General features: G+C 42.5%; 7 protein-coding genes, 2 long non-coding RNA genes, 2 other non-coding genes and 3 pseudogenes across 17 annotated transcripts; 7 read left to right on the top strand and 7 right to left on the bottom strand.

The window, feature by feature from the left end:
• Positions 1-1,902: 1,902 nt before the first annotated feature.
• Positions 1,903-54,820, bottom strand: Acp3 (acid phosphatase 3). Of its 2 annotated transcripts, none has more exons than XM_048416818.3 (11): positions 54,643-54,820; positions 41,445-41,540; positions 39,385-39,471; positions 38,805-38,957; positions 34,765-34,863; positions 31,746-31,838; positions 29,635-29,767; positions 26,149-26,231; positions 23,620-23,723; positions 17,171-17,340; positions 1,903-6,641 (listed from the first exon to the last, which is right to left on the bottom strand). In XM_048416818.3, exons 1-11 carry the CDS (start codon positions 54,751-54,753, stop codon positions 6,523-6,525), a joined length of 1,248 nt encoding a protein of 415 aa, XP_048272775.3. In that variant the 5' UTR covers positions 54,754-54,820; the 3' UTR covers positions 1,903-6,522. The 2 variants fall into 2 exon arrangements, with proteins under 2 accessions (XP_048272775.3, XP_048272776.3); XM_048416819.3 differs by lacking the exon at positions 1,903-6,641 and adding an exon at positions 15,785-16,948.
• Positions 6,479-22,961, top strand: LOC148122289 (uncharacterized). Its single transcript, XR_015737706.1, has 3 exons — positions 6,479-6,616; positions 18,537-18,747; positions 22,608-22,961. It is a non-coding gene; the product is annotated as an uncharacterized LOC148122289 (long non-coding RNA).
• Positions 54,821-61,774: 6,954 nt separating the features above from the next.
• Positions 61,775-62,698, bottom strand: LOC146894664 (small ribosomal subunit protein eS6-like; annotated as a pseudogene).
• A 63,594-nt stretch (positions 62,699-126,292) lies between these two features.
• Trnac-gca (transfer RNA cysteine (anticodon GCA)) lies at positions 126,293-126,364 on the top strand. The gene has a single exon. It is a non-coding gene; the product is annotated as a tRNA-Cys (tRNA).
• Positions 126,365-130,107: 3,743 nt separating this feature from the next.
• Trnae-uuc (transfer RNA glutamic acid (anticodon UUC)) lies at positions 130,108-130,179 on the bottom strand. The gene has a single exon. It is a non-coding gene; the product is annotated as a tRNA-Glu (tRNA).
• A 164,320-nt stretch (positions 130,180-294,499) lies between these two features.
• On the top strand, positions 294,500-776,632 carry Cpne4 (copine 4). 3 transcript variants are annotated; one of them, XM_048417340.3, is made up of 16 exons: positions 294,500-294,713; positions 420,971-421,151; positions 610,241-610,420; positions 631,291-631,362; positions 632,440-632,514; positions 644,426-644,509; positions 649,430-649,519; positions 723,410-723,508; positions 727,775-727,861; positions 728,835-728,894; positions 745,578-745,711; positions 757,147-757,201; positions 758,407-758,458; positions 761,063-761,196; positions 767,784-768,020; positions 774,922-776,632. In XM_048417340.3, exons 1-16 carry the CDS (start codon positions 294,661-294,663, stop codon positions 775,054-775,056), a joined length of 1,728 nt encoding a protein of 575 aa, XP_048273297.1. In that variant the 5' UTR covers positions 294,500-294,660; the 3' UTR covers positions 775,057-776,632. The 3 variants fall into 3 exon arrangements, with proteins under 3 accessions (XP_048273297.1, XP_048273298.1, XP_085545780.1); XM_048417341.3 differs by lacking the exon at positions 294,500-294,713 and adding an exon at positions 297,309-297,808; XM_085689654.2 differs by lacking the exon at positions 294,500-294,713 and adding an exon at positions 315,269-315,482.
• On the top strand, positions 708,749-708,969 carry LOC148122290 (Nuclear RNase P; annotated as a pseudogene).
• Positions 776,633-791,974: 15,342 nt separating the features above from the next.
• Positions 791,975-815,484, top strand: Mrpl3 (mitochondrial ribosomal protein L3). The gene is made up of 10 exons (XM_048416928.3): positions 791,975-792,222; positions 793,181-793,365; positions 794,492-794,583; positions 795,032-795,130; positions 799,978-800,077; positions 801,952-802,012; positions 809,364-809,472; positions 811,351-811,428; positions 813,124-813,201; positions 815,005-815,484. Exons 1-10 carry the CDS (start codon positions 792,131-792,133, stop codon positions 815,155-815,157), a joined length of 1,047 nt encoding a protein of 348 aa, XP_048272885.2. The 5' UTR covers positions 791,975-792,130; the 3' UTR covers positions 815,158-815,484.
• Positions 815,485-828,106: 12,622 nt separating this feature from the next.
• Positions 828,107-831,056, top strand: LOC148122291 (large ribosomal subunit protein eL33 pseudogene; annotated as a pseudogene).
• Positions 831,057-846,724: 15,668 nt separating this feature from the next.
• On the bottom strand, positions 846,725-855,772 carry LOC125388959 (uncharacterized). Its single transcript, XR_007228366.3, has 3 exons — positions 855,657-855,772; positions 852,869-853,026; positions 846,725-847,459 (listed from the first exon to the last, which is right to left on the bottom strand). It is a non-coding gene; the product is annotated as an uncharacterized LOC125388959 (long non-coding RNA).
• Positions 855,773-867,518: 11,746 nt separating this feature from the next.
• Positions 867,519-870,023, bottom strand: LOC125388938 (U8 snoRNA-decapping enzyme). The gene is made up of 3 exons (XM_048417316.3): positions 869,852-870,023; positions 869,502-869,771; positions 867,519-868,681 (listed from the first exon to the last, which is right to left on the bottom strand). Exons 1-3 carry the CDS (start codon positions 869,987-869,989, stop codon positions 868,502-868,504), a joined length of 588 nt encoding a protein of 195 aa, XP_048273273.1. The 5' UTR covers positions 869,990-870,023; the 3' UTR covers positions 867,519-868,501.
• A 17,599-nt stretch (positions 870,024-887,622) lies between these two features.
• On the bottom strand, positions 887,623-889,344 carry LOC125389100 (U8 snoRNA-decapping enzyme-like). Its single transcript, XM_048417516.3, has 3 exons — positions 889,065-889,344; positions 888,701-888,970; positions 887,623-887,906 (listed from the first exon to the last, which is right to left on the bottom strand). The coding sequence occupies exons 1-3, from the start codon at positions 889,203-889,205 to the stop codon at positions 887,715-887,717; spliced, it is 603 nt and encodes a 200-aa protein (XP_048273473.1). The 5' UTR covers positions 889,206-889,344; the 3' UTR covers positions 887,623-887,714.
• Positions 889,345-895,759: 6,415 nt separating this feature from the next.
• Nek11 (NIMA related kinase 11) lies at positions 895,760-1,134,067 on the bottom strand. 2 transcript variants are annotated; one of them, XM_048416923.3, is made up of 16 exons: positions 1,133,979-1,134,067; positions 1,132,183-1,132,499; positions 1,081,609-1,081,774; positions 1,055,361-1,055,479; positions 1,041,614-1,041,678; positions 1,040,299-1,040,425; positions 1,017,315-1,017,464; positions 1,017,128-1,017,206; positions 1,014,005-1,014,090; positions 1,011,345-1,011,464; positions 1,009,692-1,009,785; positions 1,002,863-1,002,977; positions 966,003-966,163; positions 950,618-950,678; positions 933,800-933,896; positions 895,760-896,554 (listed from the first exon to the last, which is right to left on the bottom strand). In XM_048416923.3, exons 2-16 carry the CDS (start codon positions 1,132,350-1,132,352, stop codon positions 896,299-896,301), a joined length of 1,866 nt encoding a protein of 621 aa, XP_048272880.3. In that variant the 5' UTR covers positions 1,132,353-1,132,499; positions 1,133,979-1,134,067; the 3' UTR covers positions 895,760-896,298. The 2 variants fall into 2 exon arrangements, with proteins under 2 accessions (XP_048272880.3, XP_048272881.3); XM_048416924.3 differs by lacking the exon at positions 933,800-933,896 and having other exon boundaries at positions 896,398-896,554.
• A 27-nt stretch (positions 1,134,068-1,134,094) lies between these two features.
• Aste1 (asteroid structure-specific endonuclease 1) lies at positions 1,134,095-1,147,409 on the top strand. Of its 3 annotated transcripts, XM_085689660.2 has the most exons (6): positions 1,134,095-1,134,411; positions 1,135,843-1,136,000; positions 1,136,093-1,137,153; positions 1,141,643-1,141,853; positions 1,143,327-1,143,522; positions 1,145,018-1,147,409. In XM_085689660.2, exons 2-6 carry the CDS (start codon positions 1,135,949-1,135,951, stop codon positions 1,145,349-1,145,351), a joined length of 1,854 nt encoding a protein of 617 aa, XP_085545786.1. In that variant the 5' UTR covers positions 1,134,095-1,134,411; positions 1,135,843-1,135,948; the 3' UTR covers positions 1,145,352-1,147,409. The 3 variants fall into 3 exon arrangements, with proteins under 3 accessions (XP_085545786.1, XP_048272876.1, XP_048272877.1); XM_048416919.3 differs by having other exon boundaries at positions 1,135,843-1,137,153; XM_048416920.3 differs by having other exon boundaries at positions 1,134,095-1,134,309; positions 1,135,843-1,137,153.
• Positions 1,147,410-1,153,433: the final 6,024 nt, after the last annotated feature.

Raw genomic sequence — 1,153,433 nt, forward strand, 5'->3', positions numbered from 1 at the left:
TTGCACACTTTTAATCAAAGCCAGAGACAGGCCAATTTCTGTGAGTTCAAGTCCAGCCTGGTATATATAGTGAATTCTAGGCTAGCCAAGACTACAAACTGAGAACCTGTCTTTAAAAAATTAAAGTTCCTGAGCAAACCCTCCTCCACTCCTCGACTCTTTTAGCTCTTTCCTGCCCAAACACCACTTAACCTCATAAAAACTTCTGATCTCTTTGTCTGTCTTTCTTTGTGTTGTCTTCTACCCTTCCCACTTTCCATTTTTCCATATCTGGCTCGAAACTCTCAGTCACTTGATTTTCTTAATACTTTTGTTTTGTTTTCTATATATAATTTTATTTGAAAATATAAATATATAGTTTTTAAATGATAGGAATATATGATTCCTCTAAAAACTAATTTTGGTAAAGGTCCAGACTTACTCTTTTTAAATATGTTTCTATCAATTGGGACTTAACTCATTTTTTTCATTTTTCACAGAAAAATAACCTTTATCATATGATAATTTTGTATGTATTTATCCATAATTCTGAAATTTACTCTTTTTTCTCCACAAGTGTCTGTCTTTCCATGAGCCCTGAGCCAGCTGTCCAACCTGCATCTTATTCTTGATCTACTACAAATGGAGGTAAAAAAAATCATACAAAAGAGAAAGGATCCAGGGTCTCACTAGAACCCCTATATGCCACAATTTTAATGTTCTGACCCAAACCACCATAAACCTGACAACAGTCTAGATACTCAATACACGTGTCATCCAAGTGGCTTTTGCCTCCCTGACCTGAATCTCAAGAGGCCAGGAAAGATGAGCCCCCATGACGGGGAAGAAGGGACATTGGTCGTTTTCCTGCAGGCTGGTGGGAGAGACAATGCCTGGCTTCCATCCTGGAAAACCAACTCTCCTCCCGCCCTCATCGCATGACCAGGCCCTGCTTGCATTTCTGAAGACCACCTGCTTGTAGCACCCTGTTTGATTTCATCAGCCTTAAGATCAATGAAATTTATGCCTGAGGGTGACAGTTTACTTCTGTAATTATGAGAAGTTGATATGTATCAAAACACTAAAGGAAGTAAAAAAAAAATTGCCACCACCAGCCTTCACTGTTAGTCTGTTTGAAATAATTCCTTTTTATCCTTAGCAAGATAACAAATATTTATACAGCCAACCAATGTTTTGTTTTTTTATTTTCCCTACATCTGCCCTCTCATGACAGTGGAGCCGACTTGATGCATCTCCTCCGTAGGTTCTGTCTTCACACATTAATGAACTTTATTTGAAGGTTCCGTTGGCAGTTGACTTCCTGCTGAAATCCACTTACTCTTTCTTTAATGCAATGTTCTCCTCGCTCAGAGACAGATCCTCAATCAAAAAAACAGTTTTAATGAGATCTCTGGTGTCCCTGCTGCTCCTCCAAGGGAAACGCCATCATTTTAATAATGGTTGTCACTTTAAGATGTGGGGTAAGATTGAAATCCACTCTTGAGAGTGTATAGAGAGCTAATGAAAAATCACATCTCATGTTTGTTTAACAATAAAATTCAGAATGATAAGGTTTTTTGGCAGACAGTGACAAATTCCTGACATCCTACACTGAATATTTAATGAAATGCTATTATTTTAATAATAATATATTGCTCACTAGGACCCAGGGCCATTTCTGGCACTTGTAAGTAGTAGCTCATTTATTCATCATAATACTTTGACTAGGAGCCACTGCTGTTTGCAGTTTACAGACAAGGAGACTGGTAGAAAATTTAGGTGACTCTCACCATATGGCTAGTAAGAGTCCAAGCTGGGACGTCAGCCCATGCATCTGGCTTAACTACCTTATTCTCTTCTGCTTTCCACGTAAGTTACTTTGGTTTGTTTTGGTGTTGCAATGACAAAATACCGGAGGCAGAACAATTTGCAAAGAGTTTATTTAGTTCACAGTTCTGAAAATTCAAGAGCATGGTGCCAGGATCTGCTTTAGGGAGGGCTTCTGGTGGGGTAGCAGATAGCTGTAGAAGAGCATGCGGGAGAGAGGCAGACAGAGATAGCTGTAGAAGAGCATGCGGGAGAGAGGCAGACAGAAAGACAGAGAGAGACAGACTTTCTTTATAATAGCTCATCATGGTATCGAATCCAGCCCTGCACAAATACAAGAATTAGAAGGAAGCAGCACTGATTCCTTCTCTCTTAACTTTTCTTCCTGTTGCTGTGATGTAGTCCTCTGAGAAAAGTAATGGAAGTGACAAGAGGGTTAGTTACGGCTCACAGCACAAGGGTAAAGCCCACCATGACAGGGTAGTCAAGGTGGCAAGAGCTTGAAATAACCAGTCATGTGACAAAAAGCAGAGAGGGGCGAATGAATGCATGCTAGTTAGTGCTCAGCTCATTTTCTCCATTTTACACAGTGAGCTCCAGGACAGCCAGGGCTATCCAGAGAAACCCTGTTTCAAACAACACCTGTGCATGTGCATGTGCGTTTGTGTGTGTGATGTGTTTGGGCTCAGAATTCATCATGGTAAACATATTTACATATTTCTGTTCATTTAGCTATAAAGCAAACTGTGTGGGAAGTCATGACTTGTGAATGGTTTTCTTGAGACGCCATTGCTCTTTGTTCCATTTTACCTTAAAAAGGCATCCCTCTGCCTCTGTTACCAGCTTCCTTCTCTAGACATTTAACATTTAGTATAAGGTAAGTTAGAAGAGGGCTCTGCTATTACCTTTAAGACAGGTTTAAAATTAAAGCATTTCAGACAATCTTTCATCAGTTTGGCCAAAGGTAAAAAACAATGAAGACATAGGAGAAAAATGATCATCTGTAATTCTTTTATTTTTACTTTATTGTGGTACTGGGGGTGAACTCAGGGCTTGCCTTCGGTAGGCAAGCATTTCATCAGTGAGCCGTGTTCCAGCCCTAAAGATGACAGCTATTTTGTCACAATAATCAAAAGTGTGTCTGTCTGTTTGTTTGTTTGTTCTGAGTTAGGGTTTCTCTGTGTAACAGCCCTGGCTGTCCTGGAACTCTGTAACAGACTGGCCTTGAGCTCGCAGCGATCCACCTGCATCTGCTTCCCTAGTGCTGGGAATAAACGCGTGTGGCACCACCATCTGGCCCAAAAGTGTATTTTACAAATAAAGAATATGTTTTCTCTGCTTTAAAAAGGCTATTGTCTATGGCCCTAGTCAGTGTAGGGGCCACTAGTCACTACTGAGTCTTCAAAGTTGGCTACTCCAACTTGGGAGGTGGTGGAAGATTAAAATGTATCAGATTTAAATACTTGTTATGAGAAACATCTTTAAAATATTCCATGAACACCTTTTGAATATCAATTACCTGTTGAAATGATATTTTATATGCATTTTAAAAAGTAAATTTTATATTAAAATTCATTTAAGTAAAAAAAAAAGTTTATCTTTACAAATGTGCAAATGTGGCTGTGGGACATTTAAGACCATGTGTGTGACTGTATGTGTCTCTTAGCCCTGATTGTGGGACATTTAAGGGCGTGTGTGTGATTATGCATGTCTCTGGACCCTGACTGTGGGACGTTTAAGGCTGTGTGTGTGACTGTATGTGTCTCTGGGCCCTGTTCTGAGGCACCGACATTTCACATGTGAATTATTGCTTGAGAGGTTTTCGTCAAGAGTTTTAAAAGAGAAAACAGTTATAACAGTTAAAACAGTCATTTACCCAGAAGCCTCTCTGACCAAAAGGAGTCAGTCAAGTAACAATTATTAGAATAAGATAGAAAAAGGGCAGGGAGTTGAGAAAATAGGTAATACAAGTAAATTCAGGGACAGGATGCCAGTTTTAGTACAAAAAGCTGTCAAGTGACTGCCAGTTAAATGTTGGAGCCTCATGTATGACATTTCTTAAGCACTAGTATTTTTTCAGAATTATATTCATTTAATTCCCTGTCAGTGCTATGCCATTAAAGCTAAGGATAGCCCACCCGTGTCTCTCTCAGTGCTATGCCATTAAAGCTAAGGATAGCCCACCCGTGTCTCTCTCAGTGCTATGCCATTAAAGCTAAGGATAGCCCACCCGTGTCTCTCTCAGTGCTATGCCATTAAAGCTAAGGATAGCCCACCCGTGTCTCTCTCAGTGCTTTCCCGTGTACTCATCACTGGTATGGTTATGTAATTATTATCAACATGATAATGCTTGCTTTGTGTGAATTCTACACAAAGGCCTCTCAAATGACAAGGAACACACACCAGAATGGAGGTGATCTCAGCTCTAGTGATGATCTTTCAGCAGTATTACCATGGCAACTAGAATGGTCACATCTGTCCCACCTGCCAGGCAATTATCAGTATTGGGAGTTCACATTCCCCGTTGTTGAAGTTGCATTACTACCGGTTATTTTCTGAGAGACCCTACAGTTCATCTGTGCGTTTTGCTTTATTCCTATAGATCTTTGTCACTTGTGATTCTTCCCTCTGCCATGTTGTATCAAAAATGGCTTTAGCATTTGCCAATGGAAGAAGGTAAAGGAGATGGTGACATTGAGCCTGAGAGCTTTCTGTATGTATTCAGAGGGATGGTAGGTACTGGGGGTTGGGCAGGTGGGTCAGTGGGTAAGAGCCCTTGCTGTACAGGTGTGGGGACCTGAGTTCAAATCCTAAGCACCAATGTAAAAAGCTGAGTGTGGACCGTGTGTTCCTTTAACCCTAGTGCTGTGGGGGAGAAACCAGAAGGATTACTGGAGCTTACTGGATTCCAGAATAGCTCTAAGTTCAGTGGGAAATCCTGTCATAAAATAATAAGAAGAAGAATAGGAAGGGACATGTGGCATCCTCCTTCATCCTCTGAGCATGCGTGGGAAAGTAAAACGTGTATACAAACCACATGCATACTCACATAAATATACACGCACACATATCAGGGAGGGAGGGAGAGAGAGAGAACGCTCTTTAAGTTTTGTTTTTGATGGCTTTGGCTCGTTGAGAATGATATTAAAGTACAGACTATAGAGATGAATGCTTGGTGTTTAACAGGGGCACCATGGGACTCAAGGAATGGGTGGGGATCTGAGTGGAGAACAGAGTTCCCTGCTGGGTGTCAAGGACCCCAGCATCCCATAGAGACATCTAGACAGTGAATTCCGAGTATCATCTTGGGAGCCACAGTCTATGTTTCTGCCTGTCTTCAGAAAGATACATGAGTGTGGACAGTGGGGCCAGAGGCCCTTCTCTGACCTACACACCTCAAATCCAGTATACTCCGAGATCTGTAGGCAACCCCAAGGAAGTAGAGCAACCGACTGAGGAGTGAGATCAAATTTATCACCAGCTGAATGCTTGTGTGTCTGGAGTAGAATATAATGATATAAAGTAAGTTTTAATCTTTTCCTTAATGACTTCATGGGTGGTGCCAGCCTTGGCGGTGCTTGATTGGGCCATGACTTATATGTAGTAAAAGTGGACTAAAATTGTTCACAGAAGCTAATCTAGATGTGACTTCTACATTCATCGTGTCTAGATTCTTCCATTTTAGATGAGGAAATTAAAATTTAAGGCCAAACGCCAGTATATTGTCAATCTCCCCAGTCCCCTGCCCCATGTACTTTCCTTTCTGTGTTGATACGTGGTTGGAAAGGGTCTAAGGCATAGTTAATTGGCAAAGCATTCTCCTAGTGTGCACAAAGCCCAGGGGTTTGCATTCCACCACTACACCAAAAATTAAAGAAGTAAAAAAATTATCATGTCATGCTGGCCATGAGCAGCCCTGTGAGTGTAAGAGATCATAGTTTTAAAGTGAAGGTGACACAAACTGTACACAAATCAGGCCGTGAGAGTCGGGGAAAACGGCTTTTATCTCATCGGTTTTTCGGTTATTTCTCTGTGTGGGAATTGGGAGAAAATAGCCCAAGCTATTCTTAAAGTGAAAGACATTGCAGTTTCTGAGAGTCAAATGCCTTACCTAAGACATTTTGAATATAAATATATGTACGCGTGTGTTAGATGTACAGGTACAAGTCTGCCAGTTATCAAACGCTGGGTTTAAACTGCTTTAAACTCTCAGACAGGGAGAGAGAAAGAGAAAGAAGGGAGAGGGAGAGGAGAGAGAGAGGAGGGGAGAGAGGAGAGAGAGAGAGAGAGAGAGAGAGAGAGAGAGAGAGAGAGAGAGAGAGAGTGTGTTAGTTTTAGTAAATAACTAAGTCACTTTCCTGTGGACTCTATACTTCTAGTCTAACATTCCGGATTACCTACTCTGCTCTAACCTGTGTCTCGGTCCTACTTTCTCTCCCTTCCACTTTGTAGGCACAAGATGAACTAGAATTTGGCTTCTTGTTACTCTCAAGACCTCTGTGTGAGAGAACAGAGAAGAACATAAGAGCTCTTGCAGAGGAGTCCTGTGGCAGCCCTTGAGCAGCTTGGTGGCCAGAAGACCTGCCTAGCCTGCCAGCTCTGCACTCGCCCCCGTGGCAGTGAGCTCACACCAACTCTCAATGTCCACATGGCAGAAGCCCATCCTGAAGGTGCCTCCTCACTGAGAGATGTTGTCCCTGGAAGTCAGCCGTCTGTTCAGATGTTCCGATACACTTCTCTCTGCCAGCAGGGCCCGTGGCGGATGAGGGCGAGCAGCAGTATCACTAGGATACCAGACACCAGGCAGAAGGTAATGGCAAGGATGACCCTCAGGACTGCAAAGACAAGTACACCGATGGGAAATTAGTATGTTAGGAACAGGCGAGGATCACACCAACACCCCCGCTCAATGAAAGCCCTAAAAAGCAGATGAAAATCGCATGTCATTGTTGACTTTTTGCCTTAATTTAAAACTTAGAAAGGTATTTTATTTTGTGTCAGCAATATAGTTTTCACAAAACTTTTGCTTTTGTCCTTCTGCTTTTTTGCTGTGTGAGACAGAGGGACCTTGTCCTTGCTATGTAGCCGAGGATGAGCTAGCTAGCTTGCACTCTTGATCCTCCTGCCTCAACCTCCCAAGTACTGGAATTACAAGTGAGTGCCACCATGTCTAGCTTTCCTGCCTCGATGGTAAATTCTCGAGGCATGTCTGAAGCAGCCTTGGAATCAGTAGGGAGTGTTGGATAGAACACAGAACTCAGAGTCAGGAGGGGACTTAAGTTCTAATTTCAGCATGACCTTTGACATTTGGCCTCAGCTCTCCACTGCAGAGGGAAGGTAACTGAGTAGAAGTGTCGAAGGTTTTCTCATAATGTAACTTCTCTCCTTCCTCTTTTCCTTCCTTCTCTCCTCCTTCTTCCCTCCCTCCCCCCTCGCCCCCATGGACTGGGACAGGGGGCGGTGGGGGGTGACAGCATACTGGCTTTTGGCTTTAAATTTTAATTTCTTCTAAAATGGAAGAATCTAGACAAGATAAATGTAGAAGTACATCTAGATTATTTTCTGTGAACATTTTTCATCCACTTTTACTATGAGTAAGTCATGGCTCAATCAAGCACCTCCAAGGCTGGCACCATCCATGAAGGCACCATACATTTGCCTGATATCTGGTATCCTAGTGATATGGAAGACCATAGTGATACAGTCTTCTTTCTCATAATGCTAATTTTCTCCTTCATCCCTCTTTTCCTTTCTTCTCTCCTCCTTCTTTCCTTCCTCCCCCCACCCCATGGACTGGGCTCAAACTTCTAATTCTATTGCCTCAGATTCCTCAGTGAATTTCATGTATTTTTCTATGGTTAAATTATCAACTGAATTGGCTCAGAAGCTCAGAGGAAAATTTGAATAACTCACTTCGAGCAATTGACTAAAATAAGTGGAACCATTCCCTCTTTTAAAACTGATTTTTCAAAAAAGCATGTTTTAAGAGAAACTGAGCATAAGTTGAGTTTGGGAGACATTTATTGCATAATCACAGAGTAGTGTGAATCTGTAATTGTTGAGAAAGATCTCTTGATAGATGATGGTGAGCAGCCATGAGGAGATACACAAGGTCACATTTCAGATGAGAAACTAATACATTAGAAAGTTGCTCTCCTTGGCACACATTGTTCACCGAAGCTGACACATCACAACAACTTCCTCCATCTCTCAGTGCACACCTCTGTTGTTGGTGCTGAAGACAGGCTTTCTCTTTGTAGCCCTGGAACTTCCTCTGTGGATCAGGCTGGCCTTGACCTCAGAGTTCTGCCTGCTTCTGTCTCCAGAGTTCTGGGAATAAAGGTAGCTGCTACCATGCCCAGTTGCACATCTTTTAATTGTGCAAACATGGGATGACTTATTGGCTTGGGCAATGGGAAGCAAACATTTCTGGTCCTGATGTCTTGTCTATAGAATAGTAGTGCTCTAAGAACACAGAAGAAAATCACTGATTTAGCCTAACCTTGTTGCAGAGGGAGGAAATGAAGAAGTAGATCATTTGATAAAGGCTCAGCAGGTAATTTTATTGTACTAGAAATAGAATTTCAAATTCATCTATTCACTAATGACTTCCACCTCAAGCTTGATGCGTAAGCAACTTGGTATGTAGTAGTCTCCCTTATCTATGGCTTCACTTTCTGTAATGTCAGTTACCCATGGCAGTCAATCACTGTATGAATGTATTAAGTGGAAAATTCCAGAAATAAACAACTCCTGGGTTTTAAATGTTGCACCTCTCTGGGAAGCATGATGGTATCTCACACCGTCCCACTCTGTCCCACCTGGGATATGATGGAAGTCATCCTTTGTCTGTCAAGTTTATGCTGTGTATTCTGCCTACCACCAATCACACCGTAGCACCTTGGTTACCAGGCAGTTGTCATGGATCTCAGTGCCTGTGTTCATGTAACCCTAATTTTCTCAATAATGGTTAAAGATACAAGAGTAGCAATGCTGGAAATTGGATTCATGAAGAGAAGCTGTAATATATTGTCCTTGAGTGAAGGGTGAAGATATACAATGGAGAGAAAGAGTACACTTATATACCCTCCATTGTAGTGCATTTATATACCCTCCATTGTAGTACATTTAAATAATTCTTCTATCTTTGTTTTGGTTTTGAGATCAGATCTTATGCAGTCCAGGTAGCTAGAAGGTGGCTGTGTAACCAAGGAACACCTTGAACTTCTGCTCCTCCTGCCTCTACCTGAGATTATAGGAGTGCATTATCCCACTGGGTTTTATGCGGTCCTGGGGACTGAACCTAGGGCCTCGAGTGTGCTAGGCAGGCAAGTGTTCTACTAGCTGAGCGACATCTTCAACCCCATTGTTGAAAAGTTAGAGAGAACCAAACAGAATTAAAGAAGGAAAGAAGAGACTGGATGGAAATAAAGAAGAGAGACAAATGCTAATGATTTACATCTCTCTCTCTCTCTCTCTCTCTCTCTCTCTCTCTCTCTCTCTCTCTTTATCTTGTCTTGGGAAAAAAATCCATTTTCACAGGGCTGGGAATGATGACATGTGCCTATAATCCTATCATTTGGGATGCTGAAATAGAAGGATTTTAAGCTCCTGAGTAGCCTGGGCTATAATAGTGAGTTCCTGAAAAGGTAAATCTATTTTCATGGTTAGTTTTCTGAATTTAGAAATTTAATTTTTAATTAACCCATTAACTTTGGCTATGCTATTACAGCAGTCCATGGAATAAGCATCCCCACACTTCCTGCAGTGAGCACATATCCTGTATCACATAGACTATGGGAGACCCCATATGCTCTGCTCCTGAGAAACCCAGCATGTGATGGGAGAACCAGATAGACAGTTATGTGATAGTGTGACCCATGCTGAAATGGAGGTGTTACTGTTGCCATTCAAACAGAGAAAACTGCAACCAACAGAGTATATTGAATTTGCAAAAGGGGAAAATTGGAAAGCTTATGAGATGTGAGATGACTTGTAGGAGGAATGGGGTTTCCGATGAGACAGGAGTGGTGCACGGGGTACGTTTGGGAGGCAGTGAGTAGAGCATGGGAGTTGGGTGAGGTAATCCAGACCCAGAAAGACAATTATCACATGTGCTCACTCATAGGTAGTTTTTAAACATGAAATAAAGAAAGCCAGCCTACAAACCACAATCCCAGAGATCTTAGACATCAATGAGGACACTAAGAGAGACATACATGGATCTAATCTACATGGGAAATAGAAAAAGACAAGATCAGGGTCCAACTTTTGGGTTTCTGGTTTAGTTTTGTTCTGAAGCACCTGGAAATGACCAGAAATGCTTGGGAGGGATGAGCTGTTGTATTTAAGGAAAATATCCTCTGAAGTCATGATGGTGGTGACAAGGTAGGTTGGGCAAGGAGTCGTTGGAATATCTCAGGCCGGGTACCCAAGGCTCAGAACTAGAGCTGTGGATGTGGGGACACAGACAAGGGAACTAGAATGCTGGTCAATCCTGGGTTGCACTGAAAAGTGTTGGTGACAGACTAAAGACCCTTGGTCAAGGGGAAGATGCGGCTAAGCCATGGATTTGTGCTGTGACCAAGAATGAGCACCACAGATAGGGCAGGTACAGACTAGAGAACGAAATGACTTTTGTTTATAAGTGGGATGGAGACGAGCTCTTCTGTGGATAGATGTGGCCAAGAGGTAGCTGGAAAAAACAGGTCTTTAATTTTTCTCTTAGATGCAGCAGTAGGGGTTGGAGATGTTGGGGACAGGCTCGTGGTGAGCATGGAATAAGGATACAGCTATGGGGTTTTGAAATGTGATTATTTCAGGGGTTGGTGGAAGGAATCTATCCAAAAGAATCTGGACAAGGGACTTGAGAGAACAAACAACAAACAAAAAACCCCAGGAAAGACAACTCTCTTCTCTCTTTACCCTCCCATCTTTCGGTACTGAGGGTTGAACCTTATACATGCTAGCCCAGCACTCTTCAATGAGGTAAATCTCCTGCCTGGAACTCAAGATCGTTCTGTCTCCAAGGGCTGTGATTTCAGGCACACACCACACCAGCCTCTCTGGGAAGCTTTACACTTTTAAAATTTACTTTAAAATTATGTGCTTGGTTGAACTATAGAAGACTTTAGAAATTTGGCAGAGTTATGTTCTAGAAGCTGAGAAATGACAGTGATCGTTGGTTCCTTCCTGCAAAGAGCAGGGGTCTGAAAACCATGCCAGGGCTGAAAAAGAGGCCCTGTCCCATGGAAACGCACAAAAGCTGCTAAAAGAAATGTCCCGACACAATCTTTCCTTAACTGGATAGGTAGCCAAGAATGACCTTGAATTCTGGTCTCCCTGTTTCCATCTCCCAGCTGCTAGAATTACAGACATGCACCATCACACCTGGTATTTTGCTGGGACTCCATCCAGCCCAGGTATTCCTGTGTGCTGCCTTAACACTCTGCCTCCTGAACTACGCCCCAGTTCTCTCTTCCTCTCATTCTAGGCCTTGTCCACTGCAGTAGCCTCTTACCCTCCATGCCCTCAGCCTCCTTCTTACCAGATCTAGTCTCTCACTGAAGCCAGGGCCTGTCTTTTTTCTTTTTTTAAAAAAAAAGCTTCTTTATTTCTTTTTTATTGATTTTTATTGAACTCTACATTTTTCTCTGCTCCCCTCCCTGCCTCTCCCCTCCTTCCTTCAACCCTCTCCCAAGGTCCCCATGCTCCCAATTTACTCAGGAGATCTTGTCTTTTTCTATTTCCCATGTAGATTAGATCCATGTATGTCTCTCTTAGTGTCCTCATTGATGTCTAAGATCTCTGGGATTGTGGTTTGTAGGCTGGCTTTCTTTATTTTATGTTTAAAAACTACCTATGAGTGAGCACATGCGATAATTGTCTTTCTGGGTCTGGGTTACCTCACTCAAAATAATGTTTTCTAGCTCCATTCATTTGCCTGCAAAATTCAAGATGTCATTATTTTTTTCTGCTGCGTAGTACTCCATTGTGTAAATGTACCACATTTTCCTTATCCATTCTTTGGTTGAGGGGCATTTAGGTTGTTTCTAGATTCTTATGACAAATAAAGCTGCTATGAACATAGTTAAACACATATCCTTGTGGCACAATTGAGCATCCTTTGGATATATACCCAAAAGTGGTATTACTGGGTCTTGAGGAAAGTTGTTTTCTAATTTTCTGAGAAATCGCCACACTGACATCCAAAGGGGGGCTGTACCAGCTTGCATTCCCACCATCAATGCAGAAGTGTTCCCTTTTCCCCATAACCTCTCCAGCGTAAGTTATCATCAGTGTTTTTGATCTTGGCCATTCTTACAGGTGTAAAATGGAATCTCCTTAAGTGTCTTTTAGCCATTTTAGATTCCTCTGTTGAGAGTTCTCTGTTTAGGTCTGTACTCCATTTTTTTTTGTTGGATTATTTGTTCTTTTGATGACCAATTTCTTGAGTTCTTTGTGTATTTTGGAGATCAGACCTCTGATGTGGGGTTAGTGAAGATCTTTTCCTATTCTATAGGCTGTCGTTTTGTCTTGTTGATGGTGTCCTTTGCTTTACGAAGCCTTTCAGTTTCAGGAGGTCCCACTTATTAATTGTTTCTCTCAGTGTCTGTGCTGCTGGGGTTATATTTAGGAAGTGGTCTTCTGTGCCAATGCGTTCAAGTGTACTTCCCACTTTCTCTTCTATAAGGTTCAGTGTGGTGGCTTTATGTTGAGGTCTTTGGTCCATTTGGACTTTTGTGCATAGTGATAGATATGGGTCTATTTTTATTCTTCTACATGTTGATATCCAGTTATGCCAGCACCATTTGTTAAATATGCTTTCTTTTTTCCATTCGGTATTCTTTGCTTCTTTGTCAAAAATCAGGTGTTTGAAGGAGTGTGGATTAATATCTGGGTCTTTGATTCGGTTCCATTGGTCCTCCTTTCTGTTCTTATGCCAATACCTGTTTTCAGTACTGTAGCTCTGTAGTAGAGTTTGAAGTCAGGAATTGTGATGCCTCCAGAAGTTCTTTTATTGTACAGGATTGTTTTGGCTATCCTGGGTTTTTTGTTTTTCCATATGAAGTTGAGTACTGTTCTTTTGAGGTATATGAAGGATTTTGCTGGGCATTGCATTGAATCCGTAAATTGCTTTTGGTAATATTACCATTTTTACTATGTTAATTCTGCCTACCCAAGAGCATGGGAGATAGTTCCACTTTTTGGTGTCTTCAATTTCTTTCTTTAAAGATTTAACGTTCTTGTCATACAAGTCTTTCACTTGTTTGGTTAGTTACTCTGAGATATTTTATGCTATTTGTGGCTATTGTGAAGGGTGTTGTTTTCCTGATTTCTTTCCCAGCCCTTTTATCATCTGTGTACAGGAGGGCTACTGATTTTTTTTGAGTTTTTTGTATCCTGCTACATTACTGAAAATGTTTATCAGTTGTAGAAATTCCTTGGTAGAATTTTGGGGGTTGCTTATGTAAACTATCATATTATCAGTGAGAGTTTGACTTCTTCATTTGCGATTTGTATCTCCTTGATCTCCTTTTGTTGTCTTATTGCTCTAGCTAGGACCTCAAGAACTATATTGAATAGATATGGGGAAAGTGGACAACCTTGTCTTTTTCCTGATTTCAGTGGAATCTCTGGGAGTTTCTCTCCATTTAGTTTGATGTTGGCTGTTGAAGCCAGGGCCTTTCTAAAGCAAGAAGCCAATGGCAGCTTCAGTCCTCTTCCCCAAACTTTTCAATGACCAGGACAGCTCAGCACGATTGAGAAAGCACTCAATGCCTACCTCTTCCTAAAATGCCCCATGCTGTCTTCAGCTTTCTGGCCTCCATACTTTCTCTCTCTCCTTTGTCTAGGACATTTTTCTTCCTGCTCAGCTTCATTCCATTCACCTGGCTGCCTCCTTTTCTCCCTCAGGCTCCTGTCTGAACATTACCCCATTGGAGAAAACTCTTATGAGCAGTTGATTTAGTTAATTGCTTCTGTGGTGTGTTCTCAGAGTTGCCTGTACGTCCATTATGGTGCTCCTATATGGCGGGGGCATGCTTCTAAACTCTTTCCCTGATTGTCTTGCCTGTCCCTAGGGTTGGGTGTTGGTTTGATTGACAGGGCACAGGCTAGATCATCATTACGAGTGCCACAGCTGCCTCCATTGAGGGCAGGAGTAGACATAGTGTCTAACGACTGCCTGCCAAGTACTATTGCAAGTGCCAAGCCCTTTAATGATGAGTGAGATATGGCCTGGGAAACTAAAGAATGGTGGCAGGGTGAGAACAAGGTGTTTTCACCAGTTGGCTTCATTCTTGAGGGAGGAATGGTGCTGGGAGGGACATCATGGAGCAAGGGCTCTTAACTATGACAATGCTAAAAACAGAAGCTAAGTGACACAGATCAGCTGGCATGTGGGTTTCCAAATATAGCCAGTGATTGGGTCTTTACTAAAGAGTTCCATTTGAGCTTTTCTTCCCTATTACTGACCAGCTAACTTAGAGTTCCTCAGGAAGTCAGGTTAAATCTGGAGGGTTGAACACTTATTCAGTCTGCAAACATCAATTACAGGGTTGCCAGCACCTCAAACATGTAGGATATCATATATAATTTTTATCTTGCTTTAGGTATTGACTTTCTTAGAACATATATTCTGTATTCTACACCTTGACCCCGACCCTCAACCCCCCAAGATCATAATTCAGCTGTTAGAACTATTTGTTAAATTGATCTTGGACCCCTATAGTTTTTATTTGCTAAATTATGTACTAAATTTGGTGGTTCCATTGAAATGATATTCACAACCCTTACCACCTGCCTTGCTTATAGTACCTATGCTAAGGCAAGCGCTCACCCAGCCCAGTGGTCATTTCCTGTATCAGGAATGTCTCCACTTTGGCCTGCCACTTCTAGATCACTTATTGAGACTTTATTGAATGGTGTAGTCTAGTCCTTTTTCATCGGGGGAGTTCAATTATAAAGTTTATTTTATTGGTGGCCACCTTGTCTCATAGACTCTTGAAAAACTTCCTGCTAGTTAAAATCAACAGGGTGTTGGCGACTTGAATCTTAAGCAACCTCTGGCTTGTGTCACCTGCTGATTTCTGTGATGGGCAGCTGCGGCCAACTTCAGACTACCAAAGAGAAGCTGTGGAAGTCAGTGCCCGGAAGACACACACACACGTTTCACCCTTGAATCTGCATGGGATGCTGCCACTCGGTAGCCACTGGATTTTCCTATGGTTGAACTGCTCTGTGGCTCACTCCTATTTCTCTTCCCTGGGTATGGAATGGCCGAGGGTGCTGTTGTGAGGGGGAGGTTCCAAAAACATGCTGCAGATAGGTGTAAGAAGAGGAGACAAACTGGATGGGCAATAAGGCACAGAGTGGGCTAAACGTGACTTCCAGGCTCCTGGGTATTGTGTCTAATCAAGATAAGAAGAGGGCTGAGGAGGAAAGTTGACTAATTATACACCAGCGAGAAAACATTTATTGAGCACCAAACAATGCACCCTACCAGCTCTCTGGGGTACTGAGGACACAACAGATAAAATTCTTACTTTGTGGAGCTGATATGTTACTTTATATTTCTTATACCCTTATAATTATTATCTTATATGCATATATAATATATACAATAAATATATAAGTTGCAAAACATGCCCTTGTTCCGAGTAGAACATACCACTTCTGTGCCACACTGTAAACTTTCTAAGGTCTAAGAATGTTTTCTTGCCAAGTTCTATTTTGGGCAGATGAGGTAGAGCTAACTAGCCACTGCTTACCCTTTATCTCAAGTAATTCAAACTATGTTTTTAATGTAAAAAAGGAATTTAAATCAGCTGAATAATCTTATATATAATATAGTCACTTCTGTTATATTAGAACAACCCTCCCTCAGGGAAAAATCCCTTACATATGCCAGCAGGAATTGTATTCTAATGAAATATACACACACAAGTTTTTCAAAGCTCACTATAAAAGTGCTTCCTTTGGATGTCCTAACAATAAAGACTTTATTCGCCAGTTTTCACCTCCTCACTGCTAGAAGACATTCACAAAGTATAGATGCTGCATGGCCCCAACAGCATGTATTTACACAGGGGAAAAGTAACTCAAAACAACTTGTCAACCCATGTCTTGAGTTATTCATTCCATAACCAGGTCGAGAGAGGGTGGCCGTCATGTAGGCTCTGGCTTCTGGTGGGGTCCACCTTCAGCAATCATCTTAGCTTCAGCCACCTTAGAAATAAATTCTGTTCTGCTGCGTGGCCCATCAAGACTCTAAAGAGCGTCATCCAGACAACACCTTCTTGCATCAGGAACAGTGGCAGTAGACCAGCCACTTCACTTAGGGGTTCGGAAGGTACCAGAATCAAAACCTACTACATTCCATTTGTCCTCTGAGCAGATTTTGCAGCTATATGCAATGTTCCAATAAGTTTTGGACATGGAGGCATCTAGAATATTCTCATTTTGTTTCAGTGGTGTGTGTGTGTGCATGCGTGTGTGTCTGTGTATGTGTCCTCATATCTCCTCTTATGAATCAGCTTTAGATTTGGTGAAGCATCCTTACCTCTGAGGTGCTGTTTCTGAGTTTCTTGTTTTTGTCAGATTTTTTTTTTTAAATTGGCTACAAAGTGCCTTCCAGAAGCTGCTGTATGGATACCATATATGGAACTTTCTGGAAAGCTTGGCTTTTAGTTTCTTTGAAAGGAGCATGAATGGACACAAAGAGGTTTTTATTTTCTTAGTTCTGCTACTCAATGTGTTTTAACATGCATATAAAATCCGATCATGCTAGGCCAGGTATGAAAAGCTTCTCCAGGTGTCTCTCTTGTCTCATCATTTTGCCGTTCTTTGAGAGAAGGCAGTGACCGGTGAACGTCGTTGTCGGGTAAATTAGTCCTTTGTCCATTAGCCTAGGGTTAGCGTCTTCTTTTTCTTGCTTGTGCACTAACATGTGGGCTTTGTTTGAAACCTGTTTCACTTCAAAAATTTTCAGTGCAGCCTTATTCAATCCTGCTCAAGCAGAACCTGGGAGCCCTTCAACAGGAAGAGTTCTTGGGCTAATCACAGCGTCATGGCAGCCCCACAACCTTGACCTAGCTCTTATTCCTGATTATACTGGGATCTGGTTTTCTTTACAGCAACACTGAAAGAAAGACCAACCAAGTTAAGCTTTAAAACAGATAGAGAGGTAGGAGTTGCTCAAAGTGAGAGGTTCCTGAAATATACAGTTATCAACCCAAACTCATTTCCTTCCAAGCTGGGGATAATGGTCAAAGAACTTTCTGGAAACCCCGGTTGCTTGAGAAAGCACCCTGCACTTCTTGCTGAGCTCTGCAAGCTCACTAAGCCGAAGCGCCCTTAGTACCTTGGTGATTGCTTGTGCCCATACACTCCGTGGACCAGTCCTCGGGGATCACGGGATCCAGTAGTTCCGCAAACTTCTCCAGAGGGCAGCTGTGGGTGCAGCCAGGCAGTGTGAGCGGGTAGGGCTCGTGCTGGGTCTCATTCCGATAGTACATCTCCACGAAGTGCCCCCTGGTGGACAGGCAGAGGACAGCACTGTTAGCTCCGCGATGCTAAGCCGTCCCGTGAATTTCTTTCCACCCTACTGTCACCCTAACCTAAGGACCAGCGGAATGGGGAAGGCTGGTTTGTTAGGTAAGCCAGGCATGGAGAGTGGGGGACAGCATCCTTCATCAGAGATCATTAGCAGAGCTGGGTGTGACTTTGAGTAAGAACGAAGATCTACTATTTTTGAAGACCTTTAATTTTTATATGTGTGTATGCCCATGAGTGTATGCCATGTGTTTTGTGGGTGGGTACCCACGGGGGAAAGAGGGCTCGGATCTCCTGGAGCTGGAATTACAGACAGCTGTGGGCTGCCTGATATGGGTGCTGAGACCCAAACTCAGCTCTTCTGTAAGAGACTACTCTTAACTGCAGAAACCTCTCGTAAGCTGGTTGTTGTTATTTTTTAATTGTATTTATTTTTTACGAATACCCCTGGTTCCTATTGAAAATGGACACTTAATCCTCGGTGTAGCTTCCTTCATGTTTGTACTGAGGGACTGGACTGTCCTAATTTCTTAGCTCTCATGTTAAACTGGCCACAGATAGGGTCCTAAGCAAAAAGTCAGAGGCTTTGTCTTAAGACAGCATTTCTCAACCTGTGAGTTGAGACCCCTTTGGGCATCCAACGATCCCTTTCACAGAGGCCCCCAAGACCATCACAAAACACAAATATTTCATTACAGCTCATGACAGTAGCAAAATCACAGCTATGAAGTAGTAATGAAAATAATTTTATGGTTGGGGGCCAACACGATGTGAGGAACTATATTACAGGGTCGCAACATTAGGAAGGTTGAGAACCCCTGCTCTAAGGGGACAAGGTCAGTTCAGGGGATAAGGAAGGAGAGGTACGTTCATCTCTCTTGTTTCCATTTGATCTCTAGGTAAGGAGGCTTTTAATCTTTGTAAACAGGAAAAATTTTGCTTTCCAGTTTCCTGTTAATGGCAAATATAGAAATAAATAAAGTCTTACTGATTTCTAGAGGGGCCAGGAAATGTGGGGTCTTCTAGAGGGGCCAGGAAATGTGGGGTCTACTAGGTGCGGGGTCTCCCTTCTCCTGGTCTGTCTCTTCAATGCTTCTCGTTCGCTCCTTTCTTTTTTCTCTGCTCTCAGGTATTCTTTCAGGCTTTGTCTTAAATGTGTCTCTCCTCTCCTTCAGCAGCAAACACAGAAGGGAATAATGCAAGACAGCTGGGGATATGCCAACACTTCAGAGAAAGTTCTCTCCGAGGAGAAAGAGATGGGTTCAATTCCTGAGTCATTCTAAGGGCTCTGCCTGAAACCTGCTTCTATCCAGGAAGGCTGACTGGCCCGTGCCAACCTGTTTGTGGAAGTAACTCACCAATGAAAGAGTCAGGAGGGAAATTCAAGTAAGAGTTAATGATCTGTCTCATTATAATGACCTCAAATTGCAAATGTCATATAAACAAACCTTTAAGATACCACTTTAAAGAAGGAAGATAGTGACTGCGTGAAATATTCATTTATGAGATACGTTTTTGTTTGTGTATATGTGTGTGGTATGGTGTGTGTATACACATATATGTTCAAGAGTGGAGATCAGAGGTTGTTGTGTTTAGTGTATATGTGTGTGGTATGGTGTGTATACGCATACATGTTCATGGATGGAGATCAGAGGCCAATGTCTTGTATCTTCCCCCACTGTTTTTCTATTTAATTTAGAGACAGGGTCTCCATCGATGAATATGGAGCTTGCTGTTTTGGCTGCACTGAATGACTGTTGATTGCCAGGATCTACCTGTCTTTGACTCCCAGCACTGGGGTTGTATACACACACACACACACACACAGTTCTTACATGAGTGCTGGGGATTTGAACTCATGGTGTGGGAGGTCCTTCTGTCTGTGTGTTGCTTTTCTTGGTTAATGAATAAAGAAACTGCTTTGGCCTGTTGATAGATAGAACTGAATGCTGAGATAAAGAAAGGCAGAGTCAGGGATGCTATGGAACCACCACCAGAGTCAGACATGCTGAATCTTTGCCGGTAAGCCACTGCCACAAGGCGATATACAGATTATTAGAAATGGGTTAAATTAATATAAGAGTTAGCCAATAAGAAGTTAGAGCTAATGGGCCAAGCAGTGTTTTAATTAATACAGTTTCTGTGTGATTACTTTGGTTCTGGGCAGCCGAGAACAGACAAGCTGGCCTTCTCCAAAAAACTCATGTCCTCAATCTGCACAGCAAACACTGTATCCATTAGGCCATCTCCCATCCCTCAAGATACATTTCTTAAAATGCCCAGTATGGAACAAACTGGTGACTATATCTCTGAGTGTCGTTTTCAGTAACAGCAACTCTGTTTTCCCAAGTGTACTTGATGACCAACAGTCTATCAAAATCATGATTATATCCAAAGACTAGAGTTATTTCTCAGAGTCTGTTGTGCCCACCCCAGCAGGATCAAGTATCCCCTTTTAGCTGATAATGCATGAACAAACAGGCCACGCTTCCTTGGGGCTGAGGTACTTGATAAGCCACTTGCCCTTTGCACTTAGGAATTCCTTTGGAGGACCTGCCAGCAGGTGGGCAGCCCTAGAAGCTGTAGGTCGGAAGCCCAGTGCCTGACTGATGTCATATGACATCACAGCACTCGCCTTGACCTAGTGACCTAGTGGCCAGCTATCCCCTGCCCTGGAGGGTTAGATACACAAGAGATAACTTTCCATTGTTCAAAGCCTCTGAGAACCCTAGGTTTATTGATGCTGAAGGGAAAGTTAATTTTATGAATTAATCTATCTGCCAAGTAGTTTCTGAAGAGGATCTGGTGCTGAAGATACAAACTAAAGACACACAAAAATGGATAAAATTGTGGCATAAAATGTGAAAATGGAAAAATACAGTTATTTAACATAGTTAATTACTTTACATAATCTATGGCTTTAAACTGATATGCCCGATTAGAGAGAGAATCCTTGAGGAGCAGCAGGCATGGTGCTGCATGCCTGTAATCTCACCACACAGACCTGAGAGAGGAGGGTTGCAAACTGAAGTCCTGCTTGGGCTACACTGTGAGGCCCTCCTTCAAAAAACAGCAAGGCCTTTAAGTGCACAAGTAGCCATGGCATCTACAGTTTCAATCGACTACATATGTAAAATGGCTAGGAATTGAACACATTCTCCCTCCGTGTCCCTATCTTTTCTTCTTTCAGGAGAAATTACAGACTCCGAGTCAGGATTAGGTAATACACAACCAAAGCACATGATAACTTGGGCCCTCCTTATTCTAACTGAAAAACAAGCAATCAAGTTTAACCCTTGAATTTTCCCTGAAGTCCAGAAAAAGACATCCCAGTGTAAGCACCAGGTCGATATGTGTGTGTGGCCCTTTGATAAAGGGCATGAATGCTCAAGTCTCCTGGTGGAAAAGAACCCCAGATTTGGTTAGTAACAGGGACAGGGGTGAGGGTGTGAGAGAAAGTGATCCAGTGAGAATATACTATAGTACCTCAATAAAGTTTAGGGCTACACACCCCGATAATGCAAGTTTAGGACTTCACACCTAGATAATACAAGTTTAGGACGGTATACCCCAGTAAAACAAGTTCGGGGCTGCACACCTCAGTAAAACAATTTTAGGACTATACACCCTAAGAACGCAAGCTCGGCTGTGGTGAAGACACTGGAGAGAATAGAGGGCTGGAGGAAATTGATAAATCCTCTTATCTCCGAAGAGACGGACTACTCTAGAACGGATGCCAGGATTTTAGCTGGATCTCTCAGCGTGTGCCCAGAGCTGGCCTTCGGACTCCTGTGTTATTGGGAGAGCATTTCTTGTTCCAGGCCTCTTACTGCCATGCTCTGATTTGCTTGCTAGTTTCCACTATGAACTCTTCTCTCCATTGATGGTAGGTGTTTGAAAACAAGAGTAGCCAAGTTGACATTTTAGGTTCACTTTTTCATGCCTGGTGCCAAGTTAGAGGTTCAGGAAAGAGAGTGTCTACCTTCTCCTGGCTGTGCAGGAGTGAAGGTATTGACTGAGGATGAAGTATTGGTGCTGTTATACTTTCTTATAGTGGCTCCCTGCTAAGAGACTCTGAACAGCCTGCAAATATATCGCGCGAGAGGTACATGGACCAATCACAGCATATGATATACAAATGAAGGCTTGGATTTGCACCAGTCACAGCACAAATCTCATGTAAAAATGAGAGTTTAGCTGGGCAGTGGTAGCACATGCCTTTAATCTCAGCACGTGGGAGGCAGAGATGATAGGTGGATTTCTGTGAGTTCAAGGTCAGCCTGGTCTACAGAGCCAGTTCCAGGACAGGCTCCAAAGCTACAGAGATACCCTGTCTTAAAACAACAACAACAACAACAAATGAGAGTGTATGTTTCATCAGTTAGTTTTGCCCTGTTAGCACCAGTTACAATAGTCACTCTGCTGTGCCACCAGCGGAAGTGCTCTGCCTTGGACCTAGTTTGAGATGGTTACAAAGCCATTTAGAGTTCACCAAACCTCGTGGTAGCAAAATGTCTGATAAAAACTATGTGAAACAATCTTTGCTGGCACTGCACCTCAGCAGCACTGAAGGTGTTCATAGGATGTTATTCATAGGGTGTTCAAATCGGCCGATACTAGCATAACGGTAGTCCAACACGGTAGCTCTTTGGTAGTTTTCTTGCTCAAGACTGCCAGGGTAGCAAGGGAGAGTCTAACAGCTGCTAATTAAGGAGTTAAATTGCCCCATCCCTCAACATTTTCCCTAGTGGAAAATGAACATCAGAAGGAATGCTCACAGTGAGAAGCTAAAGAGCATACCATCAACACTGATAATAATTTCAACAGATTTTAAACAAATGTTTATTAACATCTGCCCATTGCTCCACGGGGACCCTTGTGCCATTTTAAGAACTAGTTCTCTGCTTCCTGTTTGCGGAGTGAGATGCAAGCTCTCAGCTGCTGCTCCAGGTCCATGCCAGCCTGCCTGCCTGCTACGATGCTCCCTGTCATGACGGTGATGGACTCTTATCTCTCTGGTGTTATGAGCCTTCAATAAGTCCTTCCTTCTATAAGTTGCCTTGGTCATGGTATTTTACCAAAGCGAATCAAAGTAACTAATATATTTGTCAATTTTTTTTTTCTGATTTTCCCAGAGATCTCCCACTTGAAAAGCAAAACTCTTCATCCCTGAAGTCCTTCGGTTCCAGATAAAGCAAACCATTTAAACCTCTAGCCTGACTTTTCTTTGTCCTATTTTCTTTCAGGGGTCAAACTAATCATCAGTGAGAGTCCCACCAGGTCACAAGGGGGTAAATACTGCTCGGCAGTTGACTCTAAGACACAGGATGCTGGATACGAGTCACCAGGAGCTGTGAGAGAGCTTGGGCTGTTTAATTGAAAGATATTTTACATAAGCATCAGGCATCTTTATTTCCCTCTTGGCGTCTTGTACCAGACAGTTTTTTCCCCAAGAAAAGAAAAAGTAATGTCTGCCTTCTTTTTTTTATTGCCTTCATTAAAAAAAATGTAATTTCCTCTACTTTGGATGGTTCCCTCAATCCATCTAATATGTATACATTATTTCCCAATAAAAGACTCATGCAATAGAAAGAGCCAAAGTCCTGTTGTCCCCACTCCTTCCCTCCGACTATGAAACCAAACAGAGATTGACACAGTGGGCACAAAGCCAACAACAACAAAATAACAGCAGGCTGGCATAGTAGCCCATTGCAGCAGCTCCAGCGCCTGGGAGCAGGACCAAGACCAGCTTCTGCTATAAATTGAGCGCAAGGCTGACCCCAGGTACATAATAAAACTTTGTCTAAACAAACAAATCAGACTCCTAGCTGAGAGATATAGAGGAAGATATATTCTCCTGAGAGATATATTCCTCAGAAGAGGAATAGCTGGCTTACTTTAGAGGGTCCTGGAAGATTGACCATTCTCCATGAATATATGAGCATCACAAATTGGACTTAGTGGAGCAGCCTATAAAGGACATGAAGTTGGGAAAGTGTGTGTGTGTGGTGGGGGTGAGTGAGGAGGATCCAGGAGTGGTTCAGGGGAGGATGATGGAGGTGAATATGTTCAAAATACATTGAATGCATGCATGGAATTCTCAAAGGATTAATAAATTAAAAAAAAAATCTCTATGAGTTTCAGGCAGCCTGGTTTGCGTAATGAGTTCCACGGCGTCCAAGGCTACTTAGTAGGATCCTGTCTCAAACACAAACAAACAAACAAACCCAAACTAGTAACATCAAAGCGGCCGCTTACCCCTTTTCTTGGTACAATTCCATTATGTGGCAAGACGCATAGGGAGGTAGAATTCCATTATAAACATCTAGCGCCATCTGCAGGCCACTCACAGTAGTGTCGTGCTACGGAGATAGGAAACAAATTTTGTTGTTTGCTTCACAGGCAACAAACTTCAGCAAGCGTTAAGATACAGCGGTGGTTCCTGATCCCTCCATATTCTCATTGACTTAATATGTAAGAAGAGGAATGCGTTTCTCTGACGTGTCTGGGCAGTAAGATCTATTCATAGATTGTTTTCATCTAAAAGATGAAGAAACTGATATCCAAGAAATTAGGCACTATGCTTAATTTCATACAGTCATAAAATAGGAATAAATGTGAAGCAAATCTCCTGATTTTAAATCCCGTGCCTATAGTAGGACTCCTTCCCTTCTGCATGCTATACTGGTTTTCAATACATTTAAAAAGTCTGGAACACATGAAGGCTAAATTGCATTTCCCACAGATTTGCAACATCTTTGATTTTTAAAGTTGTAGGAGAGTATCTGATACCAAGGATGTTTAGGGAGGTTAAAGATGTAAGGGATTGGGGAGTGTAAGATTAAACTATTAAACGATTAATGTAGTAGTTCTTTACCTCAGAGTGGTTTTTAATTCCGCTCTTGGCATGGATAAACTGTTTAATCTCAGGTAACTACATCTTCCATTTGTATAAAATGGGAGGACATTTGACTGCCTGGGGTTGGGACTATACCTCAGTTGGTAGAAAGCACAAATCTCTGGGTTCAATCCCACATATTGGGGAACACACACACACACACACACACACACACACACACACACACACTTGTTGCATATATCTGGAAACCTAAGCTGAATGATGGGGCACACATATTCAAAAGGAGTTAGAAGCGATCTAGTTAAATCTTAGACTTTCCAGAATTCACACAAGTCAGGACCACAACCTCATTTAGAAACTTTAAGAGACTGACAGCATTGTCTCACCCCAGGCTCACTTCCCTCTCAGAAGCACTTCCCTTATCTTCCTTCATGGACTGTTTCTCTAGTCCTTCCCATTTCGAGTGTATGCAGGTAACAATCCCCCTGTCTTTGGGCATTTCTTCCCCGTCCTCCAGCTGAAGCATAGCCTTCCTCACAACTAAACTAACCATTTCCTCTCCTGTTGCCACCCCAGTTTTACGCTGCACCCAATTTCCCCCCAATATAGACCAGTCTTCTATCCTGTATCCTGTTCCCAGCTTCTACTCATGTACAGAAGGATGCGTTCCTGGAGCAATGCCCCTGTTTCACCTCCCTGGTCCTGTCTTCCCTGTGCGAGCATCTTTGGGGGGCTTTCCACACATTACCACAAACAGGCACACGGGACAAGATGGCCTTGCAGAGCCTTCTGGCTCAGACAGTCTGCACTGTTTGCAGATTGCCTAACAAAATGGTGATGATGAGAAGGCCCAGCATCTATGCTGGCTGTTCAGGAGATGCTGGCTGCATGGCTGCATGGCTGCATGACTGCATGGCTGCATGGCTGCATGACTGCATGAACAGTGTAAATGTGGACAGTGCAATAGAGACACTTAAGCTTTCTTTGCTTCTTCCTTTTCTTTTTTCCTGATCCTCTTCTCTTCTCCCCCGCCCCCCCACTTTCTGAGATAGGGTTTCACTGTATGGCCAGACTATCTTGGAGCTCTCTACGTTAGTAGTTCTCAACCTTCCTAATGCTAAAACCCTTTAATACAATTCCTCATGTTGTGGTGACCCCCAACCATAAATTATTTCATTATTACTTCATAACTGTAATTTTACTACTTTTATGGATCATAATGTAGATATCTGATATGCAGGATATCTGATATGTGACCCTCAAAGGAGTTGCGACCCACAGGTTGAGAACTCCTGCTCTATCCAGTCCAGACTTGCCTTGGCCTCATAGCAATCTTCCTGTCCCAGTCTTCTAGGTAAATGCTGAGATTACATGTATGAACTACCACATTCAACCTGAGGTTTTGTTCTATTTAATTAGAACTGATTTAAATGTAAACAGTTGCATGTAGCTGCAAGGTTCTATAGCAAGTAGACCAGTTGTCTGTTAATTCTATACCAGAGTCTCCACAAAAATGTTCCTAGCTGTTCACTGTTTAAGCAGTTTTTTCATGAGCCTTACACGCCAATGAGGAGCCACACTATCCCCTCCCCCCTTCTCTTAATGACCCAGCGGACTTCCTACTTCAGGACACCCATGCATCTTTTTCCCGAGTCCTGCAGCAGAAGGATGGCTGGCTGCCTCTTTGAAGGTGCAAAGGCACTTTCTTCTACTGGATTTCGTGTTGTGTCGTCTGGTATCATGTTTGTTGTATGCCTGTCTCGCTGCTGGCATTAGCATTACATTGTAAATTCCTCAAGGGCAGAATGATGTATTTCATTCCAGAAGCTTTGTGCAGGCTTCTACCATTCTCTGGGTGACGGAGATATGAAGATGATGACGTCATACACATGAACATGTCTATGCTAAGTGAACACAGAGGCACTTACTGCAGAATACATGACAAATTTTCTGTATTTCTGTGACTGAGTTGCAGTCTTCATGTTCTTGAGGATTTCGCTGACCAGGACACCTTACAGGAGACAAAATCAACACACAGATAAATCAAACATAGACTTATATAATGATCTACGGGCTTCTTGTCTAATCACAACCAAGAGTTCTGTCTGTTGTGAGTTAACCGACCAGGCAAAAATCTATTTTGCCGCATAATCTGCTTCATGCCAGACAGTATGATTAGGTCTTGTGCAAGCTGAAACTCAGAGGCACATATGACTTACACAGCTTGGAAAAGAAAGTCGAATGGGCCCCATGCAGCAAAGACTAGTGAACTTATTTTTTCTGTACAAGGCCAGATAGGTAATATTTTAGATTTTGTGATAGGCATAGGTCTGCGGCCACCACCCTGTTTTATAGTAGTACCAGGGAAGTCACTATAGGCAGAACAGAATATATGAGTGCGGCCGTTTCGAAAAGGCCTTATTAGAGCCCCGTTTGTAGCCATTTCTGGGACATCAGCCACCAAACCCTTTGTGACTTCTAACTTCCAAGGGTCTTTTCCTTTCAGGGGAACACTGACTGCCCTTCTTCCAAAGGGCTAGGCAGAAGTGCCATGCTCCATCTCTGTCCATCCAAAGGATGCTGATGTTCGTCTTGTACAATAATACTATGAAGGTCAGGAGGTTGGCGCAGCAGGACAGGTTTTCAGGAAGGAAGACTTGTGCTGCAGTGGGGAAAGCTAGATGCATAGGTGTCCACATGGCCTTCCCCTTAGCATGGTGCTGAGCATCAGGCTAACACCATACAAAGGCCTCAAAACAATCCTGGAACAGGAAGCCAGACTTTGCCAAGTAGAAGAAAAGGGCAAACACAAAGAAGAAACAATGGAGAAAACGCAGGCCTAGAGTAATGCTGTATCCAGCTTTCCTTAAAAGCTGATTAAATGGAACATAACGGCAACTTCATTTACAAAATCCGGTGTCAGGCTGTATTCAGCCTATAGACAGTTATTTGTCAGTCCCTGGTCTATGGCAAGAATAGACAAATGTTCCTGAACCAGATTTGGGGGTTTAGGGAGTATGTGTGGGTACATATTGCTAAGCACTGCCATCCACAAAACCAAGTGCAAGACAGAAGTTCCAGCAATGGTTAAAGAACATCGGCCACCATCTGGGTGTTCTTGTGTTGCTGTGCCATGGAGGCAATGGATGCTTTCTATGTAGGATTGTGTCTGTTTTATCATTCAGCCACCACGTGATTGACGAGTCTCTCTCACCTAGCAAGGTCAGAACAACAAGCTAAGACAGTGTTTTGTCAAAACCATGCAGGAAGCTGGGCAGGGTGGCACATACCTTTAATCCCAGCACTTGGGAGGCAGAGGCAGGCAGATCTCTGTGAGTTCAAGGCCAGTCCAGTCTACATATGAACTTCAAGGATATCCAGAGCTACACACAATGAGATCCTATCCCCCAACAATAACAACACTCAATAGCAGAGAAATCCATGTGGGAAACAGTTTTCTGGCTAGTCAAGGGCAATGGACTTTCCCCATAAAACAGGTCAGGCCAGCCTTTATAATCTAAGGCCAGACATCTCATAAGAAGGACTATTCTGTAGAGAATCTAGTTTAATCCTCTCTTCAAATCGGGAACTCATACCCTCAGAGAGGAAGTGCCTTCCTCCTGGTGTAATCCTCCAGTAGCCCACTAGAATGCACCCTATTTCTGTTCCTATAAACAAGTCCCTACAGTTAGCATTAGAGTTCTGATATAAAGCACATAGAGATTTCATTAAAATGCATATTTTCACTCTGTAGGTACTGGGCGGGTTCTGAGAGTCGCCTAGCCACTGTTGGGTCTGCTGATGCTTCCTGCTGTACTCTGAACAGAGTATTCCTGGACCCTTCGTTGATGTGGATGGAGGAACTTATCTAGGATTCCACCTTCACCTTCTGATGGGGCTTGGGGCTGAAACGTACTGTTGGTGTCTGCTGGACCAGAGATGAGGCCTGCTGCTTGTACAGCCCGTGAGGTCCTCTGCATCCTTTGCTGTGAAACATGCGGGATGGAGTGTCTTCCATGCCTCTGTATTCTACTTGGGAAATTTCCCAGTTTTCCAGGTTCCATCTAAGACTCCTCTCTGTGATGTACTGCTTTTCCTAGAAGGCTGAGGCCTGCTGCGTTTGCATTAGTGTAGAGGGAAGGCCTGAACATTTTCATTCAGTATAGCTCTGTGCCATGTGACTGGGACTTCTGCCACAGCAGCTAAATAACGCCCTGAGATTCTTAATGACCATTGTCCTAAATCGTCAGTCCCAACCTACTTTATACATCTCATGCAAGTTTGCTCCTGACCAGCCCGGTTTCATCCCTTGTCCACTGTTCTCCTGGGAACAGCTGGCATGTAGCCCGACTTTTCTAGCTGCCTTCGCCTCTTCTGGCCAATGATTCAAATGCTTTAAATAGTTATCCATTTCCTGAACTGGTCCAGGTCCTCCCAGTCTAGTCTGGTTCCCAGAGCACTTCCTCTCTGTGCATTCTTTAAGTGACTTGTCTTGATCAAGTGTGACCATCTCCTAGTGGCTGATATCCTGATATAATTGTACTACAACCCTCAAAACGTTCCGAGCATGTCAGACGGACAAACTCTCTTCACCGTGTCAACTGTTAACACAGCTGGACCTTCTCTTGTTTCCCCTCAGTGCTGGTGACTGCATTAGGCACATCTGCGCCTGACTCTCCCTATTTCACATTTTGGTCCGCTTACGGAGATCTCCTTGCCAGCCCCAGTATCTCTCCCATCCTGGCTTCTTTCTTCTACTTCCCTATCCTAATTGTAAGGACCTAGCATTCCTCTTTCTGCCTTGCTTCCGGGATGGGAGGTGTCAAAGTCTACAAAGTGCCAATCCTAACCATGAAGTAGACTCACTGATAAATATCTTGATATCCTCCAGTACCAGTGAAAGAAGTCATATAAACTTGCCAATAGCAGTATCTGTCAAATATTTGCAAAACGTATCAAACTTTTGCCAAACTTCACACTTATAGTGAGTGCATCCTAGCAGCTGCCAGACACAACCCGTTCTCATGGAACGTAGACAATAAATCCTTAATTATTACATCTGGAAGAAATGGAAAGGACCATTTGACTGTAGCCCCGAATTCTCATTTCCAGAATTAAAAATTTACACGCAGAGTGGGCAATGTCAGTCTCTTATGGCAATGCAGTGTTTATGAACGGTGTGTCGGGTACCAGTTCCTGTTTCTTCTCAGCCTCCTAACCGCACGTTCGTCTTAGTATTCCCGGCCTCGTGAGCAGTGCTCTTCTTAGATCTGCTTTGCAGACTGGAAACTTCAGGATGCTAGAGTGATCCATGTAAAGTCACTCAGGGGGTGGGTAGCAGGACTGGAACTCAGACCCAGACTGTCCAAGTGCAAAGCTAACATTTTTTCTCATTATATAGAAAATCCGCTCACCTCCCTGGAGTCTAGATTTTTCTTTCTGTTTGTGAATTCCATACAGCGAGAGCAGAGATAATTCTGATAACTCTCTCAACTTCGTCATGGTGTCCTCGGTGGCCCAGGAGGGCAAGGTGAAGTTGTGAACACTCTGCAGGAACAGGAAAGAAGGGAGACAGGAGCACAGTTGAGAGTTATGACTTCCTTTGCCGATTTCTGTTTCCTCTTCGTCCTGTATGAACAACTCCGGCCAGGCAACTTTGCTGATCCTGCCATGTCTCTCTAAAAATTTGTGAGCGCTAGCCATGGTTTTCGGATGGAAGAACAAAATAAAATAATTTGTCCTTCCCTACAAACTTTATGGCTTAACTTTGGCTCAGTGTATAATTCATACTTTACAAAAAAGGATGCCGCCTCAGGGGCAAGGATGCACCTCATTCCTTTTAGAAAGGTTTAGGAATATTGTTGTGAACCTTTGAGGGAGGCTGGACTAGTTAGCTGTGGTCAGTAGACACAAGCTAGAGTCACCTGGGGAGAGGGACTCTCAATTGAGGAATGACTCCCATCAAATTAGTCTCGGACAAGTCTGTGGAGTGTTTTCTTAGCCAGTAATTGATGGCAGCAGGGCCACTGTGGGCAGCACCATGCCGGCAAGTGGTCTTGGCTTGTATAGGAAAGCTGACTGAGTGTGAGTGGAAGGGGCCAGGCAGTAAGTGACATTCTCCTGTGGTCTGTTTCTAGGACAAAGGCAAAGGGGGTGTGTAGGCTAGGTGATGTTCCCTAAAAGTCAGGACTTTCACATGAGGTCAGTTATAAAAGTCCATGTATTTCTGGAATCTTCACAGGTTTACTATGAACGTCTAGTTCCTGGCTGGAGGAACATCTGTACCTAATACACAGTGAGTACTGGCAAGTGTTTGTCAAATGTGTGACCGAGCTGCAATTAGTAAAGATACCGACCTTGTGGAGACGTTTTTACCTATTAAGGAAAGTTGATTAGAATCTCCCTAGTTTCAAAAGTGGGAGAAGGTGGGGTGGGGGAGAAGGAGAGAGAGGAATGGAGGAGAAAAAGAGAAAAGGTTTTAAGAAGAGCAGAGTAAAGGGATGCAGAAGGAAGATGCAAGCGATGTGACAATTACATCAGTTGACATGACCTTATTAAAGAATAGCTCAGGGAAAACCTTATGAAGTTGCTGGGGTATGACTCAGTGACAAAGCTTGGGGGTAGCTTTATGACTGTGTCCTGGCCTTAATCTTCAGAACAGGCATATGAACAAGCAGAAAATGTAGAGAAGAAAAGGAGAAGGAGGAAAAGGAGGAGGAAGAAGAGGAGGAAGAAGAGGAAGGAGGAGGAAAAAGAAGAAGAGGAAGAAGAAAGAGGAGGAGGAGGAGGAGATCCGCTGCCAGGACTGAAATGGGAGCCTTAAACTTAAACAAACCCTGAAGATCAAGAGAAAACATGGGTGAGTGCATGGTGAGGGGGCTGACAGTCACAGAGATGGGTGAACTGGGTGATCTCTCTTTGAGACAGAACTCGGAAGGTGGCTTTTGCCCCACACCCTCATGATGCCCTCCACGTCAGAAGTGGACGTGAGGCTTGCAGGGGTCAGAATTCTGCTCCAAGACACAGGAATAAAAATTACTTCCTTTGGCCAGAAGATGGAGCCCGGTGAACAAAAAGCTTTATCCTAGCCACAGAGATGATTCCCATTGCACCACACAGGGGAGTTCTTTCTCAGAAGCCATGGCTGACAGCCTAGCGTATAGTTGTCTGACTTATTTTAATATCCAGAACCTGGCAGTTTTTCTCCCCTTTATATATAACAACATTACTTTTTTCATTAAAACCAATGACAGGAACCTGGCATTCTAGTGTGACTGCAAAGTAAATGAGTGGCAGTGTTTTGAAGGAAAGCAATTTTGTTTGCAATTTTCTAAAGGGCAGAAACACAAGTAAGGAGAAGAGAGGAGTACAGATTTTCGAGCTTGTATAAGAACATCTCGAGTTATATTTCAATATCAGAGGCCATAGAAGCAGTACGTGTTTAAAAAGAGAAAGAAGATGAATGAATTTATCTGATTCAATATACACACCAAGTCACAAATAAATTTTTGATGAGCTCTTTTACCTCACAATATAAAGGGTCGTAAACCTTACTCCAAATTCCAAAGAGATCCTGGCCAGGGAATCCTGACAGTGATGGCAAGGTTTCTATGAAGCTCTGGAACACAAAGAGAAGGAAAATATTTCAAAGCTTGGACTTCTCATCATCCATAGACTTTGATATCTATTGCAGCAAGATGCAGCGAATGATACTGGCAAGAATGATGGTGACTGACATATTTGATGTGAGCTTCTTTCCAGAGTACACTAAAACTGCAGATAGACGCTAGCCTACTGCCACATGCTCCTGGTTTGTGCTGGGTGCTGAGGGAAGCACTCTGCCTGGACTCTTTAGAAATGGGTGAAGTATAACACATGCAAGTGAATGTCCTGAGGCAAGCAGAGGAAATTTGGGCAAAGCGCACAGAAATCTTAATCATAAAAATGAGATCTGGGGGTATATAGGGGTAGGTGTGTGTGTGTGTGTGTGTGTGTGTGTGTGTGTGTGAGTTCCTGTGAATAAATGCTATATCTATTTGTGCAGGCAATTCACTAGAAGGTTCTATGTTGTCATAACAAGATACATGTTCAGCTATCGGACTGTGAGGTTGGTAGCCATTCCAAGGTCTTTGGAAGACCAATTTGATGGATAAATTTTCTAGAAGACTACTCCTTGCCAATATTAACCTCAACAGACTTCGATCAAACAAACAGAAATAAATGTTAAACAGTATCCTATTCGTGGGTCTGGGAAGACAGCTTCACTCCTGGTACCCATGTAAAAAGTCACACTTGGTGACACGAGCTTGTAATCATAGAATCAAGGAGATGGAGACTGAGGGTCCTTGGGGACTTGTAGTCAGTCAGCTAGTAAAGGCAAAGGGTGAACCCCAGCTCCCAGAGAGAGAGAGAGACCCTGTCTCAAATAAACAAAGTGGATGATCCTGAGGATTGACCCTTGAAGGTGATTCTGGGCTCTACATACAAGTGTGTGCACATCAGCGTTCAGGAACACTCAAAACACACCCCCCCCCAAATATACACCGGGTGTGTGAAGAAGGTTTCCATTTTTCTCTCTTCAAATATAAAAACCTCGGAATGCATGATTTCTCTGAGGCACTCCATGGGGTCCCCTTTTTCTTCATGGTCAGTCGGCTACCAGTCCACAAGGACAAGGGGGCAGAAGTAGTGACAGAAAGCTTTGTACGGGGCCTGTGAACACGGCACAGATAGCTCTCCGGGAGGCAGCTTCAGTGAGCCAGCTCAACTTTATTCCAGAGTGAGGGGAGATATAAGGGATGGGGACAGTGGCTGGGTCATCACCTAGTTTGCTTTAGACAGCACGCTCCTATCATGAGGCTCCTGGTACAAGTCTTAACTATCATGTGTGGAAGCACAGGCTGTCATAAAGCTCCTGGCTCAATGTGTAATTACCACTAAAACGTTAACAAGTTTTGAAACGAGGCTGGCTGCAGAAAGAAAGCTAAAAATATACACATGAAAATCTAGAAAACAGGAGCCAGGTGTGGTCTACTCCTTTAATCCCAGCACTTGGGAGGCAGAAAAGGCATATCTCTGTGAGTTCAAGGCCAGCCTGGTCTATATATTGAGTTCCAAGACAGCCTGTGTTATGGAGAGAGAATCCTGTCTCAAAACAACAATGACAACAAAGAAAGAAACAAACAGTTGGATGGTGGTGGTATATACCTTTAATCTCAGCACTCAGGAGGTAGGTGAATCTCCATGAGTTCTAGGCTAGCCTGGTCTACAGAATGAGTTCCAGACAGGTTCCAAAGCTACACAGAGAAACCCTGTCTTGAAAAACCAAAGGGGGAAAAAAAAGAAAGGAAAGGAAAGGATGACAGAAGAATTGACAGGTGACCAGCGCCTTAGGTATTAAAATACACCACGAAGTTATAATAAGTCATGGTTTGGCTAATCAGAAGAAGAAATAGAACTTAAATTCTAGAAATGGGCTCCATCTATAAGGAGATTTTAATACGTAAGAACTCAAATTAAGATTGAGAAAAAAGATGAACTACTTAACAAAGTGTGAAGGAGCAACTGGAAGATCTTCAGGACACAAAGTGTTAATAAAAGTAATTGAGGGTGTGGTGGCACACGACTTTAATCCCAGCACTCAAGAGACAGAGACCAGGAGATCTCTGTGAGTTTGAGGTCAGCCTGGTCTACAGAGTGAGTTCCAGGACAGCCAGGGCTACACAGAGAAACCCTGTCTCAAACAAACAAAACACACACACACACACACACACACACACACACACACACACACACACACACAAAAGCAAAATAAATAAATAAATAAATAAATCAAAATAATAAAATGTTATGTCTATCGTTTAAAATACTGTACATTTACAAAAAATTGAAGAAATATTTCACATATAAATATAAAATATTTTCCAGATATTTTGTTAAATAATAAAACTTTTTCAAAAAGCAGTGGTCAGCCTTGTGATTGGTAAAACGCTTCTGTGTAACGGAAGGAAAGCTGTCTATTTGAATATGCACCAGAAAACCAAAAGACTACATAGGAGACGACATCACTGTCACTTGTAGGGGTCATCGAGAGACCATCAAGTCCTGTTGTGTTTACTTTGTATGTTTTCTAATTCTTGGATCGTATAGATGTGTAATTAATTTACATGGTCACTTTTTGAAAATCCAGGTGATCATATCTACCTTTTGTGCCACCCTGAAAAGCAAATATTGCCCAAAAGGGGACAGCATATGCTGTGTATCGAAAGACAGGAGCCTCAGTTTCTCCTCCTCAAAGCAGGCGACTTGACACCTGTGTTCACCGTCACTACCTTGTCAAGGACAGAGGTAAAGCACTTGGAAGGGACTGGTGGCCACCGGCAGGGAAAGAAACCAGGTAGGATGACTTCCCTAGTTAAATACCCTAACCCATTGCTAAAACAAGCCCCTGACAGACACATTCACCCCACACCCCTTCAAGTAGGCTGAGTTTCACCTTTTCTCTTGACCTCACACCCCAGTGTATGGAAGGCGACACTACTAACTTTATATGGATGAAGCCTCTTCTGGAATTCCTCAGATTGTAAAGTCTCGCTCTTGAGTTCTTGAAAACGAGGACAGTCCCTGAAAGGCAGGTAGAGCAACTGCAGACGAAAGAAAACAACATAAGACTTTGATTAGTCAGACAAGCATTGGCAGATACTCGTTGGCAATCTTTTAAGCCTCATTAGTTAGGTCTAAAGCAGCCTTAAAATTCCCTACTGTCCTTTGAGCTGAATAGAAGTTCTAAAATTAGAAGCAGTGAGGCAAATGGTCCTTGGGTCTTAACACACTAGGGCATACCGTAGAAACTGTGATTTACCTAGCTTTCTCTCATGAGCTTGCTGCTGGGGAATATTCTCGGTTGCTCATTTTCTGTGTGGATGACTGTTACCTTGCTTTCTCCCCGGCCCCTTTCATTCTGGCACGAAGTGCACATCTGTGTGCATCCTCTCTTCCCCAGGAGTGAGGTGAAATAAATTAGAGGTTTGGGATAGAATCTTAAAGGGATCAGCTCTTCACTGACTTCATTCTAGCAAATCTGCAGACCGTCAAAATAAGGGTATGAATTAAATGCATGGATAATAGTATTTAAAATCTAGTAGGAGGACAAAACGATCATTGTGAAATCAGTGTAAGCTTCACAATCTCTCTTAGCTTTAACTGAAATGAGCAGGCTGCCAACTCACAAATTTGTTTTGAGGCTCCTTTTCACCTGGTCTGTTTTTGCAGCCCCCAATAGCACTGCTCAAAGAGCCGCTCTTTGATCCCTGACGTTCTGAAGTTTAGTGTGTATAAAGCTGAGGTCAGCTTCATCTTCAATCATTTCCTAATCATTTCCTTTTCCTAACGTCTTTCCTCCTGCCCACAATAAAGCTAAAAAGCTGCTCTGTAGGCAGTCACACTAGAGTTGGTCTACTTTCAGGCTGAATCTAACACAGACCCTTTCCTTCCTCTTCGTCGTCTCTCCTGGTCTGGACTGGTGTAATCTGTCTCAGTCACTGTCCATGCCTCCTAGCAGGTCAGTGGCTGTCCACTCCTCTGACGGTGCAGTTCATTCTCCTCACAGCAGCCTCACCATCTCTGAGGGCACCCCAAAGATCAACCGTTTTTGTAGGTCTTGACTTCCACAGACTCTTTATTTTACCTGGAGTCAAATCCAAACTTGTCTTCTAAGAGTCTATGTGAGATGAAGAGTAAATAGCAGTAAGTGCTTTACCCTCCTCGCCCCACCCCCTTCTTCCATCTCACTTTCTCCTGTACAGAAATACTGGGAACCCTCTTCCGTGAGTGCTCCACCTTAGATTCCTAAGTCACTCTGTGACTTCCTTCTTCCAAGGAACTTTTCACAATCTGAGAGCATTTTATTGGTGTTCTTTATTGTCTATAAGATAGCAATCTCAAGTAAACTAGGCTCTTCTCTGTCATACTCATGGATGTATTTTCAACAACCAGAACAAGGGTGGTGTATTAGCTGCTACTCAGAAAGCTTTTATATGGCTTCCTGTCTGTCCTTTCTGACTCTGTATACCACCTGGTTTTACCTTTGCTTCCTCACATTTTTATGAGCATGTAATCTCCAATCTTCATTTCTGCATCCCTGAATTACATCAGCAACATTCTCTGAGGCTCCCACATCTTCCCTTTCTGAGCGCTGTCAGGACAGTGACTCAGTCCACCCCTCATCACACGCAAGTAATGCCTAGGAATGCTGCTTTCATCTCCTCGCTTCATTCAGTGCTCTAGTTCACGACTCTGTGAGGACCTGAATCCCTGCCCTGGGCGGCCTCCTCTCTGAACTCCTTCAGTAAATGCAGCTTGTATTGAAATCACTGCCCATCATCTTGTATTGCATCACATGGCTGATACATGTTCGATTTCTTTCATCAAACAAATCTTAAGTTAGGGATGAAGTTTGGTCTTATCGCTCAACACAGTTCTGGGAGTAACCTAGTGTTCTCAACAATTTTGTTAGACTTCTCAATTGATAAGAAAATTTTGCTTGCCTTAATGAAAAGGTAGCTGGAACCTATGGATAGATCATTTGTCTGTTTCTCTCTCCATCTCCCTCACTCTCTGTCCCTTTTTTCATCTTCCAGTGAGCTCCAGTGTCTATTGTGCAATGTGATTACCATCTGTCTGGATCACAGATTTACTAGTTTCTTTGCTTCTCTTTGGCTGTGTTTAATATTGTATTTCAGGCTTCATCTCTGTAGAAAAGGGTGTGGCAAACATAATTTTCTTTTCCTTTTGGGAAGTATTGTTCACAGACTTTTTAGAACATCGGTAATACAATGCTTCCATTTCAATATGTGATGGTAATGCTATAAATACATCATTCTAGCTTTTCAGAAAACATCAGAAGTAGATTATACTTGAGTGGGGTTGGCGGGGGGGAGGGTGTTTCTACAAAGCATTTTGAAAAACTCTACAAAGCATGTATGAAAAATTCATACTGCCATTAAGTCAAGTTTCTATCTGTGTTGCCAGGGCAGAGAGGAGAATGGTGTATCCCAGAAGTCCCTGGGAAAAGCTTCTGGTCAATGCTAATGCAGAGTGTGAGATGTTGCTGTGATTTGGATATGTCCCCTGGAGAAATCCCATGTTGGGAACTTGGTCTCCTGTGAGGCTATGTTGAGAGGTTGAACCTGCGAGAGAGGTGATTGATTGAGTCCCAAGTACTCTGCCCTCGGGATGGATTAGTGGAGCTCTATGGGTGGGAGGGAGTTTGTTATGAAAGCTACCTTTCTTGGATACACTTGCTCCGCCTCACCCTCTGACATTCCCTGGCAGGTCGTGACCAGCAAGAGGACCCACTCCAGATTCTAAACAGATGTTGGTGTCATGCCTTGGACCTCAAGTCTTCCAAGTGTGAGCTGAATGAACCTCTGTATTTAAATAAATGACTCAATCTGGAATGCTCAGTTATAAAAACACAAAATGGTCAAGCTAACAATACAGGTCAGGGAAACTGAGCAATAATTCTGTTACAAACTATTTTCTTCATATTACGTTACATTCTACATTAGAAGGTTAGATTTATTTATTCATATTTTCTAGACACCAGTTCCTTTGAAAAGGTTCGATTTCTTGGTAACCCCCCTTGTCTGAGTTAAGTTGAATTTCTCTCAAATAGTTCTATTTATGCAACTTGGTATATGGTGCTGCATCTCAAACTTGGCTGCTCATAAAATAATGTAGGAAAGGCATTTTAAAATCCTGATGTTGGGGCTGAAAAGATGGTGCAGCAATTCAGAGCACTTGTTCTTCTATAGGACCAGGGTTTGATTCCCAGCACCCACATGGCAGCTCACAACCATCTGGGTCCAGTTCCATATCCAGCTCCCCCTTCTGGCTTCCAAGGGCACCTGGCACACACATGGGGCACAGACACACATGTAGGCAAAACACTCCTACATGTATAATGAAATAAAAATAATTAAAAAATATACTGTTGTCCGGGCCCTACCCTCAGAGACTGACTTGAGGAATGTCCCTAGTCACCAGGCATCTTGAAACCTCTCAAGGTGGTTCTCACTGGCAGCTGAGTCTGAGAACCACCGTTTCATAGGGAAGAAGACGCGTTGAATGGGAGAGGCCCAGGACTGACTGTTTACGAGCAGTGAGGCATTGGGTGAAGTTTGTTATTTTTCCTCTCTGAGTGCCTTATTTCGTTTGCCCCAGAATGTAAATTTTTAATGAGAGAGGAGTGTTTGGTGGACAGGGAGATCTTTGGATATTTAGGGGAGATGAGAAACCTATGCTGGGCACTAAAATCATGGGGATTGAAGGCAGAACACTAGGAAATGTGTGTGTGTGTGTGTGTGTGTGTGTGTGTGTGTGTGTGTGTGTAGCCACACGTGTGTCGATGGAAGAAGGGAAATTAACAAAAGCTGAAACGATAGTCAAGCAAAATGAATCCAAATTAAAACTCAGCTCCTAGCCTTGGTTGTCTGGGTCTTTTCATGTCCTGTGTATCCAGCATACTGAATCTGTAAGTCCCTAGCAGCTGACTTCCTCCTTCTGGATTACGCAGGATACTGACCCGATCTTCAGAGAGAGACACTGTGTGCACTGGGATGGGCTGCCAGGGCAGGCTGGGATTCCAGATGCTGATCCCCTCTGGGGGAAACAGGGCCGCAAGGTTTGTCATAGCACTCATCAAAGTCCGGTCAATATCTGTGCTCCGAATATAAACCTACGGGGGAATAAACCAAAGCAGATGGAAAAATCAGAGGAAACTCAAAGTTTTCTTTCTGTGGAGCTGCCAGGGTGTTAGGGAAAGAGCCAAAGCACAAGATCTCAGCAGGCACTGTGGGAACATCATAATCACATCTGTCAAGGGATTGGATAGTACCGTGAAAGTACAATGGGACAAAGCAATCCATAGGCCAATAGTTGAATTGATCAATGACACTAAGACAAAGTATTTGCACAGGTACCTATAAAAACATGAACTAAGACTATTTAGGGCAAAATAGTCCCATAAAGAGGAAAACATCAGTAAACAAGATCTCTGATGTACGTAAGTTCTTCAGAAAATAGGCAAAGGTATAAGTTCTTCATATGCATGAAGAATTTTTTTTTCAGGGGTCAAGTTTCAAAGTCCTGGTTCCCCAACTTGCCTGGTCATGTTTATAGGAATCGTTCAAGAATCTTCCGTATCTTCTCCTTATATAACTTCCAAGTTCATAATGCTGTTCCATGCCCCTCTATGGGGAAGAAAAGTAAAGGTTAGGGAAGGTATGTGTTACCATAGAACGTGTCTTTTCTCATTGTGCATGGCGTGAACAAAACCTCCTATCTGAACTGAGGCAGAAGAGAGCAGTCACCTTAGTCAGGATGCCCTGAGAATACTCCTTCATCTTTGTTAGCACACAATGTAGAGGCTGTGTATAGTATGTGTTTCATTGATAATTGACAACTTATCTAGGTAAATGGCTCATCTGAGGTGGTGGGATCCCTGTGGGCAGAACATTCAAAGTGATTGGTTCATCACACCCTAGGGGTTTTTTTGCGAATAAAATCCAACTGTCTGATGAAGTTGAGCTTGCTGAATCTGAAGGTCCCTTAAAGCCTTGCAGTAAACAGACTGATTTATTATATCTACAATCTACCTATGGCTGGCTCATAAAAAAAAATAGAGCTTGTTACTCAAAGTGTGGTCAGAGATCAGCAGGGTTGGCATCATTTGGGAGCATGTTAGAAATCAAATTCTTGGGCTCTACTCTTGATGAATTGAGCAAGAGAAACTTTGGGAGTACTGGGCAGTAATGGTGCAGTGCCTTTAATCCCAGCACTCGGGAGACAGAGGCAGGTGAATTTCTGTGAGTTAGAGACCAGCCTGGTGTACAAAGTGAGTAACTTTAGAAGAGGGGCTCAAAAATCTTCTTTTAAAAGGTTTATTTTATTATTTTATATATGTGAGTATTTTTCCTGAATGTATGTCTATGCAACACATATGCCTGGTGCCCACAGAGGACATAAGAGGGCATCAGAACCCCTGGAGTTACAGACGGTTGTTAAGACATCATGTAGGTCCTGGGAATTGAATCTGAATCATCTTCGAGAACAAGTACTCTTAACCACTGAGTGATCCCTCTAGCCCCAGGAATCTGTTTTTAACCATCTCTCTTAGAAAGCCCAGGGCTCACTGAGATCAGCCTTAACTCGTGCTCCTTGAGCACTGATGCGCATTAAAAACACAAGGATCCAGATGCACCTGTCGAAACTCAGCTTCATCAGCTCCTTCCCCCTAAGATTCTAGCTCTCTGCATCCGAAATGTGGCACTGGAACCTGTTTTATCAAGGACCCCCAAATGATTCAGTTGTGCCAGGCTTAGAGGAGCATTGCATTGTGGTTTGTTATTAACCCAGAGCCTCACCAGAGATTTACAAGTCAGGAAGGTTGTAGTCTCTCCTCAAATATGAGGATGGTTGTTGCAAAGGAACAGCGTACCATGGCCCGAGTAGCTGAAGGTGCGGGTACTTTGGGTCCAATTATCTTCTAACTTACAGCTGAGTTTTGGAATCTGATTGCTACTTAAGAGACTTCTGCGTGTGAATCCAGACCTCACGGTCCTCAAAAGTCTTTTAGTCTCACTAGAAAATCAGAGCAAGGAAGCAGGAGTCCTGTACTAAGAAAACAATATCTGAGTCTTTGTGATAGTCTCTCATTAGATAGAAAGATGGTTAGGCCATGGTTGGAAGGGCTCTGACCTTCTGAAAGCAGTAGATACTGGCTTTCCCATAGCTTCTCTGAGCTATAATGTCTACAAAACCTGATGGTTGGTTAGGGCCGTGATTCTCAGCTTTGGTTGAACATTAAAATAAAGCAATCAGTTGAGGAGCATCCAAACATCCTAATGCCCAGGCCATGCCCTATGCCAATTAAATAAGACATCATTGCTATTTTTAACACATCTCTAATAGACAATCTCCATGGAAACCTCTCACACTTAAATGCAGTCAGCAGGATAAATGTATCACAGTGGAAAATTCTGTACATATTTCTCCTTTACTCAAAAAAATTAACCAAAGCTGTGGGTCGTATTTGAAATCTCTGCACTTGGGAGGAAGGAGTTTGAGGTCATTCCTGGCTATGTAGGGAGTTCAAGGCCAGCCTGTACTATATGAAACCCTGCCTCCAAAAGTATAAAGCAACAATAAAAGAGATCAAACTAACCTGGGTGAGTTGACCAAATCCTTGTGGCCATGAGGATTCCTTAATGGGGTCATTAGGAAAGGTATCGATGGGACTTCGGTCTCCATGCCGAAACACCTAAGGAAAGGTGTGGGACAACAACGTTACAAGGTTCACTTGAGTGTCTTGCCTCTACTTGTCATAATACAATTTCTTAAACCATGGCTGCTACCATGTTTGTCCATTGGAATCACCTGGAGCATTTTAGAAAATTTTAATGATAAAGTGCCCCCTCTCCTGGGATCTTAGTTTCATTAGTTGGGCTTATGACTAAAGGGTATAAGTCTTCTAAAATTCTGTGCAAATAAAACTCAGGTGAAGAACCATCAACATTTTCTTATGTTTGAGAAAATTATACAATCAAGATGATTGGCCATTGAAAAGCTAATGATATATACATGGAGATAGAATTATGTATCTAAGATGAAAAACAGATGCATGAACATACAAGATCACTTGGTGCAGACAGACTGATTAGAAATATTCGTCTCTTAATTACTAAGAGCAACAATGCTCTTAAAATTTCATACATAATCTAAACAGTAGTTTTGTAATTACATCCTCACTTGGGAATACTTTGGCTCAGAGATTAGTTAGTTTTTGGAGGTTAGGGGCACATGAATTACAGATTGGGAGATTAGGAAAACCGAATCTCAGCACTTTAATAACATGCTTCTTAGATCTGGATACACGCCGTGCTATACTGACTGCGCATTTATTTTTGAAGAGAGACATTTGGACTTCTGAAACCTCAGTACTTTGATTCTAAAATAATAGCATGCCAGACCAAACTCAGCACTATTTTATAATCAAAACATAAAAAAAGAAACCTACTCAGGAAGGACAAGATGAGGTCTTACATAGATGCAGAAAATATTTAATAACATACAGGATAGTTGTTCAACACTTCATTTGATCTGAGCTCACTTTTGCTTGTCACTTGAATTACCTACTGAGAGACCCCACTGTAAGTAGGCAAGGATGCTGTATTTCTAAACACCTACAGCACAGTTCAGTAGACAACAAGGAAGGAACAGCCACAAACTTGAGTTATCTTCAGGAAGGAATTCTAGAATATCAAGGAAGGCTTCTAAGATCAATGCTATTCTGGTATCCGAATAAAGTGATTCTTTGTTGCCCTAAACCAGTGGGAAATTAAAAACCCAGCAAGACAGCCTACAGAAGACAGAGGGGAACAGGGCAGAGGGTGGTAAGAGGCCCTCTTGGGGGAAGGTAAGGAAATAGAGCTTGAAGTTTTCCTTTCCCAGGAAGAACAGCCCCTGGTGCCAGTCTGTGGGAGTGACTTGGCCATAAATGGGAACCACCAATATTAGCCATTTAGTGACTCTGTTTCCACAACCAGGTGCATCTGAGACTGCTTGGACCTGCAATCACCATGCAGCAAACCTTCCCAGATCTGAGGAACAAAAATTGTGACACACTTTCCCAGGTTACTAGCCTCACATTGATTTCTCAGGGTTTTCCAATCTTAGCACTATACATTTTCAGAGGTAGATAACTCTCCACTGTAGGAAGCTGCCTTGTGTACTGTTTAGTAGGCCCTTGGCCTTTTGTATTTCCTTGCTATGACAATTGCAAAGACCAAACGCCTCACCACTGAGTTAGTCAAAGAGAAATCCAATAATAAGCATTCTACCAAAACAATGAACAACCAACCCTTCCTACCAGGGCACAACCCTTCCTCCCAGCACCCAACTACAACAATCCTTTATGCTTTTTCCACTCTTGCTCTGCCTTGAGGAGTTGCTAAGTGCTTTTTGTGTCTAATTCTCTTGACCAGTTCTGCAACATAGTCATTATTATGATATACACTTCACAGCTCATCTTAGTCAAGTAATGAGCCCAAATCCTCAAGCAGGTAAGTAGAACTAACCAGACATTGGCTATGTATCTTTCACTAAAGTGTCTTCCTTTGGATCTCTCTCTCTCTCTCTCTCTCTCTCTCTCTCTCTCTCTCTCTCTCTCTCTCTGTGTGTGTGTGTGTGTGTGTGTAGTGTGTATGTGTAAATTGAACCCAGGGCTTTGAGCATGTTCTCTCCCATTGAGTTACACCTCCAGTCTTCAACACTAGTATTCTTAACCGCTCACTAGTGACAGTTTCACTAGTGATAGCTTCATTTCTTTAAGTCCACTCCTTATTTCCCCTCCCCCTGCTGTGGGACAATGGTTTGTACCCTGTCAATTGTATTTTAATAAAACGCTGATTGGCCAGTAGCCAGGCAGGAAGTATAGGTGAGACAACCAGGCAGGAAGTAGAGGCAGGGCAACAAGAACAGGAGAATTCTGGAAAGAGGAAAGCTTGGTCCACAGTCGTGACCTAGCCACAGAAGAAGTGAGATGTAACTGCCTCGCTGAATAAGGCACCGAGCCACGTGGCTAGCATAGACAAGAATAATGGGCTAATATACATTATAAGAGTTAATAAGAAACCTGAGCTAATGGGCCAATCAGTTTATTACTAATGTAGATCTCTGCGTGATTTCTTTGGGACTTGACGATTGCGAGAACCGGGAAGGACAGAAACCCCGACAACATCCTCCAAGAAGTCAGTATGGTCTGATAACCTGGAGATTTTCTTTTCAATATACTGTTCTATAAGACTGGAATGTGTGTGTGTATGTGTGTGTGTGTGTTGCACAAGAAGAACCCAAAAGCCTTCTTATAAAAAACTGTCTCCAAGGCACCATAATCTATATGTAGTATTAAATAATAAAACTGAGACATACAAGTGTGACTTCCTTAGCAGAACACTGCCCTGCAGGTTGGGAATTACCTGTAATCCCAGCACCCAGGAATTGAGACCCTGTCCCAACACACACACACACACACCCCTAAACACAGTGGTGCACATCTTTAATCTCAGCATGCAGGAGGCAGAGGCAGGTGGATTTCTGGAGTTCAAGGCCAGTATGGTCTACATAGTGAGTTCCAGGCAGCCAGGGCTATGTAGTGAGACCTTGTCTCAAATAGCAAACAAATAAGTCCCAAACAGACAACAAAGAAAACAAACAACTCCCCCAGAAGACCCAAAGCAACATCAAAATAGCCAAATGTAGTGCTGAATACTACAGAGTGAGTTGGAGGCCAGCCTAGGATATACTATGAGACCTTGTTCAAATAAACAAAACAACACACATGCGCTCATGCACGCACACACACAAAATCAAGCAATAAATAAATTTAATAAAGAACAGAGCACTGGGGTTAACCCTGACTACACCCAGGGATAATTGGATTCTCATATGATGCAGTAGGTTTTAAATGTTCCTAAGTTAATGATTGAAACATACTGTGAGCTCTGTAGAAAGTGTTCCATAGAAGCACTAAGTATTCCTGTTCCAGTAAGGACCTGCAGGTTGAGATTTCCCTCTACCCCTATGTGTGTATGTATTTCTGTGTGTGTGTATGTGTGTCTGTGTCTGTGTCTACATGCATGCATGTGGCTGTCCTGTCCCCATGTGTGCGTGGACCCATGTGTCCATGCCTATGCGTAACAGTGGCATTCTTTAAACTCAGAGCTTACTATCTCAGCCCTTGGACTGTGTCTAGGGATTCTTAAGTCTACAGTGGTCCAGTCTCCCAATTCCACTACATTATTGCTTTTGACCTCAGTCAAGTAATTCTATTCTATCAAAACCTTTAAAAAACTAAAAAATACATTATTAACAATCAGGAGTTTCCACAGAACTAGTGATGATTGCAACAGGAAAAGACCTGAGACCACAAGAGCGCTCAATCTCACACTCCTCTATGCTTTACAGAACCTTCTGCTATCTCTTGTGATTCCTTTAGAAGGGGTCTCCCTCTGCATACCCTGATCTAATCCAGGCTGGTTTGAATTTGCCGTGGTTCTCCTGCTTCAGCCTCCCAAGCAGTGGGACTGCAGGCATGACCCACCCACCTGGATTTCCTGGCCACTCTTACTGCTAGTCCTTCCTAGCCATGAGCATGGGGGATGTTTATCTTCTGATAGCTTCAATTTCTTTCCTCAAGGACTTGAAGTTTTCACCATACTAGTCTCCCACTTGCTCGGCTAGAGTTACACCGAAGATATTTTATATTATTTGTGACTCTTGTGAAAGGTGTCATTTCTCTGACTTCTTTCTCAGCTCATTTATCATTTGTATATGGGAGGGCTACTGATTTTTTTTTTGAGTTAATCTTGTACACAGCCACTTCACTGAAGATGTTTATCAGCTTTAGGAGTTCCCTGGTAGAAATTTTTGGGTCAATTAATTAATTAATACTATCATATGATCTGCAAATAATGATACTTTTTTTTAAGTAAGGAATTCCTACGAGCCCACTGCCAGCTCCTATGATCAGTCTGTATATAGTTAGTATTTAACTTGCAACCTTATCACTCTTAGAAATATCATATTTTATTGCTCTTTGCAAAAAAATTCCAAGTCCTTATAAGAGCTCTTCCCCACCCGCTAAACCCTACCTGATCAGGTCCCTCCTTCTCAACGTCCTCAGTTTATTGTCCTGCTAAATGGACTTAGCCACAGGAGCCCTCCTGCTGGCCCAACCCCAGTGCCTTTCCCCAGTGTGACTTTATCTGCTTTGAATGCCCAGTGCTTGCTGCTTCTCCTGACTCTCTCTCAATGGGGAAACATGAAAGTAGCCCTTGCATAACTTCAACCTTTTCTTACTGTTTTGTTTCTATCTCTAATATTTGCTGGTTTGTTCTTTAGAGATTAAAAAAAATATTACCTAGTTCCTTCTCTTTCATACTAGTTGGTTTTCGCATTGCTGTGACAAAATACTTGACAATAACACTTAAGAAAAAGAAGGAAGGCTTTTACTCTGGCTCTGGGTTTGGATATGATCTGTTATGGTGAGGAGGGCATAACAGATGGAGTGCGAAACAGATGGTCACATTGCATATGTAGTCAAGAAGCATAGCCAGGGAGGGGAATTCTGGGGGTCAGTCAGATTTCTCTGGTTTAAAACGCTCCATTTTATCCAGTCTAGGACCTGGGCCCTAGGTTAGACTTGCAGGCATTCAGAGTGTGTCTTCCCTCCTCAGTGAAGCCTCTCAGGACATACTCTCAACGTGCCCAAGGAGTGTCCCTAGGTGATGCCAGAGCTAATCAAGTTGATACTGCAACTTCCTAGGAAGTTCTTGGAAGCAGAACCCCTGTGAAAATGGCCACTGCCTAGAACACAGTAACACACCAAAGGCCTGTCTGGATGAGCAAATGGACCCTGGGTTGGGTCTCCTTCCTTTAGACTGGTGAAAGCATCTTTCTAGCCCTCTGGTGTCACAAGAGCTTCTGATTTTCAATGTCATGTAGCAAGAAGCTGTGCTGTGCCATCCTATTTTCTTCCTTCCTCCCTTGCCCTCAACTTCCCCTTCTATCATGCCAATTTCTGCCTTTGATTCAGAACAGTGAGTCTTGCCTTGGGCTATGCTGGAGTTTTAACAAACCACCGTGTTGTCCTTTCCGGTTTAGAACTCTAGATAGCAGAAAAACCTTGGGATGTCTTTGGATCCAAACTCCAGTACTCACACTCACAGCCATCTCCCCAGTCCTATTTTCTCCTTTTAAGGAATTAAGAAACAAACCTATCGGCAGATAATCAGAACATAAGAGTTTGGGCAGAAACGATGATTGTCGTAGATGAACACCGTAAGAGGTAAGTGGAGAGCCAGCCGTAAAGAGTCGGTATGCAGTTACAGCCTGCGCTGGCCATGAGGAAGACGTGAGAGGCCTAAGCAAGATCTTTCTCCAGGGCCCAGGAAGAGCAAGAAGCCCACAGGAAAGGGAAGTGGTGCAAACCGTGTGTTACATTGTGCACGGGCTGTAAACAGAAAGCTCTGCTATCCTGGTTACCTAGGCCATGTTTCAGGCCCCAGTGTTGTCAACCACTGCCCCAGAGACCCTGAGAAAATGACTGAACCCAAAGTTCTGTGCGTCTCGGTTTCTCTTTCCAGGTAACAACAAAATCATTTTTGATCAGTCGAGAGCAACATGCGAACTGCATGTGTGATAGTATATGTGTAAGTAGTATGTGTGAGTACTGAGTACACAGGGTACATTCGGTCCACGGTATTGCTTATTATGTTTGTTGCTAATGTTATTCCTACCCACAACTGTCCTGTGTGCTTCCTTTCCTGTTGAAGGTGGTTTGTAGCATCCAGGGCATATTCTGTTGAGCAAAGGAAAACAGCCCTCTCTTTCAAGGAACACCTTTATTAATATTTAATCATCTCTCCGAATAGGCATTTACCTAAGAGTCATGTTGCTTTTGCCTTTGGATTTGGGCCACTCTGCAAACTTGACATTTCTAGATTGGCAACCTAAAATGTTTTGAGCCAAATACATTTTCTCTAATGAGTGCAGTGCTCTGAAAATTTGCAAAATGTGTGGACAGGCAAGTGGGAAGAAGTTCCTGAGCTTGCAAGCTTAGACTGACTCCTACCTGGCCGACACCAGTTCTCAGGACACCAGCTTTCAGCACCCACGTCTGCAGAACCTGCTGGTTGCCAGAGGCATCTGCTGTTCCTGGGCACTCATGACTAGGGAGCCACACAGTAAGGGAGAAAGAGCAGGTGGCTGTTTGTGAGCAAAAGAACCACTTTTTCTTTTCCAGCAGGGCATTTTATGTAGTGACTCTCTTTACAATCCAGAATAGGAGTCATTGAATGCCAGGCCATTAAAAACAAGGTCGAGGTCAAAACAAAATGAAACAACAACAGCAATAACTCGACCCTCATGTGACACTGATATGCCTTTTGAGTAATTTGGAAGATTGAGTGTGAAAAGTCAGGTGCCTGGCATCTGGTAGATGTTTGTAACCTATTACTTACACTTGAAATTCTACTTCAACTGAAGTCAAGAAGAAAAAGGGGAACTGGTCTTGCAAAGTCCATGCCTGTGGCCAAAGACATTGTCTAGACACAGACAGTGATGATGAAGGCAAATCGAACATCTTTGCCACCAAAAGGCATGAAGGAACTGAATGGACCAGTATACTGAGTAAAATAGCAGCAATAGGTTTTGTGATTCTGCATCTCCCACCAACACGTGCCTCTCTTGTATTTATTGGGCCAAACCCTGAAGCTAGGATGAAAGCAGACTGAACTTAAAAGATAAGTAAATATTTATCTGATCCATTTGAGAATAAAAAGAAAGAACTGGTCACATGAATGGTTAGTATACAGAGATCAGTGCTTGTCACAATGATCCGTGCGCTCACCAGAGAGGCATAAGAACTTCTCATGCATTTCCTTAAGCCTCATAACTCCATGAGGCATTATTAGTCCCATTTCCAGTGGTGACTCACAGACTGGTTAAGTGGCTCATCTAGAGCCACACAGCTAGCACTGGGCTGAGTTGGCATGGCCACCCAAGCGGTCTGATTCTTGGGTCTGCACTTTCTGCTCCAGTGCTCTATTGTATGGTAACCATACAATAACTGTGTAAGCTACTTTCTAACATCCTCTACATGTTCTACCTCCACGGCATCCTCATCTCTCCAGTGACCCAAATTCAAACCATGGAGTCATTAGCTATTCACCATTTCCTGTAATATTTACAACCCACTAGATTTTGTTTGCACAATTTAGAACATTACCTCTACTTTCCAAGTCTGTATTCTGATCCAGCTGGGTCTTCACAATGCTTTCTTTGTCTGAACTGTGGTGTGATAGTCCCTCTATTTTCAGACCTAGCCTTTCTCCACAAGGCACACCAGATGCATAGAACTGAATGTCCTCAAGGGGAAAAAATGAGCTGGAGTTAATAGGTGGGGAAGATATATATGCAAAAGAGTGGTGTTGTTGGTCTACGAAGCGAAAAGAGTTGCGAACAGTCGAACATCTGCCTCCTCTCTTTGCCTCTACTCAATTACCAAGTTATCTAATAATGAAGGGTCTTTTCAGACCTTGGGACATTATGGTAAACAGCCTGAGCTGGTCCCAACAACTATGGTGCAGTTCTAGAGATAGGAGGCAGCTAGAAGAGTCTAACTCATAGAATTAGAGTAGAACACTGGCTTCCAGAGGTCTAACAGACATGGCCAACCTTCTGACATTGTAATGAGACAGTCATCTGCAAAATGAAGTGGACGATAAATTCATTATAAAGTGAATTTACAATGCTACGTTGGGTCAAATTCGTAGCTATCCTTGGTCAGATGCTGCCCATGAGCTGAAGGTTGGACAGGCCTGGATGGAAAGGGCCAAACAAGAAGCCACCAGGTAATGGGTATGAAGTTTCAGTTTTGAAAGAAAGTTCCAGCTTCATGGTGAGGGTGGAAGCCTGTGAATATACTTACATCATCGAAGCCTATTCTTATGATGGTTAAGACCATAAACTCTAAAATTAACTAGAGATCGTCTACAATTTAACCAAAAAAGTTAGAAACCTCCTATTTTAGATGGCGACTCTGTTGTGGAAGAATGTATTCCTTTGCACTGTGTGAAGATGTGACATTGTGATTGGTTTAATAAAGGGCTGCATGGCATTAGCTGGCCAGGAAGAGGTTAAGGTGGGACTTCTGGGGACCAAGAGCTCTGGAGAGAAGAACAGGAGTCCCCAGAGGAGACAGAAGGAGTAGACATGCAGGAGGAGAGGTAAAACCCATGAGTCACGTGGCAACACGTAGATGAATAGAAATGGGTTAATTCAAGTTATAAGAGCTAATAGGACAAGCCTAAGCTTTCATAATTAATAACAAGTCTCTGTGTCATGTTTTATGAGCTGGCGGCCTAAAGAAAAGTCTGTCTGCATGACTCCAAGCAGTCCCCAGTGCATGGCCCCATTCACACTTCCATATCTAAATCATGTCGCTGGATCCTGAAGATGGCCTGTGCAGGGAGAAGCTTAGCCATGGTTGCGACCGTCAACTTTAAGCTTAGGGAACTTGAAACTCAGTTGTTTTCATTAATGGCCTGTTTCTGCTCCCAGACCTGGTTAACAGTAGTGGAACTGAGTTAGCAAAAAAATTCTGTGCTTTTTTTTTTTTTTTTTGGTATCATTTTCAACTTCAGTTCTAACAAAAAAGCATTAGAAGACTAATCATGGGATCGACTGCTAATCCTTGAGGCGTGGGCATGAAGAAGATGGGTGGTCCTGGAAATCAGAAATGGCTAGCACCATGTGCGGGGCCAACCTTGATTGGGTTACCACCCCACTGAAGAGGCAACGTGCACAGGGCTTGGAGGCTCTTTGAGCCAAGAATATACTATGACTCAGGTTAGACTGCAGAAATCAGGTCAACCCTGAAGAATACAAGGAGGTGCCGAATCGTGAGTCATCATCTCTTTCTTTATAAACAGCCAGAAGAGCAACACAGAATTTTTGTCTGTCTGAGATCACCTGACTTGTGGTTTTCCCCTTGCTAGAGGGAGAGATGCTTTACAATGGCATCCTCTCTTTCTGGTGAGATAATATGATGCGTGAGATTATTGTAAAAAGAAAGCAAGTGAGCGTGTGTGGAAAATGAGCAGGTCTATGGGCGAAGCGAGACTGGCCCTGAGTGATAATTACCAAAGCTGGCTGCCGCATACGCAGAGACTCAGCAGACTTACTCTCCCCTCTCTACAAAGTTAAAAATACCAATTCTCTACAGACAGTCTAGGGAGCCACGCCAAGGCTGTGCCAAGAAGCAGTTCACTTCAGAGATTCCTTCCTTGAAATCCATAGTGCCTGTTAAAGATGTATTTCATTCAACGGTTTAAAGAGACCCTTTTAAAACATGTAAACCTGTATTAGACTTAACTTCTTCCTTTTTTTTTTCACCCAACTGTTAATAAGTGGTCAAACCACAATTTCATGGGAAATACTTTTGTAAGTTTGTTTTAAAAGATCATGTAAATTAGCTGGGCGGTGTTGGTTTCTGTCTTTAATCTCAGCACTTGGGAGACAGGTGGATCTCTGAGTTCAAGGCCAGCCTGGTCTACGGAGCAAATTCCAGGACAGCCAGGGCTACAGAGAAACAGATCACGTAGGGCTGGCAAATGGTTAAGTAGGCAAAAGAGCTTGCTGTTCAAGCCTTGACTTTAATCTGGAACGCAGTGTTGAAAGGAGAGATCAACTCCCCAAAACTGTCCTCTGACTTTACATGTGTTCCATGGTGTGTGTGTGTGTGTGTGTGTGTGTGTGTGTGTATGATATGTGTGTGTCCAATGTAGTAGTGGGCTGAGGAAGTACTCCTTCTTGGCTGCTTGTCTGGCATGTATGAGGCTTTGGATTCATGCCTGAGACCTTGGACTCAGTCCCTAGCACTACATAAACAAACAAACAAACAAAAAAACATGGGTTTGTTCACCAGCAAGTACAAGAACCAAAGGCAGTCTCCTCGTTTTTTCCCACAAATAGCTTTTCAGAATTGAGGATTTATTTTTCTTGGATTATGGAGGAAAAACAAGGAAACCACCTCCAGCCTCCAAGTCAGGGTAATGTTACAAACCGTGCAGTTGACTCAGATCAGTTCCAGGTTCTGGGCTATGTGCAATCAGCAGAAATAGCTGGAATCTAGTGATGGGGCAAGGGCAAAGGCATCACACAGTGAGTTTGAGGCTGCCTTTCTACCCACGTGACCACCGTCCAGCTTCCTAACCTCTATTGCTTGTATCTTCATCTTGAAAGCAGGAACAAGAAGTTTGTGGATGGGTTTTTGTTGTTTCATTTTTGTTTTTTGAGACAGGATCTCATGTAGAACAGGCTGGTCTTGCACTAGCTTTTAAGATAACCTTGAAATTCTGATCCTGCTGCCTCTACCTCCTGAGTAATGGGGTTACTAGATTTGGGGTATGTACTATTTGGAACTCACTATATAGACCAGGCTGGTCTCAAACTCATAGAGATCCACCTGTCTCTGCCTTTCAAGTGCTGGGATTAAAGGTGTGCGCTACCATACCATGTCATCTTCTATTTGTTCTCTCTATGTCTCTCTCTCTTTCTCTCTCTCTCTGTCTCTGTCTCTCTCTCTCTCTCTCTCTCTCTCTCTCTCTCTCTCTCTCTCTCTCTCTTAGACAGCATTTCTTTGTAGTTTTGGAGCCTGTCCAGGCTGGCCTTGAACTCGCAGAGATCTGCCTGCCTCTGCCTCCCTAGTGCTGGGACTAAAGGCCTGCGCCACCACTGTCCAACTTTTGTCTCTGTTTTATTCATTCATTGGGTGGCTTTCTGAGACAGAATCTTGTAGCTCAAATTCTAATTGGACTTAATGATAAAGACCCAGAGTCAGATATTGGGGTGAAAGCTGAAAGATCAGAGAAGCAGAGAAGCCAGTCACTAGAGTTCTTACCTCTCTGAATGGTCAGACCAAAGGAACAAGATCCTGTCTCTATGAATCCTCAGGCTGAATGCTGTCTCTGTGAAACTTCAGACTAAATCTCTGAGTTCCTGTTTCCTCCTGTTTTATATTCCTCTCTCTGCCCAGCCATACTCCCGTCTCTACCTCCCTAGTGCTGGGATTAAAGGTGTAAGCTCTGTTTCTCTTTTAGACTGATCCACTCTCATGTAGTTCAGGCTGGCCTCGAACTCAGAGCGAATCCATCTGCCTCTGTCTCCCGAATGCTGGGATTAAAGGTGTGTGCCACCACCACCTGGCTACTTGTTCTCTTAATAAACTCCCAAGGATTTTTTCTGAATGTTCAGTCTATCCATTTATGTACACTCAAATAGTTTCTATCATCAATAAAAGGAAGAAAATGGTAGTTTTGACTTTTATCATCAGAGAGAAGTTGTTTTGTTAGGGCCAAGGAAGATAAATCAAATTGCCCATTATTTAACATTCATAGGAAGAGGCCACTGTAGGGAGCGGGGTTAATGTTTGCTTTATGCAGTGCTGATTAAGTTTTGAGTTGTTAGAGAGTTGCCTTTGTAGCTTGGTTTCTCTTCAAGGAAGAATTAACTGGTAGTCACTGAACATATTTTAACTGAGAGTGGAGAGGCAGAAGGGTTGGGAAGGAAACCACAACTATTTGGCAGCAGCAGCAAGCTACCTGGGCTGTGGGTGGAACTCAGCAAGCTGCCACTGCATGAAGCTAACTGGAGCTCTCTTGCTGTCTCAGAGAGGACTGCCATAGAGCCAGCTGGTTCCAAGCCCAGTGTGACAAGACCAGCAGAACCCAAGACAACTCCACGCTCCCTACACTCTTCTAATGACCACACTGGCAGGGAGCTCATGCATGTCAGGGAAAGCGCACCGCAGGAGGTACAGGCTGTAACGTCGCTTGATCAACACAGCAGCCTGGCCACTGGCAAATGGTTTTCAGGAAGAGGATGGCGTTTTCTTGGGTTTTCGCCTCCTTCTTTCCTGACTCAAAACCAGTAAAGATTTACCAGGCTAAGCATCATGATTTCTGTAGCAAGAAAGAGTTTCCTGCAAAGGTTTTCCTCACGGACAGGAGAGGAACAGCATGTTGAAGGCTTAAGTGAGAGGGACCCTTTCTCTAAATCTTGAAAATAGTTTCTGAGTATTCTTGCAGAAGGAAAACAAGCTTATAAATCAGCCAACTTTCACTATATTAAATAAAAAAAGGAAACAGTGATGGAGGATGTGAAATAAAAGAAGAAAAAAAAGAGGAGAGAGAAGGAGGAAGGCAAATGCCTTTAACTTTGACAATGCTCTTCCCATATGTTTCTAACTCTCAATTGTATATATTTTCCCCCTGACACCAGGCAGCACACACTTCTCTCCCTTTTTTTTCATGGCTTATTGCAGTGACTACAGTGACTATGTGTAGGTGACATCATGGTTTTAATGATCGACTAAATCAGTTGATAGTTCTGAAATTCTGTGCTCAGTTTCTCTTTTGCGCTCCCAAATATACACAACAAATATATGCGCCAATGTCGCGAAAAACTTAAGGAGTGACTTCAGAAAGTGACTGTTCTTTGATTTGAAAACAAATGATCATTAAATGGAAAGAAGCCAGGTTAGCTCCTGGCATATGAACAGCGCTAGCTGTGACTTCCCCTGTCAGGGGAGTCACAGAGGGCAGGAATGGGACCAGAGGGCCGCTGTGAAGTCAGTAACGAAACAGTGCCGTCGACGGCAAATGGGAATGCTATCTTCATTAAAGCCGGCTTGCACGAAACGGCTGGTCTCAGGCAGATAACAGAAAGGAAACATGAAAGGTGACATTTGGCAATTTCTCTGACCCTGGTAACAGGAAGAACAATGAGAAAAGCGTACTTACCAACGTTACAAACTTCAGCTCCTTGGCTTGGCCTGGGTCCGGGCGGAGAGAAAGCAGGAGCAGGCACCCAAGGCTTACTGTCCTGGGCAGGTGCAGAGGGACAGCCCTCATGGTGGGAGAGAGCTGCTTCTGGCGGCAGTTGGAGGTGCTGCACTCCAGAGGCCTCCTGGAGGGAAGTGCCTATTTAATCAAGAGATTGACAGGAAGGCGGGGCCACGTTCTGCCTTAGTAGGATTTCAAGAAGGGTGGGGCAGGGCTTGGCATGCAAATAATGCCTGGTGTTCTAGATCCCAGCCTTCTCTACTTCGTTTAGGAGTCTGAAGCCCAAAGAGGCTCAGCTGGAGCAGTTCAAGGCCTCCACTCCCGCCCAGCCTCCTCCTTTGCTTTCAGCTCAGCGCCTCCTCTTCCACAGCTGGATGGTGATGCGGGGCTGGCTTGGAGGCACCCGCCTGGGAAGAAACCCTCCCTGCCTCTGGAAGGCTTAGGCTTCCGAGCTTAGTGTTTGAGGAAGCTTCAGTTGTGGGCATGTGTGGACAAGACGGGGCTTATTCTCCTGCCAAAGGTGGTGTCTGCGTTTCAACTCTCGTGCAGTCAATGAAGGTGGTTTTAAGAGGTAGGAAAGTGGGGATGGGGATATGTTGAAGATTTCTCTTCATGCCTTAAGGCATTTGGGGTCATCTGTGGCAATGCAAAGTTGGGGTTGGAGGCCCCTTTTTAGAAAGAATACACACGAACAACTTGCAGCCGCTACCTGAGCTCCTACAAAGAAGCCTAACAAACTCTCTCGGTCACAGACCCAAAACAAATAGCAACAGAGGAGCTAACATGGCAGCAGGCCAATGGGGAAGAGGGGATTAGCCGGAGTCGGAGGAGAGTAAGACGGGTATGGAGGTGAATATGATCGAAATGCATTGTGTACATGTATGGAAATGTTCCAGTGAAATCTATTATGATGTAGAACTAACCTATGCCAGTAACAAACCCCAAAACAATGAAACAAATGAATAAATGAACAAAACCCAAGCAAAACCAAAGAAACCCACACTGCTTTGCTTTATTGACAGTCAACAATTTTGGTTGTGAACCTTCTGGAAGAAACACATCCTTGACTCTCTAGCCATGACGTCACTGGGACTCTAAGGAAGAGGGTGGCATGCAGAGAGGACACTTGGCTTTCTGTTTGCTCCCACCTGTCTGTCTCACCACTGACTGAAACACCTGCTGGAGAGGCTCGGTAAGAACCTGCAGGTGAAGTGGGTGGAGCGGAGGGAGGGCCTGCTGTGACGTTTCCGCCCCCAGGATGGAGGAAAAACAATGGCTTGCCCACAACATCGTCAGCATTGTGTTAAATTTACCAGGACAACAGGTTGCATTGCCGTGTGGTCATCGGAAGCCCTGGGAGGTGGCCTGTGGGAGAGTTGTGGTTCTTCTGGTATGGGGAAGTCGGAATTTGAGTGCATGTGGTAGGATTATGCTTTTAAAGGGATACGTACTCTTCTCTTTGTGTTCTCCACCAAATAGTTTTACTGAGTGTGAGGATGAGAAGATGGGGTGCAACGCCAAGGATGGCTGCCCAGGTGGTTTGCGATGTCCCCCGCAAACTCGTGTGTTTTGACACACGGTTTCCAGCTGGTGTCGCTGTTTTACAATGTTGTGAGTCTCTGGGGAGGTGGAGCCAAGCAGCAAGAAATGGGCCACTAGGGACAAGCCTTGGGTTTTATAGCTGGGCATAGCTGCTCACTCTCTGCTTCCTGTTCTACCAAGATGAAAGAGTGTTAGCTGTATATTCCTGCCGCAATGGAACCGCCTGCCATGACGATGAACTGTATCTCCTTATAAGACCAAGCGTGCCTTTCCTCTCTTGAGTTACTTCCTGTCAGGTAACTGGTCATAACAAGAAGAAAAGTAATCCAGACCAGGGCAGACAGTTGCCATGGCAATCCCTGCAGTCTTCACCTGGTAACAGAAAGGACTGTCCACCAGCTACAGGCTTAGTCAGCTCCCAGTTCTTATCTAGTGCTGGCTCCCTGATTCTGCTGAGCATCTCAAGTTCTCAGGTTCCAGTCTCCTTTCTCCTTCTATCTCCTTTCTTGTTCCCTGAGTCATGCTGGGAACTGCTGTCGTTATGGCCTTTGCCCTTCCTGAAAAGGCTGTGGTTGTGAGCTACCTGTTTCTTGGACTGTGCAAACACTTCTCTGTGGTATTGTCTCTGTGGTATCTCGGTTGAGTTTTCTATCCCTCCCAAATGGTAAGATTTTAAGAAACATTAGCCTTTTTGTCAAAAACTGCAACACTTCCATTTTGTATCCACAAGAGACAGAAATGTGTTTCTTTTTCCCACCTTAGAAAACCTTGATGCAAATGTTTAACCTCCAACTCCCACCAGGTAAGACTTTTGTTTACATAAAGGCCCTGCTGCATCCCCAAACTTAAGTGCCCCTGTCCTGCTTTCCTCATTTCCTTCACACAGATTCTTTTAAAATGAGGCAATCGAGGGAGACTGTGAGGTGAGACCCAGCCACTGGGGAAAGACAGTCATCATCTGAGCTACAATAAAAACCAAAGAATGTCCTGTCCTCTCGAGCTTGCTCTTTCGTTTTAGTGAGCAGCGCACTCTTTTCACAAGCACACTGTTGCCTGGTTCAGACACTTTCATTGGGGCAGCATTTTCTTTCTTTGTGACCCTGAACTTACTTTTAACAACATCAAGAACAAAGCTTTCTTAAAGACAGAACTAGGGAAAGGCTGCTTGAACAGAAACATCTCAAATACAATTTCTGTTGACTTAGGAAGATGGTTTCTATTTCACTTCCATCTAAGACGTCTTAGACTTTGATCATCAAGTCTAAGGAGAGAAAGATTAACATTATATACATGGAGGGCTGGAGTGGTGGCTTAGTGTTGAGTGTTTGCTGCCTTTTTTTTTTTTTTAAGAGGACCTCAGTTTCATTCCCAGCATCCATGTTAGGTGTCCCAGAATCACATGTAACTCCAGCTCCAGAGGATCTGATGTCCTCTTCTGACTTCTGTAAGTATCCCCACACACATGGCAAACACACACACACACACATACACACACACACACACACACAATATTAACTATAATACTACTATACTATAATAGTAGTAGTAGTCATAATGGGCTAGAGAGTTGGCTCAGTGGTAAAGTACATACACTTCTCTTGTGAAGGACCCAAGTTCAATTCCCAGCACTCAGTTTCTTCTCCAGAGGGATCCCACACTACTGGCCTTCAAGTGTGCCTTCTACATGCATAATTCTATACATGTACACATATTCACATTTAAAAACTAAAAAAAAACATTTTAAAAGATTGGATGATAGGGGAGTTCAGCCAATCATATTCTGTTTTCGGGGCGTGCCGCCCTCAGGCAAAAGCCTGCCTATAAACCTAGCAAGCGCGCTCCGCTAGCTAGCTCTCTTTTCACCTGGCTCCTGCGTCCAGACGGAACGATTGGATTCTGATGTAAGCTGTTGTAAGTCTTACTTCTGTTTATTAAAGCTATATATTTTGTATCAAGATAGTCTGGGGACTTTTCTTTACCAATCGCCCTGCAGCTTCAATTGCACATGTCTTATAAATCCTGAAAACTATGAACTTGAGTCCGAAAAAAACCTCAAGTAAGAAAAAGTCCCAAAACAAACACAGTTTAGCCTCTTGTGTGGAGATGTTGGAAAGAATCAGGGCTAGTTAGGGTATAGGAATATGAATGAAATTTTTCAGAAAGAAACTGTGCCTTCACAGGCTGTTTTATTAGGACTTCACTGATGTGTAGAAGTTGTACTGTTGCAGGGTCAGAGTGGAATTATCTTGGTTCATCTTTAGCCCCTTAAACAATTACCTCGTTCCCACCTCTGTATGTAATGTAGCATTCCTGTGAGTGTCAGGTAAATCCTTAGGAATATGTAAATAGAGCCTCACATCCACCAACGTAAATGCTAGGACTGTCTTCAGAGAACATTGGACGCCTAAGGTAGAAACTTCCCTTCTCCGCTCTGACCGCCTACTCGCTCGCCCCACCAGGGTATCTAAAACATGCCCTGGATGATGGTTTCCTTCATTCTGTCCCTAAAAAGTTTCATGAAACTGTTACCATGTTGGACTGGAATTTGGGGTACCCTAAAACTGTTCCTAGGCCACAGTTGACTCTGGAATAAACTATTTTTTAGCCTTTTTGAGGCGAGAGCTGTGTGTTTGCCTTATAACTGAGGTTTGTAATAAAAAAAATTAGATGCTTTTATATGAGTTAAGGGTAGCAATAATTTCTCATGGTTAGAATGCAGTACAGTCTGAATTACGTGTTCCATCTGACTGCTTATCTCTTCATATGTCGAGTGTCAAGTGCCAACCTCTGACTAACACAGTGCTGAGAAGTCTCATCATTGGGACAGGCTGGGACTTTTGGGAAGTCTATGTTCAGATAGAGATTCGCATACAGGAAGCTTATTAAGGAGGGGTGAAGGAAACTAGTCAGGGTTGGGCAGAGGAAGAAGTCGGGCAGCAATGCAATGTTAAAGACAGTCAAGCTGTCCCTGCTAGGTGTTTTGATGTTCTTTTGGAGCTGTCCTGAGTTTGGGTAAGAGAGCCAAGGTTGTTTTTACCTCTGAACTAGCCAGGTTCCCCTTGGGTCCTGATAGGGAGGGTGGCCTAGGTAAGGTGAAGGCACCTCCTCTGACAAGGCTGTCCTCGGATAGGATGGGAGTTGAGTGAGATGAAAATTTCTTAAGATATAAAGAGGGGGGGATAGAGAGATAGTTCAGTGGTTAAGATCACTGGCTGCTCTTCCAGAGGTCATGAGTTCAATTCCTAGCAACCACAATGTAGCTTAAAAAAAAAAAATCTATAGTTCCCATTATAGATCCCTGTGATGCCCTCTTCTGGCATGAAGTCATACATGATGCAGATAGAGCACTCATATACATAAAATAGGTAAATAAATCTTTAAAAAATATGAAGAGGAGGGGCTGAGAAGAGGACTCATTGAGTAAGAGCCCTTACTGCCAAGCTCGATGACTTGAGTTCTATTCCCAGAGCCCACATGATGGAAGAAGAGACCAGAGCTGTCCTCTGGCCGCCACACATAAGCGGTGGCAGGGGTGGGGGCACACACAAACATCAAATGAGTAAATAAATAAATATGTAAAAGATCTGGGAGTAATTGACTCAGTATTTGATAGCATTTGGGTGATGCAATACAAATCTATGGCAACGAATAAAAAATCATAGGAAAACTTTGATGCTCTCAGGTAGATCAAGGGTCATAACAGCTTTTAATGTGCTGCTGAAGAGGAGATGGATTGGGGCTGGAATTTATAGCTGTGCACCAGGTGGGAATGCTGCCTAACCTGTCTGGATGCTGATCATTCTCAAAATTATGTTATTGGACTCTTAGCACCTGATAGACTTCCAGCCAACTCTAGTATTGATTAGCCAACTGTGATTCTAAAGGCAAATTGTTACATCTGCACCTTGGTCTAAAATGAGCTCCTCCTAGTCAACATTTACTATCAGGTGGGTTTAAAATACATGTTCTGCCTTTAATCTAGCTACGTGTATGAGTGCATGCGAATGTGTGTGAGAAGATGTGTGTTAGTGTGAGTATGAACGTGAGTGTGTGAGAGTGACGGTACGTATGTCTTTTCTCTTGTCCATAACATAGCATACATTTTTATTGTTTAATGTTCTCAAGTGTCTCCACATATGGCATCATTAAAGTAAGGTGCATATACCTCAGGGAGTTCATTACATAGGCAAGATCTTTCAAAGAAAAGAAACTAGTAAAACTTTTATGATGTATATTTTTAAGTTTAAAGAGGGGGGTTGCCAGCGGAAATTTTTTTATTGCAGATTGTTTTTAAATTGATGTTTTGGCCCTAAGAGGAAGCAATACATGTTCCAACCTGAACGAACCTAGGAACATCTAAGAGAGCAGCCGCAAAGCCACATATCACACCGTTCTACTCACATAGCATGTGTTAAGTAAAAAAATCTTAGGAGACAGCAGGTAGATTAGGTTCTGCCTGGGGAAGGGAGGGAAGTGTCAGATCCTGGGGTGATAGTCAAAGGGTGTATGATATTGTGGGTCTTGAGACGATTCTCTGATGCTTCCCCACTCTCAAGGTACTAAAACCACTGAACTGTTCATTTTAAGTGGATAGATTGTATAGTATGTGTGATATACGACAATAGAGTGGCTATGAAAATAATTTAGTACACAACCAATGAGGAAGTACTTATGAAAATAATTTTATGTACAGCCAATATCCTACTTACTATAAATATGCTAATAGGAACATCAATAAGTAAACATATTTTGTAGAGATTTAACACTGATGGAAATCATGATTAAGTTGGAAAAACAATGACCCACGTAGGTACATGAAAACCTAGGATGTTAAAGTTATCTACTGTTTTGAAGCAAATAAACACAAAGTTAGTGACTTCAAATGAACTGTAATTATCATCTGACCTTGTGTCTGGGTCAAGAGTCCAGGGATGACTAAAAGGGCCTAAAAGGCCTCTCACAGGGCTGCAATTCAGTGCAGCCAGGCCTGGGGTCATCTCCCAGTTCATGTAGTTGGAGGTGAGATTCTGTTCCTTCCTTGCTCTCTGGGTCCCTCCAATGTGGTAGTGTGGTTCTCTGGGTGCACCGGCCCAGAAGGCAGGAGAGAAACATCAGTGATTATCTTTTTAGTAATTCTTAAACTTGATCGTATGCGAAAATTACCTGGAAGCCTTGCTAAAACAGGTTCGTGGTTGTCCCAGGAAATCTGAAGCAGTGAATTCAGATGACTATCTGGCTGCCAGGACTAGGTGGTGCCCAAGACAAAATGAGACATGTCGGCACTATCTATTCTGTCTTCACTTAAAATGGATGCCTGCTTATCGTGGCTTCTTTAAAACTAACATGAAGAAGTTCAGTCAGAGGACAACTTGCAGGAGCAGGTGCCTTTCTTCCACCAGGGGGTACCAGGGATCGAACTCAGGTTTTCAGGCTTGGTGGCAGGAGTCTTTGCCCACTGAGCCACCTCGCCTACTGTAAACTTCCCATCCCCATTAATTATTTTTTTTTAGATTTAAGGGAAGAACATTTATTTGTTCTTCTTAAAGACTTAGTTTTGACTGGACTCAGAAGCTGAAGCTCTCAGTGAGGATGGCCTACGTCTCTTGGCAGTCTATTCTGGGAGTTTTCCCTTTGGCTTCCTTCATTCTTTAGGCCAAAAGTTTATCATATTCTGCAACCTCCTTGTTTTTCTTAGTGCATTGTTTCTTCAGAGCAAAATGTAGGCGTTTGTGTTGCAGGACACGTAGAATAACAAGACACTGACTCACAGGTACTCTGGTCCTGGGCTTCTTGCCTTCTTGGTTTAAGGGCTTTCTGACAGCATCTTGGTGGACATCATCTCCTTTAGAGAGACTGAAAAGCTTTCAGATTCTGCTAGCTCCTTTGGGCTCCCAACTGTAGAGGCACAGTGGCATCTGTTAGTCCGGGAAGATCCCCCTGTTTTTTACAATAACCAGGTTGAAAACACTCGGATTGGCATCCACGATGCACTCACAAAGAGTCTTGCAATTTTTCCCATTCCCTTGGTCTATAACAGTGGTTCTCAACCCATGGGTCGCGACCCCTTAGGGTTGCACATCAGATGCTTAAAATACAATTCATAACAGTAGCAAAATTACGGTTAGAGTAGCAATGAAAATAATTTTATGTTTGGGGGTCGCCACAGCATGAGGAACTGCATTAAACGGTCGCAGCCTTAGGAAAGTTGAGAACCACTGGTCTAGAACAAGAATGCTTGTACTCTGTAGCAGGTGCGCTCTGCCATGTGTCAAGACCCGAGCTTCATGGGGAAACCTTGTTTATTATCCCCACCCCTGATTCTGACCACGGAAACCTTTCACTCTTCACCCAGAGCAGCGGCAGCTACTTTCATGGCCTTGTGCTTCTCATAGAAAGAGCGACATTCACATTCATCATTCACTTCAGTGAGCTGCTCGTAACCCGTGGCTAGAGCGGAGATACTCAGCTTCATCTTGACATGGCCGAACGCCACAAGAAAGAGGACCGTTAATCTTTTTGTTTAATGTTTCGTTAAAACAATCATGTTGATATTAGAGGTTTTTGACAGCCCCTGAATTTGGTGTACAAAGTGAATGGCTCATTTATGTCCCTCTGATTCCCAGCCGGGACTCTCTTTGGGAGATAGGCCATAACCGCTTCTGTTTCCTCCTGAGATGAAACGTTCTAACCTTTTCTGATTTCAATCAACAAGAAAATGCGGGCTTGGGTGAGATGAAGCAGACACTGGCTAATTGTTCTGAGGCTTCTGGATGGAAAGGAACCGTTTGCTTTGATCTCTGAGGCTGAACCAAGCTGCCTACAAGTCACCTGTTGGACTTGGCCTACAGACAGGTGTCCTCAAAATTTTCCTGCTTGTAACAAAAGGGTCCAAGTGCATTCTGAATCTCACCCTTATACCCATGGAGAAACGTAGCTACCACCCCTCATCAAAAAAGCCTTTCTTTATAGGAAATGGAGACCATCATAGAAAACCTCCATGAGATACAATGCAAAGATCAATGGATCATGGGAAGTCCAGACCTAATGGATACATGTACATCAAAGCTCCTGCATTTATGGACAGTGGCAAAGTATAGAGAAAGAGCCAGAATACTGGGATCTTATGGGAAAGGTCTATCTTAGAAATGGCTGTATAAACTGTACTGGTACAATGACAATATCAATAGATAAGCTAACAGGGAAGGAGAAAATTCTCATTAGGTTCCATCCCTAGACAAAGAACTACAGGTAACGAACCACTGCTGAGAGGAGAATAAGCCTCTTCCAGGGATGAGGCCCCCGTTGGATATCTAATACAAAGTAGTCAACCCTGAAACCACAAACACACAAACTACAAACATTGACTCAGCAGGTTGTATTTATAATTTGTGAATATTTATATGTATATAAAAATAATAAAAGAAAAAATAGCTATCAATTTGAGAGTAGGGGGCATAAAGGGAGTTGGAAGGAAGACATAGGAGGAGGTGAAGGGAGGAGAGGGAAGGGGACAGGGATGTAATTACATTAAAAGCATGTAAAAAGAGTCTAAATACCCTGAGGGAACAGAGCTCATGGTGACACCATCTAGAAGTTCTGGAGACACAGATGGGATTCTGCAGCTCTGAAATTACCGTGCAGAACAAACCAACATTTACTACTGGGCAGAGAAACAAAGTCCTTACATTTTGCGGCCGTCCATCTGGAGTGTCATGCAAGGATTTGATGCTTGGAACACATGGCAAATACCCTACTTTACTCCACCTATAGTACAGCCTTAAAACGTCAACAAAATCCAAAACTTTAAAATGCCTAGCAATTTTTAAATTTGTGGCAGAGTCTCACATAGCCCAGGCTGGCTTTGAACTCACTTTGTAGCCATGAACGCCTCTGACCTTCTGGTTCTCCTGCCTCCAACCTTCTGAACATTGGGACTATAGGATTGAGCCCCACACCTAGTTTACACAGGGCTGGGGATTGAGCTCAGGGCTTCATACATGCTGGACAAGCATCCTACCCATTAAGTTATATCCCTACCCCTGTAGCCCCAGTGTCTACTACAGGCTAATTCTCATTTGGTTACTGGCTGCCCATGGATGTCAGAATGTAGACAGACTTCCCAGAACACTTGTTAAGTCAGAAGTCATCTTTGTTATACAGCCTATTTGTTGTTGCTGTTGTTTGTTTGTTTCCCCCATACACTTGTTTGGTGTAGATGAGAGACCAGCAGGGACCCAGCACGGGTAACTAGCACCAGGCCAGAGCCTCCCTTCCCACAGAGCTGATGATAGACTGTGATGGCATGAGAAAGATGAAAAAGAACTCTAACTTGGTAATCTTAAATAAATGTTGTGGTTTGAATGCAAAATGTCTCTGATAGGCTCACGTGTTTGAAGAGTTGGTTCCCAACTACTGGTGCTTGTGTGGAAGGTTATGAAAGCTTTTGGGCAGGAGAGTTGCTTAGGAAGCAGGTTAAGAAGTGGGGCACTGGAGGCAAGCCATAGGGTATAATGGTTTTAGAGCCTGCACCCCACCTCCTGTGTTCTGTTTTGTGAATGAGGAGGCTTTGGGGCCAGCTGCAGCATGTGCCTACAGCCCTGCCTTCCCTGTCATGGTGACTGTCCCCTAGACGTGTGGGTAGCCCTGCCTTCCCTGTCATAATGGCTATACTCTAAAAGTGTGAACCAATATAAAACTGGCCTTAAGTTCCTTCTGGTCGGGTACTTGATCAAAGCAATGAGCAAATCAACTGGCAGGCTGCTCAACAAGATAAGATGTAGTAGGGAGGAGGGCATGGGTGATACGGAAGGAGGCGGAGGAAGAAAGTGGGAATGGGAATAATCAAAATCCATTGTAGATGTGTATAAAACTTGCAATGAATAAGAAGTTAAAAAGAAAGAAAAGCAGCACTGGGAGATGCTTCCGCCATCGAGAGCACTTGCTGCTCTTTCAGAGGAGCCGGTTCAGTTCCCAGCTTCCATGTGGTGAGTGACACCATCCATAACTCTAGTTCCAGAAACTCCAGTGCCCTCTTCTGGCCTTGACAGACACTAAGTGTGAATGTGATGCACATATATACAGGTTAAGAAAAATGCTCATACACATGAAATAAAACAAAGTTTTAAAAATTAGGAAAAAAGGGCTGGAGAGATGGCTCAGCAGTTAAGAGCACTGCCTGCTCTTCCAAAGGTCCTGAGTTCAATTCCCAGCAACCACATGGTGGCTCACAACCATCTGTAATAAGGTCCGGTGCCCTCTTCTGGCCTTCAGGAATACACAGAGATAGAATATTGTATACATAATAAATAAATAAATATTTTTTAAAAATTAGATAAAAAGAAAGACAACTTAATACAGTAAGTAAGACAAGTCTTGACTTTGTGTAACTGAACAAAGGGAAGGAAAAGGTCACTGAAGACCTGGAAGAAACTTCACCGGAGTCCACACCATCCATCCATCATTCTTCTGCAGTCTCACTGCTCCAGCTCTACCTGCTTCCAAGGCAAACAACTAGGACTTGTCCGATCGTGACCAAAGAAGAAAGGGCTCTTCTCCAACTGCAGTTAAAATCCCCAGGGAAGAGTCTTCGCTCCTCTCCCTCTGCTCCCTGCTCCTACCACGCGTTTCTGCGATCATTCTGACTCATCCAAGTGTTCACGGAGGCTTATATGGGTCAAGACTGATCTAGGTGTTTGGAATGCTGAAGCAAACAAAACAGTCCCTTCCACGAAGCTCACATCTCAGTAGGGAGAGGCAGAGAATACATGTGTCAGATAGAACTACAGTGAGAACAATGACACAGGGTGACAGGACAAGTCACAAGGTGAGTGTCGTCATGAAGTTGGACCGCTTTAGCAGAGAGGGTTTCTCCGAGGGTTTCTCTGAGGTCTGAGCAAATAAAGATCATGCACCATCTAGAACAGAGCATTCCGGGGAGAGGAGACAAGTGTGAAAACTGAGTGAGGTTGTGGCGTCTGAGAGAAGAAAAGCCAGTGTGACTGGAACTTATGACCTTGGGGAAGAGTAGGAGGTACTGAGACTCAAAACAGAAGGTGTCAAACCACACAAGAGCTTGCTTGCCACAGTGAGAAGTTTGTGCTTAACTCTGGACACAGTGGGAAGCCAAGTGGCGAATTTTAATCAAGGGAGTGATATGTGTTAAAAAGTCACGGTTACTATTTACAGAGAAAATATCAGAAAGGAGCAAAAAAGAGATCACAAATGGCCGAGAGGTTCTCACAGTGGCCTGAGAGGCAGATGGTAACTGGAATTGAAGTGGACCTGAAGGAGAGAAAAAAAAATAGAAAGAACTGAAAAATATGCTCGGAAGGAGGAGCTGACTGGTATTGAGTGTGAGATTTGAGAGAGTGGGTGAGGTTCAAGGACTACTTCAAGGCCTTGGGCTTGAGAAACTTAATGGCTACATTATTACTAAGGTCACATATTTGTACCATGAATTTTGAAGAACCCTCTCCATTTTCACATAACAAGGTGTCCAAGACTAAAATATTCTAGGGTCAATTGAGAGATTCTAGCATGTCATAAAAAAACTAAGTTTTTTCATCTTTAGAACAGTTCTGTTCATCATCTCAAGATGTCCACCACCATTCTAGATTCAGCTCCACCCTCAGAGCACAGAAGCATCACCATAGCACCCCAGCAGGAACAAAAGCATCTGCAGAAAAAAAATAATTTCTTTCTATGTGGCTGACAAACCGAGGAGAAAAATGTTGCTACTTTAAGAGTGGTGTCTGAGTCACTGTTCTCTTTCTGTGAAGAAACAACATGACCAAGGCCATTCTTATAAAAGGAAGCATTTAATTGGGGGCTCACTTACAGTTTCAGAGAGTGGGTCAATGATTATCATTTTGGGAAGCATGGTGACAGACATTTGAAGTGAGAAGGAGTCTTGGAGACTGAAAGCCCAACCTAGAGGGTCGATGCTGCCTATAGAGAGGGAGTATCAGAATTGAACTGGGGAATCGCCAACTGGTGCTGGCTAAGGATGGATTGCATCTCTGCCAGCTACGGCGGTCACAGTTAACTCCGCGTTCACTGGGAACTGGGAACAGCAGTTGACTTTTTCCACTCCAGGTCTGCCAGCCCCCACAGCTTACGAGTCCAGTTCCACAAGACTGCCCTGTACTTCAGATGCTGATCAGTAGCTCCAGATTGTGATCTGTGCTTCTTACCAACCTGCTATTACAGGGCTTCCAACAGCCCGTTCCTTGGATCCAGTTAAAAGAGAATGTGGGGAATAGTTCTGCTTATCAATTTATTTTAAAAAGACATAAGACAGTGAAAATAGGCAGCTGAGGGAGAAGGCTAGATGTGGTTGCAGGGGTGCAGGGCTTCTATGTCCCCTCTGGTTGCGCTAACCACACACTGCAGCTCACCTGTTCTCCACATCATGACTTTGTTTTTTTGTTATTTTGTCTTACAAAGTCTTCGTTATGTGTGTGTGGCCGATTCCAGCACTAGCCATCTGTGATCAGCCCAATCTCTAGCCCCTCTTTCTTCTCCTCGGGAACCAGGGTCTGACCACTACAACCTTCCAACCTCATTGCTTTTCTGGCAGGTCAGCACTCCACCCTGAAGCGGTCTAGAAGCTTGCCAAGAGTTGCCTTCCTAGATATTTTGACTATTCCAGGAAACTCCCCAGATTTTCAGAGCTTCCCATCAGGCATTCCTTCCTTCAGGAAATCACAAAGACTCTGTGTTAGCCATTGGGATCAGAGACCGAATGTTGGGATGGGAGGTTTACCTAACGCTAGGGAGCGCCAGCTCAAGATCTGAGCTCAGAGTCAGAAATGGTTCTCGTTCTATTGCATAGCAGAGCTGCTGTACCCATGCCATAGTGGGTGCTGAGAACCAAACCCGCCTAGGTTCTCTACAGGAACAGCAAGTCTCTTAACCACTGAGCCATCCACCCACCAACACCCCAGCTTCATTCTCAATGTGAAACACTACCTACCAGTTTTCTTTTCAAAATCAGAACTGGACTTACCATGTCCCTGTATCGTGACTATGAAATCAAATCAACTTTAGAATATTTTCAAGAAGGAGAACCAAGACATGACAGTAGGAGGTGCCCTTAACTAGCTGGGCTGGATGGTGGGGTAATCTGTGTAAGCGAATGCTGCCATATGAAAAGTCAGACCTCCAGTGTGTCCTCTGTAGACTCAATTCCCCGCTTTCCAGGCTGTGCTTTCAGTCCCTACATAACCAAATCTTTAAAACATTCTCCACTCTCCATGATTCTATTTCCTTAGAAGACATTGTTTCTTCTTTATTTTTCAACTGAGACCGTAAAGGTCCTGAGAATAGCACGTCTGTGTCTCCACCTCCCCTCCTCCTGAAATGAAGGATGGCTTATTTGAGCACAGCAGCACACATCTGTGACTGCAGCACCTGAGAGGCTAAGGCCACAGGAGCAGGGCTGGTGTACAAACTAGACTGGCTGAATTGATGACTTCCTGTGTTATAGGACTATTCATCGCACCCTGTTCTGTAGCCCACTCAAAGGCTCTTCTCCATTCTCTGTATTGCATCGGCAGGAAAACTCGGTGCTTCCATGGCAGTTTGACATCCCCATCAACCTCCCTATTTCCTGTTCTGTTTGCAGCTAAATTTCTCCAGAGTCCTTAGTGGTTGCTGTCTTCCACTCTCCTCTCAAGTGACTCTGACTTTACTCTTGTTTCCATCACTCCAGATGTGCAGCCCCACCACAGTGAACATGACCGCATCAGCTCAAATCCAGAGGCTACCACAGTGGACATGACCGCATCTGACCAAATCCAGAGGCTATTTCTCTGTCGTCACCTTTCTGCTAACACTCGCAACTGTTAAAACTGGCCATTTCTCCTTGAACTTTCTCTTCCCTCTTATTCTGTGCCATGGCCTTGCCCCCTTACCTCATTCCAGTCCCTTCCTCCTCTGTTGAATCTAATACTGGAGTTCCCCCTGGGCCCAGCTCTTGGCCTTTTTAAAATTCTAAATCATCAGTGAGATATATTTGGCATAAGACAAATTTACCCACTTCAAGTACACAATTCTATGATTTTTTTAAAAAATAAATGTATGATGTTGAGCAGCCATGGCCACAATCCAGTTCTTGAACATCCCCGACCCTAATATCTTCCTTGCTCATCCACAGCTAAAAATTTCACTCTTTACCCAGGTACCTGCCAATCACTGTCCTTACCATTTTCTCCCTTGCCACCCTCTGTAGAGATGACCTCATACCGTCCTATGACTTTATAAACTATCCATATGGCCAGGAAAAGAGATGGATGTCCTCAGTGCCAGCTTCTCTCCTGACTCCAGGCTCATGGACCAATGGCCATTCTGGTTCCCAATAGCACCTCGGACACGTGACTGCTGCCTGTTTCTTCCCAGAGCCTCTTTAGCAGCAGAATCTGCAGCAAACTTTGGGACTTAATTGGGACTGACTTATTGGTTCAGAGGATTAGTTCTTTATCATCCTGACAGGAAGCATGTGGTGTGCAGGCAGACATGATGCTGGCGAAGGAGCTGGAACTTTTCCATCTGGATCAGCAGGCAGCAGGAAGCAAGAATGAACCGCTGGACCCGGCTTGAGCTTCTGAAACCTCAAAGCTCACTCCCAGTGACACACTTCCTCCAGTAAGGCCACATCTACTCCAACAAGGCCCTGCATTCTACTCCTTTGAAATAATGTCACTCCTTATGAGTTTAGGGAGGGCATTTTCATTCAAACTACCACAATAAACATAACACACACTCACATTACAATATATGTTTTAACTTCCCTCCCATATTGAGCTCCCCCATCATCAAAGGAACTCACATAACATAATCAAGAACAGACGAACTCATCACTTTGACATTTTGACCCACAGCTTCATTGTGTTGTTGGATGGTTAATCTTGGTTGTTAACGTTGTCAACTTGCTAGAATTTCGAGGCACCATAATGACATAACTGTGGGTATGTTTGTGAAGAGCTTTCTAGATTAGGCTCATTGACATGGGAAACCCATCCTAAACGTGGACAGTACCATTTCAAGGATAGGGTCCTGGATTGAATAAAGAGGGTCCAAATCTTTCTGCTTCCTGACTTGGATTTAACGTGACCTCAAGCACCTGTTACCATGCCTTCCCCTCTAGAATGGGTGTACCCTCAAACTGTAAGCTGAAATAACTCCCCGTTGGGCATTTTATCTCCAAATGAGAAAAGTAGCTATCCATATTGCTGGAGTTCCAGATATTCAAGCTCTTTCCTTAGCCCAGAGAAAAATGCAGACTATGGAGGGTATGTGTTCCCCCATTAAACCAACCCCCTAAGACATCAAGCTACAGTTTACACACCTGAGGAAGTGCAGGGTAGCTAGGCCTTGGTTGCTTGTCATCACCTGAACCTTGGTAAAACATGTAGGCTTCTACCTCTGCTCCCAGAGATTCTGATTCTTAAGACTTGGAGGGGTGGAAATGGGGATTGTCAATAAGTACCCCAAGGGATGTTGTTGAGGATGATCTGTGAACCTTCTGTTAAAAATACTGCCATCAGGGCTGGAAAGATTGCTCAGCGGTAAAGAGCATGTGTTGCTCTTCCAGAGGACCAGAACTCAGTCGGCTTACAACTGCTTGCAATTCCAGGGGTCCAGCACCCTCTTCTGGACTGTGCAAGCACTGGGTTCACATGTGTACGTACTCTATCCTCGTATAGAAATGTAATTAAAAACCTTAAAATAACAACAACAACAAGACCAACTGCAATAGAGAAGGATTCTGGTTAAGAAACCCATGAAGAAATGGCAGTGTGACAGTTTTTTGTTACCAACTCCTCCTGCCCGTCAGCTTGAGGGACTGAGAAGTACCCGCTGATTAATGCAGCACATCTCTGAGTGTATGGAGGGCATTTCCAGAGAGGATTAACTAAGTGGGAAGCTGCATTATGAAGGAGGGAAGTGTCTTATTGTAGGCCGGGGAATCCAAAGGAAGTGAAGAAATGAAAGGAGAGAAAGGAGGAGCCGGAGAAAAGGGCCGTCCTCCAGTTCGCTTCCTAGTCCCACAGTGAGCTGAGCAACATAGACCTTACTTCCTTCCCTTAAGCTGTTTTGCCCAGCACCTGGGTCACAGAGACGAAAGAAATCAACGCCCTGGGACAGTTAGTTGTGCAGCTGCGCTTGTCTGTTGGCCCATGCTGAGTCTTTCAAGGGAACACGCGCCGTAATCCGGATCCTTTTCCTTCGGGTTCCACAACCGAACTTGCTTCCTGTGTGGAGCTGCTGGCGGATGCGGGGAGCACGGCTCTGGCTGCTGGTCATTTGGGGTCAGTCTCTCGCCCTCTGCAAAAGCCTAGGGTCCCTGTTTCTTCTCAGCTCTTTGAAGCATAAGTTGTCTTTCCCTCATCTCAATACCGAAGTGTGTCTCCAAGGCGGAGGAAGGAGACATAGCCTCTTTCTAGGGGATGAAGTGCAGCAGTAAGCACACATCAGCTACTAAAAACCTCCCTGCTTACATCAGCTATTTTAACACAACCGATTACCCTTAATTGTGTGTTTTCCTCTCCGCCCCCTGTCCTGCACTCAGTTTATTGGGCAATATTTTTCCTTTTCTCTCTTCCTCTTTCCATTTGGTTTCATCCCTAGTATGCATTTCCTGGGGCTGATAGAACAAAATGCTCCAAACTGGGCAGCTTAGAAAACATAATATAACAATATTGGGGCTGGAGAGATGGCTCAGTGGTTAAGAGCACTAGCAGCTCTTGCAGAGGACCTGAGTTCAGTTCCCAGCACCCATATGGTGACTCACTATTATCTATAATTCTTCTGACTACCCAAGGCACTGGGCACACATGTGATTCACAAACATACATGCAGGCAAACACTCATACACACAAATTTTTAAAAATACATATAAGAATTAAATTACTGATAGATTGAACAGTATCATGATATGACATATTAACAAATAAAAATGTATCATAAATACACAACATTTCACTCAATCAAGACTCTATTTATGACTGGGGCTGTAGTCCTGTTGGTAGAATTCTTTCCTAGTGTGCACAAGACCACAAGTTCAGTCATGTGCACCACAAAAAGATGGTATTTACTTTAGAAGGAATACAGTTTAAAAGTGTGAAAGATACAAACTTTGGAATCAATTAGCTACAGTGTTTATATGTGCATTGTGTTTAAAAGTATATGTGGTGTGGGACAATGGTCTGTATTCTGTCAATTATATTTTAAATAAACGCTGATTGGCCAGTAGCCAGGCAGGAAGTATAGGCAGGACAACCAGGCAGGAAGTAGAGGTGGGTCAATGAGAACAGGAGAATTCTGGGAAGAAGGAAGTCCTAGTTTGCAGTGTGACCCAGCCACAGAAGAAGCAAGATGTGACTGCCTCACTGAATAAGGTAAAGGGAATGTGGCTAACATAGACAAGAATAAAGGGCTAATATAAGTTATAAGAGTTAATAAGAAGCCTGACCTAATGGACCAACTAATGTAGATCTCTGTGTGATTTCTTTGGAACTTAACGACTGTGGGAACCAGGAAGAACAGAGACCCCTCAGTCAACATATATGCACACATATTATATATCAAATATATCCATAGTTAGAAACACAAAATTTCATAAAAGTATCTCAACTTCAAATTATTTTTTATAATCTCATTATTTTGTCTATATTGTAGTTCAATACTTTCCAAAGGTATGAAAAATGTTTAGTAATTATTTTTTGCACCATAACTGTTTAACATTTGTGTATTTTCCTCCTATGCTAAATTACACTGAGATGAATATCATTCTCTGTAAGTGTTCTATAGTTCTAGATTGTTGCCCAAGCAGAGATTATAGAACTGTAGCTACTGAATCAAATGATATACATCTTAGATATGTTCTTCATAATATTAACAAATTACATTTTAGGAAATTTATATTATTGTTGACAATTCTGCAAGTAAAACCTCACTTGAAAATGTGCAGTCTCTGCACCGTAGTGTCTTTTCCTCCCCTCCTTCCTCCCTTCTTTCCTTTTTTCTTCTTCCTCCCTCTTCTCATTCATACTAATTTGATGTGCAAAAAAATATCTATTGTTTCATTTTATAGTCTTTAATTTTTGGCAAACATAAAAGCTTTATTTCAAATTTATTTTTTCTTGGTCATTTAAATTGTTTGATGAATTATCTGTTAAGGCCATTTACCCATTTTACAATGTTTGAACAACTTTTACATTTAGTCTCCCTACCTGAATATTAAATCTTTTATTCATAGAAAGTACTTTTTAATTATATTTGTCTCAATTTGCTGTTATTATTTATGGCATGATAAAGTATTAATACACTCTTACATAATCATTGTGTAAGTGTTTTAGTTAAACTTGTTACCCTTGGAAAATGGCTAGTCAGTCATTCACTAGAGCTCTGACATGGGTCAGTGGGACGAGGTTAAACTGAGAGTCGAGCCAACACACTGTCCAAAGGGAACACCCAGGGTTTGCTGAAACCCTTCTACATAGTGTCACTATTCCTCCCAACAGCCTTGAAAGGTCCTTTCTAAACTGATTGACACCTGGTGTTTCCTAAGCACTGTGGTAGGTTCTGGTGAGAGAGAAAGGTGAAATAAATTCACTCTTGGGAAACATGGCAGAGCAGGCAAGTGAGATCAGATAAACTAGCAATTGCCAAACAGGTGCTTACAGCCAACCAGCTCAGAAAAGCAGCCCCTGGGCTGTGTGTGTGTGAGTGAGTCTCACTCTGAAGTTAAAGGCAATCTGTCCTTACTTTCTACACACCTAGGTCAGTCTTTAGCAAGCCCATCCCAGCCCTGGAGGTGACCTCCACCTTGGGCAGGTACAATCACTTCCCTCTTGTCTTTACTGAACTGGGGCTTGCTTTCACATGCTCTCAGCATGAGCCCATTTCCTATCCCCTTCTGCCCTGCAGTAATCCACTGTGTGCCTCACAGACAGGAACACATCATGGGCTTGGAGCAGAGGTGTTTCTGGTTTCCAAATGGACCCTCAACAGGTCTGTCTGGGTTGGCTGATAGTCTCATTAAAATGATATTGTCCTTTTTAGAACGTGTCTGCTTTTTGACTTCGTGCTTTGATTACGTGTCTGTTGCTTTGTAAGGCCTTAGCAAGAGGCTGAGAACTTAACTATGAGTTAAAACGCTTTATATTTTAACTCATACTCGATAAACACTTGGTTATCAAGTGTTTTCATGTCAATTAAAGTCATATTTAGAGGGGGGCTTTTAAGGCTTAAGATCTTTAGATCCTTTTGAGTGCGCCCAACTCATGGCTTGTGGGCTACATTGTGGCCAAAGATAGCTATACATGAGGCCCAACACAAAAACTGTGAACTTACTTAAAATAGTATTCAGTTGTGTGTATGTATGTGCTGTGGGTGTGTGTGGTTTTATTGTAACCTCAAGTGCGTGGTTCTTGAGTGTAAGGTTTATAGATGACAATGCCATGTTGTGCTTTTGGATACACCTCTCTAAGCATGTCACCACTGCATGCTCCAGCGGGGGATGGGGCAGAAGTATAGGTTGAGTCTAGATCCCACCACATGCTGTCTGTATGTCCTGGGTAAGCACCCCAAGTCTATCTCCTTGCCAACAACACGAGGCTGATAAAAGACTGCTGATGCAAAGCAGTTTGCAGAGCCTGACCAGTCAGGAATATACTCACTGATTGAACCTCCACCTTCAAACATTCAGCTAACAAAAACACATGCCGCATCCAGTGCGTTGCAGACCAGTTTTAAGTGGCAAGAATACGGCAGTGAACTACAAGCATAGCCAGTTCCAACAGGCGGAGAAAGACTCCATATTCCTCGCACACAGCTGGGCATGGAAGGGACAGACACCACTCACACACATCTATGACACAGTTTCACACACATGTAAATTGTATGAAGAAAATTAACCTGGAGGAAAGAGGAGATGAAGAGATGAAGTCAAGGTGAAGACATTGGATACGCATGTGGCTTATGAGACTTTCATTTCTCTCTCTCTCTTCTCTCTCTCTCTCTCTCTCTCTCTCTCTCTCTCTCTCTCTCTCTCATGCGTGTGTGTGTGTCTATAAGTCAGAGGACAATTTGCAGGTGTAAGGGAGTCCATCTCTCCTTCTCCATGTGGGTCTCAGAAGTCACACTGAGGCTGTATGGTTTGGGGGTTGGAGCCTTCATCAATTGAGCCACCTCATCACCCCCAGGCCTTTTATTTTTGTCAGTTATTTTTGAGACATCTTTGTGTAGCCCAGGCTCATCTTTAATACTCCCTTGCTCCTGTTTCTGTTTTCAGAGTGTTGGGATCCCAGGCACTCACTACTATGGCCAGCAAAATTAAGTGGCTTTTTGAGAAAAGTTAATAGTGTGTCTTGGGATGCATGGAAGGAAAATAACCTAGAAATGGAGGGAAAGAGTTGACATCTCCATTTTGGGTTCTAGACGAACTTTTTTTTAGTACAATTGTGACTTGAAGCTGGGCCTGGTGAGCGCCTGCCCTTTTTTTTGTGGGTTGTCGAAGTTGGGAACCCACACTTTGAAACTTGGTAACAAATGGATAGCAGAATTCTCCACTTCACATGGAAGCTGAGAAAAACAGACTGTGCAAAACTAATCCCCCATGGCAGGTGATGGTTTGCTATAGGTAGGGTTCTCTGCTCTGCTTCTTCAATTCTAGTTTTCAACTGTGTGTGTCTTGTGCACATAGCACTTAGATCCTCCACTTTAGAAATGAGGAAGGGAGATGCGGAGAGGTTAGATAACTTGCCCGAGACCACACAGATAATAGCCTGCAGATCCAGGCCCTTGCCACACCAAAGCCTGTGAGATTTCAACACTGTTTCCCTCTGGTAGGAGCTTGTGGCTGCATTTAGCAGCAGGCTATTTCCTCTGAACTTAAGGCACTTTCTCCTAAGGGAGGTTGCTTGTCTGTCCCGCGCTACCGTCTCGCCAGCAAGAACGACGCGGGACACTTAGGTTCCTTCTGCAGTAAAGCTTTAATGCGTCTTGAGAGGGAGAGCATAAGCTTACATGGTGGAGACCCAGAATGAGGGGAACCCAGCCCTTATAAAGGAAACAGTCCTCGCTTCTGACGTGTCACTCTTGGATTGGTCCGCTGCCCATTATCCCAGATGATGCCTCGGAAGTAGGCAGGGACGCAGCGGTAGAGAGTTACCAAGCACACGCGCTGGGATTAAAGGCGTGTGCTACATCACCTTGAACTCACAGAGATCTGCCTGTCTCTGCCTCCCAGGTATTGGAACCAAAGGCGTGTACTACCACACCTTGAGGTCACAGAGGTCAATCTGCCTCTGCCTCCCAGGCATCAGGACTAAAGGCGTGTACCGCCACACCTTGAGGTTACAGAGGTCAATCTCTACCTTTGTTCCTTGAAGCAATGGAGAATGTGGTTGCGGCCCTCCACACTTGTCCCCACAGTGTAAGAAGCGAGGTCTAGAGATGTTTCACAGGCAGGAGTTTCACAAGCTGACTTGGAGCAAAGTGCACGTATAGAGGAGAAATGCTTAGCCGCACTGATTCACAGACCACTAGGAAGCCTTTGAAGGATAAGCCAGGTCTGGTGGCCCAGAAAGGACAATAATCCCAGCTACTCAGGGGTGTGAGGTAGGAGGATGACAAAGTCAAGGTCATTCAGGCATACAGAGTAATGTCAAGGTCAGCCTGCATAGCTCGGTGAGACTTATGTGTTATGCATCTCCACATAACTTTTTTTTTTTTTTAAAGTCTGGGTATACAGCTCAGTGGTAGAGAGCTAGCTTAACATGTACAAGGCCCTGGGTTCAGCCCCAAACACCAAAAGAAAAATTAAAGGTCTACCCTGCTTGACTGTCTTCCCAGGGGCCATGTGCCCATCTCCCATCCCCATTTTGCCCCCCTTGAACTTGCATGGGGAGCCATAGTGAAGGCCATCTTGAGCACCGTCTCCTAAAGAGAGGCTGTCATAGCTTGGTCTGACAATGGGCTGAGTCTGGATTTAAGGACGGACATTAGATACAAATGCACTTTCACTCCCCCAGAAGATCCAATTGCACGTCTGCTGCTTCTAGTCGTATCAGTAACCATGGAAAGATGCCATTTCTCCAGCACTAGGGAAAACAGAAAACCTGATGTTACCCTGGATTTCCCTTCCCTTGTCGCCTCTCGTCTTCTTTCCCCCTCTTCTTCTTCTTTTCCTCCTCTCATTTCATTCCCCCTCCTCTCCTCTCCCCTTCCTCCTTCCTCTTCCTCCCACTCTTCCTTCCCCTGTCTTTCTCCTCCTCCTTCCCGTCAACTGATTCCATTTTCTCCTTCTGTTATTTTAGTTTTGAGAATGCTTCATTCTCCTGACTTAACTAACCAAGTGGCTGCGATTAAAGTGTATACTCACACACGTAGTCTAGATTTCATTTCCTGAACCTATGCATGTGGAATCGTCACAAAATTCTACCAAGTCTGATTTCTCGAATCCAGATGCTTACTATACGATGTCAAATGCCTTGTTAACCAATGTCAAGTCCATCTCCAGAGTTTAGCCTTCAAATTAGCCAGTTGCTACCAAGTAAAGGGACTTTGTACATTTATTTTGTTATATTCAAAGGGTGCTGTATTAGTTTCCTATGGCTGCTATATAACAAATTCCTAACATCCTGGCAACTTAAAACAATTGTGATTTGTTATCTTACGGTTCGGGATCCTAAGTAGCTAAAATGAAGATGGTGGCAGGGCTGTCTCTCTTTCTTCTGTGGTTTTAGGGAGGGAATGCATGCTCTATGCTTTCCATTCCTAGAGGCTGCTTGCTTTGTGACTTGCTTCTGTTTGCAAAACCTGAAGTGGCATCACTTTGACACTGTCTTCTTTTTCCTTCATTTATTTCCAGTATCTATGCTTACATTACAACTGTTTAGAAAATCCAAGGCAATCTCCCTAGCTTAGGGTGAGATGATAACATTTAGTCTGCAATCTTCACACGGACCAGCGCATAGGCATTTTTAGTGGTGTTCTGCCTACCACAGTCACCTGTGTCACAGGGCTACTGAAGGGACTTGGCTAGATGGTTCTCTAAAGTGCATTGCAGTTGCTCAGCATGATGTAAGCACTCCATAAATATTAGCATTATTGAAGTGATTACTTGCTTGTGTCTTTAAGCCTCTCCCTCACTCCCAGACTTCCCTTCACACCGGACAGCCGTTATGTTCCAAAACTCTAATTTCAACACGCTCTCCCCATTTTTATTTCTTACTCTGGGCCCTTCTTGCTGCTCTGTTTTATTTAAAATATTTTCAAATTACATTCCTCCACTTATACTGTGTGCGCATATGAGTATGTGAGGTAGTGCAAGGGTCAAAGCGTGCACGTGGGAAGGATAGGATAATGTGTTGGCGTTGGCTGTCTTCCTCTTTCATTGAGGTCCTGGGGATGCAGCTTAGGTCTCCAGGCTTGGTAGCAAGTGTCTTTATTCACTAAGCCATCTCACTGTCCTACCTTGTGTTTTCCATGTATTGTCAATTACCTATCTTCTGTCAGAATGTGATTGCATCAGTGAGTGGCCTGCAGACCGCAAACCTTGGCACCACTTATGGGCCCATTAGAAAAGTGGAACCCAGGGCTTGGTGGATAGCTTATGCAGTAAGTGTTTGCTTTGAGAGCTTGAAGACCAGATTTGATTTCCAATGCTCATACAAATATAAGCCAGGTATATCTAAATGCAGCATCCCAGACACTCAGGGGCAGGGCCAGGTGAATTTTTGTGAGTTCAAGGCCAATCAGGTCTGCATAACGAGTTCCAGGTCAGCCAAGGCTGCACTGTGAGACCCTGTCTTGAAAAGAGAAAAAGAAAAAGAAAAAGAAAAGCAAGCAAGCAGGCAGGCAGGCATGCATGCATTTCATTTCTAATTTCTAACCCCAGGGCTGGGGCAGAGACAGCAGGGTGTTTGGGCTCACTAACCATATATAGTCTATCCCTGTAGGTGAAGGTCATGTCCTAGTGAGAAACCTTGTCTCAAAAATTAGAGTGAACAGCTACTGAGTAACAATGCCTGAGATTGACTTCTGGCCTCCACACTCATGTTTGTGTGCATGCCCCCTCCCCCCACAGGCACACCCACACAAGTTTGTTTGTTCTTAAATTATGAAAAAAGATAAACAAAACCTAAGCTTTCCCCACTCTTAAAAGACATGGGACACCCCCCCCCCCTTTGTACCACTCAGATTCCCAATTCCTAAGGAAACGCAGGCAGAAGCTCCGGAAATACACATTCACATCCGGATGGAGGAGAGAAAGCTGCAGGGCTTGGTTGCTGAAGAGGGATCTGCGGACTAACAATTTGGAGTCAGCCTGAGAAGTTTTCCTGATTGGCAAAGTCTCAGTTACAAAAGTAGCCTGTAGTGGTGCACGCCTTTAATCCCAGCACTCAGGAGGCAGAGACAGGCGGATCTCTGGGAGTTTGAGGCCAGCCTGGTGGACGAGAGCTAGTTCCAGGACAGGCTCCAAAGCTATGAAGAACCCCTGTCTCGAAAAACAACAAAACAAAATAAAACAAAAAACCCTAAACAACCAAACAAAACAAAAACAAAGGAGCACGCTGAGACAGGCGCTGGTAATGAGGATCCTGAACGACCAAAACAGAACTGGAGACACTGTGGTGACAAAGGTAGGACACTCGGAGCAGTGCATCACCAAATTCTCAGGGGAGGGAGGGCGGGTTGAGCTGAGCAAGCTGTGGTGGGAAGTGGGAAATCCATACTAGCCACTTCTGGAACCGGAACCTGTGGCCACGCCCCTAGTTCCTACCAAACGCTACTCAGCTCAGTTTGGGCTCAGTCATTCTAATGACTTGTGGCCACTGTCAAATCCTGTAAGCAAAGTGTAAATAGCTGTTTGTATCGGTGGACAGAGAGATGCTCAGAGCTGGAGCATCTCAGAGAGGAGCTACGTCTCCTCTCCTCTTCATCTTTCTTTATTAAGACAGGGTCTCATTATGTATCCCTGGCTGCCTGGAATTTGCTCTGTAGGCCAGGCTGTCCTGAAATTCACAATAGAACTTGCCTCTGCCTCCCAAGTGCTGCGATTAAAGGCCCATGTCACCACGTCTGTTGTCCCCCCACCCCTTTTAAGTCAGGGTTTTGCCGTAACCCAAGCTGGCCTCACACTCAAGGCAGTCCTCCTGCATCTCTGCATCTTCCTTGTCTTGTGGGTACCAGCACTGTGTGGCTATGCTTGGCTTTTGAGGTAACTTCTCTACATCCTTTTAGAGCCAGTTTAAATGTTACTCTTTCTCAAAGTCCTCCTAGGATGTCTCAAGAATAATGGCACTCCCTCACTATCTCATGGCTTCTGGGTTCTGTTGTAACACAAAGCCACCGATGCTTCGCCCTCCAGAAAAACTGTGACTTCCTGCGGGTATAGGCTACATTTGATTGTCCCATCACCCCCAAATTGATCCCCAGAAACCACCAACGCATAGTAAGTTCCTATAAAGATTTGCAGCCTTTGATCTCATCAAAGAAAAGGGAAGGGAAGCCTAACAAGCTAATTACTGAGCTGCCAGACAATTGGCTTGCTCAGGCAGGTGTCTTAGCTGTGCAAACAGAATGTAATTGGTGGGCAGCTGCTGTCCATGAAGGGCAGATCAATCTCCTGAGAAATCAAGCCAGTAGCAGAGAACACTCTGTGTCTTGAGAACAGACCTAGACACATTCTTCCCAGAAACCTGATTGCCAGATACTTTGTGTCAGCCAACAGTATGGTAACACATTGACTTTTTTTGTTTAATCCTTCTTATTAAGAAATCTGACTTATCACTAGAGGGGCTTCACTGGTAGTAAAGGCCTAACTACAACAAAGTTCTAGAACAGCGTTCTTCTTTAGGCAAAGTATTCAGTTTACTTATTTTGAAGACACACTGGTAACAAAATCCACAGTAGGGGATACATTTCCTCCCTTCCTCCCTCCTTCCTGTCTTCCTCCAGTATTCATGGATCACTTGCGTTTGGACAGGTCTTGTTTTAGGTGTAAGAAGTGCAGACAGAAGGGACCATGGCCCTCTACCCCCCCCCCAACTTCTTTCCAAGCTTGTCACTTGCAAAAAGGGAGAGACTAGAGAAGAGAGAACATATAAGAAGAAGCTGACAGCAAGATTTGGCAAGTGGCGGTTAGCTCTGTGCCAGCTGAGACAGAACGGCCTTAAGACAGTTCCCACCAGATGATAAAGTTTATTATTAATTGCCATAGATCCAGGTGGTGGTAACCGTTCTTGCCATAGTCACACAAGATCAAATGAATACAAGATCAGCCCTGCCCTTGAGAATTTCATGGGGGTGGGGGTGGGGTTCTCTAGGTTGGAGGCTAAGAAAGTGAATCCCAAAAAGTTCTCCAGACAAAGAGCATTATTGTCACTTAGGAACCAGTTGGAAAGGAAACTGCAGCTAAGTCTCTGGGAGTTTGGACCAGTCAGCAGCAGTCTCTACTCTCAGAGCATCCCTCTGACGCCGGAGCAAGCCAAAAGCATCCATGACTCCAGACCCCGATTTCTCCAGCATGGTCTCTGGACCATGACCACTATCATCAACAGACCTCAGGAGCTTGTTACAAAGAGAGTCCCCAGTCCCATTCCCACCCTGCTGTGTCAGAATTCTCACTTTCCCAAACATTGCCAGGCTACCACAATTTGAAAAGCTCCGATTGGAACACACTGTGCCCCCAAAGAGCCTAGAGCCAGGGCTAGCAATAATGCCTCCCATGGCAGTCGCCAGAGCCCTGAAACATGCCTATAGGCTGAATAACTTTACTTCTCTGTGCCCTTATGTGATGCCGTCAGAAACAGATATTTTGCAAAATTGAACAGCACCAGGCTGTTCTTGTAGAACTGGCTCTACTCTTGTCTCTGAAGACTGGAGTAGTACCACTTGAAACCCAAGCCGTTTGCTGGTAACCACCAGATAGCTTAGTAAACTGCCCAGTTGTCAGGAGAGTCCCTGTTTAAAGGTATAATTAACTTCTCTGTCTGAGGGAGGGGTGGTAAAATTTGCAACATAAGTGAACCAAACACGTGCAAAATATTAAGTAATGTATGAGATTGAGATTTCCCAGTTCGGTAAATAACCTTGGCATGAAGAAGCCTAGTAAAGCTGAAGGAATTGGAGACATAATTGTTGTTCCTGTGCCACCCTGGCTGTCCAGATGTGGCAGAGCTTGGGCTCTCCTTAGAGTGTCTGTGACTCAGCCCCAAGCAGTCAGAGTGCTGTTGTCCAGCCCAGCAGGAACTTCCAGGGTTGTAATAACGTGGTTGGCATCTCCTCTGATTTGCTAGCATTCCTACCACTTACAACACAAACCCCATCCTTGCTACTCACAGATTCCAGTTTTGTGAGTGTTGTGTTCTGAATGAGACGGTCCCTCATGGGCTCATAAGTTTCAACACTTGGTCCCCAGCTGGTGGTGCTGTCTGGGTAGGTTTAGGAAGAGTGGCTTTGTGGGAGGAAGTATGTCACTGGGGTAAGGGTGACACTTTGAAGTCTAAAAGCCGGGTACCAGCCCTAGTTCACTCTCTGCTTCCTGCTTGTGGTTTAAGATGTGAGCTCTTGGGCTGGGGATGGTGGGTGCACACCTTTAATCCCAGCACTCGGGAGGCAGAGGCGGGTGAATCTCTGTGAGTTTAAGTCCAGCCTGGTCTACAAGTGTTATTCCAGGATAGGCTCCAATGCCTTGACTCTGCCATCATGGACTCTTATCCCACTGTGTTTCTTCCTAGCAATAGAAGCATAACTAATACAATTAGTACATCCAGGCCAAGCATGATGATTCACTTCTTTAACCCCAGTGCTTGGGAGGCAGAGCCAGGCAGACTTTGTGAGTTCAAGGCCAGCCTGGTCTACATAGTGTCTCAGGCCAGCCCAAGTAACATGGTGAGACCCTGTCTCAAACAACAACAAAAGCAATAAATATGTTCACTTAACAACATCTACTTGTAATCCTCCAATAAATACTACGGAGACTCCATGGTTATTTGCGGACATGTGCGGAGAAAAATTTGAGTTGTTCAACACACATAGTCACAGGCTCCAAGGGGTTAAAGCAGAAATTGATTAAACAGCAATAAAAACAATTCCTGTATTATACAATGTCTTTTGGGTAAGCAGAAAATTGTTTAATAATGTAATGGAACTTTCCTTCCAGTCTGATAAAATATGAATATGAAAAATCATAGAACAATCTTACTCATTCCTGCAGAAGACAAAAAATAGCAAAGTAAATCCAGTAATGGGTACAAGTAATAAAGTTGATTTCCCCAAGAAATACAGGATGACAACATTAGAAAATCTTTCAGTGTGGTTCTCCAACTTAATAAACCATTATGATCATATCAGAAGATTAAAAAAAAAAAAACTTTGATGAACCCCCAAACATTCTTAATGTTCTTAAGAAGAGAAAAAGCAAAACTCTTAAGATGTCAAGTATAGAAAAAAGGGGCATGTTTCCAGGCCTGGTGGGGCACACCTGCAACCCCAACACTTGTGCTTACTGAAGCAGGGGAAGTTTGAACTCCAGGGCACCTTGGGCTATGTGGTGAGGCCCTGCTTAAAAAATACAGAAAACTTGTTTGTTTTCTAACAAGGGACAGAAAAGGTGTGAATTTGGACTGAAGGGGAGGTAGGGAGGATCTCGGAGAATTTGGGGTGGGGGACCATAATCAGAACACATTATATGAAAAGCATCTATTTTCAGTAATATAAAAATAGAAAAAATACACAAAAAAAGAGAAAGGCTGGGGTTGTTTCTCAGTTGGTAGAGGGCTTACCTAGCATGCACATCCCCAGCACTGCATAAGCCATATGTGGTGGTGCACATCTGTAAAACCAAGGCTGACCACAAATTTGCTATGTCGTGGAGGATTGCTGTGCAATTCTGCACAAAGCGATCGGACACCGCGACTTCAGGAAAACAATCTGATGTGCAAGCGCAAGCTGAGGTGAACTCTTCTTTGTAAGGATCAAGCTAAATACAGTAAAAAAGGCTTTTTACGTTAGGTTTTATGCTTTGTCTCCCATATATGGTAGCACCATTTTCTTGCCTATTTTAAAACCTTAAAGTGGGATTCTTAAAAAGGTCCAGGTGTGGTCTCTCAGAAGATGTTGCAAGCTCTCTTTTAAGCATGTTGGCAGAGACTAGACCACATGTCGACCTCTCTGCCCTTCTTTCAAGGTCTCTGGGAAGGCTCTGTCACCTAGGAGTGGGTTGCAAGGGAAATGTGGTCAAGCTTATGTATACTCAAGACAGTGCTTCACCCACGGGGCTGTTTTCTGATTTTCTTTTCCTTGCCTCTCAGGGGCCCCAACCACAGAATGACTTTGACTTCTTTCCTACCTACCTCTACCTTGGTTGCAAGGGAGAGACAGACACAGACACAGACACAGACACAGACAGTCAGAGAGACAGACAGACAGGCAGACAGACAGACAGACAGACAGACAGAGAGAGAGACAGAGACAGAGAGACAGAGAGATTAACCTAATGCGGTCTGTCTCCTTGTCCCCAGTGATGAAAGTCTTTCAACCAGAGGCTTGTAGGTACCTAACTTACATATTTATCCATTCATAGGTTGAGGCAAACTTAGGAAACCAACTACTGTGGATGACAACAACTGACAGTACTTGGAATATTATCTAAGAGACATGTTTTAGCATCCTCCTTCTCTCTCAAAAAGGCCTTGCTGAACAAGTAAAGGACTTCACCTACTTTTTCCTTGGATGCAACTGGGTGGGAATGGAGGGCTGAATCGCACTCCCAAGCAGCCTTCACTGAGTGCTGCTGTGTGTGGTTTATTAATGTGTATCATTGAGAAGGGCCAGTCCACACACATCATCTTGATCCACGGATGAAGCTGCAGGCAGAGGATCTAGTCAGAGCCCTGGTCAAGGTTCCTTGGAAAATTCACCTTCCCTTGGCTGAGGAGTGGATGGGAGATGCCAGAGATCAACAGCAGCAACGGGAACATGGTTCCTGCCTGTAAGAGTACCAAGACACGAGCCCGAGAGACATAAATAGTACTTCCCACTCTGTAACCACAGTTATGTTTGAGCTGCCACAGACGGGGCTGTGGGAAATGACAGAAAGAAATGCCTGGCCTTCCCAGAAGGGTCAATAGGGCAGATGCTTAAGTTCAATCTTGAAACAGGGAAAAGAACCCTAACTCTAGAGCTGAGAGGCAGCAGAATGACAGGTAGGGAGGGGACTTAGTGGAAATATAACAACATACCCAGTTTCTGTGTGTATATATGTGGTGTGGCTTGTGTGTGGTTTGGTATGTATGGCACATGGTACATGTGGGGAGGTATATGGTGTATGGTTTGTGGCATGGGGTGTATGGTGTATGGTGTGGACGTGTTGTGTGAGCATGTTGGAGACGTTCAAGGGATTTGGGAGGATACAAAGTACAGAGAATGCTGAAGATGGGCAGATGAGTTAAGGGGTTTGACCTTTTCCTCGTGGTTAGTAGTTTGAAGTTTACCTTATAGGCTCTTAAAAGGGCTGGGCTCTGGACAATCTTTCTGACAGCAGAGGGAAGGACAGATGGGGTAGAGAGACGTTCTGGAAATATCTTTGCTGGTGACAACCCAGATCAACCTGCCACTCCACAAAAGTATCTCCATGCCATGGCGCCTCAAGAAGCAGTACTTATGGCTAGTCCCTAAATTCAGTCTTCTTAGTCTTCTACTGGCCATGCACGTCTCCTTGCTGAACGGTGAACTATAGTTCAGTAGGTCTAGGTAGGTAGAGTCTTTTGTAGTTCTACCCAGAATGCCAACGTTATGATCTGTAGATCCCCTTTGAGAAACCAGCCAGCACCTCATTTGTGTGCAGCAGTAGACTGAGTTTGTTTTGTTGTGCACTGATATCTGTATCACTCCAGAGATTCTGATGTGATAGGTACTAGGTCCAGGTGCAAGGTGTGGCTCATGTACTAGGAAGTTTTCCAGTTAATTAATTAATATTGTGTGTGTGTGTGCGTGCGCACGCACACATACACGCACACACACACACACACACACACACACACACACACACACACACTTGCTTGTGGAGGTCAGAGGCATCTTCAGGTCTCATTCATTCCTCAGGATCCAGCCACATAGTTTTTGTTTTTTAAATTTCTACTTATTTTTGTTTTATGTGTATAGCTTTTTTGCCTGCATGTTTGTTTGTGCATCATGTGCGAGGGCATCAGGTCCCCTGTAACTGGAGTTACAGACAGTTGTGAGCCAAAATGTGGATGCTGGAAATTGAACCCAGGTTTGCTGGAAGAGCAGCAAGTACTCTTAACTGCCAAACCTTCTTTCTATCCCGTCTACCTTGATTTTGAGATAGAGTCTCTCACTGGGACCTGAGACTGGCTTCCAGTGAGCCCCAGGGATCTTCTGTCTTCCTCTTTCCACCAGCCTAATCCTGGGCTTGTAAGTGTATACCACCATCCATACTTGCCTGCCTGCCTGCCTGCCTGCCTTCCTTCCTTCCTTCCTTCCTTCCTTCCTTCCTTCCTTCCTTCCTTCCTTTCTTCCTATGGGATATTTTAAAAGTGTTGCAGGTAAAGTAGCTGATGTTTTTTTAATTTTGTTTTTAAATTTTCAATCTTAGCTACTTTAAATGCTACAAAAAATTAAGAGAAAAATAAAATTGATGGGAGAAAAAGACAAACAAATAAAGCCCCTAATTTAAAAGGGGGTTATTAGATCCTCTGACATGGGCTGCACCAAGTTACTGTACAGGTTCTGTGTGTTTGCAGTTAATTTCTGCACCTTTCCACTGGGAACAAACAGTCTATCTCCAGCACTGAGTGGATGGCACTTCAGTGTTTATCTAGAAGGTATGCAGAGTCTTCTGTCATGCAAGATGGGTTGAGAATGGGGGCTCCAGGGTCAGGGATGGGGAAGAAGCATTGTTTTATGCTGGGAAGGCTCTGGAGGTCAAAGTGGAACTGGTAACGTGAAAATCCTGTCCACCTTGCCTTCCAGCCCTGCGAGCCCAGGGCCCCTTGATCGCTTAATGTTGGTAGCTCCTTCTGTCAATCAAATGATTTGGGAAGAGCAAGGAACAAAACTGTTTGCCTAGGTTCTCCGGCCTTCCTCAGTAAACCTTCTCTCTTTGCCTTCAAGGCTTCTTGTAGCATAGACACTGGCTTTAAATTACCCCCTTGAGAATGGCGCCAGCCACCTTCTCCCACGCTGTATTTTGCAATGAGCCTTGTTATTTCATACACATCATTTTCTTCTGCATGCCTTAAAATGCTAGCTAGCACCCAGTGCCATGCTGTGCAGAAGCAGTGAGGAAGTACCCTTGAGTTGTCTGTAACTGTATAAGAAATGTCTTCAGTGAGTCATCACACTGGCTCTTATTTTACTCTGTAAGAGTAAAAGTTTAGTGGGCTGGGGAGCTGGCGCAGCCATGAAAAGCTAGGCTCAGAGCCAAAAACATGAGAGTAAAGGTTGGGGAGCAGAATTTTTATCAGGTTCAAGAAATTTTCTTCTATTCTTCTGTTGATTTTTTTTTTAAATTCCCATCTGTCTCTATCTCTGTCCATCTCTGTCTCTGTCCTCGCTCCCCCTCTGGTGTGTGTGTGTGTGTGTGTGTGTCTATAAAACATGAGAGCAGGCATGTGCACACCACAATGCATGTGGGTAGGCCAGAGAACCACCATTGGTATTGGTCCCCACCTTCCATCTCATGAGAGGCAGAAACTTTCTATAAACACAGGTATGTGTGTTCAAGGCTAGCCAGCCTTGAGCTTCTGAAGATTCTATTGTCTTCACTTCCGAGCTCAGCAGAGGAACATTGAGATCACAGACAGGTGGCTTCATATGGGTTCTGGGGATTTGAACTCAGGTTCAAATGTCTGGCAAGACAAGCCCTTTATCCACTGAACCACCTCTCCAGCCTTTTCTTCTCTTTTAAAGTCATGCATATTACAAAGATTCATCCAAATTCCCTTTGAATTTATTGAAATAAAACATGGACAGATTAAAGTAAAGAAATATACTAAATAACTAATTTCTAAGGTTACATTATCCTCACATTGCTTGGGAAAAATCTGTTGTTCCTGTAGTATTTTGTGCTCATAACTAGACTGGCTTTGCTAATATTTGGCTTAGTGTTTTGCTACTATGGTAATAGATGAGAGTGTCTCATGACTTTTATTACTCATCCTTTATCAGATTGGACACTGGACTTATGAGTGCCTGTTTACCTAAGTTTGAATGAGACTGGAACTATGTGGCTCATGACTGCTTAGCACAGCCTGCTGTTTAGTTAAACCTCTCATGTTTTTCTTGTCTGTAGATTAAATATATTTTTTTAAAGATTTATTTCATATTTTATGTATATGAGTGTTTTGCCTGCCTGATGTATGTCTGTGCACGACGTGCGTGTCTGGTACCCAGGCCAGAAGAAGTGATTGGATCCCCTGGAACAGATGGTTAGGAACCACCATGTGGGTGCTGAGAGTTAAACTTGGATCTTCTGCAAGAGCAACCAGGACTCTTAACCTCTGATTTATCTCTCAGCATATCTGTAGATTTGTAGCAAATGACACAGCAAGTTCCAGAAACTGTGGTGTTTTCAGATTGCTGCACTGTGAACCTTCTAACTGCGGTCAGTGCCAATCTATAACATTCTGAATAACCAGGTTTATCCATTTCTTTTTTAAAATATTTTCTATTTTATGGGTTTATCTATGTGCCTGAGTGTATGCATGTACACCATGTGTATGCAGGAGCACACAGAGATCAGATTAGGTGGCAAATCACCTGGAACTGAATGACAGGCATGATGTGGGACTCCCCTCTGTATGCTGTTAATGTACTTTGTTACCATTGGTTAATAAAGAATCTTATTTGGGACCATGACAGGCAGAATAGAACAAGGTGGTAATTCCAAGCAGAGATAGAGGGAAAAAGTAAGTGGAGTTGAGGAGACACCACGTAGCTGCCGCAGGAGAAAGATGCCCACCCTGGAATCTTACCAGTAAACCACAAGCCTCGTAGTAAAATACAAAATAATAGGAATGGGTTAATTTAAGATGTAAGAGTTAGTTAATGAGAATCCTGAGCTAATAGGCCAAGCAGTGTTGTAATTAATAAAGTTTCTGCGTGATTATTTTGGGTCTAGGTAGCCAGAAAACAAACAAGCAACCTCTGCCTACAAAGTGTCACCAACATGGGGCTGATGCCTGCCACCCACTTCAGGCCAGGTGCTTATGTGACCGCTCGGGGTCAGGAGGAAAGTAGCTGAGACCATACCCATGGCTTAGTGCTTCCCACCTGGGCAGGTAGTGGGATCAGGCCTGCTAGGAGTACACAGGCAGGAGAGCATGGTGGGTTCCCACCATCATACACAGAGATATTTCCAGCCCACACAATGTGACGCATGGCAGATTTAGCTTTTACTCAGATAAAAAGGGTTTATATGCTGCATGGTGCTTCCCAGAGTTGAGATGGTGAGGACGGCTCCCACCAGGCAGTCCCAGAACCAGCAGTGAACTACCTCTGCCATATTAGAAGGATTATTGAGGCAGAGTCAGCATCCAGGGCTGCTGTGACCAAGCTACTTACTATTTTAAAAGCACCCCTGGTCATAAAATGATTACAGAGATGCAATAATGACAGATTCAGACATAAAAAAATCCTCTGAATGGGTCACAGTATGTTTAAAAAATATACTTAGGCTTGAGAGAGAGAAGAAAAGGAGTAGAGACAGTTATAAAAAGAAATAAATAGTTTTAAAAAATGAAACCAAGTCTTTGAAGAGACAGAGTACAGACAGTCATAGATTAAAGCAGTTAAAAAAATAAGTCACATAAAGATGGAAAATATACAGAGAGTCTGGATTATGCATATTATTGTGTTTATTTTGAATTTTTTGAAATCTGTTTATCTGCAGATAGATATTTGTTTCTGGGGGCTGCTAAGTTGAACCAATATAAAGGTATCTTGACTTCAAAATTTGGGTCTAAAGATATGTTGCTTTGGAAAAGAGGATGCTTCTCTTTCCATAGAGGATAGAAAGAAGTGTATTCTTTACTGGCTAATATGATTTGATCAAGCAAGAACCCCTGAAGCAGTGATCCAGATGGTCCAACATCTACGAAAGCTTCAGGACTGCTGACTGAGATGGACCTACCACACAGGATACCTCATGAAGGACCTGATTAACAGCACTCCCAACCAGCATGAACTAGTCTAGAGAACAACGCCCAAATTCCCTGAATGATTATTTATAAATGTTTGTTTACATTTAAAGGAGGATATGCTATATAGATGAATGCTTTGCATTCGTATGGATCTTGGTTTGTTGATGCAAATTTGAGTTCAATTTTTTATGTATATTTCTGCTTTTGATTGGGGTGTTGTGTTTGTGCATCTTATTTGGAAATGTAGTATATAATTAAGAAATATTATAGGTTAAGTAGATGGTCATCAATAATGGTCAAGCTTGTAGTCATGTTGGTTGGGTTTTCTAGATGTATAGAGATATGTTTCAGATTTATCAGATGTTTTTCAAACCTTTCAAGAACTAACAGAATATGGCATTTAAAATGTTTTAAGAACTTGGAACTTTCATGACAATGAGACACACCTGCTCCTGACAGCACCAATCTACTGCAAGAGGATGATGGGCACTGAAGAGGCTCCTTATGGTATTGGTTAGCCATTTGTTGCTCTTGCCTTGATGTTGTGTGGTGTGAACTGGGCATGTAGGACCCACAGAGAAGTGACTGATAAACTTGCCTAAAGGTGAGGCTGTCCTTCAGGGTTCCTGCTTCATGAAAGTGTCTACCAGACATTCTGCAGGGTTCAGAAGAAGGTGACTGACAAACTGCCAATAGAGGCAAAATAGTCTTTCAAATTTCCTGTTTCATGGAAAAGTCTACCAGATACTTGGGCCTGTAGGCTGAAGATGGATTCCCCAATATTACAGAAGAACTTTGGGTGACTGTCCAGGTAGTGAGATGTCTCTGTCAATTTTAGAGTTTTGGAATTTGCTTATAATGCACTTTTTGTTTACTTAGGTAATATATCCTTCTGGGGTCTTTGATGGAGTTGAAGAATAGATATAGTTTTCCTTAGTTATGATAAAAGATAAAGTAGATATAAATATTATAACTGTAATTCTCACTTGATATCTGCTTTGTTACATGTAATTTTACTGTGTTAAAGTTAAAACCTTCCTTTTCATTTAGACAGAAAAAGAGAACTTCTTTACTAACCAATGGTAGTAAAACATACTCACAGCATACCAAGGGAAATTCCACATCACAGGTGGTTGTGAGCCACCATGTGGGTGCTGGGAACCAAACCCAGATTGCTCTGTCTAAAATTCTTCCTGTTAAGGGTTGATGCTAAGTCTGAGATGGCTCCAGGGCCCAGCTTGGAAAGGCATAGCTTCTGTTATTTTTTATTGCAATTGCATTATTTTTCTTCGAGAAGTTTCTCTGTTTCATCTGCTTTCAAATTTATTGCCATAAAATCGCTCATTCTGTTGACTTGGTGTCCTTTCAAACTGGACACCAAATTCCAAAGTGCTTTACATCCTCACTGTCATTGGAAGGACTTGTTTGTTTTGTTTTTTCTTGATATTAATAGTTTGGCAGCTCGACACCACCCTCTCATCTTCATGTATTGTAAGCATTTGTATATAGCTGTGTATATATTATATTATGCTAATGCTAGCTCATCTTTATTTTTCCATCTATTTTCTCTGGATTTACACTGTTAGTCTTTTCTTAACTTCTTCAGTGGCAGCTGTGGCAGCTATGGTCTGGGCAGGAAGTAGATGGCATATTCAAAGACAGGGCTATGAAAGTTTAACTCAGAGAGTATTTACCTAGGTGTTTCAGGCTAAGGATGCCCAGAAGAAATAGGTGACACATGTGTGGCAGCAATAGAAGCTACTGATGTGTCTACATTGTGAAGGGAAGATGGACTTGTTCTAGACTCCTGTAAGAGCCTTTGTCTTAGAAGGATCTGTTCTTGAAAAGCTAGTACCTTCCCAAAGCCAGTGACAATGCAGGGGGGTAGAGAATATAAGTCCTGCCACTCTTCCTACCTTCTGATGTCTTGCCAGTGCTGCAGGTCAGAGGACAACTTTGGGGCGCCAGTTCTTTCCTTCAACTTCTGTGTCCTGGGGATGGAATACAGGTTAGCAGTCTCAGTGGCTGATGGTTTACCTGCTGAACCATCCCGGTGACCTCAGTAATTGCTTTCCTTCTGAAAGATGAACACCATTAGACATTTCTGCAGTGACAATCTGTCACCACATCTGTTAGATGTTTGAAAACATCATTTATTCTTGTTCTTCAAAAACCATTTTTTTTCCTTAATGTAATTCTAGGTGAACACTCATGCTTAGAAGGAATTGTTTTCCCCTTTATTCATTACCAAGATTTAAAGTATTATTCTCCTAACAGTATCAAAGAGGTTGGATAGACGTATCACTGAAGCTTAATTTTTGCAGGTTAAACTATATGTGATACTTTAATAATTTTTAAAGTTTAGACACTTTTATGTGTCTCTATGTATATGGGCAGCATGCAGAGGTATCTAAGGAGGCCAGAAAATGGTGTTGGATACCCTGGAGCTAGAGTTAACAGGTGACTGTGAGCCACTATGGAGATGCTGGGAACCCAACCCAGGTCCTCTGCAAGAGCAGCCAGTGCTTGTAACCACTGAGCCATCTCTCCAGCCCAATTATCAATGTAATTAAAAGATGTTTTGAATACAGAGCATGTCGCTAATAGAGAGTGTTAGATAATGTGTTCCATGTAACTATTGTCAGACATAGAGGTGGATCCTGCCATTTTCGTTTCATGCATTGTTTATTGAGTATAATTAACAGGCCAGGAAGTACATTCTCTTGAAGAGCATGAGTCAGTAGATTTTAGTACATGCATGGGATTGTGTAACCATTGCCATTATCTAGAGGAAACAATTTCTGTCATCTCTAAAAAAACAATGTTTCTTCAGGAGTGACTCTGAAATACTCCCATCTCTGCCCTGCCAATGCTATAGATTTGCCATTTCTGGACGCTTTATCTAAGTAGAAGAAGATGTTATGAGATCATGTATGACTAGCTTTCCACGTAGCACAATGTCATAGATCACCTCTGTTGTAGCATGCATCTTTTGGGCTAAGCGCTTTTCCATTGTGTGTGCATATGATACTTGTATGTACATATAATACTTTTGTTTATTCATTTATCAGTTGGTCAGCATTGGAATTTTTCTATTTTTGGTTTCTATAATGTTGCTATAAATATTTGAATACAGGTGTATGCGTGTGTGGACAACCTTCTTCAGGTTTCCTGGGTATGTCCTGGGAGTGGAATTGCTCACTGGGGTGTATGAAGAGCGAGTGTCCCATGCTGTCATCACAAACATCTAAGATTGCAGAACTGGACTGTCTCAGAATCCAACTGAGAGCTGATTCAGTCTTGATCACATCAGCGTTTTTGACATTTTCCTCCCCTTGAACTTGCTTCTGATGTTTGAACACACCTCTCCCTCTGGTGTGAACATTGCCATCACCCCTCCCCTTCCTCTTCATCATCCTGCTAATCCCACAGTTCTCGGCTTGTTGCTTCTTGCTACGAGCTTCCCCCACCCCTGCTTTTGTGGATGGTTCGGTGTCTTCCTTGTCTCCTCTGAGCTATTTTCTTGTTCTTTCTTTTTGTAACTCTACATGCCTGAATGATTCATGTCTGTGTCCCTCCTTAGAGAACAACAATGGTAGGGGAGTTGTCCTTGGTTGCGCAGTGTTGTTCCTTAGTACCTAGAGTGGTCTTGGAAATAAGGGGCCCTGAGAAAGAATTTGAGAATAAGTAGGAGGTGTGGCGACAGCCCATTAGCTCAGTGGGGATGTGGCTGCTAACAACTGTGATGGTCACTGGCATTGTCAATCCTTGACTACATCTGGAATTACTCCTATGTCTTCCTGTTTCCAGGAAGTTTTAGCTGAGCATGGAAGAACCACCATGAACATAGGCCTCACTATTTCTATGGGTTGGGAGGGGTCCTGGACTGTGAAGAGGAAGTGAACATACCACTGATACTCACCTGTTTCCTGAGAGGACAGGCTGTAGCCAACTGTAACCTGCTGCCCATGCTCCTGTCAGGATGCCCCCCCCCATTTCAATGTAACTTCAATCACAAGCCCTTCTCTAGTTGATTTTGTAAGGTAAATGATGACAGTAATGGAGAAGAAAATTAACACAGCACCCTGTCCGAAACCGGGCACTTAACCATGAAGACCTACTGTTTTGCAATTCTAATTGCTGTAACCACAAACTCAAGGAATTGGCAGGATTGGAACCTTCCAGGGTCGCATGAAATGGTCTGTGTCCTGTCTCTCTTCTTGGTTTCTAGATGGCTGTTTTCTCTCCATTTCTTCACAACATTCCCGCTCTGTGCATGTTTCTGTAGCCATATTTCTATTTTGTGTAAAGGCCATGATCATGTATGTTAGACCTCACCATGATGACATTTTAACTGGGATTACATCTTTAAGGACTCTCTCCTAATAGATTATTGCTCTGAAGGACTGCTTGTCAGTGTGTTAACACAAATAGGGTTTGTGTGTGTGTTGGTGCAAAATTCAACTCCCAGATAGTCAAAACCTCTTTCTGTAGCAGGCTTTCTTTTTTTGGCTACCAACCAGCTTCCAAATCATGACATGGAGACTTCTCATTCTAGCTTAGGCTCTTTTCTGTCCAGCTCTTCTAACTTAAATTAACCTGTTTGTCTTTATCATTTGCCTTGGGGCTTTTTACTTTTCTTTCTTTCTTTCTTTCTTTCTTTCTTTCTTTCTTTCTTTCTTTCTTTCTTTCTTCCTTCCTTCCTTCCTTCCTTCTTTCCTTCCTCCCTCCTTCCCTCCTTCCCTCCCTCCCTTTCTTCTTCTTCCTCCTCCTCTTCTTGTTGTTCTTTTTGTTCTTGTTCGTGTTGTTGGTGGTGGTGGTGGTCTTCGTCGTCGTCTTCTTCTTCTCCTTCTCCTCCTCCTCTTCCTCTTCCTTCTCCTCCTCTTCCTCGTCCTCTTCCTTCTCCTCCTCCTTCTTCTTTTTCTCCCCCTCCTTTTCTGTCCTACTTTTCTGCTTCTTCCGTGTCTATCTGGCGGTTAGCTGGCTGACCCCAGGCATCTCCCTCATTCTCTTGATTCCTCTTCTTTCTTCTTCTTCTTTGCCTAGATTTCTCCTCCTACTTATTCTCTCTGCCCACCAGCCCGACCTAACCATTTCCTGCCTAGCTATTGGCCATTCAGCTTTTTATTAGATCAATCAGATGCCTTAGGTAGATAAAGTGAAACAAATGCGGCACATCTTTACATAATTAAACAAATGCAGCACTAAAAAAATGTAACACATCTTTACATCGTTAACAAAGGCAACAGAAACAAATGCAACACTCCTTTACACAATTAAAGTAATATTCCATGGCATAAATAAATACAGCACATCTTTGTTTAGTTAAAATAATATTCCACATCTTTTTTTAATGGCAACTGGAGTTCAAGGCCGAGAGTGGTAGAAAGTCTTTGGTGCCCTGTGTGTTAAGGGAAGAGGAATAAGACCTGACTGACAAGCAGTGGATTTACACAAAAACTCCCTTACATAGAAGATGGCTGTTTCTCCCTAGATTTTAATGTTATCATTGACCTTTGAGGAATAATATAACACTTTGAAAGACAGGCTTTAAATGGAGGAGTGATGGTGTGTGCCTTAAGAGTTCAAAGCCAGCCTGCTCTACAGAGCAAGTTCCAGGCCAGTCAAGGCTACACAGAGAAACCCTGTCTTGAAAAATCAACCAACCAATCAACCAGTCAAACAAACAAAGAAATAAAAGGACTTAGTTAAATCATCATCATCATCAACAACGACAACAACAAACCCAGGCTTTAAAAAATGGAATAGCTGGAGTGGTGCCATGTTCGTGTAATCCCAACACGCGGGAGGCAGCGACAGGACGATTGCACTGCAGGTTTAAGGCATATAAAGGATACATAGCCTGAGTTACCGTGTGTGTGTGTGTGTGTGTGTGTGTGTGAGAGAGAGAGAGAGAGAGAGAGAGAGAGAGAGAGAGAGAGACTGTGCCCCACTCTCCAAAACAAAGCAAGACAAAATGAACACAGAACACCCACTCCAAACTAAAACAAACAAATGAGCTAAGGAAAATGTCCTCATTTCTTATCTGTGATGATCTTTGGAAAGCACATGAGACCTTTCTCAGATCCCCGAGGTATCTAAGGTATAGGGAGGGATATGTTAAACACCGAGAAATCTTGGAATAAATGACTTCTTTAACTTTATCTAGACACAGTGCTTCCAGAATGGGTTTTAAACCAAAGACTCTCATCAATTTGGGGGTAATAATTATTGACATATCATTTTTTAAAGTTTTAAATAAAAATTTAGGTCTCACTATGTAGCACAGGCTGGCCTCCAACATGCAATTTCTCTGCATTCCTTGCACCGAGATCTCAGGTGTGGGCTGCCACTGCTACCTATTATATAATTTATTAATTTACTGTATCGTTTAGTCAGATGTGTTTGGGAAATAGTGGGTGTCTCCAGTGGCAGGAAAATGGGTGACAACCGCAGTGACTCCCCTTCTTTCCTGTCATATCTGGGTTTTGTCTGAATGGCCAAGGCCCTGCCAGTGGCCTCTATCCTGTAAGAGGCAAAGGCGGCTGGAGTATTCACAGGGAAAGGTCAGAGGAAATTTCTGAAGAAACCCTCCTCCTTCATCCTGCCTCTCTTAGAACACTTAGAGTCGAACACGGGGTCTATTCTGAGTCTCCACGTGCCCCAGTGATGCCTTGTGTAGCAGTCACATCCGTGTGTCACAGGCTTTTCATTGTTCATCTCCAATTTTAAGAGATTGTTTAAAAACGACACAGACAAGAGTGGGTGGGATCGATGCTAATTCTTTTGCAGCTAACCCCATAGGTGTTTGTGAGAACTGCCTTCAGACCTTTTCTAAGGCATCTGTTCCTTCCATGTCCCTCCCTCTTGAGAATGAGGAGGCTAAAGCTTGGGGAAAGCCCCAGATAGGCAGCTGTAGCTTCCTGGGGATGGATGGAGTAACATTGTTAGTAGCCTGTGAGTCACCACACTCCAGCGTCTTAGCTCATCTCCATCTGCCACGGGGCCACAGTCACCGTTTCCTTGAAGCAACATCTGGACTGACTACTTAAAAGTATCAGTGGATGACAAGGAGGCTGAGGAATGGGCCAGAATTCCCCAAGCTTCAGTCAGGAGGTCAACTTGCCTTGCTTTAGGTCCAAACCTGGTGAGGGTTGGATTAAGGGACCCTGGGACGACCAGCTTGGGTGAAGGGACAGTGAGATGGGTGGAGAGTTCTGGGGTGAGTTTGACACCAGGACTCTACCGTCCATTCTGCTTCTTGATTTGGAAGTCTTCCAGTGTCTGGATGGACTGAGCCCCCGGTAATCACTTTCCCTGCATGCCCACTTTGATCTAAAGTCAACCCCTGGCATAGGTACTATGGTTGTGTTATACTGTGTTATAGCTATTGAAACTGAGGAGAGATAGTCACCTGCCGAAGGTCACACATGGAGGGATTCTCACTCAGATCTGATTGTCCTTGGACCCCCATTCTGAACCACCCACCAGTCTGCCAAGTTCATGGTTCGTGAGCATAAAAAGACTTGTATCAGACACCCTTCATCTCTGCTAGAGTTGTGATTGATATGATGGGTGTGATGTTTCATTCTCCTAGTACAGAAAAGGAAACTGAGGTACAGAGCTGCTGAGGCACTGGGAAATCCTGTGATGGGGATGGTAGAAGTCTCTGGTCCATAGCTTCTCCAAGTCCAGGCTCTTTGAAGACTCATGCTACTCATTAAATGCTACCATTCTCCAGCCCCAGCTTCTTCTCTAGCCCCAGCTTCTTCTCCAGCCCCAGCTTCTTCTCCAGTCCCAACTTCTTCTCCAGCTCCAGCTTCCTCCTCCAGCCCTAACGTGTGTGTCATCAGGACTTAGGTGAGTATGAAATAGTGTCAGAACGCTATTCATTAGGGAGAGCATGTCACAAAACCCATGTTGCTATGGCTTCTAAAGACAAGGCTCCCGCTGTGACCTTCCCAAGACCCAAATCCACCATCTTAGTTTGAAATGTGGTTGTTCACTGGCCTGTTTCTTAATGCCTCTCCCTGTGAATAACAAATTGGATGTAATAAAACTTTGTCAAAACTGTGTGTTGTCTAAATAGCTCAGCCAGTTTTTATGGTGTGATCACTTGTGGGCTGAATATATATGCAAATGGAAGAGGAAGAGAGACAAGAGTGGGTGTGTGTGCGGGTGCTGGGTGAGGGAGAGAGAGCAGAGCACGGCAGATCTTTGCATCAAGAGCCATGGGTAGAAAACAATAGTACAAATGTGTGTGTGTGTGTGTGTGTGTGTGTGTGTGTATCCTGTGTGTGTGGGTATGGGCATCCTTACAAGCAAGTATGGAAGGTAGAGGATTGATGTTGGGCAACCTCTATCTCTGGCTACCTTACTTTTGAAGACAGCATCTCTGCTGAACCTGGAGTTTAACAACTGGCTAGGCTAGCTTGTCAGTGAGCTCCTAGGATACTCCTGGCTCAGGCTTCCAGCAACAAGATTTTAAGTACACTGTGGCACAAATGGGTGCCAGGCATCTAAACTGAGCTCCACATGTTTTCTCGGCAAGCACTTTACCCCCTGAGCCATCTCCACAGCTTCTGAAGAGTTCATTTTAAGAAGTTCTTTGTGGGCTAGAGAGATGGCTTGGGTCTTTAGAGCACACATACTGCTCTTCTAGAGAAGCCAAGCTCGATTCTCAGCACCCCGCATCCATCTCTGCTGCTCACAATGGCCTGTAGTTCTAGCTATATTTATCCTGACACACTGTGGCCCAGCAGGCACTCAACTTGCCACCGAATTTTATCTGTACACACCAGAATGTTTTTTAATGCCATGATATAATATTTGACTTAAAATCACCCATTAGACCTGTGCTCATGGATTGTAAAAATAAATCTTAAAAACATCCACTACTGTGTAAAGTAGTCTACAGATTCCAGTGCAGTTCCTGTCACAATCCCAGTGACATTCTTTGTAAAAACAGAAAAAAATTATATAGTTTGTTGAAGTCATAAAAGACTCCTGAACAGCTGTTCAATCTTAAGAAAAAGGAAAAATCTAGAAGCGTTATACTACCTAACTTTAATATATGCTTCAGTGTATATTAAATATGTTCCATGTTGGTGGAACTGACACAGAACAAACACATAGACTAATAGATTATAATATAGGGCCCAGAAATAAATCCTTGCATTCATAGACAACTAGTTTTCCAGAATGATATCCAGAACACAGAATGGGAAAAGGATCGTTTCTTTAATAGATGGTTCTAAAAAAAACCTGGATATTCATGGAAGGTGGGGAGTGGTGATGGTGGTGGGCTTCACTCATTGGTTAAAACAGTCAACTCCTATTAGATCAAACAGCTAATGGTAAGAATTAGACTCTGAAATCACTAGAGGAAACCGTCTGGGAACTGCTGATGTGATAGCTGTCTGGCATCAGAAGGTCTCTGGACGACAGCTATTGCTAATCATGAAGACACAAACCAAAACCTCAAACAGATCATCACGTCATACTAGTTACTTCGGCTCTTTTCAAAAAGACAAAAGATGCCTGTAAAGATGTAAAGGGGAATTAAATGTGATGTGCACACCTTTAATCCCAGCATTCTGGGAGGCAGAAGCAGGTGGACCTCTGTGTTCTAGTGTGGGATTCATCCCGAGGTCTGCATCACCACGCGGTTTGGACCGCGACTCCATACCTTTTATGAGCTGGACAAGGGCCTAGGGGTTAAACACAGACACACACACATAGAGAGTCCGGGTCATTCGCCAAGAGGTGAATGCCCAATTTATTTAGTTTCCGCCAGGTTAAATACTCTTTCCCCAGAAGAGAAGGACCCCCTCCCAGCTAGGAGTGAGATCACAGTGTTGAGAGCCTGGTGCCGAGTGGATGGTACTTCCAGGCAGGGGGTACTGGGTTGGGAGCTGTGACAGACAGTTAAGAGAAGAGTTAGGCGCCATGAGAACCCTCCTTTGCAGGTGAAATTACCATGCCAAAGAAGAAACAAGGCTCTATGCTAATCCCCCAGGCTGGTAGAAGAGAGCAGAAAATTTAACAGGAAGCTAAGCTGGTTTAGCGTAAACAGTTCTTGCATCCTGTGCTTTGGCCTCTAGGAGCAAGGGGAAGACCCTGGGATCCAACATTCAGTCTGGGCTCTGGGATTCAACAATCTCACTACTGGGTGTAAAAGAAGTGAAATCCTCATGTTTAAAGGGGCCTCTGCATTGCCAAGTTATTGGAAATTATAGTAGCCAAGATATGAAAGAACCCAAATATCTATAGCAGAAGCATGGTTAAAGGAAATATGATATATCTCTGTGTACATATCACGATATACAGTTCCACCTTAAGCAGGAAGCCCTGTCATTTTGGTAACTTGGATGATCTTGAAAAGCATTATGCTGGATGAAGTAAACTTCCATGGAAAAGTAATTCATGATCCTGTTCGTGTGAGGGATCTAAAATATGTTCTTCATGTAGACTTTGAGACTGCCACAATGATGTCAGAGGTCAGGAAGGGAAGAGGGTGAGGTGGGGTGGTCCATAGGTACAGCAGTGCAGTCAGGAAGGGTAGAGATGAGGTGGGGTTGTCCATAGGTACAGCGGCACAGTCAGAAAGGAGTTTTGTCAGCACTGCGTTGCAGACTGTAGCTAATGACAACGCGTGGTATATCTCACACAGCTTGAGGAAAGGACTCGAGTGCCCTGTAATGGAGACCGGTTACTGCTGTTGCAGGCTCTCCCCACTCGGATTTATTGGTCTGTAATGTGTACATGTATCAGAACACAAAGGCTTCAGTCCACAGCCCAGAAATATGTACAAATCCAGCGGTGAAATAAATTATGGGGGTTCCTAATTGACTGACATTAAGTAATGGATACTTGGGAGTTTGTCACAATACTCTTTAACTTTGTATTGTTTTAAATTCTCCATATTAGTTTTTTAAGATTTTTTTCTTATAGCCTAAGAGCGCCATCTATGGGCCATTGGTGAAGATTATCCTTTAGGAAAAGACTTCCGGTTCCTCCCTCAGAGTGACTTAAAGTGAGCCTGGAAATTCATTGGCTTTGGAAATCAAAGCCTTTGGCAACTGTCGAACCTCCTCTGCGTTTGGAACCAGAGGCTGGGAATAATATGAAAATGAGCTTTTGATATCTTACTCGTTGACTCAGAGCTGACCGTCGTCAGTGTTCACTGTGTGCTCGCGAATAAAAGAGCAAGTGGTTTTCTAAAAGAGATTTTTTTCCTGAAAGAGTCAGATTGCAAGCTTCATGGACTCTGATTAGTATGATTTAAGAGTTTTAGTATGATTTAAGAGTTCAGACATATTTGTCCGTAGAAACAAATAGTACATGTTAGATGTTTTTGAAAGAACTTATCAAATAAACCATTTAGAGGGCTCTAAACACGTTAGGAACTGGAGAAATGGCTCAGTGGTTGAGTGCTTGCTGTGTAATCATGGGAACAGAGTTCCTATCTCAGCACCCATGTGACCAACAAAGACTTGTGAGTCTACCTCCAAGGGAACAGGTAGTTTCTGCCAGCCTTCACACCTGCCCAGGTGCTTACACCTGCCCAGGTATTCACACCTGCACAGGTATTCACACCTGCACAGGCTTGTGCACTTGTACCTATGTGTTTATACACCCACACAGACACTCATACAGACACATATATACACAGGCATATACATATAAATAAATAGATATTTCTAAAAGCATTTTAATACAGACGCATATATACACAGGAATACACATATAAAGAAATGCTTCTAAAAGCATTCTAATCATAACTTCTATCGCTGGAAAAACAATTCCATGAACTTCCTGCCACACTAACACATCTATGTTTCTTAGGTTCCCTAGAATCTGCAGCCGTGACAGTTTTCTGTAGCTCAGAGGTTCGGGTTTAGACTTTCATTGCACAACCATTTCTCACATATTTGATCTTCTTCTACCCGAGCAACCATCTACAGATCCAACACCATTTTAAGCAGGAGACAGAAATGACTGGCATTAAATGTCTGCCTTCTCTTGCTTTCTACCTTTTCCCATTTAATCCTCATAGACACTGCTATAACATTTGCACTTAGATTAACTTCTAGCCCAGCTCTAAGCAAAGGCTGGTGGTTTAAACAAGAGAACTGTGTGTCCTCATAGTTCTAGAGGCAGCTGCCTTTCCTTCTGATGCTAGAATGACTGTTTTCTCCATGTATCTTCATCTACTGTGCCTCCATCCTTGGGGGTTGGGCCCTAATACCATGACATCATCTAATCTAATCTTAATTACCTTCTTAAATGCCACATTTCAAGGTACCGAGGGTAGGGATTTCAGCATAAGCATTTGGGATAGAGGGTACAATTTATCCCTTACTATTTTCCATCTCCCTTTTGCCCATGATAAAGTAAAAATCTGGAGTCTTTTAGTAACTTCCCCAAATCTCTCAACTTCTGGATTTGAGTCTGTTCCTGTTGCCTGCCTACATGGAGGTCTAGTATCCTGTTACCCTTTGGTTATGCTAAGACACACTTGCCCTCTGTGGTGATTTGAATGGGAATAGACTCTATAAGTGCATTTATTTGAATGCCTGATCCCTAGTTAGTAAAACTGTTCGGGAAAGACTAGGTGGTGTGGCCTTGTTGGAGAAGGTGCATCAGGAAAGGTGGGTTTTGATGTTTGAAAAGTCCATGCTACTCCCAATTAGTTATTTCTCTCTGTCTTTTGTTTGTAGATTGGGATGTAAGCTCTTAGCCATTGCTCCTACACCTTGCCTGTCTGCCTGCCACCATGTTCCCTGCCATGATGGTCATGGGCTCTACAATACTCTAGAAACATGAGTCTTAAATGAAACATTTTCTAAGTTACCATGGTCATGATGTCTCTTCACAGCAATAGAAAAATCAATAAGACAGCTGACTCCAACTTCTTGACAGACCCACCAACCCTCCCTCAGCTCACCTGTCCTTTGCTGGTTTTGAGGACACCAAACACTTTCTATTTCTTTTTCTTCCCATGTCAATGTTAATCTTAACCGATTGCATTAACTCAGTAGTAGGTGGTGGTTCTGACCTCTCATTGCTCTGGAGAAAATGACACAGGCTGTCATAAACTCAAGGGGTGAGTCCTTTCTGCCCCTGTTTCCCATCCTTGGATAACCATTAGTAGCTAGTGCTTCAGGACCTTCAAGCCTTCTTATTTCCTACTTTCGACCTATATACGATCCATTCACAAGCCTTCCCCTTGTTCCTTAGCTCTCCCCATCATCTTTGATCTATTCTGCAGCAAGATATCTGGAGTTGATTGCTTCCTTAGGGTGAAAGACTAGAGTTATGACTTGCTACACCCTAAAGCATCTCCCACGTGGCAATTTACATTAGTGGGGAACCCCAAGTTGGTATATCCCATCTCATTATTGGTGTGCTTGGTATAGGAAATGCTTTGCTACTATAAGTAATACCATGAATCATGAAGCTTCCTGTTCAAGAGGGCAGATAGAGCTAACACATTTACCCATGCTCCTTTCCAATTCCTTTGAGTGAATAAATACATAATTGAGTATATTAATAGCATATTTCTATTTTCATATAAATACTTGAATAGTTGTAATGAGTCTGGAGGATAAGTAGTGATGTCTATATTTTAGTGTCTACAGGAGTCTAGGTCTCAGGGAGCACAGCCAGTTTCCCCAGACTCTCTTGGTAGAAGAGATAGTGCATCAACCTGGTATCCGAGTTGCCTCATCCAACACTGGGGTTTATTGAAATTATTTTGTTGTGCAAGTCGAATCATCTAATTAGACAGGCCTGGTTTCTAATTACCTTGAATTGTTTCTATGGTGAAGCGATTGCACATCACATTTAAAATCCAGGTCTGTTTCATTTGCATTCATCCCATCTGTCATGTAGGATGCATCTGAGTGTACTATCCCATTCTGGAACACAGGCCAGATGTCTGAATTTGCCAGTGTGTCTGGATGGGACCACGGCTTCATCGAACTGACTGTTCCTTGTTACATTCAGCACTGTGAAAGTATCAGGATTTTGGTTTGGAATCCAAACAATAATTCATCTTTCTTTAATAAAAGCTCAGCCTATAGCTTAGGCTTGTCCTACTAGCTCATTTTTTATTGATTTTATTGAGCTATACATCTTTCTATGCTCCCCTCTCATCCTCTCTCCTCCCCTTTAACCCTCTCCCATGGTCCCCATGTTCCCAATTTACTCAGGAGATCTTGTCTTTTTTCTACTTCCCATGTAGATTAGATCCCCATATGTCTCTCTTAGGGTCCTCATTGTTGTCTAGGTTCTCTGGGATTGTGATTTGTAGGCTAGTTTTCTTTTATTTATGTCTAAAAACCACTTATGAGTGAGTAGATATGATATTTGTCTTTCTGGATCTGGGTTACCTCACTCAATATGATGTTTTCTAGCTCCATTCACTTGCCTTGCAAATTTCAAAATGTCATTATTGTTTTCTTCTGCGTAGTACTTCATTGTGTAAATGTACCACATTTTCCTTATCCATTCTTTGGTTGAAAGGCATTTTTGTTGTTTCCAGGTTCTGGCTATGACAAACAATGCCACTATGAACATAGTTGAGCACATGTCCTTGTGACATGATTGAGCATCCTTTGGGGTACATAACCAAAAGTAATATTACTGGGTCTTGAGGAAGGTTGTTTCCTAATTTTCTGAGAAATTGCCATACTAATATACAAAGGGGCTGTACCAGTTTTCACTCCCACCAGCAATGGAGAAGTGTTCCCTTTACCCCACAACCTTTCCAGCATAAGTTGTCATCAGTGTTTTGATCTTGGCCATTCTTACAGTATAAGATGGAATTTCAGTGTTGTTTTGATTTGCATTTCTTTTGATGGCCTAAGGATGTTGAGCATTTCCTTAAGTGTCTTTTAGCCATTTTAGATTCCTCTGTTGAGTGTTCTCTGTTTAAGTCTGTACTCCATTTTTTTATTGGATTATTTATTCTTTTGATGACCAATTTCTTGAGTTCTTTGTATATTTTGAAGATCAGTCCTCTGTCTGATGTGGGGTTGCTGAAGATCTTTTTCCATTCTATAGGCTGTCGTTTTGTCTTGTTGACCATGTCCTTTGCTTTACAGAAGCTTTTTAGTTTCAGGAGGCCCCATTTATTAATTGTTTCTCTCAGTGTCTGTGCTTTTGGGGTTATATTTAGGAGGTGATCTCCTGTGCCAATGCATTCAAGTGTACTTCCCACTTTCTCTTCTATAAGGTTCAGTGTGGATGGCTTTATGTTGAGGTCTTTGATCCATTTGGACTTGAGTTTTGTGTATGGTGATAGATATGGATCTATTTTCATCCTTCTGCATGTTGATATCGTTATGCCAGCACCATTTGTTGGCTATGCGTCTTTCTTTCATTTTATATTTTTTTTCTTCTTTGTCAAAAATCAGGTATTTGTAGGTATGTGGATTAATATCTGGGTCTTTGATTGGTCCTCCTCTCTGTTTTTATGCCAATACCAGGCTATTTTCAGTACTGTAGCTCTGTAATAGAGTTTGAAGTCAGGGATTGTGATGCTTCCAGAAGTTCTTTTATTGTACAGGATTGTTTTGGCTATCCTGGGTTTTTTGCTTTTTCATATGAAGTTGAGTACTGTTATTTCGATGTCTGTAAAGAATTTTGCTGGGATTTTGATGGGCATTGCATTGAATCTGTAGATTGCTTTTGATAAGACTGCCATTTTTTTTTTTTTTTACTATGTTAACTCTACCTACCCAAGAGCAAGGGAGATCTTTCCACTTTCTGGTGTCTTCTTCAATTTCTTTCTTCAAAAATTTGAAGTTCTTGTCATACAAGTCTTCCACTTGTTTGGTTAGAGTTACTCTGAGATATTTTATGCTATTTGTGGCTATTGTGAAGGATAATGTTTCTCTGATTTCTTTCTCAGCCCGTTTAACATCTGTGTAAAGGAGGGCTATTGATTTTTTTTGAGTTAATTTTATATCCTACTACATTACTAAAAATGTTTATGAGTTGTAGAAGTTCCTTTGTAGAATTTTTGGGGTCGCTTATGTAAACTATCATATCATCAGCAAACAGTAAGAGTTTGACTTTTTGCGATTTGCATCCCCTTGATCTCCTTTTGTTATCTTGTTGCTCAAGCTAGACCCTCAAGAACTATAGTAAATAGATATGGAGAGAGTGGATAACTTTGTCTTGTTCCTCATTTCAGTAGGATCACTGTGAGTTTCTCTCCATTTAGTTTGATGTTGGCTGTTGGCTTTCTGTATATTGCCTTTATCATGTTCCTTGTATCCCTGCTCTCTCCAAGACCTTTATCATGAAAGGATGTTGTATTTTGTTGCAAGTTTTTTTTTTTATCATCTAATGAGATGATCATGTGGTTTTTATTTTTCAGTTTGTTTATATGGTGGATTACGTTGACAGATTTTCATATGCTGAACCATCCTTGCATCTCTGGGATGAAGCCAACTTGATCATAGGTCAAAACAAATGAAAGCCCAGTGCTAACTCTGAGAATCTGAAAGTCGTCAAGTAGGGTACCCTGCAGCTGATGTCTAAAAGGTGGGACTATACTGATAACTAAAGTAACCTTTTTTTCTTTATTTGCCCTTTTTTGTGGAGTATTTCTTACATGCTTTTATCTTTATTATAATTTGTTATCTTACTACATGAATATATATTTTCCTTGCTATTCTTTGGTTGAATTCTCTCAATGTTTTGTTCTCTGAATATGTATAGAGAAACATTTTAAACACATGCACACATTATATAATAACACTACACAAGCACACACACACACAAACACCTGTGTATGTTCAGAATTATATTAAGCATCCTTTGTTATAAGGTATCTCCCTCCCTGTAACACATAAAGGGTGCCATATTTTCCAAGACAGGTCTTAAGTATATAAGTTACAGTAAAAGATGAGGCCATGTGAATGCTGAATTCCTGTTACAAATGTCCTTGAATTCTACCCATTTTCTTAATATGCAGTTTGCCAGTTCCATATGGCGTATTGAATCTATGTTGCTGGTTGACTGAGTGGTATCAGCATGGCCTATTGAAGCATGAAGTGAGTGTCTGAATCTGGGAGGCCAGCTGGATAAACAAAGATGAGCAGGATTTGGTGTAGGACAAGCCCTCTGGGTTTCCTCAAACTGCTTACCTTTGGGTTCTTTATAAAACTTCTCAAGTTAGGGAACAAATGATGTGAAAATGTCTTTAAGCTACTATCCCTCTCTACTATTCTGTCCAGGCTGCAGTGGGCAGGAGTTGGTATTTTTCCATATGAGCCCTGTTTACCCACCGCCTCCCTGGAGGCATCTTCCAGGGACTGGAAAGGTGTATTTTAATACTCAGTTGCATTCTTACACCCCTTGATCCTATTTCTCATTATCCATTATGGGTCAGAGATGCTTATTGAAAGGGGACATGAGGGCTGAAGAGAGCAGCTATGTAGGGATCCAGGTGAAAGCAGTCCCCGTGGTTGCAAAACGTTTAAAAGAAAGGATGAAAAGGCTCCAGGATTTTTTGCTATCATCATGCGCCAGTAATTCTAAACAGCTATTCCTAACTCCGCTCCATTCCTTCACTGACCACACCCATTCTTTCTCCTTCTGGTGTAGGAGTTCACCACCGGGGACCACAGGGCTCTGTGCACAGTGAAGACAGCAGCAGCTTGCTGTGTCGGTTCCTCCCGGACGAGAGCATTACATCAGCACACACCAGCCTGCTGTCCATAGGGGGTCCTGTGTCCCCGCATGGCTTTTTACTTTTTGTTGTTGTTGTTCTGAGATAGGGTTTCTCTGTGTAATGTTCCTGACTGTCCTGGAACTTTCTTTATAGACCAGGCTGGCCTTGAACTCACAGAGATCTGCCTGTTTCTGCCTCTTGAGTAAGGCATGTGCCACCACTGCCAACCAGTTTTTTGTTTTTAAACAATCAAAATTAAACAATGTTAAAATTAGCATTGTAAGAGATTTTTACTTTTCCCTCTGTATAAGTAGAGATCACCAGACTGAACGGTGCAGACACAATATTTCTGTAATTCAAGAAAATTCTATTAGTGCGCTTTAGATTCTATTAACATTCATTTCATAAAAGGAATACATTGGCATCATTGCTTAGCTATGACATATACATGAAAAACACTGTGTGTGTGTGTGTGTGTGTGTGTGTGTACACATTTCTAAGAATTAATAGTGGCAGAATAAATCTTAAGTAATGAATATCTACTCATAGAAATCCGAGATGTCCATTCGACATACATGTTGCTGAATGCCCTCTGCCAACATGTTGGAGATTGCAAAGTAATCCATTGGATACCTGCCTTGGATTCTAGGTGTTTATTATGAGAGAACAGACAGGGAGGCAAATGCCACATTGTGGTGTAATTACTGAAGTGTGGAGCCAACACAGAGAGGTACATCAAGCTGCTTCCACCTGGAAGGTGACGGGTGGCATTGGAAGCACGTGCAGGGGAAGGCAGTGTGGTCGTGTGACTGGAGAATAAGTCACCAGAATACTTCTTGGTAATTTCTTTCTCAAGGGATAAAATGAATATGTATAGAACATTTTAGTTTTGACTTCCAGGAAAATCTGCTTTCAGAGCAAATGGCAAATGGAGTCCAGAAATTGGTCATTATATGTGGAAAGTGGCCGGCTGACTCTGTTAAGAATGCCGAACAAAAGAATTGCTTGAGTTCTGAGGTTTATTTGATTTGCAATGTGATTTTAGTAGTGATAATCTGCTTAGTTCTGCAAACTGGGGCCAAGGCTAGTGCTTGTCTAGCCTTAGCGTCAAATGAAATGCTGAGCAGTGACCGGGTAGAAATCAAAGTCTTCATTGTAACCAATTAGCATTCTCTCAAAGACCTCTTTCAAGTTCCCCAGGAATGCTTCCCATTGGAGGGGAAGAATGAAGGGAGCATGGGGCTTAACCCAACGATGGCCTAGGCTACTGCTGAGACTGTGGCAGTTCATGCACACGCGCTGGAGTCGACTGAGTGAGTCTGGCCCACACTCCTCTGTGGAGCCAGGAAAGGCAGGAGACAGGAACATTTAAGGGGCTCTACCTCCCACAGCCAGTGCTCAGAGCCAGTTGGCAAAAATGGCCCACGAGCCAAGGAGCCTATATGGTTTAAATCTTTTTTATGTTAAAACTTTTAACAGAGTTTAGGATTCATGAATTCTTCTAATTTTGTAACTGCAAGATTTAAAATGAAAAAAGCAGAGGCAATAAAAATCAGCAAGGCTATATCCACCTAAGCTTATGAACATGGTGGTCTCAGAGCCGTTGAAATGGTGGGCTCCTAGGAACCTGAGCTAAATTTGTCAGTTGATCATGGTCTATGGCAGGACCACTGAATGTGGCCTGTGCCCTGCCCAGGCACAGCAGGCAATGAGGGACCAACCTCCTGGTCCCAAGTACCTGAGTGGGACCCCAAACAGCAGAGGGAGCATGGCTTGTGCCCCACTGCATGGCCCAACTTCAGCTGCGAGCCCAGATCCTGGTTCCCAGTCTGACAGCTAAGCTATAAAAATGTAACCTCAGAGGACTGCATCCCCAGGCCCAGACAGGTGTCTGTGAAAATGTAAATGTGAAAGTTTAAGCCTGCCAGCTAGACAGACTTGCAGTTTAGATCAGAAAAAAAGACATAGCATGTAACATGAGGACTGGGCTTGTTGGGGTTTCTGTCCTGCCCAGTTCCCTCAGCTGGTAAGCCCCAAAGAAAATCACACAGAGGTCTATATTAATGATAAACTGATTGGCCCATTAGCTTAGGCTTCTTATTAGCTCTTATAACTTATATTAACCCATTATTCTTATTTATGTTAGCCACATGACTCAGTACCTTTTTCAGTGGGGCAGGTCACATCTTACTTCTTCCGTGGTCTGGAGAGGACTGGGAGGAACAGGCTTCCTCCTTCCCAGAATTCTCCTGTTCTCATTGCCCCACCTTTACTTCCTGTCTGGTTGACCCACCTGTACTTCCTGCCTGGTCACTCAGCATTTATTTAAAACATGATTGACAGAATACAGACAATTCTCCTGCACCAATAGCATGCATGATTAGAATGCATATACCGAAGACAGGTAAGTCTGGAAAACAGGAACGTGTTCACTTAAGGTAGCCACGATCACCTGTTCTGTTGCAGAAGCACAGACTTATAACATGAGGGGCCAGCTTGTTGGGGTATCTGTCCCGCCCAGTACCCCACAACCGGCAAGCCACAAAGAAAATCACACACAGGGCTCCATAAAGTTATAAACTGATTGGCCCATTAGGTCAGGCTACTTATTAGTCTTATAACTTATGTTACCCCATTATCCTTATCTACGTTAGCTACACGGCTCAGTACCTTTTCCAGCGGGGCAGCTTACATCTTTCCTCTCCGGTGGTCTACGCAGGAGTGACAGAGGGAGCTTCCTGTGTCTCAGAATACTCCCAGTCTCTTTGCTCCACCCCTACTTCCTGTCTGGCTTTCCCGCCTATACTGCCTGCCTGGCCAATCAACGTTTTATTAAAATATGATTGACAGAATACAGACAATTCTCCCACACCACAGACTTTAATAAATTAGTAAAAAGGGAAGAATTGTGGAGGCCCAAAAATGTGAGCCTATTTCCACTGTGTCTGAAGGTCAGAGAGTTTGAGTTTGCTCAAAATTGCTGACAACATCCAGGGCTACATGCCTGATCCAAAGGAACTTGGTACTTTTGACATTAAGATGGCTCATACAGGTAGATCCACTCCACCCTGACAGAGGTCAAGAAGCAAGCATACTTCTGCTCCTTCCTTTGTAACAGGAGGCTTGACCTAGGGAATGGCTGCCTTCAGTATATTTGGTCTAGGGTGGGTTTACTGCCTAAACAACAGGATGTAATGAATGGATTAATGGCTTGATGACTCAAAAGTATTGAAGCAATTAACTGTTTGAGTTGTCATTTGTTTCATGTTAAGAAGTCTTTTGTTGCCTTCATCTTCCTTTTGTGTTAGGGTATAAAAGTGTATAGAAAATTAAATGTGGGATTTCAGTATTCATGAAAACTCCCTCCCGGTATTATCCTATGTTTTTGTTTTATTATTTTACTCATGTCTTCATATTCTTTACTAACATTTCTGAGCCTTGTGCCCCATCCTGGTAAGTGTTATTTTTGTTGTGGCTGGTCCCCGACACATGTCAGTGTCTTTAATTCATTTTTATGGATCTGCCCCCAAATGTCCGAAATGAAGACCACTCTGGGGGTCTTCATGAGAGGGGCTCCTAATGACTAGAGAAGGGCATGAGAGAATAGACTGGGCTTGGTATTCTGAATCCCGAGGAAAACATCAAGTGTTTCTGTGCTTCTTGGAAAAGAGACAGTGTGCAGTGGGTAGTGAGTGAGGTATTTTGGCCCTCTGGGTTTCCTTATGTTTGATCTTGATTGGCTCTATAGCTCCATTTAATTTACTGGTTGAGTCATTACATAAGTAATGTTTAGACCTATGGGAAGCTAGAAAAGGCTTGTGGGAAGACACGAAATCATCCAGAGAGTTCTAAAGAGGAGTGGACCACACAGAGCTCTGCAGAAGTCTTCTGGGAAGGAGGACTGGATAATGAGCCCCAGGAGAGAATTAAAAAGTCAGAATGCCCGGCAAATGCTGAAAATCTCACTAAATATAATCACTATTGCCCTGTGAGGGAATTCTGTCTTCTTCATTTACCAGGGAATGATAGGTCTGAGTGCTTGCCTTCTGACAGGATGGTAGCTCTCCGCTTAGCCCCAGGAAGTGAAGACATTGCTGTCCATCCAGGCAGTATTCTTTGAGTTTCTAGCTTGAAGAAATACTAATCATAGAGCAGAGCAAAATGTCTCAATAGGCACTGTGTAGGACTCTAAAGATACTCTCATCAGGAAATGGTCCAAGTGTGGCCTCTGGACCACAAACAACAGCAGCATCTTAGAAACTGTGAGAGATGCAAATTCTGGACTTTCCTGGAATCTTAGCCGTGCTGCCAGAGCAACCACCACCACCATCACCAATCACCATCACTGCCACCATCGCCACCACCGCCACCACCACCACTACCACCAATCACCATCACTGCCACCATCGCCACCACCGCCACCACCACCACCATCACCAATCACCATCACTGCCACCATCGCCACCACCACTGCCACCACCACCACCACCAACCACCATCACTGCCACCATCGCCACCACCACCGCCACCACCACCACCACAAGCTTCCCTCATAGTTCTGTAGTTCTGCTGCCCCTGAGAGCCCACAAATATACAGTTTGGGAAATTTGTGGAAGCACATCTCCCTTCCCACTTGAAGGAATATTCAGAAAACGGAACAAATTCAATTTCTTTTCTGCCTTTACCCACCGTAACAGCATATAATGTAGAATGAAAATCAGAACTTTTGACCCGCTCCACTCCTCTGAGACAGGGTATGCAGCCCTGGCTGGCCTGGAATTCACTATGCACATAGAGAGGCCTAGAATTCACAGACGTCCATCTGCCTGTCTCTGTCTCCCAAGTGCTTAAAGCATGTGCCACCATGTCAAGCTGCTTTTAGTTTTTTTTTTCTTCCTGAGATAGTCTCACTGTGTAGCCCAGGCTGCCCTTGATCCCGACTCTGCCTCCCAATTACACTAGAATTACAGGTGTGTGTCATCAGGCCTGGTAAAAATATTTCCATTAGGCTAGAGGATGTTGAGTGCATTGTTAAGCTACAGAAGACACACAAATACCAAGGTACGACTGTAAGAGGTGGTGGCATACTCCTACAATCCTAGTACTAGGGAGGATGAGGCAGGAGGATCGCATGCTTCAAGCCAGCCTGGGCTACATAATGAGACCTCGTTTCAAAAAGTGTCTTCCAGGATGCACAGGCATCTTGGTGAACTCAGGATGGAATATGAAAACAGATTGGATGGGTAAAAGTTTGCTCTTTTGTCTACAATGGTGGTTCTCCGCCAGCAGCACAAGCTCTCCCGGCAGGCCAGTCTTTGACTTCCTCCAGGCTCTGACAACCTCTGCCTGGAGCTGCTGCCAGGCTCCCTCCCTCCCTCACCATATCAGGTTTCTTTCTTTGAAGAGGTGCCCAGGACATTACTCTTCTTGCCAATTTTGCTGACTGTGTGAAATCTCACCTGTACCTCTGCACGCCTCTGAACTCCCCTTTAGCTGAAGACTGCCCAGTAGAATTGGTGTAGTTACTGGATTGATCAAACTAAAGTACAGAAAACCCAGTTAAATTTGAGTTTCTTATAAATAATGCGTAATTTTACAGCCCTTGTAAGTTCCATTGAAGGGGCCTTGGAGTTCGTACAGAATACACCCAGACACCAATTTATCAACACAATGAAGGGACAAGTGGAGTGGGGTTGGGTGGTCAAAGGCAGGATCAGGTGTCTCTGTAGGAGTGGTTTTTAAGAAGAAAAAGGGGAAGTCTGTGTTAAGATGAGTTGGTAAGCCCTGATTGGACTTGTTAGCCCAGTGTAGTCAAACAGTGAATTTTGATTGCCGAACCTTGGTGTTTTGATAGCTGGACCTTGGAAGTGGCCAAATAAAGAGATAAACCTTGGTGGTTATCTTTAAGAACATAATCTAATGGTTTAGCGGGAGAGGGCAGGGCAGAGGGCAGGATCTGCCAGCACTGTTTTTTACTATGCTTGGGCCTGTTAAAGCCTTTCACCCATTTTCAAAAATTATCGTTTATTTGAAATTCAAATTTAACTGATCCCTTATCATTTCCTACTTGCTGTTTGTTTGAAGGCTTGCTTGCTTGTTTTGCTTTTCTGAGACAGGGTCTTACTGCATAGTCAGACTTCCCTTGAACTCCTGATCCTCCTGCCTCAGTCTCCCGAGTGCGGATATTACAGGTGTGTGCCACCAGGCCTGACAGGCGTCTGACAGTTTCCCTGACATGATTACTCTCAGGAACAGGGGTTCCCATCCAGTTCTCTCAGAGAGGAGATAGTCATTTGTTTATTGTTTTTTCCTTATGTGTCTGTATATGTGTGTGTGTGTCCACGGGTACATGGGCGCATGTGTGGGGGCTACACATGTGCTTCAGTATATGGAGGCGAGAGGCAGACATTGACTTCTGCGCATGGAGACAAGTGACTTCTCCAGTTGTTCTCCATCTTACTGAGCGAGACAGAGTCTCTCTGTTTAACCCGGAGCGCACAAATATAGCTAGTCTACCTAGCGGGCTCACTCCAGGGGAGTGAGCACTGGGATTATAGGAGTGCCCCTATACCCATCAGGCATTGGGTTTTACAGATCTGAACTCTGGTCCCCACGCTTGCTCAACAGATGCTTTAATTATTGAGCCATCTCCACAGCTCTGAGCTTCACTCTCCTTCAGAAAGGATCACACTAGCCAGAGACTTAGGACTTAACTGTAGCTCTTGAGCAGAAGGTACCCATAGGCACTAGCCACAGAATGATGCCAGGCTCCAGAATGAGACTTGTTTAAACTGTGTAAACACACAGTTTACTTCAAAGACTTTGTACAGAGAAAGGAATGTAAGATATATCCCTAATACTCCTTATACATTATTTACATGCTGGGGTGATTTGGGTTATAATGGATGAAAGTATTGCTAAAATTAATTTATCCTGTTTGTTCGGCTGCAACAGAACACAACTACTAGACAGTTTAGGCTGGCATATGTAGCTTGTCTCTTTTCCAACACTTCTGTTTGATTGGATGACACTGGCCAAAGCAGTAGCCAAGGTAAGGGAGACTCAGTGACCATGAGGCCAGCAGCCAGGGGTCTGCCTGCCCAGCATACACAAGACTCTCCTCTTTATAACCTTGTGGCTGGAATGAATGGAACATTCAGAATCCTCGAACGCACCTTTACTGTTTAATTTTCTGGGTTGAATGGTTACATAGGAACCATGGCTTCTGCATGTTTGACTATTAGGGGATGGCATTGCCTTTGGAGTGATAGGAGAGGGCAGTATAGAGAAGGAAAACATGTTGGGAAAGACTGAACTGGGTTGTTCACTTTTTATTTCTTATTTTTTTTCTCCCTTTGTTTATGAAGCAAATTAGGAGTAGGAGGCAGTTCTGTCTGTATTTGCAGGAAGCAGATGTCTATAGGAATATGAAATACAGGACTTGACATGGCACAGACAGTGGCATCAGGAAGTATGGAAGAGACCAACGAAAATTTTGTCAATAAATTAAATCTCTGTGAGCCCCCGACCCTAAAAACTAGAGCAAGGTTCTGAAAGTTGAGCATCTTTTTATAGCTGAAAACATTGCAGGGTTTCAAAATTTAGGTCTAGGGTTTAAAGTTTTGTGATCTGCAGGACCCCACCCTTCTTGCCTCTGTTCTCATCTGAGTTTCCTGGAAAGTAAAGAAATATTGATGAAAGCTAGGCAAATAGAAATATAGGTTTTCTGGAGGCACAGGGCCTGGTCAGTGGTAATTTTTTTCTTTCTTTTCTTTTCTTTCCTTCCTTCCTTCCTTCCTTCCTTCCTTCCTTTCTTTCTTTCTTTCTTCCTTTCTTTCTTTCTGGCTAGAGAGACAGCTGTTGGTGCTGGGAGCTGAACTCATATTTTTGGTTGTGAGTCTAGTCTTTAATGGCCAAGCCATTTTTCCAGCCCAACTTACTTTTTTTAAACCAAGTTTCACTGGATACTTGTGCCCCAGCCATATCGAATTGAAATATTAGGTCTCAGATGCACAACCCACCTCCTGCCAATCCCTGGTTTTCTTTCTGATCAGGATGTCACATTGTCCTCCACAGATGTCATATCACTGGATTTTGTGATATTTCATTTGCTGGGTAGTGATGGCATGTACCTTTAATTCCAGTTCTTGGGAAGTAGAGTCAGGCGAATCCCTGAGTTCGAGGTTGGCCTGGTCTACAGAGTGAGGTTCAGGACAGCCAGGGCTACACAGAGAAACCCTATCTTGCAATCAAGCGAGCAAGCATCTTAGTTTTTTTTTTTATTGTTGTGAAGAGACACCACAACACTGGCAAGTCTCATGAAGAAAACATTTAATAGAGGGGGGCTCGCTTACAGTTTCAGAGTTTTAGTCCATTTGATCATGAAGGGGAACATGGCAGCGTGCAGGCAGGCATGGTACTGGAGCTGAGAGTGCTACATCTTATGTGCAAAAGACAGTCGACTGACTGTCACAGCGAGGGGAACTTGAGAAAAAGAGACCTCAAAGCCTGTCCCTCCAGTGACACACTTCCTCCAACAAGACCACACCTTCTAAAGTGCCACTCCCTTTGGGGGTAATTTTCTTTCAAACCACCGCAGCAGCAACCCATCAAACAAACAGAAACATATGACATGAAGATTGAGGAGCAGCCAGAAGAGGTTCCGGTCACGCCCCTTAACAGCTGGAAGTCAGGGGGACATTTCATCTGTCCCTGCGGCTCTCTTCCAGCCCCTTCCTCTTAGGGTTGTTGGTGTTGCAGTAGTGTGTAATGCACTACTTCTCAGGAAGGATGGCATTGATGACACTGACATTGATTCACGTGGGCCAGTGACATCTTGGGAGAGGAAGACTGTCTTGATATGGGGATGCCTTGCCATTCCAGGACTACGGGGTTCAGTGCATAGGAGAAGTGGTAGGCACTGACCAGGAAGTCGGAGCTGGTGGGAAGGTACAGTTCCCGGCTTGTATAGAGAGGAGTCTGATACAATGGTATTTGCCTTGGAGGTCTCTCAAGCGAAGCTTGGCTACCTGCCTGGAGCTTGCTGTCCATTGATCTTTGAGTCTAGGAAGTTTGTGATATAATGTCACTGGCTAGATGGAGGTACCAGGACAAATGTCAACGTGATGAATCTCAGGCTCAGCACACCAGAGCGTATTGCCAAGGGCCCAGTATTAAACAATGATTTCCTTTTCCTTATTTATCGCCTAATCTTAGCCATGCCACTATGATTGTGTGGTTATGTGTTACCCCTGTGGGGGGTTTAAAAACTAAATTTATTTTTATTTATTTGTGTGTGCAGGGGGCAGGCACACATACCATAGCATGAATTCAGAGGCCAGAGGGCAACCTGAAGGAACTGGTTCTCTTTTTCCACCATGTGAGTCCCAGGGACTCACAGACTTGGCAGCAAGTGCTTTAACCCAATGAAACATCTCACCAGCCCAGAAGTGTGCACACATTTGGGATTCATTTATAAAGCAGAGCAGTTCTCTTGGCAAATCAGAGCACAGCAGGGCCTGTACAGAGCAGGTACAGTGTGCTTAATGATGGTAGAAGGTCGTAAGGCAGGAAAAGACCAGGGTCCAAACTCCTTAACAATCTGCCATCCTTCTAGAGGAATGGGTGGCAGGATGCCCCCACAGAGACAACAGTGACAGGAAGCACAGACATGCAGTGCCAGCTGGGTATGGCTGCATAAAGTATGCCTAAATAAGTAGTGTGCACCAATTTCTCTGCTCCATATTGTCTAGGACCCTCGCAGGAAAGACTGAAGGTTGGGGTGACTTGAGAGCTGGTGTTCCACATGCAAGTGAGGTGGTACAGTACTTTGTTTCTCTTTTCGGCTTCTTGCATTTCGTGTAATGCCCTTGAGTTTTATCCATGTTGATGCGACCAACAGAACTGCCTTATTTTTATAGCTGAACAATCTTCCACTGTGTGTGCGTGCAAGCATGTATTACTCTTTCTTTACTGTTGTTGATGGATGGTAAAAGTTGTTCCTGTGTCCTGGGCATTTATGAACGAAATTACAATGACCAGGGCAGAGGGTACAGAGAGCTTCAAGGTATTCATTTCTTTTTCTTTTCTAACAGAAGTGAGATTACTAGATCAATCTATCTGCAGGTTTGGGGGAACACACTCTCTTCCCCAATGGCTCCACTCTTCTACATTTCTCCCAACAGTGCATGGGCTCCTTTTTCATCTGCATCCTTATTCATGTGTGTGTGGCTTTTTTTTTTTAAGCTTATATGCCCCCTACTCCTGATATCGAACATTTTTTATGTATTTGATGGGGGCATTTATGACTATGAGTATGATGTGGGATTCCCTTCTGTATGCTGTGAATACCACTGGTTAATAAAGAAACTGTCTTAAGCCTGTGATAGGGCAAAATAGAGGTAGGCGGAGAAAACTAAACTGAATGTTTGAAGAAAGGAGGCAGAGTCAGGGAGAAGCTATGTAGCCCTCCTGGAGACAGATGCCGGAACTTTATCTGGTAAGCCATGGCCTTGTGGCAATACACGGATTAATGGAGATGGGTTAAATTAATATGTAAGAGCTAGCCAATAAGAAACTAGAGCTAGTAGGCCAAACAGTGATTTAAATAATGTAGTTTCTGTGTGATTATTTTGGGCCTGAGCTGCCAGGCGGTCAGGAAACAAACAAGCAGCCTCTTACTACATGTGTATTTAATAATTTTAATACATAATAGCTATGAATTAAAAGAGACCATCAGTGGATTTCAGGATTATATCACTTCCTATTAAATATAGGATATTTGAGAATATTTTCTTCCATTCTGTAGAATTTTTTTTTCATTGCATCCATTGCAGAAGTCAAGAAAACTTAAATTCTAGTCTTCACTATGAAATAGTTCTTTGGGAACTAATAACATCAAGATTCTGTTCCCAAAATGCCATGGTTTAGCATATTTTGAATAAGGACCACAATTTCCCCAACATTCATGAAAAAATGTTTTTGTACTGTGCCTCCCTTGTATTCTAATTCTCGAGTGCTAGGATTTGGAACTAAGGACAGATTGGCCTGTATTCCTTCTAATTAAGACATATTATCATTGACTTTGGCCTACATTTTGACACTGAGATCGTATTTGCATGTTTGAGGTCACCATGGCAGAGTTAGGTCTGCAGAGAATGCAGAACATATCAATTGAGTGCCTGTCTGTAGCAAGTATTCTTCTGGGGTTCATGGAGTATGTATTACAAAACAAAGCAAAGTAGTGGTGCAGGCCTTTAATCCCAGCACTTGGGAGGCAGAAGCAGGTGGATTTCTCTGAGTTCGAGCCCAGCCTAGTCCACAGTGCAAGTGTTAGGGTTAGGGTTAAGGTCAAGACAGGCTCTAAAGTTACACAGAGAAACCCTGTCTCAAAAAAAACAAAACCAAACCAAACCAGAAACCAAAAAATAACAACCAAACGAAAACACCACCTAACCAACCAAACAACAACAACAACAAAACAAAAAAACAAAACCCAAACCAAAACAAACAACTAAAACAGCTTGGCAATATGGAAGCAGTAGCATTAACAGGAGTTCTCTGGGGGGGCGGAGGGAGAGAGAGAGAGAGAGGAGAGAGGAAAGGAGAAGACGGAGTTGGTTCTAAGAGTTGTAGATACTGAAAGTCTCAGTATCCACAGTCCCTAAATCGGACACCCACAAGAGCTGATGGCACACTGAATGCTTAAGGTCTGCAGACTGACACCCAAGCAGAGCTGAGAGTTCAGTAGAGTCTGTAGGTCAGAAAAGATGGAGACGGAGCCCAAAGCAGTGAGATCTGCTCTAACTTTCTTCTTCCTCAGCAGTTTTGTTCTAATTGATTCTTAAATTGATTCCATCAAGCTCACCACATGAAGGAGAATAGTTTGCTTTACTCAGGTTACTGATGGCAATGCTGGTCTCATGGAAGAACCGCCCTGCCCCGCCCCATCATCTCCTTCACCACCACAACCGCCACCACCACCTTGTACAAATACCCAGAATAAAGTTGACAAAATTCCTTGACTTCCCATGGCCCACTCAAGTTGAAACAAAGTGATGGTCTAAGTTGAGTGATCTCACCGTGGCTACTAGCTATACGGCCTTGGGGAAGTTATTTAACTTCACTATGCTTTGATTCCATAACTTGTAAAAATAAAGGTGAAAATAGTTCCTCCTACATTGCTTATTTTGAAGATCAAGTGAACTAGCATTTTAAAGTGTTAAGAAACGTTCGTCACAAGCTGTAAATACAGCATGTGTTTAACATAATTTTTAATGTATTCCAATAGTTATGTATTTATTTTAATGTGCAATAGAACAAAATACAATTGGCATGATTTCAAGGATGTTTTTGCTTAGTATGAGGCTCAGTAAAAACTGTGGGTTGATTTCAAACAAATATTAAGCATATACTATTGAGGAAGGGTACATAGGCTCAAGAAAAGCCAACTGCATGGCAACTAGCGGCTGATGCAACTTCAGAGCTGTCTGACAATAGGGCATCTTAAGACCACACAAATGATAAAAAAAAGAACAAAAAACAAAACAAAACAAAAATCAAAGCCAGGCAGTGGTAATGCACACCTTTAATCCCAGCACTCAAGAGACAGAGGCAGGAGGCAGGTGGATCTCCATGGATTCAAGGTTAGCCTGGTCTCCAGAGTGAGTTCCAGGATGTCCAAAGCTACACAGAGAAATTCTGTTTCAAAAACAAACAAACAAACAAACAAACAATAACAGAATAAAACTAGTAAACCAGAAAAAGATTATCTAAAACCAGTTGGGGTCAACATGACCAACCAAGATGTCTGCTAATTCCGCTACCATTTGCTTCAACGTGTGGAAGTCTCTGTATCATTAGTCTTGCAAATGGCCTTCTCCCTTTATCAACTGACACCATAACATGTCCAGAAAATCCTGTGCAATGGCAGAAACATTTCTGGGGAAAATCCTGGCTGATTCCTGGAATTTTCCACCTTCCCTCCACCCTGTTCTACCTCAGGAACGTACATCTCTCACCCACTGGAGCTTGTACTGAAGAGTCTGTCCGAGGGTGGTGAGGGGTGAGGCTCTTTCTTGAGAAGCAGAAATTCCCGGCCATGGGTGTGTACTTTTAGCCTGTAAATAAACTTGCCTTATCTTATCACAGGATTCTTGGGTGCTGACTAGAACCTGGAAAGTGGGTTAGGCGAGGACTCTGCTTGACGCCTCCAGCTCTGAAACCTCAACCAGCAGCCTTAGCACAGGAGACGTGCTGTGGAAATAGTAAAAGTTAATCCAGGAAAAAGTGAGTGATTAGGTTTGGGAAATACTGAAGATGATGGGGGCCAGGAGGTGGTATTTAGAATGATAATGGATCCAGGTCCCTGAAGGATTTCCGGAGACACAAGCGTTTAGTCTTATAGTGTGGGAAGTCCCCTCGAAAATGAGCATGATTGGTGACTACAATTCATTAGTTATCCAACAAACTGTTTTTGTTTTTTGTTTTTTTTTGAGTTCCAACATGGTCCCAGGCCATGGAGAGTTTCCAAAGGGTACTGCCTTTGAGGCACCTTGAGTAGAGTAGCCCCTACTTCGAGTCCTACCCCATACACTAGTGACCTGAAACAAGGCTATTCATTGTTTCTCACTCTGTACTTAGTCTGCAAACAAAGTGATTGGAATGATCTCTAAATCCCTCCAGGCACTGGGGTCCTTCAGTATGAAGCGAAGCACACAGATCCTCTGCTACTGTTAAAATCTCAGCTCCAACTGATGCCCAAAGAGAGGAAAGAACAAGGAGTAAATAAAGCATGCGCTCTGAGTCTTAGCTCTTCACAGTGTCAGGCTTGGAACACTTACCCCTCGCTGGTGGGGCCTGGCCCGGTGTCCAAAGGCATTCCTTGTTTTCTAGTTGCCACGGTTAGAAACAAACCAATACTAAATCATCTTGGTGTTGCCCGAGGGAACACATAAGAGTGAAAGTGGCAATTTCTTTCAGCAGAAAGGGCACACCAGAGCCAAGGAAGGCCCAGCTATCAAGCATTCACTTGGTTGTTATGTTAATAGCTGGAGTGAATGTATCTTTTCCCTGATTGCATGGGGTCTGACTGTTCACCTTCTCTCCCAGTTGACTGGTTTAGAAAGAGTGGGTAAAAAGGAAATGAAGGCAAAGAAGAAGGGGCTGCTGTTGCAGGCTGTCAGGTTCTAAGAATGCAGTGGGACCTTTGTGTACACAGAAGTCTATTGGAGTTGGGGGGATTAAAAGGTTTGCATGAAAGTCTTACAAGGTGAGGGGATATGGAATATTGTGGTTGGCTGGCGAGTCACCTTTCATAGAACAAAAATTTCTCCCACCATCATGTGAACATTTTCCAGCACATAGCCCACTGCCACAGACTTTCACCTTGCAGTGCCTTGCCTTCCGTTACAGACCAAACATCTCTACGATCATCAGCTAAAATGAATCTTTCTTCTCGTAAGTTGTGTGTGTCAAGTATTTTGTCAACGATCCAAAGTAACTAATGTTCTCATTTCTAGTGTGAGGCAGGGTGTCCAAAAATGGAATGGAGTCTCTTCCCACCACAGCCTTCATACGGATTGTTTACTCCCAAAATTAAGATTCTTAGGAAAGACCTAAATAATGCATAGGGCCTGAGCAATTGTCAGGAGGAACTCGCTCATAGATGCACACACATGGATTTCCATAGGATGCCTCTGTGCATGTTACTTGGGAAGAGAAGATGTCGATAAAGAAACACCGACTGCTGGAATTGGGGGCACACTTGGTAGTTAAAAAGAAGCTTTGTCAGTGGGACTGGGGTCGATAATTTAGTTAGTCGATTGTGAGCCTCGAGTGTCCATTCCTGTTTCTTGAATCAAGTGACCTTCCAGGGTGGGCAGTACTGCAGGTTTCGGGCACGTTGTGTTATATGTAACCTAGTATTCATGTTACATGTATTACGTGTGTTATATGTAACCTAGTAGTCATGTTACATAAGAGTGCCACTGGCCATCATTTTCAGCCGATGGAAATCATCTTACAGCCATGGCTCAGGACAGCTGTCTCTCACCCATTGTTGTTGAGATTTATTGTACCCGCCCCCCACCATGAGTTGATTTAGAGCTAAAGTTATCTTCCAAGCGCCAGTGTGGAGCTGTGTTCTGTGACAGCGTGGAGAACAATGAGGACCCGTGTAAGTAGGAGCTGAGCAGCCATGACGGGAATCCAATCACTCATATTTTATCCATGTTCTCAGCTGTGGCGACACTGGTGTTTTTTCCTAGCAAGTCAGACTTGCTTTATATGAAATACAATCAGCAGGAATGGAGCTTTGAATACTGGCCAGCCTAAAGGAAATTTTTCTGGGCCCTGTGAACTAAGCTCTTCAGATCCCTGTCTTGTTTCATTATAAATCTCCTCTACCACTTCTAATGCCCAGACTCCTTCTAGGCAACACACCTAATTATAGCTCTCCTAAGTCATTGGAGGCTTTTAAGAATCAGAATGCTAAGAGACAGATACACTATAAAAACAAACTTACCTTGCTGGGGGTATAGCTCAGGGGTAGAGCATTTGACTGCAGATCACGAGGTCCCTGGTTCAAATCCAGGTGCCCCCTGTCTGTTTCTGATTTTGATTTAGAATACAGATTGATTTTGACTTTTATTATTCTCTGTGGTTCACAGATGACTGAAGAGTTAACAGTTTCCCTTGAGTCATTTGGATATTGTGAGTATCAGTCTAGGCTCTCCTAACATCACTGTCTCCTGCTTTTCTTGTAGTAATTTTACAAGATATGTGCTGTCTGAACTTCATTCATGGAGACGGATATTCAGGGATGGTTAGTAACTTGTGAAAGTCCAAAGCTGCAAGGGGAAGTTGGGATTTGAACTCAAGACACACCTTCCATGACCTCACTATTCCGCTCACGTCACCATTCTGAAGTAAAACTCTGTCAGACTCGGTGACACATACCTGCCATCTCAGCACTTGGGAAGCAGTGAGGGGAAGAGCTAGGCCATCTTTGGTATTGTAATGAGTTTGAAGCCAGTCTTGGCTAAGTGATGCCTACCTTAAAACTAAGCCACCAAACAACTTTGTGATAAAATCCTTCTGTGTTACGTTTCCAAGGTTCCCTAGTTCCTACAACATTCCTACTACAAGGACGTCCAAGAAATTTAGTGACTGTGCCTGGGGAGAAGCCAAGAAAGACAATCCTGGGGATGCAGCTTAGTGACAAAGCATGCATGCAGCATGCAGGAGGTTTCAACCCAGTATCAAATGAGAAAGGTCTCTCTCTCTCCTTATAATATATGTATATGTGTATGTATGTGTGTGTGTGTGTGTGTGTGTATATCCCTCTCCCAATGTGGTCCACATTGACTAAATCTCCCCTTTCTGCTTTTCATTATGAATTTGGCTCTTTTATTGGCTTATTGTGGGAGGGTGACTAAGCTCGGCTTGTTGGATCAGAGGCTGTGACCGACCTTAAGTTTGGTAGCATTCTGATGACATTCTAAGCATCTACTCTGCGTGGAAGCTGTACAAAGCATGAACCCAGAGACGGCAGAGACTCAGCTCCCTCTACTCCCAATCAGAAGGCAGACATGAGCTGTGCCAGGTGTGCCAGGTTTAGCAGAGTGAAGGGGCAGCGATTACTTTCATCTAAAGGAGGGGAGGTTAGGGGAAGCTTCAGAGAGAGAGGAGCTTATGGCCAGTCGATCTCAGAGAATAGTGTCCCACAGGTGGAGGGTGGATGGAGGTGGGGATGGCTGGAGAAGGGTGGTATAGGCACTTCTCAGCAAAAGCAGCAGCAATGCACTTGAAGAGGCTGGAGCCAGGTTGCTGCTTAGAGTGTAATGTGGGGAGTGAGAAGAAGAGACAAGAAGCGGTCAAGGGTGAATAGCTTTGTGTGCGGTCTAGGAGACTTAGAGTTTATTGAAAATGCATTCGCAAAGGGTGTGTAAATAGACTTTGTTTTCTGACAGGCCCTGGGCACAGTGTCGGGGGAGGTGGCGATTGGAGGCTCGGACAGGGAAAGGGTGGCGATCGACTTGGGCAACCTCAAATGTAAAATCATCAGCACTTGGTGATTAGTTGGAGATAGGCACGACCCAGAATTGCCTGAAATATTTGGCCTAGATGACAGTGGTGTCACCAAGCAAGACAGAAATGGGGAAGGTTGTCACATGGTTAGATTCGCAGGCCCAGCACTCAGTCCTGAGCCTACACCAGAATCCTGGCCTGACAACCTGCTAATTCTGGGAGCTTTGACTAGATACTTCATCTATGCTGGGCCTTTATTTTCCACATGCCAAACGAGCACACTGTCACTAATGTTTATTTTATGGAATTTTTGTCGGTAAGCACTCAGTCCATGGTGAGGCACACTGCAAATGGCCAGCACATTTGAACTATTGTTCCAACAGAGCAAAATACATGGAGATGTAGGGCAGGGAGACAAGAAGCTTAATTTGGGGCACAAACGGTTTTGAAATTTAAGGTTCTCTTTGGGCATCAGAATGGAAAGGGTGGAAGTGGGTAATTTGGGGCCTTCAGAAAGCTATTGAGCCCCAGCCCCAGCTTCTTGCCGGTCACTCACTGGCCCTACCGTGCCTGACGGGCCTTGTCAAGGCCTGTTACAGTGATGAGCGCTTCTCTGACTTTTCGGCTCAGTCTTAGCCATGCACAGGATTGAGAGTTCTGAGATTAGAACCAAGGGAATAGGAACCTGGGGGTGAACTGTGAACTTCAAACTATTCATCTTTCTTTGCTTTGCTTTAACTATGACACAAAACTGATGTCCCTACATGGAAATCTGGTGAAAACATGCACAGTGTGTGCACACAGCAACATCTGCCTGTAGCTTCAGAGTCAGACGTGAACTTCTGAAGACATATGTAGACAGATTCGAGTCCAGATCCTTTCCCAGCCCCGCCCAATTATGTGGCGGCAACATCTGCTTAGAACACTCTTTGACTTACCTGGAGCTGTGTGCACACCTGATGATAATTAACTCAGGAGCTGGGCCTGAGCTCTAGGGGGCAGGAAGAAAATAAAGGCTTCAGCTCTGAGAACAGCAGGAGGCGGCGTGGTGAGAAGTTAATCAGGGATGAGTCAAGTCCTGGAGGAATCTCAGGCATGAGAAACATTTTAGGGGGTGTGATGTAGGTCATAAGAGCAGCACAAATATTTGCAGGAGGCCAGTGTTTGCTGTGGGGGTATAGCTCAGTGGTAGAGCATTTGACTGCAGATCAAGAGGTCCCTGGTTCAAATCCAGGTGCCCCCTGTTTCCAGGCTTTTTGTTTCAATCGGCAGCTTCTGTGACAAGTCCTCACTAGGATACAGCAAACACTTCAGCATTTTCTTCTGAGGTTCATGTTAACCTGTGGCTCACTGATTGCCTGGCAAGGGAGCCACAGGTTCATTGGCTTGTAAACCAAGCCTTCCCACACCAGAACTCCAGCATAGTTGTGCATAGTTGCATATATTGCTAACACATACACACATGCATGCACGCAAGCTTACACACACACACACACACACACACATCTTACATGCACCTTTAGTTTTTCTTTTCTGTTGGGTCAATCTTATGAACCATACCCTTGGCAACTCCTTTTATTAAGCTTAAATAAGGATAGTACAGAGAAGACCCTTACTTCCCTGTTAACATTGGTTAATCTCATATAGAACCCCGGCATGGTTTTTATAACTATGAAATATAGTGATATTTCATCTGTATTTTAGTAAATAAAGTTTGCCTGAAGATCAGAAAAGCAAACCAGTCGGCCACTGGCTCTTACCTCTACCTCAGTCTGAAATGGTGGTCCTGCCTCTAGCAATCTCAGGATGAGACTGTCTGGGAGCTGTCTTCTCCGGCCTTACATTCCTCTCTAGGACTGGGATTAAAGGCATATACCACTACTGCCTGGTTTTTATGGCAAACTAGTGTGGCTACTGGAATTAAAGGTGTGTGCCACCACTGCCTGGTCTGTAAGGCTGACCAGTGTGGCCATTTTACACTCTGATCTTCAGGCAAGCTTTATTTAATAAAATACAAGTGAAATATCACTACAATTAAATAAACATTGGTACATGGTACAACCCTATTAATCACACCACAAAATTTATTCAGATTTAAACTTCTTCTTTGTCCCCCTCTTCCTCTTCTTCTACCACCTCTTCCTCCTTCCTTCTCCTTCACTTTTTGGTGCTGTTCTAGGACCCAATCTGGGCTGCCATGTTACATTTACTTTCTTTGTGCAGTGGCTGGTGGTCAACACAGACAGACACTCACAACTGGCCCAAGTGCAAAGAATAAGTTAACAGCGGGGTGCATAGTCACAGATTAGACATGTATTTCATGCATCTTCCCCAAGGCTCAGGAACCATAGATGAAGCAAGATTGCAAAAACCAGCTATCAGAAAGGACTGGACATAATAAGACTTCTGCACTCATGAACTCAAAGCAGCTATGGTTGCCTACATAAGGCCAAGGCAGTCAACATTTTAGGATGAAGGGTCATGATGGTTTAAATGGGAATGGCCCCATAGACATAGACATGTTTGGCCACCAACTTCCTCGCCTTCCCGCATCCCATTCCAGCCAGGATGCAGTCTTCGCCATCCCCAGCTACTGTCAGCTGCTCACACAGTGCACACAGAGAAGGGATGTGACAGGGACATCACATGCATGTTGCCATGCTTCCTGCCATGCTAGTCCCTTTCTGAAACTGTGAGCCCCAAATTAAAGGCTTTCTTCTATAATTTGCCCTGGTTGTGATACTATATTTTATTTTTAATATTTTATTTTGTTGTTGCTTTCTTTTTTTTCAAAGATTTTTTTTTTCTTATTATGTATACAGTGTTCTGTCTGCACGCATGCCTGCAGGCTAGAAGAGGGCACCAGATCTCATTACAGATCAGTTGTGAGCAGGTGGTTGCTGGTAATTGAACTCAGGACCTCTGGAAGACAAAGGAAAAACAGTGCTCTTAACCGCTGGCCCATCTCTCTAGCATGGTTGTGATATTTTAATCACAATAAGAAAGTAGCTAAGACAAAGAGGAGACCACCCCTGCTCCCCATACACACACTGCAACTGAGGACTGTGGGCAGTTGATGGTTTCCCAGGGAGGAAGAGCCAGCTTTCTTTAAGAGTAGGTTAACCCAGGTAGGTTAAAGAGATGCCATATTTGAGGGGTACATTTTTCTCCTCCAGACAAACGGTCCTGAGATGCAGTAGCTCCTACATTTTGACAACTTTGAGATCAAGCCATCCTTGCACGAGCTCCCATATGATGACCAGCCTGGAAATACACCCTTGAGCTTGCTTAACTTTCCCTTACAGCCACACTTCCGTCTCATACGTGCTTCCTGGGTTGCACTCTGAAAAATTAATACTTGTGCGTGTGGAGGGAAGGATGGGAAGCCTATGGAGATTTCTCCTGGTTTCTGTTTGATGTTTCCTTGAAGGTTGCTCAATCATAGGGGTTCTTAGAGAAAAATCAAAAGGCTCTTGGTTATATTCCACTTTAAAAGAGAATGAATTGCACCCAGGCTTTCATTAAATAGGGTGCAGGCTGGTCTCATCTTTCTCGGAAAAGAAATGACAAGTAAAGCTCATTATACAGTACTTGATGGATTTTGTTTTACTCTGGGGCAAACTGGGCTTTCCTGCTTTGAAAGGACTATCCCTCTCTCATTGAAATGCAATTAGGAAGATTTGGGGGTGGGGGGGGTGGTTTTGTCCCATTTCTCTGCAGTGGTTTCAGGCCAGCTAGCTCACCAATCTGAGCGAGCTCTAATTTCTTTTTAGATGTGCTTTAGGGGTAGCAATAGTTCACTCTTCCCTAAGTTCCACGTAAGAACCGAATATGTCAATTGCATGCACAGCATATAGTAATTACCCTGTAAGTGATGGCAGCTCTGTTTTTCAGCATCCCCACTCTATGTGTGCATGTATGAGTGACTGATATATTTACTTGTTCCTTAGTATCCATATGGAAGCTCCAGACAATCCATGCTGGTGCAGTTGAGCATGGGGGCCAATAAAGTACACGTCAGTGGTGATCTGTATTCTTCCCTCAGAGCTCTGGGACAGAAGTTTCAGCTCCACTCAAGTGAGCTAAAGGCAAAATGTTAGTAGGGCTTTATTCTCGCAGCCGCCTCTAGGGAGAATCTGTCCATAGTATCTGTTTCCGGCTTCTTTGGCTCATTGCCTTCTCTTCCGTCTTTAAAGACAGCAGCACAGTGTCATCAGATGTCCCTGTCACATCCCTTCTCTGTGTGCACTGTGTGAGCAGCTGACAGTAGCTGGGGATGGCGAAGACGGCATCCTGGCTGGAATGGGATGCGGGAAGGCGAGGAAGTGGGGCGGGAAAGCAGTGCTCGCAGTTCGCTCCAAGAATTCTGGGAAATGTTGACAAAGGGGAAGATTTCCACCAATCAGGAACCTGACAGCCATGCCTCCTTTAATTCTTTCTACAACAGCTTGCAAGAATAAGACCAAGTACACGGAAAACGTGCCCTTTCTCAGGCGGGTTAATTAGGGCTGCCAACAGGATTATAACGCAGGTAGCCGGGTTCTGGGGCAGAAGCTGCAAGCAAGCCTTGCTAGTGAAGCACGACTGGCTACAACAGGCCCAGCCTGCCTTCCCTGCAGTATGCCAGTCGCCCAAAAGCTTTACCGAGCCAGATGGCACAGGCCTGTAAGCCCAGCGACTCTGGAATCTAAGGCAGGAAAGTGGTGAAGTTAAGGCTTGCTTGTGTTACTGAATTCAAGGTCAGCCTTGACAACTGAGTGAGAACCAGTGTCAAAGTAGAGGGTAAAAAGGCCTCGTAGAGTCGTGTAGTGCTTGTCTAATAACCCTGTTTCAACATTTTAAAAACGTATTCAGTGTTTGCCCAACGTGTATATATAAATGAATGGGTTTTGCAAAGAGGGTGCCGAAAAGCGACGTAGGACTGCTCTCGGCTTGCTGAAGTAGTCTCTTCAGGGTTCTTTAAGCAAACTAAAGAGTTCACCTACATTCCCACACCGGGAGTCGAACCCGGGCCGCCTGGGTGAAAACCAGGAATCCTAACCGCTAGACCATGTGGGAGGTGATGACAAAAGCTCCCTCTTGAGGCAGTCGCTTGTGAAGCTGGGGCAGGTCGCCTCAGCTCTGCCTCCCTGAGGAAAGAGCGACCGGGGTACCTAGAGGTTGAAGTCTCAGGGTGGCCTGGAATGTGGGAAAAGGTGATTAAAGCGCCGGAAAGTGAAGTGATTGTGGTCTGTGTGCGCTCCGTAAAATCTCTCTGCTCTTCCTAGGACGCTCAGAGAACAGCAGCGTTAGCTGGCTCCGAGGATGAAGTTTTGGCTTCTGACGTCAGAAGGTCTGCGCAACCTGCACGTCTCAGAAAGCCAGTTTAGGTACCCTTTACCATGGTGGCCAATTTGCCAGAGGCGCGGTCTGTGACAAAGCTCATGGGAATTCACTGCTTAGAGAGATGGGCCGTGAAACTGATGTTAAAAGCAACCAAGCAAGGGCAGGTTAGTGGGTTAGCGCAGGCGTGACTGGCGCTTTCACCAGGAGCTTAACCGAAACCACTGAATCTGATCTGCGTGCTAAACCTGAAAATGAAATTTCACCAAGAACCCCGTGATCATAAGCGTGTTCAGGCTGAATGAGCGCTGTTACCGAGCATCACCGTTGGCAGGAAGCAAAGTTAGTTTTAGCAGCCAGGATGCTTGCAGAAGTCTCTCTCTCTCTCTCGCCCTCCCCCCATTAGAGAATTATTAAGAAATCAGGTCAGTCTGGTGCATCTTCACTCGGCTAAGCAAATAACTGAAACAAATTTGTGCGTGATCACATCTCGAGGCCTAATAAAGTACACCGCAATGTATTTGGAATAATTGTTGGGTGCTTAACCATTTGCTGACTCAGCGACTGATCGTCTCCATGTGCGATAAATCATGGAAGAGAGAGTTATTAAATTACCACGCTCCCTTGCACCCCATGCTACTGTTAGGCGTATATTGAACACTGCAATCACCACACTGCAAAGAAGAGGGAATTTCTGATAGTTAGATGCTTACTCGAGAAAGCTTGCCCCTCACCCCCGACTGCGCTGGTTTCTAAACCCCAGGGTGTTTCCTTTGGCTGAGTCAAGATGTAGAAGAAAAGGGTAGAAGATGGGCAGGAGCCCAATGTCTCCCATGGACCTCTTGCGGTCCAATTACAAGGTGCCAGTTAAAAATTAGTCTCTGGGCCCTATCTAGAAAATCAGAGTCTCGAGATGCTTAGGAGTTTTAATTTTCAATAAGTTTCTCGTGCAACCCATATAAACGGTTCTTTGTGAATTGCCTGTCTGTCCTCAGTCTTACCCTTTGTTATGGTGTGAATGAGAGAGCGTATAGAGTCACATATACATGGCTCTTGCATCTGTAGCGGCGCGCGATAGAGATATCTGGCGCCTGGCTTTTTTTAGCAGAACTCTTTGCATCTTAGTATCTAATGATGCAGGGCTAGCTGAATGGAGTAGCCAAAGATGAAATATAGGTTAAGTGTTAACAAAACATAGGGAAATTTGAAAACATTTCTCATGTGATATCTATCATCTGTCTGCCTGTCTGTCTACCTATCTCATTCATTCATGCATTCATTCATTCACCTATCCTCTCTCCTCTCCTCTCCCTCCTCTTGTTCCCCCGCCCTCCCCCCCCCCCCCCCACTCCTCAGGCACCACCAATCTACCCGGTGAAACTGGAATTTCAAGCTGCAAGGCTGAATTCCTTGAAAGACTTAATGCAGTGTCACAATATTGCCAGAAGGGAGCAGCAGAGAGCTACCAAGTGGTTCCAAGAGGCCATGTGAACTAAGGTTATCAATTAGGAAGATGTTAGTTTTGCAGCACCGAGCAGGCTACCTGGGGAGTGTTTGCGAAGAACACTTCTACCTAAGCAGCTCTTAGCCAGGAGAGCTGAGTCTGAAGGGCAGGCAGCCGCCTCTTAGGAGGAAAGACAATGCCCTGCTAGTGGGTGGGGAAGAGGAGCTGCAGCGGGGAAGCCGACTGGCAAGTCAGAACCTGGCTCAGGGGCGAGCAGTTAAGAGTGGGGTTATCAGGCAGCTCAGGAGCCCCGGGCTCTTCCCAGGCAGCTAGCAGGACTCAGCATTCCAGTGGTCCATTGCTGTGATCAGATCAGGAAACAGTGAGCCACCAGCAATGAAACGTAGTTATAACACATTAACCTACGATTATGGGAAGGCCTGGAAGCCAACCCCTTACTGAGAAACCTTATGGTAGGTAGTGAGATCTTCCAGTTCTTTTTGGAAAATGCTTTTGCATAAAAAGAGGAACTTAAGGAATGCATGACAATATGTGATTAAATACTGCAATTATGGTACAATTGATCCTTGCTCTAGACGTTTCTGTGAAAGGAGAGATCAATGGAGGCTTGAGTGGCCAGAGGAGGCTTCTTTAAGGAAGTGAAATTTGATCTGAGCAGTAATGGAAGAGGATGATTCAGAAAGCCCAGCAGTGAGCCCAGTGGTAGCTTGGTTTTCTGCAGGCCTGCCAGGGGGCTTCTGTACATGTAACATATTGGGGGAAAAACCCACCTTTTGGACATTGGTAAGCTATGTTTTTCCTGGATGTTTACCACATGTTCTGAGGAACATAATTCACTTTCTTCAAGGATGGAGTGTATCATTAACTTTGGAAAGGTCAATACGGGTGCCACATGCAACTGACACCGTAGCTCCCAGTGAGAGCGTTTTCAGGGCACATATGTCCACTTCTTTCCTAGAGCCAGCAGAGCCCTATAACCTTGACTCTGAATAGACTTGGTCTGCTCAGTTTCTGTTCAGATAAATAAGAATATACCTGGGTCTTTACGATGATGCTAAAGGGGTTAGCTGGGATCTCTGCAGGAAGAACCAGGTATGGTTAAGTTAGCCAGGATGTTACACAATGAAGAACACAGAAATACATCTTCCGATTGCTGGTGGAGTTGTGATCAGCATTCTTGATCACAGTGCAGGGGGTAGTTATGACTCAGGGTGTGGACTGTCTTTGTATATCCTGTCTCTCTGGGCATGATTGCTTTTTACCTTTTATACATAATCACCCATAGATCTTTTTTCCCTTTTCTTGTGCTTACTTACATAATTGTCTAAAATATCATGCCTTTTCCAAGAAATTTTTGTAAAAGACTTCCTAGTTTCCCAGGACATTTGCAAAACGTTAGCTTTTATTTGAGTTTGGAGACACAATAGATCTTGTCTACCTTGTGCAAAACGTTTCTATTTTTAACATTTTGTTTTGTGTATATGCTTAGATGCATGTATGTTCATGTGTGTGCAGGTGCGCTCACTTGTGTATACAGGTGCACATGCGCATGTCTGCATGCATGTGGAGGCCAGAGGATGGCCTTGGGTGTCATTCCTCACGAGTGGTCCACCTCATTTTTTTGAGAAAGGATCTTTCGCTGGCCTGAAGCCCTTTGATTGGGCTGGGCTGGCTGGCCAATGAGCCCGGGAATCTACCACTCTCTGCCTCAGCACCTGTGTTACAAATGTGTGCACCATTGTTTTATCTATTTATTTATTTTTTTAATGTGAGTTCTGCGGATTGAACTTGTGCTCGCAAAGCAAGTACTTTGCTGACTGAAGCATCTTATATTTATTCCTTTTCCTCCCCTCCTCCTTCCCCTCTTTCCTCTTCTCCCCCCCATCCCCGCTTTGTCCCCCTTCTCCCCTCTTCCTCTTTTCTTCCTCCCTCTCTCCTCTTCTTTCTCCTCTTACCCTCCCCTCCCCCTCCGATTATCTGAGCAACTTGAAAGCAAAATGCTTTCCCACTGGTCACAGGAAATCCCCATGGCCATGACTTCCGTGGGAGAGGGAACGAGGTGGAAGGCGGAGCAGGAAAGCACACGTCTATCACTGTGGGATAGGATCTGGGAGTATAGGAGACACCACAGAAATCCTGTGAAATCCTCTCCACTCTCCGAGGTGCTTTTCCTGAGAGGCAGGGCTGTAATGCCAGGATTCTTATCTCTCCCTCCCTCCTCTGTAGATGTTTTATGGCAACACTGTTTCTCTCTCTGCTCTTGGATCAGGAGCCCTATAAATCCTACCGTGAATCCTTTTGGCAGGTCAAATTGCTTCCCATTTGGGACCCATGAGAAAGCAGGCTACTCACTGGGCAGTACCAGCATTGTACCAGGGTGGTTCTCTGAAAGCACCTCTACATTTCTTCTTGACAGCAGGAGTTAGCGAAGAGCTCAGAGGTAGTTTTAGTTAGTTACCTAGAGTCTGCTAGTGAGATACACAATCTTTTAAGAAGATGTTTATTCCTCTAGACATTTGTCAGGGTGTCAGGACATTCATAAACATATTGGAGGAAGGGAAAAGAGAAATTACAGCTAATTATCTGAAGCTCCACGAAAGAAGGGGAAGCTTAGATGTGAAGAAATAATTCCTTTTGAGTGCTTACTGCCCCACAATGAGGGTAGCTACAAGCAGTTACAAATCTGTAGTCACTGCTGAGCCCAGCTTGACTGAAGCCAGGCCAGTGAAGAATCATCTTTATAGGACTATGTGTCTTTTTTTTCCAAAAAAAATTATTCATTTTACATACCATCCACAGTTCCTCCTTCCATCTCTCCTCCTGATTCCCCCACCCCCACCTTAACCTAACCCACTATCCACTCCTTTAAAAGGGTAAGGCCTCCCATGGGAAGTCAACAAAGCCTGGCTTGTTAAGTTGAGGCAGGACCAAGCCCCTCCCCACTGCATCAAGGTTGAGCAAGGCATCCCACTAAAAGCCAGCTCAGGCACCATGGATAGATCCTGGTCCCACGCAGGAGTCCTTCAAACAGACCAAGCTACACAACTGCATCCATTTCTTGCCTCCGGCCATTGTGTGTCTTCGAAGTGGTGGTTGTGTTAGAGAACGTGGCTTTGTGGTCTTGCCTGCTGTGTTGGGAGTGGTATCCTTGGGCCATTACATGCATGGTTTTCTGGAACCATCCTGGTTTTGTCTGTGGCAGAGGGCCTAGGCTGGGATGCTGTATGGTTTGGAGAAACCCAAGGTCAACTAGTTCCATCTGGGGAGTGTTCAGCTGGCTAATGGCTACTGTTGACATTTTCTGCATTTGTGGCCTGTAGTCTGGTCTCTTTGGCTGCACTAGGTTTCTCTGTTAACTTAGTTACCAGCTTCCTGGGGTACAGTTGGTGCCCTTGTGGTCTAGTGGGATCACCACTCTGTAGTTGCCTAGGTGGGACTCCCAGGTTAACTTTCAGGAGACAGGCTAAGCTGTTGAGGCCATCCACCGGAGCAGAAGGCAGCTTTGGGGAGTCATCAGAAGCCTTTGGGGGAGTTAGTAGAGGTCTTTGGGGAGTCAGCAGAGGTCTTTGGGGGAGTTAGCAGAGGTCTTTTCCCTTTGTCCAATTTTATTTGGGTCCAAGGGGCTCACTCACTCCAGAACAGGGGCAAACCAAAACACATGTATCCCAGCATTGGCAGTCCCACCTGGACAACATTTTCTCCTTAGGACGTTTCTTTGACCCTTTCTTAACACACTGATGCTGTGTAGCCTGAGATCCATAGAAGTGAACTTAAGGTACATTTTACTGCCTTCTGTCTCTTTGTTCATTCTCCCAGTCCGCAGTTTAGGGGGGAGAGACTTGAATTTTTCACTTCCTTAGCAATGAAATTTCTCCTACCTGAGGGCAGCCTCACAGCGAGCCACCAAATACCCAAAAGTAATCCTGTAGTATTTCACTGAACGTGAATGCACAGTGACATCATCTGGGGATTTGTGGGCAATAAGGTCTCAGGCTCTACCTGGTTCTCATGGATCAGAACCTGCACTGTAACAATGTCCCAGGTGACTTGTGTGCACATCGAGATTTGGGAAGCACAGAGGTAGAGGAACATGTATGATTAGCTGACTTAGGCTTAGCTCTTACTAAGTTGGGGAGTTAAAGAGATTTAGAAAATTCCCTTTCCCCTGAAAAAGCTTGCTTCTATAAGCTGTTAAGTTGTTACAAAATCCCACTTTGGACCCATGAAGCTGAATATTAACGGTTTTCCTTTTATATTCTTGGTACAGCCACCAGTCACTTTCTCTAGGGAAATAAACATTTCAGATCGATCAGGGCAAGTTCAGTGTGAGAAAATAAGGGAAAGATGCTCAGTCATGCTAAAATTATTTGTTTAACATTTAAAAAATGAGAAGAAACAACAAGAGATGAGGAAAACGCCAAAGTTCGTCACTATGCAACTTGTTATATTTGAATTTTTCTTGTTTATCTTCTTTTTGTGTGTGTGTGTCCAACCATCTTATTTTATTTTTTACTGTTTTTTTAAATTAATTAATTAATTAATTTAAAATTTCCACCTCCTCCCATCCTCTCATTTCTCTCTCCCCTCCCCCTCCCCCTTGCTCTCCAGTTCTAAGAGAAGTCAGGGTGCCCTGCCTTGTGGGAAGTCCAAGGACCCCTCCTCCATCCTAGGAAGGTGAGCATCCAAACAGACTAGGCTCCCAAAAAGCCAGTACATGCAGTAGAATCAAAATTATCATTGGCTTCTCAGTCTGCCCTCGTTGTCAGCCACATTCAGAGAGTCCGGTTTGGTCACATGCTCGTTCAGACCCAGTCCAGCTGGCCTTGGTGAGCTCCCACTAGATCAGTTCCACAGTCTCCGTGGGTGGACGCACCCCTCGCTGTCCTGCCTTCCTTTCTTATATTCTCCCTCCTTCTGCTCTTTATCTGGGCCTTGGGAGCTCAGTCCAGTGTTCCAATGTGAGTCTCTGTCTCTATCTCCATCCCTCGCCAGATGAAGGTTCTATGGTGGTATGCAAGATATTCATTAGTGTGTCTATGGGAAAAGGCCAGTTCAGGCACCCTCTCCTCTGCTGTCCATGGACCTAGTTGGGGAAATCCCCTTGGACACCTGGGAACCCCTCTAGAGCCAAGACTCTAGCCAACCCTAAAATGACTCCATTAGTTAAGTTATCTTCTTCCCTGCTCCCATATCCACCCTTCCTCCATCTTAATTATCCCACTCTCCCAAGCTCTCCCCAATCCCCCTCTTCTCCCTTCTCTCTCCCCATCTCCCCTTCCACCCAACCTCCCCCAACACCCCTGCTCCCAACTTTTGCCCGGTGATCTTGTCTACTTCCAATATCCAGGAGGATAACTATATGTATTTCTTTGGGTTCACCTTCTTATTTAGCTTCTTCAGGATCATGAACTATAGGCTCAATGTCCTTTGTTTATGGCTAGAATTCACTTATTAATGAGTACATACCATATTCCTCTTTTTGGGTCTGGGTTATCTCACTCAGTAAAGTGTTTTCTATTTCCTTTCTTGTTTATCTTTACCGTGGCACTGAGCAGCTTTTTAGTAGGAAGCTGAGTTAATTGATTTGTGTTGCTATATCTTATATATCTTAAAACATGTTTAAGATAACTTAAAGTAGGAGCACTTCACAGTAAAACTAGTTTTGAAAATGCTGTGAACCACATAAGCCTCTTTCAGACACACAGTAGACATTGTCGTGAAGGGGTTGCCAAGTCCTACAAGAAATCCCTCCAGCTTACCTGGTGCTGTCTCACGTGTTTTTCTCTAGCACGCCATAGACTGTGTGTTCACTACACAAATTTTAGAATATTTTAATCTAAAATCAATCCCTTGTACATGATCATCAAGTCTGTTTGTGCTGTCTCCAAGTTCCTCCTGGCAAATCTTCCCTCATGCAAACTGACCAGTGTACCTTTCATGTCCCAACCGATGTGCCTTAGATGTTCCCAGCCAGTTCAGAAGCCACCTTAGATGATCTCGTATCGCCTGATTAACTTTTCTCTCATATGTTTCTGCTTAGATATTCCCGATAGTGAGTTCCATTGGATAAGAAAGAACCTGGCACCTCTTACCCACATCCTAGCACGGGCTCTCAGGTTAGAATCCTGAGATTCTGACTGACCAGTGTGTGATTTGGATAGTTCCCTTTGTAAATCTACCCATGGACGTCTAGTGAGAGCTGTAAGAGGAAAAGGCATGGTCTTGCAAATCAAGAAGGACACATAGTCTGCAGTGACTTGCTTTGTCCTTTCTTGGTGTAGTCTTGGAAATGCATACAAATTATGTGTGATATCATATAGATAAGGCACATGGATGGATGCTTAGAAGAGATTATTAGTCCTGCCTGTGTTCAAAAGAGTTGTGAATTTCTGAGGATGGGGGGTGGAAATACTGGTGTGGCTGTGTTGCACGAGTTCTAATTGGTCTTAATAATAAAAACACAGAGCCAGATATAGTGGCAAATGCTGAAAGATCTGTGAGAGAAAGGAGCAAGCCACAGCTAACTTGCTAACTCTTCAGCTAAAAATGGCTGAACTCCTGTCTCCTCCTGCCTAGTATTCCCCTCTCTGTCCAGCCATATCACTTTCTGACTGTCTGTACAGACCTCCATACCTCTATGGTTAACTAGTGTCCAGCTCCACCTTTAGGCTCCATCTTTAGGCACACTTTGTTAGAGCACAAGCAAAATATCATCACATTTACCCCTTTTTTTGTCTAAAATAAAAAAAGGTTATAACTTATATAAGAAAAACTATATACAATAAGTAAAATAACTATATACGATACATACAGGCAATGCACACATCAACAATGTCTACTCCATTAGCAAATGACAAATTTAGAGAAAGTACTCCATATCTATGCTATGCTGATGAGCCCTAAAAGTTGTACCTAATTCTAGTTTGCATTACCAAAATTATCTTTTAATCTCTCTCAACCTTATACACTTTACACCTCTTTAGTGAATTTCTTTTCTAAATCTGGTAACAAGAAAAACCATAACTATAAAGTCTTCAACTCCACCAGAGACCCAAGAAGGATATAATGTTACCCAAGTAAGCAGGAAGTAAAAACAAGTGACTTTCAAAATGTGAGATAGGGCAGAAACAGTTGACTACCTGGACAGTCACCCAAAGTTCCTCTGCAGTGTTGGGTTGTTCTTCTTCAGCCTACAGCCCTAGCATATCTGACAGACTTTTCTGTGAAGCAGGATATGTTGAAGGACTGCTCTACCTTGTCTTGGTAAAGTTTGACACTCCTTTCTTTTGTGTTCTGCATGTCCAATTTGCATTGCATACTGCCAGCAGTTGAAGTAAGAGCACTTTCTTGCCCAATGGCTAACTTTTGCCACAAAGAAAGAAAACTCCATGTGGAGTTTCTTTGATGCCCATCATCTTCTCTGAAGTAGATTGGTGATGCCAGGAACAGACATGTCTTATTGTCATATTAAAGAAAGGAACCTATACTATTAAAACATCTTAAATGCTATATTCTGTAGATTTCTGAAGTGTTTGAAGACAACCTGTCTATCTAAAATAAATCTCTGTTTGACCTTGAAAACATACCTAATATGGCCTCAAGTTTGATTGTAATGACTAACTACTAACTTGTATCTCTTTATATACTAATTATCTGGTAATAATAACTTTCATGAATTAGAAATTTGCATTACATTGTTAAATGAACTATATAGGTACAATACCTTGAATAAGATGAGAAATGTATGCACAAAATATATTCTAACAAAATTAATCTCAAGTTTGTATCAATATATAAAGATCCAGACCAATGTAAAATATTTAAAATAAGTAGTTGCTTTTGTTGTTTAAAAGTAGATCCAATAATCTACCTTTTTATCAACTGTTTCTATATCCCCCCCTTTTTCTTTTCAAAATAGATGCAATAATCTAACTTCACATCCTATCATATCTATAGTCTCCTTTTTTTCTTTTCAAAATAAGAACTCTGAATCTAATCTCCTTTGTTCATTTTTTCCCTGAACATTACCAATAACAACTTGTAAAGAATGCCCCCCCCAAACAATAACAAATATTCATAACCCAATGAAAGACCAAAACCCACCCACCCCACTGTGGGATTCCCCTTTGTATGCTGTGAATATCATTGGTTAATAAAGAAATTGCTTTGTGCTTATAGCAGAGCTATAGGGGAATAGAGCTAGGCAGGAAAAACTAAAATGAATCCTGGGAGAAAGAAGGCGGACAAAGCAGTGTTTTAAACAATATAGTTTCTGTGTTGTTATTTTGGTTCTGGGCAGCTGAGATGAACAAGCAGCCTCCTCCTACATCCCACCTTTTGGGAATGTGGACTTTTTCATATTTCTTTTTAGTAACAAATACAGGAGAATTCCAAGTACTGGTTGATTCTTCAATATACTCAGCATTTAGCTGCTCCTGTACCAGCTACTCTAACGCCTGCAGTTTCTCTATTGTTAAAGGCCATTGCTTAACCCATACAGGTTTGTCCATCAACCATTTTAAAGGTAGTGCTATTGGTGCCATTGAAAGATCAGCAGCTGTTGTGCCCTATTCTTGTACAACCTAAATGGTTAGTGTCTGTTCTTTATAATACTAATACTTTCCCAAAAACATGTGTTAATTTATGGTTCATTTCTAAGATTGGGAGGGGGAATGTTAATCTGAGTATTCCATTGCTGTAACAAATCATGTCCCCATGAATTCATTGCTGTGTTAGCCACATATGACTTTAATTTTCCTCAGTCCCTCTGGCCCTATATATTCTACCCATCTTGTGCTCTGTTTTACCTGAGATAACATTCCAATCCCTAAAAGTTGAACACTTATGTTCTGAAGAGGCCAATTTGGATGCCAAGATTCTGGTGCAATTATTGTTACATCAGCATCTGTGTCTACAGATGTCTTCAATGACAATGTCATTGAAAATTTATTCATATTTTTAATTTTAGTCTTTGCTCACTTATAGATGCTTGCCAAAATATTTGCTTTATGGTTTTCCCTGAATTTTCTGTTCTTTCTTCTTCAGCTTTTCTGTCATCCAAAGCAGTATGATTTCTTATAATAGGCATTAGGTCCTTTAATTGCTCTGGGAAGGAGTTTCCTCCATGGTTACAGGAAATGACTGAACTGAATTTGACTTGGGTCCCAAGGAGTTTTCTGATGGCAAAGAGTCACCTTGTTGATCTACATTCATTAGTCCAATGCTTTCCTTTGCCATATCTTCTGCATAATCCAGAAGGGATGGTATTGTGTTTGAATTATGCTAAGAAAAAACATTGTTTCTAGGGATACTCTGTTTACAATACCTTTTTAGGTGACCATGTTTACCACAATTGAAACACTTGACATTTTGATTTTTCTTCAAACCTCTGGAAATCACCTCTCCAATCCAAGCGTCATCGTGGTCAGAGATTCAATATTGATTGTATCTCGAATACATTTTTCCAAAGGTGCTGATCTTGTCTTTAATGGCCTAATTATCCTTTTGTATTGAGAATTAGCATTTTCAACAGCTAGGGATTCAATTATTGTCTAGTTTCTGAATTTGGTATCATTCTATTTATTGCTGAAGTCAATGTTTGTAAGAAATCTATGAAGGTTTCCTTTGGACCCTATATAGCTTTAGTAAATGATTCAGTTTTCTTTCCAACTTCTTCAATTCTGTCCCAAGCATTTGAGCTTCTATATGGCATAAATCCAGGGTTTGGTCATCATATAGAGATTGCCTTTGTACATCAGCATAATCTCCCTCTCCAAGAAGTTGGTCTGTAGTCATGGTGCCTGATAGTCAATAGTCAGAGCTTTCTTTCTGGGTCTGTCTAGTGTGTCCCTTATGAGTGGAAAACTCTTTCTGTGAGAGCCTAGGGCAGTGAGGCTGCACCTGCTCTCCACCTGAGTGCACCTGTTCTTTTTGCCACTGGGGTGATGGAAGTAAGACAAGGGCACTATAGAGACTGTTGGCTTCTGGCCTTTGGGATGATAGCTGGGAAAACATTTGCTATTTGTCTATTACAGATGAAGTCTATAAGACAACCACTTATTACTGTCACTGTGGAGGGAAGGCAGTCAGAATCAAGCTTAAAAAAGGAGTGAGGCTATGCACTTGACTCCTTGGGCCGCAGTTTGCTGCTCTGGCTAATTGTTTCTTTATTTTATTTAAAAATATTTTATTTATTACTATGTCTGTGTCTGTATGTCTCTCTCTGTGTGTGTCTCTGTCTGTGTGTATGTGTGTATGTATATATGTATGATGTATGTAAGTATGTGGCACAACATTTCTGTGGAGGCCATAGGACAATTGTTGGGACTAGATTCTCTCCTTGCATTGTGGGATTCAGGGATCCAACTCTAGTCATCAAACTTGAAGAGCAAGTGCCTTTACCTATTGAGCCATCTTACCGGTCCATGGCTTTTTATAATTGATATACAGGGATGCATGAAGCCCTTGAAGATGAACTGGGCAACTATTATATATTTTTCAGATATCTCCTCTACAAAGCCACTCGCAAACCTAGGACACAAAATGCTAAATTTTCATGTTCTTCATCTATGTCATATTTCTTCAATTTTTTTTACAGGCAGGACAAAAATTTTGATGTTGATAAATTGGACTCATAATAAAATTGCCTCTATCTTGCAAAGTCCTATGTTTATTTTTGAATTTTCTATAAAAAATAGAATGGTGAGGAAAATGAGTAAGTAAAATGGATTGCAGCAGATTAAATGTTATAACTTGTTTGCTTGCAAAAAAAAAAGTACATTAAATTTGCAAGGCCAGGGCAGGAAAGATAGCTCAGGTGGTAAAGTGCTTGCTAAGCAAGCAGGAGGACCTGCGTCTTGTCCCTAGATCCCATGTAAAATAAAACAAATCCGGGACCAGCAAAGCACACCTATAATCTCAGTGCTGGGGTAAAGACAGAGATTGGAAGGTGCCTGGGCTTCTCTGGAGAGCAAGTCTAGCCTACTTTATAAGCTCCAGGCCAATGAGACCTTGTCCTGAAAACCAAGGTGGACAGCAACTGGACTGCAACAGCTGGGGTTGACTTGTGGCTGCACCTCCTTCCCTGCAGGCAACAGTACACACATGGCCATGCGCACATCCATGCATACAAACCCACACAAATTTGTAAGGTCACTGAAAACGATACCTAAGTCACTGACGTGTTGTTTGTGTGTTGTAGAGGTCATCCACCTACCTACCATTCCGTAGAACAGCCGGGCTAAGCATGGATATTGCTCTGCCCAGTGAACCCACACTTCCTGCACAAGAGCCTTCCTGGTTTCTGTGCATTAGAACATTTTTAACTTTTTTATTTATTCTTTTTGTCTTTTATATCATGTTTCTCAATCCCATTCATTTATCCATTCCTTTGCATCTGCTCTTGCCCTTGCAACCCCCTTCCAAAAAGATAAAATAAAATTTAAGAGAGAAAAAGGAAAAAAAAAAAAAGGAAAAATCTCACCATGGAAGCTGCAGTGTGACACAATGAGTCACACAATAGATCCTTTTATCCATATCTTTACTTGCAAGTGTTCATTGCAGAGTCGTTGGTCTGGCTCGAGGCCTCTGGTTTCTGCTACACTATCAATGCTGGACCCTCACTGGAACTCCTCTCGGATATCCTGTTGTTTGTCTGTTGTCACAGAGATCATGCAGCTTTGCTCCTGCAGGACTGGTCCCTTCATGTGCTCCAGAAGTTCATAGATGGGGTGGATGTTGGGGTGGGCCAACTCATAACCCTGGTTCTGGGCCTGGGAAGTTTCTGAGTTGGTCAGTCTTTCCCAGTCTTCATCACCAGGGTGAGCTCGCTAGCTCGCTAGCATTATCCTAGCTAGTCCACCCCTTGCAGCGATGAACAAGGGGCAGGACCAGCTCCCCTGCTTTCATGCACTCAGGATGGGCTCTCCCACACCAACACCACCAGGGCCAGCTCCACTCTGTTGCCCAGGTGAGATGCAGGGGTCCCTCACCTGACTGCTGCAGCTGGTGAGGGGCAGGGCCAGCTCTCCCACACTTGTGAACTCATGGTCAGCTCTTCCATCTGCCATCGGCAGTGAGGAGCAGTGGGTGGGGGAGGGGGTAGAGCATCTCTCCCTGCCCATACCACTATATGGCAGATGAGGGGAGGGCTCAGATTTGCCATGTTAATGTTTTTGGGTTAGTTTGCCACACCCCTGTCAATAAATAGGGTCAGCTCTACTGTGTTGCTCAGGTGAGGAACTGGCCACTTTTCTGAGTGCTGCATCTGGTAAGGCGGAGGGTCAACTCCCTCATCTGTTGCAGGTGGTGAGAGGCAAGGAGAAGGGGGGAACACCATGTGACAGCCGAGTAGTAGGGGCAGCTCTCCTACGCTCGGAACCGGCTCTCGTATGCTTCTACCAACAGGGTAGACTCTGTTTTGCTGCCCACTGAGGTGCAGGGCCTGTTTTCTGAGTACTGCTGCTGGCCGGGGGAGGAGCAGCTCTCCTACGGTTATGACCTCAGTGTCAGCTCTCCTACCTGCTTCAGGTGTAGGGGGGTGGCGAGTAGAGGGACACTGGGGGAAGAGGACATTCCCCCCTCCCACCTATGCCACCTATGGCAGATGAGGGGCGAGGTCAGATCTCCTAAGCTCACGTTCTCTGACAGGCTCACCTGTGTCCCTGTCAACAGTATTCACTCCACTGTGCTGCCCAGACGAGGTGCAGGGCTAACTCTCCCGAGAGCTGCAGCTGGTCCAGGGGAGGGTTGGCTCCCTCGCCAGCTAGGGGTGGTAGGGGCAAGGAGGGAGGGCATCTTTCCCTCACCCCCACCACTACACCAAAGATGAGGGAGGCAGTCCAACTATGCCCCTCTCACACCCTCAGAGCCAGTTTGCCCATGTTCTTGTCGACAGGATCAGCTCTAGTGTGCCGCACAGGTGAGGTGGAGGACCATCTTTCCTGAGTGCTTCAGCCGATGAGGGGCAGGACCAGTTGTCCCTAGTGTTACAGCCAGGGATGGATGGGGCCAACTCTGCACAGTCCTACCCTCTCAACCTTTGGTGGTATCAGGAGCTTTGGACACCAACACAGACCACAGCTGTCTCAGAGCCATGAACCCAGACACAGGTCCCAGCAGCAGCCCAGGCCCAAACATCACCATGACCCTGTGTGGCAACGAAGCCACCCTCCTCAGCCCTCTCCTCATCACTTTTACCTTTTATACCTCTGTTCACAGGAAATGAAGCCCCTCCCCCTGCCCCGCCTCCCATACCGCACCACACATTCGCTCACTGTAATAGTACCCATCTGCTTGGTGCCATGTGGACCAGCAGGCTCATGTTTTCTCCTCGAAGCCCAAGGGTGGCCCGCCCTGGGCCTGCATGTGGATCTCTTTGCCCCACTCAGTCTGTCATGGTGTGGGTTTGGCAGGAGCAAGCCTCTTCCTTGGAGCCTGGGGCCGCATCAGAACATTTAATGGCCTTACCTCCAAACATGGCCCAGATTCTTTTCATTTTGTGACTCACCTAAGTTTTGTGCCTGCAACGCTTCTTACAGATGAACTGGAGGTGAGGCGCTGGAGCGAGTTGAAAGGGTTGAACATGAAAGCTTGCCCGACAGTCGCGATCCATTTTGCTGTCGGCTTGGCCAGACCGCCCATCATCTAACGCTAAAACTCTCTCATAAACAAAAGGCCAGAGTGACAGCGGAGACTTGGCCAGCACCAAGTCTGTCACTAGCACGAGACTGAATTCTCAGACTTGCAAAGACAAAAACGTCCCCAGAACCTCTGTCCCTTAGCTTTGCAGGACGTGAAGGTTCTCTTTCTCCGGGGACCAGGGGAGGTGGGGAATGCAGGCAGAGAACCCTGGCTGCTGATGTAAGAATTCCTTTCTTCAGTTCTCTCTTATTGCCTCTCCTCAACTATAAAACATAGTAATTAATTTTCTGTCTGATTTTTTTTTCTCCCCAGACTGTGTGTGCCTTTGAATCTTTTCATTTCAATGCTGGTATAAAAGCATATCAGCTTGTATTCTTGAGGTCTGCAAGGGAAAAAATATCACAAGCCACAGTTTTGATGTGAAGAAAACATCTTTCTAAGGCGGAAGCTGAGGTTCATTTTCTTCCGATTGGTTCTTGGGAGGAGGCTCAAGAATGAGATGAAGTCTATTGAATATGTTAAAGGCTTTGAGAGACCCAAACAAAGATACACGACGGATTATCATAATACTTTCTTGATTTCAGTTTTGTGAGAGTAAGTCGCATGAGCCCATTAGTGCGGAGGAGTTTTTAAAAGCAGTTTTCGTATATCTAGAATACATTATGTGCAGTACACTGACAGGGCAGATTTTATTCGCCTTTATTTGGATGTTTCTCTGTCTCACTATTGTTACCAAGGTTGGAATTTAATTGATCACTCTCGTTCTTGAGCTCCAGTGAGGAAGGTCACACAAGGCTTTCAACTCATTGTATGCATTCTGGCCACCTAGGTGTGTTTTCTGTGCCCAGACCAGTGAAGCCTCATTAGACCGTCACTGAGGAACAGAGGCAAGGGTTCTCCTCTGACTTGGGACTGGAGACAGTGCATGCCGCTCTCACGTGGATGCTAAGACTGAGGTTTATGCCTAAACAGCAGGGCTCAGAAACAGAGAGGAAGAAAGGCCCCTTCAAAGGAATATCCCCAAACCCCTGACTAACAGATCTCATTGACAAACTCACTGTTATTAGGACGTGAGACACATTCAAGGATGGTTCGATCTCATTTTAACATATTATTCATTAGCTGCTCCAGTTCTGTTGTTGGTTCTTAGCTTTCTTGTCTACAATAAAATCTCAACAGGTTTGCCAACTATGAGAAGGGCAAGATTAAGCCGGGTATGTGGGGTTTTTCACAGTGAGTTCCAGGACAGTACTGTCTATGCAGCCCAGTTTGTCTGGAATGTGTGGCCTGCCTCGTCCTCTCAAGTGCTGGGATTACAGATGGATGTCACTATGCCTGCTTTGCTTTTTAGTTATAGTGACAGCCTGAGATGTTTCTTCTGTTGCATCCTTTTATTTTGGTCAGAGACACTGGGTATAGAATCAATACAATCCAGAACGTCTTTCTCCAGAAGCGTTTTCATGGTCTTTGTGAAATGCAGCGTGGTGGAAGAGGGAGGATGAGGAGGAAAGTAAGCAGTAAGGAGAATATCCCTGTTCAGGCCACAAGTTTCACTGGGCAATTTGCCTCATTTGCCTCAGGCTTAGGCGGTAACTACTTGGATCACCCACTGAGTGGACTTGCAGGGCTTCCTTTCCCCCTCATATGAAGGGGTCCAAGGAGATCCAAGATTATTTCTCGGATGTGATGCTGTCATGAGAAGAGCCAACAGTTCTCATTATATTAGACTCATGCAATAGAGGAAAAGAGGGTAGCCAATGCACTTTTCTCTGATGCCCATGTTGGGTATGTGAAATAAAGGCTTTGGATATCCTGGAATCCCAAGGCTTATGCTGGAGGGGATAGAAGGAGACAGCTCTGAGGACCCAGTGCTCCTCTATGGTGCACTAAGTCTCTATGGTGAGAAACAGACACATCAGCATGACTCATGAGCCAACCAACATGTACAGTTAGAGCAGTCACGCCCTCCTGAGCTCCTTCGTCTCAGGGGAGTGTGCACCGCTTTACAGCTCACTTTAAATAGGTAGTTTCTATAACAACGGCGCTAACTTAAACAGATGCATGCTTGTCTCTTTGTTATGGGGGAAAACAATGCTTCAAAGGCTTTGTTCTGCTTTATTAATTGCTTTCAAGCCTGAAAACGATGTTCTGACTCATAGCTTCATAGGGGGACTGAGCCTGTCTCACTAACCAGCTCCATGGGTTCTGAATTACTATTTTGGGGCCAGAATTCAGCCACCTCTGGAGACCAGAAACTCATTCTCCTTTGTGTAGCTGTGTAATTAAATGCATTTGAAATCCACAGTCTGGGCCGAGATAGTTAAAACTGTTAAGATTCTCTGAGGAGGGATGGCCATCCATGGGCCCTTTAGTGGAGTGGAGGGAGGATGAGTCGGGTTGAGATGTAAACATCTGTAATCATAACCAAAAGATCACAGGCATCAGGATTTTTTTGACTTTTCAAAAAGACTCCTGGGTTTTGACCCAATCCATTCCAAATTAGAGTTCACAAGGATGGGACCCAGGAATCCAGGCTTTGTAGACACAGCTACTTACCTGTGTGATTCTGATGCCCCTTCACCAATGACTAAGCTCATGAACCTGGTTTCTTTTCTGGTAGCTGTTATAAAGTCCTCTGACAAAAGCAGCTTAATGGATGAAGGACTTATTTTATCCTCAAGGTACGGTCCACGAGGATGATGAACTTAAGGCAGGGGGCAGTTGAAGCCACTAGTCGCCTCACAGCTATAGTCAGGAGACAGAGGGATGAGTGCATTCATGCCTCTTCAGTATTCACGCTGTCTTCACCTTATACAATCCAGGACCTGCAGCCCAGAGAATGGTTCTACCCACAGTGGTCATTCTTCTTGCCCCGGTTAATGTAATCAAAATAATCCTCTCTGGCATGCCCCAGGGCACATCTCCCAGGTAACCGGATTCTGCCAGGCTGACAGCACTCAGCATCGCATGTATCCTTTGTCCATGACTGTCAACTTCAGTCAGGGCAAGACTGCTCCTATACCCATCAAGAACAATCAATTCCAGGGGCAGAAAAGAAAGCCACACTGAGAGATTTTAATTCTGGTGGATTTGACAATCTAAGGACGTGGTAATGGTGCTGACGGTTTATGATCTTGTTTTTGTGATCTTGCCGGCCTTTCAAAATTTATTCAACAAACATTTGAACATCTATCAAGTTCCTCCTATATTGTAGGCAATGCACTGGGGTCTGTAGGTCCAGTGAATAGACAAGTTCTATTTGTGAGTAGTCACAGTCTGACAGATGTTTTTTTTGTTTTGTTTTGTTTTACACTGTATCATCTACATAGTGTAGTTCAAAGATATTGAATAGTTTACACAGTTGGACAGTGGGAAATTCATAAATGGGTCACAATTCTGAACCCCTGACGTACTGTACAGTGTTCTTTTTAGTCCACATTCTATCTGTTTAGATGAAATGAGGCCATTTAAAAAAATAGTCTGGATGTTGGCACAGGCTTTAATCTCAGCACTTGGGAGGCACAGGCAGCTGAACCTCTGTTGGAGGTTAGCCTAGTCTACAGAGTGAGTTCCAGGATAGTCTGAGCTACATAAGAAAACTGTGTTTCAAAAGATGCCTCTCCCCCTCAAAAAAAAAAAAAAAAAAAAAAAAAAAAAAAAAAAAAAAAAAGAAAAAGAAATAAGAATCAAAACAAAACAATCCAGCTTGACCTGGAACACACTGAGAACTCCACAACTCAGCCAGTTTGGTGTCTTACACCTGTAATCCCAGCACTCAGGAGGTTGAAGTAAGATTATGAGTTTGAAGTCAGCCTGACTGTCTTAAAAGATGGTTTCAACAAAACCCTTAAATACCCAAACAGCAAAAGAACCAAAATGTTGGCTCACAAGGGTGTGCAAACAATGAAGTCTAGGAACCAGAAGCAAATTTTATTCCAGTCACTGTGGGGTTGTGGGTCGGGGGAGGGGGGAAGGGAGAAGGGAAGGGAGACCTTCTAACTCCCTGGGACCCCAGGTTCCGGCTTCTGATACTGTGACAATGGGAGCCTGTTTTGAGCTTCTTAATTAGTCAAAGAGCCTTTACAACCTTGAGATCAGGCTTAAGGTCATGTTATATTTTAAGACTTACGCCTTTTGACTTTAGGATGTTGACTTAAGATGTTTGTGAAAGCCTATGGCTGACATCTGCTTTTCGTTGCCCCTGAAAGAATGCAAGGCAGACGGTAGAGTCCCATAGGGGGACAGTTAGCAGTTAAGGGAATACAACGCAGGGGATCCCATAAAGGCAATAGTTAGGAGCTAATCTTTGCCCACTGTAACTGTCTAACTTGAAATTGCCTAGTTGACAGGGCAGGAAGCGATCGTTAAAAGTTTACCTTTTGGAGGAGGGAGTGGGAACTGTGATTGGTACGTAAAATGAAAAGACAGTTTAACAATAAATAAATAAAGCTTACATCGTGGCTGCCAGGATGTCAGCTCTTTTTTAATTATTTATGTATTATGGATACAGTGTTCTACCTGCCTGTATGACTGCACAAATACCAGATCTCATTATAGATGGTTGTGAGCCACCGTATGGGTGTTGGAATTGAACTCTGGACCTTTGAAAGATCAGGCAGTGCTTTTAACCTCTAAGCCATCTCTCCAACTCCCAGGATGTCAGCTCTTAAGGCAGAAAGCAAAGATAACAGTGACTGTCATCTCCAGTTTCCCCAGAATGTGTTTAGGCTTACAATTTTATTTTTTGGGCTCTTCACAAAATAACTCAGATTTTGCATATTTCCTCAGGCCCCTCTTTGGAAAAGAGCACACTGTTTTCTTTAGAAAGATGGTGCTAGTCCTTCATGACGACCACATTCAAGCCTCAAGACTTTTTTGAATAAAAGGAGGATTCTTCAGAAGTTTCCCTAAGTAAGTCCACTTAAGTTGTAAAGAAGTCTCGAGTACTAAAATAATGTTGACTAAGAAGAAAATGGATATGAGGCCATTTAGCATAGGACTTAGGAGGCCATTAGAGGCCCCACGGGAACAGTTCCCAGAGGTCAGAAGACAGGGAAGTGGGTAGGACCAGGAAGAGGAGGCAGACTGCTGGACCCAGTCAGACATTCAGGATAATTCGGGCAGGTAAGTGGCAGAAACACTAGTGAAACTAGGCTAAAGAAACAGAGAATGGAGCACAAGCAGGAATGGCTTGGAGATGGAGTTCCTTCCATACTTCCACACATGGAGGAAGGGCTTCTGCAGATGGATATTCCAACCATGCAAGTGGGAAGACCAAGACTGTCTGAAGACAGTTGACTGGTACTGAATCTGTGTCTAGAACTGGCCTTCGCGTTTTGCTGTCCCTTAGACACCAAAGGCTTTGTTCCTCTGGCTTCCTCTTTCTTCACTTCCCCCACCAGGACAGAGTATGAAATAACTCTCCACAGAGATTTGCTGCCTGGGGAACCATGTGGAAATTTAGTAGTTTAGATTGACATTTACTACATTAATTTAATTCCTAAACCTGTGGATTGGAGACGAAGGCTCAGGCTCAGGCATGCATCTGTACCGGGTTAGGAGTCGGTTTGGAGGTTCTAAGTTTGAGTTGTTGACTGAGATGTGATGGGAACTGGACCACTCTGTGACAGGTGGCAGCGGGACATCAAGAGAGAGAGACATCAAGATTATCTTGTTAAAGTAGCCAGTTGTTGGAAGTCTGGAAACCCCTGTGGCCATGGGCTGCAGATAATGAAAGAGAACCTGTGTGAACCCATGAGATCTCCCAGAGAAGATGTGGGCTAGTGGCTTGTGGGTCTCAGGACTGACCTAACTCTCTCCTGTGTTTTCATTCTTGAGGGTGTTTTTCTGTTCTCTGACCGACTGTCTTTATTTCTATCACCCATACATAAGTTCCTGGTTCAGTGAGTTGGTCCAGACATAAAAAGTCTCAGCTGACACCCTCTCTGGACTCAGATCCACATCTATAACAGTATGTGTTTTTGTTAACAAGCAGGCTAGTCTGGGCTTCTCATTTGCATGGTAGATTCAGGTCTTTTCAAGTACAGGCTGGGCACTGGCCTGATGTTACTGCAGTTTTTGTTCTTTAAAAAATAATGCTGGCATGACTGCAGCCGCTAGTCCAGGCAGAGATGGCCACCAGAGCGGTGCAGATTCCCTGCGGCGAGCGGCAGAAGGGTGGCTCATCCCAGACAGGGTGGTACTGCCACGCGGCCGGGAGAGTCATCCAAGCTGGCGGGTGACCAGGTGGCGGATAAAAGGCTTACAGGACATAGTAAATAGACGTAAGGCTAAACATAAAAGTAAACATTTATTACTTAAAGGAGAGACAGAGAGACATGGAGACAGAGGGACATAGAGAAGACACGTGTGCACACGCCAAGAGAGGGGACAGAAGAAGGAGTTAAGATGGTGACAAGGGGTCAGAAGTAGCTGGGAGTGGGCGTGGCTTGCCCCTTAAAGGGACCAGACCAAAAGAATAACAGCAGTAACATTTCACAGGCCAAGTAAAGCATGAAACCAGGTCAGACACAGGAGGCTGTGATGTTAACAGGAAGAACTGCCGAATTCTACTGCAGACAAGGATGGATACATGGGGGAATAATCGAGACCACTTTCTGCAAAGAGTGTACTCAATTGTTCCTTTCCTTCAAGGAGTAGGCGGATGCAACAAATCAGAATCTAAGTCACTTTCTAGTTTGTGCAGAAAATCAGTTCTTCCCCGAGAGGCTGTGTCTGTTCAGGCACCCACTGAGCGAACTGAAGGCAGTGCAGTGATTACTGCCCCACTGTTTGGTCTTGAGCTTGGAGAGCAGGCTTCTTGGTCCTGATTACCTTGAATATACTCTGTGGGCCTTCATATTTGAACAGCTTTCAGTAATTGCTCGCTACCCAAGGGAACCATTTCTGTGAGGAATGTAGAACATGGACAGGAGGAAGAATTCAAAAGATGCAAGCAAGCCTCATGGCTTCTGGGACAAAAATGTCATCCCAGTGCTACTCCTCCATCCCCTTCTTGGGGAATGACCAACAGCTCCTCAAAGCCAAGGTAATTAATCAGTCAACTCCCTGGGTGAATGCCTTGACAAACCTTCTCTGTAAAGACTTATGCCTTCCTCCTTCACTGTGCTGGTGGAAGCTACCTTTAGGATTTCCTGGAGACGCAAAAAAAAAAAAAAAAACTGAAGGCGAACCATTGTGTTCCACGGACCTCTCCCTGGGATGGCCCTTGAATATGAAATACACCACAGCTTCTTTGCATGGCGTGCGGCCACCATTAACATTCCCTGCCTGCCTTTTGTGAGAATTACAAACTAATTACAGAATGCATAATTAAGTGCTTCATCCTTCAAATTCTGAAAAAAAAAAGCAACTGTTTCTTCCTTTGAACTAGATTTTGCTATGGTGATTGAGGACATGACACACACTGAAATGGGAAGGGTGTGTTTTGAAATGTATGTAAGGCCCATGGGTCTACTCCTGCTCCCAGGGATCATTTTGAGGACATTCTCTGACCAGCCAGCGTTTCCTGTTTGTTCCTGTGCTCCCTCTGCCCTGCCTGGTGATTAGCTATAGGGCATTGTTGACTCCACCTTGGGTGTGGTAATTTCCCACCTGCCTGGGGGTATTCCATTGTGCAGCAGCTAGGAATTTAAGGTTTTTCCTAAGTTTGAATAAAGGACATTCAGCTGATCTCCTTTTGAATGACCCAGGTCTCTTGTGTGTTCTTTCAATATCCAGGCCCTTGCCCGGCTCGCATAGGGTACAGTGGCGTGCCAACTGTACCGAGAGTAACACAGGAGTAGGTGTTACAAACACACAGTTACCTTTTACAAACATAATACAAGGTTGGAACTTCAGGGCAGGTTTAACATTTTCTCTCATGGAGACAGAGTTGATTGGAAACTTCTTTTTGTTCTCCTTGAGTTGATGGAGCAGATCTTACATTCACTGGCCAAGGTTCAGGTAGTGTGTCCATGAGACACACAGCAATGACTAATGTCCATGGGACATTTTACAGTTGGTTACCATGTGTTTTTACCTGGTATTATTTTTTGATACTGTGCAAAATGCCTGAAATAAATTATAAGGTAGAAACATTTATTTGGGTGCATGGTGTTTGAGCTTTCAGTCCCTAGTTAGCTGACTCCATCATTTCTAGTCATGTGGTGAGGAAGAACATTGTGCTGGAAGAGGGTGATGGAACAAGGTTGCTCACTATGAGGTGTCCAAGAGGCAAGGCAGAGAGGCAAATAGGAAAGAATTGGGACAAGGTACATCTTTCTAGGATATACCAACTAACATTCTTTAAAAAATGCTGGTGTGCCCCCCCCCCCGCAGCACCCTGCCCTGCCCGAGATCCCCAGGCAGTTCTGCGTCCCAGGAGAGATGGCATGCAGCAGCCAGTCCCAGGAGAGATGGCGGCCAGCCCCAGGAGAGATGGCAGGCAGAGAGGGCTCTGGGAGCAGCCAGTGAGGTGGCAAGCAGACACATAGCAGGTGGGCAGGAGACAGAGACATGGACATGTAGAGTGAGATTGAAATATTTATTCAGGGGGTTATGGAGGAGAAAGGGAGAGGGGCAGAGAGAGAAAGGGAGAGGGAGAAGGAAGGAGAGAAATAAAGAGAGAGAGAGAGACAGAGAGACAGAGAGGAGACATGTGTGCACATGCCAAGAGAGAGAACAGAAAGGGGCCAAGATGGTGAAGAGAGGTCAGAGGTCGCTGAGAGTGGGCGTGGCTTATCCCTTAAAGGGACCAGAGACCAAAGGAATAACATTCCCGGATCCTTTTTATACTAAAAAGCAGGAGATTAGACACCACAGTTTGAAGGAATTGGGGTGGTGAATTCTCAAGACTGTTTCCGGCTGATTTGTGGGCGTCGTCTTTGGAGGGGGAACCCGAGAGAAGGCTGGGTGCTGGTCACATCCTGGCATAGTTGGTCTCTGCTTCTGACTGGTGTCTGTGGCATGGAAATGTCTAGTGTCTCGTATCCTGTTCAAGGCATTGGCAGAACAAAGAACAAAGTTAAATTAAGGAAAAAAATTTTTAGGACCAGGGAATTGAGGGAGATGTATCTGACCTGTTTAAGGTGGGTTCTTTAATTTGGCTCCCTTGAACTCACAAGAACTCCTTAAGTTTGTAAAAACAGAAGTTTTAGACATATACATTGTATAATGACTGTGACATATTTTGTACAATGAAAAGTATTTTTTATTTGGTGAGGTAACCTGGCAAAACCTCTCAGCTATCAAACTGTCAGAGATCTTTGAGAAGGATAAGATTTTACTTGAGTTACTGATTAAAAAATGACAGAGAAGTTACTTGGTTGGCACCCAGAGCTACTCTTTTGGGTCCTCCATGGTCGCTGAAGGTTGCACTTGACCTTTGCTGTTTAGTGCAGGGCCTGTCAGGCTCCAGAAGACCCTGTGGGCTAAGAAATCTGTAGGAAGACAGGCCTCCCTTGACCTGGGCAGCTAGGCTGTCGATTCCAGTGATTCTGTCCACGTCTGGAGGGCTTCAGTTTAGGTGAAAGGCAGTTTTGCCCAATGGTCAGAGCTTGGCAGTTGCTGGTGGCGAACTGCAGAAGGACGCTGCTCTGCAACTGCAGATGGATGTTGTTCTGCACTCATTTGTCTTCTGTCTTCTTGGAGGAAACAGAGTGCTGCTGCTAGGAGCCAACCTATCTCTTTTTGTTATGAAAAGTTTTTTTGTAATTAATCTGCTTTCTCCAGCTAGTTTCTGTCTCCCAATAATGTCAGCATTATTTGAGTCCATCAAAGAAATGATCCACTGATTAGGACAGAGGCTTCAGAATACAGACACTTCTCAGTTGTTGGGGACCAAGCCTTCGATACATATAGAAACCATCATTTATCTGCATCCCATTTAGTAGCCCCTAAGGAAGGTATTTTCATCCCTGTTTTACAGTTGGGAATCCTGAAGCTCAAGCCTTTTGCCTGACTTACTGTAATACGGGTCAGAAAAAGGATCAGTGTGGTCTCCAGCAAGAATCAGCATGACTCTGGAATTCTATGGATGTCTTCTCACACTTCACTTCTGGGGAGGAGGGTGTCAGCTGGATAAATTCTATTTGGAACATCCTTTCAGGTACCCCACTTCATCCTTGCAATTCTTCTGAGTTTGATACAGTCCAGAACTTCTCTTTGTGTTATGTGATGGTTCTCATTGCTCTGCAGACAACAGTAGAATAGTGGCAGCACCAGGCAAATAGGCAAACTCACCCAGTAAAGCACGTAGATGGAGTGTTGCATCAGGGAACTGGAATTGATCTTCAGTCTGATCTTGTAAGATGATTTTCTCTTTAAAATAACAAAGGCGAGCACACTGTACTTAGGTGCTTGGAATGTGTTTCTTCCATATATGCACCATAGATATGTATGCAACAACAATTAATGAGAAAAGAGGCATGGATTTGAAAAAGAGCAAGGAGGGCTATATGGGAGGGTTTGGAGGAAGGAAAGGGAAGGAGGAAATTATGTAATTATAATATAAAAGAAATGATATAAAAACTAGCAAAAATCTGTAGACCTGGAGTTGTTTCAAAGCATTGCACTTACTGAGCCTATCAATGGCTCCCTCTTACTTCCCATCATTCTATCATCTCATTATCATGTTTGCTTTTTTCTTCATAAGATAAACAAGTGGAGAAGGGTCTGAATAGAATAATCTTTTGTATGAAGAGTGCATCAGGTGGAAAAAGAAATACCTGGCAAGCTCCTCAATGTCATTAGCCTTTGCTAATGTGATCAATCTAAATAGAAATCAGATGTAAATCCAAACCACAATGAGATGCATCCTCGCACCTACTAGGATAGATACAATAAAAAAGATGGGTATTCAAGGGGTGGAAGATGTGGGCTTTAGCATATTTCCTATGGGAAAGTGAAATTCTGCCATTCCTTTAGGAAACAGTTTGACATGCCATATGATCTAGAAATTCTACTTTTTCATGTAAAACCAAGGGAAATCACCTCATGTGAAGAGTCAACCTTTGCTTTCATTCTACAGCCCCTCTCATTTTGGCATTTTATTTTGTGTGTATTTTAAAATGAACTTGGGATTTTGATGAGGGATGACCTTCTGTATATGTGCTGCCTTTATTGACTAAGGAATAAAGTTGTTTCAGTCAATGGCTTAGCAGAGTAAATGCAGATGGGAAATTAGAACAGAGATATAGAGAGAAAGTAGGTGGAGTCAGAGAGACACCATGTAGTTATCAAAGGAGACAGATGCCCAGAACTTTACTTGGGAAGCCACAGCCTTGTAGTGATATGCAGATTAATAGACATGGATTAATTTAAGATATAAGTACTAGCTAGAAATATGCTTAAGTCATTGGCAAAAAAGTGTTGTAATTAATAGTTTCCACATGATTATTCAGGTCTGGGTGGCTGGGAATGAAAGAGTAGTCTCTGCTTACAAAATGGTGCCCATCATGGGGCAACTATATCTTTATAAAACCTGAGAGAAGTTGGGAAGAAATTCTAGACACAAAAGAACAGAGTTAAGCATAGTTTCTTGGTAGCAGCATTGTTTCTGGTGGGCTCTGCTTGCTAGAAGTGAGCAGAAGTGCAGTTCTTTTAAGAGAGGCTTCCTGATTCAGCATTAGTAGAAAAAATTGCATGACTTCTTTAAGAAAGGATTTTCTGATTTGTGATGGCAGCACCCATGGCTCTGGCTCTTTTGGGAGGTCCTGCTTGAATGAGGCTTGTAACAGCATGCTGCAAGTTACTTGGTCATAGCATGGGCCAACTGCTTCCCAGAATTGAGGTGGTGAGCACGGCTCCCACTTAGCAGTCTAAAAACTGGTAGCAAATGTACCTCTGCAATATTGAAAGGCCAAGAGAGGCAGCACCAGCATCTAGGGCTGCCATGACCACACTGCTTACCCTTTTAAATTGCTCCTTGTAAGAAAAAATTTCAGATACACAATAGGACTGATTCAGACATAAAAGACCTCTAAACAAGACACAGTGTGTTTAAAAAAAAGTATGTAGGCTTGGGAGAGAGAGGAAAAGAGTGTAGATAGAAGACGTACAGACAATCATTGTTCAAAAGAATAAAGATAAAATAAAAAGAATAAAGATGAAAAGTCATAGAGTAAAAAACAAATAAGCTACCCAAAAATAGAAAACACACAGAAAGACTGGATTATGTATATTAATGTGTTTTCTTTGAATTTTTTGACTGCAGAGAGACATTTGATTCTGGGGGCTGCTAAGTTAAACCAACATAAATGTATCTTGACTTTAAAATTTGAGTCTAAGAATTTGTTGCTTTGGAAAAGAGGTTCTGCTTTTTGTTTTACAAAAGATGAGAACCCGTGGATTCCTTCCAGGCTAATGTGGTTTTATGGAACAAGACCTCCCTGAAAGGTTTTCATGAACTCTAAAAATAATTCATCCAACAAGTAGCAGGAAGCAGTTTAGAGAAAACTATGCCCTAATTCCCAAAATAGTTGTTTATGAATGTTTATTTTCATTTTAAAAGGGTTAGTTATATTTTTGGTTGTGAGTCTCGCCTTTAAAGGCTGAGCCAAAGGGTTGGTTATAAATGTTTAATGGTCACAGTCAATTTCTAAAATAAATAAATAAATAAATAAATAAATAAATAAATAAATAAGGGGAGATATGATATAGAGATTAATACTATGCATTGGTATAGATCTTGGTCTACTGATATATATATATATATATTTAAGGTTGATTTTATTATACTGTGTACAGATTAATAGATAGCCATCTATAATAATCAAACTGTAGTCATGTTAGTAAGGTTTTCTAGATGTACAAAGATGTATTTTGTATGGATGGGTGTTCTTCAAACCTTTCAAAGGCATACAGAACTTGGCATTTAAAATGTTTTGAGAATTTAGAATTTTCTTGACAGTGAGACATGTCTACTTCTGGCAGTACCAATTACTTCAATAGGCCTTGAAGAAACTCTTTATGAAATTTGCCTTCAGTGTGACAAGGCTAGCCATTTGGGTAAGAAACTGTGCTAGCCTGGACTGCTTAGTGGTATCTTATATGAACTGGACATGCAGGACCTACAAAAAAGTGACCGTCGAACTTTCCAAAAGATGGGATGGTCCTTCAGGGTTCCTGCTTTACAGAAGAAACTTTCAAACATTCTGAAAGACACAGAAGAAAACAACTGATGAACTTTGTCATTACAATGCAGAACAGATCTTCAAATTTCTTGCTTCATGGAAAAATATACTGAATACTATGAGCCTGTAGGCTGAAGATAGATATCTCAATGTTACAGAAGAACTTTGGGTTGCTGTTTGGGCAACAAGATATTTCTGTCAATTCTAGAAACTTGAAAGTTGCTTACAATGCACTTCCTGTTTACTTAGGTAATATTATATCCTTCTGGTGTCTTTGAAGAATTAAAGACAGATAGTTAGAGTTTTTCTCAGTTATGATAAAAGATAAATTAGAAATAAAACTTTAGACTTACAAAGATAGGGTAGATGATAGAATATTTCCTTAATTTGCTAAATATAAATGGACTAAATATTGTAACTATAATTCTTGCTTAATAACTGTTTTTGATAAAATATGTAATTTTACTATGTTAAAGTTAAAACCTTCCTTTTTCATTAGACAGAAAAGGGGAGATGATATGGGAAGTCCTTCTGTATAAGTTTTGCTTTTGTTGGATAATAATTAAAGCTGTTTTGGCCAATGACTTAGCAGAGTAAAGTCAGTTGGGAGATCAGAAAAGAGATAAAGAGAGAAAGTAGGCAGAGTCAGAGAGACACCATGTAGCTGTCAAAGGAGACAGACATCCAGAATCTAACTGGTAAGCCACAGCTTTGTGGTGATACACATATTAAAAGAAATGGATTAATTTAAGATATAGGAACTAGATAGAAATATGCTTGAGCCATTGGCCAAACACCTTTGTAATTAATATAGTTTCTGTGTGATTATTTGGGTCTGGGCAGCTGAAAATGGAAGAGCAGTCTCTGTTTACAGAATTTATTTTAATCAGACATCGTAGGGCACACAAAACATGAATATTGACAGGAAAAAAGTCATAGGCTAGACTTTTTATTGTGGTCTTCACAAGAAAGAATGGATAAACCAGGTTATGTAGGGTGAGAGTTTCAGAATTGCCTGGTTTGAACAGTGGGCACCGGGGCATAGGGCTTCCTGGATTCCAGCCCTAGAATGATTAGGACCGGAACAGTGTCCTGAACTAAGAGATGAGAAAAGGAGGCCTGACGGTTTGTACCTGAGGTGTATGTTCTCAAGCAAGCTATATGCAGTCCCTAGAGATTGATTAGCTCCCCAGGGAGGAACAATCTCTCCTAGATCCACAAGATGTTAAACATAGAAAACAAAAAGCATCTCCTTAGCAGATGCCTTGCTTAGCATGTCTGAGGCTTTGGGGTCAGTCTTCAGCATTGAGAAATAAAGCATTGTGAATATTATCCAGATTCCCAACTCCAGTCCCTTATGTATACTGCATGCCTCGCATCCTAGTTTGCTCTCAGAATGCCTTATCTAGTGGCTCCCTTGAAGAGCACTGAAGAGCTGAGCTCGGTATCTTGGATCTAATCCCTGACTCACATCTTGGGAGATTTGAAGGTACTACCCCCCTCCCTGGATTAAGAAATTTTGACCATTCAAGAAACACAGGGTCAAGATTCCAGTCCGTCACAACCCTAGTGCTTTGAACCCAATGAACAGCCATGTAGAAGCATTAGAGCATGGGCTAGTTGGCTCTGGGTCAACTTCCATCCAGCTGGTAACACCAGATCTAGGAATGAGGTGACACAGACTATGCATTGAGCTAGGCTACCTTTTTTTTTTCCAGGAAAAGAATTCATCTTTAAGGGGTTCTTTACCTCAATAGACTGGATATTGATGGATAGTGCCTTTGTTTATGGCCTTTTTCCGAAGCCTTCCGGGATTAAATAGTTCAAAGGAAGGAGTCTAACCCAGTGTTTGAGATGTAACAATTCTTCCACAAATGTTAACTATTCCAACAAATCATCACTTATGTGCCCAACTCAACAGAGCACCAATAAGCAAGTTATCAGTATTACTGACTCAGGTTGCCCTTCATACCCCCACAGAATATATATGAGTTCAATAGAAAAAGTGATTATGTAGGCTTTTGGTAACTGATAAGGCATGGGACAAATGCTATGGAGAAAATTCCTGTTAATAGCAATTTTCATAATGCTCAGAGTAATACGAGAAAGAATAGTAGATAAGTGCAAAAATATTTTAAATAACAGACCCCTACAAGGGAGCACAAAATGCTTACAGAGTTAAAGAATGCATTACCTTTGGCAAAATCTAGAACTAGATTCACGATGGAATTATTACTTTTTAATGACAGAATAAAAACTTATCTATTTAAGCACAGACTTATATATTGAAAGATATTCTTAGATGTATATTTTAAGATATGTCATACCAATTATTCCTTATATTTTCTTTTTCATTATATTATTAGGATTGAAAAAGAAGACTATTTTTGAACTTGGAAACTATGTAAAAATAATGGATTTGCCATGGTCTTCAATGAACCCTAGTTACTTTAGGGAAAGTCAGCTGGGAGCTAAGGATATTTTATAGAAATAATGAGTTTGTTTTGGCCTTTGCTCTCAGTTGTCTTGTGGGCTATTGGTTTCCCCGAAGTCTTGGCAGCACATCTCATATTGCTTTGGTTCCTTCACAGAATCTGCCTTCAGTCTTAAGTCCTCTCATGCTATGATTTGTGGTGGTGGCCCCTTGAGGCCCTGTGCTGAGGCTGCCTGATTAATTTTTTGCTGCCTCTCTGGGGCCATCTCTGTCTAGAGACTGCTAGCTAAGCAAGGATCACCCATCACCTGAGAGCCCTGGACTCCTACCACCTTCTTGACAGCCGAGGTGGTTGGGAAGAACCAAAGCATCATTTACTCATTGACTGTGACTCTCTTTCCCTGATCAAGCCTATAGAGCTCAGAGGACCCACTTCTCTTGCCAGCATTTCCAGACTACTGATCTTGGGCTGCTCTTCTGTTCTGGAACATTTTCCTGCTTCTCTTTCTTTAGGCTTGCCTCCACAGTCCAAGTCCAGTGGTGCACATGAGCTTGGGACTATTCTCAGGCTCCTGGTGCTCCGTTACCGAAGGTCAAGTGACCATTAAATTGTTTAGCAGATCTTGTTTTCTTGGAAGAGCGATCATCCTGCTTAGATGGCGACAGGCCTATTTCTAGAAGATTCCTCAATGTCCAAAAGGAAAACGTCAAGGCAATCTCTGTGGATAGGATTTCAGCAGACACATCCCACTGTGGGTTCTGGGGTCTCAGCTGGGTTGGAATCCTGTCTCTGCCCTTTATTCACTTATGTAACCAGGCAAGTGCTCATGTCCTAGGAAACCTAACTTATTTGTATACTGGATATTATGAGGACTTTCTTGGTTTGATTCTGAATAGCAATCTTTTTGTGCAAATTGTTGGGTGGAGAATAGCTTGTGGTGACTAGTGCAGAACCAAGACAAACCCTTAGTCACCCTGGCCACAATGGAAACTGCACTAATTCGCAACAAGACCAAGCCTCTTCTAGACAATAAAACATGGGAGGCTTTTCTTAATTACTTCTGTAAAGCCAAAGGGAAAACAGAAGATGGACTGCCTCGAGTCTACTTCAAAGCATGAAAATTTGGACTAAAAGTAATTTGAAATGAAAAAAAATGTATATATGCACACATGTATATATATACATACAAACTTACACACACATATATGTATGTGTATATATGTATATGTATATATAGATACATATATAGATATGTACGTGTATATATATATATATATATATATATATATATATATATATATATCCTTTGTATTAAACTGGGAAGCATAGGAATTATAGCTATAGAGGGGAATAGACAGATGCTCTACTCCCTATCTGGGGGAGCTCCTTCTTAAGGTTCTCAGATGAAACAGATAAAAATGCAGGGCATGGAGTCTGGAGACATGGCTCAGCAGGTGAAGTGCTGGCTATGCAAACATGAGAACCCAAGTCTGGCCTCACATCACTCACATATGGAGTTATGTATAGCCATGGAGTGGTGTGCCTATAATTTAGTATTGTGGAAGTAGAGACAGGAGAATCCTGTCTATATGGTTTGCTGACCATATAGGCTAGCTAGCCAGTAAGCTCCAGTTTCAGTGAGTGACCCTGCCACAAAAAGTAAGGTGAACTGATTAAGGAAGATATCTTACATTGAGCTATGGCCTCCATATCAATGGGCACACACACACACACACACACACACATACACGCTAACATGTGTACCTACACATGTGTCTATACACACACAAAAATGTGTAATACAGGACACCAAGTTAAATTCATATTCATAATAACTTATTAATGTAACTATTCCTTGAATGTTACATGGATGTCCTTATAACCCTAATCCTTTTATCAATATCTTCTCTTGTGAGATTCTTATATCATGAGACTTTCTGAACATTTTACCAGAGATTTTGATGTCTCTTATGCTCTCATTAATAGATCAGTAGTGATGATTCTGCAGTGGGACTTCTAAACTGCACTCGAGGGTGTCTGTTATAATGAAGCTGTTCTGTGTACTGATGGCAGGATGCTGACTGAAGGGCTCCTACCTGATTCAAATATTGAACATCATTATAACCCTTATGAACAACTCAGAATATGCCAGCTTGTGTGGCTGAGGCCAGCTCAAGAAAATGCTCGATAAATAATGGCACTTATTAATATTTGGCCCTATATCGTGGATCTACTAATCACCTGACACCATCTGGGTAAGGCTCACTCGGAGCAGCTTTGATGGAAATGCCCATTAATCACAACTGGGGCTTTGGGGCACTGTGATTGATGGGAATTGGTTGACAATATTTCTTTGGGAGACTGAATTACTTTGTGATAATTACTGGTCCATGAGTAAATCACACTCCCTCCCCCTTTATTAGTGCTTAGAACCGCAGAGACTCATAGACAATGGTGACTCAACTGTATCTCTCCAGGAAGCCATTTTTCCTGGACAGCTGGCATGTGTTGTGGAGGAGGCTGGGAAGTCTCAGTGTAACACTTCTTATCCTTGTAACAGAGATCTTCCTTAGAGCTTTCCAATGTCAAATGTCCAATGCTGTCCTGACCACGTGCTACGGAAGAGATGGAATTATTAATGAAAACTCATCGAGCAGAAGGGATTAGGGATGTACACAGGGCACAAACTTTACATAGTGAGGAGACATAAGTCTAGAAGATCTATTGTACAACACAGTATTTACAGCCACCATGCATTGAATCCTTACAAATAGCTAAGATGGCTGTTTCTAAATGTTACCTTCACAAAATGAATGTGAAACAATGTGTATGTTATTTGATTGATTTAGTCATTTTACAATGTAGCATGTATCAATACAAAAACAAATGGAACCAATACCTTGAATGTATACAAATTTTGCCAAATTAAAAATGTTTTAAAAAATCTTTTTGAAGTTTGCAGAACCCACTCACAAACTTTTGACTTTTGGGAGGCCATCAAAAGACTCTTTTATATAGTTTGTGGTTTTGTGGATTTTCAATTGCCATAGTTCCCATTTCACAGATGGGTATAAGTGGAGGGGCTTCCTAAAGTAATTACTCTTCTAGAATTAGGTTTTGATCATCTGCACACTAGACATCTGCCCACTATCACAGTCTGTCTGATGGCCTGACTAACTTATTAATTTTTAATAATAAGATTTATTTTATTTATTCTTTGGGATCGATGTTGTTCTAATTGTTTTAAAATTTTATTTGATTAAAACTCTTTCTCATGCAGGTACGTATTGTATACTCAGCATATTATTTCCACTCCTTTCCTTCCCTCCCTCCAATTTGTTCCTCTTATTCTCCTAGACAGCATCATTCCTATTTTCATTTCATGTACGTATACATATTTTATACGACTCTATAAATACTAGAAACCAAAAATAAGAGAAAATAGATTTGTTTTTCTGAAACAGACTGGATTCACTTGGTATGCATGCCTGTGATTTTATCTTTTTCTTGGAAATGACATACCTCATTCTTCATTATGAATAAAAAAAATACATTGTGCATACACCACATTTTTTTAACAATTCCTCTGTTGTTAGGCAGGTAAGGTGGTTCTAGAACTTAGTTATTCTTGATAGTGCTGAAGTAAACATTTATGTACACTTGTCTATCTCCTATGTTGACTAAGATTTTTTTTTGGTGAATTTAGTCCACTTTTATGTTTTTGAGAAACTTCTTTACTGATTTTTGTAGAGAGTGGCCTAGTTTGCATTGACAGTAGTAGTGTGTGCTGTAGGAATTCCTACCACCAGTAGCCATAAAGTTACCCGCCCACTTGGGCATGACCTCTCATGCTATTTATGCCTATATAAAGCATGTGTCTGGCCTCTTTTCCAGCTGCAGGATTTGGTTGCTGTTCTCTGTTCCAGCAGAGGATTTGTGACTTGTGAGTCTACCCCTAAATAAATAACCCTCTATTATTCTCAATTCTGAGCTAGTGTAGGATGTCTTTTAAGCATCTTTCTTCAAGTGTGTAGGGTTTTCCTTTTGTCCACATCTTCACTGATGAACATTTACTTACTTGTTTTCTTAATGACTGCTACTCCAAGAGTGATAAGATGGATCTCAGTGTAGTTTGGTTTGCATTTCTCTGATGGCTCATGAAGGTGAGCATTTTTTGTATGCTTATTAGCCATTTGCATTTTATATTAAGAACTGTCTGCTTATTCCATTAGCTCTCTTATTGACTGGTCTATGGACTTCTAGTTGTTGAGTATTTTGAGTTCTTTGTATAATCTAGATATTAATCCCATGTTGGATGTACAGTTAGCAAAGACTTTCTCCCCTTCTATACACAGTCTGTCTCTTTACTGTGGTAACCGTATACCAAACTTATTAATTTCATGAGGCCTCATTTGTTTCCCAGGTGACTGAAGTTCTATTTAGAAAGGCTCTGACTGACTTTTGTGCTCCCCTTCCAGAATAGAGAAGTTTATTTCATCAGCACCCAAAGAACAAGTTAATGGTTCCAAGAAAAGTGTCATGGTAACTCAATATTTGATTATATCACTATGGAAATAAAAAACCATGGCCAATTATATTCTCCCCTTGTCACCAGTTGCTAAACAACCACTGCTATGTCATTGCTAGCCCCACAACAAGGGCTTCTTTGCACTGTCAGTCTGTGTAGTTATTAACTTATAAAATAATGATCTTCTCTATTAATTCTGTGCTGTCCAATGTGGAAGCATTAAAGACATACATTTACTGACTATTGTAAATTATTCTAAGTGGAAATTTTTTGTAAATGTAAAATATTCACTGGAGTTTTCAAAGACCTAATATGGAAAATATAAATTTCTCATAAATATGGAGGGCATGTTGAGATGACATTTGGTTAGTAAGTTTCCTTGTGTATTTTCCTTATTTTTTTCCTATGGCTACTAGAAACTCTAAAACCATGCATGATGCAGTTGTTGGTCAGCACTAGTAGACTATGAATTTTCCTAAGGGAAGGAACCATGTTTCCCTAGTACCTAGCACCAAAGGTAGCAGAGTAGGCACCCAGCAGGCACTTGTTGACAGAAACCAGTGGAAGGAGTAGAAGAAGTCGGTAGGTAACTAGGGAAGGCTTAGAACCCACAGAAAAGTCTGTCCATTAGAGTTAGTTATGCATGACTGTGTTTTCTGGTAGCAATGGATGTCTCCTTTAGGTTTCTTCTCTAGAGGAAAATAGTTTGTGATTTGGTACCCAGAGCCTCAAGAGGGCATCTGTCTCTGACTGGGTCTTCAACTCAACTGCTTAGCTTTGACTACAAATTAAAATGTCCAATAGCTGATCCCTGTTGCAAAGGGTCACTGCAGATTTACCCATCTTCTTCTTCCTGAGTCCTCCTGATCCGATTCCCATATTTGCATGACCTCAGATTTCCTAAAGGATCACTGCCTCTGTGGTCTTTCCCTCATCTTCACACACCCCAGCTCTCAAGTAAGTCAGTGTTATTGCTACAATTTCAGATCAAATAAAGAACTAGACCTTAGAAAGCTCAAGTGATATATCTGAGGTCATCAAGAAAGAATGCCTGAACACGGCCTTGACTCTGGTCCCAAAGCCTACTGTGTTAGCCACATTGCTAAACTGTTTTGTGTCAGTTAATTCTATCTTTGGATCATTGCAGGATACTCCTGTTCCCTTCCACACATTCCTTTTCTTCTTTTGGGATAGCCCTGTGAGAATTTGAGGATGGTGGGCTCCTTTTGTCCGGCTTAAAGGCTGGTCACTAGTCATCTTTCTTTTCTGATAGTGCCTTTCCTCACAGATGAACTTGCTGTCAGTCACATCATCTCAGGATTAGTAAAGAGAGGATTAGCTAGCATAGGAGAAGGTTATAATATGTAGCTGCTGAGGAATTTCCTTAATGTACTGTATCTTATTTGAGTCTGACATCAACGTTGTTAAGAGATGGTTTCAATATCTTCAGGTGTGATACATAGCAGCAGAGGAGAAACTGGTGTGCCCAAAGCTCCACAGATGGTGAATGAAAGATTTCAATTTTAAACCTATATCTTCACCTGTAAAATACATCTTCCCCTCCATATTCAGTACTTCAATGGCATGAGGTTGGGGTCTGTGGTGGTTTGAATGAAAATGTCCCTATAGGCTCATTTATTTGAAAGATTGGTCCCCAGTTGGTGGCACAGTATGGGAAAGGTATGGAACTTTCAGGATGCAGAGTCTTGCTAGAGGTAGTATGTCACTGGGGGTGGACTTTGAGAGTTCATATTTTTCTCTCACTTCTAATTCACTCTCTAGACTTCCTGTTGGGAAGAAACTTGGTCATCCAGCTCTCTACTGACATAGCCTGCCTCTATACCTTGCCTGCCATTATGGATATCTTAGACCTCTGGAATTGGAAACCCAAATGTAGCATGAGGGGGCCGGCTTGTTGGGGTTTCCGTCCTGCCCGGTACCCCACAGCCGGCAAATCCCAAAGAGAAATCACACACAGGACTCCATAAGGTTATAAACTGATTGGCCCATTAGGTCAGGCTTCTTGTTAACTCTTATAACTTATGTTACCCCATTATACTTATCTACATTAGCCACATGGTTCCGTACCTTTCTCAGCTGCGCAAGTTACATGCTGCCTCTTCGGTGGTCTGCACAGGAATGGCAGAGGGAGCTTCTGCTTCCAGAATACTCCCAGTCTCTTTGCTCCACCCCTACTTCCTGTCTGGCTTTCTCGCCTATACTGCCTGCCTGGCCAATCAGCGTTTTATTAAAATATGATTGACAGAATACAGACAATTCTCCCACACCACCCAAAGAGACCCTCTCTTCTCTAAGTTGCCTCTAGTCACAGTGTTCTATCATGGCATCAGAAAAGTAACTGATGCAGGGTTTTGGGGCAAACCTACCACTGAGTCACATCACTGTAACCTAGCAAGGCTGCACCAGAGTTCCTTGGGAAGTCTTTAATTCACTCTTTACATCACTAATATAGACTGTCACTTATTTGTGAAATGCAAGTTTTTTGTTGTTGTTGTTGTGGGAGTGCATCTTTCCAAAAAGGGTTTGTTGGAGAAACTCACTTAGATGACTCAGAGTAGAGAATGAAGCAGACCATTACACCTGGGTGGACAAAGCCACAAGTCATGGAAGTTTCTGATAGAACATCTTCATAAAGTACCGGCTATTTTAATCTTAAGCATGCTTTGTTCAGCCTTACAAAAGTACAACAGAGCTCACTAGCACTTTTTTTTCCATATAAGGAACAATCAGAACCTGCAAGGCTGAGGTCACATTTCAGTCCTTAGTTATTTCTGGTGACCAGCCGAGGTGAGCATGCCAATGGACTCAGCCTAGTTTCAGCCACTGCCTTAAATTCCAGCAGAACTCCTTACAAAAGATACTCAGTGGATTTGTAAACAGCCACTGTATTAGTCAGGGCTCTATAGAGTAATAGAATTTATAGACTGAATCTCTATGTATCGAAAGGGGATTTATTAGAATGACTCAGGGGGTATAGCCCAGTTAATCCAACGATGGTAGCCTATGAATGGGAAGCCCAGGCATCCAGTAGTTGTCCAGTCCATGAGGCCAGGTGTCTCAGCTGGTCTTCAGTATATTCCAGAATCCCAAAGAAGGAGGGGCTAGTGCCATTGAGGAAATAAACCTACAAAGAGGCTAAATCAAGCTGGCAAAGGGTGAAAGCTCTTCTGTGTCCTTATATAGGTTTCCAAAGAAGTTGTGGCCAAGATTAGAGGCAGGTGTTTCTACCTCAAAGGTCCATATTAGAAGTAAATCTTCCCACTTAAAACAAAACAAAAATTCCTCATAGGTGTGACCATTTGGGGGTTTTAGTTCATTCCAAATGTAGTCAAGTTGGCAAGTAAATATAGTCATCACAGCCACCAAAGCAGGTAGGCACAGCTTGGATGCTGGTGATGGTTGTGAAGCTATAACCAGGATAATTGGTTATTGCCCCTACCCCCAAACATGGTTGTCCTTTTGCTCCATGGGAAAGGACCAGGGCATACCTAGCAGCGAATCAATCTGGGTGGAAATGAAAGGCTGAATTATAAGTTTCTCTAAATCACCAAGTCACACCAATACCCTGTTAGCTATGCTCTTAATGCTCTTCGAAACAGAGCTCACCAGCTCTGCTGGAACAGTCCTTATGCCGTTAAATAGCCTGATTTCAGCTATCCCTGGGCTTTTCTACAACTGAAGCTGGTCTGCTGGGCCTTTTGTCTGCCGGGAAAGAGTAGCATCATTTTGTTTTCAAAATGGCAAGGTCAGTGCATGCAGTGCTGCTTTTATACCCAGCTTAACAGCAATGTGTGTATAACAAACACAGCTCCACATAGCCACACAGGCCTAGAGATCTCACCAGATACGTTAACTGTCACATTTTATCCTCCAAGAACCCTGAGAAATACTTATTTCCTGCTTTTTACTGACAAGGAAGAAATTTTGGCCTCATAAACATGGAAATGTCTTATCTAAAACAAATCCTAGTGGTAGTGAAGTGGGCAGGACAGCTCTGAATTACACAAAGCCTCCTTGCCCTTCTTCTCGGCGTTTTGGAAGAGTCATTTGAATGCACTCTTTTATTCCCGTTCTGCAACTGTCTTCCCAGTTGCCCAACTATTGTTCTCCTCAGACTGCCTTTCTGTGTTCTTGTCCAGGAATCTACTTTAGTTCTTTGCCTTCTTGGAAAATATTAGCTCAATTTAATTTTGTAAAGATTGGTTTTTGTTATTTGAGTATGAATATATGACTGCAGGTGTGTCTGTGTACTGTAAGTATACCTGGTGTGCAAGGAAGCCACACCAGGGCACCAGGTCTGTTGAAACGGGGGCTACAGACAGTTGGGAACGGCCATGGGGTGCTGGGAATCTAACCCGAGTCCTCTAGAAAAGCAGTAGGTGTTTAACCAGTGAGCCATCTCTCCAGCCCCAATCTGGACACTTTAAAAATTCAAGAACATCATTACATTCCCCGAGTTGTGACTTGGAGGTTAAACATCCTTCCTAAAGCTCTTGTATTTGAATACCTGGTCTCCAGCTTGTGGAACTGTTTGGAGAGGGCATGGACTCTTCTGGATGTGGGAGCCCAGGTGATGGACGTGGGGCTTGAAGAATTTTAGGTTGGCAAACTTCATCTCTGTATCTTTGCTTCCTGTCCCCGAGCTAAGCAGAACAGGTCTCATAGCAAGCTCCCACTGGCAAGGACCTGGTATCTCCAGCTACCATGCCTTCTCTGCCGTTTTGGACTGGATTCCATGAATGGAGCTAAGTAAGCCCCTCTCCTCTGTAGTTTCTGTGGGGTATTTTGGTCAAAACCATGTGAAACATAGCTAACCATCTGTGTTACCATCCTATAGCCACCGCTTCATTCATAAAAGGCCTAGCTGATTATGCATAGCCGGGATCTGTTTTCCTGTCTTTCTTATTAGGCTGTGAATAGAGGATGGGTAGGTAGCACATAGCACTCTTTGCCTTTGTATGGCCAACACCTATCCTCATACATCCAACTAAATAAACATCATTAGAAAAGAAAGGGCCACACAGATGCTCCTAATTCCCAGGTGTAATTTGATTTGTGAATGGATCTTTCCTCTCAGTGATGGGCACAGTATGTCCTCGCAGAGGGTGAACCTATGGCTTCTCCCACAGGCAAGATCATCTCACATGAAGATTCACAGTGATCCCATGAAGAACCACAAAGCACATTTCAATCTCCACATGACAGTCATGTGAAGATCCTCTTTCTTCAGTGGCCAGCTCTGTTGCTTCTACAAAGTCTCGATGTTGTAGCTTAAATTAGCTTATTTGTCTGTAGAGAGTTGTCTTGAATATCAAGTGTATCTGGTAGGATTAGTGGTTTTTATTTCTTGGAGAAATTTGAATAATAGCTTGTTCTTAACTCAAGAATGCTGGCCAATTTGAAATTTTCTCTTCTTTGTAGAAATATGAAAAAATTATTTTCTCAGTAAAATAAGTTTCATAGTCATTGTGAATCCCACACTACCTCTCTCTCTGAGATGACATCACTTTTCCTAGGTGAGAAAGAGGAATTACATACAAATTGCCTTTGGGTTACTATGGATTACTATGAATGATTATGGGTTACTATGAGCTGTTCTGGCAGGAGCTTTCACATCTTTCTGCCCTCACATACAATTATGAGAATCACCTGTGTTCCCATTTCAGCGAGCCCCTTCTAGCAAATTACTAGCTAAAAGGCAGCAGGATGTTTAAGGATTGTGAAATAAATATCACAGGGTTGGTGTGTGTGGTTGGCACTGAGCTGCCTTCCCTTGGTCCTTGCAGACAGTTCTGACAGCACCAGGACGCCCGTGACCAATGTAAATGTCATGGCTTTCTAGTTTCCTTTTGCCTCCTTGAGAGCTAAGGGTAAAAATCACTGCTCAGGGCATAAAGGAATATTCTAACTGACCCTCCCAGCTCCTGCTGCCTCCTTGGAATCTTCATGGTAACAAGGTTCAGGAAACAATCAACATTCTTAGGTTGGTGGGAGGAAAAGCAGCCATGGCCTGCTCCTTGAAGATATGTCTGAGCTGCTGACCCAGCCACGGCCTCCTCCCCATGGGCTGGCTAAGCAAATGGCAAACGGCTCTTGGGTTTAAATCCGCGTCTTTTCGTTACTTACTGCCTAATGCACGCTGACGGAGGTGACACAGGTGGGCAGCGGTACTCCACACCGAGCCAGATTACGAGGTGTTCCTCTAAAAGGTCTCGCGTCTCCTCTGCCTAAGCACGTGTTACCCATTCTTCATAAAGCCATCCTGCTTTCATTTGTATTAGACCTGAGTTGTTTTCTTTGCCCCTTAGGAACTCCCACGAGCACTTTGCCTTAATGTTTCCAGGCCAGAGCAAGTAGCAGGTGAGCAGACGTCCCTCCCAGCAGTCTAATGGGCACTCCACTTCACTTTCCCAGCCTCGTGACTAGCTCTCTGGTCTAGAATATAAAATAGAATGAAAGGCCACATGTGTAGTCTATAAAGTTTTATAAAAGGCAAAGGTGCATGCAATGTGATTGTGGGCAATAACCCGACTAAAGTTTGATCCCGGGACTACATGAGACCTTGTTTCAAAAAAAAAAAAAAAAAAAACAAAAAAAAAAACCGCCAAAGCACATATACCCCTGGCTATAACTAATTATTTGTTTGTGACTAGCCTTTTGCAGGCATGGACTATTTCTAGTTCACCGAAGGCTCTCCACTGCTTAGTACAGGAGTAGATACATAGAAGGTACTCATTAAAATTTATTGATATTTTTAATGAATTTACACAGCACCTAAAAGGTGTGTTGGAGTGTTTTTTTTAAATTCAGTCCATGAATCCCTGACATAAATCATAAGCATGGCCCTACAACCATCATTAGCCCTCTTCACTTATTGTAACTTCCACTAACTAGTAGTAGAAACCCAGTTACTGTCTGTAGCTTTGCACTACTGACAGCTGAGACTGGGTAATCACTACCTGGAGCCCTACCTTCTCCACTCGCGGAGACGTAAAGTCACCTTCTGAAGATCTGCACCTGACTCTGCGCGTGAGCCTGCCCTGCTTCCTCAGTCTGCTCAGTGCTTGGCTTTGAGTGAGCTCCTTCTGGCTTCCTTCACAGCTGGGTATACGATCAACCTTGTCCCAGGGACCAAGTCCCACTGGCTTCTGCAACTGGGACCCCATTGGATTGCTTTGCCTGCTTACTCCTCCTCTGGTTTACATGTTGTCCATGGTGTAGAGGAAGCTCTGCCTGCACCTTGGCTTGCTCAGTCCTGGAATTTCCCTCTTTACCTGCCAGAATTGATTTGCTTCCAGGGCTTTCTCCTGTGTGTGGGTGGGGGGGGGTATGCAGCCACAGGGGACACCTGCAGGAGGCAGCATTCACTGGCAGCCACCCTGAGTGCTATGAGTTATTTTGACAATATCCCAGTAGATGGCGGCAAAATATTTTGAGCAGACACTTTTTTTTTTCTAGTTTCCACAAAGTCCCCAAATAAGCTAGCACCTGCGCTGCTGATGGATCCTGCCCACTAATCTAGCAGAAGGTTCTGGCCAGTTTGCTGCCTCTCTCATGTCACCCTGTGTCCTTATAGTTAACTGGACATGGCCTGCCTTAACTGTGATCAACAAGAAAAGCCTCACACTTGGAAAAGGGGCTGGCTCTTTTTATCAACCCCCATCTTCTGTCGCCAAGCATCCAAGACACAGATGCAGCCCCAGACTGTCTGTGTCCTTAGCCTCAGGCCTCAGTTCTTGCTCTCAGAGATTCACCTATAATGCCTGCGTTCTAGGGTGAGTCTGATTAAGATATCTTCTTCTTAATGTTTTAATTTAAAAAGATTTATTTTATGCGTGACCGTTTTCCTGCATGTATATATGTACAGTATGTACATGCGTGGTGTCCTCTGAGGTCAGAAGAGGTGACAGGTCCCTTGGAACTACAGTTATGGAAGTTGTAAACTATCATGTAGATGCTAGAAATGGAACATAGGTCCTCTGTGAGAGCAACGAAAGCTCGTAACCCCTAAGCCATCTCTCTAACTCCGGATTAGGCTTCTTATATAGGGCACAGGTGTCTGTATGGGAACCAATGGCACATAACCCTAGAAACAGGGAAACAGGAAAGATGTTCTGTTCTATATGAGGTTGTCTTCTTCTTCTTCTTCTTCTTTTTCTTCTTCTTCTTCTTCTTCTTCTTCTTCTTCTTCTTCTTCTTCTTCTTCTTCTTCTTCTTCTTCTCCTTCTCCTTCTCCTTCTCCTTCTCCTTCTCCTTCTCCTTCTCCTCCTCCTCCTTCTCCTCCTCCTCTTCCTCCCTCTCTTCCTCCTTTTTCCTTCTCCCTCGCTCTTCATCTTTCTCCCCCCTTCCCTTTTTTTTTTTTAAAGAAGCTACTGACTTTGTGTGTTGTTTCAATATAACAAAGATGTCTAATTGATAATTTTCTTTCCAAGCCGATTTGTCTACCCTGCTGGCATTGCATCTAAGCGGTACATCTATGAAGCTGGGGACACCTTAGTGTGAAAGTTCATTAGGAGGAAGCCACTCATCTCACTGTTGACTCCGTGAGAGGAGAATCCATAGCCCCACAGGGTTAGTGGTGGTCTCCATCCCGCAGTGGAGGGGCTTCCAGGCAAGAAAACACGGCACGAGTACAGCATTCATTGTGTTGTGTCTGTTTATTTCACAGAGCAGATGTTGTCTCAGAGCGCCGTCCTTGCCTCCGCATTTCCTGGAAAGGTGTCTGTCTCGAGGAGTGGAGCTGGTCATTAACTGTCTTGGTTATTTTAGAACTGGTCTCTTCTGGATTATTTCCTGGATGGCTTGTATTCAATTCTGTTGTGGGGAGGGTGGGAGTCTCAGCCTGCTGCACAGAACATCTGGCCCCTGACTTGGTATTGAGGGAATTTTTCCTGATGTTTCTTCCATAAGCTGTGTAACAGATATGGCTCGAGTTAAAGGGAATTGTCTAATTGCGAGATGTTTCTACGCTGTGCAAAGGAGCTGGATGGGGAGGAAATCAATGTTTCTGCTGTTGATCTGCATCAGCAAGTATGCATGCATCTTTGGGGGATTTATCCTTTCTGCACCAGCTTCTCGTATATTAAATGTGGGATGTGAAAGAAGAGAGGTTCCCACAATTCTTTGTTGATGGATGCTGTGTGACCTGAAAAGAATTTCCAATGCAAATACAGAATTTCTCTGAGCAAGGAGAGCAAACACTAGCTACTGTGTCTCCATGCTTTCAGGATAAATCCCATCTCTTTCCCTTCAGGTGGACATGGGCCGGGAAATCTCTCAGCACAGTGAGCATGCCTGTTCATTGATGTTGACCTAGACAGACCCTCCTACTGCACTAGAGCTTAAGAACCCCGAGTTCTATGTCTCTCATCACACTAGGGTTCTGCCTGCTTCACAGCTCTCAGAGCCAAACAAGTCGCTATCGTAGCTGTGCAGAGGCGAAGTGCCTCCCTTGACTGCAGCGTCTGTCAAAGAAGTGATGTCTGCATGTGAAAAAAAAAATAAAGCAGCAATGATAGAGGTTACGTTATGACGTTTGTGCCAAATAGAGAGGGGAAATACGGAAAACAAAACCAGTTCTCCGTGCTTCTCAAGTTACATACCCTTACATCTCAGTGTGGGGGCAAACCCTCCCTTGGGAATAATGTGTTAGCAATTCATGGTCTCTGAGGACAAGAGTCACCGGCTCAAGGTTTTGTATCCTGCACACTCTGAACTAACTTCTTGAATCTTATTTAGATACAGTACTGTGCAATTAGCATTCATTTCACAATATCTGTTTCAGCAGTTGCTCGCAGTCTTTAGGAGTCACAGAATCACCCACAGAACTTAACTAAAAATGCCATTTCTTGAGTCTCCTCTGCAGAGAGTCTGACTTAATAGAATGGAGTTAGTCACTAGGAATGTGATTTTTTTTTAAAAAAAATAGTTTCTTCAGGATGAGTGTTGTGACTCATTTCTGTAATTCCAGTACCCAGGAAGCAGAGGCAGAGGGATTGCTATGAGTTCAAGGCCAGGTTGGTCTACATAGTCATTTTCAGGGCTATATAGTGAGATCCTGTCTCGAAAACTATAAACTCCTTCTTCTAAACTACATCTCTCATGTTTCTGATTCATTGCTTTGAGAACTGGTTGTGTTTTGTATGGAGCTTAAACTTAGGTATCCGTGACTTCCATTTTTCTCACAACAATGCCACCATGCTATGTAACTGGCTCTGTGCTCTCCATTTGTATCATATATTAAAGAGTTAAACTATGAGTATGGCCTCAATCAGTTGTTGCTCCAGCATGAGTGAATTTGATCCCTGGAACCCATGTATCAAAGCTAGGCATGGTGACATATACCTGGAATCTCAGTGCCGGGGAGGCAGAGACAGGAGCCTCTCTGAGGCTTGCTGGCCTGCTAGCCCCGCTGAAGACAAGCACTCAGTCCTTTTCCCTCTGCTTGATTGTGGGTGCGGCTACCTAGTCAAAGTTCCTGTTGAGTCCTGTCTGCAATGATGGACTGTAACTGGGAACTGGGATCTAAAAATAACCCTTTAAAGTGGCCTTTTCCCAGGGTATTTTATCATGGTGACAAAATGAGACTAGAATAATGCCTTTTCCTTTAATGAGGCTCTGTGTCCCCGAGGCGTACTGAGATGGTTTGGGGGCCTGTCCGCCGATGCTGACAGACACTCTGGTCCTGAGAACCTTTCATAGCTACCATTTGGTCCAGGGTCTTTCCATTACCCTTGCGCACCTGCACAGTGACTCTGGGAAATTATCATGTGATATTGGAGTGGGATCCAGAGGTCATCGGTAGCTGACATAGTTGTTTTCCACTAAAAAGATTCTGAGCATTTGAGGAATGATACAGAAAAAAAACAAGCAATGCATCCCCTTTCACTAGAGGAGGAACACAAGGAGTGTCACCCGTAATTAGTGTTTCTGTTCTTAATGTCCCCAAGCCAAGCCTAAAGATGGAGTCAGGCTGTTTTATCCACATTGTGGCATCCTTTATTGTCCTCCTTGGGAGCTAGCAAGAGAAGGTTGTGTTTCTTCTGCAACAATTCTACAAGTTGACACCAAAAATACTTAGGCTGGAGGCTTAATTTGAATATCTATGGTATAAAATTACCAGTGTTCACATCCCCTAGCATTTTCCTGACAAATTAATTGCCAATACAATTTGCAGCAGCGGGTGTGTGTATGTGTGGCACAGTGGGGTTGAAGGTTCAGCTTAGGAGCCGTAATTATGGGTGCCCTTGGCTGGGAAGAGCAGAGATGATACTAAAAGAGCCTGTGTTTTCTGTAAGCAGCACCTGCTCCTTTGCCTGCTCTGTAGACCTGCAGATCAGAAAAACACACATATAATTTGTTCCATTAAATGTCTACCTCTGGCACACATGATTTAACCTCTTAATAATCAGAAGATCTGCTGTTTCCGTAAGCTCCCTGAACCACACTGTGGATTCCTGTCAGTTCTGAAGTCTTTGCTCTATTTAACCTTTCAAATCTTAAGAAAATATCAGGATAAGGAAGCAAATGGCACAAACCCTCCCAGGTCGAGGGTCAACCAGGCTAAAAAGAGATTCTCTTTGGGCGTGGGTCTGAGGGAAGAGAAACTTTTGCTTTTGTCCTCGTTTCTGAAAGTTCCTGGTCTCCTGGGGAGTGGAGAGGAGAACCAGTCTTTTAGATGAAGCAGCCCTACTTCTTGGTCTTCATCTCTGTCTTTGTCGTCATTGTCTCTTTCTCCTCCATTTTTCACAGCTGTGTCTCAGGTTACCCAGGCTGGTCCTGAACTTGCTGTGTAGTCAAGGATAATCTTGAACTTCTGATTCTTCTGCATCTAATTGTGCTGGGATGATAGTCATGTGATACTGTGCCTGTCTCAGAATCTGTCCTTTAGTGAAATACCTTCTGCTTATTTATAAGCTTCCACAGAAGAACCATTTCTTCAAGATATATATCTTTGATTGAGATGCACAGTTCCCAAGACGCAGAGAATAACAATGGCTGTGGGCCCAACCCCAAACAGGACTTGTATACCACTTCTTTTAAGACCCAGGGGACGATTTAGAAGAGGGATTGGGAAATGTCGGAGAGCCAGGAGATAGAATGAAGGGCTGCAAAGCACCATTCCAAAGGCTCCAACTTGATGTAGGTGGGTCTTCTGTTTATGTGCTACTTTCATTGGTCAAATAAAGAGACTGCCTTGGCCTTTGATAGGGCAGCAGCTTAGATAGGTGGAGTAGACAGAACAGAATGCTGGGAGAAAGAAACAGAGTCAGGCAGATGCCATGAAGCTCTGACCTGAGATGGACGTAGGTTAGAATCTTCCTGGTAAGCCACAACCTTGTGGTGATACACAGATTACTAGATATAGGTTAAAGCAAGATGTGAGAGTTAGCCAAGAAGAGGCTAGATATAATGGGCCAAGCAGTGTTTAAAAGAATAGAGTTTCTGTGTAATTATTTTGGGGAAAGCTAGCCGGGGCAGGAAGCGGCCCACCGCTCCTTTTAGAACACCAACTAACTATTATGATTAGTAACTCACCACAACTGTTTCACCTGCCCTTGGCTCACATTGGACTATCAACGGTAAGTCACGAAAGGTGGAGGGACTCAAGGCTCCTATTCGTCACCTCTGAACTACTGGCTATTGAAAGACTTTGGAAGAGAGGGACCACAAACTGCTGGGCTCAGCAGGCTCTATCACGGTGTTCCAAATCCATAGTCACACAGGCAGCCCTGATTAATCTCAGTAGTTCATAAAGTAAGAGAAATAATCATGAATATAAGAGAGATTTGTGAGTATGAGGGAGAGTTGAAGGGGTAGTGGAGAAGCAGGGGTGAAAATGATTGGTGTGTATGGTGCACATGTGCAAAATTATCTAAAAATAAATTTAATTAATAAAATTATGTTTTAGAATATTGACATTGTATTACTCAGGGTTCTCTAGAGGAACAGAACTTATAGAATGAACACACGAACACACACACACACACACACACACACACACACACGATTTATTAGAATGGCTGTGGTCCAGCTAGCTCAGCAATGACTGTCTTCCAACAGAAGGTCCAAGAATCCAGTAGTTGTTCAGTCCATGAGGCTGGATGTCTCAGCTGGTCTTCAGTACATGACAGACTCCTGAGGAAATAGGCTCTAATGCCAGTGAAGAAATGGATTTGCTAGTGAGAGCGAGAGCAAGCAGGTAAAGAAAGCAAGCTTCCTTCTTTCACGTCCTTTATATAGCCTGCTAGCAGCAGATGTGACCCAGATTAAAGGTGGTCTTCTCACCTCAAAGATCTGGATTAAAAGTGGGTCTTCCCACTTCAAATGATTTAATTAAGAAGAACTTCTTCACAGGTGTGCTCAGTCATTTGGGTTTTAATTAATTTCAGAGGTAGTCAAATTGACACCCAAGAATGGCCATTGCAAGCACTTTTTACAGATTTCTTTTGATCTGAAGGATTTTTTTTTTAAAAAAATAGAAATAAAGCATTATAACATCCCTACGTGATGAAGAAGGAAGGCACACGTTTGATTCCATTAAGGCTTGTTCTCGGGTTTTCCCTGTGATGTCAGCTGCTTTTAAAAATATTAAAGATTGAATAAGGATGAGATAATATTTCTGGCACTCTGGTTCCTGGAATAATGGGATTGGAAGGAAGTGGATGAGGATATGTGATGGCCAAGGTTAATGGGTAAGGATTTCATGCCACTTCCCGATGAATTTGGATCTCGTGCCTCAAATGTCTTAGCTGCTGGGTTCCTGCCATCTTTCTTCACAGAGAAATCAATCCTCTGAGACTGAAGTTAACCAACCAGGTTTGAAAGATGCCATGGTCAAGTAGGACTATCTACTTAGCACTTTTACTTAACAGAAAAATTTGTAGCCTCTGGTTGGCTTGAGGGTGTGTTAATATCTTAGTCACTGTTCTATTGCTGTTAGAGACACACACTCAAGTAAAGGTATAAAGGAAGCATTTCATTGGGGGCTTGTTTATAGTTTCAGAGGGTTCACCCAAGATCACCTTGATGGGAAGCAGACAGGCATGGTGCTGGACCAGTGCCTGAGAGTTTACATCATAATTCACAGTCAGCAGGCAAAGAGAGAGACACTGGACCCATCTTGGGCTTTTGAAACCTCAAGGCCCACTCCCATGACACACCTCCTCCAACAGACCTCTTCCAACAAAGGTTGCACCTCCTAATCCTTCCCAAATTGTTCCGTTGTACCCTAAATCCCACTTACTGAGGAGGGGTTGCCCCAAGAGACCACCCTCACACTCCAGTTGATGCAAAAGCAAGAAGAAGTTTATTGATTGACTGGAGCATCAGGGTCCCTCAGCCTTGGGAGGAGAAGGACCCTGAATGTCTGTTACAGGCTACTTTTAAAGGAAAAAAACCCACAGAATCAAAGGGAAAGCACGGGAGTTGTTTGTTTAATGATTGATGCCATGGTGGTTGCTGGGTTGGTTGAGCAAGGAGGAACATCTGCAGGAACTGGGTCTATTTGGAGAAAAAACACAGAGGGATGGAAAGTATCTGGGAAAGTACCCAGAGCTCCAGTGCACACGTGGGTGACTATCAGGTTCCTGGTTCCCAGGGGAGGAGGGGCAGTAATGCTGAGATGCCCCAGAGTCTTTCAGTTCCACTCCCTGGTGACGAAGCATTCAAATTTATGACCCTGTGGGGACCATTCTCAATCAAACCACCACAGTCCATCATGGTGGAAAGCCAAGAGGACAGAAGCTTGAGGCCACGTTGTATCTGCAGCCAAGAAGCAGAGGGAAATAGATGCTCATACTCAGCTTGCTTCTCCCTTTTCACTCAGCTCAGGACCTTCATCTAGGAAATGGTGCTGCCCACAGTTAGGGTGGGTCTTCCCTCTTCAGGTGAACCTTACTGAAAACTTCCTCACAGACATGCCCAGAGATCTATATTCCAGGTGACTTCAAATCCCATTAAGTTGACAATCAAGATTCACCAGCACATGCACAACTATTTCGAAATGATTTCTTCATCTAGTGGATTATTTTATTATGGCTACAGAAAATCTGAAAATTACATTTATGTGTAAAGAAGGAATTGCGCTATTTAGGGGTGAAGCATTCTGGTGTGCGATATGGCAATCTTCTCCCTCCCTCCCATCATTCTTCTCATAAGCCCTTCACATTATTCCAAGACAGGGCAATCCTGTTCCCAAGTCTTATCCAGTGGATCTCTGTCCAGAACAGTATTCAGTTGTATCAGTTTCCAATGACCATGTTGACTTTGTTTTTTCTTTCCATGCTTGTCCAGACTCTCTCAGAATGTGTGCAGCTCACAGATGGGCAAAGGATAACAAAAGACTGTCTAGTTATACATGAACCAAGAGTTTGAGCCTAGTTGTGAGAGTCGTCACAGTATAGACAGGTATGACCAAGGTTAGGAGAACAATCACCTACTTTATGTGGATGCCGGCTTTGCATTTCTGATTTGGAAATTGACATGCTATACAATGCTCACTGAATTTTTTGGTGGTATGATAGCAGATATTTATTGCATACTTTCCATGAACCAGGTATTGTCCAAATGATTTAAGCAAATGCTCTCATTTAGCCCACACAATCACCAGCTCTAAGAGGAGACTTTCCTAGATGAATACGCACAGGCATGAAATCCTGTACTTTGCCTGGAGAGTGAATTTGGTTTGGAATTAATATGTTCTTCCTGCCAGTGGCACACAAGAACTCTTAAAATAAAAAGCAGGCAGCTGTTACTCTAACCATGTTATGTATGAGGAGACACATTCTTAGGGAGGAGGAGTGCCTTGCCCAAAGCCACACCCAGTGCAGGATCCTGGGCCTTCTGGGTCACTTGAATTCAAATTGACTACACACTTTTTATTCCTAACAGCTTTTTATAGAGATAAAATTATCATGTGCTACAATTTCCATATCCAGCCTGAACAATCTGATATGTGTTGGCCCTGGGTTCAATCTTTAGAGACATAAAGAGGAAAAACATTATCCAACATATCCACGTATAATCTTTTAGAATGGCAACGTTCACGCTGTGATTTTTGTATTCTAGAAGTATATAATTTCTACTTTGATGTTATAAGGACTCATAATTAAGAGATTTCATGAATCTCAGCATTCTGCACTTACACTTTACATAGACATCATTTCTTTTATCATTTGTGGACGACGTGTGTGTGTTCATATATGCGAGTGTAGTGTAGGCACATGTAGGTCGCACTGTGCGACTGTAAGTAAGAGAACAACCTTGGGGGCTGGTCCTTGATTTCCACTTTGTTGGGGACAGTGTCTTTCTTATTCACTGCTGTGGAGTCAAGCTAACTGACTCACTGGCCTGTGGACCTCTGGAGAGTCTCCTGTCCCCACTTCTGTTTTACCATAGGAATGGTCGGATTACAGACACCACGTTACTGCATCTGGCTTTTACATACATTCTGGAGAGCTGAACTCAGGTTGTTTGGTTTGTGTATTGAGCACTTACCCACGGAGCCATCTCCCCAGCTCTCCTTATACTTTTAAACACTGCTGGAATTGTTAAAGATGGTGCAGACTTGTGAAGCTGATCTAGGTGCATTTTGGATTGGGAAAAGGCCATGAGTATATGGAGATGGAGGTGAAAGGTTATGGGGAAAACTGATGTCTTTATGTGATCAACCTGAGAAGGGATGGAGTTGTAATGGCCAGTGTTTAATGTCAACCTAACAGGATCTAGAACCACTTAAGAGAGAAACCTCTGGGAATGTCTGTGAGGGTATTTCTAGATCAAGTTATCTGAGTTATAAAGACCTAGCCTAAACGTGGCCAGCAATCCTCCATGGTACAGGAGTAGATGCACTGTGAATATATCCCACTGAATAAAAATGAAAACAACAGACGGAGTGCCAACATTCATCTCCTTCTGGCTCCTAACGGAAGATGGAGTATGTCCAGTTGCCTCCAGCTCTCACTGCCATGGCTTCTCTGCCATGATGGACTACACACTGGGAATGTGTCGCCTTTGTCAATGGTCTTGTCCTGGCACTGAGAATAATAACCGATACTGATTTTCCCCTGCTGTAGTGTTTGCCAACAGTTTGCTCCTTTCCACTGCCGAGCAGTATTCCATTTTGTGGTTCTACAGTTTGTTTCCTTATTATATACTAGTTGATATTTGGAAAACTTTCAGATTTAAATACCTTGCTGTTGATATTGAAGTGAATTTGAAGTAGAGAAAAAGAAATGGACATTTATTGAGTGCTTATGAAAACATGTAACGTATGTGATTTTCATATCTCCCCTAATGAAATAGTTATTAATACTATTTTTTAAATGAAATAGAGTGCTCAGAGAACTTGGCCATCTGCTGAAAGTCCTTTTAGAAGCTAGTGTGAGATGGGAAGCCACAGATACCAGACTCAAAGCCTGTGTGTCTCTTTCCCATTTACTTCCCATTTATTTCTTCATTTCATTATTTTTTGTTTAAACTTCAGGAATCCACAAAGCAGGGCCTAGCTAATCATTCTTATCTTTAAATCCAGGCATTCACAGTGCATCTACTAAACACTAACTTTGTGAGATATATGGAAATATCAAAGAGCTGTGACCTTTAAATTGCCCTGAAGGGCTTCCCAGGTCAGAAGAGCATCAGATAGGCATGGTTCTCTACTGTAGCTAGTGGGAAATTCTCTTCTGCATGGCATACAAGGTTCCTTATCCTTGCCAATCAAAGTGGGTCCCATGGATCGTCAGCATCAATGTCTCATTTGGAGTTTGTTAGAGATGAAGACTCTCAGGTCCCTCCCAGACCCACTTAGTTAAGGGATTCTTACACACAGCTTTCCTGACCTTACTACCTCCACCACCATACCATTACTTTGACTTTCTAGGCAAGTCTATCTAGTTCCTACCTTAGGAGCTTTTGATCTCTCTTTTGTCTGATGGTTTCTCCTCAAATGTTTTCATGGCTCTGTTTTATAATTCATATTTTAAAAACATTATCACAGAGGACCTAAGAATACGGACTTTAGGGACCTGTGTTCTGTTATAATTTCCCGTGGCACATTTATTATCTTCTCACTGGAATGATCAGCACAGTGAGCACAGGGAAGTTTAATTGTCTCATTCATGGTTGTATCCCCCATACTTAGAATGCTGCCTGGCTCCAGTTGGGCATTCAGTAAGTATTTTATAAATCAGCAAATGAACAAACAATAGAGTTTCTTGCTGACACTGAAATTTCAATATGTTGATAGTAAAAACTAAGACTAGCCAGGCAGTGGTGGTGGCCTTTAACCCCACTTTAACACTCGAGAGGCAGAGGCAGGCAGATCTCTGTGAATTTGACGGAATAAGTTTCAGGACTGGCTCCATAGCTACCGAGAAACCCTGTCTCGAAAAACCAACCAACCAACCAACCAACCAACCAACCAACAAGCAAAAAATCCCGAACAAACAGAAAAGCTAAGGCTATTTGCAAATGTTTCCTATATGCTAGGTAGACTTTGGGAGTTTATTGATTTAAACCTTTAAATCAATGTTCTCTGAAGTTATGATTTATGAGTAAGCAGAAGGGAAATAATTGGTGGAAACAAATCTTTCTCCTTGAACTTTGAGAATGTATGATGATATTTTGTTTGGGATCTCACAAATAAAGATTGCCCTGAAGAGCAGAGTGTGGAGCTAGCCACTAGTTAGTCATAGAGGCCAGGCATGGGTGACACTCACCTTTAATCCCAGTGTTTGGGAGTCACATGCCTTTAATCCCAACACAAGAGAGGTGGAGACAGAAAGGGATATGACTGGGCAGAGAGAGAGGAATATAAGTTGGGAGGAGACAGGAGCTCAGACATTTGGTCTGAGGACTTGTAGAGACCAGGATACCCCATTCTGTCTGAGGACTTTTTGTAGAGGTCAGAACTAGTGACTGGCCGCTCTGCTTCTCTGATATTTCAGCTTTCACCCACTAATATTTGGCTCTGTGTTTTTATTATTAAGACCAATTACAATACATGTTGCAGGAAGATCAGGTGCGTTGTTTTGTTAGGATAGCATCTAGTTGTTTTAGGCAATTCCCTTGATGGATGTGGTTTTAAACCTTAACAACATTCAAAAAAATGTGATTATAAGCCTTCCTGTTTATTTCTAGACTCCTACATTGAAGTGGTTGTTTTCCTGGGCGAAGATACCAGTTTGCAGAGAGTTTGTACATGCGTTAAGAGCTGACTCAGTAGTTCTGCTGCAGATCGTCCTGGGGTGAGATAGCAAAGGTAACCTCAGAGTTCCGATGAGACATCCTGGGCGGACCTCTAACATCGTTCACTAAAATCTTGTAAAGAAGAGAACAAGACGCAGAGTGATTTATGCTCAGTATACACCAGACAACTCAAACAAGACCTTAGATATCATATGGTGAGGCAATACTATCCCATTTTACAGAATAAGAAAGGAAGATTCTAAGATGTGGATCTGCGCAAGTTGTCCCTCTAGCAAGTGAGCATGGTGGAACTCAAACAGGCTCTTTGCCCTGTATTGCTGTCCTACTCCTAGAAAAAATGCCATCCTCCCTCAGAAGGACACTTCTGCTGCTATCCTTTCATACGAACAGTCTTCTGTGTGAGTCAGATTTTCTTTTGACTTTAGACACCACCCCAGAGACTAACAGTGTCATAAAGGATTGATGAGCAAACCAGAAGTGACTGCAAAACCCTCTGCACCTCACAGGCAGGAAGATGTGCTTAGCCCTGAGGTAAGGAAACCCTCCGCACCTCACAGGCAGGAAGATGTGCTTAGCCCTGAGGTAAGGAAACCCTCCGCACCTCACAGGCAGGAAGATGTGCTTAGCTCTGAGGTAAGGAAACCCAGAAACAGACATTTTGTTTACATCATAGAACTGTGGCATTTTCAGCCAGAGAGTACAACCAGAGTGAAATGTGGTCAGTTTTGAAAGATCACCTACACTGGTTTCACACACACACACACACACACACACACACACACACACACACACACACGCATATTCATTGCTTTAGCCAGGTGATGATGACCATAGTTAGGAATTAATTCAGACTTAATATCTCTCATACTGTTTTGTCACTAGAGGATAAATTAATGTAGAGGACATTATTTTAGGAGGAAATACAAGTCTGTTTTGCAAGACAATAAATGAGAATTCTGGGATTACCATTTATTGAGAATTGTCCCTTAGGGACTGGACCTTGCGTCCAGCCATTTGAAAACAGTGGGATGAGGAGGAGAGGTTGCATAGAAACACCTCAGCCTGTAAGATTGCTACCCTTGAATCACAGCCATTTAATAAAGCTGCTCTCTGGGCCTTCATTCTCCACTTGCTTCCCCAGAAACCTTCAACTCTATAAGAAAAACTAAGACAGTAATTTTAGATGAACCCAAGATGCTGCCAGATTTCCGAAATATTCCTTAAATATACCAAAGGACCATTGTGTAACAAGGACCCCAAGTTTCTTTGCAAACTTCATGGAAATATTCCTAAAACAGAGTTTGGGTAACGCCCAGTAGATGGTGCTTGTCATCAATTTGGACAAAAAGATAGCCTGAGTTTTTACAGAGTTACTAAAATGTGATTTGATTTGAACTCAGAGACTTCCAGAAGACTAGATCTTTGTAACAGGAATGTTTGTGCTCCTTACACATTATTTTTCTTCAGAAATCATAATTCAAAAAGCATGAGGAAAAGTTGCTTCTCTCTCTTTCTCTTTCTCTCTTCCTCTCTTTGTGTGTTTGTGTGTGTGTGTGTGTGTGTGTGTGTGTGTGTGTGTAAAACTCCCAAATCACCCATAGTCCTGAGAGAAGAAGATTACCATTAGAGACTGTATCTTCTTCCCCAGCTAGTGGTTAGGAGTATAACCCCGCCTTCTGTACACACTGGGCTCCCCAGAGATTTTATTGAGATCATTTGCCTTTAACTCAAAAGTCCCCTACTCCTTGAATTTTCCCCCTAAGTGGTGGCAAGGTGACCACAAATGTCTTCTTAACTCTTGAGGTGCCTGGAGTTCGGAGCCTCATGCAGTCTAAATAGGTAGCAAGTATATAACTATGTTCCTGGAGAACTCATCCTAAATTCTTCTCTCTGTGAGCTTATGGGGCCACAACAGTGAGCCTGGCAACAATAACTCAGTCAATTATTGTGAATTATAGAGGGGAATCTTGTAAATGTTGTTACTCTCAGGTGGGTCAGGGAGGACAATTACCCTTGGGGCCGGTCCCTATCTTGCTCCCTTATCCAGAACTGAGATTTACCACATTTAAAACTGGGCTTTTATTTCCCACAAACCCAAATCTCCTATTGTGTCTACAAGTTTGTTTTTTTGACATATGTATATAATTGAGTAATTTCATCTTTTGCAGGTAAAGGGCCATAATATATTATCATATTCTAAACACGGGTTTTATTAAAAGTCATTTATAAAGGATAACTTGGTGGGGGCTACTAAGAATGTAATTGAAAAGGTGGCAGAATCAGAAGAAAGACAGCGGGCAAGCCCCCAAAGGCTTTTAGAAATAGTGTGTTGCCCAAATTTTTGGGAGTCTCATCAGAATTGCACTGGCTAAAGGGGAGATTGGTGTCCTCTTTAGGGATTCTTAGTCTCATTAATTAAGAATTTAAGAACAGATTCAAAAGGAAGCTCAAGAACCATTTAATTAAAGACCCTAGCTGTAAATCTCAGCAGCTCTGGGAGGAGGGAGACGGAGAGGAGGAGGAGGAAAACCATGTCCTTTGAATTAAGCTGGCATAGAGGGAAGTTGCACCTCAAACAGACAGTTAAATGGTGGGGAGGAGGGGATGCTCTAGAGAAGAAGTTATGGAAGCCCAAATTACCAGAGAAAGCACACTTCGGCTCTGGCCAGTGTCCAAAGGATAGAGACAAAGAAAAAAAAAAAAAAAGGAAATGCTACCATCAGAAAGGCAGACCAACTCAGAACCTCATGGGGGTTCTTAGGGACCGTGGTAGGGGACGAATTCTGGGAAAGAAAAGTATGCTATCTCATCAAAGGGATAATAATTATTACCTCTTACAGCACGGTATAAAGTGGCCTCCAACTTTCTGAGCAGCAGTCGCTTGGCCAGGAGATTGGTTGGTCCAGCTAGACTGACTCTTAAAGGGGAGACAATGGTACTCCTCCACTCAGAGATTAGGGAGCCGGGAGGAAATATCTCTCCCTCAGTGAGCCTTTTATGCTGCTGTAACAAGTGCATCATTTGCTTATCCTGAGCTGAAACATGCCACCCTTTGTATACTCAGACCCTTTCTCATCCAAGCACAGAAAGGGTCTTTCGCTTAGCCCTCAAGAATATTCTGATGCCGCAGGTTCTAGCTGACCCATCTGATTTTAGTACACAGTATGCTTTCAGTTCTTTGATAATTTTCAGAGGGATTGAAACACTGTTTTAGCTGTTTTAAAGAGGCAACAAGGCTGTGCTATTAACCATCGACTGCTAGATGTGTATAAGAGACACCCTTCTGATATTTGTTTTTTTTTTCTTACATTTTATTTAGTGTTTCCTCCCATTATTGTTCTGTGTTGGTTCTGTGCTGCCATTCTTTTATGCATATAATACTCAATAAATATTTACTGAATGCTCCCTATAGCCAAGTGCTCATCTAGATGACAGGCTGGCAAACCACGGGCCATGGGTCCAGTTCAGCTGAGGATCTGTTTTTGTGAATGCATCTTTATTGGAACCCAGATGTGTTCATGTACTTAGATGGCATTTGCAAGGCAGGAACAAAGCCCTACTATGGAATCAAGGTGGCATATTCTAGGTACCCAGGAAAGGATCCCTTTGTTTGAATCAGAGAAAGGAAGCATGACAGAAGATAAAGTTAAACAGATGGGCAGAGACTGGCTCAGCAAAGAGCATTATGGGCCACAACTCCACATTTGAATTTGTTCCAAGCACTTTGACAAATTTTTAAATAGTTCAGAATAGAGTCGTGGCATGGCCTGATGCATGATTCTAAAGATCAACCTGGGTGTTAGGAAATGGGCAAGAGAGGAAACAAAGAGGCTGACTCAGGAGGCACAGCAGCGAGACTGGCATGTAGATTGAAATGGCACATTTTAACATATGGGCTATGGAACATGCTAGTAGATAGGATGTGAGGTTTTAAAGAAAAAGAATATTACATGTTACTGGTTGCTTTGAATCGAGCAAACTAGTAAAGCATTGCATATTTATCAAACTACAGAAGAATGAAGGTGCAACATGTTTAGGTAGACGATTAGATGGAGTTCATATTACACAAATTAAGGTGGAAATGTCTGTTAAAATCCAAGCAAAAATGTCAAGAAAGGCTGGAGAGATGGCTCCATGTTTAAGAGCACTTGCTGTTCTTCTAGAGTACCAAGTTCAGTTCCAAGTACCCCCTATTGGGCAGCTCCCAGATACCTGTAACTCTAGCTTCTGAGGGTCCAAGACCATCTGTCCTCCATCAGCACCTGCACATGTGTGGCACACACACACATACAGTAGAAAAGTTGAGTGAGCTGCTCAACTTCTTAACTCAGAAGTGAGATCAGAATTGGAAATAGGGATTTTCAGGCCTGTGTCATGTGAGTAAGCATTGTCATAGCCTTGTGACTGGAAGAGAACATGGAGGAAAATAATCCCAATGTTTAAAAAGAGGAAGCAACTAACTGGGTTTAAACACATCAAAGGTAACCTCACAACAGGAATGCATTAGATCCAGGTGCTAATTCCTGGCACCTTACTAGCCAAGGCTTGACCCTTTTACATCATTGGCTCCTTGACTTTGACAAATCTTACAAAGCTGTGCCTCTTCTAGCCTTTGATTTGAGCAGTAATTGTCCACTTGGGGGAACAAAGCAGCTTGGTTTCCACGTCTTTTTATTCAGGAACATCTCTTGCCTCCACCTATCCAGGTACTGAGATGTAAGGGATCCATCCAGTATTGGGAAAGCCTGGCAGCTAGACTCACGGGACGTGAGTAGAGACTCCTAGTTTTGTGCCCTGTTCTGGCAATGCCACACATGTGGTGATGCTTTGGTGTCTGCAGTTACGTGGTTGCTGCTATGCAGCATCCATCTCCCTGTGGCTGGAGAAGAGCTATCTTTGGAGAGGTCAGAAGAAACTTCCAGGGCCCCGGGGCTCCATGTGTGACTGGAGAGTGGGCAGGAGGTTTAGAACTGGGTTCATCTCTGATAGCTTCTGTCAGTATTTTCAAATGGGTCCAGACACTAGAGCCAGCTAACCTCTGCCCCCATGACATCATCCTCCCTCCACTGGCAAAAGTGGATATTGCAGCCCATGATGTGTATTGGCCACCTGAGCCAGTTTAAGAGGGTTCATGTCAGGCCACCTTGGACTTCTAGATGCTAAGATTCTGAATCTCCAAAGTGACTTAGACAAGTTAATAACATTTTTTGGACTTAGATTTCTTTACCTGTGGTATGTGAATAATTCCAGCCTGCATTTATATAGGACTTAAAGGAAATTACCTCTGTGAAAATGTTGGAGAAGTATCAATATTAGTTTGTAGTATCAGTACTAGTTTCGGGACGTGGTATACATTGCAGGGATGTTTGTGCCCTGTTGTGCCCTGCATGGCATTATGAAATGATGGGAAACTAGAGCAGCCTTGGAAGATGGGAGGTGGCAGTAGGACACGAGAAGGAAGATTGACATGTGGCACTGGGTGCTGCTTCTGATCCTGTAGCTCCTAAAATTTCCACAGGTTACTAATGTATTCCTTTTGTCATTAAAGATCCCATCCTGCCATCCTACCCACACACAGACACTAAATGCATCCAATTTAAACAGACTCAATTTGTTGTGTTCCCTTGGTGCTGAGAAGAGGCTCTGACACAGACAAGCATCAGACCCCTTGGGAGTAGGACTATGATTCCAGGCTGGTTTCCAACCAAGTCTTGGGGCATCTTGGAGACTGTCAATGATCTACAGGGCTGCTCTGTCTGTACAATTAGAAGAGGTGATTCCGGACAGTACATCTGTATTTAACCAGACTTTAAAATCCTATTGGGCTATCTTGAGATCTTACAAAAACAACTATCTTTAATTTATTATGTCTTAAGTGAGGTCTGAGGTTCTTTGTGTGTTTTCAGTTCTTGGAAATTCTGATATTGGCTGCTTCAGAAAGTAAGTCTGAGTAGAAAGGATCTAGATGTAGTCAAAGTTTTTTAAAAAAAAGCAATGATTTTTACCAGTCCAGATCTAGAAAGCATATCTTTGTCTCCATCCATTTGTCCATGCATGTAGCCATCCAATAACTACTTGTGTAGTGCTCATGTCTAGGTCCTATGGCAGAGAGTGAGATTGCAGAGGGGGCAGGGAATATGGCCCATTGTGTGTAGAACACCATATTCTAGCCAAGGAGACAGACACAGAAGCAAACATTTTTTTTTTTTCAAAACCACTCTGACCCAGATTCTTGAAACAGTTATTTCTTTCATGTCCTAAAAGCCCTTATCCATTCTCTGGCTAAATTCCTTTCATCCTCTCATACCGAGGCTAGCTCAAAAGACACGCTGTGGGGAAGGAAGGTAACTGGCAGTTTTGTCCCAAGGGAACCAGACCTAAGCACAGAGTTCATTTGAATCTCAGCTGTTTGATAGCCACAAAATTCTGGTCAAGAGTCTATGCTGTGATTTCTTCTGTTTGTTCAACAGTGAGGCTCGCAGCTAGCTTGCCTTTTACACAAGATTGTTGTGAGCTTAAAGCGAGATAATGGATTAGGAGATTTTCGACTTATCACATGCAGACACAGTATAGCATTATCTGTGATGATGGGAAATAATTAAAATTATGTAAATGTCTCAAAACAAGACTGCAATAGGTTGGGACTCACCTTGTGAATCATTCCAGCCAATTCACGGTGAGCAATAATGATGTGTTGCCATGCCTAAGCTACGATAGTTAAAAGCTAATGGGCCCACTCCACGGTTCTTCTCCCAGGTGTGAGCAAGCTAAAGGCCACAAGGGCAATATTGTGTAACTCTGCGTTGGAGGCAAACCGGATCGCCAAGCTGCTCTGGAGGGGAACCACATAAGAAAGCCACTTGAGCCCTATCACATTTTCTAAGAGGACGAAATAGACTCTTATGCTAAAAGGTCAAAATTTCAGAGTTACTTCTTGCAATATATCCAATCCTATCATGAGTATAAATGCAGTTAACGCCTTCAGATTGTCAACACATTCAGATATATATGCAACTATATAGTACAGGATCTATTCACATGTGTATTGTTACATGCATGTTTGCTATTAGTGCTCTTATTCTACATGCTGTAGTATTACTTTTTATTATTCTCACTCAGTACTATTTGGGAGATGTGTTCTATGTAGGGTCCTACAGCTACACTGTCCTAGTTAGCGCTGGCTGTCAACTTGAAGTAGCCTAGAGCCATGGGAGAAGCAGTTCAGTTGGAGGAGTGTCCTGATCATATGGCCTGTCCGTAGGTTATTGTCTTGATTAGTAATTGATATAGGAAGACCATTCCACTGTGGTAAGCTCCATTCCTCCGGTAGACGATCTCAAGCTAGAAGTGATAGCGGTGAGCTAGGCAGCAAGCAGACTTCTTTCATAGTTCCTGTCCCCAAGACTTTTCTTGCCCTTACTTTTCTCAATGACTATAACTTGCAAATGTAAGCCAAACAAGCCATCACCTCCCCAAAGTGGCCTAAGGGTTTGATCACAGCAACAGAATGAAACTAGAATATACCTCATTTCTTTTAGATTATTAGTTTATTTTTATTTTTCAAATTAATTGTTTTAATACTAGAGATTATTCTGGCCACAGTTTCCCCTTCCTCCTCTCCTCCCAGTCCCTTCCTCCACCCGCTCTGTTCCCACTGCCCAATCCACTCCTCCTCCATTTCTGTTTTGGAAAGGGCATCTCCCCCACTCCCACGGATATCAACAAAACATGGCATATCAAGAAGCAGTAAGATTAAGCACCTCCCCCTGCATTAAGGTTTGGCAAGGCAACCCAGTATGAGGAGTAGGTTCCCAAAGGCCTATAAAAGATCCGGAGACAGCCCCTGTTCCCATTGTTAGGAGTCTCACAAGAAACCTGCAGGCTCTCTGGTTGTTGGTTCAGGCTCTGTGAGCTCTGGTTAGTTGATTCTGTGGGTTTTCTTGTGGTGTCCTTGACCCCTTTGACTCCTACAATTCTTTCTCTCCTTCTGCGGGATTCCCTGAACTCTGCCTAATGTTTGGCTGTGGGTCTGTCTGCATCTGTTTCCATCAGTTTCCATCAGTGGCCTCTCTGATGACAACTGGGCTAGGCACCACTCTGGTCACAGGAAATGGCCAGATCAGGCTGTGTATCTGCTATTCTTAGAAGTCTAAGCTGGGGTCATCCTTGTAGATTCTATTAATGGTGCCCTTTGCCTTATAGAAATTTTCGGTTTCATGAGGTCCCATTTATTAATTGTCAAACTTAGTGCCTGTGCTACTGGTGTTCTGTTCAGGAAGTTGCCTCCTGTGCCAATGTACTCAAGATTATTTCCCACTTTTTCTTTTATGAGGTACAGGAAATATATCTTCTTCTTTTAGCAGGTAAGAAATATTCTATATTAGGTACATGAACACTCCTTTATTGATGGATAACCTTTTTTTTTCTTAAAACATTTGCGATAAGTCTATTTGTATTTGTTTCTTGGAACGTGTATGGTTGATATCTTAGATTAGGCACTTGGAAGTAAAATTGCTGAATTACAGGGCATACACATTTGAAATAAGAATAAGTCCTTCCAAATCTTCTCCCACCCCGTAGACTGTGAGTCTCTGTCCCTCACATCTCCATTTTAGTTTTTAAGTGGGAATTTCTAAGATTTGCTGTTTGTTTACTATTGTATAAGAAAATGTCTCAAAGCAGTGCTTTGAAGCCACTGTCATTTTACTCTCTTACGAGTCTACAGCTTATTGGATGCTGTTGCATGTGTCGCTGCTCCTTGTAACACAATCAAGGGCTACGTTTTTGGAACTCACTGGGTTAGAGAGACGGAGATAGCTCATCTCTTTAGTGTCAATGTTGGCTGTCTCATCCACGTGGCTTAGACCTTTCACAGAAGAGCTGTTGGGTACCTGGAGAAGAAGCAGAGCTACCTATAAGCATTGGATCTGACCCCTGGACCCCAAGAATACTGCTTTTCCTGTACTGCATAGATCAAAATATTCCTAACACCATCCAGGCCCAGGAAGAGTGTAGAAAGTCATGGACATTGTTAGTGGATATATTAGCTACTTTTTGAATCACTGCAATCAAAGGTCCAACAGAAAGTATTTTGGCTTCTGCTTTCTATCTGAGTACTTGTGCGGAACATTGTGGAAGGAGAAGCATGTGGTAGGAAAACATTTCATCTCATGTTGGACAGAAGAGGGTGAGGAGGAGGGAGAAGGGGAGAGGTGAGGGAAATAGGCAGAAACAGGTTCCAAGAACCCCCATCCCATGCCTTCTTTGTTCAACGGGATCCACCTTCTTTCTCTCCCTTCTACCAATGTTAGCACAATACAAATCCTACCATTGATTATGTCAGGGGCCCCATGATTCCATCATTACACACCCAGATATGAGCCTAAGCATTCCTTAACCCAATCAATTTACAAAGTGAATCATCATAGCAGCCATATTTTAGGACTACATAGTTACCAAACATTGTAAAAATTGTATCTTTGACTTTGAGCAAAGTTGAAGAAATAGTATGTGCATTAAAAAGAGGGGTTTAAAGTATTTGATTCTCGAAAATCAAGTGAATGTGCCCATGGTAGTCAGGTTAGAGGAAAAGGAAGTCATATTGGGGACTGTACCAACTTGAAGGCCAAAACACCTACCAGTGACTACCTAGATGAACAGTAGCTAGGTTACAATTCTTTCCCATTATAAATCTTTCTAAATGTATCAGTAGACGATACAATGAAAAAAAATCAGGTCAAAATTCATGTCCAACTATCTATCATGCACCTGTGAGCTCAAGGTTAGATAGAAGAAGAAGTGTTCAGAATAAATGGCTCAGATGTGTTCAAGGTCTGCATTTTTCAGAACGACAGTTTGTTCATTAATCTGCTTCTGAGACAGGGTAGGAAGTGAAGTAGGTAGCAAGGGGGGATTGTTAGAGGAGGGGGAAGGGGGCTGGAAACAAGTCTTGTATACCACAGGCAGGTAGATCAGAAGCCTTTCCTGAGTTGGGCTCAAGATTTAGTCACACTGTTGGGCTGTTACATTTGGAACGCTGGGAAGAAAAGAACTAGAGAAGTTTGGGCAAAATGTGGCATGCATGGGGACACGTTTGTCTTCTCCACCTCTTCAGCTGGTGGGAAGAACCCTTTCTTTTGAAGTATTCGTGATCTCTGTTGTATTCGATTTTTTTGGTGATAGATGATTAAACACGACATTTAGGGCTTTCCAAAAATGTTGGAATGCTGAACTAGAAAGATTTACCCAGGAGCAATGAATTTGGTGGGGTAGAGGAGGAAGGGGGCGAAGAAGGGGGAGGGTTGTTCAGGGAGTGTTCACTCGGATGCTAAGCAAACAAGTTCTTTGCAGCCATGTACAGACTTTTTCTTTTCTCTCTCCTCTCTCTTCTCTCTCTCTCTCTCTCTCTCTCTCTCTCTCTCTCTCTCTCTCCCTCTCTCTCCCTCTCTCTCGTTGGTATTGCCTACTCGAATTCTTAATTTTATGGAAATTGGTATGTGATGTTTGGTGTTAATTTTCAACTTGATAGAATCCAGAATCACTCTGGGCATGCCTAATGAGGGATTATCTTGATTTACTTAGCTGAGGTCAGAAGAGCCACCCCACTATGGGTGACACTCTTCCCTGGCTGGGATCTTGGGTTGAGTAGGAAGAAAGGCCGCTAAGCAACAGCTTGTATTTACTGCTCTCCTCTTCCGGACAATAGATGTAGCAAGACCAGCTGCTTCCGGTTCCTGCTGCCTTGACCTCTTCCCAGCACCCAGAGAAAAAAATCAGGCACAGCGGCACACACCTATAATTCCAACTCTGAGGGTAGAGATGGGGGCAGAAGTGGAGAGAAGTGGATCCCTAGGGCTTGTTGACCAGTTGTTCTAGCCGTATTAGTGAGCGTTGGGTTCAAAGAGAGACCCTGTCTCAGAAAGTTAGGTGGAAAGCAACTGAAGAAGTTACCCGAAGTCAACCTTTGACACACACACACACACACACACACCCCAATAAAGTTTAATTTTCCCAGTCCTCAAAACCTCTACTGCCACTGCTTTGATAACCACCACTAAGATTTTTTTTTTTAAATAAAAGAATGTTCCTATCCCTAAGTGATTATAGCAAAACAACACTCTAAAGTCAGGCTTCTTATAAAAGCCTGGGTAAGTGTTCCTCTGCTCCGGTCACTGTTTCCTGCAGCTGTGCTCAGTGGTGGCCCGAGTGGCACCCAGTCATGGCAGAGATAGCTCACACGTTTGGTGTTAGCTGCCTGTGGCCCGCTCCAGGGGCTCACTTGGGATGCTGAGCTGGGCTCTATTGCATAGCCTTAGCAGACTAGCCTAGGCTTGCTCACACACCAGTGAGAGGTTGCACACCCAGACTCAGAAAGGGACAAATTTCAGAGCAGATCCAAATTTAAGTCGTGAAAAATTTCAATTCCATGTTTCAATGGGAGAAATTGCAAAGCTATGTTTCATAAGATATGGAAGCAGTAAATAGGCAGATCTGGGTCCAGTTTTGAAAATTATTTATTATATGCTCTAAAATACCAGAAACTCAGGGGTGGAAAGATGGCTCAGTGGTTAAGAATATATGTTCTTACAGAGGATTCAGATTCAACTCTCCGCATCCACATGATAGTTCACAACCATCTGTAACTTCAGTTATAGGGGAATCGAACACCCTCTCCTGACCCCTTAGACAACAGGAACATATGTGGTGCACATACATACATATATACATACAGGAAAACCACTCACACACATCAAATACAATAAATCTACAAAAATTAAAAAAACAACCAGAAACATTTTAAAGATATTCTAAATATGGCCTTGTTACCTTCATACCATACTGTCTTCTTCTTTGTATTTGTGCCTGAAGCATCTGCCACCATTCTCACTCTATCTATGAGACACTCACCTGTCCATCAGCTACTGCTTGGAGGGGCTGAGACTAAACAAGAGACTAGGTGGTAGGATCTGCTGTGTGCATGAGGAGGGTAGTTCAGAGGAGCAGGTGCAGGCAAGAGAGGAGCCACGTGGAAGGAGGGGATGGGTTGGCTTTCTAGAAATACTATGCACATGGCATATATTCATTTTAATTTTATAGTTCTCTACTCTGTCATTTCCCCTTCTAAAGGGATTGCATCCTCCAACCACAGAAGGGGTCAGCCAGAGGAGTAGAGACTCAAAGGGACGCAAAGCACACAGCAGAACAATCAGGGATAGGAAAAGGAAGTTAAAGAAAGCAGGAAAGGAAAGCAGTACTTCGTGAGTGCCTCTCCTACGCCGAGCTTTGAACCCTGAGGTTACCTTGTAATTCAGTTTCCCTGTAGCTCTCGTACCTATCACACAGTGAAAACTTTCCTCGTTAAAATAGTAAGTAGGGCAAAAACACTGTGTTAGCATCCTGTCACAGAGCAGAAGTGGGGCGGTCCCACTCTTCCTCAGGATCTGTAGGCAGTGGCTGAGGTTGATAGACATGTTCTTCAGTGATGTAGCCACTATCAACTTGCCCTTGCTTCTGTAAAGAAACCTAGATAAATTCAGTGGGTTACCTAGGGGAAAGCAATAGGGCTGAGGAGAAATCCCAGCCAGCAGAGAACTCACTTCCCATGCATGATCTCCAGAGCCCACGTAAACATGTCAGGCATGGTGGTGGTACATGACAGGCATAGTGATGGTACATGTCAGGGATGGTGGTTGCACATGCCAAGCGTGGTGATGGGTATATGTTAGGTATGGTGGTGGTCCATATCAGGCATGGTGGTGGTCCATGTAAGGTATGGTAGGGGTACGTGTCAGGTATGGAGGTGGTACATGTCACCATGGTGGGGTACAAGGCATGGCGAGGGTATGTGACAGGCATGGTGGTAGTGGGGTATGGTAGTGGGGTATGGTAGTGGGGTGGTAGTGACAGGTATGGGCATAGTGGGGGTGCATGGGATGGTGGGGGTACTTGTCAGGCATGGTGATACATGTTAGGCATAGTGGGGGTGCATGTTGCTATGACAGGGTATATGTTTGACCTGGTGGGGGTACATGTCAAGTATGGTAAGGGTACATGTCAGACATGGAGGTGGTACTTGTTGCCCTGGTGGGGGTACATGTCAGGTACATGACGGGTACATGTTTTGTATCTGTCACTTGATTCTAGCCATTGGCTGGAACCACGGCTGGGCTCTTACCTTGTACATTTTCATGTGGCCTCTCCATGTGATCTGGTCATGCTTTCTTGAGGCACAGTGGCTAGGACCTAAAAGTAAACAGCCTACGCAAACATGGTGGATGTGAAGGTGTTTGTGTGATCTAGCTTCATCTCTGCTCTGTTGGTTGTGGAAGCCAACCAACAGGGTTCTGCCAACGTCCAAGCAAAAGCAACATAGTTTCTACCCATTCACTGGAGGGATGGCAAGGTCATGGCGTAAGGGAAGAATGAGATGAGGGCATCGTTATAATAATCTTTGAACAACAACCCATCAGAGTCAGTTGTTCCTTTTCATTATTCATGGTTGGGGTCATGACAACCTGTATCTCTCCTGGCACGAGAGTCTGGTTGCTTTGGCACCATCCTGGGTATAAAGAGAAGGCTCTGAACAAACATATTCTGTAAATGGAATAGACAGAAGTCCAGGCTTACTTCTGTCTGAGACTTTATGGCCCCTGTCCTCATGTTACTAAAGAAACTTTCACCATCCCTGTGAATTTTAGTTGCCTTCCTGAACAACATGAATGTGATTTCTTTCAGTGTGACTGCTTCAGGATGTCTCTCTAAAACAATAACAACAAAAGCTGGTGGCCCTGTTTGGGAAGGGTTACATGACCTTTAGGACAAGGGGACTCTGAGGTTTTCTCTCTACTTCCAGACTGCTGATGCAGTGTGACAAACAGGCCTCATGTGTTTGCTGCCATGCCTTCCCTGACGTGATGGAATGTATCCCTCTCAACTGTAAGCCAAAGCAAAGCTTTCCTGTCTTACATTGCTTTTGTTGAAGTGACAGAAAAGAAATGATGATGGATCCTTTGCCCTACACCAAAGAGCAGGGCTTTGGACCAGTTGCCTCCCTCTCTGGTAGAACTTACGCTGACCTCACGGAAGTCCTCTCCTAGGGATCTAGGACAGGTAGGTGATGGTTCTGATAGTGAGATAGTGAACTGGGACAACATGTTAAACTATTGCTTATGCTATGCCACTGAAGCATAGGAGTTTGACGGAAGGTGTGTGTGTGTGTCTTTGTGTGTGTGTATGTAAGATGTATGTAAGACACACACACACACACACACACACACACAGAGAGAGAGAGAGAGAGAGAGAGAGAGAGAGAGAGAGAGAGAGAGAGGTTAAAGGAAATGTAGAAACATGAGTAAGAAGTCAGGGTAAAAAACAGTATTGATGGTGTGATGGTCCTGAGTTTCAGCTCCTTGTATTACCTAGTTGTGCTTCAAATTAGGTTTCAGAAAACCACTGCCACTTCTGGAACTATTCGTATTTGCTTGAGAAGTACCAAATGTACAAACCAGAGTTGATCAAGATGTATTTCAACTTTATATAACATGAACTTGATACGATAGCTTAGATGAGACCCATCCATCTGAGCTTTCCTCCTAATCCCTACTAGACATAGCCTGGTGCCCCCCTCCCCGTTCACCCAGACACAGCTTGGTGTCCCCCAGACACAGCCTGATGTTCCCCAGACACAGCCTGGTGCCCCTCAGACACAGCTTGGTGTGCCCCCAGACACAGCTTGGTGCTCCCCAGACACAGCCTGGTGTTCCCAGACACAGCCTGGTGCCCATAGTGCAGGATTCTTGATGAATCTCATCCTGCAATTTCTTATTCTTTGAGGATGTTGAAAAGACAAGCACAAAGGTTGTAAATATCAGTCTGCAAGAGACATTTGGTAGACAACGCGCCCCCCCTCCCACGATGCAGAGAAGGAAATTGAGGACTAAGAGGGAGGTGACTTGCCCAAGGTTGGATATTAGCTAACTTGGGCGTGGGATGCTGGGATAAAAAAATCAGTTCTGATTGCCGTTCAGGGAGCTGAATCAGCCACAGCCACCTGAGAGGGAGCCTGGAGCTGACTGAGGGACCAAATACATATTTTACTTCACTTTTCTCTGCACCTGTTGGTTCTCAGGGTCAGAATCTGCATGGCAATCTTGCTGCCAACAGCGACAGTTTGGTGACTGTCCTGATTCAGGGAGCATGGAGAGTGGAGAGGTCAGATTCAATTTGAGCAAAGCCAGCATGCTGCTGCAAATCTAGCCACACAGGCCAGGTTACAGCAAGCAGACACTTGGAAATCACCACGGCTTTTCCCAGCAGGGGAGGTGAGCCCGCACCACGTTTCATACCAGCCACTTCTAGTTCCAGGAGGCTCATAGAGCTGTTTCCTTTCAACTTTTTATTCTGGAATTATTAAACACACAGAGAATAGATAAAATAGTTAAGGGATCCTTAGACAGCATTTAAGGAAGCTTTATAGGTATATAAAACAAGCAGTTGCATGTACTGAAAGCATGTAATTTGAAAGGTCCTGATGCACACACAGCTAAGATAATGAGTGTACATTCTAAGCATCCCTTACCACTCGTATTTTTATGTCCCCCTTGCCGTCTGTGACCCCTGTGACCTCTTCCATCGCCTTTCTCCACTCTTCTTGCCCCTATCTGCAGGAGATGACCGTCTGCTTTCTGCCCCTCGCTGACTTGAAATCACCACTCTTGTAAGCAGGGTGGGAAGGTCAGCGAACTCATGTGTCACACACGCATCTCTGGCCCTGCATGTGCTCCATCACGAAATACAAGAAAAAAAAATCAAGGCCATTTTCAAGATAATGGCTTGTAGAACATAGACACAGAGCCAGTGTGAGTCTAGGATTCTGTGACTGCCCCTGTTTTCACACCCGGGACACAGAATAAAAAGTTCAAGCTCACTTCTGGGCTTGAAAACCCATGAAAACCACCAATGCCTGAGCTTGAAATCCCACCAATTCATGGTCTTGCCCCAAGCTCAGAACTTGAAATCCCACCAATCCCCAGCCATGGAAGTCTCTACCTGGAAAACTCCTCCCCCAAGAAACCCTATATAAGCTTGTACCCTGTCAGTTCCCCTCTGTTTCTTGCCCATGCAGAGAAGTCATCCTCATGTGTCTTTCTCAAAAAATCTTTTGTATGAGGTCTGTTGTTCAGTGAGTGTGACTCTGTGGTATTCCTTGGATCAAGACGGCCATATTACGTTTCCCCTCAGAGCTGCAACACGTATGTAGGAGGCTACACTCGTGCCAACTCAGCACTTTCCCAGTGTGCCACAATTGTCAAATGCCACTAAAATTGGCCCAGAACTTGTATTAGTCACGTTCTCCAGGGAAATAAAAACCAAATGTGTGCCCGTGTGCATGCACGCTCGCGCACACACACTTGGAATCATTTGATCATTTGAAGGAACTGGCATCCTATAGAATGCTGTGGTGGTTTGAATGAGAACAGTCCCCATAGACTCACATATTTAAATGTTTGGTTTCCAGTTAGTGGAACTATTTAGGAAGCATGGCCCTGTTGGAGGAGGGGTGTCATTGTGGATAGACTTTGAGGTTTCAAAAGCCCATTCCAGACCCAGGCTCTATTTGCAGGCTGCTTATGCATCTGGATGTTACTTAAGCTCCAGCACCATGCCTGCTTGCCTGCTGCTATGCTCCCTACCATGATGGTCACGGGCTCACACTCTGAAGCTGTAAGCAAACCCACAACTAAATGTTTTCTTTTATAAACTGCCTTGGTCATGGTGTCTCTGCACAGCAGCAGAACAATAACAAGACAGATGGTCGTGGTCAAGATCGTACAGCTTTGGTAATTGTATCCTGTTAACTTTAATTATGTTGTTTTTCTTACCTTCTGAGGCCTGGCTTTGAGGTCGTCCCATAAGGATAAAGTAAACAATTGCAGCCGCTACCTTTCCTCCACTGTTCCTAGGATGCTACTGGCTTGCATCTCTGGCAGGAACATGAATTAGGGATGGTCCTCCTACATCTTCTGGCCCCAGGCTGTGGCCGTGGGTGTCAACAGAGAGTTGAGTGCATGCAAAATATTTCAAAGAATCTTCTGTGACTTCGCTAGAAACAGAATGGGTCTCTCGCCCTCAATCTGGAACTAAGCTTTAACCATCCAAGCTAACCTGCTACCTAAGGGGCAGGGGCAGGGGCAGGGGCAGGGGCAGGGGCAGGGGCAGGGGCAGGGGCAGGGGCAGGGGCAGGGGCAGGGGCAGGGGCAGGGGCAGGGGCAGGGGCAGGGGCAGGGGCAGGGGCAGGGGCAGGGGCAGGGGCAGGGGCAGGGGCAGGGGCAGGGGCAGGGGCAGGGGCAGGGGCAGGGGCAGGGGCAGGGGCAGGGGCAGGGGCAGGGGCAGGGGCAGGGGCAGGGGCAGGGGCAGGGGCAGGGGCAGGGGCAGGGGCAGGGGCAGGGGCAGGGGCAGGGGCAGGGGCAGGGGCAGGGGCAGGGGCAGGGGCAGGGGCAGGGGCAGGGGCAGGGGCAGGGGCAGGGGCAGGGGCAGGGGCAGGGGCAGGGGCAGGGGCAGGGGCAGGGGCAGGGGCAGGGGCAGGGGCAGGGGCAGGGGCAGGGGCAGGGGCAGGGGCAGGGGCAGGGGCAGGGGCAGGGGCAGGGGCAGGGGCAGGGGCAGGGGCAGGGGCAGGGGCAGGGGCAGGGGCAGGGGCAGGGGCAGGGGCAGGGGCAGGGGCAGGGGCAGGGGCAGGGGCAGGGGCAGGGGCAGGGGCAGGGGCAGGGGCAGGGGCAGGCTGAGGCCCTTAGGAGAGAGGATTGAAGTCCTGCCTGCTAAATGGCTGTCCCTTTTGCTTTCTTCTGTTAACCTTTAAAACAAACCTCACAGCCCATCAGATGGAAGTAAAAATAGCCTTCCTTGGCAATGAATAATCTGGCTTCCCTTGACAAAGAGGTCACAGATTCCCTTCCTGGGTGGTTTCTTCTTTTTGATGAACTAGGCAAATCTGTTGAGGAAAGCACACTCCACTCTTGTGAGGGAGGAAAATGGAAATGCTCAGGCAGAGGACATCTGTTTTTAAAGCTGCCTTCTTTGGGTGACTTCCATTTGCTCTTCTAGAACCCGTGAAGTATAGATCTGTGGGTTGGAATGACAGCAACAGAACTAAATGTTTTTTTTTTTTAAAGCAACTACCACGTACCAAATATGCCCTAATCACATTAGAAATTGAAATCCAAAGTCAAGAGGGGAGGATTTGGTGTTCTAGGTGTGACACCAGGGGATGCACATGTGGATGCAAGCAGGACTTAGCCTTCCTTCTGGCCTTGTACTCTCAGATTCTAAACTCCATTTCCTCTGCTGCAAAAGAGACAGCACCAGAATGGGAGCCTTTCTTTGGGTTCAAGGTCTCTCCATCCGTAAACAGATTTCTAGTCAAGCACTTTACCAATCTTCAAATAATGAAGGATGTAGAGGGACTTCAAAAGTCTGAGAAAATTAAAATGATTATCAGGTCTCATGTCTAATTGTCACACTGAGTTTAACTTGGTAATGGTAACATGACAGCTTACTGGGTTATTTCATTAATACTTTGGGTTCTAGATAAGACTTTAATTTTGAGTCAAAATAATTTTAATGATAATATTTAATTTTTCCAGTGCTAAGGCATTTCCTGTTGGTAGAGTCAACAATAATTTACTTATTTTCAGTTTGTGGTTGGAGAAGCTTTGACAAATCTAGATGCCCATGTAATCATCACTGTAACCCATAGAATATATTTCCATTACCTCAAGAAATTTCCTTGGGCCAATTTTTATGGTTGTAAATTCCCAGACACTATAGATTTTTTTGTTATTAAGGATAGATTTCTCTTATAAACAATTTTGCATAAATGAAGTCACATAGTATATACTAATTGCATTTGACTTTCTTTACTTAGCAGAACATTTCTGAGGTTTGTTTATGTGAATAGGAATAATTTCTTTTTGTCACTATATAGTACTCCCTTCTTTGGATATATCATAATTTGCTTATCTATTCACCTATAGATAATGGGCAGAGCGTAACATGATTAATAAAAACCCAGAGACAGAAATTAGGGTTTAACCTGAAGGCCAGAAAAACTCTTACCTCGACCTCAGTCCGAAATGGCGATCCTGCCTCCAGGAATCTCAGAATGAGACTGAGAGCTGTCTCCTCCCGTCTTATATTTCTCTCTAGGGCTGAGATTAAAGATGTGCACCACTACCTCCCAGTTTCTCTAGCAAACTAGTGTGGCTACTGCAATTAAAGATGTATATCACCAGTGCCTGTTCTGTAAGGCTGATCAGTGCAGCTGTTTTACTCTCTGAACTTGAGACAAACTTCATTTATTCAAATACAAATGAAATATCACTCCAGCAGAGGATGGTTGCTTCCACCGTGATGAGACGAGCAGGAGTGAAACTACCATGAATATTTATGGGCAAATCTCTGTGTCATATTTTCTTGAACAAATCTTATGACTTTTAGACCTTATTGTATGTAAGCATATATTTCACCTTAATAAAAATTTGCTCAACTGTTTTTCTTAGTAATGACATCATTTTAGATTTCATCTGCAATGAATTCCAGTTTCTTTGCACTTTCTGCAACACTTAGCATTGTAAATGTTTTAACTTCATAGGTGTTCTCACATGTGTTAATAATGTTCTATCATGTTATTTATTTCCATTTCTCTACGGATCTCTCTACATGTGCACATGGTTGATTTGTACACCTTCTATTCTGAAATTTTTGTTTATATTTGTTTCCCATTTTAATTGGTTCTTTGCTACTTGTAAAAATGAAGTGAATTAATACAGAATAGAAAGTATCAGAGTACGTTACAGCTAGCATACTTTGTTTCTAAACAGGTGTCTATGTGTGAACAGATAATATGCATGAGTTTGTGCTGGGGAGATGACTGTGCAGGTCAAGTGATTGCTATGCAAGTATGAAGGACTGAGTTTCAATCCCTAGCAGCAATGTAAAAAGCTGGGTGCCATGGATCCTGCCTGAAACACTGTTAGGAAAGATAGGCTCTGGGGACTCACTGACCAGCAAGTCTAGACTACTATGTGAGCTGCAGGTTCAGTGAAAGACCATCTCTCAAAAAAGATAATAATGTGGACAACAATAGAATAAAACATTTAATATCAATGTCTGGTTTCCACACACACTGATACACACATGTACACACATATATGCACACAGGCACACACACGTGCACGCACATGTGTGCATATGCACACACGCTCACTCAAAGATGTATAAAAATATAACAAAATAATATATATATATTAATAGTATGTTGCAATATTAAAAATATTTACCTCAATATTGTCAGATGTGTACAAAACAGTTACCTTTATAACTGAAGTCAACTGAAAGTCATATTTCCCCATTCTTCCCGGCCATCTCTTTATTCCCTCTCTTCTACCAGCACTAAGGATGGAATCCAGAACTAACACATCACAGTCAAGCATCTGCCAATGAGCTGCATCCCTGGTCTTCTCTTGACTTTTTCTTTCTGAGATCAGGTCTCTGTAAATTGCTTGGCCTGGTCTTGAACTCACTCTGCCATTCAAGGAGATGCTTTAATTTGCAACCTTCCTGCCTTATCCTGCCTCCCGAATAGCCAGGTTTTCAAGCCTCCGTCAGGGCCAATTCAGATTTTCCGTTGTTTATCCCAAGAGCATTTAGTGCCATCTTAGCTCCTCTGAGATGACCTATCTATTTCTGCCTGAGACAGGGCGGCGGGGGCAGGGCGGGGCAGCCTCCAGCAGCACAGGGCTCAAAGGGAAATCCACAGAGTAGCATACACTAGACTTTTCTATCTGAGAGGGGAAAGGGGAAAAGATACACACTCTCTTGATGGTTTCCTTCTTTATTTGCTATTCTTGTGTTCTTCCCTGTGTTCTTTATGCTGTATACTTTTTTCCTATAGTTTATATACTCCAACAAAGTTTTTCAGGCAATATAGAAATTACAATGTGGTTACATTGTTTTTCAAGGAAATGATTACAATGATACAAAATAAACAATAAAAACAACACATTTTCCATATCCTTTACATAATTAAACATTTTACGTATTACAGGTGGAAACAAAATTATCCTGAGAACCCACATACATTCACACCCATGCAACTTAGGTTGTAATAGATTAAATGTGTGGGCAAGCAAAGCATTCTTCTCAGTTAGGTCTTTTACTGGCCGACTGCATTTTGTAGTTACAAAGAAAGGGTCAATTATTACTTATCTTGAAAGGCAATCTTATAAGTAATCGTAAAGAAATCACAAACCTGAACTTTTATACATATAAAAAGAATCAGTCAGCTCTACTTTAACTCTTTAGGGTACATATTCAGTCATCAATTATTTTTTATCAGGTGATTGAGGGCAAACAATCACCTGATAAACCTCAAACAATTGAGGTACAAGGAATTAATCATCACCTTTGGTCATCAGTCAATCCTAGCAAGAAAAGCACCTTAACCAATGATAACTGGGCTGCTTTGTTCTTGTTCTCTGACCTTAACAAGTTCCTCACTCAACTACGTGTCTTTCTAAAACACTGTCTTCTTGGGTTTTTCACCTCAAAGCTATTTGACAAAGACATCTTAGTCTGGCTTTAAGTCATTTTTAAAGCTTTGTTTCAGCTATGGTGCCCTCTGAAACCTATGAACACATCTCCCAACATTAAGGTTAAAAGTATTTAAGCTGGTAGTGCTAACTGGGACTCCGTTGTTTTTCTTAATCATTAACCTAAGCCACAGTCTATATGGCTCCCCCATAGAAACTCACTCGCGCCAGCTGTGTGACACTTCCTTGGCTATATTTTTATTCATCAAAACTCTGTATAAACTAACATTGTTATCAATTAGGCAGTACAGCTTAGGAATGGATCATCGTCATAATAATCCGCAGGTAGAAGTGCCCAGTAGGGTGGAATGTTTCCGTGAGATAAACACACTATATTACAGGCAGTGGGGAACCTCTCCATTCACACCATGCCAGATACTAGAGAAAGATGGCAGCAGCAAACATGTAAACGTACAGCAGAAGCAAAAGACATTCCGGGGTCTGTGGTCTTGGGGCTTTGCCTATCTGAGATTGACCCATCAGAGAGTTTCCTCCTGGAGGGCTAACACCTTGCACTTCAAGGGTCACCCGCTGCTCCTCTGACAAGGGCACCTATCTGCATTCTGTTTCTTCCTTTAGACTGGCTTGGAGCTGTGCATCTGAATGGGTCTACAGTAAAGCTTTCCTCTCACCTGCTTGATTGCTGAGAGCTTGATTGCTGATGGTGGAAATCTTCTCTAGCTATTGACATTTGGATGCGTGAGAGTCGATGGAGAAGCATGGTAGGGAAAAGGTGTGACGTGTGACAAAAGAGACTAGGGCAGGAATATAGGTTACTTCATGCATCTTTAATATTCTATTTATTCACTTTAGATAATTTTAATCAATTACTTTTCAATTTGATCATAGAAGTTTCAGTTTTCCAGAAGATTTTAGAGTTTATTAGCCATGTTGGTTTTGGAACTTTGTATTGTGGGGGGAATTTCCCCCTCTACTATAGCTTTACAAAGAAAAAGCAATTGTCTCTGTGTGATTTCAAAAGGAGAGGAACTTCTCTGTTCATTCCTAAGATTTCTTCACATCAAAACTGAAGGCTAAAAGTATCCCTTTTATGGGTCTGAGTTGTTCAAGGGTTAGCTTTTTCCTGAACATTCCCTGCCTGCAGGATGTAGTTCTTTTTTAGATTAAGCACCTAGCGATGGGGCATGCACATAAGCTGCTTATTGAGGTGCTGCTTAGCTTAAGAGAATCTCAGGTGAATCCCTGAACAGATCGCCAGGTTTCAGGGTTTAACACAGAACTTTGTCTCTCTCTTATGGAAGAATCTGGGATGGCTATTCCTAACCGGGAGGGAGCTGGGTCAGTGGGAGTCCGCTTTGCGATGCTCATGTCCCACTGAAGAACCAAGCCAATGCCATCAACTGTGTTCTTCCCCTTGTTACCATGACACTGGCATCTAGCTAAAGGAAGCAGGAGAGTCATGTGACATCTGTACTTCTCCTAGGCTGGATGTGAGGTTGGAAATAACGCTTTTGCTTACATATGATAGTCCAGAACTCAGCCTGGTGGCCTCAGCTATGCCTCACATCCGGGTCTCAGGAATGAGATGAGCTCTGGCTTTATGCACAGCCTAGGATTATTGCCACGCTGTTTTTTTTTTTTTAAATTTCTCGTTCTGTCATTTCTTGTTGAGAAGACAAAACAGAGACTAAATGAACAAATGGAAACAGAATATCGAGCATGGCAACTGCACCCAGCATGAGCGGCCTTCTTTCTGTCACTTGACCTCAAAGGGTCCTCAAGCCACACTGCATATGCGGCTTTCGGTTCCTCTAGAACTCCAAGATCAGGGCAGTCACATGGGCTCTGGACCTGCCTGGACACTCTTACTGGTCATCTTTTGGGTCTCAACTTTAGGGTTTGCCCCTGAGTGTTCTCTGAACTCAAAGTCTAAATTTGGTCCCTGAGCTGTCCGTTCTCAGGTGCCTTCTACTTTACCTCTGAGACAAGTTTCTTATTGCCGTGGAACTGTGTTACACAGGCGGCCTGTCCGTCTCCACTTTCCATCTTGCAGATGCCCTACCATTTTATATAGGCTCTGGAAATCTAAACTTGAGGTTCTTATGTTTGAGAGGCAAGCACTTCACTAACTGAGTTATGTCTCCAGCCCATAGCAATGGTTCTTCTTGACAAGGAGTAAGGAGGGGGATCTTTGCTTCCACCCTCACCTGAACATCTGGCAGTATTTGGAGAGGTTTCTTGTCACAACAGAAGAGGAAGGATGGTACTGGCATCTAGTGGTCAAGAGGCCAGGGATGCTGCTAAAAAATCTCAGGGTACCTAGAGTGGCCACTAAGACAAGATCATCTGGCCCCAAATGGTCATAGTACAGAGGTTGAGAAGCCCTACTCTTATCTGTGTTGATACATATAAATACAGTATATTTGTGTGTCTATTCGATGCTAATCCCTCTGGCTAGACTGAAAGGATGCTAATTCATTGATTGCAGCCCCCACCGTGCCATGTGGCAAGTGTTGAAAACTTTGCTCAGCAAATTAAAAATTTCCAGAGATAATCCATACATGCACATATACACAGGCGCACACGCGTGTGCACACACGCACACACGCGCACATACACACACACACATACACACAAATACTGCAGTCCAGGATGGCCCCAAACTTGCAGCTCTCCTACCTCAGTCTGGGATTCCTGTCATGTGTCACCACATCCGTCTTCACACTATTTCTGAAAGGTTCTGTGCTTGTCTTTCTCTATCATGTTGGCAGGATGATCTTGTCTGCTATTGCTGTTCTGTAAGATTTTAAACCAGAGAAACTAAAATCTACCTGTGTTTGCAATTCAGAGTGAGGGGGAGCCTCCAGGGCCTGCTTTCTGATCCTCTGAGGCTCTTTTCTGCATGCTGCCCTGAGCCGCAGTGCCTGTAGTGCCTGGCAGGGCCCATGTGCAGTTTCCTCATAGCTGTGCAAGAGTTTCCGGTTTCAGAGAAGGCAGAGCGCAAGTTAGGGGTGGGGCCATGTGAGTCAGTCTCTTGTCTCACTCCCAGACCATCAATACCACTCCTTCCATTCCATCAAAGCTCATTGTTCAACATGCGGAGTCTTCCTTCTGCGAGGCCTCCCTAGCAGACCTAAGGCTGACATGCCTGCGATGTGGGGGCTGACGGGCGCGCAGCACCAGAAGAGACAGACAGCGCTCTGCTTTCCAGACAAGGGTGGACGTTCCATCAGTTTGTTTGGAAAAGTCCTTTGTTGTCACTAGAAAAGGAGCAGGCGTTCACTAAAGGAAAACAAAAAAGAGGAGTAGGCATTTTTATAAAAGCCATTCACAGTCCTGCCACCTAGAGAAGAAAACACTGCCAACATTCTCGAGCCTCGTCCCCCCAATTTTCTCTACATGTAATAGCATGTGGGATGTGTATTTGTTGTTTGGATCAAGCTCATTGTGTGATTTTTGTCTTGTTCTTTTTATTCACTGTTAGTGGAAGAATTGGGAACACTTTCTTTTTTTAATTTAGTATGCTGTCAAATGGCTATATATATGTTTCTCGCTCACCAAACTGAATTCTCATAGTAGGGCTGATAAGCCAAACACCATAAGCATTATTCGACAGGGAGTTGTATTTCAAGCGAATAAAAGTTGATCCCCATTTCTTCTTGGGAATCTAGAGTGTTGACCAATTGATTACAAGTAGGAAAGAAAAACCGGTGGGAAGCGTTAGCTTTTATGGAAAGTAGATTGGGTTTTAGATGATCTCAAGCAGACATCAACACACCAAAGAGGCAGAGGGGCTGTAGACCTAAGAGAAGAGGCACCTAAGACACACCCAGAGAGCAGTGGCCTTGACTACATAATCTCTTTTGAGAGGTAGCGTTGAGCTGCTTGTGTAGATGAAGACTAGAGGCAAGATCCCAGCTTCTGTCCTGATCCGAAACTACTGAGAAGGGACAACCACTAGAACTCGTTAGCATATGTCAAAGAGGGGTAAAGAGAAACACACAGGATCATGTCATATAGGCAGAGTTTCTGTCAGGACCTCAGACTCCAAAATAAACACACAGAGGTTTATATTAATTGTAAATGCTCAGCTAATAGCTTAGGTTTGTTACTACTTAATGTTCACATTTAAATTATCCCATATGTCTTATCTAAGCTTTGTCATGGGGCTCATGGTTTGTTACCTCATTTTCTACACATCCTGCTTCCTAGTGGATGGCTGTCATCTCCCTGACTTTGCCTTTTTCTTCCCAGGGTCCTCTGTGTCTGGCTGTACTGCCTGTACTTCCTGCCTGGCTACCTAACCAACAAGATCAATACACATCCACAGTGTACAGAAAAACTATTCCACAGCAATGTCAAGTCTAAGCCACAACTTTTGTCAGGGCCCAAACTTCCCATTCTCATTCCAGACACTTTAGTTCCCCTTTGTTCCCCTGGCAAGGCATTAACTCCACGGTCAGGGAAACTGTAGCATGCCGGGTACTGCCAAGGCAGAAGTCATGAGGGAGATCTTATGTCCCTGGGTGGCAACTCTCCAGTGACCTAGTAATGGATCTCAGAAGCAGTTTTACAAGTCAGCTGCTGCCTTGAGCCAGAGTTTTGTATCTTAAATGAAGACAAAAACAAAACACTAACACTTTCAGAAGGCCATGGCCAAAATGGGTCTTCCCAGGAAGCTGGGAGTCACAGATCAGGCAGAGGACTGACCAGCAAGATGGAAGGATGCATCCTGACAGGCCTGCACCAGGTGAATCTCTGCTATACAATACTAATGCTTCTTAAGAATGAGATACAAATCCTGGGTAGAAGAGGAGTCACTGCCAACATGACCAAACTTTTATCAAATTACACAAAAGGTAAGAAGGAAGGAAAAACAACTAATATTTATAGAAGTTTTACTAAATGCTTGGACCCTGTTTGGAAGCATCTGTGCATATTCTTGTTCATCCTACCTTATGAGGTGGGTGTGAAAGTGATAGGAAAGCACATTTTATAGTGTGAGGAAAGGAAATTTCAGAGAAGTTATGTTGTGTGCTGAGGTCACAGAGCTGATTGGGGTGGGAACCATGATACAGAGGCTAGGTTGATGCTTCTGGTTATTATACACATAGAAATGCTTGGAACATACAGGGCCTAGTGCACTTTGGGTGTAATTTATTCAGGAGTACTTATTGAGGTATAATATATTCATGTAAAATTTATATTTTTAATATTTTACTAACACACCTCTGGTTTTTATATTAAAATCCATCTTTGTAATGATTTCATTAAGTGTATAAAACTGCACAGTTATCACTCTAGCTCAGATTTTGAACATTTCTATCCAAGTCTACTTTTATCCAACTAGGACTTATCAGAAAGTGAAGAGTGGAAATATTATAATCTTGGGGCTAGGCAGACAGCTCAGAAGTTAAGAGCACTTACTGCCTTTGCAGAGGACATGAGTTCAGTTCCCAGCACTCAGATCATAGAGTCTGCGACATCTGCAACTTTGGTTCCAGGGTGCTGTGGGATGATGCTCTTATATCCTGCAAAGATTTGCCACTTGTATTGGTTTAATAAAACGACAATTGGCCGGTTGCCAGGCAGGAAGTGTAGGTGGGACGACCAGACTAGGAGAATTCTAGGAAGAGGAAAGACTCAGTCTGCAGTTGCCACCCAGATGCAGAGGAAGCAAGATGAAAATGTCACACTGAGTAAAGGTACCAAGCCATGTGGTTAAACATAGATAAGAATTATGGGTTAATTTAAGTTGTAAGAGCTAGTGAATAATGAGCCTGAGCTAATAGGCTAACTAGTTTGTAATATAAGTCACGGTGTGTTTTGTTGCGACTGAATAGCTGTGGGACTGGGCAGGACAGAAACTTCCATTTATACCAGGGAACCCAATACTCTTATTTGGTCTCTGTAAGCACGTATACACAACACACACACACAAACTATCACTTAAAAACACTATAATTTTATTGCTTGCATATATACCTTTAATAGACTTTGGAGGAGGTACCATAGTTATCTTAAGCTGTCAACTTGACATGAACCTAGTATCACATGGGAAGAGGAAGCCTTACCTGAAGAATTTTCCAGATTATTCTGGCCTATGAACATGGCTTTTTCTTAATTGCTTATTGTTTTAGGAGACCCTAACCCACTGTGGGCAGTACTATCCCTAGGCAAACGGCCTGGGTTGTATAAGAAATATAGCTGAGCAAGTCAGAGGGATCTAGTCAATAAGCAACATCCTTCCATGATTTCTGTTTCAATTTCAAGTTCTTACCTTGAGTTCCTGCCTCGGTTTCCCTTGATGATGGAACTGGAACCTGTGAGATGAAATAGACCCTTTCCTCTCCAAGATACTTTTAGTCATAGTGTTGATCAAGCAACAGAAAAATAAACTGGAATGGGAGAGAAGTGAGTGTTGATTTTGGGGAACAACACCACCATTCAGCTTCCTTCAGTCAATCAAGGATGGGTGAGCTTTCCAGAAGGGCAATTCTAGAAATCAATGGTGGCTGGAATAGCCACGTGATAGGCCAGTGAAGCAAGCTGTGCAGAGTCTCTAGTGCTTACCAAATATTTACCTGTATTAGCTTTTTTCCAAATGCTCTGACAAAAGAAGAAATCACTTAGTAGGGAGGGTTTAATTTGGTTTTAGTTTGAGAGTGTAGTCCATCATGGTGACCTTGCATCTGTCTGCAGTCAGAGTATGGAGAATAGACAGGTAGTGGAGAGCTGGGTTATGTAACTCAAAGCAGGTCCCTGGTGACCCACTTCCCATAACCACTTCCTCAAAGTTCCAGAACTTTCCAAGACAGAGCCACCATCTGGGAACCAGTTGGAGGAGCCTATGGGTGACACTTCAAATTCAGATCACTACTCTATGCAAGTTAAAAATCTTCAAACCACTGACCAGCTCTTACAAAGTTCCACTTACATTCATTCTGGGACTGGTGAAGCATTAGGGTATAGGAAATTGAGATCATAGCTCTGCGTATATTACTCTTTTTTTTGCCTATATCTGGCATGCTTTTCTAGTTATGACTTAAGGATCACATCCCCTAGGCAATGGCCTATGATCTTCCTCCTCCCCTTTTCCAACTATAGCTTATATTCTCCCATAAAATCTTATAATCATCGATGCTATGTAATTCTCCCCTCAGTATTGTATACCCCTAACTTATCTCAGCTTCTTCCCCACTAGAGTGTAAGTTAGTGGCACAGGACTTTTTCCCCTTTCAGTAGTAAAAGTGCATGCGGAGATTTCACCTCCATTCTGTTTCACCTGGAGAACTGAAAAGGTGTAATAACTACTGATTAGTAGACATTAAGAGTTTACTAAGAAGACTGGCTGCAATATGTGAGAGCCCACTGCTATTTCAAGGATAAAAGCCACCAGAAAAGGATCTAAAATTGTGTTCATATGTGTGTGTGTGTGTGTGTGTGCATCCACGTGCACGGTGAAATAAAACAAAGAACAGCCAGTAGTTGTAGGATTGAGGGATGGAGAATTATTTAAGGTTTCCAGTTATACAAAATACTTCACAGGACTCCTGGGGTTCAGCTGGTAAAGAGGCTTCCATTTTGCTCACCTTCCTAGACCTGGAGGGAGAGGGGAGGAACTTGAACTTCCCACAGGGTATGAAACCCTGACTGCTCTTAGGACTGGAGAGGGAGGAGGAGAGGGAGTGAGGGGAGGAGGAGAGGGAGTGGGGGGAATGGGGGGGAATGGGAGGGAATGGGGAGGAGGGGAGGAAGTGGAAATCTTTATAAATAAATAAATAAAAAAGAGGCTTCCATTTATGAAAAATCTTAGGATTTCAACACCAACATAAAAATATGATGTGGTGGCACATGCCTGTAATCACAGAGCTGGAAAAGTAGAGACTGGAGACTACCTGGGACTTGCTGGCTAGCAAGTCTAGCTAAATTGATTATCACAGGTTACAAGAGACTCTGTCTCAATAAAGCAAAATGGAGAGTGATTGATAAGACACTTGACTTTTCAATCTTACCAAAAACAATCTACAGATTCAATGCAATGCCCATCAAAATCCCAACAAAGTTTTTTATGGACCACAAAAGAATGGTACTCAACTTCATATGGAAAAACAAAAAAACCCCAGGATAGTCAAAACAATCCTGTACAACAAAAGAACTTCTGTAGGCATCACAATCCTGGACTTCAAACTCTACTACAGAACTACAGTAATGAAAGTAGCCTGGTATTGGCATAAAAACAAACACGAGGACCAATGGAATTTAACCAAAGACCCAGATATCAATTCACACACTTACAAACACCTGATTTTTGTTGAAGAAACAAAAAATATAAAATGGAAAAAAGAAAAGCATATTCAACAAATGGTGCTGGAATAACTGGATATCAATATCCAGTAGAAAAATGTAAATAGATCCATATCTATCACCATGCACAAAATTCAAGTCCAAATGGACCAAAGACCTCAACATAAAACCAACCACACTGAACCTCAGAGAAGAGAAAGTGGGAAGTACACTTGAACAAGTTGGCACAGGAGACCACTTCCTAAATATAACCCCAATAGTACAGACACTGAGAGTTAATTAACAAATGGGACTTCCTGAAACTGAGAAGCTTAACAAAGGACATGGTCAACAAGACAAAATGGCAGCCTACAGATTGGGAAAAGATCTTTGCCAACAACACATCAGACAGAGGACTGATCTCCAAAATACACAAAGAATTCAAGAAACTTGACATCAAAAGAACAAATTATCCAATTTAAAAAAATGAGGTATCTAAACAGATAACTCTCAACAGACAAATCTCAAATGTCTGACTGTTAGGGAAATGGGACGTGCTAAACATCTTTAGTCATCAGAGACATGCAAATCAGAACAACTCTGAGATTTCATCCTACGTCTGTCAGAATGGTCAAGATAAAAAACACTGATGACAGCTTATGTTGGAGAAGATATGGGATAAGGGAAATATTCTTTCATTGCTGGTGGGAGTGCAAACTTGTACAGCTTTTTTAGAAATCAGTATGGCAATTTCTCAGAAAATTAGGAAACAATCTACCTCAAGACCCAACAATATCGTTGTTGGGTGCTGGGTTCTCCAGCAGATAGGGCTGAGGCAAAGGTGGTCCAGCTGATCTCTCCCTGGGGCTGAGTGGAATGGTGAGTGTCCACCACCCAGACCTCTCCGCTGGCCACAGAGGAGAAACACACACTGAGCTGGGAGACTGTTGAAGTAGGAACTCACTTTATTGCATCAGGGAAAGAACTTATATAGGGCGGAGATAGTGGTCAGGAGTCTTGGGATGGAGTGAGGTGGAATAAGGAATAAGGGCCAATAGTATCCTGCCACATTAATGGTGACTGGGCAGAGGTGGGCCTAGGTCAGGCTGTGCTGAGTCACTCCTCTCCAAACTCAAGTTAGGCTCAGCAAGTTACACTGGGCCTCAGCAAACTCAAGTTAGGCTTAGAAAGTTATACTGGGCTTCATGAGGCCCAACAGTTGGGTATATATCCTAAAGATGCTCAATCATACCACAAGGACATGTGCTCAACTAAGTTCATAGCAGCATTATTTGTAATAGCAGACCCTAGAAACAACCTAGCTGCCCTTCAGGCAAAGAATGAATAAAGAAAATGTGGCACATTAACACAACGGAGTATTACAAAACTGCGAAAAATATTGATATCTTGAAATTTGCAGGCAAATGGATGGATCTAGAAAATATCATATTGAGTGAGGTAATCCAGACCCAGAAAGACAAATATAATGTATATTCACTCATAAGTGGCTTTTAGACATAAAACAACAATAACAACAAAACAGCCTACAGGACACAACACCAGAGAAACTAGACAACAGAGAGAACCCTAAGATGAATCTACACAGGATCCATAGTCTCTCTCTCTCTCTCTTTCTACACACACACACACACACACACACACACACGTACATGGGTCTACATAGGAAAGTGAAAAAGATACAATCTCCTGAGTAAATTGGGAGCATGGGGGTCATGGGAGAGGGCATAATGGAGAGAGAAGGAACATAGGGGAGTGAATAAACATGTATAGCTCAATATAAACAATAAAAAAGAAAACAACAGCAACAACAAAACCACGATAATAGCTAACTGCAAATTGTAAGGCAGAGGAAGGACAATCCATTCTATTTATGACTTACTCTTACCTGTTCACCACTTCAGAGACACCCTTATATGAAAATAAAGATTCTTGACCTTTGGACTACACACACACACATATATATAACTTGCCCCCAAATGACATCATCAAGGTTCCCTGAGGCTCTGGATCAGTGATCCCAACTTTCCCAATGCTGTGGACCTGCTAATACAGCTCCTCATGTTGCGCTGACCCCAACCATAAAATTATTTTCACTGCTCCTTCACAACTGTAATTTTGCTAGTTCTAAATTGTAATGTAAACATCTGAGTTCTCCAATAGTCTTAGGCAAACCCTGTGAAAAGGTTGTTTGACCCTGAAAGGGGTTGTGACCCACAGGTTGAGAACCACTGCTCTATATTTCAGGCCTTTTTTTTTGTAGCCCAAGATAAATTCAAACTTATAATCCTCTCTCTCCTTTGCCTTCCAAGTGTTTATTATAGACATCATCCACAGCACACTCAGTTTAGAAATTACTTACCTTCTTCCCCCTTCTTAATCTCAGATACCTTAATAGTTCTTAAAATATTTATTTCACAGTACTTTAAGCAATGACACTGGGTTTCCATTTAATAAAATTTAACATAACTCCAGGTCTAATTTTTAACATATGTGTGTGTTGCCTGAGAAACTCTTGTGTGATATTTGAAAATGTTCCATCCATAGTGATGAGATTTTCTTTTGACTGTCATACAACTGTGTGTCATAAATTTTAATGAATACCTGCAGCTTTATTTTAAAATAAGAATGTGGATGCTAATAAGGATTTAAGTTTCTGTCCTTCCTTCCTTCCTTCCTTCCTTCCTTCCTTCTTCCTTCCTTCCTTCCTTCCTTCCTCTCTCCCTCCCTCCTTCCCTCTCTCTCTCTTTCCCTCCCTCCTTCCCTCTCTCTCCCTCCCTCCCTCTCTATTATTTTTCTTTTGAGATACAGTTTCTTTGTGTAGCCTTGGTTGTCCTAGAGCTAGCTCTGTAGACCAAGCTCGCCTTGAACTTTCAGATTCACCCGCCTCTGCCTCCGGATTGCTGGGATTAAAGGTGTGTCCCACCACAAGTTTTATACTGAATAGGCTGGCCTCCAACTAATTCGTTTTTTACATTTTGAGACATTTATTTGGCCCTGCCTCTGTCTGCATATGTGTGTGACCGTGCATTTGTAGAGGTCGGAGGACAATTTTTGGGGATTAGACCTCTCCTTGGGTCACCAGATTTGGCAGCTGTCACCTTCACCCACCGAACCATCCCAACAGTCCCAGCTGACTTATCTTCAAACACACAATTTGTTTATCGTCGCACACACCCGCTAAATCCTTCCCATTGTTATTTTACTTCATGTGCTAAAAAATATTGCTTACCTGTTGAGGATTTTATTAATTGCTTGTTGGAAGTGAATGTGACCACTGCTGATTTATATATCTGCTTGCTTATTTGATTGTTAGCAAGAGCAAAAAACAGGAGCCTTGTAGTCTGGTGATTTGGGAAGATAATATCTTCAATTATATTCCTGAGGATTTGTGTCTTTTCTGATTGTTTTTTTTTTTTCCTGGAATTTCTCAGCCTATTTGAGGGATAACACGGGAACCTCAGCAGAGTGCCTCAGTGATCAACAGTCCTCAACTCTGGTTGCAGAGGTGGGGTGACAGGCTGCCACTGAGGCCAGTGGGCTGCTCTTCCTCCATAACACTAACAGCCAGGTTTCATTTCTCCTGTCTGTCCTTAGCAAAGGATTTTATTCTATATTAAGATACGGTGCAAGTTCAGGGCATCTGTGATATAATAGTTATTTGTGTTGGTCACCTCTTCTTCTGAGAGCTGGTGAAAGTACAAGGTCCCAGGGAGCACTTGGTGTAGCTTGGAGCTCTTGAGTAAGAGTCACAGTAGGAAAATAGGGTGAAATGAGCAGCTAGCAAAACTTGCGGTTCATCCACTTGGCAAGAAAAGAGATTATCATTTTAAATCTCAATGTTTCTGAGGCAGTGCCCTTCCTGGCTTGTATTCCAATGGGATCTCAGGCCTCTCAGGCCCGGAAGGTGACCCTGAGATGGCGCCCTGCTGCAGCACCAAGGGCAGTGAGAAGCAACACAGAGCCTGCACCTGGCTGTGGTGAAACGGGGTCCCTCGGGCAAGTGTGACAGAGGGGCTGGCCAGCAGCTCCAACCCTGGCCGGCCGCTCCTGTTTGCCCCAGCCCTTTGGCACAGGTCGCCAGTCCCTACTCCTAATTTGCCACAGTAGTACCAAGTCTAGGCTTTTCCTAGCCGTAGGCCTCACTAGGCCTGAGTTCCAGTTTAGTTTCAGTTTTGGTTTCTGTATGAGTCAGTACCACAGTTCCAGCCAATCAGGTTCCGGATGACCTAATTCCTCCTGGCTGCCTATAAAAGGAGCCTATGAGTTCCACTCAGGGTTGCAGACATGTTGTGTCTGACTGGCAGATCCCAGCATGTTGGAATAAACAATACTCTTGCTGATTGCATATGTGGTGGTCTTTGTGCTGCGGGGTGATCCACGGACCCTAGCAGTTCTCGGTTACCCCTTTATCTTTAACCCATCCAACTCCACACAACCTATACCTTATTGACTTGGCCTCCGGATGCTTGGGTTGTCACTGACCTTCTTGGGTGATGGGCACACTAACACCACAGTTCCTCTCTTGTTTTACCTTTATCTATTGTTTTATGCACTGGTCTCATTTTCAACGACTTTTTATCTGTGAACCTACTACTTGCAGGTAGCTTCTCTAACATATTAGATATGTGTTACCGACCAAGTCTGGGGTCCTCATGCTCAGCCTAGATAGAAACTGTGGGTAGGATTTCTCCGCACTGAAAGACACCTGAGCCCTTCCCTGCCCTGGGTTTAGAGTCTGAACTGAAAGACTCAGAGTCTACAGAGCCGAGAGCTAGAGACTAATTGCTTGAGCTTTAGACCAATTGCTTCAGGCTTAAGAAGCCAGACCCTTACTGCTCTTGGCATTCAGGAGTAAAGCTTATTGTTCCACGCTTGAACTTCCAATAGCCTTAGCACTTGGCAGCTATTATAATCCTCAGCTTTCATCAGCGGTGAACTGGGGGAGCAGACACCCACCAGTAGCTGCAAACATCTGGTAGCATTGCCGTTCACAGACAGGCCCTGGGTATGAGGGTCTTCAACCCATGACAGCCATGGTCATCTTGCAGCTTTCTCAAGGTACCTAAGGAATGTTCAAAGCAGCCGGTGCTTGCAGGAAAGCAGCCCTAGTGGGCTTGGCTGATGAGAGTCCTTCACTCCAGGCAAGCAGAGCACAGAGAAGGGCCTGGCAGCTAACTGTCAATTAAGGAGTGAAGTTATCAACCTCCAACATCTCAGCTTCTTTAAAGGGAAAATAAGCATTAAAGGGGGTGGCTGGAATAAAGAAATCACTAACACTGACGTGATTTTATGGAATTCAACAACAGTCTGATAATATCTGACTCTTAACCCAGTGTTCCACAGAAATGCAGCACCCTACCCTCTCATCTATCTCATTGCTTTGAGTACACACACATTCTTGGAAAACACAGTGACTGTGCATACGCGTGTGCATGCCTCTGCGTGTGTGGATGTAGGTGTTATACTATAGCCTTTATTCTGATTTTTGTTTTAATCACCTAATATTAACTTTTGGAGATTTAGCCATGATCTATGCACATTTAGTTCATTGCTTCTGCTTCCAGGTAAATATTCCACAGTTTGAGGCAGCAATTTATCTTTCCATTTTTCCTAATGATAGAGAAATCAGTTTACATATGATTCTTTGCTTCCAAAAGCACAATTCTGTTAACTAGTTCCTTTGATCTTCGACATGGACTTCTTGAAGGAATGAAATGGAAGGACATACACTCTTATTTTCACAGTAGACATAAAATTCCCATTCAGGTCCACAGTCCCAGTCCTACTGCATGTGATTTTCATGCCAGAACAGCCTTGCCAACCCCCTGCATCACAGGACTCTGATGCTTACCCATATGATGCCTATCAAGTAGCTGATTAGCATATTTAACTTGTGTTCTCTCCTTATTAGTTTTGCTAGCCTTGGTGTTTCCTTGTTTTGCGAATTGCCTAGTTATATTTTTGTCATAATTTTTATTCTTAATAAAATAACTCTTGGCATTTTTTTTTATCAGATTGCATTTTGTTACAAAATCTACATTCACACAAAGCAATTAGTTGGTTTTCACAATATAGTGAGCACTTATATCCACTTAAGTTCCTACCTGCTGACCCTGGCTTTCTACCAGCTGTTAAAGTCAGTAAGTTAATATGATTTCAGTCCAAATGATCCTGGTGCATCTATTGGTTTGTATGGCCATGTTCTGGTAGACATGCCTTTCCCCCTAATCATTAAACATGCATAATTAAGGGCAGACCATCTATGGTAGAACTTTTGGTGATCTTCTGGTAGTTGTTGATCTAATCCTGTAAAAAGGAATTTAAACAAAACCCTTCCTAAAATTGCAGCAGTGTCTCTGTATTTAAGGATCCATAGACCTGCTCATTCATCTAAGTAATAAAGTGCTATTGTTCCATACTGGGCAGAAGTAGGCTTTCTAAACCAATGATGACATCTGTATCTATCTATATTATTCATATACATTTCATATCTATCTATTTATCCATCTATCTATCCATCTATCTATCCATCTATCCATCATCTATCTATCCATCTATCCATCTATCCATCTATCCATCTATCCATCTATCCATCTATCCATCTATCCATCTATCCATCTATCCATCTATCCATCTATCCATCTATCCATCTATCCATCTATCTATCTATCTATCTATCTATCTATCTATCTATCTATCTATCTATCTATCCATCCATCTATCTACTTACCTACCTAATGCTTTAAGTTAGATGTGCAAATGCTGCTGTGTGTTGCTCTTAAGAAATGTCTTATTAAGGAGACTCATCTGCACCTACACTCTTCAGTACAGACATTCATCTTACCCTTTAATGTGACATTTTCCCCCAGCTTGCTCAAAATATTATAGCACTCTTATGTTTGATGGTTGTAAACACAATCCAAGTGATTATATCCAAGGACGGCATTTTAGAACTAAGCTCTGAGATACTCTTTATGCTAAGTAGAAGTAGACATTGAAGCCCATCTTGACACTTTTGTGCGTAGGGTATTGAGTGAGATACTGAAATATGATGCCTCTGGTAAATATGATCAATTAGACTGCAGAAGTGACAGCCTCCCCCACTGGCAGGCACTGCTGAGTGGCAATATCCTTGTAGTTTAAAAAGTCCCATCCTGGAAGGTGGCTCTCGATGACTCAAGACGTAAACAACTCCCAAATATCAGATAGTCCCTGAAACTTACAAGATTCACAAGGCCCCTCACTCCTGTAGGTTTTATAAGCAGTAAGCATCACTGGACGAAGGAAACTCTCAGTTCTAAAGGAGAAACTACAATTTGTTGCATTGCCTGTGAGTTCTGTGGAAATGTCAAGATTATAGCTTTTATAGCGATCAAATACTCCAACGCTGGGTTGGGCTTTTTAATGATGTACTTGTCTTTAGCTCATGCCTACTCCTTTAAGTGACCCTTAACCCACACTCTTGTAAGTAACCCTGATAAGCTCATTGGTTGAGCAAGTTGGAATTTGATATAATTGTTCCTTCGTTTGATCATTGGCAGGCTAGTGATTAATAATTGAAAGTTTACCTTCATTGGGACCTAAACTCATTTCAGAATCATAGCAAGTTTCACAGAGCAGCCTGTGTTCTGTTATCCAGAAATGTAGGATCCCAGGAACTTTAGAAGATTATGCTCCTGGCATTTAGATGTGTCTAGAAGGGTGAGACTCTGTCCATTCCATTTCCAGTCAAATTATCTTAGTGATGCTGCTATCTGTGTGGTGGATACAGTCTGTGTGGTAGAAACGATGTTGACATCGGGTGATTTCAGTTGGAGCTGAGACCTGTCAGCCCCTCAGTGAGAGGACTATGTTTTCACCTGAGGTAGGTCTATTCACCATCCCCTTCCTTGACCTTGGCACCTATGCCTGAGAGAAAGTGCACCGCTGACGGTAGATTCTAGAGACAGGTTTGTTTCCTGTTTTTGACATTCAGATAAACCAACTGTGGACCGCCATTGGTGACATTTTAATGTTTTCTTTAAGCTCTTATACAGGTTCTAAGAATATAGTGGGTCAGATCCACCATGGCGCTCTCGTGCATATCAGCCACAGCCTTTCAGTACGTCAGTCTCCCTGAGTCTCCCACCCTTCCTTGTTTGTGAATACCGATAACACACACTGACCTTGCCAGCTGTCCCAAGGATTAAATGAAATACTAGCTCTACCTCCCTAGCACTTAAGTCAACCACATTCTAGGTCCTTCGTTTTATTTCCTAGCTGATCACAAGAGTAAGTGGGTTGCTCTGGAGGTGGGAAGTCAGTGTGATTTCAAGTCGGGCCTCCTTCTCAGATTCCTGTCAGGTACTCTCAAGTGCGTTCCTATTTTGACAGATGCTAGACTCTCTTTGCAGGCCCAGGGCTGAGGCAGTGCTGCTATGCAAATGAAGCCTTTGCAAGAAGAGCTGCTGAATGTCAGCAGACAGCACTTCCGCCAGAAACTATTGATGTGCTAGCTGTTGCCACTGGTGCGCGAGCCTTCTGAGTGCTTTTAAGACTTTTAAAGTCAAAGAGCTTCCAGGGTTTGCTAAGGCAGGGCTTATTTGGCAGGCTTATAGGGAGAGACGGCTGGAGGTCTGAAGACTGACTCAAGGGCACTGTGATGCAGATGTGGGCTGGGTTTCTTACATCCCAAGACAATAGTAGTTTTGAGATGGAAGAGTAAAGGGAAGAGGGAAGTGTTAATTCCCTCTTTAGGTGTATGTGCGCATGTGACAAGAAATTGTCCTGTGTTGTCCATATTGAGAGGCTCTTCTTAATTATTTTGCCTGGATCCATTTTCTAGGCCAGGACATCAACAGCTAGGTCATTGCTCAAGGGTGCAAGGAGCTGAGGCCTGTCTAGGCAACTTACTTCACTAGAACATTCAGTCTGAGTCTGAGTCCTGAGAGCAGGTTGGACGGTGTCAGGTTCTGGTCAGAGCCTGAAGGATCGACAGACAGGAGTTTCAAAATGCTGAGGCCAGGGAAAGAGAGAGGTCTTAGCCCAAGGAGGGAAAGAGCTATGATGACGTCATCTTAATGTATCCCATTGGTTCCATTGTTAATCTCTTCGATTAAAACACAGAAATGATGTTTAACAGCTATTTCAGCATTCCCCCAGCCCAGCTGAGTTATAACATGCAAGGTTATTACCATTATTATTATTTCTATAGTATTTGTCATTACTACCATTTAAAATCTGGAAAAGCTACATTGTATATGAATTTGTCTATCAGATTAAAGAAATCAGACAGAATTATACAACTTGCTTATATTGTATAATACATATTACATAATACATGCTTCTGGATTTTGCAAAATACATGCTTTGGTAAGTGTATTGTTAGCAATTACCATGTAATAAACAACTCCAAAAAAAAAAAGATTCCCCACTATATAAAAATAAGTACTTGTCTGTGCATTGTGGGATATTTCTGCTTCAATTCCCAGACCCTACATGGTGGCTAGCAACAATCTCTAACTCCAGTTCTAGGGACTCTGACCTCATCTTCTGGTCTTTGTTGGTACTGCACACATATGATGCACATACATACATACATGTAGACAAAACACTTTCACACATAAAATAAAAACAAATGAATCTTTTAAAAAATATGGTACAGAAACTCCTAGAATACCTTCAAAGCCTTAAAAGGGAAGCAAGTTGTATGAGGCCTCTGAAGGGTTAGGATAACTGGTATACTGTCTCTTTTTTATATATAATTGACCAAAGAATGTCATATGGTTAAGCTCAAAGGCAAGGGGAGGGGATATGTATTCTATTGATACATGCACAAGTGACTTGCTTTTTTCAAAATCTCATAACATAGGGCATGAATACATGGGAAAGTGGCTAAAACCTGAGGGCAAAGATACTAGCCAGGAATCAAAAGGGAGAGCCTAAATTCACTGAGGACCTGTTTTATTAAATGTCTTCATGATTTGCTGTACTGAACTGTGGGCTCAGGTTTTTCTCACATTCCCACAAGGCCAAGCATAATGGATAGGAAACATTTGAAAGATAAGGCAAGAACTGAAATCAAAGTGTGAAATTTGTGCTTTTAAAATATTTGTTCATGAAGAATAATATGCATTTCCAAAACACCCAAACCATTAGGGTATAGCTTGCAGAATTCTCATGAACTGAAAAAGTGAAATGCACAGTGTCTAAGTGAATCCTCAGAGTCAGCATCTCAAAACTCCACGTGGTGACAGTGTCTAGCTATAGTCTCCCAAGGGTAGCCACTGTGCCAACTGCTAGCACTGCAGCTGATGTTTAGGACTCTGTGGAGCACACCTTGCCCTTTCTGAGGCTTCTCCCATCTCAGAAGGCCCCTGCTATTCAGCGTCTTCTGCGTCCACATTTCCTACTGCCACAGATTTCCGCTGGGTGCTTTGACTTGGCATAGCAGAGGAGATGTGTTCTCTATAGAGCTGTTTTGTGTACAATTATGTCCAGGACGGGGGGAGGGGTGGCGGTCAGCTCTTCAGATTTTCTGTATCTCCACTGAGTGTCTTAAGCTACCCATTCTGTCCCTTTTGGAAAAGATAGGTTAAAATCTCATGCTATAATCTTAGAGGCAATTTGTGTATCTCCCTTTAGTTGTCAGTTTTGTAGTCACATGCTTAAAATTGTTATTAAATGCAGACACATTTATAATCAATATGTCTGTCTGACACATTGGTCCTATTATTATTTTGAAAGGTCTGCAGCCTATCACCCCCCCCCGTGCGTGTGTGTACATGTGTGTGTTGGGGGGGCACACAGACCCCTGCACGCATGTGTGCAGACTAGAGGTTTATACTGGGCATCTTCCTCTGTCACTTTCCACCTTAATTTTTGAGACAGGGTTTGTCCTTAAACCTGTCGCTCAGCGATGGGCTAGACTGGTTGGCCAGTGAGTTTCAGGGACCCACCTAACTCCGCTTTCTCTACCCGACCCTTCCCAGTGCTGAGGTTTTAGGTATATACTTCTCACATGGGCCCTGGGGATCTGGACTCAGGTCCAGGTTCTCACAATTTTCCAGCTGGTACTTTGCCCTAGTTGCCACCATTCTGTTTTGAAGAAGAACTAAAGGAGAATGACATGTTCTTTTCAGAGATGGAGCTTGGTGTCAGGATGGTGTGTCCTTTCCTCTGGACCAAAGATGGAATCTTTGTTATATGACAGTTGTATAGGCCAGGATCCTGAAAGAAAACAGCTAACATGCTTCAACATTTTATGTCGTGGCATTTCACTTGCATTTTAGTAAATAAAACTTGCCTAAGATCAGAAAAAGTAAAACAGCCACACCGGCCAGCCTTATAGACCAGGGAGCAATAACAAACACTTTTAATCCCAGGAGACACACTGGTTTTCCATAGAAACCAGGTGGTAGTGGAACACTTTTAATCCCAGTAGACACACTGGTTTTCCATAGAAACCAGGTGGTAGTGGTACACGCCTTTAATCCCAGAACTAGAGAGGATTCTAAAACGGGAGGAGACAGCTCTCAGAGACAGTCTCATTCTGAGAGTCCCGGAGACAGGATCGCCATTTCGCACTGAGGTCAAGGTAAGAGCCAGTGGCTGGCTGCTTTGCTTTTCGGATCTTCAGATTGAACCCCAATTTCAGTCTCTGGGCTTTTATTAATCATGCTTCAGTTTTAGATGTTTAGGGTTTCAAGCAAAATGAACAAAGTGTGTACAGAGTTCAGGGAATGAGCGAAGGTCGGAAAACGCCTACAGGTTGACAAGAGAAGGCAGAAGTTGTCCCCAGTCTTAAAGACAGAGGGGAATGAAAGAGTCCCCGGAGAGCAGAAGCAATGGGAGACTTGCTTCCCAACAGGAGCCGAGGCTGTTGAGGAAGGGGATGTGGTTAGAGTGGTAAGGAGAGGAGAGAGTGGGGGGAAGACTGGAACAGAAAACAAACGCCCCTCCTCGCTTTCTTATCCCCTTCTAGTCATTTCCATTGGCCAACTCCAGCTGGAAGCCAAAAAGAGAAAGGAATTTACTAACTCAACTACAGTGTTTAACCATCTTTCAGGACACAGACCAGAGCAGGTCCGGGCTCCAGCATTGAGGAGGAGAAAGATTACTCTGGATGCTTGGGAGCGGAGGTCCAGCAGGGTCCACTGCACTCACAGGAGAGAGAGGATAGCATTGACATGCTCCAGTCCTGAAGGCAGATCACCCGGGTCAGCACTGTGCCTCTGACATTTCCCTGTGGTTGCTGCTAGGTAACGACTCACACCCCGTACCTTGTTCTGCACCTCCAGAGTGAGTGTGATGGCAGCCTCTGACTCACGGCGCTGTTCTGTGAAGACAGGACGAGAGAAGGGTGTGGAATTCACGAGAGTGCTGAGTACAGCGCACGCTGCAGAGTGGCATCTTTATAGTCCAATGATCAGAAGTCGCACTTTCAAAACTCGGCAGCATATGTGACAGATGGCTCTGACGTCTCGGTAACCTTGAACAACACAGAGGAGACTGGTTGACCGGATTCTGCTGTATGGATGGAAAGAGAAGAGCTCGTCCCTCGAGGAGCTTGGTGAATGGAGTAAGGCCCTGGGAGGGCAAAGCAAAGGCAATGACCGCTGCACTTTGCCAGGAATCTGATTGCTTTATCTTTTCCCGAGAGCGCGGAGGTATGTATACGGGATGATGCTAAAATAGCACTTCCACAAACTTGACTGCTTGCTGACTGTAGATGTGAGGAAACCAGCCACACGAGGAGGAAGACAGAAAAGAGTCCTTTATTCGTACACAACACTTACCATCATTCATGTGTGCTAGTTACCAGTCAAATAAAAGCATCATCCCGAGTAACACGACTCCAGTTAGCACTGGCTTGCCTTAGACGTGCAAGCTTTTATCTCCTAACATTTTAGTAGTGCTACTCGTGTATCCAATGCACTGTGATGGCTTCCGCCACACCTCCCATCCCCTCTCACGCCTCTCCCCTCCCTCTGATTCTCATTTCCTTCCCAACCGGCCTCTATTTTATTTTCTCGTTTTTCTTTTCCTGTTTCCTCCCAGGCTCCACGCAGGCGGTCACAGCTGCCGCGCTCATCACTGCAGTGGCCACATCACATCGGTTGACGGTGTCCCCAGTTCTCCCTCCCGTGGGCTCTCACGGTCCATCCAAGCACTCAGCTGTCTCTTATTCTCACCAGTTTGGCCAATGAGTTCCTGCTTTGACCATTGCTCACCACCTAAGGAGGCTTCATTTTATTAGCGCTAGAGACTCAGCTCATTTTTCTGCTGGTGTTCAGCTCGTGGTCTCTTGGCCTTATAGGATGACAATCAATACAAGTTTTTAAAAAAAAGCCAGTTGAACAGACATGTATTCTATTACTTCCTAGGATGCTGAGTGAGTCGGAGTTAGAGGCAGTTCTCAGTAGATCAGGGCAGAACATTTGTCCCTGTAGTCCTTGCCAAAGCATTTTAGGATCCCGGGAAGAGGGCTCCTTTGTACCATGGCAGGATGGTATTAAGGAAAGGAGGCGGGGGCAATGCTGGGAACAGATGAGACTTCGGCAAATATTCACAGGTTAGTAAGTTGAGGTACCCTGCAAGACTCACGCCCCCAGTTTGTACCTTTAAAATGCCATTAGCCCTTCCTATTAGCATCAGAATGCTGATGGACATGGCAAACACCACTCCCTCTGGGCTGCCTCTCCAGAATTTTGTTCTCCTTCTTGGCCCACAACCCAGCTTCACTGTTGTCTTCTCAGTAAATGACTCACAGGAACTGCGATGGATCTGGCCAATTAGGAATATGCTTAGCTGAAAACAAAAGGAAGGCTGACTGGGAGACAACATTCAAATATGGAGTTTTTCTTCCTAAGCTAATAAGCACGCTGGCAGGCAGCGCGGGGCTGGCACAGTTGGCCTGCGGTGCCCCAAGAACCCAGGCCTTTCCTCCACATTCTCTACCCTAATTGGGTACTTCTCCATTTGTGCTCTTGTCAATACACTGCCAGAAAGATGGCTATGTGACCTCTGGGCACAGTGAGAGTGTCTTAGGCAGGAAGCACAGTGTGTGGCGGCCGGTGGAGTGGCATTTCAGAAAGACAGCCCTTTTCATCCAGGCAGAGGTATGACTTTGACTCTCTTGCCCAGATGACATCAGTCATATCTTCTCCACTGGCATGCCATGGAATACAAGGGAGGTTGGGAAGTCGTGTATTTTTAGTCGGCTGTGTTGCCAACCTGAACAAATCAGGCTAGTAAGGAAGAAGTGTGGAGGGTGGCAACGGGCAGTGGGAGGGGAGAAACGGCCTTGGGAGATAATATTTACAGTCAGTGTGTGGACCTATAATTTATCATTCTGTTTTCACAATTGCTTCTGTATCTTTGCACAGATTTCAGGGTTATTTCCATATTGGGGAGGGGAACCCAGTAGACTTTTCTAATAGACAAGTGTAGACCTGTATTCTATCAATCAGTGCTTCTGTTGCTAAGTGTTGGGCACACTGTGCTTAGACATGTCTTAGTGTGTGCATGGGCAGACATGCATTGTCCACTCCGAATTCCTGCCCTTGCTATGCAACCCCGTGGGTAGGTTCGGGCAAAGGTGCTGGATGGAAGCCAGTAGGCATTTTTGTTTTCTGTCGCTGTTTTTTTTTTTTTTTAAATTTACAAAGAGAGTACGCAGGTGTGAGACATTTTTCTGAGCTGCAGGGAGTGGTAGAAAGTGTAACGGGGGCAGAGGCTTCATTTCAGAAATGGAAACCAACCCTCTCATCATGGCAGTGGGAGAAAATGGAGACATGGCTAGTCTAACTTTGGTGTCTTGGATGACTTGTGCATACGTTCTGGCCAGATTGCCTGGACAGTTTTTAAAGCCTCTGTCCCTAAAATATCATTTCTGTCTGTTTTCCCCCTTTCAGATTAAGAGTCACAGACATGCCACTCCTCTCATCACACCAGCACAGTGAGGTCGAGGTAGAAGAACCATGACACCATAGTAGTGTTGCTGCCTTGCCTTTGAAGAGGTCCTTGACCTTCATGGTCTGTTCTACACACATCACTGCCTTTTTATATATTTTTGAGATAGAGCCCAGGTTGGCCTTGAACTTGCCAACCTCTTACCTCAAGTTCCTAAATTTTGAAATCTGATCTCGACAATCACTTGGTGGGGACAGACATGGCAGGAACACCAGGAGGCACAGGATTCAATCTTACACACAAGCAGCCTGTTTTTGACAGGGCAGCAATCCATTAAAGGTGCTTACTGGATACCTATGCGAATACTGAGATTAGCACCCGGAAACTCACTTACGGAGCCTGCTGCTGCTTGATTTGTAAGTCACACTGCTGAGGACATCGCTGGTCATTTGTTGACCACCTTCTGCTCCACTCACCTTTTCTCTGCTTCTTTCTTCACACCTTCCTGCTTGGCCATAGTTGAGGTCATTCTCAACTCTCTTTTTGACCTCCTGCCCAGGTTCCAAATATAGTTACTGATTCAGTGCGCCTTTCTCCTTGTTCAGGGGAACCACACCCACCCGTGAGTATCCCCGGGTCTCTCATCTCTTATGTGAGACCAGAACCCTGCTTCCTTTGTGTCTGCTTGCCTCCTCCTCATTAATTCACAATACAGTTCTGCTCAGAATAGAGCATTGACCAGATCCTTGCTTGCATCCCAGCATTTAGGATATAAAGCCAAGATTAACTGGGTTGACAGCAGGTCTTATACCCAGCTTGTTACAGTGCCCCCACAGCACCTGGCCCAGTCACACATCAGAAGCCAAACGTGTTCCCTTGATTTTGCTTTGCAGATGTGTAATTAACTTTCTTCCATCTTCCTTGTAGGTATTTCTTCTCTCTTCTATTAATTCTGCCTGCTGGTCTCTGAAAGGTTTCTGTAAAACCTTTGTAGCCCCGTGACTTCTCTTCCCCACCTGTCTCTGCCTGAAAATTAGCCGCTCAGAGCTGCTGACTTTTTTTTCTGCTTTCTTGGACATCTTTTCTAACCCTGGCCCCTCTGCCTCTGTCACTGGAACATCGTTCCTAATCCCTTCGCCTGGTTTTAATTTCTCTATTTTGTCTCTTGCAACAAAGCTGAGCTCTAATGAGGTGGAAACCTGGAAGGCAAAAAGCCCCTGATGCCAGCAGGCCCTTGCTGTGTCTCTATTCTTGAGTCCACCTCTGCCTGCCAGCTGTCTCCACTGTTCCCTGCCTACTGTGGCTTCTGTAACAGGAAGGGCCATGTCCTATTTCTAAACGTGGTTTCTATTGACATCACTTACTAAGTTCTTCTTCAGTTGATAAGAATGGAGTAAGAAACAGGTGGCCAGCTTCCTTGGCCCCGAGACAGGAGGTGGGAAGGCTGAATTTAAAAATCTGAACTCCTTTTGAGACTTTTCAAAATGAAAAAAAAATCCTCTCCAGTTCCAGAGGGTATTCTGGAAGAGTGGGAAGCAAGGCTGTAGCGACTAGTTACTTTGAAGGATGGAACTGGAAGAAATGGAAGCCGGGAAGTCTTAGAGGCTTTAGCAGAAGCACAGGCTAGATTTCCAGCTGTCTCTAATCAGATGCTTGTGTGGCTTTAAGCGTGTACACTCACTTTTCTCAACCTTGTAGCTGCCTTGGTACCAGTCCCTTTCCAGATTTAAGATGCTCAGAAATAAAGCAACTGGATCATTCCGTCTCATTTAGAGCATTGGCTAAGCTGCTTTATTATCTTTCACCTCTCACCCCCAGGGTGTTTTTGCAACTAGGACTCTGTTCCTCAGTGTTCCTCAGTGCCCGTGCTTGAAGCCACCTAGTGCCTATCTCTCTCTCTCTCTCTCTCTCTCTCTCTCTCTCTCTCTCTCTCTCTCTCTCTCTCTCTCCCTTTCTCTCTCTCTGTTTTATTGAAGTAAAACTAGGACTAGTGAGACATCCAACTTGAAAAGTGATGTTCTGATACCTGTACACACTGTGAATCTACTGTAAATCCATTATCTTACACAGTTGCCTTCTGTGTGTGAGAGAGGTGAGAAGACTTAAAATCTCTTCTGAGCAGGGCTGGAGAGATATCCCAGTGGTTAAGAGCATGGGCTGCTCTTTTAGAGGACCCCTGTTTCATTACCACTACCCACATGGTGGTTTATATTGACAGCTAACTGTAAATCTTGTTCCAGGGGATCTGATGCCTTCTTCTGGCCTTCCTGGCTCCAGGCACAGACAAAGGCAAGATACCCAGACATAAAACAAAATAAAAATAAAACATATTTTAAAAGTCTGCTCTTAGCAAAGTTCAGTTAGCAGTACAATGTTGTGGGGTCTGGTGACCGTGCTGATCTTAGATCTCTTTCTTGGGGAGCTCAATTGGCTACCACATCTCTTCGAAACACCAAACCGGAATTCGTAAATTGTTTCCACACTGTTTAAAGCCCGAGTCTCCCTGTTTGGAAACTGTCCTGGCAGGTTGTGGCGGTTCTCAAATGCAGTGTTTTCTAATTACCCAGAAGCTTCTTAGGACACATTTCTGTTTTTCAGAGGTCTGGTGGGACTTCTCTAACACACCTGAAGGTCAAAGGGCATGCTGCTGTTGCTGTTACTGCTGTTACTGCTGTTGCTGCTGCTGCTGCTGCTGTTGATCTAAGCCCAAGCTCCTAAGATTTTGACAGTGAGCGAGCTGAGCTTTTGCATGTAGACATGAGTTTAAATGGTATCTCAGTCATCGACTAATTGATCAACTTATTACAGCTTAAGCATTGGTTTTCTCTTCAAATGGAACAAAACTTACTTCTCATGGTTGATGCCTCCTAGTACCAAAATCTTGAAACCTGTCATAATTCATTTCCTATTCTTTTCTTTACTGTTTCCATTTGAAATCTCGTAGGAAAGTAACCAAACAGTGGATTTGCTGTGTAGAGCGCAGCCATACTCTTACAAGCAGAATATTTGGGGGGGGCAGAGAGAGAACACACTACTAACAGCTTTGTGAAAGAACATCATCTTAGTGGGTTGAATGAAAACATTTCTGAACACCCAAGCAAGTATTTCCCAGGAGCCTTCCTCCCTACATCTCTTGAGCATAGCATGTGTTTCCCAGAAACAATATTGTTGAAGGGGGGCCGCTTGTTTGTCTGGCCACCCAGAACCAAAATAATCACACAAAACTGTATTATTTAAATCACTGCTTGGCCCATTATCTCTGGCTTCTTATTGGATAACTCTTACATATTAATTCAACCCATCTCCATTAATCTGTGAATAACCACGAGGTCATGGTCTACCAGCAAAGTCTCAGCACATCTGTCCCCGGTGGCATATCTTACAGAAGAAGACCATCACATGCCTCCATGACTCTAGCCCTTCATTGTGCACTGTGTATGATACACAGTAATACAAGAGCCTCAGGTGTGCCTGCAGTGTCTTGTGACCGAAGTTGTGGGATAGCCATAAGTCCCCTTTGGCAAAACAATCATTGTTTTCCACAAGGATTTTTCAAAGTCAAGGTTCTAAAAATTAGCTGCTCATTCTAATATCTATCCATACAGTTATTCTGCTAAATTCCTACAGAGCACAGGTTAAAAACATGTTTTCATCTCCCTTACATGATTAAAAGCAAAGTCACCACAATAACCCATATACATTTACATCTAAGTAACTTAATACAAATTAACAGAACATGAGCAAGCAGAAAGTATTTTTTCACAGTCAGCTCTTGTAGGCAGGGGCCATCCTGTGGTTACAAAGAAAAAGTCCTTTTACTGTTTATCTTGAAAGTTAATCTTGTAAGGAATCTTAAAGAAATCACAAACCTAAACTTTTATGCATAAAAATAACCAGTTTGCTGTTCTTTAGATCTTTACGGTATATACCCATTTATCGACAGTTTTTTGTATCAGCAGATTGAAGGTAGGAATGGGTACAAGGAGTTAACCATCACCTTTGATCATCAACCAACCTCAACAGTTGGGCTGCTTTGTATTTTTGCCCTCAGCTATGTGTCCTTGTGAGCTTTAGATTATTTTCTGTTTTTTTTAATCTTAAAGCTGTTATCAAAATCTGATCTAACCTGGTTATTATAAGGCTTTGTTTCAGCTAATGGTGCACACCAAAACCTGTTACTGTATCTTTTAGCATTAAGATTAAAGGAATTTCAGCCAGCCTGGCTCCTGGGACTCAACTGTTTCTCTTAATCATTAACTTGAGCTATGAGCTATATAGCTGCTTAAGTGAAACTCATAGGCCCTGGCCGTGTAAGGCTTCCTTGTATTTATTTTTATTCATCAAAGTTCTGCATAAGCTAGCATTATTATTATCAATTAGACAGCTCAGCTTAGGGAGGAATTATTATCATAGGTAAAAATACCCAGTAGAATGGGATGTTAAACACATTGCCTTACAGGGAGTGGGGCATCTCCCCACACCCAATTCAACCATGCCAGATACTAGAGCAAGATAGCAACAGTAAGCATGTAAAGGCACAGCAGAAGCAGAAGACATTCTGGGGTCTGGGCTCTCAGGGTCTCACCTAATCAAGACTGATTCATCAGAGAGTTTCCTCCTGGTGGACTAACACCTTGAACTGCCACCTCTTGAACTGCTGTTCCTCTGACATGGCCACCGGTAAGGTAAGATGGCCATTTTCATAATATTAAGTGAACTGATCCATGAACATGGACTATCTTTCAATTTTCTGATATCTTCAATATCTTTAATGTCTTGAAGTTTTTTTATTAATTCAAGTTTTTCATCCATTTTACATTGTGACCACAGTTTTCACTCCCACTCTCCTTCTATGTTCCTCCCTTTTACCTGCCTCCCCCCTTTACCCCCCATCCCCTGCTCCTCTGTTCCTCTTCAGGAAGGGGCAGGCCTCCCATGCGTGTCAACAAAGCATGGCATATCAAGTTGAGGAAGGACTAAGCTCCTCCCCTTGTAGTAAGGCTGGATGAGGCAACTCAGTATAGGGAATAGGTTCCCAAAAGCCAGCTCAAGCATTAGGGAAAGTCCCTGATCCCACTGCTAGGAGTCCCACAAATAGACCAAGCTACACAACTGCCACATATATGTAGAGAGCCTAGGTCAGTCCCATGCCAACTTTCTAGCTGCCTGTTCAGAGTCTCTGAGCTCCTATGAGCCCAGATTAATTGTTTCTGTGGGTTCCCTTGTGATGACCTTGACCCCCGTGGCTCATATAATCCTCCCTCTCTTCAACAGGATTCTTAGAGTATGGCCCAGAGCTTGGCTGTGAATTTCTGTGTTTGTTTTCATCAGTTACTGGTTGAAGGCTCTCTGATGGTAATTAGGGGAGTCAGTCACCAGTATGACTACAGAAGATGGCCAACTCAGGCGTCCTCTCCACTATTGCTAGGAGTCTTAGCTAGGATCCTCCTTGTGGATTCCTGGGAATTTCCCTGACACCAGGTTTCTCCCTAGCCCTGAAATGGCTCCCCTATCAAGACATCTTTCATTACTCTCCTCCTCTGTCCCACTCCCAACCCACCCAACCTGATGACTTTCACTTCAACAGTTGGACTTAGTCCAAGATTTTCTTGGCAATTGTTTATTGTAGTTTTCTTTCTTGGCTTGCTTGTCATCTGTGTATTGGAATGCCATTGGCTTTGTGTGTCAATTTTGTATGCTGCTACTGTGTTGAATATGTTCATCAACTGTAAGAGTTTTATGATGGAGTCAGTACAGTCTTTTGTGTATAGAATCACATCATATGCAAATAAGGATACTTTGACTTCTTTTCCTATGTTTTTCTTTTCTCCTTCACTTGTTTTAATGCTGTAGCTAAGACATCAAGTACTGTATTGAACAGGAATGGGGAGAGGTGGGCATCCTTGTCTTGTTCCTGATTTTAGTGAAAATGCTTTGAGTCTTTCTCTTTTAGCATGATGTTGGCTGTGGGCTTCTTGACTTTATTATGTTAAGATATTTCTCTGTGTTCCTAGATTCTCCAGGATTTTTATCATGAAGGGATGTTGGACTCTGTCAAAGCCCCCTTATTCATCTCATTAGGTAGTCATATGGTTTTTGCCTTTGAGTCTATTTGTGTAGTAGATTATATTTATTGAGTTATGGATATTGAACCATCTTTGTATCTTAGGGACGTTTCTTTGTTTCTTAGTTGACTTGATCATGTTGGAAAATCATTTTGATGTGCTCCTGAATCTAGTTTGCAATTACTTTATTGAGAAGGTTTATGTCTATGGTCATTAGAAAGATAATTTTCTCTTGTTATTATTGTTTTTGAATCTTTGTCTGATTTTTGTATCAAGGTAATATTGCACTTATAGAAATAAGTTTGAAGTTCTGTTAGTTGGCTCAGGAGGCTATCTCCTTTGCGAATACATTCAAGGTTATTCCCCACTTTCTCTTTAAATTGATACAAACTGTAACTATTTTGAAAGAGGGCGCTTCAGTTGAGAAAATGCCCTAGCTAGATTGTCCTGTGGGCAAGCTTATGGTGCATTTTTCCTGATTAATGTGAGAGGGCCATCCCACAGTGGGTGGTGTCACCCCTAGTCTCATGGTTCTTGGTGTTATAAGAAAGCAGACTGAACAAGCCAGTAAGCAGCTCCCTTTCATGGCCTCTGCTTCAATGTCTGCCATTTTTACTATGTTAATTCTACCTACCAAGAACATGAGAGATCTTTCCATTTTCTGGTGTCTTCTCTAATTTCTTTCTTCAAAGACTTAAGGTTCTTGTCATACCAGTCTTTCACTTGCTTGGTTAGAGTTACCCCAAGATATTTTGTATGTAAAGGGTGATATTTCTCTGATTTCTTTGTCAGCCCATTTATGGCTTGTGTTCTTAATTCGGTTTGCCAGTATTTTATTGAGTATTTTTGCATCAATGTTTATGAGGGAAATTGGTCTGTAATTCTTCTTAATTGTTCCTTTGTGTGGTTTGGGTTATCAGGGTGACTGTGGCCTCACAAAATAAATTTGACAATGTTCCTTCTGCTTTTATTTTATGGAATAATTTAAGAAGCGTTGGTATTATCTTTTCTTTGAAGGTCTGGTAGAACTATATCGAAACCATTTGGCCCTAGGCTTTTTCTGGTTGGCAGACTTTTAATGGATGTTTTTATTTACTTGAACATTATGGGTGTATTGAAATTGTTTATATGACCTTGATTTATCTTTGGTAAGTGGTTTGAAAAATTGTTTATTTCTTTTAGATTTCCAATTTTATGGAGTACAGGGTTTTTTGAAGTATGACCTAATCATTCTCTGAATTTCCTCAGTGTCTGTTGTCATTTCCCCCTTTTTATTTCTGATTTTGTTTATTTGGATATTCTCTCTCTGCCTTTTAGTTAGCTTGGACAAGGGTTTTTCTAATTTGTTGATTTTTTTCAAAGAACCAACTCTGTTTTATTGATCCTTTATATTGTTTTCTTCATTTCTATTTTATTAATTTCAGCTGAGTTTGATTATTTCCTGCCCTCTACTCCTCTTGGATGTGTAGAACTCCTCTGCTTCTTTTTGTTCTAGAGCTTTCAGGTGTGCCATTAAGTTAATGGTATGAAAAGTCTCTTATTTCTTAACGCAGGCACTTAGTGCTATGAACTTTCTTCTTAGCACTGCTTTCATTGTGTTCCATAGGTTTGGCTATGTTGTGCATTCATCTTCATTGAATTCTAGGAAATCTTTAATTTCTTTATTTCTTCCTTGACCCATTGGTAATTCAGTAAAGAGTCGCTCAGTTTCCATGAGTTTGTAGACTTTCTGTTGTTGTTGAAATCCAACTTTAATCTCTGGTGGTTTGATGGGATACAAGGATTATTTCAGTTTTCTTGAATCTGCTGATACGTGCTTTGTAGTCTGGCATATTGTCAATTTTGGATAAGGTTCCATGGATGCTGAGAAAAAGGTATATTCTTTTGTGTTTGGGTGAAATGTTTTGTAGGTATTTGTTAGGTTCATTTGCATCATAACATCTGTTAGTTCCATCATTTCCCTGTTTAGTGTCTGTCCAGATGACCTGTTCATTGGTGAGAGTGGAGTGTTGAAGTCTCTCACTCTTAATGTGTGGGGCTCAATGTGTGATTTAAACTTTAGTGATGTTTTTTTCACAAATGTGGATGATTTTGTCTTTGGGGCAAAGATGTTCAGAATTGAGATGTCGTCCTGGTGGATTTTTCCTTTAATGAGTATGAAATGTCTTCCTTCATTTCTTTTTATTTTTATTTGAAATCTATTTTTGTTATATATTAGAATAGCTACACCAGCTTGGTTGTTAGATCCATTTGTTTGCAGAATCTTTTCCCAACCATTTACTCTGAAGTAATGTCTATCTTTGATGTTGATAGATGTTTTTCTTGTATGCAGCAGAAGAATAGATCCTGTTTTCATATCCATTCTGTTTTTTTTATTGGTGAATCAAATCCATTGATATTTAGAGGTATTAATGACCACTGATTGTTAATTACTCTTATTATGTTGGTGGTGGTTGCGATGGTAGTGTGTGTGTGTGTGTGTGTGTGTGTATGTGTGTGTGTATGTGTGTGTGTATGTGTGTGTGTATTTCCCTTCTTTGGCTTTTATTGGTGTGGGATTATCTATTGCCTTGATTTTCATGAGTGTAGTTAAGTTCCTTGGGTTGGAGTTTTCCTTCTAGTACCTTCTGTAGGGTTGGGTTTGTCTGCCTCTATATGTTTCTTGGCCTTTTCCCTTTGCGACTTTTAATATTCTTTCTTTGTTCTGTATTTTTAGTGTATTATTATGTGACTTGTGGACCTTCTTTTCTGATCCAATCTATTTGATGTTCTGTAAGCTTCTTTTACCTTTATTGGCATGTCCTCTTTAGGTTAGGGAAATTTTCCTCTATGATTTTGTTAAATATGTTTTCTGAGGTTTTGTGCTGAGGTTTTCTCCTATTTTTACTATTTTTAGGTTTGGTCTTTTCATGCTGTCCCAGATTTCCTGGATGTTTTGTATCAAGAGTTCTGTAAATTTACATTTTCCTTGACTGATGAATCTATTTCTTCTCTTATATCTTCAATGGATGAGATTCTTTCTTCCATCTCTTGCATTCTGTTGGTGATACTTGCATCTGTAGTTCCTGTTCACTTACCCAGGCATTCCATATCCTGAATTCCCTTGGTTTGTGTTTTCTTTATTGATTCTATCTCAATTTTTATGTCATGAATAGTTTCCTTCACCATCTGTTTTTTCTTTCTTTCTTGACTTTCTTGGAATTCTTTAAGGGATTAATAATTCTTTATTGATTTCCTCTAATTTTTTATTGTATTTTCCTTAATTTCTTTAAGGGAGTTTTTCATTTCCTCCTTAAGGACCTCTCTCATCTTTATACTGTTCTTTTTGACGTCATTTTCTTGTTCCTCAGTTGTATGGGAATGTTTAGGTCTTGGTGTTGTAGGGTTGATGGGGGGCAATTCTGTATTCTGTCAATTATGTTTTAAATAAATGCTGATTGGCCAGTAGCCAGATAGGAAGTAGAGGTGGGGCAATGAGAACAGGAGTATTCTGGAAAGAAGGAAGCTCTTCCCCCAGTCCTGCCCAGATCTCCAAAGAAGCAGGATGTGACCTGCCTCACTGAAAAAGGTGCTGAGCCATGTGGCTAACATAGATAAAAATAATGGGTTAATATAAGTTATAAGCACTAATAAGAAACCTGAGCTAATGGGCCAATCAGCTTTATAACTTATGTAGACCTCTGTGTGATTTTTCTTTGGGGCTTGCCGGCTGTGGGAACCTGGCAGAACAGAAACCCCAACAAGCCCGGCCCTCATGTTACATAGGGTAGCTGGGCTCTGATGATGTCATATTGCCTTGGCTGTTACTGATTGTATTTTTACACCAAAGTTTAGGCATGACATTTGGGATGATTAGATCTAGCCCCTTTCTGAGTTTGCCTTTTTGGATGAGTGATTTGTTTGTTGATTTCTGTTTTCTTTTTGGTGTTCTATTCTTGTGGCCTGGTTTTCTGGCAGCTAGCTTGACTTCTAGTCTAGTTCAGAGTCTCTGTTCAAGGTGGGAGTTGGCTTTCTAGAAGTTAGCTTGGCCTTTGGTACAGCATGGGGTCTCTCTTCTGATTGCTGTGGTCTGCACCTGAGCAGCTGGTATACTTTGCGTCTTCTGTGACTGGTGTGACTTTGCCTACTCTGACTGCTGTGAGTTGTTCCTGTTGTGACTGATGTGGCTTGTACTGATTCTGAAACAAATTTCAGAGTTTCACAATGACAATATTGGTAGACAAGCTAACACAGAAGAGGGGTATCCCACAGACTCCCATCCCTGGACAAAGAACTAATGATTGATGAGAGAAGGGGGATTAACTTCTTCCAGGGGTCCCCAAATTGTTGGTTCAATGCAAAATGCTGAATCCTAAAGCCATGGCACAAACAACAAAATGGCTGAGCAATTTGTATTTTTTATATTTGTAGTTTATATATTTTTTGTATTTTTAGATTTTATACACAAACACACACACAAACAATCTAGGAAGTAAAGTCTATCAGTCTGACAGTGGGGGCATGGGAGGAGCTTGAAGGAGGACTTTGGAAGGATGGGAGGAAAGGATGGGAAGGGGGAAATTGATATAACTGTATTTTAATTTAAAATGTATATTATCGTTAAAAAATACCTTCCAGAAATTCACAGGAAAGCAGAAAAGGAGAAACAAAACCAAAGAGGAAGCATTTTAAGATAATAGTCTTAGATCTTAAAAATAACAAGAATTATATATCAGAATATACATGAAAATATATTCTCATTGTGGTTTTAATTTTCATTTTATTATTAACTAATAATACTGTACCTACATTCTTCTGCTTGACATTACAGTTTGATCTTTAGCATAATTTCTATTAATCTCTTCTGCCCATTTTCTAGCTTTTAAAGAGTTTTTTAAATTAGCATATGCTAATTATACATAATGGGTTTCATTATGGTATTTTCAGACATGTACATGATGTATTTTTTTCATATTCCCTCCAACATTAACCTCTTCTCCTCCCTTCTGTTCTTTGTCCTCTTCCCAACTAGACCCTTTCTGGTTTTTAAATTACTATTATTATTGTTGAGATTGTTATTATTGATATTGTTATTATTTTGTGTGTGACCTGATGCATTTCACCAGTTACTTACAGTACATGAGTGAAGATGATGACAGATGTGTGGGTAACTCACTGGAGGCTACAGCAATGAAGAAAATGAGATGTCACTGTCTTTCTTGGCAATGATCAAATGCATAGAAGTCCTTAGGCGGGTGTGGTGGTGTCTCACGACTAAGCCCAGCTGTGTACAGATCTGCTGCCCTTAGTTGTAGCTGCCATGAATCGAGTAAACCGACTAGTCCATGCCTGGGTGGTAGGGTTCCACAACATTTCACCCCCCTCATTCAGCTCTCAAATGATCTCTGTCCTTACTTCCATGATTTTCCCTCAGCCTTGGAGGGTATTCTGCAGATGGACTATTAGGGATGACCAGTCAGTAGTCACGTATCCTCAGCACTCGGAGCAGTCGTGAGTCTGAGTCTCTGTACTCTGTCCTCAGTACTTGTGCTAGTTGCAAAACACAGCATCTCTGACCAAAGCCATCAGGAGCAGTAGTCTGTGGACATAGGCACAATTATCTAGAAGACAATTTGATAGGCATATTATTTCCATCTAGTAAAATAACCATGGTGGGTTTCCTACTAGAGCCGATGATCTCCCTAGCTATGCACTTTTGACCAGGTTTGTAGCACTAGATATAGTAAAATTATAAGCTCCTTCTTGTGGAGTGGGACTCAAACTGTAGTTTGTTTTATTTTATTATTTTACTTTAAAAGTTTTTTTTGTATATTCTGGAAAACAAATCCTTGCCAAAATATAGTTCAATATTTATCTCCTATTGTATAATTCATGTTCAAACATCCCCTAGTTTATACCTCATGATTTTAGTGTCTTCACAGCCTCTTTCATAGAATGAATGGGTTCTTAATTATGATGTAATGTGTTTAGCATTTTTACAGTGTAGGAATTTGACCCCTTTCTTCTAATAATTTGTGAACTTACTATATAGAAAGTTAGAAAGTGTAAAGATAGCAATACAGACTCATAAGGACCTCGGGAACATATACACACAATTGTGACCAACAGTGTTTTAAGAAAGGTATACAAAGAATTTCCACGGAGAATGAATGAACTTTCAACAAACAGACCACAATGATGAAAAATTTCTTTTTTACTTCCATTGAATGGATGTACCATATTTTATTAATCCCTGTATCCTCTGAAGGATTTGAATCATATTGTAATTATGAATAAATCTGTAAAAAATATTTGTGGGTCTTAGAATGAGCGTATGGTGTCATTTCTCCTAAGAAATACTTGGAGTGGAATTGTTAGATCACATGGTTATATATACACATAGCTTCTAAGTGACTGCCGAGTCGTTTTCTACAATGGTTGGCCCATGTTGGATTCCTGTAAATACCGTACAAAGATCATCAACATCTGCACTTGGTATTGGGATGATTTTAAATTTTCCTCTTTTATTATGCATAGAGTAGAATCTCGAGTTTGTTTCAGGGTGTTTGTCTGTATTGGGTTTAGAGCCCAGGGACTGTATAGAGAAATCTTCTACTATGGAGACACATCTCTTTCCTCAGTGTGGTTTTAATTTTTGATTTTCTAGAGTATAAAGATATTGCACAGTGGTTTACATGAATAATTGTTTAAGATCCATCTGTTTTCTTTGGTGAAGTGTTTCAAATCCTTTGTTCATTTTTTGGGGGAATTTCTTAACTTATTTTTAATGCATTGTGAGTGTTCTTTATGTACATGAGTTAAGAATTCCATGTCAGAAATATAAGTTATGAGTCCTTCAGCAAGCATGTGGCCTGTCTTTTCACTGTATGTGCTGTGACTTTTACTGGATAGCAGGACTTACATGCTCTGACAAAGGTCAGTTGATCAATTGTTTTATTAATTGTGTTTTTGGTATTAGAGTTGAGACATTGGTCTGACCCAATGCCAGATATATTTTCTGTTATATTTTCTTTTCAATGTTTTCTAAGCTTAGCTTTTATTATTAGGTATATTATCCATTCTGAGTTAATTTTTTCATAGTGTGTGAGGTATAAGTCAAGTTGTTTTAAATATGGATGCTCAGCTGTTGCTAGCCCACTGATCTCTCCAGCTGTAACAACACTCTTTTCTTTAGTATTTTCAGTGAGCTTCTATGTTAAATCTTTTCTGTCACTTTATTTCTACAACTTTAATTTGGTTAGCTCTCAATTTTAAGTCTTTTTTAGTATGCTTGTTTTTATTTGCCCAATTCTGCATTTATTCGTTTAAACATTTAGTTCACATTACTCTGTATCTGGTAATTCATATTTTACATGCTAACTCATGACGGTTTCTATCTTTGTGCATTGGTGATGTTATACTGTGGTGTCGTGTTTAATTGATCTTATTTTATGAGGTGCCACGAGATGGAGTTGCTATCACCCGAGGGCTACTTCTTTGTCTCTTAAGAATCTGACCCTGATATGTGTGTGTGTGTGTGTGTGTGTGTGTGTATGTGTGTGTGCATGTATGTGTGTGTGCATGTAAGCGAGTGTGTGTAGGTCTTCTGTCCCACCTTGCTTCAGAATTCATTTCCCTGTTTTGATGATGGCCTTGGTATTTATCTTTCAAACAAATGCTGACTTTTGTTCTCCTTGGTCATTATTCTGGTCAGGACTTACAAACTATCTAGTGCGCCTCGCTTTGTCACGAGCTCAGCAGTGTTTTGAAAAGATTGATCGTGTGATTCACTCAGGATCTACTTATATTTTAATGAGCGTGCACTCTAGAATATTTATTAGCCTCATTGCAGACAGCAGGGATCTGTTTTTATCCCTTTTACATTTTTTTTTTCAGTACCGTGCCTGGAAGCAGTCACAAACATCACATCTGGGTATTTTATTTCTGTTCAGTAATGATGAGAAACGTTATTTAGGGTCAAGTCCAAGGAATTCTCAGTTGCCTTTTGCTTGCCTTCCCAAAATGCACTGCCAGTCAGTCATCTTCAGAGGAGCCATGGGAAGAAGCGGTGTGAAAACAAGCCACGTGATTCTCAGGACTGGAACCCTTGAGATGGAGAATTTTAAGTTCCTTTTACTCAGGCATCACGACAAAAAAAAAAAAAAAAATTCTGCTGTCCCTTGGTAAGAAGCACCCATGACTTCTGGGCATTTGGCGTCTATGAAAGGCAAATATGGCGAACAGCTGGGAGTCTGGAAACTGCTCCCTATTACAGAAATGTTAAGTGTCCTCCACCTGATAGAAGTCACCAAGGACAGCCAAGAACCGACTCCGGGGTGGATTCTGCCATCTTGGAACGGTAGTCAGAGCACATAGCTGTAGACCAGGTCAGAGGTCACGTCTCTAACAAGCAGGACGATTTTCTTCCCCTTGTGTTCTGTGTTTGGTCTTTCCCAGGATCCATCTTGTTCAGTACAGAGCTGGAGTTTCTCTCTAAATCTAAGGTCAAGTCTCCTTTTTTTGAGAAGTGCTAATCGATTGAGTGCTCATCTGTTTAGGATTTTCATCACATCTCTCTTCCCTCTTCCTGTGAAGGGGCAGAAAGGGCTCGAGTTTCTAATAAAGATAACACTTTCTGACATTTGCTCAAAGTGTACAGTGTTGGTGTAGGGTTACCAGATAAAATAGAGAATGCCAAAACAACCACCACCACCACAACCATAACCCAAACAAACAAACAAACAAACCCGGAACAAGGTGGATCCTGGGAAAGACCAAATACAAAACACAATGAGGAAAAAAAAATTCTGCTTATTAGAAACCCAATGCCAGAAATATTTTGTTATATTTTCTTTTCAATATTTTCCAAGCGTAGTTTTTATTATTGGGTGTATTACCCATTCTAGGTTAATTTTTTCTGAACTGATGCTGCAGCTCTCTGCTCTGACTATAATATCAAGACGTTACACAGAGTCCACAAGAATCAATTCTTGGTTGCCCGAGCAACAACAAGAAAACTACAACCCTAGTCAAAAAATGTGTGTGGTGGTTTGAATGAGAACGTTTCCTATAAGGTCTGGTGTTTGATATTTGGTCCCCTAGTTGGTGGAATTGTTTTGAAAGGATTGGAAGGTTTGGCTTCACTGGAGGAGGTGTGTCATTGGATGTAGGCTTTGATGCTCCTAATATGCCCATCCTTTTTCTCTCTGTTTTGTGCCTTTGGTTTGAAGATGTGAGCCCGCAGCATCTACTCCCAGCACCCAGTTCCTGCCATATACTGCCTCTGCTCCACCATCATGGACTTTTATCCCTCGGGAATCTTAAGTTCAATAAATTATTTCTTTAATAGGTTACTTTGTTCATGGTGTTTTATTACAGTAATAGAAAAGTAACTAATACAATGTCAAAGACATTTTTAAAAATGTATTCTATTTTATCTTATATGTGTGAGTATTTTGCCTCCGGGTACATGCCCAGTGCTGAAGGAGGTCATAGGAGGGCACCAGATCCCCTGGAACTAGAGTTAAAGGTGGTTGTGAGTTACCACGACTCTGGTAGGTGCTTGAAACTAAACCTACTGTTTTTAACTGCTGATCTCTCTCTCTCTCTCTCTCTCTCTCTCTCTCTCTCTCTCTCTCTCTCTCTCCCCTGTGTCAAAGATGGTTACAAGTTTATCTTGAATATTTATCATACTTCTACAAAATTGAAGCGTGATAACCACATTGGAGTTTGAAGCCCTGTCTTGTTTCTGAGTGTAGACACTTCTGCTCTGCACATTTCTGGGTCCCACTGCGGATGTGCAGAAGCTCACCTGAGTTCTCTCTCTAGGGAAGAACTCCTTTAGCACCAAATCTTTATGCACAGCCAAGCAGGAGCCCGAGAAGAAATTGTCAAAAGGCTCAAATATCCAGAAGTATCAGTGAGAAAATCTTACATCTTTGGTCAGATTTTCTCCCTCAGTTTGACACATAGCATGTTCAGAACCATGGCATCTATAGATGGCATATCTAGGGCCAAATCAAGAATAAGAAGTGCTGTCCCCCTCAAACTCTTTCATAGCAATTTTCACAATCTGGTCTCCTTTGAGCAAATGTTCTATAACTTACTAATCTTTAATGCGACAGAGAAGTATGATGCCTATTTTTCTCTAGCTTTAACAGCATGGAAATCTTAGTTCAAATAAAGCCATAGATGTGGTCATATGACAGTTGGAAGAGTTAAACATAGCTTCCTCGTGTGAACCGATCTGTGCGGACCTTTCCGTTGTGTCTGGAGATCTGACGTGGCCTTTCCCTTGGCTCAGTGTAGTGAGAGCAGGGACAGACGACGCGAGGGGAAACAGTGGCTGTGGGTGGGATGTCGCTGCAGCTCATATGTTATCAAATAGCCTGGGCAATTCAAATGCTGCCTATATATATATATTTTTTGCAATATCTTTATCTTGTTTGTATTTTATCTTTCCTTAAGTGAAGTCTTTTTCCCCCACTTAAAATAAACTTAGCCTTATGCTAAGCAATTTAAACATATGACTTATCAAGTTTGGAATCAAGCTTGGTAAGTCATATGTTTGTTTTAAGGAAACATTAAATTATAAACATTTTACATTTGAAAACAGTTTTGTGTGAGCAACCCCAAATCAGCAGTCCAGCTAGGCTTGTATGTACACAATAGTTTGAGAATTATCGGCTTATAGCAGGGGTCTGCAAACATCAGATGACTGTCCATAGAAACTAAGTTTATTCACACGGCCTGTCGCTTCACGGCAGTATTGTCTCGTCTGCTTTTGCGCTATAGTGGTAGCATCGAGCAGGTCCTAGAGAGACTGCATGTCCCATCAAATAGGACATGTTTAATAAGTGACACGTTAGAGACAGGATGGCAGGTGCTATCTTTGTCTCATTTTGTTCATTTCCATGATCATTTCTTGTTGGATGTATACATGGCAGGTGGTGTGTGTATGTGCATGTGTGTGTGTGTGCAGATACTTATGACACATGTGTGCACATGAGCAGGCCAGAGGCTGACCAGGTGTATCTTCTGTCATCTCTACTTTATGTATTATTGAGGCAGGGTCATGAAAATTTTATTTCAAATAAAGCTATAGACGATAGAGCTCACTGTCAGTGAGTCTAGCTAGCCAGCTAGCCCCAGGGATCTCCTGCCACTGGCATTAGGGATTGCAGGTGGGCCACCTTGCCTGCCTGGCTTTTTCATGGGATTCTGAGTATCTGACCTCTAGTCCTCACTCTTGCAGGGTACATCCTCCGAACCCTGCTCTTTAGGAGTATCTTTTGTGAAACGAGAATGTTTGCTGTTTGTGAAGACGGGACTAAAGAGATTTCGCTTGTACGGGCTGAGCCCACAAGGTTGACTAAGCTTCATTGTATCTCTGCTGGCCCGAGGAAGGTGCACTTTCATCTGCTTTGGGCCTAGCTGTTTCATTATTTCACTGTCAGCTGGATTAAATGTCCGTGCACTTTCCCTTTCTCCCGTCATCAGGACAGGAGCAACACCAAGTGAGGTTTGAAACTTGAAAGCTAACTAAAAAGAACCCCCAACACTGGTGTGGCTGCCATTTTATCCCCCATATCTGCGTACCCAGCAGCTGTAGGCAGCTTCTGCTGGAGAGTGCTGGGCAGGGCAGCAGTGCTCATTGTGAAAAGGGAGGAAGAAAAACGTTTTCACCTCATGGTATGGTGTCTGGAAATTTTGTTGTTCAACCATACTGTGGTTGAAAAAAAATTATACATACTTTATATATATATATATATATGTATATATATATATATATATCTTAAATATAAGCAAGTAAACATTGCCAAAGGAAAATGACTATGTGTGTGTGTGTATAATTTTCTCTGAAAATATATTTTAATTCTATTACAGTGGTTGCCATCATCAGATGCATTAAGTTATTTGATATGTGTTTTTTTATGTTATTATTATTAAACACTTTAAGCCTTTTTCTTCAAGTTGTTTGTGGATTAACTAACTGAACTACATAGAAAGTACTGAGGTGTTACAGAGAAGAAAATGTGTGTGTGTGCGCGCGTACATGTGCGTGTGTGTACCTGTGTGTGTGTGTGTGTGTGTGTGTGTGTGTGTGTGTGTGTGTGTATTCCTGCACTAGCTGGGGAAGGTAGGAAGGTTTTATAGAGGAAATTTTGCTTGGGTATTGCCGGATGAGGAGGAGCTTTCTCGGCAGAGAAGTGGAGGAGAGGCACGCCAGGCTGCAGGAGCTGTCCTCACAGGGACTTGGTGACAGTGAGGACTTTGCCAGAGGCATCGGCTGCCTCCTCACTGCCCACAGCAATCTCAGCCTGCGGAAACCTCTTGGCAATAGGCTGTTGGGTGAAGCTGCTCTGTCAGTCTCTGTACACGAGTCTCACATTCTCTGGAAAAAGATGTTTCATTGTTTTGGGGTAGAGAATATGTAAGTATATGTTCTTATTTTCATTTCGGGACAGGTCTCATGGAGACCAGGTTGGCCTCAATCTAGTTGGGAATGACTTTGAATGTCTGATCCACCTGCACCTACATCCAGGATACTAGGGTTACAAGCGTGTGCCACCAAATCTTGTCATGGAGTGCTGGGGACTGAAACCAGGGCTTTGTGCTCCCTGAGCGGTACCCTACCAACTGAGCTATATTCCTAGCCCCTCCTCTCGTCACTGGCACACTGACTTGACTTACCAAACCACATGTGTGGTGACGAGATGGAGGCTCAGATTTAAGGAAGGAAACAAGACTAGACCAGCTGCACGATTGCTGGAAGAGTTTCCTCTCTGGGTGATTCTGGGGGCAGTGCAGTCTACCACACGCCTGCTCCTCACATGTTGATATAGCATTTTGATAACCTCTATCTCATAGCTAGTTCTCCATCTGTCCCTGCAGCATGCGCAAGGCTCCCTCCCACAGGGCTAGGACCCAGGGTTTCCGTCAGCTCAGCACGTACCCCTTTCTCAGGGCAGCATTTGTTTTATGTGAGAAAAGCAGACACATTAGTGTTTGTTCTAAGGACTCTATATCCAAGAACAGAGACCTTCTTAGGACCCTTTGCTGATGTAGGTCGTAGGCACAGTTTATGGGTTACCAAGTTTGGCAATTATATCGTGGTGCTATAACCAAAGGGTAGCAGGGGAGTAGGGTCAAGGCAGAAGTATGACCCTCATAGTCTAAATTAGTTACATTGAGTGATACATTCTGAATTTGGCAGAGACTTATGTCTCTGGCAAATATTTTAGGTTCTCATGAAGATTCTCTGGTTATATAGCCTGTGCCTTGGAGGTGGTGTGGGATGATGCCCCAGCAGCTTTAAGATCAGTGTTATATGGAGGAAGGCTGAGGTGGCTCAGCCACAAAAGCCCCACAATGGCCTCACTCACAGTCTAGCAGTCTTCCTACGTGTCCTGAGATTTTTGCACCATACTAAGGTCCAAGTGTTCTATCTTTTCTGAACTCCTTCAGCTTGACATAGTTCATAGAACCTTTAAATGCAGAAGTGGCCAGGATCTTACAGCCACCTGCTTCAACTCCTGCCTTCTATTTCAAGATGGAAACTGAGGTCCAGAGAGAGCAGTTGCCTTGTTTGAGAATGGACCGAAAATACTGCACTGTCTCCTTTCCTGTCATTTTCCTGTTCTCCCCTTTCCCATCTTTCTCCCCTCCCCTCTTCTTTTTTGCAAATGCATATTAAACAGCTCCTGTGTATTCTACTAGGTAGGTGGGAAATGTCAGAGAACAAAATGGCTTAGGATTCCTGTTTTCATGAGTCCTACATGGTTTTGGGGGTGGTAAACAAGAAAGAATGCACACATAGCTAATGATATCACGTGATGCAATTCAATGAGTGTGATGAGGAAACACCAGACCAAAATTACTACAGGTAGGAGAGAGGAAGGATATGATTTTCAACAGAGTGTTCAGAGCCCTCATTGGTTCTAGAGTTGACATTTGAACGAAGGCTGGAATTGAGTCTGTGTGTATGTGGAGATGTGTATTCTAGGTAGAGGGAGCAGCTGGTGCAAAGCCCTCAAGGTAGGAGTGTGTCTGATGGGAATAGCAAAGAGCCCACAAGAGACCAGAGAGAGTGAAGGAAGAGTGGGAAGTGGGAGATGAAATCCGGGGAGTAGCTGGCTTACAATCCCATGGTTATGCTGTAAAGGAACTAACTGGCTTTTATTCCTGGTGGGGGAGGAAACCACTGGAAGGTATTCTAGCCGCAGAATAACATAACTTGACAGTGTTTATGGAGGATCAGTGTATCTTCTGTATGAATGTAGATTATAAGATGGCGATTGGAGGATTGGGGAATCCAGGTGGGGTTCTTTGCACAGAAAGAAAAGTTGGTATATTTTGCATGTGGATTGAACTATGCTGTGATAAAAAGATATGCCATGAACAATTCCAGAAGTTTTGACCTCCATGACAAGAAAGATGGGGACACTCTCAACTGAAACTATTACGTCTTGTTCCTGGATGGAGAAGGCTTGCGAGACAAGATCAGTTTAGTCTTAAGCATACTGAATGGGAAACAGCTAAGAGACATCCAGGACAAGGTAAGCAGGCACCAGATGCTGAATCCTGGAATTAGCAGAAAGCTCTTGGCTGAAGATGTAAATTGTGAAGTGAGTGTTGTATGTAGAGTGTCTAAATCCACAAGATAACATAAAATTGTCAGTGCAAAAAAGAGAAAGAGGCAATGGTGATTGTTAATCTTGGTTGTTGACTTGATGGGGCTTAGAATCACCATGGAAACACATCTCTAGATAATATCTAGTCTGAGAGAGATTATCTGGATTAATTTAATTGAAGTGGGAGACCCATTCTGAATGTAAGTGGCACTATTCCATGAGTGGGTGTGCAGGAGTAAATAAAAAGGAGGAGTAACTGAGCATGTTAGCATCCTTGCTCTCTACTTCCTAACTATGGTCACGTGACCAGCCACCCTGTTCTGGTCCCGTGCCTTGCTAGGCAGAATAGACTACTCTCTACAGCCATTAAGATCCTTCCTTCCTACAGTTATCTTGTTGATTATTTTGTTGCAGCAATGGACAAGCAGTTAATGTAGCAACCAAGGTCCCCAACCCTGGTACATCACAATTTTAGAAGTTTAGAAATCAGGGAAGTCTGGAAAGAAAAAACAGATAATAAAACCTAGGCGATCACTGGAAGCCAGAAGAATGCACTGCCCTAGAGCCCCAGGGAACAGTATACTTACAACAGGGGAGTGAGGAGTTCGTAGCTGTTTCTGATGGATCAAAGGAGATGTGGGCAGAGGGCTGCATTTAATATGCCTGGGAGATGGGACTAGCAGTGGATGGAAAGGAATTCCTCTGGCAACAGCACTAGTAATAATAATAACTATGATTAATTGTAGCTGTACTGATGACAATAATTATAACATTAGCTACATTTGCCAGAGAACCATCTATATGCCAAGGACTTTATTAAAATGAGCTCTTCAGTCTTGGGAACTATGGAGTAATGTAGGCGTTTCAGTTCTTATATTTTTGGAAGTGAAAACGATGGTTAAGAGATATTAATTTTATAGAGATCACAAGTGTATTAATCATGGAACTAGAATTTGAACCAAACAGACTAGGTATAATAACCTATGCTCAGACTGCACCATCCTTTGGTTTGCCTTGGGGAACTTTGGATGACTCTGGTGAACTTCAGAGGCCTTCTTGGGAGATCAAGATGTTGGAGGCTTGGGGTGTCAGGGATTCTCTGGGATGAAGTAGTTGGCAAATTCCTGACAGCTCCCTTTCCTAACTTTGTGATCTTGAAAGTAAGTGTTATATGAAATCATAGGACGGTTGGAATATCTAGTTCCCTGAGAAAGTGAGCTCCCTTTTTGAAGATTTCAGGTTAGCTGCACTTTGGAGCTCCGAGTCTCACCGGTGTAGCCTTGAAGCCTTTGCCTGAATGGGCAGAAATGAGTTGAAACCTGTTTAATTTCATTCTTGGAGAATCCTAAATGAACTCATTTCCAGATTGTAAGTGATAATTCTAAAAACTATGTGAAATCCATGCCCCTGAACGCACACACACCAACTCTTTTCTGAAACATGATTAATAAAAACTCAGAGACAGATATTGGGGTTCAACCTGAAGACCAGAAAAACAAAGCAGCCACCCACGGGCTCTTATCTTGACCTCAACCCGAAAATAGGGATCCTGCCTCCAGGAATCCTCAGAATGAGACGAACTGAGAGCTGTCTCCTCCCGTATTATAATCCTCTAATTTTGGGATTAAAGGCTTGCACCGCTGCTTCCTAGTTTCTATGGCAAGCCATTGTGGCTACTGTTATTAAAGGTATTGCTGTCTGATCTGGAAAACTGGCCAGCGTGTCTGTTTTACTTTTCTGAAATTCAGGCAAGCTTCATTTATTAAAATACAAATGAAATGCAACTATGCTTTTCTATTCATTTGGTTCCGGACACTATTAGATTTACCTGGCTGCTTAATTATACCTTGTAAAGCCAGTATTTCAAGCATTCATATTCATCAGAGGCTTACATAGTCTAGAGTTGAATAGCATTACACAATTTATTACGAAAAGCAGGAGTATATACTTTCTACCCATTTCTCTTCCTTAAGGGATGACATATTCTAGGCAATGGTCTATCAACTGAGCTACAGCATTTTGGAATGAGTGGAAATTTCCACACTCAGCATCCATTTGGCACGGTCTATAGATGCTTTTTCTTTTTTCACCTGCAGCACTGCACTGTTGGCATTTGCTGGGTTGAGGGTAGTGATCATGTTAAATATTCTATAGCATAAAGATGGTTCCTCAGCAAAGACTTGTCTTAGCCAAAATGTCAACAATGCTGAGATTGAGAAACTCTTTTGTAAAGCATCTTTAGAGGATGTTACATCCAGGAGCTTCCATGACCATGAAGCACCTCAGCTGGGACATTACATCCTAAAGACTTCAACGAATGGACATTCTTTGTCTAACCACCAGCCCTATTCTTTACTTTGCAACTTTATTGCCAGCTATATTGCTGATGCAATATGATACCCATGCATTCTGATTCCTTCATGGTCAGGTACTAGACAGATAGTTGAGTATGTAAAAACATTGCAATGGTCACGGTTTTCCCTTAAGTCACTTGGCTAGGGAATATTCTTTTTGCTAGAAATGGACTCTGCTCTCTAAGGTCACCAGATACAGTGAGGATATGTTCCATCCACTTCTTTTTCTTTTCAGTGATAGGTTTGTGTCTTGCTTCTTGAAGTCTTTGTTCTATGAAGGCAATCTATAATCCTAGCCTGGGCCCTTGGGTGGTAGCAGCTCAACGGCCACTGGAATGATGAATGTGTCTTTCTTTGGACATATGTAAAAAACTAGATCACAGTTGCTGGTTTTCCCAGCCACAATGTTTACTTTATTAGACTATGACAATCTCTGTCTTTAAAAATCTTATGATTGTTAAACTTAATTTTTAAACTTGTATGTGAGTATTTTGCTGGCGTGTATGTATATGTGCCATGTGCACACATATCTGAGGCAACCAGAAGAGGACATTAGATCTCCCTGGAACTGGAATTGCAGGTGGTTATCAGCTCCCATGCAGGTACTGGGAACTGAACCTGAGTCCTCTGCAACAGCAGCCAGACCTCTTAATAGCTGAGCCACCTTTCAGTCCCAAATTGAATAATTCTTATATTAAACCTCTCTTAAAGCAGTTATAAATAATTTAGAATTAGTGTGCAGTGTTCTTCTTGGTTAGAAAGCATTTTTTTTAAAAGGGAAGAAAGAATCTGAACTGATTCTTATTGACAGTGTGTTGATTGGACAGCTTAGGTGTTGGATAAAGGTTCGTTTGAATGCTCAGCATGCCTTCAGTATCCAAGTAGATGACTAGTATATTTGAACCCTGACGCATGGAATCATCACCTTTTAAACTGTGGAATTTCTTGTAGAAACCACTCTGTCCTAAAAGGATGATATTTTTAAAACTTGAGTGTCCAAGTAGATGATCTGGACAGTCCACCCTCCAGTGTGGGTCCATTTCTGTTAGCACATCTTGTGATTTTATGCATTATCTTTCTGTGTTCCAGGTAACAACTTTCTCCCATGGGCTTCACCTTGATCTACAGATACCCTGTCAGAAGTAATCCCTGTGTAATATGTGGGCCTGCTTGTTGGGGTTTTGTCCTGCCCGGTTCCTGTAGTCATTTAGCCCCAAATAAAATCACACAGAGATCTCCATAAGTTATAAACTGATTGGCCCATTATCTCAGGCTTTTTATTAACTCTTGTAACTTATATTAGCCCATTATTCTTATCTATATTAGCCACATGGCTCAGAACCTTTTTTAGCAGGGCAGGTCACATCCTGCTTCTTCAGTGTCTGGACAGGACTGGGGAGGAAAGGGCTTCCTCCTTCCCAGAATTCTCCTGTTCTCCTTGACCCACCTCTACTTCCTGTCTGGTTGTCCTGCCTATACTTCCTGCCTGGCTACTGGCCAGTCAGCATTTATTTGAAACATAACTGACAGAAGAGAATTGTCCCACACTAATTCCTGGATACAGATTTCCAACCTCTATTACCAAGAGGTTCTGGTTATTTTGATTTGGCTCTTTTATGTCAGGTTAGTTATAATTTCTCTTTCTCTCTGTTAATATTTAATCACTGTTGAAAACAGTTACCCATTGTCTTAGTTGCTGTGCTGTTGCTGTGAAGAGACGCCATGACCAACACAACTTATAAAAGGAAGAATTTGATTGGGGCTTGCTTACTGTTTCAGAGGGCGAGTTGATGGCCATCATAGCATGGAGCACGGCAGGCAGGCAGGCAGGCAGAAAGGCAGGCAGGCAGGCATGATGCTGAAGCCACAGCTGAGAGCTTACATCCTATCTACAACTTGGAGGCTTAGAGAGAGAGAGCTAACTGGAATGACATGGGCTTTTGAAATCTCAAAATCAACCAATAGTGACACACCTCTCCCAACAAGGCTACAGTGCCTAATCCTTCCCACACAGTCTCACTAACTGGGGACCATATGCACCTTTGAGGGTGATTCTCATTCAGACCACCATCCTTGTGGCCCAATCTAGATGGGGAGGATCTTGGTTCTGTTACATCTCAGCTTCGCTGCTAACTCATTGTTGAGAAAACTCACTCACTCTGTACCAGAAGTTGTTCATTCAGACAATAATACCAGCTGAACCCCAGGGTCTTTAATATGGGCAGAAAGTGCTGCAAAATAGCTAGAAAATGTGGCAAGCAGCACCAGAAAGCTAGAGACCAAAAATTAAGTTGCAAGGAAAAGAAAATTTAAACTTAAAATTTCATTCAACTGAGCAGAAGGGAAAGACAGAAAAACAACTCTCCAACTGTCTCTATGCCTGGTGCATGCTGCATCCACCCATTTGTTCTTTGTTTAGTCTTTGCCCTGATAGGGGACAGATGGGGGCACCTTTATGTTCTAAAATAACATATGGAGATGTCGTGTTGAAAGAAGGAATCTGCACATACACTGTAAATAGTGCACCACATACATGCTGGGAAGAGTTTCTTTGTTCTATCTAGATATAATCCAAACGGCCACACAGGAGGAGTGTGAGACTAGCAGCTTTGGTGTATGTGAAACCGCCATTACCCGGATAAAGATGGCAATGAGGAAAAGCTGTAGGGGGAGACAAGGGGAGACACACTAGCACCATGGATCTCACGGACAAGACTGACCACCTGACCAGAGGGACAAGGTTAAACTTTGGAACAGTTGAGTTCTTGGTGACAGACCGCTGCTTCTGTATTCAGTTATGGTCCTGCTGGGCAGATAGCGGCTTGCTCTTTTGTTAACTAAGCTATTGTCTGTCCAGCCACCTACAGCATTTCCTAGGTGCCAAAGATGAGCTGGAGTCATCAGATTCCTAGGAGACAGAGATGGAGAGAAAAGTAGAAGTAAGGAAAAGGGAGAGAAAGGCAGAGAGAGGGGGCATCAGAAGTAGAGACAGGGGCTCGAGATGATATAATGTGACATAATGGCACTTCAGAGTTATCAGGATCTGGGTATTCCTACATAGAGTCAAAAAGGAGGAACATAGAGAGGGTGAAGTGAGCACAGAGTTCATGAGAGGCTTGGGAGATGACACATTTGATTTCTATGGTTGTGGAGACCCTGTTAATTTTGCAGCTTCAGGCCAAGTATCCTTACTGTATTCCCACCATACATGCACGTATTCTTTGGGGAATCTTAATTAATATCATTCTACTGTAAACAGACGGATACTTATGCCCCCAGAAAGCTTCTGCTAAGGGCTGTCTGAAAGTCAGGTACTGTGTCTACAGATATGGATGCCATCAGATTTGGCTAAGATTTGCCTAAGGGGCTTCTATTTGCACATTTTCTCACCCCCTAGTCTGCGAAAATGAGTGATAGAGGCATTGCTGACCCTTCTGAGCTACACACTGTAACTAGGACCAACCCATGAGCTATTGATGCCTGATCAATTCTCCTTCTTTCCGATGTTCATTGTTGAACCTGCCCATTGTGAGGGAGCATTTGGGTCTCCCGCCAGAGTATGTTTTCAACACTTACACTGGTGGGCAAGACCTCTGAAGAGAGCAGCCTGCAGTGGGAGGTTGTGTCTGCAAGAGACTGACGTGTGAGGGGGTCACAAATTTGAACCCAGGTTGCTGGGTGTCTTGTTAGTGGTGAATACGTCTCATCACTAGAGACCCAAAATGTTAGGAAAGAAATCTGGTGGGTGGGACGTTTCTCCTGGAGCACCTAATAACTCAGGTGGCACAACAAGATCACCACCCCACAGATGACTTGATTGACGGCTAGGTCCAGTCATTCATTCTCTTGTTTATCACACATACATAAAGTACCTGTCCTGTGTCTGGAACACAGCCTAACATTCTCTTCTGCTTCTTTGAAATTCTTCAGCCATTCCATTTCCAGAGACTACACACTCGTGCTGTGGCCAGATATGAGGCCAAGAGGGTGAACAGGAAGACTTAATTTCCAAGCTGTGCTGGTGACTGGGAAAGGACCAGGACAATTAGATTCACTCTCTCTTCCCAGTGGCCAGCTGCGAAGTGTGGTCTGAGCTCTTACAGAGGCAGCATGAGCCGGTGAGTCAAGTTCATGTGTCAGAAGTCCCCTGTCTAAAAGACAAGTGAGCCAGAGCAGGGTGCTAAACCCTTGATTTGGCCACTGACTGTCTAATAGTTAGGAATAATAAAAGCTATAATATTTATTTCTTGATTGTGTGGAGGAGCATATTTGCTGTCTGGGAAGTGTGTGGAGGTCAGAAGACAGCATTCAAGAATGCATTTTATCCTTTAACCATGTGGGTCCTGTGGAAAGAGGGGAGAATTGAACTCAGGTCACTAGACTTGGCAGCAAACACCTTGACCTGCTAATCTATCTCACTGCCTAAAATTCAGAAAATTTAAAGGCATCCAAAGAATAACTCTATAGTCACCATAACCTCATTTCTAAGCACATTTCTGTAAATAAAATAAATTTTACTTACAATAACTATTTATTTATCTATATTTTTGCTACATGTACATAGATTCCCCATTAACAAATCTTATTAGTTACTTATTTTCTTGAGACAGGGTATCGTGCAGCCCAGTCTGCCCTTAAACTCTCTACATACCTACACTGGCCTTGAACTCTTGATCTTGCCATCTCCACTTCCCAAGTGTTGAAATTATAGGTATATGCTCCCATGCTGACCTTAACATTGTATCTTGAGAACACGTCTGTATTGCTAAATATTTTTACAGCATAATTACAATGTTCTGCATATTGCATTTAACTATATAACTGATATAACATGTATTTCTATTGATTTTTATTCACTATAGATAGTAGTTCTGTAGATGCTGTCTGATTTTTGATTATTCATATAGATTTTTAGAGGAACTACAGGGGTTCATAAGTTTTGACTTTTTGAAACTTTTGATCTATACTATCAGTGCTATAAAAGTTTCCTCTTTTATTTTTCAAGGTAAAGTACCAAAAGTGCACTTCCTCAGCATCGTATTTCGGCAGCTGGCAAAGGTTACTATTTCCAATGCTGTGTTAGCTAAGGACCTTCCCACTGTTGAATTAGTTATTGGGTCATCCTCAGGAGACTGGGAAGAGCCTGCTACTAAAGTTGAATGTTTATTATCCTTCTTTGAGTACTTTGCAAAGAAAGAGAAGAAGCAACTGTCCAGAAAGTCATCAATGTCATCTGTATTCTCTGATTTTACTTCATCTTACTGCTGAGAGACGTTCTGAATGGTTTGTGCTCCCCATTTACCCTAGCACTCTCAGAAAACCTGTCTGGATGGCATACTGATTTCTTCCTTATCCTTCTGGTTGATAAAGAATTAAGATGTTCTTGAAGCTATGGTGTGATTTGAAGCTGCTGAGTGGAACTCAGGAAATACAAGGTTATTGCAAATTCCTTACCTGCTATGCATTTTAATTCAGACTAAAATTGGTGTAGGGGCCAACTTACATCTTTTAATTCCTTGAGATGTATAGGGTCAAAGCCAACAGTGTCATGAGATGTTTTACAAAATCTGTCACACATGTCTTTTATTTCTGAATCCATCAAGTGTTTTTAGATGTAGCAGTGCTTGCTATAAAGTGGACGGAGATTCCCAGTTTGTTGAAGTTGGGCAGACACCTGTCTTGTGTCTAGGTGGCACTTACACAGACGGGTCTGTCTGCATTGAGGACAAGAAGGATGGTTAACCAAGATGGCACCACAGCTAGGGTTATCTGCTTGTTGGAATGAGTCAACACTTTATAGAATGGAACCATTTTCAGGAGCTGGAAGGAGATGCAGTTGAGGTGTAGGACACTGTAGCTAGATAGTAAGGCGCAAACCACTATGTAGTATGATAACACTGGCTGCAATGGAGGGTAGATTTTATTGGAAAATGATAGTGATGCCTAACAGGTGAGCCCAGTACAATGTGGAAGTAGGTGGTTGTTGACTGAGATATCTGACCCATTTAGTCCTGTAGCTCTTCAGTCTCAAAGAAAACACACAGAGGTCTACATTGATCATAAACTGGTTGGGCTATTAGTTCAGGCTTCTTGTTAATTCTTATAACTTATATTAGCCCGTAATTCTTGTCTGTGTTAGCCACGTGGCTTGGTACCTTCATCAGTGAGGCGTTCTCATCTTGCTTCCTCTGAATCTGGGTGACAGCTGTAGACTGAGTCTTTCCTCTTTCCGGAATTCTCCTTTTCTCATTGCCCTGCCTCTGCTTCCTACCTGGTTGCCCCGCCTATACTTCCTGTTTAGCTACTGGTCAATCAGTGTTTTATTAAAATACATGTAACGAATCTTTATAGAGTACAAGAACATTGTCCCACAGCACTCAAACACCCCCCCCCCCCGTTATTTCAAAACAAAAACTTTGAATCTAATCTCCTTTGTTTAGCTTTTTTTTCTGGTCATTATCCATAACAACTTGTAACCAATAATCTAAACAAAGACAGATATCCATAATCCATTTTTTGGGAATGTAGACGTAGTTTTTCAGGCTACTTCCTGATGATTGGGGGGTGCTGATAATCTTATGGGAACCTAAAGAAGATTTAGAATTATGATTTAGTCCTGACTGGAGTATTCTGTGAGGCTTGATCATCTCAACCAGCAGTCTTGAAACTGTTCTGGATGTAGAGCTCAGAAACCTGGGCTATCTGCTCCTATTGGAGATTTCTCAGGGAGTCTTCCTTGATCAAACCTGACTTTTCTTAGCCCAAAATGAATCCACAATCTCTCATTTCCTGTGAAAATGAAAGCAAAATCTCTTCTACAAAGTAACATACCTTTTGACTTTAATTTTGAAGTCAAGGCATTTTCAAAATATATACGTTGGATTAATCCAGCAGCATTTATAATCCAATGTCTTTTAGCAGCTTTTGCTCCTTCCTCAACAGTCATATAAATCAAAGGCAACACAATAGTATACAGTATCCAGATTCTCTGTGTATTATTCATCTTTACATGGCTTTCTTTTAAACTCCATTTCTTTTAATTTTAGTTTTAGTTTTTGGCTTTTTGAGACTAGGTTTCTCTGTGTATCTTTGGCTGTCCTGGCACTCACTCTATACACTAGGTTGTCCTTGAACTCACAGAGATCCACCTGCTTCTGCCTCCCAAGTGTTGGGATTAATGGTGTGTGCCACCACACCCAACTTCTCTCTCTCTCTCTCTCTCCCTCTCTCTCTTTATTTTAAGGACTTTATCCTTTTTCTTTTTTCTCCCAAGCCTACATGTAATTTAAACACACTGTAAACCGTTTAGAGGCTTTGTCTCCTGAAACTATCTTTACTGTAAATCTCTTTTCTTCTGACCACATGAGTCTTTGATTTGCTAAGTGATGTGGCTAGGAATAAAGCCGTGGCTTTGACGACTGGATTCACCCCATTCCTTAGCCTCATGGAGGAGGTACTGACTGGAGCCATGTTTATTGCCACAACTCTACGGAGTTTCAAGGTCCCTGCCACTACCAAAATCGTGCAGTCGGCTATTCACAAACACAATTTAAGTATTTTGTGGCAGGGCCTTATAAAGAGCTGCAAGGTTTTTTTTTTTGTTTTTTTTTTTTTAGCTGAGTCAGGAAGCCTCTCCTAAATGACATGTGCTTGCCTCCAGTAAATAGAGCCCACCTGAGAATATGCTACTACTAAGAAGCTGCACTTAACTCTGTTCTTTTGTGTCTAGAATTGCTTCCCAAACTCTCTCAGATTTTAGGTGGATTTAGTTGCCCCACATTGGGGGCCATTTGGTGACTGAGATTTCTGTCTTGCCCAGTCCTATAGCCGTTCAGTCCTGAAGAAAACACACAGTGGTCTACATTAATCATAAACTGGTTGGCTTATTAGCTCAGCTTCTTGTTAACTTTTATAACTTATATTAGCCCATAATTCTTGTCTGTGTTAGCCATGTGGCTTGGTACCTTTATCAGTGAGGCATTCTCTGGCTTCCTCTACATCTGGGTGACAACTGCAGACTGAGTCTTTCTTCTTCCCAGAATTCTCCTTTTCTTGTCGCCCTGCCTCTACTTCCTGCTTGGTCACCCCACCTATACTTCCTGCCTAGCTACTGGTCAATCAGCATTTTTTTTAAAAATACAAGTAATAAGTCGTTATAGGGTACAAGACCATTGTCTCACAGCAGGTAGCTGAAGTGACCTGGCAGTAACATTCAGTATTTCAGGGGATGCTTTGAGATGGTTGAAGACAGCCAAAGACAAATATAGGAATTTGGGTGCTAGTTACCACCCAAAAGACAATGTTGAGTAATGGAGTATTGGGGCTGAGGATAACCTCCTGGCTTAGATCTGACTCAGTTCTTGAACAAGCTGGTTAATGAGGGGTCGGAAAAGGCCCTGCCGTGGGATGGAGTTATTGTGCTTGGGTCAGAAGCTGGGCAGGTTTGACTGCAGACTCTGAAGATAACACCAATAAAACAATTCCTGCTTTGTCCTTCCTTGTTGGGGATTGCCATGAAATCTTTTGAGTGTGTACACTGCTTGATTTAATCTAATTCTCCCATCTTCCCTTTTTGCATGCATCCTCTAAAAGCAATCAATCTCCCATTGAGGACAGGAGGGGTCAAGGTCTGGCATGCATAGAAGTCCTCCTGCCTCAGCCTCCTGAATGCTGGGCTTACAGAGATGAGTCACTATGGCCAGCTAGACCATTTACCTTTTCCAAAGTAGTTGCCCGTGGCAGAGCAGTACCCTGTCCCACACAGTGTTTATCCAGTACATAATAGAAAAGCTCTGTGCAAGCAGAACTTAAGGAAGAAAACGATTTGAATTTAAGGGAAACATCATTGTTCTTTTCTCTCTCCTCTGGCTAGACACTCTGCTCCGTAGAGGCCCTGCACTGTTGCTGTAATGGGCAGCATACAGACCAGGAGGCTGCCAAAGCCGGAGCTTGAATTCAAGCTGAAGCCCATGTAAACAGAAAAGCTCTTCCTTCTCATTTGTAAGCTGACATCGACTTTGTCAGCTCTCAGGGTTGTTTGGTGTGTTCTGGATCAGGAAGTGAATATGTTCTGTCTAGTGAAAATGCCACACAGACAAAAATTGCAGTTGCTGAGTGTAAGGACAATTTAAATTGTTGATCCTCCACCTCCACCGCTAACCTTGTCCATAATTGGTGCTCAAGTGAAGAGATGTTCTGAGGAGCCTGAATTCCCAGAACTAAGCCAATAAAAGGACTATATGAAGGTGCTTATAAGTCAGGGATAGGGAAGAGCTGGCCTATAATCAATCCAGTTTCTCAATTAGGATAATATTCATGGAAAGAAGAGAGGGTAGAGGGGGAGAGTGTGTGATTTTTGTATAACATCTCCTTTCTTGTCTCAGAGTGGCTACCCCAGTCCTTTGATCTGTCCAGCTCACCTTGGAGACTCTTGCTGTCTTTACTCTTATTTCATGCTATGTGTTGAGAGGAAACATGTGGGTCTCCCAAACGCAATCAATCATTCTACGCATCACTGTTTACCTGGCTTTGCCACTCACACACAGCACTGGGTGAGCTCTCTTGTACTCCTGAGGTTGTCTCCGTCTTCATCCACACCACTGTGCATCCTGCTGCACCCGACTGCTGCAGCCGAGGCTTTGATGGATGGGCTCACCCTCATGTGCTGTTCTGCTTTGTTGGATGTGTTTTATGACAGGTGTCCTTGTTATTAAAAAATCGGTGTGAGAGGGAGAAATGTTTCTCCATGGGAAGAATGTCACATGGTCTTCATTTTTATGTGCTCTGAAATCTTTGGAAGGTAAAAAGCTGTATGCAGGAGGACTATTTCCATTTCATAATTCCACAGTGTCCCTTAAAAGGACAGGAATAAGGGGCAGAAAGGAAGTTAAAGGACTTATTTCCTTTTTATCCATTTAGAGACTATGTGATTCAGGGACCGTTGTTTGAGCCTCATTTGTCTTATGTATAAAATTGAAATAAACACACATGTGTGTTTGAGAGGGAAACATGTGGTTTGCTAGCTGTAAAGTATGGATATACTTTCTTGCTGTCTCAAATAAGAAAGGGCTTTGATAGTTTGCTGTCTTCTGCATTGTCTTTCCTCTCTCCTCTCACCCTTGATCAGAAGCTCAATAAACATTTAATGTGGGAGCTTAGGCTTTAGCAGGCTCCTGGCAGACCATCTGCTAGAAGATTTCTAAGATTTATTCAAAATACAACAAAAATGCAAGAGACCAAGGCACACAGATGTACAAATCAGCACACAAGCACACACACACACACACACACACACACACACACACACACACACACACTTGTGTGCGCATGCTCACAGACACCTGGGTGTGAACAGACGTTACAGATGCACACACAGACTCCTCTCTTCCCTGAACATCAGCTGTGATTTCTTCAAGTTGTGTGATGAAAAAGAAAAGTTTGATTTTTCCCATGGCTAATTTTAACTCCACCTGGGAAGTGGAGCTGGTGCCACCAGAGCCGGCGCCTCCAGGCTGACTCAGGAGTTCATGGCAGAAACAGGACACCCCCACAGAGACGGTAGCTTTGTCACATAAATCAGGACGAGGACTCCAAGGAGAGGGCCTTTGACATCTTCCAGTGCTGGATTATATGGGGCCAACCCATCAGAGCTCTTCCCACCAATGTAGTTTTCTATATTATCTTATGGGATAGTGGAGAAGACAGTAATCCCTATATGTGTCCTTGGGATGTTCTGTCATCCTAATAGGGCAAGAATCAGCCTGCAGGGCAACTCAACAGGCTCTTAATTGTCCAGAAAATTGTTACTCAATTACTGCGTGTAAAGATCCTATCTGAAATATTTACTGCTTAGTCTAGACTTGTATGGTTCAAGTCTGATGTGTATGATTACGCAGGCTGGGCTCCAAAATCCTTTCAACTCAAACAGAAGAGTTATTTTATTTTTTAAGGCATGTGTGAGTGTATGTGAGTGCAGTGCCCACAGAGGCCAGAAGAGGGCATTGAAGCCCCTGGAGATGCAGTTTCCACAAGTTTTGTGCACTGCTGCCCAACATGAGTGTTGGACACTGAACCCTGGTCCTGAGCAAGAGCAAGACAAGTTCTTAACCTCTCAGACATCTCTTTAGCCTTTCATTTTCCACCAGGAAAATCTTAGGTATTGATGTTCAGATAGGAGTTAAGAACAGGAGTTGGAAACGTTGGTTGCTGAATTACAGTTGCTCCTCGTTTCAGTTTCCAGACTCTGGGTACAATGGAATCACACAGAGTTAGATTCAGATCCCGCAAACGATTTTCGGATTGTGAACAGTATAGCCTGCAGTTGTACCTTCATCTATAGGGTGAACCCTATTCATTGCAACCCCTGGGATTCTTTTAGAGCAAGGGGAGAGAAGCACTCACAGCTGCCTGGGCTGGAGTGGGTGTTGGCGACTGTCTCCCCCTTATCTGTCACTGCTCCAGGTTCCCTTTGCTGGCTTTCCTTTGGATGACCCCCTTCCTCACACAGCTGTTCCTTTTCATGTCTAAACTGCTCAGGACTCTTTCAGTTATTTGTTCAGCTCTCTTCACACTAATCAACATTATAGTAACATCTCATGGTACACATTTTATGAATTCATTTCAAAGAATTAATGGTATCTTACAGTTAAAATAGCATGGGGGCTTGGTCGATAGAATGTGAATATACGTTAGTAAAATGTATAACTTTTCTAGTAAAGAGGGGGGAAAAAGGACGGATATATCTTGAGCCTCATATTGACTCCATCTGTAATTGTCCCTGAGGGCACAACTGTCCACTCCAGTAGTTGTCAGCCCCTTTCCAAACACTATAGAAAACTCTCCAGCCAACTACAACCTGCAACCTTGACTGTATTCTGACCCGAATCGTTAATTGAATTTGTAGAGACCATTTCCCCAAGACAGTGTAATGTTTCTGGAAGTTTCTTGCAGTAAAGTGGGTGAGCCTAGAAATTCTCCCTTTGACCAAGGAGCAGGCATGTCTTCACTGTAGTCTTTTCTGACTCTAGGTTTAGATAACAACAGAAGCCAAATAAACTTCCCCCAATGCTGTGCCCTCACTCCCCCTGACTGACAGTGGAACTTCCTTGTGGTCTGTAATTGACAAGGATGTTTGTGTTCTGTCTGGCGGGTGGTTTTCCACAGAAACAGTAGAGGTATAAAAGGCTTTAGCTGGGGAAAAATAAAGGTTGCTGTTCTTCCACCTGAAAAGAAGCCTCCATGTCTCAATCCTGGTACCCCACCCCACCCCCACCCCCGCCAGTCTCGGCATCCAGGCTGCGCTGGCACCCCAATATACCAATAGCCATCTAGGACAGCATACAGCTGCAAATTACAACTCGGGGTGCCAATTCCTCAGGCCCCCGCTCTTTTTACTTACTGATAACACTGAAACTCTGGATTTTTCATCCCAAGGGAACACAAAAATAATAACGCTAATAAAAGGGTAGAAATGTCTATATCTAAAAATACATTTGTGGCATATGAAGCATGCAGATCTTTTCACATGTATATAGAATAGGCCATTTAGCAAGAGAATATTATTTGCAAATGCTTTCTTTGTGTCCATTCCTTAAATTCAGTATGTAGAGAATAGATGCATATCATATGAACAGTGATAGTTCTATTTCTTTATTTGTACAATGGAAGTAAAATGCCATTTGAAACAGTAGGAGAAATGAACATAGTGCTTTGTAGGCTAAGGGATGTTTTGTTTTGCATCAAGGAAGGTAGAACATTAATAAACAGATCTCAATGGCTTCTTGGAGGGTTGGCATCGAACTTGTTTTCTCTCAGGGTATCATTCTGAAGGAGCGAACACCAGTCAGAGACAGCAGTGTTGTTCTACATGTTAAAGCAAAATCATGGCAGGGGATTTTTAATTTCTAAGGGCTGTCTGGGAAGAAGTTCCATAGGTGAGAGGTGAGGGAACTAAAATACAGACAGATTGAGGGGAAGCTGTAGAGAACTGGGGGCCTAAGTGGGAAGGAAACTGATGCCAAAGAGAAGCATCATAGTCCCAGGAGGTCATGAGAAGAAAGGATGCATTTGTACCACAAATGTCAATTTTTGTCTCCATTCTATCGCTTCAAAACCTCAAGTGGTGATTGTTTACATCAGAGGCAGAGTTCATGACACTTTGCATGGTAGTGGGTTAAGGTGTTTCTCCTAGGAGTGGATGACATATAAGAACAGTTAGAGAAGGCAGAGACACAAAGTGCACATTGGAGATTAGGCCAAAGTAGGACCTGAAGACAAGATGACCAAGGCATAGGTCCAACTCTATGCTAGCCTAAGAATCATTTCTAAGGGCAGCAAGGGAGAGGGACAGGGCACATGTGGACTCATGCAAACTGTAGAGTCCAGGCTCTTATGGTTCTGCTTGACAATTAGATATGAGATAATTTCTAGAAGGGTGGTAGGTGTGGGTGCTCCAGAGACAGCTGTTGTGTGTTTGCATGGGTGGGGGACACTTGGGTGAGATAATCCATCAGTGCTGGTGCCTTCTCATGCAATCTCACTTCACCACTGGCAGAGCTGTTTTGTGTAAGTCATCAGGCTGAAACGGGATCCCACAGCCTTGATGTGTGATTCTGACATTTGCAGAGATAGAAGAATATGGCATCTTTTCTTAACTCTGAGAACAACACCCTGGCATACCTATAACAAAGGACAGGCTAACAAGAAAATAATAGCATAACAAATATATGCTCCAGACAAGGAAGTTTAGTGTGGTATAGAAGAGTTCCGAGAGGAAGAGCTAGTATCCAGGAGAAAGTCATCTGGCATCATCCCTAGGCTCATAAATGGCCAGTTGTGCAGGAATGTGATGAGACAAGAGGAGGTGCAGGCTAATACTAATAGACTAATGGGACCTAGCACAGCCTGTCTGCTGAATCGCTAGTCTTTGGTACAGTTCTTCCTTTTAGGTGTGCAACATAACACCCCGTCCCTAGAGTTTGCTTTGGGAAAGAGAGAGCCTAATCACTGTGGTGCGCTTTGGGGAAGAGACACTCCAGTTTCTGATGTATTTCTTGGGAGGAAGAGGAATGAGAGACGGGAGGGCTGGAGGTCAGACTAGCTTCAGAAGCTATTCAGCCCAGGAGCTCAACATGCAGAGAAACTGTACCCTCAGGTGTCATGTTCTGAGTTCCAACATGGGAAGCTTCCTGGTGCTGCCACATTAGCAGCAATCTATGTAGATTCAGGTTAGGGGGAAATTTATTGTGTGGGTAAAAAGGCAGCTTTTATAAAAATGTAGTCGGAGACTGCTTGTTCGTTTCCCAACTGCCCAGACCCAAAATAATCACACAGAAACTACATTAATCACAACACTTCTTGGCTAATAGCTTAGGCTTCTTATGAACTAACTCTTACATTTTAAATTAACCCATTTCTATTATTCTATGTATTGCCATGAGGCTTGTGGTTTACTGGTAAGGCTCTGGCAGCTACATGGCATCTCCCTGACTCTGCCTTATTTTCTCCTCTATCTCTGCTTGGAGTTCCCGCCTTGCTCTATTCTGCACTGCCATAGGCCCAAAGCAGTTTCTTTATTAACCAATGGTAATAAAACATGTTCACAGCATACAGAGGGGAATCCCACATCATAAAAGACCAGTTATATTGCACTCTTTATCCTGTGCTGTAGACTTCTTTGCAGGACTTCTGTACAGACTGTAGTTTCCTTCCTCCTTTTCTGTTCTTCAAGTGGGAATCTGCTTGGAGCAGGGAGTGGAGAACTGACCTCAACCTCACTTAGTACAGATGTGCATCTCTCTGCAAAGCTCAGGTCAATACTGCGGGTGCTACACGTCCTCAGAATGCCCTTTGTTGACTGGCCAGATTTGTGAACTCAATGGCTCAGTCTCTACTGTGACATTTTTCAATCTTTTCAATGAGATGAAAGAGGGAGAGAGAGAGAGAGAGACAGAGAGAGAGACAGAGACAGAGAGAGAGACAGAGAGAGACAGAGAGAGAGACAGAGAGAGAGAGAGGAGGGAGAGAGAGAGAGAGAGAGACAGAGAGAGAGAGAGAGAGAGACAATGATAGATCCGCTTGATAAGTTTTCGTAGTTTTCTTAGGGGAAATGAGGTATTATTTTGTGAGAAGCTTGGAAAGTGATTTTTTTTTCCAGAAGAAAATAGACTCTGGCCTATTTCTGCAGTACCCACCATAGGCAGACTAACATTCTACACACACAGGCACACACATGTACAAACCACATTACAACTGGATTTTTTTTCTAGATGAGTGTTGAATGGCGGTGAAGGAGAGCCCTACTTTCCCTTCCCCAAAGCTGAAAAGACAAGATTTCATCTGGAGTCAACTGTTAATGGCAACCAGAAGCCCGAGAAGAACAGTAAGGCTGTATTTGGACTGTTTTCAGTGTGGATCATGGCGATCAGTTAATGATGCCTGCCGTGAGTGTGCAGAGTGTGGCTTGCATACTACCACTTGTTTAATGCTGTCCTGAGTACCCTGTAGGACTGAGAGGATAGACACTCAGGAAAAGACTACTTTGCTGCATGAATAAAACTCAAAACCACCCGAAAGAACTTACTACTATCCCACCTTCTCTCTTTCAGAAAAGGAGATCGTGCCCATGGGCATAATGTTCAAATTTGTGTGTGTGTGTGTATGTGTGTGTGTGTGTGTGTGTGTGTGTGTGCATGAACATGCTCCAACATGTGTGTGAAGGTCAAAGGATAACCTTGAGTTTCGGTCTTCACCTTCCACCTTGTTTGAATCATGGGCTTTTATTGTTCGCCACTGCATATACCAGGCTAGCTGGCCCTTGAGCTTCTGAGTCTCCCACCTCTTTGTAAGGGCCCTGGGATAGCAAGCACACGCCAAAGCTTGGCTTTTGCGTGGGTTCTGGGGATTCAAACTGAGGTTGTCATATTTGCATGGCGTGTGCTTCATCCGCCGAGTCGTCTGTGCAGCTCTATACTGAACACTCTTGGGAAAGGCTGGTGCAGGGGCATTGACAGTTGTGCTGGGACAGCAGACTTGTAGACTCAAACTCTGCTGAGCCAGCCCTTCCTCCAGCCAGCACCTCAAAACAGAGCTTGTCTCCACCTCTAGGTCAGAGCTAGCTTTTTCCCTGAGTCCTGTGCACGTTAGGTCATGGTACTTATCACAGTCTAATATACTTACCTGCTTTCTCAGCTGTGTCCTTCCCTAAACTTTTAGCTTTCTTAGAGAATCAAAACAGTCATTAGGAAGGAATTCCCTGTGCTTAGCTATATGTACAATATGCATAGACTGAACACTTACAGACCTTGAAATCCCCATGTCGGAATTCTAACCCCACAATGTAGGGGTCTTTGGTATTTGGAGGGGCAGGCCTTGAAAGTGAAGCCCTTGTGAGTGGGAGACCCCAGAGAACTCATTCACACCTTCCACTATGTGAAGACGTAGCCAGAAGCAACTACAGAAGACAGAAATTGATCCCTTGTGAGCCTTGAAAACCGTGAGAAATAAAGTTTTTATTTATCATCCATCTAGTGTAAGGTATTTGGTTGCCACAGTCCTGGCTGACTAGATACAGGAAGGAGGTCCTTAATGAAGGCTGAAGGAATGAAGATCTGTTCCCTGCAGTAAAGTTGCCAGGCCCTTCCCCTGCCTATCCATTCCTATTTCCCAAGAGCAATCCGGAGGCAGACAGTGGGAACGTTATTAGCAAACATCCTTCTATACACTACCACATTGCAAACCCTTTTGCTTTTAGAGAAACTTTTAGGCAGGGAGCCTCCTCTTTATTTCTTCTCTGGCTCTGTCGTCGGATGTCTGTGAAAGTGTGATTGCATTTGACAGATAGGGAAGCTGTGTTCCACCTCAGCTATATCTGTGTACTTGAGATCACAGAGCCAGCTAAAAAGTGGCTGGAACACAGCCGTTGAATGAGTGTTTTCCAATTCTAATCCCAGAACGCATCTTGCCATTCTGACATAGAACAACTTGGTTAATATGGAATGAGGGAAAAAATGAGTGTGAAAAATGCTATACTAGGCTTAAGAAAAACTTATGATAGAAGCATTAAGTTCTGCCAGATACAACTGTATGATGCTGCTGTACCTTCTTATGGGAACTGACATCCAGGGGAAACCACACCGAGGGGTTTTAGATGCTGGTGACTATCCACAGGTGGTTGACAGATGGATCTGGCCAAAAAGAAAGTGGATACTCCTGGCAGAAAATGTTCTCTGCCACCATACGGATTAGGCAATATTTTGTAGAGGAATAAAACTCCAAAGATGGAGAATATGTGTGAATTGGATGATGATGATGATGACAATTATGATGTTAATAGGTTATACCACAAGAGCTAGGAAGTGCCATGGCTGTCTACACGTTAGAGAGGCAGAGGTCCTGGTAGCTGCTCATCAACACGTTAGACATCCTCAGCAGTCTCAATGCTGTTCTGAGGGCCTGGGATACTCCAGGAGTGTCTCTGGTACTGAGCCCACACTGGAAGGCCAGATGAGCTGATGACAGTGGAGGAGAGCCGCAGCAGTAGCAGGAGTGGCAGGGATGGACCCCTGTTAGATGGCCCTGAACTCAGGCCCATGTGTGCTGCTTTCTCCTCAACTCTTTATATCTCTGCCGTCAGTCGGAAGGTGCTTCCCACCTGGAGGGTAGGTCTGTCCCCTCAGTTGGCCCTCTCTGGGCGTGCTCTTACAGACGTGCCCCGAGGTACACACCTACATGATTCTAAATCCAGGCAAGCCAACAGTCAGGATCAACCATCAGACCCTCTTTTCTAGGGAAAAGGAAGGATACAGGGTCAGTCTTGAAAATCAGCAGAATTGGAAGGTGTGCAGAGTATTAAGATTTAGTGTTGTGTTTCTTAACTAGGGAGCCATACCTTATCTTGAGTTAGAGCCCCGGGTGGGTGTCAAATTAGGAACTATTTCATGATTAGACTATGGGAACAAAACTCTCAAGATCATCCTCTCTGATTTAGCATTGACTAAGTCCTTGCAGATCCTCATCTAACAATCCCAGTGGCCCATCCAGCCATTGCTCACACTCCCAATCCTCAAGGAATTCAAATCTAGCTGTCAGGAATTCAAATGCCAGTGTCTCTCCACTCGGGCTGTGTGTAGTGACTCATCATTGATGCTTTTGTTATCTTTCATTTCAGTGGTAGTTCTACCATCCACATTTCAATCACTAATGGAAGATGACTGTAAGGTCAAGGTGAACTTTGACAATTAGTAGTGGCTTTTAAAAATATACTTACCTTTTTCTCATTTTCTGCTCTAGGGGAAACCTGAGGAGTACTCCTTGACTTTGGGGATGGGGTTCTTGATTTATCACCATGTTCAACAATTTAACATAGATGCCCTGCAAAACACACTCAAAGGAGAATTCAAACCAACTGAGAAAAAACAAATGTTGTAGTATATGCCCAGGATGTGGGACTTGGTGACCGGAAAGTTAAGACTTCAAAGTCATCCTTGTTACCTAATGAATCTGAGACTATCTGGGACATGTGAGATACTATATTAAAAATGGAAGGGATTGTGGAATCACTGTCTTAGGAAAGACTTTAAAAAGTTAAAGGCATCTTTTATAAGACAGAGATATGATAACCAGAGGGGATACATAGTTTCAAAGAATATGAAAATCTTAATATGGATTTAGTCACCAAATTTCCTAAGAAATTGAGAGAGCTAATTTCCAGATCTCTAAAGTCAGGTTTGAATTCAGGCAAGACCCATGTGAGACTTGTAAAAGACCGCGTGGAACTAAAGGCTTCTCTTCCAGGAAATAGATGTGCCCTTGGGAGTGGCTGGAGGACAAAGGTGTTGGGGCTGAGTGGTCAGTATCATGTGACTGTCACCAAGGGAGATCACCATGATGTTCCAAACCTGAACTAGCCATACTAAGAAGCTGAAATCTTGACTGAATAATCATGAATTTATAGTTTATTGTTATGGCTATCAATGACCTTAATATTCTTAAAAGTGTTTCAAAAGCTACTTCTAAAAATTTTTTTAAAAACTGGTAAGGTGTGTGTATGTGTGTCTGTGTTTAAATGTCCCCCAAATGTCCTAATGCCTTAAATGTTTCATAGCAGAGATAACTGCTTAATTATACTTGTACAGCACTCTAGTTTGAAAAGATAGTCTTGGGTCAGAATTTCTTAAACCCAAACATCTGTAGATGATGGCTGGTCTAGTTCTGTGCTGGTCAGATTTGTCAATTTGATACAAACTAGAGTTATCTGAAAAGAGACTTGATTGAGAAGTTGCCTCATCTGACCACATGTGGGCAAGTTTGCAGGGCATTTTCTGATTAATAATGTGTGTGGGCCTAGCCCACCGTGAGTGGTGTGACCCATACACAGTTGGGTAACTGTTTAAGAAAACAGGCTAAGGGAGCCAGGGGAAGCAAGCCAGCAGGCAGTACTTCTTTGAGGCCTCTGCTTCAGTCCTTCCCTCCAGACTCCTGTCTGAAGTCACTGCCCTGGTTTTCTTCCATGATGGACGGTATGTGATAAGCTGAAACAAACCGTTTCTTCCCCAAGTTCTCTTTTGGTCACTTATCTCAGCAGCAGGAAAGGGAACTAGGACCACAAGTTCATTCTTTAAAGTTTGCAGTGGGAAATCTGAAGCTAGTGTCCATGGTTTGCCTTGCTTTGTTTCCCACTAAATATCTGGGGCGTTCTCTTATAGTCTCAGAATTCGGTAACATCTACGATTCTAATCATTTTCTCATTGTTATTACTTTTTACTGGAACATTCTGTGTATTTTTAGGATATGGATTGTCTTACTTTATTTCAAGGAAGGTCTCTTCTATATATTTTAATATAGTTTATCCTATTATTGAATTTTCTATTTTGATAATGATAACATGCCTTAGGCTGGCCATTTTTCTTTTTCTTTCAATTTATTGTCTTTTTCCCCATGTTGTTTTGAGGCTGCTGGTCTTTTTCTGTCTATGCCCACTGTGATTACAAATTCTTATATATTTGTAATTGTTTTCAGCTGTGTCTATTATGCTCAGCATCCGCCACAGGTTGTTTTGGTTTGTGACTAATCGTTTTGTCTTTGCAATTTTGATTTTCATCTTATTCTCCCCTTATCATCCTGCATGTGGTCTTGTCTCTAAACTTACAGAAACATGTAGTATAAAGTATTTATTACCTGAGGGTTTTCTTCTTTGCTAAGATTTTGAGCAGTTTGGGGGGATACTTATGTCTTCAACCTCTGCTTCTCCCCTTTCTCATTTGGTGGTGGTATATTCGTGTAATAACACAATGTTATTTGAAGGCCAATTTCTTTTTGAGTAATATGGAGAGATGTAATCAGAATTCCCATTTGTTTTAATGGTGCAGACGGATTCTCTCTAACTATTCATTCATTCTATCGGTGACTTTGTTGAGCTACTGTGTGCATGTGTGTTGGGCACATTTCTGCATTTGCACACGTGTGTTTTGTGAGTTCACATGTGTGTGCGCATGTGTGCATGTGGAAGCCAGAAGACAATGTCATGTGTCAACCATCATCCCTTATTTTTGAGACAGGGTCTCTCACTAAACCTGGAGCTCATTAGATTCTAAAGGCTAGCTGGTCAGTGAGCTTTAGGGATTCTCCTGTGTCTGTACCCCATTCTTGCCAGAGATTGTTAGAGGGGCAGACAGCCACATTGAGTTTTTTAAAAAGTAGATTCTGGGGATCAAATTCAGGTTCTCATACTTGTGCAGCAGGCTCTTTACCTTCTAAGCCAACTCCCGAGTCCAAGAGCTACTTTTTAAATTGTAAGTTTTATTATTTTTAAACAGTCTGGAGTCCTGAGAGAGATTTTGGGGAGTTCTTTGTGGGTTGATCCGTAGCCTCTAAAGGACCTGGTACCTCTCTTCTTTGGAGACCCTTTCAGATACCCTGCTAACGATCCTTGGCTGGTTGACCTGCATATTTTCTTGCAGAGATGAATGGGGATGGAGTTGTCACCTTTCTTTGCATCTGTCTTCCAAGTCATCAGGGACAATGCTAACATGAAGTTGGTCATCATGGACCATGCTAACATGAAGGTGGTCATCATGGGCCATGCTAACATAAAGTTGGTCATCATGGACCATGCTAACATAAAGTTGATCATCATGGACCATGCTAATATGAATCTGGTCATCATGGACCATGCTAATATAAAGTTGGTCATCACAGACCATGCTAACATGAAGTTAGACATCATGGATCATGCTAACATGAAGCTGGTCATTATGGACCATGCTAACATGAAGTTGCTCATCCTGCTATTTCACCTGATCACTTCTACTCATTGGCCTTTTCCTTAGAGTTGTGTCTATTTCTGTTAGTAGAGGAAAAACTAAAACAGCGTTTGGAAATTTCACTCCTGGTTCCTGCTCCGAGGGAAAAGTGAGTCCTTGCATGGAGACCTGGGTGTACTACTGATACCTGAAGAAAAGGATTTTGTTGCTGTTATTGCAGTCATCAGTTTTACTTGATTTTTGCTTAAGTTTCCCTTGTGGTTGGGGATGGTAGATATGCTATTTTGCCTCCTTTTCTCTTGTTTTCCTTGGCCTTGATGGTGCCCAGGTGGAGTGCTAGCAATCTCTCTGTCCCTTGGAAGAGTCTCTACAACTTCTTCCACACTGCTGACAGTGAACAATCTCATTCTGACTGTGAGTCTGTGTGTGCAATTGTGCTCTTCTGTCTGATAAATAATGCTTCACTGTAGACATCTACTCACTCTGGCTCAGGTGGGTAGGTGCTTTACCCTTGAGTCACCTCCCAGCCCAACACTAATGTTGGTGATGCAGTCTCCTGTGGGAATTCTAGATGTTGAGGAATACACCAACTGAAAGTTCTGCCAGAAAAGGCTTTAAAAATTCTTTAAAGAATATTCACATTAAATAGTAAAAGCAGAAAGGCTTGAAATCAAAAGGTATGTAAAAAACATGAGTTTTTCCCACCCCCATTTTCTTTCAATTAGTGTTAGATTAAACCCAGCCTTCATCACATGAACGCATGAGATGTCCCCGAGGGCTTTAACCTCCTTAAACTTTAGATGTGAAAAATGCCTCTTATTATGCAGATTATGGGGGCAAATTAAATGAGAAGACATATTCAAAACATTTGCCACCCACTGGAATCCTCTCTGCTGCTGGGAAATGGTTGTCCCTGCCCTCCCAATTCCTCCCTACAACCTCTGCCTTTCCTTGCTTTCTGATCTGCAGACCTGGCTTCCTTTCTGAGCTAATAGGATAGAGGACTCTTTGTCCAGTGAGGGAAGGAGTCTGAAAGCCTGAGACACAGCTGAGACGAAAACCTTTTCACCTTGTACCATGATCTCCACCAGATCAAGTGGTGGGCAGCAGTAAGGCATCTGCTTTCAGATCTGATCCCTAGGCAGTGGGTGCTGTTTTTTTTTTTTTCCAATTCTCTCTGTGTGAAATGCAGGATACCGTCAAGAGCAACTGGAGACTAAGTTAATTATACTTCCAGGGAGAGGACACGACAAGGCCTAGCAAGGGTGGATATGTATTAATGAAATGAAGACACATAAAGCCAAGGTGCTTGGGTTGAGGTTACTGCAGCGGTTGCCCACAACCACCCATGGGGGAAAGGGGATGCCTGGCTGAGGGCTAGACTTTCTTACTGAGAAAGACAGAGGACTGACTGGACTGGAATCAAAAGCTTTGCGATTCCTTGAGACTTGTTCAAAAGTGGGACATGACTATGATGACCTCTGTTGACTGAGATGTCATTCTAAAGGTCCCTGGAAGAGAATGCTGAAAGGTCTTTTGAGGGGCAGATAAGGGACAATGGTGATCAGCTTGTAGCTGTGGAGGTGATGATTCAAGATGAGTTCCTGTGGAAATACCCCCGCCTCTTCTTATGGGGAGATGATGAACTGGACCAGCTGCGGCTGGACCAGCTGTGGATAAAGGTTCTTGCTCTGTGAAGCAGCCATTGCTTTTCCCACAGCAGCAGCTTGGGAATCTTTGAGAGAGCTGCTGTGTATAGAGACCCACAGATTATATATAACAAACATAACCATTCATTGATTAAATCTTAGATAATAGGAGATAAGCATGGACCAGTTATATTTCTGGCTAATCAATGGGTCACCTGGTAACCCAATTTCTGGTTCCCAAAGTATATGACTGTAAACATAGAATTGCTATTAGGAAGATTTGGTTGTTTCATTGATGTTTGAGGCAGGTCTGCTAGCCCAGGCTGATCTCAAACTCCAAAGTAGCCAATGAGAACCTTGAATTTCTAGTCTTTCTGCCTCTACACACCACATCCTGGAATTACAGATGTACATCACCGTAGCCATTTTAAATGTTGCTGTTATCAAACTTAGGGTTTCATGCATGCCTTTACCAACTGAGCCTTATTCTTGGCCTCAGTTGGGTTCTTACTCGGTCTTAAGCCTTTTCCCATCTCTTTATCTCGAGCCCTTAAAATGTGTATCTCTTTCTGTGGTAAAGTTTAAATATCAGGGGTGGTGGTGTTGAAAGTTGGAAGAGAATTTTAACTCTTAGAAGTTCTGGTTGGATTGAGGTACCAGAGATAATTTCACTTTTAAAAATGTATGATTTTAAATATTAACTTCATGTTTTTACCTCTTTATGTATACTCAAGGCATATTTTATTTATACTTTTTTCTTTTTTTCCTACCAGAGATTTATTTTTTATTTATTTTTTATTATTAAAAATTTTCTTCCTCCTCCCTACCTCCCATTTCCCTCTCCCTTCCCCCACTTCCCTCCCCCTCCCTCTCCAGTCCAAAGAGCAGTCAGGGTTCCTTGCCCTGTGGGAAGTCCAAGGTCCTCCCCTTTCCATCCAGGTCCAGGAAGGTGCGCAACCAAACAGACTAGGCTCCCACAATGCCAGTACATGCAGTAGGATCAAAACCCAGTGCCATTGTCCTTGGCTTCTCAGTCAGCCCTCATTGTCTGCCACGTTCAGAGAGTCCGGTTTGATCCCATGCTTTTTCAGTTCCAGTCCAGCTGGCCTTGGTGATCTCCCATTAGATCAGTCCCACCGTCTCAGTGGGTGGGTACACCCCTCGTGATCCTGATTTCCTTGCTCATGTTCTCCCTCCTTCTGCTCCTCGTTTGGGCCTTGGGAGTTCAGTCCAGTGCTCCAGTGTGGGTCTCTGTCTGTATCTCCATCCATCGCCAGATGAAGCTTCTTTGGTGATATGCAAGATATTCATCAGTGTGGCTATAGGATAGGGTCACTTCAGGCTCCCTCTCCTCAGCTGCCCAAGGAACTAGCTGGGGACATCTCCATGGACACCTGGGAACCCCTCTAGAGTCAAGTCTCTTGCCAACCCTAAAATGGCTCCCTTAATTAAGATTATCTTCTTCCCTGCTCCCATATCCACCCTTCCTCCATCCCAACCATACCGTTCCCCCAAGGTCTCCCCATCCTCCCCTCCTCACTTTTCTCTACCCATGTCCCCTTACCCCCACCCCCACCCCCAAGATCCCAATTTTTGTCTGGCAATCTAGTCTACTTCCAATATCCAGGAGGATAACTATATGTTTTTCTTTGGGTTCACCTTCTTATTTAGCTTCTCTAGGACCACGAATTATAGACTCACTGACCTTTATTTATGGCTAGAATCCACTTATGAGTGAGTACATACCATATTCATCTTTTTGGGTCTGGGTTACCTCACTCAGAATAGTGTTTTCTATTTCCATCCATTTATTTATACCTTTTATGAAGCTGGAGAGATGGTTCATTGGTTAAGAACACTTGATGTTCTTGTGGAGGATCTCTGTCCTGTTCCTGGTACTGGTATGGCAGTGCACAGATGTCTGGAGGATCTCTGTTCTGTTCCCGGTACTGGTATGGCAGTGTACAAATGTCTGAAATTCTGGTTTCAGACCCTCCTTCTGGCCTCCTTGGGTACTGCACACGCATGATATCTATATCTATATCTATATCTATATCTGTATCTATATCTATCTATCTATCTATCTATCTATCTATCTATCTATCTATCTATCTATCAATTCAGGCAAATTATTCACACACATAGAATAAAAACAAAATATTGATAGGCATTATCCTATGTCTGTTCATATCAGAAGTGACACAGAAACACAATGAAGAAAATGTATTTAGTGGAAATTGTCTCCTGTTCACTCAGAAATCTCTAAATTTAATATTTTAAGGAATTTTCTGCTACTTCTGGTGAGCAAACACATTGCCTTACTACATTTTTGTGCTGACTGGAACACACATAAAATAAGTGGAGGGAGACTGGTCGTCCAGATACTTTTGATCTTTCGTTGTTGAGACCTGAACAAAATCCTGCTTTCAAGTTACCATGGCTGTGGAAATGAATTCCTCTGGGAGAGTTACGACTAGGGGAGCAGGCAGCAGCTCCCTCGTGACCTTGACGTAAGGAGGGTGGCTTCTGCTGCTGCAATCCTTCTTTCCAGAGCCATGGCCGCGCAAGTCCTGTCTCTTAGACATTTGATAACACAGTCACTCCTTTCGTCAGGAGTGTGGCTACTCCTGGAGATGCTGTGCTTGGAGACAGCAGCTGAGAGCACTGTGGGGAAGGAGTGAGTACGACCGAAGTTCAGGCTGTGGGTGATGTCATAATGAAACCCCTTGTTTTGTATGGTGAATAAGCCCTAACAAAAGCTTTAACTTTTTGGAGCATTTAAAGCATCTTACTTTTGGAGTTGGGGTCCTCAACCTCCATAAGCAGTTCCTGCTTCCCACTTCCATAGAACCCCAAATTAACTTCTTGTGTCTGGAATAAAGGATAGAAGGGGGTTTATATTAACTGCAGCTTAAGTCAGGCAGAGAAGCCCCCCCCCCATTCATTGCCTGTGCCCTGTAGGGTCAAGATGAGCTCGGTCACAGAAGATGAGGTGATGACAACGGAGGGTTCTTACTACGGCATCCAGCACTCGTCACACAAGTCACTGTTTCCCAACCCACTGCAGAGGTGAGTAGGAAGCTTAACCTACAGCACAGATTAATGCATTGCTCTGGCCTCAGAACTGGCTTTTTATTTGTCATGTGACTTAAATAGGTCCAATTAGGATTCATGAGTGTTTTCAGCAAATTGCATCTCCTTCATTCCAATGCCATCTACAAACTCATAAGCTCAGTTCTAGACATACTGCCTAGGATCTCTCTTTGATGGTGAGCCATCTCTGCTAGGTGTGAAGGGGGAGGGGCAGAGGGCAGGGGAATATCAGGATACAGCTATGAATCCTCAAGTGGAAAACTGAGGAGAGGCCTCCAGCTATGGCAGAAGGGAGAGAGGTTAATACAGAAGGAGATGGAAGGAGAAGGAACATAACTGTTTGATAAGACCTCAAGGATTCTTCTTATTTTTTATTTAACTAAATTATACACAATACATATAAATATATGCATATATACTTATACATACACACACATAGTAGTGCTATTGGGCTGACAATGCTCCCCACAAGAACCAGAGACTAACAGAAAAGTCTGGTACCAGGCACAAGAAACCTCCCTCAAATGTTATGTCAGTGTAGTCCAAGTGACTCTCAAAGCAATATAGACTATTGCTATTTCTCTTGGTTGCCTCTCAGAGGTTGAATGTAAGCCCCTCTTGCTGAAGAAGTCACATACTTTAGACACAGGACTCGGATAATTTGAACTGGACCTGACCTAAAAGCCTTCTTCTTGCGGTCTAACTTCCACAGTACCAGACAATACTATGCAGGCTGTCAAGGCTGTAAACAAATTGACAGTCCTACCCAACAGCGACACCTAGGAACCACAACAAAGGACCAGCAGGTCAAGATGTGACGAAGATGCACCAAGTTGATGGTACCCAGCAACTGTCTGAGCGGACCTAATGCCCACACAATAGGAGGGGAATAATCCCTGGTCCTAGAAACCTAACTAACTTCCCAATAAATTAATGTTATATTAAATTAAATGCCCTGTGAAGTAAAAAATGATATGTATCCATTACCTCCTCATTCTGTGCAAGCCTGAGTGTGATAGTTCCCTTTGCATCACGGTCAAGGTGACATGAATTTAAAGGAAGAACGATTTATTTTGTTTCAGAGGTTCATTAGCCACCCTTCTTCGGAAGAACACGGTTGAAAGAATAAAAATATATTACAAAAGGAACTTACTAGATTGGCTTTCATGGGATATGGGTTATGGGTTGAGTAGGTCAACAATGGTTGTGTGACACCCGAGAGGCTGTGAACCCAGTATCACTCAGTCTGAGGCTAGAGGCCTTGGCAGCCCCAATCTGACGTTGAAGACTTGGATAGCTGCTAATCTTCAATAGATGTTGAAAGGCTGAATGAGCTGGGTTCAGAAATCAGTAGATAGCAGCAGAGCCGGGCATGGAGTAGATGTGGTTGCATACTGCTGGCGAAGGAAGGCAAATCACAACAGTTTTTACATCTGACCACCTTTTGTCTGGGCTGCAGTTGGAAGTTGCTATCCCCTGTGGGGAAGGGTTCTCCCTCTTGGGTAATCTTTCTGGGAAATACCCTGGCTGCCCTTCCTGGAGTTGTGTCTTAGTTATTTCCAGATCTAATTGAGCTGACAAGCAATATTAACCATCGTAAGAGATATAGGTCCTTCATGGCAAGGACGTAGCAGAGTGGAGAAATGACCACCAGGAGGCAGAAAGAGGAGGATACATGACCCAGGACAAGATACAGCCCCAAAGACACACCTCTAGAGACTCCTTCCTCTAACTAGAGCCTACCTCCTACCTCTCAGTGCCTCTCAAAAGTGCCATCAGATAAATGGACCGAACCACGCATGGAGTCAGAGCCCTCACGACCTAAATTATCTCTGAAAACATCACAGACACCTTTAGAGATATCTCATCTTCTAGGCATTCATTCCCCCAAGTTGACAATTAAGATTACCTAATAAAGGTTTATAGAGCTGGCTCACCCATGTGTTCATGGCCATTGGAGGGCTGATTGGGGTCTTGGTCTTGCCTGGGCTTCCTCACACATCTGAGCCTCCACTGCAGTGGCCCATCTCTCTGGTTCCCCCCCCCCATCTTTTGTCAAGAAAGCCTGTGTGTGTTCTCAACATGGTGACTGGGTGGAAATATGACAGGTGCCTCTCAAGCCTGGGCTAACAATGGACAGAGTATTACATCCTCAGCACTCAGCTGACCAAATAAATCAGAAGGCACCCCAAGAATCAAATGTGTGGAGAAGGAGCCTTCCTTCCATGGGAGGAGCTGTGGAGGCATTTTTGCAAGGGTCATTCCCTGACAGCAGTTATTTTTCAGAAGCGTCCACCCTGTTACTCTGTTTTGTTGGGGGGATTTTCTAAGAACACACCTGGAGGTATCTGAGGCAGCAGCCGGCACACAGATGTGCGGTGTCTAAGTCCATGTCTCCTTTCCTACAAAAAGAAGCCAAGAGCAGGGACCAGACACAGTCAGACCCTCCTGGCACACAGCAAAAGGGTACTGAGCAGGGGCCAGACACAGACCCTCCAGGCACACAGCAATAGGGTACTGAGCAGGAGCCAGACACAGTCAGACCCTCCAAGCACACAGCAATAGGGTACTGAGCAGGGGCCAGACACAGTCAGATCCTCCAGGCACACAGCAATAGGGTACTGAGCAGGGGCCAGACACGGTCAGACCCTCCAGGCACACAGCAATAGGGTACTGAGCAGGGGCCAGACACAGCCAGACCCTCCAGGCACACAGCTATAGGGTACTGAGCAGGGGCCAGACACAGTCAGATCCTCCAGGCACACAGCAATAGGGTACTGAGCAGGGGCCAGACACAGCCAGATCCTCCAGGCACACAGCAATAGGGTACTGAGCAGGGGCCAGACACAGTCAGACCCTCCAGGCGCACAGCAATAGAGTAGGCTGCAGGAACACAGCAGGTGGACTTTCCAATGCACCCGTGAGCTCTGCTTACGCCTCTTTCATCAGGCAAGTGTTCTCAAAAGGACTTTTCAAAAGAGCGAAATTACAGGCCTCGCTTTGAGGAAACCTTGGCCATGTGGTGTCTGTCTTGCCCTTCTTTCTTTTCTCCCCCAAGAATACCCGCCGGAATGATAGGACTTTGCCTCCTTGTCGCGAAGGGAACAATGCGTTATTTTGGTCTGCCTTTGATCACCAGTGATTCACTCTAAAGGCAGTGCTGCCGGGGAAGAGTGCAGGAAGCCGACTTACAATCAGAAAAATGACTATGTAAAAATGGCTTCCTCTGTCTTTCTGCCCTTATTTCCCTGGAAGTTCCCCCCACCCCCCACTTCCTAATCCATTGGCCCCCTGAGAACCAGCCTGACTTGGACGGTAGACTGCGCCTTATTTATCTCACCAGCATCGTCTCTGAGTTATGCCAGGCATTAACTGGAGAGTATATTATTATGCAATTTGCCCCAAAGACATTTGACTTAAGGCTGCCAAGCAGCTGAAGTAAGGTCTCTACTTTTAAAAAAAGTCGTCAGAAATGATACATTAAACTACATTCCCACAATGGTAATTGCACAAAATGTATGGAAAACCTGAAAATTTGTCAGAACTCTCAAAGCAACTCCCTACATTTTGTGATCCAAAGGAAACGACCAAAAAAACTTTTGGTCTTTAAAAATAAAGGTTGAAAGCCAGCAAGATGGCTCATTGGGTATAGGTACCTACAATCGAACCAGAGTTCCTCTCCTGGTACCCATAGGATGAAGGGAGAAAACTGACCCTCAAAAGGTCCTCTGACCTCCGCATGCGCACTGTGGGATGCACCCGCCCATCCACGCTCAAGTAAATGTAAAAAAATATTTAAACAAAAATTGAATTTGTGAGATCCTTAGATTTGTGGCAGGGTTTTAAGGATGGCCAGGGGTGTCTCATCTAATCATCACCCACTTCCCCTGTGTTAACAGATGACATCACCGTGGAAGAGCTGTCGTAGCTAAGTGACTAGCAACAGAATTCAGACTCCAGGCGACTCTCACCACTCTCCCCCCGAACACCCACTCTTTGTTCCCGGTGCAATCAAGGGCACCGTGTTGCAGCTAATGATCATGTCTCCCTGGTAGCCTCTGCCCTGTGATGATTTCTCAGACTTCCATGTTTTTAATGATGTGGACAGCTTTGAGGAGACTGGTGGGGGTGTTATAGAACATTTGGATCCTGTTGGTACTTTCCTTGTGATTATACTTGATTATGGACTTTTGGGGTGAATGTTGCAAAGTTGCCATTCTGGACATTGTTGTCATCATGTTGGTGGTTCCTGACATACATGCTTGCCAGCGACAGCACTGTGTGCAATACTGAAAAACTGGAAACCAGGGCTTTACCACAGGGGATTAGCTTAGCACATACTTTTGCTTTATCTTGTTTTTTTTTCTCATTTTTAAAAATTGTTTAAATGTGTTCATTGACAATTGCACACATATGTATGACGTAAAATAATCCCTCTTATCCATTACCACAACTTCCCATTTCTCTATTACTTCTATAGTTCTCCTCTTCCCTACATATCTCGTTCTCATGCCTGTGTCTATTTGTTTTGTTCTGCGATCAACGAGTCACCTAGAGCCTTCTGTGTAACTGAAGGTTGGAAACTATACTTTGAAGACTGGATACACAGAGGAAGACAATGATTCTCCTTCTCCCAGACTCTGTCACTTGTCAATAATTCAGCAGTAGGGGGAAGGGCCCATGAGTGATGGGGAATCTCAGCCAATCACATTCTGCTTAAGGTGTGTCCCCCTGGGGCCACACAAAACAAAAGATCGAAGTGCCTTGCCACTTCCTCTCTTTTTGGTTCCCTGCTCACCTGGTGTTCGTGGGATCTCTGGTCGTGTAAGTTTTCCCCCTTTTCCCAATTATTAAAAGCTAAATCTTTTTGTATTGAGTTGGCCTGGTTAATTATCGATCGACCACGCCCCTTCACATGAGTCCTGCCTTCTAAGCTTGATTTTTACAGTTTCAGTTTTGTGTCAACCCCATGCAGGTAACTGTAGTCATGGGTTCATAACTGAAATGACTTATCTAGTCTAGACTGTGGAATTTCCCTGTAGTCTTTCACTCCATCTTCTACACACTTCCCACCCCTTCTTCTGCAGGGGTCCCCAAGCCTTCGAGGGGGTGGTATCAATGTCTTGTGTAGGACTGAGCCCTCAATTGTCACCTATTCTTAGCATCTTGAGCAGCCATGGATCTCTGCTCTGAGAGGCTTTCCTGCTCATGCCGACAGTAGTTCTTGTCTCCAGCGCTAAACTAGATATTTGGCATACATTTTGATGCTACATCAATTTAGTTAAGCAACGTGTATTTGTTTCCTTTCCTATTTTTGTGTCAAAATATCATGACCAAAGCAAACTTTAAAATAAAGCTTTACATTGGGCTTACGGTTTCAGAGGGTTAGAGTTCATTATGGCAGAGCAAAGGTACTGTGGCAGGAACAGTTGAGAGCTCACATCGCGATCCGTAACCAGGAGGCAGAGACTACACTGGGAAAGGCATGAGTCTTAAAATCTCAAAGTCCGCAGTGGCACATCTCTTCTAACAAGGTCATGCCTCCTAATCTTTTCCAGATAGCTCCACCAACTGGGGTTGTTGTCTTTCAAACCACCACACAATTGTAGTAAGTTCCCCACTTGGGCTTATGACCTCCTCAGGCATGGGTTATTAACCAAGATTACAGTACCAGACATGGGTTTCCTCCCATAGAGTGGGGGTTCAGACCCAATCTGAGGGCAGTTGTTTATTCCATACCACGGTTGTGCCACTGTTGTATAGTGGCCACAGCTTGCCTGGGATTGGTGTCTTGGGTTCATAGCATCCACAGCTGGGTAAGACCACTGATGCCCTCCGACCCCTGCCCCTGCTTAGCGCCTCCTGGCTCTGTGACAGCCAGTCAGCCGTGAGGGAGTTCCACTTTGCTTTCCTAGATCTTGTAACCAAAGTATAGATAAGAGGATACAGCTTTGCCTCTGGTTCTGGTAATTAGCCAAGAGGGCTGACAAGAGCCTGTATTGTTTCAGGGGTAGAGGTCTCCTTGATCAGCTCCTGTGCAGGTATCTCACACCTGGGACTGGGAATTCTGTTTAGCAACCCTCTAAGGGCAGCCTTATCTAGTCTTGTAGGGTAACTAACTCCTCTATTATCTCTTTTCTGTTTTGTGTTATAAGATAGGTTTCCATAGAGCTTTTTAATATGCCTTTTATTCCGGTTAATTCCCCTCCTATAGCTTCATCTCCCCAATTCCCTTACCTCCATCCCTGCTTAAGCCTTCCCACTCCAGTGTTCCCCTCTCTGTTTCCCTTTGCCTGTGCTCTGCTAGCCCCTCCTCCCCCCATTAGGGAACCTCCCTAGCTATATCCCCTTTCTAGGTCCCTGACTTCCACAGGCACTCCATGTTAAATAAAGCTAAAGAAGTTTAGGACCCACAAAGAGTGAATATCCAGCATTTGTTTTTCTTGCTCTGGGTTACTTCACTCAGCACATTTTTTTTTCTAGTTTTATCCACTTACCTGTAAATTTTCTTATTTTAACAGTATTCCATTGTGTAAATGGATCACATTTTTATTATCCTTTCATCAGTGATGAACATTTAGGCTGTTCCCATCTCTTAGCTACTCTTAACTAAAGTAGCAATGAATATGGGTGAGCAAGTGTCTTTATAGCAGGATATACATTTCTTTGAATATATGTCAGTGAACTTTACATTGGGACACACAGTAGTTTTATTCCTAGTTTGTTGAGAAACCTCCAGGCTGTGGTTTCCACACCTACCGAGGATGCACCAAGGCTCACATCCCCCCACATGCACAATACCCTTTGTTGTTATTTGTTTTCTGGATGGCAGATATTCTGACAAGGGTGAGATGGAATGAATCCTAAAGCAGCTTTCCTTTGCATCTTCTTGATGACTAAGGATGTTGAACATATTTTTAAGTCTTTGCTAGCTATTTGTAATTTTTCTTTTGAGAAATCTATTTATTTCTATATCCTTTCTTTTAAAAATAGAGCATTTACTTGGTGTTATTTATTTATTTATTTAGTTAGTTCTTCATATGTTCTAGAAACTGGCCTCCTAACAGAAGAATGGTTGACACAGACTTGTTCCCATTCTGTGGGCTGCTTATTCACCCAATGGATGGTTTCCTTTGTTTTACAAAAGTTCTGGCTCAAAAAAAACACAGGAAAGTTCATGTAATCTCTTAATTGCAATCCTTTATAAAATCAGAATTAAAAAAGTATTCACATACTTCTAACATATAATGGCACAGGAAATACATTACCTTTCTAAAACATAGGGAAGTGAGCATGGTGAGGAAATGCTGGAGCAAAGCAAGACTGAAAACCAGCCGAGCAAACTCCAAACTCTGCATCTTCATGTCTGATGTCAAAGCAATCTTCAGATCTCCAACCCCATTCAGTTTTGATGAACTGCAACACACTTCTTTCTCTTGGGCTGGTTCCCCTTTCTGCTGACAGCATTCTTTGGCAGGTATTCTATAGCACTGGTATCTCCAACACCTTAGAGTCTCCAAGGCAATCTAGGCTTCACATTCAGAGTTTCATGTAACGGCCCCTCTGGGCCTCCATTCAAGCACACCTCTGATGCATGCCTGGCCTCAGCAGCTTTCATTAGACAAGGAGGCAAATACCATAATCCCTTTCTTCTATTCATGACTCTTAAAGCCAGAGAACTGATTGGCCAAAGCTGTCAAGTTCTGCTCCTTATTGGGACTGGAACATGGTCCCCTTGTTCAATTACATACTCACCAACTTTTTGCTTTCCATGACTTCCTTCACGGTTTAAGATCGGCTGTTCTGGAACTTGCTTTGTAGATTAGGCTGGACTCAAACTGAGAGATCTCCCAACCTTTGCCTTCCCAGTGCTGGGATTAAAGGTGTATAACACCACATCCTTCTCTAAGTTTTCTTTAATTCCTTTTCACAAGTTGGAAATTTAGCTGAGTGTAATCTTTTCCTGAGGTCACCACTCCCTTTATTCCATTTCTTAATCTGTTAATTTCTTTGAAGATAGGAGTTAACCATCATTCCACCTCCTGGTGCTCATTTTCTCCTCAAATATGCTTTCTTGCTCAGCTTGCTTCTCTTCATTATATATCTTCATTAGAGTTAACACTAATAATCACATGATGGCATCTATAGTGGACTGTTTTGAGATTTCTTCTGCCAAAGGAATTAATGCAAAATTCTTCACTTTAGCCTCAGAAAGACTTTTGGACAAGGACAATAAGCAGCCACATTATTCACCAAAGTATCACAAGGCCATTCTCTAGGCCACATGCTAACATTCTTTCTTCTGAAACCTCTCGACCCAGGTACCCACGGTTCAAATCCCACCCGGCACAACTATCGTTCATGCTTCTGCTAGTATGGCCCATTAAGTAGCTCTTAAAGCATTCAATGCTTTTCTAATCCACAAGGTCCAATCTAGTCCAGGGTTCATATTCCTTCAAACAAAAGCATAGTCAGGCCTATCACAGCAACACCCCACTCCCTGGTACCTTCTGTCTTAGTTAGGGTTTCTAGTGTTGTGAAGAGACACCATGACCACAACAGCTCTTAGAAAAGAAAAACATTTAATTGTGATGGCTTACATTTTCAGAGGTTTAGTCCATTATCATCATGGGAAGACATGGTAGCATGCAGGCAGACATGATACTGGGGAAGGAGCTGAGTTTCCTACATCTTGCAGTCAACTGGAAGTGAACTGAGATATTGGATGGTATTTTGAGCATATCTGAGACTTCAAACCCACCTCTACAGTGACATACTTCCTCCAACAACACCACACCTGCCAACAAGGCTACATCTCTTAATAGTGCCACTCCTTATTAGATTTTGGGGCTAATTACATTCAGACTGTCACAGCATCTCACCTTGACTGGAGGTCAGAGAGTTTGAGCTTACTTTTGCTCTTTCAAAGTTGTTGACAACAGGTGTGGCTACAAATGAGAAATCCTGACCTAGGGTGTGATTAATTAATGTTTTGGATCCATTCTACCTGAACCAAAGGTTGGAGAGTTCAAGTCTATTCCTTATACCATATTAATGAAGTCTGTTGCTGCCTCCCTCCCCTTTGGGAGTGAAGTATATAAACATGTGGAAAATAAACATGGATTCACTATTCACTGAACTTGCCCCCCCCCATGCTGTTTTGCTTCTCTTATTTCTCTCATATCTCTGTTACTTTCGCTTAATAATTCTAATCTTCACGCTCCTACCCTGGAATGTATAAATGTTGCCAAGTTGGTCCTTGATACATTGCCATATAGGGGGTTTGACTCCATGACTTAGGAAGCAGCAGACCTCTCCCAAATGTATCAGTAACTTTTGTGTTCCTGTAACTAAACACTCAGGAAAAAACACCATAAAGGAGGAAGGGTATATATTGGCTCACCATTTCAGAGGGTTTGATTCCCTTCATGGCAGGGAAGGGGGACAGAACAAAGCATCACATATCACAGTGACTGAAAAGGTAAACACAGAATATAGTCCCAAGGACATACTCCAAAAGTGAGCATCATTTTCTAAGTTGCGCCACCTCCCAATAATGCCATTGTATTATCAATATACGAACCAATGGATTAATTTATTCATTATATCAGAGCCCTCATAATTTAATCCTCTCCACAAACACCCTCAAAGACTCACCCAGAGGTTCACTTTACTGATATCTTAGGTATTTCTCTTTCCATTCAAACCTATGGGGCTGATCATTGCGAGGGACAACCAGCTCACATCAGGAAAATGCCTCTCCTCCTGGGTAAACCACATCCTTCTCAAAGACATGTTCTGCTTACTGAGGTCAGTGGTGCCCCCTAGATTTATTGTAGAGAAAAAAGATAGCAAACATCCAGATAACACACATGAAAGCATTTGTGCTTGAAAGCATTTGATAGATGCTGGTCAAATCTGAAGAGTCATTAAGAGAACGATGTAATGGGAATGGTGGATCATATCAGGGAAGGGAGCATGCTGAGGCAAATCCTGTTCTTCCTTTAAGTCCCTTGTGTGCACATATGGACAACTGCCTCCATAAATAACCTTCTGTGTGTTGGTTTCCTGGGCTCACACCCAGAGCCCTTCTTCTCTAATGATGTCAATGAGAGCTACTATCTCTGCAGACTATGGATGGAAGTTATTTCTAATCAAGGCTCCTTTGGGTTTTAATTTCTGTGCTGTACCTTCTTTGGAGCTCTGATGTTCTAAAGAATAAGATGTTGCTTTGTGAATCTTGGTATCTAAAGTGAAGCCTGGCCAAGACTAGATGCCCAAGCCATCTATTTAACAAAACTAATAAATATTCCCTAATATTGACATCCCCCTTCTGAGTCTGGCATCACTTCTTCATCATCTGTTGACTAAACCTTTAGAACTGGCTATTAAGGATGTTTCCACCTCTGGCCTAGCTATTCCTTCTGTCCTGAATATGAATTTTCCCAAGACCTTTTCTCATAGTTCACAGTTCTTATTAGAGAGGGCTCTTGGGTCACCCCCTAGGAACCATTTCCAAGTACTGCTTAGCTCATCTTCACAGGACTTACCTATAGATAGTCTTTCCTCTTCAGTGTGCCCAATCCCTTTGTGTCTCCTTCTTTGTTTCTTTTCTGTCCCCTCTGACTTGATTGATAAGCACTGCCTTGGTTATCATTGTACCAATGAAATGATACAATACAATTATATTGCATCATTGCAATGATATTATGGGTTATCAATGCAATGATATTATGAGGTCGGGCCTCTGAGAGGTAATGAGGTCACAGTTTTACAAATCCTTTTATGAAAGAGATTTCACACACAATTCAGTCCTCTTGTTGTTCCTTCTTTAACACCAGGTGAAGTCATAACATGCATCCTCTTCTAGGAATACAGCAACAGGTGTCATCTTGGAGGCAGATAGAATGGACCTTCTCTGGCTAGGAGAACTTCTGGGTCTTAGTCTTGAACCTTCCAGCCTGTAGAGCTTAAAGGGATAAGTTTATATTCATTATAAATGACCACATCTTTGGCATTTGATTGTAGCAGCAAAATGAACCTAGACATGATGGCTCCTGTTTTTAATGCCAGAAAATAGTAGGCAGAAACAAGAAGGTTGCCACAAGCATGAGGCCAGCCTGGACCATATACCAAGTGCCAATTCAGCTTGAGCTGTAGAGTTAAACAATGTCCAAGAAAAATAATATAGAGACAATAATGAGGGAAAATCATAATATAATTCTGAGTATTCTAGGTTAACTAAATTTATTGCTGCTGATTTATGTGGCTGAGGAAGTAGAATGGTGTGTTGGGTTGCCTCTTGTTATTGGTGAAGTTCAATCGGTAGAGAAAGGAGGAGATAGAATTGAAGATGCCTCCGTGTGGCCTTTGGAAAAGGACTCTCTTCTCTCCTTGAGTGAAGCAGGGCTGGATATAGACTTAGGAGAAATGGTGGTATATGAACCTGTGATTGGGCCAAAGGGCCACAGGGACATTTTAGGACTTAGCTAATTAGTGACCCCAGATCCAAAATTTGGCTGAATCCTCATCTCCTGTTAGGAGGTATGTATTTTCCTGGTATGTCCTATTTTCACATATTTCTCATATGTTTTTACCATATTGGGGTGGGTAGATACAGGTAGCTGGACAGAATTGGACATCTGTAGGCTGGAGGGTAAGTCCTTAAAATAAGCACTCACTCACCAAGGGGCAGGTGAAAGTTCCCTCTCCTTGAATTTAAGCTATTCTTAGTGATCACTTGATCTCAAATACCTATTTAACCATTTTTTAAAAATGTCTTTATAAAGGAATTCATAAAATTTATTTCTTGTTTCTTAGTAAACAGTTGAGACACTCAAAAAACTTCTCTGCAGTAATTCAGGTCATGGAGAGTATCAGTTGTTTTCTGATGCTTTTTGTTTGGAGTGTGTGTTCAGTTTGCTTCCAGTTTCAGGAGCTGAGCTCACTGCCTTATGTTGACTGAAGTTTCTGTCCCATCTGGTCCTGCAGCAATTCAATCCCAAAGAAATACACAGTGGCCTATATTAATTATCAATTGGCTGACGTATTAGCTCAGGCTTTCTTATTAACACTCATATCTTACATTAACCCATAATCCTTGTCTGTGTTATCGACGTGGTTTGGTACCTTTTATCAGTGAGACATTCTCATCTTGTTTCCTCTTGGTCTGGGTGACGACTGCAGACTGAGCCTTTCCTCTTCACAGAATTCTCATATTCTGGTTGCCCTGCCTATACTTCCTACCTGGTTACTGGCCAATCAGCATTTTATTAAACCAATACAAGTGACAAATCTTTGCAGGATACAAGATCATTGTCCCACAATAACCTTATAAATAGGAGATGTTATGATTTCAATTTAATATGTCCCCCACAGATTCATGTATTTGAACACTTGTTTTTCACTGACCATGTTGTTTTGGGAAGTTGTGCATTAGGAGGCAGATTCTAGCTGAGTGGTGGGACTTGAGGGGTAGACTAGGCCTTGTTTTCTGTCAATTATCTACTTTCTGATTCATGGGTGTCTGAACACTTAGCTACTCCAAGCTCCTGCCACTGTGGAGTGGCTCACCGCCATGCCTTCTACACCGTGATGGACTATGTCCCCTCAAATTAGGGTCTAAATATGCTTATTTAATCACAATAATAAAAAGAATGACTAATATATGAGGTAGATTCTGTACCACTGAGCTACATTCTCAGTTCCTTCTGTCTTTAATATCACCAATCTGCTCTTGGAGAGATTGTGAGTTTAAGTTCTTTAGTCATATTATTCATTCCTAATTTTCTCCATTAATTTTATGTTCCATTTACATGGCTTTCTTATTACATTAGAACGGGTTTATGAATTAGAGTGCAATTTTGTTCATTTTCTTTCTTCTGTGAGTTGCAAAAGGAAAAAATTAGTTAATTTCATTTTGAACTCGAAACCCTTTCTCTCCGCCCTTCACATCTTGTATACTTCAAATTGCTCTCTGTCTCTTCCAGATTCCGGTAATAGGAAGCACCCCTCCAACTCATGAAATTTTCCATTCCTAGCCCGAATTCCCCCAAATTTCCAGAGAAAAGACTCTCTCTCTCTCTCTCTCTCTCTCTCTCTCTCTCTCTCTCTCTGTGTGTGTGTGTGTGTGTGTGTGTGTGTGCGATTGACAGTACCTCTGAGTTCATACAGATAAAGAGAGTTAATACCTTTTTATGGTAGGGAAGAGTGAGGCATGTTCAAAGATATGACAGCAACTGCACTAAGAGCCTTGAGATGAGCAAGCACAAACCAGAATCTAATAGCACAAAGTAGTGGGTGATGTGGGAGGTCCTTCTGTATATGTGTTGCTTTTATGGTTAATGAATAAAGCTGCTTTGGTCTACAGCAGGGCAGGATGGAGTAAGGCAGGAATTCCAAGCAGGTAGAGGAGGAAAGAAGGCAGAATCAGGGAGATTCCATGTAGCCACTGAAGTAGACAGATGCCGGGGAATCTTACCAGTAAATCACGAGCCTTGTGGTAAAATGTAAAATAATGGAAATGGGTTAATTTAAGATATAGGAGCTAAGCAATATGCATAAGTGATTGGTTAAGCAGTGTTTTAATTAATAAAGTTCCTGTGTGATTGTTTTAGGTCTGGGTGGCCGGGAAACGAACAAGCAGCCTCCGCCCACCAGTGGATTTCATTAGGAGATGTGGCAACCACCCGTAAGATCTGGATGTGAAACTCGCACTGGAGCCAACCAGCTGTGCAGCCTTTGACAGGCTACAATCCCTGGGCCTCAGTTCATGAACAAAATAGATGATGATATGGGTGCTTAGTGTGTTGGATTGTCTTGAGAGGCCACCATGATGATCTTGTCAAGTCCCTAGCCCCAGTAAGTTATTTCACTTTTCTGTCCTCACCCACCAACCTCCCTTCCGGGAAAAGTCATAGCTGCTTTTCAGCCAAAAGATAAACTGGAAGACATTCATCTCAGCTGCTGCTAATGCCCATCTGCGCTCCTTTCGTCTCTTTTGGCGTTTTGAACTGAGTGTTCCATAATGCTCTCTCGTGGTGTACACGTTACTTTGTCTCCTTTAGCTAACATCGAGTCTTCCACTCTGACCAAATAAAAGAAACCAAAAAAGAGCCTTGTTTGCCTAAAACCATAAATACAAAGTTGTCTGCATAATGTTCCGAGGACACATCAATTAGAAATAATATTTGGTGTTAAGGAAGAAAAAGCTGTGAATAATGGCTTGAATCAATGGGTGGCTTTCTTTTTCTCCTAACAAACAAACCTGGAGATAATGGTTGTCTTCCGGGTATCAAAAGCCCAGGCTCCTTTTATCTTTCTGCTCAGCCCGTCTTAGCAAATGCTACTCTGTGGCCTTATAGTGTCTGACCTGCTTCACTCTGGGTAGAAACAAGAGAAGGGCCAAGGTCGTAAATACATGGTGCAGTGGAGTCAGTCACCCCACTCCCTTCTGTAATGCTCCTGAACAGTCAGTAGCAGCAGGACCTCCCACAAGGCTGACAGGGTTCTGTGTGGACTCTTCAAGATGTTAGCTACTAGCCACCTAGGACTTCCTGCCTTTCAGTATGGGCTAGGAAAACTGCAAAAACACATTTTTAATTCTACTTAATGAATGCAAATGTATATAGGTTAGATCTGAGTCACATGACTAACCAACCCAGAAGCAAGGCTGGAAATCATAGACTCAGGGGCTGGGAACACTGCTCTCTTTCAGAAAATTGTGCTTTTCTTCACAAAACAAAACAAAACAAAACAAAAGAGATATGAATAGAGGTGGGGAAACAGCAGGATGTCCAACAAGGGGCTAAATGCATGCGAATGTTCCTTCAACCCAAAGGAATGAGGTCCCGAGGGTTTATTGCAGACATGTGATGTGATGTGTATGAGAAGATTTGTGTTTGGGAAGCAGGATCCTAAGTCTTGGGGTCCATTCAAGAACCTTCTGTCTACAATGTGGAAACTGAGGCTCAGAAAAGTGAATGAGTCTCTCTTCATAGATGAAAAGATGACCTGCTGTGATTAACAGGCTCAATTAGCATCCATCCAAACACCGTTGCAGGAAACTGGAAAGCCTCAGGAAGAAAATGCCGTGTGCTCGTGGCTTTTAAAATTTAGGGAGGAAAAGCTAGAGAGATTTTGATGCCACCTATTGGCAGACAAAAGCATCAGGTTCCCCTCCATAGAATGGCTTGTTATCGAGTATTAGAGACATTGACAGGTCATACAGGGCCCCTGTAACCTCTGTCTCAGTTTGGAACATGTGATTCAGAATTCATTTGGGACGCAAATTCTCCCTTGACTCTTCACGCCTTGGAAAGGCTTCCTTGGAAAAGTCCTTTCTGCTTTCCAGCAACACCATCCACCTCAGCAGGGCATGGAAAACTTATCCCCAGTTCTCAAAATTTCATGAAGTAGGAAAAAAAAAAAAAGACACACCTTCGGGCTATAAATAACCCTGGGGTGAGATTCAAGGCTTTGCTTTGATCCACGGTCTCAAAAATAAATCCTGTTATTTACAGCCGTCGCCTTGACTGGTTGAGTGTGTAACCATCCTACAGTTCGAAAGAAAGAAAACAGAAACTCCATTTCAAAACAAAATGCTCACCCTGACTCACTCAGGGAAGGAGCCAAGGTTTCTGATGCAGGGCAGCGACTCTCCATCTGCTTTTTTCCCTTCATCATCTGCCACCCTTAAAAATGCTCTCCACTGCACCGGGAAGAGTTCATATCCCTTCCCTCTTGTTCCCTGGCTCCCTTCCAGCCTTTGACTTGTCATCCTGTTGGGTGAGATGCCTTTCATACTGGCATAGGACACAGAGCGGATGCCTTCCCTTATGTTATCAAACGGACCCAGCAAGTGAAGCCACCCACAGCAGAAGCCCTCCTTTCAGCTTGGGAACGTTGGTGCCACCGAGTTCAGCAGCTTGGCTTTAGATAACCTTAACCATGGCTGTAGAACCCAGCAACACAGAATCCATGAAAAGGAGAGTCGGGAGGCGGTGAGTGACCCAGAGCAAGGGAGGTTTTGATTTCACAGTTGTTGAGGGTACTCTGGCTGGTTGGTGGGCAACTCGCTGTAGGGCAGTGATGGAGAAGACAGCCTATTAGCTGGTTATAAATTGTTCGTGCGGCTCAGCTGTTGGTTTCGTATGCGAGGTGGGAGTAAGTTCTGCCCATGGACCCTGCAAAAAGCCTCTTTGCTTTTACCTTCAGTGTCATGCCTCAAGGAAAAAAAATACCTTGGCATAAAGCTGCACACGTGCTCTGCGCACTGGCTTGCCGGCAACTGTTTCTAATTAGGGAGCCAAAGCCTGCTGGCAGTCGCAAGTTTTGGTGTTGTGTTTAGTTTGCATGCCTATGCAAAGGGGGAGGGGTAACTGTACTAGGGTTTTCTCTATTGGTTTTGACTCTAACTTCTTCATAGTCCACGGTGATGCTGCTGGGCACCTTCAGAGCTTGTTTCAAGTAATACGCAGCAACTAAGTCACGATCTGGTTATCCCAGCCCCCTGAATCAGGTTTGCGGGAGACAGGTTAAAACTTACTTGGGAAGGCTGCCTTGAAAATATGGGTCGATAAGGAGAAACACTGGATAAGGCTGATACCAGAAATCACATGTGTTCAGCACATCGCAACTGCCTTTCTCTTGCTTATAAAATAAGAGGTTTGTGTGAAATGGTCTATAAGACATTAAAAAAACTCTTTTAAATTTAATAGCTGTGTATTAAATTGTCTGCTAAGTGGAGATGCTCTCCTAGGTTTTGTGGCTCCAATCATGAACCAGTTAACAGAGGGGATCCCCTCGGTGGAATTTCAAGGTTAGAGTTCACAGTCAACATGCAAGGAAAACAAATCGGACCTTTCTTTTCCTTATTTCATCTCTGCAGATTTAGTCCAACACGGACTTCATCTCTAAGGGCACGTGCTACTGAATCCAATCTAGGAAGGATTGGCAGGCGTGGTGGTGACTGACAGTGAGTTTCCTAGAACCCATCCCCCTCCCCTAGGAAGAAACCCTGAGTGTTCCTGGGAGGATAGTCCTTCCAGTGCAGTCGGTGTGACTCAGATGAAACTCTAGTTTGTTTCCAGGGGTGTTGTGAGCATATTTCATGCTCCAAACACTGGGGCCTGTCCTTTATTGCGACCTCACATGCCAGGGCCTCAATGACTGATTTGTGCATAATCACATGACCCAGGTGTTTGCAGTCAAGACAAACCACAGACACATGTGTAAGCTCCATGCGCAGCCAGATTTTCTCAGGGTTATTTTCCCAGGCTGTGGCATAATATGCCATCGTAGAATGGCCTGTGAGGTGAATGGAGAAAGGAAAATGTTAATTTTTTTTTTCTGGAAGCTGTTTCTTCTCAAAAGTCTTCCCATTTCCTTTCTGGAATCATCTGTGAGGCTCCTTTGCCTTAATCCTGTCATTTATCCTTCTCTGGCCTTTGAAACTGAGAACAGTGGAGCGGGGTAAAGCTGACAACCAAGCCCTTCACCTAAAGAGAGATCTTGCCGTGTTGTGTACTATTTCAACGGGTAGAGAGGGAGACCCCTTTCTCCCTCACCCGTGTGCTTGCCCATCACTTCTAACCCTGTATCATTCCCAAGTCCAGAGTCTTTTATTCATTTTACTTTATGGATTTTGAAGTCTAATTTATTCTGATTATGGCAATATGTGGGGAGGTTTTGGTTGTCTAGTTTATCTACTTCTGCGGAGACAAATGAAAGCAGCCTGGTGTGCCTTTTCATCATTCCTTCGCCTGAATTTGACTTTGAATATGTTTGTAACAGAAAAGCCATCATTTCCAAACTGCCTCCTAAGGACAGAGATGTTGTTCAGTGGAACTACAAAGCAAAGCAACAAACCCAGCCACTTCTTGTGTAAATGCTCAATACTGTGCTCAAAGTGCTTTATAATATGTGGTAGTGGTTGCTCCTTAAATAAGACCTATTATTTTGGTTGGGGCTCTTTGAGACAGCATCTCTAGCTGAAGCTGACTTCAACCCCCCTACATAATTCAGGGTAACTTCAACCTTCTGAGCCCTTCACCTCCCAAATGCTGGGGTTACAGGAATGCAATGCCATGCCTGACTTTGTATGATGTTGGTGCTTGAACCACCGAGTCCCCTGTGTGTTAGGACAGCGTTCTACAAACCGAGCTACAACCACAGCCGTAAGGTCTATTTTTAAACATACATCCTCCAAGCATTTCTTTGTTGGTGAGGTTTTGTATTCATCAAAACATTCTGAGGTGAAGAGAAGACTAGCTGTCCGTTCATTTATTCATGCCTTTATTGACATGTAAATACCAAATAAGGACTCAACGTCACCCCCACTTTTAGTGACAGTTGAGTTGGTCAAGAAGTTTCCTTGAATGTATGTAAAAGCCAAAAAAGTATAGCTCCTACTCTCTCCCCTCTGCTCCTGTGATTCCACCTCTTTATCAGGGACTAAGGAGAAATGAATCACGTGCCTCTTGGGAGCTGGTGGGAGTTGCAAAGCTGAGCTGAGAATCAGGGCTGAGGGCGCGGCAGGACCATGGAGAGCGCCAGGGCTGAGCTCAGGGCGGGGCGTCGCTCAGTCCCTAGAATCCCCCCAGGGGGCGCTGGAGAGGAGGCTTAGGAACTAGTATCTTGCCGGGCTGCTGGGCGCAAGGGTTTCGTCAGAAGGTGGAAATCTCAGTGAGAAGCTGCCATCTCCCACCCTCACCCCATTCCCTTCCTCCTCTCCTTCCTTTCTCACTCCTCTGCTCCCTCCCTCCTTCCCCAGCTCCTTCCTCTTTACTCTGCTAGTTTCCGAGCCTGGCAGCTCCCTTCACGCTGTTCACCTCTTCCCCCGCCCCCATCCCCAAGAATGGAGTCGGGGTTTCCAGAGCGACCAAACTCTCCTCCCAGCATCTTTATCCTTCTTGGCTGTTGCTAAACTGGCCCCAGCTGACCAAAGAGGGAGGAGGGAAGCCCGACCCTTCTAAGACCTCTTTACAACTACACCATCCAGGACCTCCACTCCAAAGGCGGATTTTGTATCCTGGGGGCGGGACAGACCTGTCCCGGGCTGAATTCTCTTTCTAGTCTCCGAGGCTGGCACACCCAGGTGAGTAGATGCCAACTCCGAGCCCCGCGTTCTTGCAAACTCGTCAGGGCTGCTGCGTAGCCAGACCAACTTTTGAGAAGCACTGGGTTTTCACCCAGTCTGGCTTGTTTGTCGTTGCTGTTGTTCTGAACAGCGGCAGGACCAGCAGTCCTTCTTAAAAGGCAAAAAGAAAAAAAAAAAAAACTTTCAACCGTTTACCTGCTTTCTCACATAACTCTACGCTCTCAGGTGGAGTGGAGAGGGATACCCCAGGCGGGACCAAGGCTCCTCGGTGAGGTTCGGCTGGGGAAGTCCTACTGGCTTGGGGGAGGATTATTATTGTTTTAGAAAGGGGAAGGGGGAGGGGATCAGAGACCAAGCTGAAGTTGCTGTTTCCCATCTGACAGAAAGAAAAGGAGAAAGGTGTGGGACATCGTGATGTTAGCCAACGGCTTGACCCCCTGCTGTTTGGATCCTGCTTCTTTACATTCTTTGCCAAGAGGTCGTAATAATATTTAACTGTGTCCATGACTATCAGGCTTACAACTCACCCATGGATTTGCCCGTGGATGTCTTTATTTGGTTCAGTCTCCAGCATTTTTTTTTTCTTTTTGGTTAAATAAAATAGCAAGGTGGTAAAGAGGAACCAGAAACGCCAGAAAACGGTTCTGACTAGGTGGTGGTAACAGAACTGCTAGAACTGAGTCCAAGGGGGTCAATTCGAAAGTGGTCCACACCGAATTGAGTTGAACAGCGTCGGGTGGGAACAGGCAGAATCTAAGGAATAGTCTTAGGAATGGGCACTTCTTCCTCTTAGGATAAGCAGGCTTCGAGGTTCCTATTCTCATTCTGTCTTCCAGGTTCTACTGGAGAAGAGAGAGGGGGCTGCAGGGGGCTGTAGAGATGATGTAAGGACAGGGACTTAGGGAGGATTACCTGTGAAAATTCAGTGAGCCGGAGGAAGGAAATGAGAGCACCAGAGGTGAAGTGGGGGTGGGATGGAAGAGGACACAGAGCCCTGGGAAAGTTTCTAAGAGAGGTACAGCCTCCTTCCAGCCCCCTTGCTGTGGACCAACCAGTTCCTAGAATCTCTCTGCCTCTGGAACCGAAATGCTTCAACAATTCACACTTTATCTTTGAAACGCTGCAGACCAAGCTAAGGGCTTCCTCTTATTACTGCTTTGCAAGGATTTTCCAAGCGCTGCTCTGGTTTCTTATGGATCACTTGTTTTTCCATTTCCTGAACAGCATTTGGGGCTGTTACAGAGTCCTTAAGTGTTCTCAGCTGGCAAGCCACCTCTCTAGCCCCTGCTTAAGTGTTCTTAAACTGAGATGAAACCCCATCTTTATTTAAACAAAACCCACAAAACCACCTTGGCTCCAAACAGAGTCCTCCTTACTCCCAGCCTCTGAGCAGTTCTTCACAGTCTCTAATTTTAAAGGTGTTTGTGTTCGTTTTGCTTTATAGCAAAGCAGTTTAAGCCCCGCCCCTTCAAACTTTCTTTACAAAGTAGGTAGGTATGAGGTATGTTTGCATCCATGGGGTTGCTTTATAGTTCACAGTAACAGGTTAAACTTCCTAGCCATAGTTGCCTTAAAGCCAGAGTCAAAGAGCCAACTTTATTTAATGCCTTTCAAGTTTAGGAAGACCGCATTTCTTAGCTGAAGATGAGACAAGACTCAGAGAGGTTTCTCTGAAATTAGATAACTTCTGATGCTTCCATTTGCCTCCCTGAACTGCCCCTGGGCCGAACTCATTTGATTTCCCTGTCTGGTAGGAAAGAGGGCTGGCCAAAAGTTCATTTAGCAGATCAGGGTTCTGAACTGAGTTGGTCAAAGCTCCTTACATACACAGAGAGAAACAAAAATCGAGATGACGCTTGGGAAATATAAAGGACACCCGTGTGTGTTAGGCCAAATTTTTCACATTTTCTTTTGATGGAAAGATTCTGACAGTTTCTAAGGTTCAAATTCAAACCACATCAGAAGTAGGTGATTCCCCCTGCACATTCTATAAAAAGATCTGTCGGTCCATAGTGGGGGTGGATGCTGAAGCCTGGACAGTTGCCAATGGTTGTGTGAACAAAGCTGCCTGTGATGAAGCCAACGCTCCACTCACACGGTCCCATGTAAGAACTCCGTGGCCATCGACTCCGTACGTTTCCTGAGTGGTCAGCCTGGTTTTTACTCTTCCCGTGCAGTTCTTACATTGGCTCTTGGGCATAGACAGCTTCTCAGCTCCTGAGCAGCAACTTTACTAGAACTTAGAAATGTTTACTTTAGGATAGATGGTCTGGAATTTGTGAGTTGCTTCTCAATTGTAAAAAATATAAAAGAAAATGACTTCCCGTTTATCTCCAGGTGTAGCGATGGAGCATCTTGGTTATATTATCAGCTTCCTTTGAAGGGGACCCTGCTTTTTACAGGTTTTTGGATTAAAAGTTGCCTTGTTGTAAAGGCTCTCTTCAGCTGCATGTGATATTTTGATGAAAAGGACCAGTGTAGTTCATGGAAGCAAAGATGATATCTCTTTCCAAAGGTGTGTGTGTGTGTGTGTGTGTGTGTGTGTGTGTGTGTGTGTGAGAGAGAGAGAGAGAGAGAGAGAGAGAGAGATTTCAAAAATCTAATTGTTTGAGTCCATTATTATGAGTGAAAGCCTTCGGCTTATTTGACCGTGAGAAACTGGGTCAGCGCTGGGATCTTTTTCACATCTCTATTAGAATCTACCTTTTGGGACTCAGATAAATGTAGTTATGAGCTTTGCACCACACAGGGAGAGTCACAACTCTGGAGGGTTTGCGCCCAGAACAGAGACTGAGAAGCACATTCTGAGAATATCTACCAGGCTGATGGGATGTCAGTTTTCTAGCTGGGGAAAAAAAATGTGCTGATTCTTTGCATTCTTTAAATGTGATCAGATTTGTATTTCGTGGCTTTTGAAGAGGGAGAAGGAAGTAAATTCACTTCCTTTATTTGATCTTTCCATTTTTGTCTTCTTAATATTTTAAAACAAAACAAACAAACCCCTTTGGATCCATGTCAGTAACGCAAGTCCCATTTCCTTGGCAACGGTAGTGATACTCTGGAGTTATGAAATAGCAAGACAGAAAATTCTAAATGCATTCAAAATAAAATGCTACCAGGTTCAGGACCATCCTCCAGGGCATTGAAATTGACCTCCCAGCACTCAGTAAGAGTTGTTTTCTTAGGCTGATTGGTGGTGGTGGTGCCTGTCTTTAATCCTAGCACTCAGGAGGCAGAGACAGGTGGATCTCTGAGTTCAAGGCCAGCCTGGTCTACAAGAGCTAGTTCCAGGCAGGACAGGCTCCAAAGTTACAGAGAAACCCTGTCTTGGAAAACAAAAACAAAAAAAGCAACAACAACAAAATAGCCAAAAAGAAAAGAAAGAATTGTTTTGTCTAGATCAAAACACAGATAGTCAGAGCTGGGTTTTTATTTTTCTTCTTCTTCTTCCTCTTCTTCTCCGTCTCCTTCTTCCTCTCCTTCTTCCTCTTCTTCTTCCTCCTCCTCTTCCTCCTCCTCCTCCTCCTCCTCCTTCTTCTTCTTTTGGAGGCATGTCATGAAAGTAAACTAGTTTAGCATTTCAAATCCACAGGGTTGGTTATGTAGAGGTTGGCATTAAGTTCAAGACCAAACTCAATAAGTGTGTCAGGGCCAGCTACATGATCTCTCCTATGACATTTGAGCTAGGCAGTCTATAGTAAGGACTCAGTTGGCATTCAACGCACCCAGTGAACGTCTGCTAATGCTGTGTCTACAAAACACAAACATGGTAGTGCTGATATGAACTCTCAGACTTTTCTGTGCTAGCAATTTTATTCCTAAGCGACTTCTGTTATCTTGTGAATTAATATAATATGTCATATAACGTACTTCATATATAAAATATCATTTAACAGATTTTTGAGTCAGTAAATCCCAATAAGTCCTTTATCTGTCTGCCGAGTTCTTTGAAAGCCTCCAAAGGACCACGAGCTGTTGGGTCAGTACGTATTGAAGGCCTTGAGGCTGGTCTTGTAAAGAGAGAGTAGGTGAGAGTGTGCCCCCTTTCCAGTCCTGTGATTTTATTGTGCCCAGGAGTGGTGGAGGTCACTGAAGTAGCTTTATGGTGGATTCACTGCTAACTGGCAAAGAATAGCTTAGCATCTTGGAACTCTCCAGACTGGCTGAGCCTGAGGATAATCTACTGACTCTAATTGGACAGACGTGGACATGAAAACTCAGGGAATTGACTTATGCAGGGCCAGGAGTCTCATTCGACAACCCTCTTGATTACTCCTCTTGTCAAGAGACTCCAGTTCCCTGCAGGCCATGACGGGGATGGTGCCAATCCCTGGCGCCATGTATACTGATCATCTCTGTGGCGTATGAGTTGGAGAGGATGGGGGGAACCCCCACCTCCACTGGGGTGTTTAGAGAAGCAGAATTGGGAGTTTATTACATTTTCTCTTGGAGACACGGCAATATTTACCCAGCAGATGTGATTACATTTGGACAAAGTCATTGTCTGCAGCCATTTCTGCTAGTGTGCATGCGTTGTGAAGAACCGCCCTCGCTGCACGGGTTTAGACATCTATTTTAAATGTCACATGGAGTCAATAAAGTAAACAGAGATTTTCTAAGTGTTCAAGATTCTAAGAATCCACAGGGGAATCTTAACTCTGCTTTAAATTAAAGAGCTATTTAAAATGAACAAACTTTCTCAAATCTTGCTTTTACATGCCTGTTTCAGAACACAATATATATAGCTTCATTATTCTTATTTTAAAAAGGAAAGTAGGTATTTTTTCCTTGGAAATATCGGGGTAATGCAGAATTTCAATGGGACCCTGGAAAACTTCTCCGGCTTAAAGTGTATGGATGAAATACTTTCCTGTCTCAAAGACCTAGCCTTTTGTGGGTCAAATTACTTCTCTCTGAAAGAGAGTGGGTGGGGAGACGGGGGAAGCGGAAGCTGCCTGGCAGGAGTTCAACTCCAGCAAGCCCTCAAAGTTGCCTAGATCAGGCTGGGCCTCGGAGGTTAGCATTAGGATGGACTGTCGGTCGCTAGAGGGCGCCGGAGCACCGGCAGAGCCCACCTCCTGGGGCTCATGAGCCAGGCTTCTAGGTTCAGAACTGTGCCCAGGTGCGAGGCACCCATCGGGTTTCTTGACTCCTCTGTCCCCCGACTCCAGGTCCCCTCTGTCCCTTCCACTCACTTGCTCATTAAGAGGGGGCAACAGGCTTTGTTCCAAAAGCCACGGGTGAAGACACTGAGGAAAGGGGCAAAGCAAAGGGTTGAAAGTTACACAGGCTGGAGGAACAGAAAGAGATGGCAGGGTCAGAGAAAGAGGGCCACCTCTTAGTCTCTAGAAACCTGGAAGGGGTTCTTTACAACACTCATTACTGTTCGGTGTCTTCGTCTCGTTGTCTATCAAGGAACTCTGTCAGTGGAGGGTAATTCAGAGAGAGAAGAGTGAGTGGTCGAATCTTATCCAGCGGCACTTTAATGTTTTCTATATCTACCTACCCGCCTCTTTCTCTCTCTCTCTCTCTCTCCCTCCACCTATCTATCTATCTATCTATCTATCTATCTATCTATCTATCTATCTATCTATCTATCTATCTATCTATCTGTCATCTATCTATCATCTATCTATCTATCTATCTATCTATCATCTATCTATCATCTATCTATCTATCTATCTATCTATCTATCTATCTATCTATCTATCTATCTATCTATCTATCTATCTATCTGTCATCTATCTGTCTTCCATTCTTTATCTGTTTTTTTGAGACAGTGTTTCACTGTGTAGCCCAGGTTGTCTTCCAGTTCTTCATCCCTCTATCCCCGTCCTCTAAGATCTAGGATTATAAGTGTGCTCCACCATCTTCAGCTACCCTTCTGTACCAAAATGCGTGTGTGTAATATGTATGCACACATGCATGTATATTTAACAAATATATTCACCATATTATGAATGTGTTAATATTCATAAATCAGACCAAGTTGTACTACTGCCTTGTATCTGCTAGTTTCATCAATACCATAATAAAATAAATGCTTAAGTAATTGATTTAATGCATTTATATGGAAAATGATTTGGAAAGAAATTCAATAGGAATGTAACAAGTGTCCTAATCCCTAAATGGTATGTCTGAAACAATCAATCAAACCATGATTTCTATTTTAAAGTATTTAAAGGTAGGACCAGAGAAGAGATGGCTCAGTGGTAAAGAGTACAGACTGATCTTCCAGAGGACCTGAGTTCAGCTCCCCACACATTCACACAGCTGCTCCTAAGAGTCTGTAACTCCAGTTCCAGGGGATCACATTCCCTGTTTTAACACCTGCAGGTACTACGCATCCATATGGTTCACAAGCATTTACGCAGGCATAACAACCATAAACATAAAATAATTTTAAAACTTCTTTGAATATTTAATATCTGACTATAATATATATAGTCAATGTAGATATTATTAAAAATAAAAACAATAGAATGCAGAACGTCTTATCATTGCCATTAAAATGGCAAGTCCGGCTTTGACCTTGTTGGCCAATACCAGGGTGCAGGGTGTCTCCTTTTATGCCTTTGTTTCCTTTTATGTTGACTCAACAGGTGACTCAAAGGTAAAAGTTTAGAGACAAAATGGAAGAATCCCACTGGTTTGCACCTAGCACTGTCACTGTAAGCCCAGGGTTCTCACGGGTTGGTGCTCTCTAGCTAGAGTGCTGGACTCTGGACAGCACCCTTCTGGCTTTCCAGATGAGAAAGACTGTTTTCTAGAACAACAAAGAAACCAGGGACAGACTTCTTCTGCATGGTACCTCCTCAGTTCTGTGATTTATAGTGGCTGTGAATCTTATCAGAGCAAGGGAGCATAAGAGGAAAATCTGGCAACAGTAGATTTGGGGGCAACTATTAACATTGACCACAACTTCTGGCCTGATTTAATTTCTTCTATTTAATTTTTTTTCATGTGACTGGGAATTGAACCTAGGACCTCACACATGCTAGACAAGCACTTGTCACCAAGCTACAAGCCCAGTCCTTATGTTTCTTTTTGTTTTGAGATAGCACCTTGTTGACTGAGGTTTTCTGTCCCACCTGGTTCCCTGCAATCATTAAGTCCCAAAGAAATACACAGAGGTCTATATTAGTTATAAACTTATTGGCCTAGTATCTCAGGCTTCTTATTAACCCTTACAACTTATATTAGCCCATTATTCTTATCTGTGTTAGCCACATGGCTCAGTACCTTATTCAGTGGGGCAGTCACATCTTTCTTCTTCTGTGGCCAGGTCATGACTGCAGACAGAATGGGCTTCTTCCTTCCCAGAATTCTCTTGTTCTCATTGACCCACCTCTACTTCCTGTCTGGTTGTCCCACCTATACTTCCTGCCTAACTACTGACCAATCAGCGTTCATTTAAAATATAATTGACAGAATACAGACAATTGTCCCATACAAGCGCTTTACAAATTCCATAATCTGGCCTTGATCCTCCTGCTTCAGCCTCCCAAATCACTGGGATTTTACGCCTGTACAATCAGGCTGGGTCTGGCCTGGGCTGATTTAATTTTAAAGAGATAAAAACGCATCTTCTATGGATGCCAGAAATGTGAGACCTGGACAGCCTCATGAAATTAAGAACACCCTTTTCCTTAGTCATGATTGTATTGCTGTGAAGAGACACCATGACCAAGGCAACTCATAGAAGAAGCATTTCATTGGGATCTTGTTTACTGCTTCAGAGGTTTAGTCCATTATTATCAAGCCTGGAGCATGGTGGTACACAGGTAAGGATGGTGCTGGAAAAGGAGTTGAGAGCTACATTCTGATCTGCAGAGAGAGAGAGAGAAAGAGAGAGAGAGAGAGAGAGAGAGAGAGAGAGAGAGAGAGAGAGCGAGCCTGTCAAGGGATTTTAAAACCTCAAGCCTTTCCCCAGTGACACATTTCCTCCAATAGGGCCATACCTTCTAACCCTTCTAATCTTCTAAAAGAGTTCCTTTGCTGGTGACCAAGCTTTAAAATATATGGGTTTTATGGGAGCCAACATTCAAGCCACCATGCTCATCTCTTCTAGATGAGGAAACAGCTTCAGTAAAGTACAGATTACATGAACCAGTTGGGGCCCAGGTTACACCAGAGGGAACTTTCTCAACTCTGGGCCTGTGTTTCAGCTCACTCTTCTGTCCCTGTAGAATGAGGATAGATCCTCTTGTCTAGTTCAGAGCTGACTTGAAAAATGGCAGTCTCCTAACATTTCCTTCAAACACTTGATGGGTTGGTGTGTGCTCAGAGCAGTCTATGTTCTTTTTGCTGTTTAGAGTATATGCCAGGAAACCACTGGGCTATGTATGATATGGTTTGATGAGGACAAAGGAATATTTGTAGACTTTTGGTCTACAATGAAGGCTGTGACACTACAGACCTGGTTTTGACCCTGACTCTACCACTCTGAGGGTGTCTGGATTTGGCTAAATTGCACGGCCTCTTTATGTCTTATTCCTTCATTTGTTAAAGAGTGGTTGGACAAACTGAAGGTAATCAGGAAGTGGGCCCATCCTCACTATGTGCTGAGGGTTAGCTTTCTCTGATTTCCTCAGGAATATTTTTTTTCAACAGAGTCTCTCACCAAACCTGCCTCTCACTTATTTGACTAGACTTGGCTGGCCAGCGAGACACAGGGATCCTCTTGTATCTGCTTTTCCAGTAGCAGGATTGTAGATGCTGGCCACTGGGCCTGACACTCAGGTCCTCATGCTTACGTGGTAGCCATCTGATCAACAGCGGCCTGTCTCCAGTCCCCAAATAGTGCTTTTTAAAATAAGCAATTTTATTACTCACATTTACTTTGCCTAAAAGATGAAATTATTCTCACACACACATAATTGGTAAAAGTCATGTTGTATGGATTAGTTATGCTTAGTCTTGCTTTACGGATGAATTTTGTTCAATGTCCAATTAAAAAAAAAACAACAAATTTGGGGTCCTGGAGAGATGGCTCAGTGTTTGAGACTGCTAACTGCTGTCACAGAAGACCTGGGTTCAGTTCCCAGTGTGCACATCAGGTGGCTCACAGTCTCCTGTCATTTCAGCTCCAGGACCCCTCTGGCCTCCTTGTGCAGCCATATGCATGCAGTGCACACCAACTCATGCAGGCACATGCTCACATACCCATCATTTAAAACAAAATGAAATAAATTTTGGATGCCCTCTCTCTCCCTCCCTCCATTCCTCGCTTCATTCCATGATTCTAGGACTGACCTTCCGCCTTCCATGGTTCTGGGGCTGCAAACCAAGACTTTGCACCTCTAGACGAAGTATTGCACCTCCGAGACGCATCTGAGTTCCCTACTTTCTCTCTTCCTTATGGTGTTATTGCTTTGTAGTGTGAATATGTATGGACACACCAATCCACAGGGCACAACACAAGCTCTTACAGGCAGCAACTATACACTGAAGGTTTTAAAAGATAAATTCAGAGAACCTACAGTCAAAGGACACAGAATACAGTCACTCCTTGGTATCCTTGGGCCATTGGTTCTAAGACCCTGATATCCATGGAAGCTGATGTCTATGGAGGCTAACATCTTTGGGTTCTCACTCCCTTTTATGATACATTATTTCCATGTATCCTACACAATCCTTATATGTAATTATTTCTAGTTACTTATAATATCTAATAAAATGTGATTATTACATAAATAGTCTATGCTACTCAAGGAATGACGACAGACTAACTTATCTTGTACTGCATTCTCTAAACATTCTCTGTCAGCTGATCATTGGTGCAGTTCATAGAGGCAGCAGGAAGGCCCCTCTCCTCCATCTACCAGCCTGTGTATGCTCTTTCTTTAGCAAGCACACTATGCGTAGCCCATGCATGTGCTCACTTGAGATCTATTCTGTACCACTGAGATTTGTTTAGAATGTTCCCGTGCCTTGATTGTTTGCTCTAAATCACATGATATGAGTAGATGCATGAAGTTCTGTATGCCAGCATTTGTGGATTTGTCTGTAAGTACATTAGATATCCAGCTTTCAGATCATAGAATTCTTAAAAGGCAGATTTTCATCCTCATAAATGTCCCGCTCTATCTCTGTTCTGGTTGGGTTTTTGTCAGTTTGACACATGGTGAAGTCAACTGGGAAGAGGGAATCTAAATGAGAAAATATTCTGTCAGATTGGCAAGTCCATGAACTCTCATGAAGGAGGGTTCAGTTCACTGTGGGTGGTGTGCCACCCCTCGGCAGGTGATTGTATAAGAAAGTAAACTGAGCAATGCTCCTCTGTGCTTCTGCTTTGGTTCCTGTGTCTAGGTTCCTGCCATGGCTTCCTTCAACAATGGGCTAAGATTTACACATATAAGGCAAATAAACCCTTTCCTATGTATGTTGCTTTTGGTCATGGTCTTTATGATAACAATGGAAGGCTCACTGAGACACTCTTCAGGGCAATGCTCTGTATAGTCATATAGTCAGACAGGCTCCCTGATGGTGATGGACATAAATTCTGAGTGACATGTCCCTGCATTTAAGATTCTGGCTCTGCTTGTCCCGTTGAAGTGCCACAGATGTAAACGGAGGATAACGACGGTGCCACGGTAACCGTGAGGCTTACAGGATTCATGCTGTAGCTATTCTGGCTGTGCACCTCTCTCAAACGGTAGCCTGATGCGACTCCCTAAGGGTAGTGGTTTGCCGTGTTGCAGGTGAGCTGGGAAAGTTGGGAGTGTGTTTATAAAGCCAATGAAATCAGCAACAAAACGGACACATTACACAGCCCCTTGCTCGCCAGTACCCCTCTCCTGTACCTCTTCTTCCTTTCCTCTCTTACCAGCCCCTGGCACAAAGATGATACAACACCCAGTTGGGGCTTCTTCTCTAAGTTCAAAATTCCTGTTTCTCCTGGTTTCAATTTTATTTCAAATGCAAGGGCAAGCTTACCCCTGGCCTCAGGAACACAACGGAGCACAGAATTAGCCCTTGCCCTCCACAAGGCTAGCAACAATTACTACATTAGACTTGAAATCTCTTAATCTGTGTTCAGAGAATGTCCAAGGCAACCAGTCACCGTGAGGACGGTGGGCATTCTCTTGCCATGAAAGGCCAAGTTGGTGAGATGGCTTGGCTGTTAAGAACACGTACTGTTCTTTCGCAGGGTCTAATTCAGTAAATACCCCTATTGAACAGCTCACAACTGTTTGTAGCTCCAGCTACAAGGGAAAACACACATACTCATGCACACATTTATGCACACATGCAGGCACACGCACACACACATGCATGTGCACACACCCGTTAAACATAAATCTTTTTTTAAAAAAGTATCAAATACGCCAGCCTAAAATATTATTTTCAAGCTGTGGATGTCACAGTTGAGCATGAACAGGAGCCTTCTAGACGGATGCCTGAAACACAGTTGATTGATTGGCTCTCCAACCTAGGCTTCTGGCTCAGCACACTCAGGGCGGGAGCAAAACACTTTGTGGTTCTGCTTCCCAGGTGATGCTCAGCTTCTGGTTTAGAGACCACACTTTGAGAGCTGGTTTCTTAAATATTTACTTAATATAGGCTAGTTATGTGTTTTCCCTCCTGTGCTTTACCTGGGAAGAACATTAGTGGTTAAAAAACAAAAAACAAAAAGCAAACAGAAGAGGCCCTGGCATTTGTTGAGCGCCTATGGCATTTACTGTGTGCCAGGTACCTTCCAGGGTTCTGTGCGCACATTACCCTATGTTTTCCTCAGAGCCACACTGCTCAGTGGTCCAGGATTATCTATCAAGTGTCATGCAACATGCTGTATGAGGCACCGGGGTACGTAGAATGGGTGAGAGGGACATAACCCTGCCCTTACGGCTGCTCTGTTTCAGCAGGGAAGATACGCAGGGACAAATAATCTTAGGGGCAATGGGTTTGATCTGCACAAAATAAGCAGCTCAGAGATGCTGGCTAACTTGACTGTGATTGCATACTGAACAATGGACGCATGAGACAAAGGCAAGCACCTTTTTACTCCAAAATGTAAAGTCTTGCTAAAACATGACGGCTTAAACTCTTTGTGAAGCTCAAACACTTCAATGCTCCTTCCCACTCTTAAAGTTAGCAAAGATCTCAATGAGGTTTTGTTCATGTGTGCTGCTATATCAGTGTTTACTATATTATAATTAAAGGTACTCACCCTTTGAGGATTGCTGCATTAAATCCCGTTTCAAATCATAACACCTTTCCCAGACTCCGAGTCCTATATTTTTTAATGATTTTGGAACCATCAAAACTGAGAAATATCTCGTTTACCCTCAAACTGTTTTTTTTTTTTTTCCCCCAACAAGGCTCGGTTTTAAAGCCTTGCTTGCCTTCATTCTCTAATGGTGATTTCCTAAGCCAAGGCCAGTTTGCTTTGGAGTTGTGCTTTGCATTATTGAAGTGTTTGTTTGTATAACCGGAAAGCAAGAGTTAAGGTGTCTATCACAGGCCAAACTAAGACGCAGTTTTGCTATCCACTAAGGGAGTTCTATCCTAGCTGAGGGCGCTTAGAAAGGTGACAACGCATATAAGTTTGTGACACACATTGCATTCATGTCCCCCGGGGTACATGCCATTGAAGGGAAGCCCAGCAGAGCTGTCTTAGGGATCACTTCTTCTACTTCAGTACATAGAGAGAAACAGATGAATGGCTGCACTGAAGAGGGCCGGAGGCTTTTTCTCCATTGCTGCCCACTGATCTGTGTTTAATCGTAGGCTAACAGCGGAAACACTGCATATCCCTATTATTTTAATTCCTTATCTGATGGCACGGAGGGAATCTAGTAGACATTTTCCTTTGACGTGTAATGGTCCGTGGTTGTTGAGCATCAGCTCTGGCTGACTCTGAATGCTTTATGGTGTCATTAAGTGCTAGTGAGTAAACGCAACCCAATTGGAGCTGACATAATTCAATGTGATTCTCAGCTGATGATCGATGAGTTCAAACCTCCGTCTATCCTAATAGAGACAAATGAATGAAAGGGGTTCCTGTCTCAAAATTGTGCGATTCTTCAGCGGTAACAGCTCCTTGGATGGGAAGTTAGGGCAAAGGGAAGGTGGTAGCCATCTGACTGTGACCTTTTTCATACTAAGCATCTGGGTAGCTGGTTCCCGGCGCAGCTTTTAAAGTGTCTATCCAGATGTTTTATGTCACAGGCACCATCCATCACGCAAATAAGCAGACCCACGACGGGTGATGCTGTGTGGCTGTTTGTTATTGTTCATAGAAGCTGAAATTTACCAGTTGACCTCAGGCTGTGTGGGTCCTTTGGCGCAGCACCTGTGTGCACAGGAAAAGCAGAGAGAAGAATGCACGCAGGAATACCCAAGCACGAGTGAGTGGGCTGGCAAGTCATGCCTTCTTGTCATGTCACATCAAGCAGGAGTCTGTGATTTCCCCCATGAGGGCCATCTCCTTAGAACTCTTTTAACTAAGTTTCTCATGCTGTTTTTAGGATGCGAGCTGCTTGTTCAGAATTCCGAGATGCTAGAATCAATAGGTCCAGGTGAACAATATACACCCTCGCTCAAAATAATGAGCCCTCTTGGGTTTGCAGCTCGGCTGCCTGTGAGAGCCCCCTTTCTGCTGCAGGCACAAGCAGGGGAGACAGCTGGGTCCTCCTTCTCCTTTTCTCGTCACCCCTGCCTGTAGATGTGCTTCCTCTTCTGTTTAGGGAAGCCCTGAAATGAACTGGAAACCTTCAGCAGGAAGAAATGAGAGTCATTTCCCATGGAGATGGAGCAGTGAGAGAGAATGTGCATGGTACTGTGGAGTAACACGGGAACACTGGTGCCTAAGCTGGGAGGAACGGAATGCCTGGTGAAGCTCAATGCTTAGTTCATCTAGGCCTGGATGACCAAGGGACAATCTCTTTTGGATTCCCATGCCTTTCCCATCATTTAAAAAAATCCCAACTTCTCACTATGATCTAAGCTTTCCAAATGTTCTGTTCTGTATCTAAGAGAAATTTGAGGTGAAATAAGACTTGGTTCAGGCAACTGGGGATTGGCTGTGCCCTGAAGTCTTTTCAAACGCGATCTATTAACACATGGGCCGGGAAACTGTAGCCTGTGATTAAACTGAATTTTTTTGTAGATATTTTATTTTTTTTGTAAAGTAAGTTTCATAAGAGCATACTTATATCCATTCCTGCACATCGTTTCTTCCACTTGACAATGGCAGAGCTGCAAAGCTGTGATACAGACTGACATGTCTGCACTCTAGAATTCTGTAGAAAGCATCTATGAAGTCCTGTCCTGCACTTGGAGTATCTCATTTTGGCCATCTCTAGATAAGAAATATACACTCTCTTCAAAATGTCCAAGGGAGTATAGATGTATATGAAATATATACTATATATATGAAGTACATATATAAAGTATACATGCATATACATATGAAGTATATATAAGAACTATATATATATATATATATGAAGTATAAATGATGGGTCAAATAACTAAGTGTTGGCACACAGTAGGTGCTTATGGTTTGGGTAATTGTCTGGGTGTAGATATGTAATTTGTGATGCATGATTTATCATCCTATTTATAAGATCAAAATATCTTATTTACTTTTTGATGAGCTTTTGTGCATGGTTACTCTGTAGAATAGAGAGAGAGGAGATGGCTAACAGACACATCCTTGGTGCCACTGTGCCCCAGTGTGCCCAACAGCAGCTGCAGTCTCTTGAGTCTGCATCAGTCAGAGTCACTCAGCATCAGTCTGAATTATTAGATGGACACAAAACCCATGAGTGTCTCCTGTCACAGTGTCTCACCTAGAGAGACAAGGGAATCTGGGCGTCATCACAATCCTGTCTGGTGTTGGTTCTGACCTTATCTATAGTGATGGGGTTGGAGAACATGCTTATAGCGTGTATTCCACAGTCCTGTGGATTGACAGCCCTCTGTAACCACAGACTCGGAGCGCCTAAGGTCCCTTCACTCATGGGCCAAAATCGCAGGTGGAAATGACATTTGCCAGAGTTTCCAGAAATTACAGGAAGGACGATTGTTATAAATTCATTACTTGTGAAGAGGGGAGTGGGGCAGAAGTGGTAGCGAGGGTAGCCTGTAATGTGCTCGAACCTCCAGAAGAAAATGAGATTTGTCATCCCAGGAGACAGGCTGGTGTTCTCTAGTGAGCTCAGGGTAGCTGACTTCTAATTCAAAGAGTCTGCTGTGCCCCCTTCAGGAACTAGAGTTCCCACTGCCCTCTCTCCTGAGGAGACAGCCGGGGCTCCCATCTGCTCAACTCCACAGATTTGACCATGGAGTTAGTTATTAATTTCGACGTTTGGGAGGCAGCCACACTGGCTCAGCTGAGAGGGGAGCAGAGCTCTGGCTCCAGCCTCTGCATCACACTACGGGGCTGCAGGGTTTTCCTTGTAGGCACTCCAACCTTCGGAGCCGGGTGCAGTCAGCCTGCCTCCCGTTTGTGGTAAGTGACTCACTCCCTGTGTGGGGTGGATGGCTGAGGACGGGCAGATGGCAAGGAACCCTGGGCTGAGGCAGGGAAGCCTGCTCCTTGGATCTTGGCTTAGATAGGACCCTGACCACTTTTTCCCTTTCGGGAAAAGGAACATAGAGGAGTGAAATTTTGACTCTTGGATTCTTAAGTTCTAGTTTGCAATTGGCTTCCTTTAGAGAGCCATGGTGGTGTGGGAATGTGCTTAGTGGTCCCAAGTTCGAATGGTCTTTCTGCTAGAAGCTGGCAGGTACAGACAGACATACAGACAGGTGGACAGTCAGACAGGTGTACTGCTTGGATAGGCTGCCCAGTCTTTCCCCTTGAGAGACAGCTTTGGTTTAGGCTGTTTGTGTCTGTGAATTCTTGATCCTTTTAGAACTTCCAGACACTATCAGTGATGGGGCTAGAGGTAGAGAGGTGACGTTTTGGTTCAGGATGTGAAAACAAAAGTTAGGTTTGTATGATAGATAGCTCCATACAGTGACATCATCGTGTCAAGGAAGAGAATGACGACAAATTTTTCTGAAGCCCGTGTTTTCCATTATTATTGTATCATTCCATTTTCCAAAGTATGAAGAGAAGCCCAAAGTGCCTGATTTTAAACCTCGTCTTCCATTCATATATATGTGTGTGTTTGTGTGTGTGGGTGTGCCCTAATAATGACCACTTCATCTAGTTTATTTTCAGATGGATTATATCACAGGCAGTTATGATTATTATTTTGAATCATAACCTGGGTAGCTTCTCCAAGGGATTTACAACCTAAACAAAATCTTACTTGGAATCAGATTTGTTAAAATTTCTGTCCTCACAGCTACATGAATATATATATATATATATATATATATATATATATATATATATGTGTTACTCACCATGAAGGGTTGTAAATTTTTCACCTAAGATCAGGGTAGAGCCTCAGTGGGGGAAAGGTTGCTGTTATTTTGCAAGGGCTAGGATCGTTTTGTAGCTTGAGAATGAAGATGCTCACGTTTGAGCTCATGCGACTGACCTTGTTTGTCAATGTTGATCCTAGCATCACGAACTTCAGAGCCCTCCTTCATTTCTCATCTCATGGTACAGAGAACAAAAAGAAAGGCAATAGAAGAAAATCTTTTCACGATAAGACATGATCCATAAAGGCGACAGCCACACCATATGTGAACAGTGATTAATGAAGTCTGCAAACTACTTTTTAAAATAAAGCGCTAAGGCAGATTTTCCCATTATTTTGGGTGTTGGTGCTTGCTCAAGAGCATTGTCCTGGTTTTCCTAAGCTTAATTTTTATTCTGTAACAGTTGGATCTGTCTTCATGTGCCCAGTGGCTTGTTTGGGTCAGAAGCCCTTCAGAAAAGGCGCTCCAAACCCGACACACATATTTGCACTCCTGAGTCTTTGTACGACATAGATCTGAAAGGAGATACTATCTACTTTTCCCTTTGAGAGCCCCTTTCTCATCATGAAAAATGTCTTTTAAAAAAAAGTGTGCCAGCGTTCTTTATGTTGTGGCACTTGTTAGAGAGAAAGGGGAGGACAGTAGGACTGAGAACACTGCGGAGCCTGGGCTGGTTTTGCTTTTAAGTCATTACGAAGAGCTGCATCTTTGAAAGTTTTAGGTACTTACTTGTCTTCATTGTCTTGGGCATTCTGGTTTCCAGTCACTGAGTCCTCACAGGTAGCTAGAGAAGAGATGTCACAGTCTAGGGGACTTGGCAGGGAGGGAGCCATGGATTCATGCCAATGAGTATCCTCAAAGGCCCTTGCCCTTGCCTGCCCCATGGAGCCTCTGAGCCTGGATTCCCTGATGGGCTGCCAGTGGACTGAGAATGTCATGTGATTCCTTGGGACTAATAAGAGGAGAGGACCTCCCACTATAGCTCCTGGCTGAGGGCCAGTCCTGCCCTAGCTTTTGCCTACACATCCTTCAGCACTTTCTATGCTGGGTCAGGAAACACAGCTTCCTAGAACTGACTCCCGAAGATCCGTGACAGCTCCATACTCATAGGACATAGGTGTTAGCCAGGGAAGCACCAATCTAGTACCAGAAGTGATTCACACAACCTTCTGGTGGGGGACCAACAAGCTTGGAACTAGGTGCTGTCCAGCCTGTAAGGCACCAAGAACTGTTTGGGAAATAGAGGAAGAACGAGAATAAACATGGAAGACCCAGAGGCACAAGGGTAAGTTCTTTCTGCACGTTTTCCACATTTTCCTATCCTCTATCCTTCGCTGTTCCCCTCCACTCCCCTTTCTGTCTTTGCCTCCATTTTCTTTTCTTCCCCATCCCTCTTTCTTGCCTTCTTCTTATTCATCATTTATTTTAATCTCCTCTCTTTCTTTCCTCCCGTCCACTTGTACCTCCTTCCTCAATTCAGACCATAACAGCTCCACCTTTTGTTGTTACCGAGGGGCCTTTTTGACCCATGTTAACCTTCAGCCCCTCTTCCCTGCTTGTCTTCCTTAGCCACACAGCCAGCTAGCACATACTGAATGTCTACTATGTGCCGTCAGTTCAGAAAAGAAGGCTAAAATGGTGATGGACTCTCCAGCATGTTAAGATTCAATCCAGGAACGTTGGTACAGATAGGTGCAAAACTAAATAACCGCCATGGTTATGTAATCCTGCAAAACCATAACCAGGGGTGAGAGAGTCTGAGCAATCTTGTTAGATGAGTTTCAAGAATGGAACAATTTTTCATGGTGTGTGTGTGTGTGTGTGTGTGTGTGTGTGTGTTTATGTGTGTGTATCAATTTAACAGAACCTTTTAGACAGTGAATGTAAATTTAATTTCTGTATGTTATTAATATTCAGATAAGAGACAAAACCCCAGTCCTGGACAGGAATGGATGTAGACAAAAACACCATGTTTCTGATGTTTAGTTTTGTTACCTCCACTTTCCATGGGAAAATATTGCCCTTCCTCAGGGCTCCTGTGGCTGACAAACTTCCCTTCATTCCGGAGCATGACCGTAGTTCTCCCGAATGCTTCTCTTCAGCCGATGACAGGCACGGGGGTTAAACCAGCCCATCCCAGACTCCAGTTGGTCCACTTATATTGTGGCTGGAAAATTCACTGGTGTAGAAGATAAGGCTGAAGAGAAAGTGCTAAAACAGAGTCCCCAGCTTAGGGGGAGAAAGTCTAACCCATAATTTTTGTCAGATCTTCAGGTAACCAAAGCTCTCCAAGCTGAGTCTGACCAGCTGGAGACCTGGGAGGCTGGAAGTCAAGATTTGGGTTAGAACTACTAATCTGGCTAGTTTGTCCTTGGCATGGCTTTGGGTTTTTGTTTTCAGTGCTAGCACTCAAACCCAGACCCTCTTACACGTCAGACGAGTGCGGGATCTCTAAGCTATACCCTTTGCTTCCTGTTTCTTCTTTATTGCAGCCCTTTGGCATTGAAAAGCTTCAATTGCCCTGTCATTTGCATTACCTAATTCTGTCGGTCAGAAAAAGTCTACAGTTTTACATGCCTGCTGACAGGTACATTTAATCTGCCTTTGTGGTTTTCATAGTGGATGTGTAACTGAAGCCAATTCAAATTGTGGTTTTTCAACATCCCTCACTCACAGAAGGCTATCTTAACGTTGCTGTAACACCTGTATAGTAAGCGGATGCCCAAAGAGGAGGCAGTATGCCGTACTGTCCGCGCATCTGGGTCATCAGCGTGCTTTGTCATATACCTGAGAACCTGACAAAATGCGGTGGGAAAGACAAATTGATACCTCCAGATATAACTGTCAAATATGCTCTTGCCTAGGATGAGACGGGTGTATAATGTGAACAGGGGGCACTGACGTGCAAATCTTCTGTTATACTGAAGACAGAACATTAAATAAATATGCAACGAAAGTGTGAGCCCTGGGAAACACCCTGTGCTGTTGAGCGCTGGTCCTAGCCCTGTGTCTGTATCTCTTTCCGTGGAAATGCTTATATGAAATCCAGCTGAGACGCTGTGTTATCAGCCTCACTATGGAAGCTGATGCTTCTAAGTTTATTCCCTCTGAGGCTAGCATTTCCCTGTGATTGTTCCATGTGATGCTTAGATGGCTTAGCCTTACCGTTAGTATTGCTTGGGAGATGGAGGGTAGTTGGGGTCTCTTCTGCTCATGACCTTTGGATTCTTGCCCTGAAGCAAAGGAAATAATCCCTTTATCAAATATTTGCTGGCTGCTTAGAATGTAAATGTTCTCACTGCTCTGCTTCCATTGATTATTGGAAAGTTCATGACATCACACCTCCTATGATGTGTGTGCCGACTGTGGGTATGTGTGTCTGCTGCGTTAGGAAGGGTGCCTGTCAGTCTAAGAACACTGCGTGATTCCTAGAGTTGGTCTAGACTTTGTTTTCTCAAGTGAGACCTGGTTGAAAAGGTGGCCCTGTAGAGGAAGAAGGGGGACAAGGTCTTTGGTGATGTATGTACCCCATCATGGGTTAGGATGGGGGTCATTAAATGGCGATTTGAAGACCATGCCCCTCCCTATGGTGAAGGGGAATTATTTGGGTTAAAGTGACGTGGTACAGTACAGGTAAGTTGATGAGGTCAAGGCCAGTCCAGGCAACAGATGGAGGTCCAGTCTCACAAAACAAACAAGCAATAACAAAAATTAAACCATGATCCAAGCATGGACTATTTTGCATCTTGAAATAAATAAATTAAACATTCATCCTCAATTGTGAAGATGTATTAGATAAAGAATAAAATGATAAATAAAATTAAATATTGGGTCAGCAGAATAAATTGACTTTCGTTCCCAATTTGATTAGAAGTGATTTAATAGAAATTCTAAGAAATCTTTAAACTATGGATTTTTTTAAAAGAATACAGAGAATTTAATGAAATACATACATGATCAATTTAAAAAATATTATTGATTAAATAATGTCAGACCTATTACACATTATATTATTATAACCTCATGCAAAACCATCAGAGGTAATAGTAAGAGAACCAAACCAATCCAGCTAATCAAAAACCGTCAAATGACTATTTTGTGAATGACAGAAACCAAGAACAAAATACATTAAAAATCATATGGAATACAACCAATTTTTAATAAAATTAGGTATCTTACTTCCATGGCCAGTGTTAAAAAAACCCCAACAGATTAAATAGTTTAAGGAAAGAAAAACAAAACAAGAAGAAAGAAAGAAAGAAAGAAAGAAAGAAAGAAAGAAAGAAAGAAAGAAAGAAAGAAAGAAGTCCAGTGAACACAGTCATACTTCTAGCCTAGGTTTGTTTAGGTGCCTTGAGAGTTCTGGGCAAATTCACTACTCCTGAGATAAACCCCCTCCTGCCCAAGTACCTCTTCCTGCTCCTGATCAGCTCCCCCACAGCTCTTACTGGAAACTCGGCAGCTTGATCCCCATCCTTCTCAGAAACAGGGGGTCAAGAATGTGGAGGAGAAAGGGGCGGGCCCTGGGACCTGGACCCATGCAGGAGGGCATCCCGTTTCTGTTCTCAACTTTTCAACATGCGGTAGCTGAAGAACGAGCTTTCCCTTTCCCTTTTCTTCAGGTGTCCTGAGCTAAAAATACTGTTTTGAAAAGACAGTAGACATTCAGGGGTGGTTTGTTTCCCACGCATGGCTAATGCTGTCTGCACTCTGAGTTTATCAGTACAACATATGTCACTTTGAGCAAACCCCTTTTTACAGTGCAAGGTGGCTGTCTGCTAACACTGGGACACTCAAGCTCTGCACACGAGTTCCCCTGCTTAGGCTTGTCTGCCTCCAACTGCACTCACAGATTCAATATCATCTGGGGCTGCTTTTTTTCATGGAGACCATATTACTCTCAAAGCCCCAGAACAAATTATCTGCCCCTTTATAGAAAAATTGTCTTGATACTTAACAATTAGGAAGTTGATCCTAGAAGGAAGAGGAGGAAGTCCTTGTCAGACTAGTTTGCAGGTAGAAGTCCACAAATAAGGTCTGGAAAGATATAAAGGGGCACCTGGGCATGGTGGCACAAGCCTTTAATCTTGGGAGGCAGAGGCAAGTGGAACTCTGGCCAGCCTGGTCTACAGAGAGAGTCCAGGACAGATAGGGCTACACAGAGAAACCCTGGTGTGGGGGGGGAGAGAATACAAGGAGGCCTGTAGAAAACAGCATGGGCGAGGCATTACATGCAAGACTCCTGAGAAGAGCTCCTGCCACCTAAGCTTAGGATGCAGAGCTGCTCAAATCCTAGTCGGATTTGTCCCTAATAATATGCCAACGTTTTCCATCACAAAAGCTACATAAAATAAAATATGTCCCAGTGAGCGACAGGGAGCTGAATAGATTTCTTTCAAATAAGGCTCTGTTCTCCCACAGCCGGACCACGCTGGCTTTTCACAGTTTCAGAACAAAACCATCTTGTGGGATTTGACCTTGCGTTTTTAAAGCATCGATCGTGACTAGATGATTGGATTCCCTTGCCCCAGCAACCAGAATCTTTTTGCCACTTTGCAGGTGTTATGTCTTCTGGGTAACCAGCACCGTGTAAAAGGTCCCCAAGGAACCCACAGCCATGGCAAGCTCACCCCCTCCATCATTAAGGAGACCGCAATGGAGTCCGCTAACAATGAAGGGGGTACAGGCTATTGGACCAACAAAGATGGAAAGCTTTGGGTACTATTTCTTTTCCATGTGTGGCGAAAGTCTGTATTAGAAGGTTATTAGTGTGAACCCAGCTCTATGCCAAGTCATTCTTGCCATTTTGAACAAATGGCAATGTTTCAGGGTGAAATGTCTGCTGTAGATGCCTCTGTTTGAGCACTTGGTCACTTGGTGGTGCTCTGTTAGAAACTTCAGGAAGTCGAACCTCTCTGGAGGAAGTGGAAATGGCCCAGCTCCAAGTCCCTTCCTTCTTCTTGATTCCTGCCTCTGGGTACAAGGTGATCAGGTGTCTCCTGTGCCCGCCTCCACGCCTTCGAGCCATGACGGGACTGTATCCCATCCTAACACACGGTCCAAAATAAACCCGTCCTTCCTTAAGTGGCTTGTGCCAGTTATTTAAGTAACTAGCACATTGTCTTAGAGCACAGGTGTCCTGTTTGCTGTCCTAAGTGTCTGGGACACTTAGACTCCACAGGAAATTGCCCTGGTTCAGGGTTGCCCCACGCAGGTGGGCAGCACTGCTGACGAGCACACAGGAGCTCTATGGGCCAGGCACCCTCCTGACCTGCCTCCTTGTGGGCTTCTCGTTACCCATGACGGGGAAATCAAGCTAGATAGTTTCCAAGGCATCTTCTGGCTCTGACTTGGAGGCCTTCTGAGGCCAGGGACAGCGCTCTTCACGTTGGTGCTTCGAAACCCGGGGTGCCTTTGAAACCAGCAGGGAAACCAGTAGGCCAGGAAGTCCCTGGGGCTCAGCGAGAAGGTAGCTCTTGGATGTTCTAAGGACGGGGCTCTGAAGGCTGAAGGTGTGGGATGGGGCACGTACCAGACCACAGGCACATGTGCCTGAGTCTGGACTGATTTTGCCCGACTTTGGAGCCAAGGAGAGAGAGCACAGCCCCTCAGGATCCACGGGCTAGAGAAGCGCCCATGCAGCACGCAGTACGGTCTCTCCCACCTTGCTCAGGCCAGCACTGGGATAACGCCTGGCCTTTGCAGATTTCATACCTGGACCCAAGAGTGTGGCGCTTAGACTAAGGAAAGGGAAAGAAGTCACTAAAACAGGTCACTGAGGGCCATAAGTACACAGCGCTGGGGCTCCCCTTGCTAGGGCCAAAGAACCCTCCATGAAGAGAGATAACAGGTCTGAGCACACTCAAGTCAATCATCAGTTTCCTCCAATTGCCCAAGAAGACAGTCTATTTTGCTAGGAAAAAGTGTGTGTGTGTGTGTGTGTGTGTTTTAGAAGAAAAGTAATTAGTTAGGTTTGCATATGACCAAGGGACAAGCAAGCTCCCTGAAGTCAGCTCCCATGGCTGCTGCATCAGGACATTTGACATTCAAAATTCAAACCCAGCCTGGAGGGCTCCTGCGACCCAGTACACACTTCTGAGTGCAACAGCTGCAGGTTAGGAGAACAGTGCCCTGCTTTACACGGTAATGTAGTTTGGGGTTCCTACATGTCAGGTCCCAGAGCTGTTCGCTATTGGAGACTTCCCTGAGTATCACAGGATGCCTGTGACACCATCCCTGGCTTCTAATTCATTTGTTGTCAGTAGCAGGTCTTTCCCCACCAATGCTGTCACTTAGTGATAGCAGCATCCCGAGTTCACAGACTTTTCCATGTCCCAGCCTCGCTGTGACAAAAGGACACTCAGTCACATGGCCCACATGGACATCTGCCATCCAAAGAAAGGTGTAGATATATATTTTAACTTGTGTTCCGTTTTGTTTTCCTTTATACCAAAATTCTGTTGCTAATGACTTAGGCCCCTCTTCCTGGCTGGCTGAGATCCTGGTGTGTGTCACTAGGAAGCCTTTGCCTGGCTGGCACCCTCCCAAATCTCTCCAGCACTTTCTCTTTGAAGCCTGGAGCCTCCTAAGGAAGTATTAAGAGCCAGCCAACTATGCAAGCAGTGTGCTCGTCTCTGGGCTAAGTGCCTCTGCTCAGGCAGTAAAATGCTTCAGTGGCGTGAGCATATGGCATCAACACGGCCTCTGAAAGCCACGCTGGGAGGTTAACAAGCATAGAGGAAAGGGAGAAAGGTTGTGCTAGGCTCAGAACGTTGACAGTCTGGGACCTCCCCTTCCTTAGGAGGACTGGGCTGGCTTTTCTTAGGGTACTTGATTCTGTACAGTTCACGCCTTATGTGCAAGAGGGTTACTATCATGTATTGGCCCTTTAGTAAGGCCTGCCCCAGACCCTGACATCTGCCTCAGAGAGGGACTTGGAGCATCCATGTGGCCCAGCACTAGCCCTTATGTCTGAACCCAGGTAGGCGTCTACCTTCCATTAGGCAAAAGGATGTAAACAGCTAAGCAGTTGCCCACTGCGTTCTGTGTGCACAGGCTCTTGATGGTGATATCCATCACCTGGACGGCTCTTGGCAGACAATTAGCCTACAGGATTGGCCAAAGATCAGCTGTGGAGGTTGCACAGTGTCCCAGTTTAATAAGCCCAGGATGAACAAGGCTAGAAAAGGCCATTGGCATATTTTATCCAAAAAGCATATTGGCTATGAAGTTTCACGATCATACAAAAAATGATCATACCTGGGTGCCATCATCAAGGCATGATGATAATGAACTTTTTGTTTTGTTTTGTTTTGTTTTGAGACAGGGGTTCTCCATAGCTTTGGAGCCTGTCCTAGAACTAGCTCTTGTAGACCAGACTGACTTCGAACTCACAGAGATCTGCCTGCTTCTGCCTCTGGAGTGCTGGGATTAAAGGCATGCACTATCACTGCCCAGCTGATAATAGACATTTTTAAATTGTATTTATTTTATCATTATTATTATTGTATATGTGTATGGTAGCAGTAGATATACACCACAGTGTTTGTATGGAGGTCAGAGCACCAACTTTGCCTTTCTTTTCAATTTTATGTGGGTTTTAGGAATCAAAGTCAGGTCATCAGGACTGCATTGTAAGTAACAATCTCTCTGGTCCTATAACAGATACATTCATGGGGTTTATTTTAGAACAGATCTTTTGGAATAAGTAAGAATCATTGGAAAAATGTCTCCCCTCTTCATTTTTTTTTTTTTTTGAACCACGGTCTCACGTAGCCCAGACTGGCTTTGAACTTCCTATTAGCTTAGGATGACCTTGAACCCTGATTCTCTTGTTTCCCTTATCTATTTGTGCAGTGCTGATGATGTGACCCAGGACTTCATGCCCTCTGCCACCTGGGCCACAGGCACAGCTTTACCTAGAAAACCCTTCCCAAGACATTTTCAGTGGGGATACTCTGAGCCGTAGTTGAAGGTGGGCACTATACATGTATGTGACAAGGCATGAGAGTATCCATGCCTTGGCACATACACTGTGTGAATGTATGGGTCAGATGGCTCAGCTTAGTCACTTCCTGCTTAGAGTGAGTGGATGAGTTGCTTAATATCCCTGGCCCTGATCCTTTGTGGTTATAGATAATGCATTAGGAGTTGAAAAGCACAGAAGGCTCTTGATGATAAGTATCACTGTCACACAGTGTTCTCTTATCTGTGGTGAGAAAATAGGTACCATGTCTCGATTTATGCTCCTCAATGGCTTACATATGGAATTATATATAGTGCATATAATATATGAACATTTACAATATAATATACTACATACACATATAGTATATATGCATATAAAATTATGTAAATGTGTATAAATACATATACAATACACATGCATATGAACTGTACTCACCTCATTTCATGCTTGGTACCGGGTGAGGAGGTTCTGTATCTTGAAATGCTTTCTTTCAGTAAGACTAGAAGACCGTATTCCAGACACCTGAAGTATCTTCCTGTTAAGTCTCCGGGGCTCCAGTTTTTCATTTGTTCCATGACCATTTATTGAGCACCTACTGTGTGCCAGGCACTCTCCTAGGGGCTTTGGATTCAGCTGTGAAAATAGACAAACACCAATCATACATTTTTTTTTTAAAAAAAATAGTGCTTAAAACTTTTTTGTTTTAGTGTGTTGGGGTATGTGTGTGCATGTATGTTCATTAACCTGGGCATGCTCATGTAGAGGTGAGATGTCAATGTCTGATTTGTTCCCAATTGTTCTCCACCTTAATTTTTTGGGGGGACAGTGCAAGGTCTTTCATTGAAAATGAAAGCTCACTGAGTTGGCTGCCAGCAATCCTGCACCCCATGTTCTCCCGTCTCCTCCTGCTCTAGTGCTAGCCTTTTACATATGTGCTGGCGATTTGAACTCAGTTCCTCATGATGCCTTCCCTCACCCAGCCATCTCTTCGTCTCACTTTCTCAGAGTTTATGTGCCAAGTGTGGTTCTGCCATGCCTCCAGGAAAGAAGTCTGGTGCTCAGCATTGTTAGAGCGTTTGTGAACAAACTGTGCCCTGCTCATTCTGTGTTGGGTGCTGGGGAAGAAGGGTGTACTGAGAACAGAGATTCTGGAATCCAGCCTCAGTGGTGGGCGAACTGGAAACTGGTACATGAGCAATTAATTTGGAGACAGAAAATGAAGATTCATGACAGGTGTCTTGATAATCCTAGAATTTTTAAATACATTTCTGGATGAATAATTCATTAAGGCTTTTTACCGAGGCATGTCCAGGCATAATGCCTGGGATATACTACGTAAGATTGTGCATGAATGAACAGTTCAATGAAGGAAGGGCTGCCATGTATGGTTGCATGGGTAATGCATGTGCAACTCCAAGGGCATTCCATTGAGACTGTGGAGTTAATACACAGGCCAAGGACAACAGCTCTGTTCATCATCTTGCTCACAGAGTCTCATTAAGTCCTTCCCAGACTCTTCTTACTGTTTCAGTGGTATCTCCCCACACCGTGGCAGCTTTGGAGTCTCCAGCCAGGGAGGTCAGTTTTTCCCTAGGTTCATCAAGTTGAGGAGGGAGGATCAGAACACAGTTCCTGCTTGGAGAACAGAAAGAACAGCCCCTCTATGATGAACTGTGAGGGACTCTTGGAAGCAGCCAGGTCTTTGTGGTGAAAGAGGAAGACACTGAAGTGGAGATTTTCTAGGTCTTGGGCTTCCCCGTGTAAGTTTACGAGCCCTTTGTCCTGTTTTCTCTTGCTGAAACACACCATCTACTGATCTCTTCTTTTTCTCAGAAGACTTGAGAAAGACCCAGGAAACACCAGCTGACCAAGGCACCGGACACACGGCAGGCACTGTTGAAAATCAAGGGAGTCAGCAGAACTGGGAAAAACAGAGACAGCGCCCATCGCTGTTCTCTCGGAACTCCCTTTGAATATTCGCCCTTCCTTGGAGTCAGCAGTAAAAAAGATGTGTAGTAGAGTATGGGAGCCATTGCTTCTCTCCTTACGTCTTGGATGGTTGCGTTTGTAAGCAGGATTGTACACTTTCTGTCCTGTTCCTCCTCCTTAGAACAACGGAAGAGGGAGGGAAAGGTGGACACTGCTGAGTTACACACGGGATTCCTTGAATATTCCCCACGATCCTGACGGGAGACTGCCTTTCTGTGGTCTGGGGGTGCCACATACAGTTACACTGTGGGAACCCAGTCTCTAATGATGTTCCTTGCTCATCATTTATTACACTTAGCTCCTGGGGGCCACAAAACCCAAAACTGAGGTTTGCATCATGCTGGAAAAAGTGTCGACAGCGATGGAGATGGCTTTGAGGGTCTAGGAAATGAGATTCTTGAGCTATCTGATTTCAAGACGGCATGCTATACTTCTTGTGGACGCATCCGGCTCCATGTGCTGTGAGCACCTCTTTGAATTTCAGAGCCTATAGAATCTTACAGATGATCTACAGTGGTGAACTGGTTCCACGATGCCCTCTGTGCTGATCTTCCTAATAAAAATGGGAAGACTGAGGCAGAGCTGCATGCTGCCCCCACAAATCCTCCCGAGGAAGAGATTATTACCTAAGTGTCGCATGTGAGGAAACTGAGGTCTTCAGCAATTGTGCGTCCAGAGCGTTTGGTTCAGGATTTTCCATCTCCAGTAATTCCTGCGTTACATGTGTTCTTTACACAGTGTGAGTTCTTATAACCAGTGACAGTGCTAGTTCTCTAAATGGAAGGAAGGTGATGATGGTCACACCCCCGATGACTAGGTAAACACAAGAGTGACCCCTACTTCGTCAGCAAGTACACTGGTCAGACATTGGGCTTGATTTTATATTCTGAGAACATTTCAGTGAGGAAGGGACTGATTTCCATCCCATTCGACAGATGATAATGTTAAGGTCCACAGAGACAAATGGCCTCTCCAAAGTCACACAGTGGTTAGAAGGCCCCATCTTTTTGTATACATATGCATGTTGGAGAGTATGTTTGCACATGTATTTGCAGGTATAGACCTAGAGGACACTAGGAATCTTGCTTTGTCATTTTCTGCCTTATTTCCTTAAGAGAAAGTCTCACACTGAACCTGGAACTAGGTTGGTAGCCATCGAGCCGCAGTGACACTCCTGCCCCTCCTCCACCCAGCATTAATACTGCAAGAATGCAGAGCCATGCCTGAGCATTTACATGGGTGCTAGGGATGCGGACTCAGGTCCTAAGGTTTGAATAGCAAGCGCTCTAGCCGCTGGGTCAGTCATCCCAGCTTCATACGTTTACATCTTTTTGTTTCCTGTTGGATTTTATGTTTCTAGAAATGATGATGAATTGCCTCTAATTAATCCCTCCATCCCTCAAACTACCTGAAAAGTATTTTTCTCCCCACTGAGGTAATTCTTTAGCCTCTTATACTTGCTAACCACGGCAGATGTCACTGAGTCAGACATTGGCCCCTGTGGAATGTTTTTCTTCCTAGCTTCTGTCCATCAGGTAGACAGGTGAGGGGAAGGGTGTGCACAGATTTCTGTCTTGGTGTTAGGTATGGCACCTCATAACCATAATTCTGCATTGATTCATTTTGAGTGGCTTTGTTAGCCACCAGGTCATGCCAACTTGACAGATCACCTTAATGGCTCAGTACGATGGAGCGGCTGCAGTACAGCTGCCACATTATCAGTGGCCAGGGACTGCAGTCAGCTTAAGGTCTGCTTCATGGGCAGCACACTGGAGCTGGGGGCCGGTCTGTTCTGTGCCGGCTAGAGAAGAGACAGCCCTACTCATCTCTGGGGCCTGGTAGGCTACGGAGGATGGGGAGGAGAGGGGTTCCTTTCGGTGGGAGGAAGGAGGAAGACTGTATGTAAAGGGCTCCAGAAACCTCTCTCCCAACGGGATGACTCTTACTTTATTGCTAACAAGGAGACAGAAGGAATTTGAGGCAACTTTTGGATTTCCCAAGAAGGAGTCTACAGGTTTGCAGTTCGATTAGGCATGCAGTATTCGTTTTGCTTCCATGGCGAACCGTTGTAGATTTAACTCGCTGCCAGCTTGACCGCTGGGAGCCCCTCGGTACTGGTTACACCCTAGCTGCACTGGCTTTTCCTTCCCCATCTGTCATCTTCTAAGACTGTTTGCCCCAAGCTGTCAGGAGTGCGTTAGTTCAGGGAATCGTGCATTTTCTTTAGACTGTCTCAGAAGATGACATGAGTGCTTGCCTTTAGAAACTGCCAGGACGGGGCCATTTCCCATTAGACTGTTAGGCTCCTTCACAGTAAATGCTAAGCGTGCTTTACAAAGTAGAAGACGACATGGTACAGCACTCAATTTGTCTCTCTCTTTCACTCCTTTTTGTAAACACACACACATGCCAGCAAAATATTGACAGCCATTATTTATGAGCTTAATTTTTATTTTTATTTTCTTCTCTGTAGCTTTTCTAAATTAAAAAAGAACTTATATGAAAAAGACCACCTTTGTTGCTGAAATATGATATAATAAAAATGATACATTTCACACATACATATTATTTATTTGCCCTGTTTCTTTCTTAAAATTACCCAGAGCTTGTAGGACCATCTTAAGGAAAGACATACAAGGTAGGAAGAGAGAGAGGTACCATTCAGAGATTGGGGGGGATATCATTTATATCACAAGACCCAATTTAATCAGGGTCAACCAGTCCCTCACCCCACTCCTCTTGTGCTTGTTTAGGTTAAGTATTCTCAGGCATCTTCTGACAGTTGCCATATTGCAATTAAAATGCCAGGACTGGCATGTTTTAGCATCTCCTTCCACAACCCCAGCTGTCAACACCTGCCCCTGTTTAATCAGGGCCCATATTGTTCCCTTCCATCAAGCAACTTTCAACTTTCTCAGGTGACAACGGATGGAAGAGAAAGAATTCATCAGCTGAATTTTAATTTAGTCTTGCCACTTGGAAAATACACTAAAGAAGTAGCCTTAGGATGGCTTGCCAATGGAGGGGTGATGGCACACCTGTTGGAGGTCTGGTCACTGACATCTTCTCATCCATGGTGGGATGCTGTGGGCATCAGAAGGATTGGTACCCAGAAACAGTTGATGAAGAGCAGAGAAAGGGTCCTTGGCTTTAAGTATCACCACATGCCAGATGTCTCAGTCATGGAAGAAAGGAGATCTGAACCTCATTCACATGGTCCCTAAGAATGAATTGGTGTGAGTCTTGCAGGCTTTGTGTAAAGACAGTGAGACTAGCGCCCCCAAACTTCCCAACAGGCGAGCATTACTACAGGCTGTAAAGTTATTCCCTGTAACACGTGGCCCTGATACCCCTGACTCCTTTAACTGTAGAGTTTCCCTATAGTGGAAGCCATGGCATTCTCTACTGGCTATGCTGTGACATGTGCTTCTAAGCGTGATGTGTGGGTACACACACGGTCATCATACACGGAAGCCCTTCCTATGTACATCTGCTACAGATGAGTAAGCACACTTCATCCAGAACTCATAGCTCATTCATTAACTTGGTGCTTCTTCAACCCTAAGAGGCACATGAGATGCTTATAAACATGCAGGTTCTCAGGTCTCGTGGCTGGAATCTGAAGAGTCTGCATTTCTGACAAGTAGAAGGCTGCGAATCCAGGGACCACACCTCCAGTGAGAAAGTGTAATCAACAGCTTGTCTTCCTAGGGATCACCAGCTACTAAAAGGGACTTTGGAGAAGACTGGCTTCTGTATATAGTTTTTCCTTACATGTTTTTTTCTTGATAAGCATAATTATTTTTTATGCACACTTTGATGTATAAATAACTTGGTTGGTTGGTTAGTTGGCTTGTTGATCTGAGATGTGCGTCACTATGCACCGATGAAGGTCAAAGAACAAGCTAAATCACCTGCCCTTCTCTCCTGCTGCCTTGTGGGAATCAGGGAATCAAACTCAGGGCATTGGGGGCCTCCAGTAAGTAAAAGTGCTTTGACCTGCTGAGCCAAGTTGGGTTTGGTTTTTAAACCCAGAATGAACTTGCCCAAGCCGGTGTCATTGACTGACTTTATACAGGCTGGGCAGGTACATTTACACATGTCAATCCCTCTTCATTCCCCATAGACTCTGAGCTTCTGGAAGAAGACAGGCAAGGTCTGGATCAGGATTTGCCGTTCTCAACATGCTTATCATTTTTATTGTGGTCTGTTGGAATGAGCTTGGGAAAAATGCATTTCAGTAAGATGTAGCACAGAAATGTAAAGGAATTTCCACTGGAACTTCCCTGCTTTGCACTCCTGCTTAAACTGGAGCTCAGCTTCTTTCAAGATCCCTGTGGTGGTGACAGTTGGAAGCACATTAATGAAAATCTCAGTCCACGTCACTTTTTTCCCCTTCCCTGAGGCTCTCAAAGGACAAGGAGGCTCTCAAAGGAGGTCAAAAGACAAGGTTCTCTGCCTTGGGTTTTGAAGTAAAACCCCCATGTCCGAAGCAATTGGTCATTGACCTCTGAAACTCTCCTGTGGTTATAGTGAGCTGTTGGGATGACTGGGTGGGGCAAGTAAGAGAAAGAAGATATAGGTGCTTGCTCAGTCGTGTGGGTACGGGCTCAGTGGTGCGGGTACAAGCTCAGTGGTGCGGGTACGGGCTTAGTGGTGTGGGTACGGGCTTAGTGGTATGGGTACAGGGCAGGAAGACAATTTGCTGTTGAGGCTGTGTTGTAATGAAGCTCACCCGTCGTACTGGGAACAGTATGACCTGGGGTAGGAGAACTGAAACACTTGGAAAAGCCCAGAAGGAGATGAAGAGTCTCTTGTTCAGCCGCAGGTGATCATGGGAAGTTAGAAATGTGAGTGCAGTTGGCTTTGGACTACTGGAGTTCACGAGAAATGATAGCAATAATCACGTTGGAGCACCCTAAATAACCTTCACAGCCACGCGGATAGCATCTACTTGGATTCAGCCTTTAAATTTGTGGGGTGGATGGGATGACAAAGGCATAAGACACCCACACCCACACACACCACCACCAACTACTTCACATAGACTGAGACACTTTCAAGACAGAGTGCTTGGAATCTTATACTCAGCAGATGAGATTCTTTGATTTGTTTTCAAATCTATCATCTGCCTGTCTGTCTGCCTATCATCTGTGTATGTCTGTGGGAATGCATATACCACGGGGCACATTGGAGGGTAGAGACAGCTTGCAGGGACAGGTTCATTCCTTCCACCATGTGGGTTCTGAGGATCGAACACAAATCCTTAGGCTTGGTTTGAACCCCTGATTCCCACAAGCCTTTACCCACTGAACTATCATGCTGGCCCGCTATTTTTGCTTGGATTGGTTTTTATATACTGGGTATTGAATATAGGGCTGACACAGTCTGGGTAAAAGTCTACCACTGAGTTGTATCCTAGCCCTCCTTTTTTTTTCTGGTTTGTTTTAATTTTGAGACAGTATCTTACTAAGTTACTTACGCTGCCTTTGGACACACCCTGTAGCCAAGACAGGCCTTGAACTTGTGACTTGTCTCATCTCCTGAGTAGGTGGGGTTACAGCTCAGACCTGAATCTCCTTTTTTTGTTTTAATGCTGAAAACCATAACACTCAGTCATCACATCAAGTCCAGTACAGTTTAGGGTGGTTTGTTGATGTTCTTTTGTTTTGCCTTTGTGTGTGTGCATGAACATATTGATGCGTGCATGAAGTACATCTGTATATGTCTGAACATACATGGGGCCATGAGAAGAGAACCTCAGGCTCATTCATCACAGGAGTGGGTGGTATTCCTGAGGAGGGAGCCACATACTTCGTTTGTTTCTGTGCTTCAAGATTTTCATTTTATTTTTTAAAAATTATTTATTTCTGTGTGGGTGTCATGTACGTGTGTGTGTGTGCTGTATGCCCCTGTGTGAAGGTGCTCAGGACCCTGCACATATGTGGAAGCCAGAGAAAAATGTTGCCTGTCCTGCTCGACCACACTCCACCTTATACCCCACTCTCACTGAACCTGGGGTTATTCTGGCGGAAAGCAAGCCCCAGCGATCCTCTTATCTCTGCCCCAGCCCCAGCACTGAACTTACCAGCATAATGTAGACACCTTTGCTTTTTTAAACATGTGTTCTAGAGACTTAAACCCAGGTCCTTGTGCTTGTATGTCTAACACTTGACCAAGTGAGCCCTCCCCTCAGTCTCAGGTTTTGATTTTGTTTTTTTTTTTTTTTCTGGAAACAGTTGCTATTCATGTTTGTGATGTTTTTGTGGTTTTTGTTGGCAGTCAGATTGCCTTTATCATTTCATCTGTGGTCTATTGATTAAAATAACCACAGTGCTGACATTACGCATTTATCATAACTGGGTAAGGCTTCCCCTCTGCCCCTTCTGTGAAAGTGCTTTATTTCTGCTCTTCTGAATTAAGATGAATCACGCTGCTCATCTGTTCGGCCTTCAGATCCTGTGGTGGACATGTTTGACCTTCTTGCCCCCCAGCCAGCAGATGGAATCACTTGGCGGTTATAAGCCAATAGAATCTGCTTTGTTTGTGTGTTCAAATCATACTGTGAAGACTGCCCTGCACCCTAGCTCTGTCTTCCCTCTGACACATCTGTCTGTAACGAGAAGAGAAGCTAGAATTAGAGACTAAAACCACTTTGCTTGAAGTAGCTGCACAGAGGGTCTGTTCTGGGTGGAGCTAGGCAAGGCTCTTCCCCCTCCTAGGCTTTAGTTTTCCCTGTCTGAAAGCTGTGATGATTGCAGTACTCAGCTTGGAGACTTGCAGGTATAACAAGGGAGGTGGGGATGCTTTACTCACGGTTTACATGTTCCTTGTGTGTCCTAGAGGCCACTGCCTTGGGGCTTCTGCACACTTTTACTCTGTCTGCCTGAAGTGTTTTTCCACCCACTCCCCAATTGTCTGCTCTCCCATCCCTTTAAGATTTTACTCAAGAATTTCCAACTCAATGAAGATTGGACTTTTAGAAACTTGACCACCTCCATTAACGTTCACCCTTCCTTCCTGGTCCATTCTTTACTTACCATTATCTAATCAACTGGGTGTCTCTTCCTTATTGGCTGTTGCTTCCTCCGGAAAGTCATAAAGTCAAGAAATTGTGTGCCCTGTTTTTATTCCTAATGCCTGGGGAGACAATAAATATTTGTTAGATTAATGTACTATGCTTAGTGCTTCTTAGCATCTAATAAGCATCAGCCCATGCCTGGGTGATCTCGAATTGCCTTCTCCTCATTTATGACCCAAGCTCCACAGCTGAACAGAACAGATAAACACTTTCTGTCTTGCCTCAGAAACTCCCCATTGCCCGTCTCCTTCTTCTGCCTTTCAATCCCATTTGATGCTAGCGGTATGCCTTCTGGTCTCCGCCCCTGGTTTCTGGCTATCTCACATGAGTGAGTCCCATCTTCCCAACTGTTATTGGCAAGCTTCTTGCTAGCAGGAGAGAACAGCTCAATTCCCCCATTTTCTTCTGCATGCTGCTTCGAGAGTAGTGGATGTTCAGTGGCTGTCGGAGCTGCCTCAGTTTACACCGGTGATGTGCTGTGTGACTTCGGAGTTTATCACTTACTAACTGGAGACCTAGAAGCAATGCCCGCATGAGTGAAGTGTATTTGCTGTGTAAACCCGTCGAGTTGTGCCTCTCTATCACACCACAGTGCTCACATTACTCTGGCCCAGAAGTTTAGAGTGGAAGAAAAAAAGAAGTAAACTCTAAATATCAGAACAGTCTAAAGGGTTTTATGGTAAAGTCCCATGAACTTACCAATTAGGTAATGCTCTAGCATTACGATTTTAATTTAATTGCTTTATCACAGATCTCTCCAATCATCCACCCTTTTCTGTATTAAGTCATTGTATTTGATGCATTTTGAAGTAAACGATGGGCGTTGTATATTTTCCCTCATCATATCACCATGTGCTGAATCAGAGTATTGCAACTGGCATCCTGATATTTTCTAGTGTGCAATTATTTTGCTTTTTCTAGAACTTCCTATAAATAAGAGCATGTGGTGGGTAGTCTCCTGTGCAGATTGCCTGTTCTCCAATTTGTTTCTCCGAGCTCAATCTATGTTGTTATGATCTTGTTCCTTTGATCTCTAGTGAGAGTGGTGCTCCCGGGTGTGGAAGCCCCACAATTCCTTTATCTTTGCACTACTTGGCGGACATGATGTGCAAAGTGGCTGCTAGTGCATGTAGTAAATTATTCTGTGTTTCGTAGCATCTACATGCATTTCCTCTTTCCTTGTTCAAGATGTTGTCATCCGTGTGTGACACTTTCTCCTTTATTACCATCATGCACCTGCCTCTTTCACATTATTCGTAACTCACTCTTCACTGGCCACCATCTGAAAGTGATCACGGTGCCACCCTTAAGATGCATGGAATCTTTTTTCAACCATCTGATAATTCTCTCTGCTTTCATCATAGTACAAACTAAGGATAGAGATTATCTGCTTGTCTAATGTCATCCTATAATCCCAAGATTCCTATAATAGTCTACTTGTAAGTATTTTAAAATATTCTTTAATTTAGAAAAAGCAGGATAAACAGGATAGTAGGCATGATGTAAATTTTTGACAGAGTTGTAGACACAGGAATGAATGAACAAAATCCCGAATTACCAGGACCACATTCAACTTAGTCCCCACCATGTATGAACTGCATACCAGGTGACTGGTAGATGCACATGTGACAACGGCTTCTTAGCGAGTCAGAATGCAATTCTGGAAAATGTCCTCTTTCCTGCCTTGGCAGTTAATCTAGTTCCTAAACTCGGCTATTGCTAGATTTCATTACCTGGATACTAAGTGAGTCACAGCTGGGTGAGAGGCATCCAGGAAGAAAATATTCTGGCAATCTGGAAAATGCCTGGGAATGCTTGTGAATGATCTAATTTCATGACTTTGCCTTTCAGTGGTGCCAAGTGTGCTTCTCCATGCTTGGCTTCTTGGGCTCCTTCCAACTGGGGGGAAAGGGTGAAGAGGGAAGCGCTTACTGTCCAGACATTTAGGCTGCACGATGGGATTTGTGATTGGACATGATTTTCTTGTCTTGAGCATGGGTTGGTGTCCAGGACACATGTAAGCACAGTTACAGAGCATCTTTGACATTCAAGGAAAGCAAAGATTGGCATCTCTTTGCTTCAGATCTCCCAACGTGGAAAAGAAAGGCAAGAGAAAAGATGGCTGGTGATACCTATGTCTAGAGTTTTGCTTTCTTCACCTAGCTGACGGTACTATTCAGGATCTACTGACGCTAGGAGTTAAGAAGGAACTCTCAGTCTTTCAGCGTCTCATGGTTTAGACAACTAATGGGGCCATTGGGAGAGAATCCTCCTGGCATCTGCTTCTCCTTGTACTGACCACGAATATCCATGTGGTTGAGTCTCATAAACAGGCATGATGACAGGCAACTGCTTCAAGGTGTAGGGGACAACACCATGGAAACAGGGGCAGAAAGCATGTAAGAACCAGACGAGCATTGTGGTTTGTGGAAGGCTGTCTTCAGCAAGGCGTCAGCTCACAGTAGCTCTCAGCACTACTCGAGACCTGTGTAAGTCTGAGCCCAGGTACCATTTGTCTCTGACTGGGAAGTGGTTTACATGACTCCATCCATCCCAAAGGACTCATTGGTAGTGAGTGATTGCTGGGGACAGCGAGACATTTTCTTCAGTGGTATCGGTGTCATCACTGAGAAGGTGCCTAAGCTCCTGTAAGGAACCCTAATGACCCTGACTGGGTCACAGAAGCAAACGAAGGTCAAATCAAACCAAAATCCATAGGAAGAGGAAGAAAATCAGTAGGGTCAGAGGGGAACAAGAGAGGGCTATGGAGAATAAATATGACCGAAATATGTTATATAAATGTACAGCAATGCCATGTGAAACCCATTATTATATAAAATTAGCACATGCTAAGAAAACATAGAAATTAAAATTGCGGTTCACACGGCTTCCATCCCCAGAACCAATGCTCACCCTTTATGCTTAGTCTTCCACCCATGCATAGGCAGGAAAGAGTTGTTTGAAGTGGAAGAAGCCATCTTCCATTGTGCCTTCCCGTCAAAATCCCACTTGCTCTCCTTTCTTTAAGGGAGAGTAAAACTCACATTCAATTAAGACCTCACTCAATGTGGAAGTTGAGGAGAACCATGTCTGGCCAATTCCTTGGTTTGAGAGAGAAGGATAGATAACAATACCATCAAGACGGCTGGAAGGGAGGGGCTAGAGTTGAGGGAATGCTGTGGGCGTGGTCCTTGGCAAGCATACTGTGAAGAATAGCATTCACTGGGTTTCTGAAGGTAGACTCCTGCAATCCTCTGGAGGTCTAGGCGCTCTGCAGTGCTGTGGTTTGTACAGTCGAGCGTGTCCTGGATGTGAGTAACCCACGATCTACAGTATATATTTTAGGGACTTGGGCTTTGATCTTTTCTAATGATTAAGTTATAATTTCAAGGGCTTGTTGAGGTGAAGGATTCTGGGAAACGACAGTCTAGAGGAGAATCTGCATCATCCCCAACTCCCATCTGACTGCATCTTCAGAGTCATGTGACAGGACTGGTTGAGGCACTGGGAGGCACTAGAGTCACCAGCCTGGCTTTTTGTCTTTTGTTTGTTTGTTTTTTGGTTTTGTTTGTGAAAAGAGCAAGATTTTGTGTCAGACAGTTTCTAAGAATTCAGAGACTGAGCTAGGCATGTAGTTTGTTTAGTAAAGAGGATGCCTTCTTATGTTCCCACAGCCCTGGTTTCAATCCACCAAACCACATAAACCTGGCATTGTGGTTCATATTTATCATGATAGTACTGAGGAGGTGAAGATGGAAGATTGGAAGTTCCAGGCCTATATCTCAAAAAAGAGAAAACCCCAACAAACCCCAAATTCAAACCAAAACAAAGCACACATATGCGTGTAAAGTGGGAACGGGGGAAATCCAGAGGCCAAGAGGACAGCAGAGGGAAATGTTGGGTGTGGTGTCTCCTGTAATCCTAGTTCTTGGGAAGTGGACATAGGAGGATCAGGAGGCAAAGGTCATCCTTTGCTAATACCGAGTTTAAGATTAGTATTGGTTATGAGACCCTACCTCAAACAAACAAACAAACAAACAACCAAAACCAAAACCAAAAAACAGTGACAGCCTCAAACAAACAAAAAACCCACAAAAACAGCAAGAAAAGGGTTACAGATATGAATCACTTGGCAGAATGCTTGGCTAGCATGCATGAAGTTCAGTCCCCAGAGCTGGATAAAAATAGGAGCGATGAGGCACACCTATAATCCATATTCAGGAGGTAGAGCAGGGGGATCAGAAGTGTAAGGTCATCTTTATGTTTGCTAGTAAGTTTGAGGCCAGGATGGGCTATGTGAAACCTGACTCAAAACAAACAAACAATATAGAGAGAGGGGAAGGAGGAGGAAGGGAAGGAAAGAAGAAAGGAAGGGAGGGAGGGAGGGAGGGCGGAAGGAAGGAAGGAAGGAAGGAAGGGAGAGCAGCAGTAAGAAACTGGCCATGGGGAAATGAAAGGACCTTCTGAATGTCTGTCAACGAAGAGTCCAGGGCTGATCTGTGGAGACCCAGTGGATCTTCTCCTGGGTAATTGCAAAATTATTCCAAGATCTGGGCACCACTGACACTGGCAGTTCTGCTGACCCTGGGGGCGGGGTTACTCTAGGAGAGTGATAAGAGGTGTGAGTTCCTTCAGGTCCTCTGAAGTGACTGCTGATTCCATTGCCTGAAGGTTTCATTCTATTTAGGAGATCTTCCATGTCAGGGGGCGGGCAGGTAGGAGGAATAGGGAGAGACACGGGGAGGAGGGTCACACAGAATGCCTAGCACAGACGTCGCATTGTCAAACTGATGCAGAGGTACAGGAAGACCAGTGACAATAAGAGAACTTGGCAAATGGTTCTGTGGGTAAGTGGTTGCCATGCAACAGTGAGGAGCAGAATTGGGAATCACTAGAACCCACGTGAATGACAGGTGTGCATGGCAACCCTCCTGTAATTACAGGTTCTGAAAGCATAGCCATTGATGTGCTCTGGGTTTGACTGAGAGACCTGTCTCACCCAATAAGGTAAATGAGCCATCATCCAGTGTCTGAGGTTGTATTGAACGGTATTTTTAAATGTGATAGGAGAAGTGCAGGAGAATAATGACAATGAAGAACTAGAGGACTAGAGGACCGGCCTCGGAGACAAAGGGACAGAAGTCATTTAAAAGCATAAGCAACAGAATGCACATATTAAAACAGCGAAGAATGCTCACAACTCAGAACACAGGCCCAGTCCCCTGACAAGCATTCTCGAAGGTCGACAGAGGGACCGATGGAAGACAGTCATTTGAAAGTAGTAAGAAACAGAAATTTCTGTAGTTTGAGGAACTCAGATCTATTGTCCAAAAGCCATTACCGAATTCAAAACAAAACAAAATTTAAAAAAAAAAAGCCTAAAAGGGAAGAACAAGCTTGGAGTTCTAAAGCTCTAAGATGCAAAGTTGGAATAGGAGACACGGAAGCTTCCTAATGGTCAAAACTGCGGGGAGAGCAAGAGAGGGAAGCAGGAACCAGACTACCTGGAAATTGCTGACCTCCAACTTTGGAAGCTATAGCACGATGCAAATAACATCTGTGAGAAATTTGAAATTTTCTGCCTCATGGTAGCCTCTCTGAAAAGGGTGTGCTTAGTATGAGGTCACATGACTTTTAGAACCGCCCACTGGTGACAGAGATAGAACCCGAAAGACAGGTGCTCCTCCCGTTCGATATTTTCATCGCAGCTTGGGTCACAGAGACAACCAAGCAGCACAGACTCCCCAGGAAAGCCTTGGATGTCCCTACTTCTCACTTCTTGTTTGCCATGCCCAGTGTCATGGAGAACAGCCCTGGGACGCAGAACCACTTGAAAATGACAAATCTTGAACGGACTGTTGTTTTGTCTGATCCAATCGCTTCCTTTTTAAAGACCAGGGAAGCAGGAAACAGTGAGTTTGCCCGTGTTTCACAAGCAACAGAAAAGCCAGGGCAGGAGCAGAGAGCTTGCATTCAGCCGAATGGGTCGTCCAAATTGAGCGACATTCTCGACTTCCGCGTTCTATTCCTCATCTTCCCAGTAGATTTCTTTGCCAAGAGCAACCGGGCAGATTTCTGTTGTTTATAACTGAAGAAACCTAGGCCGCCCTCATGCTTCAGAAAGGCGTTTGCTCCGTGATCAGTGAGCCGATCTATCCAGGCCTGGCTTTTCTTCACGGTGAAGTATCTCAAGCTTCCTCAACAGTGCTTCCCTGAGGACCACTTGCCCACCTATTAACTCTAACCAGGCTGGAAAAGAAACTCACAGCGTTACTTTCAGAGTGGTTGTTTGCTTACTGCTCTCACTTGATATTATGTCACTCCAGAAATACAAATTGCTTAGCAGAGAGCACCCTCATTATGACACTTTGCTGCTAAAAAAAAAAAAAAAAAAAGTCCCTTCCTCTGCGGCTTGCAGGATGGTGTTTGCACTGCAGCTTAACATTCAAGTCCCTGTTAAATGTGACAACTTTATTGCCATCAATCTAATTTTGAAAAATATCTCTACTTGTGACCATGCTAGACATTCCATCTTCAATGCCATTCCACTATTGTAAAAAAAAAAATCCTCATATTGCATGCAATAAATCTCCGGCTTCCTGATTTAAATGAAAGACATAGGAATTGATGTTTATCTCATTCCTTCTGTGCATTGGTTCTGGAAACTATTGTTCTATTTTGTTTGTTTGTTTTTCTAACCTGTAGAAATAGTCGTTTTCTCCCCCTCCCTCCTTCCTTCCCTCCCTTTCTCCTCCCTCCATCCCTCCTCTTTTTATCTGGGATAGTCCTTTGACTTTATTCACATAAACAAAGAAAAATGAAGCAACTACAATTACTTGATCCACGTTATATACTTTCTTAGTAGCTGACTGAGGACCGAGGGAAAAATTGGAGAACTCTTCTGCTCCCCCTTTACTGCTGGTGGTTGGAGCATTGTGCACCTGTAGCTGTGAGGATCTGGCCAGGCAGTGGGGAGGAGTGGGGAAGCTGACTTACAAAGCATATCTTTGTGTTTGGGGTAACAGTAACTGTTACAATGTCTGAGCATCTCACACCTCAGATCTGGGTCTGCCCTTTCCACTGCTGATAAAAACAGGTTTCAATATTAACTCAGTTTCTTTCCTGGTTGCTGTGATAAAATACTTTGACAAAAGCAACTTAATGGAGAAAGGATTTGTTTTGACCCTGAGATCCAGAGTGATAGAGTCCATCATGGCAGGGAACACAGGAGAACAGACAGGATGTGGTGGCAGTAGTGGAAGGGCGGATGTTTGTATTGCGGCTGTTTTCAAAAAGCAGACGTGGAATGGGCAAGGGGCCAGGCTGTAAAGACTGAAGGTCTCCCCCACTCTTCACTTCCAGTGAAGCCCCACTTCTTAATGGTTCCAGAGCCTTTCCAAACAGCACCACCAATTTGGGGAACAAGTGTTTAAACACTTAAGAGGCTGTGGATTCAAACACATGAACCTATGGGGGAGACATTTCACATTCAAACTATAACAAATATTCTGGATAACACAGACACACACATACAGACACAAGTACACACACACACAGACAGACACACACACCACACACACCCCACACACCTTTCGGGCAGATGAATTACAAGTTAGAGGGACACTAGAACCCAGGAGTCTTTCTGTAGGCAATCGTTTGCATCCAACCATGATGGAGAGACAGGCTCTTATACCTTCTTGCAGCTTAGTGCCCTCACTACCAGCCTGGCAGCTCTCTAATTCTTTAAAGCAGACACTCTGTACAGAACGTTCCAGAAACACCGGTGCATACTTACTGAGATCCTAGGCTTTTCCAGTTCTAGATAGGAAGACATTGAAGTGAGGAAGTCATTTCCTCCCTGCTCCTCTCCTAGCTCACAGATCCCACTGTGCAGGGTGTCACAGTCCCTTGAGGCTGGAATTCCACACTATGTCCACGCCTACTGAAAACCCTTCCAGTAGTAACCCCTCAGGCAGATCTGCTCATCCTAGCTCTGCAAAGCAAGCAGGTGACAGCTGGGTTGAAAGGCAACAGATAAAGTACCAGTCCAAACTGGTATCCTCACTCTACAACCCCAGGTGAGACAAGGATACTTTTAGGTACCTGTCTATGGCTTCTCCCTCCCTTTCCTCTCTAGCTAATCCCTCCATTTCTCTTTGACACCATTGAGCATCTTCTTTGTCTAGGCAGCATCTTTCTCCGCCTTTGCCATGTGCTGATTCCTCTCCTTCTACTTGCTGGCTTTTTCATCTCTAGTCCCTCTGCCTTTCTGCCAGGGCTCACCGTATTTTTAACGGAAGTTCTCCACTGGTTCTCTCCGCTCTCCACCTCCTCTCTGTGTTCCTGCACAATCTCCCAGCTATAAATAACCCAAGGCACCCAACCTTTTGCTCTCATGGAGAAATGAATAATTAAAACTCCAAAGGAAGACACGTGGATTAAATCAGGCACTTGATTTCTTCAAAACACAGAGAGCATTTTATGGGGTCTGGTGCAAATGAATGAGTCACAGCCAATTACTTCAAGAGGGAAGAACGTTGGGGTTTGTTTCCATCAGCAGCATATTAAAAATGGAGCTCGCTAATGAATGTCAGATATTAGGCAAGGACGACACTTCCAAATTCAGCAGCATGAGCCACGGAGTCTCAACTGAGATGCGTGTGACAGTGGCAGTTCCCTGACCAATGGTGTTGCTGCTTTATGTGTCTTTTCCAACATGATATACTGCAAACTAGAGGTGCTTACTCGCTTAGTGTTCCCTGAGCACAACTGATCTGTCGGGAATGATGTAGGTAGGAAGTGGGGAGAGAGCTCAGTTGGTAAAGTGCCTGCCATGTAAGCATGAGGATCTAAGCTCAGAATCCCAGTACTCAGGTTTAAAAGTCAGTGCTGTGGCCTGTGTTTGTAACCACAGTACCATGGAGCAGAGACCAGCAGGTCCATGGAGCTCATTGACCACCAGCCTAGCTTATACGGTGAGGATCAGGTTCAGTGATAGACCCAAGAGGAGGGCTCTCAAGATGGCTCAGCCGGCAATGGGTTTACTGCCAAGCCTGATGACTTGAGTTTGATCCCTAAAGCCCACATAGTGGAAGGAGAGAGCTAGTTCCCAGAGATTGTCCTCTGTCGTGTGTGTGTCTGTGTGTGTGATCTGGTTGGTGAAATTGGATAATTGCAATTCTACTTTCCTAGACTATATTGCAATAATGAGTTTGTGAACCAGTTCATGTTTAGGTCAGCAGACTTCATTATAATGTCTCAGAAATGGGTGGTCCATGGAGTGGGTGGGGGAGAATTCCAGGATTCCTAGCTGCCAAGCAGCTGCCTGGCTAAGTGCTCTGCATTAGCCCTCTGCTTTTCTTTGTTCTCAGGTTGGTTTTCTCCTAGAGCCTCATTGTTTTGTATCTTCTCTTTTGCTGACACATCCTTCTTAGACAGGATCCAAGAAAGTGCAGGGGTCAGGATGTGTGTCAAGGTCAGATCTGCTGTTTTGTGAATGAACTTGCTGGAAGAACTATAAAGCAGCATTTTCCTGCCAGGTGGAGTTTGAAGAACCTTATATCCCAGAAACACTGATGGGAAAGTATTAGAGGCTCAAGAGGGAATATAAGCTTGATTCTTTGGTAACAAACAGACACACAAACTTGAAGAAGTATCGATAACTTGCTGATATACTGCCCAAAGTCTCCTATCCTTAACTAGGACATCCAGTAAACTAGCAAAGAATGGTCAGGTGTGTGCTTGTATGACAGCGTTTATGTGTGTGTGTGTGTGTGTGTGCTTCAAGAAAAATGCAATAAGATGCAAGTTCCACCATAGAGGAAACTACGAGGTGAACATTAAGGACAAATGGCAACTTTAAGCAGAAAAGAGGGTGATGTGTCTTTCTTCCACTTTATTGATCAGCCTGCGCATCTGGCTAACACAGTCTTGATCTTGTTCTTTTTAACATTGATTAACTCCTTTAATGTACAAAGGACAATTTCATTATATCCCTCTCAAGTCGCAATAAATATGTTACTGTAAAAGTTTAGGTCCTTGGGGGGAGGAGTCTGTGCTCATGAAGCTAATTACTTGTTTTAACCTGTTCAAACCTTAGAGACGGCTTTAGGGTCTAGTTCTGGGGCATTCTCAAAGACACAAGCCTTCAAAGGGATTTAATTAATTTCCTTTGCCTGCCTGTTTGCACTTGGTGGCCTCAAGTAAGGGGAAGTCTTTGCCTAACAGCAATTTGTTTTGAGGACGAACTGGAAATAAAAAATCACACCCAGCTCAGCTCTTCTAGAACTTTCGGGAGGATGGGAATTGTATGCCTGAGAGTCTGGTTAAGGAGTCTGGTTGTCATGTATCATATGTCATGATAAGCCTTTTAGATAGACTCCCAGGCTGAGTGTATGACCCAGTGTGTCTCCATTTCTTAAGCCTTCTCTTGAGATGTTTTCCTTCTGTTGCTTTGTCTTGTCCTACTTCGATGTGATACTTTTATTTTATTTTATTTTATTTTGTCACATCTATTATTATCCTTTGGTAGTCTATTCTTTTTTAATGGGTAATAAAAAAGGGGTCGATCTGAAGGGGAGGGGGAAGAGGTAGGGGAATTCTGGGAGGACTAGAGGTAGAGGAAACTGTAATCAGGATATAGTATGTAAGAAAACAATGTAGGTTCAACAAAGGGAAAAGTGCATATCCCGGCTGAGCAGGTGAGAGGCAGCTGTCAGGTTCTAGGGGCTGCTGCTCCGTCAGCTGCACTCAGGCATTGGCATTTCAACTGTAATCCCATTATATTTGGAATTTGGGGTTATCTTTAATTCTTTTATGTAAGGTTACGAGTTACAGAAAGATCTAATCACAGTTCATCGGTATTTTTGGTTGTGAATGCAACAAACATTAACCCTTCAGTCTGAAAAATGCACACCTGTACCTCCAGATATATGGGGCTTTGATTTTTTTCTTATTAAAATTTTCCAGTTCTCAGCATATATAGCTGCACAGGTTTTTTTTTACCTCGTTCGTACGTACTGCAGACTGTACTTTAGTGCATTATAAATAGCACTTTTCAAAAATTTTAATTTCCTATTCCATAGTCAGCACCCAGAAATACTGACTGTGTGTATATTCATGTGTGGTGTATGTACATATTCCTGTGTGTGTGTGTGTGTGTGTGCACGTGTGTGTGTGTGTGTGTGTGTGTGTGTGTGTGTGTACATGTGGGTGCTTGTACATGAACACAGGGAGACTAGAGGCTGAAGTTGGGGGTCTTCCTCAGTTGCTCGCCACTTTTATTTTTAAGACAGAGTGCCTCAGTGATCATGGACCTCACCGATTTAGCTGGAAGCCTGGTCTGGGAGCTCCAGGCCTGTTTTCACCCTCACCCCCAAGAACTAGGGTTGCCGAGAGAGCACCAGGTTTCTGGCCTGGATGCTGGCCTCACAACAAGCACTCGGTTCCTTAAACTTTTGAGGCAGCACTGCTGACTGAGCCATTGTCCTAAATCCTATTATTTTATATTGCCTGTACATGCTTTGTTTGTTTTGCTTTTCTGTTTTTTTTTTCTTTGACAGGGTCTCCCTGTATTGGCCAGATTAGCTTCAAAATCTTGAGCCTCTCTGAGGCTGGGATGGAGTGCCAGGCCTGTGCCCCAGCGCTCAGCCTCTATCACATTGTTTGTTCCAGTAGCCTCTCTGCCAACTTTTGAGATTTTTGTCACTTTCTGCGCAGTTGGGGACAGTTTGTTCTCTTCTCTTGCAACCTGGATGCTTTTCTTTGCAGTTTTGCATGAGCAAATCTGCTGAGTACGTGGTTGAATATGAGCCCTGACTGCTTTTCCCTCTTGGGATATTTGACAGGCAGTTAGATAGATGTCTGGGGTTTGTGGCTTAGGCCCAGGGCTCATTGCCTAGTCACACCTTTGGGCCCTGGCTTTCATCCTTGCTGTGTTGACAAAGGTAGTTTGCCCTAAGTGAGAAGTCCTTTCAGAGTTCAGGGTTGACCTGGGCGCTTGTTTCTGCTTCTGCCGTCCTCAGCACGCTGGATTATCCCTGCCTTCTTGCTTTCACGGAAACACGCTAGGAATTGTGGGAAGCCGTGCCTTCTCCCCCACCATTCTTCCTCAAAAACAGGTGGTTTTTGCTTCAGCAACCCATGCTTAAATATTAGGAACATTTTTCTGTGACCGTCTGCTGCTCGGAAGAAAATGCTGATCGTGAAATACAAACTACACGTGTCCTGTGCCCTTCTTTAAGGTCTTATCGATCTGCCTGGCGTCAGAGGTACACATCCAGTGTGTGGAACCAGAGTCTTAGGACAGAGCCTCCACTCTTCCGGGTGGGGCTGTGTCCAGCATGTCAGCTCTTCCTATTACCAAAGGACACAGGTGGAAACGATGGCGCAGCAGCCAGAAAAGGCTCAATACAGCCGTGTCGTGAAGACAGAAAAGCAGGCACTCCAGACATCTCCTGGGCTCTGGCATGAGATTAAGCTTTCACTAGAAGAAGAACTGGGCCATAGAACAAGAGGTGTGCATACTTCCGTAGACTTGGTTAGAACATTGTCTAGTTGGTCCTTGTTGCAGTCTTGGTTATGTATAGGAGCCCAGGAAATTCTCTTGAAGGGAGAAAGTCAGTTCCTACAAGATTGTTGCTCCTGCTTGGAGTTGATCTCTCTGGAGGCTCTGTTGCTAGAATCTCAGTTGGCAGCATGTTTAGAGCAGTGACTGCAGGCTTCACGAAGGTTTTCTTTTCTTTTCTTTCTTTCTTTTTTTTTTTTTTTGATGGGGAGGGGTCTGGGAAAATGACCTTGTAAAAGCTGACAGTTGACTCAATCTCTCTTCTGTGCCTTCCGTCTCAGAGCGGATAAGGTAGGCGAGGGATTACTAATGTTTAGACAGACACTTTGCAGGAATTGCCTGCCTGTGTACAGCCTGAAGCAGGTGACTGACCCAAAGTAAGGGAGAAAGAACCAGAGGAAGGTAGAGATGTCAGGTGTTTGCTCTGCTGTCCGTAACTTCGTGATGTCCCTGCCCAAGTGAGGAGTCGTCATTCCTTTCAGCGTAAATACTTTTAAGTGCTTGCTCTGCTTTCCTTAGAGTGTGCTGTCCACAGTAGCAAAGTGAAAGTGTGGACCCATGACCTACGACCATGTGCGGCAGCTGTCATTCTCAAGATCTTTTCCAAAGAGTCCTGCTCCAACTTGACTTTCTTTCTCTTTCAGCCTCTGTTTCTGTTATTCTTAGCATATATACGCTGGATGAATTACATTGGGACAGAAAGAGAAAAGGACAACATTGGTTATTCTAATCTGTTTTTTAAAAAGTGGATTTCCAAATTGGATATTTATTTTATCGCAGAGGATCCAAGACATTGTAGGCCTTGTTCTGTTTCATCCTAGTCTCTCAGTGGGTATATAAGCCAGGTAATGAGTTTCTTACACATATCACTAAATATGTCCTTGAAATTCTTTATGCAATACATTTGTTGTTTGTTTTTTGGAGGTCTTAAAGGAATGAAAAGAAGATAGGAATTTATTTTAAGCATAGCCAGCTTTTACTCCATCTCTGTGTAATGATAACTATTTGGACTTAGTCACTAAAAACCTGGGTAGAACGCAAACCTCAATTCAGCCTTAAGCAGAGAAATTTTAGGGGCTCTTGAGTTGGCTCAGCAAGTGAGGAGCTTGCGGTGAAAGCTGACGTCCTGAGTTCGGGCCCTAGGACACATGCCGAAAGGAGATAACCAGCTTCTCTATTTTGTCCTCTGATTGCCACATGGACCTGTGCATGATGTAGCATTACACACACACACACACACACCTGAAGTATGTAAATAAATGTGTTTATTTCCTGAGTTTCCTGAAGCCTTCAGTAAGGTTTTTGGGTGGGGTCTGGAACAGGACATTGTAAACTTTGGCAGATGTTTCAGATACTCTCGTTTCACCTTCAGTCTTGGAAAGAGGGTGAGGTGAGCTATTACCAGTCTATAGACAGATATTTTTCAGGCTTAATATGCCTGCATGTGGCCCGAGGCAGGTGACTGACCCAAACATTAAAAAAAGAAATTGTTAAGGAAAATTAAAAAGAAATCCTTCAATGCAAATCCCAATTAGAGACTGAAATTACTCTTTGGCAAACTGAAACTTCTGATTGTGTTCTGTTTTAGAAATCTGAATAGATTAGAATGTTTTATTTTTCAGAATGTTGTCACATAATTTACAGAAGTCTAGAGAGAAAGGTACAGGCTAAGCAAGCTGAGTAATAAGGGATGCTATCTCTGGACACCGGGTCCCGTGATGTAGCCCTGTCTGGCCTGAAATTCACAATGTAGATCCTACCAGCCTCAAACTCACAGACATCGTGGTGAAGGGCAGGAAAGCGATTTGTTTAATATAACTGTGTTAGGAAGAGGAGTGCGTCAATAATCCATTATTTCCTGTGAGAGATATGGATATGAGCTTTAAAAAAAATCATTACAGATTGGGGAGAGTCAGGAAGTCTTGGGGGAGCTGTGGACTGGTTTGTGAGGTGCTGAGGATGTCTTAACTATCACGTGAGCAATTCCATTCCTGTCATGAGCTGTTCCTGCCTGGGGACGGGGCAGTCTTAATATAGATAAAATGCCCACAAGATTCTTTGTTCTTGGCAAGTCTAGGGAAATGATTGGAGGCGTTCAGATGGCATCCTAGTGGTCTTGAGTAGGACTTTGTAAAAGATGGGGCTTGGGAATGCTTTCGTTTCTCCTATCTTACTGTCCTCAGCCTTGAGGAGGGAAGACGACACCTCTTAAGCAGTAGACACCTGTGTGCCAACTGGGCAGGACTCTGTCCCCAAGTAAAGGAGAGAGATGCCAAATTCAGGCACATATGCTATGTAGCATGAATAATAAAATCCCAGAGACAGATATCAGGGTTCAAGATGAAGATCAGAAAAGTAAAGCAGTTAAGTCACTAGAGAGTTCTTAGTGCTACGAAATCTTCAGACTGGAGAGTGAGTTCCTGTCTCATCCCGCCTTTCATCTCTCTTTAGTACTGGTATTAAAGGTGTCCACCATCACCGCCCAGCCTCTGTGGCTAACTAGTGTGGCTGCTTGCATTAAAGGTATGTGCCATTACTGTCTGGCCTGTGTGGCTGGCTGACTAATGTGGCTAGCTTAGCATTCTGGTTTTCAGGAAAGCTTTATTTATTAAAACACAATAAAATATCACTGTAATGCTAAGTTCTGTCCTGCATGTGGTATCATGTTCAGTCTCAATTAAAAATCCCACGCTTCTAGAGGAGCAAACCCAGTCCTAAAGTCAGTATGCCCAGGTTCCGTCATAAATATTTGTAAACTAGGTCCACCCCTGTCTCTACAGATGCCACTCTTTTCCAAGCTGATAACATCCCTCTGGACTTCTAGCCTGTGTTCTGGCCCCCATCCAGTAAGTTCTCCACACTGTGGTTAGAGTGATCTTTTTAAAAATGTAAATCTGATTATGCCACCGCCCCGTGTTTAAAACCTTTCAAAGGCCCCCCATTGCTCTTAAGACCAGACCAGAGTCTTTACTGTAGTTCCCCAAACATGATTGTCTCCACCCCTGCTTGGATCAGCCACCTTATTGCTTACCGCTACCACCATTCCACTACCCAGCCACACCTGTCTTCATCCTACTGAATGCAGCAAAGCTTTCCCTTCTCTTAGATGGCATGGGTCAAATTGGATTACGTGCTTTGTAGCCTAACACCCACAAACCCGGGTTAGAAAGGTAGCCGGAGTCTTCCCTGATTTCTTCATGTCTATTTTATCTGCTTGTAACACACGGCAGAGGCCTACTGCAGGATTTCTAAACCATGAATGTATTTATTGTGCTATTTGACATGACTAGTGTGTCTTGCTGAAGTAGAGCGTACAACACAATGGTTATTTACGGCCTGATTTGGAGCACGGAGAGTAGCGGCATTGTGAGAGGACTAGAAACACAGCTCCACCCCACCATCCACAGAACCCCACGGAGTTCTTTCCAGAGACCTCCCACCCAGGGGAAGCTGGGATTCTTGACTGCAGGAAAAACTTTAGGAGACATCAGTTTGAGGCCAAGATGGAATTTAAGCATAATTTTTAAACGTGGGGAATAATAAAGAAGCCCACAGAGAAAGGACAAAACACTTTAAAATCTGGGTGTGGGATTCCTAAAGGACAGTCACCCTCAAAGTTATGTTCAATAGCCGTGTGTGTGTGTGTGTGTGTGTGTGTGTGTGTGTGTGTGTGTGGGGAGAGAGAGAGAGAGAGACAGAGAGAGAGAGACAGAGAGAGAGAGAGAGAGAGATATCTCAATAGGTCCCTAAGGGATATTTTCTTTTTGGATAAATGAGAACATGTAATCATTCCAGGCATGCATTCCAGGATTACAGCCATGAGGTAAGCTTAGCGGAAAGGATTGCAAGTCAAGTTAAGACATTTCTGCCACAAACAAAATCTTATAGTCTTAATTATTGAGCTCCCCAGAAAATTATAGGTTTATAGGTAGGAATGGAATAAGGCTGTAGTCAAAGGTCATGTGTTACTATACCGTCATCTGCTCATTGCTAATTTAGCATCCTTTGGAAATCTTTATGTATAAGAAACACTGTCTCTATGTAGACTGTCTTCACAACAAAGGTTAACATCACTTGAATTCCTGAGTGTAATCTGGTCAACCAGTCTCCAGAGGGGAATCCTTTCTCTTCATATGCCTCCTTGAATTTTTTTCCGTTTTTCTATCCCACATTGTTTACAGGGCTCAAAACAATGCCCGGTACATTATAGACCATAGGTAACCATTTATAGTACTTTGACTGTATGCCACTACTGACAGTGATCCAGAGCCCGTGACTCACAGTGGATCAGTTCTATTAGCATTCCTGGGAGTTTGTCAGAAATATAGAATCTCAGAATCCAGAATCTCGGACTTTCAGGAGTTCCAAATCTACTCCCAACAGTACTACTGTTTACATTATAGACATACAGCGAGTCTGTAAAAATGCATAGTATTGTATAACTTTCTTTCATTTTTTTATTATTTATTTATTTGAGACAGAGGCTCGTACAATCTAGGCTGTCCCCAAACTTGCTCTGTTGCTGAGACTGACCTTGCACATCTGATCTTTCAGCATTTGCCTCCCATGGGCTGGGATTGAAGGCATGAGCCACCGTGCCTGCTGAAGTAAACATTTTAATGTGTTACTGCCTATATCAGTGGTCAAACATCTCTAGTTCACAAGATGGTTTATTCTCGCTCTTCCCAGAGGAAGCCACCAGCTGTGTTTCCATCACTGTGAATTAGTTTGCCAGTGTTTCATGTTCTTGAGTCTGTAAGGTGTCACTACATGTGCTTAATATTTTAAAATTCTACCTGTTTTCAAAATGCCTGGGTCACTTGTGTATGCATCACATTTGAGAAGTACCACTGAGATGTGTTCACTCTAGACAGGCATGGATATCAACTGATGCCAGGGTAGCACTCACTGCCCTGATGTGTTCACACTGGACGCACGTAAATACCAGTGGATTTGCCTGATTTTTTTTTCTTTTGCTTATTGCTTTTTCTCATCTCTCACCTTCCCTAGAGCTTGGAGGAGACACACGTAAGCTATTTGGAGCCCAGAGGAGCTGGCTCGTACTGGCTTGTGATGGGCAATTGCATGATCAGCCCACCCTCAGCTATGCATTCAGTGCATCGTCTTGACGACTTGAACTTGGGAGTCTTTGCACCGTAGAAATCTATAAATACCACCAGTTGGGATTTATTTCATCTTCCACTTTTTCCTAGGGAGCTGCATTTCTCCCATATATTTTCTATAGGCAAACACTATGAAGGAGGAGGGCTTGACCTCCCCAAGTTGTCACTTTTTTTAGCCTTTAATTCGTCATTTGCAGTGCAATGACATGTGTAAGTAGTGCTGACAATGCTTATAGTCATCTGTGGGATCTAAGAAGGTGAATGAGATTATTGTGTTTCTTTCTTTCAATTTGGTTAGAAACTCCTAGAATCCTGTTTCCAATAGTTACTACTGCCCAGTTTTGTTTCAGCCGTTCTGCACAGGGCTGTGCAGAGTTCTTGGAAAGGGAGTAGACACTAGTGATGGCTTTCACTATTGCTTCTTCCTCAAGGCTTATCACTGAATCTGGTACCCTCTTGGAGTTGCCAGGCATGTACACACACATAATGTATACACACACACACACACACACATATGATTTATTTAATTTCTATTGACTATTGAGTTTTACAAGTTCAAATTCAAACATTCAAAAGACATTGTCTATGTAAACCTTCAAGGCAGCAGTTCTCAGCAGATCCATTTCTGATTTCTGGCTCTTCTGCTCTTTCGACCATCACGTACCAGTTACAAAGCCTTTTAAATTTCATGATTCTTATCTGAAAAGTGAGTGTTAAAATATTTCTGGGTATGTGATGGCTATAAAGGTAAAATGGTAAAGAACATAAGCATAAACCTGGCATAGGAAAACAGTATCTTAGGTTCATCCCCAGGAGCTGATCCCAAGACCAAGATTTGCGTACAAGTTGTTTGAGAAATTGTTATAGACTTAAAACTTGTGCTTCCTCCCAATTCATGTTTAAATTTTAATCTTCGCTGTATTGCAATAAGGAGACAGAAGTAGGAAGCTCAATGAGGCTGGATGTATGGGTTTAGTGCCTTTAGAAAATACAACCCATGGAGATCTCTAGCTCTTTTGGTCAGATAAGGACACAGTGAAAAGTTAGAAGTCTGTCACTTGGAAGAGAACTTTACTGGCACCCAGCCTACTGGTCTTAAATTTCCAGATACAGAATTGTAAGAAATAGTTATCAGTTTCTCATAAGCCTCCTGGTATGGGGTGGTTGCCTACAGTGACCTTTGGGCTAAGACAGAGGCTAACTCAGTGAGTACCTGATCTGAGGGTATAGGAGTGAGAAGATGAAGGAATGTATGTGTTCCTTGTCTTGTTGCTCTGACAAAATACTTGTCAAGAAGCATCTTGAGGGAAAGTCCATTTATTTTGGCTCATGGTTAGAGGGTACGATCTGTACTGGTGAGAAAGATGGACGGCCATGGGAATGGTTCTAGGTTGCGTCAGCACACTTGTGAGGCGCTTGTTCACATGTTAGACAACTAGGAATCATGTGGAGAAAGGGATTGGGCTAGAAGCTGGTAGGATTATAACCCATAAAATCCACCCAAGGTGTTCTGGTTCCTCTAGCTAGGATCTGCCTCCTAAAGAAGATGGGACTTCCACAAGGAGTTCTATCAGCTGAGCACTGTGTGAACTTGACACAAATTGCAGTCCCTGGGATGAGAGAACCTCAGTTGAGAAAAGGCCACCATCGGACTCACCTTCAGACATTGTATGGGTTAATTATTGATGTGGGATGACTCAGACCTCTGTGAGTACTGCTAGCCCCGGATAGTTGGTACTGGGCTGTCTAGGAGAGCAAGTCAATAAGCAGCACTCCTCCATGATCATCTGCTTTAGCTCCTGCTTTCAGATTTCTGCTTTGAGTTCCTGCCTTGGCTTTCCTGGATGATGAACTGTGATGTGGGAGTGTAAAACCAAATAAACTCTTTCCTTGCCCAAGTTTCTTTTGGTCATAGTGCTTTGCTGCTGCAACAGAAAACTAACTAGAATAATAAGCACCAAGTATTCCAATGCACTAGCCCATGGAGGACGTGTCACTACTAGTAACAGACAAACAAGTCAGCAACTCTTGTTGTTCAGGTATGCATATATTTTCATGGTGCCAGAGGAAAATTTCAGGACTTTGAACACGCCTGGTAAGAACTTAACTGCTAGGCTACACCTTGGGCTCTGGTCACTGGTTGTTAATAAACTGCTGCTGCACATGTTCATAGGTATGAGCAGATGAGGAACCAATGGCTGGGGAAAACACTTGACAAAGAGCTGTGGCTAGATGGTGGCTGCTAGAAGGATATGGGGACCAAAGGGATCCAGACAAGCGCTGACATATATACTGGTCAATAAACAAATACACATGAAGAGTTTCCCATCACAGAAACTAGTCCATCAATTCCTGGGCGAAAGGCAGGATAGTTTAGTTAAAGGATTATTAGTTCACCTCCAAAGGTTCATCCAAGCTCTGATATTCACTAACATTTTATGGCATATTTTTTTCTAAACAAAGAAGCATTGCTGTTGACTGTGGTTTCTGCCTGGTTCCCGCAATCAGTAAGTCCCAAAGAAATCACACAGAGGTTTACATTAACTATAAACTGATTGGCCCTTTAGCTTAGGCTTCTTATTACCTCTTATAACTTATATTAACCCATTATTCTTATCGATGTTAGCCACATGGCTCCGTACCTTTTTGAGCGGGGAAATCACACCTTCCTTCTTCTGTGGTTGGGACAGGACTGGGAAGGAAATGGACTTCCTCCTTCCTAGAATCCTCCTGTTCTCATTCACACGCCTCTACTTCCTGTCTGATTGTCCCGCCTATATTTCCTGCCTTGCTACTGGCAGCATTTATTTAAAACATAACTGACAGACTATAGACAATTGTCCCTCACCACATTGCTGCTTTAATCCCTAGAGGGATTAAAGTCTAAGAAACCCTATACAGTCTTCTCTTTTACTCTGGAAAAAAGGTGTTGTACCTTTTAAACTCTTCTGAGATAAAGGGTAGGTTTAATTTGAAGCATCGACTCAGTGCAAAGACCCCAGGGAATGAGCAGTTAGTAGATCTCTGTGGGGACTTAGCCTAGCCACTGTGCTTATTGCTGTTTGTGTGGTCACTAAAAGGAGTAGAGTCTCCCTGAATCAGCACTGAGGAGAAGGATCTGGTGCCTGGTTATGCTGTGAGAGCAGAAGCATAGCATCCTGCAGTAGCATTGTCACAGATGCTCAAGTCTACACGCAAGCTGTCAAGCCTGCTATCAGCAAACGGGGCTTCTTGGTGCTGTACTGTACTGTGATCTGGAGTTCACTGCAAGGTTTGGTGTTATCTCAGGCTTTTCTTTGTACTGAAGTGATTTGTGGTGTGAAGACACATTGCTTCTCATGGGATACCTTAGACACACTGCTGTCAATCAGCCAGTTCTGAGGTTTCCGTGCAGCACTGGCCTTTGGCGGTGTGCTAGCCACTGTCTGATTCATTTCCAGTTCTCATGGGTTATTTCTTTGGCTCACAGGTTGTCAGCTGGGTTGAGAAGGGCCTGGTAGATTTGTAAAGCACACCTCTGGGAAGGTGTTTCCCCAGAAAATTAGAAAAGACGGATAGAGTTGCACTGAATGTGGGTGGCACCATCCCTTGAACTGGAGGAAAATGGAGAAAAGTTGCTAGCATAGGCCTTTCTTCCCTCTGCCCTCCACTCTCCTCCCCATCCAGTGAAATGTGCCCTGTGTTTCTGGGTCCTCTGCACCCCCCTGCCACAAAAGACTAAAACCATCAGACCAAGCAACAAAAATAAATTTTTCTTTCCTTAAGTTGTTTTGCTAAGGTATCTTTTCATTGGGATAAAATGTGACCAACACCTGGCCGTGCTTCCTTGTCCCCAAATCTAAGAGGCAGTCATGTAAATTGTCAGAGGGGAATGCTTTAGCTTTGATATAACTACAGTATTCTGAATTGCATTCTACCTACCTGTAAGGCACTGGTCTTGAGATATTGAGCTGATTTACAGCTGGGTAGATATTTAAGTAGAAGACTCTGGAGCGCCAAAAGAATTGAGTGGACATTGTGAACCTTAAAGCGCTCTTCTTCAGGGATGGTGAGATGGGTCAGTGGTTAAGAGCAGTTGCTGCTCTTACAGAAGATTCGGGTTCAACTCCCAGCACCCACATGGTGGCTCATAACCATCTGTACCTCCAGTTTCAGAGGATCTGAAGACCTCCCTGACTCCCACAGGCACCAGGTACCTCCATGGTGAAGAGACATCTATGCAGGCAAAACACTCACAATGAATAAATCTGAGTTTTGAAATTTAAAGAGGTCCCTGATAAATTAGGTTACCCAATGTAAGTCCCATGACTTTCCATCAGAGCAAATGATTTATAGCATGTGTATCTCAAGATGCAATGTGGCATTCTAGCAACCAAACATTCTCAGAATGATGGAATGTAAATTAGTCCTGCCAAGTTTTGTGTTTTAAATTGCAGCACACAATTTTTGTACATTTTAGGATCATCCCACTTATAGAGAGAAATAGCTACATCTCTCTCTCTCTTTTTAGTTTTTTGTTTTTTTTTTTTTTTTTTTTTTTTGTTGTTTTTTTCAAGACAGAGCTTCTCTGTGTAGCCCTGGCTGTCCTGGAACTCTTTCTGTAGACCAGGCTGGCCTTGTACTCAGAAATTCGCCTGCCTTTACCTTGTGGGTGCTGGGATTAAAGGCATGTGTCACCACCACACAGTTGTGTCACCACCGCATAGTTGTGCTACCACCTCACAATTGTGCATCTCCTTTGGTTCCTTCACAAATTTAGAAAAATCCACAGTCGAACAGAATTTACTCTTAACATTCTAAACTCGGGTGCTTTTAGATATTTAGATATTTGCAGGCTAAGAAATCTAAAATTCACCAACATCATTATTTGATTCTTGTATGCTCTTATATTTCCTAGTTTTAATTTTTAGAAAGAGATTGAAAAGTGGCTTAGAAGACCAAAGAGGTAAGAAAATTAAACCCAGGAAATAATCAGTATCTTTTCCTTGTATTTGAAGGTTCCGTTTGCTCAACCCAGGATCAGGTAGTACTTTAGCAAAACCTAAGATTTCAGAATATCCACAAAGATAAAGTGGCTAGAATATTTCTAAATAATATTTACTCTGTGTGTGTATGCATGTGTGTAAAATGGTTGCACTATAAGCCAATTCAGGGTCATTGAATGTTATAAACATGACTCACGGAGTAATTTTTGGTCTTTTAAAAAGCAATATGTATTCGTGTATGACCTAAACGTATTCATATAAGCAAATAGCGATAGTGTGCCGTCAGTGACACCAGCAATAAAGCACCTAAATAATGAAGCCATGACCTTGTGTTAGCCATAAACTCTAAATCCCAGTAAAGGTACCGAGGGCAAAGTAGGTTGGCTGCTAAGTGAATAAACAGCAATTGCCCTTGGGACACCAATCGTTCCTTTTATGTTATTCCATTTTCTAAATGGAGCATTTCATTTCCTCAAGTTAAAGGACCTGCCTGTGTTTGTATCCTACGCTTAGGAAGCACACATGAATTGCTGCAGACTGAACTCTTGTGAATTCTGATATTTTCATTAACTTATCTCTCAGGATAAACTTATTCACATGTTTGTAAGTGCTTTTGCTGAGTTATATTGTCTGTGTATGACACTTGGCTCGCCTAAATTGTGCCTTTGATAAGAGCTCTGAATGGATGCATTTTTAGTGGTAACACAATGTATCCTGTAGGCTAGGTTGGGTAATAAAACCAAGTGAGGTACAACAGGAACCATCCAGGCTTCAGCAGTCACACCAAGGGTACTTTAAAACACGTTTAATTGATGAAGATTGCATGTAATTTATAATTATAACATAGCATGTAGCATTTGAACACATATGGATTGGGTAATGTTTAAGATAGTATCACCACAGCTCTTTCCTCAAGTATTTCTTTTGTGATGAACTTATTTCCAAATATTTTATTACAACGTTTTTTATAGATTTTTTGAAAATTTCTAACATATGTACAATGTATCTTGGTCATACTACTGCTATAAGACCTCCTCTAACTCCCCACAAGATTCCTTAAACACATCTTTCTCCCAACTTACTCACCTTCCTCCCTCCCTCCCTCCCTTCTTCCTTTTCTTTCTATTTATCTATTTTCATTAACCCACCAAGTCTAAGTAGCGTTGCTCATATGCACATGATTGTGGGGTCGTATGAAGCATGTGAAGGCACCCAGTGACCATTCCTAAAAAAAAGAGTGACTCTACCTCCTCTGGCAGCCATCAACTGCCAATAGCTCATCCGCCATGGGGAGGGCCTGGGTAGCCTCTTCCCCATCCACACTGCCATTTTTAACTGGCTTGATCATGTGTGAGTCTTGTGAAGGCAATGTGACTTTTTGTTTGTTTTTGTTTTGTTTTGTAGTTCATTGAAAGAACTGTCTAGAAAAGATAACTGAGACACAACAGCACGCCTGGTTTCCATTGGCATATGGGGAAACACAACAGCATGGCTGGTTTCTGTTGGTATTTGAGGTGGGTGGTGGGAGGGCGTAGGTATTATCAGGCGAGGATGGCATATACATTAATAGATTTTTCAGCCTAGACTACCACTTAAGTTCCAAGTTCTAGTTGAGGTGTGAGATTCTCTTATGTTGTGCAGCTTTTCACAGTCCTGAAAGAAGGTGTCGGGAAGCTAATTGATACTGTATTTCGTCTGTGACTGTAAAGGGGAAACTGTGTCTCGCTTGGATGAAGTATTAGCCAGTGCACTGAGGACCCCACCCAGGGACACACTCTACAATGTAAGGTAACTTCAGGGAGATGTGTGCTTGCCACCTATTTGTTGCTATGGCCAAAATTTTTCAGGATATGAAGATGGTCTTCATATCCCTTAACAGTCTCCTTCACCTTCCTCCTTTGATTGCAAAGTATTGAAGCTTTACTGCTTAGAAAAATCCATTTGTATCTGACTCGCACTTCTGCCAAGATTATTAGAGAAAAGTGTGAGGCAAGTTTCACCTAAAGTGGGCTTGGTAAGAACAGCATTTTCATTTAATACTTTAGTGTCTGATTTTTTTTGTGCCTATCTATGTAATTCATTTGAATTATCAATGTGTCCCTCTGAGCTTGCCTTACTTATGTCTGACAGTCCCTTCAGAGAGTTCTGTAGAGGACACTAGAGAGTGTCTCTTCCCATCTTCTGTCCCCTCACCACCTTCGCTGTCCGAGAAAACAAAACCCCTAGTGTTTTCTTCCCTTGTGATGTCAGCCCTATAGTGTACACAATGTGAGCCTTCGGAGGGAAAGTAGGGTAGGGACATTTTAACACAGTTTTCTGTTGGTATTGTTGGGTTTTGATCATCTAAAAAGAACTTAAGAATCAACCACAGACATACTGTTAAAAATGTGAAACTCTCCAAAAGTCGGTTCTCCTCCAGGCTCAGACTATTTCCTAGGGTGTTAACACCCAGGCCAGCTCACGGAAACCTTGAGAGAGCCTTCAAGGGTAGAACATTACGTTTTCACAAGAAAAGGAATGGTAGAAGATTCTTGCAGGTTTTTTTTTTTCTGAACTAAAAGTGACAGATTGTTTTCCACTTCTCAGTCTAAGTCACCCTCTGTCCCCGCTGCCTCATGGGGAGGTGCTAATCTCTTTTACACTGTGTAGTCAGCCCTATCAGTGGATGTTTCCATGGCTTCATTTCTGACTTCTGTTTGTGTATTTTGTGGTTATGAGTCTGGCTGCTATTCTTATCCTTACGGAGTACTGTTTCCCCATAACCTGACACATTTGTTGCCTGAATTCTATATACACAAGGCAGATGTGTCTGGGCATGGATAAATGCCTTTAAAACACCCTGTGTACTCCGACATTAGAATGCAGGGTCTGTCCCTTCATTTTCTTTCTTTATATGAGCCCTTAGGATAGCGACAGGTATAACACCACCCTGATCTTTGTGGAGGGGTCACCTTTCATTTCCTTTTTATAGCCTTGCAGTTGCAGTGTAGACATTCATGCCCTGGAGAGGCAGCAAGCATAGTTTTCTCTGGATATAAGACACACCAGATCAGGGAAGCAGGAACCAGCCACAGAGAGGTTTCTTGTGGCTTTACTCAGAAGTTGAGACTGACAGAAACAGGAGATGCCTGTGGGTAATGCGTGCTCAGAGTGAGGGACTGGACCTCTAGGGGTCATCAGTCTCAAGCCTAGGTGTCAGTCAGGGATGCAGTGAATCACACAGTAAGGCAGTGGAAGTCAACTTAACAAAAAGGAAAGGTCTGTTTGGGCCCAGCATTTTGGGAGTTTCAGCCCATGGTCATTTGCCCCCATAGCTCTTGGGTTTATGGGTAGCAAGACCATCCTGACAAGGAAGACTGGAGTTGCGTCATTCATTCTCTTCATGGCCAAGCTACCAAAAGGCAAAGGAGTGGCCAACCCAGCTGTCCCATCAAGAGCCTGCCCCAGTGAAACACTTCTTTTAAGGTCCTACTATTCAAAAGTTCTGTTGTCCCAAAAGTGCCAAACTTTAATATATGGGCTATTGGAGACTTCTGAGGTGAGGAAGTCTCCTGTTGTCCTCCTTCAAGTGGGAGGCAGGGACCCCTCACTTACCATCAGGGCTCTTGTAACTGCACGGTAAAATCCGGCGCTCTCCTCTCTGAGTCTCCTGCAGGGCGCCTCCCCTGCTCATCGCTTCTCCACTTGAACTTGGCTGGGTTTTCTTGTCTTGAAGACTCAGAGTAGAAAGGAGCATGTATAAGCCACCTCATCCAACCACAAGAACCTAATTAAAATTTGACCAGCAGTTCCTTCCTGTAGGAGAGACTTTGCCACCTCCTCCTAGGCTCCTGTTTCAATTGTTGACGACTTCAAAGCCACTGCTAAGGCTTTAGTGCTGTAACTTTCCTTCTGAAGGACGCCCATTCCTGCACTGCTCCTTTACATCCCTTTTGTACAGTCAGAGCTGATACTGACTGACCTGGCCCTATTAGCGCAGCGCGGGGGAGGGGGGAGCAGGCAGACCCCTTTTGCTGACAGTGGTGACTGCAGTGGATCAGATCATTTTGAACTGGTCCTTTTCTCATTAGAGGAAGGGAAGAGTGATGCTGCTTTGGTTTCTGCCTCAGCTATATCTGCTTCCAGATGAGCAGCTCATCTGTCAGAGTCCTTTAAACGGGGAGTCCTCTAGCGAGGAGAGATCGGGAAGATGGCTTGTATGTGTGTTAGGGGTGTGCTTGTACAAGTTATTTGTATGTGTATACAATTACTGCATATGTGTACATGCATGTATTTATCAGTGTATATATACATGCAAGTATGTGCACAGACAGATACACACATGTGTGTACACACAGGCATGCACACAGTAGATTTTGCAATGTATAATTGTGAAAGAAAGAAGTTGAGGACTTTTATAAACCTCTTGTCTAGAGAAATAGAGAGGTATATGAAGGACAGAAAGTTCTGGCAAAAGCGAGTATATTTCTCATCCTAAAATGATATATGTTCAATGGGATGACTTCTTTCTAAATAGTCCCCTTCTTCCATAATGGATTTTAATGACAGCCCTTCCTCTGTATGTTTACATGGGGACATCTCTAAGGAAGCTGGTTGCTATGGTGATTAGAGATCAACTAGTCCAGTTCTTCAGTTTTGGATAACATTCTCTGAACAGTTGAGGTAAGGAGCCAGAGAGTGTTGATTTTGTGACTTGGTGCCTTGTTGATCTGTGCTTAATTCTTAGAGCAAAAAAGACCAGTGCTCGACTTGGTGATCCATTTTTTTAAATAAAATTTTTATATGTATGATGTGTATATCAGTATATTCATGATAGCATATGTGTGTAGGAACATATTGGGGGGATATGCTGGAAGTCTTTCTTGATATCTTTCCACTTTATTTACTGAGGGATCAATCTCTGAACCCAGAGCTTACTAATTTGACTTATCAAGCTTGCCAGGCTTGTCTTGGAGAGCCCCTGTCTCTCCCTTCCTAGTGATGAGTTTACAGGTGGCCACTACGCCTGCCTGGCTTTACATAGGTTCTAGGAATCTTAATTTTGGTGAGCACCAGCGGGTACTTATTCACCAAGATCTCTTGTAGGCCCTACTTTTCTCAGGTAATTGGTAAGTGGATATAGAGATGAAAGGAAATTGGTCTTAGGGACACAACTTCAAGACTTCTCATGTCTTCTTAAAGCTTGTCAAAACATTCCATTCAGATTTCCTTGTAGTCAGTTACCCTGTGTGGGAGAAGTTGGGCAACATGGACCTACAGCATGAATGCTGGAATCAAATCACATGGGAAGGAGTGCCAGCTTTGCCACCAGCTCCATTATGAGACTTTAAGAAAATTACTCAACTTTCTTGATCCTTAGCTTTCTGTCTCATTTTAAGGATGATGATATTATAGCATCTATTATTTAGAGCTCTACAGAAGAGTAAATATATATATTGCTCAGAACTATGCCTTGGTCATTGTAGTGGTTGCAAATATGACAGATCTCATTGCCACTATTTCTACTGATATTATTACACTGACTCTCAGTAGGTAAAATTAATACCATTCTCATTTCCTACTAGTCTTAAATAGATCTGGCAGAATAAGAACATAGATTAAATAGAACTTTGAAATGACAGATTGATTTTTTGAGATCCCTCAAAGTCTTCTGAGTGTCTCCAGGTTTTCTTTTCTCTTCTGAATTTGTGGTTTAACTTTGGAGGTAGCAGTCGTCACTAGATATATGGAATTGCTTTCTCTGAGCCATCAGAAGCACTGAGTCTGTGCTAAGTCATCCTCTGCTGTTACTACTGGGAATTTTGGAGCCACTGGTGAATTGAGGAAGATGAATACATTGATGGGAAGCGACATAAGGCTAACCCTGGGGTGTAGATCTTTATCATGACTCAGCTATAGAAGCATTTCTAATGTATTTAATAAAATAAAGACGACCTGAAGATCTGAGAGTAAACCAGTCCCACTGGTCAGCCTTACAGATCAGAGAGTATGGTAACACACACCTTTAATCTCAGTAGCCTTAATGATATGCACCTTTAAACCCAGTAGCTACTCTAGTTGCCATAGAAATCAGGTGGTACAGGCCTTTAATCCCAGTGGTGCATGCCTTTGATTCCCAGCCCTAGAGAGAAATTTCAGATGGGGCGAGACAACTCTCAGATGCAGTCTCCTTCTGAGATTCCAGGAGGTAGAATCGCCGTTTCAGACTGAGGTCGGTGTAAGAGCCAGGGACTGGCTGTTTTGCTTTTCGGATCTTCAGGTTGAAGCTCAGTTACTGACCCTGGGCTTTTATTAATCGTGCTTCACTTAACCATTTGGAAACATATACAATACCTTACAAATGGGTTCTGGAAACTCCACCCACAGAAAATGAGATCCCTCCCATGCCCACATCGCTTTCCAAGGCACTGGAGAAACCTGGGAGCTCAGGCAGGATTTCATCCATGTCAGACCCCACGTCGTGTGCTTTGTGGGAAGGTATACTTTGACACCTGGGGTTTCAGGATACTACATTGGCGAGCCCGTTGATACATCTGACCCAGCCTTTCCACATATAGAGGAGGAAGCCTGTGATGGTTAACACTGATTGTTAGCTGGACAGGGTTGAGAATCACCTGGGAGATAAATCTCTGGATGTGGCAATGAGGAAGTTTCTAGATTGAATTGGGTAAGATTAGCCCACTATGGGTGGCACCATTACATAGGCTGGAGTTTTGGACTGAATAAAAAGGAGAAAGCAGGGAGAACACCATCATTCTTCTCCCTCCGATCCTTGTCAGTGGGGACAGTGTGACTAGCTGTCACCCCCATGCTGCCGCTGCCGTGACTTCTCTTGGCGAGGTGTACCCTTAAACTGTGAGTCCAAATAAAGATTTCTTTAAGTTGCTGTTTTCAGGTAATTTGTCACAGAAAGAAAATAGATAATCAATACAAAGAACTTTTGGGAATGTGAACGGCTTACTCAAGGTCAACAGAGAGAGAATTCAATGCAAGACACTCCTCTGGTCTGACCCAGAGCTGCCTACAGTAGCAAAGCTATTCAGGCCAGAATCCTGTGTACCACTTGTCCTCTGCCCTTGGAAATCTGCTGCCAGGTCTTGGTCTCACCTGATTCCAGACACTGATAGAGGACTACTCTTAGCTATAAGGGCTAGGAGAGGCAACTTCGTGTTCATTCAAGGTTCATCATTTGGAACGCTAATAGTGGAGACCAGGGCCCTGTGCTCTAATTAATTCCATCTATTTATTTTAAGGGACATGAGTGGTCACTGATGGTTGTCATTTATCCCAGTCCTGGGCCTTTCCTCTATGTCCAGGGAATGTCTGCTCCGCATGAGAGGATGAGCCTCCAAGTTGTCCATGGTTGGAGGATTCATCAGAAACAAAGCAGTAGCCTTTCCTGTCTTTGCCGTATTTATCCTTAGCAATGAGGCTTCAAAGAGCCCGAGAGAATAAACTTGAGCATGCTCCGAGAAGCTAGACATTTGTCTTTTTGTTTTCAAACCTGGGGTGTAAAGATTAGAAGTTTCTTTCATCCTGACTTTTTCCTTGGTTGTCATGTATTTTCCCCTCTCTTAAATGCCACCTCTCTGTGGCCACCTTCTCATCCATGTGTTCATCCAACTGTTCCTCTAAATCCATTCACTACACTTGTCCCGACTGCTAAACCAGAGCTAAATACAAAGTGAAAACAAACAAATCACACCTAATCCCAAAGGAACAAGAAATGACAGAGATTGTCCGACTGGAGAAAAGTAACTCATTCTAGAGAGATCTGCCTATCAGGAACTTTGATAAGAGTTCAGCTAAATGAACATGACAAACCACAGGGATTGAGAGGTTGGGGTATGGGGTAGACGACTCTGCACATGATCCTCCTGGTGTTTACCTCCCTGCCAGAACCTCTGATTGACTGTACTGAACTGGAAACCGAAGGGTTAAGTGTTATTGAGATGGCCTAGATGGGTGGACCCCATATCCGGGGGTCGTAGAAAACTGGAGAGCCAATGGCATGGGCAAGGAAAATACCCAGAACATTGGGGTTTTATAAATGAGTCCTAATAACCCACCATGGCTGGAGGGAAGACATTAGAATTTGTAAATAAAAGGATTGCTATTTTCTTCTCGAAGCTTAATGTGGAGGCCGAGAGCTTTGGATCCAATGACACCTTAGACAATCAGAGGGGTTGTCAATAAGCCATGGTTTCATGGTGTCAGAAAGATGATTGAAAAGGCTTTTCCATTCCTTTCAAGGAGACATGGAATTCTTTTTTTCTTTCATATGACCTGGATATAATCTCATTTGGTCTGTTTTGGCTTAAAAAAAAAAAGAAAAGAAAAGCCTTAACAGATGTGAAATTCTAGCACTTACAAGTCTACATTTAAAGAGATCTTACATCTCTTTAAGATGTTTTAGAAAAGATTTTCTTGGGAAACTTCTGTTCTACTCTGTATGAGAAATTCAGCTATCGAAGACTACCATCTTGACACTAGAATTTACAGACAAGGCTGAGCATGGGGAAAAATTATATATTCTATTAGTTGTCTTGAAATAAAAAGTTCATTAAAAGACTTTAACACATTCTATGCTCTTTACCCAAATGCTTCCTGAAGACAAAAACCCTTGGAGGTGGGGAGAGAAATGGGTTAGCAGTTATGAGCATGCATTTCTCTTGTAGAGGACCTGAATTCTACTCTTAGAACCTATATGGAATGGCTCACAACCACCTGTAACTAACTCCAGGACATCCAAATCCTCTTTTGGACTCTATGAGCATGTCTACTCACATGTAAATTCACCCATATTATTATGTATATATGACATATATAGCATAGTATAAATATTAAAAATGAATATATTTGTGCCATGCTAAATAGTGAGGTTAGACCACTTTTTAACAGAATGTCCGACAGGCCAATGTGCAGTTAGTGAGAGTTAATGGAAAGGAAGCTTACTAAGAATATCACTAAACATAGCACTGGTCAGAGTACTACTGAGGTTCATCTCCCAGTGTAACGAGTAAGCACTGCATCCCTGTGACTTAATAGAGAAATTCCTTTTTCCCTGTGGCTACTAGTATGTGTATGGGAGGCAAACCTCTGCTCACCAGATGCACTCAGACACGCATCATGACAAACATCACAAGGGCACACACTTCCAAGGCCCCCAGAGTACTGGGAAAGCATCGTGGCGATTTGTATAACCAGTGCTTCAAACTTCACTCGAAATCAAGTAGATGACCCCTGCTCTACTCACTGGGCAAAGAGAGCCATGTGGGCCCACTTCAGTTTGAAGTGAGGGGCCTGGGGATGGAGGACCTTGAAATTCCTACAGGACATCAGCAGATACAAATGTCTGCACCTGTTACATAACACAGATGCTTTGGGAAGGGGAGGCTAACAAAAACCTATGCATCTATTTTCTGATGCTGGGGATAGAAGGCGAGTATGCTCTAACACTAAGGCAGGTTCCCAGCTCCAAACAAACCAACCAACAAACAGACCATCTTATAGGTGGAACACAGGCCTCTGGAGGCCAGCCCCCCTTTCATGACCACAAAACAACCAAAGGAGGAAACCTGCAGCCCGAGTTCTTAGATCTGATATCGAAGTGTGTGTTGTTTGTTTGGACATGATGTTTATTAAGATACTCGCACCCTTTAGGAATTAGCAAGGTCAAATGAAGCGAAGGGAATTTAATAATTATATTTGCATTCTGGGGTCACTTTCATCTTAATAAGGCAGTTTGCTTCTCCTTAGACGTGTGCTCTGAAGTGCTCGGGCATGATTAGTGAGTCTCAGAGTCCCCACTGTGTTCAGATCAGGAAATAACTCTGTCCTTGTACAGTTTAGTACACCGGAAGAAAGAGAATAGAAATATTTCAAGGAAAGGCTTGCAGACACTTGAAGGGTATACTTATAAATTAATACGCAGTGCATCTCTTGACACTTGAACAAGGTTGTTCTCCCCCCAAAATATTTCTTTTATACAGCCAGTAGAAAAATCTTGGAATTTGTTCAGATATAAATATATGTTTTCCCAAGCAGGATTTGGAACCATTTAGAATGACAATTTTTATTTTTTTCCTCTTTGAAGCAGGACCTCTGGGAAACTGCCAAAAAGTTATTCTTATTCTCGGAAAAATGTATTTACACGCTAAGAGGTTTTTTTTTTTCCTTACAGTTTCAGTATAGGTGCATTTCCTACCACAAGTCCATCTATTTGCTTAATATTATTATTATATTATTATTATTTAAATGCATAACACTGTAGGAACATCTCCCAAACACAGCTGGTTCAATGAATGGAAAGAGGAAACATTTGAGATGCATCCGTCCTGTCATCTTTGTGGCTGTCATACACAAAAGTGAATTTTGTTTTGTTCTGGAGTATCAGCACAATATTATTTTATTTTATTTCAACGTTATAATTCATCAGATGTAAACTGAGCCCAGAGGAACAGAGAGATCAAACACTACATGAAAATAAAGTAGTGGACTGAGTATAGCTGATAGATCTGGCCCCTAGAGCAGTGCTGACGCATGCCGCCACTTCAGAACTAAGGGAGACTTCTCTGATCACTTCATCTTGATGGGTCCCCAGACACTTGTCAAGCATGAAGAAACAGAAACCACCCACCTCATACCCAGAAGACAGTATTTCCCAGTGCTCTTTTTCTTCCTCTAGTTCTTAAAATATTTCCTCCCTCTTTTTACTTGTGTTTTTGAGGGGGTGATATAGTTGTCTCATGCAGGGCTAACCACTTGTCACTTCTTCTTAGCAGTTTGACCAGTTATGAGTCACGGTGTTCGTCATCATCCACTGTACACAGAGACTTCACTGGCCAAGGTAGATGGCAGTGCTAGGCGAAGGGTACACATCTAAGTATTTTGAAGACAGTTTGGCTACAATTGGTACATTCATACAATGTGTTATTAATACAATGCATGAAACTGTCAAAAACTAAATTTAAATTAGCCACGGCAAAAAGACGATCAACTTGCTTTGGGGCTGTAGAAGAAGACAGGGCAACTAAAGAGCAAATAGGACTTTCTAGGGTTAGAAGTGGGGTGTAGTTAGAGAGAAACTGCAGAGGCAGGTCGTGTGCCTGTGCATGGATTCTGAGACCTTCAGAGAGCTTATTCCTTTTTGTTGTTTGTGTTAGAAGCTAACAAAGCCTATAACAGATAGATCCCAGTGCACAAGAATAGTACCAGAGACCTGTTACATCACTGCTAACATGAACATCTTCTTGAGAGCCAAGGATATTTTTAAATGAACTACCCCAGACATTGGTACCTATCAAAATTGGTTTGCAGGGTTAATGAATGAATGACTAGTAAATGTGGGAATTTAGTTTGTCCAGTAGAGATGGAGACAAGATAATGAACTGGTTAACATTCTGTATATTGGATGGGGAAGACGTGGTGATAGGTATCCAAATCTGGGTCTGTGTTAAGGAAAAGAGGGGTGGGAGAGAGACAACAAGCAATCTCTCTGAGATATTTAGTGCCACTTGGTGATTCCTCCTGTGGCTCCCCTACTCTTTCATTTGATGATCTTTCTTCAGGACCAGGTTTTGAGGATTGTAGTGAGGGATCACGGGGCTCATATAGCCCAGGTGTCCTGCCTTTCATCTCCAGGGTTTGTGTCTTGAAGATGAGAAGCAGACAACAGGTGATAGGCCTGTGCTTTGGGGACATTAGAATCTGTTCCCTGTAACATCCATGTGGGTTTATCTCACCTATCTACGGTGTTCAGAGTATAAGAAGCCATATACCACCTTCTTTGGCTATAAGTTGTGGCAGCCAGGCTGACCTAGTTATAATAAACTCTGTGGATTGAAAAATAATAAGTCAAATTCATCCCCCAAATAAATATTGTCACAAGGCATTATCAGCATTTCCCAAGCCATAAGGATTTCTGAATGTGATTAGATATCCATTTTGTGCTAATTAGCATAAATCAATCCCTCCCTCTCATACACTTAATTAGCATAAATCAACCCCTCCCTCCCTCTCATCTGCTTAACACAGAGTGTTATAGGGCTCACAACTCTTTTAATGCCATTTTGGGGCCATTTGAATGACCTATATTTTTAGAACTCAATAACAGGAATTACTATTTGAATTTATGATAGGGTTATAATATCTGAATAATATATACTTTTTGTTGGCCATTAATATCACCTGGGAAAGATTCTCAAGAAAAAACTAGGTCAACCTTAAGTCAGTCTGTGGGAATGTCTGTGAGGGATTGATTGTATTGATTTCACTGAGTGAGGCCTGTAGACCTGCCCATCCTGGATAGTGGCACTCCATGACTTTGGGTCCTGGATTTTGCATCTGTGTAGAGGTGCGCATGTATTTCATTCTTTCTACACTCTCGACTGTGGGTGTGTCTCGTAACTCCAAGTTCCTGCGTTATTTGCCTGCAGTGATCTGCTGTAACCTGAAACTGTATACTAAAACCTTTCCCTTTGAAAGTTGCTTTTGTCCTTTCCTCTCCCCCCCCTTTTTTTGTGGGGAGGGCAAGGTCTCACATCTCTGTAACCCTGGCTGTCCTGGAAATGGCTATGTAGACCAGGCTGGCTTTGAACTCACTGAGATCCACCTGCCTCTGCCCCCTCCTGAGCACTGAGATTGAAGTCATGTGTTAACTGCTAACCCTTTTCAGAGTATTTTATCCCAGCCACAGAGAGGGAACTAGGGCAGGCCTTTGCTATGAATCACATTTTCTTTAGAGAAGAACTGATGCTCAGATGGAGACAGAGCTGATCAGGGCCACATTGCTGGCATGAAGAATTGATGCTCAGGTGGAGACAGAGCTGATCAGGGCCTCATAGCTGGCATGTGTAGAGGTTGGAGCAGCACTGCAGATCTCTTGCTTCAGAGGCTGGGAGCTGCAGTGTTTCTCAGCATCGATTGTGCCAGAGCCGCTTGGAAGGCTTGCTGAAGCAGCTTCAAGGGCCATTCCTACAGTTCTTCTGAATCAGCAGTTCTGGAGAAGGGCCTGGAAACTGACAATATGGCAGACTTTCATAGGATGTTGTTGCGCTGATCTGAGGACCACACCATAACCCCTGTGCGGTGAAGAGAAATGGGTTTCTAGTTAGGCTCTTGGGATCTAAAAACTGGCTTCATTACTTACTGGGGGAAAGAACCTGGGAAAACATACTTTATCTCTGAGCTACTTATTACTCAGTACACTTTTGTCTTAGGGTTTCTATTGCTATGAAGAGACACCATGACCATGGCAACTCTTATAAAGAAAACATTTAACTGGGCTGGCTTACAGTTCAGAGGTTTACTTTCTGTCATGGCAGGAAGCATGACTGTATAATAGCAGACATGGTGCTAGAGAAGGAGCTGAGAGTTCTGTATCATGATTCACGGGCAGCAGAAGGAAACTATGTACCCCCTGCATGTAGCTTGAGCATATAAGACCTAAAAGCCTGTCCCTACAGTGACACATATCCTCCAACAAGGCCACAACTCCAAAAAGTGCCATTCCCTATGGGTCAAGCATTCAAACAAATAAAGTCTGTTGGGGGACATTCCTATTCAAACTCCCACAACCTGCCTGTTAGAGTTTCTGTGGGATGAGGTGCAATGAAGTTTCAAGAAAGTATGGAGTCTAACAGTTGCTGTAAATTTCCTAATTGCTTTCCTTCTTATGAAATTATTCTTTCTAGCCTTTGTTCATCTTTTCTGTGCTGAGACCTCATATGTTCCATTTCTGAAGCCCCAGTAGTTTTGTTTTATTCCACCTACATCAATTTTTATCTATCCCCCCGGTATTTATTTCTTCCTTCTTCATCAGTCCCTGCTGCAGCTCACATTTTTCTTCTCCCAACCAAAACTGAACTGTTTCAAATCTTCTACTTCTTCATAGAAGATAAAGTCCAGCCCTCTCTCGGGCTTTTTGATTGTGTTCACTCAGTTGTAAGTCCATTTGTCCTTTGTGTGTCTGCCATGCAACCTAGAAGATGTTGTGGAGTCATTAGAGATTCCCCATCTAGAGCAAGCTCCTTAAGGACTGTAGCTATGTGTAGGAAATCGCAGCTTCGCTGTGACCCAAAGCCTTCTGTTAGTGGGAGTCTGTCTAATCAATACATAGTGGAGTGAATGGCTACATGAGGGAGCAGGACAGCTTGGGGTCAGAAGATCCATGCCACCTGGGATGAGTTACTTTCTACTAGGGGATTTATTTTTCTCTTAGAGGAAGTCAGTCCCATATTAGAATTACACATTTAAATTAACTGTATCCTTTTCTGTTTCTGTGGGTACAGTCTCTCTCTTTTTTACTCCTTTTCTTCTCTCTCTCTCTCTCTCTCTCTCTCTCTCTCTCTCTCTCTCTCTGGTTTTTCAAGACAGGGTTTCTCTGTGTAGCCCTGGATGTCCTGAAGCTCACTTTGTAGACTACGCTGCCCTCTAACTCTGAGATCCACTTGCCTCTGCCTTCACCTCCAGAGTTCTGGGATTAAAGGTGCATGCCACCATCACCCAAATGGAAAACAGCTTCTTATCCAGCTGTTTGGTGGTGATGCTGGTAGCACAAGGTGCCTCCATAACAGGACTCATGCCTGGGAACCTGGTGTCGAATGGGTGGTGGGTTGCTATGCTAGTGCATGCTGTGAAGAATTTCCTTTTTTTTGAAATCCCTTTGGGTCAGTTTAAGAAGGTATCCTGTTTGTGTCAGGATCTGGCAGGTAGGCATAGAGACACTGTTTTTCCTTGATGAGGCTGCTTTCTCACAGTTTGAAGGATGCCCTAGATGCTTCTGACAGTACTAGGGCTCCGGTGTTCATGCTCAGAGGTAGTCACTGTTGTCAGCAATTTCTCTCTAACTTTCTATGTGGGGTTACTTTGCATCCCTGTTCAGTCTAAGTAGGACATGGCATGGAGTGAGAGAATGCTTTGGCTGCAAGCTGACCTTATACCCTGTTGTAGCAAAATGTGGCTTAAAAACATCTTTGAAATGTTAGTGACTTTTAAGTATGCTTGGAAAATGTTTGATTCCTGATGAGAAGAGTGTCCTTCCTCATCACTGTGATAAAATTCTAAGGAAGATTGTAACAAGATTAGAACCTGGGGCCCTGGTTGTCTTTCCATTTACAAACAAATCAAGCAGTAGATTATCTGATAGTTTTTACTTGTAAAAATTAAGAACTTTCTCTCAATCTTGAGGAATATCATTTATATTAGATATATAGTATTCATTGGGTTCATTTAAAACACTGAAAAACCATTCTCCTGAATATTGTTATAGTTTCCAACTTATTGGTATTTTAATAAATGTTGTATTGAACTTCTATTCAGGTATGTACATTCATGATAATTTCAGCTAGTGTGATGGTTAGTTTTTTGACAACCTGACATTAACTAGAGTCATTTTGGAGGATGGAGCCTCAAATTGGGGAATTGTTTCCATTAGATTGACCAGAAGGCAAGTCTATAGGTTGGTGTGGGATTCCCCTCTGTATGCCGTGAATACCATTCGTTAATAAAGAAACTGTCTTAGGCCTGTGCAGGGCAGAATAGAGGTAGGTGGGGGAAACTAAACTGAATGCTGGGAGGAAGAAGGCGGGGTCAGGAGAAGTCATGTAGCCACAACTGGGAATAGTTGAGCTGTAACCTTGTCAGTAAGCCATAGCCACATGGCGATACACAGATTAATAGAAATGGGTTAAATTAAGATATAAGAGTTAGCCAATAAGAAGCTAGAGCTAATAGACCAAACAGTGATTTAATTAATACAGTTTCTGTGTGTTTTTTGGGGGGGGGGGGCTGAGCAGTTGGGAACAAATAAGTAGCCTCTACCAACAATAGGTGTATTGTTTTGGTTAATGAGTAATATGTGAGGTCCCAACACTCTGTGGGCAATGTCACCCCTGGGCTGGTGGTCCTGGGTTATATAAGAAAGGAGGCTGAAAAAACCATAGAGAGCAAGCCAATAAGCAACATCCCTCCATGGTCTCTGCTTCAGTTCTTGTCTGTTTGTTCCCACCCATAGCTTCCTTGGGTCCCTGTCCTGGTTTCCCTTAGTGATGGATTTATAAGCTGTACGATGAAATAACCTCTTTCTTTCCCAAGGTGTTTTTTGGCCAAGGTGTTTATCACAGCAACAGAAAGCAAACTAGACCAGTTAGGAATCACATAGATTGTAAAGTTTTTTCCTGGATTGTATGGAAGGAGTGTGCTTTAATGTCACACATATTTCAAACTATATTTTAATGTAAATCATTCTGATATTAAGATTTGATTGACTGATAGAGACATAAGAAACCTCAGTGAACCAATATTCATAAAAATTGACTTAGTACTAAAACATATGATCCCATCTAAAATTATAGTAATATGTGGTTCTTAAGAGAAATGATCTTAACTATACAAAAGTTTTTATATGTGTTTCAGAGGACACAGAAAAAAATATATTAGCTCAATTTACGGAGAGGAATTACTTTGATGCTGAAATGAATAGTGATAGTAAAAGAAAAAAAATATGATTCAGTTAAGGATCACAAATGAGTAATTCCTAAGTAAAACCATGTAAAAACTTAGTATAGTGGCTAAGAAGTGCAGGCAGAGATTTTTATCAGGACCACTAGCTCCCCAAATAACTACACAGAGACTTACTGTTGATTACAAATGATTGGCCAATAGCTTAGGCTTGTTACTAACTAGCTCTTCCAAGTTAAATTAACCCAAGTTTTTTTATCTATACTCTACCATGTGGCAGTAACTTTTTAGAATATGGCACTTGTACCTCCTGTTTCCTCTGCATCTGGCTGGAATCTCTGTCCCTCTTCTTCCCAGAGTTCTCTTAGTTTGTCTCTCCTACCTAACTTCTTCCTGGCTAGCTGTCGGCCAGTCAGTTCTTTATTAACAATGAGAACAATACGTCTTCACAGTGTACAAAAGGATTATTCCACAGCAAAGAACACTCCTTATTCTTTCAGAGCACCCTGGTTTGATTTCCTATTACCACCATGGCAGCTCATAGCTGCCTGTCACTGCAATCTCAGGGGATCTGACACCCACCTCTGACCTCTGTTATCAGCAGGAACATACATGTTACACAATTATACATGCAAGCAAATCACACAGACACATGTAATAAAAATAAATGAATCTAAACCTACAAAATAAAAACAGCATAAACAAGAGTTTACTTAAGGAGTGAAAGAGAAAAGAATAGATCTGTATACTGATATATATAATACATATATATATATATATATCAGCCTGTTATCTGAACATAAGAAGCATATTATCAACATTGTCTCAGCAGGCATAAAATTATACTCTCAGAACCTAAGCTGGGTCTTCTAGACCACAGGAAGTTGTAGAGTTGACACTTTGAAAAGTACTATTCCTAACAATGAATGTAAGGAAAACGGAGAATAGAAAACAACGAGGCATGTGACATAATTGTGTTGCTGTGCTGGCCTCCACTTATAGTCAAGTTGCAAATTCACTCAGCTACAAATATGCAATCATATTCCCTCAGCTAATAAAATTGTCTCCAAAATATAAAACTCTTCTTTTTTTGACTACAACTCATAGCACAGAGACAGTGTGATAGTATTCAGTAGGTGGGTTGTATAACATGACCAAATACATCTATTGAAAAGCCATGGCAAACTGCATATTGATGTAAGTTTAGATATAGTTGAGTGTAAAACAAGGTGTAATGCACACAACTCCACCTTCTATTCAAGATTTGACACTTAAAAATGAACACAGGATCTGGGAGTATAAACCAGTAGCATAGTGTATCTTTAGCATGTGTAAAGCCCTAGTTCAATCCTGAACAATTAATAAGTCAATCAATAAATCAGTAGAGAAAAAAGCCTAGGACATAAACAGATAACTACAAGAGAGATGAAATATGTCATTTCTAGGTGGTGTCCATGAGCTTGCAGTGAGGGACTATGCAATGAGGGATTATGCAGTGAGGGGGTGTTCAAGAGGGCTGTGCAGTGAAGGGGGTCTGCAGTGATGGGGTTGGCAGTGAGGGGCTGTGCAGTGAGGAGGTCTGCAGTGAGGGGGTCTGCAGTGAGGGGCTGTGCAGTGAGGGGGTGTTCAAGAGGGCTGTGCAGTGAAAGTGGTGTGCAGTGAAGTGCTAACAATGAGGGTCCTTTACAGCGGGGGTGCAGTGAGGGATAGTTCAGGCACAGGGGAATATCGTCATTCACAACAAAAATGTAGCAGCTGTGTGCTGGGTTATGATTAATAGTTCCTGCCGTATTTATGTAGGGCTAAAAAAACCAACAGAATCAATGGTAATTAAATGAAAAGCTCAGAGGTTTTCAAGATAACATATTAAATTTCCAGTAGTGAACCATATACTAACAGCAATCAATTAGAAAAGCTACAGTTAAACATATAATTACAGTCACACAAAATTATAGAACACGTATGAATAAATTCAATCCCCACATGTACTGTGTTCTTACAGAGAAGATTACAGAACAACTCTTAAAACTGCAACAGAGAAGATAGTAATTGATTCTTTTAAGGGTGTTAATTCTATACAGACTAACCTATTGCTTTAATGCGGTTCCAGTAAAAATTCCAACAGTAGTTAAAAAATTAAAAATGGAGGCTTTTCCAGCACCTAGCTCTGTCTCTCTACCAGCAGCAGTGGTTCAGTGCTAGCTGAACATAAGTCCGACAAGTATATATACTGCATATATTGCTTATGGTCATCGTTGTGCGACATTGAGAAACTCAGGAGGCATGTATGAAAGCACACATTGTAATGTGGACAGTGTGCATACAGTCTTGGTATTCTTCACAAGGGGAACTGGATGAAAATACGCTGTTTTTCAGCAGATTGACTGCGGCGCACTTCCTGACCAGCAGGAATGAACGCCACTAAAAACGAGAATTCCTTCTCTATCACGTCTTTATTGGAGCCCTTAATTGAGGAAAATTGGGGGAAGGGAAGAGAGAGTGCAGGGACAAGAGAAAGCTTAGAGAGAGGAAGCAGAGCCCAGAGGCAGCTGCTTTTAAACGGTGGAGAGGCTTGAATGCTGATTGGTTAATGCCATTTGCTGGTCTGAGCATGTGCAGGCAAGGGTGCTCAGCCCCACGTGGCTAAGCCAGGTATGGACTTGTATACCTCCAAACTGCAGGACCACCTGTGCCTCCAGGTGGCTCCCTACAATTGACCTCATTGTTTTAGTATTTTAGGGGTGGAACACAGGATAAATGGCATAACCCTGTGATGTATATCCTGTGTTACAGCTGCGATGGCACCTGCCTGTAATGCTCAGGAAAGAAAGACAGTAGGATCATCCATGAGCTCAAGGCCAGCTTGGTCTACGTAGTAAATTATGGCAAGCCAGGAAGGCATAGCAAGGCCTTGCATATAAGATATAGATAGATAGATAGATAGATAGATAGATAGATAGATAGATAGATAGATAGATAGATAGATAGATGATAGAAGGAAGATAATGGTGAGTCTTGGGAGGGAGTTGTTTTGAAAATTTGACTAGATACTCCATGATATATATGCCTTCTTGCAATGATATATAGAATGTGATGATCTCTCATTTCATAAAGTCTAGAACTTACTAAACCATAATGACAGATTTTTTTTCCTGCCTCACAATGTATCAAATAGTATGTGATATATTGTTTACTGAATGAATGCTCTTAACTTTTACTTTTTCAGAATTACTTTCCATCATTCCATCACGTCATCATAAAACTTGACTCAGTGATCATATTCGCTACATGTATGCTATTTTAGTCCTTCAAAAAGCGTACAATGAGGTAAAATTACTCATATATAAGATAGGATGTGCTTTATATAATTATTCTGTTTGTTGTAAATCTATTAGCCTTCTAGCAGTATAAGAATATATGAATAGGGCACTGTGGATCCATCCTTTCTCTTCCTGAAGGATGGTGACTTCTATGCACATCCTACCATTGGCTGTAGGTTGGAAGAGCTTTAGACGGGAGCAGGCCCACAACTTGTGAGAAGGAAGAGGAAGGAAATGGGATTGTGTGGGCAGGACACATGATTAGCTCTGGGCAGGTGCAAGGGTAAGGCCCAGCCTGGTCCTATATGCTACACATGTTTCATCCAAGCACATCCCTACATAAAAATGTATTCCCTTTGGAACTGTGCACTGCACCAACACTTCGTAGTCTATAAAACTGTCCATAGAGGAGCATCTGTAGCCCAGGGTGTGCACATATGCGGGTCTTACTTCATTTTCTCATTTCTGACTTTCCATCCACACACCACAGAGAACTGCCAAGTGACTTCTACCGTCAGAGGAAAACTGGCATTTGGAGCTTTTGGAAAGATGGTCATGGTTTCAACACTGAAATATTCATCTTTGAAAAACACTGTCTTAGGAGGAAAAAAATTAAGATTTAAATTGGTCTCATTTAAATCTTACTACTTCCGTCACTCAAACTCACCAAGCTGGTAGAGCCGGGCTGGAAATGGCTGTTTCCCTCCTGCATCATCTGAAGGGAGGCAAGGGAACCCCAGTTGCTTCTGTCTGGGACAAGATGTCAGCTGAGGAGAAGTCCGGGCTCCCAGTGGCTACTACTGCTAGTGTGGAAAGTATAACACCAATGCTACTAAGAGCCAGGTGTAACCTATGCACAGGGAAAACCCCATGGCCACCAAGCACCCTGCAGCCTCTATGCTATGCATCTCACTTGTTTTCTGAAAGGCAGCCTATCCAGTTCCTCCCCTCTCAAAGTGCCCACACCAGGAAGTCATTTGTCACCTTCCACTGTAGCTTTCACCCAAAGCTACCTGCTCTCTCTGGGCTTTGCCTGTGAACTGATTTGTTTCTGTTATGGAAAGAGGAAGAGGTCTGGCTTTGACATTTAGGCAGTAAACCTCTGCCATCTGTTGCCCTTGGAGCACAATGGAAACCTCTGACATCCTAGCCTTGAGGCACAATGGAAACCTCTGCCATCCAGTTAGGTTTGAGGCACAACAGAAACCTCTGCCATCCAGTTAGCCTTAGAACACAATGTTAGACCTGCACTTCCATTTTGCAGATGTTTGCAGTGCTGATAGTAGTCAGGGGTTAAAGGTTTCCTTTTGAATAAATGCTCCGAAAGTCTTCTAATGCACAGTGACACAAAATAATCTCGTGTTTGCCTGTGCTGTATAATGTGATGTCACTGTAGCCTTGGTTCTGAACACATATGTGCAGTTTACACTACACTTATGTCCTGTGACACCAGTGCACACTGTCTGTAACTATTCTGCTCAGAATTGAGGGTTGTGTATTATGCGTTGCTGTGTTTTTACTGTACGTGCAATGCATGTTGCATTTGAAGAAATGAAATGGCTTCCTGACAGAAATCAAAGACTTTTTTATGTTCTCTGAGCATGTAAGTTACCAGATTAGTATATGTTTGGATAGTATTGTTCTACAAAACAAGCAATCTGTCTCATTAGTATGCAAACTGATTTTCATCTTCAATGAGTGGAAAAATATATGTATATCAACAATCGTTTTAGACTACATTTCCTTATGATGTATTATCAGCAAATGTTTGATTTATACACTTTTTTATATGCCTTTGTCCCCTGGAGTCATATAGAATTTTCTTAAGGTATATGGAAGGATGTGTCAGATGTTAAAGAAGGGTCAGATAAGAACTGGTTTTGTAGATAATGCCCAGCAAGTTAGGCTTCATGAAGTCTATGGTGGAAACACAGGGAGACTCAAGGTCGCACTGGTGTGTTCTTGAGCAATACTCTGCTGACAGGAGAGGTTAGTGCTCTGGAGGCCGAAGGGTGGAGGAGAGGGCCCAGAGTGGAGACCGAGGAAGAAACTGAAGACCAAGCTGGGGATAGTGGCTCATGCTTGCAGTCCCGGCACTCAGGAGGTAATTGCTGGGGCATCGCAAGCTTGAGAAAGCGACACTGCACCACAACTCTGTCCTCTCAAAAGGAACAAATTGGATATAATCCCAGCATTTAGGAGGCAGTGAGGTGCTGTAAATCCAAGGCCAATGTCCTTTATGTAGAAAGTTCCAGACCAGTCAAGGTGACACAGCAAGACCTTGCCTCAAAGAAACAGCCCAAACCAACCAAAAATATGAAGCTTGGAGTTGATGCACACAACAGTTGCATAGGAGAGAAAAGGCTATGTGTAAGAGATAAGCGAGCTTGTGGATCAGAGCTAACCAGGACAGTGAGCAGTAAGAGTGCTGGGGGCGTGTAGTCAGGGTGGCTGCTGTTGCTGTGGTGATATTCATTAGATCTCGCGTCTTCACCAGGCCACTGATAGCTAAGCTCTCATCTCCCATGATGACCTAGGAGCTCTTATATGTCCCCACTCTCTTGTCCATGATTTAAAAATTTCTAAAACCCTGTAGTTGAAGATTTGTATTAACACTTGACAAGACTTTTGGCTTTGCTCATTGGAAAATTTTGACCTGAAATGACAGGAGGCAAGTCATAGCTCTATTTCTGTCACCCACAATAGGTCTCCAAGCATTTTGACTTAGTAACTTTTGTGTGTTTGCATGGTGATGCCGAGATGCTTCTGAAGACACCGTCACATATATCATCGATGTTCTGTTGCCCTCGGTGGGGCAACGTTATCTCTCATGATACATTGTCATCTTTGTGAACTCTAAAGCATTTCCTCATTTCCATAGGACACTTATCCATACCAGTTTCAGGTAAATATGTGGGTGTCTACATGTTCCCATGCCTAGCTGCAGAAATGGAGGCATAGAAAAGAATGTGCAGAGAGACACCACCAAGAGATGGCAGAGACAGGATAAGACTCCCTCGTTTGGGGACAGCAGAGCCTGTGTCCTCAGCCCTTCTCCTGTAGTCTGTAGAGTTTGGCAGAAATGGACCCTAGAGATGACCTTTCAGATGGGGCAAATGGCATTTCTCTTTTACTGAATTCTGGGATGAGAATTCCCAATGGATGTTAGGCAAGACAAATGATTCCTTTACCAACTTCACCTTTTGGACACAGAAAAAGACCATAGAATCATGGGAGAGATTTCTAAGATAAGTATATTAGGTGTAACTTAGTAGATCATTGGTGCAGATAAAAGATTTAGGAGTGATTCAGTGTCAAAAGGTTGATAGGAAATCTTCTTCTTCATTTTTATAACCTAGCAAGACGAAATGCACACAGACATAGTTTTAAGCAGGGGTGGATTTGGGATAATGAGAGTATCAATGATTTTTTTTCCTGTAGTGCTGAAAATAAAACGCAGATCACACAAATGCTAGACAGGTGCTCTGCCTTCGAGCCATCCCCAGCTCTGTGATTTGGGTTTTGATTTAGAAAGTGTTTAAGTATTCTCCACATGATCTGCTTCTTCTTTATGGGTTAGACAATCTGCTTTTTAATTTACAAGGGACATAGTGTCAGGTGTAATAAAGCAAAAAAGTCTCTAACTCACAGATATTCAATCAATATGGGAAGATGGGTGACTTGCTTAGGGAATAGATTATTTTTTTAAATTCGATTTGCTTGTGGATACTGGGAAGTTAAAAAGTAGTTTTTTGTTTTTGTTTTCTTTTTGTTTTTATTTTTTAAAACTGCTTGGAATGACCTCCTGTTTTCAGAAAAATTTTTCTTATTTTTAAAGTTATAGTAGTTCCTTTTTATTGCAGCTAAATTCATTTTTAAAGATTTTCTAGGTTATAGTAATTTGTTTGGTAGAAATAAAGCAATACTTACAGTAACGTATCAATAATAGGAGAAAATTCAGGTGGTATTTTAAAAGTTTATTATGACCTCATTTTATGTAAATGAGGTTTTGTATAATTTGTTTAATGAAATGTGTCTTAATAAGGCCCATGTACTTGTTCATGTGTGTGGATGCCATAGGTTGAGTTGAAGTGTCTTCCTTGCTTTCTTGTAGCCGTACTTTATGAGATCGTTTGTCATTGAGCCCATAACTCACAGCTTAGCTAGGCTGCCTGGCCAATGAGCTTCAGGATCCGCCCAGTCTGCACCCGTATCTCCAGTGCTAGCATCACAAGACATAAGCCCAATTCTATGCAGGTCCTGAGGATTTAAACTCTGGTCTTCATGCTTGTACACTTTACTGATGGAACTGTCTTCCGAGCCCTGTGTCAACAGTTAATTAAAGAAAAAAGTATTTCTAGTCAAGCAAAGTATTATTTTAATTATTGCTGTTGTTGAATTTTTTTCTGTTTCGCTACAGCATCCTGCTATGTTACCCAAGATGGCCTCGAAATTGCAGTCAATCTCCTGCCTCTGATTCTTGAGTGTAAGGATTACAAGCATGCTTGGCTCAGCAAAATATTATTAGGCTGTCTAACCTACATTAGGAGCAGACAGTTTTCTTTAATTGAATGCCTAAGGTTTATTTTACTATTTTATGTATACGGATATTTTCTTTGCCTGTGTGTAAGTGTACCACATGCATGCCTGGTTCCCATGGAGGTCAGAAGAGGGCATAAAATCCCCCGGAATTGGAATTACAGGTGGTTGTGAGCTACCATGAGGGTGCTGGAAATTGAACTTGGGTCCTTAGAAGGAGCAATAAGCGCTCTTAATGGCTGAGCGTCTCTCCAGGCATAACACCTAATTTGTATGAGGTAGAGGAGGGGGCTTTGAGAAGATCGCTGCCTTAATCTTTAGATTTAAGATGTTGCCTCCCCCAGAACAGAATTTGTCACTTTCTTAACCTGTCAATAAGGCTCTTGATGACATTTGTACAGACCTAACAGGTAATAGCAGGAAACGGACTGAACTGTTGTTTTGTTTCTTTTAAACATGGTCTCTTGTTTGTCTTTGATTTCTTGTCTGTAGACGGAGGGGCAGGCCTAGTAGGGTGCTGGTAAATGTTTAACAGCCTCCCCTGAAAACGAAAACAGGAGGAAAATAAATAACAACATCAACTTTCAGTTAACCTAGCTTACGTGGTGTAACTACCCCAGAGTGGCTGATTCCAAGCAACCAATGTAACATCAAAACATAGTTGGGTAGTGTTTCCTTCCCTGCTACACATGCACTAGGAGTAAATAATCGTAAGGGCATAAATAAGAGGAAAATGTAGTGAAAATTACTGGGAAGTGAAGAGCTTTAAATACCTATAACCTATGTTTTTAATTTAAATTAAAATTTATATAATCTAATCTTTAATAATAGCAACACTTAGTGACCAATTTTCGGAATTCTTGGAAACTTATACATGGTTCTTGGCACCAGCCCGGGCCAGCTCAGCGCTCACTTACCAGGCATAATGAAGGTTAAAGTACGCAATGGTGCCTTCAAGTGTCTGAGGTCCTCCACAAACCCTCATCTTGTCTCCTTTTCTGTTGTGTTTTATTCTGCTCTGTTTTCTCCTCATGGTTCTTGATAGCACCCCTAGTTCTACCACGATGGCTGAGGACAAATTGACTTGACGCAGCTTGAGATTTTCAGGAGAACGTGCTGAGAGGCACCGAGAGAGGTCAGCCTGCATAAGAGGAAGAAAGGCGTGGACATGTTCATCTTTCTATGTTAACATTTGCTCCTCTTCGAAAAACCTGTGTGTCTGATTCACTGTCCACTCCTCTGTAGCAGAGATTCTTTAATTTTGCTCATCTTAGAGCTGAACTAGCAAAGAGATCATTTGAGAATCATTCATCCTTAGGGTAAAAGTCTAAATGTTTCTGGTTGGAAACACACACACACACACACACACACATACACACACACGTGCATGTTTGTGTATCTCTAAGATTTTAGATATATATAGATACATGAATATATATAGATCTATATGTATCTATATATCTATATATATCTAAGATTATATATATATATATATATATATATATATATTCCTAATAAATTTACCCAGGCATTATTCCTTGACTCCTTAAGGCTTGCATTTAGTTTGATACTAATTAGAGTATCAAATGGATCCAGTACTATTCCACTTCCCTTTATTATCTCATCAAGTGGCTGACATTTGTACCATATATTTTTTTCAAGACAGGCACCTGAGTGCAACATAGCCCTCATTCTTACAAACTCATAAAATTAGTCCATGGCCCCTCTACCCAGAGGATAATTGGACTTAAAATCCCTGGCTCATTGTTTCAGTCTTTGCAAGCCTTGTTGGTGTGGTTGTCTTGTTTTCTGCTGTGGATTTTCTCCGTGGGAAATACACCAGTCTCATTTATCGCCCACGGTTTTGTGTGGTGCCCAAATAATTCTGTACAGTGTGACGGCCTTTCCTAGCAGACACCTCAGACTTGAGTGTCTCTGTGGTGACTGTTATTTCCTTCCAGTAAGCACATGCAATACTCTTATCTCGTTAGAGTTTCCGTGATGGGCCTTTTGTGGTGTTCTCTGTTTCATCTGTTGTTCTAATTTAGCTGTAGTCACTGGAAATAAGTGAGTAGGACGGACCTCCTTCCTTCATGGTTTTCTTTGTCTCACACACCCTCATCTGTGTGCTCCCCCCACTTTCCACACGTCTAGCTTCTCATCCTCACTGAGCTAGGTTACATTCCCTTTTTGAATATCGGTTCTGCTTCTTTCCTTGTAATTGTTTTCCTTCTGTTGCTTTTTTGAGTTCTACAATTCTCCTTTTCTCTCTTCACTCGGCTCTGATGTCTTTTGTTTCCTCTCTGTAGTCTTTTCTAGCAAATGGAATGATTCCTTCCATCCTTAAAATTAGTGGTAAAGCGTTTTGATCACAGTTTTTACAACCTCTGGCGCTCTGTAATGACCACGCTTTGTAAGTGTTTCTCTGCTCTCCTCAACATTTCAAAGGTTATTTTTCTTGTAGCAATGCCTGTGCTCGTGCATGTTTCCCCCCTGTCCCTGACAACTCGCATTTTCTTGAGTTAGTTATATGCAGAGAACGTCTCTTTGATGAGGAGAAGGGCCCGAGCGGTCTCCCCTTCTCTGCAGCTATGCAGACACTCAGCCTAGTGCTTCTTTTAACCCACTCGCATTTTCTCTGTACAGGACTTTGGCTGCCCCTCCCCCTGCTCCCCCTGCTCCCCCTGCTCAGCCCACCCACACCCACTTCAACAGATCAGAAACACCTTTTACACTCCAGGGGATAGCTTCATGTTCAAGCAAATTTGTTGACCCTTCCCCAAAATCCTTCCATGCGGAATTCTCTCATCCATGTTGATTCTTCTTTTTCCTCTCTTGGAAGAGCCCCTGCTTGCTCTCAGCTGCTCTTGGTAGCTCTTTTATATGTTTGGAAGCACCAAGGATTAAATATGTCCCCTGGTCTCTCTAAAAATGGAATTTGACAGTTTTCTTCTTTATTCTCTTGGTGACTTTTATATGATTCTCATGTGGAGAAAAGCAGAAATTTGACTTATGCAGAGCTGTGATCGTATCAGGAGGCCTGCACATTATTTCTGTCAAAACAAAATAAAACAAATAAAGCAGAACAAAGCAATGCTGGAGGCCCACAGTCTTGGGCAGTCCATTGGCTGCCAGCCTTCATCATTCCTGGGCTTTTCTTAGTCTATAAAAGGCAGTCTCTACCCCTGCGCTAATCCACATGTTTTCTTTACAGATCCCAAACAAACACCCCCTCACTCCTACTTGCTGTTCTCAAGATTTCTCCCAACAGAAAATTTCTTCAAATGTTTAATTTGTACAGATATTGGGTCCCCCATCTTGCTCAGGACAATAGCTGGCTGAACCCTAAGCAGCACTTCCTCCATAGTCTCTTCAGAGTTGTTTTTTTTTTTTAAAAAAAAAAAAAATCTGTGCAAGCGTGCATGTGTGTGCATACCACGGCAAGTGTGTGGAAATCAGGCTAAAATTCCCGTGTTAGTCCTCACCTTTCACCTTGCTTGAGACAGTCTCTTGTTATTTGCTGCTTGTTGACTGACAGTTTCTAGGTATCCCTCTACCTCCACCCCCTCCACAGGAGTGCTGGGATTGCAGGTGTTTGGACTACTGTGTCTAGCTTTTATGTAGATGCTGGGGGTCCAAACTCAGCTCATCGGGCTTGCACGGTGAGCACTTTACACTGGGACGTCTCCCCAGCTCCACAGCTTCTTCCCATCCACCCTTGCTTCTTCCCTGAGTTCCTTGTCACACCCCTTTGGTCGCTGAATACCTTCAGCCTCAGGTCCTTACTTTTAGCTAAAGTTTAGCATCTTCGTGGACATTCTCCCAAAGGACCCCGTCTTCCCGGTTCATTGATACGTTCTCTCTGCAATGACTTCTTTCTGTTTCATTCCTTCTGTCTTTCTGCTTTTGAGTCTGGTCATCAGCCCACTGTGCCGCATTTCTAATATTGCTGTGTAAAGAGCTCACTGTCTGGCTTACTTGCTCGGTGATGGCTCTACAATGATCCCGTGACCTTGTGGTGATGTTCAAGCGACTGATCTCCCAGTTTCTTTATCAGGCCTTCCTTGCTTCGCTGCACTCCCTTCCACACCACACATGGCGAGCCTCGGTTTTCATAGTTTTCTTCTATAATTATACATAACTTGTGTTACATTTACTAAAGAGATGTGAAAAACACCTAGTCACTCTGGCTGGGGATGGCAGTAAGAGACCAGAGAAACAAATGTTTCTTGGTTAGGAAGACTTATAGAAGCATAGGCGTCTCTCGGGCAGTTGCATAACTGAAAAGCAACCACTCATGAAAGCTGCATTCCTAGAGTTCCCTGGGCCAGCGGGTGGCTGCTCCCCTGAGAAGTTACCTCCTTACCCAGCAATTCTCACTGTGTATATAACTTGGGGGGAGGAATCTCTCTGCCCTCTTGAGAATCTCTTTCAATCTATAGGGAGTAACGAGGCAATACTTGATCTTCTCTCCTATTCATTTCAACCGCATGGCCCAGACACAAAGGATCCTCCATTTACCACTCAATGTGCTTGTTCACGTTTTCAGAAGAAGCTCAAATATAGGGTAAATTCTCAATCTCCAGCTAGCAAGCCCACAACGAAATCAAAATACCATGTTTACTTTTTGTTTTATCTTTTCTTCACCATTATATGTAGTGATATTTCATTTGTATTCTAATATATAAAGCTTGCCTGAAGATCAGAGAATAAAACAGCCCCACTGGTCAACCTTACAGACCAGGCAGTGGTGACACACACCTTTATTCCCAGTGGCCACACTCGTTTGCCATAGAAACTGGACAGTAGTGGTACACACTTTAATCCATGCCCTAGATAGGAATATAAGACGGGAAGAGACGACTCTCACACACATTCTCCTTCTGAGATTCCTGGAGGCAGGACCACCATTTCAGACTGAGGTAGAGGTAAGAGCCAGTGGCTGACTGTTTTTCTTTTCTGACCTTTAGGTTGAACTCTAATATCTGTCTTTGAGTTTTTATTAATTGTGTTACAATTGCTGCAATTATATACTTATTTTACAAATCCTTTAATCTCCTAAATGACTAAAGTCCTTCTCTCTCCCTTCATCAAATGCTGTCTTTTGGGTTGCCAAGGGAAGGGCAGCCATCAACATAGGGATGTTCTTTTCACTGTTATGTCTGCAGCACCGTCTGTCCTCCCCGTCATGCCCAATGAAGGCAGTAGCCCTCTTCTAACTCTCAGTTTTCCACAGGCTTCTCCTGGCATCATTCCTTCCTATGCGTTAGTAGGCTTTCCCTCCACCCTATGCAACTTAGCCTCTGCTGTCCCATTGGACTCATTGCGGAATCCTTTACCATGGCATCATTGACTATGTCTGTAGACATAGTACAGTTCCCCCTCATTTTATATATTTTTATGACATTTGCTACATACCTCCTTTGAAACTTTTTATACATGTTGTACAACATCCTTACTTTAATTCTGTGCCTGCAATTTGACATACATTGATCTTGTCAGAATTGCCAATGACCCAGCTAACTTTGAATGGCCACTTTTAAATTTTCACCTCAAAGTATATAATAGCAGCTTTTGACATAGTTTATGGAAATAGAAACTCTTTTTTATTGTTTTTTTAACATTTTTATTGAGCTATACATTTTTCCCATTCCCTTCCCTCCTTCCCCCTCCTCTTCTATCCTCTTCCATCACCCCCATATTCCCAATTTACTCAGAAGAACTTGTCTTTTTCTTCTTCCTATGTAGATCCATGTATGTCTCTCTTAGGGTCGGTCCTCTTTGTTGTCTAGATTGTCTGGGGTTATGAACTATAGGTTGGTTTTTCTTTGTTTTATTCTAGAAGTCACTTATGAGTGAGTACTTACTATATTTGTCTTTCTGTGTCTGGGTTACCTCACTCAATATAGTTTTTTTCTAGATCCATCCATTTGCCTGCAAATTTCAAGGTGTCATTATTTTTTACGGTCGTGTAATAATCCATTGTGTAAATGCACCACATTTTCTTTATCCATTCTTTGGCCGAGGTCATCTAGATTGTTTCCAGGTTCTTGCTGTTACAAATAATGCTGCTATGAACATAGTTGAGCACATGTCCTTGTGGTATGATTTGAGCATCATTGGTGATATATCCAACAGTAGTATTGCTGGGTCTTGAGGTACACTGTTTCCTAATTTTCTGAGAAATCGCTATACTAATTTCTAAAGTGGCTGCACAAGTTTATACTCTCATCAGCAATGGAGAAGTATTCCCCTTATCCCACATCGCCTCAAGCATAAGCTGTCATCAATGTTTTTGATCTTGGACATTCTGACAGGTGTAAGAAGGAATCTGAGTTGTTTTGATTTGCATTTCTCTGATGGCTAAGAATGTTGAACATTTCCTTAACTGTCTTTCAGTCCTTTGAGGTTTGTCTGTGGAGAGTTCTCTGTTTAGGTCTGTATCCCATTTTTTTATTGGATTATTTGTTACTTTGATGTCAAGTTTCTGGTGTTCTTTGTATATTTTGGAGATCAGTCCTCTATCTAATGTGGGATTGGTGAAGAGCTTTTCCCATTTTGTAAGCTGCCATTTTGTCTTATTGACCTTGTCCTTTGCATTACAGAAGCTTCTTAGTATCAGGGAGTCCCATTTATGGATAGTTGTTCTCAGTGCCTGTACTATTTGGGTTATATTCAGAAAGTGGTCTCCTATGCTAATGCGTTCAAGTGTACTTCCCACTTTCCCTTCTATGAGGTTCAGTGGGGTTGGTTTTATGTTGAGGTCTTTCATTTATTTGACCTTGAGTTCTGTGCATGGCAATAGATATGGATCTATTTGCATTCTCTTCTATGTTGATATCCAGTTATGCCAGCATCATTTGTTGAATATGCTTTCTTTTTTCCATTTGATAGTTTTTGCTTCTTTATCAAAAATGAGGTGTTCATAGGTGTGTGGATTGATATTCAGGTCTTTGATCGATTCCATTGGTCCTCTTGTCTGTTTTTATGCCAATACCAGGCTGTTTTCATTACTGTAGCTCTACAGTAGAGTTTGAAGTCTGGGATTGTGATGCCTCCAGAAGTTCCTTTATTGTACAGGATTGTTTTGACTATACTGAGTTTTTTGCTTTTTCATATGAAGTTGAGTATTGTTCTTTTGAGGTCTGTGAAGAATTTTGCTGGGATTTTGATTGACATTGCATTGAATCTGTATCCTGCTTTTGTTAAAATTGCCATTTTTACTATGTTTATTATACCTACCCTTGAGCATGGGGGCAATCTTTCTGTTTTCTTGTGTTTTATTCAATTTCTTTTTTCATAGTTTTAAAGTTCTTGTCATAAAGGTCTTTCATTTGTTTGTTTAGGGTTACACCAATATATTTTATGCTATTTGTGGCTATTGTGAAGGGTGATGTTTCTATAATTTCTTTCTCAGCCTGTTTATTATCTGTGCAAATGAGGACTACTCTTTTTGAGTTTATCTTGTATCCTGCTACATTACTGAAGGGGAAACAAACTCTTGATTTCTATCTTTGGTGTCTATTTCTTCCTTCCTTGTGTCACGCCATTCAGAACATATTTACATATGTCTAATTATTCATAATTTAGATATAGACATGGTTTTATCACCTCTTTCTCATTCTGTTCATCAATTTACTTTTGTTGAGATAGAGTCTCCCTCTATAACCCAGTAGACTCTCTAATGCAGTATGTAGCCCAATCTGGTCATGCAATACTCCTGCCTCAGCCTCATAGGTGTTGGGATTTCAGGTGTGTAGATCTACACCCTCTCCTTTCACTTGTTTTCACAAAGCTTGAGAGGCAATCGGTCATGTATCAGATAGCCAGAGTTGTTTTAGGGTTGTATTTTGTGACCGCATAACCAAATAAGTAATTTCATATAATGAGGCCTTTCAAATTGTCCACATGTATGTACTTCTGTTTCCACTGCCAGCCCTTGCCTTGTAGACCTCGTCATTCTGTCCAAATATGTGACCTAATGTGTGAGCTATCTCTGGTATGTAGAGTGGTACTGTTCACCAAGTAATTCCATCTACGCTGCCCCTCTGATGGCTCTGTGCACCTGACATGTTGCCACTGCAGCTCTAGCCATGTTCTTCCAGTGTTTATGTATGTCATGATGTAAAATTGTAGAAAAATACAGAATTTCCAAAGCCCATAGGCCTTGCCATATAAGAAACAAGGAGAATCCTTTCATTTTTATTAGAATCACTGGCTGTCAGAACTTGTTTATACCTTACAGTTATAATCCAAACTCCCATGGAAAAGATATAAAATTGTAATCCCAGAGAAGTGAAGCAGTTTCTCTAAGATCACACACTTTGTGACCTCTTTGTTGGCTGCATTGTGCACTTGTCTTTAGGACAAAAATATGCCTGCTACTTTGAGACATATTTTCTAGAATTTTGTTGTTGTTGTTGTTGTTTTTTCTGAGTTGCACAAAGATTAGAGGGAGTGAAAGGAGGAACTCAATGGTGCTGGAGACAGCAGTGCTGTCCGTGATCACAGGGAAGCACCAGATCCTCATCTCTCAGCACTGAAGGGGTCTGTAGAGGTCACATCCACCACAAACACAGGACATTTCCAGACCCATGGATGCGCTGTTTAACTGAGATAAGTAGGGGTGAAGGTTGATCTCTTAGCATATGATTGATTTTTAAAGGGTGTTGTTGGTAAAAATAAAGTTAAGTTAGCCCTTCTCCTACCTGAGCATGCCCTAGTTCTATCTCAACTGTTGTATTAAGTAGGTCCACTTTTTCGGTTTTCATTCAAGTCGCCTTTCCTGAGATACCTCATGCTGCCTTTATTCTGAGGCTGGATTTTATCCAGTGGTCCTTGAATTTCAGGACCATATTGAGTAAGATCCTCCCTGCCTGCTCATCAGGGCACACGCCATTGGCTGTCCTCACCATCACAGAACCTGTCTGCAAAGCATCGGGAGTGAGTAAGTGTGAGCTTCCTTTGCTAAAATATCAGGTAGTGACATTTCCTGCACGAAGCACTGGCTCTTGAGCTGCTGGGAAATATTTCTAATCAACACTCTTAGCGTCCTGTGTGTGAGCTCATTCTTTCTCACTTCCCATCCGTTCATCTGCCTCCTCTCACCTTGGGAGACGGCGAAGCGTTCAGAAGGAAACCATCATTTTGAAAGCACCTGTCTGTGAGAATTCTGTGGATGGTCAGGCTTACTAGAGACTTCATTGCCATTCAAGGCCTTTGCTACTTACAGGCATGAGATCATTTAAAGGATGGCTTATCTTTCAGCTTCTGCCTGAGGGGTCAAAGGCCCATGTCCTAACTGGACACTGCCAATTGAGCCTGTCCCAGTTAATAGAGGAGAGGGAGTCTGTACCCATGCAGCATTTGTCAAGTATTGGGCTAGGAGCTTAGCAGGTTTGCCCTGTTATAGGAGACTGTGCCAAGTATTGAGCTAGGTGCTTAGCAGGGTTGCCCTGTTGTAGGACTCTAGGGAATATCACTCACATTGCAGTCTGTGTATGTACAATGTAAAGTTGTACACTGAGGTAGTCATATCTTTATTTCCACAGCTATACAACTGCCTTAGAAATATCCCACTGATCAGTAGGTCTTTTGACTTTCATTTTTTTAAATTGGAAAAATCAGAAGGTCAAAAGAAAGGATGGGATTGGGTTTTGTGTTCCTCTGGATTTTTTTTTTGAAAATTCATTTGGACTGCATGTGTTTTGCTCTCAACCCCCCTCCCCGACACAAACACACACACACACACACACACACACACACACACACACACACACACAACTCCGCTAGGTTTTGGACCCCTAGGGTTGCTGAAACATCCCTCTTAACTCCCCTACATCACAATTATACTAGTGTGCCATCTGTTTTGTGACTCAACAAGCTGTGTTCTCAAGACGAAGTCTTTCTGACTAGAAGGCGAAGACCCTTGCCCCCAGTTAATACTAAAAAAGGTCGATGCTTTAAAATGTTTTGTGGGTCTCAGTGGAACTGATACCAGTAACCTCCTACATGGACACGTTAGGTGTCTACATGTGGGTGTTCTCCACCCACAACATGTCTACCGTAGCCGGTGAGCATGTGCATCTCATAGGTGGTGCTTAAGGGGTCACACACTGAGACACGGTAGACAAGTGCTTCCTTTGTAAAGTGCCTCCCAGCAACCAGAACCTCACCAGGTAGCCAATGACATGAATGCAGATCCAGTCAAAAACAGGAAGAAGCAAATCCAAGAGCATTTAGTATAACACAAAGCCTCTTGTCAGGAATAAGTATTCTTGACGGGAAAACTTATTAGTTGCTGAACTTTCCAAAAAGACAGCTAGTGGGGAGTGGGGATGATGCAGATGGGACCAGTACTGACAAGGGAAGGACAACATGCAGAATAGGACCCACAGACTTGGGAAACAGGCAGACGTGAGACATGGGACAGAACTCAAATTTTCCACTACCTGGTTGGCCATGGAAGCCTCTGTAGCTCTCTGGCAAACATCAGAGTATAATCTGTGCCCATGAGCACAAAGAATCCCTTTATTCTAGTTATATCCCAGAGAAGTTCAAAGCAGGTAGATTATCAACAATTAGTCCACACACCAAAGGAGGTTCCCAGAAAAAAGTTTCTAAGAATAGGAAGGGCTGTAATATTTTTAGGGATGTATATCTATTCTTTATGTAGAGATCCCTAAACTGCATTTCAGCCTCATGTAGGGTGGGGGTTGTGAAAAATTTGACCCACAGGAAAAATATGCCTGAATGTAGAACAGCCACAAAGTAATTCAAAATTAAACATAGAGGGCGTTTGTAACAACGTTCTCCTGTTTTGCATTGTACAGTGTCCCTGCATCTTTAATTACGAGCACACATCACACACGGTGTGCTGTGACTGCCATCACACACACAGCATTATCAAATGCTGCCTGATACACTGCAGCTCAGATTCCACACTACTTATGAATTACAGTGTTTTTATTGCACGAAAGTACTGCTCTTAGAGAAATGTAATAGTTTAATTACGGGAAAAAACACAATATTTTTCTATTATCATTCTTCAGCCTAGAAGTACCAAATTAGTATGTCTGTAGATTATATTGTGTTAGACTAACATGAACACTTACCTCATTAGCATGAAAATTTGCTTTCATAGTTCATAAATGGTAAAATTATATGTATATCAAAGTATTGTTTTGAAATAATTTTCTTTATAATAGCTTATCAGTAAATATTTTATTTATATACCAATCTCCTACACATTTCTATCCAGGGTTATGTAGAAATTCCTCAGGCAAAAAAATAGGGTGTGAAAAGAAAAAAATTGTAGAATACTTTCTGTAATTTAGACTCGGAGCTACTATAGGGGTCCATGTTGAAGCCACTGCCACTTGTATCTGTGCCACCTCTGTCTGCTTTCTATGGGTGAAATAAGAATGAAAGAGGAAGAAGTGGAATAAACAGGGTGTGTGCAGTGAGCTGGGGACCACAGCTAGGAATAAGCCCAGATGTCAAAGCCGGCTCCTTGATTGACATCTGTCATTGCCTAAGTTTCATAACCTGCTGAGTTCAAGTTCTTTATCATTAGGATTGTATAATACATACATACATACATACTTACATACATACATACATCACAGGTTTTCCATGAGAATCCAGATGGTTAATCAGAGTTTGGCATAATTCCTAGCTCATGTTAAAGTTCCCCCTTTAAAGCAGATGGCAGAATTATTACTATTAATTCAATAAGAAAAAACATCGTTAATAGTTGGTGAGTTGGTACCAAGAAGGCCTTCCTCAATCTTGGGTTTGTTGGTGTGTATCTTGCTGTGAAATTCAGAACCATCTTGAAGGGTTATTTTTTTCATTGTTGTTGTTGTTGTTATTCATCCAGTTAACAAATGTTTCTTGAGGGTTTTCAGAACGATAGGCACTAAAAGGGACAATGGGTCTGTGGGAGGACACAAAGCCTCTCACTTGGCCATCATCCCTGAGAGTGGAGGAGTCAAGCTTGGGAACATGATTGAAACACACGATGATATGTGCGATAGGTAGGTCAGAGTTGATATGTAAAGAAGGATAAAAAAGATGGAAAATGTAACTTGGCTTTGCATGTCAAGGCAGGCTTCTTGCTGATGTTCACTAGCCTTGACTTGAAAAAATAGTACAATGAACTACAAAGTCAAATTATAGTTACTTTGATTACAGAATGTTCAGTGACTATTTCCTCCCTACCAGGCATCAGACTAATTACTGCCTCTATGGGGGCACAGACAGAAAATATCTTTTCTGCTCATTTCTCGGTAAACATCTCTGACTCTGTCAAATGGCGATGTGTAGGAGTTTGGATACCTACATGGTGTGATGATCATATGGATATGATCATATATTCTCCTTACTGAGATCTCTGACCTGTAGTCGGTTTAGTGTTTATTTCATTGGGCAGGAATGAGTGAGCAGCAATCAAAGGCGTTTATGATCTCAATGGAATCTTCCAGAACACAGTAAATCTTTGTGTGTATATGAGGACAACTTGGGAGGCTGGCCATTTTGAAAAGAGCAGAGGTGGCAGATTAGATAAAATCTGAATCTGGCCAGTCTGAGGAATTTTAACCGTTCCGGGAGCTGTGTGAGATGTCTTCAAGGCCTTTTTGACAGAAATGCTAGAAGCCACAGGGGGAGTTCGTGCTGTTAGAAAGCTCTCTGGCTTTCCTCGACAGTTGGAGGATCGACCCTCTCTTCTGGGCCATGTCCAGAGCCTCGTTACTCATTGTCAGTACCAGCCGCTGAAGCTAGGCTCCCGTGCTGCAGCAGACAACCTACATTCAGCCTCTTCCGTTTTCCTCTATCTTGACAGACCTGTCAGGGAAACAGTAGCTTCTACTGACAGCTTCGCCTGGCTGAGGCTCAGAACTTTGCATTTCTCCACATGTTCCAGGCCAGTTCTGTCTGAGAGTGGACAGCATCATGGCCACTCTGGGACATTGTATTGACGGGTGTGGCCAAGTACAATGTAGTCAGAATTCGGTTTTGTTTTTCTAGGCACACACATTAGAACACAGCTTTGGGCTGGGGAAAATCATTTTCATGGGCTGTCCAGATTGAAGTCATTGTCCGTTCAGACTTTACTCTATGATAGGCAGGGCACTTGTGTTATCAAATAATAAGAAAAACGTGCACTGGGAGCTGTTGACTTGGAAGGCTTGCTCCTTTGAAGGGATTTGCTCTGCCTTCATGCTAAATTTCTAAGACTCCATGGCCAATTAGATTTGAAGAATAAATTATGATGCTTTTGTATTAAGTATAATCCCCAGTTATGCCTTTGGGTTTCTCAAGAAAAGTTGACTGCTAAATTTTTAAGTTCATCTTTAAAATCATGGTTATATTAAATAATGAACAGATGCTCATTTTAAAACTGATCATCAAATAATATAAAAGAACCCATGTTTCTCATGTTTTAAAACATGATTATTGATTTTTGTAATGAAACATAAAGCACATATATACCTATTGCCCATAATTTAGAAAATACCAAAATGCATAGCAATAAAACTTAAAATCACCTACAGTCATGAGTCTCAGACATATTTTATTAACACTCTAATATGTTTTCTCTTGGGCTTTTACCAAGTACTTAATATTGTTTATACATAAAGCCATATTATATCATAATACCAAGAACACACATAAAAACTAATGTAAAAATGTTTTGTATGTATGCATTATTATTATTGTTGTTGTTGTTGTTTTTGGCTTTTCAAGATAAGGTTTCTCTTTAGCTTTGTGGTTTGTCCTGGAACTAGCTCTTGTAGAACAGGCTGGCTTTGAACTCATGATCTGCCTGCCTCTGCTTCCCAAGTGCTGGGATTAAAGCTATGCACCTCCACTGCCTGGCTGCATGATTATTCTTGAATGCCTCTTCTCTTGATCCTACACAGTCACTTCTGCTTCCTGCTACAAACCCAAGAGCAGGATGCAAGAGTGGGAGGAGGGAGTCAGCATAAGTAAAGCAAATGAAACTCTGTTAATAGCTAGGAAGGGACAACTGTCCCGTCTGGTGTTGGGAAGGCTGTTTTACAGAGGTGATCACTCGTGTAGGACACACTGCCGAGGAAGTTGTTCAAGTGCAGCTGATCAAGAACATCTAGATTATTTTCTAACTTCTCAACAATCCCTTTGGGGGCTTTGAGGTGATGACAACAATACTTAGGGAAGTATGTGAGTAAATTTCATATCTGAATTCCGTAACTCAAGGGTCTACCTCCTTTGCCTCAACCCTCTCTCGCTTCACTGTCCTGTCTGGTAACCTGGAGGTCGGGGTAGAGGAAAAAGATGAAGAGATGTCCAGGGAAAGGAAAAATGAGGATTCAGAGCTTTGAGGGAGACAGAGTCCTCATGTAGATATGTTGCTACCTGTGTTTTAGGTAGGACTCTAGGGAAAGATGCTGTAGGCAAGCACATTTACAAGGTCGGCCATTGACCCAGGTGCTTCTCAGAGCTGCTCTTCCGATGAATTGCCCTGGACCGTAGGAATTGGTAAGATCTTTTTGGTCTATTGAGTTGAGAGATGAATTGAGACAGCTAACTTAGTCTCTGGTCCCTTTGTCTACATTTTGACCTTTCACTGGTGGAGAAACGATGATTAGAAAAAAAAATTTAGGACATGAGGCTCAGAGAGCATGAACTGCTCACCCTTTGAGACATCATTTCCCCCAAAAAAAATCTCTTTGGTCCTGTTACAGCTTAAGCACTCGTTCCTTGGGGTCTCTGGGCCAGATGGTCCCTGATGGCCACTGATAACCACAAAGCAATTGAAATTGGTATTTATATTGCTTTAAGCAATTGAAATTGGTATTTCGAAGCTAATGCCCAATATATCTTTGGGGCACTGATAAATATAAATAATATGCATGCTATTACAGTATATTTAAGTTAGAAACACATTGAAATAAAATAAAATGTGCAAGGAAAACAGGTTAGCTGAATAAATATTGTTAGTGTTAAAGAATATTAGTTATTCATATTCATGTTTAAAAACATGCTCTTTAATTCATAATTAGGTTAAAAAGCAGAGGGAAAACTACATACAGACCTCAGCTCCTTTTAAAACACACAAACATAGAAAAGTATAATAAAATATACCAAAGTAATGACTGTTTTTTATTTAAATAGTAAAATAATAAATGAATCCACTTCCTCGGTGCTTTATTAATTTTTTATAAATAGTTTTATTAATTTATTAATAGTTTCTATTTTTCACCCATAAACTTGATTTATTTTATATATGAGGAATATTACAAAATATCAGTTGCGTTTAAAGGAATAGTTGATTTTCTGTGAATGGCACTTGAGGTAACATCCAAGGACAGATATGTCTTTGATGCTAAGTGACAGGGGCTTAGCTACTGGTAGCAGAGAAACTGGAAGAGAGATCAGAGGGATTTAAGGTGTGGATTAATGAAAAATAAGAATTGGATTTTGAGGCACCCTTCTACTTCAAAGCCATTCTGGGAATGGCCACTCATGAATACTTGGTTGTCACTACAGATAATGGATCCCAGAAGACCTTCACCTGACGAGGTTAAGCAACAGAAGCCAGCATATTCATTCTTGCAACAATTTTTTTTTTTCTCTCACACATCCCAGCCCAGGCACATTCTGTTTGCTTCAAAAAAGAGCGATGTTATCTTAATCAGGGAAAGCTAAGCCATGTTGTAGTGCAAAAAACCCGAATCGCCACAGACTAACACAGCTTTAAAAATGTTTTGTTGCATCTTAGTTATTTTGTGTGTGTGCGTGAGTGTGTGAATGTATTGAGGTCAGAGGATGACTTCCAGGAGTTGGTTCCCTTCCTCCACTGTGTGGGTTCCAGAGATCACACTTGGGTTGTCAGGCTCGGCAGCAAGCACTGTTACCCACTGAACCATCTTGCCTGCGCATGTAAAGTCTTTGATAAACCCTGATCATTCTTCAGAGATCATGTTTTCAGTAGCACCTAACTGACGGCAGCGGCTTTGGTATTGTTGCTTCACTGCCTAGGCTGCTTCCTTAGTCCAACTGGCATGGAGAAGGGCAGAATCACACACTGCCTTTTTCATCCTTCCCCCTAAAGCACACTGCTTAGCAGAAGGAGACCCTGGCTGTGCCTCACTCTGTCTGTGCTGAGTGAGTAGATGAGATAAGGGATTTACACAGACAGTCTACCCATCTACCTGTCTGTTGCACTTTAACCGTTGTTTCCTTCGGCCTATCAGAGGATCATCTTCCAAAGGCTTTATTTGTTCATTTGCCATATTTTTGAGAATTTCATACAGAAGTACATACTGAACTGAGTGTTAAACAAGAATAATTAGAGAAATCATACCAGGCTTTTTAATTGTATTACATTTAAGGAAGAATGACACTAACTAGCCTTTTATAATTTTCAAAGCAAAATTCTTATAGAGAAGTCATATGTATCCAATGAAACACTTTAACTTATAATAGAAACTGTTTGTTCCAAATGTTTGGTTCAAATAAAAATATGTTAATAACTTTTAACACTAATGGATTTTAAATTTAGAGTCTTAGTTTATCACAATGATTTATCTTTAAATCATAGCTCTTACATGATTTGAAAATTACAGACTTAATTTGAAATTTGCTGTGATTTGTAGCACAGTACAGGAGCGATGAAAATAGAAATAATATTTTTAGACAGTCTACTGCGTTGATTATTATGCTTGGTTTTGTAATTGCTCTATTATCTCCTCTAATCCCCGCAGTAGTCTGAGAAGTAGGCATTATTGATGTTGTTTTTAGAGTGAGAAAACTCAGACTAAGGAAAGTTGCATCACCACTGGGAAATTCCAGACACAAACTAAGGTTTGTGGTTCTATAATGTCCTTCAACTCCTTCCTGCTTCACCATGCAATGGTTAAATAATGTAAACAATTATTGCCTTAGATATAGCATATTGTTTGGGGCATTTGTGGGGTGAATATCATATGTATTTTTGTTTTCTGTCTTCTTAGCTTCTCCAAAGTCAGGCTAAGCTCTTGGAATCAGCTTAAGAAGCCCCTCTTCTGTTTTCCCAACAAGTGGGTGATGACTCAGTTAAGAGCACCTGCTGTTGCTCCCGGAATAAGAAAGGCTGCTGGATAGTTATTACTTTCTTCTCTATACCAGAATTTTCTTTCTGACTTTAAAAATTTCTTCTTTAATAATAACTGAAACTACTGGTTTTGAAAGTTCTCTGCCCCCAGGTCTCTCACTGAACGAATTTGAAAACTTCAATTCTAGTCTGTTATACATTGAATCACTGGGTAGTCTTTGATCTTTAACCACCAGGACTTTTATAGACACGAAGGTCAATAGATCAGGTATGTGTTAACTTGTTTGAGGGAACTATAAACAAGGACCATAGGGACATAGATTAATCAATGTCCATCAAGAATAAGAAGACTTTGTCAAAAGGTTAATATTGGGATATGAAGGTATGAATAAATAAGAACTTTTCATATGAATAAAAACCTTAACACAATCCTGTGAACATACATGACAAGGGTAAGAAATACTTGAAGTTTCTTTGTGTACTGGATGGTGGTTAATATAGAAACTCACAGCTGGTCAGTGTATAGAGAATAAGTATCTGTGAAGTGCTCAGCCACACGAGACATCTATATCACACCCTTTCCCTGCATGACTTAGAAATCATCTCAGAAGAGGGGCAGAAAGATTATAAGAGCCAGAGGTTGCCAGACATTGAGACATATGGGTGTCACACCCATGATCTTTAATCCCAGAACTTTATTCTGGGATCAAATGTGAACGTGAGGTCAGCACACTCTTCATAGTGAATTCCAGGAAAATCGGGGCTATGTAAATGGCCTTGTCTAAAAACACAAAACATCAAAAAGAGCCAGAAGTTGAGGAGGACCAGAATGAAGCAGTGTCTTCCGAACACGACAGGACCCCTGCACTCATGAACTCACAGCAGCTGCAATCATCTACACAAGATCAACCCAATGAACATTCCAGCATGGAAGAGGCACTGATGATCCCCACCCCTAGTTAAGGAGCTATTGACAATTGATGGTTACTGGGAGAGGGAGACTCAGTTTTCTTTAAAGATGTGACCCTTGGTAGGTCTATGATGTTCCAATGGATCCCTGAGGTTAAGGAAACTCAAAATGGACTCTCTCTCTCTCTCTCTCTCTCTCTCTCTCTATATATATATATATATATATATATATATATATATATAAAATAGAGAGATATATTTATTTACATATTTAAATAATTAAATAATAATTTAAATAAATTAAAATATATTTAATAATATAATATATATTATTAAAAATAAATAAGAGGATAGAGAGTTTGTGGTATCTTAGTTACTTTTCCATTGCTGTGAAGAGATATCATGACCAAGGCAACTTAGAAAAGAGTTTATTGAGACTCATGATTCCAGAGGGTTAGAGTTCATGACCATCACGGTGGGGATCATGGCATCAGGCAGGCAGGCATGGCACTGGAGTAGAAGCTGAGAGCTTAGTTTGTATCCTGATTCACAGACACAAGGCAGAGAGAGAGAGAGAGAGAGAGAGAGAGAGAGAGAGAGAGAGAGAGAGAATTAACTGGGAATGACATGAACTTTTGAAACCTCAATGCACACTCCTAGTGACACACTTCTTCTGGTGAGGCCATACCTCCTAATCCTTCCCAAATAGTTTCACCAACAGGGAACCAAGTATTTAGATATATGAGTCTATGGGGGCCATTCTAATTCAAATGACCACCATGGGGGTGGGGTGGGGTACAGGGTGGATCTGGGAGGAGTTAGGGGAAAGAGTGGGAGCTGAATATGATTAGACTACATAGTATTCATGTATGAAATGCTCAATGAATTAGAAAGAATATTATATATTAAAAAAGAAACATTGAAAATATGAGAAATATTCTCAAATACAATATGCCTCTGCCCATGACACATCAACCTCTACTATTTTAAATACTCTTTTGTCTGTGTCTTAATTATTTATATTATAATGTATTTGGTAGAGTCTTTCTATGATTAAATAATTTGCAAAAGTTGATATACCTCACTGCTATTTTGAGAGGCTCACATATTGATTACAGAAATATCCTGCTTTGAACAAACCTACTTGAAGCTGTAAACTCTACAATTTCCTTTTGAGAAGCCTCTGGTTTTCCTTCCAGCATCAGCTTTATAGCTGCACTGTGAAAAACATGGGGAATTCCACGTGCATATATTTTCCTTTGCAGTGTTAGAGCTGCTTCCTAAGTCTCTCAGTGTCTGTTTTAATGAGAATGCGGCAGACGGTAGAGCAAGCAAAATGTATCTATTGTAGATATTTGTTCTCCTGTCATTTCCCCCACCAGCCTGTTAGTGCCATGAAGGTGGCAGCCCCATCTTTTCATCTTCGTGTCTCCCAGCACTCAGCATGGTTCTCAGCAAATTCTTGAAGGGTTCGATAAATATTTTATGAATGAATGAAGGAGCTCTAACATTCTAAGACTTCCAGCATTGACAGTCTCAGATAGAACGAGCATCAAACTTAGATGTGTAGTCTAAGGAAAAGAAGATGTTGAGTTTTAAAATGTGACTCCTGTATTTTTTGACCCAAGTTTGATCATTTTTTTTTCACAGATTTTTGAACGCTCTCTTGCTATCATTTTTACAGTAGAACTATCATCAGTTTACTACTGTAACTCTCAGGATGAAGTGTGATAGTCCCGAAAGGATGGGCAAGCAAACCTCTTGGAATAGTACAGCTTTGGTGTCACTGTTGCCCACTGTCATGGTCCCGTGCCACTTGTTGCTTGTTTCTCTAGTCTGGGCTCACAGCAGACACCATGGAGCTACATGTACATTCTTGAATTCTCTTCCTAGTTGATGAGGATTAGAGGGGCACAGAACTCTCAGCTACCCGGCTCATGACACTGGCTAAACTTCTTCCTTTGATGCTGTACACGAAATTGGGTGCAGGCACACAGGCTTAATCAATTCAGTCAACACCTGTCCCTCTGTCACAGGCTCCTGAAATTTCCCCATGCTAGAAGGCAAGGAATCTCTTGCCTTTTCTGCTCATTGCTGCTGACCTCCTCCAGTCACAAGGATGCACCTCACCAGGTAGATACTCTTGTACCGGGAAGTCATGTGTCCACATGTGCTCGTGGATATACAGGAACTTCCCCCTCCATCTTCTGTGACTTGCCTCTTCCATAAATGTTGCCCATGTGTTCATGAGACCTGGAACTTGATGGATCTCTGAGATGACCATGATGCCGGCCTCTAACACGTCATTCCTTTAAACCCACTTTCTCTTCCGCTCCTGAAGTCTCTGGGGTTTTATTGTTGTTGTTGTTGTCGTCGTCAGTTTTTGTTTTGTTTTGCCAAGACAGGGTTTCTTGACGTTGCCTGTATGTCCTACAACTCCCTCTGCGGACCAGGCTGGCCTTACACTCACAGAGATCCACCTGCCTCTACCTCTTGAGTGCTGGGATTAAAGGTGTGAGCCACCATGGCCAGCAGAAGTCTCTGTTTTAGTCAATAAATGCTCTAGCAAGCCCATTTGACATGTGCTACGGACCGGCTCAAGGGAGCCACTCAGACCGTAAGGTAATCAGGGCGAAGGCACAGGAGAAATCAGGATAGGGCGAGGAAAAGTGACACACAGACACTCTCAATGTTTTTGAGACATGCTGTTGTGATTTACTTACTTCAGTGCAGGATTATATATTATTACAAACAAAGGACTTGGCAAAGGCATACATCATCAGATCAGAAAATAGAAAAGAACGGCATAAAACAGTTTTACAAAGAGAATCTTTAAAGATGCTTTGGCATGAGTACAAGGACTTTTGCTTCCTTACATTTGTAAAGTTACCCCTTCTTTTTTCTTGTTATTAGAGAGACCATTGTTCTTGAGTTAGCCCACCTTTATCAGCTTGTACCAGGTGGCTGACTTGGGCTCAGCTAAGTAACCTTGTGTGTCTGGGTGAGAAAGAAGAAGAAGGCTACTATCTTCCTGGAAAAACTTTCTGAGACTCATTTTGTACCATTAATCTCAACTCCTTTCCCTTCCCGACTCTCAGGGTCAGATGTTGTAATTAGCCTAGGTTTTCTGGCCATAAGGAAGGTTGCATAGGCCTCCTGTTAAGTTGCACATAAATGCCTAATGCTGTTTTCCTGTAGAAGGCTTCTAAGGTTTTTTTCTGCTAAGATTAACTCCTTTTATTCCACATCATCAAGGAATTGTCCTAATGATGATTTTGGCAATTCCCAGAACTGGCTACTTTTTTAAGGCTTTAATTAATAGTGGAGCAGAATTCAAAAATGTCCTCAGCAGTCTTGTTTATATCCACAACTGCCTAGAATAGTCTGATCTGTTAGCAATATGTAAGGATCACAAAGAACACACAGACAAGGGAAAAGACACACATATGGCTCCAAGGACAGCCAGGTCGAGTCAGTACTAATGGCGACTCAGGTAGCATTACACCACAACTGGTTGCCAAGGGACCGCCTGGAACACACAGCTCCTAGAAGCACAAATCCCAATCCTTCTGGAAATATTTGCCCATCCAGTCAGCATTTCTGCTACACTGGCGAGACAGCCGTGGATGTAGCAGACGTGAAAACTGATGTTCTGCCATTTTGAACTCTCTTTCTCTTTTGAAATTTTAGGATATTTATTTTTTTTAAATTTCATTTTACATTCCAGCCACAGTTCTCCCTCCCACCCCTCCTCCTGCCCCAACCTCCCTCCCACCGGAAAAGGGCTCCAATGAGGAGTCAAGAAAGTCTGGCACACTAAGTTGGGGCAGGACCAAGACCTTCCACCCTGCATTAAGACTGAGCATGGCATCCTACCATGGGAAATGGGTTCCAGCAAGCTAGCTCATGCACCAGGGATAGATTCTGGTCCTACTACCAGGGGGCCTCTCAGATAGTCCAAGCTTCATCACTGTCTCTCCCTCTCTCTTTCTGTGTGTGAATGTGTGGTTTGTACACACATGTGCATGTTTGTGTGTATGTGCTGATGTACTCACTCAGGTAGTTCAGTTTGGAGGTCAAAAATTTACAGAGGGAATTCTTCAATCGCTTCTCTGTCTTACCTTTTAAGGTAGGGTCTCTCACTGAACCTAAAGATCATTCCAGCAAACTCCCAAGATCTGTCTTTGTCCATTTCACAGTGCAAGGGTTTTTGGTGTGTTGCCTGGCTTTTACATGGTGCTACAGACTCAGGTCCTTGTGATTACATAGCAAGCATTTTACTCACTGAACCATTTCCCTAGACCCATTTGGAAACTTTAGACAGAAATGTCACTATACATTGGAGGTTAAGGTCCAAGGAAATTTATTTTAATATTGTACCTAGCTTTTTTTTTTTCTGCATGGGCTGCCCCCTCTTTGTCCCAATCACTGTGAGTTAATCAGGTGAAGTTTTCCCATGCATCTACCTCCACACCGGACTTTTGGCAACGAAAGGGATGGCAGGAATCAACCTTTGCCTATGTCCTTTAGAACTTCTGAATCTGATTTATACCAAATAATGGAACAATGATGTCTCTCATGATTCTTGTTTACAGAGGAAAAAAAAAAGTAACCAATAGTAGCCTCAAATGCTAAGCACACTACATACCTTATACAGTAGTCATTAGCCGCAGGTGGTAATTTAAACCTAATATGACATAAATTACAAGTCTATTTCCTCAGCTGTGCTAGCTGCCCAGGAGCCACCTGTAGCTGGTGGCTGCCACATTGATCTGCACAGCCACAGATGAGCACATGCATTTTTGTTGGACAGCACCAACCCGCAGACTGTGCTCCATATACTGAAAAGGCATTTCTTTCTGTATTAAATAAAAAAATCTACCCGGTCTCTTCTCCTTCCCTAAACACTCCATGTTGTGCTCTGCCTCCAAAGCAAAAGCTCGTTAATGCTAGGATATAATTAAAACCAGACGAAGCAGGCCCTAAATGAGAAAGAGTAGAAGCTGAACATGACCCATACATTGCAATCTCTCAAGGAAATTGGCTTCTGGCTTCATCTGTTGTCTGTAACACCTCTTGTTGAATACAAAACTAATCTTGCTCTGTTTTTCTTTTGAGCGTATCTCATGTCTGAGACTGGAAACCTCAAACTCGTCTCTTGAGCCCCCAGCTTCCTGTTAACATGGCGTCTGCAGAAAGACTCAGCATATGATTATACTAAAAAGGGAGAATAATGCAACAAAAGAAAGCTAGGATTTGATCTTCCTACTGGGTAAATTTAGTTCCCTGAGAAACAGGAGGAAATGGTTTTAGAGCCACAATAATGAAACATCATTGGGATTTGCTTTTTCTGTCTCATTCCGGAACTAGAGTTGCCTTTGACATAATATGAAAAGGAGGGACTGTGGCAGGGAGGAGACATACATTCTTATTATTTCCCTTGGTGTTTAGCTGAAATTTTCCTTCTGAAAGTTTCTGTCAGCCTTTATAATTATCTGGTTACATTTATGCACGCAGTTAGCTCTCCTAAGAACGGCTGACATTTAAGTGCTACGAAATTAATATGAATGTGATGCAATGGACATAATTGCTTTCTAGAAAAATCTCATCTGTGTGACTCAGTGCTAGAGCCCAAATTATATGCCCAGAGTTTCCTGAGAGCATCAATACATCAGATTCCTTTTGCATATTTCCCCAAGAATGCTGTAGCTCAGGAAGAGGACTCTGCCTTTCTCTTTGGTCTCTCCATTGGTTCCCACAAGAAAGTTCAGAAAATGGCTGAAAAAAATGATTTTCTCTTACTTGAATCATGTGGGTATAGGATATTCCAGAAAAAAAATCTATGTGCATATTGTCAGTTTTGAATGCCCATACCAATTTTCACAATTGTCAATTTGTGTAATTAAATCATATCCCTGCGTGACTCACGTGACTTGGTCTTCCCTGTTTCTTGCATATTGCCGCTTCTCCACCTGCGATTTATCATGTTTAGTATTTAGGAAAATTGCAGCAGGAACCCTAGGTTCTCAGAACCCACGATTTGTTGGAGTTACACTGCAAGTGGTATTGGGTGATGACCTGAACTGCTTTGAGACTAAATGGATGGAAGAAAAATTGATTAAAAATTAAATTTATTTTTATTTATATGGGTGTTTTACCTGCTTGTATGTTGGTGTGATGTGTGCATTCAGTGCCTACAGAGGTTGGAAGAGGGCATTGGATCCTCTGGAATTGGAGTTATAGATATTTGCTTAGTGCCACATGCTTGCTAGAAATCAAACACAGGTCCTCTACAAGAGCAGCACATAGATCTCTTAACCTCTGATTTATTTCTGCAGTCTCAGAAAAAAACATTTTTAAGGATTGCTAAAATCACAGTGTCAGTAATGCACATGTCACACCCTTAATATTTGTTAATATCACACAACATTGAAGGTTGTCTTTTATGACTTGGAAAGAAATTTTTAGAAAAATCAGTCATTTTATATAAAATGATTTTTTTAAAAAAAAAACTACGGGTTTCCTGATTCACTAGTCATGAGCTTAATTCTTGACTCTGGCAGGTGCCAACTATGGTGGTGGACTGAAAGTGGATCAACCATTTGTGCCCCATTATGCACAGCTGTAAAATAAGGCTTCCAGTGCCTATCTCAAAAGAGTGTGTCAATGACAAAATGAGACAATACTTACATAGTTTCTCCTTTTTATCACTTAATATCAGCATAATTTATTTATCACTTATAATTCATATAGTTAATAGTAGTAGCTAGAAAAGCAAGACTTTTTTCCTTATCAAATACCTTATTATATTTCAGTTATACAAAATACTGGGTTTCATTATGTTTTCATAATACTCATATAATTCTTTGATTTATCTCCCTTATAATTGTCTCTTATTCCCTCAGCCTCTCCCTGACCCCTTCCTCTTTCTCAGTTGTCTCTATTCTACTTTGCCCCTGCCCCTAGATTCCACCTAGGAGAAGAAAACACCATAGTTTTCTTTCAGATTGCTTGTTTCTGTGCACCACATGCAGGTCTGGTGCTGACAGAGTCCAGAAGAGGATGCTACATCTCTTGGAATTAGAGTTATAGATGGTTGTGAGCTGTCATATACCTTCTGGGAATTGAACCTGGGTCCTCCAAGAAAGCAGTCAGTGTTCTTAATCCTGACCCTCAGTTCCAGCTTCTTTATTTTGACATTTTTATAAGTTCTTTACACATTTTGAACATGAACACCTTGCAAGATACTGTGTTTTCCCATTCTGTAGGCTTTGTCTTCCATGTTGTTTCCTTCCCTACACAAAGTATTTTAGTTGGATGCGACTCCATTTGTCAACTCTTTCTGCTGTGTGTTAAACTCCTCGATTTCTATTCAGGAAGTTATTGCCCCCTTTTGAATCCTGAAGTGATTTCCTGCAGTCATCTTTAAATTTCAGCCTTGGCATACTTTTGGTCCATTTTTGAGCTCATTTCTGTGTACAATAAGAATAAGGGTCTCATCGCAGTCTTCTGACTGTTGACGTCTACTCTTCTCAGCATCAGCACCATTTGTCCAAAGAAGCTCTGCTTTCTCCAACATTTGTATTTGGTATTTCTGTCTTTGTTGTTTCTTGGGTTTGTTCCTAGGTTCACTTCTACATACCGTTTCCTTGTGTGTCTGCTTTTAAGTTACCAATTTCAATATAGTTGGAATTCAATATTGTGGTAGCTCTAGCTTCTCTCTTTTTGCTCAGACTGTTTCGACTATTTGGGATCTTTCCTGCATTTTCTTTCTTTTTTTTAAGCATTGGGAGAAATGCCCTTGGTGTTTTGATGGGGATTAGATTGACTCTGTATATCACCTTGGCAATATGGTCATTTTGGCAATACTAATGCTGCAGTCTGTAAGCATGGGAAGTCTTCCTGACAACTGGAGAAGCCTGCAGTTTCTTTCCTTAGTGTTTTATATTTCCACCATGTAGCTACTTCATGACCTTGGGTAGGTTTGTTCCTCAGCATTTGATTCTTCTGGGGGCCTTTATGAATGTGATTTAGTTCTTGATTTCTTTCTCAGCAGGTTCATTATTGGTAAATAAAAAAACTACTGGTTTTCATACATTGAGTTTGTATCTTGCTACTTTGCTGAAAATATTTATCAAATCAAATCTCAAACACTCTCTACTTCTTTGGGGATTTTAACTATAGGATCATATCATGTGAAAATAGAAATAATTGGACTTCTTTTCTTTCTTTCCTTTGTCTTATCACCTGGCTATAGTGTTTTATTAAGCACTATAAAAAATAAATGAGAGCAAACATCCTCTGCCTGCAGATTTTACAGGGAATTTTTAAGATTTTCCCCATTGAGTGTAATATTGACTATGAGTCTGGCACCTATAGTTTTTACTATAATAGTTTATTCTTTTGTAACTAGTTTCCTCAGGAATTTTATCAGGACGTGATGTTGATTTGTGTCAAAATCTGTTTTCTTAATCACTGTTTGGTGGGCTTTCTTAGAGGTGGAGTCTGGACTGAGACAACTCCCAGGGAAGGGGGCTTGGGGTAGAACTTTCCACCCAAACATCCCAGACTCTTTGGGTATAGGGATGCCAGGGGCCGAGGTGAAGCCCTAACCCAAACATTCCAGACTCTTTGGGTATAGGGATGCCAGGGGCCGAGGTGAAGCCCTAACCCAAACATCCCAGACTCTTTGGGTATAGGGATGCCAGGGGCCGAGGTGAAGCCCTAACCCAAACATTCCAGACTCTTTGGGTATAGGGATGCCAGGGGTTGAGGTGAAGCCCTAACCCAAACATTCCAGACTCTTTGGGTATAGGGATGCCAGGGGCCGAGGTGAAGCCCTAACCCAAACATTCCAGACTCTTTGGGTATAGGGATGCCAGGGGTTGAGGTGAAGCCCTAACCCAAACATTCCAGACTCTTTGGATATATGGATGTCAGGGACTGGGGTGATGCTTCCAACCAAACATCCCAGACTCTTTGGGTATAGGGGTGCCCACTCAACATGGGACAATATGAGGGAGGAGAGAATTGGGAGTTGGTGGGCTCATGCTCAGCAGGAGGTGTGACTGGAGAGGCATCTGGTTAACTGTCGTCCTGGAGACCTCAGGCAACTGTTTCTTGAGGGGGATGAGAAGGCAGGTGGCTAGGAGAAGAAATAGATTTTTATTGCTTGCCGTATGAATGGGGATAGTCATGGGTAGGGTTATTAACTGCCAGAAAGAATGGGTCAGAGAAGTGCCCTGGTTGTACAGGAGAGGCACAGGGAATCAGTGAGACGCAAGAGCAGGTGTGCCCTTTAAAACTAGACTTCAGTTGTTGGGTAGGGGTCCGTTTGGGTCAGGAGAGGTGGTACCAATGGTGAAGTTCCAGGAGGTAGTACAGGTGTTGGCATTTTCTGGAAGGCCCTCTGTAAGTTGGTTTTGGCCCAGACAGCAGGAGTGACCTGTAAAATATGTGTGAAAATGGGTGGGGTCAAAATAGGCTCTGGAGACTATTAGTTTTTACCAGACCAGATTTCTTGGTAAAGCAGCAGAACTTCTTTTTAAGAACCTTCAGGTATCTGTAAGGCAACTGGAATAGATTTACATCTTGGTGTCGGAGCAAAAGGCTATGACTTTAGGTTAAGAGGCGTGAACAATTTAGAAGACAATTAGACCTCTGAAGATCTATCTGACATTTGTTAATTCTGGACTATGACACCTGGGAAACAGGCACACCTGTCTGTGTTTTCTTTTCACCAGTGTTCTAAGTCATCAGATGCCATTAGACAAACCTAAGAGGGTGAAATGAGCAAAAATGAGACAGGCAATCTCAAGTCTCTCCATTGTCTTTGGCAAACACCAATCTTAGAAGCAGTACTTGCCTTTAGCTGCTGAGCCCAGGAGACCCAAAGATTTTCCTGTCTGTTAAGGTAGGAGTTAGTCTACCTGTCTTGGCAGGATGAGATGACTGATCCCCCGGTGTAGTGTCAAGGAAGCTGATGAGGTGGAAGGCAGCTGTTTTGCTGTGTGGGTAGCTTTGCCATACCCAAAGGCAAGCCTCCAGGCAGAAGGTCTGCGACCATGCATCTTCTTGGAGGAGCTATAGGATGCTGCAGGAGCTGGCATGTCTCTCTGTCAGAAGAAGTACTTTTATTAAATGTCATATTCTCAGATCTCTAAAGGCATTTGGGAGTTAGGGTGCCATTATTTGTCAGGTATATCTAAATTAGACATAAATTAAATTAAGACCTCCCCTGAATAAGGCAGGTCCTTTCCTGGTCATGTCGGGTGCCATCAACAGGATGGCCCGAAAACCGCATGAGGCCCTAAGACAATGTTTTGGAACTCAGAACTACAGCTTACCAATGCTAGTAGAGGCAAGAAGTGTTAGAAGGAATATTTTAGTAAGTCAAATAATATTGGAGGCAGGATATCTTCTTGATAGGTCCAGCAAAATGGCAGCTGTCCATGTGTTTGAATTTTTCCAGAGTTGTTGTAACCTAGAGTTACAAGTTTTACAGATTTAAAAATAAGTACACATACACACACAGACATAAAACAAGCATGCTGTGGCTACATTATTTTAACAGACAGATAAACAAAACCTTTGTAGGAACCTGTATCAGTTGACCAACTTAAAATCCTGGTTTAGGCTGCAGAAGACAGGCAAGATTAGCAGATGCCATAAGGGAGAACAGAAACATAAGGACAGAACACCTATGCAGTTTTAAAGTGGAAGGACGGGGAGGGGGGGATGGATCCATTGTAGAGAGAACCCCAGCATGAGACAAACAGCAGACAGCTAGAGAAGCTGGAAGGGAGTTGGGGAGGGGGAGGGGGAGCATGGCATCCAGAAACAATGGGCATATGGGGGCTTGTTTGTTTTATGTCGGCAAAAATTTTTTAGGCATTAAGGGATGTAAAGTGTCAGATAGCCCCTATTTAAAAAGATACTTTATAAAAAGAAGCCCAAGGGGATTTGGAGATCAGGCCTTGAATTGTAAGCGTTCCTTTTATTAAGTTCATGCCAGGACTTGGGACTCAAAGCCTAGTGTAATGCATCTACTGTGACAGACTTTGGGTCAAAAAAAAAAAAAAAACAGAAGGGTGTGGGAACTCCTTGAAAGGATGTCTCCTGATGAAAGAACCCTACAGAGACAAGGCAGGCCCTTGTCTCCCCTGAATAAGGCAGGTCCTTTCCTGGTCATGTCGTGTGCCATCAACAGGATGGCCCGAAAACCGCATGAGGCCCTGGGCCCCTAAGACAATGATTTGGAACTCAGAACTTACACAGATGAAGCCTATCTTAGCCTGACAGAGAACAGGTGCAAGGGAGGGTGCTTTCCAACACATGGCCCTGGACCCGTGGGAAAAACAACCCCCCTCGGTGGGACCTCCGGATGAAGTCTCTCCGCTGACACAATAATCCAAATCAGACCAAATCAGACCAAATCAGAAAAGCTCGGGTTTAATGGGTGCCAGTGCTCCCAGGTGGCTTCCAGACCCTCAGAGAGAAGATGGGTAAAGAAGGCTGGGAAACTAGTGCTTGTTCCCTGGGGGTCAGTTTAAATAGCCTATGGGAGTGGACTTGAGCATCTCTGAGGAGAAGTCATTGTTTGGGGGACTTTCTCAGAGGTGGAGTCTGGGCTGAGACCCCAGGGAAGCTTGGAATGGAACTTTCTACCCAAACATTCCAGACTCTTTGAATATAGGGAAGTCAGGGGCTGAGGTGAAGCCTTACTCCAAACACATTGTTTTTATAATACCTTGAGTCACCGCTTTTCTAGTCTCTCATTTTCAAATATTTTCAAAGATTTATTTATTTTTACTTTATGTGTGTGAGCATTTTTGCTTGCATGTATGGCTGCGAACCTTGTGAGTACACAGTGTCTGAAGAAGCCAGAAGAGGGGGCTGGATCCCCTGACCTGGAGCTACAGTTGATTGTGAGCATCTGTGACAGTGCAGGAATTTTTAGGGAAGAGATGGAGAGAAGAAGTGGCAGATGACCTATGACATCCAAGGGCACCAAGTAAGTCAAGAGAATTTGAGAGGTGTATGGTTTAAGTCTCCACTTCTTTGAAGTATCCTGAACATCTAAGCCTATAGAGGCCATAAACAGAGTGGTTGAAGACCCTGACTCCGGCCCTGAACAGTTGCTAGCTTTCTGTCTGTTTTATCTTATTGCTTTGTGGCCAGGTAGCTGTGTGCAGGGTTTATCCTTCTCTAAACTACGTTGTCTTCCCTGGGAAATGGGCCTACTACACAGAAAATGGCTGCAGCATTATCCTGACGATCTGATGAGTTAATTGCTGAATGCTTGGCAAATATGTAAGGGTTTGATAAATGTTACATGGGCTTAGTGGTATGATTAAAATCAACAGTAATCCTATTAAATATTAAAACATTCCCTATGGCCCAGGTACTCTGCTGAGAACTCTATGTGAATTCATTCATTAAATCCTGAAGACTACAAAGGACTAGTGCCTTCATCTAAAAGATGGCAAATCAGAGGCCCAGCTTCAAGTGAATCGCTCAAGGTCACACGGCCAGTGAACTATGGAACAGGGATTCAAACACTCGCCTTCTAATGTTAGATCTGTGCTCACACCTGTGCCCATGTGTACCTCTTGTATGAGTGTGGTATCTGAAGAGCAACCTCCAGGGTAGTTTGCTTTGTTGAATAGATGCCTGGTTTAGAGATGGAAAGGGAGGAGAAAGAGTGGAGAGCAGAGGATGGGAAGAGAAGAGAAAAAAGACAAGAGACATAAACAGAGACAGACAGAGAGAAACAAGAACAGGGATCTGTGTGTGTGTGCGTGTGTGTGTGTGTGTGTGTGTGTGTGTGTGTAGTTCAGGTGTCAAAAAGTGTCTTTCTCAGTTATTCTCCCTCTTACTTTTTTGAGACAAGGTCTCTCAATGAATCTGCAGCCTGTTGATATGACTGGACTGGCTGGCTAGCAAATTCTAAGGATCTGCTTGTGTCCAATTCCTTAATACTGGTACTAGAATTACAAGTCACTAGGCCTGGTTTTTCTGCATGAGTTCGGGGTGATCAATTGCGGTTGTAATGCTTGTACAGCAAACACTTTACTGACTGAGCCCTTGCCAAACCATATGATTAATATATATAATACATTATATACTATATGTATATATAATACAATATATATATATTGTAAGAAGAGTGTGTGTGTGTGTGTTTACAAATACATTAGCATGGGTGTGGGAACTCTGGTATTTGGAATGTTGTTCTCACTTTCCATCATGTAGGGCTGGTAATCAAACTCAAGTCAATAGGCAAAGAGGCAAGCACATTGACCCACTGCTGATCAGGTTAGGGGTTAGGTCTAAGAAGCATTATTCAGAATGGAACCTCCAGTCAGACAGGCTGCTTCGTCTTGTTCACACCACTTCCTCCTCCAGTGTCCTACAGAGTGCTTGCTTCTTACAACTGAGAATAGATCCATTACTGACTTGGCTGGTCTCTGGGTGACCTAGGTGTTCCCGGTCTCCACTGCCACCCGACATGGCCTCAGGTACCTGGAAGATGCTTCATGAATTTCTTGAATTGAGGTTGAAAGGTTGCATGGTGGAGACATCCAGCGCCCCTGCCTTCCTTGGATTTGCTGAGATATTTAAAAGGCTAAATAATGCCATGGCAGGCAGAACAGTGATTATGCACTTATTTTTAATGGTCTTGGGACAAGCTCTGCTCAGTTGGGTCCCTGGTGAACTCCAGCTGATTTCCTTCCCTCTTGAGCTCTCTATTGTCTTGGTGTTGTTTGCGACTCATTCAGAAACTAATTAAGTTCCGGGATCAGTCTGTCCTGTAAGAGACTGTGGGTATGCTGAAGTGGTAGGTTTTTTTATACCTTAAATTATCTGAGTGAAAGGACAATTATAATTTCCTTCTAAAATTGGCCAAATGTCAACTTTCATCAAAATAATTCTCAGCAGACATCAGTCTCTGTAAAACCAGGGTGTTGTATGAAAGGCAACAAAGAGGATTTAAATAGGCCATGGAAAATGTATTGATAATCTGGCCGTATTAATCCCGGGCTCTAACAGAGTGTGAAATTACTTGTTTATTCCACTTATCCAGGGCCATGGGGGAAGCTGATCACTCGTTGACAGAGCTACACTTGGTGATCACCTTTCAGCCCTGAGCTTCCACTGGGTCAAGGCCAAACAATCTGACTTCCCTGTCTATGTCCCATTACCAGAGCCAAGGTCAGGGTTGCTGATCCCTCTGAGCAGCCTCGGGTACTTAGGTATTCATGTGATCCCTTATATCCAATCAAGGCTTTCATCTGAGCATGGGCAGAGAGAGAAACTGGAGACTGAGTAGAACTATGGGAAGTTGGGACCTTTGTCTTTAATACCCCCACATTTCTGCCTTGTACCCAATGCCCCAGGAAGAAGGTGGTGCTGAGTGCTTTTAGGTATATATTTCTCAACTCCAAAAAAATGTGTGAACACTGTGCATACACGCATATATACATGCACACACACCCTAGAGGGCTTCACTAATTTGTTTATATCAATTGTTGCATAGCAATATTACCAGAAACAGAGAGTAATTATTGCTAAACATAGATAACAGCCAGATTGTAAAGGAAGCTGATACAAATCTCTTCGATGAGATTCAATCAAATGGGAGAGCTTCAAAGCCATGGCTGGTGAGGAGCTTTACTAATGAGACAGGAATGGGGAGCTAGCCACCAAATGTGGGGTGTATGGGGAGGCCTGAGTAGCCTCAAGCAGTCTGTCTGAGGAGTCTTGGACAAACCGCTAGAATAAGGGACAGGTCTGACTATGTATATCCTTTTAGAGTGGTATGAAATTCCGTACCACGTGACTAAGTTCAGCATAGCATGTGTGAGAGGAAACATGGAGGAGCCACATACCATATGTGGAGAGATGTCAAGTCACAAATCACAGCACAGAATACTTTTTAACTCTGTCTCAAAAAGAGTTTGCAGAGTGGCACAGCCTGATTCAGACTGTACGATCAGGCTTAAAGGCACAAACTCATGTTCTAGCAGTGATTGCTCTGACTGTCTGGGGCCTAGGCCTCTGGTCATGAGAGAGTTACAGTCACTGTTTCAGAGTCCTGTGAGACTGTAACCTCGGTATCAGTCAGAGCTACTGTCCCATCTGAAATTCAATTTGGAATTTATATGCTTTCATGCTCACATGGTTGTTGGCAAAATATGAATCTTTGAGCCTATGGTACTCAGTTTCTTGTCTGTCAATTGAGGGCTACATTTTGTTCTTTGACTTCCTGACATGGGTACTTCATCAACGCCAGGCAAGGACCAAGGCTCTTACTTACCAAGATGGTGTCACTAATGTGGAAAAATCATTAAACAAATGTTCTGTTACCTTGACATATTTCAAAGGTGAAAAGCAAGTCACAGGTCCTACCTGCACTCTAGGAGAGAAGGGGATGTAGCATGTGAATATTAGGAAGTGGACATTTTAACTTCTACTGTACTGATGGAGACACAAATTAGTCAAGTAAGACAGGGACAATATCTCCATTGTCGGAGATCATGAATTCCAGAAGAGGGTTTCAGTTCTTGTATCTTTGTTGTCTTCTAAATGGGTACCTCTGCCATAAGGCGACATGTGATCATGTCTGATCCTGAGAAGAGGCATCTAACTTTGTCAGGCCAACTGGTTGACCAGCTCATCCTTCTCTCTATACCTCAAACTAGATTTTTCCTTAAGTCCTTTAAAAAGTCTCTAGACTAGCATATCTACGCTCTCTCTCCTTCTTCCCCTCCCTCTCTTATAAGTTCCCACCTATGACTATAATAAACTTTTCTCTAAAACTCTAGAATGGGGGAAATGGCTTAGCAGTTAAGAATTCATACTACTTTTGTAGAGGGTAGGAGTTGGAGTCCCAGCACTTATATCAAGTAGCTCACAATTACCTGCAGTTCCTGACCAGGGAATCTGACATGCCTGTGGCTTCTGCAGGCTCATACACATACACAGAGTGCATGTATTTACATAAATAAATAATAATTAATAATATATATATTAAAACTCAACCTCTATGGCCTATGAATTTTAAGCTTTGTATATTTTCAACACAAGAATTTGAAAGCTTGGTGGGTTTTGGTGACTTTCAAATTTCTGGGACCCAGTTTCCCTAAAAAGATTCTGTAGTTACCTCAAAGATTCCTCAGTATTTCCATCGCACCTGATTTTTTTCCGGGTCTACTACTTTAATGTAGTTCTCTTCTAAAGAGGAAATTGAGCCATCTCTGTTAATTTAAGGACTTAAAAAAAGAGTGTTTAAAATGAGGCATCTAGAGTCAAATGAACCAAACAACTGGTTTTCAGAGACCCATGTGTGTAGTGAAATAAAGTGGATATTCTTCTTGATCCAGTTAGTATACCCAGCCCTTCAATCTCTCTCTTCTTTGCTCAATTTACCAACTGTACATGCTTTCCCGTTTTCTATTGCATTTTATTGATGCCCACCTTAAGACTGATAAAGAACCATTGCTAACTCATAAGCCTAAAAGAGCAAGGGGAGGCACAACAATGAGAGCCAGGGTCTTGGAGAGTTGTCTGATACGAAATGTGCTCCTGTGTTTGGACTAAAGCAGGAGCTGGGAAGAAATAGTCTGTGCACTCTCTCCTCTTTTTCTTAATTCTGTTTCTCTTTGGTCAAACAGAACAAAATACTCACCAGCAATCGGTGTCAGCAGCCAGTGAAGGTTAGCCTTTTGGGACCCTGAGCAGAAGGAAGAAGAATCAGTAGGAAGGGAAATAATAGACAATGACCAGCACAATGATCTTTCTCTCCTGCAGTACAGCCATCATCCTGGTGTCAGACTGCTCTTCAGAGTGTTTATTCTATCATCCATCATCTAGTTCCACATCATCCAGAGCATTTCTATTGCTTAAAATTGTGATCTACGAAAGTCTGGTTTAGATATTAATAAAAAAAAATCTCTAGCCATGTACAAATAGATTGTTTATTCATTTATAAACTGCTTAAATTCACTATTGTTGGGCCTGGGGATTTAGTTTGACTCATCAAGTATTGCCCTAGCATTCATGAAGCCCTGGGCTTGATTCATGCTGGTAAGCTTAGTGTTTTGGTAGAATCAGGAGGATAAAGAGCCATTCGTGGCCAAATAGAGAGTTTGAGGGCATACTGGACTGCATGAGATCCTGATTAAATGAAATAATTAAAAAATCTAATTAATAGATTGATTTACTCTTGTTATATAATATTTCAGAATATGGCATACCCTTAAGATATACCATGTTGTGCAACAACTTTTGCTGGGGAAATGCAACACCAAAATCTCACTCCAGGTGGGGATCCTAATAAAGACCAAAGTCCAAGTTGGTGGATCAATGAGTTTTATTGGAGCTACTTACAGGAATATGGATGAGGAATTGCTTATAGGAGAAATGACTCAAAGACAGCAGCATTACAAAGGCCCACTCTAGCATGGTGACAGTTCACAAAACCTGGGCACCAGTGCATAGCCTACAAGGAGCTACATGTGTGTAACATGAAGGCCTGCTTGTTGGAGTTTCTGTCCCACCCAGTCCCTCGCCATTTAGTCCCAGAGAAAATCTCACAGAGATCTCCATAAGTTATAAAACTGATTGGCCCATTAGCTCAGGCTTTGTATTAGCTCTTATAACATGTATTAACCCATTGTTCTTATCTATGTTAGCCACATAGCTCAATACTTTTTCAGCGGGGCAGTTTACATCTTGCTTCTTCGGTGGTCTGGGCAGAACTGTGGAGGGAGCTTCATGCTTCTTAGAATTCTCTTGTTCTCATAGCTCCGCCTTTACTTCCTGTCTGGTTGACCCACCTATACTTCCTGCCTGGCCAATCAGAGTTTATTTAAAACATGATTGACAGAATACAGACCACACCACATGTGTTGGAGGATATCATTTCCAGGTGGCTCAGTTGGTCTGAGCCTCTTCCAGGCAGCTCTGTTTGTACTTGCTTTTTCTAGGCAGTTTGGCTTCCTATAAGAGGCTATGCTTTCCTGAGAATCTTTATAGCTTGTCTTGTCTGAGAGTGACTTGCAACAATATTTCCTATCTATTTTTTATTGGGAGGAAGGAGCCTAGTGAATCTCATCTGTTCCAGGTACTTCCTGAAGTTATTTTTAGTTGTTTCTTTCCTGTCTGAATAAATGTCCCTGGCAGAAGGAATGAATGTATCCATTTTTGAGAAAATTGCTACACAACCATCATTAATTATCTTGAAGATACCTGATAATTTTCAGTTGTTTTGGACAACTTTTGGCACATATGAGTACATTGTTACCATTTTAGAGTAGGTGAGAGGCTAATGGAAACCTCATACCAGGAGCAGAGACGTGTGTCACCTCTGACAGCCCATGTGGAAAGCTGAGGATGCAGCTCCACAGAATTAGCAGAGCAGACACTGCTGTTTTTTTTTTTGTTTGTTTGTTTTGTTTTGCTTTGCTTTGGGAACCTGTGGGGGGAAAAATAACTCATGAGTGTGACTTCCCTGGTGAACTGCTGATTTGAGAAGTGGCAGTGAGCGTTTGGAGGGAGGGATGCCCAGATTACATGGCCTTCAAAGGCAGAAGGACTTTACAGGAGTGAGTTGAACTTTGCTTTTAAAATAATAGGGAGAAATCTAAAGAGATTTTGAGCTGGCAGTAGAATGATTTTATCTTGCAAGAGGCTAGACAATGAGAATAATGGCCACCAGTTTGAGAGCATTTATGATGTGTCTCGCATTATATAAACCACTTGACATACATTATTTCATATACTTTTTACAGAAACTTTTCATGGTGGGTGCTACTATCTGACAGATTGGGGGGTCCTATTCAATGTTCTGTAGTGAGTGGAGGAGCTAGGATTTAAGAAGTTAAACCTAGAATTAGTTTTCTCCTTGATAGAGACTCTTGCAGTATACATCACCATTAAGACTTGCATTAAGCTGTCATTTTATTTTTTTTACTGTGTCCTTTGCCTTACAGAAGTTTTTCAGTTTCAGGGGGTCCCATTTATTGATTGTTGCTCTCAGTGTCTGTGCTACTGGTGTTATATTTAAAAAGTGATCTCCTGTGCCAATGCATTCAAGGCTACTTCCCACTTTCTCTTCTATCAGGTTCAATGTAACTAGATTTATGTTGAGGTCCTTGATCCATTTGCACTTGAGTTTTGTGCATGGTTATAGATACAGATTTATTTGCAGTCTTCTACATGTTGGCATCCAGTTATATTGGCACTATTTGTTAATGATGCTTTCCTTTCTCCATTGTACCATTTTGGCTTCTTTGTCAAAAATCATGTGTTCATAGGTGTGTGGATTAATGTCAGGGTCTTCAATTTGTTTCCATTGGTCCACTTGTCTGTTTTTTTCCCAATATCAAGCCACTTTTATAGCTCTATAGTAGAGTTGAAGTCAGGGCTGGTGATACCTCCAGAAGTTCCTTTATTATACAGGATTGTTTTAGCTATACAAAATGACAGCCTACAGAACGGGAAAAGGCCTTCACCAACCACACGTCTGACAGAGGGCTGATGTACAAAATCTATTAAAAAACACAAGAAATTAGATATCAAAATACAAAATAATCCAATTTAAAATGGGGTACAGAGCTAAACAGAGAATTCTTAGTAGAAGAATCTCAAATAGCTGAAGGACATTTAAGGAATTGTTCAACATACTTACTCACCAGGGAACTGCCAATAAAAATGACTCTGAGATAGCATCTTACACCTGTTAGAATGACTAAGATCAATAGTACTGAGGACAGCTTATGTTAGAAAGGATGTGAAGCCAGGGATCACTCCTCCACTGGTGATGGGAATGCAAAGTTGTACAGTCACTTTGGAAATTAGTGTGGTGGTTTCTCAGAAAACTGGGAATCAATCTACCTCAAGACCCAGTGATACCACTCCTAGGCATATTCCCAAAGGATGCTCAATCAGATCACAATTATTTGTAATAGGCAGAACCTGAAAACAACCTAGATGCCCTTCAACTGAAGAATGGATAAAGAAGATGTAATATATTTACACAATGGAGTATTACTCAGTTGTAAGCAATGATATCATGAAATCTGCAGGCAAATGGATGGAATTAGAAAAAAAACATCCTGAGTGAGGTAACCCAGACCCCAGAAAGACAAACACAGTATGTACTCACTCATAAGAAGATATTAGATGTAAAGCAAAGGATAACAGACTACAATCCAGAGACTCAGAGAAGCTAGTGTAACAAGAAAGACCCTAAAAGGGACACATGGATTGCCCAGGGAAGGTGAATTAGATGAGATTCCCCCAGGTAAACCTGGGGTGAGGGGGTACAGTAAAGGGGGGGAGATGAGAGATGAGAAGTTGAGGGAACAGGATGGTCAAGGGGGGAGAGGGATGGAGGAAAAGAGCAATGAAGGAGAGATCTTGATAGAGAGAGCCACTATGGAGTTAGAGAGACACCTGGTGCTAGGGAAATTTCCAAGAATAGACAAGGATGACCCCAGCTAAGACTCCTAGTAATAGTGGAGAGGGAGTCTGAATTGTAATCAGATTGTTGAATACCCCAACTATCATCACAGAGCCTTCATCTAGTAATTGATGAAACCAGATGCAGAGATCTACAACCAAGTACCAGGCTGAGCTCCAGGAATCCAATAGAAGAAGGGGAGGAGGAAATATATGAGCAAGGGAGATCAAGATCAAGGTGGAGAAATTTATAGAACCAGTTGAACTAAGCTCATGGAAACTCATGAACTCTATACCAACAGCTGTGGGGCCTCAGTGGGACTGAACTAGGTCTTCCATATGTGGGGGACAGTGGTGAAGCTTGGACTATCTGTGAGACACCTGGCGGTAGGACCAGGATCTGGTGCATGAGCTAGCTTGTTGGAGCCCATTCGCTATGGTGGGATGCCGTACTCAGCCTTAATACAATGGGGAGGGGCTTTGTTCTGCCCCAATTTAATGTGACAGACTTTGTTGACGTCCTGTGGGAACCCTTACCCATTTGGAGCAGTGGATGGGGTTTGGGTTTGGGGGTAGGTAGGGGATACAGGTGGAGTTATGAGTGGGAGAACTGGGGATGGAATGTAAAATGAAATTAAAATAAATTATATTACAAACAAACTAACAGAACGACTGGCATTAGAGGAGTTAGACGCATGACCGCTGGGTTTAAGAGCATTTGTTGCTCTTTTAGAGGGTCAGAGTTTGGTTCCCAGCACCTACATGGCAGCTTACAACTGTCCCTAACTCTAGTTCTAGGAGATCTAGAGCTTCTTTGGATCTCCATGAGCACCAGGCACACACAGAGTTACATACATGCAGGCAAAAGACTCATGCCCATAAAACAAACGTAAGTAAATCTTAAATAAAAGACTGGCATTAGAGAAGTCGCTTCACTCTCTAGGGAAATCTTGCTTATTCCTGACAGAAGCTGCACCGCTGGGAAAGGACAGGGGTGAGCCTGTGAAGGACAGTGAGCGTGGTGCCCAGGGAGAGGAGTGGCCACCAGGATGGCAGAAGAACATTATGGATTCGAAGGAACCAACGAGTGCATTGGGAAAATCAGGAGTTCAGGATGACACTGACCTATTAAAAGCTGGCAAAGTCTATTGCACCCTCCCCAGCCTGCCTCTCCGCAAGCCACCCTCACCCCAGCCGATTCTCTCCTCCCTCTGCCTTGTCCCGGACTTCACTTCAGGAGTGCTTTGTCTCTTACACTGCTCACAATTTGCACAAAAACGGGAACCGTAATTTATTAAGCTATGGATTTGCAACCTGACTGTTCCCTATATCTGAGTAACAATTACTTTGAAATGGAAAGGCAGTGTGGCTATGGAGACTGACACAAGTCGAGGATGTTGGTCATGTCTGTTGCACCTTGGTAGCTTTGGACGTTTCTAGACTGAAGATTTTGCTTGCTGTGGTCTGGGAGAGAGAAAGCCGGCCATGAAGCTCCAGCTCTGCCATTAGAATAACTATGTGACCTGGGCAAGCAGCCAATCCTGTCTGAGCTTACATTTTCTAATATGTAAAAAACAAATACCCTAAACTCTATTAATATTCAGTGGGTAGAAGACAGCATTGCTCTCATTCTTGAAGTAATTTCCTAACAATTTTGAAAAGAAAAAATAGGTTGGCAATTCTCCTCGATCACAAATGCACCTTAACCTGACATTTTAAAGATGGGGTTGGCACATGTTTGCTGACTACATAGTAAATATCTCAGGCTTTGTTGACTCTGTCATCTCTAGTTTGGCTACTTAGTTCAGCCACCGATAGTAAAGAGGTGAATATGCACATATGCCTGCGTCTCATTAAAACTTTACTGGTGTGTATTTGTGTGCTCTTATCTCTGTACAAGTGGTGTCGGTGTGCGCGCGCACACACACACGTGTGTTCAAGGCCAAGGTATGGCCATCAGCCTGCGCAAGGTGGCACGTTGTGTCTATTTGAACTAGTCTGGCGATAGCAATAGGGAGAAGCTAAATACTTGTGGTGGAAGGGAAGGAGACAGGGAAGAACTGCCCCCACTTTACAGCAGTGATTTCACTGTAAGACACCAACTCCACATGAAGGTTAGGAAACCATTGCTGTTTTCTCCATTGAAGCTAGAAGCATAGAGCATACTGGGAGGATTGTAATCCCAAGAGCATCTTCACAGGCTTACTGTGTTCAGAGGAGGAGTGAGTGGGTAGCCCCTGCCAGAGAAATGCATGGGGAGCCTCTGTCTGAGCAGTGCATAGTTTTGCTGTGAAAGACACCAAGTTGAACTGGGCTGGAACCTGTGGTGCAGACCCATGTCTGGTGTTTCCAGGAGTTCAGAATCAGAGATTTGTGGGTATTTTTTTTTTTTTTACATTTTGTCTCCTCATTTTCCCTTTTTAATTTGGAGTCCTGACATGGTAACTGGGAGCCTAGGAGCGAAGGGGAGAGTGGACTTCTACACTTGAGATAGAAAAGCCCATGCTGAAGTTTCCTTGGGTGCTGTCTTGCCAGAAGCATTTTAGAAAAGCAAACTAGAGTTCAGAGGTCAGAAACTTGGATTACTTCCAGAGAAAAGACAACAGACTTATCTGCTCCACTACATAGTAGGAAAGTTGGAGTTTAGGAAATTATAAAAAATTGTGGAGCCAGCGAGTTGGCTCAGTGGATAAGCAGCTTGCTGTCAAACCTGCCGACTTGAATTCTATTCCTGGAACCTCTCTACATGTGGAAGGAGAGAACCACCTCTGCAGAGTTGTCCTCTGACTTCTGCACGTGCTGTGTGGTGAACCTGAACCTGCACTCACAGACACACATAACACATAATAAAAAAATAATACGTGCAACGCGATAAAATTGATGAGCCGAAAGACCCGTAAAAAAATCCACATAAACTTTCTACTTAATATAAATCTGGATTGCGCTTTGCAATCAGTTTCATTAATTCATTAATTTTATTTCGTGGATTAATTTTCACTGTGTAAATCTGCAAATCATACTGGAAAAAGTTGATGTTAGCCAAGTGTGCCAGCATCTGTTTGGGAAGCTTTATTTTGGTGGTGGCTGGGAGGGCTGTTTGGTACCTGCTTTGCTGAAGCCACTGGTCAGTTGGAAACTGAGATAAGGAAGACCGTCAATATTCGAAAGTGTGTGCTGAACAGGTTTCCCGAATGGCGGTCTGTGGCGGGGAGGGGAGGACTTTCCCTTTGAAAACCACTGCAGTGACTGGCATGTCATTTTTTATTCTCTTTATTTTCCCAACACAGAATGAAGAAGATGAGCAACATTTATGAGTCAGCTGCCAACACGCTGGGAATCTTTAACAGCCCCTGCCTGACCAAAGTTGAACTGCGTGTGGCGTGCAAAGGGATTTCTGACAGAGATGCTCTGTCCAAGCCGGACCCCTGCGTCATCCTCAAGATGCAGTCTCACGGGCAGTGGTTTGAGGTAGGATTGCCCACGGAGACAGACAGAAGTCTGGCTGGATTATCTGTTCGATATAAAAACAAAGCAACACAAAACAAAAACATTTCCTGTCTTGAGCTGGTTTATTCCAAAAAGATAGAAAGTTCCAGAAAAAAAATTTAAATAGAATCATGTTTCTGTTTATCTCACGATGTTTTAATATGACTGTTTTGAAACTGTGATATTTTGACAATTTGTGAGCCTGAAATTTTCAGGATGTTTATGATAATTACTGAGTGATAACTATAACACACTCTGTCTCATGTCCAATTATCAACAAAATGCTAACATGTCGGAAACACACCTGCATCCAGGACCCAGACCGGACTGGAGTAATAAGATGGATGCTATAAAATCTGGCTCCACAGAATCCATTAATTATTATATATCCATCAATATTAATAAGCATACTCCTGGGGTTATAGGAGAGAGGCTCCTTTTTCTAAGGGAAGACATTGGGAAGTTGAGAGAGAAGTGTCTTCTCTGATGGGGTTGGTACAGGGCATAGGTTTTTCTATGTTGAGAGAAGAGTCAAGGGTGACAGGCATAAGCAAGCCAGTCCTATGAAATCTCTGGACCCTGTCTGAGGACCTGGGAGCTGGGGTCCAGGGATATTGGTCATAATGAGCCATGACTAGAGGTCAGGTCTCTGAAGAAGCTGTCCACATCGCAGGTGTGCGAGGGATGACCCAAAGTTTCAGGGGTGCTGTGGATCTCAGAACCAGGTATCCGAGAGCCGGGTGGGAAAACACTGACTGTGAAAGAACCCAGCCTCAAGGCCCAGAGGAATCATTCCCAGTCCGTGGCACTGGGGTGCTATGTTGGGTATAGAACCTTAATCTGAATTGGTTGGGGACTAGAGAAAGTGAAGTGTCTGTGTGTGTGTGTGTGTGTGTGTGTGTGTGTGTGTGTGTGTGTGTGTGTGTAAATCCTGAGGGGATTTGGTAGTGAAGAGATTCACAGGGATAGTGGTTGTGGGAGGAAGAAGGAACTATGGGGGATGATGTTCATTAAGTGTTGTTGGAAGGAAGTGAGCCGGAAAAGCTCTAGAGCCCAGTGGCTCTCTGGGTAGCGGTAAGGATAAAAAGGTATTGCTATAAAGTAGTCTTTGTGAGTGGTGATTTCCAATTTGTCAAGAGATGACTTGATATTTTGTTTCATTTGTCTGGGGAAGGATTTGATCTTTTTGTTACCTGTTTGCCCATTGGACTCAGTCAGTCAGTGGCCCAGGGAAGAACAGCAGTGGGGTTCTTTGCATCCCGTGGACTGGTTTAGCTAGATGCTGTGCTGATAAATGTTCATGTAGACATGATGGTACTTGATGAAGCATCATCTGGTATTTGTGGTTTTGAGTGAAACTTAAAATAATGTGAGTTATATTTTATCAATGACTTATCAAAGACTGTAAGTGACACGGTGTAGTAATTCCAGGTTCTGAATAAAAAACCAAACCAAAACAAAACAAAATGGACAGAAAGACTATGGCTTTGTCTAATACTGTTCTGCTTGTGCACTCAAAAGAGAGTATTTAAACCCAGGCAGCTCAACAGCCCAAAGGTTTTATTGCTGTTTCAAACATACTGAAGAAACTGGGATAGTCTTTGGTAGACTATTTGGAAATACTAAAGGTTGAGTTCTACAGATGGAGTATTTTTTTTGCTAGTATTGCTTATTTATAAATCAAAATATTGCATCTAAACACCTGTTTTAAATAAGCATTTTTTTTACAGTCTTATTATTTTTCCAGTAAATGATCAAGCTAAGGGTGTCATTATGGCATTTTCATATATATATATGAATTATATATATGAAATATATATATATTCATATATATGTGTGTGTGTCATAGACAGTATTTTTTGCTATGAGATGATGCTATGACTGTGGCAACTCTTATAAATGAAATCATTTAAGTAGAGGCTTGCCTACAATTGGAGGTTTAGTCCATTATCATCATGGTGAGAAGCATGTTGGCACCCAGGCAGACTTGGAACTGGAGAGGTAGCTGAAAATTCTACATCTACATTGGTAGGCAGCAGGAAGAGAGAGAGACAATGGGCCTGGCTTGAGTATTTGAAACTCCAAAGTCCATCCCCAGTGACACACTTCCTCCAACAAGGCCACACCTACTCTAACATGGCCACACCTCCTAATTGCTGTTAAATAGCACCACCCCTTAATGACCAAGCATTTAAAGATAAGAGTCCATGGGGGCTGCTCTTACCAAACCACCACGTTATATACTATTGCAGCTTTCCCTTATTAGTGCCCAACAAGGTTCTCTCTATTTCCTCTGTCACAATTCTTGTGGTTCCTTTTCTCCCCCCAAATAGCTCTGAGTAGAGTGTGTGTGTGTGTGTGTGTGTGTGTGTGTGTGTGTGTGTTCAAGTGTAAATTTTACACATGAGCAAAAATATGCTGTCTGAGTCAGAGTTCTCTACAGGAACAGAAAACAACAGGATGACTATGTATGAAAAAGAGGTTTTAGATTGGCTTACATGATATAAACTGGGTCATCCAACAATGGCTGTCTTCACATTGGAGAAAGGTTGAGAATCCAGTATCTCTTTGGCAGCCTCAATTTTGGCAGTCCCACCCTGACACTGAAAGCCTGATCTTGGAGAGTCACTGGCCCTCTGTTCTCACTGAGCCCAGTGAATCTGGGTTCCAGTGTCAGGGGAAGATGACAGCCACAGCAACAGAACACAGATACACACAGTGGCCTTAGGAGAAAGGGAAGCAGCTGAAAAACAGCCCTTGTTCTCCTTGGATCTCTTTCTTATCTGGGCGGCTTTTAAAGGATGGTGCAGATCCTGCAGAAGGGACTTTCTCTCTCAGTTAATCATTGCAGGAAATAACCTGCCCAACACTGTGTCTCTTGGTCAACCCCAAATCAACCAACCCATTTGCAATCTCTTAGGATCATCCCTGTGGCCTTCCCTCCTTTTATCTCCTTTAATCTTTTAACAGGTCGGAGTGTCTCCTGTGGGCAGTCTTCCCCATGTGGTAGGAAGCAGCACCATAAGCTTGGAGAGGCAATGTATTTACTCCTGTAAGCCTATGCTAGCAACCACTGCTCTCAAAGTCTGTTTTGATAGCTGCTCCTGAGCAGATGGGATTCAGGTGAGGGGAACCATGCATGGAGAATGAATGACAGGCAGATGGGAATCTTAATTCTTCCATTGTAACAGCAAAGCCTTCATTCACTGGGGTTTTATGTGTCATGGCACATTTTTCTCTTAAGTGAAGGTCTTATAGATCTTGTTGGTGAACCTTAAAAAAATTAAATGGAATCAGTACAGTAGGGGAAAGTCACTTTTTGAAAATTAGCAGAGAATAAATTGGTTTCTAAAACACCTTTTATGCTTTAACTACTGTCAACTGTTTTATTTCTAGCTTTTCTCTTTTTCTCTTCTGACACACATATTTTTAAACCTTTTGAAAAACTTTGTGTTTAATATTTGCTTACTTAGTATGTGCTGATGATGAGAGCACATTCCCGCCACATGCACGTGAGGGTCGGAGGACAACTTGCAGAAATTCACTCTGGCCTTGTTCTTTCTATTTGGGTTCTTGTTGCAGAAGTCAAGTTGTCCTGCTTGGTGACAGGAACCTTCAATCTCTGGCCCATCTCACAGGCTCTATTTTGACATGATTCTTAGGCATGTAAAAATGTTCTTTTCTGATTTTACTGTCAAGAAGCATATGCCTTTTCTATATTACAATTTTGATAAATGTAATTTTCAAGTTGCATAATATCCTACCGAATAGATTCACTTAAACTGCTGTCCCATTTCTTAACTTTGAAACTGCCTTTTGAAATGCCGTCCTTTAAGTAATGCCAGGCTGAACATCTTTGTGCACAAAAATTTTCACTTATTTTTGGATGGGTTCCTAGAAGAGATGCTATCAAAATAGAACTGGTAGGATGGAGGATAGGATGGTTTATTTTGTTTTAGTTTTCGAGAACTTCACACATGGGCACCACGTTTACATCACTCCGGTTCCTCCCATGTCTTCCCCTCCTTCCCCAATTCATATCCTCTCCTTTACTATTGTTGCACATATACATATTGTGTGTGTGCATGTGCATGCATGCATGTGTGTGTGTATGTGTGTATATGACCTACCGAGTCCATATAGCATTGCTCATATGTACATGTGTCCAGAACTGACCACTTGGAATTGGACAGCCTATGACCAAGTCTATCTCTGTCAGAAACTGATTCATCCTTTCTCAGCAGCCATTGACCACCTGTATCTTTTCATCTAGTGATAGGACCATGTGAGTTTTCTGCTCTCTCCTTGATATGTCAACTGGTATTATTATTATGCCAGTCTAGTCGGACAACCATATTGTTGCGATTTTATGAGAGCATTTTACCTGTCGTGTCTCGGGGACACTATCTAATCCTAGGCATCCTGGTCTGCTGGCTCTTACACTCCTTCTCCTCCCTCCTCCATTATTTTACTTGAGGCATAGGTGTATGGGTTGTGCTGCAGCAGTATCTGTTAGGGCTGGGTACTCTCCAGTCCCTTATTCTCTGCCCTCCTCCCAGTGGGAGATTCTGTAATAGTCTCCATCCGTTGCAGACAAGAGGCTTCTTTGATCAGGGACGAGAGCTAAACTTTTTTCGTGGTATAAGGAAAAACTAAACACAGTCACAAATCACGTTAATTTAAGAAAGTGGTAGTAGTCGGTGCTTCTCTAGGGCCCATGGCCTCTCTGGCCACCGGTAGTTGACTGAGTTTACTGTACCAGGCATGACTTCCCTCTCATTGGAATGACTAGGAAAACAGATCCCACGCCAAGCAGCTGCCAGAAAGAATTTCCTTTGAATGACCATTGATGAGGGAGTCAAAACTAAAGAGAGGATGGAAAGTAACTCTGGGATAAGAACCAAGAAATCAGTACTTTGCTTAGGACTGCAAAAGTGGAATGTTAGGACAAACTTGTGAAGTTGTCAAAATACTCAGAAACCATTTGGGCCAGTGCGTATTCATTGGATCAACAAAACAGAAACTTGGCTAGTAAAAATGTACCAGTCTACCCCTGGACAAGAAGAACAAAAGGAAGAGTTTAGTATTAAAAACCAAGCAGGCATATCGTCGAGGAGAAGCTGAACCCCTGGAGATGGGGATGTAGGAAGGACCTACCTGCCGGAAACTGGAGAGACAGTGGTGGGGCACATAGGACTGGAGAAACCGAAGTAAAGTCAATGGGGATAACTTGTCATTTCCCTTTTTGTTGCTCTCCCATCTCCCCCCAGTTCCTTCTATTGGACAAACTTTGCTGGAAGTCTGCTAGCAAAGTTTGAAAGAAGAGAACATAAAATGTATTTTAGACCAAAGAGGCAAGTAGACAACACATAGACCTTCCATCCACCCACTTGGAGAATCATTTACAGCTGCCAAGTGGTGAGCGGTTACTTACTGACACCACCCACTTTCTGATGCAAGTTCCAAAAGTGACTTCTGCATCTTCACATCTATGCTAGAGGGGAGAGTGACATGTTTAGTGGAGGCCAACAAGCATGAGCTCTACTCAGTTAGAAGATATACTGCAGGGTGGACTTTTCTGTGGTCATCTCCTGGAGAGGACCTGGGCGGTCAGAGGGATTCCTGTGTACAGAATCACAGAATTGGGAGAAGGGCGTCTATCCAAGGCTTAACACTGTTTAAATTTCTCAGTGTCTTCATCATGGAGAACCTGAGATACTAAATAATGAAGAGATTGTTGAGGAGTTTTGGGGTGAGACTCAGAAAAATAAAATATACTTACCTTTCAGTGAGGACATTAGGGTTTGGCAAAAAGAAGGGCTTTCTCATGAGTGTCCAACATGATGCTATGGTGTACAAACATGTGGGACCACACCCATTGCTATTGGGAATGTATTTGGCCTGTGGGCTGCAGGCCATACTTGCCTGCTGGCATACCTGGCAGAATTCTCTGCAAAGAGTGGCATGTTGTAGACCAGTTCTGTCCAGTGAGTGGCAAGTGAGCACACAGACAATTGCTAGCATAACTAAGAGTTAGCTTCTGAATTAATTAATTTTTAAGAAATATTTACATTTATTGTAATGGTTACAAGCTAGCGCAGGATTTCTAACATTCCTGGTGAAGGTGGGAGGAGAGCAGCCTGAAGTGGGGCATGAGTGATAGAATTAAAATTTGACATGATTTTTTTTTACTGCTTCTGATTACTGTGGAGTTTTCCCTAATGTTTATGTATGGGTGTTTTGCCAGCATGTCTTTCTGTGAACCACATATGTGTGGTACCCAAGGAGGCCAAAATGGGGAAGAGAATCCCATCTAGAATGGGAGTAACAGAGAGTTGTGAGCTGCCATATCGGTGCTGGGAGTCAAACCTAGATATTCTAGAAGGGCAGCCAGACCTCTTAACCACAGAGTCAGCTCTCAAGACCCCATTTTATTTTAAAATGGAATTCCAACAGAGAAAGGGTCCTGTGGTACTGTGTTAACAACTCACGTTACCGCTATAGCAGATAGAACTACTTTTAGTTTCACCTTCCCCATAAATGGTGCACATTTAATGTTTTCCTTGCCCTATTAGCAAGGGAAGAAAGCATTTGACCCCTAAGAGCCTGGTGTTTAATATCAAACAGACCTACACTGACATTCTGTGCTGTTGATTGTATCAATGGTCAATGACAAAGTGCCAAGGTGTCTTTGAAATATTGAGAATCAATATTTCTGAAATGTACCATGCATGGCTGCTTTGGGCAAAGTAGCAATGTTTGGAGTATATGTCTAAGAATTAAGAATTCAGAAGCAATGCTGTTTCCCTTCTGGAAGTGTGTATATATGTGTGTGTGTGTGTCCACATGTGCAAGCATGTTTAAACTTTAAATAAGTCTTTTATATTTTACTGACATGACTTTACTGAAGTACTAGAAAATTTGCAACTCGAATGTACTTTCCAAATGATAAGTTTCAGACCATGCTTCATTTCTTTAATTTTGGTTCATACCCATTATTAGAATCTCTTCTGTACTCTCTATTAGCCACACCAAGATGAAAGTATATAGTTAATGAAAATGTACATTTTATCAGCATCTGATGAGGTGTGGGAATAATTCATTCTTGTCTATTATAAGTGCCTATGCAGCATTCATTACCTCCTGGAACTAGACATTTTAACCAGGTGTGATAAATGAAACCTTCCCAGAGAGCCAAAAGGCAGATACTCATGACCCAATACTTTCCCCCTGTTCATCAGAACATAGGCTCCCCTTCTAGGTAGCATTGGATATTTTCCATGAAACAGGGCCAAGCTGATGATTGTGTGGCTTTGGGCCCAGATTCTATGAATGGCAAGAACTTGTTATCATGGGGAAACCCAAATTGCATTGCAGACTTCGAAAATTATACTTAATTTTAAGATATGATTATTGGGCTCATAAGAGAGGCTGAGCAACTCAGGACTCATCACCCTTGGATCAATTCCATATGAAAATATGTTTCCGTGAATCCTGGGCTTTGACATTAGCTCAGAGTAACAGTTAGAAATAATTAGCATTATTATATTTAACACATCATCAGTGAAGTCTGACATAAGGTTGTTATTAATGATTATATTATATGCAGATAACCCTTTATATTCACAATCTCTGCTTACATTGTTTAATTTGCTTCTCATACAAGCCCAATGAGAAGGCATCATAGACATTAAAATTAAGCACAATGTGTATTGAGTACCACAAGGAAAGCAAGATGCAAGACCCTAAATGTGTACTTGTCCAGCAGCACTTACTCCGTTGTGGAACAATGCTCTTGTACGATGTAAAGATTTATCACTCATATTGGTTTAATAAAATGCTGATTGTCCAGTAGTCAGGCAGAAAATATAGGTGGGATGACATGACTAAGAGAATTCTAGGAAGAGGAAAGGCAGAGCCAGATGCAGAGGAAGGAAGATGAGAATGACTCACTGAGAAAAGGTACCCAGTCATGTGGCTAAACATAAATAAGAATTATGGGTTGATTTAAGTTGTAAGAGCTAGTTAATGATAAGCCTGAGCTAGTAGGCCAAACAGTTTATAATTAATATAAGCCTCTGTGTATTTCTTTGGGACTGAACAGCTTTGAGACTGGGTGGGACAGAGACTTCTGTCTACACTCACTGTCTTGAAGACAGAGGACTGGAGACTCAGACAGACCTTGAGAAAGAGTGCAAACAGTTCTTGATTTTGATTAGTTCTTATTCCTGAATGTATAGTGGGTACAGCAGGGTGATACTAAAAATTGATCAGTATTTTGCTGCTCTTTCAGATGAAGCTGGAATGTAGATATATCTACACACTGTCCTCTGACATAGCCTGGAGAGCTCTTTTTCAGAGACTTCTACTGAAGCAAACCCATGATTCTTAGCTTCAGCCAAAAAAGAATTTCAGCATGAGCCACTGTAACACACAGTTGGGAGTTTATTAAAAGGTATACACAGAAGGGTTAAGAGAAAAGAAGTTCTGGGAGAGGAATAAGATAATCCCAAGTGAATGGATGTGAGCTTCTCAAAGAAGAATGGTGCTTCATTATCTTTATAGCAGCCATGTGTACCATTTGGGTGACTTTTGAAGTTATTGCCATCAAAGGTTAGTCAAAAGACCTAAATGAGAGCGCAGGTTGGTTTTTGATGGGAACCTGATAGGACTGCAGTGGAGAAGGTCAAACTCTAGGACGCAGAGATACAGGATGGTAGGATATCATCACTGTAATAGTCTTGTTTGTGAACATCCCAGAGAATATCTGGGAGAGGAGTGAGTTCATATACATTAAGTCCTAAGCCTAGATCATAGCTATTTTAACAAAAAATGTCTATATATGAGAGAAATATTGTCTGTCTTGGCAACTTTTACAGCCTGTGATAGTTGGGGTGGAATTCCCGATTCTCCGATGGTGAGGGCCTCAACCAGACTCCTGGGGGAAGGGCTCATTTCCTTTCTCACATCAATGTAACATTTCCTGTCTTTCTAACCTTTCTCAGCTCTACTATTTCTCATTTTCTTTTCTCCTTCCCTATTTTCACCTATCCAGATGCAGGCTTTGATCCCCCTGTGCTGCAGCTTCCCTGTCAGTGCACAGAAGGGGGCATAGGAGTTCACATGTATCCCAGAGAGTTGGTGATGGGACATGACACTTTTAGCGATCTCTTCATGGATAGTGTGTATAGAAATGAACTCTGTGGAGCATGGTTCTTTCATACTTAGAATGATGATGAGCCACGGCTGTTTCACGAACAGAGCTACGGTGACAGATCCCAAAAGCGCAGTTTATGTGAGATTTCCCTCTGTATGCTATAGTTACCATCAATGAACAAAGAAACTGCTCTGGATCTATTGTAGGGCAGAACTTAGCTAGGCAGGGAACGCTAAACTGAATACTGAGAGCAATAAAGGGGGAGTCAGAGAGAAGCCATGGAGCTGCCACCTGAGACAGTTTCTGGGAACGTTACCCAGTAAGCCACATCCTCATGGTGATATACAGATTAATAGAAAAGGGTTAAATTAATATAAGAGCTAGCCAATAAGAAGCTCAAGCTAATGGGCCAAGCAGTGATTTAATTAGTACAGTTTCTGTGTGGTTATTTTGGGGCTAAGCAGCTGGGGACAAACAAATGGCTCTCTCCTCCAACAAGTAGTTTTCAGACCTAATTGTTTAAAATCAACTTTAATGAGACAATTTGCATATAAAATACCTTCTTTTTCAGTGTTTTCCTGGATTAATTTTGACAAAATATGCACTCATGAAAACATATCCCAACTAACACATAGAACATTTCCTAACATATATTTTAATATATATACAATGCAAATAAGCCATACTTAATTTTATTCTCAACTTTATTAAGGTCTAACTATTATATAAAAACTGCATATAATCAATGTATATACTTTGATAAGCTTAGGCATGCTTGCTAATATCCCCATAATCTAGCTAAGAAATGTATCTATCACCTTCCTATGCTTCCATTTGCTGCTTTGGTTTTGTTTGTTGTTCATGATGGTAAACACAATATGAGATTCATTTTTCTTAACAAAATTTTATAAACATTGTAGCTAACCACAGGCACTGTGTGCTAGTGCTCACCTCTAGAACTTAATTTATTTAATACACCTACTACTTTATGTAATTTAAACAGAAATTTACAATGTCTTCTCTGTGTCCCCTAGCAATAAGCATACTATTGTCCATTGCTATATCTTTGACGACATTTGACCCTCACACAAGTATTTTCCTAAGTTAGTTATAGTCTTGTTTTTTTGTTTTAGTTATAAAGAGGAAATTTAGTGGTATCTTATTTATATTTTAATAAATAAAGCTTACCTGAAGATCAGAGAGTAAAACAGCCCCACTGTACAGCCTTACAGATCAGGCAGTGGAAACACACACCTTTAGTCCCAGTAGCTACACTAGTTTGCCATAGAAACAGGGCAGTGCAGGCCTTTAATTCCAGTGATACATGCCTTTAATCCCAGCCCTAGAAAAGACTATAAAACAGCTCTCAAACACTCTCATTCTGAGATTCCTGGAGGCAGGATTGTTGTTTCAGAAAGAGGTAGAGATAAATTCAGAGACAAAAATTGGGGTCCAACCTAAAGGTCAGAAAAGCAAACCAGTCAACCACTGGCTCTTACCTCTACCTGTCAATTTCATGTACATTGCTTATTTTTAAAATCAGGTTATTCGTTTTCTGTTGTTGTTATTTTGTTTAGTCGCTAAGTTTAGGAATCCCCAATGACCTCAGAAATTAATTCCTTGCCAGGTAAGTGGCATGCACATGTTTTCTCCCATTCTATCAGTTGTCTTTCCACTCCTCTGACTGTTTCCTCTGCTGTATAAAAATGTTTTAGTTTGAACAGAACGACTCATCTCCTTTTGCTTTGGTTGCTTATGTGATTGGTATGAAAGCCAAAACAAATCCTTGCCCAGGTTAATATAAAAAATGTTTCCTCCTAAACTTCTAAGTTTTTAAAATTTCCTCCTAAATTTCTTCTAGAAACTTAGAGTTTGAGGTCTATATCCATTATGAGTTGATTTTCCTTAGAATGTGAACTAAGGATCCAATTTCATTCTCCTACTGTAGCTGTCCAGTTTTCCCAACATTACTAATTGACAGGGCTATTATTTCTCCATTGTATATGGTTGGCCTCTTATCAAAGATCAGTTCACTAACATAAATGCTTGGATTTCCACAATATTTGAAGCCACTGACTCTCAGATTGTGTGCCCATTAAGATATTATAGTTAATTGGCAGGAATTCTACATTATATTGCTAAAATATATTAAACTATTAAGCATGATGGGGTTTTATATAAGATTTTGGTTTAAAGGGAAGAGATATGGTTTTATTTCTAAAATAACATTGAGTAACTCCAGAAAAAACACCAGAGGAGAAAACCTAAACTCAAAGCTGATCTACCTCACAATTCAACTATTTGTGGCACAGACCACCAGACTTCAGCCCAATCTGAGTTATCTCTCTGGACAATTCAGAGGATTCTAGAAGCCTTGCTTGATCTGAGGGTAGTATAAAAAGAAGCACAAATCTGCCACAGATACACTGTGTAACCTTGGAAGAGTCCCCATCATCTGTGAGCTGCTTGTCTGACCTTATCTCTAAGTGGTTGTGAAAACTGGGCTGGCAAGATAATGAAGTGGCTGAAGAGACATTCTAGAATCAGATTGCTTCAGGTTTCCATATGAGCTTATACAAACTCACCAATTTCCCTGGACCTACACTTTTATCATCCACATAACGATAGAAACAGTAAGGCTGCTGTATGGATGAAAGTTATAATGCTAAGAATTGCTTAACATAGTGCTTAGTACACGCTGAGCACTTAGTAGATGTCCAATACTATTTTGTTTAATGTAGATAATTCATGAAGACTGATACCTCTTGGAAACTAATATTACATTTTAGTAAAATTGGCACTGGATGTTGACTGAGGTTCTGCCCTGCCCAGTCCCTCAGCCGTTCAGTCCCAAAGAAATACACAAAGGCCTACATTAATTATAAACTGATTGGTTTCTTAGCTCAAGCTTCTTATTAACTCTGATAACTTATATTAGCCCATAACTCTTGTCTGTGTTAGCCACATGGCTTGATACCTTTTTTGGTGAGGCAGTCACATCTTGCTTGCTCTGTATCTGGTTTCCTCTGTGTCTGGATGGCGACTGCAGATTGAAACTTCCCTCTTCCCAGAATTCTCATTGCCCCTCCTCTACTTCCTGCCTGGTCACCTTGCCTCTACTTCTTGCCTGGCTACTGGCCAATCAGTGTTTATTTAAAATACAAGTACAGACCATTGTCCCACAGCAACTGGGTATGTATGCATGTGTGTGTATATATGTATCCATATCTGTATAGAAATATGAAAATACTTATCTTGTAATGCTCATATATAGATGTGTATAATGCCCAAGGCAATGTTTTAGGTTGTTGTCCAGCCCAAGAATTCTTGGTTCTATTGTATCTATGAAGTAAGAGACCTTTCTGTAAGAAGATTTAGCAGTTTCATAAGTTTCAGCCACACGCCTGAATAACCACCTGATTGATGTGTTTTGGCTCCCTGGTGTGGAATTATCTGGCTCTCCTTATCCCCTCCACTTTGTGCGTTCTGAAGAAGATGAATAGGCGTGGACAAAGTTCATTCTGCTGTTCTGCGCTTTCTAATCAGTAAGTTTGGAATCTCAGAGAGGCCATCCTGATAACCTCCCTTCCCATTTCTGCTTCTTTGCCAGCATGGGCCTCTACTGTCTGGCAGACTTACAAGTGACAAGAAATTTTCTTGCCTTCTGGAAGCTCTAGATGTTCTTGGGTCAGCTTATAGGCTAATTAAATATTTTATCTTGACTGAAGCTTGGAAATCTTCAACTCCCTATCTTGGATCCTATTTTCAAACACTTGATTTCTTTTGACAGCTCCCTCTCACCTAACGACTTAGTCCTGAATCTTTTCCTCTGGAGTACATAGGCAAGTTCTTGGTGAGAGATCACAGCTTAGAACTGTGTCCATCAAAGGAGGATCAGACACTTTTTCTCACTTTGCTTAGCGTCAGCCTTTTCAAAACAATTTCTGAGCAAGGAGGCTGCAGTATAAGGAATTTATTTTATCCTTTATCTGATCAAGATTCCTGTCCTTCAGTTTCCTCCAGTTACTACCATTGTGTAGCAAGTACCCAGAATTGAAACAGCTTAAATCGACTCCTGTAGAAGGAACAGCAGGCTGCATTCCTGCCCAGATCCCAGCTAGCTTACCCCCGAAATAATTACACGGAAACTGTTTTCATTTAAACACTGCCTGGCCCATTATATCTAGCCTCTTATTGACTAACTCTCACTTCTTAATTAACCCATTTCTAATAATCTGCTTCGCCACTTGACTGTGGCTTACCTGCATGAGTTTAACCAGTGTCCATCTTGGAAAGGAGCTTCATGGCATCTGGCTGACTCTGCTTTCTTTCTCCCAGCATTCTATAATGTTCTGTCTACCCCACCCACCTATGTTCTTACCTATCAGGCCAAGCAGTTTCTTTACTAATTAACCAATGAAAGCAACACATAGAAAGAAGACCCACCTACCTCAGACTCCCTAGGAGGAGGTCAGATAGGGCACAGTTGTAGGGTTCATTCCTTTTCCGCAGTGTCTAGAACTGTAGATTTGAAGGGCTAGACATGACTTAATGGTCAGTGTTTCAAATTCTCTACACTGACTTCATCCACACCAGAAGCCAGCGCTAATAGGTGGAGCATTTGTATGTGGACTTCTACTGAGGACAGGCCCAGGATAAGGATGTGGACCCTCTTTTTAATAAAGCCCTAGACCATACCTTGTTGTATCAGCTGACTGAAGGTTTCATCTTATAATCATATGAAACACAATTGCTTTGAAGTGTGGGGGTACGAGGGATATAGTAATACATCAGACCTCAATTCTTTTTTAGAGAGCTCTCCTAGAACCTTGAATGAGGCAGTATAGAGTTCATGAAACGGCACATTCTCTACCCTGAATATTCAGCTAAGACAATAGATAGCTTCAAAAAGTATTGAGAGGAAGAAAATATGGATTGCAGTCTCCTTCCTGCTTTTAAGAACATGTACATATATATTACCACTACTGGATATAAGAAAAACAAAGAAATAGAACCAGTTCCTGGATAGCCCTTTGACATGCAATTATTGTTTTTCTTATTAATTCTGACCCATCAAGACTGGTACTGCAATTTCAGTCACACACTCACAGATAAGAAAACCGAAACTCTGAGATGCCATGGTGACTTTTCCAAGAACAGGTGGCCATTGTAGTGGATCCTGCTCACTAAATCCTCTGACTTCAGAACCCTCATCACCCCAGGAGCCCTCTTCTGCTGGTGCTCGTGGTGACAAGTCCTGATTTCATACTGGATCAGCATATATATAGCTATGGAGTAACAATCAAGGCAGAATATTATGTTGAGGGGTTTGGTTTTATTTACATTTTAGAAAATGACATATTTCTTTTTTTCTTTTTAAATTTAAAAAAATTGTTCATTATTTTATTTTATTGACATTTGACATTCTTTATTTATTTTACATATTGACTACAGTCCTGTCTCTCCTTCTCCGCTGACTCCCATCCACCTCTTCCCCTCCACTCCACCTCTGTCTCCATTCAGAAAGGGACAGGCCTCCCATGGGCTTGCACAAAGCATGACATGCCCAAATTGAGGCAGAACCACGTTTCATACTTGCATCAAGACTAGGTGAAGTAATATAACATGGGGAACACGTTCCCAAAAGCCATCTAAACACCAGGGACAGGTCCTGATTTCACTGCTAGAAGCCTTACAAATGGACCAAGCTACATGACTGCCACACACATGCAGAGGTCCTATGTTGGTCCCATGCAGGCTCCCTAACTCTTGTTCCAGAGTCCATGAGCTCTTATGACCTCAGGTCACCTGTCTCTGTGGGGTTCCCCTTCATGACTTTGATCTCCCTGACTCCAACAATCTCTTCTCCCTTTCTTCAGTTGGACTCTTGAAGCTTAGCCCAGTGCTTGACTGTGGATCTCTGCATCTGCTACCATCAGTTACCAGACAAAGGTTCTCTGATGACCATTAGGGGAGTCACCAATCTGATTGCAGTAGATGGCCACCTCAGGCACCCTGTCCACTGTTGCTAGGGGTATTATCTGGGATCACCAGTGTGGAGTCCTGGAAGTTTCCCTGGCACCAGGTTTCTCCTAACCATGAAATGCCCCCATCAAGGTGTCTCTTTTATTACTCTCCCCCAACTACCTCCTGAATGCAACCCAGTCTGCCCAGCCTGCTCCCTCAAGTTCCCACTTCCACCCCAAACTCTACTCCCTGCTTACCCAGAGATCTTATCTATCTCCCCTTCCCATGGAAATACATGCATCCCTCTTTGGGCCCTCCATGCTATCTAGACTTTCTGGGACTGTGGATTGTAGGCTGCTTATCTTATACTTTACTCACAATATCTACTTATGAATAAATATATACCATGTTTGTCTTTCTGGGTCTGAGTCATTTTACTCAGAATGATTTTTTCTAGTTCCATGCATTTTGCCTGCAAATTTCATGAGGTCGTTGTATTTTACAGCTAAGTAATGTACCAATATATAAATGTACCACGTTTTTCTTATCCATTCTTCAGTTGAGGGGCTTCCAGCTTGTTCCCAGGTTCTGATTATTGCAAATAATGCTGCTATGAACATAGTTGAGCAAGTATGTATCCTTGGGGTATGATTGAGCATCCTTTGGGTATATTCCTAAGTTGGTATAGCTGAGTCTTGAGGTATATTGATTCCCAATTTTCTGAGAAACCACAATATTGATTTCCAAAGCGACTGGACAAGTTTGCACTCCCACGAGCAGTGGAGGAGTGTTCCTCTTACTCCACATCCTCTCCAGCACAAGCTGTCATCAGTATTTTTTATCTTAGTCATTCTGACAGGGGTAAAATTATATCTCAGAGTCATTTTGATTTACATTTCCCTGATGACTAAGGATGTTGAACATCTCTTGAAGTGTATTTTGGCTATTTGAGAGTCTTCTGTTTAAATAAAACTACATTTTACTACTCAAATAAGCACTATATACAACAACTCAATGGCATAAAATAATTCATCCTTTAGGTGAGCCATAATTCAACTACCAGTCCATTACGTGGGTAAATAATTCTTTTTATTTGTTTGTTTAATTTGGCAAACATATATTCAGTTCCTGCCATATCCTAGACACTTTTCTCAAGAATAGGGATACATACAATAGGGAAAAACATGGTCTCAGAATTTTTTCCAGAGACAATAGAAAATATGCAATAAATGTCTAATCTATTATTAGAAAATGGTAAGTATGCTGATAAAAATCTAAAGCAAGGAAATGGATGGAGAATGATATGAAACTGATTTTAACACTGTAGTCAAGAAGTACTTCTCTGAAAAAGGAATATTCATACAGAGATGATAGAGAGTGCATCAGAGGGTGGGGGGAGGAACGTGAATAAAGGAACCCACACTAGCTCCGAATAGAGTATAATAAGGGATTCTTTTTTAAAAATTTATTTATTTAAAATTTCCACCTCCTCCCATCCTCCCATTTCCCTCCCACTCCCCCCACTTGCCCTCCCCCTCACTTTCCAGTCCTAAGAGAAGTCAGAGTGCCCTGCCTTGTGGGAAGTCCAAGCCCCCCCATCCATCCTAGGAAGGTGTGCATCCAAACAGACTAGGTTCCCAAAAAGCCAGTATATGCAGTAGAATCAAAATCTAGTGTCATTATCATTGGCTTCTCAGTCCGCCCTCATTGTCAGCCACATTCAGAGAGTCCAGTTTGATCACATGCTTGTTCAGACCCAGTCCAGCTGGCCTTGATGAGCTCCCACTAGATCAGTTCCACAGTCTCTGTGGGTGGATGCACCCCTCGCGGTCCTGCCTTCCTTTCTTATATTCTCCCTCCTTCTGCTCTTCATCTGGGCTTTGGGAACTCAGTCCAGTGCTCCAGTGTGGGTCTCTGTCTCTATCTCCATCCTTCGCCAGATGAAGGTTCTATGGTTATATGCAAGATATTCATCAGTGTGTCTATGGGAGAAGGCCAGTTCAGGCACCCTCGCCTCTGCTACCCATGGACGTAGTTGGGAAAATCTAATAAGGGGTTCTTTATTAAAGGGGAACTCACAGTTCAAAACGGGGAGCAGGAACAGAATCCAACATCCAGGTGTGGTGAGCAGGTAGAGAGAGAGAGTAAGTAGATGAACCTGTACCTTTTTGGTACCCAAAGCCATGTCCAGCCTGGTTCAATAACTCAAAGGCCATTGGCTGAAGGAGGTTCCACATCACCTCTCCCTTTTGTCCAAATAAGAGAGTTCCAAACCCAATACAAACCTATATACAATAAGAACAGATATCAAGTATAACAATTAGAATTACAACTGGCATAAACAATATTAAGCAAGAAATACATGCTAAATGTTTCAATAGTTGTTCTATCCTAAGGAGTTTAAATCTTGTATTAGAAATGACTTGGATAAGTCATAAGAGGAATGTAACTACGGCTATCTAGTCTTCAACCCCATTGAAGACCTGAGAAGGGAAATAACATTACTTGAGTAGACAAGAAATGCAATCAAGCAACTTTCAAAATGTGCAGTAGATGACAGAGACAACTGGTGACCTAGGCAATCACCCAAAGTCTCATTTGCAATGTTACAGCAACCAACTTTGGCTGAGGCCTAGAGTAATTGATAGACCATTTTCAGAGGCAGGAAAATGTTTCAAAACCATCTTACCCTGTCTTGGCAAGGTTTGGTAGTCTTTTTTTTTTTTTTGTATCCTGCTTATCTAGTCCATACTCCGTGTATTTTGTCAGTGGTCAAGGCATGGGCAGTTCCTTGCACAAAGTCTAGTTTTGACAAGAAGAAAACAAGCTCCTAGTGGGTGTCTTTGGTGCTCAACATTCTCTCAGAAATAGATTGGTGCTGCCAGGAGCAATCTTGTCTCACATCAACAGAATCCTAAATTATTTAAATGTCATATTCTACTGTTCTTTGAACTAGTTAAAGATTACCTATCTATCCAGAATATAATATTTATGTATCTAAAGAACCTAGTTGGTCTAATATAAGTATGACAAACATGGATGACTATTGGTCTATAATACTTAATACATGTATAGCTTAAAGACTAAGACTTCATATCAGAATGTTAAACAATCTTTAAACATTTGTGCAGCAAATGAGGACACTGACATCAAAATGTAAACAAAGTATAAGTACCTTGATCAGAGGTAGACATGTATAGTACAATATGATAAGTACATCCTAAAATTGTATCAATATACAAAATGTCTTAAACAGAGGCAGAAACATGCATGCATATAATCTGACAAAATAACTTGCCATAGGTGTCCAAATATTGTAAACAGAAATAGGAGCATATTCAATATAACAAATATAATTTGAATTTGTATCAATATGTTATAGGAGTGAGCGGACTGCTTGTCAGCTCGGCCACCCTACTATCTTACACCCGAAATAATCACACAGAAATTGTATTAATTAAATCACTGCCTGGCCCATTAGCTCTAGCTTCTTATTGGCTAACTCTCATATCTTGATTAACTCATTTCTATTAAATCTGTGTATCACCACGTGATTGTGGTTTACCAGCAAGATTCTAACCTATGTCCTTCACAGGCAGGAGATTCATGGCATCTGCCACACTCTCCTTTTTCCCAGCATTCAGTTCTGTCTCCCCACTACCCAAGTTCAGCCCTATCAAAAGGCCAAGTTAGTTTCTTTATTAGACCAATGAAAGCAACACACAGACAGAAGAAACTCCTACACTATTAATATACAAGAATCTAAACCAATATAAATTGTCTGTAAATCGCTACAAGTATTCACTCTATTACTCACTATTATTAATATTAATGTGAGTAAGCTCACATTAATCTGCCTGTTATCTCATTCAATTTACTTTTTTTTGTGTGAGATCCCTGAACCTACAAAATTTCCACCCAACCCCCAACCCTATACCAGTTATAATCAACCTCTAAATTATATCCCTAACCCTGATGACAAATTTTGTTGGGAGATGGGCCATTTTCTTTTCAAATTACTTGCCTTAGGCAAGGAATTAGTCACTTAAATACTGGGAATGGTATTCTGAGAGAAGTAAGGGGTGAGGCCCTGCCACAGGCTGTCTGATTATATAAAGGGGATATCTGAGGTTATGCCAGATAGGTACACCATAGACCCACTGTGCAGCATTGAATCTGGAGTCAATATTGCTGTGCCATGTACACAAAAGTTTAATAAGAGGCCAGACCTGATGCCAATTGCTCTTATCACCTTCATCATCTTCATCCCCATCATAGCCAAGCAATAAGAAGTCAAGGTGGCTTGAGGTCAATGAGATAAGAAAAATAATAGGAAATGATCCTGGAGTTGGCAACCATCAGATCATAAAAAGCCTTGTCATCAGTGGGAGAGATTTTGGAGAGTTTTATTACATATATAATGGGAGTCCATATGTTGTGTGATTTTCTTCCCTGATGGGAAGATGTGAACAATTATTTTTTTTACCTCAAACAGGGCACCAATATGACAGGCCAAAGAAAAAAATCTGTCCAAGTCTTCCTTAAAGAATCAGTGAGTTTATTGAATCTACTTATAAGAGATTAGATGACTTGCAAGTAACTGCATTAATGAAAACCCCAAAATAGGGGGTATGTCTTACTTACTTTTCTATTGCTATGAAGAGACATCATGACCAAGGCAACTTATAAAAGAAAATGTGTATTGGGCCTCATAATTTCAGAGAGCTAGAGTCTATGATTATCAAGGCAGAGAGCATTGCAGCAGGCAGGCAGATATGGTGCTGGAGCAGTAGTTGAGAGCTTACATCCTGTTCCAAAGGCACAAGGTAGAAAGAGAGAAATGATACTGGTAATGACATGGGCTTGTGAAACCCCAAAGCTCACCCCTAGTGACACACTTTCTTCAATAAGGCCATACCTCCCAATTATTTCCAAAAAGTTCTATAAAGTGAGGACCAAGTATTCAAATATATGAACCTATGGGAGCCATTCTCATTCAAACCACCACAATGGGTCGCAACTAACCAAGGATACATTCCTGTAGGTATTTGCATTACTTACAGACAACTCAATTGGTTGTGTTGCCTCTTCTTGCAGCAGTTGTTACTGCTTATACAACCTTGGAGAGGGGTCTTGTGAGTCCTGTAAATTTCTTCTAATTTTGTAAGAATCTCCTTGAGACTTGTGAGTTGTGTTTAATTCCTGAACCTTAGCCAATTACTTCAACTTGCAGGAAGTCATTTCACAACAGGATTGGAGGGCTTGCAATAAAAATGTGTCTTAAACTTTAAGAAAAAACACCACTTGCTTGTGGTAGAAAGTGCACAGATGCAAACGTTGCAGAGGGCTTGGGTGGCCCTTGGATTTGTCCTTCTGAGATTTGTGATACTGTGGCTTAGACAATAACTGTAGAGAAGTTGAGCATAGTTGAACATGAACTTCATTGTAAAAAAGCAACCCTTATGCTTTGTACTGAAGGGTTGGCTGAGAAAAGCTTAGGGGCTGATAGAGATTCTAGAGCTGTAAGACTGAGTGATTGAAAGGAGCATTGAGAGTCAGTCACTTTTGGATTGGAATTGCAGAAAAAAACTCAGCAGAGAATGCAATTTTTAATGTTTGCAGAAATATAGCACACTGGTACAGTTCAGCTCTGGTAGAGACAATATGTGTTTGAGCTCTAGAACTATTATTTACTGTCTATGAGGTCTTGTAAAAGTAAGTTACTAGCATTTGCTCATTCATAAATGGAGATAGTAAAATGATCTATATCATATAGTTATGGATTAACTTACTATTAATATTATTATTAATGCCTATGAAGCTGCATGATTCCTTATGAGAAGTCATGTCAAATAATATACTCATTTTTTTAAACTTTAAAAATAACCTAAGTCTCTATCTGAAGTGATTATCACAATATCTGCCTACTAGCAAAGTTAGATGCAGGAGGGTAATTTAAAGAATATTTGAAGTATCTCCAGGGTAGCAGATACTCTTGCCCCAGTCACAGCGTTTTTAGAGTACCATTTAAATAAATTGCTGTGATCACATACCAACAGGAACACCAATGTAAGGGAGGAATTGTTGGCTTTGGCTCATGGCTTCAGAAGGTGCAGTCCATGATCTCTGAACTCCATGTCTCTGACTTTATGACTACTCCCCTATCATGGTAGTGTGGGTTTGTGGTGGAGGGACTTTTCCATGGAAGACTGTCAGCAGACAAAGTTGGGGGGGGGGGGAGTACAGGGAGGTGCCCTGTGAGATGGAGACCCAAGGACAGACCTAGGGTGATCTACTTCCTCCATATGGGTCCTACTTTCTTTCACCATTTCCCTACAGCAACACATTATGAATCTGTCAAGGGATTAACCTATTGGGTAAGTCAGGACCCTAATGATCTGTGTGTCTCTAAGTGCCCTCCCAGACAGACCTAGAGCTATGTGTTACTGATAGAGGTATTGTTCGGTTTAGTCAAACTGACAATTGAGATTAGCTGTCACATTTAGTTCGACATGATTTGAGCTCACTTAAGTGTTTCTAACCAATTTCTGTCCATTTTGTAAAATAGATTTTATGTCAAGAAGTACATTGATTATTAATAGAATAAAATATGGCTGGTATTATAGTAAAATTCTTATATAATTAAAACCCAACTAACCCATACACTGGTAATAAACAATGTGTATGCGTTGACACAGTGTGGGTTGGATATATGTGTATGTTAGAGCTCAATGATGAATCCAAACATTTCTAAGTTGTCATCTTTAATTCTGAAGGATTGCTGTGCTTGATGCTGTGTGTTATTTAAAGAGAGGAAGAGAAATTGATTTAATAACCTGTCACATTATACAACACAAGAAGAAATTGAAAAGAAAAAGCACTCTGGTATTCTTAGTGGAAAGAGAAATATTGTGACAGCTCTCCGGAGAACTCATGTAGGAGCTGGTAGAGATCCCGGTGATAAGTGAGGATGTGGGGGAATATGTTGCTCCCATGGACATGGACCATGACACTACAGAATTCTACATGCAGGTGGCTGTTTCTCTCTTGTGTAAGACTTAAAAATAATTTATTCTATTTTGTATTGACCAACTACTCCTTGATGTGGATCCTGCCATGATATACCCCAGTGACCCTTCGCTGAAACAAAACAAAAACTTATTTTCCATTTTCCAGCAGACATCAGTTGCAAATATGTTATTGGTTAGAGGTGAGTTTTGTTGTTTGTTTTGGTATTTTTTTGTATTATTAATGCTTTGTTTGAATTTTAGTTTTTATTTTCATTATTCTAAGTTCTTTTAGGGAGGAGAGAAAGAGCATAAAGTTGAGAAGGTAGGGAGGTGGAGAGGATCTTGGAAGAATTAGGGAAGGAGAAAGAATATGATCAAAATGTATTTAAAAAGTTTTTAAATAAAAACCAGAAATACTAGTTTTCCATCATCATTTCTTCTGGGAATGTCTATGGACTCCATTTTTAACTGAAGTGGGGCAAAAATATGACCAAAATATTATAGTAATATAGTATTTCTTCCAAGGAATCTAATACTTTAGTATAAATTCTGACCTTTGGTGCAATTGACTGAATGAAGTTGTTAAAGAAATGTCCATACCTCCCAGACAACTACAAAATGTTTACCAGTGAGAAATATGTTGGATTTGTTGCTTGTTGGTTTAGAGAAGATACACCTTGTGGGGAACTCAAGGCTCCTTAGTAAGAGAGTTCAAAAGAGATCACAGAATTATCAATCAGCATTGAGGAGGGGACTTACATGGGATGGCTTTATTCTAGATAAACTGTTGTCAGGAAGGCAGGACATTCTGAGAGTGTACCTTAATAAATCTTATCAAAGTAGGGAGAATAGACTATGGATGAAGGTGAAGAAATAAATTTCACTCATCTTGTCCAGCAAAAGGAGATATTTGTGTATGTTTGTGGTTTGGACAATGTTTGTGTCTTTGCTACAGGCATGGTCATGAAACTGTCTTGTTTTTGTCATGCCCCACCATGGGCACAGAATGATCTTGTCTTCATTAGTGTTTTGTGAAAATCTTTGTTAGACAGGAGAACACAGATGCTCAATTGTGGGTACCAGGTCAGCCCCAGACTGCACCTGGTCAGGTAGACAGAGCCAAGTCAGCTCCATCAGTGGCCACTTTTCTCTTAACCAGAATGAAGCTCAGATGTTTCACTGCTACCCTTCTAATGTAACCACAGACCAAATGTTAGCTAAGCATCAAAAGAAGGGGAAAATCAACTACAACAAGTTTTGTGTCCAAAGTGACCTTTCACTCCTAGCTTTTTTCTTTGTTATCCCAAGAATGGTTCTGATGCTTAGAGTAATTATCATCTATATGTTAATGTTTTATTTAACACCATTTTTCCCCTGTTCTTCTTCTACCTTCCTGATGATATAAAGGAAAGAATCTCACAAATTCTTTGGAAGATATGCAAGTCTCTTTTCATCTCAATTTGTAGCTCTTTAAACTTAAATTTATCCTGTGTATGTAAAGAATACAGTCTGATTTTATATATAGGTATGAGAAGGTAACTATAATGTGAGGCAATTAACACATCTATGACATTACAGTTATCCCCTGCTTTTTTGGTTTTGGTGATAAGAGTGTGAAAATCTACATATTTCACACAAAATTCCAAATGAAGTATGATTTCGCCACCTCAATTCCTTGTGCTGCACTGTAGTTAGAATTTTAGGCTTATTCATTCTATATACCTATTTGTTTCTTTATAGTCTTTGACCTAAAAAAATAAGCATGTGTACTTTTACCAGGGTTCTAGCAAGGAGAGTGCCTCACTTTTCCTTAATGTGGGATAGATGGCTTCATTTCTGCCTCAGTTCTTACGCTGGGTTGTAGTAGGGATAGAGGGCCTGCTTTTGGTCCCGGCTGCCTGGCTAGGTTACACCCAAAATAATCACACAGAAATTATATTAATTAAATTACTGCCTGGTCCATTATCTCTAGTCTCTTATTGGTTAACTCTCACATCTTGATTTAACCCATTTCCATTAAAGTGTATTGTCACTTAACTGTGGCTTATCGGCATGAGTCTAACCAGCGTCCATCTCGGGCAGGAGAATCATGGCATTTGCCACACTGCCCTTCTTCCCAGAATTCTGTTCTATATTTCCCGCCTACCTGAGTTCCACCCTATCAACTAGGCCAAGGCAGTTTCTTTAATGACCAATGAAAGCAACACAAATAAAGAAGGACCTCCTACACCACCAGGTTCAGTTTATCAAAAAAAAAAAAAGGGGGGGATTGATTGGTGATGGGATAATAATATATTAGTATTTGTAAGTTATTGTTTTTAGAAAATTGTATTGGTGTTGATTTTTTTACATTGATATATTGAAAAATATTTATGTAATTTGATTGGAATAATAATATATTGGTATTTGTGAGTTATTGGTTTTAGAAAATTGTATCGATGTTGATTTTTGTACATTGATATATTGAATGTTGTATGTGAGTGTGCCTCTACCTTTATTTGTATCAATATATATACATATATTTACATTCCTACCTCTGATTAAGATATTTATACACATTGTTTACATTTGGAGGTCATTGTCCTCACTCATTGCACAGTTGTTCATTCTCTTAGTCTTCAAGTTAGATAGATAGAAATCAATAGTCATATATGTTTATTATATTTATATTTAGGCTAATCAGGTTATTTAGATGCATAGAGATCATACTTAGTATAGATAGTATAATCTTCAACCTCTTCAAAGAGCTGTGAAAAATGGCCTTTAATCTAACTCATAGTTCTATAGTTGTGAGACACAATCGCTCCTGGCATCACCGCTCTACTCCTGAGAAAACGTTGAGCACCAAAAACACTCCACATGGAGCTTGTCTTCTTCCTGGCAAAACTGGCCTTTGGGCAAAGAAAAAGCCCATACCTCAGCCACTGACAGAATTACAAAATATCCGTAAATGGATAAAAACAGGATTGTCTTATCTTGCCAAGACAGGGTGAGAAAGTCCTAAAAGGTTTCTTGCCTTTGAAAAATGGCATGTCAGTTACATCAGGCCTTAGCCAAAGTTGGTTGACTCAACATTGCATATGAAACTTTGGATGATTGCCCAGGTATTCAGTTGTCTCTTCCATTTGTTGCACATTTCGGAAGTTTCCCGCTTATACTTCTGGGCTGCTTGAATAAAATTATTTTCCTTCTCAGATCTTTGATGGAATTGAAGATTAGATAGTTGTAGTTACCATCTACATTATTTAGACTCCCTGAGATAGAATGTTTAACAAAACTTTTGTTATAGGTTTCCTGCTTAACATTGTTTGTTGTTTATAACTTTATATTTATTATTTGCTTCTATTGCATATAGTTGTATTTGATTTGGTTCTGTCTTATTTTAGAAAAAAGGGGGAGATGATTGGGGAGTTCAGCCAATCATATTCTGTTTTCGGGGCGTGCTGCCCTCAGGCAAAAGCCTGCCTATAAACCTTGCAAATGCACTCTGCTAGCTCTCTTTTCGCCTGGCTCCTGTGTCTGGACGGATCGGTTGGATTCTGGTGTAAGCTGTTGTAAGTCTTACTTCTGTTTATTAAAGGTATATATTTTGTATCAAGATAGTCTGGGGACTTTTCTTTACCAATCGCCCTGCAGCTTCAGTTTTGGAAATGATTTCACTTTCAAAACTCTCATTTTAAGTCTTGGCTGGGTACTGGTGGTCACTGAATACCTCCCTGTAGAAGGAAGGAGCCAGCTGTGTTCCCACCCGGATCCCAGCTAGCTTACCCCCAAAATAATTACACGGAAACTGTATTCATTTAAACACTGCTTGACCCATTATCTGTAGCCTCTTATTGGCTAACTCTTACATATTGATCTAACCCATTTCTAATAATCTGTGTAGCACCACGAGGTGGTGGCTTACCAGGAGGATTTTAACCTGCTTCTGTCTCGGAGAGGAGAGTCATGGCGACTGCCTGCCTCTGCTTTCTTTCTCCCACAATTCTGTTCTGTCTACTCCACCCACCTAAGGGCTGGCCTATCAAAAAGGCCAAGGCAGTTTTTTTTATTAACCAGTGAAAGTAACACATAGACAGTTAACCCTCCTCCATCACCTCCCATATGCTATATGCCCACCTTGTCATTTGAGTGAGAATGAACAGTTATGTCCCTCAGGAGACAGAGGGATGTCTGCATCACAATGCTCTTTGTGAGCTAGGATGGGGGCAAGAGGGAAAGGTACATTCTACACTTAGAGTAGGAAGATGAGACAAGGAAGACTTCATAGAGAAGATATGACCTGAACTTGATCTTAGGTGGTGAACCAGAGAGGAATAAAGTGCGGAAAATGACTCTGCTTTCAAAGGAAAGCTTAAATTTCTTGTGAAACTCTGGCCCCAAGAGAGGGAGAACCCCAGTGCATAAGCCTTGGTAACTCAATGATGAATAGCTCTGACAAGATTGTACGCAGGGAGCAGCAGCATCGTGTCTAGGGCCTTAACCCCTATAAAAAATATTCTTTGCTATTTTTAAAGACTGAATGAGAAGAAGAGGCCTGGGCATCCAGGGTCCCTGCTGCTTCTGAGTCCTCCCTTCAGCACAGATGGTTTTCAGAAGAGCTCAGCTGGAGAGAGGAAGGGACTTCCCAGGAGGGATTGCTGCTTTTGAGCTCTAAGTCCTTTGAATAAAGAATTACCCTGATGTGGTTTCCAGCTTGTGTGAATTCATTCAGATGGAGTCCTTTCCTGTGAATCTACCAAGGAGACAGCCTGTAGGCACATCAGATATGGCAAATGACATCTGCTCTGTCGCCAGGTCCTGAGGAGAGTGAGAGAGCTGGAAACTTCTCAATGAAATGCACTAGGTTAGAGCGGTTGTGTGCTTCAGCTTGTCACATGCGACCCCACTCGCATATCTCAAATATCTCCCGTTACACTGGACATTCACTTCATGAATGCCTTTGAATTCTGTTTTGTCTGAGATGATCTCACACACTCTGCAGCCCTCCCAACAAACCTCAGCAAACACCCCAGCTGCCTCCCCCTTTCACACACACACATACACACACACACAAGAGCACACACATGCTTAATACATTGTTCCATTCAGTACAGAGCTGTTTGGGGGTCTCATCAGATAAAATCAACCCGCAAAGTCAAAGCTAGAACAGATTCAGTTGTAATTTCGGTCGATTTTTCAAGGATTATCAAACCCAATTTAAACTATTGTGGATTTAGGAAATAAGGGCAGAGTACAGTAATCCCAAGAGGTTGAGAGTTTTCTCTCAGCATTGCTACACCCAGACATCTGACAACAGGTTAACACTAGGTTAGTAACTGAGTGTGTGCATACAGGAGCACTTGAGTGTGAAGCTTCTGCAGAGATAAGCACACCCTGTAGTTGCAGCGTGTTTCTAGAAAGCTAAATTTGATATATTTATTTTTAATCAGCATACAAAGTATAAGGTTTCCTTATAGTATTTTCTTATTTAAAAGTTTTTTTTATTTCACCTACCAAGCCCAGTTCTCTCTTCTTCCTCTCCTCCAGCTCCCCATCACACCTTCCCCACACACAACCCCCATTCACTCCTCAGAAAGGGTAAGGCTTCCCATTGGGAGTCAACTAAGTCTGGCATATCATTAAGTATTTTTAAACAGAATTTGTTTTTGCTCATTTTTCTCTCCTTTCTTCCCTACCCCATCCTCTGCTCTGCTTCCTTGTACCCTTCCTTTCCAAGAGCCCCCTTTTCCATTTCTTCTCACAGATATTCTGCTGCTTTCCCATCTTTCCTCAACACACCCTGTCCCTTCTCATGGTCTCCTCTCTTTGGCATAACCTATGCCCCCCAACACCCACTCATACACACGCAGATATTTTAACATTAAAAGTTAGGATTCACAAGAGAGTGAACATGTGATAGTTGTCCTTCTGAATCTGGACCACCTTGGTTAATATAATACTTTCCAGACTCATCCATTTTTTTTCTGAATATTTCATATTTCCTTCCAGATGAATAAAATTCCATTACGTGTATTGCCACATTTTCACTGTCCTGACATCTGTTGATGGACACCTAGGCTGGTTCCATTTGCGGCTCTTGTGAATCATAGATGTACATCTATTATTAATCTAATGTCTTATTTCTTGATGGCTAAGTGTTTGAGAACTTGGATTCTCACTGAGTCATTCCATCAATGAGACATTTTACCCAAATCTTCCTCTGAAGCAACGTCCTCTGCTAACTATTTTTAGGTTCACTTTATCTCATATATCTTATCTACATAGCTAGATCCACTTTAAGAAAGGGATCACAGCTGTAGCGTCAGTACCCAACTAAGAAACCCATCAGCAGCATCTCAGACATCACTCTTGGATCTTTCTTTTGCTTATTCCCCTCCACCTGTGTGGAGTAACTGTCGTGTCGGCTTCTGTGGTTTGAACTGCATCTCACTTTTACATGAGCACATATCATATGCAATTTCCTTTTTAGCTTGTGGTCTCTTTCAGGTAGCGTGTTTGTGTGTTTGTGGTATTGTGCAGAGTCTAGTTGATTCATCTCTGTTGCTGCATACTGTGGTGTGGTTATTATTTATTCTGTTGCTAATGAGCATTTGGGCTGTTGCTGGTTTAGGGCTACCAGGGATAATGTTGCTTGTGGACACTCCTACAGATAGATCATTTTCATAAGCATATGGATTCCGTTTTATCTGTTACAAATATTTGGAAGTTTGATTGTTGAGTCATAAAGTGAGAATATGCTGTGCTATGGTAGATATTTTGAATAGTTTTCAAAAATGTTGATACCAATACATACTCCTAGGTAATGTGTGATAATTATCAGCATTCCTCCTTCTTTTCATTGTAAGCTTTCTATTGTGGTACTTCACTAGGGACCAAAACCAGGTCCTCATGCATGCTAGACAAGCTGTCTTCCTTGAAGCTGTATTCAGAACCCCCCACCCCAGAAGTGGAATGTTAACACACATATTCTTTGAGAGTAATAAGATAGATCATCACTGGATGGTGGTGGCACATGCCTTTAATCCCAGCTCTCGGAGGCAGAGATGGGTTGATCTCTGTGAGTTTGAGACCAGTCTGGTCTACAGAGCACGTTCCAGGACAGCCAGAGTGGTTGCACAGAGAAACCCTGTCTCAAAACAAACAAACAAAAGAAGATGGATCATCTCATATATTTATTAGACAGTTGACTATACTATTTTTATTATTTATTTGTTTCTCAATTTACTCAGGGACTTAATTTATATCCATGACTGGCCTAGAATGTTCAGTAATCTTTCTACCTCGGCCTCATGAGCGCTGGTACTGCGAGTGTGTACCAACATACCTGAATATTCTATTTTTGATCTATCTCTTTATGGTAAACATTTTACTTAAAGTTTCTTTGCAATTTTATTCCAGATTATGCTCTATGTGCCTAACCCCAATGATTGCTCTTTCTACACTGCTTCATCCCTGCAACCATTATCAGACAATTATCCAGTGGACTTTTAAGCTTTTGCTTTGTATCCATTTCTATTGCCTTTCTTGTGTTGTGGAGCTTTATACGGTTGTGTTTAGGATTTGTTTCCTTTCCAGCCAACGTAAAACCAGTATGCTATTCTTGACTCCCATACATTGTGATTGCTTTCCTTGTTGTGTCATAAGCTTCATTGGAACCAAAGCTAATCTCTGTACCATTCAAAACACAGCTACTTACAGTAAGAAAATGGGTTAGACAGTCATAAATAAGATTATGTTTTCTCATCTAAAGAGATGTAGCTGATATGGCCCAGAACCTCCTCATTACTACTGAAATCCGTATTGTTTTTCCTGTGTTATTTTACCATATTCTTAGCAAGTTGAGTCTTTATTATCTCCATAGCTATTCCCTGAAGACAGAATGGTCGTTGAATTGCTAGATATCTTGTCTATATTCTAAGCAGAAAAAAAAGTGAATGGGTAATAAAAGGCTATACCAGTTATGTTTGGAATTTCATCCCTGGTACTCTATCAGATGCTCATATTTATGCCTTTAAAAAGTTTTATTAGTTTAAAACAAATAATTTAATTTATATATTTATAGATACATATTTTAAAATAATAAAAATTGCAATATGATCAATATGTATAATAAATGCATAAACTTGTATATAGGTATATATTTGTTTTGTAAAATAAATGTGTCTGTATAAATATATGCCTCACATGTGTGAGTAGCTCCAGAAGCAAAACAAAGACATCAGATGCCCTGAAACAGGAGTTACTGGAGGTTGTGAGTGGTCAGGTGTGAGTACTGGGAACAGGACTCAGTCCCCTGCAAGAAAGACGAGTTCTCTTCAAAGCTGAGCCATAACTCTAGCATGTTAGGTCTCTGTGATGACCACTGAGCATTGATCCGTACTGGCTTCTAAGGAGGCTGGGAAATTAGTGGTTGCTTTCCAAGCTCCTAAAACAGAGCAAGGGAGAAGATGTCAATCTAGTGTCAAGGTAGCAATTAGAAATGATGTCTGGTGTAGCTATTGGAGAATGACATCCCCAACAATGTGACTTACTCAACTCCTCGTTAGCCATGGGGACAAAGTCACTGGAATTGACAGCGCCCTCTGCTGGTTCAGGTACACCTTTGGCATGGTGTGCAGGGCATGGGCTTATGGGGGCCCTCACTGTGCCTTCGCTGGCCGCTCCTTCCGAGGGGTGACACTGTGCTCATGCCTCATTAGGCCCAGCCACCTTTCTTCCATTACCACCGATTGATTGACCTTTAGTAAAATAGATGATAACACACGCCATTGCACACACGCTCAGTGGGAAATGGGAAGGTAATGTTTCACAACAAACAGCCCTCCTCCCCCAATGAATGACATGCCTTCCACTTGGTTAGGCTTGGAATTCTGTGTAAATCAGATAAATATTTGCTTTTTGTTTTCTATCGCTAAACAGGGGATCTTTTTTTCCCTCTGGTAAAGTAGCCATTTCTAAGTTTTACTGGACTAACAAATAAAAATAGCAACCAACAAAAAACAAGAGCCACTTTCACAAACCCAGTGAGATTTCTGATGGTAAATGGCCGCTAGTCAACTAGAGGTGGGAGAGACTAAAGGGGGAAACCCAGATCTGAGCGCTAGCTGGACAAGCCTGCCCTTAGCATCCCTTACTCCAGTTTGTTTACATAGTAAGGGTACTATCTAATTCATCTGTTTCCTGGGACAGGCAAGAGGTGTCACACTGTCAGATTTTCTTAGTAAATGTCAAACAGCACCGACTTCCTTGTCAGGTTAAGAATCTTACAGCACATTCTATAGAGGGCTCTGGTTCAGGAATAGATATGAGAAAGCGCCACCATCACCGACATGAAGCATGCAGTTCTCCCCCTTTCTGGTTTAATTTGACTTTAAGCCAAATTCTTTCCAGCTTCTCCCATTGTGACAGGGAACACCAGCTGAGAATTTTTAAGTCGAATTATTGAACCTAACATAAAGCAGCAGTTCAATCATTTCAGTGAAAAGGCTTTGCAGATTAAACGGGCACATGATGTATAATGAGTGAAACAAAGTGGACCGGGTTCCTTTAAAGATGTACAGTTCTTATGCAGTTCTTTCCTGAGCACGGTTGTTCCCTGTCCACAACAATCTTGCCACACTGGGATGTTGGCCTTCATCTGTAGTTGAAGAAACCAACGCTCAGAAAACCTTGTGATTTACTAAGGTTACTCAAGCCACGAGAGGGGTCTCAGTACCCCCAACTCCAGGGCAGCCTGTTGGCAGGAGGAAAGGAAAGGACATAGAGCAGGCTTTTGTTTGTTTGTTTTTAATACCCATTTATAAAGGCATCGTAGCATTGTAAGGGCTGAGACCTTATCTCATTCCCTGCTTTGTTTCCAGTGTTTGGCCCAATGCCCAGTGGTAGCTGCTTAATATTTAAACACTAAATAGCTGGATAAGCGAGTCCTAAATCACAAGCCATAGAAGTGGATTTCAATCAAGATTAACTGGCCAGAGAGTCCCTCCCACAGGACACAGCCGCTGTGCTACTGATCCCAGAACCTCGGTAGACTGAAATGACTTCTGAGTGGGAGGAGAGATACCTAGATATCTTCTACTTTGTCCACCGTCTGTCTGATGGACTTGCCTTTCCCTTAACAGTGGCCTGATGAATGAGAAGCAGTCAGGGAAGAAGGAAGCTGAGGATCCAGAAGGCATCTAAGATTGTCACCCTTTTAAACTACTCCCAGGGCCCACTGTGTTCCATTCTGGGTGGAGTTGAGTTGACCTGTTCATGGATGATTCCCTTTTTTAAGGATGTACTTTTGGTGTGCATGATCTGATCATGTGTCATTACCAAATTTTCACCATTTAGCCCCAGTCAGCGTTGCATAGATACCTGTGGGCAAAAGTAGGGTCACTAGTGGGCTAGAAGAAACGTTTCCTGTGTGCAAGTCTGACTTTGGCTACTGAAGTGTCAGGAACAGCCAGCTCCTCGTTGTGGCCTCCAGTTCTCACTACAGAGTAAATAAGTCATTTCTAAGAAAGGAAAAAAGACTATAGCATCCTGAACTTCGCCAGGGTAATCATTTCCATCTCTCCTATACCAGTCAGCATCTGGTCAGAAGACAGAAACTGTGCATTATCTCAAAAGGGAAAATTGCATCTAAAAAATTGAGAAGTAAGAGCTAAAGATGTGATGTCATTAGGGAGTCAAAAAGACAGAAGCTGCAGGCAGGCAGCAGCTTCCATCCTGGGGCGGGGAGTAAAAGGAGCAAAGGGTGGGGCTGTTAGCAAAAATCAGCCTTTCAAGAAGGGATGTGCTGTCTCTACAGAGATGGTGTGTGGCTGGTATACATTGTCATCTTGGTGGGAATATGGAACAATCTAGGAGACTTGTAGGCATGTCTGTGAGGACATTCTAGGGAAGCTTAACTGAGGGAGAAAGACCTACACTAAATGTAGACAGTACCTAGGACTGAGCTTCGAAGAGAAAGCGAGCTGAGCATTGAACTCCCCTTCCAGTGGCTGCTGGTTCCTACCATGGTGCACGTTGCTCCCACCCCCACCATGATAGACAAACGTCTCAATGAACTGTGAGCTAATACAGAATAAACCTTTCTTTCCTTGGACCTTTTTCTCAAGCACAAGAAGGTAGCTAAGCAGGGATCATTAAGGATTAAGGCTGATTTCAGAAGGGCCAAGAAACTGCTAGGGAAAGAAAGTAAAATCTGTAGCCAGGGATCTACGAGTGCCTGGGGAAGGTTGCTGATGCTCGTGAGACCAGGAAGGAAAACCAACGTGAGTGAGAGTTAGCCTCCATTTCTTCCTTCTCCAGCCTTGCAGTTCAAGCTTAGGAGTTAGCACATGCTCTAGTGTCAGGCAGTCTGACAGTCACAGACACGAGTTTTCTGCAGGTATTCTACAACACAGCTTAACACCCCTATGGAGTAATTTGATGCTATCTGTATACTACTAGCTGTCCTAGGTAGAGAAGGATAGATTACCCATTCCTGCCTGTCCTATCTCAGGTGCCTGTCTGTGCTCTCTAATAAACTGAAAATATTGAACTCATGCTTTTTTTTCAAACAGGCTCTGAGGTTTGAACCTTACCTAAAGTGTTTAAGTATGTGTGTGTTTACATGCATGTACGTATGCATGTGCGCATACAGTTTACATGTATGCGGAGGCCACAGGTCAATGTCAGTGTCTTCCCTAGTCGCTCTCCATCTTATTGTGCGAGGCAAGGTCTCTCACTGAATCTGGAAAGCACAGATTCAGCTAGACTTGCTGGCCACTGAGACCAGGAATCTACCCGGCTCTGCCTCGCCCGCACTTGGTTACAGCTCATGTTAACATGCTTGGCTTTTTATGTGGGTGTTGAGATACAAACTCAGGACCTCACATTTGTGTGGAAAACACTCTACCCATTCAGCTGTCTCCCCAACAGCTTTTGCCTTGGCTCTGACACTGACTATCCAGGCAAGGATCTAGCGCTATCCTTCAATTTCATCAGTTAAAGGACTACCCTACACAGCTGGAGATGGTATGGATTCAAAATAAATTGATGCACAGTATTAGTAGAAGTTTACTAAATAGTAATTCTTCTTATTAAGCCTTTGATTTCTTTCCTTGTATGTGTGTGTAGGGGGCTTGTGGGCAGTATGTAGCCTCATGTAGCCCAGGCAGGCCTGGAACTTACTACGTAGCCATTGCTGACCTGCCTTCATTTCCCATGTGCTAGGATTATAGGTCAGGGGCATACCCAACTTTGCCTTCGAGCTGTACATGATGGAGTGTGACAAGGGCTGATGGACTGAAGAGAATGGGTCCTCTGTAAATTCACCCATCTGTCAGCATCTTGATTGCTGTGTTCTGGGACTGGGAAGCGTATAGGCAAAAAGGCATGGATCTAGCCATGTGAAGGTTCCCAGTCATGTGATTCTGAAAGCAAATAGAGCAACAATAACAGTATGTTAGGAAATATGATTTATTAAACTTGGTATCATAGGCACATGAAATATAAGTCCCATTGATTTATGTCACTGTGCAGAGCTTTGCCTCATTATCAGTACAAGGGAAGTCATGTGTTATCTCTTACATTTTCTACAACTCTAAAGATATCTTGACCCTCCCCAGTGATACTGGACCTTTGCTAGAAAAGGCTGAAGGCTGAAATTATCTCGTATCTCATTTAGTCATGCATATGGTGTGGCCGCTCAGGGTGCCTAGCTAGTGTTGTTTCTCAAAATGTCTACATTGGGCCTCTACATATGGTCGAGGCTAACTCATAATATAATGGCTGTACCTTCAGGGTGATTATTGGAGGGAGGGGGGACTATGAGGCACAGGCCATATAACATTTTCTGATTTTCATCTTGTTTCATTTCATCATATGTGATAAGTTATTTTGTGAGTCAACTTGACTGAGCCAGGGGGTAGTCAAATGTTCTTTGTGTAAGAGAGTGTCGTATGTTAACATTTAAGACTGGAGATTAAAGAAAGAAAATTTTCCTTCCCAGTGTAAGTGGTTTCATCCAATGAGTTGAAGGTTGATATAACAGAAAGCCTCTTTTCCCTCAAATGAGAGACATTACCCTGCTTGATTCTGCACATGGACCTGACCTGAAATACTAATTCTTTGGAGGTTTGAAGCCTACTGGGCTTTTCAAGTTCTCAGACTTCTGACTGCAGCATCTCCAACACTGCTTCAGGACAATGGCATCTTGAGACAGATACCATTCGGAGTCTGGCCCATCCTGTGTCCTCTTGCTTCAGTTCTTCCTGGACCTCAGGAGGTGTGCTGAATAGCAAGTATCCTCATGGTAGCATAATAGTGATGCTTCCAGGGTCAGGGAGGGTGGGAATAGGTGGGCATAGAGCATTGGGATGTCAGCAAATTGACTCCAATGTCTTCATTTCACTGCTGTTAGCATCCTGGTGATGGCTCCCACTTCGAACATCTGAAGATGTAGTCTTGTTTTCTGAAGTTTTCCGAGGGAATTTCTCCACCTTCCTTGAGATATCGAGTTCTGATATCCATCAGTTCTAACGCTTCTTATTGAGACAAATTCCAACAGAGTTTTCTTTGCTCCCAAGCTCACCTCCTGCTATACAGAAAACGCATGTCTATGTTCTGCTTTTACTTGGTGGCTGTTACTTTTGCATCCCTCTGACCCAAATAGGTAACAGCACAATGTAGAAGGGAGGCTTTATTTTGCGCTATGGTTTCAGAGGGTTCAGTCTTTCGTGGTGGAGAAAGTGTAGCAGAGAAGCTCAAGTTATGGTAGTAAAAGTGTGTGGTTGAAAGGCAGCTTTTTACATCATAGCAGACCAGGATGTAGAAAAAGGGTTGGCAAGAGCCTTAGACTTGATAGAGCCTTAAAAGATCCTGCCCTAGTGATCTACTTCCTTCAGCCAGACCAGTATCTCTAGCTAGGCAATCAGCTTTCAAAACTTGAGCTTGTGTTAGAGACATTTTCAACATATACCATAACAGTGGAATTACAAGACAGTTGCCACCACCTGTAGAACAGCTAGTTATAAATAATTCCATGTTGCAGGGTCTTTCTCCCTTGCTCCTCCTAATTGAAGAATCATTTTATATCTATATACTATATCTTATATTTTAAAAACTTTTAATATTCTCTTTACCCTCCCCCAGTCTAGATTTTGCAGAACTCACCCTAGACTATTGAAGCTACAGTATAATTGGTCTATTCTTCTATTGTCTCGCTCCATTGCTTCTCCACTAAACGTCAGAAGGACCTCTTCACAGAGGACAGTGAACAAATGGCCCCCTGTGCTTCTCTAGCATGGCTTCGTGTCATGTCTCCTACTTAGAATCAAGCATTTCCTAAATAGAAACCTTCTGGTATTACCATCATTAATTAGCATCCTTTCTCAGAACATCTAAAAGAAGCTTGTTGGGAGAACAATGTGCTCCCCACAAAGCTAATGAAGTCAAGAAGTTGGCTGGCTTTGAAGAGAAGAAAACATGCAGTGCCTGCTGTTTAATTTTTCACTCTTTCCTGAGTTCCTTGGACTATCCCTCTGTCCTCATTTATCACTGCCCTGTCCTTTCCTCTCGAGATTATTGTTGCTTGAAATTTACTTGTTGGTCCACTGTGTACCATTTATACCTTTTTTTTTAATCGAGGTTGGAGGCAAGGCTGCCTTTGCTCTTAAGACTGGTTGCTCATTGACAGCCATTATTGTGTTTTTTTCATGCTAGAACTCAGCAGTTCTAGAATGCAGATAGCATAGAGTAAGTGCTCAGAAAGCATATACTGAGTGAATCCAGGAACAGATGGTTGGTAAGTAGTGGTGACTTGTCTGCTTGCGGGTAAGGCAGCCATGGGGGACATGCCTGCGATGGTATTCTGACAGAACCTCGCTAGAGTACTTGTGAGGAGCTGTTCATCCAGTTCCTCTTTCCATTGTCATCAGGATAGCTCCTGCTTGTTGTAGGTAGGTTAGAACTCAGCTCTTATTCCCTTGAGAAACCCCTTACACCATCTCTCCGTCCTTTGTTCTCCCTTCCTTCCTGTTGAGACAGAGAACATACCTGCTCCCTTAACCCCTTCACATCATAGGAGGTGATATATCTTAGGATAGGTTCTTTATTATAGTCACTGTCAAGACGTCAGCCCTGTGAAAGAAAGGTGTGCGAGCTTCTTGCTGTCACTGTATTTCTGGTGTCTAACAGACTGCCTGGGCTGCTGCTGCTCTTAGGAAATACAAATAAAAGTGTGTATGAGTAATTAATAAAAACCAAATCCTTTCTTATGTACCCCCGAATAGTCTTTTCCTTCTTCTTCTCCCAAGATGCAACTTCAATTATCTATGTAGTTATGATGGTACCATGAAAAGATAAAGTCACAATAAAATACAGGATATACAACATACTGTTTAAACACTCAGGAACATCTTTTATTTATGCTTTTGTCTAAAAATATTCCATTACTATGAAATATGCAGAAGAAAAGGATACATGACCGGCAGTTTTCCTTACATTATGAAAAGCGGAGTTAACTAATGGGTTCCCGCTGCCTCCTCTGTTCATTTTGAATGGGCTGTCCAAGCTATTTTGAGAATTATCATTAGAATTCATCTACTTCTTACAGGAGACCATCATTATTGTGAGAAATATGGAAGGATTTTATCTAAAACTGACAAAAGAAATTAATAGTTCTAATATAACCCATTTCTGGAATAATTTTCTCTGTTCTTTGTATTTCAGCTGATATGAGCTTCAGAACACAGTATGGCAAGACCGACTGGCAATGTGAAAGTTGTGGGCTCACTAAATACAATGAGAAACAATGCCCATCTTATCCAGCCTTTGTGGAAATTATAAATTTACCTTATTCAGATGTTTGTTTTTAAGACTAGTTTTGGAAAAGAGGGGTTGGGGAAATGGAAGAAAAATTACTGTCTTCTATTTTCTAAAATCCATTTGGGCCCTTGGTCTACATCACATCACCTTTAAAATGCACCTGCCGTATGTGTGGAGTTCTTTTGACCATTAATATTCTGAGGCTGTGTCTCCATATCCTCCCAGTCTTTAGGTACTTTGAAGAGGGCAAGAGTCCTTCATAGAACTGGTGTCCACTATCTCCTACTTAATTCTAGAAAGACGGTTGTCTTCTGTATTTGCCTTAGGAATATTTTTCTATGTGGAGGCAATATAAGCTGCTCTTGAGATGTTCCAGTCTGTATTAAAAGACTGTCTTTCATTTGACATGCACTAATGGTTGCTCTTATTTGTTTATGGAAAACTTGGAGATATGATGGTCTTAGTTGTTGAAATTGTTCAAATGCTAACCCCATGGATGTTTCTTGCAAAATTTGTCTTAATATGAGATCAATAATCTTTGTGTTTTCTCTATTCAGGTTTCTTTGGGCTGGGCTGTGGGTTAAGCAGAGACTGTCCCCCATCAGTTCAGGGTTTTGAACACTTGGTCCTGTTTGTGGCACTGCTTGTGGAAACTGTGAAAGCTTTAGGAGATAGAGTCTCACTAGAGGACGTAAGACCCAGGAACAGGTCTTGAGAGTTTATAGCCTTGCTCAACTTCCTATCTTTTTAGATTGTGAGAATGAAGAAAGAGGGAAGCCGTGAGTGGCTGCTTCTCTTTAAGGACCTTGCTTCTGCCAGAAGTTGGTACCCAGCTGTGGTGTGAAGGTGGAAAAGAATGTCTGAAGGCAAATCTAAACTTAGGAACTGCTCCTCTGAAGACGAGGCACAAAGACACAAAGAGAGATGCTTTAGGGGAGTAGAATTTGCTTACTTAAGTCATTCCTCCTCGGCAGATTTTATTACTAAAATATTATCGGTAGTATTTTTATTAGTGGGAATCCAGGGGGAAAATGAAGGGTAAAGGAATTGAGGTTGCCTACTTCTCAAAAGGAAATTATTAGGTAATGTTTTGTTCTGGAGAAGTACTGTTGAAATATATTTTTGAAGGATTATTAGAAGGAAAACATATCCTTCATTATCCATTTACATAGAGGCTGAGGGAGCCAAGAGACAGATGGTCTAGCTCTTTCATTTAGCAGATGAGGAAATGAGGTCTGGCAAATGAATGCTATTTTTCTGAAGTCTTAGAGCTGGTTAGTGGCAGAGCCAGAATTAAACTCAGGATCCCTGCCAGGACACTCCGTGTCGTGTCCACTGCAGAGGCCCTACCTCCCTGAAATAGAAATCAATTATAAAGTGAGGGGATAGATCTTAAACTTTCAAAGGAAGTTGTGGTCAAGAAGTTGCTAGCATTTCCTGAGAATGGACAGAGCCACCATTTGCACAGAGGGCTGCATTGGATGGCGCATGTAAGTGACCCTAACCACTAGCATTCTTTGACACCTCTAGTGAAAATCCATAATGGCTCATTCAATATTTCCTTGCATCCTTTCTTTCCTGGCTACAGAAGTGACCCTGGCTATTCCACGGCTCTCTGACTCCATCCTTATTGTGCTCTTAAGATCTCTAACATTTTGCTTGTTCTTCATAGCTGCAGCATTTTGACTTCAGGGACCCTTAGTCAATCAGTTCCTGATGACTTTTTTAAAATGGTACCTGCTCTTGTAACAGCTGTGCCGGGGAGGTGGTGGTGTTGGGAGGGGCACTCATTTCCTCTTCGCTATCACAGCTCTCTTTGCAGCCCCATCGTCACATCAAGGCAGCCTATTTCTATCTTCAGAACATGACCTTTCCCTTCTTTTATGAACACTGGCAACCAGCTCCAAACATACTCCCAGCATCCCCAGCTGTCTCTCTGACTTCTCACTTGAAGTTCTAAGGAGGCCGGCGTCTGCGGCTGACGTCCTTGTGCCTCTGCTCTGTTTGTTTTATTTTAATGCTAGGTGGTATCTCGTTCCCATTTTGCCCTTTCCTCCACTAGTCTCCTCTTTGCCTCTGTAATTGGAGCTGACTTTGATTCTTTGTCCTGGCAATCTGTTTCTACTGTGATAGGCTCTCTTTCCTCTGTCTTGTCTAGAATGCCTTATTAATTCATACAATTTTGTTCTAAGAAGGAAAGAGTCACTTTACAAAACAATTATTTTGTGCACCTGCCAGGTCTCCATATTATCTAATCTCATTACCTGTCACTTGTTTTTCTTTTAACCTGGATTCCAAAATCTGCATTTGTGTGGCAAATTTCTGCTTCCTATATAATATTCATTAGTTCCCTTTTCCCAAGCAGGATTCTGCCATGGGGACACTACAGGGAGAGGTAGTTGGCCCAGCTGCAGAAATAACAGCTTCCTACTTTCCTTGTATCATCTGGTGCCCTTGCCATGACATCGTGTTCCCTCCAGTAAAGTCTGGGAGTTTCTGGAGAAGTTTGGTTTTCTATGGATGCCAGCATTTTGTGTGTGTGGGGGGGGGGGTGGGGGGAGGGCATATTTTCTCATTCTAGCTCCCGACAATCTGGATTCAGGGATTGGGGTTTCTATGAGATTTCTTATTAAAATAAACAGGCCTCTCATGAATTCACAGCAGTGTTTGGGGGACTACCATTTTCTGCTAACTGTGACCCCTAAGTTAGTCTGCTGCATTCACAAGGAAGTGAATCCAGCCTTTGAGGTGGACGCTGTACTCAGCCCCCTGATTCTGTGAGAGGAATAGGTTGTTTCTGTAATATTAAGGCTATCAAGTGATCTGTCCCTTCAGGGATCTCTACTTTAAAAAGCCTAATCACACAAGATCATTCCATTTCTTAGTGTCCCTCATTCGAGATAGGATTTAGGATCCTGATGCTGTGAGGCCAAATTTTCTTGAGGAGAGGCCACACCCCAGATAGTTAGCTCACGACCCACCAGAATACAGACACCACCAAAACCCAACTTGGTGAACCATGAGTTTTATTGGGATAACTTACAGGAATATATGGGTGAGGAATCACTTACAGGAGCAGAAATAACTCAAAGACAGTTCCTTCACCAAAGCCCACCCTAGCATGGGTTACAACTCATAAAAGCTCGGAACTTTGAGAACCCTGCACAGTCTGCAGGCAGTGCAATGGGCTGGAGAGTGTCCTTTCCACGTGACTGTGACCTAAGCCTCTTCCAGGCAACTCTGCTGGTTTCTTCTTCTGGTCTCAGAGTCTTCTTTACAGCTTTGTCCTCTAAGATCTTCATATCTCAGCTTCCTTTCTCCTAAGCTGAGTTTTCAGCTTTAATTGCTTACTTGGGCAGTGAGAGGACTAGTGAATCTCGTCAGTTTCAGGGACTTCCTGAAGCTATTTTGAGTTGTTTACCTTTCTGCTTAAGGAGCTTCCTGTAGTATGGGATGTTTTAATCTCAGAGGAAAATGTTATACAACACACAGAAATGCTTTCCCACAGTGGCCCAACTTGGGGTAAGGCAAAAAGACATTGTAGATGTACCATAAAGCACCAGTAGCTGGCCATTGGTCTAAATATCCCAGCTTGATACCCATTTTGATACCCTCTAACCCATTCCTGAGTTCTGTCCTTCTCTTTCACAGGTTCTGATCCCAAAGCCACATCTTAATTAGCACCCATGCCGTGGGACCAAATGCTAGGTTTGCTAACTGGAAAATCTACGGCATGGTCTCTGATAAGCTGCTTTCTATATGTTCCTTAGATTCTGATTCAGGAATAGGCACCTTGCTATGCTCTGCTTGGTAGTGGGATGCCCAGGAGCACACAGGAGAACCAGGCACAGTCCTTGGTCACATGTTACCCTAGTCTAGCGAGAAATCAGACACATAAACAAGTAATTATGTTCCAGGAACATTTGTTCTATTGTAGGATGGCATGTGGGACTATAAGGGACAGATTGAAAAAGCAAGACAAAGTCTCCCAGAGAACACGAGGATTAAGAGGAGTCTAAACGGATGTGATGTGTTTAACATACAAAGTGGGAGGAGGGGGGAAGGAGGCATTTTAAACAGAAATAACATGGGTTCCTTTTTCAAATGTGAGAACTTGAAAGGACACAGGAAGATTGAAAGGGACAAAGGAGCTTCCATCAGGAGGGGAGATGAACAGAAGAGCTGAAGGCAGATGATAGGAGACATTAAGTCTTTTGGAAGCCATTGGTCGCTTTTGGGTCTAGAACTAAAGTTGTAGAACACTCTAAGGTTGCTGACAGAGAATCTTTGGCCACTCAAAATTAGCTTGGATGGACAGAGACTATACGTGGGCTCTAAAACCATTGAAGAGCCTGGTGGGATATTTAGGCGTCAGACTGGATACTGAAGTATGGTAAAGACTATTAAAAGCTATAAGATGTGATAGATTTAGGAAATTTGATAGAAAAACTAACAGGCCCAGAGTCCAGCTTGCCATATATAGTAAGGAAGAAGCAGGAGTTGACGAGGACTGAGAATTTTGTTTGGGAAGACTGAATCTGGCTGTTATCAAGAGTCAGACAAAGATATGGAGAAATATGAGCTACCAAAGATATCAAGAAAACCCCAACTAGAAAGCAGGCATCTTTGGGCCCCATGTTTAGGTTTAGGTTTATAATGTACTGAATGTTTTTTTTACTTGAAGCTATACGCTCGTGTCCCACTTTTCAAAGACAAGGATATAAACTACAAAAAATGCAAAGTAAAGAGTCTCTGGAAAATGTCTGTGCCAAGTAAGACTTGAATAAATACCACTTCATCCTGAATGGTACAAAAGTACTAAAATATTAATGTCCTCACCTTTCTTCACTAGTGCGTGCTATAACTTCCCTTGGCTCTAGCTTTATGGTTTATCCTCTAGCCTAAATTCGCCCATTTTCTGTGCCTATGAATCTCCCTGGTACTGTCTTTAAAGGGATGTTTGTTTTCAGCAGGTTTGTTTTCAGATCCAGTAACTCCAGAATCTTAGTTTTCCTTTTCACAAGGTAGGACATCACAGGCCAAGCCAGAAGATGAAGGGCTTGCATGAAAAGCCAGAGGCATTTTGCAACACAAATCCTACATTCTTGAACAGGGATAGTCTTTGACAGCAGAGTAAAACTTAGTCTTTTATTTGTTGTTAAGATTCTGAAACAGCTTTTGGGCTGCAGACAAATTACAAGTAACCTTGAATTGCGCTAAAACAAACAGAACTGAGCCACGCGCCTCAATGACCTTAACCTAAACCTGTGGTTTCCTGCAAAGGTGGGGTGTAATAAATAAATTATTATCTATCCACTACAGTCAAAATACCTGACAAAGCAACTTCAAAGGGGAATTTAGTTTAACTTGAGGCTTCAGAGATTCACCCACAGTCCTTGGCTTCATTGATTCTGAGCCCATAGGGAGGCCAGATGCCATTGCAGTAAAGGCTCTCGGCAGAGGAAACTGTTCATCTAGTGTCAGACAGGAAGCGGGGAGGAAGGTAGGAACCAGAGATTGGATATAACCTTTAGAGGCCTGCTGCCAGTGACCAACTTCCTAGCTAGGCCCCACCTCCATGAGTTTCTAGTACCTTCCAAAATACCACTATCAACCAAGGAGCATGGCATTCAACACATGGGCCTGTGGGGGACATTACACAGTCAAAACATATTTCTTATATAATAAAGGCAAATGTGAATATATTTGTATTACAATTAAGATCAAAATTCACAAATGTACCTACATGTGGGTATAGTGTACCATGTAGAAAAGAGAACCAGAAAGGCTACATCCAGGGGATGGGAAAGACTGGTCCGGGTAATAAGCATGAGATGGGTAAGAGGGTAGAAAACTAATTGTTTTTCTAGTACTAACTTTGTTGTGGCTTTTTTATTTTTGGTAGTAGATAAGTACATAAAATTGTATTTCATAGTGAGAGTGTAAAATCCAGTGTGAAACACTACACCTTCAGAATAGTTATTCTAACTACAGAGAACTCTTTGGGATATGCGGACTGTCTAAACTATTTTCCATCTCATATCCCAATATGTCTTTTATGTGTTTCATAAGAATAATAAACATAGGCTCAAGGGAGAAATGGGGTTATTGGTGTCTTATCCCTCCTTCGCCCTGGGTTCTATGAAACAGTAATTCTCTGTTAGTATCTGAATTATTTCTGGAACTTCACTGTAAGTTAGTGACGTGTTGGCTTTTGTAGGCTGTATGACCTTAGGAACTGCAGGCTCTGGTGCGTAGGTCTTGCTTGTGATCGTCATTCTCACCCAGGTGTACCTTCTGAGGCACACCAGCATGACTTTACAGATACCCAGAGGCTGACTGGGGGTGAATAGATAAAGACACAGGTGCCTTGGTGTGTTGAATTAATGAGCTTCTCGTAAATCTGTACCTTGAGAAGCCAGGTGGAAACTGGGAGAAGTCGATTTGCGATCAAAGAGAAGAACTTGGGAGACTGTGAGCGAGAACGTGTGGCATGCTGGGGTTGTTCTGCTGAGAGATTTGCACTGGCCTCCTTTAGCCTATGCATTCTTCATTTTATCCATTCCTAGGAACATTGTAATCTCTTTATGCTGATCAGTGTCTCCCTTTGTGTGTTTCTTCCACTAGATAGTCCCTTCCAGAATTTGATTCTTGAGAAATAAACAAATCTAGGCACCAGCAGACTCTTCGACTGAATTCAGATACCCTTGTAATCCAAATCAGTGATGCTTATTGGGATCTCCTGGATAATGTTGTTTCACAGGCTTGGATAAACATTCAAATTACTTAGAGATCCTTAAGAAACTGATGTGAGACTTCTGCCCCGAGAGATTCTACTTTTCTTAGCCTGGGTTATGCCCTGACTGTGAGGTATTAGTCTCTCTCTCTCTCTCTCTCTCTCTCTCTCTCTCTCTCTCTCTCTCTCTCTCTCTCTCTCCTGTCTGTCTCTGTGTGTAAGAAGTACCTGTGCACCATACATAAGTGTGGAGGTGCAAAAAATGTCTTCAATTACTTTCTCTGTTTTGAGAAGGGTCTCCAACAGAACCTGAAGTGGACCACACTGGCTAAGCTGGCTGACCAACAAGCCCTAAGAATTTTTCTGCCTCCCTAGCACTCAGGTTCCAGATGCCACCACACACAGCTTTGTCACAGGGCTGCTGGGTAGCTCAACTCCGGTTCCCATGCTGATGCTTACAGTCAGAGCCCTCTCTTCCACTCTCACATTCACTTTCAGCTGCATAGCGGAATCATTTGGAGAATTTCTTAAAAAAAAAAAAAAAGCCAAGCAACTTATCTTCTCACACCCCCGTACCCCGCAAGAGATTCTGACTTAGGTAGGTTGATTCCAGTTATAGCTTTTCTCTTGAAACTTTCTAAGTGATGGCTACTGTGGTTGAGAATGGCTTCCTAAGGAGTAGAGGTTATTTGCATTCCTTTTGTGGAGAGTTGATAGTTGACAAGTAAGCTGAATCTGGTGGTTTTTGTGATGAGATCTATTGCTTTAGAGCCATATATTCTAGAACTAATTTACTATCAAAACAGTGAGCCATATATGATGGCTTAGAGACTTGTGGCCTTTATATTGCCATGGCCTTGCGAAGAATTTGACAGTGGTGGTTTCGAAACATGATGAGACCCCAAAGAGAACTTTCAGTTTGACCATTAGCAGACTGTGACAGGGCCTGAGGATGCCCTCTAGGCTCACTTGGAAAAGAGGCTCCGGAGTGAAGGAAAAAGTGTCCCACTTTAGTGTGGCCATAGACTGCCTCTTTGTGCCCATAACTATCCTCCCCGTGCAGTTCTGTGCATAGCCTGTGCTTCCCCAGCTCCACTATCTCTTTGTTGAGCTGCTTTTCTCTGAGTTCACTGGCATCCGTCAGAAAAAATCCAATAGGCATAAGTAGCAACTCAACTGGCTAGGCTGGGGAGATACCTCGATGGTTAAGAGCACATGCCACTCTTCCAGAGGACCTGACTTTGATTCCCATCACCCATGTCTGGCAGCTCATAGCAACATGTAATTCCAGCTCCAGGGCCTCTGGTACCTACCCTCTTCTGGCCATTGTGATCATGGGGACATATATGGCTTGCAGATAGATGCAGATATACACATACATAAATAAAAATAATAGTAAAAGGAAACTCAGCTATCTTTGCACTAATGAACCTGGTGATAGGGTGGGATGGGAGAAGAGTGTGAGGCTGGGTTTGTGCACACACTTTCCCACCTGAAGTGATAAACACACTTTTTTAAAAAAAGAAAAAAGGTCTTATACAGTCGAAGAGCAAATCACCATGACCAAACCTTTAATTTTCTTGACTTGAAGAGTTTCAGGGAAATTTGAAGTCACAATCATGTGAAAGCCATCAGAAACATAGAACATTGAAAATTTAAATTTAATAAGACATCCCTGAAGAAATGTGCTTCACTGTTCAGAAAAGTTGAAGTGTCAAGAAAAAGAGACAAATTTGTATAATTAGGAGAACTCCCCCCCAACACCTGTGTGGTAGTATTTATATGGGCTACATCTGGGTTGGGGTTTTTTTTTTTCTGTTTTAATTTTTTTAACCACCTAACACCTGCTGGGAATTGCTGTGCTGTTAGGAGAAATGAGGGTGGGATTCAGTTTCTTGGTGGATGCCACAACATAATTAGCCCAGGAGTATAACTGAGTGAGCAACAGAAGGCTGGGGAGGCATGGGCGACTACCACAGGATTCCCCTGTGTCAGACCGCAGAGAATTTCTTTCACTGACCTTTTTCAGAGAGTGGGGACCAGAAAGAAAAGAACATTTGGCCCTGAGGTCAGCAAACAGCTGTTCAATGGATCTATGGGATGCCATAGCCGAGAATTTAGAGACTATCTGGACGTCCAAACCTTTCTATAAAATGAAGACATTAAGACTCAAGGCAACTGAAAAATGTTTCCCTAATCAAGTTAATCGAGTCTCCTAGGCTCCAGTTTATTGCTGTCCGGCAGCAAGCACCCTAAAGTTCAGACAGACTTTGTTTCTGACTGTTTCAGTTACCAGTTCTAGCATTGCACTGCGCTGTTTGCAGAACCCTACGAATGAGGAAGCCTTCCCACCTCCCATCTGGCAGCGAGGGATGGAATGGCTACTGGTGGACCAGTTCTCTCTTTTACCCAGTTCATACTGCAGGCTTCCTGCTTAGTCTGCAGGGTGGAAGCAGCTGCCTTGGCTCGTGCCACTAAAGGTGTGTGATACCTAGTAGCCTCCAGGTCACGTTCCTTCAGTACGGTCTTGAGACCTTAAAATCTGAAACTGGGGTCAGCACAAGACGTGCTTCTAGGAGTTCTTGTTGAGATTATATGGGGAGAAACAGGTGACTTTTTATCTTTGTTCCTTTTATTCACCTGTCCTTGAGGCAAGTGTTGACAAATGAGTCAACGTGGTAGTTTCTCCTAGTCTACATCAGGGAAAGCTGCTATTTGAGTGTGAAACACCATGATGGAAACAAATTTTGAAAAAAATTCCCACTCCACTGAATGAACGCAATCATAGACTAACTTAGAGAAGAACAAGGGTTCTTTAGTCTGGCTGGGTTCAAATCTCAGGCTTGCCAATAATGCTAGTTGTGTGGTCCCGGGTGAGTTGTTGGTGCTTAAACTTGCTCGTGTGTAAAACAGAGACAGTAACAACCACCTGGTGAGAAGGACAGTTGCTTTCAGCACACAAACATTTGCTTTTATTATATCTATCGTCTTAGGGTTTTATTGCTATGAAGAGACACAATGACCACAACAACTCTTATAAAGAAAAACATTTAACTGGAGCTCCTTCTTCAAGGCCACATCTTCTAATAGTGCCACTTCCTATTAGCCTATGATGCCATTTTCATTCAAACCACCTCATCTTTCTTCCTTCCTTTCTTCCTTCCTTTCTTTCTTTCTTTCTATCTTTCTTTCTTTCCCTTTTTCTTTCTATCATTCATCTATCTATCTTTCTTTCTATCTATTTATTTATCTATCGTTCTATTTATATCTATCTACCTATCTATCTATCTATCACCTATCATCTATCTATCTATCTATCTATCTATCTATCTATCTATCTATCTATGTTTACTTGTGTGTGTGGACATGCTGCAGCATGTATGGAGAGGTCAGAGGACAACTTGTAGGATTCAGTCCTCTCCTTCTGCTCTGTGGGTGTCTAGGATCAATCTCAAGTCATCAAGTTTGGTGACAAGTGATTTAATCTGCTGAGTCATCTCACTAACCCCAAGGCATTTCCTTTTAGGAAAGATCCTGTTTGGAAAATTGTTTCCTGGACATTCTTTCCAAGTATACCTCTTGCTGTGTTTTGCTTTCTATTACCCAAGTTTTCCTATGCATCTTCCTGTCTTCTTCCCTTACGTTGGTGTAGAAGTGGAATCCCACCTTAAAGAGAAAGCACAGATTCATTAGTCTCGGTAGTAGGACAGAACATTATGTTTTTACACCCTAGTTTCCTGGCTTATTCACAGACATATATTTGAAACATATTTTTATAAAACTTATATATTTTAAAAAGGGAATATATGATCATTATCAGAGATAAAAGGTTATGTAGGATCCATACAAAGGAAAATGTGCTCCTTCCAGGCTCTCCACAGTGGGTGCTCCACAAATGTGTGATGACTTCAATGGACTTCCCAAATTAAGCTTCATGATTGGTCATTTCCTTTTCACCAAGGCAGATGATGGGATGAAATGTTTCTGGCCTGTCTAGGGAGGAAGCACAGTGTTCCAGCAAATAGAAGAACTACGCTAAGCAAACTATCCATTAGCTTTCATCTCAAGTATAGTTCGTGTTTGCGTGGCTATTCATCCAGGGAAGAACTCAGAAAGATGGATATATGAAACCGAGTGTGCCAGAAGCGTATAACACATCTGATTTTATATGAACTCGGTATCGGTTTATTAGAAAGAGTTGGGTGTAATGGCAGTAATAGTAACTGCAGATAAAGCCAAATAAAGAATTCAGGTCTGGCCAAGTCAAGGCTGAAATGAAGGTCTTCATAAATGAAGGCCCAAGGCCTTCCTCAAGATGAAACAACTGAACTTCACAATACACACACACATAGCACCCCCACACTCATGTGTCCAATCTCATGTCACAATAAGAGGACAAATGAGAACTGAGATAAAAAGAGAAACTAATAAATCTGTGATTTAGCTACCTGTATACATTATGTAAGATTGACAATGAAAATAATGATTTCTTAAAAACCAATCCAAGTCGTGAACTAGAGGATGCATCTTTGCAGTAGAGGGGACCTCTTCAAAAGGAGCAACCTTCCTGACCCCTTGGTGATCATAATGCTGTGACTGATGGTAACTACTGACAAGTGACAAGCTAAAAATACCTGCTTGTGCCCAGAAAATGTAACTTGGCAGCCTTAGACACCCGTCCTCTGTGTGCCAACTTTAGTGGGCCCAAAGCCATTGCTGCCTCTGTGGTGAGGGACAAGCGTTGACCATCATAGGTCAGTCTTTGTCTGACTGGAGTTTGTCAGTCATCAGAATCGTCTGGCCATGGAGAACTGTACATCTTAGCATCCAGAAGAGAAAAATTCAATAACTTCAAGATGCGTCAGTTAAGGTCATGCCTACACCAGGCTTTCTAGAATATTGACAGAACAAACTCAAAAAAGTGCTCCTAAGAATCACACGAATGAAAAAGCAGAAGCTGGTCTTTTCTCGTCTCTTCTTCCATCCCTCTCACCTGACTCCCTTTGGAAGGTGCTAGGAGAGCTCCCTGTCTTGATTGGGTTGTTTTGGCAGTGGGAAGAGATCTGATAGACATATATCTGACTGTGTGTACCACACAGTCTTAATTACTGGATGATATGAGAATGAATTCTTGATAAGCCTTGTTCCAATTTTCTACGCATCCACGTAAGAAAGGAAGGGGGAGTATGGAGAAAGATGGAGGTGTGGAGAGATGACAGGGAGAAACAAAGGGAGGGAGAAAGGGCAAATAGAAGAAAAACCAACAGCTCTTTCTGTAATGACGTTGGCTAGTTTTCATTTCAGCAATAGAATGAGAAAATGTACAAATTCCATGCAGATGTGCACTGCAAAGTAGCGTTCTGCATCCCGTAGTTATTAATAATGCGATTGCCTTTCCTCAGTGGGATTTGGTAAAATATTATTCTACCTATTTAAAAAAATATATATGTCTTTTTCTGACAGATTTCTCATGTAGCCTAGCCTGGCCTTGACTTCCTATATAGCTGAGGATGGTCTCAAATCCTGATCCTCCTGCTTCTGCCTTCCAAGGGCTACCACTCCTGACTTTTTTTTTAGCCATTAAAATGTACTTCCTGAACACAGACACATACACATTAAAATGTACTTCCTGAACACAGACAGATAGCCAGATAGCCAGTGCATACTGTTTTCACTCTTGTATATCCTTAGAAGAAATGATATATAGACTGGCTGCAGCTAGCAGAAAGTCCTTCAGTGCCTTTTCTCCTTTTCAAGCCCGTCCTCTCCAAGAAAACAGTCTATGCCAAGAGTCCAGTCCTACATACACACTTTTTAATGTATAAGCACGTTCTTTTGCCTAGCTACTTCCTCTCTCAACATGATGTTGTAGAGATGTTTCTGGGTTGTCTTGAGTGTCTGTAGTTTCTCCGAACAGTCCTTCATTTGAATATAAAATATTTTCACTTCTTCATCTGTTTTAGACATTTATGCCTTACCAGTTTTCAGTTACTAGAAATATTCTTATTCAAGTATTTTACCAAATAGATATTTTTAATTCTCTTGTGCCAGTACATAAGCACGAAATTGCTGGGTCAAGTAGTAAATGTATGTTTAGCTTTCAAAAAAAGTTCAAGTAGTCTTCCAAAGTGGTCACGTCAATTACACTCCCAGTGGAGTGAATGAGATCCCCACTTGTTTTATATTCATGCCAACATTTGATATTATCAAACTCTTAAATTTTCACAAGTATAATGGTCATAGACTTTTAGCTATGCTAATATTACAGTATCGTGTTATAAAGCTTAGGGTTTTTTTTTGTTTCCTAACATGCCTCTAAAATGACAAAAAGTTAAAATTTGATTAAATATAAATCTTTGAATGTCTATTGAAAATTAATCCTATCTAAGAAATCATTGTCTTTCTCTAAGTCACAAAAACATGCCCTTCTGAAGCTTATAATGCGAGTATAAATTGCATAGTATTGGGTGTCTTTATAAAAATGGCATGAGATGGACTTCACACTTACCATTATTGCTTTATTTTCTCAGGTGACTGGAAAAGACTTGTGGGTGTTTGCTTTATTACTGCTGCTATGATTTTATAGAGATTCCTATTTTATATTAGAATAAAAAGACCATAGAGATGATTGACAGGGTGTGACAGAGAAGCTGAAGCCCAGAGTCAGACAGGGACCTGTTCCTTCTTGCCTGTGAGAGGAAGGGTCTCTTCTCCAGGACAGATGTTTGTAACCTGCTCAATTTTGCTGACTCATGCCTTCTGCATTTTAAATAAAATTGGAGAAGCAAATTTAAAAAATATCACCTTCTGTTTTCTCATAGATGGTTTAGAATCCTAGTTTTTATTTAAGCCTATGAGCCATGACAGATTCAGTTTTATTTATGGAATGAGATAAGATTTGTTTTTTAGAGGACACAGAAATACGCAGATGTCCAATTGTGTCAGCGATACTTTGTTTCTGTAGAACTAAGACTAGGAATCAGGGCCTCGCTCAGGCTAGGCGAGGGCTGTGCATTTCCCACCCCTGCCCTAGTTATTAAAATGTTTTAAACATTTTTTTCCATAAATTTTCATGACTCCTTTGTTGATAACCAGTTAAAGTGCTGTGCAATTGTAACTCTAGACTCCCTAGACACTGCCCTCTTGAATGTAACTCTGGACTCCCTAGACTCTGCCCTCTTCAATGTAACTCTAGACTCCCTAGACTCTGCCCTCTTCAGTGTAACTCTGGACTCCCTAGACTCTGCCCTCTTCAATTTGTCCACTCTCTAGTGTTTACACCAGTATCACCTTTTAAAAATTATTATTATATTTTTAGGACTAAATATTAAATCCATATAATCTAAGTCAGCCAATCCTATTTCTTAGGGTTATTTTTACTTTTACATTAGGTAAATTTTCTTGAAATTCTAAGTTCAGGAGAATAACTTCTTTAGAAAATTCTACTGGTATTTTGATGGAGGTTTCTCCATCAATTTAGTAAAAATTGACTTGGTAACTATATAGCTTAACATGATAAAGCTGTATTCAAAAACACTGTAAAAAATGGAGAACAGTTCCAGAGAGATTGTTCAATAGTTAAGACCACTCGCTGCTCTTGCAGAGAATCCCAGTTTGGTTCCCAACATCCACTGTGGGCTCACAGTAAATTGTAACTCTGGTCCAGAGGATCTGATGCCCTCTGCTGACCTCCAAGGCTATCAGGTGCTCAGGTAGCACATAGACATACATGCAGGCAAAACACTCAGGCACATAAAAAATTAAAAAGCCTAAAAATGGTTTTAAATATGCAGAAAGCAATGCAGGGGGACACTCAGCACATACAGAGCTGTAAAAGTCTGCACATACACAAATGGAGACATATACCTGTTTTTGGTTGTTGGTTTTTGTTTTGTTTTGTTTTTTTCCTCTTACTCTTTGGGGAGCCTGCCAACCAGCTCCCAAATAAATCACACGGAAGTTTTTTCTGTCTTATGAATGCCTGGTCTTAGCTTGGCTTGTTTTTTGTCAGCTTTTCTTCACTTAAATTATCCTGTCTACCTTTGGCCCCTGGGCTTTAAGCTTTATCCTGTATACCTTTCTTTACTTCTTACTCCGTAGCTTGCTGGGTAGCTGGGTGGTTGGCCCGGAGTTCTCCTCCTTCTCTCACTCCTTGATCCTCCTCCTTCCCAGATTTCTCCTCCTATTTATTCACTTTGCTTGCCAGCACTGACTATCCTTTCTCCTGCCTTCTATTGACCATTCAGCTCTTTATTAGCCCAATCAGGTGTTTTAGGAAGGCAAAGTAACACAGATTCACAGAAAACAAATGCAACATAAAAGAATGCAACACATCTTTGCATCATTAAACAAATGTTCCACAGCACAAATTTAACATATCATAAAATAATATTCAACAATATACACCACATGCACACAAACACACACACACGGTAAAATGTGTTTTTGACAATTATTTTTAGAATTTTCACTATATAGATTATACTTGTGCTAAAATTGTTCCTAAGCATCTTATTTCATGCTATCTTAAGTTGCTTTATATTTGAATTATTTATTATATAAAATACAGTTACTTATCTATTTGCAGGCATTATGAAACTTTGCTGATTCATTCAATTAGTTTAACTTCTTAATTTTTAAAATTACCTCTGATATTCTGAGTTCTCGGTACTATTGTGTCAGTAACAACTGCAGTTTTGTGGAGCTAAAGTTGTTTTTTTCCACGTAATCAGCTGTTGAACAGATAATAGTGAGAATAGACATTTGCCTTATTCCTGGTCTTGGGGAAAAGTGTTTATTGTTTTACTATTAAATAAGGCACCAGCCCCAGGACTGTGGAAGATTTGCTCAGAAAGAGCCCGTTTCCAATGTTCTGAGAGCTTTGGACATAAACAGGCTCTTACATTTTGTCATGTGCCTTTTCTACATCTCTAGCTGATAGGGACTTTTGCTCACTTGTTTGCTTGCTTGATTTGCCCTTAGCCATCTTGTTCTGTGAGGAGCAGACCCGGACACATGCCTTAAAACCTAGCTGCATCTGCAGTCTGCTGTCCCCTATTTTTCGATGTTATGCATTAGATGGATTTGTGGTTGGATGCTATTCAGCCCTGCCCTCGGTGCTGAACTCCACTTAGCCACAGCTGTATTCTCCTTTGTACATGTTACAGGATATTAGCTTTGCCCTGCCCTGTTTGAAAGTATTGCAAGAACACACAGCCCTCATTAGATTGAGCTCCTGAGAATGGATTTTTTTTCTCATGTCAAAAACCACCTTCACTGAAACATACTCATAACACCCAACAAGCCTGTGGAAAGGCATTTTTAAGAAGAAAGAATTCATGAATTAGCAGACTCACAGGTATGACTCACTTCTGCTATGTCTTCCAGGAGTAGGTTTTTGCTAGAAGGCTTGTGCCTTACATTAGTGCCCTGTGCAGGTACAGGTGATGTAGGGTTTCCCACAGGGTAGATGAGGACACTCTGGTTCTCTTCTCATTCAGAAACTGAGGCTATGCGCTCAGACATGCAGTAAACAGGAAAAGGCTAGGATCGCAGCTTGGGATCCCCTGCTAGCAGGAGACCCTCCATTGCCTGCCCACGCCTCTGTTTTCTCCCCTGTGTAATAGCAAAGATCTGCGTGACACCTTTGGTGTGTAAAATTCCATACATGTGGTAATGGAGTCTAGACTATGGGAAAGCTGGGGATGTAATCCAGGGCAGCTCAGGCCAAGCTGACATGTGTCTCCCACTAGATTGCTCTGCCATCTGCTTTCTTACTCTTTCATGCTGGTTGTTTAGAGGATTACCAAAGTCATTCCACACAAGGCCAGCTATTAGTCTGTTCTTTTGTATCTCATGAAAAGGGAAGCATCTCATAAAGATGCTGTAATGTGAGATTAGGAGATAAACCTTTATGGATCAAAACTTCCTATTTGTTACACAGTGGGTATTAAGCTCAGAGAGTATTCTGTAGGTCAAGTTTTTGAGTATCTCGTTGAATCTTTTAAGGAAAAAAAATTGAAAATATGAATTGTAACTGAATGATAATACACAAATACAGTCTCATCTTTAAAGCTTTAAACATTATTGATAATGTATGAATTCTTTTGAACCTCAAATCTCCCATCCTGAACACTTTCCACATCATTTCTCACTTGGGGGCTTTTCCTTAGACATTTGCTTATGTACATACATGTACCTAAGGCATCCAAAATATTAACATAAGTAACAGTGAGTACGTGTGTTTCAGTACATTTCCTTGTTACACTCTTTATGTTTATCAGTATCATAAATGGTATATCATCTTGTACATAAGTGCAACAGAGAAATGGATGGGCAGAACACTATATCATGAAGCGGACTCACACTGAAGTTAACAGATAGTAACAGAGGGGTTAGGGAAGGGGACCCTGGTGCTACACCACCCAAGTTGGAGTTCTTGCTTGGTCATTTACTAGATGTGTAATTTGGGTCTGCTTGATCATGCTGCAGGATTGCGTAGACTGTTAAGAGGATTAAATATGTTTAGCACAGGTGAAACACTTAGAATAGCAGTGGCCAGTGTGCCCTACACTTTCAGCTCACTAAAGCTTGGGTTTAGTGTTGTGTATCAGTTAGCTATTGCTTCCACGATGCTGGAGAACAAATACCCATGAAAGCTGCCGCATAGGAATAAAAGTGTTCTTTGGCTAAGGTGTCTGTGCTGGGCTGGTAGCCAGACAGCTCAAATTGGACTCCTTTAGTTCTGTTTGATTGAACACTTCTACTGAGTCAATTTCTTATTTCCTCCTGGGGTTAGAGGGCCATCCCATCCATATTTTATTTGTTGTGACAGCAAGAGTCCCAGAGAGAGAATCACACAGACTTTTTATACCTGGGCTCAGTACTGACACACTGTCCCTTCTATCTGTTCATAAAGAAACTTAAAACAACAAAGGCAATTTGTAGGTAAATCCACAGTACACTTCTGGGGAGGGGTTCTCCATAATTACTTGGCAAACAGGAAGGATCCAATAGTGGTGAAAAATTTGAACTGATATTGCAACCCACACTGAGTGTGGTCAGGGTGTCCCTGGGGACTTGCAACTGCTCCTCTCATTTTGTACAGCTAACCCAACGAAGAGGAGGTGGCTGGTGTCTCTGTTGTCCTATCCCAGCCTGCCCTCCTCGATACATTTGGAATCACCACTGCCCTTCCACTAGTGAGACTGTGAGAGAGATTGCCTCCTCCAATCCTTCCTCTCTGACGGGCACATCAAGTGAAGAGTAATTTAAAATGAGCAAAGAGCAGACTGCATATAGATTTTTCAGAACACCTGCATCTTATTTTAGAAGCAATTGATGCTCTTGGCCTGGTTAGTGCTTGGGCAATTTGGAGTGATTAAAGAATTTTGCATTTCACAAGTGCTTCTGTGTTCAGATGAGCCAAATAGAAGTTGGGCACAAATCTTTGGGGTTTTTTTTTTTTTTTTGATGCACTTTTAATTACTAACTGCCTAAAAAACATGGCAAAGATGTGAAGTTCCCAGTGTCCCAGTTTGAATTCACAGCAGGACAGATTTAGAAGCCTCCCTGGCAAGGCTTGTCGACTTGGTACTTTCCTCTGTTTCCTTTCTCATATTTAACAACAAAAACTCCACGCCTCTGTGCTTGTCACTTTTGCTCACATGGTGTAGGCTTGAAGGAAGTCAGCTCAAAACCAGTGTTCTCTTAAGTAACAATTATCCCTCATCGATGTGATGAAGTGGAAGAGCTGGGAAGGAAGGAGGAAGGCGCCACAGAGATACACAGTGAGGGTATATTGGAATATATTAATATATATTCTGTGTTTTCATTTGCTTGTGACTTAATATTCTGAAAGGAGAAACCTTTGCCTTAAGGACAATTGGTACTATTAAAGTCACAGCCCAACAGGAGAGTGTGTACAATGGCCTTAAATAAAAGCTCTTGAGATACCATAGATATATTTCAAAGTAGGGATTCTCAACCTGTGTGTCATGACCCCTCCATAGGGGTTGAATATCAGATATCCTGCATTTCAGATATTTGTATTATGATTCATAACAGTAGAAAAATTATAGTTTTGAAGTCACAATGAAATAAGTTTATGGTTGGGGGTCACCGCAACACAAGGACTGTACTAAAGGGTTATAGCATGAGGAAGGTCGAGAACCACTGCTTCCAAGCGATTCTCAAGCCTGATGCTGACCACGGAAATGTTGCCTTAGATACCCAAACCATGAACACAAGAGAAGTGTTGGCAAGGAGCAGACTTAGAAGTCTTCTTTTAGGGGTCTAAAGGATAGCGAGGATGTCTAAAGCACCACCAGTTACATTTACAGACTAAATACACAAGATTCTAGCTGCTAGCTACCTGGTCCTGAGGGAAATGAGCTTCCTCAGTCTTGAGTTTCACAAGAACCACAGAGAACCAAGGCACAGGAATAGACCACCCAATCCTGCTGCCAGGAGCATGTACGCTTCCCCTCTTCTCACATGTGTTTGTAGCAAAGTGCGAAGTGACTGGGGAGATGGCCTGAGGACTGGAGTCTGGATCCCTAGAACACAGAGAAAAGCTGGGCAGGTGCAGTGGCCTTTCTGTAATCCCAGCACAAGGAAACAGAGACGGGTTCCTCAGAGCGAGCTGGCTGGCTAGATTGGCTGGGGTTGACCAAGGAGAGATACTGCACCCATAAATAAAGTGCAGAGCTATGAAGGAAGATACCCAACATCAACTTTGGGCATCTACGCTCATATACACATACATGTACACCTGCACATACGCACACACACATACACACATCAGAGGAACCTGAATATGTGCAGCACACACACACACACACACACACACACACACAGAGAGAGAGAGAGAGAGAGAGAGAGAGAGAGAGACTTTAAGATAGAATAGTCACAAATATAAGTCTAGAATTTTGAGGCCAGCCTAGGCCACTTCATAAAATCTTGTCACGGTCTTGCATTCTGGTTTGAGTGAATTCTTTTTCTGGTCTGTTCACCTCAGCAACCATGAACACTCATATGTTTCCAGAATGTGGAGTACTTTTTTAAAAACTTTTAAAATATGTAACACCATAGTGTACAGAATTGAAGCCCCTGAACTTAATGGACACCCATAACCCAGCTAATATGTGAGTGACACCAGACAGGAGGCTTCTGAATACTTTTAAGTGGCAGCTATTGTATCGGCATCTAATATATTATTTAAAATAACCTTTACTGAAACCCCTGTGAGTTAGGTGGTGGTATTTCAGTGTACAGCCGGGACACCAGAGGCACAGGAAGGCTTACTTAGTGCAAAATGGCTAGCAAGTGATCCCACTGCCCTTCTAAGCCAGCCTGAGCTCCAAAGTTAATACATTTTCACATTCCATAGTTGATGCTCTCCCCAAATGCCTGTTTGCCTGTTAAGACTGAAACAGCGTGCATTTCCCTTCCTTATGTCCTTCCTCTTCTAGGTCCTATGTTTTTGCTGTGCCCTACTTTGCTTCTTTGCCCAAAGTTATGCTGCTATTTCTCTGTGTCAGTTGGTGCATCTGCCCATGGGTATCACAGATCTCGTGCCAGGCTGGCACCTTTGACACCTGGTTTTGATGCCATCCTGTGCTTTGATGGGCATGTGTCAGTCATTTTATCCTTGGCAGGGGAAAGACCTCACACTTCTCACCTTCAGAGACATGTCATATTGTCTGCCACTTGGGACAGTTACCAGCACCTTGGCCACCCTTGTATCTCTGAAAAGTGGAGACCATGACACTGCTGGGATACCACCTTCAAGTTAGATGATGTGGACTTCGGTGATACACAGCATTTTAGCCTCACTATCCCTAAGAACCATGAAACCCAAATCACTTCTTGAATTTGGTGACTGTATTTACAGTGGCTGTAGCCAGACAAAGTCTATTATGTGGGAGCTAAGAAACTTTTTCTATTGTTGGATCCCATATTTTCCCGATTGTCTTGTTTCTCTGTCCTGGAAGCTCATGTGGTAGGAAAATCTGAGAATTTGATGATTAAGGAAAGTAGTTGTATAGTGTGATGCTTAATCTCAGCTATCAAATTGATGAGCTCTAGGACCACCTGGGAGATAATCAGGGGCTGTGGAATATGATGTTAAGGTGTGCTACATTTGTGTATGCTCTGGAACATTTGTTTAACAATGTAGAGATGTGTTACTTTTGTCTATGCTCCATCGGTTTAACTCTATGAATCTGTAATTCTTTGCCTGTCTAATACACCTGACAGTCTAATAAAGTGCTGAATGGCCAATAGCTAGTCAGGAGAGAGAATAGGCGGGCCTGGCAGGCAAAATAAATAGTAGGAGAGCCCAAGAGAAGGAAGGAACAATCTAGAACAGGGAGAGGAGGACGTCAGGGGTCAGTCACCCAGCTACCACAGCCAGCCAAGAAGAGAGAAAGTAAGATTTACAAAAGTAAGAGAAAGATAAAAGCCCAGAGGCAAGAGGTGGATGGGATAATTTAAGATAAGAAAAATTGGCTAGAGACAAGCCAAGCTAAGGCTGGGCATTTACAAGTAAAAATAAATCTCCATCTGTGTGTGAATTATTAGGGAGCTGGGTAATAGGCCCTCAAAAGAGTAAAATGCCAATAGCAACTTTTTGGCATTCCAACGTGGGGCTAGAGTGGAAGGTAGTACACAAGCAGCAGGCCTCGGGTTGTCTTCACTGGGCGAACTCCAGTGGGCAGACTTCTCCACTGTAGGAGGCACCATTCCCTGGGCTGGGTTCCTGGGCGGTGTCAACAAAAGGAAGACCGGTCTAGCTGTCTGCTCTCCTGCTGTCACCTTTGCTGTATTCTCCTCTAATCACTGGTTTTATTTTACTGTCACATTACATGTTTATGTAGTAGCTTTCTTGTGTATTTGTGGTAGGATGGCTGTCTTCTTAAACTTTTTGTTCACTGAAAACTTCAGTCTTCTAAAAGCAGTGAGGAAAGATCACCGTGAGCAGCCACGTATCTGTCACCGGGATTTGTCACTGTGTTACCATGGCAACTTGAATGCGATGTTGATCTATTTGAATGTATGGAAAATAAGTTATGGATGTATCAATAGAAGTTGTGATGTGGTGTGTGAGTATGTGTATGTGTGTATGTATGTGTGTGTGTGTGTGTGTGTGTGTGTGTGTGTACTAGGAGATATATGTTTATGTGCTGATGTGCTCACTTATATAAGTTAAAATTGTGTGTGGAGGTACATATTTGCACTCTCAGTGCCGGGGCATGGGAAATAGGTAGATCCCTAGGACCCACTGGCCAATCTAATTAGCCTAATCAGTGAGCGCTAGGCTAATGAAAGACCCTGTCTCAAAAAGCAAAGTGGACACCCTGAAGAATGACACTGACATTCTCCTCTGGCTTCCACACTCTTACATACGCACATACACATGCATGCATGCACACACTCATGCGTGCGTGCACACACACACACACACACACACACACACACACACACACACAAACACACTAGAATATTCAGGTGCTATAGAGGGAATCTAGGCAGGCTTACCTGTGGCAAATTTCTAAGCGATTAAAGAGCTACAGTGAAGATCTTTTCCCATTCTGTAGGCTGTCATTTTGTCTTGTTGACCGTGTCCTTTGCTTTACAAACAATGGATAAAGCTAGAAAATATAATTTTGAGTGAGGCAACCCAGACCCAGAATGACAATTATTACATGTACTCACTCATAAGTGGTTTTTAAACATAGAGCAAAAAAAAACTAGCCTACAAATCACAATCCCAGAGAACCTTGACAACAATGAGAACCCTAAGAGAGACATACATAGATCTACTCTACATGGGAAGTAGAAAAAGACAGAACTTCTGAGTAAATTGGGAGCAGGGGGACCTTGGGAGAGGACTGAAGGGGAGGGGAGGATCAGGGGGGAGCAGAGAAAAATGTAGAGCTCAATAAAATCAATTAAAAAAAAGAGGTATAGCGAGAGCATCCTCGCAAGTGTCTCTCTGCTTCGGGTGATTCCAGGCATTCTTATCATCTCTGGTTTCTGTGTTGTTTATTACCATGGTTAAACCAAGGGACCCTTGGTTCATTTTTGCTTCAGCTGCCCAGTCTCCCCTGGCCTCTTTCTATTGGAAAATCTTTGTAAGTTTCAGGGAGGAGACTCCAGTCTCTCCTTTCCCATTAGCAGTCTTGGGTTCCACAGATCTGTCAGGCCAGCACTGGATTTAGGAGTTAAATTAAACAGAGTGGACAGGGACCTCTTTCTCTCTTGTGGCAGCTGCCACCAGGACTGCAATTTCTTCACCAGAATTGGTTGAAAGGGGAGTCATTAGTCGTTTTTTCCTAGTTGTTTAGTCCTAAGGTTAGCTTGCAAGTCTCCACAAACATCTAGTTGGTCTACTTAAAAAGATTTCAACAACTATTTTTCTTCACCTTTCCTCCCTCTTTCTTTGTACAATTCAGAAATCCATGATTAAAATATTATCATACCCTGTAGATGGATATATTTGCAAAGATATGAAAATTCCACAGGTAATTTAAGCAGGCATCTAAATGCTTTCTAAACATATAAAAGTATCTGCTATATTCATAATCAAGTAAGTGTTAATTTTGAAGGCATAAATATTCAATTATCATAATTGCTTGAGATTTTATAAATTATAATATCCAGTATTGTTGAGAATGCCAGGGAGGGATTTTCCTTCCTAGCTCTGATAAATGCCAGTGGAAAGAGGAACTCAGGAATGTGAACCTTATGTCTACAAGTTGGAGCCTCACAATGCTATTCTTAATGGTGAACATATGAAAACAGTTTCCACTGAGAACAATAGGGAAGTGATTATATAAATTCTGATCATATAACTCAATAGTGTTCAACTGGTTACAGTGAGATTTGCAAGCAGGATTTAATGATGTAGCTCATAGAATAATGCTATTTAAATGGAAATATATGGATAGGGAGGTAGGTCAGGGAGATCAGACAGGAAAGTGTTTGAAGACCTGAGTTCAATCCCCAGAAGCCACGGGAAAAGCTGAGTGTGTTGGTGTAAGCCTGCAATCCATGTTGGGAAGGTGGAGGCAAGCGAATCTGTGGAGCGCTCTGGCTTCCTAGTCTATTTGAATCAGTGAGCTCTGAGTTCAGGGAGAGACCCTGTCTCCAAAGCTAAGGTGAAGAATGACGGGAAGAGACCATCATTCATGGTCTCTCCAGGGCAGGCATAGACCCAGACACATGTACATTTGCATACACATGTGAACATGTACACATGCATATGCCATGCAAATACACATATACTAACAACAATAAGATATTTAATTCTAGGAGTAATATGATTTCATTTTAGTTAAAATTGTGAAAAGGAGAAAATGTATGCCCTGTCGCCTCCAAGTTATGAACGAACGGGTCTTTAATTTTCTTCTTTTGTCTTGTCAGTGTGTTGCGAATTGCCTTAAGTATCAAGAGAGATTACATTTTTAAGACAGTGGCAATCATTTTCTTCCTCCTAATGTGTCTCCTAACAGCTTCTATCCTGCAGGAAGCAGCTGTTTTTCTCAGTCCATTTGACTCCTTTTGTCCTCTCTTAAAACTGACAGCTTTGAAATGAGGGCATCTCTGAGGTGGACATGTAATCTGCATGTTCTTGTGCTGGCTCTTAACACATGTTGTACCTACCTGAACAGATCCAGGCTACGAGGGATTGGGACTCATGTTGATGTAACACTGTAACACCTGATCAGCCCCAGCCCCAAACTCAACTACATCCTGTGTTGTTGTTCCCCGCCCATCTCCCAACACACTCATGCTTCCTTTCCAGCTTTGCCCCTAGCCATGAGATAAGCAGATTTGCTAATAGTCAGGGCTAGCAGTACATTCGTTTTGCTCAGTCACTTATGCCTGGGGCTGCAGGAAGTTAGATTATTGAAAACATGGGTATCTGGAACTAGTTATACCAATTATGACTAGATTTATTGAAATGAAGGGAGCTTGCTTCATTTCTGGAGGAGTGATAAGAACATGGGGTTGGAGGGGATAGATTAAATTTAGACAAGGCTAATACAAGTGGCTAAGCAGGGATGAGCAAAACTAAACAGAGATGGGCAACTGGATTCAGGGCACAGTTATGGAAGACAAATGGAACTAAAGCCTTAGGATCCCAGCATCCAGAAGGGGACTGGTGGGAATGCACACCTGAGAAACCAAACATGCAAATACTGCGTCTAGGAGGGGCCATTAGACCAAGTTAGTAGAGCCTGTGGGCAGTCTAGATTGTGAGAGCATCCTCTGCCCTGGTCTGCTCTGGCTGTAAGACTTGACACTTTATAAAGATGCGGACATTGCGTAGGCTGTGACATTTGGTAATCTAGGAAGAAGTACAGTCTCTAGGAGCTGGGGAAGATAGCTCAGTTGGTAGAGTGTTTGCCTTGAAAGTAAAAAGAACTGAGGTTGGGGGCTGGAGAAATGGCTCAGATGTTCGGAGAACTGCCCTCTTTTATAGATGACCTGGGTTTGATTACCAGCATCTACATAGTGACCCACAGATGTCTGTAACTTCATGTTCAGAGGATCTAATACCCTCTTCTGGCCTCTGGACACCAAGCATGCACATGGTGCACACAGATAGATGCAGACAAACCAAATTTGATTCCCAGAAACCACATAAAAACATCCTGGCATGGAGGCATGCATTTGTAATCCCCGCTCTTGTGAGGCAGGGATTCTTAGGATACACTGGCCAACCAACCTAGCCTACTTGGAAAAATTCCAGACTAATGAGAAACTACTTCAAAAAAAGAAAGGTGAATCATACCTGGGAAGCAAAACGCATGGTTGTCCCGTGGTTTTCACACACATTCATCACATCTGTACATGGAGGAACATACACACACACACACATACGGGGTGGGGGAGACAGACAGAAACTCACACCCCAAATAAGGAATAACAGCTTCTGACTGGGTTTGTAGGAATTCAGCCACAATCCTATGCAGGAGTCCTGTGTCTGCATGGACAAAAGAACAGGTCATGCATTGATTCAGTTTGAAGGAAAAGAAGCAGCCTTCCCCTAATCCATTCACCAGGGTGATAGACTCCTGAAATCTTCCCCTGCCCTGAGAGTCTAGCTCCCCACACTGAGCATGCACCTCGTTACTATGTGAGTATTATTTATGAAGCAGCTTGTTGTGGTATTCTCCTCTGAATGCTGTGAATACCACTGGTGAATAAAGAAACTGCCTTGGCCTGTTGATAGGGAAGAACTTAAGTAGGCAGGGAAAACTAAACTGAATCCTGGGTGAAAGGAGGTGGAGTCAGGAAGAAGCCATGGAACTGCCACCAGAGACAGATGCGCTGGAACTTTGCTGGTAGGCCACAACCTCGTGGTGATACACAGACTAATGGAGATGGGTTAAATTAAGATGTAAGAGTTAGCCAATAAGAAGCTAGAGCTAATGGACCAAGCAGTGATTTAAATAATATGGTTTCTGTGTGATTATTTTGAGGCTCAGCTGCTGGAAAACCAACAAGCAGCCTTCACTGCAACAGCAGCTGGTATATCATGCCTTTGCATAAATATCTGTAATAAGTAACCACCTATCTGGCTCATAACCGTCTCCACCCTGAGCAAAGCCAATGCCTTAGCACTTCTCTGCACCTCTACTGAGACGTCTCCCTATTAACACACAAGGAATGAGTGTACAGAAGAGTCAGCTGTGCTGGGTAATCTGGGGTGATGCAATAGACTTCATGACGGACTTTCTGACAGTCACATGTGGTGATAACGGGGACAAGAAGAATCCATGTAGTTACCCACGCCAGGCATCTTCTGTCTGTTCCTTCAGAAGCACTATTTGGGAGTCTAGGCAGTAAGGTGGGAAAAAGAAAGCAACCCATTCCAGACATCTGTGTAAAACTAATGCCGCTCAGATCCTCGGTGACATGCTATTTATTCTTTTTCTTTTTTTCCCAATCTTTTTAAAATTGTTTTTATTGAGTCATACTTTTTTTTCCTCTCCCCTCCCATCCTCCTTTTTCCCCTTCTGCCCTTTCCTGTGACCCCCATGCTACCTACTCAGGATATCTTGTCTTTTCCTGCTTTCCATGTAGATTAGATCCATGTATGTCTCTTTTAGGGTCCTCTTTGTTGTCTAGGTTCTCTGGAGTTGTGGACTGCAGACTGTTTTTTCTTTGCTTTATGTCTAAAAACCACTTATGAGTGAGCACATATTATATTTGTTTTTCTGGGTCTGGGTTACCTCACTCAATGTTTTTTTTTTCTAGATCCATCCATTTGCCTGCAAATTTTAAGATGTCATTTTTGCCAATGTGTAATATTCATTGTGTAAATGTACCACATTTTCCTTATCCATTCTTCAGTTGAAGGGCATTTAAGTTATTTCCAGGTTCTGGCTATTACAAATAATGCTGCTATGAACATAGTTGAGCACATATCCTTGTGGTTTGATTGAGCATCCTTTGGGTATATACCCCAAAATGGTATTGCTGGGTCTTGACGCAGATTGTTTCCTAATTTTCCAAGAAATGGCTATTCTGGTTTCCATAGTGACTATGCAAGTTTGCACTTCCACCAGCAATGGAGGAGTGTTCTCCTTCCTCCACATACTCTCCAGCATAATCTGTCATCAGCAGTTATTCCTAAAGAATATATCCTTACTAAGTGCCAGAGATTTCTAAATTATTTTCATGTTTTCTACCTCATTAAAATATTTCCATAAGCCAAGTATATAATTGTTACCATTTTACATATAAGAATCAGGTTATTTATCTTGTCCCTAATTGCATAGATTACAGACATTAGAGTTGAAGCAGTTTGGACTGTGTGTGGTGTTATGTGCCTGTAATCCCAGCCTGTAGAGGCCAAGGTAGAAGGATCTCAATTTCACAGCCAGATTGGGCTACATGTAGTGAGTTTTGGTCAGTCTACAATTCACAGAGAGATTGCCTCATAAAACACACCACAGAATCAAAGCAGTCTGACTTCCATCCTTCTGTTATTAGCTCAGTGCCACCATATTTATGTATCTAATTTAATTCCAGTTAACTGGGTTTTTTTTATTAATTGACATATTTATTGTACATACGATGCATTCCATAAAGACATCTTTATCTAAGTATATCATCAAAATGTGCTTTGACTCCATTCACCCCAACTTCCTCTTCCTCCAATTATTCCCCCCACCTTTCTTTTTTCTTTATCTTTTCTTTTTTTATTTTTGTTTGTTTTTTGTTTTGTTTTGGTTTGGTTTTGGTTTTTTGAGGCAGGGTTTCTCTGTAACTTTGGAGCCTGTCCTGGAACTCACTCTGTAGCTCAGGTTGGCACCTAGGTTGAGTTCTTAACTCGGTTTGTGGACAGTGCACTAACAAACATAAATGTGTTATGGTGATTTAGATGCGCTCAGGAGTGGTGTGCCCGGATCACATGGTAGCTCTATTTTTAGTTTTTGAGAAATCTCCTTATTAACTTTCACAGTGTTTGAGACATTTTATAATCTCATCAGCACCACGTAAAGGTTTATTTACGCTGTATCTTGGCCAGCATTTGTTATTTGTTTCTTTATAGTTAGCCCTTCTGAAATATCCAGTTAACTATTTAAAAGTAAGAATAAAGGATGCAAACTGAGAGGGTGTATCTCATTTCAGCAACAAAATAAAATAGATGCAAACAGAGTACATGGTTCATTGTAATTAATTTTTTAAGCACACTGAAGGCTTCTAAATAGCCTGGAATTTAATGTCCTGAAAGGAACTAAAGTCAGTTAGTTCTAAATCTAGTGTCCAGTTTGTGTTACAGTCAGTGGTACAGGTTAACTGAACAGCATTCACAGAGCCTCTGCAGGCAGGCAGGCTCTCTATAGGCCAGTCGTCTTAGTCCTGGTTATGTTGCTGTGCCACTGATTGTCCATTCATTCATTAATTCTTTCAATTAATAGTCAATCATTCAGCCTTCCTGGATACCTATTATGTTAAAAAACACACACAGAACTAGCAGAAAAAATATGCTTAGATACTTTTTGACTGCCTTGAACCAAATTCCAACTCCATGCCTCTTGACTATTGTAGAATGTTATAGGCATTCCTTATTTCTCTAAGTGTCAGTGGATTTAGTGGATTGAGTATTAGAACACTGTCCTGCATTAAATGGGTGAGCTATGTAAGCTCTGGAGGCTGGAGTTCTGTGGCACAGAGCAGAAAGCCTGGTTTCAGGTGGAACTGAGTCTGAGTCAAGGGGCTACTGCTTAGACGTGTCCTTGTGTGAGAGGGTTGTGTATCTGAAGCTTGATTTTTCTCACTCTGGATTATTAACGATTACCCATTGAGTTGCTGTGAAGGTTAAGTGAGATAGTAAATCTGAACTCTTGGTCACAACACCTGTCATAGGACAGATGCCTATGTAAGTTCCTAGGGGTCATGAAGATGGCACAGTCCTACGCAATGAGAAGTCAGGGTTTTAAATTCATTTAATCCAACCTTTTAGTGACTGCAATGCCTGGTGAATATACATAGATAGAATCGGAACTCTGAATCTGTTTTCTTGGTCTTGTAGGTATTTCCCCAAATCATCATTTTATTTCCCCTGATGTTCAAATGGGTGAGAGCGAACTAGGAAAGGAAGTGATTATCTACAGTGAAGGTTCAAGCTGGCAGCGGCAAATGAGATCAAACTCACAGTTCACACAGACTGCGATTATTCAAGAGAATGGCTTGGGAGCCAGGGGACTATGCCTTAGCATGGTGTAGGATCCAGTGCTGGGGAGTCTGAAGATGATGGAGAAGATGCAGTGTGATTAGGTATTACCCTGGTCGGCTTCCATCACTGTTGCAAAATACTAGAGGAAATCAATTTATAGCAGCGGAAAGATTGGTTTGGCTTTATTTTTAGACATTTCAATTATTCAGCCCTGTTTCTGTGGGGCCTGGGAGTTAATCAGAACACCATAGCAAGAATGTGTCATAGAGTAAGCTATTCACCTCCTAATATTCAGGGAGGAGGGGAAGGAAAGGATGAAGATCGGTGTCCTACAGTCCCCACTAAGGGCACAACCCTCACAATCCAGGATGTCCCACAAAGTTCCATGTCTTAAACGTCTCTGTGACCTCACAATGCCTGTCCAAGGGCATATCAGAGGACAGGACCAAGTACACGGTCGTATGGGGTCAGGACCAAGTACACAGACATATGGGGTCAGGACTGAGTACACAGGCATATGGGTTCAGGACCAAGTACATGGGCATATGGGAGATAGGACTGAGTAAACGGGCACATCAGGGGAGGTGTTCAGCAAAAACATTCTTTCCAAATTGAAATTAATTGACCAGAAAGAACTGAGCATCAACTAAATACCCGCATCATAAGGGACTCTGATGTGGAAAGAGCCAAGAGAACACAGCTCCTAGAAGTTCAGAGCCCTGGACTGATGCTCTGTATTCAAACACCATTCTTTCCCTTGGTAGCCCTATGTGTTCTTCAATACCATTAGCCTTTGTGAGCCTCCATTAGCTACTTATAGAAGGGGATAATAACAATACCTAGTCCAGGAGCTGCTGTGGACCTTTTGTGAGGTGATATCTCTTAAAACTGTCTGGGGCTAGGGATAAAAAACACCATCAAGTCGGACGAGCTGAGTTTGAACCCTGAGACACACCTAGTGGAAGGAGAGAACCAACTCTAGCATGTAGCATGTTCACACACACACACACACACACACACACACACACACACACACACAGTGGGGCTGATAAGTATAATTTAAATTTTTCAAAAACCTGTTTGGTGTAGATTAATGAAATAATACGTTGACAAATTATAATATCAGTCTGACTTCAAGGAGGTCATGATGGTACATTTGATAAATTTGACCTAAGAAATGAGAACATGGCACACACAGAACATGCAGAGATTCTTGGATTCAATCATGAAAGAAAAGCAGTGCAGTTTTGTCGATCTTCCAGCCCTGGGACTTGAACTTAGGGCTTAATTACACTGGGCATGTACTCTACCACACAGCTATGTTCTTAGCCCCTTTTATATTCTGCATGTTTCTCATATAGAGTCGTATTTAATGTTGCCCATGCTGGCCTTGGACTTGTTCTATAATTCCACCGCTCTATTCAAGTGACATTCCCTGGTGCATGTTGAGACCCTGTTCAGACAGTGGTTATAAGTGGGAACACTGCTATTTTAGAAGCTTCATGGAGAAGTGTCCTTGGTTTCTTCCAACAATGCAAATCTGGAGCAACAGACAGTGACTCGTCTTTGACCTGGGGTTAGAGGGCAAAGGCTGCAGTGTGCCAGCCCCATCCCACATTAGCTTTGTTTTTGTTAGTGTGTCTTACTAGCCTTCTAGCACTTCTGGAATGGAGTCTTGTTCTTCCCGCTTTACACATGAGGAAACTGAGGTTCAGGGGGATCAAATGCTGGAGCTAATGTTGAGTTCTAAACCACAAGGGAGCCTGCAGAACAGCAAGGATGGAAAATCACCCCTGTTCACCATGGGCATAGCTTCAGCTTATAAATGTGTATCTAAAATCTGCTGAATTGATTAATAAATGCGCGTGCATTCAGGGTAAACACTCCTTTTCTGCACGCACCATATCACTCTGCCCTGTGTTTGAGCAGTGTGCCCTGTGGTGTGTAAATAAGAGATGATGACTCCTCGAATGTGCGTGGGGGTGGAATGGAGTTGATAAAACAGAAGCATGCATAATTCAAATAACGAGCCCTGTCCCACTCCATTTTTGCATAAATAATTTGCAGACTGTCTGGATCTCTGCCAGCAATGTACCCAATGCTCCCACCACTGCCTTCCAGAAATCTCTCAGAGTCATGTCAGGCCTGGTGTACTCCTCGGAAAGTGCACAAGATAAAATTATTGTTTTCATTTAACACTTTAAAAAATTATTTATGAAGACTATGGTTGTGTTTCCTTTTATTTTTGCTTGAAGGCAAGTGTAGACCCAGAGAGAGTCAAAGGTGGTCCAAGGTACTGTTGTGGATTGGCGGCGGCAATGAAGTTGGACCTGAGCCATACCTGGGTGACAATCAACCTCTGACTTGGTGCATTCTTCAAACATGTTTCATTTCCTCGGATAAATGTTATTCTTGTCTCTGATTCTTCCCATTATGTGACCTTTTGTAGATGGGTGTCCATTAAAAATCAGTGTTTCCTTTTAAATGCATTTAAGTGGTTTAAATATTTTGGTAACAGCCTATCTGTCAAAAGTGGGACCTGGCTTTTCTACATAGGACCATAACTTGCTTCCAAGCCATATTTGTAGTCAGTGATTGGTGATGGAGACCCTAATTTCTCATCTCTGGATTGTTACAGCCTCATCAAGATTTGCACACTTATCCTGGTACAAGTGGTCAGTTGAGCATTTAAAGGCAGTCTGTTCAAATTGCTGTCGCCTTAAACTTTGTAATCCTCTCCCTTCAAAAATTCCCTCCTTTCCCTCTCCTCTTTCCAATATGGTGTATAACCACACAATTGGGAAGCATTCATATTGGTAAACCCACCGGATACCTGTCGATCACCTCAGAGCGGATGTCTGTGTCCCGTATTACGTTCCTTTGTATATGAAACCCAAATTAGAAGTGGAGTGCTAAGATCTGCTAATGTCTGTGGTCCCTGTCTTGTGCCCTTTGTTCCAAGTAGAGGTTTCTGTTCCTTAGTTGGCATGTTAGAAACCTCTGACAGTCGGTCATTAACTGAGGGTGCTTCCTTACGTCTTTTGAAGATGCCCCCCCCCCCCGACTATGAAAGCTCTCAAGTAGTAGGTGAATTGGCCCATCTGTCTGTTCTATAAAAGTCAGGAGTACAAGCCCATTGAGGGTTTCTCCCATCTCTTCCAAAAGAAGGAGCTTGGAATCTGGACTCAGTTTATGTCCACAACCATATTCTGCATTCTTCCCCTGCTACAGGCTTCAATAACCAAGGCAAGTTTTCAATTGCTTCCAATATGACTGAGAGCCACCTTCAGCTTCTTGCTATGACAGTGCCTTCTTAACTGGGCGCTGCCCCAGCAGGCTGTCTGCTGACTGTGCCTCCTTCTGCTTGGGGCAGTGAACATGAAGGAAGCTCTGGGTGTCTTTGTCTGACAGTGATGGCTGATTTCTCTGTTTGCTTTCTGGTGTGATTTCTCCCTGCTTTAACTCTCTGGATCCACGTCTAAATGCCACACTTTTTTTTTTTCATATTTAGGAATTTGCTCCGTGCAGTGAAAGGAGAAGGAAACAATCCTCTCCTCACGGGAAGCTGATTCCCTGTGTTTTTCTCCCCATGGAGAGGCTGAGGGCGAAACATAAAATGGCACAGAACAAGTCGCTCTCGTTTCTGTCTTCAGTAGTTCTGTGATTTTCCTTTCAGCCTTGAGCTCTGGGATACAGTTGTTTCGGGGACTAAAATGGGCATGATTTCTCCTCCTCAGGAAGGGGCACTAGGCTGGAGAAGAACTGTCATAAGGAGAAATGTGTGGGTGCAGTTAGGATCAACATAGTAGGGAGACATAAAGGTTAATGGAAACAACTCTACTCTTGGAGAAGGTTTCCCAAAGGCGTAACATAGCAGGCAGCCCCATTGCTAGATGTACAGTCTGACTCATGACCATGCTGAGCTGTGTCAAATGTCTAAATGTGCCTTTTGTTCAAAGCAGTTCAAAGTGCATTTTCTACTGAGTTTATATTAAGAAGAAGCCATAATGTCTGTTCTAGAAGCCCAGTATGCAACTGGGGTGATCTAAAAAGCTAGCAAGTAAGTACCTCAAGAGACTTGCATGACAGAGGCCAGTGACTGAAGGGGAGTCTGGAGCTGCTCAGGAGCCCCGCCATCTGAAGTCAGTAATGGCAGCATCGATGCAAATGTTTGTCTTGCTGCTTCGACAGTCCCGATTAGGAATCCAGAGTTTATCAGCTTGATACACCCCACACTCTGCTAAGTAGAAATTTAAATCAAACTGTAGAATTCAAATCCTGTTGATAAATATTTTGGCTGGCTGTTTCCTGCTTGAGGCCGGCATTTAGCCAGCATATTTGTTAACTGAGCTGCGACTTGTTCTTTTGGGTTCCAATTCACCCATTTCCTGTCACCCTTTCCCTGCTGACGGGGCTCAGCACAGAGCAAAAGGGAATCCAAAACTAATAAAGATCCAAACGACTAATGGGGTAAGATGGGAAGCCAACTGAGAAAATTATAGAGGAGACAAACTAGGAGTGGGAGAGAAGAGGCTGGTGGCACCGACTCTTTCATGAAAACGCTGTCGTTAATGTCCTAGCTACAGTCTCCCTTTGTAGGCCAGAACTTCATGGCACCCCCCAATTCTCCCATCGCTGAGGGAATCTATATGAACACATGATGATTTCTTCCTGACTAAAGTGAAGGTCCCTTCGGTTAGTCTGCGTCAATCTCCTGATGATTCATTGCATAGGGCCTCACACATGCTAGGTGCCTGCTCTGTGCAATCAGAGACAGAAAGGAACCGTGGAGAAAGCATGACCACAGCCTCCATCCACTGGTAGCCGAGTAGATGTCTTTCAGCGGAGGTAACACAGGCACCTCAGGCCACATCTCCACGCTCTAAGCAAGTCTTTTGTTGATTATATTGTCATCGTAATAAAACCATTCCCATCTGGGACAACAATACGCAGTAGAAAATCAGTTCAGGGCTGGGGAGAAGGCCCACTGAGTGAGGCTGCCTGTTGCTATGCTATAAGACCTAATCCCAGACCCACATGATGGAAGTAAAGGAAGAATTTCTGCAGGTGAGGCTCTGACTTTCACTCATCCGCATGGCATGCCCTCCCGCAAATAAACAAACAAAAATAAACAAATGAATGTTTAAAAGAATCACACAAACTTATACCATATTTTTGTCAGCCAGAATAATCACTACCAATATTGTATTAAATGTGCATATATATGTGTGTGTGTGTATGTGTGTGTGTGTGTATGGTAGGCATGTATAAAAATATATAATTCTATACATAAATATGAATATATGCATTTGTTTTTTAATTAAATATATATATTAAACAACAAAAATTAAAGGAAATATGATTATATATAACACAAATATATTATGCCCTGGTTTTAAGAATTCATTTTGTATTGGATTATAAGCATTTCCTGTGTTATATTTTCTCTGTCAATATGATCTTTAAAAATTAAAAAGTCAATCCCAGTTCCCTTTCCCTTGGTATATAAAATAAGATTATTTTAAAAATAAAAAAATTTAAAAGTCAACTGCCTAGGACTAAGAGTATGGCATACTTAACAGAGTACTTGCCTAGCATGCACAGAGTCCTGGGGTTCAACCCCAGCAGCACATAAACCATGCATGGCGGTACATGTCTGTGCTTACAACACTTAGGAGGTAGAGACAGAAAGAGAATTCCAAGATTAAGGTTATCCCAATTGAATAGCAAGCTCAAGGCCAGCCTGGGCTACATGAAGCCCTTTCACACACACACAAAAGCTCATTGCACTTCAAATTTATTGGCTCATTTCTTTAAAGTGGATTTTGAAAGTATTTGAATACTTGCCATTATAATGTAATTTGTTCTCAATAACTTTTCCCTTTAAAATGCACAGTGTAGAAGTCATATTTTCATGTAAATGTTGCCTGTGCCTCATGCTTCTGCACAAGTGATTTCTGAATCCAAGCCATGATGTAGTGCAAGGCTTTTCACACATATTAGAGATTGTTTTCTAAAATTTTCTCCAAGGCATTCTCCCCACCCTCATTGTCATCAGTTGGCATTTTAAAATAAGAAGTTATAGTCAAATGTTCTTATTTTAAAATACACTTATTCTTACTATAAAGAAAACTGAGAGTATTATTTGAATGAGTAAAATTTCAGATCAGAATTATACTTTTCAAGTCATAAATGTTTGAATTTGCTAAGTTCACAATATGTATATGTACATGTTTGTCTATGCATACAAAGAAATATATGTATAACTTTAGATTTTACCTTTGTGTGTGAGTATGTCTGGACATGTGTGCATGTGTGTGTCATGTGTGTGGGGTGAGCATGCACATGTATGCTGTGCATGTGGAAGCCAGAGGTTAACTTCAGTTCCTCAGGATGCGCTAATTACCAGGTAATTTGAGTCAGGCCATTCACTTAACCTGGTCCTCACTGTTTTGGCTAAATAGGCTTGTCCCAGCCTTCTCAGCATTGGGATTATAAGCAAGCATGACCATACTTAGTGATTTTTTTCTGTTTTGCTTTGGTTTGGTTGTTTGGTTTGTTTTTTTTTTTTTTGTGTGTGTGTGTGTGTGTGTGTGTGTGTGTGTGTGTGAAAGAGAGAGAGAGACAGGGTTTCTCTATGTAGCTTAGGAGTCTGTCCTGGACTTGTTGTCTAGACCAGGCTGGCCTCGAACTCACAGAGTTCCACCTGCTCTGCCTCCAGAGTGCTGGGATTATAGGTGTGCACCACCACCACCTGACTGTCACAGTCAATATTTTTTTTTCATGTGGTCTCTGTGCACAGACTTAGTTCCTCCAGCTTGCGAGGCAAGCACTTCACTAACAGAGCCATCTCCCAACCTGATGCTTAGCATGTCCGGAAGTTACTGGAGACCTTACATCATAATTCCCTGTCATATTACTTGAGTTTGTTCTGTGAGATTTCTGCAACACGTTTTTGTCTCATCGACATTGGCAGTTAGCCTGAGCCTCCAATGACCGAGGCACCTCTCCACCCTGGTGTTGCTTTCTTTTGTGTTGTAATTTTCCTCTAAAGTCTTTAAGAAACAATTTAAGCCATTAATCAATATGGTTATTACTGTAAATTCAATCTGTCAGTTTTAAATTACATTTATTTATGTGGTACATTTGTATGTGTATAGGCACAGGCAGGGCAAAGTGTGTGTGTGAAGGTCATAGGAAAATCTGTGGGAGCTGGGTCTCTCCTTCCACCATATGGGTCCCCAGGATTGAAATCAAGTCATTAAGTTTGACCAGTGCCTTACCTGCCAAGTCACTTCACTGGCCTTTAATTTGAATTTTGAATGTTATCTTAACTTGCCACTTAATTTTAAAAATTGGTAAGAGTTATTTTTATTACATCTGTTATTATTACTATTTGGAAGGGGTAACTTGGCACAGGTAGCCTCAAAGGTTAACAGACAACTTATGAGAGGCATTTCTTCCTTCCATCATGTGTGTTCAAGAGATCAAATTCAGGTCCTCAGACTATGTGGGCTTTGTTGCACTGTCAAGAATTATTTTATTTCTTTTTTTTAAAAAAAATCTTCTTAATTGTGAATTTCATGCAATGTGATCTGATTATATTTACACCAAACTCCTCCATTTCCACTATTTTCACTCTTACTTCCCTATCCACCCAACTTTGAGTTTTCTTCTCCTTAGTCCCCCACATTGATACCAGTTGATATTATCCAATCGCTCTTGGGTTTGGAGCCAATCATCAAGCAAAAATAATTTTCACAATGTCAAGTTCATCTGTATTTGGCAAATTTGGGGGAAATACTCCATTATCTATCCTATCTTGAGGAACTCAGTTTTATATCTAATTTATCTTCTATCATAACTAAGAAAAGCTATAACTATCTAGACTTCAACTTCATCAAAGATCCCAGAATAATATAATATTGTCTGAGTAAACAGAGTGCAGTACAAACTACGTCTAAAACTAAGAAATGACAGAGACATCTGGCTGCCTAGAAAGTCACCTCAAGATTCTTCTGCAATGTTGGCTCATCCATCTTCAGTCTACAGGACTAGACTATTTGACAGACTTTTCTGTGATGCATGAATTTTGAAGGACTCCCCCACCTTGTTTTGGCAAAGTTCAGCAGTCAATTTCCTATATGTCTTGCAAGTTTTCCTATGAATCAGGAATTTTGAAGGACTGTCTGTCCTACTCTGTTTTGGAAAAGTTCTGCAGTTGCTTTCTTTTGTGTCCTGCTTGTCCACTATCAGCAGTCAAGGCAAGGGCAGTTTCTTGCCAAAATGGCTAGTTTTTAAAAAAGCAAACTCCCTATGGAGGGTCCTCAATGTTCATCATCTTTTTATGAAGTAGATTGGTGATGCCAAGACATTTCTCATTGTCATGAAAAGCCCTCTGACCTTGAAAACATATCTAACATGACTACAAGTTTATTAATGGTGACTAACTACTAACATGTATTCCTTATTATCCTAAATAGTTTGTAATAGTAACTTTCAAAGACTGGAAGTTTACATTGCATTTTTAAATGAGATGCATAGGTACAATATTCTAAATGAGAAATAGGATCATATAATAAAGTATAACAAAAATGACATTAATTTGTATCAAATATACAAAATTTTATACCAATGTAAAATATTTGAGATAGTGGTTATTCAAAAGTAGATTTAATAATCTACCCCTTTATCCCATCATTTCTCTATTATATTTCCCTTTTCTCTTTAGAAAGATATCCCTGAATCTAATCTCCTTTGTCAGTTTTATTTTCTTTCTTTATTTTCTTATGACCATTAACAATTTGGAACCACCACTCTCAAACAATGACAAACATCCCTAATGATCAAAAACCACCCACCCTACCTCTTGGGAGTGTGGGCATTGTGTTTTCTAGACTACTTCATGTTGTTTTGGGGATTTTGACATCTTTGGGAGACCCCCAGAAGATTAGGATAATGGTAAAGTGTTAGCTAAAATTGTCTGTGAGGCTAGACCATTTCAATCAGAAGCCTTAAAACTGTTTTGTAGAACTCTGAGGAAACTAAAACAGAGGCACTCCAAGAGGCTGGACCACCTGGGCCATCAGTTTTCATTGGTTTCTGGTCCCTTTGCTCTGAAAACACATAAACTTTCAAAGGTAACTCACATATATGCATTAATGCAAGTATAGACTGTGTGTTGTACACAAACCAGCCAAAGATAATTATGTTCTTATATTTGAGCAGGCAAAATATACATCACTTGTCTTGTAGTTTTCTAGGATTATTTCCTTATGTCCATAGCCAGGATTTTCAGGGGCTCTTCCCCGACCAAACCTGATTCCCTTTAACCTTGAATGAATCTACAGCCTTTCAGTTTCTGGAAACAACGGCATAAAAGCATAACCTCTTCTCTAATGCAACATATTTTTCTACTTCCATTTGAATTTAAGACATTTTAAAAATATGCATGCTTGTTTAATTTAGCAGTTTCCATAATCCAGTGTCTCTTGGCAACTATTGTTTGTTCATCTTTGAATTCAAAAATTCAAAGACAGCACAATAACATACAGAATCCAGACTCCCTGTGTATTGTCCATCTGCACATGGCTTAATCTTTTCTTTAGTATTTTACTCTTTCTGTGAAGACTTTACTGTATTTTCCTATTTATTATTTATTTTTTATAACTATAATTTTTTCTTTTTTCTTTTCTCTTAAATCTACACACATGGTAAAATACATCGTAACCTGTTTGGAAGGTTGGTTTTTTTTTTCCCATCTGAACCTGCTTTACTGTGTATCTGCAACCTTGTCTGTCTGCATGAGTAAAATCTTAAATCATTGTGCAGCTTAGCTCATGGCGAGCTGGTGGCTCAAGCTGCAGAGTGCAGCTGAGAGACTGTCCTGCAGTCTTCATGAGAGATTGGGGACTAGGAAGCTGCATTTGGCTCTGTTTCTGTGTGTTTGAACCCTTTTTTAAAAGGCTTTTTCATCCCTTCTGTGGATATACATGTACACACGTAGGACACCATTTGTAGCAAGTTTTTGTACCATGAGCCAATTCCCAAATCATAACATACAGATTTCTTATTAATTTTGAAAGCTTGGCCAATAGCTTAGGCATGTTTCTAATTAGCTCCTATAACTTAAAACCCATTCCTATACATTTACTTTCTACCTCATAGCTTTAGTGCCTCACCTCCATAGTGCCCACACTGCTCATTCTCTGTCTGGCTACTCTCCTTTCCTCTTTCCTGTGTCTTCTCTGCCCCCGAATTTATTCCAAGCTTTTAGACATTTAAAATTTTAATAAACAAAACTGAATGGCACATCTTCACAGAGTACAAAAAAATTATCCCACAGCATAAGCCCAATATTTTTGTTTACCCTGTAGATCTCGATGATAAGAGTCTGTTTCTGAAGATACCACATATTTGCTTCACAGAACAGGAGAAATAAAGTTGAGCCTCACCTGGAAGTATCATCTCTACAGGGTTAGCTTTTCATAACATAGGAATCATTTTTAAACACAACAGTATAACATCTTCAGAAATAACTATGTTAACTCTTTTCCAAACATTGCTTAGTTGTTATTGATCCCCTTTGGATGACTTTTTTACTTCTGTGCTAAATTAACCTTGGATATTCTATTGAAAGTCCTGTTTCTAAGCACCAATCAACAAAAGTACATTGTAATCTTGTCAATTGTATTTTTTCTTACATAGGATGAAGTTTGATCTTTAAAATATTAATATGCCTAGAAAGAGTCAACGTGAATATCTGATAACTTGTCAAATTTCTTAGTAAAATAAATTTAAGGTCACATGTTGAAAATTTTTATGTTGAAAATATTTATATCAAAATAATTTCATACTAATGTGGAGTGCATGGTGTGGAAACTAGAAATAGCATGACCATAGGGATTTAGAAAAAGGAGATGGAACCTGGGCCTGTTGTTAGGAGTGTATAGAGTGCTGTAAATGAGCAGAGGTCTCTTCTGGAAGAGAGATGTTGGTGATGATTTTACTATCTCCGTAAATTTGCTAAAAGCCATCGGTTGTATGACTACAATGAATGGGTCTTATTATGTGTCTATGTTACTTCAATAAAGCATGTGCAAAAACCAGGGTTTGATTCACAGCACTGAAGGAGAAAAGGGCCTTCAAAATGTGACCTAGAGAATGCCTGTGTAAAATCCTCCTCCCTCATGGCATATGCCTTTCTTCTCACTGATTTTCTTGAATACTTTACATGGTTTTTCAAGTTATGGTTTCTGACAGTAATAAACATTTGTGGTTTTTTTCCACTGACTTTTATTTCTCTGTTTTTTTAAATTTTTATTTTGAAAGTTTTTTGTATCAATATATATTTTAGGTTGAGCGTATTTTCCCCATAATTCACCCCTTCTTTTTTCTTTTCCCCCTCCTCCTGTAGTCCCCACTGAATCTTTTTAGCATGCATTAATTGCACAGAACAGTGGGATCTGTTGTGATTTTTCTTACATTAATATTTCCTTCTCCCAAGGATGATACAATATGCAAACAACTTTCATGCAATTATCAAGGCTGAAATTTGGCTTTCTACAAACTGTGGGGCCATATAGTACTTGTTTCACTAACTTGCCTATGTACTTTTCTCTTTGTTGTCTCTAAATGTCCTTTCCTTTTTTTGGTGTGAGAAGCAGTATATAGTTTATGAACTTTTTACATGAACAGGCCTGAACAGCCACCACCACAATTAGGACCAAGAGCTGTTCTGTCACTACCTGCTCCAAAATATCCTCTGCTAACCTGTTACAGTTATCTACCCCTAAACCCACGACTCCACCAAACAACAACCTGCTCTCTCCATTGCCATAGCCTGGTCATTTGACAGTTATATAGGCAGTGAAGCCAAATCGTTATGCAATCAGGGGAGATAGACTCCCCCCACCACAAAATAATACTCCCTTGAGAGGCATTCAAGTCATTGTGTGGTAGAGATTTGTGTTTTTTTATTGCCAGAGATAATTTATGGTCTAGATGTCCAATAATTTATTCACCTTGTATGAAGGATTTTGGTTTGTTTTGTGTTTGGAGCAAGGAGCACTTACATATACTGATTTATTTTTTTGGATAAATGTTAAGTTTCTATTTCTCCAGCATAGACTCCTAGGATCCGGGCTGCTCAGCAGTAAGGTGTTTTGATTTTCAAGAAATTACCACTTTGTTTTCCAGAATGGCAGAGTCATTTTCCACTCCCATCAGCAGCAGGTGGGAGAAGGCAGTGTTCTGCTGTCTCCCCAGTGCTTGTTATCAGTGAGTGTTAATGCTGTTTTTGCCTTTCCAGCAGATGTGTAGTGTGTCTCCCTGTGGCTTTGATTCACGTATCTCTAATGTCTAGTGATACTTGCTATATCTAGGGATACTGATTATCTTTCCTTGTGCTTCTTTCACGTCTGTATATCTTTGGTTAAGCCTGTGTTCAAGTATTTTATCCAATTGAAATTGAGCTGCTTGGCTGTTTACTGTTGAGTTTAGAGAGTTCTTTTTTGGGGGTCGGGTTTTCAAGACAGGGTTTCTCTGTAGCTTCCGTGCCTGCCCTGAAACTCGTTCTGTAAACCAGGCTGGCCTCGAACTCACAGAGATATGCCTGCCTCTGCCTCCCAAGTGCTGAGATTAAAGGTATGCACCCCCACTGTCAGACTAGAGAGTTCTTTATACATTCTGGATGCATGCACCTTGTTGGACATGTTGTTTACATGTGTTTCTCCCTGGTCATTTCATTCTGTTAACAGTGCCCTAAGCAAAGCGGCATATTTCATTTCAACTAAGCCCAATTCATCAATTCGATTTTTTTCTTTCTTTTGAAGTCATGCCTACAGTCTGATCATGATTTCTTTTTTTCCTTTCCAGGCTTTTTCCTTTTTTCTTACGTTGTTGCATTAGCTAGAACACATCGCTATGTGGAAAGGAGTGCCGAGAGCTGACCTCTTGCCTCGGCATTTAGTCTGTCACCATTGCCTGTGTTATTAGTAACTGATAATTCTATCAATGCTCTTTATCACACTGAGGAAGTCCCCTTCTCCTTTTTTGTTGCAAATATTTATTCTGAATGGTGCTAAATTTGGTCAAAGGCTTTTCTACCTCAGTGAATATGATCACGTGGACCTTTTTGCTTTAGATTATGAAGTATGAGACACTGAACTGGTCGTGTGTGCGTGTGTGTATGTGCTTCTGTTTACAAACTTACAGAGACTAGATTTTAGCAATGAGTATCTTCCTCTACAGTCTCTCTCACCTTTTATTTTTTAGACAAGGTTTCTCTTTGTGTCTGGAACTCACCTGAGTCGGTGAGGCCAGCTGGCCAGTGAGCTGTTTGCTCCCTGGGCTCTGGAGACCTAATCATGTTTGCATAGCAAGCACTAGACCGAGTGAGCTCCCCCTTACCCTGGCCTCACATTAATTTGTCTTTAACAGTTAAACCAACTTTGTATTGTGGATTAAACCTCACTTGGTTACTGTGTATTGTTCTATTTATGTATTTCTCAATATTTTGATAATTTTTTTTTGTGTCTGTGAACACATTGTATATGGCTCAGCCGTTATTTTATTCTCAATGCCTTTAAAGTGCTCTTCGGGTACCCAGCGTGTGTAGGGGCCTACCTCACTCCTGAGTGGTATTTTATACTGTTCTCAGGCTCTCACAGCTCCCATTGTGGTGGTTTCTCTGTAGCTTTGGTGCCTTCCTGGCACTCGTTCTGCAGACCAGGCTGGCCTCAAACGCACGGAGATGCGCCTATCTCTGCCTCCCAATTGCTGGGATTAAAGACATGTGCCAGCACTCATTGAGGCAGAGGAAGGCAGATCTCTGTGAGTTCAAGGCCAGTCTGGTCTGTAGAGGTCACCAACTTCTTAATTCCATCTTTCAGAGATTTCTGCCTTTTCCTTAGGTGGACCCAAAGTTTTAGTTTAAATTGGCGGGATCCTGGGACGTGCTTGGGTCATACCCAGGAGCCACTTCTGCTTTCAGAATTAATGAGACAAGATTCATTTTATATTAATTTTTATATCTTCCTCTAACTTTGTATTCACTGTTAGGCAAATTTCACATGTTAATTAAATTTAATTTAATTAAATGTTAATTAAAATTAATATTTTCTATATTTCTTCATAGCTTGTCAAACAATTTTACTTGCTTTTTTGTTTAAAAATCTATAGATTCTTTTAACCTACTTTTCATATCCTCAGATGAGATAAGGTTATTTCTTCCACTACTTTGGTTTACATTTAAATAGTCGTCCATTTTGAGTTTATATCTATTTCATGGTGAGAAGTGGTCTGACTTTATTTTCTCCTCCAGGTAATTGTCTCGGCAGCCTGTGTTAGGTGGTGAGCCTTTCCCTCAGTCTCTGCTAACAAATATAATTACTGAAAGAATAAGCTTTCTCTCTTCAAGGAATTTCTTTGCCACCCACACCTTCGAGCCTACCCAGCAAATGCTCTCCACATTTAAATAAAAAACGAAAAGTCTGACTTCCCTCATGAAAGGTGACACCCCATCTCCTTGTCTTCCCTCTTCCAATTCTCCCTCATCAGTCCAAAGCAAGAGAATAAACAAGCAAACGAAGCAAGCAAAGAAACCGGGAGTGTGTGTAAAGAGAGATAATTAAGTCTGCCCATCCCATGATTCTAATAAAGGCAAAAAATGCAGGAGGTGAAGATTGTTATAAAAATCAAAAAATAATTTAAACCTCGGGCTTTCTTTGTAGTTTATATCTCTGTATTTTTCTTCCCAGCTTTGAGAGAGAGAGGGGGAGAGGAAGGGGGGAGATGTGAATATTTACTGTCTGCTTGAAATGTGGAATTAAAATTGATGTTTCATGAATAAGTGAAGTAATTGCATCTCTCTTGGTTTGTGGAAATTTCTTCTTTATCTGGTGAATTCTTTAAATTATTGAAATGATTTTAACTGCCTTCTTTAGTAGTTACTGGAGGTCATACATTAACTTCCAGTTCTGCCCCTTCTTCTGTGTAGATGGGGAAATATATTCCCACATGTCAGGTTCCTCTTGTTTAAAAATATGTCTCTCTCAGTAGAAGCAGAAAGTGTATGAAGCACAGGGCTGTGGGGATTAGTTGGCAACTCTGGTGTTCTTGAGTTAGTGAAAACTTTCACAGAGTTCCACAGACTTGACAAAGCTCTTTCATCTCGGCAAAGTTCCTTGGTCTTGACAAGTGAACCCAGGCAAGCTTCACACCTTGGTGCTCTTCCCCAGTCCTCCTATGACACAGATGGAAGATGTCTGACACAGATTGCTGTGGGACAATGGCTTTACCCTGTAAAGATTTGTTTCTTGTACTTGTTTAATAAAATGCTGATTGGTCAATAGCCAGGCAGGAAGTAGAGGTGAGACAATGAGAACAGGAGGATTCTGGGAAGAGGAAAGAGTCAGTCTGTAGTCATGATCCAGCCTCAAAGGAAGTAAGATGTGACTGCCTCACCGAAAAAGCTACCAAGCCACATGGCTAACATAGACAAGAATTATGGGCTAATGAAAGTTATAGGAGTTAATAAGAACCCTGAGCTAATAGGCCAATCAGTCTATAATTAATGTAGATCTCTGTGTATTTTTTTGGGACTTAACGACTGCGGGAACTGAGCGGGACAGAAACCTCAGTCAACAGCTGATGACACAGAGAGATCACAGTGTTCCCAGAGAACTCTCACTCAGCACCTAGCATTGACCTTTACCCTCCGCCTGAAACTGTCCCCGAGGTTCTATATACAGTTAGTGGTTACCAAGGAAGGGAGAGATGTTTTCTTTAATAGTCTAGTCTTGGGCATACTCTTAGCCATGCTTCTGTAAGCACCCCTAATGAGAGTCACTCAATTTTTTGACACAAAAATAGAAGGGGGTCAGTCTGGGAAGAAGTAAAGGACCAGAGAAACTGTGCTGGGGACAAGCAAGGGTAGTGAAGTGATATGACTGTAATCTAAATATCTGGATGGAAATGTCATTCTTTGGGCAGTGGTGGTGCATGCCTTTGATCCCAGCACTTAGGAGGCAGAGACAGGCAGATCCTTTTTTTGAGGCCAGCTAGTTCTAGGGCTGCCAGGGATACACAGGAAAACCCTGTCTCAAAAATAGAAAAAAACAGTCATAATAAACCCATTATATCCAAAAATATATACTTATAAAAGTAATTAAAAAAAACTGCCCAGGTTATCATAATCTGTTCAGGGTGGTACAAAAACAACAAAAATAAAAAAATAAAAAGTTAACTTATAAACAAGAGGAATTTATTTCTCATAGCTGGGGACATGGGAAGTCGGAGGTCACAGCATCACAGTTCCATATGGGCAAATCCACTTTCTGGCTTTTGATACTACGTTGCTGCTGTGTCTTCCTCTGGGGTTTCTTTCATGCTTCATTAATCCTACCCCTGAAGTGTCCCTTTACTAATTCCTACCCCCAAGATTCCAGTTCCTAATGCCATCATCTTTTGAGGTTAGGATCTCAACATTTTGAGAGGACACAAACATCTAATCTCTTTCATTCTATTCCTGCCCATGTTCATAAATTCACCTCCTTCTCACAGGCACTTTTCCATCATTGCATGCTAATATCTCTGAAAGCCTTAACTCTACTCCAGGCCCAAAGGGGCGTCTCAAGATGCAGTTCATCCTGACAAACAGTTTACTCCAGCTATGAGTCTGTTAAATCCAAACAAAAACATGTACTTCTAAAATATGGTCTAAGGACAAACAGAAGAGATATTACCATTCCACAAAGAAAGACCTAGAAAAAAAGTAACAACCCAAAAGTCAAAGGACAAAGTGAAGTTCGTGTGACCTAAGATATTAGAACGGTTGTGTTGTGTGAGTCTGCACCAAGAGCTGTATGGCTCTAGTGACACACCGATGACTTCAGGAGAAACCAGGTCACATTGAATATCACAGTGAGACACTGTTTCCTTCGTGTCCTGATGACATTCAATGGGTGTTTGGGTTGTATTTTTGCACTTCTTTGGGTTCTTTGATATATGACATTTTGATTGCCACACCTCTGTGGTGTGTCTGTTTATGTCACAGAGAAAGGCAGTGGAACACTCTTACTTAACATTTTATGTTCTCTACCTTCCACAAGATGAACCTCACACTCAGAGCATAGGGATGGCATCAGTATCTTGCTGGAAATTAAGAATTTTAAAATTTATCCTGACATGTCATGTTAGTTTTCCTTCATATTGATACAAAGTTTAAGTGTTTAGACAGTTTTGTCTTGTCAATTTAAAGAAAAAACTGAAATCTTCGTGCAAGTGTTGTAGATAGGGAGGATGGATGTGTGGGAAACGTTTTGGTTTAGGGTGATGGCGATGGGAGAAGTTTCTGGAACAGTGGGAGGCTTTAAGAGCATGATGTAACTCCTCCCCCTGGGTTTCTCAGCATCTACCCTGGGCTGTAGAACACTGCTTCTGAGAAAGACAACCGGAGGATGACTGTGGTACCCTCATAAGGCTCAGAATAGCTTATTTCTCCCAATTTTGAGTCATTGCTAACAATAGTATATATTAGAGGAACTATCTAAGATAATGATCAATTTTCTTTCTTTAAAAGACTTATTCAGCCACAAACAATGATGCTTGTCTGCAATCCCCACTGTAATGTGGAGGCATGATAATCGGGAGCTGAAGTCATCCTCAGCTACATAGTAATTCAAGGTTAGTCTGGGTTACATGAAATCCAGTCATGGGAAACGAAAGACTACAGTATAAAAATAACAACAGATCAGCATCAAAGTAAGATAACCTCGGCCTGGAGGGCTACATAGAATTCAACAGCTGACCTGCTACAATGATGTCAGCAGTAGTGTTCAGTGCATTTCCTGAATTCCATGCAGAAGTTAACTTCAAAGAAGACCTTCATTGCCAGAACTGCCAATGCAAGGTTACTCCTTCGTGAAGCAAGTATTCCTGCCTACTCTATGCTGAGAATTGGACATTTTGAAAAGATCAATAAAGGAAAAATAAACACAAATTTGTAGACTTTGCCTTGGCAAAGCTAGTTGGAAAAGAAAGCCAATAAAAATATCCAATCAAGCTAGTGAAATGGCTCAGTGGGGGAAGGCCCTTGCCACCCAGCTTGATGACCAGTGTTCTATCCCCAGGACCCATATGGTGGAAGGAGGCAGTTGGTTCCCAGACCTCCACACATGTACTATTTATTGCAGGAGATACAGAGGCCTGGGAAACAGGGCATTTGCAGGCCTTATCTGCAGTGGTCAGAGCAGGCCTCAGTGAGGAGGAGATATTGAAGGAAGGTGCACAGAAGGGACATCCAGCAGAATACCAAAGTGCACACAAACTCTTCTGGCACACTAGGAAGAGCAGGGAGGCTGGAGCAGCTGGAGGAGAGAGCGACAAGCAGTAGGGTGGAGAGATGTCAAGTGCGGAGGAAAACAGAGCAACAGTGATCTCACTTTTCTTTTAAAAGAATCATATTGTCAGCTGCTGTGAGAGCTGGATGAGGAGAATCAGGATGACGGCAACAAGACCAGATAGACCTGTATTCTAATAGTACACACACACTCACACACACACACACACACACACACACACACACACACACACACACTCCCACATTCCCACACACATGAGAAGATAGTAGCCCAGGGTAGAGGGTAGTGGTGGTGTTCTGATTCGTGCTACATGCTAACAATTTATCGACAGATTGTATATAGACAATGACTGTAATGGATTGCATATAGACCACGGTTGTATATAGATTGCATAGAGACAATGATTGTATACAGATTGTATATAAATAATAATTATATATAGACAATGGCAGAATTTATCTACTAGGACAGAGTACAGCCAAATGGCATAGATTGGAATTTTTCTATTATATCTAAACTGTATGGAATATACACAAAAAGTAGAAAGGGTACTACAGGCAAGAGGGAGAAATGGAGGCGAAGAGGAACAATGTGAGGAGGTAAATGAACACTAAGTATGTCACATGTATGTCTGAAGGTGCCACCATAGAACTGCTACTTTGGATGATGAGTGCATGTGATTAAAAGGAAAAAGGCTAGTGCAGGACCAAACACTTGAGAAAGAATCGCTGTAAAAAGCCGTAAATCCACTGTTGGTCTTTGGCCCCAAGGGCAGTCTGATTTTAACGAATCTTCTAAGCTCCTAACATATTCAAGAGATAAACAAATCTTGAAAAGACTTAGTTTATCCTTAGCCCAACAGACCTAAATGATGCCCATCTCTCCCTGTGAGAGTCTGGATAGCATTGGCAGGCGGGCATGTGTCTCTGTGTGTGTGTGTGTGTGTGTGTGTGTGTGTGTGTGTGTGTACGTGTGCGTGTAGTCTTATTAATTCTCAGTCTGAAAAATTCTAAGTCAATGGCCTGATTAAAATGCACCCCATGTTCTGTTGATTAACAGCCCTGACGGCAGTGATAGGTGTGAAGTTATTTCAACAACAGATGAGGCATAAATCCAGCTGATCTCTCCACATCTACTTGTAAAAGGTGTCACTTCAGGTTTATTCCAATTTAATATCATCAACATTTACCAAACCATGTCACATTGGGCCCTTTACTCCTTGATTTGTTGATTATTTTTAAATAGTAGTTACTGTCTCGCTTATAGGGCTGTAAAGTTAATACTCTAGACAATTTTTTCTTACATTTATTTTCTCACCAGGTCCTCTTTGGAATTGAATATCAAATCTGGACTGTTGTAATTGTACAGCTTGTGCTGATGACATGGGTTGTGGATACCAGGGGCGACCTAAACTGTACCAGTGAAATGAGTTTGGAGTTCTGTCAACATTCATCTTAGGATCTGGCCACATCCCGGGCACAGAGATCAAAATCCTAAACAAGAGTAGTATTCCTTTGGAATTATGCCTTCTTCTATTTCAGAGCCATGGCATTGGCAATAGATGAGACGGGTGGTACATTTTAGAATATGTTATCTATGTACATTAAAATAAAGATATTATGTGTATATTCTCAGGAAGTACACAATTTCTCAAGAACACAAGGGTTCATGCCTGTAAATCTAATATACAAGAGGCTGAGGCATGAGAATTACTGTTAGTTCAAAGTCAGCCTAGGCCACATAGTGAATTGCAGCCAGCTTGGGACACAACATTAGATTCTTTCTCAGATACATAAAATACACGTGTGTGTGTGTGTGTGTGAGAGAGAGAGAGAGAGAGAGAGAGAAAGAGAGAGAGAGAGAGAGAGAGAGAGAGAGAGAGAGAGAGAGAGGAGAAGAGAAGAGATAAATTTAGATAGGAATTCAAGAATACAATGTGGAAATGAATTTTCTGACCTTCATTGAAGAGATAGAAATATATCCACATAAGTTCTTCTCAAAGAAAGCTGGTAACAGCTTTGTAAAAATCAAATGGCTTTAACTTGAGAACACATTAACAAACAGCAGTATTTTCATACAATGAAGCAGCCCTTGGTCAACAAAAGAACGAACTATAATAATGGCTATACTTCAGCGACATTTTTGAGTAAAGAAAGTTAAATATGGAAAGTACATACTTTAAAGGACGTTAAGCTGGGTGGGAAGGGATAGACAGATCTAGGAAGAGCTTGAAGGAGGCGAGTGTCATCAGAATGCATTGTTGAGGGAAGCTCTTGAAGACTTGACTTTAGAACAGTACATACCTTTTATTCCATTTACATTAAACAGAAATGAACAAAATTAATTAAAGTGATAAAGGTTGGTAAAGGAATACATTTGCCTGGGTAATGGAAATGCTCAAGCCTTGATTCTGTCTTCTGCCCTCTAATTGAGGAAATAAACCATCATTCATTTCTTTAATAAGAATTCGCTGTGAGTGCCCTGGGTACCAAAGTATGAAATGAGCTATAAAATACTTACAGCGCCCTAAACTGACAGTCTAGTTACAGTTTCGTCGTGCACAGCGGTCGCTTGCTTGCTTTCTTTTTTCATTTCAATGTATTCTATTTTGTGGATGTGCATGTATGGGCATGCTCACAGGTGCATGCGTGTGACTGTAGCCGTGTGAGCATGCCATAGCACACGTGTGGTCAGAGGACAACTCTGGGCAGTCACTTCTCTCCTGCTGGTTTGTAGGACCCAAGCATCCAACTCAGGTTGTTAGACTTGTGCCAAGAGCCTCTACCCACTGAGCCATCTCACCAACCCTCTTTTAATTTAAACAAAAGAAGAAATACCTGGCTGTCTTTGCTTCGTACCAGATTAGAAACAATGAAGAGTTTGGATATGGAGTCTTTTTTTCAACTCTGCCACTTGTGCTTGTCTTTAAATCTGATTGCACTGTGGCCAATGAAAGTCAGCTGTCCTTCCTGAATAACCTTTAATGAGGGGATGGCTGCCTTATGATTTATAACTTCAGAAAGTTTTGCATCTACTAGATCCTCAGAGCTCATCCAAAGTTTCTCCTTTACCATTAGCTTGCAGAAAGGTATTGAATGTTCTCATGTTCAGTAAAAATGAAAGCCTCATCCCATCTGTATTCAGAGGATCCTGCACATGCCAGTCCCCCCCCACAGTGGCGGTGCTGTTGGTACTGATGCAACTCTCCCCAAAAGGCCAATTTCCAGTTTATAGTTTTGCCGAGCTTGTGGTTCGGTAACTGTGTCCTAGCGAGGGCTGAGGGCACTGAGGTCAAGGTAAAGGTCAGCTCTACTGCTTACAAGCTGTGAGACCCCAGGTGTGCTATGACCCTTCAAACACAGTCCAGGGAAAATAACCCAGCGTCCTCTGGCGTGGCTGGTGTGGCATCCTCTAAAAGAGCAATAAGGATTGAGAACGATAGGAAAGAACCATCCCAAGACAAGGGGCAGAGGAGGCATTCATCAATGCTGACTTTCTTCTTTTTTTTCCAGAAATAAGAAAGCTTATTATTTTTATTATTATTAGTATTATTAAATTATTATTTTGATGTGTAAAAACAGAGTAATTATTTTGGAAATCCTTGCCCAGATGAAAATGTCATCTTCATGAAATGAAACAGGGATGTTTTCAAAATGATCTCGGGTAGAAGAATTTTTCTAGGACTTTGTGGGTAAGGATGTGACCTGGATCTGTGTTACAGCTCTGCAGCCTAACTGCCTACTACCACTGTGAAACCAGGAAGGCATTTGGTTCACTGTGCAGGGACCCAAAGTCAGCCGACTCCCTAGGAAGACAAGTGTGTTGGTTTTGATAGCAGGAAATTTAGAAGCAAGGTCTTTCCTCTTTGTTAAATCAATAAAGTCTGAGTCACATGGATATTTTGATAGAGGTGGAGTTTTAGGAATAAAAGAGGAATGACAATTTTCTAAGCCCTTTCCAATCACTACTTTAGAAAGCAAACTATTACAGCCACACTTCTGTGCTGTTCTAAGGACCAGGGCAACCAGCCTGAGGGACACACATGCACACGCCCTTTGAGAGACTTGCAAAGAGCCAAATTCCAAGCTCTATAATGGTGTTCAGGTACAAATAGTAAGAAAATGTTCTCCACCCCAGTACCTTTGTTATAGCCTGGCTAGTGATTAAAAAAAAATCTAAGGAATTTAGTTTAGAACTTGAAAACAGTATCATTCTATGTAACTGGCCCAGGCACCTGCTGACTATTTAACTCTTGGCTGTAAATTAAGATCCTCCAAGTTGCCTGAAGTTGGGAATTAATTTGCTTCCCCCAGGTTACTAGGAATAGATATAAAATGCCAATGTCCTTATTATATTGGATTTTTACGTAGTCCTAGTTTCTTCCTGGAAATAGTAGTTCAGACTGTGCCATTATTAGTGAGGAGAGCTTGACACTCTCTTACTTCCTAGAGGGGTCTATCAGACATCAGTGGGAAGTGTAAATTAAGATCCTCCAAGGCCTGGGGGGTAGCAGAGAGATCTGATAAATAGCTCGCTGAAAGAATTTGGGCAAACTATCCTTTGGATAGTCTTAAGGGGAGGAAACGCGTATGTGTCTCCATCCACAGTGGAAACCCAAGGATTCTGCTCTTTACCTTCCCTCTGGGACAGCCCTGGGGAACACCCATGTGATTCTCCTTCGGACCATTCTATCTGAAGGGGACAAAGTGACATGGCGCATTTGAGAGTTACTTATTGCTCGGGATGCATCCACAGAATAGACAACATCCGCCTAAACTTCTCCCCAGTAAGAAGACTGCTGGCATTTTGCTTGCTGTTCCTCTAGGGCGGTGGTTCTCAACCTTCCTAATGCCACAACCATTTAGTAGTTCCTCATGTTGTAGTAACCCTCCCCAACCATATAATTATTGTCAGCAAATTCCTTTTTGTGTAAATTAGCCAAATCCAGGTCCGATTGCTTGCCACCAAAAACTCCTAAGTATTCTTGACTTACTCCAAGCTAGTCTCAAAAGACAAAATTCCCGGTGGTTAATATGGCAGATGCTGGTAGAGGATTCTGGGGATAAAATGAGCTCTGGATGTTCTATAATCTGACCACTCCCATCTAAAGTTCTCTGTGGGGATAGGGAGAGGAGACAGTTCGCTTACACTTGAAACCATGAGACTATTGCACCTTTGTCAATAGAAGTCAGTAGAAGGAAGGGACGGAAGCAGTTCCCGTGAGAACACTGGTGTCCGATTGTTGATGGACTGGGTTGACGAGACAAAGAGGCATGAAGTGACAGGCTGGAGCTTGCCAAGTAGGCTAGCCTGGCTGGCCAGCGAGCCTCGGGGCTCTGCCTGTCTCTGTTTCCCCAGGTCTAGGATTACAATGCACATCTAAGGACTGAACTCAGAAACTCACACTAGCAAGGCTGCTGTTTTACTGGCTGCACCACTCCCAGGCCTCAGCACTATTTTAAAGAACAGAAATTGCTATGCTTCTCATTATAATTGTCTCTTTGGAAATGTTTATAATGATTACATAGTCTAAGGACAGAAAACAAACACTATCCACATAGTATAAAATGGATATAGATAGTCAGTATTCAGACCCTTCCCCCACTGCACCTTCTAGAGACTCAGAGGCCAGCTGCAGAGAAAACTGGCAGCTGGCAGTCCTTTCAAAGACTACCTCCATTGCAGGTCCCCGTCACCAAAGGTTCTGTCCTCCATGGAGAGGCCACACCTACTTTTATTCCTCGCTTGGTCAGCTCTATAGCGCTGCATTAGCTCCAGAGAGTCCTAAGAGATCATCCCAGGCTGTGTAGAGAACTTCTTCATGAACAACCTCTCTGCCCCATCTTTCTTCCTTCTTTCTGTTCACTTTTTAAGCTGTTGTCTTTCAGGGCATCCTGGCTCTTAAACTCAAAATGCGCTTTCAGAGGTGCACAACCAACCACACGATATTTGGCATTCTACATTTGATACAAGAATATCACAAGTCACCCCCCCCACACACACCAATTTTTTACTGGGGAGAGAATTAAGGCTCGTAGACGTAAGGATGTTGTCCACGATCAAGTGACAGATCTGGGAGTAAACTCCAGTTCAGACTGACTGTAACGATTCAGTTCTTGGGAAATTATTAATATATCTCCTTCTGGCTTGATGACTTGAGCAATGACCTCACCCAGAGCCAGCAGCTGGGCTTTGTGCTTAGGTCCAGCTCAGAGTCACATGGTCCACATTGCCATTTTGCTTGGTTCAGATAAGATTTTTTTTTCCTTTATTCTTTTATTCCCTAGCATCTGTCTCTACTCCTGGAGGTATTGCCTATTGTTTTAACCCCAAAATAGAAACATCAGCTTTTACACATTTTCAAAAATTTCAATGTAATTATTTTAAAATAGGCTCAGAAATTTTGTTTTCTCTCTATTGGCAACCGCGGTTACCATGGAGTTCAAGTAATAGATTGTGATGTTTAACACTGAATTAATTACTACTTCTCACTCCCAGGGAACATCTAATTATACATTCATGCCAGGCAGGATTTGATTTTAAAGGGAGGAGAGAAAGAGAGAGGGAGAGAGAGAGAGGGAGAGAGAGAGAGAGAGAGAGAGAGAGAGAGAGAGAGAGAGAGAGAGAGAGAGAAGCACGAAGGGGAAGGGGGTGTAGCCTGCAGAAGACATGCTCCTCACCCTTCCCCTTTTATCATTTCTTCTAGATCTCCAACCTTGTAACCACATTGTATTTTATCACGCTTGTCCCCCCAGTCTGATAGTGACTCATTTCTGTTATTTTGAACAATGAAAGGAGAGTAAGCACAGTTGATGCCCCCTATGTCCTCCCTCGGCCTTGCCCTGTGGTCACATGTGTCATTGGGTTGTAAATTACTAGAAATACCATCTACATTACAGAATCAACTGCTTCTGAGTGTGAATCCTGGCAGGTCAAGTCCAAATTAAGCCTCAACATCTGAATCGATAAATTGCAATAACGTTATCTATATGTAGAGCTGATCCAGAGATTCTATTAGGTGTGGGGGGGTTGCATGCTCTTAGGTGTTCAATTGTGTATGTCTACCCACCCATCACAAACATGCAGTGGTCAGAGGAAGATGACAGGTGTCCTCCTCCTCCGCCATTCTCGCCTTATTACCTGAGGCAAGGTTTCTCACAGAACCAGAGACACGCTCTTTTGCCTAAGCTGGATGACGAGCAAGTTCTGTCTCCAACCCCTGCTGCTGGGGTTTCAGAGGCATGTAGCCATGCCTGGCTTTTTCCTTGGATACTGCAGATTTTAACATAGGTCTTCAGGTTTACAGAGCAAGCACATTTACACACTGAGCCAGCTCCTCAGACCCCACTAGGTTTTAAGTAAACTTGGTTGGCATTGCACTTCTTTGTTAGCATAGAAGATGGGTGTCTTATGAAAATATAGATTCTAATTCAATCTACTAGTGGATAGATACCCCCTCCCCAAATTAGGAATTGCTAGCATCCTCCCAACTCAAAGCAATACTGATGGTCTATAGAATGATGAGAATGTATATGTGTGCGTGCGTGTGTGCGTGTGTGTGTGTGTGTGTGTGTGTGTGTAAAATGCATGTAAAGCTATTAGTATCCATCCTTAACTAGTCCTTACAATACGCTGCGGGCAGAAGAGCACAAAACTTCACACCCATTAACCAAATACAGAAACTGAGGCACAGGAAAGTAGGCCCTATGATTGCAAGATGACTCCATCGGGTTTCTCTGCTCCTTATTGTAGACTCACCCGGTGAAGCTTCTATTTTCTTCCTGTGTGGGCTGTTAGAATCCCTGCTGTTACTAATGGGAGTTACCCAAGCATGTGTTGTGGGGGAAAGAACATAAATCCTGTAGTGTTTTTATAGACCCAACTAATAAAGCAATTTCATGTTTTGCTGAAAAGCAACTCTTTCTTGACAAGGACAGCATGACATGGAGAGATGCATGCTTTCTGGTCCACTTATCAGATGCGTACTTTTAAAAAATTGAATCTGGGTTGTTCGTTTGAAAAAGGGAACTGTGGCTCAGACACTTAGGAAACCCGAGTGGTTGAAACTATAAAGTGACATGATGCATTTTAAAATCAGGAGGTAGCCCTTAGCTGAGAAGAGCCGAGAGTCTTACAAAACAGAAACCGGCAGCATTTCAGATGTGGGTAGGCGGTGTTTGTTTTATTTATACTCCTTTCGTTTAGAGGTGGTGGGGAAATGCTTTTTTTTTCCCCCCGAGAAAGGATGTTTCTACATCCCTCGGTGGATCAAGAAGACTACCTCTCTCTACTGATTTCTGCATAAACATCAGCAGCACCATTTCCGTCTTTTCTGGAGCTTCTGCATTGTTCTGGCTTGCCCCTTTTCATTTATTCCGTCTTTGCTAGTCTTTGGGCTCCATTGTTTTGGATCTTGGGCCGAGACTGCGATGTACTTGCCGCTGTTTCCTTAGCAGTTGACTTCTCTGGCTCTAGGCTCAATCTCTAGCTCAATCTTCCAGTTGTTCCTTGGCTCAAAACAGTTCTGTTTACTAGCCCTGATGGCACAGCTGCCACCAGCACCTTGGGCGGCCTCCCTTTGGCTATATGGCCATTGTGGTCTCTTTGTTAAACAGTGAAGAGGGGGTAATCTCAAGAACTGAGTGAGGACAATGACCAAAGGGTCCATTGCAGATCCCAACATTCACAGGATGGAGTTAGGCAGCAGCCAGAGAGGCCTTTGTGCTGATTCACATTTCTGTCAGGTTTGACACTATTTCTAAAGCCTCCGGAACAGACAGCTTTCCTAAAGAGAGTTGTGTGTCCAGGTGATTGACATATCCATTTAGATTGACTCTTCAGGAGAGGACTACGGTAAGTCTTTGTTTTTTTCTGTAAGAGAAAGATGCCTATGAGACAAGAACCCCATAAAGTTTAGAGCTCTTGGAGCCAGGTATAGATGGTTATCAATTAATAACCTGCCTGAAAGTTCAAAATGGCTTCCGAGGCCAGGTGTATGACTTGGGTCCTATTCCTCTACCAGTAGACTCTTGAGTTCCAGACGTTGGCTTTACCTGGGCTGTCTTGTACAAGGGAGAAGGTTGAGCCGTAAGTCCATGAAAGCCAGATCACATCTTACTCTGAAATGAGCTGGCCTTGTTTCACTCCTATATTGGGACAGGAATTAAAATCTGTTAATTTTGAAAACACACAGCTTTTCATGTTAAAGGGGAAACAAAGCCTTATCTTTTCTTCTTGGAAAACACGATAGGAAAAAAAATAAGTAATAGATCATGTCTTCTTTTAATAACTCTCAGGATATAAATAAAATATTCCAGAGGGCTGTCATCTCCATGCCTGAATGTCTCTCTTCATCAACTTCTCTGTGGGTTCCTAGTCTCTCGATTCCCCCCTCCATATTCTTAAGTATAAAGTAACCCATACCACTTCTCTGTCTTTCACCAAGTCCACTGTCAGTTTGTCCAGTTCCGGGATTCCACAGCCCCCTTCCCAGTAACTCTCTCCGGACTGCCAGGACTGCCCGCTGTCTTTCTGGTTTTCATGCTAAACAATTTTTCCTTCTGATCTTTCTGTCTCTGGGATATTTTTAGGTTGCAAGTGTGTCCACCTCCACCACCCACTGTGGCTCCCTACTGGGTCTGCTCAGACAAACTCTGCATATTTAATTCTCTAATCTTCCTTCATCCACCAGACCCACCAGTTTCTTAAAATTGTGTGCTGTTCCTTAGACCTCCTCTTGATTGGTGATGCCCTGTGCTCCCACAGTTCGAGTTTCTGAGATGGCCTCTGAAGGCTTTAGCTGAATCTTATCTCTGTATTTTGTGCCTCGGTTAAAGACAAGCAATGCAGAAAGACAGACTCCTGTAGTAGTCATGAATAGCGTTCGTTAACCATTTAAAGTTCTGTGCTCTGGACATCCACTAGTATTGCAACCCCCAGGCCCTTATATTTGATAGCGCTTCTTTTGTGCCTTATTTCAGCAAGTGAAGAATGACTTAATGGGTCACTTTCAAAGCAGTGGAAGACTCCAGGAAGTTGTTTTTCTCTCTGGAACAGCAGCTGCTAATAATGTTTAAGGTAGTGACTTCTGTGTATGTCTGAACCCTGTGTGACAGCGAACGTAAAAGGCCCTACCCAAATTATGCTGCCCCTGTAGCCAGAGGGAGTAAGCCCCTAAGATTTTAAAAGTTGAGATTGGAACTCTATTTGTTATTGTAAAACAGATATTTGGTCCTCAGAAGAGGTTGCTGTTGTACCTACACCTTAATATGGAAGATATATATACACCTTTAAACCCAGCTTCTGGATCAGTCTGGTCTGCAGCCCCTAGCCACCTCTGAAGCAACAGTCTTCTCTAGCTCTTGCACACTCTTGTCGGGTTTCCATTGGCCTCTGCACTACGGGGTAAGAACGGTGGGTTGCTCTGCCACCAATGCCACTGGCAGAACCCACGCCAGAGCAAGTCCTCACAACCCAAGCGTGCTGTGGAACAGAATGAATAAAAGATGGTGCGTGCTTTCAGGCATCCACAGTCCCACATGATATTTGATATTTATTTTCAGGCCTGTGGGTCCCCAGGCAGAGCTCAGAGAAGCCTGAATCCTTTTGTTTTTATTTGAAGATGTAGACAGGGCGCTTTGGGCTAATCAACAAAACAGCAGGCTTCTCTTTTTTAGGTTTTGCCCTTGAGCCTGGATCTCTGCCTTGATTGCATATTCACCTTGCTTTTTGCATCAAATAACTATGTACCGGGTATTTATCTTTGACTTCTCCTTTCTCTAGCATTTGTTTTACCCTTCCCCTCCCCTCGGGAAGTTAAAGGTCTTTGCTACGTTTTTCATCTTATTATCTCTAATTCTATAGATTCTTTGACTGGAACTGAACTCCCCATGCTCCGTGTTGTTCCTTCAGTTTGACTCTCTTAATTTTCATCTCCTTTATTTCTCCTTGGGAACCACAAACACCAGATCTTAATTGCAGTCCTAGATGATTTAGACTCTAAGTTATGGCACAGGGATAAAATTCTTTAATTTGTTCTTTATTGACCTGAAAACACCCAGGCAGGCAGCGAGCTGAAATTCCTAGCGAGTGCTATTGATTTCCAAGCCATCCTTTACGGCTCGCTCCCCTGTACTTGAATAGTGAGCAGTACCCTTTAACACTGTCTTTCTGAAAAGTCATGTTCTTTCCTTGGTCAGCCCATAGCGTTGTAACCTTGGGCAAGCTGCTTAATCTCTTTGAGACTGTATCTTTTGATGGGACTCTCTATAGCTGTCACATAAAGATGAGGTTAAATGAGATGATGCATTCAACATTTGAATGTTTTAGCCAGAAACTGACAGGATGTTGTTTCTTCTGAAGAAATGTGTGCGTTCTTTTTTTGGAGTGTGTGTATCTTGAAATTCACTATAATAATTGTTAGCTTGAGAAAAATCTACATGAAACACCCCTCCATACTCAGGGGCATAAGAACTTCATATTCGGACTAATTTGAATGGCATTCTCACAGAAAGGATGAGAGTAGGGTTTGGGACAGAAGGAAGGATGGAAAGGCAGCCCCTTTGAATATATTAGAAAGTTGAGCTTGTCCAAGAACATGATCTTTCTGGGTGTGGAGCCATAAACTGTTCTTTATTTCTCTTTCTATGTTCCAATGTTCTAATCCAATGTATTTATTTGAACTATTTATAGGAATTAACATATATACATATACACTATATATACATTTATACTATTATACTATATATATACATATATGCAGACTTATTGAAACACACACACACATATAGACGTGTTCAATGTATATCACTGAGTAAATTAGGGGAAAACTATTCAACCCAAACCACCAGTCTCAAGGTCATTTGTATATCCATTGCCTTCCAAAGTCTCTTTTATTCACCTTCATTATTACTATTAGATTTTGTGTGTGTGGTAAGAACAGTGAACATAAAATCTGCCTTTGAAGCAAATTGTAATTGTACAATTTGGTATCGTTAGCTATAGGCCCTGTGTTGTCTGTCTAAAAGAGTTTTAGAAATTATGTGTTGTATAACTGAAATTTTGTACCTTTACTGACCATCTATCAACTTCCTATTGACTCTGCCTCCCTGGCCACTCTCACATTTTCTTCTTTCTTTTATTTCCGCTCGGGAACCACATTCTGGATTCCATGTGTGCAATCAATCATATAATGTCTTTTGGGGTCCAGGTGATTTTATTTAGCACAATGTTCTACATCCTCATCTTTTGCAGTCACAAAAGACAAGACTTCCCTCTTTGAATGATAGTACACTCTTCTTAATCCACCCATTGATGATTGACTATATGTTTAGATTGTACCTGCATCTTAACTATTGTAAATAAGCCTGCACTAAATTCAGAGACACTGGGTTTCCTGGCAGGCCCTGGTTTCAATTCTTTTGTAGAACTTGACTTACTGAATCAACGAGTAGATCCAATTTTAAAAACTGTTTTCTGGAAACTCCATAGTTTTTTCATAACAAGGTTATATTTCCAACAACTGTGAATATAGTTGTCCTTTTTCCTCTTTGCACCCACGGTGACTTGTTATCTTTTGGGATTTTGTTGTTTTTTGTTTTGTTTTGTTTTGTTTTGCCAACAGACATCCTCATAGGCAATAGCTCATGCGCTCTTAAAGATTGATTTTTCTTTTTAACTAAGTGTGTGTATCTTTGTATGTGTTTGTGCATATGCGTGCAATGCTTATGGAGACCAGAAGAGGGCATCGGATCCCTTGGAACTAATGTCACAGGCTGTTATGGGCCCCAGACATGGGTCCTCTACAACAACAATAGGAACTCTTAATGGTTGAACCATCTCACCAGTCTACACGTTTTGACTTTGCTGCAGGTTTTCCTAATGATTTGATGAGCAGATGTTCACAGAACTTTTGGCTATTTTTATATGTTCTTTGGAGAAATGTCTTTTGTCCATGTTCTAATCAGATTTCATTCTTGTTTTTGTTTTACTATTGAATTTTATGACTTAAACTACATGTATATTGGACTACTAATGTGTGTGTGTGTGTGTGTGTGTGTGTGTGTGTGTTGCCTACAGATATTTTCTCCCATGGTGGATATTACTGTTCTTAAGTTACTGACTTTTTGGGTTTATGCAGTCTCCATTTGCTTACCTTTGCTGGCACCGCTTGTGGTTTTTAGCATCCTATCCAAAGCATCATGGCCAAGATTGATGTCCAGAAGCTCATCCTTTCTCTGTTTCCCCTGCCCCCACCCCCAGGAATTTCATAATTTCACCTCCTACTTTTGACATCCTTGGACATTAGTTTTCATCACTTTCTTTTCCTCCTCTTCTTCCTACTGCCTTTTGCTTCCTCCACGTCTCCCTTTGCTTCTCCACTTCTTCATTCTTCTCTTCTTTGACTCCTCCGCAATGTGTGTGTGTGTGTGTGTGTGTGTGTGTGTGTGTGTGTGAGAGAGAGAGAGAGAGAGAGAGAGAGAGAGAGAGAGAGAGAGGATTTTTGAGACATGTGAATGAAACCTAAAATACCAGCTGCCTGACCCAAGCAAGCTATGCTGTTATTTGATGACTTCATAGCATGGTCCAGTTGAAGCTGTTTATTCCTTTTATGTATTAAAGTTCACAAATTTCTATACTGCCTGCTGGATGATTATGACCTGTTCTCACTTGCTCAAGTAAACACTGCCTGGTATTTGTTCACTTTCAATTTCTTATTAGCACACGTTCTGCTGGGTTTTTATTAACCCTGGTGTATTTTCATTTCAATCTTATTCAATTTCTGTGACCACACAGTTGTGGTTTGACCCTTTATCTCCTGATATCTCGCTTCTCTCTAAGTATTTATTGAAGTTTTGTAGATAAGGGGAGAGGTCATATTCATTTCATATTACTATTATATGATATTATCACAATTTCAGTGGCTTGTAACTATACAAAGTATCCTATGCCCTGAACAGCAGGTTCAGAGAATTCAGGACTTTAAAGGCTTCGGTGTTTCATTGGTACAGAGAAACTTGCTCAATGTGTCTACCTCCTTTTACCTACACTTGCCGTAGCTATCTGCCCCTTAGAAATGTCCTGTGCCCTCAGCCTCCCAGGGTACCGACAGATAGTATGAACACCAATCCTTGACCTCTAAGTGTTGCGGAATATTATTTTTGGGTGTGTCACTTTTGTTTAGGCTGTGGAACATTTGTCTAAAGATGTGTTGCTTTTGTTTATGCTGCATTTGTTTAACTCTGTGAAGCTGTGATTCTTTGCCTGTCTAAAACACCTGATGGTCTAATAAAGAGCTGAACAGCCAATAGTGAGGCAGGAGCAAGGATAGGCGGGGCCGGCAGGCAGAGAGGATAAACAGAAGGAGAAATCTGGAAGAAGAGAAAGCAAGATAGAACAAGGAGAGGAGGACAACAGGGACCAGGCACCCAGCCACCCAGCCACCCTGCCACCCTGCCACCCAGCCACTCAGCGGTCACAGAATAAGAAGGAAAGTAAGATTTACAGAAGTAAGAGAAAGATAAAAGCCCAGAGGCAAAAGGTAGATGGAATAATTTAAGATAAGAAAAGTTGAATGGAAACAAACCAAGCTAAGGCTGGGCATTGATAAGAAAGATTAAGACTCAGTGTGTGACTAGCTTGGGAGCTGGGTGGTCCCCACCCCCACAAAAGCAAAAGAGCAAAAAGTGTAAAACAACCAACACCTGAGTTCTCCCAGGTCTCTGAATTTGCCAGGAATGCAGATCCGTGGCCTTGGTGGTGTGCACGCCTTTTCTTTCTCTGTCTTCTCTCTTCCTTTATAATCTTGGAAAACCTCTGGTGTGGGCAAGTAGACCTCTACATTCCACCACCTCAGTATCTGCTTTGTGTGTAATGAATCTTGAGAACCATAAACTTTCTACTCCTCAGTCCATCTCCCTGAGCAGACGTCATGGTTTGAGAGGCAAACTCATGAAGACACAACTACCATTCTTTCTCCCCTACCAGACCCCACTTCAGAGGAAAAGGGCTCAGGTGATTTGTTAGCCACCAGAGCAGGGAAATCACTGAAAAGCACTGAACTTTTGTGACTTCTTGATTACCTATGAAATTTAAATTTTTTCCCCTACACCTGGGTCTTAATATCAGCGGATGAAGTGGACTGTGTTTTCATGCCCCGGGCTTTACAACTATAAAATTACTGTGTTCTGATTAATATCTCAAGGTGAAGTTCATACTCTAAATTAAATGTCATTTAGTTGTATGTGGAGCGATGGCATCGGGCCAACAGAAAGGTTCTCATTAACTGCCAAGATGCTTTTTAGAAGACCCAGATGAAATTTCAAGCATCTAATTATATTTGAGACCTACTTGGCTATCACCACAGAATATTCAATGCCTAACTCACCAGTTTGCATGATTCCAGATGCAAGTCCATAAAAGCAAAATGACTCTGTTTTATGACTTTCCATGATTTACATGTAAATCTGTCAGATGTTACTTTCCATCGTAGGCTATGATAATATCTTCTGTTCCACAGGCTCTTCTTATAGCCTGACCTTTCTGCATTGGTACGTGTGAATGCTGGAGTCTCGGTCCTCCTTTTTTGCATCCGGCCATCACTTCATGAGACCACCTCACTCATTGCAGTGCAGGACTTCTGAAACAAGAAAAGAACAGCAGCTTCTGTCTAGCTCTTAGAAAATGTGTTCCTGGTGCCAACTTATCACATAGTGGAGAAAGTCCTAGGCCACATAAAGACAACCAGTCGCAGGTGTTCTGGCTGCTAACCAGCAGCCAGCACCAGGCACAGGAGTGAGGAAGGCTTTAACATGATGCTTACTGCCATCTGGCTACATCTTCAAGAGAGGTCCATGTAAGAATCATCTAACTGAACCTCTCCTATACCCAGAGCTGTACTACATTGACTGATATGGTTCTCTTTCCAATGGTGAGAATTGGAACCACAGCCTTGCACATGCTGGGCAGGTACTCTCCTATTGAGCTGCATCCCCAATTAAATGATGGTTCTTTTACCACCACATTCAGAGTGATATTTTTAGAGGAGAGGATATGGAAAATTGGAACAGGGACAGAATCAACCTTAAATTAGAAGGTGTAAGATTTGTTGGAGTTCCTGCTCATAACTTTGCTGGTGTTGATTTTTCCACCTGTCTCTCTATCTTGCCACGATGTTTTCTCCCATGCATATTACTGCAAGCATCTCTACAATATTCTCCTTCAAATTAGTTATCCACAATAATGTCTCTCCCCAGGGCATCAAGAAAGCAAGCTGTGGACTTTCTAAACTACACATTTCTCAGATTTGCAGCAGCCAGTACGTGACTCATCCCATTAATATGGGCATGAGGATAGAAAATTCACAGAATGGGTAACAAGAATTCTTCTGGATTATGCTCAAGGCAGATGAATATGGAAAGTACTCAGGATTATACTCCCTTGGAAACCAGACTGCCTCTAGATATATTCTTTCAATAGTACATCATCCAAAAATAGCTGGCTTACACAGCTATTTCTATATCTCCCTGTTTTGTGGACCAGCAGTTCATATTGTACTCAGGTGGGCTGCTCTTTTGGTTTCCTGTGGGTTTCATATGTTGATGCTTAGTTGCAGGTAAAGCCTGGCAAATGACTGGGAGAGTGGGAACAATTAAGTCACATGTTTCTTCAACGTCATCAGGTTAGTTTGACCTTGATCATACAGGACTATAGTTAGGTACTTTATTGGAGAATGTTCTTTCCTTTTCTCTTTCTGCCTTTCTTTTTTCTTCTCTCTCTCTCTTTTTTTTTTTTTTTTTGGCAGGGTCTTACTATGTAGTACTGGCTGTCCTGGAACTCATTATGTATACCAGTTGCCTCAAACTAATAGAGATCTGCTTGTCTCTGCCTCCCGAGTGCTGGGATTTAAGGTGTATACCACCAATGCTGGGCATATTATCTCTTTTCATGAGATGAGTTAAAGATCACACTGCACACAGTTAAAGACACTGCACACAGTTAAAGACCCTGCACGCAGAAAGTAGTGAACAGTTCCTAATATACTCATTCATCTCTGGTCTTGATTGACCACACTGTTAGTTTCTGAGGATCAGATAAACATAGTGGGATGCTAGAAATTTATTCACAAGGCTGAAATCATCCTTAAGAGAGAGATGCCTATGTCTGTGAGCACTTTTCAAATCACATATTCCATGGACATCTGCAACTTGTATTTTTTGTGATATGTATCTATCCATGGTCATTAAAATTTCTTCTCCAATGCCCCACTATATTTGGATTCTTTTGATAGAAGCCAATTGAGTTTTATAAAGTATGAATCCTAATGATAAAACTGAATAAGAGTGGGTGGAGAAGTGATATGACTCTTAGGACTTCTACTTGCTGACAGAAATCAAGAGTCACAAATATTTGGTGCTGGCAGGGGACTTCAACCATCCCTTCCAGGATGAAATAGGCCAGTCAGCATGTTAGAAACAGAGGCACAGACTTATACTAGGCCAGTGATCCTCAGCATTCCTAATGCTGTGACCCTTTAATACAGTTCCTCGTGTTGTACTGACCTCCAATCATAAAATTACTTTCATTGCTATTTCATAACTGTAATTTTTCCACTGTTAATGAATCATAATGCAAATATCTATGATTTACATTGGTCTTAGACAACCCTTGTGAAAGCGTCATTCGACCCTCAAAAGAGTCACAACCCACAGGTTAAGAACCACTGCTCTAGGTATCTTGAGACATAGAAAAGATAAAGGGGTAAAGTAAAAGAATTAAGATTTAGTAGGTCAAGAGTCAGATCTTATAAACTCAGATGCTCGGAGGAGAAGTCAAACCTGAATAAGGACTTTAATATAATTAGTTTTGAAGGTGCTAGTGGGTGATGGAACCCAGAACATTATGCCTGCTGGGAAAAAGTTATGTCAGGAACCTATGCTGCCCGTTCAAGAACAGATATTTTTATTATGTTGCCTGTTTTCTTCATAGCCATCATCTTGATCACTATATAATGGCCCAACAGCTCAAAGTACATGCTTAACCAACATTCTTCTTGTTCAATACTGATGCTGTGTGTCTCATTTCTTTTAGCTCAAAATAGCACTGCGGTCAGCATTCCCGAACAGTGTATTCTTATTACCTGTGTATAAGCTTCAAGAGGATGCTAAGGATACAGGTTGGCACATAATGGGTACCTAATTAGGTTTTTTAGTGTTTTTTTTTTAACCTGGTAGCATGTTTCTCATATTCTAAATTATTTACTAAGAAGAAATTCCTAGACGATTTCTTATTCAAATACAATCTATAACTTAGAGAATGCACCAACATGTTTATCTATAACTATGGTATATTGTTGGTGAAATTTCCCCTTTATTACTATGCAGTGGTCTCCTTTATCTTTTCTAGCTAACTTTGGGGCTGAATTTGACTTTACTGGATATTCAAATACTTGTGCCAGCTTCTTACTTAATATTTTAATTTTTTTCCTTTGGTTTTCAGCCAGTGGGTTCCTTTGCCAGTGGGATTCACGTCTTGAAAATAATAAATACTGTGTCATGCTTTACAACCCAATCAGTTAGTCTGTATCAATACAGTGGTGAGTTGTGGCCATCTGCAGTTAAGATTTTTATTGAGAGGAGCTTACTAATTCTTGTAATTTTGTTGCTTGCTTTTCTAGTTATCTGTATTACTGTTCATTTCTTCTTTTCTTATTAGTATCATTAGTTCATTGATCTACTGTGTCAGAAATTATTTAGGTTCTCATGTTTTTCATCTATTCCTCTTATGATTTTATTCTTTTCTGTGTTATTATGATTGAGATTGTTTTTCTCCCTCATCTGTTTATAGTTCCTTAAGTATTTTCTACGGTCCCAGCTCAGAGTTCAGATGCTATAATTTCTCCCTGTCCCCAAATGTTCTTAAACATCATAATAATCTAATCATTCACTCAATACCTGAATTCAATAGTTCTAAAAATAAGAGAAACTAGAGGTCAGTAAATATTTTAAAATGTATTCAATATCCGTAGATATCAGTAAAAAATGAACATTCATTCTACACTGAGATTCTATTTCACACCAGTCAGCATTACTATCATTAAGAAAATCAATGGCAACAAAGACTGGTGAGCTGTGAGGAAGGAGAAACATTACTGATAGGATTATCAACTAATATAACCAGCGTGAAAATCAATAGAGAATTTCCTCAAAAACCTAAAATTAGAATTACCATTACTACATTACTTCTGGGTATGTACCTGAAGAGTTCTAAGTCAGTTTATTTTAGAGATATTATTACTAGGATTTTTTGGGATCCCTACATTGGGTGCCACATGTTCCTGGGGAATATGAGGTCACTTTCAGTGTTCTTAGTCTCATTAGTAAATGAATTTAAGGATGGCCACAAAAGAAAGCTTGAAGGCAATTTTACTGCCGTTTGAAAGAATAAAACCCATGGCAATCAAACTTGCATCACAATAGCTACCCAAGGAGGAAGAAGAGGAAGCAAGAACCCCATCAGAGGAGCAGAGATCAAGCCCAGAGTGCTGGGAGGCCAATCCCACTTGGGCATCCTTGCATATTTGAAAGGAGGAGGTAGAAAAGAAGAAAAGGAAAAGGTACACCTTTCTGACGAGGACCCAGAAAGGCAAATCGAACAGAGCTTCATGGTGGTCCCTTCGGAAGTGTATATGGAGTTGTTGTTCTGAGAAGGCGTAGTGCATTTCATCATTAAAGGGACAATCATTCCTCCCATCCTCTCAGCACAGCGTGAGGTGAACCAGCCTTCCTCAGGCCAGGCAATTGATTGACCCATGTGAACAAAGACTTTTTAAAATAAGCATAGTTTACGTATAACAACACATTTTTCCATGTTAAATACACTATAATAAAATGATTTGATATAATTTTAAACAGAAGGATGAAGAGAAAAGTCTCAGGTTACAGAACCACTACCCTGAAAACAAGTTTGTAAAAAAGTCATTTTTTTTTTCCTAAGTGGGTCAGAAGGACAAATCATGCCTAATTGCTGGTCCGTGGAATGAACAGGAAGCCTGACTTTCAGTCACTGACTCAAAGAAAGAGCACACCTTGAATTCTTTTGAAATGCAAAACTGGTCCTTGCAACTTCAATACACAGCAAGTTGATGGATTAGCTTTTAAGGGAGAGAACAATGGTTTGTCTCCACTCAGAGGTAGATTTCACTTCCCTGATATCACCCCCCCCCCTTTTTTCAAATTGGAGGATAGAGATTTCTTAAAGGCCCTTAGCAGAGCCTTAACCTTTATTGGTATTTATACTGGCATTTAACCTTTATTGTAACAGTACTTTCCCATACATGTTTACTGCTGCACTATTCAGAATAGATAAGCTATATAACCAGCCTAGATATCAATCTCCAGATGAATGGGTAAAGAAAATATGACACATAAAATGGAATTTTATTCAGCCGTAGAAGAGGATAAAAACACACATCGGCAGCAAATGGTGGGACTGGAGGTCCTCGTGTTAAGGGAAGTGGACAGCTCAGCAAAAGCTGTGTGCTTTTTTCTCATATGCGGACTATAGATATAAATACATATTTATGTGTTTGTGTGTGTATATATGGCGGGACATGAAAATAAAATGGGATTATAAAGGGAAAAGATCTTAAGGAAACAATGAAAAGAGAGAATAATGGGTACATCTACATGATCTCTGGAGTAGAACTATCCTGTTAGGGAAAAGGAGATGTACGAGAAGAAAGGACGATGACAGAATGTGTTGGGATAAATTATGATGACACGTACATATGAAAATTCTATCATGAAACCTGTTACTTCGTGTGCCGTTCTGATTTGGTTGCAGTTGCTGTGATAAACACCATGACTCAAAGCAACTTGGGAAGGAAAGGGTTTATTTTAGATTATAGGTTACAGTCCATCATCAAGGGAAGCCAAGACAGGAGCGAGAAGTAGAAACCAACAGGGAGACACCGCTTACTGGCTTGCTCCCAGCTTTCTAGCTAACCTAGGCCCATTTGCAAAGGGATGACACCGCACAAAGTGGAATGGGCATGCCTTCATTGATTATCACCGAAACAATGCCGTAGATGTTCCAGAGACTGATCTGAGAGGCATCTGCTCTACTAAGGTTTCCTCCACCCGGGTGACTCAAGTTTGAGTCAAGAAAAGGCCAGGCATGGTGGTACATGCCTTAAATCCCAGCACTCTGGAGGTAGAGACAGGAACATCTTTATGAGTTAAATAGAGACCAACTTGGTATATATCGTGAGCTCCAGGCAACCAGTGTTACATAGTAAGATTCCACCTCAAAAATAAATGAATAAATAAATAAATTAAAAAGAAAAGATTATTCTCCAACAAAGTCCAGTATGCATCTACTCGAAAGCCAAAATATTAAACCCAAGGCAACCGCTTGAAGTTCGTATCCAGGATGGCTATTTCTGGGCTGCTGACCTGTGATAGTATGTGAGACTCTGTGTTATCATGACCCAGTGGTCCCTCTTTATGGTTGATAACAAGTGGCATCTTCCTTCTGTTCACAACATATCACTGTGATTCAGTTCTGTACCTTCAGACACCGTAAAAGCTTTGGGGGAAGTTCCAGGATTGCCCTTGGTGAACCATTGCCCCTTCCTGGTGCTGCTAACGAGCTAAGCTTAGATATCGGTTCGTGATGCCATTCAGTCTTGCTGGGAGAAGCTCAGTATGTTGTGACTTAGGCCTTGACATTTGATAGCACCTGTCAGCGCTATTCTGAGCCACCTTGGCAGATCCAGCTTCTGATGCAGCCTCCCCACACTTGTAGAAGAAATAGCTGGGCAGTTTGTCAACCTTTTTTTTTTCCTTTGCTAAACCGAAAAGTTTGTAATTATCTAATGTTCTACACCCAAAACTAGAGGTTTGGGACATTTGCTTGATAATTCCTATTTTCTTGGTTATTTCCTACCTCGATCACCCAGCATTTCTTTGTAATACCTTTCTATTGTAAAGGAAGGAAGCATCCCTTGTTCATTGCTCTGACCAACTGGTCAGAAATGGATTCTCACCAAAATTCCCTGGTTTCTATTCTGTATGATTCTCTTTCTCTCTTGTGTCGTAAGCATACGTATTCTGATTTGACATGAAACTGGCCTGCTTTCTATCCTTGCCCTAGCCTCTCACCCTATTTTCTTGACATATTGTTATTGCCATCTCTCTTCTGTGGGTCCTACCGATGCTTCTCTCTCCTGCTTGTTCTCTTCCCATTGTCAGTGACTTTTGAATCAGTTCTTTCTGATGTCTAGTGTAGATTGGTGGTAGTGTCACTAAAAAAATGTACCCAGACTAAGCACTGGCCTGGAGCATTTCCTGTATCTTTACCACTCCTCCAAGGCCAATAGAATGCCAGCTAAGTTAGCCATAGTGTATGCCATCGAGTGTCTTATACTGTGATGCCCTGCATTTGAAAGAACTAATCTGTGACTGAGTGGTCATCTCTGATAAGAATATAGAACCCAGAGCTCACCAGCGTCCCCGCTTGTCTTCTCTTGACTCACGACTTTAGTAAAGATCTGTTAAGACATCCAGGTCTGATTCCACTTCTATCTCTTTAGGGTCAAAGGCAGCTTTTTTTTTTTAACTCCTTGATTTTATAGATTGAGCTCTTCTACAGTGGTATATAAGGTCTTCAGGAATTGGACAGGGATTCATTGGAAAATGCAGTGAAGTGCAAAAATAAACCTGACCCCGTTTCAATCAGGAAAACAGCATGAGCTTTTTACAAAATCCCAGGCACTGACTGGGTCTGGATTGATTGGCCTGCTGTGGCCATTACCAATAGAAACAGGCCATTTCTCTATGGCCCTTGGAACAAATTGGTGCGGGAGAATTGTCTGTATTCTGTCAATCATGTTTTAAGTAAACACTGATTGGCAAGGCAGGAGGTGTAGGTGGGAAAACCAGACAGGAAGTGGAAATGATGCAAGGAGAGCAGGAAAATTCTGGGGAGGAGGAAGTTGATTCCTCCCACTCCTGCCCAGATCACCAAAGCAGCAGGATGTGAGCTGCCCCACTGAAAAAGGTACTGAGCCACATGGCTAAAATAGATCAGAAAAATGGGTTAATGAAGATGTGAGAGTTAGCTAATAAGTAGCCTGACCTAACAGGCCAATCAGCTTTATAACTTATAGAAATTCCTGTGTGATTGATTTTCTTTGGGGCTAAACAGCTGTGGGAACCGGGCAGGACAGAAAACCCAAACAAGCAGGCCCATCATGTAACAACAAATGATGGAGGATGTGTGCATTTTGGACTAGTGAAATTCCATTCATGTAGCACAGTCAAGTTCAGGGTTCTGGATACTTATATACTTGACTTAAGACCCTACTGGTATACTTAACACTAACCCTGTCTCCAGTTCTGCTTTCTTCTTTACAACTAAAGTGGGAATTATTTGAGAATCTCTGTGGATGATTTCATACTATGAAGATCTGGTGAGTGTACCCCTAAAAGATCTCTTGGACCCATATTCTTTACTCGTTCCACTCTTACTGAAACCTCCAAGTTCTCATGGAAATTATGTAGTTGCCTAGTAGACAAGACTGCTTTTGATTTGCTACCAAAGTAGCTCCCCAATGTCTAGTCACACTAATTACTTCCTCACAGAATATAAAATCTCCATCATGAGCCAGCTATGGTATCACATGCTCATAGTTCCAGAAACTGGGAAGTAGATGTAGTAGGATTTCCGTGAGGTCAAGGCCAGCTTCATCCTTATAGTAATTTCAGACCACCCTGCACTGCATAGTGAGATCCCACATTTAAAAGAAACTAGATTAATGAATTATGAAATTAATACCATATACGTAGGATAACATTAAAAGCATCCCCTATAAATCCAATGTCCCCCTTTTTAATTTTGTCACATCCAGCCTTCCCAAACTTCACATGGAGTATATCCATGGAAGATATAACATGAGAGCCTCACATAGGCTGAGAGCCTCACAGAACATACTGCACTAAGTAGAATTGAAAATCAACCCTATTTTCTCACTTATCAAATATTTTTGGTAAGCATTAGCTCATATTCACCCTAGCCATGATATTCTGGGCATCTATGGAATAAATATGTTGATATATTTAAGATCAGAATTCTGAATGTTAGTTCCCTTTTTACTGGCAGCAAGTTGATAGACTGCCAGAATTACCAGAGTCATCAGGTTTATTTATACAAAGCAGGGTTTTTTCCTGCCATATTCCTTGTTTCCAATTCCACAGTCAACACAAATTCTGCCATTTATCCATCCTTCTAATTATCTTTGAATAGCTACTATGTGCTAGATCTTCACAAGGCACTGAAGACGCTTTGATGTGTAATGGAGCTAGTAATCTCTAAGTAGATCTGTAACTAGTGGGTGTTAGGAGATCTTCAGGAACCTTCATAATGGTTATACTGGGATCATAACCTCTAGGAAAGCTTTCTGAAAAAGAAAGTAAATTAATAAATTCACACACAAACCAACAAAGGGCAGCACCCATGTTCACTCAGATCCAACACCAAAGTGTTGATCTTAGAGTCTACAACCTCCTCCATCCCTAGTCTTTGCTTCTTGCTTCGAAGGTAGGGAGGAAATAGGAACCAGCCACTTCTTACTAAGTCTAGGTAATCTGCATATGCCAACCCTCAGAGGGTCCCTGTGGCCTGTCTTCTAGGGACTCTAAGACTTTGAAAACATGATTGTAGTAAGGAATGACAAGAGCGAAGTAGGAGAAAGAGTCTTCCCCAGCAAAGAGCACACCAATCTGCTATCCCATAACAAATGGTCATCCCTGAAAAACATACGTACAAAAAGCATTACTCAGACTGAGCAGGTTGTACTTGTCTACTGTGGCTATGTAACCCTAATTAATTGTAGAGGACAAGTCTGGAGAACTGACTGATGGACATGAGAGAGGTCATTGCTGAAAGTGATTCAGGCTGGTTTTGTAATGAAAAACAGAGACTGAGAAGGAATGAGAAAACTTCATAAACAAAATTAAAACTAAAATCAAAACAGAATACTAGAACATGAAGGATCTTTTTTTTTTAACCATAAAGCACATTTTTTTGTGGACAAATCTTGCCTAAAGGACAGGCTCAGTGAGACAGGACAGAACGCACTCTGACAAAATGTGTGTGAGAATTCTGTGCATAACTCAGCTGGTGGATTATATGTTCAATGTATTTACTATCGTGGGCCCATTGAGAATCACAGTTCCATTCATTGTGTTGGTTTAAACACAGCTCTAACTGTGCATGAGTTTATCTTGCCTTTGGGGAGAGGTCCTGCTCCAGCCCTCTGTTTCTTTTCTAACTCAATTATATTCAGTCTCTCAAGAGGTAACTCGAGAAGTGAAAAGCACACCCACAACAACATTCACGACATTTGCTCCTCCAGGAGCTAGTTTTCAAACTTCACAAAGTGCATAAGTACATCTGAAGATCTCTGTAAATGCCTTGACTGGAGAGCTTGGAGAAGAGTGTCTTTAATTGACTGTGGGGCACACAAGTTCAATTTAAATTCTAAAGTGGAATCGAGTTAAACCTTGCACAATTCCATCTTAGTGACTTTCTTTTGGATTTTGGCTTTTAAAGTTAAAGAGGAGAAATATTAACTGCAAACAATGACATGGCTTTATAAAATCTGAGCCGTGGTGCTCTTGGCATTAAAGCCTCATGACTGAATGTCACTGGTTTTCCACAAGTCAGCATTGGTTTGCATGCCCCAGATTCAGTTCATGACTTGATCAGGAGAGCATCAGAAGAACATCTGCGCTGACCTTTGGCTTTCTAATGCTAGCCTCATTTGCAACTTTCAGGTTCTCCATAAACTGCCACATTGGATTCCACCAAAAGACCACATCCTCTTGGACTTATCCTCACCAGCCCACAGGCCAGATGGCTTGATAGTCTTCACTGTGAAGTTTCATGTTATACACACATCTCTTCCACTGCGCCTACACCCTTTGTGTATGTTTGTCATTTCCTGGTTTCATATGTCTGTCTAACTTTCATATGCCAACATATTGACAGGGCTTGATGCATGTCTGACTGAAATTTTCCTTGTCTAGAACATGTTGTAAAGAGGAGTGGCGGGCTGTGTCCTGCCCGGCTCCCGGCCTCCCATCTAGCTTAACCCCCCGAAATAACCACACAGAAATTGTATTCATTTAAACACTGCCTTGCCCATTATCTCTAGCCTCTTATTGGATAACTCTCACATCTTGATTCAACCCATTTCTAATAATCTGTAAGTCACCACGAGCTTGTGGCTTACTGGAAAAGATTCAACATGTCTGACCTGGCAGCTTCATGGAGGGAGGCACTCTGCCTCTGCCTCCTTTCTCCCAGCATTCTATTCTGTCTACCCCACCTATCTAAGCTGCTGCCCTATCAAAAGACCAAGGCAGTCTCTTTATTTAACCAATAAAAGCAACACATAGAAAGAAGACCCTCCCACACCAAGAACAGTCAGGTCATAAGTCAGTGTATGCTGTCCTGGTGGTGACCAGACCAATGCTGTTCACATCTCTGTAGCTACATCTTACTTGGCACAGTGTCCATACATTTCCTGCTTTTGAAATGTGTCCCTGACATAATTATAGAAGAGGTTCAGGGACAGCACAATTAAGGACATATATTCTGTAATTTGCCATTTACTGGGCATTATGGGTCAAATGTGTATGTCTTCCCAAATTCACACATGGAAATCCTTAACCTAGATATGACTATGTTTGAAGATAATGTCTGTAGGTAAGCTATGAAAATTAGATGAAGTTATAAGACTGAACCCTTAATCTCATAGAGGAAAAGGCTGAGCCAATCTCTTAGGACCAAGTCCTAACCAGGAACTAAATTACCTGGTACTTCATTGGACCTCCCAGCCACCAAAATGCAAGAAAATTTACTTCTGATGCTCAAACCACCCAGAGTGGTATTTTGTTTTAGCATCTGGAGCTGACTAATGCTCTAAGCAATTTCATTTGCTTGGTGCACATGCAGTGGCTTTGATGATAGAGGCATTATTGTGTCGCAGCTGAACAGGATAATTACCTATCAGAAAGCACCTATTCTAGCAGTAATGAACAATGATCTTTCATTTCACTGTTGGCAACTAGGGTGCAGTAATTAACCCAGCTTCTTTACCTATTGAATCTGAGGGCTCCAGTAAAGTTTGCAACTAGAGCCCCCTCATTTCCATGTTTCCTTCCTGTAGCACAAGATAAAACTTGTAATAGGTGGCGCTCCTGGGTTCAGAAACTGTTGAGACATGTGCATGGCAGGCTTGCAAATGAAGTAAAACTTTTCTAACAGACTCTCTGGTGAACACTGTTGGCTATATTCTGTGAGGGTGGTCTCTGGGACAGAAGGAACTACCAGGCTGGAATAGCCAGTGGTGTGAAGCTATGCACCATGATGATTCATTCATGTTCAAGAAGTCATGGGTTGCTTCTTAGAAAACTCAAGATGTCCTGCCCTATATGACCAGATGCCTTGTTTATTTATCTGAGTTGGGGAGCCCTTGCTCAGGACATACAGAGTTGCATATAGACTTTAAAACCAATTGAAGGGGCAAGAACCACAGAGAACAGAGATACTACGAGTCCAACTCTTAGCTCATCTCTTCTTAGTAATGACATGCATGGGAATTAAGCTTGGTGGGGCTAGAATTTTGGTCCAGAATCCATACTTCCATGGGTAAAGAATATCAAACCTACTGGGACCTAAAGAGTTTAAGTTTTTGGTGTGGAATGAAGCTGAGGTAAGACATGTCTAGAAGCTAAAGGTGATTGGCCCAATAAGGAATTTGAAAGGGATCCTTTTTTCTTGCCTGTTTCCAAAGAAAGAGAGAGCAATCTATGGTCAGAGGGGGAAAGTTGTTACCTTTGCAAAGAGTTAGACATCCCCACCACCATTAGATGAAAAGAACATTTGCGTATTATCTAAGAAGAAAGGAATGGCATCCCGAGGAAAGCGCCCGTAGGCTGCTTCAGTGAGCCAGGGTGGCATGGGTGCTCTTTGAGTGGGAGGTTTCTGTTCATTTGCAAATGTGATGACATTTTCAGCTTTTTGTACCAGGAACAGAAGCACCTTAGGAAGCCCAGGTTTAATGCCTTCTCCCTACAGAGCAGCAAATGAGGTTAATCTATTTATTGATGGAGGTTCTGGGGGTAGGGATAGGAGAAGGCTGAGGAGGAAGGGGCCCTGTTGTGTGGCTATGGCCAATGATTGAGACAGAAATGTTTACATTTGTGTCCATCTCCAACATGATTATTTTCTCCAGACACAAGAAGCACAAGGCTTAGAGAACAGGCCCTCTTTGTGGAAAGTTATGAGGTACTTGTGTCCTTTTGACCCGAGGGAGCAGGCATAAAATCATTAAACGTGTTTGTAACTAAGCCCCTGGGGATAGAACATTTGAGTTCAAGTTAAGGACTCAGTTCATGACAAATCTGATGAAGAAGGAAGTCACTGTGCTCAAACCACTCCCTTGTACAGTTAGTGAAGCTGAAGAAGACTCTGGAATGGCTTAGTGTAGCTGAAGGCGCCTCTCAGGGTGATTTTTATTCACATGACACTTGTCAGCTGTGATGAGAGTGAAGAGAGTATTTCCTTACAGACATCTCCAATCTTCCCAAGCCAAGGAAAGTAGAACCCAAGGAAACTGCTAATCCTGAGATTTGCAACAGAAAGACCAGTTCCACAATTCTGAACCAAATTTGAAGCACACTTTAGTTAAATACTGGCCAGAATGATGGACTCTGACTAGGTCCACCCCTGGGTTCCCAGGAAACCGCCACAGGCCACGTTCTGCAGAGACTTAAAAAGGCAAAATCACCCAGCCACCATCCTTCTCATCAGGTCCAATCAGGGGCAAGCATACATCCTGATGTATTTCTTGCCTGTGTACTTCCTGCCCATATCCAATCAAGCACATCTGGTGCAAGCAAACTTGTTTAGGGAGTGGGAACATCTGGCTTGTTATCACGGCCCCCAGCGTTCCACGAAGTTATCTGTCTTTGGGCAAGTCAGGTTTACAGGTTAGCTTTGGCTCTTACAAAACTGGTGCTAAATTCGTGTCTGGGTTGACCAGCTCCCTGACTTGGAACAGGGACTAGATTTCACTCCTGAAGCTTTCATTCCATGTACACTTTTATGGCCCATAAGCTATAAAGTCAAATACAGGGACCTGGTGCTAGCCTTGGTCACCCATGGATTTAAGGGAGAACAGGAAGATGGATGTTGTGGGAATTCATTCTGCTAATAGCTTTGGGGTACCAGCCTTTGGGCATGGCTTCTTGTAGACATGATCACTCCTGGCACAATGAATTCCCACAGAAGGACATCTAAGGGAAGAAGAGGTGGCTCAGTGGTTAAAAATACTTGCTGCTCTTCTCCAGGATCTGAGTTCAGTTCCCAGCACCCTATCAAATGATGAATAAGCACCTGTAACTCCAGCTCCAGGGAACCAGAGGACCTATACTCTCTCTCTCTCTCTCTCTCTCTCTCTCTCTCTCACACACACACACACACACACACACACGGAGAGAGGGAGGGAGGGGGAGAGAGAGAGAGAGAGAGAGAGAGAGAGAGAGAGAGATTCCTTTAGAGTAAAATCTCAAGCCCTTTCTACTCAGTCTCATCTTTAAACCCCTGTTAACTCTCTCCCAAAAGGAATAGTTTCTGAAACTGAGCAGGATTTCCACTGAGTATGTTCTCGGGAAAAGTAACTAAAGGATGACTAGAAGGGTCTGTGTGCCAGGGCACACCCCAGGAGGAAGGAAATTCCTCGGAGACTGTCACACGTTTCCTCTTGTTAAGAATCTGGTAATCCCAGTGCTTTTTAGGACAGAGACGCAGCAAAGCAAGGAGATGGAAGAGCAGCTGCGGGTAATAAACCCAGAAAAATGGGACTGCGGCTCGAGGACTCTGATCTCATGTGTGTGGATGTGAGGACTAACAAATCAGTTGTCCGCCCCATGATCCTCTTTGAAGATGGAATGTGTGAATTCAGTCCTGAATGGCAAGAAGGGCCAGCAAATGTGGGCAAAAGCATTCCAGAAAGAGAAAATAGCTATTTCACAGGTCCTGGGCCGCCATAAGATTTTAGCATACTCAAAAATCAACAACAAGGAACAAAGAAATTAAATAAGTAAATTTGAGCTTTAATGACTGAGACAGTAAGAGAAAAACCATAGTAGTGGTTGGATGTCAGGGCACTGACTGTCAGTTCTCACTGCAGGTAGAAATCCTCAGGCCTCTAGCCTGAGATGGAAACCTCGTACTGATGGCTTGGGCTTTGTTGTCCTTGCTGCTACTCTCTCGTTATTTTAAGTTCTCCAGGTGATTCTAATTACAGACTAAAAATCACCGATGCAGAAGCCTATCAGCTAGGGAAGAACTTTTGCTGTTATTTTTAAGAACAATGGAAAACTAGCTGCCTGTGGTGACTCGCCCCTGTAATCCCAGAACTTGGGAACTAGGGAATCCGAAAGAGAATCAGAAGTTCAAGGTCAATCTTAGGCGGCGTAGCAGAATCAAGGCCAGCCTAGGTTACGTGAGACTCTAAGGGTGGAAAGGGACAGGACAGAAAACAAACAGTGGAAAAGCACAAAAGATTCCAAACAGGTTTCACGGCTTGGCATCTATGATTAAAATGACCCATAGAATGGACCGAAAGCTCCAGGAAGGCAAGGCTGAAGGAAGCTACTTGCTGGCGTGGCAAGCATCCATGGAGTCTTTATCTGGTAGACAGAAGTAAGACAGCATATGGAGCAGGGTGAAACTGTAGTCTTCCATGTAATCAGCAATGTTTACTTGCTGGTGTGTTGGATTTGAGGATATGGTAAAGACGGGTGACTAATCGTGTTTTCATTGGAATAATTCAGTGTGTTGTGACCATTGTGGAAACTGAGGCTCTTAAGAACTTAAGTATTTTTGTATGAGGAGGAGGAAATAAATAATCTTGTTTTCTGCATATGAAGATTAAAATAGGAGTGATGGAAGCTGTAGAGTTTCTTCCATGGTATGAGCAGAGACTTGAACAACCAGGAAATGTTACAGGAGGAGCCACCCCGCTCTCTTACACCCGAAATAACCACACAGAAATTGTATTAATTAAATCACTGCTTGGCCCGTTATCTCCAGCCTCTTATTGGCTAACTCTCACATCTTGATTTAACCCATTTCTAATAATCTGTATGTCACCATGAAGTCGTGGCTTACTGAAAAAGATCTAGCATGTCTGATTCTGGCAGCTCCATAGCGGCTCTCTCCCACTCTGCTTTCTTCTTCCCAGAATTCAGTTCTGTCTTCTCCACCTACCTAAGTTCTGCCCTATCAGGCCAAGCAGTTTCTTTATTGATTAACCAATGAAAGCAAGGACCTCCTACACCAAGGAAAGACCAAACACCAAACCGCAGGGAACTGGAAAGTAGTAGGTTTGTACTTTCACTGTGGGTCAAGGCTAAGACTAGAAGTTGGCTAAACAGACATCGACTGAAGTATTTATAGGGCCCCTGGATCCTCCCCTTTCCTCTCTTAGATACTCTCCCTGTGTGTCCTGCCTTCTCTCCGTGCAGTGCCTCTGGGAACAGAAGCTGCCAGTTCAGGAAGCACACCTTTGTTTCTGCTGTCTGTAGATATCCGAATAACTCTGTTTTAAGACTTCCTGCTTTAATCATCTGGTCAGCACATAAACATTTACTCTGGGAATTTAGGAAAGAGGTCAAAACTATTCAGAGAATTTATGAGTTTCTATAATGCATCTTTGCTATTTCAAGCCATAGATTGGGATTTCCTTAAGACCAGAAATGGACTTTTTTAGGGGGAGTAAGGGGGCTGTGCCAGATCCCAGGCATACAGATGTTTTTGAATGAATTAAAGGTGAGAATAGTGGCTCCATTCAGAGCAACCTGGTATCAAACTAACTTTCTTGAATTAAAAAAGTAAATCTGAAGCAGAAGGAAATTGAACCAGGAGTTTGTTTTATATAAACTCTAGTCAATTTATTTTCTTCTTAAGAAAAAAAAATGAAATGGAAACTGATATGAAGTGTGGGGATAGGTAGAGGGTAATAGTAAAGACTTTAGTAATAAGCTGCCAGGATCAGTTTATGTTATGATTTTCAAGGTACCAGTCATTAGAATCATTAAAATCAATTTCTCCTGCCCTATGTCTCTTCTCAGGCTGGTCTCCCCCTACTATTTCCCAGGCTAGAAATTCTCTGGCACTATTGGTCCTTTGGGTGCTTTAATGATTGTCTCGGTAGGAAAGTGCAAACTCAGTTACTAAATAATTGCATTTCAACATCCTAAACAGCTGAGAGATATCTCTAATAGTGAAAATTATCCCTGTTGTCAGAGAAGTAATGACTAAAATAATGGGGAAAGCAAGGCCTGCCTGCAGAAGATACAGTGGAGATGAAGTCTTCACCAGCATGGCCACAGGGCACGTGACCACAGGAAGAGTGTCTCCAGATAATCCCGTTACCTTCTGCCTCCCGAAAACATGTCAGTAATTTACCTTCCCAATGGCCCATGGATTCGTTGACCTCAGGTAGCCATACTGCGTTTTAGGAAGAGAATCCTGGGAAATTTAAAGAATCCCAGAGAGTAAATGCAGGCTTAATTTGGATATTGTCAAATTTCATCTGAACTAAAATTCAGAATTGAAAATTTAAACTTCCTAACATTGAACTGTCCAACAACAGTTCAGTTCTCCCATGTTATTCAATAGGAGAATTTGTCAGAACTGGGATTCTATCTATGGTACAGTACCACAGGTTCATAGACATCTTCCAAATTCTGAACAAGCACTCATTTAAGGTACCGTGGGCATCGAGAAAGGAGATAACTATCCTGGCTCAGTAATCAACAAGTCTTTCTCCAAGTCATGTTCTCTAGTTGTTTTCTTTACTCAAAACTTAATACGGGCATAATTAACTTGTCACTTGACAGATCGTTAAAAATATTTTTGATGATAAATCACTATGAGGTTTTTGATGTGCAACTTGGAGGGAGTACAGAAGTTTGAGGGACACAACTATTATGAAACCTTTTGTGTCTATTTAGTCACAAGAAAAATTCAAGTAAGGATAAATTTTATTTCTTCTAGCAGTTGCTCCTATTCACACACAAATATATGAAGCAATTGTGGGAGGCGCTACCATTTATCTCATTGAGAAACATTTTGAACTAACTAATAATGATGCCTCAATTTTTTTATAATCTATTGTTTTGACTAACTCTGTACTCATAATGATAGCTCAGTCCAAATGATATGTTTAATCCTAAGGCTGGCAGAACTGTGCTTCAAAAGATTAATATTTACAAACATATATTTGTCACAGAGATATGAAAGATCAATCAATAAAACATTTTAAGGTGTGGAATTACATTTTCTCATTTGGCTTCAATTTCATGAATAAAATAAAATGGAAATACAATTAGAAGGGGGAAAAAGTAAAGGTTACAAAAGTCATGAAGGAAGAACTCATCTATGTTTTTTTTGTTGTTGTTCTCAATCAATGATAGCATTAAATCACTGTGGCCTCCGTGGCCAGTCTTTAGAATATAAGTAGAAAATAGACAAGAGACTAGAAATCAAAAATACTAAATATTATATGATTTGCACTTGATAAGACACAGGATGGAATATTTTAAATGCCAGCTTTGTAGTGTTTAAACAACTCAATGACTTAACAGAAACTTCATTTATTGGTGGCTGTTTTTTTTTTTAGAGTAACCTAGACACAGGAAATCTTTTCCTTCTTTTCTGTGTAACTCTGAGAGTTTTGTTACTCCGAACTACCCAATGGATCCCATGTGAAAATATCCCTTGGCATTCAAGTCTTAGAATTTGATTTTGAAAATGTTATTAGAGATTGAACTCTGCGTTGTTTTTCTTATAATTTTATTTATTTATTTATTTATTTTTGTCATACCAATTCCATTTTCTCCTCCCTCCTCTCCTCCTGCTCTCCAATCTTCCCCCCACCCCACCGCTCCTCAGAGAGGGTAAGGCCTCCCCTGGGAAGTCAACTCAGTCTGTCCTACCATCTCCTTGAGGCAGGAATAAGACACACACACCCCCCACCTAGGCTGAGCAAGGTATCTCTCCATAGAGAATGGGCTCCACAGTTAGTTTGCCAGTGGTCCCATATACTGCCCAAGCCAAACTATTATCACCTGTTCTCAGGGAGCCTAGTTCAGTCCTGTGCTGGTTCCCCAGTTGTCAGTTCAGAGTCAGTGATCTCCCAGTAGCTTGGGTCAGCTGATATTGTGGGTTTTCTTCATCATGGTCTTGACTCCTTTGCGTATTATCGCTCCTCCCTCACTTCAATTGTCCTCCAGGAGCTTGGCCCAGCAGTAAATTGTAGATCTCTGCATCTATTTCAATCTGTTTCTGGAAGAGGGTTCTAGCTTTTCTTGGGTTGTGGACTATAGGCTGGTTATCTTTGTTTTATGTCTGGTATCTACTTGTGAATGGGTACATACTATATTTCTCTTTCTGGGTCTGGGTTACATTACTCAGGATGGTTTTTTGGTGTGGAATGTCTTTCTGCATGTGTGTTGCTTTATTAGTTCATGAATAAAGATGTTTTGACCAGTGGATTAGCAGAGTAAAGCCAGGCAGGAAATTTGAACAGAGATATCTATATAGAGATTAGGTAGAGTCAAGGAGACAACACATAGCTGCCTAAGGAGACAGATGCCAGAAACTTACTAGTAGACCACAGACTCGTGGTGATACATAGATTAATAGAAATGAGTTAATTTTAGATGTAAAAGTTAGTTAGTAAGAAGCCTGAGCTAATAGGCCAAACAGTGTTGTAACTAGTATAGTTTCTGTGTGGTTATTTGGGTCCGGGTGACTGGGAAATGTAAGAACAGTCTCTGTTTTCTAGTTCTGTCTATTTGCCTGCAAATTTAAAGATGCCTTTGTTTTTCTTACCACTGAGTAGTACTCCATTGTGTAAATGTACCACATTTTCTATATCCATTCTTCTGTTGAGAGGTATCTAGGTTGTTTTCAGTTTCTGCCTATTACAAATAATGCTGCTATGAACATAGTTGAGCAAATGTCCTTGTGGTATGAGTGTTCCTCCTTTGGGTGATATTGCTGTGTCTTGAGGTAGACTGATTTTTAATTTCCTAAGAAATCACCATATTGATTTTCACATCAGCTGTACAAGGTTGCACTCCCACCAGCAATGGAAGAGTGTTCCCCTTACTCTACATTCTCTCCAGCATAAGCTGTTGTCAGTCTTTTTGATCTTAACCATTCTGACAGGTGTAAGACGATATCTCAGAGTTGTTTTGATTTCATTTCCCTGATGACTAAGTATGTTGAACATTTCCTTAAGTGCTTTTCAGTCATTTGAGATTCTTCTGTTGAGAATTCTCTGCTTAGAATTGTGCTCCATTTTTTAATTGGCTTATTTGATAATTTGATATCTAGTTTCTTGAGTTCTTTGTATATTTTGAAGATTAGCCCTTTGCCAGATGTAGGATTCCTGAAGATCTTTTCTATTCTGTAGGCAGCCGTTATGTCTTATTGACCATGCCCTTTGCTTTATAGAGCTTCTCAGTTCTGGGAGGTCCCATTTATTAATTGTTGCTCTCAGTGTCTGTGCTACTGGGGTTAAATTTAGGAATATAACCTAAATTGGTCTCCCGTGCCAATGTGTTCAAGGGTACTTCCCACTTTCTCTTCTTTGAGGTTCAGTGTGGCTGGATCTATGTTGAGGTCTTTGATCCATTTGGGCTTGAGTTTTGTGTATGGTAATAGATATGGATCTATTTGAATTCTTCTACATGTCAACATCCAGTTATACCAACACCATTTGTTGAATATGCTTTCTTTTCCCTTTTTAATATTCTTAGTTTCTTTGACAAAAAAATCAGGTGATTATAGGTGTGTGGATTAATAACTGGGTCTTTGATTCAATTTCTTTGGTCCACCTGTCTATTTTTATGCCAGTACCAAGGTGTTTTGATTATTGTAACTGTATAACAGAGCTTGAAGTCAGAAATGGTGATGCCTCCAGATGTTCCTTTATAGTATAGGGTTGTTTTGGCTACCTGCATTTTTTGTTTTTCCATATAGAGTTGAGTACTGTTCTTTTAACATCTATGAAGAGTTTTGCTGGAATTTTGATGGGCATTGCATCGAATCTGTAGATTGTTTTTGGTAAGATTGCTGTATTTACTTTGTTAATCCTACCTATCCATGAGCATGGGAGTCCTTCCATTTTCTGATATCCTCTTCAATTTCTTTCCCCAAAGACTTAAAGTTCTTGTCATATAGGTCTTTCACTTGTTTGGTTAGAGTTACCCCCAAGGTATTTTATGTTGTTTGGGCTATTGTGAAGGGTGATGTTTCTCTGACTTCTTTCTCAGCCCATTTATCATCTGCATATAGAATGGCTATGAAGTTTTGAGTTTATCTTGTATTCTGTCACATTACTGAAGGTGTTTATTAGCTGTAGGAGTTCCCTGGTAAAATTTTTGAGGTCACTTATTATACTATCATCTCATCAGCAAATAGTGAAAGTTTGACTTCTTTCTTTCTGATTTGTATACCTTTGATTTCCCTTTGTTGTCTTATTGCTCTAGCTATGAATTAGAGTACTATGTTGAATAGATACGGAGAGAGTGGACAACCTTGTCTTGTTACTAATTTTTATGGAACTGCTTTGACTTTTCTTCATTTAGTTTGATGTTGGCTTTTGGCTTGCTGTATATTACCTTTATTATGTTTGGTACATTCCTTGTATCCCTGTTCTCTCAAAGACTTTTATCATGAAGGAGTGTTGTATTTTGTCAAAGTCTTTTTTACCATCTAATGAGATGATCATGTGGATTTTTCTTTCAGTTTGTTTATATTGTGGATTACATTGATGGATTTTCATATGTGGAACCATCCCTCCATCGCTGGGATGAAGTCTACTTGATCATGGTGGATGAATTTTCTGATGTGTTCTTTGATTCAGTTTGCCAGTATTTTATTGAGTCAATAAATTTTATTTTATTGCATCAATGTTCATGAGGGAGATTGGTCTGTAATTCTCTTTCTCAGTTGTGACTTTGTGTGGTTTGGGTATCAGGTTAACTGTGTTTGTTCTACTTCTATTGTGTAGGACAATTTGAGGAGGAGCAGTATTAGCTCTGCTTTGAAATTCTGGTCGTCTGTGCTGAAACCATCTGGCCCTGGGATTTTTTTTTTTTTTGGCTTGGGAAGCTTTTGATGACTGTTTCTAGTTCCTTATGAGTTACAGATCTATTTAAGTTGTTTATCTGATTTTGATTTTATTTTGGTATGTTGTACTAATTCAGAAAATTGTCCATTTCTTTTAAATGTTCTAATTTTGTGGCGTATAGGTTTTGGAAGTATGACTTGATGATTCTCTGGATTTCCTCACTGTCTGTTGTTATGTTCCCCTTTTCATTTCTGACTCTTTATTTGGATTTTCTCTCTCTGCCTTCTGTTAGTTTGGATAAAGGTTTGTCAATCTTGTTGACTTTTCTCAAAGAACCAACTCTTTGTCTCATTTATTCTTTGTATTGTTTTCTTTCTTTCTATTTTATTGATTTCAGCCCTCAATTTGATTATTTCCTGGCATCTACTCCTTCTGGGTGAGTTTTCTTCTTTTTGTTCTAGAGCTTTCAGGTATTCTGTTAATTCATTAGTGTGGAATTTTTCCAGCTACTTTATGGAGGCATTTGTGCTATGAACTTTCCTCTTAGCACTGCTTTCATTGTGCCCCATAAGTTTGGGTATGTTGTATGGTCATTTTCATTGAATTTTAGGAAGTCTTTCATTTCTTTTTATTTTTCGTCCTTGACCCAGAGGTGATTCAAGTGAGTATTGTTCAATTTCCAGATGTTTGTAGGCTTTCTGAAATTAATGTTGCTGTTGAATTCTAACTTTAAGCCATGGTGATACAGTAAAATATATGGTATTATTCCATTTTTATTATCTGTTGAGGTTTGCTTTGTTACCGAGTATGTGGTCAATTTTTGAGAAGGTTCCATGAAGTGCTAAGAAGAAGGTATATTCTTTTGTGTTTTGGTGGAATGTTCTATAGATGTCTGTTAAGTTCATTTGAGTCATAGCATCTGTTAGTTCCCTTATTTCTCTGTTAATTTTCAGTCTGACTGACCTGTACAGTAAGAGTGGGGTGCTGAAATCTCCCACTAATAGTGCGTGGGGCTTAATCTGTGATTAAAACTTTAGTAGTGCTTCATTTACAAATGTGAGTCCCTTTGTCTTTGGGGCATAGATGTTTAGAATTGAGATTTCCTCTTGATGGATTTTTTGTGAGAAATATAAAATGAAAATGTCCTTCTTTATCTTTTCTGAATGATTTTAGTTTGAAGTGTATTTTGTTAGATATTAGGATATCTATTATTTGTTAGATATTAGAATATTAGGAAACCAGCTTGTTTCTTAGGTCCATTTGATTGGAAATTTTTTCCCAACATTTTAGTCTGAGGTAAGGTCTGTCTTTGATCTTGAGGTGTGTTTCTTGTATGCAGCAGTAGGATGCATATCCAATCTGTTATCCCATGTCTATAGATGAATTGAGTCCATTTATATTAAGGGACAATAATGACCAGAGATTGCTAGTTTCTGTTATTTTTGTTTTTGTTGTTGTTGGTATTGTGTATCCATTTCCTTCTTTAGGATTTGCTGCTGTGAGATCATCTATTGCCTGAGTTCTGTGGATGTATTTGACTTTCTTGCATTGGAGTTGTCCTTCTAGTACTTTCTGTAGAGGTGAATTTGTGAATATGTATTGTTTAAATCTGGTTTTGTCATGGAATATATTGTTTTCTCCATCTATGCAACTGAAAATTTTCCTGGGCACAGTGGTCTGAGATGGTATCCACGGTTTCTTAGTGTCTGCATAGGTCTGCCTTTATATGTTATCTGGCCTTCTTCCTTTGCAGCTCTTAATATTCTTTCTTCATTCTATATGTTTAGTGTTTTGATTATTATGTGACTAGGGGAGCTTTTGGGGTTTTTGATCCAGTCTATTTGTTGTTCTGTAAGCTTCTTGTACTTTCATAGGCACGTCCTTCTTTAGGTTGGAAGCTTCCATGTGCAAGCAGGCCTAAGGCAAAGATGGTCACTTCTTGGTGTACATGGGGCAATAGCTCTGATGGTTGCTCCTTCAGGTGGAGGCAGAGTCATGATTCCACAGATCACTCCTCTAGGTGTGGGTGGGGATGAAGTTCTGGTGGTTGCTGCAAAGGCTGGGTTATCTCCTATTGAGATTGGTAGTTACTGCTGGCAGGAACACAGGGCCTCTTTCCCAGAGGAAATTATTTTTTTTCTAATTTGTTTATTTATTTATATCATATAAATAAACCGAAAGAAAAAAAAATATGATCATTTCATTAGAGCCAGAGGAAATTCTTAAGGTAGCTTCTGGAAGCCACTGCTGGAAGGTCCTGCTCTTGCCTCTCCCAGCATTCGCTCACTGCTCCTGGCCTTTGCTAGCCACTTGCAGAGTTTACTCACCTCTGAAGCTCCTGGGAGGGTTGCTTTAGCCTCTGGTGCTCCCAGGGAGGGTTGTTGGGGCCTCTGATGCTCCCAGGCGGGTTGCTGCCTCTGTTTAAGGGCTTCTGAGGCTCTTAAACAACCTAAGTGCTATGCCACTTCCTGGGAAGACTGTCTTCATCTAGCTGGTGAAAGTCCTGACAGAACCCTGTGCAGCCTCCATGGCTGAAATCTCCTTACTCTGTGCTCACCCCTCACCTACAACTTTTTCTTTGGGGTTCAGCCTGGCAGCCTCTAATTGCCCTGACCAATCCCTGAATTCTTTTTCTTGTGACCCCAGGAAAGTCACCGCCTCCTCCTGAGCCTGTTTTCACTCCAATAAGTGGGCGATATTTGTCCCACAACTCCCGAGTGATGTTATGAATCAGGTAGCCCGTGTTATGTTTTTAAACCTTTAATAACTGTGAGTTACTTATCCAGTAAAATAACAAATGAGAAGATAAATTTGGACACATTTTTTTCATAGGAGGTAAGCCATGCATTGTATGCTCAGCTCCCTGTCACTAAGGATCAGTCTTTGCTGTTCTAGAGACTCAGTTAGGATGGTAACTTCTGTAAAGATATCCTTACCCTAGAATGGCATCCGTTACTCCTACGTTAACTCATCTATCTGACGTATCTGGGAACTTCAGTTTTTCCTTCACTTACTCACCAGACATTGATTAAACCATCTGAATACAAGGTCACCACCATACTGGTGCTGGGCACAGGCCAAAGGCATAATAACCACATTCAGAGCCCCTGGCCTACTTGGCAAAGTGGAATTCTCCTGAGTGATGTCATGATGTAAGTGCATGATAACTGAGCCAGGGAGAAAAGTCGAGGGCAAGTTTCCGAGAAGAGCGGTCCAGCAAGTCTTATAAGACCAGTAGGGAATCAGATACAGAAGAACAGGGCTTGAAGAGAGGCAAGCACCCACTCCCTATAGCATTCCCTGGGCTCAGCCTGTTCTTGACTTGTATTTGAGAAACTTGAACCTTAAGTTAGGAACCACTGAGAACCCAGTGGTGTGAGTGGCAACTGAAACCAGATGTGTTGGGGTGAGGTATAGTCAGCCTCATGAGACTTCAGAAAACGGAAGAATCTTTGAGGAACGCAAGCTTTACCTATTGTTCCAATGTGTTAGTGTCCCTAAAACTCTGTGACAGCAATACTTGGGTATTTACTTCTCTACGGACATGGGAGTGAGCAGAGCTTCTCATGAAAGGTCAGAGCAGCTCAGGGAGGGAACATAATTCCCATGTCTGGGTGGCAGCAACTGAAAAAGGACCTTGAACTTTAAAAGTGTGCATGTGTGGCTACAACAGAGTGTGGTTCTGCCAGGCTGCCTAAGAGAGGAGGGAGAAAGTAGAATTGGGAAAAAGCACACTTGCCCTCTCCTTCTGTTTTTTTTTTTTTTCTGTTATTTCTTGTTGCTCTGTCACCACTTAAGGGTTTGACGAGAGCTGATTAAAAGGAGAAGGGAATAGAGGGTGAAGGGTGGCTACTGCTACGTGCCTCAAGTTTCTATCAGGTTCGTCTCCTTCTTAGTGCTCCTATGACAGAGGACAGCCTGCCTTTAGAGCGTGTAAGGTGCCCCGTGCAGAACGGCGCCTTGACTTCCTCCACTCAGCTCAAGTTGTGTTTCTATATGTGCATGCCTCCTCTTCAAGACTTTAGCAAAGATGAGGGCCTGTCTGATACCCTGGACCTCTAACAGAGCTTGGCACATAGCAAGCGGTCCTCCAGAGCTTGATTAGCTGAATTGTCTGTCTATGATGAGTTTTGCACCAAAAGTGCCCCAACTGCATAATCATGGCAAACGCTGGCACAGCATGCAGCTGGTCCTGGGATTGCTTGGAGTGCTTCTTAATCTTCAAAATGTTTCTAAAACCTTCCAAAGCGGGTGCTGTCATTACCTCTTACTATGTGAGTCATCAGTCACAGAAAGGTTAAAAACTTGGCTATAATTTCAATTCTACAGTCAGTAATAGTAAAGATAGCATTTGGAGCAAAGCAGTCTGGACCCAGGTCTGTGTCCCCATGAAAAGAAAACTTGGTGGATGCTCATAACTTCATTTTGTAAAGAGGAGAGCGAGTCTCAGAGCTCAAGGGTGTAACTGTTTCATCTGGGAGTTGGAATTAAACATGGAAGTTTCCAAATCTGTATTCATTATACTCCAGAACAGTTTGTCCCTTCTCAGCACAGAAACAGCTAAGTGTTTTGACTGAGAAAAATGAGAGGATTAGGACATCCTTTAGTCAAAGATGCCGGATAAGTAGTCTGAGATCAATGACCAGAGCAGGGAATGGAATTGTGGTAAAGTTTCTTCTATTCCTGGCGTCCTGTTCACAAGCCTTGGGGGCTGGGGGGAGGAGTTGAACAGGAGAGAAGGTCTGGTTGATTCATCTTAATGCCAAAATAATACATACAGAATATGAATATACTGAAGAAAGAAATAATTATCATCAATCTGATATAGTGATTAATTTCTATTCATCTAGGATGTAGAGATAAAAATATTCATAAATATGCTTTGATTTGACTTGTTTATATTTGACTTTCATCAACTAAATATTATAACTTGATTTCAGTAAGTATTCTTCAACAGGGTGAATTTTAATAGCTACATAGAAAGTGAATATACTCATTTATTTCCCTCTGAATCTTCCATTGACAGATATTTACCATTGTTTATATCTCAGATGACTTCTTTAGGGAAAATATTCAGAAGCAGCATGGTTGGCTCAAAAGCTTTATATTTGTGTGACCAAAAGATCCTCATGAAAATTGTTGAAATTGATTCCAGCACCAAACCCCTATTTGATATAAACTCCATCTCCCTGACCTCTGCCAATGGTATTGTGCTCTCAAGACCTACCATCTAGATACACAAGAATCTGTCTCTTCAGTTCTAAAACTGAAACTCATCGATTAAGAAAGGAGCCCACCCTTTGCTTATATCCATTGCTCAGTTGTTTTTCTCCTTAAAACTGTACATCCATATCCTTTGCCCTTTTTTCTCCATTAGGGGATTTTTATTAGTCCAACCAATGGGTGTGAAGTCTTCATGAATTAATAAGCCTTCATCTGTTACAAATAGTTTCCCAGTGGTTCACTTTTCTTTAATCTTTAAATGCTTTCTGGCTTATGAAAAAAATTTAAAATGATAGCAACATTCTCAGTAGACTTTTCCTTTGCTTCTAACATTTGAATACCACAAAAAATCAGAGTCATATTTGCCAGTGACCTCTGAGATTTATGATTTCAACTTTATATTTGTAATTTTAATATATCTGCTCCATGTGGGTACCAATGAATAATGCTGCTTTTTCACCTAAGTAATTATTCAAAATTGATATAAGGGGCCACCTTTTCTTTTTAAAATTTTTGTATAATTCTCCTCTATTTTGTTTAATAAACACCTGCTCTATCTTCATCATCCAAAAGGCACTGTGCTATGTATTGTGGGGTCTACAGAGACATAATCCCTAGCCCACCAAGAACTTCTAAAGAAGGGGGCAGGGTGTTGACTATCAAAATAACTCTTGAACCAGAATACAGAGAGAAAGATAGCAGCATCTTAGAGATCCTACCTCTCCTGTTAGACTGATGATCTCTCGTGTCTAGTTTTAGATCAGAGAGGCACCACCTCCATCCCCAGGGCTCAATTAGATCCCCTTCTTGGAAGGTTGAAGCCCAGTTACAGGGAGATTGATGAGCAGGAAGCCATCAGCTACTGCATCTTCAGGGTTGCGCCTGCACTGCAAGATGCCTCCCATGTGCGCATCTTCACTGTGCCACTCAGGAACCAAACAATGTAAAGTGTAAAAGCCTCATCACGTGTGTTTAAGGCAGACAGCTCTGATCATGTTTGCCCCAGACCCAAAAGCAAACAGGGTAAGAGTTTATCCTCCCTGCTCTTTTCTGGATCCTTCTTCTTGCCCTCTTCTCACAGACACCAATCCCCACCCACAGACCGCCCCCCAAATACACCAGAATTCCCAAGTCCACTTCAACATCTGCTTCTACAGAGCCCTCTGTGACAGCCATTTCCTTCCTCCCATTTAATGGTCTGGAACATGGTGGAAAATCGGCTCTTCCTGGGTGTCTTCAGAGCAGTAATTACAAAGAGTTGTGATACACTAAGGAATGAGTAGAGGCATGGCGGGTGAATCAATTAGCAGCTCATTTGAATTTAAAATGTGTGAAGATACAAATAGAGAGGCAGAAGTGCAAGTCAGTAATAACGGATGTGCTCACAGAAGGTGTGCAAGGATGCTCCTGGCAGCCAGAGAACTCAGGGACTGATGCTCAGTGCTCAGAACTCAGAACTTGAAGCAGAGCGAGGGAGGCATCATCTCTTCGTGTCCAAAGAGAGGGCTGTCTATTTTCCCTGAACAGAACAAGTATGATTTCTACATGGGTGTTACATAATACCCCTAAGAATTATAGAGTATACTCTGTGCCAATCATTACCCAGACACTTCCTAAATATACCGGGTGGAAGTTTGAAAGAAAATGGCCCTCAAAGGGAGTGGCACTATTGGGAGGTATGGCCTCTTTGGAGTTGGTGTGGTCTTGTTGGAGGTAGTATGTCACTGTGGAGGTGGACTTTAAGGTCTCTTATATGCTCAAGCCATGCCCAGTGAGACAGACCACTTCCTGCCGCCTGCAAATCAAGAGGCAGAACACTCAGCTCCTGCTCCAGCACCATGTCTGTCTGCGTGCCACCATGTCATGCCATAATGATAATGGACTAACCCTCTGAACTGCACACCAGCTCCAATTAAATGTTTTCCTATATCAGAGTTGTTGTGGTGTCTCTTCACAACAACAGAGACCCAAACTAAGACATATTGTCATATTGAAAAAGACTGATCTTTACAGGAAGCATTAATATCACCTCTGCTTTCCTTAGGAAGCTCACATATCCTGTCTAAAGTCTGACCTAAGATATTATCTTAGTAGCTAAACCAACACTCAACTCTAGTTGCCTTGGCCATCAACCAGCTAAGTGTGTGTAGAAAGTTACTCCAACTTCAGTTTCTTCTTCTCTGAACTAGGCATAATTGTATATATTTCATACATGTTTCTGTGTTTAAATTAAGTAATATGATATCCAGCCCCTAGGATTTATTGGCCACAAAGCAAACTCTCTACTAATGTCAACTGCCAATGTCACTATCTGTTGACACTGGTTATTTCTTAGGATAGTAAAGGGCTGTTACTCTGGACAGTGGAGTCCAGTCGCCTTGGAGATGATCTCAAAAGCTGTGTGGTCTCCACTCCATTATTTTTTTTTCCAAAGACTGGTAGGCTGAGAGATTCGCTAATCCATTCCTGACTCGGTGGTTAAATGATCCGTTTGGGAGCTGTAAACAACCATGCTTCTCACTTTTATGTCAGCTTGGAAGAAGATGGAGTCATTTGGGAAAAAGGAACCCTCAACTGAGAAAACGCTCCCACCAGGCTGACCTGTGAGCTAGCCCGTGAGACACTTTCTCAACTGATGATTGAGGTTTGATGTGGGTGAACCCAGCTCTCTGTGGGCTGTGCCACCCCTGGGTTGGTGTGATATAAGATGGTAGAAAGAGGCTGCTTTAGTTCCCATCTCTAGGTATCTGCCTTATGTTTCTGCTCTGACTTCTTTGGATAATGGACTACAAACTATCTTGATCTAGGTACTATAATTATAATAGAAGTTGGAGCTGACTGGTCAAGGGGTGGAGGTGCTATTAGAAACTGCCATATCAAAAGCATCTAGAAATAGATATAATTATTCAATTTTATATAAGACATCAGTGTTGGAACCAATTAGAAAGCACTGTGAGGGTTTATTGAATTAATAAAAGTAAGGCTTGATTGGCAATTAGAGTCATTAGGAAAAGGAGCAAGTAGTTTATAAAGTAATATGGTTCCAACATAAAAAAAATACTAGGGATGAGGCTCACTACTTAGGATCTCAATATTGGTCAGGTGAATTAACCAGTTCACTTCAAAGGCCATTCCAGTCCTGAAAGTCTGTGTCCTTAAGTATTTCTTCAATGTATATTGTACTGAGATGTCAGCATTAACTTTAAAACTTAAAAACAACAACATAAAACTTTCTCAAAGGAAGTTTTCTCTGAGAAAACTTTGTAACTTCTTTGTGGTATTGGTCAGCCTGAAGGAAAGCAAATGAGTCCTGTTGCTCGCTGGGTGTATGAGTGAGAGAGAAGTGCTCGTGTCCTTTGGCCAGAATTTCTAGGCAATGCGCAGAAACTGAAGCTCTAGTTTCCTAGAGCATAAGGGTGGGAGCAAACAGCCAGCGGCTTTCCAGAAGGCACTGGTCCCCAAGAAACAGATCTGATATTGGAGGGCAGACTCCAGTTCTGACCCCAGAGTAGAGAGGAAGAACAAGCCAGGTTCCCTGTGCAAACAGTTTTTTAAGAATCACTGAGAATCAAACCTCAGTGATGCTTAGAGTGGTTTGACGACAAGATCAAAATCTCATGTGCTCACATGGGTTTGTTTGCTGAAGATAGAGCTTTGGGGTTCCCTCAAAGCAACATCCACCAGTCCCATCAATGCACTGATAACTCCACAGTACCGCAATAAGGACAGCATTCCATCCCAGAATGCTCAGGAAGAGCCCTCCAGGTGATTCCTTTCACCCTGACCCAGGAACAGATGCTGAGCACTTCCCATCCCACATCCTCACCATCCCCTCTATGCCCAAGGGCCATTCTTTGTCTCCAGAGGCTTAAAAGATCTCCAGGAAAGTTATTCTCTGAAAAGGGTAGGACCAATAGGATTTCATCATCTTGGGAATATATAGCAAGTCTTTGGGACCCCTAATGATGACACATCCTCCCCTGGGAGGGAAGTTGCCTATCTTTTGAGGAACAAAACTCTTTATACATATGCAAAGTCTCCCCTTGGGATTCTGTTCCTAGGTCTCCAACTGGATCCCTGTCCCAGTGGGACAACTCTTAATTAGCCTCTGAAGAGGTTATCCTTCCCTTGTCCTATTTATAATAAGTTTTATTATATAAAAATAACATTTGAAATTCCTGGGTTCTTTAAATTCAACTACGTAACTAACTGAAATATATATACACACGTATATATTTTTATAGCCAGCTAAGGCAGTTGCTTTTTCTTACTGCTGTGATAAAACACTCATGGCCAAGGAAACTTATTTTTAAAAGCATTTAGCTTGAACTTAAGCTTCCAGAGGGTTAGAGTCCATGATGACTGAGTGAAGGAACAGCTGAAGGTTCACATGGTCCACAGCTGTGAGGTAGAAAGATCACACTGGGAATGGCGTGAATCTTTTGAAATCTCAAAGCCCAGGTCCAGTGACTCACCTCTAAGAAGTACGCACCTTCTAATCCTTCCCAATCATCTCTGCCAGCAGGAGGCCAAGTACTCAAATATAGAAGCCTACAAAGGTCATTCTCATTCAAACCTCCACATGAAGTAAGTCATCAAATAATCAAAATTTCTAAAATAGTATTGCCTGTGACCAAAGTCTATTTATGATCTCAAAGTTGACCTCTGACCTTTCTGTCTGCATTCCTGAAGTTACAGTCCTAACTTAACCCACAGTGTCTTGGAAATTCTGCCTTGTGATAAGAAGAGGTTGGGTTCGAGTCATTATAGAAGTAAAACTTACATGCACTACCAGAATTCTCCCTTGCCATCCTTTTCTCAAGGAGAAATGAGGAGAAGCATTCCCACACTAAAGCTGAACCTTGCATATAATACAAAGTCCTTTCAGGAAGATAAATGTGGGCATTTAAAAAAGATTTGGCTCCAGTTTTGATTATCAGGAGGTATGTGTGTCTTCGTGTAGGTATGTGCATGTAAGTATTGACACAACAAGGGCCGGAAGAGGGCATCAGATCCCTTGGAACTGAAGTTGCTGGTGGTTGTGAAGCATCCTACATGAGTGCTAGGAACCGAACTTGGGTTTTCTATAGAACCAGTAAACGTTTGAATCACTGAGCCATATCTCCAGTCTTAATGTATGCATTTTAGAATGTTGATGGCCAGCAAGGTACCTCAGTTGGTAAAGGCACCTCCCATGGAACCTGACCACTTGAGTTCAAACCCCAGGATCCATGTGGTGGAGAGAACCAATTCCCACAAGTTGTCCTGTGACCGCTACACTTGTGCACACACTCTAAATAAACACAAACAGAATTTGGAACTGCGTGTTGAATGAGGCAGAGTCTCCAGGCAGGGTATAATCCAGTGGCTGAATCTCTGAGGGCAATATGCATTTCTAACCAGAAAAGATGAAAACCCAGAAGCTTCTAGCCAGCTCTTCGGAGCTGCTAGGAGATTAGAGTAGCTGCAGCTGATACAAGACTCAAGGCATTAGCCTGATACTCCCTAATTCAGTCTATATACATGCCTCAATATATTTGTTAATGTTTAGCAGGTCTCCTTAATTATCTCTATGGCAGGTGGAGGATAAAGATGAGGAGCTCGTTTCTCCCTGTGGCAAGGCCTTTAACCAACTGTCAACTCCTGATGAACAAGTCATTGTCCAACAAGAGGCAATAGATTGGTTACATGAGACAGCCCCATTTCCCAGGGTTCGTCTAAAAGAAAATGTTGGCTTATAGAAACACTGATTGCTTCTAGTCAAAACATTTTTTTGTTTGGAGGCCTTTCCCAAGCTGGCATCTGCTTTATCTGCAGGGGTAGTTCTTGCTTGGCTTTTCTTCATCAGTTTAAAGCTGACTGAAAGTTTTGTCTGAAATGAAGTTCCCATTATCACAGTCTCTCCCTATCTACTGTGGGTGGTGACAGGAAGCTGAAATGAGTGTTCAACAATGATGCTATCTGGCTCTCCCCTCTCTAGTTGCAGGGTCTGAGTTCTCAAAGCCTGATAGCAGGACTTTAACAGTTCCTCATGCCATGAATCCTCATTGGTGCCTGGATCCTCATTGGAAACCCAGTCTGCCTCTTGCTGCTTACGATCCTTAAACCTTATCAAAAGAGAGACAAGGTTTGGATGCTATATTCCTGAGAAATACATTAGGATGCAATCAAATCAGATATGGTGCTACAAACCTGTAATCCCAGCACCTGGGGGTGGGGTGGGGTGGAGGTCAGAGAATCAGACATTCAAGGTCATCCTTAGTTACACAGTGAATTTGAAGTCAGCCTGGAGTGCATGAGATCCTGTCTGGAAAGGTAAACGCGGAGACACTCGACCAGCATCACCTGAGTAGCGTGTTTCATGGGTTTGCAAAGTTATTTTCAATGAGAAGTAGGAATGAGGTGAGGTGGCAGGCATGTCAGAGACCCTCTGGGGCAAACCAGGGAGAAGCGTTCATAAGAAAGGCTCAAGTCCAAAGTAGAACACCAAGACCTCTTTTCTCCTTTCATCCTTTACCTCTCTAGTCTCATTTCCTAACACCTTCATATAGTTATTGTCTATAAACGGCCAAAGACGGTTGTTTTTGTTTACTTGATTTTAGAAAAATGGCAAAAAAATTATTCCTGAATATCAGTATAAGAAGAATTAAAGGCTCCAGAGGTTTGGTACTCTCTCAACCTGCCCTAAGGTCCTCACTCTCTTCCCTCCTCTGTAGGACCAAGGTCATTCCACTCCTCGTTAGGTCTTTCCCTAGAAGTTTAAAACAATAAAGTAAAAGGCAAAAGGCGCACACAAGCCCAAACCCCAAGGATGGAAAGGGACTGATTTAGCTCTTTATTTTATGGCATGGGGAACTAGGCATCTAGGTAACAGAAAATAAAGACTAGGATGGGTCACGATCAATAGTGGAACGGTCTCTGGCCTTCCCCAGCCCCAACAGCCAAAGTAGTTTAATGAGCATTAGACTGAACCTTTAAAGATCTTCTTAAGTAAAAGACATCTTTAGGGTTGGTCTTTAAAACACAGGTCTTCTAACAAAAGGACCAATGCACATAAGCACTCACGGAGACTGAGGCAGCGTGCTCAGGTCTGTACCAGACGGAGTCCTAGAGCTGAAAGGAGAAGCGGACACACGCCCCCTTCCCTAACGCAGAAGCCATCTCCAAATTATCTCTACTTGCAAATGAAAATTTATTTTTTCCACAGTAGCCTCACCAGGGAAACAAACTGTTCTTAATAGTAGGCTGCATGCCCAGCTGTAGACAACCAACAGAAAATGAAATCAATGATATTTCTGCAAGTTCCTTGTCTCATAGTGCCATGTCAGGGCTTTTTCTTTCTTATTGTTTAAAATTTTATCTTTTACTATCTTTTAATATATTCCCCCCTTTTTTGTGCAGGTTCTTGGCATATATATTATGGCTTCTGGTATTCTGTGTTTTGGGGATCCCTGAGCATGTGAATAAGTGGGTCTCCGAATCTATATCTGCTTCCTGTGCCTTTTCTTGGGCTCTTTGCCTTCTGTTTTGTCTGACTCCAGTATGTTTGTTTTTGTCTTTATTTTTATTATATTTTATTATTCCCCTTTAGAAGTCCATTTATTTTCTAATGAGAGACAGAAAGGGGGTGGATCTTGATAGGAGGGGATGTGAAGAAGAACGAGGAGGAAGGGCAACCAAAATCAGGATCTATTATATAAAAAAAGTCTATTTTCAATAAAAGAAAAATCACGAGTTTTTAAAAAGAGCTCTTTATGGTTTTCTATTATTTTTAACCAGAAGCACTTGAGGAACAGTCTCGAACCCTAAACCTCTGTGAACAGAGGGAGGGATAGTGGTGGGGGAGGGGACAGCATGGGCTCTCCTTACCTTAGCTGCTCCTACTCTGGTTTACAAACGTTTTTTATTAATACTTTGAGAATTTCATATAATGTACTTCAATTTCATTCACTTCATCTCTTTTCCTTAACTTCTTCAAAATCTGAACCTACCTTCCTATACCCCCAAGTTTATGTCCTTTTCTTTTATAGTTAATAACCCATTCACTCTAGCTTGTGCTGTCCATACACTCACGACTGTGGGCTATCCACTGGAGTGTGGTTGACATAGAAGCCACACCCTTAAAGGAAACTGACTTTCAGCTAGGCAGTGGTGGCTCACTTGGGTATAAGGGGCAGGCGCAACTCTGTGAGTTTGAGGTCAGCCTGGTCCATGGAATAGTTTTCTAGGACACCCAGAGCTGTTACACAGAGAAACCCTGTTTCAAAAAAAATCCAAAGCTGAAAGAAAGACAGAGACAGAGAGAGAAAGAAAGAAAGAGAGAGAGGGGGAGGGAGGAAGGAAGGAAGGAAGGAAAGAAAAAAGGAAGGAAGGAAGGAAGGAAGGAAGGAAGGAAGGAAGGAAGGAAGGAAGGAAGGAAGAAAGAAAGAAAGAAAGAAAGAAAGAAAGAAAGAAAGAAAGAAAGAAAGAAAGAAAGGAAGAAAGGAAGAAAGAAAGAAAGAAGCCATCAAACGGGGTCTGGCTCCTGAGCCCTTTCCACCCCATCCTAAAGCGTTAACTGGCTTGGTCTTGTGCAGGTCTGTAGCAACCACAGTTGTCATGCATTTCTGAGTGTAGCAGTCCATGGTGTCCAGAAAACACTGCCTTGTTCCTGTCTTTCCTCAATGCTAGCTCTCGTGATCTTTCTGTCCCCTCTTCAGTAGCGGTCCCAGAGCCTTGGAAAGTGGTTGTGTGACACAGCTGTCTCATTTGGGGCTGAGCACGCCACTGACACTTACTCTCTGCATCCTGATCAGTTTGGAGCTTCTGCACCAACCACCCTCTACAGCGCAAGAAATCTTCCCTCATAAGATCGGAAGGCATTCTCTCAAGCATGAGAAAGGTAATCCTGGGAGTCAGCAAACCACATGACCTTGCTAATTTCATGCTTCTAGTGGTCTGTCAGGCTTGGGCTTAAATCTCATTTTGGTCACTGGACCCGCTGAAATGCCTTTGACTGCAAGTAATAGAATATTCACATTTTTGTTAATTATTAATGTCCCTGCGAGCACAGGTACTTTCATCCTTTCCTTCCAGCCAAAGCATACTGACTTTCACATTCAGTCTGACTCCACATCGAAGCAAGATGGCAGCCACAGCACACAGCATTTTATTCTGACTCTCCCTTGTTCAGCAGAAGAAATGAGGCCTTTCTATTTGCTTTTCTTTTTTATTTTCTTTTTTAAATTCAGGGCAGGAAATATATGGCAGAATCTCTTCAACGGGCTGTTAACATCAGGTATTTTTTCTGGGACTTGATAGAGGCTCATCTCTGAGTCAGTCACTGCCTGAAGAGAATGATAGAATGTAGATAGTACCATTTTGGGTTTTGATCAACCATAATTCACTCCCATACATGAGTATCCTTTTGTGAGAATAAGACTGGAGATTTTTTTTAGCGAGGAACTGGTGAAGGATGGCTATTAGACAGGCAGCCTGGTATTCTGGTTTCTGGTGGCCCCGAGCCTCATCTTCCTCATCTGCAAACTAGGGAAGCAAAGTCAATGTCACACAAGTGTTATGCTCGGCACAGGTCAAAGTCAGCAAGATGTTTAGAAAATAGTTTTGTGTATCATCTTCATTGTCCTTTTGAATCTCTGTAATCTTAAATAAAGGTTTATTTTTTATATGAAATTCAACTGCCTTTGTTATAAATTAAAAGTCATCACTTGTAAAGTAAAGGCTCTTCTGTCTTTAAAACTCCAAGGAATCCACTTCTTCCTCTGGTCATGAACGTAGATTTGAGTATTGCTATCTGGGACACCGCTGTAGTTACCACAGAATTTAGTCCAGGAGAGTTCCCACTTCAGTCAACTCTTTGTCTACAAAAACAAAACAGGGCTGGGAACATAGCCCAATAGTAAGAGACCAGCTTACCATGTCAAATAGTCTATGATTAACTCCAGGTACACACACACACACACACACACACACACACACACACAGGGAGGGACTAAGGGGGACAAAGCTGAAAGATGCCTCACTGTCCTAAAACAGAATAATTCTAACATCAAATGAATATTTTTAGATGATCAATGACTAATACTTCTGTGGCCACTTGTTAAAGCATGTATTACTTAAGTCTAAGAAGAGACTAGGGGTGTTTAAATTATATTTTCCATAAGTGAGCACTGGTCAGTCCTTAAGAGGGTGTTGTCTCTAGTGGTTGTCTGTTAATGGTATAGTTAGGAATGCCTGAGTTCAGGTTCTTCTCCACTTTCAGTGAGCAGCACTAGAGCCCCTCTGACTCTGGGGTTTCCTCATATATATTAATGATGGAGCCAGACAAATCACAAGTCCTAGGAAGCAACAAGATGCCCACAGAAGCGCAAATGGAAGAATTGTACTAATGCATCACACACAGTAAGATCGGGAAGAAACATCCCTCCCCATGGCGTGCATTCTTTACGACTGACAGGGCATTACCCGGCCATCTGTGGTTCACAAATGTGAGGAGGAAGACCAGGTGACATCACATCAATCATTTCTATCTCTCAGTGGGAATTAGGGCATTTGTGGCTATCTGGGGAGCCCATGACACAAAGAGATGTTACCCGTGATTCTGATGCTGTCAAGGGACCACAAGTGAATTTCTTTGACCATTGACTAATACGGAGATGTCACCCCAAAGCTCACATGCTGTGAAGCTTGTCTGAAGGATGTTCTAGGAACACATTTATTATGATAAGACTTTTAATTCCATTCAATAAAATTCATTCCATCCATCTATTTGTGTAACATATGTTTATTGAACACTTACCACTTACTAGGCGCTTACCTGGTCTAAGACAGGGATGGGCCAAGTTGCCTGTTTGCCTTTGTAAATTCTTCCTCTCAATAGAACGGAAGACAATTCAGTCAACCCCTTGTGGTGTTACCATCTACAGGGGCCCAACTTGTTCTGAAGGATAAGAATCCTGATAAAACTTCCCATGGCATCTCTCTCTAGGAACTTGATAGTAACTTTCCTCCATCTCTTTCCTGGTCATTTGTGTATTGAAAGAGTGCTGGAGGAAACTCAGAAATGGACCCCAACTTTCTTAAAAATCAATAGAAATCAAGGCTGAGGAGATAGTTCATTGGTAAAAGATGAAGTGGGAAAGAGTAACAAAAGACATATCTTAATGGGGGGACATTTTAGGGTTATGGAGAAACTTGGTGCCAGGGAAGCTCCCGGGAAGCTCAAGGATGACCCCAACTTAGACTCCTAGCAATAGTGAAGAGGGTGCCTGAATAAGGAGGAATACCTGAGTTCACTCTCCCCAGAACCCACGTAGAAAGCCAGGGGTCATGGCTGTTTACAGCTCTATACCTGTAATCTCTGTGCATCCTGGTTTTTAAGCGGAATGGACAATGTGTGAAGTTATCTTCAATTAGGACCAGCCTAGGAGCAGAATAAACTTTTAAAAAGTCAGTTAGAGGACTGGAGAGATAGCTTAGCAGTTACTGTTCTTGAAGAGGTCAGAAGTTTGGTTCCCTGCACGCACATGACTATTCATGACTATCCAATTCTAAGAGATCAACATCCTCCTCTGGCCTCCATGGGTATTGCACACACGCATACACATAAGCAAAACACTCATGCATGTAAATGATGATAATTACATTTCATATCCAAATTTCTTTATAATAAATGTACCCACATATCTTATAATGTGCACACATCCATTAGTAACATTTTAAATATTTATTTTGTTTCCCAATGAGTATTTTATGTGATGATCTGTCCACTCTACATTGAGGTGGAGCCTAATGACACAAAAGTCAAACATGCTTCTAGTTTTCATAGAGTTTAATACTTGGTGGAGGTAAAATGTGAACAAAATAATACATAAGGAATTATAATGAAACTAAAGGCTTTCTGAATCAGACATTACCTTCATGTTTATAAATAAATTTTTCTGTGTTCTGGTTTGGTTGATAAAATGAAATAACAACCTCTGAAAAGATGTGTGATGCCTTTGTGTTCTTATTCCTCTATAACATGGACAATTCACATGCACAGAGAAGATGGCTAAGACATGGACTGTTAGACTGAACACATCAGCGTAGACACTTATTGAGAGATAGCCCTGTCTCGTTGTCAGAAGTTAACTTGAGGTTTTTCATATCTTCCGCCATCCAAAACAACTACCAGCACTATCTCTGCATTTCCACTTATATATTAAGTTCATTTTAGAGTCCTTCCTGGAGTTTGTTTACTGATCTCACCTACCACTTGTGAGTCTGCAAGCACTGGAAGGTTCTACAGACAGTAGAATGTGTGTTCATCTGATAACACCAGTAGATGAACACAGCTAGGATGTAATCAATGCTTCCAATACTCGATGAAAATCCATGCCCTCAAGCCATCATTTGAATATTATAATATGTTTATAATTATTTGCTCTTCCCTAGTCATCAGTACTATGAAATATTTGAAACACCTCATTCTATCAAGGAAAATGAGCTTAGCATTTTCCTCAAATTAGCAAATTGCTCTGAGCGTGCTGAAGGGCAACTTTCTCTTGAACTACTGCCTAGTTTGCAGCTTAAGTTCCATTTTGGGGTCTCATTCAGAATTCATGTCCAATCTGGTTGCACTGCAGGGAAGTGTGACATTGGATTCTTAGAGTAAAGGATAAAAACAGCCATCCACAGTGACAGAAGGAATCAATTCTGTTTTTCCATACCTTTGGACAGTTGACCAGAGGGAGCCAATCTTGTGTTGTTTGGAATGAAGCTGTCTAGTCGGCATCCCTCTGTGCTTTTTGGTAAATGCTGTCTTTGCACAGATAATTCAATTATGGCCAGTACGTGGTCCTTTAAATCCTGTGATTTTTTTTAAAGTTAAGAGATTCCATTGGCTAGACAGACAGCATTGGATGGAAAGCAAAGATCAACAAGAAAGGCATTTACCCAAAGGAGGATTCCCGAGTCAACTCCTCTCTGATTGTTGGAGTTCTTTTGGGTTCAGGATATTATATGTGTATATATACAATGTAATATATATATATATTAGAAATGTAAATATTTTTATTGGTTTTTATTGAGCTATACATTTTTCTCTGCTCCTCCCTCTTCTTCCCCCTTTCCCTTCAACCCTCCCCCTTGGTTCCCATGCTCCCAATTTACTCAGGAGATCTTGTCTTTTTCTACTTCCCATGTAGATTAGATACATGTATTTCTCTCTTAAGGTCCTCATTGTTGTCTAGATTCTCTGGGATTGTGATTTATAGGCAGGTTTTCTTTGCTTTATGTCTAAAAACCATTTATGAGTGACTACATATGATATTTGTCTTTTTGGGTCTGGGTTATCTCACTCAATATAATGTTTTCTAGATCCATACATATGCCTGCAGATTTCAAGATGTCATTTTTTTTTAATCTGTGTAATACCCCATCGTATAAATGTACCACATTTTCCTTATCCATTTTTGGTCGAGAGACATTTAGGTTGTTTTCAGGTTCTGGCTATGATAAACAATGCCGCTATGAACATAGTTGAACATATATCCTTGTGGTTTGATTGAGCATCCTTTGGGTATATACTCAAAAGTGGTATTGCTGGGTCTTGAGGAAGGTTGTTTCCCAATTTTCTGAGAAATTGCCATACTGATATCCAAAGGGGCTGTGCCAGCTTGCATTCCCACCAACAATGCAGAAATGTTCCCTTTACCCCACAACCTCTCCAGCATAAGTTGTCATCAGTGGTTTTGGTCTTGGCCATTCTTACAGGTTTAAGATGGGATCTCAGAGTTGTTTTGATTTGCATTTCTCTGATGACTGAGGATGTTGAGCATTTCCCTAAGTGTCTTTCAGCCATTTTAGATTCTTCTGTTGAAAGTTCTCTATTTAGGTCTGTACTCCATTTTTTTTATTGGATTATTTGTTCTTTTGATGGCCAATTTCTTGAGTTCTTTGTATATTTTGAAGATCAGACCTCTGTCTGATGTGGGGTTAGTGAAGATCTTTTCCCGTTCTGTAGGCTGTCTTTTTGTCTTACAGAAAGCTTACAGAAGCTTTTCAGTTTCAAGGGGTTCCATGTATTAATTGTTTCTCTCAGTGTCTGTACTGCTGGGGTTATATTTAAGAAGTGTTCTCCTGTGTCAATGTATTCAAGTGTACTTCCAACTTTCTCTTCTATGTTAAACTTCTACTATAAGGTTCAATGTGACTGGCTTTATGTTGAGGTCTTTGATCCATTTGGACTTGAGTTTTATGTATGGTGATAGATATGGGTCTATTTTTATTCTTCTACATGTTGATACAGGATATTATATTTATGATAAAATTTTCCCACATCTCCAATGTGTACTGTTTAGAATGTCCAGGAGTCTGTTTTCACTTCTAGTTCTTACAAATGGAAAAAATTGAAATTCTCGGTCTCAGACAGAATGTCTTTGGCTGGGCTTTCTTTGTGATCTTTTCTGGGCACCAGGAGTCTAATTGGCACTAAACAGGGTACCACTTAATACCAGCCCTTAGTATTCTGTAGGAATTGCAGGGTGTAGGAGAAAATCGAGACTTCTGGTATATGAACACTGGAGACGCTTGATTACAACCACAAACCTCAGCCTTGTCTTCTGCTAGATGTTGATCTCGGATCCACCCGTATTGACTCTATCAGGGGAGTTTGTTTTGTCTTGTTTGTTTTTAGTCTCCATGGTTGTCTTAACAATGACATGTTCATTCATGGCTTGAATGAACAATGAGGTAGAGAGCCATCATAGAAGCCTAAGACCTGGGAAGAGTTGAGGGAAGGGAACTGTGAATAAAAAAATATTCTCAAAATATTAAACAAATCCTTTTAAATATTACAAAAGAAAGTTTAGATATAACAAAAAATCCTCTAAAACAAGCAAATAAAATACCTGTGACCCCAATGGCCTGAAAACTAGAATCCTGGATTCCAGCTAGATTAGGTAGGATATAGGCTGTGTTTGGTGGAAGTCCTTGTCTTTTGAAAGTGTTCAAAATCTGTTTGTCCTGAAACACACACACACACACACACACACACACACACACACACACACACAAAACTAAAACATGAAATCTAAGGGTGAATGTTGATGGAGAAGAGATCCAGATAACTGGGAAGAAATCTCAGTAGTCCTAAGCTATCTTCTGGGTGACAGATTGGAACTGAAGCTGTTGTTTTGAAGAAATCGTTCACTGCGGTAACAGAGGCAAAAATGTGGCTATGGATCTTTCCCTTTCAAGTTTGACTAAGCCTGAATGATAAGCTCCCCCTTGCCCAGTAGGGAAGTGGGGTGAAGCATAGCTATGTCTCCAACTTCCCCATTGGTGCTCCAGTCAGCCTGACGGGACCAACTGAGCTGCTGATGGAAACATACCATAAGGGGAGTTCACAGAAGCCCAGCCCTTCTTGCTGAACCTTTCTTGGAGGGTTTTTTTCAATCTAAACAATTTTTCCCTTCAATTTTTTTCTTAAAGGTACAGTTCTAAATAAATACTACATCATGGTTTAACATACACACACATGCACAAACACACATACACACACATATACAAGCAAACACACATGCTGAGAGAGAGAGAGAGAGAGAGAGAGAGAGAGAGAGAGAGAGAACCAAGCACACTTAGAATCTTCTGCTATGTTGACTTTACTCCCACACTCAGGAAGATGCAAATACATTATAGACCGTAGACCAAAGTGGAGAGAGATAAAGATTAATTAATTAATTAATTAATTATTAACACTCTCCCCTCCTCTCACATATGCATCAGTGCCCAGGTTCGGGTTCTATTTTCACGTTCCTGTTTTGCTTTGAGGTGCAGGCAACCTTGATGTTCTCATCACATGAGAGGGAAATTCGCAGGCAGCCCTGACAACAAGTGAACTGTTTTCTCTCTCCTCGGCTGATTTACTCTCCCCACCCCAAAGCCGGCAGCATTTCATCTATCATCGAGCCTTAGTTTGGGGACAGCACTGCTAATGATGAACATCACTAATTATCAAATGTTAAGGACAAAGCATGACAGGTGACATCAAATCCAGCAGTCACCGTATCATCCACAGAGAAATCAGCAAAGCCCGAGGACTGTGTTAGACTTGAGGGACCATGTGACTTCTCATCTCGTCATAGATTAGATTGCTTGTTTTTATGAGCATCACGTAGACTGTATTTAGGGTTGATGTTGTTTCGAGACAAGGTCTCACCATATAGCCCTGGCTTGCCTGGAACTCCCTCTGTAGACCTAGCTGACTTCAAACTCACGGTGGTCTACCTGCCTCTGCCTCCCAAGTCCTGGGATTAAAGGTGTGTGCCCCTTCCCCCCACCGAATTTTGTGTTTATGGCTCTAATGTTTATTACAACATCTTGCATTATCAAGGGCTACCCTACTAACATTCCATTTTGCAAGTGTTTAAGCCTCTTTCTGGTGATACAGGTGCCAGCCAGTACCAGCTCTTGGGAGTCAAGTATGTCTATCTCTTTCCCCTTTGTGTTCAACCATTTCACACTGATGAAGACATTTATACCAAAAAAGTTGGCCAATGTTAAAAATTTTATTTATTTGGAAATAGCACATCAAAGCTTATTTCCAAAATTTCACTGTTATAGTAAATCTTGCTTGTCAGCTAGACTAGATGTAGAATCATGATGGAAACATCTCTGGGTCTGTTGTCAAAAGTATTTCCAGAAAGGTCTAACTGAGGTGGAAACCTAACATTGAATGTGTGGGGCAGCAGGCCGTGGACTGGTGTCTTAGACTGAATAAGAGGAAAACCGGCTGAGGCCCAGCCTTCATAACCATTTGTTTGCTTGCTGAGACTCAGTGTGGCCAGGTGCCTTGCCCTCTTGCTGTGACACCTTCTCTGTCATGATGGAGATCCTATACTACATATTATACTAGAATATATAGAAATTATTTACTAGAATGTATAATCTAAAACTGGAAGCCCTTCTTTATGTCACTTCTTGTCAGGTATTTGGTCTCAATAATCAGGAGAATAACTAATAGAACCACGATGAGTAACTAGTGTCCTCTTTTTCAGCACCTGGCAGGATCCCATCATAAGAAAGATAACAATAAGTACTGTGGTCAGGACAGAATAGCACTGAAGAGAAGGTTAACACTGTGTAGGTTCCTCATGACAGATACAATGTCAACTGCCTTCGCCAGAACATGATGCTGCAAATGAGTTCTTATCTGTATTCATTTTACAGATAAAACTGGGTTTTATGCCTGCCTAAAGTCTGTTGGGGCTTGCCCCAAGCCACACAACCAATCTCAGCAGAGCCAGGGTCTGAACACAGGCAGTATTTGTAGCAACCTAACACCGGAGACACTCCCTTGAGCCCTAGTCTAACCGGTGGCAATTCTAGAGCTTTACCTATGAGCCTCAAAAAATGGACTCCTGGGACCCACTCTTTCTTGATCTAAATCCACCCGGTCAAATAGTCTTGGCAAAACTGCCAATTCTCTTCCTGATGGTTTCCCATTACTATAGTGAAATACCTGAGGTAGGCTAACTTCTTAAAGAAAAGAGGGGTACTTAGCTGACAGGTCTGGAGCCTGCCTAATTACCTCCAGGAAAGTAACACAAAATTATAAGACAAACTTTAACCAACTAAATCTAATGAATATCAGACAGCATATTTGATACTGTATAAGCCATTGTGACTACATACTTACTCTAGTAATGACAGTGAGCTTACAATACTGCTTACAATATGACAGTGCTTAGCGGAGGAAAACAGATGGTATGTACAACAGCATCAAAAGACATGCAAACTGGAGACAGTGGCTCAGTTGATAATGTGCCTGCCTAGAATCCATGAAGCCCTGTGTTCAATCCTCAGCACCACATGGAAAGGCAGGCATGGTTGTGGTCCTAGCAGATGGAAGGTAGAGGCAACAGGACTGTAAAACTCATGGTCAGCTTCTGTTACACAGTGAGTTTAAGCCCAACCTAAGCTACATGAGATCTTGTTTTCCTTCCTTTTTTCTTCTTTCCTTCCTTCCTTCCTTCCTTCTTTCCTCCCTCCCTCCCTCCCTTCCCTCCCCTTCCTCTCTTCTTCTTCTTCTTCTTCTTCTTCTTCGTCTTCGTCTTCGTCTTCGTCTTCGTCTTCGTCTTCGTCTTCGTCTTCTTCTTCTCTCTCTCTGTCCCTCTCTCTCTCTCTGTCTCTGTCTCTCTCTCTCTGTCTCTGTCTCTGTCTGTCTGTCTCTCTCTCTCTCTCTCTCTCTCTCTCTCACACACACACACACACACACACACACACACACACACACACACACAGAACACAGATACCCATCCTTTAAAGGTCCCACATTTCCTCCCACCCCTGCATAGAGGAGTCACTCTCTAACATGTGAGCCTTTGTGAGGGGTTCTTTGTCCATACCACATGCATGAGTGAGCTAGGACACTACTCTGTCCCCAGATGTCCCCAGCCCTCTCCCTCATCATTCTCCATTGTTGTGCCAACCCTCCCAGGCTGTAAAGTTTATCACATTCTCAGCAATCTGTCTTTCACCTTTCTCTCCTAGTTTCTTCTTCCGTTCCTTAGCCTAAGGAGGAGCAAGCTGTTTTCTCTCCAAAGATACCCAGGAAATGCAGAGATTAAACAAAGTTAGTTGAATTTACTGACATGAGGCAGGATGCCCCTCATCAGGGTCCTAGAGTAGCATCTTTAGGGTCTGGGCTTTGTGACTTGTAGTCAGTCAGCCCACTGGGACGGGGAACTAGCTGGGACAGGAGAGAGTTCAAGATTCACCCTCCGTTGAGAGGGTAGAGTTGATGAGTTGCCTATAGCAAAGCTTGACAAGCAAGTCATTAGCCTTCATAAGTAAGCTGCTGCATTTGTTCAGCTAATATCTCCCAATACTAGTGTTCCTAGAGTTGTTAAATGCCTTCTTTTTCCTACAAAAGGGAGGAAATAAAACAAAAACAATTCTCACTACCATCATTTATTATGATGGTACATCCTGGTATTTTTAGTTCTTGGCTGAGGGGATTGCTCCACTAATTCCCATGGGCTCCCACACAAAGAGGAAGTATACTGTGGTTTCTCACAATGCCCCTTGTGTTACAACTCTTACACTTGCTGTAGCATTCCAGTTCCTACCAATTGCCCACTAGAAACTTCTGTACTAAGACCTTGAACAGGGACAGTACAAGTCATCCAGTTTAGGAGTTCTACCTCTCCCACGCCTCTGGCACCCTGAGTTTAGTTCTACTCTATAGTTTTGGGGCATCTCCTGGGATACCCAGTGCCCTGCCACAAGACCTTTGCTGAGCAGTCTAAGTGCTCTTGAATAAGCCTTATTATCTTTCCTCATGGGCTTATGGGGAGTGGTTTGTCCTGATAACCAACTCTCAGTGTCTTTCCAAGACATGTACTAATGGACTCTTTTGTGTTGTATTTGAGCACATGGCAGTTCTCTTCTTCTGAATTTTGATCATAGGATCATTTCCAGAAGTGGGACTGCAGGGTAACAGAAAATGAACAGTTTCTAGGCTCTTGATTTATATTAACAGGTAACTCTCTATCAAGGGAGGGTTGTAAATATTGACACTGCCAGGATTAATCCAGAAATATATCCTTTCTACCAAAACATGACTAGCTTTAGATTTTAGATGTATACTGGTGAACATATGTGGAGATACACACATATGTAAATATGAATAATTTAATTATATAACGTTTAAAATTTCCTATTTAAATTTCTATGATGACATTTGTGTTAGCTTGAAATAAAAACATGTAGTCTTTGTAATAATAATGAGAATGGAGACATTAGCATAAAGAAATTCAAGTACTAAAAGATTCTACTAAAATATTAATTATTAGTTTGATAATCTGTTAATATATTGATTTATTTTGATAGACATATTTTTCACCATAAGTTTATTTTCATCCATAAATACAGGGAATACTATTCAACCAATTTATAACCTACTTTTACTTTTTGCTTCTCCTTTACATACTTTTAACATGTTTCCACATATGAGTGTATCATGCCTTGGTCATGCCTCCTGAGCATTGTTCCCTCAGTTTTTGCATCAAAACAGCAGAAACAGTGACAGAGAACTGACCATGAGACCCAACTGCGGTCTGCAAACACCTGGCCAAATAACAGGTCAGCCACAGAGTGACTATGTGACTCGGGATAGGTTATTGGGTCTCCATGACTCATCTAGTCATCTGAGAAATATGAGTCAAAACAGCATTGCTCTTGAGGTTGCATGTAGAATAAATAAATGGGAATATGCAATTCTTAGAGAGTCCTCCACATAGGACACACCATGCAAGTGCTTGCTACAGAAAATAGTAGATCTTCTACAATAATTTAATCAAGTCTGTGGTGTGGGACTTTACTGTTCTTCCTTTTCCCTCAACTATAGAAATATTCTGAACATTTTAAGATAAACTTCTTAACATTAACCTGGAGAATATGCAGTAGTCGAGGCTTCTACTACCCACTTTCTTCCAAAGAGAGCATCCCATGCTCGGTGTGAGATAGTGAGATAGTGCGTTCGCTTTCGTGAGCTATAGCTCATTTCCTTCAGGTCCCTTGATGCCTGAAAGATGCGAAGTCTGGGAAGTAAACAGGATCTGATTGCGGAGCCAGGGGCACAATTTCCTGTGGCCTCTTTGTCCTTCTCATCATCATCTTCTCATTAGCTGGCCCGGGATGTTATCTGCAGTAGGGAACATTAGCCACTTAGACGCTACTATGAAGGGAGAAATCATAACTGGTAATATTGCATTTGGGGTTATCATTAACGTGAGCTCCATTACAGTGAGACATCTCAGAGAGAGAGAGAGATGGAAGACTTGGAGAAATAATAATCTAATTTATTAAAAGTCATCCCAGGCAGAGAGAGCCCAGGACATGTTTATCACAGCACACCCTTAGGAAGGATGTGCTTGTCACCAGCTTGTCACACGAGGCTATGTGAGCGTGGTAACTGCAGTTCCCAGTACCTCTGCTATTAGCTCAGTTGCTACATCACATTCTTTGTGATACTATATTACGAGTCTAGTTAAATGAGGAGAAATTCATTGTACAGTTGAATCAAATGACAACCACTTTATTATAAACAAAGACATATGCAACAATCAAGAACCTTCTAGGTGAATTCATGTTACTCTTTCTGAAGGTAATGCTGACTGGCTACATTTTATATAGAAGACTGCAGTGTTTTCTAAAGGAAACTACTTTATGTTACATATGATCCTTCTTGCCTATTCTGCTGCCTGCCCCATAGGAATCTTAAGGGTTGATCAGCACTTTTCGCCCTCTTTTGACATGTGCATGTGTTTTATTGTAATGATAAAATGGCCACAATGAACCTTTGACCTCACTGTAACTTGGTTGAGGAAAAAATAATGTGTAAGTATAAAGAAAGTAGGACGACATTTGATTTTCTTTCATATTATCACCCTAACTTTCCTGCAAAGAGAATGAAATTGTGCTTATCAAATCTTTTTTTATTTGAAAGAATGGTTCTCTGCTTCTGCCTTGATATTATTTAGAGGTCAGCTCTCTGCTATTCTAATTAACCCCTTTCAGGTCGGCTGCCCCTGAAACCCAGAGGGGAAAATGTTAGAACAAGGACCTCATCATACTGCCTTTTTAAGTTGTCTGAAAAAAAAGAACCCAAAAAACCAGACATTTGCAGAGGGAGAGTGGAGTTCTTGGCTCCTAGGAGATCACTGCCTTGCCTCTGTCCCCGATCTGCTCCCTCCAGACTGATACAAACAGACAGGGGACACACATGGAAACACAAAGATACAGTTGCAGCCATACAGTAAACTTTCCTGGCACTCATAATGCTCAAAACTTGGATTATACATCTTTCTTATTATTCAGGAAATAAAACTCTAGAAGACTGTGCTGAGTAAGTTCAGCAAAGATGAGACAGAAGGCTGGCACTCACTCACACGCTGAGTGCCAGCTACAGACGAGCCAGTACAATTAAGCTACATGATAAATGGTAGATTCAGTAACATATCAATGATTAATGAGTATGTGATGGAGCATTTAACCTCGACTCACAGCAGTGAGATAAGTATACATTCTGGAGGGTTATTAATTATGCCTTTGAGGGCTCAGAGGTGTTTTCATCGCCAAGAGAATCCCAGGATTCATCCGAGTCTTTAATTTGTTCATTAGTATTACAGATATTCTAAAAGTGATCATAATATATATAACTTAGAGCCCACTTAGTGTTGCTTCCCCTCAAACACATCCATACTTACACACTTGAAACTGAATATTTGAACAACTAATGTTTCAAACCTTATGGCTCCAGAATACCTGACACCGAACACGAACAGTTATGGTATTTAACAATAACGTCCCCAAAGTGGTAAAAATGCCTGACCTCTGATGAATAAATATTTTTCCATTTGGTTTCCACACACACACACACACACACGCACACACACACACACTTGTGCACGTGCACACACACACACATTTTAATTCTCACGTTAAAAAAAGTAGTTCTTAAAGAAAACATTTAGACACTACACTTTTGCTAAGAGAGGTGACGTTGTGGGGAGCTGGTCCATCTCTGGTTTATTCAGTGATTAAAGGTGCAAGTCTTTAGTTGTGGCTGGCAACCTGGCTTGTGCCCTGGTTCTGCCATTCAGCTTCAAGACATTTAACAAAGGCACTGTGCATGTATGCTTTTCTCAATAGGGTGAACTCTCTCTAGCCTTGCAGGTTCTTAAGGAACAGCGGGGAAGTATTTGTGATACCAGGCCATCCACTGGGTTTAACTTCCCACAGCTATCACACAGCTTACAAACTATATGAGAGTCCTAGGATACTTTGCAAGACCATGCATGGCGGCATGTCTGCTTGGTATTTCTGAGCCTGTCTTCTACTGCTCTCCCCTTCCCTAGTCTGATCTAACCACACTGGCCTCCTTGCTATTTGCCGAAGGCTCCTGGTCCATTCCAAATCTGTAGGGAGGCTATCTCTTCTGTCCAGAAGGCATTACTTGAAATAGCTCACTCCCAAGCAGGCACAGCAGAATGTGCCTATAGTTCTAGCTCCTCAGGAAGATCACTTGAGCTTGAGTCCAGTCAGAGCAACAAAGGGAGGTAGCATAAACGTGACTCACCCTTTATTCCTATACTGCTCCTCAGAACTGCCTCTGTTCTGCTGGTCTGACACTGTATAATGAACTGCCATAAAAGCCAGTGGTTTAGAGCTGGGAAAATGCTTAATAGAGAAGCATGCTTGCTGCCAAGATTACCAACCTGAGTTTGAGATACAGGACCCATACGGTGGAAGGAGAAAGGCAGCCTCAAGCCAATTCGCCCTCAGATCTCCATATGTGTGTGAGCATACAGACCCCTCCCCCACCCCCACTAGAATAAAAACCTTTTCAACACAGGGATTAACCTGTAACTCCACCTGTGATCCAATGGACACTTCCAATTCAATGGGCACACAAATGACCCTGGTTAAACTAAATGTGTCCATAACAAAACCACCTTGTCATGAACCTGGGAGAGAAACCCGTGGGAATGGGGGCAGCTGATAGAGCCCGGAGAGAGAACATCTTCTCTTCGTTGTGAGATTGTCAAGTCGCAAAATTAATCAACTGAAAACTTTCCTGAAAAAAAATCAGTGATTTGAATACCAAGAAGTTATTATCATTATGGCTTATGATTCTGGGTCAGGATACCGAGCAAAGTCCAGAGCGGATCTGTTTCCTTTCTCCTTGACTTGACCGAGGTCTCCTGGTGTGTGTGGTGTGTGGTGTGTGTGGTGTGTGGCGTTGACCTCATCATGGTGTTACTTCAGAGCTTCAAGACACCAAAGTGGAAGTTTGTAGTCATCTTAAAGCGACACCCACAAACTGTTCAGAGCACAGCTTCCACCAAACGCTATCAGCTAATGTCGACAAACACCCTGAATTCAGGGGTGTAAATAGCCCCGTCCTTTTGATAGAAGTTCCCATGAAGTTGAAGAAGGTTGTGGCTGCTGTATGCCTCAATGCTGCCTTTCTTTCTCATCCATTAACAATTATTCCATACCTAATGCTTCCTGTCACCCATTCATTCTTTGTATATAAGGTTATTCTCATCTTAGTGTCTATTTGTTTGTTTCATGTCTTATATTTTGTTGCATGGTTTGGTCTCCCAGTACATGTGAATGCCACAGATCTAGGGACTTCGGTTTTTGTGCAGGCCCTTCATGAGGAGTTACTGGGAGGGAAGTGAACAGATGATCAAGTTAAGTTAGTCCTGACGGCCCTCCACTTCCTATCAGCAAAGCAAGAGCAAACTCCCTACCCTCTAGAGCCCTTGAGTACGAATGAGATGGGGTGGATAAAATATGTAGCCTGGAACCTGGGAGAGAATTAATTCCCGTTCATTTCAGTGCCTTCTAGGCACAGTTAAATCAATTTCAGAAAGGTCATAATATAGCAGTCGGCATGGTGCCTCCAGCCTGTCATCCTCACACTTGGGGACAGAAGGAAGTGGATTCGGTGTCAAAGCCATCATCATCTACTTCATGAGTTTGGAGCCTGTCTGGACTGCGAGAGCCCCTGTCTCACAAACAAATGAACAAAAGCACAAGGTCTTGGGAGATGTGATCATTTTTGGCACACTGTGATGTATGGAGGGAAGGGATGACTAAGGCTTTTTACCTATGGTCCGTGAGCCTTACCAGAGCGAGAGGGAAACACAAGTGCAGGAATCGTGTGTCTTTAAACTGAGTTTCCTTTTACAGTAAAGTAGCTAGACAGCTCGGTAATACGGTGGGCATCGTGATGGATCAGTGTTTGTTTTTTTACCACACGGCAGACCTCTCCTAACTGCTCTCATGTGCTTCTCTGCTAATTGAGTAGAAAGAGCATCCCATCATCTCTTTCTACATGAAAGACACCCTCGTTTGTTTGTTTGTTTAGGCAGCACAAATACAGATTTTTATTTCCCCTCAGAGGACGAATCACCAGGCAGTTTTTAGCTGCTTCCATTTCTACGCTCTGCTCTGGCTTCTTTCTCTTCATGGTATAATTGAGAATTAGCCTAAGATTTCCTGGGGAAAATCCTAGAGATGAGAATCAAATGGGCCCGGACCAGCAAGGACACAGGATTGTGTTGGCATGAGCACAGGTGGCCTCCTTCAGTGTCTCACTGGACAGGATTCGTGCTACTTGTAGCCTGTGGGAGCCTAGAATCGTCCCTGCTCCCTGCCAAGTGACTGAATTCTTAGAAGTGCATCTTCTTTTGCAGCTTTGCCCCTGTGGTCCCCACTTTCTCTTGTGTCAGCAATGTCTGCCTTTTCAGACAATATACTAAGGCTTTTTATAAGAATAAATTCATTTCTCTCTTATTTTGTAGCTTTGGTACAAATTAACCTTTGGGCAAGCAGTGTGAAAGGAGTCTCCCCTAGTTCCACACCCAGCTTCCATACCAGGATGGCCTTCATTTTCTTCTCTGTTCTTCCTTTCTTTCTTTTATCTTTTTGAAGAAAGAAAGAAAGAAAGAAAGAAAGAAAGAAAGAAAGGAAGGAAGGAAGGAAGGAAGGAAGGAAGGAAGGAAGGTAGAAAGAAAGAAACCTTATCCCAAGTTTCAGGGTAAATAGTTCACTCTCATTTAAGCTCCAAAGCCTAGCCAGAGAGAAATTACCCAGCTTTCTATCATAACAGACCCCTTTCCTCCTTCAGAGTTATTGATTCATCAGCTGAAAAAATTAAATCGTCCAGTTCCCCCAATCAGGAATTCACCAGCCACCTTGTGAAAATCCACACCATTGTTTCAGAGCAGAGGGAACAAGTCCTAACAGACTTTTCATAGCGTTTTTATATGATGAAAATAAAGCAAATTCAACCTATTCTCTCTCTCTCTCCCTCTCTCTCTCTCTCTCTCTCTCTCTCGCTCTCTCTTTCTCTCTCTCTCTCTCTCTCTCTTTCCCTCTAAGAAAGAAGTTTAAATTTTCTTATTAAATCTCTTCTCTTTGCTTTGACTAACTTCACACCCCAATCTTATTTTCTCTTCTTTTGAAGCAATCACTATCTCATAACATGAGAATAGAGAGAACTGGTCATTTCATTTTGTGAAAAGGGGCTACTACTTTGTAACTGAAAAAACAAGTTGTCACATACTTAAGCTTGCTTGAGAATGACATATCTGGCTGTTCAGAACAGGCGATAATGTCAAATCTCTGCTCGTCAAAATGTCCTTGGAGGCAAAGCGATATATTTTACCTCTTTCCATGAAATACGTGTGTGGACATGTAGAGGGCAGATTAAGTGATTTGGGGAAACAGAAGGCATAAAAATCAGGGTTTCTGTTATATCTAATGCCCAGAGGGCTACACATAGCATAGAAACACACATCACATTGGAGCTGGGGGTTAATGACAGTGACTGAGGAACTGGCATAGTACTCACTTGTTGGTCAGTCAGTCTGTTGTTTTTGCAAACCAGTTAGTGCAGTAGGGTCAGAGTCTAACACTGAATCTACAGTTTGGTGGTTATGAAGCCTTGGGTCAGTTCTAAACTCTAGCTGAGTATCTTTCCTCTGCCTGGAAGACCAGGGTAAGCATGCCCACTTCATTTGGATGATATGAAGGTGGCATACATAATAAGTTCTCAGAAAAAGTCTTTGCATCATTTAGACAAGTCCATATCATCATAACTGAGGTGGGGCTGGTACGCATGCATTTTAATTTCCATAAAGTCATTCTTAATAGCAACAGAGACAGTTCCAGTATTGATGAAATTGACCCTGCTTTAACAAATCCACACCATTAGCACTCAGACCAAATGTATCAAAGATATCAGTAAGATTATTAGATAAGTGGGTATCATGGCGCATCACACTGACCAGGGCATTTTCCTTATAATGAAGAAAGCACTATTTCAAAAGTGACAAAGCCATTTGGAATTGGTACTTTAAAATGGATGCTGGATGATGTCATAATATTAATGACCTCCTGATCTTCATAGCACTTAGGGAACATTAAAGTGCTGCCCTTGGGATGCCCTGTGAGGAGCCTCGCAGATTTATTTACATTTTCCAGAGAGATAGACCTCAATTTCTTTTTCATTTCTTGTTAATGTTAATTATTTCTTCAGAAGAACTTCCCTACAGGTATACTTTTTTGAAGCACTGTAGGAGGAGGGGCCGCTTGTTGATTCCCGGCTGCTCAGCGCCCCCCCCAAATAATCACACAGAAATTATATTATTTAAATCACTGCTTGGCCCATTAGCTCTAACTTCTTATTGGCTCTTACATAATAATTTAACCCATTTCTATCAATCTGTGTATCACCACATAACAATGGCGTAAAGTTCTGGCGTCTGTCTCTGGCAGGGCTACATGGCATCTCCCTCACTCTACCTCCTTTTTCCTAGCATTCAGTTTAGTTTTTCCTGCCTAGCTCTGTTTCCCTGTAGCTCTGCTATAGACCCAAAGCAGCTTCTTTGTTAACCAATGGTATTCACAGCTTACAGAGGGGAATCCCACATCACCTCCCCTTTTCTGTTTAAATGTAAAGGAAGGTTTTAACTTTAACATAGTAAAATTACATATAACAAAACAGGTATCAACTAAGAATTATAGTTATGATATTTATGTCTATTTTATCTTTTATAATAACTAAGGAAAACTATAACTATAAATTCTTCATCTCTGTCAAAGACTCCAGAAGAATATAATGTGACCTAAGTAAACAATAAGTTCATTGTAAGCAACTTCAAAAACTCTAGAATTGACAGAGATATCTTGCTGCCTGGAAGTCACCCCAAGTTCTTCTGTACCATTGGGGCATCCATTTTCAGCCCACAGGCCCATAGTATCTAGCAGATTTTTCCATGAAGCAGGAAATTTCAAAGACAGTTCTGCCTATATTGTCAGTTTGTTATTCATTTTCTTCTATGCCATGCATAATGTCTGGCAGACTCTTTTCATGAAGCAAGAACCCTAAAGGATCATCTCACCTTTCCTCAGCAGGTCCTGCATGTCTAGTTCATCAAGCAGTTCAGGCAAGAGCAATTTCTTGCCCAAATGGTGAATAAACTCCATAAGGAGCCTTTTCAGTGCCCATCTTCCTCTTGAAGTTACTGGTGCTGCCAGGAGCAGATATGTCTCATTGTCATGAAAAGACTTGAGTTTTTAAACATTTTAAATGCCATATTCTGTAATCTTTGAAAGGTCTGAAAAATACCTATCTAACTGAAGTACATCTCTGTACATCTAGAAAATCTAACTAACATGACTACAAGTTTGGCTATTATAGATGATTCTCTATTTACCTATATTTCTTAATTATACATTACATTTTAAAATGAGCTTTACAAATGCAATACCTTAATCAAGAGCAGAAATACATATACACAGTATAACAAAATTGATTTTAAATTTGTATCAATAAACCAAGATCCATACCAATGCAAATCTCTATAGCTCTTTACCCCTTTAAATGTAAACAAATATTTATAAACAATATTTGGGAATATGGGCATAGTTCTGTCCAAACATCTTCCTGCTGGTTATTGGGCAAAATAATTTTTTGAGGGGTGTTCAAGGTGACCTTTCAGGGGATCTTGGTCCATCAAACCACATTAGTTATCCTTTATAAATCAAAACAACTCTGAGATACCATCTTACACCAGTCAAAATGGCTAAGAACAAAAACACCAATGATAGCTTATGCTGGAGAGGATGTGGGGTAAGGGGAACACTCCTCCATTGCTGGTGGAAATGCAAATTTGTACAAGCACTCTGGAAATCAATATGGCGGTATCTCAGAAAATTGGGAATCAACCTACCTCAGGACCAGCAATACCATTTTGGGGTATATATCCAAAGGATGCTCAATCATACTACAAAGACATTTATTCAACTATGTTCAAAGCAGCATTATTTATAATAGTGGTGAAAAACAATGACATCTTGAAATTTGTATGCAAATGGATGAAACTAGACAAAACATCCTGAGTGAGGTAACCCAGACCCAAAAAGATGAACGTGGTATATACTAACTCATAAGTGCATACTAGCTAGCATTCCATTCTTATAGCTAGATTTTCATGGGCAGTCCAACTCCATCCACTACCTCTTTGAGTTATTCTTCTTTCAGCTGTTAATCCTGTGACTCACATTCAGGACTTGCTAAGCCCCTGAGAAGCATTACCAGTGGTCTAGAGGCAGATAGGCTCCACTAAGGGTGGCCCTTTCCAGTGAGAGGATCTTTTGCATCTCCTGTCCCAAACTGACCCATGAGACTCAACAGCTGCCTTGTGGCATTTGTCCTTTCCACCCTAAGGCAGGGCATGGGTGAATAATAGTGAAACTCACATTTCTAGATGAAAGCATCTTGATCTGACTGTGGTGGCTATGAAGTGATGCCAGCACTGCCCTTTGGTAGTTCTAGCAGATTCTGGTTCTGCGTTATAAGGCTTCCTTCCAAGCAGAGTTCTTTATGGACATGGTGAACACTAAAGCTTTAAAATTTGTGAAATGAAAGTGAGAATCTGATCCCTGATAAGATGGCACATGTATGAAATCACAACACCTGGAACATGAAAGTCGGAGGAGCATGCATTCAAAATCAACCTGGTCTCCATATTGAATTTAAGGCCTGCCCAAGCTACATAAGAACCTGTCTCAACATCAAATGGGGGGGGGGGTTAAGGAAAGGGGGAGGGGGAGGATAAGGAGCCTGAGCTAAGAATAAGGGTCTTCAGAAAAACGCAGGCTTTTCTCAGCACAGGGTATAGGAATGGTGAACAGGGGAAGCCTAGGCTATCAATACTCTGAGTTTATTGATGCTGAATCACTAAGGAAGATGTGAGGCCTAACAACCAAGACTATAGCAATACTCCCTAAGTTTGGCACATGAGAGACCATATGTTTCAAACACCACAGCTTTTTGACACTTTCTACCGTGTCTATAGATTCCCATAATAGCCTGGCACAACACTTGGCAGAATCCACTGCCCTCGGGTGCCTGGCTGGTAGTGAGATAATTGGATCATGAAGAGTTGGATCAGCACATTGGCATCTCTATGAAGGGAATGGAGACACCACACAAGTGTGACAGCCAGAATCACATGTGACTGATCCGGGGAAGTTTTGCATTTTAAAATTCATTCAGGGGAATCTCCATGAAAGGTGCTTGGAAATCTAGCAAACCTGCCAGTCTCTAGTCTGAGAACGACTAATGCAGTGAGACAGATGATCCTAATGTAATTTATTTAATGATAATATAATAAGGTGCCACAAATGGCCTTTGTATTTGACTATTCCCCTTACGAAACGCACGGATGAAGTAATCAACACCAGAGTGTGCAAATTCTGACTAGATGTGATGGCTGGCTTCTGAATATTAAGAAACTTGTCAAACTTGCTGTGTCTCCTGGCAAAGCAACGCTAGATTTATGACTCTGGAAAACCCCAGTGTAACAGTAATTGATTTGTAATTGTTTTGTTGTCTTTCATCCCTGCGGGTTATCATGGAGGCAGGGGCTGGAATACCAATTAACTGCTTGCAGTAAATGGGAGTAAAGGTGTCAGTGGTACCTGTAGGACTTTAATTTTGTTTTATACATAAAAGGGGAGGAAATTACATCACTGAACCAAAGACCATTGCTCACAGACCCACATGGCTGCTTTCGTAGTAGTTATAGCCACCGCCTCCTTCCCCATGAGAGTCTGCATGGCTCTTTTACCCCTAAGGCAATTGCTTAGTTTGTAGCATTCTTTAGCAAACGATACTCTTGACTCCCTTAGTTGCTGAGTGATTTTTCCCATAAGAGTCTAGTCTTAAAGAAGTGCCTAACTACTCCAGTTATTAAGTAGATGAGTCCAAACTGCTGGCCAAGTCATTTATAAAAGTTACGTACAAAAACTTTAAAGAAAAAAACTCATTTTACTCCCTCCCAATCATATTTCTTTGACCTTTGAATGTGTGCCTGTGGGTCACTGTAGAGCATCTCACACCCTGGAGTTATACCTGGACCCACCACCAGCAGCCTCCTTTCCTGTCCCACAGAGAAGCAAATACCAAAATCTTATCCCGCAGCAGTAGCATGCCATTGAAAGGAGTGTAGCAGAAACACTTCAGTGTACACAAGTTTGAGGCCAGCCTGGGCTCTACTTCTGTTTATAGCCATATACCCAAACATGCCCGGTCTTATCTGAAAATGTAGATTACTTCAAGCTAGCAGTTACCAAGGCGTCACAAGACACAAAACATGTCTTCTTTTCTCCTCAAAATTTCTGGTGCTGCCCCAGAGTTCATTGCAAAATCCTAGAGTAGCTTTGTGCCCAAGTTAGGAGCCAAGGCACAAAGCATCGTTATCATAGGAGCAGCTCACTCAGGAGAGCTCCCTTGCTCTCTTGCTGTTGGAAGCTACTTTGATCTCTAGTCATAGACTTTCAGAGAGCATGGTCTCGAAGTGTCGATCAAGTCATTTGGTTTTGGCTCCATGTGAAGACTCAGAATCTGTTTTGACATGGAAGAAATTGGCGTTTTGGACTGTGAGTGTGTTTATATTTTGTGGTGACTTAAGATTTATATTTCATTTTTAAACTTCTTCAAATACACAACACACACACACACGTTGTGTTGTACAGCTATGTGCATGATCCTATTCTCATGTATGTTCGGAACACTCCCCCCACCACCACCAGTTAATTTGCTTGGTTCTATTGATTTTCCTGTCTCTCTCGATTCATGTCCTCATTCCTACTGTAACTTAGAATATAACATTCCATATTTGTTCTGTGTTCACATAATCCCATACGCACAATATGGACACTGGTCATTGATTCTCATGATAAAGACACACACATTTCTTCTGCAATACAAGTGGTGTGTCTCTAACTCATTTCAAATGGTAGTGTAACAATGTGCTAAAACATGGCTTGGGTGAACACAGCTCATCCTCCTGCTGAACACTCTTGGTAACGGGCTTCATGATGTTTTTAGTGTATCTGGCACTGAAAATAATGGTGCTGTTAATGCCAATACTTTCTTTCCTGCCAGTGGTTTTGTTTGCCAGAGATAAACTCTCGTACACAGAATGGTAGACTATAGGGATAGGTACACACTTAAGTTTTTGTTGTTATTTTAAATTCTGTGTATGAATGGGTGCTGCTGTGGCTGTGCATGTGTGTGCATATGTTCCTGGAGGCCAGAGGTATTAGATCTTTTGTAGCTGAAGTTACAGGCCATGGCTGGCTGCCTGCTGTGAGGCTGAGAACAGAATGTGGACCCTCTGCAAAAGTAGTGTGTGTTCCGAATCAGTCAGACACTGCTACAGCCGCCATTTAGACGGTCTTAAATTGATGCCACCGAAAAGCTCTCCCCAAAGGCTTATCACATCTACATTCCTGCCGAACACTGTGCATGTGCTTTTGGAAAAACCAACAAATAGGTAATATCACCCTAGAATTTTAACGAGTCTAGTGAAAATCAACTGATTTGTTGTTGTTGTTGTTGGTTCAGCTCCTAGTTATTGAGCATCAGGACTTGAGAATTCTCAGGTATGTTGAACATCAATTTTCATTCCTATGAGTTTGTCTTCTTATTCCCATTATCCAAGCTTCTGCAGGGTTATTTGTCTCTCACCAGTTCACAGGTTTCTGTCACATTGCTGGCATTAACTTCGTTATCTGAATTAGGTGGCACCTGAACTTCTTCTAAATCTATTATTTGTTTATTGACTTTCTTTATGATGTTTTTGTTATATAATTCTTAAAATATTTTATAATAGGGCTGGAGGGATTGTTCAGTGGTTAAGTGCAGCTTCTCTTTTAGAGGACCCAAGTTCAGTTCCCAGCACCCTCACTGGGAGATTCACAATCAGTGCCTCAGGATCTGGTCTCTGGGTATCTGCTCTTATGCTCACATATACACTGGCAGTTTAAAATTAAAATAAACCTTTAAAAATATTTTGTACTATCAATATGCATACTTTTAAAAAAAGATTGTCTTTATTTTTAAGTAGGGGTACATGTCTGTGTGAGGTATGCATGTGACCGCACGTTCTGTGGAGACCAGAAGAAGGCTTCGAATCCTCTGGCCCTGAAGTTACAGGCAGTTGTGACCAGCAGGTCATGGGTACTGAGAATCGAACTCAGGTACTCTATAAGAGCAGTATGTATGTATTCTTGACGGTCACTGAACCATCTTCCAGCTTCTAATATGCGTCCCGTTTAAACCATCAATACTTTAATATAATTTATTTTAGTAATATTTTGACTTTTAAAATTTGAATGTAATTACATCATTTCTCCCTTTTTATTTCCTCTCTTCAATTCCTCCCAATCACCCTTGCTGCTCTCTCTCAAATTTATGATCTCTTTTTTTTTAACTATTGCTATACATAAAAATGTGTGTGCGCACGCACAGGTGTGTGTTCCTAAGTACAATCAGCTCAGTCCAGATCTTGTTTAGGTAACCATGTTGATGAGACTCTGGGTACAGCTTCTGACATTTCTAGAAAACACAATCTCATAACAAACTTCTTGTACTTCTGGCTCTTATAGTTTTCCCACTTCCAAACAGATACCTAACAACGATATCTGTGTACACTTTTTTAAACCTTTGTGTTTGTACACTTAACCAAGAATGACTTCTTTTACACTAAGCGAGACACATGCAGTTACATTGACTTTCTTGAAATAGTGTCGTTTTTTCTTTATTACAGTTAAATATTCAAATGTCTGTAGGCATACTTTTAAATTTTTATATAAAACGAGACAGGCTTCTTAAATTATTAGACAGTCGAGAGTTTAAAACATAATATGTATCTCTCCACTGAAGTGGATTTTATCATGTATAATTTCTTGCAAATATTTGAAAATTTTCTGACATCTTAGCGATGTTTTGTTGATCTGTTTGTTAATTCCTGTACTGAGACTTTGTTTGTTGATCACTATCAGTTTTGTAATATGCTTCATTGTCTGGTGAAGGAATTTTCTCCCTGGTGATTTTGTATTCATGTTTTTCTTATGTAGACTCAGGAATGGCATAAACATTTCTTATCCAAACACTATAAATGTGCACAGTGGAGTGGGTGGATCAGAATCCACCACTTTCTTCACTGAGATATTGTGTCTTTTGGGTCAAAAGTAGTTGGAAAAAAGTACTTCCACTTTTAAGACGGAAGAGATGTACTTTGTCCTATTTTTCTTCTAGTTAATAAAAAAGAAACCCTGAACATTAAATATTAAGCAAGCATAAAAAAGACTTTAGAAATTGGAAAGAGTAAGACACACTAGAGCTAAAAAAGACAATAAACAACACAACAAGATGACAACAAAAATGCTGTGGCCTAGAAACGGTAAACTGTGCCGATAAAGAAGAGTTCAACGAAAGCCTACTAAGAGGCCAAGGAGAGAGGCAGCAGAGAAATGCTCAACCCCAACGCCCAGACAAAACATGGCTCCATTTCTTTTGTGCCAGCAAAGGCCGTAGCAGGGTCCAATACCCCTGCAGGCTGGTGTCAGAGACGCCTAAGTGGGGAACTGGAGCCTGCCCTTTCCCTCCCCGCCCCCCTTAACTGGTCCTAGCTTTCCAATCTGCTGTGGGAATGGCGAGCATGTGATAAATGCAGGTTTCGCCACTGCAGGGTACCCATCCCTGCCCCCAGGATTGTATCAGAGGAGCCTAGTGTAGTTTCAGGGCTGTAACCATTGTCCACTGCATAGTGGAGACTGGTGGAGGTCCGCAACACCATTCCTGGACAGCAATCACACGAAACCTCCTTCAGGGCATTTATAGAAGCCAGTGGAAAACCCGGACTTCGGCTTCCACCCAGTAACAATGGGATTATGTCCTGTCTCTACTTACCAGAGCCGTATGGTGGGGGGGGTGAAGAGGAGAGACAAAAAGCCAACTGAAACAAAGAATTTAAACCAAATCTGAAGTCTTGTGATACAAAAATGTCTAGATTTTATTTCTCATCTCTAAACCTGGAAAAAAAAAAAACCCAAACGATTTTTTTTAAAGTAATTAATGGATGTCAACATTAAGATGACAGTGATGTTAAATTTACCTGACAAAGACTTAGACAAAGACAGCTGTAATTAAAATGCTTGAAAAAGCAATTGCACTTAAATGAAAAGGCTGAAAACCTAAGCAGAGAAAGAGATGATATAATGAGAAAGAAAGTGGGAACTCCGGAGCTGAAAGATTGGATGGAAGAGAGCAAAACTCGGCAGCAGGACAGAGGGCTCGGCGAAAGACGCAGTGGATTGGATGGTGTAATAGAAAATTAATTAATGTGATCAGTAGGGAGGAAAATGGACTACAGAAATGATGACCGGTGCTTCAGGAACACACGGGTGTCTTAACAAAGGTGTCACCATGACTTTACCAGTAAAGGGAGAGGAAACACTGACAGAACTGAAAACACACCTGACAAGGTGGCAGGAAGTTTCCAAAGTTTGGGGAGGATAAAAACTGCAAATTCTGAAGGTAAGTGAATTCTAGGCTCAGCAGACCACGAGGACACAGTGCCAAGAGACATAATTTATCTCTGGAAAGCAAGGGAAAAGAGACAGCAGCCGAAGAAAAGTCACACTTCCCTAAAACCACGTGAGTGACAGCAAACTTCCCTTCGTATGACAGACAGGAGAGAATGGAACGACAATGGAATTCAACTCTTAAAAGAAAAGGCCTGTCGACCTAGAATTCTATCCTTGGTTAAAAACAAGCGTCCTTCACACAGAAGGGGGAATAAAGACACTCCCAACTGAGGCAAAAGGCAATACAGTGTTGCCAACAGAGGTACACCAAGAGAAGAACTGAAAAATAGTTCTTAGAAAGGCAATCCATTCTTTAACTTTTTAATTTTTTTTATTTTCAAGAATTTCATACATGTTCAATGAAATAGATCATAGCTAAACCCTGTGTCTCCCTCCAGTTGTACTGCACCTCCCCAATATGCCCCGCTCTCAACTTCATGTCTTTATTTTATACTTCACTAAATCTGGCTACTGCTGTCCACATGTGCATAGGTAAGGGGCCACCCACTGGAACATGAGAAGCCTATGAGTCTCCATATCCTCAAAAAAAAAAAGAACAAACAATTCTCCATCCCCCAGTAGCTATCTACTACCCATAGCTCCTCAGTAAGGGGTGGGGCCTAGAGATGGTTGTCTGCCAATCCATGCTGGCAGTTTGGCTGACTTGATCTTGCATAGATCTTGTTTGCGCACATAACCACACTGCTATGAATTTGTGGTTGCATTATTGATGTCATTTCCAGAAGTCAGCATTTTAGAGCACCCCTCCCATCCTCTGGTTCTTCCATTCTTGTACCCTCTCTTCCACAGTGTTTCTTGAGCCTTGGATGTTTTCAGTGTGTTTGCATGTGGGGGGCGGGGCGGTATTGTTACTAATACACGTGTCCTGCTCAGGGCTGAGCACTGAGTCTCTTGTCAGTACTCTGACCAGTTATGCATCTCTCCACTGACTGCTACCTGTAACATGAGGGGGCCGGCTTGTTGGGGTATCTGTCCCGCCCAGTACCCTACAGCCGGCAAGCCCCAAAGAAAACCACACACAGGACTCCATAAGATTATAAACTGATTGGCCCATTGGTTCTGGCTTCTTGTTAACTCTTATAGCTTATATTAACCCATTATTCTCATCTATGTTAGCCACATGGCTCAGTACCTTTTCTAGCTGGGCAGCTCACATGTTGCTTCTTTGGTGATCTGGGCTGGACTGGTGGAGGGAGCTTCCTCCTTCCTAGCCTTCTCCTGTCCTCATTGTCCCGCCTCTACTTCCTGTCTGGTTGACCTGCCCATACTTCCTGCCTGGCCAATCAGCGTTTTATTAAAATACATGATTGACAGAATACAGATAATTCTCCCGTACCAGCTACCCACTGCCAAAAGAAGCTTTCTACACCAAGCTTAAGGTCTAAGGTTATAAGTAAAAATATTCAGAAGACAATCTGACACAATAACCATTTGACAAAATAATAGTAATATGTTCTACCCTAGGGCCTATAACCTCCAAAGTCATGGGCTTTTGACCAGGATTACAGTACCAAGAATGAAATCTCTGAAGTGCTTGCTTACCCCATAACAAGTCATGCAACTATGGTACAAGCAGGAACATCTTGCCTGGTATATTGCAACCTATGGGGTCAAATGCTGGGTAAAATCACTGATGTCTTTCCCCCCAGCAGCCTGCATAGTATCTTCCAGTACTAACATAGCTACCTAGCAGGGAGAAAGTATCCAGGTTGCTTTGAAATTGATTTCTACATATCTTGTAGCCACAGTGTGTGGTGTCTTCAGCAATAGGGTCTCCCCATGTTGTAATGGTGACTGACCAAGTTTAAGGGCAACAGAGAAAACAAGTTGACTGGGACATGTACATATCCATTCTCTCTCTGGTCTTGACTGTGGCTATAACAGCTGCTTCAAGTTCCTGCCTTGACTTCCCCGCAATGACAGACTGTATTCTGCAATTGTATGCCAGACAAAACTTTTCTCCATTAAAGTTGCTTCTGTGTGGATATTTTTGTCACAGCATCAGAAATGAAACTAAAAAAGTGCACATAGAAAACCTTTAGAATTAGCAAATAGAGTTTATTATATAACAAAAAAATGCTATGCCAGAACAAATAAGATTTACACCAGAGATGCAAGATTGGTTAAAAATTGAAAAATCCAATCAAACCATGCCATCATATATTAGCATATTAAATGGCAAAAGAAGAAAAATCACAGGATCACAATTTTTCACACCTATCCTGTCTACCCCACCCCCCCAAAATCAGGAAAATAAAAATGGGAATATCTGAACTTGATGAAGAGTCAGAAGTACTACAGCTGACGTGGTACTCAGTGATGGGAAGCTGAGACTTTCTTCAAAGATAAGAGCAAAGCATAGCTGCCCATTCCTACAGCCTGTATACATCATGATGCTGAAGATACCAGGACAGTAAGGCAAGGGAATGACCAAAGAACATAAGGAAGAAGGAAGTAAAAGTGTCCTATTTATAGAGAGCAAGAATGTGTAAACAGTCACAAGGAACCTGCAAAGAAATTCCTGTAATTAAAAGTGAGTTCATCAAAGCCTCAATGCTCAGTTGCATCTGACAGCAAATGTGTGGAAAACAAAGCTTTAAGGGCAATATTAATTATGGTTCCTTAAAGAAAAAGGCCATGGCTGGAGAAAAAAATGACTCAGTGATTAAAAGCAGTGGGTGCTCTTGCAGAGGATCTGGATTTGGTTCCCAGCACACACGTGGTGACTCACAACTGTCTGTAACTCCAGTCCCAAGGATCTGATTCCTCAGACCTCCACAAACACCAGAATCCAGCGTGATGCATAGACATACATGTAGGCAAAACATTCATACACTTAAAGTAATTTTTAATTAAAATTTCAAAGCTCTATGGTAAACAGCAATCCAGCTAGAAAATGAGAAAACACGAAGAAACATTTTACCAAAGATGTACAGATGGGAATTAAGCACATGAAAAAGTGTTAGCAATTAGAGAAATTAGAATAAAAACCACAAGGATATTTCTATCAGAATGGCTAAAATGTGAAAACAAATTATGCAGGGGATTTGGGAAAAACTGGATCATGCAGACACTGCTGCTGGAAGTATAAAGTGGGGCAGACATTCTCAAAAACAATTTGTCAACTTCTGCAAAAATTAACATGCAGCTACCACATGACTCAGCAATTACACTCCTGGGCATTTATCCCAGAGAAATTAAGATTTGCGCTCAAATGAAAACCTGCATACAAGTGTTTGTAGCGCATTATCCCTAATAGCTCCAAACTGAAAACAGATGTTCATCAACAGGTGAATGGCTAAACTATGCTATGTACATAGTGCCATTCTGTGTAATAAAGGACAAATCACCCAATGCAGACAACAGCCTGGATGTCTCTAGAGAGATGTGTGGTGTGAAGACAGGTGGTCCCCACAGCTCACACACTATATGAATCCAATTAAATAACATTTCTAATGGACAAAATTGAAGAAGCGGAGAACAAACTAGCGGATGCCAGCAGTTATAAAGAGGGTGACTGGGAGGGAAAGATAGCCCATAAAGTGTTTGTCTTACAAGCACGAGGATATGAGCTTGTTCCTCAGAACCTGTGTTTAAGGAGCTCAGTGCAGGGCAGTGGGCTTGCATTCCAGTGGCTAAGGAGGTAGAGAAAAGGAACTCTGAGGCTCGCTGACCAGCCAGCTTAGCCTAGTTGACAATGGCCAAGCCCGTGAAAGACACTGTCATGAGGAACAAGGTGGATGGGTGCCTAAGGAAGGGTGACACCCAAGTATGTACACACAGACATGCACACACATACACACACACGAACACAAACCACACACACACACACACACACACACACACACACAAGATGAAGAGATGGAAAGAGTGGAAGTTCTTAGGGTCAGTGAGAAGTTCCACAAAAAGATTACCAGTCACACGTTCAATCAGCAAGAACGTTTATTTTTTGAGAATATCCATGCATGCAAGGGGTCAACCATCAAGCAAATGAGCTGCAGGCCCCTTTTAAGCAAGGGGAATTAGGAGAATTCCAGGGTGGATGAGTTAGGGAGGAGAGTTCCAAGTAACTCAGGTTGTTATAGGATTGGTTGCTGGGTTCAGTTGTTAGGGGCTTTCCAGCAGCAAGGTGGGAGGAGCTCTCTCTAGTTTTCTTAAGCTCACACAAGGCTGTGGGCCGGCCCCTGATTGGTTGCCCGGGGTTAAGGCTTTCCCAAGAACTGCTTGCTCAGCCTGTTCCTTTCTAGTGAACCAAAACTGAGGACTCTGACAGAGTCACTAGGAGCCTGCCATGGCACTAGCTTGGCTCTCTTAGAAGTGGCTATAAATGGCAAATGAAAGGCTTAGCAATACTGAATATCAAGTCATTATACTTTTTTTTTTTTTTTTTGCAGAGAGTTACTGTTGGGAGAAACTGGGTAAAGGGGATGGGATTGTTTTTCTTCTTGCAAATTTCGAGTGAAAATTTAATACTAAATAAATATAAAAATATATTTATGAGATTTACTTTTTTATTGCTCTTAATATAAATATACTAGCATTCCTTGGTATTTGCCAAACCCTTTTATGAAGCCTGACAGACTTGAATCTCTTGGCTCTTAGTAGATGTACAGTCCTATAATCAACGGCAAGGAATCATTTTAGCTCAATTTTTATCAGGGTCTGCCTATATTAACATTGTCTTGTCATATTGCTTTCAAATGGTAGTCTAGACAGGAATAAGAATAACAATGAGCTTCCCTACTCCTTGCTTATTTTAATTGTAACAGTCTTGTTGTTTTGCTTATCCTATTTAGTTGTGATTTGTCTTTAGATGTGATTCGTCTCTGGTTGTTTTAAGTGGTTTCCAGCCCTCCGTCTCTCACTCAGCATCATTTTCACAGCTATAGATGTGGTCGTGTGGAACCACAATTGGAATTGGAACCCAATTCCCTTTTGCCACAGTTTTGCACTGATATTCCCTATGGGGCTGGTATATACTGAAAATATTTCCCATTTTCTCCTGTTCTTTATCAAGTTTTGCTATTAAATTTTTGCTTGTGCCATGAAATTAATTAGTGAACTGCCTGGCTTTCGGTCTGGCCTGGAACTGTTGGAGTAACATCATAATTACCCACTCTGTAAAGGTTAGCTAAACCTCAGCTGTGAGCCCATCTGGTCCCAGTGCCCTTTCCGCAGTGGATCCAGTCACCTTCACAGGCTCATACATACTGGTCTGTTCAAGCTTTTCAGTTTCTCTTAGATGCATTTAAGTAGTTTATGTTTTGTTTAAAAAGATTATATATTGTTTAAGAAGTCATTTCTCTGGGAAATAATTTATACATAATATTCTTTTAATCTTTGCTGCATCTGCCATTGTACTATCCCTCTCATCTGTAAGCAGACTGTGAGGTGTTGGTCTAGTTCATTTTGTTTTCCAAAGGATTTCCCTTAGGTTTCCTCTGTGCATGTGTGTGTGTGTGTGTGTGTGTTATGTATATGTATGTGTGTGTGGTGTGTATGTTTGTAGTGTGTTGTGGTGTGCAGATTGAGACCAGAAGTCAATATTAGAATATTAGATACTTTCCTCTTTCACTACCATCCTTATCTGAGACCAGATCTCTTCTGAATCTGGAACTCAGCAGCTGACTGAACTGGCTGACCATCAAGCTACTAGAATTCCTCAGTTACTCTCCCTTGGTGCTGGGGTTTCAGACTCACACTACCCCAGTCACCTTTCACACGAATGCTCGAGGTTTGAGTTCATGTCCTCATTATTGTACAACAAGAACACTCCCCACTGCACTATCTCCCTAGCTCTCTTGCTATGTTTTTGCCCTTTCTTTGTGGTTTCTTGTTTGAGGGTTTTGTTTGGAAATATTTTTAGTGGAATATTTCTATGTATCCCTGTCTTATCTAGAATTTACTAGGTAGCCCAGGCTGGCCTTGAACTTGTGAACCTCGTGCCTCTTTCTCCTGAGTGCTGGAATTACAGGCGTGCACCACCGCACCAAGAGCTCTTTATTCTTTCTGTTTCTCTTCTCTTTTGAAAAGATATGGTTTTTCTTCTCAGAGTCCCCGGCCTCTCTTATTCTATTTATTGATCTAGTTTCTTACAGTGATCACTGTTTCTGAATTTTTAGTTTTCATTTTCTGCAGTAGAGATAAGTAGGGCTACAAAAATGTAGTTGTTTTTCTGAGTTCTGTGATTTTTATGAGATGCATTTTTTTCCATTTTATTTCTAGACTTATTGAGATTTTCATTTTCATTTCTCCTATACCACAACAATTATTGAGGAATTCCGGGTTGAACCATTCTTAATTATTTACTTCTATTTTATTGAATTGTCTTTAGAGCATGTGTACTCTAAAATTCTCATCATTTAATTTTATTAAGTTTGACCTATTGTATATTTATATTAAATAAGTTACATAAATATAGACTTAACAGAAAAAAAGATGCCTTTTTGACTGTTAGTGATGATAATAAAATAGTCCCACACTAGTCCAGAGTGGAGTATAATAATGATTTCTTTACTTAGGAGTAGACTAGCAGTTCAGCATTTCTCTGCATTAACAGGAAACAGGAACTGAATCCAGCAGCCAAGTGGCTACACATATTTTTACATCTGTATATATACCACAATTGACCATGCCCAAAGTGGACCAGTATCTTAAAGGCTATTGACTGAAGGAGTTCCTACAGCACTTTCTCCTTCTGTCTAAAATAAAAGAGTTTTAAGCCTCATACAAAACTATATACAATAAGCACAAATATCAAGTATAAAAATTAGAATTACAACCAGCCTGTACAACATCAAGCAAGAAACATAGGCTGTCTCAATGTTATCCTATCCTAAGGAGTCTAAATATTGTATTAGAAATGGCTTGGCTAAGTCATAAGAAGAAAGAAACTATGATTATGTAGTCTTCAACCCCATCAAAGATCTGAGAAGGGAAATAATATTACTTGAGTAAACAGAAAGTGCAATCAGGCAACTTCCAAAAGGTGCCATAAATGGGAGAGACAACTGGCTACCTGGGCAATCACTCAAAGTCTCATTTGCAATGTTGGAGCAACCAACTTTGAGGCCTAGAGTAACTGGCAGACCATTTTTAGAGGCAGGAAAAATTTCAAAACTGTCTTATCCTGTCTTAGCAAGGTTTGCTAATCATTTTTCTTGTATCCTGCTTGTCCAGTCTGGACACCATGCATTTTGTCATTGGTCAAGGCCATGGTCAGTTCTTTGCCCAAAGGCCAGTTTTGCCAAGAAAAAAACAAGCTCCGAGTTGAGTGTCTTAGGTGCTCAACATTCTCTCAGGAATAGATTGGTGCTGCCAGGTGCAATTGTGTCTCACATCAACAGAACCCCAAGTTATTTGAACGCCATGTTCTACAGTTCTTTGAAGTGGTTGAAGATTAGCTGTCTATGCAGAATACAATCTCTATGTAGCTAAAGAACCTGAGTAGTCTAGCTATAAGTATGACAAATATGGATGACTAATAACTCTTGATACCTATATAGCTTAAAGACTAAGGCTTCATATAAGAATATTTTAAAAAATCTTTAAAAAATGTGCAGCAAATGAGGACAATGACCTCGAAAACTGTAAATGATGTATAAGTATCTTGATCAGAGATAAAAATGTTTAGTGCAATATGATAAATATATCCTAAAATTGCACCAATATCCAAAATATCTTAAGTAGAGGTAGAAACATAGATACATATATACATACATACAATATGACAAAATAACTTTGCATAGGTATACAAATACTGTAAACAGAAATAGGAACATATTCAATATAACAAATCTAAATTGAATTTGTATCAATATACAAGAATCTATACCAATGTAAATTGTCTATAAATAGCTCACAAGTATTCACTCTATTACTCACTGTTATTATTAGTGTGAGTAAGCTCACACTAAATTAGCCCAGCCAATTCCTTTTTTTTCCCCAAAAGAAATTCTTGAGCCTACATAATTTCCAACCCCCAACCCTATACCAATTGTAATAAACCCCTAATAGATGTCCCTAACCCTGAGGACAAACTTTGTTGGGAAAGGTGACGTTGTATTCCAGAATTTGTCATGGGGCTATGTTCTTTCTATGGGCTCCTGTGGAGCTGAAATGAAGATTAAGTTTCAAGATTACTGTCTGGTATAATTGCAAAAAGTCTCTGAGTAGTTGGTAGAGGCTAAGGTACATAATTCTATACATGACTTGTGTGCTGTGTATATTCATGCATATATCTGTGTACTGCATGGCCCAACACAGTAAATTAACTATCACATCCCTTATGATTGCAAGAGGATGGTGTTACCTTCAAACTTCATATTCTTATACAACATAGACAACATTCTAAGTAAGTAATTGAAAAATACTCTGTGCATATGTATTTTCATCAATGGAGGAGACCCATATTCTGAGAATTCCCCCAAAGGCTAACATCTCCAATCCTGCTGGTTTGCTCAGGACAGGGTGACTTTAGTTATCCCTGGGGCACATTATTTTACTGGGCATCCTGTGTTTGACTCAATATTTGCTTAATGTCCTTCAGTTAGTTGAGCTGTGAAGTCTTCCCTGTTGAGTAGAGGCATCTGCATGTGCCTTGGGGAATGCCATCAAGGCTACCCTGAACTCCACTTTAATTCTACCCGAGTCAAGCAGCAGAGGGCACACACACAGCATTCCTGATCCCTAGAGATAAGAGGCTTTCCCTGTTCCTGGTTCTGTCAGTAAAATCTGGCTGCACCGCTAGGTTTGTTGTCTTCTTTTAATTGCTCTTTATCAAGATCTCCTGGGTGCTGGCAAAGCTTTGAGCTAAGGATTACTAATAAGTCATTCCCTACACACCTTTGTCCCTTCCTTTGAGTGGAATCTCTGTGCCTCTACTCAAAGCAGGGCAGGAGCAGTTCTGTTATGGTACGTGTGGCTGATGTTAAAGGAAGATGCCTGGGTTTGAGATATCAGGTTGGAAGCCTTTAATTTGTTTAGTAAGGGAGTTGCCTGGGTCTGAGACATCAGGTTGGAAGCCATTAGTTTGTCTAGTCCATGTGAGCTTGGATAATGACCTAGAAAGTCAGTAGTACAAAGAGAAAATCAAAGAATTGATCCATGGTTAATGCCAACCCCCAAGCCTTTAGCTCGGATTATAGAGCTAAATTATAGCTCTATATTGAAGAGTTCCTCCCTGAGACCAAGTCAGGAACACCTATGAAGTCCTTGGGCTGTCTCAAAGGAATAGTGACGATGTGAACATCAGGGACTTATGCTATGTTCTCAAATTTGGCTGTAATCTTCCAACCATCTCTTCTAACATATGCCTGTCCCAAAGAACTTAACTAGTTCTGTAAATAAGAGATAGACTCATCCTTTCCCATTTGCTGTGTTTGTGGCCTTAGAGCAGAATCAGGGATGCCATTTTGACAACCATATTTGGTATGAAGAAAGATAAACATAAAGAATGATGGAAAGAAAGAAGAGAGGAAGGGAAGAAAGAAAGAAGGGAGGAAGGGAAGAATGGAGGGAAGGCAGGCAGGCAAGCTCAGGAATGAAATCTGATTCATGTTCAATATCACCAAGGGCAGAGTGAGCAACCTTGGCAAATCCCTTAACTCCTTCAAGTGCCGCTTTCTTCACATTTAGATTGAAGGTATCTCTTGTATCCATCTTGCAATGATGTTTTGTTTTAGAATACAAGTGGTATAAAGTATAGAACAGTATGTAGTAGAGGTTCAATAAATGTCAGATATTTTCTTTGCTGCTCATAGAGGGTGAAGAAAAACAATTTTTTGAGGCAGGGTTTTGAATAGTCCAGGCTGGCTTTGAACTTTATATATAGCCAAGAACAACTTTGAATTCTGCTGCCATGACATTTTATATGAAGCTGAGAATTAAACCCAGAGCTTTGCCAATGCTAGGGAAGAACTCTTTTTTTTTTCATCCTTTCTTTCTTTCTCTCTCTCTCTCTCTCTCTCTCTCTCTCTCTCTCTCTCTCTCTCTTTGGGTTTTCAAGGCAGAGTTTCTCTGTATAGTCCTGAAACTCACTATGTAGACCAGGCTGGCCTTGAACTCAAAGATCTGCCTGCTTCTGCCTCCAAGTGCTGGGATTAAAGCCCTGTGTCTCTATTTCCAGTGGGAAGTACTCTTTCAACTGAACTAAATCACCAGCCCTGTGAAAGGCAATTTTAATCCATAACATGATCCCCAAATTTTCATTCATTCTCTATTAAACTTGTGTCCTCATTGTGGCATTGTCTACTAAATATTTCCTGACCTGTTTTAATCTGGTATGGCAAGGCATGTAGACATGGAAAAGACCATTGCTGGAGGAAAGACTTCCACCTTTTCACCCCATAGAAAGGGGAGGAAGGGAAGGAGGGCTCAGTCAGGATCAGTCATTCCACTGGCCAGGGGTCTCTATTGTAGCTTCTATGGAAAGGAACAGTCCCTGTGGGGTAATTTGAGTAGTTTGAGATGGGATAATTAGTTTAAATTACATCTAGGACTACAGGCTAAAAGAGCCAAGTCTTTGGTCTGATACATAGCCTTGGGGTAGAGCAAGGGGACAGGGTTGAGGAGGTGCTTGGAATGTGGGCTCCTGGTTGGTTGGTTGGTTTGCATATGAGAGGGCACTCATGGGTTGATAGATAAACTGGCCTGTCTCTAAGAACTAGTTGATCTGGGAAGGGTAATATTCTAGGATCAGCAAGGCTACAAGCTGTCCGAATATTAAATATGAGAGGCAAAAGCATGGTTAATTCACTCCCTCTGCTCTGGAGATGTGTCTGTGCACACGCTTTGTAGCAGGCTAGAGACAAGTCAGAGGTATTTCAAAGCACTCTATAGATTTCTATAGGGGCTCAAACCTAGCCACTTTCCTGCAATCAAAGCCTGAGTCTGAAAAGCCCAAATTTGGATCCAGTTATGCAATTAAAACTCCAAATTGTAGGTCTAGAGAGATGGCTCAGCAGTTAAGAATGCTGGCTACTCTTGCAGAGTTCAATTTCCAGCACCCACATGGCAGCTCACAACTGTCTGCAACTCCAGTTCCAGGGGATCTGATACCCTCACCCAGACATGCCTGCAATAAAATACCAATACACATAAAATAAAAATGTATCATCAAAAAATATACTCAGTTTTGGGAGAAACAGCAATGATTTTAAATCATTCCCCCTCCTTCCTTGAGTCTATATTTTAGAAAGTCTCTGCTCCCTGCCCACTAAATAATGCCTTGGTCTTTTTTTTTGATTAATTTTATTTTATCTTTCTAATTGGAAGAAGATCTTCCCTGCATGGAACTAAAATGGCTTCATTCTGGTCCATGCTTGTTAACTCCTATAAGTTTGATGTCTTTTGTACATATATGAGAAACATTTGGCCCATTTCTTGTAATAACTACCAGATCAAATAAATTGTCTACATTGAATTAGCAGAACTGTTTATGACAACAATGAAAAGTCACTTGCATTTAGCACACACACTGTTCATCTGAAGATGCTCATTATGGGCACATTGATTTCTCTCTCTCTTTCTCTGAGTTGTAGCAGAGCCTCCAGTGCCGGACTCCATAAGTCCCAGCTGCCACCCCACAGAATGTCTTCCTGTAAGTCCCAGGCTTACAACCCCGAGCAGAGCCTCTACCATACTTTGGCCTCTGCTATGAGATAGATGCATGAGCCGAGAGTAAAACCGAACTTGTAGGGCCTCATCCAGACCTGGAAAAAAATCACATAAATTCATTACACTTTCCCTGAGTTAATACATGGAAATTAAAGATTAGAAAAAAATTTGCTATATAAAAATAAATAAGATGTAAGAAAGAAATGGTTTAGTTGTTATCAAAAGGGAAAAGCAGTTTCTGGAAGGCCATGTGTAGACCCTGTATGTAACAAAGGCATATATTTTGAGGTACATTTTTGGAAATTACTAGCCCTGTAAGCAAGAAGCAAACAGAAGCCTATTTCAGAGTTTCACAGAGTCAATGAATATCAGAAATTTAGCACAGAACCTGTGGTAGGCCTTCAGAGAACTCCAGTTATCACTTGAAATATTCACTATAAAGCAACAGCTTGACTTGTGGCTGCTTCGCCAGCACCAGATTGCCAGGTTCATGCTTGTGCAGTGCGCATGTGTGATAAGGATTGGTAAGTGATGATCATTTCAGTGATGCTGATGGTGATGATGGTGTGATTGGCAGGACCACCACTCACAGACCTGGTCTGGCTTACTGACAATGTTGGTTGTGAAGGGCCCAGCAGCAAAAGCTCTTCGGTGTGCCAACAGAGCCATCAAAGATGAGCAGGAGTGATGTCACACATGCGTGGGAGATGCCTCTAGGCGAGACTGGAAAACAGTGCATCTGTGACAAGACATATGTACTTACTTACGCCTTTGGGTGGCACAGTTAAAACGGGAAATGGAAAAAACACGTTTTTTACCTCTTCTAGTAGAGACATTATTGATGACAATCTTGGGGTGGTTGTCATGACAATTCATTTTACCTGAATGGCTGCTCATGAATTAATACTCCACTGAAATTAATCTCCTGACTACCGATCCTGTTTGTCCGCCAGGGACCATTTCCGGTGTTTAAAAAGTGGAACATTTGGAGATTTGGGTGATATATGGGACAGCTTAAATCAACTGAGTGAAGAGGGAGTTATCACCTGTAATAGTCTAGAACATTTAGTGTTCAAGAAAGAGATTGCAGCTTCTATACTCCGGGTGTGCACCCCACTGCGTTCCTAAACTTGGGTGTGCACCCAATTGTGTTCCTAAACTCCGGATGTGCACCCCACTGTGTTCCTAAACTCCATATGTGCACCCCACTGTTCTCCTAAACTCTGGGTGTGCACCCCACTGCGTTCCTAAACTCTGGGTGTGCACCCCACTGTGTTCCTAAACTCTGGGTGTGCACCCCGTTGTGCTCCTAAACTCTGGGTGTGCACCCCACTGCGTTCCTAAACTCCGGGTGTGCACCCCACTGTGTTCCTAAACTCTGGGTGTGCACCCCGTTGTGCTCCTAAACTCTGGGTGTGCACCCCACTGCGGTCCTAAACTCCGGGTGTGCACCCCACTGCGTTCCTAAACTCTGGGTGTGCACCCCGTTGTGCTCCTAAACTCTGGGTGTGCACCCCACTGTGTTCCTAAACTCCGGGTGTGCACCTCACTGTGTTCCTAAACTCTGGGTGTGCACCCCGTTGTGCTCCTAAACTCTGGGTGTACACCTCACTGTGTTCCTAAACTCCGGGTGTGCAGTCCATGGTGTTTCCTCTCATCCCATTCACATAGCTGTGACCTTGAAAGCGGCAGCTGTGTAAAACGGAAAGTTCCCAACTTCCAGGGAACGTGTTTCAGAAACTAGGAAAGAGAAAGAATCACAGATGAACTTGAAAAGGAATAGGCGTGGGTTACTGTGCCTCTGTGGTGACAAAATCCAGGTGTACAGTTAGTGACCGCTACCTGGGTGTCTCAGATTTGTCACTTGGACAAGTCATGTGGCACACACCTGACAAAGCTGTGTGACCTCACCAAGCATAGACAAAAGCCAGTAGGTTCTGTATACACACGGGGATCCAGGCCCTACTCCACAGAAACCTACGTGTTTCTGCCAAACTGCCCCCTCACCTTTGGGCTAAAGTGTCATGATAATAAGAAACTGTGGTAACCTGTAACTGGTGTGTGGCTTCTGGTAGGAGTTTGGGAGGAAATGAGAGAAGAACTTGGTCAGGAGAGACAACAAGGAATACTAGAGGCAGCAGCTATTGGAACATAAACATGTGTTTATATAAAACATAAACATATGTTTAGTATTTATGCATTCACAAGCTAGTAATAATTTGTTTATTGCTTTGATATGAAAATATTGAACAAGCTATGGTTTCTGACGGTATATGAAGGATACATAAATTAACCGGTTTCACTTAATTTTTTTTAACATTTTTACTCAGAAAATACCCAAGATATTAAACAGAGATATCTAATTTACTAATATTTTGGTACAAACTCCTTGAAATATTTTGATATCAACATTTATATATTTTAAGAAGAAAAATGAGGGATAAATATGTATGGAGCACTAGAAAAGGCAGAATATGTATCTACTGCAGAACTCAACTCTCTTTTTCAGTACAAGGTTTCTTTGTATATCCCTGGCTGCCCTGGAGCTCACTGTGTAGACCAGTCTGACCTCAAACATCCATCTGTCTCTGCCTCTGCCTCGCGAGTGCTGGGATTAAAGGTGTGCACCACCTCGCCCGGCCAGAGCTCAACATATTTTAACAGGTATCCTGATTGATGACATTCTAAGATCTGAACACAGTGGCAAACAATTTCTCAATGTATCTAACTGCAGAAGCCTTTAGTAATAGCTGCTTGCAGGGCTAATGTTTTGACCAGAGTCACTGAGACTTTGAATTATTAAGCATCCTTCTTTGAGGACACCCATGCAATCTCTGTCAGTTGGCCATCCCTGTCTGGTGTAGCTTGAGGTCCTTTGCCCACACTCTTCGAGGAGTACAGGTGAATAACCTGGCCCGTTGCAGGGACCCTACTTCCTGGCAGTGCCTGCTTCCACAGTGTTGATTCCTTCAAGGAATTTTTTCCTTCTTTTTAAATTTGTTTCAGTTGTTGTAAGAGGTTGACTTTCACTGACAAAACCTGCCGAAGGCTGAATAAATGTATGCATGCACTTATGTTTAGAATTAATACTAGTTACCAGGTCCTCTGGGCATGTTGTATAGAAAGTCAAGAACTTTCATTAGTTGGGGGAGGTGGAGAACATGCCCCGAAAGTCAAGGAACCAACTTAGTTCAACTCTTGATGTGTAGCTAGAGGGATTTAAGATCATCAGTTCAATCAACATGTAAGTTACAGTTTCCTCTTCTGAAAATGGAATCAGCAAACACCCAAGGAATGACATACATGTGGCATGGAGCCTCCTGACTGTCCCCTGATGACACTCCTGAGGGATCATTCTCACAAGGTTCACAGACAGTCGGAAGTACCTTCGGGACTCTGTGTTCCCACTGATGGCTCAGAATTAAAGGGCAGGAGAAACCCACCATTCTCAGATTCGGTAACACACCTAAAATGACTGCTATCAATGGCTTACATTGGAAATCTGAGGAGCTGTAGAGGTGGTTCAGTGGTTAAGACCTCTGGTTGCTTTTCCAGAAGGCTTAGGTTTAATTTCCAGCACCCACATGGCAGCTCACAACCATCTGTGTGTCAAGTTTCAGTTCCAACACCTTCTTCTGGCCTCTTCAGGCACCAGGCATGTATGTGGTACACAGACATACACACAGGGAAAAAACACCCATACACACAAAATAACATAACAGATAAGAAATTTTTAAATGATGAAGGCCAGGTGTTGTGGTTCATGCCTGTAATCCAGTCATTAGAAAGCCAAGGGAAAATTGTGAGTTTGAGGTTAGCCCAGACTACCATGTAGTAAGATCCTATCTCAAAAGAAAATCAACAAAATAAAACACTGGGGCGGGGTGTGTGTGTGTGTGACCTGTTTCCCTAGTTGGAGCCATCAGGAAAAGGTGACAGATAACAGAGATAGAAGCTATCTCTTTCCCTCTCATGACCGGTATGGAGGCGCGAGAAATAACCAGACTCAGTTCACCATCATCACGGAAGGGCATCATCTCTGGCTTCTCTCATTCTGAAGATCTACCCGCGTTTGTTATACAAAACACCTTTTCACCCCCAGGTAACCCAAGGTGGATACCTCATTAATATTCTCTTTCTGAGGACAAGGGGCTAGGGAAACACCTGCATCTTAGTTATCAGCTTTGGCAAATACCTCTCCCCAGGTTATCTACATTTTTAACAAAGGAAAAAGGAGCAGTACATCCTGGCTTTTGTTAGGGCAGTGACAGCCTGTCTGCAGGGCTACCTGACTACCTCAAGTGGGGCCTGTGGCTTCAGAGCGTGGCTGCCACACCATATAGAAACATGGGCCTACACCATGGGCAAGGGCAGTGGGCATATAACTTATCTGTTTTTCCTTACCCTGTGGCACCCTGAACGGGTCCATTTGGACCTGTGGTTGATTCACAATCAGCACAATTAGGAATTGACTCATAAGCAGAATGGATGATTATTCTAAAGAAGTTAGGGTAGAAGAGTAAGCTACAGGATAGCTACAGAACCTTGCATGGGGACACCCACAGTGAAATGGGCTGAGGGACCCCACCCATCTCACCTTCACACCTTCTGTCTGGTGACTGTGCTGGGCTTGAGATGTGTATGCACCATCCCGCAGAGAAGTTCCTGTGCTATTTTCAAATACCAATGAATTAAAAAACCAAGGCTCTCCAGTCTGGAATGACCTCTCGGAGGACTCTGCAGAGGTGCCAGAGTCCATATGATGGGAGCATCCTATTAATAGCCAACATCCTGTGCAAAGTGAACACTGTTCCACCGCTTTGCACTTGAGTGGAGTTAGCCCCCATGCTCGCCTATGCTCAAGATCTGACCCTGGCTGGCTTCACTTTGTGTAAGCACAGTCCACCACATTCCTGCACTTGATTCTGGAACATTCTGTCCTCTCTTCGCAGTGAGCAGGCAAAGACAGCTAATTTAAAACAGACAAAACGGATCCTTCCTTTTGCAATAGATTCTTTTAAGCCTGCTGGGCCTGGAGCATCTGCTTGTCTCCCGAGCCCCTGGAGAGAGGTCCCTGTCTAAATAGGAAGAACTTGAGGAGTCAAGCTGGGGGAAAGGCTTGGCAGGTAAAATGCTTGCTGCCCAAGCGGATGGACCTAACATCAGACTTCATAGCTCCCAGGTCAGAAGCTTGGTGAGTAGTAAACACCTGTGTGGAGAAAGTGAGGAGCCAGGATGATCCCAAAGACTTGCTAGTCAACGGGTCAGATTGTCATGAGACATCCTGATGTCAACCTGTGACTTCACACACATTCACAAGGGTGAGTACACCTGCACATACATGGACACACACACACACACACACACACACACACACACACTTAAGAACTTGTGTAAAATACATCAGGAGGAGGAAGAAGAATGAGAAAGCTTAAGACCCAAAACCCAAAAGGGTCCTGACGGATATCCAGCAGCCACACTGAGAAGATTTCTAAGAAACATTTACCCAGCTGGAGTTTAACAGGACAGGATAGTTGTTCCTATCTCAGAAAGCATATGGAATACTGATCTATCAAAATGGCCTTTTTCTGAAAGAGTTGTGGGGAGACGATACCTGAATAGGTTGATCTTGTCCAGGGGTGGAGTCATGCCTCAGGAAAGAGCTCCGAGGGAGATTCTAGCTACATTCCATCACTTAATATTTGGGTCAATTGCACAGTTAGCCTTTCCGTCCTCGTGTGTAAAACATAAGACACATATGATATCATAAAACATGTGATGTTGGGATAGCCATGTGGAAAGAGATATGTGAAGAGGTTAGCCTAACTGTGGAATATACTAAGTTGCTCTGCAGATGTGTTTTGTGACCCCTATTGAACTTGGCTGTGGCCCAGGGTACTGCTGCTGAAGAGAGGTGACCATGGGAATTACAGCTAGAGGTTCCCAAATCTTAAAAGCCAATAAAATTTAGGAGCCACCAGCCACAGTTTTACCTCTTTTGACATTCGCAGGACTTTTATGGAATGTTTGATCCCTAGGAAACTAAATACTCATGGGTGGATAGCAAAACATAAAGTATCATAGAACTGATCAGTGTTCGGTGGGAGGGGATGTCAGTGAAGGGTCCCTGTTGAGCTGTGCAGGTGACATTGAAGGCATTGTCGGCAGGTGTTTTGGTGCACTGGAATGGCAATACTGAGAAGCTTCTCTCCCTGTGACATGGCACACAGGGGAGGAGGGGAGGTATTGTTATTCTTGAAACTGCCAAAGTGGTGTGGTGGGAGACAGGGTCATTGCCAGATTTGCTACACAAAGAAAGGAGAGAGCAAGCAAAATCCACTAGCAAAGACTATTTCCCTAACTTCTAAAGATATTGGATTGTCTTGGTGTAAAAAGAGTGGTGCCCACAGTAGGTCACACACACAGAGTCGGTCTGGTCCATATTCTTCTTCCTCTTTGGAGCTGAGTCAACATAGCCGATAATAAGTTGCTGGTTCTGAAACTTAAATACACGTTAGAGTCACCTAGGTAGATTTATGAACTGCTGGTGCCTACATTTCAGCCCTAGGGAATCTTAATTTAATTGGTCTGGAAATCCCCCAAGTGGCTTTAAGATTCAGCAAGGCTTGAGAATGACTGCCCTATATTGAAACCATCTGGGAATCCCCAGCCTCATTATGTGAATGCATGCATATCATACAGGCTTTCATTAAGCCACGGAGAGATAGAGCTGACACAGGCTAGAACGGTGCTGTCCACCCACGAGTATTTAAATCTAAAATAATTACATTCAGGTAAAATATAAAAATCAGTTCCTATGTCCCACTAGCCCCATTTGAAGTTTAGTAAGACGCATGTGGCTAGTTGCCGCCATTTGGGCTATATGGAACATCATGCAAAGTTCTATCAAGCAACTCTAAGACAGTGGCAGGACCTGCAATAGGGCTTGGAAGAGTAATCGGGAAACTTGAGCCTCACCAGCTGAGCATCTGTGAGAGGGAAAAGTGCGCTGTGGAGGACGGAGGCACTCAGCACATGATGGCGTATTTGAGGCTGCATGTATATGCCAGCCCATTGCACGATTGAATGTTCCAAGTTCACAGAGCCGGTAGCCTACAGGAATGGTAATAGATGGAGTGGACATTGCTGACACTGTAGGCGTCTCCAAAGGCACCAGCCAAGTGGCACTTATGGAACTACCTTTTGGACCACACGTCCAAGCAAGGTGGTGCAATTCTGCTGGCTGTTTTGAACAATATCAAAGCCCCAGGGTGTGTCCATTGTGACAGCGACATCCAGCTGTGGGTTCAACAGCAGGTTGATTCCAGGGCCCTGAAACAGAACACCTCTAGCACCAGAGGTTCTAATATCGAGAGATGATCAAATGTACGGCAGAGGACAGGAAGGGAGGGAGGGCTCAGTGAACTGCCAGTGGGAGAAAGCCCCTCCCCAGCCTGCTCAGCCTGCCCTACAGGGCTGGGAGGTTTTACCACAGGGCAGATGAAGAGTGCCAGTTTGGAGAGGAATCTCTGAGAGGCACCTGGCTGGATGTTTCTAGAAAGAAGGGTGCAGTCATTTTCCAGGATTGCTTTAAGTAAGTGCCATTAGGTGGGTGGCTTAAAGAAGACACGAATTCTTGCAGGTACTGGGCGACAGCTGAGGTCCAGGGACAGAGCAGTGTATTTTTCTGCCGGCCCAGCCATCTGTTTTAGTATCAGGACTTTATGTGGTTTAATATACCCTCTTGGAAGTTAATGTGGTTTGAAAAACTGCCTGTAATAGCTCCTTCTTTTCTAGTGCCTAAGCTTATCCGTTCTTCATTCTGAGAAAATTAGTTTCTCTCTATGCACCCTGAACAAATATGGAAAAAAGAATACTTAGAGAATATCAGTCTGAAGAAATATCTAGTTTTGAGCTTGCCCTGGGGCCCTGGTCAAGTCCTCTGGTTTGTGATGTCATTCTTCACCAGGGTCTATTGGGAACAAAGTTCTGTATTCTCCTAGAAACTCCAGAGCATTATTGACTGGCCTCAGGGGCAGGTGCCCACCTTTCCCTCTTCCTCACTCCACCAGTGAATTTTTAAATCTGCATTTATTTATTAGGGACCACACATGTCCCAGTGTGCACACAGAGGTCAAAGGACGACCTGCAAGCGTCTGTTCTCTCCTTCTCCCATGTAGGTCCTTGGACTAGAACTCAGGTCCTGAAGCTGGTGGGAGGGTATTTATGAAGAAAAGCTTTAGGTTTGCAAGACCAATGATTAACATGAACAAGGCTAAACATGCCAGCTCCAGAGCTCAACTTCTTGGGTAAAAAGTAAAAAACAACTTTTTACTTGTAAGCTATGTCTAAACAGGAACGTTTGGCTCTCTTTCTCCTGCTGAGTATATAATCTTGTTATCATAAGGATGAGTAGCCAAGCAACTGCTTGCCAGAGATTTCAATGGCTACTTCCAAGGTGGGCATTCAGATGACAAATCACTTATGAAAAGATTTCAAGCATCATTGGTTTAGGGAAAATGCAAATTAAACCCACAACGAAAGCACTGCCTACCTACTCAAACTTGAAAAGTTAAATACACCTCTTCCACTCCTAGGCATGTATCTACAAGATAAACAACATGTCCATGCAAAGGTTTGCACATAAAGAGACTTGCAGGTTTATGTGTAATAATCAAAAACTGGAAACCCTCCAAACGACCAATAGTGGAATTGTGGAACCCATGAAAAGGGGTGCATGCTTGTGGAGGTGCACCTATATGAGGATACACATGCTCGCAAAGACCAGAAGACAGCATTGTACATTGTTCCCCAGGAGCCATCCACCTTATTTTTGAGACAGGATATCTGATTGGACCAAAGATTGTCCATTAGGCTAGGCTGGCCAACAAACCCAAGGAGCTGCCTGTTTCCTCCTTCCCCATGGCATTAGGGTTGTAAATACATGCTACCACACCCATTATCCATGCAGGTTCTCAGTAGCAAATTCAGCTCCTGATTACATGTGAGAATTTTCCAAATGAGCTATTTCCAACTCCCAGATGAACAAGCCATATGACAACAATAGACAAAACTCAAAATAAATATGCTGGCTGAAAGATAAAAAGATAAGTGGTATGGACATATTAATATGCCTGTTATATAGTGTTTGTGTCATGGTACAGGGGTTACAAACAATCTCTACAGACAGAAAGCAAATGCCAGTTTCCTGAGGATGAGGTAGAGAGCTGAGAGGAGGTTATAATGAGAACGCTTGGAGAGATGGGGATACATTCATGGCCTTGACCATGGTTATAGTTTTACAAATGCAAGCATATATAAGAACATTGAATTGCACACTTTAAAAAAAGAGTGCAATTGGGACACTCTTGGGGCTGGAGAGCTGACTCAGTAGTCAAGAGTATTTTTCACTCTTGTTAGGGACCTGGGTTTGGTTCCCAGTATTCACAACCACCTGCAACACCAGTTCTAAGCCTGGGATCATGCACCCTCTGCTGGCTTCCCTGGGCACTGCATGCATATGGTCTACATGCATATACTTGAGCACGCACAGAGAATGAACTTTATAAAAATGTTGACTATTCTTAGTGGCAATTATGCTTTAGTAACACTGGCATGTTACTTAGTCTCCATGGTATAGCAAACCTCTGAAAAACCTCTGAAAAAAATAGTTATTGGAAAGTCACTGTATTACAAACCATTTGAGATGAAATGTTTTCAAAGAGCATCATTAGCTGTGATTATTTGAGGCTGGGTTCTCTTCCCATCTCTCCATAACCTAGCCATACTTACTTATCCACAAGGGACATGCATAGACATGATATAAGGGCCAGGTGATGCAGCCAGTCAGCAGGCTGAGTTCAAGAGCCTACATTATCATCTAGCACCTTGCACATATGTCCAGGAATCGTCTCAGGTGGAAAAGAGTATAATGCTATCATGCATGGGTGCTGCAAAAACCCAAGTGAGCACATGGATGTGCATGGGAGCTGGAGAGGTGGATCAGTGGGTAAAGGCACCTGCAGCCAAGTTCAGTTCCCCAGATCCACAGGACAGGAGGAGAGAACCGACTACTATGAAGTATCCTCCGATCTCGGCAGAAGTGCCCTCATATGTAGACACACACACACAAACAAATAAATACAATAAATTATTTAAATGGCTTTGAGCATGTCCTGAGAATTCCAAGGCACTATGGGTATAGCATTCGTGATGATGGTGGAAGAGAGAAGCTGGATAAGCACTGATGTCCTTGCAAACTGCGTGACAGAGAGCAAGCATGATTAAACCACACTTTAACAACAATAAGAACCTCACCTCACGGAGGGACAGCTTGTTTCTCAAAGACTGACCAAGTCCACAGCACAACTGCCTAGGACATTCAGAGAGCGGTGGCACACACCTTCAAGCCCGGCCCACAGGAGCTGCTGTTCTGCCTGGAGAGCTTTTAAGACTCTGCCCTGCTGGGTCCCACCCTCTACTCATCCAAACAGAGTCAGGGGTTGTGGTTTTAAGGAATGATCCCTCATGGGAGCTCGCAGTATCTGTTAGTAAGGATCTTTAGAGACACTTGCCTTGAACGTGACATCCCTCATGGAGGAGCATGCGCTGCTCGAGACTATTGCCCTGGGAACACTGTCTTCAGCCCACGGAAGGGTGATGCATCTCTCGTAATGCCTGGGGGTGCAGAAAACTTTAAACCTTCCTGAGCTTTCTCCTCACCACCTTCCCTCTGCATCTGAGCACTCTGCTCCTGGCTGCAGATTATTATTACAGATCATAATCTACACAAGTACATACATATTACTTATTTCTTCCCATTTCTCATTTCCATGGGATAGGGTTGCATAATGGTGACTAACCTTGGATAGCCTATCTGAGATGTGTAGCTTAATGCCAATATGAACCATATTTTAATGTGTAAATTACACTTGAAAGTTTAAAAAAATGACCCATTTATATCAACTGAAGTATCTAACACAAGTAACAAAAACCAGAGTCTCCATTTCCTGTCTCTCATCATTTGAGCCTATCCAAGATATTCTTTGTTCAATCACAATGGGAGAATATATTCTTTTCTCTGCCCTGAAGAGCCGGATCTACCTGTAACCAATTTCTCTATCAAAAGATACCAAATGAATACACTTAACTCTCATTTTGTGATTCATTACTTTATGCATTTGGACAAGATATTAAAAATAAAACAGGTTTCTCAGGGCCAATTGGAGCCATTCCATGAGAGATAGAGAGTATTCTTCCCAGAATATGCCTGTTCTCATTGCCCCACCTCTACTTCCTGTCTGGTTGTCCCACCTATACTTCCTGCCTGGCTACTGACCAAACAGAATTTATTTAACAAAATACAGAATTGTCCCACACCAGCTGTCAGCTGTTCTGATATCTTTTTCCAAATGGAGAATAGAAAACAATTCGTTATCCACTGGAGATGGATGGGGAAACACACTGAGTGAAGGAAAAGAGCTCTCTCCATATCACCCTTAACTGGTGATCCGCAAGCTTGTATTCTGATGTCAGAACAAGAAAAAACATCAGTCAAAAAATATGACAGTAAATTCTTATACAGGTTCAGTCAGTGGAAGGATCAACTCTGCCCCCAAAATGAGTTTATATGTGTGTGTAAGTGTGTATGTACGTATATATGTGTGTATACATATATGTACACATGTATGTGTGTATGTGTTTATGTATGAGTGTAAAATTCATCTAAAATAGGAGCTGAATAATGGGGTGTCAGAAGAGTTAAATAACTACCAATCTGAGCAACAACTTATAAATCCTAAGCACAGTGGCCCTAAGACAGGGCTTCTGATGCACACATAGTAACACGACAAGGGCTAGGCCTTCACTTTCCTCGAAACCTGGAGTGTTCACCCATCTATGCGTGACAGGTGCCCCTCATCCTTATGTTCCCTCACACAGAATCCAGCATGAGAAGGCAGGTGGCCAGGGCCAGGGTCAAGGTGTTGAGTGTTGTGAGGGACAGATAGAGCGAGACTGTCTTAGTGAAGCAACACTGGCATGGATGACAGGGTTGAGGCCTTTTTCCTCTGAAAGGTTGCTATTTCCCTTACCTATGGGAAAGCAGGGAAGTGGTGGTCTAATTTGTGCTAAGAACCAGCACTTGAGAGGCAGTCAGCAGACGAGTCTACTTGAGAGCTGGCACGCTGTAGGAGCAGGGGGCTCCTGTTGATTTGTGGAGCATGAAGAACCACTCTCTCTCATTGGAAACTGCTGAAAGATTTTTTTTTTTCGGGTTTCCGAGAACATTAATGGCTTTGTGTGACAAATGCAAAAGAGAAGAAACATAGTGGCTCAGATCTGGGCAGGAAACAGAGCAGAACCAGAGAGAGCCCAGCCCGTGAAGCTGAGCCCCTAGAGAGTTAAACTCTTCCGGGGCAAGAGCAAAGAACTAACCTAGGCAGATAAGACATTAGGAGTATCACAGCAAAATGCCATGACCACCTTTGATCTGACTGGGCAAGAGGTGGGAACAAAAGGCCAGATGTGACATTGCATGCCTGTAACCCCAGCACTCAGGGAGAAACCGAGGCAAGAGAATTAACATACATTCCAGGGCTGCCTAGATACACAGTTATTCCCAGCCATCCTACACAGAAAGACCTTGTCTTTCTCTCAAAATTAAAAGTAGGTGCTGAGGAGATGACTTAATGGAAGCCCCGCGTTCAGTTGCTAGCACCTACATCAGGCTATTAACTACTCCAGGAGAGATAGTACTGCCCTCTAGAGTCTGCAAGCATGGCCCTCACATAGTATACACACATGCGCACAAAGACGCATATACACATATTAAAATAATAATTTTTAAAATCTTAAAAACAAACAGTAGCAAAGCCTGAGATGGAGAGGGCAAGAAAGGATGCGGGCTGGTGTCACCAGGACCCAGCACAAGCTCTCTGGATGGATGGAGGGGAAGAGACTCCAACAACATCTGTATGTGTGTGGGCGGGCAGGAATCTCTCTGTTCCCCCACTCTCTCATCGCCTGCCCAGCCCTCTTTCTACAGGCCCCTCCCAGAAGAACCCAGGAAACTCTTGTATTGAGGTCCACCTCTTTAGATTTGGATCTGGGAGGAGGGGCCAGACAGGAGACAGGAAGAAGGACAGCTCATGGCGTGTTGGAACAGTAAATGCTTCTCATACTTTTCTCCTCTAGTTGCCCATTAGCTGACGAGAAAACGAAGGACTAGGGATTGTAGTGAATGGGTGAATGCCCACCTAATGGTGAGCCTATATGATAACAAAGGCAGCTTGATCTTCATTCTCACGGCCTTCCTCTTTGTTGCTCTGGGAATCTTGAGATAGACAACCGCTCTTAGAGGAGACTTGGCTGAAATGAGACAGCTAACCTATCATTTGCCAGCACTGTGCTCAGCAGACATCACTAATTGATCACAGATGTCTTTCTGACTGAGCCCAGATGTTCTCTCAGGCTCTCCTGCACTAATGAGGATCTCATTCTGTTCCATCATCCAGTCCCTATAACATGATTGAAATCTCCAAACACGGAACCTTAGACTGTCTTGTCTAGGAAAATTGTCTGCACCAACACTTATTTTATTCTCTGGAGTAGCTGATAGAGTTTCAGTTTGCCAGCCCTAATGACTCTCCAGAGGGTATTTATAGTTTGGAACACAGGAATGTGTCACAAGATCAATCTGTTTGAAGGTTAATAACAAAATCCTAATCCCTGTGGGTTTTCTCTTTCTTCTTTCAGGTGGACAGGACAGAGGTGATCCGTACCTGCATAAACCCGGTGTACTCCAAACTGTTTACAGTGGACTTTTACTTTGAAGAGGTTCAGCGTCTCCGGTTTGAAGTCCATGACATCAGCAGCAACCACAATGGGCTGAAGGAGGCTGACTTCCTGGGTGGCATGGAGTGCACACTTGGCCAGGTAGGCAGGAGATGTCGCCTGTTCTCTCCCATCTGCAGGCCTTCCTCCCCACACCTGATCTTTGCTCTTTCCTTCCTTTAGTTCTCCTTCTTTCTTTTTTTAAACTATTGCATTTTCCAACATTTTCTGGCTACTGTCCGATTTATTATATTTACCAGAGGATGATCATACAAATATGTGACATTACTTATTTTGCAAAGTTAATTATCTTCCTTTCTGAATGTCCTCATTGTGTTGGTCATTTATACAACAACTGTATATTGGGCACAATTCTCTACTCTTGGATCTGTTAGTAATATCCTATTCCTTTACAGATTTCCTATCTCCCAACTGAACTGTTTGACTCACACAGGTCCTTCATTCAAATTTATTCCAAGTCTCTAGAGACAAAAAAATAAAATGACCCAAGAAAGGGACTAAATATAGATACTTTAATTTAATCCCAGTGGGAATGTGAAGTAAATATCATCATTAGATTCCTTTGATCAAACAAAAATCTGACTCTGACTGATTATGTGACCAGGTAGTGGTTCTCAACCTGTGGGTCACGACCCCTTTGGAATTGCTTGCCACATATTTACATTATGACTCATAACTAACAAAATTATAGTTTTGAAATAGCAACAAAATAATTTTATGGTTGGGGGTCACCACAACATGAAGAACTGTGTTAAACGGCTGCAACATTAGCAAGGTTGAGAACCACTGTGCTAAGGGCTCATCCTTCTAAATGGCAAAGCCAGTGCTGGCCCCAAGCTCACCACCTTGCTTCCTGGAGCATTCCTTTGTATCTCCCTCCTTCCGCTGTACCCAGAGTATAGCAGAGAGTTTGTAAGAAATGACTCGGTGGAGGGAAATGAAATAGACTCAATTTAACCTCAAAATGCCAAGACTTAACTTTTATTGCTCTAAGAGATTAGTTAGTCCTCAAACCCTGTGGCTTGATACTGGAGGGTGCAAGAGAATGAGTCAGCTAGCAGAGTCTGAGAACTGAGTTTTTGCTTGTTTGGTTGCTTGTGTTTGTTTGTTTGTTTGTTTGTTTTTAGTGGTTAGAAAGGGATGGGGAGAGCCTGGATTCCCCTAGCTTTTCTGCATCAAGCGTGGTTTTTTGGTTGTTGTAATTGTTTGTTTGCTTGCTTGCTTCTGCAATTGCAGAGTGGGGCATAAGTCAGGTTGTCTGATTTTGTGACCTCAGGGCCCCAGTGTGTACGATGGTGGTTGGCTGCTTTCTAGAATTTCATGATGGCAGGCTGCTTGAAGCCTGAGGTCTGTTTATTGACCATAGTTTTGGGGTCTTCGGGTTTCCTTTAGTGCCGAGTGGAATCAAGGTGCAAAACCTGTTCTTAGCCCCCCAAATAAAATGAGCAATGTAGCGAGAGAAAGTGTGATCCATGTGCACAAACCTGTCAATTTGTGCCGCACTTCCCCAGTTTGTGGGCCTTCACAGTGAAAGGGAGAAAGAGATTCTGTGGGACCAAACTCTGTGGGAAAACAAAAACATGGTTCAGGGCTGGCAAAGGAAGGAGGGAGACTTCCCCAGTAAAGAAGCTGTGTAAACAAGTCATGATGGTCACGTGAATGTGTCAGGGGCATGGAGTAAGAGGAGCCTGGTGTCACTGAACCAAGCCAGAATCCTACTTTGTGTGAACTATTAAAGATTACACCTGAGAGCTCTTTGCAGTTGGGGCTTCTGGCCAAGGCTGTGTGCTACACTGAAATTTAGAGCGGCTGTTTTCCATAAAGAGAGATTTGGAAATTATGTCTAATGCCCCAGAAAACCTGCATTCACTTCCTGTCTCAGGAGAAGGAACCTGGGAGGTCTGCCTAGGAGGCAAGCTTGTGTGTGTGTGTGTGTGTGTGTGTGTGTGTGTGTGTGTGTGTGTATACATAAATTCAGTCTGTTGAATCTCTCTAAAGTTGCCCATACATATAATGTTAAAGACTGTGTCTGTGTGTTAATTTTAACTGAAGAACTCATGAATTTAAGAGGGAATAAGGAGATACCAGAAGAGTAGGAGGAGCAATGGAATGATACAAAATAAATCTTAAAAAAAAAACAAAGACGATACAATATGACCTCTTTTTTAGATGTTAGTAAACCATGTCAAGATTCCCCTTCAGACACTGGGCTTCTTTACATGGGGAAAAGTTGTATTTACCACAGGAAATAATTATAGCACTACGTCAAAATCACATGGATAAAATGTCTTCTTTTCATTCAACTTTTGATAATTCCACCTTTGAAAATGACCCTGAATTTACATCTTCGTTCCTCATGAGGTTCATCTTTTTTTAAAAGCCCCTAAGTCTGTGGCTCAGTTTTATGCCAGCCATTGTAGTAGATGCCAACAATATAAACGCAAGGGAGTGAAGACAGCATCCCTGCCCTCAGCAGGTCAAGTCTAGTTAGGGTAAAGGTGGGAAGCAAAGAGTTAAACAATAGAAATATAACCATTACAAGAAATTATAGAGTATAAGCCTGGGCACTGGGAGGCTTTAGGCGTGTGTCGTGGGAGTGGAGTGGAGAGGGGATGGGCTGGGGTGGGATGGGGTGGAATAGGTGTGGGTGGGGGTAGGGAAGGCATCCCAGGGAAACTGGCATTGATGCTGAGATGGTGAAGAGAAAGCACATTCCCCACAGATGGAAAGACTCAGGGAGGCGCTGGCCATATGGCAGAGAGCACCTTTGTTTGATACTGCCTAAATGCTAGCTCTGAATTAAGAAATGAAAAGAGTTGACACACACACCATAATGGTCTAAAGATGTGATCTGGTGAAAGAAAAGCAACTGTTGGAGGTGTATGGTCAAGCCAGCTGCCACAGTGCATAACAGGACTGAATTTTATTAGGAACATTCTGGAAGCCCATGCATAGCAAACATCAGAGTATGTTTCCTAGGGATGAAAACAATTGGACCTCTATACAATCTGGCTGAAAACACTCTGGGCAACCATTGGTTAAGGTCTGCTCCTAGGTTGGGAACATTGGGCTCCCAGCATTCCTAGCTGGCTGCCTGGGTAGCAAAGGAGGCTTTAAGGATTGGCAGAAACTTCAAGCAAAGAAATTCAGGGGCTGGTGGTCAGAAGGCAGGAATGTGTGCTCATTTCCTGGGCCTGGTGACTGAAGCAGGATGCTGATAGGCTTGTTCTTTGTTTCTTATTATAGCTTGCCTAGTCAATGCTCAGTTGCCCGTTCTCTTAGCAGTCAAACCTTGATCATTTTGGGATCATTATTTTTTGCCATGGGAGTATATAGAAAATAGCTCTATCCCTAACCTAGCAGGGAATCATGCCTAAGCTCAGCCACAGATCTCACCCCTCCACTTACCAGAGTTTGACGCAAAACTATGACTGTGACCAGCACTAACTAGTGAATTCTGAGAGCATCATTTGAAAGCTTCTCATGTAGAGACACACATAAAGACCATTTCCCTTTTTCCTGATGTTCTGGGAACACTGTAGTGTCTTGCAGCTAGAATAGGGATATGTATAACTCCACAGTGGGCAGAAGCTAAAAATAGCCATGGAGGCACAGGCTTGACATACTGCCCCTAAGCCTAGCCACGGAGGCACAGGCTTGACCTGATGCCCCTGAAGCCTAGCCACAGAGGCACAGGCTTGACCTGATGCCCCTGAATCCAACTTCAGATGATATGGTTGCCTCTGCATTGATAAGCACCTCATTCTGTTGGCCGTGTGATTGGCAGGATTGGTTTTCCCCACACATATGCATTCAGCACTGCTGGCTTCAGTCAACTGAAGCATCCCATTTTTTTTATGGCTAGAGTGATTGGTTTGGGGAGGCAATATAACATTTATTCATTTATTCATTCATTCAAAAAGCATTTACCAGGTTCCTCAGATATGCCTAATACCATGCTTGGTGCTTGACATCCAAAGACGAAGAAGACAGGGACCCTACACCCAGAGAAGCTATAATTGGCTGGTGGCATTGACCTGTAGATAAACAGCGCATGTGGTTAAATGCTGCAATGGTAATGTATTCCAGGAGTGGTAGGATGAAGACTTCCCTGACCAAAGGGCATCAATGAGAACTCGCAGGAAAGATGACTCTGAACTTGAAACTTGAAGTTAATAGCAGTTCAAACGGGACTTTCCAAACAAAATGACCAGACCATGCAAAGACACAATGGGACAGGGTGTCAGGACAAAGGCAAAGAGATCTGAAGAGACCTAGCTGGGTGATCAAGTGAGGATGGGAAGAGGATAAAGATGCTGATGTGAGAGGAAGAGCCAGGGCAAGCAGCTTTATGCATTCTTTTGTTTGTTTGTTTGTTTTTCTAAAACTGAAAGAGCTTAGATTCAATGCATCTGGTTCCCTTGGTAACCAGGGAAAGGACCAGATTGGATGCATGCATTAGAAAGAGCACTTTGGCATGCTCACTCACAAAGTATGCGCAGGAGCAGAGAGATGTGGAGGCAGGGAAAGCACTTAGGAGATTAGTGTAGTAACAAAGGAGCAAGGGGGACCACAGTGAAGGAGAGCCGGTGAGGAGACCCAGCGGAGAGTCTGCAATTGGCAAGCCAGGAAGACTATGTGAAGTAGGGTGTGTCTGCCAGGTGACTAGAGGGTGGGGAAGGAGCATGATACCTACCTGTAATTAAACTCAGGACATTTGTGCAAAAAACAGAGGAGTTGCTAGCGCCCACTGCCCACGTGAGTCTGGAATAGATGCTGCAGCTTCAGGAAAATCCTCCTGAAAAATGATGGTGGGTAGCATGGAAGAAGCCACTAGTGAGCCTCTATATTCACATATATGTGCACACATACTGATGCATGCATACACACAGTCACACTTATGTACACATGATTGTGAGCACCTGCACACATAAACATCCACCTATGGACATACAAGATCACACATGATTACCTACACATTTAGTGAGCCAATGTTTATAAAATGCTGGGCAGATTCCCTGGCATAGAGGAAAGTACTTGGGGTGTTGTTAGAAGTGGTGTGAAAGCCATTTTTCATGTAGTGAAGATCTAGGGATGGATGAGAAGGATTAGCATTGTCGGGGGAAGGAAGAGCTATAAAGGATAGGTTCCCACACCCGGGCAGTCACCAGTTTTAAATGTATAATTTCACCTAGATTGTGACCTCCTTCAGTCCAAGGATTCAAGGCACACACTGAATCATGTGACTGGATTTCCTAGCATTTATTCTTCCAGGAATAAATTATGTAAATAATTGTTTTAAAATAGAATGTTGAAATAATCTGGGCAGGTATTTCAACGCTTATCTTGCTATAGCTAAGGCCCACCAGCAGAGATGAAGTGAATTCACCAAGACCACACAGGAAGTCACATGTGGAGAGCCTGTCCCCTCAAGGCTTCCACGGGTCCTTGAGGTGGTTGCTGAGTTTGCTAATTGTCTATTCTGCCACGAACAGTCTGACTTTTGGTTTAATGACGAAAAGCTGCAGCCCTCAGCAAGCTAGAAACTGGCATTGACTATGTAGTTGGGTCCTAGCACAGCAAGTGACTCCGAGTAAAAATGCCAAGTGAAGCCAAGGGAGGTTCATGTCCTCAGAGAGGGCTGCAGACAGAACTGTACCTTCTCAGCAGATGGGAGACGGGGGCGAGCCATGAGGACAGAGTGATCAGAGAGCTCCGCTTTCCTTCTGGAGGGCCTGGAGACCGTCCTGCCCCAAGCTAGACACAAGGCTAAGCCATCTTCTACTCCACCCTACAAGGGGTTCCCAGAAAAGACAGGATCCCTCGCCACACGGAAGGGCAAGCTGCCCCTTCTGCTGACTCTCTTTTCCTCTTTCATTGCTTGTTCGCTCATTCACTCATCCTTCTGCATCCATCTTTGTCACTCACCGAAGACAGTGGTCTTAAATAAAAAAAGTGATGTCCCCAAGCTGCTGGGCTAAGGAGCTGCTGTGCCTCACTTCACTCACTATCCCAGCACCCAGCAGAACGAGACACTGCCCACTACTGTTATTGTCATTAAAAAGTTGAGAAACATAAGACCAAGTAACAAAGGTGCATTGTCTAGCATCATGTGGCTTTTTATGGTTCTTTCCAATTCTTCTAGTCGCTAGTTCATGACTAACCAGTATAAATGAAAAAGTAGTATTAGTGCAAAGCCAAGTCGGAGTTGACCTTGGTAGTGTTTGGTGGAACACTTTTTTTTCCAGTAAAATTTGCTTTATCAGTTTATACAAAGGGAACTTAAATAACCTATAAACACTTTCGCAAAAGCCCGGCATTAGTTATCTTCCCTCAAGAAGGACATTTGATTTAGGATTATAATACCCGGCCCGGAGAGAAGAATCAGCAAGAAAGAGCACTTTCTGCTCTCGTAGAGGACCTGAGTTCATTTTCCAGCACCTATGTTGGGCCCCTCCCAGCCTCCTGTAACTCCATTTCTGGGGATCCAACAACCTGTTGTTCCAAGGTCAGCATTTTGTTCTATGATATCTATGCTTTTGTGCCTTAAAACTGATGCCCGGGGAAGTCAAATGTACGTATTCTAGCAAGCATCTCATTTCCCCTTGGTTTCTCAGAGGAAAAGCTTTTCCTAATTTTGCAGAATCACTGCCGTGGCAACTGCATAAGTGATGAATGACGTCACAGTAAGCAGTGTTCTTTGCTCCCCTGGATGAGCCGTGGGACCCCATAAAGCAGTATTGCTCCCTGCTGCTGATGTTCTGCTCTCAGACAGGCAGGATTCAGGGTGCTTGTGGCTAAGCAAGTCCCCACGTCTCCAAGGAGAATAAAATCCTATCTTTCCTTTTTCTTTGCTAGCTCTTTCTGACTAGTAACCTTCATATCAAGTCTTAGGAAGTCTCCTGTCACAGCTTCGCACCTCCTTTAGAGGGTCCACAATTAGAGTCACGCATTACACCTGGGGACTGCCACCAAGTCACCATGGTGTCTCTGGCAAATTGTCTAACATCTTTGTGGAATACAGGTCATAGACTTCATCTATCTTTATAGAATGTTCTAGGTCAATCCCTTTATACATTCCTTCACATTCTGAGTCAGCCACTCATTTCTTACCTTTCATCTTCTCAGAAATTAAGCATTCTTTCCTGGACTCATTCATCTGAAAAATGGTCCCCCAAGTCTCCACCGCAGAGTGCACATGCTCCCACTTCCTTCCAACTGTGACTCAGTATTTAGTGTGAGATGCCATTGAGTGACAGATGGCATTGTTCTACCTTAGCACCCCAGTTCCCCAGAGAAAGCTATCCTGTGCCCATTCAATTTCAAAGATACTATTAAAAAGATATATTCAGTAGCAATTTAAATGAGCCTGTGTTTATGGGCCCTATTTCATATCCATAGCTATTTGATACTTGCCTTAGCCATATCTGACTCAGAGGAGGAGGGTAAGACAGCCGGGACTGAATGACACTTTGCAGGCTTCTACCTCTGTATTAAAGACAGCTCTAGGCATTAGTCCTGGTAATAGCCCTTTCATTCAGGCTAGACAAGGCACTCAGCTCCCAGACCAGGTTACTGACACAAGGAGCCACATGGTATACCTGAGACAACCTCAGGTTCTGCATTTTTATTCCTAGCCAGCTTTCCTTAGATTCTCAAGTCCACCAGCTCAGAACTGGCTGTCCATGCAGCTTGGCCCTGTCACCATGACACTTAGCACACACTTCCGCCATCTGTCACTTGCCTTTCCTCTGGAAATGCTGTCCTGAAGCCCTTATCATATATTAGCCTCCTGAATATCAGATAAGACTTTGCTGTCTTTATCCCAGCATGGAGCCAGAAGACACTGTATCACCTTAAACAGAATTATCAATATGCCAAATCACCAGATGGTGAACCTCAGTAACCAAAAAGTTAGTTTCCCCCAAACCATTCTCGACAAAATCTTTTTATGTATTAAAATGAAAATTTTTACCTTATGAAGTTTACTATATTTATCTTAAAACTTATGAGTAGTTTTGATTTCTTCTTCAAGCTATGTATGAAATTTAGTTAGTGTTGATGACGAACTTTTCTGAATATCAAACACAGTCATAAGAGAACTAAATAGTCTCTTGTGTTTCCTCCCAAAGCGGCAGGAAAATCTGGTGAGAGTCATTATGCTTCCCAGTTTTTCAAAGGACAAACACTTGGGAGGACGCATGTCTGAGTGTAACGGTGATGGTGTCTAGGTTGTAGGATTGTGGTTGTTCTCTGTGTCACAGCTCATTTTCCTATATTTCCTACAAGTAATTTATATCATAATTGCAATAAAAATTACAACGAACGATCTCTCAGCAGTCAGTGACGTGTTTGCCACTCAAGCATAAGGACTGGAGCTGTGGTCCCACGTACAGACGTAAGATCCAGGTTAGTCGGAGTGTGTCTGTAATCTCAGCTCTAGGGGGGTATAGACGAATAGAACTCTGAAACTCACTGGCCGGCCAGCCCAACCCTACAGAGACCTCGACGTTTAGTGAGAGACCCAGTCTCAAAAAATGCAATGAGGATAAACTGAAAAAGCCGCCTGACATCAACCTCTGGCTTCCACATGCATGGGCATACACATACGTACCTGTATACACACATATAAATACACACTCCTATGTCATACGTATTCACACTTACCAAGAAACAATTAGTGTCTGTCAGTAAAAACAGCATCATAAACACTCATAAATAAGCAAAAGAGCTTAACATACTTTATAAAGACTCTTAAACCCCCCCATTCACACAATGAATGTCCACCTAGATATGAACACACATGTAATATCATGTGTACACCCGCGCGTGCGCGCGCACACACACACACACACACACACACACAGAGGGAGAGACTCTTAACCTACTGATAAACATTTTCAATATGTGAAGAATTTCAGCTCAGGATATCAATAGGAAAAGACTGTTGTGTGAGGTATTTGTAAGGTTCTGAGAATTCAGCATTGGATGCTGTTGAGAAAACCTTGGTCCCCAACCCTTTGCCCATGGGAAGCAGAATTGGCCTGGCTAATCTTATTCTGATCTTTTGTAATATTCTTTTAGCTACCAAAAAGACCTTAGAAGGCCTGGGGCACTAATAACAAATAAGTTAAAGAGCCACCACTGGATCTGCAAAGAGGCTGTAAGATCCTCCCAGAGCCGATTCAAGCCAAAATTGAGAAACATAATATTTATATTTTGAATTAATCTAATAGAATTTAGGGGGAGGAAAAAAATACTTGCTTGGTTTACAAAGTCACTCCCAAGAGTCTTAGATTCAGATCCAAGGACAAAATGAGGCCAGGTATGAATTAATTAGTTTTGTTTTGCATGGAACGTAGGCCTCTGGGGCTTCTCCTTATACCAGCGCAGGTCAGCCAAGGTGCACACTCCTGAGTCCCAGCTCCCAGAGGCCCAGACTCAGCTGACTACAGTCGCAACTCCTGTTCTCGGAGCATCTGCCCACCTGAATGCTCAGGGCAGCACTCTTGGCCTCACCAGTCAGAGGAACAAAGGAGCAGAAATCCTGCCAACTTCTACCCCCTCTGTTAAAATTCAAAGCAAGAAACCTGCTGTTATAGTTAGTTTGCTGACAGGGCCCCAGTGGAATCAGACAGCTGAGAAGTGAGGAGGCAAGGCAGGGATGGGTTTAGTCCCACAACAAAGCAGATTCTCTCCTGTCCTGGTGCTCCTGGCCTCTCCCTAGCACTTCGGTGGAGGGGCACTGTACCCTCTCTAATCAGATACCCACACAATGAGAGTGTAGGCTGTGGTCCCACCTGCCCAACCATTCTACCTTAAACACATTATTTTGTTTTAGCTATCTACATCTCCTTAATTTCAAAAAAATGCCCCAACTTGAAAGGTATATTTTATGGCCAATTCATAATAATAAATCACGTTCATAACAAGCCATCTCAGAGAGATGCTCAGGCTTGGCATTTATGGTGCTATTAATGATATCATCATCACCGGCTTCATCACCATGCCCGCCATTAGTTATCAGCATCGTAATGATCACGTCACCACTAAGACCCCCTTACCATCACCGTCAGTGCCATCACTGACATCATCGACAATTGTCATTGCCCTCACCTTCGTTATCACCCCATCCCCACTACCACAGCGACCGCAACAACCAGTAATCATCATCGTCACCATCGCTGGCACAGTCAGCGTCACCGACACCACTACCATCATCACCGTCATCATCACCAGCAGCACTATAGTGATCACATGGCATCATTCCACTGCCTCCACTACCTCCATCGTCATCATCACTCAGGAAAGAATACGAACCTCCAAACTGCCACAGCCAAAAGCTAACATCAGACATCTGGGTTCACAAAATTCTAAGCTGCTTCTCTCCTGCTTCTAAACTATGTGACCTCTGAATTCTTGTTTCACATCCTTAATAAGAAACATTTTTAAAAAAACACTTGAAAATTTCCCAGGTCTTCCCACTGGCTTCTTCTTAAGTGGTAAGTTGAAGAAAAAAAAAAAAGACCAAATTTCAGGAAGCCTTATTTGATAGCAAAATATTAAGTTAACTGAGAGCACCATTGTCTCTAAGTAACAAAGGGTCAGCCTTGGGAGCCTAACTCTGTCACCCAAGATCACACTGAAAGCAATTTGCGTAGCTCCAATTCAGAACTAAACTGATCTGATCTACACATGAGCCTTCCACTCTACCACATTGCTTACCAAATGGAATGCAACTTCTACAAGCCTTTGGAAATGTCTTTGGATGAATTTACTTTAGTTTCTGTGTATGGATGTTCTGTCTGCACGTGTGTGTGTGTGTGTACCAGGTGCATGCCTGTTGGATCCTGTGAAACTGGGGTTACACTTGCTTATGAGTCCCCTTGTGGGTGCTGGGAATTGAAACCCTGTCCTCTGAAGAGCAACAAGCGCTTTTAGCTGCTGAGTCATCTCTCCAGCCCAACCTGATGTAAACATGAAGCGATCCTTCCCGAGTGCTGCCACTGTGAAGCTGGTCACAGAGGTCAAGAGCAGCACGTTCTTTCCCACGGGTTGATAAACTGACTCCTGGGTCTGAAAACTGTCTTTCTCCTAGCGCAGGGAGCTCGTCAGCACTCCACCTGTGCAGATTTATCAGCAATACTCCAGCACCAGGGAATTTAAGCAACTTGGAGTGTTTTTGCCCTGCTTTTGCCCATGGCGAGGATCTGTTAGGCTCATTTATTCAGTCATCTCATATCGGGTAATACCTTGACTGAATTCTGAAGATGAAAACCGAGAGGTGATACTGTTACTAGACTCGGTGCTGAAATATTTGCACCAGTTACCTCACTCATCCTCATAAAACTCCAGAAGATACCATGACTTCCTTGTCTGTGTGCTGCGCACTTGAACCTTGAAGTAAGCTGCTGTGCAAGTGTAGGGACCATGATTTTAGCCCAGGCTTTCTGACTCTAAGAGCAGATCGCTGTCTCAATACAGAGCTATTCTGCAGCTGGCACGGAACTTTTACCCTCCTTGGCAGCACTTTCGTGCAAGCTCTAGCGATGAGCTCATCCCCAAGAAAGAACATCCACAAAGCCTACGTCACTTGTGGGTCCACAGGACAAAGCCATGAAATCTCCAGGCCCTTGAGTTCACGGGACAGTGAACTGTGACAGTTTCTGAATCCTTGTCCCCAGCCTTACCCTTAGCTCTCTGTAAGGTTTGCAAGGGCTGAACCCCAGGGTCTTTCTACAAACACCAAAGATCTTCCACATGGAATCTTTTCAAGTCAAGAAAGACTCCCTGTCCCTTAGCCACATTACCTGTAGAAAATGGATTTACTGTTTTACTGCCTATAAGGGACCATACTACCCACTACAGATTTTCTCCCATGACGCATGCACACATAGTTCTTTTTCTAAAGAAACATTTGGTCACTTATGGATGCTTTTTTTGCTGTTGTGTCTTCTTTTGTTTTTATTGCTGTGTTTCGTTTTATTTTTATAGTTATGTTCATTTTGATGGGGACTCATGTGTCCCTGTCTGGCCCTGGATTCTCTATTCTGCAGATGACCTTGAAGTTGTAGTGCTGAGGATTGAATCCAGGGCTTTATGCATGCTAGATTTGCCCTCTGCCACCTGAAACACATCCTAGCCTTCTTGTTTGACCTCTTTCAATAAATAGACAGCAGCAAAGCTGTCAGTGTGAATGTACCTGCTTTTGCTTCATTTATTTTAAGGGATATATGACAAAATTGGTATGGCATGTTCTCTGTTACAGACATTAAAGCTGTTTCCAGTCCTTTGTCATTCTGTACAGCATTTGGATGAACATCACATTCTATGGACCTCTGAGCACCCTCGCTACTGCTTTTCCCTTAGAACAGCTTTACAAGAATGTTTTGGTACTGATTTTAAGGACGTTGACCCAAATTGCTGATGATCCACACAGAAACTGCAGCAACTTATGCATGTCCCTTTTTAGTGCACAAAGATTCCCTCTACTGCATCCTGAGAAACACCTTCAACTTCTTATTTTTGAATGAGTCTCTCTTTAAAGCTTTTATTTCCATACAGAGGGCTGAATGCTACCCCTCACTCACACCACAGCCCTGGAGGTTACTTCCCCACTATGGGTTTGTTCAAGGGTGTTGTGGGATAATCTTTTTGTACACTGTGACAATGTCTCTGCTAAGGCACCTTCTGATTGGTTTAATAAAGAGCTAAACAGCCACTAGCTAGGCAGGAGAGAATGGGCGGGACTTCCAGGAAGAGATAGGAACTCTGGAAAAAAAAAAACAGAGGCAGAATTCACCAGCCAGACACAGAGGAGATGGGATGCATGGTACTGAGCAGAGATAATGGAGCCATGTGGCAGAACATACAGTAATATAAACAGGTTAATTTAAGTTTTAAGAGTTAGTAGAAAATAAGCCTAAGCTAAGGTCATCTTTCACCATTAATAATGAGTCTCTGTGTCACTGTTTGGGAGCTGGCGCTCCATAGAAAGTCCTCCTACACAAGGGCTGAGTAGGTGGTAGAGTGAATTATGGTGACATTGCTAAGGACTCGCCCTAGAGGGTTGCCTCACTGTTAGCCTAGCATTCTTTGCCTTTCATATACTCCCTATAAGCCCTGGAGACTTTCAGTTCAGGACACTTCCTCAGATACCCAACAATAAAGCTAATAACTCCGGAGATGGCTCACAGACATCTCAGATTCAGCAGCCCAATCCAAACTCATCATCTCCTGTTGCATTCTCCGGAACCCCTTCCATCAACCCTTCCTTTAGGGGGACCAGGCAGGGAGTGGCACCTTTCTTCTCCTGGGTGCCGGAGAAATGAAACCTGGAAGCAAAACTTCCCTCACCTCTTGCTCCCTACCCTACCGATCATCTGATCGTGTGGCCCAGTTAATCCAGTGTTTCCAGGGCCTCCATCAGCCCATTTCCCCTTCTACTCTAGGCCCCAGTCCAAGTCAATAGATGACTGAAATTCTTGCTAAGTGGCGATGGATTGGACAGTACAGAAGGGAAGAAAGGCATAGCATTTTCTAAGCACCTATTGCCTGGTTCTGAAATTTTTTTAATGTCATTATGCAAACGAGAAATCCATGCCATAGATAATATTATCACCAACTTACAGATCAGGAAACTGAGGTACAGCTGGTGAGACTGAGTAAGGACCCACATCTGGCCTGGCATCCAGAGCTTTCTATGTGATTATTAGTTGAGATTGTGTAGTGACGCCTCAGAGTCCTTGAAGGAGAACCCCAAAGAGTGAGGGCTCCCTCCTGGACCCCAGATTATGCACAAGCCATACCCAAACACCCGTTTTCACAGAGAGATCCTTTATTAAGCAGGGAATAAAAGTTCAAGTGGCTCAGGCAGAAAAATAACAACAAATAATCTTGCAGGTGGAATTTTTAAGAAGAGAAAAAGGTGAGATCTATGTTAGAATGGGCTAGGATGCAGTGGGCTATTTTGATTGGGCATTTTAATTAGGTGAGTCAAAGGGGGCTTTTGACTGCTGTACTTTAACACTTTAATAGTTGGGCCTTGGTAGTCAGCCTCAGGAAGAGGCAGTGGCCAAATAGGGGACTAGATCTTAGTGGCTAGCTTTAGAAATGTAATCGAATGGATTTTGAGCAAGGCAGAGGGAATGAGGGAGAAAGGCAAGGTCTGCCAGAGCCATGCTTGCCACGCTTGAGATGACCAGAGTCCCCTCAGTGCTGCCTCTGTCCTCGTGGGAGTTATAGCAGTCTACAGTAGTGAACGGGACTCTGTAGCCAAACGGTCTGGATTCAGATCCCAGGTTACTTATTGATTGCAAAAGTCTGAGTGAGCTGTTGTCACGGGCTAAGTGATAACCTCAAAGATTGTGCCCATGTCCTGTGAGCATGACTCCACTTAGCAAAAGCCTTTATAGTTCGAAGTGAACAATCTCAAGATGAGGAGGTGTTTGGTGAGCCAGGTGAGTTCCGTGCTCATGAGCAAGTACCCTTGTGAGAGGCACACTGGAGAGAAAAGGGCCATTCTAAAGAAAAAGGAGAGAGAAGGAAACAGTCTCAAGCATAGGAACAGGGTAGCCACCAGAAGCCTAAGGGACAAGATTCAAAGTGGCCCCCAGATCCTCTGAGGAAGCACAGCCCTGCCAACTCCTTGGTCTCAGACTTCTGCCCTCTGCAGCCCTGGGAGAGCAATTAATTGTTCTTGCTTTAAGTTGCAAGTCTGTGATTCTGTTGCCTCAGCCTTAGCAAACTACAAGCTTTCCATCCGTTAGTTTTCTCCTCTGTTTGTGAGCATATAAACCCTTCCTTCTTTCTCCTGATTGCCTATGGCTTGGCAGGCGGGCTGGGATGAGGGAGCAAGGGGCTGCTGAGTAGTCACAAAACCGAGGCATGTGTGACGGCATCGTGGCCTCACACACAAGTGACAGGCAGAGGTGAGCAATTAGTGCACAGAAGGATTTAAACCTTAAATCCCTCTCCCGCTCCAACTCTTGCTAATGAAGTCAGGGAAAGGGTAAAAGCCTGTAATTACACTGAAGTAATTAGAATCCTACTTAATAGAAAACTTAAGGCAGGAATCCCAAACCAATAGATGACCTGTTGGGTCCATCACCCTCTCTACCCTTCTGGGTTGTTCTCCCCAGGATGGTCTTTCGGTGGGCTCCACTTAAAGGCTGAGAAGTGTTCTTAGTCTGTGTAAAATATATAACTACACAGGCACACTGCCGTCTTCTCTCCTGGAAGCTTCAGAATTGTGTCTCTCTAGCCTGGCCTTAGTGGTACCAGCCTCTAATATAGTGGTTCTCAACCTGTGGCCCACAACTCCCTTGGGGGCCAAACAACCTTTTCATAGGAGTAGCCTAAGGCCATCAGAAAAGACAGATATTTGCATTATGATTCATAACAGTAACAAAATTACAGTTATAAGTAGCAATGAAAATGATTTTATGGCTGGGATCACCACAACATGAGGAAATGTATTAAAGGGTCGTAGCGTTAGGAAGGTTGAGAACCCCTGCTCTAATTCCAGCTGCTCAGGAGGCTGAGGGAAGTGACTCTCAAGTCCAAAGCCTGCTTGAGCTACAGAGCAAGACAAAGGCCAACCTGGGTCACTTACTAAGAATTGTCCAAGATAACAAATAAAAACAGGGTAGAGAAGCTATAGCGCGGTGGGAAGACCTTAGCTTTAATCCCCAGGACCTAAGATAGGAGAGGCAGGTTGTACCTTCCTTAATTCCTACAACTTTTTTTCTTTGGTGAAACTTCAACAGGACAAATTAGTATAAAACCCCTTTAAAGACATATTTAAAATCTGGTCACATCATACAGTGAAGTTGTTTGTCTGCCTGTATTCTGTTTTCTAGTTCACAGAAAAGGAGGTAGGGTGTTTATAGACCAAGTCTACCCATCCTTGACTGACAGCTGCTTCCTAAAAGTATTAGTTCTTCCCACATCCTGTTTCCTGTTTCTGTGAACCTCTTGGCATGAGTATCACTCAAAGCCTTCAGGCCGATATAGAGATGGCCAGTGTAACAGTAGGAAGGTTGACCATCTCTACAAAAGGAAGGCCCATGAGTTTCTGGGCAGATTCCCTGTCTGCTGCATGGACCTGCCAGGATACTTTTTGTTTTCTGTAGACGTGGGCCTAGAAATTGTAGCGGCAAACACATAAGGTGAGAAACTGAGCAAGCAAATGACAGTGCCCAGGGGTGGAGCGTTAACTCAGTTGGTAAAGCACTTCCTACACAAACATGAGCTCCTGCTAGTACTCAGAGCTGGGCACAGCACCATAGGCCAGAAATCCCAGTGCTGTGGGGGCAGAGAAAGGCAGGTCTCTGAAGCAGAGCAGCCAGCTTGTCTAGAGGAAGCAGTGAAAGAGGACACCCAGCGTGGACCTCCCCACCCCTGCATTATTCGCTCTGCTCCCCAGTATCCATGCTCTCCTCCCTGAACCTGTGTGTAGCGCTTTACATGCAGAGCAACGTGCATGCTTGTCCTCAGCACTCGCAACTAAAGATCTGAGATTTCCTGATGTCGGCATGCGAAACCTGCTTTAATTGACAACTTCCGGTTGTATTTCACAAGGGCATTTACCCTGCACTTGCCTTTAAATAATGGCGAGTTTTACAAAACTTAGCAAAAGAGATTAACAGTCTGGCTAATAGGGAAGTGATTAAAAATACTATAACCATTTTCCCCTTCCATGTTAACACGTTCGTTGCTGTTGCCCCTGTTCCAGCTTTGCTGCTGCAGCCATGTCTATCAGAGACTGTTTCACAGCAGACTTCTGCTATTCAGGCTTTTACAATCTTTCCTCCTTTTCTGAGGTGTTCTCTGAGCCACAGATGCATGAGCTGCGGCACAGATGTATCCACTGGAGCTGGGGGTCCCTGCAACATTGATAGCTGCCTTGTATCCAGTTGTGGTTTTCTGTGATTGGTGTAAAGACAAGTTTCTCTGATGAGAGGCGGTAGCTACGCTTCTCTGTAGTATAAGGAGAAGATTTAGCATGGGGTAAGGAATGATGCTGTTCTAGTCAAGTGTTGGTCGTAGATTCTTTTCTAAGTTCCATGACATTCCTTGCCCAAGGAAACTGGCTAGGTTTTCAACACCGGGCTTGATTTCCCTCCTGTGAATGAATATTAAGTCCATGTAGACAACTGTTGATTGACACCGACATGTGAGTGCCACTTATTGCAACTTTATGCATATCTTACCAGGCAAACAGCTAGAGTCAACTAATGACTGCCGGAGAAGGAGAATTAGCTTCTCCCAGGGGTGATCCCTCTTACTGGCTGTCCAAGCAAAGTCAAACTCGATTCCATGTATGTAAAAACTGACTCAACAGACTGTATTGTGTGTATGTGTGTGTGTGTATGTATACAGTCTACTGAGTATGTATAAATGTATATATACAGATATATGGGTGTATACATATATATATGTGTGTATATATATATATACATTAATGCTATAACAATAATGAAAGAAAAAGGGCTGCTAACTTGAGTGGAGGACATAAGAGGAGTTTGAGGGATGGTAGCTGGGAGGGGTTAGAGTAGAGAAAAAGACCAGGGAATGTGATATATCCTATTTAAATTAGAAATATTAAAAATACATCATAATTGATTTCTCCCCACCCTTGTAGCCTGTGAACCAATGTTTGACACATAGAAGATATTCAATAAATATTTGCTACTGTAGCAATTTATAAAAAAGAATACTACGAATATTTTCACTGAAAATGGTCTCATGACAAATGTGTGTCTAGTCCCCAAATGACGGCTTTTGAAACATAGACACTTTTTGAAATATAACTGATTATACACTTGCTACAACATGGGCTTAAATGTTTAGTTTCCTGGCTTTGTTCCGGTTTGTTTAAATGAAACCCTGGGCTTTACTGAAAATGGAGACCTACACTGTTCAACCCTGCTGTCGTCCTCACTAGAGGAGTCTGCCCTCCCGCTTGACCCAGGGCTGATGCAGACCAGATTCCTGGTGGTGCGAATGTCCCTCTGGTCCAGCTTTGCTAACCCGGGGTGGAGGGGTGTCTACAGCTTCCATCTCTTCTTTCTTTGTCGCCCTTTCGTTGCATGCCAAGGTCTGCAGCTGTGACCCTGCCACAGGGTGAAAAGAATCAAATTAGAGGAGTTCTGACAGGTACGCCCCCTTTAGCCTTGCAGCCATGCAAACCTTATTATTTGTTGGCCTCAAATGTCAGCTACAGCCAGAGTCAGTCCTTGTCACTCTGGCTTCCTCATTCCAAGGCATGACCTAAGGTCTCCTCCAGCCCGGTGCAGCTGTTTCAAAAGCAACAGAGCACGTGTGGTAGGTGAGGCTTGCAGTGAACAGGCTTCTCTATAGATCAACACCCCAGCTGGGCATCCCTGCTATTTTTGCCCAAGAGCCCCAAGAATGGCGACATCAGTGACAGCCCATTGAATGCCTATCATTGTTACCATGAAAGCTTTGAGACCTTAATTATTTCTCAGTCTTTAAAGCTGAGTTGGAGGCCTGGAGACTATAAGGCAGGTTGTTATTGCCCACTGGTTAGCCACTTGTACCCCAAATGCCCACTTCCTAGCACAAACAGAAGGAGGGAGCTGGCACAATAACAGGGTACCCACGCCCTGCAAATGAAATGCTGGTGAGATAAACTGGATAAGAGTGGAGACAGCACGTGGGGCTAGGGAAAGGACTTGGTAGGTAAGGTGTTTGCCTCACAAGCATGGCAATCCACATTCTTATCTCCAGAACCAATATTAAGAAAATAAATAAATTGAAGCCTGGCAGTGGTGGTGCATGCCTTTAATCCCAGCACTCAGGAGGCAGAGGCAGGCAGACCTCTGTGAGTTCGGGGCCAGCCTGCTCTACAAGATCTAGTTCCAGGACAGGCTCCAAAACTACAGAGAAACCTGGTCTTGAAAAACCAAAAATAAATAAATAAGTAAATAAATAAATAAGCAAGCCAAGTATGGTAGTGTGTACTAATAATCCCTGTGCTGGGAAAAGAGAGACAGACAGATCTCTAGGACTCACTGCCCAGTCAGCCTAATGAAACTGGTATACCAAGCCTGTGAGAAACCTTGTCTCAAAAACTGCCAGCCTAAGGTTGTTGGGATCAACAGGAGCCAGGGATCAACAGGAGCAATGGGGATGAAGCACAAAGGCATTAAAAAGAAAAGCCTCTGGGTAGCAAATTAACTGGGAAAATGGGAAATGTCTTCAGTCAGATGCTGTCCCTGTTGCTGCTCAGAGAGAATACCTGTTTCATTTATTCATAGTGTACTCCCGCTGCAAGATTCGTAGGAAGAAGGTTGTGTTTCGCAAGGCCAGGTGTGACATCTGGCTTTGCTTCTGTGCCTATTCACAAAGTCTCACATGTGCTGGGGACTGGGTGAATGTCTGCAGACACCTGACACACCGATGCGCGCCTCAGGCGGGAGGCTTTGTCAAAGCTGTCACCGAGGTTGTCACGGTTATCATTGGTGTTACCAGCATCATCAGTGTGACCACCGAGTGGTTTTATGTTGGGAATACTCTCTGCACTTTGGACCACAGCATGATGAACATCTTGAGAATATGATCCTGATGAACCCGTCACTGCTCAGCCTGGGACTGTCTCCCAGACTTCTTCTCTCTGCCCAGAATACTCTGTATTTCCTCTGCTCTAACTGAGTCACAGGAAAGACACAGCATGAGAATTTCAGAGGATGGGGTTGTCTCCCCTGTCTTTCACAGAGACTTCCTCTCCTATCTTTCTGTGATTAGCAAAAAGAAAACAATTTCCCCCAAATATGATAGCTTAAAAAAAACACACATTTATTATCTCACCACTTCTCATTTCCAGAATCAGAGAATGGTTTTCCTAGGTCTTCTAGACAAGGGTCCATCGAAGGTGTAGTCAGGGTGCTTCTGTCCCTGGGCTCAGCTTAGGGCTGGATTTCCTCCCAGGCTCATGAGCACAGCTGTTGAAGAGGAGCTGCCAGCTCTTATCCATGTGAGACTTGGTACAGGGCTAACTTAGAATCTGGTTGTTTACTGTCCCCTAGAATAATAAGAGAAATGGGAGTTCCCAGGCATGCATGATATTTCTATCCCTCAGTGCCCTGATGATTAGAAGCAGTCACAGTACCACCCCACACTCAAGAGAGGGACTCACACACTAGCACCACATCAGGAAGCTGGCATCATTAGACAGAAGCTGCCCATCAAAGAGAGGGATGTTTCTCTCCCTAAGTACAGGCACAGGAACACCTTGATTCCCTTTACGCCATTCCCCTTTTGGACATGGCCTATGTAGGGATCCCAATCACAATGCCTCGCCAAGCTCACCTTTCATGATAGGGAAATAAGAAGCAGGGGGAGCCAGAGGGGCAAGCAAGCTCTTCTAAGAATAACTTCCATGTGATGACATAGCTGTCCCTGTGTGCACGCACTGACCCTGGGTCCTGAAAAGCACGCCAGTTACTCCCGCGGGCTTGTCTGAGCATCAGTTTCCTGATGAGACTTAGAGCTCCCTGGTGGATCTATTAAAAATAGTGCTCCAGAGGTGACAGACCCAGAAGTCACGTGTTTACACGTTCCCCTCCCTGCACCTACTTTGCAAAGATTTGATGCTAATTTCAGATGATGGTGAAGCCTCCTTTCTGTTAGCTTGATATACATGTTCAACACTCCCCTCCTAATTCTGATATAAACATCTCATCAGCAGTAATACCATTTCCCAAACTAAATTCCTCACCCCCTTCCTTACAGCACACATAGAAGAAGGAAATGGGGGGGCTAATTTGTATCCAGAGATGCTCAGGGACAAAACTGGACTCATAAATGGACACACGTACGTGTATAAGTTCAGGTGGAGCTGTCAATGAAGCATTTTGCGGAGGAGAGTGTTTTAAAATAGGTCTGGAGTTGCATACATAGCGCTTTCCTTTTGTTTCCTTTTGCAGATTGTGTCCCAGAGAAAGCTTTCCAAGTCCTTGCTGAAACATGGGAACACGGCGGGGAAGTCCTCCATTACGGTAAGCTGGCCCTGGGGTGGCAACTGGTGTTAGGCCCCATGTTTGGATCAGCAAGTACGGATCCAAAAGAGACGCTAGGATGGTGAACTCCTCTGCCTGCTGGGAGCTGATTGAACTGCCCAAAGCATCTCTGTATTCTTTTTTTCTATTTTTCATCTCTTCCTTTCTTGTGAAAACTATTTTGATCCTTCTCCCCTTAGGGAAAATGGGAAGGAAGTAGATTTGAAAGTGGGGTCACTCACTTCTGCTGAGAGCTTCTGCAATCACACTAGAAATCACAAGCTAGAGCAGGAAAGAGAAGGAAGTTGACTCTGTTGGACACAGTAAGAATACAGAATTGGCTGGGGTTTTTGGATTGGCAAAGTGCCTCCCCCCAAACAATTTTATTTTAAAAGCATTTAGTTCAAAGTTTGATTTGCTTGCCAAGGAGAGGCCAACCTTAATATTTTTCATTGACTAACAGATTTGAGCTCCGTGGCTTCGTTCCACAAACGGTAGTTGTTTAAGCAAATTTATTCTTTATTTAAAAGGAAATAAGTGCTGAAATTCAGTTCCTTTGTGACACTAGCAATGAATGAATTGCTCAACCGTTAGTGAGTCCAGTGACTTGTTAAAGAAAAGGCAGGTGTTTTTATTTATTTATTTTTATTTGTTTTGAGACAGGGTCTCACCATGTAGCTCTGGCTGACCTGGAACTTGTTATGTAGACCAAGTTAGCCTCAAAGTCACAGAGATAAGGCTACTTCTCCCTCCTAAGTGCTGGGATTAAAAGCATGCATCTCCTCACCCAGAAAGGAAGCTTTTCCTAGCTGCAGCTCCTGATGGCTCTACCTCCAGCCTGGGCCCCAACTCACACTCTACACCCAGCCTATGAAGTTAGTGACCCACTGCTGTGTAGACTAGTGAGCTCCTTCCAGAGCTGAAAATGGTGCACCCTACACACAAGGAGTGTGGAGAAACACCTGCCCGATGCCGGTGTTTGTTCATTTTTGAGATCAAAATTACCCAAAGGTGCTAATCGGCTCCTGGACTGAGGGTCCGCCCTCTACAGCGGCTGATGTGTGCTTTTTCCCCTAGGTGATTGCCGAAGAGTTATCAGGCAATGACGACTATGTGGAGCTTGCCTTCAATGCACGGAAATTGGATGATAAGGTAAAACGTTTCGCCTTGACCTCACTGAAGGAAGTAATAAAGCTAAGACACACAGTTTAATCAGATTCCTCCTCGCAGCTGTTTTCCCTTTTCACCCACATTATTAAACACATCAAAGACTTCAGAGAAGTCTGCAAGGCAAGATTTTCCCCAAATGGAGGAGCCTTTGGTAAAACAATTTGGTAAGACTAAGTTATCATTTGTTTACAAATGTCAGAGGTTGGCTGTGCCCAGGAAAATATGACTTTCCCCCATCGTTGGGGTCACTCTAAGGAAAAAGTGAAGCCCGGGAGTATGATGGCACATCAGGAGGCATCTGATTTTGCCAAGTTTAGGGCTAAGAGCATTGCATACACTGTCTGATTTAGTCATGTGTACAACTCCCATGTGATAGGAGTATTAATTCAGTCAAAGAAAGAGATTAAAAGATGAAATAACTAGTCCAAGCTTCCCCTACATAGTCCAGAGCTACTGAGTAGCAGACACCGAGGCAGAATTAAAGACACAGGATTGTATTTATGCCTGTGGCTTCCATAAAGGGAAAACTGGGAGAATATGAACAGGTCATGAGGAAATTCTGACACCAAATGAAAAAGAGACCCCTGAGTGTGGGTAGAAGTCCCCTAGAATGCTACCCAGACGAAGAGGGATGCAGCAAAGCCATTAGGAAACTCCAGAGCCAAAGTCAACCACTGAGAACTGTCTCCCAGCCAAAAGCCTGCCGTAATGTCCCTTCTGTACTCAGTTACTAGACGGAGCAATCCTAGGCAGTCTGGCCACAGAGCAAATGCAAGGATGAACATCAGAGTTCAGAAACCTATAATCCTTGGTAAGTTTTGTTCCCTAGAGGAAGAGTGTGCAAGATGTGTCTCCATGGCCACCACATCCAGATAGTAAGCAATAAAACTGAAGATGCAACTCCATGCCAGTGTTCTTTCCATTATGCTCTGTCCGTGGTAGCATCCACCCAAAAATCCAGTTAAACCTGTGTGTGTGTGTGTGTGTGTGTGTGTGTGTGTGTGTGTGTTGTGTAGGCCTTACACCTTGTGAAGCTTAGACATCCAATTTCATCATATCATACCTATAATTTCCCTTCAAATATAAAGCCAAAAAATGACATCAGTGATTATTTACACAAGACACCATCTTTCTGGAGTAAGAATCAATTTTTACAGCCACTCTCTTATTTGTCAAATTATTTCTTCATTCATCATTCATTTGCCAAACTCTGTTGGGTGTTTGTTGCCAACAAAGAGCTAGGAAGGAGCCGCACCAGCCTCACACAATAGCCTGGGCTTCATTATCTAAGTTAGATGTAAATCGCAAAGCTACATAACCCATAATGGTATAGTGAAGTGGGAGATATGATAATTGATGTATAAATAAGAGTGTCTAGGAAAGGTGGCCACTCATTTTGCCTGGCAATATCCGGAGAGACTTTAAATACTATAACCCTATGAATTCTGTGTGTGTGTGTGTGTGGATGGGGGTACACGCGCGCTTGTGCATGCATGCATATGTGTGTGTATGCCTGTGTGCATGCCGCTGTGTGTGTGTGCATGTGCGTTTATGTGTGTGTGCATGCTGCTGTGTGTGTGTGAATGTGCATGCATGTGTGTGTGTATGTGTGTGTGCATGTGTGTGTGTATGTGTCTTTGAATATTATTCCTCGGGAGACATCCATCTTCTTTTTCAAGACAGGGTCTCTCACCGGGACTTAGAACATACTGATTATGCTGGACTGGCTAGCCAGCAAACCCCAGGGATCTACACATTTCTGTGTCCCCAATGTGGAGACTACAGACCTATATTACCAAATCTAGATGTTTTTCTCCTATTTATCCTTTGAAAGTTTTGCACAATGTGTATCTTGATAATACCCCCTTGAGGCCCCTGCCAACACATTTACCTCCCAATCTCATAGTTTTCTTCTTAATTTAAAATGCTTATAGCCCACTGCAGAGTCCAATGACTGCTGCCTATGTGCACACAGGTGTGAAGCTACCCACTGGGGAATGGGCGCCTACCAGTCACCAAGTCCCACACCTACCAAACTGACACTCACTTCCCCAAGACGTGGTGATAGTTTGTCTCTGCTTTAATAAATAAAGTTTGCCTGAAAGAATCTCTGTCACATTTCACATGGTTCTAAAAGGTTGCTAGCGCCTGGTGCTCGGGCTGGCCAGAGGTTGGGTTTAACCAGCATAGTTGGCAGAGTACCTACATGATTCATGTCCTGTAGCATACATGGCTTATCCCAGACAGGGCATCTCAAGAACCAGGTAGGAAATTCAAACGATTTGCTGACTCGATCTGAGAAGTCATACATAAGACATAAGAGCAGGGAATTAGACTCCAGGTCAATGGGAAAATGGCAAAACCGTGTTATAGGAAATATGTGTACTCCAAGCATTGTGGAATCCATTTTTGGAAAATGTGAACTTCCATTGTGTTTTTGCTAGGTCCAGATAATACAGTACAATTATTTCCTTCCATGAGTAGAAAAAAGTAGTTTCTGAAAATTCTCAAGGAAGACTCCTTCCCTGCTTTTTAACTTTAAAAATTTTGCAGCCACTTAGGTGGTCAACAGATATAGTCACTGGCTAGAAACCAGTGGCTAAAAGCCATGATGTTACAAATAAATTTTTGGATTTTATTATATTAGTGAATAATATTAAAGTAACTGATTTTTGTATACATCTAAAAATTGTAGTAGACCAGAGACCTGGAAAAAGCAGAAACCCACCAAGCGCCTGAAGCACCTGGAAGTGACACTCTAATCTGTTGAACTGCCTCCAGACTGTGCGACATGCTCTAAGTTCCCAGCTCCTGTGAGCTGTCCCCCATGCTGGGGTGGGCTTTGGTGATGCAGCTGCTCTTGAGGCATTTCTGCTCCCGTAGTAACCCCTCACCCATATTCCTGTAAATACCCCAATAAAATTCATTGGTTCATCAATAAATAAATAAATAAATATTGTAGTATGAATCTATGAGGCGGGGGGGAATGGGCTGTATCCGGTTAATATCAGTCACAGAACATCTGAATTCTGTTTCCTGGTTAGTCTGGTAACCTCCAAGTATTTAAATACTGCGGATTTAAAAAGAGCATTGCTCTGTCCATCTGACTTTGTTTATAGATGGCAAATTGAGATTCTGAGATGTGAAATGGTTTACCTAAAGCTACATGTATACACTCAAAACAGAAGACAAAAATCAGGGACAGAGAGTGACCCAGTGAGTCTCCTGACTGTCAGCCAAAGCTTGGGTTGCTTTCAGGAGGGAGGACTGTTGGTTCAGAGGAACAGGAAGCCAGGAGAGGGAAGGTGAGGGTAAGCTGGAGGTCATTAGTTTTCAAAGGGAGGTCTAGTATCCTTGCACCCTTCCACAGAAGTCCCTAAAGTGAAACCTGTTTCCATAGTAACACCAAGATATCTTTTCTCTTTGATTCTCACTTTCTCCCTCATGAACAAAGAAGTTTTCCCAACGGCAAATAAACCACACTGAGTACAAGAGCGGAATTGAGAGTCCAGCTTCCTCTTCTTCCTGTTGAGGTCACTAAACTATTGTGTACAAATGTTAAATAACATTCTCCTCACTACCCTCTTGAATTTGGAAAATACATTTATTTTCCCGGCGAAATGCTGTTTTGTTACAATGTGGGTTTTGTCATTCAAAAAATATACCAAATGAATGTTTTTAAGTGTATGAGATTTATAATGTGGTATGTATTAAATAATACCATCACATAAAAATTTTGGGGGTCCCCAACGATTTTTAAAAATATAAAGAAATATTATGACCAAAAATCTGAGAACCATTGTTGTAGGATTCACCAGGGAGTGCTAAGTACTTTTGCAAACCACAGGGATGAAGGCATATGTCCACTCTTCTTGACAAGGAGTCATTTTTTTAGCTCACTTTATGCCGTTCAGTGGCCATCTACCCAAGGTGGACATCTTAGAAGTCTTACAAGCATTTGTCATTACGAGTCAGCATGTAAATAAATTACATTTGTGAAGAATAACTTACTGACCTAATGCACGCCACTTAATGGAGAAAGAGCCTTTATGACTTCCATTTGTTACATTAGCATGTGTTTCTTACATTGGTAGGCAGTTAGCAATTAGCCTAACAGGTAAGCACACGGACGCATGTAGTACCCACTTTGAACCATGAAAGCTAGCAGGATGTTCCTTCACCCTTCCCTGAGAAAGTATCCATGCTGGTGGAGAGAAACTACTTCTTCCACTGGCCTCCACGTTTGTGAAGGATATCATTACAGATTCGATTTAATGGTCCTATGAAGCCAGCTTGATGGAGTGGGAGATGACTAAGCAGATCTGTCTCTAAAATAGAGGTTGTCAAACTTTTCCTCTGAAGGACCAGATGGCTCAGTACCGTAGGCTTTGCAAGCCATATGGTCTTTGTTCCTATCACTCAGCTGTGTCTTGAGGCCTGAAGACAGCCACCAATGAAGCATAAATGAATGGGTGTGGCAGTGGTCCAATAAAACTTTATTCATAAAAGCAATGGCGAGATTTCTCTTGTGCTGTAGTTGGCTGACTCCTGCTTTAAGGAGACTCGCTGTCCTGTGTTTCACTGTGTTTGTGGGTGGCTGCCTGGGAACTGTGGTCCAGTCTGCATAGATGACAGAAAAATCGTCCCTAGGATGCTGACTGTGTTTCCAAAGGTAGGCATTTTTATTTCTAACTTACAGATAGAGAACAGGGAGCTTAAAGTTTTGCCTGTGCTCACAAAGTAAAAACTATCCATGGAGTCTGGATATGGCAGCCTTTTTCTTTCAGTTCTACAAATCCAGGTTTTATTCAAAGACTACAGGAGTGGACATGTACTGCTTATTTTTCTCTCTGTTTCTTTATAGAAGCTATACTTTTAAAATTTACTTGCCAAGGAATGGATTTCCTCATGATTTTTTCATGCATGTTTAGTTTTGGCTGATTCTCCTCCTTCATGCACACCTACTACCCTACTCCCCTTTCCTCCTCTATACCCTTTTTATCCCCAGTATCCCCACTTCCACTTTGTTCTAGTACCTTCTCCAGCCCCGCCCATTTTCCATGAACCCTTTCTGGTTTCCTGGCCTTTATCCACATTTAGTTCCACTAAGACACACACATGTAACAGTCAGAAGCTAAAAGTCATGTATGGGAGAGGATATTTGGTATTTATCTATCGGAGCCTGGATAGTTTGGGTTAATATGCTGTCTTCCAGTTCCATCCAGCTTCCTGCATATTCCAGAACTTCCTATTTGTTTATGGCTGAACAGAACTCCATTGTATAACTGTGCCTCGTTTCCATTATCCATCCATCAGTTGACACTTCTGGGCCGATTTGATTTCCTGGCTATTGTGAAAGGAACAATAGAAATATGAATGTGTTACATATCTCTGTTAAAGGATGAAGAGCATCTTGTTTTCTTTTCTTTTTTTAAAAATGGACAAATATTTGTATGATAATCTGATATACACATTCAGTGTATAATGAGCAAATTTTAGAAATTAACATTTTCAACTCCTCAAACATTTGTTATTGCTATTTGCTGGAAACTTTTTCAGTCTTCCTTTATAGCTCTTGAAAGCACTACAAACTTCCTAGTCGCCCCACGTTGCTCTACAACACTAGAGCGGGCCTCTCTCTGCATTTCCTTTTCTCCACCTCCTTCTACCCACTTCTCCCTCCTTCCCAGTCATTAGTGACCATTATTCTGCCCTCTCATTTAAGCAAATTTCTTTCATAGTGGAATACAGAGAAAGTAACATGACCTACAGGATATTAAACAACCCGCTTTAGCAGAACTTGATTAAAAGGCCTGATTTATTCACTTTTATCAGAGCAAACTGTCCCAAAGCCTGCTTCGATGCAAAGAAAGCTGACGAGTGCAGATTAAGGTGACCAGACAGCTAACTGGGCCCAGAGTTGTGGTTCTGAAGATAGCGATTACCCGCATGGATACTTTTTGAATTGCTTTTGAGTGGTTTTGTTTCCAGAAATCAAATTATCATTATCTCCATATCTGGATAGTTCACAGTGTCTACATGACTTCTCTCTCCCACTAGCAAGTCCCAGAAGCCAACATTTATGAGTGTAGCATGTTACAGACACCAGATTCATGTGGACAGCTCTGAAAAGAAAACGTAGACACAGCCCCATGAGATAAACCTGTGAATGATGTCCAAGAAAGGAACAAGGAGACGGTCAGTCCTCTAGAGAGAAGGGCCTCTCCTCAACCCAGCGGATCCCACTCATTGTCTCTGTGGAACCCTTCTGTGTCCCATAAGACCTTTATACCCTGTGTTGTGAGACACTGTTCCCGGGGGGATAAGATGAGACTTCAGCTCTTCTCAGATAAGGAACCACTAGTACAATAACATGCCAAAATACGGATAACACTGACGTCTGACTTGGTGGGCCAATGAGTTTTACCAGGGTTACATACAGTGGATGAAGGGTTATTTACAAGAAAAGGAATGACTCAGAGATAGCGGTATCACCAAAGTCCATCCCAGCATGAGTGACATCTCACAAAAGCAGGGAACCTGGAAGGCATTGTACTGTGCAACCTGCAGGAAGCTCAACAGGTTGATTGGGTGTCCTTTCTGGTGGCCAGGTTGGTCTGACTCTCATCCAGACAGCTCTGCTGGTCTCTGCTTCTTCCAGGGTGCTTATCAGGCCTGAACCTCTTCTCAGCCGCTCAGTTTGTCTGGTACCATCTCTCAGCAAACCTTAATAGTTATAAATGATCTTGGGAAGTGAGGGCCGAGTGAATCTGGTCAATTTTGGGAACTTCCTGAAGTGATTTTAAATCGTTTACTTACTGAGTTTAACAAGCTTCTCTGAAGGATGGAATATTTCACCTCCCCTTCTACCATCCCATTGTTTCACCTCCCTGTAAACATTTTGTCTTAAGATTTTCCACTCTTAGGGCTGGAGAGATGACTCAGTCATTAAAGGCTTGGCTCACAACCAAAATATAAGCTATTCCACTGTTTTACCTCCTTTTAACATTCAGTGTCGTAATGAGCTTCCCTCCAAGATGGAGGTTTTTATCTGGGGGTGGGGTGGGGAGAGGAGACAGCGTCCATATAATGCATTGAACCACTGAGATAGATTTGAAACTCTGAAGTCTTGAATAAACCTGGTACCTCTCACCAATTTCCTTTTTATAATGTTTTTACTACTTTTTTGAGAATTTCATTCACGCATACAATATATTTTTTATCATATTCACCCCCTAATTTCTCGTAAGTCTACCCATCCCAATCCTTCCCAACTATGCGTCTTTCTGTCTCTCTTTTAAATAATCAAGTGAGTCCAATTTGTGGGGCTATTTACTGGAACATGGGACCACACCCTTAAAGAAAACTGAATCTCTGTCCCCCACTTTTCCAAGCCATCAACTGTCAATAGATCCTCAGCTCAGTGTGAGAGTTCATAAGCCTCTTCCCTCTCCACGCTGGAATGTTGACTGGCTTGAGGTTCCACAGGCTTTGTGCAGGCAACCACAGCTTCTGTGGAGAGATCGTGCTGTGCCCAGAAGATGTCTTCATTCTGATTTTCCTTGACCTGTGGCTCTTACCACCTTCCCTTCCACAATGATCCCTGAGTCTTACGGAGGAATAGGACACAGGTGCCCATTGGTGGCTGAACCCTCCTCCACAGACATTTATTCTATGTACTCTGGCTACTTATAAATCCCATATTAAGCACCATCCTCTGCACAAAGAAGCTTCTCTGATGATGTTTGAGAGCTACAGAGTTCTATGAGACCTCCCAACTTCTGACTTCTTAGTTTTCAGGAGAGAAATGAACAATACAAACTTCATGTTCCAAGCACCAAGTTACAGATGTTTGTGGTGCTTGTTTTCCATATTTCTATTTTTATCTTGTATTTTTCTACATTTTCCATTTTTAAGTAAAAATGATGATAAGAAAAGTTTTAAATTTTCAATAAGGAGGAAAGAATGAAAATAAATGATAGAGTTCTTTTACTGTGGTCAGCAATTTTTAAGTATAATTCATAAACATCCCCTGAGGGGACAGTAATCTATTTATGGAGGCAAATCAGGGGCCCATGGGCACACAGAAACAAGCAAATGTGGCCCACATCCATAAGGGAATTGGGATAAGAGGGTGGCAGCAATATTTTTAGATGTATATATGGAAACAGAAATAGGCTAAGATGAAAATGCCTTGGCAGGTGCATGCAAATCAGCTACAAGTGTGTCTGAAAGATAAATGGGTCATTTGGGGAGGAGACAGGTTTGTGGGTTAGGCTAATGAAGACAGTAGATATTGTGGGTTCTTGGTCAGAGGAGGGCTTTGGTGCTATCATACATCCAGACACTGAGTGAAAGAGCTGGTGTTTGATTCTCAGGTTGAACAAGGAGAGATATAGTAGAGAAGGGAATTCCCTACTGCCCATCTAGGTTGCTCTACAAAGTTTCTATGCTTATATTCCTTGTAAAATTATTTGCATTTAAATATTTCTTCATCAAATGTATTTTGATTATGTTTTTCTATGCCCCAACTCCTCCCAGACCTTCCCCACCTCCAAACTTACTGCAATTTACATGCCCTTTCTTTCTCAAAATAAATAAATAAATAAACAAGCAAGCAAGCCTTGAAAATTAAAATCAAGATTAAACAAATAAAAACCAAACTATGCTTAAACAAGATAACCTGCCACACCAAATCATAGTATCTGTTTAGTTTGTGTTGGCCAGCTGCTTCTAGGCTACTAGTGGCCTTCCCTAGAATGTAGTTTTTTGATATAACTACAGTCTATATTTTCCAATAACACTCCATTGGAAAAACTGATCAATTTTTTCTTTACCAATAGGTATCAATTACAAATAGCTTCTTGGTTGGGTATGAGACCCTATGTCTACTGGTCCCTCTCTATGTTGGAACCCCACCTGGCTTGAACTCTGCAGGTGTTGTGTGCACTTCTACAGTCTCTGTATGTGTGTATCACTTAGGGTTTCCATTGCTGTGAAGAGACACCATGACCACAACAACTCTTATTAAGGACAGCATTTAATTGGGTGGCTTACAGTTTTAGAGGTTTAGTCCATTATCTTCACCGTAAAAGGCGTGGGCTACATGCAGGCAGACACAGTACTGGAGAAGAAGCTGAGAGTTCTACATCTTGAACCACAGGCAACAGAAGTGAACTATGTACCACACTGGGTGTAGCTTGAGCATATATGAGACCTCAAAGCCCGCCTCCATAGTTGATGTAGGAGTGTCTTCTATCTATCTGTTGCTTTCATTGGTTAATTAATAAAGAAAACTGCTTGGCCTGATAGGTCAGATAGGTCCTGATAGGTAGGCAGGAAAGACAGAACAGAATTCTGGGAGGAAGAAAACAGAGTCAGTCAGACGCCATGCTTCTCCTGCCCAAGATGGACGTGGGTTAGAATCCTCCCAGTAAGCCACCACCTTGTGGTGCTACACAGATTACTAAATATGAGTTAAAGCAAGATGTGAGAATTAGCCAATAAGAGGCTGAAACTAATGGTCCAGGCAGTGTTTAAATGAATACAGTTTCCGTGTAATTAGATCCCGGTGGAAACGCAGCCCGCTGCTTCTTTTGTAACACATAGTGATATACTTCCTCCCACAAGACCACACCTCCTCCCACAAGGCCACACCTTCCAACAGTGATGCTCCCTATAGTCCAAGCATTCAAACACATGGGCCTATGAGGGTCATACCTATTTAAACCAACACAGTGTTCATATGTACAGCAGTCCTGTGTAGATGGATATTCATGACAGCTAATTGTGCTGTTTTCTTCCTCCCTGTCCTTTGGTAGCTCAAAGACCTAGTGAGCATCAGTGGCCTTTACTATAGAGCCGCCTTTGCCAGCATTGTCGTCACCCACCAGCCACACACACAGTTAAATTAGACTGCTTCCTCCACTCCTCTCCATTTATTCTTTAACAGTATTCCTGCGCTAGAATACAGCCTCTTCACAGTCGCTGTCTACAGTCAAGTGGATCATACCCCTCCTCTCTAAAGAGCCCCGCAAACCTACTCCTTCATTCTTTAGCATAAGTCATGCCATTTCTTATACTTCTCACCAAACTCGATGATATTTAGAGAGTGCAACAAGGCACTAGTGTTCCTTTGATCCTGACGCCAGCACAGAGACTTTACAGCCTTCACACACCCTGAAAACCCTTTGCTGAGCTCAACATGAGGACAAACTGGTAAAGACTTTGGTAGAGAAGAGACTGTTACAAATAGAAGCCAAAGGGAAATAATATAATGTCAGATGACAGCTTGTAAACTTGATGGCTATTAGGGCAATTATAGATTGAATTCTGTTTTGTTACAATTTGGGGCTGATAAGAGTGTGTGAGTAAGACTGTGGAATGGATGACTTCCTATTCTATACCAAGGGCTTGTTCAGTCATCCGTTACTTCATTATTTCTATATTCATTCATGCCTGTGTTCCTTCAGTAAGCACCAGGTGTATACTACTAAGGTGTATACACTGTAAAATACCAAGAAAGTATGCACTGTGTAAACTATTGAGAAAGTAAATAGTAAACGTGTTAGTGACAACAAGGCATCGTTCCTCCTTTCTGAGAATTTGCCAATTACTGTATAAAAATAATTTTAAGGAGGATGCAAATTCTGTAGTTTCTGATGCTGGTAATGAAGCGCCTGTTTGCATGGGCTCTTTCCCCTACTAGAAGCGCCCGGAAGTGTTAGAAAAGACATGAGGGGCATCTGTCTGTGGGTTCTCAGGCAGGGAAGGGATTCAGCTAAAGACCTAGAACTGAGCAGAGAAGAAAGCCAGGAAGATAATTTAGATAGTCTGTGCAGGTTTCCCGTGCAAGCCTGGTCCCTTAAATAGCACGGATATAGAGACTATGAAGCCTCTCAGGAAGTGTCTAAAAAGAAAAAAAACTGAGCACAACTTTTAATAGACTTCTAGGATAGAAAAAGGAAAGCTGGAAGTTCAGGACCACTAAGAGAATAGGGATGCTACAGAGGAGGAGGGGTGCAGCCATGGGCTTCACCTCTCAAGACCTTCATTATTCTCAGACAGCAACAGAGAAAGTGAACACAAACCTGAAACCAAGAGGACAGAGACTAAGAGCCCACAGGGAGCCTTGTGTTCTCATCAGGGAGAACCTGCTCCACAAACGCTGACTTTCAGCTAGATCCCTCCAAGGACAGCACCCAAGGAGGAAAGGACTCGGATATAGACGGATTCCTTTTATTAAAGACTTATGAAGGAATCCAGTCTTTGAATAGCTTAATCCTGATTAGATTCAAGGCACTGCCTCCATTCTGGCTCCTTAATAAATGCTGAGGATGAATCTAAAACCTTTGTAATCTTCTTTCTGTGGTGCTTATTTCATCAAAGTAACAAACACACCAAGAAGCAGAACTAAGAAACAGATAATAGAGACAGATACATAAGTGATCCGGACATCACAGTGGTCAGACGCTGGCTCCACCATAATCACAGTCGACGTATTTGAGACAACAGCTCTCTCACTTCTCAACAAACTGTCATTTGAATCCATCTGTCAAGAGACCTTCAGAGTTCAGCCTAACAGATATTTTATAAAGACCCCGGAGTTCAGATGCAGCTAATTCCAGGCCAGGGAGTGGATTAGAGGGATGAGAAGACAGCAAATAGGGGTGATGTGCACTGCTTCAGGACAAGAAAGTGAAAGCGGTGAAGTTGAGGCTGAGCTTTCAAAAAGAAATGGTGTGCTGGGCCCCGTTCCACAGGAAGTCAGAGGTTAGTTTAGGATAATTAAACCTCCCAGTGCTCAGCACTACATTAAGTTCAGAAGAGAAAGAAAGGAAAAGAAAAACAGAAGAGAAAAGAAAGAAACCTTAATTCTGTTTATCTATTTTAGGATTTCTTCAGTAAATCCGACCCATTTCTGGAAATTTTCAGGATGAATGATGACGCAACTCAGCAGCTTGTGCACCGGACGGAGGTAAGAAGCCTGTGATGTCCGCCCTCTGAGGAGGTCAGCAGAGAAGCATCCAGATTCCTTTCTCTTTTCTGTAAACCATTTTCAGTGTTTTAGAAGTTAAAATATAATTATACCATTTCCCCCTTCACTGTCCTCTCTCCAACCCTTCCCATGTACCTCTTTGCTCTCTCAAATTCACGACCTCTTTTTCCTTAATGAGTGTGTGTGTGTGTGTATGTGTGTGTGTGTGTATGTGTGTGTAGTATTCTTAAATATAGAAATACAGCCTGCTTAGTCTATAAAATGTTGCTTTATGATTTCAGAGGTGACTGCTTGGTATTGGAAAACCAATTGAGGGGCTCTTCTCCGGGGAAGGCTATTTCTCCTGCTCTGACCACTCCTTTGTTGTCTGTAGTTCTTTGTCTGGGCTTGGGGGGCGTAGCGGTTCCCCCTCCATGTTAGTTTACACACAAATACCTGGGACCTCTCTCTCCTCAAGATAATCCTCTGCATTTTAGGGTTTTTACTCTAATTTTATAAATTTGAAGAAAAGACCCCTCCCTTCAAGTCCCATTTTCACATCATTGACTTCCAACACAGCCAACCAGAAATTTATTTATATGAATTAAGAATACTAGGACCAGCAAGGTGGCTCAGTCTGGTGACCTGAGTTTGATCCCCAGAACCTACAAGTGAAAGAAAAAACTGACCACGCAAACGTGTTCTCTGACTTCTGGCCGTATACTGCAAAGGGTAGACAACCACAAGTTCACATGTGTGTATGTATGCACACACACACACACACACACACACACACACACACACACTCACACACAGTAAATGTAGAAGACATTGACTATGATACGAGCTAACATTTAATGAGGCAACTGGGAAGGGGCATCATCTGAAATGGTTTACATGCAGTATTTTACTTCTTATTCTGTGGTAGACATATTGTTGCCCTGCTTTCCAGTCAAAGGAACTGGACTTTGGGACAATTACACCATTTCCTATGTTTCACAATTGGTAACAAGTGGAGCTGAGTTTTATGTAGGCTCTGTTCGAGTCAGCTTCACTGAGTTTGTAAGGCAGTATGCTTACTCGGGTAAAATACTTCTCCTGAAGCTGTTGTGTGAGCTACTGCCCTGTCATCACAGCCACTGGGTCCCTGGGTCAAGCTGTGCTCCTTCTCACTCATTCTGCCTCCCAAGGGTGCCCTGTTCACCACTTTCATTATCCCTGTGCCCAAATACCCGGCAGAAGCAATATAAAGGCTGGGAGCTTTGTTTTTGCTCTTGCTGTCAAGGAATACAGCCTACCGTGGGAGAGGAGGCAGGGCGGCTGCAGTGGTGCTGCCCAAGGCACAGATTCATGCAATGGGGCTTTTCTACAGCTTGAAGGATCAGGAAATGAAACCAAGACCCGAAACAGGGCCCTGCATTGTGGCCAATGTCTCCTAGCTAGGCAGTGTTTCCCAAAGGTTCCACACGTGTTCAAAAGATACCACCAACTAGAAAAAAAAATGTTCAAATATATGTCTGTGTGAGACATTTTAGAGCCACACTGTAACAGGTCTTATCCTATGTCATCCCCTGCCATAAAGCCCTGGTATGACTATTTCACATATATGACCAGTGCTTATGGTAGCTAATCTCCACTGTCAATTTGATAGGGTTTAGAATCACCTGGAAAGAAAATAACAACAACAATAACAAAAAACAAACGAACCAAAACACCTATGGGGTTGTCTTAATTAGGGTTTGTATCGCTGTGAAGAGACACCATGACCACGGCAACTCTTATAAAGGAAAACATTTAACTGAGGTGGCGGCTAAGAGTTTCAGAGGTTCAGTCCATTGCCATGGTAGAGAGCATGGCAGCGCATAGACAGACATGGTGCTGGCTACATCATGATCAGAAGGAAATGGTTTGTCACACTTGGAATAGCTTGAGCCTAGACCTCAAAGTCCACCCCACCTTGACACACTTCCTCCAACAAGGCCACACCTACTCCAACAAAGCCATACCTCTTAATAATGCCACTCCCTTTGGGGGCCATTTTCTTGTGAACCACCACAGGGGTGTATGTGGACAATTCCAGAGAGGCTTGGCTATGGTGGGGAAGACGCAGATGTGAACAGCACAATCCTGTGGGCTGGAGTCTCAGGATAAATAAGAAGGAGAGAGAAAGTAGAGCGCCCGTATTCTTCTCATTGCTTTCTGATTGCTCATGCAATGTGTCCTCACTCTCCTACTGCCGTGTTCTCCTTGCTACAGTGACAAACTATACCTTCCTGTGTTCATTGCTTTGGTCAGGCATTTTGTCATCATAATAAGGAAAGTAATTAATGCAGCGACCAACTACAATCTCCATTATTTTATTAGATTTGCAAGCCAGAACACGAGAAATTCTCTAAGAAGGAAACAGAATAACTGTGCTGGATGACCTGACACTCAAATAGCCTGTGTGTGCCAATGGCAAAGGAAAGGAAGCAGGAACACCAGTGATTTTTTTCATGGGGTGACAGTGGGGCATCATATTCCTACCATGTCATTTTGCCAATCGAACTCTTTTTTCCTGAAACAGCAAAGGGGAATTCTGTCATTTTTAAGGTTGACAAGAATTGAGTAGTCTCAAATGGGTTAATAGCAGATACCGTCTGGCATGTGGCTGGCACGAATGGGGATCGTGTGGATGCTGAAGAGCAGTGTGATTGTCTGGGTTCCAGCCCCTGGAAACTTGGCTATGGGTAGAGAGTACAGGTTCCCTGAGTGCTCCTGTCTAACTATTGCCAAATGCTTTCCTGCTGCTATCAAGATTCCCATGGTAAAATGAACTTTGGGGAAGACAGAGCAGCGGTGTTCATTCATGCCTTTTGCTGAGTCAGTGAACAGCAGAAAGGAGAAGAGACACACACAGCATACTGTTGGGTTCGTCTCTCCTAAGATCCTCTTTTTCATGACGCCTGCCAGTTGTCCTGCAATTGTTGATAGTGGGAACTTTTCCTGTTCCCAAGAAACTATGCAATTTCTGTCCCCTGCCCCAGTGCTGGGGAATTCTTGGAATCTCATAACGTTGCTGATCACGTAGCTTTCCAATAGATCAAATAACATAGCACTGATGGTTTCTCTTGCTTACTCAGCAGGTTCAAAATAAACACGCAGCTTTACACTCTTGGTGTACACACACACACACACACACACACACAAACATACACACTCATACATGTACAGTCATGCATGCATATAGATTTGAAATTTTTCGTTAAAATTTGATTTGCTATTCAATTTTCTTAAAAAATCTTCACTCCTTAGTATTTTCATTAAAATGTTGCTAGTAACTGTAAGCAATTAAAACAAACACAGGTCTTATTATTCAGGTCTCCTTCTCACAATAATTTGATCATGCCCAGAATATCAGGAGATAAGACAAAGCCACAAGAGAATATTGTTTCCGTATTTTAACATGTTAAAATAAACTTAACAATGAATCTGTGATCTAATCAATAATTCATAGTAGTAGTAAGGAATTCAGTAGAAGTGGGAATAATTTATGAAATATTACATTATTTTGAATTATTTTTTCAAAAAAATCCACAAAGATATCTACATAAAAACTTCATATGAAGGAAGATTAACATGGCAGAGTTCAATTTAACAATTTAACTTTATTTGTGTGTTCCCGAGTGTATTAGTTCTTAGGCTTCATTCAGATAACCTGGAAGATCTTCCTAAAAAGCCTCTGTTTATAGGACTGGATAAAGTCCAGAATTTCTGTTTGTAAGAAGTCCAGGAACCACAGTTCGATAGCCCCTGTCCTAGAGTCCGTGTTTGGTACTTTATTCACACTGAACCACGCCGAATTATTCAAACCATTAAAAGACAGGATAAGTCTCATGGACCCTTGGTCAATATTCAGCCAAGTTCTTGACTAGTAAGCTGATTTTAAATAAGTTGTCCTATATTACTGGCTTAGTTTATAATCTGAACAGTTGCCATGTTATTCTAATTGAGATTGTGATCAGCTAATGGAAAATTGCTATTAGTGTTCTTCACCGAGAAATTTCGCTGACTCCCCAATCTGATATGACTTGAGGTTACAGATTACCAAAGGTCTCCTGTATGTATGTATGTGTATATGTATATGTGTTTATATATGTATATATGTGTTATGTATGTATATATGTGTATGTGTGTATTTTATATGTGTGTGTGTGTCATACATACATGTATATAGTGTATTTTGCTCATTTGTCACCCTTAACCCTCTCTTAACCTTTTACCCCTACTGGATGCCTTCTGATCAAAAGTTCACCTCCTTCTTTGATGTCTTTTTGTGTGTTCATGTGACCCACTGAGTTTAACAAGGGCTGCTTGCATGAATATGGTTGTGGGGTTGTTTACTGGGGCATGGACAACTCACCAGGAGCTGCACCACACGACTAAAAGACTCCCTGGCCCCAGCAACCGTGAACTGCTCAGAGCCCCAAAGCTAGTGGTGACGATTCTTCAACAGTACCCCTCCACCCTTGCCAAATCCCTTTCCTCTGCTGACTCCGAGGGGAAAGATTTTGTGCCATAAGATTGATGGTCCTGCGGGACGGGGGAATCCCTTATCAGTGATCAGAGGCAGCCAGGCCTCAACCGCAGGCCTCTGGCTGAAGAAGAGGTAATCTTCTATATCCACATGTTGGGCAATGCCACTGTAGCTACTCATGGAAGAACATCTGGGCCAGTGACCGCAGGAGTTCTGCCCACAGTGACACACTTTGTGGCCGCTCTTAAGACACTCACTCCTTCAAGTTTTCATCAAGCGACAAGTTCCAGACACTTGTCCTTTATGTAAGCACCGCTGTGGCTTCTCGAGTAGCTGTTATGTTGAAGTATGAAAATGTCAAGCCTCCGCTCTTCAAACCACTCTTCATGCCTTTCTCTTCCCAGGTTGTGATGAATAACTTAAGCCCGGCCTGGAAGTCGTTCAAGGTATCAGTGAATTCTCTGTGTAGTGGAGATCCCGACCGTCGGCTGAAGGTAAGATCCATATCCAAGAGATGTGAATTTGAGAGTGCATTGACTCCTCCTTCTTCTTTACACATGAACATTGGCGCACTAGATTTGCTGTGTCACTTTTTCCAAACCTCACCTTTTAAAATCTTAGTGAAAGAAAGGCAGGCTGTTTCTACTGCCAGAGCTATCGGCGCTCACACAAAAGCCCAAAATAAATCCTGCTGTATTATGTCAAAAGACAGCCTGGGGCTTCTCAGAAACAAAATGTGGTAATAACTTCAGAGTATAATTGGAAGTTTCTGGAAGGAAAATATTTCTGCATTAAGTATCTATGACTATATAATGTGTGACTCTCCAACCCCAGCCCCCTCCATTGTGGTTGTTTGAAATAGTAAGCACATTTAACTTATAACTTTGTGCATTGGCAAACTGGTTTGGGCCAGTTCGTTGATTCTTAGACTGAACTTGCATGGCCTCTGTTAGGCATCCATGTTCCGACACTCATGAACAGGGTGACAACGTCTGGAGGTTGTCAGGGTGTCGTACGCAGTGGAGGGTGGGAGGGAGGTTGAGCCTTAACTGTCATCATCATACACGCTATCTTAAACTTTCACATAGAGTAACCGTGTGTTCCAAGAGGCCCAAATAGTTGCTGCAAGGCCTCTGAGCACAAGGCTAAGAACTCAGCTACTTCCTCCACAGCCTAGAAGCCAAAGTATGTAACATGCCTACTCCAAATTCAAATACAATAGATTCTACCTCTCCATGGGAAGAATTGCCAGGTTTCAGGACCATTCTTAAAAATCTACTACAAGTGTTTGGAGCACTGTGGGAATGGAGAAGTTGGGGGTGTGGGGTCCATGCACTCGCAGGGTCAGGGATCATGAGAGGGGGTCAACAGACTGAACATCAGAAATCAGGGCCTGTGGACATCTGCTGTGACCAATGGGCTGGCCTGCGCTTGACCGTGGGAGCAGAAGAAGTTCCATTGCTAATACCACAGAGCTGACTTTATTGATTCCAGATGACTCACTAACTCACTGGACACAAAGTGTCTATAAATCAGATGGCTGATTAAAGTTCAGTGAGAAACATGATTATCAAGTAGATCCAGGGCTGCATTGGCTTCTCTAGAGCATTGTATTGTGAGTGAACCGGGAAGACAGTTGTTGGAGGGAAATGGTAAATAAAGTTTGAGGGCATAGGCAGGGGTGTCCGGAAACTCAGCCATTAGCTTCAGATGCTGAAAATCAAGAGCATCCCCTCCACACATGGGCAAAAGGGATGGTTCATCCACTACTCCAAAGAAACCTTCATGCTTGCCCGTTAGGGAACCCATTCTCATAACATTGTAAAATGGGCACTCTCTTGGTATCTTCCTTGTTGCTGTGATAAAAAATACTTCAACACAAGCACCTTAAGGGAGAAAGCATTGATCTCAGTTCCCAGTTCCAGGCTGCAGTCCATCATGGGGGGAGAGAAGGCATCAGGCACTTGAAGCAGCTGCTCACGGTGTATCTGCAGCCAGGAGAGAGCAATGAATCACATGTGCGAGTGCTCAGCTCACTTCTTCCACTCGAACACAGATCAGGTCCCATCCACAATGAAAATGGGACTTCCCGCATCATTTAACATGATCAAGATACTCCCCCAAAGGCGTGCCTACGAGGTCATCTTCCTCTTGAGCGAGTCTCAAGTTTGTCCAGTTGACAGTCAACACTCATTCTAGGCCCTGCCGCCATTTGCTTTTGGGACTGCATTCCCCTCACCCAGTTCACTCTGAAGACTGTTCTGATGGGTGACGTTCTTCTGGTTTCAGTGTTATTGTTCAGGTTAGGACCCCATCTGATTGGTTAGTCCTAGTCTCTTTAATGTTACATATCTCTGTTTAACCCCACTCTGTGTGGAATTTGGGGTTGAATTGTCAAGTGAACTTGCTGTCTTCCACGGTGGTAATGACAAATTCAAATTCTACCTCTTTCTCTTAAGAAAAATGGTTATTTTAGGAAAACCTCTAGAAACTCTCATTCATGCCAAAACATGGGACTTCTGACTGGGTTTCTTGGTAGAAGCTCCTTTTTAAGGATGCCCGAGAGTGACAGCTTCAGATACAGGTGACAATTAGCAACTCTGCTCTGAGCCGTGCTCAGTACAATAAATGTCTTTCTTGGGCTGGGAATAAAACAGCTCCTCCTTTGGTGTTTGTCAGTGGGAGTTACTGAGTGGGTAAAGAAGAGTGTTTGATATGGTTGAATGCATAAAAACATAAATAATGTGGGGTGTTGAGGGCTCTGAGATCTCTGTGGGAACAGGAGCTCCTAAGAGATAGATACACAGATAATCCGATGGAAGGAGACAGAAACAAGGGGAGGAGAGAGAGAGAGAGAGAGAGAGAGAGAGAGAGAGAGAGAGAGAGGATAAAGGAAGAAAGGAAAAGAAGGAAGAGTGAAATGTGGAAGAAGGCTCTGTTTCTCACCATCTTCCCAGCTGACGCATTGGGTACTGTTCTGGGGGGACTGTGAACTGTGCTGTGTATTATAGGGAGCTTAGTGTTGTTCTCTCTCTCTCTCTCTCTCTCTCTCTCTCTCTCTCTCTCTCTCTCCTTCCCTCCCTCTCATCAATTTGATAACCTAAAATATATTTAGACATTGAAAAATGTTCCCTAGATGGTAAAATCACCTTTAATTAAGAATTGCTGGTACAGACCAATGTTCTCAAATTCCATAATGCCTATAGGGCTTGTTAAAATGGCAATGCCTGAGCCTCACCCCGACCGCCAGTTTCTGACTCAGGGGATATAGAATGGGCATAAGAATCGGCATTCCTATTGGGTTCCTGATGGGATTTATATGCCTGTTCCAGCATTTCTGAGATTAAGCGTTGGCAGCTTTCATTAGTTTCCACGTTGCACTTTCTCTTCCTGCCTTCCTCTCTGCCATTCTCTCTCTGCCCAGTGCTTAGACCCAGGCTGTACTCTTTCCACATATAGGATTAACTAGAGTCAGCTCTCTGACCAGGGATGCTCGCCTCATTCTTCCGCTTTTCCTGGAGCATACTGCTTGTCTTTGAGTCTCTTCAATTTTCTACCATTCACAGAAAACCTTCCTGAGGGCTCTAATACCTATGGGGGGGCTTCCTAGCCACACTTACCGCGCATGCACCCAGCACATCCAGGTCTTGCCTGGAGTTCCCATGCACTAACTGTTTCTGGCAATGACCTGTGAAAGCGTGAAGGGGGCATGAAGAGCTGGGTGGGACATGCCTGAGCCTATGGAGAGCCCAGCCCCCACTGACATGCTGGCCCTCCAGTGGCAACACCCGCTCTCTGTAAACTAGACTCTTCTGAAAGGCAGTTGGATTCCTGTGCAGGCTTTTGTTTCCATTTAGTGGTTATTTTGCTTCAAGAGCAGCTACGGCATTCTCACATGGCCTTCTCCAAAGACAGCAGTGCCCTGCTGCTAGACAGGAGCTCTGATCATATGGGGGTTATTCTCCCAACCAACAAAAAAGAAAAGTGAATTTACTAAACCATCTGTCAGGTTAGATTTTTAAATCCAAGCTTAATAGTTACAATTTTTGTTCCAATACATCATCTTAATGCCTTTCTTATGTATGCAACATCTACATGAATATCAACTTTTAAATAATTGGCTTGCTTATCCATTTGTTTGTTTGTGTGTTGGTTTGTTTGGAATCCCTATCCATAACAAAAGTCAAAATAGTGACTAAATGACTTTTTTCAAAATGTCTTTATTTAACATGAACGTATTTAAATACACAGGCAGTTTTCAACGTGCTATGACATTCCCCTCTTCACACCATCACACAGATTCAGCAGTTATTCATTATGGCCAGCTACATGTCATCCTGTCCCACTCATACCTCCGGGCCACTAAGTCGAGCCCAGGGCCGAAGCCTGTGAAGCCCAGTGAGCAGAAACAAACAAACAAATAGACATATAGCTTTCTCAGGGATACCTCAACTTACCCCAGTGAACAGATAGAAGGCATATAGTGCTCTTGGGAACACCCCAATCCACCCCCAATTTCTCTTGTCTCTTTTAAAATTATCAGGGAAAAGAATATTTCAAACTGGAGGAATTATTTGCATGTTTTGCTACGTCATAAATGATAATGTTTTAAAGGCCTGTGGGACTCTACTATGAAAAGCCAGCAAGGAAAAAGAACCCAAGACCACACCATACTATGCCATGGTCCTATCTTAGCCACCACATTTCCTGACCTGAAAATACTCCAGGACGTACTACTGAAAGATGAAGGACCTTCCAATAAACACAACCATGAAACCATCCCATTCCCGAGAATATTAACTAGAGGTTGTTAATGCTATCAGATACGCTGCCTCCTATGCCTATCTGCCTCTCTCCTACTGCTTTACTAACTTATTAAACAGTTGGATTTTCTGTTTTTTGATATGGGCATGTATATGTATGTGTGTTGTGTATATTCACATGCGTTTAGGTGCATGTACCCAAATGAGTGCTGGGGTTAGTGGAGCATGTGTGGGTGGGTGCCCTGCTCTATCTCTTTCTACCTTGTTCCCTTGAAACACAGTCACTAAATCTGGAGCTAGGCTAACAACCAGCAAGCCCCACCACTCTGTCTTCTGCCCCACTCCTACAAAATACTGAGGTCACCGGCACAGACTCATGAGGCCGCACATAGCTTTTGACGTGAGTGCTGTGGATTTGATCTCATGCCTATGCAGCAAGCTCTCTTATTCACTGAGACATCTCACCAGCCCCTGTTTTTCTGGCTTTTGTTACTCTTTGAACAAGGACCAGGATGCAAATGAGACCAAATGCAAATTAGTTTTTGTTCCTTCTTGGTGTTTTTAGTTTTGTTTTTTTTTTGTAGAGTTTTCTTAAAGAAAATGCCAGTATGGTCTCTCCTGACGTGTTTCCTACACTCTCTGTTGCCTAGAAATGGGTCATTGGGGCCTAAACACATTTAAATTCTGTTTCCTGATGAGAATGCCCTGGGTATTATTAAAAATTCATGCATTTTCCTATGAGTGTTTCAGTCTATTTCAGCTACTACTAATCCTTTAACACACTACACCATTACATATTTGAGCACAGAAAATTCCTTTGAGTTGGCCCTTGAATTCTTCTAACCCACACATCATATATCAGGTGCTTAATAGTTTTCCTTGCTTTCTAAAACAAAGCTTTGAGTTCATGAATTTTAAGGTTTTATAATTCTTTTTTCTTAATATATCTTTATGTGAATGTCAAGTTGTTGAATATCTCTTGAATCCATTCTTCCTGTATTTGATTTATTAAAAAAATAAGTCACCACGATAAGCATATTTTTCATCTCAAATAAAATGCTTCATTTTATGTCATTGTAACAGTTAGCAAGAAAAATGTCTACATGTAAGATATTTCATGAGGTCTGAGACCCTGAATCACTCAGTGTTCCATTAAGGGAAAAATACTCTCCAAAAAAACAACTTGGTGAAATGTGGTATTCATCATTTCCTTTGATTTGACCAGCACATTGCTCCTCTACAAGCCTTAAATTTTTAAGAGACAGTGTAGTGTTCACCAAACATTCTCCCAGATGGGGGGCTCTTAGCGAAATAGAGGGTTGGGGAGCACCATCAGAAAGTATTTATTGACACAAAATTGTGCTTGGTACTGAGGGGAAATACTACATCAGAGCAATCTCGACAGACTCCACGAGCTCACACCGAGAACTCTGAATTGCCCACACTAAAGGGTCGGATTCTATTTGCTTTTCTAATAGCTCAATCCCAAAGGCAGCTTGGAGACACCCCCCCCCCCAATAGAGTTCCTATGACATCCTTGGAGTAAGAGCGGATGACAGGATGACAGCTAACTGCCTGGAGGAGGGACTGAGGGAGGGACTGCAATTTCTGTGACCCCAGCCCCCATGTCTTTCTCAGGCAGGAGGCCCAGCTTGGTAACTGAGGTCAGGGTGAGGTATGCACAGACAAAACGTAGTCGGGGAGCTGGAGTAACAGAAAGGAAGGTGTGGAAGCTAAAGTGGAAATTAGACCTGTGGGTGTGAGAAAGCAAGCCCAAACGCAGATCAAAAGCGCCCCCCACGTGATAAGGGTTGCCCACCCTCTGCTTTGCTCTTCCTTTTTGGCTGCCATGCTGATTGATTAAAACAGCCATATCTCCAAGTTGTCATCAAGGCTGGACTTCTGAATGGTCGTTAGAGTGCTCTGTTAAGTCAAAACCCCAGAACAGTAAGGGTACCGTCTTCTTTTTTAATAGCTTTGACACAGTGCTGAACTCAGCCATGTGCTAAGCCTGCCGTAAATGACACTGCCTCCTTCTCACTGCCTCTGCAACCTCGCAAACTTCCCGCCAGCCCCTCCATTTGGCACTTCAGCTATTTTTTCTGCCATCTCAACACAGAGCTAAGCGTACCTGTTTGTGTGTGTTCCGTTCGTGCCACTCTGTAAAATCCTTTGCATTTGTCCCTTTACTCACACAACTATCTGTGTCTTCCCTGTCTATGTATGACAAGGCTGTCTTTAATCGATATTCCATTTTCTCCATAAGTTCACTGTTTTGCTTTGGACTGTCTTGGCCTTGGACCTTTGCTTTTTATCCTTAGTTCCACACGGTTCTTAACTTCTGGATTCCTGTATACCCATTATCTTTTGTCTATCTCCATCCGTTCAATACATTTTTCTTCCTTATTGCTGACTGTCTCTAACAAACCTGATAAGGGAGGAATGATATACCACCCTAGTTTAACCCCCCAAATTCTCAGTCATTGGCAGTGACCCTCATTCAGCTCCAGAAAACCCCAAATCTATAGCATGAGGCTTCATCACTATGCTTTCCATGGGCTATTTCAATGTTTTCTGAGTTTTTTGTTTATTTCTTTGTTTTGGGGGGATTTGTTTGTTTTTGTTGTTGTTGTTTTTAATGTGGTTCATGCAAACTACGCGGCACCAGAATTGAAGAGGCCATTACTGTGCTCAGTATTATTGGAAATTGTGGTTAAGAGCCTGACATTATTGGGCAATTAAAAGCAAGTCTTCTACCCTCTCTACTGCTTTCTAATGGTGAGTGGGGGTGGAACTTGGGTGTCCACAGTCCTATTATGTTTTCTGGAAATCTGTTCAAACTCAAGTGCTTTCCGCGTGGCCTTCTGGGCTCAGGGCGGTTTTGTGCCTGTCACTCGTTCACTCTGCCTAAACGATCAGAAGTTTACAGGAGGATTGAAGACTCACCCAAGTCTTTCTTGATTCAATTATCTGCGGTGCTGGAATTCTTGACTCCACTTGAGTAAATGGCACCCCTGATCCCTGATCCTACCTGAGATCTGCAATCAATGCCACGGCGTGGAAAGCAGTTTAAATAATTCAGGAATCAGCTAAGCTTCTGAACCGAGATGGGGTTATGGCCTCTCTTTTTAACATTTCTTTCTTTCATTAATATTGTCCTCCTTCACGAATGAGGAATTAGAGCTCTGCTTTGTAGAAAACAATTCAAGATTTTACAGCTACGTAAGCGTAGTCTTAGGTTAAACCCAGGTCTCTTGCACCCCAGTGATTCTGTTAAAGAACAAAAAATATTTACGGAGTCCTCACCAGGCTCCAGGACCTGTGCTAGGCACTTGGTTTAAGTTTTCTCACTAAATTCTGTAATTCTCTTAGCTTTAACAATCTGACAGGGAGCTGAGACACCTCAGTGGGGAGGTTGCTTGTTGTGCAAACGTGAGGGCCTGAATTGGGGTCCCTAGTGCTCATTAAAGGGCAGGCACACCTGAATGCATCTGTAATCCAAGCACTGGGGCTACAGCAGGAGAGGAAGCAATCCCCTAGCCCATTGGCCAGTTAGTCTAGCTGAATTAGTAGTGAGCTCCAGACTCAGAGATAGACATCATCTCAGGACATAAGGGAGGAAGCAACTCAAAAGGACACTGGCACCTCCTGCCTGTCTACACACGTATGCACATACACAAGAAATAAAGGAGCAATCCCATAGTAACAGAGAGCCGCCAAGTAACAAAAGTTTATGTCTTGTTTATATAACAAGCACAGATAAACCATTCAAATCAATGTCTCCTTCTCCATGATCCAAGAACTCAGGCTTCTGCTGGATGTGGTTGGCACACACCTTTAATCCTACAACAAAAGGAGGCGGATGCAGGTGGATCTCTATGAATTTGAGGCCACCCTGCTCTACATAACAAGTGTCAGGCTTGCGTAGGCTATGTAATCAGACCCAGGAGAGAAGCCTTGGGCTGATGCTCGGATTCCTTGTATTTATGGCTCATCCACAACCTCGTTTGCATCCAGGAAACAGAAAGAGGAAACTTTGGGTCTCCAGAAGTTTTAGCGGAAACCAATTCCTAGAACTCAGTAACATAGCCCAGTCACACTGAGCGGCAAGGCAAACTGATCAATGCAGTCTAGTTAGATGCCTATAAAGAAGAAGAAAGAGATTTTTGCGATCAGCTCTTTGACTTTCACATGGAGAAATGTTTTCATTGTCCATTTTGCGGATGAGAAAACTGACGTGAAAAGGAAGAAAATAATATTTTACCACCTAGATCCAAAAAGTTTGAAAATGGCATGAACCAAGTCTATTTGACTTTTGAACTAGATTTCACACCAGCATTGTACAGTTAAACTTTCTGAGGGGACAGATACACCTTACGTCTTCACTTCAGAAGGGTAGTGATGTGCATACACACCTGTCCAGACCAAATGTCTCCCAGCCTTTCCCTTTCTCTTTAAGCCCCTTCCCGTTTTCAGCTGTCCTGTGTTAATAGCCCATTTCTCTTTCTCCAAACATCACCCTTTCCATCCACTGAGTAGAAGATTGCCCCTCTTCATGTGTCAGCCCCGGCTGCTCAGGAAAGCCCTCCTCTGCCTGCTGGGTTTAGTAGCTCCAAATGGGGAGGAGTGAGGTCTCCTGCAAATGGGGTTAGCAGTGGGTCCTGCTTCAATATCAAGGTGATATTTTATCAGTGAGAGAGAGAGAGAGAGAGAGAGAGAGAGAGAGAGAGAAAGAGAGAGAGAGAGAAAGAGAGAGAGAGAGAAAGAGAGAGAGAGAGAGAGAGAGAAAGAGAGAGAGAGAAAGAGAGAGAGAGAGACCATCTTCCGAAATCAAGTCGTTTTGTTCAGGAAATGTACAAAGCAGACTCTTTAGAGCTGGTGTTTAATGAACATGAGTTTTAGTGAGGAAGACAGAGCTTTTCCAGTGATGGGTGGTGATAAAGGTTGTACCACAGTACGTCCATGCTTAATGCTGCAGAGCTATGCACTTAAAAATAATTTGATGGTAAATGCAGTATGATAAATCTTCTGTCACAATAAATAATCCACTTCCAGTTAGCATAACTGAACTTGAGACATCGACCTGACATCGCTGTTCTGTGGTGCCTTTTCTCCTGCCTGTACTTCCTGTATCCTGTCTGTCACCTCCTATGAGGGGATGGCAGCTCCCTGAGTCCTTCTGACACTCAAGTTCTTTTGTTTCATAAATCCCCGTGGGAAGAAGAGGAGCTTTCCTTGTCCAGCCGTTCTGAATGAAGAGCACAGTAGAGGTGGCGCCAATATCCCATCCTTTTCCCCACGCACCAACCTTTCAAACATTCATTGAGCAGAAAATCCCCTCTCTGTGTGCCATGGCCCTGATGCTAGTGAGGATCCTCCTCTGCCTGCTGCACTTAGTAACTACTCAGGGAGGAGCATGAGGTCAGCGGTAGGCACTGCTTCAAAATCAAGGTAATGACAAACTCTTTCATTAGCAAACTTGTCCATGGCCATGGCATGTCTTTAACTGGCTGTTAGGATGTTTTTGAAGACATAAATTGAGTTGTGAACTTAGGGTACTGAGCGAGCACCAGTCACTTCCCTGGTGAGATCTTCAGATGAAAGTTGAGAGGGAGTCCCCTTGTCCCTCTGGATACCATGTTTCCCCAGTACAGATGACATCCAACTGAGCAATTTATGATTGTTCTGAAGGGAGGCAGTCTCCTCACATTGAAGGAGACTCTGTGCTGGAAAGTGATAGGTGACCAGCTTTCTGGATTAAATCTGAGGAGAGATGACCCTGCTTCGTGATGAAAGGAAACAGGGATGTGATTTGAGTCTAAAAAACCCTCCACGGACTCATATTTGGGTGGCTAGGTTCCCCACTCAGGTGCTAATTTGAAGGCTCAGGAGTCTTTAGGTGTTAGGAGTCTTTAGGGGTTGGGGCTTAACTGGTGGGTGTGATTCACTGGTGGAGGCCTTTGAAGGTTATGGCCAGCTCTGGTTCCAGTGTTGGAGGAGGGCCACCTGTTAGTTTCCAGTTGCTCAGCCCCAAAATAACCACACAGATACTGTATTAATTAAATAACTGCTTGGCCCATTAGCTCTAGCTTTTATTGGCTAACTCTTACTTATTAATTTAACTCATTTCTATTAATCTGTGTATTGTCACATGACTGTGACTTACCGGCTAAAGTTCTGACGAGTGTCTGTCTCTGGCAGCTCCATGCCTTCTCTCTGGCTCCACCCTTCTTTCTCCCAGCATACAGCCTAGCTTTCCCCTCCTAGTTCTGTTCTTCCCTGCCATAGGCTCAAAGCAGTTCATAAAGAACTGCTTTTTTTATTAGCCAATAAAAGCAACACACAGACAGAAGGACCCCCCACACCATTCCAGTGCGTTTCCTGGTCAGCCACCAGGTGAGAAGTCTCTACCACACACTCTCAAGCCGCCATTAACTTCACAGTGCCTTTTGGGCTGGGGTAGACTGAAGCCCTCTGAACTAGGAGTCTAGGCAAACTTTTACTCTCTTAAGTCGTCTCTGCCAGGTGTTTTATTAAAGCAACGAGAAAGGTAGCTAATGCAGAAAAGAATAGTCTGGGTGGGAACTCAGGGCATCCCTTGATACGCTGTAGAATAATTCTAACTGGTGAGACTTGCTGCTTTATTCAAATGAGGCTGTGTGCTACCCACAGTGATTGCTCATTCTTGAGTTTGTTGGTTGGTTTGCTTTCTCGCTAATCTACGCCACTCACTCCATCATGTATCATACTACTTTGTTAACAGTGAAACAGAAAACATTGTCTCCAAAGATTTTGGTGTTTGTTTCTGCACAGTTGGAAACGTTTTAATGTGGCCTTGTCAATAGGGAGGTCAAAAGGGAGTAGACTTCCTGAGAGGTCTTTGCCTCTGAGTCAGTTCTGCAGGGTATGCATGCAAGTCCACTCCCACAGCTTAAATATTAAAGAGCTAGCGATGTGTTGTGGGGGAGGGGCGCACAGTTTATGGCTATTCTGTGTGCTTTTCCTCCAGAGAATATTTTCAAAAGAATCTTCAAATAAACTCTAGGAGAGTTATCTCTGAGGAAGAAGTTAGCTTTTGTGAGGAGAGTCCTTGAGGCCGAGGGTAGTGACCACTCACTGGGATGCTAAGCAGAGCATCCTCCAGAGCCGGAGGATGTAGCAGCTTCTCCTCCTAGGTGCAGTGTTCCAAGGATCTCATCTGCCTGCAACAGGCTCGGCCATCAGAGTAAAACTGTAGAAGGTCAAGGCTATACCATATGTGTGAACATGAAACAGAGGCCTTGAACTAAATGCCAAGGGAGGAAACTAGAAACTTCTTACTAACCTAGCAAGGAACCAATTATTTGCTCTCTGAGAACAAGGGGGTTGCCTTCTTTTATGACTTTTTTTGTTATTTAGAAAGAGAAGAAACAGACAGACAAGACCAAGTATTTCATAGTGGTAGTAGCCGGGAAATGGTGGCGCACACCTTTAATCCCAGCACTCAGGAGGCAGAAGCAAGTAGATCTCTGTGAGTTTGAGGACAGCCTGGTCTACAGAGCTAGTTCCAGAGAAGCCCTATCTCAAAAAACAAGAGAGAAGTGGGGCAAAGTGAGAGAGAGAAAGAGAGAGAGAGAGTGAGAGAGAGAGAGAAAGAGAGAGAAAGAGAGAGAGAGAGAGAGAGAACAGTACATCAGCCAGCCATACCTCTGCCTCATGCAGTGAGAGGTGAGTGAGGAAGAGGGTGGAGAGATGGCTCCTCGCATCGCCTACAAAGGCTCCTTATGTTTGGGGATTCCAGTCAGATCCTGGTGCAGACTCCAGCTTCTTCAGTACATGGAATAAGAATTTGTCTAAATGCTTGACAGGACCTGGAAGAATTGACTTACACAAGAGGCAAGAATATAAGTCCAGAGGCAAAAATGATAATTTATAAAAAATTAATAAAGTGTTAATAATTTTATTTGACAAAACTATGTTCCTCACAACCCATATAGAGAGGGATCTTCTCTGGTGTCTGAACACCAGTAACTAAAGCACAAGGAACCTGGCCTCGAGGGCTCTCTTTATAAAAGCTGGTGTTCTTTCTCAGAGATACTCTCCTCCCGTCTTATTCAATGATTCTGTTGAAGATGCTTTCCAGAGAGAAATGCCCATAGACAGTGGTCCCCACCCCCATAAACCACGCTCCTATTTAGTGTTTATGTTGTAGGATAGAGGCTGCATGTGTACCCATATCCTGCAGAACAGACTCAGAGGCAAATGCCTCTGAGGAGGTCAAGTCCACCTCTGAAGACCTCCCTATTGACAAGGTTAAGTTAAAAACATGTTTAGCTGTGGAGAAACAAACACTGAAATCTTTCAAGGCAACTTTCCAGACCTCTGGCTTGGACTGTGGATGACCCTTCTCAAACTGTACTGTTGATAAAGTAAGAGAACAATATTCTCCCTGGGCTTCCAGATGAACATGTTCACTGCATTGTAGTCTCCTCGCCAATTAATGAGAAACCTGAGGAGATGATACAACTGAGCATTTTCAGGTGTTCAGTTACACCATCCTTTCCTCTAACCAGGACCATGACTGGGGTTTCTCCCTTTCGAAATCGCATCACTTATTTTGATTTTTGACAATTCCATAGATGCTTACAGTACATTCTTATTACTCTTACCATCCATACACTTACCTTTCTCCCACCTCTGCATCCCCCCATTTCCCTCTAAGTCCCTTTCCCACAATCATATATTTCTGCCTATTGATTTTATTTAGGACTATTTGTGTGAAGATAGGTTTGGAACTGTCCATTGGCACGTCCTGGGCTCCTTAGTGAGTGTATTGCCCCCCTGCAGAATCCATCAACAGCCGAGAGTTCAGCAGAGAGAAGTAGGGCCCATGAGCACCTCTCTAGCCTCCAGTTGACAGGCCCAGTCATGCACAGACCCAGTACAGGACCACAGCTGCCATGAGATCGTGTTCGCAATAGCCGTGTCTTGCCCTGAAGAGAACCTTTCCCAGCTTCCCTCCCTATCTTCTCTCTTTTACATCCTTTCTGTTCCGTCTTCTGTGTTGCTTCCTACATTTCTGATGCTGTAGCATAAAATTTCTGTTTAAATATGCTCACTCGCACTCAGCTGTCGCCTGTTCTCAGCACCTTGGACAGCCATTCACCACTCACAGTGAAGAGAGTTTCTGTTTCAGATAGGGGGTAGCCTTTGTCTGTGGGTATAACCCTAAGTGTTTAGAGGGAGCTTGGTGCCATGCCAATTTCATTGAACATCAATAGTAAGCGCCCTCACCGCGGACTGAGACCTTCTCAGCAGTGGGTTTTTACTGGGGATATAGTACCAACTGTGAATTCCGTCTTAAGCAATGCGCCTCAATCTGAATCCCAGAGGGCTGGTGATTGCTGTAACTGTTGTGCTATTACTGTTGATCCAGTGGCACACTTTCGTGGCGTGTTGGTCTTGTGGTTCATAAGGATCACAGCTGGTCGATAAGGCCCCTGATTCTTTTTCTTCTCTAGCTGCAGGCACGGTATCTCCAGGTATTAGGAAAGTCAACCAGCAGGCGGAAGCTTCTGGTTCAGTTCCAGCTCAGTTTCTCTATATTTTGCAGCCAGCAATAATGCTGTCTTAAGTAATAGAACCTCATCACTTAGTTTTGGTAGGCAACCAAGTAGAATGGCAAGAGCTTGTCTCATTCGGATGTTCTCTGGGGCCTCCCTGGCCAGTAACTCATAAGGAGCTAGCACATAGTTGCTACTAGAATGTTTTAATATTCTGTGGCTTTTGGGAGCAACATTATCCAGTCATGCAGGAAACTATTTTCTAACTCCTTTTTAAACCTTCCTTTTTAATTGACTTTCAGAGTAGCAGAATTCCATACGTTTTTCATTCACCCTTCATTTGGTTAGCTCCCTCTCCCTGTCCCTTTGTCTCCACAGTGCCCACCCCACTCCCTGTGCCCACCCCATCCTTGCTTAAACATGTCTGCCACCATATATCCCCTCTTCCCTTCCATATCACCTATGTTGAATTAAGATTTCTACGTAGAAATGAGGTAATATCCTCAGGGCAATTGACTCTAAATGTCAGAGTTATCTTTGTTATTATATACAAGTCATTACATCATACACATACATACATATAAAATTCACACATAGGTAGTATTCAACATATGTATTTATAGAGTCTGAGCCCTTAATTAATAGTAGTAAGCTTTGAAATCAAACAGTGATGTGTCCTTGTAGGGAAATAAATTACCCTTAGAAGGACCTGAAAAACAGTTTCCCTATGACATTGAAAAGACACGCAGCCACACCCATGTTCTTAAGCCCATATTGTGCATAATATTCTTAATGTTTCAAATAATCCCTTGAGTTCACATTTCTAAAGCCAGATATAAACCTGGAAACCCTATCTGTCCCTTAAATATCCCTGTCTCTGCTTGTCTGGTGAATTCTTTTTTAAAAAATATTTTTTACGGTTTATTTAACTTTTATTTTATGTACATTGGTGTGAAGTTGTCAGATCCCTTGCAACTGGATCTTCAGACAGCTGTGAGCTGCCATGTGGGTGCTGGGAATTGAACCCAGGTCCTCTGGAAGAGCAGTCAGTGCTCTTAACTACTGAGCCATCTCTCCAGCCCCGGCTGGTGAATTCTTAACCTTCATGTCTCAGTTTAGAATTCCCCTACTCAGATGAAATCACACATGTCATTCTTATTCCATCTGCCCCATCGTGCTTGGCATGGATGTAGTGTAGTTTTCATAAGTTCCTGCTGGCTGACTGGCTGGCTGCTAAAGCTTATAGTTACATTAAATAGAACTTTTGAAAGACATCCCTGGTAGCTTTTACTATTTGGTCTGCCCTTTTAAAATATCCCAAGAAAAAGCAATGCCCTCACCCATCCATATCTGTTGATTCACACATTAGAAATATGTCCATCTAATTACTTTGGACCTGGGCCACATCCTATCACTTATGGCAGGTCTAAATTCAATATGAAAATGTTTTTATTGTGTCTTAGGAACATCCCCCCCCCAAGCTCACTATTGCCATATTCTCTTCTAAGATTTACCAGATATTTCCCTCCAGCTCTCTCTGTATATGCTAGCTCTAGATTACAGGGAGGGAGAGGTCTGGATGGGGAGGAAGGCAAGGGGAAACATACCTTCAGGAATGAGGGGCTACAGGGAGAGTCCCACAAAGAAGAAAGGTCTTGTGGACAGAGCTGGCTCTCAGAGCACAGCTTTTGGAGGATATGGAGGCTAAATTCTTCTCAGAAAAGAAGGGAGGACGAAAGTAGCTTCGTGGATTTTCCAAATGTCAGGTCCCTTTCGTTTCAAAGCCATATTTCATGGGTTAGTTATTTGCTTCCTTTGAAGAGTCTCTGAAATGGCATGAACCAAGTCTGGGGCTAAGAATGATAAACCCTGGCTTACCTTTAAGCCATGAGACTGTCAGTGGAATAAATCAGGAGGGGAGAGGGGTGGGTGAGACAAACAGGATTCAATTAAAAGTCTTGAAGAGAGTGAGAGAAGAGCCGTGCCTCAGATGCTAATCCTCAGAACTTTTCTACAACTTATGCATCCCTCGCCCCTCCCTTTCCTTCCCCTTAGCAATTAAACCTCACCCAGCATCATTATTGTTCTCTACCCAGCATGCCCGACTGCGCTGGCATTTAAAACACATTATGGCAGACATCCCATGAAGGAATAAAATCACTAAATGGACTTGTCAGGAGGCATTACCTCCAGCTCGTCTCCCCTGCAGGCCAGCTGGCCCTTCTCATAAACCCCCCTTACAACTCCCTCAGCTCTGCTACTTCCAATAATGAAATCGACTCTTGACAGTCGATGATACACCAAAGCACAGAAGACCTTCCGATGAGGTCAGCATGGGATCCCGAGCAATCCTGACAATTTTGAGCAGCATCCAGAATCACCCAGGGAACTTGTTAAAACACAGATTCCTGAGTCTCTGATGCAACAGGACTTAGGGGCCGAGCATGCACATGTCTGATCTGATGGGTTCCCAGGTGCTGCTGGTATTGCTGGCTGTTTGCACTGAGAGAACTAATAATATAGGAGAAATGAGCCACAGCCATAATAATGTATTTCCTTCAAGTCCTCCTCTCCTCCCCCTAGATTTCTTTATATCTGCATCTTCCAAAAGCAGCATTCATCTGCCCACTTCATTCCAGCCGCTGACGTAAGACTCTTCCCCCAGCTAGGCATTGGCACAAGTATTTTAACACTAGAAGGAGGCTTTGGGGTTCTATGTCAGTCAGGGCCTCTTGGCCTCCCCATGACCCACATTTTGGGCTGGATAATTGTGCTGTGGATCCTAGGACATTAACTGACATCCTACTTTGAACAGTTACTTACCATGAAAGGTAAGGTGGGCGATGAGTCTCTACTCAGTTGTTGAGGCTGGCCTCCAGACACTGCCAGACGTCCCCCAAGGGATTAGACTGTCCCTGTCTGAGATTATTCCAGTCCTTGTAAATTTAATCTCTTCTTCTTGGGGAAGGGGACAGATTTAAGAGTGAAAATTCATTCACCCCATCTTGAATTTGGTCCAATTGAAAACTAAAGACATAACTCAGAAACATGGCAATCAAGATGCCATTTTATTTCTGCTAAAGATAATCCTTGATGCCCAGGTAAGAACGTTTTCTGGAAGACTTTGAGTTATGATTAACTGTGGCACACACACATGCAATTCAGCTCTCCAGAGTTGGAAGCAAGAAGAGATGTTCAAGGCCATCCTAGCTCCATCAGACCATCTTGAAAAGGAAAAAGCAAAATCAACAAGTGAAAAAGCCATAGTTAGTTTTAGGATGGGAAGACAAGAGCTATATAAATGCCAAGTCCTCCCTTTATGCATGGACATCCAGTAGCCTTTGAAGCATAAATCAACTGTGGGTGCATATTAGGATCACCTGGGGAGCTTAAGAAAAACATTGATTCCCAGAGCCCCACCTCAAAACAATTAAACAAAATTTCTGGGCAAAGAACCAAGGCGTCAGACCTTCTTAGATGCTGCCAGAGTAAATCTAATGTGCACAGGGAAGGTCCACTGCCTAAGTTAATACACTGAGAAATTGTAATCCCCTGTTGGAGCTGTTTTCACTGCTGAGGATTGAACTCAAGACTTCAAGCATGCACTCCATCAACAAGCTATGCCCACAGCCTTTTCAGTTTTCTTAGATTAGGTCCCACTGTGTTGTACAGACTGGGTTCAAAGTCACAATCCTTCTGCCTCCAGCTCTTGAATAGATAGTAGGCTTATGCTGCCATACATGGCTTTTTGTTTGGGGTGGAGAAGGGGGGAAGGCTTTTTCTTAAAATCGGTGAGGAAAACAATCACCCAAAGTCATACAACATTGTCCAGATAGCTTTCTAAGAAGGTTCAGTCAGTGAGTCATCTGATTCTGCTGCCATGCGAGTTACAAAGTAACTGGCTTGAACATCAGTGCTGTGTGTTTGCTTCAGAGGCTGCAGGGTTTTCTGGGAAAATACAGTGTTTATGATTCTGTGTCCCAAAGGCCTAGGAGTTTGTATTGAATGGGCTGGAGGCTATATTGTTTCAAAGTGTTGCCAGAGGCCCCAAGAACAGATAGGAGATTGCAAAATTAATAAATTAAACACAGCCCCATGTTTCAGCTTAAAAAGTTTAGGTTTTTATCTCAGGAAAGGAGACGCAGTGGTTTTAAGTTGGCAGGTGATGGAACACTGTTTGAGCTCTGGGGTGGACCTTGGAAGGAGAGAGGATGAGGTTGAGATAAGCGACCCAGTTAAAAAGTCATGGCAGTAGGAGGTGATCAGAACTCAGCCCCAAACTATACTCTGGGTATAGAAAGAAAAGAAGGAGAAAGCCTAGAGTGGGTCTCTGATCCGGGCCTTGCTCGTGTGTGTGGAGAAGGAACCATACTTTAATATGAGACACAGGAAGAACAGGTTTGGGATGGGAAATATGAATTCAGGCTTGTAGTTGCTGTGTTTAAGGTGTTTCTGAACCTTTCAGTAGACAGCCCCGAATTCTCCCAGTGTATCACTGGGAATTACAGAGCGGAAGAAGTCACAGGGTCCTGAACAAACCAGGACAGCTGTGAACATGGCAGCTAGCTAAACGAATTTGACTCTCAGAGAAGAGATGTAAGCTGGGGCATACATAGAAGGCCCAGTAAATATAAATGTATGTGTTCATATATGTGTGTATGACTATAAGAAAACAAATAAAAAAGGATAACTATATATTTCTCGGTGACTAAATTACAAAAAATATAGGATTTCATTTTAATTTTCTACCTTAGAATGTGTTACATTTGCAGTAAGAAAAAGGCAAATACTTGTTTAAAATCCCCACACGTTTTTAATATACATGCCAACTTGTTATATTTACTTAGACCTTTTTAGTTACTATTTAAAAATTCAAAATTGAAGTGACTATTTTTAAAGTCCCAGTGGGTTTTCCTGCTGATGAGCAAGTGTGTCCTATTTTTGTACAGTGACATTATGCAAAGTTATCCAATTTGCCCTGATCGCCACTTAAATTCAGTGTCTGTAGAGACCTAAAGTGACCCGCCAAGACGTGACCAAAAGTGACGTGAATGCAAGCAAGCCAAGGCTACCAACTTTCAAAGTTCTGTTTGTTTTCAAAACTGAATTTGTCATGTCACACACTGTGGTCTTGCTCATGCTGTAGCTCCAGCCGATACAGCTCCGTGATCAATAATCTGGGGGGCTGGCTCAGCAATCAATAGTGCTTGTTACCCTTGGAGAGGACCAGAGTGTGATTCCTAGCACCCATGTCAGGTGGCCCATGCATGTGCACACACACACACACACACACACACAGAGAGAGAGAGAGAGAGAGAGAAGAGAAAGAGAGAGAGAGAGAGAGAGAGAGAGAGAGAGAGAGAGAGAGAGAGAGAGAAGAATTAAAAATCTTTTCAATCTGTTTGGGTCTAAAGCCACAGCATTTCTTTTCTTTTCTTTTTTTTTTTTGAAAGTAATTTTATTAAATTATGAAAGTTTCCATTTCCGCCCCTCCTCCCAACACCCTCCCACTCCCCCCCACTCCCTCTCCTCCTCCCTCTTCATCCCTTAGGGCAGTCAGGGTTTCCTGCCCTGTGGGAAGTTCAAGTTCCTCCCCCCTCCCTCCAGGTCCAGGAAGGTGAGTATCCAAACAGACTGGATCCCCAAAATCCAGTATATGCAGAGGAAACAAGTCCCAGTGTCATAGTCAATGGCTTTTCAGAAAGACTTCGGGTCAGCCACATTCAGTGAATCCGGCCAAATTCCGAGAATCTGGTTAGATCACGTCCTCGTTCAGTCCCAGTCCAGCTGGCCTTGGTAAACTCTCATTAGATCCGTCCCCTTGTATCAGTGGGTGATAGCATCCCTCACAGTCCTGATTTCCTTTTTCATGTTCTTCCTCCTTCTGCTCCTCATTTGGACCTTGGGGGCTCAGTCCGGTGCTCCAATGTGGGTCTCCGTCTGTATCGCCGTCCTTTGCCAGATGAAGGATCTATGGTGATAAGCAAAATATTCATCAGTATGGTTATGGGCCAAGGCTGGTTCAGGCACCCTCTCCTCTGTCCAGAGAACAATCTGGGGATCTCTCCTTGGACCTGGGATCCCATATATAATCAAGTCTCCTGTAAACCCTAAAATGACTCCCTTAGTTGAAATATATTCTTCCCTGATCCCATATTCATCTTTCCTCCCTCCCCCCATCCCAGGCCACCTAGCTTTCCCCAATCCTCCCCTACTCCCTTCTCTCTAACCCTCTCCCCTTCCAACAACCCTCCCACCCCACCCCCCATGCACCCGAGGTTACCTGGGACTCTTGTCTATTTCCTACCTCCTGGCAGATAGCTAAATAATCTTCATCAGGTTCATCTTCTTATTTAGCTTCTCTAGGATCACGAATAATAGGCTCAAAGACCTTTAATTATGGTTAGAATCCACTTATGAGTGAATACATACCGTGTTCCTCTTTTTGGGTCTGGCTTACCTCACTCAGTAAAGCGTTTTCTATTTCCATCCATTTGCATGCAAAATTCAAGATGTCATTGTTTTTTACCGCTGAGTAAAACTCTAATGTGTATATGTTCCACGCCTTTTTTAACCATTCTTCTATTGAGGGGCACCTAGGCTGTTTCCAGGTTCTGGCTATTACAAATAGTGCTACTATGAACATAGTAGAACAAATGCTTTTGTAGTATGTTAGGGAATCTCTAGGGTATATTCCCAAGAGTGGAATTGCTGGGTCCTGAGGGAGGTTGACTCCCAGTTTCCTGAGAAACCGCCACACTGATTTCCACAGTGGCTGTACAAGTTTGCATTCCCACCAACAATGGATGAGTGTTCCCCTCACCCCACATCCTCTCCAGCATAGGCTATCGTTGGTGTTTTTGACTTTAGCTATTCTGACAGGTGTAAGATGGTATCTCAAAGTGGTTTTGATTTGCATTTCCCTGATCGCTAAGGAGGTTGAGCATGACCTTAAGTGTCTTCTGGCCATTCGAAGTTCATCTGTTGTGAATTCTCTGTTCAGTTCAGCACCCCATTTTTTAATTGGGTTAATTAGAGTTTTAGTGTCTAGTTTCTTGAGTTCTTTGTATATTTTGGAGATCAGACCTTTGTCTGATGAGGGGTTTGTGAAGATCTTCTCCCAGTCAGAAGGCAGCCTTTTTGTCTTACTCACAGCACAGCACTTCTTTTCAAAGCTCGTGGCCGTTGATATCATTGGCTATCTTTAAAACAAGTGAGTCAGGAATGCTAACACCGATCTTCACCTGAAGTGAGAAAATGGACAAAGAGTCCTCCCAGATTCTGTGCTGCTGTGTACAGTGGCTATGAGTGTGAAGTTTCAGAGTCTTCAGATGAGTGGTGGGATCCTTAAGGTGTCCCAGCCGTTGTATTATCCCAATGACAAAATCCTTGGGGATCTAGAAATGAGAAACGGTTTGCTGTGAGCCACATGGCTTGTTAGAAGCCCAAACCAGACGTTAATATGCACATAGGTGGGGAGAGACTGTGAGAGATGAAGCTGTTTATTAACTAATTACATGTCTGTACTATTGTGTATTATGTACAATAGACAGAAAAGGCATTAATCCATTGATGTGCTCCTGCTGTACGGCAGAAATGATGGCGGCACTTTTCCACATAGTATTCCTTTAATCCATACAACAAACCTACAAGATTAGCAAGGAAGAAACGAGCTAGGGAGTTGAGTAAACTACTAAAAAATAAATCACAAACTTCTTAAAGACAAAACCTGAAGTCCAGATTTGGTTGATTCCCGGATTCATTCTCTATCTTCCAAAGTGTCCCAAGACTGAGTGGTCCTTCTATTTGGCTACACTACCTTCCTGGGAGCTACCATTCTGATACTAGGGTTAAACAGGGGTAGGGAACAAATTCAATGTCCATCCTTACAGAAAAAAAGTGTCAGATTCATTTATCAGTTGTGCTCAGTGGTTGAAAGATGAAGGAAGAGAAGAAACGACAGTGACCTGCCTGTGATGACGTCACCCATCACATTCCAGGTGAAGGGCCCTTAGCAGCAAACAACCAGAAATCAGGAGCCTCAAGGATTGCTCTAAGCTTGTTGTAACCCAAGGACTCTGCATGTATGGGGGAGACATTATATAAGGCAGGTGGAGAGAGGGGTACCTTCAACATTCTTTCTTTTCCTTCTAAGATCCAAGAGGAAAAACATTTCTTCTTTCTACCTATATTACACTAATTGTACCTCTTTCCTAAGACTTCCCAGCATTTTCCCTTCAGAGCACTGGTTAAAAGGTAGTTAGAAGAATTAAGATGCTCATTTTACAGGTGCAAAATAGAAAGATAGGTTTGATTATTTGTACAAAATATCATGAATGATTATCAAAGGTGAGAAGAGACTGTGAGAGACGAAACTGTCTATTAACGAATTACATGTCTGTACTATTGTGTGAATATTTGGAGAATTTCATCCAATAAGAGCAATTTTATGACACAGAAAAAAAATGAGCCTAAATTAGAGTGCACATATTTTTTTTCTTTATCACGATTATGTTCCACATCCCCCTTGGACTGCCGCTGTGATTCCTATCTCCTGGCATCCGTGTCTTTGCGTAATCTCATCCTCTTAAATGTGGGCAGTAACTGTTGTTTTCTAACCAATAGCTGTGACAATGGTGATATGCCATCCTTGTGGTTGTGTCTCCTTAGATGGCAAAGGTGAATCAGTTGATTTTGACCTCGTGCTAGGGTCCACAAGGGGTTCCACAAAAGATCACCGTTCACGTATGCAACCGGAAAGAGTGTTTATTTTTTGAGAGCAAAAATTCCAGCATGCAGGGGTCTACTGCTCATCACAATGGCAGCCCCCAAAGAAGCACACAGGCTCCTTTCAAGCACAGCAAGGGGAATTTCAGGGAGGGGAGGTTAGTCTAGGGACTGATTGAACAAAAAGTTTACAGGTTGTTTTAGGATTGGTTGGAAGCTTTAGTAGTTAGAGACTTTCCAGCAGCCGGGTAAGAAAGCCGTCTCTTGCTAGCAGAAGACTGTGGGGCTCTTGCTGATCAGCTGCTCCTGGGCTATGACTTTTCCAAGAACTGCTGTCCAGCCCCAGGAAACGGACACCGAGGCTCTACTAGGAGCCTGCCAGGGCGTTTATTTGGTTCTCTCATTTCACTTAATAAAAGAGCTGATTAAGGAAAACCTTTCAAAGGGGGCTCAGGCAGTCCCAGATGTCATAGACTGAACAAACACCTGTCTCTCTGTTGCTGGTTTCTAGAAAACCAGAAGCAATGACTATGCACAAATTCTGCCAATAGCCCCACAGCCCCCGGGACGACAAACACCTATACTTTCTTAGTCAATCATCTAAGTGAAGATGCAGCCAGGCCGGTACCTCCATCCCAGCCTGAACAAGACCCTGAATGGCGGAAGTAGATAATGTGAGTGGACTCTGACACGCAAAATTGTGAGCTACCAAATGAGTGTTCCTTTGTGGCAAATGCACCCAACAATGTACCATTAATGTTACACTGTAAATGGTTGCTTGTTGCTTTTGATTAAGAAAGGGGATACTCAAGATTGGTGGTTCTGCATTCTGGCACAATCACCTGGAAATTAAGTCATCGATCCTAGGACTTTACATATTTTAGACAAGTGTTCCACCATAGAGTGACATTCCCAGCCTCATTTTATTTTATTTTGGAGACAGGGTCTTATTTACTGCATTGTCCAGGTTTGCCTTGAATTCACTCTTCACCTTGAAATCTTCCTGTTTTAGCCTTCCAAGTAGCTGGGATGACATGCCTCTGCCACCACACTTAGCTTGCATGCTTTATTTTCTAATGGAGAACTTTGATGATCTCCAGGGAGTGGCACACGCCCTGCAGCTCTGGAAAACTTGGTGGTTTTGTTCCTCTTTTGAGGCTGAATAGCAACTTCACTGAGGTCTCTCAGATAGACCTGAAGGGGAATGGACTGAACCCCAGTGTGGGTCTGAGAATAAAGCCAGTTCTATTTTTCTTTACAATCAACTGCCCCTGCAGTACACCTACCAGGACATAAAATTAACCTCAACACACTTCCCTCCATGCTAGTGACTCCTAACATGGGAGCAAACCTTTCTATAAGTTTCAGCTGGTGTCTTTTACACCCATACACCGATGCTATTCCAAGACTGATGTATTTGAGGGCATCTCTTCAGTGCTAGCAGAAGATTCTAGATGCAACTGTTACACATGAGAAGTTCATATCAGGACTACCTCTCAGCTGGTGTGGCACACATCTTTAATCCCAGAACTTGGAAAGCAGAGGCAGGAGGATTTCTGAGTTCAAAGCCAGTCTGGTCTACAGAGTGAGTTCCAGAACAGCCAAGACTACAAGAGTTCCAACAGTCAAAGGTCCCATATGAACTGGAGGGGTGGTTTGCTATAGCTTTCCCTACATCCTTCTGCAGCACAGTGTGCCAAAGGCTGCTGCCTTCTGCAAATCAGCTTTTCACCCAGATACAGCTATCCTGGCTGCTGTGTTCTATCTGTCTCCATGTTTCCAGACTTGTTAGCCCATCTCTAATCAGACCCAGCAATGTAGCCAAGGAGGAAAACACTTGGTTTCCTTGTTGTTTGGACTAGATGCTGTATGGCTGCCACAAGAGGTACTTTATGGTCGCCTTCTGGCTAAGTCACCTCCTTACAGGCAGTGGGGTCCACACACACAGAACCACACACTTTAAGCTTCAGTTTATAATTTAATCAGATGGAGACAACAGTGTTTCTAGGGGTGATTCACCCTTCCGTCCCCCAATCTTAAATTGCCTGATATATTCTGAGACCATTGATACTGTACTTGAAAGAATGATGATCAAAGATCAAAGCCAGAGTTCCACTTCCATCTTAATTTCAAGTATTTAAAACTTTTGTTTGGAACCAGTGAGATTGCTCAGCAGGCAAAAGCCAAAACTGATGACCTGATGTAAATCCCTGAGATGCACATGATAGAAGGGAAAAGAGATGTAATGCAAACTCTAATTGGTCTTAATAATAAAAACCCAGAGTTAGATGTCAAGATAAGTGCTGAAAGATCAGAGAAGAAAAGAAGTCAGCCACAAGAGAGACCTTTTACCTCTAATGAATCCTCTGACCAAAGTAGGCAAGATCCTGTCTCTATGAATCCTCAGAATGAATGCTGTCTCTATGAAACCTCAGACTGAATTCTCTGAGCTCCTGTCTCCTTCCACCTTAAATTCCTCTCTCCGTCCAACCATATACCTTCCTGTCTCCACCTTCCTATTGCTGGGGTTAAAGGCGTGTGACTTCCAAGTACTAGCATTAAATATGTGAGTCATCACCACCTGGCTCTGTTTCTCTTTTAGACTGGACCAATCTTGTGTAGCCCAAGCTGGCCTTGAATTCACAGAGATCCATCTGCCTCTGCCTCCTGAGTGTTGGAATTAAAGGTGTGTGCCACCACTACCTGACCTCTGATCTTCAGGCAAGCTATATTTGTCAAAGCACAAACAAAATATCACCACAGAGGCAACTCACACAAGTTGTCCTCTGGCTTACACATGCACGTGTGTGGGCGTGCACATGTGTGCATGCAAATAAATAAAAATTAAAATGTTTACGATGTATTCATTCCTTAAAAATAACAAGAATTCACAGAATATCTTTGAATCCCAACCCTCTTAAGTTCACTGAACACATGACCATTTATTCTGCCCCATATAAAGCTACACTGAAGACCTGTGCTCTGTGAAGCACTATGGTGGGTCCTGGGTTTGCAGAGATGATTGTCTCTATATCAGAACAATTCAAATAGTGTGAGGAAACATAATGCCCATTTATAAGCAGATGTGTGCTTTTGAAGCTCAGAAATAGTAGGGAAAGAGAAGTCCTTAGGGCGTCTACTCTGGGGGATGAGACAAGAAGAGTGAGGTCACAACCATGTCTGTGATCTGATGCTTTATACTTGCAGAGGAGGGCAAGGAAACAGTGCTGATGCTGTTGTGGTCCAAACATGAGATGGTGAGACCTTGAAGTCCAGTGACACTGAGGATAAGAAGGAAAAGGGACATTTTTAGAAGTCTATTTGGCTAATAGATTCCCTCACCCCAGGGAAATGAAATCACCTTGATTCCTGAGAGGGCAGTTGGGAGATAAGGTGGCAAGTTGGGAATCAAGAGGTCTTTCTAATTTCTACCTTGAAAATTTATTCCCATCCACCCTGCATTGTAAGGTGTTTTTATCATTTTTTTTAAATCTCTGAGTGTAACTGGAGGTTTCTCTCCCACCAATCAGTTCCCAAATAACTACTCTGAGGCTTAATTGTAATTACAAACTATTTGGCCAATAACTTAGACTTCTTACTGGTTTTCTCTACATAAAAATTAACCATTTCTAGTAATCTATATATTGTCTCACGTCCCCATGGCTTACTGGTAATGCTCTGGCATCTTATTCCTCTGGCAACTGCTGGTATCTCCCTGACTCTACCTTCTTTCTCCCTGTATCTCTTTTGAATTTCCACCTAGCTATATTCTGCCCTGCCATAGGCCAAAACAGTTTATTAACCAATGGTAGTAAAACATATTCACAGCATACAGAGGAGCATCCCATATCATCTGAGAACCACTGAGGTCATACAACCTGCTTTATCAATCAAGATTCAAACCCAAGTCACCTGTGTATAAAGTGCAGGATTTCCCACTACAAACCCCTCCTCTCAGGGATCTTCAGGTTAACCTGTGTCTCTGTTCTTTGAATCAAAATCGCTCCCCTGGAACCCTATGTGGCACAAGGGGCCAGCAGGGACATTGGAGGTTTGGAGAAGGAGGATGGAGTCTGACAGCCAGGCTTTCCTCCCTCTCAACATCCCTTCTGGACTGCTCTTCTCCACCAGGTGGGGTGCAGGATTCATGAGCTCATCTGATCACCTTCTCCCGTCTGTAGACATCAAGACAGGCAGTCACTTCAGCTGCCAGCAGTCACATTAGCTTTGGCTACTCAAACACCTCCATATATTGGGATGTGTCTGGCATGTTTCATTAAGAAAGGTAAAAGATAAAGCATTTAGGAAACTCTAGGTTCTTAGCTGATTGGCAGAGTTTCTCAGGACCCAGCATCCTTCACTGCAGGAGTCATTTACAATACGGCCCTTCCTATCTGGTCAAAGCCATACCTTGATAGTGTGCGTATAGGAGTTATTTTGTTCCCTCTAAATCAGCGCAACAATTTCAAGGCAGCTGTAAGTGGTGTAGAAAGTCCTTATCCCCTGTCTTCTCTATGAGACTCTGCTCCCCACATCTGGGAACTAATAGCTTAGGTAGCAGAAAGGCACTACCTGTGATCTACAGCTTGAACGGCCATGGTTTCCAAGGTAGCAAAGACACTTAATGACAGCATCAGATATCTCTGGCTGTCCAGTCCTTTCCTCATCCTGATGCACCTATGTATGCGATTTTCTTCAATGTATCCATCCATATATTTTTGCTCTAAGCTACTAAACCAAATTTGAGAGAGTAGTAATGGCCCTGCATTAAGAAGAAACCCTGGTGTTGCAGACTTTGACTGCCTTTAACTGGATTCTTTTTCTGAATTCGGCCTGTTATGTCCATAGGACCTTGGAGTCGTGGGAGAGATTTTGCAGTGAAGGTCCCTCAGGACAGAATTGGACCTTGTGACCTTTTTCTGCTATGGTATTATACAGGAAAAATAATTTCCCTGGTTTGGTAACATAGCTAGATTCCAATGAAAGTTATCACAAAAAGCAATATCTATTTTCCTGTTGATTCACTTTACAGTAAGAAATGTATTGATGCAAATTGTGAAAGACCACTCTGGCCTGACTCTTGATACTTGGGGCATCATATGTTTTTAAAAGAAGGGCAAACAAACACCTTTAATACTCTGGATGGATAAGTGGAAAATTCTCTGTTTCTTTTGCTGTTTGTCACCTTACTGCACAGACTTTGTGTCCTAAGTGAGTCACAAACCAGGAGATTTGAAGGACTTTGTGCCCAAAGTAACCCTGGCCTCAGGAACTAGATACCCTGGAGCTGTTGCATAAAGACACTCTTCCTGGGCGGCTTTCTGCTCCCAGTTCAGAAACTCCTCTCTGAGAGGAGCGGCCTTGCTGTGCTTAATGGCATGAACCAAGATGGCAATGCCTGCTCTTGCCCACTTCTCAGCGACGTGATTTTTGTCAGTAAGAGAGACTAAGAAACACTTTGAATTTGTCTACATACCTACCTAGCAGTCAGAACTTCAATAGGACAATTAAGCCATTAAAGCATTGAGACCTCAAAAAGTGAAAAGCTGCCTCATTGTTAATTTTACAAAGACAGTATACTTGAGATTTGGGGTGCTTCTTAAATCTTGCTGAGTCTAGTTAAAATATGCCTCTGTACCTCCATCATTAATAAAATGAAAATATAATAAACAAACCCCTGCCTCATGGAGGTGTAAGAATTAACAGAGAAAAATAAAAGCATAGGTGGTCAGGAAGTATGTGTTGATACTTGTACTCAACCTTGTGATAGATCATTCGCCAAGATTCTTTGTGGGCAGATACCAAATAAGCAAGTATAAGCAAGTTCTGTAATTAATAGTCGGGATGCCTGAAGTATCAAAACACTATTGGTGGCAGGGTTGGGGGAGGGATGCTAACTCTAGAAGATTAAAAAGATAGTCTTAAAAATTAACAAGAGGTCTTCTGACTTGCAGGTCCCTGCACTTAGTTCTGAAACCTGATCTCTTTTAGTCTGGGGTGATGTCCATGTGGACAACACAGATGGTTAATGGCAACAGCACAAACATCATCTACTAGACCCTCGGTCCTTTCATTGCAGAGAAAGTCTCCCCAGAATGACTTTAAATTTGTTTTCCTTTTCCCTTCGGAGCATACAGAATTGCTATTTGCAACCAATCCCCAGCCGTAGTTCCTGAGAGCTGTTTCTGTTCGTGCAGCATTCATTACTCTTGGTCTTTTATTCCTCATCTGAAAACTAGTTTTTATTGAGCCACGGTTAAATTATTTAAAGCCGAAAAGGTTGTGTGCCATGTCTTTGCTTTTACCCATTACTGAAAGGACACAGCAGTAGCTCTGGCTTGTACCCAGCCTGCCTTCACACTTCCTTGGCCATGCCCTCTTCTATCCCTGCTACTTTTCTCTGGCTTCTGCCGTACCCTTAGACCTTCTATGCTCTCCTAGGCCCAGGAGATGACATTGACTCTGGGAGCTTTCATTCCCAGCCCACACAGTCTTGTCTCCCAGAAGCACAAATGTGATTTATATCTAACTTGTGAACACAGAAAGTGACCTAAGTTGAAAAGAACAGACAGTAATTACATGAACTAGTATTTCTCAAGGTACTATTCTTTCACTAGCAAGCAGTATTGAAAAATGTCATATCTCAGGGTTCACCCACTACCTCCCAACAAAGAGATTCCAGCCTGCTGGGGATTCAGATGCACACACACACTGGAGAATGGACACTGCCGACTGCACTGCTCTGTAATGTCCAGTTCCACAGAGACACCATTTTCCTCAATGCCATATTGCTTTGCATATCATTGTTGTCTTCTTGGCCTCTGAAGAGTTTTGATATTTCTTCCTATTCTAAATGCTATTTAATCTTCATGAAGCACGTTAGATACAACTCAGGTAATGGGTCAATATAATGTTTTATAATGTTTATAAACATTCATAAAATGCTCAATATTGATGCTGTTCAGTAGGGTGAGCACTGAAACTGCTGTTGCTATTTAGTGCTAATGCAGCTAGTAGCAAGAAGGGAACAGTTTAAATTTCATTTAAGTTTAATGAGTTTACATTTAAATGGTGTTGGGCATATTTAACGCTTGATAGGTTCAACTAATATCTTCCACTATCATTTATCAAATGGAAACGTGGTTGTGCATTTTTGAAGAGTACTTGGAAAGCTTACAAATTGGTAGTCTAGAATAGGCTATTTATGAAAACATTGATATTATGATAAGACATAGAAGGGGAGGAAGGAAAAGCAAGAGTGAAGGGAGGGTAAATATGATCAAGGTACGCTGTGTACATGGGTGGAGATGTCATAATGAAGTCCCTTTGTACAACTGGCATAGGCTGATTGACTGCCACGACACTTGAGCTGGCAGGGTAAATTGCTCGCTGAGCAAGCATGAAGATCTGAGTTCAATTCCCTAGAACCCATAAAGGAGACATGTCAGGGTGTATCTTTAACTGTAGCACTGGAAGATGAAGACAGGTGGCTCCTGAGGACATACTAGCAATCAGCTTATCCAATGGCAAGCTCTCTAGGTTCAGTGAAACCTGTGTCACAAAAGAAGGTGGAGAAATGTTAAGGAAGATATCCCAATATCAACCTTTCATCTCCTCAAGTGTCTATATAAGGTTATGTTTGTGTGTGCACACAATTAAAATACTGAATGAGGGACCTGTGGAGCCAGTTAAAGGTGTTTATCTCTAAATCCACAACTAGGGTCATTTGAAAAAGTTAAGAGCCTTCCATTCATAATGGATACGAACTCATTCTAGAATCAGTAGGTTTTCTGAGACTTTTCATGACGTCATCTCTTTGATAATCCGTGTTAAATGAGGAAAGGTCACTGGACACAAATGAGGTGGAAATAATAGAGTCTGCAAACAACAGTTCTTAAACAGAGTCACAGAAATCAAAATCAAAATTCACTTTGTGACTAAGCAACGAGTCACCCACTAAAGAGCTGTCTTAAGCAAGTGTTTCAAAAGGATAAGCTGCTCATGAAAGAACATGAACCTTAAAAGCTCATATGCAACTGTGGTTGATGAGCACCCAGTGTTTTGTGTCTAGCCACCTTCTAAGCCAGGAAAAAGGAAACCAATGTTACTTGTTCTTCACTCAGGATGATTCCAAAAGTGTGTGTTTGCCTGTGCATGTGTGTACATGTGCATGTGTGTATGTGTGCATACCTGTGTGTGTATATGCATGTGTACTTGTATGTATGTGTGTGTACCTATGCATGTGTATACATGCATGTATATTCGTGTATGCAAGTATATCTGTATGTATGTGTGTATATCTATGCATGTGTGTATATGCATTTGTATGTGTGTATGTGTACCTGTGCATGCATGGACATGTATGTGTTCAAGGGAATGTTCATGTTTGTGCAAGCAAGCATACACATGTTTGTACCTGTATATGGGGATCAGTGATTAACCTTGGGTGCTGTCCCCCTTATTTGTGAGACAGTCTCTTATTGGCCTAGAATTTATTGAATAGGCTGAATGTTCAGTGAGCTAGCTCCAGAGATTTCTCTGCCTCTACCTACCCCAAACTGGTATTTCAAGCATATGCTACCATGTTTGACTTTTTCAATGGGTTCTGGGGATTGAACTCAGATCCTCATACTTGCCTGAACTTTACTGAATGAGCCATCTCCTCAGTCTTTCAGCTTTTGATGCAATAGTGTAGTTTAGTCTCCCCTAAACCATGGCTCAAGACCTCTAACAATCAACAATTTTCCACAGGGAATCAGAAAGAGCATTGATCTACCTTCTGATTGTTTCCCCCTCCAGTTAAAATGTATTATCAAGATCAAGATGAACATTATTGAAGGCTTGATACTTAACATAGAGTTAATCATATTTTCTCAATCTAAAAATGTTACCACAAGAATGGAGATAAGCAAATAAGAAGTGACTAAGAAATATTGAATATTACTGGCTCCTTAGCTGGAGATCCTGACTTAAGCATTCTTAGGATTGCTTTACTGGCCAGAAGTCTGCAAAATTGGATTGTAATAATAAGAGAGTTTGATTGCTTACTTTCTCCATTGATTCTGACAGCTACACCTGGGGAAATGATCCAAATAAAGTACTTCTCCCTAGATTTCATATTGCTAAAGTTTTGACAGATTGTTTTTGCCAGTCTCAGTATTCCTAGATTCTAAACACAGTCAGTTAATGAGTGCTCAGAGTATGAAAAGTTCATATTATTAAACCAGTTCCAGTATCTGAGAGGTGACCATGTACATCAGTCAGGATACATCAGTAAACCACGCAGAGGGCAAGTTCAAGAAGGGTTTGGTGTACCAAGAGTGGTGGAATGATTTCAGCACGCAGTCAGATAAGTGTGGCTACATGTCCCAGTCCCAAATAGAGTAAAGGCATTAAGCATGGGACACTTTTTGGTCTCATAATTCTAGTTTTAATCTTCTCATGAGATTAACTGTGCATTTTGCAGTTATAAATGGCTGGTATGCATGACTAGTAACTACAATAGTGGAAAAATAGCCCATGGTGCTTTAAATATGATGTTCTTGATGGACAAATGAAAGAGAAAGAATCCAAACAAATTTGCTTTTTTCTGTTATTCTATATTTTCGGGTATTATTCTTTTTTTTCAAACTAATTTGAACATTAAACATCAGCTTTACTCTTTGTTACTAATATTTAAGTCTTAAATTTATTTTAAGGATTGTTTAAACAGTATCATATAGACTTCAGCATTTATTCCCTTTAGTTCCAATCAGATCCAAGTAGTTTTTAGAGTGTTCATTATTCTCTCCATTTTTATATACTTCTGTTTTAATTCATGGGTCCTGTTTTAATTCACAAATATAAAGATTTGTGAATTTTATACAAAAAGACTTATGCTGTGAGTTTTACTATTTTGACTTTTTGGGGGGCCCACCACCCAGCTCCCAAATAAATCACATATGGAGGTTTACTATTACTTACAAATGCCTGGCCTTACCTTGGCTTGTTTCTTGACAACTTTTCTTAAATCATCCTGACCCTTTTCCCTCTGGGCTTTTCCTCTTCTTACTTCTGTGTATCTTACTTTCACTCTTACTCCATGGCTGGCTGATTGGAAGGGTGAGTGCTGGTCCCTAGCATCCTCCTCTCTTTGTTCTCATTTGCTCTCTCCTACCCCTCATGTCTCCTTCTATTTATACTGTATGCAGTAAGAACAATTATCAAGTAAAGATTACATTCACAATATACTCTTTCAATACCAGGTCTTTTAACAGCTGTCCTTTGCTTTTCAGCAATCAAAAAAATTCAAAACCAACACAATACTATATAGAATCCAAATATAAAAGCTCCCTGTGGTTTTTTTCATTTTTACATGAGTTTTTCTTCTATATTACTTTTATTGTCTCTTTAAAGACTTTACTATTAATTAATTATTAAAACTATTTCTTTCTTTAGCTGCCTGTTCCCATTTTGTTTTCTCATGTCAATGTAAAACACAGTGGAACCTGCTTAGAGGTTTTCTGTCTGAACCTTTTTACTGTGTATCTCTAGTCTTTTCTGACTGAACAAACTTTAGGCTGTTAAGCTACTCTTGATCCTCTGCATGGTTCCACATTCCCTTGAGTCAGGATGTGAAAGCCAAGTATAAAGCCTGTAACCAGGTTGGAGGTACAGGACCAGGAACTGCATTCAACCTTCCTAGAGCTCTAGAATACCAATGCTTGTGTATCAGAGGAGGCTGCTTGTTAGTTCCCAGCTGCCTGGCTAGCTTAGACCCAAAATAAGCACACAGAAACAAGCTCCAAGTGGAGTGTCTTCAGTGCCCAACATTCTCTTGGGAATAGATTGGTGCTGCCAGGAGCAACTGTGTCTCATATAAACAGAATCCTAAGTTACTTAAATGCCATATTCTACAGTTCTTTGGAGTGTTTGAAGATTACCTACCTATGTGGAATACAATCTCTATGCATCTAAAGAACTTGATTAGTCTAACTATAAGCATGACAAACATGGATTACTATAGACCTATAATTCTTAATACCTATATAGCTAAAAGAGTAAGGGTTTATATTAAAATATTAAAAAATCTTTAAACAAATGTGCAGCAAATGAGGAAATGATCTCAAAATGTAAACAATATGTAGGTATCTTAATCAGGGATAGAAATGTATGAATATATCCTAAAATTGCATCAATATACAAAATATCTTAAGCAGAGGTAGAAACATGCATGTATACAATATGATAAAATAACTCTTGTATGTAGGTGCACAAATATTGTAAACAGAAATAGAAGCATATTCAATATAACAAATGTAATTTGAATTTGTATCAATATATAAGAATCCATACCAATATAAATTGCCTATATATAATAGCTCACAAGTAATAATCTAATCTACCTATTATTCTATCCCATTCAATCCTTTTTTTTCTTTTTTATCAAAAGAAATCCCTGAACTTATTTCATTTCCACCCAAAAAAATACCACTTATAATCAACCCCTAACAGATGTTCCTAACCCTGAGAACAAACTTTGTTGTTAGAGCAGATGTTGTTTTTTAGAATTACTTCCAGCTGTCATAGGAGCAATGTTATATCTATGGGATCCTATAAAAGCTAAAATGATAGTTAAATTTCAATATTAATGATTGGTATAATTTCAGATAGTCCCTGAATAGTTGGTAGGGTTTTACTGAAGTTCATATTTGAAGTTCTGGTCAGAATATTGTAAGAAGGTGCACCATGTCAGCTAGCCAAGTTGGAATCATCTTGAGTAGTTTATAACCCCAAACCAATCTTAAATTGGTGCTATCAGTATAGTGGCATCATATCAACCAGGTGGAATCTTTGTGGGGCTCCATCTTCTTCCTTGCAGAGGATATTGGTATCATAAACCAGATTTCTCTTTGCTTGGCGAGTCTTTCTGGATAACTATCTTTTATTCTTTAGGCATCTAAATTAGATGTCCAAGATCTCTCAACTTTTTGAAGATGGGTATTTTCCTGCAAGGACAAGAAAAGAACCCTGCCCCAACCCTTATGAGGTTTTCTTATCACCTGTATGATTGTTTCCTCTGTGAATGAACTGTCATTTCTCTTTATCAAGACATTCAACCAAGGGCACATTGGTTGAATCACCTTATTGATAGCTCTTAGATCTGTTACCATTCTCTATTTTTCAGATTTCTTTTTAACAATAAATACAAGATAATTCATAGGTCTGACTGATTCTTCAATATGCTGAGTATCTAGTTTCTTCTGTACCAGTTGTTCTAATGCCTGTTATTTCTCCTTTGTTAAAGCCCATTGTTTAATCCATATTCGTTCCCTAGTTAAACATTTTAAAGATAGGGTTGTTGGTATCTCTGAAGATTTGCTAGTTGTTTTGTATTTTTTGTACTGCCTGAATGGTTGGTTTTTATAGTATCTTATATTATCCTTCCCAGAAACATGAATTTGTTTATGTTCCAGTACCTTATAATATCTTTTCTAGAAACATGAATTGGCTTATGTTCCATTTCTGTGACTGCAAGAATATTAGACTTGGTATTTCATTACTTCATGTTTATGTTTATTCTATAATTCAAAGCAGTATGCTTTTTTTACAACAAGCATCAGATTTTTAATTTTCCTAGGAAGACATGTCCTCCACAATGACTGGGAATGACAGGATCACATTTGACCTGGAGGCCTGCAAGAGCCCTCCCCCCCAAGTAGTTTTCCAATGGTAACAGGTTGTCTTATTTGTCTTTTGATTATCTACATTCATTGGTCCAATGCTGGCCTTTGTCACATCTTCCACATAATCAAGAAGATTGAGATCCTCTATTTTTGTCATTCCTAGAGGAAATATTATTTCTATGAATGCCTTGTATACAAATCTTTCTCAGATGTTCTATTCTACCACAATCAAAACATTTGGTACTTTGATGTCTCTTCATATCTTTGGAAATTACTTCTCCTACCCAAATCTCAGTAATATAGTCAAATGACTGGACATTGACTATGTGCAGGATCCATTCATCCATTGCTGCTGATCTGATTTTTAAAGGTCCAAGTATCTTTTTTCATTCTAAGTTGGATTTTTCAAAAGCCAGAGTTTCAATAAGTACTTGTCTAGCTTCTGGATCTGCCTCCCTATTTGTACAGCTTTAGTTAATCTTCACAAAAAGTCACTAAAGGATTCTCTTGGGCCGTGTATAACTTTAGTATATGATTCAATTCTTCTTTCTGGTTCTTGAATCCTGTTACAAGCATCCCAGGTTTCTGTATGGCATAGGGACAAGATGTGTTCAATGTAAATAGCTTGACTCTGTGGATCAGTATAATGGCCCTCGCCAAGAATCTGCTCTTGGGAAGCCTCAAATCCTTTGACTTTACCTTGCTGTTCTAGGACTTTAGCCTCCTCTCTCCAATAGCACTTCCACTGTAACTGTGGCCCATCTTCTAAGACCACTGAGACTAACTGAAGCTACCAGTCATGTGAAGTAGCCTTATATTTTGAAGCCCATGTCATTACCATTTCCCTAACAAATGGTGAATGCATGACATAAGATACTAATGCTTGCTTAATTTCTTTTACATATTTTATACCTATAGGTTTCCATTTACACTCTTTGTATCCATTTGGGTATTGGGTAGTTGCTGGCTTTTCAGAGGTAAAAACAGGATAAGTCGCTAAAACTCTTGGTAAGTCATCTCTGACTCTGAGAGTTACTGGTGACACTAAATTCTTTCCCTGTACCTCCTCTCCTCACTTAGCAGTTCTGAAAACTTCCTCAATCAATTCATTTTTTTATTTTTTATTACTGTCATTCGTAAAGCCTGAATCTCTTGACCTATGAATATTTCTAATGATGTCATGGAATCAATTAATTTCTGGTTCTCATTCTGCACATGTGATTCCTAAGTTTTAAAATTTTCTATTAATGGTATCTTTTAATCCTTAGATATTATTTGGATGGCATATAGATTGCTTTCCTGGAGAGATGTTCTATCTGGTAGCTTATCATAACTTTTTAACAGATATTTATTGGTATTTTCAATAGTATGAATCCTTTCAGCTAAAGAATGTATGCTTCCTAAAAGCTTCTCATTCTTGACTCTGTTATCAAACTATTTCTTTAAGAATATGATATGAAGAGCAAAGCTAATGGCCACCATGATCACAAAATATATTTAAAATGAGAAAAAAATCATTTTTAGAAAAGTAAATTAAAACAATTAAAAAGATTGCAATAAAAATAGTGTGTGTGTGTATACAAGATAGCTCATATAGCTCTTGAAGAATTCCATCCATAGTGGAGACAAAAAAAGATGTTAATTTTATAGATTATGATATTGTCTGCAATCATCCTAGGGTTTGTTTACAATTTTCAAGTGTATTTATTTATCAATTTAACTTTCCACCATTATAATTTTCAGAAAATTGTTGTAGGTGTAATCACCTTGATTGGCCAGCAGGTGTCATAGTTGCGGCAATAAGGCAGGTCTTAGATCAGTACCTGAATTACCTGAGACTTAATTACTAACAAATTTAGTTAATGACTTAAGAGCAGCACATCCATGTATGGGAAGGTTTGAGTTGGGCAGAATATCAGGGAACCCAGAGCTTTCAGGCAGGTCTGAGCTGTGAGGTTACTGACTGGGGCACGGGCCAGGCGTTCGCGGATCCAAACTGCGAACGCAAGCTGGAGCAGCTCCTGCTCCTGGATTCAGAGCTAGACTTGGTTAGAGAAGGCCTGTCAGAAGGCAGAGAAGCCATAGAGGAGTTTCAGCAAAAAGCTGCAGGAGGCAGTAAGTCAGCCACTTAGTCACGCGGCCCAGGTGGTGGGAAATTGCCAAGTGACCGCACGGTGGGCCAGTTGAACAGTGTGCAGCTACATGCCAGAGGGGTAGTTTAGCTGTGGAGAGGTAGTTCAGCTGTGTGGGGTGGGAGAATGTGGCAGACAGGGGGTCTGGGCAGGGCCCAGCAATGATGTCAACTCTGGCTATGTTGGGCACCAATTTATTGGCATACAAAAGAGTTCCCAAATAGCCCGGAATGGAGTATAACAAAGGTTTATCTATTAGGGGATAAACTCTCAGAAATAGTAGCGATTCACAGTCCTCTGTGTGTGCTGCGAACTGGAACTGAATCCAGAAGCCAAGAGGCCCCCACATGCTTTCATCTACATTTATAGTACATGAGACCACACACAAAGTGGGCCAAATTCTTAAAAGCTATTGGATGAAGGAGCTTCCACAGCAGCTGTGCATTAGCAGTAGCCACCACCGGCTCCGAGGAAGAAGCAGTGAAGGGTGGTTGCCCTGCTCCCTCCTCAGACCGCCTGCTGGGTGACGATTTCTACCATGAAGATGACCGCACAGATATCAGGGGTGTGTCTTCTAGGTGGATTTAAGTCCTGGCAAATTGACCAGGAAAATGAACCACCATACTATGATCTGTAGGATTGCACCACCCAAAAGAATGAGCAGACCTACAACGTCGATAACCCCAAGGATGAGAAACTTTGACTGGCAGTAGAAGCCCCACCAGAAAAGAGAAGGGATTCAAGGGCTTAGACACGCTCAGGTCTGGGAAACGCCCTACTACAGTGGAAGGAAACAGAACTACTCAAGAACTCTGTGTGTACTATAACTCTGAATGACATTTTTTTTCTTAGAAGTCAAATACAGAAAGTCTGTTAAAAAGAAGAAAGTGATCAACCTCTTCTAATGCTGCAGAGAGTCAAAACAGATAAGGCCTGAAAACCTCCCATTGGACTTTTCATCATGAGGTCACTGATAAGACCATCCGTGTGACAAGAGCAATGCTGTAAAGCGGTGTTAGATGGCTCTGATGCTTGCTGAAAATTGACTTCTGGCAGGATACTTACTTCACCTCTCTGGGGTTTAAAAGATAAAAATATACTCCACAGAGATTTGCAGAATGTGGACAATGGGTGTGAAGCCCGATGCCCAGAAATGATGCAGAGTCAGTATTCAGTAATTACCTAACATCTCTACCCACAGCTCTACCACTTCCTACCCCTGAAAACCCATCCCACCCCAACCTCCAACAAAAACTGCTGCTTCAATATTTTATCCCATTCTAGCAATTATTTATCACTACACGAGGTGGTTCTTTCATTAAAATGCACTTCATGATGGGGACCACTCAAATTGCTCCTTGTTATGAACTGAAGCAAAAGAAAGTGTTAGTAATTTTCATTTTCTGCATGAGATGATTAAAAATATAAGTCACCCAGTAATTTCTCATGAAGTTAAATATCCCATTATTAAATTGAACCATTTATTAAGTCTTTCTACAGTTTTAAAACTGTGTAAAGTCAAACTGGGGCCACATCTAGGCTTAATGTAGCTCCACATCATTCCCAACAGAAATCTGCCATATTCCAAAATCTCAATAGTAAAAAAAAAGAAAATCATCAGAGATATGTCAAAGAATGAGGCTGGGGGAGAGCTAGACACACAGAAAATTGCCTTTACAACACTTCACTTGGGAATCTCCTGCTGGTTCTGTATTCTTTTGGGACTCAGCAAATGATTTTATTACTCTAATGATTACACAGTAACGTTATAAAAATGAATTTAATTTCAAAAGGTTAAAGGTAGCCATATTGTGGGAGGAAAGATATCCAAAAATGTGTCAGTTCTAATTTCCACAGAACAGGGTCCTAGAAGGTCATCCAGGTAATGAGATTTCTGTGCTAATTCTCCTGTTAGTCACAAACAGTCTCCTCAGCCCATGTGGCTCCTGACAGCTCCGGTCTCTCTCAGAGGAAAGATTCATGACTTAGAGCTTGTGCATGCCTCCACTCAGACCTAAGATACTCTCCCGAGCTGATTCTCACACCTGCTGCATCCCTGGTCGTTACTGTCTCTCCATTTCCACATCTGCTGGTTCATTGAGTTTAAGGAACATGCATTTCTCACATTTCTGAGTCTCAAAGATAGAGCAACATCTTTTAGTCAATATGACCATTGCTGTTGGTGGTGACATTCAAAAGAACAGTTTCTGTTTTTCATCTTTTAAAAACAGCACAAATCTATAGGTATAAACATAAATAATTGGAGGGTAATTTGACAACATGACCCTTCAGTAAAACACCTCTCTTGGGTTTATGGATTTTTACAGTTGTGGGCTTTTGACCTAGTTTACAGCACCAGAACTGGTTTCCAAAAAGTTCTACATGCATGTCATAAAGCATGTATATCTGCACACGTGAATGAAAGCACTCACATACACAATAGCTAAAAAAAATAAAATCTTGAATTTTTTATGGTGGAGAAGAAATCTCTGTTGAACTCACCATCTGCATGATTTTACTTTTGTATTGAAACCTGAAATAACAGAGTTTCCTTCAGTCAGTAAGGATGTGAAAGGTGCTTGTCAGTCTCATTCATGGGCTTTGATGCTGTGTTGAAACACCAAGACAACATCAGATCGGCGGGGAAGGGTTCTTTCGTTTTCACTTCTAGGTAACAGTCCATCACTGTGGAAATTCAGGACAGGAACCCCCAGGAGGAGCAAGACATAGTACAAAGATCGTAGAGGGGTGTGTCTTACTGACTTGCTTCTCCTAGTTTGTTCTTATATAACAATAAGTTATAGTTTGTTCTCCTAGTTTGCTTTCTTATATAACTCAAGACCACCATCCCATAGGTGGCACCACCTACAGTGAACTATCCTCTTGCCCATCAATCACTGTGTGACATCATCATATTCAGGGTAGCTCCTCCCCCTCAGTTTAACCCTCTGGGATGTGACCTAGACAATGCCCTACAGACCTGCCTGCAGCTCAATTTTATGGAGGCATTTGCTCAGTCGAGGTTCCCTCACCTCTGATGACTCTAACTTATGTTAAATTGACATAAAAACCAGGCAACCTAATGGAGATACGATTTCTGATGTTTAGCACAAGTTTGATAAACATTTTGGTGAAAACATGAGAAGAAAGTGAAGGGTACTAGTTTGAGGACTCTATGTGCACTGTTAACTTCTGCTTGACTGGAAGAAACAAAGGATCAGAAATAAATTATGTTTAAGATCCTGGGAAGAAATATGAAAGCTGCAGGAATTGTACAAGACTTTCTTATGAGCCACCAACCAGCTCCCCAGTCAAGACATGGAGACTTATTATTAGTTATGAATGCTCGGCCTTCTCTTATGCTTGTCTCTCTAACTCTTAAAACAATGTAGCTTGTTTATTTTCATCTACGTTTTGCCTCAGGGCCTTTTTACCATCATTTTGTATGTCCTGCTTTTCTGCTTCTTGTGTCTGGCTTACTGGCAGCTGCTTGGCTGGTTGGCCCCAGGTGTCTTCCTCTCTTTTTCCTCATTCTCTCTTCTCTTGTTCTCTCAAGCCTAGATTCCTCCTACTACTCATACTCTCTGACCACCAGCCCTGCCTACCCATTTACTGCCTAGCAATTAGCTGTTTTTATTATACCAATCAGGTGCCTTAAGCAGGCAAGGTAAAATAGCAATACATCTTCACATAGTTAAAAATGCAGCGTAAGCAAATGTAACGTACCTTTTCATAGTTAAAGTAATATTCCACAACATAGAGAAATGAAACACATCTTTACATAGTTAAAGCAATGTTCCACAGTAGGTAATTAAAGCAGAATCTTGACTTGGAATAGAGATTTGTTGGTACAGAGTGTAGACAATAAGGACCTATTTTGAGTGTCTTCATTGGCTTCTATGCACAAGTGTAGTATTAGAAACCATGTGATAAGGACAAACTGCTGAAATGTCACAGAATCTATCTATCTGTCTGCCTGTCTGTCTGCCTGTCTATCTGCCTGCATTTATCTATCTGTATGTCTGCCTGCATGTCTGCATGTATCTGTCTATTTATCTATCATCCCTCATCTATATATGGATATATCTGTTTATATGTGTATACAGTATAGTCACACATGTATTCAGGTATCTATGTCCATATGCGTAGATATATATAGACAAAGGGAGGGATCTACTACTTTTTACCATACTTTTTGAGACAGACTCTCACTGAACCCGAAGCTTGGCATTTCACCTTGAATGACTGTCCAGGAAGCTGTCAAGATCCACTTGTCTCTGCCTCTGACACTGGGGTTATAGGCACATGCATACATGGTCCGCTTATATGTGGATGATGGGAATTTTAATTCAGTATCCCCTACTTTCACAACACGTGCTCTTATCCACTGAACCATCTCCCCAGGCGATGACAGGGTTTGTATTGCATCATATAAAATCATAATATCCTCACAATGTGTTATATAAATGCAGAGAGAGTGAACGTTTTCAAATGGAGTCACTCTGAAAGGATGCAGTACTCCATTCAAAAGAACAGAAAGTGCAAATGACATTTGTCTTCTTAGAAAGAACTCCAAAGGAAGAGTTATGGTTTCCATTGTAATTTCTTAACTTCACCAAACCTGCTTAGAGCTGGAATCCATTAAATGTATAGCAAATTCTGTGAGTTATCAAAGAGAATGGGGGGGGGGTATAGGATGTTAGCAGGCTTTCTAGAAAATACCTTTTTGTTTCCCTAATTAAAATTAATTGCTATGCTATTAAAAATGAAAAGGCCTGGGGAGATGACTCTGTCACACATATGTCATGCTTGGAGCACAAGCATGAGGACCTTAGGTCAGAGGCCTAGTCTCTGTGTAAAAGCCAGATGTGGTCATGCCTGCAATCCCAGTGCTGGGGGCAGACTGAGACAGGAGGATACCTTGGATTTGCCCACCAGCTGGCATACTCAGATCAGGGAGTGCCAGCTTCAGTGGGAAAACCTGACTTGAAGAATGAAGTAGGGGGTAATTGAGGAAGATACCAACATCAGTCACTTGTCTCCACACAAGCAAACATATAGCACACACACTCACATAGAGTGGGGGAGAAAGAGACGAGAGACAGAGAGACAGAGACAGGCAGGAAGTTAAACTGGAAATATGTAGAAACAAGCTGTGAGGAAGGGCTGGCTGTTTTGTGTGGTAAGAAAGACAGGTACCGTTTGCCCACAAGGTCAGATTACTTCTCCCCAAGGAATGACCTCGGCAGTTGGTGGACGGGTCGCACCTGCTGAAAACCTAGGCAGCAGCTAGAGTCAGATGTGTTCTCCTTAGCAGCGCTAGAAACCTACGATCCGGGAGAGGTGAGGCTGTGACACATAGCCTCAGGGAGGAGAGCCAGCACCTGAGCAGCCTCGACAGGAAACCTGGAAAAGAACAGCAGTGTTCAGAAACACTAAAATCCATTCTATTCATGGAAGAGCCAAAAGGGAGAAATACCCGAAGTAACAGACAAGACTTAGAAAGTTGTGTGGCAAAGCAAAGCCAGGTACTCCAAGTTAAGAAGAGTAGTAAGGGAGTGGGAGGTGGGTCTGCCAGAGTGAAAAATAGAATGAGTTGTAGAGAGCAAAAAAAAAAAATGAGCTAAACTCTCTTTGCCTTTTTCCTATAGCTCAGGACAGAGCAAATACAAGGGAGATGATAGGGAGATGTCTAAATGAATAGGATCAGTGAGCACATCAAGGATGCTGAAAATGGGTCTCCAGTTCAGCCAACATCTTGAACCATTGCTTCTCAAAGTGCATACAGATCACCCAGGGGCCTCTTTCAGTGAAGATCTGGTCCCATAGGCCTGGGAGGGGGATGGAGATAAAAGTTTCTGATTTCCTTGTGAACACGGTGCTGTTGATCCATGGTAACACTGGTCCACACCACTCTCTAAGAGCCATGGCCTTGACCCAGCAGAATGTACCACCTGCCAAAAGGCAATAATCTATTTTAAGAAAGAACTTCAGGGGTTCTAAAGAACTCACAGGGCTATAAAATGACCTGGAGCAAGAATGTAGGCTCTCAGGAGGTATGATTGAAGACGTCTTCTCTATTGCAATCCCAAGCCCAGCAAGGGGAGATTTGGTAACGGAAATCACACATGCAATTTGGAAATGGGGAGAAGATTTTGTTAAATGGCTACTTATCAACCCTCACGACCTTTCAGTAGTGTGTTTTTAATATTGTTGAGTGTCTATGTGTGTAGTATGCAAGTCAGGTTGTGATCCAGCTAAGTCAGCTTGCCCAAGGGTCTGCTGCCCCTAGCTTTCAAGCCCTGGAGTTGCAGGCATGCTGCTATACCTTCCTGGTTTTTATGTGGGTACTGGAGGTTAAAACTGAGGTCTTCACACTTACATGACAGGCACTTTACCCACTGAACCATCTTCCCAACCTGCCATCACGACTCTTCATAACCTGAGCAAAACCCATCACCCCTTCTTCTCTAGCTTGTTGCATGCAAGGAAGTTCAGGTTTGCCTTTTTATTTTATTTTTTTTGAAGTATATCACTACAGTAGATTTTAGTGACATTAAAAAGCTGGTTTAAAAATAAAGTTGATGATGTGGCAAAAGTGTAGAAATAGGAATTCTACAGACTTCGCAGAAAAAGATGACTGCATTAACTCTTTGTAGTCACCCATTAAATACCTGACCGTATCTTCGTACCTATCAACCTCTGTGAAAGGCAGAAAGTGATCTGGGTCCAATAAAAATTTAGAGTATATTCCAGTCTCCTTGATACATTCATCAGTGTGGCTACCAAGCAAAACACCAGGCAGTGACAGCCTGTGGTGAGGCTGTGTGAGCTGGAACGAACACCTCAGCACCTCGGACAAAAGCCCACGTCTGTGAGGACAGATCCGTTGTTCCAGTGTGAGCTTTACTCCGGGCGTTACTGAACAGAGGACAGTGACAGTCATTCCTGACATATCTTGTAAAGTGCCTGCCCTCTCTAGACAATGAAATTTCTCTTGGTTATTATATATAACTCTTCACTATTATGATTGTGTATACAAGCTAATGCACTATTTCTCATGGGCGAGCACTGCCATTTTTTTTTTTTTTTTAAGAATTAAAGATCTAAGTATGAAAGACGGAAGGATGGCTCTCTACTTCTTAGTCTGCTTTTTACTGGTCAGCCATCCTGATTTTGTGCATCAATCTTAGCTATTGGCTAGCAGCTCATAGCTGCTCATGTCTGTAATCTAGGAATTCGTCTTCATGGCTTTCAAATGAGTCTCACTTTGGGGCTTGACCCATGACATGCTACTTCAGAGAACCACAACCACTAGAGCCTGGATGGGTGGTCTATACTCTCATTTATTTACCAACTGAGCAAACCCGAGCTGCCACTCTCCCTGGTGTAGAGCACAGGTAAGTCACCTTCATGGTCAGATGTTGGCTACACTCTCTAAAGCAAAAACTGAGAGGAAAGACACAAGGTTAAAGGAGATTTTTAAGAGTAATGGAACCAGAAAAGAAACCACAGCCAGACCAATGCCTTTGCACTAACAAATAGCTTCTCTGAGGTATAGAGTTCATCACGAGGCATGAATGTCAGCATAAGAAGCCATTTGGCTGTCATCTAAACAGCACAGTTGCAATATGAGCCACAGACACGTGCCACCAATGAGCTATCCGGGCTGCTTTTCTTAAGATTCACAAGCTAGAGCAATCAGTGGGGAAGTGTCTGAAGCTCACTATGAAAGTGCTGCTTGTTAGAAATGATAGCTAGCTTAAAAGACACTCGGGGTGCCACTGTCAAGGTAGGTGCTGAAGAGCCCACAGGAGAGACTCTGAAATGTACCTTTACCATCTGTGATTCTAAGAAACACAAACCACCGCTCTCACACTCTAGGGAGGAGCTTAGAGTTCATCCTCTCGATGTTTGTTTCTCAGTGATGATCACCACCGTCGAACCTGACCCTGGATCCCACTGGGTCATGAGAGCCCTCCTTCTTAGTGTAAGAATACCAAAGAAGTCACTGGGTGATGGTATATTGTTGTCATATTGTTTCTGTAGTAAATCACCTCAAAGTTGGTTCTTAAAAACAGCACAAATGTTCTGACTTGCGGCTCTGCAGGTCAGAACCCAAAATGAGTCTAGGCTAAGCTAAGAACCTGTACAGCTCCTTTCCTTCTGGTGGCTGGTGGGAGAATCAGCTGATTTCCAGGTGGGGAAATTGTTATTATCTTTGGATCCCCTGACCCCATCTATCATTCAAATCAATTGAACTCAGCTTCTCCATCTCTGGTCCTAACCCGGCTTCCTCCTCCTCAAGGCATCATTGATTACATTAGGCTCACTTGGATAATCCAGATAATCTTCCTGTCCAAGTACATCAGCCATGTAAATGCAACAGATCATATTTGGCAATTCAAGAGACCGGGATGTGAGCATATTTGAGGAACTACCTCATAGATGGTATAAAGAAAGAAGGAAAAAAGCACACATCTGCCCTGGAAGAGGCAAGTAGCTGAGGGCCTGAAGAGTTCAGGAAAATTAACGTGCTGTGCAAGAAGAAACCTGAATTACCCTACTACAATTTTGCCAAATTGAAGCCTTTAAAAACTCTCACATAATTTCTTATTCCAAGAAGTTCTCTTAAAATCGTATCCATCATCCTCATTATATTTTTAATCAGCCAAACAACTACAATAATTTCTGTGTTCTGAAAACAGGGACACGCTAGTTGGCTGCTCTCCCAGGACCCTGTCTGTGTTTCTTTTCACTTCGGAGTGTGAGGGAACCATCATCTACCACCTATGTAACCAGGGCAGACAACTACACGCAGCTGGGCCCTGGCCAAAGTGCTCTTTGGGTCCCAAACCCAGAGTGGCCATTCACTTCTTCACCTACAAGGGGACTTCGTTGGGAGGCTGTAGTTTACAGCCCACAGAACTCTAGACAGAATCACTGCTAGAGCCAAAGGCTGAGCTCCGTCACAACCACAGACACCTCTGTCAAGTCCACTTCCTTCATCTCTGTGTCCCTCCTAGCTGCTTCTCCAGTCTCCTGCCACCTGTCAAGATGGTGGAATGCATTCCATTCTCCCCACAAATGATCTGAGAAGAAGAGCCACCTGGAGTGTGTATTTGGCAGGCATGTACTCAGGCTCCTCACTCAGAAATTCTGACTTCCTTGCTCTTGCTATCTACTTGAATAACAAACACTCCCAATGATTATCGGACAAGGATGAGGAAGACTGACGGGATGAAGCAGGATGGGCAGAGAGGGCCTTGGAAAGGAGGCACAGCTTTACAAATAGTTCAAGCTGAGGGAGGCTGACAATTTGCTCAGCTCTGAGCCTGTACAATGTATAGGTTGTTGGAGAGCCGAATAGGATGGTGTATACATTCGACTGTATATAAAGAGTCTGCGGTTTACCATTTCCAATTATTAGTGTTCTCTCTCTTTCTCCCTTTCTGCCTCCCTCCTCCCTCCATGTCTCTCCCTGTGATACCTGCCATACGGTGACTTTCACAGCAGAGAATGTCTACTGACTCTGTAAATGCCACACAATGACAGCCAGCAATATTTGGTTAATTCTTCTGTCAGGCCGTTTTCCATCCACCGGTTGTCAACTTCATCATTGAAATACATGGTTCCTCAGCACTCTCTTCCACATGGCTTCCTCATAGTCACAAGGAATTGTTCATTAATGTTTCCCAACTTTTTAGAGTACCCAGCTGCACAAAGAAAGCTAATCTTCAGGCACGGCTGTGGCAGTCACTGTTTCAGGAAGTGTCCAGGTGCCAATTGCTTTTATTCTGTAGAAAAAAAAGCAAGCCAGGTTTGCTACCCAATCATGTGAGGTTACAAATAAATTTTGGGTAGAAGCTCTTGGATTTCCTGTCACCGCACACATGGTCTTGTGTCTATCAGCAGCAGGGACCTCACAGGAATCGCATGATGTTTCCAATTTTGATGTGCATTTTGCATTTGCTAGGACATGAGGTAGATTTTTAAAGACCACTTTCCTAAGTACTTTGACAGCTTTAGGTGCAACAAGAATTAGAAAGACATTCTGTTCTTAGTAACCACAAAGAATCTTTGTGTGTTATCCTCTTCTTAAAGTGGCAGATTCACAGGGACCTAACCACTGTGACTTTCTTTCTTCTCTCTTTCTTGACAGTATATGTTCTCCCCAGACCACCAGCAGTACCTAAAGAATTGCTAGAAATTCAGACTCCAGGGTCATGATTCAGACATACTGAACCAGAAATTCTAGGAATGAACTTAAAATATTTAGGGAAATGTGTGTGTGTGTGTGTGTGTGTGTGTGTGTGTGTGTGTGTGTCTGTCTGTCTGTCTGTCTCTCTCTCTCTCTGTCTCTGTCTCTGTCTCTGTCTCTCTCTCTGTCTCTGTCTCTCTCTCTCTCTCTGTGTGTGTATATGTGTGCACATAACAAAGATTAATGAAAAATGAGGCCATGAATTTAAAAGAGAGTAAGGAGAGATAAATGGGAGAGTTTTGAGGGAGGAATAGGAAGAGGGGATGGTGCAATTTTATTATAATCTCAAGAAACAGAAGAAATAATCTCTAAAAGCCTTAAAAGATCCAGACACATATCTGCTTGAGATTTGGTGCACTATAGCCATACCCAGCCTATCATCCATCTCCTGAAAGTAAACTCACAATATGCTGCTGGCTTAGAGAACTGCTTCGTGGCCTTAGACTACACAGGAATATCCCTACTATTCCAACTTCTCCGTTCTCCCAAGAATATCTTGAAGATGCCCTTAGAAACCTCAGACACTATAGAGCACACAGGTGAATGACTGATGAACTAATGCAATTTTCTAAAAGAAACATGATAATAAGGAAGGAAATGGGTGACTAATAATACACTGAATATTTTACATTGTAGAAAGAACAGATTTTTTCCTTAATTCTCACCACAAAAAAATTCCTATGCATAAGATGACAAATATGCTAATTATCTTGATTTGACTCTTTCTACAATGAATATGTAGATCAACTATCACATTGTATCTTATGAATATATACAATTATTAGTTTTCAATTAGGAACAAGTTTTAGAAATGAATCCATGTGCATTCATTGTGATCAGTGTTGCCTCTGCCCTCCCAGACAACATTGGTACTCACTCTCATACTCTCGAGCTGCTCACCTTGGTCTCCCACTCTGGGTCTCTTGATAAAGTTTGACCATCTCCAGTATTTACCTTGTATGCACTCCCAAAGTGGCACCTCCCATACCCTGATCTCACTTCCCAACTCATACTGGGACAAAGTACCACGACTCATTATTTAACACTATACCTGACAATAGTAGTAACACAGAAAATGGTGTGTGTGTGTGTGTGTGTGTGTGTGTGTGTGTGTGTGTGTGTGTGTGAGTGTGTGTGCATATGAAAGTGTAAATGAGTAAGTGAATGGCCTCATGGTCATAGGCAAATGCTGGCATCAAAGAGAAGCCTTTAGGCATAGTGTGGTGGCTCATGCTGTTTATCCTGGCACTCTGGTGGCAGAGGCAAGTGAATCTTTGTGGGACTGAGGCTAGTCCAGTCTTCATAATGACTTCTAGGTCAGCCAGGGCTACATAGTGAAACCTTGTCTTTTTTCTTAATATTTATTTTATTTTTATTTACATACTGACCACAGTTTCCCTTTCCTCTTCTCCTCCTGTTCCCTCCCCTACTCCCAACTCCCATCTACCCCCCCTCAAGTCTCCATTCAGAAAGGGACAGGCTCCCATGGGTTTGAACAAGGCATAACACATCAAGTTGAGGTAGAACCAAGCTCCTCCCCCTGCATAAAGGCTCCTAGCAGTGAAACCAGAACCTGTCCCTGGTGTTTAGCTGGCATGGGTAACAGTTTCCCAAAGCTAGCTAAGCACCAGGGACAGGTTCTGATCTCACTGCTAGGAGCCTTGAAAATAGACCAAGCTACACAACTATCACACTCGTGCAGAGGGCCTAGGTGGGTCCCATGCAGGTTCCTTAACTGTTGATGCGGAATTCGTGTGCTCCCACAAGTTCAGGTAAGCTGTCTCTGTTGGCTCCTCCATCACGACCTTGACCTCCCATACAATTCTTTCTTCCTTTCTTCAGGAGGATGCCTGGAGCTTGGCCCAATGCTTGGCTATGGATCTCTGCTTCTGCTTCCATCAGTTACTAGGTAAAGGCTCTCTGATGACAATCAGGATAGTCACCAACCTGATTACAGCAGATGTCCAGTTCCGCACCCTCTCCACTGTTGCTAGGAATTTTAGCTTGGGTCATCCTTGTGGATTCCTGACAGTTTCCCTGACACCAGGTTTCTCCATGACCCCCAAATGCCCCCATCAAGATGTCTCTTTCATGACTCTCCTGTTCTGATCCACTTCTAACCCACCTCCTGGGACTAGCCTGTTCAATCTGTTCCCTCAAGTTCCCATTCCCCCATCTTCCCCACCCCTACCCCCAATTTATCCAAGAGATCTCTTCTATTCCCCATTCTCAGGAAAATGCATGCATCTCTCTTTGGGCCTTCTTTGTTATCTAGCCTCTCTGGGACTGTGGACTGTAGGCTTGTTATCCTGTACTTCATTTCTAATATTAAATATGAATGTGTACATACCATGTTTGTCTTTCTGGGTCTGGATTACCTCACTTAGAATGATTTTCTTTCTAGTTCCATCCATTTGTCTGCAAATTTCATGAGGTCATTGCTTTTTTACAGCTGAATAATACTCCATTGCATAAATTACATTTTCTTTACCCATTCTTTGGTAGAGAGTCCTTTAAATTGTTTCCAGGTTTGGCTATTACAAATAATGCTGCTATGGACATAGCTGAGCAAATGTCCTTATGGTGTAATTGAGCATCTTTTAGGTATATGCCTTAGATTGGTATAGCTAGATCTTCAGGTAGATTGATTCCCAATTTTCAGAGAAACCACCATATTGATTTCCAAAGTGGTTGTACCAGTTTGCACCAACCAACAATGGAGGAGTATTTCCCTTACTCCACATCCTTGCCAGCATAAGTTGTCATCAGTGTTTTTGATCTTAGCCATTCTGACAGGTGTAAGATGGAAGCTCAGAGTTGTTTTGATTTGTATTTCCCTGACGGCTAAAGATGATGAATAATTCTTTAAGTTTATTTTGGCCATTTGATATTCTGAGACCTTGTCTCTGATAAAAGGGATGTTCTATCAGCATCTACTTTAAATGCTGTTCTAAATATTGCATGTGCCATCACTGTTTAATCCCAGGGCAGACCTTTGTTAGTTTGTCCACTGTCAACCACCACCCATTTTTCTGTACCCAGTGCTAGTCCTCACATGCTGATCTGTGCCTCAAGAGGAAGCATGAGGCATCTAAGGCTTGAATACCAGTGATATAGGGACAGTCGGGGTGTGAATACCTGTGATGTATGGACAGCTTATCTGCTTTCTTGAGGTTATGTCTGTTGTAGAGAAGGTGGTGGGCTGCATTCCTGCCACCCGGATGCCTGGCTAGTTTACACCCAAAATAATTACATGGAAACTGTATTCATTTAAACACTGCCTGGCCCATTATACCTAGCCTCTTTTGGCTAACTGTCACATATTAGTTTAACCCATCTTCATTAATGTGTATTGCCACTTGACTGTGGCTTACTGGCATGAGTCTAACCAGCGTCCACCTCAGAGAGGAGAGCCATGGAGTCTGTCTGACTCTGCTTTCTTTCTCAATAAAAACAACACATAAAAAGACCCTCCTACACCATATGTCACTTTCCATAATCAACAACATGTGTTCAAATTGATGCATCTTTCTCTAGTCTTGAACCCTAGATCTGTGCAGTGACATAGGATCTTGAATACATGGGATCTTGAATAATACATAAGGTCTTGACTAATACATTGCTGTAGGAAATTCTACAGCCAGTAGCTACCCACCCACTGGGGCATGGCCTTTTATACTATTTATGCCGATGTAAAGCATGAGTCCAGCCTCTTTTCTTGCTGTAGGATTTAGTTTCTATTCTCTGTTCCAGCAGAATATTCTGACTTGTGAGTCTACCCCTAAATAAATAACCGTCTATTATTTTCAATTCTGAGCTAGTGTGAGATTTCTTTTAAGCATCCATCTTCAATACATATGACCTTGAATACATAGGATCTTGAATACACAGGATCTTGAATATATGGGATCTTGATCTCCCTTTCAAGGTAAAGTCAGCACTACTAGTACTCAGCACTACTATTTACAATAGCTTGTTCCTTTACCTTGCTCTGTCCATAGATTCTAGACCTTATGGCTATGGACTTTAGTACATTTTCCTTTAAATTTGCTCTCAATTTGTCATTTCATTTCTCTCATTGTATTTGCAGCAATGGGGAAGAACTTCCTTTCTCAAAATTAGAGAGTTGGTTAAAAATATCACCAACCTGCAAGGAAGGGAACATTTTGATAGGGAGAGAGAACTCAGGGACCTGCTGGAGGCAGCAACAGCTCTTGGAATTATTCAAAATTCTATTCAAATCTCACTTTTACTAACTGTAATCATCTTCAAGCTAGTTTGCTTCTGTCTACTGATTTTATTCATTGCAAAGGTCAGAATAATATTTGTGATGGTTGGTTTTGATTTTCAGCCTGATTTAACTTAGAGATACCTAGACAGGGAGTCTTGGATGTTTCTGTGGGGATCTTACTAGAGAGGATAACTAAGAAGACATGCCATGGCTGTGGGTGGCACCATCCCCTGGACTGAATAAAAAGGGGAAAAGGTCCAGGACTGAATGAAGAGGGGAGAAAGTCCAGGACTAAATGAAAGGGGAGAAAGGAGAAAACCAGCTAAGGGCTGGTGTTCTGCTTTTGTTTGTTTCCTAATCAAGTAAGATGTCAGTAAGCAGACGCTTGGTACCATGGACAGGTCCCACCTCCAGGCCTTGAAATTAAGGGACTGTATCCCATAATCTGTGAACCATCGCCTCCCTTAAGGGGCTTTCTATCAGGTACTTGGCCAAAGCACACATTAGATTCACCTCTTCCCACCCCACCTCCTCAAGCTCATCAACAGTGGCAAATTGAGAATTGTGCTGGCAATCAGAATGGAGAAATGATTTAGGTCCTTGCTTCTGGATGCTGATAGCAGAGTGCAGGAGACAGACAGATGTGCAAATATATAAGGGTCACACTAAGTGCAAATGCCAGGAATGGAAGCCAAAGGAGATCTAGGAGTATTCCATATGGACAGCCAGGAAAGGCATCCTTCTGAGAGCAAATAAGAAAATAGCACCTGGTAAATGGCATATGCAAGAAAAACATATCTTTGCTTTATTTACACAGAAGAAAAAAATGTCTAATATCAGAACCTCTCCTAAGCATAGTGTGAGGACAGAGCAGAAAAGCATCCAGTGTCTGAAGGGGGCAAGTAGATTAAGCAAACATACTTTCTCCTTGGTTTTGTCTGCATGTCATTCTGTGCAGAACTGCAATGTAATTTGTCCGGCTGAGTCCTTTGCCTTAAGATCTTGTACCTCAGAGATGCTCATGAGCCCTGAAATAGTCTCTTTAGGACCTTGTGCTGTGCTATAGTGAGTGCCTCAAAGGGAGAGGATGAGGATGCTGTGACTCAAAAAGAGACCTTGAGAAGCGCAAATTCAGCTCTCCACGTTGCATTTGTTGTTAGCTTGCTATGAGATGTTTAATCGAAGGACCTTTCACCTCTCTGGGTCTGTCTTCATCTGCAATCAATATGATCGGTTTGCTTTGTAGGAATAACAATAAAAATTCTTTGCCCTTAGGAATTTAGAATATCCAAAGAAGAGTTTGTTAAATTTCAGATTTCAAGTCCCTGCCTCCAAAGACTCTGATTCAGTTGTGTGGAGTAGAGCACAAGAGTCACACATTGAAGTAAACACCTTGCCAGTTTGGATACACATGTTTGCTGGATGGAAGAGTCAGGAGTCTATGGTATAAGATATGAAGGCAGGAGTTACCATTATATTCTGGCTTACACTCACAAAGTCTTCAATTTAATAAAAAAAAAAACCTAATCCTAGATAGAAAACATTCAGAGACTATTTTGAGTCCTTAGTGATTGTTTTGTGGACCAAGGCTATCATTGGACAAATGGTACCCTAAAACTTTTACTCAACAAAGAGAGACTAAGAGGTATTCAAGAATGAAAGACCATGGGAGTGTAGACTTTTTCAGGCTAGGTCACACACATGTTTTTTTTCTTGATGGAGGGGGGTGTAGGCATACTACAGGGTAATTCAGAGAAGTGTGTCATTACTGGAATCTTTCTTGGAGATTTATGACCCTAGGAGGGTTGAGTAGTTCAGATAATTGTCAAAGGTTCCAGAATGCTTGTCTAAACCTCTGCAACATCATACTTCAGTGCTCCTTAGAAAGAATGAAGCTCCCATGGATGCATGGGCAGAGCAAGGAGGCAGGCTTTGTCGATCTTCATTACCAGTTGCTATGCCCTGCCACAGACCAAGTCACCGAGAATCTGGTATTTGATCTGAGACCTGGCAGGTGGTTGGACTGAGAGAATGGCCCATGTGAATATAATTCCTAGCCAGCACAGAGGTGTTGAAGACCACGAACTTTCCAGTTGTTGCTGGGATGCAAAGCACACCATTTTCAGTGTGTGATGAAACACTGTTATTTTTCTCTGTACCACGTGGCCTGCTCATTCACTACTGAATGGACTTTGGTTAAGGACCTACCATGTTTTCTTTTTAGCTTTGAAACTATTCTTATATAATAATTGAGCCAGGTACTGAAAACAGAACTCCAGTCCCTGGTAAAATATTAAACACTCTTAACTGCTAAACGATTGCTTCGTGTATTTTTTGAGTCAATAAAATAGATAACAAGTCAATCTATCTTGACTTGGTATTTGCCAAATGCTGGAGTATTCTACAGAATTCCTTGTAGGATTATCAGTGTGTAGACAATTTAGAAAGGAAAAACACTTGAAATAGAGGAGTGGCACGTTAAAATAACAAATTGAGAAAGTTAACTCTTGCTATTAAATGAAGAATGAAGAAGAGGTTTCAAGGAACAGAAGCCCACTGGGGTGCTGGGGTCAATGTATGACCCTTGAAAGACTGTGAAAGGACCAGGAAGTGTGAATTAGAGGTTCCAATATCTGAGGAAGTGCTGGGGTGGCATGAGAGGAAAAAAAAGGAAGAAGAAATTGAAGATTGTCCTCAAACAACTAGCTTGGATAACTGAGTGTACCATTCACAAAATGTGATTCCACAGAGAATAGACCGAGGACCCAAGGGTACTTTCACATTTGGCCACAGAGAGTCTGCACTCTTGACCTGTAATAAACACACTGATTCTCAGATCCCATGACAGGTAATCATTGTTTCTTCTAGCAAAATGCCTGTGTCTCTGACTCTAAATGAGCCATGCTGTGAAAGGTTTATTGATTGCTATAATTTGATGCCTGGAGACAGCCTCCTGTTGGGTCCCTGGGGGAGAAAAGGCACTACAAGACCTAGAGAGAACTGATGATTTCATTTGTATGGCTTAATCAGTCTGGAAACCACAAGCTGGCAGTGTGGCATTCCCTAACAGCCAGGAGGAAATCTTGGCATAGTCAGGCAAGTTGATTACTGTATCTTTCTAACATAAGCTTCTTTATTCACTTCTCTAGTTTAATTGGTGCCAGTGCTTCCACCATAGGTATTTGAGAACTGGAGTTTCTCATCAAAGGGAAAAAAACAGATCCTAAAAGCATGGGAAATTTACTAGTCCTCTCTAATCACACAGAATGACTACACCAGTGTTGTAAGAATCATGTCTGAGCCAATAGTAAATACCTAAGTAAGACTGGCCACCCACCCATCAGATGATACAAAGGAAATACAAGCATTTCACTAGATTCTTGAAAATTGTTGTAGACCTTATTTTATTATTGCTATTTATCTTGAACCTTGCCCAGGTCTAGTTTCTATAGTGCTTGACTAGCTTGCTTGAACTGTACGTCTTATTTATCCATGAGAACAGTAGCACTAAACTCTTGATGTCTAGGACTTTTCAGAGCCCAACTAACCTTTGGGATTCTCTCACTGTTGCTCTTCTGTAGGGTAGCAATCATGTCTGATCAGATCTGAATCCTTGAGTCTAATTGAAAATAACTTGTTGACAGAGGTTTAGTCCTGCTCAGTCCCACAGACGTTCAGTTCCGAAGGAACACACAGAGGCCTACATTAATTATAAACTGTTTGGCCTATTAGCTCAGACTTTCTTTTTAACTCTTACATTTTGAATTAACCAATAATTCTTGTCTGTGTTAGCCACATGGGTTGGTACCTTTTATCAGTGAGGGATTCTCATCTTGCATCTTATGTGTCTGGGTGATGACTGCAGACAGCCTTTCCTCTTCCCAGAATTCTCCTATTCTGGTCACCCTGACTATACCTCCTGCCTGGCTACTGGCCAATGAGCATTTTATTAAACCTATACAAGTGACCAATCTTTACAGGGTGCAAGACCACTGTCCCACAACAATAACTGGCTGGGCTTTGTATAGGCCTATTCCAGCCACTCTCTAAATAATAGAAAGCAAAGTCTAGTGTAATCCAATAATACACTTGTGGAAAGGTTTATGTATGTGTGTGGATGCTTCTTTTTATGCAGATGAATTTGTTTGCAAGTGTGTTTGTGTTTGTGTATGTGTATGAAGGCCAACATTAACCTCAGCGGCTGTCCTTCAGAAACTGTCCCTCCTATATTTTGAGACAGGGATCTCATAGGTCTGAAGCTCACCAAGCAGGCTTGGCTATCTGGTCTGCAAGCCCCAGGAAGCCACCTGTGTCAGTCTCCCCAGGGCCGAGAAGAGTGCAGAGTACCACACCTGGCTGCTTTGTCTTTTTCTCTTTAATGTGAATTCTGGGGTTTGAACTCAGGTTTTTCATGTTTGCCACACAACTTCTTTACCAACTTAACTATCTCCCTAGCCCTTAATGTTCTTTTTCAAGAAAATTGATTGATTGATTGATTGATTGTCTGATTGGTTGATTGACTGATTTGCTAAGATGGTGTATTTTCATCCCTTAGCCTTCCTGTCTTGATTCAGCCATTCATAGGAAACCTCACTGAATTATGACGCTTCCTTTGCTTGTGTGTGTAAGACAGTTTGGAAGTCCTGGATGACATGAGAAAACTAAAAATTTGCATTCAGTTGTTAAGCCTGAAATTTCTACCAGGTACTCTCTATTTGTCAAAAAAGAATCAGCTCTCCTCTTATTGCAAGCAGACTCTGAAGAACACGTCCCTAAGAGATAGGCTTTTATCCCGTGATCCAGCCAGGGAGATACCCATTCCTTCCAGCCAGATAAAGTCAGACGTGTATTTCTAAGATGGACAAGTGGAGCGCAAGCTTTTGACAGTGTTAAGTAGGGTCACTGACCTATCTCATCAGACTATTACCCCAGTAATTGAACTTTTCTTCTCATTCAATTCCTATTACTGGATACCCCAGTAGCTTTATTTGTCTTTGTGACTATGTAACACATCTTTCTTGCCCAGAGGTGAAAATCCATCCATTCACCACTGGGAATGACCTTCTCTGTATCCGTTCCTCTAATAACCACTTTGGGATGCCAGAAAAAGTATGGGAACTTAGTTAGACACTTCCCTGGCTGTCATAACATTCACTGTGTTTTCAAAAGTAGTTTTGAGAAATGGGCCCACATTTTCATCAAAAATCCGTTCTCTACATCAAAGCTACAACTTGCAAAGACACACAAAAAAATAGAATTCATTCACTTATATAGCAGCAATGCATTTTAAATTTTATTTCACAGAGCACCGGTTCTACGGGAGGTTAATAGGAATTAATAACCAAAAGGACTATGTCTTCAAATGCATCTGGCTTGCCCTGGAACAGAAGTCAAACCATTTTAACTCTTGCAGGAACTCAGAACTTTTGGCATGTAAATGCGCGGAGCATAGTAATAGGATGAGGCGTCCTCACTGCCAGCTCAAGGAGCGGCTCATTCTTCGGATGCTGTAAGTGCAGGATTGGCACGCGCATGAAGCCGAGGGTGACTGTTCTCTTCAGTTTCCCACCCTGCCTATCTCTTTGCTTTATTCTGGCCAGGTCCTACTAAGGCATGCTGTGAATAATCTTTTAGTTTGGGGCATAATAGTACGTGATCTTGCCCCATATTATTTATCCAAGGAGCTTGTATATGTATATTTGTATTTAGATGAAACTGGCCGTCCAATTGTCTTGTGAAAAGAATTGTAAGAAATAAATTAACTTTTTTGCTTATTTAATTAATGCTATTGAGTGTCTGCTATTTAAAAAAAGCAATGACAGAGTATTGGCATGTGAAAGTGGAACTATCTCTTTCTTTCAACTAGCTCAAATAAACCAAGCATACAATCAAGTAAGTGCCGTGCCAGAATGTGCGTTTAACAGAGAGTATGGTGAAATTGGAATAGACACCATCTGGTTCATCCAGAAGTTTGAGGAAAGATAGGGGGTGTTCGTAATAGAGCTGCATTGTTTTCTCTTCAGCACAGTGGCTGTGCCTTAATCTGCTGCTGTTTCAGCCAGCAATTGTGACTTCACAGTCACCGGCCTGCTTCTTTGGCAGCAGCCCAGCCACGCAGGCTGCAGCCTGGCAGGAATTCTGTTCCCCCAGGCATCTGCTCTGTGGCTGTCACTAAAGGTAGCTTTAACCAAATCTCTATTGTTCTATTTAAAAATAAGACTTTAGATTCAAAGACTCGGGTGAAAACCTGCTAGCTCAGAGAGGCTGAGTAGCAACTAGCTAATCTTCTGTCCTTGCTGGCATCCCCCCAAAAGTCCGTCCTTCTGCTTTGCCAAAACAAAACAACAAAAAGAATGGTAACACTCAAATCCCTCCTTACTGCTTCTGATGTGTCTTCTATCTCTTCTGTAGGAAGCCACCTGGAGGCACAGGTGGTCCTGCAGTTTGGAGGTATACAAGTCCATACCTGGCTTAGCCACGTGGGGCTGAGCACCCTTGTCTGTACCCTTGTCTGTACATGCTCAGACCAGCAGAATGGCATTAACCAATCAGGACAGCGTTTAAGCCTCTCCACCGTTTAAAAGTAGCTGTCTTTGGGCTCAACTTCCTCTCTCTAAGCTTTTTTTTGTCCCTGTTTTATCTTTCCTTTTCCCAATTTTTTTCAATCAAATGCTCCGAATAAAGACATGACCAGGAAAGAAATTCTCGTTTTTAGTGGCGTTTATTTCTGCTGGTCAGGATGTGCGTCGCAACTGGTGCTGAAACCTGGGACGCCAAGGGACCCTGACAACTACGCCGGGGCACCCTGAAAAGAAAGCGCCCAGCAACAGGTGCTAAAAGCCCAAAAAAAAAAAGCCGAGATCAAACACCAAACAGAGAGCCGTAAATTTCAAAACTCTAAACACGTAGAGTGGTGAGTGACGTCAGTTAAATCCTCCAAAAAGGGAAAAAAAAATAAAAAAGTATAGGCCTAAAAAAAAAAATAAAAAAAAATCAAAGTTAAGGTATCTAAAAAAAGGTACAAAAAGTAATGAAAAAAAAATCCCTTAAGTTCAGTACAGGAGGAGTGTAAAAAAAACAACAACAACAAAAGCGAGGTTTACGGTTGGGAGATCCGCAGCTTCCGTCCCAACCCGCTGATAAGAGACTAGGGACAAGAGTCTCGTAGGGAGGCTGGCTTGATCGTGTTCAAAGACTGCCTTCCCTGTTCTTAAAGAGCCACACAGTTTTTGAGGTGATTTTCGCCTAATTTTGATAAGAGAGCTCAGTCTCTGGCTCTCACGTACAAAAAACTTTAATTTTGATTGAGGAAGTAGCCGGGCGGTGGTGGCGCACGCCTTTAATCCCAGCACTTGAGCTCTGAGCAAAAACTCTGAACCGCGTTTCCATAGCAACATGGGCGGGCGGAGGAAGCTCATCGGCGGGGCCATGTGCTAAATGCTCGTCACTCCCCGGCCCCTGGGAAGGTCTGAGACTGGGGCCCCCCGCGGCCCTAACTGGGCCCTCCCGCGCGCGGGCAGACCAGGCAGGAGAGGCCCCCCCTCGCCGGAGCTTGAAAAAGACTCACGGCCGGTGGTGCGAGTTCTATGCCTGAAGTGAGGCAGGGTGCACAGTTCGCAGGTACAGGATAAACCGGCGAGCCCGCGCACAGCCCGGGGCGGGGCCATGCCTTTGGGCCATGCAGAGCGCGCCACGGTGGGCCTTGCCTCAGAGGCGGAGCTGCTGCTGCCGCCGCTCACAGCCACGGCCGCCAAAAATTCAGTCAGATAAAAACATTTGTCGCCAAAAAATTCAGTCAGATTCCCCAAAAAATGTGCATCGTCCCGTCGTCAGCAGGAAGTAGTCAGACCGATTGTCGACGCCCATTTTCCCTCAAAGAACTGGTCGTAATTATCATAATAAAGGCATGTCAACCTGGTTACCGGTATCCTAGGTAACAAAGGCGGACCTTTTGCCTGAGGCAACGGGTGGGATAAGCAATGCTACCTAGAGGTTTTTTCATTTGAATGCAGGGAGCTGGAGAGATGGCTCAGTGGTTAAGAGCACTGACTGCTCTTCCAAAGGTCATGAGTTCAATTCCCAGTGACAACTGTTTTGGTTTTAGACAATAGAGGGGGACTACCAGTGACAGCTTCCCCCAGAGAAAGGATTTCTCTTGCATTCTTTACACTTAATTTTTAATTCAAAATTTTGCTGAAAAAACTGCAACAGACAGACATACTCTGTTTGAAAGCAATTCCGTCTAATTCTAAGGCCTGCTTTAATGGCACAGGCAAACAAGATTTGCTCTTTGAAACGGAGACCTGCAAGTCTCTAAGTTCAAAACCAGCCTACTTCCAGTACTGATTGTGCTGAATTTTTACACTGAGAGTTTTTAATACTCTTAAATGTTAATTTGGGAGGAGAGTTTTGTTATGTTTTTCTAGAAATGCTGACATACATCTGGATGCCAGCGAGACTGACAAGAAAAATAAAAAAAAAGATAACCCAGTGGATGCTGAGTGTCCTGCTGTGGAAGATTCATGTGGAGACGGCAGTGATGACCTTCTGGGCGGTGTCAAGAGCAGCTGTTTCACACCATCGACTTGAGCAGCACCCTGTGCAACCTCTTATCTCTTAACAATTTTCTGACTGACTCTATTTTGCCTTTTCCTTCCTTAGGAATGGGTGGGAGCAGAGATATTCTTGGCATGCTGTGTCTAGGTGGAAGTGCTGTATGTCTTTGATTGGTGTGCTACCTGCTAGCCCAAGTGAGGTGGGACAAGGTCTTCGTGGCACAGGCCTTGGCAGCCTTGGAATGTGTATCCTCACCCCAAGTTTGGCTCTCAGCCTTAAAGAGCTCATAGGCAATTAGCCATGCATAGCCTTAGCACCCTCTAGGGACCAGATAGTCCCATTGCACTGAGGAAGGTATGCATTGGCGGAGGGTGTGTCTTGTTTTTCTTTTCTTCAATCGGTCCACACATCATGAGGTGGTGACCAGATTGGAAAATAGTTTTGCCTTATTGCTTTTATTTACAGTAGAAGGGGGAGATGTAGGAAGCCACCTGGAGGCACAGGTGGTCCTGCAGTTTGGAGGTATACAAGTCCATACCTGGCTTAGCCACGTGGGGCTGAGCACCCTTGCCTGCACCCTTGCCTGCACATGCTCAGACCAGCAGAATGGCATTAACCAATCAGGACAGCGTTCAAGCCTCTCCACCGTTTAAAAGCAGCTGCCTCTGGGCTCAACTTCCTCTCTCTAAGCTTTCTCTCGTCCCTGCTCTATCTTCCCTTCCCCCAATTTTCCTCAATCAAATGCTCCGAATAAAGACGTGACCAGGAAAGAAATTCTCGTTTTTAGTGGTGTTCATTCCTGCTGGTCAGGATGCGCGTCGCACTCTTCCACGTGCCCTCTGAAGCTCCCCAATTACTCTGTCAACTAGTTGCTAACTCAGCCTCCTGACCCAAGTTAATTTTATTTAATTAGTGCAAATGCTAACTCGGGATTCACAGTGTGATGGAATATCCACCAACCAAGTTGATTAAGGAAACTCAATTTGAGATAAAGGTTGCACTGGGCCCTGAACTATGAAAGGATGGTAAACCTTCCAGGCACAAGAAACAGCAAGTATGTGCTTTGTGCAATAGTGTGTGAAGACCTGATACACCCGAGGACATACATGGTATTCTCCTTGACCCCCGAGACAGCCAGAAGAGACAAATATAAGTGTCCAACTATCATTCAACAGATCATACTTAAGGTTCATCATAAAGGGAAATGGAGGACATGAATCGTATAAAGTTAGTACATGTATATCAATGCCCTTCACAGATCAATATGCACCTATTGGATACAGGACATACACAATAAGAAATCACTAGAACTGGGGCAATGACTAAGATATTCCCCATGGCTCATAGACTCTTATTCTCAGAACTACACTAGACAGACATTTTTCACACCACTTTTGTGTCTCAGCTCTTGCTGTTCCTACTACTTGGAGTGTTTCTCTCTCCACTCTTTCTAGATATTGCTCCTCAAATCCCAGATATCTGCTCACATGCCCCTTCCTCAAGTACTCAAGCTAGTTCCAGCTTGTTATAAAATTTCTTTTCTCTCTGAAGTTTTCCTTCAACGTGTATTTTGGATTATAGATTTCCAAGACTACTTAATGAATTCCTCTCTCCTTTGAAAATGCTGTAAGTTCTATGACTCATATCAACCATCAACCACTTCCATTTCGCCTACCATTTTATGCATAACAGCTAATACAGAACTTTATGTATCCTAGGTTGTAACATGAAGGCCGGCTTGCTTGTTGGGGTATCTGTCCCACCCGGTACCCCACAGCCAGCAAGCCCCAAAGAAAATTACACAGAGATCTCCATAAGTTATAAAACTGATTGAAACCTGAGCCATTAGCTCAGGTTTCTTGTTAAATCTTGTAGCTTATATTAACCCATTATTCTCATCTATGTTAGCCATGTGGCTCAGTACCTTTTCCAGTGGGGCAGGTTACATCTTGCTTCTCAGTGGTCTGGGCAGGAATGGGAGGAATTGACTTCCTCCTTCCTAGCATTCTCCTATTCTCATCACCCCACCTCTACTTCCTGTCTGGTTGACCCACCTATACATCCTGCCTGGCCAATCAGCATTTATTTAAAACATGATTGACAGAATACAGACAATTCTCCCACACCACTTTCTCCTCTTTTTTAAGTCGGCCTTCATGTTATACTAGGTGCTTAATAATTTAAACTTTTTCATTTTAAAATATGGTCTCATTTAGCCTATGCTGGCCTTTAGCTCACTATATCGTGAAAAGTGACTTTTAATTCTTGTTCTTCTTGCCTCTGCTCTGGATTAATAATAGATATTTGTTGAATAGTAGAGTTGTTAAGCTATTCACTAACATTTATACTCTCCAGTGTAGCAGAGGCTGCTCTTATGAAGCAGACCTCAAATTCAATCATAGAGCATTTGTTTACACCTGTAATGGTCATGCCACTGTTGCAACAATAGGCATATTTTGCCTAGAATGTTGGTATTCTGGTTCATAGAGGTCATATCTGGGTAAGACCATCGATTTGTTTATATCTCAGCAGCCTGCATGGCAACCACCCAGCCCTATAAAAACCAGCCAGCAAAGCAGAGGCTTTCAGTTGAATACCAGCTTAATTTCTCCATATCTTGTATCCAAAGTGTGAGTAGTATTCAGCATTAAGGTCTTATCAACTAGTTCTTGTGGACAACCAAGAAAAGGCAAGAGCCTGCATTGTTTGGAGGTCACGTAGGGTCTCCCTCATCAACAACTCCTTTGGTGGTATCCCTCACCTGGCACTAGGTTTCTGTTTTGGTTTGTTTTTTTTTTCTTGTATCCCATGACTTTTAAGACTGGTATTGTCTACTCTTGCAGGGGATTTGCCTTCAAACTCTCTTTTCTGTTTTTAAATTGGGTTACTTAACAGTAGATTCCAAAGAGTCTTATTTATACCCCATTCATTGTAATCCTCCTGCCCCATGTCTTCACACATGTGCCCCATTTCTCTCCCTATTTGAGTTTTCATGGGTATTTTTTGAAGATTATGAAGACTAGCCAGGGGCCAGGGGCTAGGTTTGTCACTGATGCTAAATGAAGAACAAACCATGGTTTATCCCACAATGAGACTTCAAATCTATAGGAAAGAGAGATAACTAACAAAGCAATTATAAAACAGCATGATCAATTTTATCATTTTCTATCAAGTGATCTAAGAATATTTTCAGGGTCAGTGAGGCAGACACTCTCAATATGTCTTACCCATGTCACACGATTGCTTTAGAACTTAGCAGCATGCTTATCCCTGCATTCTTTCTATCTTAACACTTAGCACCAATATCTCAGTTAGAGGACTGTTCTAAGGCTGCCAAGACAACGTCACTGCATGTGTTGAACTGAAAAGCTTGGAGCAGCCCTTTACCAGTGACTAAAACACAGTGGGGCTTAAATATCCAATCCTTAATTAGAACTGGTGTCTTATACCTGTAATCCTAGCACTTGACTAGCTGAAGCAGGAGAAGAGTGGTAAGTTTGTGGGCTATATAGAGTTAGACAACATTTCATTTCCCTTCCCCCAAAAGTTTAATTCCAAGGTGAGAATTCACCATTTGGGGGTATACCTGAACGATGAACACAAAATTCCTGTCTTAAGATTTGCTTGTCTCCTCTCCTGCTCTTTCCACTCCCATGTCAGTTTCCAGCAATACCTTCAAATATATCTTGGATTGTCTTCTGGAGGACCCTGTATAATACAGGTGTCTCCAAATCCAGTAGTTAGGAAAGACTTCTCAGAAGATACACTTGAGCAGATGAGTGCCACTCAGGTGCCTCGAGAGTGGTAGAAGTAAGAGTGGTTCAGGACTGTGAGCTGTATGGTATCCTTTGGTGGAAGCCACAGCTGGGGACAAGTGATTGCCAGCATCCGTCTTCTCTTTCCATTTTAGCAAGTTTTACAATGAGCCCACATTTCTCCTGGGCTATATCTTAGAACTGTAAAATTCATATTGTTTCATGATCAGCATTTATAAAAGATTAAGGAAAACCAAAGTACATTTATTTCTCCTTTATTGAAAGATGCATTGCCTATATCAGTGTGAATGATGAGTCAGTAAGAAGGGGAATGGGACAGCCAATATGCTCAGTGAGATAAATTACCCTTGATAGGGAAGACCCATACTGATACACCAATGCTGATGTGGTCGCATTGTCAAATTAACAGCTGAATGCTAAAGGCCATTACATTTAGCACTGTTTGCCATACCATTATATATAATAATTCTCAAGAATAATGTGTAATTAACTGTGGTTGACTGACAAGGCAAAATACGGAGTAACCAATCATATTGTATAACCACACAACACTGAGTACATGTGGGAGGCAAAGGGTGACTTGAGATGCTTCAGGACTTTCTGCCTAGACTGCGGCTTCAGTAAGGCCATCAGTCATAGAGACTCTATTTATGGGTCTAGCTGGTTGTAGCATCTTGGTATCCAGTCTACCTTGCTGTTTATCTTGATCTTTTACTTATATCCTCTTTAGGGGTGACAAAGAAGAGATCCCTGGTTCCACTTTGTCTAGAATGGCTTTCTCTGTGTGTTTTCATGTTTCATGAGCTTTTCCTTCAGCCACCAGAACTTACTTTCCCTTAATCTCCTTTCTGTGGTTTGCTTTGAACATTAGCAGTTTATAACCCTCCGTCATCATTCCCAACTCCTCTATGTGTCTAATACTTCTCTTGTGAGTAATGAGAATGATAAATGATTATTAATGACTTTCACCATGAGTAAGGGTGGATGAGACTAATCCAGACCTTTCCTCTCATGAATTGTTTTGTGAAATTTACAGTGGCCTGGAAGGACCATCTGCACTGGCCAGGGTAGCTACTTAAATCTTCAGAATCATTCAGGTGCTATGTGGTCACAAGAAGGACTGAGACAATGCTGTGATTCATTTGTGAGAGAAAAATCATTTTCTTATTAGTATGAGATTCTTCTGTGAGGCTGATATACAATAGTCTCACATATTGGCCCTTTGATTAGGGGTGTGTGTGTGTTTCCTTTGAAGTCAGGAAGAATTATTTAACTTTTCCCTCATGAAAGAGAAACCAAGTCCTTAGAGCTATGAGAAAGGCTATACCTCCTCCCTCCTCCTCCCCCCCTACATCTCTGAACTAGGTTTATTTACAATATAAAATGCCTTGTAGAGTTATTGTTCCTCTCCCCTTCCACACACTTCCTCCTATGCATTCCTTACCTTTTCCACTGCAAATGCTACCTATGAAGTCTATCCTTTCCTCAATGATAAATCAACTGTCCATGTCCTCCTCGATTCAGAGTCCTACTCAGGTATTATCTACTGATCAGAGTTGTAATAAAAGATAAAGGCTGCTTTCTCATGCTGGTCTCAAGTCCAATGAGTTGGAATGCATGTCTGCCACACACACACACACACCACACACACACACACACACACACACACACACACACACACACACACACACAGCATGGTGAGCACTAAGAAGGAAAGAGCCACCCACGTGGCATCACTTTATATACTGGCACAGAACTATAAAGATGGAGAATAGCCTCCCTTGTAAATTAGGTCATTTTTAGCTTTGTACTACTCTTGGGTTGATTTTGTCTTTGTTCTCTCTGGTGGTTTAATGGTTTGGGTTTCCACGTCTAGCCTGTCATAGCTGGACCATAAAGTACCAGCAGAGTCTATAGTTGGGTCAGTTACCTGGGGAGCTTGGTTACTATGAAAACAAAGCACACCAAGGCTGCTAATTAACAGGTCTAGGTCCCAGAGTTCAGCTCCTTTCTCTCATTCTGAGAGCTTTCCTCCTGCTGACAAGCTAGTCACCTTGGGTGTTCTTTTATTCAAGATGGTGGCTTTCCTTTTATATGCCTTGCCAAGACTGTCAAGAACTCATGATTAGACAGCAGGAAACTACTTTCTTCACAGAATTGCCCTGCTGGTTCTCTTCCTCTCGCTTCCTTTCTTTCCTTAACAAAGTCATGCATGTTCTATATCAAGTTCTAGTTTCATATATTACTAAAGTCAGATGATTAGGAGGCAAATACCAAGGTCTCCTCATGATGAAGACCCCTGTGTTGACCAAGGTTTCTGTCCTGCCTGGTCCTACAGTTGTTCAGTCCCAAAGAAATACACAGAGGCCTACATTAATTATAAACTGGTTGACCTAGTAGCTCAGGCTTCTTACTAGTTAATTTTTAAATCTTACATTGATCAATTATTCTTGTCTGTGTTAGCCACGTGGCTTGGTACCTTTTTCAATGAGGCAATCACATCTTGCTTGCTCTATGTCTGGCTTCCTTTCTGTCTGGATGACGACTGCAGACTGAAACTTTCCTCTTCCCAGAATTCTCATTGCTTTGCCTCTACTTCCTGCCTGGCTACTAGCCAATCAGCGTTTATTTAAAATACAAGTGATGGGGTATAGACCCTTGTCCCACAGCATCTCTGCATCTCACATCTCAACTGCCTCTGTGTACGTTTCTAAAACACCGTAGAGATATCTTCCTGACTTCTATTTCTGTCTTTAGCTAGAGGCATAGCTTTTAAAAAGTATTTTAATATAGGGTCCCTCTAAGTAGATCAAGCCGGACTAGAACTCATGATTCTCTTACCTAAACCTCCCAAGTGCTTGATGATAGTCATGTACCATCTTACCTAATGAGAAGTTTTGCTTTTAGAGTAGTTCTGAGTGAGATGGCTTGCTTCTGTAATCACAGCCCCTGAGGACATGAGATAGGATGATAGTAAGTTTGAGTTCCAGACTAGCTTGGACTACAGAGAAGATAGGAGTGGGGGAGAGCACTCTGTATCTTTGTTCTATGGAAAGGAGCCTTGCATGAACCTTGAATAGTGTTGCAGATATTTGCAAAGTCACCTACATTGGCTGGGATATGCTCTGTAAACTAAGCATTGCTTTGATTGCTTTGGTATATAACTCACAGAGGAATTTCTAAGTAACCTTAGGTAACCACTTTCAAAGAATGTATTGTAATTTGAAATGTAATCTAGTTCAGCCAAAAGATTTGAGAATACAATCATTGCTAAGCAGACTACCACTCTCCTCTGGGTCTCTCTTGTAATGCACAAATCATTTATTTGGCAGGTTCTTCATAACCCCATGAATTGAGGTCCTGAGTCAGCATTCCACAAAATGTGAAAGTCCAAACTTCATCACAACCAAAGGCACTAAGACACACTAAGATTTATGTTTAACTAGAAATCTAACTACCAGCTATTTCACTGTGGGATATATAACTAAAGCAAACCAATTTCACACGGTAAAGAAACATCTACATTCATATGTCTATTGCAGCACTACCTACAGTTGCCAAAATATGGAACAACCTAGGTGTCCATCAAAGGATGGATGATAAAGAAAACACATTATATGCTGCTATGGTCTAGATCCTAAGTGTGTCCCCCTGCCAAAGATCATGATGTGTTGAAGGCATGGTACTCAGATTGTGGTGTTATTGGGAGGCAGTGAGTGGGGCCAGGTTAAAGGAAGGATGTCATTAAGGGCATGCTCTTGAAGATGATAGCAGGAGCTCAGCTCCTTCCTCTCTTTATCTTTCCTATCTTTGCTTCCTGGTCAACGTGTAGTAAGTCTTCATCTCCCAACCCCAATGCCCCATATGCTTCTGCTGTACTGTACTGCCTTCCTATAGACTTAAAGGCCAAATGGCCATGGCCTGAATCCATGAGCCAAAATAACTATTTCCTACGTTTAAGCTTATTTCCTGAGGTATTTTACCAGAACATCATCAAAGATGCTGATGCTAAGTGATAAGAATTCTGGAATAAAATTTTGCTTATTTTCAACTTATAAATGATAATATTCCAGGTGTTCTTTTTGTTTACAGTTAGTGTACTCAGAATGTTCTTTTTCCTTGATGCAACCATACCGTAAATAGAATTTAGATCTCCTGTTTATCATATAAGCTCAGGTCACCTGAAATATACTCAAACTTCTTGGTACTGTTGTAGTAGGGAGTGGGGCTCCTTGTTTGTCCTGGCTGCCCCACTAGCTTACACCCGAAATAATCACACAGAAATTGTATTAATTAAATTACTGCCTGGTCCATTAGCTCTAGCCTCTTATTAGCTAACTCCCACATCTGATTAACCCATTTCTATTAAATCTGTGTACCACCACGTGACTGTGGCTTACCTACCGGCAGGATTCTAACCTATGTCCAACTCAGGCCAGAGATTCATGGCATCTACCACTCTGCCCTTCTTCCTAGAATTCTGTTCTATCTTCCCCGCCTACCTGAGACCTGCCCTATCAACTAGGAAAGGCAATTTCTTTAATAACCAATGAAAGCAACACAAATGCAGAAGGACCTCCTACACCATACTATAAGAAATATTCACAGAAAGATAACACTAGGGCAATACTACTAGTTAAACAAAATGTAACCTTGAAATTAATATTTTGTCCAACAGATAGTCCTTAGATGTAACTATTAAACTTTGAAAGATTTTATTGTTGATTCAGTGGACCATGCTCTCCTGCTGTTCTCTATCTCCTCTGACTCCTACAGAATCCTCTGCCTCTTCTCACATGGGCTCACAGAGACAGAAAGGGCAAACACAGAGACTGCATTGGTCTGCAACAGGTCCTCTGCATATATGTAACATATATTAGCTTGATGTTTTGTGAGACTTCTAACAATGGGAGCAGGTGTTTCTCTGGCTCTTTCGCCTGCTCTTGAGACTCCTTTCTTAATACTGAGTTGCTTTGTCCAGCCTTGAGAGAAGGGGTTTGCTGTGTCTTATTGTGTCTTATTTTCTCTTGTTTGGCTGTCATCTCTTGGAGGACTGCTCTTTTCTGAAGAGGAAATGGAGGGGCATTAGTCCTTGGGGAAAAGGGGAGGTCGGGGGAGCTGGGAGGAGAACAATGGGGGAAACTGTGGTTGAGATGTATTGTATGAGGAATCTATTTTCAATAAATTTTCTTCTTTTTATAGTTTTTATTGAGCTATACATTTTCTCTACTCACTTCTAATTTAAAAAGAAAGATTTTGTTTTTTAACATATCAGAAACACCATTAAAAATTCCTTCACCAAAGAATAATAAAATAATATAGGATGGATTATTTAAAAAATGAAATCATATTTAATGGAGCTTTTGAAACCTTGGGTGTTTTAAAGGAAGAATTTATTTTCATTGGTTGTAGTTTCTACATGAAAGGAGTTCGATTTTAATTGGCATCTAGGGCTCTGTTAGGGTATTGACTTTGTATCCTTTACTGGACAGTTGGCATTTCCAAACACATGTTACTCACAGCTCCTGTTCAAGGGCTTCCCTATCTGAAAGTTGCCACTGGTGTCTTGTACCCATGCTTCCTTGAGAACAGATAAAAAGGACCTTATATGGCTCTGGTTGCCTACACAAGTCCTCCACTAGATCAAGCTCATCAGAATTCCAGCATGAATAGAATTACGGACTTCTGGGGCCCTATTCCTAGTAAAGGATCAGTTGGCAGTTGATGGCTAATTGAGGGAAGGAGAACCAATTTTCTTTAGGGGTGCATTCCCTGGTAGGCTACTCATACTACAATGGATAGTTTCATATCCATGCACATGTGGACAGCACTAATTGGATTGAAGGGGCAATAATAATAATAGTAATTATTTTTAAATAACATGAAGTTGAAATAGTAATGGACTGGGAGCTCCTGGGGGAAGTTACAAAGAGGTAGTTGATGATGAATATGATCAAAATGCATTGTACAACTATATGAAATTTTCAAGGAATAAATACATATTATATTTTATTTAAAAAACACAAAACATAAGAAGTGGGCAATTCTACCTTAGGATAGCCAGGAGGGAATGTTGGACAGGAGACTAAGCAATGACTTGGTTAATATCTGTTGTGGCCAACACAACAGCTACTATGGTGTTGATCACCAAGGCACAGACAGAGAGAAAACATGAAAACACATTCTGGTTCCTCATGCTTCCTTCTGAAGGTGTTTAAAAGTTTTCCTTGTAGTTCATCACCTAGCACAGGTCCTATGACCATTCCCAAGCCCTAGAGGAGAAGAGGAATATAGCCTTCTTCTGTGACTGGGAGGGAATGGTAAACTCACAGCACCAGAGGCAAGCTTCAGACATGAGAGAGTCATTTTTTTCTTTAATTAAGAGAATCTTCAATTTCCTGTGGTAGTAATTCACTTTATCATTTGTCAACTGAGGAAACTGAAAGACAAAACATAGTATAAATTTTTAAAACATTATTTTTTAGCAGATTTTCCCTTCTCTTTGTGGGCTTCTATTTTTTGTTGTGGTGGTGGTTTTTGTTTTGAAGCAGAATTAGGGTTTATTTGAAAATAGAAAAGAAAGGCACTCAAAGAAAGAATAAAACACACAGAGATTATGGATGTGGGCTTCTCAAAGAACAATTCCACTTAACTGTTTATAATAGTCATATATAAAATTTAAGTGATTTCTAAATGTTTTTATTATGGTTTTTATAATATCTTACATGTTTATAATATGTTTCAATAATAAACTCTAAGGAAAAAAATGAGAGGTTGGGGAGACAGCTGATTCTATGAAGTGTTTGCCATGTATTCATAAGGACCCAAGTTTGATACTAGCACCTATGTCTAGAAATCTGGGTGTGGCAATGTGTATTTATAATACTAGTACTGGAGAGACAGAGGGATACCTCGGACTTGCTGGCCAGCCAGTATAGCCAGATAGACAAGACCTGAGTTCAATGAGAGAGACTCCCTCAATTAAGGCAGAATGTTATTAGAAGACACCATTGCTGACCTCTGGCTTACATGTATGCATGCATGTCCACACGCATATCTATGCAACATATACAGAAATATGTATATATACAAACACACAGTAATACACTCAAGAACTAAAATCTATGTCACCACACAAGTCAGTGACGTCTACAGTACTTTTGTGGTTTTCCACTCCTCGAATTCACCTGCCAACCCCAGCTCCACACTCCTGATATCCACTCGGTTCTCGGTCACTGCTTTCTGGTATGTCCCCTTCTATCTCATTCTGTGTTCTGGTATGACCCCAGGACATGAACATGGCACTCACTGTTTATTCTACAAGTAACCATCAACACAGTGTTGTGGGGGCAGAACTCTGACAGAAGTCTCAGGGTTGGCAGGAGACAAAATGTGGTGGCAACACTAGGGAATCGAATCAGACATCATTGTTTCCAAAGTTTTGTGGGTTTTCTGTTTGTTTGTTTGTTTGTTTGTTTTATTTGTTTGCTTGCTTGTTTTACCACCTTCCACCTCATTTGCTGACTCTGTCTGTTAGTCAGCATTCTGTTATTATGACAAAAATACCTGAAATTGTCAACTCAGTAAGAGAAGAGATTGCTTTTAACTTGCAGTTCTGGTGGCTGCAGTACATGGTCAGTAGGCCCATGGCTTTTGGGTCCAAGTCAAAGCAGAATACATGGTGAGAGCAAATGACCAAGGAGACCTGTTCATCAAGGTGGCTGGGAAACAAAAAGAGGAGAAGAGGGTCCAGGGTCTTGTGTTTGAACGAAAAATGTTTCCAATTGGTTCACATATTTGAATGCTTGATCTCTGGTTGGTGACACTGTTTCGGGAGGTTGTGGAGCTTTTAGAAAGTGGAATCTTGTTGGAGGAAGTACATCACTGGGGAGCAGCTTTAATAGTAGATAGTCTTGCCCTGGTTTCAGTTTGCCCTCTGTTTCGTGTGTGATAATAAATATGTGCTCTCTCAGCTTCCTGCTCCAACAGCCGTGCCCACCTTCTGTCATGTCTCCCACCTTTACAGACTCTCCCTCGGGAACTATAAGTCAAAATAAGTCACTTTGGGTCATAGTGCTTTATCAAAGCAACAAAAAAATAACTAATGCACGTCCTAATATTTACTTCCAGGGCACAGCCCAGTCACATAGCCTTCTTCTCAGCCCAACCTCCTGAAGGTTACACCATGTTTTACTGGTGACTCAGGGTGGAGACCAAACATGGGGCCTCAATGCCTGGGTCTCAGAACACACTTGAGTCCCAATGCAGAGGGCCATCTTCAGCCTTCTGATAGAAACTGCTGGGCTTATTTCCAGCCCTCACCCCTGGGTCTCTAGTTATCAGAGAAAAATTAAGACTGTCCTTACTGTTTCAGCAAAGTAATTTACTTCCTCACCTCATCCATTCTGATCTGCACTGATACATTCTTTCTTCACGGAAAGTATTATTAATATTTTCTAAGCAAAAGGATTATCTAACAAATCCTCCATGCTTAAGGAGAGAGAAGCTGGGAAATTAGTTTTTTCACAATGCCTCAAACAGAAAAATTAAAGTCTTTGCAAAAGAAGTGTTTTACATTTCCACCCACATCACTTTTTATTGTTTAAAAAGTTAGTTTTAAAATATCATAAGCATGGACTATAAGGGGTAAATTTGGAAATACTGATGGCAAAAAGATCATGGAAAGTCTTGGAAGACCTATCAGCTGATACTCATTTTTACTCAAATGAGGTAACTAACATAATTAATAGATCATGAGGAGAGAGAAATACAGGGAAGGCCAGGAGACCACCTGGGTGGCCATTGTAGTAACAGGTTAAGAAATATAGAAAAGAGAAGGAGTGGAGCCAAGCAATGTGTAGCAGGTAGCATTGAGAGAACCAGTGTGTGACGTGGGAGGGTAAAGACAGATACTGGGAATGGAGGCCATTTTCAGTTTGTAGTAACTACATGGATGTAGGTGCAATTGATCTTAACAAAAAATTAAATGTATAAGACTGTATCTGGGGATAGGACATATTCCTTTGTTCCTAATTATCTAGCGATGAAGACAACCAGAAAGCTTTTTGACTTAATCTGGTCACTATAGGAAGGATTGCTAGGACACTCAGAATCTAATCGTAACAGTGGTAGATGGATCTCTCTTGTTAGATGTGAGCAGCCACAACTGGGTGATGGATGTGTGATATTTAACAGTGTGGTTTATTTATTGGTCACCACTATCCATCCTTTTCTCCTGAAGGTGCCATGAAAGCTTTCACTTTTTGACCTTTTCATTTGCTTTTGTTGGCATTTACTTTTATCAGCAACAAAATAGAAAAAAATAAGAATAATGCCATTCAATCAAAATCACTAACAGACTACTGTTCTGAAAGCTGTAAATCCATGAACTCAGATATGTTCTCCAGCTGTAAACCAGAGATCATCTGTGATGGTCTTAAATTTTTTTTTAATCATAATCAAGGCTGGACAACTACCTTCAAGACAGACCTAGCCGGTCACAACTTTCTCCTCTGGGTCCTACTGGCTTCTGAAAACACTGCTAGGTTAGCAGTGACTGATGTTGTCACTAACAAAGACAAGTAATGTGCTACAGAAACCAAAGGGATATTACATCAAGCTTTTATTACAGAGCAAACAGCTTTGATATACTCCTCCTCATAACATTCACTCTGCCTGTAACTGCTGTGATAAAAATCTTGAAGGAAAAAAATCATCCTTTTGTCTTGCAGTGCATAGTGTGGGATTGGGACTCCAATGGCAAGCATGACTTTATCGGAGAATTCACCTCCACCTTCAAGGAGATGAGAGGAGCCATGGAAGGGAAACAGGTAAGTGGTTACCCCAGACACTCCCTAGGATGCACCTTTAGCTAAAAATGGAAATGCTAGCCAGATGGTGGTAGCACACACCTTTATCCCAGCACTTGGGAGGCAGAGGTAGGCGGGTCTCTGTGAGTTCAAGGCCAACCTGGTCTACAAAAGCTACTTTCAGGATAGACTCCAAAGCTACAGAGAAACCCTGTCTCGAAAAACAACCAAAAAAATAATTGGAAATGCTAAAGGCAAATCTTCCATGATTGAGTATGATGGAAATGGAGGATTGTGGGATATGATTCTAGAACAATCCTAATGAAAACCATTCTGTGACCTTGTCAAGACATCACCTTGAAATAGAAGTTTCTCTATTTCAGTTCATTAAGTGGTTCAATGAATAAATGTCTATTCCTTTAGCTATGCAATCTTGGAAAAGTAGCATTACTTTCCCAAGGGCCACAATTAAAGTCAACACTAAATGATAAGCTGTTACTCCCTGGATAATAAGGAACACAGCTAGAGAAACTGCTGCTGCAATAAATGTACAGAGTCAGGCCCTATAGAGCTAATAAGTCAATGCCAGCTTACCAACACCACCTGCTGCAGCTCCGAAGTGTCTCATAAAGCTGCATCTTACTCTCCTCTATAAACAGAAACAGTCAAATCAATAAATAGGGGAAACATTTCATCTTTAGGTTCCTAAGAGGCCATTGAAAGTAGAATTCTAACATTCATCATGACTGAAGACCACCAAGTCTAGACGCTTCCAGATAAACAGAGATAAATCTGTAACTCCCAAGGAGGCCATGAAATGCAAACCACTGTACTTTTCTCTATCCCAGAGATACCAGGAGAATTTGATTCTACCTCAAGGCTCTGCGCCTGTGCTGACACTTTATATGGCAGGGGCAATTCTTTTCTTTGGTGATTTTACATCTGCTGTGCCCGGCTCTAGGTGGGCAGTGACCAGCCATGCCAACATTGTTTCTTCTCTCCTGAAGCTAACAGACTGATGGGAGCCAAAGTAGAGTCTAAATATGAACCAAATAAACAAAAACCTAAAAGACATTTACAACTTGTGAAGGGTATTATTTAAAAAAAGAAAGACAGGACTGAGAAGCTGGCTCCTCCAGTAAACGTACTTGCTACCAAGCCTAACGGCCTGAGCTTGATCCATGGGATCCAAAAAGTAGAAGGAGAGAACCAACTCCTATAAATCATCCTCTGACATACAGATGTGCGTGGATCATTCACATGTGCATATATATACATACCCAGAAACACACACACACACGTATTAAAATAGGCAGACAGACAGACAGACAGACAGATATATGTGATTTTTTTAAAAAATAAGATGAAAACAGTTTAGTTACAAAATGAGTTACAAGGTAAAAGGTAACATTTAGTTTCAGACCCTTTAAAAATAAGAAGCCCATGAGTAAGGGAAAAGCAATTCAGACAGAGAGAAGAATGCTTTGAGGTACTGAGGTAGGAAAGAGCTTGGTGTGCTCGAGGACATGCAAAGGGGCCAGTATAATGGGTGCAAAGAGGATGAGGTGACCTTGTGTGTGGTCAGCACAGCAGAGGTCAGAACGAACTGGCTCTAATAGCATCACCTGAATGCTAAGAGGCCACCTTCAAACCGTGATCTGCAGTACAGTGGCCAGCAACCACAGGTGACTATGCTGTTGGGTCCACCTGTCAGTCATATTAGCCACACTCCGAGTGCTTAGTAGCATCCTGCAACTGGTGGCTGTCATATTGGACGATGAGGGCATGGGGTATCTCCATCAATGCAGAAAGTTTCATTGGGTGATGCTGGACAAGATCAAACTGGTTTGAATTTGCTAAAGGATGGGATTCACTGTTGTGGGGCAATAGCTCACCATATCCTAAAGTGGTAGAATGATCTCTGTATAAGCATCAAGGCCTGAGTTTGATCGCCAGAGCCCATGTTAGAAAGTCAGGCATGGTGGCATGCTCTGCACTAGGGAGGTGAAGACAGAAGGGTAGCTGAGGCTTACTGGCTGGCCAGCCTAGCCTACCTGGAGAGCTAGGCCAATAAATGATCATATATCAAAAGAAAAGGTGAATAACTCGTGAATATCAACACCTGAGATGGGTCTCTGGTCTGTACATACATGTGCACCCATATACACACACGGGGCGGGGGGCTTTGACTGGTGTATAAGCATTTTCAGAGAAAAGAGGAAGTACCTGGTTAGGCAGCCACTACCATAGTAGGACAAGATGTGATAATAACCTAGATAACTTGGCACTCAACAGAGATGAAAGTAGTAAGATTTAAGAACTGTAAGATTTGTTGAGAGATGGGGAATGGAAGGAAGGGAAAGGATGAGGCAGTGATCCTGAGAAGGGAAGTTTTGTAGAAGGGAGGTCCAGTTGGTTAAGAAGACAGTCAGAGAATCAGGTTTTAGAGGAACTACCCTAGAGGATTGCTTATCTGAAAAGATGTCTTAAGTGCCATGAAAGAGAAAGGGTTAAGACTGAGTGAAGATGGTGAGTAAATAGGGAGAGCAGACAGACAGGAGAGTGGAAGCCTTGAACCTGAGGACCCAGAGTCTACACCAGAGGGGAAAAGAGGAGCCCATTGTTCACCTTCCCTTTCCTTGCCTGGGTCAGCATGCTGAGAGAACAGGGTAATTTCTTAACTAATCTTCATTAATTCTTGAGTATCTCATAAGCATCTTTATTTTGAAGAGTTCAAGGGAAAGTTTTGCAACACCAAATAGGAGGGCACCTCCAGGACCCTGCTGGAGAGAGAGGGTCCTCAGAGTGATAATACTGACGTGTGAGTCTCGGAGTCACCAGGGAAGTGGTTCAGAGTCACATCTGGGCCTCCTGGGTGGTAAGGTGCTACTGTTATCTGATGCTGAGTAATTAATTGCCCACTAACTTCCTACCTGAAAACAGACATTATTACTTCACATTTTCTTGGTTGGCAATTTTGTCTGGTTCACCCAGTAATGTGGGATTCCCCTCTGTATGCTGTGAATACTATTGGTTAATAAAGAAACTGTCTTTGGCCTGTGATAGGGTAGAGTAGAGCTAGGTGGGAAAAACTAAGCTGAATGCTGGGAGAAAGGAGGTGGAGTCAGGGAGAAGCCATGTAGCCCTGCCAGAAACAGACACCAGAACTTTACCTGGTAAGCCACAACCATGCGGCAATACACAGATTAATAGAAATGGGTTAAATTAACATGTAAGAGTTAGTCAATAAGAAGCTAGCGCTAATGGGCCAAGCAGTGATTTAATTAATACAGTTTCTGTGTGGTTATTTCGGAGCTGAGCAGCCAGGAACAAACAAGCTCCCTCTTCCTACTACAACCTAGGATAGTGCCTCCTTTGATGCCAGGACACTCTCATGCTTTTGTGCATAAGCGGCAGAGATGGCTGGTGAAGCTCTCCATGTGATGTCTGTTTTTTGTTGTTGTTATGTTGGTGGTGGTGGTTGCAGTGGTGACAGCACCAGAAGCAGAGGTGGTGGTGGTGATTTTATCCTGCAATGTATGCATTTTTTTTTACAAAGTGGCAAATCAAAACTTACAAGCAATAAAAGGCAGTTTTGTGTTTTTTCTATTCTCACAACATTTTTAGTGTCCCATTGGCCAAAACAAGTCATTTAACCAGTGCATGGGCACTGAGGCCATTGGAGGCCAATGGAGTGTCAGTCTAGCCGGCTATGTCTTCCTCCAAGCTGCTTCTTTTTGATTGTCAGGAATAAACTTTTGTATCCCAAGTGAAAGCCTCAGGGTCGATCTCCTTCAGGACCATGAATGGAAATGTCCAGTGAATGCTGAGTGTTTGATTCTCAATTACTTCTGTCTCATGAAATCTTCTGTAGTCTGGAAGAGCTGAAAATTGTTCTAGACAGTTACCAGTGAATTCCTCAGTTCTCGGTCCTTCCCAAGGCTTTGATTCTGTCCTTCATGAAGTATCCTCTGGGGTCAGAGTCAAGGGAAATGCTGAGAACTGAGGGACCGTGAACTCAGTTATAAAGAAGAGAAATCCAAGGCACAGAGGAGTCAAACAACCCAGGATAGAACTCATAGCTGGAAAATGAAGGCATGAGATTTGCACCAGACACCTATGTCTCTGTCAATTGCTCTCCCTTGCCGTTTTCTGGAATGCCAGATTTACCACCTCGGGGCCACTTTCCAGCTATCCAATTTCATATGTATACCCCCAGAAGCTTGACCTCACTGAAAGACTTGACTTCTTCTTGAAGGCACTCACATGTGACCCTTTATGCTGTAGGTACAGTGGGAATGCATCAACCCCAAATACAAGGCCAAGAAGAAGAATTATAAGAACTCAGGCATGGTGATTCTGAATCAGTGTAAGGTATGTATGTGTAATCCCCTCTCTGCCAGGAGCACAATGCTAGAGTAGTCTTGGGGGAGAAGTTCAAGTCATGTGATCAAATGGGAAGAAGTTTCACAAGACAATGACCTTCTCTAAGACAAAATTCATAAAATCAATGTAGCACCAGACAAAGGAAATGAAATATGAGTATGAATGGCCTAAGAGCTGTGACAGCCCAATGCTACCTTCCCCTTCCCAGAGACAGTCTTGCCCCAAAATAACAGCAAAGTTTAGGCTATAGCTCAGGCCCTTCTATGCACAGGGCAGTGCTCAGGAAAGATACTCAAATGGTGGGAAGAGTGACTAAGTAGGAGGCATTCCTTATTCTAAAATAGCAATGAGCCTTGAAAACATGCTTTAGGGCTCAGCCCAAAGGGAGTTGTCAATTAAAGCAATAAATAAGCCCAAATAAAGGGGAGCAGAGGGTGGGAATCTGCAGATGTCCGGGGCTCATCTGTATGGACATTGAAGAACCCTCCACAGATATCTGTTTATTCCTTTTCTTGGCCTGGCAAATGTCTTAGTTAGGATTTCTATTGCTATGAAGAAACACTCTGACCACAGCAACTCTCACAAAGGAAAACATGTAATTGGGGTCTGGTTTACAGCTTCAGAGGTTTAGTCCATTATCCTCATGGTGGCATGCAGGCAGACATGGTTCTAGAGATGAAGCTGAGCATTCTACATCTTGATCTGCAGGCAACAGGAAGTGAACTATGTTCTGCACTGAGCAGAGCTTGAACACAAGACCTCAGTGACACACTTCTTCCAGCAAGGCCATGCAACAAGGCCACACCTCCTAACGGTGCCACTCCCTGTAGGCTAAACATTCAGAACACTATTCTACGGGGGCGGGGGGAGGCATACCTATTCACACCACCACAGCAGCCCACACCTTCAGTCTGTAGGGAAAGAGATCATGCTGTTACTAATCCAGGCCTCTCCCATGTAGATCCACAAGATGCATTCCTTCTTGGACTACATCATGGGTGGCTGCCAAATCCAGTTTACAGTAAGTTGTTTTTATGTTTGTTCTTATTTGGGAAATAAGGCGTGGGAATGGTGTTGGGTTTGAGGACATGCAGAGACAAGAGTTTTTCAAAATCTTAAGCATGTTTTAAAGCCCTATTGCTAGAGTATGGCATGGGACCCTATTTTGAAAGTGATAGCATATCCCTGCTCCTCTGGTGAGTATGATCCCTACTCCTCAACCTCAAATGGTTTGGAAAGCCCTCCTTGTGCTTTCATTTTCTCAAGTAACTACATGAGCTATGAGATGCCTGGCAGGCTGAGATTGCCAGAGCCCGTGGCTAGGCAGAAGAATGAATGCTGCTCTATTCAACTGAGCTAAGACAGATGCCTTGGTTGTGTTCATGTAACTGGAACACAGGCATCATTGTCAAACTCACTGAACAGTAGCAAGAGAAAACTATCCAAATGCTTTCTCAGGCAGTGAAAGGGGAATCTCAAAGACTGGAAGACCAAGTTAAATCAGGTTGAGAGAGAACGGGTATCCAGTCTCAGCAGGTGAATTGAGGATCATCTTCTATTTGTAATCTATGGTCTTGTGGGATTTAGATACTACTGATGTGTGTTTGGCTTATATGGTTGATTCTCTTTTAATCATGAATGAAGGAGATTGTGATATGATCAGTGGGTAAAGGAACTTGCCACAAAGGCTAATGGCTTGAGTTTGCTCCCCAGAACTCACACTGTGGAAAGAGCAAACGAGCTCACACATGTGGGCCCCAATCCTCTACACGATTGTCATGAAACACATGCACATATACAAGTTGTATCCATCTGCCCTGGAACAACATGTCTTCACTCATTTGGTATTCAAAAATGTTCTGAGATATAGGCAGATGTAACTTTCAGGAAGAACATACTCAGATAACAAAATATAGGTGTACTGAACACACGGGAAAGAAATATGGATTTAACATTGAAGAGATGGAATTTGTACAGTACTTAGCCATCTTCTTACAGGACTGTACTTGTGAAGCTGGGCTCTCTTTAGTTCTTGTGACCTCACCAATGGACAGGTCAATCAGACAGTTCTTGTGACCAAATCAGCCACATGAGGAAAACATGAAAAATGAGTTGTTTAAATTTTGTATGTGTTTGGGTACAACAAAATTGACAAAATCCATTTATTCCCAGGATCAGGGATAGTGGGTCACAGGACTAAAAGGAGGAATGGAGACAGATGACCATTTGATGGGCCAGTTTTCTTTAACAAAAGACTTAAATGGTAGTTTGAATGAAAATGTCCTCCATGGGCTCATAGGGAGTGGCATTATTTGAGAGGTTTAGAACCCATTGCCTTGTTAGAATATGTGTGGTTTGTCAGTGGAAGTGTATCACTGGGGATGGGTTTGAAGTTTCAGAAGCTCAAGCCAGGCCCAGTGTCACTCTCTCTTCCTGCTGCCTGCAGATTCAGATGTAGAACTCTTAGCTCCTTCTCCAGTGTCACGTTTGCCTGAGTGCTGCCATCCTTCTTACCATGACGATAACAGGCTAAACTTCTGAACCTGTGAGCAGCACCAATTAAATGTTCCCCTTTATAAGAGTTTCCGTGGTCATGGTGTCTCTTCACAGCGATAGAAGACTGACTAAGCGATACTGACTAAGATAACTTCTTTCTGTTGTAATGTCAGAAAAATCACCCTATGTGCTGTCGAAACTCAGAATTTCCCATTTACTTTGGAATGCTTGCTGGAGCTGGTCACTGCTATAAAGTCTAAGGTTCTCCAGTGATGGGGCCACCTCCCCTCCTGCGTGCACATGGGTGTATAGTGAAGGCAACAAGAACATGTCCTGTGGGCACACCCCCCCCAACACCACCTGTGTGATGGGCTTATTGCTGATCTATGCCTATCTACAGGGCAGCAGTGAAGCAGGGAGATTTGTCAAGGAGAGCTGCTGAAATAGTTTCCCAAGATATTAGGCAAAAGACTGATGTCAGAAAACTATTTATAGGTTGCCAAGGAAAAGCTCTATTGATTTCAGTTTGTTTTAGATTCTGTAGATCCCAGGCTCTTGAACAACTCCTTATTCAACCTTCACAGGCTTGCTTTGCCCTTGGGGCTGTGCTGCAGAGCTTCAGCTAACCCCCACACGCTTCCTGGACCACATCCCGACTAATTTTATTAGTTCTTTGAGAATTTCATGCAATGGATTTTGATCATTTTTACCTAATTCCTCCTGAATTCAACCCGTTTCCATTCCTATTGAACTTGTGTCCTCCTTTTCCACATCAAAGCCAATTTGTGTCACGCAGTTATTCTGAATGTGTGACCTTTCCACTCATCGACGAACCAGTGTCTACACTCTTGGGTAGGCCTGTGACTGACTTTGAAAGTTGCCTTTCATGCTCTATTTTCTTCAACTTTCTCATTTTATTGACCTTCCCCAGCTGGGTAGAGGCTACCTCAGTGTTTGTCATCAACATCACCCCAAGCCCTGATTTCTCATCTTCTCTGGGGCCAACTGATAGACCTGTGGGAGATATGAGTGGAGATAGCAGTCCAGAGCCGAAATGAGGAGAGGAGAATGTAAGGTAACGCTAAGAAGGGTCAGGCCATTAAGGGTTTCGCCACTAAGTCTTTCCGTAGACCTCAGGTTAGACTCTCAAAGGAGAGGGAGTTCTGCATGCTGGTCCAAGAAAATGCACCCATCACTTCAACAGCATTTGCTTCCAAAATGAAGCCAGCTTTCCCATTATAAAGTTCTTACTGGTTTCATAGCATTAACTGATGTAAATTTTAAGCTGTGCTGTCGTTAATTAAAAGTAGCATGTAATTTAGTTGGGCTTGATAGTGCCTGTATTCCACCCAGTAACTTTACTGCAGCATGAAAAGGGTGGTGGAGACCGTAGAGGGGAGGGGAGGAAGGCTTTCTGGTGCGGAGATGGCAGGGGAGAGACAAGAGGGAGGAAAGGCATTATACCCCTGCATCACCCAGAGGCAAAGATTCTCATGGCTCAGATGCAGTCATAGCTGCTGAGCAAGACCAGTAGCTTTAGTCTTGAAAAACTCGGGGCCTGAAGAGTGATATTCAGGGATCAGAGGGGACACGAAGTTCTAGGTGTTCCCCACTTCATCCCACAGTGAAGGACTCTTCCTCCCCCAGCCCCTTCCGAATCCCAAGCACCTGGACTGGCCAGATCCCCCTGCTTTTAGCTGTTTCTTGGGTTTGCCCTTTGATGCGCACCAGCCAGAGGGCAGAAGGGAAAAGCAATGCAGAAGATTCATTTCTCTAGGTTTCCGCTTCCCAGGCTGGAAGCACAGTGACCTTTCTCATCCACAGAAGGTCACTGTTTCTAACACATGCCCTGCCCTTCATACTCTTCTTGCTGAGTTCTAGAAACAGTCCTTCCTACCCTTTATGTTCGGTTTTACATACCCTTCCCCACACATTTGTGGTCCATCTCTTTATTAAACTCCACCTAGTTGCCTCTTCTGAGCGAGCTGTTTCTTGGAGAGACTCTGAGCATCTGGTGTGACGTCATGGATGGCTAAGAGAAGCCTTTGTGTCTTTCATGGGACTCTGGTAAAGCAGGTTTACCACTCCCAACATCAGACTACTTGAAATACTGTTACTTAACCCTAAACTTTCAAGAAAAAAATAATCAGTTTTAGCTGAAAGAACAAAGTGCATGAATAAATATGACCCTAGGGATTTGGTTTGAAACCACCCCCATGAACTAAGCATTTATGTACATGAATTCAAATGATAATTGCTAGAAGCTTACCTGTATTAAAATGAACAGCAGAGTATACGTGTTTTTGCGAAGTGACTCCAGGGGTGTTTGCCAAACACCACTTATCAAAAGCGACTGATGGTAGTGGAGGAGGGTGGAGAATGGAGCACAAAATGAAAGCAGATGCAACAGATCTAATGAAAGCGACAAGAGGGCGACTTGGTGTGGCAGCAAGAGAAGGGGCTATGTGGAAAGGTACTGAGTCTAGGTCTTGGATACAAAGAAGAAATTTTGGAAGCCAATGAGTCTAGGATGACTTGGACTTGGTACCTGACTAGCGAAGCTTGGCAGTTTTATTCACGGACAAATGCAAGAGAGCTACAAACAAAAGGATGAGTTTGCTTTAGGGGATGTTGGAAGTGTGCTTGAATGTCCCAGTGGATAGCATCTACAAAAAAAACAAAACAAAAAAAAAAAAAACAAAAAAAACCCCGAGTCTCAGTTCCAAGAAACAGGCGTAATTGCATACAGCTCCATCTGGATGAGATAGACAAAGAGAATAAACAAAGACAAGGGACCCCATGACAGGAAGTCACAGAAGTCCTCGATGGGCAAAAGAAGAGACATCAAAGGAGCAGGGAGTCCAGAAGTTCAAATGACCAGGCGGTGGCGGAGTTACAAGATCAGGGCAACAATCCCAAGTGATAAAGAAAAGAGGGAAAGAGAATAAGCAAGGATTGAGGGATGTTGTAAGCAGGCGTAGGTCATCTCTAATAGAACAATTTCAGCAGAATAAGGTAAGAGAGACCCTGTGTTAGTGCGTAAACAGAAGATAAAGAAAGAGCATCATAGGTGTGAACTCAAGAACATCAACAACAAAGGGAGGATGGAAATTTGAGGGTCAGAGAAGCAGTGTTGGGCTAGAGTCAGACAATAAGCAGAGAAGTGAAGCAAGGCAAAGATGCTCTGTGGGGCTGTGGTGTGGTTCAGTGACATGTATTTGTCTGGAGTGTCAAAGCCCTGGGTTCAATCCCCAGCATCGCAATACAAGAAAGACAAATGATGTTAAAGGAGCCTTGGTCAACAATTCATTTTTGGTCACTTTAGAACATTTGAGAACCTGATGCACGACCTGTATTATCTCAGTAGACAATGTGCACTCTTGATTGTACACACAACTGTGGAAATCTGAGAGCACCCTGAGGACAAGCCTCATATATGCCTCATGAGAATCTCGGAGACTTAAGCACCAAGATCAACTATGATGTCTCAACCTTGGAGGAGGTGAATGGGGGGGGGTGAAGCAGATAACAGAGAGAGGCATGTGGTTTGACACATGGCACTGCAGCTAAAAATAAAACAAGATACGAGAACTTCATAGACGAAATATAATTATAGACAGTGCAGAAGAGGCAGGTGCTGTGCAGTGCTTGGAAAGGAGATGGTGGGGGAATTAAAGGCTTCCTTTGAAAGCTGTGGCTTTTATAGATGCATAAAAATGCTCATTGTCACATAGATTTCCACAGCTAGGAACTTTTACAGCTTAAATGTTCAACAGCAAACTAACGCCTGTGTAAACTACAGTACTTCATCTAAGTGGACTCTGATGAAGCCATTTTAAATCATACTTTCAAGGACTAGGTAATCCGAGGAAGCAATGTCTATGATAGCACCGAGTGAAAAGAAAACCAGAAAGACTCTGTGACTTCAGCTACGTACTAGATTTCATCATACAGCATGGCTCTATGTGTGGTATGTGTATGCATATACATATACATACACATATATTATTTTTGAGTGTGTCCCTAGGGAGCATGTTGAACCTCAAAGCAACAGAATTGCGAAATGAGCTCTAGGATCTCTCTGGAGGTTTATAGGTCATAAGGGTTTTACCTTCTTGGTGAATTATAGTATAGTATCATTATAATTCAAATTATAGAAGAGACTGTGTCTGCGTTCACTCTCACTCACGCCCCTCTGTCTTCCACAACAGGATGAGGCAGTAAAATAGCCCTGGCCAGGTTCCAGCAGTGAGTCCTTGGGTACCCCAGCCCCTGCAACCATGGCCCAGCTCCATCTCTATCATCTGTAAACGACCCAGGCTATAGGATTCGGGTATGGCAGTACCAAACAGAGGGAAGAAACATTGAATAAAACAGCTAGAAAGGGAAGTAAAAATCACTTCCTAAGCTATAGAATCCTGAGCAGCAATTTTTATTCATCTCTTTGCATGGCTACTTGTGGTTGTAAAAATTAGAGATGCTATTTTCCACTTCCTTCTGATTTTACAGTGTGTTTAGTAATATGGTATTATATATAAAGCTCAATGTGTGTTGAAGGGAGACTGCTAGTTAGTTCCTGGCGGCTTAGCCCTGAAATAATCACACAGAAACCATATTATTTAAATTACTGCTTGGTCCATTAGCTTTAGCTTCTTACTGGCTAACTCTTATGTCTTAATTTAACCTATCTCCATTAATCTGTGCATCACCACCAGATCGTGGCCTACCAGCAAAGTTTCAGCACATCTGACTCCGGCAACAGTTCCATGGCTTCTCTTGACTCCATCTCCTTTCTCCCAGCATTCAGCTTAGCTTTCCCCACCTAGCTCTGTTCCCTTATAGCTCTGCTATAGGCCCAAAGCAGCAATGGTAATCAGAGCATACAGAGGGAAATCCCACATAAAATGTGGATTCTCCCACCCTGACCATCAAATCTGAAGCCTGGATTATTTATTCAAGACTTTGTCAGAAAATCTTTTCTTACTCTAGCACATTTAACATGGCTTATAGCTACTGAGTATTGTGGCTTAAGCTTCTAAATCTTTATTTTAGACCCCATATTAAATACTGATAGACTCTGAGATAGAAGACTAAGCCCTGCCTGCTTACACATACCCAGGGTACAATAAGAAGAGGAGACAAATGTTTTACCATTTCCAAGAAATGAACCAAGTGGGTTCAGGAAAATAGAATTTTTTTTTCCATGACTGCCTTGTGGAAACAGAAAACAAGAGTTTAGCTTATCATACACACACACACACACACACACACACACACACACACACACACACACACACAAAAAAAAAAAAAAAAAAAAACCCAAAGTCCAAAATCTGCATCTCCTATTGCCTGGCTTATTGCATACATCTTAATTGTGTCTAATTTTTTTATAGCTGCCTCAGAATGTGACCATACACATGTGGGGTCCAGGTAATAAAAGATTCAGCAAGTACTAAATTCTGCAACTCAGCGGCTTGTGTCCAACAGATTCCACCAAATGACTAGTTAGTCCAGTGTTGGGCAGGTATCTGAAGAGCAGGGTTGCTTGGTGTAAAAAAACAAAAATTGTCTGAAGATGCATTCAGTCTTCACATTTACCCCTTTCCCAGAAGCAACTGCACATGCCAGAGACTCGGCAGCATCCAACATCCAGGGAGTACTTGGCCGTCTTCCTATGCCCCGTTTTCACAGTTGCTCCACACATCTGCTTCAACACGTGAGCAGCTTCCTGGGGGCCTGCTCTCGGCTGCCCGCTGAGAAGATTGAAGCATGGGCCAGAAGACCAGGTTTCCTTAAGTGCTCTCTATCAGAAAATGAAAACTCGCCAGCTCTGCTAGCTTCCTGGCACTTAGGAATCCGGGTGTCTGCAGCCACCTCCACAGACTGGCATTTTCAGTCATTTTCTTGCTTTTATTTCTCAACTGAATCCCATCTTTCACTGCCCCCCCCGCCCCTGTTGCTTTCTAAAATAATCTAACCTTTCATTGCATTCTCTTCCCACCACGGCTAACTTTAAAGAGCACGGAACTCCTGGTGGAAGGCCACCTCCTGAAGATGGAGATTTTATCTTCAGCTTCTGGAGGAACACTTTAGAAATAATTGCTCGGCAGAAGAAAAAAGAAGCTGCTATGTGCTTAAGACCGTCCATAGGCCCATGACGAAAGATCTTTATGGCAATTGCAGGAAATACTAGCTGTTGCAGGCTGTTGCAGGTTTATTTTCTTCTTCACCAGTCAATACTTTAAAGCCTGTCCCAGTCTCTCCCGAGCTGGGACAGCCTCTCTGATGGACATAGATAAATACAAGTACTAATCCTATGGGAAATTAAGAAATCCAAAAGCCTGGCTTCAGGCCACCAAAACCAAGGAGCCCAATTCTAACCTTCTAACCCTGGTCTTCATATTAGTCTGTTGTCCAGCGGGTGTATTAGCTTCTTTTTGCCACAAATAAATCTGCCTCTTCTTTCTCCTAATGGACATCCAACTCCACATTAAATAGGTCACTAAATCCTATTGGGATCCCAACCTGAATGCATTTAGTAACAAGCCCCTTCTCGCCACCATCTCTGCTCCACCCTAGTTTATTAAAAATAATGAGGTTCTTCCAAGCCCAAGGATGAAGAAGTACTAGAAATGACCTTACAGGGTTCCGTGGGGTTTACAATATAGGCACGTTTTTTGCTACACCTCAGTTTCAGCTCTAAGACAAGTTAAAATCAGCTTTAAATATATCTTTGCTAAAATTCTATGTCTGCCTATCTGATGTGGGACACAATTCTCCATGTATCATGTCACCATCTAGATGAAACACCCAGGTTCAGACACCAGCCATTGGCTGTAGTCACATGATACCCTTGGCATCGTAGGATTTTCTGTTGGGTTCTGAAGAGCTAAGGTTGACTGTCAGCTTATGTTGACAGTCAGAAGGCATGGGTAGGCACCTTCCATTGTGAGGGGTACTGTCATGATGGTTTCGTAAAGAGAAGTGAGATAGCTTAGCAGACCTGAGACTCTGGTTCAATCTTCAGCATTATTTTACAAATTAATAATAACAACAAAACTGTCAATGTTTCCCAGTGACTTATTCTTCAGATAATGTATCATCACAGTAATATTCATATGTCATAATAATCTCTGAAATTTCCTAAAGAGGTGGCTATTTGGTCTGGGGTTTTGATTTGACAAGGTCTTACTACATAGCCCAGGCTGGTCTAGAACTCATAATCCTTACGCCTCGGTCTTCTAAGCACTGCAATTACAGGTGGATGTCAATGCACCAAGCTTGGGGTTTCCAAGAGTTTTTAACTGCTTTCCTCAGTAGGAAGGAAAGTGGTGACGTCACACCTGACAGCCCTAGCCTTGGCTTACCTTTTAAACTCAGTTGCATATGTGAGGTGCTGTTGCCTCCAAAATTTGTCTAAGAGAAAAAGGCTGAGAAGGGTGGATCTCTGAGCTGAATTTAGCTAACCCAGGGATCTACCATAGTATGATAAATGTCATCTCTTGTTCTGTAGCTCAGGCTGGCCTTGTTTTTACAACCCTCATGAATCAGCTTGCCTTCCCAAGTGCTGGAGTCAACAGCATGTACCGTCACGTCCAGTCTCTGAGCCCCTCTTGCATGGTCCTCTTCGAGATATTTTTCTAGAACTGTCCGCATGCATTTTGACCTTATTTGTCCAGCAAGAGCCTCATGAGCAGATCCCAGGGAGCTTCCTGTCTCCTGCTCAGAAGCCATGGAGGTTTGGATTATCACTGCCTTGCATCACAGTGCTGGACTGAAGGGAGTTTCTACCATTGCCTTCTCTTTCTTTGTGAAGGTTGGTTCTCACTTCCAGGATGAAGCCCATTCCAGAAGATAGAGCATGTGGGGTCTCTTTGGGGCCAGCTCCATCCGCCCTCAGTAGAATGTCTTCTCACCCTTATCCGTCTGCCACACACACATTTTGATTGTCCTTCCCGTCCCTCCACAACTGTTTAGTCACAGAGAACTGATTGATTCAAGGCCTCTTGAATTTTCAGTTACTTTCTGCCTCCTGCCTGGCAGTCTCTCTACCTCTGTTCATTTTTTTTTCAATGCAGACATTTATACCCCAGTACATATATTAAGATTTTAAAAAATATTGTCATATATTATTGTACATAGTGATTGGCTTTATAAAGACATTTCATTCATTCATAGTGTGTTTTTTGACAAAAATCACTGACCAGACTTCTTCCTCTCTCTCTTCTGCTAGTAGTCATCTTCCTTTGCCAAGACAGTCTGACTTCAATTCTTTTAGTGTGTGTGTGTGTGTGTGTGTGTGTGTGTGTGTGTGTGTGTGTGTGTGTCTATGTATGTATCTAAAATCTAGGATTCACAGGCAAAAGAAAATGTATGGCTCTCCGAGTCTGAGTTATTTTGCTTAATACAATGAACAGAATCCCAGATCCATCTAATTTTCTGCAGAAAATAAAATTTTATTCTTCTTCATGGCTGGAAATGACTTCACTGTATATATGTTTATATACATCACAATTTCTTTATCCTGTCCATCTATTGGTGGATGGTAAACAGAGACTTGCATGCTCTTTAGGGGTATAAGAGTATAATAATGAAGCATTGTTTTTGGAGACACATAGACACAGCTTTAAACACAACTCCGCCCTATAGCACCTATGTGATCTTCAACACCTTTATTAACATGGTTATTAATAAAATAAGCAACAATCTCTACCTAACAGTTTCGTGTAGAAGAATAATGCCTGTAGAGCTGTCTGTACAGAGAAAGTGTCCGCAGATGTTCTTCCTCCCTTTCCATGATTGTACACAGTCAGAACACCTTGGAGTTGTAAATTCCTTTCCATAATCTTCCCTATCAGACATCTCCTTTCATCTTATCAGTAGATATTCCTTGTCATACAAGAACGGGGATTCTGAAACTAGAGTTGAAGTCTTCCTAAGTTAATTTTTAACTAAGTCCTGTAGAGAAGTAAGGAAGATGGGGGGATAGCTTCATGAAAGAAAGCAAAGAAAGTTTTAAGTAAATTACAGTTGGCTTATTCTTTTTATTTTGATTGATTACAGGGCTGCAACCTAAACCAAAGTAATGTATTTCCCCACCAACATTCCTCTTTAAGTATAGCTTTATATCCTTCCAGAATGCCCCATTTTTAAGCCCAGGAAACATCTCAGTTACTAGTCATAATAGAATTTTCCAAATATAACATAGCCAAATAGTTCTTGTCTTATAATCCCAAATATCATATGAGAAAAAAGAGCTTTCTTGTTGTTAGGGAACCAGGAAGCACATTTTATTATAGTATGAACAGAAAAGAAAGACGTAACATGAGCATTCTACTCTCTCCCATGATTTCACTTTGTAACTTTCCCCACCCTAAGCTAAACAGTCTTTGAGAGGTCTTTGCTGGTTGGGCTATTTTGATGGTGGTACTGTTGGAAATCTGAGATGCTCCCTCTCATTTTAACACCCTGGGCTTTAAGTATTCATTGTTATTGGTTGTTGTCAAGAAGTATTTGATAAAGAACCATCTGAAGACTCTATCAAAAAGTTGACCTTCTCTTTCAGGGTTAGAAAGGTGGCTTGGTGATTAAGAGCACTAGCTTTTCTTCCAGGGGACCTGAGTTCAATTCCCAGCACCTACATAATGACTCACAACCGTCTGTAACTCCAGTTCTAAGATATTCATTGAAGGCATAAGTCACAAACAATCCCACACCAGTCTGGAATTATGATTAATAGAATGGTTATTTATTCAAAGAAGAAAAACTTACAGATTACCATCCCAGACAACAGCGTGAACAGGAAAGGAGTCTAGGAGCCTGAAGCGGAGCCGGAAGCCAGAGAGAGTGTAGAGGACAGCCGCTGCTTTTTTAAAGAGAGAGAGACCACGCCCCAATGGGCTGGTATCTCAGCAGCCATTGGCTGAAGGAGCAGAAGGAGCTCCCGCAGCAATTCATAAACAATGCAAAAGCAGTAATGGAAAGATCTCTCAACAAAGGAAAGCCCAGGACCAGGTAGATTCACTGCTAAATTCTACCACCTCTTTGAAGATGACCCAATGTCAATGCTTCTCAAAGGGTTCTCTGAAATAGGAAGGAAAAGGTCATTACCAACTCATTCTAAAAAGCCAGTGTCATCCTGATGCCAAACTGGACATGCCCACAGTGAAGCAACTGCAGGTGTCTACCATATTTTATATTGCTGTAAAAATTCTCAATAAAATTTTTGCAAATTGAACTCAAAAGCACATTAAAAAGATTACACACCATGACCAAGCTGGTTTTAATCCAAGGGAGAAATGTTAGTTTAACAAGCACAAATCAGAAAGTATGATCAGCAAATGATTGGATTTGAAGGTATAAATCACATGATCAATGCCGAAAAAAGAAAAAAGAAAAAACTTCACAAATCCAGCATCCCTTTATTATAAAAGTACTGAGAAACAGGACTGGGAAGAATATAATTCAACATAATGAAGGCTATTATAAAACAACCCTATAACCAATATTATAGTAAATGGATAAAACTTAGACAATTTCTTCTAGATTTAAAGGTCCCCACTGTTTTTTTTAACACAGTTCTTGAAATCTTGGTGCAATAAGACAAGATAAATCAATGAATAGGATACACATAGGAAGGGAAGATATCAAATTTTCCTATTTTGAGACAACATTGTCCTGTACTTAGCATGAAGACCCAAGGTACTCCACCAGAAAACTCTTAGGCCTGATGAACACTTTCAGCACAGTATACAAAAATCAATGCACAGAAACCAGTGGCTTTTCTATACTTCACAACAAGGAATTGAGGGTGGGATGGATATTATTCACAATAGGTTAAAAATAAATAAGACAACTAAGAAAAAATCTAACAAAGGAGGTGGAAAAACTCTCAGAAAAAAATTGAAGAAGACAGTAGATTTTAAAAATCCCCCTATCCTGATGGATTGTCAGAATTAATGTTGTTAATAAGATGAGGTCAGTGAAAGAGATCTATAAATCCAATGCAATAAAAATGCCAGTGATATTTTTATTCACAGAAAAAAGAAAAAATACTAACCTTAATATGGAAACACAAAGCATCCCAAATTGCAACTATTCTTAAAAGAAAGAATAGTGCTGGAGGTATCACAATCACTGGCTTCAAATTACATTACAGAGCTATAGTAGGAAAACAGTTCCAATGACACAGTATTGACACAATGTCAAAAACATCCGTTGGAAAGAAGACAGTTTCTTTTTTTTTTGAAAGTAATTTTATTAAATTATAAAAGTTTCCATTTACGCCCCTCTTCCCAACACCCTCCCACTCCCCCCACTCCCTCTCCTCCTCCCTCTTCGTCCCTAAGGGCAGTCAGGGTTTCCTGCCCTGTGGGAAGTTCAAGTTCCTCCCCCCTCCCTCCAGGTCCAGGAAGGTGAGTATCCAAACAGACTGGATCCCCAAAATCCAGTATATGCAGAGGAAACAAGTCCCAGTGTCATTGTCAATGGCTTTTCAGAAAGACTCCGGGCCAGCCACATTCAGAGAATCTGGTTGGATCACTTCCTCATTCAGTCACAGTCCAACTGGCCTTGGTAAACTCTCAGTAGATCCGTCCCCTTGTATCAGTGGGTGATAGCATCCCTCGCAGTCCTTATTTCCTTTTTCATTTTCTTTGTCCTTCTGCTCCTCATTTGGACCTTGGGGGGCTCAGTCCGGTGCTCCAATGTGGGTCTCCGTCTGTATCGCCGTCCTTTGCCAGATGAAGGATCTATGGTGATAAGCAAAATATTCATCAGTATGGTTATGGGCCAAGGCCGGTTCAGGCACCCTCTCCTCTGTCCAGAGAACAATCTGGGGATCTCTCCTTGGACCTGGGATCCCATATATAATTAAGTCTCCTGTAAACCCTAAAATGACTCCCTTAGTTGAAATATATTCTTCCCTGATCCCATATTCATCCTTCCTCCATCCCCCCCATCCCGGTCAACCGAGCTTTCCCCATTCCTCCCCTACTCCCTTCTCTCTAACCCTCTCCCCTTCCAACAACCCTCCCCCCCCCATGCACCCGAGGTTACCTGGGACTCTTGACTATTACCTGCCTCCTGGCGGATAGCTAAATAATCTTCATCAGGTTCATCTTCTTATTTAGCTTCTCTAGGATCACGAATAATAGGCTCAAAGACCTTTAATTATGGTTAGAATCCACTTATGAGTGAATACATACCGTGTTCCTCTTTTTGGGTCTGGCTTACCTCACTCAGTAAAGCGTTTTCTATTTCCATCCATTTGCATGCAAAATTCAAGATGTCATTGTTTTTTACCGCTGAGTAAAACTCTAATGTGTATATGTTCCACACCTTTTTTAACCATTCTTCTATTGAGGGGCACCTAGACTGTTTCCAGGTTCTGGCTATTACAAATAGTGCTGCTATGAACATAGTTGAACAAATGCTTTTGTAGTATGTTAGGGAATCTCTAGGGTATATTCCCAAGAGTGGAATTGCTGGGTCCTGAGGGAGGTTGACTCCCAGTTTCCTGAGAAACCGCCACACTGATTTCCACAGTGGCTGCACAAGTTTGCATTCCCACCAACAATGGATGAGAGTTCCCCTCTTTCCACATCCTCTCCAGCATAGGCTATCATTGGTGTTTTTGACTTTAGCTATTCTGACAGGTGAAAGATGGTATCTCAAAGTGGTTTTGATTTGCATTTCCCTGATCGCTAAGGAGGTTGAGCACGACCTTAAGTGTCTTCTGGCCATTCGAAGTTCATTTGTTGTGAATTCTCTGTTCAGTTCAGTACCCCATTTTTTAATTGGGTTAATTAGAGTTTTAGTGTCTAGTTTCTTGAGTTCTTTGTATATTTTGGAGATCAGACCTTTGTCTGATGAGGTGTTGGTGAAGATCTCCCAGTCAGAAGGCAGCCTTTTTGTCTTACTGACAGTGTCCTTTGCTTTACAGAAGCGAGAAGACAGTTTCTTTAACAGTGATATTGGGACAACTTGATTTCCACATGCAGATGAATGAAACTTATCATTAGCCCTATGTAAAAATTAATTCCAAATGGATCAAATACCTTAATGTGAGACCTAAAGTTTTGAAACTTCTAGAGGAAAACCGAGAGAAAATATTTCAAGATGTAGCCATAGCCAAGAACTTTCTGCAAAGGACTCAAGTTGCACAAGAAGCAAGCCCAAGAATTGACACGTCTAGTTACATAAAATTAAAAGTTTTCTGCACAGGAGAGGAAATGGTCACCAGAAGGAAGAAACAGTCTACAGTATGGAAAGACAGTCTTTCCCAACAACACATTAGACATGGGATTACTGTCTAGGATACATAAAAAAAACTGCAAAAATAAAATGCTGAAGACTGTTTCATCTGAAAGGCAAATGAGCTAATGGACTAACTTGATAGTTCTCTAAAGAACTATCAATGCAGGAGCTGGAGAAATCGCTCAGTGCATCCTCACACTTATGAGGACCAGAGTTCAGATCCCAGAATCCATGTAAAAGTCGAATGAGTGTAGCTATGATCCTAGTGTGTAGAAGGCAGATACAGAATCCTGGACCAAGTTACTAGCCCAACAGCAAGCTCTGTGTTTAGCAAAAGACACTGCCTCAATATATAAGATGCAGAGTGATCAGGAAAGGTATCCAGCATTGACCCTTGGGCCTACACACACACCCACACACATGCATGTGCACCCACACACATGCACCATACACCATTCAGAAAACAGTGAATACAAGTAGCCAATAAATACTTGGAAAGCTATCCAACATCTTTAGCCATCAAACAAAAGTGCAGGTTTCAACTGCTTTGAGATTCCATCTCAATGGCCGCCATCAAAAAAACCAATAACAAATGTGGATGGGGGAGTAGGGAGAGAGGGACCCTTATTCACTATTGGTGGCGAGCATAAACTTCTGTAGCCACAATGAAAGTGAGCATGGAGGCTCATCATAAAACTGAAAACAGAACTACTATATGACCAAACTACACCACTCTTGGGAATATACCTGAAGGATTCCAACTCAATATCCCACAGAGGTGTTGCACCCCATGTTTGTAGTTACAGTAACCAGGCAGTATAACCAGATGTCCCCCCAGCAGATGAGTGGATAAGAAAGTGGGATAAATAATGGAATTTTATTCAGCCATAAAAGTGAAATCTTAACACTAGCGGGATGCAAGCTGGAAATCATTGCATGAAGTGAAATAACCAAACTTAGAAAGACAAGTATCATGATTTCTCTTATATATAGAACTTAGATTTAAAACTCTGTGTGTGTGTGTGTGTGCGCGCGTGTGTGTGCGTGATGAAACTAGAGGACCGTGAGAGGAAGAAGAAATCCTAATGGATGGGGAAAGAGGGTAATAGAATCAAAGTGATAAGCAAGCAAAGGATGGGACTCAGCCAGAGGGGGCACGAGGCACTGTGCAGAGCAAGAATAATTAAGAATAAAATATGATGCCATTCATGTACACAAACTCCATAAAGAAACTCGTTGCTTTTTATGCTGTCTTAAAATGTTAATTTATGAGTTGGGAGTTAGACTAATCTCAGGAAGTTGAAAGAGAAAAGACTATTTGAGGACCAGTCAGAGGCTCTGTTCTCTAGCTCCCACTTGAAACGATAAGCTACCCAGGCGTGTTCCTCGTTGCAGGAAGGAGATCTCCTGTGAATGCAAGAATGCTTACAGTGTTACTCCTGGGAGAAAATTTGTTAAAACCACTCCGATACATATCTCTGCAGCAGACCATTCATGGAAATATGACATTGGCTTTCTTGGGGAGATGGCATTCTCTACAGAATTTGACCATAAGAGTTCTTGACTGTTCTCCATAGATGGAGCTGTTCTGCCCAGGGAGCACAGGAGCCTTTTCTTAGTGAACTGTGAAACTGGAAACAGATACTCTGCCCTGACCCTGGCTGCCTGGAGACATGGATCAATGAGGACTGGGCTTTCCAAACTATAATCTCAAGTTCCACTTGGTCAGGAAGAGGTGGAGATTAGGAAATATAGCAGAGCTGACATCAGTCAAATTAATAACTAGTTTTTCAGAAAAATAACTAATTTCTCTCACTTTTCTAATGAGCCGGATATGTCACGTGCTCTTTATTTTTCTCTATCTGAGGCCAGGTCTCTCTCCAGGTTAGTCATGGCTCCTAAACAATGCGGTTGACTTAACCCCATCTATCCTTCTGGTTTTCCTCTTCAGGTAGCTATAGATTTCACGGCCTCTAACGGAGACCCCAGGAACAGCTGTTCCCTGCACTATATCCACCCATACCAGCCCAATGAGTACCTGAAGGCCTTGGTGGCTGTGGGAGAGATTTGCCAAGATTACGACAGGTAAGAGGCTTCGGGCATCAGTTGTGGTCTTGTCTTTCAAGTGTGGTCTCCTAAGAGTTGGCTGACTCATGGCGGAAGAGTGGCAATCAGTTCTAGCAAGCCCTCAAGTAGCAGCTCATGAAAGAACAGGATAAAGCCTTGTGCCAGACATTTTTATTCTCTCTGTACCTAGAGAAACTGAGTTAGTGCCACGTTCACTGCAGTGAGCCGACAGGTCCCTCTCTCAGCTTGCCACACCTATGAGGCTTTTGAAGTCACTAACAGCAATCTAACTTTCATTGTGTGGACTTAGTGTGAAGGGGTGCTTGCCACTCACACTCTGTCCAGGAGCCAGCGTCGCCCTTGACCTACTGAACTGTTCTTACGGCCTAAGGAGGTTCTCAGAGGCCTGAGTTTTAGACATGATTTTATTGGATGTTGCTATATTCATTCTCATACTTTAGACCCCTTCTATCATATCTGTCACTTTTGAAAGCATAAGGCTAAAGGAAAACTGAGTCATTTGTGCACCATCACACAGACGGAGACGGCGTTTGAACCACAGTCTTTCTCGCTCTGTACATTGAGTTCAAAACAGCACTGTTTTAGGGATATGTGTCTGCCCAGGTGCGCACCTATGTGGCCAGGAACGTGTGTGTGTGTGTTCACATGTTATGCAGGGATGATCTTGAGAGCCCGTCAGTAGTACTTTCTTCTTCTTGACTTCTCAATGATAAATGCTAGCCTTCCCCACCACAGTATTTCCCCCAGACAGGTGATCAGCACAACTGCAGTGAGCTGGATTCAGGCTGTCACTCCAGCTTCACGAGACAAAGTGAAGGAATGCAGACACCTGTTTAAGGCATTTTGAGGCAGAACCAGTGTAAACATAAACGGTTACATCTCAGAGGACCCCCTGATGTGAGTGTGACAGAAGGCTAGTCAGTAATGAGCTGTGGTGAGCTGACCTTTTTATCCAAGAAAATAAACAAAACAACTCTATCCTCTGGGTTTAGAGAAATTTCAGCACATAAAGTGATTTCTGTTCTTCCTGAGTTCATTATCGGTAATAACCATGCTAAAAACAACAATAGCAATAAAAGAACCTGTTCCTGCCACAACATAGTAAAGGCTGTAAAGGCTTGTGAAGCCTGGGGCACAGTTATAAGAAAGGTCCAATCAGCCTCCTGCCTGCTGAGGTTTCTGTATTAGCCCTGGTCAGCAAAAGGACCCCGATGTGCCATAGAGACACTAAGAGAGTACATTAGCAGGTCCTGTGAAATCAATGAACATGCACAACATTCTTCTCTGACGTCTTTTGCTGTGCCCACAAAGCCTCTTTAAAGGACCTCGGTGAAGTGTGTGGCCATGGCTACTCTTGGTCGTGTTTACTTGACAATATCTGGGATTAACCAAAACCCAAGTGACTCGGCACACCTGTGAGGGATTTTTTTAATTAAATCATTTAAAAGTGATTTAATTTTAAATCATTAAAACCCACTTTTAATCTGGATCTTTTGAGGGAGGAAGAACCACCTTTAATGTGGCCCACATCTTCTGGTGGCAGCCTCCATAAAGGACATTGCTTTTTGTCTGCTTGCCCTCACCGGCAAGTCCATTCCGTCACTGGCATTGGAGCCTACTTCTTCAGAATTCCAGTGTCCACTGAAGACCAGCTGATACGTTCAACCTTGAGAACCGAACACCTCCTGGATTCTTGAACTCTCCATTGATAGACAGCCATTGTTGGACTAGCTGGACCAACAATGATAGACAGCCTGTGAGCCATTCCAATAAATCCCATTTGTTTGAAAATAAAGAATTTTCACTCTGATTTCTTCAGGCTCCAGTTCAGGGATAATATCTAGAGGGGTTTGTACCAGGTGGGGGTTTTTACTAGGGAAGAAAGAGTCTGATGCACTGCATCTATGCAGTGTTGGAGACTTCTTCAAGCTCCCGCAAGACCCAGGCGCGGGAACCGTCTGTCTCCCTTCATTCACACAGAAGCACGTTAATACTCCAGTGTAATCTTGTGTGTGCACAGAAGGAGATAAGAAGGAAGGGAGGGAATGTGTTTAGGACCCCTAATGTCTGGACCTTGAGATGTAAATAGTAGAAAGTAGCTTTCCCAATGGAGTGTTAAGTAGACACTGTGCTCAAGCCCAACCTAAACAACATAGTAAGACACCCCCATATAAAATAAAAGTTAAATAAGTGGATAAAAACTTGAAAATACTGTGAAATATATTATAAGAGCTATGAACCTGCAGGGAAGAAGGCATCCAATATGAACTTCCAAAGGGTGGAGTGGTCAGTTATTCAGAACTGAGATGTTGAGACCCAGAGTCTGCATCACGATCCTGTATCATCTTCTTTTGCTGGTCCAAATACACATCCATCATCAGAAAGCATTTATTGACTAATCCCTGCAGAGTGTGTTCATTTCCTCGTTGCCTCACATGCAGAATGATTAATCAGAGTGACTGGACATCTTTTAAAGTTTTTTTATCCCTTTAGAATGCCAACTAGACCAAAGTTGACAGATATTTTGCATTCTGCCAAAAACACAGATTCCATATAAACATAAGCTATGTCACCCTTAGGTGTTACATGAGGAGTCATTAGAAACGATTCCTTTTAAATTTTAATAGGGTAAGTCTGAAGTCATCATGCCCAGCTGGACAAGAAAATCACTTTCGGGCAGCCCAGGAAAGCAGCATTTTATTTGTGTCTAAAGAAGGCAGCTCTTCGTTAAAATGGCAAATTCTGAAGACGAAAAAGAGGTTTGACAAAAACCTCCATGCTCTTTCAAGAGACTCCCTGGGTGAGCTTGAAATGCAAGCTGCTCCCTTTAAAGCTGACAAGGTTGGACAGTTTCTCTTTTGTGTGGGTGGATAGACAGTAGACAGGCAGAGTCGGAAAATTCCAAGTCAGGGCTCTGGAATTAATTTATTCTTGCATCAAAGTCAGAAAGGTTGGTGCTTAAAAAGAAACACTCGCATAAAAACTGACAGGAAGGCATCATCCCCCTCCCACAACCACACAGGGGTTTCAGTTCTGTGAGCCTTAGCAATCCCTCTCTGCCTCTGATGGCCAAGGGTTTTCTCTCTGCCTTGTACTGGATCATTAGCGGTGACCCATTGAGGAGAACAGCTTGCGGAGTACATGAATCTCTTCTCCAAACAGCCTTGAAGGGAGGCTCCCCCAACCACAAGATAGCTGTCCCCAAATTCAGAAGATACTGCTGCTGGCCTGTGCTGTCCCTCAGCCTCTGCAAGGACAATCCCAGCCCATATGCCTCGACTGCCCACACAAATGAGTGTGCGCACACACATGGACAAAGACATACCTGCATGTATGCACATGCACCACTGGGCACACACATATACACATTCCCTCCTGCAGCGTATTTCTCATCAGCACTCTCAAGACCAAAACCAGAGCTCTCATCTTAAAGAGAACCAGAGACCATTTACTCTGGAGCCATTTTGAAGGACCACAGCCTGAGAACACAGATTGAGATTACTCCAGGTTACAGGCTCCAGTGTGGAAACAGCGTCACAGAACAGTTTATAGTTTATAGTTCCACAGAACAAGCAAAGTCATAAATTAAGGCAAGTTTAAAATACATTGGTGGGAACATCAGTGAGGTAGTTACAGCAAGATGGGGGAGGCTTTTCTTCCAGGCCCAGCTTGCTGATAATATTCTTAGCTTTCAGGTCGGTGGAAGCCAGTGGGTCTGCTAAGTCAATAGATTCCAAATGTTTTTACCTATTAGTCACAGGATGTTAGTTCCAACTTAGAGGTGGGTAAGGAATGGTCATCCCAGGAGCTAATGCTGGCCCAACGTAAAGCAATTAGCCAATAGATCTAAGCGCTCCAGTCTCTCCACAGTACTGAAATCCTGGTCAGTCAGTCTCTGCTGACACAGCTTCTTTCAAGAGTGTTTGGTCACAGCATCCACACTGCTTATACACCTTTGTAAAGGACTTTCTTTTCCACCACCAGCCCCAAATAATGACACGGAGATTGATTAATTATGAAAATTAGGCCTTAGCTTAGGTTCCTCCCAACCCCACTAGCTCTTATCATTTAAACCATTTTTAATGTTAATCTTTTACCTTCTACCACATGTGTTTTTACTTCTTTCCCACTTTGTGTGTCCAACTCATTCCATGTCTCAATGGCGTCTAGACTCGTCTCCTACTTCCTCTCGCTCTGCCCAGGAGTCCGCCTTAGAGTCTCACCTCGTTATTGGTCATTCAGCTCTTTATCAAACCAATCACAGAAATACATCTTCACACAGTATACAAATGTCCCACAGCACACCTCAGTGTCAAAGTAACATACTTTTCTTGGGGCCAACATAGTTCTGGGTCTCAGAAAACATGAACAGTCCGCTAATGCAAAGCCTGGTCTGAGACTGCTGGCCATCAGCCTGTGATCTTAGCGATTTGGGGAACTGAGACCAGGAGACAGTAGAAGATTGGGGTCCTGTCTCAGTACAGCCTTTGCCATACCCACCTCAGCTCATCAGGACTCTCATCTTTGTCTGCGCATCACAGAACACCTGGGAAGCTTCAAACAAGCTGACACTTGGATCTCACCAAGAAGTCACCAAGGCTGATTTAATGGTCTGCTGTGCACCTTGAATGCGATTTTATTGTGGTTGCTCTAATGGTTATCCAGTCTTGAAATCCGTCATTGAGTAAGGAGTGCTGGGTCAGTTAAATGCCAATGTCCCTGCTGGAACTCCTCGGTACCAATCCCCCTGTGTGGGGCAACAAAAACAAAACAGAACAAAAAAACAAGGCAGAATTTTCCCCATGTAGCTCAAAGTCTAGTGGGTTGCAGAGGTGTGTCAATAAGCCACAGTCAATCAGATGTTATGGCTCATACCTTGAAGCCCAGCACTAGCAAGGCTAAGGCTGGAGGATGATACGAGTTCAAGGCCGGCCTGGGATATGTGGAGAGACTATATCTCAAAACAACAAAAACAAGCATAGTCCCAGCTCAGCAAGACCCAGAAAACCCTTCCTGTGCAAGGCTGGGGAATGTTTAAAGGGCAAAAGGGCCACTCTGCCCTGCTGGAAGAAGGGTGGACAAGGAGAGACTCTTCATAGTGGTGGTGACTGGGGTAATCAGTATTCTGACACACACGGCCTCTGTTATGAAAACATAGATGAAGTTCTTATTCTGAATCATTAGGAGCAGGACAGCTTCTTGTGGAGAACAGAGTCAGCAAGGCTGGTAGAGTATGATGACATACCTGTAAAGGGTCCTGGTGACAAGTAGACTTGGTACCTCTGGTCTCGTGAGATTTATGTCATTGGCTGCAAACTGAAGGCACCTCTAGTTTCCTTTGCAGAGCCCATGCAGTTCTGCTTGTCGTAAATAATCAATGCTGGAGGGTGTTATCTTTAAGACTCAAAATTCAATCTTTAAAAATAAACTGAACACAAAGGAGAAAGGATTCCAGTGTTTAAAGGTCAAGTTGGACAAGTGACCTCTAAGGATTTGTCCCTTTGTTTGATTGTTTTGTTCATTTGCCTCTGAAAGGATTCTGTAAAGGTGTGCATCCCTCACACATATTTCACTGGAAACATCTTTCTTTGTTGTAAGTTTAAATGGTGATAAGAATTGAAAATTCTGGAGTGTTATAAATACAGGTATTTAAAAACAAACTCTCATGGTAACTCTTTTAACTGCCCAATATAATCTAAATGTTGTGCTGATTGGGTACTGACCATCTTTCTTTTTTTTTCTTTTTCTTTCTTTCTTTCTTTCTTTTTTACAAAAAAATACCTAAACCAACTCTTCAGTTTCAAATTGTTTCTTCACCAACACGTTTTCTGTTTCCCTCCTCCATAGAATTTGGTTCCAGTGTATCATTTTTAAAACCAACACATTTTTGATGTGGCATTTGGGAGGCTCAAACCCAGCCAGAGCTTTGTGCTTGCCAGATACTCTACCTTCTGAATCCCTTCTCTAGTACTCAGGGTATCATTATAAATTTGATTCGAAGTCATTTGTATCATGCAAGTATATAAGGAAAATGAGGATATTATATGCATGTAATCTTTAATTTCTAAAATGATTCTTTATGAAGAGATTCAAATTATTCTAAAAATATCTCTGGATTGAATTTTATTGCAGTTTTAATGTGAATATTATTGACACAAAACATTCATATGTTAAGAATTTCAGACTTTAATTATTATATATAAGAAATAGAAAGGTTTTGGAAATCAGCTCTCAACAAAATGGATAGTGTGTGTGGAGGTGGGGTAGCCCAGTTGGTTTATATATCTTCAGATAAGGGCTACCTATTGCTAACAATGCAGAATCTAACCAATAAATTCTAACCAATTTTTTTTGTCTGTGTCAATATAAATATCAAGAAATTTGCTCTTATAAACAAATATGTGAAAGTAGCTTTTAACCTACAGTATTGCTCAATTCTTCCAATGACATAACCATCCCTCCCCCTAACATAATAGTTTATAATCAAAACTATTTGGGCATGGAGTCTGGAGAGATGGCTCAGCAGTTAAGAGCACATACTGCTTTTGCAGAGGACCTAAGTTTGGTTCCCAGAACCCCCATCAGGAGGCTCACAGCACCCCTAACTCTAGTTCCAGGAGAGCTCCCTCTTCTGGCCTCTGCCGCACCTGCACTCACATGCACATGTGACAGACAAACACACACACACACATATACATATATGAGAATGAATCCTTAAAAAGCATTTGTGCCATGGTACATATGTGGACATTGGAGGACAGCTATCAGGTGTTGGTTCTCTGCTTCTACCATGTGTGTTCCAGGCCCAGCTCAATCTTGGTCTTCAGGCTTGGTGTCAAGCAAGAGATATCTTGCCAACTCCAAAAAATTATTTTAAGGATTTAATGACTGACAATAACACATCCTAAATTCTTTCTTTTACACAGTATTAGTGATTGAACCCAAAGTTATGTATGGAATGGATAGGTGTCCTACAACTTAGCTACACCCCACAATTTTTAAAGTGAAAATTGGCAATGACCTGAGTTGCAGAAAATTTGTTTCCTCCTGACCTTTGTAGAAATTTTCCTTTTCTTGATGTTTGAATCTTGTGTTCTGTAATTGAATCTTGGTACTAGGTACTCGGGGCTGGAATCCTGCTACTCTGTACTCAGAACTGGAATCCTGGTACTCAGTACTCGGGAGCTGGGATCCTGGTACTCTGTACTCAGAGCTGGAATCTCAGTACTCCATACTGGGTGCCGGAATCCTGTAGAATAGTTCCTCTACTTGGTACAGTCAGCTTTTGTTCTCTGAAGCAACACAGCATGGCAGTTGAGACTCAGAAGAAGTAAAGAAAAAAAGGAATCATGAAGGGAAAGGGGTGAGTGAGACCAGGTCTCACCATCACAGACCTCCCAGAAGACTGATTTCAACAAATGATATGTGTGGAACTAGGAGAATTGAATGCTGACTTTGTTTTTAAAAAAGGTCACACCTTCATGTCCCCAGAAGACTATTGTGCTTCTATCCATGGACCTCAGTTTTAAGATGATTGTGCAAAATTCTTTTCACCAAGACCCAAGTGCTCTGGAAGGCCACCATGTGTGAACTGCCCCTCACTGGCACATACACTGCCATGCAGTATGCATCCCTTGACATGTATTAATGCCTTGCTTTAGCACAGTGTTTCCTTAATGGAGACGGTGAAATGTGCTGAAGATAAAGTTTCCCACCTGGGGGTATTTGGACATTGGACATGGCTGTTTCCTAGGAAACTAAGGACAGTTGATATGTCACCATGGAAGGACATAAACCCTTTCATTATGTTTTTTGTTTGTTTGTTTGTTTGTTTTATGGTGATGGTAAGAAGTGTAGCCTTTGCCAGCATGGGAATATGCCTCTGAAATGTCCAGGTGGGCAGTGTTTGCCTGGGTTTTTCTCCCAACAGTTGCTAAGGGCCCTTCGCTCAGTGCCCAGCAGATCGGGCTCTGACTTCTTTGAAGTGTTCTCATAGAAAGCTTTCCTTTGTTCCCCTTCCCTTGGTCATTGCGTAAGACTCCTTTCTGCCTGGTCTTATTTTTAAGCAGGAGGAATGGACTTTAAATCTATTGTGCTAGGCTGGGAATTTTTTCTTCAGTATGTTTATTAAGTAGAAGCTTGATGGTGGCTGACTTCAGAGAAATGAGCCCTTCTGCAGCATTAATTATTCTCCTTGTAGGTGAGGTGTTTTCCCAACCGGCTCACTCTTGAAACTCAATTACGTAACAGGGCCTGAAGCTCGGCAAACTTCAAATCCCCAAGGGTGGTTTAGCAGGTGTGAAAGGAGCATCATTAAGGCAGCCAGGGTCAGTGATGGGAAGTAGGTAGAGCATTAGATCTGCACACACCCTTACCATACGTCCCGAGAAAGAGAGAGAGAAAGAGAGAGAGAGAGAGAGAGAGAGAGAGAGAGAGAGAGAGAGAGAGAACTGATCAAAACAGACAGTAAGTTAAGGATGTAACACCTCCCAGGCTTCCTGGTTCAGACTCCTGAGGCAACCCTGCTGTGTGTGGATGGTCCAGGACCCATGCTCGCCACCAGGAAAGTCTTCTACCTTAGCCAGCAAGATCCTCCGTTGCCTACCACTCTTTCTTTGTCTAAGGAGGAAGAGTTGAGACAAAGTCTTTCAATCTTTCTAAGGACCAGGAGTCCTTTTTTTTTTCTCCTTAGAGTTGTTACTAATCCTCTATAAGCTATGGCGATTCTCTTATTTATTTGCAACCATACTTTCTCTCATACATGCCAGATGCAGTGTACGACAGAGCCTAGCCTGACACAGCTACGAGCAGACGAGGGAGTTTGTGGTTTTATAGAGGACTTTAACCTTCGCTTTAGAGAGCTCTGCTTTCTCTAGATCTGTAACTCCACCTATGCGCAATCAACTACATGTTGGAAGGTTTCGTCAAAGTTGTTACGGGTTTCTAACAACTTCTAAATAGGAAGGGATGGGAGAGAATCTGGTTTTGTTACTTTGATTTTCTTGAAGTCACTCAGAAAGTGGAGGTTGGCCCAGACTGAATGTTCTCTTTCTCTATAAAGTATGAGGTGAGCCCTAATCTGAATTCCTTCTTTGCCTTTGACCAACTCTAGGGAGAACTGCTAACTCTAAGAACAAACCTCAGTTGTGTTCTTCCTAGGAGAGAACCCAAACAAAGGTACTTGGCAGGAGAAGGACCCACCTTCTCCCAAGACCGGTATTTCAGAGCGCCACTGCAGCACACAATTTGCTTAAGAAAGGTCTTGAGTGTTGCCTATTTGCCCTATTTGGGGACCGAGGTCCCAGAATTCCTAGTATGTGTTTAACATTACGTGTAGTTATTCCATTATAATGGTAAATAGAATATCATGGACATGGGATAACATTTTCTCTGTCCTCCTAAGATTAGAATAAGTAGACCTCCAGGGTTGTGTAAGTATTTACCGCACCTGGGAGAGAGCTAGCACATTGTGTGTGTCAATAAATGTTAAAGCCCTGCCCTTCCCCATCCTCTTAACTGGAGTGCAGTACAGGTAGGTTTAAGATATAACACACATGAACACAGGAAATAGGAAAAGTGATTGTAAAAGACACCAAGACAAACAAAGAGTGGGTGTGACTCACATGGATCTTCTCAGAGTTATGTTGCGTATACCCATGTCTTAGTGACTTTAAAGGTTGTGTGGACTGTACCATTGACTATTTATTGAGCAGACCTTCAGCGAAGAAATACAACAATGAAGCCAAGGGGACAGGGCAGTCAGGGTCAGTGGGCAGTGAGAATGCAAGATATTAATACACCTAGACACACTATGGCATGTGTCTAGAGTTCCAGCACTTAGAAGGCTGAAGCTAGAGGTCTGCCATACATTAGAAGGTAGTTTAGACTACATTGCAATTTCTAGACCAGTCTGGGTTATAGAGTGGGGCCCTGCCTAAGAAACATGTAAACGAAAAAGATCTTTTTTTTTAAAAAAAAATATTTATTTATTTTTTTAAATTTTATTTTACATTCCAGCCACGGTTCTCCCTCCCACCCCTTCTTCGTCCCCCGTTGCCTATACCCCAGCCCACCCCTCATTCACTCCTCCCAACAGGTAAGGGCTGCCATAGGGAGTCAACAAGGTCTGGCACATTAAGTTGGAGCAGGACCAAGCCCTTCCCCCTCCATTAAGGCTGAGCATGGCATCCCACCATAGAGAATGGTCTCCAACAAGCTAACTCACGCACCAGGGATAGATCCTGGTCCTACTGCAAGGGGCCTCTCAGATAGTCCAAGCTTCCCCACTATCTCCCACATGTGGAGGGCCTAGTTTGGTCCCATGGATACTCCACAGCTATTGCTCTGGAGTTTATGAGTTTCCATGAGCTTGGTTCAACTGTCTCTGTAGATTTTTCCATCATGACCTTGACCTACTTTGATCAGGTGTCCCTCTTCCCTCTCTTCGATTGGACTCCCAGAGCTAGGCCAGGTGCTTGGTTGTGGATCTCTGCATCTGATTCCTTCAGTTACTGGATAATAGTTGGGGTATTCACCAATCTGATTACAGGGGGAGGCCAGTTTGGGCATCCTCTCAACTATTGCTCGGAGTCTGAGCTGGGGTCATTCTTGTGGATTCTAGAGAATTCTACTGGTACCAGGTTTCTCCCTAGCCCCATAGTGGCTCTCCCTATCGAGATCTCTCTTCCATTGTTCTTCCACTCTGTCCCTCTCCCCCCTCAACCATCCCATTCCCTCATGTTCTCTCCTCCCATCTCCTCCCCTTTACCCCATCCCACCCCCACAAAACACTGGGTCCCTTTGAGTTCATAAAGTAAGAAAAGACGATGCAAATAATTAGTTGTTTCTTATGTATATGCTTAATGTGGAGGCACAGGGAACGCGATGAATGAGATCATGCCTTGTCGGGTAGCAGCCTACTGAGCTTCCCTATACCTTTTGATATCTTCTCAGATCCGGGTTTTCTCTGTTTGAACCCTGGCTCTAATCAGCAGCAGCATCTTCAGGGGTACTTCTCTTCAATGTGTCTACCTTCATGAGAAATAAAGAATAATCATTTTTTGCTTCAAAAAATTTTTAAATTATGTATATGGAAGACCCCAATTCAGTCATTGATTGGAGCTGCCAAATTCCTCCTTATTCACTATTTCAAGGAAACAGAAAATCACAATTACGGGGGTGGGATACATACAAATTCTGGGTCCATTTTACTCTTGGTTATCAAATTTAGTAAAAACTGAAAATAAAAAAAATGTTAGAGTGTATGCTAATGAGTACTGAACCGTAAGGAATGTTTCTTCATTTTGATTATTCATGCCATTGCGTGAGTCAGCGCTTGGCTTGGCAACGTGTTCTAGTGAGGTTAAGTAGGCTCGGATTTCCCTTCCTTCTTAGATGAATAAATGAAGCGGCTTCTTTTTGTTTAATTCCAGTGACAAAATGTTCCCGGCTTTTGGGTTTGGCGCCAGGATACCCCCAGAGTACACGGTGAGTAAGCAGAGGTGGGATCGTGTACCGCACTGTGGAATCTCATCTTGGCAAGCTTGCTCTTGCTCTCTACGAAGCTATGGTGGTCCGAGAGTGCCTTTGGCAAAATAAATAAATAAATACATAAATAAATAAAATCTGGGTATTCTTGGTATGTATTTTGAAGGTCTAGTTACAGGAATCTCTAGTTTAGCTCACTGCCAATATGGTGAGAGACCGAAGAAACACCCCAAACCACTGGGTTCCCAGGATTCAAACTGTGTCCATCCAGATCTTGCAGGCTAAAGAAAAACTTGAGATAAATGAACCAAGTAGGGCAGCTCACTTGCCTGGATAGTGGGCACACACCAGCTGCTTCACCTATGACCTCCCACTAAGAAAGGAGGCACCTGTCTTTTAATGAGGTGACCTATTTTTTAGTGCCCAAGAGATTCAATGGTCAGAAATATCTTCGAGGTGGAATTTTCCATGAAATTCCAAGTGATTTAATAAAACTGTCCAGATGGCAGAAGAGCCCATTTCTTTTATCAGATTTTAGGGGGAGGAAAACAGCAGGCAGTGTATCATCTGCCCTTCTGCTTAGGCACTGCCAGGCAGGGGAGCTTGTGATGGAAGATTGCAGGCTCTATCACTCTATTCACTTTTTTCAGAAGTAGAAGTCATTCTAGTTCACCTGTGTGTACATGAAGATCCTCGTGCACTGTAATTCTGTCTGTCAGGATGATCCCTAAATGTCAGCAGCTCAGCCAGTGCCTCTGTAAGCAGCACCATACCTATCAGTCAGCTTGAGTTAATGGAGTTCTTATTTTCTTACACAGGTTGACACAGAGCTCATTCAACTTTAACCCTTTAGCCTCTGGCCAGTTTAATCTAGAAACGATCTGTAGTTACCTTTTTCTGAAGCCTTTTCTTTTTCTTTCTTTCTTTCTTTTTTTTTTAAAAAAAAATATAGATGTGCTTTACTTCCCCCTCCAGCCAGCATTTATCTGATTCTAGAAAATCTCCCTGCCACTTCAGCTCTACAGGGAGCTGAGAATTCACCCTCCATCTCTGACTGTGTAATGGCTTCAAATGGTGCCTCCTGCTTAACTCACAATAAATGCAATGCCATTTGTTTGCAAACCCTAAGCCCCCAGTGCCTTCTTATTCAATCCAAGTTATAATTCTCCTTTCTTCCTTTTTTTAAAATTTTAATTGGTGTTTAGGTCTCTCATGACTTTGCAATCAACTTTAATGAAGATAACCCAGAGTGTGCAGGTAAGTCACGACAAGAAAGGAACCAGTGTCTCAGAGTCTGGCTCTGCATCTCTCTAGGTTCAGTTCTTCTATCCCAGAGCAGCAGCTCAGCTGGGAGTGTCCACGGCACAGAAACAGGTTTGGAGAATCCAAATTAGTCACCCTGCTCCACGGGGACTGGAGGATCACATTATGGAGTGGGACAATGCACCCTGGAAGAGGCAAGGCTGGGTTCTTCTAACCAAAATAAAGTTAATCAATCAATTAGTTTTACTTAATTCATGGATTAAAGATTAATTTTTATTTTTTTTAAATAAAAGATGAGACATTCCTCTTTCTGCTTCTCAACTTTTCATCTGGATTTTCCTCGGCTTCCTCTCTGTGTAGAGTTAAAGAGAGAGTGAAAGGCAGAAATCACTTGACACGTCCAGCACACTGACAGAGGTGATTTTGAACAAAGAGCTTCATGGTTTTGTTCAAGAAAGAGCCCCAAGGCTTAAACACTTGGTCTAGCCCGTGTTACTGTGTTTTCTCCTGGCCAGATTCCAACACCCAGCTTCACAAAACAATGATGCTGAAAGAACAATGGTAATTATCATATATTCTGCTTCAGCGAGGAACAAGCAGCCGAGTACCTATGAGGCTGTGGAGGCAGACATTTCTAGAGTATAAATGTTCATATTTCTTTCTCATTCTTATCGAGGAAGAAGTGGGCTACACCCCGGTTAACTGAGATGTAGTGAAGGGTGAGCTCTCTGGGATTTCTTCACAAACTTGGCATTTAGTGTCCAAGACTGTGATACCCACATCATCGGATCTGAGCACAGTAGCCTCTTAGTCACGATCAACATTATTCTGGTATCCTTCTCCATTACTCAACCCAGCTTATTACAATTTCTGTTCCTCTGTTCTCCAGACATCCCAGCCTAGCTGAAGCCCTGAGCTTCCTCTTTAGGGAAAGACCCTGCCACAAGACAGTAAAGTGGTTTCCCACCAGGGGAGACTGAGAAACACAGTCTAGTGCTTACCATTTCACAGACTTGAAGTTCAAAGGCCTGATAATTTTGAAAAGAAAATCAAACTTCCTTATATTAGGCCAAGGTTTGTGTGCCAAAAGGAAAAGGGAGTTTCCGTTCGGCCTCACTTTGCTTCTGCTACACACTGTGAAATGATCTGACATCTACCTTTGGAATGGCAGACATTCTTGGTGTTCCAGGCTGGCCAAGGTGGGTGGAGTGTTGTCAATAAGGTTGGAAACCAGTGTGAGGCAGAACAGAACTTGCCCGTCTGAATTGTCCCCAAGCTGATTTTCAACGTGTGGTGGCTGTGGAGAGCAATTTCAGCAGTGACTCCTAGGAAGCCCTAAGGTCACAATATAGAGCAGTGTGCTGCTTTGGTGCCAGGAAGGCTCGAAGGATGAGCTGAAGCATGAGAAAGCAAAAGGCACCAACAGCATCCTTATGAATAAAAGGGATTTATAATGACAAATTATCTAACATGGTTTTCTGGGAGCCAAACTGTAGCGTGAAACATGTAAAAACCCATCACGTCTGAAGAACAGCGTGGGCAGAGCTACCTCCCCCGGCAGACTCCTAGCCTGTTTCTGTTCCCTGAGCTCGCGTGAGTGCCCTTCTGTAAATGAGTGATTGACAGCAGTTATCTCATAACTTGCTACCTGGGAGCATGTGGACGGTTTGCTCATTCACGACACTGTTGGTGTGTTCCCAGCACTGCTTCAAGCACTTTGGGGGAAGACAGAAGTGGTTCTTGCCTTCAGTGAGTGTAATATCTCGAGAGATGGTCACATGTGCACATGACAACTACAGACAGTCCAGGCAGTATTTATTCTAAAATCAGCACCATGGTAAAACAAAACAGAAACTTGCTTGGGGCTTCTCTCAGCCCGAAGACCTGGATGTATATGCAGAGTCTGCAGCTCAGTTTTTCTGGGGCCTGGGGTAGACTTTGTAACCTCTTTAAGCCTCTGCTTCTTCATCTATAAAATGGTTGCAGCTTCTGCTTCCTTAAACTATGGTGACCTAATAAGGACTTAAGTGGGGCAAAGTTTGTGGAAACAATGGCTTTTGATTTGATTCACAATGTGGTTTGATTTCAGTGGGGGAAGGGAGGCAGCAGTACACTGACCTAGTATTTCCTTTTGCCTTAAAAACTACATGTGACTGTACCCTGTACCTGTTAGCTTGGAGTTTTGTGGGACTCCTAACAATGGGAGCAGGGTGCCTCTGATTCTTTTGCCTATTCCTGGGATCCTTTTCCTCCTATTAGGCAGCCTCATCCAGTCTTGATATGAGAGTTTGTGCCTAGTCTCGTTATATCTTGTTATGCTGTGTTTGGTTGATACCTTTGGGAGGCCTGGTCTTTTTAAACAGAGAAGAAGTGGGTCTTGGGGAAAGAGAACAGAGTGGGTAAAGAACTAGAAGGAGTGGAGAGGAAAAATTGAAATTGGGATATATTGTATAAGAGAAGAATAAATAAAAAGAAAAAGGGGAAACCTATGTTGGTGTAGATAAGGACTATTTGGACAAAGCTATGTTTTACTTTTGGGTGTGTGCAAATCCATCTGAAGGAACTATGGACGTGTTGATTTTTCCCATCTCACTTTAGGAATTCAAGGAGTTGTAGAAGCCTATCAGAGCTGTCTTCCCAAACTCCAGCTTTATGGCCCCACCAACATTGCTCCCATCATTCAGAAGGTTGCCAAGTCAGCCTCGGAGGAGACCAACACCAAGGAGGCATCGGTAAGGAGAGGGACAGGTCACTTATACTGGGAACTTACCCTGCCTCTTTTGGGTATTGGTCATGACACCCGTTATAGTCTGACAAACAATTCTAGTTTTTCTTTTGTTTTTAGATTAATTATTTGATTTTATTTGTATTTATTTATTTATTTGGAATGGTTGAATCGTGCTGTCATAGGGTAGCTGGGTTCTGGCTGTACCATACTGCTCTTTCTATTATTGATTGTGTTCTTACACTGATGTACAGGTATCTGGATGTGGGACAACTGTAGGTTTAGGTGTTGATTCCTGATTTTTGTCTTTGTTGGATGGATGTTTTGTTCCTTGGTTTCTGTTTCCTTTCTGCTCTTCTGGCCCAAGCGGCCAAGGGTTCTGATGACTGGTGAGTCTTCAGGCCCAGTAGGGGCTTTCCACTGGGGTTTTGGGGGCCTTGGGTCCCTAGATCCTGCCTAGCCTCCAGTAAAGCATTCTTCTCCAGATGCTGTAGCCCAGAATATGGAGGCCAGCAGAGGAGGCACAGTCTAGGTTTGTTGGGCTGGCTTTAAGAAGTGTTAATGGGCAGTAGGTAGTGTCTTACCTGAGGTCCCTAGGACCAGTCTGGCCTCTGGTAAAGCTGCTACTGATAAGAACGAGGGGGAGGGGCCAAAGGATATGCCCTGGAATCAGGGTCTGGTGATATGAGCAAGTGGGAGGGGACAAAGGATGTGCCCTGGATCAGGGTCTGGGAAGTGCCCAGGCTCAGCTGGAAGGTTAGTCACTCACCTGTTCTTCCCACTGATGTTAATTGTCCCTGGGTCAATGAAGTCCACTGGAGTTGTGGGGAAGGTATGGCTGCTGAGGTTGATAAGGTGAGAGGGGTTGGGCAGTGGGGTGTGACTTGAGAGAGCGGAATCCAGAGGATGAGGGAAGGCAGGCAGGTCACCACTGGTGAAGACTTCCCCAGAGCAATGAAATTCCATGAGCTCCCATCCTAGTATTTCCAAATGGCTTAACGTCTCTACCTTCAATTTCTTCATCTGGGAAACAGTGGGTTAATGAGACCCAGATCTGCCAGGATGTATGGTTCAGGGCAGACACAATGGTCTGCCCCTTTGCCCGAACACAGACACTCCGTAGTGGAATCTACTGCAGTCACCTCCTGTCCCAGGGAAGAAAACAAGTCCAAAACTAAGCTTGTTTTCCAATATACCCAGACTGCATAAATAAAGCAGTAGTTGAAGGGCTGGGACAATGCTCAGAGTCAAATAGTGCTTGATATGTAACCATGAGAAAGTGAATTTGAACCCACAGCACCTAGACAGACATCCAGGCATGGCTGTGCATGCCTACAAACCCAGCATTCACTTAGGGTGGAGACATGCGGATACCTAGAGTGCTCTGGCCTCCGAGCCTCGCTGAAACCTTGAACTTCCAGTCAGTGAGAGACTCTTTCAGAACAGTAAAGTGAGGGTGACAAGGGAAGATGCCCAATATCCTACCCTGACCTCCATCCACGTGTGTGTGTGTGTGTGCACAAGAGTGCATGCACCCGCAAACGCCAGTGAAACACGCACACTCTCCACAAAAAATAAAATGGTGATTCTACCTCATGGTGATGAAGAATAGTAGTAGAAAATACCACAACAAACATTTGCTTCAATTGTTTGGTTTTATTTTTTAGGAAAGATACAAACTACAGCTCCAAAGCTGAGTCAAAACTGGAGCCTGTCCTTTGACATTTTAGAAGTAAACATGTCACCACAATCCCTTTCCCGGCTGTTATTTAATGGTGTCAGCCTGGTCCTAACTAACTTTATGATGTTTTCCAAATGGAGCAAGCACTGTAGCTGTCTGAAAGCTCTGTGTAACTTGAGCGTGGTTTCCGGGATGACACATTCGCATAAAGAAGATAGCCTTCTACCCTCATCCTGCAATAATTCCCCGGGCCTGCTTGCTCTGTCCCCGTGTTCCCTTGGGTTCGGCTAGAGTGAGGACCACATTTCTACCAAGTGTCAGCCGCTACTTTTGTGCACTGGAACACATCCTCTCTCAGTTATCCCGAGACTGAACCGACATCCGCCCTCCCTCCCTTGTGTAGACTTTCCTGAAGTATCTCCCAGTTAATCCAAAGCTGTGCTTCATTGGCCCTACTCTGCCCATTAGCACTCGTCCCTAGCGTTCTAACCCTGTGCAGCAAATTCCTTGAGAGTAAGCTGCTTTGCTTGTCTCCATCCCTCCTCCCACTAGATCCTCTCCACAAACCTGTGGGGGGAGGGTTCTTCACCAGCATCCCTCTGCAGACTACTCTTGTCAAAGTTAGACATTCCATCTTGTTGTCTCACTGACCACTCTGCTGGTCTCTCTGCCTCCTCCAACTCCGTCTTCTCCTCCTCACTTCTCACTGCTAAATCTCCTCTGCTATCTGTCTAGGGTGATATTGTTAATTGCCATGGCCTCATATACCTCTTGAATGCTATTATTGTCAAATATGAATCAATAGCCAGTCTTTCCTCCAGACTTCACATCATCATTCAACTATTATTATCTTCATCTAGATGTTGAATAGCACAAATGCAGAGTCCAAATCAGAGTCCTTGGTAGTCTCTAAGACCCTAGTTTTCTCCTTAAAACTCTATCTCCTACTACTACTCCCCCCCCCCCCAACACACACACAAGGCTGATGGACTTTCCTTCCCAGCATCCTTGTCTTCTCCATCTCTATACTACCATCACGCAACTAGTTGCTTAGGCTATGACTTTGAAATAATCTGGGTTCCTTGGCTTACCTCATTTTCTGTTGCTCAAAGACAGACACCCTTAACCAAGTTAAAACCACAATAAACATTGATTACCTCCACACTTTCTGTGGGTCAGAGATGCAAGCATAACTGGCCTGTGTGACCCTGAATTAGGTCTCCCAAATTTGCAGTTAAAATACTGGCAGGGATGAGGTCCTTTGAAGGGTGACTTGAGACTGGAAGATCTGCTCATAAGATGGCTTGGTCATATGTCTGCCTTGGAATTGCTTGTTCCTGGTCAGAAATCTCATTTCTTCCTTGCTCAGGGGAGCTACTAAAGCTACCCACAACATTGCAGCTGGCTCCACTCAAGCAATCCAACAGAAGACAAGGAAGGAGTAACCTTGTCTCATAACTTCCCACAGAAGTCTCACTCCATCATCTCAGAATACCCTGCTGATTGCATGGGCCATTTCAGTTCAGTGTGGGTTAAAACAAGGACGTTAACTAGGAAGTGCGGGTGGTTGGGTGCCATCTTGAAATCCTGCTAACACCCACCCTCATCTGATTCATCGACAAGTTATGACACTAGTCTATCTTCCAACTAAATCCCAAGTGTTCTTACTTCTTGGTACCTTTGTGACTACTGTCTATTCTGGGCCAACAACTGTTTTCACTTAGACTGAGGCAAATCCTAAGTGGACTCTACATCTTTCCCCAGGGCATCTGTGCTTCATTGAAAAGCAGACCAATCTTCTGAAAACATAATTATGGGGTTGACAATGTAACTCAGTTGTCAGAGCGCTTAGCATGCATGTACAGAGCCCTGGACTCAATCCCTGCACCACATAAAGCCAGTCTGATAGAGGACACCATAACACCAGAATTCAGTAGAGACAAGAGTAGTAGAAGTTTAGGGTCATCTTCAGTTGCATAGTCTGTTCAAGGCCTTCCTGAGATAAGTTCAATCTCTCCAGCTCCTGAAACAGATTTTTAAAAAAATGAAACTAAAAGCACATTCTTGCCAACTAAGAAAGCCTGTCTCCTTTCCTTTGTTGACAAGAGCATCCAAGAGATCCTCTGGAAATCCCTGTAGCTTAATTTTAAGAGTAGATGCTTTCAATCTCCCTGGGATCCCAGGACCTACAAAAGTAAAGGGACAACCTCACAGGGACAGGTGTGGATGCTGTGCTGCGAATCCAAGCCAACATGAGGCCATGGCATCGCTCCCAACTCCAGGCCAGCGGAGTCTACTCCTAAAAAGACTGAGATAGTCAAATCACAGAACCACATGTAAGAAGCATCTACAAATAAAATGCCAGATAAATGGCTCTGATGGGATATCTGGGTAATTATTCTTTCCCTGGAGATTTCTCTTGAGGTGGGACACTGGGGCCTGGGGTCTTTCATTATTACTCCCAAGGGGCACAAGCTTAAGCCCCACAGGCAAACTGTGTCAGGGGATCTTGTAATAGGATTTTCTCTTTGATATTACAGAATTATTCTAGGGATAAAAACGCATCTCCATAGACCTCAGATATATTCATAGATGAAAATAATTCACACACAAATGCTTTTCTGGCCTGATTTTGGGGTGAGCTGTTGTGGCAACTTGACTCCAGAGAGTTCTTAATCTTTGTTGTTGTTGTGAATTAGCTTGAATATAAGTTCATCCTTATTCTTATACTAGTCTTTGTAACGCTGAGTACCAAACCCAGGATGTCACATGTCTGACCCATGCTCTACCAACAAACTAATGCTTCTGCCTGGAATGTCTTAGTCTCCCACACTTACCTCCTTCCGTGATGAGGAATATCTGGGGACTGTGAGGAAAGTTCTCTTGAGTTTCACCTGTGTTTCATCTCCCAAAGCCTCTTCCCTCCCCTCTCACAGTGAAGCTAGCATAGTGTGCTCATGATGGCCAACATCTACAGTCACGCCAGTGGGTCTTCCTGCACTGACGGCTGCAGTCTTCATTCCAATTCCCATCCCAGGGGAGCCCTGTAGCAGCCTCTCCACATGGAGAGGGAACGGGGAAACAGCAAACCAAGGGCCAGGGTACCTTTCGTATGCCTACGGGGAGAATCATCATAGTGACACATGCCCAGCCCTGTCCCTGTTCCAGCAGAGCTTCCCACCATCTTAGTCCAAAGGAAATACAAATCCTAGATACAATTTTAAATGCTAGAGTAAACACATTTAAAAAGTAAAGATAAACAAGGAGATCCTTGATGAATAATAAAATCCCAACTAGCAAATAATTGTCATTTTAACATCTGAGTCATATAAAATATGAAAGAAATACTTTGATTTTTGTAATAAGACTAAAATATTTGTGTATTTTACAGTTAATGTCATCTCAATTTAGGTTCTGAGTTATCACAGATACTTGATCTTTATTTCAATATTATAAGTTAATGTATAAAAAATCAATTTTTTGATTTGTTCTAAAATTACTTAGAAGTGTTCAATAACTGAATTGAGTATAGATTTTTTTTTAATTTCAAATTCAGCTCCTCTCTTACTCTGGCCACATTTGAAAGGCTCAGTATTTTCATGAGGTTGGTAACTCCTGCACTGAACAGCACAGCTGTAGATTTTCAAAGACCCTCAAGCTGAAGGGGACCATACAGGATGATCTTGTCCTTCACATCTTTTGTGAAATTAAGAAACCGAGACCAAGGAATATAGAATATTCCAGGTCTCACAGAATAAGGCTCGGAAGGCAGTTCTCCTGACTCCAAGTCTTCTGTTTTATACGTATCCTGAGTTTTATAATAATCAATAGATTATTATTATAATTAAGCTACAATCACTGTATCTCCATTCATCATGGTCTTAATTAAACCTTTAGGGCTACCGTGCAGAGGCTCAAAACATGTCTGTTGTTGACCCGAAGCCCAAATCAGATAGGTTTTAACTGAGAACCTGAAAAGATATAGAAGCAACAAGGGTCTTGAAGTCTCTCTAAAGTTGATGGGAAGACAGAGAGAGAACAGATAGGCTGGGAGGACAGGAGGTTATCTAGAAGATGGGCACTGAAGGACACAATGTCCTAGGTGGTGTGGTAATGAACGATGACCAACTCTGGCTCGGTTGTGAGCACAGGGAACTAAAGTGAAGTTGATTTGAAGGTTAGCAGACCCACGGAAGCTTGGGACTTGGTAGTTCAGGAGTGAAAATGTAACTGTCACAAATAGAGCCAAAACCACTAGCCTATTTGAGATAGTAACCAAATCAATAGGTAAGAATAAATGAATATAAAAGGAGACAGAACTTTCGGGATTGGTGGAGATAGCTTGAAATCTTTGGGGAGCCTTTGAGGAAAATATCCTGCATTTTGAAATGTGGGTCATCAGGAAATGAACTGCTATGGTTTTTAAGGTTTTAGTTTAGGGCAGAAAGTTAAACCAAATGAAGAAACTTTGTGTACAGAAAGCACAAATAGCCGTCGTTTTTTTCCTCAATGGGTTGGGTTATAACTTTTAGTTTCATATGTAGGATATTATTTTTATTAGTAGAATTTTATCTCTATGCATATTTTATGAAAATGCTGTAATATATGAAATATATTTCAAAAATAATGTAAAGTATAAGTGTGGACAATAAATAAAGCAAGATTGACCATATGCTGATAATTGTTGATGCCCAGTAATGAACCCATAGATGTGGCCAGGCTATTTTGTTTTTAACATTACATTTTTCTTAACAAAAAAGTTGAAGAAACAAGCAAAATGCCTATTACCTCTGCTGCTATCATTCACTCTACAAGGAGGCCACCTAGATATAGATATCTAACTGATACTGTTGTCATTTTCTCCCCCACCTCATCCCTCATTATCACCTGTCACGGACTCCCGACTCCCGCAGCAATACTTCATCCTGCTGATCCTGACAGATGGTGTCATCACCGACATGGCGGACACCCGGGAGGCCATCGTCCACGCCTCGCACCTCCCCATGTCGGTCATCATCGTGGGAGTGGGGAACGCTGATTTCAGTGACATGCAGATGCTGGATGGTGACGACGGAATTCTAAGGTCACCCAAGGGAGAGCCCGTCCTTCGAGACATCGTCCAGTTTGTGCCCTTCCGGAACTTCAAACACGTATGCATAGACATCATGGGGGGCATCCTCACATCTCTCACAGGTCCGCCAATGTTGATAGTGACCTGTTAGCTCTGAAGCAGCATTAGCAGACCACGTCCAGGCTGAACAAATCCTATAGGAAGGATCATAACTATTTGGGGAAAGGAGCATATATTGAATTAGAATTAAGAAGTCATGGTGGCTGTAGTTGCCAACATTTTGCAAGCGTTTGTCTTCACTCAGGAATTTTAGGACCTCTGGTTGCTTGAGGTTGGTATAGACAGTTGGGACATTTGCTCGGGGATACGTGAGAAAGGAGCAAGGATAAGCAGAAATTCAGCCTGGACCACACTGAAGATTACGTGTTTGTTGTGTGCAGAAAGCATAGACCCTCCATACAGTGAGCCACATTGGCAAGTTAGTCTGCTCACTCAAGAGCAGTATGGTCAAGCTGTTAATAATGAGTATTAATATAGTTTAGTGTGGTCAGTGAGGGGAGAAAATACTGGAGTAAGCTTCTCAAAGCAGACTGGTTCACGGTCAAGAACATACAAACGCATAATCTTTGAATCACTGCCCTGCTAGACAGAAGTCACCTGTATCCTCAGTTTGTACAGTTGTGGATCATTACCCACAGTAAGCAGTAAAGCAGAGCTGTACTTCCTGATTGGCTGGAGAAAGCCCTCTAGAGCAGTGGTTCTCAACCTTCCTAACGCTGTGACCCTTTAGTACAGTTCCTCATATTGGGTGACCCCCCCAATCATAAAATTATCTTTGCTACTTCATAACTGGAATTTTGCTGCTGTTATAAATTGTAATGTACATATCTGTGTTTTCCAAAGGATTAGGCGACCCCTGCGAAAGGGTTGTTTGACCCCCGCCAAAGGGGTCACATCTTACAGGTTGAGAACTACAGCTCTAGGTAATGCCCTAGTATGATGTTGAGAACGTTATCACTATGTTTATCCACAGTTCCAATTTGGAGATAATTATCAAGTTCTTGGAGACAGATGTACCTTGAAATTTCCACAAGCCCCACCCCTAAATGAAACCATGAGAACCAACATTAAGACTTCTTTGGGTTCATACAATGCCCTTTCAGAGATGCTTAAACGGTGTCTAAGAGACCATGGAAGTACTGCAGGTGGCCACAGAAAGTCTCCAGCATCCTTTAATTTGTAAGCCCTTGTAAACATCATCCAATAACAGAGCACATCCAGTCCCTGCTATCTGCTACAGTCCTGGATTCTGCTCTGCTGCCGTGGTCACCATTCCAAAGGGAGGGTCTAGACATGAGCCCCTGACCCCGAAGTCTTCAGTGTCCTTTACAGTTTCTTCTCTGGCACCTGTCCCATGAGTGCACAAATGCGTGTATTCCCTCTGGAAACATTCCTGTTGGCTTCTACAGCAGCCCTTTCCCTATGTGGGGCTCCATTGCTGTTGAGATCACAGAGAGAGGCTGGCACAGTGTCTTGTCATCCAGTGTATGCACTCTCCCACTGGATGCTTATTTGGAAAAGCCATTCTGCTCCAATGATGCTCACTCAAATGCATTTCCAACATTCTTCACAGCCATTTTCTGGGCTGTGTCCACGCTCACCAAGTTCAATTTGACCTCACTCTGGGACCCCAGCCACACCAGTACCTGCAATCTCAGAGACAGAGATATCCTCTTGTGCTCGCCAGGCATGGCTGCCTGCACCTCTGTCTCTCTGTGGCAGGCTTTCCCGTGGTCATTTAGATCAAGCATTCGCCACATAGCCTCAGCTGAACCTTAGATTCCATGGCCTGCCCAACCTCTAAGGGAAGGGACTGTACACTCCAGTGCTGCCCGAATCTGTCTGTCATCATAGTTCAACGTGATCACCATTCTCTTTTTAAAGATGGCCACAGTGTAATTAAAATCATTAAGCAGGCAGGAAATCAATCCCCTGCTGCCGAGCTGAGTGCAGAGGGCATTTTCAAGTTGCAGCAACAGCTGATCTCACCACAAGATCTCTGGTCAATGCTGTGAGGGAAGAGTAACTACCCCGGCATCCAGCCCGTCTTCTGCTTTCCCATAGAGAAGGTTTCTAAAGAAAAGTGCCAAGGCTCCCCAAGCTCCCAAGTTGTCTGCTATGGACAGCAAAGTGCAGCATCAGAAAGGCCCAGCATGCACATGCTGGGGCTGGCTCAATTTGCTGCTGCTGTGCTGTGTGACGCTCTCTGCTTCCTAATGCATATGACGTAGAGGGAAGGCTATTCTTAAAGACTTCCCTTGCCTTCCATCACCCAGGCCCAATAAAAGTAGATGCACTGCCACCAAGTTGGCCTTTAAAGCTAGCCATCACACTTGCCATCATGGGACCCACGCGAGAGCAATGCCGTCAAGCCATGAAAGGTGCTCACCTCTCCTGAGCCTCCTGCTGATCCTCAGATTCCCAGAGTATTCGTGGCGCAAGGCACACACCTGACATGCTGCTTCCTCATCCAGCGTGGCTCCCAGACAGGCCTGACTGGGGCAGCAAGGAAATGAACAAGAGATAGACATAGAGACATACGGAGAAGTAGGGGAGGGTCGGACTTGGTTCTCTGGTGGAAGTTGCAGTGTGCCAGAAACAACAGAACAAGAAGATTTAGGTAATCAAGATAGGGGCAGCCTCTGTAGGGTACAAACTTCGGGCTGTAAAGATGGTGTGGGGAGCTGTGATTGGCGTTTTCTGTATGCACTATCAACATCCTCATTCATGCCAGAGCACGGCTTTGCCATCCCTCGGAGTGAGCCTCACCTGGGGAAGGCTTTGCCGTTCCCATGGGACTGGAATCTTTTACCTAGCCATACCCACGTCAACAATGCACATGGACTCAGGACTTCTCGCACTCAGGGTTCCTCTGTTCCCCACACACCGGGGACCCCTGTGAGCTAATAAAGCAGGAGTGGAGGCTTTGGAAAATTTTCTGGAGGCTTGCATATTTAGGACAAGGATAGCAGAGGAGAATCCACATGCTAAGAAGCCCATGGGTGGATGAGGATTGCTTACAGTTGTACCCAGTGTGTGTGTGTGTTGTGTGTGTATGTGGTATATGTTTGTATGTGTGCATACATTCATGTACACGTAAGTAGGTGTGTTTCAAGGGAAAGAGCCGCCTGTTGATCCCGGCCTCCCGGCTAGCTTAGCCCCGAAATAGCCACATAACCACACAGAAATTGAATTCATTAAAACACTGCTTGGCCCATTGGCTCTAGTTTCTTATTTAATTCTTACACCTTAATTTAATCCATTTCTATTAATCTGTGTACCACCACTTGGCAGTGGTTTACTGGGAAAGATTCTAAACAGCGTCTTAGTCCATCTTAGGCAGAGGATCCATGACTTCTCTGATTCTGCCCTTCTTCCTCCCAGCATTCAGTTCTGTTTGTTCTGCCTGCCTAAATTCCGCCCTATCAACTAGGCCAAGGCAGTTTCTTTATTCATTAACCAATGAAAGCAACACACAAACAGAAGGAACTCCTACACCATAGGTCTTTGTCTATGGAGGCCAGGCATTGACATTAGGGGCCTTCCTCTACCCCTTATATTTCTTCTCACCTTATTTTTGAGACAGAGTCTCTGACTAAGCACAAGCTCTATGGCCATGCTGACCAATGAACCCTAAGGACCTCCTTGTCTTCCTCCCAACCACACCATACCACAGCCACAGCACTTCAATTGCAAGTGCACAGGAATATATATTACATGAGTGCTGGGGACCCAGATTCAGGTCCTTAAGCTTTCATGGCAAGCACTTCATTAACTGAGCCATCTCCCCAGCTCTGTCCAACATTCTGACATTATAACATGATATTGTGATCTACAATTTATGTCTGAGAACCATGCCATTGAATTCCAAAAAGAACTGCAAAGAAAAGCCCTCCTAATTTGAAGTCAGTTTGTTGTTTTAGTTGGATTCCCTTCAACCCTGTCCTAAGTACCTACAGCTACTTGTGGCCCACAGCTCACAGGTCTTACACCCCTGAAATGACTTCATAGCAGAGACAGATTCACGGGGAAAGCCTTGCAGCTTAAGCTAGGCGTTGGCAAAATAAAAAATGGAGGGTTGTTGAAAGGGACTGAAGGGGAACTGGAAGCAAGGGGTCTGTCCCATGAGAGAACTGCCCTAGCAGGGCAAGGACATGGTGTCCCTCATGCCATCTGTGCTGCGCCTTTCCAGCCTCTCTGGGGTGACACCGGCAGAGCGCTGGGAACATTTTCACCTACCTTATCTTTGTGGATTTCAAATTAGGTTTCAAAAAGCATTTCATTATCCGAACTAATCTACTCAGAATTCAATAAGCCGTAAATAAAGGGAGGTGAGGAGCTGATGTTTCAGACACACCAGTAACCCATGCGTTGCCTCTCTTTTGTTGCTCCGCATGGTAGCACGCGGTGCTAAAGTGCACAGGCGTCAAGCTATGTGGCTCTGGGCAAATTGTTTAACCTTTCAGTGACATAGACTTTCAGTCAAAGGCAAATGCCACGGAGGTATTGGGTGGTAGAAAGTGGAGTTTATGCACAATGCCTGTTCCATGGAAGTGGTTAGTGTATACTGTCCATATTACCGTTATTACCAACTGGAGTTGTGGTTTTGGCTTTTTCCCATCCAACTCTTGCTCCTATAACTATGTGAATGCACCAGCACATATGTGCAATGATGGTGGCGGGGTCTTAGAACCAGTGCTTTCTCATGCACCAGGGCCACTAACCACGTGTGGATATTTGCGTCGGGATTCATTGAAATGGGGGCTGGAGAACTGCTCTATAAAGTGCTCGCCATGCAGACGTTGGGACCTGGATTCAATCTCGAGTAGCCATGTCCACGTATTCAGGGTAGACCACATGGGACTGGGATTGGGTAACGTCCTGGGAGGCTCATCCCTGGAGAAGATTGGTTGTTTTCTCAACAGTCATTGATTGTATGTAGTTCTTCTAGGGACAGGGCCTTCTGAGATCCTCCCTATCCACATTGGCCTGCCAACTGACGTTAGACTGCAACTCTTGTTTAGGTGACCATATTGCTGAGATTTAAGTAATACAGCTCCCCTGTTATATATAAAAGACACTTTCTCAGCAGACCATCTGGCCCGCTTATTCTTAAAATCTTTCCAAGTCGTCTTTCAAGACGGTCCCTTAGAGCTGGGTATAGGGATTGTGTTGTAATTTCACCAGCTGAGACTGGGCACCAATTGTTCTTTGTATTTTGACCAGTTATGACTTTCTGTGACTGAAGGCTGTGAGAAGGAAAGTCTTTGATAAGGAGCATGCAAACTTATTCTTAGGTAACTAAATGTTGGGAATTGTGGCTCAGACAACTTCATTCTTGATTGATTCCGTAGTGTGAAAATCAGCCCTTTAGGGGATCCTTCAATGGTTCCTCTTGATGATAAAAAGGCTCTTACCAGGAATCACAGTCTCATTCAGGGGAAAAAGAAGGGGGAAATGGAGCCAACTAAGTCTTTCCCTGCAAGCAGAAAGAAAGGAGTCCTAAAAATTCATCTAGAAAATTTCCAGTTATGTCGCAGAGGGCAAAATTTGGACATGTGGCCATCCCTAGATGTATGGAAAACTGGGAAATCAAGTTATTTATTGCCTTCTAAACTTTCTAACCAGGGGAAAGTTGGAGATGAATTTTGTTTCTGACCATGTATACATAGACCATGCTCTAAGCACAACCATTCATTTGGAAAGCAAGCTAGTGTCTGCAGGCCAGATTTGGCACAAGCTGAACATTTCAGACCACTAGGGTTCAAAACTCTGCATGTTCCTGAATTTTTTGGATATCTTGCTTTTGCTCTTTCTTAGATAGAGTGGCTTGTTTCTTTTTAATTTTGCTTCTGAGATCGAATCTTAGTGTTGAATGGTTTGAGAAAGAGAAGATCAGAAGTATGGTCCCCTGGCCCTTGGGCAGCTCTCCTTCATTGGGAATCTCAAGTATTTGTTAACTGGACAACCTTCCCCTTCCTTCAGTGGCAACTATTGAGGCTCAGACTAGCTGTTTGCGTAGGGGCTGTGCAGTAGTAAAGGTCAGACCCAGGGGTGAGGTTCAGTTCTCTGTGACTCCAAGGTATGGCCATGCTCTTGACCTCAACCATTCTCTGCTGTAGAAGCAGCATTCTGCATGCTACAGGGGCATTCGAGATCCTGACCTCAAACTCACTTTCTAACTAAATGGCTACCAAATTCATTCCCACTACTATCCATGCCCGCCACACACACACACACACACACACACACACACACACACACACACGAACTTTTCCTTCAACTCCATCAGATGCCTTACTGTCTCTAGAATCATCGAATTCCACTCCCCTCTCCCTTCCCTGAATTTTAAATATACACCCAAGTTAAATATTGTTTCCTCTTGGAGGTGTGCTGCTAAGATAACTTTGTCCTACGGTGTTTGTGACTTTCTACAACAGTGCAGCTCAGACCTCAGTAGGAATCGCCAGGGCACCGTGTTAAAACTCAGGTCTCCATTCAGGAGCTCTGACTTCATTCTAAGCAGCTAACCTGATAGGAAGCATGGGCGTTATGCGGTATCTATCGCTGGTGGGTAGCCTTTACCGCTTGTTACCTTTTAAGAAGTGTTCAGTTTCGCCATGCTGGGTCCCTTCACATGATTCCCTCTGCTCCTGGCATAGTGAATGGAACGTGTTTTAAACTGAATGGAAATGTAAAGGAGGAAACAAAAAGCAAACAAACAAACAAACAAAAAAACATGTGCAGGAAGATTCATCTTCAGGTGTGAATTGGCGTCTGTGGACACAGAGCGAGAACGCTGAGCGGACGGATGGCTGTGTGACTGAGTGAACGACACCCGCTGCGGAGAGCAGGGCTCAGATCTGTGTGTCAAAAGTCTGCATCTGCTTCAAGTCATGGTCATTTCTTCTTCCCTGCAGGCGTCGCCAGCTGCCCTTGCAAAGAGTGTGTTGGCTGAAGTCCCAAATCAAGTCGTGGACTATTACAACGGAAAAGGGATTAAACCAAAGTGTTCATCGGAAATGTATGAGTCTTCCCGGACACTGGCACCATGAACTCCACACTTTTACAGAGTTTGGAAGCACTGTTCGCTAATATTTACAACTTTTATTCCTGTACTTTAAAAGAAAATAATGATAATATACATTTAAAGATAGCACGTCTCGGTGATTTTTGACTAATTGATATTTTTTTTTGCATGTGTAGCCCCAAGGCCTGATCTGTATTGTAAAAGACTTTTTACAACGAAATACAGTCATAACATCCACTTTACAGCATGTTGCCTTGAAACAAAATGGTATACGTATCCATTTTTATACCGGTTTGTTGAAATTTTGCTAAATTTCTTATTATCTTTACACTGTAAAGCATTTTGAAACATTTCTTGAATGTTGATAGCCAAAACGTATTTGGCTTAATCTCCTATCTGATGAGAGACTTTTCAAAATGGCAGATGCATGGACTGTATTTTGCATGTTTAAAATAATAATAAAAAATAATCTTACACTGGTTTTGCAGTTGTTATCTATAGCCCCTCCCTGCTGAGAATGACCTCTCTACTAAATAAATTTACCTACCTAGAAGTAGCCTTTTGGAAGTGGAGCTGGGTTGTTTAGCCCAGTACCCATGTTTACACACTCCCATAGACACAAATTCCCTGAGAATCTTGTTCTAATGGAGCTTTTTAACGCCGGGCCTGAGGCTCTGCATGTCTCACAAGATCCTCGGTGATGCTCACGCATTCCTTGCACCGCACAAGGACCGGTGAGGTTCTGAACTCAAGGCTTTCACAATAGAAATCATCTCAACCAGGGCAGCTCCTAGCCTGCTAGCCAGTGGCACCTCTTCCCTGCCGGTAGCATAGAGGGCTGGCCCATCCCAGAGGTGAGAGTAGTAAGCAGTGGGGCTGATTCCAGAAGCTGCACACCTCACGTCAGTCTCACTGCTTTCCGGTCACACCTCTTCCTCCACCCAGACTGAGGAGCGCTCCTTCTGGCTTGCTCCTGCTTGGCTAAAAGAGGCGCCACAGCCTGCTGCATGGATGGTTCCAGTGCCTAGAAATTATTTCCCGAGATTCTTCCTTGGATCTTGAATGGAATCTTGTCCATGCCAAATAGCAACGTGGCTCCCCGAATTTCTGTTCTACTCACTTGGTCTTTGAGATCACTGTAGGGGCACCTTTTGGCCTCTTTAATCACTTCTGAGCACAACCCCCATAAGTGGAAATGACTGTGTAGGGTCAGGATGTTTAGTCCGAATCTACGGTAGTCTTGAACCAAAACAATGACTTGTTTTTGCTTTTTTGATCTTCTCTTGGAGAAATGGACAATTGTTTTATAAGCTTCAAAAAGCACAAAGTAAAACTTAGTTTGGGTCAGAAAGAATGGTGAAATGTATCCATAGCAAAAGAAATGTTTTGTTAGGGTAGGTTTAGGGGGAGGGCAGTAACAATTAATTAAGCAAATCAAATGTACAATTTCCAGAGCTATAATTATAGATCCTAATCTTGCAAATACATGTCAACCAAATGCATAACATTTTGGGAATGATGGTTAAAACAAATGTAAGACTGAAAAAAGTCATAAATGTTTAAATTGTATTGTTTTCTGAATAAATTGGGTACTTACAGAATTCTTTTTCTAAGAGTTGTGGTCTTGTTCCTCTTTTCAAAGCAAGATCCTGTCAATGAGGTGTATATTTCTCAGATATTTCTTGAGGGACCATCAGGGGAAGACTGGTGCTTCCATCGTTGATTTGAAACTGAAATAGTTACATTCTGTATTACAGAAATACCTAATGAGCATTTCTACCCCCAAACCAGGGTATGAACATCTGTGTCTATGTGCCTGGTGTGTATGAAGCACTCAGTAGATGACATGTTTAGTCCATGCAGAAGTGAGCAATACAAAGAGGGAATAAACAAATAGCTTTGTCAGTGTGGCCTCTGATCCATCTCTGACCTGTAATAGATTTAATAGGTAGGTTGGGTGTTTGTGAGCATCACACCCCTGAGCACCATGACATGAGGTACCATGCTGTGCTCCAATATCTGCACGATGTCTTCACTCAATGCAGACTCCCTGAGATTCCAAGTCGGTAAAGACTGTTTAATTTGCCTGGCAAAACTTTTAGGTGGTTTCCTTCCCTTTTTATAACATGACTCAAGTTCAGTTCCAAATACAACATCACCTAACAATCACTTAAGGATATCTTATCTCAGGTTGTTATAACAAGATACCATAAACACAGTAGCTTAAAGAAGCAGAATTTTTTTCTCATGTCTTTGGAGTCGAGGAAGTCCAATCAAGGTGTCAGTCATCTGGACCTTCTCTTTCTAACTCACAGTTAGACATCGTCTTGCTTTATCTTCCATGATACAGAAAAAATAACTCTCTGGTCTATTCTTACAAGAACACTAACCCCACCACAAAAACCCCATCCTCATTACCCAGACACCCCCAAAGTCTCTACCTGCCAATAGCATCATAGAGGACATCAGATCTTCCATGTGAGAACTGCGGAAGGGCACAGACACCCGTTCTACAGCAAGAAGAGATTGTAACAGACACCGTTCTAAGTCCATCCATCCAGCAGCCCCAGATAGGTAGTAACAGGCTCTCCATGAAGAGTGGAAATTATATTTTCCTCCTTCCTGTCAGCCACCTCCCAGAACAGGTTTCTGAGTATACACCTTCTAAATGGAGAACTCACAGATGTTTCTGCAGAAACTAGGTGAGACAGAAAATAACCCTTATGGCCCCGGTGACTATTTGACTAAATCTCTTCTGCTGGTGAAATGGGTGTATAGAGGAGCCCAGGGAGCTGAGCCCTCCATCCTAGGAGCCAGTTACTGTCCTCTTCCATGAAAGTGCTCTAAAATCAGATATAAAAGCCTCACCATTGATGTCCCCTGACTCTCTTCTTAAACCTTGCTTGTTGGAGGCAGCATCCTATTTTATGAACCGTTTCAGCAACAAAAAGGAACAAGAGAATATACATATATGTGTATATGATGTGGGTAAAATATGCACTTATTTCACGCACAAACATTTATGTAGTTTTGGATGGGGGATAAGAGGTGCACATGTCTGAAGAATCATTATATGACCCCAAAGAAGCTTGGCATTGACAACATGTATACAGCCAGAACAGAAAAGGGCACACATTCAGTACTTGAATGTACTTAATAATGTGTTTGGCATAGGTAAAGTTAACCCCAGGATCCTGCCCTTGTCAGATAAGAAAGGCAATATTAATTAAAACAACACTTTTTTTTACTCCAAGTGGAGCCCCACCCCCTTTTTAATTGAAATTATTTGGCTGCTGGTAGGCACATGTTTCTGACCAGCCAGAATGGAAGCTTTGGCTTTAAGGCAAATGTAGAAGTTCAGGATTTCCATTGACAGTGTGAACTACACAGACAGAGTCAGAGGAAGACATCTAGCAAGGAAATGCACTGCCAGCAGAGCCGTGGCAGCACGGTGCCCATGTGGTTCTCACACACTTTCTCTTGACTGACAGGCACAACACATTGACGAAAATTTTTAATGAAACGAAATAGGTCAAAGGAAGAATGAATAAGAAGTCAGGGAATCAAGGTTTTGGAAAAATTGCCATAAAATGAAGGGATGCTGTCACCAGCTGGAAATGCCACTGGTTGTCCATAACAAAGGCAGAATTGGAATAATGGATGCTGTGAACTCTGAACCCAAACCCCCATCTCTACCTTCTTGGTACTGTACTCACTCATTCATCGGTAATACATCTGCTATATTAACAGTAGATCATTAGGAAACCTGTAAGAAAGCAGGGAAAGTGCTGGGCATGTGAACAAGGGCCTGAGCTCAAACCCACAGAACCTATTGAAAGTCAGACATGGCAGTCTGTGTCTTAATCACCTCCCTTCTACTGTGAGATGGGAAGCAGAGACAGGAGACTCATGGGAGCTCACAGGCTTGGCTATCTTGCTGTACACATAACAGTGAGAGATTTTGTCTTGGAGTGGACAAAGAAGACGGTCACCCAGTTATCTTCCAACATTATGTGCACACACCTGAATTCACAGATATAAACATAGGAGACACACATAGAGATTTAATAATAAAAAGAAAGAAAGAAAACAGACCATTGCCCCAAATTTGGAACTATCTCTCTCATCTGAGGACGTCATCTTCCTCTCATAGGCTCCACACACCATGAGGTGGGGTTCAGTAGATCCTCGGGATATTCCCACTATCTACCCACTAAGAATATCGTGTAGATCAGACACATTCATGAATGCTTCCAGGAGCTGAGCCAGCCCTGTGAGTAATCGAGAGCAGAGAATAAGAATGGAAGGCAAGGGGAAAGTGAGCGGAAATATGGACCCAGTGCAGACTGTCTTCAGGATAACTGAAAACCCTGCTGCTCGGCATGAAACTCTTTAATATCACATGTTAAAAACACGTGCCAGCTTACCAGTTTTTCAAAGCAGTACAGGAGCCTAACTGTACCAGTCAAAAGAAAAATAACTGCTCTGGAAAGTTGGCTCTGGAAAACGAATTTGGTCCCACAGAGTCATCTGGCCTCCTCCTCATCTCGTCTCACAACCCTTGAAGACCATTAGTACTCTTTCCTGAGTTTGTTTCTGTGATATTTGTTGTATTAGAAGTTTGAAATTAGGAGTCAAACATGGTGGTACCCAATTGTAATCCCAGCAGTCAAGACATAGACCCATGAAGATCAAGAGTTATAGGCTATCTGACACATTCAAGACCAATCTGAACTAAATGAGACCCTGTCTCAAAAAAAATGGAAGCTAAATAAGTAACAATAGTCAACTCATTATATGTTATTATCTATAAATTTTTAAAGAGTTGGAGAGAGAGCTCAGCGGTTGAAGAGCTAGCAAATGTCATGTAAGTTTGAGAACCAGAGTTCCGATCCCCAGAACCAACATCAGGAGCAGGTGACTATGGAAGCCCACCTAGAAATCAACCCTCTCAAAGTGAAAATGGGGGATTCCCATAGCAACCTGGCTAATGAGACCAGTCATATTGGGTTTGATTGAGAAGCTCTGCCTGAAAGAATAAGGTGGAAGAGCTAGCAGGAGGGATTCCTAGCCAGGCAGTGGTGGTGCATGCCTCTGTCCCAACACTCAGGAGACAAACCAGCCAAATCTTTGTGAATTTGAGGCCAGTGAGGTCTACAGAGTGAGTTCCAGGATAGCCAAGACCACACCGAGAAACCCTGTCTCAAAAAAGTGATTCCTAACACCAACCAAAGATTTCTACAGGTATGCTCATACACATTTGTGATGTGTGAGTGTCCCCCAAACACATGCCCACATGAGTGCACATACCACATACACGCACACATAAAAATGAATAAAACAAGTAAAAGTTATATTTTTATTTAAAACTATTTTCAAAAAATAGAACAATACCGATAGTCTTCTAATTTTGCAAATCTTCAGTGTCTTTCTCTTGCCTTATCAATTTTTCTTTTATTTTCATAAGCACATACTAGTAGAACATATTCATCTGGTGTAGTGTGATGTTTCAATACATTGTAGGATGACTAAGTCGCAGCAATGAGCATATCCATCACTTTGAATGTTTATTATATTCTGGAATAGTGTTCAGTCAAAAATATTAAATTCTGTCCTTTGAGACAAGATAGGTGAATTTAGAGGATGTTATGTCAATTGACACATGCCAGGCAGAGAAACACAAGTGTTACATGACCTCACTGACTGTAGAATCTTAGAAGAGTAAGAAGTGCTTACCAAAGCTGGGGATGGCATGATGGTGGGGGTGTAGGTTAGTCCGCAAGGGGAGCAATGCTCTGGCTGGAGTACAACCCGAAAATCGCAAACCACCCGTGACTTCGCGTTTCTATTGATGTGATTAAACACCATGACCAAAAGCAACTTGGGGTAGAAAGGATTTATTCCAGATTATTACTCTGAAGTCACACTCCATCACTGAGAGAAGTTGGCATAGAGACTTCTGGCAGGAACTGAAGTAGAGGCCATGGAGAAGCGCTGCTTTCTGGCTTGCCCAACCTGGTTTTCTATACAAAGCAGGACCATCTGACCAGGGGTGGCACTGCCCCCAGGCCCATCTTTAAGGATCATTAACCAAGAAAATGCCCTCAAAGTCTTGCCTACAGGCCAAACAGATGGAGCCAATGTCTTAATTGATGTCCCTATTTTTAACTTTTGGTTTTAATCATTCATTTTATTTTTCCATCTCTTTCAAAGTCAAGCCATGGTAATGTTTACAAATGCAGAACATGAAATAAGCAATAAAACCTGTCTGGCACTTGCCAATAGCATCTTTGCTTATAGTGAATTTTGCAACTTTGTGCATTGGTCATTTAGAACGTATTTGTTTACTCAGGTGTATTAGTCTCGATGCTTACACAGTTGATTGAACAACAACAAAGCATCACATGATCTATCGCTGTGTAATATCGCCTGATCTCATCAAAAAGTATTGAGAATCTGTCAAAGTGTGGCAGCAGATTCAATTTTTTAAAAATCCTAATCTTTGCTAGAAAGCTCAAATGTTATCATTGGCAATAAACCCTGTCAGATGTTCTTCTTGGAGTGGCAGGCTCACTTCACTTAACTTCAAGAAAAATATCTCCAAACATTCGCGTCTGAATAGCTGTGTCTGTCAATCATTTTTTAATGTTTTTGGAAGAACAATGCTCCATGGGGGAAAGCCACTATCCCACTGCAAACATGAAGACAGGCTTACTCTTCTGGGGTGGGGGCTGATTTTAAATGGAAATAAAGTGGAAGCCCTTCATGGATGTTTTGTGATTTGTCACCAAGCGTATTAAAAGGACATGGACTTGGAAGGATCAAAATTTAATGAAATTGCTGTGTGACAAAGGTTTTCCTGGGGAGATGCTACACTCGTCAACTCACCCCAGATATGGCGCTCATGGGAGACTAAAGTTCCATTCCACCGAGGTCCAACTTGGTGGACCATTGAATTTTATTGGGGTTCCTTACAGGAACATAGGAGAGAGGTTCCTTACAATAGCAGAAACAACTCACACACAGTTGCAATGCCTACCCCAGCATGACTTGACAGCTCACAAAATCTGGGAACCTGGAGCACACCACACAGCCTGTAGACAACGCCACAAACTGAAGGGTGTTCTTCCCAAGTGACTATGGCAGCTCTTGGATGTGTGCCCCCACCGACCCCTTGGGTGTAAGTGTAACAGCCGGCAGGGGAATGATCCACACGAGGTAAGAAGGAAATTCAGTACAGACTGACTTAGTTGGGCTGGTTCAAACTTCTGGACTCCGACACCAGATAATTTAATTTAGGTATATTTAAATGCAGTATAATTCTGGAAAAAAAGTTTCCTAGTAGCAGTTATCAATCCCATTTGCACAATAAAGCTTAAGGGGTGATTACATTGGAACTCTGTTGCAAAGTGCATGTGGTGTGACAAGTTCTATAGCATAAGGGCCTGGGATCTGGTGTGGTCTCTGACTAAGGCCGTATAGAGGTCAACAGGATATAAAGTATGTGTGACGTTCCCTAAGGATGCGTTCTATTGACTGAGAAACAAAGCTAAAGATAAAGGTCTAGAGAGGGAGAGTCTGGGATAAATCATTATGGGGGATTTGGGTGATGCCTGGCCTTACAGCTAAGGTCTCCAGAACATTAACGACACCCACACCCAGCCTTCTGGGTGGAAAAGGGGTGTGCAGTTCCTACACTGAGGAGACAGCCTGGTGTGATTGACATTCCTGGTTTCTACCATGTTTATCTGCTCGCCATCTACACTTGGGTGTGTGCCCCACCTACCTCGTGGGTATGTGGGACTGTCATTTCCTTAACAAACCCCCAGCTAATGACCCCTCCTGAAATTCTTGCCTACAGAGCAAGTCGAGATCCTGTCCACACCTGAGTGATGTGCCTGAGCAACCCTCCTCATGTTGGTCAATGATAAGACCAAGTTGTGCTTGTCTTGCTGCCTGTAACAGAGCACGCAGTGGAGCTTCCCTGAAAACCTGAGGTGAATAAAGGAAATTATGCTTTGTCAACATGTAAACCTAAAACTGGACACTGTGCCTATTGGGAAGAATTACAGGGCATCATATGCGCTGCTAATACATTCTGGGAGGAAAACAAAAACTTCATGAAACTTTTCCGAAAATCTTGTATTATCTGATAACATACACCTATCCCCCAAATTCTAGTCGCCTATCTTTGTCAGTGTCAAAATGGATGTAAATGTTATTTTAAAAAAATATTTGTATGCACATTAGCGTTTTGCTTGCATATATGTAAGTGTATCTTCTGCATGCCTGGGGACCACATAATTCAGAAGAGGGTGTTGTATTCCCAGAAATTGGAGCTACCTAGGGTTGGTCGTGAGCCAGCATGTGGGTGCTGGGAGTCAAACCTCCATCCTCTAAAGAAACAAGTGCTTTTACCTGCAGAGCAATTGCTCCAGCCCCCTAAGTGTGCTTTGTTGAGCAAGTTTTGTTAGTTCCTGCCTCCATGGCCAGCCTGCCTGGACCACCAAAGTGGTTGTATCATCAACTGTCAGCAGGTGCCTTTCCACCCTCGGTTATGTGACTTGAGCACCCTTTAAAAGTGCCTGTCAGTCACAGTCCCCTCTCTTGCCTCTCTTGCTTCTTCTTGTTCCTCTGTTGCTGTTTCTCGCTGTCTATCTGTCCGTCCGTCTGTCTGTCTGTCTGCCTGCCTGCCTCTTCTATGTCCCCACTTGGGAGAGGGTCTTTTACTCTTCCAATCTCCTCCTTTCCTTTCCTCCACCCCAATAAACCTCTTATACTAACTCTATTGTGTGTGTTGTGTTCTCTTGGGGGCATAGTCTGACAGTGCTCGCCCAAGGTACCCACTTCGCTGAGTTTAAAGGTCGTGATACAGGGGAAATCGAGACCCCCTTTTGGAGTTCTTAGCCTCGTTAAAGAAATAAGCATGGGCACATACTGGAACTCAAGGACAGTTTTATTAGAATTCAAAGCAATACCCCAGGGCAGACCAGCTGTAAAACTGCACAGCCCCCTGGAGGAAAAGGGTGAAGGAGAGAAGCAGGAACACCACATCATTTAATGGTGGAGTGGAGGTCAGACACACAGACACAGTAGTTTAATTACGGGACTAGTTATTCTGTCTGCCTATTCAGCATGGTGAGCCCTCCCTTGGCCAAGTGAATGGCCTGGCCCAAATGGAATGTTAGGTTTCCACTTAGGCCTGAGATTACTCTGTTGACCAGGAGATTTTTACTCGAATATTCTTAAGCCTTCTGTATTTAAGGAGATCATCACACAAAATTGTTGAAATGTTTAATTGTATTACACACCCTTTCTTTGGTGGGGATGCGGGTTTGGGGTCCTTAGAATGGGTAATGTACCTCACCCAGGTTGACTGAGGTTTTCTGGGTGTATCCTGCCTAGATAAATGTGTGGTGCTCTAAGGTTTATTTTATTTTTACTTGTGTGTATATGTCTGTATGAACATATACTATGTGGGTGGGGGTGGTGCCCTCGGAAGCCACCTAGAGTTGCGACTTGCCTGCCTAGTGTGGATGTTGAGAACTGAACTCAGGTCCTCTGGAAATGCAGCAAGCGTGCTTCCCCAGTAAGCCATCTCTCCAGTCCCATTAGAGTGGTTTGTGACTTTAAAACTCCAGTGTAAATTCATAGGCAATCATGAACCTACAGTCTGACCCAGCTAGTTGATATCTGAGACCAGAACAGGGTGCTGAAACTATAACTTCCCTGAAGGAAAAAAAAAGACAAAAACAAAAACAAAAACCGTTTTTTTGAAAAGGAAATATGACTTCAAGTTCTAGAATCTTCTCTGGAATCTTGCCTGGAATTTGTGACATGAGGGAGAAGGATTAAAAATATTACATATGCAGGTTTTGTCTGGCATGTAATGTCCTCTGTGTATTATATATGCACATATAGTCATTGGCCTTGGCTTCTGTGAAGCTGACAAGCAGAATAGAATTGGAAAGGTTCCCTTTAGGATGACAAGATACCAGTCCCCTCATCATCACTCCCATCTAGATGGTCAAGATAAGGTTTCCAAAAAAAGAAATTTATTTCCCTGATGATTCTAAGACTTGGTACATTTCAAAAGGAAGATATTTTCTCCCCTCTTATGCATTGAATGAATCCCCTCCCCCAAGTAATGTAAAAATGCTGGAAAGGACTTCCTGCATATATTAATAACGCAAAGGTAAACCACTGGCGATGCCAGGATCCCCTGGGATCTCAATCCTCCCATCATGGAAAGCAATCAGAAGGCCAAATGTCAAATACAGGTGAACTGCAGTGTGGAATATTAAAAACATGTATGCCCGCAGGGACTGAATTAGGTTGAGAAAATAATTTCATAATCTCTCAGATTAGTTTATAATTAATTTACAATTTAATATGAAGCAAATGAATTGAAAGTGACTAAAAATATCATTGAACAGAGCTGCAGCTCTGCCGGGTTCTTTGTTTAATCTTTGAGTCAACGTGAGCTAAGCTGAACTAGTTCTCCAGATCCCAGTTCATTTTCACAAGTGCATTGATTCATTCTAGAAAACTGAACAGCAAGCTGGTCTGACCTCCTGAAAGAGCAGAATCATTATGGTTACCAGTGAGAGCTTTGAAGTCAGGCAGACCCCTCCCCCAGCTAGCTAGCCACTATCCACTCTGACCCAGGCTCCTCTTCTGGAAAATGGAGACATATGAATCATTATTTGCAACAGAATGGTCTATCAGTATTGTCACAAGGGTTAGCACTGGAGACCACTGAGGAAGGATTGAGCCTCTCTCTCTCTCTCTCTCTCTCTCTCTCTCTCTCTCTCTCTCTCTCTCTCTCTGCCAATCAACATTGGACCCCACATCGTGTTTCCCTGAGATGGCTCAGCAGTTAAGAGAACTTGTCCTTGTAGAGGACTCAGGTTCAATTCCCAGCATCTGTGTGGTGGCTTGCAAGCATGCATAACTCCAGTTCCAGGGTTCTTCTGGTCTCCTTGGGCACAGACATGTGGGTGATACACATACAGGCGGGCAAAAGACTCAGACAAATAAATTTTAAAGAGGAGTTTATGTTTCCCAGGAGCAACCTTCCATTGAGTGTGACTTAAGTCCACTGTTGACTGCCACCTACGTGTGTGTGGCACTTCTTGCACCATTTCCCATATGCTACCTTGCTGGTAGTTCCCACCGACTCGTAGGTGTTGCAGCTGACTAGAACTATTTAACTGCTTCCTGCCTCGAAGGCTTGTATAGTATTTTCTGGAACCATGAAAGTTAACTTCAGGAGAGAGGCTTTCAAGGCAGATCTAACTTAAACCATCAGAGTCCTGTGTCATAAGTGGGTAGTGTCTTCAGCAATACAGGCCCAGGCTCAACCCTGAGAGGTAACTAAGGGCTGGATCAATAATCTATCTTGCCTGGGGAATAACTTGGACTACCTTGAGAAACCATTTGAAAGGAGGGTTCTTGTGGAGGAGGAGGCAAAAAGATTGTAAGGTCACCAACTGTCAGAGATACATGAGTATCGTGGGGGATAAAGACGGTAGAGGAGAAAGAGGCTTAGAGGGTTTACAGCTTGCCTTAACTACAGTTGCTTTGTTTTGCTGGGGACTGAACCCAGGGCTGGTTGCAGGCTAAGCAAGCATGTAACCTCTGAGCTACCACCCCTACCCAGGCTAAGTAAGCTTATAACCTTTGAGATACCATCCTGACCCTGAGAGCCAAGTTTTACTGAGAGGCGATGGTTTGAGAACTCGAGTCTTCTCACTGTTAAATGAGGGTGCAGTCATGGAAGGGCATGGCAAATGTTAGGAGAGGAGAGGAATCAATAGCCAGGGTTATCAGTCACAAAAGCACTCATGCAGGAGACAGAGCCACAGCTGAGGGAAAATTGGAGGGGAGCCATGAACAAGGAGGGCCATCAGATGGAAGGAACTGTCAAGCTAAATGACCTATGTGTTAAACTCTTATTTAGCATAACTATTTTTACTACCGAGAGACTGCTAGGACTGCAGTAGGATATTGAAAAGAGATTAGATGAAGCACAGTAATTTCAGAGGGAGACTGCCTGTTCTATTCGGAGGAAATTTATGTAATAGTGACCAGCAACTCTAGAAACTTAGGTGTGATATTCATTGCCTTCAGTGGGATGTAAGCTTTGTGCAGTGGAGACAATGAAATCCTCACATTAAAAAGCCATTTTTTCCATTTTGTTATAAAGTGAGTGCGAAAGTCAGGCCCCATGGTGCGACATGGCTAATAAAACTGCAAAGGCATTTCTGTCTGGGCATAAAAGATTATTTTAAGCATCATCTCCCAGCTCCTCCGTTACTAAGGGAATCCTGTCTCAGCTCAGTGGTGCAGATGGGCAAGTTGCCATGACGATGTTTCTAGGCCTGATTGGAGTCTAAATGCCACAGATGGAGAAACCACTGTCACCACATGACTCCTGAGCAGCCTGGCAGCCCTCTTCCCATCCTCTGTAGTTCACTCACTGCCCCTGGACATATCTCAGCTGCCACAGGAGCGTGCAGAGACAGCAGGAAACGGCCCTGAGGTCTGCAGCCCGCCCTGTCCTGATAGATTCCCTTTGGTCCTAGTCTTAGATGCTCATGCTGGCCCACTGTCATGTCCTCCCACCCTTTGGACCAACAAGCTCTTTTGCTCTTGCCTTTGTGTCTCTAAATGGAAGAGGTACTAGATCTATATCTAGAAACGTCTCTGGAGCCAAGGAAAATATGGAACAGATCATATTGTCTCTCTTGTAAGCCATCTGGGCCTAGTCTGAAGGTTTTCACTGGACCACTCTGTCATGGCAGTCAGCCACCAGTCAGTCCCTATAACCTAAAAACCAATTGTACTCATTGCCAGGACAGATGGCGTCTGTGTCTCTGAAGATGCTCACAATGTCTTCCAGTCCACGCACTCTTGTTATAGTGTACCTTTGCCATGCCCCCACTCAGAGTGACCATTCCCCTTGAATATGAAATAGCATGTGTTGGCAGTGAAGTCACACCACGTGTCTCACGTGGCTAGGTCAAATTGGATTACACAATCTATGCGTGTTCACTTGCAAGGCCTGCTCTTAGAAGCCACCCACCATACTGTGAGGAAGCACAAGCAGAGCAGACATGGGTTTCAGCCACAAAAGCAGCATCTACCCATCTATCACCACGTAAGGAGTAACTAAGTCTGAAAGGTGGTTTTGGCCCCCAGTTGACATTAACCCATGTCTTTGTTCCAACCAACACCTGAGAAACTACAAAAGAAACAAGCTGTCCTTACTGTGTCCTTTCCACAGTCCTGGCAAAGAGAATTCATTTGGATGATACAACAGTGGTTAATTTGTGACCAAGGCTTGGGTTGGTTTATTGTTTTGCAGGAATTGTGCTCCTTTTAATTATAATATCCTTTCTCTACTCCTGGGCAACCTACTCTTCCCCGCAAGGAACAATTCACTCACGTTATCTCTTCTATGAGAATCCTTTTCAAGTAGTCTGTATGTCTCTACTTGGACACACACATTTTTGGCTGTTTGCTTTCCCCATCTTCCCTGCTATGAGCTCCTCTTATGCTAGTGATTGTTTTCCCAATGTTTCAGAGCAGAAGCTAAGTGGCAAAGATGCAATCACTTTTTGAGGGGGGCGGTAAATGGGAAAGTTACCTATTCTTTGGGTACCGTGCATTTACAAATAGATATGGTGATTCCTGGTCTGGCATCAGGGTAAAGACAAGCCAGATGGTCTCGAAGGAAGGCATGTGGCCCTTAGTATGTGGCTTTCTGTTTTCTGATGCTAACATTTTTCTAACAATAAAAATTTTTAAAGAAATGCACATTGTCATAATTACATTATATCACAACCACACAAAAAACAACAGAAGGGGGACAAGATTCTGGGAAACTTTAAAATTATGTATAACATGTTTTTAGAAGCACACTGGTGGTGGCTGCCTCTTTCTGTTCTTCTCATCCTTCCTTTCCCTCCTCCACCCTTAGCTTTTGTGCCTTCCTCCTCCTGTTCCGCATCCATTCCATTTCCTCTTATTCACACCCTTCTTCACCTCTTTCTTTGTCTTTCTTCAAAACAAATATATTTCCATTTGATGTTGATAGTTTTTGAAACTGGAAAGTCTGATCTAGTGAAAATAAAAATTGTGTCCTGAAGGCATTCTAGAGAAGCTGCAAATGTGATTTGATCTTGTTGGTGAACACTGAAAAGAAGTTCATTTTCTTGGTGAATGAGCATCTGGGAATTTTACACTATGGCTTCTTGGGCTTTTGATTCCAGCCATCAATGGAATCCCCAAGTCCAAAATTTCTTAAAGTGCATTTTGTCTACTCCACTACCAGAGATATGACTCATCTCCATAATATCTCTAACAGTTTGTAAATCTTCTAATTCTTGACAACATAGGAAAAATAGGACGTAGTCTAGGATCATTCAATTAAAGGGCTAAATTAATTTATTAAAGGTTTTAAACATCAAGTATAGGGTATATTATTAAATAATGCATAAATGTCCACTAAAATATAATTGTCTGATAATGAAAGTGTTATTATCCTGCAATAAGTCATCCACACAGAACACATCACATATACTGTTAAGATTTCATGGCAGAACCAAATGGTCAGAACACACAGGAACAGTCAGCACATCTAGGGAAGCTGTGCCTTGAAGCTACTCCTGTGGTCCTCATGTCTGGATACTGATGTAATAATTCAGAATCGGAAATATAGCAACTCTCACTTTAATAACCACAAAGCTTCTTTTTCATCGGCTCTCATCTGAATTAGTGTGGTAAGAACCTCAGAAGTGTCATAATAAAAAGAGACTGGGCAGGTTTTCTCTGCTCCAGTGAAGAAAATAAAGGAAAGTGGCCTAGGGTCCTGGCATGTAGGCATTTTCTGAGGAATAGCAGCACAAGTTATGGGAAGCTCGAAATCAATGCCTGCATTCTCTAAGGAAATCTATGCTGAGTCTCTTGGAACTTGGGACTGTCACCTAAAAGCACTCAGCAGTGACTAAACAAAGAATAATGACAACTCCTAGTCCCAGGTGTCAATTGGGACAGTAAATTATGGTTTTCCTTCAACTCACTTCAGCAGCGGTGCTTGTTGGCAGCTTCATCCACACAGCAATTCCATTCGGAATCAGGTAGAACTTGGCACTGGAAACAAAGTTTAACACGAATTCTCTCATCCTGGACCATTGCATGTGATACACTTACTCATTTTCCTCTCTAAGAGGAGTTCTAAGGCAAGGATGACAACACAGATGCTACAGAGAAGCAAAGTATCTCAGAAAACATGACTGTGGTGACACTACCACAGTTTAGACCTTGGCTTTATCACTTACTAGCTGGACAGCACTAAGTTATGCAGTCTCCCCTTGCCTACAGTTGGGATAATGATAGTATCCACATGGGGTCATTGTAAAGATTCAGGGGGGGGGAATATACTGAGAGAATGAAAATGAATCCTTTTACCACCCATGCTGTTGTGTTTACAACAGAACACCAACGTTGGGTATTTCTATAGGCTGCTAAAAAAAATTCATCAATCATTCTTAATGCCCAATTTGGCTTTCCTATCTCCAGATTAAAGATTTAGGAGCCTAATTGCTGAACTGTCTTTATTTCTTCATAGCATTCATTTTCAAATAAGTTCATTTCCTTGAAAGTACCTTTAAAATGCCCAATGTAAGCCTAAATCTTATAATAAGCATCTCCTTGTTGTATCAAGCTAATTAAACTTAACTTCCTATGAGTTCATTATACTCTTGGTTATCATTGACTAATGAAGAGATTGACTAATATCGAGCACATGTTATTGTACACTATAGGCATGCAAAATACTAGATACTGGTGATAGTAGGGAATTTTTCTTATTCTCATGCATAGTATATGTCAGGACTTAATGAAAATGCCTATCTTAAATATCCGTGAAGCCAAGTAGCTAGGATGAAGAGATGCACTATTTTCTCTAAGGATCAACATTTTACTGAGGCATGGCCCACAACAGTGCTAATTGGGATGGAAGAACAAGTAAGGATTTTGAGCCTACAAGTTCAAGCTGTAGCGAGGTCCTTCCCTGAACCTTTTAAGCCAGGCTACCCAGATCTTCAACAAGAAAGAAAACAAAAAAGGAAGGAATGAAGGAAGGGAGGGAGAGAGGGACTGACGGAGAGAGGGAGGAAGAAGATGCTGAAAAGGCCAAACTGATATTTCTGCCTTTCCAAAGACACTCATCTGATCATCTAACCAGGAAAGGCACTTTTGAAGTAGGAAAAGGAATGTACAGGGCATGCATGGTGGGCCAGTCCTGGGGCGTAGAAGACACAGGAACCATCGGTAGCTGCGTCACAATCACTCTGAAACTTTGTGATAATACTATTTTCTGCAGCAATCACACCTGATCTCAAATCCACGAACCTCTTCTCTGGATGTTTCAAGCTCAAGATCTTTCACAAGTCAAAGAACTGCCTGAAACTATTTATGCCCAGCCTTGAAAGTCGCACTTCATTCTATTGGTTTTGGTCCCATTCTATTGTTAACACACTCCAGCCTTAATTCAGTGTTAACTCTACCCATCTGTTGTTGGCATGAACATAAAATTTAAGTCTGTGTCCCCCTGTTTATAATATAGAAAAAACTCCTCTTTGGGACTGTTCCTAGGATTAACCAATATAAAATTGCCACTTAGCACGGTAAGTTGTCCCGTCCCACAGTGGGGACTTTGGGAAGTGAATTCTCTTTCCTTAGCTTCATAAGAAAGTTTGATTCTTTCTTGCTTCGTTCTTCTAAAATTTAAAGCCCAAATATTTTCTTTCCCACCGCTAAAGGGAAGTCAATCACCGCATCCATTGGCTAAGTAGGTCCATTTGGAGACGGAACCATAGTTCAGAGTAGTGGCCTCTGCCCGGAACGCATTGAGAAACGGACCGGAAGTGGCCCGGCTGTTCTCTTCCTCCGCAGAGGGCATGGGCGATCCGGCGGCGTGACTACTGTCCCGTGGACGCTTCGAACGCGTGGTGCTCGGTTTGGTGACTCGCTGGAAGCTCCGCGGCGGTGCGCCGGCAGGAGTCGCGAGCCGATCCCTGCCCGGCCACTCCATGCCGGGTTGTAGGCTGCTGGCCCAGGCAGGCGCCCAGGTGTTGGGCTGTAGCACCAGAGGCCTAGGTGCTGCCCCGGGCTTAGGGAATAGGTGGGTATGGACAAGAGAGAGGGTGGAGGGGTGCGCAGCCATCACGGCTGTGACCTTGAACAGAGACTTGGCCCGGCGCAGACGGTCTGTTAGAAGAGGAAGGGGTCCTGTGTCCAGGGGTGTGGCACCGATTAAGAAAGGATCTTTTAATCCAGAGGCTCGAAGGGGTAGCGTTTTAATGTTTAAGAAATTAGCTATTAGCTGCGACTATTATCAGCAGCAGTAATATCTTCTAACCAGTGTGCACTGTACGATACGAGTTTAAGTGTCGTATTAGGCGTGTGTCCTGTAGCCAGACCCCTGTGAGCAGACCACTATCATAACAGTTTTTCAGGTAAAGCTGATACCAAAGGGAAATAGGTTGTCCAGAATCACCCAGCTCATAGGTAGAAAATCACTCTCGATTCCAAGCTGAAACTTCCTAACTACCACTACCCAAAGGTTCATTTAGGTTTTGGCCCACTACGTGCAAGAATTACACACACTTTGTTCTGCCTCAGAGCTCACTAAGATCCTTCTTGGTGCTTGGTGTGTCAGCGGGTCAGAGGTTTGCATTTCGTGGGTTTTAGTTTTGTTTCTAAAACTTTGTGTATTTGGTTTCTTAGCGTAGTCCATGTCATTACAGGGAGGAGGAAAACTGAGAGAAAATCCAGCTTGCCTCATGCTCCATTGGCTCTAAGACTGTCAAATACACATTTATTTGGGCTAGTATCCCCTCATGTGTTTAGGTAAGATCGTTCTTTGCAGAGGCAGCGGAAAAGCCTTCAGGCTAACCTTGATGAAAGTGGAAGCCCCAGGGTTCTCATAAGAAATGTTAGGGAAACTACACAGTCCACTCCATTCCCTGGGGCCTTTAGTAATTATCCTAACACAGTGGCCTCCCCTACATTAAATGGAAGTAGTGATTTGGTTTTCTTGTTGTTTTTCGATTTTTTCTTTTTTTTTTTTTTTTTTTTAGAACGAACATCTGGTTCTGTGTGAGAACTCGCCACAGCAAGAGTGGCACTTGGTGGGGTGAGCATCTTTCTGAAGAAAATGCCTCATTCGTTAAGCAGCTGGTCTTTGATGAAAATAAAGCCCAGTTAGCAAGTAAACTAAACCCCCTGAAAGATGAACCGTGGCCTTTACATCCTTGGGAACCAGGTGATTTGGGGGGTGTCAAAACATGACCTCTTAATTACAATATGGCTGGGTGCATGAGAGTGGTGACTGCTTTATAAATTTGACATCTCAGACTTCCATTTCTTGAGCCTGTTGGTTTCAGTCTGTTTTGGTTTGCCAGCTTATTTCCAAACTCCTCATCTGCTGCTAGTGAAAGACCTCCTCAGGAAGGTGTTTTGTGAGAGGAAAATCCCTCCGCATATATGACCTTCCACCCTTAGATACAAAGACTGTAAAATGAAAGGGAAATGCCGTGAAGAAAAGGTTGGAGAAGCCTAGTGTAAAATGTCCTGTGTTGGCACTGCTGTTTTCAGTTGGAATCCTTGTGTACCCATTTGGATAAGCATAGTTCCACACTCAGCTCTGTTTCTGGTGTGACTCTAAACCCATGCGGAACCAGACCAAGCAGGATGGGGCACTTCCTGTTGAACGTGTGGCCTCTGAAGTTACTGAGACACTTAAATTGTTTAGTGACAAAAGTTCAAGTCTAGCCTGGCTTGAGCTCTCAGTAGTCAAGAGTGGCCTTGAACTCCTGATTTTCCAGCCTCTACCACCTGAGTGCTGGGTTACAGGCATCTACCCTCACGCCTGGCTTATGTAGTTCATGGAATCAAACTCAGAGCCTTGCCCGTGCAACATTCCTACCTCCAAAAGTTCTCAATAGAGTACATTTCAGTAGGACAGCCTGTGGCATCTGTATAGTATAAGACCATCTAACATCTAATACCTTTTAGAATTTGAATAGATTTTTGGTTTTTCGAGACAGTTCTGGCTATCCTAAAACTCCCTTTGTAGACCAGGTTGCCCTCAATCTCACTGAGATCCGCCTGCCTCTGCCTCCCTAGTGCTAGGATTAAAGGTGTGTGCCTCCACCACTTCCCAGCTGATGTTTCCTGATAAATTATGTTGGACAGGATCTAAAACTAGGAAAGAGTAATGATAGATTTATATGCTCTGTATTAATTCTGTTATCTTAAAACTGAGTGTTAGAATTGTTTAACATATGCTTATTTTATAAACATTTATTAACCACCAGTATATTGTGCCTGATATAGTTAAAGATATTTAAATCTGTAAATAGTTTTGAATATATTGTATTTATTGCCAGGTTCTTCCAGAGTTGGCCTTGTCGCCCTGAAGCTGGGCATGATGCCTTTATGGACCAAAGATGGTCAACGGCATGCAGTCACATTACTTCAGGTAAGAAAACATAGAACATAGAAGAATACATAGGAACATCTATGTGTGTGCCAAGATCTGTGTACATAAGCTGTAATGGTTGAAATGTGTATCCTGGACAGAAAACTCATTGGTAAAGGGAAATGTGACAGATAATAATGAAGAACTTGGCCTCTGATGGTTCTGGGGAAGTGGAGTCTGGCCTAAACCAGTCTTCCCATAGTACAGTTAGGAGACCTGGAGCAGTGCTCTGGCAGAGAGGGATAACAGATCCTCAAAGATCTCCAACTTAATCCATTCTTAGAAAATAGCTCAAGCCCATCACTTTTACACAGTCCCTGATTGTATCTGTGATCACGTTGCTGACTGTCAGCATGGATAATGAGTTAAGTAACTCTAATTATATGAGGCCTCATGCTGGCCGGGGAATCACTACAAGCTTGAGTTTTGTGGATTTTATTGTTTTCAGGTACAAGACTGTCATGTGTTAAAATACACTCCCAAGGAAAGCTATAATGGAAAAACAGCAGCCCTAACTGTGGGCGGGAAAACCGTGTCGCGCTTCTATGTAAGTATATATTCCCATACCTAAAATAGCACATTTTATTAGCTTCTGCTCTGCCTGCTTTCGGTTGAAGAATGTTCTATAGTCACAAACTGCGACTTCCCTGAGGACTGTTTGGGAGAGGCAGGCTAGCAGAGGCTTCTGGACCCTGAGAGACCCTGGGTTTGGCCTAGTGCTTCTTCCTCCACCTTCAAGCCTATTTGCCCTCATAAGATGAAGTGTTTGTATATCTGTAAGGGGACTAAAGGTACTGTCCACCTAGTGGGCTTGTCGCAGGACTAAGTGAGGTACTCTGATGTGCCTGGTCTTCATAGATGCTCGGTAAATCTTGTCTTTGTTTATTCAGTTTTGGTTTTTTAGTGTGGTTTGTTTTTTGGTTTTTTTTTTTTTTACATATAGAAAAGCATATATCATACGTTTTACCCTTTTTCCTTCTCTACAAAATCAGTTCAACACTTAAAACCAAAAGTCTATAAAAAGTATTGTGTGTTTGAGACGGAATTTTCAGTGCATTGGAGTGCATATGAACCCACATCAGGTTGTTTTTAGCGAAGCATTGTTTCCTAAGTAGAGTGTTAACAGGGTGCTGAATATGTAGCTTGTTAGGAAATGCTGCAATTAATACCCTCTGCCAGTCCCAGACCGAACCCTAGAAGTCGAGGTGGAGGTCACCAGTAAGTGACTAGAACACAGCACCATCTCCAAACAGTTTTTTCATTGTTTACCAAATAAACATGGGCAAAAATCAGGATGTACCCATAACAAGTAGCAAATATTTCTTGTAAGCTATGTAAGTTTTCCTGAGGAGACACAAACAAACATCTACTCCCTGCAAATAGGGAGCCCACAGCAGACCAAAGACAAAAACCAAGGCCAGCTTGGCAAACCAGTGCCGTCACAGGGTTACTTAGAGGCATATGAGTGAAGATTGCATACAGGAGTTTGGGCAGCTCAGTCCAGCCCAGGCTGGGTAACAGCTCCAAGTCTGCAAGCCTGGAGCTCATGGCACCAGGTGTGGACTGCTCCAGGCTGAGAAAATCTCCTGCATGCAGTGGGCTGACCAGTGCTGTCATGGGCTCAGGAAGGCCTTGTGAATCCTCACGAATACAGTTGGAAATTGCAAGGTTTGTTTGCTCTTGAGTTTCATGAGTGCCCCCTCCCTGGAAGGAATGTGTCATTCAGAGGAAATTGCTACACAGCATGTATGTGCTTGTCACAGTTAATTTCTTTTGAGGGCTTACTGTATGCCAGTGACATCATGTGAAGCCTCTTGCATCCAGTCATTACCACACATGATCACTTTAGCCTCTGGGGTGGAGGAGTGGAGTCACTGGTCAAGACTGATTGACCGACCACGGGTAAGAGCAGGGCAGACTCCACAGCCTTGCGTACTTACATGTTTCTGGATATTAACCCCCTGTGACCCCTCAGACTGGTAAGAGGGATGAATGAGGTAGTCATCCCATAAATCAGCATAAATCCAGCAGCCACAGAACTGGAGACAGACAGTCCACCTTGGAGAGGGCCAAGGCAGTTCGCAGGGAGGAAACAGACACAAACACTGAGTGTAAAAAGAGTGCTTGTGGGAGCCATTTGTTTTTTATACGACTACTGTCATTTTTATTTTCATTATCAATTTTGTAAATCCATGACCTTATGTTCTTGATACTTATAAATTAAGCATTATATTGGGACAGTTTGTTCTTGATAATTATAAATTAAGCATTATATTGGGACAGTTTATTCTGCTCCAAAAGATATATAAATAGTGCCTCCTCAAATACAGCAGCTAGCAGGGCTGCAGAGACAGCTCAGTGGTTAAGAACACTAGCTGCTCTTGCAGAGGACCCAGTTCAGTTCCCAGCACTACATGGCAATTGATGACCATCTGTGACTCAAATCACAGGACATCTAATGCTATCTTCTGTCCTATATAGGCACTAGTCATACACATGGTGCACATACTGCATGCAAGCAAAACACTTATACATATATAAAAAATGAATTAACATTTTTTAAAATAAATAGGAGGTGATGGGGAACACAGGGTTGACCCTGGGTGCTACCTTTAGTTCATCTTCATCTGCCTTCTCACATCCTTCCCTTACCCTGTCTCATCCCCCACCCCAGTCCTCCATGCCCTACTCATAAAAGTAGAATTTGGAGATCTTTGAATTCTGTTCTAGTTCTGAAATGTATATCAATTCTCAGAATCTTTTAGTTCTCAAAGAAAACTCACTTGGAAGCACAATTTAATATATTCTCTTTTACTTTTAATAATAAAGATGTATTATCAATCAAACACTAAGAATATTTGCAATGTAGCACAGTCCATACCAATAATTAAAGTTTTTCAGAAATGATAGCACTCCACTTGTACATTCAAGACTGCTGTTCTCCCTCCCCTATGTATATAAACCTTCCATCATTTGCAGCGGGGGAATTTGGACATTGGAGTGCTTTTCCTTGTGGTAAATGCTGACCACTCAGCTACATGAACTTTGTGAGCTCTAAACTTCTCAACGGTATGCTAGAGACAAAGAAAGGCTTTAGAGATGGGGCAAAGGGGGAGAGGTCAATGAGAAGAGACATGATCAAAGTATGTGCTATGCATGTATGGAATTACCACAGTAAAACCCGTTACCCTGAGTCATTGATCTGAGCTAACAACAAGAAGAAAAAGTTGCTTTGCCAGGTTGGGAAGCACTCACCATTTATAAGTGTTTTTGTTTAAAAAGAAGAGATTTTTCCAAACTAAAAATACCTTGGCTACTTACATGTTTTGCCCTCAGGGAAGCTGCAAACAGATTGACTATATAGAAGGGTCTTGTTTTTAACTGTTGGTTGGCTTGCTTTTACAAGACTATGAATAGAAAATATTGGACAGTTGGGCAATCAAAATAGGTTGATTAAAATGGTGTTGTGTATGATAGGGCAAGAACCATCGTGTTTATTTAATCTGCAAAAAATTTATACCTCTAAAAAACTACACTAGTTTGCTTTTGTTATTTTTGTGTCTTATAAATAAAAATTGATGTGGTACATACTGTTTCTTCATAAGAACATTAAGTAGCCCTAAAAGTTGATTAAATCAATTCATCTTGGGAGCAGAGCCGTGCTTTCACTGTAGGAAGGATAATTGCTGAGACATTCTTCAGAGGGAAGACAGCTCCATGGATGGGGTTACCCATGTGTGACAATACTGTCAGCCTCCAAATTGCCTTTTTGAATCATTTATTTGGAAATTTAGAGGGGAAAGGAGGCGGGACCAACCAGACTGTTACCTTGCATCTGGTTTCAGCTTAATTTGAGCATTTGGTTTTTATCAGGACTAAGACCTAGTTTTCTTTTATCAATTATTTTTTAATTTTTTATTGATTTTTTTTTTTGTGGGGAACCCCACTCCATGCACCCAAATCTGACTCATCTTTCAGTTGTCTTCTCCTACCCCCTGCATCTGTTCCCCCCCAACCTCAGCTTTTTTTTCTCCAAGGAAAGATTAAAAAAAAAAAGCTGGGAGTGGTGGCACACACCTTTGATCCCAGTACTCAGGAGGCAGGTACAAGTGGGTCTCATGAGTTCAAGGCCAGCCTGGTCTACAGAGTGAGTTGCAGGACAGCCAGAGCTGTTACACATATAAACCCTGTCTTAAAAAACAAACAAACAAACAAACAAAAAAGATAAAAATAGACAATAAGAAAAAAATAAAACTACTTCAATCCTCCGTCCTTAGACCTAGTATTATAATACTGTAATTTTAGTTGAAACAATTATTCATTTCTAGTGAAATTAAAGAGTAATTAAGATGTATATGTTTTCTTAGTCCTTTTTATGCTTGAGCCTAGTGTTAATATAGGCTGTGATGTTCATTTATCATTTTATCCCAAATGTAAGGGGTTTTTCTCAGAAGCTTCTTGATACACTCCAAGTTCAATATTAATAATATAATATTGTGCTTTATAAGTCAACTGAACTATGTGAATGTCAAAAGCAAATTTGAAATCTTCTAAATGAAATGCGTGTGAATTTGAAACATCAGGAAAGTAATTCCAGGAGCCAGATTTGTAAGGAAAGCTTCAGTGTTTGCTCTTGTAAGAGCGAGTGAGAGTGAAGAAGGGAGCTTTGGTATTCTCAGCAGGAGATAAGGGAAAGAGCAGAGAACAAGGGTAGAATCTGTCTTTCAGAGGGAACAGTAGCTTCTCGAGAGAACAGTGTTCACTGCATAGCCCCATTAGAACAGTGTCCTCCGTGTTCACTGCACAGCCCCATTAGAACATCCATGTCCTCCGTGTTCACTGCACAGCCCCATTAGAGCATCCATATCCTCCGTGTTCACTGCACAGCTCCATTAGAACAGTGTCCTCCGTGTTCAGAATACAGTCCACTGCCACTGAACTGCAGGTATAGATGATTTAAGCAATTTTTAATTAAGTGTATCATTATGGACATAGATAAAAGGTTTAAGGAATAAAAAAAAATAGACTGAGGGGTTGTCAGGTGACAGTAATTCAGGAGGCCTGAGTAATTAAGAGGGCAAGTCACGCAAGTCCATGAACAGACACTAGTAGACCAGGGACCTGTGACCAGTGCCCAGTGTGCTTTCAGATCAGCAAGGCCTCCATTCTGTCTGAGACTTGTACACCTGGCTGGATCTTAAGCAGTACGTTTATTTGCTCTTAGATATAATCTCATCTCCTGTAAACAGGAACTTAGATGCTGTTGGTTCAGTAGGGAAATAAAATGTGCTTTGATTTTTATTTTTCTGGGTGTTTGTATCTTGATTTGGGTCTCTGCTTTCAGGCCCCTTGTACTGTTAATGTGTTACTTATATATGCCACTTTTCCCTCTAGAAACCTGATTCCATATTGGAATTTTACCGAGAACTTGGATTACCACCGAAACAGACAATTAAAATCTTTCATGTGACAGATAATGCTATAATTAAGCCAGGTAATCTGAGGTCGGGAGAGGAGGGAGGTAAAAATACCCAAATATGTGATTTGTTTAATGTCAGCCCTTTCAATACAGCTAACAAAACACAAAGTCCCAAACACTTATTTTTAAATATAAAACCTATCTGATTTAGTCACTAGGAACAAGCAAGTCTTTGTCTCTGGTAAATGGGGAAAGCTGTAGGGTTCTCTTTGTTTTCCCTGAGAAGGGAGGAGCTCTTGTTTGCTAATGTGGAGTGTCACATTTTTTAAAAAGCCTCTCCAAGTCAGTGTTCTAGCTTTAAAATGTTCCTGATTTGCAGGCTAGGATTTTGCTAGGAATAGTACACTCCCCTGGAGAGTGAGAAATACAGCCTTGAAAGGAGAGTGGCCAAACATAACCCCTGGGGAAGATTCATTTCCGTCTGTGGAATGTCAAATTAAGGTTTGACATGTGATTTTACTAACACATACGGCTACTAAAGTACGATATTTTGGTGTGGTTTGACCTTCAAGAGAGCTCCTCAGTTTTTGAACTTGAATTGCAGCAAGAAGATAGTAAATTTTTTAAGTGTAATTTTTTTAATTTTAAGGAAAATAAATTGGATTATAAAAATTTTGTAAAGACTTGAAGTAGTGGATATTGATCTGACTTATATTGGGCATATATTCCACTTGAAATATAAAGGATTTGTTCTGAAGCAAATTTGAGTATCCACTTTGATATTAACATATCTGGTTTGTCTAAGATCATGTCTCTGATCATGTCTAGGATGACTATAAAAGTCAAGTCCACATTAATTTTTGCTGTAGCTCAAACCATATTAAATTACATCTTTGTGAGGTGGTGATGGTCAAACAGCAGTTTGAGTTGTTCAGCTTAGCAAAAATGAGGTCCCTTGTAATCCTTTAATTTTTTTTAATTAATAGTTTTGATTGACAAATCATTTGTATTCATGTGTAGAGTATAATGTGATGTTTTGGCATACATAGAATGAAGTTTCTAACAACCCTAGATTAATCTTACCTTAAAGCAACTGCTCTCTTAAATACCACTACACCCTGCCTGTGCACTAATTAAACAAACTAAAACTGGCTTTCAGTTCCGTTCTCAGCTGCATTAGGCTCTCATTTTTGTCATCTTTTTTTTTAAAATTTAATTTGACTCCTAATTGATGATGTACTGTTGACCAAAAAATAACACATTTTTTAGGTCAGGACTGTGACTTATACATATTTCTAATATAGATTTAGGAGTATCTGTAAGGGCAGGTTTTGTCTAATCCATAGACCTAGGCCTCTGCCAGGTGAAAGATTTGTTCAGCTTGTGCCTAGAACAGAAGTAATCTGACATGGCAGGTGGTGTCTGAATGTCCCACTGTAATCAGTAGTCAGCAAAGGAGAGGCTGAATCTAGGTAGTGTATTTCATAGTCCACTGGACGATGGAGATTGCATTAGACTCCATTGCATTAATTCTTCTCATATTTTCCTTTTTTCCCCTTGTGTGAAATGGATAATATACTTTAATTCAGCATGCTTATTCACTGGGACAACTGACCACCATTAAATCTTTTTGCCAGCAGAACTGGATGACCACAGGACTCACTCATCTTGACCGGTGCTTCATGAGCTCATAAAAGTGCTTTAGTCAGATGTGGTCTGGTGGCTCACTCTAGCATGTACACCTTGAACATGGTTCCATTGTCCCTCAGCCTTCTCAGTGATAGCTAGAACTTGTTTGTGGATAGCTCCATCGTTTGGGTATTTCTAATGTTCCTTAACTGCCCATGATCTCCAAGCATTTGAAAGCACAGCTGGGAGCTCTGTGGGGGAAGGGTCTGTGAATAGTCCTTTCTGTGCTGTAGATGACATGATTTCTCCTTTTTATAAAGGGACCCCTCTTTATGCTGCTCACTTTCGCCCTGGACAGTATGTGGATGTCACAGCCAAAACGTAAGTCTTCAGCACTGCAATTCTCCTTGGCTTGGTTTCTTCATGTGTTAAAGATCAGTGGGTGAAAGTGCGGTCCTTCAAGTCAGTGAATAAAAACCCATGCTCTCAGCGCCTCTCTGTAAAGTCGCTGGCTCAGTTTTAAAGGAGCACTGGATTAGTTCCAAGCAGAGTTTCCATCCGGTGAACTGAGATGTGTGCTTCCAGATACGGGGCTCCATGAATTAAGTGCTTTCCCTGTTAGGTCTGCTTTGAAGACCAGGACAGCATGCACTTCCATTGTGAAACACGCCTGAGCAGGGCTGGCGTCTTCTGTGTGACCACGGAGTGGTTTAGTTGGGTGTCCTCTTTCCAGTTACTTGGAGTAATAAGATTTTGTACTGTTTGTGAACGTGGTTGTTGTGTTTAAGTGTTCCAGTGTAACTGAAACCTGTTTGCAGTTGTTTTATCAGAAACTAGAGGAAATTCCACACTCAGGTCTCTTTCGGAGCATGAAGCTTGACTCTTGTGTTAGCTGGTAAGACTGCTGTATGTGACTGCTGCTCTAACAGAAACGCTGCCTTTGATTCGTTTAGACTGGGCTAGTATTTTAGAATCTTTAACCATTTCTGCCCCATGGTGTGATGTCTGTATGATTCTAGGAACTCTCTAGATCTCAGAGAAGTTACTGCTGTAATAGAGTACCCAAGTCCGTGTAGATGTTTGGAAACTGCTTCCTGCTGGCTGCTGGAACTCATACGACCTAGAACGGCCAAAATTACAGGGGCACCAGTTGTTGTCAGTTCTTGTTCTCTCCTCATGGATTCTGGCTGCAGTCCTTTGTCTGTTTACTTCTTAGTCACATGATAGTGCCTACCAGGGCATTCTCACCAAGAGCCCTTTGACAGGTAAAGGTGTCCATAGACTCTGGAAGAGAGCAGTTTGTTTGCATTGACTCTATGATAGTGACGACCAAACAGCTGCTTTTCCCCGGAGAAACCTGGTGAGTGTTGGGCTTAGTTTCCACACCATGCCCACCTCATGTCATACATGGGCCACCTCAGAAGTCTCTGGGTGCCTTTATGCCTGTCCAGCTTTGTAGAAATGACATGGGATAGATCGGCAGTTAGAAAAATCTCTAGAGATTCTGACCATGTCCCCTTTGTTTCCCTAGTTACTGAAGCTAGTAAGATCACTTGACTTCTCTCTTGGTGACACTATTCAATTTTTCTAACCTTTGGTTTGATTAGCCAGTGAAGACTTTGGGTTATAAAGTAGATTATTTTACTTTTAAGTTTATGAATTATTACAAATCATAAGATACCATGCACTTCTGTGAACTTTACTGTGTGAATTCCATTATATAACTTGCAAGGCATATGGAGACCTTGAAAGGACTTGCAAAGTCAGATGCCTTGGTCAGCGACTGTGACTAGGTTGGTGTGCAGCTTAGCTTTTCAAATACCTGTGCTCAGTGGATGTTTTCAGTTCGTATGCTACTTATTGAGTGTCTTTGGTTTTTTTTTCTTTTGATAACTCCAGTTTTGTGTATCAAGTAAGGGTGGAGAATGTTTCCTTTGTAAGGTCCTATTTCTAGAAGACAAGATGGTTTGAAATTATCTGGCAGTCCCTTGTCTAACTAGCAGATAAGGGCTGGGAGAACAGATCGCCTTAGGACTAAAACAGTGCTGGTCAGCTCTGGAAGAAAGGAGGACCGCTTGGAGGAGGTCCTCGCTGCTGCACGGCTGCAGCTCAGCTTTCCTTTCATTTCTGTGTAGGAAATGGGCTACCCCCATGGAAGCACACCGCATTCTGGTCTGTGCATCTTCATGCAGACTGCCTTGCATTGGATCTTACGTAACCTTGTGCCAAGTGCTTCCACTTCTAGTCAGCATGCTACTGCATTCCTTTGGTGCCTTTAAATGCTTGTGGACTGACTGCTCACATGGAACTGGATTGAACTTCCGAGTGCATTGTTGGCTCCGTAGCCGTGTGACTCATCCTCGTTGCCACTGACTTCCTGGGCTGTGGGGTGTCTGGACAGCACATATGGATTTGCTTGTTTTTCTTCTTTCCTATAAGTTCTTTAGTGCACATCCCCCAGTGCTTCTCATTTGGAGGGCAGTTCCCTGTTTAGAATTTAAGACCTTCAGAGCCCGTGGGAGTATTGTTTTCCACTCTAACTATGGATGGAGACTTGTCTTTTGAGTATAGGTTCTGTATCCTCTCGTTCCCTTCCTCCTGTGACTGATGTGGGGACAGACTTTTCTACTTTGTCCTCTATTTCTCGTTCATTTTCAATAATTGATCTTCTAGCTGTTCAGAGCAGTAAGTTTGTAGACATTAGTGAAACAACGAGTGGCCGGGTTATAAGGAGATAATCTCTCAGGAGTCACTCTAAGGCACGGTGGGTGGTTGTTTTGAGATGAGGGCTAGAGTTTGGGAGGAATTGTCTCAGAGTTGTCTCTTGCTTTGTTGTTTGAACATATTTTAGTGGCTATCTGTGTATCTATAGTTGCTTTCCTAATGTAAACCTACCAAGCAGCAAAAATCAATTCAGCAAGAAAGTAACAGGTGAACAAAGTCATCGCCGCAGTAGCTCTGTGACCAAGGCAAGTTCCGTGATCTCTTTCTACTTCATCTTTGATGTGAGCGCTTCGAGAGCAGTGGTCCTCAACCGAGAGCAGTGGTCCTCAACCTTCCTGATGCCGCAGCAGCTCCTCATGTTGTGCTGACCCCAACCATACATTTTTCATTGCTACTTAATAACTATAATTTTGCTGCTGTTGTGAATTGTAAATACCTATGTCTTCAGTGGCCTTAGGCAACCCTCAGAAAGGGCCATTTGATTCCCAGGGCTTATGACACATAGGTTGAGAACCACTGTTGTAGTTCCTGGCTCAAGCCTGGCACTGAGTACCACCTGCTCAGGAGCATTGGCCGCCGTCCCCATGTTGTCACTGCTCCTTGTTTAGTTTAAAAGGAAAGCTCCACCTTGGGAAGAAACCTTGAGAAATGAACAGAAAACATGAAATCATTAAGAGTTCAAATCTGATACCGTCTAACATATCAGACATCTTTTGACATAATAGCTCTAAAACAGACATAGTCAACACGTAAATGAGTGTGCCTTTCTGTACCACCAATAAAACTTTATTTACAAAACCAGGTTGCGCATGCTAACTTATGCCAATCCATGACTTAGACTATAGTGAGAAGAGAATCAGAAACATCATGCTCAGACTGCCTTTCCATGTGACTTTAAGGAGAAAGTGTATCTCAAAGATTAAGGAAACCACAAAGTGTACATTGATGGCAGCAGGGTGAAGAGGAACCAAAGAAGGGCAGAGACCAGCCCTCTGAAGAGAGCATGGGCCTCTGAACACTGGCTGCATATTTGATGTTAAGAAGTCATTCACTTTTTAAATTTTGGTAACCATAGTGTGGTTTTGTAGTTTGAACGTGTCCTTAGCTTTCCTTACTGCGATACTTGTGATATAAATGATAGACTCTCTGGAGATGGCTTTAAGTACCCTATTGGAATTGCAGAGCAAGAGAATCAGATGAAACATGGCAGGCCTGGAGTCAGCAGTTGTCAGTGGGTGATGGATGCTTCGGGCTTCATTATAGTCTCCGTTCTTCAGTAGGTGCAACGATTTCATAATAAAAATTATTTTACAAAAAAAAAACCTTTTGCATTTTTAGATTAGATTAATCTCAGAGAAAATTCCAGAAACTAATTGAAGAGAAAAATCGGTTACAACTTGAGGGAAAAAGAGAAGAAAAGGAGAGAGATGTCACAGAAGCCAGTAACAAGGAAGAGACTTGGGGATGGGACTGTGGATGGTCTTTAGAACACTGAGCACAGATGGTTCAGAGCAGATACGTAGTCTCTCCTTGCCTCAGACGTGTTTGCCCCAGGTACAAGTATTAAAAACGTGTAGCGAAATACCTGCTGGGTACTTTAAAACTGTTGGTCATCAGTATTTGGGCATTTGACATGACAAGGCCAGGGAATGAAATTCCCATTAACCTCTAGAGATAATAGAATTCATCGGGAAGCGGTAAATCATGCGTTCCCTTCTGGAAGAGTCTACGATTGATCGTGTAGGCCTCTCAACCTTTTCTCTTTCCTTTCTTCCCATGACACAGCAGTAGTCGTGTTAGCTCACCTCTCTAGCTAGTCATTGGGCTAAGTAAGTCCTCACACCAGGGGAGGCTGAGTAAAGATTTGTTCATTCCTTGCTCTGGTTTTCCTTTTGTTCTCAAGTTGGATAGCAGCTGGGAGAAGCCAGAGCCTCTCTGCCCTGTATGCAGCCATATGGGGGCCTGGGCCAAGGGGTGGGCAGTACTCTTCTAAGTGAGACCTCTGAGGGTTTCTTGTTTGTAAACGACTTTGTAAATAGTGTAAGTATCCTCAATAAACTCATTTTTGTTTTCCTTGTTTTCACATAAGCCTCACTAAAATTGAAATATCTAAAATTGCATTCTCCTTGATTTGAATTTTCATTTGATTTATTTCTGCAGACATTAGCTATGAACTACATAGCTAGATGAGCGGTGCACACCTACAAACACAACACTGTTGGAGACAGGAGGATTGCCGTCAGTTCTGAGCCAGCCTGAGTTAGACAGTGAGCTCCAGGCAGGCTAGGGCTGCAGCATGGACCCTGTCTCAGACAGACAAGCAAGCAAAGGCCCACAGTAGGTGGAGGGCAAGGAAGGTGGGCATCTGTGTTATGTATAAATTTCTGTTAAGTTTCTCTTCTGTGACTCAGAAAAGTATTATATTTGAGTCGCACCAGAGTAGGCTAAGTAAAGATTTGTTCATTCCTTGCTTTTGCTTTCCTTTTGTTCTCAAGTTGGATAGCAGCTGAGAGAAGCCAGAGGCTCGCTACCTGTGCCTCCCATGATCAACAGGTGCACTCTCTCTGCACCCTGAGCGAAGCCAGTAATTGTCGTGTCACTCGTGGTCCTGCCTTTTGTTTAAAGGTTATTTACTGAAGAGGTTCCCGTTGTACACAGTGGAGCTCATGAAGTGTTCCAGACCAGACTGAAAAACAATATGCAATTAGCTGACACATAATTAGCACTTTGAGGGTACCACTTTCATCTTGTAATCATTTACTCTAAAATGAGCTCAATTATCTTCTGTAATTTACCTGCTTGCGTTTGCTGGTGCATGCACTCAGCTGTCTTTTTAAGGCAGATAATCAGTTTGAGAACTCTGGAGGCAGTAGTGAACGTCTACAGAGGCAGCCATGTTTGAATGTGGTATTTTTAAAGCGTGTTCCTTCAAGATGAGTATTGCTGGCCACTCTCCCCTGCTGCTCTTAGCTGCTGCTTGCTGAGTGATAGAATACTTTCAAATTATTCTTCACTTCCTTCTCTTCATTTGTAAATTGCTAAGCTTTTTGCATTACTTTGCAAATATGCCCTAAAATTTATTGTTAAGTGAAAATATTAATAATATCTGAGGCACAATTTCAGTATTTGATTCTCATAGCTTCTCTTTGGAATGCATCTCTCTATAAGATTATACAGTACCTTTTTCATTGAATTTGCTACACTCTAGTTTAGCTTTTTGTTAGGACGACTTATTTTTGTAGTTATTGAGGGAAGAAAGAGTAGTGTATGCTGGCAGAAACCAGTCTTGATGTGTGATTTGAGAGTGCATGCCTGTTGGACCCCTTTTCTAGCTTCTAATTGTTTTCAAGTTCAGTTCTTGACTTATCTAAAGCTGTTATTCAAGGGGCTTTCTTCAGTTCATTGTCTGATGAGTCTTTGTTAATTAATGTGTAGCAAAGTCCTTGTAGAAAGAGTGTGGTTTTTATGCTGTTTTGTAATTGGTCTGAAAAGTGCATGTCTAGTCATAGCTGACTTTGTTGAAACTTACACAATATTGCGTTAAAGTATATTGCCACTGTCCGGTGAAAGACAAAGAAAATCTCCACCTTAAGAGCATGTAGATGATGTCTGTAATAGACCTACAAGTCCCTCAGACCTGCACAGATGGACTTTAGTATAGAACCTTGGTGTCATTAGCTTGTTTCTTTAGCTAACAGACTTTGCAACAAAGTGTTTTCATTTAAAAAAAAATTTTTTTTTTCAGTTTTTCGAGACAGGGTTTCTCTGTAGCTTTGGAGCCTGTCCTGGAACTCACTTTGTAGATCAGGCTGGCCTCAAACTCACAGAGATCCATCTGTCTCTGCCTCCTGAGTGCTGGGATTAAATGTGTGTGCCACCATCTGGCTTAAGAATAGTGTTTAGGTTATTAAGAAACTGTCTTCTCTACTTTTGCCTTCCCACCAGCTTCCTATTCGGCCCAGATCAAGATCCATCTGGTGTCCTCGAAAACTACTTTCCCAGCATCTAGAGCAGTGATCCTCAGCCTGTGGGTCATGACCCATCTGGGTTTGCATATCAGATGTTTATTTACATTATGAATTATGACAGTAGCAAAATTACAGTTATTAAGTAGCAATGAAATAATTTTATGGTTGCAGCATGAGGAAGGTTGCAAACCACCGTGCTAAAGGCTCACCCTTGTAGGTGGCAGAGCCAGTCTAGAGGTGCATTTATTCAGTGCTCTGTTCTGTGCCCCATCTGTTGCTCCCTGCCTTGCAGCCCTCACACAATGGCTTAAATAAACCTACAACCTCAGTGTCTGTGGTTAGAAATTCAGCATACCTTGCCTAGCTGTATCTGGCTCGGGGTCCCTCACAAGGCCATAGTTACATTGAACCCTGACTAAAGGAAAATTGCCTCCATGCTCAGTGGCATGGCTGTTGGCAGCGGCGGCAGGGCCTCAGCTGCTGACAGGAACTGCCCTCGCTGCCTTCTGCTCCATAGAGGTGCTTATTTAGTGCAGGGGCTTCTTGCAGAGCCTGAGAAGTGAGAGGAGAGAGTACCAGAGGAGTCTCTGCTAAGCGAACCTCAGACTGACAGCTCATCTCCTAGCATATTTTTCCATTAGACTGAATCAGTCCTAGGCTCCTGGGAAGAGGATTAAGGACGGCATAAATACTAGGAGACTGGGGCCTGAGGGGCCTGTGGGGCCCATCCTAAGGGCTGCCTGCTGTGTCTGTTAGGAGACTCACAAGGTTAGAAGGGTGAACCTTTCCTAGGTAAATTCCCCACACTTAGCTTGCTATTGTCTCACAGTCTTGACCTAACATTTGAGACAGAGTTAGTCTCCAGGGGGAGGTGCAAGCCAAGACAGACGAAGGAATGTTCATTTGCAGTTTGGCTGGTATGGCCTTTTCTGGTTATTTAGATAAGAAGTCTTGTTAGAACTCCAAGGTGCTGTCAAGAAAGTACAGTCAGAAATATCTTATACTCCACTCATTATGTAAATTCTAACTTTTTCCCCCAGTATTGGTAAAGGTTTTCAGGGTGTCATGAAAAGATGGGGATTTAAAGGCCAACCTGCTTCTCATGGTCAAACGAAGACTCACAGGAGACCTGGAGCTATTTCAACTGGAGTAAGTATAAATAGCGCTGCTCACTGAGGGAGATGGGAGGTGGGCAGGGTCTCACTCTGTAGCCCGGGCTAGCCCGAAACTTGCAGTACTGTCTTGGCTCAGCTTCTGACGTGCTCGGAATGCAGGCATTAGCCATAGACTAGCAGTGATGTTCTGCTTATTGCCAGGTTCTCAGCCTCTGCACAGACTGCTTGCTATTTGTAGGGTCAGGCCAGATGACTTTAACCTGACTTCAGGGGAATTCTTGTAGTTGTCCCCTTTTGTAGGCTAGCTTCCCCCAGTTCTCTAGTGCATAAATACCCATGGGCAGCACTCTCTGTTACTACCTTTCCTAGTGTCCTATCTGCATTACTAAGGCAGCTGCACGTAGCTACTCCATTTACTGGTTCACATACTTTTTTGCCCTGGGGGAAACAACAGATTGTCGAGGATAGCATTATAGTGTTTGTGTGTTGAGGGGGGCATTGAGATTAACGGAGAAATAAACAATAATAGCATCAGAAATGAAGAAAAGACCCTCTGTTTTGCTAATTCAGTGTTTCTTTCCAAGAGGTAGAGCAGAGACTGCCTAGGGAGCTTTTGAATAAAACCTTTGGAGCCTCAGAGTAAATACAAAGTCCCTGTAATGGTTGGTGGTTGGTTACATATTCTGTTTCTTTCTCAGTAAGAAAGAGATCATAGTTTCCCTTAGGTACCAAATTCTCACCTAACAGGTTGTATTACCAAGAAGTGGAATTTTTGTTGTACTGTCTACTGAGAAGAGAAATCTGTTCACAAGAATGCCAGGAAATCAAAATCAGTGTTGGGAACACAGTGAAGAGGAATGAGCAGAACCCTGGTTAAAACTCGACATTTTAACATAGTTGCCTGCTGGTCATCATTTCCACTAGGGAGTGTCAGCCTCTGAGAGTGTGCCTGCCCCACAAAACTGTTTGCTCACTAAGAGCCCGGCGAGTGGGCCCCTCACTTTACATTCGATTGCTTCAGAAGAGGGATTAGTATCCATTCTCAGAGCCAGCTGGAGCTAGACGAACATTATTCTAATGATGCAGATAACATGAATCAAGAAAAGTAGCCTCTCGGGTGAGGAAGAAGCCCATTCAGGCTGTAGGGGTGGGGAGCCATTAAGCCAGGAAATGGGATGAGGTGAAATCAGGGAAGCAGCCCACTGGTTTCCCTTGGCATGGTGATGTGGTATGTTTGTGTTTACTGTGTTTCTTATTGCTATATTTCTAACCCCTGTCAGTGTTAGATCAGTTAGTATTCCTGCTAATGAGTTTGTCTCCTGTCAGCTTCTTCATCTGTGTTTGTTTCCCACCTAGGAGTGCCTGTTGCTCTGATGGGCACCGTGAACCTGGGAGAGCCGGGCCTAAAAACAAGGCAGACTAAAGTCTCATGCAATAGCCAACTTTATTCAGAGCATCAGACAGTTATACTCTGAGGGTTAAGAGGAGTCACATGAGAAACTATTCAGTCACAAGGACAAGCCACTGCATGCAAAAACATGTTTTTCCAGAGAAGCACATGAATAACAACAGCTGACGTGACCTCGCTCCTGTCACCACACCTGGGAGGAGCACAAAACACTCCAAGAACAGTTCTGTATTCTGAAGAAATTGAGGTCACAAGATTCTTGTCTGTTTTCTTGGAGTTTTCTCACAAGCACTCAGAATTGTCACATGCCTTCCTTCTTTGACTGTGTTCTAACATAGGAGTAAATAGATAAACATCTGTCTTCAGTTCTTTACTGACCTAGCTGAATAAAGGATTTGGAAGAGTAGAACTTCATCATTCTTGTTTCTGGTGTCTACTGTGATTTACTCTGTACTGTTCAGAATCAGAAATACTGAAAGAGTGACCTTTGTTTTTGTTGTTCAGGATGTTGCCAGAGTCTGGCCCGGAACTAAAATGCCTGGGCAGATGGGAAACCAGAGCAGGACAGCGTACGGACTGAAGGTGAGTCTGTAAAGGACTGGCTGTAAGCTTGTATGCAGAGGCCTAGAGGGTCCAGTGTCCGCGTGTGTCCTGAGCAAGTGTGCTTCACCACTGTTAGGGGTGTGAGGTGTGTGGTTGGTTTGTAGGTGTGGAGTTAGACTCATTCAAAGGAAATGAAACTGAGGTGTACTGTAATGGGGACTGCATAGTTACATTTCACATCTAAGCCATGAAATGGATACTTGTTACAAAGAAAAGAAAGAAACAGTGCCTTACTATTTGAACTGGAATATTTTCACAAGCTCCTGCAGGAGGAAAGGGACTCTAAGCATTAGATTGAATCTTCTCCTTTATAAAGAGAACAGAAGCTCCCGGACACTTCTCAACAGAGAAGTTGAAGGGTGTTGCTGAGCTGTCTTGGATTGTGTGTCAGGTGTGTGAGTGAGGCAGATGTGGGTAAAGAACAGAGAGGACAGTCCCAGTAGAGGGGAAAAGAGCCCTGCCTTGTGGGGCATATTCAGAGAGTGGGTGTTAAAAGAGAAGTTATATTTAATCTACTAATCTGAGAAAAGACAAAATAAGTTACCCATACCAACAACACCGAGAGGTAGTAGCTATTGCATTTTATGTATGTTCTTCACATGTTGATTCTACATACATTTAATGTATAGATTCTGCATGAATTTATATAATTCTGTTGGACTTCTCCAGAGCAGGTGACTTTGGATGCTCAACTAGACAACCTGATAGGTAAACAAAGGTTATTTTTAGGATTCCCTTCTATGATTGTTATATGAGGCTGAGAAAACCCACTATAGGCTTCCTGCAGACTGGAGCCCCTGAAATACCTCTAGCCCTGACTTAGTCCAGAACCTCAGCTAGGAACCCAGTGATCGAATTCTCAGTCTAAAGCAGAAGTCCTGAGAATGAGGCAGGGGCATGGACAGGTGCTGCATTTGAAGTCTGGGAGCCTGGAGCTCAGATGACTTGGGGGCAGGGCTTCCTGTACTACTCTCTCTCATTTATTCTGGCCCCAGCTGATTGGATGGTGTTCACCTGCTGGATGAAAGTCCACACACAGACTCCCTCACAGGCACACCAAAAGTACTGTTCTTAGCACTCCTTAACCCGGTCACGTTGACACCTGAAGTTAATTATCAGATAAGTCTAAGTCTGTTTCCCGCCATTACTATTTTTCCCTTAGATCATCTGCTTGTCACAGTTTTCTGTGTGGTGTTATTTAATACCTTGATAGCCCATTTATTCTCTTGCTGTCATTTTTTTAAACCAATGTGCGTGTGTGTGTGTGTGTGTGTGTGTGTGTGTGTGTGTGTGTGTGTGTTTTCCTCCATGTTGAGACAGTTTCAAAGGCAGTCTGCTTGCCTGGCTTATTTTAGAGATTAAATTCAATGAGTATGAATTCCCAGTTGCTAGTTGTAGAAAAGAAATAATAACCAAACCAGAATTGAATTTCCACGTGTCTGTCTTGGTGTAAGCGACTCCATGGAGCTGAAGTGACCATCAGCCGCCACACTCCTAAAGTAAGACGGACTGCGATCTTAAGTCACTAAATAAGACTCAGAGCTTTTCAGCCTTTGCTTGGCCTTCGGTAGCAGGTGTGGTCACAGCTTTGTGGGGACTTTCTTGGCTTTTAGTGACGCGTTTGCTGCTTTGCTGGGGCTTCTATGTCTCACCAGTTGTTCGCTTCATGTGCAGGTGTGGAGAGTGAACACGAAGCACAACATAATCTACGTGAACGGCTCTGTGCCTGGACATAGGAACTGCTTAGTGAAGGTGTGTATGACTCTCATTCCTACCACTCGTTCATGTGCATAGATTCCCTCAATTCTCTTTTGACCTGAATGTGTAGCTTCTAAAGCGTCTGTCCTTCGCTCCGTGTTCTCTGCCTCGGTGTCCTTGGAGCAGCGCCCCAGTGAGAGGAGCACTACAAAATAGCTGCACACTGCAGTTGTGAGGCCAAGAGCTTGTGGGGAAAGAAAGGAGCCGGTGCCAAAATGTCGTTATTCCTCTGTCCTTTCAGGAGTAGATGAGTTTTGCTTTGGGCAAAAGAACCAGAAGTTCTATGGTGGGAATCATGACCCAGAAAGGTGACCAGGGCCAGGGCTCCCAATGACAGCATCACTCTGTCACACCTGCCTCCCCAAACATCTACTGTCCTTTTCAAAACTGAAAATAAAGGGGAAAAGTAAATATAACTACCATGTTGACCAGATAGAGTAAAGTAGAGCCTGGGAGCTTCCAGAGACTTCTATCCAGTAAAACCCACAGTGCAGACTCAGACAAGCCTTTGTACTGCAGGGTAGAAGCTGCTGCCTGAGTGTTAGGAGGTTCATGGTTGAGTGAACGTAGAACATTTGCCATCGATTTCCAACAGAAACAAGTGAAAGTCTCAGTCTTAACTGTTGCATTATATATTGACTACACTGAAAACATCATCAGTGATTTGTTATGGGAAACCTCAGATCTATAAAAGTGTAAGTGTGACTGTGGAGTCACTACTTGGGCCCCGTGTGACAGTTTTTATCAAAAAGCACATAGTTTTCTTATTGGGTGTTTTCCTGATTAACGCTGAGTCTAAGGTTGGTGAATTGAAAAACCAAACCAAAACAAAACTGTCCTTGATGGTTTTTTTCTGGGCAATGTCCTGATCATTTCTTGGAACAATCATAATGAGGGTGTTTAAGATAGAACTGTCTTTATGCACTTAGTGTTCCTCGCAGCTGTCATTTTGACTATTATTCATTTCTTCTTGCTAAAATGAATATGTCCTATTTTACTATGTATTTAAGTGTATTTTTCCTTCCCTGAATGAGGTATACGGAAGTTTTGTGGAGCTCACTAATATCCAGAACTAAAATAGAGCATTTTAAATCATATCAGTTCATATCAGTATTTGTACTAAAATGTGTCAGCTATGAATCCAGACATAATTTGAAATATTTTAGGCCTTAAAATGTTCTCAGAGCTGCTGTAAACACGTATGGCTTTCTTCCTGTTGCTGCTGTCATTCTGACTTTAACCTCTTAATAAAAATGCTTTTTGCCAAATGTAAGCTAATTTCTTTAATAAAAGTCATGTTTTCCTTTCATGCTCTTAGAGTTAACTAAAAATTCCATATTTTTAAGCCTCGCCTTCAAAATTTGGTTGTAAGTATAGAAAACAAAGTAATAAAAACAAATCAAAGGAGTAGATAATAAAATGGATAATTATTAGGTATTAAATTTGTGTTTAGTACCAGACCTTCATATTTGAAAAATAAATGTGGATTTAAAAGATAATTGCGATGTGATTTTAAAATATCCCTTCTGCTGGACAATTAAATACATGCGAGATATTGTAAGTATAAAGTGATAATTGGTTTCATTCTTGTGAGGTAGCTGGTTCAGTTGAGGAAAATTGATTAATCAAGTTTAATAGAATACAAAGAGAAGCAACAGTAGAGTCATTGATCACCTCTGAATGGAGTGGTTGCATTCCTGTTCAAACACACAGTAACAGATATTTTTTATTAGTGGTAATTTTAAATACCATAATTGGTATCATTTATGAGTAAGAATTTTTTCTTTGTTCCCTCAGGTCAAAGACTCTACGCTGCCCGCATATAAGGATCACTGTAAAAGCCTGCCATTCCCTACGTACTTTCCTGATGGAGATGAAGAAGAACTTGCCGAAGACTTGTATGATGAGGACGTGCTGCAGCCCAGCGCACCTTCTGTTACATTTGCCTGATGTCCCTGGCATGGCAGAACTTTCTGTGCTCTGTGCGCTCGATGAACCAGAACAGTAATAGAACCAGGGATCCTATTCCTCTGCTTAGTACGATGCTGTGCTCTTGTTTTTATCAAAGGAAACAAATGCATCTTTCACTCCTCACTTCAATCTGATTAGCAAAATTACTACCTTAAATAATGTAATCACATGGATTAGATTTGTTAAAGTTGTCAGTTAACAAAGAACAGAATGTTTTGCCATTTGTAGACGTAGCTCTCTAGACACATTTATGTTTATCTTAAGGGTTTTTTAAAATATATAAACAACTCTTATTTAAAAAATGTATCCCTTAAAGTGTGATTTTGAAACATAGAACCCGGGGGGAACCACACTGCTGCCTGTTGGAGCAAAGAGATCATTTCCTTAGAAGAGTGCCGCTCTTTTAGAGTTCAGAAACACGAAGGGAGGATTCTGTTTTCAGTCTAAGTTACAGAAACCTGTTTGTTCAAATGAGCACTGGGTGGGCATGTAGCCCCAGCATGGCCTGCTCAGGGTGAGCCGTGCTCCTCTCTGCTGCTGAGCACTCTAAGCATGTGGGCGTGTCACTTCTTAGATGTCCTTGGCTGCTGATTTGGGTCTGAAATGCCATTTCAGGGTTTTGTCTTGAAATCAGGGATCATTTTTTTGTAGCCAGGCTACAGTCCAATTAGTCATTCTGACCAACACGTGTGCCGGTTATAAGCAGTAAAATAGGGACAGTACTAGCCTTAATTCCATAACCCTCAGGAGGACCAGCTGATAAGCAGACCCGTAATCTCAGCTCTAGAGAAGCTGAGGAAGGTCATGAGCTTGAGCTGAGGGCCAGCTAGAGCTACACAGCCAGACTGTCTAATAATAAGGAAGCCAACTGGTCAAGGTCACTAGCTTGGACAAGGATGAGCCATTACTTTTTAGACTTCTAGGGCCTCCCTGCTAGGGCAGCCAAGGCCAAAATCAATGTGGATCAGTTGTTTCCATGGTGGCCCTGGCTTGGGTAATTGGATGATACAGTTGTCATGACCTGAACACTCTGAGAGCACTTCTCACACAGGACAGGTAAGGATAGAACTTACATGTCAGTACTAGTTGACTGTAAGGCCTTTAATACTGAGGTGAAGACAAGGGGTAGCCTGTGGGAGTGACCTATACAGCGATCCACAGGTCAGTTTGAATGGATGGGAATCCAGATGAAACTATGGCCAGGTGTTTTCTTTGGTGTCCAGAGCTTTGTGATTTACAGTCTCAGACGAGCCAAGTCAGCCCTAAAGTTCTCATTGCAAGGCAGACTCCACCAGTCTGGCTGGTTGGGAGAACCCGTTTGAGAAAGGATGTCAGTCACAAGGAGAGCATCTGTTGCTTGTGGTGATGTTGCACCATCCTCTGTCCTCCATCTGCCTAAGCCCCTGCCAGTAGAGGCACTGCTGGCCACTGCAGCAAAACCCGTGTGGGAGGAAAAAGCTGCATTTGGGTGCTCAGGTTCCTGGAGACATCATTGTTTGAGCCTCTGAGATGATACTGTGAAAGCCTTCAGACACATAACTCCTCACTGTCCAGTAGAAATTGCCTCCTAAACAGGAGGCCGTGGTGCCCCCTGATTGGCTTTTCCCTGGCGGAGACCTCGGAAGGATGGTGTGAATCTAAAACTCATTGCCGTCTGCCTTGCTGAAGTATCACCACTCCGGAAAATGGCTTGAACAGGAAGTGTGTCGGGAGGAATGGACTTGCATTTCTTACCCTGTCCTGGTAACAGATGTGTAGTGAAACGCCCCTGGAAGAGGGGGCACGCTCCTGATACCTCTCGGGCTAAACTGCTAAACTGCACAAGTGTTTGGAGACCCAGAAGTAGGTCGCCGTGCTATGAGGCTGAAGTTGGCAGGCATCTTCAGGGACTCCACACTCATGTCCTTATGGCCACATTTTCTGTATAAGAAGTCTTCTTCACGAGAGGCTACCTGATAGCAGAGAAAGTTGCTCCTGCTTTGGGGAATTTTCCATCCATTTCCTTCTCCCTACCAACAGATAGTTCTTCATTTTCAATGTTGTTACGTCTGCTGTGAGGCCTCTTCCACTGTCAGACCAGTAAATGGCAGTGGTCTCTCTGTGTGCTGCCCCAGACAGATGTGCCATTCAGATTCTGCCCCTGCAGCTGCCCAGGACTCCCTGAAGGGAGAGGACTCAAAATGTCTTTGCTGTCCTAGCTGAGTCCTAGCCTTCCCCTTCCATGTTCCACTTGTAAACATGGTGTGTAAAGCCAACGACGGTCCATGCCACGTGTTTCTCTTTCTTTGTAGATGAATGAGGTGGTTTGTTTCAAGTTAGATGAGCCAAATTAATCCTAACGAATGAGTCCATACCTCACCAGAAGCTAATAAGCGAACTCAGCTGGCCACAGTGACCTGGCATGGCCGGGGCATGTAGGAAAATGCAAGCGACAGTTGTAATCTTGATTTCTCCTAGCAAAAGCAGACTGCATATGGGTCGGAGGTGTTTCAGTATTTAGAGAGTTTGTTTTTTGAAGGAGAAAGAAGAAGGCATCGTTGATTCCGCCATGGCAGTGTTGTCTGCAAAGGAGCTAAATAAATACTTCGTAATCCTGGTAGAGACACATGGTCGTTGGTAATAAATGGCTTTCGCAAGCATCCAGCATAAATCCCCTTATCTAAAATGACGTCCTGTTGAAATGATGAAGCTGAGAGACCGTCCATTTCTCCTGCCAACTGCAGAAGCATTGACTCTGATGGTTTGCTGATCCCGCCTCCCTCAGGAAGTGTGACAAGATGCTAATAGCAGCCTGCCTGCTGCTAAAACACCACCATCAAGGATAGTACAAAGGTGAGGATACCAACAGAGCAACAGAGGAGATGAATGTTTAGGAAAACAAACCAGAGCTGAGGAAGTATTAAAAAAAAAAAAAAAGATACTGTTCTAGATAAAAGGGAAGAGCTGTCATATAAAAACTTCAGACTTCCTACAGTGAAGTAGGCAGCATTTCCCTGCATGTGTGGTTTGTTTTACTAACCCGCTAACTACATAGTTAGGATACCTCTGTCATCACATGATTGATTTAATGGTTCAAAATCCCCTTCAGATTTCCTTTCTCCAAGAAAGAAGGCTCACAACCATTGAGGTTTGAGATGAATGCAAGAGGACCCAGGAAGGGACCCTGGACAGTGCCTACTGAGGCCAGCCTTAACCTAGCTCAGCAGTTCCCCACTCTGCCCCCAAGTTAAAATTTACAGAGCTTTCTTCAGGTTCACCTTCTTATTTAGCTTCTCTAGGGGTTGTTGGAAGGGGAGAGGGTTAGAGAGAAGGGAGTAGGGGAGGAATGGGGAAAGCTCAGGGGACTGGGATGAGGGGGGGAGGAAGGATGGATATGGGATCAGGGAAGAATATATCTCAACTAAGGGAGTCATTTTAGGGTTTACAAGAGACTTGATTATAAATGGGATCCCAGGTCCAAGGAGAGATCCCCAGATTGTTCTCTGGACAGAGGAGAGGTGCCTGAACCGGCCTTGGCCTATAACCATACTGATGAATATTTTGCTTATCACCATAGAACCTTCATCTGGCAATGGATGGAGATAGAGACAGAGACCCACATTGGAACACTGGACTTAACTCCCTAGGTCCAAATGAGGAGCAGAAGGAGGAAGAACATGAAAAAGGAAATCAGGACCGCGAGGGATGCGATCACCTACTGATACAAGGGGACTGATCTAATGAGAGTTCACCAAGGCCAGTTAGACTGGGACTGAATGAGCACGTGATCCAACCAGATTCTCTGAATGTGGCCGGATTCTCTGAATGTGGCTGGCCCGGAGTCTTTCTGAAAAGCCATTGACAATGACACTGGGACTTGTTTCCTCTGCATATACTGGATTTTTGGGATCCAGTCTGTTTGGATACTCACCTTCCTGGACCTGGCGGGAGGGGGGAGGAACTTGAACTTCCCACAGGGCAGGAAACCCTGACTGCTCTTGGGGATGGAGAGGGAGTGGGGGGAGTGGGAGGGTGTTGGGAGGAGGGGCGGAAATGGAAACTTTTATAATTTAATAAACTTTGAAAAAAAAACTATGCTTTGGGAAGAAATATGTGCCTAGGTTAATAGCTCAGCAACGTATATATTTTATATGAATTATAATCTCTAATTTTGCATTTTTCTTTATTTTTCTAATTAAAAGTATTACTACTGAAAAAAAAACACTGAAACAGGAAATGTAACCAATCTTATTCATTGTATTTAAGAAAAAAGTAGAGAAAAAGAATAGCCGTTTCTAAAGTTTAGAATTCTACCATGATGCTAACCTCATAAAGTACTTCAAAGCACAATCAGGGGAAGGTGTTCTCCTCAGTGTGGGCCTAGAGATCCTAAGCAGGGATCCTGAGTTCTGCAATTACTTAGAGGCACTTGATTCACATCTGTAAGCAGGGATGACCCTTGCTTACATTCCGAGGGACTCTGTGGACCACAGCAGGAACAGAGGGCACAGGTGTTACACAGCCAGCCCCTCCCCTGGAGAACACAGTGTGTCCTCACCCTAAGGTCGGAGCAGTGAAGAGCAGGTTTGCAGCACCTTTTCCTGCTGCACCAGGTGTCCCAGTGAAAGCCAGGGAACCAAAAAGGATAAATGGCGTAAACATTTTAAAGGCCATACAAAGTCCTTTCTCACAACACTGAAGCAGTAGGTTATGATTCAGTTTAATACTGCTGCAGAAAGCCAATCAATCTAAAATCTTTCTTATGCAACAACAATGGACAATAAAGAATGAAGGATGATAAAAAAAATGTACAGAGCTTGAAAACTCAGTTACATATTTCCAGATTCTTAGTGGGAGAGGGGAGACCTAAACACTGCTAAAAAACTCCACCGGATTATACCATTTTACAGCCAAAGGCACTGGCCTAAACAACATGCTTTATAGATAGCCATGATTTATAGAACATGGGTCAGTTAAGTGAGATTCAACTTTCAAAAATTCAGCAAGAGAAACCATCATAAAAATGGAACAGTACCACTCAGTCTTAGAAAATAAATTCTGACATTTGCCATAGCTTGGTTGAAATTGAGGATCATTATGTTCTGCTCTGAAACAATCCAGACTCATTCAAATATGGGATCTTCATATGTCAGAGGTCGTCATAGGTAAGGAGAGTGGGGGATGAGAGGTTAGGAGCCATCAGTGGTTCTAAGACGTAGGTGACTAGACTCACATAGTAGTGTGTTCTTGCTCAGTAGTGAGATTATAGTTGATGAAAATACACTATACATTTTGAAAAGCTAGAATAAAAGTTTGTGAGTGTTTTCACCGTAAAATACACACACACACACACACACACACACACACACACACACACACGTAGCTACAATGTATACATATGAAAAAATGAAGAAATTTTTCTTGGTACACTACGTATCATAATCTTTATATTTTCATTAAAATGAATGAAATTAAAAGAAAATAAGATATTTACATAATGTGAAGTATAACAAAAAAATTGAATCATCTGAGAAAAAAGAAAGGGAAGGAATTTTTTTGCCAATATGAATTCTTGCTCAGAGTCTGTCCATCAAAAAGGAGGACACAGGAGGGGCACATCCAGCACAGCTCATTCCCACAGTTGCCACAAAAGTAGCTTCACCAAACACAAGGCTCTCTGCTCTAGCTACAGGTTAGACCCTCACAGAGAACTGGGAAATCCTCAGTCTAGTGTTTGCAGAACCATGCCAGGTAGGAAGGGCTCACATCCCCAAAGGAGGATGAGTGGAAGGGCGGGGCTTTGGGGAAGTCGCCGCACCATTGGGCTGTGAACACTCTGACTGACTGACGTCAGCCCTGTTTATAGTTGGGTAAAGTTGCTCTTTGTCAAGGCTGTCCTCGTCCCCAGAGGAAGACACTTGAGTAGTTATTTGAGGAGTTGATAAGCGGATGGTAAAGAAACAAAAGGGTGAAAACATCTGTCCTTTCCATATGACTGACCAAGACAGTCCTATTACCCTCTCAGCCAACCCCAAGCTAGACGAGCAGGGCTTGTCTGTCTAGTAGAGATTGACTACATTTGCAAGTAAAGCCAGGCAACAAAACACCATATGATTTTCTTTAAGAAAACAAATCCAGGGATCAAAAATTATCAAAGGGAGTCAAGTAGACCTGGAGGGAGGGGGGAGGAACTTGAACTTCCCACAGGGCAGGAACCCCTGACTGCTCTTAGGACTGGAGAGGGAGGAGGAGAGGGAGTGGGGGGGAGGAGGAGAGGGAGTGGGAGGAATGGGAGGGTATGGGGAGGAGGGGAGGAAGTGGAAATTTTTATAAACAAATAAATAAATTTAATAAAAAAATTATCAAAGGGGTCACAACAGCTAAAACAGCTCAGTCACCTTTCCTAAAAACAAGTATTGAGTCCCAATTACTTCACTAGAGAACTCCTGCAGCTTTTTAGAGACAATATCCAGATTTCATCTCTGCCCAGTGAGGCGGTGAGGAACATCGGACAGACAGACTCGTTTTTATTTTTTAAACGTATTTTTTATTATTAAAATTTGTCAAGAACACAAAATTTATTACATAATTATGCCATGGGAGAACAAACTCATGTGCTTACCTTAAAGGACAACAAAGAAAAGAAATAATAGGATTGTTTTAGACTGAAAACATTTATTTTGTATCATGAAGATAATAGTACAGAAAAAAATGAAAATACAAGTTAAAAACACAAACTTTGTAATCCCTTTTTGCAGACTTACTAAGATTGCTTACATCTCTTACGGCTGTTCAGACTTCTAAGACTCCTAAAACACACAGGCAAGGTTTTATATTCAGTCTCCAGTACTAGTATGGATGGATGGATGGATGGATGGATGGATGGACGGACGGACGGACGGACGGACGGACAGACAGACGGAGGGACAGACAGATGAACCAGGAGTGCCGTTTTGCAGTCATTAAGAACCATCCAGACTAAGAATTATCAGTGGATACCATATTAAGAGAAAGGAACAGACTAATTTGTTTGTGATTAGAATATTTATTTATATGGTCTTAAAGTGTCTCCCACTGGTTACTTATTAATAGTAAATCAAAATACTAAAAGTAATCTGATCTTTGAGTGACAGATAATCACCATAGTTCACCAAATATGACACACTGAAGACAGAACATCACTCTTGTAAAAAGTCTGCTTGGGGATGCTTAATTTAAATCTAGTCACTAAGAAATGTAGCCCCCAAAAGGAAAAGAAATGTGTCCTTCAAAAATTCCAGTTGTTAAAAGCATAAAGGTATGTGTCTTCTAGAATAACAGACTATCACAGATGCTGAAAAAGATATAAAACTATAAATTTCATTCAACATGGCAATAAATTACAAGATAAAACCAGGCAGAAAGAAAATGGGAATTAATTATCTTGAGGAACTAATATAAATACTAAAAAAATTAACTATCTGCTGCAAAATTTATACAATCATCTTAGCTTCTTTTTCTGTTGCTGTGATGAAATACCAGGCTTTTGCTCAGAGTTCCAGGTTACAGTCCACCCAGCAGGGAAGTCACAGCAGCAGAACCACGGGAGAACTGGTCACGTTACATCTCAGTCAAGAAGAGAGCAGTTCGAGCATCCATACTAGCGCTCGGCTTGCTTTCTCCATTTCACACAGTCCAGGATCCCAAGACAGGTCTTCCCACGTCAATTGGAGTAATCAAGACAATCCCTCACAGACATTCTCAAAGATGAGCTGCAATCTAAATAGGTGTTGACAATACTAACCATCACACTGGAAGTCATGCAGATTATATTTAACATAAATGGATTTGAATTAAAATATAGAGATTGAGATTAGATAAGAATTTAGCTACATGTCATTGATGACAGATCTCTTAAAACCATAAAGGTTTGAAGTCTTTTGAATGGGAAAAAATATATCCCAATATAGTATTAACAAAAAGAAAGCTATAAAAACATCATCTGTATCAGACAAAGTAGAAGTCAAAGCAAAAAAAAAAACTATTACTAAGGGTAAAGAGAAGCAGTGAATGATGAAAGGAAAACCATCATGACACGGTATGCACCTATACTTTATCTTCGACATGAAGTGTGCGTATAGAGTTACAGGAGAAAAGCACAAATCCATGAGAACAGGAAGAAGTTTTAACATTTCCATCGCATTGGTTAAGCCAACAGAAGACCCAGAAACCAATAAAAGAATTAATGAATGCAATTAACAGGTTGGATGGAGATTTATTGAACAGCTACTTCCTTGTAGCATAACACTCCCTCTGGACTCTTCCAGGAATTAATTAGTATTTGATTCTGGTCTGGAAGATTCATTCCAGTACTATCTCAGAGTGAGACTGTTATCATTTTTCCCTTTATTGTACCAGTGGCAATAATAGTAGCTAAGATTTATTGAGCCAGGCCAACAGATAATTAACTGTTGCTCAACTCAGTCTTCAAACACTTCTCTACGGTTGTGTTTTCCAATATGGCAGCTACTAGCCACATGCTCTGCCTTGATGTCACCAGCTGTTGGGTTTAGTCACTTCAATCACTGTGACTTTTCTCAGCTCAAGGTTCTTTTGCGAGCAGTGCTATGAGGACTCAGCGCCCTTCTCCCCAGAGAGCGATGAGTAACCAAACCAATCAAGAGAATTGTCTTTATAATGATTCTGAAAGACTCTAAATGCATTTGTAAGCCCCCTCAACTCTAAGACATTTTTCTAAAACCTTACACTCACTCTCTCTTGGAAACAGGACAGTCGTACACACACACACACACACACACACACACACACACACACACACGCTGGACTGCTCATCCTCCTGTGTCCTTGTGAATAATCGTCAAACATAACTCCATTCTGGGAATATAGGCAAAGACAACCCACAGATGTTGACTCAGTTCCTGATGTTTGACTTAGTCACTAGAACAAGGTCAGGATGGCCCATAGATGCTCCCTTTATCTCACCTGACCACGCAGCTATTCTCCTGCCCTGGAATAGACCAATCACTGCTAGTAACCCCTTGAATAAGTCAATCCAATAAGTTGGAAAACAACCTACAGGTCCCCCCCAAAATTGTGTCTGTGGCTTTTTGCTTTAAAAGATGGACTGTAACAGCTATCGGATGTCCTTCATATCCCGAACCTGAAGGGCCCTGTCATGACAGAATAAAAATCCTCTTGCTTTTGCATCAATTGTGGTTATGAGAATGGTGTCTGGAGCAACTCCTCCCTGATGTTTGGACTTCTAGTCCAACAATTCTTTATTAGTAGCTTCTATATCCAATGCATTAAGGAGGTTCACACTCTTAGTACACATGGAAGGACCGGGATAGGCAATACACAAACAACTCAACACCACAATTATTAATCCTACTAATCTTAATACATAAAACCATTTCCTAACCTCCTTATAAATTATCCATAAAACACTTCTTAACCTTAATACAACTTATCAATTAACATTTTCTAATCTTTTCCAAATATCCATAAAATATCTCTTAACATTTCACACACTAAACATATGCATTAATACATCTCTGCTTTTCTAATTATCATTAATACACTAATCTCAGATTTATGAAGTTCCATACTTGAGTGTAAATAGCATCATACATTCTGGTATCCTCTGTAAGGGTTCTTCAGTCCTGAAAAGCACTGTTGGGTTTCTTCTTCAGCCTTAAAAAGGACTTTTTGGATTTCTTCAGGCTGGATGCCCAACCGCACCGGGTGCTTGACCACCAAAGCTCCACTCTTAACTGCGTAGGTTGTGTGATCTGGTGATGTTCTGCTCTCGGGAGGCAGGGAGTTCAGAGGATCTCACTACGAGGCTCAGCAGCTTGTTAGGGACATCATGATGATGAGATGACTGTACCTGTTCGAACCTGTCTCCCGTCTGATCCTTCTGATAGCCAGAAGTCCTAGGCTATCCGTATCGACTGGACACAGAAGGGTGGGGTCCTTCTCATGTGGCAAGACTGCTTTTACGTGGGCCGCCTGTTCACCCAAGTTATTCTCCTATCTACTTCTTGTATGGCAAGATTACTTTTGTTACCAAGATTACTGGATGCAGTCTTCCCATCTGGCAGGGCCAGATGGGTGTGGCAGTCTCTAAGTGGGCAAAAATGTTCTCTTAATATTTCTCCTTAATAATTTTCTACTTCACACAGTTTTCTTACTTAATTTTCTATTTTCTATATTAAACTTATCCTTATACTATAGATTTCCTACTTTACCTATAGATTCCCCTTTTTTTCTCATTCAGAGGGATCTGTTTCCATCTGTTTCCATTCTCATTACACTTGACCAGATGAGTTTTCAGTCTTTTCCTTTTCCTTTGCCAACTCATTTGGTTCCTGTGCTGATTTTGTAAGGAGTGTACAAGGCTCGCTCCCCTGCCTCTCTCTCCTCTCTCTGTCTCTCTGTCTCTCTGTCTCTCTGTCTCTCTGTCTCTCTCTCTCTCTCTGTGTGTGTGTGTGTGTGTGTGTGTGTGTGTGTGTGCATGCTCTATTCTCCTGCCTTGGTCTTGAGGACATGAACCTGTACTATCCAGGGGACCTTACATGCAACCCTGTGTATCCTGCTACAAGGAAGGTTCTACAGGAAAATGGGTTGAGCAAGCCAGGGGAAGCGAGTCAGTAATCAGCTCCCTTTCATGTCTTATGCATCCCACCTCCGGGATCCTGCCCTGTTGGAATGCCTGTCCTAACTTCCTTCGGTAATGAACAACGAGGCAGAAGTGTAAGGCAAATAAACTCCTTCCTCCCCAACTTATCTTTTGGTCATGGTGTTTCATCGCAGCAATAGAAACACTAACTAAGACAGAGACCTTCTGAAGATCTTGACTACAGACATGAAAAAAGAAGCCAACAGAGATGACAGGACAGGTGACGTATATCCTGATCCTTCCACTATGGGAACAGCTCTGAAACTGGAGGAGAGATGATAAATCTTGCTAACTAAAGAGTCCTCATGACTCTCATGACTCATTATTACATGTCACCCTTTTATACAGCATGATAGGGGTTTGGTTATACAGCCCAAACAAACTTATAAAATTGACAGATACCTTTTCCCTGCTCAAACATAGAACAAAAAGTTATCTTTAACTGCCTGTGCACACTGCATATTCCATACTTGTGTTAATACAGATAAAAATATTAAATTTAAAAGTTTATGTATTTTCAAACAACAACAGCAAACAGGAAGCAATAAAGACAAGTATCTCCAGGTGATCCAATCTTTCAGAATAGCTCTGTTGCAGTTTTCTTAAAATTCTGCATCAACTTCAAAACTACCAGCTGAGATGGTCCAATCTCCCAAACTAACCAGCCAAGACCTCAGATAAGCTCTATACTGTTGTAGGAGGCCACTTATTAATTCCTGGCTACCCAGACCACGAAATAATCACTCAGAAACCATATTATTTGCAACACTGTTTGGCCAATAGCTTAAGCATATTTCTGGCTAACTCTTATATCCTAAAGTAACCAATCTCCATTAATCTGTGTATCGCCACATGACTGTGGCTTACCAAGTAAAGTTTGGTCCAGTGTCTGTCTCCAGCAGGGCTAAATGGCATGGCTTCTCTGACTCTGCCTCTCTCTCTCTCTCTCTCTGATATATATATATATATATATATATATACCATATATATACCATATATATACCATATATATATATATATGTCTTTCAGCCTGACCTTGCTCTGTTAAGCCATTGGCCAAAAGCAGGTTCTTTATTAACCAATGGCAATAAAACATTCACAGCATAGATCATCTCCCATATCACCTCCCCTTTTCTGTCTAATTATGGAAGGTTTTATCTTTTACATATAACTAAACAGTTATCAAGCAAAAATTATAGTTATAATATTTATATCTGTTTTATCTCTTATTGTAACTAATGAAAACTATAACTATCTGTTCTTCAGCTCCATCAAAGACTCCCCTCCTTCAGCCAATAACTTTAAAGAGGCTAGACCAGGTTAGGGTGAGACCTTTTGGGTACCCAGAGAAAAACCACTGGCCAGCCCAGGGCTCTCTCTCTCTCTCTCTCTCTCTCTCTCTCTCTCTCTCTCTCTGTCTGTCTCTCTGGTTTCCACGTTACACACCTGAGGTTGGACTTCTTGCTCCTGTTCCATGAGTTTGCCCTTTTAATAAAGAAATATAATTGAAATATTTTGGAGTTAGTTTGGAATTCTTTGACATGCATCCTCACCCCCCTTTCCAGGAGCACGATATTTTCCCATCATACAGAAACTAAACAAAAAATAATACAACTATTATTTCTTGGTCCTATTATTTTTTTATCAAATCTCTCAAGGACTTGACCCCCAATTTTCTCAGGGTCCCCTAAAGATGCCATTGTAGAGGTATGATGTTATGTTCTTTGGCTTTGGAGGGGGTTATGACCTAGATCCAAAATGAATCAAACATGGAGTCTTATTCTTATTGATAATTGCCCAGCCTTAACTTGGCTTGCTTCTTGCCCACTTTTCTTACATTATCCCATCTACCCTTTGGCCTATGTGCTTTTCTCATTCTCTTACTTTTTAAAGTCTTATTCTTTCTCCATGGATGGCTCTGTAGCTGGCTGGCTGGCTCCTGATGTCCCCTTCCTTGTCAGGCTACTACTCTTACCACTTCTCCCCGTTTTCTCCTTCTGTACATTCTCTCTGCCTGTCTGCCCCGCCTATCCTTTCTCTTGCCTCGCTATTGTCCATTCAGATCTTTATTAGACCATCAGGTGTTTGAGACAAGCAAAGTATCACAACTTCACAGAATTAAACAAATGCAACACAAACAAAAAGTAACACACCTTAGAACAATATTCCCAATATGTCATTGCCCCCAGACAATAGAAAGCAGTCTAGAGAACATGATGCCCACATTCCCAAGACGTGGAGTGGGTGGTTTTGGTCATTTTCTGCGTTATGGATGTTCACCATAGATTGGAGGGGGTGGTGCGGTGGTTACAAGTTGTTATTGACAATGGTCAGCGAAAAAGCTAAACAAAGGAGATTAAATTCAGGGCTCTCTTTCTGAAGGGAAAATGAGAGATATAGTATAGAAATGATGGGATAAAAGGATGAATTGTTGAATCTACATTTAAACAGTCACTGATCTCAAATATCTGACATAGGTATAAATTTTTGTATATCGATACAAATTTAAGGTTATTTTTGTTTAAGTATACTGTACATGTTTTTACTCTTGTTTAAGTATACTGTACATATGTTTTTACTCCTGTTTAAGTATACTGTATATATGTTTTACTCCTGTTTAAGTATACTGTATATATGTTTTACTCCTGTTTAAGTATACTGTATATATGTTTTTACTCTTGTTTAAGGTACTGCACCTAAGCAACTCATTTTAAAATATAATGTAAAGTTTTAGTCCTTGAATATTATTTAACTAAGAGCTGAGTGGCCCATAAATAGCTAGGCAGGAAGAGGTTAGGCGGGAGGACTCTGGGAATGAGAAAGACAGAGTCAGGAGACAGACATGGAGAGGAAACAGGAGGTACAAGATGAAAGAGAGGTAACACCACATAGCAGAATATAGATTTAAAAATAAGGGTTACTTTAAGGTATTAGAGCTAGTTAAGACAAGACAAGCTAAAAGTCAAACTTTCATAATTAATAACAAGTCTCGGAGTCATTGTTTGTGGGTTGGCGTTCCAAAGATGTTCCAGTAAGAAAGCTTGCTACAAGAAAACCTATTTTAACTCATAAAACTTGAAAATAATGTTAGCCAAGAAAAGTAACATTGAAAAAGATTAGAAAAAGGAGCCATTTAAAGGTGTTTGAAGGGGTCACTGGCTCTCTGCCCTCTTTCCAACAAAGTCACATTGAATAAATCTCCCTTTTCTGCTTTTTAGATTTGTTTGTTTGTTTGTCTGTTTTGAGATACGATTTCTCTGTGTGCTCACTCTGTAGACCAGGCTGGCCTTGAACTCACAGAGATCTGCCTGCCTCTGACTCTCAAGCGCTGGGATTAAAGGCATGTGCCACCACCACCCAACAACTTTTTAGAATTTTTTAAAAAGATACATTACTCCTATTTTAAGAACATATGAGAAATCATTTTTGACTATTAGTTTATTTCGCAAAAGTTTAATATGAAAACATACATGCCTGATTCTAACATCATTGTGAAATGAGCCCTCTGTGGAGGGATGTGTGTTTCTGAAGAGAAGTTATTATTTAAATTCATTCCCAGACCTCTAACTTGGTGATAGTGTTTCCTGGTGTGGCAGGCATCCAAACATTATTACACTGCCCTTGGGCATCATCTCCACGTATTCATCACCCATATGAATCATTTAACAATCAAATCACCATCAGATTTACTGGATATCTGCCATCATTTAATCTCATTGATGATTTCTTGTCCATTACTTTCTTAACTAGGTAGGGTGGACCTTGTTCACGTCATCTCAGTGAGCTCTGTAATTTTGAGTGGAGCTGGAGGTCTCCCTCTTCACCTTTGTTATATCCATTATTCATAATTAAATGTATATAAGAACAGTACAGAATTTGGAGAGTTGGTCCAGTCATTAAGAACACTTGGAATTTTTGCAGCAGACTTGAGTTCTGTTCCCAGTACCACATAGAAGCTCACAGCTCTCTGTAACTCAAGTTCCAGGGGATCCAATGCCTTCTTTGGGCTTCCACAAACAAAACCCTGTGCAAATATGTGCAGACAAATATTCACAGACATAAAATAAAATAAAATCTTTAACTATATAATGACAATAGAAAACATAAAAAAAGACTGTGCTAGAAAGGGAGAAGATCCACAGTCATTGCTTCCATGATTTATCTACTGCTAGGCTTCAGTCACGCTGTTCTTTCCTGGTAGAAAGCTATGATCAACAAAGGCTGTAGCTCCTAGCCTTTCCTCCCAACAGCCCACCACCCTTAAATGACCCTTCTTTGTGTCTGCCGATTGACTACAGGTGGTTTTCAATTTTATCGGGTTGCTTCTTATTTTTGTGTCTGGCTGTCATTTCTTTGTGGATGAAATATATCTTCACATTGGTCCAGGAGAGATTTGGTGTTAGGCCTAGAATGCACACAGCAACTGTTTTCCAAGGGAGCAAGGCTACACCTTGAGCTGGCAGCAAAATTTGGTGGCATCATCCCCATTTTATTGGCTTCTAGTTGTGAAAGATGGAAGAGTGGGGAGGTCATGGAGACTCAAATTCCCAGAACACAGTCCCTTAAAGTCTATTGCATGAAGCTGCAAAGGTGAAGTCTGGGTTGCAATGTAGACCACAGGATGTTGGAGCTATCAATACCATAGGGTGTCCATTCACTAAGGAAAATTGTAGGCAAGTTCACTGCTCTAAGAGGATATATGTGTTACAGAAATCAGAGTTAGAGGGATTGAGAGTGTCCAAGTGCTTTGGAACCCTGATGACTCTATCAAGAACCTCTCAGGTCTTTTGGCCATCTTGGCGCTTGTGGAGGTGAGGGCTGTTCGTGCTGCTGAGCTTTGGGGGCCACTTTCTGGGGCCTGCTGGGAGCAGGACTTCTAAAGGACAATATATCTGGAAGGCTGTGATGTAAGATCACGTTTGTTGGCTATAAGCAAGGTCCCCAGAACCAGAGAGAGCACACAGCTCTTCTTAAAATTGAAGGCATTTATGCCCGAGATGAAACTGAATTCTACTTGGGCAAGAGATGCACTTACGTGTATAAAGCCAAAAACAACACAGTGACACCTGGAGGCAAACCAAACAAAACAGAGTGATCTGGGGAAAGTCACTCGGGTCCATGGAAACAATGGCATGGCCCGTGCCAACTGCCGAAGCAACATCCCTCAAAGGCCATTGGACACAGAATCCGTGTGATGCTGTACCCGTCCCGGATTTAAACCAATGAAAACTAAATAAACAAAAGTGGATTTGTTAAAAAAAAAAAAAAACCAAAAAAAAGAACCTCTCAGAAAGAGAGAGAATCAAAATTAAAGAGGAAAAGGGAGGCATTACAACAGACACCAAGCAAATTCAAAGAGCCATGAGGACGGAAGGACTGTTTAGTGACCTTAAGTATAAGTGTATATCTTGTCTTGTGATCCTCATGACTCAACCTCCAGAGTAGTTTAAATCTCTGAAAGATAGATAACAATCTTTGCTGAGACTCATGGAATTGTGTGTGTGTGTGTGTGTGTGTGTGTGTGTGTGTGTGTGTGTGTGCGCACGCGCGCACGCATCTGTATGTGACAAGAAACTTCTAAACTCAATTTGTTTGAGGAGAGGAAATAGTGGACTCTGGCGTTTATTCCAATATGACTTGATTCCTGGGGTGTAACTTTGAGTAAAATTACCCAAGTCTTTCGCCTTACTTTTTGAGATATTTTTGTTAATAGCCCAGGTTGGTGTCAAAACTTGTGATCCTCCTGACTCAATCTCCTGAGAGGTTTACATCTCTGAAAGATAGATAATAAAAATTACTGTATGAATTAAAGAGCAAAGGCCTTGACTACACAATGGTATAAGCAGTTAATAATGTAGCAACCTTTCCTTTAGCAAAATATCTCATTGCGTACTCTGCCCCACACAGTGTTCCACATAAAAGAACTATCTATCAGATGCTTAAGTATCAAAAACTTGAAATTATACACAATTTTTTATTTAATATCCATGGGAGACTATAAAGTGGTTGTCATTTACGCCTCCATAAATGTGTGTGTGTGTGTGTGTGTGTGTGAGAGAGAGAGAGAGAGAGAGAGAGAGAGAGAGAGAGAGAGAGAGAGGAGAGAACATGCATGTGAAGGCAAGAATATCAATATTTGGGTGATGGAGGAGGGTTATCTGTCTATTGTGTTATTTTCATTGGTCAATAAAGAGACTGCCTTGGCCCTTTGATAGGACAGAAAATTAGGTAGGCGGAGTAAACAGAATAGAATGCTGGGAAGAGGGCAATGGGGCAGAAGCCATGGAGCCAGTCACCAGGTCAGACATGCTGAATCTTTTCCAGTAAGCCACCACCTCGTGGTGCTACACAGATTATTAGAAATGGGTTAATATCAAGATATGAGAGTTAGTCAGTAACTAACTCTCTAGAGATAATGGGCCAGGCAGTGCTTAAATGAATACAATTTGTGTATTGTTATTTCTGGGACTAAGCTAGCCGTGTGGGAGCCGGGTGAGGCGAAAAGCAGGCCTGCCCGCAGCCCCTTACTACATTTGGGTATCATCCTCAATGTCTCTCCACCTTACTTTTTGAGACAGGGTTTCTAATTGTAGCTGGGCCCCACCAATTCAGGCAGACTAGCCTCAGAGACCCACCTGCCTTTGCCTCCTCAGTACCAGGATTACAGGCAGGCACCACTGTATCTTGGTTTTATGTGATACTTGGGATCAAACTCGGGCCCTCACACTTTATAGAAAGAGCTCCAACAACTCACCCATCTCCCCAGCCCCAGGTCTTCATTTCTCAAATAAGGATATGAAAATGTAAGGGTTAAATAATTTACCAAAGGCCACACAACGAGCAAGCAGTGGCATCTACACTCAAGTCTGAGTCTCTGTGTGACCCGAATGCCAAGGCTTAGCTGTGCTCCTGGGCTCTTTCCACAAAAGTGGAGAAAGCACAACTGGAGAAATAAGAATCTCCTCCTCATTCCAAATGCATGAGACCAGAACTTGAGACCAATGATGGTGCTAGAGAGGAGAGATTGGGTAATCTCTGCTCTGTGTCCACCATCCCTGCACTGGTGGGAACAGGGCTTCCTTCTACCTAGTCCTGCAATGAATCCTTTGGAGGGAGAGCCCAGCCCCATCCTCGTTACCCGAGAAGATTGTGTGCCTGTATGTGTATGCATGTGTGTGGTACAGCTGTGTCCTCTAGGTATCTTATGACTGTCACCATCATCAAGCGGAGCAGCTGTAGTGACCTCCAAGAGAACTTGTCTTATAGTCATGGCAACAAAGTAAACAAAACTCTACTGAGGGTACTGGATCTGTGGTTTGGAAGTTGTTAGCATCCCTCCTGGAGAAGGGGCGGGAGATTTCCTTACCCTCTCCTGTGGAGATTCTACTCACCTTTCTCTCCTGCCCGAGCATACAGAGTCTTAGAAATGTGAAGTACAAAGGTAAAATTGTTATTGAGGAAAGATTTTTTTCAGTGGTCACCCACTATCCTGTAAGTAACCCCAATAAACTCATTAATTAGCTGGGGTGGAGTCTGCAGAATCTTTGTTTGGTCTGACTGTATCCTCTCTACTAGGGATCGGTAGATGTTTGCTTTCAACCTCCCAGGAAAGTCGTGTGTGTATGGGTGTGTGTGTGTGTGTGTGTACACGTGTGTGTATGTAGTATAGGTATGTGCATCGGTAGTGCGAGTGTGCATTGTGCATGTCTATAGTGTGTGAGTGTATGTGTAGTGTTAAGTATTGTGTACACATATATGAGTAGTGTGTGGATAGTGTATGAGTGTGTGTGCAGTGTTTGTAGTCTATGTGTGTGTGTGTGGCTTGAGTGTATGTGAGAGTGTGTAGTGTGTGTGTATAATGTGGAGAGTGTGTGTGTGTAGTGTATATGAGTGTGAGTAGTGTGTGAGCAGTGTGTGCGAGCATGTGTGCATATGTGTAGTGTGAGTGAATGTGTACATGTGTGGTGTGCAGAAGGCATGGAGAGGACTGTTTAGGTAAGCATTGCATAGCTTCTTTCCATTCCTCTAAAGCCCAAGCTGTCCTGTACACAGGACGGAAGAGCTGCCGAAGGGGTTTCTGAGGCAGGGAAGTCATCCATATGAATGACTCTGCAAGGATTTAACCTTTTCCTTCCTCCAACTGCAGTAAAAATAAATCTGCCAGTATCAATTCTTAATGAGATTAGATCCTGCCTGCTAATGAAAACCTCTGCTAAGAAGCCACCCAGAGGGAAGCTAACTGTCAACCAGTGAGTTAGGAGCCCACCACCCAAAAGCCTTGGCAGCTGGCAGAGACCCTCACAGCAGTATGTGGGGACAGGAGCTTGACCAAGACAGGGTCATCAACCTAACTCTCTCCCAGTGTCCCTGTCGGGAGAAAAGCACTTGGGAGGTGAGCATGTGTGTGACAGTGTGTGAGTGTGAGTGTGTGTGTGTGTGTGTGTGTGTGTGAGAGAGAGAGAGAGAGAGAGAGAGAGAGAGAGAGAGAGAAAGTGTTTGAGACAGGGTCTCACTTTGTAGTACAGGCTGATCTCGAACTCACAGATTAAAGGAAGGCACCAACACTGCCCAGCTGACAGGTCTTTGACAGCAGCATCATTCTGGTGCCCGTTTCCCTCCAGTCCTGAGCTCGCTGGGGATTTCTCTAGAAGGAAGATTAGAAATGAATGTGTCTGGAGCAGAATGAGCACTTAGCTGTCCACAGCTCAGCCCTTCCTGTTCACCCCTACTCCAAGGTCAACCTGAGAAGGATCCAGATGGCCCAACATGAACACAGAGCAGACTTTAAGCATCCATTTCCCAAAGCCATCAGCGGGCCTGGCAGACAAGAAGTGTCAGAGTGAAGGGTCAAAGTTTAGGATGGGATTATTCCATCCAACAAGACCCAACATCCAGGAAGATGGCACTAGACGATAACAGACTGATTTATTCAACCCACTCACTAAGTACCGAGCTATTCCGAAGTGAAGATGAGATAACTGTGGTCTTCCAGGCTGGTTAGACACAGAGCGTTGAAATAAATGATGTGAGGCCACTGCTCATCGTTATCCTAAACCTAGCAAACGATGAGTTGAAATGCAAAGGGCCTTATTTTTCCTAAATGTGTTTTTTTTAAATAGCAAGTTTAAAACTCATCAACCCATTAACTACGAGAGTCTCTGTCCCAAACACGGCAATTTCCTAAATACCAAATCAATGATTTCCAGCATAAACGAGGCAATCAGGACGACAAAAATGGAAGACTCCCGGCAAACTCACTTCTGAGGGACGAGGAAAGCTTCCCCCAGCGAAAACGTGACTCAGAACAAGCTGCAAACAAGCTGGAAATGATCGCCTGTCCCTGAAACACGTGGTTCACTCTGCTGTTTCCCACGAGGCGGGAACGTGTGCCGCCGGGGTACGGAGAAATGCGCGCGAACTCGAGAGAACTGGAGCCACGGTTTCTCTCACCGTGCAGCATGCAATTTGTTCTTTCACACTCAGGCTGGGCTAGCAATACGTTGATCTCATAGCAACTGTAAAATTGCTACAAAATAGCCATAGAGGTGCCCTGTTCCTTTAAATGAATCTTCGTGTCTTTATGTGTGTGCGTGCGTGCGTGCGTACGCGCACGTGTGTGTGTGCATGTGTGTGTGTATGAGCATATGTGTGTGTGGGGGGAGGGGGTCCTGCTCAACAGGACCGCTCTAGCACTCCCCACTTAAACTCCTTTGGCATGGTCTCACACTGAACCTGGAATTAAGCCAGTAACCAGCAAGCCCTGGTGATCCTATGCTCCCCATAGCATCAGGGACAGATGTGCCACGCCCTACTTTTCATATGGGTGCTGGTGATTCAGTGAGGCCCACATGCTTGCAGAGCCGGCGTTCTCACCCAAGAGTCCTCTCTGCTCTTTAAATGGAAGCTTGCAGCTGTGGTTCTCAACCTTTGGATCGCGACCCCGTTGAGAAACCTTGTTCTCCAAAAATATTTACATCACAATTCATAACAGCAACAAAGTTATCGTTATGAAGTAGCTATGAAAATAATTTGATGGTTGGGGGTCCCCACAGCATGAGGAACTGCTTTAAAGGGGGGCAGCATTGGGAAGGTTGAGGACTACTGACTGCCAGCTGTATCCTTCACTCTTGAAATGGCCCCAGCTGCTCCCAAATTTCTCACACTCTGTGAAGCCATCATCACGTGACTCTGGAAACTCTGACATTTTCTCCTTGGTTTCTTCAGTTCATCTGCAAACACATTTTTCAGTCTCCAAGTATTTGTGCTTCCTTCTGGGGTTTCCTGGGATGTTAGTTTCTAATTTTGCTCCACTGTGATCTGATAAGGTACGAGGAATGAGGCCCATTTTTTCCCATCTTCTTTTAAGGCCCGCTTTGAGCCGTGCAAAGTAATTCATTTTAGAGAGAACCCCACAGGCTGCTGGGAAGAATGGGTGTTCTGTGTCTGCTGGACAGAATATTACATGTGAAGTCTTTTGATGACGGAATAGTTCAACACTATAGAAAGTTTCTTTGTTGGTGAACGATGCATCTACAGATGAGAGGGGAGCCTTGAAGTCACTCACTGTATGGCTAATCTCCATTGTCAACTTGACTTCATTTGGAATCAACAAAACGTAAGCAGCTGGGCACATCTGTGAGGGGCTTTCTTGATTGGGTCAGTTGATGTGAAAGACCCAGCCTAAATCTAGGCCATCCACATAAAAGGACATGGTCAAGAAAGAAACTTTTGCTTTTTGGCTGCTTACCCTGACTCTTGTTGGCAAGTTCATCTGTCCTGCTGCTGAGACTGACAATCCTTCAGTGGCATCAGAACTTACTTCTTCAGGTTTCCAACACAGACTGAAGATGATCAGCTCCCTCGGAATCCTCCAGGACTCCAGCACCGGAGTGCTGAGACATACAGTCTCATGATCAGAACAGCTACTGGATTCTCAGCCTTTTCACCAGAATGCACATTATTGGACTCCTTGACACAGCCTGTAAGCCACTCTAATAAGTTACATACATATGTGTATATACATATGTGTATATATAGTAGTAAAAACTATATATGTATATATACATAATTCTACCAGCTCTGTTCCTTTCCCTGACAATTTCACTCACTGTTATTTTCTCACAATCTATCTGAATTCCCTTTAGTGTTTATTTATGAAATTAGGAACCTACACTTGTATTGATTATAATAGACTTGTGGTGAGAAGTCACACAAGAGTTACTTCTAAATTTCTAAATGTATCTCCCAAAGTTCCTAGCTCACCGCGTACCCAGGACATGACCAAACACACTTCATGATCCAACAACTCTCCCAGCCGGAGACAGTGGAACTCACATTAAGCAACTCACTGTCAGTGTGGTGTGCCTGCGGGAGGTGGGACAGGCACCTACAGCCTGCACTGCATAAACTGAGGAACCCCCAGCTCAATAACTCTGTGTATCTCCTTCAGAGAAAGAGAAGCCTTCGTTCTCCTGGGGCCTCTCTAGGAACCTAAAATCTTTCCCCTGTTTCAGTTCTGAAGCCACGGGGTTCCATGAAAACCTTAGATTTAACATTATGATTTTGGAATATATCGAAGGGCTTCTTCAGTCTAGGCTCAGTAATGCTTAACCATAAAGGAAGCTAGATGCCTACAAAATTTTATCAAGATAGTATAACATCTCAATTATAAGCAGTATGAGGTTGGTGGGACTCCTGTTTGCTTTGACGCAGCTGCTTCTCCGTGCATTTAATGTGCTCCCCAGCTCTTTTTAGCATACAGGTCCAGTGTTCTGGAGAGAAGAGGAAGGGGAACGGCGAGTGATAGAAATTAGAAATGTTCTTGATATAAGATATCCTACATGTGAATGGGGGAGGGGCTCATACTCCTGAGAATGGGGTGCTTGAATGGAGACCAGACTGGAATACAGCTTTGGGGGCCCAGTGAGCCGTGACAGATTACAACCACAGACAGAGTTTAACTACCAGTGTGTCAGAATTATTTAAGCCTACTGTGCCATGCTCATGAACTTCCTGGGATTAAAGGCACAGTCCTGGAAATAGACAGCCAGGACGGGAAGCAGCAGAGCCAAGAAGAATCTAGATTCTGCAGTCAGGTTTGCCTCTGACACATGCTCGCCGGATGACATTGGGAGGACTGCCACTGGCGATGTTATTGTAGCTGACTCGCCTGGCTCCTGAGAACTAATTCCATGTGCAAAGATATTCAGCTGCTATTCTTGTACTCGGCCACAGTACCATTGGAAACCAAACAAGATCTGGTCTCCTGGCTCACCACCCTCACCACCCTCACCACCCTCATCTCGCCTGCACCCTTCTGGGCTGCTCACTGAGCACCGGCCAGCATGCCACTGTTCTTCACTAACATGTATGGTGCTCGTAGTAAGAATATAAATACAGACTTGTAATTTTTAAATATTTGGATTTACTTAAAGTTACGCTCCTATACTGTAACATGGGGGTGTTTCTGTTCTTCATAATATCCCGGGACACACACAGAATCCGAATGCTCTTCAGAGTGTCACACTAGCGCCTGCCTCATTCTATTTTCTCTTCCCATTGCACCCCCAGCTCCATCCCTTTCCAGAGGGACCCCTAGTCTGCATGGTCCAGATACTCCTAACCACAAGACAGAGGATATCAGCTTCTTGTCCATGCTTCCGGAGTACAGAAGTCATGCCGGAGGAGGTCCACCGTGTAGAGCTGACCCTCCAGAGGCTGCCTGCACCAGACCTGGCCACAGTGCAGGGCTTAGGGGAGAAAGAGCCCTGGCTAACTGGCTGTGGTGTCAAAGGGAAATCAGAAAGATGGAACCTCCAATTACTCGAGCAGTCTGTCACCTCTTATTCCTCATCCTGAGGACAGCGTGGGACTCAGAGCCCAGAGACCCTCTCACTCTTGTCTCACCCTGACTGGCCTCAAGCCAGTGCCTTAACCCCTCAACACCTCAGTCTTCTTTTTCCCCAGTAAAATGAAAATAAAATAATATTTTCATGATCATATGAATATGATCATATGATCAGCAAGAAAATTAAGTATTTAATATGTATGTGTTCAGGAAGATCCATTACCCACGGGAGCATTATAAGGATTGTTATGCAAATTAAGGAGGCACCTGGGGCAAGTGGCAAGGGATGGGGTCTCTAATAACCTACGGTCTAACTCCTGATCTCCCCATTAGCTAAGACACAGCACCTCTTCTGAGACTCGGCTTCCTTATTAATAAACATGACAGTTAATCTTTAGGTTTTCCTTTTAAGTCTATCACAGTGTGGTGTTTGGAGTGAGAAACGTCCCACTTGGTCCCCAGTTGGGCGGGGCTATTTGGAGAGGTTGTGCAACCTTTAGCAGTGCAGTGCACACTCACCGAAGGTAGCATGTCACCAGGGACAGGCTTTGAGAGTTTAGAGCCCAGCTCTGTTCTCCACTCAGACTCACATTCTTGCTCCCTGCTTCCTGTACGTGGATAAAGATGTGATCAGCCAGCTTCCTTGCCCTGCTGGCATCCATGGCTTTCCTGACATTGTTTCCCAGCTACACGGGACAGTAACTCAAACTCTATCTTCGATCGGTTGCCTTTGGTCATACTAGTTAATTACAGTAATAAAATTAACAGAAAAAAATGGCTTATTTTTCTAATAAAGAATAAAAATGGGTCTTGTAATCACAACAGATGGAAAATGAGATGATGTCCAAGGGTGTCGAGTTGGAGCCTTTGTCCAGAGCTGGCTGTTTGTTTGTCTGTTTGTTTTTGTTATTTTAAAGACAGGGTTTCTCCATAGTTTTGGAGCCTGTCCTGGAACTAGCTCTTGTAGACCAGGCTGACCTCAAAATCAGAGATCTGCCTGCCTCTGCCTCTCAAGTGCTGGGATTAAAGGCGTCCGCCACCATCACTCAGCGAGAACTCGCATTTCTTTTTTTTTTAAAGATTTTAATATTTTAATGAAAACAAACTATCTTTTTTCACTACAAATACCAATCCAAATTCCCCCTCTTTTTCCATTCCCTCCCCATAGCTCCCCTCACAATCCACTTCACAGAGATGATAAGGCATATTGCTTTGGGGAAGGTCTCAGGCCCTCCCTACTATGTATAGGCTGAACAAGGTATCCATCCAAAGAGAATAGGTTCCAAAAAAAAGCCAGAGCAAGCTGTAGGGATAAATCCTGGTGCCACTGCCAGTAGACCCACAGTCTTCCCCAGCCATGCAACTGTCAACCACATTCAGAGGAACTAGTTTGGTCTTATGCTTGTTCCTTTCCAGTCCAGCTGGAGTTGGTGAGCTCCCATTAACTCAGGTAGACTGTTTCAGTGGGTGAACCCATCATGGTCTTGACTTCTTTGCTCATATTCTCAGTCTTCCCACTCTTCAACTGGACTTTGGGAGCTCAGTCCAGTGCTCTGATATGGGTCTCTGCCTCTGTTTCCATCAGTTTCTGGATGAAAGTTCTACGGTGATAGTTAAGATATTCACCTGTTACATGAGGGCCGGCTTGTTGGGGTATCTGTCCCGCCCAGTACCCCACAGCAGGCAGGCCCCAAAGAAAATCACACACAGGACTCCATAAGGTTATAAACTGATTGGCCCATTAGGTCAGGCTTCTTGTTAACTCTTATAACTTATGTTACCCCATTATCTTTATCTACATTAGCCACATTGGCTCCGTACCTTTCTCAGCTGGGCAAGTTACATGCTGCCTCTTCGGTGGTCTGCGCAGGAGTGCTGAGGGAGCTCTGCTTCCAGAATACTCCCAGTCTCTTTGCTCCACCCCTACTTCCTGTCTGGCTTTCCCGCCTATACTGCCTGCCTGGCCAATCAGCATTTTATTAAAATGATTGACAGAATACAGACAATTCTCCCGTATCATTCACCAATCTGACTACAGGCAAGGCCAGTTCGGGCACCCTCTCCTCTATTGCTTAGGGTCTTATCTGGGGGTCATCCTTGTGGATTCCTGGAAATTTCTCTAGAGCCAGGTTTCTTGCTAGCCCCATAATGGCTCCCTCAATCAAGAAGTCTCTTTCTTTGCTCTCATCTCTGTCCTTCCTCCACCTCAACTACCCTGTTCCCGCAAGTTCTAATGTACTCAAATGCTTCTGAAATCTCTTCATCCCGAGGATGTGCTTAGCATCTTTCTTTACACTGCTTATGGATGCTTAGTTTTGTTTCTTTGTTAGTTAGTTTTTTTCTCATAACATTTTCCTTTGAAGAGCACCAGGGTGATCCTCCAAAGCCAGGCACTGATATGTGAGCTGCCATTTGGCTGTGGTTCTGACAATGAAGTCCCAAGTGATGACAACTGTCTCGACGACCCCTCTGGCTTGCTCCCTCCTTAGCACAGCAGTGCTCGAGGACCCTGTCGCAGTCACCACTGAGTTGTAAACACCAGCTGCCTTTTTTCTTTTTAATCACAGCCTTTCACAGGTTGGATGCTGACCATGCACAGTGATGGTTTTTACTCAGGATTTCTCATGCATTTATACTCCTATCGTAGCTGGACCTGAGGTCCTCTCAAAGGCTACTTCATCCACAAAACATGTGTTCCTGCGCTGTGCAGAGCTGGAGCAATTCGGGGAGTCTCAGACAATTTTCTCTGTGACTGTATCCTTCCATTGTAACAACTTTAGCTCAATCTACTTCTTCAAAATAGCCCAGAGAACCAACGATGCTCCAAACAGAGCTCAGAAGAGACCCTCTGTCACCTTTAATAACCTATATATGACAACCACACAGCATCACTACTTCCCATTCCTTGGAAATGAGTTGTTATGTGCATTAATCCATTTTCCATTGCTATAACAAACTACTTGAGGTTGGGTACTTCCTTTTTTTTTTAAAAAAAAAAAAGAGGTTTCTTTAATTCATAATATTATAAGTCTAAGAACCTTGCAACTTCTGCTAGTATTGGTGGAGATTTATGTCTGTTTACCCTATAGCGGGACATGTGAGAGGAGAGGGTCACTCAGCAAGACAGGGAGACAGAGACCAGTGAGCAGAATGTCTTACTCTTTTATATCAATTTATTCTCAAAAGAACTTACTTTGTAGGACCATCAACAACCTCTTCCCCATCCTACCCCACTTCTTAAAGGACCCACCATCTCATACTGCTGCCCTGAGGACAGTTCTAACACTTGAACCTAGGAGATACACCACATATCAACCACACCCCTGAGTGGCCATTGGCAAAGGGAGGGTATTAGACTCTATCCCCCCAGCACCCCCTGTGCCTGCCTTGAGTCTCTATAAACGCAAGCCCTGGAGGTCTGATCTCTTACAGTACTGACCTCTGAGTAGGCAGCTGCTATTTGTTTTCATGACTGTGGCCTTCATTGACTCCCACAAATCAGAGTGTCTCCCCCTATAAAAGGATACTGGAAGCAAGGCTTTAGAGACATGGAAGTTTGAGCTAATGCAGAAGTGAGGGAGCAGGTGAGGAGGAGAGATTGGGAGGAAGATGTAGAAGTGGCTGATGGGTCCAGCGACAGAGATACAAGAAGAAATAACCCCGTTTGGGGGCTCGGGAAACTGGGTGAATGATGATATCCCTTTCAGGGATCACAAAGGCCAGTTTGTATTGTTTTAAATGCTACGAGATTGGAGATGATGGCTTGTGTTTGAGGGTCACTGACTGTAAGATGGGGCCTAGAGTCACAGCACTGGATGAGCTCACAGTGGGGAAATGCCTTTCAATCATTACTACGGTTTGAGCACCTACTATGTGCCAGGTTACATTATATGTTCCATGGGAGAAGACATAAACATTTTCCGCCATTCAGGAGCACGCTGCCTGAGTTAACAATATTGTCGTATGAGAAGAAGTGGTAAGAGCTATGATCTGGCAGATGATCCTTAACTACAGCCTAAATGATGAACCACTGTTAGCTAGTGAAGTGGGAAAACAGAATCAGTCCAGGCAGAGAACAATCAAGGCCCTATGGAGGGGGAATCTGCTGTGAGAGGCAGTTGAGGGACCATTTTGGTTATGAGAGGAGCAAAGACAGCCTAGTGGTAGTTGATCAGTCAAGGTCAGCCAAGGAAATATACAGTGTTGGTTCCCCACTTCCCTGAATCCAATGAAAAGTCATGTAGGTTTTAAGTGTGAAGGACATAAGATGTGACCAGCTTAAACATGTTGTTCTCCCAACTTAGCTGTCTTCGGGCTTCTATTGCTGTGAAGAGACACCATGACCGCAGTAAGTCTTATAAAGAAAAACATTTGATTGGAGTTGGCTTACGGGTTCAGAAGTTTAGTCCATTGTCAGTATGGTGGGAAGCATGGTAGCAGGCAGGCAGACATGGTGTTGGAGAAGGAGCTGAGAGTTCTACATCTGGATTGGAAGGCAGCAGGAAGAGAGAGTGAGTCACTGGGCCTGGCTTAAACTTCTGAAATCTCAAAGTCCATCCCCAGTGACATACTTCCTCCAACAAGGTCACACCTACTAATAGTGCCACTCCCTATGAGCCTATAGAGGTCATTTCCGTTCAAACTACCACAGTAGCTGGGAAAGTTCTGACTCGGGGAGCCAATTAGACCTAAGTTGTATATTTCCAGCAAAAGTATCTGGCCCTGCTGTCAAGTGGAAAGTTGTTAGACTCTGTAGAATCTTTGGTCAAGTGCTAACCAATGCAATAAAGAAAGAAAGAAAGAAATGAGCGGGTTATGAAGAAAAGAGTCTCATATCCACATGCCTGTTATCAAGAACTATCATCAGAATTCTACCAGACACAAAACCAATCAACTTTGGACAAAAGCAACAACAGCTTGCATGGGAAATTCCAGTCTAGAAACCCTGCCCAATGCTGGACTGATCCAATCCTTCTTATTGATCTCTTTCATCAATGATATTTGATCTCAAACAGTTCATGCAATGTTCCTCATTTCTGCCCAAACTACTCCTTGCCTAAATGTGATGGCTTTGAACACTCCTACAATTTATTACATTGTGCAGATTTTCATATACACCTATTATCTTTGAATTCCACCTTTCCATTTGTTATATAGGCTCATAACCCTGGCTCTAGGAAGCATAGTGACACCACCATACTATGCAGGTTGCTAAGAACACGATGATGCCAAAGAGACGTGGAGTTTGTAGGAATTTGCCACAGAACAGGACACCTTCAGGTTTTATCAAGGCCAGGTGGTGTCGGAATATAATGGAGAAAATGCTTAGAGACTTGCAGGGGCACAAGGCAGGAACCCCGTCAACCTGCTAACCAAGTGTGTGTTCCCAGGGCAGCTCCACTCGCAGAGATCTGTCTACTCTGTGGTGGTTAAATCCAGAATTGGCTTCCCAGAAGCTGAATTTTGAAACTACAAGTTCATGATTCCCCACTCAGCACTGGTTTCACAACAGACAGCAGGACCTTGCTCAGGTCTATCGGTTACATAAGTTACAAACACTAAGGAGTACCTGCCTCGCCAACACTCCCAAGACTCTCACTGTCTCTGCCCTAAGGAGGAGCCAGTGACAGCAACTTTGCTTCCGCCTGCTCCCATCACTGTTACTCAGCCTAACTGGCTCTCCCACCTTCCCCACAATGATTTGTCTGCATTCGCAATGGATCCCCAACTCATAAACAGCCACCACCAAGAGCAGTGAGCAATTGAGCATCCACTGCTTCTCAAGTGCAAGGGTTTATTTAACACGATCTAAAAGAATAAGGAAGCAGACAGTATTTTAATGGTATTTGCTAGTTCAAAGGTCTGGGCAGGTGGCAGTGGCTTGGCAGTGGGGACAGAGAGAAGCTGGAAACATTGGCAGGTGCAGTGACAGCAACTCCCACATTAGTTTGTTGGTTTGGGGATTTTTTTTCCAGATTGCAAAACAGTTCTCAGATCATAACTGAGACTTTTAACAGTTTGAGAGATGCAGGGTGTTCTCCCAGAGGACAGAGCATCTCAGTCCTTGCCAAACTTTATTCCTAACCCTGAGGATCCATTGAGAGCACAGGAGTCTCCGGTCCAGAGATGGGTCTGGCTAGTGGGAAGTGAATGCAGAAAGGGGTACCAGATGAAAGAGGGCAGCAGCAGTCAGCCAGGTACCGAGGACCCGGGTGGTACAGCACACACAGAATGACAGGATCTGTGGGCTAAGGAGCCAGGGAGAAGGCAGTGTCACCAGCCTAGCCCCCTGCATCCATGTGGCAAGATGGCCCACTGTTGCTGGACCTCAGGGTTTCTAGGAACGTGGGACGGTTTTCTAAAGTGTGAGCATTCTCCATCTTTACACAGTGGAAATTAATTTAAACTTTGAAAAAATTGTTTGAAGGGAATGTGGTTATGGATCCATCAGTCAAACTTTCCACTGATTTAAAAAACTCTAGCCTAGAGTGTTCAAACGCTACCTTATCTAATATGTGCCCTGATTCTCTGTGGTTAAGGATGGTGTTCCTAGTCTGTGAATGAGAAAACCTAGGCACAGTGAGCATCAAGCCTGTCCCATATTAGTCTGAATTTCGGCTATCAGTAATATGAGCAAGGGACAGCTCCCAAGGCCCCTGAAGGTGAAAAGAAAGTTTGGTGCAAGTGGAAATACATATTTTTTTTCTCAAAAAAAGTCCATAGACTTCATCTTATTTTTAAAGATACCCCTGAAAGAAATATCACCCCCATGGGAAAGAACAAACTCTAGAAGGGAGTCAGGTGACCAATGTAGGAAAAGACTAAGTCTCTGTCCCAGGAAAATGCTAGGGAAAGCAAGGCACTTGTCTCAGAGATGAAGCCAAGTGGGGACAGAGCAGCTGCAAGTGGCTCATAAAATCAGGTTCCTTTGGTTCCTCACCCTTTTTACTCAGATGACAGTGGTGTTCTGCAGATAATCTGTACCCATAGTGCCCACCAGAGTCTCATTCTTTGTATGCCAACCTTTGTTATGCACAGATCTGTAACCTGAGGTGCAGGCTATTTGGGGTATCTGTTCCTGCCCAGTAACCCACAGCCGACAAGTCCCAGAGAAAATCAACCACACAGAGATCTCTATAAGTTATAAAGCTGATTGGTCCATTAGGTCAGGCTACTTATTAGCTCTTGTAGCTTATGTTGCCCCATTATCCTTATCTACGTTAACACATGGCTCCATACCTTTTCCAGCAGGACAGCTTACGTGTTGCCTCTTCGGTGGTCTGCGCAGGAGTGTCAGAGGGAGCTTTCCTGTTTTCCCAGAATACTCCCAGTCTCTTTGCTCCACCCCTACTTCCTGTCTGGCTTCCCACCTATACTGCCTGCCTGGCCAATCAGCATTTTATTAAAATATGATTGTCAGAATACAGACAATTCTCCCGCATCACAGATCCACGAAGTCCCCCCCCCCCCGTAAACCAACAAGGAGACCAAGTCCCATATGTAAAAGCAAAGAGCCTTTATTTTAAGCAAGTTTGCAAACTCATTCTCTCCACATGTCCAACAAATAAATGGAGAGTCCTGAGCTCAGTTAGAGTTGGGTTTTTATAGTAGTAAAGGTGGAGGTGATGAGCTTCTGAGATCCAGAATCCCTAATTGGCTGACATTTGTCTAGGAGTGTCCTGGTGAGTGTGTGCTGGCAGGTGATCCTATCTACAGAGGTTGCAACATTAGGCATTTCCTTTGGATGGTTTGTTCTTGGTTGGTGCTCAGATAATCTCAGTTTGTGGTTCTTCCTACAACCAGGTATTGCTCAGGGTAAACTACCCTATTAAACCTATTCATGGCTGAGTCCTACACTGGCAGGTGATAATGATTGGAAGTAAAGAACTTCTTCTTCTTCTTCTTCTTCTTCTTCTTCTTCTTCTTCTTCTTCTTCTTCTTCTTCTTCTTCTTCTTCTCTTCTTCCTCCTCCTCCTCCTCCTCTTCCTTCTCCTCCTCCTCCTCCTCCTCCTCCTCCTCCTTCTCCTCCTCCTCCTTCTCCTCCTCCTCCGTCTTCTTCTTCTCCTTCATCTTTTGAGACAAGGTTTCTCTGTAGCTTTGGTGTCTGTCCTGGAACTAGCTCTTGTAGACCAGGCTGGCCTCCAACTCCCAGAGATCCGCCTGCCTCTGCCTCCCGAGTGCTGAGATTAAAGACATACACCACCACCGCCCAGCAGTAAAGAACTTCTTTTGGGTGATCTGCTCATATTTATCTTATTATGACTGATTCCTACATTTTCCCTTCCATAAGTACTGATGATAGGACCCAATCTTGGGTCCTGCTTGCCCAGTGTTTTAAGGAGATATTATTGGGACCTAAGAACTACTTAAGTTAATAAATCCATTAATTGACAACTTTGGACCTAGTATATTAACAGGCACTATAGGTAGTCATTTTGTTCCCCATGCCAAGGAGTTCCTTGTCTTAGCCTTTCAACCTATTTTGGGCAGGAGACGATGTGTTCTTTTCCACAACTACTTCCAGCTGACATTGGGGTGTTGTTATCCAGGACCAAGCAGGTTGAAAGGCTAGCCAAAGGTAGGGAGGCAATTTAGGCAATGGGGCACTCATCAGACTTCGTTGAAAGGAGAGGGAGCATTCATGTCAACTGAACTGGTCCACATCAGCTTTCAGGAAGTTCAGGGCTCACCGCCAATCAGAGCAGGCTGTAGTCTGCCACTCATGCTTAGATGCGTCTGCCAGTCAAGTGGAAGCCTACTGAGATAAATTTAAACTAAAAACAGAAGTTAAAATTTATGTACTTAAAGAAAAATCCATATTGTAGAAAAAGAGCAGATAATGGACATCTGTACACAGAAAGAATAGACTCATACCTTTGAGTCCCAGCAAAAACTACAGAGTTTGGTTAGAAGTATGCATATTTTCCTGCTGTCCAGAGAATCATGTGTGGTTTGGACAGAGATGGCTTTGACCCAGTGAGAAACACCTTTTAGTTTATATTTAAATGGCAACTCGAATAAATCTAAAATCTTGAGCTTGTGACCCAAACAGTAAATAATCATTGTTCTATTAGCTTATTAGAACTATACCATAGCGGGGGAAGAAATTAGAAACATTTTCCATATTTTAACCTGTATTTGCATCTTAAGTCACTTCTTTTAGACTCTCAAAGCTTATGAACTTTTATATCCTCAGGCCTTAAAACATTTTTTAATTAGCTAACAAGCTGGCTGTAGCTTTGTGGAAAGATCTGGATACCTTTTGCTGCTAAACTGACTTTATAACTGCCCTAGACATCAATACTATCAGAGATCCTAGAAGGATAAATAAAGTATATTTGAGAACAGACTAAATAATTTCCAAATCTATTAAATGACAGGGACCAGAGTCCATGTACAGTTAGTCATACCCAGGTCTCCATAGCACTGGAGGCAGAAATATCCAGAACAGCAGTCTTACTGTCTCAGCCAGGCCCATAAGGTGGATTTTTTTTCCTATGGAAAGGGGACATGGAAAAGACCAACTTTCTTTTGTCTAGACAAAAGTGATGCAATCAGTTCTCCAAGTCCTGCTGTTTGTCCACAGTCTGGACCAGGTCCTGGCAGCAGGTGTTGCACTCGGGCACCTCACCCAGTGGTCAGCATCTTCGTAATCCAAGTGGAGACATCATGGTGTCCCATGAACTTCTCTGGAGACCTTGGGTTACTGCTAGGATCTTGGAGTCTCTGTCTAACATAAGCTTTTTAATCATTATTTTAAATGGCAAGATTTCTGAAGTATGAAGGCTGCCTAGGTATGTCTGATTAGACAAACTTTGTTTCCCATTACTTGTTTTAAGTTTGACTTTTAAAACATATACAGGGACCTAAATAAGGCTTATTCCTGTAATTAATTATATCAGTACTTTAAGGGTGACTGACTAACTTGTATTTCCTAATAGTCTATAGTAAGTTAGAAGCTTTCACAAGACTAGAACTCCATACTCTGTAATGATCTTGAATAAAGCTAATAAAGAAACTGAATTAGTCATTCCGAGGGTAAACACAGAACAAGTTTGTACCCAGCTGTTAATGCTGTCTCTTGGAAGGCAAGGAAAAAGTCCCAGTGTGCATTGGAAACAGGAGGGAGTCTAAGAGCTAGCATTGCCCAAGGGCAAACTGAGACTCAGGTCTACCTTCCTGCTGATCTATAGAACCCATCTTGGCATGTGTGTACCAAGTTGCCCTGGGAAAGCTGCCCTGGGCTGTACATCTTTCCCCCTTCACAAGTACTGATGACAGGACTCAATCATGGGTCCTGTCTGTCCAGGGGCTCAAGGGGATGATACTCGGACCTCAATGCCATCAGTCGAACAGTATTGACCCATTCTCAAACAAAGGCCATCAAGTTTGTTGATAAGAGGAAGCAAGATCCTCAGGGCCCTGTTAGAGCTGGAAGCAAGGTTGTTAACCAAGGAGACCAGCTGGGTAAGTTTTCATCCGGCTTCCGCGTGAGCGTTCTGTTTCCTAACAAGTCCACTGAATCTCTAATTACCCCGGAGTAATTGACATAGAAAGAACATTCTTTCCCCAGAAGAGGAGGTCCAAACCTCTTAGTATCAATACAAGAATTTATGACTCAGTTTATCCAAATAGCTTAAACCCAACAAAGTTAGCAAAGACAAGGAGGCTAAACATACATTTTAAAGCCTGAATAGACCTCAAACAAGGAAATACATTTTTAAACCATTAGTTAATATTTTTAAGGCTTTTACATTTTAATATAGTTTTTCATGTTATAGTGATCCTACCGTTACAGAATTTTCCTGTTGTTATTTTACAACTGCAGTTTTGCCTACATTGTGAATCTCAGTTTAAACATCTGACATACAGGTGGTCCCAGACTATCCCTGTACAACCTCCAAAAGACCGAGATTCATAGGCTTGGGTGCTGTTCCAAGCTCTCTTAGGTTTTCTGCATCACAAGAAATGAACACTTTCGTTTCTAGTTAGATTTTGGTGCTTATGGCTCTGACCCTAATTTTTAGTTTGTTATTTTAAGTTTAAATATTAACAATATGAAACATAACATAAAACATTTTATAAGCACAGATGTCTCTCAGCCTTATAAATTTGTTTAAAATTTGTTATAAAAATTAAAATCTCTTATATGTCTTTCTTCAATTTAAGAATATCAAAAATCCCCCAACAAAAGAAAAGTAATATTTTAAAATGATATTAATGCAAGTTTTGAAATAAGAGACAAAATTGCCTTATCTGGCCTTGGCAATGAAATAATAAAGTCACTGTTTTGAGTTTTAACTTATGTAAATGTCAACAATTTTGCCCAAAATTTCATGTTTGTATTCAATAGACCAATTAGATTTGTCATTGTATTTTCACTTGTTTTTCAGTAAGGAATTGAATTTTATTAATTTCAGGATTGAAAAATGTCTTTTACGTGAAGTAAAGTCATGGCAGGATTAGTTTGTCAGAGATTCATAGAAACAAATTCTCAATAAATCTCCCAAATTGTACCACTTTTTACACCTTTGTCTCCTTGGGGATAAATCTTAATGCTTTTCCAGAAAGCTAATCACATGTCACTATTACACTTGGCAAAACTTCCAAAGGTCGTCTCGTGCAAAGACAAAGTGCTGGACTGTGGACACTTGTCTGCTGGATCTTGTGCTAGAATAAGATCTGGGTGAAAACTACCAAGGTTGCCAAATTGCCATTTGATTTATTTATTTTGGTGTGTGTGTGTGTGTGTGTGTGTGTGTGTGTGTGTGTGTGTGTGTGCCCATGGAGGCCAGAAGAGAGTGTCAGATTCCCTGGAGTTGTGGGCCTTTGTGAGTCACCAAGTCAGGTCCTCTGCAAAGGCACCATGTGCCCTCTGAGCCATTTCTTCAAGCCCTCGCCATTAGATTCCTCTCAATGAGAGAGCAGCACTTCCTGTCATTCCTCTTGGTGCTCTTCTTTAGAATTTGGTTCTATTTTTCATTCTATTTCTACTTATGACTGTGAAGAGGAGTTGGACACACTTGGTTTATCAGAGAGAAGACAGGAGAAAAGTCAAAATGAGAAAAAAAATACACTGCAGATAAAAGATAATAGTCTTACATGTAATATGTGAAATGTTGTTCCACGTATACAAAAATACATGTATGTGTTTATATATGTCCATGGTGTTGTAGTAAAGGCCAGCAGACTGACTTCTAGAACACCCTACAATGATAGAAATGTTCTCTTCCTGTGCCATGAAAAGCAGCAGCCAGGAGGCACTTGTGTTTTCTGAACTCTTGAAATATGATTTGAGTAACCAAAATAGTGAATCTTTAATTTGTTTAATTTGAATTTTGAAACTAAGTAGTGTGTACAGCTGCAGACTATAGTCTTCAAAAAGCAATAGATAAAATTTATTTGTATTTTCTTTCTTCTACTTTTCTGTAGTGTTTGAATATGTCTACAGTTAATTGTGTACTCAGGAAAGGAACTGAGAAAAAGCAATCTTTATAATGTTTAAGAGCTTACACTTAGGGAGCTGCAGAGATGGCTCAGTGGTTAAGGGTACTGGCTGCTTTTCCAGAGGATCTGGGTTTGATTCCCAGCAGCCACATAGTGGCAAGCAATCATTTTAAATTCATTCCAGAGGATCTGGCTCCCTCTGCTGGCCTCCAGAGGCACTGCACACATATGGTGCACAGACAAACATAAACCAAACAACAAATGCACATAAAATAAAAATAATCTAAGCATTTTAGAAAACATTAGACCTATCCGGACAGCCTTGTTCAAATCCTGTCCTTGCTATTTTCTTACTTGTTTTGGAGCACATTTCTCCAGCTCAGATTTCTTTCCTCACTGGACTGTGATTCTCTGACCTGTGGAGTGCATGTGTGAAACCTGTCTTGTATGTGGGGTTATTGTGAGGAATAAATGAATTCATGAATGTAAACTATGTAGTATAACTTCTAGCATGGAATTCCTATCATGTTCAGTAAGAGTAGAAAACAAGTTTTATTAGTTGTACTTGCCTAGGGTTTGACTCAGGAGTAAGAGAAGATTCTGGCTATGGAATTAGATACTGATGAGCTTACAAAAATGGTATCAGCCTTGAAGGAGACTTTGACTAACAACTTATTACTAATTCTGGTGAGGAAACCACTGGTGCTATGTGTCTTATATGAGAGCAATTATTTCTCTTTTGGGATAAAGCCTGCCTGGGTCTATCAAAGTAGGAGAGCCTGGATCATTTTGGTGACCTAGCTTCAAGGGAGCCTGGAAAAGAAACTCATTTCTACCCAGCACTTTCAACTTCTGCAGGAAAGGTGGTCAAAAGTTGAGAGTTCTCACCAAATATAAAAGACTTCATGTGTTGGACAGCAAAAAAAATAATAATAAGGATGAACATATATGTATGTATACTTCCCTATACATACTTTTAAAGATTTACAAATCTTTAAGTATGTGTATATGATTGGGCCTGTGTGTAGGTATGTATGTGCAGTAAGATACTTATGTCCTTGGAGACCAGAGGCATTAGATCTCCCTGAAGCTGGAGTTACAGAGAGCTGTGAGCCACCCAATGTGGGTGCTGGGGATTGAACTTGGGTCCTCTTCAAGAACAATCTCAGTCTTAACTATTGATCCACATTTCCAGCCCATATCTATACATGTTTATGCATATATATATATATATGTGTGTGTGTGTGTGTGTGTGTGTATGTATGTGTGTGTGTGTGCACATAACACATGTGTGTGAGTGTGCTAACAATGCTATTCAAACCAGGGGATGGCAGAGGAGAGCAGAAATTAGCATAACAATATTAAGTAGACCTGCATTCTCACTGGATACCGTTTAAGGGTTATTATGGAATAATCTTTTTGTACACTGAAAAGATGTGTCACTCTGATTGGTTTAATAAAAAGCTGAATGACCAATAGCTGGGCAGGATTTCCAGGCACAGAAGAGGCTGGAAAGAAGAAGGGGAGGTGCCAGGAGACACAAAGCAGGCAGGATGAACACTTTGGAGATGAGGTAATAAAGCCACAAGGTAGAAAATAAATTAATAGAAATTTATTTTAAGTTATAAAAGCTAATTAGAAATAAGCTTACGCCAAGTTTTCAAAATTAATAAGGAGTCTCAGTGTCATTATTCAAGAGCAGGCAGGGCAGAGAAAGACTTGCTACTAAGGCTCACCTGAGCTCTCCAGACTCTGGTTTTTCGAAGCAGAGTGTTGAACTGTGCTGCTGAGATCTATGAAATGCAACATTATCTGAGCATCTCTGTGACTGGCAGGATTTGAAATGAAGGATCAGGAAGTAAAATCTCCCCAAATTTTTCACAGCATGGTGATCCTAAAAATGAAATTTGGGATTGTGGGATGTACTTTAGTAGTGGTATGCTCGCCTAATGTGCCTTGTTTCCCCAATATGTACGGTAGCACTATTGGAGAGAGAGAGAGAGAGAGAGAGAGAGAGAGAGAGAGAGAGAGAGAGAGAGACTTAACATGAGTTTACTTCTGATCCTGAGGTGAATGAGAAACAGGCAGTCTTAGCCTCCCTAGCCCCAAGAACCAGAAGCACGTTGACTGAAAGTCAGCCACAAAGAGAGCATTTTCTATTTTCGCATATGTGAGGTAGGATGGGAGAAGAAGGAATTGACTAGAGGGGCATAAGGGGACATTCTAAGGATGATTGCAACATTTTTTTTAAAAAGTCATGATTGGAATTTAGCTTGTACCAGTGTACACAGCTGTCACATAGGATTAGTATATTTCCCAGTATGTTGCTTTATTTTAAAAACAAAGCACTAAGCCATCATTGAGCTTCAGGTCCTCCATGTAAGTGATACTAGTATCTGCGACTTACTTTGAAATATATCAAAATGCTATTGGATAAAGGAGGGGCAAGGGAATGGAGGGATGGACAGGAAGGACACAGGAATAAATTGGTGATATCATGGAAGAAGTGGGTACATAAACAATCAGTCTTCAATTTCGTCTTTCCTTTATGTTTGAAATTTGGGGAATGCAGAACTCGTTAACATCAATAAAAGGCTAGTAACTAACAACTCATAAAGTAGGGAAGACTTTGTGTACTTATAGATGCTATAGAATTCCACAGCATGGAAGAGCTCAGGAGCTGTTCCAGCAAATTCACTGAACACAGGAGGACACTAAGGCAGGCACCGAGAAGGAACTTTCTTGTGGCCACACAGCCAGGCTCAGGCAGGCAGGTTCTGTCACTCTTGGCTCTGTCATGTAGGTTGTAGGAAAGGATTTGGCGTCGGATTGAAACAGGGTACTAAATACTTTAAGAATTTCGGCCCTTTCTGTGTAACAATACACTGATACAAATTATAATCTCTGAGATCCACCCAAGCAGTTAGTTCAAGAACTAGTTTATACGGCTTGTAGACACCGGGTTTAGAAAAGAGAACGAAACAGTGCTTTATTTTAAGACACTTAATTAAAGTCTTTAGCTACTCATCTGTTTATTGCTGTATTCTAAAGTGGTTTTGTAACACCCGACTGCTTTGGCAGGGTGTAGAGAAACGCAGTTATTAACTACTATTAGAACCGTCTCACCAAGCAGTCACTGCACAGAGCTTCACCATGATCCCTGGGAGCCAAAGTTTCACACCCAACACTCTTCAAAGGCGAACGACTTCAGAAGATATGCAAACGAATCATTAAGAGCTATTATTAAATCCTTCTCAGGGCATCTGAGTCATCTAAAAGAAGATTTAGATTTGGTTTAATTTGAGGAGAAAATAAAGGGCTATGTAACGTTATGTAACACAGGTATGTATATATATATTAGTCTTTAAACAGTATTCCTGGTCCCAGATCAGGTTTCCCTGGGTATGGTCCTCCCATACCGTGAAGAGAGGCGAGTGCAGAGGTGTGCTAATCCTGTGGTCTGAGGAGTATGAGGAGGTGTTTACAAGTGTGTGTACTGGTTCATGCGTGTAATTCCAGTACTTACTTAGGAAGCTGAGGCAGGAAATCAGGAGTTTTGAAGTTAACCTGGGCTACAGAGTGAGGCTCTGTCTTAAAGAAACACAAGCTTGTCTTGGGGCCTGGGGAGACGTCTCAGTTACTAAAGTACCTGAAAGCATGCATACCTGCGTTTGATTCCCAGAATTCATATAGGAATTCAGGTGCCTAGGTGTGTACTTATATTACCAACACTGGATGGGAGTGGGGGACAGGTGGATCTCTGGAGTTCATTGGTAAACCATTCTAGTCAAATCAATGACAGGCCATGTTCTAAAATATAAGGTAGATAATAAATAAGGGCCAGCTTTGACATTCATCTCTGGCCTATGCACACTCCCTCTCTCACACACACACAAAAAGAGAAAGACAGACAGACACACAGAGAGACAGAGAGACAGACAGACAGACACAGAGTAGACAGACAGATACACACACACATACACATACACACACAAAGAGAGACAGACTCACACACACACAGAGAGAGAGAGAGACAGACAGACAGACAGACTCAGAGAGAGAGAGAGAGAGAGAGAGAGAGAGAGAGAGAGAGAGAGAGAGAGAGAATTTGAACCTCCTCCTAGCTCTGTCAAGTGGTGGACTACCATGGACTGTTGGCCTCCTTCCAAAGATCTACCCTAGAAAAGCCGCGGGAGCAGATACAAGCATACATCTAAAACATTACCGAACACATAACAAAGTGTAAGAACTCCCCGGGGAGAGAGAAGTCTGTTTAGAGAAGGGAGAGTGGGCCCTCGGAAGACGACTGGAAGGCAGAGTCCACAAAAAGGACAGGTCGAGGAAGGCCTTGAAATACCACCCTTACCTCTTGACTGTCTGGCTTTGAATGGATCCATTGGAATGTGACAGCAAGTCTTCATTGCAGCTTTAATGTATGTAAGGTCACCTAGGAGATGGAGTCCTAATTCTCTGGGTGTCTGTGAAGGTGTTTCCAGAAGATTTAACCGGGGAAAAAAGACCTACCTTGATGATGGGCAATACTATCCCGGCATCTGGGGGCCCAGGTAAAACAGAATGGGGAGCAGGGAACAATCCGGTCCAGTGCCTTCTGTTTCCTGACCAGTCGTGAAGTGAAGAGCTCTTCCACCACACGCTCCTGTCTGCAGGACAGTGTATTCAAATGTGTGGGTGGGGCCGGGCAAAGGACTAAATCTTCTAAAACAGAATTCTTTCTTATCTCACCTCTGCAGGTGTTTTGTCAGTGGCAGGTAAGCAACCGATAGAGGCAGAGAGCTTCAGCACAGGGGACAGAGGTGGACAGAGGTCTGCCACGCCACCATTGCCGTGGGGTGACAGCGATGAAAGGACAGGACTGGCTGGCTGACACCTGCCATCCACCCATTCACTGCTCCTTACTCAGACTCCTAGGACAGCAACACACAGTGTAGACATCACTCCAGACAGGGTGGTGTCACACAAGGACAGTCTTTCCTTGGGTAAAGTGGCTTCTCGACAGAGCAAGTGCTGATTGGAACTTGTGAAGCAGTTGTGCCAAGTTTGTGAATAGACAGTTCACAAAGCTGGGCCACATGGCTCATGCCGGTAGCCTCAGTCCTTGGGAAATTTATCTAGGAGAATGACAAGTTCAAAGCCTGCCTGGGCAACTTAGTGAGACCCTGTCTCAAAATAGAAAGAACTGTGCATAATGCTACACACCTGTGATCTCAGAACCTGAGAGGGCAAAGCAGGAGGGTTAGGAATTTAAAGGCTATGATGAACTTGAGGCCAGTCTAGGCTACACGAGGCCCTGTCTCAAAAACAAAACAAAACAAACAAAAGAGTGAGCTATAAGCCTGTGGTAGGGAGTTGTCTAGCAGACATGAGGTCCTGGACTCCATCACCAGAAAGAAAAAGTGTGAAAGATGGGGAAAGAAAAATAGAAGAAGTGAAGTATTGTAGTGAGACTGATATCAGGAAAAAGGCAAAGTCTAAATATTTCTAAGAGTTAGAAAGAAATTCCACAGGGGAATAGCAATCAATAAGAAACCAGATGTCCTAACAGCAATACTGAATTCAACAGACTCTTAATTATATGGAGAAGTACTTTGCATCTAGATTTTTTTATAGCTGATTAAAATGTCTTTTAAGTGTGAGTGCGCAATAAAATTTTTCTTAGATAAACAGGTGCTCATATTTGCAACCCAGAGAGGGGCTGTTAAAAATGAAAATAAAAGCCAAATAGGTACATCGAGAAATAAAGGAGCTAGTAGCAACTCAGATGTTGTAGCAAGATCTACTGTCCAAAGATACCAATAAGGTAGATGAAGAGAGAGAAATAAAATAAAATGAAACCAAACCAATGTATTTGTCTTGTTAGTATAAAGATGATAACATGATAGAATGAAGAGAGATGGATGATAATAGATAAACAGAAGATAGATAGATAGATAGATAGATAGATAGATAGATAGATAGATGATAGGTAAATAGGTAGGTAGTTACATAGATTATAGGTAGGTAGATTAATGTATAAGAGAAAAGAATTCATTCCCATACAAGCATACGAATATGAATATGGCTTAAGACTATTAACTGTGGAAATTAAGTTGTATAATATTCAAAAAACAATATTATAGATCATTTAATTATATACAAGCAAGGAAATGAGAAATGAGAAGAAAATAGATTAGATGGGGAAAACTATAAAATATACATACTTATAAAATATAATTATTTATAACTATCTTGTACACAGTAGACATTTGATTGTCTCTTCATATTGAGAATATATGGTAAATATGGCCAGGCACACATGTACATACATGCACACATATACATGCATAGACATAGCCATCCATATACATACAAACTTGCACATACACATATACACACATACATACACACATGTACATACACATTCATGCATACACAAATATACATACCTGCACAGATATATAAACGTGAACACAAGTGTACACGTACACACATACACAAACGTATAAACATGCACATACAATGTCATTGGATTCTAAAGCAAATATGTTCAGAAACATGCCTCCAGGCCCCTAGGGTGAGGCAAGACTCTTTCTTGGTTGTGAAAGTCTTAATGACTGGCTGGTTTTAACAATGTTGCAAATCAATGCAAAAATGTCCTAGCCTAGTGCAGCCTGTGAGATAAATTCTAAGACAACACTCGAGATTTAATTTGACCCTAACTACATTACTAATTTTATAGTCACTTAAGCAAAGAAACGCTTCTAAACATCCTTGGAAAATGGTCTAATCTCGTTTTTCAATTGACTGCTTGAGATCTGGATGTGGAGGCTTGGATGTCGCTCTCTGGTGCTGAGCTTGCCAGCAGGGCCGGCAAAGATGAGGCTGTTTATCTTTTGTGTCTCCACCCCAGCATTTTAAACAGCAATGGAAGTGCTGTTCGCCGTGTGATCAGTTACCATGGTACAGAACCTGGGGATCCTTTCTGATTTCAGGCTCTTATAAAATACAGGCACGGGGCTGCCAAGGAGGACAGTGATTTCAAATAAATCCTTTAGTTCTGGGGAATTGTTTGAAATCAGGCAGAACAATACAAGTTTCATTTTGTGTCTTTTGCACTTCAATTGACAAGAAATAATAATGTTTAATTCAGAGCCAATCTCATGGCAATGTTACTACTGATTTGAATGCTGTAGTTTTTGTGCCCCCCTCATGGAAGAGCAACCACGAGAACACACGGAACAACCCAGAACAGAACAGCTAACCCAGGTGGGCTAGCTGCAGGCTGCAGACACAGGACTGAAATACATTTATGTTGCATGCTCTGTTGATATATGAAGACATAGCTTCCGCCTCACAGTAAGAGAGTTTATTCTGCAGGCAGATATGAGTGGCCGTGTAATAGTCTCATAGCAACAGAGCAAAGAGAGTTATGAGCCCTTTCAAATACAATGGTGGGCACCTCAGCTACAGCAATGGGAAAGTCTCTACTGTAGGCCCTGTATGCTATTTTATGACATTCTTAGCCTTTGTGTGGGTGGAATTGAGGTGTCTGTTACACAGTTCTAGAAGGGCTTACCTGGTACTCACTGAGATGTTAAGTTCCAAAAAGAAGTAGGCAATAAGTGCTCTTTAAAAAGTAAAGACAGCAGAAGATAAATTATCAGTAGGCTCTGGACCTGCAATGTTCCTCTCTGGCCATAATCACTGACATTCAAACTCATCCGTCAGTCTTGCAGAATGCTAATGTAGATGTCACTTCTTTGGGGGCACTTCCGTGCACACTGCTGAGGTGGAGCGTTCCTTACTTAGTGTTATGCGATTGTTGCTAATTAGTTGGGAGTTAATTGCTGGTACATTGACTCATGTTATTTAATCAGAGTCAGTCTGTCCAGAGTCTTCCTCCCACCTTAGCGACTGGTCCAAAGATGATCCAATCACTGCAGCACAAAGGACACAGAAAGAAGAGCCAGCTTTGCCTTGGAGCTGTTCTTGTCCATGTGAGACTCCAATAAGAGAAGAATGGACTCAATAAGCCTGACCGAATAATTCTAAATCCTGTGTACCTCTGAGAGTCTCTGGTATGAACTTAATAAAAAGTTGAAATAGATCCTTGTATTCTTTCTAAGTAATACACGCCCATCACCAAATGGAAATGTATCTGCAGTTCCAAAATGGTATCTGCCTGTCTACACTCCTGAGAGGAGGGAGGCCCACAGTGTCCTATTGTGGCATTTATAATAAAGGAAGATAGCCTCACTTAAGTAAAAACAGTTTTTCCTTCACATTTGAAGTTGAATGCAGTTCCTGAATTTGCCACTTAACTTGGACATTTGACTAAGGAATTCCAGGAATTTTGGCTGCCAGGAGCAAAGAAAGGGAGAGAGAATGGGAGAATGAGAAAGAGAGAGGAGCAAGAGGAGGAGGTGGAGGAGGAGGTGGTGGCAGCTATTACTGCCCTACATGTAATGAATGTAATGCCCTGAACAAGAATGGGCTCTGACATCTGCCTGAGTGACAGGGCACAACATCAGGGGTGTGAGCATCAAGAACCATCTTTAACACCTAGAAGCCAACAAACAGGCCAGCAGAAATTAAGCCTGTACTGGGCTACCCTTGAGAAGCCAATTTCTCTTTCTTGTTCGTCATTTTAAAAGAGCAGGCAAGGGTCTAAGGAGGTGGCTCAGTGGGCGAAACACTTAGCACACAGGAGTGAGGAGCTGAGTTCAGATCCCAGACCACACCTAAGGACAGATACTGCACCATTTGCCTATAAGCCCAGAGTTTCTGTTGAAGGATGGGTGACAGGGACCAAATGCTTGAAGCTGGTAGGCTAGCTAAATTAGTGGAGGTGGCAGTGAATGGGAGGCCCTGACCTGAATGGTTCAGGACAATTAGGCTTCAGGGATGCCCACATGTGAGCTAAATACATGCTTATGCTTAGATTACATATTGTTCTATAGCATTATTGTGGTCATGGAATCGAGGGTGCCACTGTGCCTCCTTAGACATACCTAAATGTCACTGAGCCTCCTTAGACATATCTAAATGTCTTCCCTCCTCTCTTCCTCTCCTTCCTCCCTCTCTTCTTTCTCTTCCTGCTCTCTCATGCTTTCTCCCTTTCTTTGCTCCACCAATTGCAAAGAATGGATTCTACTTCTAGGTGAAGATGAGCCTTGTCCCCTGTTAAGGGTTAATCTGGTGGAGCAGGTCAGGGATCGCTAGGAAGGAGGACTCATGCAAGGTGGTGGTCAAGACAGAGTTTCTCTGTGTAACCCTGGCTGTCCTGGAACTCACTATGTAGACCAAGATGGCCTAGAACTCACAGAGACCTGACTGCCTCTGCTTCCTGAGTGCTGGGATTAAAAGTGTGCACCATGTACCTTGCTATAATAATTATTTTCTTTCCCATAATTTCTACCTTTCTGGTGCAGTCCCTAGGAGCTGCCACGAGGATCAGCTGGGCCTGGGTCTAATTCTTTTCTTCTCTTCTTTTTCATTCAGATGCTGGCCAGGACCCAAGGAGGTTTTAGAGTCCCTAAGCAAGGCTTGGACTCCCTTATCCTTTTTCTAAACTCCCCTCCCCACTATGTGGACACCCACACCTGGTGTCTGAATTCTAGGTTATCACTGAGCAGTGTGGCTTTTGTTTTTCTTCATTCTCTAACCTTCCAGGCAGCTGGAAGATTGCAGGCTCCCCATCCTGGGGTTTGCCTTTTAAACTCTAATAAATTGTCCTCAAACTGCTGTTTGAGCCCTGTGGCTATTCTTAAATTCTTTATTTGGCAGAGAAAACAAATCCATTCCTGCATCCCTGATGGCATCATTTAGCTATACATAATATGTAGGCAGAGTTTTCCTGTCCTGACCGCCTGCTCCCAAATAACTGGCAGCCGCTCCCCCAAATAACTGTCTCAGAGGCTTAATATGAATTATAGATGCTTGGCCAATAGCTCAGGCTTATTACTAACTAGCTCTTACAACTTAACACATTTCTGTTCATCTAAATGCTGCCCCGACACTCGTGGCTTTTACCTCTATCTCATTTTGTGTGTCCAACTCAATCTCCATCCAGTGGGTGACTCTCTAACTCTGTCCTTCCTCATCCCATCATTCTCAGTTTAGCTTTCCCACCTAACTTTAACCTGTTCAGCTACTGACCGGTCAGCTTGTTTATTTAACCAATCATAGAAACATATATTCATACAATGTACAGAAGGATTATTCCACAGCACTATTATGCGTTCTTACAGAGCCCAACTAGCTACCATGGTCAGAGACACCTAGCCACCATAATCAGAGTAAGACAAATTGTCATCTGATGCTAGTGGCTCTGACCAGAGATTTATTAAGTCAATTACCTTAAAATGATACCTCCAAATTGAAACAACCTGATCTTTTCATTTAGTCCATGTTTGTTTTGAAAGCTCTACAGAGACAATGCAGAAAGATACTTATGTTGCATTGGGCATAATTGAGAATAAAATCATAGAGGCACTATTTTATTAAAGGATATAAGGATTTCATACTAAGAGAATGAACGATAGAGGCTTTCACATTGTCCTAGTTAGAGTTTCTATTGCTGTGAAGAGACATCGTGACCATGGCAACTCTTAACAAAGGAAAAACATTTCAATGGAGCTGGCTTATATATTCAGAGGTTCGGTCCATTATCATTATGACGAGACATGTTGATGTGCAGGCAGACATGGCACTGGAGCGGGGAGTCCTTACATCTTGATTCAGAGGTGACAGAAAGTGATTTCCCCAACATCCTGAGTGAAGATTGAGTAAAAGAGACCTCAAAGCCCACGCAAATAGTTTCACCCGTCCCCCAGTAAAACAACACCTACTCCAACAAGGTCACACCTCCTAATAGTGCCACTCCCTATGGGAGTCATTTTCGTTTATACCACCACACACATTAAGAAAATGAAAGACAGAATCTCACGGACCAGTCAAACAGGTGGAATAGAATGGAAGTCATCTCTAGCACCATTCAGAGGGAATCAATTAATAGTAAGCCTGGTCTCTAATTCAAACCATTTTCTCCCTAAAATCCTGTTTCTTTCTCAGATGGTATTTCTGTTAGCACATCCATTGGATAAACAACAATTATCATTTTCTACTGTCTGGTTTCAATTCTACCATGTTCTATGGTCACTGCCATGTTTTGTGGGTTTTTTTCTTTTCTAGTATTCGAGGGCATCCTCTCTCCTGTCTGCACCAGAGGAACTTCTCCCTGGATTGCGGTGCTCCTTGTTCTTCTGGAGCTCTATTAAGTTTTCTTTAAAAAAAAAAAAATCAGTTTCCTTAAACTCCTCCCTTGGAGTTGCCTGCATGTCTCACCTCTTCCTCCCCTTCCAAGCTCCATGCTTTCCTTAAATACCCCGAGTAGGAGCTGTTTCTGTGACAAGATCAGGCCAGTCCTTCACCCCTTCTATGATTCACAGTCCTTTCTTTTTACGGAACAGACCCGAATGTTGCCACATCCCATTTCCTGAAGCTGACTGGAGTTAGTTCTTTCACTCTCTAACATGAGATCCCCCCAAACACGAGGTCGCTCAAAGCCCTCCCCCTGTTCAATAGACCTTTGACTCCATCCACACCCTGTAACTATTGCGGGGTGTCAGTATGTCATAAATCTTACCAGGTGTGACCTTTTGTAGTCTGAGAGGGTGGAGACTGTGAGGGTGGGAACACCTGCCCGGGACCTCCTAGTCCAGGGCATAGATGCTGTATAGAGTGAGGGGTTACGACATACCCATGCATGCGTGTAATATGCATTGATCATATTCATGTCTGCTGCTCCTCTTCCTTGGAGTGGGCGATTGACGAGCATCTTCTCCATGACTCCAACTCCAATGTGTCCTGTAAATTTCATCACAGGTGAAATGTTCTCACCCATTTCACAACCTTCTATCTTCTGTTTCACCTGTGTGTTGGGATACAGAATGTTTTCTGTGAGATAGACCTCCTTTGCCACTAGCCCCGTCTATTTCAGGCAGCCTCCCTCAGCATCAAAGTTCCCTGGCAGGAAGACCACCCTCCTTCCCCACATGGTCCTGCCAGGAAACAGCAGTTTCACACCTGGCAACTGACAAGGACCTGGGCTCAGGACAAAACCAAGTCTGAAAGTGATTTCTGCAGAGAAAACGCAACATTGAGAAGAAGCAACTTCTTGCTGATTCTGCTGAGATAGGCATCAATGTGTGTTAGTGTGGGGGGGGGGGTAGGGTCACCAGGGCCCCCTCCTTCCCAGGAAGGAGCAGCAGCAGCTTTGTGCTGACACAGTGCTGGCTGATCTGAGCAAAGCTAATGCCAAGTGCTCCCTCCATTAACCCTCTCCCCAGGAATCACAACCCCCAGCTTGAGATAAGGAAGTCCAGGGCCCAGCTGCAGGTCCTCCCTGCTGGGAGCAGGGGTGGAGGTTGCAGGAGCTCCCATCTTCTTCCCTCCCCAGAGCACTGTGCTTAAAGGGGCACAGGGAGTCCTGTGTGCTTTCCATCCTGGCTGAGCATCCCCCAGCAGGATGGGAGCAGGTGAGAGGAGACATGCACAGTCTAGCTTGCCTTTCTCCCTCCTGCCAGACAGGCACCTCCAGGACCAGTCCATGGAAGTGTGTGATGGCTGATGGTGAAGGACCCCACTGTCTGGGAGACAGGGATGCTTCTTAGAGAAGGCAGGGGAGCCGTCCTAGTTTCTTTTTTGATTGCCATAAAAATACCCCAATAACTGCAACTTAAGTGGGGACGGGGTTTATTTTGGTTTATAGTTTAAGGTACAATTCATCAGCATGGGGAAGTCGAGGCATTAGGAGCTTGACGCAGATGACCACACTCTATCTGCAGTCAGAAGAGAGGAATGGATCCATGCTGGTGCTCAGCTACCTTTCTCTGTTGTTCAGTCCAAGTCCGGGAAGCAGTGGCATCCATAAGGGGTGTGGCAGTGGGGGCGCAGGAATCTTACCACATCTGTTAACATGACTAAGATAATCCTTCACAGACATTCTCAGAAGCCCTTCTCCCAGGTGACTTTAGATTGTGTCAAGCTGACAGTTAAATCTAGCTTTCAGATGGAAATTATAGACGCAAAGCCAGGGTCGGGTTAGTAAAGACAGAGTGATGAAGTCCATGCTAGGGACTGCCATATCTCTGCATTACATGGGCACCGCTCTTTCATTTGCAATTGTAGTAACTGACAGGAGACCCTCAGCAAGTTTTGGATTGCTGACTGATATTTCCTTATAGAAGGAGGGAGAAGGAAGGGTCATTACATGCTCACTTGAGGGTCCAGACACTTGTTCCCTCCTACATACCCATCCCATCTACATGAGGTTCTGCCCTAGCTGTATGTGGTCTTCGGAGTGTGGGAGTACAAAGGAAATAAAATATTGTCAGAAGGAGAGACTACATGTAGGCAGCTATGGGAGGTAATCACTAATGCTAGGTAGGATTTTTTTTTAAAAAAAATAATTATCGATGTAGCTATTTGGAAGGGTCAGATACTTGTCTCCCTGTTTGATCTAATATCCTGACCAAAGAAACTGCAGGGAGGATGTTCTTTTGGCTCACAGTTTGAGAGTGAAGTTCATGACATCACAAAACTTGGGGCAGCAGGACCTTGAGGCAGCTGATCACATTGCATCCATAATGAGGGAGCAAAGAGAAATGAATGTTGGTACCCAACTCACTTTATTCAGTTCAGGGTCCAGCCCTCTGGATGGTGGCACCCACTGTAAAGACAAGTCTTCAGAATCTAATCTAAATAATCACTCATGGGTGCTCCTAGAGGCTTGTCTTGAAGGTGATTCTACGTTCAGTCAACTTTACAATCTTAAATACATATGTACACATACATGCACCCCGCCACACACACATGAATTCTCTCTTTCTCCTCTAATCCCTCATATAGCTCCTGTTGCTGAATAACTGTACACTGTGAAAATGTGTCTTTTCTAAGGGCCTTCTGATAGTTTTTTTTTTTAAAAAAAAAAAAAGCTGAATAGCTAGGCAGGAGAAAATAGGCAGGGCTTCCTGGAAAAAAAAAAAAGAGGAATGCTGGGAAGAAGAATTAGGCATGGTTGGAGAAACCAGTGAGATGCGGACATACAGAACGGAACAGACATACAGAATGGAAAGGTAAAAGACCCACATGACAGAATGTAGTTTAATATAAACAGCTTAAGTTATAAAAGCTAGTAGGATAAGCCTAAACTAAAGGTCAAGCTTTCATAATTAATAATAAGTCTTCGTGTCATTATTTGGGGGCTGGTAGTCCTGATGAGAAAGTAAAACTACATACACTATAAATCTATTGGTTGGCAAAGCTGGACTTGGGTGTACTTGGTTCTTGCTGTTTTGTTGGTGTCCAGTCTGGAGTGAGTAGATGTTTGTCTCCTGGGGAAGAATTAACACCACAGCCCTGTAGGAATAGTGGGATCACTACGGCTTCTCTCCACCATTCAACCCATCCAGTGGCTGGTGTCTACATGACTCTGCATTGCTTTCCAGAACTTTGTCCAGTCGGTCAAGGCTATCATGATCTTTCTGGAAACAACCTCACAGCCACACCTAGGTGTCCTTTACTAAGCTCATAGGCATCTCAGAACCCAGTCAAGCTGGCAGTCAGTCTCCTCACCACAGGTGGGAAGGGAAAGAGGGATGCACCGCCCCCCCCCCTTGCCCCAATAGAATGTCTGACTTCCCACTCTAGCAACCAGCTATGGAAATGAACTCTGAATGTATAGGTTGGTTTCTCCTTTAAACTGAACACCTCGCAGCTCAGCCCTGCCTGGGAAGTGTGCTGTCAGCCAGTTTATTTGCCCTCTACCTTCACATTCCTGACACTGCTTCCAGCAAAGTCATCAAAAGCTTCGATGCTCAATCCAATGGGCTTCTCTGACCTAAGTCACTAAAATTCTCCGAAGCACCTAGAATTGTTGAGTTTGTTAATCCAGCTTTCCCCTTGCTCCTTGTCTCCTTTACCATGTCCTACCTGTCCTCTCAATCCTCAGGGCTTTGACCTGCCCACTTCTTTTCTCTACGGATAGTTTTCATGCTGTCTACTGAGTTAACTCACAGATGTATGTCTCCATGTCTTCAAATCCTGTTCCCCTATCCACTGGGTTTTGTCTTCATCCACAACACGAACACCTTGTAGTTCAAAATTTAAAGCCATTCTTGAATCCCCTGCCTTCTTCCAACAACCAGGTTCAACCAGGCTCTGTCAGATAACACCACGACCCCCTCCCACTTCCCATGTCTGTCTGAGAACACCTTCCCTGCCCAGCCCTGATCCAGGTCACCATCCTCTCCCATGAAAACCTGTGTCCGATTTCTGATCCACACCAGAAGTGACTTGCCTGAAATATGCACTTGGCTACGCCCATGCTTGTATGATTTTGTACCAAAAGGGCTGCCACCTCTCAAGCACAGCCTCCCATTGCTTACTGATGTCTAGTTATATTGGTCCTATTCTGTTCTACACAAGGCTCTTGCCAGTGTTGGTGGCAGATTCTTTATCACTTCTCCCATTATACAACCACCAAGAGAAGGAGTGTAATCCCCAACCCTTGACTATAGTATTAAACAACTATCCGTCATCCCGTAGCTTCTACCCTAGGCTCTCGGTACCCTTCGGCATCAAGTTATGGAGGAATCTCATCTAACTAGATCACCATGTCCGGGAAGCAACATACAGGGGCTTTGGTCCCAGGTGAGCCGAGCCTTTGAACCATCTCTACTAAGATGTCAGATCTATGAATGAAGCTACCTTGAATTCTCTTGACAGGCCTTATCTACCAGGTCAATACTATCTAGACTTTTGTTGTTGCGGCAGGTTGTCATGGACTGAAGGCTGGCCTTGTAGCCAAGGATGATCTGGAATTTCTGACCCTCCTGCCTGAGCACTGGAGTTACAGGTGTTATTTATGCAATGCCAGGGTTTAGACACGGGGTTGTATGCATGCTAGGCAAAGCTACATGATCTACATCCCCAGCCCCTCTGAGAATTTTCAGAAGACCCACATCAGTCACAGGGATGCTCTTGAAATAAGTAAGTTACTTGACTGTCAAACACATTGCAAGATCGCAATTAAGAAGTACGTCCTGGGTCCTGGGGATGTTCTGACAAGATTCTTCCCACAGCAGGCCCTTCACAATGCCCTTTTAGACACTTCTTTCCAGATTCCTTTGTGATTATCCCTCTCTTCTTTCTGCCTAATGTTCTCTACCAGGACCATTCCAGATCAACTCAAGTAAAAGAATGTCAACAGAACCACACCCGTTCCGCCATTTATTCCCTTGTAAACGTATACACACACCCGTGCCGCAAGCAGTACCCTAGCTTTCCCAGTAGAGCAGTCACAGAGCTATGGTCTAGTCCAACACCTGCTTTTTTCATCAGTGCTTTATTGGGACATAACAACACAAACCATGTATCATGCAGGTAAGTTTGACATGACAGAGTTAAAGGGTTCCTGAGCACCACGTGCCAGACAAGGCTTATAGTATTTACCATGTAGTGCTATTGATGTATGATGCAGTGTACCTACTCCTCACTCAGAAGTCTGGAGGACAAGAGTAATGGGCCTCTATTTCAGTTGCCATACCTGCCACCAAGCAGGGGTTAATTAACCCATTTCTGTTGAAAGAACTGGCGGGATCGGAGCCCCAGCCTGCCTTTTTGGATGACTGTTTTTGGCAGGGCAGGCTAGACAGAAACAAAGGGGGCTGAAAGATGAACATACTGGAAGAGAGGCATCAGGACTGGAGTCTCAGGTCTAAGTTCAGCCTAAGAATCCCTTGACGTGTGCCAACCTTCAGCAGCTGGGGAAGAAGAGCACAGGGCTGGTTAGGGCCTTATCCAACTTTCTGAAAGCCACAGCTTTGCTCAGGCCTCAGGTACCCTCCCCTCAACCCCATGGCCATTCTCAGGGAGAAACCCCCTCCTCTGCTTCCCTAACAAGAATGGGGTGGGCTGGATCCTAGACTGCAGCCCTTGCAGCAGGTGGGAAAGAACCCAAACCCTACCATTATTTACTAGGAAGGAGTTGGATGTGCCTGATGCCACATCACAGTTAAACTGGACAGACGAGAATGTGCCAGCTGTGTGATCACAGATTGCGTGTGTGCATACCTGGAGCTTCCAGGCTGTTATCCATGTATAAGGAGGGACTCAGATACAACCAAGGTCTTTGATCCCTAATGCCATCAGACAAGGTCCTCTGTTGTAAACACACCTCTGCCTTTAATCTTGTATCAACTTTCACCCCTCAGCCCCCAAAGAGAATGCATTTGCCTTTCCCTCCCTCCCTCCTTCCCTTATAACCGAAGCCTTCATCTTGGCTTCCATGGGTCCATGGTGGGCAGGTTCTACTTAGAAGCTGGGTTCTTGAGGTTTGCAATAATGCCAGGATTCACAAGTTCCAAGTCCTGAAGGGCTTCTAGTAGCTGCTCCCGGGCAGCACCAATGAAGGAATTCTCCAGGAAGGTGGGCAGGCCTCCCACACCATCACGAAGGATGTACAGAGGCACCCGCACCAGGCCCAGCACCTACGAAAAGCAGACAGGCAAGACATGCGGTACTTCAAGTATCTCAACACATTCCCTTACCGACCATGGAACAGAGCTCTCCAGAGTGGAGATAGAACTGGCCCCAATAATCACACCTCAGGAAAGGTTACAAATGACCCATGCTGGGTACCAAGCTCCATCCATGCTAATCCTGCTCCATCTTCTCCCTCATCCTCACTGGCTACTGCCTCCAGCGACCAGGCATGGCTGTAGCAGTATTTCCAATCACAGAACTTACACAACTGTATAGGTGTCACTTGGGTGATCAAAAAAAAAAAAAAAAGGCAAATACCCAAATCTCCCTCTGACCTCCTCACTCAACCAGTGATTGATTCTGATACATACTGATTCAGTCTACACACTGCCAAAGTGTGCACGGTAACCTGTTTCAATATTGTCCCCACCTGCAGTTGGACAGTCACCTACACACACACACACACACACACACACACACGCACGCACGCACGCACGCACGCACGCACGCGCGCGCGCGCGCGCGTTTCCCTAACGTTAGAATCAGTGGCCTACCTCCTGCTAAAGGAAAATAAGGGCCCAAGGTCAAGCCTTTGGACTGTCATGAGTATTAGCATAGGGAGCAGAAGTAAGCCTTGCGTGTGTGTTCTAGAAATCTCTCTGCAAAAGTTACTAAGGGAGACCAAGTTGGTGGTGTTATCCAGCTTGGAAATGACCATGATCCCAACTAGTTCATGCCACTTGAGAGAGTGCCATGTCAAACTCTCCTCCACCCAGTGGCTTTCTTCGGTGAGAGACATGGGACAGGGTCCCAGGCTGGTCCCACCTCCAGCCCGTGGTCCTTGGCTTGAGGTGCCCTGGCTTCCACCGCCTGCAGCTGCTCTGGCGTCAGGCGCTTGGCATAGAAATGGGCCACCACGCGCTGTCCGGCCATGAGGTGTGAGCTCCGGTAATCGGAGCGCTCCACTCGGAAGGCGGTCACCGCGTCGCCAAGCTCCTCGCGCAGTTCACGGTTCAGTCCGTCCTCCAGGCTGCTGTCCTGAGCGTCCACGAAGCCGCCGGGGAAGCCTAGGCGCCCGTCGAAGCGCATCTGCATCTGGGGGAGGAGAGGGACGATGGTTGGCCGGGACGCGCGGGCAGCGGGGCGGGGAGCAGGCCAGCACGCCGCGTCCTCACCAGCACGGCGAAGCGCAACGGGAAGCGGCCGAACAGCTTGCGGGGGTCGGGCGCGTAGAGCAGCGCGTGGCAGGCGTGGCGCCAGCCTTGCCCCAGCGCCAGGGCCTCGCTGAGCTCCACTTTCCGATCCCCCGCCATCTCCAGGCTCGCACTTCCGGGTTCCCGCAGAGGACAGCTCCTCGGGGCGGAGCTTCGCGAGGCCCCGGCAGCAGCCAATCAGGATGGGGCTCTCAGGCTGAGCCGAGAAGATTCCTTAGGACTTTCAGAGAAACTGAAAGCCTCCTCAGGATTGGCCCTCAGGTTAGGGTTGAAGCTGAGCCTGTGGTGCTGAAGCTTGGTGGATACAGGCTCAAGTGGTCATCTGGAGGGCTGGCTAGGAGAAGCAGACTTTGGAGCCTGAGCAGAAATTTACTTACTCAGGAGTCCCGGGAAATTGTCTTTGGGTTCTTCTGGAAACTAGGGATAGGAGAGATAGTCTGGCTTCTGAGACTATGCCTGCCCTAGGGCAATGGGGGAACAGAAGAGATGGGTGTAACAAGTGTTGAACGATGGAATATGGGGATTAAGTGACTATAAATGGGGAGCAGGGTCAGCGCCAGGACCGGTTACGTCCTGGGTGATAACTCTTTTGGGAAGAGAAGGGAAGAGGCCAATGATAGGTGTGGTTACAACGAGAGACTGCATTGACCATGGGCTCTGGGCAGTGGTGTGGAGCCTGGTACATAGGGTATATGGATATGCCACAGGTCACAGTTAGATGGGGTGGGGCGCTGACTGTGGATATGACAAAGACACAGAGAAGAGTGGGAGGGGGGTCAGAGATAGGGCACCGTTCCACCCCCGGAGTTTAGCAGTAAGTTCAAATGCCTTCAGATCTTTAATTTCTGAAGAAGAATGGGAAAGTAGGGGCTATTTAGGACCTAATGCTGACAACCTGGGGTTCAGGACCCTTGGCTTCAGCAAGATGCCCCCCACCGAAGATTAGTTCATATACTAAGAACCTGTGTGTATTTAAGGAAGGCAAGAGGTGGCTTTGAAGAAGGTCTGAGTTTCAAGCCATAGTCTGGGTTGCCAGTTCCTTGTAGGGCTCAGAACTCACCCAGACTCAGGTTCGCGGTTTTAGTGGAAGCCACTCAGCTCCCTCAGGTTCCCAGGTACGGATCTGTTAAATGGATATGGTACCAGGCTCCGATGGGAAGATGGAAGGTCCCCCTCAGGCCCCAGAGGCGGACATAGTAAATGCAGCCGTTCTTGGAGTTGAGGGCAGAAGCTCAGTGCTGTGTCTTCTGTCAGAGGTTGAGGCCAGCATCCTAAGAAGAGGGGCAGCAGCAAGGGTGCCTGGGGATATCTTTTCTTAGTCTCCTGAGTAGCAGGATTCAGAGATGCCATTTACTGAGATAGTCGTAGCATGGTGAGGCAATCGGTGTTATACAATTGTCATAATCTGGCTAAAGTTCAAGGGACTGGCAAATAGCCCTGATTTGACTAAAGTTCAAAGGACTGGCAAATAGCCCTGGTTAAACATTAGGGTCACCTTGCAAAAGGCCTATAAAACCCTTTTGAAAACTTCCAGTCCCAGGGTCACACCCCAGACCAACTGCAAGAAAATTTTCACGGGGTATTAAAAAGACATGGTGGATTTTTGTTGCTGTTGTTTGTTTGTGTGTGTGTGTGTGTAGTATAGGTATGTGTAATTATTTGTGTGTGTGCATAAGACATGCAGGTACATGTTGGCATGTGCATGGAGGCCAGAAGTCAGTGCTGTGTGTCTTCCTCTACTGCACTCTCCCTTATTTTTGAGAAAGTGTCTAATGCTGAACGCTGAGCTCACTAGCTATCTAGAATGGCTGGTCAGTGAGCGCTGGGGATCCTCGCACACCAGTTTCAGGGTTACAGGATGTCCACCACTCCCAGCTTTTGTGTGGGTGTCAGTGATCCAGACTCAGATCTTCATGCTTGTTAGGACAGGCATTTTATTGCCTGGAGATTCTTCCCAACCTGGCTTTTAAAATCACATCATTTGTGAAACCACCAAGATGAAGAAGCAGCTTTGTCAAGGGTCCTCTGTGGTTTCTTCCTGACTTCCTGTCCTGACTTCTCTCGGTGGCGGACTGTAACGGGGGAACGTATAGTCCAAACGAACCCTTCCCTCCACAATTGTTTTGATGAGAGTGATCATCACAGCGACAGGAGAGCAAACTCAGGCACCGTGTCTTTCAGATGACGCTTTGCATCTGTCCTGTCCCTGCATTCCCGTCCTCTACCCTGCCACACAGAAGAAGCTTCCACAGTCGTCAGGGCTGGAGGGAGACTGAGCCTTATGCCTAGAGCTGTTCCATGTGGATAACGGTCCATATAATCAAAAGGTAACACCCTGGTTATTCTTGGAAGATAATAGGGGCCCCAAACGATAATTTTTTAGAAGACAGAGAAATAAATTACACATTGCCCCTCTGTTTAAAATGAAAACAGACTCTTCTCAGGGTTACAATATTGTAGGAAGTTAACCCAGAGCCTCATGCAAGCAGAGTGTTAAGAATTATGGTGTTCATCAGGTTTATGATTATTACTGCTACTATAAAATGAAGTGTGAATCTTGGTCCAATCTATAATAACTCAAAAGACTACCTCCAAAACATCCCGAAGATAGCATTATGATTATAATAACAGGTTAAAGCTTGACATGGGTTTGTAAGTTTATGTTTGGCCTGTGTAAACCTACAGGCATCAAACATAGAAGCATTTGTGGGAATGTCTACACTCAAGGATTAATAAACACCTTACCTTGTTGTTGTTCTGTGAGTTGAGAGAACCACAGAGGCAATGATTCCTGAGGATAACAACTCACTTAGAGCCCAGATGTGCTTAGAACATCATATCCCAACACAGGAAAACAATGTTCTGAAACACGATTAATGAAAACCCAGAGACAGATATTAGGGTTCAACCTGAAGGTCAGAAAATCAAAAGAGCCAGCCATTGGCTCTTCTACCTAAGTCCAAAATGGTGATCCTGCCTCCAGGAATTCTCAGAATAAGACTGTGTGAGAGCTGTTTCCTCCTGTCTTATATTCCTCTCTAGGCCTGGGATTAAAGGCATACACCACTATTGCATGGTTTCTATGGTAACTAGTGTGGCTACTGGGAATTAGGGGTGTATGTCACCACTGACTAGTGTGTAAGGCTAACCAGTGAGGCTGTTTTAATCTCTGGTCTTCAGGCAAGCTTTACTTATTAAAATACAAATGGAATATTACAACAATGCTTCTTAGAAAAATTCCAATGCAAGGCCAGAAAGATTCTCAGTGAGTGAGTGTACAGTGAGCATCAACCATCTTCTAATGTCAGTGTTATTCCTTATGCTCTCTCTGGTCTCTTTAAGGGCTAACCACTCCCACTTCCAGTCACTTCTGACCTCGTTGCCATCTTGGCTCCCCCTTTTCTGTCTGTCTCTTGCCGTGTGCACACGTGTTTCTGTCTCTCTCTATGTTTTTCTCCATGTCTTTATGTCTCCCTTTCTTTAAGTAATAAATGTTTACCTTTACGTCTAGCCTTATGTCTCTTTACTATTATCCGCCGCACCTGCCTGCCTGACTCTCCCCTGCTGCATGACGGGACCAGCTCTGCCGCTGCTGGTAACCTGTACTGCTCTGGCGGGAGCTTCTGCCTTGGCTTGTAGGCCGTTCGGGGCACACCAACATCATATTATTTTTTAAAGAACAATAGTCAGAAAAGAAGCTCACCACCACCACCACCACCATCCCAAAAAAGAAATGCAAAAACATAAGAAGAAACCCACACTGTTGACATATAAAAGAAAGGAAGTCACCGTCACTGTTGGAAGAGTTTCCAAGGCAGAAACAACTTGAGCAACAAATTAAAGCAGCTTCACTTTTGGTTTGTTTATTTATTTTTATTGCAAGGTAGAAAATTAATATCCATATATCTGTTCTGATGTGGAATATGGGTGCGTGTAGGCAAAGAATCCTCCATGTGGAGAAATTAGAGGTCATTTCCAAAGCTGTTTTGTTCTCAGGTAGAGCATAGCTCAATAGTGACTTCCTTCCCATGAGCAGACAGTATAAAGAGAGGAGAGCCACAGAGCAACTTCGCAGCTTTGGGAGAACGTGACCAACAGTGGCCTGACAACCAAGATCAGCGCCTGCATGGGTATGCCACAGTGACAGAGGGCCATCGAGGTGACGTGGTGAGCACCACTCTTTTGCCTGTGGCCTTCCCCATCAAAAGAGAAGAGTTCTGGCCTGAAGTGTGAAGAAAGCACCCAGCTAGTCTCAGCAGAAGGAGGTCATAATGTAGTTGACCGGCAAACTTCAAAATTGTCAAGGTGTAATCTTAGCTCTTTGGAGTTTCAGGATGAAAATGGCCTAGACTGAATGGCTTACGGACAACTAAAACTTGAATTTCTCACAGTTCCGGAGTCAGGGGAGCCTAAGATGAAGGGATTGGCAGACTTAGTGTCTAGTGAGGTTCCAGTTCTTGATTCATAGACCAACTTGTAGTCTCCTGTAAGGTCCCTGATGCTATTCATGAAGGCTCCAGTGTTACAATCTGGTCCCCTCCCAAAGGACCCCACCCCCAGACACCACAGGGTTAGAATTTCAGCATGGGATTTTTATAGCAATCATAAAATAAAAATGGAAACTTCCACTGCCTATGGAATATAAAAAAGAACATCCAAAAGCAAAGATAACAGACAAGGGAATCTGAAAAAAACTTTGGTGAATAATAATGCTTCAAAACTGGATCATTATATTAAAAAGTATACTATACTAATTTAAGATATTAATGGGGAAACTGAATGACCTATATGGGAATGCCCTGTACTGGTCTCTCAATTTTTCTGTGAATATATAAATTGCCTAAATTTAATTTTATTTTTGAAAAACCAGAAGGGCACCTACAGAAGACACTGGTTAAGGGATGTTTACAGGGTGATTGACCTAGCTTCTGCCATAACTGAATTATAAGGAAGAATCAGATATGGAGGCAGATCTTACCATGAAAGATTGAATAGACAGATCAACTGAAGCCAGAAAGGGAAAAATGATGAGATGTGCTAAATTTAGTAACAAGGCCTGAGGATGGAATGGAGCAGAAATGAGAGAAGTCAGACAACTTACAGCCTTGGGCCAAGGAGAAAATAGACTCTATTCTTAATTTTACGTTGAAATCTTTGACTTAAGCCCCAGAACGATGACTATACAGGCACCTAACTGTCTGCCTATACCCCAACCAACCAAGGAGCAGCAAGTACCCTGTCTAGATCTGCTGTCCCCAGGCTTTCGTAGTGTCACAGGATCCTGCCTCTCTCATTGAAGTCTCCATGCAAGCAGAGATTTCTTTTTCCAATGTTAATTTAAAAATGCTGAGTTTTAAGTCTAGTTTATATTGCCCACTATTACCTGACAACCCTGCTGTTGGAAATTCAAAGAATCCATTCCAGGACCTGGTCTATTTTATGGCTACCATGTATATATAATGCATCCAACCCTTACATATGGAAACAAAATTGCCAAAAATTACATTTCCAATCAAACTATGTTTATCAGGAGCCTGACCTGCAATGACCTATGCCTCACACAGATATCTGGAGCCTAATCCTTAACAACTCAGAGAACCTAGCACAAATGACTGGGCTCAAGAAAAAAAAAACCAATGAATGCAACCTGTTACTCAACAAGACAAGGAGAAGTCCCTCTGCCCACAGGATCTTGGCAGTCGGACCATGAGGATAATGCCATGTAACTCCCCCCTCAATAACTGAACAATTAAAATTTTTATTTTCCTCATTCTGGAGACTAGGAAGTCTCTAGTGCTATGCTTCTGTGTGCTGTAAAAGAATTTCTAGGCCCTTTTATCAAGGCACCTTCTGGTCCTGAGTGGTTGGGTTTTATAAAGCAACTGGACTTGGGTGACATTTGGGCTCAAAACTGAACAAACAATAAAACAATGAGAACCTTGTGAATACCACTGTGAGAAATGTCACATGGAAGGTTGGTGACATGGGTGGTAAAAAAATTCACCAAGACACCAGCAGACAAAGTGAGAATTTATTAAAATACACTGTAAAAAGCAACATGTGAATGCCCAAAGGGAAGTCCACTGCTGAGAGGAAGGGAGAGGTTTTTAGGTTTTGTTTTTTATAACAGTTGAGGGATATGTTTGCGGCAGGGGGAGTTCCTCTGCCTTATCCTCATGGCCTCTCTGATAGCTAAAGTTATATTTTAAGTTTGTGACTGCACTTAGGAGAACTATAAAAGAGATACACCTCTAACCTGTAAGTCCCACTTGCCCAAGGACAGATAACTTCCTGGGGCACTGGGAGCTGTTCATGGAAGGTAACAAGCCATGGAATTTTACCTCTGTAGACAACTTGCTTGTTCCAACTGCACAGGATGCAGGAGGTGAGTAGGCCGGAGGTACATCAGGATGTTCGCTTGCCCCTGATTAGACTACAGTGGGAAGTATGTAGCCTTGTGGATTTCCTTTATCAGCTCCTGAGTAGTGTAGCTCACCACTGTTCTCTGGGAGTCCCAGGTACGATCCTAGCCAGTGTTTCATGAAGCTTCTTTCCAGTTCGGCTCAGAAGTTGTGGCAGTGGTCTTATTCTCCCCCGATGGAACGGACAGCCTCCAGCCTGAACCGCATCCCAGTGGGCAGATTGAGCTTGTAGAGTAACAAGGCTTACAGAATTAGTTAAGTTTCTTGTGCAAGATTCCCTGAGTTAGTAAGTTATATGAGGCATCATGGGTCACTGAGGGTCAGGCTCCAAAAGGTCAAGGCCTGGCTGTTAAAAATGTGAGAATGCTGCTTACATTTATTCATTGCAAAAACATTTCATTTTGTATCTATAAATGGGGATCAGGTGCTTGATGTATAGAAATAGTATAATTACTTGAGGTAGGATAATAATGCTGTTACAATTTTAAGAATTCTTTGCCTTTTCAGCTACATACTGAAATATGTATGAACCACGCATTAAAAATCATCCTCCGACAGACAGAGGCTGAGGGTATGAATACAATTTTAGAAGCTGGGTTTCTGGGGACCATTAAGGGCTTATTATGTTCTTTTTAAAAATATAACATAGTTTGAAGTTTCCTATAGTAAAAGTTAAAAGTAGAAAGTCTCCTGAAGTTGAAGGTAAAGGTTATAATTTACATTTGAATGAAGTGTTTGCATTTCACAAAACCCTTTAGCAGATGGGCTCCCTCCTGGTCAAGAAACAAGAGGGGAAAAGGAGGCCTCCAGTCTCACCTCTTAAAGCACCAAGACCAAGCCTAGGAAGACGAAGGTGGCCTAAGATGGCCAACGTCTGCCACTTGCCTCCAACTGCCTTCAGAGACCAAACCAACTCACACAGTCCCCACTGGATTCTCCCATGTGATTCATCAAAAAATCCAGTGTTTCAAACTATAGATTAATATATATATATATATATATATATATATATATATATATATATATATACATATAAAATATATATGAGGGGACAAATGAGTGCTGCCAGAGCGAGCCAGTAGAGGCCTGTAATATGTGTGTGTGTGTGTGTGTGTGTGTGTGTGTGTGTGTGTGTGTGCATGCATGTGTGCACACACATAAGGGTATGTGGATGTGGATATGCATGCACACTTGAGTTTGTGATGGTGGGAAGAAGCCAGAGAACATTCATGGATGCTATTCTTTAATCACTGCCCATTTTTCTTTGGAGACAGAGTTTCTCATTGCTCTGAAACTTGCCAAGCAGACTAAGTTGGTTAGCCAGGAAGCCCCAGGACTTACCCGTCTCCATCTCCCCAAGGCTGGGGTGACAGGTGTGTGACACCATGCCCATTTTTTCACTTGACCTTTAGGAATTCAGGGCAAACACTGGAACTGAACTAGCCCTCATCCCTGGAGGGACATTGTGATTGTTTCCAGCTTGATCGTGGTGACAGAGATGGGACTTGCACTTGCTGGGGTTGAGAGGGCTACAGCTGCTACTGAGTGCCAGATATGCCAATAGCAGAGGCCAATCCTGAGTCCCAGATATGGCACGATTCCCCGGAGTGACCAGTCGCTCACCTGGGCAACTTCATTCACAATGAAGGACAATAAAGGACAATGCCGTGTCCTTACTGGTTTAGGTACTTACTCTGGTTATGGATTTGTCTTTCCTGCATGTAATGATTCTGCCCAAACTACCATCCATGGACTTACAGAATGCCTTATCCACAATCATGGCATTACACACAGTATTGCTTCTGACTGAGAGCTCACTCCCCAGCGAGAGAAGTGCAGCAGTAGGCCCATAGTCATGAATCCATTGGGCTTACCAGGCTCCTCAATTCTGGTACCAATTTTATCTTTCAAAGAATCCAAGAATAACAATATAAAAAAAGTAGATTCCAGAAATTAGAATGTAGAAATAAAGAAACACAAAGTTGTAAGCCTAGGAGAATGAGAGCAGGCTGTCTGCAGCTTTCTCAGTAGCTCAAAGATTAACTATTAACAGTGGGTTTCTCCGCTTTACAACCCATAGCTCTATTTACAAGGCTGAAGCCGCTCTCTGCAAACTTAGGGTCACTCTGCTTTCAGATAAGCCCTGGCCACTCATGACCAGCAATTGATGTGAGCTGAGGTAACTTTTAAATGATGGGGTGTACGTGATTTTTGACTTTTTGGTTTTTTTATTGTCCCATACCCTTCCTGGCTATGAGAAACTGGCAGTGTCGGGGAGGTGCAGAAGCTGGGTAAACACTGTCAGGGAACGCCAGGGAAAACAATGGGTTAAACACAAACACTAGCTTACCTGAAAACCCTGTTGATGGAAATCTCAAAGAAGGGCAATTTGTGTCTATGTTTCACCACAAGATTATAAAAATTCCTTTCTTACTGCCTAATGCTTGTTGTTTCTTAATCTAAAAAGGGAGGGTTTGACAGCTGCCCTTTGCTACAACCTTACAGATCCACCTCTGGGTGTGGTCTCAGTTAGCTGATAAGATTTTTGTGTCCCAAGGAGATTTATTTTTTTATTTATTTTTTCCTGGAATAAAGTTTGTTTCTGGTTACTAAACTTTGGTGGTCTGTTCCTATCTTTGTACGCTCTCCATGGACCCAAAATCTTTGTTAGGGTTTCTATTGATGGGATGAGACACCGTGACCAAAAACAACTTGGGGAGGAAAGTTTATTTAACTAACCTATCCTAAAACACAGTCCATGAGGGGGAACCAAGGCAGGAAGTCAACTTGGGTGGGAAGCTGAAGGCAGGAACTTATTCAGACACCATGGAAGGGTGCTGCTTACTGGCTTGCTCCTCATAGCTTGCTAAGCCTGCTTTCTTACAGAATTCATAACCACCAGGCAAGGCTGCTACTACCCACAATAGTAGCTCCCACATCAATTAGTAATTTGAAAATACTCTACAGGCTTGCTTATGCCCCAGAGTTACTAGACAGTTTCTCAACTCAGACTCCCTCCTTCTCAGATGACTCTCCCTTGTAACAAGTTGACATAAACTAGCCAGTCTACATCTATTACAAAGGATGTAAATCCCAAATCTCTCATGAAAGCTAAGAGCAAGCAGACATTCCCTTCCGTCCCTGCATGCCAGACTAGAGGATCCTGATGAATCCATTAATCTGATGCCCCGCCACCCAGCCCTGTGGGCATGTTGTGGGTGGAAGTGGTACACATACACGATTAGAATTAATGGTGAGGCTGCCCCAGAATGCATTTGTAGTGATTGGGGTGCACTCCTTGTCTCTCAAACATGAGATCATTCAGTTGCCCTTCTCTCCTGCTCCATAGACTTTTTTTCTCCATCCACAGCCTGGAACAGCTGCTGGGTGCTTGTCAATTTATCAGGTGGGGCCTTTAGAAGCCCTAGAGGGAGGAGAACATGAGGATCCAAACAGCACTTCCTGCCTAGAATGTCCCATTTGCACTTGTATTTCTTGCTTATACTTCGCGAGCCCCATGTAGAGTTTGCCACGCTGAGGGGAAGACAAGATCTTGGCCAGCAGTCCACAGAGAAGGGTCAAGGTTGGGTCTAGGTGGCCCTGGTTTTGCTCCACTGATTAGAGTGAATGCTATACTTTGGGGATGAGTCTGGAATATAGATCTCCTCCAGCCGGGGGCTGGCTCTGGAGGAGCCTACTGTGTCTTTCATGTCCCCAGTGTTCCTTCACTAGTTCATGATTCTGAGTCTGAAAGTGAAGACAGGCATACGGACCAGCAGGGGCACATTAGTCGTTAAACTCTCCAATGGTGTCTCTGACAGATTGTGCCCACTACAGCAAGGAAAGTGAACTCCCATATGGATTATACCCGGCAGAGGGGACCTGGAAGGTCTGAAGAGAGGACTGTTTCTCTTTGGTGACATTCTATGGCCTGAAGAATGGTAACATTCCTTCCCTGCACTGCCGACACCCTTCTACTTCAATTGTGTTAAACAGAATACTCCACTTTTTCGTCTTCTCCACACCCAGCATCTTCCAGACGGCTCAAGCTCTGATGTTCCTTGCAAATGTTATCAAGGGTGAAATTCCCTGTTCACTTTTGCTTTTCTGTTCACTGGCACACTGGAATATTTGGGGTACAGGATTTAGATAATTTCTGCGCAATAAACCTCCTTCCTACTTCACTCCCACTGTCCCATCTGTTCCTCACAGCCTCCCTCAGAGCCCAAGCTCACTGGCAGGAGACCACCCTCCTTCCCCACATGGTCCTGCCAGGAAACAGCAGTTTCACACCTGGCAACTGACAAGGACCTGGGCTCAGGACAAAATGAAGTCTGAAAGTGATTTCTGCAAACAGGGAATACGCAATGTTGAGAAGTAGAAACTTCTTGCTGATTCTGCTGAGATAGGCATCAATGTGTGTTAGTGGGGGGGGGGTAGGGTCACCAGGGCCCCCTCCTTCCCAGGAAAGAGCAGCAGCAGCCTGTGCTGACACAGTGCTGGCTGATCTGAGCAAAGCTAATGCCAAGTGCTCCCTCCATTAACCCTCTCCCCAGGAATCACAACCCCCAGCTTGAGATAAGGAAGTCCAGGGCCCAGCTGCAGGTCCTCCCTGCTGGGAGCAGGGGTGGAGGTTGCAGGAGCTCCCATCTTCTTCCCTCCCCAGAGCACTGTGCTTAAAGGGGCACAGGGAGTCCTGTGTGCTTTCCATCCTGGCTGAGCATCCCCCAGCAGGATGGGAGCAGGTGAGAGGAGACATGCACAGTCTAGCCTGCCTCTCTCCCTCCTGCCAGACAGGCACCTCCTGGACCAAGTCATGGCAGTGTGTGATGGCTGATGGTGAAGGCCCCCACTGCCTGGGAGACAGGGATGCTTCTTAGAGAAGGCAGGGGAGTTATAGACACCCGCCCCTCACTAGTACCAGAGAGCACAGAAACCAAGTCAGTGTCGTACAAGGAAAAAGTGGAACTGAAGGTATCCAAGGAGGTCGGGGAGCATGGTTACAACAACATTTACCCTACTACAGCAGAGCATCATGGGAACTGGAAAAACAAATATTGGCAACCTCCAAGTATGCAAGTATGGGCTCTGGATTCAGTGTTCCTTGCAGACCCATAGTCTGAGCTGGGAGGCAGCTGGTGGTTTTATGTCCTTGCCCAGGGATCCTCACGTCCTTTTCAGAAGTGGCTGAGGTTCTGTAGTGTCAACCTAGATGTAGTTGGCACAGGCTGGGTCCCTGGCAAGATACACACACACACACACACACACACACACACACACACACACACACACACACGGGTCCCTTCCCTTTGACTAGCCAGATGACATGTGACCCTTAGATCTGGCTTAGATCAGGAGATAAGACACAGCAATTGAACCTTCTAGGCGCAGACGCTCGAGCTGCTTCTGATCATCTACCCCATATTTGAAAGGCCAAGAGTTGGGGCCCTGCTGGAGTGCTCATGACCCTGCATTACTCTTTCAGGCCTCTATCTACCCTCCTTCCTTCAAGAGATCCTGTCCCGGGAGGGCATGTCTTGGCGAGGCCACTTTCCCCTTCTGCTGCCAAATTGTCTCTGTGCCTCCTCTTGGTCACTGAGGATATCGCCCTGTTCACCTGACCTCTCTAACATGTCAGTTCCTGATCTCAGTATTCCCTCGACTGCTCATTTCCTTTCTACCTCCCCATTACCCACGAATCTTTACAGCAGTACCCTTGGCTGTGACCAGCCATCCTGTACCCTCACTTGGACCTGGACTCTCTAAGATCTCCCAGGTTCTCTGTAACCAAACACTCCTTTCTTTTAAACCCACCACACTGCACCCTTTCCACATCCAGCTGCCACGTCATTGTCAAGTTGTTTCACAAAGTTAACCGCTCTCCATCCCCACATTAGTGACAGGAAACTGGTGACTCGATTGTCCCTCATTATAATCTCTTCTGGGTGTGACCTTTGAACTGACCTGCCTTTCTCTGCCTCATTCTTCCAGTGACCTAATCATTCTTCTTCTTCTTCTTCTTCTTCTTCTTCTTCTTCTTCTTCTTCTTCTTCTTCTTCTTCTTCTTCTTCTTCTTCTTCTTCTTCCTCTTCCTCTTCCTCTTCCTTCTTCCTTTGGAGTCTGTCCTGGATCTAGCTCTTGTAGACCAGGCTGTCCTAGAACTCTCTCTATAGATCAAACTCATAGAGATCCGCCTGCCTCTGCCTCCTGAGTGTTGGAATTAAAGGCATGCACCACCACTGTCCAACTATCATTATACTTCTTAAAGGTTCTCTTTCAAAACTTCCATAGTGAGGGCTAAGTCTCCAGAATACAAACCACAAGTCATCAGTGGACAAACCTTAGCAAATAATTCCAGTCAACTTTATGAAAGTTTTGTGCATTGTTTTATGCAGTCAAAGTTTGTATGCTTCCAACAAAATTCATGTTGAAAGTAATCCTCATGCGAGATATAAAGAAGTAGGATCAGGCTAGGCATAGTGGTGCACACGGTTTATCCCAGCAGTTGAGAGTTCGAGGCCAGGGTGGTATACATAGCAACTTTCAGGACAGCCAGGGCTACATGGTGAGATATTACTCCCCCCCCCCCCAGGAAGAGGAGGAGATGAGGATCAGACAGAATTTTCTGAGGTTCTCCTAAATCAGGAGAGATTAATCTACTCACGGACTGATAGATTAATGAGCTCTTTGTCAAGTGGAGTTGTTCTGAAAACAATTGCTCTCTGACAAGCTTTCTCTGTCTTTCCATGGCATGCTGTGTGCCACTTTGGAAAAGGACAGCATCATTACCGGTAAGAATGCCCCCACCAGATGCAAAGCACATATAAGAGCCATGTTCTTACGCTTCTAGAACAGTGAGAGAAACCAGAATGCTTCTATTTGCCATGGTAGGCTCAGACACTTGGCCTCCAGCTGCTGCTGTTTGTGCAGGTTATGGAACCTTTAAGGTAAGGCCTTTTCTGCAGGGTATTTATTTGTCACGAGTTGGGGTCTCTGAGACCCCACTACTCAATTCCATCAACAGTATGCTATGAGGCTTACCCAGCAGGCTTCCTGTCACCTGAATTCCTAAAGATACAAACTTGAGAACCCTCTACCTTCTACCTGGTCTCTTCCTACAGGGATCAGTAGACCCTGCCAACACCAGCTCCAAGACCTCCCTCTGTATGGATAATTTTGTCCATTTCCACTGCCCTCTGCCTAGTCCAGGTCACCACCTTCTCCCATAAAAACTATGGGGGTAACTTTCCCTGTCTCCTTGCTCTCTGAGTCCCTCCATATCCACATAATACTTCCTTGAAACATCACTAGGATGTTCCCCAAGTAATCTTTGTGATAGTTACTGTTGTATTGCAATGAAGAGATCAAGGCAACTTTTACAAAGGAAAGCATTGAATTGGGAGATTGCTTACAGTTTCAGAGGGTTAGGCCATGATTATCAAGGCAGGAAGCAGACAGGCATTGTGCTGGAGCAGTAGTGAGAACTTTACATCCTGGTCTGCAGACAGCAGGCAGAGAGAGAGAGAGAGAGAGAGAAAGAAAGAGAGAGAGAAAGAGAGAGAGAGAGAGAAAGAAAGAGAGAGAGAAAGAGAGAGAGAGAGAAAGAGAGAGAGAGAGAGAGAGAGAGAGAGAGAGAAACAGAGACAGAGATGGAGACAGAGACTGGGCCTTATTTGGGTTTTCATTCCCAGTGACACATCTCCTTCTCCAATAAGGTCGTATCTTCTAACCCTTCTCAAACAGTTCCACTAAGTTGGGACCAAGCACTTAAACACATGAGTCTATGGGGACCATTCTCTTCAAATCTCCATAGTCCTGTACCATGGGGATCCTGCAGTAGTTTTCTAACATTGTTGTCCCTTTATTACTGATGTGTAATAATATTAGAATTTATCTACTTCTGGATCTTGATCTAGTCAAATCTGGTTACAGATCTTTGTTAATGCTCCGGCCCACCACTTACCCCACATCCTAGTTAGGGTTTCCATGGCTGAGATGGAACACCACGACCAAAGCAACATGGGGAAGAAAGGGCTTCTTTGACTTACACTTTTCTATTATCATCAAAGGAAGCTAGGACAGGAAGTGAAACAGAACAGTTCTGCTGCCTGAGTAACCATCCCCCAGCAGCACAGGATTCAAGGGAAACCCACAGAGTCGGCACACATTAGACTTTCTATCTGAGGGGGTTAGGGAAAAGGACACTCACACTCTCTCTTAATGATTTCCTTTCCGGCCTTTTCTTTATTCTTCTTTTGCATTCTCTATTCTTTATTTTCCTGGTGATTTCTTTCTCTCATTCTTGATGTGTTCCTTCTAACGCTATCCTTTCCTTGACAGCTTACAAACCTCAGCAACATCTTTCAGGCAATATAAAATTGCAATGTGTTTACATTCTGGTTTTCAAGTGAATGATTACAATGAATACAAAACAAACATTAAAAATACAACATGTCTTCCATATCCCTTCCATGATTAAACATTTTACATATTACAGGTGAAAGACAAGTTATCCCAAGAACCTACACACATTCATATTCAAGCAGCTTGTTATAGATTAACCATTTGGCAAGCAAGGTGTTTTCGTCAGGTCTTTTACTGGCAGGCTGCATTTTGCAGTTACAAAGAAAGGGTCAATGACTTCACTGCTTATCTTGAAAGGTAATCTTGTAAGGAATCTTAAAGGAATCACACACCTAAACTTTTATATGTGGAAAAGAATCAGTCAGCACTACCTTAAACCTTTAAGTACATGCACACATCAGTAGTTTCTTCTATTAGGATATGGAGGGCAGAAATGGGTATAAAGAATTAATCATCACCTTTAGTCATCAACCACCAATCCTAGCCAGAAAGATATATGTCAGCTAACGGTAACTGGGCTGCTTTGTTCTGGTTCCTGACCTTAACACGTTCCTCATTAAGCTATATGCCCTCCTAAAACTTTAGATTGTCTTCTTGGGTTTTTCACCTCAAAGCTATTTGATGAAAACATCGTACTCTAAACAAGTTATTTTCAAAGTTTTGTTTCGACTATCTTGCACCCCAAAACCTGTAAACACATCTCCCAACATTAAGATTAGAATTTAAACAAGCTGGACTACTGGAACTCATTTTTTTTTAAAAAAAAATAATTAACCTAAGTCACAGTTCGTATGACTCCTCAATAGAAATTCATGTGTTCTAGCTGTGTGACATATCCTTGTTTTAGTTTTAATCATCAAGACTCTGTTGACACTAACATTATCAATTAGACAGTACAGCTTAGCAAGAAATCACCTTTATAATAATCCACAGGTAAAAATGCCCAGGAGAACAGGATGTTTCCATGAGATAAACACACTACATTATAGACAGTGGGGATCTCCCCACACACATTTACACCATCCCAGATACCAGAGAAAGATAGAGGTGGCAGACATGCAAAGGCACAGGAGAAGCAAAAGATGTTCAGGAGTCTGTGGTCTTACGGCCTTACCTACCTAAGAGTTACCCATCAAGGATTTTCCTCCTCTTGGGCTGACACCTGAACTTCTAATGCCACCTGCTGCTCCTCTGGCATGGTCACCAGCACAACAGGAAACTGGAGGCAGAAGCTGATGCTGAGGTCATGGAGGGATGCTGCTTACTGGCTTGCTCCCATGACTTGCTCAACCTCCTTTCTTAAACAACCCAAAAACACCAACTGGACCCCTCCCCTGTCAAGCACTAATTAAGAACATCTGGATCTTATGGAGGCATTTCCTCAGCTGAGGTTCCCTTCTCTCTGATGACGTTATGTCAAATTGAAAAAAAAACAAACAAACAAAAACTAGCCATCATACCCCACCATCAACAAACGGCTTTCACCCTACTTACCCCTGAGTCTTGGCTGGCCCAAGAAACAGAAAAACACATCCCACCAAAACCAAAAGACAAAACATCATAACCAAGTCTAAAGATGTGAAGATTTATGAATTGCCTAACAGAGGAAACAATTGTTTTAAGGAAACCCAGCAGCAAACATACACACACAATTCTAGAAAGTCAGGAAAACAATACAAGACTAAAGTAGCATTTTAAGAGATAAATGTGACTAAAATGCTTACAAATTCTGGGCCATAAAACACAATGTATAATATGCAAGATGAAGCAAGGCTGTCTTAGTCCACACAGAATACTGGGAAACCATGGTTCTAGAGCTTGTGACGTCGAGAAGGCACAGCGCTTGACTTTTGCTCAGCTTCGGGTTAGCAGCTCCTGCTGCATCAGCACATATAGGAAACCACAGAGCAAGCAACCATGCCAGGAAAAGACAAACTTCTAGAACTGTCTTCACTTTATGACAACTCACGCTGTGGTAACTAAATCTTCACATTTTGGGAAAACTGCTCGAATTCCTCTTTATGACAAAATGGACCATCTGTCAATAATATTACAGCGGGGGTTCCAGGGAAATTGTAAGTGTCTAAGCGCAAGAAGGGTAGATACAATGCAAACAACAGCAGACCAAGATTTAATGGAGTGTGATCATCCATGAAAGCTGTACCCTTTAGCCACTACACAAAATGCACAAACGTTAACCATGCAATACTTGAACATATAGCCTTTTCAAAACATAGAATCATCTAAAACCAGATTTGGAAAAATGTGTGGCTCCCAAAGCTTAAAAGTCACTATCTGGCCCTTCAGTAAAAGTTTGCTGACCACACTGTGGAGTCTTCACCAGCAGGGCTGAGTCTCTGCCTTCTTACTACACCGGGTAGCAGGCATCGGCATGGAAAGCCTAAGAGCCCAGAGGCTCCATTCACAGCATCTTTTCCTTGAACACGGCAGGCAAGACAGGCTGGGTCAATTCCCTTCCTAATTCTCCAGAGAGGACAAAACACTCAGAGGTTTTATGTTCAATCAAAGTCAAGCCAAGAAGCCGCCTCCACCTTCTGGCCCTTATGTTCAGTTGATGGGGGAAGAAAGGGAGGGACAGAGCTTGTTAAGGCCTCTCCCAACTCTATGGAACCTGCTGGTTTGGTGGGGTCTCAGGTGAAGCCATTTTCAAGGGGAAATCCCCTGCCTCTGCTCCTCCAGCGAACATGAAGCTGGATAATAGAAGGCAGCATTACAAAAAGGGAAGGACCCTCCCTTGCTTAGCAAGGAGGTGGGGATGCTGGTTTCTGGTTAAAGTGGACATGAGGGAGATGGCACATGCACATATCTGGGGTCCCCTGGGTCTGTGTGCACATGGATAGGGAGGGACTCACATGTTCAGGCCCCTGCAAAGGACTGTAGATTTTGATGCCATAAGGCAAGATCTTCTGTTAAAAACACATTGCATTACACTTCTGCCTTTTAATCTGGTATCCATTACCATCTCTCAGGCCCAGAAAACATCCCCCTCCCCCCCAGACTCCTACAACCAATGTCTCTCATCTCAGCTTCTGTTGTATAATTCGTTCCTTTACGATTGAGATGGTTTCAGGATCCAGAATTCCCAAGTCCTGGAGGGCTTCCAGAAGCTGCTCCCTGGAAGCACCAATGAAAGAATTCTCTAGGAAGGCAGGCAGGCCTCCCACGCCATCCTGTAAGATATACAGGGGCACCCGCACCAGGCCGAAGACCTGTGAAGGGGAGCAAACAGGTCAAGAAATAATTCTCACCGCAGCAGCAAGGTTTCTAGAGCAGACACCCCTGTAGAACAAGTACCAAGGGTTCATATTTCTGTGAGGCCCCTTGGTTCTAACCCTGTACAGGCAAAGGTCCCCGAGGCATGCTGGGTCCATCTTCATGCTAATCCCATCTACAACGCTATCCTGTGGCCTGAATCCAGGCATGGCAGATGCAGGCAAAGCCCTGTACATTAGGAGTTCTATTCTAGCTGTGTAGGCCTAGCTGGGGAACTCAAGACAACTGCAGATTCACAGGCCTTCTGAAGGAAGGTTGTCGGAGGGAAGTCTCCAAGTTGCTTTCTCCCTAGGGAGCTGCCAGTGCGAATGCAGGAGTCTCTTCTCCCCTTCTCTCCAGGAGTTTGGTACTTGCCAGAATTGGAGAATCCCTTCCATGTATATACCCGTGCCCCTACTCCCCTGGGCCCAAACTGCTATTGTGGTATCATGCCTGATCGTTATTATACTTGGGAGAGTGTGTTCTAGAAAAAAATCTCTGCAGAGGACAGTCATGGTGTGTGTGTGTGTGTGTGTGTGTGTGTGTGTGTGCATGTGTGTGTGTGTGTCTAACACTTTCATAGGTGGCCATACCAATAATATTACCCAGCCTGAAGATGTTTAGAGTTTTGACTAGTCCTGTACACTGGGAAGGACATAATGGCCAGAGACCAAGACCTCCCAAGGGGTTTTCCTTGAAAAGGGACCACAGGGAAGGGAGGTAGGGGTAAGAGATCCCAGACTAGCCCTACCTCCAATCCGTAGTCTTTGGCTAGCGGTGCCTTGGCTTCCACAGCCTGGAGCTGCTCTAGGGTCAGACACTTGGCATAGAAGTGGGCCACCACTTTCGACTTGGCATGGGCGAGGGAGCTTCGGTAGTCACCGTGGTCCACAGTGAAAGTGGACACACCCTCACCCAACCTCTTCAGCAGTTCCTCATTCAACCCGTCCTCCAGGGTGGGGCTGTGATCGGACACAAAACCTCCAGGGAAGCCCAGTCGTCCATCAAAGCGCATGTACATCTGAGAGAGGAGGGAATGGGGATTAGTTGGGAGATAGAACGGTGAGCCCCAGGAAGGGCGCGCAGAGCTACGGCAGCCAGCGGTTGTTCCTCACCAGTACAGAATAGCGTAGTGGGATGCGGTCACCGAAGAGCTTCCTTGGATCGGGCGCATACAGCATCACGTAACAAAGATGTCGCCAGGTGGGCCCCAGGGCCAGGGCTTCCGCCAATTCCACTTTCTTAGTCGTGGCCATAGATCTTTGCTTTCGTTCACTCTCGTGGTTCGGCAGAAGATTCTTACCCTAGACCACCAATGCCTGCAGGGTGCATGAGCAGAGCAGAAGGAGACGTCAGTGCGGGCTTTGCTAGGGGAACAGCGGCAGCGAATCGGGTGAAAGCTTCCTCCTCAGGGTTGGGCCGCAGACCAGGGCGTGACTAAAGGTGGGGCTGCTGTATGTACTAAGTCATAGTTAGGAGGGCTACAAAGCTGCGGGTCTCAGGTTTTCTATGTTAGGCCAGATCAAGTTACCAAGCAGTGTAGAGAGCTGAAGGAGCAGCGTGCTGAGAGAGCCACCGCCGGTTTGGTCAGGATAGGACTGGAGAATGGGGTTGGGGTTGCTGTGGGAAGAATGAGTGAATTTTTGACCTTATTAAAAAAAAAAAAAAGAAAGAAAGAAAGAAAGAAAAAGAAAACATCCAGAGAGCTCGCTAGTCGCTAGTCTCTGCTAGTCTCTTCTGATGTGTGAGGTGTCAACAGCACGAAGTCCTCACCAGACAAACCTGCCTGCCCCTTGATCTTTCACTTGCCAATACAAATCTTTCTGGGTGGTGGTGGCACAGGCCTTTAATCCCAGTACTCGGGAGGCAGAGACAGGAGGACTCTGTGAGTTCAAGGCCAATCTGGTCTACCAAGAGCTAGTTCCAGGATGGGCCCCAAAGCTACAGGGAAACGATGTCTTGAAAAACAAAACAAAAACAAACAAACAACAACAGCAACAACAAAGAAAGAAATTTCAGTTGTTGGTTCTTCCAGTCTAAGGCATTCAGTTGCAGCGGTGGCGATGGACTAAGATAACAACCTTCAAGACTTTGGGGCCTACAGTGATGTGTGTGGTGGAGTCACCTTGCCAGCAACCCTGCTCTGAAGGGTTTTACATTTTCCCACATTACTAACATGCCAGTGTGAAATAGCCGATTTGCTAGGGTCTCAGTCTCTCTTTCCTCTCACAGACACGCGCGAGTGCACACACACACACACACACACACACACACACACACATTTCCACCTCTGCACTTTCCTAGATTTCCGCAGATGTAAAATGACAATGTAGAGCAACTGTCTGGGTTGGTGGCACACTTCCTCAGGGGCCATATCTTGAGCTGCCTTCTCCATGACCTGTTTGGATTTCTGTCTGCAGGCATCCAATGACGGTGGAGGTAGATCTGGCTGTTTCAGAACATCCCACAAAGGGGGCCTAACTTCTCTAGATAAACGCGGAACCTGCTTCTGTGGCAGCAGGCTCGGTGCTGCTGTAGTTTGTCATTCAGTGTTTCAGCTCTTCCACGGATTTCCTCTGCCCTCCCTTAACCTCCAGCCTCTGCTCCCGTGGCTGCTGGTCCCTCCCCCTCCCCCGACTCCTTTGCTCTTCCTTACTTCACCATGCACATCTCCTACTCAAGGGCCGGTTGGTTCTCACTAGAAGACTGCCGGACACCAAGACTGTCTAGGTAGAATTTAAATGTGCTGTAAGCTCTAGGCTCCCTCAGCTGGAAGACGAAGGAATTATGTGTGTTCCGTGACCCTGACCTCTCTCACCTCCCTCTATATATGTAAATATTCCATGTGTAGACATCTGCATCTATATTAATCGGAACAAGACTTCACGCTGATGTTTCCAGCTCTGATCGCTGCAGCATGGACCACCCTGGTCTCCCTCTACCTTTCAAATATATTCATTTGAATTTCTTATAAATGGCTGGATTACAACTTAGCTTCAATATTTTAGCATTCTCTGCTTTCAGACACACACTTTATTTAGTTCTGTTGATTGCTTGGGCTCCTTCAAACAGCTAAGCTTCTTTGTAGATCTTCTATCACAAGGTAAGTCACCAAACTCCAGCGCTGTCTTCAGCGATGCTCGTGGTCACTGCTAAGGAGGCTTGTTTTTAACCTTGAACAGAGCAAAGCCACAAGTGGTGGTTCAAACCCACGATCCAGGACTTGGCAGCCTGAGGCAGGAGGACAGCTGAAAGTTGGAGGGCAGCTGGACATGGAGAATCCCAGGGCGCTGTGGACCACGGGGTGAGAGTCTCTCCCTGATACACACACCAGTGTGTGCCTAAACTTAGTACCTAGCAGGAAATGTAAACCCAGTGTGCAGTCAGCTGGAATACAAAGAGTGGGCCCTGTCTTGGAAGACATGGCTCCAGTAGATTCCATTTCCTTTCCTGAAACATTATGAAAGCCACAAAGACAGACTCCATGCTTTGTCTGGGCTACTTTGAAAAGGAATATCTCTATTTTTCCTTTGTGAGACAGTCCTCCCAATTTGTAAAATTTGTAAAAATCATTGCCCTACATAAAGTCTGGGTATTTGAGAATCAGGGAAAGGACAGAAAGCTAGAAGGTTAGCTTATTGCCAAGGTGAGATATGATCAAGCACAAGCCCCAAACAGCATACAGTAAAACACATTGGTCTCTTGCTCTGAAGTTTGTAGATTGTTTGAATGGCTGTGTTTTATTGTATAGAGGCTTGGCTGCTGCAGGGGGACTCTGTTTCAATTCCCGTATTCGTGTGTCATATGATAGACAGGCTAGAGATGACAGCAGAAGACAGAACATATCCAGGGGACAAGAACACTTCCAACTCAGCTGCTCCATGGAGAAACTAAGAGTCAAAGCACTGAGAAATAGCCTTAAGGTTACAAGGTCACAGTCAGGGAGTATAGGGAGCGGTGAAGTGAACCAGACAACTCCATCTATCAGGGAAGTGAAAATCGCATTTCTGATGAACAAAAATGTTTCTAGCTGCTGAAGTGCTGCCTCCCAGACTAATGTGGAGTCCAGCTGTCCATTCTGCGCGTCTTAGTCTGTCTCCTGTTGCTATAACAACTGCATTAGTGCCCACAGGCCAGGCCATTTATAAAGAACAAAGCACTGCTCACATTAGTTCTAGAGATTAGAAGGTCAAAGGTTAAAGTGCTACATCTTGTGCTAACCTTCTTGCTGATGGAGACTCTTTGACAAATCCCCAGGTGGCACGGGCATCACATGATCAGAGGAGCCATGTTTTATGACAGATAGATGATCCCAGACCAATAACTGCATGCACCATCCAGGCAGGCAGAAATTTTTTCACTCAATCACCTCTTAAAGGTCCCACCTAGTCTTGCATTTTACTGTCTCACAAAGATTAAACTTCAACAGGTTTTGCTGGGGTCCTACATAGATTCTAATGACCATTGTATTCCTAGTAAATATTTACCAATATACTAATTATTTGTTGAGCCATATTTATGAAGAGTTTTCTGAAATTAGGAAAAACCTGAGGACACCATGTGATGATTGTTTTGAGGCTATCCTGGCCGCTTAGCAAGGCTAAGTGGGTGGAGATTGTTTGGAAGGTAAAGCTGGTCCCGTGAGCCAGCCACTCATCCATATCTGCAGAGCATCCTTCAAGGATCACTCAAAATGTCTGCAAGTGATTCTCTTTGGGGACGTGTTTGCAATGGTAACAGTAGAACCCCAGAAGTGAAGGAATGCTCGTGAATGAAGGTCCAATGACAGAAGTTCAAGAAGGCTAACCACAGTCATTGCATCTTCCTTCAACACGACGAGCATCTACAGCCATCTGAAGTACCGCTGCACCCAAGACCAAACCATGACGACAATTTCCCATGATTCCCTCTATTAACTGCATTCTTCTCAGTGCTAGTCAGCTATAGGCAAGAAACAGATTCGGAGGAAATGAATTGCTCTAGATCACAGTAATGGCAGAAGGTCTAGGACCCACACCATCTGGTGTTCAGCTTCTCCCTCAGATTATGGGAGGCAGAACTATTGTTAAATGTTGCTTCTTTACTGTGTCTCTAACCCTGCTTTACCAGTACACACACACACACACACACACACACACACACACACATACACACAGGCGTGCACACGGCACACAGACACCTGTTCTTTCTCTTCGTTTCTCTTTTGCTCTTCTAGGCGCCTGGTCCTCCTTGCTTCTGACACTCTAGTTAAATGCCTCATCTTCAGGAAGGTTGCAATGTCTTCATCAGCCTTCTTTAAGCTAAGCCCAGGGCGATGGCTGGACTCTTAGAAGACCTAGGACATTTGTTCCAGGCCCAGCCTTGAAGCTTTAAATAATTAACTTTCATTCCTTTCCTTGGTGAGCTTTATCTCTGCATCACCAAAAATAGCTGGAGGCATTTCTTCTGTATACCTAGAAGGCAGAATGTGTGTGTGTGTGTGTGTGTGTGTGTGTGTTTGTGTGTGTCTGTGTGTGAGGGGGAGGGAAGAAAAGAGAGGGGGAACCGGGGGAGGGAGAGAGAGCAGTAAGGCACAAAGTCCTTCAGCTCCCATTTCTGTGACTGTTTTATTCCTATCATCTTCCATTGATTAGTTATTATTGTTAGTTATCCACACTGAAGTAGCCCCAAATTAAGACTGCATTGCTAAAGGAGAAAGAGGTACTCTTTTTCAAGTCAGGTCAAATCTCCCACGCCAGTGAGCAAAGGGGAAGGTAAACCCCAGTGATCGTCTTTAAGAGGCTGTGCTCCCAAACCCTGCTATTGTGGCTCTCCTTTCTTCTAAGACTGATGTGGCATTCACCACAAACCTCTGGGGAGAGGAGTATTATCTGCACCTGTCTTCTTGGAAACATGTTCTAAAATGCAAGACATTGTTCTCAGGGCACATTGCAACTCCTCTCAGACCCAGCAGCTCACACAAGCATTATCCTGTTCTAATATTATAATACTGTCATCAAGGAGACTGGATACATTCATTAACTTGCCTTCTTTTACTGTTCCTCCTCTTCAGACCACTTTGCCTTCTGGTTGGTCATCAAAGGGCTGGGGGTATCCAGAGGACTCTTCCTGAGGTGAGGACACAAAATGTCCTCTCCTCTGAGTAAAAATTATCAACAACAGGAGGATGTGAAGTTGGCAGAGTGATGGGGTGGGGTGCACAGGAGGGGTCAGAGGAAGGGAGTAGAGGACAAATGTTATTTTAGTTAGGGAAAAAAAAAACCAAAATCAACGTGTGGAGGGAGAAATGGGTTTGTTTCAGCTTTCTATTCCACAGCATAGTCTGTCACTCAGGGACGTCAGGGCAGGAACACAAACAGCGCAAGAACTTGGTGGTAGGGGCTGATGCAGAGGCCATAGGCGAGTGCTGCTTACTGGCTTGCTCAGTTTGTTTAATTATACATTCCAGGACCACCTGCCCAGGGGTGGCATTGCCCACAATGGGCTGGGCCTTCCCATAATAATCACCAGTCAAGAAAATGCACCATAGACTTGCCTACAGGCCAGTCCCATGGAGGCACCTCTTGATTAAGATTTCTTCTTCCCAGATGACCCTACTTTGTGTCAAGTTGACATAAAAATACATCATATTTTCATGTATAAATGCATGAAATTTAAAAAGAATAAATAAAAGTATTATTTAAAAATGAATAAATTAAAGGATGCCTGAGGAGATAGCTCGTGTGGCTTAATTTAAGTATTTTAGCATACACACACACACACACACACACACACAAATCTTGGAGCTAGAAAGGGAGCTCAGTGGTTAAGAGCACCTGCTGCTTTTGCAGAGGACCCAGGTTTAGTTCTCAGCACCACATAGAGGCTCACAACCATCTGTAACTCTAGTTCTAGACTCCAAGAATCTCTTCTGGCCTCGGCTTTCTGTCAACTTGACACAAGCTAGAGTCATCAGAAAAGGAAGCCTCCGTTGAGAAAATGAATCCACAAGATCAGGCTGTAGGCAAGTCTGCAGAGTGTTTTCTTAATTAGAGATTGATGGGGAAGGCGCCCAGCCCATTATGAGTGATTCCATCCCTGGGCTGTGGTCCTGAGGTCCATAAGAAAGCAGATTCCTCATGAGATGAGCAAATCAGTAAGCAGCACTCCTCCATGGCCTCTGCATCAGCTTCTGCTTCCAAGTTCCTGCCCTGTTTGCTTTCCTGTCCTGGCTTCCCTCAATGATGGACCACCATGTGGAAGTTAAGTCAAACGAACCCTTTCCTCCCCAACTTGTTTTTGGTCATGGTGTTTCATCACAGCAATAGTAACCTTAACTAAGACACACATAGTACACATACATACATGCAGACTCAAATATATATATATTTTTTATATATATATATAAAATATATATATTTTATATATATATATAAAAAAGCATGTATATATATATATATATACATCCTTAAAGCACCAGCTCACACCTCTTCCATGTGTAAATTTTTAAATATTTTTAGTAGCAACAAACAGCAAACAAAACAAAGCAAACATCACCTTTACAAAATGTGTTACATTTGGCAATATATTGTTACAAGAAAAAGATAAGAGGCTGGAGAGATGGCTCAGCGGTTAAGAGCACTGGCTGCTCTTCCATAGGTCCTGAGTTCAATTCCCTGCAACCTCATGGTGGCTCACAATCTATAGTAGGATCTGATGCCCTCTTCTGGCCTGCAGGCAGACATGTAGACAGAGCACTCACACATAAAAATATACAGGTAAATAGAAAAAAATAAAATAGGTGATTTGTCTTATAATGATGAGATCTGTATTTATTATGAATAAAAGGCTTTATTGCTCCATGAGTGAGTTTTGGGAATAAATCACAGAAGGGAATCACTTTGGGGATTTTTCGATCCAAGCCCATTATTTACATACTGCATGTATGTTAGTCATAGAAAGAAAAAAAGTGTTGATCAAAGAACATCACTGAAGATGAGCAGGTCAATGTACAGGCCAGAGTCCTGTGTCCATCACAAGCGAGTTGGCCACACTTCCTGGAGGTCACGGTGGTGGTGCACTAGGCATGTCCTGGACGGACACAGACAGAGCACCTGTGTTGTCAGAGAGTTTCCGCCCCATAGCAACCCTGAGTGAGGGCTGCAGGCGTGAAGGAGAGCCTTCCAGGACCCCAGACATCATTTATGACCTTGACCTGGGACTCCAAGTACCAGCAGTCAGCTGAGTGCATAGACATAGATATCTCCACAGATATCCGAAGTTATAGTTAGGAGCCAAAGGTAAGGATGGCGGTTCCAGTTGCGCACTGGTTTCCCACGATGTAGTCCAGAGTGTCAACCCCATGGATTTTCACAGAAATGTATGTGCTTCTTCGGCGGCAGCTTCACAGTGATGGCTCTGGAGAGTGGGCTCTTTTCCTTCTGTGGTCAGCAGCTGCTCCTCAAAGTAGAGGAGCTGGTCAACTTCAAAGCAGTCGCTGGCTCGAGGAACCACCGTCTCCAGGTGCTCCCGGATTTCTGCTTCACAGGCCTTCTGATGCCTTGCCCTCCTGAGGTAATTGTAGACCTCCTCAAACACTTCTGTTCCTAGCTTCTGCATGGCTGATCTGTCAAGAGAGGTAGGAAAGATTACACGTCCCTCATAGAAACTGTCTGCAAGAAAATATTTTTTTTTAAAGTTTAAAATTTTAATTGAATGAAAAATCACACTATATTAGTCAGGGTCCTCTAGAGTCCACAGAAATTATGGATTAAATCCTTCTTCATTTGTCCATGCATCTATCCCTCTATCTATCTATCTATCTATCTATCTATCTATCTATCTATCTATCTATCTATCTATCTTTCGATCAATCAATCGACCTATTTATCCATCCATCTATCTATCTATCTATCTATCTATCTATCTATCTATCTATCTATATCTCTATCTTTCTATCTATTATCTATTCCTCTATCTATCTATCGATCAATTGATCGATCAATCGATCGATCTATTTTTTTTTCGCACCTTCCTGGACCTGGAGGGAGGGGGGAGGAACTTGAACTTCCCACAGGGCAGGAAACCCTGACTGCTCTTAGGGATGGAGAGGGAGGAGGAGGGGGAGTGGGGGGAGTGGGAGGGTGGTGGGAGGAGGGGCGGAAATGGAAACTTTTATAATTTAATAAAATTACTTAAAAAAAAGAAAATATTTTTTAAAATCTGTGGTTATACAAACAACGCTATAATCCTGGCGTTCAGGAGGGAGGAGAGCAGAGGTTAAAATACAGCATCTCACCCCCATCATTCAACAGTGGTCGACAAGCAATGCTTGAGTGTGGGTTGATTGTGTTCCAAGTACTCTTTTGGAGACCTTGAACGCAGCAAAAAGCACGTGAGGTATACTCTTGCCTTCATCCATGTATTTATACACACAGTGGATCTGTTGGTGTTTCATTATGGCAATAGCCCACAAAAGGCTACTTATGATGAAAATGGAGACTATACAGCTCATATGCTGGAAATCTAAAATCCAAACAGCATAGCACAGCTGTTCTGTGTTGATACCTTCTCCTTGGTTTGAACAATAATGGTAAAAGTGTACAATCATACAGGCATCTATGCAACCATACAGTTTTGACACTATTTAAAATATATCTTTTATCTTCTCTAGATAGATTGGATTTTGGGGGGGGGAGAGAATTCACAAAGAGGCCAGTAAGTGGTTAAAAACATGAAATTTCATATTATAATGAAATCTAAGTTTGTTTTTTTTTTTAAAAAAAGATGTCTCATAGGCTATTCTTCAAGCACAGTATAGGAGCCCTCCACAAGCATATCAGCATAGGCACAGTGTAAGAAGCCCTTCACATGCATATTGGCAAAAGACTCATACACAGCTTTTTAAATGCCCTGAAAGTGGTTTATGTACTATAAGGCATCGCTGCACATCAGGTGTAGAGTCACAGACAAAGAACGTCACACATTCTTTAACACAGCCACCTTGACTCATCTGGGGATGACAAGCATCAGAAATTATTAGGAATGAATAAGTGTGTCCTCTGTTGGTCCTAGTATCACACACGGTCGTCTATGAACCGGGCTGGGACAAATACCGAAGAGCTCTGGACAGACAGGCGTGCAGGTCAGTAGCATGAAGCTTCCCCCATGGGACATTTGACCTTAGGGTCTTTCCCCCCAATATTGCATCCTTTCTGTTCTGTCAAGTCAACTCTTGAATGCAGTTGTTGGTGTGGTGCCCTGTTGAAGATAATATTCCTTATAGGGTCATCTTATTTGTGACTGCATTTCTGTCCGTTACTCTAACCACCATCAAAGTAGACAGATTAGACCAACTACAGAGTAAGATCCAGCTAGGTACTGCTGGAGACATACCTAAAACAAATCTGAAAAAAATAAAAAAGGACTAAAGGAAAACACAAGAAAGATCATAACCAAATGAAATATGAAGTGGTCATATTAATACAAGCCAGATTTTGAGTTTTAAAAAATAGTTGCTGGATTCCTCAGCAGTTGCTTAACAATCATGAAGACCAGAGTCTGGATTTCCGTATCCAAGTAACAACAAGGTGGCTGCCCCAGCCCCAGGTTAGAGACCATTATAACTTGGTGGTTTCCAGTCTGGCCAAGAAAATGTGAGTTCCAAGTTTAGGGAGAGATCATGCTTCAAAGGGATAGTTGAGAGACCATAGAGGAGGGCATCTGGCCTCCATGAACACACAGGTGTGAACATTTGTACTTATATGTGTACACACCATCACACATAAATAAATAAAAAGTCCTTTTAAAAACCCATCATTAAGGATAAGGAGTTACTACACAATGATAACACTTCAAACCTCAAGGAAAAATAAAAATCTTCAACAGGTATGCCCCTGCTAACTAGAAGTATATGAAGCACTATAGAGATAAAACACTTACTGGATATGTCTTCTTAACACGGGATTTAAATATAGCTTGCTGCATCATTGGTGAGTGGCAAATTTAAAGTTTTAGTAATGGGACTGGAGGGATGGTTCAGTGGTTAAGAGCATGGTTGATCTTCCAGAGGACGTAGATTTGATTCCTGGTGCCCACAAAGTATCTCATAACCATTTGTAATTCTATTTCTAGGGTATCTGATGCCCTCTTCTGGCTTCCATAAGCACTGCATTTACACAGTACACAGACATACACACAGCAAAATGCTCACAGACAAAATAAAAATTTAAAACAAAATACTAGCAATGGCACAGAAGATCGGAAGAGCATACTTACTGAACACAGACACACTCAGAGGCCAGCCCTCACTGGCACAAGGGAACACAGATTCTTCTCTGATTCTTAGGGACATCTGCAGAGAGGACTCATCTAGTAGGCAACTCAAGTCTCAACCCTATTTATACCCAAAGCCAATTAAAATCATTTTCTAAATTATGGGTCAAAGAAAACAAACCATTCATGCCATAAGCCCATGTGTGGCCAGGAAGAAATGGGCAGGCAGGGTCTTCCACACTGCGACACTGTGGTGATGTAGGCTTAGACTCAGACAGCATGTTGATATTTCTACAATGATGCATTGGGATGCTCAAGAGCCATAAAAGAGAAACTTCTATTTAAGGGGATATTCTTACTGTTATTTGTGATTTGGAAAAGGAGGGAAACATTCTTTAGGCTGTTCATGTGAACATGGCTGTCGTTTTTAAGGAGGAGAAGTGGGATGTGCCTGGAAGAGAAATGGGGTGTGCCTGGATCCTCAAGAGGGGAGGATTACTGTCCTCACATGGTGGAAACGCAAGGGCAAAATGAGCAGATACTCTCTGCAGCTCTTCCTAGGAGCATTAGCTCATTTAGGACCATGGGGCTTCCATGACTTGGTCACCACCCTTGGTGGTTCCTAATTTGTAGTTCCTAATTCCTAAATGGTACCTCATTTCCTTCTTCGTTCCCTACGTCCCTCCCTCCTCCTAACACTGCCATGTGTGTATCAAGTATCAGTGTGAATTTGGGAAGGGATGCTGCCAGGTTACAGTGCAGTGAGCGGATGGCTGAAAAGAAGAGCCCCAAGTCCTGCTGGCTTCACGCACTCCTTACTTCAGGGAAGGGAGGTGGCTATGGGCTCCTCCCACAGCACACTCTACAGCACTGGGCTGGCGCATGCTGTAGTAGAAAGGCTGCTTGTTTGTTCCTGGCTGCCCAGACACCCCAAATAACCGCACAGAAACTGTATTAATTAAATCACTGCATGGCCCAATAGCTCTAGTTTCTTATTGACTAACCCTTACATCTTATTTAATCCATTTCTATTAATCTGTGTATCATCACAAGGCTGTGGCTTACTGGGTAAAGATCTGGTACCTGTCTCTGACAGGGCTTCATGGTTTCTCCTACACAAGCCTCAGTACTATAGTCAAAGGAAGAGGAAAGGTAGTTACCCAGCCACAGAGGAAGCAAGATGAGAATCCCTCGCTGACAAAGGTACCAAGCCACATGGCTAACACAGACAAGAATGATGGGTTAATGTAAGATGTAAGAATAAATTAATAAGAAAACTTAGCTAATAGGCCAACCAGTTTATAATTAATGCAGTAGACCTCTGTGTGTTTCTTTGGGACTTAAGGGCTGCGGAGCAGGATGGGACAGAAACCTCTGTCAACAAAATGCCTTTGCCTGGGCTTAGGTATCAGAGAAGGGAAAGACCTTTCGTTAGTTTAAGGGTGGAGGTGGGGAATGGTATCTGGATGGAGACATAAATCATGAACACGAATCATCCTTGATAGACTCTGAGAGAAGAGCAGCCGTGTTTACGGGACAGGTGAGCTCAAAGTCTATAGGTTCTATAAGAACAACGAATGACTGAGGAACTTGGGAACTAATTAGGTGAAGAATGCTGGGATGGGAGGAGACAAAATAGAACACACAAGATCACCTCAATAGATATGGAAAAGGCTCTTGACAATCCCTTCATAACAAAAGCCCTGAAGAGATTAGGAATGTAAGGAACATATTGCAACACAATAAAGCCATGTTACAACTTGTCTGCTGTGAAAAAGGCTCCAGAGGGGGTTGGTGGAGGCATTTCCTCTAAAATATAAAATGAGACAAGGGGGTCGACTCTCTCTATCCTTGTATAGTACAGCACTTGAAGCATTAGCTAATGCAATAAAGCAATATAAGGAAATAAAGGATAATAAATAAGAAAAGAAGATGTGAGATAATCCCTATTTGTAGATAATATAATCCTATATTGGGAAGAACCTAAATTCTTTACCAGAAAATTTTGAGATGTAACAGTTTACAGCAAAGTAGCAGGACATAAAATCAATAACCCAATAACAAATTTAATGAGAAAGACATTAGAGAAAAATCCCATTCACAGCAGCCTCAGATAAACAAAAACTTAGGACTACACCTATCCAAGGCTGTGTAAGGCCTCTTTATTGGTTACAAAGTCACATTTTAGTGTGTGTGTGTGCATGTGTGTGTGTGTGCTTGTGTATGTGTATGTTGGGGATTGTACATGCACCATGGTGCCATATCTAAAGGTCAAAGGACAATTTTCTAGAATTGGTTCTCTCCAATGGTGTCCTGGGGATCAAACCGAGGTCATCAGGCTTGACGGCAAGTGTCTCTAGTCACTGAGCCACCTCACTGGCCTTTAGATGAAAACATTAAACACCCCGAGGAAATAAAAACTGAAGGAGACACTAGAAGACAGGACAACTTCCATGGACTGGCAACTTTAATATAGTGGAAAAATGCAATATTATCATAAGTGATCTAAAGATGAAACAAAAGCCTCACTGCAACTCCAATGGCATTATTAACTGAATTAGAAACAAACAAACAAACCCCAAAATTCATATGGAAATACACAGTTATAATCCGAGTAACTAAATCAGTCCAAAGAGAAAGAACAATGCTGGAGGTAGCACAACATTTGTCCTCAAGTTAACTACAGAGCCACAGCAACAGACACGGTGTGAATGACAGAGACACAGTAACAGAAACAGTGTGGACTACAGAGCCACGGTAACAGACACAGTGTGGACGACAGAGCCACAGCAACAGACACGGTGTGAATGACAGAGACACAGTAACAGACACGGTGTGGACGACAGAGCCACAGCAACAGACACAGTGTGGATGACAGAGCCACAGCAACAGACATGGTGTGGACGACAGAGCCACAGTAACAGACACGGTGTGGACGACAGAGCCACAGTAACAGACAAGGTGTGGACGACAGAGCCACAGTAACAGACACGGTGTGGACAACAGAGCCACAGCAACAGACACGGTGTGGACGACAGAGCCACAGCAACAGACACGGTGTGGACGACAGAGCCACGGTAACACAAACAGTGTGGACTACAGAGCCACAGCAACAGACATGGTGTGGATGACAGAGCCACGGTAACAGACATGGTGTGGACGACAGAGCCACAGTAACAGACACAGCATGGCATGGCACAAAGAGACAAGTAGGACAGGTAGGGGACCCTGAAATAAACACAAACATCTACAGCCAACCTAATTTCTGACAAAGGTGTCAAAACCATACATATAAAAGAATATATTGGGAGAACTGGACATTCACATGCAGAGGAATGAAGCTATATCCCCATCTTTCACCCAGTAGAAAAATAAATTTAAAAGTGGGTCAAAGACATTTTTTAAAAGTTTGAAAGTGCTAAAAATAAGACACAGAGGAGGCTCTTCTAGATACAGACACAGGAAAAGCCTCTCAGAAAAGGGCTCTAGTGTCTCAGGAAATAATCACAATAATTGGCAAATGGAATTGCATCAAAATTAAAAAGCTTCTCTATAGCAAAGGAAGCAATCTATAGAGTTGAGAGACGGCCTGAAGAATGACAGAGAATCTCTGTCTACTATAAACATTTGACAGGGGACTAACATCTACAACCACTAAAAAACTCACTGCATCCCCCCACCCCCATATCAAGTCATCCAGTCAACACATGGGCAAGTGAACTGAGCAGATCATCATAAAGAGAAGAGGAAACATCAGTGGGCAATACATATGTGGGGAAAACATGGCTACCATCAGGGAAAGGCAAACCAGAGCTATACTGAGATTCCATCTCACTCCAATCAGGATGACATCACCAAAAACAAACAACAAAGACAACAGATGCTGGTGAGAATGTAGGGGAGAGGCACATTTGCACACTGCTAATGTGTACGTGGGCCAGCTGCAGGCCCTGTGGGAATCAATATGGAGCTTCTTTGAAAGCCTAACGCAAAGCAAATCCACCCTGTGGTTCATATCCAGCAGTCCTGGTATTTACCAGAAGGACTCTAAGTCAATCTGCCACAAGGAATCTGCACATGTGTGTTTCTGCACCTCTATCTACAACAGCTAAGAGAGGGATCCAGAGCAGGTACCCTCCACCAGTGACAGGATAAAGAAAGTGCCATACACATACATGATAATATTTTATTCAATTGTAAAGCATGGACTGGGGCTGGGGAGATGGCAAGTTGTTAAAGCACCGCTGAGCAAGTATGATGATCCGAGTTCAGATCCCCAGCACCCATGTAAAAGCCGAACAGTGCAGTGTGTCTGCAACCCCACTGTTGGGGCAGGTGGCTGGCACAGATAGGTCTCTGGAGCTCACTGGCCAACCAGCCAAGCCAAATCAATGAGCCCCTGGTTCAATAAGAGACTTTGTCTCAAAAGATACAATTGTAGCCTGGTGTGATGGCTAAGTGGATACAAGTTCTTGCCATGCAAGCCTGATAATCCAGGTTTGATCCTCTGAACCTCATGGTAGAAAGAAGGAACTGACACCTAAAGGTGTGAATACCACATGTGAGCCACTGCATGTGTGTGCATGAGCACACAAATATTTTACACAATAATAAAAGAATGTAGAGAGTGACCAAAGAAGACACATGACTCTGACCCCTGGCTTCAACACTCACACACCCACTCATGCACCCATTCATGCACCAATTCATGCACACATTCATGTACTCACTCACGCATACACTCATGCACCCACTCACACCCCCACTCATGCACACACTCATGCACCCACCCACGCACCCACTCACAAACCACTCATACACACACTCAAGCACTCACTCATGCACTCACTCACGCACACACTCATGCACCCACTAACACACCCACTCATGCACACACTCATGCACCCACCCACACGCCCACGCACCCACTCATGCACCCATTCATGCACCAATTCACGCACACATTCATGCACCCACTCACGCACTCACTCATGCACCCACTAACACACCCACTCATGCACACACTCATGCACCCACCCACGCACACATTCATACACACACTCATGCACACATTCACACACCCACTCACACACACATTCATGCACCCACCCACACACACATTCATACACACACTCATGCACACACTCACACACCCACTCACACACACACACTCATGCACACATTCACACACCCACATACTCATGCACACACTCATACACCCACTCCCGCACACATTCATATACACACACTCATGCACAAACTCATGCACCCACTCAGGCACACACTCACGTACACACTCATACACCCACTCACACTCACATTCATACACACACTCATGCACACACTCACACACCCACTCATGCACACACTCAAGCAAACACCATCACAAACAAGTACAAACATCACAACATTCACATACATACACAAAATAATTGAAAAATAATAAAATTACATTTGCAGAAAAATAGATGGAACTAGAGGCCATTATGTTAAGCAAAATAAGCCAGCTTCAGAAACATAAATAGTGCACATTTTATTTGCATACTGTGGTATTTTGAAATATAATATATATATATGTATATATGTATATATGTATATATATATATATATATATATATATATATATATATATATAGGGAGTGGCACTATTAGGAGATGTGGATCTGTGGGAGTGGGTATGGTCTTGTTGGAGGAAGTGTGCCACTGTGGGGGCGGGCCTTGAGGTTTGCTGTGCTCAGCATACCACCCAGTGTCTCAGTCAACTTCCTATTGTCTGCAAGATGTAGGACTCTCAGCAACTTCTCCAGCACAATGTCTGCCTGCATGCTGCCATGCTCCCCACCATGACGATAATGAACCTCTGAAACTGTAAGGCATCTCAACTAAATGTCAACTTGTAATAGTTGCCATGGTCATGGTTTCTCGTCAGAGCAACAGAAACCCTAACTAAGACATATACAGAATATAAATATTCTACCTTCATGTCAGAAAAACAAAAGGGGCCTATGCCCAGAGAGGAATGAAGAAAACAAGATAAGGTAATAAAGAAAAGGAAAAACACTGTGTATTTTCTAGCACATGTGGGATTTAAATGTAGAATTATACACACATGAAAGCAGAAAGAGGAACTATTGGGGTCCACTGAGAGCTGAGGAGTAGGGGTGGGGGTGTAGCTGGCAGATGAATGCGAACAAGGTAAAATGACATATATGCATGAAGATATCATCCAAAAATAACATTTCTAAAGAACTTCTAAAGCAGAGACGAGGGGAGATGGCCAGGCAAGCCAGGGACCCTGGAGCCTCTATGAGGGGTGGTGCCTTAGCCCCAGGGAAGCCTCAGGAGACTGACAAGGACTCTGCTGTGTGGAGTGGGACAAGGAGCCACTGGCTACGAGAGATGGAGAGACGTTCCCTCACAAATGCCTCCGTGTCCTTTACACACAGGTCCCCGTGACTGATTCCCCACCAGGTTTAAAGCCAAGGACAGTGAGTGTCACTTTCCTGCTGAGCTGGCTTCTGTGACTCAGAGGGTTTCTCTTCTCACGGGGCCACCTGAACCTCACAGCTCAGTCTGCATTATTTATCTATCTGGCATCCAATCTCAAGTTCATGTCTAACTGCCCATATGTTTTCATAAACATGTCCCAAGGAGTACAAGTTATATAGGTGAATAGTGCGAGTAATTCCACATGGAGCAGCCCGGCACCTGAGCAGTGGCTCTTGAAGCAATGGCACACTGGAAGTTTTGGCTTGATCTGCTCTGTGGGTTGGCATTATTACAATTGTGCTGCAGGTAGCAACAAAGGCAAGTTAACTAAGCCTTTGTCACTACAAAATGGTGCACTTCATGGAGCCTGTACTTCTATTTGGCAGACCAATGGGTGCAATGTCTTTCCTTGGCCATCCCAACTTTAGCATGAGGACATTTGAGGCATACAATAAAGTGCAGTGCATGATACACTAGAGGTATCTCTAAATCCCGTCAGAAAAGAAACATTATCAAAGACAAATGAAGCCCCTTCCTCAGCCATAACTCCTCCCAGTTCTCAGAGGTAACCTCTATTCTGAGTGGTGTTTATCAACACCAAGTATTTAAACAGACTTTAGTTATATACATGTAGTACATAGTCCTTAGAAATAAGTCACCCTGTTTTAGGTATTTTGACACTTCTAGTAGATGGTATTAATTTTTTCTTGTCTCCTTTCCTTCTCAAAATTGTTAATACTTAGTCCCCTTTGACTCAGCAGCTCCCTGATTTTCACCTTGCTGCCCCATTAGTACTTCCTTCCACCCCATTTTCCTGCACACACATCTTAGGCCATTCCCCCCATTTCCTGGTATACATGTGCAGCCTGCCAAACACATGCACTTTCAATAGCAGAGGTGTTGTGACCATTCTTGCACACATCTCCTTGGATGCAATTATCTTAACACAAGAAAGAATAAACCCTCATAAAGCCTAGCTTTTCAGACAAGTTCCACATTAACTCATCATCGTCAGATCCATTTGTTGTCGTGCTCATCTGTCCCTTCGTAATGACCTCCAGACGGATATTTTCACAGCAGCATGATCCAGAGTGGAAGAGAGAAACTTTGAAAACTCACAATTTTAGCTGGGGGTGTAGTTCAGTGGTAAAGCACATGGCTAGAGAGGCTCTGCCAACCCTTAGCAGCCCAGAAAACACTCAGGAGCTGGAGAGACGGCTCAGTGGGTAAAGTGCCTATTGCCGAGGCATGAGGACCTGAGTTCGGACCCCTGACATGGACACAAAAGCTGGGCACAGTGCTGTCAGCTTGTGATCCCAGAGCTGGGGTGGCAGCAGAGAAGGGTGGATTCGGGGGACTCATAGGCCACTCTCCCAGCTCAAAGGCAAGCTCCAGGTTCAGTGGGACAGCCTGTCTCAAAAAAATAAGTTGGAGAGTGATGAAAAAGGATCATTGACATTAACCTCTGGTATCTAAATTAAACTGCATGGGAAAGCAGTGCCCCATGTGCACACATACACACAACACAAACACACATATGTATAACACAAACACACATATGTACAACACAAACACACATACGTACAGCACACACACATATGTACAGCATGCACACACACATACACACATGCTCACAAATTTTTCAAAAAGTTCTATAAAAATACTACCTAATAAAATACCTTCATCTTATAGGTTATATAGATATGGTGTATTTAAGAGGCTGCTTAACATAGGCAAAGCAGTTCCCAGAGGAGAACACTAATGTTCAGAGGTCAGTGGCTACTTCACAGACCCCATAATTATGGGTGGACACGTGAACTATACAGGCAATCCCTATATCTTCCTCGAATGCTCAAAACCCCACTAAACAAAGAGCCACAAATCAAGGACCACATAAAGTCCTTCTTGGTTGAATTATAATTGTGCTCCCTTTCATCAATTAAACCCCTTGAATGATTGTTTTCAAAAACCAATGTCACCCAGCTTTCCAGAAATAAAAATAAGAACTAGAAGATAAAACAGATTTCTTATTAAAAGAGTATGAGGATAATTAGGTATGTAAAGCAAATATATATACATATATGTATATATATACACATACATACATACACACCCATACATACTAGGGTAAATAAATGAGGACATACTAGCTTTGGAAGACTTGTGGATTTAATTAGGAGATTTTTGTTCTCTCTCTCTCTCTCTCTCTCTCTCTCTCTGCGTGTGTGTGTGTGTGTGTGTGTGTGTGTGTGTGTGTATGTGTGTGTATGTGTGTGACTGTCTATATTGGTGCCCTCACATGTGCAGGCATGTGTGAAGGACAGAACCTGATGTTGGAATGTCTTCTTCAATTATTCTCCTATCTTATTTTCAGACACGGTTTTCACTAGCACCCACTGTCTCCTCACTCCTCAGTGCTGGGAGTTACAGATGTGGCCACCACACTTGGCTTTAACAAGGGTGCTGGGAGTTACAGATGTAGCTTCCACACTTGGCTTTAACAAGGATGCTGGGAGTTACAGATGTGGCCACCACACTTGGCTTTAACAAGGATGCTGGGAGTTACAGATGTGGCCACCACACTTGGCTTTAACAAGGATACTGGGAGTTTAGGTGTGGCCACCATGCTTGGCTTTAACAAGGATGCTGGGAGTTATAGATGTGGCTTCCACACTTGGCTTTAACAAGGATGCTGGGAGTTACAGATGTAGCTTCCACACTTGGCTTTATCATGAGTGCTGGGAGTTACAGATGTGGCCACCACACTTGGTTAACAAGGATACTAGGAGTTACAGATGTAGCTTCCACACTTGACTTTAACAAGGGTGCTGGGAGTTACAGATGTGGCCACTATACTTGGTTAACAAGGATGCTGGGAGTTACAGATGTGGCCACCACACTTGACTTTAACAAGGGTGCTGGGAGTTACAGATGTGGCCACCATACTTGGTTAACAAGGATGCTGGGAGTTACAGATGTGGTCACTACACTTGGCTTTAACAATGGTGCTGGGATTCCACTCAGTTCCTCATGCTTGTCCAGCAAGAACTTTAACCACGGAGTCATTTTCCCAGCTTCTCCCTGATGCACGGAGCTTTGCTATGCTGTCCGGGTTGACCTCAAAATCACAAAACTCTTGATTTAGACCTCTGAAGACTGAGATTCTTTGTGTGCACTGTCATGCCCTGCTAAGGATAAGCCCTTGTGACTGGAAACTGTAGGGTGCCCTTGGACATGCCTGACTTCAAGCTGCGTTGCATTTGCTAAGATTTGTCAAGGATCCCCTCCTTGACCAAACTTTAAAAGGTTCCTCTTACTCAGCCCAGTTTGTCAAAACCTCTCCACCCTTGATGATAACCAAGTTTTTAGGCAATTTTCCAATCCAATGTCCTCATGTCATTTCAGCTGCTGTGATAAAAGACCTTGACTAAAAGCAATTTAGGGGAGACAAGGTTTATTTGAGCTCAATTCCAGTTACTGTTCATAATGGCAGGAAAGTCAAAGCAAAACTTGAAGCAGCTAGTCAAATTAGTCAAGGGTAGAGAGGAAGAAATGCATGCTCACTTAGTGCTCTGAGAGCTTCCCTACTCTCATACAGTCCAGGGTCCAAAACCAGGAAAAGGTGTGACCCATTTAGGGGCTGGCTCTTTCCACATAAGGCAATGAAAACAAGTCCCTGGCAGGCCAAACTGATCTAGACAGCTCTTCGCTGAGTCTCTTCCAGGCGATTCTAGAGCCTGTCAAGTTGGCAGTTAAAGCTATCCAGCACCACTCCTGGGTGCATTGGTAGGAAATCCCAGCTGCCCCTGCTTCTCTCAGTTTATGGACCTGCTTCCTATTGCACTATTTGCATAGCAGCCATCCTTGCCTCTCTGGTTTGGTGCATTTATTCCTTGGTAGACAAACTTATCTCCATGCCTCACATCACAAAGCACCTGGAACTGGAATGACTGCATGTAGGCTAACCTGAACTAGCCCCAGGGCATGCCAGGCTCAGAAGAGTTGTGGGTGACTATCTGTCCTATCCTAGATGTTTTGATCTGCACCTAAGTCACACGCACTCACTTGCGTTGTGGAATTCACTGGCTAGAGGTGTTCATAAAGATGATGAACTGTTCAAAGTTGGAGAGATGGCTCGGTGTACGTGCACTGGCTGCTCTTCCAGAGGACCTGGGCTCAGTTCCCAACATCCACATGGTGGCTCCCAACTGGCTAGAACTCCATTATTCCCAAGGATCTAATGCTCCGTTCTGACTACCCTAGGCGCCTTGCTGCATAGACATCCATGCAAGAAAAGAAACATAGACAAAAATGAGGGAAAGAAGTTTTTGGCTTTTTTTTGTTTTTGTTGTTATTGTTTGTTTGTTTTTAAAAGAAAACCTGCTGAACTTTAAACCCAGTTCTATGCGATACCATAAAGAAAATTTCAGGACCATCTGCTCTCAGCACGAGGAAGGAGGCTGTGGTTCCCATCCTTGGCTCTCTCAAACACACCCAAACGACATCTTGTAGATAAACCTCTCCTTTGATCAGGTAAGTCTATTCACAATACTTGCTAGAAATAGGGCAAGGGGGATGGGAGACATAGACAGGAAGAAGAGATTTGTGGAGGGAGGGGAGTAACATGCATTAGGGAATCATATCTCCATCTCAAGTGGATCCCATTGAAGGTCTGAGATGGATGGATTCACAAGAGGATAGCTGGAGCCGATACCTGCTCTCTACAGAAGGAGGTGACAGCGGGCTGAGCTGTGCTGTAGAACCCAACACAAGGAGAGGATCAAGCAGGAGAATTGCTAGTTTTGTGTTTCCAATTCTTTTCTACGTCCAAAGGAGAGAACCTTCATGAAGATGGGGTTTCCTGTGTGAATCTGAGCCATAGGATTGTGGCTACTGTGATGTATTGGCACATCACCCAGTGTTGACCTCTGGCCTCCAGATGTGCTCCCTAGCCTGTGCATGAATACCCAGACACACCCGTACACACATGGATGAATGTGCACACACATACCAATTCACCCCGTGAATGAGCTATGGCAGAGAATGCTAATTCTTTCCTTGAGTGGGCACCTTTCTAGGCTCAAAGACTGGTGCCCACTGCCAGTTTCCTCTGCCTAAGCACTCAGCCCACATTTGTATAATTGTCGGATTCAGGCTGATTCAATGCCCCTACCCTTCCTCTGGTGCGAGCAGAGGTTTACTTACTAATAACTTCAGGAAATGATGAATACCGAATGATAGGTCTGCCTATGACCATGTAGTCACTAAACAGTGTGCACATGTACCGAAATGGCACACCGTGCTACACCATTATTCACTACGTACCAGACAAAGATAAAATGATAGAGGGAAAAGCATTATTTGATCCATAACACATCGGGGTCACTCAGGCTCCAGGCCAGGATCTGAAGCACTGCAGCCTGGCACGGGCTGGAAAATGGGTTACAACTCGTTTGGTGGGGTCCTGGGTCTGCTAGCCACATGGCTTCTACGTCTGTATGCCATATGGAGTGGAACTTTCTCTGCCCTTTCCCACTGCGATCTGGAAACACTGTCCTTTAATTCCGTTTCCCCGATGATCTGACTGAAGGTGTCAAACAAGCACAAGCCGGTGCTAATGACGTTTTTCTTCTTTTATTTGTATCTGGGGCAAGTATTGCAGAAATCATTTGGTGTGAAACAAAGTTTTGATTAGATATGTCATATAGATAGTCTTGGGAAGAATTAAACCATGGGTTTTATATTGAACCATATAGAATTCTTTTTACAGGTTCAAAACAATAAAAATATTGGCAGCTGTATATTGTGGTAAGACTTACTGAAATACATATTTCATAAATTTTTATGTATGCATAATATATATGGGAGTGGAGATTGGGAAGGCAGCTCAGTAAAGTGCTTGCTTTGCAAGCAGGAGAACATGAGCTCTATCCCAGAATCCATGATAAAAAAAAAAAAAGCCAGTCATGGTGGAGCAAGCTTGTAATTCCAGAGGGAGGAAGAGATGGGAGGATCTCTAGATCCTGGTCAGCTGCCATAGACAAAGTGATAATCTTCAGGTTAGGAGAGACCCTGTCCCAATAACAAGGTGAAAGAGGAAATCCTGAAGTTGACTCCTGCATGCACTAGTATACATGTGTATGCACGCGCGCGCACACACACACACACACACACACACACATACACGCACACACACACACATACGCACACACACACACACACACACACACACACACACGCGCACACACACACTGGGAAAGGAACAGAAAAACAGAGTACAGACATATCTGTGGCAGCTGTGGTTTTACTTTTCCTTGCGGATTTGTATTTCCAGGTTAGAGGTGACGCTTGTAGCATCCTGGTCTCCATCTTCTGCCTATGCAGCGCAGGAGGTGGAGGTGTTGGGAAATCAGGCCTGGTTACAGATTCAGGAATAATGCACATGTCCCTGGAAGGAAGCTTATTTTTGGATCTGTGAAAGGAATCCATAAATGGTGCCAGACCGCGACAATACACTACAGTACATGTCTGAGTTTCTTTTCCTGTTGCTGTGTTAAAATATTCTGACAAAAGCGATTTCAGGGGTAAACGGTTCATCTTGGGTCACGGATCAAAGCCACAGTGCATCATGGCAGGGAAGTCAAAGCTGCCCAGGTTGCACTAGACTCAGGCTGCATAGAGAGAGATGAACGCATTCTGCTGGGTTCCCTTTCTCTAGGTACACGTTCAGGATCCCGCCTGGGGAATAACACTGCCAATAGTGGAGGAGTCTTCTCACCTCAGTTAATATGAGAAAGATGATCCCCCACAGGTTCAGTCCCCCAGGGGATTCTAGAGAACACCAAACTCATAGCTAACACTAACTGCCGCAGTGAATCTCATTTCCTTGTCCCCTTCAGGTATAGTTCACACATGAACTCTTAACAGGATAGGAAAAGCAGCTCCTTCCCCTGCAGGTCTGCCCCGAGTTAAAACCACCATTGGAAGGTGGGAAAGGACCCAATGAAAAGTGTATTATCTGGCCCGTCTGGTTCATCACCACAATTATGCCGTCAATGTGCTGAGTTCCCGTAGCATTCTATATGCCTCTCAGTCACATCACACTGCAGTTTGCTTCTAAATGTCTGTTTCTCCGACGTCAGGCTGAGCTGACACAGTGAGCAGCAAGGTAGGAATCGTGTCTTCCTGCCATGGTGTGTTCAGATCCTTTAAAGACGCTGCACACTAGGACCAGGAGGCATTAACAACTGTTTGATTTCCAACTTAAAAGTTTGTCCAATAAATTATAAGCTGAAAAATAACTAAGAATACTAGCAAAATTTGAAGTATCACATAAATCTTTGTGGATTATGAAAAGCAATTTGACAGAATACATCAAGGGTCACACCCTATGAATCAGTAATTATAATAAAAGGTCACCTTTTCTAAACCAGTAATTATAAGACATTTATCAAAGGAAAAAGCCTGAACATAAAAATAACGTTAGATTTTAAAAAAAAGTTTATGTCAACATTATATATGAGTGGGAAAAGCTGAAAACAACCCAGAAGGATATTACAGTATAGAGAAATTAATTATATTTCTGAAACACTTAATAACTTTGGAAAATACTCAAGAAAGGTGAGCAAGAAACCAACATTCTGCTTTTTTTTTTAAAAAAAAAGTTTGCATTACATATTAAGAATGTTCCAAGTTACACAAAGTACACCAAAATAATCTTCATAATGGCTCTTGACCATCCTGCTGGTTGTGTTGTAAACTACGACAGCTTTGACTATAACACAGGTGAGGGGGCACAGCACAGTCGCTCTTCTGACGTTCCCTCTGCTCAGGCAATGGAGATGTTCAGAGAGCTCACCACACAACCACACACAGGTCTCCGCCACTTTGTCCAGGCACTGAAGTTATAGAGAGCTCACCACATGACCACACACAGGTCTCTACCTCCCTTCTAGTCAGGATCATGTCTCTTTGCAGAAATATATATTGCTTTTTCAAAATATTTGTATCATTAGCATATTTAGAGCTTTTTTACTCTTGAAGCAGTCCTAACAGTCTGGCTGTAACGGTGTGTGCCTGCAGTGCCAGTACTCAAGAGGCAGGGGACTCATTTGAGCCCTGGAAAGAGTTTGATCAAGGCCAGCCTGTGAGTAATAAGACAATGCCTCAAATACCAAAACTAGCAAACAAACCCGAAATCAACCTTGTGAGCGGTATCTTCTCAATACACCATGGCCATTGCATACATGACCCCACAGCTCTTCAGTTACCTGCACAAGACTGGGTCTGGAACATTTCGTCATAGACCGGGCAGGGCAGCGTGGAGGACACCACTCCCTGAGGACTGGTAGTGGTTAATAGGTGCTGGGGACAGGGCGCCATCTTCCTCAGTGGTGCAGCTGCTGACAAATCGCTGTGCTCCGTCCAAAAAGAACCTCCTACCCACACTCGTGCAAGAAACTCTAAACTTGGTTGGTCACACCCGATAAGAAAACAAGAAAGTAGGAAAGAGAGCTCTTGGGAAGAAGTCAGATTTCAGAGACAAGAATGAGGGTGATGATGACCTAAATACACTGTCTACAAAGGCAAAACTGTCAAAGAGCAAAAACAAACTTGAAAAGATGAAGGAAAGGGAGGGTGGATCCCCAAGGTAGGTAAGTGAGGCCTCCTCATGCTTCCTTCTGTCCCCACCTCCACCTCTCCTCCCTCCCCTTCCTTTTCTTTTATTCCTCTCTTCTTCCTTATTATTTCATCCCGTGAGAGGAGGAATCTACAGGTCATTAGAGTGAAGGCAATTGCTGAGGGTGTGTGGCCTTCACCAGGACACAGATGAGCTTACACTCTGGAGCCTCGGCACAAGAGGTGAAGGCGCTGGCGGTGAGTATCACTGTTCAGGGCCAATAATGCTTCTTGCAAATGTGATTTTAAAAAAAAAAAAAGACTTAACACAGACTAATGCATCTTCAAGACTTTCTCGGACAGCGAGGCTGTTAAAGGCACTTTCTGACTGCACCCAGGGAAGGTGGTTTTGCATTTGAGAAGTAGGTCCACTGTGAAGGGCTGGTGTGAGTCTCTGAGACCATGGAGAACGGGTGGCCTGGCTTTCTGTGCGTGCGATAGAGACAGATGAAGGATCCATGCACACACATCTAATGTGCTTGTGTTTGCTTTAAATTTTACTCTCATTATGGATCGCTTGAAAATACGGTGATTGGCAATTAGGTTGTTTTTACTGTTTGATTCGGGCTTTCATCTGCAGCACATTTTATTCGAGTAGAAAAGCAGAAGGTCTAACATTTCCCTCTCTTTTCAGGAAACCGGGCTGTCTGAATGGCCTGCTTATAACAATCACAGAGTGGCTGTCTTCCTGATTAGGTGACAAAGAAGACAGTCTTTTGAGGACTGCTTTTGCACAGAGGTACCCACTTCTCAAAGCTGTCAGCGTCCTCATACCTGTGTGTTGAGAACTAAAAGAGTTATGAGAGTGACAGGACACGGCACAGCCCCATTGTCTGTCATGTGAAGGATGTGTGTATGAGTGTGTACAGATGTAGGAACATTACACTGCCTTAGTAGAGGTGACTCTTCCATTGCAGTGACACAGATATCTAGAAGAATTATGCTAGATGAAATCATCTAGGCACACATAAATTCTCTATGATCTCACTTACATAATCAAACTGAACATATAGAAATAGAGTGGCTGGGGTGGTGGAAAATTCAAAGAAAGACAGTTGAGTTATAGTTATAACAAAGAGTAAGTCTTCTCTTGTATACAGGTCACGACCCAGCCTAAGGAATGTGCCACCCATACTGGACTAGGTTACTTAACCATCAAGAAACTCTCCCACAGCTAAGCCCGCAGGCCAGTCTTATCTAGTTAATTCTTCAGTTGAGACTCTCTTCCCGGGTATGCTAGGGTGTGTCAAGTTGACAGTTAAAATGAACTCACACAACTCTAAAGCCTTCCTAGGACTTGTCTGCCTCCTCTGCCTCTGATCCTTGGTTTTCCTGCTTAAATTACTCTGAACTAGACACTGGTGGGCATGTTAGAGGTCCTGAGAATCTGGCTGAATTATTCTTGCCTCACTAAATTAGGAGGGCTCAACTTGTGTCTTTGCTGCTTGTTACAGGTACGGTAATATTCTATGGTAATAAGAGAGTTGGCCAAATGCTCATTCATTACAAAGTAAGTGTATTCTACACACAAAAAATACCAACTAGGATCAGATACTTAGAAGGTTCTTTGGATCCTGGGGACCTAGCTGTGTGAATTTTCTTGAAGAGACTATAAAACAAACATTCATCCATCCTAGATAGGATAACAATGACAGACCAAAGAAATTACTCCATGGAAATCTAGATTGGTGAGCCAATGAGTCTACTAGGATTACTTGCAGGTGAGGGGTTACTTACAGGAGTGTGGGTGATCAAAAGCACAGCGGCATACCCCAAAGCCTCCCAAAACTGCATCCCTGAGCCTCCTTTGCATGCATGACCTCCTCTGCATCCTTGGACCTCCTTTACATCCTTGGGTCCCCTCTGTATTCCTGGATCTCCTCTGCATCCCTGAACCTCCTCTGCAAGCCTGGACCTCCTCTGCACCCCTGGACCTCCTCAGCATCCCTGGATCTCCTCTGCATCCATAAACCTCTTCTGCATCCCTGGGTCTCCTCTGCATGGCTGGACTTCCTCTGCACCCATGAAACTCCATGTACAGATTGCAGGCAGTTCTACCTAAGCTGTGGCTTCCTTAGTCTTGAGTCTCCCCCCTCTCCTAGGAGGAATATTTTCAATTCCAAGGAAACAGCCACACCTGAGACCCACTTAACATACAATTACCAGGATTTATACTTGGGAGACCTGGCTTCTAATTGAGCTCCATACATGGTGGGAGCTGAAATATCACACCATCGCCTGTAAAGTGGTCTCATCACCACACTACTTGTACCCATTGTCCCCAGGGTCAGTGAGCTAAGAAGATACTCCAGCATCTTCAAAGCCAGAGAACTATTTCTATACACTCACAGTCTATTTTAGTCAGATACTAGGATTTAAAACATCAGTTGGACCAGTAAGCCTCATCCTAGGCAGTGACTCTGACCCACAGGAGGAAGGCAGAGAGTAAAGTAATACATGTCATGGATGGTGATAGCTTTTCCCATGCTCCAGACACTGTATGTTCACTTCACACATGAGGCTTAATTATACAACCCTAGGAAACAGGCCCCACTGTCCATATTTTTATCAAAGCCCAGACAAAAATCTCAATGAGGCAAGGAAAGCTTGTTCAAGACCACAGAGTTGTTTAATGGTTAAAAATGTATTAGAGTCCGAGCTCAGTCCGCATGACTTTAGGAGCCAGGCTCCCGGCATCTCGGCAGACACACACTAGCAAATCTCACCCTTTCCTATGAGATGTGGGTATTTTCTCTTCAGCAATTAAAACTTATTAAAAACCAAATCCATGACTTCCTGGCTCACTGTATCCCAGTCACCTTCTGAGATGTCTAATACCTAGTGTAACAGGTTCTAATAGTTCCCTAAAGTACATTCAACAAACCAGTTCCTTTAAGAAGTTCAGGAGACAGGGGTGTGGCTCAGTAGTAGATCAAATACTTAGCAATGTCCTTAGCTTAATTCCCAGCACTGCCAGAAAGCAAACAATCAGTTCTAATATCTGCAGCTTTGGGGGGCTTCCAGCAAACGATCCATCAGTTCCCTGAAACACAAGTCTGTAGCTTAAACTTCCACTTAATCTTTAGATTCCCCAGGATGATTTTCTCAAGACCATACTTATTCTCATACACCCAGCTTGGCAAGAGCTGTATTCTTCAGGCATAACCTGTTCCGTCCTGGTCAGGGGTCTCACGTGAGAGCGGCCATCGTCAGCTACCTCACCAGGTCTGTCGTGTTCCTGCTCTTACACAGGCATCCACACTCCCAACGCAACCTTCCAATCAATATCCAGACAACACACGGGAAACAACAATGTATTCATTTCATTGATTCATTTTGCCATTTGACAATTTCATACAAGTATAGAATGTATTCTGATTACTTTCCATCCTCACTCTCTCATATTCCCCATCTCTCTCAGCCTCCGTGCTTCCCCTACACTCCACTCCCCCCAGTTCCTTTCCCAAATTTGTTACTTTTGATTTAGTTTTGTGAGTAATTTGGCTTGATCAAGGCTATGTGACATGCTTTTGCTTGCGTCACTGATACAATTCAGCATCCACAACAAGCCAATGGGGAGAGGGAACATTGTTCCTCTCTCTTTTTGTTTCATTCATTTTACATCATCATTCCCATCTTATGGAGCAGGAAAAAAGCAAGTTCAAGAAGTTTGAATGATCTTTCAAAAGCAAAGCTGCTAAGTCACAAATGTGATTCACATGTCTTGGCTTCTAAATGCGCCCCCTCCCCAGACAGACAGACACCGTTCTGCATTATGTAACTAAGAGATGAGAGATTCTAGGGTCCCACAGAAGAGTTTACAGCTAACAGGGCAGCCATTATCCCCCACTCCCCACAACCCAGGAAGGAGTCTGTGGTGCTGGTGCAGGAAACCAGCAAAATGCTGCCCAAGTACAGTGCTCCGCCCTGGGCGTGGGCAACAGCTGTGTTTAAATATGGAAACTCTTCCGTTTGGAGCAGAGTTTGGGTGCTGCGAACTATGGAGAGACCAACAGTGTGCTGCCACACAGCTTCTGTCTTTCCCTGTATTTGTCATTATTTCGTCCGGATATAGGCTGTAAGTCTTCCTGCAGCTGTGCTGAGGCAGCCCCAAGCACCCGCACTGCAGCTGGCGCTCAGAAAGTGTGAATCTCAGCACCTCTGGTACCACCTTCTTCACTTTGCGATACGTGCTATGTATAAAGTAAGAGGAAATGGAGGGTGGGGCAGAACCGAGATTCAAGAGACTGTTAAAAATAAGACTGCCAGAAGATAAAAGCTACACTGTCCATCACAGAGGTTGTCTACAACTCCCTGCCTAGTTGTGAACTGGCCAAGCCTTTACGCAGAATCTATTTACGACAACCAAAGATCTGTTCTACTGCCACAAAGAACTGAACAACCTTTTGGAAATCCACGTGTGCAATAAAGAAGATAGCCTGCTTATATCTGACCCCATATTCCACACGTCCGCCCATTCGCTTGCACACGAGCTATTGACTGAGCATTCAGCGGGGGAAAACCAGCGGAGACATCTGCCTAAACTATCCCTTCTCTTTCCCTTTGAAAAAATATGTAACAAGGAAAGCATGTCATATATGCCTCTAGAAACAGGTCACATTCCTGGATGAAAGAGATGTCCATTCCTCACGGGACCTGGCAACACTCAGCCCCTAACTTGATATCCTCAGCAGACAGTCTTCCATGTAGGCAGATAAGGCAGTAGTTGACCCAGACCCCACCGTACTGAGGAGATACTGACATTGGGTAAATGCAGAGTTAATGAGGGCTATGGAGTACCAGCCTCAATTCCCTCTCAGGGTTCTGAGAGAAAGCTATGGCAAGTGTGTGGTTTGGGATCTGAGGGCAGAAAAGGAATCTCTCCCTCTGGACTTTTTCATGCCTCTATCCTAATTCTCCTGTCCTTTTTCTAACTTCTCCTCACTTCTTCTTCTATTCTAAAATCTCTTCTCCTTCAAGAGCCTTAAAGCAATAAAGAAATTACAAGAGTTACCTTCTCATTGGTCAACATCACATTCCTAGGGTAAGTGATTAGGGAGCTGAAGCATTGTCATGGCAACGTAAGGTCCCAAGACCATAGGAGCAAGACCATGACCAGATGTGGGGGAGTACAGTGCCCAATAACAACTTTGAGATGTAGGTCTATTGTTAGTAGACTGGCAAGCAGAGAATTGGCATGTTTTCCTTAGTAACCTTGGTTGGACGTCTGTGACTCTGCCCTTGTACATAGCTGTACGGTTTCAAACTTATGATCTGTTTACAAACTACAGGTCAGGCAAAGAGCAGCCTTGCGGAGATAAAGTATCTCCTGCCACCTTGTCCAGTTTCTTCGGCCACTAGAATTTATTTGCCTAATTTTATATTCACAAATTGTTTTCAGTGATGTAGTGTAAAGTTGACTAATCACAAATCCTGGACATGCTTCGGACAGCTGAGTTAAATCTTTTCATGCTTCATTGCTTTAAGACTTCCCTGGTCACTGCGGGGAAGAATCTATCGCCAAAAGAACGGGCAAAGCAACACACAGAGGCGCAACTGAAGAGTGGTGAGGCTCCGCCTTGACTCCCTAATGCTATCCCATATCCTTCCTTCTCAGAACATCGGTAGCAATAACCTTATGTATGAATGTGACCATAAAAATAGAAAGTCGGGCAGTGGTGGTGCACACCTTTAATCCCAGCACTCAAGAGGTACAGGCAGGCCAATTTCTGAGTTTGAGACCAGACTGGTCTACAGAGCACGTTCCAGGATGGCAAAGACCACACAGAGAAACCCTATCTTGGAAAATAAAAACCAGAAAGTCAAAACATTCCGATTAACTAATGCCTGGGAGTAGAAACTATGGGGCCTGGATTGTTGCTCTTCTAGAGGACCCAGGTTCGACTCCCATCCCCAACATGGTGGCTCACAAACCATCTGTAACTCTCATTCTAGTGAATTTGACACCCTCTTCTGACCTCCAGAGGTACCAGGTAGTTCATATACATACTGCAGTAAAACACCCATATACATAAAATATTTACAGAGAATATAGCCATCCAACCAGCTAGGAGCACCCCGTCACTTATTCCCCAAAAGATTTAAATCAAACGCTGCCTTCAGTTTTGTGCCTATCTCTTCTTCAAGGGTTACATATTTTTGAGAACTGAGAAGCAAACATGCTTAGCTAAGCCCCTAAAATAGTGCAAGGCTTAATTCACCATTGGGTGGTTTTTCATCCAGTGAGCTACCTTTGTGAAATTCACAAGTATGTTTCCTGTGAAACCACCAGGTCTAATATTTCAGTCAGCATGCTCTACATCCAACGCCATGTGAAAAGCTTGGTGCTGCCTGAAGGCTGCTAATGCATTGGCATCCTTGATAATGAGGGTTAGAGGTGTGCCACCTTGATGTCCGTTCGGCCTGGTGTTGTAGAAACTCAGAACCTGGCTATTTACACAGCCAGGCAGTAATAGTCAGCACCCAGACTTCCTAAATTCTCTTTCATCATTTATTTCCTCTATGTTATTTAACTAGGTTTATTGTCTTTCTCCTGATATTAACTAAAAATTTTTCTCAGGTGTAAGTGTTAAGCCCGGATAAGCAAAATATGCTATTCAGATGTGCTAACTGTGAGTCATTGTAAAAAAAAAAAATGATCCCGATGAAATATTAGAAAATAAATATATCCTTAAATGAGGTCAGCTTTAAGTCTCTCAAAGGCAAATATTGCATCTTTTATTTCTCTGTGCTCCCTCTAATTGTAAGCACTAGTTTCTATAAACAGTAGGAGGCCACTAAATGCTACTGAACTAAACAAGAGGTGACACTTGCTGTATTGCTGTGTCCCATCACCCTATGAAACATTTGAGGCTATGTAGTTCATGAAGAGAAAGGTTTCTGAGGGCATAGACCAAGAGTTCAAGAGGCTTGAGAGCATGGCACCAGCTTCCGGTTGGCTCTGGGGCAAGCCTCATGATAGGAGGTGCCACAGTACAAATGTTTAGGAGGGAGGATACACTGAGAAGGCAGTGGGGAGAGACAGACAGAGACAGAGATAGAGACAGACAGAGAGAGGGAGGGAGAGGAAAGGAGGGGGAGATAGAGAGGTAGAGAGAGACATACAGAGAGAGTGAGAGAGAGTCCTCTCCATTGCTTTCCTAGTCATTCTAAATGACTAACCATCTTATCCTGGATTCCCCCTAAAGGCTCCATAGTCTCTCAGCATCACCACACTAGGGACTAAGCTTGCAACAGAGAATTCCTGTGGAGACACAGCTCCCCTTTATTGAGAGTTTGGTTCATTCTGGGACAGCTCAGCCCTGGAGGAAAGGTGTCCTGACTCTCAGGAAGCTAGGATACCTGAAGCTGGGGTGCGGTGGGGGATGGGCTCTGTGCAGGTTATAGGGTTTCTGCTCCTCTCGTGGAGAGCCACTACAGCTGAGTTTTGCTCTGCTTCCTTACCAGAACGTCCTAGCAGAGCTATCTGCTTCTTCTCCAGCCCAGGATGTTTCTTCTGCTAACACTCCGCTAGGGGAACCCCCCTGCAGAAATGTAGCACTCTCCTCCCCTCCTCAGCCTTGCTCAGCCCCCTTAAGACACATCCTAGTAAGGTTCTTCTGTTCTGTTCCTCTGCCTTGCTGAGCTCCCCTAGGGAGCATCTCAGCAAGGTTTTTCAGCTCTGTCCCCTAAGGGACTTCCCAGCCGGGTTCTTTTTCTCTGAGCCAGGGAATGAAAGTCATCACCCAAGACTTTTGAGAAAGAGATTTATTTGGGAAGGAGGAATCCAGGAGAGTGACTGCCTTGGCCACTTAACAGCAGCTCTCAACAGAGGAGTGGAGAGGCTTATATAGGGGCAGAGTTTTCCCAGGAAGAAAGGGGATTGGTTAATTTTTCCCTGCTCAGGGATTGGTTAAGTTTTCCCTGCTCAGGGATTGGTCGGTTTAGCTGGTCAAAGGCAGAGATGACTTTAACTTCGTGACCAAACTGTGTTTCTTTTGCTGGTCCTTTTTAGCTTTCTGACTTCTATCTTAGGACCAGGGCATATTTCTTTCACTGGCTCTAATTCTAGGGACAAAGTGTGTTTCTTTGACACTAGTTTCAGAGGCAGGGCACCTGTCTTTAGTCCTGGGTTCAGGGATAAAAATGTTTCTTTCCTGGCTCAGCTCTCAAATCCAGGGTGTGTTTCTTTCTCTGACTCTGGATTCAGAGTCAGGGTGCTCAGTGACTGGCTGGTTTCCTGCCCCAGTTGTCCCTTTTACCCTACAGCATGTATATTCTATGTGTAGATATGTATGCATGTGTGTGTTCTATGTGTATATATGTGCACATGTATGTACTATGTATAAATATGTGCACATGTAGGTATGTTCCGTGTGTGTATATGTATGCATGTGTGTGTTCCGTGTGTATATATGTGAGCATGTGTGTGTTCGCACGTGTTGATCTTGACCGTTGGTGCCATTCCTTGGATGTCGTTCACCGTTTTTTTTAAGACAGATTTTCTCACTGGCCTGTAACTCACCAAGCAGGCTAGGTTACTTAACCAATAAAGCCTTGGGATTCTCCCATGTCTACTTCTCCAGCACCAGATGGCAAGAATATATCAACCATGCTCACCTTTTAAAATAACAAGAAAAAAAAGCACGGATTTTTTTTTTGTCAAGTTGACTACCTCTCCAGCCACCATTTACTTCTAGCCTTTTGAACCAAACTGTTAATTATCCATTTGCCCTCATAAGATCATGAGTTGTGCACTGATTGCCCATAGCTAATGCCTCACACCTAACAAACTCCCGAGCAAAAAGTAACTAATTGATTCCAGCCCTTAAGACAACAGGGAAGGAGGTCTGACCAGATTCTGGAAGGTTCTCTTACTCCACACATGCATGCAGCCCCACCTCTACGTGTACTCTACTTGCTGGTTATCAAGTGTTATATCCAAATGCTATGTGTATACATAGCTTTGCCCTTCTAATATTGAAGTCCCAGTTTAATCAGCCATCCCCTCAGAGCTGCTCCATGACACCTGCCTTTTTTAAAAGAAACGAAGTGGTGGAGCTATGTCTAACATCGCTCAGATCAGATGTGAACACCCGAGGAAAAGGACCATAGCTTCATCTGTTTCTCCACGGAAGGGTTATTTCAATCAGTATGACAAAAATGGCTTTATTCATAAGGCACTGGAAATGCTGAAATAGTAACTAGAATAGTAAGCTCTTCACACACAGAAGAAGAAGCCTGTCCTGAACAAATGAGATGCTATCAAACTATGTACTGACACAGGAAAGCAAGCAGAAGGGTACAGAGTGTGAGCAGAGGCAGTCCTGCCTGCCAGATTTAGAATAACATTCCTTCCATTCACCCTTTCCTTATCGCCAATTCAGCGGGGTTGCCATGTACTAACAACCACCAAGTTGACTAGGCTCCAGAGCGTACTTCCGGGCACATAAAATGCCCATGGTGACAACAAGGCTCACCTAGAATTCCTGATGAATCTCACCTTCTTTGTCACCCAGCTCTCTTCCCAACCCCTCTTGGCAGTGCTTACCAGTATTGGGTTTTAACCAGATTTAACCATACTCTCAGACTCCCAAACATCTTGATATGTAGCCTGCCACTTCTGAAATGTCAGGCAGTGGAAAAGTTTTAGAACTCTGCGAATATCACCTAATTGCTATGAGACAGGTGGCCTGCCCATCCCATATGTAGAAGGCAGGAGCAACATGCAATAGCAGGTGTCTGGTTTAGTGCACTCCCCGCACAGAGGAAGGTGTCAAGAGCAAGCCTCACTCCACATCACAACGACACAGCTTTGGTTTGACTCAGAATCTGAAAAGACACGAGTATAAACTTCATGTCCTCCTTGGGGCAAACATTTTCTTAAAAAGTGTACTGCTAAACCATGATGCTTACAAGACATTGGTACCACACCAGACACCATGGATCAAGCTGCTGAGGACAGTGAAGGTCACAGGCTTCTCACCTGCAGTGTAACCTTCCTCTGTTAAGCTCTTACTGTGATTGCCAGTGAAGGACAATTTCAACAATGTGCGAATGAGCTACTGAGTGCTGGACCAATTACTGTATCTGACCTCAGTGCTGCTTATGGATCCTTCTCATGCCTGCCACAGCCTCTAGAGAGTTGACTTCAGCCCTCTCTGCCAGGGCTGCTTTCTGACCTTGGTAAGATATCTCAAACAGTTTACAGGCAAGTTCAATGAAACTTCCAGAAATGCATTCATAGTTTCTCCCTCCCTTTCTCACATGTGCCCTCACACTCACTGAGGGAAGGCTCTACAGATGTAAGACCTACTGCCATCTGGCAATGTCACACAAGGGGAAGATGAACCAGTGTACAGCACTGGGAGGTGCACACGCTGTTCCAGCTGTGCTTGCACAGGGACACTGATGAGTGCAGCCCAATCCACATACCAGCGTGATAGGCAGCCTCTGCTCTTCAACAAAGACCGTGTATACGAGGCACTAGGGAGACGGCTCAGGCATTGTTGGGCAAGCATGAGGAACTAGGTTCTAATCCCCAACACTGATGTAAAAAGCTGCTTATAAATACAGTGCTGGGGAGTCAGAGCCAAGGTGAACTGTTGATCTTTCTGGCCATTTAGTCTAGCCACAGTCGTGACCTCCAGGCTCAGTGGAAGACCTCAAAAAACAAGGTGGCCTCCGCCTTGGCTTCCCATTATCAGCTTGAGTCTTGGTAGAGTAGATCCAATCCCTAGAAATCTCAGTTGTATGACAGTGGAGGCTACTTCTATTGTGCCTAGGCACTAAGAGCTCTTGACAATTATAAAAACCTGGCAAATCTCTAGCATTAAAACCAGAAGTTCAGCCTCAGAATCTGCTAGGTGGCAAGTTCCTTTAATGGAACCCTCGGGACTAAATGACTTAGGAACTAATACTAGCGAGGTGCCAGGCACTAACTCAAAACCTGCCTCTCCTTGCAATAATTCAAAAAGGGACAAAGGAATTCAGAAGCGCAGACTCCAACACCTGCCAAATTCTTCATCTAGACTCCTATCCACTGTCCTAGTCACAGTCACAGTCTATGATGGAATAGTTACTCCACCTCCGTGACATTTTGGAAAAGGAAATACAGACAGCAGATGGAGGCCGCCAGACACAGGATATGTTGGAAGGATCTGACCCACGAGGAGACATCAGGAAAGAATTTGGGAGGAGATCGCACTGTTCCTTAATCTTGACTGTGCTGTTAAAACTGATGGAGCTATGAACTTAGATGTGTAAATGGCAATGGAATTTTATATTTTACATAAGTAGAAGTGGTGCTACTGCTGAAACTCAGAACTGCATGTTAAAAGGGCCCAGAAGTCTCACTGGATCTTCCTTATTAAAATAAATGCAAAACAGCCATATTTTAAGTCCTAAAAATTTGAGAGTCATAACAGATACATTAATATGAATATATTTTATGTGTCATTTGACTTTTGTTATGACTTGTCATTGGTAACAATGTTCCCAACTTTGGTGTGACAGTTTGTTACAAGGCAAGTTCTGATTCGAGAGTGGCAATTCCAGGCACCTGCCTTTGTCATAGCTTCCCCGCCCTGCTCATGCTGTTTTGAGGTCTGGGACACTAATGAGACCATTGGCTGTGGACAGCTGAGGCTAAAAGAACAGTCTATTCAGGTGGAATGAACCCGTCTTGCCGCAGCCTATGTGAGCCAAAGGAGCCATGTGTTGGCGACACTGTTGCTCTCCTCAGAGGTGAGCACTGCCTAGCTGTTACTGCACAGGGTCTTCTTCTTCACTTCCAGACACAGCCTAGACACAGACATGGGCTGAATCTAGCTTATGGTGGTAAAAAGGTTTTCTCAACACACATTTAGAAACCTTGCCCTAGCACAGAGGTTTTAGGAGGCGAATACATACATACACACATACACACATATTAAATAGCAGTATCTCTGGATGTACATGAAAATTGCTCAGCAAAAAGAAGTCCATACTGATTTCTAGTCATTCTTCCAACACTCCAATGGCTTTGAGGCCTCTTTCCAAAAGAGAACATTCATTTTCGGAATGGGAATGGCCTACCGTACAGGAGCAAGAAGAGGCCATTACAGAAAGCGAGTTGTTAAAGGATGAAAAATGGTTAGTTTACCTAGTCATTGCCTTCCTGATAGTTTCCCACCAAACTGGCATTAATGCTTTGTTTAAAGCTATGTGTGTCTTTCCAAATAGCTTCTTCACTGACAGATGCCCTCAGACTAAAAACATCTCTCAGCAGACCAACCCTTGACCACACTTCAGATATTTAGCTTGAGGCTTTTCCAATAGGAAGCAAACGCACAGGTATGAGGGGCTCATTATAAGCCACCAACAGCTATTAACTGCTTCTGAATTTCCATAAACCACGAGGAGTGAAGGAAGCCCGTGTGAGTAAAGTCTTGAGTGAATGTGGAGGCTAATACGGCACGGCCAGGTCAAGGACCCTAACCCCAGACCCCTGGGTGAATGGCAAAGCCTTGACCCGGGGTGAGGCTCAAGAAATGGTAAACCCTTCCTTGAGGATCCAAGTGTAAGTGTCCATAGTGTGTCTAGAAAACAGCCATCAAGGCTTTCTCCTCCAGGCCATTTATGGCCTGAAGACTGCTCCCCACAGAGACTGCTTCTGCCTAGATCAGCAAAACCTACCCCTTGCTTCAGCTGTGCAACAATCCGTCTCTCTGTTCAAATCTAAGCAGTAAACATGCTGAGCATCCAAGGCCCTGCAACTTCTCCGTCATAGGGCCCCGGCCACCAGACCCAGCATGTCTGTGTTTGTGCACATGTCTTTTCTTCATTCCCTTGATGTCCCATTCAGGGCTATCCCTGGACCTGAGCTGAACATGACAATCATCTGTGTTCAATGTATTTCATGTTATTTCGAAGCACTTTAAAAACAGACCTCTGAGGACATCATCCTTGTAGGAGACAGAAATCTGAGACACAAGAAAGCTACTGTGTGACTCTTCCAAGCACACATGCTGATCATTGGTGCCATAGTTTGACTTCTGCTGCTGTGGCCAAACACTGTGAGCTAAAGCAGCTTAGGACAAGAAAGGGTTTGTTTGGCTTAAATGTCTAGGTCACCATCCTTCACTGAGGAAAGTCAGGACAAGAACCCAAGCAGGACTTGAAATAGAAAGCAAGGCCAGTGCTGCTTGTTGGTTGGCTTCCACAATCAGTTCATGCTAAGTTTCTCATGCAACCTAGGAGCACCTGGTCTGGGAATGGTGCTGCCCACAGTCGGCTCTTCTACATCAAGACAGTCAAGCGATTCCCTTCAGGCAAATTCGAATATGAGCCATCCTTCAGTTGAGACTCAAGTTGACAATGAAGCTAACTAGGACAAGCAGCAAACAGGATTATGAATCCAATCACTGCATTCCTTCACCCTCCCTTGACTACTGTGCTCGGGTTGACTTTGTGTTGAACACTGAATATGCTAAGTCACTTAGGTGGCACCTGTGGGCACTCACACACAATTTGTTCATGTTCGTGTGTGTGTGTGTGTGTGTGTGTGTGTGTGTGTGTGTGTGTATGTGTGTGTGTGTTTCTCCATAGTCAGCCTGCTTACTTCTCTTTTGAAACTACGGGTGTTAATCTCAAGAGCACACCCTCAAAAAACTTGTATATTAATCTCCATCCTGAGTTGGCACCCCAAGGGCTCAGCTGCAGAAATAATATTACCACTTGGCAGACCAGGAAGCTGAATCTTAGAAAATCATGGTCCACACCTATAATGCCATCGCTCATTCAGCGGATGGAGGCAGAAGGATAGTGAGTCTCAGACCAACCTCAGCTATGATGTGAAAACCTGTCTCAAAACAGAACAAAGAAAGAAACTCAGCAAAGGTTGGGAAACCACCAATTTTAGTAAAAACCAAGGGCCTGACCAAAACTGGCTCCCTGGCAGCCTCTCCTCCCTTCTCTTCACCTCTCTGAATCCCACTCCTCTGTGAAAGCCCAGGCAGGTTTCCACTTCTCTGAGCAGCCTAACCTTCCTTTCTGACCATACTTAGTAACTGCTCTTGGGCCCATGGGACTGCTCCTAACCATCGCCTGTATCATATAACCCCTGTGGTGCCATCAAGGGTTTGACTTGATGTGTGACAGTTTATAAACACCGTAACCTCTCTGGGGACAGACGTCACTCCTTGTGCTTTTCTGGGTTTTCACAGTTTATACAGTATGATGAGCATGTGCATCACTGTACAGTGAAGGGAGACAGGACCCCCTTCTCTGACTGGGTCCTAAGTAAACACAACATTTTCAGAAGACGAACTGCTCTGCAGATAAATTTCTTTCTATCTTTCTTTATTTTTTCTTTTCTTCTTTCTCCCCCCTTTTTTTCTAGAATGGTATAGGGCCTTATGACATGGATTATAAGGGGGCAATAGGTTTTTCCTCCAAAGGAGCAATTCCATTCCAGTGGTAGAAGCTTGAATGGCACTGGTCCATATTAGAAAGCAAGCCACAAAATTGCTAGACATATTTAGTCAAGAACTAAGGAGGACAAAATCCCAGCACAGAGAAGGGGATGTGCTCACAAAGCCCTACCTTTAACCGAGGAGAGATTTGCAAATAATACCTGTTGGGTGTTGAAAGAAAGATGCACGGTGAACATGTCTGGGGAACTGGGGAACTGTGAGATGCTCCGGAGGAAAGGCAGGGGGCCTTTTACCTCGCATGCATGTTGTTCCCTGGATTGTTGTTGGACGTGATTTTGCACCTCCTGTGACAAACATTTACATTCAATTTATAAGACATGTTTCTTCTTGCTGGATGTCATAACAGTGCCCTGAATCTGGATAGGCTGTCTGCCTTGCTTTCATGCTCTCTCAGATTAATCTACAGTACGTGCCAGACAACTGGGTTTAAATTGCTCTGCCCTGAGAAAGACAAAGGGAAAGGGCAGCTCTGTTAATATTTAGTAAGTGCTCACTGGCGTTCATTTACATGTTCTTCTGATCATGGTTTCCTAAACTCAAGCAACCTTTCTTCGATCATGCTTTCTTTGTTACATTTGTGTATAAAGGCATACCGAAACTGAAGTAAAGTTGTCTGCAGCATTAGACTGTAATGTGCTCTGCCCTCTTAGGTCTTCAAATCCCAGGTCTCCCAGACATATCTGCATAGGTTGACAAAGGTCAACCCTGGGAAAGAGGAAAGGGGAAAAATTTGTTTCCTCCAGTGAAGAGTCACTGGGCATATCAACCACACTCCAGGGTAGGCCTATGCCCAGGAGTGGCTGACCAACACAAAACAAACTCCATGGTTTGGGTTTGCGTGTGTGTGTGTGTGTGTGTGTGTACTTTTGTTTTGTTTTGGTATTTCTGTATGTTATTTTTTGTTTGCTTGCTTTGGCCGTATTTTATTTTTTTTTTGAGAGAGAGAACATATGAAGTTGGATAGGTAGGTGGGTCGGGAGGCTCTAGAAGTAATTGGGGGAGAGGGAAGAATGCAATCAAAATCTATTGTATGCAATGAGATATGAGTATCAATCCATGATCGAATCTAGACAAATGTGTCAGCACAATGCACCCAAAGCCAGAGTATGAAACTGTTCAGCTGAGTGGCTAAATGGTTAATGATTTTACATCAATGTTTGGAGTTGACTTGTTGTGTTGAGTGATGGATATTTTCAACATGTAAATGAAATCTTTATGCTTTTTATTTTAAAACCGATAAATGATAATCAGTAGTAACATATATATATATATATATATTATGCAAAATTTTTAAAAAACTAACAAGAGAACAACCTACCAATGTAATGAAATAACTAGAATGAACTTTGGTCAGTTCAATTTGGCAAAGCCTCTTTGATTTGAATTATTTGAAGCATCCTTTAATATGCTAGGTAACGGGACATTGTGTGCATTGCAAAAAGTAATGAAGTCTTAAATGACAAAACCCTCATGACCATATTAATTTTCAAGAGTGAAATATGTCAGTCACTGTCTTTCTCTTTAAAGATCATCAATTGAGAGATTGGTAAATCTTTCTCTTACCTCTTTCTCATCAGGAAAGATGGAGGTAGGAAGAGATGGGAAAAGGAGCCCCAAGTCCCCCCACTTCTAGTTCCTGGGACTCAGTTGTTGTCATGGTAACTGAGTTACCCTATGAGTACCCTGTTGGAGGCAGAACTCACAAACACAGCTTTCTATTTGGAAATCATTCAGCGAGTTTTCTTTCTAGCAATGATTGGGATGACACAATCTATTGCAAGAACAATTCCTAAGTAATCTGTCTCTGAAAAAGTTCTCCCTCACCTTCCCTAACTATCGCTCATCTAGGCGATAGATTTCACAGGGAAATTCAGTTGTAATACTGGTAGTATGGGCCAGGAAAACACACAGTTCACAGGCCAATTCCACCCCCTCTCACATTCATACAGCCTGTGAATTAGGAATTGTCATATTTTCAGTAGTTGGGGGGAAAAACTGAACTGTAGCCATAGCTCACTGGCAGAGCTCTTGCCTTAACATGTTCAGGCCTTGGATTCAATCAGCAGCACCACAAAAATAAAAAAAAAACAATAAAGAAAAGAAAAATCTTTGTGAGGTCTGAAAATTATACAAAATTAACATTTCGGCCTTAAAAATAATGTGGCCAAGAAAGATGGCCATGCACAATTACTGCCATATTGCCTGTGGTTGCTTTTGTGTTGTAGGATTAGAGTTGAGTAATTGTAACACAAACTTCAGACTTATGAAGCCTAAAAACATTTACTATGTATTCCATTGTGGGGAAAGGATGCTGGACTCAGACCTACAGACATGGACTGGATGGGAGGGGTTAGAGTAGGAAGTTAAGCACCTCCTGTCACAAGACCTGTCACAGGAGCTAGGGATGGAGATCCAGGCCTCTTCTGGTCAGTTCCTGATCGCATCTACAACAGAACATAGTTTTGTAGAAGAGGCCAATTGATATGCATCTGTTTGAATGTTGTGTTTCCCCAAAACACACAGTGAAAATTAACCCCCAGTACCGCCATATGAAGAACTGGGCCTATCTGAGATCTGATCGTGTTACAGAAATTCAGGTGTCATGAAGAGGTTTACCGAGTTGATAAAATGGCTGGAGGGTAGCTGCTAAGCCCCTTGTTTACCGTTCTGTCCCTTCTGCCCTATGAGTATATTGCACTTAAGGTGCCATCTGGGAAACAGAAACTGAGCCTTCACCAGGCAGTGAACAGGCCGGTACCTCAATCTCAGACTTCGACACTTACAAGAGATTCCTGTGTTTACAAAGAACCAAGTTTCAGGTATTTTTCTACAGAAACACAAGAGAACAGACAGAATTTGATTCCCAGATGTATCAGGTCACAGCTATCTAAACATGCGGGTGCAGCTTTGGGACAGGCTAACAGGTAAAGGCTAGATTGTACGGTGTTATTCTGATGAAGGACCAGACAAGAAAGCCACAGAGAACCTCAGGCTGTTCAGAGATGGCCTCAGTACTCATGAACAGAGTACTGAGTGTGAGGTGGATAGCAAGGACTGCTCTGATGCCAACCCAGAAGGAAGCTGCCATTAGAAACGAGAGAGAAAATTGCCCTCATAAAGAGGCAAAACCCTTGGCTAAACTACATTCATGTTCAAGTTCATTAGAAGTAAAAACTTTTGCTGCTGCTGAAACATCATATTTAGAAGAAGAAATCTTTAGGCAAAGTGTGACAGTGGAGGCATAATTTTTGTGACTACTTCTAGGAAAGTGTGAGAATAGAAAAGTAAGTTAAAAAAGGCATTTCTCAGCCGGGCAGTGGTGGCACACGCCTTTAATCCCAGCACTCGGGAGGCAGAGCCTGATGGATCTCTGTGAGTTCGAGGCCAGCCTGGTCTACAGTGGGAGTTCCAGGACAGGCTCCAAAGCTACAGAGAAAGAAACCCTGTCTCCCCCTCCCCAAAAAAACCAAAAAAAGAAAGAAAGAAAGAAAGAAAGAAAGAAAGAAAGAAAGAAAGAAAGAAAGGAATTTCTCAGCCTAATCATATAAAATAATAATAATAAAGTATGTTTGGGAGAGAATACCAATGGTATATCCAAATAAATATTTGGTAAGATTGTTTGAATAGAAAGAAGCTAAATGTTATTCACCAAAACAATGGAAGAATTATCCCAAAGGCATCGCAGAGATCTTCCCAGGTCCATCCCCACCACAGGATCAAGGCCTTGAGGGGATAACAGTTTCACAGGGGAAGCCCAGACCTCACAGGACTCCAGATCTGCTGCCCAGTACTGACTCAAATTTCAGCTTCATGTATTTCGCCACAATGTTTCGTGGCTCAAGTGGGCCCAGACTTGGCCTAGGCCACTGCTCTGGTAGGAAGACACTCTACCTCTTGCAGGGTCTGTGCAGCTAACTCTTCAGGTTCACAGAGTATAAGATCTATGGGGAGGAGACACAGTTACCTTCACCTAGATTCAAAGTATGTACTGGAGAACCTTGAAGCCCACGCAGAGAACTGTTTCAGGGGTAGGGCTGCTACCCCCAAGGCAGTATCTGGTGGAACTGTGGGACCAAGGCCACGCTGGTACTACCAGCACGTGACACCAGCCTGGAAAAGGTGGAGGCGTGAGACTCCGGCTCCTCTGAGCTCTAGCGTGGGCCTTTCCATCCTGCTGTGTCTAGAAGACGGGACTTGGAGTCATAGATTATTATTCTTAAGCCTTGAGATTACTTTTACTGGGCTGGGAAAATAGTTCAGTTAGTCAGCAGATTACCTTGAAAGCATGAGGACCTAAAACTTCAACCCCCGCACACATGTTAAAATAACCAGGTGAGATAGTAGCTGTTTGTAATCCCAGTGCTGGGAGGTGGAGACAGGGGGATCCCTGGGACTGGATGTTCAAGTAGCTTAGCCAAAATATATGCCAAAAAATATGGCAGATGATACCTAAGGAGGACACACACACGCACACACACACACACACACACACACACACACTGTACTTTTGGGTCTTATTGGATTTGGGACTTGCTTGGGTCCAGTTGCCCTGTCCTCTGCGGCACTCTTCCCTTTTGAGATGGGCAGGTCTCTCGCAGGCCTACTGTACCACTGTTCTGGAAGCACCTGACTCCTTTACTTCCACAGTGCCACAGGCCGGAAGGGGAAGGGTCACAGGGCTTCTGGTGGTGAATGAGATTAGGGCCTTTACCAACGATGGACCACATGGTGCTTCTGCCCTTCAGCTAATCACCATGAGAGGATGGAGTAGCAAGGTACCATCTTGGAAGCAGAGATGTCCAACTATCACCAGACAAGGGAACTGCTGGGACCTTGCTGTTTGTCCTCCCAGTCTGCACAGTTGATGAGAAACGCACAAAGGAACTAAGGCAGCATCGCACAGCTGGATCACACTTTGGCTGTGTGTCTTTGGGGACAGTCAGCACACTACTTACTCCTTCATGTGTTTCATCTTGGTCCTGGCCATTGCGCTGTTGAAAACTGATGGTCTGGGGGACATGTCTGCAGCCGCACTGGTAACGGTTCTTGTGTCTGAAATATCAATGCACAGCCCTCATTGACTTTATCAACTCTCCCACAAACTCAAGGAGACATCCAAGGGCAATCAGAGAAGAGAAGCTAATCCACCTTTGCCACAGGTAATGCTCCATTAATTAGAGAGTAATTCAATTATCACATGCACGTTAATGAGATTTATTCCAAATAATAAGAGTTTTTATAGTTTTGAGATGCCCCAAGGTTTTAACCACCAACCCCCTCTTTCAGAAAACTGTTTAAACACAGTATCATTATTTAAAAGGTGGGTTTTTATGTTAGAAAACTCAGGAACTGTATCTGTGGAGCCAAAATTCAGGGGGCTTTGGGTCAGTCTCTCTTAACAGGAGTGCTATCCATTTAACTAACACATCTTTCCCCGTATCTCCTCTTCACTCTTGGTCACTAGCTCCTTGCTGCAATGAAAAGCAGAATATGGACAAGGGTCACCTGCAGTGCCAAGTCCAGCAGAACGGAGGAGGTCAGAGCTGGCGCAAAGGTGAAAAGCCACCAAGGAAAGGTGAGCTGTGACAAACTCTGCTGAGACACTTCTTCCCAAGAGACCCCAGGGGTCCTTGCAAAACACTCTAGAGCTCAGAGACCCTGGAGCAGCACAACTTCCCATTCAAAAGCTGAACCCGCACTGGGGAGACACTGGGGAGATGGCTCACTGTGTAAGAGCATCAGCTGCTCTTACAGAGGAGTAAGCTCAGTTCCGAGCACCCACATGGAAGATCCCAACCATCCATGTGTGACCTCAGTTCCAGGGAATCAAACACCCTTTCTTGGCATCTTTGGGCATGAAGACATGAAGGTAGGATTATTTATCCATGCAAGCAGAACACCCACACACAACAAATTACAAGTTAAGGCGCTGGAGCTCACTCACAGGCGAGGACTCTGTGCTCCCATAGAGTGGGGCTTCCCAGTCAGCCCTGCTGCTTTGCCTCCACGGAGCTGGGGGAGAAATTGTTTCCTCAGGAGTATTGCTAAGATGCCGCTCACCCATTGGTAAAACTCTGACCTTTATGCCCATTTACCAGCTACATCCACGGGAAGCTGTGAAATTCCTACTCCTTCCCAGCGAACCTTACAGAAATATGGCTGATCTGAGTGTAGCTCAATGAAGCGAGGACCATTTGCTGTTTTACATAGTAGCAAAGCTATTTTCGTTCATAAGTTAAAGTTTAAAAATAAACTAAATGTAGACCCTTTCTTTCCACATATATCCTCCTTTTGGGTGGACCCTGAGGGCACGGGCTCTGCTCTGAACTTCTTGTTCTTATAGATTTTGTAGGGATGACATTTATCCTGCATAACTTTATGAGGCCCTGCTCTTTCCTCAGGGTCAATCCCTGGGCACAGAATTATTGGCTCTCCAGGCTTGAACTTTGAAGAGGACACATTTCAATTAACGAAACAGCCTGTCTGTCCTTCCCGGTTCCTGACCATGTGCCTTCACGTTACAGTCACACGTGATGACAAGGCATTGTTGCCCCCCCTTACTCCTGCTGGCACTCATCTTCCCACCAGCCCTGGCCAGGACAGACACTGTCCCCAGGCAAAGCTGGGGACAGGAAAGAGGAAGGCTTAGGGGTTCACGTTACAAAAGCATAGGTCTTGCTTGACCCTGAAAAGTTACTAAACATATCACAAGCATGTTCCAGGTGAACTCAAAATCAGTTCTGCCAAGAGTGAGCAGTAAGCTCCGTCCCCCACATCAGGAAAGGCTGGCAAGTCCCGAAGGCTTATGTAGCTGAAGGTCAAGGCAATTTCCAGGAGCGCTATGGGCTATTTCAAGCAGACTACTCTTGGCATTGCTGGGGAGGCTGCTAGCTCTCAAGTCCAGAGGTAGAAAAGGGGGCAAAGTGAGTTCAAGCTGCAGAGCTGGCCAAGCATGGCACTCAGTAAACAAGTCCTTCTCCTTGCTTCTTACTGGGCAGTCTTTTCCTCCTCTCCATCCCACTGTCTGACAGGAAACGTGGTGGTCTTATGTCAAAGAAGAAAGATGACACATTTAAGAGTCATGGCAGAAATAATCGAGACACCCTCTGACCAGTCGCTGAATCCAAATGCTAATTTGACGTGACTTGCCCAGAGCTCCTGTTTAAACTGCACGTTTGTAAGAAATGGGTCTGGACGGACCTGGGGATTCCATATTCCTACTAAGTATCCATATGGTGCTGATGCTGCTGGCCAGGGATGCATTTTGAGCAGCAAGGCTCGTAGACCAAGCTACATAATGTGGGGACCAGTGCAACCTGGCAACACAGGACTCACTCAGGAAGCAAGCTAGAGCTGTCTGGGCCTTCTGCAGCCCTCTCTGGACTCGTCATGATTCCTTATTTATTTATTTTTTCCTTAAAGTTTTCTTTTCCTCTTTCTAGCTAAATATTTAATGTCCCTTTTTCCTCAGGAATTAGTGACATTCAGGGAGGTCTGGGAGTCCCTCTGCTCCTTGACTCTACCCCACCCACACCCAAGCCCTCTGAAGACGGTGACAATGATGAAGGGGACCAGGTGGTGGCAGAGCTATCTTCTCAGGGAGGCGAGCTGAGGAGAGACAGCATGTAAACAAGACTTTTAACACTCTGGCATAGTTCATCAGACGTCACTCACAAAACACACATCCAAAGACAAAATGTGGTGGGATGTATGGCTCCCACCTAAACCTGTGGTCCTGTGTAACTGCCAGAGCCACACACCAAGGCCCTAATCCTGGAGTTCCTCCTTAAAGGTTAAAAAAAACACGGAAGAATCTTTATTGTCTCTGTTGGTTTTAAATTAATTTTCTCTTACTAGACTTCAAGAGAAGTTCCATACAAATAGTAGTATGTGTGAGGCACACACACACGTGCCAAAAGCAGCTGCACTGTCAATAGTGTCTTAGGGCAGCTGGAAGCGTTCCCCCCTCCCAAGGGTCTTACATCACTGAGCAGGAATAACATCCTTCCTTACTTCAGACTAACCTTTGTTTTGGCTTCACCTCCATCATTTCCTAAAGTGCAATGTTTGTATATTGATGTGGGATTCCCCTCTGTATGCTGTGAATACCATTGGTTAATAAAGAAACTGTCTTAGGCCTGCACAGAGCAGAATGGAGGTGGGGGGAGCATGTAAACTGAATGCTGGGAAAAAGAAGACAGAGTTTAGAGAAGTCATGTAGCCCCATCAGAGACAGATGCCAGAACTTTATGGTAAGCCACAGCCTTGTGGCAATACACAGATGAATGGAGATATGCTAATTTAAGATAGCCAGAAATACACTTAAGCTATTGGCCAAACAGTATTGCAAATAATATGGTTTCTGTGTGATTATTTCGGTGCCGAGCAGCCAGGAACTAACTAGAGGCCTCCTAGAACAGTATATAATACATGTAACACTGTAAGATGCAGGGGTGCAGAGAAGTAGGAGGGTCATGGGAAAAAACCGCTCCCCTATAAGGACCACAGTTGCTATTCTAGCTCTACTCTCACCAGCTACACTGCCCTCGGGCCACCTCCCTCAGCCTCAGTCCTGAATTTTGCATTTAAGTGGCTTCATTTAGCTGAGAGCCTCCCCTCACTTCTGTGAACGAGTGTGGGACTTGTGTACAGGACACAGATGCATTACAGAAGAGCCTCTCCATGCACAAGACAGTGAGCAGCAGCAGGAACGCGTGCACACAGACAGTTGGCTGGGAGTCACAAGTATCCCAAGCATTACATGATTGTAGGCAAAGGCATTGTGACATCTCTTTGCTCTCCTGCGAAATACAGAATGATGAAGATTCTAACACCTGCACAGCCCGTGGAGATGTTTTGAAAATGAAGTGAAAACCCAAGGCCAGGGAGAGGCACTGAGCAAGCAGAAGCAGCGCTTGCAGAGCTCAGCTCGTGACAGTGTGATCAGGATTCCTCAGCTCCTGTGGACTCTCCTGGGCAGAGATACCTTCCCTGTGGAGGCGATGGCTTGACGGTGCTGAATTTTACCAGGAGAGGTGTTTTCCTCTCATTTCTTCCTCCCAAGTGACCTTAATCATAAAACCCAAGCCTGCGCCTTCACTGTCCGTCTCCCCCCACCCCCCAGCATCCTGCACGTGGGCAGGAAAGAGCTGATACAGGCACTGCAGGGGTAGATAATTTGGCTACAATCTCACTGAAGCACCCAGGACATTGCTTACTCAGGAATCCTTGCAGACACCACCTTTGGTGTGCTGGTCTCTTAGGACATTTCCACCTAACCTCCCTGAACCCTCTCCTCTTTCCCGTAAGTTCCCAAGGCATTTTCAGATACTAGTAGTTGCTTTACAGAAATCAACTTTTTTGTCTAAAATTTGAAAGCAAGTCCTCATAGCCCCCATTTCTTCTCCATTTTTGAAATGGGAAATGATAGAACAGGGGTCTGTTTTTCCTGAAAATAGACAGGTAATCACCACTTTAGAAAGTGCAGGCCATAAAATCGCTGTCGTATTCACTCAGCTCTACTCTCCTAGCATAAATTCAGCCGTAGGTACAAGTTCAAGAATAAACATTGCTATGCTCTAGTAAAATTTCACTCACAAGAACAGGCAGTGAGCTAGGTTTGGTCTGCTGGCCACCGTTTGCTGACCTCTGACCTCAGTGATGGCAAATCATCATAGTGTTGGCTGTAGAACTCCTCCAGGCAAACACTTCATTTTACCAATGGGGAGACTGAGGTAAGGAGAACACATGAGATTTGTCCAACACTGCAGAGTCAGAAAGGGAAGAGTCTGGGCTAGAACCACAGTTATCCAATTCCCCCAAAGAGTATTCTTTCTAATTCCCCATTTATGAATTCTGATCATTCAACAAATGATTAAATTCAGATCATTCAACAAAAATCCTACTCCAAAGGTTGTAATATGGGCAAAACATCTGCCACCTCACCCTTGCCCTCCCTGGTGGCAAGCCACGAGCTCTTACCAGAAGGCCCATGTGTCAGGGGAAACCATTAAAACTACTCCACTCTGCTGAGAGGATTAGCAGACTCCACCTTTGGGAAGATTTTTTTTGAGCTTTTCCTATAATGATAGTGAATTTAGAATAGCAATAGAACTGCCAAAACTTGGCAAAGCAGGCTGCTGCCTATCATTGCTGTCACCCCAACACCCAAAGAGGGAATGCATTGTTCAGAGCTACCCTCGAGGAAGAAGGGATGTGCTGCCTTGGTTGTAGACACCCTCCAATCGTGGCCTTTCTAGAACAGCATAAAGCTGCCTCTTTCAAGCTGTGCCCTTCCAGGCCACCAGCATTTAATGACTGACCAAGGCAGAAACAGAAAGCTGGCCCTGAGGTCTTTTAGGACAAGTGAGGGCTCTGAGTTCCCCACGGGGCTGGATGGTGTCTGACAAATTTGCAGTACTGCTTAGCTTCCCATCTGCCTCATCCTGTGTCCCTTCCTCTTGTGACTCCAAGGATCAAAGACACTCACAAAGAAATGTCCTACCCAATCCACTTGTGTCAGAGGTTGCTTCCTGCAGAAGCTAGCTCCCTAAACATGGCAACTGGGTTGAAGGAAGTAGGGGGTGGGGGAACGGAGACAGCTGTCTTGAGATTAAAAACAACAGTACAAAGGATGGTATCATTTCTGCCACCCTGTATCCATTCCAGCTCTTTCAGACAATTATGCGTGTTGACACAAAATAGAAGCCACCAAATAAGGATGTCAATGGCAGCCCTGGTACAACAACTGTGTCAAAGTCCAGCCACCTTAGGAGTCTTGGAGAGAAAAGCCAACAGGAGGAAAGGGAATTAAAACGATCTCGATGACAACAATCTCCAGTGACCTTTACTAGGAGGGACCTGGAATGCAACAGACGAGTGTGTGGGTGGGGTCAGAGGACCGGGGTTGGAGTCCTGACTCTGTGACTCGGTTTCCTCATCTGTGTAAATAAAGCTACCTGTTAGGATGGTGCTAAAAATTAAACAAGTCTCCTTGTGTGAACATTTGTGTACATTATTGTTGGTAAAGGCCAAAGAAAAATTTACACCACTTCCCTCTTCCCTAGGGCACCCGCCACTGGGTACCTTCTCAAAAACAAATAGCAACCCAGTGTCTATACCAACACCAAGTTGTTGGGGGGAAAGTAGGTCAGCCTGGAAAAGTAAACTTGCTGGCCATCTCACAGGGGCGGTGGTAAATACCAGAAGACAGGAAATGCACAAGCTGTCTAGTTTTATGTGGGTGTTTCCCACCTTAAGCTTTCAAATGAATCTTGTAGAGGACTGAAAAGAAAAACAGCACTAGTTAGGGCTTGGGGAATTTTCTTCCCTCTTGAATCTACTACAAGTGACTTCTAAGACTAGCTTGTATCGATAAAAAGAGAAGAGAAAACTCTTGACTTTGGATTAATGCCTTGTAATCAAAGGGGTACCAGACGGGGAGAGATGAGGAAGTTAGACTGTAACTTCTCCATCACACAATAGCTAGTGTGTGAGAGTTCAGGATTCTATTCTGCCGGTGCGGACACACTTAACTTTGAAGACAAACCCTGCTATTCTGGAGCCTTGGGTTGGATTAGCTGGAAGACTAATACAAATTTCATGTCATTATCTCCCTCTCTTTCAGTTGAAAAAAATCAGTCAAGTCAAACATGTCCACTGAAGGCAGGCTGAAAAACACAGAGAAGGCAAGAAGTCCAGAGAAAAAGCACTTGGCTGTTTCTAGGGTGTGCATGCGAGGGTGTGCTTACATCAGATATTGTTTTGTATGTGTCATTGTTTTTATGATACCTTTCTTTCTGTGAGGATGCAGCTACAGCGCCGTGCTGCACAGAACTTTGTTGGAGGTGTATTAGCCACAGTTGCTAAGCATTTCTCGTGACCCTAGTTCTCTGCTATTATATATAACTCTGTATACTTGTGCGTGTTTATTTTTACACATGACTCTGAGATAAATTTAAGTTTTTAGACAAAGGCTGTCTTGGTCAAAATATGTAATTCTTTCAAGTTATTATAATGTATATGTGGGAAGAAAAATATTTTTCTAAGTTATGAATTTCAAAATTTGAATATAGGCACTTCTATTAAGATTTGGCTCAATTTACCAAAATGTATCCAATATAAGTGCTTTTGAAAGTCTTAGCTAGCAAGGACGGCATACCTGTCCCCGGTTTTGAATCCTGTTGGTTCCTGAAGTGTGGTCCCGGGATGGGCATCACCAAGACTAGTTAATAATACAGTCTCCTGGGCTGCTACTGCGTCACAGTCTCTCGGGGGAAGGGTGAAATAGCCATCTAACGGGTCCGATGCTCTCAGCAGTGTGAGAAACACACTGGCACATCCCACTGGCCACTCGCAGTGTGCTCATTGTATCTCGCAGTGTGCTCATTGTATCTTGTCGGGATGCCAACGTATCTACCCACCTGGGAGCTCTCTGACAGCATGAGCATCAGGGCCATCTGACACTCCCATATGTACCTGGGATGGCTTTGTATCAACAAGTAGTCCACACACGCTTCAGAACTAAGAAGCTTTTAGTTGAGCGTAGCTAAGTGCATGTTTGTACGTTTCCACATGAAGCAGTCTAACACTGTGATGGTCATCTCAGCAGTCATTGGACTGAGCGGAGAGAAGCTGTGGGGTAAGCGCACTGCTAGGTGTGTCTGGCGTGGCGCTTCCAGAAAGGACCGATAAGTGAGAGATCGAGGACACCCAGGGTGAGCAGCGTCACCTAACAGGCTGGGAACCTGGGTGGAATGAATGGAAACGTCTATCAGTCAGCACAGACACACTCCACTCTTCCTGAACAAGAGTGGCTGCTGCTGCTGCTGCTGCTGCTCTCTCAAGTGCAGACTCCAGCTTCTCCGCCTTCCATGCAGGTTCCCACCAACAGCTCCCCAAGGTGCTTGCAGGGCTATGTCACCATCCCACATCCCCTATTCCGAGACTTCTGGTTTCTTTGATTGTGAAACTACTGCATTCTTGGTAGACAGCCACTGTTCAGTTCAACTATCCAGCCTCTAATCATGTAAATCAATCCGATAAGCCCATGCATATATGCATACATGCATATATGTATGTATGAATTGTGTGAATGTATGGATGTGTGTGCACATATGTATGGATGTGTATAATGCATATGTATGTATGTGTGTAAATGTAAGGATATGTGTACATATGTATTGTGTATATATACATATGTATATGTGTATGAATGTAAGGATATGTGCATGTATATATACATATGTATGTATGTGTCTGTTTTCTATTTGTTTCATGCTTCTAGAAGACCCTAATGCATAGTACTTCTAAATAACTGGATACATTTGTTTTAGTGGCTGAACCACAAGTGATATAAAAAAAAAGCAATTGGTATGGTGACTCATTACTACTAGAAAGAAGAGCTTATTATTCTCTCTTGAGACCCTAGCCTTCATAGCTCAAAGGGCCAGGTTAACCTGCTGACTCACAAGGATAACTGTGAGTCAGTAATTGCCACAGTCGGAGGAGCCAGATACTGGATCACCTCTGGGCTGAGAACGATGCCAGGCAATCTGCATTCCTACCTGCTCTCCTAAGCTGGATGCTGTGGAAATCCAGTCTCAGCCAAGCACTGAGCAGGGCAGGCCCCGGGGACAGGGCTTTGGTTCTATTGGCAGGTACTCCATGCTGGGCATGCCCCTGCCACTGCTGGGGTCCCCTAGGTGAGTGAGAACACAGCATGGCCACCCACTTCACTGTGTGTAAATCTGCTATTACTGTATGAAGCACCTGCTCCCTCTACAGTCGGCAACACGGAAGGCAAACTAGAGGCTACCTAGCACCACATAGTCCTCAGTCTCTGCAGAAGTCAGAAGAGGACAGGCTGTCATAAACACTGCAAGGCGTCTCCGAGTCCTCCTACCTACATTCTAGAACTTTTAAGTTCTTTGTTGGCTACAACAAAAGTATTTGCTATAGAAAATGTTTCACAGTTTTGGTTTCATGATATTCCCTAACTGTGGTCTAGGGAAGGAAGGCATTATTTCTTCAGGAATAAATGAAGCTGATTCAGCAAGATGGCTCAAAGGATGTAGGTGCTTACTGTCACACAAACCCGGAGACCTGAATTTGATCCTCAGAACCCAGGTAAAGGCAAAGGGAAAAGAACTGTTCACAGAATCACCCTTGGGTCTCCACATCTGCTCTGTGGCAGGCGCCCACCCACACAACAGCAATAGATACATTTTAAAGACTAACATTATCTACCTAAATGTCCCATCATAAGCTCAGGTTTGGTGACCCTGGCAAGAGAACAAAAAGAAGTGTGTTCTGATCCTGGCGAAGGCTGCCTGTCTCCTGTTCCTGAGCTGTCTAGATGGGGCCATGCTTCCTCCACTGCTCTGTGCATCGCAGGGAATTGTGGTGAAATTCACAAGCATTCACAGCACACACATTTCAACTGGGGGAAGTTTGGCTTTTTTTTTTTTTTTTGAGTAATTGCACATGAGAAAATGGCCACTGACTATGCTTGGGCTGTGACTCGTTTTCCGCCTTCTGTTCCTGTTCCTCTTCCTCTGCCTTAATCCCACTCAGAATCACCCAATCACCAGGTCACAGATAAGACTTGCTTTCCTTTCCTCGTTGAAAAAACTGAGGACAATCTGGACCCTTGGGTACTTTCATTTAGGGTAATAATTCATCCTCCATGTCTAAAGAACCACTGGCATTCCTTGTAAAAAAAAAAAAGTTGACTGGGTGTTCTCTGGACACTGTTGTCCCATGTAAGAATAAGGACCTACTGGGTACTCGCTTGTATTGTTATAAGGTTTGTATTGTTCCAAATTGTCCCACATCTAGTGCAGTATACAATCCTTGGATCTGCTAGACCTCCCAAATGTTTGGTTTTGAGAATTAAGCAGAAATGCAATGCAGGTTCCAAAGAAGACTTGTGTACCTTACACGAGGAGATGTCAGAAAAATGAGCCCGTGGCTATACACCAGACCCATGTTTGAGGTTCTCAACGTGATTCTAATACATGCTCCACTGTGGGAATTACCAATCTTATCAGCCAGTGATGCTATAATGGAGAGTAACTGATTAAACTTGGAGTCAGAAGGGGCACCTTCTTATTCAGGATCTCTGGAACCTACACAAACATTGGCTCCCTTACCAAGCCAGTCACCGGTGATACAGAAAGGAAAGTCTGCTAACTCTGCTCTGAACCACAGAGGAGGTGGGCTCTGCAATGTAGCTGAAGTAAAACCTTCCAGTGCTTTGGGGCTGTGCAGTGACAAGTTGCCCAGCAACCCTCAGAGGACATCTCTGGTGTTCTTTCTTGTAGATGACCAAGAGATGCCCCTAGAGGTTTGCGAAAGATGCTGAATGTTCTAACACACTCAGTGGACAACTGAGCACTTCCAAAATACGTGGGCTGATGCCATATATGAGAAGAACCATTTCAATTCACAGAAGTTTTGTGGGTTTTTTTGTTGTTGTTTATTTGTTTTCTGGTTTTGTGACAAGGCTCATATTCTCACACATACAAATTTAAATTATCTCTTGGATTCCAGTGACACTCTGATATGTATTAGTGGCCACAGTGACTCTACTACTATAGACAATGAGCTGTAGTAGGCAGTTCCATATATATAACAAGGATGGTTCTGTGAGTTCCCTCTGTGGACTGGTGATTTCAGAAGCACAAGCTCCCATCATCTCAGTGCCTATAGCTACATCTCAAAGCCCCCTCCCTTCTGAGTAAACTCCACTGACCAACAGAGTAAGGTGTGGGGTAGAGAGATTGTTCAGCGCATAAGAGTGCTTATTGTGTAAGCATGAAGACCCAGTTTCAGATCCTACACCCATATGAACACATGCCTGTAATTCCACAGCTATAGGGTAAGAGACAGGAGATTGTTAGGGGCTCTCTGGTTGCCAGCCCAGACTGAGATTTAGTGAGAGACTCTGGCTCAAAGGAATAAGGCACAGGGCGGGGGTAGGGGTAGCGCAAGGCACCTGACATCCTCCTCTGACCTCACATACGTGTATTCATATACCACATACACATATACGCTGATGGATTATCTCCACTGTCAGCTTGACACACCCGGGAAAAAGGAAATCAGTAGAGAAAATGCCTATGTCAGACTGGCTTGTAGGCATGTCTGTGTGGCATTTTCTTGATTGTTGCCATCTGGGGCAGGTTGCCATGGGGGAAAGATTGTAAGACCAGAGGACTAGAAAGTTTAGAATGTCTCATAAAATGACAGGGAAGTACTTCTATGATATACCTGTACAATAATCTGCCTAAACAAGACCTGGAAAATGACAATATCAATAGACATGATAACGTGGACAGGGCTTATTCCACTGCACCCCTAATTGGTTATCAGGTACCAAGTAGTCTGACTTAAAACCATATACAGATAAGCGACACTAACCACACTCAGTAGATTATATTTACATATTTACATATAACTGACAAAGAAAAGGAGGCCATGAATTTGAGGGAGAGCAGGGGTGGGTAAATAGCTATTGGAGGGAAGGGAAGTGGGAAAATTATGCAATTCTGTTTTAGTTAACTTTTTTATTAAAAAAGAGAAAGGCAGGTGGCCATGAATGTGGAATCTAGCCAATATATACTTTTCTCCAAGGCTCCTGCCTGTTCTGGCTTGAGTTCCTGCCTGGCTTCCCTCAATATTCGACTGTGGTCAGGGCACATAATCCAAATGAACCCTTTCCTCCCCAGGTCGTTTCAGTCAGTGTTTCAGCACAGCAGCAGAGACACGCCATAAGCAAACACAAGGAGGCTGCCAGGGGTGCGAGGCAGTTTAGGCAGCAAGCATTAGCAGTTTGTTTGTGGTCCACTCTGAAATGCTTCATGATCTCTCTCGGCAGACACTAGAGCACTCTAATGCAGGAGCATCCAGCTTTGATGTACTTGTTCTGTCTCGCAATTAGAGAATTTGGAAGTGGGCTATTAGAACTTCATAGCATATGTGACTTTTCTTTGACAATCTAACGTAAGCAAAAGGTTTAGGTGAAAAAAGTTTGAGGTTTGCCTGATCTACATAGCAAGTTCCAGGACAGCCAGGGCTACATAGAGTAGCCCTGTCTCAAACAAACAAACATTTAAGTTTGCTATCATCTTCGTAATCAAGGTGTCCAAATGTTTAAATCCAGGCTTAAGAGTAGGTTCATTAATTTTCTGAGGAATCACCACACTGATATCCAAAGGCGCTGTACCAGTTTGCACTCCCACCAGCATGCAGGAGTGTTCCTTTTCCCACACAACCTCTCCAGCATAAGTTGTCATCAGTGTTTTTGATCTTGACCATTCTTACAGGTGTATGATAGAATCTCAGAGTTATTTTGATTTGCATTTCTCCGATGACTAAGGATGTTGAGCATTTCATTAAGTGTCTTTCAGTCATTTTAGGTAACCCAGACCCAGAAATATAGTATGTTCTTACTCATAAGTGACTTTTAGACATAAAGAAAAAACAGACTACAGTTCATAATCCCAGAGAATCTAGGCAACAAAAAGGACCCTAAGAGAGACATACATGAATCTACATAGGAAGGAGAAAAAGACAAGATCTCCTGAGTAAACTGGGAGTGTGGGGGTCATGGAAGAGTATGAGAGGGGAGAGGGGAGGAAGGAAGGGAAGCATAGAAAACAAACAAAAAGAGAGAGTAGGTTCACTAGGGGAAAAAACAGAATTGGTCTCTACTTTCCAATGCTGGGATGATTATGGTGATGATTTTAATTGTACATATTTATGTAAATTACTATAGTTGTTATGGGGAATATTATGGAAGTACCTCAAAAAAACTAGTTATGATTCAGCTATTTCACTTCTGGGTGTATAACCAAAGAAAATGCGATCTGTGTCTCAAAGTGATACCTGCATGCTCATGTTTATTCCCATATTCACTTTAAAAGTGACATGAGGCTGGAGAGATGGACCCACAGTTTAGAGCACTGGCTACTGTGGCAGAGGACCAGGGTTTGATTCCCGGAACCCACATGGCTGCTCACACCATCTCTAACTCTAGTTCTGAGTGATCTGGCACCCTTTCTGGCCTCGATGGTACCAGGCACACACATAGAATACAGAAGTACATGCAGCCCAAGCATCCATATACATAAAATAATTTACAAAGTTAAAAGTCAACTTATATGAATGAATTCATGTACACAATGCCTTATAAAGTCAAAATTAACAATTTGAAGGAAAAAAGTTTTCTAACTGACCTATGAGCTCCAGTCCCCCCAATCAACTACATTTGACAACTTTGGTTTGTATTATTTGCTCTTTTTTTCTAGTTCACATGTTTACACACTATATTTTAGTTTCCTTTTCACACTATTTATGAGCAATTCTCCACTGGGGAATCGGAATTTTGCTTTTCCTTCCCATCTTTGTCCATTTTTTTCTCCCTGTTCCTTTCTTCCCTCCTCCCTTCTCTTTTCTCTACCTTGCCAATAAAGTTAGACCACAATTTTTGAAATTCAAGTTTTAAATCATGATCAAATCAATGTCACACATGCAGTGTGTGGAGGTGACATTTCCTTTCTAAGTTTCTGTTTTGCTTTTCCCGGAGTTAGTAATTGCCGTGGTGTTTTCACATTGGTTTGTTTCCTGGTTGCTTCTCTCTAATCCATCCCTAAACTTTCTAGAGGAGCTCTAATCTATCTCCAAACTCCCGCAATAGCCAGATCCAGTAGTTTTTCATCAGTTCCACATCTCTTTGGCAAATGTGCAGTCAGTCTTGAAGTCCTCTGGCCCCGCCCAGTCGGGATGGATTGCTTTCCAGGCCTGTTGCTCAACTGCCACCCAGAGACCTTCCTTTATTATCACTGCCTGAAGCCTTATATTCTTTTGCGTTGATCCCCCCATTATCCGTAACCCCTGTCTTATTCTTTCTTGATCAACTGCTATATTTTCATATAGCATGATTTCTAGAAACTTTCTAAGTCATGAGGCATAGATATTCTGAGATATACCTTTGAAGTTGTATGTTTGAAAGTGGCTCGATTCCTCTCTCATGCTTGATGGTTGTGGATAGGTTGTTTTTTTTTTTTTTTGTAGACCTATGCTTGACTAGTGGTTAGTTCAAATTTTATTATCTTCTTGCCTCCAGTATTATTGAAAAAAGAAACCATTATTTTTCCTGATACTTTATACCTGATGTGCCTTATTCTCTCTATCAATTTCTTCTTTTCTGCTCTCTCTGATATTTCTTTAATTGGATTCTAAATCAGTTCGATTGATTTTTTTCTTATTGCTTATTTTATTCTGGAAATTATTCTTAATTCTAGTGAATTTTCTTTCCTGCTTTTGAATTATATCTTTAATAGCTTTTTATTATTTCATAGATATTCCTTTTGTTTCTATAAGATTTTCTTACAGCTTTTAGGAATTTAGTGATAGGATAATTTTCCTTCCTTCCTTCCATCCTTTGTTTCCTGAGGCTTTTGTGTGTTTTTGTCTTGACTTTCCTCCTGTTTGTTAGATATGAGGAACATTACATATGTGTGACATGAGGAACATACATATTCCACTCGGCTATTCAAATCTACGTGTTAAATTCACAGGCCATGTCAAGCTTTTTCTGTAAATTTGGTACGATCAGCTATCAGGTCTGCTCTTGGCCATGGGGTTGGGAAGACATCCAGGTTCATAAGAACCTTAGTCCAGTAAGAGCTGAGTGCCGTCCTCTGAACGGATCCGTGCGGCTCTGCTGGTGTTTGGAAGGGGCTAGAGGGAAGCGGTGTTTTGGGGTTTTACAACCAACGCCGAGTTCGCTTATGTTTTCATCACATCTGTGATGTGGGTAAACGAGACATGTCTTTCCTGTCCTCGATCCGGAGCCTCTGTCACTTAGCGCCCCCATAAAATCTAGTGCTTTGTGTCTTCCTGTGGGAAGGGGTTTCCTGGCAGGGTGAGTGGGGAGAAAAGGACCTGGAGTCCATTGTTTGCAGTCTCAGCCAACCCTTCCCCTCACCCACTCCTGCTCTCAGAGTAACTGACCTTAAGTTCCCAGTCTTCCTGAGGTTCTGCAGACCAGCTGGTTTGCTTCTCCACACTAAAGGTGTATCCCCCACCCCTCTCTCCCATACACATTAGGAGCTTAGCTTCCAGAGTTCCTTGCTTTCTAAATCAGCCACCATTCATCCATTTGCTTTCTAGCTTTTCAAATTTACTAGTTCACTAATTCTTCTACTCTTTTTTTTTCTGTAGGTTTATGTCAGCTTTATCTCTTGACTGTTGCTTTAACAGGGCTCCAGGCAGAGACCAATATGTGTTTTTCTTACACACTTCCCATGCTCATTTCTATAAAATTATACCGTCTAGAAGTGAAATTAGATGTCACCTACACAATCTAGGCTACTTTTTTGTGGGGGGGGTCCTGTCTTTTTCAAGACACAATCTTAGGTAGAAACACCAGTTTGTAACACAAGAGTGAAAGTGTTTCAGTTACAGCTGGTAAGCTAACAAGGTTTGCATCTGATTGCTCCTAAAATAATTGAAAATGCTTGCTAGGGGCCTCTTCTTCACCAGACACAGTATGGGTTTCTGGAAAAACACAGGAGAAATGCAATTGCTGACCCACACTGCTCACCCCTTTGTGAAACCTGCTGGAGAGGTCTGCGTTGAGGATTTCACATCTAATTGAGATACAGAGGGAAAATGAGTTGGCCAAGGGAAGCCTTCCCAGTCCGCGAGGCCATGCCCAGGATGAGGTGCCCTCAACAAGTATGTGCAGGAAATCAGCTCACAGGGTGATGACCAGGAGGGAAAGTCAAAGAGCTTCTGGAACTATGGGTTGTGCATGGAGATGTGGAAACACAGCCACTAACAGACAGTGGTGACCGTCTGTCTCCCCTACAGGAAAATGCCATCCAGTGTTGGTCTCTACAGTCTTGCCATCTCCTTCGAGGGGATTGCTTTTGTTTTTATAATTAGCTTTCCTAAAACATTCACTCAAAATGTGAAACAAAAAAAAACCCAGTCGTTTTCATCTAGAATCTTGAAGAACTCTGTGAAAAATCTATTGTCGAAAGCTGAAAGTTATCACAGCTGGGCTTCTTGGATTAAAAAACAGAAGAAGGAGGAGAAGGAGAAGGAGGAGGAGGAGGAGGAGGAGGAAGAGGAGGAGGAGGAGGAGGAGGAGGAGGAGGAGGAGGAGGAGAAGGAGAAGGAGAAGGAGAAGGAGAAGGAGAAGGAGAAGAAGAAGAAGAAGAAGAAGAAGAAGAAGAAGAAGAAGAAGAAGAAGAAGAAGAAGAAGAAGAAAATAGGGTTTTATCATTGAAGCACAGCAATCCCATTTAGAGAGACTGACAACACTAAAGACATTTCAGCTTTGTTTCTCAGACCAAATCTCTTTCAATAACTGACTGACCTTCAGAGTAACAGGCCTTTCAACTTCACTGAGCATAATCTGCTTTGGCAGGACCAACTGGACAGGGCGATTCCTTTTCCAGGGACTCTAAACCTATTATACACTGCCAGTCTACCATTTTGATTATAAAGGACTATCAAGTGTCATTCACTTCATCCTTGGAGACTGAAAGTCACTTGTATTAATAATAACGGTTTCTTCCTAGAGTTTCCTGGCTGTTACGCCAGACCCTTCAAGGTCTGTTGGCCTCAGCTTCCTCCTCTGTAGAATGCAGAATGGAATCAGAGTATCTGTGAGGTTTCCACAAAGCTTTTGACTTCTTGGCTATGATAGTAGAAGTAGAAAGACCACTACAGTTTATAATCTGAAACAGCTTACTTACCTAGAGAGGTGCAACCCAGGACATTTTCCAAACACCCAACTAGGGCTTCAATATCACTGTCCTGTCAATGCAAGAAGAATGCTTAATGTCAGAGGCATATTTATGCTACGTTTAGGCACATCACATATATAGAATCATTTGCAAAATTATTTTACAAGGTGGCTTTATTTTTTTAAAAAGCTATCAGTCTCTCTCTTTCTCTCTCTCTCTCTCCACACACCTCCACCCCCCCCCCCACATCTCTGTACCTGTATAAACGTATGTATACCAATCTGTAGATGTCCTGCTTGTTCTGATGGGAAGAATGGAAACTAGCACTGTCAAGAGTGGGCCTTAGTGTGTTTGGTTTGGTTTTGCGGGCGCAAGGCAAGTGCTCTACACCGAGCTCATCCCCAAACCTTACAACTGGTTTCACCCAAAATCCAAGTACCTGAGAGCTCTGATTTTATCTTTTTCTCTGTTCTTTCCAAATTTCCCATAATAATCAAATATTATTTTAATCTTCAAATAAACTAAATGTTATAAAAATAAAAACCAAGATTTTATTAATCAGTAGTGCAGCAGGAATCAAGGGAAGATTTTTTTCTACATCTTTGGAACTCTGTGACCATCAAGGAGTCATGAATCAAATACTTACCCTCCTCATTTACGTCAGCCCTCAAAGAAAGGCAGTGAGCTCCCGTGAGGGTGGGGAGATTTTGAAAGTGTACTAGACAACAAATAATGTCTTTCGTGCAAAATAATCTGCTCTCCACCCAGCAGGCTGCACATAATACAAAACAGCATCCTAAAACGCGGGGAAAATGGGAGCTCTTAATGAGTTTCAGGTTCATGGCCACACCGAGGGGGGCTGATCATTTATGGATCACCTGCTTCATTTCAAGTCAAGCAAACACTTCACATGCGGCAACTGCCTGCGGGCCTAGGAGAAGCCACCAAGGGCGGCTACTCTACCACACCCCATCGGCATGCTGTCTGTGGGCCTAGGAGAAGCCAGCAAGGGCGGCTACTCTACCACACCCCATCGGCATGCTGGATTTCCTTTTCTAACATTCTCTGAATTGTGGGCAGCCACTTGCCATGCATGTTGCAAAACTCAGCACCATCTCATGCTCAGAATATATAGAAAAGGCAGTAATGAGGAGTGCTTGCCTGGTTACTGCTGGCCAGTGAGGTCAAATACCAAACAAAGATCCTTGGTGAGTAGCCCAGGAATAGGGAAGGGGGCTAGGTACCAGGCACAGAAATCAAAGAAGGCCAACAGATCCTTCTTTCTGTAACATCGGGGGACAACCTTGAGTCATAGACTCTGCAGAGTGGCATCCTCCACTAGAGGGGGCACCATCTGCATATCCTGCTGACACCAACCAAGGAAACCCAATAAAGTTACTGGTTTGGTGGAACTGAATTTTGGTTTGTCATTGTGACCTTAGAAGGAGGGCACTGACATTTGCCTCATCTCTCTCAAGGAGAAAAAGCTTGCAATAGATGCCAAGTGTACCTGTTTTTCCCTAATATAATACTTTTATTATTTGGAAATTTCACACAATGCACCCTGATCACATTTGCTTCCCATTCCTCCCAGGTCTACCCTCCCACTCTTGTGACCCCCCACCCAAAAGAAAACTATATCAATTACAATTTGTGTTTCCTAAACACTCAGTGGAACACAGTCAAGCTCCCAGCATCTAACCCCTTAAAGAAAACTGAATCTCTCCCATTCCCTCCCCATATCTGCCAGAAGCCATCAACTGGGAAGAGTTACACTTCAACATCTTTATCTCAATTTTTAAGGACTCTCTTCAGAAAAAAAAAGAAGCAGTCCTTTCAAGTGTAGCTTGTGTAGTTAACTCAAACTTCCTCTATTTTCAAAAAATAGACAATTCACAAAATCAGCACCTGCATTTTTGTAATAAATGAGAATTAGGGAACAGCAAAGAGCTCATTCCTACAATTCTAGAAATTATCACTTATTTGAACATAAGTGGTTCTGGAAGAATTACAAGAAGTGAATGCCAAGGCTTCCCGTGGGTGTCTCCTGTGGGCACACAGGCAGAGACATGGCCACAGAGAACTCTCTCAGGCTTATGCAGTGTGGAGATTGGCTGTTGATGAAGATTTTACATTTCCTTCTGTTTCACAATTTATTGTTGGTGGATTTAAGTGGCCCGAGAGAACAAATGCATCTCAGTAGATGACAAATTACACGGCCACTAGCCTTTAGTCGTGTAGGCCAAGTGCCTGGAAGACACATTTTCTAACGCTCTGGAAATGGCAAAAGTGACTCCTTTTTAAGAGAATTTGTATGCTCTTCAAGGCTACATTTCCAGAGCCGCTGATCTCTCCATAAATGGCAAGTGCCTTCGCGGCATGAAGGACACCCCCTACCAAAAGGTTCAATTCTGAAAAACTGCCCCACACACATTCAAATTCAAAATCAAGTGCACAGATTTTCTATATCTGTTACTCAGATACACCACAGAAGGTCTGATCTGCCTCCCTACAGCTGTGTGGCCCACAGTCACGATAACCCACTGTAGCCAGGGAAGCTTAAAGCTGTCATGTAAACCTCAGCAGATGAGGGCCAGCTATTGAAGACAAAAGGGTCTCTAGAGGCAGAACAAGACTTTCCGGACAGTTTAGGACATCAGTTCTATCAAAGTAAGGTCCATTTGAGGTGACCATGTTGCACCATATCTGTTTGTGGAGTCATCTTAGATTTTCCCAAATCTAATAGTGTCATAATGGAATATGACAGCTTCAAGTTTCCATGGCTACAGTGAGTTATAGTGACTGTGGACCATCAACTGTAGAGAGGTGGGTCGAACCTTCTGCAGAGTACTTGAATAGCACACATACTTTCTTGCTTCAAGGAACTTGGGTCTTTTGCACTAATGTTCCTTGCTTTGGGGTTGACTCTAGGGATGACTGTCTGCTCTCAGTTCTAGTAGCATCAAGGGCAGTCCCTTGGATCCTGTGACTATCAGAGCCTGAACCCTCTGCTGTGCCAGTCATGGGCTTGCTGTGGCCTCAGATAAAAATTATTTATCATCAACTCAGTTTGTAAAATCCTCCCCAACTGCTACTTCCTGTTCAACAACCAACCATTTATCATTCTTGATAAATGAACCAGAATTTATCAAGATACCTAAAAAGAATATGTCTAAAGGATTTTTTAAAATATGTGTGAGAATGTCCTGTATATATTACATACTATATCTGGAAGATGAATAATGTTCACATGCATATTGGAAGTTCCAACACTTCTTCTAGAAAATAAAGGAGAAAAAGAAAAGAAAGATCAAATTTACTTAACACTTTCCCAGATCTAACTGTCTAGGAACCTAGACTACCATGTGAAAGTCCTGGGAACATTGAGGGATTCTCTCATAGACAAATATACTAACACCTTAGATTATACTTTACAGAATTCCCAGTTGAAATCAGTAAACTGATTTCTATGAATTCTACAAGCTACTAGACGATATTATTGAGAGAGAGAGACAGAGACAGAGACAGAGACAGAGAGACAGAGAGAGAGAGAATTTTATGTGATGATGGTGAGTCCCAAGATTGGTAAGATGAATCTACAAAATTAGAAACACAGGAAACTAATGCGCAGTTTCAGCAAAAAGGCAGAAAAACTAATTCTATTTGAAAGAACATATATTCTTTGTTACTCGAGGGAAGGCTGCCTTTGTTCTATTTAAGCTTTCAGCTAATTGTTTGAGGTCCACCCATAACTAGAGAGGGTAACATGATTATTTCAACTGCTCAATTAAATGTTAATCTCATCCAAAATACCTCTTCAGAAACACCCACACTAATATTTGACCAACTATTTAGGCACTCTGTGGTTCAATCAAATTGACACATAAATTAACATTCACATATTTCTTTTCTTCTTCATTAAATATAATTTCAGTGTATTTAACAATTCAAAGTTATATTCATGAGGAATCTAATATGGACCCTAGCAAATATTTTTTAACAATCAAGACTTGGGAATTTGATCATCTCTTTTGTCTACAAGAACAAGATCTCCCCGCTATGCTAACTTTTACTTTTAAAATACTCCGTATATGTATGTGGGGTGTGTGTGGCACATATGCATACATGTGTGGTGTGTAGCACATATGCATGTGTGTATGGTATGTGGCACATGTGCATGTGTGTGTGTGCGTGAGTGGCACATGTTCGTGAGTATATGTGTGCTTGAGGTTGAGGGGATGGCTAACTGGATAAAGAGTTTGTCATGTAAGTGTGAGAACTTTCTGTCAAACTCCCAGAATCGATGTAAGGCTGGACACAGGAGTGTGTGTCCACCCAATCTCAGTGCTCCCACAGCAAGATGGGAGGCACAGGCAGGAGAATGCTTGAAAGCTTGCAGGCCAGACAGCCTTTCATGCACAGGGGCAAACAATGAAAACAGGGATCCTGTCCCAAAAGAGGTGGAAGGCAAGAACCAACCCTCAAGATTACCTCTGACCTCCATATCGGCACTGTGGCACAAGTGCACCTATACTCATATACACAAATATGCAAGAAGTGTGCACATCCCTGCACACACACATATAAATATTCATATATACATATTAGCATGTACACACACACATAGAGAATGAGAGTTTCTATATATGGTAGGGGGCTTATATCTATATAATGTACATTGGCACCCTGAATATTGATATTATATGTTATATAATGCTATATATTAATATTATAAAATATATAGTATTTAAATAATTTATGATATATTTCAAATGATAGCAAAGACTTCTTTTGTTACTGTTGCTATTCAAGAAATATTTGAAAGGCTTGGCTTTGTAAAATGTGGTGTTAGAGGCATGTGGCAAATTATAAAACTGATCACATTTTCCCTGAAGTCTTCTGGGTCAATCACCATAGCATTGGGAAACCTGTACACACTGGAAATGAAAAGTTCAGACTGAACACTGGCTTTGAATCAGTACTTTGCTAATTCTTTGAAACCTCTTTTTGATGGATTTTTTAAAAGATGTGTACTGTTGAACATTTCAATCGATTTTCTCATCAGCTTATTGTTGATACAACTAGAGCAATCAGATTTCTGAAAAGCACAAAATCCCCTTCAATAGGGTGGTCTTGCTGATGCAAAAAATAGTTTCTAATGCAGGAATATTTTTCTTCAAGCATTACTGTTGGAAGATAGCCCTCCAAAGACACTATGGACCAGTTTCCCAAGAATATTCACACGCAGAGGCCAAAAGCACACACAGAAATTAAAATGCAGCCACCAAAAGAGATGAAGTTGTGTCCAGAGAGCTACCTGACATCGTATATCTCACCTTTTGTTCTGCTCAGTCTCATTACTTATTTGTTTGAAACAGGGTCTCACTTTGTAGTTCAGGCTGTCTACAACTCACCAGGCAGACCTATGGAGGGCTGAGGTTACATGCATAGTGTTGTGGGAACTCCTCAGCCAATAGCCTTTAAGATACCAGTCCACTTGGGCATGGTCGCTTGTACTATAAATGCAGGTGTAAAGCTTGTGCAGCCTCTCTTTCTCAGTTGCTGGATTCGGTTCCTGCTCCCTGCTCGTGCAGAGGACTGCTGATCTGTAAATCTACCCCTAAATAAAGAACCCTTCATTATATCCAATTCTGAGCTAGTGTGGGACGACTTTGTTGCATTCATCTATAGTATAAGCCTATTACTTAGAGGTAAGCCCCAAATGTAGCCATTTGTGCATATTTTTAGCGTTGTTTTAGTCAAATTTACAATTGAACATGGACAAGGTGCAGTTTTGAAATGATAATCTAACAATAATGGAACAATATTACTATATCAATATTCCTTCTGGTATATATACCTTTATTTAGTTTCTAGTTATAGTTGACACTTGCAGCTACATGTAACTAGCAATACATGCACTAAGCCTGAGCAAAAATCTTTACTACGTGACTTTTTAAGCATTCGCACAGTGCCTTCTTTCTCAAGAAATCATACCCTCCCTGTCACTTTCTGGCTAGAACAGGATATTGTTTGTAAACCATCCCTGGGAGGTAAAATACAAGAGCAAGACTGCATAGAATGAACTGGTTCTCCTACAAACTACAAGAAAAGGGTGAGCAACTCGGCACAATGCTGGACTTAGAACAAATAATATCAAGACTTAGAGAGATATGGACTTTGAAGCCAGCCTGCTTGAGTTTAAATCCCACCTTGCCATTATCAGTCTTATATTTTGAGCAGCTTATTTAGTGTATTCACGCCTCCATTCCCCTATCTGCAAAAGGAGTTGTGAGAAGACTCAGATGCTCTAAAGCCCATAGGCCCATACCTGGTGTACAAGGACTATGTGTTTGCTAAAAAGGCTCAAAACCATCATTGCAACATATAGAAGAGAACCCAGCCAGATTTCTGCTCAAGTCAGTGGGGTGTGGATAATGGCAATTGAAGAAATGTCATTCCAAGCCAGTCTGTTGCCCAAGCTGTTGTTTATTCAAGACGCTCCATTCAAGCTACAACTGAACCCCAGTGAAAACTGTGAAGTGATGATGGAAAAGAGACTTTGCCACCCCTATTATAGGACAAAGCAGTATGAATCCACTCACAGGAGAACCCAGGACCAAAGGTTTATGTGTTCACGCCTCATGTACTCAGAATGTGGATGAAGATGCAGAAGAAGGAACAAAGGAAGGTGGGCGTATGAGCCTAGGATGTTCTGCCTCCCCTCTTCCATCTTCCCCAAAGAACTTCCTCCTCTTGATAAATGAATGAAAAGAAAACTCACCTGTAGGCTGGTTAACGTTCATGTGGTAAAGAAGAATGTTGAGCAAGTTTGAAACTTAGGGGTCAGAAATGATAAACTCAGGGGAAGAAACTTTATTTTAAAAATTATGGAAATAAAAATAATGAATGCATTCCTTGTTGAAACTGAATATATGGGTGAATAAGAGAGAGATCTAGGCATTAACTTCGTAAAATGATAACTATATACAATATTCTATCTTGTGCCAACTAAAGGGTGAATATTCGAGTGAATGAATGAACAGAACCCAACTGCCATAAGAATTTAGTTTAGGATGAGGGCTTCTTGGGCAGACTCCAATGGTCCCTCGGAGGTTGTGTATCTATCTTTAGATGCTCTCAAGAGCCTCCTGGGGAGTTACTGTGCTTACTTATCCTTTACCTGGAGGCAGTGAAAACTCAACCATCTGTCTACATACAGCCTCCTCTACACTCAAGGCTAGTGGGCTATGCCAACTAACTCCCAAAGGCATATCCATCCAGAGGAGGATTGCAGCTTGTAGCTGCACACATGCACACGCGCACACACGTACACACACACACACACACAACTTCATAGCTATGCTAAAAACTGCTCAAAGAGATGTGTGAATGCCTTTATGGTATGAAACCAGGCACGGCACCATGTTCTCTATCTGCTAAACAACCCCAAGCAAGTTCAGCTCTGTAGATCTATGCACAAAACAGATATACCCTGCATGATGGCTCCACCTTAGGGAGACCCTGGCATGTTGTCATACTCAGTGGTCCTTGGTGCCAGTGGGCAAGCAGAGTTTAAGGAACTGGTTTCTTTTACTTATTACCTGTCCACTTAGAGTTTATCACACCCAGGGAAACCAATACACAGTCGTCTTTTCTACTAAGCTAAGGCCATTCTGGACCCACCTCTTCCAGAGAGACCACATCTTCGCAACTCTACAACATTCTGACAGGCCAGCTGCAGCAAGGAAGCAGCAGGACAGATGTGGCTCACGATTATGAATGCTGTCACCCAGCCCCAGTTCCTGATCCCCTCTTCAGGGCAGTATTGAATCAGAGCTGCTTTCAGGGAGATAAGCTCAGCAGAGATGGAAGCACACAGATCTCAGGTGTGCAATAGTGGCTTCTCAAGAATGGATATGCCTGCACAGACACCAGCCAAAGTGGAGATACTCCCCAGCCCTCACACAGTCCTTCTGATATCCTTCCAGCTCGCCCTGCAACACTGTCATGATTTCTGTCACCACAGATTTCTCTCTCCTCCTCTCTGTCTCTCCTTTCCTCCTTCCCTTTCCTTCCTTTTTTTCTCCACCACAGCCCCCCTTTTGTACTGGTGGTTTTACTCATACTAGGCACGAGTTCGAACCCTAAGCTACACCAGGCGTAGTTCTGACACATCTCAAGGCTTTCAGTTACTCTACACTGTACTGGCCTCTCATTTACAATCTACTCACTTCCTCCTGAGTTCAGAAGCCCTTCGTGGTACAAGTTATGGCCTCCTCATCACCTGGGGCTTCAGATATATGGGATGCTCTCTCTGGCATATGCTTCTACTCCCTTTCTGCATCTCAAGGGGTAGGCACACTTTCATCTCCTGAGAGCTCTCCTTGGCTCTTCTTAGCAACCCTCTGCAAAACACCCAACACCCTTTTCCCTCCAAGCTATGCTCCTTTGTTTCACTTGTTTTATTTCTGTGTTTATTTTATTTATTTTCTGGCTGCCCACACAACTAGATTCTACCCTGTGGGTAGTCATCCATTTATCTGTCATTCATGCATACATCCCCCAGTATCTACTGTGAATTTACTCTGTGGCAAATATTCTTAAAAGGTGCTGTAAGTACAATACTTACCTTCTATCTCCCTCGAGTATGGACACAGACATTAAGTGAGGGAACTAGCAAATAGTAGTGACTTGGATGTTGAAAAGACTATATAGAAAAAGAAAGCAGGAGGGCAGAAGAGTGAATGCTCTGGCTAGTGAGGGGGACTTGATTTAATGTAGCAGAGCTCTCTACCATAAGACAACATATAGCAAAGACCTGAAGACAGACGGCTCTACTACTGCTAGTGCATCTTGTGGGAAGGACATAACAGGCTGCTAAAGACACACACGTCTGGTGTTCTCTAAGAAGGAGGCAAGTGTGAGTGCCTGGCACAGTGGGGGCCCTCAGGGAGAGGAGATGAGGGACCACAGTGAGGTGATGGTGATGAGGGTGGAGGAGGTGGGGGAGGGCCTGTGTGTAGGCTCCACTCCCAGTGAGATGCAAGGATACAGAGAGGGAGGGGGAGAGAGAGAGAGAGAGAGAGAGAGAGAGAGAGAGAGAGAGAGAGAGAGAGAGAGAGATGGGAAGGAGAGAGGACAGCTGGAAGCTCTTGTGAAGCTCTCCAGCTGAAGCTACAGGATAGAGATACTAAGATGTGATCACCTGATGTGCCATGAAAGGAAAGTCCCTAGATTTTGTTGATGGACTGGATATGAGGGTGAGCTGAAGAAGGGAGTGAAGCTTGACTCAGGAGGAGCTGCAGAGGGGCCGAGGAGCTCACGTTCAGACATGCTGATTTCAGGATATCTATGAGAGGTCCATGACTTTGACCTCTGTTCTTGGCTACATGACTAGGCACACAAGTCCAGGCTTCTAGGAAGACAGACTTGTGACTGGAAGACCTATTAAGGCACAGCGCATCACAGATAGGACTCAATCACATGAAATGCGCACAGGGCAGGGCTGTCTGTTGACTCCCTTCCACACACCCTGTACCTCTGCCACGCGGGTGTGATATGTAGGTGGATGCACAATTAATAATCCACTTATTTTCTTTTCAGTCAGTTGTATTACTAAGCAATTGTCTTCTGTTCTACAAACCATATCCACAATAGTCATAAGTCACAGAAGAAACCTAAATGACACGGTGGTGCCTCTTTCTGCACACTCAAATTGCCTGGTGGACCTTAGCTAGGTCTCACTAGCAACTAGGCCCTTGCTCCACCCATAACTCATGGGAAGACAGAGGGTGCTAATACCTAGAGCCAGGGGACAGAGCTACTGGCACTTCTGTGGAGCTGCTGTGGAATTGGAAGGCTGAGATCAAAGTTCCTAGCTCACTGTTGGGGTTGCCTTCTTCCCTAGTGTATTTGGTGACAGGTACACAGAGCCACATCTTTTAAACTCCAAGTGCAAACCAGCCCTGCTGGCTCCCACAACACTAAATGCCTCCTCTAAATTCAGAACTGCTGACATGTGGCTGTCACTGTGTCCACATTTCAGGCTAAAGACCTCGTTTGCTCTGCATTATTAAAGTCCTCTAGCTGTAGGCGCCTCCTATTAATGCCCTGTCCCTGCAAGTCAGGGCTTCTAGGTTGCTTCGGAGTTTTGAAGACATTCACAATATCTAACCACAGAACTCAGGAGACATGGATTGTAGTTTGGAAATTTAATGGGTGAGGAGGAGAAACAACCAAGTGGGGCTGATGGACTGATGGCGTAACATCGACCCAAGACAGAGGGATAGATTTTTTCAGGAGCCGCTGAGACCTGACTCTCCCTGCTGCACCCCATTCCTGAAGGTTCGGTGGTGCAGAAGAAGGGCCTCCAGCCAGTCCCTCTGCCTGGTCTTTAACAGCTTAGTCTCTTTATCCATCACATGCCAAACGGTCTAGGAAGACAGGCCAGCAATCAAGGGAGTAATTGGGCCAAAAAGAGGAAGACTTTCCAACCCTAAAAGGAAGTCCTGTGACGCATGTTTATTTATGGCAGATGAATAATCTCAAGGCCAGTTCTAGATGAATCTTCATTTAAACTCCACAGAGCATGCAGCTACTTGGTCCTGTGTTTGATCCAGGATTTGAAGTCTTTACACCACTATCCATTTTCACGCATTTTGGGGCTGTCTTTAGGTCCTAAGCATCTCTTTTTCTTCTTGCTTACTAACTTCCCTAATGATCCCCCAACTCTAGGAACAGCCTTTCCCAGTGAGGTCTGGGGATCCCACAGTGACAAGCAGTGAGCTATACTTTGTACTGGATGAGGAACATGGGATGGAAAAGGAGAAGAACCATGGCAGCAAGGCTAGACCAGTCATCCTGCAGGAACAGCACACCAAAATGGACCAGTCATCCTGCAGGAACGGACCACCAAGCTGCTTGAACAACAGTCACTGAGGCTATAGAGGTGGTCACCACACAGGAACGGCACACCAAGCTGGAAGTATATCTTACACTTTAGTGGGTTTGCCTGTGACACAGCAGTTCAGTTACTGGGGAAGAAACAGCTCAACTGCCTGCAATCGCAGGACAGGCCACTTAGAAATGACAGTGACTTCTAATGTCAATGCAGGACAAAACATGTTGCCTTCTGTGTATGCAGTTTACTAAATTAGGTCTTTATTGAAATGATTTTAAAATAGAAGGCAAAGCAGTGTCCCTGAGGCTCAAAGTTCTAGCATTATCTATTTGAAAAATCACACCGGAAAATATTTTGCATCCCTTAGCAGGAGAGAGTTGGGGATTATTTACTTTCACAATTCTGCACTTCCCCTAGAATTGGCATAAGGTCAGCCTTGTATATAGCTTGACAATTCTACATAGTAAAGTGGGCCTTGGCTGCCTTTCCGCTATTGCCTCTACCCGTCGTTTTCTTGAGTAGTGGGACAGGGATGACCACGGCTGCACAGAAGATAGCCTGTGGAAACAGTGGTCCGCGTGCAATAGGGCATCTTAGCTGAAACCCAGCAAGCCTCAGTTTCCTTCTGTGATTCCTTACACCCCAGTCACAGAAAGATCAAGATCAGGATTCATCAGAGGGGTCAAAGGACACGGAACTTTAACTAGGAGCTTCCAGTCAATGAGGACTCAGAGCGGGTGCTAAAGCTGGGTCATTTCTGTCCAACACCAACAACCATGCCAACAGCAGCCTTTGCCCTGTGTAGCCTACCAGCCTTTCCAAAAACTGTATAACCAATCCATGCTTCTCTCCTTCCTTCCCTTTCTCTCTTTTTTCTTTCCTGTTTTCATCTCTTCTTCCCTCGGAGATGTCTCATAACCCAAGGATCTCCCCACCTACTCCATAGGGATATCCCTTGCATCTCTTACCCTGCTCTATCATCCCTCCTAGAAGACCTGTGCTAGCCCAGAATAGAAAGTACTGATCCATCAAAAGGCCACCCCAGGAACGTGAGTTGTAATCACTGTAGTAAGTATGAGCTGATTAAACCACTGGCTCTCCCTACAGCAGAAGCTGTGACAGCGACCCTCAGGTCAGCCTGGCCCCCAGTGTCCTCAGAGGACCCTCAGGCCGTACCAGCACTACAGCGTATCTGCTTTTCCTAGTGCCACGGCTTGCTGGGAGAATGTCAAATCCAGAACAACTAACTGGAGAACTTCCATATTAGCTTGGAAAGGCAGGCCTCTGCAACCCCTCATCTCAGGAAGCAAACACCAGGGGCCTGAGGAGCCTTTTAAGGGAACCTTCAGTGACAGCCTTCGTTACAGTCTTTCCTGCGAGAGCTGTAGGTCACTTCTATTGAGTGCTTTTGCCAGTGTCCTTGGTCATTTATTAGTTTTGGAGAGGGAATGACAGTCCAGGCAGTAAGGGCCATGCAGAATTAATGACATCATGCACCACTCTGCAGCCCTAAGGCATGTCTGTGAGAACACATCGGTTACTGCTCAGCGACAGGTCCCATGGCTGCCATAGAGAACCTGTTGTGATGACAACTGGAAACCCCACTCTCTTGAGAACTAAGAGCATGGTTCCAATTTGGTGACCCAGACATCACATCGGAGCCATCAGCACGATAATGGCTTGTGATAAAGGCGTTATTGATGCTTTGCTTAGCACAGTAGAGAGACAACAGTAATGGGGTGTTTCATTAAACTGCTTTGAAGGCAATGCTGCTTAAAGAGGTTGACTCAGAGAACTTCACAATGAAGCCTGTGGCTGGTGTCTTTCGGAAATCACTTCCTCCATCAAAATAGGAAAGAGGAATCAACTTGGATCTGGTAATACACACAGAGTCCATGGGTGTGTTGCTACTTCAGCAGACCCTAGCATGTTCAGGAGTCGCAAAGTCAGGAAGAAAAGAAGCGATTCCAGAGACAGTCATAAGCTTCACACACTTCACAAAGTGAACAGTGACTGGGGTACCAGCACTGAACTCAGAAGAACAACTTGTGTATTGTTGACACAGGGATCCCACAAGAATGGGAGGGTGCCCAGCACAGCCACACCCACCACCCCTGCTGAAAGAGAAACCATATCAAATTAATACCAGATTAAACTGCAGCTGTGATTATCTGTCCCTATCACAGACTACCCTACCATAACCTCCACTTCCATCTCTGTCAGACCATGTTAATCTGCCTTGCAGAGGAGGGAAAGGCATTGGCCTGAGGCTGACCACTCAGACTCAGAATCACAGCGTTGATCCTTCCCAACTGCACCACTGTGGGTCAGCTACTTTTCTCCCAGACACTCAGTTTCTTCACCTGAAAATGGGAATGAGACAACATGACTCTGAGGGCAAAATACCACGCATGTGAAGTGTCTTTGCATCTAATCACAACAGACTTAAAATCAATCACAATTGGACATGTAATATGTGGTAGATACACACCCCAGAGAGCATAATCCTGACCCTTATATTTACCATCTGCATTGAGAAATAAGGAAGGATTTTTTTTTAAATATTGCAACTGTAACATCTCCCTTTCACATTAAAGAGTTTGGGCAGTACATTTTAAAAAGCAAAATAACTAATTTTTATAATAATGGCTAAATTACTATGTATTTATTAAGTATGTAATTAAGATATGAATCATGATTTGATGTGATAATTAAGATCTGATCTGGGCATGATTGGAAATGCTTTAAGCTGATCACTCCGTATACTCTTCTATGATGAGGAACCACTTTTCTCCCATTGTACAGATTAGGACACTGAAGCACAGTGAAATTCAGTAATTTGTACAAGGTAACAACATCCCATAGAAGTAGGAAAGCCTACACTTATTTATAGGCAATCTGACTTCCCATGATACACTGTAATAAAAGCTAGCCAGAGATGGGGCCTCGGGCTGGTAAAGTTCTGTTTCTTGACCCGGCTGGTATTTGTAACAGATTTTATTTATGTGTGTTTCTGAACTGGCTTTGTTATACTTGGAACTATTTAAAATGATAATATTAGTAAGTCAGAGTTCCTCATTTGATGATCTGAGCAAAGACTGGGTATGTGTTTGTATGCCAAGCGTTCCACCCATAGACATGGGGTGAAGTTTATGCAGTATTATGACAATATTTGCTTCGACTCTTTGTAGTGATGATGCAAAAACAAATGGAAATTATATTTTTAACTAGCAGTAGTAATTACAGTTTCCCCATACTTCCCCGGCGAGAAAGAGGAATGGGTGTAAGGAACAGATTTATTGCAGCATTTGGAACCCCACCTCTCTTCTGCTCTGCATTTTTGCTAACGATTATTTGCCCCTCTCCTCTTATATTTGTTGTTTATATTCTCCCATGCTTTCTCTTGATCTTAACTTTTTCCTTTGTTTGACTCTACTTTTTAAAATCATTTGTTTATTTTTATTTTATATGTGTGAATTTTTGCCTGCATAATGGAGCTGGGAACCAAACCTAGGTCTTCTGCAACAGTAGCAAGCTCTCTTAATCATTAAAGCATCTCTTCAGTCCCAGCTTGGGTCTACTCTTACACCTTCCTGGTTGCCAGCGCTCTCCCTCACTTGGTCTATAGAACTTGCGAGATATTTTTTATGGGTTTTGCTTAAAATTATGGTACACTGCTTCGTGTTTACTCAGAATGTCTCTGTGGTTGATCATGGTAGCACATTCCTAAAATCCCGGCACTCAGGAAGTCAGTCAGAAAGTTGAAGGTTCAAGTCCAGGCTGGGCTACACAGTGAGAAACTGTTTCAATAATAGAAAAGTTGAATGACTTGTGTACAATTTCCTTTCCACTCCAGAAATCAAAAGAAAAAGGGACAAGCCAGTGTCATTTCTTAGCCTATCACAAACACTAGCTCAGTCTTTCTAATTAAGAATTTCCACCATTACAGCATCTACGCAGAGAGATCCAGCACTGCATGAAAGGATGGTCCCTTGAAGGCTGCATTGCTAGAAGCTAAAAAGAACATTCTCCAATTTCAGAATCTTCAAGTCTTAACTCTTAAATGGAATCAATCTTGATACATCTGTATTTGCACTGAATTTCTAAACCGGCCTAAGAACATGATTACAGGCAGGAAAGTAATAAAATGCCCACTGTGCCTGTGAAAGCGACACCCCAGCTCTTAGTGGACCACTGTACAGAGGAGCTCCTCAGCGGGCAGACACTGTAGCGCGTGGCACACAGCCTGTCCTCCTGCAGTGAGTCTGCTAGCCCTTTCCCACAGAGAGCCATCAGAGTCTGGTCACTGCATGGAGTCTACCCGCCTGTCCCCTGAAAGTAAAGACTTATTACACTGAACCATTATGGAGTTCCTAGTATTCCTGGGCTCGCTGATACCAACTCCAGGTTCAAGACTTCCTCTGCTCTTTCTTAGCACAAGTCCAGTCAGCACCTCGGACAGCAACATCTCCGTCTCAGAGCAGGAGGTACCTGTTGGTTTGTTCTGTAAGCAGTGGGGGCTCCCTTGTCCCTCATTTCTCCCTCCGTTTCTGAGGACACCATTTCTTCCTCCTGCTCCTCACTCTCCTCAGAACAGGAATCAAATGCATCGGCATAATACTCTTCAGCAACAAGCGGGTCTTCTGGGATCCCTGAAACAGAGAATAAGCAGCAATTGCTGTCATCGGAGTCCTAACGGGGTAAGCTGGGAGCCTTGTGGATCCTCGGAGACTGGCGCTGACAAAGCTTCCTTGGAACACGGTGCTGACTCTTAGCTTCCTGAAAGTGTTTGCTGGGTATAGTCAGCACTTGGCAAAATTAAACCAGTAGAAAGAGGGACACTAACCTTTGAAGTTAAGAGAACAGAACCATGGGACAAGAGTAAATAATCTTTTTTTTTTTACATGAGCCCTTATTAAAAATGAAGGGAGTCAGGGGAAAAATAAAGATAGACACCACAGCAAGGCCTTGTTATGCAACACACAAAACTTTGTAGCTGAACAAATGGGAAGGAAAGTGTGTTAATATTCTTCTGGAAATTTCTTTTAAGAAAGGGAAGAAGGACTTAGGAAGGAGGGAAGAAAGGAGGGAAGGAAATGTCAGCAATGAGACAAAGTAAGATGGGTAGGATATTTAACAATCACATTTGGCCAAACTGAAGAAGATATCACAACTCTTTTCTAACAGGCTATGGATTCAGGTTTTTCAAATGGAGTTCGCTATGGCAGGCTATATTTCCACCCACATAGAACATTTATTCAAAAGAAAAGAGAAGATTGTCCATGTAAGCTGATGCCAATAAATCCAAGTTATTTGGCATGGTATCACTAGTAACTAAAACAGAGTTGTACCCATAAGAATATCAACAAAGAATGGCCAAGAATGGGTTGCATGGGGCATGGCATTATAAACTCTAATTTACCAATGGGGACTAGCAATAGAGGAATACCTGTGGGTGTGAGAGGAGGAAATTACATAATGATACTCTACTGCAAGTCTGGTGAGGCTTTACATCATTCTGACTTATAAACAGAATTATTGTTCTTACTTGCAACACAGAGTAGCGTTTTTAATACAGTGCTACTGTTTTCTTTCTGCTGGGGGAGCGTGGCATTCAGGGTCAGAGCACCAGGGAAGTGTGGCACTCAGGGTCAGAGGATCAGGAAAGTATGGCACTCAGGGTCAGAGGATGGGGAAGTTTGTGGCACTCGGGGTCAGGGGATAGGGAAGTTTGAGGCAGTCAGGGTCAGAGGACTGGGGTCTGACTCCTGCCTGCTTTTGTATGAAACTCTGGGCAAGGTGATTACATTTACAGAACTCAGGCTTCCTCAGTAAAATTAATATACAGATATTTGAGTCATGCAACTTGCTGACTCCATCATAAGCTGCTTATGGAAACATCTGTATACAGAGTAATGGAACAGAACTTCCACCCAATTTCTATACCTGTATAAAATGGGATTTTCATGAACGGACTTCAGGATCCTTTGAAAGAGAACACCAGCTGTAGACTTATCAGCAGAAGGAGAGTTAAAATTTTAAAATTGCACTTCATCTTTCACAGAGTTTTGACATGCTGCCGTGTGCACGTGCAGGTGGGAGGACAATGTGTGGGAATCAACGCCTCCTTCCACCGTGTGGGCCTGGGGAGGAAAGCTCGCCATCAGCCGCCCCTGCTGAGCCACTAGGCCAGCCCCCAAAGGAAGACTTTACAATCTTCTCCTTATCTACACCTCCACTGCAAAACAAACAAACAAACCCAAGAGGCTACATAGTGGGATAAAAATTTGTCCACTGACAAAAATTAAAATATTCTCAACAGTCTTTGACAGATTCTAGGGTAGGGTGTATATGCTCTGTCTAGCCAGGAGGAGCTGTGCCACAGCATGAGACATATAGGAGAACCAAAACTGCCGAAGGATCTCCGGCTTCGCCACCAAGTAGGAGCCTGTGCTGGGAGACCTGGTGGACAGAACCGCATGCTTCCCACCTAACTCTCCACTTGCTCCTTCCCCCACCACACCCCAAATCTCCATCTCGTCAAATAGTCTGTTCTCTCGTCGCCTCTCCTTCCCCTCCTTCCCAAGTCTCTCCACCTCTTCCACAGTTACTATTCATTCACTTTTCATGTTCTCCCCTTCTGCTCTCCCCCTTTTCCTCTCCCCTTCCCATTCTTCGCTTTCAAACTTGAACAGACACAGTAAAGCACGTTCACATCACTGTCCAGTTTGCAGGGGTGTGCTTCTATCACCTACACACTTAAACTCTAGGATTCAGTTTTCGGGAATAAAACCTTGCCCACTCAAAGTCCATGTGACACTTAGGTGTTTGCCATTCTAGTCAGTGTTTCAAAATGCTGTTGGCAACTCATGGAAAGTGACTTCTCAGTTTACAGCTTGAGATACACTGGTTTAGATGCTGGCTTCTGCACCAAAACGATCTGCACGTCCACCCAGACTAACAGTGGCTCTACAACGCTGGGGACCAATTTAACTTTGTGCAGTTCAGGTTTCTCATCTAGAAACAGCCTCTGGGGTTATTATGAACAATCAACAGCAGAACAGAAACAAGGAAGTATGTGCCCTGTCATGGTTCTTCACTCAATGAACATCAGGTGCTATCAGAGCTGGACAGTGTGGCAAATATCTTGAATTTGCCTGTTAATACCCAACATCAGGAAAAAATATATCAGACAATCAGAAGTATATATCAAATGTGAAATTTCTTGATTTTAAATATAATTGGTCTGTGCTGTGTGGATTTTCAGAACTGACTCAAAGGCACAGAAAGGAATGAATGATGCCCCATTGGTTTTCTTCTTGCTGGCCTCCACAGGGACACCAGGGCACTTAATGCTCTCCCACCATTTGCCTGTTCAACAAGGGCCTCTAAGTTCTCTTCAAACAGCTCTGGAAGACAAGGGATTCTACAGAGAAAGGCTAACTAGTCAAATGATAGGTTTCATAGGTTATATGGTCTTTATTGCAGTTATGATTCCTTTGAAGACAACCAATGAAGAGTGTGACTGAGTTCAATAGCCTGATGAGGTCATATCTGCACCACCCAGACATTTTCCTCTTGCAAACACAAACAAAAAAACATACACAAAAAACCAAACTACCATCTCCCTCTTCCCATAACAGTGCTCACTGTACACAAAGAGCCATAGTTCCTCACCCCTCAAGCCTAAAGGAAAAAAATGATGATGGGGCCAGATTTATGTTTCCTGTGTGTGGTTTGTGGAACAGTCTGGAGGACTCCGTCTGCAGCATCTCCTCTGGTGTGTGGCTTATGGGACAGACAGGAGGTCTCCGTCTTCAGTGTCTCCTGTGTGTGACCCGTGGGACAGACGAGAGGGCTCCGTCTGCAGTGTCTCCTGTGTGTGGCTGTGGGACAGACGAGAGGACTCCGTCTGCAGCATCTCCTGAGCACACCACACTCCTGGTACTGCTTAGAAATGGAATTGTTTTTAAAAGAGAAACTCAAAACAAATGTCAGCCTGCTTCAACTGTATTTCTCAAGCTGCGTGGTTTGTGTAGTGAGCCCAATTTGAAGCCTTGTTCTGCTAAGGCTCATTTCTCCTGTCACTGAGGGAAAAACAGACTGTGATAAATAGCTTTAATTTCCTCACACCCTGAAGTCAGCCTCCTAACAGATGCAACTGGAATGGCATTCCAGATTTCTCCGATGCTGGATGGGTGGTACAGGGCATACATATGAAGGTAACAGGGCATACATATGAAGGTAACAGGGCATACATATGAAGGTAACAGGGCATACATATGAAGGTAACAGGGCATACATATGAAGGAACCCAATAATGACTGCCCGAGCTGACACCAGCGCTGCAAATCCATACTGTACAGAAAGGGTGGCCTTTTCCAGAGCTTTTGGTCAAGACCTAGATAAATCCTTCCAAGATGACTGAGTACTGGGATCACCTATAGGACTTGTTAGTTAACACACATCACTACGTCCTAATCCCCAAAATGCTGACTTGGTAGTTCTGGGTAGCCCCTGAGAGTGCTCATTCATTTATCCAGAGTGTGTGTACGTGTGTGTGTGTGTGTGTGTGTGTGTGTGTGCGTGTGTGTGCGTGCGTGCGTGTGTGTGTGTGTGTGTGTGTGTGTGTGTGTGTGGCTAGACGTTTCTGAATGCCTTGGAGCAGGAGTTAACAGTTGGTTGAGGGTCACACAACATGGATCCTAGGAACTGAACTCTGGAATTCTGCAAGACCAGCAAGAGCTCTCAACCACTGAGCCATTTCTCCAGTCCCACAATTTACATTTCTCAGAAGTTCCAAGCTGAAGTGGATGCTGCTGGCCTAGAGTCCACATCCAAGAGCAACTGTTCAACTAAAAGTCCTTCTTATGCTACACAGAATCACTTTAATGAAAGATGTGTGATTCTTCACAAGCTCTACATTTTCTGATCTTTGTGTGTCAAGGACAAAACATGAATGGAAATGAACTACTTTAGAAGAGCGAACATTGGCCTCTCAGTGGCCTCCAATGCTTCCCATCTCTATGATATAAACAATGCGGCTGTTGCTACTTTGTTAACAGGGACACAGAATAGGATGGTGAGCAGCCCAAAGTAAGTCTTTCTGTCAAACACTCTGCAATTTTAGAAATAATAAACCCACAATTATTACTCCCTTCAACCATTGCATCTTTACATTAGACCAAAGTAATATCTTTTGACTATCGTTCAGGTAAGAAACATGAGGGCTCAGACAGGCTGATAACCAGAGAAAGATCACACAGATACATGCAGCATGAACATGAACCTAGAATGTAAATAACCTGAACTCTATTTCTGTGTAATGAATTTTCATCTTTGCTGCTAAAACCACTTTAAAGTCATGACTAAGACAGAGAGCTGCTGAGCACATCCCTTACTAAACCTCATACCCTAATCCCACAGGCCCACTAAGTTCAACGCCTCAGTCAAAGTTACCCTAGAGTATGATTCGGCTCACTAGTAGACTACGGGTTTCCCCAGGTGCTTCTCCTGTCTCTCAGGGGCAGAAGTCTAGCTGATGTAGGCTGAGTTACTATCAGTGGGGAAAAGCACCGCCAGAAAGAAAGACCACCACAGCTAGAAACAAACATTTCCCAGACAGAAGTCACCAGTCTGGTGGGCTCCATCACAGTTAAAAATGGATCCCAAACCCTCATCCTTCATTCTCCCCATAGCCAGTGGGGCACTCAGTGTACCATCCCGTGAGAATACACAGCTTCCCTTACACAACCTGAAGAAAAAAATCTCCAAGTCTTGCTGATTTACTAAAAGTGTTTTTATCAGCTTCTAAACTTCGCACTAATGTTGGCTTACTTTTCCTTTTCGATTTTTATAAACCATCTCTCCCCTGCTGTGACCCATGAGATGGTTCATCAAGGCTATTTAGTGAGTCATCAGCTGGGCCTAGGACTGTACTCTCAGGGTGTCCCAGTTCCTGATAGCAGCCATCAGAACCACGCACAGGGCTCAGAAGCCATAGAGAATGAAGGGCCATTGCAATAATTCCAGGCCTCATTCCTTCTCTTGGTGAGCCTGCCTTTTACCGGCACCGCGGGTCCATGTGGAAGTCTCAGAGAGGCAGTTACTCCCACTCCAAATGGCTGCTGCCTCTGTATTTCATGACAAAGAGCCCTTTTCTGGGCTTGCGGGAAGGAACTGCAATTTCCAATCACCATAGCGTTTAGCAGGCCTGGCGTCTGCGGTGGCACATTTGCTAAGGGACAGTTTAGACTGATGTACAGTCCAGGGGAGAAAGGGGATACCCCCAGTGAAATGAGCACACTCACTGGCTGAGGGAGAAATGCATGCTCCATATACCATCCAACACCCCGCCCTGTGGAGCTCCCCACTCGGCCTCCATGGTCTTATGCAGTGGGCTGCAATTTTTGCTGAACACACCAGCTCTTCAATATCCCCCGATTGCCCACAGGACTCAGTCCAGAAATTGCAGTTTGACCTTTCTGTCATTAGGTAGCAAGCAGCCTGCTTTCCAAGTCTGGCCCCTAATAAAGAATTTAACAGCTTTCCTTTACAGACACAGGGAAAAGGGCCTTTGTTGGTTGGTCCAGGATCTAGGCAGAGGTACGCGGGTAGGTGAGTGAGTGTGTGTGTGTGTGTGTGTGTGTGTGTGTGTGTGTGTGTAGGGGGGTGCCAGAGGGGTCATGCTTTAACATTGAGCTGCATGCCCAGCCCTGCTCTACCTTTCTGTAACCTGAACTGAACCCTCTGTGTTCTTCTCTGCCCTGGTCTTTTGCTTTCCAACACCATTCCTTAAAGGTGCTACTCCTTCTAGAACGTTCCTATCAGAATGGTAGCTACCAGCCAGTGTAGCTACTTAAATTACAATTGTGAAAGGGACAAATCAGTCACAACTACATTCCATGTGCTCAGTGGTCACCGAGACAGGATTTTAGGGCATCCCCACCAACATTGTGGATAATTCTCTACACAGCCCAGCTACAGAATGTCTAGTCTCGACTGCTCCCTCTGCTGGCCAGCAGCCCTTAGCTTTAGCACTGGGTGTGTTTATTTCACCTTTTTTACCCTCTGGTTCGCCTATGCTGGGACACTCACTACCTGCCATGATCAGTTCCTAGGCTCCACAGAGGAATATGAAAGCCCAGGTCCTGCACTGGAATTGGTGGGAAGGAAATGGTGACTCCATCTCATGCCAGCCCTGGGCCAGAGCCACACTGGGCCAGAGCCACCATATGGACCTCTCAAGTCTAGAGATGCTTTCTCTACCTCCTTTTACAGAGTATCTACACAAAGATCTCTGGTAGATGATCAATCCCACCCTCCACCCCAGGAAAAGGTGCTCCACGGAGCACCCGAGTCCCACCGGAGGCGACCTGCCACACAGCATAACAGCAATCAGGTGTACCTTGTCAAAGTCTCACCAACTGCACACAGAAGCACGCAGCCAACACAGTCTGTTTTCAGTATTGGGGGTAGGGTGTGCTGACAGCTGCTTGGTTTTGCATCTCTCCCATGCTTTCTTCCCCCACATAACAAGCTATAGGTGAGTACCCCGACCTTTGCTAAAATAAACCTCAAAACTAGGGCTAAAATTAACTAGGCTGATTAGCTTAGCCTACAGCATCACACATGAGACTGTGAAAAGAAGTGATTTTCTTAGCCAAAATGCATATTCATGACCCCTTCAGTATGGAGAGCTAAATGAAGGAAGTATGGTACCTTTTATGCACATACAGGACAGCAGCTTCTACCGTTTTATTCAAAGTGACATCTCTATATTTGACCGAGTTCACTGAGGGCTCTCCATTCTCCCTAAACACACAGAAAGGATGAGAAGGAGGGCAGGGAGGAAGAGAGGAAGAGAGAGAAAGTAGTGGGGAGGGTTTCAAGATCGTTTTGGAAATGAGTCTCTCTTAAGGTCTAGTCTGATTTTTATGTGTCAAACTGATTTTCCCTTAGGCAAAACTATAACCTTTCTCTGAATTTTTTCTTTTGCTTTGGAGAGCAAAAGTAAAAATAACTGGGTAAAATTTATCTTTTCTCCACCTGATTCAGAGAAAGGAACAAGGGCTGGGATAGCCACTCTCTCAAGGGGAAATACAGGAAACTTCTCAGTGGCCCTGAAGGAGTGGGCACAATGGCTGTGTGCCATTTGCTGGCACATGACATTTACTTCTGAGACTTTAAGCAGCCGGGTTATGTTCCCTGGGTCTTAGATGTCTCATCTATAACATGAGGTTTGGCAGCCTGAAACTCGAGTCTGAACTAAACGATCAAAGGGCACTCTTCTGCTCTAAGGTGCAGTAACTCATGGCTTGAGGAGGAAAGTGTGAATCGACATCGCAGTCCCTCTGGGCTTTTAGAGCCGAGCACTGTGGAGTATGTGGCTCAAGCTACAGAAATAATTACCTGTCACAACCCTGGAGTCCAGGAAGTCTAAGACTAAGGTGATGGCAGTCTGGTGTCCTGTGAGGGTAGCTGTCATTGTAAACAGCCCTATCCCTCATGTTCTCACATGACAGGGAGCAAAGAGACAGAAAGCAAGTTATCTCGTGTCTCTGTTTACAAAGGTATGAGTATCATCAAGAGGGTTCCCGTCTCATGACCCATCCACCTCCTGAAGCTCTACCTCTAAACAGAATCCCACTGGGGAGTGGAAGGAGACATGGGTATACAGAAAGTCACCTGAGACTTGGCAAAATATGGATTCATGTATCTCTGACTAGCCTGAGGAGATGGAGATACTTCTGCTCCAACCAAACCACACTGCGAATGGCAAACAAACCAACCAATAAACACTGATCTGGACACAGGATTATAACTAATATTTACACAAAGTTTAACTGTCTACATTGTTGCAGACTAAGGCTTCCCCTTCATATTTCACTCTGGCTGTGTTTACTGATTAACAGTTTCTTTTACATACATGAAGTATATCTGTCAATTGACTGATTGGCATAGAGAAAGCTTTGTGAACCACCTAGGATTTCCCCTTTGACCAAATGCCGGGTACATACTCTCTTTTTTCCATTTGTTTCCTGGAAAACTTGTCTCTCGCTGGCAGCACCTCTGCTAACTCACTAGCTGGAGGCAGAAAGAAGCTGCCAGAAGAGACTTGCTGGTGCAGGACATTCTTGGTTCAGCCACTGAAACTTTAATGTACCCGATGAGCAGGGATCAGAAAGGAGCACACAGGGGAACCTGCTGCCTGGAGAGTGTCAGTATGGTGCTCTGGAAAATTCTCCCTTTTGTACACATCAATTAAGGTCCACATTTCTGACTGAATTTAGAACTCCCTGACATAAGCCTTTTTGTGGCTTGGTGAAATGTTGATCGCTTCATGGGGGTTAAGGGAGAGGACATATTTCACTGCTATGAAATCTGGAGACAGTTTCAGTTTTATATTCTCAGAGGGTAACAGGAGTGAAGTTGAGTATTACACATTTTATAAATCAATGACAGATAGGCAGATGGTAGAAGAGAGGGGAAGGAGAGGGCAGAGCAGAGGTGGGTGACGAAAGAGTTTCAGGATGGCTTCCCATTGTCACAACTATAGAAGCTGATGAGTCCAGAAGTCTACAGGACAGAGCATGGGGCATGCAGCAAGCAACAAGCTCGAGACTCAGGGAAGGGTGAGTCCTGCACTCAAATCTAACAGAAGTCTGTGGCTGAATTCTTCCTCTTTGATTGGCTAAGACTCGCTCGCATTATGCTTTATTCAAATCTACCGATTTAAATTTCATTGAATAAACATTCTCACCGCAACATACAGATGGGTGTTGGAGGAAACCTGGTTATCACAGCCTTGCCAGCTGAACTTGTAACAACCCATCCCAGGATCTACCAAAGTCAACCTAGGTTCTGACCTAGAAAACGGAGTTGTCAGAGAACTCAGATCACCCTCTCAGGTTGGAGAAGTCCAGATTACTTCCGGTACTGAGGAGCTCCTTGGAGTTGACTGATGAGGTGTGGGCAAGGGTGATTACTCAGTCCTTAACGATCCTCTACCTGCTGTAAGAACCAGTCTAATATTGTGCAAGCCTTTTTCTGGAAGAGTTCATAGGGAACTGCCTCCAACCCTCTGGCAAATTTCTCTTTTTGCATTTGTTCTCAGAAAATTCTTGTTATCTTCACTCTGTCTGGAGTCGTCAAACTTCGCTGGTGAGCAACTTCAGGTTGAGATTCAGTGTGCACCATGGGCATAACAAGATCGACAGGCTGCTCTCCAGGTATCTGGAGCCTCATTTTGGCAGGTGGGATGCCCTGTGCCATGTCATCCCAGGGAGAAGGTGTTGGCACACAAACTTGATCAAAATCACTTTAGGGAGGCTGGATGGCACCGTGGTTAAAGAGCACTGGCTGCTCTTGCAGAAGACTTGGGTTCAGTTCTCAGCACCCACATGGTAGCTCACAACCATCTGTAACTCCGGCTCCAAGGGATCGGATGCTCTTTGCTGGCCTCTGTGGGCTCCATGCACACATGTGGCATATAGACACACATGCAGGAAAAATACCCATAAAGTAATAAGATAAAATTGTAAATTAATTTTAAAACTCGCTTTGCTTATTGATTACTGAGATAGTGTTAGGTAGGTATCCCAGGGCAAATGGCACACCGATAAAAACCACTAGGGACAAAACTAAAAACTGTAAGCCTTCCTCCGGAAGATCTCTTACAATAACCAGAAATTATGTCCAGCTTTTGGAAAAGATAAGTGTCTTGGATGAGGCTCTCTAGAGGATGTCTCAGAAGATTTTCAGGAGTTGTTTATCTGAAAGGCCCAGCAAAGTCTCACAGACCCAGCTTCATGGATCTCTAGGGACAATATCAGGGAAGCAGTGGAGGTGTTCACAGAGATGGCCTCTATGGTCTAGGAGCAGGGAAATGAGGGTTTTTACAGGCAGTCCCCTTCCCCCCCCCCCCCCCCCCCCCCCCCCGCCGAGTACTGGAAAAGGAGGCTCTGCTGGCCTGAGAGACTGAGCACAAGGAAATGGTAAAGGGATCAAATGGGGTCGGGTCAGGCAGAGGCGGGGGGAGGGCTGGATTAGGGGAAATCACCCCTGACATTTGACTCCCATCCAGCTTTGCTGGATTGTTCCCATCTGCCTTCTCAGCTGCTACTGTTACACACCTCCACTAGGGACAGATAAGGAGTATGGTGAGGCTTGCCCTCTGCCCTAAGGGTGCCTCAGCTTCTCCCCCAGAACCACACCCCCATCTGCTTCTTGCTCTTGATTCTAGGACTAAGTCTCTCATGGCTTGTCTATCATTTACAGCTTGGTTTGCCTAAAGGATCCTAACCCAGCCCCAGTGCCAAGCGCAAAGGAATCTTCAGTTTACTCTTCATCAGGCCCACCCAGCCCAGAATCTCCCTGAGCTCAGCACTGTGAATACCCTCCAGCCTCCCGTCTGGTCTTCCCTTCCTTCCTGACTTGAGCCCAACTCTACATATTGGCTGTACTTGCTCAGCCAGTGTTTGTTTACTGAATCTTAATTCACGCCTAGCTGATAATTTCCCCCCAAGAAACCAGCATCCACAATCAAAAAGAAAGTATTAACACCATAGACTGGAGCCTCCCCATTGGTATTCCACCCCTCAATCCCTCAGAGAATTTGCGCACTGCCCCGACTGAATGCCACAAACAACAAGAAAGCCCAGGGCATGCCTACTGATTTGTATCAAATTCTATCTGTAAACAGTGATGCTAAGTCATCCCACTAGAAAATTAATTTTTCCCTCATTAATAAGTAAGGAGAAACAGATATGGCGCACATCCGCATGCTAATAGTGCTGTAGGGTGTTATTTCAGTGGCGTTGAAGCCAACCTTCAAAGGGGGGAAGGAGGACATCTCGGAAGTAAGCATCTTTCCTCATTTACATTTTCCAGGGCTGTCAGTGCATCTACCCATGTTCAGAAACAGAGGCAGCAGGCAGAAATCAGCCTAGGCTGGGGGTCAGCAAACCACAGCCTGCAAGTCATGTCTGTCCTCACGTTTCTGCGCACCACATCAGTGGAAATCAGCCACAGTCTGTGTCATCTACCTCTGCTGTCTCTCACCATCCAGAAGGGAAACAGCAGAGCTGAGTAACTGTGACAGTGGTGTATGTCACAAAGCCCGGTATTTACTCTCACTACTTGAGCAAGCTTGCAAACCTCACACAACGAATAGCTACTGATGGGAAATACATACTGTATGAAAACCACGGAGTTGGAAGCAGCCTTTTGTTTGAAGCCCTGGCTGTTCCCAGATCGTCCAGCCATAGAAAGATTTGGAATGTCATTGCATTTTGTCAACTGAAATTCTTTCCCAAAATGTCACACTCCTCTGTGGCAAACATTTTACAGGGTGCCTGGCTCATTAGAACTTCTGTAGTGGTAGAGAGCTAGGGTGCTACAGGTCCAGAGTCAAACTATATTGGGTCATTTAAGCCCACCTAAATGGCTACTTATAGCCTGTCTCTATGTGTGACCTAACATCCCTGGGACCATTAGGCAAATCCTTTTGGAACATATGAACAGGCCCTTTAGCTTCCACTAACATCAAGGCTAAGAGAGTCGCCAGATAACATGTGAGGCCTATAGCAGGCTTCTCTGCACTGTTCTAACTCACCTACCTCTAGTGCCAATCTAATTGGTCTTAATAATAAAAACCCAGAGTCTGATATTAGGGGGTAAAAGCTAAAAGACCAGAGAAGAGCAGCTTGCCACTAGTTCTTACCTCTACGGAATTCTCAGACTGAATGGGGTATCCTGTCTCTGCAAGCCCTCAGACTGAATTCTTGAGCCCCTTCTCTGGTTCTCTGGTATATTCCTCTCTCTACCCAGCCATATCCCTTCCTATCTCTACCTCCCTAGTGCTGAGATTAAAGGCATGAGACTCCCAAGTACTGGGATTAAAGGTGTGAGTCATTACTGCCTGGCTCTGTTTCTCTTTGAGACCGGATCAATCTCATGTAGCCTAGGGTGGCCTTGATCTCACAGAGATCTGTCTGCCTCTGCCTCCCAAGCCTTGGGATTAGAGGTTTGTGCTACCACTGCCAGGCCTCCATGGCTAACTAGTGGCTTAGCTCCACACTCTGATCTTCAGGCAAGCATTATTTGTTAGATCAGAAACAATATATCACTACACCTATCTAATATGTACTTTAAAAATGTCTTGATTTATGACGCCCTTAGTCCTGTTATGATATGTTCCACGAAATTGATACCACGTCAGAACATGGCATGTGGGATAACTTAAAATCTGTCTTCTCAGATCTTGGTCAACTCATATTCAGCTCTAGAATAAATTATCTCTATTGCTTAGAGATGAGAGCTGTGTTTCCTCATCAACAATTTCATGGGCAATAACTTCAGACTCTCCATGGTGAAGCACAGGCCTTTCCCCTTGAGAGAAGCTGAACTCGCTCTGGATCTGAAGAGTGAACTCAAGGAGAAGGACAGCACTTTTAATACCAACCTCAGTTTAGCAATGTCAGTCCTGCTCAGATACTTCACATTGCCTGACCCCTCCCTGAAGCCATGCATAGACAGGGGACAAAAGCCTGTGTGGGGCTGGTTGGATCCTGTGATCAGGTGACCAGTCTCACTGATTCACGGGGCTATGAGAAAACTTTCCTTTCACGCCTTGAGTAGGAAAAGATAAAACACCAAATGTGAACTATGCTTAAAATCTTATTTTATACCCCTTATGTATACCCCTTACAATAGGTTTTCATGAGAAATTAAGACTAAGTTGCTCTGGAGCAGTTCCATGGGGTGCCTGGCAGAAAGAAAGGAAGGGCAGCTCCTATAATCTGCCGTTTAGCATTTGCTGAGGGAGGACTCTCTTCTCCAAACACTGCTGCAGGGCACACACCGGTGTACATCAAAGTCACAGGCATGCTGCTCTCGACAAGGATGCACACTTAGGAAAGCGTCACAAGGGGATGTCATTGATGCTAACATGAGCATGCTTACACAGACTAACATGGACTTGGGTAGTAATCATTTTATGGACCACCATCAGTATATGGTCTGTAGGTAGAGGATGGTTCTCTGGAGGATAAGTTTCTACAGTGAGTCCAGACGTTTGGTCATAAGAACTCTCTCCAAGCTAAGTGCATAGCCTGTGCTCTCACTAACTCTCCACTAAAGAGTTAACCCCTGAACTAAACCTGTGTGTGTGAGACCATACGTCCATCACATCCACCCCCTGTCAAGCTGATACCCAACTGCATCTCCTTAAACCTTAGCGTCCTGTCCCTGACCTCCAAAGGCTCATGTCACTTCATACTATAAAATATTCCAGACCATTGTGCCCATGCTCTAACAGATCCATTGATGTTAGTCCACGTTTATAACCTCCTTTGATACTTGAGCAAACTCTTAGATGTGAGGCACTATAAAAGTTAAAAGTTAAAAGATATATATATATATATATATATATATATATATATATATATATATATATCCAAAGTACAATTACTCGGAGTAAAAGTCTCATTGCAAAGAGGGGCAATGTGTGATTAAAGAAAGGAAGTATGGTACCAAAGCAAGACAGAAACCCCGCTGGAAACACACCGAATCTTACAGCTCCATATCTAGTACTCAGCATACACAGAGATGTGAGGTGAGCTCCAGAGGGCCTACGTAGTCCTTACGTAGTTGATCCCTTGTTCCTGCTGCCTACAGCCACATGACTGCTTCTTGGGCTGAAGTCCTCTGGGGCAGACATGGCACACCGCTGGCTTCTCCGTCTTACCTGGGTCTCCACTGCAGCGTTGGAGTCACCATCACAACTCGACCCACCACCTTTCCAGAGACTGCCTGTCACAATTCCGGCACGCATCCTGTGGAACCTCCACGTCCTCACACACTTTGCATTCTGCATTCCTGAAAACTAGCGTTATGTGGACAACACAAAGGTCTACTGCCAACCTGAGCATTGCCAAGCTCTTCGATTACAGCTGCTTTGGCTTCTGAATGGGGAATGGATGAGCACGGAAGAATAAATCCTGGAGAAATGAGTTCATAGACAGTCCTGTGGAAGCAAGGTGCCCTGGAGAGTCTCTCCTCTCAAGGGTGTCTCTCAAATAAGTTTACTCGCATTCTTGAGCCTGCAGTTGATGGAATCCGACCAATTTCTGACTGAGTCAAGGCAAAGGATTCGGCTTCTTAGTAATGTCTTTATTATCTCCAGCAGTTGTACCTTCCCCAGCGTCAACTTGATGGGTGCTACTTTTCTGGCAAAACGTCACAGTTTTCAAATTTTCTGCTCTGCTTTTTGCTCCAAATTCTCACTACAAACCTGGCTACACATACCTTTCAATACCCATACAACACTTGACATAGTAGCTGCCTCGGATTCTCCTCTACCAGCTGAGTTAGTCCATCACTTTAAAAACCCAGCTTCAATAGTCTTGGGACTTAGATAAAAATAAGCAAATTATTTACAAAAATGTAACATACATGGCCTCAAACCCAACTCCTGACAGCCTGGCTTCCGTCTGAAGCTCTGTGCGTACAGTTACTACTGCCAGTATTCCTATCAGCATTCTGGCTTCAGAGCCTCGACAAAATTCATCATTAAGCTCTGCTATGCATTCCAGTGATTTTCTGACACTCATCTCCAAACTTCCAAATTTCTACCACAAATTAATCCCCAAAGTCTCTGAACCTCCTCATTAGGAAGGGTCACATCAATGCCCCCATGTCCCTAGGATCAGCTTTCTACACTAGCTTTTCCTTCACTATGACAAATAAGAAAACAACCTATGAGGAGGGATTTATTTGGGGCTTATGGTTTCTAGACTTTCAGTCGTGGCAGTAAGGTAAGCAGTGCAGAAGCGCAACTACCATGACGATGGCCATGAAGAATTGGAGAGGAAAGGATAGAGAGAAGGAGAGAGAAAGAGGGAGAAGAGAGGAGAAAGAGTAAGAGGGAGGGAAGAGGAGCGAGGGGAAGGGAGGGACGAACAGAGGGAGATATAGATAATAGATGGACAGACCAGACATACAGACAGACAGCAATCTGCCTATGTCCACTTAGGCTTTTTCCTCTTCCTTAACATTCCATACATAATGGGTTCCACACATATTGGATGGTGCTGTAAACATCCAGGTAGCTTCACCTTCTCTGAGTTAATCCTCAGTTAATGCTTTCTGGAAATGTCCTGACATACCTAGATGTGTGCCTTTCAATTTAATGACTTAACAGTCGAGGTTAACCAATGGCCATCCCAGCATTTTATTTACATTATTAAGCACTCACGTTGTTCTGAGGGCCATTAAAGCATTCTGTATCTATCTCCTGGTACACTCATGCATATATCCTTCTAAGAAATACTTTCTGGGGCTAAATTGTGGTGCTGTGTGGAGATGCCAGGAGCTAGTTCACACAGACTACACACCAGTTTATACTCTTACCGGCAAAGGAAGCATTTGTTCTGACAGTTCTGCACCCCTGAAGAGAGTTGGTACTCTCCGGATTTCAGGCTTCTGCCTGTTTTAGCGATTGTGCACTAGGGCCTCGGTGTGTGCCGGGCTTACTCTCTGTGGATGGCAGGTGGAAGGCTTCTGCGCATGCGCTGGAGCTGCCCGCTCTGCTCTACAGGGCAGCAGCTGCTTTGGCACTCCCCTGAAAAATCACTTCTTGTTTTTCCCTCTGGGATCTTTTAAGAACACAGATAACCTTGCTTGTCTGAAGTTTAATATGATTAACAATCTGGATCTTTCTTTCATTTATGTTTTCCACTTGGCATATGAACATCTCTTAAATTTATATAATGTTATCAACCGTCAATTCTAGACATTTTTATCCATTCCTTCTTCAAACACTCTTCTCGGACTCTATCAGTCACGTAAATTTCACTACTAATTTGCCTGCGGCCCCTTCCTCTGTAATTCTCATGCACTGCGTCTTCACATTTTCATCCTCCAAGTCATTTCTCTCTGCATCTGCTGCATTGAACCTGCTACTCAACTCATTTATGGGCTTGTAAATTTCAATGCACTGCACTTTAATATCTACGTGCCTTCTAATTCTAATATGTGATATCTTCATAGTCTTTTGCTTTCTAAAGCTGCACTCCAGTGTGTGATCATTTAAACACAGGGAACCTTATTGCTTTGCACGCTGTGTCAGTTTCAATGTGTGAGAGCTACGTGACCTGGCTGCAGCTTAGTCCAGTCTAGTGGAAACCTGCAGCCATCCCCTAACCTACACTAATAGAAGGACTCCACTGTGTTTTGTAAGAAACTATCTCTAATTCATATTTAGTTATTCTTATTAATTCCCCACTTGTCTTCTATAATGCTGCATTCCATATGGGAAAGGGCTTTTTAAAATCACCATGTCAACAACAACCACAACAGCACTCTACATATGATCCTTTAGGAATCAGTAAGTCAAGAAAGAACCAACCCACTATTCAGTATTCCAGGAGAAACACTTATCCGTTGCAGTCAGCCATTTGTAACAGTGGAGCCAACACAAAGTGGCCCCATGGAAAAGGAAGGAGTTTAACAAAAATATTCATTATTTTTAAATGAAGATATTTCCTTAAATCGATGCTATTTTCACAACAATATATAAGTAATCCTGATGTGGGATTCCCCTCTCTATGCTGTGATTACCATTAATGAATATGAGCTTTGGGCCCATAGCAGAGCTATAGGGGAACAGAGTTAGGCCGGGAAAACTAAACTGAATGCAGGGAGAGAGATGGCAGAGTCAGAGAGAAGCCATGTAGCCCTGCCGGAGACAGACACCAAAACTTTATCCGGTAAGCCGCAGCCACGTGATAATACACAGATTAATAAAAAATGGAGTAAATTAATATGTAAGAGCTAATAAGAAGCTAGAGCTAATGGACCAAGCAGTGTTTTAATTAATTCAGTGTTATCTGACAATGTATATTCCAAGTCTTATAAATACTTGTTTTATAAAATGTGACACATCAAAATGTGAAAATTTCTACTGATTAAATAATTAGCAAGGTTAGCCGGATGGTGGTGGTGGTGCACATGCCTTTAATCCCAGAATTCGGGAGGCAGAGGCCAGTGGATCCTGCTGAGTTCGAGGCCAGCCTGGTCTACAGAGCGAGTTTCAGGACAGGCTCCAAAGGTACAGATAAACCCTGTACCAAGAAAATTTAGCAAGGCCAAACCACTATTAGTCATTTGTGGTAGTTCTTCATGAAATTGGTGATTTTCCTTGCCTATATTTTTTCTGTTGGATTGTTCTAATTTTCTATTTAGTTATGGAAATATATATGAAGTATTACATTTTATATATTAAAAAGTATATTAATTATAAGAAATGAAAATATTTTCTTAACTTAGTATGTCTCATTTTATATCTTTTACTTTATCGATATAATAAAGAAATTGTGCATCTATATACACAATTCTGTAGGTCTTATATTTTATGGGTTTATGTCCCAAATGCATTCTAATATAAAAACTCACAAATAAAAACATCACATACTAAAATTAACTGGACCCAAAGTGAATATAACTCGATGAATGTCTATACAATTAGAGTAGGCATTTGGAGTGGGAGATGTGGAGCTTTGCATTAAATTGTACACTTTCAATATTGAATGTATTTTACGTATCCACTACTAAAACCTAAAAAAATGTCATGACAGAATTAGAACTAGAAAAACAGTCTTTTATCCTTTCATAACTCATGTCCATAACCTGCATCCAGTCCTCCCCTTATATTTGTCTTTCTTGTTCTCTTTTCTTCATGTTACACTACAACCATATGTACATTTGTTTATACATAAACATATATTATTGGCTAGATTTCACATATGAAGGAGAACATTCAATATTATACATGCTGAATCCATTCATTTTACCTGCAGTTTTATACTTGATTTTGCTGTAGGGCTGGTTAGTGTTGATATATATTTTCATTATCCATTCACCTGATGATGAACAAGGAGGTTGATCCAATTCTTTGAGATAGTGAATAAACCAGCAATAAACACGGGGGTACAAGAATCTGTGATGAGTGTGGAGATGTCTGGGTATATGCCCAGAAGTTTAATTCTGTGATCAATGTAGTACTTCTAGTTATATTTTTTGAGATACATAGAAACAGATTTTCACAATAGCTGTATTAATTTGCACTCCCACAAACAGTGAGTAAGTGTTCCTTTCTCTCCACATCCTCTCCAACACTTGTCAAATTTGTTGATGATAGCTATTCTGATTGGGGTGAGGTGGTATCTCAAAGTACATTTAATTTGCATTTTCCTGATGGCTGGGGATGCTGAACACTTTTAAAAATAGTTATTGTCCATTTGTATTTCTTTTTCTTTTTGAAAATTGACTATTCAATGAATCTGCTTATTTGCTAATTGGCAGTTTTATTCTCTTGGCATTTAGTTTCTGTGTCATAATTATAAAGAAATTTCATATTCCAAGATTAGAAATTATTCTAATACATTATTTCATTATTTAATGTTCCATACATTTTTAATTTATTATAATTTATTTACTTATGTAGGAAGCTACCCTTTTTCACCAGGAGTTCTTTCCAACATCACTTACTTCAATACATAGTCTTTTACTAAATAAAATAATGCATTTTCTATAATTCACATGCACACTGGGCATGTGTTTGAATTCATCATTTACTACTATACCTTCCTGGAGCGTCTTATGCTATTTTAAAGACACTTAGAAGTTTTATTCCGCACTAGAACCTAGGCCTTTTTTAAATCATCATGTTCCTATTTTATCCATTACCATAAATATATAATTATTATCATCATTTGAACTTTCAAAGGTCTTTCAGTTCTTAACATACAAAAGTCATCAAATCCATATGAAATGTCTGTTTTCACACATTGATTAGCATATACTCATTTGCTGGCACACAGGCAACAAATCAATAATTGTGTGTTAGTAGGATCAAATCAGAGAGATTTACATCAAACTTGAAGTCAATGGACTAGATAAAACTTCTTAAATATATGCATATATTTTAAATATATAGTACATATATATTTTGTATATTTTAATTAGACATACTATATGTACACCAACAACTGTTCTCTGAGGAAAAAGGGAGGAGTTCCAGCATTGGCTAGCTGTACCACTCCAGGGAATACATTCGCATCATCTACTTGGTCACTGATGTTCTGCAGTACACACCACATAAAACCATGTGCAGTGGCCCTGGTGGTGCTAATACAGTGAGAATAACATGTAGGATCTTGTTTATGTCTGTCGTTCAAGGGAGAATGAGCTGACATTTAAACTGGGGGCTGGAAAGTGGATAAGCATATGTACATGGTGAGATAATGAGACTTCCAGAAGAACTTTTAAAGAGTGAGGAAGAGGGGGACACACCAAAGGATGAGGAAGAAAGTCAGCAAGGCTGAACCATCCATAGGGATTAGAGAAGACAGTCATTCTGGTTCTTCATGATGAAATCCAGTTAGCCGAGTCACCCCAACCAGATTAGATGCTACATGGTATGGGACGCGATGACAGGGCTGAGGACAGGAGGAAGGAAACAGGGCACACTGTAGATATTGTTGTATTTTTATCTTTTACCTATTCACAAGCTTCCATTTTACAGCTGGCAGTGCCGAGGCCTGGTCTTATGCCACTCAGCTGCTACTGGGATGGCTGGACTTGACCTTAAATCTCGTGCTGATATCATGAGCCTCACTATACTGAACAGCTTTCATTGCTTGATTATATATATATATCAGTAAGCCCTTGAGGCTGGGTAGATGCCTGCAACTGTATGATGGGTAGGATGAAAGTTTCTTAAGGAAATAAAAGGGCAATCATTTGTTTTACAAATACTATGCCTTCTATTTAAACTATTTTAAGATTCTACTTAAAAGATAAACGAAAATCAGTTAAAATGGTGTAATAGTTCACTATTAAAATGCTACTGAAAAAGGTAAAATGCTGGGGCTAGGGATACGGCTCAGTCAGTTAAATGCCTGTCCTGCAAACACAAGGACCCCGGTTCAATCTTCAGAATCCTTACAAAACCCTCTGTACACCGAGAAGACAGGGAGAGGCAGGCCCAGGGCTCACTGGATCAGTCTAACTCTCACTGGCAGGCAGTCAGCCTAGTCCTCATTGGTGGGCAAGCCAGCCTACCCTTCATTGGCAGGCAAGCCAGTCTAACCCTCATTGGCGGGCAGTCAGCCTAGCCTACAGTAGGGGGCTGCAGGGTGGGAGATCTTATCCTCAGGAATTACATTAGGAGCTGCTCTCCAGCCTTCACAGGTACATATAAACACATGCTATGACAAACAAAAGGTAAATGTATAGAACTTAATGCAATGCAAATGACATTAATAGAATAAAATTAATATAAATGGAAATGGGACTGGATACATGTTCAGTGCTTGCTTGACAAGCTTAAGACCCTGGGTTCAACCCTAATTATAGCAAATACAAGCAAGCACATAAACCACAATAAGTGTGACTTTTAAAAATAATGGGGAAGAGAAATATTAGCAAAAGTAAAGTAAGAAAATGTGAGTCAATTTAGATCCCAGTGTTTGGATTATCCAAGTTCTAGCAAGGGAGCCTTAGGAGACTCTGTAGAAGCTAATACATCTAGACAATGGAGAAACAGAGAGAAATTGCAAGAAATATAAATTCCAGATCACTGGTATTTTTGTTGTGCACTCAACTAGAATCGTGTTTATTCAACCTGCATATTAAATGCATTTGCCCAAATGTACCAATTTTTCCATAAGCTATTCAACTAAAAATAATTTCATACTTTCCCAAGAGAGACTCAAACAAAATGGGAATGCATTCATTTAAGACTATTACTGGATAAGCCAATGATGGTTGTGTGTTCAATTCATCAATGCTGACATAGAACAATGCAGCTAAAGACACTCCCTGAAATGCCACCAGGGACAGTCATATGTCACCCTCACCATTCCTCCAAGTGTCTGAAGGGACCATCTCCAGAATGAGAAAAGCTGAAAACAGACCAATCATGTATTGATTGTACTTCCTGATGCTATATCTCTTTAAGGTTGTCTAGTTGAGAATTTGGAGAGTAACACAAAATTCATTATCAGATAATTTGCTTCTTACTTGAGGATGATAAAATGCTGTACCTATAAAGCACTGGAACTGGGCATTTGGGTAGTTGACTTAGAAACTCCCAAACTCTTTGAGAGAGGGGGGGGGGAGGTGAGTCGAGAAACTATTTTACCACATAATTATCTCTGTAGGAAACCCCCTCAAGCAATTTCAAGACCTTGCATCTACCTACTTAGCATATACAGTGGAGTCAATGAGAACATAAAGTGCACCATCACAGTAAGACTGCACATTTTATGACCATTATAATAATATCGGCAACATTAATTCTGCTTATTAATGATTTCACACCCATGAAATTTAAATAAGCAGAGCTTTTACCTTAGAAAACCCTGTTCATAAAATGGGCTCCTACTGCCCCATTATCCTTCTTGGGATTATTAAAAATTATTTAACAGAGCAGTATGAGTAGAGAAATTATTTATGATCTCCTGGAATATTTAATACCCCCTCTTTTAGTGTCTCTACTTTGTGCCTAGAGCAGCAGTTCTCAAAGAGTGGTCCAGGGACCCCGGGGAGTTCCTAAGATGCTTCGAGCAGGGAGTCCAAACCTTTAATATTTCATAGCATCTGCCCTTATCAAGCTTCTGGAGTGACTAGAACTTCCCAGAGACTATACAGCATGTAATATGACAAAGGCCCAAACACAAAGCAACCGTCTTCTATCAGTGTAGCTATTAAGAACTGTAAATGTATAAAATACCAATTCTCAATTCATTATTAAATTTGGAAAACACAGTTTTAATAAGAAATATTCTATTTCTGTCAACATGCAATTGACTTACTGTTCTTACTTTAAAGTGATTGTTTTGCATGTGTAATGCATGTGTGTGTGGCCACGAGTATTGCACACGTGCACATGGGTGTACAGGTTCATTTATGCATGCAGAGGCCAGAGTTCTACATGAGATGTCTATCTCAGTCACTCTGTACTTTGTTTTCTGCCCAGGGTCCCTCACAGAACCTAGAGCTGACTGACTGGTTCAGTTAGTCTGGCTACTTAGCAAGCTTCAGGGCCCTGTCTGTCTCCACTCTCCCTGTACACTCCAATCTCCTCAATGCTGAGGTTACAGATGCCTGCCACCAAGCTCAGCATTGTACTCGGGTGCTGGAGATAGGAACTCTGGTCCTCACGCTTCTGAGGCAAGCAATCTACCAACTAAGCCATCTTCCTAGTTCTGAATGAGCGGGTTTTTGTTTTGCTTTGTTTTTTGAGGTCTCAATTTCCCTATCTGACACAGACCATATCTGTATCAGAAGGAAGAGGAGGAAGCTCAGTAGTGCTCTGAAGGATTTTTAAAGAGTGTAAAGGTGTCCCAGGACCAAAATGTTTGAAAAATGCTAACCTAGAGATCATCCAACAGCCAGGGACAAGGGGATCACCTTGTTCAAGAGATCCAAGTCAATATCAGGAGCAAACAAGCACAAGAACATCAAGTGCCCCCACGTGACACTCAAAAGGACACAATGTCAGATGCAGTCATCTTATCCAGAAGACACAACTTCAGTCTAATTATGAGGAAATGCCTTAGAGAGAATTCACAAAATATGTGGTGGGTTCCCACTCAAAACGCTAAGTTACCATGGATTAGAAGTATTCCATGTGCTCAAACACACAAACCAGGTTTCCCAGGTACCAGATTCAGAGTCAGTAAGATGATTTTTCTCTGGGAAGCAAGACTGGGCCACAGATATTAAGGTAGAGGGTCACATTTAGCCCAAATTCTTTCGAATAGCCATTTCATACCTTCCATCCTGATAAGATGAATGCTGTCACAGGCCTAACCCACTCCATGGGCAGTCCAAAACACAAGCCACACCACCATTTTAACCACAAGGCTATCTCTCTCCTACGTAAAAAGTGTGGATTATATTGTTTTAGTTAAAATAATCTAGAATTGGCTACAATTATTTTAAAGAACATCTCTCATATCTAGTCAGCATTCCAGCATGAGAGGTACAAGAGCACCCAACCCTACAGCAGAGGAGTTATTGACAGTTATTGGCTAGTAGATGGGGGGAATCAGTTTCTTTATGGGCATGGGCCCTGGTACATTAACCCTGCTCCAGTCGGTAGCCCGATATCCAAGTGCACATAGGCAATACTTAATAGATTCAGTGGTTATTCTTTAAAAGAGAACATGAAGATAGGAGGAATATATGGGGCATTCAGGAGGATTTGTAATGAGGAGTGGGATATGTATATTACCAAAATATATCAAATGTCCAAATTTAAATAAAGCATCTAAACATACTGTATAGCTTTGTGACTCACAGTAACCAAAAGTACCATTTCAAACATGCTTTCATCATGTTTGAAAGAAAGGTATGCCCTTCTTTCAAATAATTCTGATGTGTCTGTCTCAATAGATTTGTGATATGAATCAAATGTGAAAACTATGGATAGGAAATCATTTCTAGAATATTTTAATACCAGATATACTTCCAAAGGGAGCAAAATCCCATCCTCCTTTGAATGGAGCATCAATTTTTATGTCTTAGAAATCTATACTGTGGGAAAGGAGATTCCTGAAGTCTCTTCACCCTCTAAGTAAAAGGAGAAAATAATAGAAGGGATTCCAAGATGCCTAGCTGAAGGCAGGGGGTACACAGCCTCTGAGGTGCAGAACATACATCAAGGTATCAGCAAATCACCCGACTTCATTATAATCCCAGAGCAGAGAGCGTTCCATCAAAATAACTGCATGAACAGACTGAATATTTCCATTGCAAAGACCCTACCAAGCTCTGCATTTTAATCTGATAGATTTGCCCTAAATCCCAAATGAGATTCCAGTGGGAAAATTGATGTACATTCTTGCTCTTATTATACTCCTTAGCACAAAATGCATTTGCATTTATAATGCATTTAGAGAAAGTAGCTGAATTTTTATCTGTTGGTGTATGGACTCCAGATGGCTGGCAACAACACCTCCTTTAAAGAACTCTGATCCAAGTTTTGCACTGGGCATAACGAGGGCATCACTGACCCTTGGGTAGGGGCACACTCTGTAGACAGCTCTTTCCTGGCTTGGATTGTAGTGCTGCCAGCTCTGCCCACACACCTGCAGGGACTTGGTGAGATTCCTGGGCACTGTCCAAGATCCTGACAAAGAAAATAATTTATCTTGGTGCTAAACTAATTGGTCCAAATGGACATCTTTATGGCCACAGTTTGACAAGGCCAAGTAAATTTCTATTTTTCAGAAGCGAAAAGAAAAAAGATCAAATTTGTTACAGCTTATACATAACTCACAAGTGAAGATGTTAAAAAGTTATAATCAGATTTCTGATTCAAAGTATCCATGATAGTCTCAAAAGTTTTATGTGGAACTTGAGAAAACATGAATCTTTCCTGAACATTGCTCACACTTCTTTCATGGTAGGTTCCTGGGTACTTTCTATGACTTAAGCCCTGTGCTAAGCTTGGGGTTCTCATTAACCCCCAAAATTTGGATTATTATTATTCCTATTATACAGATGAGAACACTTAGCCTTGAAAAGGTTTTCCCTATGTTTCACACAGCTTGCAAGTGGTAAAAATGAACAAGAACAAGAACAACAAAAAAAGATAAAATGAGAAAGAAATATCTGACTTCCAGCCTCCTTTAAATATACTAACAGCTTTTGGTCTGTCGGCGGGCGTGTGAAATCTCTATGGATATTCTAGACTTCAGGAATTCTACTTTGAACATATTGAAGGTAATACAGAGAAAATAACTGAACTAAACTGGAGTTTTACCAAATCACCACCCTATTCATCTCAAGCACAAGAAATGATTCAGGTGGACTACTACAGTATCTATGGAGATGCCTCTCAGATTTCCTTCCTACAATTTGTTAGTTAGCTCAGCACACGCAACAAGCCAAAAGTCTCCATCTGCAATACATTGGTGATCAACTGAGCAGCTGAGGTTTTTACTGGAGACCAGGCCCCAGAATTTTAGCTCTATATAGCATTATTCTGTGGGAAATCATTGGCAGCAGCTGACTGAGGCTGGCTGGTAGTGCCAGCACAGCCTGTGACTCTCCCCAGTCCTCCTCCCTTTCTACCCGCCTTACACAGTGTTAGGCTGGCTGTATGATCTGAAGACTCTCTGCCACCACAGATGCTACGACTTTCTTTCAGCTGACGATACTCTCTATACTATGTCCTTTGGCTTTGCACTCGGTCCTACACACTCACAAAAGCACACTAAGTATTTTCAGAGTGGCCCTCATAAGTCTTATCAAAAAACAAATCATTACTCACCAAACAGTATTTGTGCATATCCTGCCATGGAGACTGTTGTGGATTCCACTGATACACACTAGAGACACACCATTTCCCAAAACCTCTTAGCACCTTTAATTTTTGGTGGAAAATAATTTATGAGGTCAGGGAGAGCCAGGCGGGTTGGCACATGCCTTTAATCCCAAAACTCAGGAGGCAGAGGCAGGAGGATCTCTTGAGTTCGAGACCAGCCTGGTCTACAGAGTGAGTTCCAGGATAGCCAGGGCTGTTACACAGAGAAACGCCCCCCCTCAAAAAAAAGAGGTAAGGAAGAATGATTCTGTGATGAGGCCACTTCTAGGGTAAGGTGTGATCATTCTAACAAAAGCACACAGTTTTATCCTGTTGCTGACCTGTAAGATATTATTTGGATGCAACTGTATTTGTAAAGAAATAAGCATGACCAGGGACCTCAGAAAGTATATGCAGGGGATCATGTCCTCCATGTCTCAGGTACTCATTACTTTCTACATTTCTGGTATATAACATATATAGTATGTACCAGAATACACACACACACACACACACACACACACACACACACACACACACACACACAAAACAATGATCTTCTCAAGAAGAAAGAGAAATATATTTCAGGAGATACTAAGCACACATATTCTGCCAACTTGTTTGAACATTTGTCTAAACAAATTAATCCTTAGAAGAAAGGTATGCTGACATATAATTTTTTAACAAAAATTATAACAAAAAGTAGTACTCCTTATAGCAGCCAGATTTAGCTTGTTATTCAATAATGTCTAAGCAAGAATCCTCTCAAAGCTAGTCATTGGAAAAGGCGATATAGCGACAAGACAGAGGCCATAATAGGGCTTAGAGTCGAGCTTGGTGCTTTTCAAACCCTTTAATACGAACACAGATCACAGGAATTCTGTTTAAAACACATCATCTGATCCAGTCAGTCAAGACTCTATTTCTAACGAGTGTCAGCATGCCAGTGATGCTCTTGTGGAGATAACGCATTAGCAGCAAAGGACCAGCTGACAGCTGTCAGATGATAAGCTGTGCCAGGCTGCCATTTCTGAGCCCTGCTCAGGAGTACCACCCCTGAGAATTAAAACCAACAGATACTGGTGGTATGAAAATCAACAGATATTGCTAATACAAGGGAAGACCTATGATTTTACAGTGATGGGATGTTGGAGGAATGTTCAACCTGGAACACAGTGACTGTTGGAGTAGGAAGTGTGCAGTGACATCATGGTAGCTTCAAAGAAAAATGGGGTTCTTGGAAACAGGTAACAATATGGCCTGTGAACATGCCAGCAGTCAGGACATTAGCTCAATCTTTTCATTAGATACAGAGTTAATGGAACCCTCATTCCTCACCTTTCTCTTATCCTTCTCCCTCCTTCCTTCCTTCTAGACAGTGTCTCACTATGTATCCCAGGCTGGCACTGAATTCCCAATCCTCAGCCCAAACAGTACTGGGACCTCAGCTGAGTGTCACACTCCCAGCCAAGTAAAACATTTAAAAGAAATGTTTAGTCCTGATAAGGAGGCCTCTAAATTTTCTCATTCAAAGTGCTGTGAACACACAAATGCTGCTCTTACTCAAAACTGTAATCTCAGAAATAAAAGGATGCTAAAAACGTAGCTGAAAGACCATATGTTCATAAGCATCTGCTTGTATAAGTTGTCCAATTATATCTGAAGATGAAGCCACGAGGAGGTTGAGGGCAGAGGGAGGGGGACTCTGTGCTATTTGAAACCAGAAAAACAGGTCACATTGAACTCAGCTGGCAGAGAGGTTGAGTTTCTTCCTTTTTCCTAAGCTAACAGGAGGAAATCAATCCAGGGCATAGAAGGGGTAAACCGCTTTGATCTTCACAAGCCCAAACACCCATGTGCAAAATCTAAGATATTTGCTTTGCTGGCCAATCTTTAATAGTAATAACGCCCACTAAAGATTTAAAGGAGCCAAGAAGAGAGAAAGAAATACAGATGAGTCAATGGGTTAGCAGGAAGGAAAGATGAAAGTTACCAAGGATGAAAGTACTGGACGTGCGTGTTCTACACACTGATATGAGTGCACTGCCACAGGTGGACCCCAGTACCTCCAGAGCAACAAGACTGCGTTTTGAATGTCCAATCTTGAAGCTCAGAGACCATGTCACAAGTGAGCTACCAATTCTGGTAACCTTACAGATATACTGCCCTGAAGTTAACAGGAAGGTTGAATCGACTTTAGAAAAACTCAAGTTCATGATGGTATTCAGACACAGACTGCCCCTGTGAAACTTGACAGTTGGATACTTTTGAAGACTTCTAAGTTTTATGCTTTGATGGTTATTTTAGAAACAAGAGAGACATGTTTGGTGAAAAGTGGCGTCAGTCATTCACGGCAAAGGCATTAGATGCTGCTTCCATGGTGCCTTGCCAAAAAACTGCTTCGCTTCCTCGCCCTTTGTAGAAACTGTTCTCGTTTACGCCACAAACCACAATTTTGACTAATGGTCAATAAAGAAAGTGCGCCTGCCTACAACAATTTAATTAGTATCTGGTGTGATGGGGTGCTCAACTATCACAAAACAATTAGCATCTGGAGTGATGGGGTGCTCAACTATCGCAAAAGAAAATAGAAAAGTGACATGGGTTGGGAGGCAAAATTTTTGAATGCCTATCAGAAACATGCAGATTAATGCCTAAAACCAAGCAAAATACTTCAATCACACACACACACACACACACACACACAGAGAGAGAGAGAGAGAGAGAGGGAGAGAGAGAGAGAGAGAGAAGGAGAGAGAGAGAGCATACAAAGCAATATGGTGGCTACTGCTATTGACTGGAGCCAATATAGCTGTATTAGTTTTCTATGAGCGTTATTCACAAGTTACCACAAATTTAGTGACTCACAAAATAATACAAAACTGTCACCTCAGAGCTGTACAGACCAAAGTCCGACATGGATCTCTGAGTGAGGATACTTCCTTGCTGGAGGTTCCAAATGAAAGTCTATTATCTCATCATCTTCCTCTTTTGAGATGTCACCTATTTCCCCTAACTTGTCACCTTTCCTTGGCTCCCCAAAAGCAGCAATGGGGGCTAAGTCCTCCCACACCACCTCTCTGATCTTCCTCTTTGCCTTCCTCTCCCATTAAAAAATTTAAAATTTATTTTTATTTCATGGGTATGCACATGGGTACAGTACCTATAGCAGTCAGGACAAGGTGTTGGATCCCCTGGAAGTGGAATTACAGAGGTCGCGAGCCACCACGTGGGTGCTGGGAATTGAATCCTAGTTCTCTGGTAGAGCAGCCAGTGCTCTTAATCACTGAGCCATCTCTCCAGTCCCCTTTCTTGTCTAACGATTCCTGAGACTACACAGAGGCTGTTCAAAGACCCAGAACATCTTGAACTTAGCATATTTAAACCTTAGTTCCATTTGCAACGTCAATTCACAGCTTCTGTCATGTTTACAGACATGTAAACATATTTACAGACCCAAGGATGGGCGTGTGGACCTGTTTGGTCCCCACTCTCCTGCCTACCATAGCAGTTTTTTAGCTGGTGGAAATGGAGACTTAAGCTTAGCTTATAAATATTTCCCTTGCGAATATAATTTGTCCACCAGCAGTTTTGGCAAAGCTCTGTACGGACACAAAATAGAATATTTTACATGTTGAGGACTGAATTAAGAGAGTTAAGGGCTTTCTTAAATGCTTCACATTTAGTGAAAAGTTTTGCTTTTCAGGCTTAATTAGATAATCTAAAAGACTAAAAAGATGTGATGCTTTAGTCAGTAGGCTCGCGAGATACAGTCACATAAAGAAGTCAGACCATTTTACTTCATAATAAGATCAGTCTGTACTATTGAAAAACAAGCCATATATGACCCAATAGTGTACATGAGTTTTGTTAATTATACCATAACTAGGTCTAACCATAATGCTGTAATACTTTTTCTGACATACATAAAATGTCTATTTACCCCAATTAGAGAGGGCAATGACAGACCAAGAAACACCAGCCAGGTCTGGGTTGGGTGAACCAGTGAGTTTATGAGGGTGACATACAGTAGCCTGGGTGACTCTGACATCATCACTGAAAGGCCCACCCCGATGTGGGCGACAGCTTCTGAGTCTAAATAACTGAGTTCTCTGCACAGCTGGCAGACAGCTACAGCTCCTCAGCCCTAGCAGCTGTTTCCTGCTCTTATAACCTTGGGGAGGGGGAGAGGGGAGGGGCCGCCAGTGGCTTATGATTTTCATGAGCCTCCTTAGCACCCTGCCCTCTAGGATGGAATGTGTCAGTTGGGAGGAAACAGCTACACAACACGCAGGGAAACATGCAAACTTTCCCCCACTTTCTAATAAGTATATTATTTCTAATAAGAATATTATAACACCACACTATTAGCAATATAAATTAAACAGATAAATGTCTGAGTGCAATATTCATTGCTAATTTGATAAATTTAAAATTCTGTTCCTACACTGTATAATGAAATATATTTAGAGGCAATATTGCATTTCCACTCTGAAATGTCATGAGACTCAATTAATTCAAACTCTTCACACAGACAGAACATCCCTGTCGCAACTCTGGACTCTGACTTCTGTAGAGTCATGCAACCCAGGTTCTGAGAGCCTCTACAGTAAAGACCAGTTGAGCATCAGCCTTCCCCTCCTCTGCGCGGTTGCCATTTTTTAGTCCTAGTCCACTTGTGCTGCTATTACAACACGTCACTGACTGGGCAAATCTGTAAAGGACAGGAATCAATTCTTCAGTGCTAGATGCTACATTTCCAACACCCAGGCCTCTGGCTGGATCTGAGACCTGCTCCACAGGAGGGAATTTCACATCTGGTACTTGAATTCTGGGCAAAATCCCATGGTTAGGGAGGCTATAGGCCCTAGGTAGGACCTGCGATCACTGTTTTGCTAAATGGCCATGTTGCCTAATTGACTTCTAAACATTTGTGTTCCTATCCTAGACCCAGGCTGCTTTCAACATTGATCAGAGGAGCTTGCGACTGCAAGGGGCAACAGTCAATATGAGATGCACAGCTGGTCAAAACATCTTTCTCACCCGTCTGCACCAAGGCTCAGGGAACACCATGGAAGGGGAAGAGACCTATGATGGAGAGGGGAGCTATGACGTGTAAACTACCAGACAAGACATGACTGTCACACACATGAGGGAACAGACACATGATGGGGAGGGGAGCTATAGCATGTAAACTACCAGACATGGCATGACTGTCACACACACACAAACCCAGAGCAGTCATGGTTATTTGCACAAGACCAAACCAGCCAAAATTCTGTCATGGAGGAGGGCGGTGTTCTCCAGGCCTCCTGTTCATTACTGAAGAGTAACTGACAGTTGATAGCAGTCTTTATAAATGTGTGACCTCCAGTACATTTCACATGCTCTAGGGGATGATCCCAAACTCAAACACATAAGGGAAGTACTAACTAGGACTTAGTGAGAGATGGAAGGGGATGAGGGATATGGAGGAGGATGAGAATAGATACGATCCTATATTATATATATATTTCAAGCACAAGAATAAAGAAAAATTAATACAAGTTTTTAATTAATATATAATGAAATTTACATCCTTAAGAAGTGATTCTGAAAAGGTCTGTTAGCAACAATATCCCAGTTTTAGAACTCAGGTCAGGGCCTGACTCAGAAACAGACTCACGGTACTCCAAAGTAGGACAAAGCAAGTCCTAAGGAGAACAAAATCATTGATGACAGTCAAGGAGTTCTAGTGGTAGGTATCAGAACAGGCTAAAGTAAGAGAAAATCTTTGAGCCAGATCTTCAGGAAAGAAGGATATCAGCCAGAATGTGAGGCATCCTGGAGGCAGTAAGAACCATCTAGCCACTCTGTCTGTCTGGGTAAAAACAGCCCCTATTCCACTGAGCCACATGTTTGGACATGTCATCTAGTGCATCCAATCCCATTTAATACTCATAGTGGCATCATTAATTCCACTGCATGATTTATAAAAACTATGAGAGTAACTGTCTTATCCAAAATCTGAGTGCTAGCACATAGAAGTCTAGGCTCAAACACGAGTCTAAATTGGTCTTTCTCCTGAGTCCCATGGCAACTTAGGAGCTGCTGAGCATCATAGTATAGTCTCCAAGAAGTAACTTGAACGCAGAGCACAACTGTAGAATATGCACACATAGGGAGTGAATGCATCTACTGAAGGAGAATCCTGTGGTCTGTCCAGACCACTGTAATGTATGTTGCATAAGATTTTGCCATCTAACCTTAGCTGCAAAGGATATTGATAATTTTCTACTTAACTGGTTCATTCCGAACTTGAACTATAATGGGCCAGGCAAGGTAACTAAGTGTGCTCCCTTCTCTAGCAGTGTAGCTGTTAGTTTAATGACTGTCTTTTATTTTTATTTCACTAGGAGGAGGGTCACAGCCTTCTCAGATGAGAAATCTTACTTTCTGAGGTCCACAAGTGTTACTGATATTCTGGGGCTCATCTGTCCTATTTCTGTGACTCTTAGGCTATGACAGCAAAGTAGCAGGCCAGGCCAGTGTCAGTCTGTACCCACTTTAATTTTTCAAGTTGAATATAACTTTTAAATTTTAGTTAGAGACCAATCATGCATAAGAAACACTCTAAATTATTAATTATGCTTCAGGGTGGGGAATATACATTTTTAATTCAATATTATATTCATCCTAATTATCCTCTAGAATGCAGAGAATTAGTGAATGACTGCAGGGGCCGTTATTCCTGGGAATTAATTATTACAGTAGGAAGAAACTCTGTAATAAAACACACATAATTCAATGAAATAGGTGACAAATATTAATAAAACTATCATTGATGTTCCTCAGTCATGCTTGAAGAGAGCAAAGCTTTAGAATAGTGAGGAAAATCTAGGAATGCCTAAGTGGTCCCAGTGCTTGGTATTCTTTTCTGAGCCAGCATCTCACTGGTTTTTCTATCGTGAGCTGGGTTTGCAATCCAGGCTGAGATTACGGGCCTGCCCCACCACACCCAGCACCAGGCTATCATTTTTGCTCTATTATGCCTGGTGTCTTCATTAGGTTTCTATTGCTGTGATGAAACATAGTGACCAAAAAGTAAGTGGGGGAGGAAAGGGCTTGTTTGGATTACACACAGATCCATATCACACAGTTCATTATCAAAGGAAGTCAGGACAGGAACTCAAACAGGACAGGGATCTGGAGCCGCAGCTGATGCAGAGGCCATGTGGGGTGCTATTAAGACTAAGTACTCTATCATCAGACTGAAGTGGGCCTTTTTGTGTTTGAGATTGCTACGAGGGTATCATAAACTAAAGTTAACCTGTTCTGTTTTCTTTGTTAATAGTACTTCATAAAATGTCTGACAAAAGCCTGAAAATAAGTTTTAATATTTGTAACATTACTTGGTTGGAGATAGAACCAAACATATCAAAGATTTCTACATAGGTCTGAAAAACTTTTAATTCTGAGTTTACCCCATGAATTTTCCAGGCAATATTCACAAACTAGGTTGTAAGCATCATCCCCAAATCCCTGAATAAAGTTTAGTAGTCTATAAGTTTTTAGGTGAATGTATATGGCCAGATAGTTTTCTTTAAGTACCAAAGTTCCACTAGTGTTTTCACACCATTATTCTACCGTATTTTGTTGGTATGGAACTAACGTAGCTATTACCAATGTGTATAGAGAGTGGAATTTTAGGTCCCACTTCAGTGTGAGTCTTGGAGGTCGATCCATGTGCCCCACTTTTAAGAGTGTATCTGAATGACTACTACTGTATTTGCAAAGTAAGGAAAATTCAGGTTATCACTGGGCCTTTTTGAAACTAGAAGGACTGGTCACTGTTACCAAGCAAATTTCCAGCAATGGTTCTTAATGTAGCAGGTCAGTTCATGCTTTTAGGCTTAATTATGAATCAAAGTATTTTTTAACTTTTAACACATTAGGGCAGTGTAGATTCCAGTGGAAAAACTATTAATTACAAAGTTTGTTAACAAAACTATGGGCAACTAAGAAAGTCTGAGAGTGAGAAAAATCTTCTCCATGGTAGAGCATGCCAACTGCTCATCGACATCAAACGGTCAGTCCTAAAAACACACAAACTGAGCAGATTGCATTTGTGTATTTAGGAACACATATGCACATGCATACAAACACACACACACACACACTCATACCCCACACCACCACCAACAACAACAAAGACAAAGAGTCCATGAATTTGAAAGAGAACAGGATATGAGGATTTGGAGAAAAAAAGGAAGAGTGAAATGTAATTAAATTCTCCAAAAGAACATTTTTAAAAATTAATGTGCAAGAAGTCAGGAATTAAATAGGGAGAAAGTCCTTAGCACTCCTGCTGTGTGTTCTCATTTGACTATAATGGTAATCCATGACTAGCTAGATTAACTCAAATAAATGCATATCAAATGTAATAGCTTATGCTGTCTTCCTTTTCTACAGCTAACTCCACACTTCCTAGGGAAATAAATTTTCCAGTTCATTATCAAAAACTGATTAAATAATTGGGGTAGGAGCTTTTAAAAATGACTGCATAATTTATGTGTACAGGCTAGGCAAATAAATAATGGTTCCTCTAGGTGTTGAATTAAAAAAATATAGATAATTAACCATTTTAGAGTTCATCAACAAATTGAAGTATCCTATTACAAAATTTCACGATTACCTAATATGCTCACCAATAATCTTAATCTCAGTCACTTACCACTCTAATAGACTGTCAACCCCAAATGTTACATATTTTTAAGCTTTTGTTTTCAATTTAATGTTTGTGAGAAAATAACATTTATAAAAATATGAATTTATAGAAAAATAAGGGAAATGTTCAAAGTATTTTATAAGGCATCTGACCCATTAAAGCTACTGTGTGTTTCTTCTATTTTGAATTTTATGGCTTACAATGGCAGGAGGTGGTTTAGGGACAGGGCTGACCAGTGGCAGTTGGCCTGATAAATCAAGATATTGTCTACCCCAGGGAAACACACCAAACAAGTGTGCTCCTCTCTCCATGGCAGGATCTCTATGTTCAGGGCTAGCCTCAGCACAGAGATCCACAGCAAACAGCAGGATTTCTGTGTTCAGGGCTAGCCTTAGCACAGAAACTCACAGAAAATAGCAGAAGCTCTATGTTCAAGGCTAGCCTTAGCACAGAGACCCACAGAAAAGACAAATTATGAGTCTCAGTCACCATCCACACTTGACTGTTCCTCCGCACTGCAGTACAAGTGGATTGCAGCCGAGGAGAGACTGAAGAGATGTTGCTCTGGAATGAAGTTACACGATCCTTGAGCAAAAGTCTTCATGTCTTTGGTTTCTCTTCACAGAAACATCTTTAAAGTTACCATTTCCTCTTTGAAATCAGAACAGACTCTGACTTCTCTATCTCAGACAATAGTTTATTATCCTATCATGGGCTGTATTCACAGCAAGGACTCTGCCAGCCAGCAAAACATTACCTACATCAGGGGCTACACAAGATCTAACTTTCCAACTTAAGGAAAGAAAAACCCTTGGAACAGTTGATCCCTCCACTTTCCTCAAATGGAAACAAATAATACAGTAGAAAATACTTTAAAAAATACCACAGATCCATCTGACATAAACATTTCATCATCGTGCCTACTGTGCAGTGGCTTCCACAGCATCACCTTGAACTTGGCAACTGACAGCTTAAAGAGCTTTAGGTGCTAGTCTCCATACAGCAGAAAGAGGTGACCCATACTCCACTAGTTCAGGAGACCCCAAGTGCAAATTTGGGCTGAGATGAAGACACAATCCAAGTTTCACTTCTTCAGTGTTCGATTAGTGAAGAGTTCACACATGGCATCTCCAGTTTCCCTATTCCCAAACAGTTTGCAACCTTGTAACACAGTCATTGACAACACTACCTTGCTATTGTGTGCCAGGAGGAGAAGCCTGGCAGACTCAACTCCACAGAGTGACTCAGCTGCTGTCCTGGAACCATACTGCGTTCTCTCAGAAGTTACTGCTCTTGTTGGCAAACACTGCTAATACACAACAGCGATATGCTACAAGGGCAGGCACCCGGCAGCTGGCCTGGCTCTGGACTTCCTGAGTAGAACAGCTCATTTCCACTGAGCATCCCCTCCTCCTCTTACGTGCAATAAAATTTGGGTTGCAATCTACTGGCTCTCCTAGCCACTCCTAGCTTTTTTCTTTCATGCAAGTGTTTAAAAAAAATAGTTATGCATTTTAGTCTTGTATTGTCATTTGCTTTTTAAGGGTCTAAATTAATATAGCATCCGTTCACTTCTTCACCTACTCATTAATTAATAAATTCATTCAATAAATCCTGAGAATAATATTCCTGGTGTGTTATTCTAGGCAAGAGGGATACTGGTGAACAAGACCAAAAAGACTCTTGCATTCAAAAATATCCTCAAAGTGTTATAACTGCTTCCTTTTTCAGTTTTTACTATGCTAGGCACTAACCGAAGAGAACGTCCACACCCTATCTTGTTTTCTATTGATAATAACCATGAAAGGAGGACTTGTTATTCCTGTTCTATGGGTAGGGCAGCGAAGACCCAGAAAGACCAGGTAGCCAGGACCTTCCTCGCTAGATGACATGCAGCACCTCCAGCTGGGTAGCAGTTCTGAAAACTCTTACTTTCTAGCAAGTGAGTGCCTCTGAATAGTGACTCTTGCAAAGTCTGGTTCAAACCTTCAATTTAAATGTATCAGAGGAGCAGAGGAGCCATTCATGAAAAGGGGGAGTAGAGCTTTGGGGAAGTCTTAATCAGGTTAATGACAATATTGCTTAATCCTGGCAAATGAAGTCTCCCACCAGAAGTTTCTAACCCATTCACTATTGCCATGAAGACAGAAAGGACAAAAGACCTGAGGATCACAGCAATGGGCAGCAATGGCGGGTAGTCACATCCATGGGCACTTCTCTCAGAGAACAGACAAGTACCTGCTAACAGGTGACACAAACACATACCATAAGGTCCAAGGCCAACTATGGTGTCGTCTAAACTTGACTCAACTTCGTCGAGGTCCAGAGAAGGAAGGGACTGAGGGTCAGGCAGGTTCTCCAAAGTCCGTTCATCTAATTCCTTGTGGAAGGGAATCAATAAATGATGAGAAGCAGACAGAAGGAAATGGCCCTGCCACAAATGAAGCAACATTTTTCTCCCTTAAGCCTGATAACATTTTCAAACTTTGGGTTGATAACTTGGGATAAGCGAAACAGCTCTGAACCAGACAGTAGCCTTGGGCTACTTTAACCTCTGTAGGAATCGGTTTCTAGGCCATAACTAGACGAGCCAAGCAAGATAGCCAGAGAGTCAAGTAAAGGGTTCAGCCAAATACAGGCTCCATCAGCATCTAGAAGCAAGCATCTCTCTCCAACGTGCACCCACTCTATCCCACCCAACTTCTCCTCATTCCAGTCCTTCTCGGTTTCGTTTCAAAACAAACTAGCTTGAACAGCTTCCATGTCTCATCGGGGTTTACAAGTCCTGAGAGTCTAAGAATTTCAATTCCCTAAAGGACAAATATCTAAGAAATGATGAAGGAATTCACCTTCAAAAACATAAAAGGTAGGGTTGGACATGTGTGTTAGTTGGTAGATCGCTTTCCTGGAATAAAAAAAGTCCTGTGCTCAATCCCCAGTCCTGTGTAAATGCATGCCTATAATTCCTGCTGGAGAAACTGTCCTAGCTACTGCCCTATTGCTATGAAGAGACACCATGACCAAGGCAACTCTTATTTTGAAATGCATTTAATTGGGGCTTGCTTATAGTCTTAGACGGTTAGTCCATGATCATCATGGCAGGAAGCAGGCCAGCATGACAATGGAGTAGTAGCTAAGGGCTTTACATCTTGATTGGCAGGCAGCAAAAAGAGAGGAGGGAGGAGGGAGGGAAACTGGGCCTCAAGGCCCACTCCGCAAGGACACAGTTCCTCCACTAAGGTTACTCCTACTCCAACTAGGCAATACCTCCTAAGGTTAATCTTTCCCAAACTGTTCCACTCTCTAGTGACTAAAGCATTCAAATGTATGAGCCTTTTGGGGTGGGGGGTGAGGTGAGGGGAGGGGGAGGGGAGAGTATTCTCATTCAAACCACCACAGAGGCAGAAGCAGTAACATTAAGTAATCCTGGACTAAATGGCAGGTTTGAAGTAATCCTGTGCAATGTGAGATATGGCCTCAACCAAACAAAACAAAAATTAAATAAATAAATAAAAATAAAATGTAAAGTGCCCAAATATATGAATGGTAATTTCAATAGGCCATTTATAGTTTACTACTTTTTTTAATGTATGTGTGTGTGTTTGCAAACTACATGTAATATTGAATTGCCCTATTTTCTCTCATAATCAGCTTTCATGGGGGGAACTATTCCAAGAATGCCAGGACTGGAGTCCTGGTCTGCTAGATGCTTTCACGGAAGCCCAGGTCTAGTGCCAGTACAAACTGTACAAGCCACGGGAAAAGGACAGCCTGGGCTTGGGCTTGCCTTGTGTATGGCAGTGTAGTTTTTCTTTGTTTCTTTTGTTTTCTAAGCTGCTATCCTCTTAAGAAATGAAGTCAAACATGATTCCACACTCAGCTGGGCTTCAAAATTTCAAAACCCCAATTCAGTTAAGCAGAAAATGCTGGTCAAAATAAAATCACTGTCAATTAAAGTCTGAAAACAAATCAAGCCACTCCCCTGAATGCCTTGAAAATTCCTTAGGGAATTTTCATATCAATGACATGCTGGCTCCATTCACTCTCAAAACTGTCCCTCCTCTAACTTTTTCTGAGATATATGAAGGGAGATATGAAGGGAAGGTTCTGGAGATATGGCTCATGAGAACCTGAATTCAGATTCTTAGCATCTGGATTTAAAAGAAAAAAGGCAGATGTTAATCCCAAAGCTGGAGAGGTAGAGACAGTAAGATCCTCAGGGTTTGCTGCCTGGCCAGCATAGCATGATCAATGAGCTCTAGGTTGAGTGGAAGACATGCTCTCACAAAATAAGGTCAAGAGGAATAGAGAGGGAGCCCAATATTCCCCTCTAGTCTTCACATACATGCACACACATGAACATGCACACACATCCAATGAACACACTCTACACAGTGAAACACAAAGGAATTCGTTCCAGACTGGCAAGAGAGGAAGAAGGAATTGAGAGCAGAGCTTCAATGAACTTGGGAAGAAATGAAGCCATCAAAATGGAGAGAAGAGGAGCAAGGAAATGCATTTGAAGACAGGTGCATTTTTCCTTTATCGGGTTTTCCTTCAGCCTCTTGCATCTGATTAATCCAGTTTCTGTCATATTTTATTTCATCCTTTTTAGTTCAACAATGCCTTTCCCCGAGATGATGAAAACCCTTCAGGCCTCTGCACAGTGTTTAGCTTCTTCCTTTGTTCTGTGAATATCATTAAGCCTGTCTCCCGCTTGTGCCTGTGAGTATGATTAAGTCTCGCCTCTTCCCTGCCTGGCTGCCCAGCTCCCTCCTCTGCCTGGGGTGAACAAGAAAGTCTTCCCCTCAGGTCATGCCTCCTTTTCTTCCATTCCCATTAAATGATTTTTTCCTCTAAAGAGATAAGAGACATATTCAGTAGTGCCATTCCAGTTCTTCCTTCATCTAGAGGAGGATGGTCATGTTCAGGTGCCCCGCTTTCTGCACCGACTAATGAGATACAATTCTTGGTCAGCAGCATCGGAAGCAAGGCAGAGCTTATTAGACATCTGACAGCCCAGGCCCTAACTTGGACCAATAGGACCAGAATCAAGATAACACAGGATACTCTGGCACGCTCTGAAGTTTGAGAAGTGTCCCAGAAGTCATATAATTCAGAAGGAATTTAGAAGAGAACCAGCTGGTTTGTGGACCTGAGAAGTCAGAAGATATTTTTCAAAGACAAAGGACCTCTGAAAGAGAGAAGGGCACTAACAATGGATCACGTGTTGTTCCTATGCCGCCATGTGATGTGGGATGTCCTTCTGTATATGTGTTGCTTTTAGTGGTTGATGAATAAAGCTGCTTTGGCCAATGGCTTTGCAGAGTAAAGCCAGGTGGGAAATCCGAACAGAGATATATAGAGACAGTAGGTGGAGTCAGGGAGAGGCCATGTAGCAGCAGCAGAAGACAGATGCTGGAACCTTACCAGTAGGCCACAGCCTTGTAATGATATACAGATTAATAGAAATGGATTAATTTAAGATGTAAGAGCTAGCTAAGAATATGCCTAAGCTATTGGCCAAACAGAGTTTTAATTAATATAGTTTCTGTGTGACTATTCGAGTCTGGGTGTCTGGAACACAAACGAACAGTCTCAAACTACAGCCATGCCAACAATGCTCCATCCATATACAAACTTAGGAAACAATGAGATATTAAACATAAGAACCTACTGTTCTCAGGAGATCTTGTCTATTTTTCCTTCCCAGGCGACTCTACATATGTTTCTCTTAGGGTTCTCATTGTTACTTAGCTTCTCTGGGGTCGTAGACTCTAGGCTCCTTATCCTTTGCTCTACAGTTGGTATCCACTTATGAGTGGTTGCATACTATGCTCATCTTTCTGGGTCTGGGTTACCTCACTCAGGATTGATTTTTCTAGTTCCATCCATTTGCATGCAAATTTCAAGATGCCTGACAGTGCAGGAACCAGCATAGGACTAAACTAGGTATGTGAGTGACAGTTGTATGGCTGGGGCAGACTGTGGAGCCACTGGCAGTGAGACCAGGATTTATCCCTACTGCTTGTTCTGGCTTTCTGGAACCCATTCTCTCTGGAGGGATACCTTTCTCAGCCTAGATATGGGAGGGGGAGGCCTTGGCCCTGCCTCAAAGCAATGTGCTATACTTTATTGACTCCCCATGGGAAGCCTTACCCTCTCTGAGGAGGGGATGGGGGGTGGGTGGGGAGGAAGATGGAAGGAACAGAAGGAGAGGAGGAAGTGGGAACTGAGATTGATAAATAAAATGAGAAAAGATTTTTTTTTTATTCCTATTGTTCCTATGCTGCCATGCTAACAGTGCTCCTATGCATATACAAACTCAGAAAACACTCCTGAGAAGTTGAGAACCAGAGACAGTGGTACTAAACCTCAGAAACTAAAACTCAAAGAATGAACTAAAACCTTTAGCCAGGACAGGACTGTGTGTGTGTGTGTGTGTGTGTGTGTGTGTGTGTGTATACACACTTGAGCGCGCGCGCACACACACACACACACACACTACTTGCTGAGAGAAAGGAAAGCATGAGCGTCAATCTTACTTGTCCACTGGATGAGATTTACTATCACTATGGAAACACACTTCTGGGTGTGCCTGTGTAAGTGCTGGCAGAAAAGCTGACTGAAGAAGGAACACCTACTCTGAATGTGGGCAGCATCAGCCCACAGGCTGGGTTCCTAGGCTGGCTGAAAGGAGAAAGTCAGCTGGGCAATGACAGTCCCTGCGTCCTGAGTGCAGTCGCAACATCCTTGCCATCACAACTCCACAGTCATTATAGACTAGAGTTTCAAATTACGAGTTCCTCAAAACTCTTCCCCAAAGCAAAACCCTTCTTTAAGTTGCTTATGTCGGAAACTTTGTTACAGCATCAAGAAAAGTGACTCACCCAGGAAGTCACTGGGGATGTATGCTGGGAAAAACAGGATCTTTGTGCGACCTCTTTCTTAATCTGAGCTGGGCCAAATTAAAGATGCTTTCTCTGGCCCCATGTTCTGTGTGATAACATGTGGGTAACAAAATCTCTTCAGGTTCTGCCTGACATGCAGCCTTGAGATCATCTTTATTCCATTAATGCCCCATTTGCAGAGATTACCGAAAGGCTCTGGCTTCCATAGCGGTTCAGCTGCACCATGTGTCATACACTGTGTTCAGACTACTGGCAATAATTACATCAAACACCAAGATGATTATCTTAAAGGGACAAAGAATAAAAGCAAACAGGTGAAGTAGAACAGTCTCTAATACAAAAAGTCTTACTTTCTATTTGCCATATGGTAACTGCAAAATAAAAGCAGGGCTTGGTGTGACTTTACATGCCTGTAATCTCAGCACTTGAGGGCTGAGGTAGGAGGCTCATGAGTTTAAGGCCAGTCTAAGACACATAGTAAGTCCCTCTCTGGAAGGAAAGAAAGAAGGGGAGAAGGGAGAAAGAAGGGAAGGAAGGGAATAAGGGAGGAAAGGAGGGAGGGGGGCCATTTGGGCATCATAATACAAAAAAAAGACCATATCTGGTTCTCAAGCTCCAGTCTCAGCAAAGAAATGTCTCTGATCTCAAGATTAGAGACAATTCCTGGCATTCTAGAAATAAGCACCCCAATTTATTTTGGTGATTGAGCAAGCAGTTTGAACACATTAACAAACAAAGAATCTTCATAACCCTATCAGCTTGGGAATGCCTGGTTTTCAGTTTTGTATGGACAAAGCAGAGCCAGGGACAAAGATCTCCTACCGTAGGCAATCTTCATGGTGCCTAGGAGTGTCTGGGGTGCTGAAGCAGGGCACTCAGTTTTCCTGAGGGCATGGGTACTTCCATACTGGTGGCACAGAGACTTTTCTTTTAGTTGAGACCTGATCCTGTTGCTGACCCCATGTCCTTTCAGTCAGCAATTTTCTATTTGCCAGCATCCACAAGCAGGGAAGGCCTCCCTCACAGTTTCCCACGTCTCTGAGACCAGGGACAGATGCCACAAATGGCTTCACTAAAAATGGAGGCACCAGGAAGGTGGAACACTGGGTAAGACTGAGCACTTACCATCAGCCTCTTTTAGTGTCTATTGGCCAGCTCCATAAGCAGGAGACCCATAAAGTCACAGAGGAGACCAGGCTACTGTGGGATCCAACTTTGGACTATCTGACCCTCTAAATACTTGAGGAAGATAGATGAGCATTGTCTTGCTCAGAGAGAGAGAGAGAGAGACAGACAGACAGACAGACAGACAGACAGAAAACAAGTCTTCCTAGGTCTTGCTCTTCTAAGAGAAAGATTTGCTCAGGCTTCTGCATGGCCCAGGGTTTGAAGGCCTGCAGTGACTAAGCTAAGCCACAGAATTTACAGCACCAAGGTTCAGGGCATTGCTTGACAGTCTGTCTCAAGGGTTGGTTCTCTCTGTTCAAGGAAAGCATCTCAGATGCAGAGATATCCTCTGGGGGAGCATCACAAAGCTTTTCTGCCCCAATGAATGTGCTGTGTGAGGTTGATGTCAGCTGTCCCACATGACACATAGACTACCTTAGTATCAGATCCTACCACCAAGGCTCAGAGAGATAGTCTCAACCACGAATGAAAACAGAATTTGTCACTCAGAGAAGTACAGGAGGAGGGGTCCCGCAAATCTAATTATTCACTATCAGATATCTGTGGTTGTTCTTCAGTTTGAATGAAGTTCTTATCACAGTGCATGATAAGGATAGAAGACAGAAAATAAAGGGTTAAAAAATAAACATAAGACAAAAAGGGATTGACAGACTGGAGAGGTAAAACATACAGGATAGAAGTGAAAATCAGATGTGTGCATATTTGCTCTATTAATTAATCATCTTAACCATAATCTCTGCATTCAGGGAAATTCAGTTATTTTGTAAACAGTAGCCACTTGCTAGGTGATGGCTGAATCAACTGGTCCACTTCCGGATATAAGCTGCTTTGCATTAGGGCCACCATCAGCTGTGGGCTTACTTGTAGAGCCCTCCCTGAGCTGGGCCAAGTTCGCCTGGAGGTTTTCTACCCTTTTCCTACATATTTACCTTGATGAATCTGAGGAACCCAAAGCAAGGAAACATTCCATGTGAACATGAAATATGGATGCTTACATGGGGCACACCAACTCTTAGAGGTTCAAACTTCTGGAATCTTGAGTCTTGCACCCTCTTGCTATTTTCTTTATATTTTTCTTCCACGATCTTTCTGTAAATTTAATGTGAATGTATAAAAATCAGTACAAAATTTTAAGTCATATCTAGAGTATACAAACAATCATGATCACTGTTTTAACAGGCAGGCCGGGTTATCAGGAAGTCAAACTATCAGGTCTGTCTCTCAGGACGCAGCACCCTAAATGATTCTCTCTCTCTAAATTTCAGGTGAAATTGCTCTTCCAAAGCACACCCAATTAAGCTATAGCCTCTTAGTCAACTCTGGAACCCCTGGAATATCAGGAGAAGATAATACTCGGCCCTGAGCATCCTGACTGTGAAGACACTGATTTACTCTGCTTCATGATGAGCAAGCCTGTATACAGGACAATGGCAGTACATGTCAGGGAAGGTGTGAGCACTGTGGATGGGGTAACAGATCTACTGCCCAAGTAGCTTTCAACTCTCCAATACCATATTATTAGTCCCCATGATGCCTGGCAGACTTCTAGGACTTAGGATTCCTTTTGTCTAACATGCCCACCTCTCTCCAGAAGCCACCATAATTCTTTACTTCCACAAGCTTCAGTTTTTATACATAATAACTGAGATTGTGCACAGTGTTGGCATATCTCAATGACAATAAATAAAATATACGGCCTCTCTAGAATCCTAGAAACAATGGTCAAAATTCTAATTCAACTAATTTATTAAATTAAGACCAAATAGCAACAATATTAGTATATTAGGTAGAATATTTATGCTATTCTTTTGCCTATAAATAATTTTAATCTGTATAATGATTTTAATATGCATTTAAAGTATTACATTTGCCTTTTTTATGTCTTCCTTTCGGATTGACTTCCCATTTACATTCAACCAATGACATGAATTTTTGAGTTGAGCTCTGAGTTGATGTAATGACTCAAATATTTCAGGGCATATATCTCCTCAGAGCCACAATCAGTAGTTTATAGGAACCAGCATGCTTTGGCTCCCAACAACAGACTGCACATAAATCTTCCCAACTGAACAACCCATAAATATCACCTGGTAACCCGAAACTGGCCATGATAAGAGCATTTATCCCCACAGAGATCAGCAAACAAATGAGCTGCCTCCCCACACAAAGATGCTCATTAGCCATTCTTCACAGTCCTACGGCCTATGACTTCACTCTGATGGACTGTAACCTCAAATAGTAAGGCAAAGCAGGCCTTTCTCCCTTAAGTTGCTTCTTTCAGGGCACTTTATCAAACAGTGGGGAAAGTAACGAAGGCAGACTAAATTGCAAAGCTGTCTGTTCGGCTTTTTGATGGGATAGGTCCAAGAGTCAGCAGCCAATGAGGTTTCCTTTAGAGCCTGCCCACATTTTCATCACTGGTAACCTCCCTACTTTTCAGTTGACCTTCACACAGGCCTAAACACCTGACGTAAACAGTACTTGACATCCAATCTCTGGCTCAGGAATCTTGTTTGGGGGAGCAAGTGAATGAAGGCACAAGTGATCATGTGCGCCTTGGTTTTGGCTTTTGTTTTCCTTGAGTGAGTTCTTTGAGAGCACTGTTAGGCAGCGCAGGGCACGGGGCACCCAAAAGAAAGGCAGCTTACTTCAGCTTCCTGGCTTTCTCATCAGCGGCCTGCTGCTTCCTCAGCCGCATCCTTTCCCTCGGAGTCATTTTCTGCACTTCAGACAGGGCTTGCAGAGGCTGCAGGTGAATCTTTTTCTGCCTAGAAGTAATAAACATTCCCCAACATGCAACTCATACCAAACACGCTCAGAAAAGATAAACAAATATCTTACAGAAGTATCATTGCTCTGTGGAGAGAGCAGCAGCGTCTCAGGGTAGGCCCGGAAAATCTAATAAACTCCAAGTGGGTAATGAGCCAATAAGGACTGGAGTTAATCAGCATTATTTTTCAAATTAGATTTCTGCTTAAAAGCAAATTGTGTACTTTCCAAATTTCTGCTCATTTCGTTTCCTATGGCTGGCTTTTATAATGGAAGACAAATTAGGATCTTGGCCGTTAGAGAGTAAATAGGCCGACAGAGTCACTTGTCTCTGGGCATTATTAGCTCTCGATCTTTGGAAGGACGGTGAATCCTACCTCCGCCACCCTGTAGCCAAGGGCAGAAAAAGAACCCAGGTTTCTACCTCTGTAAAGAGCAGGCTGGGTTACAGTGAGCATCATGTGGGATAATGTATGCACACTGCCCAAGGGTGGCATTATAACAACTGTGTTTTCTTGAACGGCTTATATTCTGGGCTAACTCCCATAGACATTCCAGTGGGTAACTATGAAGGTTAACAACACTCCCTGGGCTCAAATCGTATCTCTGGGATTACACACCATAACGTCTTTTGGACGTTATGGAATCTCTGTGTAACTATGAAAGAGAACATTTCCACCCACTTCATAAGGGCATCCTTCATTTATTGAAGAACCTCTTTTTGTTAAGTTGAAGAAACCACGCACACTAAACAAGGATGGCAAGGCCTGAGGCTACATTCCCAGTGACTTCTCCTCCGGTCCCAATTTGCTAGGGAGAAATATTTCAGAAGACTCTTTGTCCTCAACTTCTTCCTTAAGAAACACTGTGAGAAACAGAGTATCATCCAGACCAGAATGTCCCAGGAAGGGACAATTTATCAGGAATATTCACCCCCTTATTTTGTAGGACTTAAATGAACTCCCCCTGAAACATAACCACAGACCTTGAAAATAAAGGGGACTATTTGAAATCAATATTTTACAGTGTGAAGTGCCTTTCAGACAGTTGATTTCCAGCGCGCCACTAATTGTAAAGTGTGCTAGGCAAACTGTCCCACAACTGCTGTGCAAAGCAAACTTGCTATTTTAAAAATAAGATAACCTCTATTCTCACACCTCTAGTTAATAAACAAAAATAAAACTTAGACTTTCTTGAAAGAATGGGTAGCAACACAAGAAAATAATCATATTAAGAACTTGTCTATAAATTTACCCCCAGGAACTTTTCCACGTGCACGTTTGTTAGGTGGATTGTGAGGCTGGGAAAATAACTAAGATACAGTCAAGAAACCACTGGAGTGTGTCAGAGGAGAGTGTCTGCACTTGTGTGTGTGTGTGTGTGTGTGTGTGTGTGTGTCAGAGGAGAGTGTCTGCACTTGTGTGTGTGTGTGTGTCAGAGGAGAGTGTCTGCACTGGGGTGTGTCAGAGGAGAGTGTCTGCACTGGGGTGTGTGTGTGTTAGAGGAAAGTGTCTGTACTGGGTGTGTGTGTGTCAGAGGAGTGTGTCTGCACTGGGGGAGTGTCGGAGGACAGTGCCTGCACTGGGGTGTGTGTCAGAGGAGTGTGTCTGCCCTGTGTGTGAGTCTACTGAGAGTAGCAGAGTATCTGGCTATTTGGCCTTGAAGGTCAGCCCCAGGGCTCCTGTATTGGCCCAGGGGCTCCTGTATCAGCGGGGGGTGGGGTGGGGGGATTAGGGGGTGTTGGGGGGGGTTCTGTATTGGCCCGAGGGCTCCTGTATCAGCCTGGGGGCTCCTCTTCCCATACCACTGCTATTCATACCACTGGGGAGGTAGAGCCATTGCCTTTGGGTCCTGATAAAATTAAACAGAGTCCCATCAACAAAATCACAGATTCCATCCTTAAGAAGCGGGGTCCCCTGGCATCTCTAGTTCACTGTTGTACAGGTGCCCACCACTGCTCTGGAACTGCCCACCATTCTGTACTTTGACAAGTTAAACCAAAGGAATTTCTTGAATGAGAAAGAAGTCAGGATTAGAAATTATTGTTGCTCTTTTGGAAAGCCTCTATTTATTTTGTTTGTTTATTTGAGAGAGAGATAGTGTGTATGATATGTGAAGAAAGTGAATTTTGGCATTTTTCCCCAAATATCTACAACACTCTCTTTCCATAGATACATACTCTGTCAGTTAAACAAATACCATATGAAGTCACTTAGGTTTCCGACAGAAGACTCATTAGCAGAAACATTCCTAAATGTCTGAGATATTCGTTTCTCTATGCCATCACAGGGTAACTGTGGTGCTGCCCTGCAGATCTGTGAGCTGTGTGGAGGTTTAGACAGTCAGGATTTCAGCCTGCGATCACCCGGGGCAAATGGCTCTTGAATGCCACGTTACCGAAGTTTCTTAATTTCTTGGCAAGATTTAAGTGCAATCTAGGATGCCTTGCACAGTCAGCTTAGTGCTAATAGATTTTTAAAGACTGACGCAGTTAGCATTTACATGGAATGGGCTTGTTAAAAATAAAGCAATTACTTACATGGCATTAATTATCTGAACAGCATCCTTCTGACAAAACAAGTTCTTGCCTTCCAGCGTCGTGTCTGAGTATTTACACATCAGGTGCTGAAATGAAGGAAATCACCATGGCCTTAGAACCCCTTTCCAGCAATGGAAGGGCACGGAGGACCCAAGCGCCTTTTCCGGTTGATCTTCCTGACCACAGCAAAGCACTGAGGTAAACTCACAGCAGCGGCTCTTTCTCTCTCCGAAGGGTTAAATAAGATGGTGTGGTGGGTTGTGTGAGGTCCCCCAGGAGGAGCTCCTGTCTTCTTCTCTAACTTCACCTTGTCCTTGTCTCTCCCTCCTCACCCATTCCCCGGGAAGCACCAACAGGCCTTCCCTCAGCTCCAGGAATACTCGCTCATCTCTCAGCCTTTAGCCATCACTGTCAACCCTCTCACCCCGATGAGATGGACTTTAGGCAAATGAGAAACTTAGCTAAGGTACAAGATCCAAAGGTGTAACACAGACCTCAGCAAGCAGGGGAGGCCTTAATACGGAGCCTCATCTGTAAAATCAAAATCAATGTCCAAAGCCATGCAGCATAGGATTCCAGATGCTTACAGACAAGACCCAACCCTGAACCTGAGCAACTACACCCTGCGTGCCTCTCACCAATCTTGGCCTCATCGGAGTTTGTCTTTAAATTTTTATATTTTGCTATCAGTGTGATATTGATTCTGAAATACTGCAGAGCTAGAGAAATGGCTTGGCAGTTCAGAGCAATGGCTGCCCTTCCAGAGAAGCCTGGTTTGCTTTCTGCACCCACATGGCAGATCATAAACGTCTGTGACTCTAGTTCAGGGGGATCTGATACCCTCTTCGAGTTTCCTCCCTAGACTGTTTACATGACTGGCTGTGTGTTCCCGCCATTAAGATGGTGTCGACGCCTATGACTACCAAAGAGCCCTTCTCTCTCTTTATTCTTAGTGCAATCCCAGTCTCCTTTCTTCTAGGTTCTTGTTAGCATTTTCATGTTCCCTGCGTTTCCTCGGCTACTGAATTCTCACTCTAGCAGTCAAACGTCAGCAGAACAGGCCATGCCTGCCCTTTCTTTTTAGCCTCTCTGGGGTCAGCACTGTGTCTCACGATTGAGCACACCTCACTCTTGTCTTTGCTTCCTCTGATTTAGATCTTACCCCACTGGTGAAAAGTAGGCACCCATTACAAGGCAGGTGACCTGGTGGTTCCTGTTAGACTTATTCGTAACAGAGGAAACTTGCTAAGGAGCTGGCTGAGAGGTTCATAAAAGATAAAAGCCTTGGAGAGAACAGTTAGCTTCTTAGACCCTAGGCAGATCCTCTGTCTAATCAAGGTCTCTAACACGAAGGAAAAGAAGAGACACCTAGTCAATTAAAGACACTAAGTCATGTCCTAAGGAGGGAATAATAACAGTTCAATGAAAATCCCAGATTTCCATATTATTAGCAGTATATTCCTGCATTTACAGGGATGGATTTCAAAGTGTTCAAGTAAGATCTGTCAGTCTCAGAGCCACTGGGTAGATAACAATGATTTTAGGCAGAAAATTAGAACCCCAGCTTCCCATGTCTCGTGGCATCATGAAACTAGAGTTTGTGTAGCCTGCTTTGCAGAGAGATTTTCCCAGTGTTCCTCTTTGCTTCGCTTAAGTCCTGCTTTGCTCCTTTCAGGCTGATTATATATATATATATATATATATATATATATATATATATATATATATATATATAATTTATTTTATTTTTCAGAAAAAGAAAACAAATTATCTTTTGTTCATTTTACATACCAATCCCAGTTCCCACTCCCTCCCATCCTCTCATTACTTCCACCTAACCCCTCCCCACCTCAACCCCCATCCTCCACTCCTCAGAGAGGGTAAGGCACATTGCTTTGGGGAAGGTCCAAGGCCCTTCCTATTATATTCAGGCTGAGCAAGGTGTCCATCCAAAGAGAATGGGTTCCCAAAAAAGACAGTACAAGCAGACTGCCAATGGCCCCTCAATCTGCCCCAGCCATACAACTGACACCCACATTCAGAGGGTCTAGTTTGGTCCTATGCTGGTTCCTTCCCTGTCTGGCTGGAGTTGGTGAGCTCCCATTAGCTCAGGTAGACTGTTTCAGTGGGTGTCCCCATCATGGCCTTGTCTTCTTTGCTCATATTCTCATTCCTCCCACTCTTCAACTGGACTTGGGAGCTCAGCCCAGTGTAGCTACCAAAGTTTCTTCCCTTCTCTCCTGGCGATTTGCAGGGCAGTGTGACCTCCGGCTTCCTGGAGACTCTGCACTAGCTCTGCTTGAGGGGATAACCTAGCTAGAACCTGGTTCTCTTTGTTATGATGATTCCACTTGTATTCAAAGTCTTAGCAGTGGGCCTACAGCCTGCCTCCCCTAGCTGACCCTGCCCGAGGGGCCGGGAAGCTTTAATCTTCTCATCCTGCTCCTGGATGGGAGGAGGCCTTGCATTTTCGATTCTTCTAGCCCACTGATATAAATACCTGACTTGAGTTTAATAAAGTTGCCATTTACTCTTGTAGATGAGCCAGGTTTCTTTTGTGTATGTGTCTCTTTTTTCAACCCTCAGGACAATCGTCCCTTCTCGTGGGCCCGAGTTCAGGAAGCGCGCAGCCTGGGTCGGGCGTGGGTATCCATTGGAAAGTGCAGACTCTTACAGCCCAGTGCTCCACTGTAAGTCTCTGCTTCTGTTTCCATCAGTTGCTAAATGAAGGTTCTATGGTGACATTTAAGATATTCCTCTATCTGACTACAGGGCAAGGCCAGGTTGGGCACCCTCTCCTCTACTGCTTAGGGTCTTAGCAGGGGTCATCCTTGTGGATTCCCAGGAATTTCTCTAGTGTCAGGTTTTTTGCTAGCCCCATACTGGCTCCTTCAATAAAAACATCCCTCTCCTTGCTCTCATCTCTTCCTTCCATCTCTTCTGTCTCATTCTCACAAGTTCTTTCCTTCCCTCTTTTCTCACCTCTTCCTCTTCTGCCCTCCCTTCTCCCCCACCCCCATACTCCCAATTTTCTGACTGATTCTTAACCATATCTGAGTCCCACAGCGTAACCTTGAGACACAGAATGGTAGATGGCCCTGATACCACTCTCATTTCCAGTACCTGAAGGTGCTCTTCGATGTAAGGGACTTTTAAAACTTCTATAGCAGATGGTCTCAAGGAAGGACTCTTGTTCAACATGCTGTAATATTAAAAAAGAAAATTACTTTTCAAATGAACAAAAACCAGAGTTCATTTCAAACACAGGAATGAAACTTCAATGGCCTCTCATTCGGACTTGCTGACATACCGTTCCATGATGGTGTTTAGTTCTCGTGAGAATCTCTCAGGGAGTGAAGGTGTGTCACCTTCAACAATATTTAAAACCACAGACAAGAAACTGGAACCAGAAAACGCGTGATCCATGCAACACATCTCATATAAAATGCATGCCAGTGACCTGTAGACAAAAATCAAAACATTTAAACAAAGAATAAACATTCTATATAAAATTTGTCTATCAAGAAAAACCTCACAGATATTGGGCATTAGCTTGTTGTAAACACCACTCTGGGCTGCTGTCTGTCATAAGGTTCGTACAATCCAGGTTAGGGACATGAGGATTAGAAATGTTAGGTAGGAAGAACAGAGATTTGAAAGAAACAGGTACATAGGACAGTCCCAGGAGGGCAACTCAGCAGATAATGAATGCTGAATTCGCCCACATTTATTTTCCAAACACTTTCATATCCCAATACAAAACAGTGGGAAGAAGGCAAAAGACTGCTTTACCATGACACAAAGGACAACCAGAACAGGTACTTGTTTCAATACTTGAGACATCAAACCATTATTTCCTGAGTAAAGTATTTGATGTTTGGGCAGGAATGTGTAGTGAATACTCCCTAGACCAAGTATCCTGTAGGCAGCCACCCCCTATGTCAAACCTCCTATTTTAGAGAAGGAGCATAGGATTATGCGTGAATTCTCTGACCTATGGTCACGGTGGAACAGATCCACCTCTATGGGCCATGTTAATGTCCAAAACACCAAGTAATCACACCCTAGCTCAAGATATCTTGTTTTGTAGCCACAACTTTGAAAGACAAAAATAAGCTCAAACTCTCTGACCTCCAGACAAAGTGGAACAGGCTCACATCTGTGTGTGTCCTCATATTAGAGCCAATGTCCCAGCATCAATTTGAGTTTGTTTACAGACTACCTATTCTCCAAGGGAAACCTGGACCCAAAAGACAGACAGACAGAGACACACACGGAAGGAAACACACATACACAGGGACACATAGGCACCCACATGTGCATGTAGGCACACTGCACACAAATCCAAGACCCAACAAAGGATGGCATACAGAGAAAGACCTGAACACTACTTTCTCCAAAGGAAGAATAAACAGTCCAATAGCAAAATGTCTGCACAGAGTAAAGAATCTAAAATTTGATTAATGTAGCCAGGAATTTTTAAATTAGCTCCTGTGAAAGACAAACAAAATGAGGCTGCATATTACCTGCCTAAGGTAGTTTTCAAAAGCTATGCATGCAGAAGGAAATTTTAATTCATCAGCCTGACATGCCCTCTGTGTGTGCTACGCATGCTGAAAAGCAAACAGGCATTATTTTTTCGTTTTCTGAGTAGAATCCATTTGCAGGTAGAAAGGGAGGGAAACTATTTGCTGCTCACATTAAAATGTCTAACTCTCCCTTGGGGACCATGAAACAGGAGCTCAGAATCAGAGATCAACCCAACTCTGAGGTGGAATCACTGTGCCAAGTGGTCACCTCTGAACTGGTCACCTCTGAGCCAGCAGGAACATGTTCTTAATGGTTCCACATTACAAAGAAAATGACCATGACCTTTAAAGTCTTCCCTGACCTCAGTATTAAAAAAACAATAGGCTGTTTTTATCTTATGGGCATTGTGAATGATGTAACAACCAGATTCCTCTTTTCATAGTGATTTCCTGAAAGATGAAAAAAATGAGTTTGTAATGGAGTGTTTATAAGCTATATGTTATATAACTTTTGACATTTAGTAAGGGGAAAGTATATATAAATAAACACATGAACACAGAAGTTATTCCATTGTTTCTTATGGAAGTGCACACATGTAAGAGAATTCTGAACATGCACACTGAACATGGTTCTGTTCTAATAAGCAACAGCAACACTAAAGCTTTCCAGTTGACTACAAAGCACTTTCATGTATATCACAACAGAACTCAGACCTCCCCAGTGAAACGGAGCCAAAATCAGATATTTGTTTCCAACTTATAGACAAGGAAACTGACTGTGAGAAGCTAAATGACTTGGTCATTTGTATTGGTGATACAGTAGTAAATGGTAGAACTGACTCTTGATTAAAGCATTTTCTGTCCAAACTCTTTTAGAAAGAAAGACATTATCAGAAGCAATTACACAGTACTGACTAGAGCAGCAATATCAACATAAATATTATAAATCAAAATATCTGAATCTCAATCTATTTTGTGCCCATCTTTAAGAGGATCTAATGGTATCTTACATAGAAATTTTAATATACTTAGATTTACACATCCAGGATGATAAATTTCTTCAAATAAATATAAAATAATGACATTTTTAGAAAAACAAAAAACAGAGTGTTCATGTCAGCAGGAAAGCACTAAACACGTTCAGGAAGGGAGCTCTTCTAAAAAGAAAAATGATCCTAGGCAGAAGCAAGCAATGCTAGAACAAAGAAACAACATTAAAGAAACACTCTGTGAATATGCACACATAGACATTAATGTTACATGACAGTATAGATAATATCTTGTTGAGTCAAAAAATGTATATAATAAAGTGTGTGGCAGGATAACACAAAAGACAAAAGAGAACAGGACTTTAAGTGCTTTTTGTTCCTTCTGCTACCGAGAAAGAAGTCATAGTGACATTTTTACTAGACAGTAATAAGGATGCATGTTGTATTTTCTAAAGCTATCATTGAAGGATAAGATAACACAGAAGCAAAACAAGCTAAAGGAAGAAAAATCAACTACCAAATTTTAAAGTAAAAGGAAGAAAGGAAATAAAAATGAAAACAAAACAAATGGGACATGGAGAGATTAAACATAGTTTAGCCACAAACATAGTTACACTAAATGTCATAGTAAAATAGTTCAATTGAAAAAGGCTTATCAGACTAGACTAAAAAAAAATAATGCTCTCCAAATAACCTTGAGTATCTGACCTTGAGAAAGTCTGACAGAATTGCATGCACAGAGCCAGTAAGACACCTTAGCAGGTGAAGGTGCTTGTGGTCAAGTCTGATGACAGGAGTTCAATCGCAGTGACCTACCCAGAAGAAGGGAACCAGCTCCTAAGGTTCCCCCTGACCTTCACATTCACACCATGACATGCCCACGCTCCACAAATAAATAAAAATTCAAAAGACATAGTTCATGCAAGCACTTGCCAAAATACTGCTAGTGTAGGTACACTCATATCTCATGAAACAGGCTTTGAGGTAAGATCACTATTAAGATTAACGTGAGGGATTAATAAAGAAACCAAGCTATCAGGAGTATCTGATAACTTTAAATGTGTATGCATCAAATGTGTGTGTGAGCATGTGTGTGTGTGAGAGAACAGAATTAAAGCTCAATCATGGTGTTTCATAATCATTCAATAGCTAACACAACACACAGATACCAAAATCATTAAGGATGGAAAAAATATACACAATAACCCAAGTTGACAAATTGCTATTAGTGAAACCTATAATGACAAAATTCAGATTATTTTTAAGAACTAATGAACCATTTATCAAGACTAGCCATACATAAGGTCACAGACAAATTTCAATGAGTTTAGGAATCAAAATCTTGAGATCATATTCTCTGACTACAGAGCAAGTAAGTTAGATATTAAAAATGAGAAGAAGGAAGATAGAAGAGGTGGTGCGGGTGCAGGTGAGCTGGGCCCCTGGGGGTGTGAGAACAGAACTGGCTCCACCCCTTGCTACCTGCTTCATTGGGTGAGCTAGCCTGGGCAATTCTGGAGAGCTCACCTTGGTGGTGAGGATGAGGGAGAGCTAGTAGGATGACCAACCCTACTACCACCCAGGCTCAGAACCAGGGCTGTGAGTTGGCCCACACCATCTATGAACTGCTGAAGCATGTGAAGGGGCTGGTCCTGCAGATCCAAAGCAGCAGGGTCTCCATGACACAGGGCAGCAACAGGATATCCATGAGGGCTCAGTATTGATGGTGTTGCAGAAGCCAGAGGCATCAAGCCAGACTAATGACTCAGTGCAATGAACAGTTGCAAGTAAAGATGTATGGACTAAAGGGTATATTGTGTGACTCACTGGGCCATACTACAGCTTCCATGACAAGGTTTTTTTCTTTTAAATTTTATTTTGCAGGGGGTGCAAGGACAGAGGCAGATACAAAGGGACAGGGAGATAAATAAGATTGGGATGCACAAATTTGAAATCCACAAAGAATCAATAAAATGTTTTTTAAAAACACAAAATAAATAAAAAAAGGACAGGATGAAGGGGTAAGAAATCTCCAACAGCTTAGAAATTAGGAAACACACATCTAAATTCCTTAGATTAAACATGAAATACACATCTAAAGTCCTTGGATTACACAGGAAAGATTACTAAATAAAGCTATAACAAAATTGGAAGTATCATATATATATATAAAGAGATAAAAGTTTAAATCTATGATCTAAGTCAAACTTGATAATTTAAGAAATATATATACATATCAGAATAGGGGCAGGGTTCTACGGGTGAAGAGGCAGGGTACAGGATCCACAAAACAAATTTTCTTTGAAAATGTTCTGATAAGACAATGCTTTGTATGCAAAAGAAAGATAAAGAAAAGACACTCCTATGAAAGAAAGGTTAGATAACGAGTTTCTTTTTTTTTAAGATTTATTTATTATGTATACAGTGTTCTGTCTGCATGTATGCCTGTAGGCCAGAAGAGGGTGCCAGATCTCATCACAGTTGGTTGCAAACCATCATGTGGTTGCTGGGAATTGAACTCAGGATCTCCTGAAGAGCAGCCAGTGCTTTTAACTGTTGAGCCATCTCTCCAGCCCTCAATAAATATTTTCAACAGAAAAAAAGATAATAGCTTGTTAAATAGACATGCTGTCAGACAGTCTTCTAAACATTTATGTTTTCATACATAAATTAATGCTGCCCTCAGTCTTGTCCAGAGAACCTTCTCTTTACAGAGGACAGCAGTTAGTGCAGAGGTTTGTAATTGGCCAAAGAGCTGAGAAGAAGTGACTACTAGATATTCAGTGCTAAGTAGGACTTCTATGTCAACCACCCACCAAAGCTCAGGGGATGTCAGGAAGGGGTAGAACATCAGAGCTGGAGGAGGGGAGGGGTGCTATGAAATGCTGTCCTCTGGACATGCCGTGGCCACTTCCCACACAGTCACTAAAGCTAGGGTTAGCTGCACAAGAGCAAGGCAAGAAGATCTGTCAACAGTCCAACATGCAGCATTAATTGGATGCAGTGGGTAACCAAAAGGGAGGAAGGTGTGGGCTACCTGAGGAAAGTTGGAGGTGGATATAATCAAGTTACATTGTTTACATGTATAGGACAGTCAAAGAATAAATAGCGATTCTATTTTTAAAACAGCAATAAAAGTAGAATGAATCAAAACAAGAAAATTTAATAGATCTCTAGCAAGACTAATAAGAAAATCAAGGAAGAAAAAACACATCAAAAATCATAAGAATGGGGAAAAGCATAACACTGCGGACTTCACGCGTCTCAGAAAAAGTCACAGGAAGGTGTCTCCGTGAGTCAAGCACTTGCTGTGCCACCATGAGGCTATGAGCTTGGGTCACCAAAAGAGCTGGGCATAGCGTCACAATCTGGAACTGAAGTGCTGGGGGAGTGAAGGATTCCTGAGGCTTGCTGTTGCCAGTCAAGTCAAAATTCAGTGAGAGACCCTGCCTTAAACCATAAAATGGAGAGATGATATAGAGGAACTAACTTAATGTCAATCTTAGACCTACATACACATCTCATGTACTCACATGGCCAAGTATTAGAAAGTGTTAGAGCAGCATTTATGAGCACATTTCCCTCGAATAAATTGACAGTTCAGATGAAATCATCTTTCAAATATAGTATATCAAACTGACATAAGAAAAAAAAACAGAAAACACTCCCTATCCTATTTAATTGCTACCTATTATCTAAATAATAAAACTGAGTTTCAAAAAAAATCTGTGGTTCTTACTATCAAATTCTTCTAAACATTTATTGAATGACTCATATTACAATAACTCAATCTGTTCATGTTATGAAGTCAGAAAAATATAGATAGTAAAATATAACAAATGCATTATAAGAAATAAAAATTATAAATTTTCTCATGATTATAGGTTTTAAACCCCCGGTATATACACACACACCACAAATAGAATGTTATGATATATTTAAAAGAACCATATCATTAACAAGTGATTTTTATTTCAGGAATAGGGTATTGATCTAAAATTTACATAGCCAATCAATAAAAACTAGAAAAAACAAAAGAAGAACTGTAATATCACCTTCACATATTTGGAAAAAGTGGGCTGGAGAGATGGATCAGCCATTAAAGGCTAAACTCATGACAGACTGGGAAAAACCATTTCACTCAATAGTCAACATTCATCTGTAGTTTTATAAAGAAGAATAGACAAGAATTCTCAACAGAAGAATCCCAAATAGCCAAAAGATGCTTTAGGAAATGTTCAACATTCTTAGCCATCATGGAAGTGAAAATTAAAACAACTCTGAGATACCATCTTACACCTGTCACAATGGCTAAGATCAAAAACACCAATGACAGTTTATGCTGGAGAGGATGTGGAGAAAGGGGAACGCTCATTCATTGCTGGTGGGAATGTAAACTTGTACAACCACTTTGGAAATCAGTATGGTGGTTTCTCAGAAAATTGGGAATCCTCAGGACCCAGCAATACCACTCTTGGGCATATACCCAAAAGATGCTCAATCATACTACAAAGGCATTTGTTCAACTATATTCATAGCAGCATTATTTGTAATAGCCAGAACCTGGAAACAACCTAGATGCCCCTCAACCAAAGAATGGATAAAAAAAAATGTGGTACATTTACACATTAGAGTACTACTGTGGTAAAAAGCAATGACATCTTGAATTTTGCATGCAAATGGATGCAGCTAGAAAACACTATCCTGAGTGAGGTAAGCCAGATGCAAAAAGTTGTATATGGCATGTACTCACTCATAAGTGGATACTAGCAATAAACAAAGGATATTGAGCCTATAGTTCATGATCCTAGAGAAGCTAACTATTAAGGTGAACCCTAAGAAAAAATATATATAGATTCACCTGGAAAGTCAAAATAGACAAGATCACCTGACAAAATTGGAAGCATGGGGTTGGGGGGAATAGGGAGGGTAGAAGAGAAAGATAAGGGGAGAAGGGAAGGGGTGAGGAGAACTTGAGAAAATGGGATAGAAAATATGGAGACATGACAGAGATGAGAACAAGGAAAGAGATATTTTGATTGAGGGAGCCATTATAAGATTAGCAAGAAACCTAGCTCTAGAGAAATTCCCAGGAATCCATAAGGATAACTCCAGCTAAGACCTTAAGCAATAGAGCAGAGGGTGCCCAAACTGGCCTTGTCTTGTTTTCAGACTGATGAATATCTTAAATATCACCACAGAACCTTTATCCAGTAACTGATGAAAATAGAGACAGAGGCCCTCACTGAAGATATGGACTAAGCTCCCAAGTCCAGTTGAAGAGTGGGAGGAATGAGAATATGAGCAAATAAGTCAAGACCATGATGGGGACACCCACTAAAACAGTCTACCTGAGCTAATGGGAGCCCACCAACTCCAGCCAGACTCGGAAGGAACAAGCTAGGACCAAACTAATCCCTCTGAATGTTGTTGACAGTTGCGTGGCTGGAGCAGACTGAGGGACCACTGGCAGTGGCACCCGAATTTATCTCTACTGCTTGTACTGGCGTTTTGGGAACCTATTCTCTTTGTATGGATACCTTGCTCAGTCTATATATAGTAGGAAGGGCCTTGGACCTTCCCCAAAGCAATGTGCCTTACCCTCTCTGAGGAGTGGATGGGGAGTGGGGTAGAGGGGAAGGTGGAGGAAATGGGAGGAGGGGAGGGAGTGGGAACTTAGATTGGAATGTATTATGAAAAAAGATAGATTTTTCTTTTTAAAAACTAAATTCTTTAAAGAAGAAAAAAAAGAAGAATTGACAGTGGAAGAAATCCATATTTCTATTTGTAGAGTTTTAAAATATAAAGCAAAAATATACTTATTGGTAAAATACTGAAATTTATAATTTTTTAAGATTGGGATCAAAACAAAAATCAACATATCTTATCTATACTACAGGAAATCAGTACCTAGGACAATACGGTTAGAAAATTTAATTGTAAAGATAAGCTAAGAATATAAAGTTATCATTAATCATGCCAAAATGACTGAGTACATGCAAACCTAGAACACTCGAAAAACCTTTGGAAATAACAAACGAACTCAGCAAACCTGCTAGATACAAAGGTCGTTCTTGTCTCTAAGTTGGGAAAAAAAAGAGCACTTTTTAAATGAAATTAATTGTGCCACTTACACCGGCATCACAAAATGTCAAATATCCAGAAATAAACCTAGAAAGAGGTATGGCAGATCCTACAGTGTCAGCCATGATATAGTGATAAGGGAAATTAATTGTCAAAAGGCAAGAGAGGCAGAAGAAAAGATAGATGCACTCACACTGGAAGATTCAGTAAGAGGAAGATATCAATTTCCTAAAATAATCTACAGATCCAATGCAATCGTGATCAGAATCTTACTGGGTTTGTGTTCCTGCACAGGACTGATAAGATGACTTTAAATTTAAATGAAAATGCTACCAAAAGAGTTTATTTAACAATTCATTCATGCCGGGTGGTGGTGGAGCATGCCTTTAATCCCAGCACTTGGGAGGCAGAGGCAGGTGGATCTCTGTGAGTTCAAGGCCAGCCTGGTCTACAAGAGCTAGTTCCAGGACAGACTCCAAAGCCACAGATAAACCCTGTCTCAAAAATAATAAAAAAAAAAATCATTCCTTATAAGAGTGTGGTAATGGCAAAGAAGAAAGGAAGATGAGTGAAGCAAAAGAGAACTGTTTTCTAAGAACATGCAAATTCTATCACTTGATTAAGGCAAGGGAAAACATTACTGCATAGGAAAAGAAAGAGAGAGAAAGTGGGTAAAGATCTTCAACAGATACTAAATGATCAAAACTCATGAGATGCTCAACAATATTAGACATCAGAGAAATGCAAATAAGCACCCCAGGGTAGTAATTCTGCATGCTCCTAGAATGGCTAAAAACTGACAAGATCAAATCAGTACTTGTTATGCTAGGAATAAAAGTTTTCAAGAAAAAAAAAAAGACGTTGAAAGAACAAAGCCATACAAGCCCCACCTCACTCTATAAGATCAGAAGGGCTGGCTGGGAACAACAGTCTCTGCCTTGGTCAGTGTTCTATTGCTGTGAAGAGATTGTCATGACCATGTCAACTCTTACAAAGGAAAGCATTTAACTAGGGCTTGCTTACAGTTCAGAAGTTTAGTCCATTGTCAGCATGACAGGAAGCATGGGTGCATGCCAGCAGACATGATGCTGGGGAGTAGTTGAAAGTTCTACATGTGGTTCAGCAGGCAGAGTCATGGGCCTGACATGAGTATTTGAAATCCCAAACACACTCCCAGTGACACACTTCCTCCAACAAGGTCACAACTACTCCAACAAGGCCATACTTCCTAATCTTTCTCAAGTAGGGCCACTTCCTGATGACCAAACATTCAAATATATGAACCTATAGGGACCATTCTTATCCAAACTGTCACAATCTCTGACCCAGGACATCTTGAGCTGTCGTGGAATCAGAGTGGTGAATGTCTTTACCAATAACACAAACAGTTACCATGACACCAATGAAACTGATAGTTGAAAACTTAATGTCTACCAAGAGCTAAATCTACTTTTTTTACACACACGGGGGGGGGGGGGGAGAGTAAGACAGAGACACAGAGAGACAGAGACAGAGAGAAAGAGATACACACACCATATATGCATTTCTGTGTATATGTCTATGTGTAGTGTGTGTGTGTGTGTGTGTGTGTGTGTGTGCGCGCGCGCGCACAAGTGCCTGTAGAGGATCAAAGCTGACATGGGTTATCTTCCTCAATTGCTCCACACTTTGTTTATGAGGTAGGGTCTCTCACTTGAACCAGAGATCCCTGATCTGATGTCTAGCTAGCCAATTTGCTCCAGGGATACCTTGTGTCTGCTTCCCAAGTGCTGAGCTTACAGGTGACCTTCATGATACCCCAGCTGTTTACATGGGTTCTAGGGATCCGAACCAAGCACTTTATCCACTGAGCCATTGCCACAATCCTTCCTCACATATTTTAACTCACTGAATTAGCCTCACAACTATTACCATAATTGCAATTGGGTCAGGTAAGTGGTTCAGGGTACCATGCATACTGAGCAGGTGGTAGAACTAGGATTGTAACCCTGACTGCCTGCCCACACAGATATGAGCTCTGTGTCAATCTGCCTCTCAATGCTGCATCTATCTGAGCATTTCAGATGCTCATTATAAGCTGTTGAGTTAGAAATTGGGGCTGGCTCCCAACAGAGCCTTTAAGATAGGGTTTGGCTTCAAACTTACTTCAGGAGCTTATATGGAGTTGTAATCCACCTTTAATGATTGCTGAGGCCTTAGGCAACAGCACACAGGGCATCTGATCAAGGCAAATGCAGGCTATGCTGCGAGACCCTATGGGGAAGGGAAAGGAGGGCCATCAGCATGGATTTTGATTTTGCATGGCTCAGAAGCAAAGAGGGATTAGATTGAGGTCTGTGAACTGTGAGCACATCACAAAATAAACCCTGGTGTTGTGGAGCCCTAACTCCACCTGAGCCATGCTTGGTGAATTTATTAAGGTTATAAAGTGATGCGCGATTGCTTTGCTAAGCAGATGATGGAATAATTAGATCCACAGTCTGATTAAGGTAATCAAAGAGTATTAATGTGACTACTCTTATATGGAAATCCTCTTAGTTACACTTCAAGCATGCTGGTTTTTCTTTACTCAGATCACTTTGATCTACTGCTATGTGCTTGTGCTTGAATGCGCAGAGGCTTCATTTATCATCCAGGAACTTCTAGAAAATGACCTGCAGTGCTACTGTGCACACACAAGAAGTGGGTGCTAGCAAAAGAAATATGAGACAATGTGACTGGAATAACTTCTATGGCATTTGGGGTCAAAGATGTCTTGATTGTCCAGTCAAAGATTTTAAAACCTATCTTCTGGATGTGTTGTTTATTCTGATAACTGTAACTGCATCTATCTGTGCTTTTATTTTCTCTAATTTCCAACCAGATATTTTTATATGACACTTATAGCGCCTCCTAACTCCCATCCTTTTCAAGACAGAAAGCACATTTTGGAAAGCAGAAGTAGAGAAACACACACACGCACGCGCACACACACACACACACACACACACACGCACGCGCGCACACACACACAGTGTAGGAGGTTCTTCTGTTCATGTGTTGCTTTCATTGGTTAACAAATAAAGAAACTGCCTTGGCCTCGCTGATAGGGGCAGAACTTAGGTAGGTGTGGAAAACAGAACTGAATGCTAGAAGGAAGAAAGCAGAGTGAGGGAGAAGCCATGGATCCTCTGCCAGAGATGGACGCTGGTTAGAATCTCTGGTAAGCTACTGCCATGTGGCGATACACAGATTAATGGAGATGGTTAAACTAATATATAAGAGTTAGCCAATAAGAAGTTAGAGCTAATGGCCAAGCAGTGTTTAAATTAATACAGTTTCTGTGTGGTTATTCTGGGTGTAAGCTAGCTGGATGGCCGGGACAAACAAAGGCCCACTCCTTTCAACACACACACCAAGCGCATTTTACTTCAAGGTCTGTGATTTGCATTCCTTTCTTTTTCCAAAATATATCCAACTTAGAAGAGCTAAACACATATATCTTGAAGGATAACACTGTACGAAGTGAAAGGAGAAGTGGGGATCAGGTAGATGTGAGACACACCCCACCCTAAATCTCCCAAGTTGCCATCTGTCCAGGTTGCCAGACCTGGAGAGAGGGTCTCCAAGCACAGAGTCATAATGAATCGCAAATGGAACTACACCTGCCTTGACACTGTGTAGCTAAAGTTACTCCTTTACAGATCTTCCAGGCCCTCAAGCAGAAAACTGCCCCAGCGTGCATGACCATGGTGTGCTAGGAAATCTTATCATCGTTTAAGTACTATTTCCATTTGATGTGATTGAGAGGCATTCTGACGTTTTCATTTAGAAGGGGTGTATAGAAAGAGCTACAGGCAGTCAAGGGCTGCTGAGAGCGGGAGATTCAATCTTCTCCAAGAACTACTCTCCTGAAAGGTTAACCAGTTCCAAGTATGAGTAGCACTAAACGGGCTCAGTGGATTTTAGACACATACATTATAACAATAATAATTATAAAAGAAGAGGTCATGAACTTTGGAATAGGGGTATATGGGAGGAGTTAGAGGGTGCAGGAAAGATGGAAATAATGTAATAAAGTATTAATATATGAAATTCTCAAAAAGAAAATTAAAATTTAAAAAGCATACATAATGACTACAGTTAAATGTATAGAGAAAGAAATAAAAAGTTAATACAAGACGAATGGGCTTCCCATTTAGTGTATTTAGTGTATAATAACCTACATAACTCATAGGATTGAAAATTAGCATAAACTGCCCAAGTATAATGAAACTTAAAAATATAAAACACACAGGTCTTCCACTTGCTTGGTTAGAGTTACCCCAAGACATTTTTATATTGTTTGTGGCTATTGTGAAGGGTGTTGTTTCCCTGATTGCTTTCTCAGCCATCTTATCATTTGTACATAAGAGGACTACTGATTTTTTCTGAGCTAATCTTGCCATCCAGCCACTTTACTAAAAGTGTTTAGCTAGCAGCTGTAGGAGCTCCCTGGTAGAATTTTGGGGGTTGCTTATGTATAATGTCATATCTGCAAAGAGCAACACTTTGACTTCTTCCTTTCCAATTAATATACACTTGATCTCCTTTTGTTGTCTTATTGTTCTAGCTAAAATTTTGAGTACTATATAGAATAGATATGGAGAGAATGAATAGCCTTGTCTTGTTCCTGATTTCAGTGGAATTGCCTTGAGTTTCTCTCCATTAAATGTAATCTGTCAGCTTGCTGTATATTGCTTTTATTATATTTAATTATGTTTCTTGTATCCTTGATCTCTATAAGAATTTTTTTCTTTTTTTAAAAAAAAGAAAACAAACTATCGTTTTTCATTTTATATACCAATCCCAATTCCTACTCCCTCCCCCGCCCCTGCAGTCTGCCCCAGCCATACAACTGACACCCACATTCAGAGGGACTAGTTTGGATCTATGTTGTTTCCTTCCCTGTCTGGCTGGAGTTGGTGAGCTCCCATTAGCTCAGGTAAACAGTTTCAGTGGGTGTCCCCATCATGCTCTTGACCTCTTTGCTCATATTCTCATTCCTCCCACTCTTTGGGAGCTCAGTCCAGTGCTCCAATGTAGGTCTCTACCTGTTTCCATCAGTTGCTGGACAAAGGTTCTATGGTGATATTTAAGATATTCATCAGTCTGACTATGAACAAGGTCAGTTCGGGCCCCCTCTCCTCTTCTCTGTCCTTCTTCCATCTTGACTATTCCATTCCCTCAAGTTCTCCTCACTCCTCCCCTTCTCCCCTCATCTTCCCCTTCCACCCTCCCTACTCCCACCAACCCCATGCTCCCAATTTTGTCAGGCGATCTTGTCTATTTCCCCTTTCCAGGTGGATCTATGTATCTTCTTTCCTTAGGGTTCGCCTGGTTCCTTAGCTTCTCTAGGAGCATGAACTATAGGCTCAATATCCTTTGCTTTACAGCTAGTAACCACTTATGAGTGAGTACGTACCATGTTCATCATTCTGGGTCTGTGTTACCTCATTCAGGATGTTTTTTTCTGGTTCCATACATTCACATGCAAATTTCAAACAATAAGACAACAAAAGGAGATCAAGGAGATTCAAATTGGAAAGGAAGAAGTCAAACTTTAATTATTTGCAGATGATATGATAGTATACATAAGTGACCCCAAAAACTCTATTAGGGAACCTTCAAAACTGATAAATACCTTCAGTAATGTGGCAGGATACAAGATCAACTAAAAAAAAATCAGCAGCCCTCCTATATACAAATGATAAATAAGCTAAGAAAGAAATCACAATAGCCACAAATAACATAAAATATCATGGAGTAACACAAATCAAAGAAGTTAAAGACCTGTTTGACAAAAACTTTTAGTCCTTAAAAAAAAGAAATTGAAGAAGATACCAGAAAATGGAATAAAGAAAGAAATTGAAGAAGATACCAGAAAATGGAAAGATCTCCGATGTTCTTGGACAAGTAGGATCAACGTAATAAAATTGGCACTCCTACCAAAAGCAATCTATAGATTCAATTCAATTCCCATCAAAATCCCAACACAATTCTTCACAGACCTTGAAAGAACAATAATCAACCTCATACAGAAAAACAAAGAAACAAAAACTAGGATAGCCAAAACAATCCTGTACAATAAAGGAACTTCTGGAGGTATCACCATCCCTGACATCAGCCTCTATTATAGAGCTACAGTAATGTAAACAGCTTGGTATTGGACTAAAAACAGAGAGAATGACCAATGGAATTAAATTGAAGACCCAGATATTAATCCACACACCTATGAACACCTGATTTTTGACAAAAAACTAAAATATACAATGAAAAAAGAAAGCATCTTTAACAAATGGTGCTGGTATAACTGGATGTCAACATGTAGAAGAATAAAAATAGATCCATATCTATCCCCTTGCACAAAACTCAAGTTCAAATGGATTAAAAATCTCAATTAAATCTGACTACATTGAACCTGATAGAAGAGAAAGTGGGAAGTAGCCTTCAATGCATGGGCACAGGGTCCACTTCCTAAATATAACACCAGTAGCACAGATACTGAGAGCAACAATAAATAAATAGGATCTCCTGAAACTGAGAAGCTTCTGCAAAACAATGGACACAGACAATAAGACAAAAGGCAGCCTACTGAATGTGAAAAGACCTTCACCAACCCCACATCAGACAGAGGACTGATCTCCAAAATATATAAAGAACTCAAGAAATCAGACATCAAAATTCCAAATAACCCAATTAAAAATGGGGTACACAAATAAACAGAGAATTCTCAATAAAAGAATCTCAAATGGCCTAAAGATATTTAAGGAAATGTTCAGCATCCTTAATCATCAGGGAAATGCAAATCAAAACAACTCTGAGATACCCTTACACCAGTCAGAATGGCTAAGGTCAAAAACACCAATGATAGCTTATGCTGGAAAGGATGTAGAGTTAGAGGAACACTCCTCCATTGCTTGTGGGAATGCAAACTTGTACAATCACTTTAGAAATCAGTATGGTGGTTTCTCAGAAAATTGGAATCAGCCTACCTCAGGACCCAGTAATAGCACTCTTGAGCATTTACCCAAAAGATGCTCAATCATACTACAAGGACATTTGTTCAACTATATTCATAGCAGTATTATTTGTAATAGCCAGAACCTGGAAACAACCCAGATGCCTCTCAACCGAAGAATGGATTTTTAAAAAGTGGCACATTTACACATTAGAGTAATACTAATTGTGGTAAAAACAATGACATCTATAAGATTTTTATCATGAAGGGGTGTTGGATTTGGCAAAGGCTTTTGCAACATCTAATGAGATGATCATGTGGCTCTTTTCTTTCAGTTGTTAATATGGTGGGTTGCATTGACATACTTTCATATGTTGAACCATCCCTGTATCTTTAGGATAAAACCCACTAAACCATGGTGGATGATATTTTGATGTGTTCTTGGATTCTGTTTGCGACTATTTTATTACGTATTTATGAATCAATGATCATGGGGGAAATTGGTCTGTAATTCACTCTTTTTCTTTGAGTCTTTGTGCAGTTTGGGTACCAGGGTACCTCACAAGAACTTCAAATCTTTGAAGAAAGAATTTGGAAAATATATCAGAAGATGGATCAGTAGGGTTAACATAGTAAAAATGGCCATCTTATTAAAAGCAATCTACAGGTTCAATACAATCCCCAACAAAATTCCAACACAAATCTTCACAGATCTTGAAAGAATAATACTCAACTTTAACAGGGGAAAAAAACAGGACAGCTACATCAATCCTGTATAATAAAAGAGCCACTAGAATTTATCACCATCCCCCATCTCAAGCTTGACTACAGAGATACAGTATTAAAAACAGCATGGTATTGGCATAAAAAAGGCAAGTGGGTCAATGAAATCACACTGAAGACCCAGACACAAATTCACATACCTACAGATACTTAATTTTTGACAAAGAAGCCAAAATTATACAATGGAAAAACAGAAAACATCTTCAACAAATGGTGCTGGAATAACTTGATGTTGACATGTAGAATATCTATCATCCTGCACAAATCTCAAGTCCAAGTGGATCCAAGACAGCAACATATAGCCAATTACACTGAACTTGATAGACCAGAAAGTAAGAAATAACCTTCAATGCACCGGCACAGGAGACAACTTCCTGAATTGACCACCAGTAGCAAGACATTAAGATCAACATTAAATGGGACTTTATGAAGCTGAAATGCTTCTGAAAGACAGAGAACACTGTCAATAGAACAAAACAGCAGTCTGCACAATAGGAAAAGATTTTCACCAACCTCACATCTGACAGAGGGCTGATCTCCAAAATATATGAAACAATGTAGTTATCCCTCAACCAAGAAATGAATAAAAAATGTGGTACATTTACACAATGGATTATCACTCAGCTGTAAAAAACAATGACATCATGAAATTTGCAGGCAAATGAATGGAACTAACAAAAAAAATCCTGATTGAGGAAAGAAAAAAATGGTAGGTACTCACTCATAAGTGGATATTAGATGTAAATTAAGGGATAACCATGCTACAAACCACAGACCCAGAGAGGCTAGGTAACAAGGAGGGCCCATGGGCTAGGGGATGCATGGATCTCCCTGGGAAGAGGAAATAGAAGAGACTTCCTGGGTAGACTAGGGGTGGGTGGGGATGGAATCTTGAGGGATCAGGTTAGGGGATGGATAGGGGAGGAGAATACTGAAAGAGTTGATTGGAAAGGCGGGACATTTTGGGGTCAGGTAGAAATCTGATGCCAGGAAAACTTCCATCTTCAAGGATGGCCTCAGCTAAGACCCTTAGTAATAGTAGATATGTAGCCTGAACTTGCCATCTCCTGTGATCAGATTGGCCACTACCCCAATTGTCATAAGAGAGTCTTCATCTTTTTTTAATATTTATTTATTTATTATGTATACAATATTCTGTCTGTGTGTATGCCTGAAGGCCAGAAGAGGGCACCAGACCCCATTACAGATGGTTGTGAGCCACCACGTGGTTGCTGGGAATTGAACTCAGGACCTTTGGAAGAGCAGGCAATGCTCTTAACCTCTGAGCCATCTCTCCAGCCCCGAGAGTCTTCATCTAATAACTGATGGAAACAGATAAGAGATCCACAACCAAACATTAGGCCAAGCTCAGGAAATCCTACTGAAGAGAGGGAGGAGGGATTGTATGAGCCAGAGGAGTAATGAACATCACAAGAAAACTACAGAAACAACTAACATGGCTCATAGCAACTCACAGAGTCTGAACCGACAACCAAAGAGCCTACATGGGAGCTACAAGTTGTGTAGTTTGGTCTACTTGTGGGACTCCTAATAATAGAAGCAGGACAGAGCCTGTCCCTAACACTTTGGCTGGCTCTTAGGAACCTATTCCTCATACTGGATTGCCTTGATCAGTCTTAATACAAGGGGAGGAGCTTAGTCCTACCCTAACTTGGTATGCTACCCTTTGTTGATGATACCCATGGGAGCCCTGCCCCTTTCTGAGAAGAAACAAAGGAGGAGTCATGGGAGCATGGGGGAGGGTAAGGGGTAGGGAGGAAGGAATGGTAGGAGAGGAAGGAGGGGAAACTTCAGTTGGATGTAAAATAAATAATTAAAATTAAAAAATAATTAAAAAAAAAGGTAACAGGTGACAATGGCTACCTGAAATGCTTTGGACACAGGTATATAGCAGTAGTTACCATGGCTCACCAGGTACAGGAGCTCCTGTGAAAGCTTCTCAAATGTTCAGAGCCTGCCGGAAGCACCAGAGAGGTGGGTTAAATGCTGACCCTGAGCATCCAGGAGGAGATGCAGCTAGACAGGAAGCATGGTTTCTGGACTGTTGCTGAGTTTCCACCCCAAAGAGGGAAACTAGGGAGTAAAGGCAAAGTCCTGGGTCACATGTTTTAGCACTTAACTGAAAACTTGTAACCTTGAACTTCAAGGTACAAGTAGCTGAAGATAAGCTGTTCAGTTAATAGCCTGAGGGATGGGGTACCTATGTGAGGAGAAGCCAAGGGAAGAAAGTGACCAAGTGACTAAAGAGCCTGAAGACCAACCAAGGAAGCCCATTAACAGATAGATGCCCATCAGAGAGAACAATGGGCCCATTTAAGAGGAGCAACTGGGCTGGAATGAAAACTCAGTCAGTAAAAAGCACTTTACATTGCTTTGTAAACACAGGGACCCAAGTTTATTCCTTCCAGAACCCACATCTACACAACAAAAACAAAACCAAACAAACATCAAATGTGATGAAAAGCCTGCTTGAAATAGCAGGGCTGAGGAAGTAAAGATGGGCAGACTCTTGGGGCTGGTGCAGCCCACCCTAAAGATATAAGGTGGGTGGCACAATAGGAACGACAGCTACGGTTGTTTACTGGTGCGTGCACACATGCGCATGCACACACACACACACACAGAGAGAGAGAGAGAGAGAGAGAGAGAGAGAGAGAGAGAGAGAGAAGAGGAATCAGGAGGAAGAAAGATTGATTGATAAGCAGTTAAAACCAGTAGGGGCCCTCCTCAAGCCCAAGCCCAAGGCAGGATAAGTACAAGGTAAAGCCTGAAGTAGCTGAGTGAATAATAGCACAGAACAACTCAGCAGAAGTCCCTTCCCTATCAAATGCCCTGCATTTCTGCAAACAAGAGCCACATGGGGGTACTGAGCACTTAAAATTCGGTGACTATGATCAAGAAAAACAGCCATTCCTTCCACCATATCCTTCTAATATATGTGTCTTAAAGAACAATTATAGAAAAAAAGCAGGGTTTGGAGAAATATTCTTCTGCTTGTAAAATCTCCAAATATTCTCTTGCATAATTTCTAGTGTTTGAAGATGATCTGGCCTCTCTAGATCCCTCCATGACACCAGCATGTCCTCTACAGGAATCTGACAAACGGAAGACCAAAGTCACTAGCCCTGGGAGAGAGAAAGAAGGAAGAGGGCAGCATAAGAAAAACTGGCTGGAAGACAGAATATTTTTCATCTTCAAATATTCTTGCAGTCAGCCCTAAACACTACACAAACTGTAGTCTAGGAAAGGACCTTGGACAGTGCTCTGTGCAGCGGAGAAGAGAGTGGCAAAGGAGATAATAATAAGGCACCCTTCCATTCCCACCTGCTACCCACGCATTCCACTGCCCCAGTAAGGATGGATTTGGCAACAACCCCCACTGCTTATGGTACCAGCTGCTTTATGCATTTTATAAACCCCCAGAGCTCTTGTAAGATGGAGTGAACATGAGAAGTAGCAGGATGTGCCGGGTTAGAGAAAATCTCACTCTTTAGTCTATCCCAACCTTCCCCTCCAGCATCTTTCCTATAGCTCAGCCTGGTACTCTAAAGATGGATCCTTAGCAAGGAAGACTACTGTTCTTCCCACATAGCCCTTTTCCCTTCACATACGGGTTAGGGCATCCTCCCCCACTGTTACTAGAGCTGGCAGGTGACTTTCTCCAGCCAATGTTGCACGGCAGCTCTAAAGACCGAATGAAAGCTTTTACGTAGTGCGAGCTCAGCACAGCCTTGGTCATTCATTTTCTGGCATTCAATGACACCATTTGCTCAGTACAGCCTGAACCCTAAAACTGGTGAGAGCCTTGGAGTAGAGCCCCCTCTGAAAGAAAGCAGACCAGACTGCAGAGGAACCATTTGTTTTCTGGTGAAGAAAACAGAAGCAGACATGTAAGCTTCATTGACGGCAGCTCCCTTGGCAGCTGCTGACATCCCACAGCCTTCTGAGTTGCTGCTGAAGAAAACTCTGGGGGGAAAAAAGGCCCATTTCACCTGCCCTTAACCCAAGCAGTTCCTATAAAGGTTCTAAATCAGGCTGTTGTTAGCTTGGGGTACTATCTAGGGGAGTCAGCACGGGTGTGATTACCGTTCTCTAGTGAGGACATGTCCTTGGGCCAGGTAGAACAGGCTGGTTCTGGGCTCACGAAAGCCTGGGTCCATATTAAGCACAAACCGGCCTTCACCAGTGCGATTCCCACAACCATTCTTCCCATTTAAATATCACCCAATAAGCACAGGGCCCATATCAGAGAGCAAGAAATAAGATCGACAGAAAGATATTGCTTCATTTCTGCTTAATTACAGAATCACCATCCCCAAAACACTGTCTTTTCCCCCTGAAAACAAGGTACTAACTATTCATAGTTGGATCAACTTGAAGAACCAGTCGAGGAACACAAGCATATTGACATTTCTCCTGTGGGAAAACAGTTCTTAGCAAACACTTAGACACATCAGCCGTGTCACAGCACCGCCCTTGATGACCCTTCTTATTGTAACTTTCCAAAGAACTGCTTTTCAACTTTTGGAACCAAGTCATCTTTTGAGAACAACTTCCTATACTTGAATGCTATAAATAATCAAACCCGGCAGATCTAACAGATTACAGGAGGAAGGTAAGGCTGCATACGGGCAAGTGTTAACAGATGAAAATGTAATTAGTATTAGACTAATTCTTTTTTTTAAGTGCTATAAATACAGTATGTCCCACTGTTAGTGCTAAAGCAAACCATCTATCAATTATTCATATGTACTTCCAGTCCCAAGAAAATATTGCGTACATAGATGCTACCCACTCAGAGGCTGAGATGGGTTCCCAGCTCGTGCAATTTAATTTTCCCGAGTGTGTCCCTAAGATCACTTGTCACACTTCTCTATCTGCACTATAATTAATAGTTCTCCCATATTTGTTCCACTTTAGGCTTGGCAGCCGAAATTTCATTACTAGATAAGCCTGTTTTGATTTAGATACAAGCAAAGTAATTACTAAATTCATAATAAAGTGGTTATTTGGGGTCAAGATGCTGATACATTCTCAGCTCACACTTGCTGAGTAGTTTATAATCACGGTAGGGGGCTGATCCAATCTATGCCGGGATAGATTTTGTGTGTGTCAGGTACTTCTGTAGCCACAAAACACCATAGGGATACTGCTTGATGTTCTTATCATTTTCTATGTAATACAAGGATAATTTGTAAAAAAGTGGGATGGGCACAGATGAAGTCAAGAAGAGGCTTTGTTTCCCTTGGGGTTCTACTGCCTCCATTCCTGGGAGTCATCCCTCTGATCTGGCAGAAAGGTGTGGACACCCTGTCTAACGGAATCAGGCATGCTGCCACACATCATCCCTGAAACTTACACAATGGCTTTCTGAACTTTTTGTTCCTAACCAGATGGAATGGCACAGTAACTTAAGATGGCATAGTCATAAGTCATAAAGACATTACATATCTGAATCTATTTTTATTCATCTGTTTATTTTACATCCCAGCTACAGCCTCCCCGCATCCTTCCCTCCAAGTTCCTCTCTCCCATTGTCCCCCTCAATCCTATTTGAATTTATTTTAAAAACCCATAGTATTTTAAAAGTTAAGTGTGAAGAGAGAGGTGGGTAGGTAACTAACAGTCACTGCAAAACCCAGAACTGCTATCTTTGAGCTGAAAAAGGAATCACAAAATGAGCAAGGTTCTTCACAAGGAGCCAAGAGGCAAGCATTTCTGCTTTTATACCCAGGTTACTGATCAGTGCTAGGGAAGAAGTATGTGCTCAGTTAAACGATGTAAAGAAGGGTGTTCTTGGTGGCATTCTTTTGTAGGTTTTGTTTTCTGCTTTTTGTTTCAGTTTCCCTTTTACTTTGGTGCGGGGTGCACATGGGAAAGGATTAGGGAAAGTGATGGGTGAACTGGAATGGACCTCTAGGACAAAAGACTCTAGAAAGAGCAAGCTTTGGCGGAGAACCTCAAGACAAAGAATCATTAGACCTAAACAAAGGGATGGGATTATGTGGAAGGTCAGAAACAGAGCAAATCTTGACAGCTCCTCTCCCACGGGAGGCACCAAAGCAAAGAGAGAAGTAACTCTTACATGGGCCCTACAGCAGCTGCTCTGGGGTGCTTCGCTTTTCCCGAACCACACCAAAGGGCATTTTCTACCTCATCATCTCTAGAAAATGGAAGTGGGCACGCCTTTCACATTGCTCATCCTTGAAAGCTCAGAGCTACTTAATGTTGATTTGCATACAATAATTATTTTTCCTTAATGAACAAGCTCTCAGCTAGATTGTCCTTCAACCCTTGGATGTTGAAAATTATGTAAGCTCCCTTCACAGTACAACAACACTCCCTGAGCAGGGCCCGCTGCTAGCTGCGGGACAGACTGAGGCGCTGTCCCACTGGCGCTGCCTGGTCCAAGAAGGCCCTGGAACTGGAACATCACAGAAGCCTCTTTCACTGAAAACCCAGGAAACGGTAAATGTAGGTTACCCGTAAATCCAGTATCTTTAGTAAAATTCTTTAAAAATGCAGAAAAGCCGTATATTCCCTACAGAGCTGGGAGTTAACCTTAAAATAAAATAAAGCACGGTCTTTAGGATGACAAATGCCTTATTTAACAGGCTAGCTGAAGCACATCAAAATTTAATGCCTCTGCCACATTAAGAACTTTCCCCTGTGGTTCAGGAACGACAGAATCCAAATCGGTCGACTCATCTATGAATAGAGAGAATCTTTGAAATGAATTTCACAGAGTATAACAAGCTCCAAGGCCTCATCTCCCTCCGGTCATGGAACAACTCAAATGCCAAAAGGGGCAGAATGAGTAGCTGGAGTAAGCAGATGAACTTCAAAACAAAGCGCACAGCCCTCTTAGACGGCAGAGAAGAAGTCCCTGGGCAGCCACCACCTACTCACCAGATGTCAGACTTGGCATCATAGCCTTGGTGCTTCAGGGCCTCAGGACTCATATAATGGGGAGTCCCAGTTAAAGTTGTAGCCAGCTCACACGATCCCATTAGCAGTCGAGAAACTCCAAAATCCCCTGGAAATTGTGGTTACTTTGTATAAATATTTTAAACAAACAAAAAAGCACCATAGGAAATTAACAACTAAAACTGATTTAATTTCGTCATATGTATCACTGTGCTTCGTGCCATTTAAAGGAACAGAAAAGTGACATTTTAAATTACATAATGGTGATCAATAACTTCAAACATATGTGCTCTATAGGAGAAAGAAGACTGAACAAGGAAAGGGAATTATACAACCTCAGATTCTTTATTATTTCTGGAATTATAGAAAACTAGAATACCTGCTGTTAAGCCACTTGAAGTATAATAATAACTAACAGAAGGATTCAAGTAGGATTGAATGTGGAGACATGAAAATTCACGAGCAGGGAGAAGAGTTTCATCTTAATTCACAACAGAGGGAAAATTCTAAAGATTTAAACTATTCATGAATATACGTACAAAAATTTGAACCAACTGACTTTTTAAATTAGTCACAACCTGTATTCTTTACTTCCCTAAGAACACCCTGTGAGATGCTTAGATAACTGAGTAACTATTTGAATGGAGATATTGTTCCAAAGAATTAAATATTAATAAAGCCATTATAGTGGCATTTAAATTATGTATGGTCACTGTTCACTGATCATACTAAAATAAGCGAGTGGGGGAATGGAAAGATGGCTCAGTAGTTAAGAGTACTCATTGGCTGCTCTTCCAGAGGACCCAGGTTCAATTCACAGCACCCACAGTTTCATAATCAAGCTGTAACTGTAGTTCCAGGGGGTCCAAGGCTCCCTTCTGGCCTCAGTGAGTACTGCATGCAAGAGGTGCACGAACATACATGTAGGCATGATGCTCATACACATAAAAATCATAAAACTTTAAAGTAGATGAGGAACCGACAGCAGTTCTTAAAACTAGCAAAACAAGTCAACTGTTTACAAAGCGCTCAGTAAAGGGGAGGATTGCAATGCATGCCTGTTAAATCAACCAGTCATGGAGCAAGGGTTTTATGCTTCAATTTATATCAGAAAATCACAGACAAAATAACTGGAATTTGTTGGTCTCATACAGGTCAGAGCAAACATTTTCAAAGACTGAAGAAGCCAGGGCTGGATTACTTCAGTACCAACTTGAACTATGCTCTTCAGCTTGCTGTGACTGCATCTAGGATAAACTTGCTTGGAGCTTTAGAGTAGGTATTTGAAACATCTTACCGATTTTAAGTTGATTGTTTTTCAGAAATACATTCTTTGATTTCAAGTCTCGATGGAGTATCCTCCTACAAAGGGGGAAAAAAAAAGATGACAAAACAGAAAAACCAAACCCAACTAGAAATCAAGGGTTCAGTTGTATAGGGAGTAAACATAGATCCACAGATTCAGCTTTCACTGTTTAAAGGCTGCAGAGCCACCCTTCTCATTCTCCAAGGGAAGAAGACTTTGTAAATGGGAGCTTTAGAGAGGAGGGAACTTGGAGTCTTACATTTTTACAAGTGTTTCGAGGGATCAGATTGTGCTGAGGGTTTTGTTTGGTTGGTTTTGCTTCATGGTTATTGGGATAAGGTTGAGGTAAGGTCTTACACATAGCTCAGGTTGACCAAGAACACTCCATGTAGGCCAGGCTGTCTACATTTTTGTAGCGCAATATACGTAGCACCCCATCTAGTAACCATACCCTCAGCTGATGGGTAAGTTATCACAGAACTTTATATTATTACCAGCTGTTCACATTCTGTAATAGCAACAATACTGGCAATGCTACTAGTAAATACTTATTGAGCCTTACGATAAGCCAGCAGTGTGAAATATGTACATTAAGACTTCTATTTCTGAAATTGAGAGAATCACACAAGAAGTCTTTTCCTATAAAGGCCCCAAATGCTGAACTAAGTTTACAAATAGGCATCACGAGCTGAGCTCATGATGTGGCAAATCCCCTGGGATTTTCTATGAAAAGAAACTGAAAACAGAGTGGACAGTTGGTGTTGACTGCTAGGCTGCCGCTGGGAATGTTGTGGTCTCAGAAAGCTGTGGACGGGCTGTAATGGTCACAGTAGAAGATGTCTGGGCAATGGGTCAGACGGTGCTAGTGCACACCCAGAGAGGCAGAAGCCCACACGTGCTGCAGATAGACAGTGAACAGACGACCAAAGAAGCATGCCTGTGTGCACACAGAAGGGAAGTTCATAATCTGAGGGAAGGACAGCGTTCACTCCAACAAGGGGTTCAGATATGTAATAGCTGTGTGGTCACAGAGGCCCTGACCCAAGAGAATCAAATCTAATGTAATCATTAACATCCTCTTCACTTATCTGGCAGAAACAAATGCAGGTTAGGAACCAGCAGAGAATAAGCAATGGTACCAGATGCCTGGGTTGTTCAGATAACCAAATGAGATACAGACTCTAAGTGCACTTCAAGTGCTTAAAACCACAAAGGAGATAAAAGAAAACTTGAAGCAGAAACATCAAAAGGATGGGGTTGATGAAGGAAATTGCCAAGCAGAACTTCAAAGGGAACATGTGACCCCTGAAATTAGGAGCTGGGGATTAAGTCATATGTCTTGGTTTAACCCCATTGAACACATAACAACATGTTCAGTGGGGTTAAATCTTAGATCCGTAACAAACCTTCCATGATTAGCTGTATTCACAATGGCTAAGGCATGGAGTCAAATAAGATGTTCTTCAGGAAGTAAAGAGTCAAGCCACTGACACATATAGACAACGAGGTGTCTATCATTCAGGGCTAAAAAGAAACAAGCTATCAACCCAGGAAAGGACCTGGCAGAAACTAAACACATACTGTAGAGTGAAATAAGCCAGTCTGAGAAGCCTATATATCATATGGTACCAACAAAGTGACATTCAGAAAAAGGCAAAATAATGAAGATGATAAATACAAGAGCTACTGCCAGAGGCTAAGGGGAAGGAAGACTGAATAAGCAGAGCCTAAAGGATTTGACCGCCAAACACTGCTTCAGTTTGATGCATTCATGCCACCATGCATTCTTCCCAATCCCTGTATAACACCAAGAATGAGCCCGGAGTAATCTATGGACTTTGGTGGTGGTTTGAATAATAATGGCCTCCACAGGCTCACACACTTGAATGCTCAGCCACTAGGGAATGGAAGCCTTTGTTAAAAGGATTAGGAGGTGTGGCTTTGTTGAAGGAAATGTGTGATTGTGGGGTGCTTTGAGGATGTAGCTATCAGTAACTTCTCCAGCTCCATGCCTTCCTGTCACCATGCTCTCTACCATGATAATAGACTAAGCCTCTAAATTGTTAGTAAGACCCCAGTTAAATGTCTTCTTTTAAAGGAATTGCCTTAGTCATGATGTCTCTTTACAACAGAACAGTAACGAAGAAAAGTGGTAATGACATGTGAACATAGGTTCATTGGCTATAGTAAATGCATCACTCTAGTAGGGAATGCAGATAAATGTTAACATATGGGATGGGTACAATGCATGCTCTAGGTCACAAGGAATATAATAAACCCTAAAGGACTCCACTCAAAAATAAAAGCAAACTAGAACCTGGAACCAGATACTCTAGGAAATTAAGACTGGAGGACCACCGTGAGCTAGAAGGTAACCTACACAACATAGGAAGGTCTCATCTCAACACATACAAAGATAAAAGAAGAAAGGGAGTATAAGAAGGGGCAAAGAAGAAGAGGGGGGTATATGAAAGTGGGGGGATGGGAGACCCTAGGAAGGGAGAGAACTGAAAGAGGGAGGGAAAGGATAAGAGAAAGGTAGAGAGGCATGGTTCATTTAAATTGTTAACCTGACAAAAATCTAGGATCACTGGGGAAGGGAGTCTCAAGGGGGGAGTGTGTAGATGAGGTTGACCTACAGACATGCATGCCTGTGAGGGATTTTCCTAACTGGGTTAAATGGGGTAGAAGACCCAGCCAGACTTTGGTGACACCATTTCAAAGGCTATGCCCTAGGATAAATGAAGGAATAGAATGGTCTGAGGGTGACTTTAATGGATTCTCTGTGTTTGCCTGAGGGCTTTATCCCAGCTTAAAGATATCCTAGCATAAGAACCCTCCCCAAAGAGGGTCAAAAAAGCCCACCAAAAAGTAACCCCTCCCCTGAGAAGGTCAAGACGACTCCCACAGGCTATTTAAACAGCCCCCAAAAGAATGAACATGTGGTCTCCAGGTTTTGCGTGGTCTCCCCTTCTCTCTCTTTCCTCTCCATGCTTTCCCAGGCCCACTCAGGAGCGTTGCACTAAACATGGGCGTTTTTTATTTGGTCTAATTTGGTCTGATTGGAATTATTTGTGTCGGTGGAGAGGCTTGTCTTAAGAAAAACTGAACACTTTGTTCTCTCTTTCTGGTTATGATGTAGCTGACCAGCTTCCTTAAGCTCTGCTGCTCTGACGTCCCTGCAATGATGGGCCTGGAACTGTGAGATGAAGCAAACCCTCTCTCCCCTAAGTTGCTTTTGTTGGGGTATTTCGTCACAGCAACAGAAAACTAAACTAAGGGAGATGAGGAAAGGAAAGAGGTGGGGAGTGTTACACATTAGAAGTCAATCCCTCCAGGAGATTCAAATCTATCTTTAAACTACCTCAGTCCTTGACTGGAGCAAGGTGATCTGCCTTTGATGTAAGTACCAGCTATAGAGAAGATAATATCACCCATTGTCTCTTAATAACTTGCCTACCTTCTTCAGTCACTCAAAATTACCAGGAATACCAAGTGACAAGATCAACTGGCCAAAAGCAAAATAAATGAGCAATAACAGCCAAAAGTTCCAAGAGGAATTCATAAATGATTGACCTATTGACATCACTAGATTAGTGTACATGAGGCCCTTCCCCAGGGTTACATGGTGTAGTCTGCAAATGTATAGTAGAGCTGTCTGCAAGCTGTGTAGTAAGCTCCATGGTTACAGTCTTTGTGAGTCAATGTCCACCTTGGAGTGGGCTTTAGGGTAATACAGCTGTCTTTCAGTCACCCATGATCTCGTTAGTAACCTCAACAAATCCATTCATTCACTAAGTGTTGCTGGTACCCTAAATCAAGAAAAGTCATGCAGCAGAAACTTGTAGATGATATTTCTCTGATCTTAGAAAGGAAAAAAAGAGGTGTGTGTGTGTGTGTGTGTGTGTGTGTGTGTGTGTGTGTGTGTGTGAAAGAGAGTGAGAGATCAACTTTATACTTTCTGGACCCTCGGTATTGTTATAACATGGGCAGTGTATGGAAATGTTTCAGGCAGCCTGGCAGCTACAAGAGAACAAGCCTGACCACACCAGTCAGATAACAGAAGCGGAAAGAACAGGAACCCCAGAGGACATTGCCGAGGTCACCTCAGTTAACCAACTCCTCAACTGTCCTCCTGGAAAGCAAAATGATGAGTCCTTCCTATTGATTGAAATATTTCGGATTCTTGCAATTAAAAGATTCTTCTGTTGAGTCTCTTCACACTGGCCCTATTGATTCTGGATCCAAGGAGACAGTGTCTTCTCTCTTGGAGCTGTAAGCATGCAAGGAGTCAGATAGTCTAAGGGTTTGGCTTTGTGGAAATGAGCTAGGGGACATGCCAGAAAACTGGCTGACAGAACACTAGGATAAGTTAAGTACACATAAGAAAGTTATCTGTGACAACTGGACAGGTAGAAGATGAGTTACAAATAGTAATTTATTACTATTCCTCACATACAAAGAGACATGAAAACATGTGAATTAGCATTATGCACAGAATATGCTAGAACACAGATTTTACGATCCAATGGACCGTCTCTGTGATGGAGGAAGGTTTCTGTAAGAGGCCAGCTGTCAAACTACTGGGGAACTGTAAAATTGTGACTTTAAGACTTTGTAGTTTCAGTGAGAAAAATGCATCCTGCAATACAAAGTCTTACTATGTCCTGGGCCAACAACAAGCCCTTTAAAATAGGTTTTTAAAAATCCAGGGAATAAAAAGGTAACAAACGGTTTAGACTGCTCAAATTTTTCTCTAGAAATCTCTAATAGTTCACCAATTGCTACCCCACCTCTTATCTACAGAAGTGAAAACTTCCTCTTCTTTCAGGTCCATGGCACCCAGCTGCTGTGTAAAGATTCAGGAACTGCTTGTTTGTGGTCAGCACCATGTTAGGATTCCATCTCTACCTCCCCTCAGGCTATTCTCCACAGCCTCCAGGTCTTTTCCTGGGGTGAAGAGCAGCTTACAGAGGCAGAGCACCATGAGGCAGGCTTGTGTATAAAGCACAGACAACCTAGCCTTCCTTTCCCTAAACCCTATGTAAACAGTGTCTGACACTTAGCTCCTTCCCCTGCTGGTGTATCTTTCACCTGGCAGGGGCTCACAGTGGCCTGCAAACTCTGCTTCCCAGAGGCCAAGGACTCCTTGACAATTCTCAGCCTGGGAGGATCCTGCCCTTTTCTCTGCCATGGGACCCCTTCCTGAGCTCCAAGGCACCTGCCTGACTTTCCTCATCTGTGATTTGATGATGAGTCTCCATCCTGGAGCCCGAGACAGAGGTTAGGTCCTCCTAAAACATCCTGCCTATGGCCAACACACCACAAGTCTAGACTTGGTGTACAAAAGTACTGACAGTATTCTCAAGAAGGGGAAAAAGGGATGTTAGAGTTCAAAAGAACATAGATGAAAGACACTTAAAGAAATACTCAACATCCTTAGCCATCAGAGAAATGCAAATCAAAATAACTCTGAGATTCCATCTTACACCTGTAAGAATGGCCAAGATCAAAAACACTAATGACAACTTATGCTGGAGAGGTTGTGGGGTAAAGGGAACACTCCTGCATTGCTGGTGGGAGTGCAAGATGGTACAGCCCTTTTGGATATCAGTGTGGTGATTTCTCATAAAATTAGGAAACAAACTTCTTCAAGACCCAGCAATACACTATCTAGTATATATCCAAAGGATGCTCAGTTGTGCCACAAGGACATGTGCTCAACGATGTTCATAGCAGCATTGTTTGTAATAGCCACACCCTGGAAACAACCTAAAAGCCCCTTGACTGAAGAATGGATAAGGAAAATGAGGTACATTTACACAATGGAGTACTACACAGCAGAAAAAAATAACGACATCTTGAAATCTGCAGGAAGATGGGTGGAGCTAGAAAACATCATTTTGAGTGAGGTAACCCAGACCTAGAAAGACAATTATCATATGTACTCACTCATAAATGGTTTTTAAACATAAAGCAAAGAAAACCAGCCTACAAATCACAATCCCAGAGACCTAGACAACAATGATGACTCTAAGAGAGACATACATAGATCTAATCTACATGGAAAGTAGAAAAAGACAAGATCTCCTGAGTAAATTGGGAGCATGGGAACGTTGGAAGAGGGTTGAAGGGGAGGGGAAAGGCAGGGAGAGGAACAGAGAAAAATGTAGAGATCAATAAAAATCAATTTAAAAAGTTGACTGACCACTTCTCAGATAAGCTTCAGACTAACCAAAACAGTGAGTATACTTAAATATGTAATAAAGAATAATAATACCATGTTAAAGAGAGAGAGAGAGAGAGAGAGAGAGAGAGAGAGAGAGAGAGAGAGAGAGAGAGAACACAGACACCACAGCTTACCTCAGCATTCCCATCCCCCAGACTTGGGTAGTACACCTCCTTCCTCAGCCAAATATGCTGACATGCATTCCCAAGCAGGTGCCTTCCTCAGGAAATGAGTTCTCCACGCCACTTTTCAGAAACTCGGTTAGATATCTTATCACAACACTTTTGCAAGCTGGCTGAAAAATGTGTGTGTGGCGAGGTGACACCAAAGCCACCTCAGGGAAAGTACATTAGCCTGTCTCTCCCACACTGGGGATGTGCACTAACATAAGCGTCAGCAACATTTCAAGATCACCAAGGCTGTGCACACCATGAGGGGCTGCCAACCTTCCCTCAAAAACCAAGGGCTAATAAGCCCCAAACCCCATCGGGAAGGATTGAGCAGCAGTCTCAAAGATGGCTGGGTGAACTGTGAATATTCCTAGGCTTTAACAGTCTCATTTATGTACCTGCCAGATGCTATAGTATTCCAAATTTAAAAAACAAACCAAATTAAAACATAGTACAGGAATGTTTCAAAGGAAGGAGCCCATTTTTCCTTTCCTCTGTTCCCTCCCTCTTCTTAATTCCCCTACCATTATCTTTGTCTTCTCTAGAATACTGTATTTGTCAAGGTTCTCCCCAGAGATGAAACCAAATACATGATTTAGGACTGAGAACTGGCTTGTGTGTGTGTGTCTCAGAAGGCCTATCACCTGCACAGGCAGGCTAGAGGCCCAGGAAAGCTGGGGTGTCAGTCTCCGTCTGAAGGCCTGAATCCCTGGGGAGTGAGCACATAAATCCTTGTCCAAGGTCAGAAGCGGGGAAGGGAGCCCTTCCCTCTTCCCTCAGTGGGTGGCACAATGCTCACACACAATGGGGAGGAAACCTGCTTTACTAATTCAAGGGCCAGTCTCACAGGGACAGATTCTCAGAGACCTCCCAGAAGCAGCATTTTAAATTGGGTATCCCATTGCTCACTCCAGTGGACACAAAATTAACCAATATTTTCACTGAGTTATTTTGCAAGGCATTGGAAACAAAGGCATAAAGCCTAACCTCTCAATGTGTGTGCTGTTTCCAATGTGATCCTCCATATTAACACATAAGCAATCTGTGTACTTTTCAAAACACACTAATAGATACTACAGAACATGCGTGAAGCTGGCATAATTTCCATAGACCTATTTTAGTTGGAAATAGTAAGTTCAAATCTGAGAAAAATATTGTGTATGTATGTGCTGTGTTCTTGTCCCTAAATATCCAAGTGTTTTCTGTCTTGTAAGGAGTACTACTTTGGGGAAGAAAGAACATCTCCACCTCTTTGCCACTGGGCTTGGCCATGTGACTTGCTGTGACTGGACATGCGCAGGCAGTCACAGGCAGTCACTGTGTCTGAGGAGTAATGAATGCTGCCCGGACTCCCTGATTGCCTTCCTCAGCCAGGAGCAGAGCAAGGTCTACTTAGGAGCTGTTCCTTCGGCCTGGGTGCTAGGATGAGAAGACACACAGAGAGGACCTGCGGGATCTCCCGCGTCCCTCAGCTACTGATATGTGACATAAGCAGCCCAACTACCTTCAGTAAGAATAAGCTTGAGAACCATTGTTCCGAAGCGGCGTTTACTGGACTATAAATATTCTTGGCTTCTAACATCACAATTTTTAGTTGTTTATTTTAAAAAGATCCTTTGGGATTTTACTCCTTTTTAAAACAGACAATTAAGTTTATTTTCTAAAGTAAATGTGTCTTGGGCCTGTAATTAATCAAATATTGAAAATTAACTAGGGAAAAGAGTGTACTATATATCAATGAACTGGAAAAATTAAACAGCATTGCTTCATTTAAAAGCCAAACTGAAGACAGGCACAATGTCACATGTCTGTAATTCCAGCACTTAAGAATGGAGGTTTGAGGCTAGCCTGAGCTATACAGGGAAACCCAGTCTCTGACAAACAAAAACTATTCTAAATGCTAAGAATGTAGCTCAGTAGTAGAGTATTTGTCTAGCAAGGCCCTGTGTTCAGATCACTAGAATAGCCAAAAATCAAAAAACTCAAAGCCCTCTGGAGACTGAATTTAGATGGAGCTATTTGTCTTTCCAATTCAAATCAAAATTTCCAAAGTAGAAAATAATTCAAGAGGGAATTGATAAATAATGTTAAAAAAAATAAGAGCTACATGTAGTCAAGAATTTGTGAACAATTTCCTGAAAAAAAAATGCACAAAGAGGAATCCAAAACCTAAACCAAGCATGAAAGAGTCCTGCCTCTATGTTGCTCTAACCGCCCTGCCTAGCAGCTCAGCTGTGCACTGGTGCCTCTGTGTCCACCCACCACCCACCCCAGCAGCTCAGCCATGCACTGGTGCCTCTATGTCGCTCTAACCACCCACCCCAGCAGCTCAGCCATGCACTGGTGCTTCGGTGTCCATTCACCAATGACCCCAGCAGCACAGCTGTGCACTGGATGCTTTTCTCTTCCCTCTTTTCTCCCTACACATTGGTTTCTGCTTCCCGAGCTCACCTCCTGTCAGAGTGACTTTCCTATTGCTGTGATAAGACACCATGACAAGACAACTTATAAAAGAAAGCATTTAATGGGGAATCACGTTTCCATGGGGTTAGAGTCCATGACCATCGTAATGGGGGAGCATGGAAGCAGACAGGCGAGGATGGTGCTGGATCAGTAGTAGAGAACTCACATCTTAAAACACGGTCATGAGGCAGAGTTAACTGGGAATAGTGTGGGCTTTTGAAACCTCAGAGCTTACTCCTGTGACATAGCTCCTCCAACAAAGACACACCCCACAATCCTTCCCAAACAATTCCACCAACTGGGTACCAAGCATTCAAATATATAAGCCTGTGAAGGTCGCTCTCATTCAAACCAATGTACTTTCTAAGCAAACTATACCCTAGTCTTGGTTTCAGGACTTTGATAGTATAGGAATCAAAACAAACACAAGCCCTGGTGCTTCCTCAACACTCACTTCAAACTCCCTCTCTCACTCCTCCACTCTCCACATTTTACCTGCGATAGTCGCGATCTCAGCAAATTGTATCCAACCTGTTTTCCCTCTCACCTTCCCAGACCACAGACCTCAAGTTCATCTTTGATAACCCCCTCCAGTTGCCCTGGGACCCTCGAGAATGAAAGATGAGTAGGTCCACCACTCCAGCCCAAGCCCTTATCTGTCGTAGCTAACATACCTACTTCAAGTTCAGTCATTGTCGCTCACCAAGCTCTTTATAATCCCCCCAAATCTCTACTGTTTCCCCTTCGCCTCAGGTCTCATAACCTCACACATGGAAAAATAAGATGTTTATGATTCATAACTCAGCTCTCTATCTCTTTTTCTGTGTATCTGTCTCTCTGCCCGTCTCTGTCTCTCACTCTCTCTGTGTCCCACACCCCACCTCTCTTCCACAAGTTATCATCTGATCTCACTGAAGCAAGCTCTGGCCACACAGCATCACTAAACCTCTTAACCACATCCACCGTCCAAGCTACATAAGGCCCCTCTTGGCCCCAACTTCTCTCTGCCCATATCTCCATCCAAACCCTCACCTCAAGAGCCTTCCCAACAGAACCTCTCACCATTCACTTGACCTGGATTGTTTTCCAACCTCTGTGTCTCTCCTCACTGTTCCTTAAACCCAGAAAGCCCCTGGGCCATCTTTCACCACACTCAAAGCCTACCCTGGGTCAAATCAAACACCACTTCTCTCAAGAAGCCTTCTTGAGCGTACCAAATGAAATACCTCTTCTATTCTCCTATAGATTATACATCTACTTTTCTTGACACTCTTATCATTTGCTGTAACCTACCCTGAAGTGCATAAATCCTGAGCTTAATATATTTGTATATATCACCCATGTAGTCCTCAACCCTGATCTCCATACAGAACAATTTCAGTATCCCACATCCTTTCTTTGAGTCACTTATGGTGTGGGAGAATTGTCTGTAATCTGTCAATCATATTTTAAATAAATGCTGATTGGCCAGGCAGGAATATAGGCGGGAAAACCAGACAGGAAGTAGAGGTGATGCAATGAGAACAGGAGAATTCTGGGAAACAAGAAGCTCCCTCTGCCATTCCTGCCCACATCACCGAAGAAGCAACATGTGAACTGACAGCTGGAAAAGGTACCAAGCCTTATGACTAACACAGACAAGAACTATGGGTTATTGTAAGATGTAAGAATTAGTTAATAAGAAGGCTGAGCTAATGGGCCAATCAGTTTTATAACTTATGGAGATCTCTGTGTGATTTTCTTGGGGATTTGCCAGCTGTGGGGTACTGGGCAGGACAGAAACCCCAACAAGCCGGCCCTCATGTTACACACTTACAGTAAACTCCCAAGGGTGCTCTCTATTGTGACTCACCATCAGTTGAATTCATTTTAGTTTGAACTTAGAGTTGAACAATCACACAATAATGTGCACCAATCTACATCCATCTTCTTTCATCCTACATTGTATATTGGAGAGTCATCCAGATCATACATTATTGCTGGTGTGTTATTTTTATTACAGGCTAGTATTTCACTATATAATGATACAGTTTATTTAATCATTCCATTGTAGACAAAGATTTAAGAGTGCATTAGTCATTATAAAAAAAAGACATCTACAATCATTTTTGTCTACCTATTGATGATCAGGCCTCATCTCTCTGCTTTTGATTTTTGTGTCAGTCCATATCATTTATACAAAAGAATGCATTTTGTTATGACATTTCCACACCTGCATCTAGTAGACTTTGATCATTCTTATCCCTTTCCTCCCCTTCCGCTCCCACTGATCTTCTCAATAGGCTCCTCCTACTTTCATGTCCTTTTATAAAAATCTAGATTCTACAGGTGGGAGAAAGCATATGGCATTTTTCTAAGTCTGGTGTCACCTGATTTGATTATCTCTGACTCCATCCAATTTCCTGCAAATGACACATGGTTCTTTACTATGCCTGTTAAACCCATCATGTATATAGATACTAAGTTTTCTTTACCCATCACCCCATTGAGGGATATCTTTCATGATTCCACAACTTGATCATGTGTCAGTGTCAGAGACAGCATGAGTACAGGTCTGTCTACTGTATATTCACTATGATTCTTCTGGTCTATATACAAAAGATCATCACTCATCCCTGACCCCCCTCCAAGGAATAGAACCACTATTTGTATGCTTGGCCTAGTAAGCATCACACATTTCCCCAAAGCATTTCTACCAGTGGCCACCCCACAAATAATGTGACAAATGTCAAGTTGCTCTGCATCCTTGCCAACATATGTGATTGTTACATTTTAAGAACCCTGTCTGCTGGCTGCGCCCTTATGCCTGTATTTAATTATTACCACAGATGATAATGTTATAGAAGCTTCTTGTGTTCATTAGTTTCCAGTGTGCACACCCTACGAAACAAGCAGTGACAGTCCGTTCCTTGTTACTGGCTTACAGATGAAAAAACAAGGCTCAGAGATGTCAAGCAGCTTGTCATGGTCTGTCATTCAGTGAAGACAGTGACTCTGTATAGCCTCCTGCCTTGCAGCTATGACATCGTTAAGATTTTATCACTCACAGTTAACTGTTCTCTGAGCTTAGAACTTACTTTTAATTTAGTGCTATTACACGCATAAAGTGAATTAAAACATAAAATTAGCATTGCATATGCATAAGAAGCTTATAGTGATTGGATACAATATAATGATTTAGTGACACCATCATTTTTCATCTGAATCACAAAGAATAGAATTTCAGATCCACAGATTCAGTAACATATAGATATATATGTAGCCCTGCTGAATGACTCTACAAATAGTGACAGACTGAAAATGGCAATTTTCCCTTTGGAGGTTGTTTTTAAACTCATTTTTTCTTAACTATCACTAAGTAATCTGAAGCACATCAAAAACATTTGGAGAATGTGCTCGGAGTATATTTTATACTGACATGGGTATAGCCTTATGTAACCCTGTTTAACAAAACTAAAATAACAAAATTGAAAAGAATAAAAAATAAATCAAGTCAACCAGATTCCAATTGTCTATTTGCACACAGAACAGCACCCACAGTGGGATCTTTGATGGTAATGTTTTATAATTACATCCTTGATGCAATAAGCCAACAATACGCTAACAAGCAGTGGGACAGGAAAGACAGGAAGGAGAGAAAAAGGGAGGAAAGAGGGAGATGGGGAGGAGGGAAGATGCTATCAATGTGAGTGGACATGCTAAGCAGCTGACCGTCTACAGCTTCAGACTGCTTACTAAACATTCTGTGATATTTCATCATCATCTCAGGATATCACCTCAGAGATGGTTGGGAATTATGCTGAATTAGTCACATCTGTGTCACCGAGCGTGTGTTTCAGCAGATACACGGCCAGCTGCAGGGGATTCTGACTACTTTTTATACTATCAGACCACAGATGACACATGTAAGCAATGCCCCGGCCTTGGTGTGCCCACAGATTATCACTATCACTCAAGATGGCTGTTGCTGGGTGTCCCACTCACTCCCGCAGTGAGCATGCCATGACCACCCACTTTGCAAGAGTCTCTTCTTACAAATTCATGGGTACCATTTGATGAGTCTAAAAAGATTTAGCACCTTAACATCTGAAAAGATCATACAATGTTTTAAAATGTATTGTTGAGGCAAATTCCATAAACAAGAATGGCAAGTAACCGAAACACGGAGGATACACTTTTTGACTATTGCTTAACATTTTATAGCAAAACTGACTTTTAGTTTGGATATTTATCTGCCATGACCTGCTAATGATGCCTGAGTTCACAGAAGATGGTTAGATAAGGCACCCACCATACTCAATACAGTTTCTGCTACATTGAGGATCAACTTGGTTTCTAGAACTGAAAAAAAAAAAGTGGGAAATATGGCTCAGTGCGTAAAGTGCTGACTGTACAAACATGAGGACCTGGGTTCAAATCCCAAATATCTACATAAAAAAAGCTGAATATAGAAACCCCTGTCTGTAAACTGAGCCATCTGACATGATAGCAGATAAGGGAGGAGACTCAAAGGCCAATAGGCCTGGAATATTCAGCATAGAAGATGAGCCATTCAATCGCAGACAAGGTGAAAGGTAAGGACTTACACCAAAGGCTGTCCTCCTCACCTGAGCTGTGGCATGCACACATCTGCACACATCTGCACACACCTGCACTCACATACACACAACTGATATAAATAAATATTATGTGAGTAAATAATTAATCAACAGTTTCCTCAAAAAAAAAAGTCATACTATAAAATAGTACAGATGTTGGCTGTGGTCATTCATCTTCTGAACATGTTTGCTTTCAAATCAATGAAAAATATTCACCTTTCAAGTTCAGACATGAGCATTAAAAACTATACCCTGTGCCCAGAAGCAAGTCAACATACCTCTCGTGCATATAATCAACTCCAAGTAACAACTGGATAAACCATTCCACAATCTGATTTTCAGGAAAGATTTTCCCAGCTTCTTTATATTCCTGAATTTTATAGTCCAGATCTCGGCCCTGAAACAAAATAACATAATCTTTCATACTGTTATAGATAAAGATTTGACACCAAGTTCTGTCAACAATGTAAGGCAGGCAGGCCCAAGATGGAGTCACCTAAGAGGACACCAAGATGGATAGCCCAGTACGGGCCAGCCCCTCTGGGGAAATGGAAACTGAATGATCTGCACATCTCAGAAGCCATCTGACTCTGCCTTCCTATCAACCAGAGGACCCGTCCTCCTAAAAACGTCGTCACTCCCACAGAAATACAAACAGAGCTCTTATTCCTAGTGTCGGCAGTTAACAAGTGAAGTCTGCCATCGCTCCTCCAGTTCATGTCCATCTAACCGGGTTTATCTTTGCCATTAAACAAGGAAAAAACAAACCATATAGTGGAGAAATGGTATCAGGTATAACATCCATATGACACCCCCTGAATCTGTGTTCATATAAGACTATGAATAACGTTCCTAGTACCCTAATTTTGCATACAGAACCCTAACATAAGGGAAAGTTAAAAATGGAAGACAATAAATTCAAATCAGAGATATTAATTGAATTACAGTGATGTTTGCAGGAAATGAAATTGGTATCGGCATGGGTACTCTTTTGTACATGTTGACTGCCATGGGATACTCTTTTGAATTTTAACTTATTTTGTTGTATTTTTGATGTGTGTATAAATGGGGCATATGTGTGGTATAGCTGGAGGTCAGAGGACAATTTCAAGAGAAGATTCTGTCCTTCCACTGTGGGGTTTTAGGGACTGAACTCAGGCCATCAGATGTGTGGCGTAAGTGCTACTCCTCACTGAGCCAACTTGCAGCCCCAGATTATTTTGAGTCTGGCATGGACAGACAGTGTCTTGGAGTGAGTGAGTTTCCCCTTCTCTATTAAACCCCAGCACACCCCTCAGGAATACAGGGGCTGGTGGTGAGCGCACGGCTGTACACACAACAGTGAAGCATTCGGTCACTCTAGTGTTGATAAAATAACAGTAATTAAAATTAAGGCCAGAAACTGACAATCATGAATGCCTCAATTTGCCTGGCAGTGTCTGATGTGACTCTGATGGCAATATGTCTTAATATATTTTAATTGCCACAGAAAACAAAACATAAAGTGTTAAATTCTCTTAGAGAAACCATACACCTCAAAATTTTTACATTAAAACACTGAAAGATTAAAGCTTGTTTGATATATGTCCTTGGAAGAAAAGGCGAGGAAAAATGTTCTTTGTGGGATGAGAGGCACAGGTCCATGGAGTGTACAAGAGGTGCCAGCCATGTCCATGGCATAAGAGGAAAATGAAGCCATACACAGACTATGGAAGTCCTCCTCAGCGGCAGAGCAAAGGTATTTCTAGCCAATAAGGCAACTGGGAGAGATTACTTGTAATCAAACAACATGTGGTCATCTGACTAACTGCTTGTAATGCAGTGTTTAATTTCCTTTCAGTGCAATGTGTAAATATTTGCTTAGAATTTTCTCTTTTCAAATCAAGAAATAAGAAGTCAAAAGCATATCACACATTCAAAAGCAGGCTTGATGAAATGGTCTTCTTTGCTGGATTTTCTAGGCCAAGGAGATCAAAGCTTCTTGGAATTAAAAAATGAAGTGAATTAATACTTAACTCTTGGCAATAAAAAGAGAGAGAAACCAGTTCCCATGTCTTTCTCCAGTACTCACTTTCCAACCATGGCATGTCTCAGAGTTCTAGGTCAGCACACAAATTGTGCAGAAATAGGATTTCTGCAAGTTGCACAAAAAAAGTTGTATTTTTTTTTTGTTTTTTGTTGTTTTTTTTTTTAGGCTCTGCCAACATTTTATTATTTGACTATTTTAGGAAAATATTTCTGTCAAATTTCATAATTTTAATAAGATCAAAATGCTTTGGACCAAGATCTTACAATAATATGAAGGGACTGCTTTCATGGCTGTTGTGAAAGCCAGTCCTTCTTTTTCAATATTCTATGTTACTTGAAAGATTTCAAAGTATTTTTGACAGTGGATCATTGTGGCTTCCTAAAGAATGGATGAGAAAGTCCTTCAGACAAAAGGTAACCCATGTTTACTACACTCTATTAACAGTTTTATATTCCCATCCAACGACTCAAACTCTGACCACAGCAAACATTTCTAATGTCAGAAAAACAGTGTTTCACCTCCTGGGGAGTGAGAGAGAAAGAGAAAGATGGACAGATGCATGAACCCTAAAAATATATAAATGAGGGGCGAGAGTGAGAGCTCAGTTGGTAAATTGTTTGCTGTGAAATCCTGAGGACACGAGTTTGATCCCCAAAATGCACATGAAGAAGCAGGGAATGGTGATAGGTAATCACAACCCCAGTGCTGGTGCTGGGGTGGTAGGGACAGGGAGGTCCCTGGGGCTTGATCACCAACCAGTCTGGCCTAATTGGTGAGTTTCAAGTCATTAAGAGTCCCCCAAATTAACAAGGTAAAGGCTTCTAAAGAACAGCAGGTTGTCTTCTAGCCTCCAAACAAATGTACAGAGAGAGAGAGAGAGAGAGAGAGAGAGAGAGAGAGACACAATGCATACACACAGGCATACACACTGCACACACAGGCATGTACACTATATACACTACATACACATAGGCATGCATACTGCATACATACTGGAATGTACACTGCGCACAAACAGGCATACACATTGCATACATACAGACATGCACATTACAAACACGGGCATGCACATTACACACAGACACACAAGTGCATACACACACACATGCATGCACACACACACATAAGAAATATTGAAACTGCTTTCTAGTTTCTTATATCTTTCCAATATTTAGCACTTTAGGACAACCAACACAAGTATAGCTGTCAGCATAAATTTGGCTTTCAAATACATAATTATCTATCTCATTTATAATAATACTGAGATTTCAAAAATTCATCTGTGAATTAAAATAGCACTCCTTTTAGGAATTTATTCTCAAACTACAAGTTCCTAGTGTTGATGCAGAATATTCCTCTACACTGTGTGAAGATGTGATTGGTTTAATAAAGAGCTGACTGGCCAGTAACTAGACATGAAAAGATTAGGTGGGACTTCTAGGGAGAGAAGTCTCAGGGAAGAAGAAAGCAGAGTCTCCACACAGAGAGAGAAGAAGCAGGATGTAATGGTAACCAAACCGTGGAAAAGATATAGGTTAATATAGGTTATAAGAACTAGTTAGGAACAAGCCTAAACTAAGACCGAGCTTTCATAATTAATAATAAGTCTCTATGTTGTTTTTGTGAGTTGGCAGCCCAAAGAAAAGTCTGTCTAAATATTGTCATTATAAAACCATGTCATTTGAATAGGAAGCTCTATACACTCACGGTGTCTGCACTGTCTTCTTGGAGAGTGAGCAGAACTGTGTTTCCTGTGGTGCTGCTGACTGATGCTCTGCTACCTAACTCTTCAAATCCTCTATCGCCAATAAATCCAGAACCTCTCAAATGTTAGGCAGACCCTTTACCAGAAAGGTGCATCCCCAGGTCCCATTCACTCTTCTTAAATGGCAGAATTTACATGCCCATTTCCTGCATAATATTCAATGTATGCTTTCTTGTGACTACACAAGATATATTTGTATTATTGGGGTATAAATTGGAAAAACAAGCCCTGAAATAATAGGCCTGAAAGTGAAATTCTAGAAGAAGCTTTGCAAACATCCCTTCATTCTCCAGGTAGGATCATGAGAAAGACTGTTATCAGTTTTCACTACAGACTTAACCAAGAGACTGTGCAGTCAGCATGAAGACAAGACACCAAAAACTTAAACACAAGGTCATGGTCTTAAAATGCCCTCCATTAAGTTGCCAGGAAGTAGTGGTACACACCTTAAATCCCAGCATTCGGGAGGCAGAGGCAGGCAGATCTTGGTGAGTTCGAGGTCAGCTTGGTCTACAGAGTGAGTTCCAGGACAGCCAAGGCTACATAGAGAAACCCTGCCTCAAAAAAGCAAAAAAAAAGTTACCCTCCATCCCTTGATTTTTATTTTCCTAAATTTCTCTCTGAGAGAAAAAGACCCTATTGTTTTGCGTTCACCAAAGCAATAAGTTTTGATAAGCACTCTGTCTATTATCTCCTGAAGATGTGGATGAGGTAGGCAAATCATTCACAGATTAAGACAACACTTAGGCTTTTGGACCACAAAGAAAGGAAGACAACGTCTGTGAAACCATCTGATTTCAACTCAGCAATGTGGGAAGAATTTACTTCTTTTTCAAAACTTGCCATCTAAGTAAAATCCAATTCATTTCATAAAATGTCTCATGTTCTTATTACATACCCTAAGTTTTGTTTTCTCAACTTTGTCTTTGAGAAATGTTTAATGACTTTTCTCATTAAAACAAATTTAAATAAAAAGAGAATGTAGAGCTCAATAAAAATCATTTTAAAAAAGGAAAAGGAAAAAAAGAGAGAATGAACTTGAGCCAATATTAATTTGCTCTTCCTAGATCCTACAATCAGAAAGATGCCCTCTGTCACTAATGTCGTCCTCAAAGTCACACAAAAAGCTTTGATGTGAACTCCTTAGGTCTTGAAAATCTAAAACCCCAACTATCACTTGGTAGATCATGGTGTCCCTTCACACCACATCCCAGTTTGCCAACATCAGATGGACTTCGAAACCCTGAAACATTGAAGGAGTGAAGAGAACTCAATCACAGTGTTCTAAACACCATCTTTGATTGCCAGCAACAAGTTCAAATCCCCAGTCCACTTTTAAGGCTGTCAACAGAAGTGCTTACAACTACTTCAAAAGATCAAAATGTTCTCAGAGCCCATTCAAGTAAAATGGAAATGTTCAAAAAATGAACAGGACAAAAGGATCTCTTCAAGGCTAGGAGGAGCATGGAACATTCTCTGCCCTACTTCTCCACTTTAAAATGAAAAGTCTGTTCTTTATTAATTCATTGAGTTAATATTTCATAATATTGTTCCTTTGAACCCTTCATATCTTCAATAAAGAAAATTTGTCTGATATACTTCAAAGTTCAGCATATAACAGAATCATTCAAGTTGCTTGTTTAAAATGTCCATCTGACTCTGTACACCAGGATAAGGCCAAATAATGTGTGTTTTATTTTTGTATGTGTGACTTGTGTGTGTTAATAGGTATGTGGACACATGTTAGGGTTATGTGCATACATGTATATGTGGCCATGTGGAATTCCAAGATAACATCAAGAATCTTCTTTTAAGGCCAGGCAGTGGTGGCACACACCTTTAATCCTAGCACTCAGGAGGCAGAGGCAGGTGGATCTCTGGTTGGAGGCCAACCTGGTCTACAAGAGCTAGTTCTAGGACAGGCTACAAAGCTACAGAAAAACCCTGTCTAAAAATAAATGCCTTCCTTTACTGCATACCACTTGCTCACTGAGATAAGACCTCTGAATTGAACCCCAAGTTCATTAATATTAGACTACAGGGATCTGATATCTGCTCCAGGAATCTGATTTCTGAACACTGGACTTACAGGCAGGCCACAGCAGCCACCTGGCATTTACATGGGTGCTGTGGATGCAAACTCAGGTCCTTACCCTGGCATGGTCATTGCTGTATCCAACAATTCATCACCCTGTCTGAGAATGTGTTTTAAACATGTATCCGAGGTACCTCTAGAGCTGTTCCATGGCAACAGTTTGAGAAACAGTACTAGGCAGTACCATGACTGGGCCACAGGCTTAAAACGTTCCACCCAGAAGCTTAGACAATCCCAAAGACAAATGGTGTCTTTGGGAAAAGCATGGTTGAATAGGAATCATTTAATAATGATAACAGCAGTGATAGATGTAGGAAGCAAGGGCTGGTATCATCTGTCACTGAACCTCGCTGCAATAGTGTACGTAAAACATGGGAAAATATCAAGCCACATTGTGCTTTTTAAAGCAAAATAAGACAGTCTAGTTTTTAAGTAGTTACTGGACAATGCTCTCCACTCTTATGTTATGATTAATAATACAAATGACAGCTCTGGGACTTAATGGGAATTCTTTTTGTCTGTAAAGTCTGATAAAGTCAGTATACCCTTCCTACTGAGAAAATAAAGTAGCAGAACTTGTTTTAACTCAATATGAAATAATACTCATACTCTATAAAGAATAGGGTTATTGTTTTAAATAAACTATTTGATAAAATGTCAATTATTCTGCTACTTTAACACTTATATAAACTCATAGGCTAATTAAAGCTATTCTTACAATGTTAAATTTTGCTAGGTTTATGAATTAATTTTTTAACTGAAACTCATTTTAGTTATCAATTACTACATTACAGTTTTAAATAAAAATTTGTGGTAGCACCTAATTTTTGAGACAAAATCTTCATTCCTCTTTTCCTGAGTACAGATTACTCAAATCTCTTAAGAAAAAACTAGAGACATTTTATTGTGAACACTTCAAATATGCCAGAAGAGGGACTTTTTAGATGTTAGAGTGTCAAAGTATGTCATACTTCAAACAAGGTAAAGAAGGAGAAACAAAAAGCAAATGATTTTCATGGCCTGTGTGAGTCTCACCCTGTAGCCCAGGCTAACCTCAAACTTCAGATCCTTCTGCCTCATCTTCCCAAAGAATGGGGATTGCAAATTTGTGTCACCATGTCTCATAATATTTTAATTTTGATACTATAAAATCATTCATGTATTGGCTCGGAAGTATAAAAATGTGAGATATATTATTTACTTCTTCTCAATTGAATAAAGTCTACACTCATATAACAGGCACAGGGTGAATTTATAGAGGACCATTTATTTCTAAATGAAGATGTCCAGGCACGTTCTGTAAAGACAAGAAAGAGTTCTCTGAAGACAGCTGTCTCAATCAGAGACTCCAGTGTGTGATCATCACAATGAGTGAATATCTGATGTGAGCTTACACCATGAGGAGTAACTGTCAATTGACTGATGTGGGATTCTGGGATCTTTGAAGAGTTGAAGAGAGATAGTTATAGTTTCCCTTAGTCATGATAAAAGATAAATTAGTTATAAAACTTTAGACTCACAAAGATAAAATAGATGATAGTATATTTTCTTTAACTTTGCCAGATACAAATAGACTAAATAAACTGTGGTTCTTGCTTGAACATGTTTTGTTATATGTAATTTTACTATGTTAAAGTTAAAACCTTCCTTTTTATTTAGAGAAAACGGAGGAGATGATGTGGGATTTCCCTCTGTATGCTATGAATGTCTTACTACAATTCATTAATGAATAAAGCTGTTTCAGTCAATGACTTAGCAGAGCAAAGTCAGGTGGGAAATCTAAACAGAAATATAGACAGAAAGTAGATGGAGTCAAGGAGATGCCATGAAGCTACTGAAGGAGAAAGACACCTCCATGGACACTTACAGGTAGGCCACAACCTCATGGCAATACACAGATTAATAGAAATGTGTTAATTTAAGATGTAAGAGTTAGTTAATAAGAAGTCTGAGCTAATAGATCAAACAGTGTTGTAATTAATACAGTTTCTGTGTGATTTTTTCAGGTCTCAGCAGCCAGGAAATGAATGAGCAGTCTCATACAACAATCAACAGCAAAATGATAAACATCTAAAAATGTCCTCCTGTAAAAATCAGATTGCAGAAGGTTGATGGTTCCTAAAGAAACTTCAGGACTATGAGAAGTAGCATCTAGTCTAGTCTTCCATTGTGAGGAAACAACAAATAACCATTACACTAAAATATGTACAGTCAGAAGGATTTCTGGGATTGCTAGTTTCTAATCTGACTAATACAATACAAACTCCATGTATAGAAGTAGATCCTGCCTCAAAGGTAATAGGTAGAGAGTGCTAGAGGAATCTTAATACTTTCTTCTGACCTATGCATGTGCACACTTATGCACATACAGAAGTACGTGTATAAACACTCAGATAGATAAGTATGCACAAATAAATCTCTTAAAAATTCACTTTTAATTTAAAAAATGTGAGGTAAGAGCATCACAAATAGAAAATTCATGACATCAAAGCACAAAGAAGCTATGAAAGGATGGACGGGAGGATATAAAGGAGCTCAGAGGTAGGGAGAAGTAAGAGTAAGAGAATCAATAAAAATAATTCTTTTGTGAAAACACCAAGATTAAGCCTAATATTGTGCATACTAAGTTAATTTTTTTTACTAAAAAAATTTACTTTTAGGCTGTACCATGAATACAATCCACAAATTTGGGAGCTAAGGCTGGAAGATTGTGAGTTCTAGACCATCCTGGACCACATAGTGAAAGTGGATCTCAAAAGGAATTTTACTCCCTCTTATAAAAGAAAGGAAAAATGTAAAAAAAAAAAAAAGACACAGAAGCACCCAAGATCCAAAATTAGAACACTATGAACCACAAAATTGATAACACTAGCTTTGGAATATACCCCAAAGAATATAAAACATATCTACCAGTCTATACTGACACAATGAAATAATTGAATAAATGCATGACCAGTGAGAGGGAACAGCTTTTCCAGACAGGAGAAATCCCAGCTAAACAACAACAAAAAAATACATAACTGCAACCAAGCAAACAGCAAATAAAGTTGCTGCATGACTTACACTGGAAGATGCTGTACTCAGGGTGAGGCCTTGAGAAGCCTCAGAGCACTGGCCTAATCTCAATGTATCTTCCCCAGATAGTCCTCAGCTATGAGGGGAAAACAGTAACTTGACAACAGAGAAACCCAGAAGACAGAATCGTAGCAAAGTGATATAGATTAGTGCTGTCCAGAGTAAAATAGGTCAGCATCCTGCAGCCCCACACCACGCCCCAATAGCACAGCATCTCTGCTATGGCAGGATGTGAAGACTAGGGGACCTCAGCCAGCTCACAAGTAAACATCAGACCAGAACATTCTGAGATCTCTCAACAGCAACAAAGGAACTCGTTAGCACTCATCAAAGGTGTTACAGTGCTTATGGGTATATTAAAAAAAAAAAACAGAGGCAGCAAAGGGAAACTGTCATTGATATAGATGTCACCAAGAAAACACAATTCAATAATAATAATGTGCAGGTTTTCATCGCTGTGCTGTGACATCTTAGTGGTTAACCTAGGGGCTGCCATCAGCTGCAAACACATTGCAATCAAAGCTGAAGCATTTGTTTACTAAATATCATCTCCCTCTTTTCTACCTCTGTGCTGTTTCCTTTAACTTCAGTGGCCTAACTCTACTTGCCAGAAACTTTCCCACACTTCAAGTTTATTTATTTTTTTAATTAATTAATTTATTTATTAAAAATTTCCAACTCCTCCCCGTCTCCCTTTTACCTCCCCCTCCCCACCTCCTCCTCCCTCTCTAGTCCTAAGAGCAGTCATGGTTCCCTGCCCCTTGGGAAGTCCAAGGTCCTCCCCCTCCATCCAGGTCTATAAAGGTGAGCATCCAAACAAACTAGGCTCCCACAAAGTCAGTCCAAACAGTAGAATCAAAAGCCAGTTCCCTTGTACTTGGCTTCTCAGTCAGTCTTCATTGCCAGCCACATTCAGAGTGTCCAGTTTGATCACATGCTCCATCACTCCAAGTCCAGCTGGCCTTGGTGAGCTCCCATTAGATCAGTCCCACTGTATCAGTGGGTGGATGCACCCCTCGTGGTCCTGACTTCCTTGCTCATGTTCTCCTTCCTTCTGCTCCTCATTTGGACCTTGGGAGCTCAGTCCAGTGCTCCAATGTGGGTCTCTGTCTCTATCTCCATCCATCGCCGGATGAAGGTTCTATGGTGATATGCAAGATATTCATCAGTGTGGCTATGGGACAAGGCCAGTTCAGGCACCCTCTCCTCTGCTGCCCAAGGAACAATCTGGGGATCTCTCCTTGGACCTGGGAACCCCTATAGAGTCAAGTGTCTTGCAAACCCTAAAATGGCTCCCTTAATTAAGATGTTTACTTCACTGCTCCCATATCCACCCTTCCTCCATCCCACCCATCCCATTCCCCCAAGCTTTCCCAAATCCTCCCCTTCTCCCTTCTCTCTACCCATCTCCCTTTACATCCACCCCCACATCCCCATGCACCCAAATTTTGCCTGGCAATCTTGTCTACTTCCAATATCCAGGAGAATAACTATATGATTTTCTTTAGGTTCACCTTCTTATTTAGCTTCTCTAGGATCATGAATTATAGGCTCAATGTCCTTTAATTATGGCTAGAATCCACTTATAAGTGACTACATACCATATTCCTCTTTCTGGGTCTGGTTTACCTCACTCAGTAAAGTGTTTTCTATTTCCATCCATTTGCATGCAAAATTCAAGATGTCATTGTTTTTTACCGCTGAGTAAAACTCAAATGTGTATATGTTCCACACTTTCTTTAACCATTCTTCTATTGAGGGGCACCTAGGTTGTTTCCAGGTTCTGGCTATTACAAATAGTGCTGCTATGAACATGGTTGAACAAATGCTTTTGAGTATGATAGGGCATCTCTTGGGTATATTCGCAAGAGTGGAATTGCCGGGTCCTGAGGTAGGTTGACTCCCAGTTTCCTGAGAAACCGCCACACTGATTTCCAAAGTGACTGCACAAGTTTGCATTCCCACCAACAATGGATGAATGTTCCCCTCACTTCACATCCTCTCCAGCATAGACTATCATTGGTGTTTTTGATTTTAGCCATTCTGACAGGTGTAAGATGGTATCTCAAAGTTGTTTTGATTTACATTTCCCTGATCGTTAAGGAGGTTGGGCATGACCTTAAGTGTTTTTTGGCCATTTGAATTTCTTCTGTTGAGAATTCTCTGTTCAGTTCAGTACCCCATTTTATAATTGGGTTAATTAGAGTTTTAGTGTCTAGTTTCTTGAGTTCTTTGTATATTTTGGAGATCAGACTTTGTCTGATGAGGGGTTTGTGAAGATCTTCTCCCAGTCAGAAGGTAGCCTTTTTGTCTTACTGACACTGTCCTTTGCTTTATAGAAGCTTCTCAGCTTCAGGAGGTCCCATTTATTCATTGTTGCTCTTATTGTCTGTGCTACTAGGGTTCTACCTAGGAAGTGGTATCCTGTGCCCATGTCTTATAGACTACTTCCCACTTTCTCTCTATCAGATTCAATGTGATCAGATTAATATTGAGGTCTTGGTGAAAGATATAGATCTACATTCATTCTTCTACAGGTTGACATCCAGTTATGCCAGCACCATTTGTTAAAGATGCTTTCTTTCTTGCATTGTATACTATTAGCTCCCTCGTCGAAAATCAGGTGTTCATAAGTATGTGGGTTAATATCCAGGTCTTCTATTCGATTCCATAGGTCGACTTCTCTGTTCTTAAGCCAATATCAAGCTGTTTTCAATACTGTAGCTCTGTAAAAGAGTTTGAAGTCAGGGATGGTAATGCCTCCAGAAGTTCCTTTATTGTATAAGCCTGTTTTGGCTATCCTGGGTTTTTTGTTTTTCCATATAAAGTTGATTATTGTTCTCTCAAGATCTGTGAAGAATTTTGATGGGATTTAATGGGGATTGCATTGAATCTATAGATTGCTTTTGGTAGAATTACCATTTTTACTATATTGATCCTCCCAATCCAAGAGCAAGGGAGATCCTTCCATTTTCTGGTATCCTCTTCAACTTCTTTCTTCAAAACCTTAAAGTTCTTGTCAAATAGATCTTTCACTTCCTTGGTTAGAGTTACCCCAAGATATTTTATGCTATTTGTGGCTATCGTAAAAGGTGATGCTTCTCTGATTTCCCTCTCTGCTTCTTTATCCTTTGTGTATAGGAGGGCAACTGATTTTTTGGAGCTGATCTTGTATCCTGCCACATTACTAAAGGTGTTTATGAGGTGTAGGAGTTCTTTGGTAGAGATTTTGGGGTCGCTTATGTACACTATCAGATCATCTGCAAATAACGAAAGCTTAACTTCTTCTTTTCCAATTCGAATCCCCTTGATCCCCTTATGTTGTCTTATTGCTATTGCTAGAACTTCAAGCACTATATTGAAGAGGTATGTCGTGTTCCTAATTTTAGTGAAAAGGCTTTGAGTTTCTCTCCATTTAATTTGATGTTAGCTGTCGGCTTGCTGTAAATAGCTTTTATTATATTTAGGTATGAACCTTGTATCCATAATCTCTCCAACACCTTTATTATAAAGGGGTGTTGAATTTTGTCATATGCTTTTTCAGCATCTAATGAAATGATCATATGGTTTTTTCTTTCAGTTTATTTATATGATGGATTACATTGATAGATTTGCTTATGTTGAACCAGCCCTGCATCTCTGGGATGAAGCCTAATTGATCATAATGGATAATTTTTCTAATGTGTTCTTGGATTCGGTTTGCCAGCATTTTATTGAGAATTTTTGCGTTGATGTTCATGAGTGAGATTGGTCTGTAATTGTCTTTCTTGGTTGTGTCTTTGTGTGGTTTTGGTATCAGGGTAACTGTAGCTTCATAAAAAGAATTTGACAATGACTTCTATTTCTATATTGTGAAATACATTAAGGAGTATAGGTATTAGCTCTTCTTGGAAGTTCTGGTAGAATTCTGCATTGAAACCATCTGGTCCTGGACTGTTTTTGGCATGGGTGTTTTTGGTAACAGCTTCTAATTCTTCACGACTAACAGATCTATTTAGATTGTTCACCTGGTCTTGGTTCAACTTTGGTACTTATCTAAAAAAATGTCCATTTCTTTTACATTTTCCAATTTGTGGCATACAGGCTTTTGTAGTAAGATCTAATGATTCTCTGAATTTCCTCTGTGTCTGTGGTTATGTCCCCCTTTTTATTTCTGATCTTATTAATTTGCCTGTTCTCTCTCTGCCGTTTGATTAGTTTGGATAGGGGTTTGTCAATCTTGTTGATTTTCTCCAAGAACCAGCTTTTTGTTTCATTGATTCTTTGCATTGTTTTCTGTGTTTCTATTTTGTTGATTTCAGCCCTCAGTTTGATTATTTCCAGTCTTCTACTCCTCCTGGGTGAGTCTGCTTCTTTTTTTCTAGAGTTTTCAGGTGTACTGTTAAGTCTCCAATGTGTGCTTTCTCCGTTTTCTTTAATTGGGCACTTAGTGCTATGAACTTTCCTCTTAGCACTGCTTTCATAATTTCGCATAGGTTTGAGTATGTTGTGTCTTTATTTTCATTAAATTCAAGGAAGACTTTAATTTCTTTATTTCTTCCTTGACCCAGGGGTGATTCAGTAGTTGACTGTTTAGCTTCCATGAGTTTGTAGGCTTTCTGGGGGTAGCAATGTTGTTGAATTCTAACTTTAATCCATGGTGATCCGACAAGGCACAGTTGGTTACTAATATTTTTTTTTTGTATCTATGGAAGCTTGCTTTGTTACCAAGTATGTGGTCAATTGTCGAGAAGGTTCCATGAGCTGCAAAGAAGAAGGTATATTCTTTCCTATTTGGGTGGACTGTTCTATACATGTCTGTTAAGTCCATTTGATTCATTACCTCCATTAATTCTCTTATTTCTCTGTTAGGTTTCTGTCTGATTGACCTGTCTGTTGGTGAGAGAGGTGTGTTGAAGTCTCCTACTATTAGTGTGTGTGGTTTGATGACTGCCTTGAGTACTAGAAGTGTTTCTTTTACATAAGTGTGTGCTTTTATATTAGGGGCATAGATATTCAGAATTGAGACTTCCTCCTGATGAATTGTTCCTGTTATGAGTATAAAATGTCCACCTCCATCTCTTCTGATTGATTTTAGTTTGAAGTCAATTTTGTTAGATATTAGAATGGCCACACCCGCTTGTTTCTTAGGTCCGTTTGCTTAAAAAACCTTTTCCCAACCCTTTACTCTGAGTAGATGTCTGTCTTTGTGGTTGAGGTGTGTTTCTTGTAAACAGCAGAATGTTGGATCCTGTTTTCATATCCAATCTCTTAGTCTGTGCCTTTTTATAGGTGAATTGAGTCCATTGATATTAAGTGATATTAATGACCCAGTGGTTGTTGACTCTGGTTATTTTTTTAATTTTTTTTGGGGGGGGGGGGTAGTAGAGTTTGTGTGTTTCCCTTCTTTGAGTTGTGCTTGTGAAGGGTCGCTAGATGTCTGAGTTATTGCAGGCAGTGTTGGCAATGTTGGATTCCTTGGGTTCTGATTTTCCTTCTATTACTTTCTGTAAGGTTGGATTTGTAGATACGTATTGTTTAAATTTGTTTTTATCCTGAAATATTTTGTTTTCTCCATTGATAGTGAATGATAGCTTGGCTGGGTATAGTAGTCTGGGCTTGCATCCATGGTCTCTTAGTTTCTGCAGTACCTCTATCCAGGACCTTCTGGCTTTCATGGTTTCCATAGAAAAGTCCAGTGTAAGTCTGATAGGTTTACCTTTATAAGTTACTTGACCTTTTTCCTTTGCAGCTCTTAATATTCTTTCTTTATTCTGTATGTTTTGTGGTTTGATTATTATATGGTGAGGGGATGGGTTTTTTTGATCCAGTCTATTTGGTGTTCTGTATGCTTCTTGAACCTTCATAGGAATAGCATTCTTTAGGTTGGGAAAGTTTTCTTCTATAATTTTGTTGAATATATTTTCTGGGCCTTTGATCTGCAATTCTTCCCCTTCTTCTACCCCTATTATTCTTAGGTTTGGTCTTTTTATTGTGTCCCAGATTTTCTGAATGTTTTGTGATGAGAATTTGTTGGATTTGCTGTTTTCTTTGATCAGAGCGTTTATTTTCTCTATGGTGTCTTCAGAATCTGAGATTCGTTCTTCTATCTCTTGTATTCTATTGGTTATGCTTGTTTCTGTAGTCTCTGTTCATTTACCTAGATTTTCCATATCCAGCTGGCCCTCGGTTTGTGCTTTCTTCATTGCCTCCATTTCAGTTTTCAATTCTTGAACTGTTTCCATTACCTGTTTGATTGTTTTTTCTTGTTTTTCCAGGGTATCATTTACGGATTTACTCATTTCTTCAAACTTTTGTTATACTTCTCATCCATTTCTTTAAGGGGGTTATTCATATCCTGTTTAAGGGACTCTATTGCTTTCATAATGTCACTTTTTTCCCACTTCTTCTGGATTAGGGTGTTCAAGTCCTTCTGTTATAAATTCACTGGGTTCTGGTATTTTCATGTTGTTTTTCAGATTGTTGAAGCAATTCTTGCCTTGGCACCTGCCCATCTCTTCCTTCAAATGCTCTCCAATGGATCTTCTGGCACAGGGTCAGGTTCCCTTGTTGACCAGGGACCTCTCTGATAAAAGGCCTACCTTGCTGCTGGCAGGCTATTGAAACAAAGGAACTCCTGCCTGCCCGGTTGCACTCACCACCCTGTCCCAGTGCCCAAACAGGTTGAGCTGGGGGATTTTATGGTCACGAGGAAGGGAGGAAGAAGGGAAGGGGTTCCTGGGTGAAAGCTGGGGTGGAATAGGAGGAGAGTGGGCGTAGTAGGGTGGAGCAGCCCCTGCAGAATGACCAGGGAGTTAAGGGGGTCGGAAATGTCTGTGCTCCGTTGCCGGGCTTCTGCCGTGGGTCAGGAGCACACTCACCCCTCTGATGGATCTTCTGCTACAGGATAAGTGCCCCTTGCTGGCCAGGGATCTCACTGACAAAAGGCCTATCTTGCTGCTGGCAGGCTATTCAAACAAAGGAACTCCCACCTGCCCAGTTGCACCCACCACCCTGTCCCAGTCCACACTTCAAGTTTAAATATAAAAAGCCAGCCCATCCAAAGTTCCCACAGTCCCAAGCTACTTGTAACCATCCTTCTTGTGGCACCATATATTTTAGCCAGTGACAGAAATGTCTCACTTGACATTCCAGACAGATTCACTACTGTCATGGGACTGGGAATTTGGCTCAGGAGGAGAGGGATTTCACAGGATGTGCAAGGCCTGGGGCTCAGTCCCCAGCACTGGAAAAACAAACCAGTTACCACGTCATCTCTGTCCCCCCAAACATCTGAGACCCACACATGACATGGAGTTGGGGGCTCAGGAATAGCTCCTGGAAAGCTCAGAAAGAGACAACAAATAGTGCAGAGTACTGATTTATCCATAAGCATGAGGACTGAAACTACCGCAGTGATAGGGAGCTCGTGTGGCTTAGGGGCCATATTTTTTCTTTCCACAGAGAAGTCTGTGGAGAGCTGGACTGCAGCCACTGTTCAGGGAACAAGGAGCAGGGGCTGGGTGATCTCAATGACACTCAAGACCTGGTCATCAGCTACACCCACAGGCAGGGCCAGACTCCCCAAGTCTCAACTCTGGGCCTCACCTGGTTCAATAGTCTTTAAACACTGACTATATTTTTATTACTCTATCATCTATTTTCATATTAACTCTTCTTCCTGCCCCCCAACCCTGTTCTAACCCTGGCTGTCCGTTAAAATCACTCAGAGGGCTTTCAAAAAATCCTGTTGTCGGGTTATAATAGCCTGGCCAAATAAGTGAGGTTTGCAGAGGTGGGACTCAGGCCCAGGCAACTCTAAAAGTCCTCCTGATGAGTCTAATGCACAGCCAAGGGCTGGACTGACCATTCTGACACAACACTGGTGTAGACGATTAAGTTGTTCCCATCAGCAAACCAGAAGCAGAGCAGGCCAACTCTTCCCACTCTTTGCTGAGAGGGGGAGGGGTGGGAATGAATGAAGCACAGGACATTGCAAGTGCTCATGAATATGTCACAATGAAACCCATTACTTTGTATGACTGACACAAACTAAAAGAAATGTTTAAAAAAGAAATGTCTGAAGTCAGATGGTGGTGGTACACGCCTTTAATCCCAGCACTAGGGAGGCAGAAGCAGGTGGATCTCCGTGAGTCTGAGACCAGCCCTGTCTGTAAAGCAAGTTCCAGGACAGCCAGGACTGTTACACAGAGAAACAGTGTCCTGAAAAACAAACAACAAAAGGAGAAAGAAAGAAAAAGAAAGAGAAAAAGGAAAGAAAGAAAGAAAGAAAGAAAGAAAGAAAGAAAGAAAGAAAGAAAGAAAGAAAGAGAAGGTCTGAATGCTTTATGCTAACTTCTTTGTGGTTCAATATCTAGACCCAAGATGTGATTTTTTAAAAAAATGAATGAGAACAACTCTCATGTGTTGGAGTCTGAGATGATTCATATAATTACACTGAGTTTTATGCAAAAGAAAAATACTTCAGCAGTTAGGGATATGGGGGTATACAAATGGCTTCCAGACAATGACTCCCCCCATTCCTCCTTGCATTCTCACTATACATGTGAAAGAAGAGCTTTCCTTATGAAAGGAAGCCTCTGGTTGTGAGAGAAGAGGGAGCAGTTGAGGGGCCCAGGAACCTGAATAGAACCTGAAGATGTGGGGTTAGAAGACAGTGTTAGAAAAGTAATGGCCTAAGACGAGAGGTATTTGACTGTGGAGAAAGGACAGGAAGGAGAGGGCACATAGCTCCATTTCCTTCTTGTGTGGAGGAGAACAGAAGGCACCAGGGTCCAAAGTTCTGCTGCTTTGGTAGTTGTGGAACTATCAGGCAGTACCTGATTCTGCAGCTCAGGCTGGCCTTGAATCTGTGAGCTTCCTGTTTTTGATCCTTCATCCTGGGATTATGGCCCCGCAATATCAATTGGTGGATGCTTTGCTTATGTGTTAATTAAGTGCATATGTAATGTGTATATGTGCTTGTGTATGTATATACATTTGTGTACATGCATGTATGCGTGTGTGTGTGTGTACATGTGTATGTGAAAGGCATTTATCCTCTATCACTCCTGCCTCATGTTTTGAGACAGTGTGCCACTGAGCCTGGAGCTCACTGACTGCATTGGCCAGCTCTGGGCATCCACCTGTCCCTACCTCCCCAGTGCTAAAGTTATAGATACATGCCACCATATTCAGATTTTACATGGGTTCTGGGGATCTAAATTGTGGTTCTCAATTCTTGCGCAGCAGGCCCTTTACTGATTGAGTCATCTTCTCAGCCCCTAGCTGCTTGTATCTTCACAAACACATAATCTGAGGTGCCCAGTGGGTTGAGCAGCAGATATAGACATATCAGAGATGAATGAATACATTACAAACTTGAAAGGTCCCAAATTAAATTTCACAAGAGAAAACACGGACATAGAAAGATCAGCTACTGAAATGGAGATAACATTTTTTTTTATGAGGCCAAGGTTTAGTTTTAGTTATCTGCCATTTCCTAGATCAATAATTTCACCTCAATTAAGAAAAAGATAACATCAGGCCTGAGCAAGCTAAGAGTGAATTTGCATCTGAAGATGAGAAATATCTCTGTTAATGAGAAACATGCACACATCATTTCTCAGGAGCCGGAGAAGAGGCAGCCTGATAGCTCAGGATCCATAGACCCCCGGACGCCCAGCAGCTGTGGAGTGCAGCTGGCAGCCATCACCATGGCAACATTCCTTCCCAGGAGAGCAGCTCGGTCCATGAAAACCAATCATCATTTAAAAATTAACGCAGATGAACCTGCATTGGATCCTGCACAACAAAAGCCATTTTTATAGAAATGCCCTTTCTAAGGACATAATTGGAACAAATGAGCAAATTTGAATATAGATTGTGAGTTAGATGGGCGCCTCTCAAACTTCAGTTTGTTTCAAACTCACCTGGTGAGCTTGTCAAAACACAGATGGCTGAAGCCCACCCCCACAAAGACTGATTCAGTATAGCTGGGCTTCTGGCCAGGACTCTGTATTTCCACCAAGTTACTAAGTGGGGTTGGTGCTGCAGATGTGAGATTCTGCTTGGGAATTATAGTGACTTACACGCTCACATTGGTTCAGTGCTAATTTCTTGAGTTCTTATAACTTTAACAGTTGCTATGAAAGAGAAGTTTCTTTACCTTAGATGTTCTAATATGAAGCTTTAGCCTTTAAGCAACATAGGTATAAAGAATTATAGGTCAATAGTCATCAATGCTTGCATACTTATAGTTAGACTAATCAGGTTCTTTAGATACATAGAGAATGTATTCCACATAGATAGGTAATATTCACCACTTCAAAGAGCTGTAGAATATGGCATTTAAATAACTTAGGGTTCTGTTGACGTGAGACACAATTGCTCCTGGCAGCACCAATCTATTCCTGAGAGAATGTTGGGCACCAAAGACACTCCACTTAGAGTTTGTTTTCTTCTTGGCAAAACTGGCCATTGGGCAAAGAACTGCCCATGCCTTGATTCCTGAAAAAATGCACTGTGTCCAGATTGGATAAGTAGAATATAAGAAAAAAAAGATTGCCAAATCTTGCCAAGATAGGTTAAGATGGTTTTGAAAATTTTGCTGCCTCTGAAAATTGTCTGTCAGTTACTCTAGGCCCTAGCCAAAGTTGGTTGCTCCAACATTGCAAATGAGACTTAGGGTGATTGCCCAGATAGCCAGATGTCTCTGTCATTTATTACACCTTTTGGAAGTTGCTTGATTGTGCTTCCTGTTTACTCAAGTAATATTATTTCCCTTCTAAGGTCTTTGGTGGGGTTGAAGACTAGCTAGTCATAATTGCTTTCCTCTCATGACTCAGCCAAGCCATTTCTAATACAAGACTTAGACTCCTTAGGATAGGATAACTATTGAAACATTTAGTATATGTTTTTTGCTTGATATTGTTTATGCTGGTTGTAACTCTAATTTTTATACTTCATATTTGTTCTTATTGTATATAGTTTTGTATTAGGCTTAGAACTATTTTATTTAGACAGAAGGGGGAAGTGCTGTGAGAGCTCCTTCAGCCAATAAGATATTGGCCAACTCTGTATGTGACCACATGTATTATATATACAGATGTAAAAAGTGCATGGCCCCTTGGCTGCTGGATTTGCTTCCTGTTCCCTGCTCATGCAGAGGACTGCTGATCTGTGAATCTAAAACCTTAATAAATAAACCTTTATTATTCTCCAAAACCAAAAAGACTCCGGAAAGAGAAAAGTGCCATCTGGCTTGAACCACAAAAAGAAAGGAAGGAAGGAAGGAAGGAAGGAAGGAAGGAAGGAAGGAGGGAGGGAGGGAGGGAGGGAGGGAGGAAGGAAGGAAGGAAGGAAGGAAGGAAGGAAGGAAGGAAGGAAGGAAGGAAGAAATTGCCAAAGGCAAGATAAATGTCTTAGGTTTAAGAAGACTTTTGCAGAGGACCTGAGTTGGGTCCCTATCATTCAAGTCTGGTGGTCCACAACTACCTGAAATGTATGCTCTATGGCATCTGATAACCTTTTCTAGTGCCAGTGGTCACAGGCACACAAGTGGGCATAGGACTGTGCGCGCGCGCGCACACACACACACACACACACACACACACACACACACACACAAACAAAACACATATACATACACACAGAGACAGACAGAGAGAGAGAGATCACTAAAAGTAAAAATAAAATGTTACTCGTTGCAGTGATAGTATTTAAAATTTTCTGTCTTATAATATTTTGTACTTACCACAACATTAAAAACATGTCTATAACAAAAAAAGAAAATACAGTAGCTATTTGGACAAGATTGAGGCTGGAACTTTGTATTTGTTAGCTTTCTGTTGCTGTGGGGGGGAGCCCATAGAAGTGGGTCCACTCCACCTTGACTGAAGGTCAGAAATCTTAAGCCTGCTCTTGCTCTTTCAAAGTTATTGACAAGAATTCTGACTGAAGATATAGCTACAAACAAGATATCCTGACCTAGGGTGTGGTTACTTGGTGTTTTGGATATTAAGATGGCCCACAGAGGTAGATCCACTCCACCTTGACCAAAGGTCAGAGAACTCAAGACTGTTCCTGCTCCTTCATTTTTAAGGTAGGAGGTTTGATGCTGGAAGTGGCTGCCACAGCATACTTGATCTAAGGTGTAGTAGCTACACGTCCTGCCTAAAACATCAGAACGTTTAACTCAGGAAATAGTGACTTGATGTCTCAAGTATAGAAGCAAGAAAGTGTTCTGTTTGTTCTTTGTGTCATGTTAAAGCAGTCTTTTGTCTTCTTCCCCATTTTTGGATTTGGGTATATAAGCATATGGAAAATAAATGTGGGCATATTCAGGATTCCGTATTCCCTGGGTTGCCCTCCCAGTACTATCCTGTGTCTCTGTGTTTCCTTCTTATCTCTGTTCCTCTTGCCTAACATTTCTCATCCACACACCCCTACCCTGGAACATATGAACCCGTCGAGGCTGGATCCCAATAGATGTTACCCCAACATGTGGCTATGAGAGCTGTGACAAAATCCCTGAGAAAATGCAACTCAAAAGTGATGCGGGAGAATTGTCTGTATTCTGTCAATCATATTTTAATAAAACACTGATTGGCCAGGCAGGCAGTATAGGCGGGAAAACCAGACAGAAGTAGAGATGATGCAATGAGAACAGGAGAATTCTGGGAAGCAGGAAAGTTCCTCTGCCTCTCCTGTGCAGACCACCGAAGAGACAGCATGTAACTTGCCCAGCTGAGAAAGGTACGGAGCCATGGGCTAATGTAGATAAGGATAATGGGGTAACAAAAGTTGTAAGAACTAATAAGTAGCCTGACCTAGTGGGCCAATCAGCTTTATAACTTATAGAGATCTCTGTGTGATTGATTTTCCTTGGGGCTTGCTGGCTTGTTGGGGTACTGGGCGGGACAGAAACCCCAACAAGCCAGCCCCCTCATGTTACATATGGCGCCCACGTGGATAACTGAATCCACAGAAAGTTTGAGAAAGCTTGGAAAAGAATAGAGTAAAGCATGTTTTCTTGGTAGCAGCAATTTCTCGGGTCTGCTCTGCTTGCTAGAGGCAAGCAAGTGCTCTCACCTAAGAGAGGCTTCCTGACTCAGCTTTAGCTGCAAAACTTTGCAGCTCTTTTAAAAGGTCCTGCCACAAAACACTTAACTAGTATTGATGAAAAGCTGAACGCATGCTTTTTGATTGTCAGTCATAGCAGGAAAAAAGCTGCGCTGTTTTAAAGTGCTGGTTTTCTGGGCTGTCCTGCCAGGGCAAACTCTGACTCTTTCAGGCAGGCAGTCCAACTGAGTGTGGTCTGTGAGCAGAATGCTGCAGCTTGCTGGCAAGGACCTTGAAACGCCATAGATAGAGTTGTGGCAGTGAACACAGCTCTGGCTGGTATCTCAGTCATGAGACTGGAGAGCTGGGGAGTGGGCTGGATCTAGCCGTCAAAGCCACTGCTCTCCATATTGCTTAGTAAATTAAAGGCTCATGTGGTCAGAAAAAGAAAAATATACATTAAAGAGAGATTCAAAGAGAAAGAAAACCTCTAAATGATTTACAGTGTGTATATGCAGGCTGAAAGTTAAAGTTCTTAAAGTTAAAAGGAAAGAAAGAGAGTAGTTGAATGTGGTGGTACACACCTTTAATCCCAATGCCTGGGAGGCAGAGGCATATTGACCTCTGTGACTTCAAGGGGTAGAGGTAGATTGACCTCTGTGACCTCAAGGTGTGGTAGTACACGCCTTTAATCCCAATGCCTGGGAGGCAGAGACAGATCTCTGTGAGTTCAAGGTGTGGTAGCATACACCTTTAATCCCAGCACTGGGGAGGCAGAGACAGGAGGATCTCTGTGAGTTCAAAGACAGCCTGGTCTACAGTGTTATTCCAGGACAAAGATATACAAAGATCCTGTCTCAAAAAGTAAAAGTAAAAATAAAAGAAATAGAGATTAAAATAAAGCCACATAAAGATGGAAAATACACAGAGAATCTTGATACTGTGTGTTATTATGCTCTCTTTGAATTGTTTGAATGCTGAGGAAGGAGCAATAGTTGATATAAGACTTTTGTTTATAAATGCTGCTGAACTAACCCAAGAAAGGAATTTTGAAAATACCTTGGCTTCAAAACTGAAGTCAAAAGGTATGTTACTTTGGAGAAGAGATTTTGCTTTTGTTTCCACAGAAAACGAGAGACTCTGGATTTATTTAGAGTTAAGGAAAATCACCTTTGACCAAGGGAGGCCACCTGAAAAATCTCCGACAGGAATAGATGGCCCAGATGACATAGTTCCACATCCAGAACAGATTCAAGACTGCTGCCTGAGATGATCAAGACTCACAGGATACTCCAGTCAGGACTTGATTATAACTCTAAATTTTCTTTAGGTCCCCATAAGATTATCACCGCCCCCAACCAGCAGGAAGTAGCCTGAAATACTATGCCCACATTCCCAACAAATGGACTATGGGTATTTTCCTTTGTTTAAAAAAAAAAGAGGGAAATGATGCGGGAGAATTGTCTGTATTCTGTCAATCATATTTTAATAAAACACTGATTGGCCAGGCAGGCAGTATAGGCGGGAAAACCAGACAGAAGTAGAGATGATGCAATGAGAACAGGAGAATTCTGGGAAGCAGGAAAGTTCCTCTGCCTCTCCTGTGCAGACCACCGAAGAGACAGCATGTAACTTGCCCAGCTGAGAAAGGTACGGAGCCATGGGCTAATGTAGATAAGGATAATGGGGTAACAAAAGTTGTAAGAACTAATAAGTAGCCTGACCTAGTGGGCCAATCAGTTTATAATCTTATGGAGTCTTGTGCGTGATTTCTCTTTGGGACTTGCCGACTTGTTGGGGTGCCGGGCGGGACGGAAACCCCAACAAGCCAGCCCCACATACTACACAAAAGTAGGAAAGATTTATTTTAACTCCTGGTTTCAGAGGTTCCAGTCAGCAGTTAGTTGCCTCTATTGCTTTGGGGGCTAATGAGACAGATTATTATAGTGGGACACATGTGGCCGAGAGAGGCTACTCATGCCCTAGCAGCCGAAAGGAAAGAGTGAGAAGTAGGCTTCCATTCCAACGCCATTTTGAAAGGAATGATGCCAATGGCCTCACCTTCTCCCAAGGTCCCACCTTCTAGAGTTTCCGACACTTTCCAATAAAGACGCTGGCATATACATGGAAAAAAGAAATAATGGACGCAAATGTGGGAAGCAAACAAGAAAACTCGGAAGTCTGGGGAAAGGGGTTGTGGGAGATGCGAGTAGTCTCACAACCTGTCTGAAAGCTCAGAATTACAGTCAATATTTAAAAAATCAAAATTATCATGGGAAAAGAAAGTTGGGCCATGTCATCTACACCTGTTACCCATGGCAGCCACTAGCCGCACAGGCCACTTCATTTCAAGTTAATTAAAATTAAACAATAAACTTTGTTTACATCAAATTCCTTAATTTCAAAGACAAAAAGCCTGCGTGGCTAGAGGTGACCGTGGCAGAAGGTACAAGCACAGGCCACTTCAGTTTCCAGAACCTTCTACTGAGCACTGTTAACTTCAGTCGAAGGTGTTTTAAGAGGAGGAAAGGTGTCTTTAGAAAACTTCATGTGTCCCTAGGTGTGGTGACCAACACCTACAATCTCATTTCTTGGGGATCAGGCGTTCAAGGCCAGCTACGACTACACAGTGAATTTAAGAACAGCCTGAATTACAGAGACAATATAACATTTTACAAACAAATGAATGTGCCAAAATCAACAGTGGGGAAAGATAATCATCATATGTAGTAATAGTCAACTGTTTTTTTCTGAAAGAAAAGTTTAGCAACTAAAGGGGCTAAAGAAGAAAAAGTATCAAATAATAACAGGTAGATTATAACATAGCTACATTAAAAACACATTTTCCAGAGTGGCTATTCAATTATTCACTGCTACCACCCTACACTCCTCATCATCTTACTGATTTTCTTAACAATCCATTAGGTAAAGAAGTTACATATCTAAGTAACTGGTATTCATCACTATCACCTCTCTCTCTCTCTCTCTCTCTCTCTCTCTCTCTCTCTCTCTCTGTGTGTGTGTGTGTGTGTGTGTGTGTGTGTGTGTGTGTCTGAATGTCTGTCTGTTTATATCTCTGCCTCTCCCTCCCTCCATCCTCCAAGCAGAGAAGGAGCAAACCAGGAGAGTGATTTAAAGTGAAAGGCCAGGGTTTAGATTACTCCAAGTTCATTCGGAGGAATCTGACTACTGTTTTCTCAGTGGTTGCACCAGCAAATGGGAAGCAGCAAGGGTGGTCTGGGTACAGTCTCTACTCTTCCTTCTGCCTCTCAAATATAGGGCACCCTCAGCTTCCATCTGCTTGTCCAAATTCTCAGAGTCAAGCCTGCTTGCCTTCTGTTCCAAAAAGACACTTCTTTCTTCCCAACATAATTTCTCTAGGGTTCCAAGGCCACCCAAGTGATGAGCTGACTAATTCCATTTTCCACAGTTTCAAATCCTCCTAAGAAGTATTTGGTTAGCCTAGCTCAAAGAGCACCTGAGCATAATTTTAAGCATGGCATCTTCTTTTATGCTCTGCCTGACACAACCCCAGTCACCCACCCTATGCCTAACCTCTGAGTTGTAAACACAAAGATTCACAATTCATATTGTCTGTCTTCTCCTCTCTCATCTTTCGAAACTTCATGTTAATTTCAGACTCAGTAAAGCACAAAGCTGTTACTTCAAGAGAACAGAGAGCAGCTGAGAAAACTTCAAATGCTATGCCACAATTCAACAAGTCAACAAATAGGAAAGACTTCTCTAGGAAAAATGAGACACAAGTCAAATCTTCAAATATCAAACAACAGAACTGGAAATCAAAATGTGAGTTATGCCTCCACTGTATCCGAGCTTTGGTTAAGAGTCTAGATGTTCAGCTAAGCATTTATTATACTATCATAGGAAGTTTGGGCAACCTGTCCCCCATATATGTAAAAGCACTCCCCAATCACGACACAAAGAATTATTATTAATTATTAATGCCTCACCTTAGCTTAGGCTTATTTCTACCTAGAATTTTTTTAACTTAAATTAACTCATTTCTATGAATCTATGTCCTGCCCCAAGGCGCGTTTACCTCATTTTGAACTGTCCACTCTGCATTCCTGCTTCCTCCATGTTTGTCTGTCTGGACCCTGGCTGGCTGGCCACTGGTTGGCTGGCTCCTCTTTTTTCTGCCCACCAGTACCACCTATCCCTCCTCTGTCTAACTATTGGTCATTCAGCTTTTTATGAGACCAATTAGACCTATCAGGTGCCTTCGGCAGGCAAGGTGAAACAGCTACACATCTTTAAATAGCTAAACAAATGTGACACAAGCAAAATCAACACACCTTTATATAGTTAAACAATTATTCTATTCTACAACATTTGACAAATACTTAGAGAAGATTATTCTTAGCCACAAGACATGAAACACCAGGCATTTAGAATTCAACTTGCTGTTTGATAATAAAACTTTTAAGATATCTCTTTATATAAAAATATTTTACCATGCAACAGATTTTTACAAGTATTTCTAAGAGAGGAGAGTCTCACCTCACAGTATTCTGTGATAATGCAGAAATTATCCTGCTCCATGAAGCTTGCATGGAACTTGACAATGGCTGGATGATTTAGCTTGGAAAGGAGCTGGGCTTCCACATTGGCCTGAACAGTTTCATTCGGGTTTAATTCTCCAACAGAGATTTCCTTGAGTACCTTTCTGCAGTCAAAAAAAAGAAAGAAGAAAGGAAGAAAGAAAGAACAAAGAAAAGAAAAGTGAAGAAAGACATTAAGAGTTGAGAAGCACATTTAAAACATATGAGCAAATAGTACAGAGCCCCCTCACTGGCCAGGTGATCAGCTGCTCAAAGGTCTAGTTCTGCCTGCTAGGATGCTGATGCCCTAGGCCTGCTTCCTATCCTGGTCAGTACCATGGTGTCCTGAAGTCTCTGACTTCCACACCTATTCCCTCTACAAGTGAATATCAGTCAGAATGTGTGATATTTATTTATTCTAACCTAACTGTCCTTGGCGCACCATGCTTTATTGCTAGCAGGATTTAAGAAAACAAAGTTTTAACTGAAAACATTGATAGAGATAGTAAGAATTTCTATCCTGGGAGGGAATGTAGGGTAAAGGGAACACTCCTGCATTGTTGATGGGAGTGCAAGCTGGTACAGCCCCTTTGGATATCATTTCTCAGAAAATTAGGAAACAACCTTCCTCAAGACCCAGCAATACCACTTTTGGGTATATATCCAAAGGATGCTCAATCGTGCCACAAGGACATGTGTTCAACTATGTTCATAGTAGCATTGTTTGTCGTAGTCAAACCCTGGAAAGAACCTAAATGCCCATAAACTGAAGAATGGATAAGGAAAATGTGGTACATTTACACATTGGAGTACAACATAGCAGAAAAAATAACAACATCTTGAATTTTGCAGGAAAGTGGATGGAGCTAGGAAACATCATTTTGAGTGGGGTAACCCAGACCCAGAAAGATAATTATCATATGTACTCACTCATAAGTAGTTTTTAGACATAAAGCAAAGAAAACCAGCCTACAGGCCACAACCCCAGAGAACTTAGACAACAATGAGAACTCTAAGAGAGACATACATAGATCTAATCTATGTGGGAGGTAGAAAAAGGCAAGCTCTCCTGAGTAAATTGGCAGTATGGGAACCTTGGGGAAGGGTTGGAGAGGAGGGGAGAGGCAGGGAGGGGAGCAGAGAAAAATGTAGAGCTCAATAAAATGAAAGAAAAAGAATTTCTATCCTGGATAAACGGAAAATTTCATTAAATCTCCAAATCATTAATTTAAAAATTGTGATAGCACCATGAAGAGTGGACCAAAACACTACCTTTCCCTATCCAAGAAAAGAAAATAGTCTGCTGAGCCAACCAATTATAGTCCACACTGTACACTAGATCGCCTGGGGACAGCACTTTAGCATGCCAATTACACTGTGCAGACAGATGCTGCTGATTGCCAGGGCGCCTGGCTCCTCATTAAGGCAAGTTCTGTAGAACTCCTGCTAGAAAACTCTTTGCAAAAACTGTTAAGAGTTACTTCTTGGGCATATTAGTAGAAATGCTTAATTAAAGACTGTAACCGACTCATAGACTATCTGGCAGATGCCAGTCATGTTGAACAGGTGTTCACTCTGTCCTTGCCATATGGAGTGCCCGAAGCTGGCAGAGTTTGGCATGCCCATGAACTTTTTTCTTCCTTCTGATTGGGAGATGCTTATCCAAATCACTGGGTCTCATTCCAGGTCCATTTCTGCCACTGTGCTCACTATTATGAATTTACATATAATATAAACTGATGGAAAATGAATACCCTTGCTAGGAAAAAATAAATCAAAGGCTTATCAAAAAGGTCTGACAGTGACAAATGGCAAAAATCATACTTTCATGTCATTGACAGGCCAGTTCTTTGTTTGTTTTGTTTTGTTTTGTTTGTTTTTCAGTACAGTGTTTCTCTGTGTAACAGTCTTGGCTGTCCTGGAACTCACTCTGTAGACCAGGCTGGCCTTGAACTCACCGAGATCTACCTGCCTCAACCTCTCGAATGCTGGGATTTAAGGCATGTTCTACCACAGTCTGCCTGACAAGTCAGTTCATCTTTCTTCCTTTCTTTCTTTTTTTTTTTTTTTTTTGATACAGGGTTTCTCTGTAGTTTTGGAGCCTCTCCTGTAACTAGCTCTTGTAGACCAGGCTAGCCTCGAACTCACAGAGATCTGCCTCTGCCTCCCTAGTGCTGGGTTTAAAGGTGCATGCCACCACACCCAGCCTTAGGTCAGTGTAGAGAGCCGCGTGATGCCATGCCTTACAGGTGGCGCTGATTCCCGCCCTTCACCTTTCCAATGGTGAGTGCTCTCAGGTGTTTACAACTCCATATATGGCTAATGCTAAAGATCTGGCTTGCTTCCGCGTTTCTGGACCTATCTGTGTCTCCCACGTGGCTTGCTGGGGTTGGCTACCCAGAGGTTATTTAAGCTGTAGACTGACTTTACCCCGGGGTGAGAGGTTGCGAGAAGTAGCGAGAGGGTGAGACGATTATACCAAGGTCCTGAATAAACCACAGTTAAGAAGAGTCCGGTGTTGTGTCTTCATTGCTGACAAGACAGACGCAACAGGTCAGTTTTTAATGGGGCAAACTTGTAAAACTGTAGCCTGAACTCGGATTTCTAAGTTCTTAGTCTACCCAGTAAAAGATAAACCTGGAAAACTAGATATACATGAATGTGCTCTATGAAAAAAGATGAAGGAAAATCTAACCAAAGGATTTTAGATTTTGGCAATACATAATAACTTTTTCTTCCAATGGATGTCGTTCCAATTTACTAATTGTTTCTTCTACCCAGGCAAATCCAGCTTTGATTACACTGAATAAGAGGGCTCTTTCCAGTCTTTAAGGAGTGCTCTAAGATTTTCATTCACCTTTCCCTCCAGCTGTATTACTGTAAAAGAACAGTAATTGTCTTGGGCAACGCTAGACCTTAGTACTCAGTCAAACCTGGGGTCAGAAGCTTTGCAATTGCAGTCAGTACACTAGTGTGTACGGCCGAGGGTCACTCTATGGGTTATGTTTTCAGTGGCATTATAAATGAAGGGGGGCAGGGAGATGCTTCAGCATCAGCTGCACAAGCATGAGGACCTGAGTTTGGACCCCAAATTATAAGGTATAATCTGAGTATGATGGACAAAGATATCCATGGGGCTTTCTAGTCAGTCAGTCTAGCCAATCACTAAATTCTATGTTGAGTGAGAAACCATATCTCAGAAAGGAAGGTAGAGAAGTGATTGAACAGGACATGTCTTGTTCAACTCTGGCCTCCTTTACACACTTGCATTGATGGACAGACACACACATCTACATGGATACACCACACACACACACACACGCACACACACACACATGAAATAAAAATTCTAAGCCAGAAACTCTGTCCTGCAAGTTGAGAATGTAAATATGAAAATTTGAAAACTGACTTCACCCTCTGGTGTTAGAGGATTAATATTTGACTTTTCTGCTGGACCAATAAAAAAAAAGTCATATTTTTCTTCTCCAAAAAAAGAGAAAAGCTTCAATGCTGAGATGAGCATCATTGAGAATGCAGTTTTCTTAAATGTAAGCATGTTATCATGTTCATTTTAAAGGCTTTCCATAGTCCATTAATTTTTTTTTTTTTGATTTTTTGAGACAGGGTTTCTCTGTAGCTTTGGAACCTGTTCTGGAACTAGCTCTGTAAACCAGGCTGGCCTCAAACTCACAGAGATCCACCTGTCTCTGCCTCCCGAGTGCTGGGATTAAAGGTGTGTGCCACCATTGCCCGGCAGTCATTAATTTTAAACTCATCCCATTTCCAAGAGGGAACTGTCAGGTCCCACAAAGAATACACGGACTGCGGCAGGTGTGGTCCCTCTCCAAGAGATCTGCAGGTGTTGGCCTCCTTCTCCATTTTACAGGACTCTTCTGTGTATTGTAATTTTAAAAATCATTTATACATTTGCTTCTCTTCCCTAGCAGGTGCACTCACATCAGTTTCAGTTTCATTAGATGCTAAAGAGCTTATTAAACCCCTTCATGCATGGTGGGTAACTAACATTGTATTTTTTAAAAAAAAAAAACTTCTTATATTGAGACTTTTTCAGAGAGTGGGGATTGTCCTGTTTTTAGAAGTGGTGCCTCAGACCGTTAATATGCCCCAAAGAAACAAAAGGACACATGAAGACACATTTTCTTCTCTAGCTTCGGAAGGGTATACAGCAGTAGCAGGCCATTTAATGACATCTTCATAGTGCTTTCAGTAATCTGCACGCCCCAGCTGGTATGCAGCGGTAAAAGTCACAGTGGCTAAGCCTGACAATATAAAAGCCTTACACAGACTTGCAGTGTTCTCTTGCTGCAAAGGAACATGTACTATAAAAAGATTGAACATGCTTATTTTTCAGGCAAGCACTAGCTACTTGGGATTTTCCATGGAATTTTGCCCAGGCCCTGCCTGACCAGCCAATGACAAAGCTTAAGACTGTATTTGCCCCTAGCTTAGCAGATGAAGCTGGGACTATTATGATAGGCGGTATATACCACATCATCACTAGGGGACACAGACACATTCTTCCTTCCTTGCCTAGAACTGTGCCACTGGGTCAACATAAGGGACTTTCATGGCAGATCAATGTGAGAACCATATCCACTGAAGACGCATGGAAGCTTGCCAAGTCAAGGGCAGCTTATCACTTGCTCAGTGGCTCTCAGACTGTCATCCCTTCCTAAATAACATGACAGATACTTATTTTATCAAAGCCCTGACTGGGAGGAACTTTCTGACAGCAGAGAAAAGAGCTGTCCCTAGAGACCCATCTCATTTTTGCAAACGGCCTCTTCTCCTGTCTGAGTGGCATGTTGCTTTCTAGAGTTTGTAGTAAACTGACAAACTTCGTAAAGGGATTTTTGAAATTTGGGATAACTGTCAGCAATTTGTTTCCCTTGAAATCAGTCCACTGTTTCCATAAATGAGACAGACAGATAACATATTTGAGAGATTAACCCTGCATTATTCTCCACCAAATGTCTGTGTGTTCTCTCATGACCTCCATGTTCAGCCAGAAGCAGACACTGCCTCATGACCAAAAGAACACTACAAAACTGTAACTCAGACTTCTGGCCCATTGGTCTCCAGGAGACAAGACAAGCCTAAAACACAAGACTCTGGAGGAACTCTTAGTCAGAGGGTGAGCACTGTCCCTAACCTCAGATGAGAAAGAGCTTCTCTGTACCATACCAATGCAAGGGTCAGGAAACAGATAGGAAACAAAGTGCTTCTGAGCCCTTGAAAGCAGCTTTGAGATGCTGAAGACCCGGCCCAGGGAGGGAATTATATGTAGGAATTCCGGAGGGCTCAGAGCAGAAGGCCTGCAAGCTTCCCAAGGTGAGCAGAGCAAAGCACAAAACCCCACATTTTCTGTGTCCAGATAAAGAAAGGTCTTCAAGCACCCCAGAGGGCTCTTGAACATCTGGGATCCTGTGTGAGCCTCGCCTGAACACTGGGGATGGAAATAGCCTCCAATGATAGCAATGCCTCAAAGAGTCCTCCCAGGGCAACTAGACAGCTTTCTAGCAAGTTTAAAAAAACTAGGATCATTTCCTTTGTGTTTTAGCCACCAACATCCATGCTGGACACAGTGGTAAATGCTTACAAGATGTGGCAGCATGTGAACACTGTGTGTTCTGGTCCCTTCCCTGTGTGCACTGGGAAAGGCAAGAAATAAATATATATGTGTGTATGAATAGAGCATAAATACATGCTTCTAAAACCTCAAATTGAGATGAATACCTCGATGTAAGAGTAAGGAGTATCTGACTTCAAGACTAGGAAGCCAATGTGGTAAGCAACTATGGTTCCTGTTTAGGACAAAATCACAGGAAATAGATTTTAACCTTAATGAAACAGAAAATCTGAATTTTGTTAGCAAAGAAGAGTGAGGTAGCCCTTTCCCATCAATCTAACAAGGTGGTAGGTATTCTCCATGCCTTTCTTAAACAGGAAGACCTCCATTTGCCTGTTGCCATCTCTGCAGCACATACCTGTTGTGAGAGCCCACTTGTTTGTTCTCGGATGCTCAGCCCAAAAATAATCACACAGAAACCATATTATTTGCAATACTGTTTGGCTAATAGCTTAAGCATATTTCTGGCTAACTCATATCTTAAATTAACCCATCTCCATTAATCTGTGTACCGCCACGAGGCTGTGGCTTACTGGGTAAAGTTCTGGTGTCTGTCTCTGGAGGGGCTACATGGCTTCTCTCTGACTCCACCTTCTTTCTCCCAACATTTAGTTCAGTCTTCCCCCCCTAGCTCTGCTCTACAGGCCAAAGAGAGTTTCTTTATTAACCAATGGTATTCACAGCGTGCAGAGGGGAATGCTACATCACCTACCTGTCATCTCAGCAGCCCTGTATCTTCAGACACCTTCCTTACATTGAGACAGATCCCTGGGCTGAGAACCCAATCTTCTCCAGATGACAATCATACACAGGTGCCCTGCACCACTACCACCACCCACACACACACATCTCACAGCCTCTCCTAAGTTTGGACACTTATGAGTAGCCTATGCTTTGACAAATCAATTGTGCCCACCTAAGATCTCAACATGGGGCTGAGTCAAATGAAGAGTTGGTGGGGCAGGGCTTTCCTTGTGCTGAGGCAGGTGTTGGACAACATCTTTGGCAGTGCTGTGACCTTTACCCTGCTCCCCATGCTTCCACAACTGCTCTGAGCTATCTATTGCCTTTGCCATCTAAACTAGGCAGGCTTCCAGCTCTGACCTACACCTAGGAGCTCTGACTGATGCAGCTAAGCAGCATCACAGCAGACCTTGCAGTGACCGCAAGTTGCTGCTAGACCTGGGGTGGAACTGCCAGAGGCTTAACTCACTTGACTTAATTTCTTTTCTTCTTAAAACTTAGACACTTCTAAAGGGCTTAAGGCCACAGTGTTGCTCTCTTACTTTATGATAGTGTTAACATCCTGTTTTAATGGTTTCTCATCTCCTTTAATATGGCATATAACTTTATTAAGTATAGAGACATGAAATGAAATGACAGAGATGCATCAATTTTAGCTAGTACACTGATTTAAAAAATTAGAAAAGTCAAAATCTAAAGACACTTAAAGAGGGAAAATTCCAGAGTAGGGAGACTAGTACAGATATAATTTTATTGCTGATATTTTTATTTCCTTTGAGAAGTCATAAAAAAAAGTATCCTCAATGCCCATGTCTAAATAAAAAGACAGAATTACTTAATGGGTTATCTTCATGTTACTTAAACATGACATGACAATCGCTTTTTTTAACAATTAAATCTTTATTTTTTATTTTTAAAACAATCTTATTTTACATACCAATCCCAGTTTCCTCTCCCTTCCCTCCTCCTGCTACCCCTACCACCCCCTACCCCACCCCATACACTGTTCAGAGAGGGTGAGGCCTCCCATGGGGAGTCAACAAAGTCTAGCACATCACTTGAGGCAGGACCACGGCCCTCCCCACTACACCTAGGCTGAGCAAGGTATCCCTCCATAGGGAATGGGCTCTACAGAGCCAGTTCATGCACTAGGGATAAATACTGGTTCCACTGCCACTGGTCCCACAGACTGCCCAAGCCACACAACTGTCACCCACATTCACAGGGCCTAGTTCGGTCCAATGCAGGTTCCCCAACTGTCAGTCCAGGGTCAGTGAGCTCCCACTAGCTCAGATTAGCTGTAGGAATTAAATCTTGATTTGAGCTCATGTGGGACTGGGATTCTAGGTAATCCTGTATAGTAGTCCTCTACACCTCTTACCACAAACATGCACCAGGTCATGTCAGGGACTTCAGTGACATTATGGCGCAAAACATGGACAGCAGACAGAAGCTGAGGAGCAGGTTGTTGACATGACACCTCGGGGTTCCTTCAGGTCTATACAAGGTCCCAGACAGCCACTACTAAAGACCTAAAGATAGGAAGCGCCACACTTTTGTTACCTTGCTGTCTATAGAGTGCCTTTTGCGAGGCAGACACCATGCTGTGGGCTGGGGACACAAATATGGAGAAAGTAACCTCCTACCTCCTGAACACACAGGAAGCAAATCTAGAACCCTTGTCAACCTCATAGTAAAACTACAGCAGAGCTGGAAATGAGGCTGAGATTCCCCAATAATTCACTGAGGAGAAAAGAAAAGCAAAAATCTTTGGTCTTGAATGCTAGGACCCTGACTTTTTATATACAAAGTCCTAAAAAAACTAGCTGAATCATCGTTTCCCAGGCAAATCCCACAAAGCGAAAAAAGTGAATTTATCATTCTTCACTATTTTGCCCATACAAATCAATACCCAGTAGAGGAATGATTGCATTTGTAGTATTTAAATAGGGTATTAAAGTCAATAAGCATATAACTTTTAAAATAAAACTACTTAGTGCATTATATAATATGAAAATGTTGTGGACACATGCTTTTTGCTGAGAGGAGATACTACATTGTTTCTTTTAAAAGATATTTTTAATTCTTTACTAATTCCATTCATTGCATTTTGATCGCTTGCAGTCCCCTCCTCCTAGCCCTTCTCAGATCTGTCACATTCCATACCCACCCAAGTTCGCGCCCTCATATTTTAAAACCCATTCAGTTCAATTCATGCTACCCATATACTCTTGGGTGTGTGGTCAACCTACTGGGGAACATATGCTTAGAGAAAGTCAACTCTCCCATTCCTGGTAGCTGTTAATTGCCAATGCTCTTCAGCTGGGGTGGGACGTTGTGCCCACCTCCTCCCTCCAGGCTAGGATTTTGTTTGACTTAAGCTTACACAGACACAGTGCATGCTTTCTCAACTGCTGTGAGTTCACATGTGTAGCTGCCCCATTGTGCCCCACTGTACACTTTGGCTGTAGTCATCAACCACCTCTGGCTCCTACAGTCTCTCCGCCCTCTTCTCCTCTGTGACCCCTGAGTATGATAAAGATGTACCAGGCAAGGCTGAGAACTCTGAAGTGACAAAAATCACTTTTTAGGAGACATGTAAAATCAGATTCACAAACCACTCCTTCCTTTCTCCCCACCCATCTACCCCAGACTTTTAATCAGAGAGTCTAGAAACTCCAGCATGTTTCGGGAATAAGAGTGAGGCAAATTACAACTAAGCTCTACTCTGCTCCAGAGGACTCTTCATGCTTTCTCCAGAAAGCAGGTCCTGAGATAAGGATTTGTGTGCAAGTAGACAATGTGGAGAAGTGATGGGAAAACAAAGAGAGCTAGAGAAGGGGAGGAGGACATTACATTCATTATCAAGAGAGTTACCAATGTGAGCATTGCCTTGCTTCGGGGGAACAAGGTTGAGAGCCAGTGACTAATGTGATGGTCAGAGTTCTGCTTCACAGCAGAGAGCTGGGGAGCTACTCTTAACCCATCTCCCATTGCTCCCTGAGTTGCAAACTTTCCTCCAAATTGAATCACTTCCTTCTGGAGGGAGAATGGAGACTCAACAGGCTGAGAAAACCGATGAAATTCTGGAAGCTCAACATAGCTCAGCAACTTACTAAATTCCTGGGGCCCTTTCCCAAGGTCTAGGACCGCTGCTGGGGCGAGATACTGGGGAAGCCTGCGGGCCATGCAGGGAGCTCAAAGGATGGCGCTCTCATGAGTGTGAGTCCTTACCTATGCCAAGGTGGACTTTTCAGTGATGCAGCTGCCTTTGATCACCCACACTCTTGGGAGTAACCCCAACAAACTCACCCCATAGACATTTTACATGTTATTTCTCATTTTTGAGAAGAACAGAGTAAATAGAACTTTCAGGAGTGGGAAGTTTGAAGATGGGTGTTGCCTTATTAAAAAAATCAATACTCATGAATTCAGTGATTTTATTTTTGGCCTTTATGGATAAGAAAATAAAACAAAATGTGTCATAATTAGAGATGGGGCTGATGCTCAGTGGACATTCTTAGCGGAGCTCCTACGGTGTCAAATGCAAGAACAGACACAGCTTCAGGATAATCCACATCCAGCCCCTAGTCACGCGGAGAAATGAAAAACCTCAAACTGCTATGTTGTGTAAGGCCCTTTCCCCAGGACCCTGAATTTGATCAAGAACTCCGGTGCTGTAAGCATGGACAGCAGCATTTCCCAGGCATGAGATCAGCCAGTGTGCTTGTACACCCCTTGCAAAGCAGCCACTCTTTCCCCACCTCTAAAGAAAAGCCTCTGGCAAGCTGCTAGGACAGTCCCCAGAAGGGTCACTGAGAGCAATGCTTTTTTTTCTCTCTTTAGCTCAAATATGAGTGGGTCCCTTATAGAAGACAGCTTCTGGAACTTCTCGTTACTCTGTTCTTTACAACTCCATGTATAAAAGGCCTCTTCCAACCTCACCACTCAGCTAGCTGTGGGTCCTCCTCTCCCCACCCTTCCTCCTCCATGTCTTGAGAGACAAGCAGTCAGTCCTATGTTCTTCTTCCTACAGATGAGCAAAATCAGCAAATATTGAAGCTCAAGTATTTCAAATACAAAGGCAGTTATCTCTGCCAACGAGTCCTTGCTCCCCACCCGCACTGCATGGGCTCTGGAAGGACAAACCTCCTGCCCTAGAGCAGAGCCTAACTTTAGGCAGGCTGCAGAGTTCTGGCCTGAGAGGTGTGAAGAAGTCTCCTGAAGAGCTTTAAAAAAAAAAAAGATAGTTCTATTATTATTTGTCTGATAGTGGAAAAGAAAGAAAATTCCTCAGAAAAAGAATTACTTTGTCCAAAGACTAAACTTGAGACATTAAAAATAAAGCTAACAGGTGATAGAGGCACAAAATTGATCACAATCATTTCTATTAAAAAAAGTAAATCAAAGTTCTAATAGAAAGCAAAATATAGTGGTTCACACCTGTAATTCTAGTACTGAGGCACGAGACAGGAGGATCACTGCATGCTCGAGCCCAGCCTAGGCTACAGAGTGAAATGCTGTCTCAGAGAAACAAAACAGACATAACAAAGGAGTTGACAACCCAGCACAGATCCTCGTACATCCATGTTACTCTATGCCAATCCCACTAACAAGGATATGAACATGCCCATCAGCTGACGGATGGATAAAGAAAAGCAGCTTCTGCACACAATATAACTTACCCAGTTGTTAAGAGTTGCCAGAAAATGGATGGAACAGGAAACTGATGTGACGCAGCCCTAGAAAGACACAATTCACATGACTCTTTCTCGGGCGAGGATCCTAACTTTTAATGCTTGTATGTAGGCAAATAGGGCTTGCAAGAGTAGCTACAGACTATCAAACTAGACAGAGGACCACGAGAGGGAAACAAGAAGCGTGGAGAGCGGAGAAAGGTTAAATGTGATGTGATGTGAAAATGATGCTATTGGGGGTATGAGGAAGGGAGGAGGGGCTTAAAGAAGAGGGGGAGAGAAATAACAAAAATTTTGTTTGAAAATGCCACAATAAAATCTAATCCTTTTGCAAGCTAATAAAAATTTTAAAAATCGTTCATTAACTTTAAAAGACTATAAGTAACACGTATTTATATTGAAACACCGAGAAAAGCTTTCCTCTCAAAGCCTTTCTGAACTCTTGCTGGTGTTGGCAAGAGTCCTCCCTGTCTGTGCTCCCTCACTCTGCTGTTTAAGACATTTCTTTTTGGTTTTTGTTTTCGACTAGGTTTCTTTGCATAACAGCTCTGGCTGTCCTGAAACTCACTCTGTAGACCAGGCTGGCCTCGAACTCACAGAGATTCACCTTCCTCTGCCTCTCAAGTGGTAGGATTAAAGGCGTGCACCACCTTCCTGGCTAAAAATGTCTACTTACATTCTTGGTCAGCACAGAGATTTCTCTTGCTAGACTTTAGACGCTAAAAGTCCAGACTCATACTTTCTTCCCACGGAATTCCCAGTTCCTGGAAGCATCAGTGTGTTTGAAGGAACAGTACCGGGGCATTCTTCGCTGTCAGTTCACTCCACCATAGCCCTCTAAACCTCATCTGCATCCACATTTATTTGTCTTTCTCTGGCTGAGCATCATCACAGTTTGCATGGCAACAATCCCTGATACATAGTAGATTCCCCAGAAACATGGGACTGCATGCTCCCAAGGTCCAGTTGAAGGGCAGATGGAGGGAGCATATGATCAAGGAAGTCAGGACCACAAGGGGTTCACCCACTGAAACAGTTTGCCTGAGCTAATGGGAGCTCACCAACTGCAGCTGGACTGGGAATGAACGAGCATGGGATCAAACTAGTCCCTCTGAATGTGGCTGACAACTGGGGCAGACTGAGGGGCCAATGACAATGGCACTGGGCTTTGTCTTTACTGCATGTACTGGCTTTTTGGGATCCTATTCTCTTTGGATGTATACCTTACTCAGCGTAAATATAGTGGGGAGGGCCTTGGACTTTCCACAAGGCAAAGTGCCTTATCCTCTCTTAGGATTGGAGGGGGTGGGCATAAGGGGGAGCAAAAAGAAAACTAAAATTTATAAGAAATTAAAAAAAAAAAACAAGAGCACCCCAAACACTGAAAGCAAAGGTCCGTCACGGCTCTTACCCATGAGGGCCATTGGCCCTGAGATACACTTGTTAGTAGGGCATCAAACAGAAAATATAAATTTATTTTTAAAATCTGCTTTCTAACATACATACTGGAATAGAACTTTCCTAGAAGCTGACATACCCATAGGAGCTGACAATAGCATTAACACAAATAGAGAAAAATAGAGTAAATGACAGTGGACAAATGGCTTGGCTTAGTCACTTCATAATACAGCAGAGAAATGGTGACACCCACAGCGGTCACCCTGCTCAAGCAAGTGCAAGGCTACCCAGTTTTCTGAAGGCCAAGCCCATATTCTACCTCTTTCAATTTGGCGGTGGATTTTATGGATTTGCTTCATTTTAAAAGGAGGCACTGAACTGGGAGATCAGACAAGGGCAGCACCTCCAGCTAGGAAGGTCCTGAAAGGTTAGAGGAGTCACTCCCATCCTAAGGCTGGTCCTAAGGGGCATCTCAGCAGAGCCAGCACTAACTCTTCCAGGATGAACCAACCACTGACACTAAAGAAGAAATTCTTGTCTCTGAAGGTAAGATCTTCCCTTTCCCACTTAGTCATAGAGCTCCTGAGTGTCTAATAATCAAAAAATCTAAAATATGCTTTTAAGGATGAAAACTCCTGCCATCCACTCTCTTCCTGTCTTTAGAATTAAAGAAAAACAAAAATAAAAACCACATTCAGTGATTTGAAATGTGGGCCTCCTTCTGATGAGGCACTAATGAGGCCATGTCTCCTCCTCATTAATTATTTTTTAAGTTGTAGAGAAAATCTTACTCATTGTCAATTAGGAAGCCACAAATTGAGGCAAGCTGGGTGGCACACTCCTGTAATCCCAGTACTCGAAGCTGGAGACAGGACCTAAAGTTCAAGGTCAGCCTCAAACTGAGTCAAAATACACCCTTCCTACTTTTAAGGTACTTTAGTCGGGATATTTAATTATAGCAGATGGAATAGTAACTACTGAACGCATTCTGAAAACTACTGAGTTCTGAGTAAACAAAGATTCTGTTTATGTCAGCAAGGAAATTAAGGAGCACAACAATGTCAGTGAGGATATGAAAAAATAATTTACCATGGATAATTGGATTATCTTTTGATATTATTGTTATGGGATGCAAATTCATAATTAATATTAGGTTAATATTTAAAATGCAATATTGGGATGAATAATTCATGTCATGCCTTTATTTTTAGTATTAGAGGAAAGTATCAGAATTGTTTACTTCAATAAGATGATCTGCTATGACTCAAAGAGTGCCATGAAACCAGGCTACACTGACAAATTGAGTTTTAAGAAGCAACAGAAAAGCTCCATTTTCTTGGCCAAGTAAAGTTGATCAAGCAGAAGCACCATCGGTGCAGGACAACTGTCTATATTCTATCAATTATGTTTTAAATAAACTCTGATGGGTCAGTAGCCAGGCAGGAAGTACAGACGGAACAACCAGACAGGAAGTAGAGGCGGGTTAATGAGAACAGGAGAATTCTGGAAAGAGGGAAGCTCCCTCTGCAGTCCTGTCCAGACACAGAAGTGACTATGCCACTGAAAAAGGTACTGAGCCAACACAGATAAGAATAATGGGCTAATGAAAGTTATAAGCATTAATAAGAAGCCTGAGCTAATGGATCAATCAGTTTATGATTAATGTAGACCTCTGTGTGATTTCTTTGGGACTTAACCACTACAGGAACTGGGCAAGACAGAAACCTCAGACAACACACCGCATAACGCAAAAATTAAATTATGATGCAGGTAGGATTTTGGTTTTCCAAGTATAAAATGGAAAATAAATCTAAGCTTTGGGGATGTGGCAAAATGGCAAGAACACTTGCCTAGCATGCACTAGGCCCTGGGTTCCAACCCCAGCACTGCAAATCATTATTACCACTACCCCCACCATTATCATCACCATCAAGAGTTTTAATAAAATAAATTCCCATAACTGTATTTGTAACAGGTGCTAGTTAGCCTCAAGTTATAAAAGGTAATTTTCTTTGAAGTTTGTAACTCTAAATTTTAGTCTCTATATCATCATCATGGTGAAAAACTTGAACCAAACAAAATCTAACTTTAGCATTAAAAAAAGTTGTTCCTTATGTTTTTAATCCTTTTGAGCTTTTTCTATTTCTGTGTGTGATTTGTGTGGTGTGCACTTATTGTCTGTGTGACATACATGTGGAGGCCACACTTCAAATCAGTTGTCTTCCTCTGTCTCCATCTTAGTTTTTGAGACAGGGTCTCTTCACAAAATCTGGAGCTCATGGATTAGCTAAACTAGTGGGCCAGTGAGCTCTGGGGATCTACCTGTCTATAAAGACCAAGCGACACACAGACACACACCATATACACACAGACACCCACCACACACACACATACACTGTTCATAACACACACACACACATACTACATACACCCACCACACACACACATACACCATTCATAACACACACACACACATACTACATACACCCACCACACACACACCACTCATATCACAAACACATGCAACACACACACATACACACACACCACACACACGGCACACACATACCACACACACACATACACCATTCGTAACACACAAACACATACTACATACACCCACCACACACACACACCACTCATACCACAAACACATGCACCACACACACACCACACACATACACACACACACACACACACACACACACACCACACACCACACACACACACACAAAAACACACCACACGCACACAGAGTCCAGAACTGGAATTCCAGAAGTTTACAGTCATGAATGGCTATTTAATGGGTACTGGGTATCCAAACTGAGATCCTAATCCTTTACCAGTAAGCACTTTACCCACGAAGCCATCTTCCCAGCCCCTTCTTCATTTTGATGAAAAGGGGAGGAAATGAGGTCTGGCTAGCATTCCTCCATTAGAGAGTTTAAGCAACTGATTTTGGGTCTTAATAGTTTTGTTAAGTTGTGCTTATACTAAAATTAAGCCTGCTTCATACAACTAAAAGGGTAAGGCCTCACTTACCAACAGAACTCAAACTAGAGTCTACAACGAGGAAAGAGTGGTGTATGTGTGTGTACATGAGCGTGTGTGTGCGGTGGGTGTCTGTGTGGATGTACATGTGCCAGCTTACAGAGTTAGTCATTGTTTCTAACACATTAAGAAACCATCAAGGACTGTTAGAGGAATCAGAGACTGGAGAGGAACATGGCTACCATCTCTGGTTACACAGGTCTTCATTGCTGAGAGGAGCCTAGCTGAAGAAAGTACCCAGGCCTCTGAGCATGCAGTGGGCCTCACAGGAAGGGCTGTGTACTTCATCCTGTGCACACACACACTCTCCAGAGGTACGACATAGATGATTATGGCCTCACTTGTAACACTGAGAACAGGATGCTAAAAAAGGAGTCCTCTGAGAAACTGTCAACCAGTTCTGTCTCCAGAGTTTCTGGAGTTTATTTGAGGATAAGCCAAAGTGCTGCCGTGTTCAGATGTTGAGAGGAAGAATGTTTTTAGGATCCTAAGGTGTGATACCCAGTTAGGGCTTTAATAAGAAACGCGGAATCTCAAAGCAGTCGTCACATTGAGTGTGTGTACTAATCACTGCAGGAGCTGCTAAACGCTGCCTCTCAAAGTGGAAAAATGCCTGCTGGGGAAACTGAAGGAGGGCGGGATGGAGAAAAGATAGAATATTCAGGGCTACAGTCGGCTGGCGGGACAATGTCTAATGCTCTATAGTACAGTAGCATAACTATCTATTTCACGACAGCTAGGACAGCGCCTTCTGGATTTCCTGAGCACAAAGAAAAGATAAATGCCTAAGGCAACAGCCATGTCTGTACCCCAACTGATCTTCATGTACATGAACACACTGTATTCCATTAAAAAGTACAGAAATTGTGTTATCACTGAAAATGTTCTTAACTGCTGCCTCTGGTGTGGCGGGTCAAGGGATGGCCTGGGAAGCTGGCTTTCTAACACAGGTCCAGAACCGCCCTTTAAACAGCGAAGCTGTAATTAGGGATCCAGAAGCCTTCCACGGATTAAGTGTCAGATAGCCCTGGTCTTCCCCAGAGTCGGGGGAAGAGGGCTAATTTGAAGAACAGGCCAAGTGAGAGTGCATGCAGCCCCCTGAAAGCCGTGAACCGTGCTCTCTCATCTGGTAATGAAGGGCAGGCTGTTAGAACAGCTTGTTCATCACACAGAGCAGGACCTGACAGAATACAAGGCTGAACTAAAGGCTCCTGACAGACAGGGTTCAAAGACAAAACGGAGTCTTTCCAGTGAAGTCCAAGATGGTCTCAAAAGTGACATCCTCCTGCCTTCTGAGAGCTGGATTACAGGTGTGCACTACCATGTCTGGCAACCTGCAAACTTTAAAGCGCTGCTAAGAAAGTCTGTTCGGTTTGGTTCAAATGTTTCAACTGCGGGTTCTACTGATTTCCTCTCATTCTGTTCCCAGCAGGGACAGATTAGAGCTTCCCATTGACCTTCCCAATTTTTCTTGCTTCACAATTGATTAATTGAATGTATTTATACTCAGTCTTATTTTCCAGGTAATTGACATAATTTATATAATAAAGCAGAAAATTAGGACCAACATGACTAGATGGGAAGGTAAATCAAGTAAAGAATGCAGATATGTTGAACAAAAGTTATTGCTAACTGAAAAGATTTATTTTCATCTTCTGTGTACGGGTACTTATACCTGCACGCGTGTTTGTGCACCAGGTGGAGAGCAGAAGAAGGCATGGGATTCCCTGATACCGGGGTTACAGGTGTTTGTCAGCTGCTATGTGGGTGCAGGGAATCAAACTCTGGCTCTCCGCAAGTGCGGCTGGTGCTCTTAACTACTGGGCAATCTCTTCACACATTGTCATGATGTTTGAGGTTCAAAGGAAGCTCCAAATTTCATACAACATATTACTATTATCACTGCTGCTATACATACTGTGGCTGCTACTGGCAACAGTGTCACAGGTGCAATTCTTGTCTGTTGTAAGAGGCCTTCTCAATCTCTGGTTCCTGTGACATATAAGCCAGTTTTGATTTTAGTCACAGAGTAATGGAGGGCATTATTTGTGCGCTCACCTGGGCACGGTGCTGCACATGTCTGTAATCCTAGCACTAAAGAAGCTGAGGAACAAGTTCCACGCTAGTCTAGACCACATAAGAAAATTCTATCTCACCAAATTTAGAGGAAAAAAATGTACCTTAAACAGAACAGCTTTTTGAGAAAACCAAATAGAGGTAATTATAAGAAAACATCAACTCACAAAAATGGTAGCAATGATGGCAAACAGCAAACACCACTCATGGACGAGTTATCTGACACGTGAGCTGTGCCAAGAAATTATTATTACAACCTCCCATTTAAAAAATATATTTGGATTAAAATATGATCAAATCCCTTCCCTCATTTCCCTTCCCTTCCACCATGCTCCCAGGTTTTCTCACTTTCAAACTGACAGCCTCGTTTTATTATTGTTTTATATATTTACATATATATAAATACAACCTGTTGAATCAATTGTTACTGTTTGTATATACATTAGTTCTAGGCTGACTACTTGGATAACCAATCAGAGGGCTCACTCTTGGGAGAGGCCAGTCCTCCCTCAAGCAGTTGTCAATGGCCTGTAGTTCTTTGTCTGGGTATGGAACTCTGTGTGAAGGGGAGAAAATCCCATTTCTAACATAAGGAAACTGTGATATACAGAGGTTAAAAGCCATAGAGAGCAGAGTATCCTCTAGCCCGAGCAGTTAGAAGATGAAAGTGGATCGGCAGCTCAAGGGCAGCCTCAGCTACACAGCAATTTTAAGCCAGTCTAAACTACATGATATTCTTTTCTCTGAGAATTCATTGACAATGGTACTGGGTCTTGTTTCGTCTGCATGGACTGGCTTTTTGGGATCCTGGTCTGTTTGGATGCTCACCTTCCTGGACCTGGAGGGAGGGGGGGGAACTTGAACTTCCCACAGAGCAGGAAACCCTGACTGCTCTTAGGACTGGAAAGGGAGGAGGAGAGGGAGTGGGGGGGAATGGGAGGGTATGGGGAGGAGGGGAAGATGTGGAAATTTTTATAAATAAATAAATAAGTAAATAAAATAAAATAAAATAAAACACTAAGGTTGAGACTCTCTGCCAAAAACAGTTGGTCAAGTGATGGCTTGAAGACAGCGTCTCACTGAGCTGCTTTCAATCCTCCTGTCTCAGCCTCCCCGACAGATGGGAAAGCAGAGATACATATACTTACCTATTGAATCTGGGTATCATTTTGGGAAGCTATCTTCTGAATTTATGAAGCTGAATTCCAAGGAGCTGCACACAGTGAGCTCAACTTGAAAATGCATTCTCTACACGTGGTTGCCAATCTGAATAATTCGAGAGGAGGGGCACGCTGCCCTTCGAAGCACATGCTCAACTTGTCATCCAAATTATTCAAAAATCATAGAGCAGTAGTTCAGGCACAGTCTCAACTGGTGACAAAACTGATGGCTCTGAGCCGCTCCAACATGCAGCAGCAGCAGCCAGCGGGCTTCCCCGGGCTTCTGAGGAATAGGCCAAATTAACCCAATTTCTTTCTGTAAAAGCGTTACTTGATTGGTAGACCAGAGAATAGCCATCAGTCATACTTTATCCTGATTTTAAACCATCTGATGACACCCTGAACTTTCTCATAATGCCATTTGAATCTGTCCCTAACAGTGAGCCCCCACACACACATCCCTGGTGTATATGTGCTCATGGGTATATGAGCAGGTGTATACACCTGTACTGGTCATGATTTAATGACATCTTCCTCAATCAATTCTGGATCTTACTTTTTCCTTTTTGAAACAGGCTCTCTCATTGGGCCTAGAACTCACTGTTTTAGCTAGACTGACTGTCCATGAGCCGTCAGGATCTTTCTGTCTCCACTCTCTCCTTCAGAGCTGGGGTCACAGGCACTCACTGCCTTGCCTAGCTTTTATATGGATGATGATGGGGATCCAACCTCAAGTCCTCATGCTTGGGCAGCAGGTGCTGTACCCACTGAGCACCTCCCCTGCCTTCTAAAGATATCTTCACCAACATTTATTAATGATTTGGACTAGAAGTAAGAAGATATGTCTTAATCCCAGCACTCGGAAGGCAGAGGCAGGTAGAGCTCTGTGAGTTCGAGGCCAACCCAGTCTACCAGAGCTAGTTCAAGCTCCAAAACTACAGAGAAACCCTGTCTCAGGAAAAAAATAATATATGTCTTTATTTTTTTCTTATAAAAAAGATACATGGTCTATGTCCACAGGTGCTTCCCCAACACTTGGCACTCAGTACAGGCTCAATAAGCAGAAGTTATAAAGCACTTTTTACACAACTACCACAGCTCATTGATCCCAGCTGATAACTACAGGATCAAATTTTCTAGGCTTGAAAAATCTCTATCCATTTGTAAAAGGATCAGGGGTGTCTACCTCACTGCAGTGGTTTGAATGAGAAAGGTTCCCACACAGGCTCATGTATGTGAACACTTGGTTCCCAGTTAGCGGTGCTGTTTGGGAAGGTTACAGAACCATTAGGAGAAGGAGCTTGCTGGAGAAAGAATTAACACTGGAAGCAGATGTTGAGAGTTATAGCCACATACACACACACACACACACACACACACACACACACACACAAACACACACACACACAAACACACACACACCACACTTCCTATTATTTCTCTGTTTCCTACATAAGGAAGAAAGTGTGATCAGCCAGCTTCCTGTTCCTGCCCCTTGCCTTTCCCCCATGATAAACTCACTGGAACCTTAAGCTAAAATAAACCCTTTCTCCCCTGTCTTGCTTTTTGTTGGGGTTTTCTATCGTAGCAATAGCAAAGTACCAAACACACAGTGAATCAGTCCTTTAACTGGATGAAGATTCTTTAGATGCCCTAGGAGCCGGGATGATACAGAGGTCCACATGATCTGTGTAGTTCTAGACCCCAGCAGTAGGACTCATGGGCAATGGAATCTGTGTATAGCACTGTAAGTGCAGTGTTGTGGAGTCACAAATAGCTAAGGAACTTGGCAGCCCATAAGCTCTGAGCTCTGGAGATACACACACACACACACACACACACACACACACTGAACCAGGGAACTTCTAAGTTAAATACCCACTCTTTCCTTTGCTCAATTTGCACTACCAAAGTCTTTCTTTAAAATAAATAAATTTATTTTTATTTGTGTGTGTGTGTGTGTGTGCACACACGCGCGCGCGTGCACCTGACTGAGTTTATGTGTACCACAAGAGTACAAGTACCCACAGAAGCCAGAGGGCATGGATCTTTTAGAACTGGAGTTACAGACATGTGAGTCAGCATGTGGGAGTTAGGAACCCAACCTGGTTCCTCTGCCAGAGACACGGCACTAGTGACTGCTGGTCTATCTGTCCAACCCCCATAGCCTTGCATAGTTGACTCTGTAGTATTATAATGTATGTACAATGAAAGGTCCCATTTTAAGTATACAGTTCTAATAATACTGAAATTTTTATATGTTCTGCTAACTGTAGCCATGGATAAAATGTAGAGCATTCTACTCCCACCCTAAAGTTCCCATGATCCACTCTTCTCCATTTCGCTCAGTTCTAGGCCTTACTTTCAACCCAAGTACTGGTAGGGAACTCTGGCATTGCCTACAACCAGCTACTGGGAGAAATGGAATAAAGGTTCCCAAGGACACAGTGAACCAAAACCAGTAAAGATAATGTCCCCTCTGCCAGGGTCTCAGATATGACGGGAGTTCGTATGCTATGGGTCCCAACGCCCTTATTCTCTGCCTAAGATACTTAAACACCACAGCATTTATTCCAGGACCTGAATACTAGATCTATTTACAAAGACAAGTTGTTGGTGGAGAAGTCCACAGACTTGCATCCTTTCTTCCAAGTACAACAGCGAAGAGTGAGACAGAAACAAGAGAAGGTAAAAGGAGGGAAGGTAGATGGATTAGATGCTGGTTATTGATCAGCCAGCCCAGTTAACAAGAGTGCCTCAAATACGGGGCTTCATTTAAGTTTTCTCTGACAAGATGATTCAAGAGCTAGAAAGATCTTTACCAAGAGATTGACAAGATAAAAATAGTATTCAAAAAATCATTATCCTTGAGCTTGAGGAAAATAAGGAGTAATTGGCAAGCCAAGAAGTGGCTGCACTTGTGAATTATTAGAGGTCTGAGTTAAGGTGGCAGAGGAAAACAGAAGCAAGGCAGAGAGACCCTTAGTCGCCTGGGCATGTGGAAGACAAGCAGACAGAAACAGCAGTCCCCAGTCTTCAGGCTCTGGGGTGCACCATAGGAAAGGATCTATGTTATTTGATTTTCTAAATCCTAATCTAGACAGTCTAGACAGAAGATTCTTCTCAAGGCTCTAAAAATAGGAGTGCAAAAAACCAAATGTGGCCAAAGGGTCAGAGAAGTCCAAAAGGTCAAAGGTCCAAGCCAGAGAAGTATGTAACATGAGGGCCGGCTAGTTGGGGTTTCTGTCCTGCCCAGTACCTCACAGCCGGCAAACCCCAAAGAAAAGTCACACACAGGACTCCATAAGGTTATAAGCTGATTGGCCCATTAGGTCAGGCTTTAGGGATGCTTACTTGCAGATGAGAAGGAAAATCAAGAAGGTAAATGGCTCCTTCAGATCTTTTCACAGCCCTGGATCTAGATGACCACAACTTACTTCTGTCAATATAGTCATGCTTTCTTAAGAGTTCTGAGTCAGTACACTCAGTGTAGTCACAGGTATGTGCACACGGCTTCTTCCACTCAGCACAGTGTTGTAGTTCCCAGAAAAAGAAAAGCCTGGTCTACAGTGTGAGTTTCAGGACAGCCAGGGCTACACAGAGAAACCTTGTTTAGAAAAAAACAAATACAATACAATACAATACAATACAATACAGTACAGTACAGTACAGTACAATACAATACATTCTCAACAGGAAACCAGGAGTTAAGAATCCCATCAGAAAGCATCTGAACCCTGTAACACTGTTTTCCCCCACTTTGCTCTAACCTGCCTATGAGTCCTACCTTTATTTCTGACTTTACTTGCTTTATAAGTAATGAAATCTCAGCCATTGCCACAGTGGAACATGTCTTTCATGAATCCATATTCTCAGGCCATGGGCACTCATTCTTGGCTCAAGAATGAACTATAACATATTCCCTTTGTAAGAACTGTGCTATTTACTGCATTGACAATATTTTAGAGGGCACTTCACCCTTAGAGATATTCTTCCAGATAAATGTAGAACCCACTAATCATCAGAAAGTTGGATAAAGTGTCCCAATGAGAAAAGCAAGCAAAGCCCACAGTCCATGGTGACAATTTACTACCTTTATATGGAAAAATCTGCCCGAATGAGATAATTTCATCCTTAAAATCAAAATATTGCAATTACAGTGACTATCCAATCTATGCACAATGGCTATCATCAGGGACATTGTCCTGCTCCCCACCAGTGGCAATCCCAGCCTACGCTGTCTCCAGCTGCTTTCTTAGGCATGGAGCTGCACAGTCACATGAAAACCCGTGTTCAGGAGGAGACCCTGAATTCTCATTTGTATTGGGTCCCACAAGCTGTGCATCTGGTCTGGTTGAAAGTATTCCGGCATAAATGTATGGGGTCCTACAAGCTATATATCTGGTCTCGTTGACAGTATTCCGGCATAAATGCATTTCTAATCACTCTCACGAAAGTCACCAACCTGATTCTTGGTCATTAGGTCGTTTGCTTTTATATGTTTAAGAAAGAGAGCTGTGTGGCTCAGCTCTAGCAATCCCGTGTCTTTCAAAGCTATCAACATCCTTCACGTGTAAGCAGTAGAGAACTGTGGTACAGACTGGAAAGTTAAGAAGGCCACAGGAATACTGGGAGGAAGGAAAACACCATGTCTATGCTTATGCAAATGAGGTGTTTAAAGGAATACTGGCACCAAGGGAGCCACTTTAAAATTCACTTTTTTGAATCTCCAGAAAAGCCTCATCAAGTGGAAATAAATTGCATGCATATTTTGATACATGGGCCATTAAACACATGTACCTCACACCATGTTAATGGATCTTAATTTGGCTTACTTCTTGAAAGGACTAAAAAAAATAACTAATGCACATATCTGCAAATTGACAGAGCTTTGATAAATGATTTACAACTCATAATTAGGATACCTTATGGCTCACTATTTTAATTTTTAAAATTTATTGTGTGTTTGTATGTGGGCAAGTCAAAACTGCTCAGTGGGTAAAGGCACTTGCTGCCAAAACTGGTGACCTGGGTTCAACCCCTGGAGTCAATAGGGTAGGAAATATATACTTCTACCAACTTTATTGAGGTTTACTTATATAGAAAAACTGCACTTAAACATGTACAATTTGACAAGTTTAAACATGCATAAACCCATGATAGAGTCATCATACATATCCTTCTGCAGTCTGGAAAGATGGCTCAGAGGATCAAGAGTGACGACATGAATTCAGTACCCAAGACCTACAGTAGAAGAAGAGAATCAAATTCCAAAAGATGTCCTCTCACCCCACATGAGCACCATGGGCCCTACACGTATGTGTATATTCACATACAAAATAAATAATAAAATATTAAATAAATTTCTCTTGTATTGAACCACCAGTTCCAGAGAGAAAAATACCTTAAAAAAATATTTTCATGAAAACCAAGCAAAACAATGCCTTAAAATCGGGAAATACTCTCTAGGCCCAGCCACCCGGTGAGGAGCTATTGGCAGTTGACAGCTAATTCCTGGGCGGGGGGGTGGGGGGGTGGGGGAATAAACATTCTTTTTCAAGGGTGTCCTCACTGGTAGGTATCCAGTGCTCTACCAGAGGCACCACCCACACGTATGCACACATGTGACTGTTTCTTGGGCTTAGCTGGTTATCAAAACACAAAGAAAGAGACAGGCAGACATGGGGTTGAGAGGGCCAACTGGGGATATGGGAAGATTGGAGGAAGAAATGGGGGGTGATGATAATTCATTGTACACATGTATGAAATTCTCATAAAGAAAAAATATAAATAAAAAGAGTAACTGTGATGGCATGTCTAGATGGAAGTTTCCACAAAAATCACATTTTCTAGGACTAAAACCTGAGCTATTCAGCTGTGCTTTATGTTCTACATTAAACACACTGGGAACTTCCCATCATCTCCTTTGGTGGTGGCTGCATGTGATCAATGGCCTTGCTTTGAAACAGTCAGTATGTGTGTGGTGTGTGTGTGTGTGTGTGTGTGTGCGTGCGTGTACATTTAAACACACAGCATATTTCCTTTTCCATTTATTCTATTAAAATTAAAAATGTCTATGGCTCTAAATAAAAAAGGATGATTTTCACTATGAGAATTTGGAAACGGATCTTCACTGTTAGTCAGGCACTCAGAAATCAGCGTGCTGAGGGTTACGTGGTGCTCACAGGTCAGTGTGTTGAGGGTTACGTGGTGCTCACGGGTCAGCGTGCTGAGGGTTACTTGGTAGGTTTGGTTTTGGGTTTCTATTTTGATTTGTGCTTCTGGTCAGTCAATGAAAGGATGTGCACATGCTAAGCAATCATTTCTCACTGAGCAGCAACCTCAGTCCTGGATATTTAAAAAAACATTTTGTTGGGTATGGTGATACATGCATTTAATCCCAGCACTTGGGAGGCAGAAGCAGGCAGATCTCTGTGAATTTGAGGCCAGCCTGGTCTACAGAGTGAGTTCCAGGACAGTCAGGGCTGGAAAGAGAAACCCTGTCTCAAGAAAATAAAATCATTAAAGAACTTTTTGTTAAAAGAAAAAAAATTATACTATTGTTAATACAGAATACAGTAAAAATGCATAATTTCTGGGATTAAAAATAAAAGCTTTGTGGAATGTTACTTTATGCACCCCATATTGTAAGAGAATGGATGTAATTCAGTCATAAAAATGAGAAAAAAGAAATTAAATATCCATTCTTAGATACAGATTTTATTTTTGACATTTAGTGGTCAAGCCCACAGTTAGACAGAGGGAACCCTCAGTTTAGGGATGATACATGATGTATAGTGTTTGCCTACAGACAAAGGGCCCTGGATTCCATTAAGACTTAAATGAGGGAAGAGAACACAAGAGGGGCCGGGGAGAATAGCTGTTCCCCATCACGCCCTCCATCTGGGCCCAGCACCTCTTGTAGTATACCTCTGCCTTCCAGACGATCTCTGTGAAGATCTAACGGGGACTAACTTAGGATATCTCCGGATCTTAAATTACAGTCCATTTTCCTCTTTTGTCTAAATTCTCGTGAGAGTCTTTTGAGGGGCTGTGGAGGCGGCTTTATGGGCTCATACAGAGAGGTGAGTCAGTAGGTTTTATTTGTAAAAAACCAAGTTAAGTGATGTCCAGAGAAAACACAGGAGTCTTCCGTCCTCAGTATGAGGGGGAGAGTCTTCACCTTCTGAACAGAATTGATCTAGAGCTGGCTTATGCCCCACGTAGGGCTGCAGCCACAGCAAGGCTCCCTGCGGCTGCACCCCTAAAGATGAGGCTACATCTCTTCTGATCCCCTTCTGCTATCATCCTTCAAGGCAGAAACCTTGAACCCTTGATGGCATGACACCCTGTATCCTTGGGTAGCACAGGCTTTGCTCCAGCCTCTACCAGAACCACAAACACAAGGCTGACATGAGTTCTCTCCAGAAGGACTTGAGTCCCAGAGCATTGCAGACACAAAGGCCTTCTTCTGAGAGGAGGCTCATGGATTTGGGGTAACACAATGACAGTCACTAGGGCTGCGGCACCTGCCCATCTGTTCTCTGGCACAACTGGAGCAGAAACTCATCCGGATGTGAAGTCTTCTCAGTAGAGCGGAGCTCATTCTGAGGCCCAGGGATTTCCACGGTCTCCGCCTGCCTGGAGACAAGGAAGTTAACTAATGCCCCCTAGGGAAAATCCAAGTGTCATCACTCCCACGTTTACCTTACACCCTGTAAAAATGGCTCCAGCTCTCCAGTAAGAGAAACTGAGCAACAGACAGTATACTCGGGTCTCTGCTCTACTATGTAGATACAGAACTATAACCATATGGGAAGATGTTTCTTTTTGCTAGTAGAAAACAAAAAGCCACAGAAATATATTTTGCTTAAAAATCTTTCAGTAAGCTTTCATTTTAGGTATTCTGTCAGAGTAAATATTTATTTTATTACCTTATAAGACCATAGTAGTGACTATTGGCTCCCATAATCTGCCAAGACTCATACCAAGCCTGTCCTGGAACTAGCTCTTGTAGACCAGGCTGGTCTCGAACTCACAGAGATCCACCTGCCTCTGCCTCCTGAGTGCTGGGATTATTTTTTGAAGACTTTCATTTTTATCTATAGCACTAAATAACATTTCAGTATTACATAGCGCTATATATTGTACATCACTTTCTACTATCCCACCAGAATGTCCTGTGCCTCAAACAGACTGTAGAGTGCACTGCGTAGGACAGTGGCTGCCACTGCCATCAGCCCATTCACTAGCCAGGACTGAAGAATGATAGTCACACTAAATGTTCCTTGCCATAAATGCTGTTTCCTCACTTGGTACTAGCCAACCGTCTCCTCTGCAGTAAGCAGCTGGCAGATAGAAGTTCTTCGTATTTCTTTATTTTTAATGTATAACCTGGAGAGATAAGTTCAAAAGGGCGATTTCCTTTCACATGAGGAGCAGCAAGCCGTCAGGACCCTCCTTTCCAAAGAGGTGAGGTGGTGTGGCCAATGTGTGAAGGGCAGTTTATCAGCTACCAGTGAGAGGGCTCAGTAAGCAGAGGCATTGCCACCAAGTTGATGACCTCAGTTCAACCCTAGCCATCCCCCATAATGGGAAGAGAGAATTACTCCTGTTCTTTGGCCTCCATACAGACATCACGGCACACATGAGTAAACATGTACACACACATACAGACACACACACATCCATGTGCACAGTCAATAATTCACAGATTACCTATGAGGAGACATCATCCCTGCATGAAGCTGCTAGGTTACTTCTTGAAAGCAGGGGTAAGTAAGGGCACTCCTGAATCAAGGAGCAGAGGACAGGCAGGAAAATTGTACCCTTGAAGGGTAGTGGTTTTACATATTAAGGACACATGTTTGTGTAAATCATAACACCCCTAGGCCATTTCTAGCAATTTCTTGTCTACTGGTATCTCCAGACCGCCTTTCCTGGGAGAACAGTCATCCTGCAGCTCTCTAGGCCCACCAGTCTACATCAAGACCCCAAGATTCACCTCAGAAGTAGCCAAGAGTCTCTTGCCTAGGGATGCAGACTTATGGTTTCAGATGCTCAAGTCCCTGTCACCCCCCCTCCCTCTCCCTCTCCGTCTCTGTCTCTGTCTCTCTCTCTCTCTCTCTTTCTGTGTGTGTGTGTGTGTGTGTGTGTGTGTGTGTGTGTGTGAGAGAGAGAGAGAGGACAGAGGTCAACATTAGGAGTCTTCTTTAATCTCTCTCCACCTATTTTTTGAGATGGTATCTCTCACTGAGTTTGGATTGTACCAATTTGGCTATACCAATTTAAAATTGGCTGGCCAGTGAGCCCTAAAGATCCACATATCTCTGCCTTCATCACGTCTAGCTTCTGACTGCATGGGTTCTGGGAACTAAACTCAGGTCCTGGTACTCGTGCTGCAAGCATTTTACTCCCTAAGCCATACCCCTCCCCGGCCCCAAATGCTACTCTTCTTGTACTACTACATTTATTAATCCACAGTGGCCTGGTGCTCATGTGGAAGTCAGAGTACAACTTGCAGGGGTTGGCTCTCTCATTCCACTGCGCTGGTTCTGGGGTTCAAACTAGGTAGTCAGCTTAGTAGAAAGGGCCTTTACCTGCTGAGTCACTACACCCTAAATGTTCATTCTTAACCAGACCTATAATCCAGGACACACCTCTGTCATAGACACACAGACAGCCTGGGAAGCTATTCACCACACATGCTCAAACGGGTGCCCCATTTCTGGCCTTGACATACTGTGAATTAAAATTCATAGTAATCCTATAGTTCTCTTATTAAAAGCATACTCAAATTTTATTGTATTCTTCTCTTCATCTTATTCAATGTAAATATTTAAAGTATATCGAATCTTTCATTGTCCTATGTCACAGTTTCTTATGTAAAAAGAATAGAAGTGAGACACATGCCTCTCAGCTTCTAAGAGGCCTTACCTGTCTCACGCCACTGGCTCCTTGTGTTCTCAGCTAAGTGTCATTTTAGCTGCCATGACTGTTTCATCACTGAGATTGCAGAGTGTCCCTAGCAGCACCAACTAGCTGCTTCCTGAATGACTGCAACTGCTCTCCATCCTTCTGTGGGCAGTGGAGACTTCAGTGGTTCTTTCAAGAGAAAAAGAGCACACACACATCTGTGCGTGCATGTAAGGTAGGAACGCCCAGCCAATACACCGAGGGCATGACCACACAAATCTATCCCATCCCACAGAAAATGCTCTGTGAAGATACAAAGATTTCTCCGAGCTGATTTCTCAGCTCATCTGTTCTTTCCTAGAGTATGTTAATGACCCATCTTTAGCCTTTTATTTATTTAATCAGCAAAACTAAAGGATTGGTAAACCTTAATTAAATAAAGACATGTTGGACCTGGAACTAATGCTGCCATTAGAAATACTGCCGTGTCATAACCGCTCGTCTGCATGTCGCATTACCACCATCTGCTGTTCGCCATAGCCAACTTTCAAACAGGGACTTGCATTCTGACTTCTGCTCCATCCTTTAGCAACACTAGGTGTGCTTATGACTTCTGATTTCACCATGCTGTCCCCAACTTGGCTCCTCAGTTTACCAGTGCTAATAAAGCCTGGGGTGGGAGGAACAATGGCCAAACAAGTCTGGGTACTGCCATGGGATCTGTCCAGGTCTTTGAGTCGCAGCCTGCCTCAGTAGATCTAAGTACCCAGAGTCCTTTGGAAAGGAGTCTGCTCTAATTCTATGGAACCCAGTGTTTTACAAATGTGTTTCACATGAAACCCTTTTTAATACAGAAACTATACTAGCAATTTCCAAAGTTCAGTGTTGGGTGCACTAGGGTTTAAAGTAATGGGACCCAGAGCTGGTTGTGGAAACAGCTCTAAATGTCAGTGTATCGAATGTCTGCAAGAAAGAGAGACCATTTTACACGGTCTCTGCTTACAAATAAAGTGCCACCACACTCGCACCTTTTCTTAGATAACCAGGAAAACAGATGGCAAAGTGACTGCTGTCACCCTCCCTCCAAAGTGGAGTCATTTAAGAGAGTGAGCAGTCATCCGGCCGCCAAACTCAGGAACAGTCTCTAGCGCGGCTTCTCAAAGTTCTCTAGCAAAACACCCCAAACAGCAGAGGATTGGCTTGTCCCCCTGGAATGGGACTGGCAGGGCATGTCCCCAAAATCTCATGTTTTGTCTTAAGAATTCAAGCAAGAAACAGTGACCTATTTGTGAAATGACAAATATCCAGGCTTGTTCATTGTGGCAGTGCTTGCAAGAACAAAAGAATTAAAGCAATCCAAATGACAGCAATAGAAAAATAGTCACATTCTATGAGCTTACCATGGAACATACTATTGAGCTGCTTACAAGAAAAAAGGACAAGGTGTTCCCATATACAAATATGGAAATGCATTCTAGATTTTTTACAGACTAAAAAGCATCAAACACAATATGTAATATGCTAGAATTTATCACGGGGAAAAGGAGAATATTCACAAATATTCTGAAGCTATTTGTGTGTGTGTATACATCAGTTCTAGGAGCATCTATATTCAGAAATTCCTTTTTGTTTAATGGATTTGGTTTGAGTTTTGCTTAGTTTTTGAGACAGGTTATTATACAGCCCAAGCTGGTCTGTACCTAACCATCTACCTGCCCCAGCCTCCTAAGCACTACAATTACAGGTGTGCACCGTGTGTGTGTGTGTGTGTGTGTGTGTGAGAGAGAGAGAGAGAGAGAGAGAGAGAGAGAGAGAGAGAGAGAGAGAGAGAGAAACAGACAGACAGACAGAGACAGAGACAGACAGACAGACAGGACAGACAGACAGAGAAGGAACACCCTCAGGCAGTCAGTCCTTGCCTTTCCACCCTGTTTGAGATAGGATCTGATTCACTGCAGGGTAAGCCAGGCTAGCTGAGGATCTTCCAGTGGGGTTACAGACTCTTCCACTACTACTGAATCAGGGCTCTGTAGATCCAAACTCTGTGCCTCACACTTAAATGTTTCAAGCATATATCCACTGAGCCATCTTTCCAGCCCAGGAAATTCCCAGTAATAGTTCTATGGGAGGCAGTGAGAATAATGGTTCTATGTGTGTGGGGGGTGAATAATGGTTCTGTGGGGGGGAGAATAATGGTTCTATGGGGGAGGACAAGTATAAGAGGAGACTTTTAAAATCTGCCTTTTTATATCAACCATGCAGATGTATAACATACTAAAATTAAATTTAAAAACCACAGAAACTTTACTCTGCTTTATGGCATATTCACATATGTATTTTTATAATAGCAAAACTCTTAAGTGGTAAATTCTGGAACACTACATATGGTCTAGTGTGTATTCAGGCCACTTTAAACCAGTCTAGCATTCTTGAGCTCACATGAGCTATGATTACCTGCTTAAGGACTACACAAGACAGGCCTAGGTAACATACTGCCATGGAGGGGAAGGGGCTTACAAGCCCCACCTCCCCCAAGGTCTAGATGCAGTTCACAGTTACTCCTGGACAGAGATACTTTCTCCAGTGGTGTAGCCACTAGGGAAGGTGCCTACTATGCTCCTGAAATAACCTGTCACACAGATGCTTACAGGTAACTCTGATGAAATGTACTAGGTCATAAAAATAAGATATGAACACAGAAGGGGAACAAATGGAAAAAGTAGAGAACCAACAGGAAAAGGAGGAGAAGACAGAGTGAAGAGGGCTGAATATAACCAAAATATATTGTATACATGCATGAAAATGTTATGATAAAACCCATTATTAGTTTACCTCAGAAAAGACAGTCTACAGGCAACTTTAATATCTCTGTGGACTTCCTGAAAATGATTGCATAAACCAAGAGAGCTATAAATGTCTTCTACATTCCCTCAAACTGAGATTTTATTTGTAGGTGTAAATGAGACCAGAATTCAAAAGACAAACAGCGTGAGGACCAGCGGGGAGGTGGCTGTCACTTTCATGAATTCTGATTCTCTCTCGCAGGCTGTTCTCTTTGGAATCCCTTCAGAGGAAAAAACAGGCAGAGGGGATGGCAAGGACTTCACCTCCACCGTGGTCTCCTGATGATCTCTTGGATATTCATAAGTAGCAGAACGATTCCACCTTTAGGTTTTAGTTCGGTTGTAATAATGAGTTATGAATAATTGATCACCATATGATCAATTATTCAGGCAGGCACACAGTTTCCAAGGAATCCTGGGGGAGCCTGGTTAATGGCTTAAGAGGAGCCAAAGGCAGTTGCCAAGGGGACACGTTGGCAAAAGCCCATGCTGCTGCGGTGTGGGCAGCTATAGTTAATGCCCCTCACTGTGAGCCTCTCAGGGAGGAGCCATATAAACACCTTCTGAATTTTCATGAAGTAGGAGTTCCCACTGGGTACTTCTAGTGCCTGTCCATGCGTGGTACGGAAGTATTAGCCCCAATCCCTCCACCACCAGACACTGGATTTGGTATGCTAAGTACAGCTTTGCCAATGGAACCAGTAGTAAAGTGAAAACCTACAGAATCAAGATGCAGACCCGGACTCACATACACACACACACATACACACACACACAAGGTGGGGGAGATACAGACAGACAGACAGACAGACAGACAGGGAGGGACAACCTGAGGGTGACAGTCCTTACCTTTCTGCTTTGTTAGCAATAGAATCTATTTCACTGCTGGATAAGCCAGGTTAGCTGAGGAGCTCTGGGTGTGTGTGTGTGTGTGTGTGTGTGTGTGTGTCCTTGCACATGTGGGTACACTCCTCTGTGCCTGCACATGAAGAGCCCAGAGGTCAGCACTGAGTGTCTTCTCTCACTGCTCTCCACCTTTTTTTTTTTTTTTTTGAGGCAGGGTCTCTCACTGAACCTGGAGCTCATTCCTTGGCCAGTGACACCCCTCCCCCACCCTTCTGCCTCTGCTACAGATTACAGGCACTGGCTGCAAAGCCCAGTTTTTGACCTGGGTGTTGGGGATCCAAACTCAGACCCTCACATTTGCAAAGGAAGCACTTTCCCCACAGAGCCACCTGCCCACTGTGATTTCACGATTCTCCTTCTTAAAACAACTCTAGAAATAATGCTACTCACCGAAGTACAGCAATCACAACACTGACATCTCTAAACAGCAATACAAATTAAAAGCACTTGATCACTAAATAGCAAGTCAAATATTATAAAACGTGGAGCAGCTGTTTTGTTTTTAAACTCCCAACATGTGCATTTGTAGGCAGCCCAGGAGATGGAAGACACTGAGAGGAAAGAGCGAGGGCAGCTGGGCCCCACATCTGGGGAAGCAGGGAGAGAGCTAAGCGATCAGGTTTAAATGGATTTCTGCATATGAAACTAATGAGAAAGAAGAAACGTGGGCCAAAGTTTAATTAAAATGCTAAGTGACTAGCGCATGTGGGCAAAGCTAAGAAAACCTACTTCCAAACACGTTCTGATAAGAGACTCAATATTCCGAACTCTCCACTCTTCAAAACTCAGGATACACGTGATAAATGTTACTATGCTACAGCCTTCCTTTCCCACACGCTCAATAAAGGTCAAATAAAACAAACTCTATAATTTTCTCTAAACTAGAAACAGTAAGATTAATTAGAATGACCTTGAGGTTAAAGACCACTCTAAACTATTAAATTTCCTAACGATCAACACTGGCAAACTGTCCACGTGAATTTAACCAGCTGAACGGTCTCGAAGGTCTCAGGTGTCAGAGCTTGGATTTTCAAAAGGTAATTATTATGGTAGAGCTAGCACATGTCATACAAATGACATGGTCCATATGTTAAGTGTGTAGTATTAGAGAGTTTGATGCACACCCATGTAACATTTCCAAAGTCATAGTAACAGAATATCCATTAGCCCCAATGTTTCTCATACCCACCACCTGCCCCCAAAGACAGGGTGTCAAGATCCCAGGCTGACCACAAACTAATTATGTAGCTAAGAATGACCTGGTACTCCCATATTCCTGCCTCGACCTCCCAAGTGCTGGGATTACTGATTACTGATGGGGAAGCTTTGTTAACTAATTATCTTCAATAGGTGGGACCAAGTTTGGGTGTGGCTTTCTGGCACCTGGAGAAAAACAGGTGCATGACCCAGGTGCTTTCTCTCTCTCTCTCTCTGTGTGTGTGTGTGTGTGTGTGTGTGTGTGTGTGTGGTTTCCTTGCGGCACAGCTGAGTTTGGACTTCTTGTTCCAGTTTCGTGAGTTTTCCCCCTTATAATAAATAAAAATATAATTGTTTATCTTTTAGCTAGGCTGGTTATTTCCCAAATCAAGCTAACTTCTACAGATTACAGGTAAGCACCACCATATCTAGTTTATGCAGTGCTGGGATTCGAACTCAGGACTTTATGCCTGTTAGTCATTCACTTTACCAATTGAATTCAACTTTGCCCTCTAGGATTTGCTTTTTAACAACTGAAACTTTAACTGAGTTTTTCACATAACCACCTAAATACAGTTCACAATTAGTTTTTTATATTCGTGAGTATTGATAACAGGGTTGGAAAGGGCAGCTGAGGAAGAAGCCATTGTGTTCTTAGTAGGCTATGTACAAACACCCAAAAAGGTCACATAATAAATATTAAGTGCTTATTTTCAATACTGTAGGAGTATTTATGCAGAAGAGAATAAGTAGAGGACACAGGCTACTTTAAGAATCTTCAATACCAATGATGTTTACTTCCCATGTAAATAAACATTTACAAACCATTCTTTAAAAAAAAAAAGCTAAGCTTGGAGAATGCTCACCAAGTAGCTATCAGTGCCATGTTTGATCTTGGTTTTATATTTATGTTTATAGCAAGGTGCATACGTACATGTATGCACATGTATGTAAGGACCAGAGAGCAACCTCAAGTGTCTTTCTCAGAAAAGCTGTCCACCCTTCTTCGAGACAAGGTCTCTCCTTAGCCTGGGGCTCCTCAATCAGGCCAGACTGATTGGCCAGTGCACCCCAGGGATCTGCCTGTCTCTGCCTCCCCACTCCGAGGTGATGTGAGGCAACTGTGCTCAGCATATTTAGAGGGCTTGGGGAATCAAACTTAGTTTCTTATGCTTACAAGACAAGTATTTTACTGACTGAGCGACCTTCCCAGCCTCCCACCCCCCATCTTATATATTTAAGTGGATATCTCTAATTTCCTCCAGGGGACATTTAGCGTTGGCAGAGCTGTCAGCTTCCCTCTTCAAAAATTCACAAGACAAGCAAAGCACCCTGCGAGGCCGACGGCAGAGGGGTTTACAGTCTGAACCTCCCAATCATCTGTAGTAATCCGAAGGCGCTCTCTTGCTGTCCTCGCCGACCTGAGTGTGCTGACTGAACAATCACTTGCTTTCTTTTTCATAATAGTAACCTTATTTTGTTAAAGAAAAGAATGCTTGAGTGTTGCCTCCAAACAAGCGTCTCTGGCCTCCTGCCACGGGCAAAAAGAAACCCAGAGTTCCCCTGCATCCTAGTCACCCTACAGTATTTTGCACATAGCCATCACTGGTCCATGAAAGCAGGAGGACAGTTCTTCTATCCTGAGATGTGCAGTGGAGCTAAGGAAAATCCCCTATCTCACAATATTGGCTTCTTTACCATGCTTGAAATAAATGAAAACAACCGTCTGACTTTGCATTTTCTTCTCTTGTTCACTCCATCCCAATCTCTCCACACCGCAATATGGTCACAGCGCAGTTCTGAGCCTTTCACAGGCAGGGAACTGGGAAAGACCAAATGAGGCCACATTCAAGACTAGCCTTGCTAGATTACCCATGGACAAAACTGCAAGAATGCCAGTATTTTAAAGACAATTTTAGTACACTTTCATTTTGTCATTTATCATAGAAGATAAGACTGATGTTTTTGAAAAATGATCACTATAAAATAAAACTGAAGAAAACTGTTTTGATATCTAGCAAGACAATGTGGAAAGAAATCCTGGGTCCCTCTGATTTGATTTCATAGTTCTTCATTCCATAAACCACTATTAAATTAGCTCAGCCCACTCATCAACCTCAGTCTTCTGTTACAGATCCCCATTGCAGAGAATTGCCCATAATAAAAAAATGACAACCTCTAATAAGGTATATGGAATGAACTCAAAGTTGAGCCATTAAACCCACTGACGCTTTCTTAGAATGACTCAAAAACAGTAAGCACATGTTAGGATGGATTAAGTAATTCTGACAGAAAGATGCATTAGGCAGTGTTAGTGGGTGCGATACATAAACACCGGCTTTGCTGACGGCTGCTCACTATTAAACAGCTCACAACTGAGTTGCTGAAATTTGACTTGTTGGTTATCTCCTCTCACCCCACCCTCTGCCCTACCCTCTGGTCCCTTTCCCCATTTAAACCTCCATCTCCTTTTTCCCCTCTGTCCCCTTCATATCACCTCCATTTTACTATCCCCGCTCGTCACCAGCGGTGTCTTCTAGTTCCCAAGATGCTAAGTTAAACACAGAGGGCTACACAGCTTTAACGCTAAGATCTGAGTGAGACTCAACTGGATAGGCCAGGCTTAGCTGACTCTCCCTGTGGAGGCTTTACCCTCTCTGAGGAGTGGGTGGGTGTTAGTGAGGGAGGGGAGGGGAGGGGAGGGGAACTGTGGTTGGTATGTAAAAATGAATAAAAAAAGATATGAGTGAGAACATGCGATGTTTCTCTTTCTGAGTCTGAATTATTTCACAATAATGTTTTCCAGTTCTGTCCATTTCCCTAAAAATTTCACAAATTCTTTTTCCTTCACAGATGAATAAAATCCACTGTATTTACAAACACTACATTTTCATCGTCCATGCAACACTTGATGGGCACTTAGGTTGTGTCTAAGTCCCAGCTATTGTGAGTGGAGCCAGAATGAAAGTGGATACACATGTGTCTCTGCAGTAGAGAACAGAGTCCTGTGTCACACGCCCAGGAGGGGTATAACTGCCTTATATGGTAGCTGTTTTTCTAGTTTTTAAAGGAACTGAACATTGATTTCCATAGTAGTAACTTATAAAATTCATATGTACTTTGTGTGTGTGTGTGTGTGTGTGTGTGTGTGTGTAAGAGTTTAAGTGGGGTTGCCACAACAAGAGTATGTTCTTCCTAAAAATCAAAGGTTGCCAAATAAAAAGCCCAGTGCCAGGTGTGGGATACCTTCCCTGAAGTTATTGGTCAGGTGTGTTCTGGAGACCCTAAAACCACAAGACCAACAAGGCTATTGCCATTGCTCCTGGCTATCCAACAGAACTTGATAGTAAGACCACATTGCTGAAGATACAACACACTCTAGCCATGGAACATGAAAAAGTCAAACTGGTACTGACCAGGAAGCTTCCTCCTTGGTGGCTAGCTTCCAAGTAGCCAAAGGTGCTATGCAGAGCATTAGAGGAGAAAACATTCACAACTGCCTTACACAGCTCTGAACAGTGCAAGCTATACTATAAAGACCTGGCAAGACATGACCATGATGCAACAGTGGCACCCAAGCTTTAAAGCGGACACTGCTTTCTGATCCACTCCACAGGAGGAATTTCATGCCGGGCACTTTAAGTCTGACCAATAACCCGTGGCTGAAACTGCCCTCTTCATTTTTATCTCAGTACCCACAGAAGGGTGCAGCACTCAGAACTCATCAGAATAGATTCTTTGTGGAATGAACAGAGGGTAACACGGAAACTCACAACTAGGCAAAGCACAGAGAATAAATGCAAGTGGAATATTCAGTTACAAATGGGACATTTCCAGCACATCCTGGGCAGAGGCTCTGGGACCATCATGGAGGCTGGGGTGGATTTTAAGAGTCAAAAGTTGAGGAGGACCAGAGTAGCACAGTGTCTGCTAGAGATGACAGGATTGCAGCCCTCATGAGCTGTGGTCACCTGCAGAAGACCTGAACGAGACAACGCCAGTCAACCTGCTAGCCTGGGCGCTCATGAGCCCCCACTCCTAACTGAGGAACCATGGACAGGTAAAGACTTCTGGAGGAGAAGGAAGAGTCAGTTTTGTAGAGGGTGCTGAGTCCTGGCTGCCTGACTCCATTCCAGTGTGTGGGCTGCACACCCTTGGGTATCTGAGCAGCATAAACTGAACTCTTGGTGGGTTATACAGAGAGAGGTGGTAAGAAAGTAAGGGTGGACCTGGGAGGAGAGAAGGGAAGAAATGTAGGGTGAATATGATCAAATTGCATGGAACTCTCTGATAATTAATAAAATATGTTTAAAAAGCAAATTGACTTATTATATTACAAAACCTATGCATTCAAGAAAGAATATCCACTTAAAATTGGATTTGGCAATATTGAGCTACTAAACTCAAGTTATTAACCCTTTGAGAATAATGTCCTTTTTAAGAACAGTGAAGCCTTATACAGAGAAAGGAGGGTGTCCTAGTTCACCCGTTACAATTTGAACCTGTTTTCTCCATTTCTTAAGATGTCGTAAATAAACTTGAAAACAAAAGGAGTGCTTTATTTCTAATTACAACTGAGCCCCTTGGCAAATAGAGTTATAATTTATATCTGATCCTCAAATACATCCAGAGAACTATGTAGAGTGCCTTCGACTTTCCAGTGACTGCAGCAGAGTTTCCCATTAGCCTGCAGTTATGCACTGCAGAAAGGGTGTGCTGGAGGAGGCACAACGCACCCTCTTCAAACACTTGAGCAGCTACAGCTAACAGTTGTATAGAACAGAATCTGGATGTGCAGCCAGAGGGGCTTGCATGATATAAATTAGTACAGTAAATTACTACGTAGAAATTTAAAATAGGGTGTTTTGCCTGCATATATGTGCACCACGTGTGTACCTGGTACCCTTAAGAGGCCACAAAAGGACATCAGACAGCCTGAAACTGGAGTTACAGACATTTGTGAGCCATCATGTGGGTGCTGGGGTTCAAGCCTAGGACCTCTGGAAGAGCAGCCAGTGTTCTTAACTGCTGAGCCCTCTCTCTAGCCCCTGAAATGATGCTTTTACACAGTAATTAGCAACCTGGGAAAATACTTAAACCTTACTGCTTTAAAAATGATACAGCTAGATACACACTGAACCCCTGCCCCATTTTAGGGTCTCGTGCATAGAATGGAATCGTTCTTCCACAACTGTGCAGAGTTCCGAGTGCCTTAAAGTGCACTCCTCTCAAAACCAGGCTGGCCCCAGCATTGCTCATTGCCCACCTACCAGATCTGCTCAGTCAGAAGCCTTGGAGGACGAAGGAGCCAGACATGTATTTTTTTATAAGCCTTCTTAACAATTCTGATATCCAATAATGCATGAAAATCAACTCCTAGCAAATCCTTCAGGCCTCACATGAATAATCCTTTCCAGGAAGCCTTGCTTCACATCTGAGCCTGCAAGCTTAGACAGATCTGTGTTATGTGACAGCAACCAAGACTTTTAATCCCCCAGAGTTGTAGATGCCCCAGCTTTTTCCTTCCGGTTATAAAATCACCATTTTCAGCTCCCACCAGACCGGACACTCTTGATACTGGATGTACACTCAAATCACCTGTAAGTGCTCAGGAATGCAGAGGCCCAGGTCAGACCCCAGGCCAGGCAGCATCTACTGCAAGGTTCAAGCATCTATACTTTTGAAATGTGAGTCTTCTGTTCAGCCAGAGTTAAGAAAACACTCCTATGTACTCCAATTTCTTGAGGATTTGGTAACCAGTAAATAGTGACCACTATGATGTGTTAACTAGGTTTTTGGTGTGTGTGTGTGTGTGTGTGTGTGTGTGTGTGTGTGTGTGTGTGTGTTTTCCTTTTAATTTTTTGAGTTCTTCCCCTAATATTGGACATAATAGAAAGCTGCCAAACCACATGAAGTTCTCAGGGAAGAGTCAGTCTCCTTTGCCACTCATCTCTTAGGAAAGATCACGTTTTCTTACTTGCTAGTCCATACAGGAAAAGACCAAAAGTTGTGCAGATTATTCTCCTGCTTTTGTAGGCACATCTGCACTTCTCATAAGATGCATACACATTGCATTCAGTATCAGAAAGGGGGAGCCATAAAGGCACTTGTGTGTGTAGCCAGAGCTATTCCATAAGATAGAGACACTGAGAATGTCCACAAAAATAGTCCCAGTGGGTGATGTTTCACATTACGGTGAAGATACTATCTGCCTGGTATAACTGTCAAATTATCCCACTGACTTTGTTTAGAAATATTTTCACTTCGGATTGAATATTCAGGATTTTCCAGAACTGTCACCAGGAAACACAGAAGATAGGCAATACTCGATGTAAGCTTTGAGCTCAATTAGCATCAAAGTTCCAAACTTCCCTTGTCATGGCTCACACCAGAACTACTGCACCAACACCCAACATGGGCCATCTCAGTATATGAGATGAGTAGCTGAAGCCTGGATTCCAGAGAGCGATTCAAACATGTTCTGTTCTTCAAAGACCTAGGTTCCTTTGAGTCCATGCCAGAAGGTAAATGTATCTCACAGCAACACTGCTGTGGAATAATGCTCCTATACACTGTAAAGATTTGTCATTCATATTGGTCTAATAAAATGCTGATTGGCCAGGACTCAGGCAGGAAGTATAGGTGGGACAACCAGACTAGGAGAATTCTGGCAAGAGGAAAGGCAAAGAGTCAGTTACCAGCCAGATGCAGAAGAAGCAAGATGAGAATGCCTTACTGAGAAAAGGTACCAAGACATGCGACTAAACATAGACAATAATTAAGGGTTAATCTAAGTTGCAATATCTAACTAATAATAAGCCTGAGCTAACAGGGCAACTGGTTTATAATTAATAAAAGCCTCTGTGTGTTTCTTTGGAACTGAATGGCTGTGGGACTGGGTGGTACAGAAACTTTCATCTACACAACACTACACATGCCTGAAACATCTTCTGGAGAAATGAACTGATACCAAAGTTTGGATTTGGTTGCTGATTGGTTTCGTTGATTTGCTTTTTGCCCTCTTCCTCTCCAGCTCTACCATCACTTCTCTCTGTTGCCACTCTTTAGTTCATTCTATCAGCTACTCCTGGTTCTGCTAGCTCCTCTGGTTTGTGTGCCTGAGTGGGAAATCAGCTTGTTCAGACTTTGAAAATCACCCACTACAGAACCAAGAATTCTCCAGGGAGGTAAGAGCCTTGGGGTTGAAGCATGTGCTTGAGAACATTTCTTTGAGGACTGGTGAGTTTTTCATCTTTAACTCCTTGTCTTCAGCTCATGCTGTAGTCATAGGAGATCAGGAAGAAGTGACCTTAGAAAAGATCAAGTATTTCCATGATTGCCAAGCTGACAATGTTATTTTGGTAGTGGTCAAAGTACCATATTATAATTAATGGGGAAATGTTTGATATTTACATGGAAAGGACTATGGGTAAAATATTAGAACTCTTATGTAATGATGACAACTATAAAGATAATGACTAAAATTACCTAGAAAGAGAGCCACTCAGCTCCTCTGAGAGCAGCCTACCATACAGACACTTGTACTTGTCCTGTATCAGTGCTAGCTACTTTATTCATGTTTATTGTGTCTCTCTTCTAACCTAGAAATGAGTGGGGCAAGGGAAGCAGACCTTATTTCCTAATGTCTCAGTTTCGGGTGCTGAGTCCAGGGCAAAGTTCTATTAAATTCTGTTCACTATACTAAATCAAAGTAACATATTAGCCCACCCAAATTTTTTGTACTTACCTTTACATCTTTCCAAGGGTCAATAGCTAGAATATATAAGAAACTTAAAAACTGGATAGCAAAAAAATAATGAAACAATATGGTTTAAAATTTCCTGTCTCAAGGAAATTCTGCCTCAAGGTGAACAGATGGAGCAGGACATTCAATGTCCTCCTTTGTCCTCCTTGCCTATGCACAGGCATGCACAGTGCACATACATGCACAGTGCACATACATGCACGTGCTTACACCATGCACACATCCCCCATAGACATACACAATGGAAAATAGAGACATTTATCAAAAGAATACAAGCAAATCACCAACAGATACATGATAAGGTACTTAGCATCATTAATCACTAGGAAAATGTAACTTAAAGCCACAATAAGTTACTTCCTCATTATATTTAGTGTGATTATTATCAAAAACACAGAAGAAAACAAGTGATGGCATGGATACAGAGAAAAAGAAACATATTCTGTAGGTAGGAATGTAATTAGTACAGCTTTTATGAAAAATAAGGTGGAAATTTTTCAGAAAATTTAAAAAAAAGAACTATTCTATGATCCAGCAACAAGCACAAAACCAGAGGAAAATGGTTCAAAGAAACATCTGCATCCCCATATTTACTGCAATGGTATCCAGAAAAATAGAGTCAACTGGAGCATCCATCAACTGATTATACAGGAAGTAAAGTATGATACATACATACACACACACATAAACAATGAAACACTACTCAGTCTTAAAGGACAAATTGTGTCAATACAGCATCATGGACAGAACTGAAAGCTAACCCCAATGCTGCTCTGGGACAATAATTTGTACCCTGTCACTTGTATTTTAATAAAACACTGATTGGTCAGTAGCAAGGCAGGAAGTATAGGTGGGGCGACGAGAACAGGAGAATTCTGGAAAGAGGAAAGGTCAGTCTGCAGTTGTCATCCAGACACAGAGGAAGCAAGATGAGGATGTCTCGCTGATAAAAGGTATCAAGACACGTGGCTAACACAGACAAAAATTATGGGTTAAGATGTAGGATATAAGAGTTAATAAGAAGCCTGAGCTAACAGGCCAACCAGTTTATAATTAATGTAGACCTCTGTGGGTTTCCTTGGGACTGAATGGCTTGTGGGACCAGGCAGGACAGAAATCTCTGTCAACACAAGTCTCACACAGAAAGATAAATACCACAGGATTTCACACAAATGTGGAATCAGACGTTTACCTCATAGAGGTAGAGAAGAAAGCCAAAGAGTACTTCTCAGAGCCAAGGCAGAGGACTAGGAAGGTCTAGCAGTGATGATGAAAGAAGAGAGAAATAAGCTCCATTTCATGGCAGGATGACTGTCCATAATGACAATGTGGAAAATTTTAATGTCTTCCCACAAAAAATGATAATATTTAGAGAGAGGTATGCTTATCCTGATCTGAACATTATACAATGTATACATATACTAAAATATCACATGGTACCACACAGATACACATAATTTTATGTATCAAAAAATCCTTGAGAATTTTCTTTTTAAAATGCTTTGGCAGCTTAATGAAAATATAAACTGAAACTATGAACTATAATATTCTTTTAAAACATAATTACAGCCATTAGACAAGAGCATCTATAATTATGAAAGAAAATACTCAACAAAATATATTTTTAAATTTCATGATGCATAATGACATAATGCAAGAAACAACTTTCTGATTCACTACTCAATGTAACAGTTTAATCTTATTATAACTGCAATAACTAAAAATGGAATGTCAGATATCTGTGCCCAAAGCAAACTCTCTCCAAACATGCACTAATCAAACATAATGCCTGCAGTTTTTATTTTTAACCCACAGCTAATCTGGAGAGCAATAAAAAAATTAAAGGAATGTGGTATTTACATTTTCACTGTAATTAAAGTTCCCAGCATTCACAAAATGTCAATGATGATGTGGTGCCCCCAAGTGGCAAAATGATGAACTGCAGGACTCTGTTAAGAGGATCAAAAGTTATGATCCATTTTGTCAAGTTAATTGTATATATGAGTGTATTACATAAACCTGTATTTCACAGGGGCCAATAATAAGTGTCTTGTATCAAAGTTCAGAGCAGGGAGCTGTTAAAGTAAATTTTTTTAATATTTAATAATAGGGAGATCTGCTTTGATCCACCAAGGAAACAGCAGTCATAACATTACAGAAATCTTCTTAGTAAGCATTCACCTTTGCCTAATCACAACATTACTTCCTTCTATTTGTGGTCCAGTACATAAAGCAGAGATCAACACCTTACCCAAAAACCAAATTTTCAGATAATGGGGGGGGGGGGTGTCAATGAGGTAGCCCTATTCATAAAACAAAAGATCTAAAGTCAACAGCACAAGGGTGAGAGGGGTCATTGTAAAAAAAAAAATAATATAAGCTGAACTAGAACATTCTCTTTTAGAACAAAATTACATCAAGTAGTTATCAGAAATTTAGCATTCATTCTCTGTAGCTGGAAGACCACCCTTAGGACTGAAGGTAAAAATCCTTTTCATAAAGAACATGTAATGCTTAATCATTATTGTCAACCTGACAGAATTTAAAATTTACCTAGGAGGCATACTGATGTGCTTTTATTGGATAATGAATAAAGCTTTTTGACCCATGGCTTAGCAGAGTAATCCAGGTGGGAAGTCTGAACAAAGACATAGAGAAAGAGGATACCCAGAGAAGTCATGTAGCTGCTGAAGGAAAGGATGCCGGAAACTCACCAGTAGGCTACAGCCTCAGGGTGATTCCCAGATTAATAGAGATGAGCTAATTTAAGATGCAAGAGCTACCTAGAAATAAGCATGAACAATTGGCCAAATAGTATATAATTTCTGTGTGATTAGTCAGGCCTGGGCATCTGGGAAATGAAAAAGCAGTCTCCATTTACAAAATGGTACCCATCTCTGAGGTGTGGATCCACAGAAGACCTAGAAAAGTTTTTTATTTTTAAGGAGGGCTTCTAGGTCCACAAAAATGAGAGCCAAGCACAGCTTCGTAGTAGCCACATGTTTTTTTCCAGATAAGCTCTGTTTGCTGATGGCAAGCAGAGGCTTGGCTCCTTTAAGAGGTTTCCTGACTCAGCATTAGCAGCAAAAACTGCATGGTTTCTTTAAGAGATGGCTTCCAGATTTATGCTTGCAGCTCTTCCAAGAGGTCCTGCATTTAAAAGGGTTTTGTGAGCAGAGTACTACAAGTTAATTAATAGTGACATAGACTCGCTGTGTCCCTGGAGCTGAGACAATAAGCATAGATCACAGAGGCAGTGGACCGTATTTTCGCAATGTTGGATGGGTCAGACCCAACAGGAAGGACTGCAGACTTGGTCCTAGTCATGCCCATTTAGCATTAAAAAAAACTTACCTCTAAATGGGTCACAGTATGGATAAATATACATGGACTTAAGAGGGAAAGATGAAAGAATACAGACAATCATAGATTAAAGCAGTAAAGATAATAAAATAAATACTTTGGAAATGAAATTCTGCTTTTGGTTCCACAGAAGATGAGAATCTGTGGATTCCTTCCAGGATAATATGGTTTAATAAAACAAGACCCCACCCCAAAAGATCTACATGAACCCTAAAAATACTTTGCCCAACGAGCAGCAGGAAGCAATTTGGAGAAAACTATGCCAAAATTCTCAAAATGATTGTTTATAAATGTTTGTTTTCATTTAAAGGGAGAGATGATATAAAGATGAATACATTGCATTGGATCTTGGTCTATTGATACAAATTTAAGGTCAATTTTGTTACACTGTGTATATGTATTTTTACTCTTGTCTAAGGTATTATGTTTATTCAGCTCATTTAAAATGTAATGTATAATTAAGAAATACAGACTAATAGGTAGTCATTTATAATAATCAAACTTGTAGTCATGTTAGTTAGGTTTTCTAGATACACAGAGAAATATTTCAGTTAGATAGAAATGATCTTCAAACCTTTCAAAGACCTACAGAATATGGCATTTAAAGTGTTTTAAGAACTTAAACTTTTCTTGACAGTGAGACATGTCTGCTTCTAGCAGCACCAATTACTTCAGAGAGGTTGATGGGAACTGAAGAAACTTGTCATGGAATGATCCTTCAATGGGACAAGGCTAGTCATTTGGGCAAGAAACTGTTCTTGCCTGAACTGCTTGATGGTATGCTGTATGAACTGGACACATGCAGGACCCACAGAAAATAGACTGCTAAACCTTCCAAAAGATGGAATGGTCCTTCAGGGTTCTTGCTTCATAGAACAAACTGCCATGCATTCTACAGGACACAGAAGAAAGAACTGATGAACTTTGCCATTACAAGACATAACAGATCTTCAAATTTCCTGTTTCATGGAAAAGTCTGCCAGATACTATGGGCCTGTAGACTGAAGATGGATACCCCAATGTTACAGAAAATTTTGGGGCAACTGTTCAGGCAGTAAGATGTCTCTAGACATCTTAGTTTTAGAAGTTGCTTACAATGCATTTCCTGTTTATTTAGGTAATATTATGTCTTTCTTGGGTTTTGAAGAGTTGAAGACAGATAATTATAGTTATAGTTTTTCTTAGTTATTACAAAGGATAAATTAGATATGAAACTTTGGACTCACAAAGATAGGAGAGATGATAGAGTAGTTTCCTTAATTTACTAAATGCAAATGGACTAAATATTTTAAGTATTATTCTTTCTTGAAAACTGTTTTGTTTATGCAATTTTTCTGTGCTAAAGTTAAACCTTCCTTTTTATTTAGAAAGAAAAGGGGAGATGATGTGGGATTTCCTTCTATATATGTTCTGCTTTTATTGGATAATAAATAAAGCTGTTTTGGCTAATGGCTTAGTGGAGTAAAGCCAGGCGGGAAGTCTGAACAGAGATATATATAGACAGTAGGTAGAGTCACAGACAAGTCATGTAGCTGCCAAAGGAGAAGGCCATCAGAACCTTTCCAGTAGACCACAGCCTTGTGGTAATATGCAGATTAATAGATATGGGTTAATTTAAGGTGTAAGAGCTAGCTATTAATATGCCAGGCTATTGGTCAAACAGTGTTGTAATTAATATAGTTTCTGTGTGAATATTTGAGTCTGTGTGTCCATCTGACGAGCTGTGGTTCTGGACCCAATAAAGAGATAATGGAGAGAGTTGAGTACTGCTTTCATGTTGCTCTGTTTCCTGACTTCAGAGACAATGTGACCAGCTATTTCACACTTCCACTGCCATGCATTACCATGGTGGACAGCATTTCCTCAATCCCTGGGTCAAAACAAACCTTCCTTGTTCAAGTTGTTTTGTGTGTTGTTATAGCATCAAGAAAATTAGCAAATACATAGTATAAATCATGCTTGAAGAACCCAGAAAAATATCAGCTTTCACCCTTCTTTATGCTGGACTGACCGAAAATGCCAAATTCTTAGAAAACTACTTGTCCAAATGTTACACATGGAGACAATTTCAAAAGCTGATCTTTAAAATAAACCATTGATAACACTTTTATAATTCCTACAATATAGCAAGACATAGAAAGTCATTTATCATGTTGATTTCAACCCATACTTAAATATTCAATGACAGGAGCCAGAGGCTGCTAAAGACAAAAATAGACACTAGCTAGTGTGCCAGTGTGGGCCAGCTATATCCATGTAAAACTGGAGAAAGTTTGGAAAAGAATTCTAGACACAAAAGAACAAAGTTTAGCATAGTTTCTTAGAAGCCACATTTTTGTTTTCAGATGGGCTCTGTTTGCTGGCAGTGAGTAGAGATGCTACCGCTCCTTTAAGAAAAGGCTTACTGACTCAACATAAGAAATAGTGGGTGGCTTCCTGGTTTGGACAGCACAAATGCTGACTCTTTAGAAGGCTGAGCACGTCAATGGGACTTGGTGGCAGCATGGGCCAACTGGTTATCAGAGTTGAGGTGGTGAGGATGACTCCCACCTGGTAGTCTCAGAGGAAGTAAATGAACCCCCACCAAGTTGAACTGAGTGGAGCCAAAAGACAAAGCAGTCTTAGTCCTAGCCACACCACTTAGCATTTTAAGAAGTGGTCCTTGTCAGAAAATGTGTACAGATATGCAATAAAAACAGATTCAGGTGAAAAAGACATCTGAATGGGTCACAGTGTTGGATAAATGTACGTAGGCTTGGGAGAATGAAAAATAATATAGAGAGTTATAAAAAGAAGTAAATTGTTTAAAAAATAAAACAAAGTCTTTAATGAGACAAACTATAGTCATAAATTAAAGGAGTATATAAAAATAAGCCACGTAAAGATGGAATATACAGAGGGCATCTTGATTATGTATATTACTGTGTTTTCTTTGATTTTTTTTTGTCTGTGAATGAGGTAAGTACAGAGAGACATTCATTCTACGGGCTGCTAAGCTAAACCAACATCCATATTTTAAAGGTATCTTGACTTCAACATTTGGGTCTAAGAATATGTTGCTTGGGAAAAGAGGTTAGGTTTTTGTTTCCAGAGGATAAGAACCTGTGGATTCTTTCCAGAGTAATGTGATTTGATAGACCAAGACACCCTGAAAGGTCACCATAAAGCCCCCAAAATACTTAGCCTAACAAAAAACAGGAAGCAGTTTGAACTATATCCAAATTCTACAAATGATTGTTTATTAATGTTTGCTTACATCTAAAGGGGGAAATGATATAGAGATGAATACTTTGCATTGGTATGGATCTTAGTTTATTGATACAAATTTGAGGTCAATTTTGTTATATATAGTTCTGCTCTTGTTTAAGGTATTGTGTTTGTGTAGCTCATTTAAAAATGTAATGTATAATTAAGATATGCATATTAATAGATAGTCATTTATAATAGTCAAACTTGTAGTCATGTTAGTTAGGTTTTCTAGATGTACAGAGATATATTTCAGATGGGTAGTTATTCTTCAAACATTTCAAAGACTAACAGAATATGGTATTTAAATGTTTAAGAACTTAGGACTTTTCATGATAATGAGACACATCTGCTCCTGGCAATCTACTTCAAGAGGATTATGGGCATCCAAGAGGCTCCTTATGGAGTTTGTTAGCCATTTGGGCAAGAAACTGCTCTTTCTTAGACTGCTTGATGGTATGCTGTTTGAACTGGACATTCAGGACCCACAGAAATATGACTGCTGAAGTTGCCTAAAGAAGGTGAAACAATTCTTCAGGATTTCCACTTCATGACAGAGTTTGCCAGATGATCTGCAGTACACAGAAGAAAGCGACTGACAAACTGCCAATATAGGTGGAACTGTCTTTGAAATTTCCTACTTAATGGAAAAGTCTGCCAGATACTATGGGCCTGTAGACTGAAGATCAGTGTCCCAATATTACAGAAGAACTTTGGGTGACTATCCAGGCAGCAAGATGTCTCTATCAATTCTAGAGTTTTAGAAGTTGCTTACAATACACTTCCTGTTTACTTGGTAATAGTATATCCTTCTTGAGTATTTGATGGAGTTGATGAATGGTTATAATTATAGTTTTCCTAGTTTTCCTTATTATGATAAAAGATAAGGTAGATATAAATATTGTAACTGTAAGTCTTGGTTGATAACTTTTTGTTATATGTAATATTGCTATGTTAAAGTTAAAACTTTCCTTTTTATTTAGACAGAAAATGGGAGGTGATGTGGGATTCCCCCCTGTATGCTGTGAATACCATTGTTTAATAAAGAAGCATCTTTGGACCTATTGCAGCACAGAATAGGGCAAGGCGAGAATTCCAAGCAGACAGAGAAGGAGAGAAAAGGTGGAGTCAAAGAGAAGCCATGTAGCTGCAGCAGGAGACAGATGCCAGATGGAACCTTACTGGTAGGCCACAACCATGTGGTGATACACAGAATAATAGAAATTATTTAATCTGAGATGTAAGAACTAGCTAGAAATACACTTAGGCTATTGGCCAAACAGTATCGCAATTAATACAGTTTCTGTGTGATTATTTCAGGTCTGGGTGGCCAGGAACAAATGAGCATCCTCCACCAATACAAGGACAGACACTTGATCTTCCAGAGCAAAGAACTTCTTGGGTGCATCATTCTTCCTTTGTTTTATATTCTTCCCATGTTCCCTCCCCCCTCCGTGTGTGTGTGTGTGTGTGTGTGTGTGTGTGTGTGTGTGTGTGTGTGTATGTGTGTGTGTGTGTGTGTAGAGGAGAGAGACCAGTAGTCAACCTTAGGTGTCATTGTTCTTCAGTTTCTAATCACCTTGTTTTTGAGACAAGGTCTCCCACTGAAACAGGAGTTTGGCAATTTTGCTTGACTGATGGCTAGATAGCTCCAGGGACCCATCTGTCTCAGACTCCACAGTACAAAGATTATAAATACATGCCACCACACCTAGCTTGTTTTATGGAAGTCCTAGGGATCAAACTCAGGTCCAAAGCTTGTATGACAAACGTTTTGCCAACTGAACCACTATCCCAGCCTAACTTCAGTTCCAACTAACTTTTAACTGCAACAAATAGAAAACAGATTAATCCAAAATGGATACTGTAAGAGAGGATCGAGCAATGGTATCAAGAATTTTCCAGAGTTTACAGTATCTGAGCAAAATTAAAGGTGACAAAGGTACCATTAATATGAACTAGTTTTAAATGAAAAGATACATTCACTTTAAGTTTCTAGCTTCAGACTACAGATTCTGGAGGGCTCTTCAAAGAAGACAAAGAAATGCCATCTTTCCTTCAGCAGACATTTATCTTGCATGTGAATTACTGTTTATTTTCATTTTGTAGCATTTCTAAAAAACAGTCATCATCTTGAAGAATTTGGCTTTTCTCATTGGAGAATTCCCTACCAAGGTCAGTGGGGACGTTTTGCCATCGAGACTGTGGTATGCATTAAAGAGTCATTTTTACATAATCTACCCTATTCACCATCTCTGCGTCATCTGAATACTTTATTTGGATCTGAAGTGATTATTATTGTTGTTTTTTATAATCTTACCTGGGGCTGGGAGTGTAGCGCAATTTTAGAGCAAAACCCTGTGAGTTCAAAGAAAATGGGATGGGGGATCTAAAGAGGAACCAGTGAAGGGACTTTTTTCTATGATTAGTTTATTGCTTCATATAAAGAGCAGATATGATGGCATGTTCTAAAATAAGCCTAGTCTGTGGCTATGCACAGATTTGAACATTTTATTACTTACAGTTCCTCCCCTTGTTTGGCTTTCTTGTCTGACACCAGATAGACAGTTCCAAAACTTCCACTGCCCAGTTTCTGCTGAAGAACGTATCTTCTTGCAATCAAGGTAGCTGGATACTTGGAAGTGGCTGTGTACCCGCTCGCACACTTAGCAGTCTCTTGGAATTTCAGCATTTCTCTAAGCAAGTTAAAACTGGCTTGTTCATCCACAGAGATGGTCAGGCCTCCCAGCTGGTGGTCAAAGAGTCAAGCAGGAAGTAGCGACTGATGCCGGGAACATGGAAAATCCACAGATCATGTCTAAAGGCAGCTAAAAGATTCCTACAAAAAAAAGTATAAGCTTTTGACGATACCTGCACCATACCTTGTGTTATCACACCAGCTATCATGTGTGTTTATGTGTGTGTGTGTGTGTGTGTGTGTGTTGTGAGGTGAAAACGCTGCAAACTCTAGAAGGCACTTTCTTATAAAGACAGCCTTCCTTGGATTTACAGTCAGAACTTTACTGACTTCTGAAATGTGTATGTTTTATACACTTTTGTGAAGTGTTAACATTCCCCAGCAATGTAAAGAGATTATCCAAACACAGGACCATATCTTCCCTTAATGCACAGATTGTATCAACTTTCTTGTGGTGATCTCTCTCTTCTATGACTACTCTGGCTTACAAACAAAATAAATTGGGCTTAAACCAGGAATTAGCATATTCTGCTTTCCTTTGCATTTCTTCTATGTAGACTAAAGTAAATCACAGGTTTTTATTTTATTAGACTAGATATGTGAAGGGACATTAATTTGAAGTGTTTTTTTTTTTCCTTTTCATCCTAAGCAAAGTTTGATTCTGTTTTTATTATACTGGGTGCAGAGTTATCTCCTTGGATTAGAAGTAACAAAATACAACTCGATCCTAAAGCTGTATTTTAAAGGTAGCTGAATATGAATCTATTTTCGATAAAACCTTAATTCCTCAAGGAGCTTTGAAATGTACGGCAGTGATGAACAGCAGAACCTTTTCATGAGAAGGTATTCCACAGAACATACTCTTGTTCCATCCAAATGCTAAATGTTTTATTGAAAATTTTGCTTTGTTTTAAATTTGCATGAAAATGATTTTATGCTGAATACTATGTATTAGCCTTAGGTTTTCATATTCAACAATTCTAAAGCAACAAGAAAAAAATACTGCTATTAATAATGATCTATAGGCTTGACATTTACCACAAAACCTACCAGGGTAACCAAAAACGAAAATTTGCAAAACAGAAGCATAAGGCCCAGTTTTAGTGTTGTCTTCTTTAAAGAATGTGCTAATCTGTTGTTTCACCTAGTTCCAGTGGCAGCACCTACAGTGTAGGCCTCTAAAAGGTACCTTGTTTGCTTTTTAATTGCCATAAAAGTGGTCATTTCTAGATAAAGTAAACTGTTCGGAAAAGTGTATGTCCTAGCCACAGCCTTTCAGATCACTAATAATTTTCCTTATTGTAAGAGGAGATTAAAGTTTAGTGAAGGACCCAACGCAAGATGGAGTTCTGAAGGTTCTATTTGAAACGGAGAGAGAAACCCGGCAGTGTGTAAGCAGCCCCTCCAGGCTAACCTCAGCCCCTCTAGGCTAAATCTAACCTGAGAGCTAAACGCTAACCCTGAGGTAAAAGGAACAACTTCCTTGTCTCTTCAACAAATAAACCCTGATTTTCGCAAAGCAGGTAAAAGTATATCGAGGGGCTGAGCGATTATTCTCCCGAGGGGAAATAGGGTCCGGGGGCTGCGGGGGCCCGGCTGCCCGAGCTCCACTTTTGTTACCTTTCCCGCTCCCTGACCGACGATCGGCCACGCCTCAGCCTAAAGCTCCTCGGCGGGCGTGGTTGTTTGATGCCGTCGCCACGGAGACGGCGCGGGGGCTGCTGGGAAGTCGGGGTTCGGCCGGCGGAAGCGCGTGCGACCCTATGAGGCGGCGCGAAGGGTCGGGGCGAGATGGACAGAGCAGCCCTGAGGAAGAGGCTGCCATCGTGAGACAAACGATGAGACACCTCATCCTTCTACACCAAGTTACCGCCACTGGCCCGAAAACTCTTTCCCTACCTGTAGCGCCCTCTGCTTCCCGGAGCCAGGCTTCCCAGTGACGTAGTACTAGGTACTTCCGGTTTCCGATCGCGGTCTTCATCTCACTCTGCGGGCCTGCCAGGCCACCCTGGGCTGCTGATGAAGGAAGTGTGGGGCCGGGAGGAAACAGCAGGTGGGTTGAGAGGGCTGAGATGGCTTGGGGTAAGGAGGTCTGTGTATGAGGAATTAGATCCTACTTCTTTTGCGCACCTTTGCCCTACCCGGCTTGCATTTGTTGAGCAAATAATGTCATTAGCTCACGTTAGTCGTGAGTTTGCAGAAACCACACGACAGACCCGGAAAGAAATGACTGTTCAGTGCTGCTTAGTGCTGAGCTGTTAACTGAGGTAGATCTGAAGTGAGGTGAAATGTAGGCAGATGCCAAAACCAAAAAATTCTGGGTGATGAATTTTTACATAGCATCTCAAAAAAATCAAAGTGCAAGAATTCTAAGACTGAAAAACATTTCACAATTTTAAAGAAAGGCAAGGCTGGTATTAGTGCCACACTAAGCTGTATTTAAAATCTGAAGCTAGAGGGAAAACCAGTAGTACCAACCAGTTCTATGAGTTGTTAGCCAGAGATAGGCCAGATGCTGATGTAAATAATTGAGGCTAAAATTGGATAGTTGCGGTTTTAGAAGCATAAAGCTGTTGCTTTTTCTTACCCCAAACTGCATCTAATGGTCCCCACACTCAAGACCTGTAAGAAGGGTCCGTAAGAAAAACTGGATCCTTATGTGACCTACACTGAGATTTATTACATTGATAAGAATGTCATTTTTATAGCTCAGGACTTTTTGCCTTGACACTCACCAGATACTCCACCTTATAAAATGGAAACATAATACCAGTAGCAAAATCCATAGAATTCCTGTTGATGTGACCATAGTGTTCCAGTGAGGCCAGGAGTAGCCTCCATCATTAACCCAACCCCAGGAAACTATTTAGTTTGTGTCTTGTACCACACAAGAAAAATGCTCAGCTAGACATGCTGACACCCAAAGAGCATGTCTCGTTTTCTATTGAGGCAATGATCTGGTGCCCCTGAGAGCACTGTGTTAATCAGGATTCTCTAGAGAAACAGAACTGATAGTAGGATCTGTCTACACACACACACACACACACACACACACAGGGCTTATTAGAGTGACTTAAAGTCCAGTGGTCCAGCTATTCTAACAGTGGCAACAAAAAACTCAAGAATCCAGTTAGTTGTTCAGTTCATGAGACTGCATATCTCAGCAGCTTCAGTATCCTCCAGAATGCTGAAGAAGTGGGCTCTAATGCCAGGCAAGGGATGAACTTACCAGGGAGAGTTAGAGCTAGTGGGCTAAGAGCAAGAACTATCTTTGTCTGTATCCTTTATATAGGCTGCCACCAGAACGTGTGGCCTAGATTAAAGGTGGGTCTTCCCACCTCCAGTGATCCAATTAAAAAAAAATTCCTTTATCAGTATACCCAGCAGCTTGGGTCTGGGTTGGTTCCAGATATAGTTACATTAGCGACCAAGAATGGCCTTCGGAAGCACCGTCCACTGAAATTGGTTTTTTATTGTTTCGCAGGCAGCTCTCTCAATCATGGGCATCAGAGGACTCATGAGTTTCGTGGAAGATTACAGTAATGAGTTCTTCACTGATCTGAAACTGAGGGACACAAAAATTATCATCGATGGCTATTCTCTTTTCCATCGACTTTGCTTCAGTTCAAACTTGGAACTCCGGTATGGAGGGGACTATGATTCCTTTGCAAATGTTGTACAGAAATTCTTTGAATCACTGTTTGCTTGTCATATCTGTCCCTATGTTGTATTAGATGGAGGATGTGACATTTCAGATAAGAAGCTTACAACTCTGAAGGATCGAGCTAGAGAGAAGATCCAGGCGGCCCATTCCCTTTCTGTCGGTGGGGGTGGGAATGTGTGTCCCTTACTCATTCGAGAAGTGTTTATACAGGTTTTGATCAGGCTTAAGGTATGTTTTGTCCAGAGCTTCTCGGAAGCAGATCGGGACATCATGACACTTGCCAATCACTGGAATTGCCCTGTGCTATCGTCAGATAGTGACTTTTGCATTTTTGACCTGAAAAGTGGATTTTGCCCACTGAATAGTTTTCAGTGGAAAAATCTGAACACTGTTAAGAATACACAGGATTACTATATTCCTGCCAAATGCTTTTCACTTGATGCATTCTGCCATTACTTCAGCAACATGAACAAGACTCTCCTACCTCTCTTTGCGGTGCTGTGTGGAAATGACCATGTTAATCTGCCCATCATAGAGACATTCATCAGTAAAGCACGGCTTCCTCTTAGTTCTAAGGGAAGGAGATATCACCGAGTTCTGGGACTTCTGAACTGGTTGTCTCACTTTGATGACCCCGCTGAAGCACTAGAGAATGTCCTGAAGTATCTTCCCAAAAAGGGCCGAGAAGATGTTAAGGAACATCTCTGCAGTTCCATGGAGGAGTACCAACCGTCCCAGGTGAAGCTGCAGGACTTCTTCTACTATGGTACTTATGTCTGTACAGATGCTTTGAATCTGGACTTACCAGAGTGGGTACTAGCAGCTTTAGCCAAAGGCCAGCTACCGCCTTTCATCAGTGATGCTTTGGTGCTTCAAAGGACCTTTCTTCACACACAGGTAGAAAATATGCAGCAACCAAATGCCCACAGAATATCTCAGCCCATCCGGCAAATCATCTATGGGCTTCTTTTGAATACCTCATCACATCCAGAAGGTATATCCCAGAATACAGCACCTTCTCAGCCTCCAGCTTTCAATGAAGTGGAAAGAATTAATAAAAATATCAAAACATCAGTTGTTTATGCAAAACAACTGCTCAAGAATCATTCTGACTTGAGTAAATTGACTGAGGTAAGTTTGTAAAACTAATACAATTCTTAAAAATCTATAGATAATAAGTTGCTTTCATATGTTGTAGCATGATTAACAAAAACCCAGAGATAGAGAGTGGGGTTCAAGCTGAAAGATCAGAGAAGCAAAGCAGCCAACCACTAGCGAGCTCTTACCTCTACGAAATCTTCAGACTAAAAAGAGAGTAAGTTCCTGTCTCATCCTGCCTTACTTTTCTCTCTAGTGCTGGGATTAAAGGTGTGTGATCCCAAGTGCTGGGATCACCTTTGTGTGTTTAGACAAATTCAATCTTCTGTAGTCCAAGATGGCCTTGAACTAACAGAGATCCCTTTGCCTCTGTCTCCCAAGTCCTGGGATTAAAGGTGTGTGCCACCACCACCCAGCCTCTAAGGCTAATAGTGTGACTGCCGGGATTAAATGTGTGTGCCACCACTACCTGGCCTGTATGGCTGACTACTGTGGCTATCTCTGATCTTCAGGCAAGCTTTGGCAGATCATAAACAATGTCATTATAATATATACTGTCTCTCTTGATGTAACACATTGTTTCCCATCATGCCTTCATGTTGTGTGTGAGAACTAGAACTCCAGGGAACTAGGTAACCTAGTTAGTGTCAGTACTAACAGCAGACCTAGCACGTGGAGCGCTAAATTTGCTATTCTCAGTGTTGTGTTCTTCAGTAACCCGTTCCTTTGCAGTTATTGTACTATATTGATCCCAACCAGAATAGGGTTCTAGAACTTGAACTGTAAAAGGAGTGTGCATATAGGCACTTGATGTGGGCCTAACAGCATCTTAGATTATCTCAGAGAGGAATTAAGATTGATACTGATGCTCCTGTCTAAAGGTTTTGTTTTTATTAATGAGGGTCTCTTTTTAGGTTTTAAGCTTGTGGCATCATGGCGACTTGCTTAAACTGACCCTTAAAAGCATGCCTTAGCCTACCCTGTTGTTGCTTAATTCTAAGTAACACTCAAGTCAGCCATCATTTCAAGGAAGAAAATATTCTCATGGATTCCAGTCTTGCCTTTATTTTGATAATATGTAAATATACTAAGAATAACAGATAAAACTATTTATTTTGATAACACAATTAAACATACAAATTAAATGTAAATGAATTTATAAAGCCAATTGCAATTCCCATTAGAATTTTTTTATTTTTTAGCACCAACTAAATATTCACTTGCAGATTCACAGGGTCGTTGGCATGGGCCTACTCAAGTATGAAGGTCAGCAGCCTGTTTCCTGGCCTCCAGTGTGATCCCCAAGGGACATGTGATAGTGATTGTTAATTCCTAGGGAGTGGAAAAGGTGGAGCTGCCACTAAGATCTAGTTGGGTAAAGCAAGAATGTTCAGCTTCTTAGAATGAACAGATTGGCACCCCACAAGAAAGAATTATGTGACCCAAAATGCCCATTGCGTGTCCCCCAGTGACAGCATAAGCACAAGGAGATCTGGAAGTGGGTATCAGAGGCATCCTTGGGAATTAACTACTTACAGGAACAGCGCTGCTTTTGGAGGTGATGAGAATGTTCTGGGATTAATAATGTATGCACAAGCCTAGAAATATACTAAAACTACTGAATTGTGTACTTTGAAGGGGTGAATTTTCTGACAACGGGATTTATATCGCAAAGAAAGCGAAGAAGAGTTTCAGTTAAAAAGCCCACAGGAAGAATGGATCTTTCCCACCAGGCATCTTCTATTCAGTGTATCTGTGCGAGTCTCGCTTACAACTCGTTCATTTCTCCTGCTGTAAACTCACTGCACTGTTAAATGGATACAGCACGAGTGACTTTCCTTCTGGGTGGTTTCCAGTTGTGCTGTTTCAGACAGCACATGAATACCGTGGTGCGCCTCACCCATGACATACTTCTATTGCACATATGTGGAATTGCTGGGTGGGAAGTCTTGCCAAAAGGTCTTTACAGTGGACCCACTAACATTCCCGCCAACAGCACAAGAGAGTGCTTCTTCCTGTGCTCTTGCCAATACTAGGTGTTTATTAGCCCAGGAAACATTCCGGCTGCTCTAGTGGGGTTACAGCACCTTAGTCATTTGGGTGGGCAATTTGCATTCGTCTGATGACTTCCTTGTGTTCAGTAGCCATTTAGATATTGTATGTAAAGTCTTTTGCCTACTGATCGTCAGTTAACACTGGCCGGAACCTCCCATTCTGACTTTCACTGTGGTATATTTTATTAAACAGTTTTAGTGTAGTCATTTAAATTTTTATTACTTACGGTTACCCTTTTGTGATCTTCTTAAGAAGTTATTACCTACTCCCAAGATCATGAAAACAATTAATTACCTTTCCCTTCCACATTACATCTGCAGTCTGTCCAGATGGCAGGATATGAAATAGGGATCAGGACTCTTTTTTCCGTATGAAATCTAACCCAATTTAATACAATGAGATGTAGCATGCTGATTGTATTTCTTGATGAGTGTAGCTAAAGCATTCTCGGCAGTTAGTTGTATTCATAGTAAGAGGACATTTTCATACACTTTGTACCACCGTATATTATTTAGCTTGCCTTTGGCATGAGTTAATCAGCTGTAATTAGCCCATAATTCTAAGTGATGCCAGGTGCAAACACAAATGCAGGTTCAACTACAGAAACCCTGTGATCATTCCTGCTTTTAACATGTTATAATACTGTAGCTTTGTGTCAGCCTCATGGTAGAGACTTTACGTATTGGCTCATTTCGGTCCCACCAAATCCAAATGGGATATTGTAGGATATTTTGCTCGCACTCTGACACTCTTGAGACTTCCCAAAAAAGTTAGACATTGAATCAGGGAGTGGAGCTAGTGACTAGCTGACCAGAAGCCAGCAATTTGAATAGAGAAGACCCACAGGAAGAAAAGAGAGCAGGGACTACAGGGACTAGAGTTGGAGTACTTTTGGTTCTGGGACAAAGGAAGAGACCCGTCTCTTGAGATTTCTCTGACCAAAAAAACAAGGTCAACTAGTTGCTTTTCAGCCTTTTTAATCTAGCAGGTTTTCACCCCAGCCTTTGACTTCTGAGCGTTATTGATAAATAGAATGATATAGACTTAATTTAAACCTACATATTCACAGCCACAGGACCAGACGTCCCACCAGGCCTTAGCTGGCGAGGTAGTGACTGAGGAGCTATGAGGCAGCAGACAATAATTAAAATATCAGCAGATTCATGTGCAGCCACTAAGCCGACAGGAAAACTTCAATGGCATAGTACCACACAGGCCTGGGAGCAAAACAGATGAGACTGCAGGCAGAGTAATTCCCTCTCTAGAAGGCGCTGAGGACTGAGAAGTTAAAACAAAGAAACAAACAAATAAACAAACAAAAACGCCCAGTGCAACTCCAACACTTAAGGCTCATTTTACAGATGATCAAACTAGGAAAAAACCCTCAGAAACTTGCCCAAAGCCACTTATTGAGAACAGAATCTCTGATGTCAAATCCTAGACCACTTTGTTCATAAAAGTCCTAAAGTTTAGATTTGTTTTCACTTAAGGTATGAGTCCTGTAGGAGTTGCTGCTATACTATGAAGAAATTCGTTTATTTCTGATTATAAAACTAAATTATTGAAACAGTATTAAATTGCTGAAACTATATTTAGAGTCACTGTACTATCCAAAGACCTCAGACATTAATGATGTAACTATTGTGTCAATCATGATGTTGTTGTTTGAATTAACATTTCATCTCACCTATCAGTCACTATACTAACCACCCGTTAAGTGCTAAGAATGTACGGCACTGTCTCATCCTCTGGAAGGGAGGGTATTTCTCTGACTTCATATAGACACTAGGAGTGCAACTCCTTTCGTAAATGTTCATCAAAGTGTGGCCTATAAGGCCCTTTATGATTCCCAACGTCTTGAGATTCAAAAATTCAGCAAGCATCTCAAAGCTCCAGGCTGTTTACTTCTCCGCTTGTGTTTGAAGTACCTTCTACTATAAAGTGTAAGGGGAAAGTGAGTGCGTCCATGTGCTGCAGGCACAGCATGGGAAGTCACCAAGACTGTCCTGTCTGACTTCAGTAGATCTCTGACCCTTGAGCAGCCACATGCCAGAGGTATTTGTAATTTATTTTGTGGAGATGATTAGTTAGGGCATCAGAGAGAAAGTGGTAACAGATCCACTAGCAAGTAAGGGCAGGGAGGATGTAGATCTTTGTTTCCCACAGTAAAGTATGTGGGCTTCAGTTACAAGTTCTTAGGCTCCCCTCAGATTACTGAACCAAAATTAAGGGTTAGGCCCTCAGGACTGAATTTCTAACAAGCTTCCTGAAGGATGTGTGTATTGAATATGCAGTACAGAGAGACAGGACAGAAACACAAGAAAAACTATTTAGAGGGCATAGAAGATGTATTCCTTCAAAGAACCAAACGTAATTTATTAACTTCCACAACTGAATTAGATCTCTTCATGCTACCAAAATAAACAAATAAATAAATACCTAATTTGCGGAATATTTGATGTTTCAGCTCCCCTTGGCTAAGCGGCGGATGCTTCTGTTAGAAGCCCTGAAGGTCAAACAAGTTGTCCTGGAGGCCATCCCTACTTTGCTGAAGTTGCCCATTGCTGTCACTTGTTACTGGTTGCAGTCCACAGAGGCCAAGGCAAAGCTCCATCATCTGCAGGCCTTACTGCTGGGGATGCTGATGGAACCCTTGCATGCCATTATCAACTGCCCTGGTAGGTTCTAGAAATTCAGGAATGTTTTGTCAAGTTGTGTACAAACCGTACATCCTCAAGAATTTACACACTCATACACACATACACACACAGAAATTGACTATTACAGAACTTAGAAGTGAAGGTGCCAAAATGTCCTTCACAGGTAAAAATATTCCTAACAGTTGCATGTACCAAACTTGGAGCAAGGAGTTTGGCCACAGGTAAAGAGCTGAGATGACCTTGTACTGCATAACTGTCTGCTATGAGATAATTGATGCCCCATCACCACCAATGCAGCAGCAGCAGCACAATACATTACTTGCACTTGCCTAGAAAATGAAATTTCTCAATACTTCCAACCTTAGCATTCTTGCTTGTATTGTTTACTTTCTTTCAGGATATTAAGTTTCAATTAATATGTAAGTAATAGAAAAAATTAAAAACTTGTTTCCATTAGAGAAATAGCCTGGGCAGTTTTGTCTGCATTTAAATATTGGGTGAGATAATAAATGAAGCATTGGAACATTTTAGTTCTTTAATGCAACTTTCTCCTTAAAAGATTATGAATGCCATGTGTGTTGACAGAGAAAAAACATCATGGAAAGAGTTCTGTAGATAGTCCTACCTTGGTGTATTCTATATTAAGAATGAAACAGCATAGACTCAAAACATTCCAAATATTCAAGCTCAAATCTGATAGGAGCCATCAGAGGGACCACTAATATATGACAATCAAAACAAGTCAGGCCCATGGCTGTAAGAACACTGTTTGAAGCTATGTTCTGTTTAAATAAACACAGAAACTCCCATAGCATGAGCCCATTAAGATTTTGCATGAGTTCTATAGAAGGGGCATGTCTGTTTGTTTTCTTTTAGGAAATATGGACCCTGCACCAAGGCAGGCTCAGTGCCTTGCTTCCTGCTAATTGTGAAAGGTGGGCCTCCTTTTTATTACTTTCAAGTTGGTCCCAAGGTTATTTTGTACACCTCTGCTCAAACAAACCTGCATAAGTTGCATCTGCTAAGGCTGTCAGTTCTTGCCCCTTCTGTTAAGCAACGAAATATTCATACTTTAGTCTTCCTCCTATACAACAGGCAAAAATGTGCTTTGAACCTATATGAGCTGTCTTTAATCAAGTGTGCTACCCCCATGAGGACATCTGTGAAAGGAAAGAGCAGATAAAAACAGTAAAGAGAATGGTGTTTAATGTGATATTTTCATAGACACTGATCTTAGAGAATTACATGCAGATCTGTTTAAGGTCAGATAGCATACTACTATAGGAGAGATCTTATTTCAATAATTTGGGGTTGAATAAAGTCATGAAAAGGGACTGTTAGTGTAAATATTTCAGTTTTTATAAAACATTTACGAAACCAGAAAAGCAAATAGTTTTTAAACTAATTGTCTTTGGGGGCTTTGATGTCGGTATGTGCAAACGAACGCAGTGTTTTTGGGAAATGCTGCCTTTGGGTGGTTTCTTTATCTAGGTGAGGAAGATCCACGGGCAGCTGGTGCCAAGGTGCTGTATGAAGCGTTACAACGGGTGAAGGCGCCCATGCAACCAGGTGCAAGATTGGATTTAGACACAGCTCACGTCTTCTGTCAGTGGCAGTGCTGTCTCCAGATGGGGTTGTATCTCAACCAGCTGCTGTCCACTCCTCTCCCAGAGCCAGACCTAACTCAGTAAGCACCATGGGTACAAAGATTCCTATCTTTAAATCTAAAACACGCTGCTTTGACAATAGTCAGTGTGACTGTACTCAGTCTCAGAACAGTTATAACTGAAGTTCTGGAAATGGAAAATATTTCCAGTTTCAACTGTATTTAATTTTTCAAAAATCAGTTAGTAGGCTATAACTAATTACCTCTCAATTCTTTTGGGTGTTTGAATGATTACTTTGTGGAGACATTTTATGCCACTCTACTACTAGGCATATCTTATTACTGGTGTATTATATATATATATATATGTATATAATGACATTTCTTACCATTTGTCATTCACTCAAATAGTTATTAAATACCTACTTTGTGCTAGGGTGAGGTAAACAAAAAGAAAATCTCTGTTCTCTTGGAGCTTTCTCTGGGGATTTGTCTTGTCAGACAGTATAGGAAGAAGGGAGCTGAACATGTATGCCTGAGTTTAACTCTGGAGTTAAACTGGGTGGGACAGACGTGAGCCCATGGGAAGGTGATAGTAACAGTGGACTAGGCATCTGGGTAACTGTCCATTCAGAAAGTATCAGAGGAGAGTAAGATAGTAAGGCAATGCTAGGAAATGGAATCTGAAGTTGTATACATGCTTCATCTGTATTCCATTCAAACTCAAGTACAAGTCCAGAGCCTGGTGTATTTTCAGTGAGTAAAAAGATGTGGCACCATAAAGTTTAGCAACCAAAGGGTTGCTTGCTTAGTGTTTGTGTGGTACTAGGAACCGAAGACAAGTCAGGCCTTGTACAAGTCAGGCAAGCACGCTACCACTGACCTCTAAGCCCAACCCTACTTAGGTTAATTTATCTCTGGACCACATGTCTGAGCTAACACAAAACCCTCCACACAAGTCTAATAAACTGGCCTTTTGTCTTTGTGCGTGCTCCTTTGATAATTTTGGTCATTCTTAACTGAATCTTCTCTGCGTACCGCATGCCACAGTTCCCTTCACATCAAAACAGGAACAACATCACTCATGTTTTTGCTAGTATGTTTTCTGCAGGATTATTGTTGCATCTCAGCATAATCAAGACTTCTTATATGATGATTTTACACTTATTGAGGGCTCTACACTGATTGCCAAAGTACACCAGGTTGATCAGCTCTGTCCATGAGTCATTAAATTTAGGGGTTCTAGTTAATACCCTTTTGTATTTGTGTAGTGGCTTTTTATTCCAAATGGCCATACAAATGATGCCATTGCAATTTTCTGATACTGTAATAAACTGCCTATTTGGTTTACCAAGGCCATTTCATTAAATTCCTTTCCTCTGAAGTGTTAGAGGTCCATTTAACTCTGGTCTAGCATCATCACACGGTTTCATGTCACTCGGTTCCAGTAAGTAAGTTTTCTGTTTATATAGGAGCAGTAAGCTTAGAAGTTTAGATACTTCTATTGAAAATGTTAATCGTAGTTGTTCCATTGCATTGAACTGATGCTTTCAAATCATGTTCTCCCACTGAACAGGTTGTACAATGGAAGCCTGGTACACGGACTCTGCCAGCAACTGCTAGCATCCACTTCTGCAGAAAGCCTCCTGAGCATGTGTCCTGAGGCAAAGCAACTTTATGAACATCTGTTCAATGCCACGAGGTCATATGCCCCAGCTGAATTATTTGTACCAAAGGCTCAATCAAACTCAAAAAAAAGGAGGAAAAAGAAAAAGGTTGCCAGCCAGTCAAAGAACAAAGTTGTAACTACTTCACACAGCAGGCACTGGTATGACAGAAGCAATCGGTTTGGGCTGTTAATGGTTGAAAGCTTGGAGGAACACTTGGAGGAGACCTCAGAGCTTGAATAAACAGTCTGTATTAACGTGTAACAAGTTTAAGTTAGACTTGTTCTAACTTAAAAAAAAAAAATCTGTTACTTCCCTTGAAACTAACTTTTTTTTAGGAATTGCCTATTATGGGATAAACCTTATAACAGGTCATCTGAATTCCAAGATATTTTGTACTCTACTTTTAATACACCCTAATTTAAAAAATGTCAGTATTACTTATTTACTTGCATGTGTGTTGGGGACACAAGAGCCATGGTACTTGTGTAGAAATTGGAGAACTCATGAGACTTGGTTCTGATTCTATCATGTGGGCTCCAGGGATCAAACTCAGGTAGTCAGGCTTAGAAGCAAGTGCTGTACCTCCTGAGCCATCTTGCTGGCCCAGAAATGTCTATATTTAAGCATGTTTTCATTCCTCATGGTCCTTCAAAGCAAACACTAATACTTTATAGCTTTAAGTTGCAATAGCTTAGCCAACTATATTCTTAAGAATAGGATTCTCACATAGTAAATTACCACAAAATCTAGTAGTGATCGTTTCGTTAGAAAGATTTATTTTGTATTTGAGATTGAAAAGTCTGGGTCATATAAAAGACAGGAGGCCTAAGAGAAAGTTAGAAATGTAGTAAATTAGACTGTGTATGATTGCTAAATGCATAGATACACTGCAGGTCTTACAGCAGAAACTGCAACTGTAACAATCCATAAACATGGTATTCTGAGCTGCTACACCTAGAACAGAAAAGAAATGAAAATCTCAGATCCACACTGGACTCAAGGTCTTCCACATGCTAGGTTTTGACAAGGGCTCCAACACTTTTTGTTTTTGTTTTAAATTTTGCTGTGATGGAGGTCCAACCCAGGCCCGGCACATCCTAAGCAAGCATTCTACTACTGAGATAAACCCTCACCAACAAGCCAGCATTTTAGAAATCAAAGAATTAGGATGGAAAGTAGCAGAATGAACATCTCCTACTTAGTGGCTGTAAAAATGTGTATCTTATCATATTCAAAACAGTTTGAGCTGGGTGTGATGACACATGCCTATAATCCAGAATCAGGAGGCTGAAACAGGAAGAGTGGAGGTCAGGTAACCTGATGTTTGAGAGGTGCTATTCTAAAACTCCTAACACCAATAGGTTTGTAAAGATGCTAGCTAGTTCCAGAGCTCAGGCAAACAAGAATTAGCAAGTAGGATAAGTACATTGAGGCAAGTGTCGAAGTATAGTCTAACTTGTACAGCTATGCGTTCTGCTCTATTCTCCCACTAGTATATTCATTCCAACAGTGATAATACTAATTATGGCTGTAAGTTGCCAATTTTAGCCTGCCCATGTCTAGTTCTTGACAGTTGACAATTCTCTACACTAGGTAGACAAACACACTCATAGAAAACTGGGCATCAAACAGTTAGTATATCCTCACATGACTTCAAACATTTCCACAAATAATGCAATGCTATTTGCTCCTCAAGTATTCAATCCTAAACACTATCTTCTTTTCAAATATTTTAGGAGAGCATTATGTTCCTTAGTGGGGTTGATTATGTATCTATAAAGACTGTTTTTACTAAAAGGGTCAAGAACAGAACATTCTTGTGCATCCATGTTTGGAAAGAAACATTCTTTACCCACAGTAGGTCTAATGGGGAGTATTTTATGCCAAAGTGTTACCTTCCTTGGCTCTTAGACATAATGATGTACAAATTATGCCAGTCTAAGTGTCCCACTCCTGGGCTAATCAACGTCACTTCTCAAAACTGCCAACCATGCATGGTACAGCTCTCATTTTGGCAAATAAATGGCTTAACAGGCACTAAGGAGGAATGTATAAGCTACAGAGTTTAATTGAAACTCATGAGACTAATAGCAGGCTCTTCCATTCATTAAGGTTGTTCCCAGCTGTAGTCTCAGCACTCGGAAGGTTAAGGCAGGAAGGCTGTGTGCCAGTTTGAACTATATAGTGAAGGTGGCTGCCCTGGGCTACACAGTAATATTTTCTCAAATAAATTAAGGAATGAATGAATGCATGCATGAATAAATAAATAGATAAATAAATGGTCCCTCCTAAACACCAGTCATTTGGTTTTCCTTTTCTTACCATTTATACCAGGTGGCCTGGACTACATAGTAATTATTTCCTCAGACAGACAGATAATGGAGGGAGAAAGAGATGGATGATGGATGGGTGGGCGGGTAGGTGGATGGATTGATGGATGGGTGGGTGGGTGGGTGGGCAGATGGGCAGAATGGATCCTCTTAAACAGTAGTCACTTGGCTTTCCTTTTCTAACCACTGATACCAAATGGGCAATTCCTTTGAAATCCGCCCATGGAGTAAAGGAAATAGCGTCCAGTAGTCTCTCATTTCCTGTGAAAATCAAAAAGTTTTCCTACCCTGTTGTATAACTATAATGGAGTAGAGGCCACGGGCACTCCATAGGATTTTCAGCGGGCTTCGCCAGACAGTAAGGGCCTAGTACCTGAGTTCCAGGAGTCATACTTGCTTAAGCTGCTTGGGAGAAAGCACAAAAAGAAATGAGAACATTTTATCAACAGTCTGTCAAGTACAAAGACCAGACTTGACTGCTGTGTACTGAGACAAGAAGTCACCAAGAGGCACGGTTCAATCAGGAAGATTCACCACATGTGGTGTTTGGCCTGGCCTTTCTTTTCCTCTCTTATTTTCCTTTGGTTGACTAATCTTTTAAGATTGAAAAGAAAGAACAGGGATGAAGCAAGGAGGGCACCTCATATAAAGACAACGTGGTGTGTTCCGTATTCCCAAAATCTACAGTATTCCGTGTTTTCAATCAAGTCTTGCTCTGTCTGACTCCGTTGTAGCAAATGAAACCTCACCTGAGGCTCTGGATGCGTCAATCTTCAATTAGCAGTTCAAGTAACAAAAGAGTTCTGGACAGCTAAGATGAGTAAATTTGGGGGTAAATCTTGGTCATGAAGAGGGGACTTAAGTGGACTTTAGTATTTCAACTTGAATTCCTAATTTAAATTAATTAATTTTAGCAAGCAAAGGAACTTTATTACCTAAATTACTTTACCATTCCCTCCTTTGTGCATAAAGCAATCAGTGACTACATCTCAGTTGCCCTACCTGTGAACAGAATTGCTACCCTCAGGTCACTGCACAGAATCAAAATAGTGTGCCTATATGCATTTTGTATCAGTACTAAACACGGTAAGTCATGCCTGGCACTAAAATGTGCTAAATCACCAATAATGTTACATCTGTACATGAAAAGAAAGGACAAAGAAAGGAGCCTGGGGAAAGGGTGAATGAATGTCAAGCAGTAGCAAAGGATATCATGGGACAAGGAATGTCTGTCTAGACTGAAAGCAGAATTCTGCAAAGGCAGTCAAGATTATCAGATATGGTGAAGAATGTGAGAACTTTATAAGAACGAGGTGTCAAGTTCAAGTCAGTACAAAGACATGTAATTTGGATTAATCGACATGTTAGCAGATGAATTTGCTTTGAAAAAAAATGTAGGCACTAGGTTGAAGACAGCCCAGTTGCAAGCAGAAGGATCTAGACAACTTCCAGATTCCCATGTTTGGTTTTGTTTTTTAAAAGCTGACATGTTTGTAATCCCTATTGCCTGGCCTCAAAGACGTAGACACATTGTGAAGGAGGAGCTGAAATCTAGGAATGGGAACATCCCCAAACCCAAGTTTCTAATGAAAAAGTTCTATAGGCCTTTTAACTCCAGACTATACAAGTTTTCAATTGACAAATCCAGGCTGGGGAGATGGCTCTGTGGGAAAATTACTTTGTACACATGCGTGAAGACCTAAGTTTGTATCTCCAGAACCTATGTGAAGCTGGACATGGCTGCATACAGTTGTAACCCTAGAGCTAAAAGGGTCAAGACAAGTGGATCTTGGGAGACTTGCTGGCTAGTCTGTGAACTCTAGGTTCAGTCAAGAACCTGTTTAAAAAATAAGGTGGAGCATGATAAAGGAAGACAGCCAGTGCCAACCTCTAGCCTCAACACAAACACATGGGCACATTTAAAATGCACAGACATAAACAAAGGCAGGTGTGGGAGTGTGCATTTGTAATTCCAGGATGGGAACGTGCAGACAGGCCAGTCTAATCTACTAGATTGCAGACGGCATGTGAGGATTGACATCTGAGGATGATCTCTGGCTTCCACATATGCACACACACAGAGAAGACAAACCGATTAAACTGGCTCTACTATAACTAACTATAATGTGTTTAATAAAGAATGGGGAGAATAATTCACTAAATAAACACATTAACTATAATGTGTTTAATAATGAATGGTAAGAATAATTCACTAAAAATTGTAACAGTTTTACCTTAGAAATGATAAAAGCTGTATGAACACATTTTCAGGTAGAATGTTCTATGAAAATGAGGTAAGAGTATGCTTTCCCTTAAGACTAGGCTGTTGGGTTATTTTAATTTCTACTATTGAGGTTTGTTTTTTCTAAGCAAAATAATAAATTTTAGCTTACTCAAATTAAGCCGCAGTCCCTGGGAAGTTGCCATTTCTCTTGTGCACTGAAGAGGGTAGGAGAGCAGATGATCAGACAGGAAAAGCTACATCAGAGGGATACACGCTTGGATGAAGGGATGTGGGAGGAGAGGAAGAAATGCATGGAGGGAGACTGCAAGTGCAGGTGTAGTTGTGCAGCATTCAAAACACTCGACCCACTGTAAGAACGAACACGGTGGCCGCTCGCCAACCCTGCTGATGAGCTGAGGGCAGGCTGAGACACACCTCCACACAAAAGCCTGGCATGCACACTAACATCAAATCTGCTACAGAATGGCATCTTAGAGATGGGCAGTTGCATAACTGGTGCACTGCCTTGCCAATGAGTGAAATACACATACCTATTTTCTTCTTGATATTTGAACTGACAGGCAAGTAAAAGGAACAGATGGCATTTTAATTTTTTATTATTTTAATTATTAAATTTTAATAATTTTAATTATTAAATTAATTAATTTAATAATTAATAATTTATTAAAAATTATTAAATTTTAATTATTTTATGTGTATGGATGTTTTGCCTGCTTGTATGTCTGTGACTGGTTGTTTCCATGGCCAACAGAGGGCATCCGAATTGAAGTAAGAGATGGTAGTGAGCTGCCCTGTGAGTGCTCAGAATTGAACCTGGATCCTCTGGAAGAACACTAAGTACTCTTAACCACTAAGCCATCTAATTCCTGTCCTGGTTAAGTGGTTTAGGTATTTTGAGCCTTGGAATCCCTATTTTTTTGAGGCGTGCAATCCCTATTCCACCTACCCTTGGTGTTGGGGCATGTAAACAGTAATAATCAATATGTAAATGAATGCAACTGTGTTCCAATAAACTATTTACACAAAAAAGATTTAAATGTAGCATGCAGATTTGGTCTACACAGCACCACCTGTCAACCTCTAAATAACAATTCCATGTAAGTGATGCAGCTCACTGCCATCTGTAACTTCAGTTCTAGGGGATCTGATGACGAATGTGAGATGCAGTTCCTCGTGTCTTCTCTATCAGGCATACAATCAGCTATGTAATAGTAACTTTTCCCATATTGTTTCATGGATAGTGTTTTATAAGCCTTGCACATCAGCCTCATTCACACTATGCTGTAAGATACAGATTTGACAAACAGGAGCTGACTGGTCATGGCATAGTATTTTCTTTATGACCATAAGATGGCACCAAAATGCCACTTCTCAACTAAATACACTTCAGTAGGCTTATAACAGGAAAACTTTAGTAGGCAATCACCTACCTGAAATGTGGTATATGTATTTTTAAAATATTTAAAAGCACATTTTGTCAGAGTTTTAATGCTAGAAACACAGCATCTCTGAAAATAATGTAACTATTTGCCCAATTTCTGCTCAATGATACTGGGAGATGTGGTTTCTATAGAAAGCATTACCAAGAGGAAGAAATGTACCCAATACTTTTAAAATAAACTGGGCATGGTGGTGCACACATTCCAGCAGTCAGGAGGCAGAGGTCAGCCTGGTTTACAGAGTAAGTTCCGGGACAACTAAGGCTACACTCCAACACTCCTCCCTACTTATGTACGCTGCCCAAAAAAAAAAAAAGATAAAAAGAAAGGAAAGAAAGGAAGAAAGAAAGTCAGCTTTACTTTTGATGGGTTTAGCTAGAAGCTATGGAGTCATCACAGAAACGTGAGCTACAAAGAATATTTGTCAGTTTGGCTAGGATTGAGCAAAACAAGAAAACCATGACCTGGACCAGTCCTACAAACTGACCTTTGCTGCCTCCCTGGATACACTCGTGTTAAGGTACATAGGAACACTGACAGGCACGAAAACAAACAAATGAAGGCTATGACTCAGACTGTTTCAATTTTCTCTTCACACTTGCCAAACTTCTGCCTAGATTTATCAACAAAGTGACCTGAACTTGCATTTCTAACATTTTTCTAAAAGATGAAAACTTTCCATTTTTTCCCCCTCAAATTTATACCTGTATTTTTTTTCCCTTGGCAAAGTGAAAGGTGCAGCAACAGAAGCACCACACACACCCCTTTCCCTTCCCAGCAACTGGAACCATCCTAATCTGATGTTTCTGGGGGTCTTTAAAAATACAGGTGGAATTTGTAATTCTCAAAACTAAGGCAAATGAACATTGTCCCCAGAACTGGACGTAGAACTGGAGGACTGTGTGAGAGGAGGCTAGAGAGGGCCTTGGCTAACACAGGAAACAAAATCTCGCTACTCTGCTGCCACCACTTGTCAGAACATGTCATTGCTGTCTACCGTGAATCCTGTTGTCCACTACACAGCAAACGAAAACCACAGGACTCTCTGACTCAGAAACACACTCATTCTTTATCGCTGCCTCACCTAAGAGAATCTAACTACAGATACTAAGAAGGGGCACTACCAATGGTTCAGACAAGTGTTCCCAGCTTGTTGGCCTTAATAAAAAGAGTCAATGTGGAAGCTCTGTAGAAAAGACTACAAGGTTCGTACTTCAGCTTTCCTAATGTATGCAGCTGCATGCTGTGGGAACTAGGTCAGACTTTTTAAAGAATCAAGTTCTGTCAAGCTGAGTTTAGTATATTAATCTTTTTACTTGTTTTACTGGTATATGGGTATGCATGTGAACACAGGTGCTGTGGTGCATGCAAGATGGTCAGAAAACATCCCGTGGAAGTAAGCCCTCTCTTTCTATCATGTGGGCTCTGGGCACTGAACTCAGACCCTTCAGGATTAGTGGTAATTTTTATCCACTGAACCTTTCTGCCAGCTCACTCATTACCTCCAAGATACCAGGAGCTTTTCATTTCAAATGAACCTGTATCCCACTAAAGCCTGCTCTGCTTTGATTACTGTCTCAATAGCTCAAAAGCATGTCTTCAAGTATGTTACAGCAAAAATCTGCCTGTCACCAGCCCTTCACACTACAGATCTGCAGCCTTAATAACAGAACTTCTGTGGGTCTCAATGTTCCCTCATCTCTCTATTAGCCTGTCTTGGACTCTCTACTGTACAGCTGCAAAGGCCCACTGCTTCTTGGCTGGAACTTCCCCCATTCAAAGATTTAATAATATGCCACTAGTCCTAGGAAATTTCTTCAGAAGATCCTTCCACAAAGTCATTTGTCTCCTTCCCTCACTAATATTTTAGATGGTATATTGCACGCTGGTCTCCAGTGTGAATTAAAAGCTTCCTAGAACAAGATACTTATTATAAATCTAACACTACAGCAGTGTTTACAGAAAATTATGTCTGTCAATCAATACATTATCCATTATCAGCAATCAACAACTCTGACAACTATAAGCCAAAGTAAGACTATCAAACAAGAGTCTAACTGAACTCAACAGTCACATCAAATGCCAACTAAGCTCATCAGGATAATCTGTTTGTTCAGCCAGACAAGTGGGATTAATATTTTATATCCTCCTATGTTAGTGCACACATACATCACTTGCTATTTAGATTACAGAGCTTAGTCTGAAAAGCCACTTCAAAGATTTTCAAATGCTAAAGTGAAATGTGTGCGGTATTTATTTTAATGTATGAATAGTTTTTAAATAAATGTACAAAGATCACTATTAACAT

This window comes from Myodes glareolus, chromosome 4 (genome assembly GCF_982192425.1).
Source record: "Myodes glareolus chromosome 4, mMyoGla1.1, whole genome shotgun sequence".
Classification (NCBI taxonomy): domain Eukaryota; kingdom Metazoa; phylum Chordata; class Mammalia; order Rodentia; family Cricetidae; genus Myodes; species Myodes glareolus.

What these genes read in the sequence shown, in the direction of transcription:
- Acp3 (XM_048416818.3), bottom strand. Translation starts at nt 54,753, where the DNA reads ATGAGGGCTGTCCCTCTGCACCTGCCCAGGACAGTAAGCCTTGGGTGC. An exon ending in ATTCCTATAAACATGACCAG is followed by an intron (nt 38,958 to 39,384) that starts GCAAGTTGGGGA and finishes ATTCCCCCGTAG; the next exon opens with GTTTATATTCGGAGCACAGA. An exon ending in ACGACCCTTTATATTGTGAG is followed by an intron (nt 29,768 to 31,745) that starts GTAAAAGAGCTC and finishes CTGTTCCTGCAG; the next exon opens with AGTGTTCACAACTTCACCTT.
- Cpne4 (XM_048417340.3), top strand. Translation starts at nt 294,661, where the DNA reads ATGGCTGTAGAACCCAGCAACACAGAATCCATGAAAAGGAGAGTCGGG. An exon ending in CTCACGGGCAGTGGTTTGAG is followed by an intron (nt 421,152 to 610,240) that starts GTAGGATTGCCC and finishes TTCTTCTTTCAG; the next exon opens with GTGGACAGGACAGAGGTGAT. An exon ending in GGATACCCCCAGAGTACACG is followed by an intron (nt 757,202 to 758,406) that starts GTGAGTAAGCAG and finishes ATTGGTGTTTAG; the next exon opens with GTCTCTCATGACTTTGCAAT.
- Mrpl3 (XM_048416928.3), top strand. Translation starts at nt 792,131, where the DNA reads ATGCCGGGTTGTAGGCTGCTGGCCCAGGCAGGCGCCCAGGTGTTGGGC. An exon ending in TTTACATCCTTGGGAACCAG is followed by an intron (nt 793,366 to 794,491) that starts GTGATTTGGGGG and finishes ATTTATTGCCAG; the next exon opens with GTTCTTCCAGAGTTGGCCTT. An exon ending in AAACCGTGTCGCGCTTCTAT is followed by an intron (nt 795,131 to 799,977) that starts GTAAGTATATAT and finishes TTTTCCCTCTAG; the next exon opens with AAACCTGATTCCATATTGGA.
- LOC125388938 (XM_048417316.3), bottom strand. Translation starts at nt 869,989, where the DNA reads ATGGCGGGGGATCGGAAAGTGGAGCTCAGCGAGGCCCTGGCGCTGGGG. An exon ending in CGTTGCGCTTCGCCGTGCTG is followed by an intron (nt 869,772 to 869,851) that starts GTGAGGACGCGG and finishes CTCCTCCCCCAG; the next exon opens with ATGCAGATGCGCTTCGACGG. An exon ending in CCAAGGACCACGGGCTGGAG is followed by an intron (nt 868,682 to 869,501) that starts GTGGGACCAGCC and finishes TGCTTTTCGTAG; the next exon opens with GTGCTGGGCCTGGTGCGGGT.
- LOC125389100 (XM_048417516.3), bottom strand. Translation starts at nt 889,205, where the DNA reads ATGGCCACGACTAAGAAAGTGGAATTGGCGGAAGCCCTGGCCCTGGGG. An exon ending in CACTACGCTATTCTGTACTG is followed by an intron (nt 888,971 to 889,064) that starts GTGAGGAACAAC and finishes CTCCTCTCTCAG; the next exon opens with ATGTACATGCGCTTTGATGG. An exon ending in CCAAAGACTACGGATTGGAG is followed by an intron (nt 887,907 to 888,700) that starts GTAGGGCTAGTC and finishes TCCCCTTCACAG; the next exon opens with GTCTTCGGCCTGGTGCGGGT.
- Nek11 (XM_048416923.3), bottom strand. Translation starts at nt 1,132,352, where the DNA reads ATGCTGAAATTCCAAGAGACTGCTAAGTGTGCGAGCGGGTACACAGCC. An exon ending in AAACAATCAACTTAAAATCG is followed by an intron (nt 1,040,426 to 1,041,613) that starts GTAAGATGTTTC and finishes CACAATTTCCAG; the next exon opens with GGGATTTTGGAGTTTCTCGA. An exon ending in CCTGGGTTGCACCTCTCTAG is followed by an intron (nt 933,897 to 950,617) that starts GTAAGTAAGCTG and finishes TTGATATTTCAG; the next exon opens with ACACAAGAACCGTTACCAGT.
- Aste1 (XM_048416919.3), top strand. Translation starts at nt 1,135,858, where the DNA reads ATGGGCATCAGAGGACTCATGAGTTTCGTGGAAGATTACAGTAATGAG. An exon ending in ACTTGAGTAAATTGACTGAG is followed by an intron (nt 1,137,154 to 1,141,642) that starts GTAAGTTTGTAA and finishes TTGATGTTTCAG; the next exon opens with CTCCCCTTGGCTAAGCGGCG. An exon ending in TGCCATTATCAACTGCCCTG is followed by an intron (nt 1,141,854 to 1,143,326) that starts GTAGGTTCTAGA and finishes TTCTTTATCTAG; the next exon opens with GTGAGGAAGATCCACGGGCA.